Here is an 855,527-nt window from a genome sequence, read left to right on the forward strand (position 1 = left end):
GGAGTCTTCTTGAGATTCTCTCTCTCCCTCTGACCCCCCCCAACACATGCACATGCGCACGCGCCCATTCTCGAGCGCCCGCGCTCTCTCTCTCTCATAAATAAATAAATAGATAAATAAATAAATAAATAAATAAATAAATAAATAAATCTTTAAAAAAAGACTACATTCCCCAGCCTCCTCTGCAGTTAGGTATGCCCATGTGACTAAGTTCTACCAATGGGGTATAAATAGAAGAGTCACTTTAGCAGCTTCCGGGAACCTTCCTTAACAGAGAGCTGATACATATTGTTAGCCCCCTTATCTTTGTCTCTCTCTCCTTTCTTCCTACTGAAACAATGATGCTGCTATCTGGAGGCTGAGGACCACAGTCTTAGGATACTAGAGCAGTAAGCTGGAAGGAGTTACCAGCCCTAAAGACTTTTATACCAGGACTCACTACTCGAGCCCTGGACTGTTCACTGCCTGACTTACATGAGAAACAATACACTTCCATCTTGATGAAACCACTATTATTTGGAGGTTTTCTGTTATTTCTGAACCTAAGCCTCACTGGTACAAAGAAGGTTTGTACTCAGGTAAATAAAAAACAGCCCCCAACTTTAAGAAGTTGCATAAACTTGAGAAGGGTATGAGTGGTATACACATAACTATAAATCTGTACAAAGCATAAAATTATGAGTGTTATAAGATCAAAATATTATCATTGAGGCTAGGAACAATAAAAGGGAGATAAATCACTTCTGTTAGAAGAAAATGAGGGAAGGAATCATGGCTCAGGTGACATTTCAGTTGTGCCCTGAAAGAATTGATATTTAAGAAATGAAAATGGGAAGAAAGACAAAACAGGTAGAAGAAACAGCATTACAAAGCATGGAAGTAGAAAAGCATGGACTGTGTTCAGGGAAGGTTAGGTGATTCAGTTTAACCAGAGCACAGGTCATAGATCGTGATCCTTACTGATCATCCAATTGATCTATTTCCTTTCCCAGCTGCATTTTTTTTTCACGACCTTTGTTATTATCTGACGCTCTATTATACTAACTCTATGTTATCTGCTTATTTTTAGAATAACTAGAATTTCAAATCTCAAATATTTTGGTCTCAGGACCACTTTACATTCTTAAAAATTACTAAGGGCTGGGGTGCCTGGGTGGCTCAGTCAGTTAAGCATCTGACTCTTGATTTTGGCTCAGGTCATAATCTCATGGGTCATGAGATTGAGCCCTGCATAGGGCTTCACGCTCAACAGGGAGTCTGCTTGAGATTCTCTTTCTCCTCCCCTGCCCCTCCCCCAGCTCTCTCTCTCTTTCTCTCTCAAATAAATAAATAAATCTTTTAAAAAAATTACTAAGGTCCCCAAAGAGCTTTAGTTTATATAGGATACATCTATAAATACCTGCTGTATTAAAACTGGTAGAAAGTTTTAGTTATACAAGATGAATAATTTCTAGAGATCTGCTGTAACAACATAATGCCTGTAGTTAAGAACACTATATTGCTGCACTTAAAAGTTTTGTAAAGAGAATAGATTTCATGTTAATTGTTCTTACCACAAAAACAGGGGAAGGAGGACATGAGGAAACTTTTGGAGGTGATGAATATGTTTATTACCTTGACTATGGCAATGGTTTCATGGATATGTGCATATATCCAAATTCATCAAAATATATACACTAAACATATGCAGTATTTTATATAACAGTTATATTTCAATAAAGCTGTTTTTGAAAAAAACAAAAGAATTTAAATTGATAAATTTTAAAATATTTATTAATGCATTTTAAAATAACAAAAATAAACCCATTACATGTTAATGTAAATAATATTTTTATGGAAAAAGTGTTTTCAAACAAAATCATTAAAAGAGTAGCATTGCTTTATATTTTTGCAATCCTCCTTAATTTCTGACCTATAAAAGACAGCTAGATTACCACGTCTGCTTCCACATTCAATCCACATTCAATCCACATTCAATCTGCTGTAATAGCACATATCAGGTAGCCCTGGAAAACTTCCCTGTATACACATAAAAAAATGAGAGTCAAAATGACAAATAATGTCTTAGTATCATTATGAAAGTAATTTTCACTTTGCAGATACCCTGAGTGAGTGTCAGAGCTCCTCCAGATCCCCTGCTATACTTTGAGAACCACTGAACTAGAATATAAACTCTGTGAGGGCAGAGATTATGTTTAGTTCACTGTTATATTCCCAGAACCTAGACATGGCTTATAGTAGGCACTCAATACCACTTGTCAAATAAATGTATGAACATGAGGCCATATTGTGAAAGACATTGAGTGCCAGGCTAATGAGTTTGGAAATGACTTAACAGAAAATGGAGAACTAGTAGAGGTATCTGAGCAGGAGAATGTAACAATCTGATTAATCTGACCATACCAATTTTGGAGGATGGGTTGGAGAGAAGCGCAACTTGAAGACAGATGTGCCAAGTAAGATGTTCTTGATCTAGTCTTGGTGAGAAGCAGTGAGGTTCTGAAGTAGGATGGAGATGATACAAATGGAAGGAGGACAGTAGTGAGAAATCACTGGACATAGTATAGTAGCCCTTAACTGGAAATCCATGAATACAATCAGACTTAACTGTGTGTGTGATCTTCTCCAAGTTGATCAACTTCTTGTTCAATTACACTTTCCTCATTAGTAAAATAAAATATTGTATTAAATATGGATTATCACTTTCTTTTCAACTATTCAATTTGCAGAGAATAGAGCTGTATCACCAAAATATCATTTTTAAGTGTCACAAAAATCTTAATTTCTTATTGCTAACTATTGCTGCATTTACTGATGCTAAAACTAGTCATTAGCAAGGCTCTTTAAAAGTAAGATTAGAGAATGAACATTAAACTCCAATGTTAGTTGAAGTGTTTGCTTGGGGGAAAAAAAATATCATTTACTAAGGAGGTCTTTTAATTTAATTAAATCTCAAGAAATTCCTATGATGTGGTTGGGTTTTTTTCACATTTTTCCAATCAGGAAATATTAAGAAATATACTCAAAGTCACACATCTTGGAGTAAGTAACAAAGTCAGGAGTCAAAGAGATATGTCTGATTCTAAAACCTATGGTCTTCCCAATACATAACACTACTTCAAAGAAATTGAGATGCTGCTCAAATTTGGATATGTTGTTATCAATTTGGACATCTGGATTAACAAGAAGAAAAATATGACACATCTGGAATCAAACTAATTATCACCTTAGGTTTTGTTTTGTTTTGTTTTAATTATCACCTTAGTTAATCTAGAAATAGAAAATCAGATTCTATAAGGTTAACATGGCAGGAAAAATGACTATATCCAGATAATTAAAATGTATTTTAAAACTGTAGGCAAAGATGGAGGAAAGAATAAAGAGCTTGGAAAATGTTGAGAGGAACACAGATAGAAAAAATAGATCATCATCTCATCTGATTTTCAAACCTGAACATATCACTGCGAAAGAAACAGGCTCTGTTCTTCATCATTTCTTTGTTCATTTTGGCTGAAGCAAATTAAGGTCATCCATTGGGGAAATAAATGGGATGTGCTCTGAGGTATTTACCAAATCAGCAGTGGCACAAGAAGTTCCGCTAATGAAAATTATTCCCACTGTCTGACTCAGATATCGGCTTCGATTTCAACTCCTTGAGGCCATTTGGTTGAAAGGATTTCATAATGATTTTCAAGAGAGCATTTAGAGTTTGTATTTCATCTCAAGGAAAGAGATGATGTGTTTGTTCTCTGCTTCAAATCAGAAATGTGCTTGACTCTGTAAAGTCTGCATCGCAAGAACACTCACCTATAGTCTCTTAAAAATTATCCCTCATTGCATTCTTCTTGCCCCATTTCCCAGTAACTGTTTGAAGACCAACTTGGCAACCTTTTGTTACCTACTTCTATGGTAGTATATTCTCAAATTCTATTCAGAGCTTATTATTCTTTTGCAGTATGCTGAGATACATCAGTAAGCCCCTGGTTGTAATTCATTTACTCAGTAAACGTCGCTTAAGAACCTACTATGTGCCAGGCAGTGTGTTTGGTACTATCTAATTGGGACATAGATAAGTAGATAAATATTTCATTCATGTGCTCATATTATCAACAAGATGAGCAGCTACTATGTTCCTGTTGTTCATGTTAGACATTGGGGATACGAAGATAAAAATCTGCTCTTCGGGTGCCTGGGTGGCTCAGTTGGTTAAGCGACTGCCTTCAGCTCAGGTCATGATCCTGGAGTCCCAGGATCGGGTCCCGCATCGGGCTCCCTGCTCAGCAGGGAGTCTGCTTCTCCCTCTGACCCTCCCCCCTCTCATGCTCTCTCTCTCATTCTCTCTCTCAAATAAATAAATGAAATTAAAAAAAAAAAAATCTGCTCTTCGCCAAAATGGTTATACTATCCAGGTAAAGCAAAGATAAATTCAAAAGAAAAAAAGAAAAGTAAAAATCAAGAGGAAATGAGCCCTCAGAAATCATCTGTGTGGAAATGAGATGACTTTGCCCAAGATAAACCTATTCCTTTGGAAATGAGATGAAAGAACATGAAGAAAGCAATCAGGAAGACTGAAAATGGGCAGGTGAGAGGAGCAGTGCCCCCCAAAGCTCTGCCTGGTGAATTAGCAGCCAGACGATGTCACCATCTGGTTAAGGAAACAGGCCAACCAAGGTCACTACATTCTCCTTTGAGATTTTTCCATGAGTTGCATTAATGCCACAAGATTAGCAGATTGTTTACATGACAATCGAGCCTGGGTATTGAGGGTTGGGTAGGGAGGGAAATGGTGGTTAGAAGCTGAGTATAAAATTATCCTAACATAACTATTCTGGTGAGAAATACCAACGGCTTTTTGGACACATCATTTTACCCATTTATTTTTATTCCAACTCAGCACCATTCTTTATGTTTACTAAGCTTTGGGTTTGCATTGACTTCCAATTATTTCACTTGAGTAACACTCTTAATTAGTATAAGCATGAGTCCTTTATTCTCCCTGAAACACTGCCAAGCTCAGCTTTTCCCTCAGCAAGGGGAAACTTAATTAACATTTTGTTAATTTCTAGAACTGTTTGAATTTGCCCTTCTCTGGGGTTTCCACCTGCTCAGAGAAGGGGGAAAATGTTCATAGATAAAGAATATAGTAGATGAGGCATAAAAATTGACATGGAACTAATCCAATTCTTAGGATGACTTAGAAAACTGAGACTGTTTTAGAAATTAATGTGGCAGGTTATATATGAAGCATTAACCCATAAATAGGGGAAGGGGAGCCATGAGATAGCCTTGTAATCCTTTTGTTTACCCTGTAGTTCCCACCCCTGTTTAAACTAATCCTGGCCTCTGCTGCCCAAAAGCTAGACCATAGATGATATGCAAATAGGAACAAAAGAAGTTAATTTTTAGCTTTAAAGCTTATGGAGCTGAGGTCTTGCCATTAGGAAAAGATCTGGAAGAGTATTTAACCAGTCTTCTCTTCTATCCCTCCCCCATCTGCCAATGAGGAGAGCAAATAAAACTTTTGTGGATTGGAGGGGGTGGCAAGAATTTGGAAAAAAAGAAAAGAATTAGAAATGATATGAGAGTCCTATTCTTTGCCTACCTCAGCCAGGACTTGTAGGAAAAAAAGGGAAGTGGCTCTCCTTCTAAGCCTAAGGATCTGAAACAGAGCTCAGTGAGAAGCCCTCTGCCTTGCAGGCCTGTGGCCACAGAGGGGAATGGCAGACTGCATGACAAGGCTGGAAAGAGCCCTGAGGTTCCTCTCAGTCCCTGGGTGACACAACAGAACATCTAAAATTCCACGCCCCAGACTCCAAGAGAGACACAGAAGTCAGCAGAGAGAACTAGAGCCCTGAGGGTCCCACAGCATAGTCTTAGAGTCTCAAAATTCTGAGACTTCTGAGAGTCTCAAGATTCCCACCCCCTGTGTCTGCCCCGTATGCTCCCTCTCCTTGAGTATGAGTACTGTGTGTGAATATGATGAGATTTTACAACTATGATTAGGTGATCTTATATGGCAAGGGTGAAGGGAGTTTGAGGATGTAATTAAGGTGCCTAATCAGCTGACTTGGAGTTAATCAAGTGGGAGATTATGCTGGGTGGGCTGACCTAACTAGGTGAGCCCTTTAAAGGCCCTTCCTTATGGGGAGAGATTGGAAATGAAAGAGAGTCTTCTCTTGGCCTTGAGCAAGCAAACAGCCATGTAGTGAGGAGGGCCTTTTGGCAAGCACCTGAGGGACCACTCTCTAGAAGCTGAGAGTGGCCCCTGGCTGACATCTAGCAAGAAAATGAGGACCTCAGTCATATAACCACAAGGAAATGAATTCTGCCAACAGCCAGTGTGAGCTGAGAAGTAGATGCTTCCCCAGAACCTCCAGGTGAGAACACAACCTGGCCAACCCCTTGATTGCAGCTATGTAAGACACTGAGCAGTGGGCCCAGCTAAATGGTGCCCAGACTTCTGATCTATAGAAATTTTGAGAGAACATGTGACTGTTGTCTTATACCATTAGGTCTATGGTCATTTGTTGCACAGCAATAGAAAACTAATTCACACAGCCAGGAATGAGAGGATGCGGGATTGGACCTGAGGTGAAGGACTGGATGGGTAATGGGTAACAAGTCTGTGGATGCCAGAATAGATGGGGACACTGAAGGCTCAGCAAGACACGCACTTTCTCAAGAGACAGCAACAAAGACCTGAACATATTTGGCTGAGGCACAGAAATCTCCCACTTATTTGCAAAGGCATTCGCACCTCTCCTCAAGCCAAGCTTAGCAGCAAAGTTAGAGGCAAAAAAAAAAAAAAGCTGTGGAGGGAGGTGTTGCAAATCCTATATTTGACTGCGTTAAAACCTGAAAGGTATAAGAAAAATGTCAAAAGTGCCTGAGTTTATTTCTAAATGGTTGGATTAAGATTTCTGGCTAAGGGGGCGCCTGGGTGGCTCAGTCAGTTAAGCATCTGCCTTTGGCTCAGATCATGATCCCAGGGTCCTGGGATCAAGTAGCAAGTCAGGCTCTCTGCTCAGCAGGGAGTCTGCTTCTCCCTCTCTGTCTGCTGCTCTAGCTGCTTATTCTCTCCCTCCCCGCCCCCTACCCCGTTAAATAAATAAATAAAATCTTAATGAAAAAAAGATTTCTGGCTCAGGCTAAAAATTTTCGATTATGGGGAGAGGGAGAGGTTTTATTTTACACAGTCTGTGGCATGTGACACCCACTTCCACTGCCACCATCTTCTAGTGGAGTTTTGCATCAATAAGCAAGGCCATCCTAGAGAAACACAGTCAAGGGTAAAAATATCTCTTCTCTCCAATACCATTACCCTAAGGAAACCAGTTTAAAATGAACATCAAGGGCAGCCTTAAAAAGTTGTGTCAGAGACTTCCATGGTAAAATGGTAGAAAAAAGCAAGAACACAGACCCCTGCCCACTTCAAACCTAACAAAATGAACACCAGATACATGTTAAAAACCAGCAGCACTCAAAGGAGGGAATATAGCTTCAAGACAGCATTTGACATAGGAACTAGACAAAGAGAAATAGAAGATTCCAGGAATCAAGGTATGTCTCCTCCCCCTGCATGTTCTCTCACCAACCCCATACCCCACCCCCACTCCTCAGGCAATCTTTAGGACAAAAGGTGAGGTCACCAAGTCCTGGGTAAAGTTCACCAATTTCTTCAATGAGGCAAGAACTAAATGGAGAGGGAAAATAGCCTCCAGGGAAATACCCAGGAGACCCCTTAACAAGAGAATCTTCACTATAAGCTTACCATTTTATTCTTTCTAGCCAAAGGAAAGCAAGCAAATGAGGATTCAAGCCAAAATACATAAATAACATCAAAAAAAGCTGTGAGAAAGATAAACCAATAGAAAAATGGGTGAAATTCACAGATGTCTCAAGAGAGAAAACAAAAATTATAAATATGTAAAAAGATGCTCAAACTCATTAGCAATCAGCAAAATGCATTAACACCACAATGGGATCTTATTTTACAGCCAATAAATTGGTAAACATTAAAAGGCATGGCAAGAGGCGTATGGGTGGCTTGGTTGGCTAAGCAGCTGACTCTTGGTTTCCGCTCAGGTCATGATCTTGGGGTCCTGAGATCAAGCCCCGAGTGGGGCTCCGTGCTCAGCAAGGAGTCTGCTTCTCCCTCTGCCCCTCCCCCTGCTCATGCTCTCTCTCTCTCTCTCTCTCAAATAAATAAATAAAATCTTTTAAAATAAATTAATTAATTAAATCATGGTAACAACAAGCATGGATAAAGATGTGAAGGAATGAAGGGGTGCCTGGGTAGCTCAGTCAGTTAGGTGTCAGATCTCAGGGTTCTGGAAATGAGCCCTGTCATGCTCTCCACTCAACAGGGAGTCTGCTTCTCCCTCTCTCTCCCTCCCTCTCTGCCCCTCACCCAGCTCATGCTGGAGTGCACACGTTGTGTGCAAAATGGGTAAAGGGACTCAAAAGTTACAAACTTCCAGTTATAAAATAAATAAGTCCTGGGAATATAACATATAGCACGGTGAGTATAGTTAGATTAAAAAGAGGCGGGGGGGGAAGGACCTTGCAGGAGGTCCTAGCTTTGATGCATTCCACACTTCCCTTCATTGCTCATTACCAACAGATCCAGGGGAACCTCAAGTGTCTATGGTAAACAAAGACATGTTATGGAGTCTCTGGCAAACCCTAATAAAAGAATCACAGCAAAGACCCCTAGGGTCCTCCACTGCTGATAACTACTCACCTTTTAAGAAACCACTCCTAGCTTGCTACTGGGCCCAATTGAGACTAAATGCTTCTGCAAAATCCCAGTTGCCCTTCATGAACCCAGGTGCTATTTGATCCACTGTTTCAGTTATCTACTGCTGCGTAACAAATCACCCTGAAACACAGTGTCTTCAAGCAACAAGCCAGATAACAGAGCTCTCTATGCAACTATCAGAACGGAAAAAATATACTCAAATGCCGACTTTAAAATACCCTCATGATTTTTAAATTACATTCATAGATTTTAATAATTTAACCAATGAGTACTTTCTGCCTCACTGTGCAAATAATTTTCCAGATTTTTATGGACTTAGTTATGGGGAACTGTAGGCACTATAGGAATAAACTGCAATAAGAACTAAAGTCTTTCTATATAAATCCTTACTTTCCCAGAATTATGATACCCGAGAAAATTTTGGAACATGGTTATACTGTAATCGTAGTATAAACGCAAGGCAATGTTACTGCTTATTCTCAAGTGAATCCTTACTAGGAAATCAACCTGACAAACCTTGGCTGCAGAGAAAGATGGTGAATACATCGAGTCTCTCCAGCATTACTCTCTCAGCTGCATGTTCCCCCAGATAATCACAGAGCTGGATCTCCTGAGAGTGCATTTTAAAGAAAAGGAGATAAATGGAATGACAATAACCAGAACCGAACAAATGACAGAGCTCCTGGCTCCCACAGATGAGCTATATACTGTCCTATATATATCTCAGCATCTGGAGGCAAGTTCATGCTGCATTTGTACAGCTAGACATTGCCAGACAACAGAATAAGCCAATTTATACAGCCTCTGAGCCCCCAGCCACCACCACCAAAAAAAAAAAAAAAAAAGAAAGAAAGCCTTGGGGAGATTTTCATTTAAGATTTAGAATACTTAGCCAATTTTCAAAAATGTCCCCAAATTCAAAAATGTCCCCAAACACAGCAGTCCACTAGAATTTCCAGGTTAAAAAGTAAATAGTTCACTGACATTTCTCTCATCCCGTAAAATCAAGCAGAAATTTTTATTAGTCTGTAGGTAAATCTTATCCTGCTCTAGACTACATCCAACAGAAGTTACATACCCGTTTAAACCATTTCTCCTTCAAGCTGATGAAAACAAGGTCAAGGCTTCATTCCCCTGGTGGATCAGGCAGGGTCTCTCTGTTCTCTGAGCAGTACGGGACCCTCCCGGGAGCATCCCACAAGTACTATCAAAACCAATCTCATTGCCTTGCTTGCTTGGCTCCTCGCGTGGCTCCTTTAAGGTACAGAAACACAGCAATTCAGAGCCTATTCTTCACTACTTGACCCACAATTTACCCTCCTATCCTTGTTATTAATTGTTAAACTACTGATTTAATTCTTAGCTCAGGTGTGGGTTTCTGAAACTCTTTGTCTCCCAGCTTTCTCCCAGAAATATGGAACGGTTCTCTCTCCTTCAAAATCTCAGATCCTGCACCCTTTCCCTCCTTAGCACCACAATAACAGCACTTTCCACACTGTAATGTATCTGTGGGGCTCCCTTCTACATCATAAGACCCTGGGGCACCAGGCTCTGTTCACTTTGGTGAACTCAGTGCTAGCATAGGGCCTGACATATGACAGTTTCTCAGTCAAGGTTTTTTTGAATGGATGACCTGACTTCTTGACTATAGCCCTGGATTGCACTTTTGAATTTAGCTTCCAACCACACTTTCTTTCTCAAGGTTAGGACCTTTTACTTAAATGCTGGCCTAGACTTCACTTAGTTGCCAACCCCAGCTGCAGAGCCTTTGGATCAAGACAGTGTAACATTCTGCTGCTCCCTCCAGCCATGGCCAGCCTTGTGCTCCCCAGAAACACTTCCTTCTATCCCAAGAGAGAAATAAATGTGTCCTTGCACACAAAGGGACTGGGGAGAAGAACACAAATGAACCAGTGCAAATCTACCTGAGCTATTTGAAATGAAGTTCTAAGTGGGGCCATCTGATCTGCCAAAGACCACATACACAGTTGAGAACCTACCAAGTGACAGGCACTATGCGATGCTTTACACACATCCCATTTAACCCTGTTTTATGGGTTCTGTGAAGAAGAATTATCTCCATTCTACAAATGAGAAAAGTAAGATTTGAAATTTTATGTAACTAACCAAAGATGACAGAGCTCAGGAAATAGCGGGGTTGGGATTCACACCCATGTCTGTTTCCACTATACCACTAAGCCATAATACAGTAGTCATAAAAACTGGGCTCTACCATGTATACCTAATACTCTTGAAACAATGAAAAATATATCTTCAAAATAGAAGACACTAAGAGTAAGACTTGGTATAAATCCTTTGGTCAAAGGAATTTGATGACAGTTAAGATAGGCATAGCAATGCAAAACATTGTAACTCTGTATGAATTAGATTAATGATGGTACAACATGTTAATGAATCATAGTAAGATTTAAAATAATTAGGAAAATCAGACTGGCCTTCATAAACAAGAACCCCTGATTCTTTTTAAAACCTAATACTATATGAACAAAAGAATACTACGTAAGATCTAAGTTAATTATAAAATTGTAATTGTGTTTCCCATTCTGCTTTTTCAAGCACACAAACTGTCTCATTAGTCGGGAATATTAAATAACCCAGGCCAGAAGTGACTAGAACGCAAATAACTGTGCAACACAAAATGTTCTCCTACAATCAGATGACTGAGCAAGATTAATCAGAGAAAGCATTTTCACTTTCAGATAATCTTCGAATACTTACCTAGAGAAAGTACTTAACTATTTCCTTGATCAAGGGACAGATAGCAGTACAAAGTTTACATGAGGGAAAAAAATGATGTTTTAGAAAGACCCAGAGTTTTAAAATATAAATCTGGGCTCCCTAATGTAGTGTCAAGTCACCTCTGATTGCCTCAATACCCCTTCCCCACTATCTGACTGCCTTGATTTATTGCCAGCATTTAAAAATATATATATCCACAAATCCACTTACTCAAGCATTCCCGTCACACTGACCTTCCTTTAGTCCCTCAAATGTGCCAGCTCCTCTACTCCATCTGCTTCAGTTTCCCCAACAGATTCCTCACTTGGCCGCCTCCTCACTCTCCGGGTCGCAGCCTAAGAGCGTTCCCTTCTTCGCAAGGCCTTTCCTGACCCCTGAATGTGAAGCCATCTCCTACACCGTTCTGTCTTGCCCTACCCATCTCTCTTCCACCAAAGCACTGGCCACTCTTTAGAAAGACACATTCCTGTGTGAGATTACTTGCTTAACACTCTTCTACACTAAACCCATGAGGATAGGAACCTTGCTATTTTGTTCACCACTGTTTATTCACAATCTGCACAGTATCCAGCAGCAGCTTCTAGGAGGAACTAGAAAATATTTGCTAAGAAGCGGATATACAAGTGTCAAATTAAGGGGAATCATTTGGGCTAGAGATTTCAATGTAGGAGTCACTAGCTTACTGATGGTATCTGGAGCCATGAGGTTTACATTACAGAATGTTCCTGAAATGTGTGTAAAACATTTGTGTTCATAAATTGCCTATTTTAAGGGCAGCTGGAGAACTTGGTATTTTCAAGGCCGTTGTGAATCATTTTGTAAAGAAAATTACACTACATTTTATCTTTTGAGCAAATCTCTTGGTCCATGTTGGAATTACTTCACGCCAAGTGCCGTTATATCAGGTGAATAAAGTCATACTTAAACCCCCCAAAAATATTTGCTAACTGAATCAAAATACATAATATCCCTATGTCTCTTATCAAGTGAGTCCTCTATCAAAAAAACACTATCCCCAAACACACCTTTTCCATTACATTGTAACTGGCTCTAAAAAAGCTATCCCTTCCATGGTAGCACCTGGGTGGCTCAGTCGTTAAGCATCTGCCTTCGGCTCAGGTCATGATCCCAGGGTCCTGGGATCGAGCCCCGCATCGGGCTCCCTGCTCAGCGGAAAGCCTGCTTCTCCCTCTCCCACTCCCCCTGCTTGTGTTCCCTCTCTCGTTGTGTCTCTGTCAAATAAATAAAACTTAATAAATAAATAAAAATAAAAAAGTTATCCCTTCCAGTCCTACACCAATTAAGGTGGTTTTTATTTAAATCAAATATTTTCAGAAGTCTCACTTCTATTCATTTTTCCCACCCACATAAATTATCATTTGATAAAAACCTTAATAATTCTGATAATAATAACTGACTTGAATCATATGTGACTTTATAAAGTGGTACTTTACATATTCTGAAGCTATGGCTTGATGTGTTTTTAAAATTATTTTTGCAATTATATCAGAAAATTTAATGTCTATACATGTTCAATTCATTCTTTTCCAAAGCCACCTTCTTCAAAGGAAACTATTTATTGTTTAGGTGGTACAACCATGTCTGCCATTTTAGAACCATCTGATTCTATCACAAGAGGATTTCATTAAACTGTTACCCTTCCTCCCCTCTAATCAATCCACCACCAACTCCTGAGGTTTTACTTCCTAAATATCTCTTGAATCCATTCACCCTTCTCCAGCTCTACCATTTCCACCATGGCCCCTCCTCTTCTGGCTGGGGAGTACTGCAGGAGCTCCTTGCTGGCCTACCTGCTTCCACACTGGCCCCTCAATCCACTCCCCATAGCCAGGAGGTTCTTGCCAGGCTCTGCTCTTTCTGGCCCTACCGTGCCATGCCAGTCTGCTTCTCACACCCGCTCTCCCTACTGTCCAAGCACACTGGCCTCAGAGCCACCCGGATGCTGCCTGCTCCCACCCACACAGGCCCTTCACCTATGCTGTTCCCTGGAACAGGACATTCTTCTGCACCTCTTTGTCTAACTCCTCCTGTCCTCCAGATTTCAGTTCAAATTTCACTACCTCAGGGAAGTTTCCCTGGTCAAGGAACTCAGTCAAATCCCTGTGATGCATACCTGCAGAGGACCATGAACCTCATTCCAGAGCCCTCTTTATAGTTGTACAAGTAAGTTACTGTGGCTCCCTTTAACAAGGCTGCAAGCTCATGAGACAGGGCTTGCATTTGTTTACTTTCCAATCCCCAGCAATTAGCCTCTCCTGAAAATATTTTTGTGGGATCTCTTATTACTCCCATTTTACAAAAAAGAGGCTCAAAGAGGTTATAGTGCCACACTGCTCCTAACTGATAAACCTAAAATTTCAAACCCAGGTTCACACAAAAGGCAAAATGGCATGAACAATATGATTACATCTTGTTAGGAATACAGACACAAGTGGTCCAGAAGTAGAAGATAATATGCAAATATAAGAAAATTTATGTTAAGGTGGTAAGACTGTAAGGTGCTTTTTGTTGTTGGGTGTTGTTGTTGTTGTTGTTACTTTTTTTGGAATAAAAAATTATCATTCTAAGAGGTTGTTTTTTTTTTTAAGATTTTATTTATTTATTTGACAGAGAAAGAGAGATAGTGAGAGCAGGAACACAAGCAGGGCGAGTGGGAAAGGGAGAAGCAGGCTTCCCGCGGAGCAGGGGGCCCGATGTGGGGCTCAATCCCAGGACCCTGGGATCATGATCCGAGCCAAAGGCAAACGCCCAATGACTGAGCCACCCAGGTGCCCCTATCATTCTAAGAGTTTAATGGTCCTTCAGAGCCACTTTCCTCCACCTGAAAGGCAAGCCATCCACTTAGCAACCACTCCTGCTACACAAGTGCTCCCCCGCTCTGCTCTAAGCCTAGCACGGACCACTGCTGAATTGCATCCTAGATAGGATGCTACTGCTTTCAGTGGGTCTCAGGACAGAGATGACTGACTGTGGGGCAGGCTGCACATCCTCTTACTGTCCTATCCCTGGATTCTCCACTGTACCGATAGATCAGACTTTAGTAACAGGTTACATATAGCCAAAGGAAATTATAACGTGGAGGGTAAATGTTTTTAACCACATGGTAAATAAGACTGCCATTAAAACCTAAAGGGAAAGCATAAAAGTTAAAACTCTTCACAGTGCTGTCCCATTGGTCACATCCTAGTTTCTAATCTTGCTCCCTTGTCTTCAACAAACCCCCAGACTGAGACTCCATCTCCTTTTGGATAACCTCATCCTTGACCCAATAAGAATTGGTCTTGTTCTCACCACCTTTTTAAAACCATACTCTAGCAGTTGTGTTTGTATGGGGACCTCCCTGCTCTCTTCCCTCTTATCCTTCCATGAAATGCCCACTGCCAGAATGTCCCATTCCACCAACTCCTGAAAAAGCATGGCTCCTCCCAGGCTCCCCCCAGGACACAGAACAAGGAGTTTCAATAATCACAATGCCCCCACCCAACCCCATTAAAAACAACGAAGTTGTGCAAATAGCTAAACAATAAGAGAAAATGCCAAAAAAATAAAAAAGAATTGGTCTTGTTCTAGGGCACATCCTCCAATTCTCCACCTACCCCAGCTCTGAGCACTCAACAGAATATTTCCCTAAATCTGAGTTATTCAAACTAGAATATCATCACTGGGGACTACTTTACAGCCATTCAAGGTAGGTTTTGGCAGCTCACACCTGGCTTTTGGAGTCTTCCCACCACTGTGAGAGGCAATTGTGCCTTATACTTCCTGATCATCCGTGGTTAATTACTGGCTCAAAAGCATACATATTCACCTCCCAATGACAAATATTAAGCCTCAGAGTAAATATAGCCCAAATCTAGACAAAAGAAGTCTAGTGGTTTTCCACATGTATATAAATAATCTGTTCCTCTGTCTACAATAAAGACAGCAACTTGCGTTATTGTAAGGAATTGCTTCTGTTCATCCTTTTACTTTCATCCTATTCCCTGGGGCTTATAAATGAATAAGATACACATAAGAAACAAAAGCCATTTAAAAGCCATCTATCCCTTGTTGGTACTCCTTAGCTAAACAAATCTCCAGATGAAACCATGAAATTAAAATTTTTTAATTTATGGATCAAGTTTTTGAGACAGGTACTCTCCAACAATCTGTCAGTTTATAGTTTAGCTGAATATATAGAACTTCCACTACCATTTTAAAGATGACATTCCATTTCCTTCTGGCATCTATTAACGCTGATGAGAAGTCACTCTCAGTCTAATTGCCTTTAATAAGTACTCTGTTTCTTCTCTCTGGAAGCCTTTAAGATTTTTCTTTGTCCTTCATCTACAGATGTTCTACAATGCTTTCCAGATAGAAATTTGGCTTTATTTATTTGACCAAGACTGATAATCTCCTTTAACCTGAAAATTCATTCTATTTTTCAATTCTAAAAATTATTAGCCACTTCTCTGCAGATATTGCCTCTTCCTCATTTTCTCTATTCTGTTCTTCTTGACCTTATTAGATATATGTAGGAAGTTTTCAGTTTCTCTCAGATTTTCTCTCTGTATACTATATGGAATGATTTTCTCAAATCTATCTTCCAATTTACTAATGTTATATTCAGCTATGTCTAACCTTCTATTTAACCTATTAAGTTTTCATTCCAATGTCTCATATTTCCAAAAGTTCTACTTAGTTTTTTTTCTAATCTCTTGGTTCATTTTTCATACTCTCTTGTTCTTCTACCAGCTTTGTTCTTTATTTCTTCTCTTTAAAAATGTTAAATATACTAAGTATAAAGTCTATATTAGATAGTTCTATTACCTCCAGTTCCTGTGGTGTTAATTCTCTTATTATTTGTATTTGCTGGCTCCCCTCCTAGGTGATTCCTTTCCTTATGGGATTTGCCATTTCTTTTATCTTCAGCAGGGTTGTTCCTGTGGGAGTCCCATGTATGATCTGTGGTCATCTCTAGAGAATAATTTCCCATTTGTCTCTGCTGAAATTCAGTTTTTAAATCAGTGTATATGTTAATTTTTCAACTTGGCATCCCACAAGAATGATAAATCAGGATGTTGCTCCCAGCTTTCCTGGGCTGGTGAGCCACACTTGTCTAGTCCCCATTCAATGGCTTGGGCACAGTTCTACAAGCCTTCTGGCTCCATGCAGTGGTCTCAGTTCCAGTTCCCTATCTTGTACAGTCCTGAGACCTCATCTCCTGACTTTGAATGAGTGTTAAAATTCCAGACTACAGCCCAAAAGGACTTTATCAGATCTACCACCCCAAGTTCTACTTCAGCTTCACTACCCCCTTGCCACTTTAGCTTTGCATTTCCTCTACATTTCTTGCACCTGAAGATTTCCATTATTTTAAGCCTGGCTCCATTTTTTAATTTAAATTATTTTTATATTATATTTCCATTTTTCAGAGTGAAATGCTTTTTATCTTTGGCATACTGTATTAGCCAAAAATTAATCCATAATCTCTATTCATGTGGAAAGACAGTGTGAGGATTAACCATTCTCAAAAAATAATGTTCCCTACAGTTGGAATTAATTTTGTGGAGAAAGAAAGAGGCAGGACCTATCCCTGAATGAGTATGTCCCAAGACTCAGGTTGAATACTTTATATCCCAAACCTATGTAACCCTGAACATAAATGAAATACCTTGTCCTTCATCACAGTCCAGCATCCAGGGGCTGTCAATCTAGACCCTCCATTGTCAAGGGAGTAAATATCCCAATGACTGCAACATCTCCAGGACTATTCAAAGTATTTTCGGGCACCTGGGTGGCTCAGTCGTTAAGCATCTGCCTTCAGCTCAGGTCATGATCTCCAGGGTCCTGGGATCGAGCCCCACATTGGGCTCCCCGCTCAGTGGGGAGCCTGCTTCTCCTTCTCCCACTCCCTCTGCTTGGGTTCCCTCTCTCACTGTGTCTCTCTCTGTCAAATAAATAAATAAAATCTTTAAAAAAAAAAGTATTTTCAAAATGCAAAAAAAAAGTGGGGGGCGCATGGGTAACTCAGTCAGTTGAGCGTCCAACTCTTGATCTCAGCTCGGGTCTTGATCTCATGGTCATGAGTTTGAGCCCCATGTTGGGCTCCATGCCGTGTATGGAGCCTACCTTAAAAGAGAAAGAAAGAAAGAAGAAAGAAAGAGAAAGAAAAGAAAAGAAAAGAAAAGAAAAAGAAAGAAAGAAAGAAAGAAAGAAAGAAAGAAAGAAAGAAAGAAAGAAAGAAAAGAAAGAAAAGAGAGAAAGAAAAAAGAAAGGAAGGAAGGAAGGAAGGAAGAAAAAAAGAAAGGAAGGAAGGAAGGAAGGAAGGAAGGAAGGAAGGAAGGAAGGAAGGAAGGAAGAAAGAAAGAAAGAAAGAAAGAAAGAAAGAAAGAAAGAAAGAAAGAAAGAAAGAAAGAAAGAAAGAAAAAAGAAAAGAAAAGAAGGAAGGAAGGAAGGAAGGGAAAGAAAGGAAAAAAATGCTGGGGATTTTTACTATTCTTTGTCATTCAGAATTTAGTCATAAAAACAGAAGCCACACTAGATTTTTGAGTAAGAAAAAATTTAATATAGGGAGATAGAGGTTTTCACTACTGTTGGGAGGCTGGGGATCAAATGTCAGGAATGTCAATTCCAGACATCTCCAAATACAGGGAGTTCAGATACCTGCAGCAACAAAATAGGCAAACTTTAGAAAGTTGCTGTTGCTGCTGGGAGCCATCACCAATAATCCCAGGACAATATTCAACCACCATGAGTAAAACTCACATCTGCCGACTGCTAATGACTGCATGCCTGCTATAAAACAATGGCTTCTTTCCTTCCATCTTCTAAATCTCAGTTGATATGGGCTATAAGCACCTAAGGAAGCTACATCAACCAATTGACCATGTTGAGACAAACAAACAAGAGAGGAATGGTTTGGGATGGAGATGGTACAAAGGGTGTAAGAGACAGGGCTACAATACTAACTATAGCAATAGTGACACTAGCCTTCACACTAGAAAACATAATACTGGAACTGGATGCATGAAACAAAAAGCACAAGTCAACTGTTTTTTCACAGATCTTTTCATTTGCATATAATGTGGTATCAAAGAACCATGATAAAGACAAACCTAGAAAAGATAGATGAAAAAGGAAAATACTTTGACAACAACAATGACAATAGCTAACATGTACTGGACACTCATTCTGTGCCAGACTGTGTGCTAAGTGCTTTACAAATAATAGGCATTAATTTGGGTCAAGAGTATGAATATTAAGAAAACATTTAAATGGATAACATTACTCAATGTGCACAGTTATTTTTCATGTAACAAAAATTAACCATAATTTACTGACCGTGACTAATACCTAGGCTATATTCAAATTTCTCTGAAAATCTAAACCTGTATTTTTTGTTATTAAAAATCAAGATTCAAAGAGATTCTATTCATTTCATTAGGCAGTTATGTCCCTTAAGTCTTTTCAGTCTTTCTTTCTGTTTCTCCCCATGCCATTGACTTTTTGAGGAAATGAGATCAGTTTTATAAAATATCCCACTATCTGGATTTGAATAATGGACTCCTCAGAGTCATTTTTTTCCTGTTTCTTTCTTTTTTTAATTTATTCAAATTAGTTAACCTACAGTATAGAATGGGCTTCAGGAGTAGAATTTAGTGATTCATCACTTACATATAACACCCAGTGCTCATCCCAACAAGTGCCTTCCTTAATGACCATCACCCATTAACCCCATTCCCCCACCCCCCTCCCATCCAGCACCCCTCAGTCTGTTCTCTATAGTTAAGAATCTCTTATGATTTGCCTCCCTCTCTGCTTTTTTTAAAGATTTTTTATTTATTTATTTATTTATTTATTTATTTATTTATTTAGAGAGAAAGAGCACATGTTCATGCACCTGCACGTATGTTCATGCAGGGAGAAAAGCAGAGGTGGAGGGAGAGGAAGGGGGAAAGAATCCCAAGCAGATTCCATGCTGATCTCCAACCCTGAGATCATGATCTGAGCTTAAACCAAGAGTCGGAGGCTTAACCGACTGAGCCACCCAGGCGCCTCTGCCTCCCTCTCTGTTTTTATCTTATTTTTCCTTCCCTTCCACTATGTTCATCTGTTTTGTTTCTTAAATTCCACGTGAGTGAAATCATATGATATTTGTCTGTCTCTGACTGACTTATTTTGCTTGGCATAATACACTCTAGTTCCATCCACGTTGTCACAAATGGCAAGATTTAATTCTTTTTGATGGCTGAGTAACATCCCATTTTATATATAAAGCACATCTTTATCCATTGATTGGTTGATGGACATTTGGGCTCTTTCCATAATTTGGCTATTATTGATAGTGCTGCTATAAACATTGGGGTGCAGGTGCCCCTTTGAATCAGCATTTTTGTGTCCTTTGGATAAATACTTACTAGTGCAATTGCTGGGTCATAAGGTAGCTCTATTTTTAACTTTTTGAGGAACCTCCATACTGTTTTCCAGAGTGACTGTACCAGTTTGTGTTCCCACCAAGAGTTCAAGAGGGTTCCCCTTTTTCTGCATTCTTGACAACATCTGTTGTTTCCTGAGTTGTTAATTTTAGCCATTCTGACAGTTATGAGGTGGTATCTCACTGTGGTTTTGATTTGTATTTCCCTGATGCCAAGTGATGGGGAGCATTTTTTCATGTGTCTATTAGCCATTTGTGTGTCTTCTTTGAAGAAATGCCTGTTCATGTCTTCTGCCCATTTCTTGACTGGATTATTTATTTTTTGGGTGTTGATTTTGATGAATTCTTTATAGATTCTAGATACTAACCCTTTATCCAATATGTCATTTGCAAATGTCTTCTCCCATTCTGTCAGTTGCCTTTTAGTTTTGTTGATTGTTTCCTTCGTTATGAAGATTTTTATTTTGATGAGGTCCCAATAGTTCATTTTTGCTTTTGATTCCCTTGCCTCCAGAGATGTGTCTAGTTAGAAGTTGCTGCAGCCAAGGTCAAAGAGGTTGCTGCCTTTGTTCTCCTCTCGGATTTTGATGGTTTCCTGTTTTACATTTAGGTCTTTCATCCATTTTGAATTTATTTTTGTGTATGGTGTAAGAAAGTGGTCCAATTTCATTCTTCTGCATGTCGCTGTCCCATTTTCCCAACACCATTTGTTGAAGAGAATGTCTTTGTTCCATTGGCTATTTTTTCCTGCTTTGTCAAAGATTAGTTGACCATAGAGTTGTGGGTCCATTTCTGGGCTCTCTATTCTGTTCCACTGATCTATGTGTCTGTTTCTGTGCCAGTACCATCCTGTCTTGATGATCACAGCTTTGTAGTATAGCTTGAAGTCTGGGATTATGATGCCTCCTGCTTTGCTTTTCTTTTTCAACATTACTTAGCTATTTGGGATCCTTTCTGGATCCATACAAATTTTAGGATTGTTTGTTCTAGTTCTGTGAAAAATGCTGGTGTTATTTTGAATGTAATGCCCACAGGTCTTACTTGTCAAAGCATTATTTTAATTCTCTTTTAGGCTGTGCCTGAGGGGTTTAGAATCAGAGGCTATTCATGTCTACTAAGAACAAATTTAGGCTAGGGTTTATCCCACACATTGTTGTCATGATTTGTTAGGTAGAGATTGAAACCCACAAGCCTAACAATGTCACTTAGAAACTATAAATCAGCAGAGAATAGCACTCTACAAGGACAGTAGGATCACAACAATTTGACAGTTCTGCAAAGACATAGTCCAACACACTTTGGATAAGTGCTTCAGAGCTAAGGTCTTCTCAAGAATCTCTCTCTAAATGCCCTAACCCTTAGTTTCTTTTAGATGGTGGAGCAGTCCCAAAATAACCATCTCCCAAGATGAAATTTACAGTATAAACAGTCATGAAAAACAAGAATGGCATATAATTATAAGAATAGCTGAGGACAACAAGAAGGACTTTTTTGAGCTTTGTTCACGGCAGGAAAAACAGTGATAGAACCTCTTGGGGGCAGAGGGTATACATTCATTCATTCCATAGATATGAGAATAGATATTAAGTACCAGTCGTTATGCAGATGATGAAAATGCAGTGATAATGAGACACCGTCTCTGCTCTCAAGGAGGTTACACTCTAGTATGGTAGGAAGGCATAAGATGTGACAAAGGAAAATTGAATTATTTGTCTACTATTTTCTTTCTATAAAATAAAAACATGCTTTTTTCTGCATAGGGCTTGTCATGTCTAATAGCTCTTCTAAGATAAACTGTCCAGCATCTCATTGCAGATGGGGCAATCACAGTTAGTTTTGTTTTGCATCACAGAACCTGTTCAACAATGTCCAGGTAGTTCAGTCAGGGCATTTAACACAAAAGCATTTCATCTGTAAACTATCTGCAAAAACTGAAGCTAAAAAGATGCATACAGAAAGATAAGAGGAAGGATTAATAAATCACAGCTTCAAGGAAACTGAAACAGATAAGCAAAAGCAATGAGTAAATATACATCTAGCATAGAAAGAAAGGAAGTCAGATCAGTGAAAGAAGAATATGCAAGAAGATACAACTAAGAACTTTAACTTCTGGTCAAGATGAAGTAACAGGACCAGATATACCCTCCCATCTGAAACAACCAAAAACCCAGACAAATATATTAAACAATGGTTTTCAAGATGCTGGACATCAGGCAATGAGGGACACTGATCTCTGAAAGATGGGGAAAAAAAAAGGTGAGCCTAACAACTGCCCCAGCTTCATGCCTCATGAGCATTTCCAGACACTCAGGGATGGGGAACCCAAGTGAAGCCTGGCAGACTCCGTGAGGTGATGAGACAGAGCTGGGAGCAGAAGCAGGCCAAGTCAGCAAGACCTCACAAAAGACAGTACCAGAGAAAGAGAGCTAAACAGATTGATAATTCTGGACATCTAAAGAGGGTTCCCCTCAAATATTCAGCTGCATACTGATCAGAGCATGTGTGTGAGGAAACTACCTAAACCTGAAAAAAGACACACTAGAAATTAGAGGTAACTGCTAGGGTACTCCAGAGAAACAGAACCGGACATGAATATATAACAGGACATGAATATATAAAGTGAGAGATTTATTTTAAGGAATTGACTCAAGCAGCTGTAGAAGCTTGGTAAATCTAAAATCTTCAGGGTAGGCCAGCAAGCTGGAGAACCAGTGAAGGTTGCAGTTTGAGTCCCAAGGAAATCTTCTGGCAGGATCCTTGTTCCAGAAGTCAGTCCTTGTTTTATCAAGTCCTTCAACTGACTAAGTGAGGCTCATGGTTCATCCACATTATGGAGGGCAATTTGCTTTACCCAAAGTCTACTAATTTAAATGTTAATCTCATCCAAAATCCAACTTCATAGAAACATTCAGAATAATCTTTGACCAAACATCTGAGCACCATGGCCCAGCCAGGTTGACACATAAAATTAACCATCACAGTAACAATACCTGGTGCTCACACCTGTCCAGGAATAGTGCCTCTTTCCACCAGCCACATTTAAAAACAAACAAAAACAAAAAACAAAAAACCTCATAATTCATACAGCATCAGGTAGAGTACTCAGAAGGGTCTTGCCTCAGTAGTGGGGAAAATGTAGCCCTAGAATGACTCTATTCTGTTCCTATCTAACAAGGATTAAAAGCAAGACCCACAAGGATCAAAGTGTTTCCAAGAAACACAACCACAGAACAAACAGAAAAACAGAACGAAGTTCAAGAATATTTATAGGAATACAAAAATATCTCACACCCAAGAAGTTAAAACTCATAATGTCTGGCATCCAATCAATAATTACCTGGCATGAAAAATAAAGTAAGAAAATATAGCCTATAAAAAGGAGAAAAAATAATCAAAACTGATACATGTATTCAAGTCATAAGTATGTTCTCTGATCACAAAGGAAATAAATTATAAGTTAATAACAGATAACTGGAAAAACCCCAAATATTTGAAAAGTAACACTCTTCCAAGTAACCCACAGATCAAAAAGAAAACTGAGATAAAATATTTGTAAATCACATGTCTGATAAAGATCTTTTAAATAGGATATATAAAGAATTCTTGAAACTTAATAATAAGGAAATAAATAGTCTAAGAAAATATGGACAAAAGATTTTAATAAGCACTTCATCAAAGAAGAAATATTAATGGCAAATAAGCACATGACATGTTCACATTAAAGAAATGCAAATTTAATGACAATGAAATGCCACTATACTAGAACAACAAAAAATTAAAAGAGTGACCACAGCAAGAGATGGAGAGAATGTAAAGTAACTGGAACTCTTACATACTGCTGGCGAGAATGTGAAATTATACAACCACTCTGGCAACAGTTTGGCAATTTCCTAAAAAGTTAAGTGTACACCTACCACATGATCCAGCCATTCCATTCCTACCTATTTTCCCAAAAGAAATAAAAGCCTGTGTTCATATATACAAAGACTTGTACATGAGTGTTCATAAAACCTTTATTAGTAATGGCCAAAATCTGAAACCCACATGTACATCAACAGGTGAATAAACAAAATGTAAAACAACCATGCAATGGAATGCCACTCAGCAATAAAAGGAATGAACTACTGATACACAAAATAATATGGATGAATCTCAAAAAAATTATCCTGAGAGATAGTAGTCAGTCAAAAAAAAAAAGGACATACTATGATTCTATTTATATAAAAGTCTAGGAAACACAAACAAATATACAGTGACAGAGAACACATGGGGACAAGGGTAGGGGGAGGCAGAGAAGAAGTTATTCTTCAATAAAGTGTTAAAAACAAACAAACAAAAAGACTCACCAAGAAAAACAGAGCAAGTCAGAGAGTCACAGTCTCAATTTACAGAGTCAAAAACTGATGTTATGGTACATAGAAGACCCTCGAAATGCCACTGCTTAGGACCTACCCACAGACACAAGCCTCCATGAAATCCACTTCTCTGTTCTTATGATCTCCTTTTCTTCCTCTGCTACATGTAAGCTTCTCCATAATCTGGAGTTAACCTGATTGACTCTGTTTCTTCAAACCAAGGCTCCAAACTAGGAAGCTCTTTATGTAGAACTAGAAAGACAAGGCAGGTGGGCAGATTATAAGAAGTACGATTTAACTGGTTGATTTAAAGGAATTCAAGTTTTTAAGCTAAATGAATTCTTGTCTCAGAAGCCAAGAACTTGTAAATATGAATGAAGAAAGTACCACTGTGTGGTAGTCAATAGATGTTGAAATACTGTAACTCTGAAAAATCAGTGTGAACTAGAAAAGGATCAAAAAATAAAAGATAGGGAACTGATATCTTAATTTCCAAAATTTGAAAAGAATAGTTCTACAACATTCAAATCATGAGTTTGACATCAATTCCAGGAAAAATTCTGGAAGACACAAAATAAAGCAGCATTGTGAATGCATTCAAAAGAAGTGTCACTAAAAGCCAATTTAGCAAGTCACAGTGTTCTGAAATTGTTTACTTTATGACAAAATTTACATTCTGGAAGATCAGCAATGTGTCTTTCTCTTCCTGTGTTAGTTTTTCTCCAGAATTCTATCCTTACCATGGAGAGGAGTTGCTAATTTGGTAAGATGTAAACATGGAGCTTCTAAGAAGAAATAATGTGGAGACCCCTCCTAGGAGTGAAGAAAATACAAAGAAAAACAGAGCTAAGTAATGAAGACAGAGTTCAAATGATAGATGAACTCCTGGATCTCCAGCTCTACCTAGAGGTAGACCTACCTCTGACCTTTTAGTTGTTAGTCAGTATCTCCCCTCCCCTTAATTACTTACCTAATGTGTTTGTTTATATATTTATTCATTTTGCTAAGTGATCTCTTTGCACTTCATTTTATCAGACTCCATTAGGAGTACTCAGAAACACTTTGGCCATTGACTTTTGTTTATAAGATCTTATTTATTTATTTGACAGAGAGAGAGAGAGGAAACAAGCATAAGCAGGGGGAGCGTGAGAAGCAGACTCCCTGCTGAGCAGAGAGCCTTATGTGGGGCTCGATCCCAGGACCCTGGGATCATGACTTGAGCCAAAGGCAGATGCTTAACGGACTGAGCCACCCAGGTGCCCCTGGCCACTGACTTTTAAAAACTACACTGTAGGGACACCTGGATGGCTCAGTCCATTAAGCATCTGCCTTTGGCTCAAGTCACGATCCCAGGTTCCTGGGATCCAGCCCTGCATCAGGCTCTGTGCTGCATGTAGAGCCTGCTTAAGATTCTTTCTCTTCCTGGGATGCCTGGGTGGCTCAGTCAGCTAAGTGTCTGTCTTAGGCTCAGGTCATGATCCCAGCAGCCTGGGATCAAGTTCCATATCGAGCTTCTTGCTCAGAGGGGAGCCTGCTTCTCCCTCTGCCTGCCCCTCCCTCTGCTTGTGTTAGTTCTCTCCCTCTCCCTCTCTCTCTCTGTTTCTCTCTCTGACAAATAAATGAATAAAAATCTTAAAAAAAAATTCTCGTCCTTTCTCTCTGCCCCTCCCCCTCTCTCTTGCTCTCTCAAAAAATAATAATAAAAAGATGGTGGAGGAGTAGGAGACCTGGATTTCATCTGGTCTCAGGAATTCAGCTGGATAGGGATCAAACCATTCTGAACACCTACAAACTCAACAGGAGATCAAAGAAAAGAAGAGCAACAACTCTCTGAACAGAAAAGCGACCACTTTCTGGAAGGTAGGACGTGCGGAGAAGTGAATCCGAGGTGATATTCGGGAGGATAGATGGCGGGGGAGGGGCCTCCCGCGGCCGCTTCTGGCAAGTGATAGAGCTGCGGAGCACAAAATCGGAACTTTTAGAAGTCTGCTCCGCTGAGGGACGTTGCTCCAGTGGCTAAGCGGGGGGTGGAACCCTCATGGGACAGTGTGGTCTCAGGACCCTCGGGTTCACAGAAAGACCGGGGGTGCCTGAGTGTGGCAGAGCTCCCAGGTATCGGAGCGGGGAAGCCGGCTGCAGAGACGGAGCCAGGGTGCAGGATCTCAGCTCCGGGTTGCCATAAACTGTGATCTGCGGCACACAGTCGGGTCACTGCTCCTCCAGCAGGGACCCAACAAGTGGCAGATCCGGGGAGACTCCCCTTCCTCTCCCAGGAGGAGCAGTGCGGGAGCACACTGCAGGGATCTGCTGGGTTTGGAGATTCCACACAGGGTTGGGTGCCAGAGATAGAAACGCTAGGTCACAGGCTGGGTGAGCACGGAGTGCAGCCGGCGACCGGGGAGACGGGAGTGACTGACGGCTTTTCTCTGGGGGCTCACTGAGGAGCGGGGCCCCGAGCTCTCGGCTCCTCCGGGACGGAGATTGGGAGGCCGCCATTTTCACTCTCGGCCTCCAAAGCTGGAGGGAAAGCTTGCAGGGAACAAAAGCTCCTGAGAGCAAACCCGGGCAGATTACTTAGCCCGGACCGGGCAAGGGCGGGGCAATTCCGCCTCCGGCAAAGACATTTGGGAACCACGGCAACAGGCCCCTTCCCCAGAAGATCAGCGAGAACAGCCAGCCAAGACCAAGTTGCCGATCAATGAGAACGGCAGAACTCCAGCGCTGGGGGAATAATGCACATAGAATCCACGGCTTTTTTACCATAATTCCTTAGTCTTTCAAAGTTAATTTTTTTTTTAACTGTCTTTTTTTTTCTTTTTTGAATTTTTCTTTTTCCCTTTTTCAACCAACATCTTATCAATCCCTTTTTTAAAAAACATTTTTCTTTTTCATTTTTAGAGTCATATTCTATCCCTTCATAGTAGTTACCCTTATTTTTGGCATATATATATAAGTTGTTCTCTCTTTAAAATTTTGAAATAGTTTCTTCTAACAGATCAAAATATACCCTAAATCTCTAGTGTATGGTTTTGTTCTACTCTCCTGCCTGATCACATTCTCTCCCCCTTTTTTTTTTCTTTTTTTTAAATCCTCTTCTTTCTTTTTTCAAACAACTTATCAATTCCTTCTATAAAATTTTTTATAATTTTCATCTTTACAGTCATATTCCATCCCTTCATCATATCAACCCTTATTTTTGTACATATATATGTTTTTCTTTCTTTAAAATTTTGGGAGGCACTTTCTTCTAACAGACCAAAATACACCCAAAATCTAGTGTGTGGCACTGATCTATGCACCAGCCTGATCATATTTGATCATATTCTGGTTTTTTTTTGTTTTGTTCTGTTTTTGTTTGTTTTTATCTTTTTCTTTTTCTTTTTTTTTTTTTTTTCTTTTTTCTTTCTTTCCCTTTCTTTTCCCCCAGCTTCAGGTCTTTTCTGATTTGTTTAGAGTATATTTTCTGGGGACATTGTTACCCTGTTAGCATTTTGTTCTCTCATTAATCTGTTCTCCTCTGGACAAAATGAAAAGACGGAAAAAATCACCTCAACAAAAAGAACAAGCGGTAGTACCGATTGCCAGGGACCTACTCAATACGGACATTAGTACGATGTCAGATCTAGAGTTCAGAATAATCACTTTAAAGATAATGGCTGGGCTTGAAAAAAGCATGGAAGTTATTAGAGAAACGCTTTCTGGAGAAAGAAAAGAACTAAAATCTAACCAAGTCAAAATCAAAAAGGCTATTAATGAGGTACAATCAAAAATGGGGGTGCTAACTGCTAGGATAAATGAGGCAGAAGAAAGAATCAGTGATATAGAAGACCAAATGATGGAAAATAAAGAAGCTGAGAAAAAGAGAGATAAACAACTACTGGATCACGAGGGCAGAATTTGAGAGAGAAGCGATACCATAAGACGAAACAACATTAAAATGATTGGGATCCCAGAAGAAGAAGAAAGAGAGAGAGGGGCAGAAGGTATATTGGAGCAAATTATAGCACAGAACTTCCCTATCTTGGGGAAGGAACAGGCATCAAAATCCAGGAGGCACAGAGAACCCCTCTCAAAATCAATAAAAATAAGTCAACACCCCAACATCTAATAGTAAAACTTACGAGTCTCAGAAACAAAGAGAAAATCCTGAAAACAGCTCAGGAGAAGCGATATGTAAGCTACAATGGTAGAAACATTAGATTGGCAACAGACCTATCCACAGAGACCTGGCAGGCCAGAAAGGACTGGCATGATAGATTCAGAGCACTAAATGAGAAAAATATGCAGCCAAGAATACTATATCCAGCTAGGCTGTCATTGAAAATAGAAGGAGAGATAAAAAGCTTCCAGGACAAACAAAAACTAAAGGAATTTGCAAACACGAAACCAGCCCTACAAGAAATATTGAAAGGGGTCCTCTAAGCAAAGAGAGAGCCTAAAAACAACACAGACCAGAAAGGAATAGAGACAATATACAGTAACAGTCACCTTACAGGCAATACAATGTCACTAAATTCATATCTTTCAATAGTTACCCTGAATGTAAATGGGCTAAATGCCCCAATCAAAAGACACAGGCTATCAGGTTGGATTAAAAAACAAGACCCATCGATATGCTGTCTGCAAGAGACTCATTTTAGAACCAAAGACACCCCCAGATTGAAAGTGAGGGGGTGGAAAACCATTTACCATGCTAATGGACACCAAAAGAAAGCTGGGGTGGCAATCCTTATATCAGACAAATTAGATTTTAAGCCAAAGACTGTAATAAGAGATGAGGAAGGACACTATATCCTACTTAAAGGGTCTATCCAACAAGAAGATCTAACAATTGTAAATATCTATGCCCCTATCATGAGAGCAGCCAATTATATAAGGCAATTAATAACAAAAGCAAAGAAACACATTGACAACAATACAATAATAGTGGGGGACTTTAACACCCCCCCTCACTGAAATGGACAGATCATCTAAGCAAAAGATCACGAAGGAAATAAAGACTTTAAATGACACACTGGACCACATGGACTTCACAGATATATTCAGAACATTCCATCCCAAAGCAGCAGGATACACATTCTTCTCTAGTACCCATGGAACATTCTCCAGAATTGATCACATCCTAGGTCATAAATCAGGTCTCAACCAGTACCAAAAGACTGGGATCATTCCCTGCCTATTTTCAGACCACAATGCTTTGAAACTAGAACTCAACCACAAGAGGAAAGTCAGAAAGAACTCAAATACACGGAGGCTAAAGAGCATCCTACTAAAGAATGAATGGGTCAACCAGGAAATTAAAGAAGAATTTAAAAAATTCATGGAAACCAATGAAAATGAAAACACAACTGTTCAAAATCTTTGGGATGCAGCAAAGGCAGTCCTAAGAGGCAAGTATATAGCAATACAATCCTTTCTCAAGAAACAAGAAAGGTCTCAAGTACACAACCTAACCCTACAACTAAAGGAGCTGGAGAAAGAACAGCAAATAAAGCCTAAACCCAGCAGGAGAAGAGAAATAATAAAGATCAGAGCAGAAATCAATGAACTAGAAACCAAAAGAACAGTAGAACAGATCAACGAAACTAGGAGCTGGTTCTTTGAAAGAATTAACAAGATTGATAAACCCCTGGCCAGACGTATCAAAAAGAAAAGAGAAATGACCCAAATCAACAAAATCATGAATGAAAGAGGAGAGATCACAACCAACACCAAAGAAATACAAACAATTATAAGAACATATTATGAGCAACCCTATGCCAGCAAATTAGATAACCTGGAAGAAATGGATGCATTCCTACAGATGTATCAACTACCAAAACTGAACCAGGAAGAAATAGAAAACCTGAACAGACCTATAACCACTAAGGAAATTGAAGCAGTCATCAAAAATCTCCCAAAACACAAAAGCCCAGGGCCAGATGGCTTCCCAGGGGAATTCTACCAAACATTTCAAGAAGAATTAATACTTATTCTTCTGAAACTGTTCCAAAAAATAGAAATGGAAGGAAAACTTCCAAACTCATTTTATGAGGCCACCATTACCTTGATCCCAAAACCAGACAAAGACCCCATCAAAAAGGAGAATTACAGACCAATATCCTTGATGAACATGGATGCAAAAATTCTCATCAAAATACTAGCCAATAGGATCCAACAGTACATTAAAAGGATTATTCACCACGACCAAGTGGGAGTTATCCCTGGGCTGCAAGTTTGGTTCAACATCCGCAAATCAATCAACGTGATACAATACATTAACAAAAGAAAGAACAAGAATCATATGATCCTCTCAATAGATGCAGAAAAAGCATTTGACAAGTACAGCATCCTTTCTTGATCAAAACTCTTCAGAGTATAGGGATAGAGGGTACATACCTCAATATCATAAAAGCCATCTATGAAAAACCTACAGCGAATATCATTCTCAATGGGGAAAAACTGAGAACTTTCCCCCTAAGGTCAGGAACGTGGCAGGGATGTCCACTATCACCACGGCTATTCAACATAGTATTAGAAGTCCTAGCCACAGCAATCAGACAACAAAAAGAAATAAAAGGCATCCGAAGCGGCAAAGAAGTCAAACTCTCACTCTTTACAGATGATATGATACTTTATGTGGAAAACCCCAAAGACTCCACCCCAAAACTGCTAGAACTCATACAGGAATTCATTAGAGTGGCAGGATATAAAATCAATGCACAGAAATCAGTGGCATTCCTATACACCAACAACAAGACAGAAAAAAGAGAAATTAAGGAGTCGATCCCATTTACAACTGCACCCAAAACCATAAGATACCTGGGAATAAATCTAACCAAAGAGGCAAAGGATCTGTACTCAGAAAACTATAAAATACTCATGAAAGAAATTGAGGAAGACACAAAGAAATGGAAAAACGTTCCATGCTCATGGATTGGAAGAACAAATATTGTGAAGATGTCAATGCTACCTAGAGCAATCTACACATTCAGTGCAATCCCCATCAAAATACCATCCACTTTTTTCAAAGAAATGGAACAAATAATCCTAAAATTTGTACGGAACCAGAAAAGACCCTGAATAGCCAGAGGAATGTTGAAAAAGAAAAGCAAAGCTGGCGGCATCACAATTCCGGACTTCAAGCTCTATTATAAAGCTGTCATCATCAAGACAGTATGGTACTGGCACAAAAACAGACACATAGATCAATGGAACAGAATACAGAGCCCAGAAATGGGCCCTCAGCTCTATGGTCAACTCATCTTTGACAAAGTAGGAAAGAATGTCCAATGGAAAAAAGACAGTCTCTTCAACAAATGGTGTTGGGAAAATTGGACAGCCACATGCAGAAGAATGAAACTGGACCATTTCCTTCCACCACACACAAAAATAGACTCCAAATGGTTGAAAGACCTAAATGTGAGACAGGAGTCCATCAAAATCCTAAAGGAGAACACAGGCAGCAACCTCTTCGACCTTAGCTGCAGCAACTTCTTCCTAGAAACATCGCCAAAGGCAAGGGAAGCAAGGGCAAAAATGAACTATTGGGACTTCATCGAGATAAAAAGCTTTTGCATAGCAAAAGAAACAGTCAACGAAACCAAAAGACAACCGACAGAATGGGAGAAGATATTTGCAAATGACATATCAGATAAAGGGCTAGTATCCAAAATCTATAAAGAACTTATCAAACTCAACACCAAAAGAACAAAGAATCCAATCAAGAAATGGGCAGAAGACATGAACAGACATTTGTCCAAAGAAGACATCCAAATGGCCAACAGACATATGAAAAAGTGCTCAACATCACTCAGCATCAGGGAAATCCAAATCAAAACCTCAATGAGATACCACCTCACACCAGTCAGAATGGCTAAAATTAACAAGTCAGGAAACGACAGATGTTGGCGGGGATGCGGAGAAAGGGGAACCCTCCCACGCTGTTGGTGGGAATGCAAGGTGGTGCAACCACTCTGGAAAACAGTATGGAGGTTCCTCAAAAAGTTGAAAATAGAGCTACCATACGATCCAGCAATTGCACTACTGGGTATTTACCCCAAAGACACAAATGTAGGGATCCAAAGGGGTACATGCACCTCGATGTTTATAGCAGCAATGTCCATAGTAGCCAAACTGTGGAAAGAGCCAAGATGTCCATCAACAGATGAATGGATAAAGAAGATGTGGTATATATATACAATGGAATATTATGCAGCCATCAAAAGGAATGAGATCTTGCCATTTGCAATGACATGGATGGAACTGGAGGGTGTTATGCTGAGCGAAATAAGTCAATCAGAGCAAGACATGTATCATATGACCTCATTGATATGAGGAATTCTTAATCTCAGGAAACAAACTGAGGGTTGCTGGAGTGGGGGGTGGGGTGGGAGGGATGGGGTGGCTGGGTGATGGACATTGGGGAGGGTATGTGCTATGCTGAGTGCTGTGAATTGTGCAAGACTGTTGAATCACAGACCTGTACCTCTGAAACAAATAATGTAATATATGTTAAGAAAAAAAAAAAAAGAAGAAGAAGAAGATAGCAGGAAGGGAAGAATGAAGGGGGGGATATTGGAGAAGGAGACGAACCATGAGAGACGATGGACTCTGAAAAACAAACTGAGGGTTCTAGAGGGGAGGGGGGTGGGAGGATGGGTTAGCCTGGTGATGGGTATTAAAGAGGGCATGTTCTGCATGGAGCACTGGGTGTTATGCATAAACAATGAATCATGGAACACTACATCAAAAACTAACGATGTAATGTTAGTGATTAACATAATAAAAAAATTAAAAAATAAAAAATAATAATAAATAAAATAAAACTACATTGTAAAGTTGTATTTCATCAGAAACAGGGTGGCCAGGATGGTGAAGATTCTCAAAAGTAAGCTAGATAAGAAACTGAAGATGTTTACCCTATGGAAAAGAAAACACAACTGCTGTCTTCAAGTAGTTGAGAGGATCTCTTGGGCGCCTGGGTGGCTCAGTTGGTTAAGCGACTGCCTTTGGCTCAGGTCATGATCCTGGAGTCCCTGGATCGAGTCCTGCATCGGGCTCCCTGCTCGGCAGGGAGTCTGCTTCTCCCTCTGACCCTCCCCCCTCTCATGTGCTTGCTCTCTCTCATTCTCTCTCTCTCAAATAAATAAATAAAAAATCTTTAAAAAAAAAAAATAGTTGAGAGGATCTCAGGTATAAAAGTGAATAGATTTGTTCTGGAATGCTAAAGAGTAAATTTAAAAGAAGGCAGATTTTAGCTCACTTGTGCTGATTTTTGTGCTTGATTCATTTTTCACTCATTGTGAAGAGCCCTGAAGAGGATATACATCACTCCAATCCTTTCCAACAGTGAGATTCTCTGATATGAATGCATTTTTATTATATATTCCTCTGATTACTTTTAAAGGTAAGAATAGCCCTAGGCAAAATTGAGATCTTTCCTGAGTGCTTCCTTTGTGCCAGGAACCATGTGTCTTTATACATTATTTCCTACATCACTCCATCCCTAGTAATATGGCATCTCTGCAAGACTAAAACCATTTCAATGCTACCACTCTTTCATACAGTCCATGAAAATACACTACCTTCTTGTTAAAAATAAAACAAGGGCGCCTGGGTGGCTCAGTTGGTTAAGCAACTGCCTTCGGCTCAGGTCATGATCCTGGAGTCCCTGGATCGAGTCCCACATCGGGCTCCCTGCTCGGCAGGGAGCCTGCTTCTCCCTCTGACCCTCCCCCCTCTCATGTGCTCTCTCTCTCTCTCTCTCATTCTCTCTGTCTCAAATAAATAAATAAAATCTAAAAAATAAAAAAATAAAAAAAATAAAACAAGTTCCGGGGGCGCCTGGGTGGCTCAGTCGTTAAGCGTCTGCCTTCGGTTCAGGTCATGATCCCAGGGTCCTGGGATCGAGCCCCGCATCAGGCTCCCTGCTCCGCGGGAAGCCTGCTTCTCCCTCTCCCACTCCCCGTGCTTGTGTTCCCTCTCTCACTGTGTCTCTGTCAAATAAATAAATAAAATTTAAAAAAAAATAAAAATAAAAAAAAATAAAACAAGTTCGGGAAATAAAATGTAGCTCCCATTTAATTTGCATACCAGATTTGGGAAAAGACTTAAATACTCCTCGATTAGTCCATAATCCAATTTTCCCCAATGTGCAGCCAGACATTTTAGAATCCACATCAGATATTGTTAACTGCCCATTCAATAGCTCTTCTCCCTTCTTTCTTGCTAGGAAAACCCTGATGTGATTAGATCAGCAATGTCCTCAGCCTCAATGGGTGAATCATACATTCATTCCATAAATATTTTTTAAGTACATACCTCCTATATGCCAAGAACTCAAGACTCTAGGATGTGAGTGGAAAAGCAATATCCTGTCCTTTTTAAGTTGCTATTCTAGTAGAGAAAGACAGATCAGAAACAATAAATATAATACCTAAGTAAATTATATGGTTTATTAGAAGATCAATGGCATTATGACGAAAAAGTAGAGCTCAGTAAAGGGAATGGAAGTGCCTGGGTAGAGGTTGAGAGGCAGGTTTCAATATTAAATAGGGTGATCAGGACAAGCCTTCTTGAGAAGGTGAGATTTGAGTAAAGACTTGAAATAGGTGGAGTGAGCCATGCTGATGTCAAAGGGAAAAGCATTCTAGACACAGGGCTCAGCTAGAGCAAAAGCCCTAAGGTAGGGGTACCCCTGGCATGTCAGAGGTAGAGCAAGAAGGCCTGTCTGGCTGGCTGGAGTGCAGAGTAAGCAGTTGATGACAAAGTCAGAGAGGTCACAAGGGTCCAGATGAGGCAAGACCCTGTAGGCATTATGAAGTCTTTGGTTTTTACTCTCAATGAAATGGGGACACTTCAATGGCTTTTGAACAGAAGAGTGACACTCCTGAATCCAAAGCCCAAGTTGATGACTCCTTCCATTTTGCATTTATCCAGCTGTTCCCCTAGACGCACCATCCACAAGATCAAAGAAGTCATTTAGGTTCAACCAATCTGCAATAAAACACCAACCAAGAACATTCTTCCGTTTAAATGTGTTAAGTGTGGTAGAGAGGTTTTTCTTCCTCCCTGCTTCCCATTCATACATATTAATACATTTAATCATCACAACAACCCTCAGATTAAGTATTATTATAATTCCTGTTTTATAGATGAGAACACTGAGACAGAGAATTTAAGTCAGACAACTATTAACCATAGAGCCAGAACTGAAATCCTGGCTGACTGGTTCCAGAGACTGGGCTCTGAATCATTACACCAAGCAGCTTACACTCAGGTAGATACCTGCCAAGAAGATCCAGAGGCACTTTCCTGACCCAGTTCAAATAACCATCACCCAGACCAGAGACTGTGCAGACAGACGTAAGTCCCTGGACAAGCACTGTCCCATGCAGGAAGGCAGTGTGAGAAGGGGCAGGATTCCAGAAGGGAGAGGGTCCAAAAGAAGGAGAGGAAAATTCTTCCCTAATTACCATAATAGATGTCACTACATGGCATGACCCTGAATGTCTAGAACAAAGAACTTACTCCCTCTGACTCAAAGTATAGTTTTTTACCTTTTCATTAACAATTTTATATGATTAACTGGCATATAATATTGTTAATAATAGGTGGTAAGACATCCCTCCTACAAAAAGGGCAGAGTCCTGGAGTTACATAAGCAATGGTCATGCAAGAAACTCAGTAGATTGGGACATTTTGCCCGAAGCCCCCTGATGCCAGCCTTCTCATAACAATTAGTAACAGGGAGCCTTTTGAGTTGCAATATGAATGTCTCACAGATATTTTACTTTCAAAGAGTTATTTTTCCCAAGAGGAAAAAAATAAACCTGAGTCAAAAGAGTTTTTTCTCTTTTCTTCCTGCCAAGGTCATTCCCTCAAATGAAAAGGACAACTTTGTCCAGCCAAGAGGACAAAAATTAACTTAAAAAAAAAAAGGAGGTCACCTGAAAAACCCTACTCCTTGGGTAAATTAGGTCAGATATCTTGATTCTGTGCCTAACACACAGAATATAGTCTCTTAAAAGATTTAATAACTCTTTCACACCAGGCTCAGGGCTATTGCCCTCACAGCCAATAAGCCCTTCAGGGAAAGTCAAAAACTCTAAGGTTTTCTTGCAAAAATAACTCTGCTCTTTACTAATTCCAAATACTCATGTCTCCCACCGCAGTGGTTCTCAAACTGTTAGACTCACCCCTTTCTATAGCAAATATTTTTCATTGCCCTTATACAGTCCTAAAATGAAATCCATACAAAATTGTAACCTACCTACACATACAACTTTTAAACAAAACCAAAAAATGCCCTGACTATAACACAAAGGAGAAGCAGTCAATGCATCTACATGTGAAATCTATGGGAAGTTGACATCTACTAACAAATTAAGGTGTGTTGTATTGATGATCCAAATGCCAAAAGCAGCATGGCCATTGGGCAATGTGGTTTTCCAAAATGCGGAACAACTCTTGATAAAGTTTGAAACAAATCAAGTATACTCTTCCTTCCATTTATAGTTGTTTTAGTTATAGAAAATTCAGCCTATTTTTAAACCATGCAAAAGATAAGGTAATGTAAAATGTTATTAGGTTCTAGACTCATAATTATAAACAGGTTTTCACCTACCCAAGTGACAGGTGAGGCAATCAAAAGTTATGCAGAGGAATGAAACCCACAGTGAATATCAACCTCAATGGGGAAAAGCTGAGAGCCTTTCCCTTAAGATCAGGAACACAACAAGGATGCCCACTCTTGCCACTATTGTTCAACATAGTACTAGAAGTCCTAGCAACAGCAATCAGACAACAGAAAGAAATAAAAGGTATTCAAATTGGCAAAGAAGTCAAACTCTCTCTCTTCGCAGATGACATGATACTTTATGTGGAAAATCCAAAAGACTCCACCCCCAAATTACTAGAACTCATACAGCAGTTCAGTAATGTGGCAGGATACAAAATCAATGCACAGAAATCAGTTGCTTTCTTATACACTAACAATGCAACTGTAGAAAGAGAAATTAGAGAAACGATTCTATTTATAATAGCACCAAAAACCATAAGATACCTCGGAATAAACCTAACCAAAGAGGTAAAATATCTATACTCTAGGAACTACAGAACACTCATGAAAGAAATTGAAGAAGACACAAAAAGATGGAAAAACATTCCATGCTCATGGATCAGAAGAATAAACATTGTTAAAATGTCTATGCTACCCAGAGCAATCTATACCTTCAATGACATCCCGATCAAAATTCCAATGACTTTTTTCAAAGTGTTAGAACAAACAATCCTAAAATTTGTATGGAATCAGAAAAGACCCCGAATAGCCAAGGAAATGTTGAAAAAGAAAAACAAAGCTGGGGGCATCATATCACCTGATTTCAAGCTATATTACAAAGCAGTCATCACCAAGACAGCATGGTACTGCCACAAAAACAGACAGATAGACCAATGGAACAGAATAGAGAGTCCAGATATGGACCCTCAACTCTATGGTCAAATAATCTTCGACAAAGCAGGAAAAAATATGCAATGGAAAAAAGACAGTCTCTTCAATAATGGTGCTGGGAAAATTGGACAGCTATATACAGAAGAATGAAACTCGACCATTCTCTAACACCATACACAAAGATAAACTCAAAATGGATGAAAGACCTCAATGTGAGACAGGAATCCATCAAAATCCTAGAGGAGAACATAGGCAGTAACCTCTTTGACATCGCCCACAGCAACTTCTTTCAAGATATATCTCCAAAGGCTAGTGAAACAAAAGCAAAAATGAACTTTTGGGACTTCATCAAGATAAAAAGCTTCTGCACAGCAAAGGAAACAGTCAACTAAACAAAGAGGCAACCCACAGAATGGGAGAAGATATTCGCAAATGGCATTACAGGTAAAGGGCTGATATCCAAGATCTATAAAGAACTTCTCAAACTCAACACCCAAAAAATAAATAACCCAGTCAAAAAATGGACAGAAGACATGAATAGACACTTCTCCAAAGAAGACACACAAATGGCTTACAGACACATGAAAAAATGTTCATCATCATTAGCCATCAGGGAAATTCAAATCAAAACCACATTGAGATACCACCTTACACCAGATAGAATGGCAAAAAATTGACAAGGCAAGAAACAACAAATGTTGGAGAGATTGTGGCGAAAGGGGAACACTCTTACACTGTTGGTGGGAATGCAAGTTGGTACAGCCACTTTGGAAAACAGTGTGGAAGTGCCTCAAAAAATTAAAAATAGAGCTACCCTATGACCCAGCAATTGCACTACTGGATATTTACCCCAAAGACACAGACGTAGTGAAAAGAAGGGCCATATGCACTCCAATGTTGATAGCAGCAATGTCCGCAATAGCCAAACTGTGGAAAGAGCCGAGATGCCCTTCAACAGATGAATGGATAAAGAAGATGTGGTCCATATATACAATGGAACATTACTCAGCCATCAGAAAGGATGAATACCCAACTTTTACATCAACATGGATGGGACTGGAGGAGATTATGGTAAGTGAAACAAGTCAGAAGAGAAAGTCAATTATCATATGGTTTCACTTATTTGTGGAACATAAGGAATAGCATGGAGGACATTAGGAGAAGGAAGGGAAAAATGAAGGGGAGGAAATCAGGGAATGGAGGGATGGGTTAGCCCGGTGATGGGTATTAAGGAGGGCAAGTACTGCATGGAGCACTGGGTGTTATACGAAAACAATGAATCATGTATCACTACATCAAAAACTAATGATGTATTGTATGGTGACTAACATAATGTAATAAAATTAAATTTTTTAAAAAGTTATGCAGAACATCAAACAATTCTTCCTTGTGTAGGACTGTCCTACAAATTTCAACTTTCTAATATCCCTAGGCTTTGCCCACCAGCATCCTCTCAGACAACCAAAATACCCCTCAGTTTTCGAAAATGCTCTCTAGGGGACAGTATCATTCCTATTGGTGATAAGGTATACTCTTCATGCACTTCAAAAAATAAGTACATTTCAATAGAAATCTCACTTTAAAGTTCAATTTCTCAGATTTAGCTTTGACATCAGAAGAGTGGAAACATGTCTGAATTTTGGGGTCATACCTGGGTTTAAATCTTATTTCACCACTAACTACCTGGGTGACCTTGAGCAATCCCTTAACCTCTCTAAACAGAAACTTTTCTCCTATAAAAAGGAGAAAATGATGTCTTTACAGAAGAGCCACAAATATAACTCAACCCAACTCAGTAATGTCTTGATTGTCCATAAACTAATCTGGCATTTCTCCCAGGTTCCCATTTGCTGGTTAATGGGGAAAGAATTAACTATATGTCCAATGCAGTTTAAATTTAATCCAATCTGATAATTTCAACAATCTCTTTGGGCAGTGTTGAGAATCTCTAGGGGAAAAATATGTTGAGGCTCTCAACAGGGCCAGTTTCATAGGTCTGAGACCTGTGCAGTTGCACGGTCCTACTCTTAGAAGGACCCCACACCTGGTTTGATGCTCTGCTGTTGCAGCCTTAAAATTCTTAATTTTTGAACAAGGGGCTTGTATTTTTATTTTGCACTGGGCCCCAAAAATTATGTAGTCAATGCTGGCCCTCGTCAGCTGCCTCCTTCCCCTGTTTCTCTCCCTGAGATGACATCTGGATATCTGAGGAGAAGGAATATCATGATGGGTCTTTACAACCCTGAGAGAAGAGCCTCCTAGCCTCATGGGGGTCATTGGCATGCATTAGGAAGTTATTATTGATCTCAAGACAACAACCATTATTCACTGGGGGCCTCTTGCTTGGTCAGGACCAAGTAACACTTCTAACACCTCTGCATAGCTCAGCTTCACCCCTACTATGTTGGCTACAGACTGTGGAGTGACTACTCTGACCCTCACCCAGTCTACTGGCCTGTCTGTACACCTGCCTTGACAGGGCAGGGTGGGCAGATGGTGCCTTGGAAGGGCCTACCGGCTCTAGTCACATCATCTACGAAACATGGAATTGGAAGCAGCATAGGAAAACAAAGCCAGAGGATCTCCTTCTGTCTGTGGTGCATAGCTAAGTTGTTATGGTCATACCCCCAAGCTGGTACAAGTGAACAGGACAAAAGTGAGCTTTCTACGGCCCCCAACTTGGAAATGGGCAATATCTTCCCTCTTTGTCCTTATTATTATTCTCATTTCCCCCAAGCTATGGGGGAAAATTACAAGACACAAATCACTATCTTCTCTTTCTATTCCTTTTCTACAGTCTCCTTGGCCAAAAAATGTACATGTATGAGGGAGGGAGGTCTTTACTTTCCTAACATCATATCCTCCTACTTCTTGATGCTAATCTTGTGAAGCCTTAAGTGTGTATAAGGGTGTCCTCTGTATTCAGTGAATGGCCCTCTAAGATCTGGATCTTCTGGGCTCAGCTAGTGATGTGCTAAATGGGAAATAAAGTAATTAAGCAAACCCCCTATCTGCACAACACCTGGCTAAGAGGTCAAGAGTTCACCTTCTCTTTCTCTACTATAGTAAACCTCATGGCTCTTCCATAGGACCTTTGCAATAAAACATGATGTAAGAAGGAAATTCAAATGCATCCATTTAACATTTGCAAAAACATTAAACCAAGAACATTTGTTTTGCAGGTCGGTTTCAAGTTTTGGTTTTTAGGTTCCTTCCCTTTCAACAACCCTACCTTTTTCTTTTGCAATTCTTGAGTTTATACAATATCCAAAGCAATCAGAAAGAGAGTCTGCACATGACTATTCAGGGATGGAATTAGCTCTGCTTTAAACCTCCTGCCTGGATCCCAGCTCTAACCTTTCCCTGAATGGCCCACTAGGCCCTTAGACTCAGAAACTCCACAACTGAATCCATTTACCTTTTCCCAAAACTAACTTTCCTTCCTGACTTTTTTCTTTTTTCAGCAGTAGCAAATAAGGTTAAAACAGCAGCTCCCGACCTTTCCCGGTTCACAGCATCCTTAGTGTCTTGTTAATTTTTTCACAGTGTCCCTAGACCAAAAGAAATACTTAATAGTTTCATTTCCTAGGGAGTCAGGTCCAAACAACTTTTTAAGTATGTGTGCCCTAGCAATTTGAATAATAATACACATATACTTTTACAAAAATATTTTATTTCATCCTTAAATAACTACATTTACTTAATAATGAGATCTCTGCACCTTCTGGGCACTGTACCACTTCTGCAATCTTGGAATCAAATTGGGCACCACCACCCTCACTCCCTGTTCTGCAGTAATTTTCATGTTGTACTTGTTTTTTATCACAGCAACCACCAAAAACCCAGCCTTGCAAAGATACAACAGCACCAAAAGGAATGTATCATTATGATGTCAACACTGTGGCCTACGTCTAGCTCATCATTTGCATGATGTCCAACAGTCATGGAGTATAATTATGTTTCCCTGGAAATTTTTAAATGTCCCACAACACCCCCTGAGGTGTTCCAGAACACCTCAGCCAGTTTGGGAACTGCAGGGTTAGAATGATAGTTTGGAGCATGCTATGATAGACCACTGCAGTAATGACCCCGCAACTCTTTGTACTCATGCACTAGAGCGAGTGTGACTTAGTCTGGCCAATGGGACATCAGTAAATGTAACAGAGGCAGAGTTTGAAAATTACCTGTGCTTTGGAATTTGCCCTCTCTTGCTGCTGGAAGCCCTTCTGCCACTGTATGACCTACCTGGGCTAGCCCCCCTTGGAGATAAAAGATCTCATGGAGAGAGGCCCCAGTCATCTCAGCCACCCCAGATACTTGAGGAAAACCTAGACCACCCGGCTCTAGCCAAGCTGACTCAGACGAAAAGAGCTGCCCACTGAGCTACAGAATCATAAAACATAATGAAACTTTCTTTTTAAACCACTATGTTTGGGGTGTTTTTTAGGTAGCCAAACTAACTGACAGAATGTTAAAGAAATTGCACTTCATACTTTAGGTGATGGAAAACCAATAAAATAATCACTTTCTTAAGTTGAAGAGAGGGGCGCCTGAGTGGCTCAGTCAGTTGAGCATCCAAGTCTTGGTTTCAGCTCAAGTCATGATCTCAAGCCCCACCTCAGGCTCTGCACTCAGCAGGGAGTCTGAGATTCTTTCTCTCTCATTCTCCCACTCCCTCCTTCAGCTCGTGTGTGCTCCAGTACGCACATGCACTCTCTCTCTCTCTCTCAAGTAAATAAATAAACCTTTCAAAAAATTAAGTTGAATAGAGTTAAAATGAATGAATATGATCATTCAATTGTCTCCTCAGAATTCTCTTACAAATAGCTTGTGATTTCCAGTCTTACAGCCTCAGGAGTAGAACCTGAAATTCATAAACATTTCAATTTTATTATAAACAAGATTAGAATACTGACTTCATTTGTTTGAACCACAGTTTCTACAATTATAATGTAAGTGATCATTAATCTATAAGGAAGCCTGTTTGTAAAGGAAAATGTGAATTTTAATTGGATTGTCAAAAAGGTGAATGGATATCTTGTAAAATACAAGAATGGCCCATTCAACCAAAGTTCTGATTACTGACCACTTTAACCACAGTGGCTGACACCCAACAGCAAACCCAGAACCAAATGAAAATGGCCTCACAGCGGCAGAAATGTGTCTGTCACAAGATGCTAAATCTTAATGCTAATCAGAGACCTTACGAACCAAATGCTAATTCAGCATAGCAGGGTCTCAACCAGAGCACACAGACGATCAATGGAACAGTTTTCAGCAGGGGAAGTAGGCCAACCATCTAAAAAACACAGGCGTGACCTTAAAAGTACAACCAGGAGCTGCTCTTCAGGACTACGTGGTTTAATGTAGTCAGAGAACATCACCATTCTACAGCACAATAAAATGTTTTTTTATAAGGATGAGACTGAGTCATCAAGAAAATGTTGAATGTTTATGAAAATAAATTGAAAGCCCTTCAGTAAGATTTCCATTAAAGGGGCACCTGGGTGGCTCAGTTGTTAAGCGTCTGCCTTCGGCTCAGGTCATGATCCCAGCGTCCTGGGATCGAGCCCCGCATCAGGCTCCCTGCTCCGCGGGAAGCCTGCTTCTCTCTCTCCCGCTCCCCTGCTTGTGTTTCCTCTCTTGCTGTGTCTCTCCCTGTCAAATAAATAAATAAAATCTTAAAAAAAAAAAAAAAGATTTCCATTAAAAATGATTTAAAAAAATAGTAGGGGTGCCTGGGTGGTTCAGTCATTAAGCGTCTACCTTCGGCTCGGGTCATGATCCCAGGGTCCTGGGATCAAGCCCCACATCGGGCTCCCTGCTTGGCGGGAAGCCTGCTTCTCCATCTCCCACTCCCCCTGCTTGTGTTCCCTCTCTTCGCTGTGTCTCTCTGTGTCAAATAAATAAATAAATCTTGAAAAAGAAAAATAATATAGGCTCTTAAAGGAGTAAATGTTAGCTATCTAGAAACTTCACTTATTTGGAAAATTCCAATTCCCAGGAGCCATTACAAATGATGATTTTGGTATCTCCATAAATTAGAGGTAATTCTGTGCATCATCTCACCCTGGAATTGGTATTATCCACAGTTTTATTCTCTTGAGTAGGAGAATTCTCCCAACCCCCAACAGCACGAGGATGACTGAGGTACTGGTTCTCCTCAGACAACAGCTTCAGCTTCCTGAGCAGGAGACAGAATAGGCAGTAGAGGAACAAGATGACACTATTGCCTCATTTGGGCCCACAGGTGAGCCCCTTTTTGACCAGGTGAGGCTCTGCCGAGAAGGTAGGAGGGTGAAGCCAGTAGCCACAGATAACCAGTGGCCAGGCATCCTGTGAGGGGTGTCTATGTAACAAAGGTGTCCAGCTGGGAAAAGCTGACCCAATTCCAGATTTCCTGCTCACCCCATCAGGGAAACTCCCCGTGAAACAAAAGAAGAAGGGAAAGCACACACCAGCCACCATAAACACGGAAAACACAGCCATAAGTACAGCCTATACGCAGGCAAAAATGCAATTAATCTATTTGTACGTAGTTACAGAAGCTTTAGAAAATATAGGGGAGGAAAGAGAGAGAGGAAAAGAGCTGTCTACATACGTATATAATAAATGTGTTCATATGCAAAATGCTATATTAGAATCTTCTTCATTTATCGGTATATACATCAACAGAATCATTTTTAATTGCTGCATCATTTCCAACTTTACAGCCATATCCTTTTAATCAACCCCAAGTTTTGGATATCCAAATTCTATTTTGTTTCTTCTTATTTCTTGGGGGTGTCAGGAAGCCCTGGTTCAATACTAACTGATCACTAGAGAGGAGTCAGACAGATAGAAATCAAAATATCAGCCTTATTTTTTATATATTTATAAAAGTTGGATGGAGGACATGCATCAGTGGTGCAGCCCAATGAGATTCCTAACACAGTATCTGGAGTTGAGGAGTTTCCTAGACAGGCACAGGTAGAGCTGGAAAACTTCCCCGGTGTGGGGAGGCCTTCCCCATAAAAGCTGCATTTGGCAGAGAGCCAATGAGGACAGGTTTTCTGCAGGCAGAGTGATCCGAAGTGCCAGAACAGAGGCAGCAGAACCCTGAGCACAACCAAGCAAGTTGCTCCTCTTCCCCTGGGGAGGAGCATGCAGTGGATTCCAGAAGGATTCCAGAAATGTCTGTCCCTCCACACAGAAACCAGGCAAAAGCAGGTTACCCACCCAATGCCATTTCAAAAACAAAGCTGTAACAAATATGCTTAAAGGTATACCATTCTGCATTTGTCCTATTATTTTCCTAGAACAAATTCCCACAAGTGGGATTCCCAAGTCAAAGCTAAAAGCATTTTTAAAGCCTTTCACACACACTATCAAATTGCAGAGAAGACTACAAATCTACACTCCCAACAGCAATGAATGAAAATACCCACTTCTTCACATCTTTTGCTACTGAAATAGATTAAAATGGTATCTCATTATTGTGTTGGTTTGCATTTTGTTACTAGTAAGGCTAAAATTTTTCCATATATTTATTGGCCATTTTAATTTTTTTCTTTTCTGACTCCTTTGATACGCCCTTTGCCCATTTCTTTAGTGAGATTTTCATATTTTTATTCATTTGTAAGATGCAAAAATATTTAAGCAAGTCACTCTTTTTAATCTTACAATTGTGATGCATTGGATAGCAGTTAGAGTCATAAGTTTAACAAAGCATGATACTGATGTTGAGAGTGATCATTTCCATATTTATTCAAACTTTTCCTCCTACCAAATCAAGAACCTATTTGAAGAAAGGACAGGTTTTTGGAAAAGGTCAACACCTAGAGCCCACAGAAGTGCTTAGATTTAATATCCTCTGATATTTAGTCCATGCACTGACATTTGTATTTCAAACTTTAAGAAACCTAGTAATTATTGATACAGAAATTTAAAAATTAAAAAAAAAATTAACAGATGTACTTTATTTCAAGCATATTCAGTACATGGAAATTTGAAATTTTAAAGAAAAAAAACCCTCAGAGTGTTACTTATTCTCTTTATTAAAAGATTGCCATCAGAAACATCAGGTATAAACTACTGGCTAAGGCAAGGTCCACTGTTAAAATGGTTGAACTTGGGGCAGCTGGGTGGCTCAGTCAGTTAAGCATCTGACTTCGGCTCAGGTCATGATCTCAGGGACCTGGAATCAAGCCCCTGCCTCCGGCTCTGTGCTCAGCAGGGAATCTGCTTGTCCCTCTCCCTCTGCCCCTCCCTCTGCTTGTGCTCTCGTGCTAATAAATAAAATCTTTAAAAAAAAAAAATGATTGAGGGGCACCTGAGTGGCCCAGTAGTTTAAGTCTCTGCCTTTAGCTCCAGTCATGATCCCAGGGTCCTGGGATCAAGTTCCACATCGGGCCCCCTGCCCAGCAGGGAATCTGCTTCTCCCTCAACCCCTCCCCCCTGCTCATGATCTCACTCTCTCTCTCTCTCATGCTCTCTCTCTCTCTCAAATAAATAAATAAAATCTTAAAAAAAAAAAAAAAGATTGAACTCATACAGACATTTTAGAATTAACAGGTAGTTCCCAGGATTTTGGTCCATAATTTCCCAAGGATAGCTACTTTATGTTTTTTGATAATACAATTAACCACTGGCAAACAGAATACTCTTTAAAGAACTTTTAATGCATTATTCAATAATATTTTTGTTATTTAAATTCCAGTTAGGGGGCACCTGGGAGGCTTAGTCGGTTAAGGTTAAACGTCGGACTCTTGATTGCACTCAGGTCATGATCAAAGGTCATGGGATCAAGTCCCACCTAGGGCTCTGCACTCAGCCACTCAGCATGGAGTCTGCTTATCCCTCTCCCTCTGCTCCTCCCTCTGTTCCTCACCCCCCCCCCACCCGTTCATCCTCACCCATATGCTCTCTCTAAAATAAATTTTTTTAATTCCATTTAACATACATTGTATATTAATTTCAGGTGTGCAATATAGTGATTTGGCACATCCATACTTCACCCAGTGTTCATCACAAGTGCACTCCTTAATCCCCATCACCTATTTCACCCATCCCTCACCCACCTCCCCTCTGAAAACCATCAGTTTGTTCTCTATAGTTAAGAGTCTGTTTTTTGGTTTGCCTCGCTCTTTTTTCCCCCTTTGCTCAATTGTTTTGTTTCTTAAACTCCACATATAAGTGAAATCATGTGGTATTTGTCTTTCTCTGGCTGACTTATTTCACTTTACATAATGCTCTCTAGCTCCATCCATGTTGTTGCAAGTGGCAAGATTTCATTCTTTTTATGGCTGAGTAATATTCCATTGTATATATACACTACTTCTTCTTTATTCATTCATCAATCAGTGGACACTTGGGCTGTCGCCATAATTTGGCTATTGTAGATAATGCTACTAAAAACATCAGGGTGAATGTATCTCTTTGAAATAGTATTTTTGTATTCTTTGAGTAAATAACCAGTAGTGTGATTGCTGGATCATAGGGTAGTTCTATTTTTAACTTTTTGAGGAAACTTAATACTGTTTTCCACAAGTGACTGCACCAGTTTGCATTCCCATCAACAGTGCAAGAGAGTTCCCCTTTCTCCACATCCTTGCCAATACCTGTTGTTTCTTGTGTTGTTGATTTTAGCCATTCTGACAGGTATGAGGTGATATCCCATTGTAGTTTTGATTTGTATTTCCCAGATGATCAGTGATGTTGAGCATATTTTCATGTGTCTGTTGGCCATCTAGATGCCCGCTTTGGAGAAATGTCTGCTCTTGTCTTCTGCCCATTTTTTAATTGGATTTTCATTTTTGGGTGTTGAGTTTTATAAGTTCTTTACAGATTCTGGATACTAACCCTTGATCTGATATCATTTGCAAGTATCTTCTCCCATTCCATAGGTTGCCTTTTAGTTTTGTTGATTGTTTCCTTCACTGTGCAAAAGCTTTTTATTTTGATGAAGTCCCAATAGTTTATTTTTGCTTTTTTTCCCCTTGCCTCAGGAGACATATCTAGAAAGAAGTTGCTACAGCTGATGTCAAAGTGGTTACTGCCTGTGTTCTCTAGGATTTTTATGGTTTCAGGTCTCACGTTTAGGTCTTTAATCCATTTTGAATTTTTGTGTATAAGAAAGTGGTCCAGTTTCATTCTTTTGCATGTTGCTGTCCAGTTTTCCCAACACCATTTGTTGAGGAGGCTATCTTTTTCCCATTGGATACTCTTTTCTGCTCTGTTGAAGATTAATTGACCATATAGTTGTGGGTTTCAATATCTGTAAGAGGTCTTAAAGTAATGGATGTTGAGCAAATAGTAGTAAACAATGCCTTAACCAAAAAATGTCCTTATTCATTCTTTCCATTAAGAAAATTTCCATTCTTAAAAATGAAACAAGACATAGCAGAGAGGGAGACAAACCATAAGAGACTCTTAATCATAGGAAACAAACTGAGGGTTGCTGGATGGGAGGGGGGTGGAGGGATGCAGTAACTGAGTGATAGACATTGGGGAGGGTATGTGTTATAATGAGCACTGGGTATTATGTAAGACTGATGAATCACAGACCTGTACCCCTGAAGCAAATAATACATTACATGTTAATTAATTGAATTAAAATTTAAAAAAGAAAATTTCCATTTTTTTAATTTCTATTCTTAACAGCAACATACATACTTTGAAATCTACCTAATCACTAACCTTCAGAATTCTAAACTTCTTGCTATTATGCACTGTCCCTAAATATTCCATCATCTTTATATCTCTCCATAAAGTATAACAATACCTGTTAGAGCCCTCATCATTCAACATTGATTAATTCAATAAACATTTTTGAGAACTTGCTGACAAACATTCTTAAAAACTTAGTCAGTGCTACATTAGGAACTAAGGATACAAGGACAGGTAAAACAGTTCCTACCCTCAAGCAAAACATGGTCTAGAGTTTATAGTCTAGCAGGGAAGAGTGTCTATAGTGTATAGCAGGGGAGACAGAAAAAGAGAATCCACTGTGGTATAATCAAGCACTGACGCTGACACAGCCCAAGGGAACCGTCACTAACTGAGGCTGAGGCAATCCGAGGCAGCTGCCAGGAGGGAGTGATGAGTCACTGAGTCCTGTAGAATTGAGGAGGTTCTAGCCAGGGGGAAGAGAAAAAGGGTGATTCAGGTATGTGTAAAGGTACAGAGGCAGGATGGGGCACAACGAGGAGAACTAGTATGGGAGTTCAGTGCAGATCAAACATAGAGTTGGGGTGGGCACTGGCAATGGTGAGAGACTGCACTATAGAAGGAATATATCTTTACATCTCAATGAATGCTGACAAAAGTTGATGAGGAAAGGACTAGTCTCACCCTCCTCCCCCGTTTTACAATTAAAGAAACAGAAGCCCAGTTAAGATTAAGTGACTTGCCCAAGGTCATATATTGTAGAAGTGGATAAGATAAAATTCCAACTTAGAAATTCTGATTCCAGAGCCTATGCTCATCTGCTAATCATGAATGGATTGTATGCTATGCTAAGGAATTTGAATTTTACCCTGAAGGTCATGGGAGGCCAACAATTTTAGGCAGGAGAATGATAGGGTCCATTTTGCCTTTTAAAAGGATGACCCAGAGGCACCTGGGTGGCTCAGTCGTTAAGGTTTGCCTTTGGCTCAGGTCATAGTCCCAGGGTCCTGGGATCAAGCCCCACATCGGGCTCCCTGCTCAGCGGGAAGCCTGCTCCTCCCTCTCCCACTCCCCCTGCTCGTGTTCCCTCTCCCACTGTCTCTCTCTCTGTCAAATAAATAAATAAAATCTTTAAAAAAAATAAAAATAAAAAAAATAAATGAAAGGATGACCCAAGTTACTGAAGGAAGCAGGGCTAGACCTGAGATGGAACTATGTACAATTCTGCATGTTGTTCCCTGAACAACTCTAGGGAGGGCCATTAAGCCTGGTCTATGAATGGCACCTGTGAAGTTGTGCAGTGCACAACCTACATGACCGTATTTGATGTAATCACAAGTTAGGAGGCTACTACAGTAATCCAGACATAAAATGTATGAGCGATTAAACTAAAAAGAGCAATGGCAGAAAAGGGAATGGTTTATAATGCAGAAATAATGATGTAGAATCAAGAGGAGTTAGTGGCTGATTGGATGAAGATGGTGACACAGAGAGAAAAAGAAAATGGTTTTATTCTGTCTCAGTCTAAGTTGGAACTACATTTTTTCACCTTCTTCCCTGTTTGGTTCTGGGTTAGAAACTTGCACATGATTTGGAAAGTGAAATGAAGCAGCAGACTTTATGCTCTAAAGGTCATCATGGTTAGAGGTGAGGAGAAAGAGATGCAGAGAAGCAAGCAGGTGCCAATCTGTATTTGTTCTTCCCACTCTGCACCCTCCTCTGCCTCCAGATCCAGCTGTTCTTCCCATCTGCCTGCCCTGCTGACCAACAGCAACCCATGACCAGATACCCAACTGCAAACTCACAGAGGCAACCACAAGGACCAGATCACAGCCCTGCACAGACCTCCATGGTCCTCTTTATGGACCTTTCAGCAGATACCCCTCAAGCTCTGTCCACCAGGCCAGGGCTTCAGGAGGACTGCCTAGTGACCTCCCTGCTCCACCAACTCTCCTCTCCTCTCCTCCCTCCCCACCTACTTCTCCAGCTTCAGTTCCTGATCCCAGCAGGCTTTTTCATAGCAATTGAATAGATCAGTCTGAAATTCATATAGAGCTGCAAAGAACATGTAAGAGTCAAAAGAGCTTTGGAAAATAAAAAAGTCGGAGGATGTCAAGACTTATTATAAAGGAATCTATCACAGAGCTGTAAAGATGGACACCCTAATTACACAGTGACAAAACCTGTGGTAAACTTGCCTGGGATAACTTGGAAAGCAGACCACATGCCCACTGAGACTGTAATTTTGGGGGATGTGCTTGGCAGGAGAATAACTGTGGGCTCACTTTTCTTTGTATGTCAAGCAAAGTATTATAAGAAATGAGCTCAGGAAATAATTGGCCAGTTTGCAAGCAGCAATTGAGTGTCCAGAAATCAGGGATCTGACTAGGAAGGCTATATGAAAACTATTAGAGCCCAAATTTTCAGACAATTTTGAAAAAAAATTTGAACACAAAAGCCCACTGAAACCTAGCTTTGCTGCTTTCACTGGGGCTAACAAAGTTAGTTGTGGTGGGGTTTGGGTGTGAGGGCCCTGACTGAAGACATAGGACTGTCTCCCACTGTCCCTAACACCACTGCGAGACTTCCATCCATTCATCATTAGAGGAAACACAGTCCTGATGCAAAGGAACGTGGATCAGAGTACAAGTATTCAAGGGCCATGCCACCCTCTAGGAAGTGTGGACAATGCAGCAGTAGCAGCAACCTTCCAAAGTGCTCCTGCAACAAGACGGAGAAGGGCCTTGCCTTCATCTCTGAGAGGTTCCCATCCAGATGAACTCCATGCCTAAAGGATGTGCAGAAAATCCAAGCTTCAGGAATATATGTAATTTCTCTTGGAACTGGGCTTCTAACAACTTTAATGTATGCCAACAAAAGCACTGTAAATAGGGCTTTTTCTAAGAAAAAGTGCCCAAAGATTCACTACACTTGGTTACTAGTATTCTTGGCTGGATCTTCTTCTGCTCTCTTTCATTTTCAGTCACTTTATTACAATTTAATCTTTGTAAAATCCTATTTTGGGTCATTCAAGCTTCTGGGAAGTACTTTGGATTATTGGAAATACAGTCTTCCTTCTTAAAGTCTTTTTCATAGCCTTGAAATGCCTTATTTTATTGGTACCTTCTTTCATTATGCCTTCTAAATCCAAGGATTACTGGTATGCGTTCTTAGAAGAATTGTGTCAGTATAAATTAATTTTGTTCCCATATCTGTTTGGTTCCATTACCTTATTAACAACAGGGAGTTTGGTAATATAACTAGAATCTTGGGATGTTACTAGGTTTATTCTACTTCGTTTTAAAGTTTTTGTTTTTGTTTTTTTGGAAATATGAGGACTTTCAGACAGGTTTTGTGAATATTTTTTACATGACCAAGCCACAAAGTTACTCGTTCAGATGATATCTGACCAATATGTCAAGCACAATTTCCTAAGATTATTTTTCCCATCTGTCAGCATATATTTCCCAAAGAATGCATTACCTCATGGTTTCATTAAGAGAATGTCCAATAGTCAGAACTATGATTTCAAACCACATAACCAAATGGAAATATGGGGCTACTTCATCACACCTTCAAACATACTTAAGTCCTATGAACTATTAAGATCACAAAATAGTAATTGCATTTGGTTACAATGACTATTACTAAAGTCACTGGGATAGATTTCTTTGCTAAAAATTAGAAAAATATTTCCAGCGGTGCCTGGGGTGGCTCAGTCAGTTAAGCGTCTGATTTTTTTTTTTTTAATCTATTTGACAGAGAGATGGCGAGAGCAGGAACACAAACAGGGGGAGTGGGAGAGGGAAAGGCAGGCTTCCCAGTGAGCAGGGAGCCCAATGCGGGGCTCGATCCCAGGACCCTGGGACCATGACCTGAGCCAAAGGCAGACGCTTAACGACTGAGCCACCCAGGCACCCCTAAGTGTCTGATTCTTGATTTTGACTCCGGTCATGATCTCAGGGTCATGAGATGGAGCCCTGTGTCTGGCTCTGCATTCAGTGGGCAGTCTGCTTGAGATTCTCTCTTCCTCTCCCTCTGCCCCTCCCCATCACACTCTCTAAAATAAATAAATCTTTAAAAAAAAAAAATGTTTCCAAACATTTTTGGAGCATAAGAGTAAGATTTAAGTATTTCATTTTTTTAAAAGATTTTGTCAGAGAGAGAGAGTACAAGCAGGGGGAGTGGCAGGCAGAGGGAGAAGCAGGCTCCCCGCTGAGCGAAGGCAGATGCTTAACCGACTGAGCCATACAGGCATCCCAAGTATTTCATTTTTTAATTCAAATGAGTGAAAGAACACTGTTTTTAAAAATATGTAAACAATATTCAACCTAATATCTATGTCAACATTTATTCTATTCTAATTACTTGACATGATTGTAGTATAAAACTGTAAGTGTATTTTCTTACTAATGTTATTGAAAACAGCAACTGGATAACTAAATAGAATTAGTGGTTTCAGAGGAATTTGGGTATTCTTTTCTGACAATGTTCAAACTAAGGAATATTTTTTATAACATATCTTTATCCAAAAATCTCAAAAATTCTTAAAATTTTCATAAAATTTGTATTTTTAAGTGAAAGTTCTATATGTTGTATTTTACCTATAAAAAGATTTTCTAAGTGAATATTAATTTACTGAGGATGATATATTTTAATATTACTCTGAAATATGATCAGCAATCAATAAGAATAATATGAATTGTTTGAAATTTTCAGTGTTATTACAAAGATTACATTAATGGTATGGCCTCACCCAAACCTATTGGCTTCAAGGTAGCCACCATTAAATTGAGAAGGAAGGGCTTGGGAACAAGAAAGCAAATAAATAAGACTTGAGAATGACATCTAGGCAAAACTTTGGGTATATTTACTGGCACGTGGAACCGACTAGATGCTACCAGATCGAAAGCCTTCTAAGTTTCTGAGTGAATTGTACTGCCCAATAAACATAATCCCAACCTGAAAAAGCCTTGGACTACTTGAGCATTAAAACAATCCTCAGGACCTCACACTTGCACAAGCAGGACGCAGGCTGTGAAAGTTGTATAGCCTTCAAGAAAAATACACTCCCAAATGTCCTCTTCAGGTGTGGCCATGGAAAACAGGACATGGAAGACCCTTCCAGAGGATGGACCAAGGGCCATGGCCAAGGGAGTTCCACCAGGAGAGCAAAATCAGAATCTAATCAAGGAACTTTCCACCCCACCTTATGAAAGCAGGATACCTTCACAATGCCTGTTCAGGATTTTATATATACTAGCAAAACTAGAAATTGCCAAGTGTCTTGCATTCTTCTGTTTTCCAAAAGAGGGGTGGGGGAGGGGGGTGGAGTACTCTTGTGCTCCAAAAATGTTTGCTTTTGTTTTTTAGCGTTATCCTGTCCCTGATTCACCACTGTACACTGAGAGAAAGGATGAACAACCTTTTTATTGACAGATCACCACAAGAGGCCCCATCCAGACGCTATCATCTGAAGATCTGAACTTTGTGCCACCTCACTGACTTCATGGGTCTTTGGGTTGCCTATGAGAAATGGGTATGTTCTATGAAAGAAAGGAAGAATGGAATAATTTGCAACCAGAAGGAAATACTGTGGAGGATACTGGTTAGCAAGTCATCAAAAACCATTTCCTTTTTCTCCTGGGGCACTGCTAGATTATGCTTACCAGTCTCCCTCGTGGTTAGACATGGCCATGTGTCAGTTCTGACCAATAAAATGTGAGAAGTAACATCAGTTGCTTCCTGGCCTGTTTGGCCCCCTGACTCATGACCCTCATGCCTTTTGCCTTCCAGCTGGCTAGACTGGAGATGATGAGGACAACATTTGGAGTCATGTGTGAACATGGGGGAGCCACAGGATAGAAGAAACCTGGATCCCTGAAAACACGTGGAGAAAGGACATCCTCTAGGAGTGATTGTATTCCACACTTATCTGAGCAAAAATAAGTATGCTTTAATCATATTAAGCCCCTGAGGTTGGGAAGTTTATTTGCTACAATCACTAACGTATATACAGCAGAGGGAGCACCACAAAGACAGGAGGATTGAAAGAGAGGACAGAGGGGCGCCTGGGTGGCTCAGTCGTTAAGCATCTGCCTCTGGCTCAGGTCAGGTCCTGGGACCGAGCCCCGCATCGGGCTCCCTGCTCAGCGGGAAGAGCCTGCTTCTCCCTGTCCCACTCTCCCTGCTTGTGTTCCCTCTGTCGCTGTGTCTTTCTCTGTCAAATAAATAAAATCTTTAAGAAAAATAAAAGATTAAAAAAAAGAGATGACAGAGCCTGAGGAGGGTGAGGGGTTCTCTTTAGCTAAAATGAAGACACAAGAGAGAGAACAGCAAGAAACAAGAGGCTCCGTTGGGCATATTGCTATGGGTCTTAAATGCCATGCAAAATTTTGGACTTTATTCTACAGAAATGGGGACCATCAGAAGTTATATATATATATCTTCTATTTAAAACTGCGAGTGAATGCTGCCAGTAATCTGCCTTTTCTGAGGCAATTGAGAATCCAAATCTTTCACACACTGTTGCCCCCCAAAATTGAGAATATAAAATATAATCACCAAGCTGACAACAGCTTTTGCAGTCTTTAAAGCTGCAACTCATATCAAAATAGATCCTGTCAAATTCAGTAAGAAAATTGGGAATTAATAACCTTCAGAAGAAAAAGTCAACTTTCAAAATCTGCTTCTTTTTGAAAGTGTGTGTGTGTGTGTGTGTGTGTGTGTGTGTGAGTGATGCGGGGGCCGGGGGGGCGAGGACAGGTGGGAGGGAGATGTCTTTTCAGGTAATGAATGCTATTCCAGCAACAAAACAAAACCTAAGGTGGGCTTCAATCAATTTCACACGTACTAAGCACCTTCCATGTGGCAGGTGTCCTGCTAGGTGTCTACAATAAAAAGATAAATAAATGACTTACCAGGACTTCAAATTACTCACAAAGTAATAGAATTAGTAGGCATATAAACAGATTAACCAGTATACATTAGTATACCTGCTATTATAAAATAGGACCCAACAGAACTACAGGGCTTGGGGAAGAATCAGAGATCACAGAACTTTCTTAGCCTCATACTGAAGATCCTCCCTCATCAGACTCAACCGACCATTGCGGACTGAAATTTCAGTACTTTTCTTCACACAATCGCTTGCTCTCATACCTATCCTCCACCTTCCCACCTCCACGCCTTGCCTTCTGTCAAACGCTCTCCCTGACCCACTGCTGGCCACTTTGTAAGGTGCCATTAAGACTCCACCCGTGAAATTTTCCCTGGTTCCAGCAGGGTGAGTTCTCCCCCTTCTCAGGAGTCCCATCTGCGTCTTCTCTCAGGAGGTTACCACTCTGCTCTGCATCAAAGGTGTTTTCTGATTGCTGGTCTTGTCTGATCTTCACCCTAAACTATAAGCCTCCAGAGGACCAGGAATGTTGCCAGTATAGCACCTTGTATGTACATAGTGGATGTTTAATAAGTATTTTCTGAATGTTAGATTTTAAACCCAAAACCTACTCCCTGCAGCTGCTGACTCTGCACACACCAGTCATCACTGCATTCTTTGGTCCAGAGCTAAACTGTTGGGTGTATGGTGTTTTCTCATGGGAGGAGAAAAATCCTTAAGAGGGTTCAGTAATGACAAACAGAGGAAATAAAAATAGTGCTTACACCCCTGGTTCTAACTAGTGCCTACTTATATCACAAAAATTAAGATTGTCCAATGGGCCAAAACTTTTTGCTTACCGATTAGAAGAGATTGAAATCTCCAAGTTTTCTTTACTGCAAAACAATCTTTCATAGAAGAATCTCTATTAATGTTATGTCAGCATTTTCTCCTAAACAACCCAGAGAGGAGAAAATGGGCAGTTGCCTCCCTAATACCAATACCATTAGCAAATGGTATTGACATGAGGGCAACTGGAAATATTGACTGTCTATAACGTTCCCACACTGGTACCATAAGAGCTGGAAGCTAAAACATGGGGACAAATCAGCATTATTCAGGACAGAATGGCCAAAGCCAAAAGTAGAAAAGATCAATGTCTATAAAATATTGAAGTGTACTGAATGTGTTCCCTAAAGCCTGGAATGTAATAAAGGAAATACATGCTTAAAGTTTAAGTGGGGACAAATGTAGGATAAATGGAAATATGTACTTTTTTTTTTTAAGTGGGATGAACTTTAGGTTTTTATTAAGAAGAGCAGATAAGGGCGCCTGGGTGGCTCAGTCGGTTGAGCGTCTGCCTTCGGCTCAGGTCATGATCCCGGGGTCCTGGGATCGAGTCCCACATCGGGCTCCCTGCTCTGTGGGGAGCCTGCTTCTCCCTCTCCTCCCCACTTGTCCGCTCTCTCACTATCTCTGTCTCTCTCTCTCAAATAAATAAAAAAAATTTAAAAAAAAAAAAAAAAGAGCAGATAAGAATGAAAATATAAATAAATTCATGGACAATATCTTCATAAAATATCAATAGTAGAGAGATTTTTGTGAGTGGTCTCCAGTCTGTTGGGTCCTGGGGCCCCTTGACCACTGTAATTAGTACCAGGAGACCTTAAATACATATACGCAGAGAGCCCTGCCTGTGGATTGTATAAACAACATGCCTAACACATATGTACAACCGTTTGACACAAAACCAAAAATGTTTTTACTGATGAGTAACAATGTCAGGCAGATTGGGGAAGCTAGGCAGGCTGATCTAGTAGGGACACACTGTCTTGAGAAGAGCTGTCAGAGGGAGGGAAAACTCTACTCGTCGGGACACATGATCATTGGGAAGGATCCTGGTGAGAGCGCGGGCTTTGAAAGGCCCTGGGCAGAAAAGAGAGGGCAGAGCCAGCAAGATGGCACAGGCTGTGGAGTAAAGGAACCTCTTAGATCTTCAGGAAAATTACCACATTCACCAAACTCTTTATGGTTAATTTTTTTGTGGCAAATGGTCAACAGGCTGAGCTTCTGGACTTGACCCAGGGCTCATCCCAAACAGCAAAAAAGTGGAAGTACAGGCAAGCATGAGGAATTCAAGAGCAGGAAATTCAAGAAACAGGAGTAGCGCTGCGCCTCTTACAGGCCCTGCAAGGGAGCTCAAGCTTCATGTAATCTGGCATGGAGGCCTTGGGCAGTATCTGAGTCTCTTACATAAATTCACTTAAAAGTGTTCCTGAATCCTTAGAAGCTTTTTGTCATTATGGGTTTCCTTGGTTGATGGAATAATGCAAGAAAAAAAAAAGTGTTACATTAAAAAAATGTTTATACTACAGGAGTTCAGAACCACTATTTTCAGAGTATTGGCCTGTTATGACTTAGCTTCACCAGAGAGGGAAGGCTGAACTGGGCCCACTGGAGAACCATGAAACGCCACGTAGGCCATTGTCTTTTCTGAGAGCATCTACAGACCACATCCCAGTCCCTTGTACTGTCGAATAAATAAGAATGCTGGTCACAGGAAGGCTTCTGCTCTCCTTTCCTTGCTCTATCTTATTTAATCCTCACAACCACCTTATATGGAAGTTAACATTACTCTCCTAATATTAAAGATGAAGAAACTGAGCCACAGAATTGACCAAGGTCACATAGCTAATAAGTAGCAGAGCCAGAGTCCAAAACTTTTTGACTGTGAAGCCTGTAAGCATAATAATTAAATCGATTAGTCAACTACTTATTGGGCATCTACACTGTGCTAAGTACTAAAATAAGCATATGATTAGCAAATGTTATCTATATTACTGTATTAGGGTTCTCCAGAGAAACAGAACCAGTAAGATGTGTGTGTATACACACACACACAGATTATAGGAGTTGGTTCACTTGAGTACGGAGGCTCGCAAGTCCAAATCTGCAGTGTAGTTCCAGTCTGAAGCAAGTGCAGGCCCAAGAAAGCCGATGGTACAGATGAAGTCCAAAGGCAGTCTACCAGAGACTTTTTCCTATCACTCAGGGAAGGTCAATCTTGTTATTCCATTTAGGCCTTCAACTGTTTGGATGATGCCCATCCACATCGTAGAAGGCACACATAAATTAACCACCACAATTACATTCAAAATGAACTTTCTGTCAACCCTTTCTTACCCTTATTGTACCTTTATGATTTATATACTTTACTAGCCTGGAATTTAATAGAAGTACTTTTTAGTCTCAAATACTTAAGAACCCACAATTCCCTTTATAGCAATTACCGATATAATTTACATTTGTATCTCTTATTTTTAAACCTTAGATTTTAAATGTAGACTTTCAATTGCTATGTCCTCAGAGAACTCCTAAACTTAGTAAGACATAAATTTGAAATTAATGCTTTCAGAATTAAGCTTTCTGATAAAAACCTTACTTAAGTAAATTTTATTATTTTGCACATTTACTATAAAGATAAGGGGCGAAAAAGTCTCAGGGAAATGAGTTCTGAGGAGGCAGAAAGGGCAATTTAAATCAGGAAGTGACAAAATTACAAACAGCAATTAATAGAATGCTTGGTTAAAAGAAAAAAAATAAAAAGAACTTCAGAGTTATGAGAATGATATCTAGAACCAACCGTGAATCCTACACCTTGCTGTCCAGAGCTAAGGGTTAGTGCTAGAGTTAGGGCTCGGTCTCACTGTTAAGGTTCCCTAGGACAAGAATCACACCTTTATGTCTCCCCCTCCACCCAACATGAGATATAACATAGGCCTTGCATAATAGGTACTCAATAATCTCTTGAAGTTAAAAAAGAATAGATATTTAGAGAAAAGTAATTTAGCAGAAGGGAATAAAAGAAAAAAGAAAGGCATGTGCTCTCCAGGCATGTGATATGGCTTGGTTATAGACTTATTAAGGTAAAAAGGCTGAGATCCCAAGACTTCTTTGGATTATCAAAGTAGGACTGACATGAAGGCACATTCCCAAGATTTGATATGCTTACTTAGTTCAAGAAATACTTACATTCTTCCCTATGGCAATAAAACATACCAAAAATTAGTCATTTAAAAATCCCCACCACATCCCCCACCTACCTGGTTTATTTTTATTTGTTTGTTTGTTTTTTTCCTTAAAAAGCTAGCAACTTCTCTAGGTTACTTAGAAAAAAAGAATCTTCATTTCTGATTCTCCTTTTCTAATCTTTCTACTCCTTCAAATACTTGGGCTTTGCTTTTCAGCTTAAAAAAAATCTTTTTTGAAACATACACACTAGGATATATGTCAATCTCAGTTCTGATTAGAAATGCAGAGTCAGCTTCACTTTATGCACAGCATTATGGGAATTCCAATGCAATAAGAGGTCAGACATTCCTTTAAAGCCACAATAATTTTCACATAGACATCTATATATATATATAGCAATCTAAAAACCTTTTCACTTTGTATAGTACATTTCCTGGGAAGAAACCCAAAAGTTTCATAAACCAGAGAAGTTGGTAAAGCAGCCATTAAACAAAGCTGTTGTCTCAAAGCTTTCAGAGCAAGGGCAGAACTTCCAGCCTAAAACACAGGGTCCAGATCTTCACATCTGAGAAGAGTGCCTTGAGATCCTCCAAAGTCCAATATTCCATCTGAGAGAACAGGCACAGCCAACCGTGTGGACACAGAGTCAGCAAACAGAGGGGCACCTGACTGGCTCAGACGGTAGAGCATGCAAGTCTTGGGGGTTGTGAGTTCAAGCCCCACATTGGGTATGGAGATTACTTAAAAATAAGTTCTTAAAAAAAAAAAAAGCAAATACAGGAGGAGAGATTTCATCGAAAGGAGGCATGGTCAGAGGGGAATGAAAATCATTAGCCCAAGTGTTAGAAGTCACACAGTAATTTTTCTAATCACTCTTATAAATGAAATCGTAGAATCTCTAGGACTGGAGAAGGGGTTAATACATAATCTAGATTCTAGACAAAACACTGCATCAGACATAGGACTACCCATATTTTGCTAATTCAATCCTTATGCTTAGTGAAATGTATTTGGAAACAAGAAAAAAAAGAAACTGAATTTAGCATTTAAGTTATTGGCAATTTTACTTGCAGCTTGAATTTAAAAAGAATGACTTGCCAAAAACCAATGAAGTATGAAACATTTAGGAAGATAGTTATTTAAATTTTTTTAAGTGTTCCAACTATTTTTTGACTGATTTCAGACAACAGAGAGAGGCAAGATTATAAATTGTAAGGAAGAAGGCTGAAAAAGCTATGTGCACTACTTCTGTATTAAATGTGAAACGTGGTCATGACGTGCGTCCCTGCTGCTTCTAGTACCCACGGTGAGATCTCGCCCCCACTGACAAAGGTCAGCGGCTTGATCCTTCCGGGTCTGCTAAGGCCAACAGATGCAGTATTTTATTATAACATTTCTCCATTTCCTTACAACAGCTATATTTCAAACGATGATTTGCTTTTCTCCTGCAGTCCAACTAAGGCTTTGTTTAAATGAGGTCATAGATGCTTAACACTTCTTAAGCTTATTTCCACTAGTCAGTCACTTCGTTAAATTATCTAAGCCTTTTTGTTTAACACTGGACGGAAATGGCCCTGATGAGATCTTCTGGAGAATAATGTGCTGTCTGCCTGGCAGAACTAGCTTTAAAAATTATGTCCTCCTTTAGCTCTGAAAATGTATCATTTACGTCTCTGAAATAAAGCACAGCATGAAACAAAACACAAATGTTATCCATGTAACCTTGATTTTCTGGGATAGTCCAAATTTCATTATTAAAATATAGTAGTAAGTGGCAAATAATAGATGTTTCATTAAATAAATTGTAATATATCATACAATGGGCAACTATACAGCCATTTAAAAGATGTGTGGAAGAATACGAAATGGAAAATGTAATATGTGTTTAGGTTAGAAGCCAGATTATAAAACATTAGTGAAGTATTGTCCTGATTTTATAGAGACAGAGAGAGGACCAAAAACTGTACACCAAAATAATAATTGTAGTTCTATTTGGGTGATAAAATTATGTGTGACTTTTACTTTTTCTTTGAACTTTTCCATATTTGCTAACTTTTCTATAGAAATGCTGCCTGATTAACTAGCTTAAAAATAATTGTAAAAAGAAAACACAGTCACTATTATCCATTCAGCTAAAGATACCTGAAAGAGTAAAAGTTGCAGTGTTTCCTATGATCTTTATATCTGCATCTTTTCTATGATCTTTGAATTTATTCTTGCCCCTTCTTTCTAATTAAATCTGTATTACTTTCTAATGCTATATAACAACTTACCCCCAAGCTAAGCAGCTTATAACAATGCACATTTATTATCTCAGAGTTTCAGTGGGTCGTGAGACTGGGCACAGCACATCTGGATCCTGTGCTTCATGGTCTCTCAGTCATGCGGTTGGCCCAGGATCTACAGTCTCATCTGAAGGTTCAACTGGGAAAGAATCGACTTTCCAAACTTTCAGTGCTTGTGGGCAGCCTTCAGTTCCCCCCAGGCTGTTGGGCTACAGACCTCAATTCCTTGCTAGCTGTTGGCCAGAGGTTTCTCTCATTTCCTTGTCACACATGCCTCTCCCACACAGCAGCTTACTTCATCAAAGTATGCAGGCCAAGAGGACAACAAAAACGATCTTCTAGCAAGATAGAAGTCACCATATTTTGTAACTGAATCACAGAAGTGACAGCCATCATCGTTGCCATAGCTATTGCTTATAACCAAGTCATTAAGTCCAACCCACACTCAAGGGGAGAAGATTATACAAGGACATGAATACCAATAGGTGGGAATCATTGGGAACCATCTTAGAAGTCTGCCTACCACATTATTCTTTCTAATTAACCTTTTTATAATTTCTCTAAGATACCTTAGAATCCATTCTCTCAAGTATCCTCCTTCACAGACTATAAATTTATAAAAATAGATATAACAAAAATCAAGTTTTCTGTTTTACACCTTAGGTTTTTAGAGAAAATAATTTAAAAATATTTTTCTAATGATAAATTGATGGATTTTTTTTTTTTAATGTGTGTTTCAGGGATTTTGTATTCCCTTAATGGAAAAAGAAAAACTCTATCACCATGTTATTTAATAATACTGACAAGCTATTTTAAAAACCTCAATCTTCAATGTATATAAATTATGATATAGTCATCAGAGGGAATAAGACTTAATGATTAAAACTGTGTTGTGACATTAGAAATAGAATATAAAAACATTTATGACATTAGAAACACCTACTATATTATTAAATGCAAAAAAATCAAGATCTAAAGCAATATATAGAGCATGATCACAATTTGTTAAAATATGTAAGCAAACAAATAGGAATACTACTGGAAGTATGCATAATAAAATCTTAACAATGTTTGAGTATTAAAATCTCAAGTAATTTTTCCCTCACAGTATCTTCAGAATCTGAATATTTTATTAAATTATTATATTAATTATTTAAAAGTCAGTGTTTTCTTCTTTCCTCTCAAAGTAAAACCTACAATTAATATATTTATTGCTAGCATTTAATACATGTGACCAATATTATCCACAAATTCCTAACAGAATCTTTGAATAATCCTTATAATACCAATCCTTATAATACCAAATTTTGAAATTCAAGTAATACAGATTTTTTTTTTTTTTTTGAGAGAGAAAGAGCAGGGTGGGGAGGGGCAAAGGGAGAGAATCTTTTTTTTAAAGATTTTATTTATTATTTATTTTAGAGAGAGCATGCATGTGAGTGGGGGGAGCGGCAGAGAAAAAGAGAGAGAATCTCAAGCAGACTCTGCATTGAACATGAAGCCCAACATAGGGCTCAATATCATGACCCTGAGACCATGACCTGAGTCAGATGCTTAACCGACAGAGCCACCCAGGTGCCCCTCAAGTACAATGATTTTAAAAGTTGTAGAATATTGGGGCACCTGGGTGGTTCAGTCGGTTAAGCATCTGCCTTCAGCTCAGGTCATGATCCCAGGGTCCTGGGATCGAGCCCCCCATCGGGCTCCCTGCTCAGCGGGATGCCTGCTTCTCCCTCTCTGGCTGCCACTCTCCCTGCTTGTGCACGTACGCTTTCTCTTACTCTCTCAAATTTTTTAAAAGTTGTAGAATACTGAGAAAGCTACAATGATCTTACACAGTAAAGAGGATATTATCTGTTAATACTAAGAACAAAAAGGACAACAAATACTCTAGAATTCTTCAGATTATATCTCTTTGGAGGAAGAGGTGAGTGGAGTATAAATTAACATAGCTTTCAAACAAATTTTTTTCATGTACTATTTGAGTGTCTATTGTGTGCAAATAGATATCTCTATAGCTCTAAATTCAATTTGTTAACTCGGAAACATAAAATCCAAGTTACATATTGAATTTTCCTATTTGCTATATTAAATCCTTTTTAGCTGGGGTGTCTGGGTGGCTCAGTTCGTTAAATCCTTTTTAAATGTCTAACATTTCCTAATTATTGACTTTGTGTTCCTACCTTAAACTTTTGATAGAAGTTACTTGCTTTTGAATTTTCAATAAATCAGCCTTCTTCCATTTTTGTCATGTTATGGGAAGCAGACCAAAAAATTAAAACAGAAAGCCCACTCATCACCTAGAGAACACTGTTAAATTCCAAATTCAGTTCCTCCACAACTTCTAACAGATACAATTCATTTGCTTAAAAAATCTTTAATTTTTTAAGGGGCTAAATAGAAAATGAAGAAAAAAAATTAAAGGAGAGACTTCCCAAAGCTCTCTGACGACAAAGTTAACCATTCGAAATTGTCCAACCAATCTTTTTTCATAAATATTATCAGTTTCATTATATCTTTCATGACTACATTTTGATATAGCCACTGTCTTCTTTTTGAATAACATTCTTTTTCTGACTCTAGAAATAATATATAATCATTGTTGAGATTTGGAAAACAGACAAAAGTACAAGAACAATTGTACTGCCCAGATTTTACTATTGTTAGTATTTATAATACTACCCTTTTTTCATATTTTTTTTTACTCTGTAGCAACTTTTTTCTAGATATGTCTTTTGAGGCAAGGGAAACAAAAGCAAAAATAAACTATTGGGACTATGTCAAAATAAAAAGCTTTTGCACAGCAAAGGAAATAATCAACAAAATTAAAAGACAACCTATGGAATGGGAGAGATATTTGCAAATTACATACCCAATAAAGGATTAGTATCTAAAATGTATAAAGAACTTATAAAACTCAACACCCAAAAAACAATCCAATTAAAAAATGAGAAGACATAAACAGACATTTCTCCAAAGACATCCAGATGGCTAACAGACACAGAAAAAGATGCTCAACATCACTCATCATCAGGGAAATACAAATCAAAACTATAATGAGATATCATCTCACACCTGTCAGAATGGCTAAAATTAATGACACAAGAAACAACAGGTGTTGGTGAGGATGTGGAGAAAAAGGAATCCTCTTGCACTATTGGTGGGAATGCAAACTGCTGTAGCCACTATAGAAAAGAGTATGGAGGCTCCTCAAAAAGTTAAAAATAGATTTACCCTATGATCCATCAATTGCACTACTGGTATTTACCCAAAAAAAACAAAATCACTAATTCGAAGGGATACATGTACCCCAAAGTTTATAGCAGCATTATTTATAATAGCCAAGTTATGGAAGCAGCCCAGGTGTCCATCAATTGATGAATGGATAAAGAAGATGTGGTATATTTATACAATGGAGTATTATTCAGCCATAAAAAAAAGAAAGAAATCTTGATATTTGCATCGACATGGATGGAGCTAGAGTGTATTATGCTAAGCACTCATATGTGGAATTTAAGAAACAAATGAGCAAAGGGGGAAAAGAGAGAGACAGACAGACAAACCAAGAAATAGACTTTTAACTATAGAGAACAAACTGATGGTTACTGTAGGGGAAGGGTGCAAGGGGCTGGGAGAAATAAGTGATGGGGATTAAGGAGGGCACTTGTGGTGAACACAAGGTGTTATATGAAATTGTTGATTCACTATATTGTACACCTGAAACTAATATAACACTGTGTTTTAACTAACTGGAATTAAAACAAAAACTTAAACCAAAATGTTTTTTAACAAAATGGATCCTACTGAATATAAAGTTATGTTCCCTCCCTTTTAAATAAACAGTATACATTTTCTCATGACATTGACTTTTGAATACAGCGTTTTATTTTTTTTTTCAATTTTTTTAAAGATATTATCTATTTATTTGAGAGACAGAGATAGAGCAGGAGCAGGGAGGAGAGGGAGAAACAGACTCTCCTGCGGAGCAGGGAGCCCGACACGGGGCTCGATCCCATGACCCCGGGATCATGACCTGAGCAGAAGGCAGACACTTAACCCACTGAGCCACCCAGATGCCCCTGCATACAGTATTTTAATGATATTCCATCATGATAATCATCTTTGTATCTAAATCTCTGTTCAAGTATTCAAATCTTACCAAATTTTATAGCAGTATTATGTTACACTTGTAAAGTAATCGATAAAATTTTAGCATGGTGTGTCTATGCTGTGTAACAGTTATAAAATGGAAACTGTCTTTTTCTAAAATAAAAAACTCATCTTTTCTGTCTGCACAGAATCATTTAGTAGGTTAAGGGAATTCCTCCATGGTTACTGGACTATTCAGGTTTTCTACTCACATTGAATCCATTTGGGTAATTTTTTTTCCAGAAAGTTATATATTGTACCTATGGTGGAAATTCCTTCTCAAGTAGGGAAGATTGTTGCTAAGTAAGTTTTCCACATTCTTCAAGATTATTTAAATGGGAAGGTAGGGGGCACCTGGGTGGCTCAGTCATTAAGCGTCTGCCTTCCGCTCAGGTTATGATCCCAGGGTCCTGGGATCGAGCCCCGCATCGGGCTCCCTGCCCCGCATCGGGCTCCCTGCCCCGTGGGAAGCCTGCTTCTCCCTCTCCCACTCCCCTTGCTTGTGTTCCTGCTCTTGCTATCTCTCTGTCAAATAAATAAAATCTTTAAAAAATAAATAAATAAATGGGAAGGTAGGAGAAGGCAAATCAGGCACTTCTAGCTAGCTCCTATCATATTCAGAAACCTCTCCACCAGTTTGTGAAAATTCTGCCTGGATGTATATCAACAACAATAAATAAATAAATTCAATATTTACTATGTTCCAGATAATATGCCAAGCATTTTAGGTGTATTATCTAATGTGATCCTTACAATGACCTCAATAACAAGTAGTATTATTCCCATTTTAAGACATGAAGAAAAGGAATGTTGGGGGAGTAATTTATCCAACCTGTAAGTGGTGGAGCTAGTCTAGCATCCAAGTCTATAGGACTTCAACCCGTTTCCTTATGCAATATTTCATTATGCAATATTGTCTCCTGTTATGAGCCATTTTTCTCTACTATTCTTTAATATATTAATTTGATATGTTTACATGCATTAATTATTTTTCTCTGTTGTAGATGATGAAAGAGTCTGAATTGGAAAAGAAGGAAAAAGAATCTGATGCTACTAGATACAAAAGATTTTACCACCATGTTGCAAGAAGGATAGGCTGATTAAAAACTGAAAATGTTATACATTCTACAACATTTTCTAGCCAAAATAAAATTCTAAGTGCAGGGCTTGTTTGTAGCATGTTAAATGATATAACAATGATATTTTCATGAACCTTTATATCTTAGAGCCAAGACATTTTCAGTAGCATGAATTTCTCAGTGTACAGAACATTTAAAACACTAAACTTTTTTCTAAAGATTTATTCATTCATTCCAGAGAGAGAGCAGGGGGAAGGGACAGAAGGAGAGGGAGAGAGAATTTCAAGCAGACTCTGCACTGAGCATGGAGCCAGACACAGGGCTTGATCTCAGGACGCTGAGACCATGACCCAAGCCGAAATCAAGAGTCAGGTGCTCAACCGACTGAGCCACCTAGGTGCCCCAATTATCTACAATTTTTTAAACAAAAGTAAAAATCATATTATGAGAATGGTAAACTAATACCTCAACAACCAAACAATCAGGGATGGAATTATACTAATTAAGAGTCAGTGACAAATAATTAAAGGAGAATACGTATTCACTTAGATCAGTACTTAGAACAAATAAAGGAAAAATCACTACCGTTTAGCATTGCTTATAAAATCCAATTTGGAAAGAAATATGTAATTCATTGAAAAGATGCTTTAAAAATAAACAAGAGGGAGGCAAAAAAGCCATTGTTCATTTAGATCAATTAACAGTCTATTAGTTCCTTAATATGATTCGTCTATATCCTTTGCACCAAGACACTCTATAACAATGAAGTAGGCCTAATAAAATTATTTCAAGCGAACCACCATTTGTGTAGGAACAAAGGATTTTTTTTAAAGGAAAAGAAAACTGGAACATTCCAGTCACCCAGTAGAGAAAGTAAAATACAAAGGAAACAAAAATACAGTGGATGGTTGCCCACTGAGTCCCCAACTCATAAGCAGCCATGAAATGTGCCATAACACACCAAAGAGAAATGCAGAGAAAGGAGTGCACCACCAGGCTCCCTCACGCCAAGCAACTCAACAATTAATCTACAAAGCTCACCTTTACTTCATGTCTTCAAGAACAAAATCCTCTAACATAGATTATTTTGTCTTAAGGCAATAGGATCTGCTAGGTGGTACTGTTTTATCCTATGTCCAATATTTCACCAACTTTCACATAAGCCTCAACAAAAGATATTAGCTATCTTTTTTTTAATTTTATTATGTTATGTTAGTCACCATACAATACATCATTAGTTTTTGTTTTTTGTTTTTTGTTTTTAAAGATTTTATTTATTTATTTGAGAGAGAGAGAATGAGAGAGAGCACATGAGAGGGGGGAGGGTCAGAGGGAGAAGCAGACTCCCCGCCGAGCAGGGAGCCTGATGCGGGACTCGATCCAGGGACTCCAGGATCATGACCTGAGCCGAAGGCAGTTGCTTAACCAACTGAGCCACCCAGGCGCCCCATCATTAGTTTTTGATGTGGTGATCCACGATCCATTGTTTTCGTATAACACCCAGTGCTCCATGCAGTACATGCCCTCCTTAATACCCATCACCAGGCTAACCAATCCCCCCTCCCCCTCCCCTCTAAAACCCTGTTTCTCAGAGTCCATAGTCTCTCATGGTTCATCTCTCTCTCCAATTCCCCCCCTTCATTTTTCCCTTCCTTCTCCTAATGTCCTCCATGCTATTTCTTATTCATTAAATTACTGATTCTATTTTTAGAAGACAGCATAGATTTTCAAAAACTAGTTTACCAATCTATATAAATATGTTCTGGCTATCTGCTTACTATGCATCATGCCAAAAAGCCTGGCTGGTTTGTTTTTTTGTTTGTTTGTTTTACCAATTAGAGAAGTTGGGTTGCTTAAATAGAAGTCTGACTTAAATACAGACTATTGGTAGTAGCAAATATCGTGGGTTGGCTTGCTCAACATCTATTCCAATCTCACTGTGTTATCCTTCTGATTCTACAATGGACAAAAAACTTTTTCCCCCAGAGTCCCTTGCAGCTACAGATTCTGGATAGGACTTAAGTTCTGCCAATCACAAGCACTCAAGATTTGAATTCAGAAGCAGGTTACTGTGAGAGAAGCAGGGCACATGGCATTGTTTGTGCTGTGGCAGATACAGCGGATGTGGTATGGCCCCAGAGCTGTTACAGATTTAACATAAACAGCTTCCTAACCATGGCAGCAGCTCCACCAGCAACCCAGCCAGGGAGGAAGGCTTTGGGACTTCATCCTTGTGTCTGCCTCCTCAGCTTAGAGACTTCTCTTGAGTCCTAACAATTCTGGGGCCTGATACCCCATATTACATCACTTTCTGTGTAAAACAGTACAGCGGGTTGTGTTCTCTCTAACTGAATCTTAATAGGATGATTTACATAAAATTCAACCTAGAGAGACCCAAGGACAACGAGAGGTCCCAGGTCATCAATCAGGAGAGGCACACTCTCTCCAAGGCAATTGTGACGGAGGCTCGAATTGGAGAGCTTGAAGAGATGAACCATAATCCTCCAGATCTGCAGAAAATGAAGCACATAATAGACTCCTACGAGTGTCAATCAGAGACATGGTCTTTCACAGGCTAGTGAAATCCAAGTGCAACATTTGGTTTGGATATTTGGTTTCAACCATTTGGAACATGCCATATTAATAAAACACTGTGGACAGAGGAAATAAACAGAAGTGCAAAAAATGAGCCACAAATCAGCTACATTAAGGAATCTAACAATAGATTAATGGCTGACATTCACCCCCTAATTGTCTATGCTTTTCCTGGAATCAATTACTAAGCTCCAGAGATTATGAAATCCTTACTATCAAAGCAACATGAAGAATTTGGACATTTAAAATAAGACTAATGCTTACAACAGGGCTTTTCAGGAGGTCTAATAAAGGGAAATTCTCTAGAAGCCACTGATTCCTTCCAACTTCCTCTTTGCTTTGACATCTCTGCTATTCCCTGTGAGCCTCTATTATACTATGACCAGTTATAAAGCCCAGATAAAATATTTTTAATTGAGTGTGTTGATGTGTGATTCAGCTGTTTCTTTCATGGGCAACTCTACTTCATACAGCAGCAGGAAATCACTCATAGAGACCCTGGACCTGAATTGACAAGCATGGTCTATAAGGAAGCAGTTCTAGATTATCATGATTATAGGAAAATTTATAATTCCAACTTTAAAAACTCTGTTTCTAGCAAATGTCATTTAACTGTAGTTAATGAGTGTCCTGAATAACATCAGTTAATAATAGATAGGATAATAACATCAGTTGATAATAGATAGGATATACAATAAGGGGAAAATATCCTATGATAAATACAAAATACTGTACCTCACAAGTATTGGCAAATTACTTAAATGTAAAAAACATTAGAGAGAAGAAAAGTTAGTTCAACTGGCAACTGTTGAGTGTATATGAATCAATCTCTGGCCAGAATTCTATCTCACTGGAAAGAAGGTCTTTTCATGATATGAATCATCCACACAATATTAATTACTAAATGCAAAGAAGCTCAGCTTGATTTATTCAGGCAAAGAACAAATTCACAATTAACTGTTTGCTTGAACCTTGTCTAAAAGTTTTGAAGTCATGAGTAAAGTTTTAAAGTTTTTAATGTACCTATTTAATTTTATGCTTGGTATGAAGCTGTCTATAACTTTCACAGGATATTAACCATAATCACCTCCTACAGTACTTCAGTGCTCAGTCATTTCTTTGCCTCTCAGATCTAGAAGAGCCTTGGTTGGTTTTGTAGAATTAGTCATTCACTCTGAACACTCTCCCAGACCATATGATATAAACTCCAAGATTCTGAGAAGCTATCTAGGTTTCAAAGACACTTCCATTGTCAAAAAATTATTCTTAATGAAATCACAAATGAGCTCGAAAATCAAGTTGGACAAGTCGGAACAGATACAAGAATATAAAATACCTGACTTGGTACTGAGGGTTACATAAGAAGCAGATAGAAAAGAGGCAGCCATGAGGGCAAGCAATGCCACCTACTGGTCAGAGGAGGTAAATTTTTTAAACTGCCTAGTGAATTCCCTTCTGCCATGAAGTGTCAAGGTGGTAGAGAGCTGGGTAGTCTCTTTCTAAGCATCAGATCACCTGGAGGAATCCTTCCGGAAGCTAATTAATTTATCTTAAAAGATTACACCAATGTGATTAACAATGTTTATCAAAAAAGTCAAAAAGAAGAGTCGCAGACATACTCCATAGAATTTTAGAATGATCAGTCCTGAAAATGCCACCTATCTCTATTTCAGTCAGTATATCTTCTTCAGAATTTCCTTGGACTTCATTTTTTTTTTTTTAAGATTTTTATTTATTTGACAGAGAGAGACAGCGAGAGTGGGAACACAAGCATGGGGAGTGGGAGCGGGAGAAGCAGGCTTCCTGCTGAGCAGAGAGCCAGATGCGGGGCTTGATCCCAGGACCCTGGGATCATGACCTGAAGCGAAGGCAGACGCTTAATGACTGAGCCACCCAGGCGCCCCGGACTTCATTTTCTTTTTAAAGAAGGCTCAACACGGGGCTTGAACTCACAACCCTGAGATCAAGACGTGAGCTGGTATCAAGAGTCGGACACTTAACCGACAGTCACACAGGCACATCTTGGAACTCATTTATTTTTTTTAAAGATTATTTATTTGACAGAGAGCGAGAAAGTGCACAAGCAAGGGGAGGGACAGAGGGAGTGGGAGAAGGTTTCTCATTGAGCAGGGAGCCCAACACAGGACTCGATCCCAGGACCTTGGGATCATGACCTGAGCCGAAGGCAGACTTAATGACTAAGCCACCCAGGCACTCCCTTGGACCTCATTTAAATAGGAATTCAATAAACCTGTCCCAATTACAAGTGAATATTTGATCCTCTGGAAAGGTACATGATTGATTTCATTTTTTAAATTACCAGTTACACAGATTTCATTTTTTAAATTACCACAGGAAGCCTCACAAATATTCCCTATTCACCATCTCATAAGTTAATATGTTGAAAGTGACCACTCTTCTGTATAGAAAAGAATTGAATAGGGAACATACTCAGGGTATTTATAATCATCTCTGTAAACTCACCCCTTTGGCTATAAATTAGAATTTTTGTCCAGAAATGGACTTTCTGAGCAATATAACTTTCCAATTCATTTCTCAGAACTCAAGTATCTTAGAGTCTTAAAAATGGTTAATGATGAGATTCCATGCTCCATGAAACCTCAAATGCTAATTACATTCTCAAACAGTAAATGGCCCACAGAGCATTCGATAACAAGCAGCTTTTTTCAAATTTGTTTCACAATATTAAAAAAGAACTAAAGAACACAGTAATCACCCTTTAGTTTTCTGAAACATAAACAATAATGACTCCAGAAGCAAAATACCCACAACCCAAGTCAAAACAATTGAACCACGAAGTCATTTAACCGATTTGAAGGATTTCTAAGACCGATGCTCATTCTCTAAGAAATGGTCAAGAATTTTCTTAATCTTTTTTTTTCTTTAGTTACACCAGAAAGAACTTACTATGCCAGTGACTACAATGTTTTTTAAAAATCCAGACTTAACTGCTGCCAGTTAAATTTTTTTAATCTAAAAAACCACTAAAATCTTTTAGCACATGGTTTCTAACCTAAAATCCATCACTTAACCATTTAAGTCTGATTCTTGGTCTAACCTCGGAGTAGCTATTCCCTTACTCAGGCTGACAACAGCAGCTAACTGAATCTATAACCTTGTTCTCGCAGCTTTAATCCCCTCCACAGCTTTCTTCAGTTGAGTGACTCAGAACATTGCTCTGGTAAAGTATTAACAGGATCAATTTGGGAGAGAGCTCAGGACTTAAAACTGGGTTCAAGTCCTGTCTTTGCCACTAACCAAACACGTGCCTTAGAGCAAGTTATTTAGTTTCTCTGGACCTGCTTCTTCATCTTTAAAATGAAGATAAGCATTACCTTCCCCAGGGGGTTGCTGAAGATTAGGTGAGTTGATCTACTTACAGCAAATGAGCACACAGTAGGCACTCAACAGATATTTGTCGAAGTTCCTCATTAATGATTATTTTGTTAGTGTTTAATATGTACCAGGCTCCATGCTAAGTGCCCAGGATATAACAGGGAGAGATATAAACAACCCTAGCCCCAAGAAATTGATATTCAAGTGGGAAATATAGAATAAAAACTAATAATTTAAAATGATGAGTTAGGATGGAAAAAAACAAGGGCTGAAATCAAGAATATGGAGAGGAAGAAGGTCAAAAACATCTTTGCCAAAGAAGTGGCATTTACACTAATAAATGAAGGATGACAAGGACCTGGCCATGCAAATAGGAGGAAGGGTTCAAGGCAGAGAAAACAGCAAGTGAAAAAGCTCTAAGAAAGGAAGAACTTGGAAGTGAAAAGTAAGTTCAATGTAACCAAAGCACAGAGCTAGATGAGCATGGTAATGACATGGGTAGGGCTTTGAAGGTCACTATAAAAAGCTGGAAGGGAAGTGGTGTGATCCCATTAGCATCTAGAAAAATGCCCATGTTCATGTCAAAGCTCTTGTGCTGGTTCAGTTTAGCCTCCTTAGTACAAAAGCAAAGGTTTTCCCCAACACTCCAAAAGGGAAAAAAAAAAAAAGGGATCCAAGAACAGGGCATCCACAGGAATAAGCCAGAGGTTTGGGCTGGTGTGGTGACTGTCCTCGCTGGACAATAATAGGCAAAACTATGGACAAACACTGATAGAAACAAATAGGGGATGGGAAGTGCTGATTCTCTGAAGGCTGATGGGCTCTGCTCAATGACTCAAGCTTCCACAAGGGCACTGGGTACTCAAACACCACCGCTCACTGTGCGTTTTACTGCCTCTGTAATGATGAGACACCAGGAATCTTTGGAAGGCTCATGTTCTGGCTGGTCTAAGCACTCCACCCAGCAATAACAAGTATGCAGGAAAACAAGGCACAATCTTCCTGTTTGGACCTTTAAAGATCTCTCTCTCCCTTACACACACACACACACACACACACACACACACACACACACACACCTCCCCCCCCCCCCATAGCCTTTAGTCTCTGTGAGCCCTTTAGCAGAAGCTAAATCTTCCAAAAACTAGTGCCGCTTCCCTCAAAGACAAAAATGAGCATAAGGTTAAGTCCCTCCAGAGAAGAAAACAATGAGACCCTGACGTTTTCATTTTCAAGAAAGCTGAGCACTCACGTCCTGCAATCAGCGTTTTCAGAGCACTCGCATCACCAGGTGGAGGAAGGCAGGAGTGGAAGATGGGACAGCAGTGCAGAGCCTGAAGCAGCCTCCCAGATGGAAAGGAGGCATGGATTAAACAGGTAACACTGAAACTAGAAAGAAGTAGATATTTGGGAGACATTTTTAGAAAGACAACAAAAAGAACTTGCTGCTGAATTAGACATAGTAGGTGAAGAAAGAAGCAGTGAATTATGATGCCACTTTCTGTCAGAGAAAATTGAAGAAGACAAAAAAAATGGGGGGGGGTCACCTGGGTGGAGTCAGTTAAGTGTCCCACTCAATTTCAGCTCAGGTCATGATCTCAGGGTCATGAGATCGAGCCCCCCCGTCGGGCTCCACACTGGGCATGGAGCCTGTTTAAGATTCACCCTCTCCTCCTCCCTCTGTCCCTCTCCCTTTCCTAAAAAAAAATTTAAGTTTCATCCTGGACATGTTAAAGTTCTGACACACAAGTGGAGATGTCAAGGAAGCAGTTGAATATCTGAGTATAGAGCTCAGAAGAGAGATCCAAACCGGAGATATATGTTTGGGAGTTGTAACTAAAGATGCTTAAAGCCATGGGAAGAGATGAGTGCTCTAAGAAGAGGGTGGAGTCCGGGACAGAACCCATGTCTGAGGCCTGGGGAACCCCATGGATGAAGGATAGGTAGAGAAGAGCCAGGAGAAGAGGGAAGGACATTGCAGGAAGATGGATACAATGTTCCCATTTTCCCTTTCCCAAAGCTAAGGTATCCTATGGTTCTTCCACCATTCTTAAACTTTGCAGGATTTTATTTCCTCATTTTTCTCCAGTGCCATTGCAGAAGAGAAAAGTTTTCCTTTTGCTTTATGGGGAAGAAAGAGTTTGGTGTATTTCATTTTTTATATCTCTATTTACTTTTCATGGAAAGCCATAAAAATAAAATTATATCAAATTATTTTTATAATAACATCTGAATGAGGGCGGCAGAAATTCTAACTTAGAGAAACCACCTTTTCAAAACTAAATTAATTCATTGGATCTACAATTGTTTTAACAGTAAATATTATTTCCAACATATTTTTAGATGACACATAAGATAATAAAGCATGAATCGTATCCACTCTACCCCCTACATGAAGCAACCTAAGAGAAAAATCACACAAGGAGACTTCAAGCAGCATTTTTACAAGCTTAGATTCTCCATAATCAAAACCACAGCATCCCCTGAGGTTACTCCCATTGAGAGAGATCAATCTTATCATGCATGTCAATTCCACTCTAAAAACCATTGTCTAGAACCATGAGAGACTATGGACTCTGAAAAACAAACTGAGGGTTCTAGAGGGAAGGGGCAGGGGGGAATGGGTTAGCCTGGTGATGGGTATTAAAGAGGGCACGTTCTGCATGGAGCACTGGGTGTTACACGCAAACAATGAATCATGGAACACTACATCAAAAACTAATGATGTAGGGCGCCTGGGTGGCTCAGTTGGTTAAGCGACTGCCTTCAGCTCAGGTCATGATCCTGGAGTCCCGGGATCGAGTCCCACATCGGGCTCCCCGCTCAGCGGGGAGTCTGCTTCTCCCTCTGACCCTCCCCCCTCTCATGCTCTAGCTCATTCTCTCTCTTAAATAAATAAATAAAATCTTTAAAAAAAAAAAAAAAACTAATGATGTAATGTATGGTGATTAACATAAAAAATAAAAATAAAAATTTAAAAAACTGGAAATGTTCTATAGGAAGTGGACAACACCTAAATAAATAAATGAATAAATACATACATACATACATACATACATACCATTGTCTAGGGACGCCTGGGTGGCTCAGTTGGTTAAGTGACTGCCTTCGCTCAGGTCATGATCCCGGAGTCCTGGGATTGAGTCCCACATCAGGCTCCCCGCTCAGTGGGGAGTCTGCTTCTCCCTCAGACCCTCTCCTCTCATGCTCTCAAATAAAATCTTTTTTTAAAAATTAAAAATAAAAACCATTGTCTAAGAGGATCCTCATCTACAAAACTAGAAGAGAATACCTAATAAGGGCAAGATAAATAGCCAATATTTATTTGTATCAATGTTAAGCATCAAATATTGCATGTAAACAAAGGCAAAACTATCACATGGATTAATCCATAGTGCACCAATTGGGAAGTCTACTTCTCCAAGAACAAATTCTTCTAGCATACCAATTTACATTTAGAAAATCACCCACTTGGTAAAATTAAAAGGAATCTTACTGTCATACATAGCTTCTTCCCATATGGTTTTACATCCATTTTAGCACTTACCTAATTTTCTTGGAGAACTCTTTTAAGTCTCTATCTTGACAGATGGTGAGTTCTTGAAGTCATGTCTATTGTTCCTACCCAGTGCTGCTCCTGACTGTCGGGGACCTCAAAGTAAAGGTTTAGGATTCACTTCCATTGGAATCATCTGGAGGATGGGTCAAAATGCAGATTCCTGGACCCCACCCCCAAACATATGGAATTAGCATATTTTTAAGGATTTCTAATAGCTCTGATAGGGCCTTCAAAATGCATCAAGGAGATAATGAATCCAAAAGGCATAACCACCTAAGAGCACAGGCTGATATTTCTTCTACACAGTATTGTTTGGAAACTACTGCCATAAAATTGGCTGAATGAAGAAGAAAAATGTCACCCCGGGTAAACCTCTATTTTATAAACAGAAATAGCTTATGACTATTTTACCTTAGAGTACTCTGGCAGTGCATATCTCATATATTTTTACTGAATCAAAACATATAATTTTGTGATTTTAAAACTAAGAGACCTTAGAGGTTATACTTCATATGAAATACACAGAGAAAAAACTATATATCAAAAATGTATTAAAAACATAAAGGTCAGGGCACCTGGATGGCTCAGCTGGTTAAGCGTCTGCCTTCGGCTCAGGTCATGATCTCAGTGTCCTGGGATTGAGCCCCATGTCTAGCTCCCTGCTTAGCAGGAAGTCTGCTTCTCCCTCTCCTTCTGCCCATCCCCCACCCCGTGCTCTCTAATAAAAAAAATCTTTAAAAATAAAAAAAAATAGAGGCCTAAACAATTACATGTTATCCCCTGAATCATTTATTTAAATAAAATTAAAAAGCCAAACATTTAAAACCCCAAATTTTTTCATAAAAACATTCATTTTTTTCATGAAAAGGTTATTTTAAGGAGTTATATTTTAAATATTATAAATTATACCTTTACAATAATTCACTTTGATCAATACATAAACATTTATACAATCTACAAGTAGAAATAGTGTTTTAAATAAAATATGTTATAATTTCACAAATTAATAAATTTCCAAAATTCAATCTCAAAAAACATTTTAAAGTATATGCTATGATTTTTACAAAAGACAAAAGTGTTTTTCCCCCCAAAAAACAGATTATTTTACCTACATATAGTCAATATCATTGCATGGCATGAACAGTTCAAAATATAAAATGTTTATTTAAAACTATCAGAAAGTTTCTTTTATTTTCTTTGTTACTGCTTTAAAAATATCTATGGCTATACGTAAGTTTTATAGAGGCTTAATGTCTCAAATTGAGATAAAGATGTCACATTCAATTTTCACCCTCCCAGCAGATAATAACCATGAGTCATTTCTTAGAAGTAGGATTTCAGGTAAGAGGTAGGGACAGACTGTGCCATTTGTACACTTCACAATCTTAGAAACATTTTATAACCATGATATGTGTAAGGGACTTGTAATTACTCTGATGTCCCTTTCAATCTGTGTCAAGAAGTTAATAAATGTGCATTTTACACAGAGCCCTCGTTCTTGGGACAGTGAGCTGAACAGCATCTCCTATCTTTTTATTCACTCATAGCTTGGGTAAAACACCGACTGTCCTTCTAACCCATTACTTCCAGCAGAATAATAACAATGCTATCAGTATCCATATATTTTTAGATGTATCAGAGGGTGAAAGGGTCATTATATGATCGATCTTTTACATCTTTGGCAGATAACTGTGCCCTATTTAGAAGAACCATTATTTTGAAAACTCTATTTGCAGATGAAATTCATTTTGCTTCTATGCTAGATAGGCAATGATAACTAAAGGATGCCAGGAAGGCTCCCTCTAGACTTGATGAAGGTCTAGCAATAACATGGACCTAAAGAAAGTGTGCTTCACTTGGTAAATCTCTATTTGTTAAAGTTATAGGGGGAAATACAGCAAATTAGTCATTTGGCAAAATTATTTCTAATTACCTGTTTACATTACAATATTGGATACAGCCGTCCCAAGTAGAGGTTAACTGATTACTGCTCTTATAATTGAATTCTTAAAGTTTCACATCATGTAATTATATATTTTTGAAACATCACAGAAACCCAAAATGTACCTATTTATAATCATCAGAATATGTACACTTGATCAGGGGCAAGCAATATTCAAAGCCCCATCGAGCCCAACATTCAGTCCCCACCTGCATACTCTGCCACAGAGAAAATACACAGTGTGTGCTTAGTGGCCCCTGAAAGATGCAATTTTGCATGGAGGGAAATCAAGAATAAAATAATCCTCCTCCACTGGGGGGAAAAAACTCCTGTAGAACAAAAGAAAATGAGAGAGGCCTTCTGGAAATGTTTGGTGGTATCAATGAAATAGCATGTTTAATGGAAAAAAAAAAAAAAAAAGACTGTTCTCATTGTAGTAGCAGAAGGGTAGCCCACATTGTAGACGGTGACAACTAAAATGAGACCCTGCTCTTTCTGTGCACCAAGAGTTACCGAAAGGCACAAAGTTCACAAACGGATACATTTTCAGGGAGGGAACAAAATGACAAAGAAACTGACCTTGTTATCAGCTTAGCAATAGAGGTGAGAGACAAAGACATTTCAAGGAAAAACCTATTAGGATTAAAGTACCTGTGCCCAGGTGAAGCCCTGAATGATGATAACTACTATTTAACCCTAACAGGCAAGTAGAGTTACACATGGACACTGTACCTTACACATCAAAATCCCAGAAAAATCATGGTGAGCACAACTCAGTTTGTGAATATGAAATTCCATAAATCACAGAGAATCAGTGTCAATCTTCCTGCATGCCCAAAAAGGAAGGAGAAAAAGATATCAACAATAAATAAGGACTCATCATTTCAAATGTAACATCTAGTGCCAGGAAACTTTTTTTGTTAAGCTAAAGTGCTTTTATGGGCCTCAACTTTCTCACCTTTCAAAGTATCAACTTTTTCTTTGTGTGTCCTTCTAAGAGAGGTGGTATTAAGAATCGGTAGATACCTTAAAATAAAAATTAAAAATTAAAAACTTTTTAAAAAAAGAATTAATAGATATTTAGGGAGCTCCAAAAGAAATCCATGAAACAAGTAACAACAAATTACAGCCTGAGCTGGGTCCCATTTGCAAATGATGGGCAAGCGCATTAAGACAATCCATGTTCTATAAACTCCTTTAGTTACACATTAATGACTAAAACAGGGCTTCTGTACAGGTCTCAGATTAATGAGACAGAGTATCTGCTTCAAAGCATTATACTTATGTGAAAGAGGAGTGGATGTCAGTAAAAGTAAAGTTGCACCAGAAAACAACAGTTATCTAAGCATTAACTCACCATGAAAAGGGAACTGCTCCTGATTTCCTGGAATACAGCCCTCGCGGGTCATTATTTCTGATTACCATGGCAGCACACAGCATTTTCCATCTAACACTTTAGAAGAATGCTTGGTCACAACCATGCACTGCCTTATTAAGTGATCTATGTTGAAACCATTCATTTCTATTCTCTGACATCCATAAAATGTCAAGAGTGATAAGACAGTCATTTGCCCTCAATTTTCTCAATAATGTAAGGTTTTAGAGAAAGTATGTTAGAACTCTAAAATAATAGACTAATATATTTTCTCAATTCCTCCCGTCCTCCTTCATTTCCACTGGGGGAAACTGATTTCTGATAGTATCTCCTCTAAAGTTTAGGGGGCTTAAAAGCATTGCTCTTTCACCCAAAAAAAAAAAAAAAAAAATGTTCTCAAACATAGTTATTTTCTGAGTAAATATCTTTCAAAAGAAAAGTTCTACAAAGACTATAAAAACCTTCCCTGGAGTGCTTATAAAGGGTAACATAAAAGTGGGTATGAGTGGAAAAAGAATGGTTTAAGAACTGCTTTAAAAAAATCAAATTTAAGTGGTTTCTACCCTATCTGCCTTTTCCACCCTTCTTCCACACAGGCAAATACATACACAGTATAATAGATTTTAACAAGTTTTTTAAAAGGAGGAATTACAAAGAAGCAAAAAAATAAAAGTCAATCAACCCTTGTTTTATAAAGAAAGTAGGCCATAGACATCAAGAGGCTTTAGGAATCGTCCTCCCCTTACTCAGTGGATTAAAGAAACAATGCTTTCTAGACCCACAGTGGTCATAATTCACACTTCACTTCCTGAACATACCCAGATCAGGCTGGTATAACAAAATGAAGATGCTCAGAGGCAAATCATACTCTAATTCCAGTTTCACTGCATTAAGATATTAAAAATGAGCTACAGAGCTACTGCAATCAGCTACTTACATGTGGAAAAGAAAACACGGATGTTAATAGGGAGCAAAATTCTCTCTCTAGAGCTACTCCCTAAAACTTACTTTAAAAAGATTCTTGAATGAATATTAAAATTGATCATATTTTAGGTGATTTAAGCATACCACATCTGCAACCGCATTAAAAGGTACCCACAAACCAAAATAAGACCCACATAAGACCAAACCAGAGTCTGTAACAGTGTCTAAAAACAGATCTTATGGATTTTTTAAAAAAGAATGGTTCATTTCTCCAGAGATGGATCATCCATGTCATCATCATTCTCGTTTCACATCACCAATGACTCCCCAAACATCAAAGACAAATTCATCTGGGAACGCAAAGTCTCCGAGAGTTTCGTCGAGTGCCACAGCAAATTCATCTGGATTACCTTTGTCCTTTCCAGCTTCAAATATTGTGGTAGCTATCAAAAACAATTTTTAAATATTAATGATACATGAGACAGCATCAGAGAACTGAGAAAAATGGCAGCAGGAAAATTACTTTCTAAATGTAACATGCATAGATCTATTTGTAGTACAAGCTATAACAGTAACATACTATCATCTATCAGGGTAGCAAATACATTTTTAAACAGTCTGTCCACTGCACCCAGATTTGCTGCCCCTGGCCTCTCCTCTACCTTGGAACCCATCAGTCAAGAACTATTGGTACTCCTCTGGCTCCAGAAAGGAAACCCTGTGGGTAACCCTGCCAGGAATCTCAGAGTACATCATCCCTCTTCCACCTGCCCACAGTCACTAGCTCTCTCTGCCCCTTCTACCAGCACCCCACACCAAACTATGATGGAACCTAGTACTCCCCGATCCTCCAAAGAACAAAGACAAAGGATACAAGTTGGCAATGGGAAAATCAAGGTAGGGAGAAGAAGATGATATCGGTCTACTCATGGAATCAAGGTAACTTTTCCTGAGCCCCTTTCTAGTTTGAGATAGAAAGTGAAAGTGGTGCTCTTGTTCTGTTTTTCTAGTAAATTGCCAAGCCCCAGTTCTTATGTCTGGAGAACCAGCATCTTCAGGAGTACACATTCCCATGGGACCTGCCCCAACTGGCTGGGAGCCCATGAGGCTCAGCTGTTTTGTTCTCAGTCCCTTATAAGCACCAGCAACTGGAAAGAGACAGTGTGGGTGTGATTTAGGACTTGGGTAAAGAACCTTCAGGTAAAAAAGAAACACCAAAGCTCAACATCTCCTTTCCTCCCAGGTTAAGGCTGAACAAATCAACAGTTGTAGGATTTCTCTGAATGAACCAAGAAGTCTGGTCTTTCAGCTAAAATCCACTAGGGCTCTTAAGAGCATTAAGGACTGTGCCTTGTCTCAAACAGTTCTGTACTAACACAGGTTAAAGGGAAAGGAGGAGATGTGGCCCAAAGTAATGACTGACTGACAAATGGACAGAAGGAAGGTAGGATCATGAGGAACAGGATATTTACATAGTTTCAAAATCTCTCTCCACCAAATACTTACTACAGAAAGAATAACTTTATAGTGGAGACAATTCGCAAATACCACTGTAAGTCATCAACATGAACAATATCAGAAATAGAAAAATTCCTATGCCTCCTGATAAGATGTAATTGAAAAGAATATAGCATCACATTTGATATTTTTGCCAGAGGTATAACCTAAACGTAATTCTGGAAAAAAAAAAAATCAGACAAATCGGAATTGAGGAATATTCTATAAAATAACAGCTGTACCCTCCAAAAGCATTAAGGTCATTAAAATCAAGAGTGAGAAACTGTTCTAAATTGATATAAATAAAAGTAACATAAGATTTTGAACATGCTCTTCTGCTATAATGGATATTAAGGTATTCAGTGAAACATAACATATGAATAAGAGATGATAGTAATGTATCAATGTTAATTTCATGATTCCTGGTAATTGATATTGTGGTAAGCTAGGAGAATATATTTGTTCATAGGAAATATGCACTAAATTATTTGGGGGCAATAAATATTGTTAATTTATTCCCATGCTCAAGGGGAAAAAGTCTTTGTACTGTATTTATAACCTTTCTCAATGTTTAAGATTGCTTCAAAAATACTTTTAAAAAGCAGTTATGAGGGGCGCCTGGGTGGCTCAGTCATTAAGCATCTGCCTTCGGCTCAGGTCATGATCTCAGGGTCCTGGGATCGAGCCCCGCTTCGGGCTCCCTGCTCAGCGGGAAGCCTGCTTCTCACTCTCCCACTCCCCCTGCTTGTGTTCCCTCTCTTGCTGTGTCTCTGTCAAATAAATAAAAATCTTTAAAAAAAAAAAATAATAATAATAAAAAGCAGTTATGAGTGAGGAGGAATGGATTCCTTCTCATCATTATTCCTCTCTCTCTTATCTTGCCTCAGGCCTCAGCCCTGACCCAAAAGCTTCTACATTTACTGTCAATCCAAACAAACACTTCAAAGAGGAAGAAGGCCTTCAGCTTCAGCTCCAAAGGGTTTGGCCAAGTTTATTACAACTTTTATATATATTTTAAATGGCATACCAATGCTAGCCAGGATATAGTGAAGCAAATATTCAGATACACACAGGCTTGACTTCTTAAACTTAGCTTTTGAAAAATAATTTGACAATCAGTACTATCAAAATCCTTAAAAATGTTCACATCCTAGGGGCGCCTGGGAGGCTCAGTCGGTTCAGCATCTGACTCTTGATTTCGGCTCAGGTCATGATCTCAGGGTCATGGGATCAAGTCCCTGTGACAGGCTCCCTGCTCAGCAGGAAATCTGCTTCTCTCTCTCCCTCTGTCCCCGCTTATGCTCTCTTAAATAAATAAAATCTTAAAAAAAAAAAAAGAATAAACTCCCAACAGATCTTGAATAAACTCCCAACAGATCTTGAATAGCCTACTCAGTCTTTTATGCCCATAGGAACCAGTTCAGTGTCTTATACACTGTACATGCTGGTAGATGCACAGGACAGGAGGCGGCTTTGTAATTATACTTAAATAATTTTTATACTGATACAGTTAACAGGCATTGGAGAAAGCAAAACCTAGAGGTCTGGTCCTATAGCCAGGCTATGGAAAAAAGAGTAACCAAAACTTAAAGATTGCAAAAGTAGGACTCGAGTTCAGAATTTTGCTAAGCCTACCATTTTAAATATTTCTCATAGGCTCCACAGATAGCATTTGTTGAGACAGTTACCTAAAGATTATACTAACAGGTGGGTGATATACAATCTAGCAGAGGAAGAAAGAAGATGCACACAGAAGATATAAGAAAATCTACATTCAGAAGCAAAAACTAACAGTGCAGATGAATGACGCTCTTAAATGCTGGGGGGACACAAAGACCAGAATCAGATGTTCACTGATGGACAATGAGTCAGCCAATCACTCACTCACACACATACACACACCTGCCTGACTATAAGAAATAACTTGGTACATGGCTGTATGAGACCTCGGGAAGCTCAGCAGCATTGTGTAGTGCACTGAGCCCAGGAACAATATATTCTGGACCTTGCCTACTCTGACTTGCAAACTCTGGCTTGCGTTCCTTAGTTACAAAATGAGAAAAATGATGGTCTCAGATGCCCATACCACAACCTCACAATCCAAAAAACTGTATAATCTCACTCAGGCACTCATGCTGGTACAGCAGAAAAGTTAAACTTCCACACTAAATACAGTCCCAGAGTTGGTCAGACCTCCAGTATACAGTCCTACCTCTACTACCACTACCATTATTACTAGTAATAATTATTAGTGATCATCACTAAAAATAATAGCTGTACCTATTATTTATGATGTGACAGGAATTTTATACATATTATTTCATTTAATGTGTTGGCAACCCTTTGAGGTTTTTATTATACCCCTTTTACAAAGATGTGGAATTTAAGGTTCAAACTTTAATAATTTGTCCAAGGGCTAAAGTTTCAAACTTATGAAGTTAGGACTCATACTCTGTGTATTCACTATTTTTGTGCCTCTCAACACACAGTCAACAAACATTTACCAAATATTTACTCTAGGAGAAGTACTGTCGTAGGAGCTGAGATTAAAAGCAGTACAGTATCTGCCCTCAAGGAACTCCTGATCTGCTAAAAGTAACAAAAATACCAACTAGGCAGCTTTGTTAAGGTGTTAGAAATACTATATGTAACACCGTGTTCCATAAATCTTTTAAAAAACAGTAAGGAATCTGCTATATGAATTTTCAAAGAAATTAAGAATGGAGCACGCACTAAAACATGCACAAATTTTTGCTAATGAATAAAGTATAAACACATATTTTGAACACTCTTAAAGGAGAAGTAAATTGGTATAATTTTATCCTTTTTGATTAAAGACTGTATCTTTAAGAGAAAAGCAAAATGAAGCTTTTAGCAAAAAGAAGCACTTTTTATTAAGTTATATCACATTAATATGACAGCTACTAAAATGCTTTTTACCTATAATGGATCTGCAATACACTGCAGTAATATTTAACACCCAAATGCAATCTGGCCGGAAAAAAAAAAAAAAAATCCACTGAAATAGACGTGTTATACCACATCTAGCAGCTAAGTGCTGACCTCTACTGGCCATTTTGAAAATATCTTTTTATCATTTCCGCAACTGAACAATTTTTACATCATTTATCAACAACAAACTTATTTTGGTGATATAGGTCAATCTATATTTCCCACTAAGTTTTTAAATACTTAAACAGAACTTTTAAACATAAGATACTACTGCAGATGAAAAATCTTGGTATAAAAAAAATCCCAGATCTGAATCTGAGCTCTTAATTTGTAAGCTGACTTTGGGCAAGTAACCAAACGTCTCTGAATCTGTTTTCAAATCTATAAAATGACACACAGCCGGATTAAATAAAGATTAGTCCTAAACATTGTTAACCACTGTTAACCGTCTGTCGTTGTATCTCCTTCTAAGAGAGATCTTTAGCACTTATTTCCCATAGACTTTTCACAAATAATCCATTTCAAAGAACTCAGGAGTCAAACATCAAAAACACGACCAATGTTGAATATGGTTTTTTTGTTAATGAAAATCTATTTCCAAAATCACTGGCTTTATCTGAGAAGGTGACTTTCTACAGTATTCACTGTTTTGAATTCATGGAAGAAAGAAAATCATCCTAAGAAGAAATGTAATTATTTAAATGCCATTATTGTATTTTTTTTTAAGGAGCTAAAAAAAAGTTTTATAAGAAAAAATTACTTAGATCTATCATTCAAATTTCTTTTCCACACATTTCTGGATCTCTTAATAAATTAGAAATCCTAAAATTCTGACATGGCTAGGATGATCTCCAAACTCCTAAATTGGTATCATCAGGACATATTATAGTTCTATATATAATTAACACAGTTGCCTTAAATATTCATGAGGAAACTTATATGATACAACTTTTTCATTAAGTTAGGTCAATCTCCTACAATATGTTACAGGACTCAATCTTCCAGAATCCATTTTTCCACCATGGATAACATTCCAAGGCAACACATGTTGAAAAGTTGAAAAGTCAGTTCACAGCTTAACTTTACAACCAAAAAAAGCACTGTCACCTGCAAGGTTAATTCCTAAACTCATTTCAATTATTTTCCATTTTCAAATGGTAAATACAACCCCAAAGCTTTGTGAAGATAGTGTTTTGGTTTTAGTCATTTTATTGCCATATTACCTTTTTCACTTTTTAATGTAAATTTATATTAACAACTCCAGAATAACATGATGTCACTGCAATCTGCCTTAAGACTTAACATTTCTGAAAGCTAAGAACACTGAGACATAAAAACAAGCAAATATATTCATTTGTCTGTTGAATCAGTGTCACATTTGTGGTTTCTATTTCATGCTAATCAGATCTGAGTAATGACAGAAATTCCTAATTTAACAATGGTTGACATTCTTCAATTATTTTCCTTAAACTTTACGTCCCTAGATGACTGATCACATTGCTAATCATGTATAATGATAATGACTTTCCGAGTCATTGGAGGAATTTGCTACAGATGATTAATTAACTTTACTATGGGATTACAAGTTAATTTACAAGAATTTGTGAGGAATGTTTAGTGCCCTGAATTTGTCAGAGTGAAAGAAATGGGTTCTTAAAGAACCGCTCCTTAATTCACTTAGAATTACTCCACTATCTATTGTTCTTCCATGTATACTTGTATATATTTAATAACAAAAGAACAAAACTAATTTAACTGTTCCAAACTTACACTTAATTAACTATAAGGCCTATACCCAAAATTAAATTCTAAAGACTATTTTAAACTCTCCCCTTTGAAAAGTGTGGTTCTCCTAAATTTGAGTTCATCAAGATCTAGCATTGATAGGCTAAGTTTCTGAATCTTATAATAGTCAGTTACACTGTTTGAAAACTTCTCAACTAAATAGAGATATATATCATTTTTCCAAACTGTCTAATCTGCATTTAAGAGCACTGCCATTCATAAATCCCCTTTGCTTTTTTTTTTAAGATTTTATTTATTTATTTATTAGAGAGCGAGCGAGCGAGAAACAGCATTAGAGGGGGGAGGGTCAGAGGGAGAAGCAGGCTCCTCGCTGAGCAGGGAGCCTGATGCGGGACTCGATCGCAGGACTCCGGGATCATGACCTGAGCCAAAGGCAGACGCTTAACCAACTGAGCCACCCAGGCGCCCATCCCTTTGCTTTCATTTGCATAATTTTCATAGGCCCACCTCACTTACGCAAATCTGTCTTTCCAAATGCAAAAGGTTGAGGAAAAGTTTTTGTAGAAAAGTTTTAAGATGCTGGCTTTCTATAGGATAATCTCAGCTTGAACTTCTTGTCTATATGGAGCAAGTATCTATTATATGCAAATTTTATATTTTGAATCAAGGAACTAGAAAAAAAGAGTATTAATATTTCTTCAATTGCAGACAGCATCCGTATATCCAACATAGAAATTTTATTTTAAAAGTTCAGAAAGGCAAGAAAAACATAAGAACAGACTCTATAAGAAAAAAGAATGAGTTGAAGTAGAAAAGGAATAATGAGTTTCAAACGCTCTACCTGAGCCAGAGTAAAATACTTTACACCTGGTAGGAGGGAAACAAAACAGTACAAGTCTTTGGCTTAAAAAAAAAAATGTATTAAGTACCTGATCCACACACACACACTCTGAGCGCACACCCGGGTGCATGCAGACACAAGCCCAACCACCGCAGCGCACACTCTTTCACCACCCAGCATCCCTCTGCCCTTCTCAAGGGCACTTTCTTCTGGCTTCTACATGGGAGGGGCCAGGATTTTTCACCAGCTCAGCCCTAGTATTTCAGTCACTCTCAGCTCCAGAGGTAGAGCATTTGACCCAGACCCAACCAACCCCCAGCCTCAGTGAGCCCATCAGCCCAGTCAGAGTCAATCCTCAGCATTTTGTTTGAATGACTCGGAAAAGGCCCTCCCCTGTTTCCCATCATGCTTGACACTACGGTGTAGAGGATGGAGCCACGGCCATCATTTTGACTCCACGAGGGAGGGTCTGAAGTTGCCAGGGGACACCAGGGGGGCCTAAAATGCAGCCTAAGTGGAAAGAAGAGAAACCACATCCTGATGATAGCATGAGAACTCCGGATCTAGCCATTTTTGAAGCCAGGATCTACCTCTGAAGTTTTCAGTTATAAAAAGCAAAACAATTCCCCTCTTTTATCCTTTAAGTCAGTTGGAATTCAGTTTGTTGTTATTGTTTTGTTATTTGCAATTGATAAATCAAGACCCTGACATCCTAGTGACGACATAATACCCAGCAATTCAACTGCTCAACTGCCCTGATCAGTCACACACCAGGTGTGTCCTTTTTCTTCCTGTTTGATTCACTGCTCACAGGATCTCAGTAATCCTATTAAGTGCATACAGTACATGATATATAATTTAATCAATGTAGATCTGATGTATCAAATACATTCCATATGTGCCATTTATAAAATTTGTTCATATATAATTTTTAAATCTGTAAAACAAGCTTATGAAGGAAGGCTATTATTATTATAGTTTATAGATTAAAAACTGAAGGTTAGAAAAGTTGACTCGCAGCTAGTAAATGGTAAGGGCCAGGTCTTTTCATTATTCTTTTATGTTTTATATCCCTATTTTCATTATGTTTTTCTCATCACTTTACAGTTTTTACCTTGAAAAGTATCATTGAGTATAAATGCAAGCAAGACATAAAGCAGCACTAAATTCAATTAAGAAATGTAAGACTTAAAAAATAGTATCTTACCTAAATCAGTATCTTGAATTCCCATGTACAACTCAAGAAGATCATCAATCTTTTCAATTGCTTTTTTTTTGGTTTCAGAGGGCTTTATCAAAGAAAAGAGAAATAAGATATTATTTTTACATGAAATCTGATGTGAAGCCAGTTCATGGTTGTGTACATCAGCTCATTTGGATGGAAACCGATCTACAATGTGCTCTGTAACTCAATACAAATCAAGACAGTAAATACTTATTTTTGGTGTTAGTATTAAGTGTATGGATTCAAAGAAGAAAAGCCAGAACAGAGTCTCCAAGTAGCTGGCAATAGTCTAGAAGGGGAGACAAAACTGTGAAAATAAGTAGCTATGTAATAATGAGGAAAAATTTTTAAAGGATGTAAGAGGCATCACAGGCAAAGTAAATTTAAATCTCTTAAGATTCACAGAAGACTTGAGAAAGAAGGTGACTTAAAAACTGTTTTCAAAGATACACTGGTGGAAGATAAGCAGGAGAGAGCACTGCAAATAGAAGTATGCAACAGGGGCGCCTCGCTGGCTCAGTCGGTGGAGCATAGGACTCTTAATCTCAGGGTTGTGAGTTCAAGCCCCACATTGGGTGTAGAGATTATTTAAAAATAAAATCTTTAAAAAGAAAAAAAAAAGCATTGCAGTTGACACGCAACGTCTATGTGAGGTCACAGAGTCTGATAAAGAGTATAGCCAGACAGGACTAGATCTTAAGGGGTCCTGTGTGCCATGAAAAGGGCTTTAGCCTTCATCTTGCAGATGAAGGGTCTCCAAACCTTTTACTGGCTCACACCAAAGTGAGCCAAACATTTCTGAACACATACTCATTATTTTTTATTTAATTTTATCGTATTGTTGAAATAACTTTATAGGCCCAAGAAGGAGCTGTGCTGTCCAAGGCGTCATGTTATCTAACTTTCTTGGCCCTATAAATAATCTGCTTAATCAGAAACACAGTATAGGGGCGCCTGGGTGGCTCAGTTGGTTAAGCGACTGCCTTCGGCTCAGATCATGATCCTGGAGTCCCGGGATCGAGTCCCGCATCCAGCTCCCTGTTGGGCGGGGAGCCTGCTTCTCCCTCTGACCCTCCCCCTTCTCATGCTCTGTCCTTCCCTCTCTCAAATAAATAAAATCTTTAAAAAAAAAAAAAAAAAAAAAAAAAACGAAACACAGTATAATCCAGTCAGCCCATCTCCAAACACAAGCCAACTCTGGGACTTCTCACCCCAAACAAGACTATGTGGCCCCAGCCTGTCAAATATTTTCTATTTTTCTCTTACTTGTTCTTTAATCTTTATCCTATCAAAGCTTCTTGCCTTCTACCCCATTTTGCAATTTTCTGAAAGGAGACTGTCCACATCATGAATAAAGTTTGCTTGTATCATGTAAATTACCTTTAATGATTCTTTTTAATTTTAGTAACATTTTATTGTATTTTGTTTATTTTTTAAAGTAAGCTCTATGCCTGTGGAGCTCGAACTCACAACCCCGAGATGAAGTATTGCATGCTCTACCAAATGAGCCAGCCAGTCACGTTCTCTTTAATCATTTTTTAACAGTATGTGTCTTTCATAAATTACACACATTACTATATTAATATATTGTATACATTATAAAAATACACAAAAAATAAAAATGTAAGGATGAAATGATGAAACGATCATTTTGTTATTGTTAAGATTTTATTTATTTGAAAGAGAGACAGAGTGCAAGCAGAGGGGCTGAGGGGGAGCTAAAGGGACAAGCAGACTCCTCGCTGAGCATGGAGCTCAACAAAGGGCTCGATCTCACAACCCTGAGATCATGACCAGAGCTGAAATCAAGAGTCAGATGCTCAACCGACAGAGCCATCCAGGTGCCTCCAACAACTATTTTTAAGTAATTTTTGTGTATTAATGGTACCAAAATATTTTATTCTTCCTAAAACTATTAAAGGTTTATGTGAAAAGCATGGTTGGATGCATTTTATTATTCTTTGAAAATCTTGGTTTAATGTTGACAAAGTCTGGTTCTACATTCAGTTTATTTTAATACTTGGTTTTAAATAGCTTCCTAGCTGAAAAAGAAATTACCCAAAGATGTGAAATAATCAACTATCGGCGCAAATGTAGAATTCAAGATTAGATTGTAAGAAATTCATAGTACTTTTAATACTGTTAGAAATATATGTTGCTTTGTGTTCTCCAAACTTATTAGAAATATGCATTTTATTACAAATGTCGATTTTTATTTCCTTGAGGATATTACAAGTTTCTCATATTTTTATTTATATGAACTAAGCCTTAAAAACAGTAACGATATACCACTCTTGCCTTCCTTACAGTATATTTTGGATGTGCTGTGTAAAGCAACAGGCTATGCTAAGAAACTTGGATGTCCACCTTTGTATCAACCAGCCATATTGTAAGTTTTCATAACAAATATCGGTACTTCCCATACACAATCAGACGTCAATATATTACCATTTTACCTCCTAAATAGCTCTTGATCTCATCACCTCTTCTCCACTCACATTCTGATTGCCTGGGCTCAGCTCTCATTTTTTTGGTATTTGCAGAAGTTTTCTAATTTTTCTCCCTGCCTGCAAACTTCACCCCCTCAAATTTACCCTGCTCAACAATCCATCCACTAGAACCAAGGGATTTTCTAAAATGCAAAACTGACCATGTTGCTCTCCTCACAATTCTTTTTTTTTTTTTTTTTCTTTTAAAGATTTTATTTATTTATTTTTTTGACCGAGAGAGACATAGCAAGAGCAGGAACACAAGCAGGGGGAGTGGAAGAGGGAGAAGCAGGCTTCCCCCCGAGCAGGGAGCCCGATGTGGGACTCGATCCCAGGACCCTGGGATCATGACCTGAGCCGAAGGCAGACGCCTAACGACTGAGCCACCCAGGCGCCCATCTCCTCACAATTCTTAAATGGCTCCATTTCCACAGACCTTTCACATTCTGACCCAGGCCTCCTCACGCCCCCACCAGGTCCCTCCAGCACTCCACACCCCAACCCCATGGACACTCACAAGGTCCCCCAAGCCCATCATTGTTTCAGGGCTAGAACATTCTTCTCCCCATCTTTAACCAACTCAATCATTTCTTCAGGATGGAAATCCCGCCCTACCCCACCCCCTGCCACCTTTCTCTCTCTTCCCATCCCTGACAGCAGCTGATCAGCCCTCTGTGACATTAAACCTATTCCCCAGTTTTCAATAGCTTCTTTCAACACCTCCCTCCCCTTAAAGGAGAAACAAGGTCTTTATTCATCTTTGTATCACCAGCACCTGGACTGTAAAGCCCGTCTCAAGAAACACACACTGAATAATTTATAAGGTATGCAGGTGGAATTTTCCCACAGTTTTCAGAACTTGTGCTAGGTTAGAAGGCGGTGACTTGTTTCAGATCTATAAATTCTTTAGATAAGACATTTGCACCAAATTAATATGAGTACCAAACTAAAATTTTTCCTTTTATTACAGGCTACTTTCAATTACCCTATTTAATGAAACACGCTATGCAAATAGGAATGGAGTTTTAGATGTTTATCTTCAAATGAATCTTTCCTACCTCCCCAGATAGATCTTCAGCTGCTCTTTTTCATCCCAGTACCTTATACATAGCAGGTGCTCAACACATATCAATTATGTTAACTATTCAATGACCCTCCTCCTGAAGTGACATGGAGTTTTCCCACCACCTCTGCCTCCTTTGTAAGCGGTTTTAAGATCTGTCCTTTGTTCCTCCCGGCCTGGAATGGAAAGCGGTGGGCATTCTCCTGGCTCCCCCTGCAAGCTCCTCCTCACTGTTCTTCCATTCTCTTCCAGATTCCTTTCTTCTACTCAGGTTTGCTCACTCATGCAATAAACACTTACTGGCCCACAGCAATATGCCTAAGAGTGTGCAGGACACTGGGAAAGTAGAGACTCAGAATGGCCAGATGTCACTGCCCTGAGTTTTTCACATACCTCATATCTCATTTGCAGAATGCTTCTGGCCCTCCCAGGTCTCTTCCTTGCATTTGCCTCCACGTCAATCCTTTCATTCACTACCCAGTACCCAGGCACCCAACTCAGAGTCTTCCTCTGGATTCCCCCCAACTGACAACATTCTGGGTGACTCAAACATTCAAAAGCACAACCTTGGCCTCACGATTCCTTGAGTGTCTGCTCCAACAAACCACCCCCATGACTAACCCTGGAAGTCGTCACCCAACAAGTTCTGGGATCCCACTCTGTGAAAATGGCCTCCTCCCTGTTCACCGGTTTTACTCTTCTGCTCTTCAAAAACATGGGGAATCCTAGGACAATATGAACACACAACTAGCCGGGTCTGGCACTTGTACCCTCTGCATGCAGGAACTCCCCAGCCTCAGACGCACGCCTGACCCTGCCCGCCCCCCCCAGCTGCCTATAGGACAACTTCATCACCGCTGTCTTCACTGGGTGAGCAGACCACCACTTGCCACCTGGAGTCCTTAACTGTCTCCCTTAACCCCTACTGTTCTCTCCTTCCACCTTTCGTCCCTCCATTTCTCTCTCCCCCTTTTGGTGTTTTTCACTCAAAAACTGACCGAGTCAATCAGCAAAATCCTACCCTTCTCAAGTTTAAATGCATCATTTATTAATTAATTCAGCAAAGATGTGAACTCTTTTGATGTGCCGGGTCCTGTTCTAGGCGCTGGGGTGACATGTGAACAAGACATGTGAGCAAAGGAACTAAACAGATAGACAAGAAACAAAGATACAATGTGTCCTATTGTGCTTAATGCTTTAAAGAAAATTAAGGGCAAGCGAGATTGGGCAGGGGGAGGGGTGGCAGGAATTGCTTGTTATGCAAGATACTCAAAGGCCTTTTAGATAAGATGATATATGGACAAAAACATGAAGAAGTCAGTAGAGCCATGCCCCTAAATGGGCAAGGCATTCAGGCAGAGGGAACAGCAGTACAGAGATCCTGAGTTGTGATGCATCTGGAGTATTTGGGGACAGCAAGGAGGCCCATGTGGCTGAAGCAGTGAGAGCCAAGAGGAGAGTGGTGGGAAATGAGATCAGAGAAGAAATGCAGAGTCAGATCATGTTGGTCACTCTGAGGACTTTAGCTTTTATCCTGAGTGGCATGAGAAACCACTGGAGTGTTTGGAACAGAAAAGCAACCACTTGTGTTTTTAATTCTGGCTGTTGTGCTGAGCACAGTGGGAAAGAGAGAGGGCAAGGGTGAACACAGGAAGACTGAATACAGGTGACTGCAATATTCAGGACAAGATGTAGGTGCCTTGGGCCAGAGTGATGAGGGCAGACGTAGTGAGAAGTTGCTGGATTCTGGTCTATTCTGGAGGTAGACCCACAAGGGTTTGCTAATGGAAGGGACATGGAACATGAAAGAGAAGAGTCAAAGAAGACTACAAAAGGTTTTACCCGAGGAGACTGGAGTTCATGAATATAATCTTTCATTATCAAAACCTTAAGTATGCCTGCTACCACAGGTGGTACTGAGACTTTCTCTTGGCTCTCAGGGAACTTTGGTTAAGTTTCTGAGCCAGTCCAGATATCTACAGATTCTAGCAAATGTTGTCTGCAGATAGCTGAAGATGGCTATAGATCACAATTTCTTCTCTTGTACTTATTTTCTACATTTCCTTCTTAAATGCTTTCAATAATTTCCATATTGTTTAAGTGGGCAATGAATTAAAGTCCATGCTTTAGAGTATATGGTATTTTGTTTAACTTTGGAAACTTTTATTTCCAGCTCTAACAAACATGAACATCCACACATTTCCAAGCAGAACGGGAATTAAATAAACATAACCTACCATGTCTTCCATGGTGGCAGGACCCTTTGATCTCAGGCGAAGTGTCTCTCTTCCAGTTCTAATTTTTTCTGATGACTTTCCAGCTTTTGACCTTGGCTCTACTTCTATAAACATACAATGGAGGGAGAAAGGTGTGTACACTCAGAATTTCAACAGACTGCTATAAAAGCAAATGTAATTTCTATCATAAAACTATATACACAATTAGAGATCTGATAGAAGATATGCCTTCTTATAGAATTTCCTAAACAAAATAAATTCACCTGCCATCATTATTCTTATACTCTACATACAGTCTGGCTACAAAAAAGAAAAGGGAACTATTTGAAGTGTGCAGTTGGGAAAGACTGGAAGTTATAAGGAATAAAAAATAAAAGTTAGCTTTATTATGAGATTAATGGGGTATGAGTAACAGGAGAGCAGGGGCAGAAGTTCAGCCAGATTTCATTAAGGTCACAAAGAAGGAAAAGTCAAGTCTTGATAGAAGACAGGGATGGAAGTGCTACTGTTTGAGTACCTACCTTCGGCATGATGCTCTATATACAAAATCCCATTTAATACTCGTATCAACCCATGAGACAAGTTACAGCCCTCCTTTTACAGAAAAGGAAATGGAACTCAGTAAGGAGCAGAGCTGGGATTCGAATCCAGGTCTTGTGACCCCGAAGTCTGTATGCTTTCCCCAATGACACTCCAACACCGCCCCTCTTGCAACCACAGGGGATATACTGAGAGGTGCCATACTGAGAGAAGCAGGATTCTATAGAGGCTAGGAACAAGTTAGGAAGGAATTCCCCTCAGAAGGCAGGCAAAAGAACAAGAAGCAAAAACTCCATGGAAAACTACTGCTTTCCTTAGGCCTGTTGTGTTTTTTGTTTTTCCTATGCACCAAGAGTCACCCCCTTCCCCAAGACCAAGTAGTAACATAAATGAGTGAAAGGGCAGGGTGGGGCCTGAGGATAACTCCAAGGTCCATGCCCTCTCTAGGCCACTCCAGTAACTTACTGACCTGTGGAGATATAGGCCCCGTGTAACTGGAGCGACTTGTATGCAAAGAAACTGGATACTCAGAATTCTCTGTGAATCTTCTCGATTTTAAGTTTTGTCAAGTAAGTCGAACTTTTAAAAACAACATATTGGCAAAAGTAAAAGATCTGTGGATCCGATTCTAGTCACAGGCTACCAATTTATAACTTTGAAAATATCCCCCAAGTACTTCCGCCTGAGGACTCTATGTGGCAGCAGTTTGGGACAAGGAACAGAAACGGGGGCAGGGAGAGGCCATACCAAGAACTGGAAATAACAGAGCTCCAATGAGGAACCACGGGACAGGCTGGTAATATGCAAGCAGGTAGTGAGGTCTTACATAGCTCTCAAGACAGACATCAAGTGCATGGCAGAAATGCATTCTGACTGACTTAGAACCTAGAACAATTCCTGCCTTCAGCAAGTACTGTTTTGCTACTGGGAATCTACTCCAAAGTGATGAAGGATTTTACATATTAATTTTAACCTGCATTTGGGGACACAATCACCAAAACATAAAACAAGTCGTCTTCTGAGAATGAAATTATTAAAAATTATCATGCAATAAAGAGACCAGTTCTCCCAAGCAAAAACCTATAAATGGTGGCTGATTATGCTAATGCTAATCATGGTGACCAGATTCTCCAGAGACTAGAGCATTATTGGCAAGTCTAGAGCATTTGCCCTGCCAGTCATACTAAGCCCTGAGGGAAGAATGAGTTAATGGAAGCAAGATGTTCAGCACAGAGTTTCCAAAAGAATGCCCAAAGAAAAAGATGAGGTCAGTCTGTCATCAGCACTGCCCAGCAACACATTCCCAGCTCTGAGTCACATATAGACCTAAAGTGCTCAGGACAGTCTCAGCTTGGGGCACCTGGGTGGCTCAATCGGTTAAGTGTCTGCCTTTGGCTCAAGATCCCAGGGTCCTGGGATCGAGCCCCACATCAGGCTCCCTGCTCAGTGGAGAGCCTGCTTCTTCCTCCTCCTGCTCTTGCATGTGCGCACACTCACACTTTCTCTCAAATAAAATCTTAAAAAAAAAAAAAAAAAGAAAAAAAAGGCAGTCTCAGCTTGATGATACTAACCTTCAAGATAAACCACCTAACACCCCCCACCACTCCCTATACCACACACCCCCCACCACTGTGACTTCACCAAGCAACCTATTCAGTATAATCTGTCTTCCCATATAAATTTCCTACATGGCAGAAAATGAACTGCCCAGCTAACACCTGTGTTTTGGTCTCCCACTACATAAACATTTCTAATTGTAAAGTACTACACTAGCATTCTGACTTAACAAGTCTCTTAGAAGTTTAGTGAGCATGATATAACCCTGGAAATTTGAACAACTCTGGGAATAGTGAAAAAATAAAAGGTTTCTGAGATTTACAAAACTAAGGACCCAGCCTCTGGAATGTGGGAACTTTATCAAGGGACTGTCATCAATGCTGGAGAAGTCAGCCAACCTCCCTAGATGATGTCTCTATCTTACCTTGCTCTTACTTGAAACACCAGTAGCTAGAAGGGAAATGTAGAATGGAAGATTTTTTAAAAAGCAATTGTAGGTTCACAGCAAAACTGAAAGACAGATTTCCCATATACCTTCTGCCCCCACATATGTAGAGCCTCCCCCATCAACACCATTCGCCACCACAGTGGTACGTTTGTTACAATCAACAGACCTACACTGACACATCATTACCTAAAGTCCGCCGTTTACATTAGGCTTCACTCTTGGTGTTGTACATTCTATGGGTTTGGAAAATTTCATGACATAGATCCACCATGACAGCAGCATTCAGAGTAGTTTCATTGTCCTAAAATCCTATCTGCTCTGCCTATTCACCCCAGATATTTTTTTCAGTCATTATTTGTCAAACCGTCCTTCTCCTTGAGAGTGGTTATCTCAAAACCAACCACTCGGTGGCACCAAAAGTTAAAATTTAAGTTCTGGCTTGGCCCAGTCTCCAGAAAGGCCAACTTCACAGCTGAGGAAACAGAAGCCATGTTTGTCTATGATCCTATGATTCAGGGACATAAATCAACCAGTTTACACATGAAAACAGGCAGGATGGTCCTGTTCACCCAGAGCGGGGGGGGGGAGGGGACAAGTTCTGTACTTCCATGCTGAATGTTTTGAAGGTTGTGAATGTTTCTTGTCTGGCCTACTTTTGGGGTGCTGGCCTCAGCATGTCTAACCAAACAAGCCAAGTCCTAAATCAGTCCCTTCACTTCCCATGAACAAGTTTACCTGAGGCCGTTCTTGGGGCTGAGTGAGGAGAGGGATGCGGTTCATACGGCAGACACTAGTAAGCAGCCTGCCGCTGGCTGGATTCACTAGATTCAGGGCTCCTCACTCGGGTGAAGCATACAGACTACCCGCCTGCTGGTCACATGGGGCACAGAACACTCACGGCTTGTGGGCACATGGCTGCTCCCAAAGTTGAGGTGGATGGCACCAAGAAGCAGTCACATTCGTTCCCAAGTCCCTTTCGTGGTGATTGTATCTGTTATTCTAATTATGTAATTTAATTTAAAAGTACATGCCCTGATGAAGTAAGTGTGAACCAAGGAGTTGTTATTGCTAGGAAAAGTAGGTTAACTGCTTTAGAAAGATTCCATGAGGCTAAGATAAAAAAAAAAAAAAAAAAGTTAGGTGTGGGCAAGACAACACTAGATTAGGAAAAATATCTTTAAACGTTCAGCATTTCACATATCTAGTTTTTAAAAAATGAAACAGAACCCGTAGGCATGCATTAAGGTTATAATTATATAAGACTTCACAGAACTCCAATTTGTGTCCTCCACGCAAAGAATGGGGTTTTTACATTAAAAAAAAAAAATACAAGAATATATATATATTTTTAAGATTTTACTTATTTATCTGACAGAGAGACACAGTGAGAAAGGGAACACAAGCAGGGGGAGTGGGAGAGGGAGAAGCAGGCTCCCCACAGAGCAGGGAGCCCGATGCAGGGCTCGATCCCAGGACGCTGGGATCATGACCTGAGCCAAAGGCAGACGCTTAACGACTGAGTCACCCAGGCGCCCCAAGAATATATAGGTTTTAAAATAAGATGTTCATACACACCTGTATCATTCTAATACTCCATTTTAAGTGGCATTTTCAAGGTCAAGTGGAGAAAATGAGAAGCAGAGAAAAGGTCTGTCGCCAGTCCCACCCTGACCTCTAGAGAAATAAGAGGGGCTGACAAACTAAAGTCCCATTTTCAGAAGGCACACATACAACATGGTGTAGATCCCCCAACTGACACAGGGTGACACGGTGGGGAAAACTTCTGCCCAGAACGAGGTCTGTTCTGGTCCCATGAGGGCCCTAGTTGGGTATGGGTAGAGTATGGATCATCACTTTCATAAGCAGGGGCAGAGCCAGGATTTTAACAGGAGGTGAGTACAGATGGACACAGCTACATCCAACACTTGCTCAGGGAACAAGATGGACTTCAGAATAAGAAAACCTGAGTTTAAAACCCAGCTCTTCTGTTTATAAACTGTGAGAACGTGAATAAGCCCTTATCCGGAAAATGAGATAAACACCTAAATATGGTGTTGTTTTAAACATTTGCATGGCTAATGTATAAAATGTGCTCAGCCCAGTGGCCTGGCTCGTATTATAGAATGCTTCTTCTGGTACATTTCAACCTAGAGAGGGAAATCTGCTCTTCCCGAACTCCCTCCCCATCAGAAATATTTGCATTGGTTTTCTAAGATGGTTCAGAAAATTGTCACTTCAAATACAGAGGTCTCTTTTTTATTCTATTTAATTCTTTTCCATAAAACCATGATTCCCCCCCCCACAATTTACAGGTGGGTGGATACTAGTTCCATAAAACTATGATTTCCCCCCCTCTTCAATTTACAGGAGGGTGGAAACAACACATGACCCTCCCATTCTCCAAAGTGGCTGAGTTTAAACTCATTTAAACTCATTCTCCAAAGTGGCTGAGTTTAAACCCAACCCCTCACGGGGGCACTCAGTAATGGAGGTCCTCCAGCGTCCATCCCATTGGTTGTCTTCTCAGTATCCATCAGTTACCTGAGGATCACTGTGGTTCATTGGAAGCTGACTGCTCCCAGCTTCAGGGATGGAAAACCTAATGGATTCCCTTCATCACAAGTGACTATTTCAGAGGTGGGCATGTGACCAAAGTCAGTTAAGTCAGAATGAACCCGAGAATTTTTGCTAGAAATTCTGAGACAAGGATACTCTCCTTCTCTGTTCTACATGAATAAGGAATCACAGAGTCCCAACAGTTGCTGACCACCATCCTAGGACAGTGTCAAGCTAACCTTAAGATGATATACGAATAATGACACTGATACCTTAGGCAGCAGCACAGAAAGAGCAAGAAACTGGGTCCTGATCACATTATCCAGGCCCTACACAGAGTTTGGCTAATGCCAGCATCACTCATGGAGTTGATTTATAAGATTCTCTTTTTTGCCGCAAGCCAGTCTGGTAAGGTTTTCCACGGTCTCCAACTAAAAGACATCTCACAATACAGAATTCTAAGCAGTGAGGCAATTTCTAAACAGGCCTTGCAATGCTTGGACATACACAAATGGAACTGTCTAGAAACAGCTCAAGTGCTCCCTACCCTACTTCCAAACCCCAACACACATGCACAAACACACACTTCTCAGCACAGCTGACCTAAAATCTAGCTTGTGTCCCAGAATCTAAAATTTTTTTTTTTTTTTTTTTTTAAAGATTTTATTTATTTATTTGAGAGAGAGAATGAGAGACAGAGAGCATGAGAGGGAGGAGGGTCAGAGGGAGAAGCAGACTCCCTGCCGAGCAGGGAGCCCGATGCGGGACTCGATCCCGGGACTCCAGGATCATGACCTGAGCCGAAGGCAGTCGCTTAACCAACTGAGCCACCCAGGCGCCCAGAATCTAAAATTTTAACTGTACATTCCTCTTTTCCATGTGTCCTTCCTCTCATCAACATTTCTCAGACTCCTTTAGAATAGCCTATGAGGTTTTGTTTCTTAATTCAGCTGGTAGGATGCTGGGGCAGATAAAAAGAACGAAATGGATGCTACATGCACAAGGCATCAGTTGTCCACTGGATCAAAAGGGCTGGCAACATGTGAACCAACCCCATAAAACACACACACACACACACACACACACACACACACACTTGCTCTTAACTGTTCCTCTGATGAGACTGAACAGTGCATGACATTTATGGGAAATGGAATAACCGTGACCCAAATCTTGTTCTTTAGTTAGGAGGTCATTTAAGAAAAACTCAGCCCTGTTTTTAACACTCCTTGAAATTACAGGCAAAAGTTAATGTGTACCTCTGGGAAGAGGGTTTTTAGCTTTAATCCAGAGGGGACTGTGTTACAAAAAAGATTATAAACCTCTGCACTCCAATATGATGGCAAAAAACTTAAGGGCTGGCTAAAATGCATTTACCCTTTTAAACTTATTCTATTCTACAGTATGATTTTATCATAAGAATTCAAAAAATCAGGAGTTATTGTTCACTTTTATTATTGGTTTACTACATATTTTTCCACCAGCCTTCAATAAAAAGTATGAAAAGTAGTTACAAAAACAATCTTAACAATTTAAAGAACTGATACAATGGAATATTCTACCACATTTCTAACACAGAACCATTTATAATATTAAAGAAAACTGTTTAAATTGAGAATAATCAGGGGCACCTGGGTGGCTCAGTTGGTTAAGCACCTGCCTTCAGTTCAGGTTATGATCCCAGGGTCCTGGGATTGAGCCCCATATCCGGCTCTCTGCTCAGCAGGGATTCTGCTTCTCCCTCTCTCCCTGCTCCTGCTCTTTCTCTCAAATAAAATTCTTTAAAAAAATAAGAATCATATAGTTAAAAATTATAAAGCCACTAAAAATAGAATGATTCAGTCTCCCTACTTCCTAGCCTAGAAATGCTAGCCTCTTTTTCTAAATAATTATTTTCTGGTTCTTATGAAAGTTAGTATGTTTGTTTTAGATTTTAAAATGAAAAAACTACAAGAATCCTAAAGAAAGAAGTCACTCAAACTCACCACCTAAACAACCATTAAATTTCAATATACATACACTGTAAGTCATTTTTCTTCTACATTTAAAGATCGTTTTTACAAAAATGAGATATTACCACCCAATATTTTATAATCTGCCTTTTCATTTATCATTTTCCATACACAAAAGGGATAATCTCCTTAACTTCTTCTGAAAACATACTCTTACCACAATTTTGAGCACAATTTGTTAGATCCATTTTCCTGTAATTTATATGACAACTCCCATTGTACAAATACTCTGGCAGAATATGTATTATTGACATAATTGCTGTTTTTCTAATAAATTACATTATATTCACACTATTCAGCATTATTAAGGAAGCCACTCCTATTTTGCATCATTTTTGCTCCCTTCCTCCTACACTGCTATTACTAAGCTTAAGAACAGTTGAAAACGATCATCTGTCTTCTATTCACGGTTGTTATTAACTCCAAATGCTCCTGAAACGTTATAGTGCTAAGAAGCCAATCACTGTTTAAGGTAAGTGTCTTGGGAAACCTCGATTACAAAGTTCTTAGTATTATGGATTATAATTTCACTTTTCTGTTAATTAAAAATGTCAGCATTTAATGAATTTTCTTTTAATGACAGTTTACAATTAGAATAGGAAGAGTGCATTTTTTTTTTTTAAGATTTTATTTATTTATTTGAGAGAGAGAGAGAATGAGAGACAGAGAGCATGAGAGGGAGGAGGGTCAGAGGGAGAAGCAGACTCCCTGCCAAGCAGGGAGCCCGATGTGGGACTCGATCCCGGGACTCCAGGATCATGACCTGAGCCGAAGGCAGTCGCTTAACTGACTGAGCCACCCAGGCGCCCAGGAAGAGTGCATATTTAGCCTGAGTCTTTATTCAGCTGGGTCTTTACACTGAAAACACATTTATCAGTTACTCTCAGTATTCATCTAACCCATCGGCCACACCCCCACAAAAGAAACTGTAGCTCTTCATTTATCTTCTCCCATAGTAACTTTGTGGTAAATGCCAAACCAACATCTAGTTGGATAGAAGGGCAGAACAAACTACGACATAAGAAGATGATTAGGTGGCATGTTCTATCCCCCAAATTTATCACTGTGAAGACTTTAAACCTTTGCCAAAAAATACATGAGAGTTGCATGCACTGTCAGATAAAATGCAAACTATCTAAAATTGAATCTCTCTCCCCGACTTTCCCCCAATTTCCACATCCAAACTGCCTCATTTCTAATCATTCTCGTTACACAGGCTCCAAGGATAGACATCTTGGGAGTGACATTTGCTTCCGAACTTCCTCTTCTCTTCTCTCTTCTCCTTTAAGCAGCATCGGTCCAGCCCCTAACCACCATTCTGCCTTGGCAATATTACTCAGGATTTTTTCTCTCCTTCAAATGCCTGCTGCTGCCCCCAATCCCAGCCCTTATCCCTCACTCAGGCACTGCTACACAGTTTCTCCTCTATAAAATATGGCCACATTGTTTTTCCAGGCTTAATTCCCCAAAATCTTATTTCATCATGTCATTCTTCAGTTCTAATACCTAAATGACTCCCTATTAACCTCAAAAACAAGCTCAGATTCCCCACCTGGTTTTTGGAGCTCTTCTTAGAAGAGCCCAACCACCCCATCCCTCACCCACCTCCCCTCCAGCAACCCTCAGTCTTTTGCCTGTAGTTAAGAGTCTCCCATGATTTGTCTCCCTGTTTTCATCAGAAGGGCACTTAAAGTGATGAACACTGGGTGTTGTATGCAACTGGTGAATCGCTGGATTCTACCTCTGAAACTAGTAATACAGCATATGTTAATTAAATTGAATTTAAGTTTAAAAATTAAAAAAAAAAGAAAAAGAAAGAACCCAGAAACTGCTTTTGCAACCTGATTTGCTGAAGTTCCTACAAGCCTGGGCTCTTCACTGTCCTGAACACTTCCCACAGAAAACCCTCCTTGTCTATACTTTTCTTTCCATCTGCCAAGGCCAAGTTCAAATGCAATCTTCTCTAGGAGTCTTTCTCACGTAGTCCAGCCTACTCATATCTTTCCCTTCTCTGAACACCAATTTAAATTTCTGAAATGGATTTAAAATTTTACTCCATAATTCTGGGTATAAGAAATGTCAGACTGAACCAAACTTTGAGCCCCCACTCCAGAGGCTTGGTGAGAAACTGACTCTTGGTTTTATTATGTAAATCTATCTTCCTCTCCGAGGAACAAGAGAGCTAATGTGCTCAGTCCAACACAAACCCTACCCTGAAACTCTATGTCCAAGTCAGTGGGTCCACTTGCAGCCCAAGCCCAGGACACAGGGTGTCCTTCACCTCAGATTGCAAGGCTGTGCAGTTTTTTTTTTAGGATTTTTTTGTATTTATTTATTTGACACAGACAGACAGTGAGCATGTACAAGCAGGGAGAGTAGCAGGCAGGGGAGAAGCAGGCGCCCCGCTGAGCAGGGAGCCCGATGGGGGACTCCATCCCAGGGTCCTGGGATCATGACCCGAGCTGAAGGCAGACGCTTAACCATCTGAGCCACCCAGGCGCCCCATGCACAGTTCTCAAGACTCTAATACTGTATGCAATTCTATCAGGGGCCCTGTCACCTCTCATGGAAATAGGACACTGGTCCCTGATACTGTTGGGACCTACCAAAAACCATGGCTTTCTCTTTGGGGAAGTTCCTTCCCAATCTTACCATTTCTCCCAGGCCCCAGAACTCTAAGCTTTAGAACCCTTCCCAGTCATGGAGAAGTCAGCTCTCAGCTGAAGTGCACTTTGTTGAAATCTGTATGACAGCACGTGTCCTAGTTCACATTGTATTCTAGAGAGGCAGTACCATACACGGTTAAGAACACAAGCCTCAGGAGCAAACAGGAATTAAGCACTGTACTTGCACTTCCTGTCCACCACTGGGTGACTTCAGCAAGGTATTTAACTGCCCAAAGTCTCAGTTTACTTATCTGAAAAACCCTCTCAAGAATGGCATGAGGATTAAAACAGGCCATAACAGTAGTCCTATTAGGAATGACTTACATTTATATAGCACTATGTGTCAAGCACTATTTTAAGTACTTTACATATATTAACTCATTTAATCCTCACAACACTTTATGGATAAGTAAACAGGAACAAAGGGAGTAACTGGTCCAAAAATCACATAGGTAATAAGCAGCAAGACAGGAATTACACCCAAACAATTTGTCTCAGAGCCTATGTTCTTTATAGCTTCTTATAAGCATTCAATAAATGGTAGCTATTACTGCTACTAATAGAATTACTCGATTCTTAATGTATCTACCTCCTTATATAAATTGTAAGTTCCTTGAGGACAGCAAACACATGGACTTATCCATAACAGTTGTTAGAAAGCTGGCTCTGAAAGTTCACTGCATGGGTTAGAAGCTTGCCTCCATCACACACTAGCTGGCTCTAAAACCTTGAACAAATGGCTCAATCTTTTAGCATGGTTGAAAGGATTAAGTGATTTCCTACTTAGAAAGTACTTAGAAAACTGAATGGCATGTACCTGCTATAAGGACATATGGATAGATCTCATTATTTGATATGAGATATGATGTCATCATCTGTCTTTCCATGATCTGGAACTGTGACAGAGTTCCCAACAAATACTTGCTAACCAACTCACCTGCACTGCTGTTCATGAACAACTTATAGAAAGGCTACACCTGGGCTGCCTGGGTGGCTCAGTCGGTTAAGCGTCTGCTTTGGCTCAGGTCATGATCCCAGGGTCCTGGGATCGAGCCCCCCATCGAGCTCCCTGCTGAGCGGGGAGCCTGCTTCCCCCTCTCCCTCTGCCTGACGCTCCCCCTGCTTGTGCTCTGTGTCAAATAAATAAAATCTTAAAAAAAGAAAAAAAAGGCTACACCTTCATAATAATAGTAATACTTTTATTGAACACGTACTATGTGTCAGGGACTATTCTATGATTTTTTTTATGTGTTTAATCATTTAATCCTCAATGTGATAAATACTATTACCATCTTCACTTTTTATATGAAGAAACCAAGCCACAGAAAGTTTAATTCATCTAATGCCACATTATCACACAGCCCATATATGACAGAGTCTATATACTTAACTACTTATGCTTTCTTCCTCTTTAGTTAACTTTTATCATATTCCCCAGTATATTTTGAATTCAGTATACATGAAAAGGCACCAAGACCATTTGTTAGTTGAAACTTTTTCACTAGAAATAGCATGAAAAATAGACTTTTCAAATACTTAAAAAATACTTTCTATCTAAAAAGTCATCTAAAACTTAAAAGCCAAAATTTCTCTCTTAATATCAAATAGACTTCGTCTTTGAAAATGAGTACATCAGTGAAGCTGAATCACAAAGATGAGGTCTGAGTTTTCCAGCTGTGAATGACTCAAAGGACTCAGACGTACTTCACATACTGAACATCCTATTCTGATAGACACATAGCACAGAAATGAACTCTCTAAAAGAAGACATAGCCCAGAGATCTATTACAAAATCTAACCCCAAAATAAAGACTATCACTGCTTTAGGAGGTGAACTTTTTCTTTCAACTCCCTTTGATTTTGGAAACAATTTACAAAAACATTTCAGGCCTCCTACAAACATCTTTCCATAAAGGGCAACAATTACCAACTAAAGAACTTCTCCAGGATAAATACAGACTCATCCAAGTAAAACAATCTAAGTTTCATAGATTTAACACTTATTTTTCTGCAATTAAAAGACCTCATAGGAAACAAACCAGTTGAACTAGTCTGGTCTTAGAGCCAGTTAAGAGTGGGTTTTCATAGCCTTGGGAAAGTCAAGGTTTACAGGGCAAACCCTGCAGGGTTGAGCTCATTGTGGAGACATGTTCCTTTTCATTGGCAAAAAGGGAAAGGAAGTGAGCCATGCCCAAAAAAAAATACCACCAGAGACATTCCACCCGATACTTGATAAGAACTGGGAAGGCTGCCATCAACTCATGGCTAGAAGGAGAATTTGGATCAGAAAGCAGCTGACCAGGAGAAACCATGTTAGGTATGGGAAAGATTCCTCAAACTACAAATTTTTAACAAGGGAATCATTTAAACCAGTGGCTTCCAAATTTTATTTTTTGCTATGACCCACAGTGAGAAATACACACATTATATAACACAACTATACAGATGCACACACATCTATATCTGAAACACAAATATACAAAAACACATTAACTGACATGTACAATGTAACCTACCCTTACTAGGCACAAAGAACTATGAAGTTTTCAATTCTATTCTACTCCCTATTTTTTTTTAATTTTTTTATTGTTATGTTAATCCCCATACATTACATCATTAGTTTTAGATATAGTGTTCCATGATTCATTGTTTGTGCTTAACACCCAGTGCTCCATGCAGAACGTGCCCTCCTCAATACCCATCACCAGGCTAACCCATCCTCCCAACCCCCTCCCCTCTAGAACCCTCAGTTTGTTTTTCAGAGTCCATTGTCTCTCATGGTTCTTCTCCCCCTCCGATTTCCCCCCCTTCATTCTTCCCCTCCTGCTACATTCTTCTTCTTCCTTTTTTCTTTCTTAACATACATTGCATTATTTGTTTCAGAGGTACAGATCTGAGATTCAACAGTCTTGTACAATTCACAGCGCTTACCAGAACACATACCCTCCCCAGTGTCCATCACCCAGTCACCCCATCCCTCCCACCCCACTGTACTCCCTATTCTAAACACAGTGGTTGAAATCCACTAGATGAAAAATAGTGACTTAAACTCTGATCAACACAGGAGAATCCGAGGGTGTGTTTTAAAGTACCCTTTATTTCTCCCTCAGAGCCCCACCACCAACTTAGAAAAGCTGAGTGGAGCACCTGCTCTTGGGTCAAGTAATGGGTTCTTGAGTGCTTGGGAAAAGGCCATCCAGAGGCTGTCTCTTCCATGTCTGGCCATTCCTCACTGTGCTGGCTCCTCCCTCCTCTTTCTACTCCCTAAATGCTGGCCTTCCCCCACAACTCTAGGTTTGGTCTTTTTCTTACTACTCTGAATGATCAGATTTCCACAGCTTCAAATTACTCATAAATCCCATTCCCTAGGCTCCAGTTCTCAACCCTTGTCTACCTCTTACACATTTCCAACTAAATTCTCCCACAGGTTTCAAACTCATCAAGCCTAAAATTATATTGTAAGTACAGTCTCTCTTCTCTAAGTCCTCACCCAAATCACTTTCTCTTCTAGTTTTCCTCATCTTAAAGAAAAGCACTCCATTCCACCCCTTACCCAAGCCACAAATCTGTGGGTTATCATTTGCAATCTCTTTTCTTTTACCTCTACATTCAATAAGTTTCCAACTCTACCTTCTTAATATTCAGTGGCATGCAGGTAAGTGTTTAACCATCAGCTCTCCAGGCTAAAAAAAAAAAAAAAAAAAAGTCCAAACTTGCAGTACTTTCTGAGTCTGTGATGTAAATACCCCACACCATAGCCAGTTTCAAGCCACCAATGTGAGCTCACTGAACATGGAGTTTGGAAGAGATGTGCACAAATGGCTCCAGCACACCAGTCTATTCTTCAGAACTATTTCTCACCTCCATACCTACTGCTACTGCCTTCATTCAGGATTTCATCTCCTCTCTCCTCAACCTACACAATAGAATCTTCATGGATTTCCTTGGCCACACGAGCTTATGAACCACCCCCACCCATCTGACACAGTCTCCAAACTCTCTCTCTAAAAGCCAAGGCTCATCACCTGCTTAAACCCCTTCCTTGCCCACTCTTTTATCTTCACATATAAGGCTCTTGATTTGGTTTCTACTGACCCTTGAGCTTCAGCTCTTGCCACACAACCACCTAGAACCTCTATTCCAATCATACAGACATACATGATATTCCCAAACATAGGATACTGCTATATACCTCTACACCTTTGCTTATTCTATTCCTACTCCCTGGGACAACCTTCCCTAATTTGTTCACTAAGCACACCTCTTAAGATTCAGCTCAAATCTTTTCTCCAGGAAGCTTTTCCTCAACTCCTTAGGTAGACTTGAAGTCGCCCACTTTTATGCCTCTAGTACATGTTAGCACTGCTAACTCTCTTTCTTGAATTTCTTTTCACATTCATTTCCTCCCACTAGATAGGAGCTTCTTGAAGGCAAGAACTAGATCTTATTCATGTGATATACCAGGCAAGTAGTATGGTGATGGAATACAGTGGATGCTCAAGAAACTATTATCATCCCAGCCACTAACACTCTAATACCAGCATATACTAACTGCTCAAATATCTATTCAATGAAAACATCAGTATGTTCCTGCCACCTACCCAAGGCCAAAGGACAGCTAAGATACTCCACCTATACCTTCTAGATTATTAGGGAGCTCATACTGCCACAGTCAAAGAATTTGCACTGTAATTTTCCTTTAAGCCTACTGGCCTCTGTGTTAGTTTCCTAGGGCTGCCACAAAAGACCACCTGGCTTAAACAAAAGAAATCTATTTCCTCTGTTCCCAAGAAGTTGGATATCAAGTCACCCCCAGGGCTGCTTTCTTCTAAGACCTCTCTTCTTGGTCTGTACAGGTCTTCATGGTCACATGGCATTCTCCTGCGATGTGTATGTGTGTCCAAATTTTCTCCTCTTAGATCAGTCACATTGGATCAGGGCCCACCCCAATGATCTCATTTTAACTTAATTGCCTCCTTAAAGACCTTATCTCCAAATACAGTCACATTCTGAGGTGGTGAAGATTAGGGCTTCAACACAAGAATTTTAGGGGGGCACAATTCAATCAGTAACAGCCTTCTGCTAAACTGTGAGCTCTTCAAAAGGCAGGAGCTATGGCTTAGTCTTTCTTAGTATCCACTGTGCCTAATGGACTACCTGGAACACAGCAAATTCTCAATAAATTATTTGTGGCAGACAGAAATGAAGGACCTTCCCAGAAGTATAGTCCAAATCTGGTAACCAGCACCAAGAAGAATGTGGCTTTTACTCTTTCCCTTAAAGAAAGCTTGATGCAGCCTGGCTGGTTCAGTCAGTAGAACATGTGACTCTTGATCTCACAGTTGTAAGTTCAAGTCCCACGTTGGGTGTAGAAATTACTTAAAGTCTTAAAAAGCTTGATGCCATCACGATCTCTAGAGAGTCCATTGCCAAACTGCCATTTACATAGCACCCAACACCAAACAGAAAAAAAAAAAAAAAAATCCGTAAGACCAGACACCCAAAGCCAACTGACAATACCCTGCCTCCCTCCAGATCCATTCTGATATACCCAGAGTGACAGTATCATGCATGGGTAGAGTCAGATTCAAAGTCAAGAGAAAACAGGGGCGCCTGGGTGGCTCAGATGTTTAAGCGTCTGCCTTCGGCTTAGGTCATGGTCCCAGGGTCCTGGGATCGAGCCCCGCATCGGGCTCCCTGTTCAGTGGGAAGCCTGCTTCTCCCTCTCCCACTCCCCCTGCTTGTGTTCCCTCTCTCGCTGTGTATCTCTCTGTCAAATAAATAAATAAAATCTTTAACCAAAAAAAAAACAAAAAACAAAGTTAAGAGAAAACCAACACACTCCACTAAACAAGGCATAAAAGCTTAGGAGAAATGGCAAAATGGACATCTGCTACTTTTTTCCTACCCAAAAGGAAATTTCTCCCTCACTGTTCTGCATGATTTTGGTGAGCCTATTAACCATGCCTGCCTCCCCACTATCAAGATGGGACATGACCTAATCAGTTTCCCCTGCTCTCCCAGGAATTTGAATCCTGAGTGAAGTAACATGAAGATAGGAAATAACTGGAGGGAGTTAATCGGACCAGGGCCATGAAAGGTGCCTGGTTCATACATTCCTGAAATGGCCTTCGTTCCTGACCTTCCCAAGGCATCATTGACAGTCTTTGTTTCTGAGACCTACTTGATAACTCTATCAAAAAATGCCTTTTCATTAAACTAGAAAGTATTTATTCTATAGCTCTCAAAAAGAATCTTGGCATATATAATGGCCCCTGGAAATGGGATGTGACTGGTGGTGGACCTAAAATATGAAAATAGGAGCAGGCTGTAAATGATTCCCCTATCCATGGCTGAGAGTTGTGTTCATCATCCTTGTTATACCACTGCAAAGCAACCAACTACACTCCTTTGTGCATTTTAGGACACAGTCCACCTAACTCCCCAGGCTAAATCTTTAGGGAAGTTGGTAAGGAAATGTCAAAATACTAGAGTGTATGGCTATTTCAACAGCTTTTGGTAAAAATCCTAGAAATGACTTCACTTCAGCCTAGGTGGCCTAGCTGATCGCAGAGACCAGAACATTCTGCCTCACCTACATTGGCCCTTTTCTCCTGTAGGAATCCAACACAACAGAGTCAGATAATCATGAAGGACTAGGAATTTGAATCAATTCATTAATGATAATGCTAGAAGACACAGGAAGGAAGGAAGCAGGAAAAAAATAAGATTAGAACCAAGAGAACTGGGGGAAGTTAGATTCCTCAAGTACCTCCTAATGGATACTCCCCTTCCAAGAAAAGCGCCAAGCACTGGGATGAAGTCAAAGGATGGGAAACAAACTAGCATTGCCTTTATCTCAAGGCAGAAAGCAGCAAAATTGAGGGCTGAAGGATGGGCAGAGAGCAGCAAGGCCTACTTCTAAGAGAGAATCTCCAAGCCATGACCCAAAGTCAAGTACCAACCCGGAGTGGAAAACGCACATAGTCCAGCAGATTTAAGTGGGGCTGAGTTAAGCTGTCATAGGAATTTCGGAAGATAAAAACCTATCATTGCTCCAAAATCGATTTCCACATATCCTAACCCACAGCACCACCAGAATTTGGGATGCAATACACCCCCACTAGGAAAATCCTACCCACTGTCCTCAAATATGTACATGGAATTCCTATGAGGCAACAGAGAGCAGGTTCAATAGGAGCCAGGGGGGTGATGTACACTGGGGAGGGTATGTACTATGGTGAGCGCTGTGAATTGTATAAGACTGATGAATCACAGACCTGTACCCCTGAAACAAATAATACATTATATGTTAATAAAAAAATTAAAAAAAAAAATAGTAGCCAGGCACATAAGGCAGTGCAGCACACCAACCATCTACACGTGTCTCAGGCACTGAAGGAGAAAACCTAATCATGGAGCAACAATAGCTACATACAATGATCTCTGTAACATCCAAAACTAACACCAACCTAGCATCCAAGTTAAAGTGTATCAGTAACTTTCTATAAAGATACAGGGACCACAAGATTTAGATGCAGACAGTAGGTAAAAATAGAAGAAGATTAACTCTGAAAAATAAACTACGTGGTAGAAATAAAGGTGAAAAAAATTTATACTCCTTGAGTTGTACCAAGAGAATGACTGATTTACAAAGAGTCTAAGTCAAATAAGAATATCTCAAACTGTTTATATCCTATCGGTTTATATGTTATAACACCCAAGGAGTTGGTCAGCAAACAAAGCCACTTCAAAACGAGCGCTAGATAGAAACCTGAGTGCTGCCCACCTTCTTCTGTGACAAGCAAGCTCAGAAGCTGGGTTGTACTCCATGCAGAATCACAGTATCTACAGTATTGTTTCCTAGAATGAATGGTCCCTCCAGGAGCAGCACTGGCATAAGGCATTCTTCCTCACCCCTCCCCCTGACACCCAGTGTTTTCTTTTGGGTTTTTTAAGATTTGACAGAGAGAGACACAGCGAGAGAGGGAACACAAGCAGGGGGAGTAGGAGAGGGAGAAGCATGCTTCCTGCTGAACAGGGAACCCAATGTGGGGCTCGATCCCAATACCCTGGGATCATGACCTGAGCCAAAGGCAGATGCTTAATGACTGAGCCACCCAGGCACCCCGGGGTTTTTTATTTTAATTCCAGTAGAGTCAACATACAGTGTTACATTAGCTTCAGGTGTGCAATATAGTGATTCAACATTTTTATACATAGCTCAGTGCAAGGCATTCTTTTCTTAAACCTTCTATGGAACTCTTTCTCCCCCATGTCATATAATCTACACTGTATTTCTATTAAATGGCACAGAATCACTTGGAAGTAGAGAAGAATTTCCATTTCCATATGGCTAGTACCTGTCGCTTACTTGCTAAGGGAGGGAAAATGTAATTCCCAAGATCCATTGCATTCTCCCATCATTTTTATTAACTGCCCTGAGAAAACACCCATTTAAAGACAAACTATAAGGAATATTTATGTACTGTGAGCAAAAGAATGAACATAATTTGGGTGGGGTCATGGATGAGTAAGGGCAGTCTAGAATGATTCTGCTGAAGATATTTCAACACTGATGAACACTAGGCGGTCATTTGGCTTATTAAAATAGTGCTGGGTAGAGAGAAGCTGGCACATTTTCCTGTAGGGGAGATGGCCCTGGGGGTTTGAACAGTTGGGACACAGCTGCCATGGCTAAAACCAAGCAAGTACAGATGTCACACCAAAGTAGAAGTAATTTCATACCATACCATGCTGCCAAATTCAAAATGCCAATGGAGGAAAAGTATTGAAGTCTTTAAAATAGACTAGATAACTATTTTAAATACCAATTCTGTGTGTAACTGAAGTTTTTGCTGTTGAGGTCCATGAACAACAGTTATTATGGCTTAGAGAGCTCAATCAAGAATTTTATTGCTGAGCAAGATAAATGTAATACAATGTGCTCTCCTTGGAGTTTGGAACTGCCACAAAGTCACTGGACATTAGACTTTGTGACTCCAAAGGTCTTTCAGAAATTGTCCTTTTAAACAACTTTTTTTTCCTCAAATAGTTGTTTTCCCTTATCAGTGCTGTCATTCTCTATAGTCTTAATGGATATATTGTATCACATGGCATCACAGCTCAGTATGCACTATCCTTATAAAGACAAGCCAGGGAAGGGAACACTTCATACACATACACACCCACACCCACTTACCAAATGCCTTCTTAGGTTCTATTAACTTCAAGGTAAAGGATTCATCTTTTTTTAATTCCTTTAATTTTTTTGCAACATCATAGTGACGCCACCCAACGATATTTTCTCCATTTACAGATTCAATATGATCCCCCACACAGACGGTTTTAACTGAGTCAATTAGGCTACCATCTTTAATTCTCTGAAAGAAAGAAAATTAAGGATAACACATAATACAAAATGGAACTGCATAACATTACTTTTCATGCTCCTGAGACATTATATATAATACATCAACATACTAACAATGCAACTTAAGGCTCAGTTAAAGAGGAAAGACCAAGCAACAAAGGACAACCATCTTACCTCATTTAGAATTATGCTCCATCAGTCATCACACCTTCTCTGAGAAACTTCTGACATCCCCTGGGGTACTCCCCCAAGAATGGTCAGGGTGTCACTCTCATGCTTCTCTAGTAGGTTTTGCTACATATTCTGAGCTCTAAGCTGAGCACTTTACATTTGCCATCTCATTTAATTTTAACAACCTTTATGAGAGTCTCACGTCATAGATGAGAAAAATTGAAGCTTGGGAAAATCCAGTAATTTGCCAGTTCAGCATACTGTCGAGCAATTGTTCATTTACTTCTCAATTTCCATTATTGAACCGTAATATCCTTGGAGACAGAGATGGTGTTATTCACCACTACATGCTCTGTGTCTAGCACAAAGTCCCTCCGAAAATGGTTGTTGAATCATTTCAAAATGAAACCCATTACATGAGAATAGAGCTTAAGTGTTTTTGTTTTTTTTACTGGCTACATTTTTTTAAACCTTAGTTACAAATGTAATGATTCAAGAATTAGTACAACCTCAGCTAAGAACATTGATTAACTAATAAGACACAGGTGTGGTTACCATTTAGCTAGCCAGTAGGAGTGATACTATACTATCATTTTTCACTTAACACCTTTTAGGTCAGGAGAACTTAGGACTCAGGAAAACTTCAAATTGGTCTTTCTTAAATCTATTTTACTTCTATACAATAAATCTATAGTGCAGAGTCTCAAAAGGAGACCTAAGACTCCCTAAGATAGTACTAAGATTTTAGGGAAGGATTTTAGGGATCAGAGGCCCAGGAAAAAACTGCACAGGTAACAGCCCTGCAAAGTTAATTCTTCCACAGTAGTGAGGAACAGGGCAAAAGAAAATCCACAGTCTGCCTCAGGAGTCACAAATCCTTCATGGGGGTGGGTAGGATAGAAATATTAGAGGCTACTAGATATATAATAAAAGCATGTGGGGGCGCCTGGGTGGCTCAGTCGTTAAGCGTCTGCCTTCGGCTCAGGTCATGATCCTGGGGTGCTGGAATCGGCTCAGGTCATGATCCCGGGGTCCTGGGATCCAGCCCCACATCGGGCTCCCTGCTCCGTGGGAAACCTCCTTCTCCCTCTCCCACTCACCCTGCTTGTGTTCCTTCTCTCACTGTGTCTCTGTCAAATAAATAAAATCTTAAAAAAAAAAAAAAAACATGTGCATTCCCCACTCTTACCAGGTGGAAGAACAACACCTTCTGAATCAGCAGGGTAACCACTTCATCTAAGAGTTAAGAGGAAAACTGATCTCATGTACCCCAGCATCTCCATAATATCAACAGAAAAAAGAGAATCGTACAAGACTATTCTGGGAAGGTTGGACTTTTTTAAGTTTTAAGTTTTATTACTATATACCAAAACTCACAATAGGTTTCTTTTTTACCCACTTTTAAGAACATTCCTATTTTCATTATAATAGTAACTATTAATATGCTTCATGCAAGAGAAATAATGCCAATTCAGAGCTATCATTACAAAAAGTAAAATATTAAAAAAATGAGAAATTTCATCATCCGACTGGTATTGTTTTATTATTAGGAGTCAATATTAGCATTATAAGTTAACAGAATTAAGAGTTACTACAACACACCACTAAGTGCAACTGGAGTTTCTAAAGGGTCACAGAAAAATAAGCAAGATTTAAAAGAAAACTAGAGAGGCGCCTGAGTGGCTCAGTCAGTTAAGTGTCTGCCTTCAGCTCAGGTCATGATCCCAGGGTCCTGGGATCGAGCCCCATGTCGAGCTCCCTGCTCATCGGGGAGCCTGCTTCCTCTGCCCCTCCCCCCCGTTTCTGCTATCAAATAAATCTTTAAAAAAAATAAAAAGAAAAAAGAAAACTAGAGTATAAAGAAAAAAAACTATTAAATATCCTGTCATCTACCCATTCTTAAGCCATTCGAGAATGTGAAAATCTATGTAACTTTCACTTCCTTTTTATTCTAATTTATCTCTTAATACCTTCTGAACCTATTTTTTCCTTTGATCAATGACACCATATAAATTTCAGTGTCCCACCACATATTTTTAAGACTTGTCACAATTGATTAAAAATAAGCAGTATATAAAATTAATCAAATGAAAAATTTACAGGGCACATGGCTGGCTCAGTCAGAAGAGTATGCAACTCTTGATCTCAGAGTCATGAGTTTGAGCTCCTATGTGGAGTGTAGAGATTAAATAAATAAAACTTTTCTGAAAAATGGAAAACTTTACAGACACATATAAATCTTACCAGTAAATTAAAGGTCAGAGTAACAAAAATCTAGGTTGTCCTGGACCTGTGAGTAGCCACAGACATCACTAGAAGAGCGTCCAGACCGAAGGAAGAAAGGCAGTTACCAGAAGTCAGAGCAAGTAGCAAGGCAAGAATCCAGGTGGGCAAGAAAAAAGTCAAAGCATGGGTAATCATCAGAGTTAGCAGATAAGGATCTGGGATGAAGAGATGGGAAAATCAGTGTAAGAAACCTGAAGAACACCATAAGGGGAATCAAATTCAGAAGCAAAGGGCATGCCTGGGTGGCTCAGTTGGTTAAATGTCTGACTCTTAGTTTTGGCTCAGGTCATGATCTCAGGGTTGTGGGATCGAGCCCCACACATTGGGCTCTGCGCTCAGAGCAGAGTCTGCCTCAGATCCTCTCTCCCTCTCTCTCCCACGCATGCAGTCTCTCTTACATAAATAAGTAAAATCTTAAGAAAAAAAAAAAAAAAGATATAGAAGCAAAATAGAAGACACTGATTATATATGTTATGGATTACATAAGCTGTAGCCTCTTAAGTCATAAAGAATGAGGTAGCAATTGAGACAGGTTTCTGGAATCTATTCTTTGATAATCATAACATGATAGAGATTAATAATATTGCTAAAAGTGCTACTCAAACACAAGGAACTGGAAAATAAAAAAGTATTAGTTCTATGCTTATATTTACTGAGTCAGTATCATTCTCTGTGACACTTAGAACTTTGTTCCATCTGGCTTTAGAGCTTGATACTGCAAAATGCAGAGAAGACAAATATTTTTTAAAAGATGGGATTCACATTATTAAACTCAGAGGTTCCCAATCATTTCAGACCATTATTATAGTATTTTCCATTATTTCATTGCATATACTTACAGAACTCTGTCTGCTCATCACAGATATCAGCAGAACTCAAGGGCAGCATTGCACCCTCCTCACAGCTTAGGCATCAGATTCAAGGTTGTTTGAGCTGCGTGCCCTACTGCCATGGTCAGCAACTCTGAGATCTGTGCTGATCCTCCCAACGCTGTCCTCAAAACTCATTCATAATAAAGTAACATTCATTAACAACTGTAAATAGTTAATTCACTCAGCCTTCAAAGCAAGCCTCATTCCATTAACAGAGGAGAATATCAAGGTACAGTGATTATATGGCTTGATCAAAAGAACACGACAACAGAATGGGGACTCAAACAGAGGTGGCCCAAGAGACTACATGACTCTGAATTACAACAAGGCCTAAAATATTTACCATCTGTCCCTTTATGTAAATGTTTGACAACTCATCTTGAAACGCTCTAGGAATTTCTGGTTTTGTTAAAAGTATACACTCTGAATTTTCTGATTAGGTTATTTATATACTCTGGTTCTGGGAAATTGAGACTTGTAAAATCTAAAATCACAAATGTTTTAGTCTGGTGTCTTTTCACCTGAAAAGCTTTATCTGTAAGAACCATGCAGTACTGTCTTTTAATTCAATTTTTTTTAATCACATATATATATATTTTAGATTCTACATAGAAAATAGATTATATAGTATAGGTGTTTCTCTGACATTTCACTTAGCATAATACCCTTGAGGTCCATCCATATTGCCACAAATGGGAAGATTTCATTCTGTTATACAGCTAATATTCCAGTGTGTGTGTGTGTGTGTGTGTGCGTGTGTACACGTCTTTATCCATGCATCAGTGGATAGGCACCTAGGTTGCTTCCACATCTTGACCTTTGTAAATAATGCTGCAATGAACACCATACACAAATGCATGGTGCATTTGTCTTTATGATTTTAGAGAGAGCGTGCACAGAGGGAGGAGCAGAGGGGGAGGGACAAGCAGACTCTGCACGAAGCACAGAGACAGATGTGGGGCTCTGTCCCACCCCCAAGATCATGACCTGAGCTGGACACTTAACCAATTGAGCCACCCAGGCATCCCTGGTTCATTTAGCTTTCTGAATTAGCATTTTCATTTTCCTCATATAAATACCCCGAAGGGGAATTGCTGAATTGTATGGTAGTTCTTTTAATTTTTTGAGGAAAAGCCATATTGTTTTCCATAGTGGTTGCACCAATTTACATTCCTACCAACAGTGCACGAGCGTTCCCTTTTCTCCACATCCTCACCAACATTTGTTACTTCTAGTCCTTTTGAGAATAGCCATTCTAACAGGTGCAAGGTGGTATCTCACTGTGGTTCTGATTTGCATTTCCCTGATAATTAATGACATAAAGCATCTTTTCATGTAGCTGTTAGCCATCTGTAGGTCTTCTTTGGAGAAATGTCTATTCAGATCTTCCGCCCACTTTTTTTTTTTTAATCTATTTTAGTTAAATAGCCCACTTTTTATTTTTCCTTCTGTTGCTTCTGTTTTCAGGTTCAAAAATCACCAAAACCTATGTCTAAGAGCTTACTGCCTAGCTTTTCTTCTAGCTTTGTGGTTTCAGGTTTTAATTCAAGTCTTTAATCCATTCTGGGTTAATTTTTGTGTATGGTGTGAGATAATAATCCAGTTTCACTCTTTTGCATGTGACTATCCAATTTTCCCATTACTGGCTATCCCATATTTCCCACACCATTAAACAGAATATCTCAAAATAAATAAAAATAAAAAATAGAGTGTCCCCTCCTCCATTGTATATTCTTGGTTCCTTTGTTATAAATTGGCCATATATGCAGGAGTTTATTTCTGGGCTCTCTATTCTGCCCCATTGATCAAGGTTTGTTTTTATGCCAATACCACAGTTTTAATTACCATAGCTTTGTAATATACTTTGAAATCAGGGAGTATGCTGCCTCCAGCTTTGTTCTTCTTTCTCAACCTTGCTTGGCTATTCACGGTCTTCTATGGTTGGTTCCACATAAATTTTAGGACTATTTGTTCTATTTGTATGAAAAGTGTCATTGGAATTTTGATAGGGATTGCACTGACTGTAATATTACTTTGGGTACTATGGACATTTTAACAGTGTTAATTCTTCCAATCCATGAGCATGGAATAGCTTTCCATTTGTCTTCAATTTCTTACATTAACATCTTGTAGTTTTGAATAGGCTATTCTCCTTGGTTAAATTTATTCCTCGGTACTTTATTCTTTTTGATGCAACTGTAAATGGAACTGTTTTCTCAATTTTTGATAGTTCATTATTAGCATATAGAAATAAGATTTTAGCATGTCAATTTTATATCCTGCAACTTTACTGAATTTATTAGTTCTAACAGTTTTCTGGATAAAGTCTTGAGTTTTCTGTATATATCATCTTCAAACAGTGACCATTTTACTTCTTCCTCTCCAACTTGAATACCTTTTATTTCTTTTTCTTGCCTAATTGTTCTGGCTAGAACTTCCAATACTGTGTTAAATAGAAGTGGCAAGAATAGTCATCCTTGCCTTGTTCCTGATCTTAGTGGTGAAAAGCTGAAAGCTTTCCCTCTAAGTATGTTAGCCGTGGGCTTGTCCTATAGGACCCTTATTACATTGAAGCATGTTCCCTCTATACCCACTTTGTTGAGAGTTTTTACCATAAACAGATGTTGAATTCTACTAAATGTTTTTTCTGCATCTACAGAAATAATCATAATTTTTATCCTTCATTTTGTTAATGTGGTTTATCACACTGATTTGTGGATGTTGAACCATCCTTGGAATAAACCCCACTTGGTCATGAGGTATGATCCTTTAATGTATTGCTGAATATGACTGCTGATGTTTTGTTGAGGACTTTTGCATTTATGTTATTATGAATACCGGCTCTTCTCATGGCATTCTTGTCTGGTTTTGGTATCAGGGTAATGCTGACTTCATAAAATGAGTTTGGAAGAGTTCACTTCCAATTTTTGAAAGAATTTGAGAAGGATTGGTATTAATTCTTCTCTTTGAATGTTTGCTAGAATTTGCCAGTGAAGCCATCTGGTCCTAAACTTTTGTTGTTGGGAAGTTTTTCATTACTATCAAGGAGATTAAATCCATCTGCTCAAATTTTATTTCATCATCAGTCTTGGTGGGTTGTAGGTTTCTGGGAATTTACCCATTTCTTATATGTCGTCCAAGATGTTAGAAAACTACTGTGAACAGTTATACCTATGATCCTCTGCATTTCTGTGATATCCAGTGTAACATCTCTTTCACTTCTGGTTTTACTGGAGTCCTTTTTGGTGAATCTAGCTAAAGGTCAATTATTTTTCAAAGAACCAACTCTTAGTTTCATTGATCTTCTCTATTGTCTTTTTAGTCTCTTTCTTTTAGAGTGGGGTGGGGGTGCAGAGGGAGAGGGAGAGAGAGAATCCCAAGCAGCAACCCCCTCACATGGGGTTCGATCTCACAACCCTGTGATCACAACCTAAACCAACATCAAGAGTCAGATGCTTAACCGACTGAGCCACCCAGGTGCCCCGGATATTCCTAGTCTTATTTTTGCTCTAATCTTTGTTCTTTACTTCCTTCTACTAACTTTGGGCTTCATTTGTTCTTTTTCTAGCTCCTTGAGGTATAAAGTTAGGTTGAGATTTGTTTCTTGAGGTAGGCATTTATCTCTATGAACTTCCCTATTAAAACTGCTTTTTGGGGGCACCTGGGTGGCTCAGTCAGTTGAGCATTGGACTCTTGATTCTGACAAAAGCCTTATCTCAGGGTCATGAGCTCAAGCCCTGGGTTGGGCTCCAAGCTGTTCATGGAGTCTCCTTAAAAAAAAAAAAGAGACAGACAGACAGACAGACACAGACACACACACACACAAAATCATGGAACCTGGGACACCTGGGTGGCTCAGTGGGTTAAGCATCTGCCTTTAGCTCAGGTCATGATCCTGGGGTCCTGGGATCAAGCCCTGCATCAGGCTCCCTGCTCAGCAGGGAGTCTGCTTCTCCCTCTCCCTCTGCCCCTCCCCCCTGCTTGTGCTCTTGCTTGCTCATGCTTTTTGTCCTCAAATGAATTTAAAAAAAAAAAAAAGCATGGAGCCCAACACAGGGCTCAATCCCAGGACCCTGAGATCACAACCTGAGTCAAAAATCAAGAATCAGATGCCCAACTGACTGAGCCACCCAGGTGCCCCAGGCCTCTGTATAAAGCCCATGCTCCCATGCATCACCCTGCACCGCCTCCCTAATATGGAATCCTTCCTCTTTACCTTTGTCTGAATCTATACCACACTGTCCTACTCTAATATACTGACTTCTAACCACTACTGAAAGGATATCAAGTACTCACTTCAGCAGCACATACACTAAAATTGGAACCATACAAAAAACATTAACACAGTCCCTGAACAAGAATGACATACAAGCTCTTGGAATGTTTCTTCTTTTTTTTTCTGCCTATGGTGAGCCAAAAATTAATGAAAATGATTACTTATAAGGAGTGGGAGAAATGAGTAATGGGTTAGAGGGCTAGGGGAAAGAGTGACAGATCTCTGAAGGTCTTTTAATACAGTTTTAACTTTCAAATCATCTTAGTATTTTATGTATTCAGAAAAAATGAAAACAAGGATGAGGGGGAAACTCAATTCAAAGAGAAGCAAATAGATTCAACAGTATTTCAAATAAATAATAATCACGTAATGGGGAAAGCGGCAGGAAAGAACCTATTCCAAGTAACCTCTGAATAGAATACTTTGTTTATATATGTACATTTAGATTAAAGAGGATATTTGGCAACTGATAAAATAATTTTAAACTAATGTCCATCCTGCAGGTTGTTTTTGTGTTTGTTTAAAGATTTACTTGACAGAGAGAGACAGCAAGAGAGGGAACACAAGCAGAGGGAGTGGGAGAGGGAGAAAGCAGGCTTCCCGCCGAGCAGGGAGCCCGATGTGGGGCTCGATCCCAGGACTCTGGAGATCATGACCTGAGCCGAAGGCAGACGCTTAATGACTGAGCCACCCAGGCACCCAACACTGCAGTTTTATCAATACTAGATTTTCTGAATTTCACAATTGTACTATAGTTATATAGAGAAAAACCCTGTGCTTAGTAACTCCATTCTGAAATAGTAAGGGCTAAATGGGCATAATACATACAACCCACTTTTTCAAATAGTTCAGAAAAATTATATGTATTTGTATTTATGTGTATATATACACACATATACACATGCGTATGAGAGCAAACAAAACAGCAAATGTGGCAAATGATAAAAATTGGAGAAATAGATAAAGGGTATTATGGAAGTCCTCTGTATTATTACAATCTTTCAATAAGTTTTAAATTACCCCCCTCAATTTTTAAAAAGTCATATTAACCATGTACACAGGCTATTCATTTCTCTAAGTTGAATTATACGTCAGCAATTGGCTTATGCTCCACTTTCTCTTTGCCATCATGTTGTCTCCACAGGACTAGTAATGAGTATGGAGGCAGGCACATGTTCAAGGAGGCATTAAAAAAATAAAGAATACAAGCTCTGAACATCAGAGGTTAAGATCTAAAAAATCCACACGTGCTTGCAAAACTTCTAAGCCCTTCCCTGCTGACATTAGAAAGGCATTGCTGCATGTGCCTCATGTCCTGAGCTTCCCCCAGATAATCCCACATGACTTTCCCAACTCACGATTTTCCATTTGATCACCCACTCGACCTTCAGCACAGTCATATCTTTTGCAGAGCTAAAAATAGCCATTCTATCAAATGGGAAGTTAAATAAAGTACTATTTACAGTTAAGATAGCTTCCCTAAGACTTTAATGATGACAATGCATCAGCAAAGACTTAGACAAAATAAAAACATGAAACATGTTCTGTTTATGAAATTTATAACTAATTCTTAGTGAAGTGGATAGGAATGTCAGCTCTGGAGCCAGATCTCTCGAATTCAAATCCTGAATTTTTTAGCTACGTAACTTTGCAGCAAGCTACTTAACCTCCCTGATCCTGTTTCTACATCTTTAAAATAGAGGTTAATAATACTGCCACAGGTGAATCTCCTAGACATATTGAACAAAAGAAGCCAGAAACAATAGAGTACATGATTCTACTTAATGAAGTTCAAGAAGAAGCAAAACTATGGTGATAGAGGTCAGAACAGTGGCTACCTTTGTGGGGGAAGTAGAGTGACTGAGAAGAGTTCCAAGAGAATTCTGGGTGGTAGAAATGAAGTCTCCCTTGAGCCCGGTTCAAGAGAATTCTGGGTGGTAGAAATGAAGTCTCCCTTGAGCCCGGTGGTGGTTACAAAAGGTATGAGTACAGTAAGCCATACATTAAAAATCTGTTATACATCAACAAGAAAAAACATAGTATCAAATTGAATTGTGAGGACTGAGAAACAGTATGTAAAGTGCCTAGTACATAATCATTCAATAGAAGTCAGCTGTTATACAATTGCTTAATAGATTTTTGATTTCTTTTTAAAGATTTTATTTATTTGACAAAGAGAGGGAGCAAGAGCAGGAACACAAGCAGGGGGAGTGGGAGAGGGAGAAGCAGGCTTCCCGGCAAGCAGGGAGCCTGATGCAGGGCTCGGTCCTGGGAACACGACCTGAGCCGAAGGCAGACACTTAACGACTGAGCCACCCAGGCACCCCTGCTTAGTAGATATTTAAGAGATGAGGGGAGCCTGCTTCTCCCTCTGCCCCTCCCCCTGCTTGTTTTCTCTCAAAAATAAAATCTAAAAAACAAAACAAAGAGATGAATCTAATTTCCTTTTTACCACTCCTCAGTTCTTAGTTTTTCATACTATTTCAAACCTCCTTCTCCCATCTTTGCAGCTCTATATTGTTCTCTTTGTATCTAAATAAAGGAATTACATAGTTTAGAAAACATTGAACATTTAAGAAGTTGTCAAAAATGTGTACACTTGGGGTACCTGGCTGGCTCAGTTGGTAAGGCATGCAACTCTTGATCTCAGGGTTGTGAGTTTGAGCCCCACACTGGGCATAGAGATTACTTTTTAAAAAATTATAATACATATATATATATTACACACACACACACACACACACACACTCTTACTTGGAAATAACCCTAGAAAATCAATGGAAATCAACACGGAAGTCATCAGATATCAATGAGCTACAGACCTACAAGAGCTCATATGGATGAGTGGGCACCAGGACCAGGCTTTTCTTTTCAGTAAGTTCTAAATTCTAGAGGAAGTTTAAACTGAAGGAAAGAAATTCAAGGAAAGGGTAAACAAAAAATGAGGTCTTTGAAACATTTTTTAAATGAAACCTTATCAAACCATCCCTGCTAAGCCAGCTTTCACTCTGAAGATTTCTTTGAACTGGTAGATTTTCTTACCTATTACCCTCAGTTAGGTCACATAGTTATTTTTTTAAGACTTACCTTTATAAAAGCATAGCCAGTACCATTATCTGTGATGGTGAGACCAAGTGAATCCTCAGATTTATATACATTCACTTCTTTTTGGATCCCTTTCACATGGGCAAATATGAAATCTTCAAGACCTACATGTGATCCTAAGATTCTTTCCATATCAACTTTAGGTGTGTTTAAAGTACAATATAATATCTGTAAGAAAGAAAGAAATAGGTTAGCCCAGTTTCCATTAGGAAACATTCTGGTCATTAGTTTAATATTTGAGTGAAATAGTCCTCAATTTATGATCTAAGAAGTTACATCATTAACCTCAGGTAATATATATGGAGTACTTCCTATAGGCAAGGCTGTGTTCTAAACAATTTACAGCCATGATCTCATTTAATCCTCATAAGGACTTTATAAATACATTCTCACCTCCAAATTATAGATGAGGAATTTGAGGCTAAGAAAATAATTTGCCTGAGGTCACAAAGCCTGTATTTGTCAAGAGCAAGATTCTGAGCTCAGATCATACCAACTTTGAAGTGATTTAAACACTTACATTACCTGCCATTTACAATGCTAAAACCAAAAGTTGTGTTCCCAAAGGCAAGGCCATGACATGTTTACCATGTTTATAAATGAAATTATAGGCAAGACTATTTTTGAAAACTGGTTTTTTTTAAATGAGGAAAATTATTTATCTTGCATTACAGTGCTTGAGAAAAGTGATTAATGAATGAGGTACCAAAATGAAGAGGTCTAAAACAGACCTTAAAAGACCACTAATCCAATTCCTTAATTTTCAAAATAAAGGAACTGAGGTGTGGAGAGATGAACGCAATTTGGTCAAATTCACATGAAGGTAGAAACAGCAGGAAAAACTGCAATAGTAAAAAGTTGTATAGAGATTTTAAAGAGACTCATGTTCATGTCTTTATTGAACCTCATGTTCCTTCAAAAATAGGATTCATTTTACTAAAATCTGCAGGCCAGCTCTTAAGTTTGTCCACCATGATTTGGGTAATTTCTGGGGCCCAAATACAAAATTTCAGAACAGGAGGAGAAAGTGTTGAAAACACATCATTGGTTCAAAAATTAAGTTCAACAAACATTTCTTGAGTACGTATGTCCCAAAGAAAAACTTTTTTTTTTTTTTTTTAAAGATTTTATTTATTTATTTTGACAGAGAAAGAGCGAGAGCAGGAACACAAGCAGGGGGAGTGGGAGAGGGAAAAGCAGGCTTCCTGCTGAGCAGGGAGCCCGATGTGGGGCTCGATCCCAGGACCCTGGGACCATGACCCTGAGCTGAAGGCAGACACTTAACGACTGAGCCACCCAAGCACCCCCAAAGAAAAACATTTTAATATGGCTGTCTTATACCAAAATGGCTAAATGAAAAAAATTTTTTTACTCTTTTATTGTCAAGTAATTTTGCCACAGATGTTGTCAGCCCTTCCTCCAAACCTGAGCCTTGCTTCAGTCCTCCCTTTCAACCCTCTCCCTATATCCCTGGGTTTCACACCATTCCTGATTCCCACTGGAACTTAAGCCTTAACACATCCATAAGCCTCATAAGGTTCGGAAATGGTGCAACTACTACTTATTAAATGGCTCTTTAAGCCATATCAGAATGTGTCTGAATTGGAAGAGCTCTCTCTGTTACACAGCTAAAAAGTCCAGCGTGGTCAGCAAAACTCTGATCAAATCTCAGAAGTGTATGAAAGGAGCTAGTGATGAGGACAAGAGGCAACCGGGTACCAAAGAATAAAGGCTTACAAAGAAAAACTGCTGTCCTCACCCTTTCCCTTTTTCATCTGTGGTGAGCTGTGCTAACTGGTGGATATCTGATTTAACCCTTTGTGTTCCTGGGCAGGACATAATATATTTGGCTTTATGATTAGTAAGTTTTTGCAAATATGCTAGTGTAAAAATCGTATAATTCACAGGGGGAAAGAAAGTCCTTTAAGAATAGCTCCTATTCCTTATTCTAACTGCGAAATCAATAGTATAATTAGTCCACTTGCAAAAATCATTAATAGTGTGGGTAGAGGGGCAAGGGAATATGCATAGTAAACTGCTTTTCTGATTTCCTTTCTCAAAAAATGATGGGAAGTAGAGGAAACAGTTCTGTGTTGTTTTAAACAGTGAATCTGTTAATGTGTTCACAGTGGATCCCAAACACCATTAATATAAAAGCAACTTACCAGTTAGGAAATAAAACATTAAAACATAATGATGAGGGGCGCCTGGGTGGCTCAGTCAGTTAAACCTCTGCCTTCGGCTCAGGTCATGATCCCAGGGTCCTGGGATAGAGCCCCATGGGCTCCCTGCTCAGCAGGGAGTCTGCTTCTCCCTCTCCCTCTGCCATCCCCCTGTCAAATAAAATCTTAAAAATGATGATGATGATGATGATGATGACGACGACGATGTAACAGGGCAGGAGAAAAGCCCCAAAAAGGAAATCCCATACAAAGTGGACTTCTAGTTACTATGCTGCTTCCTTTCTTTCAATTTTTCACATTTCACTGCAAAGCAAATATTAGATTTCCTGTAGGTATGACCCTTTTTCATTGTGCTTCCTCCCCTGCAGAATAATGTTCCATTCCAGACAGCCAAAAGTTTGCAGGCAAGGTATCATTTTTTTTTTCTGGAAGGAGTGGAGCCAGCTACATCCTTCACAGAATGGAGCTCCACAAGCTGTGTTGAAAACCTGCAGGAATGTAATGGTCACTGAGAGGTAGAGTGCAAGCCCTCTGCAACAGCAAGTAATTAAAACTCCCTGACTTCAGGTCAGATCTCCATGGGAGAATAAAAACATAAGGCTCCTGGGATCTCAACGCACAACCATCAACAAATATATCTGTTAAATATGTGATAAAGGGCTAGAAATTCAAACACATCCTCGCTGAAAAATAAGGAAGTGATACAGTGCTTTCTGAATGCTGCAAAATTCTTGCTCATTCATCCACCCACCAATTATCTATTGAATAGCTGCTTTTTGCCAGGTTCTGGGCTGCCCACTATGTATGCAAAGATGGACAGTCCCTATACAACAAGGAAATCCCAGGCTCATACACTGCACTGAGGTATAGTAAGGCAACATGAGTCAACTGGAAGAGATCAAAAAGCCATGAATATTTTAAACCAAAAGGAACCTCAAATACATATCTTGAGCTTTCCTATCTTCATTCATACATTTCCCTCAATCCAAAATCTAAAATGCCTGCCCAACCCATTCCACCCCTATGCTCTTGTCTATTGAGACTATGCTCAAATGTGACAGCCCAGGTGGAATCAATCTTTCCACTTCGCTCACATCATTTAAATCCAGTACCTCATTCAACTATCTGAGTCACCTTGCCTTGAAGTCCTATTGGTTTAACACATATATTTTGTCATCCTCACCCTGAGAGGAGATCTTGTTCTCTTTCTCCTACAATGGCTAACAAGCACCCCACTCAGTTTGTATCTGAGGGGCAATGACAATATATGTTCACTTACCTCATTTGATACAATATACATGTATACTAGGTTTTATTATCCTCTTTTTGCAGATGAGAAAATTACAACTTTATCCAATTAACACAGCTAATAAGTGTTTACTGTTAGGATAGAAAAAAAGATGATGCACTGTTCAGGTCATATCCATGTTCCTTTAAGAAATACTTGCTTCCACCGTAAGTATACTAGATAAAAGACAGTAAGACACAGTATTTAACATTTTCTATGCCTTCTCATGAACAAACTAAACTAAATTGAAAGAAAGTAAACTCATGGCAAGGTATTATAAGGTGAGTCATCCGTTACATAAAACCTTTCTGGTGTTTTTTACTGTAAAATGAAATCCATAATGTCTTCTGAGGTATCCATATTTAGTGCATTACTACCATTGTCCGTTTTTATTAGATAAATGGAATATTCTGGTTGCAGTTGTGCTCTCCAAGTTCGTCTCCCTGACCAGACAGCAGATGGCCTCCCAGAAGTGGCACCCAACTGCCACCAGCCGCCACCACCCACAAAGGAGTCGAGCCCAGCAGGGGCACTGCGCAGGGTCCCATGGGCAAGAGGCTACAGCAGGAGCTGATGACCTTCATGATGTCTGTGACACAGGAATTTCTGCCTTCCCTGAATCAGACCACCTTTACAAATGGTGCACCTGGCTCGGTATATGAAGACCTGAGGTACACGCTCTCCCTGGAGTTTGCCAGGGGCTACCCTTACAGTGCACCCACACGGTGAAGTTCCTCACACCCTGCTACCACCCCAGCGTGGACACCAAGGGGAACATCTGCCTGGGCATCCTGAAGGGCAAGTGGTCTACCCTGTATGATGGCAGGACCATTCTGCTGTCCATCCAGAGCCTGCTAGGAGAACCCAACATCGATAGCCCTTTGAACACACATGCTGCCGAGCTCTGGAAAAACCCCACAGCCTCTAAGAAGTATCTACAAGAAACCTACTCAAATCAGGTCTCCAGCCAAGATCCTGGACTGTCTAGCCTCTCTCCTTGTGTTGCCTTTTTATTTTTTCTTTAGATGGTCTGTCCTTTTTTTCATTCCTGTCTAGGACTCTGTAGCTTAAGCTGTGGTGTCATTTTTGTTCTGTTTCTGTTTTTTGAATTAAGCCCTTAAGTTTGAGCCCTTGTCATAATTAAATACATTGGGTTTAAAGAAAAGAAAAGATAAATGGAAAACTCATGACTATCCCATTTTCTAAAGCAGCACTGCCCAACAGATATGGAACAAGCCACATAATTTTAAATTTTCTAATAGTTGCATTAACAAAAGTAAAAATAGATGTTTATTCAAATTATATAATCTATATATCTAATACACTGTTTCAAATATAAAATTGAGATATTTTACATTTTAAATTTTTAATATCTTACTCAATTTGAACTAGCCAAAGTGTCCAGTATCTATATATATATTTTTTAAAGATTTTGACAGAGAGATAGCAGGAGCAGGAACACAAGCAGGGGGAGTGGGAGAGGGAGAAGCAGGCTTCCCACCAAGTAGGGAGCCCGACATGAGACTCAATCCCAGGACCCTGGGCTAACGACCTGAGCCGAAGGCAGACGCCTAACAACTGAGCCACCCAGGTGCCCTCCAGTATCTGTATTTTGCTACTAGCTACCATATGGGGCAGCTCAGTTCTAGAATATCCTGTCTTTATCAATTTTATACTTTGCATTTTTCCCATCTCCATATACCTGCACATGGCATTTCCTGGTCCAAAAATGCCATAGCTAAAACCCAACTTCTAAATCCAGTCTATGTCGGGGCGCCTGGGTGGCTCAGTCGTTAAGCGTCTGCCTTCGGCTCAGGTCATGATCCCAAAGTCCTGGGATCGAGCCCCGCATCGGGCTCCCTGCTCCGCGGGAAGCCTGCTTCTCCCTCTCCCATCCCCCCTGCTTGTGTTCCCTCTCTGTGTCTCTGTCAAATAAATAAAATCTTTAAAAAAAAATAAATAAATCCAGTCTATCTCAAAATCTTCCCCATCCAATAAAGTCTACTACATTTTCTATCATCATCATCCTTGGCTAACTTTTTCTTTTTTTTTTTTAAGATTTTGAAGTAATCTCTACACCCAATGTGGGGCTCAAACTCATGACCCCAAGATCAACATCCTAATACACAGTCCTCTCTCAGAATATTTAGTTACACAAGCCAATAATTTCACCAACCCATTCTAGATTAGATTTTGTTTTCAACTGAATTCCTGAATCATTATACTTTGTATAATTCTTCAGTTTAAAAGTTCTTTCTACCTACTATCTCATTTTATCCTTAAACTCAGTAAGGTAGATGGTGAATTGTGTTTAGTACATTGAGGTACTACATGCACCCTATCGTAATTTCACATCCTATTCTCCCTATCAAAAATTTCAGGCACAGAAAAGTGACTCCCCCTTCCAATACAATCAAAAAAAATTAAAAAGGAGGGGAAGATCACACCTGAGTGGCTCAGTTGGTAAAGTGTCTGACTCTATTTTGGCTCAGATCATGGTCTCAGGGTTGTGAAATGGGGCTCCATGCTGGGTGTGGAACCTGCTTAAGATTCTCTCTCCCTCTGCCCTCCCCACCGGAGGGGGGGGGAGCGGCTGGGTGGGTGGGTGAGTGGGTGGGTGGGTGTGTGTGTTGCTTTAAAAAAAAGGGATCAATGGATTAAGAGGTAAGAGACTTGGGGTGCCTGGCTGGCTCAGTCAGAAGAACATGCAACTCTTGATCTCAGGGTCATGAGTCTGAGCCCCACATTGGGTGTAGAGATTTTTTTTTTTTTTTAAATAAACTTTAAAAAAGATGTAAGAGACTTGAATCTAGTCCCAATTCTGTACTCTCAGTGAGTTCAGTCAAGTCATTTGACCTCCATAGTCCTCATGTACATCATGGCATTATTAAAGCTTGGTCTACATCATGCAGTTGTTATTAAAAAAAAAAAACTCAGTAAGAGACTATATGTAAGTACTTTTTAAACTAAAAAGCTCTTTTTAAGGTTATTATTATTCCTGGAATATAAGTGCTTCTTGAACAGTAATATTTACACCTATGCTTGAAAGCTGCTTAAATTGCATGAGTTTTCCTGAAGAGATCAGATTTTGCTCCTTTTTAATGTCATCACCAGGATGGATTTCATTTTCTCCCATAAATTACATCATCCTTCAACTTTGTTGTTGAAGAATAACTCATGGACAGTGTTCCTACCATGCATAATATTTGAATTGTTATCTTCCAGTTCTTATCAGGCAGTTATGATTATTCACCCTTAAAACTCAATATGGCTAGGGTCATAAGTCTGAACTATATAATCATTAATATAAATTAATATTGCCTTTTTTCTCCATTATATACTTTACAATGTGCGTTTTGAATAAGGTTAAATAGATCATCTGTCATTGGTGTTTCAAAAGATATTCTGGCCCATAAACAGGTTACAGCTCTCTCTAAAAACACATTAAATGCCTTTTTTTTTTTTTTTTTTAATTCAGGAAGCCCATTTCCAACTTTCTTTTGTTTAATGCCTTCCTTAAACAGGAACCGAGCTGGCCAAAGATTCCACATGTTCCAAAGACCTCTGGAAGAAATTATGGGCTTGTGTAGCTGGCATTACATTATTTGTGGGTGTGATTTTAAATGTAAGTAACTGGAACTGTAACCTCTTGAAGGTTATCTAAAGTAGCAGTATTAATATTTTAATACAACTACTTTCCTACATCTCAATCTATCCCAAGAATCTCGCTACTTTTTACATGCTTTCTAAAATAAGCATTATTCGGGGCGCCTGGGTGGCTCAGTCATTAAGCATCTGCCTTCAGCTCGGGTCATGATCCCAGGGTCCTGGGTTAGAGCCCCGCATCGGGCTTCCTGCTCGGCCGGAGGCCTGCTTCTCCCTCTCCCTCTGCCTCTGCCCCTGCTTGTGTTCCCTCTCTTGCTGTCTCTCTGTCAAATAAATAAAATCTTAAAAAAAATTAAAAAATAAAAAAACAAAATAAGCATTATAGAAATATCGATGTGGGCGCCTGGGTGGCTCAGTTGGTTAAGCGACTGCCTTCGGCTCGGGTCGTGATCCTGGAATCCCGGGATCGAGTCCCGCATCGGGCTCCCTGCTCGGCGGGGAGTCTGCTTCTCCCTCTGACCCTCCCCCCTCTCATGTGCTCTCTCTCTCTGTCAAATAAATTAAAAAAAAAAAAAAAAAAAAAAATCGATGTTATTACAGAAAATAAAGTACATAATGACAAACCTAATAATAAACTAAACCATACTTTTAAAAAAAAAAGTTTCCTTAAGGAATCTCTACACCCAACACGGGGCTCAAACTCATGACCCTGAGATCAAGGGTCACATGCTCTACGGACTGAGCCAGCCAGGCACCCCCAAATAAACCATACTTTCATCAGGAGTTAATACTTTATCTTTATACATAAGAACACCACTTGGATTGTTTCCTGTATTAATGACCCTGGTTTTATCTGGGCTGTTCTCATTATCTAAGTCTCGAAGACTTTTTCCTCAATAAGAGAAAAACAAAAAGATTATTTTACCTCCATCTAGTTAATTGCCCTTAAAATAGCAGGAATTAAGCTCAGAAACTAAGAACAAAATAATTATGGAGGGGAGGGGAGAGGGTTACCAACTTAGCCTGAATGCTTGAACAGAAGGGAGTAGCTCTAACCAAGCCAGTGACAAAATTGTTACTCATTACTCTTCCAGGGTACCTAGCTAGCTCAGTCAGTACAGCATGCGACTCTTGATCTCAGGGTTGTGAGTTCAAGCCCCAAGTTAGGCATGTGTGGAGTCTACTAAAAATTTAAAAAAACTTTCAAAAAGCTCTGAGTGTCTTAGGCTACATGGTTCCCCAAAAATATGTGGTAAATGTATCAAATAACTTCTAAAATTCAATTCTTCAATTATAGTCATAAACTGGGGCATCTGCTTATCCCTCTTAGCTGTACACAGATTGGATACTGGCTCCCACTTACAGTCAAGTACTGGGAAAGTGAAGGAACTAAGGAGACAGATCTGAAAGAATGGAAAAATAAAATCAAAATTCAAGGTCCAAGAAACATTATGTGAACCAGGTACTTTCACAAATTACTTCCTTTATTCTCTATGGTAATTGTAGGTGAGAGGTATTATATTACCACCACCACCCCCTTTTTTTTTTTTTAAACAGACTAAAAAATAAAGGCTTAGAAATGGCACCATTTGCAACAATATGGATGGACCCTGGGGGCATTATACTAAGTGAAATAAATCTGACCAAGAAAGACAAATACTGTATGACCTCACTTATATGTAGAATCTAAAAAAAAAAAACAAACCTCAAAGATACAGAACAGATTGGTGGTTGCCGGGGCGGGGGGGGATGGGGGGGTCGGTTAACAGGGTAGGCAAAACAGGTAAAGGTGGTCAAAAGTCACAAACTTCCAGTTATAAAATAAATAAGTCCTCAGGATGTAATATACAGTATAGCAACTATAGCTAATGCTGTATTGTATATTTGAAAGTTGCTGAGAGATCTTAAAAGTTCTCATCACAAGAAATAACTATTGTGTTGATGGATATTAACTGGATATTGTGGTGATCATCTTGTCATATATACAAATACTGAATCATTATATTGTATACCTAAAACTAATAATATTATATGCCAATTATATCTCAAAAAAATAAAATAAAGCCTTAGAGGGTCATATCAGTAGTATTTGGTGCAAATGATATTCCAACCCTGGATGTCCAAGTTCTTTTCCCTGCAATGTTACCACTCTTGACATATTATATCCACAGAGAGACACCTAAGTTACTGATCACTTTCCAAGGCATTAGCTCAACTAATCCTTGTGAGTCAGGTCATGAGGGTATCACTACACCCTGTGCAGAGAAGAAAACCAGCTCAGACCCATTAAGTGATTTATCTAAGGTCACATAGCTAATGAAGGACAAAACAAGAATTCAAACTTCTGGGCTTTTTCTAACCCACGATACTATAACTGTGATGTAAACATAAACTCAGCTTTGAATTTAAAACAAGGGCAGAAACTATACATTTTGTGTTCTATATAGAGCCAAATAATACTGTTTAATAAAACACCCACTTCCTAAAAGGAGTTAAAATAGATGTAAAAAGGAACCATTTGTAATTGGACTTAAAAAAAACAGATGATCAGTAAATATCAAAATACTAACACATTGACTTACTATAAGTTTAAAATGATTTCTTCCAGTTAAATAATTTTGAAACTGACTAGTCGCATTTGTTTCTTTGTACTATAAATAGTCATTTAAAATCCCAAGCCTAGGGGCACCTAGGTGGCTCAGATGGTTAAGCATCTGCCTTCGGCTCAGGTCATGATCTCAGGGTCCTAGGATCGAGTCCCACATCGGGCTCCTTGCTTAGCAAGGAGCCTGCTTCTCCCTCTGCCTGCCACTCGCCCTGCTTGTACTCTCCCTCTCTGGCAAATAAATATAATCTTTTTAAAAAAATAAAATTAAATTAAAAAATAAAATCCCAAGCCTATTATTTTCCCAGCATAATACATGTACTAAATTTCTAAGATTTGTTTTTAAAATATACCTGATTTTATATACATAGTGCCCCTACCTTCACCTTGTCAATGGCTATAGTCAACTAGAAACAAGTTTCACTGTTTGCAAAAGATAAAATTGGCAACAAGACAGATATTTAGAAACCTGATACTGTATGCTCTATTTAGACCTTCATGAGGATATTGTACAAAGCCCTGCCTCGAACTGTGTAGAACTTTCTATAAATGATTCACTTCTAAATTAGCTGCCCTGGGTCAGCGGTGGCAAGTCTTAAATAAAAGGTGAATCATCCTTTGTACTCTTCCTTCTTCAGTACAACCACCTTTTTAGTAAGCAAAATAGGACAAAAATAATTTTATCCGGAAAAAGCAGATTTATATTTGTTAATCTACCAAATGACTTCCCACAGTAACCAAAAGAACATTTTCTTTTGCTAATGAAAGCTAACCAAAGCAACTATGTGTCCAAGAGAGTCAAAAATCTCAAAGCAATTCTTGAAACTTAAGTTTAAAGGATAGGGAGAGGTTTTAGTCTTGCCTTTGTGGACATTACAGAAATACTAAACCGAGTAAGATAAATCCAATGTGTATGGCTATATATGTCATCCTTTTCCATAATATTCTTCCAGTCAGAACTTAGTCCTAGTCTAATAATGCTGCAAGGTTACATGCCAATTTTAAAGACATCATAAATCACTGCTATTCCCCTGGTCAGGTGCTGTCTCCAATTTTCCAGCTTTCTAAACTTACTTTTCTTAAACGCCTCCTCTTATTTGACACTTAAAATGGAAAAGAATGTAAAAAGACAAAGAGAGACTATAACAAGGAGACATTTTACATCTAAGAAAAATGTAGTAGGGTGGCTTGTGAAATATTATAGATTATATTAATAAAGAGATTTATGATTAAGCTTTCCAGTTTACCGAATATACAAATATAATTTATAAAAGATGGCCATTATCTCTCAAAAGGGACCCTAATCAAAATTTTAAGATGTGTTTAGCAGAATGCTCATGTAGCAGTGTGTCCATATTAACCCAGGCGGCAGACTTAACAATCCTTACAATGAAAGAGCTACAACATGTGGTATTTACAAACCACCCAAATGGGGATGCCTGGCTGGTTCAGTCGGTAGAGCATGCAACTCAGTCTCGGGGTTGTGAGTTTGAGCCCTATGTTGGGTGCAGCTTACTTAAAAAAAAAAAATACTAACAAACAAACCACCCAAATAAATCATGGAAAATTGGAAAGCAAGCATGGTGAGCCAGGGAGGTGTCAAGTGGGAGGGACAGGGGAAGGTGGTCTATTCCTTACTATTTCCTAGAACAAATTCTGAAAGAGATGAGCACTTTAAGAAAAAAGTGGGCCATTTGAGAAGCTATAAACATCTTGAGAGAAAGACTGAAACTGATTTTTATTCTAAACTAGGACACATGGAAAGACAGGAAAATGTACAAGGTGATAGGGTGAAAGGTGACAGAAGAAAGTATACTACAGGGTTCCCTAGATGAGAGGTGACAAAGGATTGGGGGGAAGGCAAACTCATCAACCACCTTAGACACTTATTCATTAGCAAGTTTAAGAAACACTGAAGAAAAAAAAAAAAAACACTTCTATGGGTAGGGCCGGTGTGACACAAGGGCAGTCCTGAATTTAGAGGGAGTATATGTGTGAGAGTGCATGCGTGCGTGTGCGAGGGTGGCTGGGGGTGCGTGAGGATTCTTCTAGGCGCAGGTTGCTTAATCCTGAACCATCTCCCACCCCGGGGATAGAGATTCCCCAAGAACAGAGACTGGGAAAAGGTGGAAAGGAGCTGCCAAGAACAGAATGATGTCACAGACTCAGACACACAGGCACAACCCTGGCTGGAGTAGTTTATTACTAGCTCCTGCTCCCCTGCTCTAAGCAGCTTCTTCCCGTCTCTGCTTGCCAACATTACTGCCACTCCTGCCTATAAAACTCCTGGGACGGGAGCAGGCAGAGCAGTTAAAGAGGGGAGGAGAACCCAGCAGTGTCAGGAGGCTTCCTGAAGCAGCAGGCAGGCTACCCCGGGGTTCTATCCTCGACTCCCAGGAATGGGTCACCCAGCCAGAGCCAGGACGAGGAGTACCAGCATTTCCTGGCTCCAAGCTTGGTGCTGACACTGCGCCCTCACTCTCTGCTTCTATTTTTATAACCACACTATCCTCTCCCCACCCCCTCCCCAAATGCCTATAATTCAAAAACTTCCTTACTGCCCAGGAAACTGGTTTGTATGTTGTTGGTATTTAATTGGCAAATGTATGAAACTTACCCTTCTCTTCTTTCTCCTTTTCTAGTAGGCAATTTGGTTACAATTAGGCAGATTCCAGGTCCCAATTTACCACTGTTGTCCCAGAGTAATTTTTTTTAAGTAGGCTGCATGCCCAGTGTGGGGCTTGATCTCAAGACTCTATGATCAAGAATCTCATGCTATACCAACTAAGCCAGCCAGGCTCCCCCCACCACCCCATCAGAGTAATTCTTAATATCATCCCCATAACTCTCTGAAGTGTCTGGATTTAGACTATAAATTATATGGCCACCTATTTATAATAGATCGTCTATTAAGCTGATCAAATAAGCATATTCCCATTTCAGAATGGAATGACTAAAGACAGCATGGGATAAAAGGAAAAAGGTAAGCTTGGATGTTGAAGAAAAGCAAGGGTAGAGTTCTTCCTCTATCCTTTAACATCTAAGTAATCTTCCCTAGAAGCTTCTTGGAAGCAAATATCAGTGTCTAGGACTTCAGCACAATTAAGATCCTAGGAGACTTAAGTGTGCGGAGAGTTGAAAATGAGCTCTATGTGTCCAGTGAGAGAAGAGGTAAAAATACAATTATATGCTGAGACAAATTCTGCCGCAGGTATTCTCTATGCCTAGAAATAGGACACAAAGAAATATGGATATTATTAAAGAGTTATTTTTGGCACATGAGAAATAAACATTGACAAGTGCAACACAAAGCAAGTCTAAATAAATTGGTATGTTTATTATCTCTCAAGTTTAACTGAGATCTTCAATTTTGTTGATTTAAATCATTTATTAGGTTTATACTAAACTTTATTGCAGAAGCCCTCATCAGAAAGGTCCAGATTAGTTACTATAACACAGAATTCCACACTGAGATAACTTAGTTTGAGGATCACGTATAGGGATACACTTTTATATGTGTTTTCCTTATTTGGAGGGATTTGGCCAAGGGTAGGAGAATGAAAAATGTATAGATTTAGATGAGAAAAATTAAAAAATTACAAAAAGTATCCAAAAAGTTGTAAAAAAAAAAAAAAATTCACCTTGTTTAAAGAAAAGAAGGAAAGCATATTGGAGCACCTCAGTGGCTCAGTTATTAAGCGTCTGCCTTTGGCTCAGGTCATGATCCCAGGGTCCTGGGATCGAGCCCCACATCGGGCTCCTTGCTCCGTAGGAAGCCTGGTTCTCCCTCTCCCACTCCCCCAGCTTGTGTTCCCTCTTTCGCTGTGTCTCTGTCAAATAAATAAATAAAATCTTAAAAAATATTTATTGAATCATTGTTCTAGATACCTAACATGCTATTTAATCCAATTTTTTTTTTTTTAAAGATTTTATTTATTTATTTGACAGAGAGAGACATAGTGAGAGCAGGAACACAAGCAGGGAGAGTGGGAGAGGGAGAAGCGGGCTTCCCGCGGAGCAGGGAGCCCGATGTGGGACTCGATCCCAGGACCCTGGGATCATGACCTGAGCCGAAGGCAGATGCTTAACAACTGAGCCACCCAGGCGCCCCTATTTAATCCAATTCTTAAAACAAATCCCATAAGGCAGGTATTATTTGTACATTTTGCCAGTGAGAAAATTTAGGCTAGAAGGTGGCATTTCCAGGAGTCAAACCCAGGGCATGCCACTCTACCCTGAAACCCACCCCCATCGTACGGACCTGAAAGCTTTTCTATCATGCCACCTTGACTCCCCATCTGTCATAGGACCCTGTGAACCTGTCAAATAGCCCCAGCAACATGTGTTGCTTTGAGATATTATAAAAGCCTAAAATGTCACAAACTTAACAAACCACTCTCCACTCTGCATAATTACAATCCTATAAAATTAATCCTAAAACTGTACAAAACCAACTCGTCTTTCCACTGGTTTTTCCCTTGCCTTCCCATTTTTTTTCCTCTTACCACCTAACTTCACAGCATAGGTAAAGTACTTAATCTCAAGCAACTGGTTATAAAGCAATGTTGCTGGCGGGCAGGGGTGATATTGGCCCTAATGAAACAATTTGAAATTTTGTGGAGGCTCTTTTGGTTGTTACAATGATTGTGTGACACCACTGATGTAGGGATACTGTATGAACTCTAACACAGAAGCCCAGCTCAGTTAAGAGCTGTTTGGCATTCCATATGATTTTCAAATGTCCTCCCAGACATTCACATTGGGAAGAGGAAAACAAAAAGATTTAAGCCTAAACCCTAGCTCTGCCACAAAGTATTTTTGGTTATCAATTTCCTGGACTGTAATTACCATATAAATCAAGGAAAAGACTTACCTGTTTGTGCAGAACTTTACCAAGAACTATTTATCATTTCAGAAAATCAAGTCATTCATGACAATGCTATTCATGTTATATTTTACGCTGAAAATTCAAGTATCTGCTCCTACTGCTACATTACAGTAATTCTACAAACATCTACAAATATTATTTATCCCTTATTTCTTTATACATTATGTAAAGAAAGTCAACAACATTCAGTTGAATATGGTCTTATTCTTTAAATCCAAACTTATTCACTACAAATAGGTACAAGCACCTAACTGCTTCATTAGATCTTCTAAGATACTTCTCCCCATGTTGAAATCCATATTTGTTTCTAATATTAGAGTTAAGGGGTACCTGGGTGGCTCAGTCGGTTAAGCATCTGACACTTGATTTCGGCTCACTCAGGTCATGAGATCAAGCCCTGCATGGGGCTCCACACTTGGTGGGGCATCTACTGGAGATTCTCGCTCTCTCCTCTGCCCCTCCCCACCCCGTGCATGCACATGTGCATGCTCTCCCTAAAAATGAATATTAGGGTTAAGGAATTTTTTTTTTCAATTACATATATAGGTAGGTAAATTTTTATTTCAGGGTAATAAAACATGGTGTTACTTTGAGCCCAATAAGGTTAGGAACCACTTGTGTAAAAGGAAAAGGTATGGGCTTTGGGCCCAGACAAACCTAAGATCAAAGACATCCCTCTGGGTACCTGGGTAGCTCGGTCCTTAGGGGTCTGCCTTCGGCTCAGGTCATGATCCCAGGGTCCTGGGATTGAGACCCGCATCGGGCTACCTGATCAGCGGGAAACCGGCTTCTCCCTCTCCTGCTCCCCCTGCTTGTGTTCCCTCTCTCGCTGTCTGTCAAATAAATAAAATCTTTAAAAAAAAAAAAAAAAAAAAAAAGACATCCCTTTAGACTGCATGACTTGAATAATTTACTTTTGCTCTGAGCTCCAGTTGCCATTTGTAGTCATTTCTAGGGCTTTGGGTAGGAACTGCCATTTCTAATAGGATGGCATTGGTTAAAGGGTAAGGGCAGATATTCAACAAAAATTCCCTTCTTAGTTCTCAAGATAGGTTTCCCTTTCCCAACTCACCTCCACATAAAGACAGGAAGGGGGAAGTATAAAGAAAACAGGAGAAAGAGTAACAGGAATCATGACCAGCACCTAATACCTAGCCACACCCAGAACAAACCACTAGTATCAAATGTGAGAAGTTGCAAGAAGTTAAATTAAGATTCCGGACCTGGATCACCAAGAACATTGTGTTAATGCCAATAACAGAAACTACTACTATATTAATGTAGTATGTGGATATGTGAATTGGTTCAAGAATGGAAACAGAATTATCATTTCCTCAACCTTGTTACTGTGTATCCCTTTAAGGCCCCATAAAGTTAACACTACAACTTAAGAACTTTGACAGATGGATATGATCTACAGGACCATCCTGGATTTTAGCCATTAAAAAAAAAAAAGTTGAGGGGTGCCTAGCTGGCTCAGTCAGTAGAGCAAGAGACTCGATCTCGGGGGTCATGAGTTCAAGCCCCATGCTGGGGGTAGAGTTTACTTAATAAAATAATAATAATAATAGTTAAAAAAAAATTGAATCTGTTCCTCTACATGTCCTTCTGCTCACTGATGTATCTCAAGATTTGGAGCAGTGACTGGCAAAGTCATAATCAAAGTCTTCTAATGAGATTCAATAGGCCTAATACGTGTATCTTCTATTTTAAAACTATTACACTCTTCTTGCTATAAATTCATAACATGTACAAATGATGAAAATATGCATTTTTTATACGATAAACACCTCTTGTTAAAGGCATCAACCTTTTCCCTAAGTACTTGGTTCTCTATACACATAGCAGGAAGAAATATCTCCCCAGGGGTTTCTTTTGAAGAATTAAAATTCTTGCTAGCATTCCAATGTAGGAAGGAGTCCATCTGGCTCTGCCAAGTGTATGGCTAGCAAGATTTATCTGGGATAAAGGGCCCCCAAATAGTTCTAGCCATATATTCAAAAGTTGTAGAAAGTCATCATTGCTTCACTGCACAGACAACACAGAAGAGGCTTTTCAAAATGGGCTAGATTCTATTCCAGGAGGAATATTGAAGCCATCCTAAAAGGTAAAAATTTACCTATTTTCCCTGTGGATTTCATTAGTTCAACCAGTAAAAATGTTGTTTTTTTTTTTAAAAGAATTTATTTGACAGAGAGACACAGTGAGAGAGGGAACACAGCAGGGGTAGTGGGAGAGGGAGAAGCAGGCTTCCTGCTGAGCAGGGAGCCCGATGCGGGGCTCGATCCCAGGACCTTGGGATCATGACCTCAGCCGAATGCAGACGCTTAACGACTGAGCCACCCCGGCGCCCCAACCAGTAAAAATTTTAACTATACTTTTGATATTGTCTCATGCGGGGGGAGGGGGACTGGAAATCAAACCTCATCTGCTTAAGTCTTAAGATACAACTATCAATTTACAAGAAATACAATGACAGGGGATAAGCTACACTTCAGGGATGCAAGCAGCAAAATACAAACTGAAAAACTACACAAAATAAATTATCTGGCTTCTTCAACAAATACATTGGAAGGGAAAAAAACAGAATGGAAGGAACCCATACATTAAAAAAAGACTCAAAAGACAATTAAAAGCAGCCAAAATTAGATTATAGTGTTTAGGAAAACACATCTAGGCGATAAAATTTTAAGGGATTAATTACCATAAGTCAGGATAGTGGTTACTTGTGGGGGACAGATGGGAGGAGGCGTTTGGAAGGTTCTGAGTTGGCTGGCAAGGACTATCTTCCGACATGAGTGTGGTTACAAGGATGTTCAACTTATCCATTAAGTTGTACATTTGTTTTATGTGCTTTTATCTAGTTGTTCTATATTTAATACTTTTTTAAATGAGGATTAAAAAAATATTGGCAAGTGCTGATAATTGTTGAAGCTGGGCACCTGGGAGGTATCACACTATTTTCTTTTGCATGTATTTAAGTTTTCCATAATAAAAAGTTAAAAATGAAAAAAAATTTACTTCATACTAACTGCTAGTACCTGCCTAGAGCAGCTCTCAATCTTACGGAAAGGACAGTAAGTCAACAGTTATCATTCCGTCTATAAAGAGTTGTAGAAGTTCAGAGGAGAGGCAAGAAACCTTGAGGTGGGGGTGCAGATGGGGGAGGTGAGGGAAGCTCTGGGTAGTGACTCCTGAGTGTAAGTAAAAGTTAATTAAACCAAGAGGCTCTTAGACTGAGGTGGTTCTAATACCTCAGCAGCCCATGTAAGCAAACAAAAATATAAACCTGTAAACGCCTCAGGGTTAAGAATACAAAACCTAGAGATAACCAATCGCAGTGAACAAGGCTTTCCTAAATAATGCAAACAAAAATTTTCTTTGCTTTAGTTTCCACATCTCTTCTATAAAAACCTTACCCCTAGTTTCTATCTGTGGAACACTTCTAATCACTTCTGGTTTGGCACTGTTCAATTCCAATCGATTTTGCTCAAATAAACCCTTAGGATTTTTAACATACCTCAGTTCATCTTTTAACACAGTTAATAGGGAAGGAGAAGGAGAAAGATTCCCAGGTACTGGGGAGAACAATGCATAAATATCAAGGAGGGTAGCGGTGTGGGGGGGGGGGTGCCTGACTGGCTCAGTTGGTAGAGCACGCAACTCTTGATCTTGAGGTTGTGAATTCAAGCCCCATGCTGGGTGTAAAGCTTACTTTAAAAAATGTGCTAAAAAAAAGTCATAGGGAACTGAAAATAGTTTCAGTCTAGACAGGCCATGGAAGATATCCACCATTCCCCTAATTAAAGTAGTCTTCAGAACACCTGTCATGCCCACAATCCTCTCCAACAGGACTCCTTAACTACCACTCACCTGCCTTTGTTCCACATGCCCTACACGCTAGACCAGAGATGAGCCCCTGATCCACAGGCTCACAGGTCCTGTCCCACCTGTTCTGTACCCAGACTTGTCAACAGAGACTCACTCTCAGGGAGTCTGAATTTGAGACACAATGGGGCACAGAAAATAGAGCGGTGACAAAACAAAGACACAGAGATGAGACAATAGAACCTTAAAGGAGCAAAATCAAAAGGATGAGAGGCATTAATCAGTCAAGAAGAGAAGTTCGGGTGGGGGAGGGGGGAGGAGAGAAAGAGAGAGGCTGAAATGGAACGTGAAGGATAAACAGACTTGCTCTTGGTTCTCCAAAGTCTAAAGCTACTGCTTTCACCTGGACAGCATGAATGATTCTACAGTTCTCCATGGAACGTGACTACCCAGCTGCAGCAGCTGTCCTGAGCTTCTTTACCTCCCTATACATCCTGATACAAACACATACATACATACACAAATTGCCTAAGGTAGTATGAGTGTTCCATCTCTCGAAATCTGCAAGAGCCTTTCATGTCCTCTCAGGATGGGAGTGGTGGGAGGGAGTGAGGGAAGGCAAAGAGACCAGCCATCAGCCTCTGACGCAGCAGGCTAGGAGAGTGGTTGGCCTCTGCCCAGGGGTTCAGACTTTACTTTAGGATTGTTCACATGCTAATTTCAGGTGATTTCCAGCAAAAAAAAAAAAAAAAAAAAACAGTTTTATTCATTTCTTATCTTCCTGATAGCAATGAGGTCTACAAGGCAGCTGCTTAGATTCTAGTGCTTCTCAAAATAAGTTATTGGTTTTTGTTTTGAGTTTTTCATCTAAAAATGAAGCTTTAAAAAAAAAAGCTGATGTCCTCGAGGGATAGTAAGCATATATAATGATTGTAATATATTTAGAACTTATCAGATGGTACTGTACAATTCCAGAAAATATCCTATTCAACTTACAAAACACTTATAAGACAAACATAGCAAATGAATGGTAAATTGTATTTTTTTTTTTTTTAAAGATTTATTTGACACAGAGAGAGAGACAGCCAGAGAGGGAACACAAGCAGGGGGAGTGGGAGAGGGAGAAGCAGGCTTCCCGCCAAGCAGGGAGCCCGATGTGGGGCTCGATCCCAGGATCCTGGGATCATGACCTGAGCCGAAGGCAGACACCTAACGACTGAGCCACCCAGGCACCCCTTGGTAAATTGTATTTCTACTTTATAAAACAGAAGTCAGGGAGCATTCCTCTGCTGAAAAACATTTGAGTTCTTTTCATTGCTTACAGAATAAAATCTATACAGCTTCAAAGACATTTATAGTCTCACAATCTACATCTTCAGTTCCTACTGTTGCCACCATTTAGTTTTATTTATCAGACTTTCACGGAGCAGCCAAACCATCTAGCTACTCTAGAGACAAGATTTAAAAAAGAAAAAAAAAAAGTCCAAGCCCTCCCTTCCCCCCAACCGTCCTGGGAGAGAGGAATAACTAAATTCAATTCAGTGTGCTAATGCTAGGTTAAAATCATGCAATAGTGGATATTATACCTAATCTAGACTGATGTATTCACAAGGAAGGCTTCTTGGAGGAGGTGACGGTTGAGACTGGAGAGGTAAATAAGAGTTATCAGAAATGAGAACAGCATGGGGCACCTAGGTAGCTCAGTCAGTTAAACATCCAACTCGATCTCAACTCAAGTCTTGATCTCAGGGTCATGAGTTCAAGCCCTGTGCTGGGCTCCACACTGGGTGTGGAACCTACTTAAAAAATAAAAATTAAAAAAAAATGAGAACCGTAGGAGAAAAGGCACAGAGAAATGAACAGTTAAATATTCCATAATATGGAGGGGATGGTTAGGAGAGGAGATTAGAGCAGCAGGCAAAGGACAGGACTCAAGAGGGAGGAATAAGAGACATTGTTTAGCTGGTGGGGGTTATTTGTAAGTACTTTTGTCTGAATATTTGTGTTCCCCCTCCAAAATTCAAATGTTGAATCCCCACAGGGGATGGCATTAGGTAGGGCCTTTGGAAGTTACTTAAGCCTTGAGGGTAGACCTTGTGAATGGGATTAGTGCCTTATCAGAGGTTCCAGAGAGATTACAGCACCTCCCCACCCTGTGGGGATACAGCAAGAAGGTGCCAACAATGAACGAGGAAGGGGGCCTCACCAGAAGGCGGTCATGCACCAGCTCCTAGAACTGTGAGCAATAAATTTATGTTGTTGAAAAGCTACCCAGACAGGGATACTGTTATAGCAGCCAGCAAGGAATAAGACAGGGAGTAACTGAGAGCCCTGAAGGTTTCTAATAGGCATGATCAGACCATCAAAATATTAAAAAAGAAGACGGCCAAGATCAGAAAAATCATATTCTGGGTGCCTCTTTAGAGTCAGTATAGTAATAATCTAACAGTAACAACTGTCAGTGCCCTCCAGCCAAGGACCAGCAGGATTTCTCACCTCTAGTTTATTGTTCCTTGCATCAAGGGAGACAGCATGCCGTGGGGAACCATGGAGGGGTCTTAGTAGGAGGATGCTAGGAAGGATTTGGGAGCACGTGCAAGGAAACATGGGTTTGCTCTGGATAGGGTGCCATCAGGAAGTGAGGCAATTCTAGGGCTATCTTAGTAAACCTATCTCTAAGGCGGGAAAAATTATCAAAACTAAAGCTATGATTACTGAAGGAACAGCAGTCATTTGTATCAGTCATCTCGTCTGGGGAGCAAGGGGGACACCTGGTCATTTTTGTGGTGTGAAAAACGTTCATGTTTTAGTTTCTGTCCGGACAGGATTACAGAGTGTTGTTTTTTTGTTTTGTTTAAGATTTTCAAGTTTTATTTAAGTAATCTCTACACCCAATGTGAGGCTCGAATTCACAACCCTGAGATCAAGAGTCACATGCTCTTCCGACTGAGCCAGCCAGGCACCCAAGATTTTCTTTTAAAGTAATCTTCACACACAACATGGGGCTTGAACTTACAACCTCAAGGTCAAGAGTCACAGGCTCTTCCAATTGTGCCAGCCACACGCCCCCAGGTAGTCTTACTTTTGACTTGCCCCATCAGTCACAGAATGCTCTTACTGGATTTTGAGGTTCTGTGAAACCATTTATGCCCAAAAGGAGAAGCCAACTCCTACCAGTGAGTGTCAAGCCAGCTCCCAGATGGCAGGGACTGCTCTTCTCACTCCTAAACTCTTTCTATTCAGTTCCATTGGGCTTGCTTCACAGTCCTCATAGCTCAATGCTAAAATTCACACTGGATTCCTAAATTCCTTCATTTGGTGTGTTTTTGTTGTTCCTAGGAGGGACCGTATGCAAGTCGGTGCACCTCATTTTGCTCTAGTCTTCCTGGATTTCCCATTTGTGAAGCAGAAAGACACGGTTCCACTTGCCAGTTATCTGCATTGCTGGGAAATGATAAAGTCTGCAGTGCAGTTCATGTTCTCCAGAAGTGCCACATAAATACGGAATATTGACTTTCACAAGAGCTCAGCGCTGATGCCAGCAATTTGAAAAGGAAGCAGTTTCTGGGAAGCTTTACAAGGCAGCTCCCCATACACTAGTTCAGCTAGGAAACAATTCTGCTTGTAAACAGAGCCCCCAACTTCATAATTCCTGGAATTTTTAGAGATGAAAGAACTGCACACAAATCAGTTTCCATACTTTCCATACCCTTTTCGTGTCCATATTTTACCCTCTTACTCCCCACCCACTTCAAGGTAGGAGCGATGCTCCTCATTCCTACCTCCATCAAAAGCTAAGTCTTTCTTCACACCACAGCAGGAAAAGTTAACGTCTACATAAGATATTGTAACTGGTACTAAAGCTGCGTATTGAAGCTACAGGATTTTAACTACTGTGTGAAGATTCTTTTATTCAATGAATACTTGAGCTCCAATCACATTTTAGGTATGGTTCTAGGCCCTTTGGGGCTATATCAGTAAGCAAAATAGACAAAATCCTTGCCTTTGTGGAGCTTATATTCTACTACATGGGAGAGGAAAAAGACAAATAAGTTAAATATACATAGGATGTGAGTATGCTATGGAGGAAAATTAAGTGAGGAGGGGAATTTTAAATGGGATGATCAGTACCAGCCTCACTGAGAAGGTGATATTTGAACAGATTTAAAGAAGGAACAGCATTCTGCAGGAAAAGGCTCTGGTAAAGACAACAGCCCTAAGGCTCAAGAGTTCAAGGAATAGCTAGGAGGCCAGACTGGCTGGAGCAGAAGGAATAAGGATATTAGAGAGGTAAAAGGGCCTGCCTATAGCCCATTGTAAGATTTTGGCTTTTGCTGTAAGTGGGATGGGGACCTATCAGAGTTTTGATCAGAGAGAGAAGATACAGGATAGGTCTCACTGGAGACAGCAACTTTTGAGTTTTGCTAGAAAAGAGAAATGGGGTAACAACAGGACACAGGGGCAGGTGAAAAGGGAAGATTTGTTGAGAAAAATCACAGCATAATTATTTATAAACTGTTGTATATAAAGCTTGAAATTAAAATCACAATTCTCAAATTAAAATCTCATCTTCCCAAGAATACTGCTTTATTGGACTGCTTTATGTATTGAGAAAGAAGAGCCTACATTTGCTTGACCCATTCAATGAACTACTTAGTATTATATATATATATATGAACGAATACAACCAAGTCAAAGGAAATTTTTTTTTTTTTTTTTTTTAGATTTTATTCGTCAGAGAGCAAGCACGCACAAGCAAGGGGAGCAGCAGAGGGAGAAGCAGGCTCCCCGCTGAGCAGGGAGCCCAATGCAGAACTCGATCCCAGGACCCTGGGATCATGACCAAGGCAGACACTTAACCAACTGAGCCGCCCAGGCATCCCAATAATTAAATCTTTAAAGACACTGAGCTTTCATTTCCTGGACATGTGAGGTATCTAACTACAAAACTGATTTCCTTAAAAGCTTGTTCGAATTACCATTTTCTACGGTCTTTCCACATAAAAGATAACTAAGAAAACATGTCATGGCACAGACTACTGCCAAACAATCACAGTGGTCATATATTCAAAATGCCCCTTCAACAAACGTTACGACTGAAGCTCAAGAGTTTAATGATCAATTCCTCTGTATAACCTGAATATTTTAAAAGATGGTACTAAACTTTTTGTAAAAGTGTCCCTGCATTTACAAAAGTTAACTGCTCTTTTAGGCAAGATTTACTTTCTTTTTACTGAACGGCTCATTTAGTTGTTTAGAAAAAAATATCAGCTCAAAAAAAATATCTGCATAATTGGCCATCTGTTTCAAGGTAATGATCACAGGCTGCAAGTGATTCATAGTTTCCTCCTTCAGGGACCTTGAAATAGGTGAAATTCAAATTAGTTTCACAACAGCATTTTTTTGAGGCAATATTTTTGTGGTGGGGTCTGAGGCTTTAATTGAAAAGACCCTTTGTTTTAAAAAAGAAGTTTTCCTGGGGGCGTCTGGGTGACTCAGGGTCCCAGGATCGAGCCCCACATCAGCTCCCTGCTCGGCAGGAAGCCTGCTTCTCCCTCTCCCACTCCCCGTGCTCTGCTCTCGCTATCTCTGTGTAAATAAATAAAATCTTAAAAAAAGGTTTCCTGGGTTTGTATTTGAAATTTGAATGCAGTTACCTAAAACCTCATAGCCGCTATGTAATGGACTTGGAACCAGGAAACCTGCATTCAAATCCTGGCCCTGCCCCATACCAGCTCAGTGACTCTGGGCAAGCTGCTTAACTTCTTAGAGCCTCACTTAGCTTTATAAAATGAAAAGAACCCCTACCTCAGGGCTATGGGGAGGATGGAACGACCACACTGTAGACTTACTTACATGCCTAGCACAGCCATGGGCACATTATGAACTCCCAGTAAATCTGCCACACCTGAAATCAGGTCAGGCCAAGTCCTTCCCTTCCCCCCTCACCCTTAGTAAAGGAGGTTCAACTCCATACAGAGCTATTTATAACCCTACAGCCACTGCTCTAGAAAAAAGGCAGGAATTCTGAGCTAACAATCTATTGAATCTATTAAGAGGGGGAAATTTGTTTTGTTCCCACTGACAGCTCAAAAGTTTATACCACAATTACCCTTGCTGGGGAAATGAGACGAGAAATGGGATCTCACCAGAGTGGTTTTAATAAATTACTTGTTTCAAAATTAATTGAGATACTTAGGACATACTATACTATGATGACCAATGCTTTATCCTGGATATACTTAACTTTTTGTTTTAAAGATTTTATTTATTCATTTGAGACACAGAGATAGAGAGAGAGAGAGGCAGAGGGAGAGGGAGAAGCAGGCTCCCCACTGAGCCAGGAGCCCAATGTGGGGCTTGATCCCAGGACCCTGGGATCATGACCTGAGCCAAAGGCAGATGCTTAATCATCTGAGCCACCCAGGAGCCCCGTACTTAACTATTCCTAATCCAAATAGAAACTCGCGTTAATGTTGGTTATATGCGTAAGTGTACTAATATATATATATATATTTGGAGTTATAAAAATACATGAACTTTGATATAGAAGGATTAAACTATCTCAGAATTTTATCTATTTCAGTGCATTGGAAACTGAAAACACTGACAATGGTTGCCAAGCTATCACAGACACCCGGGAAAACTTGGGAAGCAATACAGAATAGAAGTTCATGGAATTTGGAGTCAGAAAACAAAAAAACAAACACACCTGGGTATAAACCCAGGCTCTGCTACTTACTATGTATAATTTTGCAAAAGTTTGTGAACCTCAAAGCCTGTTTCCTCTCTGAAGCAGTGATATCAATATTTTTCTTCCAGAATTAAGCGGATTAAATAAAGTCAAGCACCTTGAGCTCAGAATAATGAGGAAGGCTATTAATGCAAAGCAACTGAATCTGGAGTCCCTGGTTATAGAAGAGACATTTAAAGTTATCAGTTAAGTATGCTAACAAGCTCACTTAGCTCAGAAACGAGAAGATCCAAGTTTAAATAACATCCCAGATTTTTTTCTTGCTAATTGTGTGACCTTGGCCAAGGCCTCAGTAACTCACTTAACTGCTAGGTATTGGTAATACGAGTTACAATTTGTTAAGTGTGGACCATGTACCATGCAATCTGATAAGTTTATATATGAACTCCAGTCTTTACAACACTTCAAGGTAGATGTTCTCATCTGGATTGTTTTTTGTTGTTTTTTGTTTTTCAAGATTCGTATTTTTAAATAATCTACACACTCAATGTGGGGCTCGAACTCACCACCCAGAGACCAAGAGTCACAGGCTCTACGACCTGAGCCAGCCAGGCACCCCCTTTCTCATCTGTTTTATACATGGCTGAAAGTGAGGGAAGTTAAACTTGTTCAAGGCCACACAGCCAGTAAGTGGTAGAACCTGGACTCACATCCAGGCTTAGGGGTCTCCAAATCCTGTCCTTAGCTACCCAATGAACTACACGCCACCTGCTTCTCCTAGAAAAAAAATGACATTATTCCCGTGAAAGTGCTTTTTGAATTGAACGCGAAACACTGTTACTACTCCAGGTCAATATAAATAATTCACGAAATGAGTTTGTGATTTGCCCCTCAGTGCCTGGGAACCCTGAAAGCACAAAAGGTTACACTTCAAGCTCTCTTTCATCTCCCCTTGGAATTTTGCCGCGACCTCAATTTTATTTGAGCAGACCTGATAAACAACATTAAAGAACAGAAATCCAAGTGCAGCTCTGTGCCATTCAAAAGCAGCTAGCTCTCTGCACTCCCTGGAGTCCAGGGCAACATCTCATGCTTTTCTTTGAGATGTGGACAAAATATTTCCTTGGGCTAACTTCTCTTGCATCTGCAGTTCGCTCAGGTAAGCATAAATAAAGTAGTCCCATAAACACCCACATAAATTAGTGCTTTCTACGTCACGCCCATAGCAAACTTCAGTTCCAAACACGCATGCAGTCAATCTACCTAATGCGAAGTTCAGCCCCTTTTAAAGGATAGGGTGTAAAAACTGAGAGCCGATTTTCCCTCTGAAAGTTTTGTTAACTAATCCCATGGAGTTAGCTATAATGCTCTTCCGTTATGCACCCTTGGTATGATCAACTTCTTGGGAATACCACCAAAGGGACTCTGGTGTTTGGCGCTAGACAAGACATCTGAGGGGCTAAGTGGACCTCAGTTTGCTATCACCTGGCAGGCCCTTTTCTCACCCTTCCTTAATCTGGGAGATGCTCCGCGTGACCCTCTCCCCCCAGCAGAGGAAGGAGAGTAAAGTCCAGATGAAGTGGAGGGTGTTAACGTGCTCAGTCAGATCTCCACTCTGGGGAGGCGCTTAAACCCGGAACGGCTAACTCCGGGACAACTAAAGCATACTCATTTGCATGAGGAAGAAAGGTCGACCCCGGTTTCCCAGAAGCCAGGAGCCTGGGGAACGCGACTTTCTCGGGTCCCGGACTTACCTTTCCCCGCCTCACTTCGCCCGGGGCGCTGTAGGCTGACTCCGCGCTGCATCCGACCTGGGGCTCGGCGCCGCGGCGCCCTGCCAGCCGGAGCCAATTTAAGCCGGCTCGGCACGTGGGAGAGGCGGGGGGCGCGCGGGAGGAGGGGGGGGCGCGCGGGAGGAGGGGGGGCGCGCGCGCCAGCCTGAGCCTGAGCACCCAGCCCTTACCTCAGACGCTGAGATCTCAAACACTCCCGCGATCTTGGCGTAGAGCTCCCGGATGTTGGTGAAATCCTCCACTCGGCCCGTGGGGCTGCCGTGGGCCAGCTGCGCGTGGAAAACCACCTTGCGTGTGGGAGGCGGGGGGTCCGGGAGAACGCCGCCGCCCGCGCCCACCGGCTCGGCCTTCACCAGCTGGGCGGCCTCCTTGGACTTGGCTTTCACCTTTCTCCGAAACCTCAGGAGCATCTTGCCTGGCCGAGGGCGGCGGGCCACCTGCGCTGCTGACCGCCGCCTGTCCGGCTGAATGTCGCGGACTTTGCGCTCGGGCCCCGGGGCTGCGGTCAGGTAAAAGCCGCCGCTGGGCCAATGGCAGAGGTGCTTCCGCCTGGCGGCGCCGGGTCACAGCCCCCTCCTCCGCCGCGAGAAGAGGCACCTGGACCGCAGCGGCCACCTGCCCTCCCTCCGGGGAGATGTGGGGAGAGGAAGAGTTGGGCCCATTCCTGCATATAATCTCCCCGCCTTTAAAAACAAGAACAAAAACAAAACAAAAAACGGTTCGATTTCCGTCAAAGCCTTGAGATGCTGAAGCTACAGAACAACACGTCTTAGAATACAAACACGGTGGCCTTTCTGGTGCTTTTCACGAAGCTGAGGTAGGCTCTCGCACAGGATTGGGCCACTGGGGTAGGGATTTAAGTAGAAGTCAACCTTCATCGGCCTTCTCGGCGCCTCACACCCTGCTCGGCGGACTTGGAAGGGGAAGTTTTGAGATTGGTGCCATGTTCAACTCCTAGTCAAACGCTCCAGCCGGCCCTCAGCGCCTCTCAGTAACCCTTTTTACTCCCCGCCGCCCCGGGCAGTTTTCTCTCCCAAGTGTCCGGCGCTCTCCCCAAGTCATGCGCCGTTCTTGGTCTCTGCAGGGGACCCTGCCGCTTATTCTACAGAGGAAATTGAAGCCATTCTGTTAAATGTGTGAGCTCCCTCAATTTCCCATCCTACTGTGTAACTTCACCCACTTCCCATCACCAAACTCCGAAGAAATCTCTTCTTTTTATTTGACCCTTGCCCTAATCTCTTCACTCTTCTAGGATCTTTTTTTTTCAATTCCAGTGTAATTAACGTATTACACCGGAATTGTAAATAACGTAATTTCAGGTGTACAACATAGTGATTCAACGATTCTTAGAATCTGTATTTTTAAGCTACCTGTTGGCTCTTGTCCTTCTCCCCATCTGGTGCCACTCACTGGTGGTCTGAAGCCCAGATCTTTTACACTGTTTTCAAGTCCCACCTTTGCAGTGGCCTCCAGCTACATCTTCACAACAAAGCAAAAATAATCTTGAATTATAGGCTGCTTTTCCTCACTTCCCCCTTTGCTCTTAGGCTCACTGTGATCAGACTTTGCCCTCACTCCACTGAAATTGCTTGTACTCTGATCACTTCTTAATCATCAGATACGATTAACTCTTTTCAGTCTTTATCTTAATTGACCTTTTAGAGTATCTGATGGCATTGACCATTTCATTCTTAAAACATGCCTCTGTTTTGACGTACCTCTCTCCTCTTTGCTAACTGCTACTTTCCAGGAACTGTTTTCTCTGAGGCTATTATTTTTCTTGGTGGTCTTTTCTGCATGCTCTCCCTGAATGACCACATCTGTTCTCTTGGTTTCAGTAGATGTTGTTCACCTCCAAACTTATATCTGCAGCTCAGTCTACCACAAAGAAAATGTACTGCAGGAAACCCAAAGTGAGATTTTACAAACTCATCCTTTTCACTCAAAGCATTTTTTTTTTACTCCTGATTTCAGAAAATATGATAATGTACTCTAATCCAAACCAGACATCTTTGAGTCATCATACCAAATTTTTTCCCCATCTCTCACATCAATTCAGTCCTGAAAATCCATGTTTCTCAAATTAAGGTTAGCAGATGTCCTGAGGGAAGAAGGGGATCTGTTAATTCTTTAGAATAATTTTAATATTTTCGTTTTATGTTATGTTCTATGACTTAGAATTAGTATGAACATATTCCAGTTCATATGGGCTTTAAAAATTAAACATATTCTGGTTCATATTTCCTGAAAAGGGAATACTGCCACAGGATCTCAGAGCTTGAATTTGCCTTTGTGTTTATGATTGCTATAAGACCAAATAATATTACTTTGTCTTGTGCTGAGAAAAAGGTAGAGAAAATCTAATGTGTAAATGATGCATTCCCATCAAGTGAAAGCCAAATAACTTTCACAAAATATTGTATGAATAAAAGGCTCACTGAAGTTTGATTAAAGAAAAGTAGGAAGAGAGGTGAGTCACCCTAGGGTATATGGCAGGTATATTCTCAATATCCAAGCAGTGTGAAGGAAAACAAGAGGGTGTGAAATTAAGAAAAACTTCCAAGAATGCTTTTAAGCTGTGTCAAATAAAATATCAAACAGAGCAAAACTATTGGCATAGGGTAGGAAGGTTGGATTCTACAGCCTTTCAATTCCGTTTAATTTCTAAATCCTATCTTTCTTTGCCTTGAGGCCTACATTAACTTCACCTTCATGTACAATCTCACTCAAAGAACCAGCTGTATTAGCCACAGTCCCAGAAGAAAACAGATGGTACACTCAAATTAAGAATATTTGGTGATGGTTTGACAAAGGGACCGGGCAGGTGGTGGTTAAGATATACTCATAACATATAGTATTGTATCCCAGGGCCATTTCTATCCCAAAGTCCAAAGCAGTGAGGAATTTAAAAGTTCTGTAGACAGGGCGCCTGGGTGGTTCAGTCGTGAAGCGTCTGCCTTCGGCTCGGGTCTTGATCCCAGGGTCCTGGGATCTAGTCCCACATCAGGCTCCCTGCCCGGCGGGAAGCCTGTTTCTCCCTCTCCCACTCCCCCTGCTTGTGTTCCTGCTCTCGCTATCTCTGTCTCTGTCAAATAAATAAATAGAATCTTAAAAAAAAAAAAAAAAGTTCTGTAGACAAAAACACCTTGAGAGGACCTGTGACATTTGTTTGAAGGAAGCCTCTAGCCAGAGGCAATCTAGAAGAAAAGCAGCCGAGGAAATGAACAGCCTGACCCAATACTCTTAGACCTGAGCAAAAGGAGCCTCTGCTCCAGCTCTCCTTCAGAGGCACAAAACCCTACAAAGTATGGAGTCCGCAGAGTCAAGGGGCTGTGGCCACCCAGAACTCATGCTGTCCCTTCTAAACCATGCTCTAGATACCCAGGACCCTGGATTTCCCTGCCAAAGTGGCCCCAAATCTCCTTCCAGAAACTGTATAGGCTTTCCTAGGGTACAGCCAGCACTGCTGGTGGGCACAACCCTGTGCCTGAGGGTAGTCAAGGAGCAGCTCTTTGCCAAGGAAAGTCAATGGGAGGAGGTGAAGCTGGGTAAGAATATAATAGGTAGACTGTAGGCAGAGACCCTTTTCTCCCCATGTTCTTACTTTCTAGTGTGGAACTCTGATGAACTGAGGAACTCTAAATTTGTACTTCACTTTCAGATCATTATGAAAATATATTGGTTAAAACAGAAGGATATTGGGGCACCTGGGTGGTGCAGTCAGTTAATCATCCAACTCTCGGTTTCAGCCCAGGTCCTGATCTCCGGGTCACGAGATTGAGCCCCATGTAGGGCTCCACGCTCAGCACAGTCAGCTTGAGATTCTCTCTCCCTCTCCCTGGCCTTTCTGATTGTTCTCTCTCTCTCCCTCTCTCTCTCCCTCTCTCTCAAATAAATGTCTTTTTTAAAAAAATAGAAGAATAGAACATATATTATTTGACAATTTGTTTTTTTAAGCAATTAGTTTTCCATGGTTAAGATATGGTATCTGGACCTCCATTTGTACTCTTGCCCTAGACCCCACAAATGTGCCTGCCCTGACCTCATTCTCCTCCCTCCCTCAGATCACCTATTCAGAGTCAACACTAAACCAGATGCCAGAGGGAAGAAAGTCTCTGTTTATATGGCCCAGGCTGCAGATGCCACTGGGAAAAACTAAAAAAGATTAAAGTTGGTCTAGAGAGACTGGCACACCAGCCCACCTAATCCCTCACTTTCCTGAATTCCTAAAGTACAATCTAATGTTCTAGAAATAGTTCTTTACAAGAGAGTTTTGTATTTGCATATATGCTGACTTTTTTCACATATGGCAAATTGTCTACCTACCACACAGTTCCTTGATGGTAGAAACCATGTTTCATATTCCTCTTTAGTATCCTCTCCAGATTCTCACGTATTTGTTATGTATATAACAGATAATCAGTAAGTATGACTGATAAAATAAATTGACCTTTCTTACTACCTAAAATAAATGAATTAACTTCAATTAATCGAAAGTATAAAGTCTACATTTTACGGGGTGCCTGGGTGGCTCAGGCAGTTAAGCGTCTGCCTTTGGCTCAGGTCATGATCCCAGGGTCCTGGGATTGAACCCCACGTTGGGCTCCCTGCTCAGTGGGGAGCCTGCTTCTCCCTCTCCCTCTGCTGCTCCCCCGGCTTGTGCTTTCTTGCTCTCTGTCAAGTAAATTTTTTAAAAATCTTAAAAATAAATAAAATCTGCACTTTACATCAAGGCTTACAGTCCAACCCATGTTATTGATCTACAATATTTCCACTCAGTAGCACTTGGCGTTTCTAACAGCTTAAAAGTATCAACTCTAAAATCAAATATGAATGAATCATAAAAAAATTCTAAGATTAAATTAATATAACCTTAAATGTCTGCCTAAAGCAATAATATTAACTTGTTTATAAGAAAACATGTAGTCATCAAATGAATCATAAGACAAATTTACTAATTTGTTTTGCTCAGCAAATATAGCCTCTAATTAGAACATGTAAGATAAGGTATGCTGAAGAAACATACACTGTCCACCCCTCCCCCCAACAATTTCCCCTCCCCCTTCTAGTTATATATGTATCCAGTAAGCAAATACTTGAGAGAAAATAAACGCAGCCTTTGTCAAACCATATGCAATTTTCCCTGGAACTGAAGATAGCATGTTTTATAGTTGCATGGCAACAATGAACAACTGAAGATGACAAGTGGGCAAGGAAATAACTCTCATTTAGCTGAAATTCAAGTAAATTTTGTTAGGAATAATTGGAAATAGAGAACTAGAAAGTGGGAAGAGGAAAAAGGTGAAGTGATATAGTGGGAAGAATAAAGTTAGGAATCAATAAGAAATAAGTGTTCACTGAGCACCAACCGTGTGTCTGCCTTAATGCTCAGTATTCTTTTGTGAAGCTAAGTTCGTCATATTTTTTCTAGTGATTATTTGTTGTTTCTCATACATTAACTTGGAACTCACAACCTGGCTAAAGAAGTTAATGTGAATTAAAACCTTAAGTAAACACAATATCCTGAGACCCACAGGATAAGACTTAGAGTTCAGTATACATATATTTCATTTCTCTCAGAGTCACTGCAAAACAGTGAGAAGGAAAGCAGTGCTCTACGTGAATATATGAAAGATAAATGCCTCAGGGATTCAGAGGAGGGAATTAATACCCTCAAAGGGGCTTCAAGGATAACAGTAGAACTAACTACAGTGGGTACTTAGTGTGCATATGAATTATAAGTGAAGGAGGAGAGAGTTACCTAAAATGCAGATGTCCAGGCCCCATCCTAAGATATTCTGGTTCATCTGGGATGGGCTCCAACAATCCACATTTTCTCATGTCCACCCCCAGGTAATTCTCATACAGGTAATCTGCAGAGCATATTATATGAGTAGATGACAGTAGACATTACATCTTGGAGGAGCTGGGCAACAGAAAGGAGTGTAGAGAAGGGTAAGGCCATTCTAGGTGGGTACTGAAATTCTTTCAGTAGGGTAGTATTTCCTATACATAATCAAACATAATTCTTTGGAGGTCTTCGTTTATCGACTTTTACTATTTTTCAGTAAGGTTTCCTTACACAAGTAAAATGATGAACGAGAATGTGCATTCGGGAGCTCAGTATTTTACATACGTTATCTCATCCAGGGATACTTGGAAGAAGCCCTCGGGCATGGAGTCCAAATTACTCTGCATCACTAAGGTTATGGTAAATAAAACAGTGAAAAAGCAAGAACAGATGTGAACGGTAAGCTGATTTAACAAATTCTATAATAACATACATATGGAGGAGCTGCATGGAATTTAGCAGCCACATACAAAAGTCATATATTTTACTCATTTAAGAACTGTATACAAAACTGAAAATAGTAGGAGTAATTAGTTGACATGCAAGCCTTTGAGGACTCTTTCAGAGTTGGGCAAATAATTTCCTTCATACAGAACCCAAAAGAGTAGATGGAGTAAAACATACTTTCAGTAAAAGCAATAACCTAAATAATCTTTTGAAAATAATTATTACAGTAATTTTAAGGTCAAGAGATAGTAAAGACAAAAAGATATAATTTCTCTAAGGAAAAATATCTCACCTAAGAGTTGAAATTCTGGAGTAATTATGTTACATATCAAAAATATGATGGGGCGCCTGGGTGGCTCAGTCGTTAAGCATCTGCCTTCAGCTCAGGTCATGGTCCCAGGGTCCTGGAATCGAGCCCCGCATCGGGCTCCCTGCTCTGGGGAAGCCTGCTTCTCCCTCTCCCACTCCCCCTGCTTGTGTTCCCTCTCTCGCTGTGTCTTTCTCTGTCAAATAAATAAATAAAATCTTTATAAAAAAAAATGAATGCTACAATCCATTCACTGGTGGAAAATGTGAAAGATTGTCAGCACTTGAGAGTCATTAGCTGGTGATGAGATAATTGTCTCCAACTGTTCCATTTTAAACTTATACATGGAAGTGGTAGTTTCTCAAACATGGCCAAGCATTTTTCATTTTGTTCCTTGGTTTTATTTGAAAAAATATACCAGTAAATATTATCCAAATATTTTTGCCACATTTGTTCGTTAAAATTAGAACACTGAATTTACCCAGAAAGTTTTTTAAGAATTTTATCTGTAAACTAATCATTATAACCTCAGTCATTTAAAATAACATAATTCAGGTTTTGCTATAATTTTATAATAGAGACAGGGCTGAAGTTTATATCTGCCAAGCAGAATGCAGAGAATGTTGATTAGCATGGCATAGATATAACCTGAAAATCTGAATGGAATTTTTAAGCGGGCATCCTGCCTTCCACTTTCCTTTCAAAAGTCAAGTAAACAAATAAAAATATATATGTTTTTAAAAAGGACAAAATCAGCCATAAGGGAATGTTCTACAGAGATGGTATAATGTTCTATAGTTTCCACAACTGTTATAAATCAAGAAAGCTGTTCAGGATACCAATTAAGTGCATGAGTTTTACATTAAGAGAACTGATTGAAGTCATCATGCTATTATATGATAGTCGACAATGATTTGGGGCAAATCTTTTCATCTCTCTTGGCTAATTTTTCATGCTTAAAGATATTTATTTCTTACGGTAAATAAGAGGGTTACATGAAATAACATCTGCAGATGAAGTAACATTGTACTCAGCATGTAGTAAATAATTAAGAAACATTAGTTACTAACTAACACAATAGATATTCATAATGAAATGAATGACATACTCTAAGATCCTGTAGTATCTTCTGAATCAAATATGTGTTCTGTGTTTGATAACAGTTTTCATACAACATATTTCACTGTACTCAGACTTTGAAAATAGGCTATCTGAATATGGTATATTTTAATTATTCGATATAATCAGAACATTTTATTCCAAACATTTTGGATTAAGAAAAGTTGCTTTAAATTGTGAATATAAGTTATAAGAGAAATATTAAAAACACTTGCAATTCATTCATTTTAAAGTGTAATAGGAAATTTCACATTTGCTGATCACATTTTTATCTGCTCATTAAATCAAATCCTAAACTACATTTATTTAGCGAATGAGTATTTCAGGTTATAAACTATACGAGAAAGTAATCAAACAATCTATCTTTGTGATACATTGTATTTAATATTTAATTCAAAATGGTCTACTTCTGGAGTGCCTGGCTGGCTCAGTTGGAAGAGCCTGTGACTCTTGATCTCAGGGTTGTGAGTTCAAGCTCCATGTTGGGTGTAGAGCTTACTTAAATATTTTTTTTTTTTTTTAAAGATTTTATTTATTTTTTTGACAGAGAGAGACATAGCGAGAGCAGGAACACAAGCAGGGGGAGTGGGAGAGGGAGAAGCAGGCTTCCCACGGAGCAGGGAGCCCGATGTGGGACTCGATCCCAGGACCCTGGGATCATGACCTGAGCCGAAGGCAGACGCTTAACGACTGAGCCACCCAGGCGCCCCCTTTTTTTTTTTTTTTAAAGATTTTATTTATTTTTGAGCTTACTTAAATATTTTTTAAAAACATAGTCTACTTCTTCCAAATTGCTTCTAGGATAAATAAACATAATTTCTTCTGCTTAAAAACATTTTGCATTATCTACCTTCTTGGACATCTATCTTAAATAAAAATACTATATAAATTTTACAAAATGTCTACTATTTAAATTATTCAGCGTAAATCCAATCCAACACTTATTGAGGAGTTGTTTTGCATTAGGCCTGACTTAAAGGCTGGGGAAGAAAAGTCAATTTCCAAGAAGACCCACTCTAGTGAGGAAGATTTACATAACTGTTAATTATACAAGGTGGAATATAATAAGCTCTGCCAGAAGGAAGCAGAATGAGGAAAAGATTGATTCTGATCAGGAATGTCTCACATCTGAGGTAGAGCTTGATTTTGACAGAAGATGAAATTAGAATGATATAAGGATACAAGGAGAAAAACTCGGGGGCTTTCTTCCTACAGAGGCCAAACATAAGTAGATGTGAATGATTTATCTTACAAACTTGTCCCTAGGGTTAGAGTATGAACATATATAATTGAAAAAGCAGGTTTGTACCAGATTATATATCGTCTTGACTACCAGGAAGAAGTTTGAATTTTATTTTGTGAACAACCGATAATAATCAATAATGTGGTTAATGCAGAACACCAAACCAGCAGTGAGGAAACCTAGTCTAAGCTCTATCACTAATTAGCTTGTGGGAATGTCATTTAACAGCTCTGGACACCAGTTTCCTCACTGGTTGTTTGTTTGTTTGTTACAGATTTTATTTATTTATTTGACAAAGAGAGAATAGAGCAGGAACGCAAGCAGGGGGAGTGGGAGAGGGAGAAGCAGGCTTCCCACAGAGCAGGGAGCCTGATGTGGGACTCAATCCCAGGACCCTGGGATCATGACCTGAGCCGAAGGCAGACGCTTCACGACTGAGCCACCCAGGCGCCCCTGTTTGATTGTTTTAAACAGAACTGAGAGTTGGACGGAACCACCTAAGATTCCTTTAAGTATAAAAGTAATATAATTCTTAAAAAGATAAAATTCTATGATTCAATATAACACTATGGGACTGCTTTAACATTTTAGCAGTCTGTATCATTTAAAAGGTGAAAATGGATTATTCCTACTTAAATAGAAAATTTAAAAATTTACCATTCTTGTGGTTATTAATATAAAAGATGATTCAGTTTTGCTGATGTGCTTCAAGTTTGTAACTGACATTTCTTTTCTGGGAATTAAATATATTCCCCCAAAGAAAGTTTATTCCATCCTTTGTCATTATAGCACTTTCTTCTCTGCCAGGATCTCAAATGCTTTGAAAAGATCCAGAGTTCCATAAAAATCCACGGCAAAATGTTTAGGCATAGTATCTGGCGTTTTAAAAAATGCTAAATATTTTTTGAAATTATTTTCTCCTTCCTTCCCATTTCTATTGTTAACTTTAACTCCAAGCCCTCATAATCTCTTAACACAATCATTTTTGTCTTGTAACTGGTCTCATTTCTCCTATGCTATATCTTCCTTATCCATCTGCTCTATCTCTACCTGTGAATGATCTTAGCAAACTTAAATCTAATTATTATACTTTCCTATTTAAAACCGTTTATTTCTTTTCTGTTGCTATTAGCAGTAGTTCTCAAGGTGTGGTCTCCAGAGCAAGACTATCAGCATCACCCAGGAGTTTTTTATAAATGCAGATTCTCAGGTCCCATCCCCAAACTACCATCCATGTTTTAACAAGCTCTCCAGGTGACTCTGATTCACCCTAAATTTGGGAACCACTGGCTTATAGGATAAAACACAACTACCCTAGGATAGCATACATCTATTGCCAGTTCCCCACGTATTCCCCTGCCTCTCCCAGATCAAAACCTGTATTTTAGCCCTGTTAGAGCACTGGCAGATTCCTAAATACTACTGCCCTTTGTTCATGGTACTCTTAGAAAGCTCTTTCCCAACATGGCAGCCTGATAGCCCCCTTTTCAAAATTCAGCTCAAGGGTATATGGAATATTGTAGCAGATACAGATTGATGGAGCCTCGGATAAATCCCAATATAAGAATCATAGGCAAACCCTTAGGATTTTGGAGTACAGGCATGCCCTCTGCTGCCAACAACCACTTTCTCTTTGAAGAACAGCTCCTGACCTACTGACGGATGCTGGTAGAGACTCATCCCCTGATAGTGGGACACCAAGTGATTACGAAACCTGACCTACGCCTCATGCATTGAGTGTTACTTGGTCAACCAAGTCATAAAGTTGAAACATGTACTCTGTTATTAAGGGAATTAATAGAATGATGCATTCCATTACGTATGAATGACATGGCAAAGCCAAGTAAAGAGTAGTTATAAAGGAGGCAAACACACAGGCCTGGATCTGCACATTATGCTGGCACTAGCCAGAAATGGAAAGCTGCTGCATTACAACCTACTTGGGATGGCCCTGAAAGATGTGGTGAAGGGAAATCCCCCCAATGTGAAGAACTTTGGACAGTTTGCTTGATTGTCCACTTTGAATGGAAAGAAAATTGTCTGGTATCTGTTTGGCCACATTCCCTGAATTACTCCAGCTAATAACGTAAATTGACAAAGGGCCTACAACCAGGACCCTAGTTGAATGAGTTTATGGACTTGGGAGGAGCCTAAAGGCACAGGACCCCAGGCACTGCCTCAATACTATTGATCATTCTGGGGTGCTGCTTATCCTTAGGCAACTCCTTTGTCAGAATTTTACCTTTAAATCCTTAGTAAGAAGCACATTGGGAGAAGTAATTCACCAGCCCAGGGGCTTTGAAGGGAAGGAAAGAGCAATGGCCATCCAAGGACTACCAGTCTGTCTACAGTTGTTTTCATCAACACCTCTAGACACCAAGGCTTTGCCCTGGTAACACTCTGCAGATATCAGCGTCTGCAACCTGGGCTGTTGCCTCCAATTTTGGGTGTAAAGCTGTGGGTAATGTCTATTACAAGGTAGTGCTGGAATAAGACAAGAGCAGGCTTGAGAAGCTTTCCTCCAACAAATCCTCTCATCATTGCCTCGCCAGCCTGCCATCTATTAACCCTGACAAATGAGTTCGTTCAGCACAGCCTAAATATACAGTTCCTTCTGTTTCCAGCTAGCTCTACATTTTCTCTAGGGCTGATTATCAGAGAGCTCTTGCCACTTTCCTCTCCTGGCCAGGAAGTAGAAACCCTCAAATCCTCATGAATTTAATGCCTGGCATATGGTTTGCTCTTAAATGTTTAATACTGAATGAATAAATCCTGGCACTAAGGCCTGAAATGAGGATTCTAAGTCCACTTTCAAATGAAAAGATGCTATGACTAATAATAGCTAATATTTACTATTGAGCTAGATAGGTTATTTCTTTAAATGAGGTAATATATGTAATAAATGAAACAGTTATGATTTCCTTGTGTGTTCTGAGTGGGAAATGCGAAGCATTCTTCTTTACAGTAATAACTTTAAGTGCTCACTACGTGCCATAGTTAATTTTGTGTCAGCAGCTTGACTGGCTTAAGGGATGCCAACATAGCTAGTAAAACATTTTTCCTGGGTGTGTCTGTGAAGGAGTTTCTGGAAGAGATTAGCATTTGATTCAGTCAGCTAAATAAAGAGATCTGCCCTCATTGGATGGGTGGGCACCATCCAATCTGTTGAGGGCAACAAGGGAACAAAAGGCAAAGCTCTTAGGTGAGATGTCCATCTTTTCCTGCCCTGGGACATCAGAACTCTTGGTTCTAGAGCCTTCAGACTCCAGGTTTTAGACCAGCCCCCAGCGTTCTCAGGCCTTTGGACTTGGACTGAATTATATCACTGGCTTTCCTGGTTCTTCTGCTTAATCAATCAATCAATCAATCATCTATCTATCTATCCATCCATCTATCGTATTGGTTCTGTTTCTCTGGAGAACCCTGGCTAAGGCACTATGTATGATTTACCTAACAAGGCTAATATCTTCCAAATACACTTAGTCAACTAATAAGTGCTCTTGATTGTTTTTTTTTCTGGAGAAAAGATGATTTTAGTTTTTCTGAAAAAATATTTTCATGACTTTGGAAATTACACACACACACACACAACCACTTGATGCAAATTATTTATCTAATAATTTCTAATATTTCTAAACATCAGACAATTTCTTGGCTGCTGCTTTAGAGATATATGTATGTGGCCCATTTATTTCTCTCCCGGAAGCACACCATGATTTAAATAGCAATAATAAAGAGGACACTTACCCAAAGGTCTATGACCTCCAACAGCCTACAAGTAAAAACTATGTACAACCTCCTCAAACATCAAGATTACATTTAATGCTCACAAATGAAAACCATTGAATACAACAACTTGGGAAACATTTCCCTGCATTATTTTTGTGGTCACTGATGATTACCATAAAATTAAGAAATGTGAAAATAGAATTCAGTCAGACACTCTAAATGGTATTTTATTTTCTCATATATAGTCCTGAAATGGTTGTGATGCTGGCAAAGAGAGTGGAAGTTTTTAAAAGCCAATTTTAAATTCACTCTTTTTTTTTTCAGTGGGCAGCAAAGCAAAGTTTATTGAGCGATAGTTCAAAGCTCCCAAAGAGGGAGGGGACCTGAGAGGGTTGCCCAATTCACTTTTTTTTAAATTTAATTTTATTATGTTATGTTAATCACCATACATTACATCATTAGTTTTTGATGTAGTGTTCCATGATTCATTGTTTGCATATAACACCCAGTGCTCCATTCAATACATGCCCTCTTTTAAAGTTTAAAGCAAATTGAAAAAAAAATTTAAGTAAAACTGTGCTTCATTTATCTTCCCTTAAATCAGAGTAAAGCAACACATCAGAATTAAGCTCACTCAAATCTATTCTGAATATTCTAAATAAATTGAATGAGAAATTTAAGACATTTCTGTTTCTTACTCAAATACCTATCTCTCTATATGTAAGATTTTTATAATAAGGTCTTTGGTTTATAGATTTAATTTTTTAAAATGTTATCAACTAATAAAATGTATTGCTAAAATAATGTATAAGCAGAATTCGAAGGAAATCTGAATGTTGTCATAGCTGATACGGCCCTTTAATATGGTAAATTTAATAGAAATTTACATTGCTACATATATAATTATCTTAAGTTCTGGGGGAGGGAAGGGAATGAACTCCACCACAAATTAATTGAAATAGTTGTGTTTTACGAGAATTTGTCTCATGACCAAGAAAAACAATATTTACTACTATTTCAACAATCAAATAATGTGTTAAAACTTTCCAGTCAGGGAGCCCCTGGTGGCTCAGTCCATTAAGTGTCTGACTTCAGCTAGGGTTGTGATCCCAGGGTCCTGGGATCGAGCCCCATGTTGGGCTCCCTGCTCAGCGGGGAATCTGCTTATCCTTCTCCCTCTGTCCCTCCTCCAGCTTGTGCTCTCTCTCTCACTCTCTCTCAAATAAATAACTAAAATCTTTAAAGAAAAAAACAAAAAAACAAAAAACCTTCCAGTCAGTAGTTTAAAAGTGGGTTTAATAAAAATAGGGGTGCCTGGCTGTCTCAGTCAGTAGGGCATGTGACTCTTGATCTCAGTGTTATGATTTTTTTTTTTAAAGATTTCATTTATTTATTTGTCAGAGAATGAGAGAGAGAGATGAGAGCACAAACAAGGGAAGCAGCAGGCAGAGGGAGAAGCAGGCTCCCCGCTGAGCAAGGAGCCTGATGGAGGGCTCCATCCCAGGACTCTGGGATCATGACCTGAGCCGAAGGCAGCACTTAACCGACTGAGCCACACAGGAGTCCCTCAGGGTTATGAATTTGAGCCCCACCTTGGGTGGGGAGCCTACTTATAAAAATAAAAATAAAAAAATAAAAGTGAATTTTGTAAAAATAAAATAAAAGGGAACTTAAACTATCTGACAATTAAGTTTAAATTTTGGCAATCACTACATTTATATGCTTATCAGAATACCTATCTATGAGTGTTTTTCAAACTGTAGAGTTAGTTCACAAATGTAAATCATGAAATAAATGTAGTGGGATACAATCAGAAAAAAATTTAATGAACTAGAGTAAAATAGAAAATATCTAGGTCATTCCATCTAGGAAGGATAGATGATGTTTTTTGAAACTTTTTATATGTATATGAAATTCTTTTCATAGGTCAAAACTCAGCTAATTTCATATTGCTATTTTTATAGATCAAAAAAATTGAATATAACTTCATATGGTTCAAACTGATATGTATAAACATTCATGCACAAATGTAAGCAATGTATTCTTGCTGGCAAAGAGTAAAAAACAAAACAATACTATACATTACATAGCTCTAGAAAATAGCCTAATATTTGAGAATTTTTATTTCCTTTGAATTACAGAGTAGTTTTACTTGTTTATGAAATTTTTGTGGTTTATTAACTTTTTAAACTACATTTTAATGTAGGTTGATATTTGAAAATGAATTCTAACAAGTTTATTAATAGATATTTTAAAGTTTCTAAACTTCTATGATTATTATTCCTAGTAACAACTTTGAAGAAAAAAATAGGGTTAAGTGAGGAATAATCGAGAGGTGGGCAAACTAATTTTCTAATTTTGTTCCCTGTATCAATTTTTTAAAACCATATTAATCCTATAAATAGTTTAAATTTCAAAGCATGATGAAACAATAACATTACCTAATTTAAATTCCCTGCATCATATACTGTGACTCGTTACAATCATAAAAGGCATACATAATTCTTTTCCACCCTAACACTATTACTAGTACTAGTACTAAGATTAGTACCAGTACTTTATTCTTTTAGGAAATGTACAGGACCTTCTACAGTTGTCAATGATACAAATAAACTTCTGGCCCATGAGTTCAAACTAGATTCTAGTGAATTAAATTTATGGTACAATCATTTAAGGCAGTTTCATCTACAGGAGGATAGACCTCATCTAGTGTCATTGTCATCTAACAACAGTCATCAGAATTACAATTAATGCAATACTTTAAACAGGGGTAATTGTAAAACAAATTTATGGCTATAAATACAGCATGTTCTCCTTGGAGCAAATGTTTTAAATTTGAAAATGAAGATGAAAGCAATAGTTACCCTGAATCCTACCATCTTGAGATCATCACTTTTAAATGTTTTGGTTTGTTTTCTTCCAGTCTCTTTTCTATAGATACATCCTAATGTAAAAAAAATTAAATAAAAAAATTAATCCTAATTTTGAAAATTTGACTCCCTGTAAAATAAATAAATGAGCAATTTTTTATTAGTTTCAGAGGTAGAATTTAGTGATTCATCGGGTACATAGAACACCCAGTGCTCCTTACATCAAATGCCTTTCATAAATAAGCAATTTTAAAATAAAATTTAAAAGTCATCATTCTTTAATATTCCTTGTTAGGAATACAATATTTTCAAGTTACCTAAGACTTAGAAAGCATCTTATTATTTTACTTATTTATTTTTTTATTTTTAAGCAAGATCCATGCCCAACATGGGGCTTGAACTCATGACCCTAAGATCAAGAGTCACATACTCTACCGACTGAGCCAGCAAGGTGTCCCTCGAGATCATCTTTTTTTTTTTTTTAAGATTTATTTATATATTTATTTGACAGAGAGAGACACAGCAAGAGAGGGAACACAAGCAGGGGGAGAGGGAGAGGGAGAAGCAGGCTTCCCGTGGAGCAGGGAGCCCGATGCGAGGCTCGATCCCAGGACCCTGGGACCATGACCTGAGCTGAAGGCAGACGCTTAACGATTGAGCCACCCAGGCGCCCCTCGAGATCATCTTATTAAACTTTTAACTTTACCAATAAGAAAAAGCTAAGGCAGTGAGGTTAAACAACCTGACCAAGGTCACAAATGTTAGTTATTGGTAAAACCTGATGCCTAGTAGTATTCTTTCCAACCTCACTTTGCCTGCCTTCTTGCATGGGTCATATTTTAAATAGGCCACCCTGTGTTTTTATGTACTTTAATTATTTCAGCTTATACTTCAGAAATAAGCAAAAACATTACTTATAAAAAAGAATGAAGATACATTGATCCTCTTTCTCCAAAGTCATTTGTTAAAACACATTATTAGTAGTTTAGGCATTTTGATAATTACACAAATATGAACAACTAAAAATATTAGAAGCAACATACCTATCACCCTTTCAAGAAACAATTTTTTTTTTTAATCCGTCAAGGTTTAAACTGTGTGAGGCTCAACTCTGAGACAGCATGAGAAGTTATGCAGATCTACTCCCCAGTGAAACTGATGGGAAAAAAATTTAAACACCTATTTAAGATCTCTGGAAATGGTTCTAAAGGCATACAACAAATGAAGAAACATTTATTCAATAAAATCTATTAAAATTTGATAAGAATAGGGAGAATCTGCGGTGTTTGGCCAAGATCCACTCTATCCTTCTCCTTTCTAGCTCAGTGAGATGGAAACTCCACTAGAGACTGCCATAGCCAGGAATATCCCTGTGTCTCCAATCTGAAGAATTATAATCCACTCAAAGGATTATCTTCCTGGGAAGGGCAGGACCTCATCATTTCTCATCCTGCCCCAGCTACCTGTTGCTAGGCTAAATTCCGGTGAATGTGAAAGAGAGTTGGGGGACTCCCTTCTTCCACCACCATGCCCCCCTTCTTGGGACAGAGGATCTACCTTGGGGACAGCTCTGCTGAAAATATTGGAGCTCTCAGTACCCTTAAACTGGCCCAAGGGGCAGGGTTTCCATGCTGGAAGAGACAAGCTAAAGAGACGTGGGGTTACTCCCAAATTACCCCCATCCCAGTATTCAGTTTCTAAAGCAGGTGTGTCACCTTCCCCCCAAAAGCATCATTGTTCTTACTCCTCCCCTACCCCCCAGCACAGGTTTGCCAGAGAGACAAGAGGAAAGAGACAAATGGGAGGAGCCCTCCAGGGGTCAGAACACAACTGAAAGAAAATTTCGAACTATCCCTTCAAAGGAGTCCTACTTTGACTTAATCATTTGCCAGAAATTTATGAACCAAAGGCATTGTTGAAAACAATAGAATATCAGTCAGCAATTAGTGTAATTTAACTGCTGGGTGTGGTCAGGGAAAGAGAGAGAACCTTGCCAAAAACACTGTTATCCCAGGGTGACTGTGAGCATACCCAAGCCTTCATCCTCTTCATGAAGAGCAACATCAGAGGCTTTACTTTACCGGGGAAATAGACTTGACTAAAATAATTCAGCCAGTCACCAAACAAGTAAATAACAAGTCCTAGAGGGGGGTGGGAACTAGTACCCAGAGTTGCTATATTATCTAAAATGCCTAATATCCAACAACAACAACAACAACAAAATCACAAGACATGCAAAGAAATGGAAAATATGACCCATACATCAGGAAAAAAAGGCAAAAGAAACTGCCTCCGAAGAAACCAGATGTTGGATTAAACAGACAAAAACTTAGAAGAAGCCATTGTAAATAGGTTCAAAGAACCAAAAAAAAAAAGGGGGGGGGAACCATGATTAAGTAAAGGAAGATATGATGACAATGTCTCATCAAATGAAGAGTATCAATAAAGAGAAATTATAAAAAAGAACCAAATGTAAATTCTAGAGCTGAAAGGACAATAAGTGAAATGATAAATTTACTAGAGGGGCTCAACAGTAGATTTGAATTGGCAGAAAAAAGAATACCAAACTTGAAGATAGATTGATGAGATTATGCAATCAAAAGAATTGAGAGGAAAAAAAAAGAATGAAGAAAAATGAACAGAGTCTCAGAGAATAGTGGAATACCATTAAGCATACCTATATATGCAAAACTGGAGTACCAGAAGGGGAAGAAAGAAAGGAGCAGAAAAAATATTTGAAGAAATAATGGCTGGAAACTTCCCAAATTTATTGAAAAACATTAATCTAAATATCAACAAACTCAATATAGGATAAGCACAGGTATCCACAGACATGAGAATAAAAATGCTAAAAGACAAAGACAAGGAGATAATCTCGAAAGTAACAAGAGATAAATGACTCATTATTCACAAAGGAACCCCAGTAAGATTGGCTGACCTATAACCAGAAATAATGAGGCCACAGACAGTGGAATAACATATGCAAAGTGCTCAAAGAAAAAAATCTGTCAACCAAGAATCTTGTATCTTGCAAGGCTATCTTTCAAAAATGAAGGCAAAATAAAGATATTCCCAGATAAACACAATCCAAATGAATTTGTTGATAGCAGACCCACCTGACAATAAATCTGTCAAAAATTCCTCAGGCTGAAAGCAAAGAGCCCAGGTCTGTAAATTCAAATCCACATGAAGAAACAAAGAGCATTGGCAAAGGTAATTATCTAATTATAAAAGACATTATAAATGCGTGTTTCTTCTTCTTAACTGATTTAAAAAGCAATTGTATAAAACAAGGTAAATGTGTTCTTGTGACTCTAACATACTATTATTTGCCAACAACAGTGCAAAGGAGGTGAGAAAAAGGATGTATTAGAGAAATTATAAATACTAAACCAGCCTGGCATACCTAGAATAAATCCCACTTGGTCATCATGTATACCCTTTTTAAACTTCTTGAGAATAAACCTATATAACCCAGCAACTAATTTTTAAATAATACTAATGCCCCATTATCGCTCAGGGTTCCAATTTTAACTTCTAAAAATCTCCTCCAAAATTTATGCATCAAATACTCTGGGAAAGGAGCAAAAAATGTTATAACTACTCCTTTTTTTTTTTTTTTTTAAGTAGCCCCAGTGCAGGACTCAAACTTATGACCTTGAGATCAAGACCTGGGCTGAGATCAAGAGTCGGACACTTAACGACTGAGCCACACAGGTGCCCCTAAAACTATTCCTATTGTGTAATTAATCCTCTGAAGTTGGCTGTGCCCATTTTCATGATTGCTTTAATAAGTAAGGGAGTGTAATTTATAAAAACCACAGTACAATATAATTTCCCCGTCTGAGAGGGTTGTTTCTGAAACCATTGTGGAAGAGAAAGGATTAGCTGAGGAAGTTGTGGAAAATAATAGTTTTAGGCACAACCCTGAGAAGTTAGCTTTTAGGTTCACTAAAATTAAGATTGTATTAAATAAGGAGAGGGGCACCTAGGTAGCTCAGTCGGTTGAGCATCTGACTTTGGCTCAAGTCATGATCTCGGGGTCCTGGGGTCAAGCCCCGAATTGGGCTCTATGCTCAGTCGGGAGTCTGCTTCTCCCTCTCCCTTTCTCTCCGCCCCTCTCCCCGATTATGTTTTCTCTCTCTCTCAAAAATCTTTTTAAAAATGAATAAAATAAATAAAAACAGAGACCAACAGCCTATTATTTAATGAGTAATAAATATGTGGTTTATCATTCCTTGCTCACTAGAAACCTTTCAGGATCTCCCACTCCCACTTCAAATTTGTTTTTGCTCTGTTAGGCCTACTAGGCACATTAAGAAGACAATTAAGAAAAAAAGAAGCCTAACCTCATTCTAAATGTTTAATACTTTTCAGATCTTATGATTCTCAGTTAATCCTATCTCTCCAACCCCTCCAACCCAGTCCTAGAGATGCAAAATATATAGTTGATATAAAATATTGTGTAACTTTTAGGGGTGCCTGGGTGGCTCAGTCAGTTAAGTGTCTGCCTTCGGCTCAGGTCATGATCTCGGGGTCCTGTGATCGAGCTTCAAATTGGGCTTTATGCTCAGCGGGGAGGCTGCTTCTCCCTCTCCCTCTGCCCCTCCCCACTGCTCATAGTCTCTCTCTCTCAAATAAATAAATAATCTTAAAAAAAAACTCTTATAAAAAAATAAAATATTGTCTGACTTTTAACTTATTAAAAAATGTAAATGTTTCTCAAGCTCTTCTCTAATACAGAACCTATTATAACTGAATACTACTTTCTGTCCAGATTTTTCATATTCATCTCAGTGCCATCCCTTTAACAGAAACAGGAATGGAGTTCTTTGCCTCTGGTTTTATTTTTCATGTTTAAGGCTGTATCCAAAACTTCTTACTTTCCTCCTCCATTTACTTTACTCTCCTTTTCTTTATCCAACCTCCAGTTTCTTCTTTTTAAAATTATCTCTATAAGACAGGAGCCTGGCTAGCTTAATCAGTAAAGCATGTGACTCTTGATCTTCAGATCATGAGTCGAGTCCCATGTGTGGCATAGAGTTTACTTAAAATAAGAAAAAAAAATTGAAAACAATTTTCTCTGTAAGAATGGCTCAAGAACTGCATTCATACAAGCCAAATTTCTAAAAGCTACAGAGAAGATGTACCTATCAATTTTTAGTTTGGGAGAGATTACTATATTTGCAAATGATTGTAGAGCTTCTATATGTATTATACTCATTACAAATTTTTCTCAATAAAATCTGCAGGGTTTTTTTCTTCCTCCCTTCCTCTTCCTCCTCTCAACACCTCTCACCTCTCTCTCTCTCTCTTTACAATGATATAATATCACATATTTTGGATAGTAAATTTTTACTTGGAAAAATATTAATTTAATTTATATTATTTATCTAAAAGCTCAGATGTGGCCTTGAAGTATTTTGAGAATAACACTGGCATACATTTTTTTGGCATACATTTTTTAAGTTAATGATGGATACATTTCAATTCTGAGCTCTTAATTCCCTTCTTAAAAAAATAGCAGTTTTCATAATTATTCTTTCAAGTTTTCTAGTTAACACCATCAAATTATAGGTTCATATTCTACATGCTCATAAATGACTCAAAATATTTCAAATGTGCTGAATTAAACAGACTACACAAAGAAGTAGGTAAATGTACTTAAACAGAATTTGACATAGTCTTGGAAATTTAACAACAGGGGACATCATAGCATATTGGTAGGAACTGTTACTGAGAATAAGAAACAAGGTATTTCAGAATTCCCTTACAAGCTTGCTTTTTAGCTATGGGCAAGTCACTTAGCATCTCTGGGTTTACTTCCTCATCTAGAAAATGTGATCTCTAAAATTCTCCCAGCTCCAAAACTTTTATGAATTTATGAATTAAAAATATCACAGAAAAAAAGAGAAATGATGAAAAGGTTGAAATATTCAATCTATAGAACTTGTCAAATAAATATTGATTAAGCTATAATTTAAAAGTAACAAATCACATTTCTTTCTATAATTCTCCATAAATTGGGAATATATATATAAGCCAGGTATGTAGGCAGTACACTATGTTACACATTGTTGGATAAACATTGTGTTATTAAATTATGGGTAATGTTTAACCTTAACTCTGTGAGGTTCATAGTCCTTAATACGAGGATAGAGTAATTACTTCTAAGCCATTTACCAAGTCCAATCACATATATTAATATCATTTTATCCATCATAACTAGTCAAATTATAGGGTTTTTTTCTTAAAAAATAAACAAACAAAAGTATTTTCAATTCCTTGCCCCCAAGAAAGGCTAATAATAGGCACGAGTGATGAGCTAAAAGATAAAGGGTCACAAACTCAGATGCTTTCAGAGGCTGCGAAGTAAATGAACTGAATGTGTGAAGTGGCTTTATATAACACAATTGAGATTGGTAGGTCAGTGACAACACAACAGTGCATGCCTTGCTTAAAAACATCCTAATTATAAAGCATAAGCAATCTGGTTTTTCTTGTAGGAAAGATAAACATCTCTATTAATTAGATTCCTGGCATCTTCGGTACTGCAAAACTATTTCAGGTATCCAAGTATGTGACTGAATTTAAAGAGAACATTTTAAAATCAAAAGCACTAAATAAATAAGAAAATAAAATCAAAAGTACTTTCACAATTTACATAGATAAGAAAACTTTAAACTCTTTTACATTAATTCAACACTTAAATAAAAATTGGGCACCAACTACATGCTAAGGCATTATCAGTATCCTTTAAGGCATACTGTTTCTATATAGCAATGAAAATTAATTTTTTTACTACCAGAAGAATAATTCTGTACTTTAAAAAAATACTTTTTAATCCAAAGATTATCCATCTACCAAATCTATAAATCCTTTATTTAATTTGGGAGAAAATGCTTAATCAAAAAAATTGCAATAAATGACAGTGGGTTTTTGGTTTTTTTTAAAGATTTTATTTATTTATTTGAGAGAGAGAGAATGAGAGAGAGAGAGCACATGAGAGGGGGGAGGGTCAGAGGGAGAAGCAGACTCCCTGCTGAGCAGGGAGCCCGATGTGGGACTCGATCCTGGGACTCCAGGATCATGACCTGAGCCGAAGGCTGTCGCTTAACCAACTGAGCCACCGAGGAACCCAACAGTGGGTTTAATAAAGAAATCATATCCACCACTCTTGACTGATGCTTTTCAGCTCCTCTTTAGACCTGTGAGAAAATTTTTGTGATGTTTATACTTCCCTAAGGAGTTTTAACTGTCATTGAGAGAACCAAAATTATAAAGGGACTATTTATGAATTAGGTGGAATAGTAAGTATGATTAGCTGAATTCTCTGGCATTTTCAACCATTTTCTTTTCTTTTTTTTTTTTTAAGATTTTATTTATAAGTAATCTCTATACCCAGCATGGGGCTCAAACTCATAACTCCAAGATCAAGTGCTGCATGCTCTACCAACTGAGCCAGCCAGGTTCCATTTGGAACTAAAGCATGTGATTATTCCCAGCAATTCTATTCTTAGATATATACCCAAAAAAATCGAAAAGTTATGTACACAAAAACTTGTACAAAAATGTTCATAGCAGCATTATTCACAATAGCCAAAAAAAGGGAGATAACCTAAATGCCCATCAGCTAATAAATGAATAAACAAAATGTGGTATCTCCATAGAATGGAACATTATTTGGCCATAAAAAAGGACAAGGTACTGATACATGACGCAACATGGAGGTACCTTGAAAACATCATGTTAAGTGAAAGAAGCTAAGTGAAAAAAAGTCACATATTCTTTGATCCCATTTGTGCTAGATGCCCAGAATAGACAAGTCTGTAGAGACAGAAAGTAGATTTGTATTTACCAGGCACTGAAGAATAGGACGTGAGTGGTGATGGATATAGAGTTTCTTTTTCAGGTGATGAAAATGTTCTAGGGCGCCTGGGTGGCTCAGTTGGTTAAGCAACTGCCTTCGGCTCAGGTCATGATCCTGAGGTCATGATCCTGGAGTCCCAGGATCGAGTCCCGCATCGGGCTCCCTGCTCGGCAGGGAGTCTGCTTCTCCCTCTGACCCTCCCCCCTCTCATGCTCTCTCTCTCTCATTCTCTCTCTCAAATAAATAAATAAAATCTTTAAAAAAAAAAAGAAAATGTTCTAGACTTGGTGGTTACATAACTCTGTGAATATACTAACCACTGAACTATATACTTTTAAAAAGGTAGTTTTATGGCATGTCAATTACAATGCAGTAAGGCTATAAAGTATGTGGTGATTACAACTTATTTGCTGAGTCACTAAAAGAACCCTCGTACTCTGCTACAAAGGGTGATAGGATCCAGTTCACCTTGTACATGTATCAATCATCCTGAAAGCTACTTTTGAACCAAAAATTTTGTTTCAAGACATCACTCTTACTATGGTTAAAAAAAAAGAAAACAAAATATTTTTTAAACGTAAATATATTTAAAAAATTAAAACACCTAAGAAATGCAGTCTATACATATGAAAAAGTAAAATATTTATATGCATAACAAGTAGTAGCAACATCATTCATAAGCAGCAGTTAGTGTTTATTTTCCCCATATTTTGGTTTAACACCATAGTGGTAGTTTATTCTTCTTAGGGAAATTGCATAAGATACATATAGCATATGATGAGTAAGTTATAGAAGACTGTGTAACTGGAAAATTAATTCTAAGTAACAATATTCCCTCTAAAAACACATTTATTATTAAACAAATTATTTTAAACTAGTGGACAATAAAATGTGCCTATAATTTATTAAGTCCAAGATATATAGTCAACTTGCATAAAATTACATATGGCATTTTAAAAACAGCCTATTTCTAAAATATCAGTAATTCAGGCAACTGGGATTTCCACAGGAGATAAATTACCATTAATTTCCTTTCTAGGATGAAAAGGTCTGCCTTAAGAACATTACAATCATGTTAGTAGGAAATGCTATAGCATACTTTACAAATCAAAACATATGCATTAGGATATTCTTTTATGGGTCCCAGCCCTATAGCAGCATTTCAGACGGAGATTTAAATCTAGTTAACCACATTTCCAAATGACTTGGGTTTTTATTTTCTAGAAATACAAATCACCTGTGTAGGTTAGTTAAGAACTTAAATTTCCATTATAAATGAGAAACTATCATACTGATAATGTAAAGATAAAAGAAATAAAGTACTTGGATAGTCTAGTACTTTATTAGAAATATATCTACTAACTCCACAAAAACAAATTTTACATGTAAGCAAAATACTAAAAATTTCTGATTTGGGAGAAATAAAATAAAATACAGTGAATGGTTGTTTCTTCATCTCTAACTGTAAAAATCCCTTTTGCCTATTTATTTGACCCGTCTCTATTCATGCAATTTAATGAATCCTCAAAATAATTTACACATCTTTATACAGAATTCACATCTACATCAGTAAACTGCCAGTCCTTTTATATTTTCAGTGCCTTATCAAAATATGGGTAACAAAGTTTTTCATTCTATGAGGCAGGAAGATGTTTCCTAAGTACTTCTTTGGATGATGAGGATATAGTATCTGGGAAGGACACGTCAAATTCTATTAGAAGGTCGCCACGCTGGTCAGGATTTTTTGGAAACGGCAGCCCATATCCAATAATTCTTCTCCTCATTCCAGGCTTCACAATATCATTTATTGACATAGGTATGGTTCTTCCATCCATTGTTGGCACATTAACTGAGCAGCCACACAATGCCTGAAATAGACCAAATAAAATTAACAAACTTCAGAACTTCAAAAACTCAACAACAACAACAACAAAAACTGGGTGTGAAGGATGAAACCACTAAGGTAAAATTTTAACCTCCAAAAGAATATCAATAATTATAAGACTTTTTCCCTATTAAAAGATCCCTTTAGGACATGCATGATCAGACATACTACAAAAGAAGGAAAGGAGAAGGGGAAGGGAAGGAAAAGGAAAGAGAAGTAAAGGATGTCTTCCACATTGCCTTGAAATGAAATGGAATGTTCGAGGTTGCCATTACAACGTTAAAGATGCAGGGATGGGACTGGACAAGAAAAGAGGGAGAAATTTAGGAGTGAGAGGAATAGGATAAGAGCAACTACCTACTTCTTTGGAAGGAAAAATGTTAGGATAAGATATACATTTATTGATTTAGTCAACAAATGTTCACTGAGTGTCTACTGTATGCCACACATTCCTGCTAGATGCTGAGCTTAGGGACCATGAACACAGACCCCACCTCAGGGAATGCACAAGGAACTCAGAAGCAAACAGGTAATAATAATACAGTATAACGTGAGCACAGAGGTGCAGAAGTCTTTTGTGAGACAAAGGGCACCCAGCTTACCCTCCCCACTTTTAGCTTCTGAGAGTACAGAATGCTTGAGCTAAACATTGGACCAGTAGCAGGTTTTGAGGCAGAGTGAGGAACAACAGTGTTCCATAGATTAGAATTTAGACGATGACATAAATGTATGTAAGATAATAATAGAGCAAACTTAGGAAATGCATAAACATTTATGGGTAGAAATCAGATTTAAAATGACCTTCATTTTAAGCTAAAAAGTCTGGACTTTATGGTAGATACTATGTGGGATCATTTAAGAATTTTAAGCAGGGAACTGACATGGCCATGTTTGCAGGATTATAATGCAATTTGAAAAAATAGTGTCTAAAAATAGAACAAATAAGGACTCATATTAAAGCAGTATGCTTATAAATTATTTTAAATTAATCTTTTTGTTATATAATTATTACTCCAAATTAACAATTTTAGAAAAAATCTTATACATGGACTTCAATTACAATGCATATCTCATAAACCATACCTATAAAAACCGTTAAGCCAATATTAGGCTTCATAGTTATAATCTGGTTAGCACTTAAAGTTGGCATTTAAATTGCTAATACAGGTAACTAAACTTAGAAAATATAATCTTATCCATAAAAGAGATATAATAGTAGTACTACCTCTGGAGGGTTCTTATGAGAATTTAAAAAAATAACATATACTAAACATTTAATAAATATTAGCTATTATTTACATAAATTCCCTAAGATCGGATGCATAATTCTGTTTGGTTTCAGAATCCCAGGTCCTACTAACTTACCTCTCGTAAACTAATTTTAGCAGTGTAAATTATATTTGATCCATCCCTTTTAAATTTTGGGTGATCTTTATCTTTAATGATAAAAACAATGTCTGCTGGGATACTAGTTGGTGTTTCATCTCCTTCCCTTGGAAAAGTAATTTTGGTGCCTTCTTTCCACCCTTTTTTAATCTCGATGGTGAGAATTTTGTCCTCAGATCTATAACTCCTTCCATCAGGATTTAACCTTTTTCGAGAAATCTTCATCCGTTTGGTACAACCAGTATATATTTCTTCAAGTGATACTCTAAGTTCGTGAATAACTGGAGGATCTTGTTTGATGCGGGATGGCCCCACAGAATTTCTGTCTCTTGGATATCCATTCATGCTGAATCCAAAGGCACTAAAAGGATCTCCATCTACTTCCATTTCATCGGAATCTCTACCACCAGCCATCCGTCTTCCAAAGAAAATTTCAAAGGGGTTGGAGCCTCCAAAAAATGCTGCAAATGTGGCATGAGGATCGCCATGAAAAGTGTACCGGAAGGTACCTCCTTGTCCATCAGTACCTCCTGCTCCTCCTTTCAACCCTAAATGAACAGATAGACGTGATTAGAAAAAAGCTTGCAACTCTTGAAAGTTAAACTTGCAAAAATTGTATTACTAATAAACTTTGGCCAACTTAGGTTACAATCTATTAATATTGGCCAGAAATGCCATTATCACTAAATGCAGAACAGCTACCTAACTTTTGACCATTCCATCCTAAGTTAAATTTTTAGCTTTCAAATTCTTCCTCCAAATCCCCATCTTTAGTGACAATTTATTCCTGAATCTCTGTTCCACTGGTAAATAAGAAAATAAAACCGGGAACCTGTTATCTCATAAACTACTGGTTGAACAATCTGAAGTATATAAGTTTTCAAAAGATGTCAATTGAAATAGGTCTTTGGTAATCAATGCAAAATGCATAACCTAAGTCTTTAAGTGCCATTATAATCAGTGAGCATAATCAATAATATAAAATGCCATATTCATACTAACTAGCTTTATTTCAGGTCTTTTATTGTTTAAGAATTAATTAAAATAGAACTCTTTCTGTGGCAGAAAGGGAAAAAATTCTGATAATAGGACACCCTATGAAAAATGTTTTTTTAGACTCCAAATTATTATCCCTATTCTATCTAACAAAATTGTTTATCTAGGCATACCATCTGATAGCATTTATTTCAACAGCATGTAGAAAAAAGACTAAAATCAAGTGCTGTAAACCCTCTTGACATGTAAGTCCTTTGGACTGGTTATTTCTGTCTACTGTGGACAACTCGCTTCAGACACCAAGATAGTGACCTTTTTACTCTGTTCTTTATTTTATTTTAAAGATTTTATTTATTTATTTGACAGAGAGAGACAGTGAGAGAGGGAACACAAGCAGGGGGAGTGGGAGAGGGAGAAGCAGGCTTCCCCCGGAGCAGGGAGCCCGATGTGGGGCTCGATCCCAGGACCCTGGGATCATGACCTGAGCCAAAGGCAGACGCTTAACGACTGAGCCACCCAGGCGCCCCGACCCTGTTCTTTAAGGTTCAACTAAGTAATATGTAGCTCACAAGTGATCACATATTTGAAGTAGCATTTTCCATTATATACCAAAGAAAGTTTCTATTAAAACCCACAAAACATTAGTATAGTGATCTTTTAAGGGATCAATACTGACAAGGATTTATATCATTACAGTAGTAGCAAAGTTTCTGAATGAGCCTTATGGGCATTCCTGATGAAGGAAACAAGCAGGAAGAAAATTTAAAAAATTTTAAAATTGTGATAAATCCAAAGGATTAAACTAAGAGATTCTAGTATGTTCAAACAGTAACTTGAGGGCAGGAAATATCTTTTATTCATTTTTGCATTGCTCATGTATACAGGGTGAAAATGATAGGGGCTCATATTTATTGAATAGAGAATGAACTAGTTCTTAAAGTCTATTTAAACTTTAAAAGGTGTCTTGAGTATCAGGATAGAGAAGAGGCAAAAGCAAAAGCAATATAAAGTATAATCACACATACACATATGAGACTTAATAATAAAAAAATTATACTCAGCATGCTTTCAAAGAGACTTAGTTCTGCATGTTTTATTCTATTTTGCTTCTTCCATTAAAAGGTATACATATATTCTTATTTCATCCAACAGTGTCAGCTGATGTTTACATTTTTACCTTCATCCATGAATAGAAATCTGGAGAGACCAAGAAAAGTCTAATAATCTGAAAACTGTCAAAATATGAATTGAATGATATATCCAAAGAGCAGTTAGGATATCCCTTACAGAAACAGAATGGCAAGTATAAGCAGAACAAGGATATTAACATGCAGCTCAGACATACTTCTTTTTATAAATTTTAGTGGTACAGTTATAACTCCAAATGTTAAAAAAAAAGCTAGAGACAGATTTTTATATATGATGGATTACGTATATAACTCAAGGTCATGACCAGTGTGACTAAACCAATGCTTAAATTACTTTAATCGTTTCATCTTTCATCCCACAAATATAACAGAGCATAATAGTTTAACAGAGTTAATAACATAAATTGAGTAAATTAGCTTGCCCAATCTAACTCTCTACAAGACAATATCTAAATGTTTGGACTTATAATAAATTCATGAAAAGAAGGAATAACATTTTAAGTTATTATATTATGGGTTTGGCTTTTCCCTAAAATCTCTTCCCTCCTCTGCCAAAAATGGTAACTCAATCAGGATTACAGAGTCCCTGAGAAGATTCACACAGTCTGAAGTGGCATTTATCAAAGCTGACAAAAAGGCTCCAATGAAGCTTTGAGGTTTTCCTTGACACTAAACAGTCAAGTACATAGCTTAGCTAAAGGACAAGGCTACTATATAAATGACTGCAAAAATCTTACCAAAATTCTCAACAGTATAACATGAATTATTATGCAAGTACTGCTTTGCCTAGCACTCGAATTGTAACAGGCATGTTATCAACTATATGGTCAACTCTTTATTACATACATTTTGACTGCTTATGGAAAATTTTAATATTCAATTGGATTCCCTCTGCTCTCCAAAATATTTTCTAGACACCATCATCACTTTGCGTGATCAAGGAATATGCTCTAGAATCAACATCTGCCTATGCTGTAGCAAGACTGCTATTATCTAAAACCAACCAACCAACCAATTTGCAATCCAAAAACAAATATGTGTTCGGTATACTATCTATAACCATGATTTCCACTAGTTAGTTGAAAGTGTGTCAAAAGAAGCAGCACTGGAGAAGAATTAGGATTTAAAAGAAAAAAATTATAGGACTTTAATAACTCATACTTTAAGGAGATCTGATATGTAAAAATCTAGATTTATAACAAGACTTACAGAGTTACTAGCATAATGAGAACCTTTAAGCAGCTTTGACTCACAAAAATCCAACTTATTTTTAAAAACACATAGTAAATAAAAAGAGATCCAGTTGATTAAATATGGAAACTAAAGAACTGAAGAAGCAAGCTGGTATAGATTAATATACTAAACACAAGTTTGATCATATAAATACTACCTTTCAGTATTTAAAGAAAGTTACTGAGTAAACTATAAACCAAAAAAAGGCATAAGGAAAAAGAACTGTTAGAGAACTAGGATACTGTAAGGATGTGTTACTAAAAGATTTTTTTTTTCAGTCTTTTAATACAAACTTCTGTTGACATCCACTGAACAATTCAGAACTAAACCTAAAACCTTCTGGGAGAGACAGGTTCAAAATCCAATTTTCAATTTACATAGTTGTATTTTTTTGTTTTCAAATGATTCAACTATGGAGAACATTTCTCTCTTTTTAAAAATAGCTTTGCTTATTACACACTATAAAATTAACCCATTGCAAATATGTAATTCAGTGATTTTAATAAAGTTGTAGAGTTGTGCAGCCACCATCACAATCCAGTTATCGATCATTTCCATCAACCCAATGAGTTCTCTTTGTTTCTATCTGTAGCTAAGCCCTGCTCCCACTTCTAGTACTAGGCAACCCACTGATCTGCTTTCTTTCTCTACGAATGTGCCTTTTCCATGCATTTTATATAAATGGAATCATAGAATATGTAGCCTTTGACATCTGACTTCTTTTATTTAGCATAGTTTTTGAGGTTCATCCATGTTGTAGCATGTTTTATTATATCAATCCTTTTAATTGCTAAGTAGTATTCCAGCATGTATGTGTGTGTGTGTGTGTGTGTGTGTGTGTGTGTGTGTGTACATATATGCCACATTTTGTTTATCCATTCACTTAATGATAGTACTTTTAAATTGTTCCCAATTTGGGGCCATTACAAATAATGCTGCTATGAATATTCACATACATGTCTTTTTGTGAACCTATGTTTTCATTTCTCTTTTATAGATTTCTATGAGTGGAACTGCTGGGTAATATGGTGAATTTAAAACATCTCTATTTTTATCCAAATTTTTTTAAACCAAGCCTTTAAAATTGTGGATATTAGAGATTTTCAAAACATGAATAAACTGGATCACTGGTTCTCTTACTTTCTAACTATATAAATTTAGCTTGTTCAACTCATACACTTTTCAGTTCATAGTTCTTGTTCCCATTGTCCCAGGCCTTGAAAGAGAGTGTAATAACTGGAGGGGGGTAAGGAGTATATTACATAAATTACTAATAGCCCCACAGTCCTAAAATTCAGTATTTTGTTACTACTGGAGAAACACATTGGGTGATGGAACCAGGCCTGCAGGCATAAACTCACCAATGAATGGCAAAGAGAAAAAATGTTTTCCCATTTAAACAGTATACCTAAAAGGGATTTTTCCAAAGTATAAATGAGCTATTCTGAATAAAGAGCAAATAAACATAATGCTTTTCTGTAAAGGAAGAGTAATTTCTAAAAAATAGCCGAATAATTTTCATTTAACTATATTCTCAAGTAACTCATAACTAGAGAGTATTTCTGAATATATTTCAATGCTTTAAAACACTTATTCTTCCCTATTACCTCTATTGCTTATATCAATTCTCTGAATCAAGAACAAAAAAAAAAAGATTCAGGGTACACAGATGATACTGCTTTCATTTTTAAAAAATTCATTCACTGATAATGATCAGTAAAAGTCAACCTAGAGAAACATCACTCAAGAAAAACACTATTAAGAGGTAATGCTAAGCCAAGAAAAATGTATCATGTGATGACTTGAAAGTTCTGAAGATAAATATCCTTAGAAAACACTGAATCCTATGGCTTAGTTATAAACAAACTTGAGCTAGCAGTGAGATGTGGTTTAAGCAGGGCTATCTGCTTTTACAGGGGAATGTCTGTGGATTTCTTTACAAAATTACAAATAATTTCTTTAGAAAGAGTATATTGTTTGTAGTATCTCAGAATCCTGCTTAGCTTTCGAGATGAACCTAATCATAGTATTTTGATTAGTAAGGCCATAAGGAACAGGCAGAATTGAACTGGCCATTGCGTGCCTTTTTCAATACTGACTTTGTAAGAACCTGACACAGCAGGTCCTCATCACACCAAAACCGAGAGCAGAAATAGCAATTTTTGGCAACTCAAGTCAAAAAGAAAAACAAAACAAAGAAAGGAAAAAAAAAAACCTTTACACAATCACCCTGCTTATATAAATTTAGTTTTTTAACTCAAAATGAGCAGTTACTGCTTCGCTGTATTTTAGCATATATCTGATTAGGAAAACTTTATGTTAAATGCGATAAAGGAGGCAAAGAAATAAAAAAGGTTTTCGTAACTACAATGATTTAAAAGAGAATATTTTGGGAGAAAAAAATTAATAATGAAGTAACTTAGTCCTGATTCAAAATGTTGAAAATCCCAGAATCTGTAGGAATTAAAGTGTTTTTGTTGTTGCTGTTAATTAGCAATTTAAAATAGCCTTACTTTATAGCCACATTTATATGGAAATGAGGGACAAACTTAATTTAAAATACAGAACGATAAAGGGATAATCTTAATAACCCCCATTTACTGTACTCAACTAGTTTCTGATCTCACGATGAAAGAAACAAAAGTATGGCAGGGAGAGCAAAGGGAAGTTGTCATGCTTTCCTCTATACCTAGGTAGTAAAATTTCTGAAGACATAATGTGACCTGTAAGTAAATCAATAACTGTTCTAATGAGGTGGCCATTTTAGGTCAAAAACTGTATTTCTGAGATCTCATTTTCTTGGCACACAATTACTGTTTACAATTAAGCTAAAAACTTGTTCTGGTATTTTATGACATCAGGAAAATTCTTTCCTCTCCAGGCAAAACGCCAAAAACAACCAGAGCTAAATGCCTGGGCCTTCTGCTTCTCAGAGAGAAGATTCTATCTTGTTCAATCTAAATTAAATTGCTATCAGAGAGGCAAAAAACTTGTTTTGTTTTCGTGAATAAAATATAAACTACCCAGAATTTGAACTGCCAATCTTAACATTTTAAATGAGTGAAGGACCTTTAGTGGTTCCGGCAGAAAATTCATTAGAAAACAAAACAGGTTGCATAAGACTTTTGACACAATTCATTAATGGGTATGGGAATGTGATGTTTCTTTTCAAATATACAATGTTAACGTTATAAATCTAATGGCAGAAGATATATATATTACAAAATGCCAAAATCAAGAAAAAGGCAAACAAGTACATTTCATTCACAGCTATGTAATAATATTCATTCAGATGATCTAAGATAAAAATCTTACTTTTATCCATTATTTGTCTTTCTACTTTGATGTCTGAGAATTTAATTTAAAGATAACCAGAAGGCTGAAAGAGCAGGGGGAAAAAGAGAGAGAGAGAGTGAGACAGAGCTGGAGAGACCAAAAGATATACACGGAATACTTACCTTCCTCCCCAAACTGATCATATATTTCTCTCTTTTTAGGATCACTCAATACTTCATAAGCTTCTGCGACCTCTTTAAATTTTTCCTCTGCTTGAGGAGATTTGTTCTTGTCCGGATGAAATTTGAGGGCTTGTTTTCGGTAAGCCTTTTTAATATCTTCATCTGAAGCTCCTTTTTCAATTCCCAAAATGCAATAATAGTCTTTCCCCATTTCGAATGCCTTGAAATGAACTTAGATTTCCCTTTGTGAAAGAAAACAGCGTCCCCAGTCTTAGCAGTACGATTCTAAGAAAAATAAACCAAGCTGGGTATTTTAAAAGTTAAAGCAAATCAGCAATTCAGCTTCGCTGTCTTAAGGCAGCAAGCAAACCACGTCTCTGTATTTAATTCCTTCCTCAAAGGCTCACTTACAGATAAATATACACTACACAGGAGACAGCCTCCTTCTAGATCCTCCCATTTTCACTACGTGTCTCTGTACTTTCTAGAACAGCAAATGCTACAGGACGTCACTTCCCCAGCTGCCTCTAGTCAAAGTACTGAGCTAGGTTTTCTCCTCCTCCACGATTAACTATTCATTTTCCTTCTGGCTCTCCCATTTTTATTTCCTTTTTAAGAAGCTGAGTGGATTCAAAAACCAATATTTCAGCATAGCAGGTCATAACTACATATTTATTTACTCTATTGTAGGTGAAAAAACAAAAATAATTACAGCCATTAGGCATCCTATGTTAAAATAAATTAAAAGTATTATACAAATAAAGGTACCCTTGAACTTATTTTAGGTATTTTAATTTTAATTTCAAGTTATCCAAATGTAAGATATACAATACTAAAATCTGGTTTGTTTAAATTAAAATTTTCAGATAATTTGTGTCATTTTTAGAATTCCTGGGATCTAGCAATCAGAAATGCCAAGAAGTCAATATGCCAATTTCACATTGTAAAAGGCTACATATCATTAACATCAAAAGCAATAAGGGACTTAAATATTATTTTAGCTAGTGGTTTTAACTAGTTTTTTGTAGTATATAAGAGTTAATAGTTCTGGCAAACTAAATATTTGTGAAAGCTTCATATCTGATTTTAGTTACTTCAGCAAAAACAGAATGAGATCCCACTTTTCCCCCACTCCCCGCCTCCGCCCAATTCCTAGGGTCACTATTTAAAGAATTTTTGTGCTGCAGGAAAGATAGAAGACAAGTATCAGGTTACAGACAGTAAATACTCATGTTTCTTATAAGACCTTGACTGGATCATTTTAAAATCTGGATATGCTATTTATGGGGCAGTGATATGAGAAGTATTTTTTTCTTTTAAAAACACATTTCCCTAATTATAAATAGCAATACTCATTGCTGAAGATTTTGGAAAACACAGAAGGAAAAAAGAAGAAAAAAGTATAAAATGAAAACCTCCCTATCATACCACTTTAGGTAATCCCTGCTAAATGTTAGTGTATTTCCTTCTAGTCCTTTTTTTTCTGATAGATATTTATGTTTATTCGTTGTAGTTTTGTATTTTTTTTTGTTAACAAAGTTTATGCCCTATCATTTATATACCCTTTCAATGTCTGCTTTTATATATATATATGTATATATATACGATACTTATGAGAAAAATTTTCAATGTATATTACTCATCTTTTATCTCCTATATTGTTATGTCATCTTTTCAAAAATGTTCCCATTTCTAATATGGAAAGATGGATTAATAAGAAAATGTGAAAAGAATTGCACAGAGCCCTATAAATACCTTAAATCTGTAAGCTTAAAAGAAAAACAGAACATGTAAAGGAAAAGTAAATGTACATATATGTTTAGAATATGATGAAAAGTTAATGATCACGTGTTAACCTTTAAAGATATGGAAACACCTACTCTATATGCCAAGCAGCTTTACATTCATGATTCAGCAATTCTTTCGGAACGTTCATCTTTGTACATTTGACAGCTAGGATTTCCTATTTTTCAAAACTCTCTCCTTTAAAAATACTTTGGTTTTAGAAATGTATAGCATCTGTCTAGCCTATTTACAGGTTACAGAGGTTTGTCAGCTAGCTATTCAAGCAAATTTTTTAGTCCCACTAAGGAATACTCAATGTCAAAAGGTTAACCATTCAAATCCAAAACAACTTGGGGAAAAATGCTAATATCCAAAGTCACCTTAAAACTCCTGCTTTAAAAAAAAAAATGCAAGTTGAAGTCCAGTGCAATGATCAGCATCTAGAGTAGGGTAAAAATATAATAAAAATCACCTTTTCTAGAATTAATTCCTCTTTTATTTTTTTTATTATTTTTTTAAGATTTTTTTTTTAATTTATTCATTTGGGACACAGAGATACAGAGAGAGAGAGAGAGCATGTGCAGGGAGAGAGGCAGAGGGAGAGGGAGAAGCAGGCTCCCCACTGAGCCGGGAGCCCGATGCGGGGCTCGATCCCAGGACCCCGGGATCATGACCTGAGCCGAAGGCAGACGCTTAACCATCTGAGCCACCCAGGCGCCCCTAGAATTAATTCCTCTTTTAAATATTCACTACCAAAAGAACACTGACACTACTATATATGAAAAGTCTGAATTGTTCTGGTGGGTAATGCTGGGAGGAAAGAAAAAACAGATTCTTATCTGATTCAGTCATTTTCAGGTAGCTAGAAATATTATCAGGACTTGACACATTAAAGGATTTTAGAACCCAAAGACTAGATCTTTCACATTTCCGAGAAGTGCATTACATATTAACAAATGGAAACAAATCTGACTTTCCACATATAGAGAGAAGGGTGATAAAGGATTTTCATACTTCTTCAAATATCATACACACAAAAAAAAGAATCATAGTGCTAAATTTGAAAAGCAAGAATTCATCTCAACTTTGAAATTTCAAGTTAATAAGGAAGCAATTATAATTTTAAATAATATAAAACAATCTAGCTAGGTTTTGATAAAATGAGTTGTGTAAATGATTCTTTCAAACATTTGGGAACAATGCCAACACAAGATAAAATGTTCAACATCACTGATCATCAGGGAAATGCAAATCAAAACCACAATGAGATACTACCTCACACCAGTCAGAATGGCTAATATCAAAAAGACAAGAAATAACAAATGTTGGTGAGGATGTGGAGAAAAGAGAACCCTTGTGCACTGTGGTAGGAATGCATATTGGTTAGCCACTGTCAAAAATAGTACGGAGCTTCCTCAAATATTTAAAAATAGAAATGCCACACAATCCAGTGATTCCACCACTGGGTATTTATTCAAAGGAAACAAGAACAGTAATTCAAAAAGATAGATGCACCCACATATTCATTACAGCATTATTTACAATAGCCGAGATATGGAAGCAACCTAAGTGTCCATTCATAGACGAATGGATAAAGAAGATATTATATGCATGGAATGAATAAGTCACAGGGATGAAAGGTACCACGTAGGGAATACAGTCAGTGGTATTATAACAGTGTTGTATAGTAACAGATGGTAGCTACACTTGTGGTGAGCATAACATAACATTTAGAGTTGCTGAATCACTATATTGTACACCTGAAACTAATGCAATATTGTGTATCAACTATACTTCAGTAAAGAAAATAAATATGGCAGCATCAGGAGGAAAGGTCGCGGGGATCAAGGCCAGCTCATACCCAGAGCCAGGTGAGCCTGACTACCCTTCCACTGTTTCAATGTCAAGTGAGCAGAAAAAAAGCAACATGGATCCCAGGAAACAAGGTAGGCCCAAGGAAAAAGGAAACAGTACATTCAGGCTACGGAGGAAAAACATCCTTTTTTTTAAGAGCTAAAATTCACTGGGCACCTGGGTGGCTCAGTGGGTTAAGCATCCAATTCTTGATCTCAGCTCAGGTCTTGATCTCAGGATCGGGAGTTCAGGCCCTACGTTGGGCTCCATGCTGGGTATGGAGCCTACTTAAAAATAAAAAAAAATAATAATAAAAATAAAATAAAATCCACTACATTTTTATTTTAAAAGAATGAGAAACACTCAAATAAGCAGAAAAGTTATTCCTAAAATGTGTAGATCTATACTACTCTCCTAGGATTATCTCTCAGAGCCTTTGAAAGGAGTGTGGCCCTACCCACACCTTGGTTTAGCTGCCAGAAGTGTGAGAATAAATTTCTGTTGTTTTAAGATGTCTCCTTTGTGACAATTTGTTTTAGCAGCCCTAGAGAACTAGTACAATGAGATATACAAAAAAGTATATGTGATGTAAATTGGCAGTTCAAAATGGGTAACAATAAAATAAACACCCATTTATCCATTAAAAATAAATAAATAATAAAAATAATTTAAAAAACCATTTGGGAACAACTCACAACCCTGTGATCAAAACCTGAGCTGAGATCAAGAGTCAGACACTTAACTGACTGAGCCCTCCAGGGGACCCTGGGAACAATTATTAAAAATGATTTTAAAATCTCTGTAAATACCATACCTGGAAATTTGTCCCTAGAAATAATCCAAAGACAAAAAACTATTAAGTATACCAATAAACTCATTGCAATTAGATGCAATAGAGTAGTGGATTGATATAATTATTAAACTACATAGTACTTCAGAGAAATTTTGCTCTTATATTTACTTTTTCAGACTGAGCTGTCTCCTCTACCACTTACGGGTTAAAAATCCATTACACAGTCACTTTACATTAAATTTTTTTCATCTAAGTTTTTTTCATCTATGAGATAAGTGTAGGGTTTTTTTTTTTTTTAAATGGGGGTGTGTAACCAACTGTCATTCCTATAAATAATTATCACGAGGGACGCCTGGGTGGTTCAGTCGGTTAATCGTCTGCCTTCGGCTCAGGTCATGATCCTGGGGTCCTGGGATGGAGTCCCACATCGGGCTCCTTGCTCGGCAAAAGGCCTGCTTCTCTCTCTGCCTGCCGTTCTCCCTGCTTGTGCTCTTTTCTCTCTCTGGCAAATAAATAAATAAAATCTTTAAAAAAAATTTAAAAAATAATTATCATGACAAAAATAGTATGTAAAGGGAAAAGTAGTGGCAGTTTTTAGGGAAAATGGAGCTGAGATGTGAACAAGGCTCATTTAATATTTTTAAAAGTACAAAAAGGGTCACCTGGGTGGCTCAGTCGGTTAAGCATCTGCCTTTGGCTCAGGTCATGATCCCAGAGTCCAGGATTGAGCCCCACAATGGGCTCCCTGCTCAGCGGGGAGTCCACTTCTCCCTCTCCCCCCCTACTCGTGCTCTTTCTCTCAGATAGATGGAATCTTTAAAATAAAAATAAAAAAATAAAGTAAAAATAAAAGCAAAGCCAAAAAACTACATAATAGTCTATTTGAAATATTGTTTAAAAATCACATAAATCCCAGGGCGCCTGGGTGGCTCAGTCGTTAAGTGTCTGCCTTCAGCTCAGGTCATGATCCCAGGGTCCTGGGATCGAGCCCCGCATCGGGCTCCCCGCTCCTCGGGAAGCCTGCTTTCCCTCTCCCACTCCCCCTGCTTGTGTTCCCTCTTTCGCTGCGTCTCTCTCTGTCAAATAAATAAAATCTTTAAAAAAAAAAAAAATCACATAAATCCTGCTTATATGATTTTATAGGTATATATATGTGTGGCTGGCTCAGTTGGCATGACATGTGACTCTTGATCTTGGGGTCCTGAGTTTAAGCCCCATATTGGGTGTAGAGCTTACTTAAAAATAAGTAAGTAAATAAATAAATGAAAATTACAAAGAGATTTTCTCCTTAATGTTTACAGTTTACAAGCTTAAATTCTCATGCTGGGGTAGGGGTGATTCATCTCTAACTGAAGGTAAGCTACAATATATTTTAAGAGATTTTAATTTTTTCAACCAAATCAGAAAACTTAAGTGTGTTTATTATTTTGTTTATCAAAGTTTTTTTTTTAAACACAGTTTAACAGTTTTTGTGCCCAATAATATATGTGGAGGAAGTGTGTCACTCTATCTTAGGGAGACATGGGCCAGAATTAAGTAAACATTCTAATGACTTTTTTTTTTCCAAAAACTTCAACAAAGCTTCCTTATTTGTGATATTATGCTTTCATAGTAATTACAGATAAATATTTTTACAGAAGAATGAGTCCTTTTTGATTGTATAATCACAGTTTAAAATATTATATATGTTTAGATCATGAGAGCTAAAAATAGCACTTTACCACACACAATCTTTAAAGTACATAACTAGTCATTCAACTGATGCCTTCTTCACCTTCTACTTTGGCTTTATTAATAGACAATAAAAAAGTTTTTTTTTCCTGCAATTCACAAATCATTTCTCAGTTTATAATACATTAGTACGAAGAAAGACAGCATGCCTTCCAGAGTGTCAGAAGAAATCACTATTGAAATTCAGATCATCACTTAAATACTTAAAGACAGATGACTTCTAATATTTTACCAATGCTCCTGTTGGAAACTTTTTCTGTCAATATTTAATTCTTAAATGGGTACATTTAGTCCAGAAATTTCTCATCAAGTAATTAATTTTAGTAAGTTGTGACTTCCATTCCCCAGTACTTCTTATCCCAGAATAAACAAACCGAGGCTCTTTTACACCTTGTTCCCACAGTGCTTTAGATAGCTGAATCGTGGTTATAAAATTTGCTAGGGTGGCACCAGGGAATACTGACAGTGTAGTGGTTAAAAACACAGATTTTGGAGCCAGACTGCCTAGGTTAGAGTTCTGACAACACCACTTACTAGCTGTGTGGTCTTTGACTTAACTTTTCTGTGCCTCAGTTTCCTCATCTGTCAAGTGGGATTAGCATTAATATTACTTCATAGGGCTGACGTGAGGATTAAATGAGATAAATGTGTGATACACTTAAATGTGACTGGCACATAATGAGGACTATGAAAATGTTAGCTACTATTGTGATGACAATGATCTCATCATATGAACTAGAAGAACTTTTTTCTAGAAAAAAATTACCATACCATACGAATAATAAAATGTCCTTATTTACATTTACTTTTTTATATACATCCACACACAACAGCTGTCAAACTAAGAATAAATGGCTCTTTCCAAATAGCCGAGTTAATATTTGCTACTTACTCATCTTGACTCTGTTAAAATTTAAAATCATTATACTTTCACATAGGTAGCATTCATTGTATTTCAAATGCAAATCTCAAATACATTGACTATTTCAAACACAGTAATCAAGCAGTGTGGTATTGGTGAAAGAACAGGCAAATAGACCAATAGAACAGAATAGAGAACCCAGAAATAGACACGTATAAATATGGTCAACTAATCTTTGACAAAAGAACAAAGGCAATACAATGGAGAAAAAATAGTCTTTTCAACAAATAGTGCTGAACAACTGGACATCCACTTGCAAAGAAATGAATCTAGACACAGACCTTAAACCTTTCACAAGAGTTAACTCAAAATGCCCTGAGGACCCAGTTGCAGCTGAGGACCCCGGCGGCAGGGCCAGGTTCGGAACCGTGAGCTGGATTCCTTTCAAGACCGGGTAGCCCAAGAAACAGATTGTCCCCAAAACAATGGAGAGAGATTTTGAGAGGGAGTATGGAAAACTCCAGCAGCTGGAGGAGCAGACCAGGAGGCTGCAGAAGGACATGAAGAAGAGCACCGTTGCTGACCTGGCCATGTCCAAATCTGCCGGGAAGATATCCTTGGATTTGCTCTCCAATCCCCTCTGCGAGCAAGACCAGGACTTCCTGAACATGGTGACAGCTCTGGACACAGCCATGAAGGGGAAGGACATCTTCAACCAGGAAAAGGTGAACCAGATTCAAAAGACCGTGACTGAACCCTTAAAAAAGTTCGGCAGTGTCTTCCCAAGCCTAAACATGGCGGTGAAACAGCAGGAGCAGGCCTGGCAGGACTACTGGAGATTGCAGGCCAAGGTGGAGAAGTACGAGGAGAAGGAGAAGACGGGGCCCGTGCTGGCCAAACTCCACCAGGGCCGAGAAGAGCTGCGGCCTGTGCAGGATGACTTTGAGGCCAAGAACAAGCAGCTCCTGGATGACGTGCCGAGGTTCTACCACAGCCGGCTCGACTACTTCCATCCAGCCCAGCTTTGAGGCCCTGATCCGAGCCTAGGTTTGGTACTACTCTGAAATGCAGAAGATCTTTGGAGACCTGACCCAGCAGCTTGACCAGCCTGGCCACCCTGATGAGCAATGGGAGAGGGAGAACGAGGCCAGACTGAGTGAGCTCAGAGCCCTCTCTGTTGTGGCTGATGACTGAGTCCTCACCACCCTTTCAAAGACTCCTGGGACACCTCTCTGGTCTTTGCCCTTGTCAAGCTTAGGCTCAGGCGTCAGCCAGCAAAAGGCCCTCCCCTGAGAGAAGTACGGGGACAGCAGTGGCCCCTGCTCTACCTCACCAGCCCTCTGCAATGAGCCTGGCACCAAGAGCCCCAAGCAGGCTGCTAGCTCCCCACCCATAGCAAGAGCCCAGATGGGTAAGCAGGGCAGAAAAACTCCAGGGGCCTTCTCATTTCCAAAAGAACCATCCAAAGGGCATCCTGGCCTAGGGCCTGAGCAAACTTCCAGCCTTCAAAGGCACAGGCTTTGTCTGCTCACCTGAGGTCTTAGACTTGCTTGTATGGTCATGATCACATCTACCTCCAGAGACCCATCCTGGGGAGTCCACCCGCCCTTGTTGTCTTTCCACTTCAGACTCCTCTTTTCTGAAGAGGCCCGAGACACTGCCATGGGGAACAGAAGAGCTGTGGTTCCCCCAGCCCAGACGGACCCCTCACTCCAGCCTCCCAGCATGACAAAAACTGGCTTAGCCCACTTTTGTCCCTTAGGCCAAGGGCAGAGAAAAGCCCCAAGCCTTGCAGGTTCCCTAGGAAACCCGACTCACCTCGAGTCAATAGGCTACAGACCACACAAAATGTCACAGCCTGATTCACAGACCTCAAAGCAAGAACAGGGGTTTGTCTCACCAGAATATTTGGAATTTTATTTTTTCAAGTAAAGTTTTCAATAAAATTAAAAAAAAAAAGAATTAACTCAAAATGGATCACAGACCTAAGTATAAAATGCAAAACTATAAAACTCCTAGGACATATGAAAAAATCTAGATGACCTTTGGTTTGGCAATGATTTTTAAATACAATACCAAAGGAACAGTTCATGAAAGAGAGAATTGATAAGCTGGACTGCAATTAAAATTATAATTTTCTGCTGAAAAAGATATTGTCAAGAGAATGAGTAAATAAGCCACAGATTGGGAGAAAATATTTCAAAAGACATCTGAATCTGCAACAATGTGGATGGAACTAGTATTATGCTAAGCGAAATAAGTCAATCAGAGAAAGACAAATACCATATGATTTCACTCATATGGGAATTCTTAAGAAACAAAACAGATGAACGTAGAGGAAGTGAATGAAAAATGAAATAAGATAAAAACAGAGAGGAGGGACGCCTGGGTGGCTGTAGTTAAGTGTCTGCCTTCGGCTCAGGTCATGGTCCTAGGGTCCTGGGATCGAGCCCCACATCGGGCTCCCTGCTCCGCGGGAAGCCTGCTTCTCCCTCTCCCACTCCCCCTGCTTGTGTTCCCTCTCTCGCTGTGCCTCTGTCAAATAAATAAATAAAATCGTAAAAAGAAAAAAAAAAAACAAACAGAGAGGAAGGCAAACCATAAGAGACTCTTTTTTTTTAAATTTTATTTTTATTATGTTAGTCACCATACAATACATCATTAGTTTTTGATGTGGTGATCCATGATTCATTGGTTTCATAGAACACCCAGTGCTCCATGCAATATGTGCCCTCCTTAATACCCAATACCAGGCTAACCCATCCCTCCACCCCCCTCTAAAACCCTCAGTTTGTTTCTCGGAGTCCATAGTCTCTCATGGTTCATCTCTCCCTCCAATTGCCCCCCCTTCATTTTTCCCTTCCTTCTCCTAATGTCCTCCATGCTATTCCTTATGTTCCACAAATAAGTGAAACCATATGATAATTGACTTTCTCTGATTGACTTATTTCACTTAGCATAATCTCCTCCAGTCCCATCCATGTTGATGTAAAAGTTGGGTATTCATCCTTTCTGATGGCTGAGTAATATTCCATCGTATATATGGACCACATCTTTATCCATTTATCTGCTGAAGGGCACCTCGGCTCTTTCCATAGTCTGGCTATTGCGGACATTGCTGCTATGAACATTGGGGTGCATATGGCCCTTTTGAGACTCTTAACTATAGAGAACAAACTGAGGGTTGCTGGAGGGGAGATGGGTGGAGGGTTGGGCTAAATGGGTGATGGGCATTAAGGAGACCACTTGGGATGAGCACTGGGTTTTATATGTAAGTGATGAATCACTAAGGTCTACTCCTGAAACCAATACTACACTATATGTTAACTAACCTGAATTTAAGTAAAATCTTGGGAGAAAAAAAAAAGGACATATCTGATAAAAGACTATTATCCTAAATATATAAAGAACTTTGTTTCCCTTCTGACAAAATGGGAGATATTTGCAAATGTCTTATTGGATAAAGAGCTAGTATCCAAAATCTATAAAGAACTTATTAAACTCAACACCCAAAGAACAAATAATCCAAACAAGAAATGGAAGAAGACATGAACAGACATTTCTCCAAAGAAGACATACAAATGGCCAACAGACACATGAAAAAATGTTCAACATGACTCGGCATCAGGGAAATACAAATCAAAACCACAATGAGATACCACCTCACACCAGTCAGAATGGCTAAAATTAACAAGTCAGGAAACGACAGATGTTAGCAAGAATGTGGAGAAAGGGGAACCCTCCTACACTGTTGGTGGGAATGTAAGCTGGTGCAGCCGCTCTGGAAAACAGTATGGAGGTTCCTCAAAAAGTTGAAAATAGAGCTACCCTACAACCCAGCAATTGCACTACTGGATATTCACCCCAAAGATATAAATATAGTGATCCGAAGAGGCACCTACTCCCCAACGTTTATAGCAGCAGTGTCTACAATAACCAAACTATGGAAAGAGCCCAGATGTCCATCAACAGATGAATGGATAAAGATGTGATATATATACACAATGGAATACTACTCAGCCATTAAAAAATGAAATCTTACCCTTTGCAATGATGTGGATGGAACTAGAGGGTATTATGCTAAGCGAAATAAGTCAGAGAAAGACAATTATCATATGATCTCACTCATATGTGGAATTTAAGAAACAAAACAGAGGATCATAGGGGAAGAGAGGAAAAAATAAAAGAAGACGAAACCAGAGAGGGAGACAAACCATAAGAGACTCTTAATCATAGGAAAAAAACTGAGGGTTGCTGGAGGGGAGAGGGGTAGAGGGATGGGGTAACCAGGTGAGGGACATTAAGGAGGGCATGTGATGTAATGAGCACTGGGTATTATATAAGACTGATGAATCACTGACCTCTACCTCTGAAACTAATAATACATTATATGTTTATTAATTCACTTAAATTTTAAAATGGAAAAACAAAACAAAAATATATATGTAAAGAATTCTTAAAACTCAACAATAAGAAAACAAACCAATTAAAAAATGGGCCAAAGACCTTAACAGAAACCTCACCAAAGAAGATATACAGATGGCAAATAAGCATATGAAAAGATACTCCATATCAAATGTCATCAGTGAAATGCAAATAAAAACAAATATACCACAACAAAGCTATTAGAATGGCCAAAATCCAGAACACTGGCAATACCAAATGCTGGCAAAGATGTAGAGCAATAGGAATTCTCATTCATTGTTGGTGGGAGTGCAAAATAGTACACTTTGGAAGATAATTTGATGGTTTCTTAGAAAACTAAACATACACTTATCATACGATCCCACAATCATGTTCCTTGGTATTTACTCAAAGGAACTGAAAAACTAGGTCTACACAAAAACCTGCACATGGATATTTATAGCAGCCTCATTCGTAACTGCCCAAATTTGGAAGCTTGGAAGCAACCAAGATGTCCTCTAGTAGGTGAATGTGATAAACTATGGTCATTCAGACAATGGAATATTATTCAGTACTAAAAAGAAATGAGCTAGCAAACCATGAAAAGACATGGAACTGTAAATGTATATTACTAAGTGAAAGAAACCAGTCTGAAAAGACTATATACTATATGACATTCTGGAAAAGGTAAAACTATGGTGACAGTAAAAAAAAAAAAAAAAAAATCAGTGGTAGTCAGGGGTTAGTAGGAAGGGAAGGATAAATAGGTAGAGTACAGAGGATTTTTAGGGCAGTGAAACTGCTCTGTATAATACTGAAATGGTGGGCACGTGTCCTTATACATTTGTCCAAATTCATAGAATGTACAACACCAGAAGTGAACCCTAATGTAAATTATAGACTCTGGGTGATAATGATGCATCAATTTAAATTCATTAGTTGTAAATAAATGTCCTATTTAGTGGGAGACATTGATAATGGGGTGGGGGGATTGTGCATGTGTGGAGGTTTATGGGAAACCTTCCACTCAATTTTGTGTGAACCTAAAACTGCTCTAAAAAAAAATAAAGTCTACTTAAAAATTTAAAAATAAATGTGAAAAAGGTACAATGTTTGTATTCTTAAAATATGTTTTTTGTTTTGTTTTGTTTTTAAGTAATCTCTATACCCAACGAGGAGCTTGAACTCATGACCTGGAGATCAAGAGTCGCAAGCTCTACTGACTGAGCCAGGCAGGTGCCCCTTAAAATATGTATCTTTGATTTTAGAGTCAGATCTTTCCAGCCCTAGTTCCTGTTGCTGCAGTTTCTGTTGTAAGTTTGGAACTCAGATGCTAAATTTTAGAAAAACCTTAGACTTTGAGCATGAGTTACAATACCTAAAAATTTTGTCATCATTACAAATGCAAATTTATCTTTAGGGAAAAAAATAGAAAAATATTAAAGAGATTCATTTCTTACTCCATCTAGGTTATAAGACAGAATAAGTAAACTTAAGGCAAGTGTCTATAAGACATTAAACCCTATTTAAATGTTCTAGAAATCCTATTTTTTTCTTAACTATAAAATGTCCTTTTTTAGGTTATTACAGTAATTTGGACTCATATTTGGAATTAAACAGTCAACAGAATTTGAGCGCATATTGTATAGTATTTGATGAGTACTATAAAACTTGTTTTAAAAGATGGATATTATCATAGTGAACATTTTCCATGAATAAAGTATCTCATTCAGCAAATATTTACTAAGTGCTTACTATGTGCTATAAAAGAGATACACAACATCCTCACTTTCATTCAACTCATATTCTAGTGGGAGAAGACAACCAAGAAACGAGTTAATAAAGAAATGATAGAATTTTAGATAGTTTGAAGTGCTTTGAAGAAAAATTTTAAATGTTTCTAAGGCAGGAATTGATGGAGAGGGGCTACCTTACCCAGGATGGTCAGGGAAGACCTCGCTGTTTAGCTCTGCTTTAAGAATTATACTAAAAATTTGGCACTAAGATAGGTAGAGGAAAAGGAGCAAGGCTAGGTATCACAGTTTTAAAAAAGTATAATGCTTTCAGAAGAGCAAGTGGACTGGTGAAGAGCTCTTAATGACCTCTTTGATTCTATTATCAAGAAGTGTATTCAGGGGCGCCTGGGTGGCTCAGTCGGTTGAGCGTCTGCCTTTGGCTCAGGTCATGACCCCAGGGCCCCGGGATCGAGCCCTGCACTGGGCTCCTTGCTCAGCTGGGCATCTGCTTCTCACTCTGCCCCCAACTCTGCTCTCATGCTCTCTCTCTTACTCTCTCTCAAATATTAAATAAAATCCTTAAAAAAAAAAAAAAAAAAGAAATGTATTCAGCTCTCTTCACCTTTTCCATTTATTCCCCCCGTCCCCATGAACAATCTGTACATATCCCTCCAAGCCTACGGCTAACAATCAAGTTAAACAGTTTGATACACATAGGGTAACAATTAATGGCTTTAAGTAAGTGTGTTATGTAACTGTCACAGGATTTAAGGGACCATAGAGAGTAGACAATGAAACTTGGAATGAGAGGAATTGGTTCTAATATTCCTAGCTTCACTATTTAGTATCTATATGAAGTTCTGGAAAAATGACTGTATCTCTGAGACTCAGTTTCCTTATTCTATGAAATAGATAACATCATTTATCTCATTAGACTGACATAAAGAATGAGAAAATATGTGAAAGGGCTTTACAAAAATAAAATACATACAAATGTTAATTATATGCTCATCTTGGGCTGGTATGGGGAAGTTTTATAAAAGAAAAATATGAGCAGGGTCTTGAAAGATTGATAGGATTTAGAAAGAAAGAGGGGCATGGGGAAGGTTTTCTATTTGGACCGAGAACACAAAGCCCCATGGAAAAGGGCATAAAATGTATGTGATACAGCAAAAAGACTGGTCAGATTACAGCATAGGATTTAGGAAGGCTCACATTAAGAAGCTGACAAAAGAAGTTATGGTTAGATTGTTGAGAGTTTTGAATGTCATTTTTTTAACTTAATGACTGCTCCTTCATGTTCTTCAAAAAGGGTTAATTCATTAGGTCTTTGAAAAAACTTTTTTTTTCTACAAAACCTCTATGCCCAATGTGGGGCTCAAACTCACAACCCCAAGATCAAGAGTGGCATGCTCCACCGACTAAGCCAGCCAGGAGCCCCAAAAACAAACTTTCTTTTAAAAGGTATTTGACATTCCTTTCTTTTTTTCTTTCTTTTTCTTTCTTTCTTTCTTTCTAGATTTTATTTATTTATTTGTCAAAGAGAGAGAGAGAGCACAAGCAAGGGGAGCGGCAGGCAGAGGAAGAAGCAGACTCCCCGCTGAGCAGGGAGCCCAATGCAGAACTCAATTCCAGGACCCTGGGATCATGACCTGAGCTGAAAGCAGACACTTAACCAACTGAGCCACCCAGGGGTCCCAGGTATCTGACATTTCTTTTTTATTATTATTTTTTTATTAAAAAAAAACTTTATTAACATACAATGTATTATTTGTTTTAGGGGTACAGGTCTGTTATTCATCAGTCTTACACAATTCACAGCACTCACCATAGCACATACCCTCCCCAATGTCCATACCCAGACACCCCATCCCTGACATTTCTTAAGTGTCAGTTTACTTTGAAGCTAGTGAAATTACTTTCTTGGTTCTAAGGTATATTCTTGACAAAGTTTCATTAACATTTGTAAGCTTCGAGAGTAACAGTAAAAGATGTCAAACTAACCTAAAAAGAGAACAGAGCTGGGCGCCTGGGTGGCTCAGTCGTTAAGCGTCTGCCTTCAGCTCAGGTCATGATCCCAGGGTCCTGGGATCGAGTCCCACATCAGGCTCCCTGCTCGGCAGGAAGCCTGCTTCTCCCTCTCCCACTCCCCCTGCTTGTGTTCCTGCTCTTGCTGTCTCTCTCTGTGTCAAATAAATAAAATCTTTAAAAAAAAAAAAAGAGAACAGAGCTTTTATCAGTCATAATTCTCCTTGGACTACTGTCTGTACCATTGGAATTTCCCAGCACTTTATCACTATAGTTATATTGGTAACTCCCAAAGTTTTCAAGTTTTAATACTGTGTCATTGCTTGATTTTAATACTTTTCCTGCAGAAAGCACTATAATTGAATATACACATTTAATTTTATTGAATTAATGGCCTTTACAAAAGAAAAGATTTACAACAAAATTTAAAAGTACAGGGGTACCTGGTTGGCTCAGTCTTGGAGCATGCAACTCTTGATCCTGGGGTTGTGAGTTTGAGCCCCACGTTGGGTGTAGAAATTACTTAAAAATAAAATTTTAAAATAAATAAACAGGGGCATCTGGGTGGCTTAGTCAGTTGAGCGTCCAACTCTTGATTTGGGCTCAGGTCATGATCTCAGGGTCATGAGATCCAGCCCCACATTGGGCTCCCCACTGGGTGTGGAGCCTGCTTAAGATTCTTTCTCTCCCTCTACCCCTCCCCTCTCCTCTCTCTCTAAAAATAAATAAATAAATATTAAAAAATAAAAATAAATAAAATTTAAAAGTACACGCCTTCAAAAAAATAAGATAACATGAAATTGCTTTAAGAAGTTTATAAAAATTAGGAAGCCACGCTCCCGATGCCCCACTCTGCTCTGCTTGCTAGGCCCGCCGGCCCGCACACACCATGGCCACCATTCAGCAGCTGGTAGGAAGATGGCGCTGAGTGGAAAGCAAAGGCTTTGACGAATACATGAAGGAAGTAGGAGTGGGAATGGCTCTGCGAAAAGTGGGTGCAATGGCCAAACCAGATTGTATCATCTCTTCTGACGGCAAAAACCTCACCATAAAAACTGAGAGCACTTTGAAAACAACACAGTTTTCATGTAACCTGGGAGAGAAGTTTGAAGAAACTACAGCTGATGGCAGAAAAACTGAGACCGTCTGCAACTTCACAGACGGCGCGTTGGTTCAACATCAGGAATGGGATGGGAAGGAAAGCACAATCATAAGAAAATTGGAAAATGGGAAATTAGTGGTGGAATGCGTCATGAATAATGTCACCTGTACTCGGGTCTATGAAAAAGTAGAGTAAAAATTCCATCATCATTGTGGACAGGAATTAGCTGTGAGGATGAACAAGCTCAGTTCAATGAGCAAATCTCCATACTGTTTTTTTTTTCATTACTGTGTTCAATTATCTTTATCACAAACATTTCACATGCATCTCTTTCAAAGTGTTGATTTAATTAGGATCATCCCTTTGGTTAGTAAATAAATTTGTGCTAAAAAAAAAGTTTATATTGGGGCGCCTGGGTGGCTCAGTCATTAAGCATCTGCCTTCGGCTCAGGTCATGATCCCAGGGTCCTGGGATCGAGCCCCGCGTCGGGCTCCCTGCTTGGCGGGAGGCCTGCTTCTCCCTCTCCCACTCCCCCTGCTTGTGTTCCCTCTCTCGCTGTGTCTCTCTCTGTCAAATAAATAAAATCTTAAAAAAAAAAAAAAAAAAGTTCCTAAAAAAAAAAAGTTTATAAAAATTTAGGGGCGCCTGGGTGGCTCAGTCGTTAAGCGTCTGCCTTCGGCTCAGGTCATGATCCCAGGATCCTGGGGTCGAGCCCCACATCGGGCTCCCTGCTTAGCAGGAAGCCTGCTTCTCCCTCTCCCACTCCCTCTGCTTGTGTGCCCTCTCTCGCTTTGTCTCTATCTGTCAAATAAATAAATAAAATCTTTAAAAAAAAAATAGCCCAGGAACAACTTGCCCTTCTTTGTACCCTTTTTTACAAGAAGTCATTGAAAAACTTACTAGAGGACTAGTGAATATACAGTGAGCTAATCTCATACTTTCCTAGCATTTTGGAATTAGTTAAAATAAAGTATTCTCTATATTACTTTTTAATACTGAATCAGAGAGCTAAAAAAAAAAACTATAGAATTCTAGGTCATTTTAAATGGGTCTTGTAAATTGGTATTTGATTATAACACTTTGACTATGTTGAAAGATCATATAATCTAGAGCAATGCTGTCCAACAGAAATATAAAGTGAGCCACATATATCATATAAGCATTTCTAGAATCCACATTTTAATAAAAGTAAAGAGAAAAGTAAAATTAATCTTAATAATGTATTTTATTTAACCCAATAAATCTAAGATATTATCATTACAACATGTAATCATTATAACGATAATAATGTTGTTATTGAGTTAAAAAAATGACATTCAAGGGGCGCCTGGGTGGCTCAGTTGGTTGAGCGACTGCCTTCAGCTCAGGTCATGATCCTGGAGTCCCGGGATCGAGTCCCGCATCGGGCTCCCTGCTCGGCAGGGAGTCTGCTTCTCCCTCTGACCCTCCCCCTCTCATGCTCTCTCTCTCTCTCTCTCATTCTCTCTCTCAAATAAATAAATAAAATCTTTAAAAAAAAAATGACATTCAAAACTCTCAACAATCTGACCATAACTTTTTCTGCCAGCTTCCTAATATGAGCCTTCCTAAATCCTCTGCTATATAATCTGACCAGTTTTTTTGCTGTATCACACACATTTTATGCTCTTTTCCATTGGGCTTTGTGTTCTTGGTCCAAACTGAAAACCCTCCCCGTCCCCCTCTTTCTTTCTAAATCCTATCGATAATAATAATCTTTTACACTCTTTTTTGGCACTAAGTCTCAGAATCCAGTACGAATTTTACACTTATACAACATCTCAATTCAGATAGCCACATTTCAGGTCCTTAGCTTTCATGTGGCTAGTGGCCACTGTATCAGCCAGTGTAGACATAGAGGTTTCTACGAATCACCAGTGCTATAGTCCAATTTTTCAGAAATCTCAACCTATGAACTTAAGTATCACACATACACATCTCTCACATGTGCATTTATGGAAATAAAATCTTAACAGATGCACTCTAAAGAAAAGTCCATTTTTACTTATATAAAATAGTATCCCCGTGCTCACTTCAGCAACACATACACTATCATTGGAATAACAATGAAAGATTAGCAAGGCCCCTGTGCAAGGATCACATGCAGATTTGTGAAATGTTTACTATCTTAGGTAAATATGTGAGGTGATGGATGTGAATTAACTAGAGGGGAGGAATCCTTTTACAATGTAAACATACATCAAATTATCTCAAGTATCTTACAGTTTTGTCAATTTTACCTCAGTAACATTGAAAAATAGCATTCCATTTGTTTTAAAGATTTTTTTTTTTTTTAAAGATTTTATTTATTTATTTGAGACAGAATGAGGGAGAGAGAGAGCACATGAGAGGGGGGAGGGTCAGAGGGAGAAGCAGGCTCCCTGCCGAGCAGGGAGCCCGATGCGGGACTCGATCCAGGGACTCCAGGATCATGACCTGAGCCGAAGGCAGTCGCTTAACCAACTGAGCCACCCAGGCGCCCCTTAAAGATTTTTTAAAAAATTTATTTATCTGACAGAGAGAGACACAGCGAGAGAAAGGGAACACAAGCAGGGGGAGTGGGAGAGAGAGAAGCAGGCTTTCCGCGGAGCAGGGAGCCCGATGCAGGGCTCGATCCTAGGACCCTGGTATCATGACCCGAGCCGAAGGCAGACGCTTAACGACTGAGCCACCCAGGTGCCCCTAGTATTCCATTTTTTATCTTTAAGAAAAAATACTTGAGGGACGCCTGGGTAGCTCAGTCGATTAAGCGTCTGCCTTCGGCTCAGGTCATGACCTTGGGATTGAGCCCCTCATCGGGCTCCCTGCTCAGAGGGCAACCTGCTTCTTCTTCTGCCCCTCCCCCTGCTCCTGCTCTCTCTCTCTCTCTCTCTCTCACATGCTTTCTCTCTCTCTCAAATAAATAAATAAAATCTTTAAAAAAGGTACTTGTATTTTTTGAAATGATACTTTAAAGTAGTGGGAATGGCTCCATTTACACATGTTCACTTAGTACATTACTTTCACAGTGTTGAAAGTAAAAGCATCACTAGGAAATGAGGAACTTATGTGATTTTCACTTCATTCTTTTCTAAAGTTTCTCCTCTCATAAGGAGTCAGAGAAGGCATCAGAATCCGCTGGAAAACAAAAGGGAGCAGTCTGTGGCCACAGTGAAGCCAACGGTTCCTTGGAATAAGACAAGTAATACAAGGAAAAAAGTCTGTAGCACAGAGGAGAGGCAGGAAAGAACACAGGCTGCTATTTCACTGAACTGTTAGAACATTAGCCAAGGGGCGCCTGGGCGGCTCAGTTGGTTAAGCGTCTGCCTTCGGCTCGGGTCATGATCCCAGGGTCCTGGGATCGAGCCCCCCATCGGGCTCCTTGCTCAGTGAGGAGCCTGCTTCTCCCTCTGCCCCTCCCCCTGCTTGTGCTCTCTCTCTCTGACAAATAAATAAATAAAATCTTTAAAAAAAAAAAAATCTTAGCCAAAACTGCAATAAACTGATTATCTAGCAAGTCTGTTTAGCTCTCCAACTGTTTATAACTCTAAATTGATTTCTTTTTATTTAAATCAGTACCTAACCCAAACTACCAAATATCTTTATAACACATTGCATCCATAAAGTCATAATAATTAAACCACTGCTACTGTGATTTAATTATGATTCAAAGACTTTATTGCAACCTACCAAATGTTAAGTATTAGGAAATGTATAAAATAAGCCAACATGTTCTATAGTATTCACCAACTACTATAAAATTAGGCCATTGACTGCCTAATTCCAAATACAAGTCCAAACTGCTATAATTGCTTAAAGAAGGACATTTAAAGATGAGGAAAAAAAATACGATTCAAGAATAATTTAATGTTATTATTTTTTTAAAGATTTATTTATTTGAGAGAGAGAGAGAATGCAAGTGGGGGGAAGGGTAGAGGGAGAGAAACCCTAGCAGACTCACCTCTGAGCGGGGAGCCCCACACTGGGCTTGGGGCTCGATTCCAGGACCCTGAGATCATGACCTGAGCCGAAATCAAGAGCTGGTGGCTTAACTCACTGAGCCACCCAGGTGCCCCAAGAATAATTTAATTTTAAATGGATGGTTTTTAACGTATGACTTTTAAATATCTTAAAATATAGCCTTTTTATTATAGAAGCTAAATCAGGAAGTCAAGGCAACTGTTATTGAGGTGCTACTGTGTTATAAGCCATGAAGGATGAAACAGTATCAGGAGTTTACAATACAAATATATATAATAGTACCTAGTATCTGTTGCCACTTTCGCAAGACAGGGGCAGCGTTGAGGGGTTGCGGCAGAGACCACAGCCCACAAAACCTAAAAATTTACTGTCTGGCCTTTAACAAAAAAATGTTTGCCAACCTTTGCTTTATACAATTTATTCTTGACTAGAGGAAGAGGGAAGTATAAGCATACACCATAATGAAATTTTATTGTATCTAGTAAACTTTTAAAAAACTAAAAAAAAAAAAAATAGTTTTCACTATTAAACACAGCTTTCACTATAAAACATCAGCCTGGCTGATGGTAAAATAAAACCTGTAAGCTTATTCCCAACCTGGGCATGTCTGCTAAGGAGAATATATTAGAATATTTAGGGTGGTGAGTAAGCTATTTGTTTATCACAAGGGCAGAATGTTTTAAAAGGTTGATAGAGACTTTAATAATCAGACCTCCATATTGTCCAGCTTAACCATCCTCATCTAACCCATTCCTCCTGGCCATAAATGACGTTGGCTATTACCCAAAATCAAATTTACCCACAAAATAGTCGATTCTCATTATTTGCCATAGTTATGTTCTTTAAAGTTGTCATGGATGCTGAATTAGCGAATACTAAACCATTGCCCCTAAGGGAAATGGCAGGGTTAAGTCAACTCATCAACACATAACCTTGTTTGATGTGTGTTTCTGTTTCAAGACACCTCATTCAATTTAACATTGAACTCATGGCCAATAGCACTGTAACTCATGCCTGAATGAAGCTTATCCAACACATCGATTCTCTCCATAAGGCACATCGAAGCGTTCTTTTGCCTAGGAACACTAGACAGCAATTCAGCCCTATGTTGAAACATTTCTTTAAAGAGTGAAATCACCAACAAAACGCATACTAGTGCAAAAAATACAAAAATGCACGAATAGATCACAAAGGCTTGTTATGAGCGTTAAAATAAGAAGTCTAAGCACTGCCTTGTTGGACCTCAGCTGGGAACATAGGATTCATATTTTTTTGCTGCTCTGCCTCTGCATATGTCTGCAAATGACCGGGAAAACATCCCAAATACTGACTTCAGGGATATAAATAAATTTTAGTGAGGGCAAATAAGAAAGTACAGAATTGGGGCACCTGGGTGGCTCAGTCGTTAAGCGTCTGCCTTCGGCTCAGGTCATGATCCCAGGGTCTTGGGATCGAGCCCCACATCGGGCTCCCTGCTCAGCGGGAAGCCTGCTTCTCCCTCTCCCACTCCCCATGCTTGTGTTCCCTCTCTCGCTGTGTCTCTCTCTGTCAAATAAATAAATAAAATCTTTTTTAAAAAAAGTACAGAAGTGGTGAATAATGAAGGATCAACTGTATGATATACTACTACTGTTAATCTTCTACATTTATGATGATCAGTTAAAAAACTGTTTTTGAGCAACATCAGTATTAAATACAGTCACCCAAAGTAATGTCTCTGAAGTGATATTTCTTTGGTATGTGTAAAGGAAATGGTGTGGGTGTATTCCACTCTTCCCTCTGGGCACGGAGCTTACTACCACTTTGAGACTCAGCCTCTAGTTGGGCAAATCTGAGTGCCAGCTTGGATTAGGTTCCCTTGACCTTGATTTCCCGTATTTTCCCCAGTATCTCCACTCTATCACTTATCACAACTACATAACCATCTGTGTGCTTATGCCTCACCCACAGGGTCGTAACATCCCTGAGAGTTCCAGTTTGGGGGTTTTTTCTACAACTTTTTTTTCCCCTAGTACAAAGCCTTATAATACATTGCTATTCAATTAACTTTTACTAAGTAAATAATTCAATGAAGTGAGAAATTACAGGGACCCAAAGTATGACTAGGATATAAAAAGACAAATGGGTAAATTTAAGTAATAAAAAGATAGAATGTGTACAACTTGCCAACCAACTGTATCTGGGGATTTGGAAAGATTTTAGATTGCCCTGGTTTCTAGATTAAACAAAGGTGTGCTCATTTGGGCTACTACTGACAGTACAGAATGTAAAATATAGGAAGAGTACATTTGAAGGGAAAAAGGAGATCCACCAGAACATGCCTACCACCCTACTGATCACCCATTTATCTACGTTACTTCTATACTTGGTAAATTTTATCGCTTGCTAAGACTGCATTCCTAATTACCATCTATGTTATAACAACTCATTTCTCTGGCTAACTCCCCAACTATAAGATCATATAGGGCAAAGATTTATTTGACTCCCAAAAACCTAGTAAAACAATATGTAATTGAATTGAATGTGGATGAAGATGTCCAGGAGAGAGTTGGATATTCTTAATTGGGGCTTAGGAAAAAAGTCTTGGCTGAAATAAAGCTTTAGAAAATATTGTAACACAGGTGGTATTTTAAAGCGGAAAAGAGGAATAATTTTTGAAAGTATCAAAGACAGAACTTTAGGATACCCAGCATTTAAAGGGCACACCAATCAAGAGGAGACAATGAAAAACACTGAGAAGGAGCAATCAGAGACCAAGTGAGAATGCAATGGCAGATACTACTGATTATGAACCAAATAGCTATTCCTAACTTCTTTCTTGCTTAACAGATACCAATTTCTTCCAAAATAATGAACTCAAGGAAGGGGGAGTTTCCCCAGTCCCGGGGGAGTGACTCCTGGTTAGTTTAAATCAATCATAGTAATCACATTTCCTTTTGCCAGTGATTGGTGTAGGGGTGGCCAATGAGATGTAAGGGAAATGCCTGGGGAACTTTAGGCAGACTGTCTTCCCTATAAAGAAATACCTACCCAGGAGAAACCCCAGCACTGCCTTTCTACTTTTGGAAAATGAAAACACAATGCTTGTTATCTTACAACTCTGAAGATAAACATCTGTGACACAATGAGAATGGTAGAGGGTAAAGAGAGAAAGAGCCTGGGTTCTCAATAGGGTTGTTGCATCTCTGAATCAATCCTGGAACCACCCATCATTGGACTTACTGTTAGAGAAATTCTGTTACTTGAAGGTGAAAGCATCCTGATACCACTAATGTCCCAAAATCAAAAGGAGGAGCATTTCATGAAGGATACAGGAAAGTCAAGAAAGGTAATAGAAGAGTACCCACAAGAGTGATTTTGGTTTCAAGAGTTATAGGTAATCATGGTAAGCACTCAAAAAAACATTAACTATGTGCAAGCACTATTCTAACAACAATATAACCTCATCTAATCTGTCACAACAATCCTCTGAAGTAGATGTAATTATAGGCAACGAAAAGCAAAACCCAGAATCCAGGGAATTGAACAAGAGGGGCATGAAAATAGAATAGTAAATTTAAACATTTCAAGAAAGTCATCTGAAGGAAAGAAGAGAATTGTATATAAAGGAGGGAATAAAGGAGGTTTTAAGATGGTCAAGAGAAGAAGAAAACAATGTAGACGAAAATGAGATATATAAAAATACTTAAGAAATGATTGTTTAGGTAAGGTTCAGAGAAGATAGGAGGGTTTGGTACCAAGAGTATAAGCAGATAAAATTTGAACAAAATGAGAAGTGGGCTCTGAGATTAACAGAAAATAGGTAAGGACCAATTTATAAATTTGAAGACAAGAGGATGGACTAGGAAGAACAAGAAATTCATAGATGCTAGCCATGTTCTTTAAAAAATTTTTTAAAAAGGAAATCCACTACTACAGAGCTAAGAATGAAAGTAGAGCATTTGACAAGAATGGTGATGGTCTGGCATAGCAGTTATGAGAAATAGGAAGGAAATTGATCGGAAACAAGTAAGATTAGTAAATTGGACCCAGCTGAAACCAAGAAATCATGATGAATAAACATTCATTTCTTTACAAACATTTTAAGGACCTTCCATATGCCAAAGCACCTTTCTAGGTACGGGGGATACAGTATGAACAAAAATTCCTGCCTCATGTACTTTATGTTCTAATGGGGAAGATAGAAGATATTTTTTTAAGAATTTTTTTTTTTTTTTTTTTAAGATTTTCTTTATTTATTTGTCAGAGAGAGAGAAAGAGAGAGTGTGTACAAGCAGGGGGAATGGCAGTGGCAGGCAGAGGGAGAAGCAGCCTCCCCACTGAGCAAGGAGCTCAACGCAGGACTCGACCCCAGAACCCTGGGCTCACGACTGGAGCTGAAGGCCCACGCTTAACTCTGAGCCAACCAGGCATCCCTATAAAGATTTTTTTTTTAAGATCTTTTGAGAGAGAGAGAGAGAGAGAGAGAGAAAGCAAGCATGTGAGAGTAGGGGGAGGGGTAAAAGGGGAGCGAGAGGGAGAGGAAGAGGAAGAGAATCTCTAGCAGACTCTGTGCAGAGCATGGAGCTCCACTCCAGGCTCAATCCCAGGACCCTGAGATTGTGAGGAAACCAAGAGTCAGCCGTTTAACTGACTGAGCCACCCAGGCACTCCTATAAAGATTTCTTAATAATTAAAAATATATATTTTTAAAGATTTTATTTATTTATTTATTTGAGAGAGAGAGCATGAGAGGGGGGAGGGTCAGAAGGAGAAGCAGACTCCCTGCTGAGCAGGGAGCCCGATGCGGGGCTGGATCCTGGGACTCCAGGATCATGACCTGAGCCAAAGGCAGTCGCTTAACCAACTGAGCCACCCAGGCGCCCCAATAATTAAAAATATTTTTAAAAACACTACTATATGCAATGTTAGATGATGGTAGGAGCTAAGGAAAATAAAAGAATTAAAATTTTAGATGGGGTGGGCAGAAATGGCTTCACAGAGAAAATGATATTTGTACTATGACCTAAAAGAGGAAAGGGAGAAAGCTACGTATAGATGTGGGGGTTGATACCAGGTAGAGGGAAAAATCAAAGTACAGAAGTCTGGAGGTGAGGGAATGCCAGGCATCTTCGAGGTGCGGCTGTGTCAAAATGATGGGGTGGGGACATTCAGAGAAATAATAAGGGGCCAGATGGTGTAAAGTCTTGTAGGCTCCTAAAGACTTTGGTTTGTATTGAGGGAAGATGAGAAGCCATTGGAGAGTTTTATGCAGAATGACGGGATTGCCTTGGTTTCTATTTTAAGAAAAGAGTGGGAAAGTATGGTGGGCAATGATGGAAGACCAATAAGAATGTATTGCAATAATTCAGGTGGTTTGGACAATGATTTAACAGTGGAGGTATTATTTATTTTAAAGGTAGAGTCAGTAGGACTTCCTGGTGAATCAAATGTGGCATGTGAGAGAAATCAATAATAACTACAAGATTTTTCAGTTTCAGCAAACGGAAAGAACAAAATTGCTATTGACTAATATAGGAAGATAGAAGAGCTGAGGGGTGGGGAATTGGGGAGTTCAATATTGGACATATTAAGTTTAAGATGCTTATTAAACTTACGAATGGTAGTATCTAATAAGCAGTTGGATATATGAGTCTAGTATTCATAGAAGCAGTCCAGACGGAAGATAAAAAATTGGGAGTAGAGGTGAAATTAAAACCTTGAGGCTAGAGATTATACTAGAGTGAATGTAGATGGGGAAAAAAAGTTCCAAGGACAGAGTCCTAAGATTCACAAATGCAGTAGTAATAATAACTATTACTAGGAAGGTGGGACCCTCTCCCTTATCCCCAGGAGATGAATCTTAATTATTCAGAACCAAGTACATTACTTGTTAGAGTAAGCCTGTGATTCAGCTTTGGTCAGCACAAGGTTAGTCCGATTGGTGTCCAGGGGAAGCAGGTAGTAGAAAGGTTTCCTTGCTTTTAAAGACAAGAAACTTTCTTCTTCCACTTTACAGTTACGACTGCATAACACTGGGAACCATGGCAACCCTTATGCAATCATTAGGAGCATTAAGCCACTAGCTGAGGATGGCAGAGGGCAAAGATGAAAAAAACATGGGTATCTCATGTATTGCTGAGCTGTAAATCAACCAGCCGTAGGGCCACTCTATGCCTGGATTTTTTGGTTATTATTTAATACGGGTTTTCATTACTTATGGGAAATAGCATCTGGTTACAATAATCTCATTTTTAATTTTCATAGCAATGCTTAGGGTATCAAAAAACAAACTGAAACTCAGGGGGTGCCTGGCTGGCTCAGTCAATAAAGCATATGACTTTTGATCTTGGGATCTGAGTTTGAGCCCCACGTTGGGCGTAGAGTTTAATTTAAAAATAAAAACAGATTTAAACACAAATGAACAAACTGAAACAAAAAAGGTTAAAGTTGGCAAGGTTAAATAACCTAGCACTTAAGTAACAAATGGTGAACTGAAGCTCATCTAACTCCAGTGTCTATTTTAAGTGATTAGGAGTTGTGGCTTTAGAGTGGACACTACTGAAAGACAAGGGGAATGGGAGTTGGGAATTCTTTTTTTTTTTTAAGATTTTATTTATTTATTTGAGAGAGAGAGAAAGCACATGGGGGGGGGGGGAAGGTCAGGGAGAAGCAGACTCCCTGCCGAGCAGGGAGCCCGAAACGGGACTCGATCTAGGGACTCCAGGATCATGACCTGAGCCGAAGGCAGTCGCTTAACCAACTGAGCCACCCAGGCGCCCTGGAGTTGGGAATTCTTGAAGGGACTGGCAAACTAAGGCCAAGAAGTAATAGAGATTGAAAGAAAAGGGAAGTGTCAGAAGAACAGATAGATTAGTAAACAAGATAGAGAGTTCTTCTTAAGAGAAGAATATTAGAGTTGAAGATTTTTATTTTTTGAGTAGTGTGAAGACTAGATGTAGGTTATGCCAATGAGAGGGAATATAATTGTATTTTGAGTGCTCAGGGACTGATTGGTTACTATTTACGAACACACACTGTGGCATGCTATTTTATGTACTTGGGATTCAGTGCTAACTAAAATACACAAGATGTTCTGTGGAGCTCACACTTTGGTGTGAAGGACAGACAATAAACAAGCAAACAACTAGAACTTTGGTGAATATGGAGTTGCTGGTCAGAATAGTCAGAGGCACTCAGTAGCATCCGATTTGAGATGAAATTCCCTGGTTGTGGCTTGGCTAGCAACTGAGGCCTTTACACAGGGTTGCACACAGAACACAAGTGAATGAGAATCAGGATGACAGTAACTGGCAATTATGTGAGTATTTCAAATAATTTTACATATGCACACTCAAGAAGTAAATGTTTAATGAATGAATGATCTGATCATTAAGTTTCTTCCATTCCAAGTCTTCAACCCATTACTAAATAAACTACAGGTTACTTTTTTAAAGATTTTAAGTAATCTCTACACCCAATGTGGGGCTCAAACTCACAACTCCAGAATATTCTTTGTTAGACTGATGCAAAGAACTATCTGAAAACAAAGATGGAGTCTTTGCAGTGATTCATGGTTTCATTCAATATTCACTCCCTAGAATAAGCTCCATGAGGGTAGGCATATTTGTCTGTTTTGTTCACTACTGTATCTCCAGCACTTAGAACAATGCCCAGCATTTTTACTGAATCGAATAAATAAGCACCTACTGGATGACAGGTATTATGTTAATCACAAAGGTAAATAAAACAGTTCCCACCCTTAAGGAGTTTACCATTTTAAAGGCTCTAAGTAAAAATCTCTTGGTCTTCACTTGTATCAAAGTACATCCTTAAAGAGCAAGGTTGTTAAGAATCTAAAAGCATTATCTGTCCTGGATAAAAGAAATTTACTGTAGGCTTCATATGATCTTAAATTTAAAAAATAAACTACCATTCTATCTTGAAAAATTAGTATTTGTATCACTAGGTACTACAATTAGATGACCTGTTACAAACAATGATTATGGTAAATCAAAGAAAAATAACAATTTCAGATGCTCCTTTTAAAAATTTTAATTCCTTCTTTTCATTTTCCAATCCTTTCAAATATATCTTAACAAAAATGAAGTGAGAATATCAGTTAATATGAAGCAACATAAAAGAACAAACAGAATCAGAAGGCAAATTCCAAAGAGATCACTGCTATAAATAGAGACATGGAAATGTCAGGACAGAGAAGCAAAGTTCCACTAAAAAACAACAACAAAACTATATGCCAAGTGGGCTTTACATCTCATACCCACCCATCTTCAGTTAAGGATTTCATTGGCAAAGATCCTCTTTCAATAATCTATTTCAAAACATAAATGTTGTGAGTAAAGGTAGATGTCCTGATTACAAAAATCAAGATGTTTTTGGTTCTGCAAAGATTCTTCTTTCCTTTTTTTTTTTTTAAAGATTTTATTTATTTATTTATTGGAGAGCGAGCGAGAGAGAAACAGCATGAGAGAGGAGAGGGTCAGAGGGAGAAGCAGGCTCCCCGCTGAGCCGGGAGCCCGATGTGGGACTCGATCCCAGGACCCTGGGATCATGACCTGAGCCGAAGGCAGTCGCTTAACCAACTGAGCCACCCAGGTGCCCAAAGATTCTTCTTTCCTAAGAAGAATCTAAGAAGCAGAAAACCTCCAACTGAAATTTAACCCAATCACTGCTGCTTCAGAGTTCTTTGATGAAATTAAGAGCACTGGATTAGGAATCTAGTGTTGACTCTGCAATTAATCTTGTCACTTTGTGCATGGCTCTCAAGCAATCCAGGTCACAATTTCCTCCACCATAATATGACAGAAACAGATTAGATGATCTTCAAGGTCTTTCCAAGTCTGCTATCCTAAGAAAAATTGAGTGAAGCTTCTTTTCCATGCTATATAGCCTCAAAAGCCCACAATATTCATAACCACATATTCAACAATTTGAACTATAGCTTTGCAGGGAAGTGGTAACTATGATAACAAACAATTCAATTTGATATTAAGATTTTACCAACATAAAAGCCCCAAGCCATACTGGGCAAACCAAAGAGTAAGATCCAGTCCTCAACCAGCCCTCTTTTATACAGAGAGAAAAGGGGAGAGAACAAGATCTCTGTGTTCAGAACATGTACTAGTCTAGCTGGGGAAACAAAATTTAATTAAGCTAAATTCTGTATTTATTAAACTTTTTGCATAAGAGGGCAGTTTTCAAACGGATAAGCGTAAGAATCAACTATGATGCTTTTTTTTTTTTTAAATAAGAAATGTGGATTTCCTAAAACAAGTTTCATTAGGCCCAAATATCCACATTTTTAAAAAACACCCAGATAATGCAGGGTTTTTCTCAAACACACTCTTGTTTAAGAAACACTGCCCTAGCTTAGATCAACAAAAAACTGATAGGGTTCAAAAACAGAAAATGCTTCTAGGGTGCCTACGTGGCTCAGTTGGTTAAGCGACTGCCTTCGGCTCAGGTCATGATCCTGGAGTCCCTGGATCGAGGCCGGCATCGGGCTCCCTGCTCGGCAGGGAGTCTGCTTCTCCCTCTGACCCTCCCCCCTCTCACGTGCTCTCTCTCTCAAATAAATAAAAATCTTTTAAAAAAAGAAGAAAATGCTTCTAGACCTTGAGTTCTCTAGACTATATGCCCATAACAACTAGAGAACAAACTATAAGGCATTAAAAATTAGCAAAAGTCTGATGGAGCAGTTATACTTCAGTGGCTCTCAAGTGTGGGCTGCACTTTAAGGATCAACTTAGGAAGTTGTTACACATACAGATATAGACCAGTGAAATCAGTCTCTGGGAGTGGGGGTAGGGCTCAGCTTTAACATTTTCAATTAGCAATAATCGTGTCTCGTATATAGCAGCTCCCTGTAACCAATGCACTGAATTAAGTAAAAGATCAATGGAATTGGTTAGTCAGGTTAAGGTTCATGAAAAAAGATGATTTTAGGGCGCCTGGGTGGCTCAGCTGGTTAAGCAACTGCCTTCGGATCAAATCATGATCCTGGAGTCCCAGGATTGAGTCCCGCATCGGGCTCCCTGCTCGGCAGCATTATATACCAGCTTTATTCTAAGTTATTAGGATGTATGCTATAGATTTAAAATTACTCAGGAACTGGGTGGTAAAGCCAGTTTTTTGAGACAGATGCTGTCAGGAGTACCAAATTTTCAACCCAGCATTATCCCTACAGTAAGGGAGCATTATGGTATATCAGTAAGGGCAGGCAGCTCTGAATTTTTTTCACTAAATATTGATATTCAATTTCCTATATATTTTATGATGCTGTGCTGTATCTCCCCTGATCCTGGTCAAAGGACAGATCCTGCTTACACACAGGCTGCCAAAAGATGTGTGCAACTAGCCAAACACTATTTATATATTCAAAGAGGCCCTGTGTATGATACAGTAAGGATGGTCCTTCTCTCATTAAATTTGAAGAACCCTGTAAAGTTGGGAAACAGTACCTTAGCAAGTCCCTTTCTCTTCCCCCATATATACCCTCTGCCTTCGCTGAAGGGCAAAGAAAATTTTTCTTATTTTCATAAAGAACCTTTGTCTCAAGCATTAATTGTTCTAAAAGATTAAACTATAAAGAATTTTAATTTTCCTAGTAGTCTGATTTTAAAACTCTTGGTATGCTTTTTTTGGGAGGTGGGCTATTTTGTAGAGGAATCCAATACGCCAACAGTACAAACACTATCATAGATGCTGTGTGGTAATACAGAGGAAAAATTAAAATTAAGCAATCCTATTCTTTTCTTGAAGAGCTTACAATCTAGTGATGTGGATTACAAACACATAAACCCCCTAAATAATGTATTTAAAAAATAACACTAATCATACCAAATACGTATGTATACACATACGCTCTCACACATTCACACAGCAGAGCACTATGTATATTTTAGTAAAGCATATTACTAATCCAACCAATGCAATTAACACAGAAAAACAAGCTTCTATCCTATTATACAACATATGGGTTCTTTAATTTTGTATGTAATATTTTTATTACATTAAGACCTGCTTTCTCATGAAGAACTTTGGCATATATCTTGATAAAAACAAATGCAAGTATTTTTAAAATCTAAGTAAGAAATACTAAGTTGTGAACCACACCACAGAAATTACAGAGATCCATTTCATTACTTGACTTTTTATAGATTCTTCCATTCTTTCAACACAGGTTGCCTGGGTTCAGATCACTAACACTAACATGTGACCTTGGGCAAGTTAGTTAACTTACCTGTACCCCAGCAAAATGGAGATTTTAATAAGCACCCCATAGAGCTATTGTAAGAATAAATGAATTAAATACAGATAAAGCACTTAGAATAAGGCCCAGTATATAGCACTAGCCACTATAAGCTATTGCTGAGTGTGCTATGCAGTAAAGACACAGAAAAAGACATGGCCTTTATTGTCACCGACCTTACAATTTAGTGGGAATTCCAAATAAATAAGTGATACTATGCTATTATTGCCATGATGTAGTACATGACAACAAATAAGAATCCCTAAATTTTAGAGTTCTCTACAGGCTTTTTGGAAAAATGGAAATTACCAGGCAACAGTAAAATGGAAGAGGTGGGAAGTGTACCCGACAAAAAGGGAGCTCTGCAGTTATGGATAAGTGAGAATGATGAGGATAATAAAAGTCTGGATTTAGGGCAAATCAATGATCATAAGCAATATCCTAGTATTCTTCAGTCTTCTTACAGCCCTTCAATCAGGACACACTCAAATTTGGCAACCAAATTAGATAAGAAATTTCTAATAACTGAGGGTGAGAGGATAGTATTTTAATTTCTGAAAGGGATAACAGACAGAAGTCACAGTGTAAAAACATAAGACTTTTTATTATTCTTTACTGTTGGCTACTTTTCAGAAACAGATTAAATTGCCCTCTCTTTTTGGTATGCCGGTAAAAGGAAGTTGTGTGACTTACCAAAGGGCACATGGGTCGTACTTGAACACAGATCCTCTTGGGCCTAGTCCAGAGTCCTTTCCACTATCTGGGGCTGCCTCCAGTTTCAGACACTGGTCAAACTGTTGTTCTCCAGTTAATTTGTGTTAACAACTTTGTTCTCTAAAATATACGGGTGCCTGGGTGGCTCAGTCGTCTGCCTTTGGCTCAGGTCATGATCTCAGAGTCCTGGGATTGAGTTGCACATCAGGCTCCCTGCTCAGTGGGGAGTTGGCTTCTCCCTCTGCACCCCCCCCCCAACTCATGCACTTGCATGCTCTCTCTCTTAAAATAAATAGATTTATTTTTCTCACAAAAATAAAATCTTTAAAAAAAAATAAAATGCTAATATATACTGCTCTCATTCACACCTTAGTCTGAAATAGAATTCTAAAAACTCAGTCAAAAGGGATATAAAAGTCATTAAACCAATAACCAACCTAATGATCAAACACCCTAATGACATCCTGGACTATTTAATTTGAAGTGGCCACTTTTCTTCTCACATCTAACCTGAATCTGTTGTGACTGTGTACTGAGGAAATACTGGCCTGGTTTAAATGACACGCAGTATATAGCATGAAGTTATCAGATCCTTCTGGCCAAGAGTTGTTAGGAGGTAGGTGATCGGTAGAAAGTTGAGGCAGGAAGCCTGTCCTATTTTGTCACTCTAAAATGCCTGTTAAGGGGAGCCTGGGTGGCACAGTCAGTTATGCATCCTACTCTTGGTTTCAGCTCAGGTCATGACCTCAGGGTCATAAGATGGAGGCCCTTGTCAGGCTCTGAGCTCAGCACAGAGTCTGCTTGGGACTCTCTCTCCCTCTCTAAAATAAATCTTAAAAAAAAGGGGGTTGGGGGGCACCTGGGTGGCTCAGTTGTTAAGTGTCTGCCTTCGGCTCAGGTCATGATCCCAGGGTCCTGGGATGGAGCCTGGCATCGGGCTCCCTGCTCTGCAGGGAGCCTGCTTCTCCCTCTCCCACTGCTTGTGTTCCCTCTCTCGCTGTGTCTCTCGCTCTCAAATAAATAAATAAATAATCTTAAAAAAAAAAAAAAAGCCTGTTAAAAGAGCCATAATGGATTAGGGGGAGGGGGGTAAAATCCATAATGGACTATTTTTCTCCAATAGCTAAAAATAAGAATCTGTTACTATTTCACAGATTTAATAAATCCAAAGTGAAAATTGTGCTAAGAAAAAAATCAGTCACTTGATAACCAGTAAGTCAGAAGGTAAAAGAAGAAACTTGCCAGTGCATTTAATAGTCCAACTTTTATTACATTTGCTAATCTTTTCACTCTGTTATTTGGTAAATCTAAATGCTCCCTACTATACTTCTGGAAGTTCAAAAACACCAACTTTTGCTTCATCCTAAGGATAAAATATGAAATACCAATTTCTGTGGTAAGAGTCTGACTATAAAATATAATCCAGGGGCGCCTGGGTGGCTCAGTCGTTAAGCGTCTGCCTTCGGCTCAGGTCATGATCCCAGGGTCCTGGGATCGAGCCCCACATCGGGCTCCCTGCTCAGAGGGAAGCCTGCTTCTCCCTCTCCCACTCCCCTTGCTTGCGTTCCCTCTCTCGCTGTGTCTCTCTCTGTCAAATAAAAAAAAAAAATCTTTAAAATATAATCCAGGCAAATATTTAGCCAACTCTCAAAGCATAATAAGCCAATTTTAGATTATTAGCTATGATACACCCACTTTTAAGAAATTTACATTGCAAAAGGGAATAAATTTAGTCAAGAAAAGCCTGATGTTGGGTGCCTGGGTGGCTCAGTCCTTTGAGCGTCTGCCTTTGGCTCGGGTCATGATCCTAGGCTCCTGGGATAGAGTACCGAGTCGGCCTCTCTGCTCAGCGGAAGCCTGTTTCTCCCTCTGCCTGCCGCTCCCCCTGCTTGTGCTCTCCCTCTCTGTCAAATAAAAAAATAAAAATCTTTAAAAAAAAAAGCCTGATCTCATCAATTACAACAGTAACAGAAAAGTACTAATGGCTTTGAGAAGATTGAGTGGACTGAGAACTCACATAGCCTAATCAAAAGTCACTGATTAGTTTTCCCACAATTCAGTTGTTCTAGCAGGATCCTGGGGTTTACCAAAACTAAGATTTGAACATAACTGCAATCCAAAAAATGTACATGGATTATCCTTTCTTGATTATAAAATGCCAGAAGCTGAATTACATGTTTATTACTAGTTTCCATTTGCACAGCACTTTCTGGTTTCTGAAGAGCTCACAAATATCTCATTTGAGGACAGTAAAGGAAGTTATGATCATCAATGTAGATGAGAAATCTGAGACACAGAGACTAAGTTACTTGCCCAAGGTCACAAAACCAACTAAAATGTAGAGGCAGATTTTTTTCAATATGCATTCTTTGAACAAATATCTAAGACGCTGACTAGGCATTAGGGACTGGTCAATGGTAGATAGACAGTCCTTATTCTCCAGTTTAAATTCTAAAGGAAAAGAAACAATAAACAAGTAAACACATAGAACATAACTTCAGATAAATGCTATAAAATGATAATGGGATAGTGATTGCAGAATGGCACAACTAGAGGTCAGAGATGGCCTAAGGAGGTGACATCTGAACTGAGCCTCAAATGATGAGGACATATCATCCATGTGAAAGTCTATAAAAGCATCCAGGCCAGGCAGAAGAAAAAACAAATATAAAATCCCAAAGGCAGCAAGTATCTTGGACAGCAAGGTGAGTGAAGAAGAATGAAAGGGAGGAGTGTTTAGAGACAGTAGCCTGATCATATGGAGCCCTCACACCACTCCAGGAGAGAGGATTTAAAGTGCAATACTTGGGGCGCCTGGGTGGCTCAGTCAGTTAAGTGTCCAACTTTGTTTCAGCTCAGGTCATGATCTCAGGGTTGTGAAATGGAGCCCAGTGTCGGGTTCCCCACTCAGTGGGGAGTCTTCTTCTCTCCTTCTTCCTCTCCTTCTGCCCTTCTGCCCACCCCCACCACACATGCTCTCTGAAATAAATCTTAAAAAAAGTATAATAGGAAGACAAAGATTAGATGATCTGATTTGTTTTAAAGGAATCATTCAAGCTGCTATATGAAGAAACAACTGTAATATAATCAGGTAGAGGCTTGAACTTCAAAAGTACTGGTAATGGATCCTTGTTACTTTTGAGAACTTACATGTATATTACATATTTTTATAATTTCATAATTTTAAAAAGCAAATTGTGGAGATTTAAAGGTGGAAGCAGAAAAACCAAGTAGAATACTATTACAGTCCAGGACTGAGGTGATGGTAACTTGGGAGTAGAAGTGAAAATTAATAGAATTTGGAATATACCACGAAAGTATGGTAGAGAGGTCTTCCCAATGGAGAGGAAGGGGCAGGAATGAAGGCTGACCAGTAGTTCTCAATGTGGGATTTTGCCTACCAGGGGACATCGGCAATGTCTGGAGATATTTTTGGCTGTCACAATTGAGTGTGTGTGTGTGTGTGGGGGGGGGATGTTATGTTACTAGCATCTATGTATGGGTAGAGGCTAAGGATGCTGCTAAACATATTATAGTACACAGTGGTATTTCAAACAGTGTCAACAGTGCTGGAGTTAAGAAATCCTGATCTAAACTGATTCCAACTGGTTCCCACCCTGGTCCCAGAACAGTCTACAAATAAACTACAGATCAAGGGCCTTACTTTGAATATTTAGACACAACGAAAATAGAAATAAAGTTTGTTTGAAGGTATATTATATCACTCTGTGGTTAACATTACGTTGATCAGAAGGACTGGTATATGTCCAATTAATAAAATACGAAAAAATCAATTGATTAATAAATGTCATGTTAGACAAACTTTCTCAGAACGTAACTGAAAAAATTTTGTTTAGCAATACCCCCAACAATGCTTTTAGTCTTTTTTTTCCAGTTATACTTAAATCTGTAGTCCAGGGCGCCTGGGTGGCTCAGTTGGTTGAGCGACTGCCTTCGGCTCAGGTCATGATCCTGGAGTCCCTGGATCGAGTCCCACATCGGGCTCCCTGCTCGGCAGGGAGTCTGCTTCTCCCTCTGACCCTCCCCCCTCTCATGTGCTGTCTCTCTCATTCTCTCTCTCTCTCAAATAAATAAATAAAATCTTTAAAAAAAAAAAAAATCTGTAGTCCAATACATTTGCCGCTTTTCCAAATACAAATCCTCACCCCTCCAAATCTAAAGGGATAGGTATGAACATTGAAGAAGATAATCAGAGCTATTAATGGTTAAGACGGTAGGAAAAGCTTCGTTGGAGGAAAATGACCGCCCACTTGTAGCTATATGCACGTATCTGTCTAGTTATCTGACTTACTTAGGGCCCTGAACAAGCGGACACATTAATTACCAGGAAGACCGCAACACACATTTCTTCCAATTACTCTTAAAACTAGCAATGGGAAAAGTACTTTTTTAGCCCTAATTCACAAAACATAAAATGCCAAAACTGGTAAAGTTCACTTAAGATAACAGAAAATACACACACTTAAAAAGTTATCCAGTCCCGGGATGACAATTCAGAACATTACATTTGGGTTCTCATAGGCAGGGGCTGGGGTAAACTACTTTTAGGAAGCCACAAAGTCAATTTTGGTCAAGAGATGGATGTTGTTGTTAATTATAAGATGACCTCAATAAAACTGGCCCTGGACAAATACAGTATTAGGTTATTAAGTGTAGTTACAACGGAATTTTACGAACAATCACGTTTTTAAGAGGCAAAGGGCAGTCGTGATTTCACAGCCTCATCGACATTACACAAAAATACCGAAATCAGCTCGAGAACTAAGAGGCCTCTAACCTGAATTCATCCCCACTTGTGATAAAACAGACCTGCCAATCTATAAGTAAAATACAGGGACACTTTACTACCCTGAAAATCAGGACGAGATCCCGCCAGGCCGGGCGGACGTTTTCGGAAACATCTCCGCTTGGTGTCCCGTGCGCGCTTCTACCAGGGACACTCCTGGTTGCGGCGCTCTCGAGATACTGTAGCGTCGCCCTTTCGCCTGTCGACGTGACTCCCTTTCCCATGGATACACAGAATGACCCTTGGCGCAAAATTCACCCACAGTCCCTCCCCGAGTCTGCAACCAATAAAAAACAACTACTCTTTCTTCAGGTCTTAAAAAACGCAAGCCAACCGGGGTCACCGCGCCAGTCTCACCCACCACCCCGGAAGTACAAGCAACACAGCTTCAACAAGAGAATGCGCGTAGAGGAGGCGCCAAAATAAATCCCACTCTCGCGATATCTTAAACATAAGTCTCGCGACATCCTTCTGCTTCTCCTTGTTTTTCAGCCCCACCCCCACACCAGATCGTTGCTTCAAAACATCGCGAGATTTTCTCCTTTCAATCTCCGCCCCTTTACGGCACGATGGTCGCACAAGAATGTGATACAGGCTCGACGGCCGCCATTTTCTTTCTTTCTTAGCAGTTGGCTGAGGGAAGGTCTCTGCGAAGAAGCGGCAGCGGCCACTATAGCGTAGACATGGCAGACTACTCAACGGTGCCTCCACCTTCTTCTGGCTCAGCTGGTGGTGGAGGCGGCGGCGGTGGTGGTGGAGGAGTTAACGATGCTTTCAAAGATGCGCTGCAGAGAGCACGGCAGGTAAGTCTGGACCGCGCGGCGGGATCCGAACGCTCATGGTAATTGGCCGCTGGCTGTGTAGGCCGCTACTTTTTCGCGCATGAGGAAGAGGAAAGAAGTGCCCTTCCGGGCTCTGAAATGTGAGGAGACTTACGGTTCCCCACGTTGGTAATACAGTTTGGAGGCTGGAGCTCGGTTTTGTATATCTTGGTGTCTAAGCCACTTAGAACCCCAACGCGTGTTACGCATAGATGGCTTTAGGTCTTTAGCTTCTGCGGCAGTCGCGCTTCTTTGAGGAGTTAGCTTGGCATTTTCTTTTTTTCAGAGTGAACATTCTCCTCCATGGGATAAAGCGCGCTTAGTTTTTACACAATAGTGCGGAAGGTTCTGGTGATGAGTTTGGGAGAGGACTAGGGTCTGTCCTCAAGAGCCATAGTAAGGGAGGGAGATATGTCAGTAAAGCAGTCTTTACAGCTTCCAGCTCATTCGAGCTCTGTCGAAATTAATCTTTCGGTATCATTCTCTTTCATATCTACGAGGAAGAGACTTAAGAGAGCACTAGTATCCCGTGTTGGACTCCTTCCTCAGAGCAGGATTTACGTGTCAGTGTGTTCTACCAGTCCTTTCCCCTTATTTCTCAAAATGGCTTCAGGCCCATTATACCCGAAGTTTCAGTTTGAATCTGCCTCTCTGTTCAGAGTCGTAAACTGACCAGACCTCTTTGTATTACGTAGGTGCGTACATTTGCCCTGAAGGCAGTTCTTTCCCAAACGAAAGCTGTTTAAAAAAAAAAAAAATTACTCCAGGAAATTTGAAGGCTTCTTAATTTGAACTTTATTAGATAGTCCCTTAACATAACTATAACTTAAAAGGTATGGTGTTGATATGGAGTTGTATGTAAGCAAAATAATTTTATTCTCGTTATGACATTTTTCATATTAGGTGCTAGACATTTTTAGATTACAGCGTTAAGCGAACGGGAATCAGAAACTAATTTTGTGGTATGTTTTGTTTGCGTTAGGAGTTAACGTTGTTAACCTTTTTCACCCTCCAGTTCCATTAAAGCATCATTTGAGTCAAACTGCGTAAACTCTATAATAATGTAACAAATCGCTCTTATTTTTATAATGTGAACACATTATAATTAAACTTACCTATACTTGTGTATGATCAGAAAGTCAACAAAAAAGTCACCATTAATACTAATTGTGCAACTTTTTCACCTGAATTTTCTTACTTCTGAACATTTTTGGAATAGCGACTGAAACATATATAATGACATAAACTTAGTGGGTTATTATTAGATTGGTTGAAAGACTCACCTGAATTATTTTATGCGACCAGTGTATTGAAATTAATTTGTGCTGCACATTGTACTTAGATATTAGAGATTTTTTTTTTTTACTGTGTGAATTGTATTTCTGCCTTCTAGGAAGTGATGATACAATCAAGGAACCAAATGCAAATGAATAGTAGTATCTGATTAATACTTGCAGAGAGGAGTAGACAAAAATGGGCACCGTTAATTTATCCACTTGTTCTGTAAACATTTATAGAGTTCCTGCTGTGAGTCAGGCACTGTACACAACACCAAAGAGTGGGGTGCCTAACTGCCAAAGGACTGATATTTTAAGCAAGGCATTAAAGAATGAGTGAAAGTTTGATCAGTGGAGAAAAGAAGCAGCATGTGCAAAGGTATGAGGGTTTTTGGAATGACAGGAACCCAGGAATGAAGTCACTGGAGGATAATGGTGGTTGGGGGAAAGAGGGTGGAAATTGAGGTGAGTACAGATGGATACAACTTCTGAAAGACTTCGTGTTGCCATGCTTTAATTAAAAATTGGACTTCATTATTTGGCTAAGCTGGAATTTCCTGATTATGTTAGATGGCTTAATTTTTAAATACAGAAATTGTCCTCAAACTGGATTTCTTGTACTCACTTTTTATGCCAATAGGTCAGCTGCCTCAATGCTCTTGTTGTAATGATATGATTTTTATAGATGTCTTGCTGTAATAATTTGATTGTTTCTTTACAGAATTGATCTTAAGCCTGAGATTCCTAAATTTAGCTTTTGAGTTGAATTTCCCTTTCTGATTACATTTGAAGATGCCTCCATATGTCAGTTGTAGCTGCTTGTCTGGTATATATAAATGGAATACAGGGAGGAGTACTTGGACTGAAGAAACAAGTTAGGTTAATGTCTGAACTACTTTTTCCTTATCTATAGTAAAAGCATGCTGGATTATATTTCCAAAATCCCCATCTAACCTTAAGTTTCTTTTCTTTGTCCAGCGTATTATGCTGTGTTCTTAGAAGGAGGAGGTATAAGAACAGCCTCTTGCCCTCAGAGAGCTGTGTACTAACGGGGATGCTATTGGCTTTTTTAACTGGACGGTTCTTTGTTAATGCAGGACAAATGATTACTACCTAGCTCATTATGCCATCTGGTAATTTAGACCAAGTTGCTCATTTTTCCAGAGAATTCCAATGGCTTATTTTTTAATGTGAAATTTCCAGATTTTTTAAATACCCTCTGAGCTAAATTCAGCACAGGGGCACCAGATTGCTTCTCTAGTTTAGGAACCACTTGAGAGATTTATATTTGTGTATTTCAAGCTGTAACTCCAAAGGGTGGGGTTGGGATTCTTTGGTTAGGACTTTGGTGATCACACTAAACCAGTTTTGTCTCTGAAATACTGGAAAAGCAAAATGTATCTCTCTTTTTTCTCCTTGACGTTATGAAGATAGAAGTGAATCAGGCTGCGACTCCATGATTGGTAGAACACAAATGAAGCAAGAGTATCAGCCCTGATTCTTTAGCTTCTAAACAGCTATTAGTCTTTACTCAGTTATTCTTGAAATCTCTTCCTGGATTATAAAAGTGATTCAGGCTGCATTATGTTTGAATGCAATGAAAATTTTATAAAATAGAATTGTTGACTTTTCAGTTACCAATAATTTCTGCTGAAAACGAACACTTGAGTAGGGTTTTTGGGTGTTGTTTTTTTGTTTTTGTTTTTGCTTTTGTTTGTTTCTACATTTTGTGACAGGATAGCAAAGCTTGATTATGATAAAAAATTCCTCTGTTGTAGGAGGGCACAGTGTTAAAAAAATGGTTGTTAGTATTTTTACTAAGAGCTCTTCTCTAATGTCTTTGTACTCTTTCTGAATTTTTAAAATGGTGTTACTGATTCTTTTGAATGAACAAAGTATCAAGCTTTCATTTTCATTTGGATAGTTTTAGAACTATTCAATGAATAATGGATAATAGGTATAAACAAGTATCCTTTCTATATGCAGAGTTTCCTTGGAGTTCAGGGAGTGGTGTTGTGCAAACTCATGCATTTATAAAAGCTAACTGCAGAAGGTATTCACAGGTTAAGATCATCAGTAGTTACTATCCTGTCTGGCCTGAAATGCTTTCTTCTCTAAAATCAATGCCGGGCAGTGTATTTAAGTTCTGAGGAACAGTTCAGATGTTAAGCCTTTAAAACTTAAGGGGTGGAAAAGCGGTTGTTTTCAGGTATGATGAAGAAACCTTTCAGAAAAGAAATAAGATTTTAATTAGCTGCTCAAAGACATGGAACAGGCTTTTGAGAAAGTGAAAGGATGATTAAGGAAGGTTAGATTGAGCCTTTTTTTTCTTTCTTTTTTTTTTAAGTAATCTCTACACCCGATGTGGACCCTGAGGTCAAGAGTTGCATGCTCTTCTGACTGAGACAGCCAGGTGCCCCCCAAAGCCTTTTTTAAATCAAGCATTTTAACATTTAATCCTGATACGCTTTGTGAGGAAAAGGGAAATCTGGAAACCCCAGGAGGTACAGTTGGGAACTGATACATATATTTAATTTTAAGTGATATATATGGATTTTAAGACTCAAGTCGTTGAATATACTTATCCTTTCCAGTTTTCTAATTATAATGAAGCATGAAGCAGTTGGTTTAGTTCCACATCAGGATCCCTTTGGGGGAATTCTAGGCAACAGAAGTTCGAATTCTCTGTGTAATTTTTTAACATGGAAAATTTCAAACATACTCAAAATTAACAGAATAATCTAACGAACCTCCAATGAGCGTATCACTCACCTTTGGTGATTACCCCCTTAGAGTAATTAGCATGGAGCTATGTAGAAATTGGGACATCTCCACCATTGACTTACCATGTAACCTGGTTAAGTTCCCTCTTGAGATTTTTTCTGCTGTAAAATGGATCACTATCTCACTAAGTATTCTCACCTCTTAGGATTGTTTGATGATTGAGTGACAAAATGAGTATAAAACATATAGTATGGAGTTTGGCCTATTGCTGGCACTCAGCAATATTAGTTCCGTATCTTTTTCCATATAAAGTTGGAGTAAATACCCACTGGTTGTGTCCTGCCTTGTGACTTGAGGCTGCTGTTTTTTTATATGATGTTTAGTTAAGTGCAAGCAATTATTTGCCCCACTCTAAAAAAGTCTTTAAGAATCTGTAGCTGAGACTTTTCTTAGAGGTACAGCCTCCCAGGCTTCCCCCACCCCCATGTTTCCATAGAACAGGATTGTCTGATAGAAATATGATGCAAGTCATATATTTTATTTAATGCAGCATACCCAAAACATTACCATTTTGACATGTGTGCAATATAAAAAAAAAAACTGAGATGCTTTCCACTCTTTGTTTCATTCAAGTTTTCAGTATCCATTTGTGTATTTAACACTTAATTCGGACTAGCCAGATAACCATGTGTGGCTAGCATCTATCTTATTAGACAACACAGTCTTAGAATCCCATAAGGTGTTCACATTCTCTGTGCCTACAACACATTTTTTGAAGAGTCATGGGAAAGAGCCATGGAGAAGATAGAATTAGGACCACATTTTCCCCAAAGCTATTTATTTGTTGGTCAGTCAATTCTGAAGATTCCTGATTACTTCTTTGTTCTTACAGAGATTTATCAGAAGCTTAATTCCAGATGATGATTATGTTTTTAACTTTGAAGTTATTATTGGTAGTAATACATTGATCTGTAATTTTTGTTATTCTTTGAAATTAATTTTTTTGTATTAGATACTTAGCATATGTATGTATGAGGGAATATAGCACTGAATAGTGTATAGTAGATATGTTATCCTTAATGATGGTGTGCTTTTGTTTTTTAAGATTGCAGCAAAAATTGGAGGTGATGCTGGTACATCACTGAATTCAAATGACTATGGTTATGGGGGACAAAAAAGACCTTTGGAAGATGGAGGTAAGTTATAGTCATAAGTATTTTAATTGTTTTACATACAGGTTAGTTGAAGGTGATTTTCAATATTTTTCAAATGTTCTTTTATTGGAACATTACTTTTATAATAAGGTTCTTAAAATTGTAAGGTTTATATTGGCCTCAGGAGGAAAGGGGGGGAAAAAGACCTTAGACAAGGTAGGTAAAATTTTGAGTCAATCAGCCAGTTTTGTCTTCGTAGAAAACAACATTTTCTCTCTTTGAGGAATGTGCCAGATTGACAGTTTGCACAGACATCTTGTTAATATACTGAAAAGAACAAAAATATAAAATGTTTAGAAGACATTTCACTGGTTTTTCTCATCATACGTGAATTAATCTTTATATGCTATGTTTTCATTGTTTTGCTATTTCAGATTTCACTTTAAAGGTTGATGTTGCTATAGCTTGCTACTGTAGTGTGTTGCAGGTTATACCTTTTTTTATGTTACTTTTTTTGTTTTAGTACCTTGTTTTGTGTTTCAGGTTTAACTCAAAATGTGGCTTAAAACAGATTTACAGTGCTTTGTATTTTTTTAAAAAACGTAATTGTTGAAGCTTCTGAACTTAGAAGTCTGCAAGTTTTTTTTTTTGTTTTAGATGTATGAATTTTGATACATTTTCTTTTTGCCCTTTTATTTACTTTTTTTTTTTTTTTTTAAGGAGGATTCTGAATGAGCCTATAGAATGTATTTGTAGCTTTTGACCAGGTGTACTTGGTTTCCTTTTATTTAAGTGTCTTTCACATTTATAGTGAGGTTTTAATATACAAAAAAATGAGCTAATGATGCTTCAGATGTTGTATGTAATGTATTCTTTTTATTTTATGTGTAGATGGCTCTTGGACAAGTCCGAGCAGTACAACACACTGGGAGGGAATGCCCTCTCCTTTTAAAGGCAGGAATTTTTATTTATTACCTGTGTTTAGTATGTAAACGTGAAATAAACCAGTGGATTCTTAAATGGACACAAATAATTCTTGGATTATGTGTCTGAATTTTTGCTGCACAACATTCTGATGTTTAATCATTTAAGTTTGAAGGGGGGAGGAAAATGTAGTACTTTCAGATGTAGGTTGTCTATTCTAAGGTATGCATTGTATTCATCTGTGTAAAGGATGTAGATGAAGGTAGTCATGTAGTTGCTTTGAGTTTTTCTGCTGAAGCGTATGCTGTGAAATGTTTGGTTAGGAACAATAGAATAGTTTAGATTGAGATTGCCTTGTAATGTGATTTTTTTATTTATTTATTTTGCATAGCCTTGTGGTCACTGTCAGATACACTCAACTTTGATATGTCAAATTTTCACATTTTGATAGGTTCTGTTTTTCTTCCAGTCTTCAGTTCCTACAGTGGGAAGCATCATTAGCCTTTAGCATGTGATATTTTGCTAGTAATGGACCTAAAAACTTTGTCTTGTATCATTCTAAAGTGCTTAACATACATTAAGGTCAGTGATTTGATACAATCAAAAAGAATTTTTTTTAAATGTCTGTGCATCTTTTAAACATGAAAAGAATGAAAGAAATGTAATGTTTCTTTTGATTACTAAGAGTTTGGGATAAGTTTTGGCACTTTTGGTTCAAATGATCAACAATTACCCTCAGCTATTTCAATAAGTGTTTACATTGATATTTATTCTTGCTTGGGCACTGGTTAGCTAAGTCTTATATTTGTATTTATTGGCAAAAAGTTAAAAGGCTCTTAATTTTGCAGATCAACCAGATGCTAAGAAAGTTGCTCCTCAGAATGACTGTAAGTATTTTAAATTGGGTTAAAAGCTAAAGTAACTGGATTTTAATATCAGGGTTTTGTGCCTGGATTTTGTTGGGTGTCTTTGGAGTTAGTTGATGGCCATGAATATTTTAGAATGAATGTCTTTGTAAATATTACTTCCTGTCTTCATAATCTCCCACTTCAATTATGGCCAGGTATATGGTAATAAGATTTGATTGCTAAATTATTTTCATATTCAGTATATTTTATAACTCCATTTTTTAACCTAAGCTTGTGCCCCTTGAGAAGGAACAGTTTCTGTGTCATTGTTAAAGATATCTGCTATTTCACTGACTTTTCTTGCCCACTGTCAATGTTTATTTAAAGTATTTTACATAAAATTTTACTCTTAAAGGTGGTGTTTTCTATGTGTATGGGAAAAATTTTAGTATTGCTTGATATGATTATATTGTTAAATATGTGTGAACTTAAATTTAAAGTTTTCATTTTATTTGATTTTTTGGTAGCTTTTGGAACACAGTTACCACCGATGCATCAGCAGCAAAGGTATAGTGAAATGCCTTTCAAAGAGTACTTTGCAAGTTTGAGTTGAACGGTCTGTAAAAACACAACCAACTTAGTGTATAGTGAATATGTGTCTGTATATTTTTTTTGTATATTCATCTCTCCACTTAAGTTGATAAAGAATGATCATTTTTCCTTTTGAGTGAGATGCATTTGTAATTTGGAAGGATGGGAAGAATTAGCCACATATTAGAAGTAAAGTGAATGAAAATAATTGTTAAAAAAACATTCCCTGAACTCCACCCCAGCTCCTTTGCAGTTCATGCCTTCAGACTGTTCATCTACCATACCCTCCTCACTTGATGTGTGTCACCTTAAGATTCTGACTTGAATTACTCAAGCTGTATTTTGACTATGAATATGTGCCTGAAAACCTAGTTTAAGCCATTAGATGTCCATTTTTATTAGATTACCTTTTTTGTAAACAAATTCTCTTTCTTTGAAGGAAAACGTTAGTTTTTGTCTTTTGTTAGCAGGTCTGTAATGACAGAAGAATACAAAGTTCCAGATGGAATGGTTGGATTTAGTAAGTAGCCTAATTTTTAAAGCTTTGAAAACAATCAAAACATACTTTACAGTCTTTACCAAATAATTTTTTTCTTTTTTCTTTACTAGTAATTGGCAGAGGTGGTGAACAGATCTCACGCATACAACAAGAATCTGGATGCAAAATACAGATAGCTCCTGGTAACGTTATTCTCTTGCTATTTTCAGAATGACTGGAGAACTAGGATATTTTTTTAAGTAACTACTAAAAAGGATGTTGTAATCTTTTCTTGGCCTAAAATATTTTTGGTGTTTTTTAATTGTAGACAGTGGTGGCCTTCCAGAAAGGTCTTGTATGCTAACTGGAACACCTGAATCTGTCCAGTAAGTATGAAATCATATGCCTGACGCCAGCCCCTCTTTCCTGCTGAAAAAGGACATTTCCCCTAAATAGAACTGATTTTCTCCTGCACTCTTAATTTTCCCATTTTCTAGGTAATTTCTAATAAGATATAAAGATGCTTGAAAATCCCTCCATCTTAACAAAACCTGTCCTTGAACCTTACATTTCTATTTCTCTGCCTCCTTACACAATAGAACTCCTTAAAAGGGGTAGTTCACTTTGTCATATCATTTGCATCTGTTTTCATTTTGTCTTGAACTTGTATGAACCAGACTTTTATTCCCATGGTTCCATTAAAATTGCTCTTTTCAAGATCACAAATGGCCTCTGCATCATTCCACCTATCAACATTGTTTGACACAGTGAACTACTTTCCTAGAGATATCCCCTCCCTAGCTGCTCTTTCTCAGGCATTCTTGGTTGCCCAGCTTTATCTTCCAGGCCTTTCAGTATGAAAGTGCCACAAAATTCAGTCTTCTTACAGTCTGTCTACATGTACTCTTTAGATGACTTTATTTACTCTTTTATAAACTTTTTTTTTTTTTTTAAGATTTTATTTATTTGACAGAGCAACAGCGAGAGAGGGAACACAGGCAGGGGGAATGGGAGAGGGAGAAGCAGGCTTCCTGTTGAGCAGGGAGCCCGATGTAGGGCTCAATCCCCAGACCCTGGGATCATGACCTGAGCCAAAGGCAGATGTTTAACGACTGAGCCACCCAGGCGCCCCTATAAACTTTAATATATAGCTTTACGTGTCATAAATTTTATGTACTCCTAAATTTTTATTTTCAGCCTTGCTCTCTTTTTCTAAATTCTAGACTCCTATCAAGCTGCTCACTTAGTATTTCCACTTATGTCTACTAGACATTTGAAACTTTAGATTGTTAATAATTGTTTTCCACCCCGTTCCCAGCATGCTTTGTCTTCTCATCTCAGTGTATGGCAACACTGTTTTAATACTTTTATCTTTTGAGGGGGGCACCTGATTGCACCATTGTTTAAGCACCCGACTCTTGGTTTCAGCTCAGGTCTTGATCTCAGGGTTGTGAGGTCGGGCTCTGCGCTTAGCACAGAGTCTGCTTGAGACTCTCCGTCTTCCTCTGCCACTTCCCCCACCCCCATCCCTGTACATGGGCACTCAATCTAAAATAAATAAATAAATCTGTTTTTAAAAGTACTTTTATCTTTTCTTGTCCTTCATTTATCCATAAGCAACTCTTTGGTCATTTTTCTTCATAATTTATTTGGAATCCAGCCTCTTGCCACCTTCTATACTATCACCTTGTCTGTGACCATTTTTTTATATTTCAACATGTTTCCATTCTTTTTAGCCTTGTTCAGCAATAATCTATTCTTAACAATAGTATAGCCATATGATCTTTTTAAAATGTGAATCAGTTCATATCATTACTTTGCTCAAATCCTCCAATGCTTCACCACTTAGAGTAAAAGTCAGTGTCTTTATCATGGCCTGATTTATCTGCCACCTTTCTCACTTCGTTTTTTACCACTCTTCTTCCAACTGTGTTCAAGCCCCATTTAGCTTCTATTCTTTCAGCACACCAAGTATGCTGCTCATCTGAGTCCTTTGCAGTTTCTCTTAACTCTTTGGAATATTTTCCCTCTGATATTTTCATAGTTACTCCCCCTTTTCCTTTATATTTTAGTTCGAATGTCTCCTTATCAGTAAAGTCTTTTATGTCTGCTTTGCATAAAATAGCATACCTTTATGCACACACATTCTGTCCCCCTTATCCTGTTTTGATTTTGTTTATAGCACTTAACCAAACATGTTGTTTTTAGTTACTTAATAAAGGTGAGCTATACCAGCAGGAACCCTGTGTGTTTCATTCAGTGTTGTAACTCTATTACCTAGAATAGTACCTGCTATATAGTTAACATTTCTTAAGTATTTTTGAATGGATAAATAAATTTTAATGTGTGAGTGACCAAAATGACGTCTTAAAATTGGAAATACATCATTTAGTTAATTGGCAAAATAGCTTAATTCTGAGATAACTTTACAAGTAGAGTGGGGGAAAAAAGTAGAATGCTACTTCTTGGAAATTTAGGATTATCCTCAAAAATACTGCAAATTACGTACCTAGAAAATTTATTGCATAGTTTCATTCTTTGTTTCTGATGGCATTTTCTCTTAATTAAAATTCTTAAATTAGCTTTAAGCCACCTAAACCTGAATTGGGATGGGAGAAGTACCTGCTTAAATTATTTTGTATTTCTCTATTTGGATAAGCTTTTGAGTATGCTATAACTTATTGTTTGACTCCTAATTTGTTAACAGATCAGCAAAACGGTTATTGGACCAGATTGTTGAAAAAGGAAGACCAGCCCCCGGCTTCCACCATGGTGATGGACCAGGAAATGCAGTTCAAGAAATCATGATTCCAGCTAGCAAGGCAGGATTAGTTATTGGAAAGGGGGGAGAAACTATTAAACAACTTCAGGTATTACTTCCTAAAATTACTTTTCATCTGTTTTGAAGCCAGTTTCCTTCCACTCCCCTTTTGTTAATACATATGATTTCTTTGATTAATAGGAGCGGGCTGGAGTTAAAATGGTTATGATTCAAGATGGACCTCAGAACACTGGTGCTGACAAACCTCTTAGGATTACAGGAGACCCATACAAAGTTCAGGTAAACTTAAGTTTATATCTTACATAGAAGGATTTGGGGGCGGAATGAGCAGAACACATATGAATAATTAGTGTTTTGAGACATGCTTTGTAAGTTGGGTGTTGTTTTGTTTTTTGTTTGTACTTCAGCAAGCCAAGGAAATGGTGTTAGAGTTAATTCGTGATCAAGGTGGTTTCAGAGAAGTTCGAAATGAGTATGGGTCAAGAATAGGAGGAAATGAAGGGATAGATGTAAGTAAAAATACCCATTCAGAAATGGTTGTATACTAATTCATAAATACATGTGGATTCCCTCCCCCCTGCCAACCGTCCCCCGTCCCCCCCATAACTTATGCCTTAGAGTACAGAATGTATATCTTGTTACCCTATTTGATGCAACCATAATGCTGTATTTACTTTTATGATTTGAGGTGGATTAATTTTCAGGAAATTACTTTCCTTAATACCTAGTCTTCTTTGTATAAGGTCCCCATTCCAAGATTTGCTGTTGGCATTGTAATAGGAAGAAATGGAGAGATGATAAAAAAAATACAAAATGATGCTGGTGTTCGAATTCAGTTTAAGCCAGGTGAGTACATATATTTCATTATCTATGTGTTAGTAGCACTTACTTTTTTGACACACATTTGTTGCTAACTCAATCCAATTTGTTTCTTGAAGATGATGGAACAACACCTGATAGAATAGCACAAATAACAGGACCTCCAGACCGATGTCAACATGCTGCAGAAATTATTACAGACCTTCTTCGAAGTGTTCAGGTTTGACAGATGTTAATATTTTCATTGTTTTGTTTTCATTTAAAAAATGTTTTCCTTCAAGTCTGAAAGGGTCCCCCCTCCCCCTTTAGTTCTATATTAGAATCTGATGATACTTTGTTAATAACTGGAAAGTTTAAGTTGCTTTGAGGTAGACATCTTGGGAGTGGGAAGGTAGCTACGTGAATTGTCTTATTCATCCCAGTATAAAAAGAATAAATGGTGGGTATTACTTGTTGACTATTTGGGCCACATCATCTCCCAGCCTCTTGAATTTCTGGTATAGGAAAATGAAGATTGAGGAAGGTAGACATGTAATGACTTTATCATGGAAAGAAGAGTATGCTTCTCTGCTGACTTTCTTTCCTTCTTGTTTTTCTCTTTTTTAGGCTGGTAATCCTGGTGGACCTGGACCTGGTGGTCGAGGAAGAGGTAGAGGTCAAGGCAACTGGAACATGGGACCACCTGGTGGACTACAGGAATTTAATTTCATTGTACCAACTGGGAAAACTGGATTAATAATAGGAAAAGGCAATGTATTTTAAACTCTTTAATGTTTTGATGTGTGGGTAAAAATTCAGCACATGGCCTGATTTTTCTGTATGCTATTTCTGTTGTAAACCAATAGCAGTGATTTTTCCTTTGCTGTATCTTACGTTGATTTGTAACAAAAACATAAATGAAGGGCCTTATATATAAAATAAAAATGGGATTTGAATCATGTTGGCTTCTAGAGAGGGGACCAACAGTTTTAATTAATGTTGTAAGAAATTTTTCCTGACTCATATCTTCTTAAAATTTAGAATTCTTTTGTAAGTGTGTTAGTTTATGTTACTTGTAAAAGCAATTTATTTGAGCCAAATATTTTGATAAGTTAGCATTTTTTTGTTATAATTCATTTTAAGGTTGGGTGTAGGCATACTAATTTATGTCTTAAAACTTAAATGTGTTTTAGGAGAAGCATGAATGCTTTATATAACTTGATTTAAAGTGTAGAATAAATGGGAAATCCCAAAAGAATATTGGCAGATGGGATACTGCTCAAAACTTTTTTTTAATGGCCCTTTTAGTTGTGACCATTTTCTTTTGGATAGTTCCTTTTGTATCCTTTGAATCTTTAGAGAAATTAATGTGTTTTGATTTTAGGAGGTGAAACCATAAAAAGCATAAGCCAGCAGTCTGGTGCAAGAATAGAACTTCAGAGAAATCCTCCACCTAATGCAGATCCTAATATGAAATTATTTACAATTCGTGGCACTCCACAGCAAATAGACTATGCGCGGCAACTTATAGAAGAAAAGATTGGTGTGAGTATGCTTTAAACTTCAATTTCTAGGGGTGCATGGCTGGCGCAGTCAGTAGAGCATGTGAATCTTGATCTCCAGGCAGTGAGTTCAAGCCCCACATTGGGCATAGAGCTTACTTAAAAAATAGATAGGGGCCGCTGGGTGGTTCAGTTGGTTGGGCATCTGCCTTTGGCTCAGGTTGTGATCCTGGGGTCCTGGGATTGAACCCCACGTGGGGCTTCCTGCTCAGCAGGGAGCCTGCTTCTCCCTATCCCTGACCCCGCTTGTGCTCTCTCTCATGAATAAATAAAATCTTTAAAACACACACACAACAGTTTTAAAAAACCAAATACATAAATAGATAACCAGCCTCAATTTATACAAAGGCCCTGTTAGTTAAATAAGACATTAATTCACATGTTCCTGTAATGGCTATACAGAAAAATGCCAATTTCTAGTCTAAGATTATAGGTTTCATCATATAATGGGTACATATAACATAGAAAAGATTCTCCAGCAGTGAAAAATAACCCAATTAAATACACATTTATAAGTGTTCAGAACCTTATATTTGGCTGTGGATAAATAAGAAACGGGTAGTGTTACTTGCAGATACGATGTTAGGGTTGGTGGAGGGTTATAGAATATACTTGAAGGACATAGTTAATGGGAATTTAGTATTTAATAAGGGCTTACTTTACTCAACCCTGGTGAGGTAAATATGAATTGTATGCATCCCCCACTTTAGAGTAGAAATTTACAAATCCACCTCTTAGACTGACAATCACTTAGGGAGTTTTAAATGTGTACTACTTGAATGCTTTCCACCTCTACACATACCACACAGCTCTGATTCAGAATGTCTGGAACAGGGCCCAGCATCTAATTTTAGAAGGATGTTCCAGGTGATTCTGATACATGGCCAAATTTGGAAATTTTTCCTTTAGAAAAGTTTCCTGGTGGTAGTACAAAAAATGTATAGTGAGTCTTGATTGTGCTTTCTTATAAATGAGGAACTAGTGCTTTACTACATTCTTTTACTATAGGGCGTAAGGGAGCATCTTAAGTTACTAATAACCATTAGAATTTCTTAGGAAAATTCTCCTTAATGTTTGCCATGCTGTGGATGGGATACAAAAGAAGTTTGACACTGTTTCTGTTATGGAGAAAGACGAATATAGATGTACAAAAGATGCTGAAAGAATGTCTCAGAGGGGTTCCTGGCTGATTCAGTCAGTAGAGCATGCAACTATTGATCTCAGGTTGTAAGTTCAAGCACTACATTGGGTGTAGAGATCACTTAAAAACAAAAAGAATGTATTATAAAAATACATACAAACACTGTAAGTTCTATGGGATGGACAGTAAGTGTTCAAAAACATGAAGAAAATAATTTTCGACTCGGTAATGGTGGAGATTGACGCTAGAAAAATGAACACATCTTGGTTTTGAGTTTTACAATGCTTAGTATGCATGGATCAAGGTTTCTTCTGGATTGATGGGCAAAAAGATAGGTTATAGAGAAGCAGTTTAGTATGGCGGTTATGAGCATGGACTCTTGGAGTCGTGTTAGGGTTCAGAATACTCTGAGTCATTTACTGACTTCGTGACCTTGGAGTAAGCTATTTATACTCGTTTGCCTCCCGTTTCTTCTGTAAATGAGGATAATAGTAGCTCCTTTACGGGGTTGTAGGGATTAAATAAAGTGTGTGTCACTTAAAAGAGTGTCTGGCACATAGCCCTATAAAAATATTAATACTTTTTCGATAATCCTTTTTTACTTTTTGGAAAGGATTGTTTTTGGATAGTAGAAGTGAGTGATAATGACAAGTTAGAGATTTAAAGGGATAAAGTAATAAAAAGGATTTTAGAAGTCATGAAGTTTGAGCTTCATTATTTTGTAGTGCGAAAATAGACAACCAAATGTGGTTTAAGCAGTTCGCTCCAAAACATCATGATCTGTATTAACTGCACGAAAGCTGTGTTTAGGACAGTTAAATCTAGTCTTAGTGGTCTTTACAAGTGATTATGAAAAGGAAAATCAACTAAGCTTTATTAATTATGTGGTGTGATATGAATATGAAGATATGGCATTTGGAAAATGATACAGAGCAAGAGGAAATGAATTTAAATTGTTCATGTAAGTGCAGTTCAGTGACACAAAGGTTGTGCAGAGGATAGTGTTTTGAGTGAGAATTGTTACTTTATTGGTAAAGTACCCAGTAGACAATTCACAATATAAGCCCTAAGCAATTTGGGGAATATATTGTCAAGGTGGTTGTCTGATTGTTAGGAAAATAAATGTAGAATGGATGCAGAAAAAGAAAAGCTAGAGACAACATATTTCATAGGCATCCATGATTAAAATGATAAAGGAGTAGTAAAAGTAAGAATTAAAAAAGGAAAGAGAAATAACAGAAAAGGGAGTAGTCTGAAAGAAATAGAATGGAAGGTAAAGAATATGTTTCAATTTGCTGATGCTGTTGATTTTAATGAATTTACATGTCTCAGTATGGTAAAGAATTTAAGCAACGTGAATGAGAAAATGAAGGAAAATCTAAAATATGTTGCTTGTGGCTATATAAAAGAGTAGGAATGGAAGGTTAATTTGGCCTTTGAATTGTTCAGCCATTACCATTTTTCTGATTTTTTGCATCTTTCTGCTTTTTTATAGGGCCCAGTAAATCCTTTAGGGCCGCCTGTACCCCATGGGCCCCATGGTGTCCCAGGTCCCCATGGGCCTCCTGGGCCTCCAGGGCCTGGAACTCCAATGGGACCATACAACCCTGCACCTTATAATCCAGGACCACCCGGCCCTGCTCCTCAGTAAGTATTGAGTTTGGTTCTGGGGTTTCCCCCCAAAGATTCTAGCTTTTGGTAAATTGTATTTTTATATTGATTTCTATCTTTTCAGTGGTCCTCCAGCTCCTTATGCTCCCCAGGGGTGGGGAAATGCATATCCACACTGGCAGCAACAGGCCCCTCCTGATCCAGGTAAAAGACATTTATCATTCATGTGTAATTTGTATTGTTTGTCATTCCTGTTACCTTCTTAAATTTTCTAGTGTCAATTCTACACTGTGTGCATTTTTCTGCACTTAACACTCTTTCAGCAGGAGTCTTAGTTTCTCGTTTTACCACGGTGTATAAGATTGGTGTGAACATGGTCTGTTTTCAGTGAACTTTTTTCTACTTGCATTTGGCTTTCTGTCCTTTCAAAGTGATAAGGGCAGAGTGCTAAAGGCCAAAAACTACAGGAAGAAGTACAATGTCTTAGTTTTAAATACCAGTGCCATCAAATGTATAATGTGTTAATTGTGACATTATCCATGAAAGAATAGTGTACGTTTATTTATAGAATTATGTGAGTGTCTAATGGAGCATTTAATACTTGAGTATTAAACTTTTGAAGTTTTCAAATAAGATATATAAGCTGTTTTCATATTCCTGATATGGTAACTTCACATATTAGTAAAAGTCAGGGTTGTGTTTAATGTCTGCATGTTAGAACTCAAAAATACATTTAGTTAAATGTATTCTCTGTTCAGATCTGTATTTTATATATACGTTCTATTCTGTTACTGCATCTGCCATCCTCTAGTTTTCTTTCCATGATGGTCAAAGGGGCATTCATCAAAACCAATTAACATTTATTTATGATCCTTCTTTCTCACCTACTACCTATCTTTTAGGCCTCTTTCACTGGATTAGTTTCAAGGAAGGTACTGAATTATGGATTCCTTTCCACACTAGTGTATTTATTTCTTAAAAGAATTAAATAATTGATTTAAATGAAATTGTTTTAGTGAATTTGATTAAACATTCTGTTATTTAAATGTGGCCCTATATTATAACATACTTTAATTTCATAGGAAGTGTGCTCTTTGGAATATGATGGCACAGCATGACAGTGAGCAAATAACCACAACTTACACTCACTCAAGAACCAACTTGAGTGTGCAAGGATGTGGGTATGCAAAGATTAGTTTACGTTGTATAGCAGAAAAGTGTGTTCTAAGTGTTAGCAGTGCTGTGATGACTGAGAGTCAAATATAATTTAATGTATAATAGTTTAAACATCTCTTAAGAATGAAAAGACTTTTCCTTCCCTCTTGTAAGCTAACTGGGATGGTGTGATTAGGCAGAAAAATGACATAATTTAAGAGATTCAAGAGTTTGAGCAAGTTAAGGGGTGAATATATTGGGAAACTTGGATCTGCAGGATTGCACCTTATGAGCACTGTTTGGGTCAGTAACATGATTGAGAACAATGTTGGGAATCAGAAGTAGTCTCTATCACAGTCAAGTTTTCCCACTGGGAGTAGTAGTGAAGTCACCACTGTAAGAATTGGTTGATGAATATGGCTTACAGCATTGCCTCTGGAAAAAGAAGTAACCCATTTAGCTAAAAGATAGCAGCTGGGGTTAGATATTGCTTGTATTAGACTTAGCAATATGTAAAAACCAAAATTATTTAGATGAAACTGTTCTAGTGAATTTGATTAACATTCTGGTGTTTAAATGTGGCCCCATAATGACAAAGTCCATATTCTCTGAACTAAAATATTTTTCTTTGAAAAATAAATGGGCTGTTGAGGATTTATGTAGTAGTCAAGAACTTAGATTTCAGAGTAAATCAGACCTAGATAAGCCCTAGTGCTACAACTTTAGTAATTGGGATAGTAAGCAAGTTTTTTAATCCCTCTGTATCTTTTTTCTTACTTATAATATGATAAGTGAAAGATAATCATGTTGAATAATTAGTAAATTCTCTGTATGTATTATATGTAACTGTGAGACTGGTTCTGTTATACCCTCTACACATTCAGGAGTACAAGTACCATTTTCTAAAGTCTGTTTTATCTCAGTTTCTCTAGACAGAGATGGTGTCAAGTGAAATATTTGTATTAATATACAGGTAATGACACAATTAAGACAAACATGCAACTTAGAAAAGCACTACATTTATTACTTGAGGAAGGTGTGGAGGGTGTGGATCATGCCTTAAAATTGTATCACCTTAGACATTGTATCATTCTAGAAATCCTTGCTCCTTTTTTCTCAAACTTTATTAAACACCTGAGACTTGCTGCCCATTTGGGATAAAGGCTAAACAGATTTCATATAGTTACAGACTCTGGCAAAGGAAATTACATTTTTCTTGATAATATAAACTTAAAAAGACATATCTATAGTGTCAAATGATATTCTTGATATAAAGGACAGAATCAAGAAGAGGATTTCTGTTTCTGACTGAGAGATCTCAAACTATTACTGCATGAGTTTGATTTTTATGAAGGATGAAATGAGGGTGCAAGTACAGAGAAAGCATAACATGGTCTCTAAGGCCAGATAATGAACGTGGCAACTTCTGAAAAGTACAAGCAGTTTACTGTGATCAGAACTTGAGTGTTGGAAAAATATTGACAAATGGGGGAAGATATGGCTAGAATGGGAAGGATAAGCCAGGGGGTCAGATCATTAAAGATGTTGAGTGATAATGTTGCACTTAAAAAAAGCTTCGATAGCCCTGAAGACTGTAATGGGATAAATGAAGAATTTCAAGTAGGGCAGTAACATCAAGTGTATGTTTTAGGATAATTACTGTGAAATATGAGGAGATGAAATATGGCTAAATCTTGTTTATTTTTTAAGATTTTTACATTGTCTCTACATTGAAAGCAAGACAGGACAGAATTCATAGTTGTAAAGTAATTGTTTCTTGTACAGGTTAGTTCCTAGAAATCATTTTCCTGTAGTCCTCTGTCATGTAGAATTGCTGTGCTTGAGGCAAAACCAGTTTAGGAAGAAACCAAGGCCACAGGATGGTTTGAGGCAAAGCATTGGATTTGGAGACAAAAAATCTTTGTTCCTGTCCTGATTCTGCCACTCAGCTAGTTCTCTAAGAACGTCACTTAATCTCTGCACCTCACTTTTCTGTAATTAACGCTAATGATGACAAAGTAATAGAATTGAAAACTTCCCATTTACTATTTTTGATAACCAGTTAATTTGGGGGTCTATTTATTTACTAGAGAGAGAGAGTGTGAGAGAGAGAGATTATGGACTTCAGATGCAAACCTTGAACTTGTGTTTATTCTAGCTAAGGCAGGAACGGATCCAAATTCAGCAGCTTGGGCTGCCTATTATGCTCACTATTATCAACAGCAAGCACAGCCACCACCTGCAGCTCCTGCTGGTGCACCAACTACAACCCAGACCAATGGACAAGGTAACTATGGTAATTAAAGAATTTATTTTGTATGTAGAAGTAGAAACTTGTGTTTGGAAATTTCCAATATAACTATAGCTTCATTGAGCAGACTTTGCTTTTTAAAAATAAGTTTGAAATAATTGCAAACTTTCATAAAAGCTTTAGTTGTAAGATACATTACAGACCACCCAGGTACCTAGCTGTTAATATTTTATCTCTCACCTCCCATTTGTCCCTTTACCCTGTCATACATGCCCATATCCATTACCAGTAGTTTTTGAGAACCATGTAAGACCAGGCTGTACACAGGAAGTCCCAGTAACCTTAAGTACTCTTTCTGTATTACTCCAAAAATACATTACCATCATACAGCCCGCTAAAACAGTCAGTCAGCCTTGGTACGTCATTACTGTCCCAATGCAAAACCCTTACTCAGATTTCACTGGTTGTCCCATCAGTTTCTCTGTTCTGATCCAGGGTCCCATCTGGCAAAAAAAGTATAGACCTTTTGTTTTGCAAGATGACGATCAAATCAACATAGGTTCCTTCAACTTTTTCTCACAAAGATGAGGTCAAGATCATGAGGTCCTACTTGCTGGTTGGCAGTACCTCTGAAATAATGCTGTGCTCTTGGTGCATTATATCATGGGGTCATATAATGTTGACCTGCTTCATCCCTGGAGATGGTAACCATAGTCCCTTGGTCACGTTGGTGTCTTGCCAGGTTTCTATACTATAAAATTGCATTTTTCTCTTTGAAATTAATTAATGTTTTTTGGAGAATTATACTGAGATTATATGAGTATTGTTTTCCTCGTATCAACTTCTCTGATAACACATTCCTGATTCAGCTACAGCTATGATGATAATTTTTATTTACATCATTCATTTTATATGTATTAGTTGGTATTGTACTATAAGGAAGAAGTTTTTTTCCTATTTCTATCAGTATGGACTCCTGTTTTATTCAACATGTTGTGTTTTTAAACTATCTTTACTATATGATTATCAGATTGCCCTAGCTTTGGCTAATCAGGAGTACCTTCAAGATGGCTCCTGTATCCTTTTGACATGTTTGTCATTCTTTTAAGCACATCCTTACTTTCTGCACAATAAGATGCTTATTTTGTGCTTTCTGGGCTCAAGCCCTAGAATCAGCCATTTTTCCAAGGAGCCCTGATTCCTTTTAGTAAATACCATCATCTAAGAAACCAAACTCAGTGTGTTCATTGCTACCAAGCTGTCATTGCTTCTAAATCCTTTCAGCATACAGAGCTAAGAAATTTACCTGTATGTATATCTACATACACATATATGAAACAACATAAATAATTTATGTATGTATATATTTATAAGATTATTGTATCTCCTGCAATTCCATTATAACACTTCAGGATTCTTTCTAGCTTTTTCCCTTTCCATGCTTATAAATGGTGAAAGACCTTGTATCTTCATTGTGTTTCCTTATTTAACCAGTGAATTTATTTAAATGCTCAATGTGACTACTCTTCCTTCCATTGTATATAGACAGATTTTCTTTGACTGCCTCTATACCTCCTGCTTCCTATGTCTTTGGCACGAGCAAGAATCCCACTACCACACAGTACCCTCACTCGCTATGGCAGGCCGCTCCCAATTTCTCCACTCAAGGAACAGAAGGAAAGGGCCAAGAATGTCTTTTGAAACCCTTAATCTTACCATTTGTTGTTTTTTGTTTTTCTTAAACAAGGAGATCAGCAGAATCCAGCTCCAGCTGGACAGGTTGATTATACCAAGGCTTGGGAAGAGTATTACAAGAAAATGGGTATGTTCTACATTTCTTTTTTATACATTTAATTAAACTGCAGTCGAAGCATTTAGTAAATATCACAGTAGAAGGATGAAGACTGTGAGAAAACCATGTTTGTATCATGTTTTTGTTACTGGGACTTTCTATTTTTAACTTTTAAAATCTTGGAGAATAATTGAACGCATTCTAAAATCACTGAACTTTTGGGTGTATCAAGGTTGTTACAGATAATTCTTAAATTTGTGGTCACATAACAAGGAAATCTTATTTCTAAATGTATGTGTCAACCACTTAATAATTGAAACTAAAAATTGCCCCATTGACAACATATAACATTGGATATTATTTGCACTTTTGTCAAAGCTAGTTACATATATTAGTAGCCTAACTGGCATAGGTTAAATTCTGGAGTGCCAAGCAAAAATTGGTTGTGTGTGGTATTTTCTGCTGCAAAATAAAACTGACAGTGACATAGTACATTAATTACTTAAATAACATTTGTGTATATGAAAAAGAAAAGGTCACCTAGAAAGGCCATTTCCATTCAGTAACTGTAGAGCACATACCACATGCCAAACATAATGATAGAGCTGAGAATGTGATTATGGGCATAATAGCAGGAGCCCCTGCCCTTCTGGTTTTATTTTCATGGAGGATACAATTGTTAATCAAGTACTTTGCCAACTATATTACTACAAACTGTTACTAATGAAAAGGACTGTATTTCCACTAACATGTCACATGTACAGCTACTAAGTGGTAGAAGCAGAATTTGAACTCCCTAGAGGGCGTAAATCCCAAGTCTATCTCCCAAATTGGCCTTTTCCTGGGACCACTTGGAACCTGGTATTATGCTCTTAACCCCTTAATAACAACATAAGTTTGAATTTAGCGGGACTACTTACAAGTAGATTTTCTTTTACAGTACTATAAATGAATTTTCTTTATATTTTTCTTAGTATTTTTTTTTCTAGCCTGCTTTATTGTAGAATACAGTATGTAATACGTAAACATACAAAATAGGTGCTAATCAACTGTTTATGTTATCTGTAAAGACTTCTGCTCAACAGAAGACTATTAGCAGTTTTGGGGAAGTCAAAGTTACATGTGGGTTTTCAACTGTACACGGGTCAGTGCCTATAACCCTGAGTTGTTCAAGGGTCAACTGTATTTCTGAACAGATAATTTTTGCTTTTAGAAGCTTGTGGTGTTAGTCATTTAAAATTAACACATGTATACCACAGCCACTTACCACAAATGAAAGCTAAACAGATAAACTTATCCATCCTTCACTGGAATAGAATGAATCTATAGATGCTAGAATTTTTCTCAGAAGATACAGTCTGTTTGAGATTCTCAGCCTAAATTTCTCAGCCCATGGATGTTTTGTCATCCTCCACAGAAAGAAAAATTTCCAGAAGGGTAGTTATATTAATCTTTTTTGTGTGGGATACATTTACCTGGTGATAAGAATGTTTTACCCAGCTTGATTTCTGTTTAAAGAAAAATTATTTTTCCTCAAAACAGTATATTCTATTTAGGGTGATCACATAATTTATTGTCCAGATTTGGATAGTTTTGAGAATAACTGAGGATGGTATTCTGTCAGGACTTACGGTCACTCTAATAACTTGTGTTAAATAGTGTCACCATTTTAAAGATTAGAGGATTTGCAATTAAATTGTTGCAGTTAAAAATCATTGGGTCCAGCTTATATTTTCACAGTGGTTAATAAGCCAGAGATGTTCCCTACGTTAATATTAAAAATGAGTAAAAATAGGCCTGTTTGTGGACCTAGAAAATTATTGGGGAATTAGTGCAACTTGTGTTTTAGTGTATTTTACCATTCATTTGCAGCATGGCCATTAATTACTGTTTAGTATTTTTATATTTTACTTGCCCAAAGTGAGGGATGCGTGTTGAATGTAATCTGTGAGGTCTTATTACCATTCAGATTTTTAAGGATAGACTTTTCACCTTGCCATTCTTTTTTCATTTTCTACCTTTACTGACTGTAAAATTTTAATTTTATAGATAGTACGCTGGACCCTGTTGACTCCTTTGTGGAGAAAAATGTTACAGAAATAGTTAAATAACACTATGTTTGGCTTCAGAGCCTCCTTAACCCCCACCTTTTTTTTTTTTCCCAGTTCTGTGTTTTTCTATAGCACGACATTGATCAGCTGTTAATTTATTGAGCAAAGGATTAGTTTAATGATTCTCTCACATGTGAATCTTAAAGGAAATAATGTTAAATTGCCAGGTCTTTAATGTTAGCTACAAAGTCCATTTATTTTTTCCTTTAAAAGTTCTTTTGTTAAATGATTGGTTGCTTAACTACCTTAATTTCTCCTAGGTGCATTACTGGTCCTTAGGATCCTTTTAGAACAACTGCGCATAAGCGACCTTAAAGCATAAAACTAACAGTTCAGTTTTCAAGATTGATTTTTATGTATGTATGTACATGCATATGTATTTAAAGTAGCCTGTATATCAACGTGGAGCTTGAACTCACAACCCCGAGATCAAGTCACATGCTTTACTGACTAAGACAGTTTTCAAAAATTTTTTATTTTTTTTTTTTAAGATTTATTTATTTTAGAGAGTGCTTGAGCAGGGGGAGGGGCAGAGGGAGAGAAGCAGACTCTGTGCTGAGCGTGGAGCCCGATGTGGGGCTTGATCCCACGACCCTGAGATCATGACCTGAGCCGAAATCAAGAGTCGGATGCTTAACTGACTGAGCCATCCAGATGCCCTCAAGATTTTTAAATGAAAGGGAAGAAAGTAATAAAATATTAGGGAGATAAAAATCTTGTATCTCCAAATCTAAGTCCCCTATTGGGAGAGGCCATGTTGAACTCTTCCAGTGGCAGAGCTGTGATTTTCTAGGACTCTGGACATCCCAGTGCCCTCTTTACCAAACTAGGTAGGCTGTCCCAGCTTTTGAAGGCAAATTCCAGCTTTTTCTGTTAACAGAAAATACCCACTAACACTATGAATTTGTCATTGTTCACTTACAAGTAATTAAACCTCTTGAAACGGGTTAAGTTTTTAAATTCGTTTCATTTTCTGAAACAATTCTAAATTTCCTCGGATTAACACCAACAGAATTTAGGAGAGAAATTCACAAAGATGAGTTTATTAGAGGGTTAATGAAGGAAATTTTAAGTCTTAATAAGGAATGGCAGCCAACATAGAAGAGTAGGTATTTTTGAAGCTAGAGTGAAGGGAACTTTTGTAATAAGTAAACACCCTAAAGAGAGATGAAAAAGGATTTCAAAGTAGAGACTGGCAGTTGCCCTTTGGAAGACGGCTAGTGAAGGCATTTTTGGAAAAGTTGGGAGTTGAGGAAGGCCCTTCTAATGTTAAGCACTGATATGGTGGACACTGCACCTTTGGTGTAAAGACCAGGGGATGGGTGATGGAGGTCGTGTGGTGGGGAAAGTGGTTGTGGGAAAGATGCAGGTGTTTAGAGAGAGAATTTAGAGTGAAATCTATTCAATCAGGTTTGGCTCAGGAATGTTACATGTGAACTCGGGCAAGTCTCATCTCTTGAATGAAATGAAAGTAAAACCTTATATATTGTAAACCTATATGTAAATATTAAGTAATGTTCTAAAGTATAAACTAAACTATCTGGCCTCAAACAGTTTTTGAACTAAGGATAAAGGGAGCAAGCTAAGGACATTCCTAAAAGGGGCAGAGAGGCACAAGAGGTTAGGGGATAGCCAAGTCCCAAGTAGATAGGAAGAGTTCTTTCTTTACTTTTCAGCAGGGCAAAATGAATCACATTTGTCCCCCAGATTGGAGGAATGAGTTAAGTTTTTCTTTGGACACCTTCAAGAAAGGAGTGTGAGGTGTTTACTACTTACCAAGTGTTTGTTTTTCTTAGAGTCTAATATGTTTACCTTTCACTTCCCACAGAAATATTTGAGTTGGGGGGAGGGGAAGGAACATTTGAGTTTGATGAATTTTCTTAATGTGTCTCCCTGTTTCTACCATGTTAGTTATTTTGCCTATAAAATGAGTATCTAACAATGATCAGTTCCTTTTTGTAAACCCAAGGTAGAAATTGCTGTCTTAACCAAGTTTGGCCTTAAGTCAGCAGGTTTTCAAGTGTACAGTTTGTAAGACACATTGTGTAGTTTTATTACTGTTGATACCCTGGGGTATTTGGCAGTTGTCTTAAATATTGAAACCTGTTTCAGATTTGCTTGAATTGTGTCTCATAGGATAAAATGTTAAACTCACTTCCTCTTTGAAGATGATTAGGGAACGCAAAAATAAGAGAATTTTGTTTATATTACATGGGATTTCTTTGCTGTTGCCTATATTTATAGAAGGGGGGGTTTTCCTGGATTTTTAAAGTTACTCATAAATGTTAAAATTTTATTCACTGAATTGCTTCTGTTCTTCAGCCAGTTTTGTGATGCTGATAGACACTAATTTCTGCAACTATATAAAGTTACCTTGTTGACAACATCCAACAAACATAAAAACAGCTTTCTCTGTGTCTATGCTTCAGTATTTTTTGTCTAGCCGTACTTCATCAGGTCAAGTAATTATAAGCTAAATAAAATTCACAAAGGAGCTAAATGAGAAAATACGCATTCTTTCTCCCCACCTTTTTTTTTTTTTTCAAAAATTATATACCTTCGGAAAATTAGAAAATAGTACAGCAAACACCCATATTTATATTTTCTACTCAAATTCAACACTTTTTAAAAGCTTACCATATGTACTTTGTGTCTGTGCGTGTGTACGTATATATTGTGCCTTGAGCCTTTACAAAGTAAGTTGCAGACTTTTAAATTATTTCAGTAATATCAACATACAGACCATATTTAAATTTCCTTCGTTGTCAGAAAAGTGCTTTTGTAGCTGTTGTGTGAGTTTTGTTAAGTTGGTTTTAATCCAGAGCCAATTTTAGTTTTGTGCATTGTATTTAGATTGTTAGGTCTCTTTAGTCATTCAGGAGTTACACTGCCTAGAAAAATAGCTGCTTATGAAAGCTGTTGAGTTTTGTGTTTCATTGGTTTTGTTGCTTTGAACCTCTCAGTAATTGTTCTTTATGTCCTTTGTTCAGCTTACTTTTAATATAATTTTGTTGTGATTTGAATACATCGTATTGAAACTTTTAACATCTTATTAAAAAATATCTTGAAGATTAGATTAGTCTTTGTACACACAGTTTGTAGGTTACTAATCAGGAAACAAAAATCTTGACCAGATCTTAATAAAGTCTTTAAAAGCTTTCAGGTGTTTTTTGTTTGTTTCTCAAAAATGTTCTTTTTCTCCATCAAGGATTTACATTTTATTTAAAATCTATAGTGTAACATCCAAATGAATAAGACAAAAAATAATGGTCTCCCCCATCCCTGTGCCCAGCATCAGTATCAGGGTACCATAGATTGCTTACTTGAAGTACTTTCCAAACTCATTTTAGAACATATTTATAAATTTTGTATTGAATCAAGATACCTAAATTTTCTCCTTTCCTAGTTAAAACTGTCACGGTTTCGATTTTGCTTTTTCTTAATAGTGATACTCTAGAACTAAAAGTTACTAATATTAATAAGGCAAAAAGAAACAGCATTCTGATTTTTTTTAATTACAAGAGTAGTTTTCTAATGAATATTTAAAATAGGACACTAATGAATATATAAAATAAAACAGGAGCAATTCTGACCCTCTGTGCTTGTCTTTATAACCTGTACTTACAGTGGATATAATTTTGTATTAAAATTTAGGGGGTTTTTTTTAGGTCAACAAGGGCAGACACAAGATTATTCAAAAGCTTGGGAGGAATATTACAAGAAGCAAGGTATTGTTTTTATTAGAAATGAGATTCTTTTGGGCTTTTAATTGTGGTTACAGCAACAAAGTTGTTCTGTTTTCTCAAAGGTCAAGCAGTTCCTGCTCCTACTGGTGCTCCACCAGGTGGTCAGCCAGATTATAGTGCAGCCTGGGCTGAGTACTATAGACAACAAGCAGCCTACTATGCCCAGACAAGTCCCCAGGGAATGCCACAGCATCCTCCAGCACCTCAGGTATACGAAACTTGCTAATGTGTTGATTTCTATTCCAATCATGTTTTCTGCATGTTTACTGTTTTGTCTGGGATTATGTTTGCCTTTTTAATTTTTATCTGGCATAGCATAACTAAATGAAGTACTGTGGTGTATTGTTTGGGTTTTTTTGTTTGTTTTTTATAAATGCTTCTGGCATCTGAGTGCTGAATATTTCTACAATGCCTTTGATTTTAAAAATAAATTTTTTTCCCCCAGGGATTTGCAAATCATGCAAGAAGCCACCACCATTTATATTAACCAGTTTTTCTTTCTTAAAGGATTCACTCCTGAGTTAGCTCCATTTAAAGGATTTTCTTTAACTTTTTGTGTATTTCTTATGTATCTCTTCTGCACAGGGCCAATAATAAGAAGTGGACAATACAGTATTTGCTTCATTGTGTGGGGGAAAAAAACCTTTGTTAAATATATGGATGCAGACGACTTGATGAAGATCTTAATTTGTTTTTGGTTTAAAATAGTGTTTTTTTTTTTTTTTTTGGAAATGTACAAAATATCTATCACTACTGATAGGAGGTTAATATTTCTGTGTAGAAATGAAAATTGGTTTGTTTTTAGTATTTAGTGTAGATGTACACATTCCAGCAAATGTATTTGCAACTATTATGTGGTCAATGCTTTGTGATATAAATGTACTTTTTCAATGTATACTTTCACTTTTAAAATGCCTGTTTTGTGCTTTACAATAAATGATATGAAACCTCCTGTGTCGGTAAGTTGGATATGTGGGTATTTAAAGGATTCATAATTTCTTAGCAATGATAAATTAAGATACATATACACAAATATATAAGCTTTCCCCATGAAATATTAATTGAGTTTTTAAACACTGGCATGTTTTTTCCCCCTTGCAGTATAGTAGTAGATTGGAGGATCTTTTCCATTTATTGTATTTGGCTGTTTCAGCACAAGTAATCCTGATATCTTCATTTTTTTTTCCTTCTGTTTGATTAAAACCTGCATGTGTGTACAGTGATCTTTTGGCATACTTCCATTGCATTAACAGTGAAATTTCCTTTTATACATGACCACTGTTTCAGATCTGTACTGCTGCTATAACAGTTAACCTTTCTGTTCTTAATTTAATAATTACTTGATTTCCAAGACTGTTTCAGCATAACTAATTTTTAAACAGTTTTCGGATAGTGAATATGAGTAGTTGATTAAGAAGTTTTTTCATGTAAAGAAACTTTCAATGTATACAATATTAGTGTGTTTCTTTTTAAATTTAGGGTAGAAAAGTGAATAGTATGCAAAAAGTATAGCTACAGTGCATCTGCCATTGAAACATTATTGGGGTATGGAAATGTTCAAGCTTTTTTCTTTTTTTTTTTTTTCTTTTTGCAGTATAGATAAGCTTTGTTCTGTAAATGCACAAGTCCAATCATTGAATCAACTTAATTTTTTATGTACTTGAAATCACTTTTATTACTCTATAACACTCATGCTGAAGTTCTGATATTTTGTTGAAATCCATTGTTTACTCTTTGCATATTTGTTGGCTCTTTGCATATTAATATATTAGACTACATGCAAATACAGTCTGTCTTGCCATTGTCTGTTGAAGTGCAGGTTTGATCCAGCCAGTATAGAACTAGCTCTGTAGGGGTGAGGAGGACTGTGCTGTGTATCATCCTTGATTGTGTTCCTTCAAGGAGCATTGCACTGTAAGTACATCAGAATGACAAATTGATGAACTGCAACAGTATCTTTTTGTCAATGTTCCACATAATGTAAATGCCATACTTTGTGTGAATATTATGTTGGAATACAGTGCTGATATCTTGGAAAACCATAACTGCTTCTTAATTTAACATAGAATAATACATAGGTCTGTATTTTTTTTTTAAGTGAGCTTAATGGGTAAGTATTTTTGATATGCTTTAGCTATAGCTAAAGAAAACTGATCATTAAAATTGAATAGTATTACTCATTGGTGCTCCTAAAATATATTGTTTTTCAGTGTACAATATGCATATCTTCTATATTAATATGAAAGACTTGAAATGTATCAGACAGAAGTGGTTTTCAGTTTGCGAATATTAAGCAATGTAGCAGTTTAACACCATTTCATAAATATATATTAGTTCTTTCATTGGTGGGGAGCACCAGTTGTTCTGAATATACTATTAAGGGAGATGTACAAGAACATAAATGTTGAGATTACTTACAGGGTAGAAAATAGCAGTTCAGTTCATTATAGATATTTTGAAATGTTTTTGATTGTTTTATAGAACGTGGAGTGACTTCCCTTGCCCTTATTTAGATATGGATATATAGTTCTAGTTTCAAGTTTAATAAGGAGTTAGTTATGTGTTATCTTTAAGAGTAGGGTTATTGACATGAACAATTTCAGTATTTTGCATGATACTGTTTTATAGATGACCTTTTAGGAAAGTGGTGCATTTATTAATTAAACTGAAGAAATAGTTCAGTTGGATTCAGTATCATAACTCACAAATTGGAGGCTGTTGATTTTGATTCATTTAAGGTTTAAAATCTTTATTAATTGCAAACAGTGCAATTATTTATACTTCACAGTGCCTTCCCAGACCTTCCACCTTAGGTTCTGCTGCAAAAAGCAACAGGTAAGCACAACCTAAGGACATATATAAATAAATATTTCAGTACATTAATGTTGTCCCTGTGAGGTTTTTGTGGTTGTGTAATTCAAAAGCAATCTGCTACTGCTTCCCCAAAATGTATTTTGTTATTTATGCTACCATTTCAGTGGAAAGTCTGTAAGTTGTTCAAACAACTGTTTACATTTCTGGGTAATGGTTTTTGGTTTTTTGTTTTTTGGGGTTTTTTTTTTTGTTTTTTTTATGAAAACGAAAAAAATGAGTAGATTGCTGCTGTAATTGAACTACATCCAAACTTTTTGTGATCTTTTCCCAACTATAGAGGGATTGTTAAAATTAAGAAAGGGCAATTACAGTTTTCTAGATTTAGGAAATCACTTGGTTAGAAACTTCAACAGCCTTCACAATCTTTTTATGATTGACAGGACATTTTCTTTGCCCTCCAAAGCTTGGAGTCTTTATTTTTTTCTTATTCTTGAAGTATAATAATTCAGTAAGGACATTATGGGTCAGAGTTTTATTATGACTTTTTTTTTTTTAGACAATTCAGTTTTCATAATCTTTATATACACTGAAAAAGGAAAAAATTATAAGGAATACTGGCAGTATGTTTTTGATAAGGCATGTGCATCAGTGAAATGTTAACTGTATAGCAAATAACCTTTCATAATCTGTATAGCAACCAGTATTTTTCTGATTTATAATACTTTAATAACTGACGCTGCATTTATTTTTTGCCAGTTTAAAATGTTTGTGTTCTTTATAGATGATTTTAACTGGTACATATTTTGAGTTAAGATGAATGTATTAAAGCAGCATCATATCAGTTTTGTTTATTCAGTTTCTAAAATGTGCTGATCCTTTTAAAAACTCCTGCTTATCTCTACAACAAAGAAAAATATTCAAAAATACTGCCTTCATTTTCACACACAGTGCTGAAGATGCTGCAAGCACCAAATCATAGCTCATAAAATCAGGTCCTGAGATAGTTACCCATAAAGAGGAATCCTTTGAGTGTATGCCATTGGTGAGCCGATGAGCATGGACCATAGAAGGGCTCAATGTAGAAGGTAAAATTGGCAAATCATAATTGAGAAATATGAAATGTATTCCCATACATAATATGGTATAGGGTGTAATGTACCTGCTTTTGATCACTTTTCATTTTAAAGTGCTATTCGCTTGATCTTGAATGTTCCATGAACTGTTAAATTTTGTAAGTTATATAGTTACTGCACCACATTTATGTGTGTGTATGTTTTATTTTAATAGTCAATGATAGGTATGTTAAGACTGATAATACAAAGGAGCTCTTTGAACCTTAAGAGCCTGTCAAGTTTTGGTTAGTTGTAGTTTGCATTTTTATAAAATATAGATGAATGCTAATAGATATTGGGGCATTGTTTCTATCTCGAGTTTTTTTTATTCATTACCATAAGCCTTCACTGATACTGCATTTTTTTAAATGGCGCTAATCTTAACCTTGAAATAAATGGAAAGCAGAAAAGGTGAGCCAGTTGACTTGAATGCAATGGATGTTAGGAGTGGTAGAAACAATGTTTAGATTGAAATTGAACTGATTTATTTTATTTAGCACTTAAAAACTTGACAATGTGTTTCATTTTTTAATGATATTTTAGTGTGGTGTTATGTAGAATTCTTATGGTTTGATGTTTCTTTTAGAAATGAAAAGTATACTTTTATTTTTAACTAATGAAAATGGTTTTAATACTAAAACTAATGATTTGATACTAGTTGTTTATAAACATTATAAAATATTTCCTTAGACAAATACCTTGGTAGTTAATTCATAAGGGTGGGTTTGGGTAGGAGTAGCAGAGTACCTTAAGAGGGAAATAGGAATATATGCAGAAGTGATAACATTTGTTTGAATACTCTGCCAGGAGAACCAGCTCTATCTGCAAACATCTGTTGTCTAGAATAAGGATGTAGAAATGATCAATGAGGATGTCTTTTTATTTTCTGAAAATTCTGCCTCATTTTAAAATTATTTTAACAATACTAAAGGTAATTTTGACTCTGAAAATAACCTTATTTTTTGTTTAGTCACTTGAGTTTTCTTGCCACAGTATAAATTTCTGAGGGATTTTTTAAATTGGTGCTTTTAAGAAGCAAATCCCGAGGTTTTATTTTCTTCAATGATAGCCCTATAGAAACTCTTAAATGTATTTGCGCATATATATATATATTTTTTCTTATGCATGCTCGATGCATTTTCGTCCTGAGAAAAGTGTTCTCTACAGAAACTACCCGTGTGTAAAAAGAAGATTGGCTTAAAATGGCTACTGTGATGGGAACAGTGTCTTAGGGAGATGCAGCTTGGACTTGAGGTAAATTGAATACTTTACAAACTGTGGTTTAGAGTTTGCTTTAATGACATTGTATGTAAAAGGGCACATGATTGCTGTAATTTTGTACTGATTATGGTTTCCTCAATAAAAAAAATAAATGTACATTGATCAATATTATAAAGGAGTGTTTTTCTTTTCTAAAATATTGACTTTATTTTTTAATACAGAAGTTACTTTACTGAGTTTACATTGTAAAATACAGTTGTTTTCCAGAAAACTAAAATACAAAACAACTTGGTACTAGAACATGGTAGTTATTTACAGACTTGAAGACCAGATTTTAAAATTGAAGATTGTGCCATTTTTTTTTCTTAGATCTTGAAATCGTTCATTATGTTAAAAGTGTTTTCTCCTGCATAAACTAGTGATACAAAGTTTTCTCACTATAAACAATTTGTTTAGGCTAGGTCACAACATAAATTGGCTTTATAAGCTTGAATATATATTACACACATTTGAAAAGTACATGTTAATATTTATTCTCAACATTCAGAACTCTATAGGCAATGGTTTCCATTAAATTTTCTCTGGCAATTGTTTCTTTAAAGTCCTTTTGTTCTCCATGCTTCCCCTTTCCCTTGAAAGGAATGGCACCCCTTCCCCCTCTCTGCTTCAGAAAGACTTTGAAACTACAAGGAAAATGATGTATTAAGGAAAACTCAAATTGATAGGTTCCAAATTCATTAAGTCTCTACTATCTTGGACTAATTTTCGGTGAAAATAGCTCATAAATGACATTCTTTCATGCAAAATAATGTATTTTAACAATTGAGTAAATTCTCCATTTTACCCCATTAGATACACCTTAACTTCTGCATAATATGGTGATGAATCTGGTGATCATTTGGAAAGGAAGAAGTTATTCCTTAGATGAGCTTGTGTTTTGAAGACTATTATGAAAAGGAATAAAAAGTCAACATAGTGGCACTTCCGGTTTCCATTTTGGCCCCGCCACAGAAAACATGGGTGTAGTAAGAAAGTCGGGGGGGGGGGGGGGGAGAGAAAGTTCCAGGGAGAGGGAAGGGGAGCTAGTAGTCGTCAGCTAAAAAAGAGAAGAAGAAAAGTGATTTTTTTTTTAAAGGAAAAAAATTTAAATAGAATAAAAGTTCTAGATTAAGTGATTAATTCTTACTTTCAATTGTAAGAATACAGGTACTAGCTGCAGAGCCTTTGTTGTTGACTGCTTTACACATATACTCTCCTTCATCTTCTGGGAAAGTTTCTGGTAAATACAGGCAGTAAGTTTCTCCTCTTTCAATATATTGGTAGTCTTCTCCATCCTGCAGTATTTCTCCTTCAAACCACCATGTAATTTCCGGTTTGGGTTCTCCTGTTACTTTAACAGTAAATCTAACTGGCTCACTGTCTACAACCGATGTGTTTTTTAGAGGCTTCTTGAACCACGGAGCTCCTGATCTCGTTTGCTCGTCATCTTCAATAGTGGAGCCATTCATGATGCTACCACCCTCTTCCTCCTCCTCCTCTTCTCTTTTCTATATTAAATATAAGCACATTCAAGTTGGTGTTTAAAGTAGCATTTTCAGGACAACGGTTTAGCAAAAGAATTTCCTGAGTGAATGGGTATTTGCTTCCCAAAGAACATGTAAATATGCCTACTACAATGTGTCCTTTATAAAACATTACACTGACCTGAAAGCTATTAAAAAATTTTTAATCCCTCAATGTTTTAAGAGCATATTTGAAAAATAGAGTATGTAAGCCTGCTACCTTTTGTAGTGCCGCATCAATTTCCTTTTGTTCAAACTGCATCCGTAGTAACTTCTGCTCTTCAATTCTTCTTTGTTCTTCTTCTTCTCTTGCCTTAGCCATTTGTTCAAATCTAGCTTTCATGTTCACTTTATGAGTAAATGGGGCCTCACTTTTTTTTGCAGGCTTGACATCAACATCTTCTTCCTTTATGAAAATGGGCCAAGAATAAGAATTACTTGTTTTCTAGAAACCAACAAGAACTAAAGCTTTAATAGTTACGAAGTTGTCATTTATAGGCACAAAATAATGACTCATGTTTGGTTTACATATTTGTGCTATACTCAGATGTGGAGATTTTCACTATCCCTTAATTTGTGAAAAATGAAAGTTTTATTTGAATAACAGTCTCCTGACAATTAGAACCCTTTTCTCCCAGTGTAAAGGTTATACAATATCACTGGAGTCCCAGTGTATTTTATTTGCTTAACCAACTCTGTGCTGGCTGATAGTACTAACAGAAAAGGGTAGGGATGTTACATTTTAACAACTTAAAATACTCCCTTGTCACAAGATTGTCCATCACTCTTCACCCTCCTATGTAATATAGAAAAAATGCAATTTCTGTTACTTCCCACTTCATGATTTCCTTCCTCACCCTTCTTCGCTAATAACTGTCTTTGAGATGAATTTCACCCAACAAAATATATTGATGGTCAAATGGCATACGAGTGTTTGCAGGTAGAGTAAGTGGAAAGACAACTGCAAGAGGCATTGGCTGGAAGGAAGTTGGGGAAATCACTGAGTTGAAGTAGGTGGTTAGTCATCTATTTAGGGTAAGAGTTGGAAACCATGGAAATAAGCGATAATCTAAGTGCAGAGTTTTAAACTATTAAAACAACGAGTCTGTAAAACAATTTGGTGATAATGAGGTCACTGGTGGCTTTTGAGGGAGGTTTTAGTAGAGTGGGGTTATAGGTACAGTTAATTCAGGGTTTCTAAAGTACCTTAGGTATAGTTTCTAAACTACTTAGACTTTTAATGGATCTGTCTGGAAGTCTCACCATTTATATTTCACAGTACTAAGAAATTGCTTCAGGATACCACATCCAACTGAAGGAAATTCTGAAACAAGCTCTAAAATAATTGCCTATATAAGAAAAATAGGTGCATGCATGTTTTGCATCAGTTTCTTCATTCTGTCTTCTAACAGTCTCTGAAGGCCTGCCCAATTTCCCACACCTGCTTTATTAGTTGATTATTTGATGAAAATTCATTGCCAGAAGAACATAAGTTAAATGCTGTTAAGTATTATAAAATGGCAATTCTGGCAGAAAAAATTCTCCAGATCATATTTAAAGCAATATTCATAATCATGGAACTAGACCTTAGGTTGGAAGGAACATTATGGGTCATCTAGTAATTGCCTTTTTAATATTTGGAGGTACTTCAAATTCATGTCCTCTGAATTCTAATTTAGGCTCTGTCACTGAATTATTGGCATGACTTTGAGCAGATCATTAAGCTTTACTGGCGTCATCCTTAAGTATGAATAATCTCTGGAGTTTACTTTAACCCATATGTACATTGGTTCTAATGATTCAAACTAAAATTTGTGCCATAAATATATTTTTTAAAGATTTTATTTATTGTCAACACAAGCAGGGGGAGCAGCAGGGAGAGAGAAGCAGGCTCCCCACTTGAGCAGGAAGCCTGATGTGGGACTCAATCCCAGGACCCTGGGATCATGACCTGAGCTTAAGGCAGATGCTTAACCAACTGAGCCACCCAGGCATCCTGTGCCATAAATATTTTTAAATTATTTTTTCCAGAGTGATGTTCACGATAGGCTATTTAATTCTAATAAAAGCCATTTTTGAAACAATGCTAGACTGAGGCAACCTTTTGAAGTCTCTTAAGATCTTAATGTGCTTTTGCTATTTAGTTCCCGGGTTATTATATATACCTATGGTTAATTGTTAAGTACCATATTTCAAAGTCAATGTTATATTTCTAAGTTCATCGTAATTACTATACTGTAACTCTTAAACACAGTATACCTCATGAAAGTTTTCTGCTTCTCGCTCTTTAATTTCGAGGTCAATTGCTCTCCTCCTTGCTCGTTCTTCTTCTATTTTTTTCTGTATTTCTTTTTCAGACAATTGTCCAATCTTTTCAAACTTGCTTTTTAGATTTTTGGCTTGAATAGAGCCACTTCTTTTCAATTTGATTAATTCTTCATATTCCCTACTCAATTCGAAGGTTTCATGTTCTTCCTCTTCCTTCAAAAAAAAAATTTTTTTATATATTAAATACTAGAAAATTAGTTTGTACAATAAACCATCCAAAAGGTGTTCATTTCTTACTTGAAGCCAAAAATAAAGCTTAAATAACCTGTTCCCTAAATACAATTACTAAATTTACTGATTAAAAGTAATGCTACAAATTTAAGACTTTAGATAACATCTTATTTAAAATATTTCATTATGGGATATGGCTCAAGACTTCATTTAATATTTCATTATAACCTCCTAAAACTAAAATATGCATATCAAGATTATGGGGCGCCTGGGTGGCTCAGTCGTTAAGCGTCTGCCTTCGGCTCAGGTCATGATCCCAGGGTCCTGGGCCTGAGCCCCGCATCAGGCTCCCTGCTCAGCAGAAGGCTGCTTCTCCTTTTCCCGCTCCCCCTGCTTGTGTTCCCTCTCGCTGTGTGTCTCTCTGTCAAATAAAATCTTTATACAAACTAGGAACCATAGGAAAATCCATGTTTAGGGGAAGATGAACTATAATTGTAAGAACAGTGGGCTGGGAGTCAGATACAAGTTCTAGTTCTGATTTTGATACCGTGTGGCCTTTTGCCTTGTCACTTAGCCCCCTGGACATGATTTTTTTATCTCTATATAGAGCCAGAGTATCCTAAAGTTCCTCCTGTCTTTGTTTTGATGATAGTCTAATAAATATCACTTTTTTTTTTCAAGATTTTATTTATTTGACAGAGACACAGCAAGAGAGGGAATACAAGCAGGGGGAGTGGGAGAGGGAGAAGCAGGCTTCCCGCTGAGCAGCGAGCCCTATGTGGGGCTCCATCCCAGGATCCCGGGATCATGACCTGAGCTGAAGGCAGATGCCCAACGACTGAGCCACCCAGGCGCTCCTGATTATCACTCTTAATATTCAAGTTAACTGAATGAACTCTTTCTACAATACAGCCTGGCAAAATCCCTACATTTGATACATATCACTTCTAGTCTCAATTTTATATCCTGCCAAGAAAGAGTCCACCAAAATTGGGCTCCAATTCTTTAAACCATTTTATCTTAAATACTTTTTATTCTGGTTTCCCTTGGCTTTTCACAGTTTATTACTAGTTCTTTGTATACTTCTTACACTAAACCCTAATCTCACTATATGAAATGTTAAGAAAAAAATGCAGTTATTCCTGGTATACTTTTCCTGGAGAAGACCTAGAATTCTAGGTGTGGGGAGGGGTTAGTAGGGAAGGGGAATGAAGGTGCAGAGGGGTGGGGTCACAGTGGACGATACAACATGAGGGTTAATTTCTTGGTTCAACCAAAGGGGAAAAAAGAGAACTTATTTATACTACCTTCACTTTTTAGTCTATGTGGGTGAAAACAGACAACTCCTAAAATAACAGAAACCTAACAAATTTGTTATGTACCTCCTATCATTGGTTCCCAAATCATTCTGGTCAAAATTAATGATTGAACTAATATAATTTACAAGTTTTTCTAGGCAATTCATTTTCGTCATCCTTTATAAAATAAATGGTATTACATTTTTAAAATAAGGCTAGACCTTGGAATATTTTCCTACAGTATATTCATGATATTACTACCTATATATTTATATAGTATTTATAGTCTCTCGATTGTCTGGGGCAAGGAAGTAAATATCCCCACAGGTCCATTGCCCCAGCCCATGACAAAAGAGGCAACTTCTACGAGATTGCAACCTCTGTATAGGATCCCATTCGGTTCCTAGATCAGGAGTTGGCAAAGGGTCCCCACCAAGTTGCCTGCCAAACATGCCACATCACTGCCAGTTAGAGTCTGGGACAACAACTAGTCGTTTCACCCCAAGTCACCGGGCTGTGTGCTGATCCCTGACCCTGTTCATGTTGCTGCCAAGAGCTACTACCCCCCATCAGAGGCCGAGGGTGACAGTGGAATGCTGGCCCCCTTTTTCTATCTCCCCTCTTCTGCTTACACAACTGGCCATCCAGATGGAGGGTGGCAGCTGTGGGAAAGAACCCTTTAGAAAGGGCCTTGGGGCATCAGGAGATAGGAAAAGAGCTGAGAATGCACCATAGAGAGGCAGGGGACAGGAGATTTGAGCCACAGCTCAAAGTCTAGCACATGCTCCATTGTCCAAGCAGCCTTCACTTAAAACACACAAATTCAAAGATAAGATTACGGTGTTAATTAAATTTTAAGTTTTAAATTTTACTTTAATTAAATTTTTAAATTAAAAATCAAGATGGCAACCTTAGAACATTAAACCTTATGCACAACCTATCTGAGCACAGGGTCCTCTGAGGGCCCTGGTTGCATGCCCATGAAGCTGACCCTGTACAGTCTATATTTATGTAGATATATATATTTATGTATTTATTTAATTCACTTCAATACTAGAGAAATCATACTGAAAATTTATCATGAGAGTTCTATCTTCTAATTTAGTAAAATAAAATGATTCAAAGACTTGCCAAACTGATGTTGTTCTATTGGTATCCATGGTACTCTTGTAATTTTATTTTGACTAATCAGTTTATTTCAAGGAAAATAAATATAAAAAATGGGCATAGTAAGCACTTTAGGAAACAATTCTCCATCATAATATAACCACATAATTGTGAGGTATATAGGAAGAAATATTTACTTAAGGTACTACAGTAGTATGTTAGTCACTTGCAATCATATATGTTTTAACCTAGTAAGAAAGAAGCAGAGTTATAGCAGGCTAGAAAGTGCTCATAACTATGCCAAAACTTGTACCAAGTGCCTCATGGTATGCTGGGTGTCCTTTATGTGAATAATAATACTTAAAAAGTTATCGGAAGATACTACATGTAAAATACTTATATTAATAAATATTTAGAGAATATAAATGGTATTTCTTAAAATCTCACCTCTCCCATTTCTTGTCTCAGTTGTTCAAATTCCTGTTTTTCCATCTCTAGCTTATGCTTCCTTTCCTCCTCTGTTCGTCGTTTTTCTTCTTCCATTTTTTGTTTTAGTAATTCTTCAAAATTAATTTCCAGTTTTCCCGGGGTAAGAGATTCTTGAGAAATTGTTTTATACATCTCTGGGAAGTCATCATCTACTACCTATTCAAAATAATTCTTTCATTACTTTTGCCAAAATTACACAAACTTTTAAAAAAGGAAATTTTTTTTGTAGAAACTGTGATCACTTGAATAGAAAGGTTTCACACTGAACTAAAAATTTGGAGACCTAAATCTCTTCAAAAGTATAAAACAATAAACAAGGGAGAAATTACTAGAAAATATAAGACTAAGGTATTTTGTGGTTACAGAGGAAATGGTGACCATCTGTTTTCTGCTCCAGTGAACACAAAGAAATCCTTTGAATTTGTATTATGAGTAATTTGAATTAGATATTAAGATTTTCTGATACTGAGAACACTTTTAATTGAATTAAAATGAATTTCCATTCTGCTAATTAAAATAGAGTATTTCCATTAAATCATGGTTTTGTCGGAATGAATTAGATAACCCATGATTCTTTCATAATCAGATAAAAATCATTCTTAATGCTGTAATTTTTTTGTACTAATTTATTTACTGTCTGGTTAATTAAATAATAATAATACTTTTATGAGCTGCCATGTAAATTCTAAGCACTTTACATTGATTTATTTAATCCTGTAATCCTATGAAGTAGATATTATTAATATCCTCCATTATAGATGAGAAACTCAGGCACTAACTTTTCCAGAGTGAACACAAATATTAAGTGGCAAAGGTGGGATTCAAACCTTCAAAAACCTTATAAAAATTATAAATAATGATTTAGACTATCTTTTTGCAATTTCATGAATTACATGTCTAACTGCCATTAAGTTGTGACCTTGGGCAAGTTACCCAGCCTCTGTGAGTTTCCCTATCTGTAACAACTTTTCATATAGTTGTCATGACAAAGTTTGGAAACACTTATAGTGTGTCTGATACCCAATAGTAAGCTCCCAATGGCAGGTTTTTTTTTTTTAAGATTTTATTTATTTATTTGTCAGAGAGCGAGCGAGCATGAGCAGGGAGGAGGGGCAGAGGGAGAAACAGGCTCCCCGCTGAACAGGGAGCCCCATGTGGGACTTGATCCCAGTACCCTGAGATCATGACCCGAGCTGAGCCGAAGGCAGTAGCTTAACCAACCAACTGAGCCACCCAGGAGTCCCCCAATGGCAGTTTTATTATTATATTATCATTCCCTGTAATAAAGGCAATCCCTAAATTGCAAATAGAAACTTTGCTTTTAAATCACTGACTTGGAATACATTTTACCATGAAAAGCAATTACCTAATTCTGTTTTTCTATCCCCTGAAAGTAGAAAATAAATCTCTGGCCTGAATTATGACGCTGTGGCTAAAGAAGACATAGGGTAATAAGAAGGCAAAGGGTAATTATTTGTTTTATATATGACAGGCTTTACCAAAGAATAAACTCAACTCAGAAACAATGTTTACATGGTCTTACAATCCAAAGATTACCAAAAATTTTTATTAATATATGAGCTAACTGAGCTATAATACAAAATTAAAATATGGCCCTGGATTAAAAAAAAAAAAAAACAACATAAATTTTCTCTTTCCTGATACAGAAATACCTCTAGGAAACTAGAGTTTTGGTTTAATGCAGTTTTCCTTCCCTACACTTTTTCTACTAGTGAATCATGGCAGTTTCAGCCTAAAAATCTGCCCCTGGGATTAGATCTGATCTTCACAGCTACTACTTGTCTATCACTTCTGAACCTGCTTATTCTCCAAAAATTAAGTGCCTTCACAATGTTTATGGGGTTTCTGTGTAGAAATCATTTGTGAATCAAGGATTATCTAGTTTTACACACAAGATAGTTTTAAGGAGCACCTGGCTGGCTCAGTCAGTAGAGATGCAACTCTTGATCGTGGGGTTGTCAGTTCAAGCCCCATGTTGGGTAGCATTTACTGAGCAAGTAAATAAGTTAATTATTTTTTAAAAAGATAGTTTTAATATACTCCACAAACATTTATAGGAAATTTGTTATGCTAGAATGCTTTGTGCCATGTGCCTGATGAACAGTCTAAGCCTCATGAGTGAGAACGATAGCTGTAAGCAACAACAATACAACATTAGTGCTACGCCAGGGGAGTACAAAATCCACAAGAATGCACAGAAAGAACATGTCTTTGGAACTTGTGTTCTCAGGAAAGGCTTCCCAGAGGAAATGGAAAATATGAACAGGAGACAGCAGAGCATGGGGAAAGGAAAGAGGGGCAGGTTTCATTCAGCATTTATGAAGGCCCAGAGATGGATGAGAGCACAGTATTTTGAAGAAATTGGGAGAAATTTAGTATGTCCAGAACAAAGATGGCAGATTAAGGAAGAATGAAGAAATGAAACTGGAAAAATATACTAGGACAATATTATAAAGAAATAGTTTAAAAAATTTTTTAGATTTAAAAAATTTTTAGATTTTTGCTTAAGGGAAGTGGACAATTCTTAAGCAAAATAGTAACACAAATTTACCTGAAAGAAAGAAAGAGAAGGAGAAGAGAGCAAGAAAGATCACTCTTGTCTTTACAAAGAAGAATGGATTATAGACAAGAAAGCAAATTAAATAGGAGTTGGTTTGAGGCTAGAGATAACTGTGACCTGGGAGGAGATAGGTGACCCAAGGAAGGGATAACAATGGCAGTGGAAATGAGGGAAAAACTGATCGATTTTTAGAGTGATTTAGAAGGTAGAATGAATGAAACTTAGTGAATGACTGGATGTGAGGCATGAATGAGAAGGTGGAAGTCTTTAAGACTCCCAACTTTCTGATTTGAGCATCTGGATGGGTAATGAAGCCAAATAAACACGTGGATATATGTGCCTGAAGCTCCCCCAGACATAGGAAGAAAACCAGGTCATGATATCACTGAAGCCAATTAAAATGTTTCAAGAAGAGGGGGAGCACCTGGATGCCTCGATCAGTAGAGCCTGCAACTCTTGATCTTCGGGCTGTGAGTTCAAGCCTCATGTTGGGCATGGAGCCTACTTTTTATGTTTCAAGAAGGAGATGCAGCATTTATAGGTCAGCTTGCTTGAAAATAGTTTGTGAGATAACTGTATATTTTACAAACATTAAAAAGTGGTATAGGGGGTGTAACTCTGTGATGGAATTAAGTTTGGTAGCAATATCCAAAAGTGATGGGTGAGCATTTTGGAGAATTAAATAATTGTGATTAAATGGCTTTGGTCATTTAATATGTACTGGATGGGATGGAAGGTGAAATGAAAGAAGGAAAGAAAGGAGGGAGGGAAGAAGTGAAGGAGGAAATGTGGGAAGGGAAAGAAGAATGGAGAGAATGGAAGGAAAGGTAGAGTAGGAAACTCTCTGCTTAGATACTTCTGGAAAACATACCTTCCCAGAGAAGGAAGATAATATTCAATCCTTTAAGCCAGGCATAGCAACTTAATCAGAACCTTCTCAACATTACACTGAAGCAAACACCTTTAACTGATAGGTGTTAATGCCATAGGAGACTTTAAAGCTTATTTGCTATCCCTACTTTTGAAAGATTCCAGAAATAATATCTAAAGTTTAATTATTTTTCTTAACATACTCTATTTTATTTTTTTTTAAATTAAAAAAAAGTTTAAGGTCTATTTGAGAGACAGTGAGTGTGTACCTGAGTACAGGGGGAAGGAGCAGAGGGAGAGAGTCTCAAGCACTCTGTGCTGAGCGTGGAGGCTGACACAGGCTCGATTTCAAGACCCCGAGATCACAACCTGAGCCAAAACCAAGAGTTGAATGCTTAATTGACTGCACCACCCAGGCACCCCAAATTTAAAAAATTTTTAAAGTAATCGCTACACCCAACATGGGGCTCAAACTCACAACCCCAAGACTTGCATCCAATACTGACTGAGCCAGTCAGGCACCCCCTCTTAACATACTCTTAAAAAAGCTGAATCCTAATGGCATTCTCCAGTTACATTCTATCTTACCATGCTTCTCCTTGCTTCAGCAAATGCCTTCTTTTCTTCCTCTATTCTCCTCCTGGCTTCTTCTTCTGCTTTCCTTTTTTCACCTTCTCTCCTTTGTCTTTCTATTTCTTCAAAACTGAGTTTGAGTTTACCAGGGCGGTACCCTTTTAAAATTTTTTCTGTGTCTTGGTTTTCCTCCTCTTCATTTACCTAATCAAGAAACAACTCATTACTAAGAACCGAGATTCATCAAGGGCAGGAATGAATTATCAATCAAAAGGCACAGAACTGGCCACCTCACACACAAATATTTTCTTGCCCTTAATATATTTGACCAAATTTCCCTTCCTTTATAATTTCTTATCTGATAAAGTATTCAAATTTGGAGAAATTCCAAATAAAGATGTACTCAAGTTAAATAACAGTTCCCATGAAAGTCAAATTTTTAAATAGATAAATTGAGTGTTTGAAAGAATTTAAGGGGTCATTTAAGAGTTCTAATAAATATTAACTCTCCCAGAACAAAACATAAAATGCGTGTGTGTGTACTTACTATGCTTCAAGTATATCTATAGAGAGTCTCTTTTGTAGTAAAATAAAGTTCTCATTTTGTAATTTTCATGGATATTTTACTATGAACTATGGTACTTTTCCTTATACTAATCAGATAAAAGATTACCTGGAACTATTTTTTATAAAATTCAAATTTTAGGATTTTATAATTAAAATTATAATTACATATTTATTGAAATTTATGATTTGATTATTTCTATTTTCACGAAATTGATCACCACTGGTAGCTAAAGTGTGTACATATTATGCAATTATAATTACCCAGAAGTAATAACATTTTCAAATGTCTAGAGAATTTAACTTTTGTAGATACAGTCCTTAGAACATCATTAATGAAAGGTGATCAAGAAATTCTGAAACTTTTAAAAAATTATAGATATTCCATTAAAATTCAAAAAATTTTTACAATGAGATTTGGAATCAGTATTTTCTTATTTCAATTTTATTTTTTATTGATATAGTTATTAATAATAGTTAACATTTTACAGCACTTATTATATGCCAGACATTAACTGCTTTCTGTATTAACTCACATACAATTTAAGAAGTAGACACAATTATTTTCACCATTTTACAAATAAGAAAACTAAGACATAGAGGGGTTAAATAACTTGTCCCTGGTTACACACTAAATAAACAATAGATATGTGAATCCAGGCAGTGTGGTTCCAGAAACTATGCTCTTAACCACTACACTCCATACCTCTACACACACACACACACACACACACACACACACACACACACATCTACATACCTTATATAACAAACTGCATATTCCATAGTAAACTTATTTTGATAAGTTCAAATATTTGAAAAACTGGACTAAAACTAAGTGTACACTTATGATTACACTTGAAAGTGTGCGTGTGCTGTACCCTGTCATTAAATACACTGCAGGCTGAACTAACAAAGAGAAACCAGGTTCATTGACTATTATTTTACATATTTATAATTTATAACATAAAAATGAAAATTAAAGCATATTAGGTAAAATGTCCCATCATAAAGGGAAACTAGAAAATAATACAGATGCGTTTTATATAGGAAATATGTATAGTTTCAAAATCAGACCCTTTTATATAGACAATCTCCTTGAATTTATAGGAATGAGTTTTATTTAAGGCCAGCTTCCTTCCCTAATATTAAGTTTTTTATATATAACATTCATAGGACATATATAAAATATAATTTGTAGGTTATATATCATTATATATTATATATAATATCATTATATATAAATACATATATTATAGGGGCATCTGCTGGCTCACTTGGTAGAGTGTACAACTCCTGGTTCGAGCCCCATGTTGAGTGTAGAGATTACTTAAAAATAAAATCTTTAAATATATATATATGTTTTAAAATATGTTTTATATATATATTTGTTTTACCATTTGCCGCCTTGCTTCTTCAAAAGCACGCTTCTCTTCTTCTAAACGTTGTCTTGCTTCCTCTTCAGCTTGCCTCCTTCGGTTTTCTTGTCTTTGTCTTTCCAATTCTTCAAAAGTTAGTTTCAGTTTTCCAGGAGAAAGGGATTCTTTTTTTGCCTCGCTTTCTAGTTCATCATCCTAAGAAACATTGTGCAAACACATCTGTTAATCATAAAAGGAAATACTGGTAACTTAACTGCTTCGATTTGTACCTAAAAAAAATAAAAATAAAAATTACCACGACCAATGAAAGACACTTTGCTTCCTTGAGAGATCGCCGTTGTTCTTCATATCTTATTCTTTTATCTTCTTCATATTTGACCCTTTCTTTTTCTTCTCGTTCTTTCTCTAGATCCTCAAAATTCTTCATCTTTCCAGAAGTTTTTTGTGATTTGACAGGTACCACTGTTACAAGCAGTGATTCGTCTCCTTCCTAATTTATAAAATAGAAAATTAGCATATTTCTTGCTAACCAAAATTTAGGTTTCATGGGATTTTGCCTCCATTAATGGTGAGTTTCATTACATTGCCATCAATGTTACGAAGAACAAAAATTTATATATATTTTTTACAGATTTCTATTCAATAGTTGTTTCTCTGAATTCATTGTACATTGAGTTAATTTAACTGAAATCCATTGTTGACAAGGTTCAAGGAGCATCTTCTTTCCTAGAAGGTGGTGTTAATACAGCTGTTTGGATAAAACCGCATGACATCATCTGAATTTAGCTGTCCGTGCACTACTAGTTCCACAGAAGGCGGTGGGCGTGTGAGTGTACTCTAAATCAATTTGATGGTGGGTAGATTCCGTTTAAACACACACAAAAAGTCTCTCCACAGGACTTTTTGCTCCATGCAAGTTTTTAACTACTTAACAAAACTATTATTTAGTGAGGAAAAACAAACAGTATTTCCAAGTTATTTATAAAACACTTATAGAACAATACTCATTGGCATTTGGTCCTAGTAAAATATTCTTAAATTTGTTGTTTTTCAAATTCATTTTAATTAATTCTATTAATCTATTGTTACCTCTGAACTTTTTTCAAAAATAAAGTAAGTTATAATATGTAACGCATGTCCCTAAAATAAAACTGCTTCCAATTTATGTGGCTGTAGTTTTAGGCACACCATCAAATTGACGCTTAACCTTCTCTGTTAGGTAAAAAGGAATTAGCTAAAGTTTTTGTGGTTGTTGAACATTCCTTCATGGTACTAGATACTGTACTTTCTACTAGTATGTGATAATCAAAACAAACTATCAAGAACTCTGAGGAAAGAGGAAGACAAATGATGGGAAAAACCCTGCTTTTAAAAAATGTTAGCTTTCAACAATCTCGACCATTAGTAACAGTTCAAGAAATACACAGTCTTGGCAGAGTATCTCAATCTGAGACTTGTGTCTCTAACCATGAAAGCAAAAACATACTTTTTTTTCATACTTTTAAGACACTAAGCTAGTGTTTGAAAGTGCAAAAGTATGATCTTGCTTTGCAAAATACTTTTGTCCTTTTTGTTGTTGTTGCTATAATTATAATAAAAATAAAAATGCTTTTCATTTTTTAATTAAAAGATTATTTGTGAACCAGATAATTTTAGGTGATGTTTCATTAAAGGAAATGTCCATTTACCTCTGATGCTGATTCAGTTCCCGTATTGTTTATGTCCTCAATCTATTGAATGAGAATTTCATATCATTACATTACATTGAATTTCTGCTTTCTGCTTTTAAATATACAACTGAAAAGTAATTTAGCTGTGACTTATGGTAAATTTTCAAATTTATAATTTTTGAAATATTTTTATGTTTCTCCAAATTGGCCTATTATGTCCATTTAAGTGGAGATTAAACCTTATATTAGTTTTTGTATTTTAACATCAAAATCAATATCTAGGGAATATATTAAGAAAAAATTAAAATAAAGCCTACCTTTGTAATTTTGGAATTTGAATAATGGACCAAATTCTTATGACCTGCTGTAAGCTTACAAGTAGCAATTATTAATTAAATTAGCAATTTAAACTGAGATACAGAAACATTTCTCCATTCTCGGTCTCTGCCCCAGCCAAAGTAAAACCTATCAGTAGTAATCAAATAATCATGACTATATTTTGCAATACAAATATATGGCAAAAATATAACTGACACAGTAATACAGTGCAGTGCACTAGCTTTCACATGGCTGGTTTAGAAGGGACAGGAATTCTGGTCGATATAATTGTTTACTCTCTATTTTGACCACATCTAGGAAAGAAAGGCCCTCATTCAATGGAAGGGGTCTCAACTTGGACATTATTCATAAGAAACACCATTAGGGTAGCTCGAGAGACAGGCTAATGTATGTAAGAGAAACGGGAAAGAAGCTAGGCAATTTAAATAATGCAATGTTTGAGATCTCAGGAAAAGGAAACATAAGCAGTGGGAAAATGGGAGAAGTTAGAAAGTAAACATTCATATTGTTTATTGTTTTAACATGATTTTTAACATCAGTGAAAGGGTCTGGAAGTAGTTTGTTCCTTATGCAGTCTAAGGGAATTCTGTTGTACCTTGGCTCATAGGAGGAACTGGACTGGCTAAGTCCCTGTTCTTCATCATTTCACTTTCCTTTTCTATATTCTCTGTCACAGGAGAATTAATACATTTTATTAATATACCAAATTTCTTGAAAAATAAATTCTGAATAATTTATTAGAAATAAATCTATTTTACATTTTAATAATTTTATTGTTTTGTTTAGAATTTCTTTTGCACAATTATATATTACACTGATTTGCTATGTAAGTGGTGAAGGTTTTACTAAATGATGTATTGTACTAAGAAAAATTTTAAGCCATAATAAAATAATTACAAAATTATTTCTTTTCAGGGGTACCTGCTGGTTCTGTTGGAAGAGCATGCAACACCTGATCTCAGGGTCATGAGTTCAAGCCCCACACTGGGTGTAGAGATTACTTTAAATAAATAAATAAAACTTAAAAAAAAAGTATTTCCCTTCCAAAGAATGCTAACAATTCCTTGACAAATCAATAAAAAGTTCTAGGAGATATAGTGAGAAGCCAGACACTGAGAGTATAAGAAAGATAAATTCTAAATTTCTTAACTCTAAATTTCTTTTACTTGCTACTAAAACCTCAGATTTTTATTAGCTTATGATAAGATAATAAATTATATTATGGAGTGGCTTTTGTTTTGTTTTTGTATGCTTTCTTCTTTGTTCATTTTAAGCCATTGTCAAAAGTTTAACAGAAGACATAATTTTATTTTCATTGGGTTTCCATAAACAAAGGAAAAAGTGAATTTGTCTGAGTGGCCATGGTGTAAGTATATTCACAGAGAACTGAGACATCCAGTTCTGTTATAGTGTTGGCTCTCAGAAGCTACCACTGAAAAGCTGCTTCCCAACTATTTCTTTTGATTATGAAAAGGAAATTCCTTTTACTCCTTCCCAGAGGAACTTCGTTTTGTCCCCTTTATTTTCAACATCCCAGTCTCCTACCAATAAATTCTTATTTTCTAAGTTGATAGATGTTAACCTTGCCCGTCAGAGTATCCTCAAAGATAACCAGATTCTCCCCCAAGTTTTATTGGTCTTTGATTCTAACATCCAGTATACGAAGTATATCCATTTTTAATTCATCGTAAGATGATCTAGAATCTGGTAGTTATCCTCCTGAGTCAGGAATCCCTTCTCAAGTATTCTTGAATATGGACTTGTACAAGTGGGTTTTTCAAATTAACGTTAAGACTTTATTTTTCTTAGTAAACTCCACCCCCAATGTGGGGCTCAAACCGACGACCCCAAAATCAAGTCACATGCTCCACCAGTTGAGCCACCAGGCGCCCCAACATTAAGACTTTTCTTGATTACCTATGTCATACTTCTTAAATTCAAACAGATTCAATTTTATTAGACTTGAGCAGAAAATGTACTTAAATTTTAAAATTGGACTTTCCATATTTGTAAGATAAAATTACTATTAATAGTTTATTTTGCTCTACCTACATATTCTCAAATAATGTAATAAGCCGAAAGTTTCATTAACCAGGACTCTAAGGCACCCTGCCATGTAGTTTCTGGAGTTACTAAAGAAGTGTTTTTTGTTTTTTTTTTTCTTGATACCTTGTCTCCCTCTCTTAGTATCCCATGTCTTCATCATATTTAAACTCACCTCTTCAACACACACATAGTTTTTCTTTGAGAAATCACTGCCTATATATTCAGTTCTTGGTGTTGTAGTGGGTCTTAAAGTCTCATGAGTCTAGTTAGTGCTTTTTGAAAAAGTATATAAGACTCAAAATAAGTAGACTAACCCCATGCACATACCCACTATTTGTTGTCAAATCCTTATATTTTAATTATATATTTTAGTCTGATTTTATTACCCTATTTTATAATTTATATTAAAAATGTAATTACGTATGCTAATATATTTTATATTTACAACATAAAATCTGTAATATTTATTATATTTGTACTCCTGGGTGAAATTTCATTGCAAAATGAATTCTCGGGCACCTAGGTGGCTCAGTCGTTAAAAGTCGGCCTTCGGCTCAGGTCATGATCCCAGGATCCTGGGATTGAGCCCCGCATCGGGCTCCCTGCTCAGCCAGGAGCCTGCTTCTCCCTCTCCCACTCGCCCTGTTTGTGTTCCCTCTCTAGCTCTCTAGTGTCTCTCTCTCTGTGTCAAATAAATAAATAAAATCTTTAAAAAAAAAATGAATTATCATCTTGGATGACTGGAGAAGGCAGAGATAAAGTACCTGTCATCCTTTCTTTAGATAAAGAGGTACAAAGTGATAAAATATAAGAAATTCCAATTCTTTTCTATAATTCATCTGGCATATGTCATAAGTGGCTATTTGTGCCACAGAAAGTAGTTATTTGCAAAATCTGGGTAAATTTCTTTGACATTTAAGTATGGCATATGCTTTGCCTTCTTTGTTATTTTTCTTTTCAGAAAGGTAGGAAACTGGAAGGAGCGTAGCAAGTAGATTTATGGCACTTAAAGAGTAGGCAAAAAAGAGCCAAGTACAATTTCACAATAAAAATGGTTTTATACTATGAAGACTATGTTAATTTGTTAATGATGAGAGATGGAGGAGAAGCTAAAATGGTTTCATGACATTTTATCTATAGGTACTAAATAAAATCTTTAAAAAATAAATAAATAAAATATTTTACTTATTTGAGAGAGAGAGAGAGAGAGCACAAGCAGGGGGAGTGGCAGGCAGAGGGAGAAGCAGGCTCCCCACAGAGCAGGAAGCCAGATGGGGGGGCTTAATCCCAGGACCCCGGGATCATGACCCAAGCTGAAGGCAGACATTTAACTGACTAAGCCACCCGAACACCCCCAGATTCTTGGGTATTTTAAAAATGCTTACCAACCTCTTACTTCTTATCCTTTAAGCTAAAATATATAAAAATTCTAAATCCATTAAAGAGACTATATAAAATCATAGTAACAATTTTTTTCTCCCTTCTAATTTGTCCCCTGTAGCTATGGGCATCAGTAATGGCTATCTGAAGCAAACAGCTGTCACATATTTCTCCCCTCTCCTACCACCAACTTAAAAAACAAAAAAAGCTGGGATGCCTGGGTGGCTCAGTCGTTAAGCGTCTGCCTTCTGCTTAGGTCATGATCCCAGGGTCCTGGGATTGAGCCCCACATCAGGCTCCTTGCTCCGCGGAGAGCCTGCTTCTCCCTCTGCCCTGCAGCTCCCCCAGCTTATGCGCTCTCTCTCTCTGACAGATAAATAAAATCTTAAAACAAAAAACAAAAAAGTTAATAAGCTAGCTGATAATAACATTATTAAATGTGATTTTTTCAAATTCTTGAGTGGGAAGGTATCCTAATTATGCCTTAATGTGTAATAATAACCAATAAGTACTTATTGATTACTATTGAAAGACCAGCACATTGTGGATAGTTTATGTGAAACTGCCCTTATGTCTTTGTAAAAACCTCTAACATGTCAGGAAAAACAAGAAATGTGGTCCATGTAAGGAATATGGACTGAATGACAAGATGGTACATAACAAAAGTTATCTCAGCATTCAACCTTAAAATAAGGACATTCTGCCCTTATCCTTCTGGCATTTGATAATAAATATTTGTACTTAAGATCTTGTTTTCAGGGGCGCCTGGGTGGCTCAGTTGGTTAAGCGACTGCCTTCGGCTCAGGTCATGATCCTGGAGTCCCGGGATCGAGCCCCACGTCGGGCTCCCTGCTCAGCAGGGAGTCTGCTTCTCCCTCTGACCTCCCCTCTCTCATGTGCTCTCTCTCTCTCTCATTCTCTTTCAAATAAATAAATAAATAAATCTTTAAAAAAAAAAGTTCTTGTTTTCAAGTTAGCTGCTATTTAATAAGCTAATGTTATATTAAAATATTTTAATTAGGCAATGTACTAATTAGTTTTACTCTGTACAGTTTCTGAGGCAAATACCAATTTAATATTTAGTGTATACCTGCTCAGCCCTTTTTGCTAATTCACGTTCTATCTTCCTCTTCTCTAACATATCCTGCTCAATTCTGCGTCTTCGTTCCTCCTCCGTCCTCTTTCTTTGTTCCTCTTGTCTTTGTTTCTCCATTTCAGCAAATCTACCTTTAACAGTTCCTAAGAACATATGAAACATGTTTGATATTTTGCTACATTTTCCTTTTTGCAATTTCATTTACGATTTCCCTCTCAAGTTTCTTACCTGTTAGCTTTGGGACATAAGCCTTTTCTACTTTCGAAGATACCTCTTCCTCATCATCAGAAGTAAGCATTTCTTTAATCTAAATGGTTAAATAAATTAATATGAACATGTCCAAAATTTAGACTAAATTATATACAGAGCTTGAAATTAACTTATAAATACAGAAAATTATTTTAATTATAGTTAATATAAAATATGATTAATGTGAATAATATGTAAATTAAAAGATGAAAATATGAATTTTGCACAAGAATAAAATAAAATAAAATAACCTCCTGCTTTCTCCTGTTCCATTCTCTCTCTCTAATATATTGTTCTTTTCTTCTTTGTTTTTCATCTCTAGATCTCCTTTGATTTCTTTCTTCCCTGGCTCTCTGCATGGCTTCAAACTTATCCTTTACATCACCCTTGCCAAGTTTTGGCACATAGGTTTTTGGGACAGGTTTAGATGAAGAAAGCAGAATCTTCGTTAGAAGAAAATAAAGAGAAGAAAGTTAAAAAAAATAAGATAGAAGAAATCAAGTAAAGATAGATCAGAATAAGCAATATAAGAAATACTTATTGAAACAGAAAATAGAAACGAGTTTGAAACATTTGTACAATCATAATCTGATTATTTTCTAAAGTCTAAGTATGAAAAATGAAATTTAGAAAATATGAATAAAAACTTATTAATATAAAGAAGTTCCATTTTGTAGGTGTGTTCCCCTGAAACTGAAGGCTAGTAAAATATAAAAATTGAATACTGGATTCTAATTTAAAACAATATATTTTCCTACACCATTATTAAAAATTCAGATTTGACATTTCTTACTTAAAAGATACCAGGACTAATTACAATAAATTAGGTGAAAGTGAAAACAAGGCAAAAGTTTAGGCTTTCAAGTTTAAAGCCTACTTCATATATCCATGCTCTTGCTTGTTTCCCTATCAAATATGAATAAAACTGAAGGGCAGTCCTTTATTCCCATGTATGGCCGAGATGCGCCGGGGTCTTCACATACAAGCGGTGATTTAGAGGTTGACTGCTACCCAACCCATCCAGAACTTCTGTACACCAACATTAAAAATGTGTAAAAAGGCTGTATCATTCCAAGTAAGCTGGCCTCTAAGACAGCAAAAGAGCTTCCCAGGAAAGGAGGAATCTAGTAAAAGACTGGAGAAAAGATTTCCCTCCACTCTAAAACCAGGAGAGCCAACTATTTTCATCATTTCGAAAATTAAGCTGATCGCTAAAAAATTTCAGTAAATAAAACGTCGGTGCCTCAGAACATCAAACCCTTTTCTCCTAGTGATAATGGCAAATTACTTATTAATCTGTGGCATAGCCAGCCTCTCTTTTATTATCATCTTATGGTGTCATTGGCCATTTAAGGTTTTTTAAACTTCATAATTTTGGGATGTCAGCAACTGAACTCTTCTTACTACAACTCCCAGTATCTACAGCCAAGAGCCAGAAAAAGGCGAAGAGAAGTTTTGCTGCAGCTGCTGGAAGAAGTAGCTGAGAAGGAGCCTCACCTGAGAGTGAATTATTGCTTTCTCCTAAAGATATACATCAAATCTGGTTTTTTAAATACTAAAAAAAATAACTTCTAAGACTTATCAAGGTATTAAAATTCTATTCAAGGTGCTAGCCATCACATCCACTTCACCATCATTCACAAATTTAGTAATTATGCTGCCAAGATTAGAATCCAAATGAAAATACTGGGCCCAAGAACAGCCTGTGAATTCTAGCTTTTACATTTTCTATCCTGACACTAGGTCATTATCAACTATGACCTTTCCACCAAGCAGCTCTGCCATTTCCGCAGCTCTATAGGGGGAATCCTACATTTCCCCCATTTTTTTTTTTTTTAACGTTGGAGACTTACCTCAGCCTTTTGGGAAATATCATTCATGTTTGCTGTATGTGTTATCAGGGTGATTTTGGAGTTTTGTATATTTTTGCACCTGAAAAAATAGATTAGTATTGAGTAACAATTTTTAATGACTTAATTCTTAATATGCTATGTATTTTTGTAAACAGAAACAGCATGTTAATTACTCCTCAAAAAATACTGACACAATCCAGGCAAGTAATAAACTGGGATAACCTTCAGCTCCTTTTCCCAAGATTCAGGGTACAGAAGGGACAAGGCACACGGTATTAAGAGATCCTTATAGGGGCATCTGGGTGGCTCAGTTGGTTGAGTGTCCAACTCTTGATTTCAGCTCAGGATCGTGAGATCAAGTCTTGCAACAGCATAGAGTCTGCTTGAGTTTCCCTCTCTCTGCCCTTCCCCTTGCTCATGTGCACACTCACTCTCTCTCTCAAATAAATAAATAAATCTTAAAAAAAAAAAAATCCTTATAAATTTGTGGTCCAGAATAGCGTGGTCAATGTATCAAGAGCCCTTGCAAAGAATTTTTATTCTGGGGCACCTGGGTGGCTCAGTCGTTAAGCGTCTGCCTTCGGCTCAGGTCATGATCTCCAGGGTCCTGGGATCGAGGCCGCATCAGGCTCCCTGCTCCGCGGGAAGCCTGCTCCTCCCTCTCCCACTCCCCCTGCCTGTATTCCCTCTCTGGCTTTGTCTCTCTGTCAAATAAATAAATAAAATCTTTTTTAAAAAAAAAAGAATTTTTATTCTGCAGTTACTGGGTATATTATCCTATAAGTATCAACTAGCTCAAGGTAGTTGATGGTGTTATTTAGATCTTCTGTGTCTTTACTAATTTGTGTGTGTGTGTGTGGCCTAGCTCTTCTAACAGTCTTCAACTGTGGAATTGGCTATTTTTTCCTTTAATTCTGTTATTTTTTTCATGTAATTTCAAGCTCTTTTAAGCACATGTGCATTATGATATCTTCTTTTTGAATTGACTCCTTCATCAGTATGAAATTTCCTTTTGATCTCATTGTCTTGAACTTATCTGATATTAAAATAGCCACACCAACTTTCTTAAGTTTAGTCTGCATGATGTATATAATTTTCTAGCCATTTACTTTATATTGGTCCATATAACTGGACCTTGCTTTTTTGAAAAATCAATTCTGATATCTTTTAATTGCAGCATTTAGTCCATTAACATTTAATGTAATTATTTATATGAATGGACTTAAGTCTACCATTTTACTATTCTTGTTTGCCTCTTTTTTTCTTCCTCTATTACCCTTTCCCTACCTACTTCTGAATTGAGTAATTTTCAGAATTTTATCCATTGGCTTAAAAAATTTTAATAGCTTTACTAATTGACATACAATAAACTACACTTTTAAGAAGTGCACAATTTGGGGCCCTGGGTGGCTCAGATGGTTAAGCGTCTGCCTTCAGCTCGGGTCACGATCCCCGGGTCCTGGGATCGAGCCCCATGTCTGGCTCCTGGTTTGGCGGGGAGCCTGCTTCTCCCTAGCCCTCTGCCTCTCCCCTGCTCATGCTCTCACTCTCTGTATCTCTCTGTCTCAAATGAATAAAATCTTTAAAAATAGGTTGACATATGTATGTCCCTGTGACACCATCACCACAATCAAGAGAATATATGCATTACCCACAAAAGTTTTCTCAGACCCCTTAACTCCCTCCATTTCTTGCTTTTCCCACCCCTATCCCCAGGCAGGTACACTTTTGGTCACTGCAGATTAAATTTTCTATAAATGGAATCAGATTGTATGTACTCTTTTGTCAGGCTTCTTTACCCAGCGTAATTGTTTTTGAGATTCATCCATGTTGTTGCATGTATCAATAGTTCATTCCTTTTTAGTACTGAATATTATTCCATTGTATGAATATACTACAATTTGTTAACCATTCATCTGTTGATGGATATTTGGGTTGTTTACAGTTACTATTACACATAAAGTTACTATGAATATTCATGTACAAGTTTTTGTGTGAACATATGCTTTTTTATTTCTCAAGTAAGTAAAGTATAATGGCTAGGCCTTATGGTAGATGTATGTTTAACTTCTTTCTTTTTTTTAAGATTTTATTTATTTATTTGACAAAAAGAGAGACAGCGAGAGAGGGAACACAAGCAGGGGGAGAGGGAGAGGGAGAAGCAGGCTTCCCGCTGAGCAGGGAGCCCGATGCGGGGCTTGATCCAAGGACCCTGAGATCATGACCTGAGCCAAAATCAAGAGTGGGATGTTTAACCAAGTCAGCTACCCAGGTGCCCAATTAGTGAACTTTATGAGCCTTGAAAAAGTTAGTGTAACTCTGACTTTGTTCTTTTTTAAACTTGTTTTGACTATTCTGAGTCGTTTGAATTCACATATAAATTTTAGAATCAGGTCATCAATTTCTGTAAAAATGCCTGCCGAGATTTTGACTGGGACTGCATTGAATCTGTAATGACATCTTGAGTCTCTTTTTTTTTTAAAGATTTTATTTACTTATTTGACGGAGAGATAGCAAGAGGAGGAACACAAGCAGGGGGAGTGGGAGAGGGAGAGGTATCCTTTTAACATACTGATAAATTCAATTTGATAAAACTTTGTGAAGTTTTGCATCCATGTTTATGGGAGATATTGGTCTGTAGTTTTATTTTTTTTGTAACATCTGCTTTTGTTAACAGAGTAATACTGCTCTCATAGAATGAGTTGGGAAGTATTTCTTCTTTAATTTTCTGTAAGACTTCCCTCATGTACAACTGATATCATTTTTTCCTTAAATGTTTGCAAGAACTTTCCAGTGAAGCCATTTGGGGCTAAAGTTTTCTCTCTGGAAGAAGACAATATGATGGAGGTGGATGGGACATGATTCCATGTAATTATTAAGAAAATCCTAACTTTTGTTGTTCAGTGAGCTGGTGGATGATTATTACATTATTAACAATACTTTCCTAATAAAAGCAGGCCATGCGTGACTGTGTGTCATTACTAAGGTTTATGAGTAATCTAATTCTGTGTGCCTGAGATAAAAATAACAAATAGCTCTAGTCCTGAGCTATTACCTGAGTCACTCAATCATATCTAGAGTTACCTATTAGAGATTTCTTCTTGTATAACCAATAAAATTTACCCTTCATTCTCATAGCTTCTCAAACCTTAGAATTATTTCTGGTTCATTCTTCTTTTAGATCTCCTAAATTACGATAGATTGTCAAGATTTGTGAATGTTTCTTTCAAATTTGTTCATATATATTACTTCACTATTTTCATTGCCTCCATAATAACATAGGTGAGGCTTTATCACCTCACACTTTGATTACAATTTGATAATCACACCTAAATTCAAATTTCAATTCTGTGCTTCCTAGTTAGGATTAGATAACATGTGAAAAATTCTAGAATAATACCTAACATTAGTAGGTACCCATAATTTTGATTAATTTCATTATTCATGGTCTCCCTCACTACCTTTTTTACCCTCTTCAGTAAAAAACTACATTTCCCTGCCAGTGAGCACACATTAATATATTATTTGTGTAATCTAAAAGAGTAATACCAAAGGGTAAGAGGAAATTTTGAGCAATCTCACATAGGATTATAGGGGTTGATAAACTTAGCTAAATTAACTGGCCAGAGGGAACTTCAGGGAATTTTTTTTTTTTTTGTGGTGAAATGAAAGAAAATTTTGTGGTTTGGTGATGGTGAAAAATTAGCCTGTCAAGAACAGTCCTGGAGAATAAATGAATCAGCTACCTTCATTTAATTTTTTAAAAATCTTCAAATTATATCTTGACTTATTTATAGATTCAGAATAAAGTAAGTTTAATTTTTAAATTCAGTATGAGTAAAACCAGTTAAAATAGTCTTTTAAATATCATTTCAGTATTCTGAGCTCTGAAAGTCTGTGAAAATTTGAATAGTACTAATTTTAACTTTTTTAAATAAAATATGAGCAAGTGATCCTTTGCTGAGTTTGCTCTGTTCTGCATTTTGATGATAAAAAAGTTGTAGCAAAATAAGTTTACTGGCTTTTTGTCTTACAGACTTGTCTTTTAAGGTGTAGATTACAAACCAGTAGGAATTCCTATCTCTTAAATAGTTTTATGTAGAGAAAAAAAATTTCAAGATCAAGCAGGCAAATATCTATATGTTTCCTTTATATTTTTTATTATTTTTAAAGATTTTATTTAGAGGGAGAGGGACAAGAAGACTCCACACTGAGCGCAGATCCCGATGCAGGGCTCCATCCCACAACCCTGAGATCATGACTGGAGCCAAAATCAAGAGTCAGAGGCTCAACCAACTGAGCCACCCAGGCTCCCCAGGATTCCTTTATAATTTTTAAAAGGTGTGACTCTGCCTGGTAGAAACAGCATTATATTCCAGTCGCTAACCCAGTTGTCTTTCTGTGCTAAAGTTAAAGGTATGAATTTGACTACGTTTGGATCATTAACTTCACAAGAAAGAATTCTATTCCACAGTCCTTATCAAAACTATCTCACTAATACATCCTTTGATCACATATGAATAAAATGATAATAATCCAAGCTAACATTTATGGAGCCTTTACTGTGTGCCAGGTAATGTGCCAAGTGTTTAACAAGCATTATTTCATCCACTCCCCTCAATAACCCTTCCAGGTAAAAATTATTATCCACCCTCTCTCAAAATTTCCAAGCCCAGTAATTTTAAAATTCTTAAGTGGTTGGGCGCCTGGGTGGCTCAGTCGGTTAAGCGACTGCCTTCAGCTCAGGTCATGCTCCCAGGGTCCTGGGATCGAGCCCCACATCGGGCTCCCCCTGCTCAGTGGGGAGTCTGCTTCTTCCTCTCCCTCTGCCTGCCACTCCCCCTGCTTGTGCTCTCTCTCTCTCTGTCAAATAAATAAATAAAATCTTTAAAAAAAAAAAAAATTCTTAAGTGGTTCCAGGGCACCTGGGTGGCTCAGTCGGTTAAGCTCAGGTCATGATCCTAGGGTCCTGGGATCAAGTTCTACATCAGGCTCCCTGCTCAGTAGGGAGCCTGCTTCTCCCTCTGCCTCTCTCTCAGCTTGTGTTCCCTCTCTCGCTCACTCTCTCACAAAATAAATAAAATCTTTAAAAAATAAATAAAATAAAATTCTTAAAATATTAAGATGAGAATAATATATTTGAGTTTATCTAATAGGTTTGAACAATCTGTAAATTGTCACAGATGGGACAGCTGAGACTTAGAAAGTTAAGTAACTCGCCCAGGACCACACAACTAATGAGTGGTGGACACAGGATAAAAACAGGCAGTCTGACTACAGGGTCTGCAGTCTTACCCACTGCATTATGCTGATGCCAAAAAAATAGTACAACTAGTGTGTCTGGTGGAGGGAGGGGAATACCAACCAGCTTAGAAGGCTTAACCTACTAGTATAGTCAAATTATTTGAAAACCATAATTCTGAGCAGCAGAAATATACTGGAAGCTCAAAAGACATGACTGATAGTATTCTCTATATTTAATGAATTTGTAGTCTTGAGCTGGCAACTGGCAGTAGAACATGGTGCTGGTATTTTGCCCCATGTGAGCACAGTTTTTATTTAAGTAAGTTTATTTACTCTTAAATTGATATGTGCTAGCAGTTATTCTCTTAGAATTACTTGGAGTTAAGGAGACCCCAGAGTTAAGTTATTAAATGATTCTCAAGTACTGAATGAAAAGCAGTTAACTCGGCTTTTTTACAATTTACAACAAAGGAGGCAGGATTATACAAGAGGGAAAAGACAGTCTTTTCAATAAATGGTGTTGAGAAAACTGGACAGCTACATGCAAAAGAATGAAACTTGTCTTTCTTACACCATACACAAAAATAAACTCAAACTGGATTAAAGACCTAAATGTGAGACCTGAAACCATGAAATTCCTGGAAGAAAACACAAGCAGTAATCTCTTGGAAATCACCCCTAGCAACATATTTATGGATCGGTCTCCTCAAGCAAGGGAAACCAAAGCAAAAATAAACTATTGGGACTACACCAAAACAACAAAGGAAACACAGCAAAGGAAACATCAACCAACAAAAAGGGAACCTGCTCTATGGGAGAAGATATTTGCAAATGATATATCCAATAAGGGGTTAATATCCAAAATATATATAGAAGTTATACAATTCAACATAAAAAAAAAATCCGATTGAAAGGTAGGCAGAGGACCCAAATAGACATTTTTTCAAAGATGTTCAGAGGGTCAACAGACTATGAAAAGATGCTCAACATCACTAATCATCAGGAAAATGCAAATCAAAACCACAGTGATATAACCTCACACCTGTCAGAATGACTAAGTATCAAAAAGATAAGAAATAAGTGTTGGCGAGGATATGGAGAAAATGGAACCCTAAGGCACTGTTAGTGGGAATGCAAACCGGTGCCACTGTGAAAAATGGTATGGAGATTCCAGTGCTTGTCACTCTAATTGTCATATCTCATTCAAAAAGATAAATGCACCCCTATTTTTACTGCAGCATTATTTACAATAGCCAAGATATGAAAGCAACCCAATGTCCATCAATGGGTGGATGGATAAAGAAAATGTGAAGTCACACTCACACACACACACACACACACACACACGAATATTACTCAGACTTAAAAAAGAATGAGATCTTGCCATTTGCGACAACACAGATGGGTTTACAGGGCATCATGCTAAGTCAAATAAATCAGAGAAAGACAAATACCCTATGATTTCACTTATATGTGGAATCTAAAAAACAAAGAAACAAACCCAGTAAACTCTTAAAAACAGAGAACAAACCAGTAATTACCAGAGGGGAGGCAGGTAGAGGGATAGGCCAAATACACAAAGGGAATTAAGAAATACAAACTCCAGTTATAAAATAAGTCATGGGAATGAAAAGCACTGTATAGGGAACATGGTGACATGGTGACATGTGGTGACAAATGGTGACTACACTTATCGTGGTGAACACTGAATAATGAATACAATTGTTGAATCAATATGTTGTACACCTGAAACTAATATAACACTGTTAATTACACTTCAATTTTTAAAAACTGCATATTCAGGTTCAATCTTGTCCTAATTTTCATAAACCTTCTCTCATACAAAAATTTCCAAACCCCTGAATTTTTAAATTTGGCAAAAGGTTAATACAAATATATTTTGAAGTCTTCTAAAATATTCTACTAGAGCTTTTATTGCTTAAAGACCTTTGTAGCAAAACAATGAATCATGGAACACTATATCTAAAACTAATGATGTAATGTATGGGGATTAACATAACAATAAAAAAAAAATTAAAAAAAAAAAAAAAGACCTTTGTAGCAAAATGCTCGGAATTATATCCTGATGACATGTTCTCAGTTAACTGCTGATTTTCTAAACACATTAAGCAGACGGTGATGGTGGAGGAAACACTGGAGTTAGAACCAGAAAACTCGTATTAGTGTTTCTGTTTGGACTGTTTATTAGATGCATGGTCTTGGATAAGCCACTTTACTTCTGTGAACTTCAGTTTCATATATAAAATAGGAACAATAATGCCTTTCTCATTATATTGCCCCATAATATGGACAGTTCCCCCCTTCAGAATGTCAAGACTGCATCTGACATTCTCGGCCACTCCTTCACTCTGAAATCCTCCTCCCTCGGCTCCATGACGCTGCTCTCCCTGTTCTTCCGTGTCTCTGACCATTCCTTCTGTCTCCTCTGAGAGCTTCTCCGACTCTCACCGCTTCTTCGATGCTCTCTGCCCACATGTTTCAGTCTTTGCCCTTTCCTTCTCTCTCTACACTTTTTATTCAGTGATGTCATACGCTTTGGTAGTTTGCACTGCCTCGTGAGCCGCATCTCTGTCCACAACTGCCTCTCTATCACCCACATGGAAAAACTGGCACACCTCAAGCCTTTGCACAGCTAGCTCCCTCAGCTTCAAGTTCTGCCCATTCCCTTATCTGTTAGCTAACTCCTACTCATCTTTTAGGTCATAGATACTCATTTTTCTCCAGCAAGTCTTCCTTGACTCCACAAGACTGGATTATGTGCTTCTCCCGTGTGTATTTCCATTGCACCCGCACTTACCCTGACTCTAGCATTTACCATAAGGTATGGTAATGAACCACTTTCTTGACTCCCTCTCTACCAGAGTGTGAGCTCTTTGAGAGTACAGACTGCAGTTTATGCATTACCGTGTCCACAGCCTGTGGCATGTGCCTGGCATACAGAAGACATCCGTAATAACTGTTTGCTGCATAAGTAAATCCTGCCAAGCACTTTAGAAGCAGTTAAAGATTGTTTGGATATAATGTATTACTATCATTATGATTTTCATCATGCAGGAATACAATATAAATAGAACACACCATTTATTACACAAATATTTATTAAGCATCTGCTATGTGCCAGGCACTCTGCTGAGCATTGAGAAATACAGTTCAATGAATAACAGACGCTCTCCCTAGTCCCATGCTGTTAACAGTCTCTTGGCCAGAACTCCAAAAGAATCGGATGCTTAATGGACTGAGCCACCCAGGCTCCCCAACACGGGCAGAGTTCTAACATCAACCATCTCTGATACAGAGTTGAAAGGCAGCATGCACCATACCCCCATCTTCCAGTTAGATGCCCAAGAAAATGACCTCCATCCTCAGACTACTTTTTGTACTTCTCTTACGTCCACCTGGACATCTGGTAGACTTTATGCTCCTTTCCCAGATTACAGCAGATTGGTTCCTTTCCAGTGCCTGCCTCAATGTCATTAAATAATAAATTACAATTTAAAATAAACCCCCAAAAGCTATCACAGAAAGATTTTTAATATTCATGTAGTAATCATCAAAACTGAGAAGTCTAAAAGATCCCATTCCTTTGACCCAATTTTTATTTCCTTAATGAACTGTCTGTACTTTTGTTAAAATCTGCTACTGGATACTTATAGAAGATTTTCAAATTAATTTTTTGGGAACATATTCTCAAAATCCAAATATCCATTCAATCTTAGACTAATTTTATCATTGCCTCCCACTTTCATGCTCTTTAATATGCTATTAGTCAACATTTCACCTACCAGCCTATAAACTCATGTGGAATTTGCCGATTTAGAACAGAGACCCCAAGCCCTCCTTCAATTTCATATAATTATAGTTACCAGATATACTCATATATTTAGTATTCACATGTATTACTGTCATTTTTATTAATAAACTTACAAGATGAGAAGCTATAAAATTCAAAGTATCCACTTTAACAGTTTTCTTTTCTTCAGAATCCTGATAAACATTTTCAAATTATCAAGTCTTTTCCATAGGTCCCAGAACCCAAGTGTGGTGAGTACATAAAGTTGCCTCAGTTTCTATAGGGAAGCTGTTTTAATGCAATTTTTTCAAAGTTCTTAACTGATTACATATTATCAGAATAATGATTTTAAGTATACATGATTAGTAAAATGAGGTTTAAGAAAGTTCCCATAGAAACTTCTAGTCATGATTCCTTTGATTTCTAATAGGGTAACAAGTCACCATTCCTTATGTCTTCATCAGGCTCACCTACTCAACTATCCCATCCCCTACCCCTCTGTGCTGTTATCACTCCAGCTCTGAGGCTATTAACTGCATAGGGCGGCATGGATCACAATTAAAATTCTCATCTGGGCTTGTTAGGACTTCTTCAGGCCTTCTCAGACCTGGTTTTCCTTCCCATTCCTTCAACCTCTCACCTAACATACACATTCAATAGTTCATTTCCACCTCCAAGAGGATTCTTTTTTTTTTTTTAAGTTTTTATTTAAGTAATCTTTACACCCATTGTGGGGCTCAAACTCCCGACCTCGAGATCAAGAGTCACACTCCTCCACCTAAGCCAGCCAGGTGCCCCCTTCCAAGACAATTCTTTTTTTTTTTTTTTTAAAGATTTTATGTATTTATATATTTGACAGAGAGAGAGAGAGAGAGACAGCGAGAGAGGGAACACAAGCAGGTGGAGTGGGAGAGGGAGAAGCAGGCTTCCTGCGGAACAGGGAGCCCGATGCGGAAGTATTTTCCCAAACTAATTATAATAGAAATCATGATTTTCTCCACTAAACTCTAAGCAGGAATGTTTTCTCTCCTTCAGTCTCTGACACCTCTAAATGTGCTTAGGCTTCTAGGTATACTTGGTATAAACTTTTAAATTTTTTATATGGTTAAACATCCCAGACATATCAGTTCTTTACCTTTATATTAAGGAAATTTCCGACATACACAAAATTAGAGAGACAAATATAATGAACCCTCATATACCCATCAAGAAGCTTCAACGATTACTCACTTTTTCCATCATCTTCAACAATACAAAGTCTGTTTCATTTATTTTGTACATCTCTTGCAGCATAACACATAAATACTTCCTAGGTGTTTTAAATCCTACTGCAGCTGCAACCACCACATCCTAGGTACCCCGCAGACCATCTCCTATTCCCTCAGAATCAAACCCCTTAATTCTTGCCTTTTATTCTGTCTTGGGAAGACTTCAAAGTAACTACTCAAAGAAAATCGCTAAGTTCTCATTTGATGAAATCATTAATAAAATTAAGATATATATGAAAATAAAACATAAAGATATTTTTAAAGCTACAGTACATCGCAAGAAAGACCTGGAGTCTCTATACTGATAAAGGAGAAGTGTGGAAACTAACAACTGAATCCCTATAATGGACCACACAGTAGGTGATTTGCATGTTATTTCGTAGATTTAGAGGTTAAGAGTGTGGTAGAATTAAGAATAAATTGGAAGTCACACTGATGAATCACAGATCTGTACCCCTGAAACAAATAATACATTATATGTTAATTAAAAATAAACAAACAAAAAGAATAAATTGGAATACAAATCAAAACCACAATGATACCACCTTACACTAGTCAGAATTGATAAAATTAACAAGTCAGGAAACAACAGATGTTAGCTAGGATGCGGAGAAAGGGGAACCCTCTTACACTGTTGGTGGGAATGCAAGCTGATGCAGCCCCTCTGGAAAACAGTATGGAGGTTCCTCAAAAAGTTAAAAATAGAGCTACTGTACGACCCAGCAATGGCACTACCGGGTATTTACCCCAAAGATACAAATGTAGTGAAAAGAAGGGGCACATGTACCCCAATGTTCATAGCAGCAATGTCCGCAATAGCCAAATGGTGGAAGGAGCCGAGCTGTCCTTCAACGGATGAATGGATAAAGCTGTGGTTCATATGTACAATGGAATATTACTCAGCCATCAGAGAGGATGAATACCCACCATTTGCATGGACATAGATGGAACTGGAGGGGATTATGCTAAGTGAAATAAGTCAAGCAGAGAAACACAATTATCATATGGTTTCACTCATACATGGAACGTAAAGAATAGTGCAGAGGACAATAGGGGAAGGGAGGGAAAACTGGGAAGAAATCAGAGAGGGAGACAAACTATGAGACTCTTGACTACGGGAAACAAACTGAGGGTTGCGGAAGGGGTGGTTGGGGGGGAAGGGGTAACTGGATGATGGGCATTAAAGACGGTATGTGGTATGATGAGCACTGGGTGTTATACTCAACTAATGAATCACTGAACATTATATCAAAAACTATGATGTACTATGTGTTGGCTAATTGAATTTAAATAAGAAAATAAATTAAAAAAAGAATGGGAAAAGATGAAACTAGTTAAAATGAGTATTCATTCAAGAAACTTATCTTTCTACAATGTGCTAGACATAGTATAAGGCACTACAAAGATGAATAGAATAAAGTATCTCTCCTTTTTTTTTTTTTAGAGAGGGAGAGAGGGAGTAGGAGGGGGAGAGAGGGAGAGAGAATCTTAAGTAGGCTTCACTCCCAGCGCAGAGTCCAGCAAGGGGCTCAGTCTCACAACCCTGAGATCATGACTTAAGCCAAAATCAAGATTCGGACGCTTAACCAACTGAGCCACCCAGGCGCCCCTAAAATATCTCTTTTTATGGAGCTCATAGTCTAGATGGGATAAAAGATAATTACCAATATAACAAGGCTAACATTTTTAGTTAGAAAATGATTCATTTAAATAACATCTGAAAGTGTGAACACATATAAAAATAAGTTCTCTGATGTTGAAGAAAAATGCCTCCAGGGACGCCTGGGTGCCTCAGTCGTTAAGCGTCTGCCTTCAGCTCAGGTCGTGATCCCAGGGTCCTGGGATCGAGCCCCACATCGGGCTCCCTGCTCAGCAGGAAGCCTGCTTCTCCCTCTCCCACTCCCCCTGCTTGTGTTCCCTCTCTCGCTGTCTCTGTCAAATTAAAAAAAAAAAAAAAAAAAATCTTAAAAAAAAAAAGCCTCCAATAGAAGAAAGGCTATGAATTAGAGGAGTGGTTCCCAAACTTTTTGAGTTCAGGGCTTAACGTCTGGGCCATATTGAAAAGCCTTAGAGAACTTTTGTATGGGTTAAATCTACAGATATTTAATATATACATATATGTATTTAAGATTTTTCATTTATTTATTTGACAGAAAAAGAGAGCACAAGCAGGGGGAGCGGCAGAGAGAGAGGCAGGCTCCCTACGGAGCAGGATGCAGGACTCGATCCCAGGACCCTGGGACCATAATCTGAGCCAAAGGCAGACACTTAACCAACTCAGCCACCCTTGCATCCTGGATATTTAATATATTGTAAATTAAAACACTCTTTCCACTCTTCTTCATTCAGTATAGAGACTCCAGGTCTCTCCTGCAATGTACTGCAGCTTTAAAAAAATCCTTACATTAAAAAACAAATCCTTACATTTTATTTATATATGTAACTTAATCTTATTAATGACTTCATCAAATAAGAGCTTACATATTTTTTTTTAAGTGGTTAAAGTCTTCCCAAGAGAGTCATTTAAAATAATAACAAACCCATTATATATCAACACAAACATTTTATGAAAAATAACTTTTTCAAAATAAAAATAGTGGGACGCCTGGGTGGCTCATTCATTAAGCGTCTGCCTTCGGCTCAGGTCATGATCCCAGGGTCCTGGGATCGAGCCCTGCATCGGGCTTCCTGCTCCACAGGAGGCCTGCTTCTCCCTCTCCCACTCCCCCTGCTTGTGTTCCTGCTCTCGCTATCTCTCTCTCTGTCAAATAAATAAAAAAAAATCTTAAAAAATAAAAAAAAAAATAGTAAGAGTAGCATTGTTTTATATTTTTGCACACCTCTTTAATTCTGGCTTAATAAGAGACAGATACAGGGGTGCCTGGGTAGCTCAGTCGTTAAGCGTCTGCATTCGGCTCAGGTCATGGTCCCAGGGTCCTGGGATGGAGCCCCACATCGGGCTCCCTGCTCAGCGGGAAGCCTGCTTCTCCCTCTCTCACTCCCCCTGCTTGTGTTCCCTCTCTTGCTGTGTCTCTCTCTGTCAAATAAAATCTTTAGGGGCGCCTGGGTGGCTCAGTCGTTAAGCGTCTGCCTTGGGCTCCAGGTCATGATCCCAGGGTCCTGGGATGGAGCCCCGCATCGGGCTCATTGTTCAGCGGGAAGCCTGCTTCTCCCGCTCTCACTCCCCCTGCTTGTGTTCCCTCTCTCACTGTGTCTCTGTCAAATATATAAAAAAATCTTTAAAAAAAAAATGAGACAGATACATTCTCATACCTGCTTCTGCATTCAAAATTGTGATATGTTATTCTGACTGAAGTATTTAAAGATATGGCCTCATACAGACATATAATTGGAAAAGGAAGGGCTTCATGGGCTCCGAAAGGGTCTTGGGGACTCCCGGGGATTTTGAAACCACATTCTGAGATTGGCTGAATTACAGGAAAGAATGTTCTATCAAATCATGTCAGGGGCGCCTGGGTGGCTCAGTTGGTTAAGCGACTGCCTTCGGCTCAGGTCATGATCCTCGAGTCCCGGGATCGAGTCCCACATCGGACTCCCTGCTCAGCGGGGGGTCTGCTTCTCCCTCTGACCCTCTTCCCTCTCGTGCTCTCTGTCTCTCATTCTCTCTCTCAAATAAATAAATAAAATCTTTAATAAAAAAAAAAATCATGTCAGTTCTCATTCCTCGATGGGAGTAGTTGGACCGAGTACGCCCTCATGGTTTTAGAATGCTAAATGAAGTTACTTTAATAACTTAATTCCTATAGTCAGTAACCTGAATGCCAAAGGATTTTATATGGGGAATCTCAGAGCCTTTTCCTAATCTAGTATGAAGTGGCTTTTCTCCCGCCTGCACAGACAGATGCGATGTCCTTGGCCACCTTCAGGGGGCAGCAGCAACACAACAATTCAGCCCCTCTGCAGGGTTCCAAGTGTTTAAGATCGCAGGCAAGCCAGATGAATTGTTATGAAGAATGCGTAGAGAGAAAACACCAAAGGATAAGGTAAAACATGTAGCTCATCAGTAAGAGCTTGGTCATAATATGGAAGGCTTGGATGATGAAGGGATTTAATGATTCCGTTCTAACATATTAATCATTCATGTCAAATGAAGACAACTAAGTACCCATCATAGGTTTCAGAGAGTGTATTGCAGTATTACTATAGCCTATAGCATATTACTATACTATTTATCAAAAAGGCTGCATTTTTTTTCAAATTTAACATATTTGGTCTGTATTTATAATACCGTATTTTTGTGAAAAGGAGAATGTACTCTGGCAATGGGATACAAAATGTATGAAAAAGCTTTTGAAATCAAGTAGCTTTGTTGGGAGAAATAGATGGGACCACAAATAATTATAATACAAAGTATTAAGTGCTATAATAGCAGTATATATACAGGGCTACAGAAACATGGAAAAGTTGTGGAAAAGACGATGGTGGGGTGAAGGAGGGGGTTGGGGTTAAGTTACACAAAGTTGGTGACATTTGATTTAGACCTTGAAAGATAAATAGGATTTAAAATAGGATTCCACACATTCAGACAAAAGAAGCAACGTGAACAAAAACACCAATGCCTGATGACCCATTGCAAATTTGGGGAGCTGTAGGTTAGTTATCCAGCAAATCCATGGTGAATCCATGGTGAAACTAGAAAGGCTGGGCACGGACTGAGAAGATTCCTGAATGTCCTATTAAGAAAGTTTAGACTTGATCTACTTAGTACAGGGGTGCCTGGGTGGCTCAGTTGGTTAAGCGTCCAACTCTTGGTTTTGGCTCAGGTCGTGATCTCATGGGTCTTGGGATTGAGCTGGGTGTCCAGCTCTGTGCTCAGCAGGGAGTCTGCTTGAAGATTCTCTCCCTCTGCCCCTCCCCCCACTCACACACATGGGCCCACTCACGTGCTCACTCTCAAATAAATCTTAAAAAAAAAAGATCACTCAGTCCAACCCCATATAAAAAAATAGGCACAAAGAGATTCAGTGACTTGTCCAGGTTGTAAGTTGTTCAGCCACAGAACAAGGAACTAGACTCCAGGTTTTTTGACTGTTACTCAACTACTCATTTCACCTTATCATTCTCCATTTTTACCTAATTTAAGTACATGAAACATATATATAATATACCCAATGGTAATATTAATACTGGTATCAACAGGCATAGCAATTAGTGAGATAAACTTCAAGAAGCTTTTGAAAATGACTTAATAGCCTACTAAAATGTGTTCTAGAGTATAATTTTGGGCTGTTATAATTTCCAGGTTGAATATTAAGGTATGAAGCTCAAGCTGTGAGACAATATGTAAGTCTCATAGAATGTAATATTAAGTACAATGGATCAAAAAATATGCATGCTAATATTTGTTCTAGAATTTCATTGGATCTATGTTTGACCTCTGTATTTTCTATTAATTAATTTTCTTTGACTTTTTAGACATGCAATTAAAATATTCCGAGATAGCAAATAATGCAGGAATCAAGAAAAGAATTTTAAATCATAGCTATCATTTATAATAACGGTTTCATTGTGTTAATGTGTTATCTCCTTTCTCAAGGAACAGAATTGTCAAGACGGACAGCTTTAAATCTGCATTTCATTAAACTCAAGTAAATTCTTTGTCTTTGATTTTATTTTTTAAGATTTTATTTATTTATTTGAGAGAGAGAGAGTGTACAAGAGAGCATGAACAGGAGTAGGGGGAGAGGGAGAAGCAGGCTCCCCACTGAGAAAGGAGCCCAATGTGGGACTCGATCCCAGGACTTCGGGATCATGACCTGAGGTGAAGGCAGATGCTTAACTGACTGAGCCACCTGGGCACCCCTTTAAGATTTTAGAACACTTAACTATATACCACAAGTAAATGTTAAAACCTATTTCTTCACAGTCTTTGGAACAAATGTTTTGAGCTTTATAAAATGTGAGCCTAAATTTTTATCATTTTTCACTTTAGCAGAAATATACACTTAAATACAATGTAGCTTTATCACATTTAGTTAATGAAGATTATAACCTTATACTTTAAAAATATCATAAGGGGCGCCTGGGTGGCTCAGTCGGTTAAGCATCTGCCTTCGCCTCAGGTCATGGTCCCAGGGTCCTGGGATGGAGCCCCGCATTGAGCTCCCTGCTCCGCGGGAAGCCTGCTTCTCCCTCTTCCTCTGCCCTCTCCTGCTGCTTGTGCTCTCTCTGTCAAGTAAATAAAATTTTAAAAGATAAATAAAAATTTTTTTAATTTTAAAAGATAAATAAAAATATAAAACCAGTCATAAACCTTATCACAATTCAAAAATATTTTTTCTATTTGAAATAGTGAGATTTTTTTCCTCCTACCAACAATTCCTCACTGATAACCAAGAATCTTATTTTCAACCTGCTTTGATATTCTTCTGTATTAACAATGTATAACACTTTGCACTCATAAGATTGTATGTGATAGTTTCCAAAGAGCATTCACCACACTATAAGCCCCTTAAAAGAACGCTGCTCTACTCTGTTCTTTATCCTTGGTGTCTCACACAACAACTAGGACATGGTACAAACTCAATTCATATTTGAGTGAGTAGATGAATGACAAAGAGGTAACAGGTAAACGGTCTGATCCAAAGTCAGCCCAAGTAAAACTTATGATTAACAGCTCCAAAAAGAGGGCTGATGATGAGGATGCATAAATGAATGAATAGAAAATAAAATCGAGTGGGTTTACATTAAGCTAGGTATCATGAAAAACCAGAAGTTGGTTTCACAAGCACATGGACGTGGTACTCTCTGGAGGAGACTGGGCCTCCTCACCCTCTCTGGGAATGGGCAGACCCAGGCCTCTGGCTCCAAACAAAGGGAAGGTGGGGAGGCAGAAAAGGAAGAGTAGTTAGCTCCTCTTTATGGCCAATCTCTAGGGGTTAAAAAAAAAAACAACTCTCCTAAACACTTCTAGGGTGGAGAGAGATGAGGAGTATTTTAAGAGTTCCTAGGAAAGATTTCTTTCCCAGAAATACTTACCCTATGCTTTCTGAAACCCCACCAGTTAAAATGTTTTAGTTAGTATACATGGTCCCTTCCAGCTCCAATTGACACGAGCAATTAGTGTCAATGAATGTTAACCTCTTCTCATTCCCATGATCACATTATTTAAGAGAAGGATTGCTAACCCAAATATATCTACAACATTTCAAGTGCAGGTCCCTGATGCCGGGTCCAGACTCTCCATCCTATCACGGCTTCAGACTTGCCTCGTACGGACATCAGGGGACTGCCGCATACTCCAGGGTCTAGGGTTCGGCAAAGCAAATGGAAGTTCAGGTAAGGTAGTGTCACTGAGCGGTGACTGAGCGAGTGACGACTGGTTGTAAGGTAACAGGGAATGATGGCGACAGTGTCAAAAGGGGTACGTGTGCCCTGAGGGGGAAGCAAGTGCTCAGTCCCAGGGCACTGCTGCTATGCAGAAATGACCCAGTTTTTCAGGAGACGCTAGAAATCCTTATCATAAAATGTACCAGTTTGTAAGCATGGCCGTGGCTGCAGGTGGCTTTCTGGCTGCTGATCTGTGGCCCCTGATCTAAAGGAACAGGCGGCACTGAGAAAATGGAGAGACAAAGGGAGGCCTAGTTTGGCTCAAAGAAGGAGACACAGTCAAGGGGGAGGAAAGGACAAGAAAGAGGCACAGAAAAGAAGGCAGAAGGCAAATTTCACCAACCTCAGAATGTGGCCCAGGGAGCCCCAATCTGCCTTCTAATCTCACAGTAAAAGGGAGGAGAGGACAAGAAGGAAAAAAAAAAAAGGAGGTGTGGGGAGAAAAAGAAGGGGTACCGAACACTTACTGGATGGCAGATACTGCACCCGGGGCTTGCGCACACGGCTTCCCAGAGATCCGGCAACACAAGAAAAGAATCCTGTGCACGGGGAAAGGAGGAAACATATCAAAACACTAACGGTACATGTGTCCCATTCTGAAAGTCCCTCTTTCCATTCTTGATCATTTTTAACCATAAATATAATATGGTTATGTTAACTTTAGAACAAAAAACAAATTTTACTAGAAGTAAGTTGGATTTCAGGGTAAAAATCCACTCATCCTAGAGTGTAGAAAGTATAGTACCCTAAGTCCAGCCAAACTATGCACTGAATATTTAAACAGAAAGAGAAAATATAACAATTCCAAGTGTATGTAAAGAATATGTAATTTTGCAATTACAAAACCAGAGGAGAACATGAAAGAAACTACACAGGTGATATAAACCCACAAACTAATTAAAGAACAGAAATAGGTGAAATTATTAAGAATGTTGTAAGTCATTTTCCCTCTAAAGTAGACTACCAAGATATTTTTTATGTGTATATGGCCTACATACTATAAAATGTACTGACTCGTCTCTTCCATAAAAACTTTTAGACATCTGCCCGTCTATTACATCCTTTTCTACATTTACTGCATTGTTTTCTTTCTTGTAGGCATGTGTTATTTAAACAGTACCTTTATTTGCCTTTAGGGTGTTTCAAAAATAACAGGTTTTTGTTTTTGTTTTCCTAAATGAAGTATGTCATTTTAGGTCACTCGGGTTCTAAGCAATCTAAATCCCCAATTAATCTCTTCCAAATATACATACGCAGTTTTCATTCTGTTCACAAATGAAACCCTAACCTAAATACTTCAAGTGTAATTTCAGGGGAAAAATACTGTTCAAAAGCCTAGATAACGCATTCCTTTGTTGATGCTAAATATAGCCATCTCAAGATGACATACATTTTGACAATGATCAGTCTTACATATCAAATTTTCAAAAATAGCACAGATTCCATTGAAAGTGCGCAAGAGAAACTGCTATTCACTACAGTTCAGCCTAAAATGGATGTAGAAATGTGAATCTTCTATTAAAACTGAATTACACCAATCCTGTATTGAGGGAAACTGGATTTAAAAGAATTTTGTTGTGGTTTTTGCTCAGGGCTCCTTAAGGAAATTGTTGCAGATAAAATACACAATTTCCCACATTTTTATTTAAATTATGCCAGTCAAAAATAGAAAAGATCTTCAAAAATAGGGGGCTAATACCTGTGAGGATGAATCTTAACTAATTATATTAAATAATCAAATTTCATTTATATTAAACACATCTCCCCAGAAAACTGTCGCTCAATTATGCATTTTTCCACACCTCATTTTTCGCACACCTCAAACTCAAAAGAATTTCAGAGACTTACGTGTATTTTGAGTTTTCTTATGGCAGTTCTTTAAGCTGTACAAGGACTGGGTGGAGGGGGGGCGGATAATGAGGTTCGCTTAATGACGTGTGACTAAGATGGTATAAATACTCAGGTTTACTTAATGGTACTACCAAATACATAGTTATGTTGTGACTCGCCAGGCCAAAGGGCCCGTTACATGAATTCATTAAGAAAATTTATCTGATGAATGATGCTCCCATTGGTTTGCAAATGGAACTATTTCTTTCTTAAGGCTCACTTACATTTTTCTACCTGCCTCTTTCCCTAGGACAGACATTTTGATAGGACATCTCCTTATGCTATTTTTACCTTGTTCTCGCTCTCTCTCCACCGCACCCTCCCCCCAACTCTCTTTGTTCGCGTTATGGACCTTAAATAAATACAAAATGAAGACCTCGGAGCCATTGGGATAATCAACTAACCTCTCAACTCGATTATTTTCTTTCAAATGCCAACACATTTTTAGCATTGTGGAGCGTTTCACAGTTACAAACAGTTGGAATGGCTTCGCATTTTCAAAAAGCATAGGGACAAGGGAGAGGTCTCAAGAGGTGACCACGTTATGCACTCCAACTTCCAACTGTAGGTGCGCCACCCCAACATCCCACCTCGGACAAAATCGCCTCCAAAACATACTTTGCAGGGAGGGGGATAGATGATAGGCTGTTAAATCCCATTTTACTCCCCAGCCGCCGCAGGGACAGACCGGGACTGGTTTTCTCTTAAAAAACAGCAGGCATCGCGTGCGGAGACGGAGCGCCGGGGGCACGTGGTGGGTGGGGGACGACACCGAACTTTATACCTGCTTGGACCCCAAGGGTAGAGCGAAGGGACTGCACCCACTCCGCTCGCTCGCGGAGGGCTCTTCCCTGTAGGAGTGGAGAGAGCAGCCGAACGCAACTCGGCCGACCGGGCACGAGCCGGGGCTGAAAGCAGGAGCGCAGGGCGACGCGCAGACCCGGGCCGCCACCCCGCCGAGCCCGCAGGACGCCGCTCGCTCGGGCCGGGCCGCCCGCGCCGCCACAGCTGGCAGCAGCCCCGCGCGCTCGGGTGCTGCAGTCGCAGCCCGGCCAGGAGCCGGGAGCGGGGCACGTCTCCCTGCGGCCCCCGCCCCCGCAGGGGGGTGGGGGGGACCCGACACCTCCGGGCCCCCGCCGCCCCCGCCCCACGTTCCCCGACTCTCTCACCCGCCAGGAGCCGGCGACGAGCGAGTGTCCTCGTTGCGCGCGGAGAGGCTGTGCGCGTCCTGCGCCTGGGTATGGGCGGGGGTCTGGGCGCTCCGGCCGCTGCCGCTCCGGCCGCTGGGAGCCCTTTGGCCGCCGCCGCCGCCGCCGCCGCCGCCGCCGCCGCCGCCGCCGTCTCCACCAGCAAGTTTCCATAAAAGTCCTGGTGCGCAGCCTGTCCCCGCATTCCAGGCGGGCCCAGCGCCGGCTGCAGCTGTTCCAGAACACTAGGCCAGTTCCCCCCACCCCCACCCCCGCCGTAGCGCCCGGGGCGGGGGGTGGTGTCGGGGAGGGAGCCGGGAGAGAGGGCGGTGGCTGCCAACTTTCCGCCAGAACCTGCGTGTCGCCCGACTCTGGATCGCTGAGCCTTTCACAGGGGGTCAGCCTCCACCTCCCGGCAGGGGCCGGGGACGGAAGGCCGCCTCCCCAGTGGGAAGGGAGTGCTGTTGGAATGGGATTCGTAGTCAGGCTGGAGCTGGCTCCCCACCACCCACAGCCGGTTTGCCCTGGGGCCCGCTTCTCTCGGCGACAGAGGGCAGCAGTCCGGGGACCACTTCGTCTGTCTGTGGCTGTCCTTTTCTTGGCTCTCCTCTTTAACTCCAAGGAGGGTGGTGATAGAGAAAAGTAGAAGGGGAAGGGAGGGGAGGAGGTTAAAAAAAAAACAACAAAAAACCTAAAAGCAAATACTTACATAATCTTGCACCTTTCCTTAGTTGAGGGCAAGTCATCTCTGGTCCTTCTAAACCTACATAAAGGCACCTTTGAATATTAGCACCCATGGGCCTTTTCAACCTGGACCACAAGCCTGTCAATTAAACCCATGAAACAACCCATATTAAAACCTGAAATGCTCATCCAGAGGGGGAATTTTTCTCGTGGGGGAGATCTTCAGTTCTTTGCGGCATGCAGAAAATAAATAATAAAAAATAGATGAAAGAAAAGAAAAATTTTTAAATTGAGCTAGCATCCACAGAGATACACCAGGGACAACCACTTCCAACTTGGAGCTCTGGGCAGAATGTGGTGCTCAGGCTATATTTTCAGGGGTATTGAGAAGGCTTTCTACTCTCAGCTGTAACTTTTCTTCTACACTCCATCCCCATACACTATTTACTTAGGATAGAAATTCTTTTAAACGGTGTAAGCTATTCATTCTTCAATTAGAGAAAAGTTCCAGATTGGTAATTAAAACAGCTGTTTAAACTTAATCTAATACGGACAGGTGGCCTGGATGACCTGGCTCACCCTGCTCCCTTGCTCCCTTCAATATCATCATCTTGACCTTCTTTAGTTCATGGAACTTTCCAGCTTCAGGGCCTTTGCACAAGCTGTTCTCTGCATGAAATCCTCTTTCCCCCACTCCCCACCTACCTAACTTCGGTGTAAGTTTTTGTTGTCTACTTAAATGATGCTTTCTCAGAGAAGCCTTTCTTTCACTCCCAATCTGTCAATGTCCCCTATTATAAACTCTCGTTCCACCCCTTTCCTCCCTACACTTTTCAACTTCTAAGGATACATTTATTTTCATGACTTAAAGTAATGAGTAGAAGCTCTCTTAACAGATATCCACTCAGTGGATTCACCAGATTAAACAGTGCTCCATTTTTCCTACAAAACTCTGATAGCTACCCACAGCATGCAAGGCCTGTTTCTTCTTTCGCCAATTCATTATTCATTCATTCATTCATTCATTCATTCAACAAATACACAGTTCTAGATACTGATACAGCAGTAACAAAGTAAATAAAAAGCCCTGCCATCATGGAAGAGACATTTTGTGGAAGGGGGCAGACAATGAGCAAATAAACTATGTACTTAGTGATATCCACGACGGATAAATCCAGAGCAGGAAAGTAGGGAAAGCCGTGAATGGGGCGGGTGGATACTGAGGGGACAGCCTCATTATAAATCAGTCCTAAGGAAAGGGAGACAGTGAGCTAGGTAAATCTCTGCAGATGCAGAACATGAGTCATGTAAATATCTGGAAACACATGAGGGAAAGGAGTCCAGGGAAAGATTATAAAAAGCCCGAGGAGGATCCTGACATGTTCTAGGAAGAGCAAGGAGGCTTGTGCGGGTGAAGCTAGGCAGGCAAAGGGGGAAAGAGGAAGCGGAGTGGGGCAGGACATGGCTGGTGAACCCTTTTGCCCAACGTTGGAAGGACTTTGGCCTTTAACGTGGGTGGCCATGGTGATTTTGAACGAAGTAGTGACATGATCGGACATATTTTTAACACGTTCACTCTGGCTGATGTGCTGCAAATACACTAAATGAAGCAGGGAGACCAGCTGGGAGGCTTCCAAAATAGCCGGGCTGGCAGGTGATGGGAGTTTGGACCACAGTGATGCCTGTGAAGATAGTGAGACATGCTCGGCATTTTTTTTTTCTTGGTACATTTTAAGAAGTAGAACTGGTAGATTTTGGCAACAGATTCAACATGCGGTGTGAGGACCAAGTTTTTGGCCTAGAAGAATGGAGTTGTCATTTGCTGGGATGAGAAAGACTGGCAGGAGGAGGTTAGGCAGGTATAGTCAGGAGCTCAGTTTGGACAAGCTAAGTTTAAGACTATTGGAAATCAAAGATTTGCCAATTTGTATGAACATTCCTCATATACCTCATATACCTGAGTCACTTGGGCTTGTTCTCCCACTTGATTGTATCAGATGCATGCTATCGAAATGACATCAACATTACAAAAGGAAGAAATATAAAGGCAAAATGAGTTATGGTTTTATAAAAGCTAGGATGAAAGCTTTGAAGACTTGATAAATAGATGATAAAAATTACCATCAAGCTAGATGTGGGAAAGACAAATATATAAAATTGGGTACAAAATTCAGTATACATTGCTTTTCATGTAAATTTTTTCTCCTTCAAAAGTAAGGGAAACTGGAAATCCCAGATGATGATTTAGCGGTGCAGTTTATACAACAAAGATACCTCAGAACCCGAATGGATCCATATTCCAAGTAAAGGCCTTGACCCTACATCAAGACTGCCTGAAGAAAAAGGTCTACCTTAACTAGATGTAGTGTATTATCATTCCTTATGGTGGTGTCCAGCCACTAAGATGACCCCAAATGATCCCACCTTTTAATATTCACCTCCCACATTGTGTCAAAAAGGTGGTCTGTATGATCAATATAACACGATATGTTAGCATGGTATAATGGTATGTCACTTCCAAGTCTAGGTTATAAAAGATACTGGGTCTTTTGCCTTGATACCTCTTGGATTACTCAATTTGGGAGATGCCAGCAGTAGTTTTAAAGAGACTCAGGGAGCTCTGTTATGAGGCCCTATGGCAAGGACCTAACCCCCCCTGACAACAGCCATGTGAATGAGCAAATCTTGACAGCAGATCTTCCAGTCCTGGTCAGACCTTCAAATGGCTGCAATCTCAGGAGAGACCCTGAGCCACAACCACCAGGAACAGCCATTCCGGGATTCCTAACCCTCAGCAACTGTGTGAAATAATGTTTGTTGTTTCGAGCTGCTAAATTTTGGGATAATTTGTTATGCAGCAGTAGATAACAAACACACTTGCTTTAACCTACTTTTTTAAATTAGCCACCCCCTACCACATTAAGGATCCAGTCCTTTTTAAAGCCTGTGGGCCTATTCTCTCACAGTGTTGTAAAAACAAAACGAAACAAAACACACACGCAGCAAAGTTCTGGAAATCATGTATTTCAAGTGCTTGCAAATGTCAAAGTGCTCCTCTATATTCAAGCATTATGGTATTATTTCAAACATAGCATATTATAAAAGTTCTGTAATCTCCTATATATAAATGTACTTTGTGAAAGGCTTTTGTGACACACATAAGAGACAGTTAAAAGCAAAAGGTTGAGGTGGTATTTGATGTACCAGTTGCTTTGCTGTGGCTTTTAAGTAAAGAATAAAGTGTCGTAGGAGGGTTTGCTTTTCTCTTCTGTACTGGAATTCAGTCCTTCCCTGCATAAACGATGAAGGTTACTTAGAGGTAGGAAAAAAAAAAAAAAAAAACCTTAGCAGACAAGAGAGCTGTTCATGATCAAAGATGTCAGCAGCATGAGGAGAGAGCAAGATCAAAGGAGAAGAGGTGGCAGGGTAAAGTATCACAGAATACAGGGTATGAAAAGAAATACTATATAATAAAAGTCAAAAGTGGCATAAGAACAGTAAGGAAGACAGTGGATGAATCAAATGAGTTAATAAAGATTTCCAGCAAAGCCCTACAAATAATATAACAATAAGACACTGAGATGCTTGTAGAGACGTATTTTAAACATACCTAAAAATTCAGAGATGTTTAAGGTTTTTATTTTTCTTTATTTACTTAAGTAATCTCTACACTCAACGTGGGGCTCAAACTCATGACCCCGAGATCATGAGTCAAATACTCTTCTGACTGAGCCAGCCAGGCGCCCTGAAACCCAGAGATGTTTAAAATATACAAAGCATGACATTCGGGCAGTGGGATGGAAGAGGATGGCATGGGACAGCCCAGAGGATGGTAGGTGACAAAGAAAACAGAAGAGGAGGCTGAGGTGCTGCTCCAGCCTCCCGTCCATGTCCAGCCCTGTCTCCTCGCTGGGAAGAGTGCCCACAGACTGGGGTGCTTTGGACTGTTTTTCTATCCGGGGAAAGCCGCCTTGCCATCTGGTGCCCCCACGGCCGGCCCGGCAGCAGCCCCTCTCCTTGTATGTGGACTCTGACCAGGAAGTGGGGGGAAATGGGAGGTCTGAATAGGGACGGATGCACGAACATCAATTAGATAAATGTATATTGTGTTTGATGGCATTCCCAATCCAAACACCTTATTAATTAAAACACAAGTACTCTGGCTTCACTCATCACAGAAATGTCTTTTCTCCTACTTCATCCACAGAGGCAATCATGTGCTTTGGCACTCGATTCCAACAGTTCTGCGGTCGTCGGTGTTCTCTGTGCCCATGTATGTGGTCTAACGAACACCAAGAGCTCCCATATGACAGGGTCTGATGAGACCAGTGTGATCTCGCAAATATATATATATATATATATATAAGCATTGTATAAAATAGTCAATACATCAGTAAGATGTACCATCACTGTTTTATTTGGCAGTAGTAGAAACACATCCATGTTATAGTGCTTATTTTAGCTAAAGAGCCAGTGCTATTTTTTTTTCTGCTACTGTAGTGTTTCACCTGTAAATTAATAAGTACAGTCCCTACATTTAGGAAATAGACACATTTACTAATATCAGCCAAGTAAGGACAATACATGGTTGTTCCAAACTAAGCAAAACATAACATAATAGAATCATTAGGAACAAAGAAAGAATGCCCTTATTTCCACTAATCACAGATTATACAAATTCTTAAGTCTCACAGAGAAATTTCTAAATGTAATTAATCCAAGCAAAAAACAAAAGATTTGAATTCAGCCTAATTCTTATAATCACTTTGAAATATATATTCCAAATAATTTCCTAATATGTGTTCACATTAAAATAAAAGCAAATTGTCATGAACATAATTTAAAATTTCTGATTATGAAAGGTCACAGAGAAGTATATTAAATGTTACTTTGGCATTTCTATTTCATAGGTTTAAAGGAATAATAAACTAAATTCTTTTGTGATGCAAATAAGCACTCTTTAGGTAATCATTTAAGCAGAAAATGTGACATCTTTTTTTTTCAATTGAAGTACAGTTGACAATGTTACATTAGTTTCAGGTGTGAAAATGTTACATCTTAAGGCAAGAAAAAGTTTGTAAATATTTTTTATAAAGTCATTTAACAATAGAATAAAAATAAATGGATGCAAATAAACAGTACTATTTTATGAGAGAAAGTTTTTTGGAGCTGACTATAACCATATGAAAAACTTGGCTTTTTTTTAAAAAATCTCATTTTGACATTTAATAAACATATTGTAAGCCTTAAATGAAGAATTACTAGCTTTTTAGTTGAACAAAAATGTAGAGAAACCAAAATAGAAAGTTAAACACAAATCACCTGAACACGGATCTTTTGTCTTCCAGAAAACAAGAGGAAAAACCCATTTTCTCAGGATGAATTCAAGGCCCCCTGATGATCAGGTACACAGGAAGATGGTCGGTAGTAGGACTGGCGGTGGCAAAGGCCGTTCTCTGACTGTACCAGCGTGAGTGTCTAACGGGGTTTTTCCTAAAAAACTCTAGACTAGTTTAATCATTTTTTATTATTTATAACATTGCGTTAGTTGCTTAACCCGATTTCAAGGCAAACTGAAATTGGTACTTATGTCTTAAGTACTCTGTTGTGGTCAGAACCATTTTTAAGAGATGTTTCTTTTAAAAAGTTCAAGTTTCTTCCCTTACAATAGAGAGGGTTTTTTTTCTATACTTATTACCCTGAAATTCTATTTGGTCACTCTTGTCTCTTTTGTTTTTTGTTTTTTTTTTAAGATTTTTATTTATTTATTTGACAAAGAGAGACACAACGAGAGAGGGAACACAAGCAGGGGGAGTGGGAGAGGGAGAAGCAGGCTTCCTGCTGAGCAAGGAGCCCTACACGGGGCTCGATCCCAGGACCCTGGGATCATGACCTGAGCCGAAGGCAGACGCTTAACGACTGAGCCACCCAGGCGCCCCACTCTTGTCTCTTTTGTCAAAGGCCACAAAGAAAGCATTTTGCTGAAGTAGTAGCTATGTAACTGACCAGAAACGAATGAAACTCAAACACTGAATTTGACAAACTAGCCTCTTGAATATGGGCAACTTTTTTTTTAAGGTGAAGTGAAAAAAGAAAAAAAAAACACCTTCTGGAAAGCCATTCATCTTATCTGATGAAATAAATTCCCCAGAGTTATCTTATGTAGTAGCAGCATTATTAAATAGTGCAATTCTTCAAAATAGATTTCAAATAATATCTTCCTCAAATAAAAAAGTAATTAAGTTTACTTACAGCTTTGTTTATAAAACCACAGCTTAAAACAGTTAGCCCCCCCACAGGAAAATTAATATAAACAATACCTGTCTTGCCTACACAATGATGGGAATGTATGCGTGCACACACACGTGTGTGTGAATCATTCAAGGTCAATGGTACCTCAACAAGAAGCTAAAAATACAAGATATGAATTAAAAATTAAACAACACAATGGAATTTTTAGCTTTGATACTTCTAATGCTATTCCTCCATCAATAATAAGACTTGTGAATAGCCAATTGTTAAATTAAGAATATATGTAAGAAACGTCCGGAGCTAAATATCAGAGCAATATTTCATATTGTTTAATGCTGTAACCCACACATTATGGGACACAGTACATGCAAAGAGCATAAAGATTCTGAAACTCATAATTTGTAACTAATATTACATAAATGTGGCACAAATGTAAATTTAAAACCTTAAAAGATTATGCTTTTCTCCCTCACTTTTTATTTTCTATTCATTAGTCAGAAACTAGGCACTTTAATCTAAAAATTCATTTTTAAAAAATATATTTTAGATCTTTCTGGGTAACTCCTGCTTGAAATGAATAAAGCCCACCTTAGGAGCAAATTCAACGAATCCAATCTGTTGATGTGCTGAGTGAGCCACTTTAAATAAGTGGTATATGATTTAGACACAAAATTAACACAGCTCTGAATGTATCTAATATACTCTCAAGAACCCTACTCATATGAACAACTCATTTATTCATTTATTTATCATAAAGGACATGAAATATACTTCCATGCCATTAAAAAATATTTTGTTCTATATTCAGGGGAAACAAACCTTTAAAACCTCACGAAGATTCAAAGTATGAATATTTTTAAAATATGGGCATAATATGACAAATTCCCAGTGTGCTATAAGTTCTACAGAAGGAGAAAGGAGAAATTATTTTACTGTATCCAGATTAATACCTTCAGATATTGGGAAATAGTTTCAAAACTACACACAAAAAATCTTAATTACCTCTCATAGTTAATAAATGTTATCTTTTTAATCAATAATCATTCAAGGGAAAATGCTCTAATCTATAAAAAGATAACAGAAATTTCTTCAGTCTCGTTATTCTAACTTATAGGACCAACAATAATATATTTTGGAAACTGAGTAAATCTAATATAAACTTCTAACTTGTAAACTTCTCAGTGTCAATTCATTTAAATGTTTATAATGATACTCAGCCATTACAATTTCTTTGATTCAAACATGAGCAAATGCACAAGCAATAATGTAAGCAGTACATATTAAACACCACTACTGCCTATACTTGATTGAATAATAAATAACTTTACAATGAAAAATACATTTTCAGGCAAAGTTCAATTTGTTGACACTAGGAGTAATATATTCTTACATAAGGGGGCCACAAAGGTCTTGGCTAAAGTGTATATTTTCAAGGTGCAAATATAAAAACAGAGCTTTTTAGAAGGATACTGGACTTTGCAGACAGCTTTGGGACGACAAATCAACTAACTCCCAAGTACTGGTTTCAATTCAAGCAATATTTCTATAAAATATACAGCATTTCATGACTTAAATTATTACCTAAAGACAAGAAAGCGCCACTTTGGATACAGTACACAGGGATTCAACTGACAGAACTTCTGTGTAAACACAGTACGATCACTCATTCTCTACCAGATGTCTTTTCCCTCCCTGAGTCCATATCCCCCAATTCCTTGTAACACGTGGTACAAAATCAATAGTTACCTTAACTATTTCATAGCACACTCCAATGGTATGGTTTTTATGGTACTTATTGTACTTTGGCTTCCAACAGGCCACTGGACATAACATGACCATGACTACTTAGACAGCTACTTGTATGCCTCAGTGCATCAGCTCCAAGATAGGCCGTTAACAGTTCAGTGCGGCGAATAAGTAACTGCATGAGGTCTTCAGCCAAAGTCTCTATACTGGAATAGCGCACCTTCTCGAAGTCAAAAATGTCTTTGAGAAAGAAAAGAACTTGATTCTGGAAAATGAACATAAAACAAATTGGCACTATCAGACCAAAATTACATTAATCTAAATAGTTACCAATATTGTAACAAGCACTGAATTAGGAGTCAGAAGGCCTGACTGCCAGTACTAGTTTCATATCCCATTGGAAAAGGGACCTTGAACAAGTGATTAAACCTTTCCTAGGTCTCATTTTCTTTTTCTGTAAAATACGGGATACTACTACTTGTCCTTTATACTATTCAGGGCTGACATGATGATGAAAAAAAAAAAATCTATGGGAAATGCCTGTAAACCTTAAAGCACTGTCTAAATGTAAGGGGCTATTATTAATTCTTTCTTAATAACTGACATTTTCAATGTTACCTCTGAACACTGGTACTACTTTAAGACAGAAGAGTAAACTATTTCCAATAGTTGGAACTTTTAAGATTTTTTTTGTCTTTTTTTTTTTTAAATTTGAGAGAGAGAGAAAGCACGAGCAGAGAAGGGGCAGATGGAGAGGGAGAGGCAGAGAATCTCAAGGAGATTCTGCGCTGAGCGTGGAGCCCCACTCGGGGCTTGATCCTATGACCCTGAGATCATGACCTGAACCAAAACCAAGAGTGGGACACTTAACTGACTGAGCCACCCAAGCACCCCTGTAACTTTTAAGTTTTTCTTTTTTTAATCTTTAAAAAATGTTTTATTTATTTATTTTTGTGAGAGAGTGAGCACATGCGCACAAGCAGGGGGAGCGGCAGGGAGAGGGAGAAGCAGGCTCCCCGCCGAGCAGGGAGCCCGATGTGGGACTCAATCCCAGGACCCTGGGATCATGACCTGAGCTGAAGGCAGACGCTTAACCAACTGAGCCACCCAGGAGCCCTAACTTTTAAGTGTATATTTTTCTGTATATAAAAAACTTAAGATACATGAAAAATAAAAATTTCAGGTCTCAAACCACTAAAAGATCTGAAGGATATTTCATTTCAGTAAGTTAATACTTATGCTGCAACTCATTTTTTTACTGAAGTACGGATGAAATACAGTGTTTTATTAGTTTCAGGTGTACAACACAGTGATTCAACAAGTCTACACATGACTCAATGCTCCCCATGGAAAGTGTAGTTACCACCCGTCACCATACAAGGTTTTTACAATATTATTGACTATATTCCCTATGTTGTACTTTTCATCCTAGTGACTTATTTATTTTATAACTGGAAGTTTGTATCTCTTAATCCCCTTCACCTATTTTGCCCCTCCTCCCAATCCCCTCTCCTCTGGCAACCACCACTTTGTGCTATTTATGATTCTATGTTTTTTTTGTTCATTTGCTTTGTTTTCTAGTTTCCACATATAAGTGAAATCATGGCATTTGTCTTTCTCTGTCCGACTTATTTCACTTAGCACAATACCCTGTAGGTCCAATCCTGTTATTGAAAATGGCAAAATCTCATTCTTTTTTTCTAAAACTCATTTTAAGCAAGTTGTATACTACTAAGTCACAGGCTGTTATGCCATGATGGGGAAAAAAAAAAGTAATTCCAAACAACAAAAAACAGAAATACTTAATTTCTATCCCACAGAAATCAAGAGTTAAGAAGTACTAGGAAGGCACACTTCATAGATTTGCTTGACTCAGTATCTGGATGAGTTAGCAATCAACCTGTCGAGCCCTGTCATTTTATAGATAAAGAAAAGGAGGACAGAGCATGATTTGCCTAGAGTCAGGCTGTTCATTAATGACAAACTTAATTCCCAGTCCAAATTCTTCCCACTAAACACATACCTTACCTTTTGGGAGTTCAAAAAAACACGAGTCAAAAATTGATCAGTTTTGAATGACAGTAAAATAACTTTTCCTAAACACTTATACAAATGTTACATTAACAGCACATAAACATAATAATTTAACTTTTTAAATGAACAACAGAATGAAAATCCAAACTTTCAAACATCAAAAACTTTCAAATTCATACTTGATTATGTTTACTTTTATTTGCTCCTTGAAACTCAGCCTAAATTCAAGACAAGGAAATAATGAGACTTTTCTTGGCACCGTGCCAGGCAGAAAATTCTGCAAGGAGCTGTAACTTGTGTTTTGGCAAACTGCTAACAACAGGATATGACCTTAAACTCCCATGTTAGCTCTCACAACTGGGTTTTATCATTCATGTTACCTTAAACCAGAACTTCTAAATTGCCCACATGTGCAATAAAGACACATTATTATTTGATTTATACATTTCAGAAGAGTCCGAGGTGAAGAACAACTATCTGCAGCAACTTGATTGTAACAGGGTAACACCCACACAAAACCACGTCTCACACCACACAAAAGCACAAAGCCATTATAGAAGGATTTGATAAGGTGAATGGACTTGCTGAATCTACTCTGGGATAAAGCACCAAATCTATATAATAATGTTCCACTGGCGTTGAAACACTGAATTTAGGTGACTTTTATAACTACCTTTCATTAACATTCTTTTTCCTACAAAAGCAAAAACAAAACAGAATAAAGCCTCATCCACTTTTCGATTTAGAAAAAAAAGAGATGATTCAATGACTGAACATACCTTAAAGAAGCAACATAAATCATAGAGAGAATTTCGAGGACCCAAAAAGCCCCAGGCGAGGACAGGGCTGATTTGCTCACAAATGGCATAAAAATGGGCAAAAAATCCATCTGGGATCTGTTGGGAAGTAAAGGAGAATCGAGTTATTTTTACCTTCTTGAATTAGCTATCTCTAGCAGAGAAACTTAAATTGCTATCCATCATATGATCAGCTTTTTGAGGACAGACCAAGGGTTAATGATGAGCCAGCCTACTAAGGAACTTTTAGAGTCACAGAATGTTTTATATAATTTTCATATCCTAGCCAACAGTTTCAAATGTGCTGAGGAACATTATTTCTTGAAGGCATTTTCACCTCATAAAAATACTTCATAAAAAAGTAATCATATCAGTGTTACAACCAAGCAATAACAAGAATGCTATAGTGTTCCTTAGCAGTATAATTTTTAGGATGAATGAGATTACTATGGTTTCAGCTGTTAAACAGTTCCATTCAATCACTTAATTAAATTACCTGAAAAAGACCAAAATGATTTTTAAATGACTAAGCACAAAAATATGCTTGTTAGAATCCTAACTTTTAGTTGAGGAACCAGGTATTATTGAAGCATTTAACTGTGTAATTACTACCTCTTTTTGTGCAATAATAATACATATAGTTGTCATTTAGGAACCTCTCTAACTTTATTAACTTTCTGAATTTACCTTGTTAAATAACATCCTGTGGGATTTGTCATATAGCATCAACTGGGGATAACTATGCCTTAAGATTCTGTCTCCTGGAGGGGTTATTTTCTATTTTATAGGCCCCAAAACATCTTCTAAACCTCCATTTAAAAAATATATATACTCTAGCAGCAATTACATTTAATGAGTACCCATTATATTCCAGATAATGTGCTAGGTTCTATTTAATCTAATAAAACGTTCCTGAAAAAGTAGGTTGTGTTAACATCATAGAAAGTGATACATCAGAGGAGTTAAGTAACCTGTCCTAAGTCACACAGAGCTAACCAGTGAAGGCCAAAAAGTTACGAAGGATGCACTGAAGTTATTATTTAGTCTGAGAGGTTCTGCATATATTAAAATTCTAAATCCCATAGACTCTAACTGTAGTAGGAGTTCAGACAGGTAGAACATGAGCATGAGCTGACTGAAGAGACAGGCTTCCCCAAGTAATAACATGAGCTGAACTCAACAAGAGGTAAGATATATTTAAATACAGAGGAAAGAGTACGGCATTCCAGGTCTAGAAAATAGTTCCCCAAGAGGTGAGATATATAGGTAATCTGTGGATATGGACAGAAGACTAGTCTAAGGTATAAGATTTATGCTAAGAAGACATAAAGTTATATATGTTATTATCATGATTATGGAAACTACTACTTATTAAGCTCATTTTTATATTTACTTTTCATTATGTTTAAATGAAGCTGGTTGATATTATCTTATTTCATTCTCACACCAAGCCTGTGAGGCAGGCACCAATTTCATCTGCAAATAGGAGAACTGGAGGTCAGCTGATAGTCAGCAACGTGCCCGAGGTCATAATAGCTAGTGTAAGAATCAAGCCCAAGTCTACAAGTCTGCTCCCTAGCCCCAAACCAGTGGTTCCCAAATGTTAAGAGTTTAGAATACTCATTTGGAAAGCTTGTTTAAAACACAGGGTCTCTGGAATCTTTTTTTTTTTTTTTTTAAGTTTATTGAATGATAGAGTACAAAGCTCCCAAAGAGGGAGGGCACCTGAGAGGGTTGCCCTCTGGAATCATTTTAAACAAGAATTATTCACGTACATGGTCCCCAGAATTATCTTAAAAATTCTATCCGAGCCATTTCTAACCCTAAACCCTCTCTCACATAGTAGAAATCCCATGCATGCCTCAGTTTTCTCTACTGAAAACTATACAGAATGTTAAGGAAGAGGAAGAAGGAATTCAAAACAGGGGAAGCCAATCCAGCATCAGTAAGTCACTCTCAGCTCGAGGGACAGTCCCTATGAGCTGCCATCCCCACTGGAGAACTGACTCAGCAGTTTCTTTGACAGGAGCCTCATATTACCCAAAAAAGAAGAAGTCGAAGGCATAGTGAAGTTTACCTTCATCTGCTGCCTCTTCTGTTTCAGCACTGACCAACAACTTGAAGCCACAGCCTAAATATATACAGAGGAGAAAAAGACTTACATTTATGACTGTATAAACTTTGCATTAGGAGTGATTTTTATTAGAAATTCATAGGTTTATGGGTTTAAAATGTTCAAAACATTTTAGCCAGTCCTGGTTCCTTCTATTGTTTGTGAATAAATAATGAAAAGGTATTTTGTTTTTATAAATTTTAAATTAAATACAAAGCCACTGAAGGAAAAAGGCTGAGCTCTGGCACCAAGAAACCTGGTTACCTATAATTGAACTCTCAGTTCTCCAGTTCTGTTCCTATGGGAAAAGAGTGAAACTATGTGTACACAGATACACATATACAACAGCTGTTTTATGCATAATAATAAAGACAACACAGTATTTTTTTTTCTTCAAGAACAGTACTGCTGGAAATAGTTGTGGGTAGAGCTAACAGTTATTCTAATAAAGAACTAAGAAATACAACCTTAATGATAGGGACTAAAATACCCAAGTGGATCTTAAGGAAATCTGGCATGGCCCAACTTTGATCAAGGTCACTTGACCAAATCAGTTAAGAAATGGGAGAACATGTAACTTTTATGGTTAAAACATATTTTGAGTGAAAAGTGGATTTATTAAAAATTCTTTAAAATTTAGTATCAGAAATTTCCAAAATAATTGTGAAATAGGCAGCTGGAACATTTTTTTAGAGGCATTCTAATTGCAGCATGAATATCTATTTTACCTACTTCCTTCCAAGTACATACTTAAAGCACAACAAAAAAATGTCAACTAGAGATTGAGTACAAAAAAACCAGAGAAACTGAAAACATTCAAAGTATAGAATAGTTTAAACCTGTTTTATTTTTGCATATGCCTATTTCTTTTACTCCCTTTTTTTTAATTTTTAAAAAATTTATCTTTAAGTCTAATCTAGACTTAAAAAATTTAAAAATCTATCTACACTCAACGTGAGGCTTGAACTCACAACCTTGAGATCAACAGTTGCACTCTCTACCGACTGAGCCAGTGAGGCGCCCCTTCCTCCCCTAATTTTTGATAGTATTTGAGAATATAAATCTCCATATTTTCCTCTAAAAAAATACATACTGTCTTTTTACAACTGCTGTATTTTAGGTTAGTCACAGAGACAGTTCAGTTACATTTTTGGTTAGGCCTGAACTGGTCTGAAGCCTGAGTTTGAGATCTGAAGAAACACTAGTCCTCCAGGTCAGCACAGGGACAGACAGAAGAGCCAAAGGGAATTTCATCCGAAGATGTTGTGTATCATACACATCTGATCCCAGTATCAAAGATTGAGCCGTTTCCACACTAGTCATTCTATAGGCAGATGTATAAGTAAATCTTATTGATCTTCCCAGTTCTGACCATTTCTCATCAAATTTAAATGGTTGAGAAAAAGGTAAACCACCACTTACAGTTTCTTTGAAGGAGGAGTTTAGCCAGCGATTATTTACTACATTCTGTATGGATGTGGGTGGGTTTTCTAAATCTTCAAAGGAATCCATTAATATAAAATCCAGAACAACATCATAAAAATTTAGATTTTTCACCTGCATTAAATTATGAGTTAAAACACAAATTATTGTTATATAGAGCTGAAATAAAGTCTGAACCAGGGCTTCATGCTTTATAACAGCAGGGTGTTTATAGTTGACTCAGATTATATCCCTGACGAAAAAAGGGGAAGAGGAGAGACAAATATGAAAACAACTCAACACCAGAAACTGTAATTCACGTAACAGCTATTCCTTCCTAGATGCCTTAATCTCTCCTTCACTGCATTCTAGGAGTCCTTTGTCTATGCTTTGCTTATGGTATCCACCATGCTCCATCTGCTTTGTTCTATAGCTCCTGGGATATCTGCCTATCTTCCCCACCACATCATGAGCCTCTTGCTCCTTCATTCAGTCATGCATATCATGTTGTATTACATGCTGTACCAGGTGCTCAGACCTCCATGGCAACCAAATGAGATGCTTAGAATTTAGTGGGAAAACAGACAGCAACAAATAATCCCACAAATACACAATTATAAACTGTGATAAACCCAGTAAAGGAAAAAGGACATGGGACTATGAGAGCTTATGATGGAGATTCTAATCTAGACTAGATGTCAGAGAGGGCTTTCTTTAGAGAGTGAGGCATCCCAGGTACGGGAAATACCTGTCAAAGTGTTTCAGGTAAGAAGGAACACAGCGGTGTTGAGTTGAAGAAAACCATCGAAAGTGTGCTGTAGCCTCTATAGCAAAGGGCACAGGGGCAAGGGGCTGGAGACAAGGAGGAAGGGCTAGGTCCATGTCTATAATTTTGGATTTTATCCAATATTTTGGAGCGGCAGTGGTAGAGGGAAGATGGATGATCAGATTTGCATTTTTTAAGGACCGTTTGGCAGCAGTGTAGAGATTGGAAATGGAGAGGAGAGAGGGTGACTGGGTAGAGGGATGAGTAGCCAGGGAATCTGGCAATGGAAAGACTCTGAGGCAGTCCAGGGAGAGAGAGTAGTTACTCAGGCTCAGCTATGCTGGCAGGATTAGAGAGAAGATGAAGAAACTAAAAACACTGACAAAACTCAGACATAAATATGATACAGTAGGCAAGGACCAGCGAGGTGTAAAGGATGAGTCCCAGGTTTCTGGCCTGCACAACTGAATGGATACCAATCCCTCCACCAAGTGAGGGAACACCAAAAAAAGAAAGATTATGTCTCTCTGTCTTTGTACCTACTATTTTCTCTGCCTAGAAAGCCTTTCAGCCCCTTGCAAATTCATTCTTTAAGCTTCGTTACAACAGAATGTTCCAGCCTCATTATGTACTTCCCCTATCCCAGTGCTGAAATCAGCCATTTTTCCAAGGAGTCCTAGGTTCCTTTTAGTGAACAGTGGTACTTAGAAGCGAACCTCCGTGTGCTAGGAGTAATTTTTTTTGAGGTGTTGCTGCTCCCAGACTCTCAGTGAACAGAACTAGGAAGTATTCATATGCTTCTAAATATGCAAACCTTTATATTTATTTCTACATCTTTATACACACACATATACACACACACACAGTAAACTACAAATTCACACGGACAGCTCCTACTCCAATCTTAGGCTTTTTATACCTTCCTTCCCTGAGAGTGCAAAACCTGGCTCCCATTATTCTCAATATATTTGATTATTTGTTTAATCCCGTGTAGCCAATCCCCCCCTCCTCCCTCTAAGCTGTCTGCTGTCCCATTCAAAACCATCCCTGCCCAGGCCACCATTCACCCTGCTAGGGCCTTCTTACTGATGAAAGAAGAAGGAAGGAGGGAGGGAGGGAGGGAGGGAGGGAGGAAGGAAGGAAGGAAGGACGGGCTTAAACAATTGTTTTCAACTATTGCCCAAAAGTATAAAGACTGTGGTTGTTATTGTTTATGACTGTGATAACCACTACCGCATAATTGGTTTTACTGTCATTTAACAAGGACAAGGAAACAGTGGCCTCAGATTATCTAAATATTATATGTACATAATTAAGGGGAATGAATATACAAAAAATTGAAACTTACTCCTCTAGCAGCAAGTTCCATTTCAGTACTATCCCAGTGATCAGTTTGCTCTAAAAAATAGATCATTTCATCAAAAACATCTTCAAACTTCTTTGGATTCTGCAGAAGAAAACACACTTTAATCCTAAACTCAACTTTATAACAAGGCCCAAGCCTACAAAGTAAATGAGTTACTCTTCAAGTATGTTTGTTAGATCTTTATTCTATTAAGTAACTGAATTAAAATACATTTTCAAGGTTATGTCATATTCACTTGGTTTAATATTTTGTTGTTCCAACATTAGTAAAGTGTTGTAAGCAAACTGCTTACTAATCAAATATGTATGCCTATCTAGGTCAGTCCTTCAGATGAAAACTTGGTTACAGCAGATACTGTGTGATGCTTTTGATGCAGTTCTGTTCCTCTTGGAGGAACTCTAGGTGAAATCACTGGGTTTAATCTGTCATGGAAAGGTCAAGAAAGCAACGTAAGATTTACACCGGGAATTACAAGTAGTGAATATCACCTTACATTTATTTTGCACTTTAAAAAAATTTTGCTTTCCCACTTACCATTTAATTAATGATCATAAGAACCCTCTGACATAGTGTACCATAAATATAATTCTATTATACAAATGAGGTAATTGAGGTTCGAAAGGATTGGGTCAGAAAACCATGTGTTCAAATGGCTCAAGGAAGGCCTGTTTTACTTGATTTTTTTTCTCAACATCTGGACACACCTTACATAAAGGGAAGTGGTTCCTTACAGTCTTAATGAAGTTCTTATGATTGCTCTGCTTCATTCAGTCCCATGAATAAGAGTAAGAGGCAGCTCAATTTGTATTTCCAGATTTCTGAGATCTACACTATTTCCTGGAACCTCACTGAACAGGATTTGAGGGAGGTAAGTGAAGAGGTATTAGGAAATAATAGTGGTGGCTATAGTATCAGATCTAATGATAATCCCCATACGACATTCACAGACTTTACAGCAAGCTGGGAATAACGTATGAGCAACAACTTGATCAAAATAGTGTAGACTTCATACATAGAAACTAAATCAACCCAAGTAGAAGTCAATGCTCTTTAGGTAATTTATTTTTAATATGTGAACCTTTGAAATGATCTACAAAAACTTTTTCTTCTATTAAAAATTCAATGTATTTTAATGTAATGTATGGTAATCTCCAGCAATCAACAGTAAAAAACTTGCCAACAAGTCAAGTTTACCTTTCGTGCTTTCACAATTAATGCTGATAAAATTTTCCTTCCACTCTCAGCAAGGAATATCCTGTTGGCTGTTTCTGAAAGTATTACCTGAAAAAATATCCAACCCCAAAGAGAAAAGAAACCTATAATTAATCTGAACGGACGTCTGACTCTATAGCACATCTACACATGAACGACCCTAATACAGTCGATGCATCGCATGGGCACTACGTCCGCAGGTAGGCCACAGAGAAAAGCTGTCATTTACTAAGGTTTTAAAAAGAGCTCTTGAAACCTATCATCGTAAAAGATTAAAGGGAAATAAATATGAATTAAATTCTGTTCAATTTAATATTAGAAAATCCAAAATAAATGTTATATAGTCCCCAAAATGTAGAAAAATAAAGATAATTTTTTTGTTAAGTGATCTTATGTCCTTTTAGGAAATCAATGATTTTACAAGTGATTCAAATACAAAACAATCTAGAAAGCATACTAATTGATAATAAGCGGATTTTTATTTTAGGCAGCCATCTCCAGCGTCAGAACACCCTGTTTGACAAAGTGTGGTGGACCTGGGAAGCCATGACAGAGGACAAAGACAAATGAAGGAACTAGCAGGCAGGAAAAATAAACTTAGTAGATTTTATAGTTGCCATTAAAAATAAGGATAATAAAGAGCAAAGAGCTGTCTTGTTTATATTCAGCTGGACTCTATAGCATGAGGGTGGGGATGAGTGGCTGGGTGAAGTCACTTAATGTTAAAAAAAATACCTGAAAAGCCTGTCGAATACAGTGAAGTTTGGCAAGAAAATCACTGTCTCCTAGGCACTCCAGCATTTCAGTTCTATGTAACAAACAGGGAAGACAACTGTTAAACTGCATTCAAGATCAAGCCCACTACAAATTTGGACTCAAATAAGGCTTAACCTCAGGACCTTAATATAAAACACATGTTTTTTCAATAATGACAAAAATGTAAAAAAATTTTTGAGCCTAAAAGACATTTCCCCCCATTCTCATAAACATCTTTAATAAATATTATACCAACATAGCAACAGCACCTTAATATTTTTCATAAACAAAAGCACAACTGAAATGGTACCTAAGCACTCTTGAGTAAATTTTCCCTTCTTCAACTAAATGCATGGCTTCTTCATAAAAAGGGCAGTGGCAGAGAGACTCTAGACTGTAAGCATGTCGTCCTTCTCTGTGTTCTGAAAGCTAAGAATACAGTGGGTTACAACAGATTACACTGATATAAGAAGAAAAACTTAGAAAATAGGATCTTGCTAACATCAAAACATACTCAATTTGAACAAACCATGAGAGACTATGGACTCTGAAAAACAAACTGAGGGTTCTGGGGGAGGGGATGGGTTAGCCTGGTGATGGGTATTAAAGAGGGCACGGACTGCATGGAGCACTGGGTGTTATACGCAAACAATGAATCATGGAACACTACATCAAAAACTAATGATGTGGGGCGCCTGGGTGGCTCAGTTGTTAAGCGTCTGCCTTCGGCTCAGGTCATGATCCCGGGGTTCTGGGATCGAGCCCCGCATCGGGCTCCCTGCTCCGCGGGAAGCCTGCTTCTCCCTCTCCCACTCCCCCTGCTTGTGTTCCCTCTCTCTCTGTGTCTCTCTCTGTCAAATAAATAAATAAAATTTAAAAAAAAAAAAAAAAAACTAATGATGTAATGTATGGTGATTAACATAACATAATAATAATAATAAAAAAATACTCAATTTGATTAAACCATTAAAATCATTCCGTAAGATTTTACAGCTACTGAGCTCTAACTTCACTTTATTTCAAAATTCAGTTGTAAACATGAGTAAAACTTTGTAACAAGCTTTTGAATTCCACAGCTTAAATCCATAGGATACACAGAAAAGCAGTATCTTATAGTTCAATAAGAATAACTGAAGATGAAGCATTGAGGGAAAAAAAGGGAAGGATTTTATCATCCAAAGAATGCTTAAAAGTATTAGAACTCACAATTGCAAATGGAGTAAAACTTCCTACAAAAATACTGCAATCTCAGTTTGGCCAATTCTAAGGAATTTTTTCTCATAGCCAGCTCTGACTAACCTTTGTATAACTGAAAAATAGTCATGCACCTCTGGCTAGCATAACAACGCTACACATGAAATTCCAGTCTTCTGACAATTCATTAAAAAATAACAACTGCAAACACCATAGAGTAGCCAGCTAAGCAAGAAAGCTTTGGAGTGATTTTTATTTTTCAATACCAGATGATCCATTTAAATAGCACGCTGTAGGGGTTTTTGGTTTTTTTGTTAAGATTTTTTTAAATTTTTAAGTAATCCTTGCACTCAGTGTGGGGCTTGAACTTACAATCCCGAAATCAAGAGTTGCATGCTCTACCGACTGAGCCAGCCAGGTGCCCCTGCATTTTTTTTTTTTTAAGATTTTATTTATTTATTTGAGAGAGAGAGAGAGAACATCTGTGTGCATGTGCACACATGCACACTAGCATGCTGGCCTGCAAGCTGGAAGCAGGATGGGGAGGGAGCTGGGGCAGAGGGGGAGCGAGAGGGACAAGAACACTCAGCACTGAGTGTGAGTCCGATGCAGGGCTCAGTCTCAGGACCTGGAGATCATGACCTGAGCCGAAATCAAGAGTTGGATGCTGAACCAACTGAGCCACCCAGGTGCCCCTGTTTTTTCTGTGGGGTTTTTTGGTTTATTTTTAATAAACATTTTTTAAAATTTAAATTCAATTAATTAATATATAACGTATTACTGGTTTCAGAGGTATAGGCCTGTCATTCATCAGTCTTATATAATACCCAGTGCTCATTACATCACATAACCCTCCCCAATGTCCATCACCCAGTTATCCCATCCCTCCGCCCCCTTCCCCTCCAGCAACCCTAAGTTTGTTTCCTGTGATTAAGAGTCTCTTACGGTTTGTCTCCCTCTCTGGTTTCATCTTGTTTCATTTTTTTCCTCTCTTCCCCTATGATCCTCTGCCTTGCTCCTTAAATTCCACATATCAGTGAGATCATATAATTGTCTTTCTCTGACTGACTTATTTTGCTTAGCGTAATACCCTCTTAGTTCCATCCACGCCGTTGCAAATGGCAAGATTTCATTTTTTTGATGGCTGAGTAATATCTTTTTTTTAAAAATAGCTTTATTGAGATATAATTCACATACTATAAAATTCATCCTTTTAAGCATACAATTCAGGGGTTTTTTTTTTTAGCATATTCACAGGGTTTTGCAATTAGCACCAACTTTTAGTTCCAGAATATTTTTACCACTCCAACAGGAACCCCCTTACCCATCATCAGTCATCCCCATTTCCCCTTCTCTCTAGCCCCTGGAAACTAATCTACTCTCAGTCTCTGGAGTTTCCTACTTTGGAAACTTCATGTTTACAAACAGTATGTGGCCTTTTGTGTCTGGTTTCTTTCACTTAGCATAGTGTTTTCAAGGTTCATCTATGATGTAGCTGGTATCAGTACTTCATTCTTTTTTATGGCCAAATTGTATAGATATGCCACTTTCTTTTTTTATCTATTCCTCAATTGATAGACATTTAGGTTGTTTCCACTTTTGTTATCATGAATAAGGCTACTTTGAACATTTGTGTAAAAGTTTTTAATATTTTCAATTCTCTTGAGTATATACCTAAAAGAGGAAGGGTCAGATGATTACTCTATGTTTAACATTTTTTTCTTAATTTTTAAATTTTTGTTTTGAGAGGGGGAGAGAGAGAGAGAATCTTAAGCAGGGTGTGGAGCCCGACGTGGGGCTCGATCTCCCAACCCTGAGATCATGACCTGAGCCAAAATCAAGAGTTGATAAGTCACCCAAGCGCCCCACTGCCAAACTGTTTGGCAAAGGGCTACACCATGCTCCACTCCCACTAGCGATGTACAATGATTAAGATTTTTTCACACCCTCACCAATAATTATATATTTTTTAAAGACTTTTTATTTATTTGAGAGAGAGAGCACACAAGCATACAAGCACACAAGCAGGGGGCGGGGGCAGAGGGAGAAGCAGACTCCCTGCTGAGCAAGGAGCAGAAGGGGCTCAATCCCAGGACCCTGAGATCATCACCTGAGCTAAAGGCAGACACTTAATGGACTGAGCCGCCCAGGTGCCCCTATTATTATCCATTCTTTACATTAGAGCCACTCTATAATTAAAAACATTTTTCATCTCCTTACTGGCCTCTATATATCTTCTTTGGAGAAATGCTTATTCAAATCCTTTGCCCATTTTTTTTTTTTAAGATTTTATTTATTTATTTGACAGAGAGAGACACAGTGAGACAGGGAACACAAGCAGGGGGAGTGGGAGAGGGAGAAGCAGGCTTCCCGCAGAGCAGGGAGCCCATTGCGGGGCTTGATCCCAGGACCTGGGATCATGACCCGAGCCGAAGGCAGACGCTTAACGACTGAGCCACCCAGCCTTTGCCCATTTTTAAATTGGGTTATTTGTCCATTTATTGTTGAGTTATAACCATTCATTATATATTCTGGATATGTGTCTTTATAAGACACATGATTTACAAATATTTCTCCCAATCTGCTGTTTTTTCACTTTCTTGTTGTCCTTTGAACCACAAGTTTTTACTTCTGATAAATTCCAATTAATCATTTTTTCCCCCACTTTTCTGCCTTAACTTTCACTCCCTGCTCATGCAGAACATCAAGGTCAGCCAGAGGTGAGGGGTCAGGGACTTCTTTGGTCTTTCCTGGACATATGCACAATCCTGCACATGCCTGTGGCCTTCTAGATTCCCAGGAATATGTTGGAACTTTTCAAAGCTCCCTGTCAAAATCTCATTGCCCAATTTTTCCTTTTAAGTTTTTTGGTCAGCCTCTTATTAGCCCTCACTGGTATCACCACCTCAGGTAGCTATAATGTTAAACAACTGCCACTGATTGTTTTCAACAAAGGCCACAGGAATAGGACTTTCCTTTGGAGCAAGCTCTAAATCAGATCAAATAAAGATTAAGTCCTGAGAATGGAACTTTACAGGGAGCTGCCATATAGGTCAAAATAGAATTTTGTGAAACTTCAAAATCATTAAGTTTCTTTTAGTGGTTGCCAGGCCTGGTTTTTGCAGTTATCACAGTTGTGAGATTTTTGGTTTTCAAGACTATGGAAGAGAGGCGGATGGGAAGAGATCAAGTTAAAAATCCACAAAGTTCACTGTTCTTAGGGAGATTCAGCCATTTTTCTTGAAATAAAAAGCCCCTTGAATTTCTGAAATGTCTTTCATTAACATTCAGAGTTCTTAAAATTTTGATTTTGACAATTCTTGCCAGTGTTTTCATTGCTTTTATGGAGGAGATTTTTGGAAATTGTTACTCTATCATTCTAGAAGTATTTCTCCATGCCGTAGTTTTGGCACTTCATATGCACCCAGTGCTGTGCTAAATGCATTAACTTGATAATTTGATTTTATCTTTACAACAATTCATAAAGTAGGTACTGTTATTATCCATATTTTACAGGTAAAGAAACAGAGATTCATATTAGCTGGAACTTGCCCCAAGTCCCACAACCAAATGTTGTGACCACAACCAATTTAAACCCAGGCATTTATTCCAGAGCTTATACTCTTAAATATCAAATTACACTCTCCTATCAGCCTTCTCCAAAAACCCAAGGGGAAAGAAGTTTAAGCATCAGCAATATTTAAGATAGTATAAATATGGCTACTGGTCAGAGGCAAAAAAGAGAAGTAAACAGAAATGACAATATCTGATATTATATATTCTCTGCTTTAATATTTCCCCCCATATTTTAAGAGAAACATATTATGCTAAAGGCAATGTGCTTCTGAGGTTAAAAAAACCTAATATGTTTTAATATAACTTAGAAATTCTTTAGCTATTAAATAGTTTAAAGTTTTGTACCACTATCAACACAAATAGGATTTATGTTCACCTGCTAGTAGGGAAAAATCTTAAGGAGGAAAGTGGGACTCCAACTAAACTTTCTACATAAAATAATTTATATTAATAAGAAATGAATAAATCCAACAATGAGAGATTCCAGAGTCAAGCCTCTTATTTATTGGACTACCTTGCTTATTGCTGGTTTCACTGAAGTGATCATTTAAATAAGTCTCTCTTTTTTAAAGAATTATTTATTTGAAAGAGAGAGAGAGAGCATACACATGCATGTGTGCCTGTGTGTGTGTGTGGGGAGGGGGGAATAGAGAGAAAGAATCTTGAAGCAGATTCCCCGCTGAGTGCAGAGCAGAGCCCGATGGCGGGAGGTGGGGGGCTCGATCCCACAACCCATGAGATCATCACCTGAGCCAAAACCAAGAGCTGGATACTCAACTGACTGAGCCACCCAGGTGCCCCCAAATAAGTCTTTTAAAATAAGCTTACAGGGCACCTGGGTGGCTCAGTCGTTAAGCGTCTGCCTTCGGCTCAGGTCATGATCCCAGGGTCTTGGGATCGAGCCCCGCATCGGGCTCCCTGCTCAGCGGGAAGCCTGCTTCTCCCTCTCCCACTCCCCCTGCTTGTGTTCCCTCTCTCACTGTCTCTCTCTATGTCAAATAAATAAATAAAACCTTTAAAAAAACAATAAGCTTACAGCTGTGAAAATACATCATATTGAAGACTTGATACTAGCATTATCATCAACCCTTTTTAAAAGACAACGATAGGGGCACCTGGGTGGCTCAGTTGGTTAAGCGACTGCCTTCGGCTCAGGTCATGATCCTGGAGTCCCAGGATCGAGTCCCACATCGGGCTCCCTGTTCGGCAGGGAGTCTGCTTCTCCTTCTGACCCTCCTCCCTCTCATGCTGTCTCTCATTCTCTCTCTCTCAAATAAATAAATAAAAAATCTTAAAAAAAATAAAAGACAATGATAACTCAGAGACATTTATTTAAATTATTAATTTCTTAGAGCAAAAAGCAAACTACTAACATGATGTCTTAAATCCTCATTTTAGACTATATTGTATAGGAAGAATTTTTTGACAAAATTGCCAAAAACTTTTTTAAAAGTTTTAGAAAAAGACTAACATTTTACCAAAGCTGAGATGTTATTTCTGAAGCAGAGGTCAGTAACACAGTTTAATGCCAGCATATGGAAACATGCAATTTACCATGAAAAAGGGTTTTGGGTGGGTTTGTGTTTTTTTTTGGTTTTTTGTTTGTTTGTTTTTTGCTAGCTGAAACTTGCAATGTCCTTTATTTCTAAATTATTCTTCCCCCAAAGGGCACATTTCAAAAACTCATTTTAATATTTTCAAAAAGAAAAGTAGTATTATATTGGTTTATACAAGGCATCATTTTACTTCACTAGTTATCTCTCATGGCTCACAAATACCATAAAAACGACCGTGTAAAAAATCAAGTAAGTCAATAACAACAGCAGCAACAATAAAAACAGACAAAATAGACAAAACCCATAAATGAAGCAACGTGAAAACAATGTTTTATTAGCTGCAGATTTCCAACATCTTAAATTACTTGTCTCTTATTCTCCATGAGATGCAAGAGTGACTTGGTTGGGCCTTATCTTCCTTGGCAAGCAATGACTTTGCTGAATGTGGAGTTATTTTTTTTTTTAAAGATTTTATTTATGTATTTGACAGACAGAGACACAACAAGAGAGGGAACACAAGCAGGGGGAGTGAGAGAGGGAGAAGCAGGCCTCCCACCGAGCAGGGATCCCAATGTGGGGCCCGATCCCAGGACCCTGGGATCATGACTTGAGCCGAAGGCAGACGCCCAGCGACTGAGCCACCCAGGCGCCCCTGTGGAGTAATATTTTTAAAAGCCTTAATATTTTTCAAGGCTCTGAACAACCATGAAAGAAATGTCCAAAGTGCCGAAACTATAAGTTGGGTCATGAAATAGGCTAAGTTCCATTTTAATATGGACTATTTTTTACATGTTTACATTTTCCTTTCAAACCAACCACCTAAAATTATAGGACTTACAGTTAAAGAAAGCAGGTGACCATATCCCCTTATCTCACTAAAAGAAAAGAAATTAAAAAGGAAATAAACCCACAATAACCACCCTCCAAAATGGCCCTCAATGATTCTCTCTTTCTGGTACTCATGCCTCATCCCACACCTGTGTAATCAACAGCATATTACAGAAATAATGAGTGTGAATTCTGAGGCCATGGGAAGCTAGGTCCCATGTTGTGATGACACTTCAGCAGTCCTACAGAGAAGTCCATGTGGTAAGCAATTTAGGTCTTCTGACAACAGGTAGCATCAACATGCTGTAAATGAGCTATACTGGGAAGAGTTTCTCCAGCTCCAGTCAAACCTTCATGACTATAATAGCCCCAGTCAATATACTTGGATCATAACTTCACAAAAAAACTCAAGCCAGACCACCCAGATAAGCCACTTCCAAATTCCTGACCTTCAAAAATGATATAATAAATGTTTATTGTTGTTTTTGAATGGGAAAATAACTTTGGGGGAGTGGGCAGGTGTCCAGTCTCACAACTTCTCGAACTGCTTCCTGGTGCCAGCGGCTTAGCCGGCCTTGAGCACAGTAAAGCACATGGTTTGCTCAAGGGCCAACAGTTGTCCGTTGTGACTACGTCACTGATCTCAATGTCTCCAAAGCAGGAGGACAGGTGTACAGACATATTCTTATGGCACTTCTCAAAGCAGCTGTACTTCTGGATGTAGTGAAGGTAGTCTTGGCAGATGACAACAGTCCCCGGCATCTTCATCTCAGGCACCACACCAAACAGGATCTGCCCCATTTACCACTAAAGGCACATTTCTTGTCAATATAGATGCCTTCAATGGCCTGCCTAGCCATCTTGCACCCCAGACCAACGTTCTTAAAGTATTGCAGGAGCTTCTCCTTGCTGATTCCTCCAAGCAGGACTCTCTTATTTTGAAAGATGGCCAGCTGCTTTTGTACGCTTGCTTAGTCCAAAAGACACTCCTTATCTAATATATGCAGGTTCAGAATTAAATTCTCAATCTAATTCCCTGAATTAGCCTTTAGGACTCAATTCTCACTTCCAAAAAACCATCCCATAAAACTTGAATTTTAAGAAAACAACTTCCAAAACACTCGAGCCTTCATTAGACCCCAGTGTAATGCAAAGAGATATGCCCTCTGCCCAATTTAATCCCCAGGAAATCAAGGACACCCAGAATTAACCCCCCAATTGGGGCACAGAGTCCTGCTATCCAGGACATGCCGCTGAGGCCTGGGGGATCCTCACAGCTTCAGCCCTAGCTCCAAGTCCACACCTGAGTTTTACTGTTGTCTTAAGACAATATGTTGTGGGTAATTATTACAGAGCAACAGATAACTAATATAATAGTGGGAACAATAAAACAGCAAAAGAAAGACACACAAATTTCCAAAAACTAGAAAACAAATGGAAGTGTGTGGACAGATGAAAATGATGAGAAACCCATAGTCCAGAATATATTTAACAGGGGATACAGTCAAGGGAGAGACATTGCTAAGCAGAGCCTCAAAGAGCACCAGGCTTGGAGTAGGCAGGTATGTGACAGGAGTGAAGAGGAGGGATTAAAAATGGGACATTAAGGGGCGCCTGGGTGGCTCACTTCGTTAAGCGTCTGCCTTTGGCTCAGGACGTGATCCCAGTGTCCTAGGATCAAGCCCCGCATCAGGCTCCCTGCTCAGGGAGCCTGCTTCTCTCTCTCCCTCTGCCTGCCTGGCTGCCTACTTGTGATCTCTCTCTCTCTGTCAAATAAATAAATAAAATCTAAAAAAAGGGAGGTTAAATGAAAGTCTGTGTCCAAACAACTATAGTAGTCCCACATATCATTCTAATTCCTGCTCTTTCATCCCTGAATAGGAGAATAGCTTGTAGAAAAACAAATTTTCAACCAGATAACATTTCCCTTTAAAAATTATCTGGGGAGGGGCGCCTGGGTGGCTCAGTCATTAAGCGTCTGCCTTCAGCTCAGGTCATGATCCCAGGGTCCTGGGATCGAGCCCCGCATCGGGCTCTCTGCTCCGCAGGAAGCCTGCTTCTCCCTCTCCCACTCCCCCTGCTTGTGTTCCCTCTCTCACTGTGTCTCTCTGTCAAATAAATAAATAAAATCTTCTAAAATAAATAAATAAATAAATATTATCTGGGGAAGCAATGGACTCTTGAGTTCAGCTCAGGTCATGATCGTGAGTGGGGGGATTAAGCCCCACGTTGGACTTTGCACTGGGTGTGGAGCCTGCTTGGGATTCTCTCTCCCTCTGCCCTCCACCCCACCCTACTCTCTCTCTCAAAAAAGAAAAGTTACCTGGTTTGTCTGGGGAGAGTAAGTCGGCTAGGGTGAGGAATGGGCTTCCCAGAATAAGGCCTTTTTCATTCTCTATGGAGGTACATCCTGCCTACTAGGCTATTTCCAGACCATTATCCTAAAGAAAAGCCTACCAATCAACAGACCTCAAAGAAGTAAACGGAATCCAGTTAGTCTTCCTGTTCATGGGAAAGACAAACATTATAAAACACTGCAAATGCACACAATCTATCTAAGAATATCAATCCAGTCACCAATTAAGCTTTCAGATTTGAGAAGAAAAACATCAGTACAAGAATGAAAGCCCAAGATAGACAAAATTGACCCCAGAGGAAGGAAGACAATTCAGGAAATAGAAATATGAAATGGCAGATACAGCTCTCCCTTTCCAGATTATCATTATTCTAAATATTTTTCCTTGTCATTTTGCATATTATAATTAGTGTATTATTTTGGATTGCTATCAACAAGTGCTATCAAGTCAGAGAAGTGGGTATTAAAAAGCTTTTCAAGGGGCACCTGGGTGGCTCAAACGGTTGAGTGCCAGATGCCTGCTTTCCGCTACGGTCATGATCTCGGGTCATGGGATCAAGCCCCACATCTGGCTCCAAGCTCAGTGGGGAGTCTGCTTGAGATTCTCTCTCTTCCTCTGCCCCTCCCCCACCCCGTGCTCTCACACTTGCTCTCTCTCTCAAATAAATATTGTAAAAAAATAAAAAAATTAATTTTTTTTTTAAAAATTAAAAAAAAAAAAAGATCTTCAAGCTTCCATTTAGTGTATAAGTAGAAGTATCTGGATTATAAGAAATAAAATTTTCTCTCATTTTTTTTTTTTTTTTTAGAGGGGGAGAGACTCTCAAGCAGACTCCATACCCAGTGCAGAGGCCAATGGGGGCCCATGATCATGATCATGACCTGAGCCTAAATCAAGAGTCCAACACTTAGGCGTGGGTGGTTGGGTGGTTCAGTTGGTTAAGTGTCTGCTTTCAGCTCAGATCATGATATCGGGGTCCTGGGATTGAACCCACACCAGGCTCTCTGCTCTGCTTCTTCTTTTCCCTCTGCCCCTCCCCCTTGCTCGCGCATGCGCTCTCTCTCTCTCTCTCTCTCTCTCTCTCAAGTAAGACACTTAACCAACTGAGCCACCCAGGTGCCCCTAAAATTTTCTCTTTAAAGAGCACTCTAGGGGCGCCTATGTGGCTCAGTTGGTTAAGTGACTGCCTTCGGCTCAGGTCATGATCCTGCAGTCCCGGGATCGAGTCCCGCGTTGGGCTCCCTGCTCAGCGGGGAGTCTGCTTTTCCCTCTGACCCTCCCCTCCTCATGTGCTCTCTCTCACTCAAATAAATAAAATAAAATCTTTAAAAAAAAAAATAAAGAGCACTCTATAATTTATATATTAAACACATATACATGCTGCAGTGTTAATTCTAAGAAAAACTGAATCCACAGCTAAAAATTACTCTTTGCAGTATTAGTTTCTACCTATTAAATGACAATCTCTTTAACAGATGGGAGACCTAGAGGCACTCCGTGCAGCAGTATCCTAACATTAAAAAGATCTTTCAGAACTTGAAAACATTATGCTAAGTGAAAGAACATCAAACCAAAAGGTCACATATTGTATGATTCTATTTATATGAAATGTCCAGAATAGGCAAATCCATAGAGACAGAGGTAGATCAGTACTTGCCAAGGGCGGGGGGTAGGAGAGAACAGGGTGTGATTTCTAAAAGGTGGGGGTTTCTTTTTGGGGTGATAAAAAAATGTTCTGGAAGTATAAAGTGTTACTGGTAGCACAACACTGTGAGTACACTAAAATCCACTGAAGTGTACACTTTTTTTTTAAGATTTTTATTTATTTATTTGACAGAGCGAGACACAGTGAGAGGGGGGAGTGGGAGAGGGAGAAGCAGGCTTCCCGCGGAACAGGGAGCCCGATGCGGAGCTCGATCCCAGGACCCTGGGATCATGACCCGAGCCGAAGGCAGACGCTTAATGACTGAACCACCCAGGCACCCCTGAAGTGTACACTTTTAAAACATGAATTTTATAGCATGTGAGCTATTTCTCAGTAAAGCTATTATTTAAAAAAAGACTTTTCAGAGAAAAAAGGCTGTAGTTCCAAACCAATGTTTGGCAAAGCTTATATAGGAAAATCTTGTTAATCACTTTCACAAATCACTGACCTAGCTTAGAAAAAAAGCCTATGCCAGGATTTCCTTAATCTAAATAGGCAAGAAATCTTTCTGGTAATTCTGAGTAAATCTTTCAAATCTTCACAAACTGTTTAACTTCCCAAGGAGTTCAGATCTTATTTTCTTAATAACTTTCTTCGTTAAAATGGTTTTCCCTAATTTAAGTATCTGGCATATAATAAATGTAATTAAAAATAATTTAACAAACATTTCTTAGAAAAGAACTTATTTTGGAACATTCACATTCCAAGATCATACATTTATACCCTAGAAGCATTCCTAAGATGTTTCTCAAATATTGACCCCTTCTTGTGCTTTTCATGTATTTTGTTTTCCATAAGGATTCTTTTTATCAAACCTCTGTAACTTAAACAACAAAGTAAGTATAATGAACACTTGGCAAAATATTTTTTAAAGTTGCATATTATAAGGAAACTGGACAAATTAGGTATATCATTCCTCACAGCAGAAAAATGCAAAGTGAGTAGAAATTCTCCTTATAAATCATCTAGGACATAAGTATCTACAGAACAGAAAGATAAAAAGTATTTGACAAAATAGAACATCCTTTTATGTTAAAAACTCTCAATAAATTTGGTACAGAAAAAATGTACCTCAATAAAGGCCAGAGTTAGTATCATACTCAACAGTGAAAGACTGAAAGCTTTTCCCCTAAGACCAAGATAAGAGTGCCCACTCTTACCACTCCTATTCAACATAGCACTTAAGTTCTAGCCAGAGCAATTAGGCAAGGCAAAGAAAAAAAGGCATCCAAATTGGAAAGAAAAAAGTAAAATTGTCTCTGTCTGCACATGATATAATCCTATATAGAGAGAATCTTAAAAGACCACCAAAAAACTGTTAGAACATAATGTGGTAAAGTTGCAGGATACAAAAGCAATGTAAAAAAATTAGTTGCATTTCTATACACTCACAACAATCAATCAGAAAGAGAAATTAAGAGGAACATGGCAGAGTAAGAAGATCCTAAGCTCATTTCATCCCAGGGATACAACTAAATAATACTCACATCAGTGTAAATAACCCAAAAACTGACTGAAGACTGGCTGAACAAACTCTCCAAAGCTAAATGTAGAGAATGAGCCACATCAAAGTGGGTAGGAAGAGCAGAGGTGCAGTCAGGAGCTAAATGGACCCATAGGGCTCTTCATGAGAGGTAGGGACACCACAGTGCAGAGAGGGAAGAGAAAAAGACCCTTATGCCAAGCACTCAAGCCACCTGAACCTTCAGAGTAAGACAACCAGAGGCTTTGATCCAAATTTTCAAGTTCTTAACAATTGGCGGGGCTTAACACCTGGAACTTCAAAAATCAGCAGGCTTGGTTCTGTATGAGCCAGAGGAAGACAGGAAACTGAGTCCCCACTCTTAGAGAGGCACCACAACAAATAGCCCCACTGAGATACAGCATAGAAGCAGCAATTTGAAAAATGCCTGGGGTATATGGGAGGGAGATTTGTTTACTAATCTCAGAGCATGTGCTGGAGAGGTGGAGATCTTTGGGAGAATTCTCCAGGAACAAAGGAGCTGGCAAACACTATTTCCCTTCCCCACCACCCAGACTAGATACACAGATACCTGCAGTAACCAGTGAAGCACTAATATCTGACAAATAACTTGCTAACAGTGCACCCTGCCCTGGTGTTCTCCTGTAGGCACACCCTCTCCTGCTAGGCTTTCCTCCAAGTCTCCTCCCATAGCAGACCTGCACAAACCTTGCTAACACACCACCTCTGCCCCTGATTTCTCCTGGAGTCCTCTCCCCTTCAATACACACTTGAATGGAGCCTGTCCAAAGTGATGTTCTAAGCCTGGCAGTCTGCAAGCAGCCCTGACAGGGGCCAGCACCACTCCAAAGTGACTCCAGCCTTGGGGAGAAGGAACAATAACTACACATAACGTCCAAATGTGGCTCCAGCACAGTGGACTGGGGACAGACACCATGTCTGACTGCAGGACCTGCCCAAAAGTGAAAGCTTCTTGGGGAAAACACAGGGCAAGTATCCTGCAGTTCGGGGCTACTGCATCTCCAACATACACCTGGTCTGACTCAACTCAAGCCCAAGGTGGCCCCAAACTGGCCCATCAGAAACACAGGGACCATGAGAAACAAACTGAGGGTTCTAGAGGGGAGGGGGGTGGGGAGATGGGTTAGCCTGGTGATGGGTATTAAAGAGGGCACGTACTGAATGGAGCACTGGGTGTTACACGTAAACAATGAATCATGGAACACTACATCAAAAACTAATGATGTAATGTATGGTGATTAACATAACATAATAAAATAAAATTAAAAAAAAAGAAAAACACAGGGACATGCCCTGCCCACATCAGGCAAAGAGAGCCACTTCAGACAACTGGACTGAAGGCAAAAGCGGCTCAGCCACAATAGCTGGGCACATACAACACACAGAGACAACCCTGAAGCACCAGGGGACACTGCACTGTAGGACACTAGACCCCTTTTTTATAAGCCCACTATTTTCAAGGGCAGGAGATACAGCTGATAACTTAGACATAGAAATATATGCAGAGAGTTAGACAAAATGAGGACACAGAGGAATATGTCCCAAATGAAAGAACAAGACAAAATCAAAGCAAGTGAGCTAAGTGAAATGGAGATAAGTAATATGCCTGAAAGAGAATTTAAAGTAATGGCCATAAAGATACTCACTGGACTTGAGAAAGAATGGAGAATCTCACTGAGACCCTCAACAAAGAGATAGAAAACAAAACAAAACAAACACTCAGAGATGAAGAACTCAATAACTGAAACTAAAAATACAGTAGATGGAATAAATACTAGACTAGAGGAAGCAGAAGAACAAATCAGTGACCTGGAAGATAGAATAATGGAAAGCCATCAAGCTGAAGAGGAGAGAGAAAAAAAAATAATAATAAATGAAAATAGACAAAGGGAACTCGGCAACACCATCAAGCATAATAACATTTACATTATAAGGTTCCCAGAAGGAGAAAGAAAAAAGGAGGTAGAAAATGTATCTGAAGAAATAATAGCTGAAAAGTTCCTGAATCTGGAGAAGGAAACAGACATCCAGATCCAGGAGACACAGAGAGCCCCCAATAAGATCTTCCCAAGGAGGCCCACACCAAGATATATAGTAATTAAAATGGCAAAAAGTAGAGATAAAGAGAGAATTTTTAAAGCAGGGAAAGAAAATAAAACAGTTATATACAAGGGAAACCCCATAAGGCTACCAGCTGATTTTTCACCAGAAACTTTGCAGGCCAGAGGGAGTGCCATGATATACTCAAAGTGTTGAAAGAAAAAACAAAAAACAAAAACAAACCTGGAACAAAGAATACTCTATCCAGTAAGGGTATCATTCAGAATAGAAGGAGATAAAGAGTTCCCAGACAAACAAAAGTTAAAAGAATTTGTAACCACTAATTCAACCATACAAGAAATGTTAAAAGGGATTCTTTGAGTGGAAAGACCATATGCAGGAATAAGAAAAGTAGGGAGCACAAAAACAGTAAAAATAAGTATGTTTATAAAATTCAATCAAGTGACTCACAAAATAAAAGGATATAACCTATGACACCCTATGCTTAAAATGTTGGGGGGAGACAAGTAAAGAATGGGTTCAAACTTTAGTGACCATCAACTTAATATAGACTACTGCATGCATAAGATGTGATTACAAAATCAACAGTAACCACAAATCAAAAACCGGTAATACACATGCAAAAAATAAAAAGAATGGAATCCAAATATATCACTACATAAAACCAGCAATCCATGAGAGAAAAGAGGAAGAGAAGAAAGGAACAGAGAAGAACTACAAAAACAACCATAAAGTAAGTAACAAAATGGCAATAAGTACATACCTATCAATAATTACTTTGAATGTAAATGGACTAAACCCTCCAATCAAAAGATGCAGGGTGATAGAATGGATACAAAAGCAAGACCCATCTGTATGCTGCCTACGAGAGACTCATTTCAGACCAAAAAACACATTCAGATTGAAAGTGAATAGATGGAGGAGCTATTTATCATGCAAAGGGAAGTGGGGAAAAAAAGCCAGGCAAGCAATACTTCCATTGGACAAACTGACTTTATTTTTTTTAAAGTAAGTTCTATGCCCAAAGTGGGGCTTGAACTCATGACCCTGAAATCAAGAGTCATATGCTCTACTGAATGAGCCAGCCAGGTGCCCCAGACAAAATAGATTTTAAAAGAAATATTTATTTATTTTAGAGAGAGAGAGCATGAGCAGAAGGGGCAGAGGGAGAGGGAGAGAGAATCTCAAGCAGACTCTGTGCTGAGCATGGAGTCCGACAAGACAGTTCAATCTCATGACCCTCAGATGAAGACCTGAGGTGAAACCAAGAGTCAGATGCTTAACCGATTGTGCCACCCAGGCACCCCAACAAAACAAACTTAAAAAAAAAGACTGTTAGAACAAGAAGGACACTATGTAATCATAAAGAGAACAATTCAATAACAAGATAAAACAATAGTAAATTTTTATGCACCCCCAACATGGGAGCACCCAGATACAAAAGCAGCTAATAACAAACATAAATGAAATGATCGATAGTAATACAATAATAGTAGGGGACTTTAACATCCCACTTTTCATCCAGAAAAGAAAAACAAGGAAACAGTGGCTTTCAATGACACATTGGAAAAGATGAATCTAACAGATATATTCAGAACATTCCATCCTAAAACAGAATATATATTCTTTTCAAGTACAAATGAACATTCTCCAGAATAGATCACATATTAGGTCACAAAACAAGGTCAACAAATTAAAAAAAATCAAAGTCGTAACATATATCTTTTCCAACCACAGTGTTTTGAAACTAGAAATCAAGAATAAGAAAAAATCCAGGAAAAAAAAAAAAAGAAAGAAAAAATCTAGAAATAACACACATACAGAGGTTAAGTAACATGATACTAAACAATGAATGGGTCAACTAAGAAATCAAAGATGAAATAAAAAATATATGGAGACAAATGAAAATAAAAACAAAATGGTCCAAAATCTTTGGGATGAAGCAAAATCTGTTGTAAGAGGGAAATTTATAGCAATATAGGCATAACTCAAGAAGCAAGAAAAATCTCAAATAAACAACCTGACCTTACACCTAACGGAGCTAGGAAAAGAAGAACAAACAAAGCGCAACACCAGTAGAAGGAAGGAAATAATAAAGATTAGAACAAAAATAAATGAAATAGAAACTAAAAAAACAACAGAACAGATTAATGAAACCAGGAGCTGGCTCTTTTAAAAGATAAACAAAATGGATAAACCTTTAGCCAGACCCATTAAAAAAAAAAAGACTCAAATAAAAGAAATGAAAGAGGAGAAATGACAACCACCACAGAAATACAAAGGATTACAAGAGAATATTATGAAAAATTATATGTCAACAAATTGGACAACCTAAAAGATATGGATAAATTCCTAAAAATATATAACCTTCCAAAATTGAATCAAGAAGAAACAGAAAATTTGAACAGACCAATTACCAGCAATGACACTGAATCACTAATCAAAAAACTCCCAATAACAAAAGGTTAAGACCAGATGGCTTCAGGTGAATTCTATCAAACATTTAAAAAAAGAGGTAATACTTATTCTTCTCAAAATATCCCAAAAAACAGAAGAGAAAGGAAAACTTCCAAATTCATTTTATGAGGCTCACATTACCCTGATACCAAAACCAGATAGTCAATACAAAAAAGAGAACTACAGGTCAATATCTGTGATGAACATAGATGCAAAAATCCCCAACAATGTTTTTATTAGCAAACTGAATCCAACAATACCTTTAAAAAATCATTCACCATGATCAAGTGGGGTGTATTCCCAGGCTGCAAGGGTGGCCCAATATTCACAAGTAAATCAACATGATACATTACATCAAAAAGAGAAAGGATAAAAAACATATGATCATTTCAATGGATACAGAAAAAGCTTTTGACAAAGTAGAATATGGATTCATGATAAAAACCCTCAACAAAGTAAGTTTAGAGGGAAAATACCTCAACATAATAAAGACCATATATAATAGGTAACATCATACTCAATGCTGAAAAACTGAGAGCTTTTTCCCTAAGATCAAGAACAAGACAAGGAGGGGCAGCTGGGTGGCTCAGTTGGTTAAATGACTGCCTTCAGCTCAGGTCATGATCCCAGGGTCCTGGGATCGAGCCCCGCCTCGGGCTCCCTGCTCTGCAGGGAGTCTGCTTCTCCCTCGCCCTCTGCCTGTCACTCCCCCTGCTTGTGCTCTGTCAAATACATAAAATCTTAAAAAAAAAAAAAAAAAAGAACAAGACAAGGATGCCCACTTTCACCACTTTTATTCAAAATACTACTGCAAGTCCTAGCCATAGTAATCAGACAAGAAAAATAAAAGGCATCCAAGTTGGTAAGGAAGAAGCAAAACTGTCACTATTTGCAAATGACACGATGCCATGTATATATATGCCATATATAAAAATGCCAAATATATATATATATATATATATATATATATATATATATATATATATATATATCTCCACCAAAAAACTAGAACAGATAAATGAATTCAGTAGAGTCACAGGATACAAAATCAATACACAGAAACCTGTGTAATTTCTATACACTAATTATGAAGTAGCAGAAAGAGAAATGAACAAAACAGTCCCATTTACAATTGCACGAAAAGGAATAAAATACCTAGGGATAAACTTAACCAAGGAGGTGAAAGACCTGTGCTTTAAAAACTATAAAACACTGATGAAAAAACTGAATATGACATAAATAGAAAGATTTTCCATGCTCATTGATTGGAAGAACAAATATTGTTAAAATGTCCATATTGCCTAAAGCGGTCTACAAATTTAATGCAATCCCTATCAAAACACTAACAGCATTTTTCACAAAACTAGAACAATCCTAAAATTTGTATGGAACCATGAAAGACCTTGAATAGCCAAAGTAATCTTGAAAAAGAAAAACAAAATGGAAGTATCACAATCTTAGATTTCAAAATTAACTACAAAGCTATAGTAATCAAAACAGTATGGTACTGGCACAAAAACAGACACACAGATCAATGGAACAAAGTAAGAGCCCAGAAATAAACCCATGATTATATGGTCAATTAATCTATGACAAAGGAGGCAAGAATATGCAATGGGAAAAAGAGAGTCTCTTCAACAAACTGTTGGGAAAACTGGACAGCTACATGCAAAAGAATGAAACTGGACCACTTTCTTATACCATACACAAAAATAAACTCAAGGGGTGCCTGGGTGGCTTAGTTGGTTAAGTGTCCGACTTTTGACTTCAGCTCAGGTCATGATCTCAGGGTTGTGAGATCGAGCCCCGCTTTGGGCTCCATGTGAATTAGAATTTTCTGTCTCCCTCTGCCCCTCCCACCCTGCTCATGTGTGCTCTCTCAAGAAAAGAAAAGAAAAGAAAAGAAAAGAAAAGAAAAGAAAAGAAAAGAAAAGAAAAAAAAACAACTTTAAGATAGATTAAGGACCTAAATAGGAGACCTGAAACCATAAAAATCCTAGAAGAGAGTACAGGAAGTTAATTTCTCTGACATAAGTCACAGCAACATTTCTCTAGATAATGTCTACTGAGGTAAGGGAAACAAGAGCAAAAATAAATTATTGGGACTACATCAAAATAAAAAGCTTCTTCACTGTGAAGGAAACAACCAACAAAATTAAAAAATAACCTACTGAATGGGAGAAGATATTTGCAAATGACATATCCAATAAAGGGTTAGTATCCAAAATATAAAAGGAATTTATGCAATTCAAAACCAAAAATCCAAATGATCCAATAAAAAATGAGCAGAAGACGTGAACAGACATTTCTCCAAAGAAGACATCTGAATGGCCAACAGACACATGAAAAGATGCTCAACATCACTCATCATCAGGGAAATGCAAATCAAAACCACAATGAGATATCACCTCACACCTGTCAGAATGGCTGAAATCAAAAACACAAGAAACAAGTATTGGCAAGGATGTGAGAAAAAGGAACTCTCGTGCTCTGCTGGTGAGAATGTAAACTGGTGCGGCTACTGTGGAAAACAATGTGGAGGTTCCTCAAAAAATTAAAAATAGAACTACCTTATGATCCAGTAAGTCAACTATTGGGTATTTACCCAAAGAATATGAAAACACTAATTTGAAAAGATATATGCACCCTTATACTTAATGTATCATTATTTATAATAGCCAAATTATGGAAGTGGCCCAAGTGTCCATCAATGGATGAATGGATAAAGAAGATGTAGTGTGTATATATACATACAATAGAATATTATTCAGCCATAAAAAAGAATGAAATCTTGCCATTTGCAACAACATGGATAGATCTATAGGATATAATGCTAAGTGAAATATATCAGAGAAGATAAATACCACATGATTTCACTCATATGAAAATTTAGGAAACAAAACAAACAAAAAAAACCAAAACGAATAAACAAACTCTTAACTATAGAGAACAAACTGATGGTTATGAGAGGGGAGGTGGATGGGGGGATGGGTGAAGTAAGTGAAGGGGATTAACAGTACACTTATCAGGGCGCCTGGGTGGCTCAGTCAGTTAAGCATCTGCCTTCTGCTCAGGTCATGATCTCAGGGTCCTGGGATTGATTGAGCCCTACATCAGGCTCCCTGCTTAGCAGGGAGTCTGCTTCTTCCTCTCCCTCTACCCCTCCCTCCCCACTCATGTTTTCACTCAGTCTGCTCTCTCTCTCATTCAAATAAATAAAAATTAAAAATCTTAAAAAAAAAAAAGAGTACACTTATCGTGATGAGCACTAAGTAACGTGTAGAATTGTTGAATCACTATATTGTACACCTGAAACTAATATAACACTGTATGTAAACTATACTGGAATTAAAATTTTAGAGAGAGAGAGAAATTAAGAAAACAACCTTATTATAATAGTAATAAAAAGAATAAAATACTTAGGAATAAATTTAACAAAGAAGGGGTGCCTCGGTGACTTAGTCAGCATCTGCCTTCAGCTCAGGTCAAGATCCCAGGATTCTGGGATCGAGCCCCTCATTAGGCTCTCTCTCTCTCTGTCAAATAAATAAATAAAATCTTTAAAAAAAAAATTTAACCAAGGAGGTGAAAATCCGTACACTGAAAACTTTAAGACTTTGTTGAAGAAACTGAAGTGAATAAAGTGAAAAGATACTTCATGTTCATGGGTCAAAAGATTTAATATTGTTAAAATCCATAAAGTCATTTTAGATTCATTGTAATCCCTATCAAAATTCCAGTGGCATTCTTCACAGAAATAAAAAAACAATCCCAAAATTTGTGTGGAACCACATAAGGTCCCAAAGAGCCAAAGTGATCCTGAGAAAGAACAATACTGGAGGCATCACACTTCCCGGTTTCAAACTATACTACAAAGCTATAGTAATTACACAGTATGGTACTGGTATAAAAACAGGCACATAGACCAACATAACAGAATCAAGAGCCTAGAAATAAACCCTTGCATATAAGGTCAACCAATATTTGACAAGAGAGCCAAGAATACTCAATGAGGAAACAATAGTCTCTGGGAAAATTAGATAATCACATATAGAAGAATGAACTGAACACCTATCTTACACCACTCAGAAAATTAGCTCAAAATGCAGTAAAGACTTAAACGTAAGGGGTGCCTGGGTGGCTCAACTGGTTAAGCCTCCAACTCTTGATCTCAGCTCAGGTCTTGATCTCAGGGTTGTGAGTTCAAGCCCCACATTAGGCTCCACACTGGGCATGGAGCCTACTTAAAAAAAAAAAAAAAAAAAAGGACTTAAACATAAGACCTGAAACCATGTAACTGCTAAAAGATAACATAGAGAAAAAGCTCTTTGACATTGGTCTTGACAATGATATTTTGGATATAACACCAAAATCACAAGCAATGAAGGCAAAAATAAGTGGGACTACATCAAACTGAAAACCTTCTGTCGGGCAAAAGAAACAATCAACAAAATGAAAAGGTAACTTACTGAATGGGAGAAAGTATCTGTAAACTATCTACTTGATAAGGAGTTAATATCCAAAATATATAAGGAACCCAAAGAACTCAATAGCAGAAAAAATCCAATTAAAAAACGGACAGAGGACCTGAATAGACATTTTTCCAAACAAGACACAAATAGCCAACAGGCACATGAAAAGGTGCTCAACATCACTAATCAGGGAAATACAAATCAAAACCACAATGAGAGGGGTGCCTGGATGGCTCAGTCGTTAAGCGTCTGCCTTCGGGTCAGGTCATGATCCCAGGGTCCTGGGATCCAGCCCGTGTCAGGCTCCCTGCTCCACGGGAAGCCTGCTTCTCCCTCTCCCACTCCCCCTGCTTGTGTTCCCTCTCTCACTGTGTCTCTCTCTGTCAAATAAATAAATAAAATCTTTAAAAAAACAAAAAACAAAAAAACAAAACCACAATGAGATATCACCTCACATCCATTAGAATGGGCTATTATCAAAGTCAAGAGATAACAAATCCTGGCAAGGACAAGGATAATAGGGAACCCTGGTGCACTGTTGGTGGGAATGTAAATTGCTACAGCTACTATGGAAAACAATACAGAAGTTCCTCAAAAATTAAAATAGAACTACCATATCATCCAAGCAATCCCATTTGTGGGTATATATCCAAAGGAAATGAAATCACTATTTTGAGATATCTGCACTGCCATGTTCACTGCAGCATTATTCACAATAGCCAATATATGGAAATAACCTAAATGTCCAATAACAGATAAACAGATAAAGATGTAGAGTGTGTAGGGGAATGTGTGTGTATGAGTGTATGAGTGTGTGTGTGTGTGTGTGTGTAAAGTATATTATTCACCGATGATAAAGAAGGAAATCCTGGCATTTGTGACAAGATGGATGGACCTCGAAGGCATTATGCTAAGTGAAATAAGTCAAAGAAAGACAAACACTGTATTCTATCACTCACATGTGAAATCTTTTTGAAAAAGCTAAATCCATAGAAACAGAGAGTAGAGGGGCACCTGGGTGGCTCAGTTGTTAAGCGTCTGCCTTCGGCTCAGGTCATGATCCCAAGGTCCTGGGATCGAGCCGCGCATCGGGCTCCCTGCTCTGCGGGAAGCCTGCTTCTCCCTCTCCCACTCCCCCTGCTTCTGTTCCCTCTCTCGCTGTGTCTCCCTCTGTCAAATAAATAAATAAAATCTTTAAAAAAAAAAAGAAAAAAGAAAAAAAGAAACAGAGAGTAGAATGGTGATTGCCAGAGGCTGAGTGAGGGAAATGGGGAGATGTTGGTCAAAGGGTACAAATTTCCAGTGAGAAGATGAAGTAATCCTGGAAATCTACTGCACAGCACGGCAACTACAGTTAACAATACTGTATTATATACTTGAAAGTTGCTAAGAGAGTAAACATTAAACATTCTCACCCCCCCCCCATATACACATAATCCTGTGAGGTGAAGGACGTATTAACTAATCTTACTATGGTAATTATTTCACAATATATATGTATCAAATCATCACACTGTACACCTTAAATTTATACATTATATATCAATTATATCTCAATAAAGCTGGAAACATTTTTTTAAAAAAGAACAGAAAGATAAAGCTGTCTACATCAAATAGTAAAAGGGAAGAGAAATATCTTTTCTACAAAAGAAGTAGATATGTTTTATCTAATGCAAACTTACAAATATAAAAATATAAGGAAAAATGTAAACAATTCAGGAGATGCTACTGTAAGCAATAACTAAAATAAACGTATACATATAAAGGAAATTCTTGAGAAGATTAAAGATTATGATCAGTACAGCTTTAAAAAAGGCAGAGGGGTGCCTGGGTGGCTCAGTTGGTTGAGCATCGGACTCTTGATTTTGGCTTGGGTCATGATCTCAGGGTCGTGGGATTGAGCCCCACATCGGGCTCTGCACTCAACACGGAGTCTGCTTGGGATTTTCTCTCTCCCTCTGCCCCTGCCCCCCACTCGCTCGCTCTCTCGCACTCTCTCTAATAAATAATTTTTTTAAAAAAATCTTTAAAAAATAATAAAATTAAAATTAAAAAGGCAGAATCAAGGCTTAGGGTACAAGATATTGGAATATTAAAGCTTTCTACACTACAGCATGAATTACAGGATGTGTGATACTATCTGTATGAAAAAAGACAGCATTAATATCCAAAATCTACCATAAAAATAAAGTTATTCTAAGATAAAATTGAGCATATGTGATTTTTTTTTTTCCCTAAAACTGCAATTTTTTATTTTTTCTTTTAAGATCCCTTCATTAACAGGAGAAATGCTAATACTTTTTTTTTAATGTGATTTTTTTATTGTTATGTTAATCCCCATACATTACATCATTAGTTTTAGATATAGTGTTCCATGATTGAGCATATGTGATTTTTAAAGTTGTTTTAAGTAGAAAAAATTATAAAAAGATGAGCACTCTGCAAGCATTCTCTTTTGATACAAAATTTAAATCTCAGTAGAAAACAAATCACCTATAAATTTATAATTCATTGATCACCATTGTTTACACATTGGTGTATCTATATCTAGACTTGTTTTCTCTGCCTAAATACTTATACAATATACTACATACATGTTTTTCTGTTTTATTACAAAATTATAATCATACTCTCTATATAAAGCTTTACGTACTACTCTTTTCATTTAACAAATGTTCCCATGTCATTAAAAATAAATGGAAACATGTTTTTGGCACTACAATATTTCAAATTATGTATACACCATAATTTGGCATTAGACTATTTCCAGTTTTTCATTATTACTAAAATGCCATAGTGATTATTTTTATATATAAATCTTTGAATCTGATCACCTTCTAGAAAGAAGTACCTAGGGGCGCCTTGGTGGCACAGTCAGTTGAGTGACTGACTCTTGGTTTCGGCTCAGATCCTGATCTGAGGGTCATGAAATAGAGCCCCAAGTGGGGCTCTGCACTCAGCATGGAGTCTGCTTGAGTTTCTGTCTCCCTCTCTCTCTGCCCCTCTCTACTGAGTGTTCTTTCTAATAAATAAATAATCTTTAAAAAAATATCTAGAAGTATGATTTCTAAGCTAAGAAATCTAAACTTTTTTTTTTTTTTAAAGATTTTATTTATTTATTTGACAGAGAGAGACATAGTGAGAGCAGGAACACAAGCAGGGGGAGTAGGACAGGGAGAAGCAGGCTTCCCGCGGAGCAGGGAGCCCGATAGGAATCTAAACATTTTTAAGAGTCCTGATATAAGATATTACTTTCCATTAAGATACTTATATGCCTCACCCATAATCCACAGTATATGACAGTGTACCTCTAACGTATGTGTTTACATGTTTACCTCTCTAAAAAGACTATAAACTCCTGTGCAAACTCATGTTCATGTTATAGTCATCTTTGTAACCTGGTATCTACCACATAGTAAATACTACTTAAATGGCAACTGAATTACAGCACAGTGGCAAAACTACTCTCTGGGTGAAAAAGAATGAGAAATTCTCACTGGGAACATACTGTCCTACCTCTGTTGCTGAAGCAAAGGAATCAGTTGATGCAACACTCAAGGAGTCTCGAAGGCCAAATTCATCCATATTCCCCTTCATGGTGGTATCTGTATCTTTATCTTAAAAGTAAAAGAAGAAAAGTTAAGAAATTGATATTCCTTGTCACTGACATTCTATAGTAGGTCTGGTCTGGTCTTTTCTCTTTCTTTCTTTCTTTCTTTCTTTCCTTTTCTTTTCTTTCTTTTTTCTGTCCTTCTTTCTTTCTGTCATTATTTAGACTGGAACCTAAAAGAAAAACAGTAAATACAAACCAATGGGATATAATCTGATAAGATTCTCAAAGTGTATTCATTGTTTAACTGATTCTGAAACACTGCCAAGCAGAGGAGAAAGTACTATAAAGCAGATATTTTTTCTTTAAAAAGGGATTAAACTTAATATCAGATTTAACAAGCTTTTGGATATGTAATAATTTAAACTGGTATATAACTAGAGTTGGATTATCTGCCATACATTGTAAAATCAGCATATACCAGAGCAGTCTGAAACAGAGCAAATTAGTTGCAAGTGACCTTGCCCAAACTGTGAGAACGAGTAGGTGCATTCAAATTCAATAAATTATTAACATAAAATGTTGTCTGGCCAGTCACTTGTGATAAACTGATCAATTAAAACTATTCAAGAAGGTATCTCTAGGGATGCCTGGGTGGTTCATTGGTTAAGCAGCTAACTCCTGGTTTTGGCTCAGGTCATGATCCCAGGTCCTAGGATCAAGACCCAAGTTGGGTTCCATGCTCAGCAGGGAGTCTGCTATGGATTCTCTCTCCCTCTCCCTCTGCTCATTCTCTCTCTGAGTCTCAGATATATATATATATATATATTTGTTCTTCAGTCCTTAAGGCTTACTTTAAAACACTGAAAGGCCAAAAACAATCAGAGCTAGGTCCCCGATGTTTACTCTGGCTACCCGAGGGTCAAATATAACCATCCCAATGATTATAAGGGCTGAAAAAATTTAAATACTTTGGCAAATGGTTTATCTGGCCATGCCAAGACAGTCTACCTATTAACATATGCAGCACTCTGATTGTGGGTATCAATGTCTTCACATACTATCATCAGGAATCTGTTAACATTGAGTTTTCAAATAAATACTGAACTTGCTTACAGATGTGTCTACATTGTAGCAAACAACTGATATCCTTTAAAATTTATCACAAGTATGAAAAAGCAAAGAACAAAATATATACTAATTTTTCTTACTGACCCTCAATCTGCTAAATTTGTCAGATACTTTATCTTCTTTAAAAAGGAACCAGAGGGGTGGCCTGGGGCTCAGTCGTTAAGCATCTGCTTTTGGCTCAGGTCATGATCCCAGGGTCCTGGGATCGAGCCCTGCATCGGACTCCCTGCTCGGCAGGAAGCCTGCTTCTCCCTCTCCCACTCCCCCTGCTTGTGTTCCCTCTCTCACTGTGTCTTTGTCAAATAAATAAATAAATAAAATCCTTAAAAAAAAAATAAATTAAAAAAAAATAAAAAGGAACCAGAAATCTCTTTGGCTTTCATTAATCCAAATTTCTATTCCATCATCATTTTCCCCAAAATAAAGTTCATTACCTTTACCAGAAATTTTCCAAGTCCTATTTAAAACACTCAAGTACCCAGAAAACACGGACATTTGTGACTCTATACAGGAAATGTAGAGTTGTGTTTTTTTTTAATGCAAACCATTAGTTTAGTTTAAACTCAAGTTTTGCAACCAATTTATATTCCACACTGTAAGCCAAGCAGAAAAGCAAGTAAGCCATAACTGGTACAAAGTTCATTCCTATTAGGTATTGAAAATAAATATACACGTATTTTTTTCCCCTACTTTATATTTAGGAGGCCTACATTTGACAATTTAACCATTTATCTTCCAAGTTTAAATTATAATTGTTTCCAGGGTTCCAGGGGCGCCTGGGTGGCTCAGTCGTTAAGCGTCTGCCTTCGGCTCAGGTCATGATCCCAGGGTCCTGGGACTGAGCCCCGCATCGGGCTCCTGCCCTGCGGGAAGCCTGCTTCTCCTTCTCCCACTCCCCCTGCTTGTGTTCCCTCTCTCGCTGTATCTCTCTCTGTCAAATAAATAAATTTTAAAAAACCTTTTAAAAAAAATTATAATTGTTTCCAGATGAAGGTTACATCAATCCTTTTAAAGTACCTAACTTCACAGCTTAAAATCCTTGTACCACTAAGTGAGTATTAATGGAACAAAATCAGAAGTTAAATTATTCTATTTTCAAAAATACATGTTCTTTTAGAAATTAAATTTTTCATTGAACTTGAGAACTAAACAACATAATTGGTTTTATGCTTATAAACAGCTATAAGATTGGTATTTTTGGACATTCAATTATCCAGAAAAATTCCCATTATTTTCTTTTCAGTGCACATATGATTTTTAAAAATGCGCACACAAACTTTGAGAGATAAATCATTTAAAAAATTGAACTGGCATTTACAACTTTCAAACCTTTATCTTCTTATTTTTCCATTGTTAGTATTAATTGTGCAAAATGAAGTCACAGTACAATTTTCATTATGCCAAACCACTTTTAAAGCAGGATTAAATTACAAGTCAATTAAGTTAAATCTTGGTTCCATATGACTTTTGCTATTTTCAGAGTGGAACACAGACATTTATCTTATGTCACTTTACCTTTCAGACATTACCCATGAGTTGTTAAAAGTCTGTTTTACTTCACTCGACAGTAACCAGCTAGTACTTTACTCAAAAAAACAAAACAAAACAAAACACAAAACACAACACCCTAACAAAGAAAAATGGCTCAGAGGAACTGGAAAGATTTATTCATTAAATATACTTTTGTAAACCACAGACCATACCTTTCATTTCAGTAATTGTTATGAGTCCTGGAATGGCAGCTTAAATTATGAAGGGAAATAATGTATCTATTTTTTTAGATAAGCCAATAAAAAGTATAAAGAAAGAATACTGAGTAATATCCCAAACTACCTGCTTTCATGAATCAAATTAAATTTTAAAATACTCTTTCTAAAAAGTATAAATTCTTGATTGTGGTACTAAAAGAAAGGGACAGCATGGAAAACTGAAAACTAATGGCTTCATGTTAGTTAATATTTTCAGAAACATCTTACCAAATTTTTCTTAGCAGAAAAACACAAAAACCACATTATCATTACACACCTGACAGAATAATATAAATTGGAAAAAATGGCAATTTTTTTTTGTTAAGAATGTACAGCAATGGAAACTCACATACCCCTGGTAGAAATGTCAATGGGTAGAACCACTTTGGAGAGTTTGGCAGTATCTCTGAAAGTTCAAGACTGCATTTTCTGTGATTAGCAATTCTATCCTTAGGTGTTTTTTACAGAAATACATGGTTATATATGCAAAAGAATGTTGGTAACAACACTACTTATAACAACTCCAAACTAGACAAAAAGAAAAAAACCCACAATTGTCCATCTACCATAGAATACACAAACTGGGGTATATTCAAACAATGAAATACTATAAAACAATAAAAGTGAATGAATTACTGCTATATGCAAGAATAAGGATGAATTTCACATGTTGAGTGAAGAATTATATGTATAATTTCATTCATATAACATCCAAAACAAGCAAAATTAAACTACAGTGATCAGGACTACATTTAGTTGATCAAACTGTAAGAAAAGCCAGGAGGTAATTAGCATGAGCATCAGGACAGTGGTTAGTTTTAGGTGTGTGGGGGAGGGGTGTTGACTGGGACCAGGTATAAGGGGACCTTCTAGAGAGTTGTCAATGTTTTACTTTTTTATTTTTATTTTTTTAAAAGATTTTATTTTGGGGTGCCTGGGTGGTTTAGTCGGTAAAGCATCTGCCTTCGGCTCAAGTCATGATCCCAGGACACACTGGGATCCTGCATCAGGCTCCCTGCTCAGCGGGGAGTCTGCTTCTCTCCCCTCTCTGTCTACCCCTCCCCCCTGCTCATGCTCACTCTCTCTCTCAAATAAATAAAATCTTTAAAATTAAATAGAAGATTTTATTTTATTTTATTTTTAAAGATTTTATTTATTTATTTGACAGAGCACAAGCAGGAAGAGCAGCGGAGGGAGAGGGAGAAGCAGACTCTCCGCTGAGCAGGGAGCCCGATGCAAGACTCGATCCCAGGGCCCTGGGATCATGACCTCAGTGGAAAAAGACGTTTAACCAACTGAACCACCCAGGTGACCCAAAGATTTTATTTTTTAATTAGTCTCTATACCCAGTGTGGGTGGGGCTCAAACTCACAAATCTGAGATCAAGAGTCGCACGCTCCACCAACTGAGCCAGCCAGGTGCTCTGGCAGTTTTATTTTTTAAAGTATTTTTTTAAAGATTTTATTTATTTATATGAAAGAAAAAGAGAGAGCATGAACAGGGGGAGGGGCAAAGGGAGAGGGAGAAGCAGACTCTCCACTGAGCGGGGAGCCCTGGAGCCCAATGCAGGGCTGGATCCCAGGACCTCGAGGTCAGACACTTAACCCACTGAGCCACCCAGGCTCCGCAGCAGTGCTTTATTTTTTGATCTACATGATAGTTACACAAGAGAGTGGGATAAATCACTATGCTTTTTTGTTTTGTGCACTTCCCTCTAAGGGTTTACACAGAAGCAAAGAAAACAATGTATCTTTATATCTTGCCCCCAAATGGCTGAAAGCAGAAAAGACAATGAAGTATTTCAGTGTTGGCAGTAAAGCTATAAATTATTAGACATAAATTTTATTCCCGGATACAGGAAGCACCTATAATGATGCCAAGTTCAAAAAGTCAAAAGATCTGATGAGTCTGTTAAGTATAATAGCAAATTGAAAATAATTTATCTGTACCCCATAGTGGAATACAAATAGTTGTGGGAGACTCAAATGCCACGCAGATACCACTCACAACCTTTTTCCTCCTGGCTTATCAATATTTCTTTGCTATTTAATGATTAGTTTAGAATTTTAAGTGGGAATGTTCTGGTGGGAATAATCAACTATTTGCAGGAAGAAGACATGGAAACTAAGCAATGCTTGCTATTTAATGACAACAATAAGAGTGTGATGAAACCAATATACATTTATTTTGCACTTACTACTTGCCAGAAACCAAGTTACAGGCTTTACATACATCATCTCATAATTCTCACAATAATCCTTTATTTATTATTCTTTCTTTCATTTTATATATCAAGAAGTTAACGTACAGAAATGTTAAGTGATGGTCCATACTCACACAGTTAAGAAATGGAATGGCAGGATTCAAAACAGGTCAGATGACACCAGATTCCATGCTATGAAACTATGGAGCTGTGGTGTCCCACACAGTAGTGCTAGCCACACATATCTACTGAGCACATGAAATGTGACTAGTCAGAACTGAGATGTGCTGTGAGTGTAAAACACACAATGGACTTTGAAAGCTTTGTACCAGAAATATAAAATCTTATTAATATAAATTGGGTTCAAAAAATATATTATTAAAATTAATTTCACCTCTTTCATTTAACTTTTTCATGTGCCTACTGGAAAATTTAAAGTTATATTTGTCGCTCACATTATATTTCTATTGGACAGTACTGTTAGAGCATTCCTTTCTCATATCTTATCTCAGTGCAAAGAGTTTACAAGTCCTTTACAGGATTCAGATTCAACTCACATTTTTTGAGTGTCTAATAGTAGTGCTAAATGCTTTCACAGGCTATTACACTTAATATGTGTAACTGTAAGGCAGGAATAGTCTAATTATTCACAGGAATAGTTTTATTGGAACTAAAACAAAAAAAGCCATTTTCCAATCACAATCTTCAATAGCTCCTCATCTGGTTTTCAAAGCTTTCCATAATTTCTGAAGAGAAATTATGTCTAATTAGACAGTATGCCTACTGTCTAATCTTGTTTTCTATTAATTAATAAAAGACCCCTGAGCTGTGACTGTACTATACTATATACTACCCTCTTATTATATACTACCATACTATATATTTTATAATGTGTGCTATATGCCATATAGTATACTCGGTACTATACTATATTATATACTATATATATTATACTATACTAATACTATTATACTTACACTATATTATATACTATACTATTCACTGTACTCTCACTTGCCTTAGTAATAATGCAATGGGTAAAAGCTTGGGCTTTCGAGTCAGCCAGGTAGCACTTGGATCCCAATTCTGATCCCAGCTTTGCTACTTGTTATCAAGGTACACTAGGGATAACGATACTGATTTCATAGAGTTGTCATAAGGATTAAATGAGATTCATGGAGGCATAGTACTTAGTACATAGTAAGTGCTAAATAATTTTTCACTGCTATTACTATTGCCATATGCATTCTTTTCAAGCCTTTGGTTCCTTCTGTATCTTCTCCAACACATAAATTTTTCCTTCTGCTCCCTTGCTCCATGCTACCCAGAAACACATGCTGTTTTATAATATGCAACTCAAGTACTATCACCCATTAAGTATCCTCCAAAAATTATCTAATTTTTTGCTTCTATATAAGGCAGTGCAGCAAAAGTGTTAAAAGTATGGGTTCTGGAGCCAGATTGCTTGGATTCAAATTCGGATTCTGCTTCTTAGCTGTATAACAACCTTGAGTAAGTTTATATTCTCCATTTCTCAGTATCCTCACTTGGAAAATGGGAATAAAATCTACCTCATAGAGTTGTGTAAGGATTAAGTGAGTTAATACATGTAAAGTAAGTGTTTTCAATAAATATTAGCTATTCACATTATTACATAAAAGGTAAGTATCATTTAATACACTACCTGAATTTTTTTTTTAGAGAGAGGGAGAGTGTGGGAGCATATGAGGGGTTTTGGGGGGGGCAGAGGGAGAGAGAAAATCTTAAGCAGGCTCCACGGCCAGCGCAGAACCTGATGTGAGGCTTGATCTCGTGACCCTGAGATCACAACCTGAGCCAAAATCAAGAGTCGGACACTTAACCAACTGAACCACCCAGGCACCCCTACACTATCTGAATTTTTACTTAACAATTGCCTGAATATATATATATATATAGCCTGTCTGTCCAGCTGGACTGAAACAACTATTCATGGACTTCCTCATCTTTTTTCTTTTTCCTTCATTTTTTTTTCTGATGGTTCCTAAAGTTCTCAAACACTTCAATATTTGTTGAAATAAACTAAATAAAACTTGTTATATAAAGTGGCCATCCCTAAGACATGAAAATCCCTATTTTAAAAAGCCTCTCCTGTATCTCCTCTGAATCATTTTGCTTATTATATTACTTTTACTTGTTTTCAGAGCCATTAAAATTCTTGTTTTTCCAATACTCAGCTGTAAATTAATTAAACTTGCCATTTCTTGTAAACCTAAAATATGCAGCTTATGCCCCATAATGCCTAATCTTTAACCTTAGAAGTACCTAAAATACTTTCCACATAATTGGGGGATTAAATATAAAAAATACTATAAGTTACCACATTGACTCTGAACAGACAGTGGCTCTCTTCTCTCTCTCTCTTTTTTCTTTAGCAAGCTCTATGCCCAGCGTGGGGCTTGAACTCATGACCCTGAGATTAAAAGTAGCATGCTCTACCAACTGAGCCAGCCAGGTGCCCCAAACCTAAAACTTTTTAAAGCATTGCTTTACCTATCTCAATCACCCAGAATTTTTAAAACATTCATGCATAGACATAAACTATGTTCTTCTTTGGAAGGATACTGAAAGTATAATGTTTACTTTTAATTCAACAGTCATATATTTTAGGCCAAAAATCTGACTGGATTCAAGCCCTGCTCCTTCTTTCACAATCTCATAATTCACACATTACTTAAGTCTTTTTCAAAGCAGAATTTGCTTGAAAGTTAAAAAAAAAAAAAAAGAAAGAAAGAAAAAGAAAAAACGAGAAGATATTTCAGCCTTGGAACTTAGAACTTCAGGCCTAGATCTAGTTCTTTAAACCAATCCAAACGGGTTTTCTTCATGTCTCACTTTTGCCATCCCTAGGCACATTCTATTTTCTGTCGCTTAAGAAGCCATCAGGTCTATTTTAATCTCAGCAGATTCTAGTGGAGATTCCAAAGATGCCACTCTTCTTTTAAAATCCAGGCTGTCCACTGTGGATTTTATAACACCAGAAAGAAGGGGAAGGCTGCCAATGTCTCAATGTCATCTGACTTCTATGTCAACAGCTATTCTCCAGATGATTTTTAGCAACTTAAATATGATTTGGAACCTTGTCTTTTCTATGGTTTTATTAAAAGTGGAAAAGTTCCTGCTGCCGACAAGACAAGCTATTTTCCAGTCTGCTATCGTCTGCTAAAATAATTAAGAAATCTAGAAAACTACTGCTGCTCTTTGTCCATCTTATATGACTTTGACTACCTGCCCCAGCTATACTGTGGACAGCTTTTTACTTTTATTTGTTTTAAAATGCTATAGTATAGTTTCAGAGGAAAAAAAAAAGTTGAATACAAAAATTTAAACCAACATAATTTTAGGAAGTAAAAGAACTAAGAGAGCCAGGAGATGATACTTTCTTCATTTTTTCCTCAATGTACCTTAATACTGAAAAGAGTAACAATGAAATCCACTGAAACAAGAGAAAAAACTGATCAGTTCTTGATGTGTTATGACTTACAGTTTTGACTATGTGAAATAATACATGTACAAAACAACCTGATACTATTGATCTACCCAGAAGAGATTTCCATAACAGTTGTCTCTGGTGTTCCCTTTTTTTTTTTTTTTAAGATTTTATTTATTTGACAGAGAGAGAGACAGCGAGAGAAGGAACACAAGCAGGGGGAGTGGGAGAGGGAGAAGCAGGCTTCCCCACCCAGCAGGGAGCCTGATGCTGGGCTCGATCCCAGGATCCTGGGATCACGACCTGAGCTGAAGGCAGACGCTTAACAACTGAGCCACCCAGGCACCCCTGGCATTCCCTATTTATCAGAACTTCTTATATGCCATGACTGCCCAATATAACAACTGTGATTCCTAACTGGGAAATACAGCTGCCAATGCAAAATGAATAATAGAAGGAAAGAAAAAGGAATAACAGCGTTTTCTACCATTTTTTAGCAGAAGAAATGACTGGATAACCCAAAGTGGAACAAAAAGTAATTAAGGTTAGGTCTGCAGTTACAGAGGCTTTAACAGGGTCACTAGCAAGAGTTGGTCACTCTGTACAGTACAGAAAGGCCACTGGCCAATGAGACAAGTCAGGGCAGAAATCCAGCCCATATCCTGGGCCTGCATCTTCTAGGAGGAAGGTGAACCTTTTTCCTATCACAAAAGTGCCCTCTCCAAGGGGCTACATGGGCCCTTTTCTAAATCATACAAAGGTCTCGTTTTAGTGAAGTCCTGGACTTAGAAATCCAAGCTGATAAGATGTAACTTAAATACAAAAGAGGCAAAGGCAAGGAGCAGGAATTTCTTGTTTCTGGCACCCCAACGATTTTCATTACATTGCTTTCAGCTCTGAACCTATTTTGACTAACAGTAGTCTATAGTATTATTAAACACTTTGAAATTAAGAGTATGAGCCTTAAAACATAGGAGGAAATTACTAATCCAAATTTCTTATATGTTCTGCAATTTGTACCCTGTATATTTAGAAGTCTGAGTATACAAATGAAGCCTGTAATTCATGTCACCCCCTAAAAATAAACCCTCGGGGAGTTTATCCTCCAACCACAGTGATTCTGCAGGAAAGGAAAAGGAGAAGGTCTTAGAGGGTCAACTCTGGGTTGTCTGACATTTGACTCAAGATCATAGATTGAGGTATTTCCTCTTGCTGCCAAGCTCTTTCAATATTGCTAAATGTTCTCTCTGGCCGCTTATCAAGAGAAGAATAACGTCTCTCTAGTGGTCAGGAGGTCCCACTTTAGTTTTCCTATTCTCTGCCAGAGAATTTGTGCAGTCAGTACTAGTGTGGAAAAACCTCTAATTTTTCCTTACAGGATGTGTCACTCTCTCAATGAAATCCTCTACATAAGAGAGCAGAAAGAAAGATGAATAAAGGGGCACCTGGGTGGCTCAGTTGGTTAGGCGTATGCCTTTGGCTCGGGTCATGATCACAAGGTCCTGGGATTGAGTCCCGCATCAGGCTCCCTGCACAGGGAGCCTGCTTCTCCCTCTGCCTCTGCTTCTCTCTCTCTCTCTCTCTCTCTCTCTCTGTCTCTCATGAATAAATAAATAAAATCTTTAAAAAAAAAGAAAGAAAGATGAATAAAATATTTAAACTTAACCAGTCAACACTTTCATAGTCTCCCACAAACACATAAATTTGATTATGACTTCTTATAATTCTCAGTGGCTCCCTTTTGCCTAAAGGTACAAAACAAGGACTTTCATGATTTATCTCCTGCCCACTATTCTCGATTCACTTCTCACCACTCTCCTACATATTCTGTATTCCCAAGACCTAACAGGCTTAATTCATGGTGTTTGCTCTGCTTGAAATGCCCCTTTCTCAAATGATCTTTCTTCAAGTGTCACACCTGTGAAGACTTCCTTGAGCCCCCAGATGAATAATCTATGCTTTTCTTTGGTGTTTTCGTAGCACTTTCTAAACACATTATTATAGTATTTACTCCACTGTGCTATATAATTTTCTAATGCCTACATAGACTCTGTGTTGCTTAAAAGCAAGGATGAAGATTTCATCCTTATTTCTCCAGTGCCTTATAATATGTCTGACATATATTAGGCAATCAAATGTTTGCTAAATAAATATTTGAGACCTAAGATCCTAGGAGTTCATTCTGTTCAAAAAACAGATTATAATGAGGCCGAAACACGTATCTGAAACATGCAAAGCAATACTGCAAAACTATAAAAATTCCTGGTTTGTTTTTAAGGGCTAAATTTGTTCCTACACATCAGTATGAAAGAATCTCAAAGTTCTTTGCTCAGCCAAAAAAACAATATTTATCAAACTTATGGCTTCAGATTTGCCTGCTAATACAGCTATTGCAAATACACATTACTCTTTATAGAAAACATAAGCAAACAAACTATGAAGCCCAATTAATTTTAGAAGAATTCTAATTACAGTGTAATTAACAAGCCTGAACTGAATTTCCATAAACTGTTATCACCTAGAGGCACCTGGATGGCTCAGTTGGTTAAGTGTCTAACTTTGGCTCAGGTCATGATCTTGCCTGGGATAGAGCCCCACATCAGGCTCCCTGCTCAGTGGGGAGTCTGCTTCTCCCTCTCCCTCCAACCCTCCCCAACTCGTGCTCTCTCTTTCAAATAAATAAAATCTTTAAAAAAAAAAAAAGCATATCAACTAAATCATGTCCCCAAGAAACTGCTAGCAAGCTTCATTTGTTGTTAATCAGGTTTATTTTTACACCAGTATTAAATTTAGCAATTTGGTCCAGCCCTAATAGCCTAAACAAAGTGAGTAAAGCATAATCTTAATCCTGAATGTGCTGTTACTGAAATAAACTACCAAACCATGTAATAATGCATACCCTGCATGATAATGATGATAACAGAAGTCTCCTAAAGTATAAATCATTCCTTGATGTTAGGTTTTATTCCCATATTCTACCAATCTCTCACTAGTTGTTGTGAACAACTAAAGTCTAATTTTTCCCAAAAGAATTAAGATAATAACACAAATTCCTGTTTAATATGAAAGATAAATATACTTTTATTGTGCAATATTTGATATGTACAAAAATCATATATGTAGCATAGATGTGTATTTTGAATCAAAATAGTACAACAAACATTTTTTTTTTTAAGATTTCTTTATTTTAGAGAGAGAGAGCCAGAGAGCATGTGCATAAATGGGGGTAGGGACAGAGGGAGAGAATCTCCAGCAGACTGCCCTGAATGTGGAGCCAGACAGTGGGCTGATCCCACAACCTGTGAGATCATGACCTCAGCTGAAACCAAGTTTCGGATGCTCAACCGACTAAGCCACCCAGGTGCCCTAATACAACAAACATTTGTAAATCTACCATCCATTTACAGCCACTCTTCAAAGTTTACAAAAATTATTTACTTAAAAGGAAAAATAATGTAGTCATGAAGTACTGTACATATCTTCTTACCTGATACTCATAATATGTATATGCGTTTCCAAATGAATTTAAAACATACTCAGATATTTCACCAAAAACAAACAGTAGCAGATAACCAAAGATAACCACATGTCCCAAACCACATCTGTTTACTTTCAAGTTCTTATCTTAGGCTCTTAAACAGGCCAAGGGCACTTCAGTTGGGAAGTACAAAAAAGAATGGAGGTGGGAAGGAAAAGTTAAAAGAAGGATCTTATGCTTTGTGGAAGGAGTTTAGACTGAGTCTTATGAAATAGCTCAATATTGAGGCATATACTAACCTATATTGCTCTCTAACTGCTTCATAAAAATAAGTCTTAAATGGCCAGTCATACCAGAGGCAACCTGAAGACAGGGACTTTAGTCCTTATTTCATCTGAATACCATCACATATAAGGCAAAGAGTAAAGTTAAATAAATAGTACCGAGTTGATTTTTAAGCAATCATTTGCCTTCACAGTCTTCATGCGTCCCTGCCATCAACACTTCTGTACCTTACTGGGGAGCCACAGCAACAGGGGCACAGTCTTTGATTCTGTGCAGCAGGACAGCTAATTCATAGTCCTTTCTACCCAACTCTCTTCAGAGGCAAAAAGAACTGTAAGAATCTACCCAAAGTAGTAAGATGGGTGGTGTGTGTGTGTGGGGGGTGCATAAAAGAAGAAGAGAAAAAGAAAAAGAAAGCATATGTGTTGAAAAGAAAGAAATAAAAATAAACATGTTATCATCCACAGGTATGTATTCTAGATAAAAATTCCAAAAGAAATTATAACAAGTTATTGGTGGCAGAAATAATAAGAGTTCAGAAGGGTTGTTGATAATATTCAAATACAAATATCAGGAACATTTTAGATAATGACAAGAAAAAAAATCAGTAAATGTAAATTTTAAAAATATAACATGTACAATGATAACTAAACTATAAGGGCTCTAGGAATGAAAATATGTAAGACCTTTATGAAAGAAATTATAAAAAGTTATGAAAAACATAAAAGACTTAAAGAAATGAAGAACCATACCATGTTTCTAGATGGAAACATTAATGTTATGAAGATTAATTCTCCCACAAGCTAACCTATAAATGCAATGTAATAATCAAAATCCCAAGAGAGGTTTTCATGAAACTTGATAAGGTGTCCTAAACTTCACATAGAAAAGCGAAGGGCTAAGAATAGCAAAGCAATTCTTAAAAAAGAACCCAGTGAATGGACTCACCCTGCCAGGTGTCAAGACTCGTAATAAAACTAAATAAAGCTACAGTAAAGAAGACACTGTGAAACCAAGGCAGGGACAGACAGACTAATAGAACAAACAGTCCACAAAAGACACACAACACATAAGACAACTTGACATAGGACAGGGGCATTTCAAATCATTAAGAAAAAGATATATTATGCATTGAATGGTGCTGAGGCAACAATTTATTCAAATGTTAAAAAAACAGTAATAACATAGGTTTAAAAAATCAGCTCCTGGCAGACTAAACACGTAAATATAAAAAACAAAACTTCAGAAAACTTCTGGAGTAGACTGTGGAATAGAAGGATCCTAGGTTTACCTTGTTCCACAAATACCCCTAGATAACACCCACATCAATGTAAATAACCCAGAAAACGACTGAACACTGGCAGAACAGACTCTCCATAGCTAAACATAGAGAAAAGACCACACCAAAGACAAGAGAATTTACAACAAAGCTATAGTAGTCAAAACAGTATGGTGCTGGCACAAAAACAGACACATAGAACAGAAGAGAACAGAATAGAAAATCCACAATTATATGGCCAATTAATTGACAAAGCAGGAAAGACTATCCAACGGAAAAAAGTCTCTTCAACAAATGGTGTTCAGAAAAGTGGACAGCTATATGCAAAAGAATAAAACTGGACCACTTTCTTAGACCATACACAAAAATAAACTCAAATGGGTTAAGGACCTAAATGTGAGACCTGAAACCATAAAAACCCCAGAAGAGAACACAATAAATTGTCTGACATAAGCCATAGCAACATTTTTCTAGATACACCTCCTGAGGCAAGGGAAACAAAAGCAAAAATAAGCTATTGGGACTACATCAAAATAAAAAGTCTCTGCACCACAAAGAGAACAACCAGCAAAACCAAAAACAACCGATTGAGTGGGAGAAGATATTTGCAAATGACATATCCAATAAAGGGGTACTATCCAAATATATAAAGAACTTATACAACTCAACACCAAAAGACAGATGATCCAATTAAAGATGGGGTAGAAGATATGAACAGACATTTCTCCAAAAAAGACATCCAGATGGCCAACACACACATGAAAAGATGCTCAACATCACTCATCATCAAGGAAATGCAAATCAAAACCAAAATAAGATATCACCTCACATCTTCCAAAATGGTTAAAATCAAAAACACAAAAAACAACAAGTGTTGGCAAAAAAGGGAAAAAAGGAACCCTCGTGCTCTGTTGGTGGGAATGCAAACTGGTGCAGCCACCGTGGGAAACAGTATGGAGGTTCCTCAAAAAATTAGAACTGCCCCATGATTCAGTAATTCCACTACTGAGTATTTACCCAAAGAATATGAAAACACTAATTTGAAAAGATATATGCACCCCTATATTTAGTGCAGCATTATTTACAATAGCCAAATTATGGAAGCAGGCCAACTGTCCATTGACAGATGAATGGATAAAGAAGATGTGGTATATATATACACAGTGAAATATACTCAACCATAAAAAAGAGAAATCTTGCCATTTGCAACAACATGGATGAATCTAGAGGGTATAATGCTAAATAAGTCAGTCAGAGAGAGACAAATACATACAATTTCACTCATGTTGGAATTTAAGAAACATATAAACAAAGAAGAGACAAACCAAAAAGCTGATTCTTAACTACAGAGAACTGACAGTTACCAGAGGGTAGGTGGGTGGAGGGATGGGTGAAACAGGGAAAGGGGATAAAGAGTACACTTATCATGATGACCACTGAGTCATGTACAGAACTGCTAAATCACTACATTGTACACCTAAAACCAATATAACACTGTATATTAAAATTAAAAAAAAAAAAACTTTAAAACTTGCCAAAGAAAATACAAAACAATTCTCTTTATATCTTCTAAACAATACACAAAAAGTACAAACCATAAAGGAAAGATTGATAAATGTGGTAAAATTAAAATTAATGATAAGTTTATCATTTATATATCACTTGAAAGACCTCTTAAACAGAAATGCACATGAGAATCATCTACTGAACTATGAAATACCAATGTATTTCATAATCCAAACCCCAAAGTTTCAAATTCAATAGATCTGGAGCAAAGCCTAGGAATCCATGTTGTTGAAAAGCTACAGAGGTAATTCTGATAAACATTTTGTTAAGACCCTCAGACCACTGAGTATCTATACTACAGTGAAGCCACAGTATCAGGCATTGAAAAGAAGAGAATTAACTATTCCATCTGCCCACAAAGAGTTTATGGTCTAATATAAGAGACTGGATATGTACATAAATAACTGTAATTGGGACACCTAGGTGGCTCAGTCAGTTAAGCGTCTGCCTTCGGCTCAGGTCATGATCCCAAGTCCTGGGATCGAGTCCCGCATCAGGCTCCCTGCTCAGCGGGGAGCCTGCTTCTCCCTCTCCCTCTGCCTGCCGCTCCCCCTGCTTGTGTGCTCTCTCTCTCTGACAAATAAATGAATAAAATCTTTTTAAAAAATTGTAATTTACTGTCAAAAGTAACCAATTCCACAGAGAAAACCATTAAACCTCCCACAGTTTCATATTTCATATGCGACTTCCACTCCCATCGTCTTCCAGGAAGAAGCTATACTGGATTAACACGTGCTATTTGCTCCTCCCTATAGGAAGAGTAACTTAGCTAATGTTGAGAACCTGAATGCCATTAAACAGAAGGAAATGGGATAAAGTCATTGTTCACTGCATGGCTCTTGGTGTACACTAGTGTTTGTTCTCTCTCAAGTCTTTTAGAGAAAGGTCTAGGTCTGCAAACTTTGGTGCTGGATCGCACTCTCCTGAGCTGGACAGAGTGTTTGCAGGGATTATAGGGCAGGCAGGGAATCCCTATGCAACTGGCTAAGTGTGCTAGGCATTTTCTCTGCATTCTCAGCTTTTCTCCAGAGAATTTTTTTGAGGGGAAGGCAGGACAGTGTAGGAAGCCTTACCACATTTTCCAATCCAGACATTAGTGAAAAAAGTTCCAAATAAAGTTAAAACTATTGTTTAATCAATATCAGGCTCTTTTTGTGTTTTCAGTTTATTCAGAAATCAGAGAGACAGAGTATCACTAAGTATCACTATAAATGGTATCACTAAGACAACAAATATTATTACGGAACAGAGAAAGGTATGAGAGGTTTCCTCCGGCTGAAAAAGCAGAGAAGGATGCACGAAGGAAGTAGTTTTGAACAGAGTGGTATTCTATAGGCAGAAAAAAATGCTTTGGAGCATGTTGAATTATGCAAAGGAAGAGTATCAGAAAAAGAATGCAAAAAAAAAAACAAGAAAAATTTACTAAATTTACTAAATTTACTAAAAACCTGAAGTTGATTATATGACTAAAATCTTAGAGAAGAATTTCATTTCTGGAAGAGACTCTGTTCAGTTTGGCTGGAGTATATGGGAGAGAGATGGGAGCTCTGCACCAAGAAGATAACTCTAGAAACAAGGTACACATGTACCAATGGGAGAGCGACCAGAAGAAGGAACCTAATTAGGAGATTATTAAATCCGGGCAAAATTTAATGAGGGTGCAGAGAAAAGAGAATGAATGAGAACTATATTATGGAGGCAGAATCAAGAGAATTTGCTAAATAATTATACATGCTAACAAAAAGTATATCCATTACTGTTTTTTGTTTTTCTCCTATGCATATGTCAAGATCATGAATCAAAGAAAGCCAGTAATTTTAGCTATATCTAGAATAAATACTTTTGCAAAGTACTTGTCCTTCAGGATGACATTTTCTTTTCTAACACAAAGAAAAAGTATATTTATAAAGAGTATCTTCTTTCTCAAATAAATTATTTTTTTAAGTTTATTTATTTTTAGTAATCTACACTCAAGGTTGGGCTCGAGCTACAATCCTGAGATCAACAGTCGCATGCTCTTCCAACTGAGCCAGCCAGATGCCCCTCAAACAAATAGCTTTATTTTTTTTAGATTTTATTTACGTATTTGTGAGAGAGAGTGCATGCATGAGCAGGGGGGAGGGGCAGAGGGAGAGGGAGAAGCAGATTCCCCACTGAGCAAGGAGCCCGATGCAGGACTCGATCCCAGGACCCTGGGATCATGACCTGAGCCAGGCAGATGCTTAACCGACTGAGTCACCCAGGTGCCTCAAACAAATTGCTTTAAACATGACTTAAATACCTTGTTTCAGGAAATGCAAATTTAAGTTACCACTTTAACATGAGAAAAATCAAATTAATTCCCAGAAACAATGAATGTTGTCTGGAGAATATGATTGAACAATATCACTGTAAAACAAGTTATGAACATGTGACACCAATCTACCTGTAACCATGCAACTTTAAAATAATCTTAGAACAGGCTCATGGGGCGTCTCGGTGGCTCAGTCAGTTGAGCAGTTGAGCATCTGCCTTTGCTCAGGTCATGATCCCAGAGTCCCAGGATCAAGCCCCACCTTGGGCTGCCCAATCGGCAGGGAGTCTGCTTCTCCCTCTGCCCTTCACCTCGCTCATGCTCTCTCTCACTCCCTATCAAATAAATAAATATAATCTTAAAAAAAATAAAACAGGCCTCATAAAAATGCTAGACTATAATATGAAGAGATAACAAGTGTTTACCATGTGCCTATACTAAAATGATACATGTTAAGAGAGGCAAACCCGAAAACAGACTCTTAACTATAGAGAACAAACTGAGGGTCGATAGAGGGGAGGTGAGCAGGGAATAGGTTAAATGGGTGATGGGTATTAAGGAGGGCGCTTGTGATGAGCACTGGGTATTGTGATGAATCACTAAATTCTACACCTGAAACTAATATTACACTGTATGTTAACTAACTGGAATTTAAATAAAAACTTGAAGGAAAAGAATCAAATAAAAATAAATAAAATGATATAGTTATCTCACTTAATCTTCACAATTCTATGAAGTTGATCCTAATATAGTCCTCCATCTTACTTATGAAGAAGCTGAGTCTAAGAAAGGTCAAGGCTTGCTTAGGTTTCTTAGTTACTAAGAGTAACTGAACCCATGTTTTGTTTACCTCCAGAGCCTATGTTTTTTTTTTTTTTTAAGATTTTATTTATTTATTTATTTGAGAGAGAGAGAGAGAGAGAGAAACAGCACGAGAGGGGATAGGGTCAGAGGGAGAAGCAGGCTCCCCGCTGAGCCAGGAGCCCGATGTGGGACTCGATCCCAGGACTCCAGGATCATGACCTGAGCCGAAGGCAGTCACCTCCAGAGCCTATGTTCTTAATCATTAAGCTATACTGTCTATAATTGAAATCATGTTGGATTTTTTTGGTTTGAACCTTCAAAAATTACCATAACTAAATTATAATTTAACAATTGTAATTTAACAATTCTCTGAAAAACTACATATAAACATAACGCTTACAGATGCTGTTAGCTGGAAGAACTTAAACACTAGTGGAAACTTACACTAATGTTATTTCAAGTCTGTGCATCATATCCATGCTCTCACTCTCAGTTACAGTAGCAGGTGTATACAAAACATGCCAGAAAAAAAAAATGTAGTGACCTAAATTTAACTTCCAGTGCTAGGAGTAGCACAGAATGGCATTTGTGAGTCATAGGCTTTTAATATGTAGATATAATGTGCTGCCCTCTAGTGATTTCAATACCTTGCATTTAACACTGAACAGTCTCAATAAGTTAAACATTTTTTTTTATTATTAGAGAATTCAAATCTTCATTTCATTTTATAGTAGGAGTAATAGAACAAATAATTATCATTTAAGCCCCAAGCAAAATTTTGATGTGTAAGAGCAAATATAGAAATACAGCTGACCCTTAAACAATATGAATGTTAGGGGCGCCAACCCCCATGCAGTTGAAAATCTGAATATAACTTTTGACTCCCCCAAAACTTAACAAATAGGCTATTGTTGACCAGAAGCCTTACTGATAATATAAACTGCTGATTAATAAATATTTTGTATATGTATTTTATACTGTATTTTTATAATAAAATAACCTAGAGAAAAGAAAATGTTAAAATCATAGGAGAAAATACAATTAAGTACTACACCATATTTATCAAAAAAGATCTATGTATAAGTGGACCTGAGCAGTTCAAACCTGTGTTGTTCAAGGGTCAACTGTACATCCAATAATGATTTACTAATTTCAGAATGGTTAAGGAAATACCAGTACGGAACATTGCAAAAGATGAATTAGAGAATAAAGAGTGGTTACATTTTATGCAAGGAATTCATGCCTTAAAACCCTGCCTAATTCAAAGTTATTTTCCTATAGGAAGAAATATAAAGAGGAGTTGAAGTAGATCACAACTACTGTGCTGTATTTCTTTTTTCAAGCATAGTTTTAAAGCACAGTAAATGACTATAATAAAAACATTTTTTAAGAATGCTTTTAAAACATTTGTAGTATTTGTAGGAAGTTTTTTGTAATGCTATCCCTTTCCAAATATCAAAAGTATTTCCTATTTTAACACAGATGATAGCTTGGCTTAGGAGTACATTAGTGGTTGTAACTTTTTTTTTTTTAAGATTTTATTTATTTATTTAAAGAGAGAAGGAGCATGGGGAGGGACAAAGGGAGAGGGAGAGAGAATTTCAAGCAGATTCCAGGCTGAGCACAAAGCCCGATGCAGGGCTCAACCCCAGGACCCCGAGATCACAACCTGAGCTGAAACCAAGAGTCAGCTGCTTAACCGACTGAGCCACCCAGGTGCCTCAATGGTTGTGATTTTAGCCAGGTTGCCAGAAGTTTTTAACTTTTAAAATAAAAGTGCTCTTGCTTTAATTCTGCTAGTGCCAATATTTCTAGCATGCTCAGTACTAAATTAACAGCAAGAATATCAGCAGTTATTTGACCTTTTCAGTGCTTTTAAAATTTAATGACCACTTGGACGACAATATTACAAAATATAAAACAGGCTCTAAATTTAACAACAGAAGTAAAAATAATAGCAGAATCACTAAAACCACTTGCAGAAGTTTCTGTGCCGATAAACATTAGTATGGTTCATAGGACATTTATAAAGGATACTTAGTATTTCTAGTTACCAGCTGAAGTGACACCACCTACAGCAAACAGTTTATAATTCACCAGGCCCAAAGCTTTGAAACTAAGTGATTCCTGAATTTTTAAAAAGTTTTTGGGATTTGCATTATTTAAAATTTTTAGTATAAAGTGATGTTTTGAACTAATTCAAATTCATGAAAACTTACTTAAAATTAGCTTAAAAAGGGGGCGCCTGGGTGGCTCAGTCAGTTAAGCATCTGCCTCCGGCTCCAGTCATAGATCCCAGGGTCCTGGGATTGAGTCCCACATCGGGCTCGCCGCTTGGAGAAAAGCCTGCTTCTACCTCTCCCTCTGCCACTCCCCCTGTTTGTGCACATCCTGTCTGTCAAATAAATAAAATCTTTAAAAAAAAAATTAGCTTAAAACAACCATACTGTATTTTTTTTTTTTTAAAGATTTTATTTATTTATTTGACAGAGAGAGACACAGCGAGAGAGGGAACACAAGCAGGGGGAGTGGAAGAGGGAGAAGCAGGCTTCCTGCTGAGCACGGAGCCCGATGTGGGGCTCGATCCCAGGACCCTGGGACCATGACCTGAGCCGAAGGCAGACGCTTAACAACTGAGCCACCCAGGCGCCCCTGTATTTTTTTTTTAAAGATTTTATTTATTTATTTGACAGAGAGAGACAGCGAGAGGGGGAGCACAAGCGGGGCCAGGGGTAGCTGGAGAGGGAGAAGCAGGCTCTCTTCGGAGCAGGGAGCCTGATGTGGGGCTCAATCCCAGGACGCTGGGATCATGACCTGAGCCGAAGGCAGACGCTTAACCGACTGAGCCACCCAGGCACCCCAACCATACCATATTTTTAATAGCTTTACTGATGTATAATTTACATACCATAAATCTCCCCCTTTCTAAATGTAAAATTCAGGGGTTCCTGGCTGGATCAGTCAATGAAGCATCTGACTTTGGCTCAGATCATAATCTCAGGGTCCTGGGATCAGGCTCCACACTCAGTGGAGAGTCTGCTTGTCCCTCTGCCCCTCCCCCTGCTTGTGCTCTCTCTCTCTCAAATAAAATCTTTAAATAGATAAATAAATGTACAATTCAATGAGTTTTAGTAAATGTATAGAGTTGTGCAACCATTATCATAATCCAATGCTAGAATCATACTATGTATTTTTTCAATCGTTATTAACTTCACCTATCTAAAGTAACCAAATAATTTATAATACCAACAACTCAAAAGTTTTTGGATCTGCTATCTTTAAAAAAGAGAATAGATTTAATTCACTTTTAATTAACACTGTTATCTAAAAAGAGAAACGCTAAACATACTGAAAGAATCGTGCTGAGGAGGATTTAAACTGTCCTCCTCATAATCTGGTCTACAGTGTTAACTTGGCAGACTACTATAGATAGTGCAGATGTAAAATTAAATAGAGTCCCTGTTGGGGCGCCTGGGTGGCTCAGTCATTAAGTGTCTGCCTTCGGCTCAGGTCATGATCCCAGGGTCCTGGGATTGAGCCCTGCATCGGGCTCCCTGCTCTGCAGGAGGCCTGCTTCTCCCTCTCCCACTCCCCCTGCTTGTGTTCCCTCTCTCGCTGTCTATCTGTCAGATAAATAAATAAAATCTTTAAAAAAAAAAAAAATAGAGTCCCTGTTTATATTTTGAACTCCAAATTAGTGAAATAAGTTTTGCTGAGGTTCTATGTAGTCAATAAAACCTGACACATGTGACTTCTAAAACTAAGATGATTTACAAGCGAGTATAAAACCAGCTATAAAGACTTAATGGCTTCTCTCTCTCATTCTCTCTCTCAAATAAATAAATAAAATCATAAAAAAAAAAAATAGAAGGGGCACCGGGGTGGCTCAGTTGGTTAGGCGACTGCCTTTGGCTCAGGTCATGATCCTAGAGTCCTGGGACTGAGTCCCACATTGGGCTCCCTGCTCAGCAGGGAGTCTGCTTCTCCTTCTGACCCTCTCCCCCTCTCATGCTCTCTCTCTCTCATTCTCTCTCTCAAATAAATAAATAAAAATCTTATAAAAAAAAGACTTAATGGCAAATACTCGCCTACAAAATAGCTCAGTATCAGCAATATTTCCCAAAAAATGTGCATTGATATTAGCCTTTTTTTTTTAGGGGGGGGAGTTGGAGGAGGGGCACAGGGAGAGGGAGAGAGAGAATCTTAAGCAGGCTCAATTCACAACCCTGAGATCATGACCTAAGCCAAAATCGGATGCTTAACCGACTGAGCCACCCAGGCGTCCCCATATTAGTCTCTTTAAAAAAAAAAAAATTTACATTTTCCTAAATTAATGGTTAAGTATATAAATACACACTCATTTTGGCATGATATATAAATAAGTATTCCATGATCTTTTTGTGATCAAGATGAAAAAATGTGAAAGTAGAATCAGTTGAATTTATTGCTGGTTGAACAACAAAGTGTCTTGATAATTCTTAGTGACATAAGGCAACTTGAAAGTATCATACCTCAGATCCCTGACTCTGGCTTTGCCCACTTTAAGATGTGATATTGTGACATGATAACATATATTCAATCCCAATTCCTGACAAAGAGCTCCTAAAACTCTTAGGATCTCCTAAGTGATGGGGGTGAGGGGAGCATCTTTGTTATTCATAATAATCTCCTATCACAACCATACCAGAATTTATGCTAATGAGTGACTTCTGGAGGTGGGGGATGGTTGCTAAGGGACCAACCATACGACTAGAAGGCTGGAATTTTCAGCTCCAAACCCAATCCCTGAGGGGAAAAGAGCTGAGGATCACATTAATCAGCAATGGCCAATGATTTAATCAATCATGCCTCCATAATGGGAGTCTCCATAAAAACCCTAAACCAGGGTTCAGAGAGCTGCCAGGTTAGAGAACACATCAAAGTATTGAGAGGCTTGGGGCACCTGGGTGGCTCAGGTCGTGATCCCAGGGTCCTGGGATCGAGCCCCACATTGGGCTCCCTGCTCCGCGGGAAGCCTGCTTCTCCCTCTCCCACTCCCCCTGCTTGTGTTCCCTCTCTTGCTGTGTCTCTCTCTGTCAAATAAATAAATAAAATCTTTAAAAAAAAAAAAAGTATTGGGAGGCTTGTGCACCTGGAGAGGGCATAAAAGCCCTAGGCCTATTCCCCATACCTTGTCCTATGCATCTCTTCCATTTGTTCCTGAGTTAGTACCTTTTATAATAAACTGGTGATAGTAAGTAAAGTGTTTCCCTAAGTTCTGTGAGCTGTTCTAGCAAACTGTCAAACTTAAGGAGGGAACTGCAGAACTCCTGATTTACTGATGGTTCGTCAGAAGTCTGGGGAACCTGGACTTGTAATTGGCATGTGAGTAGAGGGCAGTCTTGTGAGGCAGAGCCCTTCATCTGTGGGGTCTGTGTAAACTCTGGAAAGTTAGTGTCATAACTGAATTAAACTGTAGGACATCCAGTTGATGTCTAAAGAGAACTGGAGAATTGCTTCATATGGGAAACATACACTTGGCATCAGAAGTGTCATGAGTAGAAGGTAACAAGCTTTCCTTTAAATACTTTGTGTTAATGGTTTCGATGAGAGCACTGATGACCAACTAGACCAAACTGACCAAACTAGAGACTGATAGATGAAAGGGATATCAAATCAAAATCTAAATGATCTTAACAATTCGGAATGATGACTCAGAAGTAACAATTTAGTAAGAATAATAAATATAACATCTAAAACTTGGGTCCAAAACAACTGCACAAGAATAAATGAGGGAATATATAGCTTAACAACAAATCTAACAATAACAAAGAACTTACAAGTTTTAGTAACTATAAGCTCAACATTAGCAATGTTTGAAAGCTAATGTAGTCCTTGGGCTCTGATTATAATGTCCAGAATTTCTACTTCAAGATAGTAGAGCATAGGCATTTACTTCTCCTTCTTCCCAAAGGCCCATTGAAAATGACAGAAAAGGAGCACCGGGGTGGCTCAGTCAGTTAAACAGCTGCCTTCGGCTCAGGTCATGATCCTAGGGTCCTGGGATCAAGCCCCACGTCGGGCTCCCTGCTCGGTGGACAGCCTGCTTCTCCCTCTCCCTCTGCCTGCCACTCTGCCTACTTGTGTTCTCTCTCTCTCTCTGTCAAATAAATAAATAAAATCTTTAAAAAAATGACAGAAGGGGCGCCTGGGTGGCTCAGTCGTTAAGCGTCTGCCTTCAGCTCAGGTCATGATCCCAGGGTCCTGGGATCGAGCCCCGCATCGGGCTCCCTGCTCGGCGGGAAGCCTGCTTCTCCCTCTCCCTCTCCCACTCCCCCTGCTTGTGCTCTCTCTCTCGCTGTGTCTCTCTCTGTCAAATAAATAAATAAAATCTTTAAAAAAAAAAAAAAAAATGACAGAAAAAAAAATTAATGGAAAAAATTATAGCATCACTGGACAGCAGGAAGATGTTATCAGTGGACAAGAAATTATATTTTTTTATTTTTTTAAAGATTTTATTTTTAAGTAATCTCCACACCCAACATGGCACCTGAACTCACAACCTTGAGATCAAGAGTCACACATCCTACCAACTGAACCTGCCAGGCACCCAAGAAATTTTAAAGAATACCTCGAAATTAGCAAATATAGGAATAAGGTAAAATAAGAACATCAAAAAACCCACAGCCTTCCTGAGTGTCCCAGAGAAGTTCCAAATTCCAACCCAATAAACACTGTTACCTGTACCTAGCACTTTATATGTATTATTTCATTTAATCCTCATAATTATTTTGAAAATAGGTATTATATGCCCATTTCTCAGATAAGAAGGCTGAAGTTTAGACAAGTTATATAATCACACAGCTCATAAATGCTGAAGCCAGGATTTGAACCCAGTTAGTGTGAATCTGGACTCTCTGCTTTCGGTTATTATGGAGATACAGGCCAAAGGGTAATCCATTAGAGTAATCATTAAAATACTACACTAAATTCAGCTGCTACTGGGGCCCCTGGTTAGCTCAGTTGGAAGAGCATGCAACTCTTGATCTCAGGGTCATGAAATTGAGATCCACATTGGATGTAGAGATTACTAAATAAATAAATAGAAACTTTAAATTCAGCTGGCACTATTTCCCTCAGGTAAGAATAGTAGCTCTCTTCTTTTGTCCTTGGATTAAACCTTGATAACTTCCTTCTACAGAATGAGTGAGTATGTCTAGAGTGCCTAGGGGGCCTGAGAGAGGAAGAAAGATACAAGAGTTAATCTCAGATCCTCACACACATATGGAAGAAGGAAAAATTTTTAAGGAAAGGAAGATCCACATTAAATAAATACCACCACAGGGACGCCCAAATGGCTCAGTTAAGTGTCCAACTCTTGGTTTCAGCTCAGGCCATGATCTCAGGGTCATGAGATCAAGCCCCCTGTTGGACTCTTCGCTCAGCATGGAGTCTGCTTGGGATTCTTTTCTCTTCCTCTCCCTTGCCCTCTGCCCTTCCCCCATCCCATTCATGCATCTGCACGCCCTCTCTCTCTCTCTCTCTCTCAAATAAATAAATAAATAAAATCTTTTTAATAAATAAATACTGGGGCGCCTGGGTGGCTCAGTCGGTTAAGCGTCTGCCTTCGGCTCGGGTCATGATCTCAGAGTCCTGGGATCGAGCCCCCTAGTCAGGCTCCCTGCTTAGCAGGGAGTCTGCTTCTCCCTTTCCCTCTGCTCCTCCCCCTGCTCATGCTCATTCTCTCTCTCAAATAAATAAATAAAATCTTAAAAAAATAAAAATAAAAAAATAAAAAAATAAATAAATAAATAAATTACTTACTACCACAAGAAATGTTTCCTTTCTTTAGCAGCTGTGGGGTTTCCAGGCTGCCTGCTCCACGATTACATCTCCTAAAGGGAACTTTGCCAGTAGGCATACTCTACTCACAGAGTTCACAGTCAATCATCCCATTCAAGGAAGGTATCTGTCTTATAAAGTAGTGAGGGAATCTAGTGTGGTGGTTCGGAATATGAACTCTGAAGTTAGCCTGCCTGGGTCCAAATATGGGTTCTGTCATTTAATAGCCATGCAACTCTAGGGAAGTTACTATCTCCTTTCCTCTTTCCCCATCTGAAAAATGAGGATGATAACTATATTTATATTAAGTTGCTGTGAAGATTAAGTGAGATAATTTTCACTCAGTGTAGTACCTCAGGGAAAGAAGAAACTACAATGTATGTAAGTGCTCAGCAAAGGGCCCCGCACATGGTAACATGCAAGCAAAGGCAGGTGTTAGTTATTAAGTACAGGACAGAGGGGAAAGGAGATAAATTAGATGACTGCTGAGAAATCTTCTAACCTTGAAAACCTATCAAATTCTTAAGAGAAAAAAATATATAATTTCATCAAATAAGACAAAATAAATTCCGAAACAGTGAATTATTCACTGAAATAAGATCAATACTTGGTTTAAATTCACTCCTGAACCTCTGAAGTTATTTATTAACATCTTTACTTATGACTATTAGCCATAAGTTGCCTCCCAGTAATATAAATTAAATGTGTAAAATGAATTTGGATTTAGAGAATGAGGAGAGCTAATTTACTTCTAAGCAATTTTGATCAGTATCAACCAACAGATATAACAGAGGTACTCTCCTACCAGAATCCTGACCATAGATTGAGTTGTTTCAGTCCAGAAGTTCAAAAATGGAAACTTTCAAAAAGAGAACAATTTCCAAAGAACTCCCAAGAAGGAACAAAATATAACAGCTTCATGTCAACTGGAATCCTCAGGGCAATAACAGGCCAAGGCACTGCAGGAAAAAGCCAGTCAGCTTAGAAGCCAGTGACAGCCCAGGTTAAGACATGGGTTGGGTTGGGAATTTATTCCAAACCTAAGCTAACCAAATTTATGGATTGATTATGGGTTCCACTGTAGGAATCCTATCCATTTAGAGTTCCAAATTAACAATTTACTCAGAAACAACTTGAAGGCTCTAGAAATTAAGCCATCTGCCTAGGGGACTTCTTGTCCAGAACAATGTGAACCCAAAGCAGACCTTTTGGGGCAGCACCTAAGAAATCTTTATAACCTGATAACCTAAAAAAAATCAGAGATGGACTTTGCCAACCTCCATGGTCAGTGGAAAAAAGAAACTCTGGGCATGCTAAACAGAGTCAAATCTGAGATGCACATTACAAGAGTAACAAATACAAGAACTACACACCTACATGATCCTTACCATGAGGCTGGAAAGAAATTGTAGGTAGACAATTAGAACAGTGAGGGCAAAGCCTCCATTCCTAGAATTAGACATTAAGCCTTGGGGCCCTTTTCCTCTCCCCTCCTTATAATTTTTTCCTACTCCTTTTTCTCTGTGGTTTTCCTTGCCACTTAACTACTTTCCTATCTTTTTCCAGTTGTTCCATTCCATTGTTACACTTGAATTCTTTTAAAATTCCTTCTCTCTGTCCTTTCTAAATGTCATTATAGTAAGTTACAAAAGAAACTGTGTAGAAAAAACTATAAATATAAAATGAAGGCTTTGAAAAATTCTATTTGTTGACATGAATACTGTCTACTTCTTTTCTGCCCTGTAACCTCCACATGTCAAAACATTATGCCATCTATGATAAGAACAGAGAAACTATTAAAAAATACTCAAGCCTAATGAATAATTTTGTTGACGATACAGTATGAAAAAGGAAAGAGCAAAATAATACAAAGAGGCTTCATATAACACTATGACATATAGACAATAATTCTTTTAAGTTTTTTTTAGTAATCTCTATACCCGATGGGGGGCTCGAACTCATGACCCTAAAGAGTCACACGCTCCTCCAACTGAGCCAGCCAGGCACCCCTACACAGTAATTCTTAATTCTAATACGAATGAAATCTTTTACCTAAGTAACAATTCCCCTCAAACCTAAAAAATATGTATTTTTACCAAAAAGAGATGCAATGTAATTTTGTCTTAATTCTTTGGAACATTTACAGAATTCAAGGAAGCAATTTTAATCATTCACCCCTTTGAAGACGTCACTTAAGAAGTCTTTTCCTAAGTTCTTTTCTCTTGAAAGTATAAAATAAAATGGTATATAATAATGCATGTCCTGAGGGCTGATATGAAAATCTAGCCTGCAGTTAAAATGGGGTCAAGAAATAGAATTACTTAAAATATTTTAAATGTATGCCATGAGCTACATGCATATTTTTGAGATGTGTCTCTGTCCCATTTTTATATTATTGTTTATTTTCTTCCTCTCTCCAACACTTGGACTGGGATTCCTTCCCTTAGAATATAATTTTAAAACAAAGTCCCAATCCTACCTATGGTAAGCATTTGACATTAAATCTTAAGGGCATTAAGTTCACTCTAGAAAAATAAAACTGAAAGAAAAAAACCAGTAAATATGATAGAATCTTTTTCTCTTACTATTTTCTAAAAAATATGTAATCATATTAATACCCTTAAGCAAATGATGCCAAGAATATAAAAGAAAATTTTCACACATTTCATAAAAACCATATAAAATACCATCTTACCGATATCATTAACAAGGGAATTAGAATCAGATGCCCCCAGGGTAGCTTCAAACTCCTCTTGGAGACGATATGCTCTTTGCAGCAGAGCTTCAAGTTTATGGATAAATTCAGTACTAATAATATCCTACAAGGAGAGAAAAAGTACACACAGCTAATATTAGATTTGAAAACTAAAATCCTCAATACCTTTCACTCTTAAATGAAAGGCAGAGAAAGTGTGGGATGATGCGCAACGACTGTTGGGTGGTGACAGCACTGGGTTCGAGCTGGGCCTTTGGCCAGGTCACCTCAGTTCTTAGGGATTCAGCTTCTCTATCTGTAAATTTAAGGGTGGGACTCGATCAGGTGTTCTCAAAGTAAGATCCCTGACCAGCAGCATCAGTATCATCCGGGAAGTTGCTAGAAACACAAATTCTCAGGGCCTACCCCAGCCACTGAATTAGAAACCCAAGTCTGTTTTAACAAGCCTTTCAGATGATTCTGATGCATGCTCAAATTTGAGAATCACTAGCCAAGATGATCAGTAAGTACCAGTCCAGTTCAAACTCTAGGTGGCTTTTATGAATATAATGGCACTTAATTAAACATAAAGTATAAAACAGACTTTTAAAAATCCCTTTAGAAATCATATTAGCTTGGGGCGCCTGGGTGGCTCAGTCGTTAAGCGTCTGTCTTCGGCTCAGGTCATGATCCCAGGGTCCTGGGATCGAGTCCCGCATCGGGCTCCCTGCTCAGCGGGAAGACTGCTTCTCCTGCTCACACTCCCCCTGCTTGTGTTCCCTCTCTCGCTATCTCTCTCTCTGTCAAATAAATAAATAAAATCTTAAAAAAAAAAATCATATTAGCTTAATTCTACATATTCTTGGAAAATCAGGGAACTTGATTATGAATTGCAAATATGGGATTTAATAATTCACGGAACAGAAAAAGCCCAATAAGACATACACCCACATAATCCCAAGGGAGACAAAAAAAAAAAAGAAAAGAAACAGTTGTATTAAATGCCACAAAAGCAAGTACACTGAATCAACATTAAACATTGTTCAACTCTTCCAATATTATAAAGGCCATTCTCAGATAAATCTTACATCTACACTTTCTTCGGCAATGGCATCTCCTGCACCCAATTTAATGGAACTACAGGCTTCATCCTCAGCCTGTCTATTTCGAAAGGTGAGAGCTTGCTCCCATCGACGCAACGCCTCTTCAAACAATTCCATACCTATGAATTAAGAACAGAACAGTTGTAAATAAGAAAAACCAATGCCAAAAGAAAATTATTATGGGCTGGAGTCTTTCTCATATAGTTACCAACAATGGCACAGTCTGACTATAATTTTGGCACTAAAGAATAATTTTATGTTCACCTCATTTCATAACAGAATTATAATTTCCCAATATATTCTAGGTCTATAGTTCCAGTCAACCAAAAATCAGAGAGAAATAACCAATATGGTTTTTTGGTTTTTTTTTTAAGATTTTACTTATTTATTTGACAGAGAGATAGCAAGAGCAGGAACACAAGCTGGGGGGGTGCGTGGCGGTGAAAAGCAGGCTTCCCGCTGAGCAGGTAGCCCGATGTGGAGCTCGATTCCAGGATGCTGGGATCATGACCTAAGCCAAAAGCAGATGCTTAACCGACTGAGCCACCCAGGCGCCCCATAGAATAAAGTTTTTCCATCTTTTTTTACCAACAAAAGGTTTCTTAAACTACATGATACCAACTTGTTGATTTGGATGGATAAACTGTTCAGTCAGTTAAAAATCTACAAGACTGTTGGAAAACCCATCAAGAGTTACAGTCCAAGTAGAAATTCCAAATCCCCTCAGCTAGACAGCTTTTATGGGGGGAAAAAAAGGTGAATATGTGCTTCTTTTTCTCCAAGTAAAAAAAAAAGTCTTACCAAAATAATTATGTATTTCAAACAAAACGAAAATATTTCAAAACTTCAATTTTTCTAGACATATAAAAGAAAAAGATTTTTAAAAGCTACTGGATTTGGGGGTGACTGGTTGGCTCAGTTGGTAAAGCAGGCAACTCTTGATCTCAGGGTCATGAGTTCAAACCCCAGGTTGGGCATGGAACCTACTTAAAATAAAAATAAATAGAGGTGCCTGGGTGGCTCAGTCAGTTAGGCATCTGACTTTTGGTTTCGGCTCAGGTCATGACCTCAGGGTCATGAGATCAAGTCCTGCATCAGGCTCTGCACTTAGTGCAGAGTCTGTTTGAGGTTCTTTCTCCCTCTCCCTCTACCCCTCCCACTGCTTTCTCTCTCTCTAAAATAAATAAGTAAATCTTTAAAAAGAAAAAAAAAAAGAATCAATAAATCAGGTTAGATGAGTGTAGCAGATTGAATAATGGCCACCCAAAGATGTCAGGTCCTAGTCTCTGGAACCTGTAAATATTACCTTACAAAGAAAAGGGGTCTTTGCAGATGTGATTAAATTAAGGAATTTAACATGGGGAGATTATTCTAGATTATTTGGTGGACCCAAAATCCAATCACAACTGTCCCAGTAAGAAGCAGAGGGAGATCTGGTACACAGAGAGGAGGTGATGATGCAAGGTAGAGATTGGAGTCACATGGCCACAAGCCAGAAGCCATCAGAAGCTCAGAAGGGTAAGTAACAGATACTCCCCTAAGCCTCCAGAGGAAGCATAGCTCTAATGATACCTTGCTTCCAGCCCAGTGATGATTTTGGTCTTCTGGCCTCCACAACTCTGAGAGAATACATTTCTGCTGTTTAAATGACCATGTTTGTGGTAATTTGTTAGAGCATCCTCCAGAAACTAATATAATAGGTTTTGTTATGTACACTAGATTCAACAGATATAAGAACATTTTAAAATTATGTTGCTTTCCTTAAAATAATTCATCATTCTTTAGTTTCCCATTAAATGTGAGTATAGTATCTTAAAACTTTTTTATGTTATTCCTACCCATCAAGTATAAGTTCTCAGGAGTGGTCACAGGAATATTAACAAGTTTAATATCATCTTCATCTGCTTTGTCCCAGGAGTTAGAATTGCCGCAAGCACAGCTATGACAAGAATTTACACTCTGGACCTAAAATTAAGATCGACAAAAGTTACTTCAAAATCTGTTTTGTGACAGCATTTTGCCATCTTTTATATTTTTAAGTTATTTATATAAATCCTATTCCTGGTAAAACAACCCATGTAATTCCTACCTGAAGAAATAAATCTAATTATATTCAGTTAGGAGTCATAAGACCCTAAGTATTTTAAGCCTTTGTTTGCTCAAAAATACACAAAGAGTATTTCAAACAAAAATCAGTTATTTCCAAAAAAATCAAGCAGTTATTTTTATAGTTTACTGTTTTATTAAGTATTTACTCATAAATTTTATCCACACTTACTTTGGTTTGAGGTAACTAGCTTATTTCCTTTTTAGAATTTATTAACAATGCTGATTCCCAGAGCTAGGGGAAAGATGGCGGAGGAGTAGGGGACCCTATTTCAACCAGTCCCCGGAATTGAGCTGGATATCTACCAGACCACTCTGAGCACCCACGAAACCAGCCTGAGATGTAAGAAGATCTGGATCTCCACAAAAGGAATATCGCCGGAGGTTGGTTTTGAGGTACAAAGCGGGAAGCGGTGATTCCGCGGGCAGATATCGGAGGATAAACGAAGCGGGAGGGTGCCTGCCCGTGGGGATCCTACACCGCCAGTGAGCAACAGCCTCGCGTGCTGCGGACAGGCACAGACTCACAGACCGGTAGCGGCAGGAAAAGGACTCTAGGGCAGCCCCCGGGGCGGAAACCTGGAGCTGCAGGGTGGCGCGCGGGCGAACTGGGAGTGGCTGGCAGTTTTAGAAGCACAAAGGGCAGAGACGTGCCCCGACCTGGAGGCAGGACTGGGAGCGCTGTGGAGGGGCGCACAACCCAGGCCGCTGCAGTTTATAGCAGCACGGACAGAAACGGAGACAGTGTGGCCTGGAGTGCTCACTGAAGAACAGACAGGTCTCTGCTCTGAGGCAGAAGGTTGGAAACGGTCTCTTCTGCTCTGACTCGCGGAAGAGACGCGGAAAGCCGCCAGGGAAAGCCGTCAGAGAACAAAAGCCCCAAAAACTGATTCCCGCTGAGCCCATCCCCCGCCACAGGGGCGCAGGGCAACTCCGCCCAAACAGCGTTGCCTGACTAACAGCGCGGCAGGCCCCAGAAGACAGGCCGGGAAAACAAGAGGCCAGCAACCCTAAGGTCCCAAGAAAACAGGTGCATCTTGCTTGGGTTCTGGTCAATAACTTGCACTCTATACATTCCCTCAAACACCCATCAACAGAATGACTAGGAGGAGGAGCCCCCAAAATAGAAAAGACTCAGAGATTATGACTTATGCTGCAGATTTACAAATGGATGCATATATAACCAAGATGTCGGAGATGGAATTCAGGCTAGCAATTGTGAAGACAATGGCTAGAATGGAGAAATCAATTAATGGCAACATAGAGTCTCTAAGGGCAGAAATAAAAGGTGAATTGGCAGAACTTAAAAATGCTATCAATGAGATCTAATCCAATCTAGATAATCTAACAGCTAGGGTAACTGAGGCAGAAGAGCGAGTAAGTGACCTGGAAGACAATATAATAGATAAAAAGGGAAAAGAGGAGGCCAGGGAAAAACAACTCAGAATCCATGAAAATAGAATCAGAGAAATAAGTGACACCATGAGGCGTTCCAATGTCAGAATAATTGGAATCCCGGAGGGATTGGAGAGGAGAGAAGACTAGAAGATGTATTTGAGCAAATCGTAGCTGAGAACTTCCCTAATCTGGGGAATGAAACAAACATTCGAGTCCTAGAGGCAGAGAGGACCCCTCCTAAGATCAAGGAAAACAGGCCAACACCCCGGCATGTAATAGTAAAACTTGCAAATCTTAGAACCAAGGAAACCATCTTAAGGGCAGTTGGGGGAAGAGATTCCTTACGAACAGAGGGAGGAACATCAGAATAACGTCAGACCTATCCACAGAGACCTGGCAAGCCAGAAAGGACTGGCAAGACTAAATGAGAAGAACAGGCAGCCAAGAATACTTTATCCGGCAAGGCTTTCATTTAGAATGGATGGAAAGATGCAGAGATGGGCGCCTGGGTGGCTCAGTTGGTTAAGCCACTGCCTTCGGCTCAGGTCATGATCCTGGAGTTCCGGGATCGAGTCCCGCATCGGACTCCCTGCTCGGCAGGGAGTCTGCTTCTCCCTCTGACCCTCCCCCTTCTCATGCTCTCTCTCTATCTCATTCTCTCTCTCAAATAAATAAATAAAATCTTAAAAAAAAAAAAAAAAAAGAAAGATGCAGAGCTTCCACGACCGGCAGAAACTGAAAGAATATGTGACCACTAAGCCGGCCCTGCAAGAAATATTAAGGGGGGTTCTATAAAAGGAGAAAGACCCCAAGAGTGATATACAACAGAAATTTACAGGGACAACATATAAAAACAACGTCTTCACAGGCAACATGATAACAATTAATTCATATCTTTCAATAATCACTCTCAACATGAATGGCCTAAATGCTCCCATAAAACAGCACAGGGTTGCAGATTGGATAAAAAGACAGGACCCATCCATATGCTGTCTACAAGAGACTCATTTTGAACCTAAAGATACATCCAGACTGAAAGTGAAGAGATGGAGATCCATCTTCCATGCCAGCGGACCTCAAAAGAAAGCTGGGGTAGCAATTCTTATATCAGACAAATTAGATTTTAAACTAAAGTCTGTAATAAGAGACACACAAGGACACTATATCATTCTTAAAGGGTCTATCCAACAAGAAGATCTAACAATTGTAAATATCTATGCCCCCAACATGGGAGCAGCCATCTACACAAGCCAACTGTTAACCAAAATAAAGAGTCATACTGATAACAATACGTTAATTGTAGAAGACCTCAATACTCCACTCTCAGCAATGGACAGATCATCTAAGCAGAAAATCAACAAGGAAACAAGAGCTTTGAATGATACATTGGACCAGATGGACTTCATAGATATTTACAGAACATTCCACCCTAAAACAACAGAATACTCATTCTTCTCGAGCGCACATGGAACTTTCTCCAGAATAGACCATATACTGGGTCACAAATCAGGTCTCAATCGATACCAAAAGATTGAGATTATTCCCTGCATATTCTCAGACCACAATGCTTTAAAACTGGAACTCAATCACAAGAAAAAATTTAGCAGAAATTCAAACACTCGGAAGCTAAAGACCACTCTGCTCAAGAATGTTTGGGTCAAACACGAAATCAAAGAAGAACTTAAACAATTCATGGAAATCAACAAGAACGAAAACACATCGGTCCAAAACCTATGGGATACTGCAAAGGCAGTCCTAAGGGGGAAATACATAGCCATCCAAGCCTCACTTAAAAAAATAGAAAAATCCCAAATTCACCAACTAACTCTAAACCTTAAAGAACTAGAGAAAAAGCAACAAACGATGCCTAAGCCATGCATTAGAAGAGAAATAATTAAAATCAAAGCAGAAATCAATGAATTAGAAACCAGAAACACAGTAGATCAGATCAACGAAACTAGAAGTTGGTTCTTTGAAAGAATTAATAAGATCGATAAACCACTGGCCAGACTTATCCAAAAGAAAAGAGAAAGGACCCAAATTAATAAAATTATGAATGAAAGGGGAGAGATCACGACTAAGACCAAGGAAATAGAAACAATTATTAGAAATTATTATCAATAACTATATGCCAATAAACTGAGCAATCTGGATGAAATGGAGGCCTTCCTGGAAACCTATAAGCTGCCAAGACTGAAACAGGAAGAAATTGACAACCTGAATAGGACAATAACCAGTAATGAGATTGAAACAGTGATCAAAAACCTCCCAAAAAAGAAGAATGAAGGGGGGGAAATCGGAGGGGTAGACGAACCATGAGAGACGATGGACTCTGAAAAACAAACTGAGGGTTCTAGAGGGGAGGGGGATGGGAGGATGGGTTAGCCTGGTGATGGGTATTGAGGAGGGCACGTTCTGCATGGAGCACTGGGTGTTATGCACAAACAATGAATCATGGAACACTATATCTAAAACTAATGATGTACTGTATGGGGATTAACATAACAATAAAAAAAAAAAAACCTCCCAAAAAACAAGAGTCCAAGGCCTGATGGATTCCCTGGGGAATTCTACCAAACATTCAAAGAAGAAATAATACCTATTCTACTGAAGCTGTTCCAAAAAATAGAAACAGAAGGAAAACTTCCAAACTCATTCTATGAGGCCAGCATTACCTTAATCCCCAAACCAGGCAAAGACCCCATCAAAAAGGAGAATTTCAGACCAATATCCCTGATGAATATGGATTCCAAAATCCTCAACAAAATCCTAGCTAATAGGATCCAACAATATATTAAAAGGATCATCCACCACGACCAAGTGGGATTTATCCCCGGGATGCAAGGGTGGTTCAACATTCGCAAATCAACCAATGTGATAGAACACATTAATAAGAGGAGGGAGAAAAACCATATGGTCCTCTCAATTGATGCAGAAAAAGCATTTGACAAAATACAACATCCTTTCCTGATTAAAACTCTCCAGAGTATAGGGATAGAGGGAACATTCCTCAAGTTCATAAAATCCATCTATGAAAAACCCACAGCAAATATCATCCTCAATGGGGAAAAGCTGAGAGCCTTTCCCTTAAGATCAGGAACACGTCAAGGATGCCCACTCTTGCCACTATTGTTCAACATAGTACTAGAAGTCCTAGCAACAGCAATCAGACAACAAAAAGAAATAAAAGGTATTCAAATTGGCAAAGAAGAAGTCAAACTCTCTCTTTTCGCAGATGACATGATACTTTATGTGGAAAACCCAAAAGACTCTACCCCCAAATTACTAGAACTCATCCAGCAATTCAGTAATGTGGCAGGATACAAAATCAATGCACAGAAATCAGTTGCTTTCTTATACACTAACAACGCAACTGTAGTAAGAGAAATTAGAGAAACGATTCCATTTACAATAGCACCAAAAACCATAAGATACCTCGGAATAAACCTAACCAAAGAGGTAAAGGATCTATACTCCAGGAACTACAAAACACTCATGAAAGAAATTGAAGAAGACACAAAAAGATGGAAAAATATTCCATGCTCATGGATCGGAAGAATAAACATTGTTAAAATGTCTATGCTACCCAGAGCAATCTATACCTTCAATGCCATCCCGATCAAAATTCCAATGACATTTTTCAAAGTGCTGGAACAAACAATCCTAAAATTTGTTTGGAATCAGAAAAGACCCCGAATCGCCAAGGAAATGTTGAAAAAGAAAAACAAAGCTGGGGGCATCACATTGCCCGATTTCAAGCTATATTACAAAGCTGTGATCACCAAGACAGCATGGTACTGGCACAAAAACAGACATACAGACCAATGGAACAGAATAGAGAACCCAGATATGGACCCTCAACTCTATGGTCAAATAATCTTTGACAAAGCAGGAAAAAACATGCAACGGAAAAAAGACAGTCTCTTCAATAAATGGTGCTGGGAAAATTGGACAGCCACATGCAGAAGAATGAAACTCGACCATTCTCTAACACCATTCACAAAGATAAACTCAAAGTGGATGAAAGACCTCAATGTGAGACAGGAATCCATCAAAATCCTACAGGAGAACATAGGCAGTAACCTCTTTGACATCGCCCACAGCAACTTCTTTCAAGATACATCTCCAAAAGCTAGTGAAACAAAAGCAAAAATGAACTTTTGGGACTTCACCAACATAAAAAGCTTCTGCACAGCAAAGGAAACAGTCAACAAAACAAAGAGGCAACCCACAGAATGGGAGAAGATATTTGCAAATGACACTACAGATAAAGGGCTGGTACCCAAGATCTATAAAGAACTTCTCAAACTCAACACCCAAAAAACAAATAATCAAGTCAGAAAGTGGGCAGAAGATAGGAAAAGACACTTCTCTGAAGAAGACATACAAATGGCTAACAGACACATGAAAAAATGTTCATCATCATTAGCCATCAGGGAAAGCCAAATCAAAACCACATTGAGATACCACCTTACACCAGTTAGAATGGCAAAAATGGACAGAGAAAGAAACAACAAATGTTGGAGAGGTTGTGGAGAAAGGGAAACCCTCTTACACTGCTGGTGGGAATGTAAGTTGGTACAGCCACTTTGAAAAACAGTGTGGAGGTTCCTCAAAAATTTAAAAATAGAGCTACCCTATGACCCAGCAACTGCACTACTGGGTATTTACGCCAAAGACATAGATGTAGTGAAAAGAAGGGCCATATGCATCCCAATGTTCATAGCAGCAATGTGTGCAATAGCCAAACTGTGGAAAGAGCCGAGATGCCCTTCAACAGATGAATGGATAAAGAAGATGCGGTCCATATATACAATGGAATATTACTCAGCCATCAGAAAGGATGAATACCCAACTTTTACATCAACATGGATGGGACTGGAGGAGATTATGCTAAGTGAAATAAGTCAAGCAGAGAAAGTCAATTATCATATGGTTTCACTTATTTGTGGAACATAAGGAATAACATGGAGGACATTAGGAGAAGGAAGGGAAAAATGGGGAGGGGGAATTGGAGGGAGAGATGAACCATGAGAGACTATGGACCTGAGAAACAAACAGGGCTCTAGAGGGGAGAGGGGAGGGGGGATTGGTTAGCCCAGTGATGGGTATTAAGGAGGGCACGTACTGAATGGAGCACTGGGTGTTATACGAAAACAATGGATGGATCACCACATGAAAAACCAATGATGTATTGTATGGTGACTAACAACATAATAAAATTAAAAAAAAAATGCTGATTCTCTGCTAAACAATAACTAAAATTGAAAAGCCTCTATCATCTTCCCTTCCCTACCAAGGTGCACTGAGCCAATCATTTAGGTCACCTCTATGCAAATGACTACGTAGTCTCTACTTCCAGTTTTGTGTCCTTTTTAAATAAATCTAGGGGGGCCTGGGTGGCTCAGTCAGTTTAATGTCTGACTCGTGATTTCAGCTCAGGTCATGATCTCATGGGTCATGAGATCAAGCCCTGTGTTGGGCTCCACGCTCAGCGGGAAGTCTGCTTGGGATTCTGTCTCTGCCCCTCTCCCCACTCATGGGCGCTCTCTCTTTCTCAAAACAAATAAATAAATCTTTTAAAAAATAAAAATAAAGAAATCTAGCCCTTTTTTCCATCTGGTGGAAATATTTGGTGATTCTACTCAGCTCTTCTGCTGGCATCTTAAGCTGCCTATATCAAAAAGGAGCTCTGGGGGTGCCTGGGTGGCTCAGATGGTTAAGCAGGATCATGGGATCGAGTCCCACACTGGGCTCCTCTGCTTCTTCCTCTGCCTGCCGCTCCCCCGCTTGTGCTCTCTCTCTCTCGATCTCTCTCTCTGACAAATAAATAAATAAAATCTAAAAAAAAAAAAAAAGTAGCTCTGTATCTTCCCAAAACAAAAACTTTTCCTCCTCTCAGGTTCACTAATAATACTTCCATCCCCATAATTTCCCAAACTAGAAAACAGAAAGTCATCTTTAACTTCTCTTCCCACACTTCTCATATCCAATTACCAAGTTTTATGGACCCTGTCCCCTCCTTTCCACATCTGTTGCCTTGTTTGGGCACTCAGTAAAAGGCAGAAATCTGGGTTCATAGCCCTGGCACTGGAATGATGAGGTCGCTTAGGCAAGTACAATAAAGTGATTCTAAAGACTTTCTACTCAAATTTATCATGAAACTCCCTTTCTCTACTTAGTTAAGAAAAACAGCTTCAACTTTCAGTTGAAAAGTTTCAAAACAGAGGCACTTCTCTGACACAGAGTAAATCCAGATTATAGAATGGGCATATATTTCATTATCCTGCTCAGTTTTAAAGAGGAACTAAAAGCCTGCAGGCCTTTGATCTAGATGTTCCTACCACAGAATAGCCTTTAAAAATTTAGTATATTTTTAGGCACTTAAGAATGGGGCAGCTATATATTCCAACAAAACATAGAAGCAAGGTACAGAATATGGTGTTCAATAACTATTTAAAATAATGAATATATATGATGGTAGAGGCATACCCTCCCAGAAGTATATATGTAAGAAATTACCAGTGTTGTTTGTCTCTAAGGAGGAGAACCAAGAGGATCAGGAACACATTTATCACTATACTTTTTTTTTTTTTTTGCCTCTTCTTTATTTAGTAGTAAATGTATATCTTACTTATTTAACAAATTTTTTAACTATATTAAACTTCAACAATACTAACTTTATTCCTCACTTGTCAATCAATACTATATTAATGCTCCAAAGAACAAGGTGAGGAACTCCACATTTGGCTTCAGCAAGCCACACACTTTTACCTACTCAGGCTCATTATTTTGTGACCTAGTACAAAGTCTGGCTGTTATCTTCCAGCTTTTTTGCAGAACACCTAGTTTTAAAGCAATACTTCCACATCAACACTATTCTACAGGATCCTGTGTGTCCACATCACTTACTCAAGAAAGCTGGAACCAAACTGGCTGGTTATTCAGCAAAAGGAAAATTTTACTTGCTTAAAGAAAACAGACAAAACCAGATGATTTAAGATTCTTTCCATACTAAGAGCTATCTATAATTATATGACATTTAAACAAATAGATAACAATAGACACAAAAGTAGATCTATAAAATAATAAATTATTTTCGTTACTTACGGAGGCTAAACTCTGTGCAGAACCTGAGTATTTACTGAAAAGTCCTCCATTAGCATAGTTACAAGACTGAGATCCTTTGTCTTTGGCAGAACTTAAAGATAATGTCAAATTCTGTCTACTACTGGAACAACTTGAACCTACCAAACAAATATATCAATAATATTAGAAGTATTAGTAACTCCAATGATAAATTTCAGATAAAATCTCAGTAAAATCTCAAAGTTTACATTATATTCATTCAGAAAGCTTCTAATTTTAAAATTCATCCCACTCAATTGTGTAAATTATTAAATGTACACCATTATTAAAATCTACATCTCTTCACAACTGCTTTTAACACTGCTAAACTCTGCTTCTTAAATTAAGAATAAAATATTCATCTAATTAATTAGAGCAATATTTGATTGATCTATTGTAATCAGTATAAGAATACTGGCAACTAGGGGTGCCTGCCTGGCTCAGTCAGTGGAGTGTGTAACTCTTGATCTTGGGTTTATGAGTTCAAGTTCCATGTTGGGTGCAGAGATTAATTAAAAATAAAATCTTTAAAAAAAAAATACTGGCAACTATGAACCTTCAAGTTACAAATTAACAAAACAGGGGTGCCTGGGTGGCTCAGTCGTTAGGCATCTGCCTTCGGCTCAGGTCATGATCCTGGGGTCCTGGCATCGAGCCCCGCATCAGGCTCCCTGCTCAGCGGGAGGCCTGCTTCTCCCTCTCCCTCTCCCACTCCCCCTGCTTGTGTTCCCTCTCTTGCTGTGTCTCTCTCTGTCAAATAAATAAATAAAATATTTTAAAAATTTAAAAATAAATAAATAGGGCGCCTGGGTGGCTCAGTTGGTTAAGCGACTGCCTTCGGCTCAGGTCATGATCCTGGAGTCCCGGGATCGAGTCCCACATCGGGCTCCCTGCTCAGCAGGGAGTCTGCTTCTCCCTCTGACCCTCCTCCCTCTCATGCTCTCTGTCTCTCATTCTCTCTCTCTCAAAATAAATAAATAAAATCTTAAAAATAAATAAATAAATAAATTTAACAAAATATAAGCACTTCCTTTCCTGAGGATTAAATTACACATTACATTGTAATTAGTTTTTTATAGTTCTGTCTCCCCTAACCATCTATCTATTCATCTGTGGCAGACGCTGTGTCTTAGTTCATCTTAATGCAACAGTTAAGACACTCCTCATCTCCTGGACTTATATGACCCTGAGCAGGTCACTTAAGTTTTCCTTATCTCAATTTTCTTTATGTTTAAACACTAACACAGGATGTAGTCCTAATTCATAGGATTGCTATAAAGGTTAAATAATGAAGTGAATACACAGCATTTAGTACTACACCTGAGATCTAGTAAAATCTCATTAAGTGAGAACCATCATTACTGTAATGTTCACTGTACTTGGCACAAAATAGTCATTCATTGATTATTTACTGGACAAATTAATCACAAAAGCATATGATCATTGGGGGCACCTGGGTGGCTCAGTCGTTAAGTGTCTGCCTTCGGCTCAGGTCATGATCCCAGGGGCCTGGGATCGAGCCCCACATGGGGCTCCCTGCTCAGCCGGGAGTCTGCTTCTCCCTCTCCCGCTCCCCCGCTTGTGTTCCCTCTCTCGCTATGTCTCTCTCTGTCAAATAAATAAAATCTTAAAAAAAAATTTTTTAAAAAAAGCATATGATCCTCTAATAAATTAAAAATAATTAAAAATTTAAAAAAATAAGAAATTCAGCATGCTCAAGAAATTATTGTTATTAATACACTTTGGCAGTATGTACTGTATCTCTAACAAAAACTACAGATCTTTTAAAGACCAGCAATTCTACTTCTACTTATATACTAAGAAAATAATCAGACAAGTATATGCGAAGCAAAAAAAAAACATTCTAAAGGGAACAAGAGGGAACTGCTTAAATAAACTGGTGTATATATTTACAAATTTAACACTAGGTACATATTAAAAATGATAGCATAGAAATACATTTGTTGACCTAGAAAAACATTCTTACATATTATTAAATATCTTACAAGCAGGCTACAAAGGTATAATTATAATTTTACTATACACCATTTATTTGTACATAATATAGAATTTTATGTCTCAATATATTTAAATGCAAATAGAAATGGATATATACCATAGTATTATCAGTCATTACTTCTGGGTAGCAGAATATCAGGTGATTTTAATTTTTTGTTTGCTTATTTGTATGTTCTAATCTTTCTAAAATGAATCTGTATAATCTGTGAGTTAAATATTAAGGAAAGGAATTTTGAAGACTAAAACACTGAAATCACTCCAGTTATGATTTATATATAAAATTTCCTTTGTAGACTTAATTCAGCTATCTCCACATACCTTTGTCTGATGCTGCTCTTTTAGTGTATTCAAGTACAAGGTGCTCTGGTTCCCATGGTAGTATTTTTCCTTTCTTCTTTCCACGTCTTCTTTTAAAGTGATGGGCCAGAAAAATTACAGATACAGCACTCACTGCAGTTACCACAAACAACTTTTTTGCTACTGGTGAAAATTTTATCTGGAAAAGATGCAGGTAGACTGAAAAAAGCTTCTTATATTTGTTCACTTAAAATAAAGACGTAAGAACAAAACTTATTCTTAAGTTAAGAATGAATACTATATTAGTACTAGTTCTAAGTACTACCGAGAGAATATTATTTCACACTCTTTAAATGACAACTAGCCCAACCTGAATTTTAAAAACAAGCAAAATGTATTATTTATTACTTTCTGAAGTTCTTAGGTAAACAATATTACCACAAAAGTCAAAAGGAACACAAAATAATTCAACTCCATTAAAACCTATTGAACTAATGATTTTCATGCAACTAAATGTCTGAATCATTGCAAGATTTTAAATTACAGGAATGACTAATTCAGAGTTTTGCTTTGTTTTGTTTTTGTTTTTTGAGTAGGCTCCATGCCCAGCATGGAGCCCAATGTGGGGCTTGAACTCACAACCCTGAAATCAAGAACTGAGCTGAGATCAAGAGTCAGACGCTTAACCAACTGAGCCACCCAGGCACCCCTAATTCAGAGTTTTAAAACAAACCAATTTTTTTTTTAAACTATCTGGAAATCTGGACAAACATGAATTAACTCAATTTCTTTTTTTTAAGATTTATTTTATTTATTTATTTATTTATTTATTTGAGAGAGACTGTGCCACCCAGGAGCCCCAAATTAACTCAATTTCTAAATGCTATCTGAATAAACCCTTTATGCATGAATTATTCAACAAATATTTACTCAGCATTTTACAATGTACCACACTGTGCTATGAAAATTAAAATTAAAATCTTACTGTAATTTTCTTCAACAAGCAAATATCAATGCCTTTCAATGATCAGGAAGTACTAGGTATAGAGGACACAGATCTTGCCTCCTTCAAGCAGTGTGCTAATAGTAGAGACAAATATATTCACAGATAATTACAGTACAGTGTGATAAATACAGTAATATAAGTATACACTAAGTATCAACATCAGAGCAAGAGGTAATTAACTTTGTCTTAGGGGACAGACACTATCAATAGTAAAAAATACAGGAGAGCAATAAAATAAAGCCATAGTCTTGAGGTGTAGAGCGCTGGAAGGAGTGTCACTTCCAAACTCACAATAACAAAAAAGCCAGACAAATGGCAAATTTTCATTTTTTCTTGAACCCATCACAATGCTGAGGTCAAAGGGCAATCAACTGGCCCTAAAGAGACACAGGTATCTCTGCATGAAGAGACAGGACATAAGCTCTGGCATGCAGAGATAAAACACAGCAGGACATCAGTAAGATGAGTTCAGTTAGTTTGCCTGGTAAATTGGTAAAGACAGTGTGCACTGGTGAGAGAGGATAAAGTACCCCTGGGGAGCAGGGGGGATGCTGCAAAGATGGGGTAATCCATACTTTTTGCAGGTTTTATCTTCGTGAATCCCACCAGGCTCTACTCACAGAAAAGACTGCTAGAGCCCTAAGTCTCCCTAATGGTATAGGACTGGAAGGAAACAGGAGTTTTGTGGAGGGGCATGAACTGCATCAATACCCTTCTCTATCCCTTCCAAAGAACAAAACACCTAATCTGTGGGATGCAGCTTTAACTTCCAAAGGAAATTTATACCATTAAATGCTTATATTAAAGAAGAAAGGTATCAAATCCATAATCTGAGTTTTTGCCTTAAGAAACTAGAGAAAAGAACAAATTCAATCCAAAGCAAGCAGAAGACAGGAAGTAATAAAGACTAAACAGAAATCAATGAAATAGAAAGACAAATCAATAAAAACAAAAGTGTTTAAAAAAATCAATAGGTTCACTCCCAATAGGTTTCAGGGGGAAAAAATAAAACTGACAAAGCTCTAACCGGTCTGACCAAAAACAAACAAAAAGAGAGAGAGAGAGAGGGAGAGAGAAAAGACACATATTACCAAAATCAGAAATAAAAGAGGTGTCATCACTAAAGACTTTACAGATATGAAAAGGATTACTATAAACAACTCTATGCCCATAAACTCAACAATTTTAGATGAAATGGACCAATTTCTTGAAAAATAGAAACTATCAAAATTCACTCAGGAAGAAATAGATAGCAAAGAAATTGAATATGTAGTTAAATAAAACCTTTTAACAAATGATATGGCAAATTCTACTAAGTATTTAAGAAAGAAATATCAATTCCATTCAATGAGGGAATTCTTCCCAATCATTTTTTGAAGCCAGCATTATTATTAATATCAAAACCAAAGACATTACAAAAAAATTATAGGGTAGTATCTATAATGTTGATTTTTTAAAAAATCCTTCACAAAATATTAACATATTGAATCCAGCAATATATAAAATGAATACTATAGATGATCTAGTAGTGTATATCCTAGGAATGCAAATCTGGTTCAACATTCAAATATCAATCAATGTAACTTACCATAATAACAAACCAAGAAGAAACGCCATAATATAATCTCAATAAATTCAAAAAGAACATTTGAAAATATTCAACATCCACTCATGATTTTTAAAAAACTCAGCAAATTAGGACTAGAAGGTGTGTGGCTTAAATAGTGTCCCCCCAAAATTCACATTAACCTTGAATATCAGATTATGATCTTATTTAAAAATAAAGTCTTTGTCCATGTAATTAAGGTAAGAATCAAGATGACATCACATTGTTTTAGGGTGGACCCTAAATCAAATAAGTGCCCTTATAAGGGATTAAAGGACACATAGAGACACAAAAGAGAAAGCCATGTGAAGAGGGAGGCAGAGATTACAGTTATGCTGCCATAGCCAAGGAATGCCTGAAGCTACCAGAACCAACATCATATTAAAAGTGCCAGCCAATATAAAAAGTCAAGAAGAATAAAAGGAATACACATTGGAAAGGAAGAAGTAAAACTCTGTATTTGCAGACAATTTTGATTGTCTACATGGAAAATCCAAAAAAATCTACCTAAAAATCTCCTAGAACTGATAGGTAAATAGGCTACAAAGTCAATAACAGCAATAAGCAACTGGAAATGAAATTTAAAAAGCAATACCATTTATAATAGCACCAAGTAAAAGAAAAAGAAAAAAATACTTAGCAATAAATCTAAAAAAAAATCAGTGCTAGTAAACAAAACACTGATGAAAGAAATCAAAAAAGATAAAAGGAGAGATACATCATGTTTATGGATTATAAAATGTTGTTTCTCTTCAAACTGATGTATAAAAACCAATATAACCCTAATCAAAATTCCAGCAAAAATTTTTTTTAAAGATTTTATTTATTTATTTGGGGGGGGGAGCACGAGCAGGGGGGAGGGGCTGAGTGAGAGGGAGAAACAGACTCCCTGCTGAACAGGGAGCCTGAAGCAGGGCTCGATCCCAGGACCCTGAGATCATGACCTGAGCCAAAGGCAGATGCTTAACCAACCCAGACACGCCCCAGCAAAAATTTTTGTAGGTATTAGTAGCTTATTATTAAAAAAAAAATTAAGGAAAGGCAAAGGAACTAAAATAACCAAAATAACTCTGAAAAAGAGAAAGTTGGAGAACTTACTCTAGCCAATTTCAAAACTTAACTATAAAGCTACAATAATTAAAACAGTGTGGTATTGGCGAAACAATAGGCATATAGATCAACGCAACAGAACAGAATTCAGAAATAAACCTGTACAAATACAGTCAACCTATTTTTGTCAAAAGTAAATTCAAGGAAGAAATTTCTTTTTTTAAAGATTTTATTTATTTGTCAGAGAGAGAGCACAAGCAGGGGGAGCGGAAGGCAGAGCAGCCAGAGGGAAAAGCAGGCTCCCCACTGAGCAAGGAGCCCCAATGCGGGGCTCGATCCCAGGACCCTGGAATCATGACCCGAGCTGAAGGCAAATGCTTAACCAACTCAGCCACCCAGGTGTCCCTCAAGGAAGAAATTTCTTGAAGAAAACACAGAAAATCTATGTAGTCTAGAAATCCACCAAGACCTACAAACGTCCCTCCACAGATAAATGAATAAACTGGTACATCCATACAATGGAATGAATACTCAGCAATAAAAAAGGTCATAATAGTCAGACACACAACAATGTGAATGAATCTCAAATGCATTATGTTAAGTGAAAAAAGCCAATTCCAAAAGATTATATACTGTATAATTTCACACTACATACATTAATTCACTCATGGATCATAAACCTAAAACTATAAGAACATAAAATCTAAGACTATAAAAGTTCTAGAAAAAAGCATACGAAAAAATCTTTGTGACCTTTGGTTAGGCAAATATTTCTTAGAGATGACACCAAGAACCTGATCCGTTAAAAAAAAAGAAAAAAAGTTGACAAATGGACTTCAGAATTAAAACCTTCTGCTTTTTAAGAGGCATTGCTTAGGGGTGCCTGGGTGGCTCAGTCAGTTAGGCCTCTGGCTCCTGATTTCGGCTCAGGTCATGATTTCATGGGTCATGGGATCAAGACTGCATTGGGCTCTGCGCTCAGTGGGGAGTCTGTTTGAGATTCTTTCTCTCCCCTCCTTCTGCCCTGTCTCCTGCTCACACAAGCTCTCTCTCTAAAATAAATGTTTAAAAACATATATACATACATAAATAGCACTTTCCAGAAGTTGAAAAGACAATCTACGGACTAGAATAGTTACAAATGATAGATCTGATAAAGGAATTGTACCCAAGGTATATAAGGAATTCTCAAAACAACCCAATTAAAAAATGGGCAAAAGCTTTGAATAGACACATCAACAAAGATTTACGGATGGCAAACAAGCATACGAAAGCACGTTCAGGGGCGCCTGGGTGGCTCAGTCGTTAAGCATCTGCCTTCGGCTCGGGTCATGATCCCAGGGTCCTGGGATCGAGCCCCGCATCGGGCTCCCTGCTCGGCGGGAAGCCCGTTTCTCCCTCTCCCACTCCCCCTGCTTGTGTTCCCTCTCTCGCTGTGTCTCTCTCTGTCAAATAAATAAATAAAATCTTTAAAAAAAAAAAAAAATTAAATATATCTCATGGTGCCTGAGTGGCTCAGTCGGTTAAGCGTTCACCTCTTGGTTTTGGCTCAGATCATGATCTCACTGCTCAGTGAGGAGTCTGCTCCAGATTCTCCCTCCTTCTCCCTCCCTCTCTGCCCCTCTCTGCTTGCTCTCTTTCTCAAATAAAAATTTTTTTAAATGTTTAAAAAAATTTTTAATTAAATATATCCCTATCTTATGATTCAATCGTTCCACTCCCAAGAGAAATGAAAGCATATGTCCATACAAAGACTTGTATGGGAATGTTCTTAGCAGCTTTACTTACAATTAAAAAATAAAAACAGGAAACAACCCAATGTCTACCAACAGCTGAACAAACTGTGGTATATCCATACAATGGAATACTATGCAGTAATGAAACAGAATTAACTATTGATATATACAACATGCATATATTTCAAAGTCAGACTAAGTGAAAGAAAAAAAGACAAAAGAAAGTACATATTGTATGATTCCATTTTATATAAAACAGAAAATGCAAACAAATCTATACTGATCAAAAGCAGATCAGTGGTTGCCTGGGGGAAAGTGAGGGAGGGGACTTGGACAGGGAGATGCAAAGGGAGAGGTTACAAAGGAGAATGAGAAACTTTTGGAGATCGTGGATATGTTCATTATCCTGACTGGCAAGAATTTCACAGATATAGAGACGCCTGGGTGGCTCAATCTTGATAAGCGTCTGCCTTCGGCTCAGGTCATGATCCCAGGGTCCTGGGATCAAGTCCCACACCAGGCTCCTTGCTCAGCAGGGAGCCTGCTTCTCCCTCTGCCTGCCTGCGCTTGCTCTGACAAATAAATACATAAAATCTTTAAAAAAAAAAAAAGAATTCAGTTATAATATACACATGTATGTCAAAACTTAAATCGTATTTTAAATATGGACAGTGCAATGTGTGTCAATTAGACCTCAATAAAGCTATTTTTAAAATAACATCTGGGTTCTACACATAAAAATTGCTCATTTTCAGGGTGCCTGGGTGGCTCAGTCAGTTAAGCGTCTGCCTTCAGCTCAGGTCATGATCCCAGGGTCCTGGGATCGAGGCCCACGTCGGGCTCCCTGATGAACAGGGAGCCTGCTTCTCCCTCTCCCTCTGCCTACCGCTCCCCCTGTTTGTATTCTCTCTCTGTCAAATAAATAAATGAAATCTTAAAAAAAAAAAAATTGCTCATTTTCTGGAATACCAGAAATGATTTACTTCCATTTGCCATTAGCATGTGGCCTCAGTGACTATGATCTAACAAAAAATTTAAAACTATTCTTACTCTACTTTTCCTCCAAGTCCATTTAAATTCCTTCAAAACTATCAAGAAGGGCGCCTGGGTGGCTCAGATGGTTAAGCATCTGCCCAAAATTCGGCTCAGGTCACGATCCCGGGGTCCTAGGATTGAGTCCCACATCAGGCTCCCTGCTCAGTGCAGAGCCTGCTTCTCCCTCTCCCTCTGCCATTCCCTCTACTTGTGCTCTTCTGTCTATCTCTCTGTCAAATAAATAAATAAAATCTTTAAAAAAAAAACTATCAAGAAAATATAGAACATTCCAATACCACCTCAAATTTTTTTCCCTTCACAAACTTGAAGAATTATTCTCTTAAGCAACGTCTCTATTACAGGCATTAGCAAATTTTTTTAAGATTTATTTGAGAGAGGGAAAGAACTGGGGGGAGGGGCAGAGGGAGAAAGAGAGAGAGTCCCAAGCAGACTTCACACCAAGTGTGGAGCCCGACCCAGGGCCAGATCTGAAAACCCTGAGATTATAACCCAAGCCAAAACCAAGAGTTAGACGCCTAACCAACTGCACCACCCAGGAGCCCCATAAATTTTTATTTCTTTAGATTTGTTTTTCCCTCTGGAACCATACCTTCAGTGTTAAGAGCAACTAAATGAGATTTGGGGAAAAAAACAACAGTTCCTTGAATCTGGGTGCTAAAGACCCAATAATAAAATAAATTCTAAAAATAGCATTATTATTGGGGCACCTGGCTGGCTCAGTCTGTGAAGCATGGAACTCTTGATCTCAGGGTTGTGAATTCAAGCCCCACATCGGGTATAGAGATTACTTAAAAATAAAATCTTAGGGGCGCCTGGGTGGCTCAGTTGGTTAGGCGACTGCCTTCGGCTCAGGTCATGATCCTGGAGTCCCAGGATCGAGTCCCGCATCGGGCTCCCTGCTCAGCGGGGAGCCTGCTTCTCCCTCTGACCCTCCCCCTTCTCATGTACTCTCTCAGATCTCTCTCATTCTTGCTCCCTCACATAAATAAATAAATAAATCTTTAAAAAAAATTAAAAAATAAAAAAATAAAAAAAATAAAAAAAAAATAAAATCTTAAAAAAAATTTTTAATTAAAAATAAAAATAGCACTATTAAGAACATAATTTTCAATATATTTTATAAACTGCCATGACCTCATTATCAAAAAAATATTAATCTTAGATCAAATGTAAAAATTAGTACTTACTGCAGAAGTAAATGTAAGATAAGAAAATTAAGACCTCCATTAAAGTAAATAATCTATTAATAAAGGCCCAGTCACAGCTAAGTGATTGTGTCTGCTTAAATTGCCAGTTCTAGGGGCACCTGGGTGGCTCAGTCGTTAAGCGGCTGCCTTCAGCTCAGGTCATGATCCCAGGGTCCTGGGATCGAGCCCCACATCGGGCTCCTTGCTCAGAGGGAAGCCTGCTTCTCTCTCTCCCATTCCCCCTGCTTGTGTTCCCTCTCTCGCTGTGTCTCTCTCTGTCAAATAAATAAATAAAATCTTAAAAAAAAAAAAAATTGTCAGTTCTACTATATCCAAGGGCACTGAAGTTAAAAAACCACTGAGATATAAACATGAAATTAAAACTACTCCATCAGACATATAATGTTCTTTACTAATATAAATTCAAATACCATAAAAATAAATTCACTTTTATTAAGATCCAAGTTCTGTTTATATGTTAGGTATTATTTTTACATAAAAGACGTATTGAAGTTTACAGTAATAATCTCATGAAAAAGAAACTTTTTCCATGACAAAAAAAGCAACAAATTTCCCAGAGAAAATGTTTATCCTAAGTAATCTAGAAAACACAACATTTGAAAGTCTCTTATATTACTCTTGCCTATCACTTCTTGTTTTGTTACTTTTTTCCCTCCCTGAGGGAAGTCAATTGCTTCCTATATCATTGCCTGGAACATTGGAAATAGCATCTCAGAATCCCAAAGCTCAGAGGGGCTTTCTGTGGTGATACAGTCCATTTCCTCACCTCCAGACAAATGAAAACTAGACACATGTCCTATTCATTCAACATGAATTGAGCATCTATTTATGGCCCAGACACTGAGAATACAAAGGAAAAGAACACTACTCCTTATGCTCAGATTTCACACTTCATAACCTGATGCTATTGTTTAATGCTCTTGTCAAGTCCCCTACCATCTAATGTTCTCTGGAGACAGAGAATAGTCATGCACAAGTTTCCTGCTCCAATAACTTTATTTCCCTTTACTCAGCATAAAGAATTCAGTTGATCTATTCCTCAAACACAGTACTTACACCTTTATTTGGGGGAGAAGGGGCAGTTTCTACAAACTTTATTGAGGTTCTAAGCTCAGTAAGGGCTAGAACTATGCCTAGATCTTGCTCACCACTTTATATCTTGACTGAAACACAATAGAGACTTAATAGGTATACTTTGAATGAATCTCTCTGATAACTAGAAAACACTACATGCAAACTGTAAACTCTTGAATAAACAGGAATAACATCTTCCTCATAGGGTTGTTTTGGATAGATAACATACATAAAGTAATATCTGACACATAGCAGGCATTCAAAAATGTGAGCTATTATTTAATGTTAATTTATTTTAATTAAAAAATGTTTAACAGTTTGAAACTATATTTTTATTTTTTTTGAAGACTTTATTTATTTGAGAGAGAGAGAGCACAAGCAGGGGAGGGCAGAGGGAGAGGGAAAAGCAGACTCCCCGCTGAGCAGGGAGCCCAACATGGCGCTCAATCCCAGGACCCCAAGATCATGACCTAAGCCGAAAGCAGACACTTAACGGACTGAGCCACCCAGGCGCCCTGAAATAATTTTAGATTTACAGAAAAACTGCAAAGATAGTATCTTTGCATCACTTAGGATTTTCCTGATGTTAACATCTTATAAAACTAAAAAATTAACATTAAAATAAAACTAAAAAACTAACATTAGTACAATATTATTAACTAAACTATAGACTTTATTCTGATTTCACCAGTTTTTCCACTGATGTTCTTTTTCTATTCCAAGACCAATTCAGGATGCCACACTGCATTTAGACAGATTTTTATTTTTTAAGTGCTTAGTTAATTCTTTGTCTTTCTCACTTAACACTCTGAATTTGGAGAATCAACTAAACTACTTATCTCTTTATGTTGTGTTGTCCAGCTGAAAAACAGAATCTGCTTGTATTAACACAATAAAGTAATACCATCTCAATGACCTTAAGGATACCAAAGTAATCCTTAAGAAAACTACAGAAGCAAAAGAGACTTAAGTATTTTGTTTAGAGTATGTATTCACTAAATGAAAGAACAAATACTTGGAAAATGTATTATTCCTTAAATAAACGACAGGGAAATATAATAGGAGTTAACATTTATTGGGGTGCTCACTCATCTTTATTGCATGTCAAACACGATAAATTGGCTTCAAAGAGGTTAAGTAACCTGCCAAAGATCACACAATTCCACAGTGGCGAAACATGAATCAAGATGCATCATCGAAGGTGTTTAAATCCATGCATGTCTTGCATCATCTTTTTTTTTTTTTTTAAGATTTTTTATTTATTTATTTGACAGAGAGAGACACAGCGAGAGAGGGAACACAAGCAGAGGGAGTGGGAGACGGAGAAGCAGGCTTCCCGCCAAGCAGGGAGCCTGATGCGGGGCTCGATCCCAGGACCCCGGGATCATGACCTGAGCCGAAGGCAGACGCTTAACGACTGAGCCACCCAGGTGCCCCTTAAATCCATGCATGTCTTGCATCATCTATTAAAATTACTTCAGTCACACAGATGACATCTCACTATGCAATTAAATATATAACTGAATTGCATCCAACATGGCTTCTCAATTTTTGGAGGCTGAACTAATGAACGAAAAAATCTTACATGTCTTTTTTATTTTAAAAAAATCAATCCAATTCTAAAATTACAGAACAAGAGCTCTGAGCTTTTCTTTGGTCCTTTCTTGGGTCATTTGTGCTATTCAAACTATAACCTGCTCTCTCAGTGCAGGAGTCAACAAACTTTTTCGGCATAGGCCAAGTAGTAAATATTTTAGGCTTGTAGAACATATCATCTCTACTGCAACCACTTAGCTCTGTTGTTATAGTGCAAAAGCAGTCACAGATAATACATTAACAAATGAGTATGGCTGTGTCCCAATAAAACTTTACTTGCAAAAAACAGGTGGTGGCCTTGATTTCACTTAGAGGCTGTTTAATTTGCTGACCTATCTTAGGACACTGATAGCATGGAATGAGTTTTGAATACTAAGTGCCATGGCTGAGAGTAAAGAATGTATCCTTAAGTTTACTTGCAATGACTCTTTACATTATTTTTAAAAATATCTCATGGAACAAGTTGGCCGATACACCTGGCCTTAGAAAATTACTCTTAGCATTGAAAAGTAGGTGGTATAGTAGAATCATATACGCAAAGGATACAAAAGTAATTTCTAAAGAAGAAATACCAAATGCTAATAAACATTTAAAAAAACACTCTGATTTCTAGACTGTGAAAAAAGACATCATCAAATGATTAAGATTGATAAAGACTGTGCATTGGTATAGCCAATCTGCAGAGCAACTTAGGAATGACAAACAAAAGCCTTGAAAATGTTCATAATTAATACAAATTGCTCTTAAATCTATGAAAAGATTCTCAGCTTAACATATAAGAGAGATATAAAATTAAAATCATGATGAAATACCATTCTCACCTACCAGAATGGCAAAACTCCCCAAATTTGGGGAGTACAAAATAATACTATTCCTACAGAAGGCAATTTAACAGTATCTATCAAAATTCAAATACATTTACTCTTTGGCCCAGAAATTCAAAGTCTAAAAATTTATCCTGTTGCCTATACCTGTAACCCACGCCTATGCCTGTATGAATTGAGGTATATCAAACTTACTCACTATATCACTGTTTGTAACAGTACAAGATCAGAAATAACACAAATGTGTATGTATACAAATACTACGTAGCTGTATGAATAAAAAAAAGAAAAAGATCTATATATATTAATACGGAAAGATCTCCAGGAAATTAAGTATAAAAAAGCAGGAACATAGGTAATGCAGGTAAACTTAAGGATACATTCTCTACTCTCAGCCATGGTACTTAATATTCACATTTATTTATTTATTTATTTTAAGATTTTATTTATTTATTTGAGAGAGAGAGAACACAAGTTGGGGGAGGGTCAAAAGGAGAAGCAGACTCCCTGCTGAGCGGGGAGCCTGATGTGGGACTCGGATCTTGGGACTCCAGGATCATGACCTGAGCCAAAGGCAGTCGCTTAACCAATTGAGCCACCCAGGAGCCCCATGGTACTTAGTACTCAAAACTCATTCCATGCTTTCCTTTTTTATAAGAAAGAGGAAAAAATAAGTATGTAATTGCTTTTGCAGATATGTGATTAAGGAAACCCTAAAAGATATTCAAGTAATCCAAATGGCTACCTGTAGGAAGTGGATGGGGACCAAGACAGTAAAACATTTCCATGTATGTATATGTACGTGTGTGTGGTTTTGATATATGAACCATATAAATGTATTAGCATTTTAAAGAATAATATACGTTTATAAATAATACATTTTAAAGAATAATATTACTTTAGGATCATTGTAAGGATTAAATAAATTTGTAAATGTACCTAATATAAAATGTCTAGCACAGTGCTTTACATACAGTGGAGCTACTAGTCTTTTAAATGTCATCCAAACAGTATGATAACATATACAATAAAAGAATACCAAATATTTAGACTCAATATTTTCATCTCTAGAAATACACTATAATAAAAAATCTAAAAATTGGACAAAGACTTATATATAAATAATAAACTGTTGAAACAAACCAGAAACACAAAAACAGAGAAATATTCAATAGACTATAGTACATCTATATTCATAAAGCATTTCTAATAACAGAAAATGCTCAAAATATAGAACTTTATAATCTCAAATGGGGGAGCGGTCTGGGGAGTGGAGGGCAGAGAGATATTTACAAAAATAAAAGACTTAGAGAAGGTATAGCAAATAAGCTTTTATAAAGGAACTGTTGATAATTTTTATTTTCTCTTTTAATTCTTTTCCGTATTTGTCAAATTTTCTTTTAAGCATGTAGTCCTGAAAAAGGAGAGAAAGGAAAAGAGAGAAAATGGATTTGGGGATCACGGAGGTACGAGTTAAAAACTCACATTATTATTTCCACTTTTAAAATAGGATCCACACCCAGCTTGAACTCACGACCCTGAGAGGAAGACCTGATCAAGAGTCGGATGCTTGGGGCGCCTGGGTGGCTCAGTCATTAAGCAACTGACTCTTGATTTCGGCTTAGGTCCTGATCTCAGAGTCCTGAGATCAAGCTCCGCGTGGGGCTCAGCGTGGAGTCTGCTTGTCCCCTCCCTCCCTCTGCTTGCACACTGTCTCTCTCAAATAAATAAAATAAAATAAAATAAGAGTCAGATGCTTAACCAACTGAGCCACCCAGGTACCCCTATTATTTGCCCTTTTAGACAAGTTAATGAAGCTCTTGAAGCCTCCAGATCTGTAAGATGGAGATGATTTCCAAATTCCAGGGTTACTTTGTGGATTACAGACATTTTATGTATAAAGGACATAAATAATGTCTTAAATATAGTGAACACTAGGTAGTAATTACTATTCTCATACCTCTTAACTGTGCAACATCCTTTCCTATACACATGTAAAATTACACTATATTTCACCCATCTGAGATACTATTCATTTTAATATGTAAGTAAGTTTTACAAATATTGAAATGTCAAAAATGATCATCTTGGATTTGATGAAATTTGGTATAACTTTAGTGAACTAAATACCACTTTCCATATGTACCTTTTTCTTTAGTACAATGAAGCACAAATTGCATTAGAAGCAAATATTAAAAATAAAGGGACTGCTCCCATGGAAGATATACAAATGGATAATAAGTGCATGAAGAGATGCTCAACATCACTAATCACTAGGGAAATGCAAATCAAAACCACAATGAGATACCAACTCATACCCATTAGGGTGGTTACTATCAAAAAGCCAGAAAATAACAGGTGTTGGTTGAGAATGTGGAGAAACTGGAACCCTTGTCCACTGCTGGTAGAAACAAAAAGTGATGGTGGAGCCATTATGGAAAACAATATGCCAGTTCCTCAACAAATTAAACATAGAATCACCATATGATCCAGCAATTTCACTTCTAGGTATATATCCAAAAGAACTGAAAGCAAGGACTTGAATAGATATTCATACAATTATGTTTATAGCACCATTATTCACAAGAGCCAAAAGATGGAAGTAACCCAAATGACCAGCAGTGGATGAATGGATAAACCAAATGTGGTTTACGTCCATAAAATCAAATGTTACTCGGGCGCCTGGATGGCTCAGTTGGTTAAGCGACTGCCTTCGGCTCAGGTCATGATCCTGGAGTCCCGGGATCAAGTCCCACATCGGGCTCCCTGCTCAGCGGGGAGTCTGCTTCTCCCTCTGACCCTCCCCCCTCATGCTCTCTCTCTCTCATTCTCTCTCTCTCAAATAAATAAATAAAATTAAAAAAAAAAAATCAAATGTTACTCAACCTGGGAAAAGGAGTAAATTTTGACATGCTACAAAATGGATGAAACTTGAGGACATTATGCTAAGTAAAATAAGCCAGTCCCCCAAAGACAAATATTACATAATTCCATTTATGAGGTACCGGGCTCCCTGCTCAGTGGGGAGTCTGTTTCTCCCTCTCCCTCTAACCCTCCCCCCGGCTCATGCTCTCGTTTGCTCTCTCTCTCAAATGAATAAATAAAAAATCTCTTAAAAAAAAAAGTAGGACTATTTTTTCTAATTTAATTTTATTTAAGTAAGCTCTACACTCAACATGGTGCTCGAACTCATGACCCCAAGATCAAGAGTCACTTGCTCTTCCAACTGAGCCAACCAGGCACCCCAGGACTATTTTTTTAAAGTAATACAATCTCCTTTAAAAAGTTCTTAATATGATAACAACAAAAAACCATGAAATAAAAACCAAGTTAAGTATTAAACTACCTTAATAAACATTTTGACTGAACCATTTAAAACCTCAATTGAAATTTAAATACTATAAACAATATACTATGCTCTGAGCAATAAACTTATTATTCAACTTCATGTTTCTTTCTTTCTTTTTTTTTTTTTTTTTTACCTGGGAGAGAGAATAGTACCAAGACAGAGGAAGATCAAACACTCTTAGTACTGCTGTCTTCAAGGAAAACTGTGATTCGCTTACTGTTTCTTCTGACATGACTCCTCTTCTAATCTTCATTAAATGAAACATAAAAACATATGAGCCACTAAATGAAAGATACAAATTGAATATTTAACTCTATCAGTTTTTTTCTTTTTGCAGTTAATTATATTCATGATATACTTCCCTGAAGAAAATTATGAGCCAAATTTATCTGAGCTAAAAGTTTATTTATTAATCACCAAAGCACCCAAAAGAAAATGAGTTAGATTTCAACTAAGAGTTCAGGTAACACATTTTCCTTAGAAAATTTCAGGTTCTAGATTCTCTCTTTTCTGGTTAAACATTTTGGCTTTTAAATAGTAATTTAAAACTGATTTCTTCTCACCTATTTCCTACAAGGGAATCTGATTAGAACCAGGACCCCTGGGGCTAGAAAGTAAACTCAGTTCACTGAACTTCGGAACTCAGGGACTTATTCTCCTACTAGCCCATTTTAAAGATCTTCAAAGAAATGCCACATTTATGCTATGAAATTTTAATATTGTTTCAATGCCTATTTCTATTGAAACCGAAGAAAGAGAAGTCAGATGTCTACAGAGAAAGCAGCTATCTCTCAGAAAGGCCCTTAAGGGTAGCAGAACCTTCATAGAAACATGATGGTTCAGGCTCTGGGTCCATGCTTTTCAAAGCCAGAAACTCAATTTTATCTTTGTACCTAGCTGGACATACACTAAACAAATTCACATAGAATTAACGTATAAATTAGCTTACAAATTTATTCATTTATAATAAGGAAATATACTATCCAGTAAAAGAATACTTACACATGTCATTAAAACATACCCTCTCTAAAATAAAAAACTGTAAGGAGGTAAATTTAAAAAAAACTTAAAAAGGCTGCCTGGTGAGCACAAAATTAATGGATCCTGAGGAATATTTTATCTAGGCCAGTTAAAAGCCTGAGACAGGTCTCTGGTACACAAGAGAGTAGGTTTCTCCAGTAACCAGAATGTTTATGTCTGCCAAATCTAGTATTTCTTTTCCTTGAATAGGACCACATAAACATAACTAAAGAGAAAATAAAAATCATTAGCAATCTCTCTATAAAAAGCTTATTGGGCTAGCTATACTTTAAGTCCTTTATTTCTACATATATCTCTCCTCTTTTTGTAGACTCCAACAGACTACTCTTTTCTGTTAATATCTTTTCTTCACACAAGTATCAAAACCACTGATTAAGCAGTTGTTCCCTTTCAAACCAAGCACAGTAATACTCCCTAAGGTGGGTTACTGCTACTGACACTAACCTTATTCCCTACTAGTGACACTCACAGAGTATAAACTTAATCCCCCCCACGCATATTCTAATTACAATGTTCAGGCTCAGTATAATTCTAATTGATGTACATTTATTCCAACCCACAAACTTTGACATAAACATATTACTGAGAAATACAAAGGAATCCATGAAGAAACAATTAAACAAGAAAAAAATGGTCCTCTGGGGAATGAGACTAGGGGAGTAAGGGAGGTTGGGCAAGGAATCACTCCTTTCCATAGGTCTTCTCAAATATTTGATTTTTTAAGCACCTACATTTATCACTTTCTTTTAAATGTTACACTAAAAAAAAAAAAAAAAAAAAAGCACACTTATCCCCTCCGCCCCCAAAATTGACAACTGCTTGAGAAACATTTTTAGTAGTTACATAGATTCTGGATCATTAAGCCATCTATGCTACATTAAAAAAAATAAAATACTGAGTAATTCACCCAAAGTGACTTTCTCCATAATAGAGGGTTCGAATTTTTTAAGCGGAGAAGAAAGAAAATAAAGCAAACATTTCAATTTAAGCTGCCGGGGTTTTCTTAAAAGAGTTCTGACAAATCTCCTTTTTTGCATTCTAACTACCTCATTCCCTTTAACTTAAAATCACTGAGGGAATGACTCCAAACTTAACAATTGAATAATGTAAAAAAGAAAAACCAAACTAATCATTTCAGTTGCTTTCATAAGTATTAAGATGAACACTAAGGCAGTTTAATTATTATTCAAATTTGTAGAGAGACTAAAACATCACCAAAAATACTGTATTATGTAATATTACTCGCTTCTCTCCAGCTAACTACTGCGGAGCTAAAAATGTATGAGAGTTTGTTTCTTAAACAACCTAAAATTCTATTCTACAGCTTGGACTTTATAATTTAAGCAAAAATGAAAGTCTGAAATCCCTAAAAAAATTTGACGTGAAACCTAAACCCATACAACCGAACTCTGAGAAAAACACAGCAAAAATGCTTTGTTGCAATAATGAAAGAACAATAATAATGAAAGTCTGTGCAAGAGCAAGATCTTCTGGAGTCCTCCCTCCAGAATATAAATGTTGAGCAACTTTATTTACAGAAGGGTCCCAACGCCACAATCCTCTCAATGCTGCATTATTCTCTGAAAGCACCAGCAAAGAAAGCGTAATCTTCCCCCATTCAAAAACCACTCCCTGCTCAAACCACTGGCATTCAAGCAGAAACATGGACCAACCAGCGGCACCTACCTCCAACAAGACCCCCACCCCCGACCCCCACAGGAGTCTCCTCAGCGGTCTCCCTTCTTTACCAAGAGACCAGAAAAGGGGTCTCCCGCAGGCTCGCCCGCCCAGGCCCTCAGTCAGGCTATGAGCGGTCGGGAGCCCACCCTGATTCAGCGCTGCCCTTGCGGGCCTCCCTCCGGCGTTGGGACTTCCCTGGCTTTCTGTTCCTTCACCTGCACTGGGAATCTTGAGGGCCAAGGCCGGGGCCGCAACCCGCGCCCCACCACGCCCACCACGCCCAGTCCCGCTGCCTCGGCCCCGCGGGCGTAGCGACCCCACCCGCCCCAACGCCCGCCCCCTCCACTCCTGTACCTGGTGCTCCAGGCCAGGTGCGGCTGGCCCACGCCTGCTTCCCCGCCGCAGCCCCGCGCTGAGCAGCCGCCTGGCCGCGAGGGCGGAGTCCTTCCGGGGTCAGCAGTGGGAAGGTGGAAAGAATGTTGGCGGGGGCCTTCTAGCCTTTCTGCGTGAGGGGCTACGTGTGAAGCCGCTCCCGCCATTTTTGTTTAGGGCAGGAGATTTCTGCCTTGCCCAATGGATCTAAGGACCACTTAAGAAAAACTGCATTTTTACAATGCTGTTAACTGGTATCGTATTTCGTAGCCTTTTGAGGGATCTAGGACTATTCGGCGAATCTGGTGAAAACTAGGGGACTTTATCGCAGAAAAATGCTCATAGACACGCTCATACATTGTTAAAAGAAAAAAATATATACAGTATATACAAGTTCAGACGCCCCAACACCAATCCATGGATCCCAGATTAAGAACTTCTACTATATATCCGCAGCACTTGAATGAATGTTAAGAGGCATTCTAACCCTGTATTGATGAAGTTATTGATTTCAATTACTCTTTTTTCTCCATGTTTCCCACTGAATTAGAATATGTAAATATAGGCAGAGTATATATACCCTGTTCTAAGGTTCTAACACACAAGTAAACAAATGGGCGGTGGCGGGGGGCGGGGCGGAATGGAGAACGACAACAAAAAAAGATGCTCTTTCCATGTGCAGTCTTCAGCCAAAACATTCCACCAAAACTGCGGATTTAAAACTTCAATTGCATATTTGTGGTGAAATGTCAAAATAATTTTGTAAGGATAACTAAAACGTGACAGCAGTTTTTACTATTCCTACCTAAGGAACAGGAATGAATAATCATTTCTGTTAGTTTTCAAAATTCCTATTTAGTCAAATGGGAAATAGGGAGGGAGAATGACAATGCTATGTGTGACATTGCTAGATGAATAATAACTGAAAGTGCACAGAATTCTGTGTGAAAATATTTTGCACTTATAAAGTAAATGGTACTGTTGACATCTGAAGAACCTGGAATTTGTAAGTCTGTTTTTTGTTTATTCTCCCAATCTCCTTTCTGCTGCCTCCTCCCTACTTCCCACAACTTCCAAACACTCAACATAACGGGAAGAGCGGTAGTAATTATAACTACCACTTAAAGCAACTTTACTGAGAACATTACCTCTTTTAATTCCACAATAAATGTTATGAAAGAGATATTAGTACATACCCATTATGGATTTTGCTCTTTAACAAGGGAACAAGAAATACCATATTTTCATTACTTTTCTAAATCAATGTAACTTGCTCCAAGTCTCCCTTCTCCTGGGTTGGCAGAGTATTTAATTGCTAAAATTAATGAAGGGAAACCTCACTAAAGTGGACTCAAGATGATATAAGGAGAAGCTGGAAGGGAAAGCTTTACCACTCAATGTCAGTTAGGGAAAGAGTCATCAGTCACAGACCCCAACAGGAAAGATACACATTGCATCTTCCACAAGAAATCGACTACGGCAACCCAGCCAGGGACAAACCATCATCATCCCAAACCTTTGCTTTTCTCCAAGGGACTTTTGTTCAAAACAACCCCTCCCATCTTTCTCCTCCATAAGATAATGTTCTTCTGTGTTTGTTTGACTTGCCTATGGCTTTGCCATACCTTGCTTGTCTCGAATTGCAATTCTCTGTTATTCCCAAATAAACCTATTTTTGCTGATAAAATAATTGACTTATTTTTAAGGTTAATACACAATCTTAGGGGCACCTGGGTGGCTCAGTCGTTAAGCGTCTGCCTTCGGCTCAGGTCGTGATCCCAGGGTCCTGGGATCAAGCCCCGCATCGGGCTCCTCGCTCTGCGGGAAGCCTGCTTCTCCCTCTCCCACTCCCCCTGCTTGTGTGCCCTCTCTCGCTGTATCTATCTCTGTCAAATGAATAAATAAAATCTTAAAAAAAAAATACACAATCTTAGTCGTTAGTAGGTACATCAGTTAGGATGCTGTTAGCTACCAGAAAAAAGAAAACCAAATAGTGGCTTAAACCATAGGACAGGGTATTCCATATGGATGCAGCATCAGGGAGGCACAGTCTCTTATTTGGATATGATGTCTTTTTTTTTTTAAGATTTTATTTTTTTTAAATAATCTCTACACCCAACCAAAATGGAGCTCGAACTCACAACCTGGAGATCAAGAGTTCTGCGCTCTACTGGCTGATGCAGCCAGGTACCCCTGGATATGATGTCTTATGTTATCCTGGCCCAGGGGAAAAATGGGGCTTGGTTAACTCTAAAGGTCTGTCCCTCACCCAAAGTGAGGGGAATCATTAGTCAACCATCAATGAATTTGTAAGATCCAATATGTATAGTACCAAAATAATGCTGTAGTTTTAGACTGCCCATGTTCAAATCCTTTCTCCACCTCTTACTAGGTGTGTGGTCTTAGGCCAAGTACTTAACATCTTTATGCCTCAGTTTCCTCATTGGGGTGTTAGGAAGATAAATGTAATAGTTCTTGTAAAGCACTAAGATTCTTATGAAAATTTTTAACTTGAGAAGTAACTCCATGGGATCTGAGGATAAAACTTTATTGCCATATAATTGGTTTCCTTTGTAATCCTATACATTTTGTTTTATGCATGTAGAAATGTTATGTGAGAAAGGGGTCCCTAATTTACCATTTACCAGAATGTCAAAGGGATGCAAGATACCAAAAAATGGTTAAGAACTTAGAACAATCCTGGTACAAATTTCTAAGATGTCGGTCATATTCAGTGGGACTTTTCCATCTCCTTTGGCAGAAGCTCCAAAGCTAAAAGAAATACCTGCTGGGGGGCGCCTGGGTGGCTCAGTTGGTTGAGTGTCTGCCCTTGGCTTGGGTCATGATCCCAGAATCCTGGGATCAAGTCCTGCGTCGGGCTCCCTGCTCCTCGGGGGGCCAGCTTCTCCCTCTGCCTCTCTCTCTCTCTCTGTCTCTCATGAATAAATAAGTAAAATATTAAAAAAAAAAAAAAAAGAAAGAAAGAAAGAAAGAAATAGATGCTGGGCGCTTCAGTGGCTCAGTCGTTTAAGCATCTGCCCTTGGCTCAGGTCATGATCTCAGGGTCCTGTGATCCGGCCTGCATCTGGCTCCCTGCTCGGTGGGGAATCTGCTTCTCCCTCTCCCTTTGCCTCTCCCCCCCACTCATGCTCTCTCTCGCTCTCACCTTCTCTCTCTCTTAAATAAATAAATAAATAAATAAATAAATAAATAAATAAATAAAATAAAATCTTAAAAAAAGAGAGAGAGAGAGAGAAATAGATGCCAAGTGTCCTATGTATTCTTAAAAAGGATGCTAGACCAACCACACAGGGTATGCTAGGAATAACGTGAAGCTTTAGCAATCTTCAGTCCTCACATACCTCCAGGGAATGATACAGCAGAATTGATCAAAGAAGACTGAAAAATGAAAATGCCTAAGAGACAGTTTTCTGAGTGCTGTGTGTTTTCCTCCCCCTTCCCCAAGAGTGAGGAGAGGAGAGTGCATATCCCATCTTACCCCCACCTCAAGCCAAGTGAAAGAACTTATAGAAACTCAGACAATTTTTTTTAAAGGTTTTATTTATTTATTTGACAGAGAGAGCTCAAGTAGGCAAAGCTGCAGGCAGAGGGAGAGGGAGAAGCAGGCCCCTTGCTGAGCAGAGAGCCCAATGCGGGGCTCGATCCCAGGACCCTGGGATCATGACCTGAGCCAAAGGGAGGCGTTTAACTGACTGAGCCACCCACGGGCCGCAAACTCAGACCATTTGACTCTGTGCTCTGTAAGTTTATGTCACCTGAAAAGTATAAAGATAATAGACTATTCAAAGAGGTCTTTGATGGCAGAGCAGAGAGAGGGCTGCAGTGGAAGTGGCCTGTATTACAATTTTGCAAGAAAAATTATCCTGGGGGCCATGTGAATGCCACAGAAGATAGCCAGATTTGAATGACCTTAAGAGGTTATATCTTTGAACCAGGAGCTAAGTGGACTATCCAAATGGTTAACCACAGATTTTTGTCCCCAGTGGTAGGAAATAATACAGTGAGAGGTCCCAGCAGGAGGGGCACTCATTGAGGAACCCACAAAAGGGCCCTATAAGAAAAAAGCCAGCATTAAGGAATGAGTCACATGCAGAAGGCACCCAAGTCAGATTTAATGCACTGATTGTGTATATCTGACATTTCATTTAGGGTATTTCAGATCACTGCTCACATTAATATATGGCCAATGAACTTCATGAACTATTGGTGGAAACAGCACATATAAGTGGAAACATTAAGCCTGACCAAAGTCTAGCACTTTAGTTAAAAACAATTGAATAGATTAATTATTTTAGGTAATTCTTATATACAATTACTTTTTCCATTAACGGCTAAAACCTGGCAGAGTCCCCAGAAATAACTTGGGGCCTCCTTTTAAATCTATACAATGCCAAAGGGTGTATACTGGCCATTCTATCTTTGTTCTCATTACCAACCAATAAGTGTTTGGCAGACTCCTCCACAAGTCAGAACTAAGCTGACCAAGGCATTTATAACTCAGACTATTGTTCCAGATGCTAATTTAGAATGTGACTGTATACATCCAAATATTACAGATTCAGTTCCTCAAAATATTAAACATAGTGATACCATGTGACCCAGCAATTCCATTCCTAGATAATACACAAAAGAAAGTACAAGATACATCCACATAAAAACTTGTACATGAATGTGCATAGCAACATTATTCATAATACCTAAAAAGTGAAAACAACCCAAATGTCTAACAACTAATGAATGGATAAATAACAAGTAGTATGTCCATATAATGGAATATTATTTGATCATAAAAAAGGAATGGTGTACATGCTACAATGTGAAAACATGCTAAGAAGCCCATCATGAAAGATATATATATGTACATATAATATGGTTCTCTTTATATGAAATGTCCAATATAGGGAAATCTATAGAGGCAGAAAGTAGGTTAGTGGTTGCCTAGAGCTGGAAGGGTTGTGGGAAAATGGAGATTGCTGTTAAAGGGTATGGGACTGCTTTTTTGTTTTGTTTTGTTTTTTTAAAGATTTTATTTATTTATTTATTTGAGAGGGGGGAGTTGGGAGGAGCAGAGACAGAGGGACAAGCAGACTCTACACAGAGCACAGAGCCCAACTCAAGGCTCAATCTCATGACCCCGAGCTGAAATCTAGAGTCCAGCACTTAACCGACTGAGCAACCCAGGTGCCCCTGGCAGTGAAGTATTCCAAACTTAGATTGTGCTGGTTGTACAAATCTGTGAATATACTAAAAACTATTGAATTGTATACTTTAAGTGTGTGAATTACATCTCAACAAAGCTGTTACCCTCAAAAAATTATTATCGTCATTTCTTAGATCAAAAACATCGAGACTTAAAGAGTTTAGGAAAATGGTAAAAGTTAAAGATCTGATGCCAAAGGGTGACTTAGAACATGATCTCCCTAGGGTGCCTGGGTGGCTCAGTCGGTTAAGTGGCTGCCTTCGGCTTGGGTCATGATTCCAGGGTCCTGGGATCGAGCCCCATGTCGGGCTCCCTGCTCAGCGGGGAGTCTGCTTCTCCCTCTGCCTCTGCCTCTCCCCCTGCTTGTGTTCTCTCTCTGTCAAATAAAGAAATAAAATCTTTAAAAAATAAAATAAAGAACATGGTCTCCCTGGACTGCCTCAGTAGTTGTCAAAATGCCATGCTGCTCTAATAAGAAGCATGTATTCTATTAGATATTTACATCAAAATGTAAAATAATCAGTAGACAACACAAATGTTTCTCTAGTAAGAGCTTAGGTAAATAAGTTTATTTCAAAGTTACTTTAAGACAAAGAACAGTAAAATTAAAATTAAACCACATGGAAACACGAGTTCCTATTTTGCACATTTAGAAACCTTATATTTCAAAAGTCTAGAAAACCATATTCTATTTTTAAAATTAATAAAATTAAAAGAGTTGCATCTGTTATCTATATATTTAAATGATGAACATTTTGAAAAATATAAGAAAATTACTCTCTCCCCAGGTTAGAAAATATATTTCATATTTCTTTCATATTTTCATAGTCACTCATCTTCAATAGCATGTTTATTGATTTGTTCATTTTCTACATTATACCATGTACTGTGTTGAATGCCAGATATACTAGGATAAGTAAGAAAAAATCCCTGCCCACAGTTTGGTTCAGGAGATGGAAAAGTGAACAAATCATTGCAATGTATAATAATGACATTATAAGGTATAATTTATAATTAGTAGTATAATATCACTAAGGAATATTCCCAAACAGCCTGGAGAAGGTGGCTTCTCCTAGGAGGTGAACCTTGAAGGATAAGTGTTCACTTTTATTTTTTATTTAAGAGATTTATTTATTTATTTATTTATTTATTTATTTATTTGAGAGAGAGAGTGCGAGCATGGGGAAGGGAGCAGAGAGAGAGGGAGAGAGAATCTTAAGCAGGCTCCACGCCCAGCACAAAGCCCACTGTGGGGCTCAATTCCATGACCCTGTGATCATGACTTGAGCCGAAATCAAGAGTCAAATGCTCAACTGACTGAGCCACCCAGGGGCCCCAGTGGAATCCAATTTTTTTTTTTTAAGATGTTATTTATTTATTTGACAGAGAGAGAGAGAGCACAGAAGCAGGGGGAGCGGCAGGCAGAGGGAGAAGCAGGCTCCCTGCTGAGCAGGAAGCTGGATGTGGGACCCGATCCTAGGACCCTGGGATCATGACCTGGCTGAAGGCATATGCTTAACTGACTGAGCCACCCAGATGTCCTAGGTGTCCAACTCTTGATCTCAGCTCAGCTCTTGATCTCAGGGTCCTGAGTTCAAGCCCCGCCATGGGCATGGAGCCTACTTAAAAAAACAAAAAACAAACAAAAAAAACTATCCCAGACGAGCTTGAAGACTGCATGTTTGATTAGGTGTAACAAAAGATGAGATAAGAGGAGTAAATTTGGATGGAACTGACTCCACGAAGGGACTAGGATAAGGCAAGCAAGGTGGCTAAAGTACACAGATGTTCTGTTTCAGGCAAGTGCAAGGTCCTTAGATATTGCACCCGATGCACCTTGCTTATCTCATCCTAGGCCCTTGATGAGAAAAAAAAGTCTGGGGCAACAAGGAATCATTGAAGTGTTATGCAATTGGATTTATGTTTTAGACAGAGTTGTGTTCAGAATAATGGCATTAGATTAGAGGAGAGACTAGAGTCAGACATGGAACTATCAAAATAATCTATGCAAGAATGAAAAGGATCTGTACAGAAAAATCTTCCTAGGTTCCATTCCCCATGGAGTCAGTTGTACATCTATTGATTTTATCTCCTAAGTAGCTCTCATGGCCATCTCCACTGCTAGGTCCTTAGACTCCCTTGTCTGTATACTACAATAGTCTGCCTCCATTTTTGCCGTTCACAGCTCTCCAAGTAATCCAATATATAAATCTCATCATGTTGCTTCCTTTCTTAAAGTTCTTCATGGATCTCTAGAGGAAAAAGTTTACTTAGCAGACAAAATCACTCATGATCTGCCTTCTCTGTCTAGCCTATTCCCTGACTCCTTGCCCTCAAACTCTGCTCTAGTAAAACTGATCCCTTATAGGTTCCCATATCTAGCATACTATCTCTTGCTGATATCCCTTTGCCTATGTTCTTCCCTCTGTCTAAAAAAATCCTTCCTCCTCTGGCCCATCAGAAATCTTTTTACTTAGCCTTTAAGCCAGTATCAGGGTTTTTTGGGTTTGGTTTTTTTTTTTTTTTTTAATAATATTGGGTTGACCTGGCCCCTTATTTTCTCTCTTGGAAACTTTCATTCCATCCATCCACATAATTGTCATTGGAGCTGCTTTGTTCTTCCATGACCATAATCCTCTGGCTGAATGCTTCTGAGCAGCACTTAACCAAGGTGAAGACAATAAACCCATTATTTGGGATTTTTTTAAACTAGGAATTCTGTTCTTGGAGAAAACTGCAAGATGGCAAATTCAAGAAATGACTGATGAAGACATCATGGGGAATCCTAGTAATGTTCGAGTGCCCAGTTCTAGTTAGCCTTCCTTGGATTTAAAGAGCCAATAACCAAGATGAGATAAGAGGAGTAAATCTGGCCTTAGAGCCTTTTTTTTGCCAAAGAGCATCTCAAGTGATGTACCCCAGCCCACTGATGTGCTTCAAGTAGCTTACGGTATACCCAGATGGTGATCCCTGCTGGAAACCTCTAATTGTAAGCATTCTTGTCTATTGACCTAATTTTCTGAATGATCTAATCTGATAATCAGAAAAAAGTTTGAGAAGCACCAACCCAAACTAAAGCAGTAATTCTCAAGTGGGGGTGATTTTGTCACCAGTGGGAGGAGGTGCTATTGGCATCTAGTGGATAATACATATGCTGCTAGACCTCCTACAATGCACCAGAACCATACCTCACAACAAAGAATTAATCAATCGAAGATGTCGGTAGTGTTATCTTTGAGAATCCCCAAGCTAGAATAAACTGAACCCTTACCCTATTTGTGAATAGATAAAAATGGATTTTCTTGGCAGAGGCCTCAAAAGCCAATGTCAAACACTTTCCCATCCAAATCAAGGTACTATAATGAGGGTAGAGAGGTAGATGCTTCCCCCTCATCTCAAGCCAAGTCTGAAGGGCTTTAAGAGGACCATTTTGAAAAGATGACATGTGTCCTTTGGCATATTAGACAGACAAGACTTGGTAACTGATTCTCATTTGAAAAGTCTTAAGTCAATTGGCTAAGATTGCTTCCAAGCAAAAGATGCACACAGGCTGATTGGGAACAGCACATACTTCTGTGAAAGATACACATGTGCTTTTTGTGGACCAAATGAGGACCCCATGTAAGAGAGCTGGATTGGATCATCTTGAGAGAGGCTGTCCAATAGGACTGTCTTCATGGGTGAGATGATCCTAACCTTTGGATGGATCCCTGGAAACCAGAGGACTGAGGCATATGAGTCATAAGGTACACCAGAAGATATACTGCTTGTAGGTGATTGTAGATTGTAGATTGTAGGTGAGTGATGATTCCAGGAGAGAAAGATCAGCCTCAGACCTCACTATACCCAGAGGGCAATGACATCAGGCCAAAACTGTTCTAGTCAGGAAAGATCCTTTCTGTCCCTGTCTTCTTCAACCCAGGAGGGGCCCAAAATGAAAAGCCAGTCAGGGGGAAGGGTAGGGAGGGAATGGCAGATAATTTTTCACCTGTAGGGTTCTGGGATTTTTGACGTTGCCACTGGACAGGATTTTTTAATACCAGGGAGAAAAGACCATTTGTTTATTATTAGAACATGACTCTAGGACTTTTTAATTACTTGGGAAAAGCTAAAGTCTTTGCCTAAGTTTTTATCCTAGGAACGGAGAGGGATCTTCAGAGATTTTCAGAGACAATAATGAGAAACAATAAAATTGGTTTCTGTCTGCCCCCTGCCAAATCCATCTTGTTTAGCACGTTAGGAACAACAGTTTGAGTTTCTGTCACTAATATCCAAAAACATATTATAAAGCCTCAGTTTAAATCAGGGTTTCTCAATAGTGGCACTAATGATGTTTTGGACTCTCCCGTCATGTTAATGCAAAGGAATGTAGCTGGTTTCTCTTCCTCCAGTCCTCCTCAGGAATTTTACCACATATCCACCATGGGGGGAGCACCCACCACCCCCAGTTGAGAATCAACAGATATTTGAGTCTTTCAATGCTGGACTTTGAGAATACTGTGAACAAGACAGAAATACTCACTGCTCTCACTGAGCTTTACAGTTCCGAGGATATAGGCAAAAAATTAAGTACACACAAAAACCTTAACATAATTAAAATTTACAATAAATTGTCTGAAGGAAACAAACAGGATGCTGAAATGAGGAATAATGGGGTGAATAGTGTTGCTTTAAACAAGGAATATCCATCCAGGGGCGCCTCGGTGGCTCAGTTGGTTAAGCGACTAAGTCTTGATTTCAGCTTAGGTTGTGATCTTGGGGTTGTGAGATCCCTTGGGGTTGTGAGATCCGGCCCCATGTTGGGTTCTGTGCTAAGGGAGGAGTTAGCTTGAGATTCTCTCTTTCCCTCTCCCTCTGCCCCTCCCCCCGCTCATGCTCTCTATCGCTCTCTCTGAAAATGAAAAACAAAATTAATAAAATCTTTAAAAAAGGAATATCAGGGCTGGAGTTAGGCAGGTGAATGAGGGATCGAAGTTTGGAGTATCTGGTAATAGTATGTCTGACTAGGGGAATAGCTTTTGCCAAGGCTTATTCCGTCTCAGGCATATGAACATCAAATATATGTTTTGTGCCATTTTCACTTGCCATTACTCAATTGCAAAAATGAGAAGGTATTTGTCTTTTTTTAAATTTAATTTATTTTATTTTTAAAAAAGATTTTATTTATTTATTTGACAGAGAGAGACACGGTGAGAGAGGGAACACAAGCAGGGGGAGTGGGAGAGGGAGAAGCAGGCTTCCCGCTGAGCAGGGAACCTGATGCGGGGCTTGATCCCAGGACCCTGGGATCATGACCTGAGCCCAAGACAGATGCTTAATGACTGAGCCACCCAGGTGCCCCTGGAGAAGGTATTTGTCTTGATATAACCACTTAATTGTCTTCCTTTCTCCCTCTTCCTACCCATATTTCTTTTCTTCTTCCTTTCCTTCGTTTCTTTTCCCCCACCATTTTTACTTTGATTAAATATTAAATGTACACATTAAAAAAATTTTGCAACTAGCATATTGATGAGAGCCTCTTGCTATCACAGCAAATGTTAGAAAATCTAGAACACTGTCTTTTTCTTTTTTTTTTAAAGATTTTTTAAAAATTTATTTATTTGATAGAGAGAGAGTGAGAGAGCACAAGCAGGGGGAGCAGCAGAGGAAGAGGGTGAAGCGGGTTCCCCGCTGAGCAAGGAGCCCAGGGCCCTGGGATCATGACTTGAGCGAAGGCAGATGCCTCACCGACTGAGACACCAGGTGCCCCAACACTGTCTTTTTTCAAATAAATCCACACAATTCTCCTTTAAGTCTGATACCAGATACCAAGACATCAGAGAACAAATGTTTTTCATGATCACTCTTATCTCTTAACAAAGGAGTAATATTTAAAACATTTAGATATTCGATTTTTAAAATAAAAATTAACCACATTGCTTACATCCTGTAGTATGTAAACATAATATTTTGAAATATGCTGAAAAAAAAAAGAGAGGAGTGGTAGTGTCATAGGCATCCTCCAAATTGTGAAACCTCCATCCTCTCTCAGTGAACCCAGGTAGGTGACCATTTGTGGTGCAAACCGAGGTATTGGTGTCAATTCCTATATAGCTAGCAAAGGTTCATTTTTTTCCACTTTTATCATAAAAATAGAAGTAGAAGCTCCCATATTTTCTACTTGATTCTGATGGAGATTGATCATTTTGCATAGTACTTGGCTACATGCTCCCATTTTGGAAACTATAAAGTTAGAGATAATCAGATAGATTGAAACTGGCAATTTTAACAATAATTTTCATTAACTGTTTTTATTGTTTGCGTAGTAATCAATTGAACAAATTTTAAGTTAGAAGACCTTAGAAGGTCTTGGGGCTGCATGAATAGGTCCGATCACCTTGGACCTATTAGAAGGTATGTCTCTTTCAGCGCTCTAGGCACTAAGCAGATGCTAAGGTTTCAATAAATATTTCATTTGATCTTGATTTTGGCCTAGGGGAAAACAGGAGAGATGAATTTCTGCTTTGCAGATGTGGAAAAGGAAAATAAATTATTTTCAGAGAATCTAAGCCCTAAGAAGTTGGGAGAAGAAAGAGGAGAGAAAACAGCGTTGAGTTATGTTGTCTAATATTTCTTTGCATAAGGTCGGAAACCTGAGGCCCTTCAGTGGCCAGCCTTAATGCAAATTCTCTAATGCATTGAAACAAGACCTGCCAAAGGTCGTATAGTGTGAATGTAGAAGAGGGGGAGAACATGTGTAAAAATGACAAGAGCCCGAAGCCTAAAACTGCTCTGCAAGTACTCCGTCCCAGCAGCAGAGCCACTCTGCAAGTCCCAGGGGTTAGGACACACCACGGTCTCTGCACCTGGGCCCATCCACCGCGGCCACGCCCCAGGGGTGGGGCGGGTTGTCTCGGCAGCTCCGCCCCTTCCCCCCCTCCCGCGACGCCCCAGACGCCTGCGGCGTCCGCGGAGACACCGGAAGGAGCTGCGGTTGCTGCGGGAAGTGGCTGGTGCGGGCGGCGGGTATCCCGCGGGCAGCGCTGCGGAGCCATTTCGCGGCCCTCCTGACGCGACGCCACCCCTCTCCGAATCCCGGGGAGTGAAAGAGGATTTTGCGGAGGTGCGGCCGCAGGCCACCGTTGGCCGCGCTGGCGGGGTCCGCGGGGAAGGCCGTGGAGGTGAGCGCGGCGCTCCTGGGAGGGGCGCGGGGCCGAAGGGCGCTTCGCCTGCCGCCAGGAGCCGGTCTCGGTTCTCGCTCCCGCGCTCTGGGGCGGCAGCCGCTGCAGTGGCCTCTTTTTCTTAGTCTGTGGTGGTGGTGGGCGCGCGGGGGAGATGAAGGCCTAGGTCTCTGTGCTCTGCGTTACAGTAATGATCTGGTGGCCGCCACGGCGGGGATCGGCGAAGGACGCAAGTCAGTTGCAGATTTGAGGAAGGGTCCCCCAGGGGGCGCTCCCCTGGGAAGCGGGAGGCTGGAGGGGTGAAGCGAATCCCTGAGAGGGGCCCCGCTCCTTTCCACGGTGTCCCATCCGATTTGCCAGCCCCCCATGGTGGGCGCAGACGATTGAAAGCCCCGCAGCGCGCTGGATCCTAGGTCTTGGTTTCGCTTTGTAGCGCAATTTGAGGTGATCGGACCTATTCATGCAGCCCCAAAGCCCCGTTATTCATTGTTATTAACGGGAAAATCCTAGGTGTCATCGTCCCTGGAATTTTTCTCCGACCAATATTTGATCCATGTTGTTTCAGAGGTTATTCCGTACAGTCTGTCCATCTGCAGCTTTTGTTTGTGTCGAATTTTCATAGTGTGTAGTTTTCCAGACCTTTAGTCATATATATTTACCAAGTACAAAATGTTCTTCATTTGAATGTTTACAGGGTGCAAGTTGAACTATTGTTTGAGAATCTTCTAGGTGTTTTGCACTCAACTTAAATATTTTAGGGTTTACATTCTCTTATAATTAGTGTTAGGCCTGGAAAATTGGGCCAGAGGGTAAAATCCTAGCAGGAGCATGCATAGGCTCTAAACTGAGGATGAATTTTACCACAGGGATCTCTAGACGTCTTGCTTAATAGATATTTAGAATTATATAATTTTTCTTTTTTTTTTTTTAAGATTTTATTTATTCATTTGAGACACACAGATACAGACAGACAGAGAGAGCATGAGCAGGGGGAGAGGCAGACAGAGAGGGAGAAGCAGGCTCCCCGCTGAGCCAGGAGCCTGATGTGGGGCTTGATCCCAGGACTCTGGGGTCATGACCTAAGCTGAAGGCAGACGCTTAACCATCTGAGCCACCCAGGCGCCCCTAGAATTATATAATTTTTAAAGTTTAATTAGATTGTTTTTTCTTTAAGAAAAATCTGTTTAAAAAATAACGAGGCTGTCTTCGATCCATTTCTAGTTGAGGGGATTTTATCATTTGGGAAGGTCTGATCAAATCAGATAATAAGCTATTTGACTTGAACCTAATACAAATATTGTTAATGAATTAATATTAATATAAATACGGGAAAAAGTAGGAATCTTATTGATAGATGATGCTAGTTTTATAAAAGGGAGTAGTAATAGTTATATTATGTTGGTAGGTTTGTGTTATTTCATTTACTTTGGTAGGATTGGAAGAAAAGGATTATACGAAAAATATTCCAGGAATAAAATATTTGACCTGCTGTATGCAAGAGGGATAGTCTACTTAAGATTACATCTTATTTTTGATCTCGTTTATTGCCAACTTTCACTTTTTGTCTTTCATAAACTACCAATAACCAAATAACAGTGCAGTTTAATGGCATTAGATTGTAGTAGTTTATTTTAAATATTTGAAATTCTGAGTTAAGGAGATAATTTTTAATTTTTATGTATTGCTGTTAGAATTTTCAATGACCTTTCACATGTGCAATCTTAGTTGAACCTCATGCCAAGTCTCTAAATTAGGAATGCCAAGAAGTAAAGTCTTTTCCCATGACAGAAGCATTTCAAAATTGTGTAAGGGTCAGAATTTCCTTAAAGCCTGAAATAATCTTGCTGAAGTAACCTTTGATAAAAATTGGAATTCAGATAGATATTAAAGCACTGTGAATTATAAAATAAGACTGTGGACTCTGCAAGAGCATAAAGTACAGAAATGATGAAAGATTTATGGTGAGAAATTTGAAATATGGTATCTTTTTAAAAGTAATAAGTAACAGCTTTTTTTTTAAAGTTTTAATTATTTAAGTAATCTCTACACCGAACAGGGGGCTTGAATTCACAACCCACAGATGAAGAGTGATACGCTTCTCCAACTGAGCCGGACAGTGCCCCAGTAACAGTTCCTTCTTTAGTATAGTTTTTAAACTTTTTTTTTCAAGTCTGCATGTGATGGCAAGAGCATTTTGATAAATAGGATAGCTCCAAAGATTCCAAGATAAGTACAGTGGTATAATCATCTATAAAAAGGAGCATGAATTTTGTATAGTATATATATGTATAGTATATATATTAAGAGAACTTTTATTTTTATTATGTTTTTAAAGTGAGCTCTATGCCCATCGTGGGGCTTGAATTCATGACTCTGAGATAGAGTCCCATGTTCTACTGACTGAACCAGCCAGGTGCTCTGAGAACTAATATTTTAAAAATTGTGCGTGTATCAAAATAAAGTTATCTTAGAAGGCTAAGTAAGTAAATATCTGTGAGTTTACCAGGGAAAGCCCTTTGGAAAATAAAAATAATGAAACGTTGTTTCTGCCTTCAAAGAAGTATAGTCAAACTTCTGGTCAAGTAGGGTAGTTTTTTTTTTTTTTCCCACTACTACTGTAAGTGTCTTATGAGTATTATAACCAGGAATTTAGGTGAGGGAGACATTACTTGTTATTGAGTCTTGGTAGAGATGGTATTTGAGATGAGTGAGCTTTGAAAGGTTTTCAACAGGGGAATATTGTAGGACATTTCTAAAATAAAAAGATAATTGGGTTCCTGAAAAGATACGAGTTATATTTAAGAAAGGATTGGTAGAACAATTTGTGTATGTGCTGCCGAAGCGAGCACAGGATTGGTAGAACAATTGGCTGATAGTAAGTTATGGGTTATGTAAGTTAGTAATAGGAGATGAAAAATACAAATTATGAAAGACTTCATTCATTAAAGGTGTTTGATCAGAAGAGGTATGTATTCCACATGAATGCAGAATGAACTGTAATTGGGAGAAGATTGAGACCAGGAGATTCCTTTGGGCAGCTTTAGGTTGAGCTAGATGTCCGTAGCATTACTTTTGTGGTCCTTGTAGTTTCTCTGAAGTGCTATCTTGAAAGCAGGCCTTTAGATAAAAACATTGGTGCAGGGGCACCTGCTGCCTCAGTTGGTAGAACATGTGAATCTTGATCTTGGGGTCATGAGTTCAAGCCCCATGTTAAGTAGAGCTTACTTAAAAACAAAACAAAACGAAAAGACATGGGTGCAGGTGAGATGCTGGAAGCAGCAGTGAGGGAGTGGGTAAAGATTTAAGGAAGGGAAAAAAGGCCAATGAATGGGATCTGGTGTGTGTGTGGGGGGGTTAATCCTGTGGAGATTTTTGTGGAACTGCCTCAGAATTATCCTATCAAACGAAGGGGAGTTGAGGGAGTTTTTCCACCCACTTCCGGATCTCTTAATAGCTCTAATCATTGAAAATCTTCACCATTGATTGGGTTTACTAGTGCTAACTTTCTCCAGTTACATAAAAAAAGTATTCCTCATACTTAAAGAATCATTATGTCCAAATAATTGGAACACATATATCAAGTCTGCCAACCTTTGTCTTCTGTCTAAAAGCCCATACTTGAATTATTTCACATGGTAGTTAATATTTTATTGTTTACTGTCTCACTCTGTTTAAAGCACTTTATATGTATTTTTTAATTTAATTTTATTTTTTTTTTAAAGATTTATTTATTTGAGAGAGTGTGTGCACAACCATGCTCAAGTCGGGAGGGGAAGACGGAGAGAATCTTCAAGCAGACTCCCTGCTGAGTGCAGAGCTGGAGGCGGCTAGATCTCATGACCCATGAGATGATGACCTGAGCCGAAACCAAGAGTCAGATGCTTAACAGACTGTGCCAGCCAGGTGCCCCAGCACTTTGTATGTGCTTTATACATACTCCAGAACTCCATGAGGTAGATATTTATGGTTATCTCAGTTTTATAGATGAGGGAATTGAGGCACAGAGAAATAACCCTGGTCACAAACCTAGCACATAGGGAAATTGGGTTTGAACCTAAGTAGCCTTGCTCCAGAAACTACTCTTAGCCACAGTGTTGTCTTACAAGATAGTTTCCAAATTATTTATTTTAAAGGATTTCTATGGAAGGTATTCTTATTCTGTAGCTTTTAGTATTCTTTTTTTTTTTTAAAGGATTTTATTTATTCATTCAAGACACAGAAATGGAGAGAGAGAGTACGAGCAGGGGGAGAGGCAGAGGGAGAAGCAGGCTCCCTGCTGAGCCAGGAGCCGGACGTGGGGCTCGATCCCAGGACCCAGGGATCATGACCTGAGCCGAAGGCAGATGCTTAACCATCTGAGCCACCCAGGCGCCCCTGTAGCTTTTAGTATTCTTCATAAATAAAATATTCCAGATATAATCTAGTTTATGAATAAGATAAGACCGATTACTCTTTTTATCCTGAAACCTATTGATAAATTGAGTAAGAATTGCACTCCTGTTCCATGCATCTCCTAGAGTCTGGATTCTAAATACTTGAAACCCTTTTCTTTTTAGTGTCACTTTAGACAATAGATTCTTTGAACCCTAATATAGGATATGGTATGACCATCTTTGTTAATTTTAGCTCATTTTTCCAAGCGCCTGGGTGGCTCAGTCGTTAAGCATCTGCCTTCGGCTCAGGTCATGATCCCAGGGTCCTGGGATCGAGCCCCGCATCGGGGCTCCCTGCTCGGTGGGAAGCCTGCTTCTCCCTCTCCCACTCCCCCTACTTGTGTTCCTGCTCTTGCTCTCTGTCAAATAAATAAATAAAATCTCTTTTTTTTTTTTAAAGGTTTTTTATTTATTTATCTGAGGGAGAGAATGGGAGACAGCATGAGAGGGGGAGGATCAGAGGGAGAAGCAGACTCCCCGCTGAGCAGGGAGTCCAATGCGGAACTCGATCCCGGGACTCCAGGATCATGACCTGAGCCGAAGGCAATTGCTTAACCAACTGAGCCACCCAGGCGCCCCAATAAATAAAATCTTAAAAAAAAAGAAAAACAACCTATTACTGTCAGGGGCACCTGGGTGGCTCAGATGGTTAAGCGTCTGCCTTCGGCTCAGGTCATGATCTCCATGTCCCAGGATGCAGCCCCACTTCAGGCTCTTTGCTCAGCCGGGAGCCTGCTTTTCCCTCTCTCTCTCTGCCTCTCCCTTTGCCTCTCCCTCTGCCTCTCCCCACTACTTGTGCTCTCTATCAAATGAATAAATGAAATCTTAAAAAAAAAGAACTATTATTTTCAGTTTAATTTATTTTTTGTTATTTTTAATTTTAATTTCAGTATATATAGTTAACATATAATGGAATATTAGCTTCAGGCGTACAATGTAGCGATTCAAAATTCTGTACATCACAAGTGTACTCTTTACTCTCCATTACCTATAAAAAAACATTTATAAGTTACATAAAAAAATTATTTATTTTTTAGGTTTTAGTTTTTGTGTTTTTTTTTTTTAAGGAAACTCTGCCAACGTGGGGCTCAAACTTACGACCCTGAGATCAAGAGTCGCATACTTGGGGTGCCTGGGTGGCTCAGATGGTTAAGCGTCTGCCTTCAGCTTGGGTCATGATCCCAGGGTCCTGGGATTGAGACCCACATTGGGCTCCTGGCTTAGTGGGGAGCCTGCTTCTCACTCTCCCTCTGCCTTTCCCCCTTCTCGTTCTCTCTCTCTCTCTGTATCTCTGTCTCAAATCTTTAAATAAAATCTTTAAAAAAAAAAAAAAGTGGCATACTCTTCTGAGCCAGCCAGGCACCCCTAAAAAACTTAATTTTTAAAATTTTATAACTAGATTTTGCAAGCCTGCCTTCTGTGCCTTTATCCAGAGTTTTGTTAAAAATACGAACAGTTCTGCCACCTGCTAGTAAAGACTTTCTGGATTCATATCAATCTTCTCTATGACTATTAAATTATTTACCAGTTTTCCTGACATAAATTGTTTCTCATGGTTGCTTGAATCTGACTCTATAAATAGCTTTACCTTTTAGAATAGATTAGGCAATGGAATGCAGACGGTTTCTCAATATTAAAAGGTTCTTATTAGGTCACCAACTATGTCCTGATGTGTAACAAATATTAATGACACAGGTCCCTTTGCTTTTCCTAAAACTTGAATATGTGCTCTTCTGTTTTTTTGGATGGCAAGGGTAGAATTTTGGGCATGAAAATTGATTGTACTGCCAAGGTATTCCCTCCTTCCCCCTGCTTAAAAGTAATAACTTCAGAAGCAGTTTTGAATCTGCAGATGGGCAATTGAGCTGTACATCATAGAACATGAATTCGTCCAGGAACATTTTTTAGTTGGGGTTATTGCCATCATTATAAGGCTGAGAAAATTTCAAATAAGTCTAGTTAGGGTAGTTAGAGGAAAAGGTTGCGGAAAAGGTTGCCAGATAAAAGATTGTAAAGGTAAGGACAAATTGGGGTCAATTATGAAAAGCCTTAATTTCCATGCAGAGCTTGAATTTTCTTGTGCTCCCTGGTGATTCCCATCCTGTGACCCATAAGCTTCTAAAGGAATCTCAGAGTTTTGTGGGATCTACATCTATATACTTAAAAAAAGGCATTTTCATTTACATTTATTTTCACTGCCTTTGTGTTGTCTGTCTTTTCTAATGCCTAGTACCTGTCTTCCCTGGGCAAACTGTCAGACCAGAGTGAAAGCATGAATGCCTTCTTTCTTTTGGTATACACTGGAGAAGAAATTGAAGCAGCTTAGAACCTCTGTTGCCTTGTCCTCTTGTGTCTAAATATCCTACTCTCAGTAAATCTTTATCAAAAGAAGGAATAAAAGAATGATTTTATAACCATAGTGAATTAATTGAGTAAAACTAGGTAACTAGAATTTTTTTTTTTTTATAGAATTTTTTTTTTTAATTTATTCATTTGAGACAGAGAGATACAGAGAGAGAGAGAGAGAGAGTAGGAGCAGTGGGGAGAGGCAGAGGGAGAGGGAGAAGCAGACTCCCCGCTGAGCAGGGAGCCTGATGCGGGGCTCGATCCCAGGACCTGGAGATCATGACCTGAGCTGAAGGCAGACGCTTAACGAATGAGCCACCCAGGCGCCCCAGGTAACTAGAATATTAAGGGCCTTCTATTTTGATAGTGTTATGTTTAATTGTAAGGAATACTAAATTGCCTTGGTACAAATTATTAGCTTTTGTTTACATGGACTAGTTCTCATTAAATTGTTTAGATACCAAAAGATTAATACCAGACACCAGAACAGAGAGTACTTAATCTTTCCCCAGTCCCCATTTCTTTGTTCTGAGGCAACAGAGTACATAACCTTCAATGACTATATTTTTATAGGATGTCTACATCCAGATACAGTGTGCTGTAATGCAGGTTTTAAATTTTTACTTTAGTGGTTTCATACAGTACGTATCATTCTGTATCTTCCTTTTTTTCCAATCCAACATTATGTACTTTAGATCTATCTCTGTTGATAAATTATCCATCCATTTAAAGTGGTCAAATTGTTGTGTAGTATTCATTTGTGAATGTGATAAATCATCCACTTCAAGTGGTCAGACTGTTGTGTAGTATTCATTTGTGAATGTACCTTTTATGTATCTGTTCTAATGGTGGACTTAAAACATTCTAAAATCAAAAGCAAGATTAAGATTATCTAGAAAGCAATGAGAAAATTTCCGTTTAATTGGCCAACATTGGTATTTAAAGGAAAATGCATACTAATTAAATACTTTTATTAAGTGAGGAAAAAAAAGAGAATTTAGTACTCATATTTAGGGATTAAGAAAATAAAACCAAAACCAAGTACGACATGGAAATTAAAGATAAAGCTGTAATTAATGGAATTGGAAACAACAGAACAAAAATAGTGGAAAGGATAAATCACAAAGCTGGTTCTCTGCAAAGACAAATGAACTAGATAAACCTTTGTAGAAGAAAATAAAATCAAGTAAAAATGCACAAGATTAGGAACGAGAAAGGAAACATCAAAGACACATGGATATAGGGGAGATTAATGGAATGTTATGCAATTTTCTTGAGAATATTACATGCATGCTATGATGTAAAGTTGAAAATTGAGAGGGCATGCATGATTTAATAGCAAAATATAAATTAGTAAATTTGATCCAAGAAGTGAAAAACTTGAATTGACCCATTCCCACTAAAGGGTCAGAAGATGATTGAAGATATGTCCTGCAAAGAGGCACCATAGCAGATAATTTCACAGCTGAGTTTCATTTAATTTATAAAGAACATACAATAATAATAATAAATAATAAAACCTTTTCTATGGTATAGAAGATGCAAAGCTACTGAATGTATTCTGTGAAGCACATGTACTTTTATCCCTGATAAAAATGTTACCCAAAAAGGTCAATTTCACTTGCAAAATTTCTAAATACGATATTAACCAATAGAATCTAGATATGAAGCAACAGACTAATAGTACATTTTGACCCATAGGCATACCAATGCAAGGATCATTTGTATCAAATCTGTTAATAGATTATATCAGTGGATGAAATAAGGAATATAGTAAATCATCAGTAGCTGCTGAGAAGACATTTAATAAAGTTCATTAAGGCCAATTCTGGGGTGCCTGGGTGGCGCATTCAGTTGAGCATCTGCCTTCGGCTCAAGTCATGATCCCGGAGTCCCAGGATCGAGCCCCACATCAGGCTCCCTGCTCAGTGGGGAGTCTGCTTCTCCCTCTGCCCCTCCCCCTGCTCCTTGTCTCTCCTCACTCTCTCAAATAAATAAATAAAAATCTTGGCCATTTCTAATTAGGGGCGTCTTGCTGGCTCGGTCAGTAGAACGTATGACTCTTGATCTTGGGGTCGTGAGTTCAAGCCCCATATTGGGCTTAGAACTTACTTTAAAAAAAGAATTCTAATGTAAAAAATCAAAGTAAATTAAGAATAGGAGGAAATTACAGCAAATATCCTAAGTGGCTAGACCATTAAAACAAGGACCCAGAAATGGATGCCCAAAATCACTTTTTCTTTAACATTTTTATATTTAACATTGCCTTAGAGATTCTAGTAAATGCATTAAAACAATAAAGTTAAATAATTAATACTGGAAAACAAGAGGTAAAACTATCGTGTTTTCTAGTATATTCAGAGAATAGCCAAGGAAACTGAAAAGGAATAGTGAATGAGAAATGTCTTACAGTTATTGAAATACTCTACATTCCATGTATTCAGATTAAATATGGTATTGGCATAAGTAGATTAGTGGAACAAAATGAAGGATCCAGAAATATGTGCAAGTGTAGTAAAGGTAAAGATAGTATTACAGTTCAGTAGGTAATGGGTAGATTGTGTAGTAAGTGGTGCTGGTACAACTGTCTGCCCATCTGGAAGAAAATAAAATTGGGTTCCTGTCTTAAGATAAACCCCAGATGGATTAAAGCCTTGTTTAACAACTAGTTAAGGTTATTCTACAGCTTTAGCTATATGGACTAGGAAATTTTAAGATTAGAAACTCAAGCTATTATAAGAGACATGTTTGATTTTATAAAAATTAAAGCCTTTAATGATAAAGGATACTGTAAGAAAGTTAGCAGTATTGGTACTAAGATAGACATAAGCTAGTGGAATAGCATAGAGTCCATAAATAACCTTCATATATATGATCAGGTGTTTTTTGACAAGAGTGCCAAGACTGTTCAAAGAGGGGAAAGGTCTTTTCAACAAAGGGAATTGGGCAAATTATATACCCACATGCAAACATATGAAGTTGGATGCTTACCTTACACTGCATAGAAAAATTGACTCTAATGGATCAAAGGCCTAAGCATAAGAACTAAAACTCTTAGAAGAAAACATTTGTGACATTGGATTTGGCAGTGATTCCTTGGATATGACAGCAAAAGCACAGGCAACAAAGGTAAATAGATAAATTTGACTATATCACATTAAAAGCGGTGCATCAGAGGGCACAGTCGAGAGTAAAAAGGCAACCTATGGAATGGGTGAAAATATATTGCAAATCATATATCTGATAAGGAGTTAAATACCCAGAATATGTAAAGGACTCCTACAACTCAACAACAAAAAGAAACGAACAACCCAATTAAAAAACGAGTTGAATAGACATTTCTCTAGAGAAGGTATATAAATAAATGGCTAATGAATACATGAAAAGATACTCAACATTACTAATCATTAGGGAAATGCAAATCAAAACCACAGCAAGATCACCTCACACCTATTAGGATAGCTACTATCAAAAAACCAGGGAAAAAAAAAAACAACCTAGAAAAGTAAGGGTTGGTGAGGATGTGGAGAAATTGGAACCCTTGTGCATTGGACTGGGAATGTAAAATGGTGCAGCCACTATGGCTGCTGGTATATATGTATATGTATAGTATGGTGATTCCTCAAAAATTGAAAAATAGAGTTACCATATGATCCAGCAATTTATTTTTCAAAGTTTATTTATTTATTAAATAGTCTCCACATCCAACATGGAACTCAAACTCAGAACCCCAAGATCAAGACTTGCGTGCTCTACCAACTGAATCAGCCAGGCACCCCTGATCCAGCAATTTCACTTCTGGATATCTACCCAAAAGAAGTAAAAGCAAGGATTTGAAGAGATAGTTGTACGGTTGTGTTCATGGCAGCATTATTCACAATAGCCAAAAGGTGAAAGCAACCCAAGTGTCCAGTGATCGATGAATGAATTAACAAAATGTGGTATATATACAAACACAACTGAATGTTATTCAGCCTGGAAAAGGAAGGAAATTCTGACATGCTTACGAAATGGGTGAATCTTTAGGACATTAGGCTAAGTGAAATAATGTCATCACAAAGACATACTGTATAATTCCTCTGAAAAACCTCTTTGGATCCCCAGACTAGTCAAATTCATAGAGATAAAGTAGAATGGTGGTTGCCAGGGGCTGGTGGGAGGTGGAATGGAGAGCTCCTATTTAATGGCTGTGGAGTTTCAGTTTTGCAAGATGAAAAGAGTTCTGGAGATTGGTCGTACAACAATGTGAATGTTGGACAATGTTGGTTGAACAACAGTGTGAATGTTGTATAATGTTGCTGAACTGTACACTTAGAAATGGCTAAGATGATAAATTTGTGTATTTCATCAAAATTAAAAACTTAATAAACAAATAGTTTGAAAAAATATTTGCAGTGCAGAAATTCTTTTTTTTTTTTTTAAGATTTTGTTTATTTACCTGACAGAGACAGCAAGAGAGGGAACACAAGCAGGGGGAGTGGGAGAGGGAGAAGCAGGCTTCCCGCGGGGCAGGGAGCCCAATGCAGGGCTCGATCTCAGCACCTGGAATCATGACCTGAGCCGAAGGCAGACGCTTAACAACTGCGCCACCCAGGCACCCCTGCAGTGTAGAAATTCTATTTGAATCCAGAAGACCAAAAAAAAAAAAAACCTTCAAAGTAGTAGTTAATAAAAGAGCAAATCTATGAGGCCATAGAACTTATGAAAAGACACTCAAACTCACTGGTTGTCAAGTAATGCAAATTAAAGTACTGGTGAAATCTAACAATGTGCCTATTAAATGGCAAAAGTAAAAAAACAGTGATGTTTATTGCTAGTAGAGAAAATGGTGTTGCTGTGCAGAAAATGGCTTTACTAGTGGAAATGTAAGTTGTATAATTTTTGAAATGTAATCTTGCAAAATCTGATTTTACAAACTGGCCTGTATTAAGATTATATAGATTTTTTTTAAGATTTTGTTTTTTTTAAGTAATCTTTACACCTAACTTGGGGCTCAAACTCAGAATCCCGAGATCAAGAGTCACACATTCTGCCGACTGAACCAGCCAAGCATCCCAAGATCATATGGGTATTTTTAATGGCAGAATATGGAAACAGATAGTATTAATCTATAGAAGAATTAATTGAATAATTTATGCAGGGCATGCATCATGACATATGTGTATCCAAGAAAAAGTTGAGAGAGAGGGATGTCTGTATTATTGGCCAAAAAAGGCCATATAGGTCTCTCTTTCTGTATTTGATTATATGAGCATGAAAAAAAATATTGAAGCATATATGTAGGTTTTACAGTGCAGGTAAGCTGGTAATAAGTTGTTCCAGCATTTTTATTTTATTTATTTTAAAGATTTTTTATTTATTAGAGAGCGAGAGAGCATGCAGGACAGGACATGAGTCGGGGTAGAGGGGTGGAGGGAGAGGGAGAAGCAGACTCCCTACTGAGCAGGGAGCCTAAAGCAGGCACCATCCCAGGACCCTGGGATCATGACCTGAGCCCAAGGCAGATGCTTAACTGACTAAGCCATCCAGGCGCCCCTCTTTCAGCATTTTTGTAAGAGGTCTTTATTTTGCCTTTTTTTGAAAGCTGTCTTCCTAGGTATGGAATTCTAGGTTGACAGTGATCTTTCAATACTGTACAGATGTTGCTCCACTGTCTTCTGGCTTGCATTGTTTCCAGCGTACATTATTGGCCTTTCTTGGGTACTTTGAAGATGTTCTTTTTATTACTGGTTTTAAGCAACTTGGTTGGTTGGTTGGTTTTTAGCCACACCTAGCCTGCAAGGCAGCCCCATGGAGGGTGCTGTGGGGAAGCCAGTGGCCTGCACTGCCCCCCTTAAGCAACTTGTTTTTAATGTGCCATGGTGTAATTTGTTCCTGTGTCTTGTGCTTTGAGTTCGTTGTGTTGCTTTAATTTGTAGGATTTTATTTTTCATCAAATTTGGACTTTTGCACCCAGCTGAGTGATACTCTTATTTAATTTTCTCAGTCTTTTTTTTGTATTTCAATTTGCAGTATAGTTTTTCTTTAAAATGTGTATCCTTGGGGCACCTGGGTGGCTCAGTCAGTAGAGTGTCCAACTCTTGATTTCAGCTCAGGTATTGATCTTAGGGTTGTGAGTTCAAGCCCTGTGTTGGGCTCCAGCTGGGACTGGAGCCTACTTTAAAAATAAATAAAAAATAAAATGTGTATCCTTTATCCTGTCATCTGTATTATCTCTGGATCTCTTTTTTTCCTTGCTGTGGATCTGATTTTTCTTCTTTGTATATCTTGTAATTTTTTTGAATTATAAAAGATTTTATAACTGAATGATGACAAAATATGATACAGTATAGAGCAACATAAATATGGTTACTGCCCCATGGACATCTTCATAGCACAGGGGTATTTCAAGAGAGTGGGCTTAAGACAGCAGATGGGTGCCCTGAAAACTAGGGCAGGTGGACAGGAGAGGTACATTTGTGCTGGATAAGATTATTTCTCAATACTTTTTATTTTTTTTAAAGTTAAATTCAATTAATATGTAATGTGTTATTGGTTTCAGAGGTAGAGTTCAGTGATTCACCAGTCTTATATAATACCTAGTGCTCATTACATCACATGCTCTCCTTAATGTCCATTATCCAGTTACTCCAACCCCCCACCCCCTCCCCTCCAGCTACCCTCAGTTTGTTTCCTACAATTAAGAGTCTCTTATGGTTTGTCTCCCTCTCTGATTTCGTCTTGTTTTATTTTTTCCTCTCTTCCCCTATGATCCTCTGCCTTGTTTCTTAAATTCCCATATCAGTGAGATCATATAATTGTCTTTCTCTGATTGACTTATTTCGCTTAGCATAATACCCTCTAGTTCCATCCACATCATTGCAAATGGCAAGATTTCATTTTTTTGATGACTGAGGCGTAGTCCATTGTGTGTGTATATATATACCACATCTTTATCCATTCATCTGGATAAAGTTTGGCTATTGTGGACATCGCTGCTATAAACATTGGGGTGCAGGTGCCCCTTTGGATCACTATATTTGTATCTTTGGGGTGAATAGTAGTGCAATTGCTAGGTCGTAGGGTAGCTCTATTTTCAACTTTTTGAGGAACCTCCATACTGTTTTCCAGAGTGGCTGTACCAGCTTGCATTCCTGTCTTGTAATTTTTGATTGGATGCCAGGCATTGCCATTTTAAAAATCTTGTCTGGTGCTGTTTTTTTTTTTTCATTATTATTGCTTTAAATATCCTTAGCTTTGTTCTGGGACACAGTTAAGTGCCTTGGTAATAGTTTAGTCCTGTAATATTGTTTTGAGCTTTTTAAAGGCAGAACAAAAGTAGTTTTTAGTCTAGGGATACTTTATTTCCTATTACTGGGGCAATACCCTCTGAGTACTTTGTTCCTTCTGTATTATGAAGGCTTTAAACTTACTGATGGGGGCACAAACAGATCTGTATTGGCTGTGAGGATTGTTCTACCTACTCCTTTACAGTAGTTCTTTCCCTTGTTTAGGGTAGTTTAATCACATGCACATGCATGCTTATCAGTTCTCAGCTAAAAACCTGATGGTAGCCCTCTACAAATCTCATGAGTTTATTTGCTCTGTGTTTAGTTCCTTCCTCTCTGTTACTCTGCCTTGTGAATTCTAGCCACCTTGGCCTCTCTGCATTTTCAGTACTGCCCCTTCAACTCAAGGAGATTGCTAGACTGTTTGGGTTTTCTCTTATGTGTACTATGGCCTAGAAGTTCTTTCTAGGCAGTCAGGTGGGGCAGTTGCCTCGTTGCCTATTGTTCAATGTCTGATAACCATTGTTTTATATATTTTGTCTGGCTTTTTAGTTAATTACGTTGAGAGCGTGAATCTGTTTCCTGTTACTCCATAATGGCTGGCAGTAGAGGTAGTTGGATGAGAGGGAAGAAATATCTAAGCACAAAAGGAAGTGAGATGTGGGAAAGATTGCCAGACTCTTCCTAAAATGTAAATAGAAATGGAAAATATTAACAGTTATTTTAAGTTTAACTTCATGCATCTGAAAGTCTGGAGCATGGGGAGGGGCAGAGGGAAAGAATCTCAAGCAGACTTGTGTGGAGCCTGTTGCAGGGCTCAATCTCATGATCCTGAGATCATGACCTGAGCTGAAATCAAGAGTCAGATGCTTAACCGACTGAGCCACCCAGGCATCCCTAATGTTATGTAATAATGTAATATTTAGAAATAACTATTTATTCACTATTAACCCCCAGGGTGATTTCCCGTTGCATTTTGTAGGTTGCAAGATAATATTGGACTCATTTGATTTCATTGAAACTTTTTGTTTAATGTGTTTACTAATGTGTTAATATTTTAGCATTTATAAGTGTTTATTCTTTCCTAGTAAGTTTCTTATTTTGTTCCCAAATAGTGTTCTCAAACCCCAAAGATAAACTAAGGGCATGAAAAGCCTTGTTATTAAGAATGTACATCAAAAGAAGATCTAGAAGTACTGAATTTTAAACTTGAGACTTTTTCTTGGAAATCACTCAGTTTACTTGAACCAGTCATAAGATTTCTACGCATTGAATGCTGTATAGCAGTTAGCTCTATGATTTATAAGATTTGCAGTGGAGATACATAAAATTTAGTGACATAATATTCCTATCATTCTTTTTCTCATAAGTTATATTTGTAATATTGTGATATCTTGGAGGAAGTTAAGTGTATTGGGATTGCAAAACATTTTGCCTTCTGTTTATTTTAATGGAATTGAGGAAACTCCTGAAGAATATTAGGAAAACTGTAATCGATGTGGGAAACTAAGTCTTAAACTTGTCATATGGGGAAGGGAGGTATGAGACCTTACTGGTCATATTAAAAAAGTATATAATGGGATGCTGCAGAGTGCCTAATAAAATTTTATGTGCTTGTGTATGCGTAGTACTCTGTGTATTTACACACTTGACATGTGTACTACCTCATTTAATCCTTAAAATAGCCCCATAAGTTAGTTATGCCATCCTGCTCTTATTGGTATCCTCAATTCTGTTTGACTTCACAGTCTTGCTCTTACCCATAAGATACATAGGTGGATTGAAATCCTCATTCTGCCAAATGCTAACAATGGGAAGTCAGTCAGATTTGCTTCTCTTAGCCTTATATGAAATGAAGGTAATAGTGGTACTCCACCTCAGGGTTGTTGAAAGGATCTTGTGGTAATTTGGTTTTTACCTTGGGACGATTTTGTCCCTTTGAGGACATAATTTTATACTATAGTTGTTAAAGCTCAGAATAGGGAGGGTGTTTGGCATCTAATAGGTAGAAGCAAAATGTTGCTAATTACCTTAAAATGCATAGTACAAACTCCCACAAGAAAGATCTGGCCCAAAGTGTTAGTGGTGCCAATGTTGAGAAGTTCTGATTTGTGACCATCTTGGTATACTGCTAACATACCAGACAGTTTCATTTATATCATCACTACGGGCTGCTGCTAGTGTGAAAAGAAATGTTTCCATTTGACTATTCTTTCCCTTTAATTCCTATTACAGCCTAAGGGTTAATCTTAAAAAAAAAAAAAAAAGAGTACTTAAATGGAATAAATGAAATTTTTTCTCTTATTTATATTCTAAAATGTGAAATGGGAAAGAAAGGGGAAAAAGTAGCAAAAGTATTGTAGAAACAAATTTATATTGATACATAGGTGTCAATCTTTTTTTTTTTTTTTTTTTAAATTTTTATTTGAGAGAGAGAATGAGACAGAGAGAGAGCACGAGACGGGGGAGGATCAGAGGGAGAAGCAGACTCCCTGCTGAGCAGGGAGTCCGATGTGGGACTCGATCCCAGGACTCCAGGATCATGACCTGAGCCGAAGGCAGTCGCTTAACCAACTGAGCCACCCAGGCGCCCAATCTTTTTTATTTTTTAAGATTTTATTTATATATTAGACACAGCAAGAGAGAGAGAGAGAGAGACAGCGAGATAGATAGAGAGAGAGCACAAACAGTGGGAGTGGGAGAGGGAGAAGCTTAGCGGGGAGCCCAGTATGGGGCTCGATCCCAGAACCCTGGGACCATGACCTGAGCGGAAGGCAGACGCTTAACCGCTGAGCCACCCAGGGGCCCTCATAGTTGTCAGTCTTTATAAAATGTTAACTTTGTAGAGAAATTGTCAATGTGCATTTTAAATTATGAAGGTAATCTAGGTATATTTTGAAAAATATATTCTAGGGTAGACTTGTAAACACATATGCTTATTATTTTAGCCTTTATTTTATTTTATTTTTTTGACGATTTTATTAGAGAGCGCATGCGCCTATGCATGCACATGAGCGGGGGTGGGGTGGGGGGCGGTGGGGGGCGGTGGGGAGGGGCAGAGGGAGAGGGAAAGGCAGACTCCCCATTGAGGGAGCCTGATGCTGGGCTTGATCCCAGGACCCCAAGATCATGACGTGAGCTGAAGGCAGACCTTAACCTACTGAGCCACTCAGGCACCCTGTCCTTTATTTTAATTATTTTTACTATATTAGCATTTTTTAATTAACATTTTTTGGTTATTTGTCCTGTAGGTATTACCTCATTTGGAAATACTTGGGAGACAGGAAAAAATTTCTAACAAAATGGCAGCTTTTCGAAATCATTGTCCACATTTGGATTCAGTTGGTGAAATAACAAAAGAAGACTTAATACAAAAATCTCATGTAAGATATAGAGTTTTTTCCTTCCTTAAAAAATTATTCATTTTTCTCCCAAATATGTATTTTTTAAATAAATTACTATAATACTGTGTGTTCATGAGTTCTAATTTTTTATATGATATTACTAGTCAATTGTATGTGTTTGGCTGTGTCAGTATAATGATAATGTTGTCTATGTGATTTTTGTTTCATAGGGTACTTGTCAGGATTGTAAAGTCAGAGGACCAAATCTTTGGGCATGCCTGGAGGTATGTGTATGTTCCTTTTCAAAAGTTTGGTATTATAAAAATTTATATCTGAATAAGGGTAACTCTAAGATTTTTTGACATTCAAAGGATTTTATAAATGAATATACTTTAAAAAGATCATTACTGATAACAAAAACTGTAAACTTTGGGTTTTAACTTGCATTGCTTTTGCAGAGTTTTAGTAAATCATTAAAATATTTTATGCTTGCCTTTTATTAGAGGTGGCATTAGCTTTTACCTTAGAAATATTCTCACTTTATTCTTCTGTTCCTAATACCTTTTGATTAAAATAACTTACTATGTAAAGTCACTTAGTCATTGATTTAAAACGTGTGATCAAAATTTAATTGAAATTGCAGTGTTATTGTTCATTTACACGTTATAAAATGCCTTATTTTTCTTTTCTTTTGTATAATTATTTATAGAATAGATGTTCATATGTTGGTTGTGGTGAATCACAAGTAGATCACAGCACCATACACTCTCAGGTATGATATAGAAATTTTTTTTCTATCTATCTATATATTTATTTGCTTGCTTGCTTTTTAAGCTTTTATTTTTAATTCCAGTTAGTTAACATACAGTGTTATATTAGTTTCAGGTGTACAATACAGTGATTCAACAATTCCATATATTACCCAGTGTACAGAAAATTTTCATGCAAGATATTTTTTAAAGAGAGCCTGAAGGAAACGGAAAGCAAATACAACATTATTTCAAGTTTCAGTTCAAAATTTTGCCCTTTTTCATATAAGAGGAGTTAAATCTTAGCTTATACTTTTTAAAAGGTGGGGAGGGGAATTGCTAAGATCAATATTAGATTGAGGTTGTAATTAAGAGAGTAATGATTTAAGAAGTATGCCTCCTGATTTATGAAGATGATAGTTGGAATTTTAGGAGATGTGAAGATTGAAGTTAAGAGTGGATGCCTCCACTTGTGATAGGACCTGGCTAACTTCAGGTCTCAACTCTTATTACCTTCTGCACATTCTCTTAACTGGAGTTCCCTTTTTACTTCACCCTGGTGGTTTGGTGCTTGTGTGTAATTCTGGCATGCCTCTTTTATAGTCTCCCCTTCTAAACTGTAAGTTTCTTGAGAAGGAACTGTCTTTTTCACATTGATATTTCTATAGCATGAATTGTCCTCAGTCAGGGTTCCTCAAGAGAATTAATTAAGCCTGAATATCCCAAGGCCCTCAGGCATCATTATACATACGTTACTTGTCTTTTATGCATCTAGAATGGTAGTGCTATGTACCATTTTTAGGAGAATTGAAAAAATAGTTACTAAAATAATTTTCTGTAGGGCACAAATTTTCTTGCAGAACTCCAGTTGAGAAAGGCCGAAGCTTTATATATCCAAGATCATACATTCACTATTGCTTGAGCGGTTTTTTGCTTTGACACATGTCATTGGGCTCATTGTTTTGCCACTCTGATCTTCTAGAATTGTTACTGTGCTTTTGTCAATTATTTTCTTGTATTACACTTATTTGCTAACTGCAAAACAGAATCTTACTCTTGTTTGTCTTCATGCTGAACAGTGGTAAAAAATGACAATAGAATAATTTCTAAAGTAGGGTTAGATATTGTTACTATTCACTGTACTTTAGCAGTTTACCTGAAGAATGTGTTTTTGGTGTTGCAGTTTAACTCTTCTCTTTTGAGTATATTGTTACTCATCAAAGGCCAGCAGTTTATCTTATATGATTTTTTTTACTTTAAAGATTTTATTTATTTATTTGACAGAGAGAGAGCACAAGCAGGGGAAGCAGCAGGCAGAGGGAGAGGGAGAAGCAGGCTCCCCGCCGAGCAAGGAGCCTGATGTGGGGCTCGATCTCAGGACCCTGGGATCATGACCTGAGCCGAAGGCAGACGCTTAACAACTGAGCCACCCAGGCGCCCCTCTTACATGATTTTTTAAAAAGATTTATTTGAGAGAGAGAGATCAGGAGCAAATGAGGGGAGGGGCAGAGGGAGAGGGAGAGAAGCAGACTCCACTGAATGCAGAGCTGTAAGTGGGGCTCAATCTCACGACCCTGAGATCATGACCTGAGCCAAAATCAAGAGTTGGATGCTTAACTGACTGAGCCACCCAGGCACCCCACTTATATGATTTTTTTAAGTTTATTTTTTTTAGTAATCTCTACACCCAGTGTGGGGGTTGAAGTCATGAGCAAGAGTCCAGTGCTCTTCCAACTGAGCCAGTTAGGTGCCCCCTTATATGATCTTTTGAAATGTTTTCACCTATATCTAATTTTGGTTCCTCTTCTCCCCTCCTGTGAAATTATATAGGAGACAAAGCATTATCTAACTGTGAACCTTACCACTCTTCGAGTATGGTGTTATGCTTGCAGCAAAGAAGTATTTTTGGATAGGAAATTAGGAACTCAGCCTTCTTTGCCTCATGTAAGACCACTTCAGCAAACACAAGAAAACAGTGTCCAGGTAATAATCTAACTTTATTTAATTAAAATATACATTTTCACGTAGTGATTTCAGAATTTGTCATGTAGTTGTAATTTAAAAGCACTCCACCTAATATGTACTTTAAAAATTTTTGTAATGTGCCTTTTTTTCTCGATTGAAACACTGAGGCTGGCCTTTATTCTTTTGTAGAATGATAGGTTATGGTAAGATTGAAGCCCACCTGTCTGAAGATAGAAAAGCACCTGTTGTGTTTTTAAAACTTAAAAAAAAAAAAAAAAAAACTAGTTTAAAAAGTGTATCTTTTTCTAGCAATCTGGTTCTAGGAGAGGCGGCAGGCCTTCTTTGATAGGGAATTACAAATACTAATTCAGCTCCCTGTTCATTTCTCTCCCCTCTCTACCCCCATTTATATTACTAAGAACATTTTACTAATTTATCAAAAACCAGATAGGATATCTCAAAGCTTAGCATTGACCTTTGGTTCCAAAATATGTGTGGGCTTGCAAAGATTGATCACTTAATTTTGAGAATTTTCCAGTCATGTAAAAATAGGAAAAAGGAAATGAAAAAATTAGAATAGTGGCTTCTACCTTACTCTGCTCATTTGCTCTGTATGGTTTAATTAACACATTAGTGAGCTTTTTCCTCATGAAAAATCACATTGTATTTCTGTACTTTCCTCCTTGGTACCAACTCTTCTGTTTTTCTTTTATATCTTTGTATCACATTTTGATAGTAGACATTTATGCTAATAAATTCGCTTGCCATACACATTCTATAACTAAAATGAATAGGTTTTAGACAAGGTACAACTTGTTGCATTTCTAGTTCCACGGTTGAATGGCTCTAGTGGGTAAATCACCACATTACCATTACTGTTTCTCCCACTGATATTTATCATTCAGAAATGTGTTTTGTCTTTCTTGAATGCCTTTATAGTTTGAAAGTAAATTTTCGTAAACACTCTTGCATTATTAACAAAAATGTGGTAACAAAAAGTTTAATCACATAAGGAACTAATAACAATTTATAAGGGTAATACTCAAAGGTGGTTGAAAAAATAAGTGCAGATGGTTCACAAAAGAGAAATATAAATAAAAACATTGACAAAATAATCATCCCTGACTAAAGAAAAGTAAGTTAAAACAGCTGTCTGTTGCCATTTTTGCATACTTTTTTTTTTTTTAAAGATTTATTTATTTATCTCAAAGAGAGAGAGAGAGAGAACACAAGTGGGAGAGCCAGAGGCGGAGGGAGAGAGAAACCCAAGCAGATTCGTGCTGAGTATGGAGCCCGACGTGTGGCTCGATCTCATGACCTGAGCCGAAACCAAAAGTCTGTAGCTCAACCTCCTGTGCCACCCAGGCACCCTGAGATTTCATACTCTTAATGAATGTTGAATCTGGTTGAATAAATATACTGATACTTTTCTGATGGCTTGTAAATAATTCTCTAGTGAGTTATATTTATAACACATAAAAGGCATGAATTTAATTTCATGCAACTTCCTGATCCCATTGTTGAAGAAATTACTCAGAATAAAAAATGTTATTTGTACAAATTTTAGTATAAAGTTTTTTTTTAAAGATTTTATTTATTTATTTGACAGAGAGCAAGAGAGCACAAGCAGGGGGAGTGGCAGACAGAGGCAGAGGGAGAAGCAGGCTTCCCGCTGAGCAGGAAGCCTGATGCAGGGCTCGATCAGAACCCTGGGATCATGACCCAAGCCGAAGGCAGACGCTTAACCGACTGAGCCACCCAGGCGCCCCTACTATAAAAGTTATATGCTGTTTGAACCCAATTCATTGGAACATTAATTAAAAATAGTAGTATTCGAAACCATTCAAAGGTCATTAAGATTTTTAAATAGAAATTTTTTCTGGGAGGTAAAATTTTAAGTGATTTTTTTTAAGTCTCTATACTTAAATATAAGTGAGACTATGGGGCCAACTCAAATGTTCAATATCTACAGATACCAGGAAAGTAATGTATAAAGTGGGTGGGTATAAAAGTACATGTGCATGCATTGTAGAGGTGGAATAAGCTGTAATAAGTTGGAGAAGCAGAGCACATGCTAAGTGCATGCTGCTCTTCAGTTTCCTCCTTTAACTGAGTGTTGCTAAATGGGTTCACTGTAGTTCGATCTTCTATTAGAAGAGATCTTGCATGATCTGAGTTTTATGTGAGCTCTCCCAATTTTTAAAATATTAGATCAAAGTTTTTCTTTTGTTAGGCTTTGTCCCTTTTTTTTTGTTTTTTAAGTGTGGGCTAGCATTTGACCAACAGATCACCAGTTGTAACCTTTGAATTAAGCCAATACTTGGAAATTAATTCTGGAATATTTTATTACTGTTTAAAACAAGGGAACTCTTTCATATGCGCAAAAGGATGCAAAATAAGTATGGTAGCAAGTATCAGGAGAGATTGTAGAAGTTTACAGTAAGTTGGTGTGTTATGATAGAAAAACTTAAGTATTTTTTTTTCCTGTAAAAAGTTAGAAAAATCTGAAAAGACAGTGTAGGGTATTGCACTTAGATTTTTTTTAGCCGTAATGTGATCTCACTGAATTGGATTGGAATTCACTGAATTAATTGTGTTTAAATTCAGAAAAGTCACAAGTGGCTTTGTTATTCAAGTACATATTTTAATATAGATGTAGTGACATGCTCTTACCTAGTGTAGATCCTTATTGATTTCAGGATATAAATGTAAATTTTATTCTGATTGGTAATACCAGAGTTTGTTCTTAATAGTTTTAAAATAACATCTCTTAACTTTTAGACTGTAGATGTGTATATGAGATAAAATTTTTTAAAATTTTAACATAAAGGATTTTTTCAAGTTAGCTGTCTTTTCTGTTATCAAGGATTTTAAAATACCCAGTAATACAACATTAAAAACTCCTCTGGTTGCTGTATTTGATGATTTGGACATAGAAGTGGAAGAAGAAGATGAACTTAAGGCAAGAGGTAAAATAATTCTCCTGTCACTCCTTTGTATGGCACTGCCCATTTCTTTAGGAAACTATGTAATGTGAAAATTTCAAACTCCAGAAGTGAAAGGGACTCTAAAGATGTGAATGACCAAAAAAAAAAAAAAATTTGGTCTTGTAAAATTTCATTTGCAAGGAAAACAGACTGGCAGCTTTGAGTGATGCTTGGTTTCTCTGACATCACTTTACCAAAGCCCAGAATTCTTAGTATAAACTATCTGTATATAATATAGCACAGATTTTGTGTTTTGTAATTGATACAAGGGAATTTTAATTTTTTAAATGTGTATTTAAATAATTATCTAAAAATTAACACTAGTTTAAGCCTGAGGTCTGAGTTGTTCAAGTTGTTATTTTGTATTTCCATAATATATATTTTTTTCATTATTTATTTTTTTTAAGATTTCATTTATTTATTTGACAGAGAGAGACACAGCAAGAGAGGGAACACAAGCAGGGGCCATGGGAGAGGGAGAAGCAGGCTTCCTGCTGAGCAGGGAGCCTGATGTGGGGCTCGATCCCAGGACCCTGGGACCATGACCTGAGCCAAAGGCAGACACTTAACGACTTGAGCCACCCAGGTGCCCCATAATGTGTTTTTTTTTTTTTTTTAATTTTCAATTTTTTGCGTAATCTCTACTTCCTTGGGGTTCAAAGTCACAACCGCAAGATCAAGAGTCGCACACTCTACCCATTGAGCCGGCCAGGCACTCCTGTTTTGTATTTTCTTAACATAGTTTAGGAACCATAATAAGTACCATATATATTTACATATTCAGTAAACATTTATAAAATTAAGTCATTGCATTATTGAATGATGACATAATTTATGATTTTTCTTAATAGGTCTTACAGGTTTGAAAAATATTGGAAATACTTGTTATATGAATGCAGCTTTGCAGGCTCTTTCTAACTGGTAAGTAGTGAAATAAGCTTTGTTTGTACAACTTTTTAAAGTCACTCTTTGAGGAAAAAAAAAATGAAGTCACTCTTTGAGCAGATGACCATGCTGCTAGTATATGGGCATACCACCCTGAACGTGCCTGATCTTATCTAATCTTGGAAGCTAAGCAGGTTGGGCCTGGTTAGTACTTGGATGGGAGGAAACCATGCTGCTGTAGTATGCTTAAAAAAAAAAAGATGAGTAGTCAGAGGAGAAAAGAAAGAAATACACATTAATAGTAATACAAGAAAGAATTAATTCTATTCAGTTTCCCTAACCAACAGGATCCCATAAATCCTTGGCTGTACTTACCTCACCATCCTCAACGCATTCCTCTCCTTCCCTCTCACTTGCTGAAATGGTCCTGTTTAGAAAATTATGTGGATCAACTAAAACTATGTACATGTCCTGAAAAAGTTATTTTTTCTTTCTTGTTAAGTAATCCTCCAGGTAGAGTAGGCAAGAATCCGGGTTGGGACATAATCCATTGTTGTCCCAGTGGGGTTACTCTGTTCATGCCTGTGGTTTCCTGAGACTGCTCTTTCTGGCTTAGACCCTAGGTAGTTGTGTGTCTTTGAGCAAGTTATTTGTTTTTACATTTAGACATGAGCTTGAACTAATTTGTCATCATTTTTAGAGATGCTATGAAAATATTTTATACTTTTCTATAGGTGGAAAAGTCAAAGTGTTCAGATTTTCTTTTTTTCAGTGAGTGAGGGAGCAAGCAGGGGTGGGGGTGGCGTGGGGGAGTGGCAGAGGGAGAAAGAGAGAATCTCAAGCAGGCTCCATGCCCCAGCACAGAGCCTGAGACGGGGCTTGATCTCAGGGCCCTGAGATCATGACCTGAGCCGAAATCAAGAGTAGGCCGGCTTAACCAACTGAGCCACCCAGGCACCCCAGATTTTCTTTTTTCTTAATCATAGTTTTACAAAGTAGGTAGGGGCAGCGTGGAATGCTCTGTAGACATCTGTTAAGTCCATCGGGTCTAACATGTAGTTTAAGTCCAGTGTTTCTTGATTTTCTGTCTGGAAGATCTATCCATGATTGAAGATGGGTATTGAAGTCCCCTACTGTTACTGTATTGCTCTTTATTTCTCCTTTCAGATCCGTTAATACTTGCTTTGTATATTTAGCTGCCCCTCTGTTGGGTGCATAAATATTTACAAATATTCTCATCTTGATGAATTGATCCTTTTAACATTTTATAATGCCCTTCTTTATATCTTGTTACAGCTTTGAGTTAAAGTCTGCTTTGTGTAATATAAGTATATAGGTATCCATTCTCTTCATTTCCACTTGCATGGAATATCTTTTTAGGGTAGCCAGTTTGTTGCAGGTCAGGGTTTGGTCCTTTATCCAGTCCGTTTCCTGTAACTATTTGAAGAGATTCACAGAGGTTTCCTCCAGCTAATCAGGCTCATAAAAGACAATATTGCCTTTTAAATTGCTAACTTGAGCCACCAGATAGGTAGTAGTACCACTTACTGAGATGTAGAAGCTTGGAGGAAGAATAGATTCACTTGAAAGTTAAATTTTGATTATGTTAAATTTGGGTATTTGCTATAAATCTGGAGTTTAGATGAGACATTTGCCTTTCTTAAATTTGACTGTCTTTGGCATGAGCATGAAAATTTAAGGTCACCCCAGGAAAAGAGTGTATAGGGAAGACAGGAAAAGCTATAGGATTAAATGCTAAGGAACCTTGATATTTATATATCTGGTAGGAGCAGAAAGAACAATAAAGAGGGAAAAGAGTTGCCAGAGGTAAAGAAGAAAAGCAGAAAAATTCATTGTTAGAGAATGGTTGTTGAGGAATGAGGGGTAGTCCCCTGTAAATAAATGCTATTAAGAGGGAAGTGAGAGGTGTTGACTGGACCTGGCAGCATTGAGGAGGCTGATAATGGTGCGATCAAATTTGATTTGAATGGGTTGAACATGAATATGAAGAAGTGCATGTGAGGCTGTAAAAGGAAGCAAAGTAATACTAGATATGTGGCTCTATATGCTGCCAGTTCATTGAATGCCTGGAAGTCAGTCAGTATGAAGCTTTGATTCCACTTCAACATTTTTCTTTTTTTTAATTAGCCCACCTTTGACACAGTTTTTTCTTGATTGTGGAGGACTAGCTCGAACAGATAAGAAACCAGCCATTTGTAAAAGTTATCTCAAACTGATGACAGAACTGTGGCATAAAAGCAGGTATGTACTTAATATATTTATTCTCTTTATTATGTTTTTAAATGAGTATCAAATATTAAAAGGATGCAGGTGCACATATATAGAGCTGAAAAAAGTAGATTTGAGACAAGTTCATTTTAGGGCATGTTATATTTCAAACTGAACATCCATTTGAAGTATCTGGACTGGACATCTAGTGTTGAACTGCGAAAGCTGCGATTACTGACGGTTGAGTTGTAATGCAGGAGTAGGCATTCTGACAATGCTAAAATCAGACCATAGATACTTAACATGAATGTTCATTTTTCTCTTTACACTTATTTGCTCTAAAATGTAGCATTAGAAGAATAATTGGTGTAATATTTTACTAATTTTGTTTTAGAACTATTTGGAAAATTGCTTTTACCATTAGTCCTTTTTAAAATTTTTATTTATTTTTTAAAAATATTTATTTATTTGAGAGAGAGAGAGAACACAAGCAGGGGAATTAGCAGGCAGAGGGAGAGGGAGATGCGGGGCTGGATCCCAGGACCCTGGGATCATGACCTGAGCCGAAGGCAGACACAAGCAACTGAGCCACCCAGGCGCCCTAGTCCTTTTTTTTTTTTTTTTAAAGATTTTATTTATTTATTTGACAGAGAGAGAGACAGCAAGAGAGGGAACACAAGCAGGGGGGAGTGGGAGAGGGAGAAGCAGGCCTCCCACAGAGCAGGGAGCCCGATGCGGGGCTCGATCCCAGGACTCTGGGATCATGACCCGAGCCGAAGGCAGACACTTAACGACTGAGCCACCCAGGCACCCCATTTTTTTTTTAAGATTTTATTTATTTGAGAGTGAGAAAGAGTGAGAGAGTGGACGTCGGGGCAGAGGGACAAGCAGACTCCCTGCTGAGTAAGGAGTCTGAAGTAGGGCTTGATCCCAGGACCCCAAGATCATTATCTGAGCCAAAATCAGATGCTTAATCAACTGAGCCACCCAGGCGCCCCTTACCATTAGTCCTTTTTAAAGGTTCCTGAGAACTGCTCAACCTTTCCTGTAAGAAAACAGTCACCAAAGCTATCTTTTAAAAAAAAAAAAACATCTTGTAAGGAGTGCCTGGGTGGCTCAGTTGGTTAAGTGTCTGCCTTCAGCTCATGTCATGATTCTGGGGTCAGTGGGGAGTCTGCTTCTCCCTCTCCCTCTGCCTGCCGCTCCCCGTGCTTGTGCTCTCTCTCTCCCTCTCTGTCAAATAAATAAATAAAAATCTTTAAGAAAAATAAATGATAGAAAACCTTGTAAGACTTTGAAATCGTTAATGATTTCTAATGTAAAAATTTCATTAGTACAGTTTTAACATTCTTATATTCCTGAGTGCCTCAGTTTTCTTCGACATATATGACCCCCTACTAAGAACATTTCTTAAATGAGACAAAAATTTGTTACTACTTTGATTTTAGTGTCCCAGGAAAAGAGAACGGCTTTTCTTTCTTTTTTTTTAATTGAAGTATAATTAACATACAATTTAGTTTCAAGTATATACCATATTGACTAGAGAATTCTGTATATTACTTAATGCTCATCATGGTAAGTGTGATCACCGTCTGTCACCATAAAATGTCATTACAATATTACTGACATATTCTCTATGCTTTACTTTTTGATCTGTGACTTACATATTTTATAACTTTGAAGTTTGTACCTCTTAATCCTCTTTATCTATTTCACCTATCCCCCTCACCCAGCTTCCCTCTGGCAACCACCAGTTTGTTCTGTGTTTTTAAGAGCCTTTTTTTTTTGCTTGTTTTATTCGTTTTGTTTCTTAGATTTCGCATATAAGTGAAATCATTTGGTATTTGTCTTTCTCTGACTTATTTCACTTAGCATAATACGCTCTAGGACCTTTCATATTGTCGCAGATGAAAAGATCTTACTCTTTCTGTGACTGTATAAATATTCCATTGTATATATACCACATCTTTATCCATTCATCTATGGATGGACACTTAGGTTGCTTCCATATCTTGGCTATTATAAATAATGCTGTAGTAAACATAGGGGTGCATATATCTTTTTGGATTTGTGTTTTTATTTTCTTTGGGTAAATACCAGTAGTGGAATTACTGGACCATATAGTATTTCTATTTTTAATTTTTTGAGGAATCTTTGTACTGTTTTTCAGAGTGGCTGCACCAGTTTACACTCCCGCCTGCAGTGCATGAGGTTCCCTTTTTTTTACATCTTTGCCAACACTTGTAATTTCTTTGTTTTCTTTCTTTCTTTTTCTTTCTTTCTTTCTTTTCTTTTTTCTTTTCTCTTCCTTCCTTCCTTCCTTCCTTTCTTTCTTTCTTTCTTTCTTTTTTGATACTAGCTATTCTGATCAGTGTGAGGTGATATCTCCTTGTGAGTTTGATTTGCATTTCCCTGATGATTAGTGATGTTGAGCATCTTTTCATGTGTCTGTTGGCCCTCTGTATGTCTTTGGAAAAATGTCTGTTCAGGTCCTCTACCCATCTTTTAGTCAGATTGTTTGGTTTTATTTTTGGTGTTGAATTGTATAACTTCTTTATATATTTTGGATATTAACCCCTTATTTGATATATCATTTGCAAATATCTTCTCCCACTTGCTAGGTTGCTTTTTTGTTTTGTTGGTGGTTTCCCTTGCTGGGTGCAAACTTTTTATTTTAGTGTAGTCCCAATAGTTTATTTTTGCTTTGGTTTTCCTTGCCGAAGGAGACATATCCCTAAATATGTTGCTAAGGGCAATGTCTAAGAGATTATTGCCTATGTTTTCTTTTAGGCGTTTCATGGATTCAGGTCTTACATTTAGGCCTTTAATCCATTTTGAATTTATTTTTTTGTAAAAAAATTGAGGATGATTTTAATGAGTTCTTTTGGGATATGAAGTAGATGTCATTTATATCTCTAATATTAATATTAAAGAGCCAGAATGCTCCATTGTCATTTATTCCCACTGTGTTATCCGGTGCTCCTACAGGCTCTAATGTTTCTAAATTCCTTTCTGTGTAGCTAGAACTACCCCTTAACTGCTGTGTTTTAAGCTTCTTTGTCCTGATTCTGTACTTTAAACTTAATATTCCTGAAAGCTTACCAAACTTCAGAAGTGTCAGTACGGAATTCTAAAAGTGGTTAAATCTCACATTTGGTTGACTTCTCATTTTTGTTCTCATGGTTACTCGATGCTGGTTTTAAAATCTTATGTCAGCTGTACTCAAATAAAAACATGGAATTCAGAATAGTCTTGTTTAGATAATGTACTGGGTACATTTATCTTAATTATTATCCCAGGAATTTTAAGTAATTAAAATTTTGTTTTTAAGTAATTATAAGTATTTTTGAAAAATTGTAGTAGAGCATGATCATTTCATTAGGGTGAAGAGCAATAAAACATATCTTGAGTGTCATTAGTAAGCTGTTCTGGTGAGCCTATGAAACATAATACTGGGCAATTTTTAGTGGTTTTTTTTGAAACACTTTAACAGCTTGGATTCTTGATTGCTAAATTTCTAAAATGAAAAGTGAAAGTCACAAATTTCTCATTAAAATTTTTTCTTACTCAGGCCAGGCTCTGTTGTGCCTACTACTCTGTTTCAAGGAATTAAAACAGTAAATCCAACATTTCGGGGCTATTCTCAGCAGGTAAGTCTTCATTCTTTTTCATTCATAACATTAATCTTTAATTAAAGTTTGCACAATGCCATTATGCCTTATGCTTTTATGTAGTCATTTGTATTTCTTCCTTTATAATTTATTTGTCCAATGTTTTAGGTCATCACTTCTTGTGTGTTTATTTACCAAGAATAATAACCTGTTGTCATATTTTTAGTTTATATTTTTCCACCTTTCTTGTAATTTTTTATTTTTCTAGAAATTGTTAAATTTTGAGTTGATAAATATGTCTCTTTTCTAGTGCTCTTGCAAGCTTCAAAAAGTTACACATCTAGAGATAAAGTTCCACCTATATTTTATGCTTTCTTTTCTTTCTTTCTTTTTTTTTTTTAAAGATTTTATTTATTTGACACAGAGAGAGCGACAGCGAGAGAGGGAACACAAGCAGGGGGAGTGGGAGAGGGAGAAGCAGGCTCCTCGCCGAGCAGGGAGCCTGATGCGGGGCTCGATCCCAGGACCCTGGGATCATGACCTGAGCCGAAGGCAGACGCTTAACCATCTGAGCCACCCAGGCGCCCCTCTTTCTTTTTTTTAAAGATTTTATTTGACAGAGAGAGACAGCAAGAGCAGGAACACAAGCAGGGGGAGTGGGAGAGGGAGAAGCAGGCTTCCCGCTGAGCAGGGAGCCTGATGTGGGGCTCGATCCCAGGACCCTGGGATCAGGACCTGAGCCGAAGGCAGACGCTTAACGACTGAGCCACCTAGGCGCCCCTGCTTTATTTTCAAAATATTTAATTCTCTGCATCTGTCATTTATTTTGTGTTACAATCCAAATTTTATTTTTCACAGTTACTACTAATTGTACCAAACTACAAATTTAAGAATTTTCTTATCTGATTTTTTAAATTTCTTCTTTATTAATTTTTATGCTTATGTTAATATTTTATAGGGTCTGTTTCTGGACTTTCTAATTCATTTCATTGACTTGTATTTTTTTTGAAGTAGTAGTGATGGCAGTTTCAATTATTGTAGATTTATATGTTTTCCTTTAATGTTAACACCTGGCCCTCACATATTTTTCTTTTTCAAAACAATACCTGTTCCCTTTTAATTTTTTCCGGTGCACATTCCTGGATCACCAGACACTGATTTAGTAGATGTGAGTTGGGTCTACACATTTGTATTTTCTTTTTTCTTTTTTTTTTTTTAATTGAAGTATAGTTGACACACAGTGTTGCATTTGTTTCAGGTGTACAGCATAGTGATTCGACAATATAACACGTCATGCTCTGCTCATCACAAGTGTAGCTGCCATTTATCATCATACAACACTATTATGATACCATTGACGGTATTCCCTATGCTGTACCCTTTATCCCTGTGACTAATTCATTACATAACTGGAAGCCTCTACCTTCCACTTCCCCTCACCCATTTTGCATACCCCTCTACCCACAGATTTGTATTTTTAAAAAGCATTCCAAGTTGATCAGGGATTTTTCTTTGAGGTATAGTACAAGATTGAATGAAACTTTAATTTTAAGCCAAACTTATAAAATATTTGAATTTAGGACAACTCTGAATTCTAATTATCATATGAGGCAAGTCCATGTTTTCTTTATGCCTTCTCCATTTTTAAAAAATAGCAGCAGTACTAAAAGCCTACCTCTAGATCATCTTCAGTTTTTAAATTACTTCTGTTTTATTTACATAAATTTTTAGAACATAGTGCTTCCCATCCCTTCAGTGCCTGATGTTTCCTCAGTATAATGCCTGCACATTTAGAAATCAGTTGATAAGCACAGTTTATGTATTTTTTTCTTAATTTTCTATGTGCACATATTTTTAATGAAATGGTAATATCTCTGTTGCTTATATATTAGGATGCTCAAGAATTCCTTCGATGTTTAATGGATCTGCTTCATGAAGAATTAAAAGAACAGGTCATGGAAGTTGAGGAAGATCCTCAAACTATAACGACTGAGGAGACCATGGAAGAAGACAAGAGCCAATCAGATGTAGATTTTCAATCCTGTGAATCTTGTAGCAACAGTGATAAAGCAGAAAATGAAAATGGCTCTAGAGGCTTTTCTGAAGATAATAACGAAACAACAATGTTGATTCAGGACGATGAGAACAATTCTGAAATGTCAAAAGATTGGCAAAAAGAGAAGATGTGCAATAAGATTAATAAAGTAAATTCTGAAGGAGAATTAGATAAAGATAGAGACTCTGTATCTGAAACAGCCGACTTGAACAACCAGGAAACTGTCAAAGTGCAAATACACAGCAGAGCTTCAGGTGACAATTTAATACTTTGAAAATGGTAGTGTTTCATTCGTAGACAATGTGTGCAAGTTAGCATATTTGTATTTAAGATTATAACTCACCATTTTCTGATGTTTGGGGGGAAAATCAGCATGGCATCTGAGTAAAATTAGAACACATTTCTGATTTACGTGTTAATGTTCACAGTCTATTTAACATAAAAGCAGAATAGGCTGTTTAGTAGCTTTATTTTTTTTTTTTTTTTTTAAAGATTTTATTTATTTATTTGACAGAGAGAGACATAGCGAGAGAGGGAACACAAGCAGGGGGAGTGGGAGAGGGAGAAGCAGGCTTCCCGCGGAGCAGGGAGCCCGATGCGGGGCTTGATCCCAGGACCCTGGGATCATGACCCGAGCCGAAGGCAGTCGCTTAACCAACTGAGCCACCCAGGCGCCCCTGTTTAGTAGCTTTAGCTTAATACTTTGTGTGCAGTATATCACATTATATAATTCAGTTTGAAGAAAAGAATTAAATAGTGGTTACTTTTGGGCTTTCAGCTAGTAGAGTTAGCAATATTTGCATGTGAGTGTTAAATTAATGTCATTTTATGCATATTCTGTTAAGATCCTGGGGAAAAAGCAAAATAACCTAAATTGCAATTTTGTAATCTTACACACTTTTCGATTTAGATTGCTGTCATTGGAGTCATATCAGCTACGAAATATTTGGCATATGTTTTGATGTAGGAGTTTATAATGAACCCTGTTATGATAGATTATATCATAATACTAGTCAGTGTTCTTTTGAAGAGAGCAAATGGCCAGATGAAAGATAATTGAGTTGGGTTGCTTTGCATTTTACTTTCATTTCTTCAAGAGTTAATTTATCTGGCTTAATGTGGTCTTTAGTTTTTTGGTTTTATTTTATTCACTTAGAGAAAGAGCACAAGCAGGGGGAGAGGCAGAGGAGAGGGAGAAGCAGACTCCCTGCTGAGCTGGGAGCCTGGCTCGGGGCTCGATCCCAAGACCTGGAGATCGTGACCTGAGCCGAAGAGACGCTCAATCGTCTGAGCCACCCAGGCGCCCCTGGTCTTTAGTTTTTTAAAGCACATAAAAAAACCATAAGAAGTTTAAATTCTCTGATCTTAAAAATAAGTGAGAGACAAGTAATATAAAAAGGTTTATCTTCTGTAATTTCTAATGAATGAAACTACTAAACAATTTATTGGTATTGAATGAACCCAAAATTCCTTCTTGAGGAAAAGGATATTTCCTTGAGTACGGGAATACTAGTGGTTCACCTCTGTACAGCGCATAAATGCATTCTAGTCAGGAAAACATGTTAGGCTCCTTAATTATAGTGGCCTTATGTTTAGAAGTTTAGATATGTTTAGAAGCTGTTTAGTCAATAAATACATGAAATGTCAGTATTGAAAGACTTAGCCTAGGCTGCTGTAGACTGCTGTTCAGGCCTTCCTTGTCAAAAGTCTGATTAAGGGACATAGTGGTTCTTTATTGTTCCGTAGCAGACTTGTTCTTATACGTAGTGACTAATTGATGACCTAGATTAAGGATCTGAGCTTTTACATTTTACAAAGACCTGATTTAAAAATGTGACAAAGACCATATATGGCATGCAAAACCTAAAATATTTATTATCAGGTCCTTTACAGGAAACATTTGCCAATCCCTGTCCTTGATAATACTAACTTTATTCTCTTCAGGAAGTCCTAGAGTAAGTCTCCTACCCTTTCTTCCTCCAGTGTTTTTTTTTTTTTTAAGATTTTATTTATTTGACAGAGAGAGACATAGCGAGAGAGGGAATGCAAGCGGGGGAACAGGAGAGGGAGAAGCAGGCTTCCCACCGAGCAGGGAGCCCGATGCGGGGCTCGATCCCAGGACCCTGGGATCATGACCTGAGCTGAAGGCAGATGCTTAAACGACTGAGCCACGCAGGCTCCCCTCTTCCTCTAGTATTAAGTAGTCTTTTTTTTTTTTCAGTCATGGTTGAAATCATGAGAAATGCCCTATGTGAAAGTAATAAAAGTCACTTATTTTGCATTATCTGGAAAAATCCCTGAAGTCATTCTGTTTTAGGATCTTTTATGAGCAGTTCTCTTTTCCTCACTCAAATACTGATTGAGCACAATCCCTTGCCGGGGAATCTGTGTTATATACTAGGATTCAAAGAGCAAACTCTCAAGATAGCTGTCAAGAAACTTTTATTTTCTTGATTCATAATTTCCTTCTAAAAAAGGCCCTTTCCTGATAAAGGAATGTATTTCCTTTTATCACAGTAGGAATAAAATAATTTGTTCTTTATGCCTAAATTTCTTCTTAGATTTTGATTATAATGTTAATTTGAGAGAATGACCTTTTTTTCTCCTACATGGTTTTAAAGTTTTTTAAAAACTATCACAAATATTTGGGGCACCTGGGTGGCTCAGTCGTTAAGCGTCTGCCTTCAGCTCAGGTCATGATCCCAGGGTCTTGGGATCGAGCCCAGCATCGGGCTCCCTGCTACGCAGGAAGCCTGCTTCTCCCTCTCCCACTACCCCCTGCTTGTGTTCCCTCTCTCGCTGTCGCTCTCTCTGTGTCAAATAAATAAAATCTTAAAAAAAAAAAAAAAACTATCACAAATATTAAAAAATACTAAATGAGAACAAATACAATCTTCTTTGGCTTTATTTGGATTCCTAGGTGGAAAATCACTGTTACTTTGCTTAGCGAGGACCTTGTCTATCAAATATTTCACTTGTCATTTATTAATGTGAATTGTGTTCAAAATCTCAAATGAAGAAACCTTTAAATTAGTTAATATTATTTGATAAGTGGGATAATTTTACTATTTGAGATAATAATACAAATTTTAAATATTACAGAATATATTACTGATGTCCATTTGAATGACCTGTCTACATCACAGATCCTCCCATCAAATGAAGGTGTTAATCCACGTTTATCAGCAAGCCCTCCTAAATCAGGCAATTTGTGGCCAGGATTGGCACCCACACACAAAAAAGGTAGAAGTTTCAGTTAACTCAGATTCCTTTGCTTTGATAATTTAAAGTGTTAATTATGAAATATCATTCAATACTTTAAAATTGACAGCATAATTTCATACAACCATGATTTGAAATTTTTGTGTGTGTGTGGCACAAATTTACATAGAGAAGAAGTCACTCTTCTGGTGTAGCGTTCTGAATTTTAACACATTGCATAGATTCTTGTTACCACCACCACAAACAGAATATGGAAGAGTTTTAACACCCCCAAAGAATTCCCTTATATTACCTTTTTGTAATCAGATCATCCTCCTACCCATCCCCAAACTGTAGCCCTTTTGATCTGTTCTCTGTTACTATTGTTTTGCCTTTTCCAGAATGTCATATAAATGGAATCATATAGTACATAGTCTTTTGAAACAGGCTTATTTCACTTAGTGTAATGCATCTGAGATATAGTCATGTTGCATGTCTGAATAGTTCCTTTTTATTACGGAGTAGTATTTCATTGTATGACTATACTACTGTTTATTCATTCACTCTGAAGAACATTTGAATTGTTTCCAGTTTTTGGCGGTTATGAATAATGCTGCTATAAACATCTGTGTACAGGTTTCTGTGTGAATGTAAGTTTGTCTAGAGTAAATACGCAGAAATGGGGTTATTGGGTTTTACATTAGTTTTATGCTTAATGTTATATGAAATTGTTTTCCAGAATAGCTGTATAATTTTGCATTCCTACTTGGCTATGTATGAGAATTCCAGTATTATAAAATGTAAAACTTCGAAAACTCTAGGAAAAAACATAAGAAGGAGGAAGTCTTCATGACCTCATGTTAGACAAAAAGTTTTTTAAAGATGTCAAAAGCAATATCCATAAAAGAAAAAATTAAAAATTTTCTTGGCAAAAGACCCTTTTAAGAGATTGAAAAAATAAGATTGGGAGGAAATACTTGTAAATCACATAGCTGACAAAGGGCTTGTGCCCAAAATATATTTAAAAACTCTCAAAACTTAATTATAGAATCCTTTTTTCAAATAAGGCCTTACTTGGATGCAAAAACAAATAAGTAGAAGCAAAATTACTCTGATTGAAGTTGAGCTGAGGAGACCAAACACCTCCTATTTCATCTTGGTTTCTCTTAGGGATTTTTTTTTTTTTAAAGTAATTCTCTTGAATGGTATTTGGACAAAATTTCATTAGCATAGTAAATTTTTATTGTTAAGGATTCCAGAGAAAAATGCTAAAGGAACTTCCTTGATTTTTTAAAAAAATGTTCTACGCTTGTTTTTCAATCCTAGCTCAATCTGCATCATCTCCAAAAAGAAAAAAACAGCATAAGAAATACCGAAGTGTTATTTCAGACATATTTGATGGAACAATTATTAGTTCAGTGCAGTGTCTGACTTGTGACAGGGTGAGTACGAGGAAATTATAATACAGGGAATTTCTGTCAAATGCTCTTTAAAACAAAACAAAAACCTGACAAATGGAATGAAATGTTTAATTTTTTCTCCTTGCTGCTGAGGGTTATACATGCATTTCTTGTGTTTACATCAGTATAAATTGATTCTAGGAGTAGAATTTGTTTTTTGGAAGTAATAGCAACATTTTGAAAGGATGGGTCTTGACTTGTCATTGGACAGGAATGCATCAGCAGCAAGAATTAATTCAGTTTTTCATTTCTGGTCACATATAAAGGTGATGTGTTGCTCAGCAACAGTAAATGATAACACATGCATATTCTCCCAAGGCTGGCAAAATTAATATGCTGGGAAACTGTTGCTATTCACAGGCACAAGGCTGTGAATGTATCTTCTACATTTGGTGGTGTGGCTTATAAATATTTTCTTATGTTAAGATTAGGGCTCAGATAATAAAGGTGGTGTCAGATTGATACACACGAGCATAAATTAAAATCATGAGTTTTTTAATCATATCTCTAAATCTCAGAATTAAGGAATATAAAATGACTTCTCTCAAAAAAACCTCAAAAATAAGTTTTTAATTATTGTATTAGTTTCATAAGTCAAATCTAAGGGCTTTCAAGAGGATCATTTTAATGTAGGCTATTTGGGTACCAGATATTTAAATGGAATCATCCTGAAATGTTTTCAGCTATTTAAAAATTACATGGCAGGTTTTACTTCTTTTTTAAAAAACATTAAAAACTGTCATGAGAGGTCATTTCCAAAAATAAATACCATAGTAGTGCTTAAGAGTTTGGTACTGAGTCTAGAGTGTCTGGATGTACTTTTCTATGCCACAGTGTCCTTGACTGATGGGCATGTTGGTAGTTACCGCATAAAGTTTATGTGAAGATTAAATTTAGAACAGCACCTGGTTCAGAGCAAGTATTTTTGCTATTGCCATTACTGTTACTGATTTTTTTTCATTTTTTGTTTATAAATTGCTTTGTGCAGTCTGAGATTTGTTCTTATAATTATGTTTGTGTTGGATTATTTTCATTCCATTTTAAACACGAAACAATTTTAGGTGTCTGTAACCCTCGAGACCTTTCAAGATCTGTCCTTGCCAATTCCCGGCAAGGAAGACCTTGCTAAGCTGCATTCATCTAGTCACCCAACTTCTATAGTCAAAGCAGGATCATGTGGCGAAGCATATGCTCCACAAGGGTGGATAGCTTTTTTCATGGAATATGTGAAGAGGTATGTGTGTATTTTCTTTGTATTAATTGAGTGTTAAAACTGCTGTTTCTGCTGTACTGGCAGAACACTTGCTTTTTTTTTTTTCTGTCAATAATGTTTCAGGTTTGTTGTCTCATGTGTTCCTAGCTGGTTTTGGGGTCCAATAGTAACCTTGCAAGATTGTCTTGCTGCCTTCTTCGCCAGAGATGAACTAAAAGGTAAATATGAAACAGTTTTTCAACTGTGGTTAATTCGTGAGTGATCTAAAATACTAGTGGGACTAAATATAAAATGTATGTGTAAAAGCTAAGTTTTAAGGTGGCTTAAATAGTACCTGCCCATATCAGCATAGTTGCCAGTATCTGCCATGGTAACATACGTAACATAAATCATATCCTGAAATAATTTATACAGATTTCTGTAGTATAAGACAATGTGGTAGGTGAGGTGTCTTAAAAAATAAAAAGGAGCTGGGATTCAATGAAGGGAAGATTCAACCCATATAAAAGAGTTGTATATATGGAGTACTCTGAGATCCTCCATAATATTTAAGATATTCCACTGTTTTTGTGTGTTCAGCACCTTGCTGGCATATATAACAGGCAGTCAGTAAAGTTCGTTGAGTGAATAAATGGAGAGGATGTTCTTTGAGATAGGCCTTCAAGGTTGAAAAAAGAGGTGAGGGTATTTTAGGCAAGGTAAATATCATGAGCTGACTCTTGAGCAGAGACTAAAAAATGTGAGCCTTGTGTTACTGTGCTGCAAAATCAGCATGTGGCAAACTCCCAAGAATTGCAGAACCAAAAGAAAATAAATTACTTTTATTTTGAGAGGAATGACCAGATATGTTCTATTTCCAGGTGACAATATGTACAGTTGTGAAAAATGCAAAAAGTAAGTGTCATTGACAGTGCTTTGAATCGCATGTTTTGTATTATAAATGGTATTTTTCTTGTTCATTTGAATTGGGTACGTGAAGCTAATTTTGCACCTTACTTAGAAAAATAAAGGGTAGTAAACTTTGTCCTAGAAAAATAAAGAGACAGTTGTTCTGTAAAACAAATTTGAGGTAAAAGTTTGATAAATTTAATAGGCTTATCTAAGATGTGGAAGTTTATATATATTTTGAGATAAAATAAGTATGTAATTTTCCATAAAACATTTTCTAAATATGGTATAAAGGATATATTAGGATGTGTAACATACAGTTTCATTATATAAGTTTTGCCATCATAAATAAGGCACTGTTCTCTTCTGACTTACCATGTTAACAGACTAGATTCAGGAAGTCAGAGTGACTATAAAGGTACTTAGTTTCAAATCTGTAGAAAATTCAGAAATGTTATACCAACTTTGATGTTACCTGTTGTATGATGGCAGAATAGAAAGTTAAGAAAAGTACGATATTTCTTTACATCTGCTAGTTGCCTTTTAAATGTCTTGTAATAAATGTAAACTTTTAAGGCTTCTTGGTGGTAAGTTAGAAAAGAAAAGTAACTGGAGAATTGAAGACAGATCTATTTGTGTGAACTGGAGAGTTTTTCTGAATCTCTATAATAGAAGAATAATGGTGTCCTAATAAGAACTAGTACCTTCATAATAACAAACATCTGGCTGTTTAGCAATAAATGTAGGGAAATGTTGATCTGTAACTGTTGGTTCTCCTGACAAAAAGGAATGGCGTATTGTTTGGTCAATAAGGATGAAAAGCTGCTTTGTACTTTCTACAAGAAAAATCTAATGAATTGGCAAGTATTTATTAGTTTGTCTTGGAAGCTGTAGCTAATAGCTGAAGAGGGAGTGGCCTGGAGGGGGAACTTTCCTTGAAAACATTAACTAGGAAAAAGATAATAGTGAAGATGGAAAAGAACCTTGCATCTGCCCCAAATCCAAAGTAGGTATCTGTCAAGTGTACATTAATACGGATCATTAATAATAACCACCCTTAAACTCAAGTTACGTGTTTCCACATTTAAGAATAAAGATTATATTGCCAAAGTGGGAGTGAGGAATGGGCAAAATGGGTGAAGAGGGTCAAAAGGTACAAATTTCCAGTTATAATTTAAATCATGGAGATGTAATGTGCACCATAGCGACTGTAGTTAATAATATTGTATTTCATATTTGAAAGTTTCTAAGAGGGTAGATCTTAAAAGTTTTCGTTCATTACAAGAAAAGAAAAAAAAATTTTGTGACTATATATGACGGTTGTTACCTAAAATTATTGTAGTGGTCATTTTGCAATGTATACAAATATTGAATCATTATATTGTACACTTGAAACTAATACAGTGTTACATGTCAATTATGCCTCAATTTAAAAAATAATAAAATTAAAATGATAAAGGTTATATATATATATTTTTTTTAAAAAAAGTAGAAGTTACAGGGGTGCCCAGCTGGCTCGGTTGGTAGAGCTTGTGACTCTTAATCTCGGGGTTGTGAGTTCGAGCCCCATATTGGGTGTAGAGATTACTTAAAAACAGCAACAAAGGTGCACCTGGGTGGCTTAATCAGTTAATCATCTGCCTTCAGCTCAGGTCATGATCCTCAGGGTCCTGGGATCGAGGCCCACATTGGGCTCCCTGCATGGTGGGGAGCCTGCTTCTCCCTCTCCCTGCCGCTCCCCCTGCTTGTGCTCTCTCTTTCTGTCAAATAAATAAATAAAATCTTTAAAAATAAAAAAATAAAAAACAACAACAATAACAACAAAAAACTAAAAAAAAAAGTTAAAATATATTGACCTGACCAACCAATTCTATAAAATTGGTTTTTTATTTTACCCAGTTTTACTTGGTATCTGGATGTTATAAAGGCATAGCCAGGCTATAACACTAGCATATTTGTTTAAAAAGATAATTTTCATCAGAGAATTAACAACTCCCTAAATTTTTATTACTGATATCGTAAATATTTTTTTTTTAAATAAGGGACTCCAGTGTTTCATTAGTATGTATTTTTAAATTGGTAACATATAATTCGGTAGTGAGCATTTTTTGTCCTTGTGTTTTCTAAAAGGTTTTGCTATATATTTAAAAATACTAGGGGTGCCTGGATGGCTCAGTCAGTTGAATGTCTGGCTCTTGATCTCAGCTCAGGTCTTGATCTCAGGGTCGTGAGTTCAAAGTCCTGAGTTGGGCTTCACACTGGGCGTGCAGTGTACTTAAAAAAAAAAAAACCAAAAAACTAAACTAAAGCTTTTGTAGATTCATATGGGAAACAGGTTTACTTAAATTTGTTTTCTTTTCTTCCTCCCCAGGTTAAGGAATGGAGTAAAGTTTTGTAAAGTACAAAAATTTCCTGAGGTATGGGCTTTATTATAATTAAGTTTATGTTGTAGGAACATAAAACCGTAACATAATACCATGTAGCATAGTTGAAGAATGGAGTGGTTCTGTTGACCAGTTGCTGTGTTTATATACCCTATTAGGATTATCCATTTTTAAGATACTGAGTTACATAGCAAATAAGTGCCCTTATCTGTAAAACTGTGTTGACCATAGTTTAATCAGACCTTTTAGGATCTTGAAGGTTATAAAATATAAAATTAGAAAAATTAGTAGCTGTGAACTTATTAGGAAGTACCAGGTTTCACCATTTCTGTATTTTAATGTCTCTGGAATCAGATTATCATAATTGCAGGGTAATGTTTAACCTTGACAATTCAATATCTATATATAATAGATTCCTTTATCTAGCATACAAAACAATAGAATTTTGAATAATCTTTATCTTTTAGATTTTATGCATCCATCTTAAAAGATTCAGACATGAACTGATGTTTTCCACCAAAATCAGTACCCATGTTTCATTTCCGCTGGAAGGTCTGGATCTTCAGCCATTTCTTGCTAAAGATAGTCCAGTTCAGATTGTCACCTATGATCTTCTGTCAGTCATTTGTCATCATGGAACTGCAAGTAGTAAGTATATAGGTTTGACATATGTCTAGATAAAAAAAAAAAGTAACCATCTAAATTGATCTCTTAAGACTTGATTAAATAAAAGAAAAATGTAAAAATAGATATATTTTTATTTTATTTTGGTTGTCAAAAACATGGCAGAAAATTTTAGGAAATTGAATAATTTTGCTATGAATTTGAAATACTGGAAATTATATTTTGTATAAAATTTAATAAGGACTTTAACATGATCATTTTTATACTGTTTTTTTTAAAGATTATATTTTTGTCCTTATTTTCATTTCAAGTGGTGGTGGTGAGGATATATACTGGAAAAAAATATGAGCATAGTTCTTGCTATATCTCAGTCTCTGCTAGGAACTAAGGATTCAAAAAGTACTTTAATTCTTGGTGCACCTGGGTGGCTCAGTTGGTTAGGCTTCTGACTTCAGCTGAGGTCATGATCTCAGGGTCCTGGAATTGAGCCCCTGAGTTGGGCTCCCCACTCAGCGGGGAGTCTGCTTGTCTTTCTCCCTCTTCCCCTCACCCTGCTTGTGCTCTCTCTCTTTCTCTCTCTCTGTTTCTCTCAGATAAATAAAATCTTTTTAAAAAAAGTACTTTGATTCTTATGTTAATTTTGTATTACTGAAATTATTTAAATTTTTTCTATTCAAATTCAGGTGGACATTATATTGCCTACTGCCGAAACAATTTAAATAATCTCTGGTATGAATTTGATGATCAGAGTGTCACTGAAGTTTCAGAATCTACTGTACAAAATGCAGAAGCTTATGTTCTTTTCTACAGGTAAGGAAGTAATTCTCATGGATAAGCTATTTTGACAAATATGGAAGAACATCTCACTTTGGGGTTATAACTTCTAAGGCTTTCAAAATGTATTACTGAGTAAAGATTAAAAATTGTCTTATTTTTATTTCATTTTGTGAGTAAAATGAAAGGTTACGTGCAGAAAGATCTTTTCTTAGGAAAATATTAAATCATTTAGTTGAAGGGCAGAGGAATAGATTTTGTTTTAGAAAGATTGGTTTTGATAAATTAGGCACTGATGGTAGGAATTAAGTACCAGATTTTCTCCTAAAATAGCTGATAAAGGAGGTATTACTATAAAAATGGATCTTTGGTATTTTTCAGTATCTTGTAAAAGGTTAAATACTAGCTACCGAAAGAAGAAAGCATTATTTAGATTGATCTTATTAACAAACATTTGAATGCCTACTGTGTGCCAGTAGTTAGGTGGATTATCAGTAGTTATGATATAGTGTTGCCCTTTAGGGGTATTATAATGTAGTTGTGGGGGGGGTGATACAGAGTATACTGCTCTTGAGTAAGTCCCAAGCCTAGTCAGAGTCATAGTATTACTGTGTGTGCTAAGTCTAATAAGGAAGAGGAAAAATCCATTTACGAGTCTGATGGAGTAAAATGCATATTAAGGTTAATGAATCGTTGTTGTTAACAGGAAAAGCAGTGAAGAGGCACAAAAAGAGAGACGAAGGATTTCAAATTTATTGAACATAATGGAGCCAAGTCTCCTTCAATTTTATATTTCTCGACAGTGGCTAAATAAATTTAAGACCTTTGCTGAGCCTGGCCCTATTTCAAATAATGATTTTCTCTGTATTCATGGAGGTAAGAAATTTTGTAATGAATAGTAGTGGTAGGGGTTTGCTGTTAAATAATTTACAAATTAGGAAGAGCCAAGAGTTTTCCTCTTCCATTTATTTCTCATTTCTTCATCTTCAGTCTAACTTAAATGTGTTTAATTTTCTAGTTCCAGAAATTGGCTTCTTCTTCGATTTATAGGCCATCTGTAGCCTCTTCATTGAAGAGATACTTATTGAGTACCTGTGCTAGACCCTGAGAATACCAAAGATACTATTTCTGTTCTCTAAACTCTAATTTCATAGTAGAGGCAGAGATATACACAGCCAGTTATGGTACAGTGAGCACTTCTGTTACACATTGTTTTTCTCGGCCGAGAGGCATTCAGCTGCCAGCTGTATCCATGATTCTTATCCCTTCTGTCTAAATTAATAGGTGGCTCTATTCCTAAGTATGAAAATGTATTTGAAATTTAACAAAAAAGCTTTGTATACTTATTTGCTATATATAACTTAAGCCTTTGTGATCGGCTATGTTCGTGTTTGTACCCATGAAAAATAACACCTTAGCGTGACACCTTGATTAAATTTCATGGTTGAAGACTCAATATTCTTTTTTTTTTTTTTTTTTAAAGATTTTATTTATTTATTTGACAGAGACAGAGATAGCGAGAGCAGGAACACAAGCAGGGGGAGTGGGAGAGGGAGAAGCAGGCTTCCCCCCAAGGAGGGAGCCTGATGTGAGACTAGATCCCAGGACCCTGGGATCATGACCTGAGCCGAAGGCAGACGCTTAATGACTGAGCCACCCAGGCGCCCAAGACTCCATATTCTTGTTAATTGACTATTTTTGTAGTGAAACCACAAGAGATAATAGGAATATCCTGTAGTGGATATAGAAACCTAAACCTTGAAAGGTTTCTGTATGCGAATTTATCTCTTATTATTTCCCCACTTGAACTGCTAACATAATACTCTTCCAATTCTGAATCTCCCCATAAACTTTTAATGGTATTTATTTGTGACTGCCTTTTATTATAGTTAGGTATATAAGTGCCTCATTTCTTTTGCTAGCTCAAGCTCTGTGAAGGAAAGATTGTCTCTTATTTTTCTTTGATTTCTCCCAGTACATAGTCAAGGTTTAGTAAAGATTTACATAAGTTACTTGAAGATCTTGGTTAGCTGATTTTTCTGTACTTCAAGAAATATGTTCATTTTTAGGAACATAATCACCAGAAATGCTTATACTTAATTTTTAAGAAAAATGATTTAAAAATGCCAGTGATTAATCAGTTTAAAAATGAGTTTAACCTTTGAAAGTTGTATAAAGGAATTTAAGAATGAGACATACCCATCTGAACTTTTTTAGGTGTTCCTCCACGAAAAGCTGGTTATATTGAAGACCTGGTTTTGATGCTGCCTCAGAACATTTGGGATAACCTATATAGCAGGTTTGTTTTTTAAAATCAGACAGTATGGTATTGTGAAAATCAGTTGGTGAAACTTGTTAAAAGGGAATTGTATTATTTCACATATGCTCCTTGTGCTTTATGTTGCTTATGTAGAAAATCCTCTGTTTTCCATCATTATTCATTCTGAAGTTGGAATAGGAAGACTTTGTAGCTAATGTGGCCATAATCTAGATAATATAATCCTAATTTTTATGTTCTAATTATCTGTATCTGTAAAAGCATATGGTGATATTTAACTCTGAAATTTTAAAGTTTTAAATTTTATTTTAAAACATTTTATATATAATTTCCTTACTATGTTTTCTTAGTTAAATGCTGAAAAAATTCTTGAGAGGCCAGCAAAAGCTTCCTTCTGATGAAAACTTGATTAAGGCTGTGGCTGCACTGAACTATGATTTATGTTGTATTGTAATTTTTGAAAGCCACTTCTTTTACTTTGTGTTGTTATCACTAACATATTTGGTAGCAGAAATAGCTGTAAGGGAAAGTTGAAGTATAAAGCAGGTTAGTCAATAAATTTGAGTCATTGACCCTGATAAACATAAAATCAAGTTGTTATAATCATATGATTTTTACATTAGTTTAATTATGACTGAGAATTTTTCTGTGGGGATTTATTCTTTATTAGAGATTTAGCCATTGACTCAAAGTTGGAGACAAAATTCCTAGAACATCCACTTTCTTCAACATTATCATAATGATTAAATTCTTCATGCTTTAGGTATGGAGGAGGACCAGCTGTCAACCATCTGTACATTTGTCACACTTGCCAAATTGAGGCGGAGAAAATTGAAAAAAGAAGAAAAACTGAATTGGAAATTTTTATTCGGGTAAAGTGATGCTTTTTGAATTGTAAATGTGATCTAGGATAAAGAACAGACAATTAGTAGAACTATTATTATGTTAACTATATTAATGAAATGATTAGATGAAAGAGTTGTAGTAGATTTTAAGTGTTCTGGGTGTATAACAGTGAGAAACAGGTCACTAAAATTCTAGTGAGTTAAGTTCTTTTGTGGGGTATTATTTTCATGGTTGGTAATAAATTTTGTTTTACAGATTGGCATTTGCAAGTAATCTATTGAAATGGCAAATTACAGGTTTCCTTTAGTTAGTGTTCTTCTGAAAGCATATACCCAGACTGCATTCTCTACTTCCATCTTTTTGTGAAATACAGTATCGTTTTGTGAGACTGTCTATACTTACAAATATACCCCTCAAAATGAGTATATTATGAAGCATTCCCTGATTGCAAGCAACAATCTGAAAGTGGTCATATAATCAATAGGAAGAGCTAAACAACTAGGTTTTTCTTATTTGTTTGCTTGTTTTTGGGTATTTTGTTTTTGTTTTTTTTAGAAATAATCTATTTGATCTTTTTAAGGAAGTGTAAACTATATCTGTGCAGTTTTCACAGTTACCAATACAGTGGAATTAGTCTTTGGCAGTTTTAAGATACATCAGATTATCTACTTTTTGAAAAGGATCAACATGCAAGTAAATTAAAAACCATCTAAATGTGGGGGAGTAGGAGATACAGGCTCTGGTTATGGAATGAGTAAGTCACAGGAATAAAAGGCACAGTATAAGGAATATAGTCAGTGATACTGTAGTAGGGCTAGATTAAGACAGATGGCAGCTAGACTTGTGGTGAACACAGTATAATGTATAAATTTACGGAATCACTGTCCTCCACCTGAAGCTAAAATGTAACATTGTGTGCCAACTCTACTCAGAATCATTTAAATGTGTATATGTTGACTGGATGACCCATCCATATGCAAATTCAGGTTTTTTCTGTGGGCTCAGAACTATTTGAGGGTCTTAGGCTCTGAAGTTTTAAAACATCACAGTGGTTGAGAAAAAAGAAACATTTAACATGCACTAATTCGGAGAGGCAAAATGAAGTCATTCATAGGTAATAAAATAAGTAAGAGGAGAAACAGTCATAGTATTACTGGTTAATTATAGTGTATCACCAGTCTAGGTTATCATTATTATCATTATTATTTTTCAAAGATTTTATTTATTTGTCAGAGAGAGAGAGAGCACAAGCAGGGGAAGCAGCAGGCAGAGGGATACCCTGGGATCATGACCTGAGCCGAAGGCAGACGCTTAACCAACTGAGCCACCCAGGCATCCCTAGGTTATTATTTTATGTACACTGCTGAACAACCAGGTTTTATGGACAAGGACTAGTACAGTTCCAGTTATGTAGGTAGCAAGAAGTAAGTCTTTTCAAAGTGCTATTGTCAGTAGCATAGCTCCAACTGTATCTTTATGACCCAAATTCCCAGTACGGAATCTAGAATTTGGGTCACCTTAGAGGCATATGCATTGATAATCCTACTAAGACTGGGGGCGCCTGGGTGGCTCAGCTGTTAAGCGTCTGCCTTCCGCTCAAGTCATGATCCCAGGGTCCTGGGATTGAGCCCTGCATCGGGCTCCCTGCTCAGCGGGAAGCCTGCTTCTCCCTCTTCCACTCCCTTTGCTGTGTTCCCGGAATTTCTTGCTGTGTCTCTCTCTGGCGAATGGATAAATAAAATCTTTAAAAAAAAAAAAAAATCCTACTAAGACTGTATTGGTGGAGGGATGGTAATTTTGTAAGAGAAAATTGAGATTCAGTAAAAGAGGGGAAGAAGTTGTTAAATAGACAGATGAACAGTATGTTTCGTGTTACGGCTGCCCAGCACATGTTCACACATACACATATACACCTGCTTCTTTTTCATGGATTTAGGATTTTTGTGTGTGTGTGCTGTTGCCTAAAGTAAAGAAATTTTCACACACACAGGAAGATAGTATAGGTATCGATTTGTTTATTGTGCTTGGGCCTCATTTGTTTCCTAAACCTAAGGAGGCAAATTTTTGTTGAATATTTAAAATAGTTCATTCCATGAATGCTTAAATAAATGGCTAATAACTATATCCATTAGGGCTTGGGGAACAGAAGCCATTCTAAGTATTTTGAGTATAATAAGAATATAGGCAAAGAAAGACTTAAACAACTACTGAAAGGACTGGGCATTGAAAGTCAAGAAGACCACTGCTGACTCAGGAAATCTGGGAGTAGGGTAGGCTGCCATGCTGGAGGTAGGAATGGGAGTATTGAAGGGCTTCAGAGCCTATACAGGTTAAGGAAAGCTTCTTACGTGGTGTGCGCCCAGTCAAGGGTGTTGAAGCCCAGGCAAGATGAGAACGGATACCCATGTTGGCTGGGGATTGCGGGATGGTGGGTGATAGACTTAGGGATTGGTTCCATATATAGAATTCATCAAATAATGAGTACAATGAGAGCCAGATTTCTCATTGTCAAATAAGAGAGTTACAAATGTGGAAAGGGAGAAAACTAAACTGGATTGTGCTATTAGCATTAGATTGGACTTGTAGGTACCTTTGTGAACTCATGGTCATGCATAATACATAGGTACAAATGTGTGTGCGTATACATATATAGAAACAAATGATGTACATATGTTAATTCCCTAACTTTGTTATTAAAAGGGCCTGGGAGCAATGATAATTTCAGTAGGATTAAACATACCTAGCTCTCATCAGGTTTTGGCTTCTTGACATCTTTCTCCACTAAAAGGTACCAGCCTTCCTTGGAGAAATGGCTGGTTCATATCAATGTTTATTTCCAGATTTTTGTCATTTGTGTTAGTTGTGTAGGAAAATGTCCTTGTACGTATGAAATATGCACCATGTTTGGAGGAAAGGAACATGTTTAGCAACTTACTGTCAGTGGTCTGAGGAAAGAAAATTTCTTTGTGTTACATTGGAGTTTTCCTTTAAGTTTGAGATTGTTTCAAAGTTAAAAAATTAAAAATTGCACAAAACCTGTGGGAATTATCTCTACTGCTTGCCACTGGTAAATCTCAGGAGAATGCTCAGAAATCTAATAAGCCTAATAAGCTGCTAATCTCAGGATCCTGGTGGGTTATTCTGAGGGTGCTCATAAGATGCAAGATGCTGGGGCACCCGGGTGGCTCAGATGGTTAAGCATCTGCCTTCGGCTCTGGTCATGATCCCAGGATCCTGGGATAGAGCCCCACGTCCGGCTCCTGGCTTAGCGGGGAGCCTGCTTCTGCCTCTGCCTCTCCCCCTGCTTGTGCTCTCTCTCTCTCTCTATCTCTGTGTCCCGAATGAATAAATAAAATATTAAAAAAAAAAAAAAAAAAAGATGCAAGATGCTGCTGTTAAAGATGTTAGCCTATGATACCAAGTGAAGGATTCTTGGGAAGATGCTTGGAAGTGGTGGCAAAATCCTATTTATGCCATCTGTGGATGCCTCAGTCAGAGCTCCCACCAGAGGGGAGAAGAAATTTCTTTTTTCCGACTTCCATATATTGCATATACCATTGATAGTGCCTAACCTGGAATACTACTGGCATGGGATCCTGGAAAATGTAGGCTTCTCCTCTTCACAGAAGAGAGTGTAAGAATGAATGGAAATGATGCATTATGGGCCGTACAGTAAAGTCTGCCTCTTGTCAGCTCAGCATTCATACACATTCATACATGTAAGCAACAGCAGTAGCAACAGTATCATGTTTCTATTTAACACCTTGCAACTAGCTCATGTACTAATACATGCTGCACTTACCTTTTCCTAAACTTGGGAGACCCGAAGTTCTATGAGTCACTATATCCACTTTCAGATGTTAGTCATTCATCTTTAGTTCAGTCAATTCAGTCACAATCTCTCTTTTATACTGTAATCTAAAGAATATTGGGGAACCTGGGTGGCTCAGTCAGTTAAGCATCTGCCTTTGGCTCAGGTCATGATCTCTCAGGGTCCTGGGATCCAGCCCCGCCTCCTCAGGCTCCCTGCTCAGTGGGGAGCCTGCTTCTTCCTTGCCCTCCCCCCCATGGTCGCTCATGCGCGCGCGTGCTTTCTCTCTCAGATAAATAAAATCTTTAAAAAAACTTAATAAACAGTAGAGGAATGAATGAAAGGAAAAGTAAATTGATAATTTTTTACAGATTTGGTAAATGTTTACAGATACACATATGCGGTAAGGAAGAAATGTATGTCTACAGCTGATCACTTACCCATTCCATATTCCCTGTTTTCTTAATCAGCACTTCAGTTGGTTGTGGTTGTGTTTACCTGGTAAAGTAACCCAGACCATCATTTCAGAGGAATCTGAGGTCTTTGTAATCTTGCCTGGTTTAGATTTCTCTAGTTGTTTATTAGCTTTTAACCTCTGGGTATGGAAATACTGAATGGTGCTTGCAGTGGGTTGAATGGTGGTCCCCAAAAAAGATATCTCCATGTCCTAATCTCTGTGAATTGACCTAAACTGTGAATGTGACCTTACTTGAAAAAGGGTCTTTGCATATGTAAATAATTTAACGATCTTGAGATGAGGTCATCCTGGATTATCTGCATGGACCCTAAATTCAGTGATAAATGTCCTTATAAAGAGACATACAGAAGAGATACACAGAAAAGGTAAAAGCCGTATGAAGACAGGAGGCAGAGATTAGAATATACAGCCAGCCACAAAGTAGAAGCTTGAAGAGGCAAGGAACAGAATTTCCCCAATTATCTCCCCTGAAGTATGTTCCTGCCAGTACCTTGATTTTGGGCTTCTGTTCTCCAGAACTTTGGGAGATGAAATAGCTGTTTCAGGCACCAGGTTTGTGGTAATTTGTTACAGCAGCCCTCTGAAACGAATACAGTGGGTTTAATCTGGTTTTCAGCTATAATCCTCCTTGCTCCTGTTGTGTAGTGGTCATTTTATTTCACCTTTTATATAGCCAGTACTGTAACCCACTCTGCCTTTTTGTTCAGTGACATGAGGAACCATATATAACCAGAGAAGTATTTCGACTTTCAGTCCAGTAAAACTATTGTTGTTTCCCTTTGGAATTGAATACCTCCAAACTAGTTGAGGCCAAAGTTGTGGAGATGAGAAGCGAAGCTTTTGTGAATATGTCATTAGTGCTAATGGATACATCCTCCTGCTTTATTTATCTAGTACCTAGCCTCATGTATTCTGGTTATGGGAGAAACAACACTATATATTGGTTTCTGGTTTAGAGCATATACCACAGCGTAGAGGATAGTACCAACCCCATAAAGTTTTGTCACCCGTGTACAAAAACTGAGTCTTCAATAGACCAGCAGCTTTTAGGTGATGCCACATGATAAGGTCAGTGACTCCCATGGGATGTGAGCCTATTTCTTCATTTATTTTGTGTAAAATAAGTTCCATAGTCAGAAGTAATGTGGAATATTATCTCAGTGAATTAGACAATCAGTAGGGCCAAGAATAGTGAAAGGAAAAAAGACTGAGAATGGTGGTACTGGGAAAGACATTGTAGGTTAGGAAGCTAGAACCAAATCCAGTGTAAGTTCTAGGTATTTGTAAATCACATGTCATCAAAAGACTATATCCAAACTATATAAAGGATTCATACAACTCAAGAAAATTTTTCAGTTTAAAAACAAGGAAAATAGGGGCGCCTGGGTGGCTCAGTTGGTTAAGCATCTGACTCTTGATTTTGGCTTAGGTCATGATCTCAGGGTTGTGAGATCGAGCCCCTTGTCGGGCTCTGTGCTGAGTATGGAGTGGAGCCTGCTTCAAATTCTCTCTCCCTCTCCCTCTTGCGTTCTCTCTCTTTAAAAAAAAAGAAAAGAAAAAATATTTTAATAGACATTATTTCTAAGAAGGTATGACTAGTAAACACATGAAAAGGTACACTATGAGAAGCCATTAGGAAAATGCAACTTAAAAATCATGAAATACCATCACACGATTTTTAGAATGGCTAAAATAAGTGGATAATATCAAGGGCTAGCAAGAATGTGGAGCAACTGGAATTGTCATATGCTGATGGGAATGCAAAATGTTACATGCCAAATGACAGTTTGGCAGTTTCTTGTAGGTTAAATAAACACTGAGCACATGACTCAGCAATGTCACCCTGACTGTTTACTCCAGAGAAATGAAAACTTAGTTCACAAAAACCTGTACACAGGGGGCGCCTGTCTGGCTCAGTTGGTAGAACATGAGACTCTTTTTTTTTTTTTTTTAAGATTTTATTTATTTATCTGACAGAGACACAGCGAGAGAGGGAACACAAGCAGGGGGAGTGGGAGACCGAGAAGCAGGCCCCCTGCCGAGCAGGGAGCCCGATGTGGGGCTCAATCCTAGGACCCTGGGGTCATGACCTGAGCCGAAGGCAGACGCTTAATGACTAAGCCACCCAGGTGCCCCAGAACATGCGACTCTTGATCATGGAGTCATGAGTTCAAGGCCCATGTTAGGCATAAAGCTTACAAAAAAAAAAAAAAAAGTAAAGGAAAAAAAAAACTTATACCAGATGTTCATAGCAGTATTGCTTATAATTGACTTAAACTGGAAACAGTTGAAATGTTAGCTGGCAAATAGATAAACAAAATATGGTAGCTCTACAATAGAATACTACTGGCAATAAAGATTGGACTATTGATGCATGCAACAACATCGTTGAACCTCAGAAACATTATGCCAAGTGAAAGAAGATAGACATGAAAAGGCTATGTGATGTCAAATTCCATTTATATGAAACATCTGAAAAATGGGAAATAATAAAGACAATGTAAATCAGTGGTTTCCTGGGGCTGAGAACAAGAGATGGACTGTAGAAACTGTAGAATGGTGCAGGGGAACTCTTTGGGGTGTTAGAAGTGTTCTAAACTGGTTTGTGGTGGTGGTTGCAAAACTATAAATTTACTGAACCTCCCCCCTCTTTTAAACAAAACTATGTGTTAGTATAAAACTTAACACTGAAGTACAGATACAGGTGCCCTTGGTAGACTGGAAAAGTAGAGTTTCTGAAAAATTTAAAAAGTAGGTAGGATCAGACTGAAGAAGCAAACCAAAGGCCATAGGAAATGACTGCATAGGCTTCAAGGTTGAAAGTGACATACCAATAATAACCTCAGCATTCTGCCCTTTATATTGTACAAGGCAGCAAGCATAAAGGTTTCTGCTTGGATAGAGTAGTAAATACAGAAACTCAGTTGAAGAAGGAATTATCTTAGATAGCTTCTAATACATAGAATTCTTAAATCATGCTTTAAAATAAATACAGTTGATCCTCAGGGAGATACGTAAGGATATTATATCATAAAAACAAAACAGAACTCAGTAGATGAGTTGACTAAATAGCCGCATAAATAATGCTGAAGAGCAAATTAGTGTTCTGAAAGATCTTGCAAAGCATTTCTCCTAAAATGAAGCACAAAGATAAACAGATGGAAATCAAAAGTTTTGAATATTGGATAGACATAGAATCCAGTGTTATTTAATAGGTATTTTAGAAGAGAATAGAAGGGGGGAAACAACTTAGGGCAACAGTTTAGAGAAATTTCCCAGAACTAGATAAAAAACATATATCTTTAAATTAGTGAGGTAATTATAGTTACCTAATATTTAGAAAGTCCCACCTGGACACATAAGAAATATTCTAATGTGAAGGGTGAAGTCCTAAAAATATCCAAACCCAGTAATGCTATGAATTAAATGGATTCATCTGGTAGAATCAGTCTGATACTACATTTCAGGAATCTCAGTTCTGTAGGGATAAGTTGTGCATCATGGAAAGTCCTAACTTTAATTCTATACCTTGAGACAGACATGCTTTGATTTATGTGTTAACCATCAGACAGCCACATTTTTCATTGCCTTTCATTGTTCTGTGGAAGCAACTACCTTGTATCCCAGAAAGATCCTCGCCTTCAAATAACTTACATTTAATAAAAAAAATACATGATATATTAAAAGGTAATGAATTCTTTGGAAAAGAAAAAAAAAAACAGAACAAGAGGGATGAAGAGTGGTGTCAGGTGCATTTTTAAATAGGGTGATCAAGATAGGCCGTAGAAGGTGACATTTAAGTAAAGACTCGAAGAAGGTGAGGGAAGTATTTAAATGTGTGTGAAAAGAAGGGGGTAGTCATGCAAAAGCTTTAAGAGGCAGGAAAGTAACTGCTTGGTTCTGAGAATAACAAAGAGGTCTTTGTGACCATGAGTGAATAAATGAGGAAGAAAGTTATTAGAAGATGAAGTCTAATCATGGAGCCAGATCATGGAGATACTTCTGTGCTATTATAAGGATCTTTGGGGACAATGACAAGGTTTTAATAGATTTGATTATAGGAGCGATATTATCTGGACTTGGCTGTCTTTGTCCTCGGATAGTACCATAGGCATTTAGTTACCCATAATGAAGTATTTTTAGAAGTCTCACTGTCTTTTCATACTAGTACAGTTGGGTAAATTTCAGATAACCCTTCATTCTCCTTAGGCTCTTTTTCCTCTATCTTTCTTTCTATATCAATTATTCTTTCAATTGGGTTTCTTTAATTGAAGGCAGTAGAAGACACATTGGCTAACTTAAGCAAAAAAGAAATTTATCAAAAGGAAAAATTGAATTCTCCAGAATTTCAGGAACGGTATGTGGCTGACAAAACTGACATAGGAGTGACTTCATTCTCACCATTAGATCACTCCTGAAGATTTCCATTTCTAGTAGAGTTTTGCCTAGTTGAGTCACATACCCATTTCCTTCGGCCTTAGAAGAGGAAGTGGAACATCTTTAGGGACCTTAGTTCCACCACATTTGAGCATTGTCCTAAACATGTATGTATATTGTTTGTGAAACGACATGTACAAGATTATTCATTGCAGCATTGTGTTTGTAATAACATGTCCACCAGTATCTTAAGTGAACAGAAGTAAAGGGTAGACAGTGGATATAGCATATTTAAATAAGATTTACACATTTGATTTTTAATAAATACGTGGAGTACTTATTGTTTTGAAGACTTGCCTTGACCATTTTGACTTACCCAGTGTCTTATTCTTCTTTTGTGTGTACTTGTAAATTTTGAGACATAACCTAGACTGACTTGCTTACTAAAAGGTATTACAGTGGTACTAAGATAACTTAGCATCAATGTGCATCACATTCTTTATGAGGTATTGGCCTTACCAAATGCTAAAGTAGAATGGTTGTATTGTTCTGCTATAAACAAGTTCTAGATATTAGGTGACTGATTTTTTTCTCCCTGTAGCTCAACAGAGCATTCCAAGAGGAGGATTCTCCAGCTACTTTTTATTGCATCAGTATGCAGTGGTTTAGAGAATGGGAAAGTTTTGTGAAGGGTAAAGATGGAGGTAAGTAGTTAACTGAAAAATGAAATTCTTTGCTGATTTTTTGTTTGACGAATATTTTTTGGATATCTATATGCACTTGGGATTACACCAGTGAATAAGAGAGAAAAAGATCCCTGCCCTCAGGGATCTAACATTCTAGCTTGTATTCTGGTTAGTTGTTTTATTAACTATTTCATGACTTACAGCATATTCATAGCAGGAATAAAGGAACTGAACAAAATTAGTCTGCAATCTTAATATTGAAAAGTTAAAAATAATCCACCCAACAATAAGATTGGTTACATGATGGTTTAACCATTACAATGACATACTATGTAGACTTTAAAAATAATTTTTGTGGCAATATGTGATAATTAAAAAGATGTTCTTGATAAATGGAAAAGGTTACAATACTGTATTCATAGTTTGAACCTTTTATATTTTAAAAAAATGGCAAACATATGCAAAGGCAAAAAGACCACAAAGATATTTAACCTGCTTATCTTTCTGTAATGGAATTACAATATTTTTTCTTCCTTGTGCCTTTTTGTTTTGTTTTACAGCTTTTTTTTTTTAAAAGATTTTATTTATTTATTTGACAGAGAGAGAGACACAGCAAGAGAGGGAACACAAGCAGGGGGAGTGGGAGAGGGAGAAGCAGGTTTCCCGCCGAGCAGGGAGCCCGATGCGGGGCTCGATCCCAGGACCCTGGGATCATGACCTGAGCCGAAGGCAGACGCGCAACGACTGAGCCACCCAGGCGCCCCTTGTTTTACAGCTTTTGATAATAAACATGCACTGTACTTTTGTATTCAGGGGGAAAACAGGTTTTTTTTCCCCTTAAATTAAAAAAGGATATATTTTAACATTTCTGTTTATAACGCTTTTATTGTTTTTAGTTTAAGTAATGACAGTCTGAAATAACTCAAGAATCACATAATTTCTTTTTAAATTACAAAAGAATTGTTCTTTTATAACATTAAAAGTGCATTTTAACCTGTGGTCATCAAATGGATAGTTAAAGTGAGATTTTAGATGGTAGTGAGAGAGCCTCTTTCCCTTTCTTTCTTGGTTCTATTTGGGGTGGGGGAGGGAACTAAGACCCAAAAAGGAAGAGGCTCAGAAGATGCTTAAAAATTAACTGTAATAATATGACTACAAAATAATCAATTTTTTTTTTTTAAAGATTTTATTTATTTACTTGACAGAGACACAGCGAGAGAGGGAACACAAGTAGGGGGAGTGGGAGAGGGAGAAGCAGGCCTCCCGTGGAGCAGGGAGCCCGATGTGGGGCTCGATCCCAGGACCCTGGGGTCGTGACCTGAGCCAAAGGCAGACGCCCAATGACTGAGCCACCCAGGCACCCCAAAATAATCAATTTGATTACATAGTTACATCGCTCAATTATTTCAGGCACAGAAATACATAATTCTTTGGTACATTTCTTTGAAAAGTATGCATTTTGATCCTTTGTTTTTCCTTTTGATTTAGATCCTCCAGGTCCTATTGATAACACTAAAATTGCAGTCACTAAATGTGGCAATGTGATGCTCAGGCAAGGTAAGTTGACTAATACTTAAGCCATTTGTCACTGTTAAGAATATAACATTACTAGCCATCTGTGCCACTTTTTTACCCAGCCTAATGATATAATTCATATATGAAGGAGAACAAATAGTAGAAAAGCTGCCAGTGTTTGTTATCTGAGGAAAGGTTTAAGGCTGTTGATAGGAGCTAGGAAAAAATACTAAGACAGACCATAATGGGCTGGTAGTCTGGAAATTCGTGTTCCCTTAGTTCTCAGTTATCCCTGGAGGATTCATGCTGGGGGGTACATTATGAAGGTTTTGCAATGTGAATATGTAGGTTTGTAAATATTATTCTTTCTATTTGCACTTAATTCTAGGAGCAGATTCTGGTCAGATTTCTGAAGAAACGTGGAATTTTCTACAGTCTATATATGGTGGAGGGCCTGAAGTTATTCTACGACCTCCAGTTGTTCACGTTGACCCTGATACACTACAAGCAGAAGAAAAAATTGAAGTAGAAACTCGGTCTTTGTAATTTTGAGGGTATAGAGTTCTAATGAGAAATCACTTTCATTTCCTCTCACATACACATGTAAAAACATTCCTAAAAGCATGTTTATTTTCTTGATTTTTAATATTTTATTCCTTCTTACTGGGCATTATGGAAGAATGTGTTAAAATGTGTGGTATACTACAGGTTGGTATATTTAATGCTAGATAACTTACCATAAAGTCTTTCAGTGTAATATTTTTGAAAGAGAAGGGATAATTGTGATCATTTGGTAATCAGTAGGTTATCTTTGATCTTTATACTACATGCAAATCCATACTATCCTTTATAGTTTTGTAAATACTTTTGCTTTGGAAACTTTTTCATTACCTTAACACACCATAACACTGACCAATCTTTTCAGTTCTCCAAAACCCTAATTTAATTGTATAGTTTTGACATGGCTTCATATAATAAAGAGCCTATTTTAAATTGAGAATTGTAGTCAGAAAAATGTTAATTTCCTAAAGCTCAGGAAACGTTAGGGTGTCACTTCTTTTGCACTGCAGCATATAAACTAGCATATTAATATTTACAGTATGTCTTTTTGAATGTATCAAGGATGTATTTAGTTTGAGTGGAATTTGTGTCAGCATATATCCGTAACTTATTGCCTCTTATACTGTAAAATGTTAAACTTTAATTCCTATAACCCTGGATAGTATTCATTAAAATCAGTAAAAAACTTAGAGTTAGTTTTAGGGTACTTTTAATTTTGAGAGCATGAAGTATGGAATGTGTTGATGAGATTGTTGATAAAGCTAAAGCCACTTGCAAAATGATTTTTTTTTAATGAAATGCATAAAGTCTTTTTGGATCATATAGTATGCAGTATGCACCGCTATTTGCTTGATTATGTGATGTCAAAAGTTTAGCTATATTCCAAGTATAAAAACAAACTGGATTACTTTGAGGATGTTGAATAGCATTCACAATGGGTTTGTTTTGGTGTGGGGCAACTGCCACCAGCTAAAACAGTATTGTTATAATTAGTTCAATAAAAATGATTTTAAAATTTATAACTTGGATGTTGAATTTATTTAATGGATATTAAGAGTGAGTGAAAAGTATAAAGTTTGTTAATATTATAATATCTTCCTGTTATTTCTTAATCAGAGGTATGCAAAATAAGTCATTTTGGTATAGTATTTAAAGTTTTGATGTTTAATGAAATGATGAGCTTAATCATTAAGATGTATTTCAATGTTTAAAAGATGTATCTAGTTTTAAGTTTTCTCCTGCCTCATAATTACAGTATGATCCTCTTCATGGATTCAACGTTATTGATCTATCTCTGAATTACCAGCGTTTATTGTAATTTTGGCGTTAGGAGATAATCAAAAAGTTTGTTTTTAATACTGCTTGCCATTTATTGGATATTTATGATGTTTTAGTCAACCTACTAAAGTGCTTTACTTATATTTAATCCTCATTACAACCTTATGACTTAGGTCAAGTGGCTTGTCCCAAATCACACAGCAAAGAGAAGGCAGATAGGGGACTCCAACTAGAGTCAATGTAACTTCGTAACAGTGCTGTTATTCACCATTATATAATATCTCCGTGCATTCTTTTGAAACAGATTATAGGATTAGTTACATTCGTTAGTAGCATTACTATTTTCGTAACAAACTTTGGAATATTATGTGTGGTTAATTGTATCAGAAAGAGGCAATTTCCCTGTATTTTGAAGCTACTCCCCTAACTCTCCAAGGCCAGAAGTTTGAATAAACTTGTTACCATTTTGAAGGATTGCAGGTCAGGGGATTAGGTAAGAACTATTTCTTCAGGGAGAAAAAAAAACAGGCTATTGGAGACTGTTTTAATAATAACACAACTACTACTAATCACTACTAATGCTGAATTCTTAGCAAATGTTAGGCACTAGGTTAAACATGTTTACAGATTAATATGCCCAGGCACACACAATTCAAATCCAGCAAACAAACAAACAAACAAAAGCATGTTTCAGAATTCAAACCCAGATGTGTCTGATTCCAAAACCTATTCTTCTCTCAGAAGTCACAAGTAAATTTCTTTCTTTTTTTTTTTTTTAAGATTTTATTTATTTATTTGAGAGAGAGAGGAGAGACAGTGAGAGAGTACAAGCAGGGAGGAGAGGGAGAAGCGGGCTCCCCAGAGAGCAAGGAGCCCGATGGTGGGGCTCGATCCCAGGACCCTGGGATCATGACCCGAGCTGAAAGCAGACGCTTAACGGACTGAGCCACCCAGGCGCCCCTGTATTGGTTACTTTTGCTGCAATAATGCTATGTAACAGCCACAAAAACTCAGTGGTATACAGAAACATTTAGTTATTTTACAGGTCTGCGGAGTTCAGCTAATCAGGCCTTGGCTGATCTCAGCTGGGCTCACTCATGTATTTACAGTCAGTGGGAATTGGCGAGGCAGGTCTTATGACCTTGGCTGAGCTCACTCATTTGTGTTGGGCTCTGTTTCTTGTGTTCTTCACCAGGCTAGTTCTCTTGGTCACGGCAGAGGCGCAAGTTGTTTTCAAGCCTCTGTATGTGTCCTATCTACTAATATCTCATTGGCCAAACCAAGTTACGTGGTGAAACCCAGAAATGAGGTGAGAATAAAATCTACTTTTAATGAGAGGAACTGAAAAGTCACATGGCAAAAGTGTAGATATAGAGAAATACGAACAATTAAAGCTATTAATGCAATCGATGTCCTGTAGTTAAGTTGCTCATATTTGAACATGGACTCTGCCACTTACTAGCTGTATGTATAACCTTGACAAGTTCCCTGACCTTGGTTTCCTCATGTGCAAAATGAGTCTCTGCCTTCTTGGGTTGTTGTGAAAGGAAATGCTTTAGAAGATATAAAGTACATAGTAAATGTATCTCTCTCCTCAATTTGGGGGGCAGGTAATATGCCCGGACAGATAACACAGTCCTACAGTGCTTTTTACATGTCACCAATGGCAGAAAAGGCCAGGATCCCAGTCCATGCCCCAACATGGCTTTAATTGCTAAGTAGATAATGACTTCAGTAACTCATGCCTCGCAAAATTATGAAGGCATAATTATGATAGCCACTATTCAGGTATAGATTTATCAGATAAGCCCTTTGGGTTTAAGGCCAATTTTCTTTCTCAGCCATGTGAACTGCCCAAGGACCTGTGGACACTGAAGGTTGAGACTGTTCATGAATATAGCAGCAGGTGTAGTTCGCTAACCAGTCCTGATGCTACTCAGGTTGAAGGCTGTGTTTTTGTGGCATAACAGAGTCCTCAAAACTTTTTTAAAACGAGGATTTATTGTTTTTCATGATTCTGTGGGTTGTCTGGAGTCACTCATGAGGCTGCACTGAGTTGGCAGATACACTATGTTGGAAGGTTCAAAAAGGCTCCTAACGTAACTGGGGCCTTGGTGCTGTTGGCTGAGCCACAACATTCATCTCCATCAAGGCCTCTATCTCTCTAGGATCTTACCATCCAGGACCTCTGCATGTGGCTTCTCTCTAGGACAGCCTGATCTATCTTACTGGATGGGAGTGGATTCCAAAAGGGCGAAAGAAAATGCTGCAGGCTTCTAAAAGTTTAGGACTGGGGGCGCCTAGGTGGCTCAGTCGTTAAGCATCTGCCTTCGGCTCAGGTCATGATCCCAGGGTCCTGGGATCGAGCCCTGCATCGGGCTCCCTGTTAAGTGGGGAGCCTTCTTCTCCCTCTGTCCCTTCCCCTGCTTGTGTTCCCTCTCTCACTGTGTCTCTGTCAAATAAATAAAATCTTAAAAAAAAATAAAAGTTTAGGACTGGAACTGACATAGTGTCATTTCTGCTATCTTCTGTTGGGAGGGAACCATGTGAGGGCCTGAATACCAAAAGGCAGTTCATTGGGAGACACCAATATAACCATCTAACAAATTTATCAGCCTGGTAAAGCATGGGGAAGGAAGTAGGAGGGAGTCACACAATACTTGGTTGTTCCACTTTTAATGATACAAGGATTGATCTGGGTTCAGATGGTGAGAACCCACTTCTTCCATTGTAAAGTTACTGATCAACTTTTCCACTAACAGTTTTATCTACTGATGAGTACTGCCTGAATCAGTGCTTTCATTACAGGTTGCAAAATGATGATTTTCTCATTCTAGATTCCTTTTGAGGGACTTTTTCAAAATCTTCACCCTGTAAATGAATTGTAGAAAATGAAAGGATAGTGGTTCAGGATCTGTGATGTAATAAATGTTGAAACTTTCAAATCTTTCCTTGTGCTAAATTAGACTGTAAGAGTTTCTTACCTGGGCTATGCTATTTACCTCTTCCAAGCTTAAAAAAATTGCCTTCAGCCTAGGTGAAGAGATGTTTCAATAAAGAGCCCCACAAAATTAGTTGTAGGATTTACTATAAAGATGCTGTTGAAGATACGGTTCACTATATAATATAGTCTTGTTTTGAGAAATTGTAGGACAAATTTATCTCTGGTCTTAGTACTCCTCCTCTGAGCAACTGGTTTGTTATTATCTTATGGATACTGAGACTATCATAACTGATCTTGTTTTTCCTTATTACAACATCTGCCAGAATTAAAGTAAGTGTTCAGGGGGTTCCTGGGTGGCTTAGTCCTTAAGCGTCTGCCTTCGGCTCAGGTCATGATCCCAGAGTCCTGGAATCGAGCCCCACGTCGGATTCCCTGCTCAGTGGAGAGCCTGCTTCTCCCTCTCCCTCTGCCTGCCTCTCTGCCTACTTGTGCTCTCCCTCTCTCTGTCAAATAAATAAATAAAATCTTCAAAAAAAAAAAAAGTAATTCAGGACCCTAGAATATGTATTTCTGTGCATTATTCTTCTGTTTTCTTGTCTGAATTTTCCCATTTTATTTTAAATTTGATTTTGCCTATTAATTTTTTGTAAGCCACGTGTTTTTAGAAATAAGGTATAATTTTTTTAAAAATCTGCCAAATATCTTGGTCTTTTAGGTGGTGTACAACATCTTCCCTACTAGACAATAAGCACCAAAAGGATTTGTCTTGTTCACTCCTAGTGCTTACCACAGTGTGTGGCACAAAATAGATGGCTGGCAAATTTCTCTAATAACTTAATGTTGATGACTCTCTTTCAAATTACCTCCTCCCTGGTTTTGGGGGTACCATTCTATCCAGTTTTTCTTTTACTGTTCTGGCCCCTTGTTTCACCTCTATAGTCGTCTTTTTCCTTGCCTCCAAATGTTTGAGTTTCTCTAGGTTTTGTTCTATATTTTCAGTTCTCACTCTTTGTGCTCTCCCTAGATAACCTGATCCAAACCCAGGCTCCTGTTACTGCTTATATGTTGAAGACTCACAAATCTGTACTTCCACTTCTGACCTATGGCTTGCATCCCAGACACATATATTCTACTGACTCCTGGGCAGCTTCATTTGGATGTATGAGCTACTTCAAATTCAGCATAATCTAACGGCACACATCATTTCCACCCCTAAGCCTGCTCCTACTTTAGTATTTCCTGTGGTCCTCAATGACACCTCCATCTCCCCAGTCACACAACCCAGGAATCCTAGACTCTCTTTTAACATACCAACACATTCAATCAGCTACCCAAATCTTGAAGATTTAGCCCCTCAAACATCTAGATACATATTTGAATATAAGGGCATTCATCAAACCAGTCATTTATAATAGCATGAAAGTAGAGTAGCCTGAATACCCCCCAAAAGAAAAATGGCTAAATAAATTACATAACCACTTGGGGTTTCTGAATAATATGACATGGAAAACATGATCTAACAATAGCAATTAGGATACATTATTTCATATCATATTTTATATATGTAGAAAAAGTAGCTCATCTCTGGTCATAGTAGTAGTATTGGTAGTAAGCAAATAAGTAGTTGTTAAGTTCCATCCTCATAGGGGCCTTTGCATCAACTCTTCTCTCTCTATATAATGTTTTCCACACCCTTTGACTAAGTCCTAAATGCACATTCATATGTTAGGTCTCATTCAGCCTAAATGTTACCTCCTCAGGAAGTCCTCCCTTTTTCTTCTTTCTAAAGACCTTAGACCATATACTTTGAGGTATTATGGACATACTCTCATAGTGACCTGTACTTTTTATTCATGGTGCTTATCAGTTTGAACTTATGTACAGTATTTGTGTAATTATTTCTTGAATGTCAACCTCCCTCCCTAGACTATAGGATCTGTAAGAGTAGGGTCTATGCTTGCTTTGTTTAGTACTGTATCTCCAGCACCTTGTATAGCTCCCAGCATGTCTATTAAAAGAAAAAGGAAAAGTAAAAGAACGAATGAATGAACTATACCAATTCCCAGGTCATTTTATTTGGATTATGTGCTGGATTCTGGCATAAGATTGTGTTTATAAAAGGAACGCCAGTGCTTCAGTAAATATTGTACAAACCCCTGAATTAGATGATCTTGAAGTCTCTTCCATCTTCAGTATTCTGTGATCCTAGATGAAAATAACAAAGGGCAAACGGGATATATCATAATTAGGGAGTGACCTTCACCAGTGAGCTTGGCTGTGGTTCCTCCTGAGAGCAAGGAAGCTCCTTTTCCCTCTTAGATAATTGGAAGATTTGAGGGACTCTTAGCCCTTTCTACTTGGCCAGGATCAACACCCAAGCCTACAGTTTTCTCTCCTTTGCTATCTTTTTTACCATCAATGAACTGGTCTTTTCCCCCTTACCTCTTTAGTGCTTGTTCCAAAGACCCTAGAACCCAGCCACTTGGGGCTACTTGTAGTTCCCCTCTCACATTCCTGTACACTCTCATTCATGCAGTTCCCTCAGTTGACGAGTCTTTTTTCTCTGCTTTGCCAACTCATGCTGTAACTCGAATGCCAACCCTTGTAAAAAGTCTTTCCCAAACCTCCTCTGTTCCCACAATATTTATATCTCTACATAGAACCTCTGCAGTTCAAATTTGGGCAAATTACATAACCGCTCTAAGCCCACTTTCTCATCAGAAAAATGTGAAGAGTCACAGGTCGGGTTCTCCAGGAACCAGATACTTACATGACTGGTGTGCAGATTAATTAGGAAATGCTCTTAGGATCATCATTTGTGAGGTTAGGGAAGAACTGGGCAGAGGAAGAAGTCAAGCCGTGATGTAATCTTAATGGGATGCATCAGCTGATGCAAGTTGTTCTACAGATAGGATGATCCATTAAACTGTCCCATGTTGAGGTGAGAGGGCTAGTCCTTCCAACAAGGAAGATTTTATTAAAGATTTTATTTATTTATTTGATGGACACACACACACACATAGCAGGAGAAGTGGGAGGGAGAGGGAGAAGCAGGCTCCCCACTGAGCAGAGAGCCAGATGTGGGGCTCCATCCCAGAATTCTGGGATCATGACCTGAGCCAAAGGCAGACGCCCAACCAACTAAGCCACCCAGACGCCCCCCTTCCAACAATCCTGATAGATACTACTAGTGGCTCTACACTGATCAATCATTTTGGATGTGGCCTCCTTGGGGAAAGGTGTGACACTGAACAACACCAGAAGGGGCTGACAGCTCATGACTGTCTATGGAACACTCCTGACTGCTGGTAATAAGTCCTTCATTTCTGAAGGGTATCTGAGAAGTAACTTTTGGTGCCTGACATTAATAGTATCTATCTCAGGATTGTTGGAAGATTAAAATAGGATAAGTGATAAAAAGTACATAGCATATTGCCTGTCGCATAGGATTCTAGAAGAGATGGTTGTTATGGTTATTATACATAGAACTTGGTTCTGTAAGTATATAGAGCAAGGTAGGGAAATCTTGTTTATTTTTGTGACTCTAGTCCTAGAATAGGGCCTGGAAGTAATTAGGTTCAGTAAAGGCTTGTTGATGTGTTAATATAAAAATATACCTGTCACCTTTTGTCTGGAAGCAGATGCTATTTTGAGTTGAACTCTCAACTAAAACAAATACAAAAAGTCAATTCAACCATTTAATAACTTACAAGAAAAAAAAAAAGGAGGCACCTTATCCACTTGCGTGAAAAAAAAAGTTCCAAAAACAAGGAAAACAAAAGCAATGAAGTAGTAGTACTTGACAAATGCAGGAGCGCTCCAGTTAAAATGGCTTCTGGATTTTATATTTTTGGAATATTTTTTAACTTTAGACAGGGAAGGAGATCTAGCTCAGCTTTTCCACAGCTCATAAATGGTGAGAGTGTCAATGGAACTATGAACCCAAAGGAAGTACTTACCTCCATCAATGTTTATTGGGCTTTAATTTTCCTGCATGCCCAATATAGTTTGTTAACATGTTTTATTATTTATTTTTTTAAAGTTTATTTATTTATGTAAGTAATCTCTATACCTAAGGTGGGGCTCAAACTCACAACCCCAAGATCAGGAGTCGCCTGCTCTTCCGACTGAGCCAGCCACAAGCCCCTGTTGTCATGTTTTAATATAGTATTTATTAAAGACTTCTTTGTGCCTGACACAGGTCTGGGGACACAGCAATGAGCAAAAGTTACAAAATCCCTGCCTTTATGGATCTCACCTTCTTGGTGGCAGGAGACCGACAGTCTCTAAGTGATAACGATTAGGAAGAAATATACGCAGGTGAAGAAAGAGCGGTGGTGCGAGCGTGCTCCTTTGGATAAAGTGGTCTGGAAGCCTCAGATGTTGACCTTCGAGAAGGGAATTGAAGTATGCATTGAACATCAAAGAGTTAAGAGATCTGAAGAGTTCTAGTCAGAGGCAAAAGCAAGCTTAAAGTCTTGAACTGGACAGAGCCTGCGCATTGTAGAACAGCCACAAAGCCAAAGGGGTGAGCTGGGAGTCGTGTGGTTGGAGATGAAGTAGGCAGGAGCATATATAATATCCATATATAGTTGAGACCACACCGCTAAGGGAGCTAGCGTGTCCAAATTTTTCAAGAGGCCACAAAGGGCAGGATGAAGCGGACTTCCAACAGCGGGGCTGCAGCGACGCCTTTCCCCAACAAAAGCAAAGGGCCGAGTTAAGACTATTGCAGGGGATGAACTGGGTCCTGCCCTCAGAAGACCAACCCTCGTGCAGGGAGGAGGGCTGACCGCGGGGGCTGACCTCGGCAGCTCCCAGGCCTCCGGCGCTGCACGGGCCGCGGTTACCAGCAGGCGGTGTAGTGAGCGCGCCTGCAGCCGCCGCCGCCCGCCCGTCCGTCCGTCCCAGCGAGGAGAGAGGAGGGGACCGGAAGGAGCCGCTGGTGCTGCGGGAAGTGGCAGGAGCGGGAGGCGGGGACCCACCTGGAAGCGCCGCGGCGCCGCTGTCGAGCTTCCTGCGGCGGCCACCCGAGCAAGTGCCGTGGCGGGGGCAGAGAGCGGCCACGGCGGCGGCGCCTCCCCGAGTGGCCCCCGGCGCCCTGCCCCGCGCGAAAGGTGAGCAGTCGCTCGGGGCATGTGGTGGGGGCCAGACATGGGGTAGGGAGAATGGAGGAGGAGGGAACCCGGGGCACCATCGACTTTGGGACCCGGATTTAGAGCTGAGTGCTGGGAGGGGGTGGGTTGGAGGCGGCGGCGGCGGCGGCGGCCGCGACGGCGAAGCCCCCACGTGGGGTGGGGGTGCGCGCGCACGTGTGCGCGGGCGATAGGGGGCGGGGAGGGCTCTTGGGAGGACAAGCGCGCGCTCGCTTAGTAGCGAGCGGCCCACGTGACGGGCACGCCGAGAATCTGCCTCCACGTGACAGGCTGGGAGGCTGGTTGAGGCAGAGGGATGTTGTCTGTGTGGTGTAACAGTAGTCATTGGAGGCTTTAGGGTTTTCTACCGCTTTTCTTCTCTACTAGGGGGGATAGATGAGAAATAAAAGGCGGAAAAGACTTTCTGCTATTTCCCTGTTCTACACATTCTCCAGTCCGTTAATGAAGCACTGTCCAAGTTCCGAAATGCCGATTTCCCTGTACCGCCATGTTGGTTCTAGAGGAAACTCGCGAGATGCTAGTGGGTTTGTATCGCGAGATCTCTCGATTCTCGCGGGACCGTGTTGGCAGAGCAGTTATCCTGGATGGCGAAGCCTTGGGTTCCGGGGGCCTGGGACCCGCAACTCTTTCTACAAGGCAAGTTGTTAGGGAGGGGCCGGGAGCGAGTGCCTCTTGGTGCCGGGAGACGTGCTAGGTTAGCTTCGTTTAGTCCTGAAGGGACTACATTGACCCCATTGAGGCGACACGGCCCTCCTCCCCACCCCCCTGCGGGCGCTCCGCCACCTGCAGAAGCGTCTGCACCCCTCAGCCCCGGCTCCTTTTCCCCCGCGCAGTGATAGTTCCACCCCCGTCCCACTCCCTTGGAAGTTCAGAGCCATTCTCGCGCAGTCGTGACGATTCCATTGGATACCGTTGCTCGCTCTTTCAAACGTTCATGTCAGTTTTTCCCCGTGTTGCCATTTTCTAAAGAATTCCAGACCTGTTAACCAATTCTATCGCTTGTTTCTGCTGCAGTACCTTTCTCCTCTGGCCATTCTCAGACGCTTAAAACTAAGCGCCTTCTATTTTTTCCCTCTGGGCATCATTTACTCCCACTTACTTGGTCATTGATAACTTCCACATGACTCTGACTGACTTTGTATTTACAGTAATTTTTGGCAGTATTTGGAAGGAGCGCTTATATCTCTGACAATACCTGATGTCAGAATAAAATCGTTTTTAATCTTTTTGTGCGTGCCTGTTAACTCAATTATCGATATGATTTTGATTACTATATTATGAGGTTGCCATCTTTGATGTTCAAGGATGGTTTTGGGTCACATGTTTAAAGTAATAGTGGAATGTTTTAAGTCAAAATTTTAGTTAAAACCGAACGTCTTCATAAACTTTGGTATCAAGGTTTCGTTTTTCTTTAAATGAGTTTGACAAAATTAATTTTTCTCCAACTTTCGATGTCTTACCAGAAATGAATTTACAGTATTTTTTTTTCATATTCTTGAACAGTCTTTGAATTTATTTAGTATTCGTAGTGGGAAGTTAATTACAAAGCTAATCAGATAACGAGGTAATCCACTCATAATTTTTTGTTAAGCTACGAAAGTGTTATTTGCCTTTACACTTAATACAGAGAAGTATATAGAGTAAAACGCTCCCTGTTACACTCTGCCAAGTTGCCTTACTCAGTCTTAAATCTCTGTAACCGTTCTTAGCAGTAGCTGTGTACTATTCTATGTATTTTTTTTTTTAACGAAGAGGAGGAAGTGGAGTGGTGTTTTAAGATACACTATCACAACATTAGCAATCAGTAACAATTTTTCTACTCAGCTAAATTTTTATTTAGTTATATATGCCTATTGTCTTGACAGATATATGCATATTTGCTTTTTAAAAAGAAAATTCTTTGTACAGATTTTTTGGTGATAACGGTTTTGTGAAAGTATCTTGAGGGGTAGCATTATTTTTGTCCTAGAGATTTAGTATGCTAGTTAGCTTTGCACCAAAATAAAATCCATGTAAAATAGGATTTAAAGAAATAAGGAGTTGAGCTTTATATTTTTATGTTTAGTATTTGTGTTATATATTTATCCTTATATTCATGCTTATATTTTGTGATACTTATATTTTCTAAATTATAACCCAAGTATGTGTATGGTAGTTTTCCAGAAGTTTTAAAAGTTATCAGCTTAGTTAAATAGTTCTGACTATGCAATTTAGTGAGCTCAGCAGGAGAGTGGTAGGTATATCACTAGTTAATACAAACAAATGTACAACTCAGAAGTTGCTAAGCAGCATTTTGTGATTTTTTTTTTTTATTATTTTTTTATTTTCCCCCCAAACCTACTAGCAGTATTACTATCAGTCACATGAAAGTGACTTCACTCTTCTTGGGCAGTGTGGTTTTCTGTTGTAATAGTTCAAGTAGGAACGTTGGGGAATGAAAGAGTGTTGAGAGGTTTGATGTGGGAAAGAGGAAAAGGAGACGGGACTGTGTAGTTGGATACTGAGATGAAATTGAAGAAGTTGCACAGAAAGGAGAGGATGGTAGAAGGTTGACAGAGCCATGATCTAAGAGGAGGTAGCAGGTTCATTACGGTTGGAGGGCAATTTGAGTTGACTAGAATTTGGAATCTGTAATTCCAGGCAATTTTTTCCTCTTAAAACTTTTTTTAAATGGTTTTCAGTTACCTCAAATATTGCTTGATGTCACTTGTCATAAAAAGCAACTGAATTTGATACTTAATTGAAATTTTGTGAGTTCTTTAGTTAGGTAAAGCTCTTGTTAAGTAACATTTGCTGAGTATATTTTATTTTTAGAAGTAGAAAATTGTGAAAATGACAGTGGACTCTAAGGTCACAATTCTGTAATGGCCTTTGCAAAGGTATCTACAAAGTTTTGCTTGGTAATTGGGCCGTAGGTAGTTCCTGTGTGTATCTCATTCTTGAGATAATACATGTTTCTTACAACTTTGCTTTATAAACTCTTTTTGGTAGTGGATTTTGAGAGTTACCAGTCCTTTTTTTTTTTAAAGATTTTATTTATTTGAGAGAGAGGGAGAGTGAGAGGGAGAAGCAGACTCCCTGCTGAGCAGAGAGCCCGATGTGGGACTCGATCGCAGGACTCTGGGATCATGACCTGAGCCGAAGGCAGATGCTTAACCACCTGAGCCACCCAGGCGCCCAAGAGAGAGTTACCAGTCTTTTAGAGACTAGTACTTATCTGAGGTACTGGGTAGAAATATACTGAGAAAATCTAAGGAGGAAGAGGCCTTGTATCTCACATGATCTGAATTTGCTTGAGTAAAACTTAAATAACCAAGAAATTTATTTTCCCTTTTCTCAAATTGTCATAAAAGTGATCTGTGAGAGCTGATGAACTTCAGTGATCAGAGGAAATTAATAGTGATAATACAGTACTGATCTGTCCTCACAGATTTTTTTCTTGGGGTTTGAAACAATGCTAATTTACATAGACCTATAATTTTGTAAACTATATGGTGTTGATACTTATGTTACATATTAGTTACATCAAGAATATAAATTTTATTTCTCACCTCTTGAATCAGTGTCCAAGAGATCGATAGGAAATTACTTGACCAGAAATGTCAGTGAAAATATGTTGCAGGTGCTTTTTAAAAAAACCTGTCTAATTTCATATGAAAATTCAGTCTGGATTTAACTGCAAGGAATATTTGCTGGAAGACTTTTTGATTTTTCAAGTAGTATTTAATATAGATGTGATATACATTGTGGTACAAATTTCTGTGGTTAAATACTCTGATAACCACTGTAATTATACTTTAAAAGTACTGATCAGTGAATATTTCCCAAAGTCTTAAGTGTTGACTTCTAACACCATGGAAGTGTAGACTTTGCTATTTTATTTGAACTTGTCCTTCTCACCTCTTTTTTTTTTTTCTTTTCAGCTGTTCTTTCTCATTTAGGTAGGTAATTTTTGTCTTGTCAGAGACAAGTGAGTTCAGTAACTTTTCCTGAGGAGACTATCAAACTATTCAGTTATTATTATTATTAGGAACTCCATTGTAAGTTATATTCAGTAATTCAACCAACATTTTTTGAGTGTTAGTGATCTCAGCCATTTGAAACAGCAGGAATCCGGAGCCTTCAGAATAACTGTAATCAAGTACCAAAAGCCTGTGGTCTTTCTTCAGAAACTCCTAAGTTGAGTAAAGAAGTTTTGCAGCACCAACAGGGTTAGTTATCTGATTTTATAGCCCGCAGATGATAAGCCACAGGATTGGCCATTGGAGTTAGGCACACTGACAGCTGAAATGTTATTTTATTTCAAGGTAAAAGGAAGAAAAGCTATTAAAAAATAGATGGAACTATAGAAGAAGTGTTTTAAGGCCATTGCATAGAGACATACAGTCCTGTTACCATTAACTTCTGAGGGAATCACAATATTGCAGAGAAGTGTAGTAGTACATGGTGTGTCACACGATGACCTTAATCATAAACTTTTATTCTGTGTATTGTGTTTAAGGAAGTAAGGAATTGGTGTCTTTTTAAAAGATTGTTATGAGTAAATGTTTTCAAAGCTTTGTTAATTAATGCTTTCAGTTTTCTGGAAAATTGACTTACAGAACTCATCTGATGATACCAAATAAAAATGATGCTGTTGTGTATGGCATTTCCTTTGTTTTATTTTATTGCTTTTATCTATTTCTTAATTTCCTTATTTATTATTTCAAGGGATTACCTCCCAGATAAGGCTCCGTTACATTTAATATTTGATATCAGTGATAAACAGTTGTCTAAAGACTAGCACCTTTATTAATAAAGGAATTTTTGAAGCAAATAATTAGAATTTGTCAATGACCCGTTCATATAATTCAGTTCTATAGTTTTGAACACTGATACTGAGTCTCCATCCTTAGCACTGGTGAGTGTCCTGAGGTGAGAAATGTTTCATTTTGTAGTGGATTTTCTTTGTTGCTTTGCTTGCCTTTTCAGTCTCTTTTAATATGTTAATTTAAACTGTTTTTCTCTCTTCATTGTTAGAGTAATGATAGATAGTATTTAAGTATAAACTGTGTTGTGTGTGTGTTTTAATGACTTTAATGCCTGACTTGGGAATTTTAAATCTGAGGAATTAATATAACCATATTAACATTTTGATATACTTCTTACATTATTTAAAAAATACATCTTTTATATACTTGCAAATAAAACATTTAATACCATGTTCTGCTTTCTAATCTAATGTTAGGTAACATTTTTCCATTCTCACAATGAGTCTTCATAACCATAATTATAAGTGGTTGTATGATGTCCTATGTGTAGATGTAACATTGCCGTATTCTAATTTTTTGCATATATAAATAACAGTGTGAAGAACATATATATATAAGATAATTTCCTGTGATATAGTATTATCTTTCGTATATTGCCAACACCAGAAGTGATTTTTAGGTGTATTTTTAAAGGCTTTTAAAGCATATCTGTCACACTATTTACCAAAAGGATCAATTTATATTCATGTTGAAGTGGCTATTGCTCTATATCTCTATATTAAGTATTATTTATAAAAACTTCACGGGGTGTAAGTCATACCATTTTTTTCTTAGCTTACTACCGAGGTGAAACATTATTAATGTATTTCTTTTGTGAATTTAGATAAACAGAATTTGGAAATTAATGTTAATCAAATCTTTCGACCTAATTTTGTTCTACTTTTGAACTTCTGAAATTCCTCCTCTGGAAGTGTAATAAATAAACAATACTGATTTAATACTGTCTCTTTTAGTTTTTATAAATTAGATTTAAATAAATTTAACTGTTTATCTCATCTGGTATTGGTGTGAAGTGAGAATATAAATGTTTTCCTCCAAATTGGTAATTGTCTCAACTCTGTTAAATAATCCTTTATTTTCTCATTGTTTTGTGTTTCATTTTTACATTTTAAATCTTTTTTATTTTTATCCCAAACTTTAAAAAATATTAGTACTGTTTTTTAGAAGATTCTTAAGGCACATCTACTGTCTTTTGACCTGGTATCTTTTTATTGTGATATTTGTTTTCATATTGATTTTTAAGAGCACTTTACAAATTGAGGATAATAAAGCTCATTCTGTACAAAACAGTGTTTTATAATTCCTTTTCTTGTCAGCCAAAATTCTAAGTTCTTTTCCCATACCACAGAATTAAGTAAGGTTAAGTGGAGTAATTTCTCCTTTCTTTTTTTTTTTTTTAAGATTTTATTTTTAAGCAATCTCCACACCCAATGTGGGGCTCGAACTCACAACCCCGAAATCAAGAGTCGCATGCTCTATAGACTGAGCCAGCCAGGTGCCCCTCTCCTTTCTTGAATGGACGAAATATGAAACTACTTAAGAGTACAGTATTAGAGGCTATAAAGAGAAAAACGATTTTGGTAGATTTTTGTGGAATTAGAAATAAACTGCTAAGATCAACAGTTTAGGATGTGTGATTAAGGTGTCCTTTATTAAATAGTAATGTGTAGTTTGACATGCCTCTATTTAATGAAAAAGTGCTAATTGGCAGTTCTAGGACTCTAGTTACAGAATCTCAATACCTTTCTTCTTCAACTGTTAAGAACAGCAGTGTGGCACATAAACTGACATTTAATAATCAATAAGAAATTCCAGGTGAGCATTAGTGAGACCATCCATGCCAAGGAGAGCATTTTCAATATCTAAAGTTATTGCTTATGAAGGGTTTTTTTTTCTTTATGAAATAATTACTCAAGATCTTAAAATAATTTTTGAAAAAAGGGAGCTATTTTTACTTACTTACATTTTAAAGCTGTGAAGTCTCCAAAGCTATTACTTTATTAAATAATGACTAACATTTTGTGTTGTTTACAGATCATTACGATTACATTAATGCTAGGAAGAAAAACGAGATTAACTTTGTGACTGTGAAATCATAATAAATATTTGAAAATAAATATTTGAAAAAATGTGTGTCCTGTGCTTGGGGATCACATAAAGAGCATTGCAGGTGAAGAACTTGATGGGGTGGAATTTCTTTCTTCCTTGGATTGGGATGAGATTTAAAGGGATTGGAACATAATTTACACCTTTTATTACTGCCGGAATTCTGCTTACTTTGTAAGGGATAAGTTGATTTTGCAAAATGGCACTGAAGTGGTCCAGGAAATAACAATCGCTAGTTGTATTCTGGCAGTTACTTATGCCTTTCTTACTAGATATTTTTCTTTTTTTAAAAATTGGTCAGAAGCTTAAGGAATACATCCTGTAGTTCTTATACACTTCCCCATTAGAAAGCAGGTTTGTTGTGTTTCATAAATAAGGTGAAATAATACTTTATTTAGCTTGACAGTATTATAGAGGGAGGTGCCAAGAATTTTTTCTCATGAGAAAGGTGTGTGTGTTTGTGAGATTTATCTACTGTTAGCGCTTGAGGAACTTTATAATACTTTTGTATCTTTACTCACACCAAACCTGTAATTCTTAATCTGAACTGTCTCCACTAAATAGAAATTTTTAATGTTTGTTTTTGCAGTAACGTTTCATTTTCTGAGGGAGAAATGTCCTTTATTTGCTTCCTGCTTTAAAGAAAATGTAAATATGATTACAGTGTAATACAGAAAGTTCTCATAAGTTTACAGTTCAGTGAATTTTCACAATGTAAACATACCTGTGTAATCACTACTAAGAAGCAGAACATTATCAAAATCTCAAACTGTCTGTGTCCTATTGTGGTCATTAACACTACCCCCTATCCCATGGGAGACCACTATTTTAATGTCTAGTACCATAGAATAATTTTGTCTGTTTTTGAACTTGAATTTTGTTTATCAACATTATTGCATTTTTATCCTGCTTTAGAAGTCCTAGAACTCAATGTAGTTTATACCTGGAGATCTCAACACTTTGACTTAGACATTTTTCCCGTTGCATTCATGATTTCAAGAACTCTTAGAAGGGGACATCAAAGAAAAGCCTTACTTTCAGATTGTGTGATAGACCCTTTCTGTGTTTTAGTGTTCTTTGGGCAAACAGGATTCTTTTAATTTCTGTCATTGATTGGCCTACAACAGTACTTCAGCCTTCCCCCCCCCCCCCCCACTTAATAATTTTGTTTTGTACACTTTGGTACAGCATTCCTGACCAGCTAATGGCTTTTTGGACTTTTATCCTATGACTTGGCAGCTTTCTTTTCATTCTTTGAATTCCTTTCAAGCAGTGATTCCTATTCTAATTTTTATGACAGACACCCTGTGGTATTCTCTGTTATTTTAAAGAATATGGTGAGTGTCCATCCCCCCAAGAAAAAAGTCGCCGTTTGTTTAAGCCATTTTACTTTTAAGGTATTTATTTTATATTTATGAACAGTGTAACATTGTGGTGTACACATTATAAAATCAAGTTATAGGCTATGAAAATTTGAGAATCAGCTAAAAGCTTTACCTAGTTTATATCCCCTTTCAGGCTGGCTTCAAATATAAGTGCAACTTTCTCACAGAAATTCTCCCTATTTTCTTTTCTACCCCTCCCATTTCACTTAAAATTTTTTTTTAAAAGATTTTATTTATTTGACAGAGCCCGTGTGCACAAGCAGGGGGAGTAGCAGACAGGGGGGGAGGGAGAAGCAGGCTCCCTGCTGAGCAGGGAGCCCGATGTGGGGCTTGATTCCAGGCCCCTGGGATCATGACCTGAGCCGAAGGCAGACACTTAACCGACTGAACCACCCAGGCGCCCCTCACTTTTTTAAAGAAAGGCATAATGAAAGATTACTGTGTTCCTTCACATAATTTTTCTTTCACATAAGTCCCATGGTTAGCCTGGAAGATACACGTAATTTTCTTTATAAACTAACTTTGTTTACCATCAGTCAGTAATAGCTAGGGCTGGAATATTACAAATGGCCTGTGACTGTTGAAATTAGGTATTTTGTTCAAGAATAATTTAAGAATAACATGCACCTCCATTTTGGAGTGATCTTTTATTTGCTGGGCATTTTTTCCCCCAAAGATTTTATTTATTTATTTGATAGAGAGAACACAAGCGGGGGGGGGGGCGGGGGCGGCAGGGGGAAGAGGCTGACTCCCTGCTGAGCAGGGAGCCGTATGGAGGGCTTCATCCCAGGACCCTGGGATAATGACTTGAGCTGAAGGCATATGCTTAACCGACTGAGCCATCCAGGCGCCCTGTTTGTTGAACTTTTGTAGAAATTAAATGTTACACAAAGTTTTTGCCTAATTTCTAAAGTTTTCTTTTTGCTCTGAGATTTTAAATGTCCGACTTCAGGGCAACATCATGATACAGGAGAACATTATCTCACGAAGAATGAAGGAGAGAGTAACTGACTTTTGTAACTGTTACAGAGTTACCACTAAATTTGAATAAATGCTGTCTTGGGGAATGAGTCAGGACATTTTCCAGTTGACCTAAGCCACCTATATAGGTAGATACTTTTCTTTCGGTAGTTAGCAAAATGTCACCAAGGAATTCTGATTTGTTTGTAACTATAACACAGTGGTTCTTAGTGGTTCTGAGACTTCAGCAAGCAAACCTGTGAGGTTGGTTGGTTGTTTTTTTTAAATAATGGATGGCTGGGCCCTACCCCTAGAGTTTCCGATTTAGCAGGTTAGGAGACCACACTTTAGGAATCAGTACTATGGGGGCACCTGGGTGGCTCAGTCATTAAGTGTCTGCCTTTGGCTCAGGTCATGATCCCAGGGCCTGGGATGGAGCCCTGCATCGGGCTCCCTGCTCGGTAGGAAGCCTGCTTCTCCCTCTCCCACTTCCCCTGCTTGTGTTCCGTCTCTCGCTCTCTCTCTGTGTCAAATAAATAAAATACTAAAAAAAAAAAAGAATCAGTACTATGTTATATCAGGACACCTACCTCTAAGCAACACACACGCACCCCACAAGTGTTTCTAATGTACATCCTAGCTGAGAACCTTTGAGCAGTAGTTCTCAAAATGGGAATAGCAGGATAGTATCACTTGGGAACTTGTTACAAATGCATTTTCTCCCAAACTCTGGGGTAGAACCCAGAAATCTGTTTTAAACTAGCCCTTTTGGTGATTCTGATGTGTTAAGTTTTAGGAACCTTTCTTGTGTCCTTCCTGGGCACTTGAACTTGTTAGAAATGCAAATTTCAGGCCCCACCCAGATATTCCAAATAACAGAGCCTCGTTTTAATGAGATTCCCAGGCATTTACAAGGTATGTTGAAGATTGTGTAGGGTTGCCCTAGATGATTACTATAAAAGTAAGGGTGTCTGGCTGGCTTGGTTGGTGGAGCATGAGACTCTTGATCTTGGGGTCATGGGTTCGAGCCCCACGTTGGGTTAGAGTTTACTTAAGCTTAAAAAAAAAATGTTATAAAAAATACATAGGGGTGCTTGGGTGGCTCAGTTGCTTTAGTGTCCGACTCTTGATCTCAGCTCAGGTCTTGATCTCAGGGTCCTGGGTTGTGAATTCAAGCCCCATGTTGGGCTCTACGTGGAGCCCACTTAAAAAAAAATACATATTGGGGGCACCTGGCTGGCTCAGTTGTGTATCTCAGGGTCATGAGTTAAAGGCGCACTTTGGGCATAGGGCTTACTTAAAAAAAAAGTAATATTAAGTTAAGAGTTACTGAACATTTTCTGTGTGCTAGATACATGTAAATACTGTATTCACTATTATTTAGTCTTCTCAACAACCTGGTAAGGATGGTTACTGTTACCTGTAATCCACAGTGAGCAGTTTGAAGCAAAGAGGTTATATATCTTATTGTCAGAGGGGGCTGAATGCAGGGATATGAACCTAAGGATTCAAATTCTGCTTTTGGAGTGAGGTTTACAGGACCATTTATGTAGATTTGTATTTTCCTTCCTTGTTCCAGCACCACAGTATATGTTGTGTTCTAATGAATTTTTTGTATCACATTTTACAGTGATATAGATATTTGAATTTTCTTCTAGGTTTTGTATTCAGGGACTGTTTTTGCTAAAATATTGTGTTTTAGACACAAAAACAACTGGAAGTAGATGTGATTTGAATACTCTAAAATACAAATCTCATAAGTTTATTCATCAATGGGGTATTTATCCAAATGTTATATGTTTTGTTCTTACATGTAATTTCAATAAGGCAGCTCTTACTGGTTAGTGTTTCAGATGAAATTGCACAGTGATAAGTGTCCTGCAAGGACTGTATTTATTAAAGCAAACCACAATGTAGTTCAGTATCTACAGGCCCTATTGTGTTAAAATTAAACTTTTGGGTTCAGTTTCAAGTAAGACATCAAGATTTGCAGAATAGATCTAAATGCTGGTGTTAATTTCAAGGTAGTATAAGAATGGAACATTCTGGTCACTTTATCAATTACAGGGTTTTTTTGGAGGGAGAATTTCTGAGTCATATTCTTTTAAGTGTATAATTCAGTGATTTTTAGTAAATTTACAGTGGTTTGCAGTGAACTCTGTAGTCCAGTTTTAGAACATTTTTATTAGTCCAAAAGATCTCTTTTGCCTATTTTAAGTCATTCTCACCTTCAGGCTGTTATAGATTAAAAAAAAAAAATCAGCTGGTATATTGTAGCAGCCCTTCATTATAGTACCAAACTACAGCATAGTAGTAAAAACCTACTTATAAACCTTAATGCATAAACCTTTTTTTACTTAGTTTTAAGAACCCCCCCAAAAATACTGTATTAAGTCAGTAATTTTTTTTTTTTTAATTTTTATTTATTTGACAGAGAGAGAGACAGCGAGAGAGGGAATACAAACGGGGAGAGGGAGAGGGAGAAGCAAGCTTCCTGCGGAGCAGGGAGCCCAATGCGGGGCTTGATCCCAGGACCCTGGGATCATGACCTGAGCCGAAGGCAGATGCTTAACGACTGAGCCACCCAGGTGCCCCTTAAGTCAGTAATTCTAACTGAATAGATTAACTCTCCCTTAAGATACCTTTCCCAGATAAAATGGCTTGTGTACTTGTTTTCTTTTCCTGTAATACTTTTCTCATATATTTGCATGGCTTGCTCTCTTCTCAGATTCAAATGTCACCTTGTGTAGAGAGCTTTTTTTCTAAAGAGGGAGTTTCCAAGAGGTATCATTTACATAGACTTGTGTGGATGGTGCTCACTGATGTACCTTTATTATGTCATCTACAATAGCACCGCCTTCCTACACTTACCCTGGTTTTATTTTTCTTCATAGTAATTATCATAACTGATACTGTCTCATTAAAATATAAGATCCATGAAGATTGAAATTATTTTCACTGATTTAGTTCTCAGAGGCTGGAATGATGTCTTGTTCATGTCTGAGTCTGGAATTATGCCTTGTTCATGGTGGATATTCAGTGACTGTTGAATGAATGAATTTATAGTATAAAATACTTGGAACAATGTTGGGCACTAGGGAAATGCTCTTTTGAAAAAAATGCTCTTTGAATTTTATCTGTTAATACTACTGCTTAATTATATTTACACATTTAATTTACTTGATTTTATGTTTTAGCACTTCATATGCCTTATGGAGTAATATAAAATTTCAACAAGCAGGACTTTCTCAAATACTTAAAACTCTTTTTAAAGTTAATAAATGAAACTTGTAAATATAGTGAGTCACAAGTTCTCTTTAAACATTCCAGTATTGCTTTTTTTTTTTAAATATATATATATATATATATATATTTTTTTTTTAATTTATTTATTTGACAGAGAGAGAGAGCGAGAGAGGGAACACAAGCCGGGGGAGTAGGAGAGGGAGAAGCAGGCTTCCCGCCGAGCAGGGAGCCCGATGCGGGCCTCGATCCCAGGACCCGGGGATCATGACCTGAGCCGAAGGCAGACGCTTAACGACTGAGCCACCCAGGCGCCCCTCCAGTATTGCTTATTAACCAAACCAAATACACCTTTAAATTTGAAGTATTGCTTATTAACCAAATCAAATACACTCACACCTTTAAATTTTATTTATGTAAATTTTTAAAGATTTATTTATTTTAGAGAGAGGGAGCACGAGAGTGTGCGAGTTGGGGGAGGGGCAGAGGAAGAGGGAGAGAGAATCTCAAGCCAACCCCACGTTGAGTGTGAGCCTGATGGCGGGGCTCAGTCTCACCACGCCGAGATCATGACCTGAGCCAAAAATCAAGTCAGAGGCTTAATTGACTGAGTCACCCAGGCGCCCTAGTCAGTCAGTATTTCAAATTTAGAATCATAAGGCTGTCAGAGTCTATAGGGTTAAAATTCTCTTAAACATTATAAGAATGTAAAAAAAAATATACATAGGATAGCTTTTAAACCTAACATAGACGTATTAATATCATGGGTTTAACATACTTAATTTCAGTATTTAGTTCTAGTTCATTTTGGAGGTTCGATAGTCACTTAAGGAAACAGTTCTGTTCCCTTGAGTAAGTTGAAATTACTGTGACACAGTTTATGACTACAGATCAGTTACCATTTTTTTTTTTAAGATTTTATTTATTTTATTTGAGAGAGAGAATGAGATAGAGAGAGAGAGCATGAGAGGGGGGAGGGTGAGAGGGAGAAGCAGGTTCCCCGCTGAGCAGGGAGCCCGATGCGGGACTCGATTCGGGGAGTCCAGGATCATGACCTGAGCCGAAGGCAGTGGTTTAACCAACTGGGCCACCCAGGCTCCCCTAGTTACGATTTCTTGACAGGCTGATTATCAGCCCTGCATTGGCCTATGGAGCTGCCTTTGTCCAGGTGTTTTTTCTTAAGCCACAGAGGGGCACATTGAACCTTTAACACTTGTCCCTGTGATAACAATGGAACTTCAAGACAGTGCCCTTTTGTAAATTTTTTTTTTTTTAAAGACTTTATTTGACAGAGAGAGAGAGCGAGAGCAGGAACACAAGCAGGGGGAGTGGGAGAGGGAGAAGCAGGCTTCCAGTGGAGTAGGGAGCCCGATGCGGGACTCGATCCCAGGACCCTGAGCTGAAGGCAGACGCTTAATGACTGAGCCACCCAGATGCCCCCTTTTGTAAATTTTTTGTGACTGCTTTTTAACTCCATTGCTTGAACAAGTTCTGTAAACCCCACCCAAGTTGCCTCAGCACTTGATTAGATTCCAAGAACCTTTTCTACCTATCTGGCTAATGCTGCATAGATTTTAGATCATTTAAGTGACACAAAGAACTGAGAAGTGTTGATAGCTTTTGTTAATTTGTGGTGACTCTATGCCACAAGACTAGAAACTGACATAAAATCTTATTTTTAAAAAAGAAAATTAGTAGTGGAATGCCTGGGTGGCACAGTCCGTTGAACGTCCAACTCCTGATTTTGGCTCAGGCCCTGATCTCAGGGAGGTGAGATGGAGCCCTGAGTTGGGCTCTGTGCTTAGCTGGGCTCTCAGCTCAGCAGAGTCTCCTTGAGAGTCTCTTCCTCTACCCCACCCCGCTATGCACGTGTGCTCACTCTCTGTCTCTCAAAATAAATAAATAAATCTTGAAAAAGAAAACAGTAGTTTTGGAAATCACTTTCCATCCTTGAAGGTGAGGTAGAAAGATAAAGACTAGCTTATCAGCATTAAGAACATTACATTAAGAGGTATAAAATAGCCTTCTCAAAAAGTGTTGAAAAGCGGAGTGCCTGGCTGGCTCTGTGATCTTGGGGTTGTAAATTCAAGCCCCATGTTGGGTGTGGAGATTACTTAAAAAAAACTGAAAACCCCCAAACCTTTAAAAAAGTGTTAAAAGGGGATCTGTGTTAAACTTAGAGATATATCTAAAAAGACTTTTTGTTCTTATTTTTGATATTTTTATGCTTTGGATAAATATTTGTGTTTATAAGATTTCAGAACAACTCATTGGCAAGGATAGGTATAACTAAAGCAGCTTTGAAAATTTTGCTTGAAACCACAGGCAGGAACTTATAGTGTGAGTTGCTTAAAAGTAAAGAATTAAAAAAAAAAAAAGTATGGAATTCAGATAAAAAAGTTGTATAAGCAGAATTCTCTGTTAAATTCACCAACTTTAAGGCATTGTACTAAGAGAATAAAAAATGAATTGCACTGCTCCTTTAAGGAGCCTATAATCAAATAGGGAATATAGACATGCCAAATAACACATTTTAAATTCTGTACTAGAAGAATTAAGCCTTGTGGGAGCAAAAGAGAAGGCAGTTAATTCTGATGAATCATCGAATTGGGCTTTAAGGAAGAACAGTTTTCCATTGAAGATGGGGGAAAATCATTTTTTTTTTTTTAATTGGACTGAAAAAATCAGAATCAGGGCTGGATTTATTGTAACATATTTTGTGAGCAGGTAAAGAATAGATTGTAATTGCAGACTAATTAGACTATTATAGTTGTTCAAATAGGGTGATGATGGCCTCAACTGGAGCAATAACAATAGGGCAGAAAGAGACGTAGACAGTTCTTTTCAAGACACTGTAGAAGAATAATGAGTTTGGGGACGCCTGGGTGTCTCAGTTGGTTGGGCGTCTGCCTTCAGCCCAGGTCATGATGCCAGGGTCCTGGGATCGAGTCCCACGTTGGGCTCCTTGCTCAGCAGGGAGCCTGCTTGTCCCTCTGCCTGCCGCTCCCCTGTTTGTGGGCTCTCTCTCTCTGACAAATAAGTAAATAAAATCTTTAAAAAATAATAGTTTGTATATTGGTGGGAAAAGGAGTTAAGCTGTGTGAAATTTTTTTTTTTTTTTTGAAAGAGTTTATTTATTGAGAGAAAGAATGAGTGGGGAGAGGGACAGAGGGAGAGGGAGAAGCAGGCACCCCTCTAAGCAGGGAGCCAGTGTGGGGCTCAATCCCAGGACCCCGGGATCATGATCTGAGTTGAAGGCAGACACTAAATCAGCTGAGCCACCCAGGCACCCTGAAAGCTTTTTAGCTTGGATTGTTAGATATTTTTCACTGAGATTGTTGAAATAGGAAGAAGATAATATTTTTGGGGTAGGAAGAAAATGACTGGAGATTTGTACTTGTTGAATAAAAGATACTTTTGGAACCTCTAGATTGAGAGCACAGAATATGGTAGATTGAAGTTTGGGATGGAGGTTGGGGCTACAGATATAAAACTTTATAGGTTAAAATAATCTGAGTTACAATGATTTTACCTGTGGAGAGAGGATAAGAAATGAACATGTACATTTTGGGGGGTGCAGAGAGGAGTCACAATGCCTGAGAAAATGGAGGGGAGGAGACTTGGAATTTATCTCAGAGGTAGGAAAACTAGAAGGAAATGAAGGTCAGAGATGGAAGTTTCAAAGTAAGGAGGAAGTGATGACTTGGTTAAGAGCTTCCAAGGGATTTTAATGGTGTAGTGACTAAGAAGAGAAACCTTTGCATTTGGGGGAAGAACCAGCTAGATTTGATAGGGACTTTTTTTTTTTTTAAAGATTTTATTTATTCAACAGAGAGGGAGACATTGAGAGAGGAAACACAAGCAGAGGGAGTGGGAGAGGGAGAAGCAGGCTTCCTGCTGAGCAGGGAGCCCGATGCGGGGCTCGATCCCAGGACCCTGGGATCATGACCTGATCTGAAGGCAGACGCTTAACCGACTGAGCAACCCAGGTGCCCCTTGATAGGGACTTTTAGAGGAGTTTGATTTTGTAAAATCTCAGGATCTAATAGTTTGTTGCTTAGAAAAGAAAAAAATAAAAGTACCAGGCTGCATTGGTCTCTATTGGTATATCTCTGCTATAAATTTAGTTTTCTGGCTTCTTGCTTATTTTGTTGGTAATTAACTTTTAAAAACTTTTTTATTGAAGTATAGCACATGCATATGTACATATATAAAACATTATCAATATTAAGTGTATAGCCCAGTGAATTTTGAGAAACTGAACACTCCCCAAGTAACCAGCAACTAGAGCAAGAAAGAGCATATTAGCAGTACCTTCTTCCAGTTACTTTCTACTTTCCCATCCCAAGGGTAACCTTTATCCTGACTTTTTTTTTTTTAAGATTTTATTTATTTATTTGACAGAGAGACAGCAAGAGAGGGAACACAAGCAGGGGGAGTGGGAGAGGGAGAAACAGGCTTCCCGCTGAGCAGGGACCCCGATGTGGGTCCCGACCCTGGGATCATGACCTGAGCCGAAAGCAGACGCTTAACAACTGAGCCACCCAGGCGCTCTATCCTGACTTTTGACAGCATAGTTTTCTTTGATTTCAAACTTTATGTAAATGACATCATGTATTATTAATTTTTGAGAGATTTTAAACCTAAATATTTTTACTACTTTTGTTATGAAATACAGAACCATGAAATTTTTATCATAAAATTTAGATCATCTTGTGTGGTTAGTTTAATATGTGAGACTGTACTGACTTTTTCATCAATTTGTAGAAATTACCATAGCTCTGTAAGAAGAAATTGATGCTTGAATTACATTAATTTAGTGCTTGCTTTGGTAGCACATATACTTAAAAAAATTGAATGAAATTACATTAATTTATTCTGGATAAGGATAAAACATTTTAGTGAAAAATTAAAAAATCATCAAGTGGCTTAGATAGAAAGCAGGATTTGCAATATCCAACTTAGGTATCTTCTATAAGATTTTGATGCTTTTATCTTTTGATGAACATACTGATTGGGAAAAGGGGTCTTGTGGGAAGATACAGGACTTCAGTGGTGTTTGATATTAAAACCAGAAAATAGCTCTTGAAAGGCAGGAGAACATAGAACTCTTATAGTAGGGAAGCTTGATGACACTTGGCATCTTTTTATGTCCTGTGTTCCTTGGTAAATAATGTTTTACACTGTGAGTTTTCTTACTGTGGGAGGTTGGGCCTTGCACTTAAAACAGTGGAATGAAGTTGCATTTTTGGCAGTGGTTCCTGAGGGATATGTTTAATCTGAAGTTCTGATAATCAGGTTTTTGGCATCTGTGTGTTTCTCTGATAAATGTTGCTACCTCAAATGTCAAATTCAAATACAAAAATTTTCCTTAGGGGGAAAATTTTTTTTCCTTAGGTAAATTGAAATATCTCAGAATCAGCATTTATAACCCTTCTATAGCCTTGTTAGAGTTTCTAGAAAATGTCCCTTTTGACCTTTATTGATTTCAGCTATATTATGATTTATGACATGCCATCTTCAGGTTTGATTTTTTTTTAAAGGTCTAGGTTATTTTTATTTTTATTTTTTTATTTTATTTTTATTTTATTTTTTAAGATTTTATTTATTTATTTGACAGAGAGAGACACAGCGAGAGAGAGAGGGAACACAAGCAGGGGGAGTGGGAGAGGGAGAAGCAGGCTCCCCGCGGAGCAAGGAGCCTGATGTGGGACTCGATCCCAGGACCCTGGGATCATGACCTGAGCTGAAGGCAGTCGCTTAACCGACTGAGCCACCCAGGCGCCCCCATAAAGGTCTAGGTTATTTTTAAAGATTTTATTGATTGATTGTAGAGAGAGGGAAAGGGAGAAAGCAGAGGGAGAGGGACAAGTAGGGTCCTTGCTGAGCACAGAACCCCACATGGGGCTTGATCTCACAACCCTGAGATCATGACCTGAGCCGAAAACAAGAGTCAGATGCTTAATCGACTGAACCCCCCCTTTTTTCTTTTTAAAGATGCACAGAAATTTAAAAAGAAATCTGAGACCCCTCCCCATCCCCACACCTCCAGTCATACTTTTTTGGAAAGAAGTTTTTTCTTTTTTAAAATAGAAATACAGACTAGACTTAAAAAATATTAAACAGTTCATTAAGTTTGTTAGATAAAATGAAATGAAATAATACATTAGTTAGCCTAAATCTAAAATTCTTTTTCATTAGTAACATTAAAACATTTAAAGCCACATTGAGTGATAGCAAATTAGTAAAGCATTATAAGCCTTTTTTATGTAAAGTATGCTTCCTAAGCATATTTTATTTATTTTTATTTTTTTTTAATTTATTTATTTGTCAGAGAGAGAGAAAGAGAAAGCATAGCCGGGGAAGCAGCAGGCAGAGGGAGAAGCAGGCTCCCTACTGAGCAAGGAGCTCGGTGTGGGACTCAATCCCAGGACCCTGGGATCATGACCTGAGCCGAAGGCAGATGCTTAACCGGATGAGCCACCCAGGCGTCCCCCTAAGCATATTTTAATGTATTTTTTTGCAAAGTCACTTTAAAATAAATTTAGAAGTTTTGTTAAATATAGCTTTTTAAAAATATAATGAAAGGTTTTTAAAAATAATTGCTAGATAGAGAGAGGGAGGGGCAAAGGAAGAGGGAGAGAGCGAATCTTAAGCAGGCTCCACACCCCGTATGGAATATGACTGCAAGGTTTGATCTCACAACCCTGAGATCATGACCTGAGTTGAAATCAAGAGTCGGATGCTTAATGGACTGAGCCATCCAGGTGCCTTAAATACAGCTTTATCTTAAAAGCAACCTGATGGTCTCCCATAGGGGCCTAAAAAAATTCGTATCCTGTGACCCAGTAAGTCTGTCTTGAAGAAGTAATTAGAGCTACAGACATACAATGTACAAGGACATTCATCAGAGGTTTATTTATAATAAATAGTACAGTATCAGAAGCAGCCTAAGTGTCCTAAGAGACTGGATATAGTTAAATTAGGGACTACTTATAGCTGTGTAGCTATTAACAGTTTTAAGACTTTAATCATGTGGCATGTTAAGTGGAATGGGGAGGGGCAGGGAAGCAGGATATAAAAAGTAGATATGTGTTTGTGAATTTTGATTTAAAAATCCACATGTAAATAAGAATGGAAGGGAATGCACCAGAATGTGAAGTGGAATGTGTAAGCTGTATTTGTACTTTATATTAAGGCTGTTTCTAATGATTGTATAATAATTATTCCATAAATATGTGTTGGGCATCAAGTATGAGAGTAGGCTCTGGATTATAAAAGTGAATAAAATAGATAAGTCCTTCTAGTAGAACTTATATTCAAGTTGTGGGAGACAGCACAACCAAATATTTGGTTGAACCTTATTAAATTGCTATTATTTGGCCATTTTTGATTTGGAAGATTGGCACTTTCTTAAGGTTCAACTTAATATATACGTCAGTTGGTGATAAGTGCTGTGGAAAAAGCTGAAAGTAGAGTAACAGGGATAGAGATGTGGTTGTGTGGAGGCAGGGATTATCATATATAGGTAGTTAGGGAAGCCCCCGATTTGGTGATATTTGAGAGAAAACTGAAAGAAGTGAGGGAACTTGCCAGAAAAGTATTCTAGGGGTGCAGCCAGTCAGTAGAGCATCCAACTCTTCATCTCTGGGTCATGGATTCAACCCTGGGTGTAGAGATCATTTAAATAAATAAAACTTTAAAAAACAGAAAGGTATCCTACACAGATGGAACAGTAAATTGTGTTGTATGCTTGTGAGAATGCATTAATATGTTTTGCAATATCATGCGTTTTAAAGATTTACTCAGAGTGCGTGTGCATGAATGGAGGGGGGCAGAGGGAGAGCGAGAATCGCAAGTTGACTCCCCACTGAGTGGAGGCGGCTAGATCTTAGGAGCCTGAGATTATGACCTGAGCAGAAATCAAGAGTTGGATGCTTAACCGACTGAGCCACCCAGGCACCTCATTCTCTATAGATTCTTAAAGGTGGTGGAACATCCACTTAGAGGTGGATAAATATGCTGATGAAAATTTTTTGTCCTCTCTGAGAGAGAATGACAATAAAAATGCAAGAACTTGGAAGAATTGCTATAGATCTAAGTTGCAAGTTATTTGCATTTTGATATTCAGTCTTTAACATTGATACCAAAAGGTATTTCTAGAAGGACTCAGTCCTGATAGAGGAATGGTAAAATGTTCTAACTCATTATTAATCTTCACCTTGGCTTGTCTCATCTTAATTATTTTATTTTTTCTTGACACTTTCCCTAGTCTAGTCTTTCTTGATTGTTTTGTTGACCAAGACCATTGAGAATTCTTAGGACAGATGGAGCATGGCTTTTAGAAAGGGTTATGTAATCATTTATTACCTGTGACTGGGTTTTAAAGAAACTGACATTAAATTTAACTAACATTAAATTAAACATCCTTAAAGATAAAAATCACTGAATAAAATGAATGGGAATTTAGTTTTTTTCCTAAATTTAACTAATTGACAAATTTATAACCATTTTAAATACAGCATTGTAGAATTTGAATTTAAAATTATTATAAATGTGAGACTTGTCTTTAATATTTTAAAGCAAGCACTTAAGAATCATAATTATTTATAAGCATTTTCAAAATGTACATAGTTAATTAGCTATGAAAGGTATCTTTAGTGAGGAAAACTGAAAGTTGATAAAAGGAAACATTTATAAAAGTTGAAGATAATAGTGGCAGCTGGGTGGCTCAGTTGGTTAAGTGTCTGCCTTTGGCTTGGGTCATGATCCCAGGGTCCTGGGACTGAGCCCTGCATTGAACTCCCTGCCCAGTGGGGAATCTCCTCTCTCTTTTTCCCTCTCTCTCTCCCTCTCTCTCTCTGTCTCAAATAAAATCTTTGAAGATAATAGAGGGATCTTTACATCAGACATTTCACATAGGCTTGGCTGAATTATTAATATATACTTAGATTGCAAATGTCCATTAAAGATGAATGGTTGTGCAGAGCTGAGATCGTGTCTTAATCATGGTAAGTGCATAGTACATAACATGTGCTCAATTAATGCATCTTGGAATGAATCAGTCTTTCTGGTCTAAGAATCATTTCCAAGCTCTTCTGTTCTAAGAATAACCAGGCCACTTGGGACCTCAGATTGATATATAGATACTTTCTCGTCTCATTTCTTCTACATCATCAGTCAACTAAGGGAATTTTTTTTATCTCATGAAATTAAAAAGTTCAGGTGGTTATCTGGCTTCAGGCAGAACTAAATCAGAGTAGTTGAGCGATGTCCTTTTAGGGCGCTGTTACCTTCTGTTGCTTGGCCACTGAGAGTTTCAACCTTAATTTTTGCTAACCTTGAGAGAGTCTTGTCTGTTTGGCTGTCTGCTTATTAGCCATAGACCAGATCTCATGGAGGAACTAATATTGGTGCTGCTTATGTCATATATACTGTGTGTGTGTGTGTATGCGTGTATGCACTCGTGTACATGTAGGTGAGCTCAGTCATGCTTAAATTAACTGCGTCATCACATATTTATTTCATCATTCTCAAAGGTAAACATATGGTATGCATTTGTGTCTCTGGGAAAACAGTATGCTTGTAAGCTTTATACTGCTATATGTACTTTTAGCTTGTTTCATTGCTGTGTAATACAAATTATTTATTGTCGAGCATTTGGGTAGTCACAAATAGTGCTACTATGAACATCCTTGTACATGTCTTTACGTATACCTATGCATGCATTTTTTTTTCCATATGTATGTATTTCTATTGGGTATATACTTAGGATTGAAATGAGTGGGTCAGACAGTGTGTTTTTATTAAATTGATATTGCCAAACAGTTTTCCAATAGCATATCAGAGTTGACTGTTTCACATTCTTGTCAATACTTGGTTTTGTCTTTTTTAAAAATCTTAGTCATCTTGATTTTGATTTCTGTTTCCTTGATGACTAATAAAGTAGAGCATCATTTCATGTTGATTGGCTAATTTAATCTCTTTTTTGTGTGTGAAATGTCTGGTCGAGTCATTACCCATTTAAAAAATATTAGGTTGTCTAGTTCTTACTGGTGTATAGGAATTTTTATTTTATTTATTTATTTTGTAAAGATTTATTTATTTAAAGACAGCAGAGTGAACGAGAGCATGTGTGGAGGGAGAAGAGGGGGAGGGAGAAGCAGGCTCCCTGCCGAGCAGGGAGCTGGATGTGGGGCTCCATCCCAGGACCCCAGGATCACAACCTGAGCCAAAGGCAGATGCTAACCCGACTGAGCCAGGTGCTCCATTACTGGTATATAGGAATTTTTAGAATATATTTTGGTCATGAGTCCTTTCTTTGATCAAAATATTCATTGCAAATATTTTTTATCACCCTGGGGTTGCCTTCACATTCTCTTAATGATGTCTTTTGCAGAACAGAGGTTCTAAATTATAATATCCAATTGATCCGTTTTTTTCAAATACTATTTGTGAATGGTTTAAGAAAATCTTTGCCTATTCCAAGATCATGAAGATGTTCTCTTATTTTTTTCTAAAAAGTAAAATTCTTTGCACTTCACATTTAGATCCTTTGCCTATGTGAATTGATTTTTATGTGTGGCATGAGGTAGTAGTCAAAACATACTATTCCATATGGATATCCAGTTGACCCAGTATAATCTATTGAAAAAAACCTTTCTTTCCTCACTGTATTATATTTCACCTTTGTCATAAATCAGATGACCATATTTGCTCAGACTTCTAATTATTAAAGAAAGAAATGGACTTGTCCTTTTAAACATTTAAAAATACTGTGATGACTAAAACTCAAACGTAATTCTAGATTTTAATTTTGACCTTAAAAATCCTTTGCTAATGTATCAGTATTATTTATTTAATAAAAACTATTTAATTGGCTTGCTTACGTTTTCTAGGAGATAAGAAATAAGTACAATGATGGGTACTTTCAGTATCAAACTTCATGCACTGCGTTGGGTTTAGGCCTCACACCTCTCCATAGGTGGATATCCTTTCCCTCTTTATGAACACAGAGAGGGAATGACTTTGTAGGAGATTGATTTGCAAAGAAGTATTAAACTCTCTTCTGTAGTTCTGTGTTAAATGATATCATTTGTTAAACAAGAAACCTACTACAGAAAACAATAACAGACCTGGGGTGCCTGGGTGGCTCAGTCGTTGGGTGTCTGCCTTTGGCTCGGGTCATGATCCCGGGGTCCTGGGACCGAGCCCCGCGTTGGGCTCCCTGCTTGGCCAGAGGCCTGCTTCTCCCTCTCCCACTCCCCCTGCTTGTGTTCCCTCTCTCGCTGTGTCTCTCTCTGTCAAATAAATAAATAAAATCTTAAAAAAAAAAAAGAAAGAAAACAATAATAGACCTGTCAAAATATCTTCTGTTTTTGATCAGCACTGGGCTATTCTCACAGATTTTGTTTAAGTATTATAAAGTTGTTATGGATATTCTCATGTAAATCTTTATCTTAACTTCTGGAAACCATGAATGTTGACTGCCATTTGGAGGAAGTATTAGCTTAAGATCATGTATCATCTGTTTTTCAGACATAACCTATCTTATTTTCTCCTGGAAAAAGTTCTTCATTCACAGTTTTATAGAATTATTATCATAATGCAGAGAGCTACAGAGTCTCATGGATTGAACCCTGGTTTAGGCAGTAAAACCTTGGTTCAAGTTCTGACTCCATTAATTGTGTGATATAGGTATTCCTTGAGTTTGTTGCCATATATAGGAAATGAGGATGATGCCTGCCTGTCTACTTTTGAGGTTATTGTGGAGGTATAATGAGAAAGTTCTTTTGTTACCGTAAAACACATTATCAGTAGAGTGGTTAAGACTCTATGTTCTACCACTTAATTAGCTGTGTAATGTTGGGTAAAGTATTTAACTTTTTTAAGCCTCAGTTTTCTTGTCTGTAAAATGGGAATAATAATGGTACCTACCTCCATAGGATTTTGGGAGTTTTAAGGATTTATTTATTTATTTTCAGGGGGTATGGAGGGAGAGGGAGGGAGAACCTCTGAAGCAGATTCCCCGCTGAGTGCGGAGCCTGACGTGGGGCTCAATGCAGGCCCGATCCCAGGACCCTGAGATCATGACCTGAGCCGAAACCAAGAGTCTGGCACTTAACCGACTGAGCCACCCCGGCACCCCAGGATTTTGAGAGTTTTAAATGAGATAATGCAAATAAAGTGTAGTGCCTGGCAAAGTGGACATAATGTTAACAGCCATAATTATATGCATCTATTGATTATGCCCTATATATTGGGGGTACTTTATATAAATTCTTTTATTTAATTCTCTGGACCATTCTGTGTGTCAGAATGCTTTCTTTCCATTTCACAGATGAGGACTGAGTATCAGATTAATCACTTAAGGTCATGTAACTAGTAAGTTGTTTAGATTAGATGGGAATCTAACACTTGTTTTTTCCCCAGTCTACTCAGATGTCTCAAATATATGCTGTAGGTGCAGCAACACCATATAGATAAATCACCTTTGATTCATGTTTGCAGAATTTTCCCAAAGACTGAGTTTTATGGATAGCCACTGTTTTCAAATACCTTCTATCCCAGTCTTCCTTGGTTTCTTTAATTTGCTCAATAGGCCAGAACTTCTACTACAGAAATAAACATGCTTTGTTGATATATAATTAAGAAGAGTTAATGGTTTGTTTACAAACCACTAGACTCCTTGAGTCTGGCTCAGTTAGCTATTACAGAGTGACTTTAAATTTCACCTCTCGAAAGGGAAAAATACTCTGAATTTATTCTTTATTTGTAAGAAGCTTACTCCAGGGTGAAGTGCAAAACTGTAATAACTTTATAGCCAAGGGAAAAAGATCAGAAGACCCAGAAATGAAAAAGTACCTAGCCTTAAGTATTTCTGGGTGAAGTTTTTTGATGCCAAGTCTGGGCAAATAAATAAAAACAGTCTTTTTTTTTTTTTTTTTTTTAAAGATTTTTTTATTTATTTGACAGAGAGAGACACAGCGAGAGAGGGAACACAAGCAGGGGGAGTGGGAGAGGGAGAAGCAGGCTTCCCATGGAGCAGGGAGCCCGGTGCGGGGCTCGATCCCAGGACCCTGGGATCATGACCTGAGCCGAAGGCAGACGCTTAACGACTGAGCCACCCAGGTGCCCCTAAATAAAAACAGTCTTTATATTCAAAGGAAATTTGGAGAACTATACTGAGGTTTTCTTTTCTTCCTTTTTTTATTCTTTAAATGCGGTCCATTTTTTGAACTTGGAAAACTTTAAATAGAGACCTTTAAAATGTTTTTAGTCAAAGTACCCCCTATATGATTTTTGACAGTTCATTGTAAAATGGGCACCATTGAAATGAACTCTTTCTCTTACTGCTATGTTTATTTAATATCCATTTTTAAAAGACAGTTTTCATGGAAAGGTTTGTGTATTTGGGGCCAAAAGATTTTCTTTTGAAGTTGAATTTGTAAATCAATGGGAAAATGAGATAGCATTTATGAATTTTATCAACACTTTGGAATTTATCTTCTATGTGGAGTTAGATGTTTATGAAAAATAACTTGTGTGTTTGGAGTGTACAATAATAACACTGTTTTTCAAACTTTAATTCTTCTATTTTTTTGTTATATCTGGATATAATCCTTATAATTTTTTACTTTAGACTTTTTAAAAAAGATTTTACTTATTTATTTATTTGACAGAGGAGAACCAGGGGGGGAGGGCAGGCAGAGGGAGAGGGAGAAGCAGGGTCCCCGCTGAGCAGGGAGCCTGATGCGGGGCTCAGTCCCAGGACCCTGGGATCATTACCTGAGCTGAAGACGGTCGCTTAACCAACTGAGCCACCCAGGCGCCCCTAGACTTTTCTTTGACATAACTTTTTTGTGTCACCTCAATTTAAAAAAATGTTTTATAAAATGATTGGTGTCATGCCCTTTTTCCTAATACTCCTTAAAAGGAACAGTACCTAAATAAAATAAAAGTTCATTTTTTTACAGCCTGAAATTACTAGCATAGGAATAAATAACATATTTTGAGAAGTATGGAATAAACAATTATCACAAAAAACAGCATATAACTCTGAGATTCATAGGAAGAAAATGGGAAATAGTCTCTAATGGTTAATGAGTCTGTAGTTTATAGGAAAATTGCTTTTGAATGGGTTTTTAATTATTTTATTTATTTTCTAAGTGGGTTTTTAGAATTCCCATTTTTCTCGTTGGATTCTCTTGTTTTTATGTTTTTACTTTGTTTAGTACTCTTTTAATCTACTAATATGAAATAGGATTGTTGAATAATATTTAGAAGTGACAGTTGAATAATTCTTTTTATATTTATTTATTTAAGATTTTATTTATTTACTTGACAGGTAGAGACATAGCGAGAGAGGGAACACAACACAAGTGGGGGAGTGGGAGAGGGAGAAGCAGGCTTCCCACCAAGCAGGGAGCCTGATGTGGGGCTGGATCCCAGGACCCTGGGATCATGACCTGAGCCGAAGGCAGATGCTTAACGACTGAGCCACTTAGGCGCCCCAATTCTGTGTTTTTAATACTTATTGTTTTGTATGATATCATATTCAGTGTAATTACAACCTCAGTGATTCTAAGTTATTGTATTTAATTAACAAGGAGTTAAAAAAATTTATAGACCAGTACAGTATAATTTTCAAAAAAATTTTTGGGATCAATGTGGGGTGGCCCCTTTTAATTTTGTTAAAAAATGACATTAGATAATTTACAGAAAAGTCCTTTCATACCAAAAAAGTGGAGTGGCATAAATTCAGAATAAAGTAATTCTTTAAATTGAGTAAATCTGGGTTTAAAAGAAAATGAGGTATGTTTTGTACTTTACTCATTTCATCAAAGACCAGTTTTTGGGACCCAGTAGCACAAACACAGAGTTTGATTTTTTATGTTACTCTTTTCGGGTTTCTGTCCTCTCTAATGGTTCTTTGTCAGTTTCTTAAATTATCTCTTCTTTTATACCCAGACACATGGACACTGTTGCCTTCTGAGTGTCTGTCTGAAAAATTCTCCTATTCTTACTTGCCTTTGTTGACTTACATTGCTTTCACAACTTCAGCTGTGATTCATAAATTATTCTTCTGTGGACTATTCACGTTCTGAGAATTAGCTTGAGGTTTTCTACTTCTACAAAGAATACAGTCTTTGGCTGAAGATTTTTACTCCCCTAGATTATTTTTGAACAAATATTAGAGCATTTACTAATCTGTTATTCAATTCTGTCTATACCACAAGTCAGAGAAAGCAAATTAAATTCCTTACCCTTGCACTGTGACATCATTAAAATGCTCATCCTGTACCAGCCCCCCCCCCCCCATACGATAAATGATTGGGTATGCATATGGAAGGTGTGGATTGGATGATAGAGGAAAAGGGAATTAAAAGGGTCACTCCTGGGGTTTTGGTTTGGTCAGTAGGAGATTTGGTAGTGTCATTCATTAAATAAGTAAATCTAATGGAGGAACCAGGTATTGGTATTGGGGCTGAAAGAAAGATGGTGAATTCAGTTTGAACAAGTAGAATTTGAGGTTTTTGTAGAGTCAGCAGGCAGTTGGATATATGGAACTGAACTTCTGAAGGGAAATGTAGAAGTTGACATACAGATTTAAGAGTTCTCAGCATTAGTACAGTTCCTGTGGAAGGATGAAAGAAGGCAGTAACAAAGAGGGACTAGACAGCATTTTTAGGAGTACTCCCTGAGCAGAAGAATAATGTTTAAGATTCATTCTTTGACTTTTTCTTGAAGCTCCACATCCAATGAGAGAATTCTGTTGGACCTGCCTTCAAAAGCTATGTTGAAGTAGATAATTTAACACTTCGACTGATACTGCACCATTATTTCTCTAATAGCAGTAAAACCATCCTCTGTGTTTCTACTCTTTCTGTCTACAGTTTGTTCTGCACACAGCTCTTCAAATGATCCTTTTAAATAAAAGTCAGATCATGTTCCTCCCTTGATCAAAATTCTCCAGTGGCTTTCATCTCACTCAGAATAAAATTCAAAGTTTGTAACTGTGGCCTACCAGGCCCTACTACCTACATGATCGCTATTAAAATGTTAGGTCATTAGACAGTTTCTCTCTAACCACTCCATCATTTTTCATTGTCTTACCTTGCTCTATTTTTTGTAGCTTTATCACCTTACACAATTTATCTATTGACCTGTTAATATAAAATGTAAGTTTTGTGGGGTGCCTGGGTGGCTTAGTCAGTTAAGCATCTGCCTTTGACCCAGGGTCCCGGGATCCAGCCCTGAGTCGGGCTCTCTGCTCAGCGGGGAGCCTGCTTCTCCCTCTCCCGCTCCCCTTTGCTTGTGTTCTCGCTCTCTGTCAAATAAATAAATAAAATCTTTAAAAATATATATATAAGCTTTGTGAAAGCAGGAACTTTCCTTTACATTCCCAATGCCCAGAACAGTGCCAGGACTATGGTTGTTCTCAATGTTTGTTGAATGAATGAAAATGAGTGACAGCATTGGATGTTATCACTTTTCTTTTCTTTTTTTTTTTTTTTAAAGATTTTATTTATTTATTTGACAGAGAGACACAGCGAGAGAGGGAACACAAGCAGGAGGAGCGGGAGAGGGAGAAGCAGGCTTCCCGCAGAGCAGGGAGCCCGACGCGGGGCTCGATCCCAGGACCCTGGGATCATGACCTGAGCTGAAGGCAGACGCTTAACGACTGAGCCACCCAGGCGCCCCTGGATGTTATCACTTTTCTACTTAAACTTTTATTTATTCTTTTATTCCCCCCCCCCTTTTTTTTTTTTTTTTTTTTTAAGATTTTATTTTTATTTATTTGACAGAGACACAGCGAGAGAGGGAACACAAGCAGGGGGAGTGGGAGAGGGAGAAGCAGGCTTCCCGCGGAGCAGGGAGCCCGATGCGGGGCTCGATCCCAGGACCCCGGGATCATGACCTGAGCTGAAGGCAGACGCTTAACCGACTGAGCCACCCAGGCGCCCCCCCCCCCTTTTTTTAAGATTTTATTTATTTGACACAGTGAGAGAGCGGGCATAAGCAGGGGGAGTGGGAGAGGGAGAAGCAGGCTCCCCTCTGAGCAAGGAGCCCAATGCGAGGCTTGAGCCCAGGACCCTGGGATCATGACCTGAGCGAAAAGCAGCCGCTCAACCTTCTGAGCCACCCAGGTACCACCCCTCTTTTATTCCTTTTTAATCACATTTATTGTTACACTCTTGGTCCCTTCCCATTTTGCTCTTCAGTTCACATTCACACAGCAGCCAGGATGGTCTTTTTTTTTTTTAATTAAAATTTTATTTATTTATTTATTTGAGAGAGAGAGAGAAACAGCATGAGAGGGGAGAGGGTCAGAGGGAGAAGCAGGCTCCCTGCTGAGCTGGGAGCCCGATGTGGGACTCGATTCCAGGACTCCGGGATCATGACCTGAGCCGAAGGCAGTCGCTTAACCAACTGAGCCACCCAGGCGCCCCCAGGATGATCTTTTAAAAATGTGTATCAGATTGTGTCATTAAAAATCTTCAATAGGAAAAATAATCAAATTAAAAATAAAATTTAAAAAGTAAATAAAGAACAGAAAGGATCAGATTTTTACCATAGCCTGTGAAGCCCTTCATTGTCTAACAGCTGTCTGCTTTAAAGCTTATTTCATGACGCTTACTAGCTAACTAGGCTTCAGCCTTCCTGGCCTCATTCCAGTTCCTCTGATGGCCTAGTCTTTTTCTATTTCAGTGCCACCGTAGGTACTGTTCCCCTTTTCTCAAACATTTTTCTCCCCTTATTGACTTATCCTCCATATTTATTCTGTTTGGATAATGTCCCAATAATAATGTTAAATGAATGTTTTCTGGGCATCAGAGAAATGAAGAATAAGAAAGGCCTTGCTATAAAGTAGTTTTGATAAATGAAACAAACAAGAAATAGATGATTATAGTAAGTTGTAATTTTTAATCTCCTAGTGGGATGGTTTAAAGAAGGGTGGGCAAGCTCTTTATCCTGCAGTCAATATACTTGCTTTTAACTAGAATAATTTCACTCTGTTCTTTTTCTCTAGCATATAACTTAAGAGTTTTTGCCTTAAAAAACAGTTTGAAAAATACCCTATATGCTCAGTGGTATGAGCTATACACAGGGTTCCCTGAGAACACATAGCTTCTTGGGAGGGAGGAGATGGTGGTTACATTTGATCTGTGACTTGAAGGGCCAGATAAATGTTAGCTGAGCAAAGAGAAAGGAAGATAAAAGATGCTTGAGGCAGAGGTAGTAGTTTTAATCCTTGGCTGTTCATCAAAATCATCCTTGGAACTCTTAAAAAAATATATGCCTCTTGGGGTGCCCAGCTGGCTCAGGCAGAAGAGCATGTGACTCTTGTCTTGGGGTCTTGAGTTCTAGCCCCATGTTGGGTGTAGAGATTACTTAAAAATAAACTTTTTATCTATATACTTATGCTTTGTAGTAATTCTTCAGGCTGTACATTTATAATTTGTGCACTTCCTCTGTGTGTATGTTGTACTTCAATAGAAAAGTTAAAAGTAGTAAAAATAAACTTTTAAAAATTACCAAAAAAATTATAACTGGACTGAATTTCAGACCTACAGAATCAAATTCCTACTTTTTTAAGTGCCACAGATGATTTTGATACTTAACCCTTAACCATGGTTGAAAACCTTTGTGATCAGAGATTGGAACTTAGATCAGGTTGGCTGCTCGGAAGGATTTAGAGTGGAATTAGGTAGGGCTGGAACAACCCAGATACAATTTGCATCTCCATTAAGAAACTAAGATTTTAAGCTGTATTCCTGGAAAGGTGTTTTATTTTGGGGGTTTATTTTGGAATAGCTTTATTGAAGAGTAATTTATTGGACAATAATTTAAAACATGTAATTTGATGTGTTTTCATACATGTATACACTGTGCAGTCATCACTACAGTCAAGGTAATGAACATAGCCGTCACCCCTCAAAGTTTCTTCATACCCTTTTGTAATCTCTTCCTATTGTTTCTTCCTCCCCCCCCCCCCTTACTGTACCCTGGCAACCACGATCCATCTCCTTTCTGTCACTATAGACAGGGATATAGATTGTTGTCAAATGCCTTTTCAGTATTTGCATAGGAGATCTTATAAAGTGAATTATATTGAACCAACCTTAAATACATGTAAACCACTTTTACATTTTGGGGATAAACATCATTTGGTCGTGACGTATTATCCTTTTATACAGGCATACCTTGGAGATATAGCTGGCTTGGTTCTAGAACACTGCAATAAAGCAAATATCTCAATAAAGCAAGTCAAATGAATTTGTTTCCCAGTGCATATAGAAGTTGTATTTACATTATACTGTAGTATATTAAGTGTGCAATAGCATTATGTCTGCTATGTACCTTAATTTAAAAATGCTTTATTGCTAAAAAATGCTACCCGTCACCTGAGCTTTCACCAAGTTGTAATCACTTACAACAGATCACCATAACAAATAGAATAATAATGAAAAAAGTTTGAAATACTGGGAGAATTACCAAAATATGACACAGAGACAAAGTGAGCAAATGCTGTTGGAAAAATGGCACCAATAGACTTGCTTGAGGCAGGGTTGCTACAAACTTTCAATTTGTGAAGCAAAGTGTAATAATAAGAGGTATGTCTATATATTGTTGGAATCGGTTAAAAATTTGTTTAGAATTTTGCATCTATGTTCATGAGGAATATTGGTTTGTAGTATTTTCTTGTAATGTCTGTGTCTAGTTTTGGTATCAGAATAATGCTGGCTTCATACAATGAGTTGAGAAAGTATTCCTCTTCAGTTTTTTTTTTTTTTTTTTAAGATTTTCTTTCTTTATTTGACAGAGAGAGAGAGAGAGACAGTGAGAGAGGGAACACAAGCAGGGGGAGTGGGAGAGGGAGAAGCAGGCTTCCCATGGAGCAGGAAACCTGATGTGGGGCTCGATCCCAGGACCCTGGGATCATGACCTGAGCCGAAGGCAGACACCTAACGACTGAGCCACCCAGGTGCCCCCCTCTTCAGTTTTCTTGAAGAGTTTGAGTAGATTGGTATTTCTTCTTTAAATGCATAATACTCAGTATAGTCAGAATTCACCAGTGAAGCCCTCAAGGCCTGGACTTTTACTTGTTAGTAAGTTTTTAACTACAATTTCTTTAGATATGTTTAATGTATCCATTTCTCCTTGGGTGAGCTTTGGAAGTTTCTGATCTTCCAAGGAGTTTGTCCATTTCATCTAACTTATTTACTTTATTGACAAGTGATTTATAATCTCTTTTAAAAATTGAGATATGGCGTAAGACTTGAGACATAATAAAATCCACCCTTTTAAAGTGTATAATTTAGTGATTTTTAATATATTCACAAAGTTGTGTGACTGTCACCAGTACGTAACTGCAGAATACTTTCATCACTCTAAAAAGAAACCTCATACCCATTGTCACTTTCAGCTATCTCCCCCCACTTCAGTCTCTTCAACCACGAATTTCCTTTTTGTTCCTATGAATTTGTCTGTTCTAGACATTTTATATCAGTGGGATCATATAACATGTGACCTTTTGTGACTGGCTTTTTTTACTTAGCATAATGTTTTAAGGTTCATCCATGTTGTAGCATGTCTCAGCATCTCCTTTTTATGGCTAAAGAATATTCCATTGTGTATATTCTACATTTTGTTTTATCATTCAATAGTTTATGGACATTTGGGTTACTTCCACTTTTTTGCCTATTATGAATAATGTTGCTATGAACATTTGTGAACAAGTTTTTTTGTGAGCCTGTTTCCTTTTTCTTGCATATGTATCTAAAAGTGGAATTCCTGGGTCATAGGGTAATTTTGTTTGACTTACTGAGGATCTGCCAAACTTTTCCAAAGCAGCTGCACCATTTTTTGTTCCTACCAGCAATGTATGAGGGTAGCAATTTCACCATATCCTTGCCAACACTTACTATTGTCCATCTTTTCATTATGTTTATCCTAGTGGGTATGAAGTGGTATCTATTTGTGGTTCTTACTTGTATTTCACTGATGGCTACTGATGTTGAGCATCTTTGCATGTGCTTATTGGCTATTTGTATATCTTAACCGACTGAGCCACCAAGGCACCCCTGTTGTTATTTTAGCTTCTACATGTAGGTCTTTGATTCTTTTTGAGTTAATTTTTTTATATCATGTTAAGTAGGGGTCTAACTTTTTTTTTTTAAGATTTATTTATTGTACAGAGAGCATGCAAGTGGGGCGGGGGCAGAAGGAGAGACTCTCAAGCAAACTCCCTATTTAGTGTGAAATCCATGTAGGACTTGATCTCATGACCTGAGCTGAAATCAGGAGTTGGAGGCTCAACCAACTGAGCCACCCAGGCAGGCCGGGTCTTTCTTTTGCATGTGGATATCCAGTTATTTCAGCAGCATTTGTTGAAAAGATTTTTCTTTCCCCATTGGTTTGTCTTGGTACCCTTGTTAAAATAATTATCTTTTAATATAGAATCTATATAATTAATAATTTCTTTCCTAATAATTGATAATTTATATTTTTTTCCTAGTCAGTCTGGCTAGAGATTTATCAGTTTTGTTGATTTTTTTCTTAAAGAACCAGCTTTGGGGGGGTTCCTAGCTGGCTCAGTTGGTAGAGCATGTGACTCTTTCATGTAGTTCTCCAATTTTCTAATTTCCCCTCTTTTGACTCATGGGTTGTAATTTATTTTTGAGATATTTGGGGATTTTTGAGATATATTTTTATTATTGATTTCTAATTTAATTCTATTGTAGTCAAATTATGTGATTTGAATTTGTTAAAATTTATTATTCTTTACAAATACCTTTTTTTTTTTAAGATTATATTTATTTATTTATTTGACAGAGAGAGACACAGCGAGAGAGGGAACACAAGCAGGGGAAGTGGGAGAGGGAGAAGCAGGCTTCCTGCGGAGCAGGGAGCCCAATGTGGGGCTCGGTCCCAGGACCCTGGGATCATGACCTGAGCCGAAGGCAGACGCTTAACGACTGAGCCACCCAGGCGCCCCCCAGATAACTTTTTTCAAATAATTTAAACTACTTTTAAACTGTTTTAGACCACTTACATTTGAAAGGCTACACTAAAGTAATTGTTGATATAGGTAAGTTTAAACCTCCTACCTTCCAGTTTTTAAAAATTTCTCCTATATGTTCTTTATCCCTTTTCCCTTTTATTCTGCCTTATTTGGATTTTTTTTAAATGATTTTGTTTTATTTCCTTTGTTGGCTTATTAACTATCCATGTGTTTCATTTTGTTTTTCTTTTTTTTTTTAAGGGTTGCTTTAGGTTTCATAGTATACATCTTTAATTTACCACATGTATGAAGTGACACTATACCACTTCATGTGTACTATTAGAATCTCTTGGCTGTTTTGCTATTACAGTTTACTTCCATCTATGTTATAAATTTCACAATATATTGGTATCTTTTTTTGTTAAAATAATCAATTCTCTTGTAAAGAGATTTAAAAACTAAGGGGGAAAATATTTTATATTTATTCTCATTTACCATTTCCTGTGCTTTTCATTCCTTTGGGTAGATCCAGACTGTCGTCTAGTATCCTCTGTCCGAAAAACTTCCTTTAACATTTCTTATAGTACATGTCTGTTGGTGATGGTATCTTTTAACATTTACAATTTAAAATCATCTTTATTTCATCTTAGTTTTTGAAAGATATTTTCTCTGGCAACTGAATTCTTAATAGGTTCTTTCAATACCTTAAAGATAAATTTTACTATCTTTAGCTTCTTTAATCTTTGGGTTTATTATTTCCATGAAATTTGAAAAGTTTTGGGCCATTATTTTTTCTGACATTTTCCCCCTACTTCTGTGGTTTTTTTGTTTTTTTTTTTAGATTTATTTAGTTTTGAGAGAGAGCATGCATGTGCACATACAGGTGAGTGCACACATGGGAGTGGCAGAGAGAGAGGGACAGAGAGAATTCTCAAGCAGACTCCCCGCTGAGTCCAGAGCCCCACGTGGGGCTCAATTCCAGGACCCTGATATGTCCTGAGCCAAAACCAATAGTCAGATCCTTTAACCGACTGAACCACCCAGGTGCCCCTTTCCTACTTCTTTTGGATACTCTGATTACCCATGTACTGGCATGCTTGATGTTGTCCCACAGTTTATTTATGCTTTTTTTCCCTTCAGTCTTGTTTTCCTCTGTTTTGTTTTGTATAGTGTCTGTTGCTTTGTCTTCATGTTCATTGACATATTTTCTTCGCAGTGTCTAATCTCTTGTTAATCCCAGCCAGCATTTTTTTTATTACTAAAACAATCAAATTTCTAAAAAGTCTTTCATACCTCTACCTAACATGCTTAATCTTTCCATCGTCTACCTTTTTGAACCTAGGAACTACATTTAATCTTTTTTTTTTTTAAGATTTTATTTATTTATTTGACAGAGAGACAGCCAGAGAGGGAACACAAGCAGGGGGAGTGGGAGAGGGAGAAGCAGGCTTCCCGCTGAGCAGGGAGCCCGATGCGGGGCTCGATCCCAGGACCCTGGGATCATGACCTGAGCCGAAGGCAGACGCTCAACTGACTGAGCCACCCAGGCGCCCCAGGAACTGCATTTATAATAACTGATTTAATGTTCTTGTCTAGTAGATCTATTATGTATGGATCAATTTCTGTTGATTATTTTTCTCATTATGACTGGTATCTTCCTCCTTTGCATGTCTGCTGATTTTTGATTGGATGCAGGCATTGTCAATTTTACCTTGTTTGGTGCTGAAATTTTTTGTATTACTATGAATATTCTTGAGCTTTGTTTTGGGACAGAGTTAAGTTCCTTGGAAATGGCTTTATTATTATTACTTTTTAGACTTGCTTTTATTCTGTTAGGTGGGACCAGAGTAGTCTTTAGAGCTCATTTTGCCCCACTACTGAGGCATTGCCCCTCTGAGCACTGTACTTGATATCCTGTGAATTAGAAGGTTTTCCACTCTGGCTGGAAGGTATACAGACTGTTGCTGTCCCTGGTGGGCCGTGGGCAGTGTGAGCCATGGACGTGGTATGCTGGAGCTTGTGAGAGCTGTTTGTTAAAATGTTAGGAAGTTTCAGAGCTGGTTTAATTCTTTTTTCTTTTTTCTTTTTTTTTTTTAAGATTTTATTTTTAAGTAAACTCTACACCCGCCTTGGGGCTCGAACCCAGAACCCTGAAATCAAGAGTTGCATGTTCCACTGACTGAGCCAGCCAGAAGCCCCTGAGCTGGTTTAATTCTTAATAGAATTGAATTGTATACACTTATAATTAAATCTGTTACATTAAGAACAAAGGATGATGCCTCAAAACTCATTACCTCTTTATTCTATTATTATATATTATTTTTGTGCACAGGTGGTAATTTATATCTGTTCTATCTCTATGGTAGAAATACTATATAATGTTTGATGTGCTACAATGTATCTTTTTCTAATTTAGCACTCAGTGATAGTTAATAGCTTGAAATTGGCTGCAGGTGGGAATATTCATACCACAGACGTTGGTAACCCTGTAAACCAGGAACTACAAACCACTAACTGCTCCAGGTTGTTAAAAATTTTCCAGCATACCCCTGGCTGTGATTATCATTCTCTGTGTTCCTTATAGATGGTTTTCCAGGCCTTTTCCAGGCCTTGGACATGCACACTGATCAGTACTCAGCTCAAGGCTGAGGGGGATCTCTGTAGATCTTCTCATGTTCTGGGGACCGTAGTTACTTTGGCCTTCCCAGACTACTCAGTTCATCTTTTTAACTCATTAATTACCCTCCACACTCTGTAGTCTGGAAACTCTCCCATCAGTAAGCTGGAGCAGTTATAAGCTTTGCCTCATTTGTTTCTCCTCTTTCATTGATCACTGTCCTATGTTACATTGTCTGGTTTCCAGTGTCTGAAAGAAAAATATGTTTTCATATTGTCCAGATTTTTAGTTGTTTTTGGTGGCAGCATAAATCTCATTCCTGTTACTTTGTCTTGGCCAAGAGTGGAAGTCCCTTGGAAGCATTTTAGTCAGGAGAGGGACGTAAGTGTGCATTTTAGATCACTCTGTAGAACATGCATTTATAAGGGATGAGACTTAAAGTAGAAGGACCAATTAAAAGGCAGGTAAGTTAGTTTATGTGAATGATGAAAGCCTAAGGTTGGTCTTGGATGTTGATACTACAGAGGTGGGATACAATATGGGAAATATGTAAGGGAAGATCTACTGCAGGGTTTCTAAAAGGATGGATCATGAGCTATTTGCATCTGAATCACCTGTGGTATTTGATAAAATGAAGATTCTGTGTCCTGCCCCAAGTTTATTGAATCTGAATTTCTAAGGATGAGGTTTAGAAGTTTGTAGTTTATTTAAAGATTTTATTTTATTTTTTAAAAAAGATTTATTTGTTTTAGAGAGGGCACACTCAAGCGTGGTGGAGAGGGGCAGAGGAGAGGGAGAGAAAATATCAAGCAGACTCCCTGCTGAGTGCAGAGCTTGTCATAGGGCTCAACCCCACAACTCTGAGATCATGACCTGAGCTGAAATCAAGAGTCTGATGGTTAACTGACTGAGTCACCCAAGTGCCCCTAAAGATTTTATTTTTACATAGTCTCTACCCCTAACGTGGGGCTTGAACCCACAACCAAGATCAAGAGTCACTTGCTCCACTGACTGAACTAGCCAGGCACCCCTAGAAATTTGCATTTTAAACAGGTACCTAGGGTAATGCTTATGAACACTAAAGCTTCAGAAGAAACTGATGTAGCTTTTTTCAAAGTATGATCCATATCCTTGGGGAGCTCCTACTTTGGAATGACCTGAAGTGCTTAATTAAAGATGTAGATTTATGCATGCATATCCAGAACTACTGAATCTGAATTTCTGGGGTGGTTGGGTTCAGGAATCCCTTTTTTTTTTTTTTAATTTTATTTATTTATTTGACAGAGTGGGGAGAGAGAGAGAGAACACAAGCAGGGGGAGCGGCAGGCAGAGGGAGAAGGAGATGCATGCAGAGGGAGAGGGAGATGTAGGCTTCCCACTGAGCAGGGAGCCCGATGAAGGGCTGGATCCCAGGACCCTAAGATCATGACCTGAGCCGAAGGCAGATGCTTAACCATCTGAGCCAGTCATGCGCCCCAGGGTTCAGGAATTCCTTAGGCACACTAGTGTTTGAAAACCAGTAAGCTAAAGTACTTCACAGACATAATCTCTTCTGAACTTCAGAGTAACCCTGAGAAGTACTCCTGTTTATTAGATGAGGAAATGAAGCATAGAAGAGCAAAGTGTCTTACTCATGGTCAGATAGTTGTTAGTTATTTTTGATGGTAGGGAATCATATTTCTGTCTCCTTCTATCAAACCCATGCTTCTGCTACCTTTCTGTTGACTGTGAAATATAGGTTTATCTCTAAAATCTTTTGAAGGCATCCAAGACGCAGAAACTGTGGTTCCAAACAACTTAGGGACCCAGGAAAGTGTGCTCTTCTTTGGTTATACTTTGCACCAAATATTCAATTTAGTTCTCTATAGCAAGTGAGTGTGATAAGTTTAATTGTCTAGCAAAGGTGTTTCTGTCCCTGAGCATTATTCTAATGCTTTTTACAGCCACCTTTGAATGTCCTCATCTGTTTCTTTAAAAATCATTTAAAGATAGGGTATAGTGCACAATTCAGTATTTTCACTTATAACCACTGAAGAATTGGGTACTAATATGAATCTCTATATAACTTTTGTCCTGAAAATTTTCTAAGGTTCTATAAAACTAAAAAAAGTTTCAGTGCCTTATAATTTAGGTTGCATTTAGTTTAGACATCACAGTTTTATAGTAAGTTGTGTAGCTTATAACTTTGTTATATCAGTAGAACTGGTAATATTTTCTAGTGGGATTTTCTGTAGTCTTTTGAAGTGATTTCATATGTGCCATGAATCTTAGATCCTGTAATCTATTTAGCACAGTAGCACCAGTGTTAGACTGCAAATAGTAGGAAAAGTAATTCTTTTCAGTCAAGATTGGTTTTGGATTTGCCTTTGGAATTCTTGAATAGTCTGTTGATTTTATTAGTATGTGAAAACAAGCAAAGTTCTGTAGCAAGGAATAAATACGAAGGCCTTAGGAATAGGATTTAAATGGTTTTCCATTTTGTATGCTTTTAAAAGACAAAATAGCTAAGTTTTTTAAATTTCTGGAAGTTACTATAGTTAAATAATTCAAATAAAAAATTACTGTAGCTATCACAAACCAAAATACTTTATCTGCTCCATTTGAAATGTATAGTGAAGGAAACAAAGAATGCAGTGTAAGGAGTATAAGAATTTTGGCTAGTTTAATTTGTTTGTTACAAGAGAATATATAGCAACTTTTAAATTTAGGAATAAAGCTGTTAGTGTTTACACTAATAGTGTTAATTTTTTATGGTATTGTTTAACATTTGTAAACAAATGAATAGACTTGTAAGTGCTTGATGGTAGATATCAGTGTTTCTTAAACACTATTCCATTGTCTTGTTCTCTTGTTTTTTTTTTTAATTGAAACATAACCGGCATAACATTATATTAAGTTTCTACTCTAGTATAATGAAACTTTTCACTGGTGAGATCTGGCAGGTTGACAACTCCACTGTCAAATTTTATTCACAAACAGGTGTAAGGCTATCTTTACCTACCTACCTACCTACCTACCTACCTTCCTTCCTTCCTTCCTTCCTTCCTCCCTCCCTCCCTCCCTCCCTCCCTCCCTTCCTTCCTTCCTTCCTTCCATTCATTTTTGAGAGAGAGAGCGAATGCTCATATGCACATGCCCACACAAGTAGGGGAGGGGCAGAAGGAGAGGGAGAAAGAGAATCCAAAACAGGCTCCATGCCCATCATGAAGCCCAACTTTGGGACTTGATCTCACAACCCTGAGATCATGATCTGAGCCAAAATCAAGAGTTGGACACCTAACCAACTGAGCCACCCAGGCACTCTAGCTATCTGCATTTCTGTGTAGATTTTTGCTTTTTCTTTTTATTATATAGGAATTTGGAATGGCATACAATGGTAAATCATTTTAGAATGCCATTCATAATATGAATGAGGTTTTTTGTAGCTCATGTTTTTCTACTAATAAACTGGTTGAAATGACTTAAAGTTTTATATAATGCTTTTTTTCATGATTATAAGCTCATTGATGTGTTTCTCAGAGTTGTAATCTATAATCTAAAAATCTTAGATTTTTAAGAAGCTTACTTTTAGGGAATGTTTGGATAGCTACTGTTCACAAATTATTCGTAGAGGGGTAAGACAAAATCATTACTCTAAAAGACACGGAATGTTTTAAAGTCACGTTTAAGAGAAAGTCATGATCTTTTTTACTGCATTTTTAACCATTATAGATTTATTGTAAAACACACATACACACACAATACTTGTTTTTTTTTTTTTTTTTTAAAGATTTTATTTATTTCTCTGACAGAGACACTGAGAGAGAGGGAACACAAGCAGGGGGAGTGGGAGAGGGAGAAGCAGGCTTCCCGCCGAGCAGGGAGCCTGAGGCGGGACTCGATCCCAGGACCCTAGGATCATGACCTGAGCCGAAGGCAGACACTTAACGACTGAGCCACCCAGGCGCCCCAAAATACTTTTCTATTAATGCCTGAGCAATTACAGGCTTCTGGAAAATGAGCTATGTCTACATTGGTAGTTAGAAAAGGAATCTGTAGAGCTCTCAAATTTGTAAAAATTTTAATTTAGAATTAAATTTTGAAACATTTTATGTGGGTACTCTGAGAAGCATTGGTAAGAGTGTTAGCAAATCATCTTAGTCTATTGAAGATAGCACCTATTTTGTAGCCTAATATAAGGAATTATTTGTGCAGCTTAGTAGAGAATGCAGTGTGTTATCTAAGTGTTTAGAAATATCACTTTTATCCACATATCTGTAAATAGTAACACATCCATAGTGACTATATTGTGGTTTCCCTTCACAGATACCAAGTTGTGCTAGTACATCCATATAAATAATTAATACCTGAAGTCTCAATGTAACATGGACATTAACTGTGATGACAGATAAATACAGACGCTTGGGAATCAAATACTAGGCGAAAAACACTTTTAAAAAGGTAAGAAAAAAATGTAATCTTAATTAAGGCCAAGGGGGCTTTAGTTAGTAGAAGTAATTGACTAAAGTTTCTTTTTCAGTGTATCAGGCTTTTAAGAAACATATCTGGGTGATCCTGTCTATCATAATACTGTTAGAACTCAGCTGTAAGTATCGGTTCTTCTGTGAAAATGACAGTTGCAGATATCCTTGCCTGGTAAAAATACCATAATGAGTGAGGTTCCTATAGTAAACCCAATCCACAATGGGTAGAAGGTGGCCAACTGGAACTGGAATAAAGTGCTAGAATGGGCATGTCCATGTGTACTCAGAGATACATCTTAAATTGTGGATCCTCTGCCCCTGATGTTTGCCACCCCCACCACACACTATAGAATGTAACGTTTTGCCATGTTTGTGAAAGGCTTTCAAGGTTGGGTATTAAGGAGTTGGCAGTTGGAATCTTTGTTGTAAGATGAGTGAATTTTCAAGTCAAGGGTTACTTTTTGTAGGATCATGTTTTCACTGTGCTCCCTCCTTATGTTAACTTAGAATATTTCTTAATGTAGTATTAAATAATTTTATTTAGACAATTTTCCTGCGTTGTGTTTTTCACGAATTTACAGGCGATATCTGGGAGAGGTTGCATCTGTAGATATTAGATTTAGTACTGATCTCCTAGCTTACTAAAACTGTAATCTGTTTATTTTTACCAGGCAGTAACTCTAGTTCACAAGGTTTGTTAACTGCATCAGTTTTAAAATTGTAATCCTTCACTGTGAAAATCTTTTAGAATATCTACTTTTAGAATACTTTCATGTTTATAATAAAGTGACGGGCTGCATCATAAACATCACTAGTCTTTTCCCTGGTGTTCCTCCTTGTTTCCAGATGGGCACTTATGATAACCATTTAGCCAGATTCTCTGAAAAGGATATCATATATACATTATTATAAAGTAAAACTCTTAATTAAAGAGACTGTCCAAGAAATGGAGTATACTTAGATTAATTAAAATATCTGGCCAACTGGGTACTAAAAGCAGAAAATCCATATTGTTTTTGTCCTAGTTGAAAATCCATATGCCAAAAATAATAGAAATTTTTCATGATAAGAGAGTCTTAAGGCACTTTAGTAATCATCAGGGTTATCATACAGATGTTTGAAGACTTAGTTGATTCTTTGGTATGCATAACTTAAATTATTTTTGTTGTTCAGTCCCAGTTTTGAATACTTGAAGGCCAAAGTTTGGGAGGGCCTCTAGAATAAGAGTAAGAGATTTTAAATTCTGTATGAGAAATTTTATCAAAGGCAGTCTTTGGGTCACCTCAACAAAATATTGCCCGTAGACTCTAGAGAAGAGTGGAGTCACATTTTGATGCAAACTAGTAATAAGTTGTTATGAGGATTCAGTATATTTCAAGGTCTTTTTGGTTTGTTTTTGTTGGTTTTTAAAAATCTTTTCCAGTTTCTTGGTATCTCCGAGGCTACAGAGTTACTAAGATGTTACTATGAATAGATATTCTGTTATCTGCTGTTTCCTCTTATAGAAGGGGTAAATCTATTAGCATAAGTTAATTTGTTTCTTTAATTTTTTTTTTATTATTTTATTTTAAAGAAAGGAATTTAGGAGGTTCTAGTATTCTCCATGGCTGAAGCTGAGAGTCTGAAACCCTGATGCTTAAGCTCTATTCTAGATCATAGCTCCAACTCCTTCAGGATATAAGGAAAAGAGATAATATTTCCACAATGATAGATCTTTGGTTGTACAGGTAAGTTATTTAGTTTTGCAGTAGTGAAGACAACTATAGTTTGATATTTTTTGTGGGAGGGTTGACTTGTTACATTTCTATACTTTCTTCTGCATGGCATTTTGTGCAGTCTGGCTGGCAGTTCATAGGAATGTGGAGCTATAGGGAATGGGTTAGGGATGAAATATTTTCCCACTCTTCGTAACAGGGGTATAAATGAAGTGACTAAGTACACTGGAATCTCGAGAGCATTATACCTGTCTTTGACACCCTAGGTATTTTTGATTCAAGGGGCATTATGAAATTCCTTGACTTCTACTTCTCCCCAATTTTTTTTTAAAGCATGTATTCATTCAGCTTTCTGTCAATGTATCTATGTTATCTATATCTATCTGTCTCTCTTAATGGGGAAGAAAGAAGAGATCCCTTTATGTAAGGCAATACATAATAGAATTCACAGCTTCAAAACACAAATATTAAGAACTTTAAGTTGAATTGCATAGGTGGGTTCCCATGTTTCACTCTCCTACTTTTAACCTGATAGTGGTAATTGCTCAGCTGAAGAAATTTGTCTTAAAAAAATTGTGTGACAAGGATGGTCTGAACCGTTACTAAGCAACTCATGTTTCTGTTCTAGGTAGAAATCATACTGGTAACACTTTCCAGTTGCTCTTGCTCTTTTTGCCTTTCACTTTGGTTTGGTATGGTATCATGACCAGTTTCCTAAAAATTGTTCAATTAATAAAACTAAATATTGTGATAATAAATACCGGCTAGAACGTTGATGTTAATGGACGATTGCCAGTCCCTCAATTCCCAAAATAAACCATACTACTTTAGTAATTATAGTGGAGCAGAAGGTTATAGGCATTATCTTTGAAAAATCTTTTTGAGATTTCTTTCTCATAAGTAAAGGTGATAGCTAGAGTAGTGTTTCATTAGGTGGACCGTTTTAGTTTAATGTTTATTCCTTTTAGTTCATATTGATGCACTTCTGCAGATGGGATCACAGGGCTGGACATTTATGATCTGAAATACAGCTGATACTGTTTCAGAATCCTACAGTTAGATTTGAGGTGTAAGTAGATTCAAATTTGGGGGGAGGATAGTTCAACAGCACAGGTGAGATATTAGAATTATAGGTAGGATTTGGGGCTTAATATGAATAGACAGGTTGAAATTTGGTTGACTGTCCTTGATGTGCTCTCCAATAGGATGAAAGCTTATAAGGGTGGAGAAGAAAGGATGGGAGTCTATTTAATTCTAGTGATGGGTTGGTCATATTCTCTTCTGTTCTAGGAAGTGCCATATTCATTAGTTGGTAGATAACATATAGGAAAAACTTCATTCTAGTTGCTAGATTGCGTTTTGCCATATGAATATGTTAACTAACAGTTTCTCTTAATTCTGAAATTAGAGTGATTGAATTTCTAGTTCTAGTTGGGAGCTGGCTAAGGTTTTCACCATGTGCCTCCTATTTAGTTAACTAGCAAGGGTATTTTCTGAGATACTTAATTTGTAAATAAGTTCCTTTCTGTTCCCTTAGTAATTTAATTTTTAGCAGGAATATAATTTTGTGCTCCAAACCTCTTCACTGAATTTCTTCAGTAACTGTATTATGCAGCTAAAATGAGGAAGACAACTGCTTTAGTCTATAATACTTAGCTAAGCATGGCAAAACAACTTTGAGACTTGGTTGAGATAATTAGGACAGATTTAGTCCCTTTTTGGTAATCGAAATTTGCGCTCAGTTTATTAGATAACTACAGAAAGTATGTGCCTTTATATATGCCTATTCAAAATAGAAAAGATGAAGAAAAAGGTTAGAACAGAAGAAAACAAAATCGGAGGGAAGAGTGTTTAAATTTCATTTAGTCTTCAGAATTTTTACCATTTACCTTAAGTGCATGCAGTAGTCAGGCAAGAGATTGAGTCCTCTCTTTGGTACTAGTTCAGCCAAAGTAATCATGGCTTTATTTATAAATTTTTATTACTAGACTCAAATAAGGAATTAAAGGATATATTATACATAGATCTAATTTAGTTTGAACCTGATGACTGTATTATTTTAAAAGAATACTGTCTGGATGTAGTGGTCTAAGTCGGTGCTTCTCAAATCCTGAACGGCATGTAAATCACCTGGGAATCTGATTAATTGGTCGGTCTGGGGCAGGGCCTGATATTCTGCATTTCCAGCAAGCTTCCAAGAGTTGCCATGATGCTGGTTCTCAGGCCACACTTGGAGTTTGCAAGAGTTTGAGGTACCAAAAGCGTCCTTGTATAAAACAGGTTCGCTTTAAATATGGCTCAATAGCACAGGATTTGAGAACTGTTACTAAAACGGACTTTATTGTGGTTGATGAATGGAATAAAAATGCTTTTTAGGGATGAGAAGAAGCAAAAAGAGGTTTCATCTTTCATATTAATCAGTGTTTTGATCACTGGAATAGTGAAGAAATAGGCCCTCATTAAGGTGGTGTTTTATAATTATACATATTATGTATACATGTATAATACTATGTAATAATAATGTTATATATGTTCTTTACAAGTAACTGAGTAGTAATAATAATAAGTTTATTTTATTAATAATGACAAGGCAGAGATTTTGCTTTCATTTAGATTGGTATGGAAAGAAAAGAAGGGCTAGGGGTGCCTGTTACTGGAATCCTTTGAAGTTTATATGCCCTATTTGGCATTACATTTTAAAAAGTAAAGATTAAGAGATTCTTTTTGTGTGTTTATAAAATATTACTATTGACAATATTATTTTTGAATCATAAATTATGAATATAATCAATTTTTGAATAATGAATATAATTAAATTAGTGTTAAATATATTTGCATTAGATTTTGTAAGTAAAGTTTAAATATGTTTCTTTGTGTATTTATATAGGTAATTAATATTTAAAAATCAATAACCTTCAAATTTGAGAGTTCCATATTTGGGTATATGAAACAAATAAACTGATTTTAACATTTTTTAGTTTGTGCTTTTTTGAAATATCATTTGAAATTTAACTTGAATTTTTTGTAATTAAAAGTGGGTATTTATGGGACATTCAATATTTATTACCTGTGATTTAAAATAGACTGTAATCTTCATGACAAGATTTAAGCAAAAGAGAATTACATGTCACATCCCTCTAATGAATCCCAAAATAGTAAAAGTTGACTATGTGAAATGTATTTCTAAGTTCTGATTGGAGTCCTGTATTTGTTGTTCATGAGATGGCTGTGGAATTCTCTGGAGCAAATTATCATACTCTAATCCCAGGGCTGGTTTTGTGAGTCTTGTAAGATTTTCAAAAATTGTTAATTAAAAATTGAAAAATATGCCTTACTCTGAAACAAAATTAAACTCAGTCAACTTACATATTTTTTAGGAAACTTAAATTCATTTGTCAGCAGGGAGAAGCAGGAAGACAGTTCCCTTTAATGTTTCTTTTTTTTGTATGTGGCAGCATGTTGCTATGGCTTCTGTAGTTCTTCATAACCTTTCTACTGTTAAACACTTCTAGTTGAGGCAAAGGAGAGGTTATATTTGGTTTGCAGGGGAAGGGGTAGAATGGCATTTGGAGGGTTTATATGAGAAGGAGACTATGGAAAGCATGGCAAAGGGAGGCGGGAGGGTACTATGAAACTACCTACTACAGCCATTATTGACCTCTTTCTCTATCCATCCTACACCCCATTTGGAAGTTAAGCAGTGAGGTGGCAAATTATCTTGTGAAAGCTAAACAGAAGAGGAAGAGAAGAATGGATACTTGAAATGTTAATAGCTCCTTTACTCTGCTTTATGGGAGAACCTTTGGAAAATAATAACCACTCAAGAGTTTATCCAGATGGATCAGTCAGGGCATTTTTCAATTTCCTTTGCATTTCTATCTTAGAAACACCAAACATCCACACCAGAAAACCAGCTTATCTCCCAACATGCATCAAAACTGTGGCATATACGTATATACAGGAATTCAAAGGAGAAAGTGGGGTTATATATATGTAGTCCTGATTTCTTAGATGTAATATTTGCTTTGGGGCTCCTTTTCTTTTTCTTCCATCCTCTTCAGAATATTTCCTTTCACTTGCTGATTCATGGCTGTACTTCTACAGACTAGGGAGATTTGGTTTTGCTCTGTTTTCTTTTAGCTGTTGCAAGCTAGGATTGTGATACTATTCATCTGCTTGATTACAAAAATTCTACCGCAACCAAAATTTTTTGGATGTCACATAGTTTGTCGTCGAAGGATTTGACCAAAAACTCACTTTTGGTCTGCTCTGCTCTACCAGTTTACCTCCCAGGAATGTTTTGAGAAAACATAAGAAATGATTGGAATAGTTTTTGTGATAATTGCTATCTAAATTCAAGGGTATTATTTTAATAACCAAGATGAAATCCTGTCTTTCAGGGAAATCTTTTCTGGGCCCTTTGTGCCTGTGTATCTGAGAGGCAGATACACAGGAGGCAGGTTCAGGGCATGGTCTCTAGAGCCCTGCCCTGCCACTTAAGCATGTGGCTTTGGACAGATCACTTAAACGGTACAGATACCTCACCCTCCTCATTTGTAAAGTAGGGATGATAATAGCACCTATCTTAATTGGTGTGAGACTTAAGTGAGTTAATGTATGTAAAGCATATAGAACAATTCCTGGAACATATTAAGTGTCATGTAATTGTTAGCTATTATTAATATCGTTTTTGGAAATATTAATAAAAGAAATTATATCACGTAATTTATTAATATTGGCTATACTTGGATTTAAAAGTTAATAGCTTTATGCTTTTGTTTTAGGTATATTAACTATTACCTTTTTCTCATTATTTTGTTTACATTTTTGAAGGTTTCCCAATGAGTGGATCATGATGACCGTATTGTAGGGACTTGCCATAGTATGGCTGCTTCCCGATCTACTCGTGTTACAAGATCAACAGTGGGGTTAAACGGCTTGGATGAATCTTTTTGTGGTAGAACTTTAAGGAATCGTAGCATTGCTCACCCTGAAGAAATCTCTTCTCATTCTCAAGTACGATCAAGATCACCAAAGAAGAGACCAGAGCCTGTGCAGATTCAGAAAGGAAATAATAATGGAAGAACTACTGATTTAAAACAGCAAAGTACTCGAGAATCATGGGTAAGCCCTAGGAAAAGAGGACTTTCTTCTTCAGAAAAAGATACCATAGAAAGGCAGGCTGTAGAAAATTGTGAGAGAAGGCAAACAGAACCTGTTTCACCAGTTTTAAAAAGAATTAAACGTTGTCTTAGATCTGAAGCACCAAACAGTTCAGAAGAAGATTCGCCTATAAAATCAGACAAGGAGTCAGTAGAACAGAGGAATACAGTAGTGGACAATGATGCAGATTTTCAAGGGACTAAACGAGCTTGTCGATGTCTTATACTGGATGATTGTGAGAAAAGGGAAATTAAAAAGGTGAATGTCAGTGAGGAAGGGCCACTTAATTCTGCAGTAGTTGAAGAAATCACAGGCTATTTGGCTGTCAATGGTGTTGATGACAGTGATTCAGCTGTTATAAACTGTGATGACTGTCAGCCTGATGGGAACACTAAACAAAATAGCACTGGTTCATATGTGTTGCAGGAAAAGTCAGTAGCTGAAAATGGGGATTCGGATACCCACACTTCAATGTTCCTTGATAGTAGGAAGGAGGACAGTTATATAGACCATAACGTGCCTTGCACAAATTCAGAAGTGCAGGTCAAGTTGGAGGACCACAAAATAGTAACTGCCTGCCTGCCTGTGGAACATGTTAATCAGCTGACTACTGAGCCAGCTACAGGCCCCTTTTCTGAAATTCAGTCATCCTTAAGGGATTCTGAGGAGGAAGTAGATGTGGTGGGAGATAGCAGTGCCTCAAAAGAGCAGTGTAATGAAAACACCAATAACGCCCTGGACACAAGTCTTGAGAGTATGCCAGTCTCTGGAGAACCAGAATCTTCTGTTCTAGACTGTGTTTCAGCTCAAATGATGTCTTTATCAGAACCTCAAGAACATCGATATACTCTGAGAACTTCACCACGAAGGGCGGCCCCTACCAGAGGTAGTCCCACTAAAAACAGTTCTCCTTGCAGAGAAAATGGACAATTTGAGGAGAATAATCTTAGTCCCAATGAAACAAACGCAACTGTTAGTGATAACATAAGTGAATCTCCCACAAATCCTGATGAAATTTCTCAGAATGAAAAAGGAATATTTTGTGACTCTGAAAATTATGGGAGTGAAGGACTAAGTAAGCCACCCTCAGAGGCAAGACTTAATATTGGACATTTGCCATCTGCCAAAGAGAGTGCCAATCCGCACAATACAGAAGAAGAAGATGATGATCCTGATGTTTATTACTTTGAATCAGATCATGTGGCACTGAAACACAACAAAGAGTATGTGTAAATATGGTAACCATGAATTCTGCTTTGTTTATTATTCCCCCACGTTTTCAGTATCTGTTCATAAATGTCTATTCATAGCATTTTTATTATAGCTAAGATTAATGCTTTAGCTGAAATTTTAGGTTTAACATAATGATTATCTCAACTCTTAAAAAAACTCCAAAAAAAAGAAAGACTTTAAAACTCAACTTTATTACTCTTCTCAATGGCTATATGGTTTTTCTAGTTTTGATATTTCACACATCTCAAATAGAAAAGACGTGGAAACGTGGTTGATGGCGTTTTTGTTTATTAATAAGTTTTGTACCATTTCAATTAATTTGTAAAATGGAAACATCTTTAGTTTTCACAATACACTTTGGATTTATAGTTGTAGAGCTTTATGAAGTGTCTGTGCCTTCCAGACAGCGTAGAACAATTAATGAGTGCTTAGACATCATATAGATGAGGGAAATCTGGCAGGCTATCTAATTTCCAATTAAAACTTTTCATTTAAAATGTACTTTATGCATTACCTTTGACTTTCGTGATTTGCAGAAATAGATATTACTGCTAAAACTATGATAGGTAATTGTATATTGTAATTAGCACATTAGCAAGAGTTATAGTTGGCTCTATAGTTTACATAAAGTATTTGAGACAACTTTCTCCTGATTCTAAATTAGAAGGGGAGGCTATCTTAAAATGCTGTCATTTAGCCTTTGTAATGAAGGTACTTTTAAAAATAGAATGTCCAAATTTATCACAGTTTTGCTTAGATTTGCTTTAAAGTATTCTGGGTAGTAACACAAATGAATTGGAGCTAACTCTAAATAATCCTGAAAGGAACATTAATGAACGGTGAACAGTGCTTATCATGAATATCGTGATCAAAAACAGTAAAAGACATATATGAGTTAATCACATTTACTCCTACAAAGTAAGCTTTTGAATTACTAGCACAGATTTTATAGGCTGTGGGAAAACACTGATTTGAGAAAACTTTGTAATGCTCTTATTGTGACAATTCCCAGATTCTGGTATGTATCAGATCAAAATACCAAATCCTAGTTGTGGACCATGACATAATATGGTGGCCTTTTAGCATGTTTCTTCTCTGAAAATTTTCCTTTTTTTTTTTTTTTAATAAAAGATATTTTACTAGTTTAGTAGAGAGGTCATTTTATCCGAGCATTTTATTCATTCATTTTGTAAAACGGTTAACATTTTTATGTATTTGAAATATTTGAAGTCCAATTTGAGGTAGAAAACTCAATAAATGAATAAGTGAAGTTTTTTCCAATTTCAGATAGAGTTCTTACCATTAGTATTATGCATCAGTTTTTAAAAACAGAGTTGTTAATCTGCAGGCAAAAGCAGCAGAGCATATGTTAGAGAAAAACCAAGAACTCAAGAAGTGTACATTTTAATAAAATGGTACTCATTTCTGTTCTTTTTATTGTTTCTTTGGCAAAGAGATGCTCTCTTAAGGCTTAGCTGGTATACTGATGGAAAATATTTTCCCATTAATTCATTATGTTACATTTTTTGTTGGAGCTCTCCTGATGATCATTCTCAGGGATGATAAACCTATAAAACAATTGTCTAAGGATAGTGGCCATAACATTTAAAGAGTAATGTTCCATATTCTTAAGCATTTGAGAATGAGAATAATATAGTTTCATGGGTTTCTCACGGTGTGCAAAGTCCTTTGGAATTTGGATGGTAGTTGCTTTTTGGGGGACAGTATTTTCAATTTAATGCCTCATTCGGTGACGTTGGGCAAAAGAAATAACTCCTCCTTGCTTTTTTGCCTTCCTCCAGTCCTTTGAAGGTAGCACCTTTAGACACTTCACTTTTAACTTTTTTTCCTCCGACGGAAGCATATTGGGAAGAGTGAGATGGAGTGAGAGCGTCTTGATTAGCATCTTGGTTAGAGATAATTTAAAGAAAATTGAGAGAGGATGTTTGATCATGTTAGATGTAATCTCTTTTCAGTAACGTCCTTTTTCCTTTGCTTTTTGTTTAGAGCCGAGAGTTGGTTGGATATAATGTTGGCTTTTTTTTTTTTTTACCCAAATTGTCATTGTAAAAAATAGCATCATGATACCCATCTTGTGCTTTGAGGTTTCAAGTTAATTTCTGTCGGTTTGAAAATGCATTTGGGGTAAAGAAAAAAAGATAAATGGGTAGATGGAATAATACTCTCCTGCACATGCAGGTGCACACATACACCCCCATCAAATATTTTTTTTTTCTTTCTTATTCTCTTCATGCTAGTAAATTTCCCCAGATAAGTGCCTTTGAAACTGGGAATTGGGCATTGCCCAGATTATACATGAATATCTTTACCAGTAGAGAATGAATACTTCCTGGTGGCCAGATTCAAAAATATGTTATTGATAGAAAACACTGAGCAGGCATATTTCTTTATCCAGAGCCGAGAGAACATGGCTCTTCTCATTCCATTTGCAACTCTTCTCTAAATTAACATTGATTATTTAATCAGCAACCTTCAATCCTACCATTTAGCCTATAATTTATCTGTCTTATTTGTAAGGGTATTACATATAGGGTCATCTAATGACTTGTAAATTTTTGAAAAGATATTGTGTGTAGAATCCTAGCCTTAGACCTGATTCATGGTAATTAGACCATAGGCCAAAGAAATGAATTTGTGGGCCTTCTGGATACTTAACCCTGTTTCCTCTCTAGATGCCATCCCTCTTATTCACATACACCCATAGTGTGCTTTTATATATTTATTTTTCCAAATGGAGAACTCTACTAGGAACAAGGGAAGGGGGACTGAAGATTATCTTTTTTTCCTGGCAAGATTCCAGGTGTGGATTATTTCATGAGATGTGAGTGGGTGGAGAATCAGAAGAAAGACACTTTGTCTAAAAACTCTGGTCTTCAAGGTTGAAAGATTCTGTTAAAGTGGTAGATAATACCCAGTGACTCCCTTTTGGGCCTAAATAGCCAGACTGACTGAGATCATGTATTTAACTGTGATTTGCCTTTTCTCTTTGGGAATTGACCTTTTGTGGATTTTGAATCAGAAGTATTGAATCAGGTCTCTCAGATTTGAAGTTCTGGCTCTAGGGAGAGCAGGTATGGAAGATTTTAGGTCCTGGGTTTTAATGTTCAGAGCTTTTTTTCCCAATTCACAAGGCCAGTCACTGGGAAATAAATATTCAAAAGAAAATGTGTTTTGGTCCATTTTCTCTGAATTCTCATTGTACAGGAATACTTAAGTAAATTATTTGAAGGGCCTTGGATAGCTTCATTTAAAGATCCTATAACTTTTCATAAACAGGCAGAGGATGAAAAGTCAGATTAAGAGTTTTTGGATTCTTGAGGTCTTCTGAAGGGTTAACTCATTGATAAGATTATTAATGTTTATACCAATTTTCAAGTTTCTAGATAAAGTATAAGAATAAGCTAGTTACTGCTTATCAAAAGAGTATTGCTCATATAGTCTGTAGGGAAGAAATTTTCAAGCCATATTAAAGAATATTTATAGGAATTGTATTTTTAAACTTGGTTCTCTGAAAACATTAATGTACTTTAAATAATTATGATATGTCCTTTTATACTACACTTATGTGAATCATTTGATATCTTCATCAGTTTCAGAAGCTGCATAGAGAAAATCCTCATCAGGTCTTATTGTAGATTCACTTTCTTTGAGACTACTTTTACTGTTTGTCTAAGTTTCTCTCGAGGGGCCAGAAGGCTCCAGGACTAGGGATGGATTTTGCTTAGAAAGCAATAGAGGAGTCATCCTGCCGTAGATAAAATAATGTTACATTTGTACTTTGCTTCATAAGGTACAAAGTGATTTCCTCTAGTTTCTCATTTGGCACCCACTACAACTCAGAAGTAGATAGCATAGGTGGCATTATACAGTCCCCATTTCCTATTATAATTAAGGTTTTATTTTTTTCCTTTTTTTTTATTATGTTGTATCAATCACCGTACATTACATCATTAGTTTTTGATGTAGTGTTCCATGATTCATTGTTTGCGTATAACACCCAGTGCTCCATGCAGTACGTGCCCTCTTTAATACCCATCACCAGGCTAACCCATCCCCCCACCCCCCTCCCCTATAGAACCCTCAGTTTGTTTCTCAGAGTCCATCGTCTCTCATGGTTCGTCTCCCCCTCTGATTTCTCCCCCTTCATTTTTCCCTTCCTGCTTTTTTTTTTTTTCTTTTAACATATAATGTATTATTTGTTTCAGAGGTACAGGTCTGTGATTCAACAGTCTTACACAATTCACAGCGCTTGGAGGGTATGTGCTATAATTAAGGTTTTGAAGTTACTTATTGAAATTCTGATGAACTACTGGTAGATATAGGACTAGAACTTCCATATTCTAATTCATAGTCAGAATTACTCCTGGTTATCTGAGGGAGCAGATACTGGGTACTCAGTTTTCAAAATTCTTTAGTCTGAGTTTAAGCTCTGTAATTGTAATGATTATCTGGTTTTATCTGTCCGAGAATCAGCATTATAGGTAAGTAACCTGTTCTGTTTATTGGATGAAATGTTTTCATGTTCATTGTTTTAAAGAATATTCTGTTAGTGTGTCTGTGAAAAATAATTGCCCTGTACGAATTGGGTATATAAAACTACTTGCTACAGCTTGACTTTAAATAGATAATTTGGATAATTTGCAAAAAATACTTTGGGGGATGTTTAGAATGCAGTTGAGTATATAAAAGTCAGAGGTTACTAGGGAAAACTCATGCATAGTGTACCTTCTCAACTAATTGGAAAAAGCTGTGGAATATAACAGCCAGAGTGGCCCTAGTAGTTTGGCACAAAATTTAATGAGGGGAGGGAAATAACTGTCCTTAATATAAAATTTTTGGTTGTAAGAGATACAGTATGCCATTGACTACTCAAAATCATCAGTGCAGTGAACTCTTGGTTTTTTCCTTTGAATGTCAACATCTTTTATTTCAAGTGATGTAAATGGTTTATAAAAGTGATTCTCTGTTGTAATCCAAGTGTATTTGTACCTGAGTATAATTTAACTTTTTCTTCATTTAGGGTCATTTTTGCTGACAGAGGTTATGAGTGATACTTTCTGCCATCACTGCCAGAATATCTCTGTTTTTGCTTTTGTTAAATGATTTGGACTCCTCTGCTTTTTATGTTCTTATAACTTAGATTCTTTTCTATGTTCTGGAAGTTCTGTGACTTTTTATAATTTTCTTCTTTTCTTCATTTTTGTTGACTTTCATTTTGTTGTCACTAGTGCTATCATGCTACCTTCCTCTAGTAACTCAACCTTCCCTTCTAATTGAGTGCTTTTATTTCTCTTTAAACTTGGAAATCAGAATAACCAAGCTTGTTAGAATTATGTCTCATGATTCTTGAGTGATGCACTGAGGAATTTCTCTTTGAATGCCTAGATAAGCATTAGTGCAAGGAGATGTTTGTTTTAATTGTGTGTTTTCTTGTTTGCTTTCTGGTTTAGAGGCTGTGTCTTACATAAGTAAACAGGTTTCTAAATTCTGGATAGAGAAACAACAGTTATTTCTTTATATATGGCAATAAATTCTCATTAGCAATAAAACCCATTTAAAACAATTACCATTTATTTGAGACTAATTGAAGCTTAGCCTTTAGTTGCAGGAACTTTATTTTAGTAGTTTTTTTGTAGGCTCAAAAATGTTTTTACATATTGGTAAGCAGGCTATACCATTTATATGTTTCTGTGATGACTCATGTCATCAGATTTTATATTTAGTAATACATAAGAAGATCTGTTTTGTGACTTTTCTGCTTCTGTCTTCAGTGAGGTCTGTATCTTCAGTGAGGTCTGTGTACCGCTATTTCTTTTACATTATCATGGAAAGCTGCTGCTGCTTTTCTCTTGAATCTGATTTTAACGTAGAGAAATTTGTAAAGTGGTGAGAAGAGACTGAGCAGTTTGTTCAGGACACTCTTAGTAGGCAGAATTCTCTGTAGTGTGTTACGATTTAATTTTCACGTATCTAGTAATATTTGTATGGTAGACATTTGAAATATGTTGAGGATCTGGATTTTGTTCTCTTTCTTTAAAAAAGTATTGAAATTTGTTCTGACAGGCAGTTAGTTAATTTACTTGATAATAAGGTTGATTCTGTTAAGGTTTATCTTTTAGCTCTGATAGGGGAAGCCCAGAGTAGCCTATATGGTAGGTTTAGTTTAGCCTTAGTTCTTGGCATGGCCTTTCTCGTGTCTCATTTAAAAAGCTCTTTACTCTGGCTGGTTGAAATCTGAAGGACTCTAGCCTCATGAAAACACTTAAAATTGTTCTCTCTACAACTCCTTGATAGTTGTTCTTTGCTTGGTCCTGTTTTACACATGCAACTTTGTATGTGGAAGATGCAAGGGGACCTCTGTACAGATACTTGGTGTTTGCTGTCTTTTTCTGTTTTGCTTCTTCCTCTTTGGTGCTGTGTCCCACAAATTCCAGCTGCCTTACTTCCCCAAACTCCTTTTTTCTCTCCCTCTGCTCAGCGAGACCGCTTCCTGTTCCATAGTACTTACTGATGGTTCTTCCGTGTAGAAAATGTGGTACCTTATCTCATTTGTTTGCTCTCTCTCGCAGATCAGAGTCCTGCACTGCATACTGTCTAACAATAATTGTTTCCGTATTTTTTCCAGTAGTCTAGTTGTGTATGGTAGAAGGATATTCAGTGTTATTCTGTCATGACTGAAAGTGGAACTTCCTGATTTAATTTCAGTAGGCACTAGGTATGTTTTCTTCTTATGACAGTCCCAGCCTGAGGTTTGACCATTTGGAAATTATTTTTTGTTGACACTCTTGTGACAGTAAGGGCTAGTTTTTACTTATACCTTAAAAATGAGTTTAAGCAGTTTCTTTTTCTAAGAAGCTGAAGTCAGAGAAATTGGAATAATACCAATTTGAATTGAAGAAGGAGGATAAAAGAGACTTGACATTGTTTTAGTTGTGTTGATGGAGTGTTGCTATGGTTTGAGCAGAAGTAAAAATTGGGTTACTGGTTCAGATACAGTTCATGAGGATGTAAAAGATAAAGCAACACACAAGAAGATATGGAACAATGTTTACTAGGTTTAAAGTGGTAACCATAAGAGATGAAAGAGTAATGTAGCTAGGTTTTACTTATTTTTCTTAGACCCTTCAGGTTTTTTAGGTAGGCCAGATTTGATGTACTATACTTCAGAAAGCTAGGGTGAATATGCTCTTTTTATGTCTGTCAGTTGTCGAGTGTTTTGCAGAAATTTATTTTCCCTGATACTATTTTTATTGTTTATGCTAAGTTGGAGAACTCATTCAACTTTTGCTGTTGTTTGCTTCTTTTCATGTGTCTTAAATTATCTTCCCACTTAATTTTAAATGTAATTTTTCATGTTTTAACTAACAGTTCTCAGAATATAAAAGCATGAAATTACTTTGTTATGTTTAAACTTTTAGTTGGAGAAAAAGTGTCATGCTAATAGTTTATTGGCAATGAGGGGAGAAAGTGCCATTGAACACTAGTCAACACCTAAAGTATCTTCTTAATAAACATTTCAAAATATATATATAGGGATATGAAGAGTGAAGTTAAATGAACCAAGTGTAATATTTTATAAGTACTTTTTTTTTTTTAAGACACCAATCATGGTGGGGTGCCTGGGTGGCTCAGTCTGTTAACTGTCTGCCTTGGGCTCAGGTCATGATCCCAGGATCCTGGGATCGAGTCACATATCAGGCTCCCTACTTAACAGGGAGTCTGCTTCTCCCTCTCCCTCAGCCCCTCCCTTCTGCTTGTGCTCTCTCTCATGAGCTCACTCTCTCAAAATAAATAAAATCTTAAAAAAAAAAAAAAGACACCAGTCATGACTGGATAATGTTTTTATTTTTAAAATGCCATCTCATTTAATTCTAGAATCTTAATAGTTTTAAAAGTTTTATTTGTAAATTATTTACAAAAGTTGGACTAGATTTGAGGAGCACTCTAATCCCCTTCCATTACAATTTTTAGCTGGCAGTATGATGCTGGGTAAATGTCTTTAATGTCTGTGGTTGTCAGTTTTCTTATCTATTAAAAAAAATGGCATGATTTGATTTCTGTAATTCAAATTAATATATATAAATGTATCTTTCTTTGCCCTTCCTCTTTTGGTACTGCTCATGCTTTAGTTATTGACTTTCTTCTTATTTTGTATGCTGTCTATTGATATTTTCACACACTGTTGTGGCTTAAATTACCATCTCTATTGATGGATTTCCAAATGTATATATCCAATCAGATTATTCTTGAGCTTCAGACTGCTTACAATAGATATATCCATTTGCCTTCCCCACAATACACTCAGTGGAACATGTCTAAAATTGAACTTAACCATTGCTTGCTTCACGTACATCCAATATTTAACACTATCTTTTTCCTTAATTGGTAGTTTCTTTCACTTGCCCAGTCTAGAAAAACGGGAGTAATCATCAGTTACTTCTTCACTACAGCCCCTCGTCCACCAGTGTTACTGATTCAGCTTTATTTATTCTCATTGCCACTTTTTTTTTTTTCTAAAGTAGGCTCCCCACCCAGTGTGGAGCTCAATGCAGGGCCTGAACCTACTACCCTGAGATCAAGACCTGAACTGAAATCAATAGTCAGATGCTTAACCGACTGAGCCACCCAGGCGCCCCTTGTTGACACACTGTCTTCTTGATTACTGGAAATGCTTCCTTAATTGCTTTCTGTGGTGCTAGTATACTATTTCCTCAATGGACTCCTATACTGTAGCTGGAGTAAATGTTTTTAGAATAAAATCTATTCTTTAAAATGAACTATTGCATGATTTTTAAACATTCTCTTTATTCTCTATATTCTAGCTCTCTATATTCTAAACAGATTAAACCGTCAGTTCCTTGATTATTATGTTCTTTTACTTGAGGCTTTCTCATATGCCTGACCACCTGCTCTAGTCCACCCTTACCCCTGTCTCCCTGGTTATCTTCCTTTCTCTGTCTGCAAAGGGAGAAGGATGTTTAAATTTAGACATCATATACTCTGAGAAATCTTTCCAATCTTCCCAAGATTGACTGATTGCTCCTTGTGTGCTCTATCATAGCAACATGTACAGTAGACCTCAAGCTCTTTGAAGGAACCATATCTTTCTAGTTGGTTGATGTATCATTGGAGAAATGTCTAGCCTTATGCTGCTTTGAAAATGTCAGAGAAAAATTTAGTATGCTTTTGATAGAGATTTTTTTTATGCCATTAGTTTCACTTTTAATACTCTGAATTTATAATTTATAAAATTTAGTACTGGTAATGATTTCCTTTTTTTACTTAAAAACTAGATTTTAAGTTTTCAAAAGAAATGTTGAATAAACTACACAATCATTCACAGAGTTAACTCAGGAATTACAGAGAGATATTGGGATGGTGGGGGACATGGGAAAGAAGGGTGTATCTCTTGATTAGTTTGGTTGTCTGACCACATTTTCAGGTGGTGAGATAAATGTTTTTATATGGCTGTATGAAAAATGTAAGCTCACTTGTTAATACCAGACCCCAAAGAGAGGAAGTCATTGTATTATAAAATAAATTTACAAGTTTGGTATGATCAGAATGTTTTGTACAGTTTCAAATATATTTTTACAATCCAGAGTTTTGCTGGTAGGCTTTAGAAAGCTATACAGAATGATAAGAATTTGGTTGGGGTTATCTTTATTGAAGGACTTGAAAGAAAATGTGTGTCCCTATCTATTTATGTGTCTGTCCTACTTAAAGATTTTCAATAGAGGATATTACTCTGCTTTTTCTGTATAACCTCATAATTTTGAGTAGAAGCTAGAAATAATGAAAAATACAAGGCATATCCTGTATCTTTGAAGTTATTGTAAAATGATTATATACTGATAGCTTGAGAGATACATAGTTTGGCTATATTTGAGGTATGTTGCCTGGCAGAGTATTAGTTTATAACTAGAGATTACTGGCTTGTCTCTCTTATGTGAAATTGTTATGTATTTGCAATTTTAGAGTAGAAGGGGAACTTTTTACATGTTACAGTGTATTGTTTCTTAGAATAGGTAATCTAAAACTCTAGAGTAGGGAAAATATGTAAATCTTGATCTGACTGGTAGTCAGGATTTTTTCTAGATTATTGTGCAACTTTTATGATACTGACTACAATACAGTTAGCTGCATTCATCTTCCTGAATTCTTGAGGGAACTCAGGAATTTTATTGAATAGATTTAGAAAAACAGGTACTAGGAACCAGTTGAAAAGATATCTTTTAGGGTTTCTTACCACAAGAAATCTAGAGTCTTTAGGGAAGAAAAAAACACAATTTTTTGAAGGTTATAAATATGTGGATTAAAAAAATACTGACATACTCTTTAAACAATTCTCTGTGAAAACCTTTGTGTGGTACTTCAAATGGTATTCAATTTGAATACAAGGTTATTAAAACCCAGTAACAGTAAGGAACTGTAGGTTATTTAAAACTAGCAAGGGGAGGGGCGCCTGTGTGGCTAAGTCGTTGGGCGTCTGCCTTCGGCTCGGGTCATGATCCCAGAGTCCTGGGATTGAGCCCCTCATTGGGCTCCCTGCTTGGCGGGAAGCCTGCTTCTCCCTCTCCCACTCCTCCTGCTTGTGTTCCCTCTCTCGCTGTGTCTTTCTCTGTCAAATAAATAAAAAAAAACAAAAACAAAAAACTTATAAAACTAGCAAGGGGGATAAACAAAGTCAAGGTAGTTAGAGCTTGTTTAGTAAGAGTTTGTTGGTTGCAGGAATCTGAAAACCCATTCAAAGTATATCAAATATAAAAAAGGCTTATTTTAAATAAATAGTAGGCAATCTTATGAATATTCAAGGTCAGGAAATAAAGCCTGGCCAGGCCTTGTGAAATTATAACCTTTTGGTATTTAAGATGATACTCTCTTACCTGTGCTTCAATTTATGCAGTACAGACTGGTTCTCTTTTTACTGACGTTTTCTGCTCACTTTCCCCGCATATTTTCAGTTTGCAAACAGCAGTGACTTTCCACTGTTCTTGCTCTGGCCCCAACTTTCTACTTTACCTTTCTTCTCAGATCCTCTTCACATTCTGTAACAAAAGCCTGGTTAATGACTGTACACTAGATCGACTCCCCTGAGTCAGGTTTTCATCCCTTGCAAAATTATCATTGGTCATGGGTAGAGTTAACAGTTGGAGGTGGGGGAAGCAAAGTCTGTTTTGGCCAATGCTTTTTGGAAGGATGTCTTCCAGAAAAGAGGTTATTGGGCAGTGTAGGCTGTCAGAAGATGCCCATCATAGACCATTTGTTGTTTTGGGTCCAACTGTATTCTTGACCAGTTGTATGTAAAATGAGTAGAAGTAGCAGAGGTATTATACTAATTGTCCATGTCATTTTATTTCTGCATAATATTCCATTTTATGGATATGTCATAGTTTGTTTACCTATTGGAGGACATGTTGATTGTTTCCAGATTTTGGTGATTATAAATAAGACTACTATAAACATTTGCATTTGCAGGTTTTGTGTAGACGTAGGTTTTCAAATCAGTTGAGAGTATACCTAAATTTGTACTTTCTAGATCTTATGGTAAGAGTATGTTTAGTTTTGTAAGAAACTGCCATGCTGTCTTCCAAAGTAGCTGTACCATTTTGTATTCCCATCAGTAATGAATGAGAGTTCTGTTGCTCTGTATCTATCCTCAGCAGAATTTGGTATTGTCAGGTTTTTAAATTTTAACCAATCTAATTGGTATGTGGTGGCCCTTCTGTATTTTTAATGCATACATAAGCAGAGACCTTTTGGGCCATATAAAAATATTTGCCATGCTTGATATTTTATTTCATGTAGTAGATGTTTTTATAAACTTTTTTTGTGGGGCGCCTGGGTGGCTCAGTCAGTTAAGTGTCTGCCTTCGGCTCAGGTCATGATCCCGGGTCCTGGGATCGAGTCCCGTGTTGGGCTCCCTGCTTGACAGGGAGCCTGCTTCTCCCTCTCCCTCTGCCTGCCGCTCTGCCTACTTGTGCTCGCTCTCTATCTCTCTGTCAAATAAATAAATAAAATCTTTTTAAAAAACCCTTTTTTTGGTAAATGAAATAATCTTAAAGGTTTTATTTGGCTTTTAAAGGTTTCTAAAGGATAATGTTGGTAATTTTTATTTAAAAAAAATTTTTTTTTTTAAGATTTTATTTATTCATTTGAGACACAGAGATAGAGAGAGAGAGAAAGCATGAGCAGGGGGAGAGGCAGAGGGAGAGGAAGAAGAAGCAGGCTCCTTGCTGAGCCAGGAGCCCGATGTGGGGCTCGATTCCAGGACCCTGGGATCATGACCTGAGCCGAAGGCAGACGCTTAACCATCTGAGCCACCCAGGCGCCCCAATGTTGGTAATTTTTAAAGCAAAGAATTTTTTTGCATAATTAATTCCCTTGTTATAAATCTTTTCAAAGCTCTTTCAGAAATGAAGCTTTCTTTAGAATAGTGAAGTGTTTTATCATGGAATAAGAAATTTCTCAGTAATATATTCACCTGCCTTTTGAGTTATAGTATATAATACCTTATTAAAATTTATTTTACCCCAGGGGGTGCCTGGATGGCTCAGTCATTAGGCGTCTGCCTTCACCTCAGGTCATGATCTCAGGGTCCTGGGATCGAGCCCCGCATCGGGCTCCCTGCTTGGCGGGAAGCCTGCTTCTGCCTCTCCCACTCCCCCTGCTTGTGTTCCCTCTCTTGCTGTGTCTCTCTCTGTCAAATAAATAAATAAAATCCTTAAAAAAAATTAAAATAAAATTTATTTGACCCAAAAGATTAAAAAAAGTGATAACTATTTTTTGATGTTGGAATTATGGGGACCTTATTTCTTTTCATGATTTACATTTTTTGGTCTTTGTTATGTAACTAGAAAATATTAAAAAAATCAAACATATAAAATTTAATTCTCATAAAGATATATTAAGGGATTTAAAAAAGAACCTCGCCATCCCCAGATCTTCATTTTCCGTGGTGTTAAGGAGGGAAGAGCACTAGTTGTCGAATCAGGAGGCATTGGCATGGTTCTCAGCCCTTACTTAGCTGGCCAATCATGGAGTCCCTGAGGCATTGGCATGGTCCTCAGCCCTTACTTAGCTGGCCAGTCATGAAGTCCCTTAGTCTCCTTGAACTTCATTTCTTCAGTTGTGAGATGAGGAGGTTGTACCTGTCTTTGAGGTGGCACCTTCCAGCTCTAATATTCTATAATTCTGTGGTGCCTGTACTTGTTATACACTCTAGCTCCTTTTACACCATTGGATGTGTCTTGAAGCTTTTGTCAGAAACATTCAGTGGCTTAATAATTGAAGAGTTATGTTTAAATCTTACTAGGTAGCAATCTACACGCTTGAAAAACACATTTAAAAATATTTTGTATTTATTAGTGCCATTGTCTTTAGTCAGTATGTATATTCCTGGAAGATCTTAGTTGAGATACACATTTTAAAAAAATTCTGTTTATTGTTTGTAGCTGTTTTTTGTAGGGCTTACTGTATTTTATTTTTTATTTTTTGAAAAAAATCCAGTGTATTTGTTTAATATATTCATCACAAGGGCTCAACCAGAGACTTAATTTAAAAAACAGAAACAGAACAAAAATGACACCACAGCTTAAGCTACAGAGTCCTAGACAGGAATGAAAAAAAGGACAGACCATCTAAAGAAAAAATAAAAAGGCAACACAAGGAGAGAGGCTAGACAGTCCAGGATCTTGGCTGGAGACCTGATTTGAGTAGGTTTCTTGCAGATACTTCTTAGAGGCTGTGGGGTTTTTCCAGAGCTCGGCAGCATGTGTGTTCAAAGGGCTATCGATGTTGGGTTCTCCTAGCAGGCTCTGGATGGACAGCAGGATGGTCCTGCCATCATACAGGGTAGACCACTTGCCCTTCAGGATGCCCAGGCAGATGTTCCCCTGGGTGTCCATGCTGGGGTGGTAGCAGGGTGTGAGGAACTTCACCGTGTGGGTGCACTGTAAGGGTAGCCCCTGGCAAACTCCAGGGAGAGCGTGTACCTCAGGTCTTCATATACCGAGCCAGGTGCACCATTTGAAAAGGTGGTCTGATTCAGGGAAGGCAGAAATTCCTGTGTCACAGACATCATGAAGGTCATCAGCTCCTGCTGTAGCCTCTTGCCCACGGGGCCCTGCGCAGCGCCCCTGCTGGGCTCGACTCCTTTGTGGGTGGCGGCTGGGACACTGTTCTGGGAGGCCACCCGGGTCATGCAGGGATGGAGCAGGGCTTCCTGTATTTTAAAAAAGGTGTCATGGAGTCTATGCATTAGAGTCACCCCTACAGCGATTTAACTGCTTCTTTCATATTTGTTGAGTTATTGTGGTGTTCAGTCTAAGGACCCTTTGAAATTTTTGATATGTTAAAAATGGATTGTAAAATGTACTGAAGGAGGTCCTGGTTTCTAATTTTTTAGAAATTTAATGTGTATTCAGTATTGAAATAAGCAGTCAGTCTGTAGGCTGTACCCTCTTTGGTATATCAGATAGGAGTAAGACTCTTGGTATGTGTTCCTATGCGGTTAGGAAGTGCAGCAAGGAATAGAGGAAAACAGGATGAAAGAGAAAGGTCCTTTCCTGGATGTTTTTATTTTATTCTAATAAAACATTTCATTTCATTTCCTCTTTCAAAAAGTCTACCTGTTCTCTCTTCCTCATGCTGAACATCAACACTAGAGATGAACCACTGTGGTTCCTCAATCTCCACCCACTCATATACATACTAAGAAAAACTAATTCTACACAGCTGGGAAGCAGGATTTAAAGATAGGTGTCTTTTTTTTCTTTTTAAAGGAGTGGAATAGTAGTAGAGAATAAGTTTTATTTCTCTTGATTCTAATAAAATTCAAGTATTATGTTAAGATCTGGTCATCACAAGTTCATTCGATGGTTAGGATTTGAAAGTATTAACTTCTCTAAATGCAAGTGAAAATGAACTTCTAGTTTAAGAGAAATGTCAGTTATACTAACATTTCTCTGGAAATGGAAGAGTTATCTCTACATGCTATTATGTTAGGGATTTTGTGGTTAGTGCTAAAGACCAGTAAGTTAACAGCAGCTAGATGATATTTTAACGATTTATTGAAGGTGAATGTGCCAACTATAACCAAAGAAGTGGTAAAAGTAAAGATCATTGAACATTTTAAATAGTTTATATAAGGACACACTCTGTAAATACTGATTTTCGTGGCACAGGTAATTTTTTCTCTTAGTTATGAAAAATAAATGATGTTTCTATTTTTAACATGCAGGCTTATTTTTCCTAACCAGATTGTACTTTGCCTTTAGAAGTTTTTCAGTCAAATCAGTATAAGTAAAAATTTTTCTCTTATAGTTTGTAGTTAATTAAAATTGTGTGTGTATAATTTAAACAGAGGCAAACATTACTATTATTATTATTATTTTTTTACCAGAAACAAAATAGGAGGCATAGGAAGATGTTTAAGTATAAAGAGAGTGAGGGCTCATACTATCAAATACTTACTGAAATTTTTTGAGATGTTCAAAAACCTTAATTCATTTACATTCAAAAGCAAAAAGCAAGGTTAGTGATCCAGGGAATGGGTGCGGAACATAAGAGGATGTTGAGTTGCCTGTTCTCACATATCTTACTAGAAATATTACTTCTGATACATGGTGCAGACTGTTTGCTTTCTTGATTTATGAAGATTTAAAACATTTAGCTCACGGATAATTTTTAAAAATTATATTGCAGTTATACATTATCTTTGCCTGTCAGTTGTTAACAGTTAATTTCATTCACTTAGCTCAATTGTGAGTAGCAATGTCTTTTCTAATATTGGTAATTCCTAATGACTCTTTATTTCCTTATAGGATTGACATAGCATAGTGATTCTCAATTGTGGCTGCACATTAGAATCACTTAGAATGTTTTAAAAATATATGAATGCCTAGCTTTGCCCTAGAGATTCTGATTTAAATAGCCTGTGCAGCCTCATTTATCTCTCTGTCTCTATTTTAAACCTCTCTAAGTGATTCTAATATTCAGTCAGGTTTGGAAACCTTATAGAATAGTTTTAGAACCCATCCAAAGCATTTAATGCCGAGACTAAATTTCTTTCTTTTTTTTTTTTTTAAATGATTCAACTTAAGGGAAATTTCAGATTGGTTTTTCTATTAAAACATTTTTGTTATAAATTTATTTATTATTAGGGGAAAAACTTCTAAATTTTGCATATGTATTTTCCTTTTTTCTCATTTTGCCCCTTTAAAGTGAGCACTAATCTTTAATTTGGAATCTAATAAGATGTGTTCTGGCATTTATTAAGCATAACTCTATTCTAAATCTACAACAATAATAAGAAATGCTTATATTGTTTATAGGCCATTAGATGGCCCAGAATTTCAAAGGTCCAGTCCAAATAGCAGATGTGAGAAGTGGTTTTACAGAAATATGTTGTACTTTGATCATATTTTTATTAATTTGGTCATATATTTTGAAGAGTAACTAATAAGGCTTTGTAAATTATCATATACAGTTTTCTTCACTCTTCATAATATATAAATATTCAGTGAGAGCCAACAAATATATTTTGTAGGAGCAATTTAAATTTTTTGGTTAATTATTTTTAATTATTAAATGTTATAGAATAATTTGTTCTTAAAGTAGTTTAGAATCAGTTAAAACATTTTTTTTTGAAAAACTTTCTAAGAATTTTAAATGATCTAATCCATCTGTGAGATAGATTTGTGTCAGTTGATATTTACTAATTCAGCAAGTGTCTGTTGAGTGCCTTCTTCATGCTAGTGGAGTGCTAGTTGCTGGAGATAAATGAACAGATAGGTCACCTACTTTAATAAAATGGGTATTATATGTAATTATTGCAAGGTCGTCAATATTTTTATGTGTCCAGTACTCTCAGATTTATTTATTTTTCTGGAAGTTTTCATTTTGTCAAAAGAAAGAAATATGAAATGTTAGGCATCATCAGCACTTGAAGGTCAGTGTGAAATGATGATAAATGCTTATGAAACATTAATTAAGCTGGTAAGAAAAAGTGTTTGCCAAGATCATCAAGGTTCTAGGTCATCGTTTGTCCCTGTCCCCCACCTTCCCCATTCAGAGTCTGATATTGGAAAAATGAAAGTCTCAAACTTCATAAAAACTAACATTTTGGTTAAATTTGCTGTAGAGTTTGAGAAAAAAATTTACAATGTCATACTTTATTGGTGAGTAAATTTTCATTAGTTTTGAATATGATTCTTTAAAGCTTTTTCTGTTCTGAAATTTATTATAGGCCTAATATTCTGACTTCATAGTATAAGCCATAACAAGGGGCTAAAAATGTAAATGACTGGTTCTTTTTGAAAATCTTGTGTAGTTTACATTTTGTTCAAGTATTTTTTTTTAAAAAAAGATTTTATTTATTCACTTGAGACACAGAGATACAGAGAGGGAGAGAGAGAGCATGAGCGGGGGAGAGAGGCAGAGGGAGAGGGAGAAGCAGGCTCCCCGCTGAGAAAGGAGCCCAATGTGGGGCTTGATCCCAGGACCCCGGGATCATGACCTGAGCCGAAGGCAGAAGCTTAACCATCTGAGCCACCCAGGCACCCCTTGTTCAAGTATTTTATAAGTGTTTTGCAACTTTAAGGAAACTATCAGTACTTATATATTTGCATGAATATTTCATACTTTGGGTAATTTAGAGGATTTGGGTGCTTGATATTTTGATTTTTTTTGTTTCTAGGTTGTTAGAAATAAGATCTTAGATTTGAAATATTTTCCTTTTTTTTCCCTTTTTTTTTTAGAAGAAACTCTTTGAAACTTAAAACCATGTAAAACTTACCTTGTCTTCTTTAAAATGTTTAAAAGATTCCTGGGCCTACATTTAGAGATTGTTTTAGTAGATTTGGGATAGACAAGGCACCTAGATTTTTTTTTTTTTTTAAAGACTTTATTTATGTATTTATATTAGAGAGTGCGTGTGTTTGTGTGCGGGGGGGCGGGGGTTGAGGAGAGGAGAAGGGCAGAGGGAGAGAGAGAAAATCCCAAGCAGACTCCCTCCTGAGTGTGGAGCCCCATGACGGGCTCCATCCCACCATCCTGAGATCCTGATGCTAGCTAAAACCAAGAGTCGGACACGCAACTGACTGAGCCAGCCAGGTGCCCCCAGGCACCTATGTTTTTAACATGCATCTAGGGAATATGGATGTAGGTGGTCCTTAGACCGCTTTGAGAAAATATGTCTGTACAGACTTTCTCTTCCACCTTTAAGAGACTCCCATGACCCTACATTTTGTGGGATGAAAGAGAAATTTGTCTGGAGGAAGGTGATATTGAGGGAAAGATAGGACATAGTAGAGATAGGTCCTTGAGAACATCTTCCATCATTTCTTTGATTTTTTTTTTTTAAGATTTATTTGAGAGAGAGTGTGTGTGGGGAGAGGAAGAGGGACAGGGAGAAAAGCAGATTCTGCTAAGTGCAGAGCCTGATGCGGGGCTCCATCTTACAACCTGAGATCATGATCTCATGACTGAAATTGCATGACCTGAGCCAAAATCAAGAGTCGGCCGCCCAACTGACTGAGCCACCAGGTGCCCCTATCATTTCTTTGATTATGAGAAATGATTGAAATCTTTCAGCTTTCTGGAGGAATTCAGTTAATATGCAGTACCATTTGAAGACTACAACAAAATGCAAACTCACATTATATGACTTTTGTGATGATTAATTTGAAAATAGGCATTATTCTTACAAAATGATTTTCTAATGTCTTAATAGGCTAGCAGAAACTTAAATTGGCAGGCTCTTGAAGAAATCGGTGGTTCTGGTTTTGAGAAATTATTTTTTCATTTCTAGACATAGTAATTTATATGTCTGTTCAGAGTCCCAGGTTTAACTAATTAATTTAAAACTACCTTAGAGTGAAAAAATTACAGTAGCTTGTTAATCATGCTTGTAATCATATAAAAAATAATGGTTTAAGACCTGCATCTATTTTGACTTATTAAGTGTTCTTAAGAGTAGGTGAAATTCTAGTTGGTCACTAGAACAGTAAATTAGGACTTCCTAATAAGTATTTCAGTGCTAGGGTAGTTACCTTTGCTTAAAGCTGTTGCTTCAGTAATAACGATCCTTTGAAATAATTTTTATCAGTCAGCAGACTTGTAATCTGGGCTCCTGTTTCTTGCTCTGGCTTAATTCAATTCAGCAAACATCTGTTGAGTACTTACTATAGGCTTCGCCTAGTCTTAGACACACATATTATAAAGATAAGTTAGATTTGGTTTGGTCCCTTTCCCCAGGAGAAACACATTTTAAACTACTACCCCATTTCCATCCCTATTCGTATTTTAGGTACACGAGTCTTGCTTTTGTTTCTTTCAACTATTTTGCTCCCTTTCACCATCGGACATTTTTCTTCTATCTCTAGTGTCTCAGTTAATTATTTAGTATCTTGAGAATGTTTATGAAGCTGTTACTTTTCCATAACACTCGAGATGTGATTGCAGTGTATTTGTTTATTATGCCTTTCCTTTTGTTTTCGTAATTGGTGCAGAATAGGTGGGCAACTGATAATTGGAAAATAAATACATGAAAGAATGCTCAAAGTTTTTTATTCCTTTAACAACTCTAATTTTCGTATATTTGCCTTTATCTGTCCTTGTCTCCTTTTTTTTTTTTTTTAAGACTTATTTATTTGAGAGAGAGAGAGAGAGCAAGAGAGAGAGAGCATGCACACGAGCAGGGGAGGGGTAGAGGAGAGGGAGAGAGAGTCCCAAGCAGATTCCACACTGAGAACGGAGCCTGATGCTGGGCTCAATTTCACGACCCTGAGATCACAACCTGAGCCGAAATGAAGAGTTGACCACCCAACCAACTGTGCCACCCAGGCGCCCCCTTGTCTCCTTTTCTTACCTGGCTTAGATTGCCTGATCTTTAAGAACATAGCTCACTTGCCAACATTTTTTCCTCCCCTCTCCCATTGCTTTTCCTTTGTTCCTACTGAAGAGAAACATACTTCTGCATACTGGTACCAGTATAAATTCATGATTTCCAGTTAGAGAGTGGAGCCTCTCGGGTGGCCTGCACCTGCCATATTTCCCTAATCAGTTTTTCTTTGTGACTATTTAAGATCTTTTTAACTCTTACTAAGCCACCAGGCCCTCACTCCGCAGGTGATCTTGCTTTCTGCTGCATGAGAAAATAAAAGGCAGCAGAGGAGAACTACCTCAGTCAACGTCTTGCCACATACTTATCTGCATCTGTACCCATAGTTTGTGAGTGAGAGTGTAGCCTACTGATTATGCTTTTGGGAGGCAGAGAGGCTTAGTTGGGTTCAGATCTACCACTTGAAACCTTGCAAGTTACTTAACCTCAGAGTTTCTTCCCTCATTTATAAAAAGAGAGTAATAATATATATAGGGCTGCTAGCAGTTGTAAAGAGCATAATACCTTATAAGTAGTAAATTTTCAATTCAAAATGATGGTGATGATGATGATAAATAATCTTAAAGTAAATGGAGGGATCTCTTTTTCCTACCTGAGGCTAAGCCTTCCAGCAGTGAGTTGAGCTCCATTCCCTCTTAACTTTCTTTTAGGAACCTTGCTCTGTTTGTTATTACTCTTATTTTTCAGAATCAACCTTTCCAGTGGGCCCTTTCCCATCAGCATTTACACATGTTTCAGTCTTTCCTGATTTAAAAATCATCATACTCCATATACTTTTTCAACTATTTTTCTATTTACTTTCTCCCCTTCACAACTAAATTTCTTGAGGAAGTTGAATAAGTTGCCAGTTTCCAGGTACCAGGATAGACTCTGAAAAGAGAAAAGTGATAATTTTTGTTATAGAGGCCTGACCGTATTTTCAGGATTGTTGGTGAAACCTTTATGCAAAAGAAAATACCCTTTGAAATACATTAGAAATTACGTTTTGGGGCTTCTGTGTGGCTCAGTTGGTTAAGCGTCTGCCTTTGTCTCAGGTCATGATCCTGGGGTCCCGGGATCGAGCCCTGCATCAGGCTCCCTGTCCCTCTGCCCCTTCTGCTGTTTGTGCTCTTTTTCTCAGTATCAAATAAATAAATAAAATCTAAAAAAAAAAAAAAGAAATTACACTTCTTTCAGGGGGTTAAATATATATTGAGAAAATACACAATGAAGACTTCTTGGAAAGGGGCAAGTGTTTTTGTATAATTGTTTGAGGCTATCAGAATTCTTCTTTAATTATGAATGACAAATGTTTTAGTTAAAATACTGCTTACCCTGTTTATGGTCCATTCAAGAAAAAAATGGTATTCTTCTGTTACATTCTGTTATTGAATTAGTATTTTTACTAGTAGGTGAATAGGAAGAATTGTTAAATAGGCTAATTTTATTACTATTCTGCTATTTAAAAATAAGGCAGGAAATTAAGGCTTCATTTAGGTTTTCAATCATTTCTGAATTTTAGATATAGGCTGATTTTCCTAGTGTATACAGTCTAAGCTCAGTATTTCACGTAAGTTAGGATATGTAAATAATCATATTATGGAAAAAACCCTGGCAAGAATCTACAAGTATTTAACCTTTCCACGTTTTGGTTATGCCATCTATAAAGTGGTACTAATACCTGTTTCAGAGGGTTTTTGATCAAAAATATAATCATATATGTGAATAATTTATATAATATTATATATAATATTATAATTAAATATAATTAATATAATATATAAATAAATATATATTATATATAAATAATATTATATATAATATATATATTATACTCTAAATATTCATAAAAAGAGTACAACTAAGGTAAACAATAGCTGTACAAAGAGTAAAGTTAATAGTAGTACAAGTATAATGAGATTATAAGGTAGTAGTGTCAATATAAGAGGTAAAAAATATTTTTATTCCACCTTGTGATTTTAAAATTTTATATAAATCCAGCTGTTACCAGATGGTTATACACCTTAAAAAAAAAAAACAAAAAAACAAAAACTTTTACCACTTATTTAAGTACACTGTGCTGTGAATATGTTGGTCTAATAAATACTGTGATATAACTGTTATAATAATTGTTTTATATATATATATATATATACACACACACACATATATATATATATGAGTGATTGATATATCATACCAAACTGAAGAAACTATTGTCCTTAACTGTTTCCTCCCCTTCCCCCCGCCCCAGCCTCCTCATCAGAATGTACTTTTTAGGAGTATATTGCCATGCCAGGCATAATGGTATTTTAATGTCACTACTGTGCTGAAGCACTAAAGTTAAAAGACTAGAATTGTGCTTACTTAGGGACTTAAGATGCGTAACCATAGGAGGTCTGGAGATTACATTTATTTGACAAAGATTTTACATTTGAAATGCTCTAGCAGTTACCACTTTTTATTTTAAGATTTTATTTATTTAACAGGAAGAGTGAGAGAGGACGAGCAAAGGGAGCGGCAGAGGGAGAGGGAGAAGCAGGCTCCCCACTGAACAGGTTCCCCAGTGCGGGGCTCCATCCCAGGACCCTGAGATCATGACCTGAGCGCAGACACTTAACCGACTGAGCCGCCCAGGCACCCCTAGCAGTTACCACTTTTAAGCAGAATAGAGATAATATCTAAAAAGGTATTTTGAACAGATTTTCATATTGAACAGAGATAGCAGAGTAAATGACAGTAAATTTGCTAACATAAAATTTTTTTTAACATAATTAGATGGGCTGTCTTAAATTCTTATATTGCAACTTAAATACATACCTCAACTACATACTTTCCCTTTTGCTATTCTAAATAGCAAAGCAATAGTGGCTACAGGGAAGATTATAAGATTGATTGATTGATTAAAAATGCGTTAATTTAGGGGTGCCTGGGTGGCTCAGTCAGTTAAGCGTCTGCCTTCAGCTTGGGTCATGATCCAGAGTCCCAGGAGACAGCCCCCCAATCAGGCTCTCTGCTCAGCAGGGAGTCTTCTTCTCTCTCTGCCCCTCACCCTGTTTGTGCTCTCTCTCTCTCTCTCTCTCTCTCACTCTCTCCTGGTCTCAAATAAATGAATAAAATCTCTTTTAAAAGTATTTACTTATTTTAGAGGGGGAGGGGAGAGTGAGAGCTGGGGCAGGGGGTGGGGTGGGGTGGGTAGGAGCGGAGGGAGAGGGAGAGAGTCTCAAGAAGATTGTGTGCTGAGCCTAGAGCCCAATGCAGGGCTCGATCTCAGGACCCTGAGATCACCACCCAAGCCAAAACCAAGAGTCGGACACTTAACCCACTGTGCCACCCGGCACCCCTGCAAGATTTATTTTAATTTTTATTTTAAAAAATTAAATTTTTTATTTAAATTTTTTTTTTAAAAGATTTCATTTATTTATTTGGCACAGAGAGAGAGGGAGAGAGAGCAAGCACAAGCAGGGGGAACGGCAGGCGGGGGAGAAGCAGGGTCCCTGCTGAGCAAGGAGCCTGACGGGGGGGCTTGATCCCAGGATCCGAGGATCATGACCTGAGCTGAAGGCAGCTGCTTAACCGACTGAGCCACCCAGGTGCCCCTAAACAGTTTTTTTTTTTTTAAAGGGGCACCTGGGTGGCTCAGTCAGCTAAGCGTCTGAGTCTTGATTTCGGTTCAGGTCATGATGTGTCAGGGTCATGAGATGTAGCCTGTGGAGCCTGCTTAAGATTCTCTCCCTCTGCCCCTCTGCGCTCTCCAACCCCACCTGCTCATGCACAGGTGAGAGCTCTTGCTCTCTCTTAAAAAAAATAATAGTATTTTAAAGAACAATTTTAGATTTACAGAAAAATCAAGACTATATTACAGAATTCCCTTATACACCCTACCCCATTTCCCCTATTTTTAGTATCTTATCTTAGTATGATATATTAATTATAATTAATGAATCAATATTACTACATTATTATCTAAAATCTATACTTTATTAGTTTTTACGCAGTATCTTTTTTCTGCTCTGAAATCCCATCTAGGATACCAATTAGATTTAATTTTCATGTCTCCTTAGGCTTCTCTTGACTGTGGCAGTTTCTCAGACTTTCCTTGTTGATGACCTAAGCAGTTTTGAGGGGTACTGGTCAGGTATTAATATTCTTTATTGGAATTTGTCTGATATTTTCCTCATGATTAGGCTGGGGTTGAAGGTTTGGGGAGGAAGAACACAGAGGTTAAGTGCCATTTTTATCACATCATACCAAGGGTATATACTATTACTATGATTTAGTGCTGTTGATGTTGATTTGATCACTTGGCTGAGGTAGTATTTTTCAGGTTTCTCCACTGTATTCTTTTTTCCTCACCCTTTCTATACTGTATTTTTTGGAAGGAAGTTACTCTGCACAGCACATACTTAAGGAGTGGGGAGTTAGGTTCTCTCTCCTTGAGGGCAGAGTGTCTACATAAATTATTTGGAATTCTGCTTGGGAGATTTTTCTTTCGTCATTCAATTCTTTATATCAGTGTGGACTTAAATATTTATTTTTATACCTTGGGTTATAATTTAGTACTACTTTGTTTGGCCATTGGGAACTTCTTTGTTAGCTCTCTATGTCCCATCAAGGTGGTGTATTTTTGGTATGTCTCTGTGTCTGTGTGTGTATACTAACCTGTGTATATACACATAACCATAAATGTATTTTTAAAATTTCATTTTATTTGATAGAGAGTGAGAGAGCACAAGTAGAGGGAGAGGAAGAAGCACGCTCCCCGCTGAGCAGGGAGCCAGACAAGGGGCTCCATCCCAGGACCCTGGGATCATGACCTGAGCCAAAGGCAGACGCCTAACCGACTGAGCCACCCAGGCTCCCCTCCATAAATATTTCTATGTATAATCATCTGCATCTCTACTAAGCTAAACATGAGTTCATATTTTGACTCTACCTCTAATCCCTTATATTACCACTGGATCATTCTAGCTCCTCCCCTTGCTTATCTGTAAATTCCCAATCCGGCACTGGCAGACTTGGCCATCTATCACCCATTTATTTAATTGTTTAATTCCAATATAAATATATAGCAGTATTAGAATTGTTAACTCTTACACCTGTGGGAAATAACTACATCAGTTAGAATATGTGCTTATGTGCAATTCCTTTTGCCTTTAGTCTTAGAGATGCCACTCATCTCCAAAGTTACCTAGGTCAGGACCTTTTCCTTCTTACCCTCTCAGTGAGATTTATAATACAGTTAGATCTTGCATCAGTTTATATTCCTTCTTAGGATCCCCTGACTTCTAAATGATTTTTTTAAATTTGCATACCTTAAGGTTCATTTTTTGTCCTTTAAAGTTTTATGGGTTTGACAAATGCATAATGTATGCATCCAAGATTACAGTATCATATAGAATAATTTCATTAATATAAAAAAATCACTTTTGTGTCATGTTCAGCCCTCCTGCCTTCCCCCAAACTTCTGATCTTTTTACTGCCTTTATAGTTTTATCTTTTATAAAATGTCATATAATTGGAATCATAATATATAACCTTTCAGACTGAAGAAATTTAATTTTTAAATGCTCTTTTCTAGTATCCTTAGAAACTTTGTTTTGGAATGACCTTGATAGAAGTTTTGTCCAGATTTCCACCTAATATAATACCTCTGCAGTATCCTTTGATGGTGATTATTCAGTATCTATTTGAACTTAACAGTGACAGAGAACTGACTACTTTGTGATTTTTTTTTTTTTTTAAGATTTTATTTATTTGACAGAGACACAGCGAGAGAGGGAACACAAGCAGGGGGAGTGGGAGAGGGAGAAGCAGGCTTCCCACCGAGCAGGGAGCCCAGGGCGGGGCTTGATCCCAGGACCCTGGGATCATGACCTGAGCCGAAGGCGGACGCTTAACGACTGAGCCACCCAGGCGCCCCGAGAACTCACCACTTTATGAAATCTTTGCTTTTATTGAGCCTCAGATTCTTCCCTAGAACTTCTGCTCAGTGATGGGAGTTTGACTTTGAGGTGACTTGAAATAGGTCTCTTCCTTTTTCTGTATAGCAGACTTTCATATGTTCTCTTGGATCATCTACATTTCTTTAACTTTTCTGCTTTTCAGAACCCTAGCTGGTTAACAACTTCTGAGTATACTTCAGTGTTAAACATGGTGTTCAGGATGTAATCTTATACATTGGCTACATTGCTTTCTCTGTGGTTTCTTTTGCCATTTTCTCAAGTTTATCTTAACACATTGCAGCCATATTAGCCTTCCAAATGCAAAGATTTTCTTATATCATCATGGTTCAAAAGTTGCAGCTGCTCCCTGTTGCATTAGAATGGTATTTCTTTATGAAGGACATGTTTCAGAATTATCTGTGGAGTTTTGTTTTTGTTTTTGTTTTTGTTTTTTTAAAGATTTTATTTATTTATTTGAGAGAGAGAATGAGATAGAGAGAGTGAGCATGAGAGGGGGGAGGGCCAGAGGGAGAAGCAGACTCCCTGCTGAGCAGGGAGCCCGATGCGGGACTCGATCCCGGGACTCCAGGATCATGACCTGAGCCGAAGGCAGTCGCTTAACCAACTGAGCCACCCAGGCGCCCCTTGTTTTTGTTTTTAAATATAGGTGCTCAAGCAGTATCTCCGGGAATTCTGGAAATGGAAAGTGATTTTAGAGACTCTTATTTTGTAGAAGAGGAGACTGAAAGCCTGATAGGCTCATCTATTTGATCTTCTCAGAATGGGACTAGAACTCATATTTCTTGTCCTGTTGAATCTATAGTTCTTCCATTTTATTTATTTTTAAAGATTTTATTTATTTAACAGAGAGAGACACAGTGGGAGAGGGAACACAAGCAGGGGTAGTGGGAGAGGGAGAAGCAGGCTTCCTGATGAGCAGGGAACTCGATGTGGGGCTTGGTCCCAGGACCCTGGGATCATGACCTGAACCGAAGGCAGACACTTAACGACTGAGCCACCCAGGCGCACCTATAGTTCTTTCATTTAAAGATTTTTATTTTGTGTTCTCGACTTCCCCTCATGTATTTTCTCTAGACTATCACTATTATTTCAGTGTGTGTCGCACTTAACCTGCCATTGTGCTTTTCCTTGTACTATTTATTCTACCTGGAATATCTTAACCTTCTTTTCTATTGAAATATACAAATTTTCAGTGTTTACTTGGTTTTTACTTCTTCTATGAAATAGTGCTTGTGGCTCCCAGGAATGATGACTTGTTTATAACATGGTTGGTCAAATTCTATGTATGTTTTTCTCTTGCAGTATATTAATCATTATAATTTTTGTCGATTTTGGGAATTGACTAGGAATTTTATAAGCTTCCTTGTTTTTTAGTATTTAAATAAGCAATTACCAATATACACATGCACACTGTCTTAATTGTAATGATTAAGATGTAGGATTGCATGTTAATTATACTTGTATCCTTCAGAATGGCTGACTTAGTGCTATATACACAGTGAGCATACTTGGTAAGTGTTTGAATGGGTTCATACAAGTTTAAGCTAATATTACATGTTTTTGAGGAGCTACTTCACACTTTAACATCATAATTGAACTTAGGATCAGTTGGGAGGCTCACAATTTTCTGTGCTTGTTAAGGCAAGTTCATGCCATCCTGTATTTGTTTGCCTGTTTTGTAGTTCAATACCATATTTTTGTTTATGTGGTTAAATTTCATCTTGTCTAGTATTCTAGCTTGCTTGTTATTTTTTAATCCTGATTTTTTTCATCTACAGTATTTGCTATCCTTCTCAGCTTCATGTCATCCATAAACTTGGTAAGTATGCTTTTTATCTGTCCCTCTAAGTCTTACATGTGGAAAAGGACCAAGGCTATATGTATCTTTAGCATACCTAAAAAACTTACAAGAGCATACATACCATTATAATAGTGTTCTGTATACAGTCATTTAACCACTGAAAAGTCACCCAAATAACTATTCAGTTATTTATATTTTGTTTTGCGGTTTTTGTTTTCATCTTTGGCTTTCATCTTTATGAGCACTTTCTATGTCTCTTTTGAATCTTAATGTGCTATGGAACAGTACAAGAAATAGAAAAATGGACTTCCTTTCAGGGATCGCACAATATAATAAATGAGATAAGACATACTTAAAAACTAGTGGCATAGGTGCACCTTAAAATGCTTGCCTTCAGGAAATACACTATTCAGTGACCCACAGCCGGAACAGCCAATTTCTTCATAAACCATAGCCATTATATTTCACATAATTTCATTTTGGAAGTAACCTTTGTGAGAGTAAAGCCATTAATGTATCATGAGTAGACATTGTGAAGTAGGGGAAACTTATCCCTTAGATCAGTTACTTGGCATACTTCTTGCTATGGGCAGAGCTGATAAACCCAGGTCTCAAATAGGATTCTGTATGAAGAAAAGATTGACTTAATGCTGTGTTTATGTATACAGTATTAAGTGAGCCCATTTTTAACTCAGAAAAAATGTGAAATAATGATGACCAGAATTTTAAAAAAAATTTTTTTTTTATTTTTATTTTATTTTAATTCCGGTGTAGTTAACATTCAGTGTTATATTAATTTCAGGTGTACAATATAGTGATTCAACAATTCTGTACATTACTCAGTGCTCATCACAACAAGTGTACTCCTTAATCCCCATCACCTATTTCATGCATCCACCCTCCACTCACATCCTCTCTGGTAACCATCAGTTTATTCTCTATTAGAGTTATGAGTCTGTTTCTTGGATTGTCTCTCTGTCTCTCTTTTTTACTCCTTTGCTTGTTTATTTCTTAAATTCCACTATGAATGGAAGCATATGGTATTTGTCTTTCTCTGACTGACTTATTTCACTTAGCATTATATAGTGAATGACCAGAATTGAACAAATGGCTTATAATCATAGAATATTTTACTTTGCAGAAAGCTTTTAGAATTACTTATCTGGTCCATTCTTCTCATTTTGTAGCTGAGGAAGCCAAGGCCCAAGGTTTAATGACTTGAATAACATCCCATGGTTAGTTGCTGATAGAGCTGGGACTTGAACCAGGACTCCTCTGTGAATCTTAAAGTTCTAGAAGTAGAAGTGTTCTCTCTGTAACATTTTCTTCCTAGAAAACTTTCCCTTTAAAAAAGTGCAATATCTCGGGGCGCCTGGGTGGCTCAGTTGGTTAAGCAGCTGCCTTCGGCTCAGGTCATGATTCCAGGGTCCTGGGATCGAGCCCCGCATCGGGCTCCCTGCTCAGTGGGAAGCCTGCTTCTCCCTCTCCCTCTGTCTGCCACTCTGCCTACTTATGCTCTCTCTCTATCTCTGTTAAATAAATAAATAAAAAATCTTAAAAAAAAAAAAAAAGTGCAATATCTCATGCATGTAATACTAATGAAATATTGACATGCAGATACGGAATAACTATGAAATCAAACAGCCTGTAATTGTTTAACCACAATCCAGGTTAAGATACACAATATGGATAGTACTCCAGAAGTCCTCCTCTGTGAATAGTTCCTTAGTTACATTCCCTTACTTTTCTTGGAGATAACCATTATCTCACTTTTGTGAAAATCCTTCTTTGCTGTTTTAAAAGGTCTTACTACTTATGTGTGTATCCCTAAATAATAAAGTTTAGTTTTTGAACCACACTGCATATACTCTTTTGTGGTTTATTATGTTTGTGATAGTCATCTGTGTTGGTACACATAGATGTACTTTCATTTTCATTGCTGTATAGTATTCCACTGTATATCTATACCACAGTTTATCTCTTCGTTGTTTTTTTTTTAGGTGGACATTTGGGTTGTTTTTGGTTTTGGATTATCATGAATAAGTCTGCAGTAAATACATGCCATTATGTCTATTCAAGAGTTTCTTGAGGTTATATACTACATATGGGATGTCTGGGTCTTGGTGTGTCTGCATTTTCAGTCTTACTAGTTAATTACAAACTGAGATATCCTAGTCCACTCTGAGAGGGCTGTTTACTTCCTTTTCACCCTTACTCCGAGGGTGTAGTCCTCCAGGATCCAAGACCAAAGCTTAGGTTTGTTTTCCAGAGCCTCTACCTTTGGTAGGCCCTACACTCCCAATTTTAATCTTCTATCATTTTAAGCTATCAGAAACACTGCTCAGCTTCCTCTTCAATCCAGTCAATAAATTGCTCCAGGGCAAAAGTGCCCCCAAACATGTTTTAACTTTCTGGTTTTCATCTTATCATGGATCTTAATTTGGTACCGTCTCATGAGTCTGTTAGCTCTTTGCGACTTTTAAGAGCTTTTATATTTTTTCCAGCTTGTCTTCAATGAAGGGTTCTTCTAAATTTACATCATCTGTATTTTCTGAAAGAGGAAATTTGTCCCCATTGAGCTTTTAGTTTTAATTATCATATCTTAAAAATTTGAATTTGCGGGGTGCCTGGGTGGCTCAGCCATTAAGTGTCTGCCTTCGGCTCAGGTCATGATCCCAGGGTCCTGGGATCGAGCCCCGCATCGGGCTCCCTGTTCAGCGGGAAGCCTGCTTCTCCCTCTCACTCTCTCTCTGCTTGTGTTCCCTCTCTTGCTATCTCTGTCTGTCAAATAAATAAATAAAATCCTTAAAAAATGTTTTTGAATTTGCTTCCTTTTCAAAGCATCTTAGTTTTTGTAGTTTCCTATTCCCTGTAGCTGTTTTCAAGCTTGTCTTTTATTACTCTCTTGCTTTTTTGTATGCTTGGTAATTTTTAAATAGGTGCTCTTTACTTTCTTTAGAAAATTCTTTATGGGTTATCTTTGAGGCCTAGGATGAATATGTATTCTTCCAGAGAAAATTGCATTTGCCTCTGTGGGTATCTTGGTGGGGGATGGGTGTGTGTGCATCAGTTCAGAAGCACTGCTTTAAACTGTAGTCGTGGCTTTGGTTGTTTAAGGCCACCCAGGTAATATTATTTGGACTGTCTTATGGTGACAGCTTTTTGTGGTTGACATTTTTATCTGCTCCTTTTCTCCGTCCCAAAGCAACTCTTCTTCTTCTTTTTTTTTTTTTAAAGATTTTATTTATTTGACAGAGAGATAGCGAGAGCAGGAACACAAGCAGGGGGAGTGGGAGAGGGAGAAGCAGGCTTCCTGCCGAGCAGGGAGCCCGATGTGGGACTTGATTCCGGGACCCTGGGATCATGACCTGAGCTGAAGGCAGACGCTTAACGACTGAGCCACCCGGGCGCCTACAAAGCAACTCTTCTATGGGATGGGAGTGAGAGGTTCTGAAGGAAGAGCATCTCTTATTAGACTACCTACCTCAGTGGCTTTGTCTTCTGTTTCCTGGGCAAGTGAAGTACAGAAAATTGAGCCCAGACTTACATGGTCCAGTTTATGCCTTCACTTAGATTTTGGCCTATTAATACAAGAAGTCTTAGTATCTTATCAGTTTTTCCATGATTTTAAAATAAACAGGTACATGGTTTTTTTCTTAACTTGTCTTTAATTCAGCATTTTTAGTTATTTTTCAATACAGAATTGATCATTATACCTGGAAAGGCATATTATCAGAAGCTAAGGTATTCATTTCTGTCTTAACACAGAGTATCATAAAAGGCTTTTTGATCATCTTAATGACTTTTGGATTTTCATAGTAAATGAGAAATCATTTATGAATTATTGAATTTTTGCTGTTCTTCAGTTTCAGTGTTTGAAACCCTTCATGAAGAAAGAAAAAGTATCATACAGCTTTTCTTTTACTAAATTGATGATTTTAAAATATGTATGTTCTCATATCAAAATAATTTCTCTTCAATCATGTATATATTGAGCTCAGTATTTTGCTGGAAGTAGAAGTACCATACATGATTTGAAATGATGGTGTAGAGTAAATTGAAGCATTTCCCCCAAAACTGTTTTACACTGGTAAATTGTTAGGATGGAATTTATTGCTGTTTAAAATTGCCTGATTGTTATTCCTGAGAACTGATTCACTTTATATGGTTTTATCCTGTTGAAAATGATATCCAGCATATGTCTTGCTCTTTTTTTCTCTTACTTCCTCCTGTTCACCAGTGCATACATGTGTGCATTTGTACACGTGCATACATGTGAAAACATATTGGTTAGCTTTTAAGTTTTTTCTATACTCCTTTCCCTTTTCTTTGTACAGTATAGTTAAATGAATACATTTTTAAACATTTTAAAATATTTGTTTATTTGAGAGAGAGTGTGGGGTGGGGGGGGAGGCAGAGGGAAAGGGAGAGAGAATCTCAAGCAGACTCTGTGCTGAGCGTGGAACCTGACATGTGGCTTCATCTCATGACTCTTGAGATCATGACCTGAGCCAAAAATCAAGAGTGGGACACTTAACCCACTGAGCCACCAGGCGTCCCTGAATACATTTATTTTTATGTTGCCTTACTTCCTCTAGTTTTTTTTTTCAGTGTTATTTAATTAAGTTCAGTGTTCATAGGATAATCAAGCTGTTCTTTTTCAGTAGCAAAGTGTAATGAATTGCTTCTTCATTACTCAGTTTTTATTTAGGAAATCATAAAAGTTTAAAAAGCTGGAAGAATAGTATGGTAAGCATCTGTATCGCCTTCAGCTAAATTCATCAGTTGTTAACATTTTGTAATATTCTCTCCTTCTCTCCCTTTCCCCTCATCTTCCTTCCCATCCCATATACTTTTTTATTTTTTTAAGATTTTATTTATTTATTTGATAGAGACACAGCGAGAGATTGAACACAAGCAGGGGGGAGTGGGAGAGGGAGAAGCAGGCTTCCCTCTGAGCAGGGAGCCCGATGTGGGGCTCGATCCCAGGACCCTGGGATCATGACCTGAGCCGAAGGCAGACGCTTAATGACTGAGCCACCCAGGCGCTCCCCCCTTTTTTAATTTTTTAAGCTGAGACATTTAAAAGTATATTGTAGACTCATCACCCTTTACTTTAGTATGTATCTCCTAAAAAGAAGAATATTCTTTGGGGCGCCTGGGTGGCTCAGCTGGTTAAGTGTCTGCCTTCGGCTCAGGTTATGATCCCAGCGTCCTGGAATCGAGCCCCGCGTCGGGCTCCCTGCTCAGTGGGGAGCCTGCTTCTCTCTCTCCCCCCACCCCCCACTCGTGCGCTCTCTCGCTCTGTACTCTCTCTCTCTCTCAAATAAAATCTGGGAAAAAAAAAGAATATTCTCTTGCATAACCTTAAATACCTTATTATACCTCAGTAGTCTGGCATTGATAGAATGAAATATATAATCCACAATCTGTATTTACATTTTTCTGTCTATACCCAGAAATATCCCCGAAATGTTTATTTCCCCTTCTCTGGGACCTAATTCATGATTATACATTATACTTGGTTGTCATGTCTCTGTATCTTTAATCTAGAGCAGGGCCTAGCAGACTTTTTCTTAAATGGTCAGATAATAAATAATTTTGGCTTTGGGAATCAACTGCGCTTTGCAACTACTCCACTCTGTCATTGTATTTAGAAAGCAGCCCATAGACATTATCTAAACAGATGAGTGTGGCTATGTTCTAATAAAACTTTATTTATAGAGGGGGCCTGGGTGGCTCAGTTGGTTAAGCATCTGACTCTTGATTTTGGCTCAGTGTTGTGAGATCAAGCCCCATTTTGGGCTCTGCACTGGGTGTGGAGCCCACTTCAGATTCTCTCTCTCCCTCTCCCCCATTTCTTTCTCTCTCCCAAAATAAACATACACACACACACTTTACTTATAGAAACAGGCTAAAGGTTGTAGACCTCTGATCTAGAATAGTTTTTTTTTTTTTTTAAGATTTTATTTATTTCTCAGATGGAGAGAGAGAGAACACAAGCAAGCAGAGGGAGAAGCAGACTTCGCACCGAGCAGGGAGCCTGATGGTGGGACTCGATCCCAGGACCCTGGGATCACGACCTGAGCCGAAGGCAGCCACTTAACCGACTGAGCCACACAGGCGTCCCTAGAATAGTGTTTTTTTTAATTTTTATTTTTTAAGTAGGCCCAGCGTAGAGCCTTATGTGTGGGGCCTGAACCCACACAACCCCCAACATCAAGACCTGAGCTGAAATGGAGTCTGATGCTTAACTGACCGAGCCACCCAGGTGCCCCTAGAATTGTTGTTGTTGTTGTTGTTGTTTTTTAAGATTCATTTATTTATTTTAGAGAAAGAGAGCAAGAGGGGCAGAGGGAGAGTCTTAAGCAGACTCCGCAAAGCATGGGGCTTGATCTCATGACCCTGAGATCATGCCCTGTGCCAAAATCAAGGGTCAGCACTTAACTGACAGGGCCACCCAGATGCCCCTATGTAAATGTTTTATATTCACAGATGTGAATAAAGAATTCAGGAGGACTTGGATAATGAAGGGTAGTGAAAATAACTTAGATTTAGAACTGGAGAGTATTAATATTTTAATAAAATAAAATTCCACAGTATAAAAGCTAAACTTACTTTACATTGAAGACGTGAGACAATAAAATTAACAATTCTTTGCCACAGGTAAGCCTACTATTTGTAGCAGTGGATTTAGTTTAGAAATAGATAACAACTTTTGATAGGTTTAATACAAAGTTGTCCTTGTGGGAATGCTGTAACTATACTTTCATTCACACCAAAGTATATACATTTAAAAAATCATTCTACAGATTACTTGGTTGAGTGAGTAGTAGCAAATGTGTGAAAGTAGCCTGTTTTGCTGGAATTAAAGAGTTGCAGTATTTTTAGTGCTTGAATTTCCTTTAAATATCTGTGCGAACATCTGTGGTGATTGGGTGCTATACTGCCATCTTTTATTGGTTTTGACTGAGACAGTGTTTTTCTTCATATTGTGCCTTTATCACAATTTGATTCTGGTTTGACTCTTTATAACCTGTAAAAGTCTATTTCCTTTTCTACATAGCTGTGTGTTAAATAAAGATTGAAACAATATTCTGTTGGAGGTTTTAATTTCTTGGGTAAATATTCTCAGAATCTTAACCATTCCTCACATCACATCTCCACAATAAATGGCTGGTATGATCTTGACAAATTACTTAGTCTGTGCCTTGGTTTCCTTATTTGTGAAATAGTGATAATGGTACCTGTCTTGTAAGTTTATAGTGAGGACTGTGTTATTATACTTAAAATACAATAGTATACATTCAGTAAATGTTAAGACACTTGTTATTTCTTATTACATACTTTCTCATCCACCTTGTCTCTTCATGAACCTGGTTGTCTCTCTTAAAGCAAAGCTGAATACAGTAGCAGGTGTGATCTGACCAGCCTAGGAAGAGTACAGTGGTTAATTCCTCCATTAATTTGGATTGAAGTTCAAGTTTTCTTTTATAATTCATTGTGGAGAATTTCAAACATACAAAAAAGTAGACAGGCTAGGATGATGGACCTCACATACCCATCCTCTGTCCCCAACAACATGGTCAGTCCTATCCATTCACTTCCATACAGTTTTTTCCTTCTCTGTTATACCTAAGTCCATGGCTGATTTGCTTTGATAATTACTAAAGCTTTTAGGATAGTGCCTTAATTCTCTTAGTAAACAATTATCAAATTAGTGAACAAATGAGTCTTGCCTTGATTGATGTCTGGATCAGTTTCTAGTAGTTTGCATTTGGAGGTGAAGTGGTTGGGTAGGTGGGAGGGATTGAAAATAGATTTGACTGTATCATATTGGTTTTTTTAGATGTCACCCTAGTTTTTTATGATTGCTTCCATTTCTACATAGGAATATATATGGTAATCTTACTGGTAAAATCTCTGAGGACTCTAGGGGCGCCTGGGTGGCTCAGTCGTTAAGCGTCTGCCTTCGGCTCAGGTCATGATCCCAGGGTCCTGGGATCGAGCCCCGCATCGGACTTCCTTGCTCCATGGGGGGCCTGCTTCTCCCTCTCCCACTCCCCCTGCTGTGTTCCCTCTCTCACTGTCTCTGTCTCTGTCAAATAAATAAATAAAATCTTAAAAAAAAAAATCTCTGAGGACTCTAAAGAGTACTCAAATGATTCAAATTAGCTGGTCTAGAAGACTTGAGTTTACCACTTTCTTACAGTCTTTTCACTTATTCCAGACTTTAAGTCTTTTACCAGTGTTTATTGTGGGACTTTCAATTTGTTAATCATTTTATCTTGGTTAAAGAGAAGCAAATAGAGTTTGAAGAGTTCTGTTTTGTCATCTCTTTTGAAAAAATAATTTAAATACAGTAAAAATTGTTACAGTTTATTGGTTTCAAAGAGAGGCCTTTCTTCCCAGCATCAACAACTGACTACAGCACTTTTTTTCAAGCCTGTGCTTATTTTTTCCATAACTATGTTCTTACTTGTTCCTTATTAATTGTTATTGTGCTTTCAGCAGTTTGCTACAAGTTTAATAGACTCATATTCATTTTTATATTAATGATACAGAAATATATAAGTCTTGCTTAAAACAGAGATCAGTTATAAGGACACCATGACAAATCTTTGGTTATTCAGCTAGTGGGGAAGGAGTTCTGGAGGTGAAGTATGCCAGTCAAGAGTATTGTAGAGAGGATAGGTTCTAGTACTTAGCTCACTACCATCATCCTAACATTGTGCCTCGGTGAGCCTGCCTCATGGAAATAGCCAGCACAAGCAGGGTTTGTGCACTCCATATACCTCACAGCAAATGGGGGCTTCGTGGAAGTGGGTTTAGACTTAACCTCTGTAACTTATCCAGGAGGGACTTGTTATGGTTCCTGCTTTCCAATTATGTTCTAACTTTTAAATAAAGTATCTCCCGCTTGAGAGGAGTCTTACCCTTCAGTGTTATTAGTTTTTACCTTAATTATTAACATTTCAAGAGCAAGAATAGGTATGTTGTAGGCAGGGGCTGGAGAAGTGTCCTGATAGAGAATGCCATGTTGCAATTATGCTGTGGCTGTGAACCTCAAAATTGCGTTGTTTTACCTTTGAAATTTCTGCTAGTTTGCTGACTTCTGAACTTAAAAGATTCAGTATACTTTTTGGTTGCACAAGACATGTCTATTCATTTGTTCATTCAAAAATATTTATCGATCATCTCTGTCCTGGGAAGTGTGCTGCACACTGGATAAACAAAACAGTGAACTCAGATGTGTTTGCCATTATGGAGTTTACAGTCTAGTTGGGAAATGCAGTGAAATTTATTTGAAGCCATAAAGAAAAATTGTGTTTTACCTATACATTTAAGGACTTAACCACTTATTTTGAAGCAAACTTGGAATGACTTGTTTTTTTTTTTTTTTTCTCATTCTTTTTGCAAAGTGTATTTGAACATTCAGGACTTTTGGGCTAACATATTCCCATGTGTGCATTGATATTTGAAAATAGACATTAGAGAGGCAGGACAATCTGAATCAAAGAGAGAGAGACGAAGAGAATTAACTAGTACCATAGTGGATTTCAGGATAATGGCAGATAGTAGGTTTGTGTGGGTAAAATTATATGTTGTGCTAAACAGACCTTTGTAGGTAGGGAGTAATTATCTTTAAGGCCTTTCTTCTTTAAAAATGTTCAATACTTAAGAATTGCTTGGAAAGTAAACTTCCTGTAGAGTGAAAGTATAATAGAAAGAGCAAATGAGAACCATGACGCCTAAAATCATGTCTTAATTATTGTACAGTTGGCTTAACTCTGGGCAAGAAAATGTACCTCAGATTCCTTATTCCAACAGAATACAACAGAGGGGCTGAATTTGCTGATCCCTCCTAGTGCTAAAACCTTATGATTTTATTGTTTTTTATTTAGCAGTTTCTTAATGACTTTGTTGGAAAGTCAAGATGCCTTCTAATTTTCTGTACTTACTCAGGTTCAAGAGTTAAAAACTTAGGATGGGGAAATAAGGCTTTGCTTTCTCTAACTGATATTTTCTGACTAGGTACTTCGTAACTCAGGAAGACCTCATTTATTCCCAGTAATATGTTTTACTAAACTCTTTCAGGTAACTTTAAAAAGACTGTGTGGCTTAATAGTAGATCATGGCTTGAACTCAGTTTTTATTTATTGTTGTTACTAGAAAATTTTAGTGAGGTATTTTTCTTTGTCTCTGTAGTTATCAGAGACTGTTACAGACGATTGCTGTACTCGAAGCTCAACGTTCTCAAGCAGTCCAAGACCTTGAAAGTTTAGGCAAACACCAGAAAGAAGCACTAAAAAATCCCATTGGATTTGTGGAGAAACTCCAGAAGAAGGTATATATTGAGCACTTTTTAAGATTTATTGAAATATATTCGGTAATAACTTGATTTATTCTTTTAATATGGGTATGTACTTTTTTAAATGTTTAATTTTTTTCCCTTCTAAACTAACCATACTACTGAAGGCAGGATACTGCCTTCCTAAGCATCCCTGCCCCCCGCCGCCCCCGAACAGAATATACTCCAATGAAAATAGCCGAGAGGTTTAATTGGATATTTATATTAGGAACTTGATGTCCCATTCCCTAGCCATTTTTAGGATCTTTTCCTGTTACCTTTCCCATCTTAGGTAAAAAGGAAAAGAGGGTTTTCCTTCTTCTTTCACAACTTAAGGATTAATAAAGCGAAAAGAAAAAATACTTCAGGATTTATTAACTGCTTTAGTTTTGAGGTACTTTTGTAACTCTCCATGAAGTGCGATAGAAAACATTGGTGATAAAAACAAAAAACTATTTCAAATGTCTTTAAGGTTATGGTTGCCAAGTCCATGAAGAGGAAGTATAAATTTTAATGCCCTTGTAACGTCCTTTACTTTAGTGTAAAAATTCCTTTTAATTTTCTCTTTTCCTTAAAACAGAACTTTCGTATTTAACAGTTAAATCATTTGAAAGTGATTCATGTTTTTATAACTCTCTTGTATGTAAGTATGGATAATCTAGATGTGTATTTATACTGTAGTATGTATCTTGAATTAGGGACTCAAATTTAATAAATTTGAGAGGCATAATATTAATCAGCATTGTGTGAAAACATTAAAACTGAGAAACTATGATAAAGAAACTTCTCCACCTTAAAAAACAAAACAATAACTTAGTATAGTTATTAGTTACCAGTTTTTAATGAGTCACAGAAGTGGTCTACCAGGTGTTGAGGGAACAGCCCTGGGGACTTTGTTTCATTTAGTTGTATTAATTTATTATTTGGATTTTTCTAGCTATATTATTTACTTGGCAATCATTACTTTCTCATATCATAATGAATATGGAATTTATATATTGATTTGCTAAGACTTCTAAACTTTTTAGGACCCTATTTACCCTCTCTGTACTCTTGAGTCCAGTTAGGTGTTTATTGATTCTGCATTGCCATTATTAAACATTTCTAGTGCAAAAAGATATAGTACTTATAGTGGTTACTTACAATTGATTCAACTAAAACAGGTGGTGATAGAAGAGTTAATATTAGCAAAAAAATTATTAACCTTGATCTTTATTCATGTTCTCTGGTGGGCAAAAAAGATGCAATTAGGCTTTTTTACTAGATTTATATGCAGTCGGTTATTTGCTAGTTCTCCATTTCCAGGTTTAGTTTAGAACTTAATTTCTTTTCGGGACGCCTGGGTGGCTCAGTCGTTGGGCGTCTGCCTTCGGTTCGGGCTCCCTGCTCTGCGGGAAGCCTGCTTCTCCCTCTCCCACTCCCCCTGCTTGTGTTCCCTCTCTCGCTGTCTCTCTCTCTGTCAAATGAATAAATAAAATCTTTAAAAAAAAAAAAAAGAACTTAATTTCTTTTCACTTTATCTCAGAAACAGAGATGTGATATTGGCCATCTTAACAATTTTTAATCAAAATGTATGGAATTACATTAAATCTAGATACTTAGTAATTGTGAAAGACATGTTCCTTGGAAAGAAATTTTTCTACTGGATTTAATTTAGAAGTTGATTTTTCCATTTTGTGTATGTGTGTGTTTACTTATATATACAGATATTTCAGCTTATGATGGGTTATGTCCCAATAAACCTGTCCAGTTGTAAGTCGAAATGCATTTAATACACCTAACCTACTGAACATCACATAGCTTAGCCTAGCTCACCATAAAGGTTCTCAGAACACGTAACATTAACCTACAGTTGGGCAAAATCATCTCACACAAAGCCTATTTTATAATAAAAGTATAGAATATTTCATGTAATTCATTGAATACTACACTGAAAGTCAAAAAGAGGGTGGTTGTACGGGTACAGAATAGCTGTCAGTGTATAGATTTTCTATCCTTGTGATCCCGTGGCTGACCGGGTGCTGTGGCTCGCTGCTACTGCTCAGCAGCACCAGAGAGTATTGTACTGCATATCCCTACCCTGGGGAGAGATCACAGTGCAAAATCCGAAGCATGGTTTCTACTGCATGCGTCACTTTTGCACCATTGTAAAGTCAAAAAATCATAAGTTGAACCATCATAAGTTGGGTACCATCTGTATTTAATTTACTTATTTTTTAGGTTTACTGAATTAGTTAAGTTGTTGACATGTGATCTGTTTGTTTTAGTGGACATTAAGGAAACTTGTGGTATATACTGGCATATAGAATGCAAGGAACATTTTTTTTTTTTAAGATTTTATTTATTTGGCACAGAGAGAGAGAGAGAGATAGCAAGAGCAGGAATATAAGCAGTGGGAGTGGGAGAGGGAGAAGCAGGCTTCCCGCAGAGCAGGGAGCCCGATGCGGGGCTCGATCCCAGGACCCTGGGATCATGACCTGAGCCGAAGGCAGCCGCTCAACGACTGAGCCACCCAGGCGCCCCAATAAATAAAATCTTTATAAAAAAAAAAAACAAAAAACTGTGTCAAACAGGATTTTGCTTGCCAGTTTCATAGTTTATCACCTGATGTTTTTCTCAACATTTTACTATGGAAAATGTTAAGTACACAGAAGAATTGGAAGTATTGTATAGTTAACACGCACATATTCACCGCTAGATTCTACAATTAACATTTTACTATATTTGCTTTATCATGTATGACTCAATCCTTCATTCCATCTTATTTCAAGAATGAATTTCAAAGTGGCAGACATGAACACTTTACACCAAAACACTTCAGGATGCATATTATTACCTTTTAATCTTTTTTAAAACTTTTTTAAGGTGAGATTTCCACACAGTGAAATTCAGAAATTCTAATTGTACCGTTCTATGAGTTCTGACAAAAAACATACACCTATGTAAACCAAATCCCTGTCAAAAGATATTTTGATTATAATGATCTGGTTTTAGTAATTATGACAACTAATGACTTCTCTAAAGGTAGTTGGTTAAGTAACTGAATTCCAAATAGATTAAATGTGTAGTTTTGATTCTCAAGATGTCATAATTTTTGTGTATGTGATAAGAATTATATATAGTGAAAATAATTCATTGTTTTATGAATAAGTCATGAACTTGGGGGTGTATTTAAAATGAATTCTGAGGGCGCCTGAGTGGCTCAGTCGTTAAGTGTCTGCCTTCGGTTCGGGTCATGATCCCAGGGTCCTGGGATCGAGCCCCGCATCGGACTTCCTGCTCAGCGGGAAGCCTGCTTCTCCCTCTCCCACTCCCCCTGCTTGTGTTCCCTCTCTTGCTGTATCTATCTCTGTCAAATAAATAAATAAAATCTTTTAAAAATAAATAAATAAATAAATAAATAAAATGAATTCTGTGTATCAGATCTCATCTTTTTCAATCAAACACATTTCATATGCTGTTCTTAAAGATAAAACCTTTCTTAGTTTTGTTATTTATGTTTAAAGTGTATTAGTGATAAAGTATAATATGTCTATATAGTTCAGCTTTAGAGCTATATCTAAAAATAGTGCTTTGTCTTATTAACTCATTCTTCCTCTACTTGCTATCATTTTACTATTTAACGTTTAGACTATATTAACTTTATTGGCTCTTGGATTTAAACAGTGAACAGAAATGCCTGGTTGATGGTAATTTGGATTTGGAGTCCTCTGAAAATTTGGCTATGGTAGATAATTTTTTGAATTAAATTTAGACTGTCACTTTATTTTTTTTTCTCCCAGGCTGATATAGGGCTTCCATATCCACAGAGAGTTGTTCAATTGCCTGAGATTGTATGGGACCAATATACCAATAGCCTTGGGAACTTTGAAAGAGAATTTAAAAATCGTAAAAGACATACTAGGAGAGTTAAGCTTGTTTTCGATAAAGGTAAGAAATTACATGATAAGAATTTAAATAGAGAAATATCTGGCAGTCTTGCTTTAATAATCCTATACATGGTCTTCTTTTTAGTAGGTTTACCTGCTAGACCAAAAAGTCCTTTAGATCCTAAGAAGGATGGAGAGTCCCTTTCATATTCTATGTTGCCTTTGAGTGATGGTCCTGAAGGCTCAAACAGTCGTCCTCAGGTAAACAGTATAAAGCTTTGGAGCAGGAAAATTTGAACTATAGACAAAATATTTTAACATTTCCTGGTTTGTATTCTTAAAATTTAAGCAGTCTTTCACTGAAGATAGTGGGGACATGGACTTTGATGTTAAGAGAAATCTGAGTTGGAATCCCAGCTCTACCACTTAACTAGCTGTGGAATGTCAGATGTCATTTATATTAAAGCCTCGAAGCTGCAGTTCCCTTTTATATGAAATGTGATTAATATTACCTGTGTTGTAGAGTTGTGTGAAGATACGAGTAGTACATGTAACATGCCCCTTACAGTGTGTGATACGTACTCTTTATTCTAAAAATAAGATGTCTGTGCAGTGTAATTTAACCAGGATTTGAGTCCTGGCCTTGCCACTAGTAGTTAGATGAACCTTAATAGACATGTGGGTTCAGAATGGAAAAGTAACATTTCTTTAAGATGAAGTTGCTGTCATCCATATTACAGGATTGCTAGGAGTATAAAAACTAAATAAAGGAATGTGAAAACATTTTGTAAATAATAAAAAAATTACACATTAAATAATTTACTAAAATATTTTGAAATTAATAAAAAATTCCACAATATGGGGGCACCTGGGTGGCTTAGTTGATTTAGCATCTGCCTTCAACTCAGATCATGATCCCACGGTCCTGGGATTGAGCCCCATGTCGGGCCCCCTGCTCAGTAGGGAGCCTGCTTCTCCCTCTCCCTGTGCTGCTCCCCCTGCTTGTGCTCTCTCTCTCTCTTTCAAATAAATAAACAAAATCTTAAAAAAAAAAAAAAATCCCACAATATGTGTTTTATTTCGCTACGTCAAATGGTAGCCTTTATTATTTTTGACAGAGGCCCTATTTTATATGCAGATGATAAGAGGACGCCTTTGTGATGATACCAAACCTGAAACATTTAACCAACTGTGGACTGTTGAAGAACAGGTAATGTTTCTAAATTGTGTATGTTAAAGAAAAAAGATTCAGATTAGAGTCAGTATTATGACTAAGTGTATATTGTTGTAGATGATCCCTCTTAACTAAGAACTGAAAATATTAAACTTATTTCTATATAGTTTTTATCACACTTCAAGAATTTTGGATTTTGAGAATATACGAATTCCAGTTTGGGGATGGGTTTTAAAGAAGGAATCTGGGTTATAGGAAGGGGATTGAAAAAGATAGTGAAATGGGTGGAATAAAGTGTTTGTAATACAGCTTTGGAAGAGTAAAACCTGGGGCCAAATAAAGCAGTGCCTCAGAATAAGTTCTTGTTTTTGTTATGGAGGGGAGCTGACAAAGCCACGTCAGAGTATTCTGTTATGGTTTGGCATATGGCTAGGATTATTCATGGGTAAGGTTTGAGACACATCTCTGTTTCATATGAGGATTAACCCCAGAGCTATAATGAGTTCAGTGTTTATGAAAAGGTTTAGGAAATTCATTTCAAGCATCCAGATTATTCTGCATCTTTAGAACTGTGGAACAATTTAGGGGATAGGTAAGAATTTAAAAATCAAGTATTTGAATGGAAGACCACACAAAGGAAGGAAAAGTCTCTTAAATATTCTGTCTAAATCCGAATGAATTTAGATGTTTTTGTCAAATCTATAGGAGCAAGCTCATACATAGTCTAGCAAGAAAAGATGGTCAATGGAAATTACTAAGATGTGTAAAGTATTATTAATTAAAATTTTTTGGGGGGTGCTGTGTTTTTGCTTAAGCGAATAGAAAATCTTACAAGGTTTTCCATAGGTTTATTCTCTAATCTCATTTTTCCTGTGAAGTCTTACATTCCTTACTAGAAATTTTTCCTACTATGAGGATTTCTAGTGACCTAACCCCCAAAGTTGGGGAGGGAGATAGTTTAAAAAGAAGTGTGAATGTATTTATTCATTTATGTAAATGTATTTATTTATGAAACTCAGTATTAAACTTTCTTAAATTTGGTCTTCGGTTTGTCTTAGAAAAAGCTTGAACAGCTACTCCTGAAATACCCTCCTGAAGAAGTAGAATCTCGACGCTGGCAGAAGATAGCAGATGAACTGGGCAATAGGACAGCCAAACAGGTAATAGAGGAGATGGCCCCATATTGTTGGCATGTTTTTGATAGTTTTTTAATGAAGGATAATGCCACTAACATCAGCAAATCTACTACATCATTTTTAGCTACATAATGCTATAATATGTGGTTTTTTGTTTTGTTCTGTTTTTAACATTGTATATTTTGTGTTGATTTCTTTTTTTTTTTTTTTTTTTTTTTTTTTAAAGATTTTATTTATTTGACAGAGAGAGACACAGAGAGAGAGGGAACACAAGCAGGGGGAGTGGGAGAGGGGAGAAGCAGGCTTCCCGCGGAGCAGGGAGCCCGATGCGGGGCTCGATCCCAGGACCCTGGGACCATGACCTGAGCCGAAGGCAGACGCTTAACGACTGAGCCACCCAGGCGCCCCTTTGTGTTGATTTCTGAAACAACTTGAGATAATACTGCTTCAATCATTACTGAAAAATAAGAATGTAATGTACTTAGTGTCTGTTGAATGTTTAGTGAGTGCACCAGGTTGTGTACTTTTTGGTTAGACTGTGCTGATAGATTTGTGACATACTTAGGAAGTATTCTGTGGTTGTCTTTAAAAAAAAATAAAAAAATCTAGCAGTTTTCTTCTTCACGTTACCATTGAGATTAATAGGTGTGTTTTTAATAGTATAAGCATGAGCATTCATTAGTTGAAAATATGTATTTAGCTTTGGAGTCAAACACATTTCCTGTATTTTAATGATTTTTTGTCTAGATTTTAAAATATAAGTGTGTTTGTTGGCACTTTAAAATTATTTCTAGATTTATGATAAATTTTAAATTATTAGCGTTCATTAAGATACACAGGTATATTTTAATTTAAAAAAAAAAAAAAAAAAAAACTATTCCGGTATTGCATGTCTTGTAATTATGTTAAATGACTTGTCATATCTCCTTAGGTTGCCAGCCGAGTGCAGAAATATTTCATAAAACTAACTAAAGCTGGCATTCCAGTCCCAGGCAGAACACCAAACTTATATATATACTCCAAAAAGGTAAAAAGAAAATAGAAAAGTAAACTTTAGATCTTAGATTAAACTTATCAAAGTCAGAATTGCTATGTAAAAGTGTATACATTTATCAAAACAAAGTTGTTGTATTTTTAAAATCTGACTTACTCTAATCATTTTGTTATACTGGGCATGGACACAGGATAGAATTCCATTGTTGCTACTCCATGAAATTGAATGATCTTTATGTTCTTTATTTTCTTAGGAATAGGTTAGTTTGTATGAATGGGTGCTACTTGATAGATGTAGATTGAATGTATATCAGAAAGGCCTTTGTGATGTTAAAAATTTTAGGGTGTTTGACTCTTCAACAAACATAATCAGTTTCTGTTTTTCGATATGCTACATAAATCCAAAAATAGGAATATTTATTAAAATACATTATTTAATCCTCACTACAATTCTAGAAGTGTAGGTAGTGTTATCCCTTTCACTTTACTAATAATAGTATTAATAGCTAGCTTTTATTATTATTATTGAATGCTTTATGTCAGGTACTGCTCTAGATCCTTTTTTTTTTTTTTTTTTTTAAGAAGGGGGAGAAGGGAAGAAGGGAGGTTGGCATAGAGGGGGAGGGGGTGAGGGAGGATCCCAAGCAGGTTCCATGCCCAGCATGGAGCCCAATGCGGGGGTCGATCCCCATGATCCTGAGATTGTGACCTGAGCTGAAAGCAAGAGTCGGACACTTAACCGTTAACTAAGCCACCCAGGCACCCCTACAGCATTTTTATAGATGAGAAAACTAGGCCTTGGGGGACCTGGCTGGCTCAGTAGATAGAGTATGTGACTTGATTGCAGGGTTGTGAGTTCGAGCCCTTTGTTAGGTGTAGAGATTACTTAAAAATACAGCCTTAAAAAAAAAAAAAACAGCAAAGTGGCCTTAAGGTAAATGGAGTCAGTTGTTCAGTCATAAAGCTAAGTCTGAGAACCACTGACCTCTGATTCTGATCCCAGGCCTTTTCCACTATTCTCTGCTGCTTTTTACAGTGAAAAAGCTATTATCGTTTTCCTACATAGACCACTGCATCAAATTGTAGCCAATTTTTTGCTTTAATTGCAAAAACTAAAGCACACAATTGGCCTCTTTCATGTCCTTAGTAAATCATCCTGATATTTCCTCTCCACCACCACTGCCACCCTTCACGAAAGAAAATAAGAGCATATCTAATGCTGTTACCCATCCTTATTGAAGCTTCCTTACTAAGTGATTTTACATTAGGAATATTGTTTCTACAGCTCCATGTTTTACAAGTTTTGTTTTTCATCTTTTTACCAAGCTTTGTAAGCTTGTTTTAATTTGTCAGTTGATTTAAATATCTTGGATTCACCCCCCCCCCAAATATAGCATCACTTATATCAAATATGTAGAGTTCATCCTATAACTTTGGAATGTTGGAACCTTAATATTTAATTTAACAGCTCTAATTTTCATGGTTAATTTCCAAGTTAACTTTAGGTGTGTTGGGCACCTTATATTTTCACAGCTAAGACTAGTCATGATAACAAAGGAATACTAAAGAAACTTAAATGTGTTCCCTCCTTTGGGTGCACTGAATTTTAGGTTAGTATTTCGACTATAGTGATCTAGCCCACCCACTGACATAGTGATTCTTTGTCACGGTTAGAGTTTGAATCTTGAAACAGATGAAATGATGATTCTGCCTGTAGCTGAGGTTACTCTTTGTGGCTACACTGTCTATGAAGAGAGGCAGTCTGTACAGTTTTTTGAGAGTAAGGGCTTTGGTCCCACACAGGCTTAGTTTGTAATCTTGGTTCTACCACTATCTAACTGCAGCACGCTGAACAAGAAACTTAACCTCCATCTTTAAATATATCTGGCTTAGGCTACTTCATCTTCCCTGATCTTCTATAAGATGACTGTAAGAGGAGTGCTCAGCATTTGAATATCAAGAGTGTGATCAATGCTGGGGATCCAATTACAAGCTAGATAGCATGTGATCCATTGTACTGTTGTTGGGATATTCCCCCTACATTTTTTTTTTTAATCTAGTTGTGCTTTAAAATTCCAGGTAATATAGGAAAAACAACCACATAAGACTATGCTGAAGGGTAGAGCTGAAATCCTTTCAATAGATAGATTTGGAGGGAAGTAATAGTTATATTTGAGTATCTTTGATTCTTTGAATGATTATCCAGTGTCTCAATTAAAAATTTGTTTTCTCACTTAGTCTTCAACAAGCAGACGACAGCACCCCCTTAATAAGCATCTCTTTAAACCTTCCACTTTCATGACTTCCCATGAACCACCAGTATATATGGATGAAGATGATGACCGATCCTGTTTTCATAGCCACATGAACACTGCTATTGAAGAAGCATCAGTAAGTTACCTATTTATATAAAATCATATTTATCTTATGTGTTATATAGATCAGGGGTACAGAATGAGAGCATCAGAATTTTTAAATTATTCCTACCCTTCAGAGAATGTTGGTTTCTTTTAATTACCAGGCAAATTTATGGGCTTTTTAAAAAACAATATATTGTTAAAAACAAAAACAGTACATTGCTAAATTGTTATATATTAATAATATATATTATTATATACTTATATATAACATGTAAATGAGAGGAAGCTTAAAAACATGCAAAAAATAGAATAATAAAATGAATTATATGTATAATAAAATAAATTTTTTAAACAAATGCAAATATAGAGTAGTACAATGAACCCACATGCACCTATCATCCAACTTCAATAGTTGTCAGCTTGTTGCAATCTTATTTTCATCTATACTTCTTACCCACCTCATATCCATCCTGGGTTATTTTGGAGCAAGTCTCAGACATAACAGAGTTATTATCATGTTTATAAAAAGGTAATTGTTTATACGATCAAACATAAGCTCAGTTCACGTTTCCCCAGTCATAAATTGCAATAGATTTCCTCCTTTCCTCCTTCCCTTCCCATCCCCCTTTTCTCCTCTTAAAACTTTTTTGTTGAAAAATTGGGTCATTAGAATTTACCACTGTGTGTATTTTGTTTGCTTCTCCTTGGTGTCAGTTATTCTGTCTTCTGTTGCCTGAATTTTCTGTAAATTGATAGTAGGTCTAGATAATTGGTGTCACTTAGAAGTTCCGTTTTTCTGCTCCCTGAATTTTCTGTAAATTGAAAGTAGGTCTAGATGACTGACCAGATTCAGATTTGTTTTTTGCTTTTTTTTTTAAGATTTATTTGAGAGAGCGAGCAAGCATACACAGGGAGTAGGAGCAGAGTGGGACACAGAGATTTTTAAGCAGACTCCATGCTGACTGTGGAGCCTGATGCAGGGCTCGATCTCATGACCCTGAGATCACGACCTGAGCCGAAACCAAGAGTCAGACTCTTTTTTTTTTTTTTTAAGATTTTATTTATTTATTTGAGAGAGAGAGAGAGTACAAGCCAGGGGAAGGGCAGAGGAAGAGGGGGAAGCGGACTCCGCTCTGAACAGGGAGCCAGTCACAGGGTTCTATCCCAGGACCCCGAGGTCATGACCTGAGCCAAAGGCAGACACTTAACTGACTGAGCCACCCAGGTGCCCCAAGAGTCAGACTCTTAACAGATCATACCACCCAGATTTGTTTGTTAGGGTGAACAGGACTACTTCATGTGTACTTTCATCAATCTGCTTGTCTTTTTTTTTTTTTTTTGACATAGTAGCTGTTGATCATTGCCTGGGTTCATTAATTCATTCGATGTTACAAAATAGTGATATTCCTTCATTTCTTCATTATTTTTTTGATAAAATATTCTGTGAAGTAACCCCCTCTTTATCAACTGTTTGATTACCTGAAGGTACATATGGAAAAGGCAGTATAAGTGCTTGATTGTTCCCCTTATTTTCTTATTTTTAAAATGATTGAGGGGCACCTGGGTGGTGCAGTTGGTTAAGCATCCAACTCTTGATCTTAAGCTCAGGTCTTAATCCCAGGGTTGTGAGTTCAAGTCCCATGTTGGGCTCCATGCTGGGTGCAGAGCCTACTTTAAAAAAAAAGAAGTACTTTATTTAGATTTGGAGTTTAAGTGAAAGAACTCTAAAGAAGTGCTAGTCAAGTTGGCATTAAAGGATGAACAAAATTTAGCCAGGTGAAGGGTAGATTAATACATGTAGTAGACTGAATTTGATTTAACTTTTGTTTGGTTGATTTAATTTATTTTTCAATGAGCACCAGTTTGAATCATTCTGATTATTCAAATGTATATTCATGAAGCCACTAGTGGTAAAATTTACAGATTTCAGTTTCTCTTCAGAAAAGCAATATCTAGGGGCACCTGGGTGGCTCAGTCGGTTAAGCGGCTGCCTTCGGCTCAGGTCATGATCCCAGGGTCCTGGGACTGAGCCCCGCATTGGGCTCCCTGCTCGGCAGAGAGCCTGCTTCTCCCTCTCCCTCTGTCTGCCACTCTGCCTACTTGTGCTCTCTCTCTCTCTATCTCTGTTAAATAAATAAATAAAAATCTTTATTAAAAAAAAAGAAAAGCAATATCTAGAGAGAGAATATGATTACATGTATATACTTCCATACAGTTTTAAAATCTGTATACCATTTTAGCCTCATTTGAAATTAGTCGTAGTATTTCCTCTTTAAGTAAACTTGAAAACTGATTATAACAAGGAACTCTGTTTATGGGTATTTAAAAAAAATTTTGTGATAAATACATATAACCTTAAATTTACCATCTTAACTAGTTTTTAAGTGTATAGATCAGTAGTGTTAAGTACATTCACATTTTTTTTTTTTAAAGATTTTATTTATTTATTTGACAGAGAGAGAGAGAGCACAAGTAGGCAGAGTGGCAGGCAGAGGGAGAGGGAGAAGCAAGCTCTCCGCTGAGCAGGGAGCCGGACATGGGGCTCGATCCCAGGACCCCAGGATCATGACCTGAGCTGAAGGCAGCCGCTTAACCTACTGAGCCACCCAGGCGCCTCTACATTCACATTTTTGTGCAGCCAATCCCCAGAACTCTTTAATTCCTGGAAAACTGAAACTCTGAACCATTTAACAGCATCTCCCCATTGCCTCCTGCTTCCAGCCCCTGGCAGCTACCATTCTACTTTGTTTCTATGAATTTGGCTACTCTGGGTACCTCATATAAGTGGAATCATGCAGGTTTTGCCCTTTCTTGACTGGCTTATATCTCTTAACATAATGTATTCAAGATTCATCCATCTTATAACATGTATAACTATTTCGTTCCTTTTTAAAGCTGAATAATATTTCGTGGTATGTATATACCACATTTTGTTTATTGGTTCATCTGTCAGTGGACATGGTTTGCTTTCACCTTTTGGCTATTGTGAATAATCCTACCATGAACATAGGTGTACAAATACCTGTTCGAGTCCCTGCATTCAGTTCTTTTGGGTATATACCCAGAAGTGAAATTGCTGGATCCACATGTTAATTCTACGTTCAATTTTTGAGGACCCGCCATACTGTTCTCTGCAGTGGTCGCAACAATTTACTTACTCACCAGCAGTGCACAAGGGTTTCAGTTTCTCTACATCCTTGCCAACACTTGTTATTTTCTGTTTTGTTTTGTTTTTTTTTCTTTTGATAGTAGCCATCCTGCTGGTTGTGAGGTGATTTAACTTTTCTTAGTCTTGTTGACCAAATTTAATAGTATCCTTAGACCTAAAATGCAAATTAAAAAATTTGGCAGCATTTTTACTCTGTAATAGCTTAAAATATATCTGAATTTAATAAATTTCATTATAAAATTTCTTACCCCATTATTTAGTTAGGCCACATTATATTTATTAGTGTTACATATTTATTACATTACTTATTTTGTCATTCTCTGTGCTGACACAGGAAGGCAGTAGCTATAATTTAACATCTTTAATTGACAAGAATTTGAAATGGGTGAAAGATAGTGTGAGATGAAGTAGGTGAAGTGTGAGGTTGTAAAGAATCTTTTGTTAGCTGAGGACTTTGGACTTGTCTCTGTAGACAGGAAGCCATTGGGAGATTTTAAGCCATTGTGGGGCTTGAGGAAGGAGAGGATACTCTAGAGGAGCAATTTGAAAGATTTTATTACTATTTTTTAAAGATTTTATTTATTTATTTGACAGAGAGAGAAGAAGCAGGGAGAGCAGCAGGCAGAGGGAGAGGGAGAAGCAGGCCCCCCATGGAGCAGGGAACCCAGTGTGGGGCTCCATCCCAGGACCCTGGGATCATGACCTGAGCCGAAGGCAGATGCTTAACGACTGAGCCACCCAGGCGTCCCTGTGTCAGTATTTCTTATACTTAGTTCATTTTAATTATCAAACATTTTTGTTTTCTCTTTTATTCTTTATTAGGATGAAGAAAGTATTCCTATCATGTATAGGAATTTACCTGAATATAAGGAACTATTACAGTTTAAAAAGTTAAAGAAGCAGAAACTCCAGCAGATGCAAGCTGAAAGTGGATTTGTACAACATGTGGGCTTCAAGGTAAATTTTACTGTTTATTCAATTTTTGAAAGGGTGATAAGAGATATTTAAGGTAATTTCTGGAGCTTTAAATTCCAGACTTCGCAGCACACAGATAAAAGTAAGTTTAGTTCTAGTCCTGTTCATTTAACTTATAGTGTGCTACAGGTACTGACGTTAATAGGTTTATGATTCAATGGAACGAAGACAAACATACAGACATCTGTATTTTGAGATAAAATATGAGATGTTTTTGTCTAGCTGTTTCTCTTTCTTACTCCCGCCTTTACTGAGATATAACTGACAAAAATTGTGTATATTTAAGGTATACACAATTTTAAAGTACAAAAACATCACCTCACATAGATACCCTTTTTGTATGTGTGTGGTGACAGCACTTGTGATGGACTCTCTTAGCAAATTCCAAGTCTACAGTACTGTATTATTTAATCCCATGCTGTACGTTACATCTCCAGAACTTACTTATAATTGAAAATTTTTATCATTTGACTTACATCTCTCCATTTCTCCCACCTCCCAGCCCCTGGCAACCACCATTCTACTCTCTGCTTCTATGAGTTTTGGGGTTTTTGTTTTCATATATATGTGAGATCGTATAGCACTTGTTCCTTTCTCTGTGGTTTCTTTTACTTAGCATAATGTCCTCTACTCTCTCATCCATGTTGTCACAAATGGCAGGATTTCTTTCTGTTTTATGGCTGAATAATATTCCATTGTGTATGTGTGATATTTTCTTTATCCTTTCATCCATCAGAGCTATTTCTCTTTTTGTTGTTGTTCATAGATGAGAAATTTCTTTTCCCCTTCCAGGCTAGTAGAAGTACATCCATTCATTCCAGCAAATTTTGAAATACTCATTATGTTCCAGGCACTTTGCTTAAGTGCTAGGGATTCAGTAGTAAACAAGATGGACTCAGTTTCTGTCCTTATTCTGTTTTCATCTCATAAGGAATTTAGTTAAGTTAGTAAAATAGTTGACTATGACTAGAGAACATACTGGAGAGTAGTGAGGCTATTGAGGTGCCTTGGAAATTTGCTGAGGAGTTTAAACTTCCCTTAAAGCTTGGGGAATCATTGAAGGAGTTTAAGCAGAGAGTAATATGAAATTTGCACTATAGAAAAATCATTCCTATTATTTATACTATTAGTATTGATAATCTTTGGGAAGGCAGGGGGGTTAGAGTGGATAATTTCTGAATACTATATTGTTAAATTCTATAAACAGTAATGTATTCATGTATGTTATTTATGTAATTGAAAAAAAAATTAAGTGATGGAGAAGAAGATCATTCTGGACTTAGTATGGAGAATGGATAAGAAGACAAGGCTGGAGGCAGGGAGACTGGTTAGAGACTCTTTTGGTAATTTAGACAAAAGATGAGAATGTCCCAGGCTTGATTGGTGGCTGTGGAAATCGAGAGAGATTGACAAGTTTGAGAACACTTTGGGCTTTAGAATTGATTGTATTTGGTGAGATTGGAGGAAGCATTTCTAAAATGAGACCAGGAACTATATAGAGTTGCTGGTAGTGGTTACATAAACATACTGATATGTGCTGTGACTGATACACAGAAACTTAAAATTATTATACCTCTGAACCTCTAGTATGGCCATTAGCCAGACTATATTAAATGATTTTTCCTCCTGGTCTTTCCATAACCCTGCTTCTCCATTAGAAATTTTCCCAGTTGTTATCTCTGGCCTTTCCAGAGGAAACGCTCCACTTCTCAAAATTTTGCTGTAAGACCCAGCTGTGGCTTGTTTACTAATCTGTCGGCCACTCTAGTTGGCCTGATGATCAAAGAAACTAGAAATGAGATTTATTTCCAAAATCACCCAGGAGAGACTGAGGGCTACCAGGATGCCACCACACTGGGAAGAAGCTAGATCTGCCTTTTCTTTATGATGGGCATTGGTTATTCAGATCCTTCAGGCTTTGGAGAGTAATTCGGTAAGATAAAAGTGTAGAGAGGATTTGTGTTTACCTGGGTTCACTTAGTGATAGCTTGTTCAATAGTTCTGTAATTTATTTGTATAGTTTTAACTGTGGTATTGAGTCAGTGGTTTTCAATCACAGTCGTCATACACTGGTCTGAGGTCCATTTAAGGTAAACAGTTATTAATAATCAGGTGTCCAAATTTGCAGGTGATTACTTAAAATTTTAAAAAGTGAATTAAAGAGTACACTTCTCATGATGAGCACTGAATAATGTACAGAATTGTTGCATCACTATATTGTATACCTGAAACTAATAAAACACTGTATGTAACTATACTGGAATTAAAATAAAAAATTCCAAAAAGTACATTAAAGCATATTCAAGGTTATCCCTAGTTTATTATAATGTACCTCTCACCCACCTGTACTTGCATCTTGAACGGATGGAATTTCGGCTAGTTTGCTAGAAATTGTATCTGACTTACAACGATTTTCGTGTTACACTGCTGTCTAGTGCATGGGGAGAGGAGAGGATGTTTTTGTGCACATTGTGTGTTTCCCATCAGGAAAAAAAGGTTTTGGAACAGTGTGTGTAGCTTTTTAAAATTTTTTATTTATTTTATTTATTTATTTTTTAAAGATTTTATTTATTTATTTGACAGAGAGAGACACAGCAAGAGAGGGAACACAAGCAGGGGGAGTGGGAGAGGGAGAAGCAGGCTTCCCGCAGAGCAGGGAGCCCGATGCGGGGCTCGATCCCAGGATCCTGGGATCATGACCTGAGCCGAAGGCAGACGCTTAACGACTGAGCCACCCAGGCGCCCCTAATTATATTACTTTAAATGGAATTATATGACTTCAAATGTAACTTTTAAATTTTCCCTTAATTTTATATTTAAATTTATTTTCCGAATATCCAGAAAGGTTGAAAGAATAATACAATATGAACACTTGTATATTCATTCTCTTGATTCAACAATTGTTCCTATTTTGCCATATTTGCTTCATATAACTATTTGTGAGTATGTGTATTTTTTCTGAATGCCTTGAAAATTAGTTGCAGACATTGTGATATTCACCATAAATGTTGATATAGTCACAATATTATCAACACATTTAAGAGAATTAAATATATATATATATAATGAAAATAATAACCAAGTTATTTTCAAATTTTTCTAATTGTCCACAAATGATTTTTATTGTTTATTTTTTTAAAGATTTTATTTATTTGAGAGAGAACGAGAGAGAGCATGAACGGGGTGGGGAGGGGAAGGGCAGAGGGAGAAGGAGAAGCAGGCTTCCCGCAGAGCAGGGAGCCCAACGCGGGGCTCGATCCCAGGACCCTGGGATCATGACCTGAGCCGAAGGCAGACGCTTAACAACTGAGCCACCCAGGCGTCCCCAATGTGTGTAGCTTAATATTTTTTCTCTCTGAAACTTTTACAGTGTGATAACTGTGGCATAGAACCTATCCAGGGTGTTCGGTGGCACTGCCAGGATTGTCCTCCAGAAATGTCGTTGGATTTCTGTGATTCTTGTTCAGACTGGTAAGTGTTTTCTTCATTGTAGGTCTCACATTTTGACAAGTAAAGAGCTTCACAGCCACTAGTGAATTTGATTTCCAAACTACTTAGAGAATGACCACACTTAGTGAATTAAACTTTGTTGTTCTAGGCAATTAAGAAATTTTAATTATACCACATCTCAAGTAACTTTCCATTAGAGATTTTGATAGATTAATGGATTTGAATAGGTAGAGCTGTGAGGAAGTTTTGTAATGTCTAGACAAAAATGCATCCAATGCCATGTAATGATATGTGTGTGTGTGTGTTTTTTTTTTCTTTGCAGCCTACATGAAACAGATATTCACAAGGAAGATCACCAGTTAGAACCTGTTTATAGGTCAGAGACATTCTTAGACAGAGACTACTGTGTGTCACAGGGCACCAGTTATAATTACCTTGACCCAAACTACTTTCCAGCAAACAGATGACATGGAAGAGAACATCATATACTAGTCCTCTTCAACACATAGCAATGGTATCATTGTGAATTATGTGCACAGTTTGGAAAGATTCTCTGCTTTCCCTGAAATGACACTCACAGCATGACAGCTTCCTGAGTGTTCTCGTCAAGTCCAGCTCTGCACCGTTGTGGCTCTAGATCAGTGTTCAGCAGCTGAACATTCCTGGTGAGCAAAGGGTTTCCCTGGTGAATTTCTCACCACCACCCTAAAGCCTTTTAGGTGGTGATCTTAAATGGGTGAGATGGAAACGAGAGCACACATTAAAGAGAGTAAATTCCAAAGGTTTCAAAGAACTCGGTCATAAATAGGATAATGAGAAGACAAAGTATTTATCTTAAAACAGTTTAGTAGCTTTCAGTTTTGTGAAAATAGTTTTCGGCACAGAAGCTGACTTCTTAGACAAAGTTTTAACCAATGATGGTATTTGCTTCTAGGATATACACTTAAAAAGAACTCACTGTCCCAGTGGTGGCCACTGATGGCCTTTAGTAAATCGGAGCTGCTTAACCATATTGATGTCTAATTTCTTTTAACCACAATGAACTGTCCTTCTTACCAACAGCGAAGCACTACAGGAGGCCGCTGTGGCATTGCTTCCTTGACCAGCTCATGGTGTGTGAATGTTATACAATTGTCACTCAGATATATTTTTTAAATGTAATGTTATATAAGATGATCATGTGATGTGTACAAACTATGGTGAAAAGTGCCAGTGCTAGTAACTGTGTAAAGTCTCTAATTCACAACATTAATTCCTTCAAAATACACAGCCTTCTGCCTCTGTATTTGGAGTTGTCAGTGCAACTCATCAAAGAAAACTGCCTAATATAAAAATCATATATATGGTAATAATTTCCCTCTTTTGTAGTCTGCACAAGATCCATAAAAGATTGTATTTTTATTACTATTTAAACAAGTGATTAAATTTAGTCTGCGCAGTGAGCAAGAGTTCACATGCATTCTTTTATACTGCTGGATTTTGTTGTGCATCATTTAAAACATTTTGTATGTTTCTTCTTATCTGTGTATACAGTATGTTCTTGAATAATGTTCATTTGTCAGGAGAACTGTGAGAAATAAACTATGTGGATACTGTCTGTTTATATTATAGAATGCTTGTTGTGAGTTCCTTTTGGTTAGATTTTGGAGTTTTTTTTTTACTAGTGTTAAAACAAAAAAAAAATTCTTTTTAAGGGGTTGCTTTACCTTTTTGTCCTTTAAAAAAAGAGTAAGGACTATAGTATTATGGAAATGGGTTGAATGTGAGAAGCTCTGGAAAGGTGGTTATGTTTTCACTCAGTGTGTGCTGAGACACTAAATTAAACTGGGTTACAAAAAGAACACACACCATGGTTAAAGAAGAATGCTATTATTAATGTCCAGATGTGAAAACTATACTTAGGCTGAAAAATTTTATTCTTTTGGATGAAAGTAAGCCCCCCCTCATGTGTTTAAACAGATGGTTTTTGAAGATCACTGTATGCACTGACAATTATTATTGACTATTGGAAGAGATGAATAAATATTCTAAGATTAAATATTAATACTCACTTTATTTTTAGAGTTTTTTCCAATTTTAAATCAAGGGGACATTATTTACTAGTCCTTCAATATGTTGTGAGGTACTAAAATCATACCTTGAATTTTTTTAATTGAAAAAAGTAATATAATATTTTAAATATAGAAATATGAGGGTTTTAAAATAATATATTGATTAAAGATTACTGATGATGCTGATAAAATATATTGCATCAGAACAGGAAATGGACTTAACCTCTCACTCTGGAATTACTAGTTGGGAGAAGAGGGAATTGTTAACATTGGGGCATTCTGACATTAAATGTTAAGTGAATATGCCAGGAGTTCTACCTTCAACTTGTAGCAAGACAGCAGCACTTGATGGAAACTTGTGTTTTATAGAAATAATACCAATTGGTTTTGGAGAGCCATTCGGGTCCATTCAAAAAGTCCCATAAAGTATAAAGTATGCTTTGGAAGAGGGCTGTGTGTGATACAGTTCTGATCTAAACAATACACTAAAAATACTTAAATGTATTTTTCAAGGGCAGAGATTTTGAGAATTTTGAGTGGCAAAGAGCATTACTTTCTGCTTGAGTAAAGATCTGTTTATTTTGCATTTTCAGCTCCAAGCATATAGTCCTCCTGGCTTTTAAATGCTCTAAAGGGCATAGTAGTAGTAATGTGTATGTGGTGTTGTCATTTTAATTGGCGGACTGGAAGAATGGGCAAGGCTGTCTTTTGCAAGTAGTCCTTCCATCTCCTATAAGGAAGTATTGCCTTTAAGAGACAACATAGACTGACTTGTTAAAAGCATTGTATATTAAGTGGTATTTAGTAGGTCAGATGTATTTCCTGAGATATGTTCAAGTTATTTGCTAAGAACTGAAGGAACTTTGCATGACACCTAAAACCACTGCTCTGAGGTTGAGGCAGAAGAGGTTTTGATTGGTGTGGTGTGCACTAGTAATAATAGCAAATACTAATGACGTGCCTACTATGTGCCAAGCAAGCACATGATAGCAGATTTAATTCTCACCACCTTAGGAGAAAGGTGTGTTGATTATCCTGTTCTCATATGAGGAGATCTAGCCAGAGAGGTTAAATAACTTGCTCGGGGTCATATAGTTAGTAAAGTTTAACCTAAACAGATTGCTCCAGAGTCACTACCCAATTTCTGGAGCAGGAATATTCCCTTTGTGTCAGGCGTCTCTAAGGTGTTGCAGGTGGAAGTGAGCAGGGGTTGCTTTTCAGTCTTTTTTTCTGGTGTGGTGTGGCTCCTAGAGTTACAAACCTTAGCACAGAATAGAGAAGCAGATCTGTGGATGGGGGAAAAGCACTGAAATCGTCGGCCATGGTGAGTTAGAAAACCACACGTACATAGAATTTACATATTCTGATTTGACAGCAAACATGTGATCGTGAGGCTTTAGGCAAAGTCTCCTGTCTGAGACAATTTGTTTCCATGCATGTTTGGTGCCTCTCACTTAACCTAATAGTATGCCTTATCCAGTTCCCCTTTTGTTTAAATTACATTACAGAACAATTATATACTGAGATATGAAGAACTCTTTTTTTTTTTTTTTTTAAGAAAATAGTATATCACAGGTAGTAAGGATAAATACTGTTTTGTGAAATTCCTTTTTTAGTTGTAACTGTGGCATGCTGTGTAAACTGTTTTTTTAATGTGGGTAACAGAGTTTGAAAGCCGTTGCTCTAGGTGTACTGGAAGTCTCCAAATAACAGGTAGTTTTTTTCCCCACAAAGATTATGGAGGCATTGTCATTTTTAGGTTATTAAGTGTCTTTATTTCTTAACCTTATGAAATATGCTTCTGTTGATATGATCCCCCCCATGACTTCTTTTTTTTTTTAAACTTCTCATGTAGCCGATTAAATGGGTTTTTGAGAGTGGTATCACATTTAGCTCCATGAGGACAGAGACCATCCATCCATGTCTGTCTGTATCCCTATGGCCTGCCTAGCTCTTAGTAGATTTTCAGTAAATATTTATTGGTAGTATGATCAGTGTTTCCATGAGTTACATTTTTTTTCCAGGAAGGTAGGAGAGAGAGACCACTTATGTCTGAGTGTGTCTGTGAGTGCCCATGTGGGGCCCTTAGAGGGCCTGCCTCAGAGGATCTTTCCAGGGCTCTGAGAGGACTGAAGAATTGCATCCTGTCTCTTCTGGAGGATGTGGTTCCACCTTGGGCGACTGAGATTATACTTCTCTCTGGATCCCCAGCTAGGCCATATATCTTGATTCTCTGCCATGTTTTTAGAGTGAAAGGACACTAGAGTGGAAATTCTGGGTCCCAGTCCCAATTGTGAGGCGCACTCAATAAATGTTGACTAAAAACCACCTTTTATTGAACAGTAGGAACTAGTAAATGATATAGAGGTATAATTAACTTGTTTAATCCTCACAACTCCTCTATGAGGGTGCTTATTATTATGATCTCTACAGGGAAGTAACGAAGGTTCAGAGGATTTAAATGTTAGCTCTCAAAAATTGCTATGTGTGGGACTGAGGATATAAAGCTTTGCCTTTATAGAGCTTATAGTCTAATGCAGCAGAATAGCAGTAAACAAGTACATATGAAATACTACGTAAAGTTAAGCAGAGATAAATGCTGTGAAGAAAAATAACGCTTAAAGAAAAATGATGGAAGAATGGAGACCCGTCTGTCATTTTTAGATGGAATAATCAAAGAATGTCTTGATGACGAGTGTAAATTTGAACAGAGACCTGGACGGAGTGAAGGAATTAGCTTGTAGATAACCTGGTGGAAGAGGCAGAAGGATAGCAACAAGGGTCCTGATGGAGCACAGAGCTTGGCTTGTTCAGGCAACATTAAGAGGGCCAGGTAGCTTGAGCCAAATGAGCAAGAGGAGAGTATAGTTGATGGGGTGATACAAAGTTACAGGGCCAGAGCAGGTGAGGCCTTGAATGTGGACCACTGTAAAGGAGTTTGGATCGTGTTCTGATGTCTTATTTCCATACACACAAGGTCTTTTGCTAGGCAAACACCTCTGAGATCCTTTCCTGCTTTAAAATCCTGTGACTTTAAAGTAGTGATGTTATTTCAAGCCATCCACATCAGTAACATGTTTTAGCAATCTAAGCCATTTACCCCTGCTGGTTGGTTGGTTGGTTTTTTTTTTTCAAGTGGGCAGCCAGCTACAGCCATAAAAGCCATGGCTGGCCCTGTCTGCTGCCCTGCCATCTCATTTCCCTTCCTGAAGCTGTCAGAGCTGTGGTAGGCATGGACTGTGTTTGCCAGTATGTGGTATGTGTTTAAAGAATGTTAATCCCTACAAAGAGTCATTTTGTGTTTTTGGCGTAAGTGATAATTTTCATCCTCTAACTCTCTCTCATTTGCTGAAATGCTCCTTGTGCCCCCTTATAGAGAGTGTGACAGCTGGGGTAGTAATGAAGCATTTGACAACTGTGTGAGTTGTAGGAACATGCCCCTTTTTGTAATAGAGGCATAATTGTAACCAAAGAAGCTTAATTTTTTCTTTAGCAAACACTGACATTTCTGTTTAAGAATGACTGCTAGAGCAAAAGGAAATACAAAAATTACCATGTATCATGAGTACACTGAGAATTCTCTCTGTAATAGCTCAAAACTGATCTATGGCCAAAATTAAAACCATATGAGCATATCCTAAATTTCAACTATTACTGTGTTTGCTTCTAATTCTGTTTGGAATAAGGCTTCAAGTGCTTTCCAGAATGATGTGAGTTACAAATAAATAGAAAAAGAGTTTTGTTGTGTTCCATTTATTTTATTTGTACATATCCATTTCAAAAGAAAAAAAATGACTTTAAAAATACAGTTCTGTCCCAGAATTGGATCCTTACCAGCACAACCATTGAAGGGGAAAAAAGTCATGCAAACTGAAACTATGGTCTTTTGTAATGACTGAATGGAAGATGCAATTATTCCAGTAGAATATATAAGAAGCTCTGATTTGGCAACTGATAGCACAAAAGAGAACCCAAACTTCACTGGTTTGAAGCAAGGAAAACACAGTTTTACATATGGATATGATAAGGTTTGCACAGCCCTGTTGAAGGCCTGTATGAAACGAATGTAGCTCTGGGATCTGTTAAACATCATGTACTGACATGCCTCTCCTACCCACATCAGTTTGGTTACTGTTACTTTATTTCTTACTTGCTTGGCAGTAACAATAAGTAAATAGGTGATCATGTGAAATCAAAACTGTAAGCTGACATTAGTCCAGTGAATGCAGTAACAAATCACCTCATGCTTTAAAGTTATGATTGATCATTGGTATTAATTTATCATTGCTGAAATGCACCACCAGGTATAAAAGCGATCAGGTTAGACAATTTATCCAGTTTGTTTTCTTAGCCATTATGACAGCAGTCCAAGTAGCCAGTTTCCAAAAAATGAACGGACACATTTGTTATTGGTGACTAGTCTGGGTTTTACTGTCTCGGGAAAGCTATACAATTTCACACTGTATTATCTCTTATCAAATTTAATCACATTTCTTATCAACAATTGGAGTTGTCAGCCCAGTCTCTGGCTCTGAGCTACTGCTAGTGGATGAGACTTGAGGAGATGCCTAGGCCTGCCCCTCAGATGAAGGGCCTTCATCAGGCAACGGCATGTCAGTGTCGGGATGAGGAAGGGAAATGTGCTGCGGGGTTAGGGGCGCCAATCCCCTACTTGACAGAGGGAAACCAGACAGACTGCTGCGAGTCCTGGGGGCACCACCGGCGCACGCCAGCACTCACTGCTGCTTCCACACCAGCAGCTCGGGGGCGCGGCCGGGACCGCAGAGCAGTGTGCGTGCCAGGGGGCGGACAGCTGTGGGGTGAGGGAGAAGAGGTGGAGCATACGAAATACATCATGCATGATTTCCAGACACCTCTCAGGAAGGTCGAGTTGGGCAGCAAACAGCAATGTTAGGATTGGGGCAGCGGTGGGGAGCACTAAAGGTTTAACTTGAAACATACTGTGTTAAGGGATGAACCTTTTAATATTTTTTTCTGTCTCCACTCTCCTTAATGCACATGCTTTTTTGCCTTCAGAAAATAGAGTCAATAGCTGTGCAGAGTTGAAGAAAAACTTCCTCTGGCGTCCCCTCTGCATTTACCTACATTTAAAAGGGAAAAAAAGAAAGTTAGTCTTTTTTTTTTTTTTTAAGATCTTATTTAGAGAGAGCACAAGAGCATAGGGAGAGGCAAGGGAGAGGGAGAGAGAATCTGAAACCGACTCTGCACCCACGACCCTGAGATCATGACCTGAGCCAAGATCAAGAGTTGGATGCTTAACTGACTGAGCCACCCAGGCGCCCCCAGAAAGTTAGTCTTAAGAAATATTTGTAGATAAGACTGTTCCTAACAATAAAAAATGAATTACCTGCTCATAACTTACTGTGCAAAATTTTAAAATAAGAGACCCCAAAACCACAGAGGAAAAGTGAGTAGTTGTTTAAAAACTAGGTTTGTCTAAATTAAAACATCAATGAGATACTACTACACACCTATTTGGCCAAAATCCAAAAAAACCCACCGGATGCTGGTGAAAGTGTGGCGCAATGGGAATGCTCATTCTTTGCTGATGGGATTGCAAAATGGTACAGCCACTTTGGAAGACACTTTGGCAATTTCTTACAAAATTAAACATTCTTAACCGTATCATCCAGGAATTGTGCATCTTGCTATTTACCCAAAGGAGCTGAAAATTTATGTCCACATTAAAAACTTGCACATGGATGTTTATAGGAGCTTTATTCATACTTGCCAAAACTTGGAAGCAACTAAGATTTCATTAGGTGAGTGGATAAACTGTGGTATCCAGACAGTGGAATATTATTTAGCACTCAAACGAGTTACCAAGCCATGAAAAGACTTGGGGGGAACTTAAATTCATATTACTAAGTGAAAGAAGTCAATCTGAGAAGGCTAAATAACCATATGACATTATGAAAAAGGCAAAACTAGGGAGACAGAGTATAAAAAGACTGAGTTGTGGGGAGAGAGGAAAGAATGGGTGGAATAAAGAGGATTTTTATGATAGTGAAACTTAATGGTGTATACAGGTCATCACATATTTGTCAAAATCCATTGAGTGCGAACACCAAGAGTGAACCCTAATGTACATTAACCTGGACTTTCGGTGAGAATGATGTGTTGATGTAGGTTCATCGATTGTGACATACTACGCTTGTGTGGGATGTTGATCGTGGGGGAGGTTGTTTTGTGTTTGCGGACAAGGGTATATGAGAATTCTGTACTTTGTTCAGTTTTGCTGTGATTTAAAACTCAAAATCTATTTAAAACAACAAAAACTAGGTGCCTTGTTGAGGTAAAGTATCGTTGAGGCTCATGGAAAGACGAGTTAAGACTTCTGAGTGCTGCAGAGCATTTGGAGGACAGGAATAGGGCATGGGGTGGGACTGCAGAGAAGAAAGCGGAAAGCTGGGACCGCAGCTGGTCCCCTTGGAAGTTGTTGGTACACCACCGCAAGGGGCTGTCCCAGAGGAAGCAGGGAGGGAGCTGATTCCTGGGCATGAAGGCACTACTACGTACCCTTCCTCTCTCAAAATTTCCTAACATTGTCCCAGCCACTGAGGAGTGTCCCACCACACCTGGGACAGCAGGAAGAGGAGGCCTGGTGACCCACCTAAGACTCGTGAGAGGGGTGGGCAGCGAGCCTGCTAAGATGCAACTTTTTCAGGCTTTATCTCCACACGTTTTCATTTGCTAGGGTTGGGCTGGGCCATCTAATCCACATATTTAACACATTCTCCAGATGATTTTGCTGTGGGTCATCTTGGACCACACTCTGAAAAACACTGATTTCTTCCGCTCTTGTCTACCTTCTTTGTGCAAAGTAGTTTCGATTTCACAACACTAGGGACTTCACAGATCCTGAAGGTAAAATAAATTCTCAAACCCACCGCCCCCCCCACCGCTAAAAAAAAACCCCACCACATTTAAATATCCCAGAAAATAGATACAACAATGTTTATAGAAGTGATGTTTGTAATAGCCCCAAACTGGAAAAACTGCAAAAGTCCATCAGCAATAGATGGATAAATAAATGGTGGCATAGTCACATGATGGAACAGTATAGTGATGGAAAAAACCCTACAGCTACAATCAGCAACAGGGGCTAATCTCCAACGTTGCAGTGAGAGAAGGAAGCAAGTCTTGGAAGAATATGCATACAGTATGATTCAAGTTATGTAAAATTCAAGAACAAGCAATGCTAAATTGTGTCGGTTAGGGATCCATACATGAGTGGTAAATCATAAAGAGAAGCAAGAAGATGATTATCATAAACATCAGGAAAGTGGCCACTTCTTGGAGAGAGGAAGGAAGAGGTGACCTGGGGAGACCCAGGGAGCTGCCGTTCCCTCCGACTTCTGGGCCCGTGTCGTGATTACACGGTGTTCGTTTTATAATTCTTCAAACCATACACACTGCTTTTGCAGTACCGTGTGTATGATGTATTTCACAATAAGGAAAACATTAAAATTTTAAAAAATGTAAGCACCCCTCCCCCAGTAGATGTGTCCTACCCGATTCTTACAGGAGAGTCAGAGGCTTTCCACCTGGGGGCAGAGACTTCGGCTTTGCCATGTTTGTGTCCCTTACAGCACCTTGCCTCTTGCTTTTCCTCTCCTTCCTTTTCCTGTCAACCAACCAACATTTCCTGGGTGCTAACAATGTATTATGTGCTGGAGATACCAAGCGGAACAAGACAAAAGGATCCTGCTCTCAAGGAGCTCCCAGCTCCAGGGCAGAGACCAAGAATTAACAGGAATTGACACGGTTTGAGGTGAGTACAGGAGTGGCTGATACAGAGCACCTTCCAGGATGTTGGGAGGGCAGGGACACTTCCTGAGGAAAGTCGTCGTCATCATCTAAAACGGTAAACTTCACCATTAATGAAGCATAAGTGCTTTTATTTATTTTTAATTACTTTTTTTTCCACTTCTGCCCATGCTTGCTAGCTCCCTTCTTCTCTCTCTCTCATCCTCTCTCAAGCCCTCCATCATCCTCTCCCTGACTCTCTCCCTCCCTCCCTCCAGTCCTTCCCCTCCTCACTTGCTCCCTCATTCCACTCCCTGCTCCCCAGCCTCCATGCTTTTAAACAATCAGGTAATTCTGACAAGGATCTTGAAAGACAGATATGGTCATCCCCATTTCACACATGACAAAACTGAGGCTCTGAAAGATGAATTAAATTTCCCAAGGTCGTATAGCTAAGTATGTGGCAAGGACTCCAAAGTCCTTGCACTTGTGACTACGTGACATTACATCCACCAGTTCAGAATGGCCGCATGGTTGAATTTGGTTGGGGCAGCAAGGAGTGAAGCTGGAACGGTAAGCCTTTGCTGACCATAAAGAAGCCTATAGATTCTGTTTCATGATAATAATGGGGAGTTACATGTCAGGGTTTTTAAAGTATGAATTGATACAATCAATCACAGGTACATAAAAGTCGTTGATAAATATTTGCCTAGTCAAAAAATTGCAAGAGGGCTGGAGTGTGAAGCAAAGAGCACTGTATCAGGAGCGATGATAACCCGGTACTATCTCCGGTGGGCTTCAGGACTCAGACCAGCCGTTCATCCCCTTGGGCCCTCAGTTTCCTCCTCTGTTCTGTAAAGGGACTGATGTCAGACATGGTAACCTCCAGGTTTGGTTCCAGCTCTGATACTCTATGCTATTCCAAATCTCGGTTGACATCTTCATGGTGGTGAGGTGCCCATCAGTGGGCGTCAGGACTGTTCGTTGGGTGTTGACAGTCAAGCTGGGCCTACAGGACTAGATCTGCATTTGAAGATAATAAAGAAGAAGGAGAGCCTTCTCTGTGGGGAGACCAGCGTGTGCAAAGGGATAGGGATCTGAAAGCACGTGGAGTTTTCAGGGAACAGTGGGTCATTTGTTGAGGATCCAGCAAATGCTGCTTGAGTTGGGGGAAGGAGAAGAGGAGGCTGGAAAAATAGCTCAGGATGAGATTTGCCTGTTGCCAGACATTTTCTATAAAAGCAATCACACAGTAAATGTATTTTTTGGTGACTTTTTTTTTCCCCCACTAAGCACCATGTTTTCAAGTTTCGCCCATAGTTTAGTGGGTATCAGTACTTCATTCCTTTTCCTTTTTACTGCCCCATAATGCCTTATTATCTTTAACCTGAATGTGCAAGCCTTGGAATGAATGTCTGCCCTCCTAACATCCCTTTTTGGCAAACCTGCCACTGCCCTCTGCCCTGCGGAACCCGCCCTTGCCTTATCAAACCCTGGAAGGAGGGAAAGGGTGTTCACTCACTTCCCTGGCCCCCTCTCAGGTTCCCTCCCATGTAGTGGGGGTGGGTGAGAAGGTTTAGATCCGTAAAGTGCCTTATTGTTTACACTGTCCATGACCATATTAGTGGCAGATAGGTCAGGTCTCTGGTCCCCCTGCTCAGCGAATTCCCACATGGAGAATATTCTAAGAGAACGGTTAAGTGACTTTGATATTTTCATATATTACTCTAGCTCAAAGGAAATGGGAAAGAGCCAACTTACTGAGTGCATTTTAAGTTACAGGAACTATTCTCAGTGCTTACAACTTTAACACATTGAAACCAGCTAACAAGGTGCTGGTGTTGAACATCCTTAGCGAACAGATAAGAATCCTGGATCTTGATTGTTTTGTGTGGAGGGGACTTCCTCAGCAATCGTGCAGACTTGAAAATAAGACATCCTCCGAGGTTTTGCTCCATCATCAGTGCTTATGCTATATTAGTTTATAGCAACTTTCTTTTCCCAGGAAGAGTTAAAGTAAGCTTCACGACGTCCTTTTCCCAAAAGACCTCCAAGTCTGACTTGGCAGAGTCAGAATGTATGAGGTTTTAATGTATTTAATTTAATTGAAACCTAGGTAAGTGGATTTACTTTTGACTTTAAGAACCTATCTTTTTGGGTCTGAGACTTGATATAAAATCCTGCAGTAAGTGATCAGTATAGAAAATACTTTTTTTTTTTTTTTTTATAAAAACAGCTAAGAGCAAGTGAACAGGAAACACGATCGAATCTCTGAGTTTTCACCTGACTTCTCAAAGGAGAGCACTCAGTGATAATATTTCCCAGTAGTCAGCAGAACATGTCCTAAATTAGGAGAGTAGTTACACTGCCTTAGGAAATGCACATTTTGTCTATTCTCTCTAGTTCTGTGAATTTGCAAGCCATAAAACTGGGCTGGTTCAAACACTGCCCGGGTCTAGTTGCGTTTCTCCTGAATTTTCCCACGCTGTTACAAACATTGCTTGAGTTTTAGTTTTGTTTTTCATGTCCTGGCGCCATGGGGCTTCTGGGACAAACCCAAGCTGCCACGGAGTGGTTTATGATTGTTGTGTGCGCCACCTTCTTCCTCTTTTAGTCTCATCCTCCGTGGAGCCAGACGGAGCCCCCCCACCGCGGGGACCCCCCTCACTGCCAGACGAGGCTCGGCAAAGCCCTTAATATGCAGCACCTGCGCGTTGTCTGGGGCCCAGCGTCCGCTGCAGTCTTCAAAAGTTAGGGTGATGTAAACGACGCTTCTGGGGAGCCCTCCATTTTGCATATCCGGTCAGGCCACATAGTGCTCCTCATTCTCAAGGCCGTAGGAAGGAGGGCTACAGAGGCCTTTGCTCTAGAGAGCCTTAAAGACAAGCATTAGCAACAATTTAAGAACTATTTATAATCTGCATATGAATGGCTTCTCTGCACGCAGGACTTCCCAAAGTCTGAGCGCGGTTTGTCCATTTAGAAAGTTACGTTTAAAATCTTTCCTTCTTTTTTCCTCTTCCTCCGAATTTTGTCTGGAGTTTAACTTTGAATGACAGCTCTTTTTCGTAGACATCAAAAAAATTCTAAGACCTCCCTGATCATTTTCCTGTTTAAAATACCAGCAGTTTTTAGGTTGAACTTTCTAGGATGGTCTAGAACTGTGTTATGCAAAGTGGGAGCCACAGGGGCCACTTGAAAGGTGGCTAGCACCGAGGAACTGAATCTTTAATACTACTTAATTAAAATCAATCTAGGGGCGCCTGGCTGGCTCAGTCGTTAGCGTCTGCCTTCGGCTCAGGTCATGGTCCCAGGGTCCTGGGATCGAGCCCCGCATCAGGCTCCCTGATCAGCGAGGAGCCTGCTTCTCCCTCTCCCTCTGCCTGCCCTCCCCCTGCTTGTGCTGTCTCTCTCTGTCAAATAAATAAAAACTTAAAAAAAAAAGTTTCTAAGTCAGAGACAGATGGAAGATTTATGCCTCATTTGTCAAGTGAGAGGGACAGAACCTTAGGGCTCCTTGAAGTCATCTGCCCCCTCGTGCACATTTCTTTTCACTGGGCGGCAGGCGGGAGGGCTGTCTCCAAAGCCGGGTGGCTAGTGGCACTCAACCTGGGCAGGTCCAGCCTGAATCCGGGGAGGCCTCGCACTCGGAACTGAGGTGCAAACTCCGCTGAACGAGGGGCATTGATAGGAGTGGCCCAGCCGTTGGGAACTGGGAAATCCCAGAGCTTTTCTGGGTTCAAAAAACTTCTCCGGCGCCAGGGAGAGAAAGGCAAGTGGACGCAAATGGGTTAAAAAAAGCCTCTGCTGAAAACAGCTCAACAATCTCTCCTAGGAGACACAAAAGCCTAAATAAGGGTGTTCCCATCGACTGCCCAGTTGTTCGTAGTGGACAAAACAAACTAGAAACAAAATGCCTGAAGAAACTATAGAATATCCATATTAGAGAGGATTTCATAGCTATTAAAAAGAAAACATCATTGTGATGTGTACTGACTGCCAGGTGTTTCAGAGAAATGTGTACAGGATAGTAGGATTTTCATGAAATCGGAACCTTCTACCATGGGGGGGGAGGGGGGTGTTTATACAGAGTAGATTGGTCAGGGGTCAGAGAGGGAGCAAGAGCAAGAGAATGTGAGATACAAGAGACAGAGAAAGAAGGAGGAAGAAGAGGGTGAGGAGGAGAGGTGGAAAGATACACTGTAAACTGTTCACACTGGTTATTTGAGGGAAGTAAGGCTGGAGGGAGCATTGCTAGTTGTTTTATTATATATATACATATATATAATGTGTACATACGTAGATACTTTTACTCTTTGCTTATTATAGTAAGCACTTATTACTTTGGTAATTTAAAAAAATCCTTTGAAATAAATCTAAACCTAGCCACCAACACGAACACTTGGCAATTTTAACACAGCTGGGACCACGGAATCACCCGCTAATGCTTTTTTCCCCTAGCCTGTTTGATCTTCAGAGAATCTGAAGAGACGCTCGCCCCCCGCCCTGCTCCCCACCTCCTGGGGCGTGGGATCTGGCAAGCATCCGTTGACACAGCCTCTCCCAGTTTCCCACTAAAATGCCCATGGAGACCCAGAAAAAGGTGAATGGTCGCAGGAATTCTGAAAACTTGGATTGCTACCTCTTGCCAGTGGAATTACATTCCATAATCTGCTCCTGACTGCAGAAATGACCAGAAAAGCAGGCATCTATCCTTCTGCTATGTGGCCATGACTTTCAAAGGCAAGAGCTGTTCTCTCGAGGCCCCAGGACGTCCTTTTCTAAATCTAATTTAAGACCGTATTACCAAAAGAACGACTAAGGAGAGAGGGGGGAACACATCCCAAACCAGAAGGACTGATCTGGTGCAGGAGGGGAAGCAGAAAGAGGCACAGGTCAAGTGCATCTCAGGCTGATGGTGGTCCCCGCTCAGCACGTCTCAGCCCCGAAATCCCATGTTAGGTGTGAGCTTTCCGGATGCACCCCAGCCTGCCTTCCAGCATGAGATCCAAAAGGACCAGTCCTGAGTGCCACTGGTCCTCAAGCACACATCAAGTGACATTTATGATCACCTGCATGTCTTGTGGGTCAGGAGATTCCCTTCCAATCCACCCCCAAATTGAAGGACGTAGCAGATTACAGTTTCCAAAGAGAGTTCAAACAGTATCTCCCACCCCACATACTTTTCTGAATATCACCCTGCTACTCACTCATCAAGAGATGAAATGGAACCCCCTTCCCCTTGAACCTGGGCTGGCCTTAGGGACATTCTTATAACCAGTAGAATGAGGTAGAAGGGATGCTGTGTGATTTCTCAGGCTTGGCCAGAAGAGGCCTCGCAGCTCCCGCCTTGGTGTTTCGGAACACTCACTCACTGGAGGCTCTCCCTGGGGCCGCACCTTTGGAACCAGGAACGGTGCTGTGACAAGTGCAAGCCATTCCAGAGAGGCCACGTGTAGGTGCTCTGGTGGACAGTTCAGCGAAGCCAGCCCCGTTCAGGCTCCGGACATATGAATGAGGACCCGTGTCCGTAGTGGATACAGCAGCCCCCACCGTGCTAGCCCCCCGTTGCTGGAGTCATCCCCGCCGAGGCCCCAAACCCCACGGAGCAGAGAGGCACCATCGCCACTGTGCTTCCTCCAAACCCCTGGAGCAGGTAACAGCTGCTGATTCATGCCACTACGTCTTGGGAGTGGTTTGTCACACAGCAATAGGTCACCAGAATAGGGGATGAGTAAACTTAAGACAAACTGAGGCTTCTGGGGAAAACTACTCTAGAAACAGGCGAAGGGCACACATTCTCAGAGACTCAGAAGGAAAGAAGACCTCTGATAATCATAACCTAGAGGAACTAGAAAAGTTTTAAATATAATTTTTTGAGTACTCAACAATAAATATTTATCGAGCACTTTTTTTTTTCTTGTGCCAGGCATCGTGCCCGGGGGAAAAGCTGCGAACAAGACAGACATCCTGCTTCCCACTACAGAATTTACTTTCTCTTGGTAGCTGCAGACTTGTAGAGAAGTCAGTATAATAAAGCATGACAAATACGAAGCTGGGGAAAGAAACAGGGCTCTACAAACACAGAGGAGGGGCAACGAATGTATGCTGTTGCCGGTTTAGACCGTAGGTAGGAAGCCGTGGATGCTGTGCCGTGAGAGCAGACAGTCACGGCATGAGAACAGGTGTGGTGAGAAGGCAGCGGCGTGAGAAGAAAAAAGACTGAGTTGGGGCCAACGGAAAACGCACCTGAGCATTAAGCTCAATGTCGGTAGCTCGGGAGCAGGACTGATAGTGTGAAAAACTGAGTTGGGATTTTTCCTAGGAAGTCCAGGGCACAGAAGTGACGTCACGGAGTGGGCTGTAGATGGAGAGCCCCACTCCCCAATGCAGACGTCCCTACTGCATGTTGGTCTTGAGCCTCTGAGCGTGGCCACTCTGAGATGGCCGTCCGTGTCAAATACGCGCCGGGTTGCCAAGCCTTGATCAGATCGGGGTCACCTGTTTTCTTTTGGCTTTTTTAAAGGTGGTTGCTAGAGAAACTTAAAATTACACATTGGGTCACATTTGTATTTCTTTTGGACAGAGCTGGTATAGAAGGAACAGAGATCTAAGAATTTCATGGTTTTTGAGGAGTTTTGAGGAGAGACAAGGAACAGAAGGACAGCAAAAGTAATCGGAGGATAATTACAGAAAACTCTCAAGTTAAACAAGAAAGGTGCCAGTGCCAGGGCATGAAGACAGACTGAAATCTGGACACAAGTGCTGAATGACACGGGGAAAATAAAAAGACCCAAACCCCAATATATTTAAAGATACCAGCTGAAAAAAGTTGACTTCCAAATCTGTCTCTCTGCCTTTTCCTCCACAACACTAAATGCTTGAGAACAGTGGAGCGATGTTTTCTGAATGCTGATTGAAAAATATTACGACCGGGGACCTGGGTGGCTCAGTCGTTAAGCATGTGCCTCTGCTCAGGTCATGATCTCAGGGTCCTGGGATCGAGCCCCGCATCGGGCTCCCTGCTCAGCGGTGCTTCTCCCTCTGCCTCTGCCCCTCCCCCTGCTCCTGCTCTCTCTCACCCTTGCTCTCTCTCAAATAAATAAATAAAATCTTAAAAAGAAAGAAAGAAAAATATTATGACCTAAATGTTATATCCAGTGAAGCTGTCATTTGTGTGTAAAGCCCCTGTAGCAACATTGTCCGAGAGTCACAGAAAAACTGAACTGAAGAGTTATTTTAGCCAACTGAAAGAAGAATCAAAATTAAGACCTCAAGTACGGAGAATCCAAGGTATAAAGGTAATCCGGGCTTTTCCTTTACTTGTGTTAGACTCCGGACTTCGGAATCCAGTCAGCTAAGGGTCGTCAAGGGTGAAGTTTGACCTTCCCCTGCCTTCTGCGTCCCCTCCCTTCCAGCCGGTGCCAGGGACTGCCTTTCTCATTCTTTCTCCCTCAGTTCACAGGAAGTCTCCTGCCAGGTTGGATGACTCCCCAGAACAACAATGGATGTTGCTCTATTTCAGGACTTACTAAAAATGGCTAAACTATTTATGAAGCTGGGACACTGCAGCAGAAGAATGGGGGAACAAAAACCCTAACTTTCTCCTCTGCAAAGGCAGAGAGAGTTGCCAAGGAACTTGATTTCCTGCATCTGAGAAACGCGTGTTTCCGGAGTCATTGGCCTCTCTTTTTGTTTTTTTGGTGTTTTTGTTTTTTTTTTTAATTGATTAAGGCTAATAAATAACCCAGGGACAGTTATCATCTGTTACCAAGCCCCTTTCATCTATGGTGTTTTGGGGCTGATTATCACCCTGAGCAAAAAGTACGGAACAGGTGGAGAAAAACAAATGTAAGAAAATACACCAAACTGTTCATTAGTGGTTTGGGTGGAAGATTCTTATCTCTATACTCTTACATTTTCTAGTTTGTGTCTTTTTTTTAAAAAAAAGTTGTTACGTTTATACTTGGCAAAAAGAAGCTTGAAATATTAATTTATACAATTCTGCTTATGCCACTTGAGGTAGCTATTTCTGGGGGATAACCCCTCCCCCCCCAACAAGCCCTTCTCCCCTGGGAATTCCTTATCGCCCACCCAATTCCCAGGGAAGAGTCCCAGGCAGCCATGTGTATATGGGCCAGGTTTTAATTCAAATGCTACCCCTTCAGACACTTTCCAAACACCCACCTAAAATACGCCCTCCCTTCCCCCACCAACAACTCATTCTGTTTTGTTTTATTCATAGAGATTATCCTATCAGCAATTATTTTACTTTCTTGTCTAACATTTTTCAGTCTATTGTGTTTATTTCTGTGTCCCCAGGACCAAGAATAGTATCTGATGTATAGTCCTCACTCAACAAAATATCCACGGAACAAATGAAAAAGTCCCATGTGACCCCCATCTGCCTGGCCAGAGTTGACAGGACCACGGAGAAGACCCTGAGCAAAGCAAGGCCAGTCAGAACATTTCTGTCTGGAATTTGGAACTGTTGTGGTAACACGTGGATGTGGAATTTGCAGGGTGGCCATATTCTGGCTTCTGGGCCAAAGAAGGAAAAATCTGGATGAGTGAGAGAAGAAGGCATGTGTGCAAATCAAGAGGGACCTGGTCCCACAGCCTGCCTGGGCCTGCTGGGTTTCAGCTGTGGGTTGCATCACCTTAATAATTAAGTTTTGTGTTTTGGGTTAGGCCAGCTGGAGTTGGTGCCTCTTACCTACAACCGAGGAGCCCTAATCAGTCAATATGCCTATGGTTACAGTCATGTTTTTAAAATTCACAGCAACAAGATTTGGAGGAAATACTCCAGAATGTGTGCCTCTGAGTGATGATAAGACTTCATAAGAGGGGGCGCCTGGGTGGCTCAGTCGTTAAGCGTCTGCCTTTGGCTCAGGTCATGATCCCAGGGTCCTGGGATCGAGCCCCACATCGGGCTCCCTGCTCTGCGGGAAGCCTGCTTCTTCCTCTCCCACTCCTCCTGCTTGTGTTCCCTCTCTCACTATGTCTCTCTCTGTCAAATCAATTAAAAAAAAAAAAAAGACTTCATAAGAGCCTAGTTTGCTATATTGTCTAAAATAAGTCTGTGTTACTTTTATGATTAGAAAATTATATATATATATATATATATATATATATATTTATTTATTTTCCCAATTCCCAAGAATCATAGTGATAGACCTGGAGGATTCCAGGAGGTCCTACTCTGTCCAACCATCTTAGTTGAGGGTGAAGAAGGGCGAGGTTAGGCAGTGAAATCCCTCACCCAGATTCACAGCGCTCCATCACACCACCGTGCCTCAGGTTTCCTGCTGCCCAGGACGGTATTTTCTCCGCCAGGGGTCTTTGGCCAGGTACTATGCTTTTTACCCTGAAATGCTACATTTCAGTTTTTTTTTTTTTTAAATAATGACTTCTCTCACTCAGAAGGAAAAAAGCTTCCTTTTAGGGGTCGGTCCGAGCGAGGTGGGTGTGGCTGTCATGCTGCGTTTGGGCAAATCTCGGAGGCAGCTGTCCAGACCGGGTGAGACGGCAGCGCGCAGCTGAAGAAGGATGTCTGCCCCGAGCACAGCACAGGGGGAGAGGAGTGGAGTAAAGTTCTGTTCTAGCGCTTCCCCAGGTGCCCAGCAAAGCTGCCTTAATGAGAGGAGGGAAAGGGCTGGGAAGTGGGGGGATCATTTGTCTCACATTCGGCTCTAGCCTGCGGTTTACGTTATCAGAAGTTCTGTTTTGTATAATGTTGGCATCATAAGGGCATAAAGAGTGGCTGTCAATTCCACTTTGCTTTTTTGTTACCTTTGTTTGAAATTTCAGTGCACTTTTTTTTTTTTTTTTGGCTAGCTGGGGGCCCAAAGGGCTGCCTGTCCCTAGGCAGGGGTGTTAGCTGACGGATTCATCCTCAGCGTACCTGGGCAACCCTGAGGCCTGAAGGAAGCGCCGGTGCAGGGCGGTCTACTTCTGGGCTGGACCACGATGTAGCTCGAATCCCTGAGGAAATCTCACCGAGCTGCTGATTTGCTTGCATCTTGGAGCGCCTGCACCACTCCTACCTAGTTTCAAGAAAACTCCTGAAATGATCCAGGGGCCCACTTGCATGGTACACAGCCCTGCCCGAGGGTCCATAAACCAACCAGGCGGGGAAGAGTTGCTAACCATCCAAGGAGCATCACAGGGACGAGCCACAAACTGTCACGGAGAATCCGGGGAGGGGGGAGATGAAGCTGTTGCAAGAAGATGGAGCCCAGGAGCGCAGAGGCGTTCCCCATCCCCCATGGAAAACAAACCTGTTACTTGCCCCTGCTTCTCCTCCAGTTCCCCACTTCTGTGGCCCAGCTGCTGGCAACCCCCACGGGGGCACCTGCAACGAGTCTCACCTCCCTGCGCCCAGCACTCCAAGGGCCCCTGCTGTCCTTGGGCGAGGTTGGGGAGTGGGCGCATTCATCCGGTTTTGGGCAGAGGCACTTCCTCTGAGAGGCCCTCTGGGGGTTCCGCGGGCTGGAGGCGCACCGCTCTGGAGTGAGGGCTGGAGCGATCTTAAATATTTGCTAAGCGGATCATGAACGTGACCTCACCACGGACCCAGCTGCCAGCATCTCAAAATGCAGGGAAAGCTGACAAGATGAGTCAAATGGAACTGGAAACTTTGTTTTCCACTAACTTAGATATTTCTAAGGAGGATTCCAGGACTCAGATTTTTCTGAGAACTCGGTCCTGTATCCGTGTGCCAATCACCTGTGAAGTGTGTAGAACTTAGGTTGGAATGAGACCAGAGGGAGAAAAAAGGGATTTTCTGACTCTGCAAGTGGTTAAACTCTGAATGATTTAGCGATTTTTTTTTTCACCTCTACAAATCGAAAATGGAAGAAATTCTCTTCTATCTGGACAATTTTGTTAGGTGTTCCAGGCTGCACAAAGGGTAGAAATCACTAATCTTGTAAAGGCTTTTGCAACCCTGAATTCTTAAGACCCTGCTCTTATATAATGTACTTTCTTTTTTTGCTTGTGTTGAATGTAAGCATTTGTTTTACGTGGCAGCCAAACGCTACACAGAGCACAGCATGTAGGTTTCCTCTTGCAGATCAGGTCCCATGAATTGCTAGGAGCCGCCGGGAGTGCTGTGTTGACAAGCACTCCGAGGGCCCCGGAACGAGTGGTCAGCAATGTCTGCCACGGAAGGGAAGTGGGGGATGGGGGCTCTCATGCCCCATATTTGACATCCCTGCATTAAATCAAAGGACACCTTTCAGACCTCTACACCCAGGGCTAAGTTCTTAGGATTCTGGAAAATGGACTATAAACAGGTGTAGAAGATGAGAATTCATTATCAGTGGTTTCTGCCAAGGAACGGATGATGTAGCTGCCTCAGAGACAAGTTGGTTATTTACTAATTGATGCCTCCTCTGAACTTCCTGTGACCAGCAGAAAGTAGGGGTTCGCGCTCTCTACTGTGCTTTGGCACCCAGCCTCCCTGGGAGTGGTCTCCTAGCCTTGCCTTCTCGGATCCATCCTCCGCAAGGCGGATGGACTGAGCGTTCTGTCTTAACTCCTGACTGTGTCTGCCCCCCTCCCATCCACCACAGGACAGTTACTTGGTTCTGCATAAGGTTCATCTTGATCTGGTCCATGCTTCCCTCTCCATCCGCATCTCTTGTCCCTCTTTTCCTTGGCACCTTATGTCCTAGCCAAGCCGAGTTCCCTGTTCCGCCTGACCTTTTTCACTTGGGGCTTCTTCTGTGTGGGGTGCCCTGCTCCCCTCCCATCACTCCCTCTTTGAGGCTTAGCTTAGTTGTCCTCCGGTGACCTTCCTCGATGCTTTTCCTTTCCCCTCAGACTGGTTAAAGGGCCGCTGGAACTCGCTCTGTGCTCACGTTGTCCCCATACTGTGATCAGAGGCTTGTCTATCGCCCCTACTAAACCTTGAAGCTCTAGGAGGCAAGAACTGTATCTACGATCCATATCTAAACCACTAGGGCAATGGATAGCCCACAGGAGGGGCTTCATACATGCTTATTAGATGAGTGGATGGAGGGGGACTGGGTAGTTTTCCCAAATTCATGAAATAAATGGTGATTCACCAGGGATTATCACTTGTGATTGTTAGGTTGACGCGACCCATTTCCCCACAGTCTCTTCACTGTGGCACCAAACTACCTGCTCTTCCGGCCCTGTCTGCTGCTTTTCTCAGTAACAGTTACCGTAAGAAATCCAAGTGCCAATTATGACCTGTGTAAAAGTCTAGAAATTCAAAGTCACTGAATCTTAGACCTAGAAGAGACCTTTTGGGTCATCCTGTTCAGCTGAGGTCTAGAAGGCAGAACCTATGTCTCGTCCATGTCTCCCCCCGCTCCTGCCCCCCGCCCTTCCTCCCTCTATTTTGGAAAAAAGAGTTGTTTTTAGCAACTATAAGGGCATCTGTGAAAACTCTGTGACCAACTTTTTGTGGTCTGCATGATGACAGATATTTAATTTTGATTTATACAAAGGTGAAACTGTGCAGCTGTATGTAGCTCTAATTCCCAGAACCCTTGACCAAAATTTCCCAGTTTTTTTCTCAAAAAAAAAAAAAAAAAAAAAGAAAAAGAAAAGGTAACTAGCTCATTTTGGAGGAGGGGAGCGAGATGTTTCACCTTACGTAGCTGTGTTTTTGTCTCATAGTAGGCAATCGCAGGGATGGACGCTCGGTAGTAGGTTTCAAGGCGCTTGGCGATGGCGGCGGCGTCTTCCGCGCAAGGGCTGTTCTGGCTCCGCTGGAGAAGGCGATTAGTCATGGTGTCTGCTGAGCAGTCCATACAGATCACCAAGTTTGGGTCTCCAACCTGGGGGTGGGGGAGCACAACATGGTCAGAAATTCCACTCTGTGATATTCTGGAAAGACCTCTAGTTCTTTCCTTTCCTGGCCTTCTGGTTCCTCTCCAGGTCCCCCAACCACACTGTGGCCGAGTTGAGACTGGACTTCATGGCTCCTGTTTTCCATGTGCAGCCTCAGAGCTGTCTCTTGCCCTCAGCTTTTGTCACCTCACAAAATGTAGGGATCATATAGTATGCTACCTACTGCAGTCACAATCTGTCCTCCATACTGAGGGGACATCTGTGTGTGTGTGCGTATGGGTGTTTCCTCTGGGAAGCCTTCCCTGACCTACTGAGGCAGAGCTAACTTCCTTCTTTGTATCCGGTTCTATCCCATGCGACCACTAGGAGCACGGGGTGCCTGTGTCTGTTTGATGCGGGGTCAGCGGAGCGTAAGGGTTGAAGGCACAAAGGTTGGAGTCAGGCTGCTGAAGGTGTGGTGACGTTCTCTAAGGTGGTCTTCATCAGTTCCTTGCCTTGGTGTACTTGAAGCTCTTCCTCCACTGAGACACAGAGCCCAGAACTCTACCTCCTCGAAACTGAGCTGATCCGTAACCACTTGGACCAAGGGAATATAATGGAAATGAGGCCGTATGCTTTTAGATCATGAGAAATTTTGCAGTTTGGGCCTGATCAACTATCATCTAAGATGTCCAACTATTCTGACCGCTAAGCTGTGAGGAAGCCCAGGCTCGCCACTCAGAGAGGCCGTGCAAACAGAGATGCCTGGCTAGCTCTTGGCTGTTTTAGACATCCCAGCCCTGGCGCCAGACATGTACCCTCGCCTTAGCCACTATCTGACTGTACAAAGTCAACTGTACAAAGGACCTCACGTGAGAACCAGCCAGCCAAGCCCATCGAACCCCAGAGCCCCATTAGAGAAAATAACAAATTGTAATTTTAAGCTATCTGACTCCATCATTAACTGAAAGTATCACTCAACTTCTCCGCACCCCAATTTCCTTTCCTTTCTTTTTTTTTTTTTTAAAGTAGGCTTCACGCCCAATGTGGGGCTTGAACTCACGACCCTGAAACTGAGTCACATGCTCTACCGACTGAGCCAGTCGGTGCCCCTCATTTTCTCATTTGTACAATGAGGATGATTACAGATTGCTGTAAGGAGTAAGTAAAATTAAATAATGTAAGTATGATGTTTGGCATATGATACTTAATAAGTGTTAGCTATTAGGCTTATTTCTCCTATTAGGCTACAATCTCTTTGTGCAGGGTTATGAATGCTTGACTCCTGGTCCCAAGTCTTGCAGACGGTAGGTAGGTGATTAAGAAATGTTTCAGTGAATAAATGATGATACGATCAGCAGCAGGAATCTCCCAATCTTTCTCTGAAACGTTCTTTGGCTCCTAATGTCTCTGTGTCTGTGTCGCCTCCCCTCCCACAACCACCAAGAAACTTGCTCCCTCTCGTCATCTTGCAGTGGTCAGGCTGTGAGTAAATGAAGGCTTGCCGCCCCACTCTGGAAAGTGCCTGGGAGGGATGGGAACAAAATTGGGGGGGAGGAGGACTTTTAGGCACCACGGAACAGTAAGTTGCTAGTAAGGGTTGATCAAACATTTATCTACCCCCTCTACAGGATGTACTTGAAGGAACAGGGTGAGAAAACGCTCCAAAATCTAGAAGAGTGAAACCTCTGGACTATGTCATGCACCTTTTCTGCCTGTATTAACTGGAAAACAAAAATGAGCGTTTGAGCAGCATGAAAGGCTGGGTGTAGAGGGAAATGACTCGTGTCTACCAGCAGAGGGCGAGCTTGGGAGGCAGCCTGGGGTTCGGTTAGAGTTAGGCTCCCTGGAGCAGCTTCCGGTGGGGTCTGCATGAGAAGACAACGTGATTTTTCTAATTGTGGGAGTTTTGGGGCCACTCCTGAAGACAGGAAAGGTAATTCCGGGACTCATTCAGGGGCAAACAGAGAAAATGGGTAGCTGAGCTGGAGCTGGCGTCAAAATGAGCGCAGAACTGAGGGGTAGTTTTGGCTTCCGCACGGATTCCCCAAGCGTGGCCCACAGACCAGTGGCACAGGCATCACTTGGCAGCGAGTGAGAAAGGCGGTCCCAGGCACCATCCCTGACCCCGCTGAATCAGTCTCTCACTTTAAGAAAATCTCCAGGCCAATTCTTCACAAAATAATAGTTTGAAAAGCTGCTCTACCAAGCCATTTCCAAGACAGTGGGGTTTGACCGGACCCTCCTCCCACGCTCCCTTCCTACATAAAACGCTGTGGAGCCGTCATTCCATTTGGAAGCGGCCTGTACCACTAATGGTTTTAGTACCTAAAAGTTTCTGAAATGTTTGAATGAAATACTATTTAATCATTTTCCAAAGCACTATGATCTATATCTATCTTCAGAAAGTCCTCCGAAGTAGTTCCCTGTGTCCCAGCTCTGCCTCTTTTTCATGAGACTGTGGTTTACCATTAACACCACGTGACTGGAAGAGCACTCTGCCCTTGTCGGAATGACTCACAGAGACTTGGGGACACATCCCTGCCCCCAGCATCACCCTGCTGGTATCCCTGGAATTCTGCCACAGCAGAGTTGGGTTCTTCATAGGCTTTGGGTATTAGAGCTGTTGGGTATTAGAGCAGGAGGGTCCTGCAGGGGCGGTTGGCATCCTGCAAGCAAACGTTTCAGTAGCTAAGGCTTTACCTACAGCCATCCCTTTAGCCCGTTTAGCCCTTTTCCTGCTGGGAAGTATCATCTCTCTTCTGAGTAAGAGGAAATGGAGGCTCAGGGAGGTTAACTTGCCCAAAGCCACTGAGGACTGTTAATGACAGTCCTGAGTCAGCTGTGTGTGGCTCCAAAGCCTGGTGACTTCACCCTCGTGGACTTCTCCTTCAGGACGGGGCTCAGGCCAGATGCCTGGTGGGCCAAACAGGGCCAGGAGAGGAGGGCAAGACAGTGGGAAAGGAAGTGGGTGGTGTGAGAGACCATTATATTTTTTGGAAGCCGGCTCTCGCTGCATCTTGGGATCGAGTTGGGATGAGCGCTCATCCCAGCTGAGAGCAGCCACCAGGATGAGAATGTCAGCTTCAGCTGCCTTGGGATAATGACTTTGCCTGATCCCAGCAGGTGGGACGGGACGGGGAGTTTACCCTGCTCTCCTCTGACCCACACTTTAGTTTTGTTCTGATTAAGTCAGGACACTGGTTGGGCCATATTTACCAGTGGGCAGGGGCATGCCACCCAGAAACTCTCTTTTGTTGGGAGAAATAGCTGTCTTGTTCTCTCTGAGTGCCTCATTTTCCTCATTTTAAAATGAGGATAATAATAGTTTCTACCTCAATAGGACAATTGCCAGGATGAATGAGTTAATAGATGTCAAGTGCCTGGCCCATTTTAAGCACTACATAAATGTGAGCCTGGCAATATATTCATCCCTTTGAATTGTAAAATCCCCCATTGGTCAGATTTGGGTTTAGAAAGAGTCAGAGGCCCCACCCATGCTTTTCACCTAAGTTACATGCTCCAGCATATTTCCTGGTTTCACCGCGCTGGGAGGTAAGGGCCCTTGGTTAACAAGAAAGTGGCATGCCTATTTCCCATTTGCTCTCACCTCAGAGGTACCTCCCCTTAAGGAACCTCCCTAGAGGAGGGGTATCTGGGTCATTCCAGCATTCTTGAACACACAACCCTAGTAATAATAATACCATCCCGCTGCTACCATACTATCATTACACAGCTCAAAGTTCTATAACGAACTGGAAGTCAGATGAGGAGGGCAGAAAATTGCAAGTGGGGAATCCCAAGGTTGTCCCCAAGGCTCCTCACAATTCCAAGCAACTAGAACACACCAACTAGAAAGACCTTTGGCCAGATTCATAACCCCCCCCCCCCCGCTTTTATTTTTTTTGGGGAAGAACTCATTCTGAAAATGAGAATCACTTATCCTGTAGATGGAAGTGTTATGAGGTAGTTAAGAGGGATAGTAATGTCATCCTGCACACACCCAGGAAAATGATCTGCATATTCAGGCGAAGGGCACAATTTCAGCTAAGAGGCTCCTGGGAGGGAAAAGCCAAGAGCAAGCACATGCATTTTATTTCTGTTAATATCTGTTTAGTTTGGCTGTTGTTGAGCACAAGGTTGGGTTAATGTAGGAAAGCACTTCAATTTCACACTGGAGAGCCAGGCTAAGCACATAGCCCTCTTGGAGACGATAATAACTCTACAGAGTGGAAACAACAGTATCTGCTGAATAGGATTATAAAGATTAATAAAATGACATATGTAAAGCATCTAGTTCAATTCCTGGCATATTTCGAGTGCTCAGAAAATAACAGCTATTACTCTATTAGTTATGTATTCCATATGATATTATCTGTATACAAATGGGTAGAACTCAGACTGGAAGAACAGACATGACAAGGTTAATAGGAGTTACCTCTGGGTGATTAGTCTTTGTTTTATACTTTTCTGTATTGTCTCAGAGCTATACAGTTTTTATTTCTGCAGTCAGAAAAATACGTCATTCTGGAAAAGACTAACAATTTATTGAACACCATATGTAGGCTTATGAATGTGTCAGGTACTCTTCAAGGACCCCATCCAATCTTCCCAAGAGGCATGGCTGTAGCCATTTTCAATTTATGTTTTACAGAAGAGGAAATTGAGATAAAGTTAAGTGACTTGCCAGTGAGTTGTGCAGCAGAGCTCCGAATACAGGCCTGTTAGGACATGGACACTGTGCCCAGCAGTTCTCAACTGGAGTAGAAGATGGAGTTGATGGTCAGAAACCTCAACTCCTTCTTCATATTCCTCTGCCCCTGTCACGCACACGTCGACACACCTGTGCGGGCGCGTGCACACACACACACACACACACTCACACACACTGACACCCCCCCCCCCATATACCATGTTGGATACTGAAGGCACAGATCATGAATTCAGTGGGGCCAAAACCAGCTTTGGGAATAGAAGATAGGACAGTAGTAGAGAAATCGCACACAGACACACCCTTAAGCAGTGGACACTAGTTTGGGTTTGGTTTTCGGTGAGGTCATGTACAGCAGTCAAGCAAATCCTTACAGACGCTGCGTCTCAGAGGACTCAACTATAGGTACGTAAGAACGTCAGCCTAACGAACTGAACTGGGGTTTTTCAGCAACAGATGGTCCCATGCAGCAGGCACATCAGTCTCTGCGACACAGAAAGGCTGGTTAAAACCATTCCCAGGCCTGAATGGGCTTCAAACAGTTGTGGGCCTGATTGGTGCATGAGAAACGCTCACTCTGCTCCCAACCTGGCTGATTGCTCTAAAGCTCTGGAGAAAATCAGATGTCTGTGTTTGTCTTTGCCAAATTTCAAATTAATTCCTTGCCTGTAATTTGGAGGGGGCTCTACAAACAATGGGGTCCCTGCAGGGGCATAAATGAATCAAGAGTGGCTCATTCTGTGTATTTTTAGCATCTTTGTTCTTCTGGTCAAGTTTAAAGCAAGTAGTTGCTTTGGAAGGTTGGATGTGTTCCCTTGCATACAGCCTAAGTAAGGCTGTATTAGAATCTTCCAAGGTCACTGTACCCAGGGACAAATCAATACCATGCTTGACCTTTGCAAACTCCTCCCAGCAGTGTGTAAAAGACTGTTTCTGTAGACCTCTCACTGTAGGTCATCAGTTCATTAATGAAACTGGGCACTTGCGTATTTTTTGAAATGGCATCATGAGTTTTAACATTGGTTGAAACTGCCTGGTCACCACGCTAATGACTCTTTCTCACTCCTGAGTTCCAGTAAGCTTTCTTCTCTGCCACATTCCTTTTTTTTTTTTTAAGATTTTATTTATTTATTTGAGAGAGAGATCGAGAGACAGATAGAGAGCACAAGCAGGGGAGGGGCACAGGGATAGGGAGAAGCAGGCTCCGCACTGAACTGGGAGCTGGGGCTTGATCCCAGGACCCTGAGATCATGACCCGAGCCCAAGGCAGACTTAACCGACTGAGCTACCTAGGCGCCCCTCTGCCACATTCTAATGCCTGTCTGAATGGGGCCCCCAGTGGGAGGGAGAGTTCTGCTTTACTTTGGGGGAAATCATATGGGTTCTTGAATTCATATATGCCAAAGGCCAGGGACAGACCACTAGCCATGTAAAACCTTTACTTCATGCTACCTGGGTTATAAGCAAAGGAGAAAGGTTTGACCAAATCGGGATTTACAGATTTGTGTGAGCTGTGATTTAAAAAAATGAGTGACTCTGGGGCACCTGGGTGGCTCAGTTGGTTAAGTGTCCGACTCTTGATTTCGGCTCAGGTCATGATCTCAGGGTTGTGGGATCAAGCCCCGTGTCATGCTCTGTGCTGAGCGTGGAGTCTACTTACGATTCTCTCTTTTCCTTTCCCTTTGCCCCTCCCCCTGCATGTGACCGCTCTCTCTCTCAAAAAAAAAAAACAAAAAAACAAAAACTGACCCTAAATGAGATAATATTTTATAGCCTTTTATAGTTTAGAAAACACAGTTATGTATGTTATGTCATTCAATGTTCACAAAATCCTCGAATTAGGGTTTGGCAGATGTGTTATTACCTCCATTGTCCAGAGGAGGAGGCTGAAGTTGAGTGACTTGCCCAGAGTCGCACTAATATAGGACAGAGGCAAGATGCAGCTTTTTGAACTCCGGACCACTTGACTGACATGCTTTAAAGAAGCTCTACGTGAATGCCACTGCTCAAAACAGTTTGGAACCCCACAGGCCTAAAATCAGAGATTTGCCTCCAGTTATAAAAATCCCCAAGGGAGAATATGGATTATAACTTTTATAATTGTTGTTTGCACTTAGTAGTTGACAAAAAAAAAAAAAAAAAAAAGACATGCTCATCTTTACCACACATCTTCCTTACCACACTGGACCATTTGGGGGCTTCAAAAGAACAATTTAGAAAAGTAGACTTTTCAAAGACATTTTCCCCCAGCACTTCCAAGCTAGTATTGCATGACCTGTCCTGACTCTCTTAGAGACCCTCCCAGGGCTCTTCAGACCTTAAGTTCACAGGCGAAGTAAGTTTCAGTGAAATCACCTAGAAGTGTGCTGTCACCGTGAAGCCTGAAGCTTAGGAAACGCCGTGGGCCCTGTGGCCGTTACAGGGTATCCCCCACTGTATTTGAATGGTGTGCCTCCAGCCGCCAATCCCTGCTAGCAGGCAGCCCTTGTCAAGGGCCTGACCCCACAACAACTCCTCTCTATCCTCTCTCCATCCTCTAGACTTGCCAAGGCCCTGTTTCTGAAGTCGTGTAGAAAACACTTCCCGGTTACTCAGTTATTCATGGTGTATCCCCAGGAACCTTATCCACAGCTTGGCTAAAAGACTAGAAGAAGCTAAAATGTAAAACAGTCTACGGAAGACTCAATATGGTTAAGATGTGAGTACCACCCACAGCGATCTAGATTTAAAGCAACCCCTATCAAAGTCCCAATGGCATTGGCTTTTTTTTTTTTTTTGCAGAAATAGAAATACCCATCCTAAAATTCACATGGAATTTCAAGGTTTCCTCAATAGGCAAAGCAATCTTGAAAAAGAGCCAAGTTAGAGGTCTCACACTTCCTGATTGAAAAACTTATTACAAAGTCACAGTGATAGAAACAGTGTGGTACTGGCATAAGGACAGACAGACAGACCATGGAACAGAAGACAGGGCCCAGAAATAAACTCTTACACAGATGGTCCAACGATTTTTGACAAGGGTGTCAAGACCATTCAACTGGGAAAAAACAGTCTTTCCAACAAATGGTATTGGGAGAACCACATACCCACATGCAAAAGGATGAAACTGGACCCTTACTTTGCACCACAAACAAAAATTGGTCAAAATGAATTAAAGACTTAAATGAAAGAACTAAAACTATAAAATTCTTAAAGAAAATAAGAGAAAAGCTTCATGACATTGGATTTGGCAGTGGTTTCTTGGACATGACATTAAAACACAGGGAACATGGGGCGCCTGGGTGGCTCAGTCGTTAAGCGTCTGCCTTCGGCACAGGTCATGATCCCAGGGTCCTGGGATGGAGCCCTGCATCGGGCTCTCTGCTCAGCAGGGGAGCCTGCTTCTCTCTCCCACTCCCCCTGTTTGTGTTCCCTCTCTAGCTGTCTCTCTCTGTCAAATAAATAAATAAAACCTTCAAAAAAAACTCCACAGGGAACAAAAGCAAAAACAGATAAATTAGACTATATCAAAATAAAAAGTTTCTGTGCATCGGGGTGCCTGTCTGGCTCAGTCAGTGGAGCATGCAACTCTTGATCTTGGGGTTGTGAGTTCGAGCTCCATGGTGGGTGTGGAGATTACTACAAAAATAAAATCTTAAAAAAAACTGTGCATCAAAGGACACAATCAACAGAACGAAAGGCAACATACAGAATGGGAGAAAATATTAGCAAATTATATATCTGATATATAAATAACTCCTACAACTCAATAACAAGAAACCAAACAACCTGATTCAAAAATGGGCAAGGGATGTGAATAGGCATTTCTCCAAAGAAGATATATAAATGGTCAACAAGAACATGAACAGATGCTCAACATCTTTCATTCATCTTTGGGAAAATGCAAACCAAAACCACAATAAGAGATCACCTCATGCCCATTAGGGTGGCTACTCCCAAAACCCCCAGAAAATAACAGGTGTTGGTGAAGATGCAGAGAAGCTGGAATGCTCGTGCACTGCTAGTGGGAATGTAAAATGGCGCAGCGGCAACAGTAGGTGGTGTGTGATAGAATTACCAGACGCTCCAGTGATTACATTTCTGTATATATACCCAAAGGAGTTGAAAGCAAAGTCCTGAAGAGAGATTTGTACATCCATGTTCGTAGCATTAGTTACAATAGCCGAAGAGTGGAAGCAACCCAAGTAACTGTTCATGGATGAATGGATAAACAAAATATTCTTCAGCCTTAAAAAGGAAGGAAATTGTAACACATGTTACAACATGAATAACCTTGAGGACATGATGCTAAGTGAAATAGGCCAACCACAAAAGGACAAATCAGGCTGATTCCACTTAGAAGAGGTCCCTAGAGTCATCAAATTCATAGAGCTAAAAGTAAAATGGTGGTTGCAGGGGCTGGAGCGGGGGTGAGAGAGACACGGAGTTGTTGTTTAATGGGTGTAGAATTTCAGTTTTCCAAGAAAAGACTTCTTGAGACTGGTTGCACAACACCGCAAATACACATAACACTACTGAACTCTACACTTAAAAGTGGTTCAGATGTTAACTTTTATGTTATGGGTATTTTATCATGATATTTAAAAAAGGTATAGCAATCTTCCCAATTCCATTTTTTTTGAAAAAAGTAGTTGATGTATATCGAAGTTTGAGCTCTTAAAGTGGTTTGTTGTGCGGGAGAAAGCTCAGTAGAATACTGGCTGTGAGCGCCCCCCATTGGGAACTTCCTGGAACCACCAGAGTCATAGGTTCTGCTACTCCCACCTTGCTGCTAGAGGCTCCAGAGCGGAGGGACAGCCCTGGTGGGCTCATCCCACTCTTGCCAACCAGGCCAGCACATTTTTTCTTTGACTTTGGTTCCTGGCAGGAAATGTAGGGGAAGGTGAGCAAATGGCCTTTAAATATTCAGATACTACCTAAGGAAGTTCAATCAAACAGGCTCAGAAGGTCAGACTAACCTCCAGGAGACATACAAGTCCGATTCACTGTAATCCACATTGCAGTGTTAGAGACGGATGGAGACGGGCTCTGGAATCTTCATCCTACCAGCAGTTGTCACTTACCAGACATGTGACTGTGAGCAAGTCATGTAATCTCTTTGGGCTAAATTCATCACTTTTAACATGAAGAAAATACCTCCTCTATCTATCTAAAAAGGTTATTAAAAATATATGAAATGAAATATGAAAATGTCTTAAAACTAAAGAGCTATCTAGATAAATATGAATTCTTGTGAGCTCTGGAATCTTTGTTTAATAACTGGGGACAATTGCTTCCCCCTTGCTTGGACTTTAGAGGTAAATGGATATACAGTGTGTAACACCAGAGCGAGCCCAGAGTAGGTTCAATGAAGGATAGTTATGATGGTTTTTACTTACTACTGTTCCCCGGTGAGTGGCCCTGCCCCACCTGCTTCACTAGGAGATGGAGGGACTTGGGGAGGTTGGATGCTGGGAGGTGGGAGCGGTGCATACATTTGACTCTACCTGTCCAGCATCAATTCCCTTTCTGGCTTCTAAGGGCATCCCTATTCTTTCTTAGATAATTTCCCTTTCCTTTCTCAGTCTGAGCGCTTCAGGTACGGTGCTCCCTCCTCCCTTCCCATCCCCGGCCTGGTCTTCCAGCATGAATCAGTGTATTCCTAGATATTCCATTATATGCCCTCCCGTCTTCCCCTTGGCCACAGTGATTGGTTCAGCGATGGGCTCATGACCTAATCCAGGATAATGAAACACTACCCTGGGTCATCTGCTGCCCCCATTGGAAAAGGAAAACACTCTCTCTGAGATCATTTAGATGGTGAAATATAAGCCCGGAATCCAAGAGATGGAGAAAGGCACACAATGGATGAACAAATTTGGATACATGGGTCCAACCAAGTGTGAACCACTCCTGGACATTTTAGTTACTTGAGTCAATAAATCCAGCACCATCACCCACCCACCCCACTCCCCTCTTTTTTGGTCAGTTTGTGTTGAGTTTTTGCCATTTGCAACTGAAAGTTTGATTAATGTAATTAGGAGAGGGATAGACTTTTGAATTTATCCCCCAACCTCAATGACGTCCCTTATTTTCCTTCTGGGAAGATCTCCATAAAAACAGCTCACCCTACGTCCGAACTCTTCCCCTTGCTTCACTTCCTGGGGATAGCCGTCAATCAGGAAGCCCTTGGTGTCGCTGAGGCTGGCCAACATGGCCTCCTTCAGGAGCTCCAGAATGATGCCCTGGAGCAGAGAGACAGTGGTCAGGATCTGAGCTCTTGTACAGAACAACACTAGCATTACCACCCATCTCCACTAGTCATCCCATTTTGGAAGGGAGAAAGGTTCAGATAAGATTAACAGCCGACAGAAATGTATCATATTTCATCCACTCTTAGGCTCACTTTCCCCCCACATTTTATTGTCTATAAAATTGGTAGATATCTTACAATCAGTCACAGTTTAATAGTGTTTTTTTGTGCTCGTATATAGTTATATATGGAATAGTTTATCAGTTATATTTTACTGGGGTGTCTTAAAATAGCATCTTAGAATAGATGAAATATAGTGGCTGTATTTCATATGGTAACACTGCATAAATTAAGCATAATGGCAGTTTAAAACTAGGCAAAACATGGTATAGAATGTGCTTCTCTGTTGATTTTTTCCAGTAAATATTTTATAACAGTTGATATTCACTGACTTGAGAGAATTGCTAGGGACGGTAGCTGGTTGAAGAGGAAGCATAAAGCTCTGTTAGCTAATACAGCCTGCGCTGTACCAGCCCTAATTACAGAGCCTCGCGTGGGCCCTCGTAGGGCAGGAATGAATATTTTTTGATACCTATGGCATCCAGCAGCTCAGAGATGGATGGTGACTTGAAAGGAAAAAAGATGCATGAAAGGGATATTCTTTACTTAAACTATCTAAGGAAGATACCAGATTGCAAGATAATGCTATCATACTTTCCAGAACTAGACTAAAACATTATTTTCTATTTTCCAGAGGGTTCTAATTATAGGTTCTGCTGCAGCATGCTCACCTCTGCTTTGAAGGTTTTAACACTAACGTGGGGACCAGTTTCCTGGGAGAATATGAGATAGGCTAACACTTGAGGGGCTGGCAGAGCAACAGAGTGGAAGGAACCTGGGCCGGTACATAGTCTGGCAGATGGGTCTCTGCTAAGCACCCTCCACCTGCCTCTTGACTTTCACATCAGAGAGAAATAAAATGTAGCTATTGTCTTTTGGGGCTTCTTTTCTCCAGCAGCTTAGACTAACTGCAACACTCCCAAATATCCGCCCCCCCCCCACCACCAGGGAAAGCAGCTGTTGCTTACTGAGGGCACCAGGTCGCCACGTTCCATGATATCTCTGATCAATTTGCTTCTTTCAGATTCTGATGCCAGCTCATTACGCAGGAGCTCACTAGTCGAGAGATGTGTAAACCCATATTTTTCCACCAGCTTTTCACACTGTGTGCCTTTGCCAGAGCCTGGGCCACCTAGAAAAGGAGTCATGTATCAGACACTCGTCCCAAGTCGCCATGGTGTACAAGTCTATGCACTTCATTCACCAAGCACGTATGGGGTACTTATGCTTTATAGGGAGCTGTGTTGGGAGTTATGGATACAGCGGAGAATGGGGTACATTCCTTGCCCTCAAAGAGTGGGCTGTCCAGGGCAGGGGGGTGGGCAGGCGTTATACACACCAAGCAGTTAGTAGGTAACTACTGTAGTGTTCTAGTGGGGAGAGTTCATGCTGCTCCAGGGGCACTGGGGAGGGGCGCAGGACTCTTTTGGTAGAGATGAAAGAGAGTTTCCTGGGGAACTGAATATGCTCATGTGCAAAGCACTGACCACGGTGCCAGGTACACAGTGGGCGCTCAACAAATCTTAGCTATTAAGTTTTAAAATACATTGTTTTCATTTTCAAACAATCCCAACTGTAGAGAAGAGTTATCAGTAGAGAATAAAGAACTTCCTGAAATATTTGAGAGTAAGTAGCTCCTGATGCCTCATCACTACAGAACACTTTGGTTTCACTGCCTCCAGACAAGGAGCTAAACACATCTTGCTACATAACTACATCTTCAGAACCCATTCAGATTTCAGTGGATTTGTTCCAGTAATGTCCTTTGAAGCCAATGGGTCAAATTCAGAATCAAGCATTGCCTTTAGTTGTCAGGTCCTTCAGGTCTCCTTCCATATAGAAGGAGTGGAAGCTTCATGTTTCCTCGGCACTTTTTAAGATTATTTTGTAGAATAGAATTCAATATGATTTTTTTCTGCTGTTTTCTGAATATTATTATTAGTTCTGAGTATGAGCCATATTCCTTGGATGAGCATTATACCCTTGACTCTTTCTCTTGCCTTCCCTCACCCCAATTTCAACCAATTGCTAAGTTGGAAGACCTTCTTTTCAGATGTAAAATCATAGCTAACCTTTATCAGGAGCTTACTGTACCACCCACTGTTCTAAGCATTTTATGTATTAATTTAAAATAATCTTAAGAGGCAGGCACTCTTGCCCTCATTTTATAGATGGGGAAGCAGAGGCACAGAGAATTAACTCAACTGCCATAGCTGCACGGCTAGTATGTAGCAAGTCAAGGATGTGAAGCCTGGACTCTGGCTCTTAGAGGCATTTCCTCCTCTCTTCCCTGCTAGCCAGGCTTGTCTATAGGATGAGCAGGTCCTCAAGAGTAATTCTGCCTCTGCACCGGGGAGTGGGTGAGGCTCTAGAGTCCAGCAGACCTGCTAGCAGGATGATTTGCCTGAAAAGCATTGACACTTCACAGCTCCAGAGCATTCAATGGCTTCCCAGTCCCCACAGGATAAGATCCAAACTCCTTAGAGTGGCATTTCAACCTTCCAGAATCTAGTTTAACCTCTGCAACCTTTTTTTTTTTTTTTTTCATTTCTTATCCTCGTCTAACACTGTCATGTCCAGCTACATACTGTCTCTGCAACAAGACATATTTTTCCAGGCCACCATGCTTTTGTTCTCCCAGATCCTCAGCCTTGTAGGCCCTTCCTTCCTCCTCTAACTATTGGGATCCTCTTCATCTCTTAGGCCTCCGTCAGTTGCTTGCCCCTTCTGCCAGGAATCAGTTCTGCCCGCCCTCCCCTCTGCGGGAGGGCGTGGTTTTGACAGCACGTGGGTGCCCTCGGCCTGTCTGCCACTTGGCCTCCAGGTGCCTCACTAGTATCGCACCTTGTACACAGTAGGTGCTTCATAAGTGCCTGAGGAACTGAACTTTTTCCTGTTAGAGGGAATACTGAACACTAAAATGCAAAACGTGGTGGAGATGTTAACATGGTGGTGAGGATTTATGACTTATTCCGCCATTTCCCTGGTTCGCCTCTCTTCATATTCAAAACCCCTTTCTCAGGACAGTTAGCAACTTCCCTCTTGAGGGAAGCTTAGTTGTTGTTCCTTGTTAGAAGAAGGGCCTCGTCTTTTCTCTCCTTTGCCTTGGCAGATAATAAAGGAAAGGTCCACGTCTTCTCCCTTCCGCTGCCCGCTAATCGGGAAGGGTTCCGACACCTCACGGGACTGTCGTGGGTGGGCTAGACGCAACAGGAAAACAGCGGTTCCAGAGGCTCACAAAAAGAAGGCAGACCACTCAGGAGGGGCAGCTGGTCCCCAGCTAGTGCCACACTCGCTCTGAGCACCAGGACTCGTCTCCTACGATAACAGAAACGGAGGGGGAGTATGGGAACAAGAGAAGGTCACTCAGGCACGAAGTGCTTCCAGATAAAAGAGTAAGGATGACGAGGGGCTGAGCCCCTGCAGACGCCTCCGGGGCTTCTGCGGCCGGATTCACCTAGAAACCCTTCTCTTGGGATGGCTGGAAGCCAGTCATGTGGAAAAGGTATTTTCAGACTCGGCTTACAAGGCAAAAATGCTGCGCTCCAATGACTTTCTTCCTTCAGCATTCCACAAATCCGACTATTACAGTTTTTGTTCCTCTAAAATGTTATTTAATAAATTTTGACGCAAAGGCAATTAAAAATCTTCAGCTCAAATGAACAACAGCTGTGTGTTCAACGGCAGCCCTGCCCCACTTAGGAGCCTTTTGTGGACCAACAGCGGCAAATTCTCAGCATTCTTTGGCCAAATGGTGCAGGCACAGTGGAATTTTAAGTAATCCACACAATGCCTCGATTCTTCCCATGGCTCCCAACCGGAGAACAAAGAGATTTTTATCACTGCGGCACAAAAACTGCGAGTAGAAATATGAATTTTCATATCATGTCACTTGCACATCTTTGAGGCCTTACGACTTTTAAATAAAAAACAATGGGGCCTTGATATCCCTCCAGGATAATTTGTTATAATGGAAAAAAATCTTTTGAGGTGCCACATATCAGAACGAGTGGGCTGTGTTCTCAGGTGACAAGATGACTGATAGCAGATGAGGAGTTGTCACATTTCCTGTCATCTCACTGACTTCTGGTGGATCATTACTCAAGGCTCACAGCCCCGAGCGACCCTATACGCAAGACCTCGCGGTGTCATTCACACAGCGTCTGCGATATGAGATCCTGTTTTTGAAGGGGTCGCAACACATCAAAAGAAAAAAAAGTTGAGAAATCCTTCTTCTAGACCTCCAATATAATTTAAAATTTTTCCATGGAAAGCCCAAGGCACTATATTGTGCAAGCGGAAATACTGGGAACTCTCACGTCACAGCTCAGTAGGTCCCCCCCCACCCCCCCGACTGAGGTTCCAACAGAGCTATTACAGAAGGAGGCCCTGCAGAAGAGCTGCCAACCCGGGGTCCTTGTTGTTCTTTGAGGTGCAGCTGAAAGCTGCATCACCTCACAGGCCCGCGTGGCCCCCTTCTCCAGTGAGCTCTCTATTTCCCGGAGCCGAGGCAGCTCCTGGATCCATCAGCCAATCCCCTCTTAGGAGCCAACTCCTGGCTTCGTTGGCTGGGCCCTGCAAGAGAAGACCTGACTCCAAAGCAACTATGGCAGGGTGCTTGGCGTCAGGATGGGATGGCAAAGCTGGTGTGTGGTAGCACATTCTAGGCTCAGGAAGAAAAGACCAAACAAATGATGATGTCAGGTGGAGAATTAGTTGAACCCCCCATCCAAACAAATGCGAGTATGTAAGTTTCTATTACACTTTTATCTTTAAATATTTCAAATAGTAATGGCATAAAGCAGGTTATAATGTCCTTTGTTGGCATTTTATGGTATCTTGTTAACTGTAGGGCGCCACCTGGAATGAAGCCTATTAATACAGCTCTTCATTTGACTAACATCTGCTGGGCAGCACGGGCGAAGCACTGAGAGTAAAAAGACTCCGAGGCCCTGTCCTTTCCATCAGAGAATTCAGTCCAATGGCAGGCTGGCAGGTGAACCCAACATCACAGCAGTGAGACAGGCCAATGAGCCGGGTCTGTAAACACCATCGCACAAACACTGGGAGGGACTCCTCGCCCCGGCAGGAATCAATGAGTATGCACAATTCACTGACACAGGAAAAGAAGAGCATGAAGGGTGAGCCGGTACTTTTAGTACAGTGGTTTGGAGTGTGAGGAGGTCCTGCGGAGAATGGCAGGAAGGGGAGGAGAGTAATGTACTGGGAAGGGCACCGGGCAGGTAGATGGGTCAATAAGACCCCGGCTCTGCCCCTTACAAGTCGTGTGGCCACAGGGGAGTTTGACTTTCCCTGAGCCTTAGTTTCTTCATCTGTAAAATGAGGGGAAATGAGAACCAACTCTCTGCCTCATTCCACCTTAGACGCTCCTTCCTCCTTCTCTCCCATTCCTGACCAGTTGTTAGACAACTTTGAAAAGCTGAGTCTACATTTGAAAAGTCTCTGAAATCTGTCCCTCTCTCCCAAATCTCATGAAAAACTCTCCTTGTCCCCATCTCTCTGCCCAAAGATTGGTGCTTGGTAAATGTTACATATAAAAAGGGAAGGTTCCTCATCCTGCTAGTTCTCCAGAACTACATCTGCATCTGCAGGGTGTCATCCAGCATATCGGGGTTTGAATTACACATAATCTAACATTTGGGGATTAGCCATTACTTAGGGATGTCCAGACCATTTGTAGGTAATTAAGATACATATCAGCATCTGTGTTTACACACACACACACACGTATCTGATTTAGAAAACTCAACAAAGTTTATTTTCTGTAAGACACTGCATTCTCTGGGTTCTAACTGTCATCAACAAAGTTTTCCAGGCCTTCATTCCCACCCGAGCCTCAGCATTCTTTAAACCTCTTCAGCACCAATGACCTGCATCACTGACCCAATTTTAGCTCCCTATTGATCTGGCAGAAACTGAGAGTTCCTTATGCTGTGGGTCTGTCGTTCCACTCTGCTCATGTCTTTCTCTCCCCTTTTTCTTTTCCCTTGACCTCACTTCTCAGCTTGTTCTCTGCCCTCTTTGTGACCTCATTGAGTTGGTCCATTCCCTTTGGACCACTTACCTCCTTAGCCAGCTGGACATCAGGCCCTTTCAATTTTTTTTTAAGATTTTATTTATTTGAGAGAGAGAGAGAGAGTGTGCACAAGCAGGGGGAGCTGCAGGCAGAGGGAGAGGGAGAAGCAGGCTCCCCGCCCGATGTGGGGCTCGATCCCAGGACCGGTGCTTGATCCCAGGACTTGGGATCATGACCTGAGCCGAAGGCAGACGCTTAATGACTGAGCCACCCAGGCAGCCCCACCAGGCCCTTTCTAATAGCTGTGAATCCTTTGACCCCATTGAATTCTGTTGTGGCTGCCATGAGAACCACCAACTACTCTGTGCCCAACCCACTTACTTTACTTTATGCGCATCTACTCCGGGTTGCTAAGGATTCCTTGAGAAAGCCAGAGAACCAAGCCAACCTGGGTCATGCTTTCTAACTTCAAAATAGCTTCTACTGCTTCTGTGTAAATATATTCCTCTTTTGCTGATACCAAATTGGATGTCCATGGATAGATTCTAGTATTTCCCCATTGTCCTCAAATCTTCCAACATATTCTTCCAACATACTCAAACATTCTTATTCTTACAAGTATTATTTATTTTAAAGATTTTATTTATTTATTTGACAGAGAGAGACACAGCGAGAGAGGGAACACAAGCAGGGGGAGTGGGGGAGGGAGAAGCAGACTCCCTGCTGAGCAGGGAGCCCAATGTGGGGCTCGATCCCAGGACCCTGGGATCATGACCTGAGCCGAAGGCAGACGCTTAGCGACTGAGCCACCCAGGCGCCCCTCAGGTGCCCCATTCTTACAAGTATTTTTAATCCTCCTATTCACTAGGAAGGTGAAGATTATCTTCTTTCCTCAACATTTTCAAATCATATGTGTCTTCATCTTTTGTCTTCCATCCCTCCTTTCTTTTGTTTGGAAGACTATTTTACACAACTGTTCAGCTGAAGGTTGACTTCTCTGCTTTGACTCTTGTAGCACCATATGGCATTTTCCTTGACAGCACTTCTCATAGTATAATGACTCTCATCTCTCTGTCTACCATCTACTTAAGGTCTGTCTTCCATATTGGACTCGATGTGTCACAAGCATGGGCTACGGGTATGCTTTGCTCACTCTGGTGCCCAAACATAGTGCGAAACACAACTGACGCTTCATAATCGTGGCTCAAAGAATAAATTATTTTTATTTTTTTTATTATTTTAATTCCAGTAGAGTTAACGTACAGTGTTATGTTAGTTTCAGGTGTACAATATAGTGACTCAACACTTCCACACATCACCCAGTGCTCATCACAAGTGCACTCCTTAGTCCTCATCACCTATTTCATCCATCTCCCCCAAGAATAAATTATTTGATGATGAAAGGATCCTCACCTCCTTCCTGCTCCAAAAACTTGCTCCTCCTTCTTGTCCACATTAAATGTACTCCTCTCAGTTGGCACCATCTTATCTCTCTTTTGTGTAACAATAGGCTGGTTTCTTTCCAATCCAAATGAAAATATTTCTACCATTGTCTGCATCCTCTAGTTATTTTTATATTCTTTCCTATTCTTTTCGGCATCCTAAAACTGTTTCCATTTCCCTCTCTTTTACTGACTCCCTGTCCTCTTGCAAGCCACATCCTGCTGTCATCACTCTCTGAAGTTGATATTTTAGAGTTTAGGAGTGATTGTGTAATTGCCATATAATTTAATGACCTTCTTCTAGTCTTTACTGTTTTTGTCCCTTTAGTAGCATTTAATACCATTGATAAACATCTTGGAATTCTCTCTTCCACCGGCTTCCAGGACACATGTTTTGCCCACATTCTCTTCCTTCCTTTGCTAGGCTGAAGCTCACAGAAAGTAGAGACTGCTTTATTTTTGTTGGTATCCCCACAGAACCTTGCATGGTGTCACAGGCAACTGTTCAGTAGGGCCGATGTCTAGGAGTCTTGTGGGTCCACAAAAGTGGCAACTCGATTTCTTTTCATGTCAAAGAAACATTGGACCAAAGGACTCAAGTTCCGAGTTTATATCTCATACCTGTATCTAGTTAGAGGACACTGATCAAGTCACTTATCCTCTTTGAACTTCAACCTCTTTAATTACAAATTAGGGAACAGCACTTTTATATTGTGATACTATTTTAACATCTTTAAAGATGGATAGTCTTCACAGTTACATGAAGGTATCAAATGTCTTTTGCATATCAAACTATCCTATTTTTATATGGCCATGAGAGTTTAAAAATCTATTCGATTCCTACCTCTTGAAATACTTCTTTCTCCCTAAATGAAAATGTGCTCCAAGCTTGGGTTTAGGTTTTTGTGACTGAATGATTCCTTTCCGAGAAAAGCTACTATTCCTTCGGATCATGAACTGACCGTGCCCTAGGAGTGATCCCCAGCCACTGTAAGGCTATGAGTCACTCTCAGCTTTCTGTATCTGGGGTGAGCTGTATCACCATGCTGAGTTTCAGCAGGCTGTTGCTGAGAACTGACTCTGTCTGGCTGGAAACAACTAAGAAAAATAGATCTTTATCCTCAAAGACAACATCTCTGTTAGGTTCTGAAATGCACTGCTGCTTCAGGTTATTTGGTGAATAGGATAAAATATGCCAGTGACAGGGTCAGTTGCAGGTTATATGGAAAAACTTCACACGTGACCATGAACTTCTTGATGGCGGGTGCTATGCCCTCTGTATCAGGGCCTGGTGTATAGTGGGCACTCAGCAGTTGTTAGATCAGTGAATGAATGAATGGTAAACAAGCTGAGAGCTTCAGGGAATGGGAGGTAGCCCTGTATACGACACTGGGAGTTAGCTGACTTTGGTTCTAGGCCCTTCCTGCATTGAACTAGCTGAGTGATCCTGGGAGACCTTGGGAGATTTTGCTCTTTGGACGCTGGCTTCCTTGTCTGTGAATTGAAGAGTCTGGATTAAATTTTTTTTTAAAGATTTTATTTATTTATTTGACAGAGAGAGAGAGAGCGAGAGAGGAAACACAAGCACGGGGAGTGGGAGAGGGAGAAGCAGGCTTCCCTCTGAGCAGGGAGCCTGACGTGGGGCTCAATCCCAGGAGCTGGGATCATGACCTGAGCCGAAGACAGATGCTAACGACTGAGCCACCCAGGCGCCCCAAGTCTGGATTAAATTAGTGGTTGTCTCTCTCTGTTTATGTGTGTGTGTTTTATTACTCTTCCTAAATATTCAAACTTCCCTTCCATACTGCTCCTCTCTGAGGAAGGATTATTTGCCCCTACTTTTTTTAACTTAAGAGTTCCCAAGTGCTTTGGTCAATGAAATATGAGCAGAAGTGGATGTGAGTCAAATCTAGACAGAGGTTTTTATAGCCAGGACATGGTTTCCATGTCTCTCGTCCCTTCACCATGAAACTAGCAATGTTTCAGATAGTAAGGGTTCCATCAGCATGGTTACCAGAGTGAATCCTAGTCACCTGTTGATGAACATGTAGTATTAGTCCAGAACAAGAAGAAGAAGAAGAAGAGGAGAAAGAAGAAGAAAAAACATCTTTGTTGTTCTACACTACAGAGATTTTTAGGTGGGTTTATTTGTTTCTACAGCATAAGCTAGCTTCTTCTGACAGATACTTTCCCAAACTTGACTGTGCAGAAAAATCACCTAGGGTATTGAAAACGTTCCCAAATCACTAGATCTGTGAACCACTGGGGTTGAAGCCTGGGAAATTATAGTTTTAGAAAGCTCTCCAGGGAAAGTATACAGATATCTGCATTTCACTTTGAGATGTGTAAGGAAAAAAAGATGTATTGATGGATGGATAGAGGGATGGATAGAAGGACAGATATGTGATAAAACAAGTTTTAGTAGAATGTTAATGGCAGAATCTAGGTGGTGGCTGTACCAGTGTTCACTGTAAAATTCTTTCAGTTTTGCTGAATGTTTAAAATATTTTCATAATAAATAAAGATGATCAGATGATCTTTAAAAAATTCCCCAGATGATTCTGATGATTAACCCAATTTGGAACTTCTAGATTAGATGACCTTTAAAGAAGGTAATGTGCTGTGAGCTCCCCAGTGTTCACTGCATGAGTCTTTGTTGATCTTTCCTTTAATATTTACAATGTAATAATGCTGAGATAATGGTTCTATTGTGAATGAATACTTGTTACAATCGTTAATAAAAATCCTCATCGCCTTATCAATAGCAGGGCCATCCTCTCTTTTGCAGATGAGGGGAACTTTTTGTTTTCTCGGCATCAAGCCTGAGAGAATAGAAGGGGGGACTGTGGCCTATTTTGTACCAGTGAAGTGGCTCAGAGACAGACATGTTTGGGAAGTCACTGCAGACTGTTCAGATAAAGATGTCTGGTTCACAGTGCTTTGGCTTGATATTTGATCTAATAAGTATCTATTCTATCAGTGTGTGTGTGTGTGTGTGTGTGTGTGTGTGTGTGTTTTAATGTTTAGGAGTCACAGCCTTGGTGCCTGTCTTTTCCTCTCATCCAAGACCTGAACCTTCCTTGCCTTATCTGTATGTAAGAGCTAGAGTCATTTAATCCTTACAACAACTATTTGAAGTAAGTGCTATTTGCAACCCTATTGTACAGGTTAAAAATCTGTATCTGAGGGCACACCTGTGCCTTGGTAACTGCTAAGCTCTACAGCCTCTCACATGTAAGGCCATTCTGGAAATCAGGTAGACCTGCTATTCAGAAATGCACTGCACAGCCTTCAGTCAACCAGGAGCCAGGCTTTCATGATGGCCCCATAGGGTTGCCAGCTGACATCCAGTTAATTATTACATCAGACAGGCTTACACTACACCCCATCACTGTTTATCTAAAATTTGAATTTAACTAGCTGTCTTGTATTTGTATTTGTTAAAACTAGCAACCCTATCAGCCCCACCACTTACTAACCTGGAGACGTTAGGGACATGATTTCATCTCTGTTTTGACAACTCGAACAGTCCTGCCATTCACAGAATCTATCATAGGTGCAGAAAGACGTGTGAAATGTCTAATTAAGACAAGACTCTGGAATTGGATTCCATGACTTTAGCTCTTAGATAGAGACAAGACAAGGAAGGTTCAGGTCTTGGGTGAGAGGAAATGGCATGCACCAAGGCAGTGATTCCTAAACATTTCCACCACATGATGCTGTGAACTCCTATAGCTCTTAGTACAAACCATTCTCCATCCTAAATCCTTTTCCATTCTAATCCCATCTCCATCCCAACCACATCCCCATCTAAACCCATCTCCTTCCCCTATCTATCTCCATCTTATATCCATCTCCAGACCAAACCCAAATCCATCCCAACCCCATCCCTATCCTCACCCCATCTCCATTCCATCCCACCTTCATTCTACCACCCACCTCCATCCCACCCCATCTCCATCTCACCCCATCCCCATCTCGGCCCCATCTCCATCCTAACTCTATCTCCAAACAGAGACAGAGACAGAGACAGAGACAGGATTTCCAAATTGTAGTATAAATACTACTAAAAAACCTGTCCTTTTCTTCTTCAACCAGAGGTCTCCAGGGCCTGTTCCAGACCTGACTCACCAAGCTTATAGACTAGAGCCTTCCAAAAGTTGCTTCAGTCAGGCTCCTTTTTTTTTTTTTTGAGAGGGAGCGGGTAGGAGCGGAGGTAGAGGGAGAGAATCTTAAGCAGGCTCGTCTGCCTGATCTCACAACCCTGAGATCATGACCTGAGCCCAAATCAAGAGTTAAACGTTTAACTGACTGAGCCATCCAGGCACCTCCAGTCAGGCTCTTCTTTTTTTTTTTTTAAAGATTTTTTATTTATGTACTTGACAGACAGAGACACAGCGAGAGAGGGAACACAAGCAGGGGGAGTGGGAGAGGGAGAAGCAGGCTTCCTGAGGAGCAGGGAGCCCGATGCGGGGCTCGATCCCAAGACCCTGGGATCATGACCTGACCTGAAGGCAGACGCTTAACGACTGAGCCACCCAGGCGCCCCAGTCAGGCTCTTCTTATTTAGGTCTCTAAATTCTGAGAATTCACTGTTGTAGAGTATTCTGCCTCTTCCAAATTCATCTTAAACTTATGAAGCCACCTTTTTTCCTATTTTGTAGCCCACTTTACACTATGATCTTAGGCATGCATTAAATGAATGTAGTAGGCAATTTACAAACTTAGCCTATCCTTTCTATGTTTTCCTTCTTTTAAAGAAAATAGTTTTTCTCTACTGTCAAAGAAATATATGCTTCTTATTGAAGATTTAAATAATTCAGAAAAGTAAAAAGAAAAATCTCCCATAATCTTACTTCCCAAAGGTAACTGCCAGAAATATTTTGTTTTCTTTTCTTTTTTTAAAAAAGATTTCATTTATTCGTTTGAGAGAGAGAGAGTGACAGAGAGAGCACAAGCAAGGGGAGAAGCAGAGGAAGAGGGAGAAGCAAGCTCTCCGCTGAGCTGGGAGCCTGACATGGGGCTTGATCCCAGGCCTCTGGGATCATGACCCGAGCCAAAGGCAGACGCTTAACCATCTGAGCCACCCAGGCGCCCCTGTTTTATTTCTTTGCAGCTTTTCTACACATGGTCTTCTGGTTTGTTTTTCACTGGGAATCTGTCTGCGCTGACATTTTTCCTCTTTGGGCTTCTGTATTCTCGTCTGAAAATAAGCTTGTTGGACTAGATAAATTCCAAGGTCATTTCCAGCACTGCCAGTCTATATTTCTGTCTTTGTCAGAGAACATAGAGGATATTTGTACTTGCAGTCTATTTATGTGCTGTAAAAGGAAGTGAGGATATTTAAGACCGGTAGAGACATTTGTAGTGATGTTAGTTGGATTACATCTGGGGTTTTGTGTTCAATTTTGGGCCACACCACGGAAATTGGAAGTCTTATATGCTATGATGGGAATATAAAATTGGTACAATCTTTTAGAAGGGCAATCTGGTATATAAGTCAAAAGTCTTAAATTTTTTTAATCAGTGGATTTATCGTAAGAAAAAAATCACTGTTTAGTACATATTCATTAGAGAATTTTTAATGAAAGCAAAAAATTGGTGAAAAATGCATGACAATAGGAATAAATTGAATAAATTATAGCTATTCAAAGAAATAGTGTGTAGTCATTAAAATGATGTATTGAAAGAGGACAGATACAAACAAATACATATACTATGATTCCATTTATATAAAGTTCAAAAATATCTATGGTATTCCTTGCAGGGGACAGTGAATAGGAGGGGGTACAAGGAAACTTCTGGTGCTTTTCTGTTTTTCTGTTTCAGTTCAATTGCAAGAAAACCTCAAGACATGACATAGTATATTCAGGATCTTGGAAAGGCCCCTAAGATATTTTGTTAGGTATAAAAAGTAGGATTTAAAGTTGCATGATCTCATTTTGATGAAGAATATATATTTAAAAAATATATATACATAGAAACAAGAGGGCTATAAATCAACTTCTTAATAGTATTAATCTTTAAGCTTTGGGATTTTGGGTGATTTGTTGTGATCGATACATGTTTTCTAGGATGAAGATGTATTTTTAAAAAATATTTTATTTATTTATTTTGAGAGAGAATGAGCAAGAGAGAGAGATCGAGAGAGAGAGAGAGCACAAGAGAGGCAGGGGAAGGGCAGAGGGAGAGGGAGAAGCAGACACCGTGCTGAGCAGGGGGCCCGACACGGGCTTGATTCCACGATCCTAACGTGAGCTGAAAGCAGACGCTTAACCGATGGAGCCACCCAGGTGCCTCAAAGATGTATTATTTTTATAAAGAGAAGAGTTCTTAAAGTAAAAAAAAAAATCTGGTAATCTGTTTTAGGAGAGATTTTGGCTGCATGAGTCCCAAGAGAAACGAGGGAGTGGGAAATAATAAAAGTAGAACAAATTCCTCAAGGGTAGTTTTTCCCTTCTGGTCCTCCCTTGCCTGTTCACCAGCCATGGACTCATCCTTGGTCAATATCACATTATCTCTCTGCATCCAGGGCTTCTATGATTTGGTCCATCTTCTTCCTCTTCCTGGGCCATGAAGGGCATATTCCTACTACTGTGATTTGTTCCCTACTTAAAATCTCCCTTCTTGGTAGCCCTCTCTCCTCAGCCCTCTCTCAAGCTTAGGGGATCCCATCCATTCTCTGAGGCTCCCCTTGGTTCTCAGCCTCCCTGGGAAGGGGCTTCCAACCATTGAGCCATTGTGCTTTCTTTGTCCTCCCATTCCTGCTAACACTCACTAAATAGTTCCTTTGTCAGTTAACTCTACACTGTCCAGTATTAAGTCTAAAGTTTTCATAAACATCAGTTCTTGCTTCATCAAATAGATTATAAGCTCCTTGAGGGATGGGAACATTTAAAAAATAAAAAAAAAAAAATTCTCCTCCTTTTCTTGTTCTCCTATCTTCAAGGACAGTTTAACATTAAATCAACTTTAGTCTACATTCCCTTCTTTGAATGATGCTAACACTCGGAATCAGTACCATCAAGGTCAATGATTTGCTAACTATTCGTTTTGTATTTTGCTTCCTGGCATCTATGCCAGTTACATAGTGGTGGACTGGAATTTCATTCTGATAGAGAAGCCACATGCTACTTTACTCAGCAAAATTTACCAAAGGCATGAATTTTTTTATTTTGTTTCTATGGGAAAGGGCCAGGAAGAGTTTATAAAGACTCCATATCAATCTTTCAGGACCCATCCAGAGGAAGAGTCTTTCAGTTATGGTTGGTTCTTAAAAATGGCCAAGCCCCATGGGGTACCTGGGTGGCTCACTTGGTTAAGTGTCTGCCTTTGGCTCAGGCCATGATCCCAGGTTCCTGGGCTCCTTGTTCAGCGGGGAGCCTGCTTCTCCCTCTCCCTCTGCCTGCTGCTCCCCCTGCTTGTGCTCTCTCTCTCTTTCATTCTGTCAGATAAATAAATAAATAAAATCTTAAAAAATAAAAAAATGGCCAAGCCCTGTAGTTTTACTTGAAACCTCTGCTCTTGTCATTACGACTCGGAGAAGGTTATTGGTAGAAGACAAGTTAATATATTTACTTCTGACAATGAAGCCTTTATATCTTCCATTCCATTTTAATCCATTCATTCATTCTTTCTAAAGATCTGAACTGAATGCTTACTAAGTGCCAGGTGTCCTGAAAGGTGCTGGAGAAAGAAGGGAAAAAAAGAAAAAGACAGGGCATGGCCTTTGTCTTCTAGGAGATTTAGTAAAAACCATTCTCCAGCCAATGCCCATCATTGCCTTCAAGCAAGCGGTCAGTGGAAGAAGGAGTCTCCAGTAGATTCTAAGAGACTGCTGATTAGGCTCAGCCAGGTTTCTCACTGCTTAATATTCTCTTCCTTTCTCAACAAACGTTGGAATGAGGGACCGTCTCAGAACCTGCCTCAACAGCTCCACCCAGACCCAGTTGAGGATTTCCAAGAAAAATAAGACTGTGTTCTGCTTGATGCTCCGTCCAAGCCTGCTTTCCACGCATTTACTGTAAGAGTTAGTCCGTGCAGGAAAATATGTAATTGGACCAAATAAGTTCCTTCCACTTTAAATTGAGGTCATTTGGCTAGAGTGGATGGGCAGGTGGGTGGCACTGACACAGTGACCCACTTTCTGGGGGAAAGCATTCCTCAAAGCACAGCAGAGCCACAAGGAACACTGCCTTCAGAATCAGTGCCCTAGACAATATGAAAAAATAAATCTACTGGGTCACAGGACTATGTCCTGTTAACACAAAATAGCTGCACTCAGTTACAAGAGGAGAGAGTCTTTCATTGCCTTGACCACCTGATGGTTGGTTGAAATATGTTTCATTTACAACTAAAAAAATGCTCTGAGACTCTTAGTTCTGGAGTCTAGAGCAAAATGAGAGGGGAATACTTTGGGAATGTTACATTTGGGAAGGCCAAAACAGTTACTGTCCCCTTAATCACTGGCTTGTTATTCTGCTTTATTCCTCAAGGCTACATCTGGCCTCCTACAGTAAAATCTGTGTTGGGTTGTAAACAACTGCTGTAATGTGTCCACAAGAGGAAGCGGCAGCCAAAAGGCAGGTGTAAGCCCAGGGCCTAACAGATACTCTCCAGCTTCAACTTCCCTGATCCCAGCCGACCCCAGGTGCTCCAGGTAGAATACCACTTAACAGGTCAGTCCCTTAGGGAGTGCTTACTTTTAACAAATGACACTAGAAACAGATAGATGAGCTTACCCAACCTCTTAACCTGTCAGGGCTCCCCCATCCTCTACCTCTTTCCAATTCACTTCCGATCCCATCCTGGCCTCCCCTTTCTCGGGGTCCTCTCTTTCTCATTGGCTGTCTCCCCTCACTCACCATAGGATAGTTGTAATAATAGCTAGCGCGTGTTGAATATTTACTAGGAGCACTGTGACATGTGTTTAACTCATTTCATCCTCACATCAACACTATGACCCAGATAACATCATTACCTCCACATCACAGGTGAGAAGACTGAGGAAGAGAGGGTGTAAGGATGTTGCCCAAGGTCAGGACAGAGGGGAGATGGCACGTGAACTCAAGTAGGTTGTGCTCTTAACTAGACTCTATACTATTTTTTAAAAAAGATTTATTTATTTGAGAGAAAGAGAGAGAATGCCGGGGGAGGGACAGAGGCAGAGGGGGTGGGAGAGAGAGAATCTTAAGCAGGCTCCGTGCCCAGCAAGGAGCATGACGTGGAGCTGGATTCCACAACCCTGAGATCATGACCTGAGCCGAAATCAAGAATCAGACGATTAACTGAGCCACCCAGAAACCCCAGTGCTACCTCTCTCTTTCTATAAATATGCTTCACTCTCTCATATCCACTTTTGACCTTCTCTCCCTGTCTTTGCTTTCTCTGAGAGCCAAGTTTCTTGCAAGTTAGTCTATACGCATCCTCATTTCCTTACCACCCAAGTGCCCCTCAACCAGCTGGCTTCACTCCTTTCTGTTCCACCGGAACTGCTCTCACCAAAGGCACCAGTAACTCTGCTGTTGCCAAACTCAGCAGACAATTCTCATTACATTTTATTTAACCTTGCCCACATGGAAACTGTCCCCTCCCTTGCCTGCTAGGACACCATTTGCTCTTGATATTCTGCTTTCCTCTCTGTTTTCTCCTCCCTGGGCTCTGGCATGGGTGTTTCCTAGACTCCAGGTCTCAGCCTCCTTCCAGCCTCCGTGTCCCTAAGCTCGCCGGGCTGATGCCTCGCACATGTGTGGTTTCACTGCCATTGTATCCTGGTGAATTCCACACCTGTGTCTACAGCCAGGACTCGTTATTTTGGATACTAGTTTTCAAAAACCTCTTGTCTAATGGACGTTACCTGATGGATGTCCCATAAGCATCTCAATCTTAAAATGTTTAAAACTAAACTCTTCATCACTCTCTTAAAACCCATTTCTTCTCCACGTGCTTTATCTCCTTGAAGGACACCTCTGTTCACCTGGTCATCTAAACTAGCCACTTCCGAGTCATGCTCATTCCTCTCATTCACCCAAACACAATGGGTCTTTATGTCCTATTGATTCTACTTCCTGAAATCTTTTGGATGGGCTTCCTCTCTTCCACTGCCACAGTCTCCTTGTTCCTCACCTGCAGTACCACCCAGCTGACCTCCCGGCTGGCCTCCCTGCTGCAAGCGAGGCGCCCTCTCTCTGCTTCCAGAGTGTGCTGTCTGAAATCCAGATCTGGGACCTGTGACGGAGTAAAAGCCCTGACAGCTCCCCGTGGCTACGGGCTGAAGTTTACATTTGTTAGCCGGGTGTTCTCAGCCTTTCCTGCCCTGGACCCTCCGTCTGTCTGCAGCTCTGCCTTTCACCGCTTCCCACCCCCGCATCTGGGAGGCTCTCGCGCACGCGCACACGTTCCCTCTCCTTGCCCTGGACCCACGCCAACTTTTTTCCCACTCAGCACTTGGCCAATTCCTTTTCTTTCTCCGGACTCAGCTGACTGTCCGCTCCACGCCCACATACCCGCTTCAGTCTTTCTCCCCATTACCCGAGCCGCGGCCGTGACACGTGCCAGGCTGTGCGGGTTGCTTGCTCCCTTCCTATAACATGAGCTCCTTGAGATCTTTCATCTTTGTATGATTAAGCCTATCACTTTGCTGATATATGGTAGAAACTCAATAAATGTATCAAAGGAATTAATGAAAGTCACCCAAAGGAATATACAGTTAATGGGAGAATTTAATAGAGCAGTGAGAAAATATTTTTATCATTAGGGAGTTACAGCCCCCCTGAAGTCTGTATATCCCTTGGCCTAGGCTATTTTTTCCCCCTCCACCTCCAAACTAAGCCATTGTTTGAAATCAGTATGCGGTCAAGGTGCTCTATCCAACCCACAAAGAAAATCTCAGAAGCACCAGGTTCCTGCAGATGTACCTAGAATCACATTCTCAAACACTTGCTCATTGTTGCCCTTGGCTCTCTGAAATACTTTCAGTAATGCTCACAAAAAAGATACCCACTATATGCCTCTTAGTAAAAAGATGCAGTGTATTCCAAAATCAATGTGCTTTGGGGGGGAGCGGTGTTCAGAACGGTTCAGATACTTTTATGGCTTCAAATTGTTTCCTGTTTTGAAGTTATTAAGGAATTGCAAATAATTGGCAGAACCTGGCTGAGGCACTCAGAGGTCTGTTTCATTGATATTCATTTGATGTCTTATTATTTTGTCTTTGCTTTCAGACATCAATAGCTAGCTATATAGGAACAAAGTCAAATAGAAAATTGGAGCATTCATTATGGCAAACTCTTCCCCCACCCACTCTACTCCCATAACCTCTCCTTACTACATATCTATAACAGTTTTAGAGCATGGGCTTTGAAGTCTGGGAAAGTGGGGTATGAATCCCAACTCTGTCACTTATTAACTGTGTAACCTTGGGAAAGTTCCTTAACCTTCTGAGCCTCTACTTCTTCATCTGTAAAATGGGAAAGAACATGAGTACTGATGAGTGGTGTGAGAAATAAATAAGATAATATGTAAGAAGGCAGGCAGCACAGTATCTAGAATGTAGTAAGTCACCAGTATATATTAGTTTTAATACTCTTATTAGGTAATTAAAACAAATATTTGGGAGGTAGAAGATGAGAACCTGGACTTATTCAATTGCCTTCACACTTTACTTCCTTGGGGCTATGTCTCTGTTGCACATGCTTTCAAGTAAGGGAACAGTTAGCAATGTGTTAATTCATTGGCGGCTCATATTTGGGGTGGACAGAAAACAAATTATTATTTTGCCATTTTAAAAGAAATTCAGAGAGGCTAAGGGATTGGCCCAAGGGCACACAGAGGTTAGATATAACATAAGATTTTGGGTGTTCTGTCATTTCCAGTGCTGGGTCCTTCTAGAGTCTGTGGCATTGATCATTCGTAGTGGGTCTCAGAACAAGCAAAAAAAAGCTTTCAGTGAGTCAGGCCTGGAGATGTGGCCTTGGATGAGTGAACAGGTTGAGTAACTAAATCTTCACCAGGTGACTCTGTTGGTAAGTTAATGGTGCTTCCAAAAAGATTTGAAGAAATGGGTAGGGGGACAATGAGTATGATGGCATGAGGTCCCCAAACCCTTTACTTGGTAGAAGTCATTCACTTGTGTGCTTTTCTTTTTAGGAGTAATTTGCTCTTCTGGATGACTCAATTGACTCAGCAACATTCCTTTCTTGAGGCAATAATTTAAAAAACATGGAAAAACCCTGTACTTCTGCCATGTGATGCAGTATTCCAAGGACTGTTTAATGTCTTTTTGAACCTCATCGTTCTCTTAGTAAGCCCTGGATAAAGGTTTATTAATTTGGTCTGATTAAATGAAGAAAGTGTTTTGTTCTATTCAACATTACTTAGAGCCTTTTGCAGTGAAAAGCTTTATGTAATTAAGTAGGTTCATTGTCAGTACACAATGCATGCATTTATCCAACATTAGAAAGACATCCCGTTGGGGGCACCTGGGTGGCTCAGTCATTAAGCGTCTGCCTTCGGCTCAGGTCATGCTCCCAGGGTCCTGGGATCGAGCCCCGCATTGGGCTCCCTGCTCAGCGGGAAGCCTGCTTCTCCCTCTCCCACTCCCCCTGCTTGTGTTCCCTCTCTTGCTATGTTTCTGTCAAATAAATAAATAAAATCTTAAAAAAAAAAAAAGAAAGAAAGACATCCTGTTGGTTTGTAAACGCGTTTGAGACTCTCTTGGAAAGTGGCCCAATGTTTCTCTTCTTTTACTCTCCCATCCTGAATGGCCTGGACTTTGAAAATACAGATGTCAGACCGGAAGAGTGCCAAAAGGGCCCTTAATAACTGTATGCCTTCATGGAGAAAGGGCTGTGGAAATCATGTGTCTATGTCCAGAGCAGAGATGATGTTTCAGTTAGGGCAGACCACAGGTTTGACAGTCAGATGGAAACATATTTCTTTCTGTGAACCCAGTCTAGCTGATGAGCTACCTGTTTTCATTTTATAGTAGAAACTCAATTAAGTCTAGTCTGAATTTTCTTAGTCTAATCCAGTAATTTCTGATAACCATGATAGTCCATTTTCTGCTATAGACTGAATGTTGGTGTCCCCTTCAAATCCATATGTTAAATCCTAAAGCCTGATGTGATGGTATCAGGAAGTGGGGCTTTGGAAGGTGATCAGGTCATGAGGGTGGAGTCCATATGAATAGGATTAGTGCCTTTTTAAAAGAGGCCTCAGAAATCTCCCTCACCCCCTCCACCATGTGAGATTACAGGGAAAAGATAGCTGTCTACGAATCAGGATATAAGCCTTCATCAGACATCAAATCTGCCAGTGTCTTGATCTTGGACTTCCCAGCCTCCAGAACTGTGAGAAATGAGTTTCTGTTGTTTATAAGCCACCCAGGCTATGGTATTTTGTTATAGCAGCCTGATGGTACTAATTCAAGCTCAAAGTTCAGTCTTCATGTCAGGGCTATTCTCCCACCTGAAGGGTTTTCTATACCCTTCCCCCAGTCCTGGTTCTTCCAGTGCCAATGATCCCTGAGATCTGTCCCCTCCACCTCCATGTAGCCCCTGCTTTGGAGTCTCCTGCTGGTCCTCCTGATGCATTCCTCTTTGCCCACCTCTGACTAGTACCCAGGCTTTCCTTTCAGGCATCCTTCATACCACTGGCTACACAGAAACATTCAGAACTGTGTGTGGTCACAGATGCTGGGGGTAGGGTGGGGTCCTCTATTTTTTTCTTTCTTTTTTAAAAAAAAATTAATTCCAGTATAATTAATGTACAGTGTTATATTAGTTTCAGGTGTACAAAATAGTAATTCAACACTTCCATACATCGCCTAGTGCTCATCATGACAAGTGCCCTCCTTAATCCCCATCACCTATTTCACCCATCCCTGACTGATCTCCCCTTTGGTAACTCAGTTCTCTACATTTAAGAGTCTCTTTCTTGGCTTGTGTCTTTCTTGCTCTATCTCTATTTTGCCCCCCCTTGCTCGTTTGTTTCTTAAATTCCACGTATTAGTGAAATCATATGGTATTTGTTTCTTATTTTGCTTAGCATAATACTCTCTAGCTCCATCCATGTCATGGCAAATGGCTGAATAATACTCTATGGTATGTGTGTATATATGTACCACATCTTTATCCATTCATCTATTGATGGACACTTGGGCTGCTTCCATAATTTGGCTATTGTACATAATGCTGCAATAAACATAGGGGTGCATGTATCCCTTTGAATTAGTGTTTTTGTATTTTTTAAAAAAGATTTATTTATTTATTTGAGAGGGAGAGAGAGAGCGGGGGGAGGGGCAATGGCAGAGGGAGAGAGAGAATCTCAAGCAGGCTCTGTGCTGAGCATAGAGCCCAATGCAGGGCTCGAGCTCATGAGCCCAAGATCATGACCTGAGCTGAAACCAAGAGTGGGATGCTCAACCCACTGTGCCACCCAGGTGCCCCGTGTTTTTGTATTTTTGGGGCAGTCTCCTATTTTCATTAGAACACTTAGAGGCTATTGCCTTTCACTAATAGTACAGAAGCAATTGTTATAAAACCACAGTGTGAATCAAGACAGCTGCATCCAAAGTAAGCCCGTACTTCAAGGACAATAAACTGGCAGCATTTGTCGCCAATGATAAAATCCAAGCTTTCAAGCCCCAGATCCATCACTTTTTAGCAAATTATTTAACTCTCTAACATCTTACCTGAAAAGTCAGGATGGGGATAGTACTTACCCCATAGGGTGGATACAAGCATTAAATAAGATAACATTATTTATACAGTGTCTAGTGTGTGTTAGTGCTCAATGAATGTTGGCTTCTAATACAGCTACCTCAAGTTAGAACAATCAGTTTTGTTTTTCATTTTTTTTTTTTTTTTAAAGATTTTATTTATTTATTGGACAGAGAGAGACACAGCGAGAGAGAGAACACAAGCAGAGGGAGTGGGAGAGGGAGAAGCAGGCTTCTTGCCGAGCAGGGAGCCCGATGCGGGGCTCGATCCCAGGACCCTGGGATCATGACCTGAGCCGAAGGCAGACGCTTAACGACTGAGCCACCCAGGCGCCCCTGTTTTTCATTTTTTATTTAACCACATATGTGCATCAATGTCATGAAGAATGTTTAATCTGGGCCCCAAGTAATATTCTCTAAAGATTAAATTAATTCATAGTTCTTTGATAACAGGGCAACAATGAAATGACATCAGGGCTATAGTGAAATAATGGAAGGCATTAAAATACTGAGTTTTAGGGGTGCCTGGGTGGCTCAGTCAGTTAAGTGTCTGCCTTGGCCTCAGGTCATGATCCCAAGGTCCTGGGATCGAGCCCTTCATCAGGCTCCTTGCTCATCGGGGAACCTACTTCTCCCGCTCCCTCTGCCTGCTGCTCCCCCTGCTTGTGCTCTCTCTTTCTCTCTCAAATAAATAAAATCTTTAAAAAAATATTGAGCTTTAAGCAAAAATTCTCATTTCTACAGTTTTCCCTAAGGAAATAAATAGGAACAGTTTGCACTGGGTTAAAAATACACAGAATAACACAAAATATTGTAAAAGTGCTTCCCAAAGCTTACTACTTAAAAGCAGTTTATCAGTACTAATGCTAAGGTACACAAAGCCATCTGTGTCCCTGACATCCTGAAAGTTATATTTACAGAATGATGTCTTGACCATAATGCCATTAGCATGACACCTCATCTGTAAAGTCAGATGATTTTCCAAATTGAAGCACTTCTACCAAAACTTTGGATAGGAATTAATGGGAATTTAGGTTATGTCACACTTTGGGCACAGGCAGGCTATGAAAAGCACAGAAGGGAAAAAGAAGCCAAAATAGATTGGATAATAGCAAGATAACGATCAAGAGATTAAAAAAAAAAGAGAGAGAGAGAGAAAGGAAAGAAATGTACCAGAAAAGGTTGTGAAAACTGTAGGAGCCTGTTAGTGGGACATAATGAGGCTCTTTAAAGGACATTTTTACACTATCCAAATAGTTTTCCATTTTCAGCCATGACTGAGCCCCGGTCTTGTACATCAGCCCAGTTCTTATGTCTTGTGTGTGAACTACCCAAGTCCAGAGAATCTTTCCCAGTCCTTTTGATCACTGGCCTGATCCTGTGAGATCCCTTATCTGTCCTGTGGAAAGTATTTCTCTAGAAACAGCGACTGAACTGCCTTCTTCATGAACAAAGAGGTAACATTCACACCACATTCAAAGGGCTAACTAGATCGACCCTTGCCGCTTTTCCTTTCGGGCCAGACAGTGCACTTTCCCCGAACATGTCTTCCACTCAGACGGTGGTCAGTGCTATTAACCGTGACTTCAAACTGTTTTGCAAATGAGCAAGAAATTGCCCTGGCTTTGGGGAGTGGGGTAAGCTGGCGTTGCTGTTCTCGGGGAGAGGAGAGCAGCTACAATGGAGTCAGGAGCATCTGATTAGGCTCATAATTAACCTGAGAACTATCCTGCCGGGAACAGCTACACGCAGCAGCAACCTGCCTGTCAGTTCCAGTCCAGGAACTCCAACTGCTATTTTGGTTGTTATGGAAACTGACCACACTGCCTCCTAAAGAATTCATCATCCCAACAAATATTTGTTTTTCTAAGTCATTATGGGGTATCTAAATGAGCGATGCAGACACAAGCAATGGAGGAGCACACAGGAAGAAGGCTGGCCGTTAGAGAAGACGTCACAGGGAGCTAGAACTTAAACCTGACCTTGGCGCATCATTAGCTAGGGGAGAAGACATTTCAAGTGACAGGACTGGCAAAAGCGAGGGAAGTTGAAGAGATAATGATAATGCAGGGGGGGGTTGGAAACACAGACTCACGGGGGGGTTGGAGTGGGAAATGGGAAGGCATGTGGAGGCCAGTGGGGAGAATGCTTTGAAGGTCAGTCTAAGGAGTTTGCACCTTTCTGCAGACAAAAGGGAACGAGGATACTTTAAAGCAGGGGGACGGTGCTTTAGGAATATTGATTTTTATTTTCAAGCTAACAGCGAGGATGGCAACCTAGTTTCTGGCTAATGCCACAACCCCACGTGTCTTGGTAGATGTCAAGACCATAATTCGAAAAGTTAAAAGTTCAACCATCTTCTCGTATAGGCAACACCACACTCGTTTCACTGAAATCGATGGATTCTTGTTTATTAGGGCTCCTCAAAACTGCCATGGGTGTGTCTATGACATCCTGAGTATTTTTACGAGCTTCAAACTGACCTGCAATAATACAGCTCCAAAATACCACTCTGCCAATCTGTCAAGGAAGTATTTACAACTAAGGCGTTAATTTTCAAGCAGAGTCCAGTAAATACCCTAAAAGAAGAACAATCATTTTTCCTCTTATCACAGTGGTTTTGTACCTTCTACTGCCCAAACAGTAGGCGGAACAATCATTTTTCCTCATATCACAGTGGTTTTGTACCTTCTACTGCCCAAACAGTATTTACTAGAATAGTAACTGGCCAGGGGCACCTGGGTGGCTCAGTTGTTAAGCGTCTGCCTTCGGCTCAGGTCAGGATCCCAGGGTCCTGGGATCGAGCCCCACGTCGGGCTCCCTGCTCGGCGGGAAGCCTGCTTCTCCCTCTCCCACTCCCCCTGCTTGTGTTCCCTCTCTCACTATATCTCTCTCTGTCAAATAAATAAATAAAAATCTTTAAAAAAAAAAAAAAAGAATAGTAACTGGCCAATAAATTAAAATACAGGAGAGTTTGGTTAACATAAGAAAAACCTTTATTCAGAGCAACAGTTCTTGGAATGTAGTCTGTGGACCCTTGGGGGTCTCAAGCTTTGTCTGATGCCAAAGACTTTATATTGTGCTATTTGACTTTGTGAAGGGCACAGGTCTTGGTAACAGCTGAGCCAAGATCTTTAGTTATACGTAGACAGATAGAAGTGATACTTGAAAATACATTTCAAAATTTAATTGTGAGTGCTAAACCGGGTAAATCTGAAATAAAATTATTGCTAGGGAAAATAATAACCACAAAACATGCTGTAGTATTTTTAGAAGCTTTTTTTTGGACCACATTATTAAAACCACAGATTTCCATGTGATAATAAAGGCTCATTCTTTGTTTACTGAACATCAGGTTTAAAGAGCCTCTCCTTTTCCTAATTTGGCCCCTAAGATAAAAGCTGAACAGAACGTATAATTCATTGTGCATGGCCTTGATGCCGAGAAGAGTGATTAAAGTTTATGTGGAAAGGGGAATTTTCTTTGCTATTTCAATGATGAGTTTCTCTTCAGTTAAGGAGTAGAAATAATGTACTTTTACTTTCTGAAAAGAATGTAAAAAGTGTGGCAAGAGTTCATCCAGTTCCCATGGCTAAGGTCAATGAGGGGCAAGCAGGTCAGAGATAGAATTCAGGTTGGGCTCCAGAATTCTCACTATTCAAAACAGGCTGTTCTCTTTGGCTGGAATTCTTCCTCCTCTCACCTCTGTTAATCCTCCGGTTGCTCCACCTCCTCCTTTAGTTCCCTGCCTAAACGTCACCTCTGTCGAGAACCCTTGCCTGATTACTCTGATCACCCACGTCTACCCCAGACACTCAACCCAGGTTGTTTTGTTTCAGCTCTTTGTTTCCTTCCTAAGTGTGTGATAGTAATTCGATGAGTTCTTCTTTCCGTCTAGGACGGAAGCTCGTGATCCCTGCTCACTGCCCACATGGGTCCAATACTCAGTAAGTATTGGGTGGGTGACTGAATGTGGGAGACAGTCCAGGGACACAACCCACACAACTGAGTGGTGCAGTGGGGAGAGGCCTGGGGTGGGGAGCTGCAGCCCTGGTGTCCCTTCTGCCACCAGCTGGTTGAAGGACCTTGATCAAACCTCTTAAATTCTCTGGGACTCATTTTCCTCATCTGACAAGGAGGGAGATTTAGTGAGAGATTTCCAAGGCAACATCCCGACTTTAAGGTACAAGATTCTAAGTTTACCCGATTATATTTCTTGGGTGCTGGTAACCATTCTTTTTCCCACTCATTGAGGAGGTGTGGACCTTTTCATTATTTCTGAATATGCATAGACATTTTTTTGAAAAATGCAAAGGTAGGTGTATTACCTTTTCTACAGACTTGAATCATTAGAGGGAAAAGTACCAAGTTTGGGAGGTGCTCTGACAACATTTTGTGCTTTTCTGTGCAATTATAACTGTTGCTCAAATAGGCCCATTGATTTCCATGGGGAAAACTGGACATCCGGCTCTCACACTCGTTAGCTATGTAACCTCAGGCCAGTTCCTTTACCTTCCTGAGTCTCAGTTTCCTTATCTGTGATATGTCATAAAGATAGACCACCAACCTACAGGATTGTGGAAGGATTAAATGAGATGACCTGGAACACAGTAGGTGCTTAGAAAATGCTGGTGAACCCCAAGTGAATTTTATCCCACACTTAATTTACCAGCAACTTTCATAGTATGAGGCATGAAATAAGTGAAATCGTTTTTACCATTAGCTAAAAGGAATGCAGGGTATGGTTATGGAAGTATATTGGAATATGTGGTTGCTGATGTATTTAGCAGTGAGGTTTAGGGAGCAGTGTGGCTCATTGTTCAAACAGAAAATGTGTGTGTTAGATTTTGATGTATGACATCTTCATACCCATGGGATTATAATGTATTTTATTATTGTAGAGCTAAACTCAGGAGTCTGACATTCCTTAGAGTCCTACTTTGTCTATGCTGTAAAGATACAAAGCTAAAAACAATATGAAACTGCATAAACGAAAGCAACAATCCAGAAGCCTCGGGGGTATTATCCTAACCAAAAAAGGGGCAAGACTTCAAAGCAGAGTGAGAAATGAACAGTCTTTTTTCTCTACCAAGTTGTTTATTATTAGCAGTTGCATTAGAAAACTTGAGGGTGGTTACTCACCAATCATGAAAATAATTTTATGCTGTCTCAAATCTTCCATGAAACCTTTAAAGTAAGAATAATTTAAGTTACTGGCAAGAAAAACTGTTTTGAAACCCTGGTATTACTCATGTTGTGTAAAAACCAAAATCTTGTAGTTTTATTTGGTAAGAAGCCCAAGCTGAGTAAATGTGTTAATAGGTCATAATTAATAGGCACCGATGACCATTTCAGCCTTATTCCCAGGCCCAGGTAACCTATTTCATTTTAACACAAACTATCAATTTTAGGTGGCAAAACTGATAAGCCATTAAATAGCATGAATTACAGAGAAAGATTATTTTAAAAATTATTTAAAAATGTTTCTAAGTATCTCAGTTTTGTGTTATTTTACATTTTTTCCTTAACATTTGCTGATCTCTTTTAATAAAGAGGAGTTAAAGCACAAATAGGGAGTCTGGAAGACAATATTTTAAATACAGTTCCTATTTATAGAAAATAATACTGTTTTCCATTTAAGGTAGTGATATAAAAGTTCCTTCTAAAATAAATGTATTTAAATAATAAGTGAGCCAACTTAGAGAAAAATGTTAGGTAAATAATATCTAGTATAGATCATATACGTATAGAGATGAAGCAAAAATCACAAAGATGGTGAGAGCGAGGACTGAATTTTGGGAACCACTACTTTATATACTTATTTTTTCAAGTTTTTATTTAAATTCCAGTTAGATAACATATGGTGTAATATTAGTTTTGGGTGTAGAAATTAGTGATTCATCACTTTCATACAACACCCAGTGCTCATTACAACAAGTGCACTCCTTAATCCCCACCCCCCACTTCACCCATCCCCCACCCACCTCCCCTCCAGTATCCATCAGTTTGGTTCTCTTATAGTTAAGAGTCTGTTTCTTGGTTTGCCTCTCTTTTTTATCCCCCTTACGTTTGTTTTGTTTTTTAAATTCCACATATGAGTGAAATAATATTTCACTTAGCATTATACTCTCTAGCTCCATCCATGTCGTTGCAAATGGCAAGATTTCATTCTTTTTTATGGCTGAGTAATATTCCATTATATCTATCTATCTATCTATCTATCTATCTATCTATCTATCTATCATCTATCTATCTATCTTCTCTATTCATTCATCAGTTGCTGGACATTTGGATTCTTTCCATAATTTGGCTATTGTTGATAATGCTGCTATAAACATCAGGGTGCATGTACCCCTTTGAATACGTATTTTTGTATCCTTTGGGTAAATACCTAGCAGTGCAATTGCTGGATCATAGTATATAGCTCTATTTTTCACTTTTTGAGGAACCTCCAGACTGTTCCAGAGTGGCTGCTCCAGTTTGCATTCCCAGCAACAGTTGTAAGAGCGGGACTATTACTTCAAAGCAGGGAATGATTAGAAATTTTTGGCAAAGTGCAAAACCCTCCGGAGTTTGTGGAGCCCTAAAAGATTTCCAGTTGTCATGTGGTGTAGTAGATGGCCATGAAGGATGGGTAGACAATAGCTATACTTTTTCTCCTGTGCTCAACTGACTAGACCAAGGCTAATGACTTCCTCTCCTTGTACTTCGGTTTCTCCATCTGTAAAGTAAAGGTGTTGTAAGTAAAGTAGTGATCTTTAATGTCTCTCTCAGTTCAAATACCTATGATTCTGTGGTTCCTGTAAATGAATGGACCACAGGAGAAAATGGTCCCATTTGTCTCTTGGCTAAAATTATGATGCAATTATTTTTGCATGTTTAAGATATTTTTTTTTTTTTTAGAGAAGGAGGAGGGGCAGAGGGAGAGAGAGAATCTTAAGCAGGCTCCACCCCCATTGCAGAGCCCAACACCGGGCTCCATCTCACGACCCTGAACTGAGATCATGACCTGGGCCAAATCAAGAGTCAGACATTTAACTGACTGAGTCACCCAGGAGCCCTGCATGTTTAAGATATCTAAAGTAAACCAAAATTCTAAGAGACCTTGGGTAAGAGTGAGGTTACTTGAAGAGATGACCACAGCCCCAGACTTGAATTGGGAATGGCTTTGTGAAAAAGCCAGTGGTTACCATTTGAGCCTGGAAGCAGGGGATCCTCAAACTAAAAAAAAAAAAAAAAAAATGTTTAGAGTGAGGACCTGAGAGGACAGAAGAAACAGCTGTCCTACCCAAGAATGTTTCAGAGAAGAGCAGAAACAAAAACTCGCCCTGGCTTTAAGGCCATGGGGCTTTCGTTATGGAGACTGGACTGCCTACTCAGCTGTCCCAGGACAGGGTCACAGAGTTTGGGGGCAGACCAACAGCACAGAAGAAGGAGGTTAGTTCAGGATGCTCTGAAGTTCATAGGGGGAATCTGCACAAACCACTAAGGGGGTTACTGCTCCAACGGAGAGGCCATCCTGAACAAATGATGGTGAAAAGCTGAAGAAGCGGGCTCTAGGAGGCTCAGAAGATGTCACCATGTTAGGTCAATCCTGGGACTGGCTCCTGTCTGAGCAGCTTAGTTTAACACCCGCAGGGGTGGGGGTGGGGGCAGCAGGCTGATTCCACAAAGAACTTGAGAAGAGTTTCTTGGATGCGCTTAGGCAAAGGCCAGGAAAAGATTCTAAACCAGTGAGGTGGGTGGGCATGGAGTGTTGTGAACTATAGCTAACAAGCTCTAACATCTAAAGTCAAATTTTTAGAGCACCATGCTGGACAAACAAAATAGATGTGAGACTAGATGCTTCCCTCAGTTGGACATATGTGACTGCAGATGGAGTAACTGAAGATAATTTTGAAGACTTTATGATTCTTGTTAACCCTTATGCTAAGGGAGGTGCTTTTCAAACTACAATATACGCTGAATAGACAGTAATATATTAGGATGTAGGATATCGTGATTTTTCACTTCATGGAAAATATGCATGAAGTTTTAAAGTAAAGATTCTGAAGTTCAAACATATTTGGTGCTTTTGTTGGAACCCCGGTCCCCTGAGCTGTGCATTTCAGACCCTGGGCTATGGAAGTTCCTGGAGCAGACCCTCAGTGGGGAGACCCAGGAGGGAGGGGCCTGCCTGGGTGGAGCCAGCCCTGAGTTCTCAGTCTGGGTGGAGCTCTGGACTCTTCTCCTGGCTCTGGAAGCTGCTGCTTTTGCTCATCCTATGGGTGTGAGTTGACTAAAATGACAGAGGGAAAGCAATTATCCGGAGAGAATACAAGGTTTTTATTTCCCATCTTGGTGACAAAACTGCAGTCTTTACACTTAAAATGAACTGATAGGACTCTGACTTCCACTTCACATTTTATGTAGATGATAAGTACTTTTGAAAGCTAGATTGCTCCTCTGACAGTTATCAAATTTGCTTTTCAGTAGAATTGGGATGCTTCATTTATATACACAATGCCACCTTTTTGCTGGAATCCACTATTAGCTGAAGGAAAGACCCAATTCCGGAGAGAGAATGGGACAAGAAGAATTGGGTTGGGAACAAGAGGGAAGGGGACAGGGAAGCTAAAATCAGAGGAAAGATGTGAATTTGGGGTTTTTGGAAACATTTGGTTTTCAGACTGAGGGATGAAATTTTTTTATTCTTTCTAATCAAAGAGATGCTGCAGTCTCTTTACAGAATAACCTACAGTGACTGGAAAAATCCTATGTTATCTGGAGCTTTCTATTAAAGGCACATACATTGGTGCTTTTAACTCGTGGACCAGATGGTCATCTCATGTTCTCTAGACTTCCAGCTTCCTTTTTTGAAGCTGAGCAATGATTTAAAAAAAAAAAAATCCCATATAGTTAACGTACAGGGTTATATCAGTTTCAGGTGTACAATATAGTGATTCAGCAATTCTATATGAAGCGGAGCAACTTTTAATTTATTTGCAATCTAGGAAAGTGTCTGTGGTTATTATTAGGTATAGTTGTACCTATGATGAAACATTTATACAGTGTAGTCATCACAAGTTAATATTATAGAGTTTGTAATGATATGAGAATATGCTTATGTTATGATATACACAAAAAGAATAACATTTGTATATACACATGTATTCTCCACTATGTAAAGTATATAGCAAAAACACTGGAATAAAAGATACTAGAATGTTAACCATGATTATTTAGAGGTCATAAGATTTTAGATGGCTCTTATTTTCTACCTTAAAAAAATTTCCACAATGAATGCATGTAATCTTATAACCAGGAAAAAGGGAAACTTTATTAAACAATCAATCAGTCCCTACCCAGTTGGGACTAGGTTGATTATTTGCACTTGGCTCATGTGTATGCACCTTTCCTCATGAATCACCATGATGTCGTTTGGTAACTGAGATTTTCAATACTGCTATAGCCATTATCATCAAATGGCACTTTATCTACCACCTCATGCTCATGGATCAGTGTAGAATTAGAGCTGGGGTTATTTGGAAAGCCAGATCACTTACTTGTACGTGCTCACAGTCAATACAAACATATTTTCATGAACCAAAATTACAGCAACATTTATTACCGAGTGGAAATGTTAGAAGGTACTTTACCTAAGGGCAATCAGGAACCTTATCTCTTTTGGACAATCTCAAATTCACATAGTTTTATCTACTTTCAGTTCCATTTGTAGCCAGTTAACCCTGGATTTTTTAGTTGTTGCAAGACTTTTGACATGACAACAGTTATAAAGCAGGATAATTTGGGTGTTTCTTAGGTTGCATCCCAACAGCACACTGCAGATTAGTAACTACTATGCAGGAAAAAGACTTTTGAATTCCAATAGATCTGAAGAATGTTAAATTAAAGTTAGCCAGCTGTCTTTATTGCAACACTTGTGGGAGTCTTGCTATGCTGTTATGTGTACCTCTTCCAAAGGGGATTGAATGTTCAGTATTTCCCAGACATATTTTTACCAGAACATTCTATTTTCACTGAGCATGTCGAGGGTCATGTTCTCTGCGTAGTCAGGAAATGCATCTCTAAGTAAGGTGTCCCTTTGGTTTTTTGCATGGACCAAGGGGGGAAAGATCCCAAGAGTTCCATTCTGAATCGTGGAGCCTGGCTAAGGGAAAAGTGCATGCTGTTCGTGGTTTATTGTCTCTCGGTTGGTGTTTAATAAAGAAGACATGCTCAAAGCTACTAAAACACAAGTTTGGTCTGATCAGTAAAGGAAACTCACCTCCCATGGTGTCCTCTCCAAATACATTTAACTGGTCATCACCCTGAACATAAAAAAAAAAGATCAAAATATTAGATGACAGTACCAACAGGTATTGTGCTAAGTTTCTTGCCAACATGCGTTAACATACCTAACCTTCCAAACAACTCTATGAAGGAGGCACTATTACTATCTGCCTTTTACAGAGGAAGAAACTGAGAGTTTGAGAAGTTGCCCATGATCACGTAGAAGTGAGGGACATAGCCCAGATCGAAACCTGAGTTCATGCTGTTCTTGTTGTACCGCTTGGTACAGTATCGCACCTCATTTTCCTGGTGCATGATCTATCTGTGATTAGAAAAGCTGATTTGAAGAAGACAACACTCTTCAGTACCCAAAGCTCACTGATGGGTATAGTCACGGTGGTTTAACAAACAACTCTGTGTTTAACATTGGACGTGGCATTCTTTCTGTAGAGTGCCAGATAGGAAGTATTTTCAGCATTGTGAGTCATATGGTTAACCACTGGCCAATCCTGAAAACTAAAGCATGAAATAAGGGAAATTGGAAGGACCAGCTTTGATTGATGCCCGCTTTTAAATTTATTTTATTTTATTTTATTTTTTAATCAAGCAGCAGCTGCATTTTCCCTACAGAAGAACCAGTGGTAGTTGGGGAAAAAATGTAGGATGAAAATTTATAAAAACATTTGGTAAGAATTCTAATTTCTACTTATGTCTCCATCCATCCCATTTTCCCACTCCCTCATTCCATATAGGTAACCACTCTTAGAAGTTTTTTATTTGCATCTGTTTCCAGATACATAAAAAAACAACCTCCAGATACCTAAGGATACATTTGAATATAAATATATAATCTTGTTACCTCCATTCTGCATACAGAAAGGAGCACACTTATATTACACGTGCATATATGTTCGTAATATGCATACTGATCTAGAATGATATTGTTCTTCCCCTTGCTTTTTCACTTATCGATGTACCCGGGAGAACTTTCCATGTCCATCCAGAATGTTCTTGGTTGTACAGTATTCTATTGTATGGAAGCTACCACAGTTGTTCTTTTTAACTAGTCCTTTATTTTATTATTTTATTTTTTAAAAGATTTGATTTATTTATTTGACAGAGAGACACAACAAGAGAGGGAGCACAAGCAGGGGGAGTGGGAGAGGGAGAAGCAGGCTTCCCGCTGAGCAGGGAGCCCGATGTGGGGCTCAATCCCAGAACCCTGGGACCATGACCTGAGCCAAAGGCAGACGCTTAATGACTGAGCCACCCAGGCACCCCAAACTAGTCCTTTATTGATGGACCACTGAGTTGTTTCTGATCTTGGATTATTTTGGAAAAAGTAGTACAGCGAATAAGCTCATGTAAAGTTCATTTTATACACATGTGCCTGCAGGATAAATTCACGGAGAAGGGGCTGTGTGGTCAAAGAGTAAATGTATTTAGAACTGACAGATTTTGCCCAACTGCTCTTCATAGAGGTGGTGCCATTTTGCAGGGATAGCCTGTGGCTCACGCTTCACTCCAGTCTCTTGCTTCTAATTTGCTTTGATGTAGGAGTCAGTTAAATGAGGTTGCCTGGTTGCATTAATGCTCCCTTGAGGTTAACTGCTCTGAGAGTACTTGTTTGAAAACAGAGCCTTGCCATCCCTTTTTAGAACATATGCCTTCAGGGCAACTTTACTGCTTGTCTTCTTAGATTGGCCTGTGTATCCAGAGCTATTCCAGGTGAGAGAAGAGTTTTTAATGGAGTGGTCATTCAGGGACACATTTACATTAATTAACTTCCTTCCATGAATAGGAAAAATGTCAATTATTCCTCAGTGAGGCTACCCCTACTTCTCTTGTTCAAATAATTGCATTTCGGAGCTGGGAATTATAGAGATCATCTAATCCAACCCTGCCATCCCTTCTCCCATTTTACAGATGAGGAAATTGATGGTTACAGAGGTCATTTGAGGGGCCCATGGCCATAGCATCATGTCTTTAGTGAAGTCAGGGTTAGGATGAGAACCACATCTCCTACCACATAGCATGGCTCCTAGAGATTTAGTCCCATCAGCTTAATGACCACCACGGATCTGTTAGTGTCCTGCTACTACCTGCCTGGTGCACTCATCCCTCAGCTGTGGCTAAGGGCTCACAGAAGTCTGGCCCCACCCTCAACCTGGGATGACTCTGCTATAAGTTTCCCTTGAGATCAGGCTGAAGCTAATATCCAGCCGGGATCCCATCCTTGCTTAGCTCCTACTCCCGCCCTATCCTGCATCTCTCTCCCTCTCCTAAGAGCACTGCCTAATAACTTACTTTTAAAGAATCCTCATTTCAGGTTTTGCTCCTAGGGAAGCCCACCTGAGACAGAGACCCGTTCGAAGCAGTTATATGTTTGCCTAAGATGCATCTACATAGAAAGCGGCTCAGTAGCCTCTGCCGGAAAAGAATTGTTCGATCAGACTCTGCTGATTGCTTGTCAAACAGCTATCGAACATATCCAGGTAGTGTTAGGGAGGCCTCTCCCTCGATTTTTAATATTATTGTTGACGTATCAGACTTACACCCCTCTTACAGGCTAAACTGCTTCAGATCTTTCTTCTACCTGGCTGTCAGGCTTTAGGAGACTGATCAAGGTTCATGTGAATTCATAAAACAATGCACCTGTCTCACTTCTATTTGGATTCTTGAGTCTGACTTGTTGTTATCCATTGCTCTTATTCATAGCCTTCTAGTCTGTTTGCCCAAATGCTTCAAATGAGCCCCAGCTTGATTTCCATGAAAACATTGATAGTGAACAGGTTTTTGGAGCATAGTGGAGCCAGGAATGGGGCACACTGCATTCACTGACGTGAAAGCCCAGGTAAATGGGATGTTGGATGGGAGGGTGTTATTTTCCAGTGATGCTCAATAAACGTCATGATTCCTATGTGAATCTTTTGTAAACACACTTAATCTGGCATCTTAAACATGCACACGCACGGGCACACACACAAAGACAACAACAACTAATGAAAGGCCAACTCTTCTGGTTCTGTTTTGGCAAAAAAATTGCCATACAGAGCCTGGGGGCCCTAAGTCTCCTCTTTTTCTTTTCAAATGTGAGGTGTGTTCTGCATGAAAGGCATTAATTCAGAACATCAGTTCTGTAAGAAGCAAAATGCTCTACAAGCTTATTTGAGAAATACCTGCTAAGGTGTTTCTATGCGGGTACACTGGAACTGCCTCTTCAGGGAGGCTGCCCTCGAGAAAGCGCAGCCCATGAACTCCCGAGCTCCCCCCTGAGTGCCCGTGGGTGCTTCCTTGTGTTACATACAGCCTTTCACTGTGTAGTCCTCCATCTAGTCAGCCTTCTGTCGCCTGTAAGTCTGAATTGTGAGGTTGGGCTTTGTGGGTACAAGGAGACAGAGGTGACTCTCTACAGTATTAAACTAAGTTTTGGGGGCATAACGTGGAATACCAAATCGGAACAAATGGACAGAAATAGTACTAATATTGGCCCAGATTTTATGTAAGTGTCAATTATGAGTCACACATATGGAGCCAAGACAGCCTTGCAATGAGGTGATTAATGCTGGGGAAGATAGGAAAAGCTGCAGCCAAACCACTAACACACAAAACCAAGTTCAGGGAACCACATCTTCTTGGGCTATATTTATGAGAGTACGTTGGTAACTGAGGAGGAGAAATCAAGAATCCTGTTGAAGTGACATGGCTAGAACCTAAAGACAGGATTTGTGGTTTTATGGGAAACTGGGTTTGGACTATGGATTTGTTGTGGTCTAGATCTCTCGTCCTCCAGTCAAGCCAGAGCCATAAGGAGAGCAAAAGCAACTGGCTTTCAACTTTGTTTCCCTGTGTGGATGTGCAGGCAAGGAACTGCCTTTGCAAGGCTAGATTCTGGTATGACCAGTATGAAGAGCAGCTAGCTGGGGTGTGTATATGTTTTCCTTTCGGGTCAGAGCTCCTATCATCACCACCTTGTGCTATGGATGTCTGTCACTCCCAATTCCTTGAATTATTGAAATGCGGGGGGGGGGGGGTGGGGAGAGATCAAAATAGAGCAACATCGCCTCCCAGATGGGTTCACCAATCCTAAGAAAGGACACCCTGCAGCCTGTTCTGACTGCAGCATGATGTGTGCTCCTGATTGCAGGACCAGTTCTGTGTGGCATTGTCACAAGCAGATCAGGTCATAATGCCAAGTGCCTTCCAGCTCTGGAAGCATTTCTGCCGATAGAATCTCACTGGACCCTCGCTGCGACCCCGTGCGTGAGGAATGACGTAACTGGAGTTCTGTGTGCCGCTGGATGGGGTGTGCCTGGGCCTCCACTGCTGCCCTCAGGGCCCTGATACCAACCTGTGTTTCCTTCTCAGTATCCTCTCACTGGTCTCGGAGGTGAGGTCATGTCATCAGATATTCCTACCGCCCCTCCTTAGGTAGATAGTGTTGATGTTTAAAAATCCTTCTGGGGGTGGGGGACACCTGGGTGGCTCAGTCAGTTATGCATCTGACTTCAGCTTGGGTCATGGTCTTTGGGTCCTGGGATGGAGCCCTGCGTTGGGATCCCTGCTCAGTGGGGAGTCTGCTTTTCTCTCCACCCCCACCCCCATTCATGCACGGGAGCTCTCTCTCAAATAAAAAATCTTAAAAAAAAAATCCTTTTGGGGACCACAGAATGAAAGCTCCCCTGGGAAGGAAGGAGAAGTACTAGGTCATTTTGGGGGTGTCCTCCTAGTTCTTGTTTGTATTCAACAGCGTGTGTGTGTGTTTCATGGTGTAAAAATGTATAGAGCTTCAAATGGGATTATGAGAAAGAGGCTTTATTTAACAACAGAATGTCATAGCTAAGATGAATTTCTTGCCCTAAAATTCACAAATGCTGCAAAGAAAAGACTGTTTTCTTTTCTTTTTCTTTAAAGATTTTATTTATTTATTTGACAGAGAGAGGCAGCGAGCGAAGGAACACAAGCAGGGGGAGTGGGACAGGGAGAAGCAGGCTTCCCGCTGAGCAGGGAGCCCGATGCGGGGCTTGATCCCAGGACCCTGGGATCATGACCTGAGCCGAAGGCAGACACTTAACGACTGAGCCACCCAGGCGCGCCGAAAGACTGTTTTCTTTCTCTGACACTGAGCACAGATACGAACATCAAGTTTCAACAAAATGGATTTCAAAGAGGTTCTCTAGTTTCTGAAACGAATGTGAGGAGCAGTCTTTTCTAAATTTTTCTTACCTCAACTAGTACTAAGCAGATGACCCAAATTCTGGAAGAATCGTGGACCATGAAACGCTAGCATATGAGGATTTTCTTAGGTTTCTTTTTAAACTGCTCTAGCGCCTCCATCACTGGTTCTAAGACGCAAGAGCAGGAAGGTGGGGATGGGTTTGAGGCACAAAATGTTCTGCAGTTCTCAGAAGGGGTCATCTTCATTGAGAAGCAGAATCTTAACAGGAAGAAATAATCATTCAAAAAGGAACAACCCAAACAATACCAGGCTATTTCCCCATCTTATAACCTGAAAATGAAAATTTTGGAATCTTTCTTGTTAAAAACCAAAAACAGGGGTGCTTGGGTGGCTCAGTTGTTAAGTGTCTGCCTTCGGCTCAGGTCATGATCCCAGGGTCCTGGGATCGAGCCCCGTGTCGGGCTCCCTGCTCTGCGGGAAGCCTGCTTCTCCTTCTCCCACTCCCCCTGCTTGTGTTCCGTCTCTCACTGTGTCTCTCTCTCTCTCAAATAAATAAATAAATAAATAAATCTTTAAATCAAACAAAACAAAACAAAACAAAACAAAAACAAAAACAGTGAACACCTCGTGTGAACGATTTTAAAAAGTTATTGGACTTGCTACTTGCCAGTATTTAGAGTGTTTTTAATGTGCATGATCTCATCCGATCCTCGGAAAAACACGAGGAGGTGCGCAACTTTGATATTTCCCTTGTTCCGATGAGGAAATTGAGGCTCAGCAAGCTTCTGTTACTGTGAAGGATGCCCCAGCAAGGGGGGTTTCCTGGTTCCCAAGCCTGTGTTCTGATGCGTCTCCTGCTGCCCAGATGGACCGCCAGGACCCGTCCGCGTACCCAGCGCAGGAGCACAGAGTCTAACGAGGGGCTACATGACACGATGCGCGGGTGTAGTGAATGCTCCTGCTGTCACATGAGTAGGAAGGACAAGGGATTCACTTGTGAAAAGAGGAATTGAAGCTGGGTCGTGCTTACCAAGGGATTTGAAAGTGAAATTGTCAAGTTCCCTGGGAAGCTATGAATGAAGTTTTGAAATTCCTTGGATCTTCGGCAGGGGAACATTGGCAAAGAGAAACATAACGGCATTTTATCAACAGGAAGAAGGGAGACTGGTCCTTTAGAAATGTTTGGAGTGTTTATAGTTCTTTTCAAAAGTATGTTTTCATTTAAAGTAATGGGCAATTTGGAAAAAGAAAAAAATGTATGGGAAGTGGTGTGTAATTTAGTTACACCCAAGAATTTATTTTACGGCAAGTGTCATTTCTCTTTCACTGAGATATACACAATTAGAGGTCTGCTTGCTGTGGAAGTACTTGTATAATTGAGTAAACAGGGATAAAAAAACATAGGGGATGCTAGGCTAAACTTTTTCCAGTCTTACTAAATTGCAGGTTCTCTACATGAGCTACTTTAAATAATGGTTTACAGATCTAGTTCTCTAGGAGGAATGGTGTTTTTCTTCTTTTACGTATAAATTGAAATGTTGGTGTCTCTAATAAAAATTTTAAAGAAAAAGGCTTTCCTACAACTTCCTGTTTTCACCTTACTGCTAGAAGACCATGCAAGACAACTTGGATCTTGTCTTTGTAGGCCAAATGCAGCACCGCTGTTAAGCAGGGCTTGGTCAGGCTGCTGGTGTAAAAGGTAGGAGCAAAGTTCCCATTCTGATTTCCTCTCATTTTTTTTTTTTAAGATTTTATTTATTTATTTGACAGAGAGAGAGAGACAGCGAGAGCAGGAACACAAGCAGGAGGAGTGGGACAGGGAGAAGCAGACTTCCCACTGAGCAGGGTGCCCGATGTGGGGCTCGATCCCAGGACCCTGGGATCATGACCGGAGCTGAAGGCAGATGCTTAACGACTGGGCCACCCCGGCGCTCCTGACTTCCTCTCATTTAAAGTTAATGTTCGACATCTTCACAGTCGCATCTGACTAGAGTCTTACTGGGGAGAGTTATTTGGCCTTTACCTCTTTGTTTTCTGATTCCTTATAAAATGGAGATAAAATGGCAAAGCTTAGTTTCGACCATTGGAAACTACAGAGCACACTGGCTTGTCTCTAGCACTTTGTTAGGTGCTATCATAATATACTCTCCTTATGAGTTACTCTCAGCAAAATGGAAAATCAGGTTAATTATTAGAACAACACATGCTATATATATGTGTTCATGTGTTTTCCAGGGCAAAAAATATTGCCCAAGGGAGTCATCCTTTGTCCCTCCCACCACCATCTTTCTTTAAAAAGGAACTAAGACTGAGGGGAGGCAGGTGGGGTGAAGTGAGCAAGTGGAGGGCTCAAAGGACTCTTTGACAACCCCTCTCTGATCCCTCTAACCTCTGAGTTCTTTGCTCATCATGGGAGCACCCCCATGCCTTCTCTACATTCTGAAGCCCTTCTTGATTATCACCATGACAGTTGCAACAAACGGCTTCCCAAAGACCACCCCTAAATCCAGAGTCCAGCTCCAACCTTGTTCTAGGTCTCTCACTTTCATGATTCTCCAACTTGAATGTCCATGTCCATCTCCCTGAGGTTCTAGAGGGTGAGGTGGGGAGTGGAACAGGGTTAGATGGTGGCTGTGGGACATACAGCAAGGAGGAACTAATGAGGACATCCAGGTGGGAGCTGTGAATCAAAGAGGCAGGTCAAAAAAGTGTTCTTCCCACTAGAAACAATGTGTAGACATGGGTCGATGGGGAATGAGATCTTGCTGGGCCACTGATTTTAGCTGAGTGAAATCCACTTTGGATTTCTGACCTCTAGAACTGTTAAGATAATCAACGTGTGTGTTTTTTAGCCACCAAGTTTGTGGTAATCTGTTAGAGCAGCAATAGGAAATTAACACAAACTCTTCCTATATGCTAAGAATGGTTCAAAATGCTTGGAAAGTAACAGTGAGCAAACAGTTTCAACTCACCAAGTCTATTAGGTATTTGAGCATGTGCTAAAACAAAGGGTTGTAAATGATTTTTATCCATGGGAGCTTTTATTCAAACAGAATTTCATATGGAAGCCTAATATCTAAAGCAGAGAAGAATGGAGCTCCTATTGGTGGAGGTAGAATAGGTGGTTCCAGAACCCTTCCAGGGCCACCCCCCTGCCCTCCCCACTAACTCCCTTTGGCAGATACTCTTAGATGCCTACTCAACAACCCACTTTCTTGCAAGCAGAGCCACCTCCCTCCTTGGACACTGAAGACGCCAGATCCTTGCTTTTCCATCCTCCGCATTATGGGCATAGGATTGTGACCCAAACTGGGCCAACAGGATGTGAAAGGCAAGTTTCTGGGCTTCAGAGGACAGATTTCCTCCCTATTAAAAAAAGAGAGGGAAAAACATGAGGATCAGGCTCATTTATCCACTCTATTTTTGCAAATGGTCATGTGAAGACGAGATGTTTGGAGCTGCCCTTGCCACCTGGAGACCTTGAAGGGAGGCAATGCTCACACACGGAGGAGGGCAGATGAGAAAGGGGGACCAGTCTGGCCTATGTGACTACTGCTGGTCCAACTCTGGAACCATCTACCTCTAGATTGTGGTTAAGGGAGGAAACAACATTTTACATTGTTTAAACCAATTTTAGTTAGGTTGCTAGCAGGTGCAAGCAACCTCATTGAATCCTGTTGAACTTATCCAGAATTGCAAAATCTTTTCTTGGGTAAAAAAATGGCTCTTAAGTGTACAGAATTTCATTTTTTGCCCATACTTGAAGGCACTTACCAGTATTCCAATAAATGAGTTGTTAAAGGTTAGGAGTATTTGGAATCCAAACCTAAAATCAGTGTGTTTTTAGAGCTCCTGGAGGACTCCAATTCAGTATCCTAAGAATCTGGCTACTGTACAAGGCCCGGAAATGTTCGGGGCTCCCACAGAGTGTGGCATGTACTAAAACTGGCCATCTTAACAGTTTTCAGGAAGGATGCTTTTTCGTTGCTGTTCTTGTTTTTCTTTATAAATTATGATCACTTTATCTTCATTATTACTGATTTAATTTGTTGTGGTTGTTTACTTAATGGTCGCCTGTGTGGTGATACTTATTTGCGCTGACAGTCTCTGGGGATAGACTGTAAGATGTGCAAGTTTGACAGTTCACAGATGAGCCTCCAGACTCGTCCAGTTACAGAAGGGAAGTCTCTCCCCGCCCCAACACGCTGGTGCAATAAGGCTCAGCGCTGTCATAGTTGTTTTTTTCAGGGAAAAGTGTGAATAGGTGAAGTAAGCAGGCAGTTGAGACAATTAAAAAAAAAAAAAAAGGCATTTCAGTACTTTCTAAACCCTGAAATAATATTTCTATCATTTTATTATATTGGTTATAATACTAACAGCTGCATTTATTGGGTATTATCTCATTTAATTTGTTCACCAACAGCCTACTGAAGGAGATGCTATCATCCCCGTTACACATATTTGAAGCTCTGTTTTAGGGATTATGGAAATCTGCCTGAGTATTGGGGCTAAAAAATGTGTGAGCTGGGATTCAAATTCAGGTCTGTCTGATTCCAAAACCTGAGCATCAACTTAAATGTGCCATTAAATAAGAAAGTTAAAAATCATGAAAAGTTACAGGGATTGGATTGTGTTTGTGTCTGTAAGGTGTTTTTTTCCCCCCTGCAAATTCAGAAACTGTTTTTGAATTACCACATAGAGACTAAGATATTTGTCAAGTAATTATTTTATGTTGAAAATAATTTTTGCCTATGTATACGGACCCTACAAAAATAGTTAAATTAAATTTCCAGTCCTGTGCTTCAAATATGTGCTACCTTCTTTTTTCTTGTATGCAGTAGGTGCTCAAGGGTTGCTGGCAAAGGGAAGTATCATTTGCTGAGCTCCTTCCAGGTACTACAACTGGTGCTTTCACAGATACCTCACTGTTCTCATGCAAATCCCATGAGGTAGGTTGTACAACCCCCCACTTGTAAGTAAGAAGATTAAGGGCTCTGAATATTTTATAGTTTTACCTGCCTTAAGGAGTGGGAAAAGGCACACTGGTGGTTAGAAAGAAGGTTTGATGTTTGTCCTTTTCTGCACCATTGTATCAAATAGTCTGTGATAGATGGCCTCAGATTTTCACTCTTCTTTGCATTCATGCCTCTTGCAAGGTCACTTGGTAGATGCCCTCATCAAGAGGTGAGTCTTTTCTCCCACCTTTGAAGCTGGGCCAGTTTTATGACTTGCTTCAGCCCTCAGAATGAGGAAGAAGAGATGGTGTACCAGTTCTCAGGCTACACATCAAGAACCTTGCATGCCGGGGCACCTGGGTGGCTCAGTCGTTAGGTGTCTGCCTTCGGCTCAGGTCATGATCCCAGGGTCCTGGGATCGAGCCCCGCATCAGGCTCCCTGCTCCGTGGGAAGCCTGCTTCTCCCTCTGCCACTCCCCCTGCTTGTGTTCCTGCTCTCGCTATCTCTCTGTCTGTCAAATAAATAAATAAAATATTAAAAAAAAAAAAGAACCTTGCATGCTGCCATGTCCTCTCTTGGTCCCGTGCCACTGCCATGAGGACAAACCCAGGCCAGCCTGCTTAAGGATGAGAGACCATGTGGAGCAGAGTTCTACTCTGCTGCTAGACCATCCTAGACTGACCAGGCTCTGGCCAACCCAGCAGCTGGGTCAGACCCAGTCAGAGTTCTGTCAAAGAAACAGAACCAGAAAGATGTAACTCTATCTCTATATCTCTATCTCTGGAAGACATTTATTGCAAGGAATTGGCTTACAAGAGTGTGGCGACTGCTTAGGCAAGTCTGAAATCCATAAGGCAGATTGGCAGGTTGGAAGCTCTAGGGCAGGAGGTAACACTGCAGACCCCAGGCAGGATTTCTTCTTCCTCAGGGAAACCTCAGTTTTGCTCTTAAGGCCTTTCAACACCCATATTATGAAGGATTATTTCACTGTTGGTGGAATGTAAATTGGTGCAGCCATTATAGAAAACAGTACAGAGGTTCTCAAAAAAACTAAAAATAGAACTCCTATATGATCCAGCAATTCCACTTAAGCGGTATTCATGCAAAGCAAAAGAAATCACTGTCTTGCAAAGATATCCACACTCCCACATTTACTGCAGTATATTTACAATAGCCAAGGTGTGGAGAAACCTAAGTGCCTATGACAGATGAATGGATAAAGAAAATATCACACAGGGCGCCTGGGTGGCTCAGTTGGTTAAGCGACTGCCTTCGGCTCAGGTCATGATCCTGGAGTCCCAGGATCGAGTCCCGCATCGGGCTCCCTGCTCGGCAGGGAGTCTGCTTCTTCCTCTGACCCTCCTCCCTCTCATGCTCTCTGTCTCTCATTCTCTCTCTCTCAAATAAATAAATAAAATCTTTTAAAAAAAAAAAAAGAAAATATCACACACACACACACACACACAGACACACACACACACACGAATATTATTTAACCATAAAAAGAAGGAAATCCTGCTATTTGCAACAACACGGATAGACCTTGAGGGCTTTATGCTAAGTGAAATAAGTCAGATGGAGAAAGACAAATACTGTATGATATCACTTATATGTGAAATCTAAAATTAAAAAAAACCCAAACTCATAGCTACAGAGAAAAGATTGGTGGTTGACAGAGGCAGGAGGTGGAGGTTGGGCCAAATGGGTGAAAGCAGTTAAAGGTACAAACTTCCAGGTCTAAGATAAGTAAGTCCTAGGTGATGTCCAGCATGGTGACCATAGTCAACAATACTGACCTGTATCTTTGACAGATGCTAAAAGAGAAGACCTTAAGAGTTTTCACATACACACAAAATTCGTAACGGTGTGTGGTGATGGATGTTAACTAGACTTATTGTGGTCATCATTTGCAATATATACATATAGCAAATCATTATCTTGTACACCTAAAATGAATACAGTGTTACATGTCAATTATATTTCAATTAAAAAAAGATAATCTCCTTTACATAAGGGCAACGGGTTGTAGGTGTTAACCCTACCTACAATCTACCTTCACAGCAACACCTAGATTGGTTTGATTAAGTAACTGGGACCCACAGCCTAGCCAAGGTGACACATAAAAGGGATGTTACACTGTGGATGTGTGAGTGAGCCCAGCTTCCATCAGTGGACCTGCTTAGCCAGCTCCAGTGTCTCAAGAGAAATAATAAATAGATGTGGTTTTAAGCCACTAAGTTCACAGCCGTTTCGCAGCAATGGTCACTGATACACAGCACCTCTTATTTTGAAACAATATTTGAAAATCCTTTCCCCCAGTGACTTTGCCCTTTCTTTCTTGGCTGTCTGCTATAATTTTGCCAAGACAATGCAGAAGACAGCTAACGGGTTGTTTTCTTTTCTTTTCTTTTTTTTTTTTAAGATTTTATTTATTTATTTGAGAGAGAGAATGAGATGGAGAGAGAGAGCATGAGAGGGGGGAGGGTCAGAGGGAGAAGCAGACTCCCCGCTGAGCAGGGAGCCCGATGCGGGACCCGATCCCGGGACTCCAGGATCATGACCTGAGCCGAAGGCAGTCGCTTAACCAACTGAGCCACCCAGGCGCCCTAACGGGTTGTTTTCTAGAGTGACCTAGCTGTATGCTTCCTGCAATATGTTCTACTCGAAGGCCAGCCTTTTAACCTCCTCTTTGTTTTAAAATCTTGGTACAAAATTCCACAGGAGGTAAAAGAGAAATACTCTACTACCTTTTGAAGAGCCTTTGGCAAAGAGTACTTGGGGAATATTTAAAAGGCACGATGACATCATATTGGAAAACACACTTTCAACCCACTACCAGAAAACACACAGATGCAGAAACCAAGGAAACCAGCCTGCTCTTTTCTACTTCTCAAAGTCTCTCATACAGAAAAAAGGAATGACTGCCAAAAGCAGAAATAAAAGAAGCTCAGGAAAGACGAACCCAGACAAGAAGTTAACTCTTCAAAGCTGGGACATTCAAAATGGAGGGCTGGACCTCTGCTGCTGAGAGAAGGCAGTCCTCTCCCTGTTGCTGGGATCTGGATGCGGCCTGCCTCTGAGGCATGGCTTCCATGTACAGTTCTGCCGTTGTGCACTGTACAAACGGTCTTGGCTGGGGAGCGGAGTAGGAACTGAATCTACTCTAGACTCTTGTATTTTATATACATCCATATTTAATATACATTTACTTATATGATTATCTGTGTGTTTCCCTAAGGATGTGCGTGTCTAGAGGAGGCTCTTTTTCTAATTTGCACAAAGGTCCTCCATGGGCTCCTAGTGGCCTGCCTTGAAGTGAAGCTTGGTCATTTTTTTCTCCATTAAATATTCGGAATAGAAAAAAAAAGAGTGAGAGTTATGGGCGGGGGGAGAGAACAAATGAGAGTTTTATGGTTCTTGCAAATGCTGCTTCCACGGTATCAGTCAGATTTCCCTCACCCCTGCCCAAGCTCCTCCTCCAAGTACACATGCACTCTGCTTCTAAGCCTGGCACGTTTATGCCAGCTTGGCCTTGGCCCGGTCCTCTAGCACCACTTTGACACAACCCCAGCACTTAAGCCCCTCCTCTCTGCTCCTTCCCTGATTCATAATACAGCACCCACTACTCCCTTCCTACTTCACGATGCTACTGTTTTGAGGAATGGATGAGGTCTGAAGAGAAAGGGCAGAGTATGAATACAGGCTGTGCTTTCTGTTTATGAAACCACTTGACCTGGGGAGAGGGGCAGGACCGGTCTCCTTAGATACATCTTAGGAGCTCAGAGTGGTCTCCTTCCCCTGAAGTTGCAAGATATAAAACTTTAAAGGACAATGGTAATGTTCTAAAGGCTGGAATAAATCTTTCTCTTCAATGGCTCTTCATGTCTTTCCTGCATATGTACTAAAATTAAAGAATTAGACATGGTCCCTGGGCTCAGGAGATTTGTGTCTATTTGGAGAGACTGATATTAATTAGATGATCATATAAGTAAATGTATATTAAATATAGATGTATATAAAATACAAGAGTCTAGGAAAATTAAATTGGAGCTCTGACGTGGATCATGGTTGGCCAACTGGGGAGAGATAACGCTGTCTCAGGAAGAGCCCTCAGCTGATGCAAAGACCCAGGGGAGGAGCCTGCACCCCAGCCAGCTAAAGGCAGACCAGTGAGGCTGGGTGAAGACAGCCAGGGGGATGGTGCCCTCGCGAAGCCCTGGGGAAGCCCCAGTGAGAGTTCAGGTTTTATCCCAAGAGCAATGGAAGGAAAGACACTGAGGGCTGTAAGCTGGAAAGCGACAAGATCAGCTCAGTGTTTTTATAAAGATCACTCTGTCCAAAGTGGGAAGAACGATGGCCACCCCAGAGAGTGGTGGCCAAGAGAAAATCAGACCATTGAAAGTATTTCGTGAAGTGTACAAGCGTAAGGAGTTATACTTATTATACCCTTTGTTTCTTAGTATGTCAAGGCAAGGGTAATTTTTCACATCTTCAGAAAAGTCACATCTCTTATTTAAAGTTATAAGATAAGGTTGGGGTCAGATCTGGTGCTAGAACCCACCCACTATCCCACCTATTCTCCCAATATAGGCTCTCCTCTATAAAACAGGAATCTATCTGAGTGGCCTTTGGTGGAAGCTGGATGTAAGCAAATGTTAACCACAGAACATTCCGAGGTGAAATCTGAGGCTCTTGTGTTGCAAACCACGGATGACAGCAAACCTAGCATTTAGCTTGGCATGGAGGGGTGAACAGGGCGCGCTGGTGGAAAGGCAAAGCAGAAAATGCAGTCTTAGGGAAGCCTTGGGGAAAATAACTCACCAAACATATTACTTTCTTTCTTTTCCTTTTTTTTTTTAAAGAATGTTAAGCTCAAGAGCAACTACAGTACATTTGTTTTTTCGTTTTTTTTCACTTAATTGAGCAGTTGCCACGGCAACTCAAGAACAGACTACTCATTGCCTTCAATGAATTGCAGATACACATTTTTCATCTACTGAAGGTTGCAGTGAGCTTTTAAAAAAGGTAATCTAGAGCTGTTGTTGTTTTTTTTTTTTCCTGGCCTGCTATCAGTATTCTCTCTCCACAGGACCCTGGAGTGGCAGCACGTGGCTTTCATGAATGAGAAAAATATGTCGCAGGGAGGGACGATTTAGAAATTGCATCAGCATTCAGACTTGCTAGCCAGTCAGCATTCAAACATCAGTCACAGGGTGTAGGGCAGGCGAGTGTGCACAGTGAGGGGCAGGGCAGCAAATGGAAGAGGCAGCTCCCCTTTTCCAGGAGCACACTGCAAAAGGAGCACCCCCACTTCTTGGGGAAGAGCTCCCAGACTCAGTCTTCAGAATTGAGTCCTGGATTTGGGTGAAAGGTCCTGCAGACCCACCCTCCCTTGACCTAACTCTCATTCCCTTTGCTTTTGCTCTGACACCAGCCCATCATATCTCTTTGCCTGGATTATTAAAATATCCTCCTAATAGCCTCGCTGCAAACAGTCTCTCCACTTAGTCCATATTTCCACTTAGTGCCTAGAATATTTCTAAAACGCAGATCTGATGTCTTCCTGCTCCAAGGATGACGTGGAATTTCCACCACAGCGGCGCTGAAAAAGCCCTTCCTGACCAAGGCCAGTCTGCCCCTCCAGTGTTACTGTCTGTTCCTATAAGTCCCCCAGGCTGTCCCTCCGTATGCACTGCCTTTCCCAACCTCTATATTGAGCCTATAACCTTTCCTTAGAGCGACCTGCTTAGCTACCTAAACTCCTCTTATTAAAAGATCCATTTTAAGGTTGGACTCAAGAGTCCTTCTCTTTCCTTCCCCTGGAATGGATCTCCCTCCACTATGTGCTCATAGAGCATACTGGATCTCTGTGATAGCCACCATATCATACTCTGTCCTGTGTTAGAGGTAGTTGTGTAGTTCATTCATCTTTTCATCTTCCACAGTGCTTTCCACACACAAGACAGAACAGGTGACTCCCTCCTCATTAACCCATAACACTTCTATCATTTCTCAATGCAGTAAGCATCTATTAGATTCACTACCCAGCACCCATCCTGCCCCTAAACTGTAACCGTGGCCAAAGGTGATTGGATCAGGGGTACACCTACACCAAGCTTAGACAATTAACATCTTTTCCTGGGAATTTACATTGAGAAATATTGGCCTCTCTGTTGGATGGACCATTTGGTGAACACTTTACCACCATGTAAATGAGACCAGTAGAAGATATGTAGAGGGGTAGAGACATAAAATGAAGGGAAATTCTTAATGGTCTTTCAGCACCTAGTTCTGCATTGTTCCTAATGGCCAGGTACATTCTTCCTTGGATTTGTGAGAGGTCCCCAAAGTTTAATAATAAATTTCCCTTTTTGTGGAAGCTAGCTTAAACAGGTCTCTGTGACTTGCAACCACAAGAATCTTAACTAAGGCACTCACACAGTGAGGGTATGTTTTTTGTAACATGCTTGTCTTTGCCAAGAGACTGCGATCTTTGAAGGCAAGCACGAAGTGAATCCTAATTAAGTTTTGTCACCACCAGAGTCTCGCATCATGCCTGACATTTAGTACACAGATGTTCAATATGTAGTTGCTGAAATGACATATTGACTTCTTTTTTTTGCCTCAGATGAGATGATGGATAAAACTTCAAAAGCACTAAACCAATGTGAGCTTCATTTATTATTATCAGACTCACTGTGTTGAGCTCTGTTCCCTTGCTCTCCAGAGGAGAAAGGGGACTGTTTGGGGACATCTCAATTATTTAGAAGTCAGGCAGAAAGGAGGGGTGCTAGTTATTGGGCTGCCCTCAAACATCAGCAGTGAAGAAGTTCCTCCCTCTAATATTCTCCTATAGCTTATTTGAAATACTTCACTAATTCACACCCAACGAATCCATATTTATCATAATCCCATTAGGATCTGAATTCTTTGCATGCCATAAAAAAAAAGTTTTGGTGCTAAATTGCAAATAAGACAGCAGGGACACAATTAAACTAGTCAAAATAACAAATTTTAAGATAACTTTAAGCATTGCAGAGCTTCTAGTTTGCTCAGAATTGATACAAATTACTTTTCTCCATTAAAACAGAATTCAAGTTATCAATAATAATCTTCCTAGCCTATCTGAAGAATATTTTCAACAAACCCAGTTTTATTATTTTAAGGCATAGAGAAAAATGCCACTGTATTTATTGAATATGATTCTGAAATTACAAACTTACAAAATTACCAAATTATTGTGCTTTTTTTCTGCTTTTGTGCAGCTATTTAAAAGTGGTGAGGAAGCATATTTATTTATTTATTTATATTTTAAAATATTTTATTAATTTATTTGAGAGAGAGAGAGAGAGGGAGAGCACAGAGGGAGAGTGAGAAGGAGAAGCAGACTCCCCGCTGAGCAGAGAGCCCTACGTGGGGCTCGATCCCAGGACCCTGAGATCATGACCTGAGCTGAATGCAAACACTTAACCGACTGAGCCACCCAGGCGCCCCGAAGGAAGCATATTTATTAATATTGAAAGAAATTTACAACATATTATTATGTTAATAGGTAACTAAATAGTAGGCATACTATGATCCCTGTTTTTATAAAAAGTATATATGTATACACAAAAATTGATAATAAAAATTAAAGTAATAACATGTTAAACCGCTTAAATTTGGATGCGTGGTTACAGGTCCTTTCCTTTTTAAATATCTATATTTTATAAGTTCTATAAAATAAACATGTATTGCTCAAGTAGAAATTTTTTTAAACAGAAAATTCAGGACTCATATATAACTCATCCATTCATTTGTACGTCTGTCCATCCACCCATCCGGTTATTCAACAAGTATTTGCTAAGCACTTACAATGGGCCAGACCAAGGCAGTGAAAAGGTTCCTTGGCTTGTTCATCTTCTTGTGCAAAAGCTATAATGGTAAAGTTTATGATGTGGGTAATACAGACCATCTGCTCTCTTGTCCTTATGAATAGCCTAAGAACTTGTGGGCCTTGGAAAGACAGAAAATGTTCTTAGAAAGTAGAGTCAGAAATGCTTTTCCAAAGACTACTGTTTGTCCCCCTATAAAGAAACTTTCTATTCTTCAAATAATGTTCCTAGAACATTTTGATGGCCTCTCTGGATCACGTTAAACCAAGCTGAAATGCAGAGCAATTTTAAGATGGGTAATTTAATTTCCAAACAACCATGGATATTAGGTTTCTTTCCTTTTTACTGGGCCAATGCATGTGGGCAAACAAATTCTAATCTTACTCTGAGTTTGGCAACAAATCCCTGTTGAAAGTGCAAGTGGGTCTATATATGTAAATATCCATTCTTCCTTTGACTTGTTTTGTCTATTTCTTGTGACTCTTACTATTATTTTGAATGCTCCTCACTGGATTCCTCTTTTGCAATGTAGCTAACAATGATATAATCTCTCCTCTACACCTTTGCGTGTACAGTGACCCATTCTATAAGATCTTTTTTTTTCTTCATTCTATAAGGCGTTAATCAGTTTATTAGCATGCACTGGACACAGTCACTATATTTGAAAATGTTCTTCATTTTTGTCTTAATGACTCTTTCACTAATGAAATTTGTGTTCTTGGGCAAGGTCTAGAACTCTGTCATATTTCTGAGATATGAGATGTACTTTAAGCCTAAAGCGATCACTCTGCTTATTGTAAGAACATAAGATTTAGAGCCTTCACAGATTTCTCTGAATGTCAGTGTTTCCTCTTGGTACCTGCACTGTACCAGATGAAAGATTGTAAATTCTATTTCTTTAAAAGAGTATAAAATGTATTTTAACGGTTCAGAAGTCACAGTTATTTAATTAATTATTCCTGAGTTCAAGAAACTCAAGATAAATTTCCTTTTCCAACTGCTTACATCAGTAATGATAATGATAGCTACCACTTATTAAAGCCCTGCCATATGCCAAGTACTCTGCTAGCTTGTGGGGATGTAGAGGTGAACAAGACAATGCCCCACAGGTAAGGTAGTCTTTAAATCTGTAGTTCTCGAAGCGTGGTCCCTGGACCAGAAGCATCAGCCTCACCTGGACACTTGTAAGAAATGCCGGTTTTCAGACTTCATCTCAGACCTACTAAATCGGAAACTGTAGGAGCGGGGCACAGGAACTGTGTTTTACCTGGTGCTCCAGATGATTCTCATTCTCCTTAAAGTTTGAGAGCCATTGGGTCAAACGAATGAGTGGAGACAGTTTTGGTGTCTGCCGCTGGGGCTCCTCCAGGCTACTGGGGTGGGGGTGGGGGTGGGGGTGGGGGTGGGGCACTCAGAGACGTCAACAGGCAATGGCCAACTCCCAAACTTGCCATGACAGGGGAAGTACAGGACACTTGGAGAACTCTTACAGGCTAGAGAAGCAAGCAGAAGCCTAACCATTTATGAACTTGTAATTCATGAAAGGAGCTTGAAATTAATCTTGAGAACAGTGAGAAGCATTAAGAGGTTTTTAAGGAGAGTGATACAATTAGAGCCATTTTAATAAGATTACTTTTCTTTAGAGAAAGGAGGTAAGATATGTGTTCCAGACAAAGGACCTGGGTGCTGGGACCCAGAAAGGAGGCCAGAGGCTGAATATGAGATGGGGCATCTGGACTGCTAAGTCCACTCTCAGTAAGTAAACTAAGAGCCAGGATCCTGTTCCCTGGCAAGACACCATAAGTTACTTGTTTGGAAAACGATAGCAAAATTTCTATATTCTGGCATTGGAGGTCCACAGGGAAATGCCCAGTCCCTGCCTATAGTAGGCTGAAAAATGCTCCAACCCCCTGCCCCAAATAAATCCACATCCTAATCCTCAGAACCTGTGAGCATGTTACCTATGGCAAAAGGAAGTTTGCAGAGCTAATATAGAGGTCTTGTAGGCAGATGTTCCTGATGATCAGGGTGGGGGTGGGGCAATGTCATTACAAAAATTCTTAAAGAGAGAGGTAGGAGGTCAGAGTCAGAATGGGAGGCATAAGAAAGAAGCAGTCATCAGAGAGAGGGAGGACACAGGGGAATGGATTGGCTGGCAGAGGCTAGCTGCCGTCCTTGAAGACGGATGAAGGGTCCACAAGCTGAGGAATGTGGGCAGCTTCTAGAAGCTAGGTAAGGCAAGGAAACAGATTCTCCCCTAGAGCCTCTAGAAGGAAGGCAGCCCTGCTGCCATCTTGACTTTAGCACTTCTAACCTTTGGAACTGTAAGATGATAAGTTTGTGTTGCGTTAAGTCACCAAGTTTGTAGTAATTTTGTACAGCAGCTACAAGAAACTAAAACTAATACACGGCCTAATCTTGCTGGCCTGCCTCATTCCTTTTTTTTTTAGATTTATTTATTTCGGAGAGAGAGAGTGTGCACGCTGGGGCCGGGGGCAGGGTGGGAGGGAAGGGGCAGAGGGAGAACGAGAATCTCGAGCAGACTCCCTGCTGAGTGCAGAGCCCCACACTGGGCTCAATGTCACGACCCGGAGATCATGACCTGAGCCAAAATCAAAAGTCAGATGCTCAACTGACCGAGCCACCCAGGCGCCCTGGCCTGCCTCATTCTTAATAGAATCAGACGGCCATGGATCTCAGAACTTAGGAGGAAACCTTTAAAGATGAAAGAAAGAGGTACAAACAAACAAATACATCCAAAGGAAATAAAAATAATGTAGGAAACAAAGAAAATTTAGAAACCAATCTAAATATTATAGAATGGTATGAGATGATAAAACAACCATAAAAGTAAAAAAAAAAAAAATTATGGTGTGCGAAAGGAACAGAGAAAAAGAAAAGGCTCTTGAAAATTAGAAATATGATAGCTGAAATCAATCAGTAGAACAGTTGGAAGGTGAAGTTAAGGAATTTCCCAGGAAGCAGAACATAGTAGAAAAGCTAAGAGGCAGAAAATGGGAGAAAAGAAGGAGAAGATCAATTTAGGAAGTCTAACAGCTGAATCTAAAAAGCAGGAATAGAAATAGCAAAGGGTAGAAAATAAGCAAAGAAAAAAAGAAACAAAACACTAGGAAATGTCCCAGGGTTGAAGGGCCTGAGTCTCCATATTGGAAGGTCACACCAAATGCCCAGCCCAGGGAAAGAAACCAAGATACCCACCAAGGCACATCACAGTGAAACTTCAGAAAATGAGGCATATGTAGAGGATCTTTAAAAATTTCCAGGGAGGTGATGGTTGGGGAGAGGACACATGTCACAATAATAGAGGATGGAAAATCAGAATAACAGCAAACTGCAGTATGGCAAGGTAGAAGACAATATGCTCTAGAGCAGTGCCTTCCACATTTTGAGGAAAATTGATTGCCTCTCTCAGGTAAATACTTGGGTAACCTATCAGAAAATGATGCGGAAAGAATAACACCATTCAGTAATGGGAGACTTAAAAAAATTTACCTTCTGCCAGGGGGAGACGAACCATGAGAGACGATGGACTCTGAAAAACAAACTGAGGGTTCTAGAGGGGAGGGGGGTGGGAGGATGGGTTAGCCTGGTGATGGGTATTAAAGAGGGCACGTTCTGCATGGAGCACTGGGTGTTATGCACAAACAATGAATCATGGAACACTACATCAAAAACTAATGATGTAATGTATGGTGATTAACATAACAATAAAAAATTAAAAAAAAAATTTACCTTCCGCCGATTATTTTTTAGGAAGCTACTCCAGGATGTGCTCCAGAAAAAGAAAGGAATACATAGAGAGGAAGACATCGGACTCAGACACTGGAAAGAGGCTCAAACAGACCTGAACAAAGGGAGTTTACTGGCCTTCAGAAAATGCTGCTCAGGGCAGGCGGAAAACTAGGCTTTCAGCTTCACTGATGCCCTCTATGCCACTCCCTCCCCATTCCTCATGGTTCTTTGGGACTAGGGTGGCCAACCATCCAACCCTGTTTGCCCAGAACCCAGGGGCTTCCCAGCATGTGGGTCTTTGGGCTTTAAAATCAGAACAGTTGCAGGCAAGCCCAGGACAGTTGGTCATCTTACTTGGAACTGTGGGGGCCCCCCTGTGCTTTCATGTCTGTGTTCTCCCTTTCTGACACACACGCCCCCTGCTGGCCAACTCCTCCTCACTCTCTTAAGCCCCAGCTCAAGTTTGGAGATGGAGAAATGCAGTCAGGTCGAGGTGGCTCTCCTCTCTGGCACCGGAACAGTCTTTTAACCTCTTGAGGAGTCTCTATTCGAGCAGATACGGAATGAGACCTCTCCCTGCTCAGAAGGGATTGCTGGAAGTGGGGTGGGGTTGACTCCCCGTTTCCTGCAAGATCAGAGGCTAGAGTCTTCTCTTTACTGTTCTCTAAAAACTGTGAAATCTCACACTTCCTTTCTCACTCACTGACAAATTACTTGCTGCGTTAGGGTCCTCCCCTGGCGCGTTTCTCCACCAGACAGATCCTGCCACTGTGGGCCAAGTCTGAGCTGAATAACTGTCTGGAACTGGCAAAATCCCAGGCACCTCCGGTACACTTTCTCCGACTTCAGGTCACCTTCATGAACTGGCACATCTTCTTCACTTTTAAACGAACTTGAAAGGGTCCTATTTTCTAACATCTTGGAAACCACTGCTGCTGGTGCCTTTGATCCACTCTCCTAGTTTTGGGCACTTGATGCCTTTCAGACTTCATAGCTGGCGGCAGTGGTTCTCAGGCTGCACATCAGAACCACGCGGAGAGTTTTTAAAGCATACTTTTGCGCAGGTTTCTCTCCCAGACCAAAAAAATCAGAATCTTTGGGGGGTGGGGCAGGTTTACCGACGCACCAGGTGATTCTAATGGCCAGCCAGGGCAATGGCTACCAGATTTTAGAGCCCTGGTTTTAGATCAAAGGGACTTGGTTCAAGTCCTACTTCAGCAACACACTAGGTGCTTTATCTTGGCGAAGTCATGTAACACTCAGTCTCAGTTTCCATATCTATGAAATGGGCTTAATAATGCTAACCAGATAGGGCTTTGCTATGGATACGGTATGTGAAACACTTAATGTCTGACTCATACTGAGCACTCAGCAAGAGGGAGCTGGTCATCCTTGCTTGGGCAGTGGGAAAAGCTTTCTACCCTACAGCCAAAGAAAGGAGATGATTAACCAACTTGTTTAAGATTTTCGTTCAGAGAGAAGATGAAACTTGAGACCTTAACTCTTGGTAAAGATTGTGGTCTGTAAATTAAATTCTACAAAAGAGAAAAAAAAAAAAGCTTGAGAAAGAACGTCTCCATTTAAATGGCAGCCTAGACCTACTCAAGCACATGTGTAAAATTACTGTTGTCCAATTACTTGTGCGCCAGACTGAATCAGTTAAAACTTGCCCCAGTGAAGAGCTGCAGGTACAGCTGCTATCCATTCAACTTGACTTTGCCTGACAATGATTTCTGTTTCTTGGTGATAAATATTAATTTCTGGTTTTAGCAAATCTATTAAGTCCCTTTGGAAAACATAAAGTCAACAAGATAGCTACTCTCTGGTCTTCAGAATTTAAATACATTATTTGAATGCAATCATCTTCGGAGTAAATAAAAGCTGATAAAAATAAAAATGATTAAAATCTCTAGAAATAAAGCTAGCTGGATATGTGATGAAAAAGTAACCACATCTTATTTTTTGCTGTTGGTCCATTTTACCCACATACACACACACACACACAGACACACACACAGATATACACATACACACACAGAGTGACAGAAAGAGAGAGAGAGAATACGGACGCCTAGCCTCTTAGGACAGATGGAGTAATGCCGGCAGCCCAAGAGACGATGTGATTAGGGTGAGATCCGAAGAGAGGAGAGTAGACCAATACTGCCTTCCCCAGCCAGGAAATGAGACTACCTCAGCACAAAGAGGGGGTTGGTAGTGTGTGGATGGAAGAGACCTGAGCCCCACTCTCATGCCAATAGTCCTAGGAAATACCAAGGCCTGTGGAAGAGTTTGGTAGGCGGATGGCTGGGTCTCAACTGCCCCTGTGGTCCAGCTGGTCCCAGCAGCATGGATGCTGTGAGTGGAGAAGCCCACTTTTGAGTGGGTCACAAAGGCTCAAACAATAGGAACCTCATGGTGACCATAAATAACTGAACACCAGAAACCTCTTCCTCAAACTTTTTGGACCGGGTAAGTCTTCCCAGACTCTAGTAAGACTCCAGAAGAGAGGAAGAAGGGGCTCCCCAGACCATAACTGAGAATGGAATTTTCATTGCCTACAAGGATAAAGCTGTGGAAGCAAACTGATTTAGAAAAATACAGAAGTGTTACATGGAGGCGGTCTATAGTCCTTACCTAACTACTCTACCGTTGTTGCTAAAAGTGTTCTAAATGTTTCTCATTTAGAGTTGACACATATTTCAAATATAGCATGACTGTACTTATACATGTTTTTACTGATAGAATTGCATAAAGTTATAAAATTGCATGAAGTGACAGAACTGCATAAATCCAATTACCTTTGGTATATAATTATTACATTTAAATATTTAGGATCGGTTCAGTGAGAGCAATTTGGAAATGTGTAATTAAGTTGAAGATGCCCAAACCCATTGAAAGACTGGCTCGCCGGCTGGCCTCATTTCATTTGTGAAGAAGCTGATGGCCAGAGCGCTGAACTGATTTCTCGACTTCCCATTCACCTTAGTAGAGATTTAGAAGAGGAAGAGATTTAGCAGAGCCAAGGGCCAGACCCTGTCCACTTTGTCCCCTACTATTTGTTATAGAGAAGCCCTACATAACGGAAAAGGAGGTAGTTCCCTGATGTTCAGTGTACCAAATTTACAATATTAAAAATTGGAAACAACCTAAATGTTGTTATTAGAAGAACAGATTACAAAATTGTGTTAGTCTTCCATCGGACTGCTATATGGCAGTAAAAATGAATGAAGCAGGGTTGCATTATCAGCATGGACTAAGAAGGATATGTACAATATGGGACAATTTATTAGGGGTTAAAAACATGAAAAACTCCTACATTGCTTAAGAATCCATTATCTATATTACATACAATAAATACTATTGACTACCTACCATGTGCCAGATGCTGTTCTAGGTGATAGTGATAGAGCAGTTGACAAAGCACCTGCTTTCCCAGAACCTACACTCTGGAACACAGCTGCACATGGAGTAGAAATATAAAGAAAGATGTTGGATTGATAAACACTGAATGCAGAATAGTGGACACCTGTGGGGAGGGCCAGGGGAATGGGATTGGAGAAGTGGTGCACAGAGGGCTTCAATTATTTGCAATGTTTTATTTCTAAAGCTGGGAAGTGGATAAATGGTGTTTTGTTTGTTGTATCGTTCTCTATGGCTTCTAGTCTGTCTGATATAGCTTATAAGAATCGATTTCCTTTTCCTTTTTTCTTTTTTTAAAGATTTTATTTATTTATTTGACAGAGAGAGACACAGCGAGAGAGGGAACACAAGCAGGGGGAGTGGGGGAGGGAGAAGCAGGCTTCCCGCTGAGCAGGGAGCCTGATGCGGGGCTCGATCCCAGGACCCTGGGACCATGACCTGAGCCGAAGGCAGACGCTTAACGACGGAGCCACCCAGGCGCCCCGATTTACTTTTCTTTTTTTGTTTTGCTTCTATAAATTTCTTTTCTTCCTGTAAAAACACGTTTTCCTCTACAGATAACAGGGAGGTCAAATGAAACATAAGGAAATTAATGGAGATGTTCTGGGAACTAGCTGTAAGTATTTAAGGGAGCCTGTGCATTTGGAAGTAGCAAGGACTCTTGGATGTTTTGAATGATACTGTTTCTAGAGAAAGGAAGAAGGCATGGAAGCACCAGCACACAGCTGGGCCCAAGGAAAGTCAGTAACTGCTTGCTGAAATAAAGGACTGACTGTAGATTTAGTTTGTTTCCAAGGAAAAGAACCACAAGGGATTCTGCCACACGTCCCAGAGCCTTAACCTAGCCTGGCCCCCCGGGTGACTGGCATAACGGACTACTACCTTATTGATCAATGGACTGCAGATATTTTTAGCATCTAATGTATGTTCTGTATCCGGAGTCATGTAGGACTAAATTGGACCCAATTTGACAGCTCTTATTTCAAATGATTTGGATGAACAGCCGTATCTAAAAATCTTTCTTTTTAGAATCCTTTTGTCCCGTCAAGAATCCTTGCTTTATCACTGAAGTATATCTGATTAGAAAGAAGTAGAAATATTGCAATATTACCTTTTATACCCTGTGGGCTAATAATCTCATTATTAAGAATCTTTCCTAGGTAATAATCAGAGATACGGGCAAGGTTTATGTGCAATGACATGCCAGGGCAGCATTATTTATAACAGTGAAAAGATGAAAAATAAATGCCCTGGAGTAAGGGAATGATGAAAATAAATATAGTATACCTATGAAATTATACTTTATACTGTCATTAAGGAAGTGTTTACAAAAATTATTTGGTGACATGGGAAATTCTATATTATTAAATGAAAAAAATTGATTATGACTTTATTATATATCTGCATATCTATTAATCAATAAAATACCCCAAAATGTTAATGTTAACTTTCTTCTTTATACTTATTATAACTTTCCAAAATTTCCAGAGCATTTAGTTTTGCTTTTATAAATAAGAAGTTATTAAATTTAAGTAAATGACAAGGAAATGAAAGATTATTATGCATCAAAAGAGAAACAATCACAGACTTGACATTTCTTTTTTTTTTTCAGTGTTCCAATCCACTGGAATTATTATTATTATTATTATTTTTTAATTTTATTATGTTATGTTAGTCACCATACAATACATCATTGGTTTTTGATGTGGTGATCCACGATCCATTGTTTTCGTATAACACCCAGTGCTCCATGCAGTACATGCCCTCCTTAATACCCATCACCGGGCTAACCTATCCCCCTTCCCCCCTCCCCTCTAACACCCTATTTATTTCTCAGAGTCCATAGTCTCTCATGGTTCATCTCTCCCTCCAATTCCCCCTCCCCATTTTTCCCTTCCTTCTCCTAATGTCCTCCATGTTATTCCTTATGTTCCACAAATAAGTGAAACCATATGATAATTGACTTTCTCTGCTTGACTTATTTCACTTAGCATAATCTCCTCCAGTCCCCTCCATGTTGATGTAAAAGTTGGGTATTCATCTTTTCTGATGGCTGAGTAATATTCCATTGTATATATGGACCACATCTTCTTTATCCATTCATCTGTTGAAGGGCATCTCGGCTCTTTCCACAGTTTGGCTATTGCAGACATTGCTGCTATGAACATTGGGGTGCATATGGCCCTTCTTTTCACTACATCTGTGTCTTTGGGGTAAATACCCAGTAGTGCAATTGCTGGGTCATAGGGTAGCTCTATTTTTAAATTTTTAAGGCACCTCCACACTGTTTTCCAAAGTGGCTGTACCAACTTGCATTCCCACCAACAGTGTGAGAGGGTTCCCCTTTCTCCACAACCTCTCCAACATTTGTGGTTTCTTTCCCTGTCCATTTTTGCCATTCTAACTGGTGTAAGGTAGTATCTCAATGTGGTTTTGATTTGGATTTCCCTGATGGCTAATGATGATGATTTTTTCATGTGTCTTGTTAGCCATTTGTATGTCTTCTTCAGAGAAGTGTCTTTTCCTATCTTCTGCCCACTTTTTGACTTGATTATTTGTTTTTTGGGTGTTGAGTTTGAGAAGTTCTTTATAGATCTTGGATACCAGCCCTTTATCTGTAGTGTCATTTGCAAATATCTTCTCCCATTCTGTGGGTTGCCTCTTTGTTTTGTTGACTGTTTCCTTTGCTGTGCAGAAGCTTTTTATCTTGATGAAGTCCCAAAAGTTCATTTTTGCTTTTGTTTCACTAGCTTTTGGAGATGTATCTTGAAAGAAGTTGCTGTGGGCGATGTCAAAGAGGTTACTGCCTATGTTCTCCTCTAGGATTTTGATGGATTCCTGTCTCACATTGAGGTCTTTCATCCACTTTGAGTTTATCTTTGTGAATGGTGTTAGAGAATGGTCGAGTTTCATTCTTCTGCATGTGGCTGTCCAATTTTCCTAGCACCATTTATTGAAGAGACTGTCTTTTTTCCATTGCATGTTTTTTCCTGTTTTGTCAAAGATTATTTGACCATAGAGTTGAGGGTCCATACTTGGGTTCTCTATTCTGTTCCATTGGTCTATATGTCTGTTTTTGTGCCAGTACCATGCTGTCGTGGTGATCACAGCTTTGTAATATAGCTTGAAATCGGATGTGATGCCCCCAGCTTTTTCTTTTTCAACATTTCCTTGGCAATTCGGGGTCTTTTCTGATTCCATACAAATTTTAGGATTGTTTGTTCCAGCACTTTGAAAAATGTCATTGGAATTTTGATCGGGATGGCATTACTACAGTTGCGTTGTTAGTGTATAAGAAAGCAACTGATTTCTGTGCGTTGATTTTGTATCCTGCCACATTACTGAATTGCTAGATGAGTTCTAGTAATTTGGGGGTGGAGTCTTTTGGGTTTTCCACATAAAGTATCATGTCATCTGCGAAAAGAGAGAGTTTGACTTCTTCTTTGCCAATTTGAATACCTTTTATTTCTTTTTGTTGTCTGATTGCTGTCGCTAGGACTTCTAGTACTATGTTGAACAATAGTGGCAAGAGTGGGCATCCTTGACGTGTTCCTGATCTTAAGGGAAAGGCTCTCAGCTTTTCCCCATTGAGGATGATATTTGCTGTGGGTTTTTCATAGATGGATTTTATGAACTTGAGGAATGTTCCCTCTATCCCTATACTCTGGAGAGTTTTAATCAGGAAAGGATGTTGTATTTTGTCAAATGCTTTTTCTGCATCAATTGAGAGGACCATATAGTTCTTCTCCCTCCTCTTATTAATGTGTTCTATCACATTGATTGATTTGCGAATGTTGAACCATCCTTGCATCCCGGGGATAAATCCCACTTGGTCGTGGTGGATGATCCTTTTAATGTATGGTTGGATCCTATTAGCTAGGATTTTGTTGAGGATTTTGGAATCCATATTCATCAGGGATATCGGTCTGAAATTCTCCTTTTTGATGGGGTCTTTGCCTGGTTTGGGGATTAAGGTAATGCTGGCCTCATAGAATGAGTTTGGAAGTTTTCCTTCTGTTTCTATTTTTTGGAACAGCTTCAGTAGAATAGGTATTATTTCTTCTTTGAATGTTTGGTAGAATTCCCCAGGGAATCCATCAGGCCCTGGACTCTTGTTTTTTGGGAGGTTTTGATCACTGCTTCAATCTCATTACTGGTTATTGGCCTATTCAGGTTGTCAATTTCTTCCTGTTTCAGTCTTGGCAGCTTATAGGTTTCCAGGAAGGCCTCCATTTCATCCAGATTGCTCAGTTTATAGGCATATAGTTGTTGATAATAATTTCTAATAATTGTTTCTATTTCCTTGGTGTTAGTCATGATCTCTCCCCTTTCATTCATAATTTTATTAATTTGGGTCCTTTCTCTTTTCTTTTGGATAAGTCTGGCCAGTGGTTTATCGATCTTATTAATTCTTTCAAAGAACCAACTTCTAGTTTCGTTGATCTAATCTACTGTGTTTCTGGTTTCTAATTCATTGATTTCTGCTCTAATTTTAATTATTTCTCTTCTAGTGTATGGCATAGGTATCGTTTTTTGCCTTTTCTCTAATTCTTTAAGGTGTAGAGTTAGTTGGTGAATTCGGGATTTTTCTATTTTTTTGAGTGAGGCGTGGATGGCTATGTATTTCCCCCTTAGGACCGCCTTTGCAGTATCCCATAGGTTTTGGACCGATGTGTTTTCATTCTCATTGATTTCCATGAATTGTTTAAGTTCTTCTTTGATTTCCTGGTTGACCCAAACATTCTTGAGCAGAGTGGTCTCTAGCTTCCAAGTGTTTGAATTTCTGCCAAATTTTTTCTTGTGATTGAGTTCCAGTTTTAGAGCATTGTGGTCTGAGAATATGCAGGGAATAATCTCAGTGTTTTGGTATCGGTTGAGACCTGATTTGTGACCCAGTATGTGGTCTATTCTGGAGAAAGTTCCATGTGTGCTTGAGAAGAATGAGTATTCTGTTGTTTTAGGGTGGAATGTTCTGTAAATACCTATGAGGTCCATCTGGTCCAATGTATCATTCAAAGCTCTTGTTTCCTTGTTGATTTTCTGCTTAGATGATCTGTCCATTGCTGAGAGTGGAGTATTGAGGTCTCCCACAATTAATGTATTGTTATCAGTAGGACTCTCTGTTTTGGTTAACAGTTGGTTTATGTAGATGGCTGCTCCCATGTTGGGGGCATAGATATTTACAATTGTTAGATCTTCTTGTTGGATAGACCCTTTAAGAATGATATAGTGTCCTTGTGTGTCTCTTATTACAGACTTTAGTTTAAAATCTAATTTGTCTGATATAAGAATTGCTACCCCAGCTTTCTTTTGAGGTCCGCTGGCATGGAAGATGGATCTCCATCCCTTCACTTTGAGTCTGGATGTATCTTTAGGTTCAAAATGAGTCTCTTGTATGAGTCTCTTGCAGACAGCATATGGATGGGTCCTGTCTTTTTATCCACTCTGCAACCTTGTGCCGTTTTATGGGAGCGTTTAGGCCATTCACGTTGAGAGTGATTATTGAAAGATATGAATTAATTGTCATCATGTTGCCTATGAAGATGTTGTTTTTATAGATTGTCCCTGTAAATTTCTGTTGTATATCACTCTTGGGGTCTTTCTCCTTTTATAGAACCCCCCTTAATATCTCTCGCAGGGCCGGCTTAGTGGTCACATATTCTTTCAGCTTCTGCCGGTCGTAGAAGCTCTGCATCTCTCCATCCATTCTAAATGAAAGCCTTGCCAGATAAAGTATTCTTGGCTGCATGTTCTTCTCATTTAGTACCCTGAATATGTCTTGCCAGGCCTTTCTGGCTTGCCAGGTCTCTGTGGATAGGTCTGACGTTATTCTGATGTTCCTCCCTCTGTACGTAAGGAATCTCTTCCCCCCAACTGCCCTTAAGATGGTTTCCTTGGTTCTAAGATTTGCAAGTTTTACTATTACATGCCGGGGTGTTGGCCTGTTTTCCTTGATCTTGGGAGGGGTCCTCTCTGCCTCTAGGACTCAAATGTTTGTTTCATTCCCCAGATTAGGGAAGTTCTCAGCTACGATTTGCTCAAATACATCTTCTAGTCCTCTCTCTCTCTCCACTCCCTCCGGGATTCCAATTATTCTGACATTGGAATGCTTCATGGTGTCACTTATTTCTCTGATTCTATTTTCATGGATTCTGAGTTGTTTTTCCCTGGCCTCCTCTTTTCCCTTTTTATCTATTATATTGTCTTCCAGGTCGTTTATTCTCTCTTCTGCCTCAGTTACCCTAGCTGTTAGATTATCTAGATTGGATTGGATCTCATTGATAGCATTTTTAAGTTCTGCCAATTCACCTTTTATTTCTGCCCTTAGAGACTCTATGTTGCCATTAATTGATTTCTCCATTCTAGCCATTGTCTTCACAATTGCTAGCCTGAATTCCATCTCCGACATCTTGGTTATATCTGCATCCATTTGTAAATCTGCAGCATAAGTCATAATCTCTGAGTCTTTTCTATTTTGGGGGCTCCTCCTCCTAGTCATTCTGTTGATGGGTGTTTGAGGGAATGTATAGAGTCCGAATTATTGACCAGAACCCAAGCAAGATGCACCTGTTTTCTTGGGACCTTAGGGTTGCTGGCCTCTTGTTTTCCCAGCCTGTCTTCTGGGGCCTGCGCTCTGTTAGTCAGGCAACCCTGTTTGGGTGGAGTTGCCCTGCACCCCTGTGGCGGGGGATGGGCTCAGTGGGAATCAGTCTTTGGGGCTTTTGTTCTCTGGCGGCTTTCCCTGGCGGCTTTCCGCGTCTCTTCCGCGAGTCAGAGCAGAAGAGACCGTTTCCAACCCTCTGCCTCAGAGCAGAGAGATCGCAGTCTGTTCTTCAGTGAGCCCTCCAGGCCACACCATCTCCGTTTCTGTCCGTGCTGCTATAAACTGCAGCGTCCTGGGCTGTGCGCCCCTCCACAGCCCTCCCAGTCCTGCCTCCAGGTCGGGGCACGTCTCTGCCCTTTGTGCTTCTAAAACCGCCAGCCGCTCCCAGTTCATGCGTGCGTGACCCTGCCGCTCCGGGTTTCCGTCCTGGGGGCTGCCCTAGAGTCCTTTCCCCGCCGCTAGTGGTCTGCGAGTCTGTGCCCGTCCGCAGCGCGCGAGGCTGTCGCTCACCGGTGGTGTAGGATCCCCATGGCTAGGCACCCTCCCGCTGCCGTTTATCCTCCGATATCTGCCCGCGGAATCAGGGCTCCCCGCTTCACACCTCAAAACCAACCACCTGCGATATTCTGTTTGTAGAGATCCAGATCTTCTTACATCTCAGGCTGGTTTCGTGGGTGCTCAGAGTGGTCTGGTGGATATCCAGCTCAATTCCGGGGACCAGTTAAAATAGGGTCCCCTACTCCTCTGCCATCTTTCCCCCCTCCTTCCAGACTTGACATTTCTTACAAACTCAGACATCTGCTTATATGGCTTCCTCATTTTATAAGCCTGTGAAGAGACTGACTCCTATAACTGCAAATACTGGGATGAAATACAAGCTAGTTTTTTTGTTTGTCTGTTTGTTTTGGGGGTTTTTGTTTTGTTTTGTTTTGTTTTGCAGGGAGATGGTTGCTGGGGTATTATTATAGAGTCTGGGGCAGCAGCATGGCTTACTGGGAAGAGATGAACTTGGAGTGAAGACATTATTAGTTTTGTGACCTTGGGGATAATGATACTTTCCTCCCAGGGTTGAGGGGAGGATTAAACCGATCATGAGAGCCCTTGGCACAGGGCATGCACTTAATAAAAGCTGTTGACTCTGAATTTTCTTCAAGGTGATGAATATACAGTAAAAAAAACTGGAAGTTTTAGGTTGGGTTCTCTGCTGGTGTCCCCCAAACAAAATTAATTAAAAAGCAAAGTGATTTTAAAAGGGGTGTTTTTGCATTTACTATTTAGAACCAAGTGTGTTCTTCCTGAGTCATCAAGCTTCTAAATTAAAGACAAGACAAGCAAACAAAAAGCCCCATACCTCCTAGCACATGGTGTGTGCCTCAAAAGTCCATCCCATCTGTTCGTCTCTGGGCCCATTTCCACTCCTAACGCTGGGGGAAGTTCTAGCAAAATCATCAAAAAGGTAAATGGTCCCAACTGTCTTTGTCTCTTTCACCTCAACACCCTGTCTTCCTTTGGATCTTGGAACGGATATGGTTTCCTGGTTTCCCAAAGTCCCCTGCTCCACCGAGGGCTATCCTAAAGTAGAACCATAGTGTGGTGGTGAAGAGTCTCAGTGATGTCAGACTGCCTGGTTGAATTTTTGACATGTTACTTAACCTCTTTGGGCCTCAGTTCTGTATCTGTAAAATGGGAATAATAACAAAACTTTGTAGGGTTGTGGTGAGGCTTAATGCATGTGAAGTGCTTTGAATGGTGCCTGAAACATAGAAAGCACTCCAGAAATTTTAGCTAATATTATTATTATTGTTATTATTACTACTACTACTACTACTCTTCCTCCAGGTTCTTACCCTGAAAATCCCACACAGATGCAAGGCTAGAAAGCAACATTTTCAGCAAGGAGGCTGAGGAGGTCAGGAGCACAGGTTTTGGGACTGGACAGAGTGGAGCTGTGTTACAGCTCGGCCACTCTCTAGCTGGGTGACCTGGGGCAAGTCACTTAATACCTCTGTCTCAACTGAAACTTGGGGCTGGAGGTTAGGGTTGTTAAAATACTTGAACGATGCTTAGCATTATGTCTGATTCGGAATCGGTACTGACTATGTTTTAGGTATTATTATTGTTCTGAGTGCACTGTTACATTATCTCATTTAGCCCTCATAAAACCGCTATTTTGCAAGTGAGGAAGCTTTTAGCACAAAGAAGCCCAAGGCCACACGATTAGTTAACTGGCAGAAACAGAACTCCAACCCAGGCAGTCTGACCCCTCAGCCTATGGCTTTAACCACTGTGCACCATGGCTGTAACACTGGACAACACCACCTCTGGTTAACGATGAGGCATTCCTTCATGCTTCAGGGTCCATGACTGACAGTGACTTAATACGTTTCTACTCCTAACAGGGTTACGTTTTTAAATAACACTCTTATGGTGTGTTTTTTTTTTTTTTAAAGATTTTATTTATTTATTTGACAGAGAGATAGAGAGAACAAGTAGGCAGAGAGGCAGGCAGAGGGAGGGGGAGAAACAGGCTCCCCGCCGAGCAGTGAGCCTGATGCGGGGCTCGATCCCAGGACCCTGGGACCATGACCTGAGCCAAAGGCAGCCCCTTAACCGACTGAGCCGCCCAGGCACCCCCACTCCTATGGTTTTTGGTATTTGATAATAGCACGACTTTTACTGGTCTGAATTTAAAACTGAAAAGGACTGCAAAATTAACAATGTCCTAAAATGATGACAATTTTTTTCAGCTGCAGTTGGTTATATTTGATTAAATAAGTTCATGATGGAAAATTGAGTGAGACCTTCTAGTGACACCGTATCAAGCCTCCCCTCCCCTTCAATTCCTTGGTGATGGGACCTCAAGCCCTGGAGCAGGCTAGTGGGGACAATATTTAGATATTTCTGGGATGGTAGTGGGAGTTGATGTTTTACATACACACATACACACACACCTTGGCTTGTTTGTATACAAATAGACTCAGAGATGGGAAGGACCTTAGGAGGCAGGTAATCCACCCCCCCCCCCGCCCCCAATGCAAGTACAGATCAGTTTTGAAAAACATCCCTGAGGAATGGTTATCCATAATTTGAATATTCTCAATGAGATATTCAACTGGACCCTAAAACTAGTTAGAAAACTCCTTATACATTCATCTGAATCCCACCACTTTGTCATTGCTATTTCTAGGGCTCAATCCTTGCTCGCATGGTAAAGTCTAACTCTCTTTTCTAAAATGACATAGTCCCTTATGGATAATGGAATTTCTTCACTGAACAGTTCATTACTGAGCATCACTCAGGTGCTGTGCAAGGCGTCAGGAACAGAGATATGAACAAGACCACAAACCCCGCCCACCATGGAGTGAACAGGCCAGCAGGAGCTTGCTCATTCATCGTGCTTTTAGGATTTTAAGTGCTTCTCCACTTAGGTATTTCCAGATCCTTCAACCACTTCTTGCATGATCGCTTTTGGACCTCTCAATATCCTAGCTACCCTCTTTCAAAAACATAGATTAAAACAATGTTTTCATCTTCACCATGTACACTTGTTTTATTCCCTGGTCTCTGGTCACCATGTAAGAATGTCAGATTTCCTCCTTGTACTTCCCTTTGAAATTCTTCACTCTGTTTATGGAAAAAATATGTCTGAATTGCCCTCCTACATTGTATCAAGCATTATGCAAAGAATTAAGGAATTATAGTAAAGTAGACATTGTCTGTGCCCCTGGGTATAATCTACTAGAGGAGAAAGACACGTATACAAAAAGCCATAATCCATGTGACAAAGGCTATGCTAAAAATAGGAACAAGTGCTTTCAAAGTTAGGAAGGTCTGCCCGAAACCTTTGGGATGGTACTGGAGTCCCAAATAAATTCTTTGTTTTTACTATTTTATTATTGTCTTGGGGTCCTTTAAAAATCTAAGTGGTAAAACTATTGTTCCCTAACATGTTTTCTATCCACATTCAAAAGAGGACATGAGAAACGTATAGTAAATAATCATGTTTGTAGAACTGCATACATAGTGTTTTACATTTGATAGAATGCCTCGGTAGAAATCAGCTCTTTAATCTTCACAGTATTTTCTTCATTTTATAGCTTTGGAAACTGAGGCTCAGAGCAGTTAAGTAGATGTGTGAACATCACCAAGCCACGAAGTGGCAGAACCAGAACTCAGACCCACTCAGGACTTTAAGCTTGGGGTCTTCACTTGCTGTAATTATAGTGGCCATCCCTAATAAGAACAGGGATTCCTTAGGAAAATTGATATATGGATATACACTGTGACCCGACGGCCTACAGAAAGAGGAAGATCATCAGTAGGTGGGTGATGATAACACTGCTCTTTGGTAACCAACTCCAAAGAGCAAAGGGCACCCTCATCACATCGCTCTCCTGCCACTTGCATTGAAGTCTGTGTAAGCCTCTGTTTGCTTTCAGATTGGGTTCTCAATGTTTTGCACTCTCTCCCCACGTCCTTACTTCTGTAAATACACCATAATCCTAGAAGTTTATTTGGTTTCCCATTAATGACAGTTTCCTGTTTTGGAGGCTCCAAAGCACATCAGGTGACAGGTCACACGTAGTTCTATCTCCTTCCCTTTATTAGGCAATGATACTATTGTGTTGTCACAAATATTTTCATTTTGCCTTCAAAATGACAAGGAATTCAAGATTACTCCAGTTAATAGGACGTCACAGGAGCTCGTGAGATTAATTACTAAACCTGTCTGACAAGAAGAATAACAGGGTTTTTGAAAAGAGGAAAGCAAACGGTCTCTACTGATCAGTCTTTCACACATTTTTACCTCTGGAGTATATCCTCCTGCTTTGAAATGAGGAATTCTATCAGTTCTCATTACCTTCTGCAGAGATTTGTCCTATAGTCCTGTGATGGGGCACGCTAGACGTGCATAGTGATGAGGCATTTACTTTACATCTTCCGAGTGTGGAAATATATTGAACTCTGGCCCAAACTGGCAACCTAAGTGATATAACATTGCTATTGAATATGTAATATCTACACTGAAAACAGGAAGGACATCCCTGACTCTGTAGTCAAGAAGAGTGGAAATATATTCTGATTAACTTATGATATTTACAAATGGGACTAGTCTTGCTTCTTACAGAATCAATTAGCTCCAACCCCCCTTGGCCAATGAAGACAGCCAGGGAGAGTTGGCGGCCTCAACCCACAGCAGGTGTTTCTGCGTTGGTGTTTGGGAAAAGTTGTAAATCACAACTTTCTGACCTTGGTCCCTCTCCAGTGTCCCTGCTTTTATAATTTCAATGGGCCATCAACAGTTTTCACTACCAAGAACAAGTGCTTACTGCAGAGCTGAGAGGTAAACCTGGCCATTCCATTTTTCTGGCTTCAGCAGGGCCTTGTGGGACTTGCCACAAAAACCTGATTTGCCCATTAGAACAGGACTCAGCATGTCGGCTACAAGTTAGTAAGTGCCCAAATTATGATAAGTGCCGTGTTGCTCAAATAGATTGGTTTGGGAATGGCAGTGTTTGAATCAGTCTTACAAATACAACCCAACACATGCTTTGGCTAAATGTAGTTTTTCTTGATTTAGAAGGTAAATATCACTATGGAACTTCAGTTAACACACACACACACAGACACATAAACTCTGTTATCTGTTCTGGCCGGGGATTGGGGCATTATGATTTTATTCATTAAGTCTATTTTGATTCTGATGGTGTCCCTGTCACAGTGTAGTAGACACAGAAGAAGTACATCATAGGGTCCTCCTTTCTGAGAAGGAAAGAAAGAAGATGATAGCCTACCATGCCAGGTATCTTTACATAGATTCTCATTTAATCTATCTATCTATTTATTTATTTATTTTTAAAAGATTTTATTTATCCATTTGACAGAAAGAGACAGCGAGAGAGGGAAAACAAGCAGGGGGAGTGGGAGAGGGAGAAGCAGGCTCTCCGCTGAGCAGAGAGCCCTACGTGGGGCTCGATCCCAGGACCCTGGGATCATGACCCGAGCTGAAGGTAATCGCTTAACGACTGAGACACCCAGGCGCCTCCTAATCTCTTTTTTTAAGATTATTTATTTATTTTAAAGAGAAAGAGAGAGAGTGCGAGTGGGGAGAGGAGCAGAGGGGGAGGGGGAGGGATAGGGAAAGGGAAAGAATCCCAAACAGAGAGTGAAGCCCAACACAGGGCTTGATCCCATGACTCAGAGATCATGACGTGAGCAGAAATCAAGGTTGGACCCTTAATCAACTAAGCCAACCAGGCGCCCCTTGTTTAATCTAAATAGCCTGCCAGGAATTACATCCATTTTTATAGGTAAAGAAACTCAGGCTTGAAGAGGTTAAGTAACTTGGAACTCATACGTGTGACATTGGCTCTAAACCAGGTCTGTCTGGCTCCACAGTCTATGTTCCTTTTCATAATGGATGCATGTAAGAGACAAGGACTGAGAGGAGACAGTATATAATGAAGTACAATATTAAATATAATCAGGTGCTAAGACTGAGGGGTATCAACCTCAAGTGCTCCGGGTGTTCAGTGGGGCAGGCAAGAAACGAATGTTTACTTTAATTATTAGAGAAGATCTCAAGGAAGAAGGAGGATTTGAAATCCTTGCAGGATTGCCAGGATTGCAGGATAAAATATTCTTTTTAATAAAGAGTTAGTTCGGGGCGCCTGGGTGGCTCAGTCGTTAAGCGACTGCCTTCGGCTCAGGTCATGATCCCGGGGTCCTGGGATCGAGCCCTGCGTCGGGCTCCCTGCTCCGCGGGAAGCCTGCTTCTCCCTCTCCCACTCCCCCTGCTTGTGTTCCCTCTCTCGCTGTGTCTCTCTCTGTCAAATAAATAAAATCTTTAAAAAAAAAAAAAAGAGCTCGTATTTGTGACATAGAGTTATATTTTTAAAGAAGTAAAAAGTACTGCTAGTTCTTCTGGACTTTGCCCCCTAACTGTCCTCCCCACTTTCCTTCCTGTCCTGGGCCCACCATCTCTTACTCTCTGCTGATGTTCTGTCTGTTTGCAGCACATATTTGGTACAACTCCAAAGCTGAGTGAAGGGAACTATCCACCTTCTCTGTGCCCCATGGAAGTCCCACAGCGCTCTGTATCATTAGTGTCTAGAAGAGTGTCTGGCACCTATGTGGTACCCAATACATATTTGCTAAATGAATGGGGAAAAAAAGGAAAAGGATAAATTGGTCAAAATAAATTTTTAGGTACTAATGTCAAATGGATTCCCTGACTGCTTGCCAATCCTGCTGTGTTTCCTTAGTTCTCTCTCCACTGGATTCTACAAATCAATCTTCTACTTGCTTCAAATCTCAGACTCTCAACAGATGGCTCTGCCTCTGCAAGTCATCTGACAAGAACATATTAACTTCCCACATTACACACCTGACCTTAGAACCCAGTCCTCCTGCGTTCAGAGGAACCTTCCTCTGTCTTGTATATTCTCCTTCTCCCTAATGAGTGGATCCTTCCTGTGAGTTTTTAAACATGCTCAATTGACTTCCTTTACAAACTAACAAAAAACGACTTCCCCAATAGCCCTTTGTAAGGTCAACAATTTCCTTCACGTTTCTATATACAATGGCCATTTTCCATTCTCCCTCTTCATCCTCTTGTCAACATTTGACCCTCTCTGCTTCTTGAAATACTATTTTGTTTGGTTTTTGGAACACCACATTCTGCTGATTTTCCTCCTATCTCTCTAACAGCTCCTTCTACATCTTTTTCCTGCCCCATCTTCCTCTACCTGGTCTTTAAATTTCCTCATTGCTCAGTGGTAGACCCTCTTCTCTTCTCAAGTCTGTTCTCTTTAAGTATCCTCTCCATATGCAGCTTCACGTTCTACCTATATTCAGAAGCTCACAAATATCTATTTCCAGCCCAAATCTTTCCTCTGAGCACCAGATTTGTATATTCAATTGTTCACTCAAATTCTCTACTTGGATGCATTAAGGCATTTTGAACTCACATGTCTAAAATTACACTCATGCTCTTCCCTTTCAGAACTGGTGTTTTCTTAGTGTTCTTTCTCAGTGAATGCCACTACCATCTACCCAGCTGTACAAGTTAAAAACCCAAGAATTTGTTCCAAAGTTCACTCTCTGTTGGCTCTCATATTCATTTTAACATGAAGTCCTATTGATTTTGCCTCACAAGTACCTCTTAAATAAATTCCTTTCTGTCCATCTCCTCCACTACTCCGGTGCAAGGTACCATCCATTATCTCTTTTCAGGACCACTGAAGCCTCCCTCGACCCATTCTTGCCTTCCTCCAATGTGTTCTTCACATCGCAGCAAGAGCAATCTTTTTTTAAAACATAAATGTAGTTATGTTATGTCCTGCCCCCTCCTCTCTGCCCCATATACCCCTGCCATAAACAAAACAAAACAAAACAAAACAACTCTTCAAGGCTTCCCATTGCTCTTAGAATAAAGTCAAAACACATAACCTGCTCTACAAAACCCACTCTCCCGGCCATAATGGGGGGCGGGGAGGAGACAAAGAAATGAGGCAACAGAGGTGGCATAAGCCAAGGGATCCAAAAGTTTTAAGAAAGCAGAAAGTGTCATTGGGGCGCCTGGGTGGCTGAGTCGTTAGGCGTCTGCCTTCGGCTCAGGTCAAGGTCCCAGGGTCCTGGGATCGAGCCCCACATCGGGCTCCCAGCTCGGCAGGAAGCCTGCTTCTCCCCTCTCACTCCCTCTGCTCGTGTTCCCTCTCTCGCTATGTCTCTATCTGTCGAATAAATAAATAAAATCTTTAAAAAAAAAGTGCCATCAGTGTGTTGGACTCCATACATTGTAAATGTCTTCCTGACTTGGCAGTAATGAGATGATTTTTAATAGTCTCTTAGAGAAACAGGGTAGGCAGAAACTGGTTTGCGGGGTAGATTGGGAGGTGAAGTCATGGAGCAGAGGAGCTGACTTGCTTTTACCAAGTCTGGTATTGAAGGAAAGGGGAGAAGATAGTATCCCACTTGGTCTTCCTATGACACTTGGTGCTGTTGACCACTCCTTTCTTCAAAGTAGGGATGTTGGGTTGTTAGATAGAGGAAAAAAACGATACTTTGAGGATGAGAGCCTTGAGAAAGATGAAGCGATACCCATTAATAGAACAAGGTCCTAGGGAGATGGAGGGGGTGGGATCAAGGACTTGGGTGGACAGTGAGCCAGGACCCACTCTGTTGTTTGGTGCATATCCATTAAGGATTGTTATGTCTTCTTGGAATAGTGACTCCTTTATTGTTATGTAATGCCTTTCTTTATCCCTGATAAATTTCCTTGCTCTTATGTTTGCTCTGTCTGAAATTAATATAGCTACTCTTGTTTTGCTTTGGTTAGCAGTAGCATGGCATATCTTTCTCCAGCTGTTTACATTAATTTACAAGTGTCTTTATATTTAAAGTAGGTTTCTTGTAGACAACATATATTTCAGTCTTATTTTTTGATCCACTCTGAAAATCCCTGTCTTTTACTTGGTATATTTAGATTGCTGACATTTTTGTTTGTTCATTTATTTTTTTTAGTAATCTACACCCAACATAGGGCTTGAGCTCATGACCCCAAGATCAAGAGTTGCATGCTCTTCCGACTGAGCCAGCCAGGCACCCCTAGATCACTGACATTTAAAGTGTTTGTTGATATAGTTGGATTAATATCTCCATATTTGTTATTGTTTTCTATTTATTACTCATTTTCTTTGTTCCTATTTTTGCCTTCCAAACTTTTCTGCCTTCATGGTTTTAACTGAGCTTTAAATCATTTAATTGAGGTTTTAAATGATTCTATTTTCTCTCCTTCTTAGCATATCAATTATACTTCTTTTTAAACTTTTTTTAGTGGCTGCCCTAGAGTTTGCAATATACATTTAAAAGAATCCAAGTCCACTTTCAAATAAGTGGACAGTGAGAACGGCTTATAGTAACAAAATATTCCTAATTCTTCCTCCCATGCCTTGTATCATTGCTGTCATTCATTTCACTTATACATAAGCGTGCATAATTGAATACATCATTGCTATTATTATTTTGAACAAACTATTATCAGTTAGATCAATTAAGAATAAGAAAAATAAAAGTTTTCATGTTACTTTCATTTAATTCATTCTCTCATAGTTTTCCTTTCCTTATTATGTAGATACCAATTCTTAATCTATATCCCTTCCCTTCTCTTTAGAGAACTTCTTTTAACATTTCTTGCAAGGCAGGCTTACTGGCAACAAACTTCCTAAATTTTTGTTTGAGAAAATCTTTTGCTCCTTCACTTTGAAGCATAATTTACAGGATAGGATACAGAATTCCAGGTTTAAAAAATGTTTTCCCCTTACACACTAAGTATTTCATTTTACTCTCTTCTTGCTTGCATGTTTTTTGAGAAGTTGAATGTCTTTTTTATCTTTGCTTCTCTATAAGTAAGGTGTATTTTTTCTCATGCTTTTTTCAAGATTTTTTCTTTATCTTTGATTTTTTTTGCAGTTTGAATATATTTGTATATTTCATCTTTTGTAATTGTCTCATAGTTCTTGAATGTTCTGCTTTTTGTTTTTGTTTTGTTTTCTGTCTTCTATCTCTCTGCCTTTCAGTTTTGGAAGTTTTTGTTGTCATATCCTCAAGTTCAGATATTTTTTCTTCAGCCATGTCCAGTTTACTAATGAGCCTATCAAAGGCATTCTTCATTTCTTTTATAGTGTTTTTGATCTCTGGCATTTCTTTTGTTTCTTTCTTAGGATTTCCATCTCTCTGCTTACATTACCCTGAATGTTATCTGTTCTTGCATGTTGTCTACTTTTTCCACTTAAGCCCTCAACATATTCATCATATTTTTTAGTAAAAATCCTGTTCTGATAAGTCCAGTAATCCTGCCATTTATTACTCTTGTTCCAATGCTTTTCAAATGTGTTTTTGCCTTTTAGTATGCCTTGTAATTTTTTGTTGAAAGGTGGACATGATGTACTAGGTAAAAGAAACTGCAATAAATAAACTTTTAGTAATGTAGTGGTAAGGTGAAGGGGCAAAGGAAACATTCTATGAAACACATATAGTTCTATGATTAGGTCTCAGTCTTTTGGTGAGCCCCTGGACTATGAACTTCACCAGTGTATCTTAGGTTTTCCCCCCTTTTAGGTGGGACAGGATAGCTGGGGGGTTGGGGGGTGGAGGCTGGAGTTATGTATTTCCATTCTCCCAGGTAGGGTAGGCTCTGATAAAATCCCAGCAAGTTAGGTTCTGATAAAATAGCTTCCCCTGGGAGCAGGTCTTGTTAAGAACAGAGGGCTCTGGTGTATTTCAAAATGGTTCCTTTCCCCTTCCCCCTTGCCAGAAGCACTAAATGATTTTTCTCTGATACTCACTGTGAGGACCTGGTAGAGCTCCTGGAGGTAAAACTCACGAAAGTGTGGAGACCCCTATGACTTGCTCCCCCTGGAGTTTTTAACTCTCACACTTGCCCATACCGAGCCTCCTGCAATTTGCCAATTACAGTTTAGGTTTTCCTACCCCGGCACTGGTTTCTGGTGCGGTTCTTGCTTGCGGGTTTCTACACTTGTGATTTTTTGACTCTGCCTGTCTCTCCAATTTTTGGTACAGTGGTTTGCTTTGTGACCTCACGATTCTCTGAGAGATCTAAGAACTGTTGAATTTTCAGTCTGTTCAGCTTTTTATGTGTTAGGAAACACGGGTTATGATTATGCTCCTACATGCCAGACTGAAAAGCAGAAGTGCTCAATTAGCATTCCCTTAGCTGAGGATGTGGGGGCCTTTGTCAGACACAGAAAGGCCGTGATGTCTGAAAAGTTCAGTCTAAGCTGGAAAAGAAGGGTTTATATTTATGGAGCATTTGTTCTGTACAAGGTTCCTTGCCCTGTGTATCTCTCCCAATAGTACTTCCAAGTGAGGTTCCCATCAACATTTTCTAGAAGAGGAAACCCAGGCTCAAAAGAGTTAGCAAGAGTTAACAAGTTATCAAAAATTACATATTCAGAAGAAGAACTGAAGTCATTTTATGGGCTTTTAAAAATGGACCTTTACTGGGCATATGCTGCATGCCAGACTGTGTGGCAGGCGTTGAGGACAACTAGAACAGAACACAATCCCTGCAGTGCCAGAGAATATTACAACATAGGATCTCATGGCCACCGCCCCCCCCCCCCCCGCCCCCCGAGAAGGTGAACTGAACATGTAACAAGATGAGGGCTTCCTTGAGAAGAAGCTTGGTCCTGATGGCGCATGAGTGGGATTATCTGGGGTAGGCATGATAGCTTCCATATAGAGGAAAGCGACTGTGTAAATCACAAGCCACTTGGGGGAACTGAAGATGGCTTGGTGTAGCTGGAGCATTGAGTGTGTTTTGGTGATTGGCAAGGGATGATTTTGGGAGGGATGTAGGGGGTCAGATTTTGATTTGAAGGTTCTCTCAGTTTCATTCTGACATCAATGAGGAGCCAAAAAGTTTTTTTTTTTTTTAAGATTTTATTTATTTATTTATTTGACAGAGAGAGAGCACAAGCAGGGGGAGCGGCAGGCAGAGGGAGAGGGAGAAGCAGGCTTCTCGCTGAGCAAGGAGCCCGATGTGGGGCTCGATCGCAGGACCCGGGATCCTGAGCCGAAGGCAGACACTTAACCAACTGAGCCACCCAGGCACCCCCAAAAAGGGTTTTAAGAAGCAGAATGCCATGACTGGCTTTGTTTTTCAACAAGACAATTACAATGGGTGAGGAGGCTGGGGCAGGGAGATTGGTTAGGAGACTGTCTCTGTGATCCCAGGGAGGAAGGCTGAGGGTGCCAACAAGGGCAGTGGTGCTGGCACCAGAGTGGGGAGGAGCGATTTCTGCACAGGAGAACCGACTGGCTTCTTGATCAAACTGATGTAGGACGGGAGAGAAAGGAAGCAGGCTATGAAGACATCCAGTCTCTGGCTTGGGCAGCTGGTAGGCTGGAGGTATCCTTAACAGAAATAGGGAAAACAGAAGGACGAGCAGATTTTGTGGGGGAAGATGGTGATTTTGGTTTTGGATGTGTTGAGTTTGAGATGCACATGGGAAATCCAACCAGCGCTGTTTAGCAGGCAGACATATGCACCAGGAGCTCACCTGGGAGCTCTGAGCGAAGTGGATCGTGGCTGTGGTTGAGCTTTTTTTAAAGGGGAACATGTTCAGTGAGGATTGAAGGGGCCACAGATGTTGGGGAACACTGACATTTAAAGAAGGGACTGGCAGAGAGCAGCTCAGCAAGGACACCAAGAACCAGTGGACCAACAAGTAGGAGAAGCGCCGAGAGAGTGAACACAGAGCAGGGCAAGAGATACGTGGCTGAGGCCGACTCAGTGTTCACCAAACTCAACCCTCCATTCCTGGATGCATAAGCAAGCTCCATTTCCCAGCCTCCCTGCACGTGCGGAGGGCCACTGACTGCGGCTGCCCACCGAATGTTGGAAGAGGTCATGTGCAATTAAGAGCAGGTCCGTCTTCCTCAGGCTCTTTGCCTTCCCTTCCATGATCCCTTTGGAGGCTGCATGTAAAAGAACCTCTGGAAGGAAAGCGCTCAGATTTTGAGTTTTTTTTTTTTTAATCTGTTTTTTAAAAATTTTATTTTATTATGTTACGTTAATCACCATACATTACATCATTAGTCTTTTATGTAGTTTTCCATGATTCGTTGTTTGCATATAACACCCAGTGCTCCATTCAATACGATTTTGAGTTTTATTTGTTACTACAGCAGAGCGTAGCCTATCTTTGTTGATCCTGGCTCTGAAATCAGATGGCTGTGTTTGAATTCTGTCTTTACCTCTTGCCAGCTGTGTAACTTTGAATAAACTGCTTAATTTCTCTGTACCTCAGTTTCCTTATTGGAATAATACTATGATAATAATAATAATAGAATAAGTAATAAAATATATTTTAAATAAAATATGTTTTAATAAAATATAACAATAATATTATAATAATATCTATCTCCTATAATTGAGGGTAAAATAAGGTAACGAATGTGAAGTATTTAGAGCAGAATAAATAATTTAGAAATGTTAGAGTCTAAGGGGGAGGAGAATGTCAAGACTGGGAGGATGGTTTACAGCTGCGGTCAGCAAACCAGCTTGCAGGTCAAATCCACTGCTCTGCCTGCTTGGGTACAACCTTCCGGTTTAAAAGGGGTTTTACATTTCTAAATAGTTGAGATAAATCACATGAGAATTATATGGAATTCAAGTTTCAGTATCAATACATAAAGCTTTACTGGGACCCCGCCGTACTCCTCTGTTACCGTGTTGTTATGGTTTCCTTTGCTCAACAATCCCAACAGAAGCCATTCGGCTCATAGAGCCTGAGGTATTTACCACATGACTCTTCAGAGTAAAAGTTTGATGAATAAAATGCAGCAGAGGTCAAGAAAGATAACTAAAAAGTGTTAACTGGAATTGGCACTAGATCACCAGTGACCCAGATACCGGCTTTACTGGGAACGGTAAAAGTAAAAACTAGATTTTAGTGCCAGGCAGATCAAAGTCTGTCTCCTGACTCACAGCTCGCCTAGCTGGGTGATCTCGGGAAGTGTCTTAACTTCCATGAGCTTCAGTGTCTTCTGCGGTAAATTGGGGATAAACGGAGCTACCTTCTTGAGTTTTTGTAAGGGTTAGCAGTAATGCACATAAACCATAAAACACAGAGTCTGGCTTATAACAGGTTCTCAATAAATGCAAGCTCTTGTTATTTAATCTACTGTCACCAAAATTGCTGTTCCTTTATAGGTAATGCCTTTTGACTTTGAATATTTTATTTTTGTCTTCGGTGTTCTGATGTTTTACATTCTATGCCCAAGTCTCTGCCAGATTGCTCCTCTTTAATGAAGCCATCTTATTTAATACTATAACTTGTTCCCAACCCCAGCATTCCTAACCCTCTTACCTTATTCTACTTTTCCTTTTCCCATAGGACTTACCACTTCTGACATCTAGAGGATTTACTAATTTATCATGTTGATTGTTTAGTATCTGTCTTCTCTACTAGAATGTAAGCTTCTTGCCTCTTTTGTACAATTACGTATTTCAACTACCCACACAGTACCTGGCATACAGTAGGGGCTCAATTAGTATTTGTTAAATGACTAAATGAAAAAAAGAATAAGGGAAGAGTTTTGTTTCTGTTGTTTTTATCCTGCTCAGAACTGGATGTGCTCCTTTAATCTGGGGACTTGTGTTGTTTCTCATCTCTGCAAAATTCTCAACTATTATCTGTTAAAATAATAAAATAAATCAAAGAATAAATAAAAGGGAGCCTCTGCCCCATCCCTCTATTTTCTCCTGGAACTGTTTTTTGAATATGTCAGCCCAATCAATCTATCCTCAGGGACTCCTGAGTTGTTTCTTACATTTGGCAATTGTTTAGCTTTCTGGTTTATTCTAAGGCAATTTCCTCAGTTCTGTCATTTAGCCTCTTCAGCTGTGTCTAGTCTACTATTCAAAACTGTTAATGGAATTTTTATTTCAATGACAATATTTTTTGTGCCTAGAATTTCTATTTCTTCCCTTTTCCTTTTTTCCTCTTCCCTCCCACTTTTTTCTGTACTTGTTTCATGGTTTATCTTCCTTTTATCTTCTTGAATATTTTAAGTATTTCTATATTGAAATTTCTTTCAGACTTTCCTGTTCTCTCTAGTTCTTGGGGTGTGAAACCTTCCATTTTTTAATCAGCTGGATATCTGGTAATGGTTCATGTCTTTACGCAGTCTGTAATTTTGGATCATGAACTCCCCTTCAATAGTGGTGTTTGGAATTTGCCCCTGCTAGGGTCTTGGGAGTTGGCAACTGAAAGGGCTCCTAAAATCTGTCAATGAATGGCCTGTCATTGGAGGCTGAGTTAGAAGGCAGTAAGGTACATATGTGAGGAAATGTGCCCTAAGTTCCCTCCCCCACTGTGAAACATTTTTGTTTAACTGTGGGAAAATTACTCTTTGAATCTTTATTTTCTTATCTATAAAATAAAGATAATAATTCCTACTTCCTAGAGATGTTGTAAGGAATTAGTGAGAAAAGAATCTAAGGAACTTGGCACAATGTTCGGTATGTATTAAATGTTTATAAATGCTAAAAATATTATAAATACACAGTACCTATTATATCACTTGTCAATATTTTCTCCATGCTTTTTAATATAAAAGAAAGAACTTAATGTTCATGAAAATAGCTTCTGTTTTTCTTAAGATTTTATTTATTTATTTGAGAGACAGCGAGAGCGCGTGCACGTGAGAGAGCACCAGCGGGGTGGAGGGACAGAGGCAGAGGGAGAAGCAGACTCCTCTCACTGAGCGCAGAGCCCTATGTGGGACTTGATCCCAGGACCCTGGGATCATGACATGAGCCGAAGACAGATGCTTAACCGACTGAGCCACCCAGGCGCCCTTTGAAAATAGTTTCTGGATAGGAATATGAAATGCATAGCCAACCATTACATCTGGACACTGGTTTGCTCTATCTGCTTTATCTGTGACATACATTAGCTGAAGATGTGAGGAAAAAACCCTCACGTTCTCTCAGCTTTCAGCCATTGAAGAGGAGCACTGATGAGCAGTAGAAGGAAGTTTCAGACATTACCCTCTTTTTAAACAAAAAGCTTAATTAGAGAGTTGGATCATTTGCCAACTATTTTGGATTATTAAAATACAGCAGGAGGGAGAGTTCTTCTGCTGAGAGGAAAATGACCCAGATAAATTTCTCTGGTTTTATTAAAATAGAAAATAGACTTGACTTCTTGGCTGTGTTGTCATTGGTCATTAGTCCTTCTCAAAGGTTAGAAATAGAAAAGCAGAACCCTGAGCCTGTAGCTAGTACTCAGTAAATACTGTTAGTTCATTGTCAGAAAGGGATCCAGAGACACAGGCAAATTCTTGCCCAAGAGAACCTCACATAACCTCATTTCCTTCTCGTGTAACTTAAACCACAGACCTTTTCTTAATTAGTTGCTGTTTGGGAACTGTGGGGAAGGGGAGGGGCGAAGGGCCAAAGTGAGTGAATAAAAGCTGTAGGCTAGCATGATTTATCATGGAATATGCTATTATCTGTAAACACCTCAAAAATGATTTATAATTCTAATTTTCATAAAACATTTACAAAGGCTAAAATTGAAATATTTAAATAGAGAGGTAATTTTAGATTTTAATTACCTGATCTTCATAATCAGAGCCTGTATCAATGGTCTCTCCAGTGTCCAACATCATTGAAGGATCAAGGTCACTCGAACCTAAGATTAGAAAAGAAAAGATTACCTGATAAAGGCTGTCTGTGTATGTTTGTAAAGCAAACTATCTCCCACTAGGTTTCCATATTGTTCTTGTGGTTACATTAAATCCACAAACATTTTTAGACTCTTCTCCTTTGCTGGGCACCATGTTTGGGCTCCCAGATAGAAAACACAGATACTCTAGATACTGTTTCCAGCCTTAAGAAGAAGACAGTCCTTTGGAGGACTCTGATTTGTCAACAGCAAGGTTCAGAAACCAAATAAAGGGCTACTAATTCTGACTAGAAGTGGAGGTGATGATGGAGGTAAGAACTAAGTACAAGGAATGAATCTATGAGCCCAAACTTTGAGAGTGAGTAAGGATGGTCCAGGAGGGGAAGCGGTTTAGGGGTGTGTAGCAGTAAATGAGATAGAGGGAACACTATGAGCAAAGTGCAGAGTGGGAGAAGAGCAAGGACGTTCCAGAAATCAGTGGGGCAGAGTTTGCTAACTCCGTGAAAACCTGACAATTTTTTCCTCCAGCCTTTGGGTCACTTTAGTCCCTGATGATGAGAAACATTGGGTTAACTTAACGTATTAATAGAGAGCTTCCCCCTGTAGGTACTACAGGTTACATTAATTTGCTTACCCATTAATCCTCAAGGCTCAAACAAACTGGTAATTTTCATAATGGGGCTCCTGGAGCACAACTGATTTATCATTCTTGTTTAATGACTCTTTCCTCCCAGGAAATACGTATCACCTAACCAGCCAGAAAGACAGAATTCGGTGCTGCCCATAAAATGCTGTATGTCCTTGTGAAGAAACAAACCACTCCGCATTTCACTGTAGACTTGTCTTTGCCAAATAATTCTTGGTCAGAACACAATGACTAATGTTTAATGAACGATAAAAACGTCAAGCATCTCACATGCTTTTCAGATATAAACCTCTGCCAGAGAGGCTGCTTTCATCCTTTCTTCCAAAGAGAGTTTCAAGGTATGTCCTCACACAGTCTTTTCTCAACTCTTCTCTTGTTTTTTTTTTTTCTACTCACGATTACCCCTACTTTTCAACAAATCAACTAAGGACTGGTCCATTGTCATACTAAGTACTAAGCAGTTACAACCTTGTTTTTGTGTATCTTTACACTTCTTTTAAAAGGACGATAAAATTTTTCAGAGTGGAGATATTCGACCCATCAAAGGATTTTGGAAAAGTAACGAAATGTGGAGCTGCCATACGTGTGTAGAGCACAACTGTGGGTAATGCCATCATATCGTGAGAGCAGACCTTGCCAAGTCCATTGTTAATAAGGTGGTTGCCAGAAAAGAGTGGGGAAGACAATGCACCACACGCTATTTAACAAAGTGAGACCAGAGGGGTCATTTGGAAACTTAAATTTTATGTATAATTTTACCAAGTAATGCCATTATATGCAATTTTTCTATCGTTGTGCTTTTGCTATTTTTCAAATACAAAATTTTATAAGGTGTATCTGAGGGCCAAAATATTTGATTGTCTTGAAGCCCATTTTGGGATCAGTTTGCACTTACGTGCTGTGGGGAAGTCAAGATGTCAGAAGTAAACGTGTATTTTTCCATTATAAGATCATGGAAGTTTTAGAACCAGTATTTCATAGAATATCACCCCCTCATTTTAGAAAAGAAGAAAATGAGCTTTGCAGAAGTCAAATAACTTGGGCTAGGTCCTACAGAAAGTAAGTGAGATCAGAGACAGAAGTCATAGCTCCCAACATATCCCGCCTACTCTGAAGTCGAAGCAGGAGCGATCCAAACAGCTTTATGAGTATGATCCTTCATTACAGTACCCTATGGGATGGGACTTGGAGGAGTCTGCCGTCTCTTCCACATTCTGAGAAAATGAGTAACAGTGCATGGCAGGTGATGAGACGTGTCACAAGGTGGCTGTGGAAATGGGAGAACCAGAAGCGGAATCAAGAAGTGCCACTCCAGTCTGGGACAATTGATGCTCCTTTCTGGGTGGTTGCTATTGACAGCATCATTAAAGGTAATGTCAATTTTCTTTAGCTTTCATTGTTTCCATAATATGGATATTACCCACCACTGACTTGTAGAAGTGGTGATAGGTACTTGGATTCAAACGATACCCTCATCTCAGCTATATTTGGAGTGATTCATGTGGAATGAGCAATGTGATCTGAACACAAAGGCTTATTAAACATATAGCCCCTTTTAGTTCCTGTGTCCTACTTATTTTATTTAATTAGAAACTGTTCTTTCAGTTGTTTTAAAAAAGTACAAATTTTCAAGAGCTCTTAAACAACCTGGTTAATAGATATTACAGTTAATATTTAAACTGGAACAAGATTGTTAGAAAACGATCTCCAGCGATGGTAGATCTTTGTTGAAGGGGGAATAAAAAACCTCTTTAAAAAAAACTTATGCTTACAAAGAAGAGTTGGCTTTCCTAATAAAATGCTTTTAACAGAAATTTTATTGTATCATTAAGGGATGGAATTTCTTGACACGTTGTTGCTCTTGGCAACAGGACTAATAAATCATAGGAAGCAATAGACAATAGATATCATTATCGGCTCAGATAGTGACTGAATAGCTTTCGTGTTCTTTTAGCATTGGTTGCTTGGTTTGCTGAAAATGGGACCTTTAATAATAGTCTAAGTTTGACATATAGAAGAAGGAGGTAGATATAGATATATGTACACATTTTTGCCTTCTTTCATTGAACAATTTAATGCATAAAACACCTGCAATGATCTCATTACTCAAAAGGGACAGCAAAATTAGGGCATTTTGTAAAAGTGATAGTATGGCTTTCACTTCTCCCTATTTTGAATTTCTCAATTTCTTTCTGATTTAAAAATATTCTTTCTATAGATACAGCGCTGAAATAGAATCCCCCAGGGAACACTCAGCGTCACCCGTTTCAGATGTAGAATGGTCTTCAGAAAGATTCTTTTCAGGTTGTCTCCCTAAATTTAAGAGGGAAGATGATACAAATTGGCTTAAGAGGTACTGGAAGGCTAACCATATTGCTTTCTGGGACAATGTTACAGACTTTTCTCCTCCTTGTAGATCTTTAATCTGAAGTTTTAGGAAGGTCCTCCTCTCACTTGGAGTCCCAAACAGAGGGGCACTCCAGCAAGGCAGGGCTTCTTGGGCAGTGAAGGGCATCGGCAGATAAAGCTCCTCTAACACATCATCTGCATCCTCGGAGGAAGGCAGGCTTTCCCTTGTGCTGTCTCTTCTGCTCAACCGTAAACAGCTTTAGGTGGCGTTGTATTTCATCTCTAAATTTAAGAACAATACTTAGAAATTCTACGCATTTGATACATACATGCTGAATGACTGAAAAACGAATAAAAGGACATTTACATTTTGCTTTTGCAAATCTTGATCTTTTCCATTCACTTTGCAAACATGAAATTCCTCCTAAGTGCCTCAGTCGTCAGGCACGGAGAGCCCAGCTCTTATTCCAACAGGCATGGAAAGTGCTAGTAACAGTTTGCATTAGAATTCCTTTGAAGAGCATTGCATTTCTTTGGAAAAATACCTGGACGGTATTTGGGACTAGAAGATGAGCTTCTCAAGGGATCTGGTGTTGGAACTGTTCGGGTGAGCCGGGCAGGAGTGATTTTCCAGTTACTCCATGACAGGGGAGGGAGTAGTAGGAGTAGTCTGGGATGGAGGCTGAGAACGCCTCCTGAGGAAAATCACATTTAAACTGAGATACAAAATAGGATCCGGCTGGGTGAAGCAGGACCTAGGGGGTGAGAGAGTAGAGAGGATGCACACGGGAGGGGCGTGGGCAGAGATACCAAGTAACTTGTGCAAATGGCCAGAGGCAGGAAGGTGCTTGAGACATCCAAGGAGCCGGAGGAAGCCGGTGGGGTGTCGGGGGTGGAGGGAGGAGATGCTGGGGCAGGAGGAGGACCGCTGCAGCAAAGCTAAGGGTATTTCTGCCATGCTAAGGCCACTGGTGCTCAGCCTGCAGGGAAGTCATTGAAGGTTTTGCTTTGTTTTGTTTTATTGAGGAGGAAGGGTAGTCAGAGCTGCATTGGATGAGGAGCCCTATGGCAGCAACAGGATTCAGAACAGATGGGAGAGGCTAGGGATGAGGTAAGAGACCAGGGATGAGGTTAAAAGGCCCGGAAAGAACGACAAAGCCCTGACGAGTGCAGTGAGGATAAAGAACAGGGACTGCACTCCCAAGGTGTCCTTGAGGAATGGCGACTGGCGTGGGCTGTGAGGATAGGGACATTTTTGCCTGGCTCCCTTAATAGAGAAAAACTGCCTGATCTCACTGAGAGGGTGGAATCTATAAACAAATACATGAAGCAGAGAGCCGAGCAATGGTTACCATGGCACAGGAAGGTGGGGGATATGGGAGATGTTGGCCAAAGGGTACAAAGTTGCAGTTACGTAGGATGAGTAAATCTAGGGATGTAATGTACAGCTTGATGACTGTAGTTAATAACACTGTATTAAGTGCTAGAAATTTGCTAAGAGAATATATTTCGGGTGCTCTCCTTACACAGAGAAAAATGGTGACTAGGTGATGAGAAGATATATTAATTAGCTTAATTGTAGTAGTCCTTTCACTGTGTATATGCCTGCCAGATCATCATGATGCACATCTTAAATATATACAATTTTTATTTAAAAAATTTTTTTTTTTTTAAAGATTTTATTTATTTATTTGAGAGAGAATGAGAGAGAGCACATGAGAGGGGGGAGGGTCAGAGGGAGAAGCAGACTCCCTGCCGAGCAGGGAGCCCGATGTGGGACTCGATCCAGGGACCCCAGGATCATGACCTGAGCTGAAGGCAGTCGCTTAACCAACTGATCCACCCAGGCGCCCGCTATATTTAAAAAAATTTAAAAGAAGAATGGAAAGCCATTCGCATGGAGGTGATATGGGAGGTGCGGGGTGGGTGAGATTCTGCAAAGAGAGGGTCCAGAGAGAAGGGAAGAGTAGAGGGACAAAACCTGGGGGCTGACAATTCACGGAGCAGTGGCCACGGACATGGCTCGTTTAACTGGGTGAGTCAGCAACCTTTACAAGCCTGGAGGTTTCACCTACAGATGCAGGCTTCTGTTTTCTCTTGAAAGAGAGAAAGATCCAGCAACGACTGGCCCATTCCTTAATGGCAGCAATAGCATGGGGCTTCGAAGTGGCTGCCTCCTGTAGGGGAGGCATGGTGTGTGTCTGGTTTACCCCAGTCCCTCCCTTGCTCACTCCATCAACTGAGGGCTGTTATAGATAGAACAGGCTTATTTTAAGGCTGGAACAGGACTCAGCTTTCAGGGTTCTGAGGCGTGGAGGGGAGCTTGTGGGAGCTGAGGCTGTGAGCAGACTCCTCTGTTCAGAAGTCTGGAGGTATAGAGAGGAAAGAGGAGGCCCGCGGAAGCCTCTGCTACGGGGAGGGGCTACACACGCTGAGCACACAGCACCTGCCCTCAGGCAGTTACCGACTAGCACAGAAGCTAACACAGCCACGCCACCGCAGGATGGGACCACCTTGGAGAAGGGCCATGGGAGAGCCACAAAGTACAGTGTCAAGTGTTCTAAAGAAGGCAGCTTAGAAGACGTGGAGAAAAAGGAGCCCTCGTGCACTGTTGGTGGGAATGCAAACTGCTACAGCCACTGTGGAAAACAGCATGGAGGGTCCTCAAAAAATTAAAAATAGAGCTACCATATCATCCACTACTGGGTATTTACTCCAAGAATACAGAACCACTAATTTGAAAAGATATACGCACCCCTATATTTATTGCTGCATTATGTATAAGAGCCAAATTGGGGAAGCAGCCCAGGTGTCCATTGACAGATGAATGGATAAAGATGTGGTATATATGTACAATGCAGTATTACTCAGCGATAAAAAAAGAATGAAATCTTGCCCTTTGCAGCAACATGGATGGATCTAGAGAGTATAATGCTAAGTGAAATAAGTCAGTTAGAGAAAGACAAATGCCACACGATTTCACTCACATGTGGAATTTAAGAAACAAAACAAATGAACAAAGGAGAAAAAGAGAGACAAACCAAGAAACAGACTCCTAAGCATAGAGAACAAACTGACGGTTACCAGAGGGGAGGTGGGTGGGGGGATGGGTGAAAGAGGTGAAGGGGATTAAGAGCACACTTATCATGATGAGTTCCAAGTAATGTACAGAATTACTGAATCCCTCTATTGTACACTGATACTAATATCACACTGTATGTTAACTATACTGGAATTAAAATTTAAAAAATAAATTAAAAAAAAACAAGGGGCAGCTTAAATCAGCTCCTCCACTCCACTGTCTTAGCAAACTGAGGACACCTAGCAGTTAGACATTTGTTATTAGAGGTCTAAGTAAATGTTCTAAATGAAAGATTGACAGGTGTCACAGCATTTGTCCAGAGCAGCGGCACCCAGGTTTATATGATCGTACATGCTTCTCAGTATTCCATCTTTCCCCGCAGTAGGCCCTCTTACTCTAACCATCACTGGAAAGCCAGGCAGGTGAGTTTACACTATTATCTGTGTTCGGTGGGGCTGCCCAGAAGACTACATCCTTGCCTTTCTTTTTATTCTGCCTCTCTTAGGGTGCATTCTTTCTTAGGGTCATTCAAATCAAATATGGTTAAACATTTTAAGTGTTTAGCCTTTTTCTTTACAGCTCAGAACTTTTTTGATCTTTACCCACTGAGGCCATTACTGAGAAGGAAGGTCAGGACTGGGACGAAGATTTGAGAGTCACCCACATGGAACTGATAGTTGAGACCATGAGGGACAATGAGTTGACCAGAGTCAGAGTGTCAAAGAGAGTAAGGAAAGGGTCAAGGACAGAACTGTGAGTACTGCCTACAGAAGGGTGTGGGATAGCCCCGCACTATCACAATGTCAAACTTCTAGGGGTGAGTGCTTAGGAAGGGAAGGCGCAGAGCCAAAATGGGAGCTGTGGGTTGGGATAAGAGTAGCTATCTGACAGAAGGGGAGGCTTTTCCCAAGGGGGCGAGGCAGAGACAAGTATGAGTTAAGGAGTCCTGGAGGAACTGTAACTTTTAATTGTTGCACAACGAATGGGCTAGATTCGTTTTTTTCAATTATAGTCACATAGGTCCTATGTTACATTGGGACTGCCTGCTAATTTACAAGGACAATGACTGGAGGAAAAGCATTACCTATAAGGGCCAGACGGAGAGTCCCAGGAAGTGTAAAGCTCTGAGTACAGCATCATCCTTAAAACCTTACAGCAGATTGTTGTGCTCTGACATTACTATAAGACTCCAGACACTTGGCAGGTGGTCAGGCGGGACTGGGGCCCGAAGGACACAGACACTTACCTGCTGCAGCTTCTTTGTTTGGAAATAACTTGCTGTCAACTGCCACGCTGATGTCATAGAACACCTCATCCTCGTCTCGGTCAGCGTCAAACTGGGCAAAGTCAGGACAGACGAGTTGGGAACAAGAGAAGACATAAATTAGTTCACTCCCAGATATAATGAGCATGCATCACACAACTGTATCTCTAATGAAGCAGGTCAACAGGAATTAAAGCCCTTGAGTCTTAAGCAGACCGTCAGAGAGTTTTTCGGCCTAGACCATGTATCAAACAGAGAAGGATATTGGGGAGTAAGTGTACAGTCACTCACTTATGGTTAAGAAAAATGTGTAGAATTTTCTTAATTTGTAAAGTACGCTTTGGAAAAAATGAGAACTGAAATTTACCTTGTGCCTTCTGGCTCTTAGGGTTTTTGTTTTTAATTAAAAAGAACCATGAAAATACGTAGTTCTGAACAATAGGGGGGGAAATTTTCCAATGTACTGTTATAAAAAGAAAGAGCTCCCAAACCAAATTTTAGTTACTGTACTAGATACTATAGATACTATACAACAGAGGTAGTTGGTAGACGCTATAGACTTAGATGTAAAAAAATTACAGATTTAAACATTTTACCATTCTTTAAAATTTACAAAAATTTAAATATTAAAAAATGTGGTTATATTTATAAATCCTCTATGTCCCAAGTTGTGCAGTGTTTTTTTTTTAAATACATGCCTATCTCTTTAGTTTTTAAAAACTAAAGCTTTGTTGAATTATAATCAACATATAATAAACTGTATATATTTAAAGTGTACAAATGGTAAGTTTTGACATCTCTGTCTGTATACCTGTGAAACCATCATGAAAATCAAAATAGTGAACATAACTATCACCCTCAAAAGTGTCCTTGTGCCCCTTGGGGATGAATTCTGTCCTCCTGCCCCCCTACCTGGTACTCATTGATCCTACATTTCTCTAACTATAGATTATTTTGCATACTCTAGAATTTCATATAAAAAATGCTGATTTATACAGCATGCAATCTTTTTTGTCTGGATTCTTTCACTCAGCTCAGTTATTCTGAGATTCATCAATGTTGTAGCCATCATTCATCCATTTTCATTGCTGAGTAGTATTCTACTGTTTGGATACACTGTTAATCTCAGCCTGGATATCTTTCAGTTCAGGCATTATAGTTTTCATCTCTAGACATTTGATTTGAATCTTTAAAAAAATCTATGTCTCTATTTAAGGTTTTGAATATCTGAAATACAATTATAACTTTTAACATCCTTTGCAAATTCTAACATCTGGTGTTTCTTTGCACGTTTGGTAGTTTTTACTGGATGCCAGGCATCATCATTTTGACTGTGTTGGGTGTTAGTTATTTTTGTATTCCTATAAATATTCTTGAGCTTTGTTCTGGAATGCAATTTAGTTACTTGGGAACAACTTGATCCTTTCAGATTTTGATTTTATTTTATTATTTATTTATTATTTCAGATTTTGATTTTAAACCTTGTTGGGCTGACCAAAAAATTACTAGAACTGATAAACAAATTCAGTAAAGTTGCAGGATACAAAATCAACATACAGAAATCTGTTGCATTTCTATACACCAATAATGAAGCAGCAGAAAGAGAAATCAAGGAATCGATCCCATTTATAATTGCATCAAAAGCCATAAGATACCTAGGAATAAACCTAACCAAAGAGGTAAAAGATCTCTACTCTGAAAATTATAATGCACTGATGAAAGAAATTAAAGATGACACAAGGAAATGGAAAAACATTCCATGCTCATGGATTGGAAGAACAAATATTGTTAAAATGTCTATATTACCCAAAGCAATCTACACATTTAATGCAATCCCTATCAAAATATCAGCATTTTTCATAGCTAGAACAAGCCTAAAATTTGTATGGAAGGACAAAAGATCCCAAATAGCCAAAGCAATCCTGAAAAAGCAAAGCAAACCTGGAGGCATTGCAATTCTGGACTTCAAGTTATATTACAAAGCTGTAGTGATCAAGACAGTATGGTACTGGCAGAAAAACAGACACATAGATCAATGGAACAGAATAGGAAATCCAGAAATGAACCCACAACTATATGGGCAATTAATCTTCAACAAAGTAAGAAAGAATATCTAATGGAACAAAGACAGTCTCTTCAACAAATGGTGTTGGGAAACTGGACAGCGACATGCAGAAGAATGAAACTGGACCACTTTCTTATACCACACACAAAAATAAATTCAAAATGAATGAAAGACCTTAATGTGAGACAGGAAACCATTAAAATCCTAGAGGAACACAGGCTGTAACCACTTGGACATCAACTGTAGTAACTTCTTTCTAGATATGTCTCCTGAGGCAAGGAAAACAAAAGCAAAAATGAACTATCAGGACTTCATCAAAATAAAAAGCTTCTGCACAGTAAGGGAAGCAATCAACAAAACTAAAAGGCAACCTACAGAATGGAAGAAGAAATTTGCAAATGACATATCTGATAAAGGATTAGTATCCAAAATATATAAAAAACTTATCAAACTCAATACCCAAAAAATAATCCAGAAGCAGAAGACATGAATAGACATTTTTCCAAAGACTACCCAAAGCCATCCGGATGGCTAATAGACACACTAAAAGATGCTCATCATCACTCATCCTCAGGGAAATAGAAATCAAAACTACAATGAGATATTACCTCGAACCAGTCAGAATGGCTAAAATTAACAACACAGGAAAATTTTAACAGGTATTGGTGAGGATGTAGAGAAAGGGGAACCCTCCTACACTGTTGGTGGGAATGCAAACTGGTACAGCCACTCTGGAGAACAGTATGGAGGTTCCTCAAAAAGTTAAAAATAGAGCTATACCCTGTGATCCAGCAACTGCACTACTAGGTATTCACCCAAAGGATACAAGAATACTGATTTGAAGAGGTACATGCACTCCAATGTTTATAGCAGCATTATCAACAATAGCTAAATTATAAAAAGATCCCAAATGTCTATTGACTAAGGAATTGATAAAGAAGATGTGGTATTGGGGTGCCTGGGTGGCTCAGTCAGTTAAGAGTCTGCCTTCGGTTCAGGTCATGGTCCCAGGGTCTTGGGATTGAGCCCCACGTCAGGCTCCCTGCTTAGCGGGGAGTCTGCTTCTCTCTCCCTTTGCTCCTCCCCCTGCTTGTGCTCTCTCTCTCAAATATATAAATAAAATCTTTAAAAAAGATGTGAGATATATATACATCTCTCTCTCTCACACACACACACACACACACATAGATAATGGAGTATTACTCAGCCATAAAAAAGAATGAAGTCTTGCCATTTGCAACAATGTGTCTGGAGCTAGAGTGTATTTTGCTAAGTGAAAAAAGTCAGTCAGAGAAAGACATATACCATATGATTTCACTCATCTGTGGAATTTAAGAAACAAAATAAATGAACCTAGGGGGAAAAAAAGAAAGGCAAACCAAGAAACAGACTCTTAATTATAGAGAACAAACTGATGGTTACCGGAGGGGAGGGGGTGGGGGGATGCATGAGAGCACTTGTGTTAAGGAGGGAACTTGTTGGGAAGAGCACCAGGTGATGTATGTGAGTGAGGAATCACTAAATTCTACACCTAACACTGGTGTTGCACTGTATGTTAACTAACTGGAATTTAAATAAAAACTTGAAAAAAAAAAAAAAAAAGATCTGTTGGGTTGGCCCAGATCAGTGTTTAGTGTATGACCAATTATTCCCCACTGTGGAGGTAAGACTCTTCTAAGTTCTCTACCAAGTACCTTGTGAATTAAGAGCTTTTCCAGTCTGGTTGGTAGAAAAAGGCACTATTCCAAGCCTGGTGTAGCACCAGTTAATCCTTCTGGGTGGTTTTCTCTCAGCTTCAGGTAGTTTGCTCAGATGCATGCACTGCTTAGCACCTAGCTGGATGAGGAGAACCCTCGGCAGATCTCCGGAGTGCTCTCTCCGTGTTGCTCACATCTCTGGTACTCTGTCCTCTGACCTCTGGTCACTTTGGTCTCCTAGACTCACAGCTCTGTCTGCCCAACCCATGGGGTCCCGCAGTCGCCACAAGGCTTCCTTCTTCCTGCCCGGGCTCTGGGAAATCTCCAGCAGTAAAAACAATCCTCGGACTCACCACGTGTGTTTCCTGTCTCTCAAGGAATCACCTCATTGCTTGATGTAAGGTATCTTGAAAACTGTTTTTTTTTTTTAATATACATTTTTTTTCTTTTCCTTTTGTCTGTTTGTTTCATGTGGGAGGGAAATTCCAGTCTCTTTTATTCCATCTTGGTGAGGTCTCAATTCTTTAGCTTTTAACCTTAATTATTATCTTGAAGATACTGAAGAAGATTTAAGGGATTTACCCCTCTATATTCTCCTACTGAAGCGTTTCATCAGTCTTAGTGAGGGAAATTTTGGAAGCCTAAATTAGAAAGTTATTTCCTTCCCTCCTCTTAAGGTTAAAGCACATCAGAATGGTGCTTCAAAGTGCTTTCACCATGTGGCATCAGCCCATGGGAAAGGTGAGGCAGAGAGTTTTCTTTCTATTTTACAGGTGAGGAAATATCTACCTAGAGATATTATGACTTTCTTAGGTCAAACAGCTATAAGCAGAGCTAGGACTTGAATTCAGGATGACTGACACTTTCCATCCTACAGATACCATCACAGTAAGACAGATATAGTCCTTCTGCTCAAACGAGTGTTAACACAGCCCCTTTTATCTAAAAGCAAGATAAGAAAAGCAGCTGGTGGTTAGGGCAGATACAAGGAGACCATGAAGGCACATTTAGTGCCATCTTGATGCACTGTTTCTTATATCCATACATATTATGGCTGGCTTGTTCTTTCAAAATATTTATTAGCTATCCTCAGTAAGGAGTAATGTACTAAAGAGGGATTTTGTTTTTATTTTTTCTTGGACTTTTCAGATATGGGTGGCAACATTGTCATTTTATAAATAAAAGAGCATAAGTTCATGTTTTAGCTTGGGATCCCTAGAAGGGATCCCTAAGGCAAACATAGGCTAACACTTTATTGGAGGGTGTGTGTGTGTGTGTGTAAACCCAGGGCAGTAAGTGTGAGGTAAAAAGAAAAGGCAAAGAAAAAAGGAAAACAGATGTAAGAAAGTACATTCCTGGACTGGCCGCAGCTTCACAAGAAAATAGAGCTGGTAGCTTGGTCTCTAGAAAGGCTAAATGGACCCTTTACATCTCAGAAGAGTCTGACAGGAGGGGGGTACAGGAGAGGTATTTATATGCTGGTTCCTTTCAGTTTCCTGTCTTTCTTTCTTCCTTTCTTTCTTTCTTTCTTTCTCTCTCTCTCTTTCTTTCTTTCTTTCTTTTCTTTCTTTCTTTCTTTTCTTTCTTTTCTTTCTTTCTTTCTTTTTCTTTCTTTCTCTTTCTTTCTTTTTCTTTCCTTCTTTCTTTCTTTCTTTTTATTTATTTGAGAGAGAGAGCATGTGAGCACGGTGTGGGGGCGGGGAGAAGGAAGGGGAGGGGGAAGGGCAGAGGGCAGAGGGCAGAGTGAGGGAAAGGAGTGGAGTGAGAAGCTGACTCCCTGCTGAGCAGGACCCTGGGATCACAACCTGAGCTGAAGGCAGTTGCTTAACCTACTGAGGCACCCAGGCACTCCTCGTTTCCTTCTTCCACTGGTCCAAGTTTTACCTCTGAGGAGTTAAGTACCCTCTAATTCTTGGTTGTGCTGTTTAGCCCCTGGGGCGGCCACTAAGAGGCAGTACCCCCCTGCCATGGGAAGCAGTACAGCATCTGAATCTAGAAGTGCTAACAGGAGCCAGGTCTGTAGGTCTGGTCTGGTTGGGCCTGGGTGCCATCTCTAGAGACTCCCACCATGGTGGGGATGATGAAGCCCAACCTTCAATGCTGAAGAGGCTGCTTGGTTGTCAGCAATGTGGGACATACAGGGCAGTGGTGGGCAGGGCTCTCTGTTCAATAAGCACTCAAGGCCTGGCACACAAGTGAGTCAGGGGAGGCTTCAGACTGGGCTCAGACAGCTTGAAACTCCACTGGGGCTTGGTTTGAATTTCTGCTTCCCCCTGTAGCAACTTACTTCTCCCTGTTCTTAGCACCTACGCAACGGGATTGCTGCAAGGCCTAAGGAGATGGTATATATTTAACACACAGCACAGAGCCTGGCATAAAGTGCAGTCCTCCTTTTTCTCTCTCTCTGCGACTACATAGGTCTGAGGGAGTATATCTTATAGATCTTTGATTGCTTCTGTACTTTGGACACACACACACACACAGACACTTCTTCGTTTTTTAACTTGGGGATTGTGGAATAAGGAATACAAGAGACTTTGAGACTTTCCAGGAGATATTCTATCCTCTGACTGATTTGAACAAAGCTATTATTTGTTCTAGCACAGACTAAATTACGTGATTGTCCAAGGCAAAAGCCAACTGCAACAGGTGAAACACCATTCATAAAAACATTCAACAAGTATTTGCTGAGTAACTACCACATGCTGGGTAGATTCCAACTGCTAAGTGTTTGGGTGATGAACATGGACCATGAGGAAGGAAGACGATAGCCACATACCCAACTCAGCTCTGGACTGCGTGGATCTGCTGAAGCCCGTTTACTTCTGCATCAGGATCACAACAGTGAACCCAGACTGCTTTATTTTCTGTAACATCCCACTTGTACAACTCCAGGACTAGCATGGGATTCGTCTCTCCATTCTCCTAGCAGATAATGTGGCACACAGACCTTGGAGAGCATTGTGATTAGGTGCTATCACAACAATCGCCGCTTAGTTGGCTAAGAGTTTTGCAAAATGGTAATATTCAGTGTTGGAGAGGTTGTGTGTATGGTAAGAGAACTGACTTTTAAGTCATCAAACATTTTACTTATTTTATTTTTACACAAACCATATACATTAATGGTTCTCAACCAGAAGAAATTCTGTCTCTCCCACCTTCCCCCAACCCAACATTAGGCAACGTTGGGAGACATTTTCGGTTGTCACAACAGGCAGGGGAGACACTACTGGACAAGGAGGCTGCAAAATATCCTACAGTGCACAGGACAGCCCCCTCACAACAGAGAACTATCCAGTCTGAATGTCAGTAGTGCCAAAGCTGAGAAACCTTAGCTTCACCGAGGCATTCTCAGCTTTTGGGTTTCCAAACCGTGTTTTGAAACTCAAGTAGCAATAATTTTTCTTTTTCTTTTTTTTTTCCTTTTTAAGGAAAAAGGTTTTGAACTGCAAGAACCTGGGCTGGTAACTTCAAAATGCAACACATAGCAGAAGTGGCGATGCTGCCGGGGTACCATCAGTGGAGGGTGACGGAAGCTCTAGGAATGAAAGTTCATTTACAGCTCACAGGTCAGAAGCAAGCTTCATGGGGCAGACGGAATCGTGCTGTCTGAGGTTGCTCCCAGCCCTGAAATTCAGTGATTAGATAGGCAACTTCATCTTTTCAGTGACTGTTATCTGTCTGGCAATCTTTTTTTTTTTTTTTAAGATTTTATTTACTTATTTGAGAGACAGCGAGAGAGAGAGAGAGAGAGAGAGAGAGAGAGAGCGAGGGAGCACATGAGCAGGGGGGAGGGGCTGAGGGAGAGGGGGAACATCCCTTGCTGAGCAGGGATCCCCTTCACAGGGCTCGATCCCAGGACCCCGGGATCATGACCTGAGCTGAAGGCAGCCGCTTAACCAACTGAGCCACCCAGGCGCCCCTCTGTCTGGCAATCTTAACAAAACTCTTTTCTTATTCTGAGGGAAAGGACTCACTGAGGATGTGGTCTGCATAATCTGTTTCAGGTCATTTAATGTCAGAGGGCTGGGGAGGTCAACTGGTAACTACCAAATGAAATGCTTATCACATCGCCCAGTTCACTCACAACGCATGTTTTAATTTGAATAACCAATGTTGGAACAGCTTTCAGAATCGTACAAAATATACCTGTGTTAGGAAAGGAAATTATAGTCGGGGGAGGGGAGGCAGTGCCATGTGAGGAGAAAGTGCATTTTTAATGGCAGACACGAGGTTTTGGTTTTGTGTCCTTTGGGCTCTGCTTTTCAGGCTGCAACAGGCTGTCCAAATCTTCTCCATGGAGACAGGGCTTTCTGCATTCCTCGCTCTGCTAGGTAGGAATGTTAGGTTTACAAAATGTCTCTAAATGGACTCGAAGGGAGAACACCATTTCAATATCTCTTTCCAGATTGCACCTTTCATTAAGTGTAGGTCTATCTCCCACTTTTTCTCTGCTTAAGTTTGAGGAGGAAATAAGTGCGTTCTGTTATTCGTATTGTCTCAGTTTTATATATCCCATAAGTGTCATTCTCAGAGCATCAAGCTGGCTTCCTGAATTATTTACCCCTCCTTGGTTTCATGCAAGGGATTTCAATTAAGCACGTTCTCCACCAATGGCTTTTGTCATCTGCGGCTGGAGAACCCCCAACATGCAGATAACTGGCCCTGCAAATTTTCTCTTTTATATGTTTAGAGACTTCCCTCTACCTGATTGATTGGTTGTCATCCTCTTCACAGTAACTTTGTTTTTCTCCAACAAAAATTGGATATTGCATTAAAATAGTAATAATTTAGGGCTCCTGGGTGGCTCAGTCGTTAAGCATCTGCCTTCGGCTCAGGTCATGATCCCAGGGTCCTGGGATTGAGCCCCACGTCGGGATCCCTGCTTGGTGGGAAGCCTGCTTCTCCCTCTCCCACTCCCCCTGCTTGTGTTCCCTCTCTCACTGTGTCTCTCTCTGTCAAATAATAAAATATTTAAAAAAAATAGTAATAATTTAAAGACCTTTGGTAACTGGAGTGAAATCTGTAGTCATCAGTGATGGAGTAATGACAGTTTATATTAGCCTGCAGAATTGTATTGCTAAAGCTTCATAATTAATCACAAAATCTGAAAGAAAAGCACCTACATGGATTTGGTGTGTGTGTGGGGGAGTGTGTAGGGACAATATTCTGTCTGAGAAAGGCAAATCAATCCCATTTTGATAAGCAGAATTCCTGTGGTATGGCCCTGTTCAACTGGGATGTGTAGAACATATTTCTTAACAGAATGAAATAAGGGGAAAACGTGAGAAGACAGATCTAAAAACAGACATGATTGGTATGCAAAGTGATGAGTACAGAACACTGGAAAGCTGTGGATATCTGAGTAGAAGACTGTTCTCAGCTTTTTGTATAGAATCCTTATTTCACTGGGTATTCAGATCATAGACAGCAGCTGGAAAGTTTTGTTGGGAGTAAGTCAACACAATAAAGAGGTTCCAGAGGAAACCGTTTCAAGAAAAAGTTTCTTCCTGAACGTGAAACCTCAATGTAATAATGACTGACTTATCCTGCTATAGAGACTTAGAAAAGGAGGCTAAGAATTTTGATTACTCTTATTACACTGACTGAGAGATCATTTTTCAGAATCTGCATCAGCACTCAACAACCCATTGACAAAGTGCCAGGTACAGTTACCATTTTTTGAGCACCTACTATATGCCATTCACCATTAGAACTTTTTTTTATTTTAAAGATTTTATTTATTTATTTGACATAGAGAGAGAGACCAAGTAGGCAGAGAGGCAGGCAGAGGGAGAGGGAGAAGCAGGCTCCCCGCTGAGCAGGGAGCCCGATGAGGGGTTCGATCCCAGGACCCTGGGATCATGACCTGAGCCGAAGGCAGCCGCTTAACCGGCTGAGCCACCCAGGCACCCCTAGAACTTTTTTATCATTCAGTCCCTACAATATCATTATATAAGGGATATTCTTTTTAAATTTAAATTCAATTAATTAACATAGAGTGTATAATTAGTTTCAGAAGTAGAGGTCAGTGATTCATCAGTCTTATATACCACCCAGTGCTCATTACCTCATGTGCCTTCCTTAATGTCTATCATCCAGTTACCTAGAAGGGGTATCATTATCCCCAGATTCAAAAACTGGGTCTCAGAAAGATTAAATAACTTGTCCAAGGTCATGCAGGTGGTAGAGCCAGGATCTGAATCCACATCTGTCTACATCAGACTGACCAATGTCTACCACCCACCAAGGCTGTGAGGATCAGCTCTCAGCTCCATGGGCAGACTTAATCTTAGCTGGGCACTTGCAGAACAAATCAAGGCTTTTAGAAGGACTCTTAGGACATACCTCTAAGAATCTGCAGAAGCCAAGCCAAGCCAGGTCTAGAGGCAATATACTCAAACATTCTTGATCCCATTCCCTATTTTTAGACCATACTTGGTGGTTTTATTTGTCTGAATGATGCGTGTAGCCTACCAGGTGGCTGTGGCTGTTGGCAGAAGGACCTCCCTCTCTGCAGGCTGGCCAGGGAGCATTGGAAGGAGCCAGGACAGGCAAAGTTGACCACAAGAGGCAGATGACTGTCCAGCTCCTAAAAGAGCTCTCCTGGGGGGCCTTTAGCTTCAAGCTACCAATTTCACAGGGAAATTGGCTATCACTCCACAGTCTTCTTTGTCTACTCTTGATTCCAGCTGTGTCCTCCTTAGCAGCCTTCAAAAATGTCTTTCTGCAAACAGCCCTGCCTTAAGTCACCTAACACGGATTCTGTGTCTGTTTTCATCCCAATTCAGTCCTCCCTCAGCAACCAAAGAAAGAGTATGCCTACCCTCCTTCTAAGAGCCTCTTTGGGGCTGGAGAGCAGATTTCTGATATGGGTCCATGTCTGTCTGCTGTGTCAGGTGAAGCTGCTCTGCTTCTGCTCCAGGGCTCCATCGACCAGTACGTAGGGCCTGGCCTGGCTCAGCCACTCTTCTCCATGGCCCAGCTAGGGCTTCAGCTCTGCCTCTGACCGACAGGCAGCGTTCCAGACGACTTTCCTAAAGCTCCTTGCTTATCTTATCAGGGGATGGTGGACAAGTCTATATTACCCATAATAAGAGGGGAGAGGCCTGGCCTTCAGGCACACAGGAGGTTGCTGATGAGAGAGGAGGCCCGAGCATCAAGAATCCAAGTCAGTGGTGGAAACTGGGTCTGGAACAATTTTTGAGCTGAAGGGCGTGTGGCTGTAGTAGCTAGTTATTAAATTTTGCAGGCTCAGAGAGTACCCAGAGCAGACTGACCAATGTCCAAATCATGAATGGATAACAAATGGCCAAGATCCTACTCATTGATCTGTGGGCACTATGATGGGACACTTCTAAAATTAGGTTGCTGCATGTGGCATCTAAAAAAAAAGCCGGACTCATAGAAACAGAGAGGAGAATGGTGGTTGCCAAGGACTGAGGGGCAGGAGAAATGGGGAGATGTCCGTCAAAGTGTACAAACTTCCAGTTAGTAGATGAATACCTTCTGGGGATCTAATATTCAGCACAGCGACCACAGTTAACAATACTGTATTATAAACGTGAAAGTTGCTAAGAAAGTAGATCTTAAACGTACTCACTACACACACATACACACGTTGTCATTATGTGAAGTGATGGATGTGTTAACTAACCTTATTGTGGGAATCATGTCACAACACATACGTGTATCAAATCATCACATTATACACCTGAAACTTATGCAATGTTATAAATGTCAAGGATAGCTCAAGCTAGAAAAAAAGTAAAATTATGTTGCTGCAGAAAGCTCATAAAAGGTATAAACAGTGAATGGAACTAGCTGAAATAAACCCCTATTTAGTACATGCCAGAAGAATTTAATATTTATTAAGATGATACTACTAAACATTGTCTCTTCTCCCTCAAAACTTAAGAAACAGATCTGTAGCCCAGCAAATAGGTTGATAGAATGGATTCTGTCAAAGAAGCAAAGTTTTAGAACATGTCTTGGAATGGAAACAGATCCTGTGCAATCTTTTATCCTGCATACATGATGTAATTCAATTCATTCAAGCTTTATTGAGTAGCTACTTCATGCCAGGTATGTGCTGGGCACTGAAGATGCATGGAGGGAAGAAAAGATCATGTTAGCCTTTCTGTAATTATTAAGGCACCAATAAGGGCTAAAATACCTTGAGAAAAACTTGATAAAAAAAGATGAAAAGAATACAACAGAAAATAGACAAGACACACTCACTCATTATAGACAAGACTCACAAGGCAGCTGCTAGTTTTTCTCTGCTGCACCTCACGAGGCTCTGAGCCCGGCAGTTAGACAGCAAATACTTGTCAAACTGAATTACCCAGAAAATTCAATGAATTAAAATACCCTTTCCCCTTCCTATTTGCTCTTCTTTATCTCTCCTCCCCGCATTCCAGCAATCCGAGGTTTTAGCAAACTACAAGGAGGTGGGATAGAGATTTAAACCTCTGCCAAGAAAGCTTCCAAACTAAAGAAGCTGGTTAGGAGTTTCAGAAGTCAAATTTCAGCCTCATGTGACACTTGGTACCTTTTCTAATTACAGGCTCCATTCTCTGCAGTGCTCAAGTGTCTCCTGCTGCCGAACCCTAAATGGTACCTTGGGAACCCGAAAAAAAACCCGCTGTGCTGCCTGAGCACCAGATGTGTGACTAGGGGCTAATTTAGCCCAGGGAAGTTCAGACTATTCTGGTCCCTTACATTTACTTATTTTCTTTCTTTCCTTTCTTCTTAGTTGAGATGCTTCATTCTTTTGTTTTTTTCAAATTTTCTCTCCAGCAGTGTTGACTTTAACTACCATGGCCAAATATGATCAGTTCATAATTGTGCATGACTCAGGAGGAGGCCAAGTGGAATGGAAGAGGTCAGCTTAGACAATGAAAAGTGGAGGGAAATGTATCTTGTGATATGAGCACGGGACATTACGATGAAACACATCGTGTACAAGTAGGAAAGAAGTTAAAATTTTAAATCAAATTCCTTTGTAGTTCGTACACATGTTCTATGTTACCAGTACTGAGAGGCTGTCTTTCTCTTTACAAATTTCTTTGGGACTACACTTAACATTTACGGACACGTATTTTATGGGAATAGCCAATAATCACTGAGGATCATAAAATAGCTCTTAGAAGGATCATGCTAATGTTTCCCCTTGTTGGAGATGTGAACATGAAGTCGGTGTGATTTTGGGGAAATAATTAGAATCAGTCAAATATGGCAGAGTCTCTCCCCTCATGGAGATCAAGGTCTACATTGAGAACATGATAAGGAAATAATTAATGACAGGTCCGTGTGGGAAGGGCTGTGATGGAGGCACACATGGGGTGCCCTGGGAAATGGAGCTGGGTGAGAGTGTGGGGGTTGAGGAGCCTGACCCAGGAGTCAAGTTCTGAACAAGTGAGACCAGGCAAAATGAAGAAAGGAAGGGAAGGGCATTCCAAGGAGAGAGAACAGCTGTGGAAAGGGATGAAAGGCATCATTTCTCTGAAGAAAATGAGGGTGACATCTGCCTTAAGATCTTGGGATGCACCTTCTGAGAAGGGATTGGGTGATGTACCTTCTTGTTTCCTGAAGTTATCTGGAGGCCCTCTTGGGGTTTTTGGATCTGATAGCTGCTTCCACTACCAGAAATTCTTGGACACGTGCATGTAGTAAGTGTGTGCTGGGCTGTGTGCATAGGAACGTGACAGCTGAGCTCATGTGCCTGACAGTACTTATCATTTATTGAGCACTTGCTCTACGCTATGCAACAGGAAAGCACTTTGCAAACATCTCAATTAACCTCCAGGACAACCTTAGGGATCATTCTCCCAAGGAACTAGTTGGCTGGCAAAGGTAAGTACTTACTTAAGGTCCTACAACTGGTGAAGATCAGGGCTTAGGTGTAATATCAGGTCTGTCTTACTATAAAGCCTGTGCTCTTAAGAACTAAGCCTGGTGATGGGTATTAAAGAGGGCACGTATTGAATGGAGCACTGGGTGTTATACACAAACAATGAATCATGGAACACCACATGAAAGAAAGAAAGAAAGAAAGAAGAAAGAAAAAAAAGAACTAAGCTATTTTGGCTTTGGGAAGAACAAATCCTATATTCTTATTTATCTCATACACATTTCTTTTTTCTATTTTTAGCTTTAAGGTCATTTCCAAATTCAGAGCCATTTAAACAATCATTCTCATTTTTCCCTTTACTCACTAACCCCAAGTCTAGTACTTTGTGATACTATTGTGTGTACCAAGTTCCCAAAAAAACCAAACTAGTCTTTGTTTCAGAATAATTAACTTATTAGCAAGATGGCTGCAACAGTCTTGATAGTAAAAAGTAAAGAGTAGAAACAAATGGAGGATTGTTTAACAACTTAATAGCTGTTGGGCTCTTTGGATAATTCAGCAGTTTTGCTCCAAGTTTTAGGAAAAAAAAATAAATGAGGCAAGACAGAAAAAGAATGAGAATGGAAATCAGATTTGTAATAATGGGATTTATATTTAGGTCCATGGACAGAGGAGGGAAATTAATATGCCAATGGATAAAACATCCCTATAAATGCTTCTGATGCTAAGACCTTATGTGCATTTAGCTGACTCAACTAAAAAGGGTTACTCTTCTTATTTCTCTGCGAAAATGATTAACCTCTGACAAGAAGCAATCTTAGAAAAAGAGATTGCGTGTCATCCATAAGCAATATCTAGATTTTATTTGTTGAATTTTGAAGTGGATTCATCTAGAAAAAGAGCTCTATTGGCCACACAACTCAACCAACTGTGTACTCAGCAAATTCGATTCCTGGGTAGCGCTGGGTTGATTCTGTTAAGTAAGTGTGGTATTGATAGATCCTTCAGACAGTAGTTGATGCAGAAGCTGGGGGGAGGAAGATGAGGGAGTCAGGGGTACAGCTGTAGAATATGGCTCTATCTCATCCCATCCCAGCTCTACCTTCTCCACACTGTTTTTGTGTGTGTGTGTGTGTGTGTGTGTGTTTCTTTTGGTCTGTTAGAGGTTATTTTTGTTTAATTATTCCTCTATCATTTTATTTTCAAACATGCTTGAGATCCCTAGAAGAAATCCTTCTTAGCCTCCCAAGGATACCAGCAATGAGAGATTCTGTTCTACAAAGATTGTCTTCATTCAAAGACAAAGTGAGTACAACATTTGAAAAGCCTATCAGCTTCCATCCTGCCTCAAACTGAGTCTGCTTCTCTTTTTATTTTTATTTCTACCGTCATAGACACGGTAAGTTTCCTCCTAAAGGGGATTGGGATTGGTAACCTTACATAAGGTATAAAGGGTGTGTAGTATTTGCAAGGTAACAGGCTCTTCCAAAATTTTACAGACAACTTTCCATTTGGTACACGTGGGACATGTCAATGGAGGCCAAAGCCAATGAGAATCTGTTAGGAGTCTCAAGACACAAAGCTGAGCCTAAGAAAAACAAAATTAATATCAATTTCAAACGTAACCTCCAGGCTCATAGAATGAGGCAGCTTTGATTACACAAAAGCAAAAACAGTTAAGTCAGGTTTTACAAATGACAAAGTGACTTTGTAGGACATCTAGAAAATTTATCACATCCCACAGGGCCCCTTGCAAGCTCATTGGAAAGTTCTTATGGTTGGTTTTCATTTACTCAACAAATATTTGTTAAGTACCTAACGTTTGCTGTGGGTATAGAATGCAAAGGTGTTTGTCTCCTTATATCATGTAGTAGAATAGAGAGGATTCTGTTTTCAGCTCCTATGAATGTCTTCTCTTTTGAAGGTAAGTGAAAAAGTGACGCTGTTGAATTTGTGGAAACTTTTATTAACTCATTCATTAAAAAAATACTGTGTACCTACTATGTGCCATGCACTGGAGGTTCAGTGCTCACTAAATAGGGCTCTTAAAGAGTTCACAGTCCAGTGAGGGGGCATTCACTTGAACCCTAACATTCATAGAGAGTAATGGCTGTCACAGACCTACACAGAAATGTGCAGTGGGAGATCAGAGGAGAAAGGAGAATTAATTGGTCTCAGAGAGGCAAGGGGGATTGAGAAGGATGTGTAGCATGGGTGAAATTGAGGATTAAAGAAAGTGTCATAAGAGAGAAGGCATCTGAGCCCCAAACATTCAGGACCCGTAAGTGTCCTTATCTGGGTTTATGGCTGCCCCATCAGATCTAATAAAGATACTCTTCTTTATCTGACAACAATTTATGAATCAGAAAACACACAGCCAGATCTACACTATTTTTTTTTTTTTTGGGTCTGGTTAGAGGATTAAGTTTCTCAATAATGTTAATAATAATTCATTGTTTTGCTTTGACCACAGATAACAAGGGAAGTGATAAGGTGTAGAGGGAGACTTTTGAGTTAGACAGTCGGGATCCACATTCTAGCACTACCATTATTCATTGTGTAACGCTGGAGGAGTTACTGATCCGCCAAGCCTCTTTCCTCATCCGTAAAAAGGTGATAACCATCATGCCTCTCTCCGCCTTGTGGTTGTGGATCACCGAAAGGTTAAGTAAGACAACCCATTACTGCTGTAGAGCTTGGCACATAGATCTTAAAAAGTGTCCGCTATGACTGTGTTGGGGGAGTGGCAAATGGTTGTCTGGCAGAATCATATTTTCTGGAAGCTTTTAAAGTGGGATACATTCTTTTAAGTCCAAAATGATTTACATACCTTCCTGACAACTTTATAGGTCTTATCATTGCTTCAGCTTTTTAACCACCCCCCCGGTTTAAATTATTTTATAAATACCACCATAAATTGATAGAGGAGAAATAAAAGGCACAAGAGTAACAAATCACCCCAATTTGCCTCACTCTGACTTTCTTGCAATCTCTTTTGTACCAAGTGCAGTCACTAACCTAGAGGAGGTGCTCTGCAAGTGACTAAATGGATAAATACATGAATTATCCGAATTATCTCAATGGTTCTGCCTCAAAAAGAGGTATAAGGTATTGCAAAAAATCATGCCCTAAGAAGTAGGCTAGATTTCTGTGTTTACCCTGAAAGCTGGTAACAACTATAGTACCATAAAATGTCTTCCTGAATTTTAAAAAAATATTTAAAAAGAAATCTCACCACTGTTTCCTGGCTGAAGGGCAGGTTGGGAGATGGTGGGCAGAGTGATGAACTTGGCACGAGAACCGACAGTGATGACGCTAATCCTAGATCACCATAACAGGTTTCCACGGAGTATTAAAAAACAGTCCTTTGGCCACCAAAAGGCCATTTCCTTTTGGCATAAAATCATGACCTACTTAGCTGTCTTGTCAGGGGAGGCAGAACCTCTATTATGAATGTGCTGATTCTGGTTCTGCATATGCTCGGTCACAATGAACACAGCTGGGAGACAGCCGAGGAGGTTAAGCCTAATCCCGTGAGCGCGCGTGGAGGAGAAATCAATATAGGCCTCTTTTTAAAATTCAGATGCGTGATTTTTAAAGATTTGTAAGTAGCCAGAGACTTGTCTCATTTTAAGATTATATTCATATTCATTTAAAATGTGTTATTGTACATTTTTTCCTCCAATATATCAAGCGAATTACAGAGGGATGTGTCTTAAACTTTAAGTCCCCTATCTCATCTACAGCACAGAGAAAACCAGTAATCACTATGAGGAGCAAAGCAACTCATTAGAAAGACCCCAAATGCATTAAAGGCTTTTCTCCAAAAATTCATGAGATTTTTAGTTTGAAAACTTGCACTTTGGAGGAATGCTGAAAAATAAGTACCATCCATTTTAATCTCATGCCTTCCAATAATATTCACAGCATATTTTCAACTGCAGTCAGGCCTACATATAAACAACCAATTTAAAATGCATAACTATATATGTGCACATTCAATGGTTCATCTATCATATAGCAGAGACAAGAAGACTGTGGATCTTGTGGATATTTCAACCACTCTGCATGATCCAAGGATTCTAGAATTTCTGATTTTTATTCAAGGATTATCTTGGAGTCGGCATTCCTGGCCTTTTAGAAGGAGGGAGATGAAGCTATTAATTCCATTTTTTAAAAGGGGAAAAAAACCACTCTAGGAAGCTGCAGATGACCCAGGCTCAGTGGTTTTCAGTATTTATTTTATCTCACTTTCCTCATATCTGAGCATTTGGTAGAATGAGGTTAAGAGCGTGGGCTCTCTTATCACACCAGCTGTGTGGCCCTGGAAAACATATCCATTTCAGTTTCTGCAGGTGTAAAACAGGGTAATAAAAATTCCTACCTGACAAAAATAATCCATGCATAGTGTCTGCCTATGGCAAATGTTTCATAAATGCTAGTGATTATTATTATTATTATTGCTTTCTTACGATCTAGTTCTTCAGTATCTTTTCTGTAGCATCTATCTATTTGTTTATTCAACCACCAGCTATTACCTGAACACCTGCTATGCACAGACACTCCAAGTCAATAGCCTAAGGATGTTTTTACCTGAAGAAGGGACTGAGGGAGGAAATACATATGTGCTGGGTTGGTACACCCATCCCCAGTTGTTGTGAGTGTTGGGGGCTAACAGGACACTCCCAGACTATTCTGGTAAGAGCTGCTCCCCTGGGCCGTCTCCATGCAATTCACCCCCCAGGGCTGCTGGTGAGGTCAAGCTGGGGCTGGACTGCTCTTGGAACCATTTATTTGTTTCTGCTTTCTTTCCCTGCTCCCTTCTGTTCCCCTCACTCAATGACAGGTGTCTTCTGAGAGCACTCCCTCAAGGACCCCTCAGAGGCTCTGCTGCTACAGAATCCAACCCAAGACAAAGGTGCCCATGCATCATTCTGGTAAAAACTGTAATAACGTAGCTTTCAAGTAAATACATCAATAATGACTAACCACAAATTTCTAGAGCTTCTCTAACATACATAAGTAAAAATAGTATATTATTTTCCTAAAGTGACTGAATGCATACTTCTAAAGTATGCTTTTTTTTTTTTTTTTTTAAAGATTGTATTTATTTGACAGAGAGAGAAAGACAGCAAGAGTGGGAACACAAGCAGAGGGGGAGGGAGAGTAAGAAGCAGGCTCCCCGCTGAGCAGAGAGCCCGATGTGGGGCTCGATCCCAGATCCCAGGACTCCGGGGTCATGACCTGAGCTGAAGGCAGACACTTAACAACTGAGCCATCCAGGTGCCCCTAAAGTATTCTTATTAAGACTTCACTCTGCAGTTTATTATCTTATAGAACTTCTTCATGTTTAAAGCTAAAAAATCATGCTATATAATGGGTGTAAAGTAAACAGAACAAAAATCTTATTTAAGAACTTTAAAAAGCCCTTTTGGATTTATTTTTATTTCCTCTGTTCTTTCAGATCTGAAATAAAAGCCTTCTCTTCTGGATGGATTGGTGATTTTGATCATCTCCTTGGCTCTGTGCTTCTTCCCATTGATTTTTTTTCCTTTACATATTACAAGTGGTCTGGGTTTGTCATTCTGCGTAGGAGTAGGTTGTTGGCTTCACACACTGAGCTGAAATGGATTTCTACACTCTTGTCTGAGTGTCCCATATTACAGTTTCATCAACTGTTTTCTGATACTGGTAATGAGCCCATCCAAGACAGCAGTCTGGCAAAATACAATTTTCACATAATGAAATATCTGCTCTGGGCAAAACTTCACATATTTGTTTTATAAACCATAACAAATAATGCAATTATGAATAATTACAGATGAGCGGTTGGTATAAGCATTTCACACTATTAGAGATCATGCTACATCAACATAGCTTTTTAAATGAAACTAACCATAACTGACTGTAACTGAGTATGATGGTCAGACAAAAACAGAATGAACTTCTTAATATTCTGCATGTCCCATCAAATGGCTAATTATCCTTTGTTGCTGGTGATCCTTCCCCAAACCACAGAATCCCAGGGTTAAATCGGACCTCACGCATCCAGCTGAGGCCTTCTTCTCACTCCTGAATTCACAAAGACCCGTTTTTGAGGTCCACCTGCCTTGTGGACCACACTCCTTTAAAAAAGAATTTTAGAATGTGGTTGTGAAGTACTAACAATTTGTTAAAATAGTAATAATTTGCAATTATTTTACCTCCCCAATTCCACAAATTCCTTAGTAATCACACTCAGTTGCTTTAAAGAGCTAAAATGGTACTCATTTTGTCTTTTTTTCTGCAGTCTTCTCCCTTTTCAGGACCTGGTCCTGACACTCTCTTATACTTCCGTAAGTCAGCATTTCTGCTGTGCCAGGCACCCTCTGTGCCTTGGATAATGCCACTTTTCTCCTTTCTTCCTTCCTATCAACGAGGCCCAGAAACTCTTCCTGTGGTAGCCATAGATTCATCCACTTTCTCTCTTAGTATTTGGAGCAAGAATTGGCTAAGTTCTTTTCTACGTGTTTTAAAACTGAATACTAATATTCCTTCCCCGTCTCCACACTTTCTTCTCTCGGGCAGATGCGGTCTTGACTTTCACCAATAGGGTTTCACATTAAAGAAATTCCATACTCTCCTTCTGGAAACATCAGAAAATTAGCCTCGGGCTACCTAGTTTGAATTCATCTCAGGGCCGCCAAATACAGCCCTTTGTGATTCAGGCTTTGGGTCAAAGAAGTCAGTTACTATAATCCATGGGATAAACTTTATAGATCCTTATTTAAGCTATTTGGTTATCACCAAGCCTCCTATTTTCTAGACAGGGTAGTTCTCATTCCGTGAGCAAGTGCATCTTCCATCCAGCCTTCCTGCTTGTCTTTTCTGCTTTTCCCCACAGTCCCTTATATTCTGTCTTTGCTTCCTTAATCTGTGGTCTGTGACTCAGTCCACCTACTGGAATAGCGGCCAAAAAGGCCTCCCCCCATTTTACATTCTCCTTGTGGCCAAGTGCAGAAAAGTTCAAGGTTGTCATCAATCTTCTTTTTTGAAAAAATAGATCTCATCCTTCCCACACTTTGTTTTCAGTAGTGCATAATAGTTCTCTTAAGTGTCAGGTTTTATGCAGCTGACAAGATTTTAAAAGTATTTCTCCCACATTTCATTCTAAATTATCCTCGTTTCCTATACATGAGGAATGCTTAAAGTGAAAAAGGGAAGATAAGATCTAGAATAGTTTACACGGATTTTGGGTTACTGAGATGTTAAAGATTTGGCAGCAAAGACTCTACCTGAAGGCTGAGAAGCGCTTCCTGACAGAGAGAGAGTGTGCGTGACTGGAGTGGTAATTCAGAAGAGAATACGAAGATTAATTTGCTTCCTAAATGTAGCATTAACAGGGGCAGAACTGTGACTGATCTTTCACTCTTCTTTCCCTTTAATGACAACCATCTGCTAATCTAGCAGCTTGACTTATACCATAAAATATGGATGTCACTACGGAGACTTTTGAGGTTGGTCTGAATAAGCAATTAGCATGCCCAACACTTGTGATATTCTGTTTGCAGAGTTATGGAAGAAAAAAAATGTCATGGAGCAGAATAAGTAGCATTCAAACCTCGGATTAAGGCCCCATTTATTTGTGTATATGACAATGGAACTTTTAAACAATGTGACTGTTAATGTGCCATTATGTCAGAATATATCAAGAAACAGAAAGCTTGCTGTTGTTTAAAATGGCAGGATAATAAGCCATTATGTACCTGAAAAATCAATGTTAGAAAAAGTATCCAGGTGGTGTTTTTACCAGCTAATTTTAACCCAGAAATAATGGCTTATCTTGCTTTCAGCAAGCCTTTAATAATGGAAAATCCAGTCTTAAGCAAAAGATAAATGAAGGGATCATTATTTGCTTTTTAAGTGACTTAGTTTTTCCCAGAAGTGCTACTAGTCAGACAGCAGGTCCTATTAATTCTCAGCAAAACATAACTAATTTTGAACAAGATGCAGGAAGCTCGTTCTCGCTCTTTTCTGCTAATAACTTTGAGTGTGATTTGGGATGTGTCTAAGTTTCTTCACCTATAAATGGAGACTTTCTGGGTCCAGTTAGTGGTTTCCAACTTGGGAGTCTCCCTGGGCTTTCAGAAAGCAGTGATAAGCGTCCATAAGTCTCTTCTAAGTGTTGTGTATTTCAGAATGCCTAATGGCAATTGTACTTTTATTCACAAGAATGCTCTGAAAACCAACTAGAAACCTGAGTGCTTGCCCTTGTCACCTCAATAAAGTAACAGTGATGAGCTCGTGCTAATCAAAGGTTCTGATTGGCTGTAATGACATCCTAGAAATTTCCAACGACAATTAGGATAAAATAATTTTTTAAGTTCCTTGGTGGTGAAAAGATTGTGAATCCGAAGTTTTCCCATTGGTAATGTTCTAATATCTTTCCTCTGCATCACCGCTGCCATTGTTAGAGTTGGAAATATTCTCTCCTGGATGGAATACTGCAGTAACCGCTTGACTCTTCGCCACCCTCTGGCCTGGACTCCCGATCACAACCTCCCACATACTACCTTCCACCAGGCTGACCTTGTCTATGGCTTGGTCAAAAATATCCAGGGACTTATTATTTCCTATGAACTAAAATCCACACGGGCATGGCCTCTCCAGATTGCCCTTTGGCAAAGATTCCGACTCCACCCCACTTTTTTCAACATAAATCCTATGTTGTTGCCAGGCTGGTTTACTCCCTGATATGTATGGGCTGAAAGGTGTCCCCCCAATTCATTTGTTCAAGCCCTAACCCCCAATACCTTAGAATGTGACTGTATGGGGAGATAGGGCCTTTGAAGAGGGTTGTTAAGTAAAAATGGGGTCATTAGGGTGGGCTCTCATCCAAACTAACTGACGTCCTTATAAGAAAGTAGGTTAAAACACAAACAAGACAGAGGGAAGACCATGAGAAAGCAAAGGAAAAAGGTGGCCAGCTGCAAGCCAAGAGAGAGAAACCAAACCTGCTGACATCTTGATGTTGGACTTCTGTTCTCCAGAATTGTGAGAAAATCCATTTCTGTTTAAGCTATCCAGTCTCTGGTATTTTGTTATGGCAGCCCTAGCAAATTAATACACTGTCCATCTTGTAATCACATCTGAGCTGCTTACCTTTTGCTCCCTTGTGCTTCCTGCTATCTCTGTGGGAAAGTCTCCTCCATCCCTCCACTTAACCATGTGCTTCTTCTCAATATGCAATTCTATCTCTCTTCTCTGTGAACTGAAGCCCACATCACATCATCTCTCTGAAGTCCTAAGACAGCCCAGGCTGTTACTCTTATTAGTATTTGGAATACCCTGCCTTATAACACTGTCTTCCCAAATAAACTATAGACTCATGGAAGGAATGGACTGTCTTGCAATTCTTTATATTCCTCCACAGAGCTTAGAATAATTATTGGGCTTACTAAAAGGGCTCAGAGATAATTAATATTGGTTGATTTATAAAAATTAATCTAAGCATATTGCCAGGAGCACAGCTATTACATTAGGCAAGGTTATGACTATTCCAAGTCTTTTTTTTTTAAAAGATTTTATTTATTTATTTGACAGAGAGAGACAGCGAGAGAGGGAACACAAGCAGGGGGAGTGGGAGAGGGAGAAGCAGGCTTCCTGCTGAGTAGAGAGCCTGATGTGGGGCTCGATCCCAGGACCCTGGGATCATGACCTGAGCCGAAGGCAGACACTTAATGACTGAGCCACCCAGGAGCCCCTCCAAATCTTTTTCTAAATTTGAAAATAATTAAATCAAAGCAATACATCCCCAGAGTTGGAAAGAAAAAGAGTATGTTATTGAAAGTTTAATGAAAAATAACAGTCTAAAAAAAAAAAGAAAAAAATAACAGTCTCCTTTCTCTTGCAGGCAAAACACATTTTTATGTTAGCTGTTTCTTCTGGATGTTATTGTGATTATAAATGATATATACTGCTATTTCTTGAGTTCTCAATTTTGGAATTTATCACTTACACCACCTTCCACCTCCTAGTGTTAGGATCTGCCAATAATATTACACCACAATTTTCTGTTAAATAATTATTGCTCTTTTGTGCATCTTGCCCCTGTTCTGTGCTGATACTATTTTCTCTTACCTCTCAGAAGATGTAACTAGAATGGCATTAACTTTTTCTCTCATGTCCACTTATTTCAGGTTCATTGTTTTCTGTTGTTTGTATTGTACCCTCTTCCATGCTGAAATCTTCCCTTAAAAGTCTTTTTGGTCTACCAGGCATATTTATGAATGAGGCCATTTTGCCAAGAGACCTCTCAAATGTCAAAATGTACTTCATTGGGGCCCATCAGTTTCGCCAGAGAGACATATTTAGTAACTGCTTATGTGTATATCTGTCTCAGTCTCCTGTACGTGATGTCTTTGAAAGCAGAGTTCGTGGTTTGCTCTTTGCAGCCTTTGGTGCGGAGCATGGCTTCTTATCCAAAGTTGGCCAGAGTTAAATACTAGTTGAAGAAATGAGTGGACTGGCATCTGAACTAAACTGAATCTTGCTTAAGACACAGAGAACTTCCTTTCCTGGCCATGCCATGCTTTTAGCTCCATGCTCTCTCTCTGGCTAGGGCTTCTTGGTCTCCACGCTTCACCCAGCTAACTCCTGTTTTTCATTCATAACTTGATTCAAGGCCACCTCCTCCTGGAGACGTTACCTGACCATCTTTGATGAGCCTGACTTGAAGCACACCTCTACCTTGACAGCACTTGGTGCTCAGTACTGTTACCTGTCCATCAGTACCACTAGTGGGTGCTTTTCTTGACTTTTTTTTTTTTTTTTAAGATTTTATTTATTTATTTGAGGGAGAGAGAGAGAGCACATGAGTAGGGAGAGGGGCTGAGGGAGAAGCGGACTCTCTGCTGAGCAGGGAGCCCGGTGCAGGCATCCCTTGAGGGTGGTCTTAACCATGTTCGTGTCCCAGTACTTAGCATGGTGCCTGGTACAGGGGAGGTGCTCGGTAAATGCTTGTTTCTCACATCAAGTGAAGAAGTACGCTCACAATTTTCCATTGGGGTTTACCACCATGTGCTGTACATAGTAAAGATGTGAAGAGCTGAAAGAACATCCTCCAGATATAGGCATGTGGGAGGTGGCAGAGTCCAATGGGTTGGAAATGCGGGCTCCAGAGTTAGTCACTGATCTCTAGCCCTGGCTCTACTATGCTTACCTGTTGTGTGACCTTGAGTAGTTAACATACCTTCTCCAAACCTCATTTCTAGTCTGTAAAAACAGGGAGAGCAGTAGTGCCAACAGTGATGTGGTGGCTTGGGAGAGCTGACTAGAAAGTGCTTGGCATGGTATTGGTGCTCTGCAGGTGCTTTTAAAAGTGAGCTATTATTATCATGAATGAAGCACTGAGCGTGCTAGGCTTGGTCCGAGACTCTTACTGCACTCCCCTTCCCACCTCAAGGGCTGTGGTGCATTGTACTGAGCAGTTCCCTTGGCCATCCCAGCCCTGGGTCGGGGGGATGCCAAAGAGGAGCTGTACCCTTGCGGCCGTCATGTTTCAGCGGGCTTGTTCAGTGGGTGTCTTTTCCACAGTCTCAAACACTCTTTACTCTGTGAGCTCAATAGGAAACTTCAGGATGCTGTCATCAATAATTATTAGTTCCTTGGAACCCTGTGAGCTGTTGACATGCTACAGAAACAGAAAGAAAACCCAGTCTTCCCACAGGGAATAGTCAAATATGTTTGAGACTCCATTGGCTTTCAAGGTCTGTGTTAAATGCATACTTTAAGCACTGACCGAGATCAGTTATTTATGTTTTTTTAGGTTCATGACATATACAAGTTACAATCTGAGAAATGCCATGCAGTGGAAACATGGAGATCGAATAGCACTAACAAAGTCGACTATATTTCTTGTTCCTATCTTTTATAATTATTTTGTTTTCAAATTTCAACATGGACACCTTGTCTAGTCACCTTGCACATTCAGACAGATATGCCCTGCTTAAACACAAATACCCTAGTTACAGAATTTAAAAGGGAACTAATGAAATAATAAGTTCATGACACAGAACATACTCTTCCATCCTCAAGTATGTTACATTTGTGGGTTCCCCTACTGCCACCACAAAGATTATTTGGATCACTAGGAACAAAGGACCTCAACGGGATACTCGGGGTGGGGGGGACGTCCTTTGAGTCTATGCAGACTGACAGCCCTTGGGAGTCTCTGATGTTAATATTTAAGGTTCCTAAATACAAAGGACAAATAATTCTGCTGTTACCTACTGTCAGCAGAGGAAGGAAGCAAGAAACCTGGAGCCTTTCCATTTTGGGGCCTGTGATAATAATGACGATTAATGCCCTCTGCAAACCACAATGGGCAAGTGTCCAGAAGGGGTGTTGAAGATGCCAACTGCATTCATTGCAAGGGGGGCCTTATCTGTGAGGGAAACAACCATCTGAAGCTTTCTGCCAGGGCTCCTCCAGAGCTAAGGATCTCTGCAATACACTATTCCTTCCTATTTAATCATTGGTCCTTCTCATATTGGATCATCCTAGACCCGCAAAGTTCAAGGGGCATATGACACGTTCAGATCACAGGACTGGGGGTTAATGCTGCCCTGGTGGCTGGGACTGGGGAGTAAAAGTAAGAAACACGGTTTTTACCAAGTAGGAATGGTATATTCTCTCCTATGCCTGCTGTGGCGCGATTTTGGCCAGACCTCCCAAGATTGGGAAAGCACATCTAGTCTATACAGAACAGCTAGAATAATAATGCACCTCAAACGTTGTTTATTATACCTCTTCTCTGCTCAAATCTATGGCAGTGTGCTGACATAAGGCATCTAAACGCGCCTCAGCCTAGAGATTCTAAGTACTTCTGACACTTCAGTTGTATCAGCCCTCGTCCTTGTTGACCTGACAGCTCCAGTGTCTTCCCTGCAGAGCTTCCTCAGATTTGGAGAATTTTTCACTACTGTCTCTGTTCAAATGAGGACTTCTTTTTCAGTTTCTTCAACAAATGAGGACTAAGTTCAAATGAGGACTTCTTCCCAGTTTCTTCATCAATCTAGCCTTGCTTTAATATACGTCTTTAATTAATCAGGCTCTATCTTCAAACAGTTATACTACTTCACATGTGGGGTAAGGACCTTACAACAGTATGTTCCCAAATCCTACCTTTCATCTTTTGTGCTCATGCACTGTACATTTGTTTTTAATTTTACAGTTTACATTGTCATACGTTTTACCTTTATATATGTTATAAACACAAAATACATGCCTGTTGATTGTGCCTTAAAGAGTTTTCTTTTTAAGCAATTAAAAATAAGAAAAAGTGAGTTTTCCTTTTTTTTTTTTAAAGATTTTATTTATTTTTTGACAGAGAGAGACACAGCGAGAGAAGGAACACAAGCAGGGGGAGTGGGAGAGGGAGAAGCAGGCTTCCAGCCAAGCAGGGAGCCCGATGCGGGGCTCGATCCCAGCGCCCTGGGATCATGACCTGAGCCGAAGGCAGACGCTTAATGACTGAGCCACCCAGGCGCCCCAGTGAGTTTTCCTTTTAACATTTCTTGAATTGTAGGTCTGCTGGCAACGAATTCTCTAGGTTTTTATTTGTCTGAGGAAGTCTTGATTTCTTCATTTTTTTAAAAAAATTTTTATTGTTATGTTAATCACCATACATTACATCATTAGTTTCTGATGCAGTGTTCCATGATTCATTGTCTGTGTACAACACCCAGTGCTCCATGCCGAACGTGCCCTCCCCAATACCCATCACAATTTCTTCATTTTTGAAAGGCATTTTCTCTGGGTACAGGATTCTTTGTTGACTCTTTTTTTATGTCAGCACTTTATTGTCTTCCGGCTTGCATGTCTTCTGACAAAAAGTGTGCTATGATTCTTATCTTTGTTCCTCTGTATATAATGTCTTTTTTCCTCTGACTGTCTTCAAGATTTTCTCTTTGTCTCTCGTTTGCAGAAGCTTTGTTATTATATGCCTAGGTGTTTTGTTTGTTTTTTCACTTACCCTTTGGTATTCTCTGAGCTTCTTGTATCTGAGGTTCGGCATCCAACATTAATTTTTGGAAAATTGTTTCTTAAATTTAAATTAAATTTAAATTCTTCTGCCATTTTCTCTCTCCTCCCATTCCAGGATTCAAATAACATGTATGTTAGATCATTCAGTTTTGTTTTTGTTTTTGTTTTTTCTATTTCACTTTCCCCTCCTCTGTGTTTTAGTTTGGGCAATTTTTTAAAAGTTTGTTTGTTTGTTTGTTTGTTTGTTTATTTATTTATTTATTTATTTATTTATTTATTTATTTATAAGCAATCTCTACACCCAACATAGGGCTCAAATTCACAACCCCAAAATCAAGAGTTACATGCTCTTTTGACTGAGCCAGCCAGGTGCCCCAGTTTGGGTAATTTCTATTGACCTGTCCTGAAATTCTCTGATTCTTTCTTTGGTTGTGTTGAATAAAATTATTTCATGATTTTTAGAAAAAGTACATTATAAAACAGCATGGTAAGTGCTATCAAGGAGGTATTTACAAGTTGCTATAGGAACACAAAGGAGGAAGATTTCATAGAGATTGTGACATTCAAGTTAAATCTTAAAGGCTGAGAAAGAATTCTCCAAGGGTAAAACGTATGCAAAGTAACATCTTTTACAAAGGCACAAAGGTATGAAATCACTCTGTGTATATCCCTCACTTACAACCATTAGAATTTCAGTAGAGTCAGAAAGAAATACGATAGAATAGCCCTACATTTATGCTAAGAAATCCTCAGGTTATTCAAGAGGTAATAGGGAAGCAATGAAGGACTTTAAACATCTGAGTGATGTGATCACACATACCACCCATGAACGATGCAGATATTGTCTGGAAGGAATTGGACTGGAAAAAGGGAACACAGTGAGTTACTGTAGCAATGCCAGCAAGAAGAAATGGTGGGGAGGCTATGCCAAATGAAATTATAGCAGCAGGAGAGGCCAACCTGAGGAGCTCTCTAAAAGTTAGGAAGACAAGACCTTGAGCACTGATTGGACATGGGGGTATGCAAGAGAGGGTGATCAAGAATGACTGAGGTTGGGCGCCTGGGTGGCTCAGTTGGTTAAGCGACTGCCTTCGGCTCAGGTCATGATCCTGGAGTCCTGGGATCGAGTCCCACATCGGGCTCCCTGCTCAGCAGGGAGTCTGCTTCTCTCTCTGACCCTCCCCCCTCTCATGCTCTCTCTCTGTATCTCATTCTCTCTCTCAAATAAATAAATAAAATCTTAAAAAAAGAAAAAAAGATTAAAAAAAAAAAGAATGACTGAGGTTTTTGACACTGAGCTCCTTAGAGGTGGTGTGGACATTTAGTGAGGTAAGGAATCTTTAGTGAGGTTTAGGAAAGGGCAGAAATTGTGAGTTCAGTCTTGGACAGGTTGTGTTCAGTTGTCCATGGGACACTCAAGTAGAAAGGATCCCACTCTCAGAGAATCTGATTTATTGATTTTGAGCTCCCATAGAGAGTATGAGAAGAGAGGTGGATGAAGAGAGAAACCAAGAATGACAACACAAAGTCTGAGGAGATACCGAGCCCACAAAAGATGAGAGGACATCCTTCATACTTTTGGAGCAAATGATTGTCACATTATGCTGAATACTCAAGTAGAGGGATGCCATTGTTTATTTAAGCTTTACTACAGAGCAACACTATTTAATGTGTCACTTAATGAAAGTGAAACTTCGGTGTATTTCTCATTTTATCCATATCCCTTTTACTTCAGTTGGCATTGTACAACCTTTCTAATAACTACAACACCAAAATGCCAATGGTTCTTTTTGAAGATAAAAGAGAAAAAAAAATCCAAAGAGAAAACGCATAGGAAACCACTGATCAAGTGAGTAATAATTAAAAAAAAAAGACAAGATTTTTTTTCTGGCATTGAATGCACTGAAGTTTCCACCTTTTATCTTGGTTTTGCATCAGTTGTAGACATGGTAGGCTCCCGTCCCCAGTGGCTAGTAAATGAGTACCTGCCTCCCAACTACTCATTTGCCCTCCCTCTTGATTTGCGTTGAGTATGAAGAGAGAAGGATGGAGCCTGAACCGTGTGGCTGTAGACTCTAAATCAAATTATTGTCATGTTCTCTAATTATTGTTCAGTAACTGGAGTCTCAAGTGATATAAGCCAGTGGTGCTCTCTTTGAGCTTTCATGCAGCACCAGAAGCCTGAGGCTGCAGCGATTGGATTCAACACTGAAGCATGACCTTTACTGCTGGTTTTTTTTTTTAATAAGAAACTGTGAAACATTTAATAAAGTGGACCGTTAGCTATTACACATGCCTCTAATAAATAAAACACAGAGCCCTTGGAGTTTACAATACATTTGCACCTACACTCTCTCATTTGAGCATCACAGCAAACTAGTGAAACAGGTATTAACATGATTTATCCATTTCCAAAGAGGTGCAGAAGCTAAGTCATTAGGTCACACACGTAGCAAGTGGCAGAGTGAGAGTAAATCCCAGGTTTGCAAATTCCAAACCATGATCCTGTTCTTCCATGACACTGTCCCCCTTATGGAACCAACACTTTGGATCTGTTTAATGACTGCAGCCTCTCTAAATAGCTGCATTCTGTTGTGTGCGCAGAGGGAAAAAGTGGCTAGTGCGGCAGTAAGATGACCCAGTGGGATCCAGTTTCCCAGCCCGACAGATGATCTGGTGCACAGTACCCCAGACAGAAACCCAGGAAGCAGCCCTGAAGAACAGCTGAAAATTCAGTCTATCAAAATACTGGGGACCCACAGAGATTGTAGGGAAAAAAAATTTCTTCTCACATTGAACAAAACATGAGGAGAATGTAGATGGGGCCCAGAGCACCAACACTCTAGGGAAGGACAGCTCTAACACTGTTAGCTCCTATTTCCACTTATTCCATGATTGTTTCTTTTAGGTCTCAGATGGCAGATCCCCAGCATGCAAGCTGTCACCTCTTTTTCCTGCATTTACAAAGACATTAGTAGTCCACCAAAACACTCTTTCTGGGGGCGCCTGGGTGGCTCAGTCGGTTAAGCGTCCAACTCTTGGTTCCGGCTCAGGTCATGATCTCGGGGTCCTGAGATCGAGCCCCACATTGGGCTCCGTGCTCAGCATGGAATCTGCTTGTTCCTCTTCCTCTGCTCCTCTCCTTGCTCGCTCTTTCTCTCCTAAATAAATAAAATCTTAAAAAAAACCCCATTCTTTCTGATAGAGCTCAAACTGCTGTCCTGCCTTGGCACAGCACTTAGGCTGACTACTGATCAAGTTTCACAGGCCAGATGAAATATGTTGGCATTCCTGCTTGAGGTCAATGATCTGACGTGCTGTGTTCCATTGCAGCATGAGCATGCGGTTCTGACCTGGCTTGAAGCACATGGCCCTTGCTCTTTAGCTGCATGGCCTCGGCCAAAGACTTTCAAGTTTCTATAGCCTTGGTTTCCTCATCTATGAAATGAGGCTAATAATACCTCAAAGTACAGTGTTATTGGGAGGACTAAATGACATAATAAATATGAGTCCCTTAGCTCACTGCCTGACTCATAATAAGCACAGAGTAAGTAGTGACCTTGTTATTGATATCATAGAAGGCCCACGTCAAAAGGAAGAGGGACTAATTTTATGAGTTTGAGAAGAATGCATTTACTAATATTATAAAACTGAGGAATCAGATAAATTTACTAACATTAACATAATGTATTAACTACTTTTTCAATGATAACTTTTAGGTCTCTGTTTTATATCATCTCCTTAAAAAAAACCTGCTCTTATGGAAAATGGGTCTCAGGAATAAAGTACATATATGGAAGGGATATTGCTAAAACTGACCTTTTGGCTTCCTTCTCTCGGTTCTTAAACACACACACACACACGTTGCCTTAATGTGACAGAGAACTTTAACCCAAAAGGAAATTCTTATTTGGGAGGATTTCATGGTAACTACTTGGAGAATTGATTGGTCGCTTTATTATCAAGCAAAGTGAAAGAGAAAGAATAAAAGCAAGCCAAAAGCCATTTTGTTTGGCTAGGAAAATAAAGTTGGGAACTGTTCAAGGACAAGCTCCCACAGCTTTCTTGGAGTGGTCTGGGTTTTAAAAGAGATTTGCATACTCACTTTGAATTATTATGAAATAGTACTGAGAATGGTAGACAAACAAGAGGCTAAAATTAAATTCCATATTTTAGGCTCATGCTTTGGTAAAGAAATTGAGATACCAATCTAATTTCAGGTGTTTACAGACTCAAAGTTAGAATTCATTCAGTTGGAAAATGACAGTGTTCTCAGTGGAAATCTCAGGAATAACACATTTACCCAATATATGTATTTTGTGGGCTGAGACACATATTTTTTCTTGGGCAACTTTTAAAAAAGATTCTATTTATTTGAGAGAGAGAGAGCGAGAGCACGATCACAAGCAGGATGGGCAGATGGAGAGGGAGAGAGAATCTGAAGCAGATTCCACGATGAGCATGAAGACCAACTCAGGACTTGATCTCATGACCGTGAGATCATGACCTGAGCCGAAACTAAGAGTTGGACGCTTAACTGACTGCACAATCCAGGCGCCCCTCTTGGGCAATTTTTGATGTTATTTAGAATAATATTTTTAAATAGACTTTTCTGATATCCCCATTACAGTATAATGTTTAAGATTTAGAAGTTACTTTTAAAATAAAGAATATATTTGCTTCACCAAAGCATTTACAATTTACTTCAGAGAGTACACAAATCTTGAATAATGATTTAAGGATGTCTATTCAATCATATGTTTATTCATTTATTCACTCTTTAACCCAACAAATATTACTTGTCATTACATGTTAGGTTGATATCATACTGACTGATAAGACAAAAGTCTTCTCAAAGAAGAACCAGAAATTTTACTTTTTGGAACCAATTCTGAAAGCATCATTAAAGGTGTGGACATGCTGGGGTGCCTGGGTGGCTCAGTCGTTAAGCGTCTGCCTTCGGCTCAGGTCATGATCCCAGGGTCCTGGGATCGAGCCCCACACCGGGCTTCCTGCTCAGGAGGAAGCGTGCTTCTCCCTCTCCCACTCCCCCTGCTTGTGTTCCTGCTCTCGCCATCTCTCTCTCTGTCAAATAAATAAATAAAATCTTAAAAAAAAAAAAGGTGTGGACATGAATAAACAAAAGGGTTTGTTATATCTTTATAATGGTAAAAACTTAGAAACCTAAACACCAAAGAATTAAAAAAATGGCAGGAGATTAGATAGATCCCTACAATGGAATACAAGGCAACCTTAAAATGGTATTCATGTGGCATTTTCAACTGGTAGGTGCTCATGCTAAAATTCTAAGAACAAAAATTGGGCAATCATATACAAGATTCTTTCATCTTGTAGGTACACACACACTATATTTAACTGTTTACATTTTACTTACAAAAAAGAATGTAGGCATGTTTAAAAATTGTGGCTAAAGATTTTTATCTAAGTGGCATTCTGGTGGCAAGAAGCCTTCCCAAAGTTCCTTTTACCCTTCTTGCATGAGTAAATCTGATTCCTTTTATATCCAGAGTGATTTGGTAGATTTTTTTTTTTTTTTTTGATCAAAGAGAGAATGGGGTTCAGAAACTCATTCTAAAACATTGGCCTTTGACATTAGTAAGTTAAATGTATTAAAAATGTCATGTTTCTGTTTTAGAATATTAAATGTAGAGATTTTATCACAAGCCCAGTTTTGTTAAGGATTCTCTTTTGTTTTTATTCCCCAGGGTGCTGAAATTTATTAATAATTTTTTTCCACAAAGAAGATGGGAAAAAAGGTGTGTGAAGTCCTTTGATGCCTAAATTTTGGTGTTCATTTTTCTTTAAGTTTTTATTTTAATTCCAGTTAAATTTTGGTGTTTAAGTGCTCCTAAAAGAAGCATTATCATGATCGATTGGGCTAAGTCCCTGCATTTTCACCACCATTACTATGAAAGAGGAAATGGCATGCATTTCTCTCCGCTTTGTGCCATTTTTGTTCTTAGAATTTTTGAAAGCACTTTTCTAAAATTCATTGCACAATTTCAAAGGAAACATATTTTTTAAAAATCTACTGGTAGAATTCAAGATCTGGTAAGTGTCAGTTGCTAAAAATGTATGAAGAGAGTGGGTTATTATTTGTGATTTAGCAAAGACAAGCAAATGCTAACAGTGCATGCTGCATCAGTAAGGATTAGGAATAGGAACAATAAAAGAAATCGAAAGCAGATGCGAGAGATCCAAAAGTTCAGATGAGGGCATGCTTTCTTGGAGGAGTGTGTGTGCCCCTTCCTTAGGTCCTTTCTGAGAGGGTCAGGCAGCCTGGGGATGACTAATCCAATCACCTAATTTTGTCGCTTCGATCCCTCTTCCCTCTCCCAGGATAGATCTCTTCAAGGAGTCTTAATAAGTATCAGAACTTATAACTAAAAATTTTACTCCCTTTCCCTTCATTACTCTCTAGTTTGTACACTAACTATGGAGCAGTGAAATAATGGGGATTTTAATGTATCAAACATTTATTAAATGCAAAGTTCCTTACACTAGGTATCTTTTAAAATCTTCCTAATAATCCCGTGGAGGAGTTATTATTTCTATTTTATAGAAAAATAAACTGACCCCAATGGAAAGTAAGCTGCTCCAATGTCATGTAGGTGGGACAGAGCTACCATCACAGGACTGCCTGACGTAGAAGCCCATATTCTTTGCAACCAAGCTTTGGAGTAGATTCTTAAATGCTTGAGGGATAGGCAACAGTGAGAATAAAAATAAACTAGATCAGGGGACAGCAGACAGAAAGGGACTTACTAGCAGGCCTAAAAGTGCCATTGAATTTACTCCCAAACTTCTGCTTTTGTAACCTCCTTTGAAATCCCCTTTCCAAAGACCACTCCAGGGCTATAGAATACTCTTTTCATCTGGAGGTCTCTAGGTTCAGGGATTATTATAAGGTTCCTCCCCTGCCCCATCTTGCCTATCTAGACAGACTAGATAGCCAGCTCCTGGTCAAGCCAGGACCGTGCCTTCAAAGTCATTCACATAACCTTGGAAGGTTCTAAACAATGCCAAGAAGGGCTCTGGGTGATGAGAACTATAGTTAGGAATAAAAGCACATTATCATGAATCAGAGCCTAAGCAATATTCTGACAGCAAGAGAGAAGCCACTCACTGTGTGAAAACGTGAACGGAAAGAGTGTGCCCATGTTTATAATCTCTCCATGCCTGCACCCTCTCTTGTTCAGCACGGGATGGAAATTAGCATGCAATGAAAAGTGACATCCAGCCACACATAGATGATTAAAAGAAAAAAAAAATAAAAAGCAGAACCGGTAAAGGAAGGCTTTAGAAAGGAGTTGTAGAACAAAGCATGGCAGTCATTGTTAACTTCAGCATGGTGATGGACAGCCAAAATGATCCCAGAAGTATTTGAATGGTTCGGGAGGCACTGGGCTGCTCTGAAGCAATGCCCAACTGGGAGGTAGGGTCCTGGAACCTGGACCGGCCCCACCATGCTAACCTGCACAGGCCCAGAGCTGGAGTCTGGTATCTCACACCTTGCTCAGGTGAGGTAAAATACTCCTTTCCTTCCACAATCCACGGCATTCGGTACAAGAGACTGTACTAAATGGGAGAATAACCAAGAGAAGGAATGCCATTCAGTATTTCTATCTCATTCCATTGTCCTTTCTGACAATCTCGATCCATCTTTCAAGTTTTTAAATCCTGTTCATTAAGATCTACTAGATTATTTACAGTTTTCAGATGTGAAGTTGGAAAATAAACTGTCCTCCAAATTCTCCCTGGTCTGTTTGCAATTTCTTCTGCTTGGTGTGAAAGTTTACTTTGAGAGAGCCTGCAAGGCTGTGAGGCTGCCTGGGGGTTTCTGAGAGACACGTGGGGGATGATTTGTTAGAGGCAGGAAGGTAGACTTTGCTTCCTTTAAGTTTAAGATCTGGGGCTTCATCACTCTCAGTGACTTATGGGAAAAAGGGTCAGGCAGCCACGCTCTCTGCTGGAATTCTCCACAGGGCTGGAGGTGAAGTGTGGAAACAAAAGTTGTGTACCGGTTACTTGGGACAGATGTGAGCAGGTGAGAACCAGCCGGGTGGGACCAGAGCCCTGAAGAAGGCGTCTGCCGGAATCCAGTCCCAGACTCACTGTGACCTGCTCCCGGCACGTTAGCTTCAGTCTGGAAGGGCAGAAACACGCTGCTGAGAAAAGTTTCCTCCAACAGCATGGGATGCTGTTGTGGGAAGAAAAGTAATATGGGGCAATTATATGGTGTTCTCAGTAGATAGAATTGCTATCTCACAGTGATAGTAAATCCCATACTGGAAATGGCATGAGCTGGGAGTAGCTTTAAAGGCTGTTTTTATTCTTGTTTTTGGAAGAGCATGGCTGTAGTCTAAACTCCAAAACTTGTCTATTTTCCTTTAATAATTTATGATGAATTTACCTTCAATGCTACTTAAATGTTAAGTACTTTTTAAAACTAATGATTACTTCTGAACTAAAATACTATTTTCTCGTAATATGAGTAATTTTAATATGACAGATTATTTTAAACAATTCACATTTATTATTTTCATATGCTGCATATTATACAAAAGGCAGTATAGTCCCATTTTGTCCTCAGATGATATAGATGGAAGAGGACAAAATTAATATAATTCTCATGTTTAATTGATACAGGAAATACGATTATACGTGTGGTAACAGACCAAGATGACAACAGGAGATTGCATTAACTTGAATAATCTGGGAGAACCCATGACATTATAAGAGAGATATATATATTACTTATTTGAAAAAGAAAATGAGAGAAAATAAAAGTAGCATCTGTTTCCATTGAAAAAAAAAAACCAATTTGCTAATAAAATCCTGCCTCCAAAATTTAGATTGCCTTTTAAGAAAGTAGATCTGGCTAAAATGTATATTCTTTTGAATAAATTTGAGGCTGTGTATTAGAGAGCAAACAAGTTTTGGAATTAGATCTTGGTCTGAAATCCATTTTTATCATGTACGATGTGATTTTAGAAAGGTTATTTAACTTCTCTGAGCCTCAGCTTTCTCATCCGTAAAATGAATAACAAAACCACCTTTGAATAAAGATGAAAACGGGCACCACTTCAATGAAGCAAACAAGGGCACCTGGCTGGCCCAGTTGGAGCATGTTACTCTTGACCTTGGGGTTGTAAGTTTAAGCCCCAAGTTGGGCAGAGAGATTACTTTAAAAAAAAAAAAATAAACATTTGTTATCCTGGTATGAACAGGAAATAGTGTAGGTTCATGGAGTGATGGAGGACATTTTTGATTGCTAAATGGAGCTGAACTGTTAAATTAGGGTTACATATATTTATCTTTATGTACAACTACTAAGCTATTATCACAATTCAATCAGAAGAAAAAAGAACCTTCTATACTATACCTCTATTCTCTCTCTTGAGAATAATTTATTTTGGAACCAAAGACCAATAGAAAGTAACCGCAGAGTCTTGGCATTTCTAATGACGCTACTCACAGACAGACAGATCATTGACATTTAACAATAATGGGTAAAGGTTAATATGCATTCATTATAATTAGTCAAAAAAATTTAAAAAACACAAAATGTTCTGCTCAGAGAATATATAAGCCAAAAGCCAATTTTAAATCACTGAGTAATTTACCAGCTTTTTAGTCCAGTGTTAGTTCCTTGTCATTATGACTTGACCTTATTGAAAAGTGGAGAGATTTTAAACTGAAAATTGTCCACAAATTAAAACCACACATTCTTCCCTGATAATTTAACTCTAAGACATGTTGTTTATGTTCACACATTCATTCCAAAGCAGAGTGTCAAAAACAAAGCAGCTGAGTATAGATAACTTGATACCAAAGTTTTCAGTACTCACAGTGAAAATAGAAGTTGGTAATCTTTCTTTCTGGGGTAGATGTAGAATGGTGGGGCAGAAAGAGCATAGGCTTTCCAGTGGGGATTTTGGCTCTGTCACTCACTTGCTATGTGAACTTGAGGAAATTCCTACACTCTATTAATGTAAATTATCTTATCCATATTACAGTTAGAGTTTGTTAAACAGATGAGGATAATAATGACAACCAAAACAAAAATAGCAGTAGTATCTTCAAATTACTGAAGGCTTACACTGTGCTAGGTCCTGGGCCAAATGTTTTATATACATTTAGTCTATAGAGAAGTTCTCTGGAGGTAATGTCAGCCTAGTTCATGGAGGAACAAACGGAGGCTTACAGAGACCAAGTAGGATCTAAACCTGTCTGACTCCAAAGCTTGGTTATGCTGTCTCCTTCCAAATAGACAGAAAAGACTCAGCACCTTACTTACAGCATCTGACACTCTTGATAAATAGTAGTTATGATGATAATGATCATATTTCCATTATATGGTTTTTGAAAAAAAACTTCATAAAAGTAATGCTTATATGCAATATTTGGCAATAAAAGAGAGTGATATAAAAGATAAAAGAAATATTTTGTAATATTATCGCCTAGAAATAACCAGAATTAAGATTTTGCTATATGTTGGGGTGCCTAAGTGGCTCAGTTGGTTAAGCACCTGCCTTCGGCTTAGGTCATGATCCCAGGGTCCTGGGATCAAGCCCCACATCAGGCTCCCTGCTCAGCAGGGAGTCTGCATTTCCCTCTCCCTCTGCCCTGCTTGTGCTCTCTGTGTGTGTGTATCTCAAATAAATAAAATCTTAAAAAAAAAATTTTGCTATGTTTCCTTCAAGTTTAAAAAAATGTTATGATAGTTTTTAATTTTGCACATGTGCATAGTATTAAAACACAACTCAATGTTTATGAACATTTCCCTGTTTAAAAGTACCATGATATAGTTAATAGTTTTCCTATTGTAGGACTTTATTTCCTCCTTTTGCTCTTGTGAGAGTTGATTAATTCATTCAATAAATATTTATTGAACACCTACCATGTACCATGTACTATTCTAGGCTTTGGGATATAGCAATGAATAAAAGAGACAAAAAAAAATCCATCCCTGCCTTCATGGAGCTTACTCTCTAACGGTAGAAACAGACAACAAATAAAATAAATTAAATGGTATAGTAAAAGGTCCTGGAGAAAAGTAATGCAGGCAAAAGGGGTAGGGAGTGTGGTGGGAGGGAGCTGCAATTTTGAACAGCGGGTCAAGTAAGATCTCAACGAGAAGGTAACATCTGAGCAAAGACTTGACGGGGGTAAGAAGCAAAGTATGCGGATATCAGGGAGGCGCATCCCAGGGATGGCCAAAGCAAGGCCCTGTGGTTGGAGTTGTGCCTGGAGGACTCGGAGAACAGCAGGGAGGGCCGTGCTAGAAGTGGAAAAGAGCAAAGGAGCAAAGAGCAAAGGAGGAGGGATGAGGGCGGAGACGTAACAGGACACCACAGCCAACACAGGGCCTTCTGGGGCAAGGTCAGGACTCTGGTTTCTACTCTGAGATGAGATACCATTGAAGGACTTGAATGACATAATCTGATTAACTTTTAAAAAATGTTTCCTTGGGGGCACCTGGGTGGCTCAGTCAGTTAAGTGTCGAACTCTTGATTTCAGCTCAGGTCATGATCTCAGGGTCGTGAGATGGAGCCCTGCGTCCGGCTCCATGCTCAGCAGAAAGTCTGCTTCTCTCTCTCTCCCTTTGCCCCTCCCCTTGCTCTCTCTCCCTTTCCCTAAAATAAATAAATAAATCTTTAAAAAAAAATGTTTCCTTGTATTGCTATCTGCAGGGGACAAGTTTGGAAATAGGGAGGCCAGTTAGGAGGCTATTGTGATAATCCAGGAGAGAGATGGTGTGGCTTGGACTAGGGTGGCAGAGGTTCTGAGAAGCAGTAGGCTTTTGATATATTTTGAAGGAAGAGCCAATAAGATTTGCTGACAGGCTGGAGGTGTGGTACGAGACTCGAGAGAAGTCAAAGAATACAAAGTTTTTGACTTGAACTACTATCGAAGGATAGAGGTGCTATCAGCCAAAATGGAGAAGGCTGGAGTACAGCAAGGTTGAGGATGTGTTAGTGGTGGAGGATCAGGAAGCAGGAGTTCAGGTTACACATGTTAAGTATGAGATGCCTATTAGACACCCAAATGGAGATGTCAAGTGGGCAGTTGGATACTTGAGTCCAGAGTTCAAGGAAGAGGTTGAATTTGGAGATATAAATTTGGGAGTCAGCAGTGTACAAAAATTTATAGACATGAAGGTGGATGAGATCACCAAGGAAGTGAATATATCTTTGATGAATATTCTTATTCATAAACACTTATCCTTATCTATGCTCACTTCATCAGGACAGATTTCTAGGAGTAAAATTATTGGGTCAAAAGGCATGACATTGCCAAGACTCTCAATACATATTGCCAAATTGCTTTTCAAGGTGGCAACAATTTATATACCAGCCAACACTGAATATTGCACTTTAAATAATCTCTTTTAATTTGACACATAAAAATATTATTATTGATTTGATTTTTCTGATGACTAGTGAAGTAAAAAGGTTTTATAATGTGTTTGCTGATCATTTTTTTCTGTGCATTGGCTGTTAATGTCCTGCCTAGAGTAAGTGTTCTGTTTGGCTACTTTTTTTTTTTTTTAAGGTTTTATTTATTTATTTGAGAGAGGGAGAGAGCACAAGCAGGGAGAGGAGCAAAGGGAGGGAGAAGCAGACTCCCCGTTGAGCAAGGAGCCTGACGTGGGGCTTGATCCCAGGACCCTGGGGTCATGACCTGAGCCGAAGGCAGCCGCTTAACTGACTGAGCCACCCAGGCACCCCTGTTTGGGTACTTTTAAGAAAATTTGTAATTTTCATAATTTATAGTTTTATTATTTTAATCATTTATCATCCTTTGGTTTTTTAATGTATAGGATAAGGAAGTACAAGCTAAGGAGAGGAATCAGATTGATGCCATAATGGTCTTTCAGCAACTCATGAGTTGTGATATTCCAGGTCATTTTATATGCAGGGGCAGTTAATGGCATCTGTGATATTGTAATTTATGATAAGAAATACATATGTGGGGGCTCCTAGGTGACTCGGTCAGTTAAGCATCTGACTCTTGATCTCACTCAGGTCTTGATCTCAGGGTTGTGAGTTCAAGCCCCACATAGGGTTCGTGGAGCCTACTTAAAAAAAAAAAAGAAAAAGAAATACACATGTGGTTGTCATCTGTTTCTGGAACAGAGCTCTTAAAACCCTTGGAATTTCCTAAGTGATGAGAAGGATATGCTATGTAAATGAGGTGACTCCTGGACCTCAGGATAGGGGCTGACCACCAGAGGAACCAAACAAGTGACCAGAGGGTTGGAACTTTCAGTCCCACCCTCCAACCTCCAGGGAGGGGAAAGGGGCTGGATATTAAGTTCAATTACTGAAGGCCAAGGATTTAATCAATTATGCCTAGGCAATGAAGCCTTCATCAAACCCCAAAGGAGAGGGTTTGGAAAGCTTCTAGGTTGGTGAATACATGGAGATTTGGGGAGAGTGGTGCACTCAGAGAGGGCGTGGAGGCTCTGCATCATTTGCCCATACCTTGCTCTTGAATTTCTTCCACCTGGCTGTTCCTGAGTTGTATCCTTTTATAATAAGCCAGTAGTCTAAGTGGATAAAATGCTTCTCTGAGTTCTGTGACCCTTTCTAGCAAATTTAATCAGACTAAAGGTGGAGGATGTTGAACCCTCCAATTTGAGCCAGTGGGTCAGAAACACAGGTGGGTTTGGGACTAGCGTCTGAAGTGGAGGGTTCAAAGAACAGTCTTGTGGGGCTGAGCCTTTAACCTGAAGAATCTGATGCTATCTCTGGGTAGACAGTGTCAGAATTGAGTTGAATTACAGGATACTCAGCTGGTGTTGGAGCATTGCTTGTTGGCTGTGGGGAAACTCCTGTCCCACCCCCCACATGTTGGAATTGGATCCAGAGCTTTTAGCAGTTTTAAATTTTTAAAGTATTGAACTACAACTGGGGAAGCATACATAATACCATCCATTTTTAAAAACACGTAATGAAAAAAATCAAAACAAAGCAAAAAAAGTTTTCAAAAATTACAACATTGTGCTTGCTGAAGTAGAATTACCTGAAAACTGGAGATATTGTTGAATTGCTAGAGGGTGAGTGCAAGCATTATAAACTACTTTTTACTCTAATATGTGGCAGCAAATAAAACAATAATAACAGCAAACATTTACACAGTACTTACTACATGCCTGGTGCTGTTTTAACACTACCTGAGAAGTAGGTACCAGTTAGGAACTCCTTTCTCTAGAGGAGGAACCTGCTCCACAGATAAGCTGAGTAACTCTGCCCGGATGCTGCAGCAGAACTCAGAGTCGAACACGGGGTCTGGATCAACAGCCTGAACTCTGTTTCAGTTTCTTTATACATATTATTTCATTTACTTTTTTTTTTAAGATTTTATTTATTTATTTGACACAGAGAGAGAGAGACAGCTAGAGAGGGAACACAAGCAGGAGGAGTGGGAGAGGGAGAAGCAGGCTTCCTGCTGAGCAGAGAGCCCGACGTGGGGCTCGATCCCAGGACCCTGGGATCATGACCTGAGCCGAAGGCAGATGCTTAACGACTGAGCCACCCAGGTGCCCCTATTTCATTTACTTTTGATAGCCACCTTCAGAGGTAGATCTCCCCGTTCTAGAGAGGAACAAACTAGATACAGGACTTGCTCAGGTCCTACAGGAAGTGACAGAAGCTGGATTTGACCCAGGTCACTTTGAAATCAAAGTTGGTTCCTTCCCCTAATACCGTACTGTCTCCCGGGAAAGAGTTAAGAGTGAAAATGTGTGGTACAAGTGTTAAGTTTCAGGAGCAAAGGAATTCAGAAACAGAGGAGACGGATATAGGCTGGGACAGTCTGGGGAAGAGGTAAACTAATGAGGGACAAAGGGGAGGACCTGAAAGGGAGAAGGGAAGAGGTAGGGCAGTGTCAGCAAGAGGAGCAAACCTTGGGAGGGTGAGCTGGAATGGCACATTGGGGGAACGTTAAGGAGACTGGGTTAGAAGAGAGGGTTTGTCTTAGCTTGTGGGCTCGCATTGGTCTTTCTTATTTTTCTGCTAGTTTTCTTCTGGACTTTGTTTTGACAGATATTAATTACATGGCTTCCTGTATCTTGCCCTGAATACCCTTCCTATGAGTGAGTTTCTATTAAACCGTAGCTTCTAAAAGAGAATTTATCTTGTTCATTTTTAATCTCTGGCCTATAAGGGCTTAGCATCTATTTGTAGAAATTGGTTGAACTGCTGGTTTTGATCTATTCTAGACTTTTTGATTAGGCTGTTTACATGCATAGATTCAGAGCCTGTCTTTTTTTTTTTTTTTATAGCAACTTTTTAAAAAAATTTTTGTTATGTTAATCCCCATACATTACATCATTAGTTTTAGATATAGTGTTCCATGATTCATTGTTTGTGCATAACACCCAGTGCTCCATGCAGAACGTGCCCTCCTCAATACCCATCACCAGGCTAACCCATCCTCCCACCCCCCTCCCCTCTAGAACCCTCAGTTTGTTTTTCAGAGTCCATCGTCTCTCATGGTTCGTCTACCCCTCCGATTTCCCCCCCTTCATTCTTCCCCTCCTGCTACATTCTTCTTCTTTTTATTTTTTTCTTTCTTAACATATATTGCATTATTTGTTTCAGAGGTACAGATCTGAGATTCAACAGTCTTGCACAATTCACAGCGCTTACCAGAGCACATACCCTCCCCAGTGTCCATCACCCAGTCACCCCATCCCTCCCACCCCACCCCCCACTCCAGCAACCCTCAGTTTGTTTCCTGAGATTAAGAATTCCTCATATCAGTGAGGTCATATGATACATGTCTTTCTCTGTTTGGCTTATTTCGCTCAGCATAATACCCTCCAGTTCCATCCACGTCGTTGCAAATGGCAAGATCTCATTCCTTTTGATTCAGAGCCTGTCTTCTTTCAACTATGTCCCTTCTACCAACATGGAAGTATGCTCATCTCCCCTCCCTAAAACAGTGATCTACAGGGTGTTCTGTAGATGTTTAATAAGTATGGGCCTTTTGACTACTCAGTATCTGGATGAGAACAAATAATAATTTAATTTGTGTGCTCTAGAAGTAACTTACAAAGGACACTCACATCTTTTCTAATTTGAGCTTCATGTCAATTCTGTGAAGTAGAAACACTAGATCATTACTAGTAGGCCTTGAGAGGGTAAACTGCCCAAAAGATGTCTTGCAAACACGCTTAAGATATAATTTCAAGTTAAAAAAATGTTAAAAGCAGGCTACAATATGATTTCAGCTAGCACACTGTCAAAATATCACAGAAATACACTGCATGGAAAAGACCCAAAATGTTAAAAGTGGTTATTTCTGGGTTGCAGAATAATGGATGACTTTTATTTTCTTCTTATAGTCTTCTGCATCCCTCACCACCAACACTCACCCACGCATAGGCACTGTGCAAACACACACACACAGATCCATACACACAATCTCTCCATAAATATCACTTGTTTGAAAGAAGAAGCATAAGATTTTTACATAAAAAGAATTAAAAACAGAAGTAAACAGACTCCATTTCTCTTCCTCTTGATAGAAACTTAAAAAGCGGCCCATCCTTCAAGCAGCTCTGCTTGCCAATGTTGAGAAGTAAAATGATAGAAAATAACATAGCATGCATCTGCCAAGACAGATTTGTGGTTGACATTTCTTCTGAAAAAATGTCTCCATTAAGATAAGTAGCTGTTGGTGTTGTCTCCTAGTTTAGTCATTTTGAAAAGGAATGAGCAGCTTTCAGAAGTGGATTTTAGCTTTCCCATGGAATCCATCACTTTGAATGGGTATACCTTAGACATGATAGAACACGTGATATAAGATAATTCATCACTGGGCATATATCATCCTCCAAATATTTGCCATGATGTTGTTCAGCACAATGAAGTGCTCAATAAATATAAGTTATGACTCATTATTATTATTTAGCACATCTTTTTGTTAGATTTGTTTCTAAGTGTTTTGGGACATGGACTACAGAGTACATTAATGACTATTTATTTAACCAGCCATGTGATAGGAGGGCTTTATTCATATTATTCTAATCCTTAATTAATCTTACAAGTCTGTTAACTCCAACCCCATTTTATAGATGAAGATACTTTGGCTTAGAGAGGTTAAGAAACATGCCAGGATTCAAACCTGGTCTTTGTGATTTCAAAGCCAGCCTTTGACCCACCACACCACACTATGTTTTGCTTAATGCTGTAGCCATCATTGAGTCCCTTGCACCTTTTCCCTAGGATGGCATATATTTGAATATATTAGAAATTGAATGATACAGGCATGAACAAACGTATGAAAGTGGCAACCCTACCCAGTGCTCCTTGTGTCTACTGAGACTATCCTCAGAGAGGGGAAAGGGGTAGAAATCAATGAAGACAGTGAAAGTGAAATTGGAAGAAGAAAAGAGAAGAAAGAAAAACCAACACCAAGAGCCCATAAAATGGCTTCTGAAGGGCTTTTATAGCTGGTGACAGGTTTGGCAAGGCTTCATTCAGATTGTTAAGCTGTGTTCCACTTTCTGTTCATCATTTCATAGGAATTGCTGTGGCCACATTCTTGAGACTTAAACATGCCACAGGGATACAGGGACTTCTCTCGTCATAAATCCAATATAATAAAAGAATCAGGATGAGAAAGTAGCATGGCACATGGGATTGCATTAAGACTAATAATACTTCTAGTCAGTACAGGAGGTAACACCATCAAAATGATAACAAATAGACCCGTCTGAGTAGTACTTTCTCTGTTCTGGGCATCACGTTGAATGTTTTAGTTACCTTTTCTCATTCAATTTCCACAAACTATCTAGGAGGTAGGTATTAGGAAATTTAGTTTTCAAATGTCATAGCTAGGCCCTGAGAGTTTCGGTAACTTGTGCAAGGTCAAGAGCTAATTAATGGCCTAGAACCTTGATCAGTTTGCCTGTGACCACTTAGTTTTTAAATATTGGCCCTGTTTTTCTCCTTTGATAAATAATGCTGCTTTCAATTGTCTGGCATGTAACTTTTTCTCTTTATGTCTCCAAATCCAGGGTGTGATTAGGGTGTTAGCTTAAGTCTATGTTTCATTCAATAAATATTTATTGAGCACCTACTATGTGCCAGACAGTGTTTTGAGAGTTTGGGATACAGGGGTAAAGACGTCAGTAAAAATACTTTCTCTCGTGGAGCTTTTGCTTCAGTAAGATGCACATTATTTCTGAAATTTGCATTCTTTGAAGAATACTGATTTGCCTTCTGAGAGTGTGGAAAAAGAATAAAAATCTGATGTTCAATGTAAGCTTTAAAATTTAAACACAGAGATCTAACACCTAAAAGGAAAACAAAGCATTTCAACAAATTAAAAAAGATGGAAGTCATCTCGTGCATCTTTTCTGACCACAACGCTATGAAACCAGATTTCAACCATAAGAAAAAATCTGGAATGAACACAAATACATGGAGGTTCAATAACATACTACTAGACAATGAATGGGTCAACCAAGAAAGTAAAGAGGAAATAAAAAAATACATGGAGACAAATGAAAATGAAAACACAACAGTCCAAAACTTTTGGGATGCAGCAAAAGCTATTCTTTTTTTTTTTTTTTTTAAGATTTTATTTATTAATTTGACAGAGAGAGAGAGAGCACAAGCAGGGGGAATAGTAGAGGGAGAGGGAGAAGCAGCCTTCCCTCCAAGCAGGGAGCCCGATGCGGGGCTTGATCCCAGGACCCTGGGATCATGACCTAAGCAGAAGGCAGATGCTTAACCACCTGAGCCACCCAGGCACCCCTAGCAAAAGCTATTCTAAGAGGAAAGTTTATAGCAATACAGGCTTAATTCAAGAATCAAGAAAAATCTCAAATGAACAACCTAACCCTACACTTAAAGGAGCTAGAAAAAGTACAAACAAAACCCAAAACCAATAGAAGGAAGGAAATAATAAAGATTAGAACAGAAGTAAATGAAACAGAAACTACAAAAAAAAAAAAAAAAAACCTAAACAAACAAAAGCCCCATAGAATGGATCACTGAAACCAGGCGCTGGTTCTTTGAGAAGATCAATAAGATTGGTAAACCTTTAGCCAGACTCATAAAAAAAATAAAAAAAAAAGAGGAAGAGGCCTCAAATAAACAAAATCAAAAATGAAAGAGGAGAAATAACAACTGACACCAAGGAAATACAAAGGATTATAAGAAAATATTATGAAAAATTTATGCCAACAAATTGGACAATCTAGACAAAATGGATAAATTCCTTGAAACATATAATCTTCTAACACTAAATGTGGACGGAACAGAAAATTTGAACAGACCAATTACCAGAATAAAAATGCATTAAAAAATTCCCAACAGACAAGAGTCCAGGACCAGATGGCTACACAGGTGAATTCTACCAAACATTTAAAGAAGAGTTAATACCTATTCTTCTCAAACTATTCGAAAAATAGAAGAGGAAGGAAAGCTTCCAAATTCATTCTATGAGGCCAGCATTATCCTGATACCCAAACCAGACAAAGACACTACAAAAAAAGAAAACTACAGGCCAATATCTCTGATGAACATAGATGCAAAAATCCTCAACAAAATATTAGCAAACTGAATCCCATAATACATTAAAAAAATCATTCATCACAACCAAGTGGGATTTATTTCTGGGTTGTGAGGGTGGTTCAATATTCACAAATCAATGTGATACATGAAATTAACAAGATAAAAGGATAAAAACTATATGATCATCTCAATAGATGCAGAAAAGCATTTGACAGAGTACAACATCCATTCATGATGAAAATCCCCAACAAAGTAGGTTTAGAAGGAACATACCTCAACATACATGAAAAACCCACAGCTAACATCATACTCAATGGGGAAAAACTGTGAGCTTTTCCTCTAAGATCAGGAACAAGACAAGGATGTCCATTCTCACCACCTTTACTCAACATAGTACTAGAAATCCTAGCTGCAGCAATCTGACAAGGAAAAGAAATAAAAGGCATCCACATTGGTAAGGAAAAGGAAAACTTTCACTATTCGCAGATGACATGATACTACACATAGCAAATCCTAAAGACTCCACTAAAAATCCACTAGAACTGATAAATAAATTTAGTAGAGTTGCAGGATACAAAATTAACATACAGAAGTCCGTGGCATTTCTATACACTAACAATGAAGTAGCAGAAAGAGAAATTAAGAAAACAATCCCATTTACAGTCACACCAAAAAGAATAAAATACCTAGGGATAAACTTAACCAAGGAGGTAAAAGACCTGTACTCTGAAAACTATAAAACACTGATGAAAGAGATTGAAGACAACACAAACAAATAGAAAGCTATTCCATGCTCATGTACTGGAGGAATCAACATTGTTAAAATGTCCATTCTACCCAAAGCAATCTACAGATTTAATGCAACTCCTATCAAACTACGAACAACAAAACTAGAACAAATAATTCTAAAATCTGTATGGAACCACAAAAGACTCCAAATAGCCAAAGAAATCTTGAAAAAGCGGAATGAAACTAGAAGTATCATAATCCCAGATTTCAAGATATACTACAAAGCTGTAGTAATCCAAACAGTATGGTACTGACACAAAAAGAAACACATAGATCAATGGAACGGGACAGAAAGCTCAGAAATAAACCGATGGTAAGAAGGTCAATTAATCTACGACAAAGAAGGCAAGAATATCCAATGGGAAAAAGACAGTGTCTTCAGCAAATGGTGTTGGGAAAACTGGACAGCTACATGCAAAAGAATGAAACCAGACCACTTTCCTACACCGTACACAAAAATAAACTAAAAATAGATTAAAGACCTAAATACCAGACCTGAAACCATAAAATTTCCTTTTTTTTAAAAGATTTTATTTATTGGGGCGCCTGGGTGGCTCAGTCAGTTAAGTGGCTGCCTTCGGCTCGGGTCATGATCCTGGGGTCTTGGGATCGAGCCCCACGTCTGGCTCCCTGCTTGGCGGAGAGCCTGCTTCTCCCTCTCCCTCTGCCTGCCACTCTGCCTACTTGTGTTCTCTCTCTATCTCTCTGTTAAATAAATAAATAAAATCTTTTGACAGAGAGACATAATGAGAGAGGGAACACAAACAGGGGGAGTGGGAGAGGAGGAAGCAGGCTTCCCGCTGAGCAGGGAGCCCGATGTGGGGCTCGATCCCAGGACCCTGGAACCATGACCTGAGCTGATGGCAGACACTTAACGACTGACCCACCCAGGCGCCCCTGAAACCATAAAATTTCTAGAAGAAAACAAAGGCAGTAATTTTTTGACATCAGCTGTAGCAACATTTTTCTAGACAAGTCTCCTCTGGCAAGAGAAACAAAAGCAAAATTAAACTGTTAGAACTACACCAAAATAAAAAGCTTTTTCATAGTGAAGGAAATCATCAGCAGAACAAAAAGGCAACCTATTGAACAGGAGAAGGTATCTACAAATAATACATCCAATAAGGGTTTAATATCCGAAATATACAAAGAACTTATACAACTCAATGCCAAAAACACAAAATAATCCAATTAAAAAATGGGCAGACAATGTGAAAAGACGTTTTTCCAAAGAATATGTACAGAGGGCCAGCAGACATGTGAAAAGATGCTCAACATCACTAATCATCAGGGAAATGCAAATCAAAACTACAATGAGATATCACCTCACACCTGTCAGAATGGCTAAAATCAAAAACACAGGAAACAACAGATGTTGGTGAGGATGTGGAGAAAGGGGAACCCTCTTGCCCTGTTGGTGGGAACGCAAACTGGTGGAGCCACTCTGGAAAAGAGTATGGAGGTTCCTCAGAAAATTAAAAAATAGAACTACCACATGATCCAGTAATACCACTACTGGGTATTTACCCAAAGAAAATGAAAACACTATATGCACCCCTATGTTTATTACAGTCTATATAGTTCACTCATATATGAAATTTAAAAAAAATGAACAACAACAAAAAAGAGACAAAGAAACAAAAAAACCAGACTCTTAACTCTAGAGAATAAACTGACGGTTACCAGAGGGGAGGTGGGTGGGGGGATGGGTGAAATAAGTGAAGGGGATTAAGAGCACACTTATCATGATGAGCATTGAGTCATGTATAGAAATGTTGAATCACTATATTGTACACTTGAAGCTAATATAACACAGTACGTTAATTATACTTGGGGGAAAAAAAAAAAAAGCTTGGGCAACAGCCCCTAGCTGAAGAGAATGCTGTCTGTGAGCAACACAAGTAATAGAAGATAATGTGCGCCAATTGAAGATTCCAATGTTTCTTCTCTTCTCGTCCAATTTTAAAGTAGAACTATCATTTCACAGAACATGGAGAAGAGCAGTGCCATAATGGAACTGCCTACGCATGCAATTTTAGGAAATTAATGAATTGATATTGTTAATACCAAATTCCAGTGTTTTATGAATTCAGACTGAGTTGATGAAATGAACAGGCACCCACAAGTAAGCCGCAGTCATCCAACATTGCTAACACAGCCAAGACCGTTTCACCTGAGGCTTTAAGATCTTCTGAGACAGACAGGGATTCACTGGAGTTACTGCTGAATTCAGTTGTAAGAACCAAGTCATCTTTTTGGACTTCTGTCAGAATTAGTTTGTCATGAACATATGAACTCTAAAGCCTTGGTAAAAAAGCTAAAAATAAACATATCAAGTATATGTCAAGTGATGGTGGTGTCTATATTCAGATTTTTAAGCAAAAGTTTCAACAGAGAGAAGAAAACATATCTCACATTGCACGACAATCTTGATATTTTCAGATAAAATTTTCAGCGAAGAAACAAGATTCTTTAAAAAAAACAATCTATTGTTTCTCTTTTTCTTTCTTGTTCCCGAATTCGACAGCAATTGTAGAAACTGAAGCGCACTCTGTGGTATTTTCTGAGAAATCTCTCATGGTTGCTGACACCTTCAAATAACCTGTGAATTGGCAATGGTTAGAGGCCATACACAGGGGAAGGCATGGGTTTTTGAAAGGCTGAGTTTAAAGCACTACTGAAAAGTACCTATCCAACCCAAATAAATGAAGTTTTAACCACGTCTTATTCACACTCAACTTATTAGAACTAATTAATTCAGTCCAACTCATTAATCAATGCATTAATTAAACACACACATATCTGTTTTCAAGTAGGCTCCACATCGCCAGGCTTGAACTCACAACCTTGAGATCAAGACCTGGGCTGAGATCAATAGTCAGATGCTTAACCGACTGAGCCACCCAGGCACCCCTAATTAAACAAATATTTTTAAGTATTCTCTATGTATCTGGTACTGTTCTGACTGCACAGGCCATGCTAACCTGGTTACTGAAAACGTCCTAAATCATGCTACAGTTTATACACATCCAGATTTCTTTTCTACAGACATCCTTTTAAATTTAGGGTTGTTTTGTTACTTCCTATTGGAGATCAGAAAGCCAAAAATCAGTGTCTTCATTAAGTACCTCATATTAGCTAGAAATCTCAAAATAATTGCCTAAAAGTAATTGATGAACAAATGTATTCTTAAGTTTATTTTATTCTGTACTCAGTTAAATCCCTAAATTAGGGAGGTGGGACTCAGCAAGAAATTAAGATGGTTACAATAAAATTCCTTTTATTTCCCCACTCCTTCCCTGGTTGTTCCACCTCCTGATTCAGTCTTTTCTGTCCACCTATTCCAATTTCCAATCCTGAAGTTGGAATGATTATGACTTCTCTTTCAGTAATCTCAAACACCTGATTACTTTTTTTGAATGAATGGAGTAACCTCCACTGTGTCCCATACCTATTCAGCCACTCCATTTCTTGTAATCACACACATCCCTAATGGATATAAACTTTAAAAAATATATTTATTGATTTATTTGAGAGATAGAGGGCATGTGAGCAGGGGCAGGGGCAAAGGGAGAGGGAGAGGGAGAGAGAGAATCTCAAGCAGACTCCCCACTGAGTGCAGAGCCCCATGTGGAGCTTGATCTCATGACCCTAAGATCATGATCTGTGCCAAAATCAAGAGTCGGACACTTAACTCACTGAGCCACCCAGGACCCCCTAAACTTTTTTTTAAAAAAGACTTATTTCTTTGAGAGAGAGAGAAAGAGTGCACAAGTGGGAGGGGTAGAGGGAGAGGGAGAAAGAATGTCAAGCAGACTCTGCACTGAGCAAAGGTCCTAACACAGGGCTGGATCTCACGACGCCAAGATCCTGATCCAAGCCCGAAACCAAGAGTCAGATGCTTAACCGACTGTACCACCCAGGCATCCCCACCCCTAAACTTTTTATTTTTGATAATAACCCTTTACTGTGCAGTGCTTTAATGGTACTATGTCCTCATATCTATAAGATCTGTAGGGCTGTCTGCCATGAAAATAAATGGTTCCAAATATATCTATAACTTTTCACTTAATTCATTAACTTACTTGGTGAGTTATGTTGAAACAACTATTTGTGGAAAGATTGGTGATTCAACTGACCCTGCTGTCTCTCTGCTTGGATTTTAAAGTTGCTTCACAAGCTTTAGCTCATCACAGTCCTTGCTATGTAACTTTTCCTTTCCTATCCCAATTCCTTTCAACTCTGCCATGAACGCTATCCAAATAGGAAATCAAAATAGTTACATCAGTACAATTTATGTTACATCTCATATGCCAGTGATTGATGCGTGTTAATTTTCTTCAAGCACCTTTTCAGTTACTCCCATGTTTGCAGTCACCTCCAGATGGTTGTCGATCCTGCCCAGGAGGAGTAAAACCTTGTGTCACATGCTGTCACCATCCCTGCATCCACCCTTGTCAGATCCCTTCCGGACACTTCTCCATTCAGTGTTTTGCACACAACCACCAGCTTATATTTCTCCTTAGGTCCTTCCCTGGCTCAGGGCCTTTGAAGCCTGCCCCACCCACAGAATAGACTTTCCTCCTTAGCCTAGCCCTGCAGTGCCTTCTTCAGTTTGGTCCAGCATGTCTGTCCCCACACCCTTCTAACTCTAACAACTCCATTATATACCCTACATGCCTTGCGTCTGCTGACGTCCTCTTATAATGCCCTTCCTTCCCATTTCTGGGGAACTCTCACCCACCCCTCAAGGGCCCACGTCTCCAGTAAAGCTTTTCCTAATCTTTCCAGGAAGAAGTCACTCCCCTGTCCCTGACTCCTTCTGGCTTATTATACCTCTGTGAGTGGCACTTACACCTTCCTGTGCTGTTCTCAAGTTATTTATGTTTATATCACTGCCTTCACACAAACTCCATGAAGGCAGATTTATCTCCACATCATCTTTGGATTCCCTACCGTGCCTCACGTGGGCCCTTGTTGGGAAAGTGCTAGCGTCTGACATGCAATAGGCCCTGGATAAAAATGTTTGAATGGATGAGTATAAAAGAACGGTCATAATGGATAAGATGAATGATAAGACTCTAAGTAGATAAGGACACGGTTTTGCCTGCAGCAAAACTACGGCCATGGCTTTACCTTTGATTTGTAGAGCTCAGCCAGCAAAGAAGATAATGTGTAGGGGAGATAAACAAAAATACAAGGCTTGGGTGTTCATGGTAAAATTTCCTTCTTGTATATGTGCTCAGATGGATCACTTTTATGAATTATCTTAATGATTTTACATCTGTTACCTAGTAAAATTACTTTTTTTTTTTTTACAACCTCTCCATAGAACGCACCATCAGAGTTAATTTTCTTACTTATTCTTTTCAGAGAAACAGAAATGAAGAGATTACAGCTGAATAGAGGTGCTTATCAAATGAGAAATGCCTGGAGAAAGCAGTAGTGGGCTTTCTCTTCACCATCTCGAATGAAGGGACAACACAGCAATCACAGATGCTTCCTCTGGGGCTGGTGTCCTAGGTCCGGGCTAAAGCTGCACTGCTCTGGTGGAATCCTGGGCCAGCTACGCTTTCATGAGCTTCAGTGTTCTCATTTACAAAATGGACATGGCAATAACAGGCACACCTCAGAGATACTGCAGTTTTGATTCCAGACCACCCACAATAAAGGGAAGGTTGCAATCAAGTCAGTCCAATGGAATTTTTGGTTTCCCAGTGCATATAAAGGTTATGTTTACACTAACAGCAGTCTAATAAGGAGGCAATAGCATTATGTCTAAAAAACAATCTACATACCTTAATTAAAAATACTTCACTGCTAAAAAATGTTAACCATGATATGAGCTTTTAGTGAGTCGTAACATCACAGATCACCGTGACAAATAATAATGAAAATATTTGTAGTATTGCGAGAATCACCAAAATGTGACACAGAGACACAAAGTAAGCAAATGCTGTTGGAAAAATGGCACTGATAAATTTGCTTGATGCACGGTTGCCACAAACCTTCAAGTTGTAGAAAACACAGTATCTGTGAAGCGCAATAAAACGAACTATGCCTGTGTCTGCCTCATGGAGAGTTAGTGAAGATGGATGACCTCAAACATGTGAAGCACTTTGAGTAGTACCAAGCTTATATTTAGCACTCAAAAATTATTAGCCATTGTTTTTAAGACCCCATCTATTCATAATATTTTTTTGTCTTTTCCTGACTGGCAAGTTTCTCATGCCTGTCCTTTTCCTTTTCTTTTGTTGTCCCTTCTTTTCTTCCCCCCCTTATCCTTCTCCTTTTTCCTCTTCGTCCTCTTCAGTCACTTAACTACACTGCCATCTCTCTTTAAAGATATTGATCAATTCCAACTAGTTTAGTCTTAAATAAAAAAAAAATTAGTCTAAGAACTTTACCAAAAATATGATTTTCTTACTCAATGTCCCAATAAGTCTCAGTATAACATATTAAAGTAAATCAAGACCAAATTCTAAAAGTGTGGAATGTTCATTGACACTATTGTCACAAGTATTTTTCTGACCACAGCATCTCCTGGAAACATGACCAGCTGAAAATGTGTATGCAAGTATTGTACATTTTCCTGTCAGGAACTGTAAGGTTGAAACAAGAGTTTACAGGAAGCTGTTAGTATAACATGACATTCAGCTAGCTACTATCTCTGAGTTTCATTTTACTTAACAAAAATTACAAATAAAGACAAACTGTCATGAAAGCAGTCCCATAGAAACAGCACAAGCCTTAACTAAAATATTCTTAGATAGACTTGTCCATCATAGTTCTTGGAATTGGAATTTTCTTCATGTGAATCTTTCAGATGTGTTCACTTGAATATTATCTTGATTTCTCCCACATCACTTAGTTCATGGTTATCATGTCAGGCCCTACTTAAGATGATTTAAAAGTCGTGCACTGGGGCTTTTTGGACTCTATTTCATGGATGTCTGAAATAATACAATCAACAGAAAAATATTTTACATTCTTTTGGAGAAGGAAGCATGTTCATTCTTTAGGTTCATCCTCATTTTTCCTGTAAACACCTACATGAAACATCACAATGAGAATACTGCCTTTACTGGTGTGGGCGCTCTTATCATCAGGTGCCGACAATGGATCTGTCATATGATCGGCATCAATTTCCCACTTTGAAAGGAGGCTTTCACTGAGTAATTTGGTTTGCTCTCTGTCTGCAGAGTGTGAACAGCACTGATACTGAGCAAGCTTTGGGTGTGGAGAAGTTGTGAGTTGATGCTTGCTTATTATGGAGATGGAATGACAGAAGCCGCTGCCGTATCTGCTTGTTTGCCCCCATTGTTCTGAGGCCGATTCCGAAGCAGCCTAATTTGCTCCCAGAACAGCCGATGCTGCTTTGCTACCTGTGGGTTGCATTTTGTGAGCAAATAGCTTTATCTCTCAGTGCTTTTACTTTCCTTTCTATACAAAAGATCAGAGAAGGAAACTGGTATCATAGCATGTATTTTAGTTTTGAGAGCCCACAGTAATGACAGTAATCAGAGGGCATCTGGGTGGCTCAGTTGGTCAGGTGTCGGACTCTTGATTTCGGCTCAGGTCATGATCTCAGGGTTGTGGGATTGAGCCCCATGTCAATGCAGAGTGGGCTTGGGATTCTCCCTCTCCCTTTGCCCCTCCCCCCGGCTTGAGCATGCTTCCCCTGCCTCAAATGCATAAATAAATCTTTTTTTTTTTTTTTTTAAAGATTTTATTTATTTATTTGAGAGAGAGAGAATGAGAGAGAGCACATGAGAGGGGGGAGGGTCAGAGGGAGAAGCAGACTCCCCGCCGAGCAGGGAGCCCGATGCGGGACTCGATCCAGGGACTCCAGGATCATGACCCGAGCCGAAGGCAGTTGCTTAACCAACTGAGCCACCCAGGCGCCCTAAATAAATCTTTAAAAAAAAAATATGGGGCGCCTGGGTGGGGCAGTCGGTCAAGCGTCTGCCTTCCTCTCAGGTCATGATTTCAGGGTCCCAGGATTGAGCCCCGCATTGGGCTCCCTGATCAGCAGGGAGTCTGCTTCTCCCTCTCCCTCTGCAGCTACCCCTGCTTGTGCTCTCTTACTTTCTCTCTGTGTCAAATAAATAAATAAAATCTTTTAAAAAATGAATAAAATTAAAAAAAATAATGAAAGTAATCAGATTCACTTTTTAATTTAGTTCTGGATATTTTAAAGCCAGGATTACTAAGATCTATGTTAATAGGTAAATTAAATGTGTACTACTAGAGGAGTCCAAGATGGCAGAGGAGTAGGAGACCTTAATTTCATCTGGTCCCAGGAATTCAGCTAGATAGCTGTAAAATCATTCTGAACACCTGTAAACTAAACTGGAGATCTAAGAAAAGAATAGCTGCAACTCTACAAATAGAAAAGCGACCACTTTCTGCAAGAATGACAACATGAAAAAACTCACCTCAAAAAAGAGAACAAGAGGCAGTACTGACTGCCAGGGACCTAATCAGTATGCACATAATTAAGATGTCTGAACTAGAGTTCAGAATAATGATTATATAGATACTAGCTGAGCTTGAAAAAAGCATAGAAGACACTAGAGAATCCCTTTCTGGAGAAACAAAAGAACTAAAATTTAACCAAGTTGAAATAAAAAAGGCTATTAATGAGATGCAATAAAAAATGGAGGCTCTAACTGCTAGGATAAATGAGGCAAAAGAGAGAATTAGTGATATAGAAGACCAAATGATGGAGAATAAAGAAGCTGAGAAAAAGAGAGATAAAAAACTACTGAATCATGAGGGGAGAATGTGAGAGATAAGTGATACCATAAAGCGAAACAATATTAGAATAATTGGGATCCCAGAAGAAGAAGAAAGAGAGAGAGGTGCAGAAGGTATATTGGAGCAAATTATAGTGCAGAACTTCCCTAATCTCGGGAACAAAACAGACATCAAAATCCAGGAGGCACAGAGAACCCCCCTCAAAATCACTGACAATAGGTCAACACCCTGACATACCATAGTGAAACTTGCAAATCTCACAGACAAATAGAAAATCCTGAAAGCCACTCGGGACAAGGGATCTGTAACTTACAAGGGTAGAAACATTAGATTGGCAACAGACCTATCCACAGAGACCTAGCAGACCAGAAAGAACTGGCATGATATATTCAGGGTGCTAAATGAGAAAACTATTCAGCCAAGAATACTTTATCCAGCTAAGATGTCATTCAGAATAGAAGGAGAGATAAAAAACTTCCAAGACAAACAAAAACTAAAAGAATTTGTAATCACAAAACTGGCCCTACAAGAAATATTGAAAGGGGTCCTTTAAGCAAAGAGAGAGTAAAATAACATAGACCAGAAAGGAACAGGGACTATATAAAGTAACAGTCACTTTACAGGTAATATAATAGCACTAAATTCATATCTTTCAATAGTTACTCTGAATGTAAATGGCCTAATGCCCCAATCAAAAGACACAGGGTATCAGGTTGGATGAAAAAGCAAGACCCATCGATATGCTGTCTGCAAGAGATTCATTTTAGACCCAAAGACACCCCCAGATTTAAAGTGAGGGGGTGGAAAACCATTTATCATGTTAATGGACATCAAAAGAAAGCAGGGGTGGCAATCCTTATAACAGACAAATTAGATTTTAAACCAAAGACTATAATAAGAGATGAGGAAAGACACTGTAGCATACTTAAAGGGTCTATCCAACAAGAAGATCTAACAATTTTAAATATCTATGCCCCTAACATAGGATCAGCCAATTATATAAGCCAATTAGTAACAAAATCAAAGAAACACATAGACAGTAATACAGCAATACTAGGGGACTTTAACACACCCCCCCCCCCCACTGCAATGGACAGATCATCTAAGTAGAAGATCAACAAGGAAATAAGGGCTTTGAATGAGACACTGGACCAGATGGACTTCACAGATATATTCAGAACATTCCATCCTTGAGCAACAGAATACACATTCTTCTCTAGTGCACATGGAATATTCTCCAGAATAGTTCACATACTGGGTCACAAATCAGGTCTCAACTGGTACCAAAAGACTGGGATCATTCCCTGCATATTTTTGGACCACAATGCTTTGAAACTGGAACTTAAACACAAGAAGAAATTTGGAAAGAACTCAAACACACAGAGGCTAAAGAGCATCCTATTAAAGAATGAATGGGCCAACCAGGAAATTAGAGAAGAATTTAAAATATTCATGGAAACAAATGAAAATGAAAATACAACTGTTCAAAATCTTTGGGTTGCAGCAAAGGTGATCCCAAAAGGGAAATATATAGCAATACCAGCCTTTCTCAAGAAACAAGAAAGGTCTCAAATACACAACCTAAACTTACACCTAAAGGAGCTGGAGAAAGAACAGCAAATAAAGCCTAAACCCAGCAGAAGAAAAGAAATAATAAAGATTAGAGCAGAAATCAATGAAACAGAAACCAAAAGAACAGTAGAACAGATCAATGAAACTAGGAGCTGGTTCTTCGAAAGCATTAATAAGATTGATAAACCCCTGGCCAGACTTACCAAAAAGAAAAGAGAAAGGACCCAAATAAATAAAATCATGAATGAAAGAGGAGAGATCACAACCAACACCGAAGAAATACAAACAATTATAAGGACATATTATGAGCAACTATACACCAACAAATTAGGCAATCTGGAAGAAATGCATGCATTCCTAGAGACGTATAAACTACCAAAACTGAAACAGGAAGAAATAGAAAACCTGAACAGACCCATAACCAGTAAGGAAATTGAAGCAATAATCAAAAATCTCCCAACAAACAAGAACCCAGGGCTGGATGGCTTCCCAGGGGAATTCTACCAAACATTTATTTTTATTATTATTTTTTAAAGATTTTTATTTATTTATTTGACAGAGAGAGACAGCGAGAGAGGGAACACAAGCGGGGGAAGTGGGAGAGGGAGAAGCAGGCTTCCTGAGGAGCAGGGAGCCTGATGTGGGGCTTGATCCCAGGACCCTGGGATCACGACCTGAGCCGAAGGCAGACACTTAATGACTGAGACACCCAGGTGTCCCTTTACCAAATATTTAAAGAAGAATTAATACTTACTCTTCTGAAGCTATTTCAAAAAAATAGAAATGGAAGGAAAACTTCCAAACTCTTTCTATGAGGCCAGCATTACCTTAATCCCCAAACCAGACAAAGACCCCACCAAAAAGGAGAATTACAGACCAATATCCCTGATGAACATGGATGCAAAAATTCTCACCAAAATACTAGACAATAAGATCCAACAGTACATTAAAAGGATTATTTAACATGACCAAGTGGGATTTATTCCTGGGCTGCAAAGGTGGTTCAACATCCGCAAATAAATCAATGTGATACATTACATAAATGAAAGAAAGGACAAGAACCGTATGATCTTCTTGATAGCTGCAGAAAAAGCATTTGATACAGTACAGCATTCTTTCTTGATTAAAACTCTTCACAGTGTAGGGATAAAGGGAACATATCTCCATATCATAAAAGCCATATATATGAAAAGCCTACAGCGAGTATCATTCTCTATGGGGAAAAACTGAGAGCTTTTCCCCTAAGATCAGGAACACAGCAGGGATGTCCACTATCACCACTGCTGTTCAACATAGTACTAGAAGTCCTAGCTTCAGCAATCAGACAACAAAAAGAAATAAAAGGCATCCGAATTGGTAAAGAAGAAGTCAAATGCTCACTCTTTGCAGATGACATGTTACTCTATGAGGAAAACCCAAAAGACTCCACCCAAAATTACTAGAACTTATACAGGAATTCAGCAATGTGGCAGGATATAAAATCAATGCACAGAAATCAGTTGCATTCCTTCACACTAACAATGAGACAGAAGAAAGAGAGATTAAGGAGTCAATCCCATTTACAATTGCACCCAAAAACCATAAGACACCTAGGAATAAACCTAAACAAAGAGGCAAAGGATCTGTACTTAGAAAACTATAGAACACGCATTAAAGAAACTGAGGAAGACACAAAGAAATGGAAAAACATCCCATGCTCATGGATTGGAAGAACAAATATTGTTAAAATGTCTATGCCACCTAGAGCAATCTACATATTCAATGCAATCCCTATCAAAATACCATCAACTTTTTTAATAGAGCTGGAACAAATAATCCTAAAATTTGTATGGAACAAGAAAAGACCCCAAATAGCCAAAGAAATGTTGAAAAAGCAAATCAAAACTGGTGGCATCACAATTCTGGACTTCAAGCTCTATTACAAAGCTGTAATCATCAAGATAGTATAGTACTGGCATTAAAACAGACACATAGATCAATGGAACAGAACAAAGAACCCAGAAATGTACCCTCAACTCTACGGTCAACTAATCTTCAACAAAGAAGGAAAGAATAGGGCGCCTGGGTGGCTCAGTTGGTTAAGCAACTGCCTTCGGCTCAGGTCATGATCCTGGAGTCCCGGGATCGAGTCCCACATCGGGCTCCCTGCTCGGCAGGGAGTCTGCTTCTCCCTCTGACCCTCCTCCCTCTCATGCTTTCTGTCTCTCATTCTCTCTCTCTCAAATAAATAAAAAAAAAAAAAGGAAAGAATATCCAATGGAAAAAGGACAGTCTCCTCAACAAATGGTGTTAGGAAAATTGGACAGCCACATGCAGAAGAATGAAACTGGACCATTTCCTTACACCACACACAAAAGTAGACTCAAAATGGATGAAAGACCTCAATGTGAGATAGGAATCCATCAAAATCCTAGAGGAGAACACAGGCAGCAACCTCTTCGACCTTGGCTGCAGCAACTTCTTGCTAGACACATCACCAAAGGCAAGGAAACATGGGCAAAAATGAACTATTGGGACTTTATCAAGATAAAAAGCTTTTGCGCAGTAAAGGAAATAGTCAACAAAACCAAAAGATAACCAAGAGAATGGGACAAGATATTGGAACGCTTGGGTGGCTCAGTAGGTTAAGTGTCTGCCTCCGGCTCGGGTCATGGTCCCAGGGTCCTGGAATCGAGCCCTGTGTCAGGCTCCTTGCTCAGGAGGAGGCCTGCTGCCCCCCTGCTTGTGCTCACTTGCTCTCTCTCTCTCTGACAAATAAATAAAATCTTAAAAAAAAAAAGAATGGGAGAAGATATTTGCAAATGACATATCAGATAAAGGACTAGTATCCAAAATCTATAAAGAACTTATCAAACTCAACACCCAAAGAACAAATAATCCAATCAAGAAAAGACATGAACAGACATTTCTCCAAAGAAGACATCCAAATGGCCAACAGACACATGAAAAAGTGCTCAACATCACTCGGCATCAGGGAAATACAAATCAAAACCACAATGAGATACCACTTTACACCAGTCAGAATGGCTAAAATTAACAAGTCAGGAAATGACATCTGTTGGCAAGGATGTGGAGAAAGGGGAACCCTCCTACACTGTTGGTGGGAATGCAAGCTGGTGCAGCCACTCTGGAAAACAGTATGGAGGTTCCTCAAAAAGTTGAAAATAGAGCTACCCTATGACCCAGCAATTGCACTACTGGGTATTTACCCCAAAGATACAAATGCAGCGATCTGAAGGGCTCCTGCACCCCAATACTTATAGCAGCAATGTCCACAATAGCCAAACTATGGGAAGAGCCCAGATGTCCATCAACAGATGAAACTATAAAGAAAGATGTGGCATATATATATATATATATACAATGGAATACTACTCAGCCATTAAAAAATGAAATCTTGCCATTTGCAACGATGTGGATGGAACTAGAAGGTATTATGCTAAGCAAAATAAGTCAATCAGAGAAAAGCAATTATCATATGATCTCACTGATATGAGGAATTTGAGAAAAAAGACAGAGGATCATAAGAGAAGGGAGGGAAAAATGAAACAAGACGAAACCAGAGAGAGAGACAAACCATAAGAGACTCTTAATCTCAGGAAACAAACTGAGGGTTGCTGGAGTGGAGGGGGGTGGGAGGGATGGGGTGGTTGGGTGATGGACATTGGGGAGGGTATGTGCTATGGTGAGCGCTGTGAATTGTGAAGACTGATGAACCACAGACCTGTACCCCTGAAACAAATAATACATTATGTGTCAATAAAAAAAAAAAAAATCATGCCATTTGCAACGACGTGGATGGAACTAGAGGGTATTATGCTAAGCGAAATAAGTCAATCAGAGAAAGACAATTATCATATGATCTCACTCATATGTGGAATTTAAGAAACAAAACAGAAGATCATAGGGGAAGAGAGGAAAAAATAAAAGAAGATGAAATCAGAGAGGGAGACAGACCATAAGAAGCTCTTAATCATAGGAAACAAACTTAGGGTTGCTGGAGGGGTGGGGGTGGAGGGATGAAGTAACTGGGTGATGGGCATTAAGGAGGGCATGTGATGAAATGAGCACTGAGTATTATATGAGACTGATGAATCACAGACCTGTACCTCTGAAACCAATAATACATTATATGTTAATTTAAAAAAATCCAAATACCCATTCAAAAAAATCCACAGAGATGCTACTCTCCTAAAAGAAGCAACAGTAGTTTTTCTAGGGCAGCTCTCTCTTGCCGTGTCTGCACACAGTAGGAGTCTATAAATGCTTGTTGCCCACACAGTGTGACTCCTTATAAGCTGCCCTGTATTCAAGTCAAATGAGTATTTCTCATGTTTCCTCTGGGCTCTTCACATTGAAGTTCTAACAGTATCAGGTTTCATGCCAGAAGGCACTGTCTACTCAGTTTTTTTTTTAAATTGAATTTAAAACAATTCAGAGGGCCATATATCCAGCACATATATACACCATTTTCACCCAAGTAAGTATGTGCCAGAATACAACTTTAGCCTTTCTTATTAACCTGTGAACACTACTCCTTGACTATATTCTGTCTTACTAAACCCACCCAAAAGGAATTAACGGGCCTTTTCGTTACATGACAATGAATATTTAAACAGGATAGAATAAGTGACGCTATTTAAAGGAAATACAGCTTCATTATGTTACCTATTTACAAATTCATCAACCTCAAGTATTGAGAAGCAATGACAGAATTTTCCTCTGGGTATAATTTTAGGAGAATGGATTTGTTTGGGTAAATTGTTATGAAGTATCTTCATTGTCTTTCTTATGTTTAGGTGAGTTGCTAAACCTGCTGAGGGTTTGTGCGGTTTAAATTTCTTTTTCACCCACCCCGTGCGGCGATGTTAGTGGAAACTGTGATAATTAACGAATGGCTATGCACTCGCAGTTTAGAGATAAGTGTACTTGTGTTTAAATGTTAGTGTTGATTCCTATGAAACTAAGTTAATCGACAAATAATTATTCAGTTCTGTCTAAATTAACTTTTACTATTCCTATTTATTTTCCCTTCGGCTACGAGTGTCTGGTGGGATGGGAACTACACAGTTTCAGTGGTGAATTTGAAATATATAATATGGGTATTCTCAAATTTGAAGGGAGTGATATAAGGGCATAAGGGGTTATCTGGGGGGCTCAGGGATAGTATCTGTTGAATTAACAATACTGTGGTTTTGACAAGGATGTGTTCTCTCTGCCAGTTCCCTAGCACTGAAGCCAGTCTGTGATGAAGTATTCCCTACTCCACTGCAAAATGAGAAAAACAAGGCAAATATTGGGAGCTTTGCTTAAAGCCAAATAGATTTATTTAGAGACTTTATTTGTAACCATGTCATCCCTAATATTTTGTGTGTGTGCTGAAAATATGCCTTTCAAACAGTGGTAATGATTGTTATCTATATTGAGTAGCATTTATTCAATGCACACAAGTGTGTAACCCTTTCCCTGGTGAGTGGCATGTTTTCCTGGCTGGATCAACAGCACAGTGCATTTTGGAAAATAACAATATAAACATTACATCTTACCCTATTATTTTTCAATCATTTTAGAATACTTTTTCTTAAAACAACGAACAAAACTGTGTGTATTTTTTAAATAGTTCATCAAATTTACTTAAGCTTGACCTGTCTTAACTAATACTATTTCTTCAATAAGTTTCATCCAACTTAGGGAGGATGATTAAAACAGACTAGGGGTTTCTTTAAGCTTTAAAAATAAAGATAAATTATCATTACACACACACACACACACACACACATATATATATATATTACTGAGACTTTTGAAGATCCTATAGAAGGGAAATGATAGTTCAAGAGTTCTATAGTTTCATCAAGTCCCAGTGCTTCAAAATGTCACGAAACAGAGCTTACTCTGTAAGACTAACTAAGCAGCTTTCTTGGTCCCAGTAATACTCAAACAAACCTCAAAACAAAACTCTTGACAAACTTGGGGAACTCACAGCACCTAACTTAACTAGAAGCACAAAACTGTAAAAGATATGATGAGCAATTACATCCGACCCTATTGTAAGTTAAAAAACAACATATAAACTTGTCTGAGAAGATTCTATGAAGTCACTAATATCCTAGCCTTGTGATTTCATAGCATTTAATTCATGCACAGATGGCTGGATATATGGATAAGTATAATAAGGAATAAAAATGAAAAGGTCCATGTCATGGGAACCATGTCAATAAGATACAGTATTCAAATAACAGCATATTTTCCTGGCTATTTTGATTAGGTTTTCTCTTCAGTCACACTGGGTTCGTTCTTGAGTCAAATCTGCCAATATGCAGAGTGAATGATGAAGTAAAAAAGAAAAAAAATGAGTTGATGTTTGCTGCAATCCAATCACAGTATTCAGATGCAGCCATTTTATGGCTTGATTAGATAACCAATACAGAAGTTAAGAAAAAACACTGGGACAATTTAAAAATTGATAACAGACATTTTTAAAGAAAAAATGAATTTGGCATGAAGTTTTTAAAACCTAGATTCTTCATTTTGGATTTCCTCAATAATCTATCTGTGTGACAAAGGCAACAGTGAGCCCTCAGAGAGCACGGAATTGTTAGTGGTAATTGTAGGTTCCAAAAGATGGGTTGGGAGGGGAAAGGAAGAGACAGAAAGAAACACAAGAATTATAAAACAATATCAATCACTTAAATTGGCCTTACAACATTCCAGGCACTGTTATGGTATCCATTTACTCCTTATAATTACACTGAGGTAGGATGGATGATTACACCCATTTCACAGGTCAGGCAGCTGAGTCACAGAGAAGATGAGTAGCCTGCAGGGGGTGATGCAGGCGGTAGGTGGCGCAGTTGGAATCTGAGCCAGGCAGTGGGGCTGCATGGTGCACCCTAAACATGGCCTCTGCATTGCTACTGTCTGCTGTGCAACACACATTCTCTCATTTCACCCATACAACAACATTATGTGGTAGGTAACATCATCTCCAATTTATAGATGGAGACCAAGTCCCAGAGCATCATGAATTTATTAAATGGCATTGGAGCATAAGATTTCAAGTGAGAGTTTCAGACTCCAAAGCCCTAGGGAAGAGAAGCACCAAGATGAAGTTTCTCAATGGACTGAAGAGGGATGTGGTCTCCGTGGTCTTTAAGAACCTCACACCAAGATAAATGATTAATCTTACTTGTGGGTGAGAAGAGTCTATTCTAGTCAATTCCTAACACAGTGCATGACATATGTGAGGATGCCTTGTACATTCTCCTTTGCGACAGTTATCACATTTAATAACTCATTGTTTAGTATCTCTCTCCCCATAGACTGTAAGCTTTATTCATTTACTGGGAGCACACTATGTACCAGGCAGGTACTGTTCTAGGAATTTGTAATATGTAAGGGAATAAAATAAAGATCCTTACCTTTTGCTTATTTAGATTTGCATCCCTAGCACCTAGGAGAATGTCTGACACCCAGGGATTCTCAATAAATATTTACTAAATGAATAAATGAATCAATTAAGAGGGGCAGGGAGAAGCAACAGAAAAAAACTACAGAGGGGTTTGATCTGTTAACTCCCAGTTTTTAAATTAAAATCTTAATATGTTTTGTGATTAATAAGGATGATCGTTTTATTATTTAACTCGTCTTTAAAAGCAGAAATGCTATCAGATATATTTTAATTCCAAAATTGAACTATGATCCACGTTCTGAAGGAGTACATGTGATTCAGGGTGCAGTACTTGCTCCTTTGATGGACAAAATTTTCTAATTCTATTCCCCAGAGCCTAGCCTGTGTTTGTGTTCACCACTTTTCAAAAGGTGACTTTCCAAGGCAAGTCTCCCAGTAAGAAGAGGTGTTTATCCTAAAGCTTATTTGGTTTTAGCAGTGAGGTTACAGGCTGTCATCCACATTGTTATTGACTCCCTCAATTACAGGCAATGGCATTTCACCTCCATGCAAAATATTAGTAAATTAACAATCCCCACTCTGCATTCATTTGGGAAATCTGCTCTGCTTGTGATGACGAACGTGACAGGCAGGGAGTAATCAGAGACATTCTGGCAATACCTTTAAGCCTTGCAAACATCAATTAAAACTCTGGCTCTGCACTTTGCAGTTGGGGGTTTGGTCTGTAGGGTAAATTTCTTTTTTCATGACACAGTGCAGAAGCATTGGTAATTTGCAAGAGAAACAGGGAACAATCCCAACAAAATTAGCCAGAGAAATATCCACCCTGACTTTCTTGAATCTTTCCTATTTTCAATGTCTCTTTTAGACCATAAAATGAACTGTGGCACTGTGAACAATTTTCAGATCAGATTTACAGTTCTCTGACATGACAACTTTGACTCAAAGAGCAAATTCGAATAAATATTTCTTTAGAGTGCTAAAAAGACTGCAGAGAGATTATTATTCAAGTGTCGTAACTGTCTCAGATCTAAGGGCATCTTAGTCTAATGAAGAGATTTTTTTTACCCAGTAATTGCTAGGTCATGGGGGCTCTGCGGATGAGCTTCAGTAGATTTACCTAAAATTTGTAAAAAAAAAAATCTTATGTGCATTTTATTAAGAAAGGCATGAATTATTTTCATCAGATTGTCTACCAGGCATTGTAACCTCACTAGACAAGAATCTCTGGTCTGGTGAGAAAAACCCAAGGGCTGGGGGGAAGGTTCTGCTGAGCTCTGCCACCATCCTGCTATCACGGAGTTGCTCTGATGTTGGTATCTTGCTCCATAAAATGTTTTCATCAGATGGTCAGTGATTCCTTTGTCTCCTCTAATACTTGAATTTTTGATGTTAGGGGATCATAATTTAGCTGAATCTTCACCTCTAACTTCCTGTATTCTAATAACTATATTAAATAATGATTCAGTCTCATCTTTCGTTGGTACAGTGAGTATCATTAACCATAAAACAAATTATGAAAATATTAGCATTGTGTTAATGGAGCAGAAAGATCAATGCCTTCCATTTTCAGACACTATTACTTCTTTAAGCAAGTCAAACCCTTAGGAAACTTTTTTGTGCCATCAGGATCTCATTTCTTTACGTGGTACTTTGTGATAAAACCGGACTTACAATGTAAGTCTAATAGAACACTCTATCAACTATGTGTTTTTAAGCCTATCAATTTTATTAGGTTTCCAAAGACAGAAGAGTTGAGAAACTGGGCAAGTACTACTTAAAATTATCCAACTAATTATTTAAAAATACTTTTTTGGGGGGGGGACTATAGAATTGTAGCCAAGGTTAAAATTTATCATTTTTTATAAAATTAAACTAAACTGAAAGTATTTTTATCATAATGACTTAATCAAGGCAAAGCAGGTAAAAATTATCAATTTTTTTCCCATTGGATCTAAAACCCAAGAAAAGCCACTTTTTTTTTTTTTTAAAGTAAAGAGGGTTTCTAAATGAGAACAGGTGAATTAGAAATCTGAAAGACTGTTCTTATACTGGACATGTAAAAGTATAGCTAACTTACTGTCATGATGAGCCCCTTTTCCTGGAAGTATTTGACCAATGGAGCAGCATTCTGCTTGAAGTTCATTAGTCTCCTTTGGGTAGCTTTCAGATTGTCGTCAGGCCGTCCCTGTTGCTCTGCGCGCTTCAGTAATCTTTCTTTGAGCCTCTGATTGGCACAAGCCAAGAATACCACCAAGTCGGGAGTACAGATCTGCGAAGAACATCAAACAAGCAGACAAGCATTTAACACACCAACCAATGCAAGTGTGGGCAGTGGCATTCGTCTCTTTTAATTCTGTTGAGGATGCCATATCTTTGGCCCTCTATGTCTTTGCCAGGATATTTCTAGGGATACTGCTCTGTACAAGAATAGGGGGAGCCATTACTCTTATCAAGGCATACCTTGAAGTTCTTGAAGGAAATTAAAAGTGCTACTCCAGTGAACACGTAAATGATAAGAAAGTGAAAGTGAAATGGGCTAATTGCGGATACGGAGAAAGTTATTGAGAGATCAAACCAGCTACAACACTCCGTTAAGCCAAAGCCAAAGCCTAAACCAGAGCAAGGCCCTAACTCTCTTCAATTCTATGAAGGCTGAGAGAGGTGAGGAAGCTGCAGAAAGAAAGTCTGAAGCTATCAGAGGTAAGTTCATGGGGCTTAAGGAAAGAAGCCTTCTCGTAACATGGAAGTGCAAAGGTGAAGCAGCAAGTGCTGAGGGAGAAGCTGCAGCAAGTTATCTAGCAAGTTATTTAGGTAAGATAATTAATGCTGTAGCTTACACGAAACAACAGATTTTCAGTACAGACGAAACAGTCTTGTCCTGGAAGAAGATGCCATCTAGGTCTTTCTCAGATACAGAGAAGTCAGTGCATGGCTTCAAAGCCTCAAAGACAGGCTTACTCTGTTTTTAGGAGCTAATGCACCTGGTGACTTTAAGTTGAAGCCAATGCTCATTTACCATCCTGAAAATTCTAGGGCCCTTAAGAACTATGCTAAATCTACTCTGCCTATGCTCTAAAAATGGAACAACAAAGCCTGGATGATGGCACATCTGTTTAAAACATGGTTTATTGAGTATTTTAAGCCTACTGTTGAGACCTGCTGCTCAGAAAAAAGATGCCTTTCAAAATATTATTGCTCATTAACAATGCACCTGATTACCCATGAGCTCTGATGGAAATGGACAGTGACATTAACATTGCTTTCATGGCCTTCTAACACAACATTGATTCTGCAGCCCATGCACCACATAGTAATTTCAACTTTCAAGTCTTACTAGTTAAGAAATACATTTTGTAAGGCAATAGCTGCCATAGGTAGTGATTCCTCTGATGGATCTGGGCAAAGTCAATTGATGCTGTGAAGGGTGTCGAAATGACAACAGAGGACTTAAAATGGTACATAAACGTAGTTGGTAAAGCAGCAGAACGGTTTCAGAGGAATGATTCCAATTCTGAAAGAAGTTCTACTGTGGGTAAAGTGCTATCAAACAACATCTTCACCAGGAGTAGATTCCATCTCAAGAAACCACCTGCTTTGCTCATCCATAGGAATCAACTCCTTAAAGTTTTATCATGAGATACAGCAATTCAGCCATATATTCAGGGCCCACTTTAATTCTAGTTCTCTTGCTATTTCCACCACATCTGCAGCTACTTCCTCCACTGAAGTCTTGAACCCTTCAAGGTCATCCATGAGGGATGCAATCAACTTCCAAACTCCTGTTAATGTTGATATTTTGACCTCTTTCCACAAATCACAAATGTTTTTTTTTAAAGATTAACATTTTTACTAAAGTATGTATATAAGATTAGTGTTAGAATCAGCCCACTATGAAAATAAATTCAAAAAGCTGGGAAGGAAAGAGATTAAGTGGGTGACTTTTTTTTTAAATTTAATTTTATTATGTTATGTTAATCACCATACGTTACATCATTAGTTTTTGATGTAGTGTTCCATGATTCACTGTTTGCGTATAACACCCAGTGTTCCATGATTCATCGTTTGCATATAACACCCAGTGCTCCATGCAGAACGTGCCCTCTTTAATACCCATCACCAGGCTAACCCATCCCCCCACCCCTCTCCCCTCTAGAACCTTCAGTTTGTTTCTCAGAGTCCATAGTCTCTCATGGTTCGTCTCCCCCTCCCATTTCCCCTCCTTTGTTTTTGTCTTCCTATTATCTTTTTTTTTAAACATATAATGTATTATTTGTTTCTTAATAGCATCTAGGATGGTGAATCCTTTCCAAAAGGTTTTCAGTTGATTTTGCCCAGATCCATCAGAGGAACCTGATGCGGGGCTTGATCCCAGGACTCCAGGACTCCGATGCGAGGCTCGATCCCAGGACCCTGGGTCATGACCTGAGCCAAAGGCAGCTGCCTAACCGACTGAGCCACCCAGGCACCCCGCAATAAAATATTTTAAAATTAAGGTATTTTTTTAAGGCATAATGCCATTGCACACTTTTAATAGACTACAGTATAGTGTAAACATTAACTTTTATTTACACTGGGAAACCAAAATTCTCACCTGACTTGCTTTATTGTGATATTTGCTTTATTGCAGTGGTCTGGACCTAAACCCACAATATATCCAAGGTATGCCTGTAGCTCATGTAAATGGCATTCCCCAGCCTGCACAGCTGTATGCAGTGGCCTCCATATTTCTGGAAAATCCTTTTTGTCTATGTTCAAACAAGTACCCAGGTTAAATTAAGGACAGTATAGGCAAAACTTTGCCAAAGGTATATGTGACTGGATTTTAGAGGGGACATGATGATTGAACTATAGATATTCTCTACAGTAAACTGCTCCTATTATTACTTTTTGCTGTTCTTTTAAAGTATCGCTTGTAGGGGCCCCTGGGTGGCTCAGTTGGTTAAGCAATCGACTCTTGATTTCGGCTCAGGTCATGATCTGAGGGTTGTGAGACTGAGCCCTGCATGGGGCTCTGGGCTCAGCGCAGAGTCTGCTCCAGATTCTCTTTCTCCCTCTCCCTCTGCCCTTCCTCATCCCCTTTCACCACGTGTGCGCCCCCACCTCAAATAAATAAATAAAATCTAAAAGTATCCACTGTATGCCAGGCCCAGTGCTAAGTTATTTTCATACGATATTGCTAAACTTAGCAGTACTCTGCCAGGTACATATTATCTCCAGTTTACAGATGAACAAACCTGGCTCTGAGAAATGAGGTATTTGTCTGAGGTCACATGGTCAGAAAGGTCAAAGTGGGTATCTGTCTGGTCTAAAGCCTGTGCTCCTTTTACTATTACAAAGAACCAATTAAATCCAAAAGCTTTCACAAATTTCTGAAAATACCAAGGAATAACTTGAAAAGAAAACAGTTCTTATTTAACTCAATTAGAACTAGTACTGCATTTAAAAGACAGCATGGCCATAGAAAGTGAATGTAGTTTCTTGTTGAAGATGGGACAAGACAAAAAGGTGGTTTTGTATAGCAGTTTAAAGAAATGATTCAAAAAAATAATAATAAAGAAATGATTCCAATATTTTTTGCATCCTTACATTAGTAAATTTACTGAGCATATGCCCCAATAAATATATACTTATTAATTTAGAAAATATGCACATTCACCATACTAATATAGGATGCTTGGTGTAAAACATACACAAAAATGCAATTTAAAGAAGAAGAGATATAATAATTGCAATTTTAACATTTTCTTCCCACACCACAGTGGTTTGCCTTGTACACTCTAGAGACCACTGGTTGGAAAATGGACCCTGGAGGCTGGAAACACACATTCCAGTTTTTGCCCTAGGACTTGCCAGCTGAGTGACAGGCATATTGGCTTAATTTTGCAAAGCCTCTGTGTCTTCATCTATCAATAAAGATCTACAGACCGGGCGCCTGGGTGGCTCAGTTGGTTAAGCGACTGCCTTCGGCTCAGGTCATGATCCTGGAGTCCCTGGATCGAGTCCCGCATCGGGCTCCCTGCTCGGCAGGGACTCTGCTTCTCCCTCTGACCCTCCCCCCTCTCATGTGCTTGCTCTCTCTCATTCTCTCTCTCTCAAATAAATAAATAAAAAATCTTTAAAAAAAAAAAAAAATCTACAGACCTACCTCCTTGAGTTACTATAATGATTAAATAAGATAATGTATGTGAAATACACAACGCAAATTTGATCCATGGTAAGTGCTCAATAAATTTTAGCCATGTTTATTATTTCTTGGCTTTCATGATTCTAGGTTGTTCCCGGTCCTCCTTTTAACTTTTTGTTACTTATTTGTTTATTTCTTTATTTTCTTGGCTCACATTTTTCCCTCCTTAAGCCCACAAGTGGGGGCCTTCCTTGAGGTTTAGATCATGTTACTGTTTTTAGGTCACGTCTCCAGATTCACATGCTCTTCTCATTCTTTTTCACCTGTTCTGGTTTCAAACACTACCCTTAGTTGATGGATCCTGAATCTACATTTTCAGCACTGACTTTCAACAGAATCTAAGTCCTGTATTTTCAAATGCTTTATAGGACAGCTCTACCTGTAAGTCTTTTTTTTTTTTTTTAAAGATTGTATTTATTTATTTGACAGAGACAATGGGAGAAGGAACACAAGCAGCAGGCAGAGGGAGAGGAAGAAGCAGGCTTCCCACTGAGCAGGGACCCCGATGCAGGGCTCGATCTCAGGACCCTGGGATCATGACCTGAGCCAAAGGCAGATGCTTAACGACTGAGCCACCCAGGCGCCCCTACCCATAAGTCTTAATGCTACTTTTGACTTAGCAAGGCCACAATCAATCTCAGCACCTTTTTCCCTAAATGAAATTCCTATCTTGTTTATTTATTTATTTTTCTACTGTTATGGTATTTTATGGTAGCAACACTATTTTCCTAAATTTCTCAGCTAGAAGAGAACCCTTACTCATCAAAACTTTCATTTCTCTGAGCCATCAGCATTGCCTATGGATTGTGTCTTTGAAATGTCACTCAGACTCCCCCTCCCCCAGGTCCCCCTACCACTGTCTAAGCCACACATTGGCATTTGTGATTAAGAGCATGAATTTTAGAATCAGATCATCTTGAATTTAAATCTAGAATCTGCCATCTGTTAATTTTTGGCCTTTGAACAAATAGTTCATTTTTTCTGAGCCTCCGTTTTCTCAACTGTAAAATAAGAGGAAAAGCTCTCCATCTCTGTAGTTTAGTATTTCCTAATAAAAAAAAAAAAAACAAACTTCTAAATAGTTTTTGAGAAGCCCTAATACTTTAGAAAATCACTTTATAATGATATATGATAAAGACATTATTTGAAGTTAAAACCTTTATTTTATCAAATACTATATTGTAAAATTTATGTTTAATAAAATCCTTGGTAATATTTAGCCTTACCCAATATAACAAATGACATCCTTCAAAATTTGTTTTAAATAAATTATATTAGGGGGGGCTCATGGGTGGCTCAGTCATTTAAGCATCCGACTTGATTTCAGCTCAGGTCATGACCTCAGGGTTGTGAGACTGAGCCCTGTGTCAGGCTCCATGCTAAGCGTGGAGACTGCTTGAGATTCTCTTTCTCCATCTGCCCCACCCTGGACACCCCGCCTCCCACCGCCATCCCAACCCCCGCTTGCTCTCTCCCTAAAATAAATAAATACATAGAAAATATTAGGAAGAATACAATTTCTGAAAAATAAAATGTTATAAGACTCTTGGTTTAGTTACAATGTATATCAAAATATGGGGAAAAAACCCTGAATTACTAGTTTAGTATTAAATACAGATAAAAACTTTTTGACTTTTGAAATTCTTTCATTGTGCACTTAAACAAATGAAATGGTTTACTTTAATACATTTTGTGTTTTGCTTCAGGCTACAATGTAAGTGCTTCTCCCTACATAACACAATGAAGCCATGGATAGACATATATGTAATCACTACTGTATTTTGTTTTTTACAGTTGGCTTCTGAAATACTAGAGAAATTTATATAAGACTTTTTCAGACTTCAAATAAAATTGCATTTTGCTTATTTTTTTTAAATTAAAAGCCTTTTTAAAAAGCAGTTTCAGGTTTACAGAAAAGTGGAATATCTAAGAGTTTTGATCAATGAAATGCAACTTCAGGTTTGAGAAACATGACTTTGAAGTGAGTCTGGGAATTATTTAATTTTATCATTGTAATTAACTTGCTATCTTTCTTTGGTATGAATGACACAATATAGAATTAGAATTAGAAAAAACAATTAAGATGTAGAACCGGTGAGGACTGTGGCAGCTGGGGATAACACAGCCACAGCCACTCGTGTGCTCATCTGAGTCCTAGTAACCCCCACACATGCCTGGTCATTAGGGCCTCACCTTCTCCAACAGTACTCTATTTTAAAGGGAAAAATATTTGAGTCGTTCATGTTTTTTTCCCCCAAAATAGAAGCAGATACCACTGCATTCCAAAAGATGTGAAGTCCCTAGAAACTTTTCATGAAATTCACTTGTGACATGTTGAGAAGTATCACCAAACAAAATGGATCCTTGACATACCTTTTCATACCCTAGGTTCTCGAAATATATTTGCTGATTCAATGAATGAATGAGTACATACATAAATGAGAACAAAATTTGAGATACCACTTTTGTCTACAAGGAAGTAAGCTTTTCAAATGCTGATATTATTTCTCTTAATGAATCAACTAAATCAATTTTTTTCTGTCATTATATAGACATGCCAAACCTCCTCTGTCCATTGACTTAAAGTCCCTTACCTGAATGATTATTCTGTTGAAATGAACCCGTGACTGCCTTTGATAAGCAAAGACATATTCACTGTGTCAGATTGCCAAGTGAGCTTGTTTTAATACTCCCTGTTCCTAACTGTCAGTACTTTTGACTGGCCTATTCTTTATGAAGATGTGTCAGAAGGCCTACACTCCATAATTCAGATGACACTGTCAGAAACCAGGAAGCAAAGTACTAAAAAAAGAGAGAGAGAGAGAGAAGATCAAATTGGAACAAAAGCTGAAATCACAGAAACCAAAGGCTGGAAAAAACTTGAGAGGTTATCTGACCCAAATTAATGCCAAACCTGTAATTATCTCCACAGTCTCTTGACAAGCAATTTTTAAAGTTGAACATTTGAACTTGAATGTTCTTATCAGTATTTCTTGGGATGGGTACCTACTACTTACAAGGCAGCCCGTTTTGTTATTGGAAGACTCTAATAACTGGGAAGTTCTTTCTAATATTGGGCTTAAATTTGCTTCCCTATTCTGCCCACAGTGAAAATGTAAGATAAATTATTTCTTTCATCCATTAAACATTTCCTGAACACACATCATTATCACAGAAGCTAGATTAGATCATAAGAGGAAAAAAAGGATAGATAATTAGACTTCACTATCATTTAACATGGAAATAATTTCTGGGCAGAATTTTAAACAGACTACGGGGATGGGGGACAAAAATTAGAATGTGGGTTCTACCCAGGAGAAGGAGCTCTAGAAACTACTATTGCTGCCCCCCTTTTGGTTGGACTCCACAGGGCTACACCATCAGGGTATGTTTGAGCCAGACTCACAGGACTAAATCCCTTTAGAATCACCCCAAATTCCCATTATATTAGGTGATTAAGTGTATTTAACAGCCAATTAGGCATACCTGAGAAGAGAATTAGTGAACTAAAAGAGCAGAATAAAATATACAGAATGAAACGCGGGGGGACAAGGGTAGGAAAAGTACAGAAAATAGGAAAAAAGACAAATGAGAGAATGGTTAGAAAGTTCTAGAAGGGGAGAGAAAATGAAGAAGGAGTATTAGACAATATACTCACAAATGATATCAAGCCTCAGATTCAAAAAGCAATATAAAAGCCAAAAAGAAGAAACAGAAAACCTCAGATCTAAGCATATCATAGTAAAACTGCTAAAAGTTTAGATAGACAAAAACCCAAAGCAAAACAAAACAAAAAAATCTTTAAAGCTGCCAGAAGAAAATCAATGAGAGATTACCTTCAGAAGAGCAAAAATAAACAGCTATATTTTCAAAAGTGACAATGAAAGCCAGAAAACAATGAAATAGTATCTTTTTTCAAAGAAATGCAAATTTTATTTTTATTTTATTTTTTAAAATGGTATCTTTAAAGAGCCAATACAAAATAACTGCCAACCTAGGTTTCTGTATGCAGTAAAAATATCTTTCAAAAATCAAGAGTAAATACAGATATTTTCAAACAAACAAAAACTGAGAGTTATCTGTCCTCAGAAATTCTACACTAATGGAAACATTAAAAAATATTCTTTAGGTAGAAGAAAAATGATCCAAGATAGAAAATTGGCCCAGAGTAATGAATGAACAGCAATGAAACGGTAAATATGTAGGTAAACCTAAAAGAGTATTGACCATATAAAAGAATACTAAAAGTATTTTGTGGTATTTAAAAATAGAGATTAGTCATGAGGCAGGTACATGAAGTTCAACTGTTCTAAGGATTTGTTCAGGAAGTGGCAGAAATACTGAATTCTATGAGACATTAAGTTAACGATGCACGTTGTGATCCCTAGAATAGGATTTAGACAATTTTTTCTGTAAAGAGCCGGATAATGAGTATGTTAGGCTTTTCAGGCCATATGGTCTTGCAGCATGGGAGGATCCATAAACTGGTGGTGCTGGTGGTGGGGACTGGGGAGAATCTAGAGGAGGAGGACAAGCCAATGCAAAGGTGCAGTATCCAATTAGTCACTGCAACTGGGGACTGGGACCTCCATGCTGCTAGGCCTTCTGAGGGGCACATGTGAGGAGCCTCTGTCCCCCAGATCCTGTCCCCTAGTGGTCAAGAGTTGCCCCCAGGCATATTACCTTTCCCATACTTTCACACTGTGGATGTGTGAGTCCCTGGGCAGGAAGCCAAATGTCCCCAGTGAGTGGCTACAGATTACAATGGCATGAAGCTGGTCACAGCAGCAATGACCAAGTAAAAGGTGGGCTATAAGAATATAAGACAGAGCATCAGAGGTGCTTGATATAGCTGTACACTTGAAATAGAAAGATACAGAAAGGGGCGCCTGGGTGGCTCAGTCGTTAAGCGTCTGCCTTCGGCTCAGGTCGTGATCCCAGGACCCTGGGATCGAGCCCCACATCGGGCTCCCTGCTCCGCGGGGAAGTCTGCTTCTCCCTCTCCTACTCCCCCTGCTTGTGTTCCCTCTCTCGCTATGTCTCTCTCTGTCAAATAAATAAATAAAATCTTTAAAAAAAAAAAAAGAAAGATACAGAAAAAAAAAGAAGATAGTAGGAAGGGAAAAATGAAGGGGGGGGAATCGGAGGGGGAGACGAACCATGAGAGACTATGGACTCTGAGAAACAAACTGAGGGTTCTAGAGGGGAGGGGGGTGGGGGGTTGGGTTAGCCTGGTGATGGGTATTAAAGAGGGCACATACTGAATGGAGCACTGGGTGTTATACGCAAACCATGAATCATGGAACACTACATCAAAAACTAATGATGTAATGTATGGTGATTAACATAACATAAAAAAAAAAAAAGAAATGTTAAAAGTAAAAGGATGGAAAAAACATACCATGGAAACATTAACCAATAGAAAGATGGTAAAACTATACAAACATCAAACCTGATTTGACATTTCATGGGCAAAGGAAAAAAAAAACTGAAAGTAGCTAGGAGAGTGGATGTTGAAAGTTCTCATCATGAGAGAAACAATTTTTGTAACTGTGTATGGTAATGGATATTAACTGGACTTACTGTGATCATTTTGCATATACAAATATGGAATAATTGTGCTATACACCTGAAATGAATTAATGATATGTCAATTATACCTCAATTTAAAAAACTGAAGAAAATAAATTCCAAATAACCCATTTCTACCAAAAAAAAACAACCTAAATGTTTGTCAGCAGATGAATGGATAAAGAAAATATGGAATATATGTACAATGGGATATTATTTAGCCTTTAAAAAAGTAGGAAATTCTGCCTTTGTGACAGCATGGATGAATCTGGAGGACATTATGTTAAGTGTAATAAACGAGACAAGGAAAGACAAATACTGCATGATCTCACTTATATGTGAAATCTAGAATAGTCAAAGTCACAAATGCAAAGAGTAGAATGGTGGTTGTCAGGGGCTGGGTAGAAAAGGAAATGAGGAGATGTTGGTGAAAAGGTACAAGTTATCAGTTATGCAAGATGAGTAAGTTCCACAGATCTATAAATAGCAATGTGACTATGGTTAACAGTACTGTATTATATGCTTGAACCTTTGCTAAGAGGGTAGATCTTAAGTATTTCTCACCACAAAAAAGAAAAACAAAGAAAATGGTAACTATGTGAGGTGGTGGATAATTTAGCTAGCTAGATTGCGGTGATCATTTCACATATATAAAAAATCAAGTTGTACAATTTTTGTTTGTCAATTATACTTCAATAAAAGTGAAAAAAACCTGAAATGTCAAAGTATAGACTTTAGGAAGAGAAGTATTACTGGAGCTAAAGGAGTGTCATTTCATTACGATAAAAGATTAACTATCCAGGAAGAAATAATAACCTTAATTTGCATGACCCAGTAATATAGGCTCTCAGTACACAAAGCTGAATTTAAACAGAACTAAAAGAAGAAAGTCACAAATCCACAAACATAGTGGGAGATTTTAATATATCTTTCCAAGTAACTAATAGAACACATGGCAAAAAATCAGTAAGGAAAGGGGAGATCTTAACACAATTAACAATTTTATAGATGATAGATAGATACAACCACCAAGTTGAATATACAGTCTTTTAAAATACACATAGAAAAAAATTTTTTTTTTTTTTTTTAAGATTGTATTTATTTATTTGTTAGCACAAGCAGGGGGAGCAGCATGCAGAGCAGGCAGAGGGAGAAGCAGGCTCCCCGCTAAGCAAGGAGCCCAATGTGGGACTCAATCCCAACCCTGACACCATGACCTGAGCTGAAGGCAGACACTTAACCAACTGAGCCACCCAGGTGCCCCTATAAAGGCTATTTTTATTCAGACATAGGCAATCCTCTCAATTTTGCATATGTCACACCTCAGTGGATATTTCTCTCCTTTAGGTCAAAATGTATTAGTAGGACTTTTTCAGGTACAAATACTAAAAATACAACTCATACAGATTGCACAAAATGAGGAATTTATAGGCTCAGGAAACAAAAATCTGCCTGGAAAGTTCTAAGCTTCTGGTACAGCTGGATCCAGGTGTTCAAAAATGTCTTCAGGATTTTTTCTTTTCCCTTTTCTTGGATCTGCTTTCCTAGAATTTGACTTCAGTCTCTGGCAAGTTTTCTTTCTTTTTTTTTTTTAAATTTTTTTATTGTTATGTTAATCCCCATACATTACATCATTAGTTTTAGATATAGTGTTCCATGATTCATTGTTTGTGCATAACACCCAGTGCTCCATGCAGAACGTGCCCTCCTCAATACCCATCACCAGGCTAACCCATCCTCCCACCCCCCTCCCCTCTAGAACCCTCAGTTAGTTTTTCAGAGTCCATCGTCTCTCATGTTTCTTCTCCCCCTCCGATTTCCCCCCCTTCATTCTTCCCCTTAAAACACACATAGAAAATTTATAAAAGTTGACCATATTCTGAACCATAAAGGAAATTTAAATAAATTTCAAATGATTGAAAATCACATTCAGATTACCTTCAGTGACTACAGTGAAAGTAAGCTCTGCATAAATAATAAAAATTAAAATTAAAAAATCCTTGTGTTTAGAAATTAAACAATATACCTTAACATAATCCTTGGTCAAAGACTAATATAACATAATAAAATAAAAATTAAATTAAATTAAATTAAAAAAAGAAATCACGGTGGAAGTAGAAAATATTTTTAATTAAATGATAATAAATTATGACATTTCAAAACTTATGGGATGTAGCTACACCCATAGTCACGGAACATTTTATTGCTTTCAATGAATATGGTGGGGGGGGGAAGACCTTGGAATTAGGGATCTAAGCATTCATCTCAAAATGGTAAAAAAAAAAATAAGGCCTTTTTTAGGTTGACTAAAAAGTAGAAAGAAGGAAAAGATAAAGATAATAGCGGGGCAAAAATATAAAATAAACATAGTATAACTAAGGGTCCCTGGTGAAACTAATCAAGAAAAAGAGGGAAGGCAAAAATAAATATTGATAATAAGAGGGAATGAATTCCTAAATATCCTACAGAGATTAAGATGACAAAGGATATTAAGAACTTAATGAAAACAAGTTGGAACATTTATATGAAATGAACAGATTTCTAGGAAAAACACAACTTCCCTACACTGATAGAAGAATAAACAGAAAATCAGATTATTAAATCCATATTCAAAACCCTCATACAAAGAAAACTCAAAACTTGGATGGCTTTACCAGTGAATTGTACCAGACACGAAGCTAACAGAAACCCTTCTACTTAATATAAAAGGAATGACTACTTCTCAGTTCATTCTATTAGGCCAGCATAATCTTGAATCCAAAGTCTAATAAGGGCATTAAAAGAAAGAAAAATTATAGGACAATCTCCCACATGAACATAGATGCAAAAATTCTAAGTAAAATATCAGCAAATGAATCCATCAAGATATAAACAGATTATGTCTGTCATGACCAATTTGTGTTTATTCCATGCAGGAAAAATTAGTTTGCCTTTCAAAAATCAAGCACTGTAATTTATCAAATGAACGAAATAGAAGAGAAAAATCAAAAGATCATCTTAACAAAATAAATGTGGGAAAAAATTTGGTAAAACTGAACATTCATTCACGATAAATACTCTTTATCAAACTAGGAATTCAACAGAACATCCATAATTTGGTAAAGAATAAATACATAAAATTTACAACAAGCATCATACTTAATTGAGAGATGTTGACACCTTCCCCCTGCGTTGAAATAAAGATGCCTACCATAAGCATTTCTAGTCAACACTGTAATGGAGATTTTTGACAGTACAATAAAACATGAAAAAGAAATAAAACATAGGATTGGAAAGAAAGAAATACAATAGTCATTTGAGACAATGTGATTGTACATGCAAAAAATCCAAAAGAATTTAAAAGCCGTTAGAATAAATATGCAAATTTAGCATGGTCTCTGCCTACAAAAATCAATTTTACTCCTATATACGAGGAACAAACAATTTAAAAATGAATTTAAAATACTACTTAATTGAGCTTTAGTGTGGTGCTGCTTGAGAAAGACTTGATCAGTCATTGTTGGCTTTCCAAGAAATTCCATACAACCCAAAGGGCATTTGCCAAAGAATGTGGGCAGACTCAGGAAGCTGGAGCAGCAAGGAAATACTTCCTACTCTAAGAACCTCCAGAAAGAAATGCCTGCCTGCTGACGTCTTCACATTAGCCTGAGTGAAGAAGGAGGCCCACAGGAAGGAATTCTGGAAGATATGCCCGACCATCAGGACAATGAAGCGTATGAGATGCCTTCTGAGGAAGGGTGTCAAGACTATGAACCTGAAGCCCAAGAAACACTTTTGCTCCCAGTTTCTTGAGACCTACTGACAGATGTTCCATCCTGTACAAGTACTCAGTTCCAACATGCCCAGTCATGACATTTTCTAAACGTTTTTACCGTATTTTAAACTCTTCCATCAGCACTGATTGAAGTTAATCTGTACCTGCCCCTACTCAGCATTTCAGCGCTTCCCTCTCACTGAAGTGAACATAGGGTCCTTGTGTGCTGGGTGGCTATTGTGGCTTCAAATCTAAAATGTTAAATTAAAATACCTAAGTGACTACCACTTATTTCTAAATCTTCACTATTTTTTGTTGCTGTTCTTGAGAAGTTGTGATTTACTATCATAGATTAGAAGATTTCTAGGTGTCTTTTAATGACTCTAAGAATAATGATGTGTTGTGAAATTTGTTAATATATACAATACTTAAAAACATGTGAGCATGAAACTATGCAACTATAAATATTAAGTATGAAATTTTATTGTTTGGTGATGTGTTTTATTAACCTGTGTTTATATATAAACGGTGAAAATTATGAAATGTTATCTCATTGAAAAAATAAAAATGTTACTTAACCACAAAAAATCATTTAATCACCTAGTGCAAAAATCTAATGAAAAATGACACAAGAATACTACACAGACCTTGGCAGAAATAAAACAAGGTATATGCCATATTCATGAATGGAACACTTAATATCATAAAATATGTCAATGCTTCCCAACTGATCTATAGATTTAATGTAATCTCTAAATGTCAGCAGCTTTGTTAAATTTTTGTATATCCTGGGAATTGAAAAACAGACTGAAATTTATTTGAAAATGCAGAGGGCCAAGAATAGCCAAGAAAATCTTAAAGAAAAAGGATAAACTGATATAACTTATTGTCACAGAATGTGATTCATTGCAAATCCACAGTAATTAAGACAGTGAGGTACTGAATTTTAAGGAAGACCAGTAAACCATTGAAACCAAGACAGAACTCTGAAATAGATCCACTGTCTAAATATATGGGCATACGACTTAGGACAAAGGTGGCTCTACAATGCAGTGGGGAAAGCACAGCCTTTTCAGTGAGTGCTACTTGGACAGTTGGATGTTCATGTAGAAAACGATGATACTTGACTCTCTATATGATATGACATGCAAAACTCATTCCAAATGGATGTTCAGATCTAAACGTGAAAAGTAAAATGGTAAGGATTTTAGGAGATAACATATAACAAAATATCTTCTAGACCTTAAGGTAGACCAGAATGTCTTAAATAGGACCTAAAATTCCCTAACCATAAAGAAGTTTTATAATTGAATGGCTTTAACATAAAAAAACACTTCTTTTTATTAAATACACTATTAAGAGAATGAAAATGTCAGTTGGAGAAGATATTTGCAACACATACTATCAAGAAAGGGCTTGTTTTGAAAATATAAAAAGTATTCTTACAAATGAGGGCGCCTGGGTGGCTAAGTCGGTTAAGCATCTGCCTTCCGCTCAGATCATGATCCCAGGGTCCTGGGATGGAGCCCTGTGGCGGGCTCCCTGCTCAGCGGGGAGTCCGCTTGTCCCTCTGCCCCTCTCCCCTCGACTCGTGCTCGCTTGCTCTCTCTCAAAAATAAATAAAATCTTTAAAAAAAGTATTCTTACAAATCAATAAGAAAAACAGAAAACAATAGAAAAATGGGTAAAAGACTTGAACTGTCATTTTTACAAAAGAGGGTATCCAAATGACAAATGAACTGAAGAGGAGCCTACATCGTTAATAATCCAGGGAATGAAAATTGAAACAACACATCCACCAGAATGGCTAAAGTCAAAAAGACCAACAATACCAAGTATTAACAAGAACATACAGAAACTGGAGCAAGTTTGTGATAACTCATAGAATAGTACACTCATATTCTGTGTATCTACTACATGCTAGATTCTATTCTATTCTAATTCAACTATTAGACTATGAGTTCCTTAAGGTCAGGAAAAATGTCTTACTCCTCTTTCTAATCAAGGCCTAATAGCTACACTGATCACTGGAAATATGAGAGATGAAAATGTTATTTAGGGAACAACAGACTATCCTCAGTCTGTTAGTCCTCCAGCATGATCTCTAAATCAAAAACGTGCAGGGACATCTATGTTCATGTGGGAGATTGTCCTATAATCAGGTATGTTCTTGTCCTGATGGAGCTTGTGACCAATTGGCAGAGACAAACTGTCATCAAAAAAATCTCACGAACAAATGCAGAACTGTAACTGTGGTAAGTACCACGACATAGAAGTGGAGCAGTTGTTACTATGAGAACATATAATAGGGAAATCCAACCTTATCATGGAGGTCTTGGAAGGCTCCTATGAGGAAATTACAATTGAGCCGGGACATGAAGATGGGGAAGGAATAACCAGAGAAAGATGGAGAGGGAAGAGTGGTCTTTCCAAGACAACAAATTCACAGAGAAGGGCAGGCACATGGCTTAAGAGGAATGCAACACCAAAATGTTATGTGAAGTATGCAGCCCACAAGATGAGAATCTTTTAGACCTCATCCTCCTACACAGAAGATAATCTAAACAGGTAGGCATTTTTTCCCCCCAGGAGAATGGAAGCAACCAATGTCTTGATGGGGATTTCTCCAATTAAGTCTGACATTTACAAGTAGAAGATTTTAGACACTGGAAGAGATGAACTGGGATCCTAGCAACAGATGAGCTCTGTCATATGCTTTGTCCACTCTCTTTTCCCAATTAATATGCATGGGTACTTTATGGTTATATGGTTATAAACTCTATGACCTGAGCTTAAGACCCTTGGGTTTATCGAAAAGGACAAAAGATTGGAAAATGTTAATCCCTAAAAAAAAAAGTAAGTTCAAGTCTTCCTTTTCCATTTTCCCCCATCCCCCTCTCTTCACTTTTGAGGAGAAAACGTACGGCCAAAGTTGGTCAGATCAAGACTTTTCACCAAGCCACAGTACTAGGTACTATATAGTACTAGTACTGTAGTATGAGGTAGGGATGTGATTTCTCTCACCTAGGATCCTCTCTTTTATATCCAAGAAGCTGGAGAAGTAATACTGACCTCTCTTTCTGCTGCTCACCTTTCTCTTTGAACTTGCTTCTTTCTATGCAGCTAGAGAGATTTGCTGGACTTAATTATCAGAAGGTCTGCATTGGGCTGCTTTTCTGGCTCTACTTCCTGTTCTCTTCTCCTCCATTGGCATTCTCTGGATTTATGTTTCTGTAACAATGGTGGGACAATCGGAGACGTGGGATTAAGGTCGGAGGAGGTCTCCTACCTGCTTTGGTCCCAGGCACTAGGCTACCAGTAGCCTACATAAAAAGAATTCCCCAAGGAGTTCAGATGGTACTCTTGGGTCCCACTGGGTTTAGAGACAAAATTTCATAATAAAAGATTTCTTTTCTTGCTGTCAATTGCTGTCCCTGCACGTTTTTGATTTAGAGATCATGCTGGAGGACTAACAGACTGAGGATAGTCTGTTGTTCCCTAAATAACATTTTCATCTCTCATATTTCCAGTGATCAGTGTAGCTATTAGGCCTTGATTAGAAAGAGGAGTAAGACATTTTTCCTGACCTTAAGGAACTCATAGTCTAATAGTTGAGCCAAGAGACAATTATAATATGATTAGCACAATGTTTAAGCAAATATGAGAATAAAGAGGAGGGCCACTTCCATGGGCAATTCTTATGATACCTGATGTCAGTTAACATACTCTCCCTGAGTCTTCTTTCTCTAAGTCAAATTCCATCCCCTTTCCCAAGACTGTTACAACCACAAGAAATTACATGAATTGAATGAAATGTGTTTCACTGAGGCAAACTCTGATAACGATGTGAAGGAGACTCTACAGCCCTGGTACTGAAAGAACAACCCTTGCACTGGCTGCCCTTGCATGGGCATCTCCTAGAAGCCTGCTAGAAATACAAATCAGCGAGCTCCCCTCTGTTCTACTGAATCAGGATCTCTGGAGACGGGCCCCCAGAAGCTATGGTTTAACCTCTGCTTTATAAGAAACCCTATATAGAAATGAGTGCTCAGAATGGGAGCTTATTAAAGTTCCAGGATCTTTAAAGTGTCAATAAAAATCTGAAGTGGATAATACAATTAAGTCAAAAAAGAAAGAAACTAACTTAGGGAGACAACTAGTATTTGAAATCTTATTTTTACAGTTTAGACATTTCTTGCTGAAAAGCTATATTCTACCCTTTTCCATGATCCTATGGTCATCTCTTACAAATGCATTCATTTCTATGACTTTAATTAAGTAGTGATCTAGGTTACTCTTTTTTCTTTTCTTTTTTTTTTCCACAACTTGTCACAAACCACATTAATCACATCTGCCGAACGGAGTATATCATGAATGGTTTAAGAAGATATCATTAGGGGCGCCTGGGTGGCTCAGTTGGTTAAGCGACTGCCTTCAGCTCAGGTCATGATCCCGGAGTCCTGGGATCGAGTCCCACGTTGGGCTCCCAGCTCAGCGGGGAGCCTGCTTCTCCCTCTGACCCTACCCCTCTTATGCTTTCTCTCTCACTCTCTCTCTCTCTCACAAATAAATAAATAAAATAAAATCTTTAAAAAAAAAAAATCATTAGTTCATGAAAAGTACCTTTCTGTGGTTTGGTTTTTATGGTACAAATCTTCATTTCAATAAAGCAATTGGGATACATTAGGCTGCCAAGACAGAGGAATTTAATGAAGAGGAAAAGATTAAGGTTTGATTTAATATCTACCAGGTTGACAATATGGAAATGAATGTAAATTTACAGCACTATTTTTTCCAAGATGTCTTTTCCCCACCACTAATTTTATTATGTAGGTATCTACTCTTCATTTGTTTAATTAATTCATCTAATATGTATTAAGATCCTTTCATGAGCCAAAGTTGAAGTTCTGGAAAGGCAGGCTGAAACTAGCTGGGCTGGGATTGTCTTCCCACGTTAAGCAGGTGGGGTTTTATCTTATGAACATGGGAGTATTATATTTTATTTCATGCCCTAGAATGAATGCCAATGGTAGTGCAGGGGCAGACTGGGGGCAAGCAGATCATCTGGAAGAGCTAATGAAGCTGCACTGTCTACGATGAAACACCCCTTACAAATAAAGAGGTCAGATAAACATAATGTAAAACATGACCATTGTTCTTAACATTCTTTTAATAGATGTGCTCAATCTTAATGATCATTTAGAAAATGGGTGGAACTATTAGTGTCAGCATTAGGCAAATAGACTGAAATGAAACAGGATTGGACAGGAGAGAGGGATGTAGGCAAATGGGTAGAGTTCAAAAATACATCAGCTGTTTCTACACCTGGGGGATAAGCCATGCCTGCCTGATTCATCGTAGTCAGTCTATGGACTCTTCATTACGAGTGCACGTGGACCCGTGACTGATTAGACCACAGAAAACAGGGTCTATTAAGAAGCAAATGGTTAGGTGATGTTTCCAGACCCAGCCAAGAAAGTCATAGGGACAGACCTTGAAGAAGTGGAAGATCTCAGCATATTGCTAATGTTTACGATTTAGCCAACTTCTGAACTGTCCCCTCTCTAAACCTTGCTTCTTTACAAACATTTAGCATTTAGATCCTCAATATTGACAATGGGAATAATCACCCATGCAGTCCTGTCATTGATATGCCAGCACAAACCTGACATATTGTATATTATGTTCTAAATTCAAAGAAGATGGGGATGAACTCCTAAATATCATGTGGTCCAAATCCCTATCTGATCTGCCGCATAGCAATCAGTTTTCCAAAAAAAATTACTGAAGCTAAATATAGGATATATTTCTATTTGCATCAAGTAAGATAAAGTATATCTTAAAAAAGCAAGAACAGTGTGGTTTCTTCCTGACCTACCTATTCTAGACAACTGGATTTCATGCTTGAGACACTGCCACCATTCATTCAAAGGAAGTCTTAGAAAAGTGGTTTAGAAATTCCATTACCAAGAAGCACATTTCCAAATCTTTTAAAAGCATTTCCTGCAGGAAAATGAAATTCAAGGGTATATTAAATGCTAACTAGTATATGAGAATATAAAATAGGTAAGAAATTATGTGATATATCCATTAATACTCCATACAAAGACTTACTGAATGGAAAACAGACTGATAATTCACCAAGAAATGCCATTATTAGAGATTTCCATTTGAAGTTTAGATGGAAATACTTTTTTCAAAACTTCAGTCATTCTAAAGAAAAACTGGTATCATTTTCTTAGGTGTAAGTTATTTTGATTTGTATGGCTAAGAGAAGCTAACACTTCAGAAGAAGACACATGCTTAATACAATTCTGTTTCACACTTATCTACATTGATTGCTTAGCATTCATTCAAACACAAAGACTGTCTCCAAGGAAATTCAGAAAAGACTATTATGCTATTAGTGGCTGGAGAAGGAGTGATGGTATCCTGCTCTATTCATTGGATATTACTATATCTCTCTGCCTAGTTTATCTTAGGATAACTCTTCTCATTCACATTGATAATGAAGAAAAATACTTTAAACTCATATTCTCAGACAACATTTGAGAAACGAAGTAAGACCCAAACAAATTCCAGCCAGATTTAGAGACCATATCTGTAGAACACCTTATTCTCAAGATTTTCTTGAACATTCTAAGTATGAGAACCAACTAGGGAAGATCCCTTCATTCTTCTCACAAGTATTTATTAATTATTTTAATATGTACCTACAAGTGGTTAAACTAGACCACTATTATTTCATTCCTTTTCTTTTTTGAAAATCTTCTGATAAATAAGAGTTCTAACAATACTGGGAAATGTATTTACAGGTGTCCACTTCTGTTCAACATACATTAATTAAACATCTACTATGAGCCAACTGCCACACTAGATTAAAGAGATGCAAAATGGACAAGACATGGTCCCTGTCCGAAGGATATCCCAATCTAAAGTGGAAACAAGCACATAAAATGTTATTTCAACACAGTGAAAGTGTATGGAAATTCCATCGTATTGGAATACAGTCCCAAAATGGAAGCCACACAGCAGGGTACAACAGAGGCATAGAAGAGGGCCTGAAGCTCTGGAAACTTGTGGCCCATGTGAATACTCCATGAATACATGGGATGTTTTCTTTCTTATTTTACTGGAAAAAACACTTGGGGAGAGGAAGGAATGAAGAAGTTATATCCAAGTCTATGTTCTGGTAGGCAATAATGGGTCTATGAAAAACCCTGCTGATATAATCAAATTATTCTTCTATCACCCACTCATTCACTTAGTTGAGTGCTACCAAGCACCAGAGGTATAATAGTTGCATCTTGTATTTAAAAAAGTAGCTCATAATCTGGCCTCCAGTTATGAACTGCTCTGATATAAAAATGGGATGAACTCAAGGTTCATTTTAGAAGTTGATGGTCTGATAGCCATCATCACATCCAGAGTAGCAAACTAAGCTCAGAGACTACCTAATGAAGTGGCCAGCAGAATACATGAAATTGGGACTCTCTTTGACAATCAGGAATAGTCTCTGTGGGTACCTCCACCCCATCCCATGCTCCTTTAAATATAACCCCACTTCTACGACCAGGGTATAGGTCTTGTGTTTTTCTCCCATAAAGATGTAACAGGTAGATTCAGGGTTCTAGAACATCTTGAATGGGAAGTCAAAGTGTTAAAAACTTCAGTCTGTATATAGCACAGATATGGCCCATCGTGGAAAGGCTTTCCATTGGGGATATGAAGAGAATCATTATTGCTAAGGATCACAGCACTCTGGACTCAGCTCCAAAATCCTTCTCAGCATAGTAGGCCAGAGAGCCATTATCTTTACACACATTGAAGGCTTTTCACTACTACTGGTTTATACACGTTAGCAAGGTGGCTCCATAAGCCATACGGGAAAATTTAGTTTCAGTCTCATTCTATAGTCATAACACACACACACACACTCAGACTCAACTGGATTTTCAGTGCTAAGTAGTGGTGGACAGAAGAGATTTTTTATTAAAACCAATGAAGTTATTTCCCAAAATTGTTGATGTCCACTTTTCATGTTCTACTCAGTGTTTTCAATGGCAAATGGGTAATTAGTAAATGGGTAATTTTCCAAGGCTCTAGAAGACAATAGCTATTGTAAGATTGGGTCTTTTCAGATTGTGCTGGTGCCATGGAGTTGAAGCCAGACTTTCGAGTCTCTTTTGGCCACAGTAGCAGCCGCCTTCACCTTGGCCTTTCTGCTTGAACAGGGAGCCAGAGCACTGAAATATAATCATTCTAACAGGGTATTTTTAGATTATTAATTTAGTGCTTTGAAATGTATGAATGATTTGGGCAGAAACAAATCTGAGCTGGAAACCCTTTCCAAATATTTCTCTCCTGTGTGTGTGTATGTGTGTATTTCTTTTTTTCTATCTGTTTTTCTATCTCTAACTGTGTATATATTAACATACATATAGATACATACATACACACTGCCTAAAAATAATATTTATTAGAATATTTGGTAGTTCAAGGAAAACATAGTTGAATGAATTTTCAGAAGGCTCATTATTAAATTTTAATAGAAAGTAAAGAACGATGGATATGGAAAGGCCCACCACAGATTTTAAAACGTTATCCATTTAATTATTCATTCATTCGTTTACTCATTCATTCAGTAAATACCAAGTGTTTAATGTGCGCAAAAATAATATTAAAGAATTCCTGGGGCTCCTGGGTGGCTCAGTCAGTTAAGCATCTAACGTCACCTCAGGTCATGATCTTGGGGTCCTGGGATCGAGCCCTGCATCAGGCTCCCTGCTCAGCAGGAGTCTGCTTCTTCTTCTGCTCCCCCCACCAACTCGTGTGTTCTCTCTCTCTCTCTCAAATAAATAAATAAAATCTTAAAAAAAAAAAAAGAATTCCTAAAAATTTCTAGACAAGAAAAGTCAACGGTTGGCTCTAATAATTTGTTCTAATGCTTAACAATTGGTACTTTTGAGATTTTCTTCATATATAATTCAAAATTATTTTCTTTCTCCTTTTTTAAAGATTTTATTTATTTATTTGAGAGAAAGAGAGAGAGGGCAAGTGCACCAGCAGGGGGAGGGGTAGAGGGAGAGGAACAAGCAGACTCTTCGCTGAGCATAAAGCCCAACGCGGGGCTCAATCCCACGACACTGAGATCATGACCTGAGCTGAACCAAAGAGTCAGACGCTCAACTGACTGAGCCACCCAGGCATCCCCAAAATTATTTTCTTAAATACAAATACATTTACTCAGTAGAGAAGAACCAAAGAGTTACTATTTATAAAATTCTTAGACATGCTTGGAGAACAGTTATGAGGAGGTGACTATGAAGACAAACAATGATTTTGAAGTAAATATAACAGAACTTGTAAAACTGGATGTGCTTTCTCTTTAAAATAGACCATTTGGGAAAATAAAAATTCATTTTCATATGCTGTCTACTGTTCAAAATGCCTTTTGGATCTAACTACAGAAAGGTTTGGTTAGATGATCAATCCCAGTCCTTTGGGACTAGACTCATCCTTTTTTAGTGCTCAGGAAGACAATACAATTGGGTGGAAAGAGCACTGGACATAGAAGTGTGGGCTGTTTATTCTAGCTCAGGGGATTGAGTTATTTACTCCTGCTCTCACATTAACTAGATTTGTGAAATGTAGCCATTCACTTAACTTCTCTGGGCTTCAATTTTGTCATTTATAAAAGGAGATCAGTAGCTACCAAACTTCTTTGATTCAAAGATTGCTTTAAAAAACAAATCCTAAGAAATTTTCCATGTAGTAAAAGCTGTACTTTTGCTGTCAGTTGAGTGAGAAAATGCTAATTTTGCCTGGTTTTGTTTGTCTCTGTAATGACTCAGCCACCCCCAAAGGTAGGGACCATCAGTTATGATATTCGGGAGAAAGTACCCTCTAAAATTTGTGCTTCTATGAATCTATGGCCTCATGGAGGACATTATTTCAAGCATGAATGGGAAGCTATTTTCTGGCCGTGACTCATGGGCAAAAAAAAAGAAAGAATTGAGGACTACACCAGATTAAATGCAATAATCAAGGGCTACTTATCACATTAGAACATTAGTCACTATCACTTTTCTGATGCAAACATAAGCATCTTACCCTCTATCCCATCCTCATCTATAGACAAGTACTAATGACTATGTATTCAAATAATGTTATTTAAAAAGATGTTACCCTTCTAAGTCAGTATTTTAATAAGGAATTATCATGGGAAGTGAAATTAAACAATAAGCCAGAGGTAGCTCACCCTATATTTTCATAATACATAGAAATTTGTTGCTAATATATAGAACTAAAATTGATTTGAACATTGACCCTGTATTCTGTGACTTTGCTAGATTTATTAGTTTGGGTAGTCATTTTATAGATTCCTTAGGATTTTTTTTGTAAACAATCATATTATCCACAAGAGCAGTTTTACTTCTTCCTTTCCATATTTATGTCTTTTATTTATTTTTCTTATCTTAATGTATTATTTAGAACATCCAGTATAGTGTTCGATAGAAGTGGTAAGAATGGACACCTCTGCAGTTCCCAATCTTAGGCAGAAAGCACTCAATGTTTCATTATTAAGAATGATATTAGCTATGGGCTTTTCATATCAGATTAAAAGAATTCACTTTATATTCTCAATTTGCTGAGTTTTTAAATGAATTGATGTTGACAGTTGTCAACTGCTTTTTTGGTCATTGTTGCCAAAGAACAAACTCTACAACATTTCAAGCTTTTACAATTTATTAAGATTTGTGTTATGGCCTAATACACGGTTTATCTTAGTGAAAGTCCCATGTGCACTTGAAAACAATGTGTACTGTGCAGTTGTTGGATACTATGTTCTAGATATGCTTATTATTTCTCAGATGTAGGTCCTTAGCAGATATTTTGTCTAGTTATTTCAAAGATTGAGAAAAGATTGTTAAGACTTCCAACTAGGAGTATAGGTTTATCTATTTCTCCCTTTACTTCTGTCAATTGTTTGATTCACGTATTTTGAAAATTTATTAGGTATATACACATTTAAAATTTTTATGTTGTTCTGATGAATTGACGTTTTTATCACTAGGAAATGTTGTTCTCCATCTTTGGCAATACTTGTTGTCCTGAAGTCTACTTTATCTAATAACGATCAAGCAACTCCGGCTTTCTTATGTTCAGTATTTGCATGGTATATCTTTCTCTGTCCTTTATTTTCAACCTGGCCATGTCATTATCTCGCATAAAAATAAAGTATGTTTGTTTCTACCCAAATAATGGAAATCCCAGGTGAATTTTTCTGAAAAGGTCGGAGTCCTTTTCAGTGTAAATAATTACCCTGTTTATTCATTTTAGAAATCCAGCATCTCTGATATTATTTTCAAATAACACAGGGCACCCTTGTGCCCATATTTACTCTTCACAGAATGTAATGTGCTTATAGTCAGTGAGGCTAAATTAGTAGGATCTGAGAATAGTATCTTGGGCTCCCAAAATATATGACAGCTAGCTTAATTTGAATTTATATTTTTGGTAATTACTTAGGAGACTCAAATTATAAGTGTATCTGCATTTTCTCAAGGAACTGGCCTTTTCTATTAAAGACATTAAGGGAATTGGGCCTGGAAATTAAGGAAATACAATAGTTTATGTTTGAGTGAATCACTGTGCAAAAAATGCAAAATGTTAACATTGGGAAAGCCTTTTGTCACTCATCCTTATCAAGCATTCCAGGGAAATGAAACCAACGCATGCTGGCATAAAAGAATGAGGCTAGAGTTACTGAATAACTACTGTACGTAGTACATCGTAGGGCTGTGAGAAAGACAAAAGTAGTTACAAGACTCCCCGCTTGAGCAAATTTGTATTTGTGCTGTATATTTTCCTTAGGCCTCTGAAGCTCCCCCTTCCACTATTCTCTCCCCAACCCTGTGCCCTGGGTGATTGCTCTTCTGGAACAAATCAATGGGGTCCCTTGATCCCAAGTTTCCAGTTGGTTCTGCTCAGTGGTGAACACCAGCAGAAGATCAGACGAAGGGAGGAGAGGAAAGTCTGGATATTTATTCCCTTGGCTCTCATCCTGTGGGGGTCACCAGAGGCTGGCTACCTCTCCTCAAGGAAGGTCAAGGCTCCGATGAGGAAGCATTTATCATATGTCTGATTCTTTTTCTGGATTCAAGCAACTGCTCCCCCTTTTTGAATCTACAGGCCTAGGGAGGGTAACAAATCCCACTTTTACCAGCCTTGCAAAAGTTAGTTTCCCCAGGTCCTACACACACCTTTATCAAGCGCTCTTCCGTGTAGCCTATCTGAGTGTGGCACATCTTTCCTGCTGGAACCTGACCAACACAGCAATCTGATGAACTGACAGTTAAGAATTTAGGTACTATATGATAAGTGCCATATAAATCTTAAAGACAATTACCGATTTTGCTGAACAAGCTGAGAGTAAAGAGAAATCTCCAAGGCCTTGGGATCCTCAGGGAAATTGTCCAGAAGGAGGTAAGATTTGACAAGCAGTAAAAAATGACTATCAAGGAAAGACAAATAGCAAGGGAGTGAGGGCAAAATGTATGGAAGGGATGGTGGGAACCCAAACCCCGTGCGGGTCAGACTGCATAGGGAATCTACACAGAGACACGAGAACCTTATGACATTAATATTGAGAAAACATCTTATGTGAAACTGCTCCCATTCTGAGGAATTTCTCTCCCACTCAAGAAAGTAAGGGTGAAGACTAGTGAAGATGACATTATTGGGGTAACTGTGGATGTGCTTCAATGTCAGTACTTTACTGTTGTTAGCAATGGCCTGCTTGTTCCCTAACTATGGCCGCACGCTACAGCTGAGAACCTCTGCTGTGTGCAATTAAACATCAAGTTGAAGTCTGCGCTTTAATGTGCTTAAGAATCAGCTTTGATTTTTAACTTGTTAAATTGCGCATCCTTGGGTTCGACGTACAAGAAATTTTAATTCAGTAATTCTGTGAAGGGGCCTGAACAATCCACATTTTTTAACAAGGCATGTACCTGACTCTGATACAAACCCTCTAGGGAGTCACGTGCTTGTGGACAATAATTGGCATTAAAAACTTTCAACCAAAAGAATGAATTAATGGCAGTGGTCTTTTAGAAAGATTAACCTGGCCACAGGATACAAGATAGACTGGGTGTGGAGGGAATAAGGACAAGGAAGGTGGAAGAGTGAGGACTCTAAAAGTCCAAGCAGGTGGATGGGAGCACCTGGCATGAAAAGGCTGGGAAGAAAGGAATTGAAGAGAAGAGACAGATATGAACAAAGTGAAGAATGAACGGGTCTTTCTTTACTGAGTGTCATGACGTGGTGGTTTAAAATATGTCAAGTTTTTTTGTTTTGTTTTGTTTTGTTTTTTTGTGACACTCTCCCTATTAAAAAAAAAAAATTGTGTATTCTTATTCCCCTCTCCTGTTTTCTGTGATGTATGGCTTTGGAAAGTGGGTTAGAAAAGGCAATCGGGCTTCCTTCTGGCTCTCCTGGGTTACATGCCTTTGGAGCCCTGAGCTGCTGTGAGGTCCAGCCACCCTGGGACCTCCATGTGGTGAGAAAGGAAGAGATGCTTGAGGAAGTCCAGCTGTTCCAGCCCCAGCTGGTTGAGTCTTCCCAAACCAAGCATCGGACATGTGAGTAAAGAAGCCTAACTCTGACCACTATTTAAATACCATGTCATGAGAGATCTTGGGTCAAAACCAGCCTGCTGAGCAGTTCTTGATTTCCTGATCCATAGAAGCATATGAAATTATAAATATTGTCGTTTTAAACCAATAAATAAATTTTGGATGATGTCTTATGTAGCAACAGTACCTAGTTTACAGGACGAAGTCAAAGAGGACTTTGATTTTATCTTTCTATGAAATTTGGAAATTGTCTTTTCTCTTTATATAAGGAAGTTATAAAAACCTCAGCAGCCTTTTTACCTTGATTGGTCTTATAGTCACAGTTCATCAAAATATAAATAAATAAATAAATAAATAATCATCTAGTAATATATTCTCAATTTCAAAACCAAATTATTAAATAATTAGAAGCAAACTTCTAAGTCAGTAGTTCCATGGGGAAACAACCACATTTCCTCTAATATTTTGCACAAAAGTGCTAATGCTTAGAAAAAATTTGTGTAATTAAAATTAAATCACTCCCCCTTAGGAGCAAATCAAATTTGTCTCCCTTAGGAACAGCAAATCAAATTATGTCTGTCAAATCAATTCACTATGCAAGTAGGATGACAGCCCTTTGAGGTTAGGTTTTCTTTTATCTCTAAGTGTTTGGTTGTTTGCTTATTTATTTATTTATTTTTAAAACCTCTATTTATCTAGTTGAGAATGTCTCATATATCCAATTTCACTCATTCAAACTCAGAGCTTAACTCTATTTTTAGGTTCCTCTTAGATGGCAGAGTTGAGGCTAAATTATAGATCCTAGAGGAAATCATAACTAGAAAAAGAAAAAAATTTCACATAGTTATATACACCTGCTCCAGCCAGTCTCACCTTCTCTGATCCCAAAGCGCATGATAGGTGGAATTCATAAGGGTTGTGTGCACTCATGGGCCCAACCCTCAGAAGCACAATTCCCTTGCTCAAGAAGCCTGAAGGAAAGCGCATGAGTAAGAGTGGCATGATTATAGGACTAATCTTGGGTCCATTGCTTTATTTAAAATAAAGACTCCCAAGTGCTGGTGAAAGCGAAGGTGTCTTGGGTTGGAGGGGCTTTCAAGTGCTCTCTCCATTACCTTCCCTGCTTGACCACTCCACTATAACCCAGGAAAAATGCCTTGTGCCTGCTATTGCTAAGCATCAGTACCTCAACTATGATTGTCGTACCTCAAAACCACAAATAACACACCCCAGAAAACAAACCATGGTAAGCTGCTGATTTAAACAAGTTCTGAATTTGTGTTACACGTGATTATTGAAGTTATCCCCGGTTGGTCTCTGAGTGTTACAAATCAAGACATATTTCATCCCCTTGGCCATGGTTCTTTTCCTAGGCTGTGGGCACTCCAGGAGGATGGCTCAAGATGATGAACTAAAGGGCAGGAAGAAATACTAGATCTTCTGTTTAATTTGTTAAATTTGACAAGTAAGAGAGATGAAGCTTCCTAACATTTAATATTTAGACGGACAGTGTGGCCCCCACTATGTCAGACAGTCACGTCACCTACAGAATAGGGTGTATGTATCTTTGTGAGGTATTTTTTTGTGATAAACCAATAATGAAAATCAGACACAGCGGAGACAAGGGGAGGACAAGGGGCACTGCAGGGTACAGACTCCAGTGCCTTGTAAGGGCCAGGCTGGGGCTGAAACAGTGAGATACCAGCTGGGGCGGGCGTGGGGGATGGCCATGAACAAGACACCCCCTACACTGTCTAATGACAGCCCAGCAGTACTCAGGTGTGGCAGCGTGAACGGGGAGCTGCTACCTCGCTACCGTTGCAAGCCAAGGTAGAAATCTGCTTTTTAATCTGAAATCTCCTAATTTTAGAATTTAGCACACATTTAAAAAATAATAAAATAAAATTAAAAAATGTAAAAAAAAAAAAAGGTCTGATGCCCACATTCAGTCTGAGTTTGTGACCTCAAGATTCCAGAAAGCTGGTGGTCTAAATATCTGTATCCTCTCCTTGGGAATCCTAGCTCTGTCTGCCTGCTGGTGGCCTTAGGCAAGTTACTTAACTTGTCAGAGCTTCGGTTTCCTTATCTGTAAAGTGGAGTAACAACAGCTAAGGTTGGGGAGTAAAGTGATAACACAATAAGAATCCATTATAAAATACGTATATTCAAATGCAAGTTTCTAGAGACAATATACTTTGCTTGCACCAAAAACAAAATAAAAAATATAGAAACAATGGAAAAATCAGGCTAGCTGAACACCAAATGGTATCAATAAATACAATAGAAAGTAAATGTCCGGATCTTTGGGACATTTGGCTCACAGAAGCATACATTATATATATATATATATTTATTATACTCGGAAGAAAATCAACCAGCATTATCATCAAAGAAATTCTGCACAGGTCCCCAACAAAGCCACCAGAGGCACCGAAACACTCCCCACGTGAAAACTGCGTGGATGTGGATGCACAAGCCTAGCTAGGAAAGGAAAGGAGGCATCTCTGTGGGACCACTCCCAAGAAAGGAGAAACTAGCAGGAAAAATGGATGAAATCAAAAGAGGGTACATAGAATGGGGTGGGGGAGGGGGACACTGGCTTGGCTGAAATCTGGAAAGCCAAGATGCGTACTGAGAACACCCCTACTCATCAGTGGGCTTCCAAGTGTTTCTGCCCCACAGTGTGAATGTCCCCAGACTCTAGCTGACAGATCACTGAAGTGGTTCTAGCCATTTTTAGCACAAGAAAAATTTCTTTCAACAGAGTTTTGCCTGGAACCTCAGAACATAAAATAAAAGCAGAGCTGTTCTGGGCTGCCTTAACACCTCAAGGTGGCCTCTGAGGGCTGTATCATCAATCTGAAGGTTCCCCTAGAAGGAACCTGAAGGTCCTTTTACTTTCAAAGCTTCTGACAAACAGGAAGGGAGAGCTATTGAAGGCCCTTCCGTTGTACAAATCTATGGAGTATTTATCCTCAACATGTCTAATCGTAATAACCACTTCCTTTTGTTAAGCAGTCACTATGAGCCACACATTGTGCTAAGGACTATAGGTACATGATTGTATTTAATCTTTACAATAACCCTGTGTGATCTTATTATACTCATTCTTCAAAGGAAAACACTGAGGCCTCGAGAGGGTTGGTAAATCAGCCAAAAGCACATAGAAAAGGAGAGTCAAAACCCACTGTAGTCCATTGACATTATAAGCAACTCCACTGAATTAGATGAGGGTCTGAGAGATGGAACTCAAGATCACTTTTGAAGCAATCACCTGAGTCCTTCCTTTTCTGGATATTCATGACACTAACATCTGTCTTCCACTTCCCATCAACGAACACTGACTAGAACCCAATGTAGTAAAGAAATATATTAAGGTAGCAGGGCAGGTGTGGGGGTCATGAGAGTGGGAGTGGTGGGAAAATAAAAAGAATGGAAGGAATTTTACAGCATGAATGAGACTGCTCTGCCCTAAGGACAGAACAGAAGCCTACCTGGGGGGGGAGAGACAGACAGACACACTAACACAAAAATTCCACAAAGATCAATTGAGAATTGGTTAGGAAAAAAGTAGCTTATTTGTAATAGCAGCAAACCAGGAACAAAACCAACAAAAATTGTACAAGTCTTTCCTACGGAAAACTATAAAACTTTACTTACTGAGGAACGTAAACCAAGACCTGAGTAAATGAAATGATAGGGCAATGTTCATGGATGGGAAGATGTCAGTTCTCTGAAAATTAATCTATATATAATATGATCTATACTGAAATGTAAATAAAATCTCAACAGTTTTTTTTATGTGTCTGACAAATTGATTCTGAAATTCATAAAGAAGAGTAAATATATAGGCACAGCCAACTAAAAAAACAAAGGGAAGAGATTGTCCTTCAAGCATCACGATATAACTTAGAGTTCTTTGATTGAAACCATGATATTGATGCAGAAAAATATAAAGAGACAAAGCACACCCGTGTCTATTTGTTATTTCTTTTCAACAATCAGGTGGAAGGTGAGAAGAAATTTTTCAGATAGTAAGGACCTACCACCAAATGCAAGGAGGAGACCAGGGCTACGCTCTGGCAGTAAGGAGTGTCTCCATCTCCTCTCCGCCCCCTGCAATGGCAGGCCAAGGGCTGGGAGAGCTCAGCTGTTAGGCTGAGAAGTAAGGGTGGGAAAGAAAGCATGCTGCTTGTGGTGGAAACTGCTGGCTGTCTCTCAAAATCTGTTTTCCCATCTTCCATAATAACAGTTCTGTAGGCAGGTCATGCCTGAATACGTGACTCCATTGTCCAGTGGCCCTTGAAGTTAGGATGTAGCCATGTGACTTCAGTTCTCATCAATGTACTGTGAAGACTAATGCGCGCACCTTGGGGTCTGGGACTTAAGAAGGTGAGCACATGCCTTCTGCACTTTTGTCCCCTTCCAACCAGGTGGAAGCTGGCCTTGGGGCATGGCATGGCTGACCTCACTTTCACCATGCAAATGTCAAACATGTCCCAGGGTTCTCCAAGTGAGCTCTTGAGACCCCTGGAGACTGCTGAGACCCTTTCAGGGAGGCCACAGGTCAAAGCTATTTTTTTTTCAAAGCTATTTTTATTTTTTATTTTTTATTTTTTATTTATTTTTTTTTTTTTTAAAGATTTTATTTATTTATTTGAGAGAGAGAGAATGAGAGACAGAGAGCATGAGAGGGAGGAGGGTCAGAAGGAGAAGCAGACTCCCTGCCGAGCAGGGAGCCCGATGCGGGACTCGATCCCGGGACTCCAGGATCATGACCTGAGCCGAAGGCAGTCGCTTAACCAACTGAGCCACCCAGGCGCCCTCAAAGCTATTTTTATACTAACAAATTACATGCCTTTTTCACCTTCATTCTCTCACAAACGCACAATGGAGTTTTCCAGTGTCTACATGAAGTGTGATATCACAGCAGTTGGAATGCAAAAGCAGACCTAAGAATCCAGCTGTCTTTTACTAAGTTAGAAATTAAAGGGATTTGCAAAATGTAATGTTTCTCTTATCACTATTTTGTTGTTGTTTTGGAAAATACGGTTACTTTTCATAAAAATGTGTTATTTATGTTAACCTGCATGGATTTATTGTTATTTTAAAATGACTTAATATTTTTAAATTTCTGTTTTTATTTCTCATATGATATCAATAGATATAGTCCATGTAATGAAAGCTTTTTGAGGTCTTTAATAATTTTTAAAAGTGTAAAAGGGTCTTGTGACCAAAAAAAAATTGAGAACCATTGCCCTAGGAGTTCGAGGAACAATGACCTGCATCTCTGAATGACTGTACGGGCTGAAGGTTCTCTGCCCTCATTCACGGTGCAGCTGTTACATACAAGAGAAATAAGTTTCTGTGTTATGTCACTGTGTCATTGTGCCTTTTTATTACAGCATCCTGGATTTACTCTAAATAATAGAGACAATAGTCATATAAGTGGGGCACTACTATATCAAACTAACGACCGTATGTGGCGTTGATTCGCTTGGACAGTAAGAGAAAGAAATTTTAGGCTGGAAAATTAATAACACTTGATCTGCCACTGCCAAGTATTTGGTACAACTATTACTTGTGGTAACTTGGAAGGTAGACCATGTTCCTATGGAGCCCACAGCTAGAGAAGAAATGACCAGAAAGAGCTAGAATGATCATATGTGTTGACTGTTCTCTATTGCATTTAGCAACATACAACAAGAAATAGATAAACCTGAGAAAGAACTGACCAATTTGTAAACAGATAAAGAGAAAAGAAAGTGTCCAGTAACTTAAGACTTACCAGGTTGAAAAAATCAACTGCTTCTATACCTCCAAAGAGAAGAAGACTCTTGTTAACACTCTCCCCAGCTTTCCAAACGTACTCACTCACCCCCAAGGAAAACACCCAGAGTGCCATCATTAGATCAAAAGTCAAGAATCTCTACTTCATGTAAGTTCTCTCCATTAAGTCCAGATTAGACTCTTCAACCACCTACAAACTGAACATCACATTGTCTTCCCATCCTGCCACCAATAAATAGTGGAGGAACAAGACCAGGAGAAGTGAAATAAAGGCTCCTGTTCATAAAAGGGAATTTTGGCAATATATGTGGTAGTCACTGAACCATAGCAAATAACAAATCCTTTCCCTAGCAGTAGAGTGATTTCAACTCCTTGTTCTCAATTGTCTTCTGAAGCCCTTGGCTTTCTGAAAAGTTCTTCTTGTTCAAAGGACTCTTGTTAACACTCTCCCCAGCTTTCCAAAAAAAGGGACCCAGCCCTGAGGCAAAACCCAGATTAAGAATGCTGCCTGTTTTTTATATGGCCTCAAAGTAACTACCATCAAAATGAGAAAACAAAGAAAGAAAGCAGCTTAATATCTATATCTAGAAAAGAACTTGGGTGTAATTACCAACACATGGAACTAACTGGAAGCAAAAACAGCAGACACTTACCAAATTTTTGAGGAAATGGTTTTACCAAAGCAACCATAAGCCTAGCCAGAAAAACCTTGTTTTTGTTTTTTGTTTTTCAAATTAAGAACAGCTCCCAAAGAAGGCATAGTCTCCCAACACAATACTTTGATGTGACCATGCAGGATAATGGACAAGAAGAACTTTTCAGAAAGCCAGTTCCTTCCATAGTTACAGAACTGTAGGCAGGCACCTGGCCACCCAGCTGGATTATACTTCCCAGCCTGCCTCACAATTACAACATGACTAAATTTTTAAAATTGCTATGTGAGCACTATCCAGATCTGGGACTTCAGACCTTCAGAGGTTTATGTTCTCTTCCCCTTATGTGCCAGCTGGAGCCATATGTGGTAGCAACCCTTCTTTGACCCTACAGATGAGGAGAGCATCCCAGGAGATGGCAGAACAACAACGTGGAAGGAATCATGGTCCCTAAATGACCTCAAGGAGAAAAGCTGTCTAGTCAATCTGCACTTCACAATGATACTATTCCCTAATAGAAAAAAATACACTTCTTTGTCCTATAAGACACTTAAGTGCTAGGTAAGACCATCAGTAGTATATGGCCGATATAAGAAATCCATCTCTTCTTACGCCCTGGACCTGTGAGGAAGTCTTGGGGAAAATTTCTGCATGCATGTATATATGGGTCCACAGGCACACACAAAAGAGCTAATTAAAGAAAAACCTTGTGGAGTTGTGGTATAATGAAAAATATATATTTAGTTTTTGTCCCTGATTCCTGGCACAGAGCTTTTAAAACCTTCAGAATTATCTGAGTGATAGGACTGTCTTCTGTTGTTCATAATGCACACCTTCTGACCATACCTCAGTCTAAGCTAGTGAAGTGACTTAGGTGGGGCCTGAAATAATGTCAAACTCTTGGAGCTTGTTGGCAGAGAGACCAAACATGAGATTAGAAGGTGGGAACTTTCAGCCCCGCTCCCTGGTCTCCAGGAAGAAGGAGAGAGATTGGGTTAGAAAAACTCAGCAGTGATGTTTGGAGAGCTTTTGGGTTGGTAAGCATGCTTAAGTGCTGGGAGGGTGGTGCACCCAGAGAGAACATGGAAGCTCTGCATTCCCAATCCCACACTGTGCCCTACGCATCTCTTCCATTTGGCTATTTCTGAGTTGTACCTTTGTCATAATCCCCTAAATGTAAGTAAAGCATTTTCTTGAGTTCTGTGAGTCATTCTAGCAAATTATCGAAACTGAAGAGGGTGTTGTGGGAACCCCAGAATTTGTAGGTGATTGGACAGAGATACAGGTGGCCCCTGGAACTTGTGACTGACCTCAAGACTGTGGGGGCAGTCTTGTGGGACTGAACCCATAACCGGTAGGGTCCATACTAACTCGGATAGTTAGTGTTAGAATTGAATGCAATGATCAGACATCTTGTTTGTGTTGAGGACTGGAGAATTGGTAGGGAAAACCCTCACCCATTTGGTGTCAGGAATGGTACCAGAAAAACAGACACCACAAGAGCTTAAGCCTACACAGGGTACGGAGTAATCAGGGCTGACCCTAACGCTTTGCTTTACATAAACACTTCAGCTTTGCCTCTGCACCCTCTGAACGCTGGGAGCTCAGCTGTGGTGGCATCAACCTCAGCACAATCGCTCTGCTTGCAGTGGCCAAGAACCTCTAGGCCGTTACAACGCCAGCCTAAGAAAGATGTTAGATTGGACTTTTCCAGCCTCGGACGAACGGCTGAGAACAGCAAATGCAAGTGACTGCATGTCTTACAGAGAGATACCAGACCATTTTATAGAACTTGTTAACAGGTGTCCCCAACCAGTATTATGACCCCTGGCCCATCACCCATGTCCAGGCTTTGTAAGAGAAAATGGAGATTGGTCAGACATCCAGAGAGTTGGCAGAGAGCTACACGTTTCCTACCCCTTCCCCACTACCTGCCCCACTGTAAGTCACGTGAGGAAGAATTTCAGGAGTCCGAGACATCACTTTGGATTCCTGAGGCTGAACCAGGTCCAAGAAGACATGTTAAACTGAATGGAAAACTGAAGTTTTCATTTCATATTGGACTTTTTTTTTTTTTTTAAAGATTTTATTTATTTATTTGAGAGAGAGAATGAGAGACAGAGAGCATGAGAGGGAGGAGGGTCAGAGGGAGAAGCAGACTCCCTGCCAAGCAGGGAGCCCGATGCGGGACTCGATCCCGGGACTCCAGGATCATGACCTGAGCCGAAGGCAGTCGCTTAACCAACTGAGCCACCCAGGCGCCCTATTGGACTTTTTTTTTTAATGAAAAAAATTTTCCCCAGCTTTATTGAGATATAATTGTGGACTGGGCTTTTTATTACCGGAAAGTGAAACTATCTGTTACTATTTGAAAGATTCATTTATTTTTTTATTTAAGAGAGGGGGGAGGGGCAGAGGGGCAGAAGGAGAGGGAGGGGGAAAGAATCTCAAGCAGACTCCCCACTGAGCACAGAGTCCGACCTGGGGCTCCATCCCACGACCCTGAGATCATGACCTGAGCTGAAATCAAGAGTTGGACCCTTAACCGACTGAGCCACCCAGGAGCCCCTGTCTGTTAATATTTTAAAGTGACCAGGAAAGCTAAGAGATCTACCTGAGTTATTATTCAGGGGAGAAGAAAGAGACTCACAGCATGTTCGAAAGGCAAGAGAGAAGAAAAATCAAGAAGCTCCTGCTGCTTGTGCCCACCAAATGCATGTTATTCAATACATAGGGGGGACTGGGTTTGAGTGGGGATGCCTGCCTTGGCTCTCTTGGGCCTCCACTAATAGCCAAGACTCACATGAAACAACTGCCATAGTACCCATTTTCAACAGCAACATCGGGTGAGGCAACAACAACAAATTGATTTTTCTAGTTTTTCTCTCGTCAAGGCCTGAGCAATTAGAACCAAGTCCTTAAACTGAGAAAGCATGGAAGGTTCCGGACTACTGCGGGAGAGAGAAACCTGAGGAGGGGAGAAAGACATTCCAGCACAACAGATGTCCCCAAACAGTTAACCTGAATATTCAGAGAGGCTTTATGAAGCCGACTTCTGGCTTTGAACGGCCTAACCCCAGACTTCTTTTATATGACATACAAATTTACAGCTGATTTGACTTTGTTCTCTCTGATATCATATCTGTAATATGTTAAAAGCTAAGAAAAAGATAAACAAGTCCGTAGAAAAAATAGGCAAAGGAAAGCAGATAATTTACATAAGAAATAGAAATCATCAGTAAAGTATCTGAAAGTGTACTTAACTCTAGTAGTAACTCAAGAAATGTACATTTAAAAGATGAAATACTGTTTCTTACTTATCAGGTTGGCAAAAATCTTAACTATGAATTCTATCTGGTTGGAAAGGATCTGGAGAAATATACTTCATTCAATGTTGATGGGACTATAACTTGGAAAAGTCTTTTTTGGAGGATCGTTTGGAAATAGCTATGAAAAATTAAAAATGCATTTGTATATGAGCATGCACACATGTACATGCATGGCTGTGTGTGTGTTTAATGTACAGAAAATAGCCTAGAAGGATCTATAACCAGCTTAACAGTGTTTCTATTTCTTAGGAGAGGAGGGCAGTGGAATGCAATAAGGGTATTAATGAACTTTCACTTTTTACACTGGACTTAAAATTTTTATGACCACAGTGTTATTTTTGTAATTAAAATTTTACATGAAAAATCAGTCACCCTGCTTCTCAAAGATTCAATAGATATGCAAAATATTTTAATTGATTTATTTCCCTTCAAAATGTACATATTAGGTGTTGAGCATGCATAGTCTACTGAAATTTGAGTAAACTTCAGCTACCTGAACCCTACCTTGTTACAGGTAGGTGGTTTAGTATTTTACACCCCAGTTAAGAGGGCTTCCTAATTTGTTAACAATATAAGTACAGGGTGGTGTTTTATATTGCTGGGCAGTATGGACAGGCTTGTTTTAAGTAATTAAAGATTAAAAACATAATCTTAGGTAAAGTATTTTGAAAAAAATTCAGAGAGATTTGCATTTTTTAGATAAAAATCATGAATTCTATTATTAGTTTTTATTTTTTTTTGGCAGAGATGGCCTCCAATTTTTAGGCGTGCATGCCAAGGAAATGACCTTCTGCTAATCCATACTGATGTACTTTCCTGTTTTCAGACCAGAATTCTTCCAGAACAACAGCAAGTCTTCCAAGAAATCTTTTTTTTAATCTCAAAGTTTTAAGCAAAAATAGGTCATTTAAAATATAGAGACATTCTTACTTGGTCCTCAAAAGATAGAGCCTGGGCAACATCTCTTGGAAAGCCATCGATAACAATGCCTTCTTCATCAGGTATTTGCATCAATTTCTGTTTTATCTCTGTAATTGTCGTTTCCTTTTACAAATTAAAAAAAAAAGATGAAAAAACACAGTTAAGCTTACACTCACCACTGCTATAAAAATCTTTGCAGAATAGAAGCAAATTACACAGCAGTACCTGTGGGGCCAATTCTCCAGTTGTAATTATTTTGGCAATAAGACTCCATTTCCTATTGCTGCTGGTATTGTGGATCTTCTTTCGTAATAATTCTCCCACCGAAATGTACTGGAATCCATAACGTTCTGCAATTTTCAAACTTTGAGTACCCTTTCCACTTCCTGGACCACCTATCAGTTAAAATAGGCAAAATTGTGACCTTCTGATACAAGAAGAAACTCCTTTTTATACAGCTACTACCCCTGCCTTGAGATGCAGAGTCTAGATCACCAACAGCAGAGTGGGCAACTCCACGCTCGTGCTATTCTCGGTGCTAACTCTGAATGCAGAGCAAGTGTAGACTTAGCCAAGGGAAGGACAGAATGACGATCAACTTTATTAGATGAAAGAGACATCTTTTCCTTTACTTATTTTAGTAAGTAACTAATTTAGAAAATTGGACAATGCAGTTGAAAGAAATTGTTTCATGTTCTTCTTTGTAAAACCTAATTGTTTTTTCCTCTATAATCAAAGAAAAATCTATGGGACACAAGAGACAGTGACCAAAATAACAGACATGTGTTCCATGCCAACAAAGAGCTAATGTGCAATTTGGTGAAATGTAACTATTATTTTTAAACCCAAAGGGACATCAATATTGACAGTTTATTTAAATCTTTTTTTTTTTCTTAACTCCGTTCATGGGTCTCCTTGCTTCATCTCCTTTAAATTCCAAAGAAGTTTTATGTAATGAATACAGAGTGAATGGAATAGGTTCTTAAAGCAGAACAGTTTCATAGAGCTCATGATAATTTCAATTTTGTAATATATTAGTATGAAGTAATCAACATTTTGCAACCTTACTCAATACTAATCGTTGGTAATTACCATTTACTTTTTAGAAGCTTAAGTCCTAAAATAATTATAAAATATATGCCTCAGATTTTATTTCCAATCATATTGGATTATTTTAATTTATATTTCTAAACAACCTAGACTAACTAGAATCTAAAATCTGAACAAATTTCTAAATAAAGCACATAGCAATCAGCCCAGTCTGATTTTGATTTGTTACTTTTTTTTTTTCTTTAAAGACTGTACTTATATGGGAGAGAGAGAGCATGAGCAGGGGGAGAAGGAGGGATAGAAGGAGAATAAGAGGGCGAAGCAGACTTCTCTCGGAGCAGGGAGCCCAATGACTCTGGGCTAGATCGCAGGACACTGAGATCATGACCCGAGCTGAAGTCAGAGGCTTAACCAACTGAGCCACCCAGGTGCCCCGATTTGTTACTTCTTAGTAATTACCAAAATGAAATATTTTCAAGTATTTAAGCATAAATTATTGACTATAGACAAAATATTTCTAAAGGTTAATGTCTAATAAGGAATGAAATGTTTTGGTAATACTCACTGAAAATAATTATAATTTATTAAGTAATATTGAAAAAAAATTCAATAGAAAAGTGAGTTGATGTTCTCCCTACTAATTCAATATATCAAGCTTTTGGGGGGAGTAGAAGTCATTTTATATATAATTATTTAGTAATTATTTTTTGCAAATGGTATAGGTAAAAAAGAAAGACAGGTGTTTTGTTTGTTTTTTCTGAGAAGAGTTCTGAATGAGTAGACACAGTTGGCCAGGGCTTATTTCCTCTTTAAAAATTTTAAAGTGCAGGGGCATCTGGGTGGCTCAGTTGGTTAAGTGTCTGACTTTTGATTTTGGCTCAGGTCATGATCTCAGGGTCCTGGGATGGAGCCCCGCCTCAGGCTCCTTGCTTGCTCTTTCTGTCTCTCCCTCTCAAATAAATCTTTAAAAAATTAATAAATAAAAATAAAATTTTTAAAGCACAGAAGTCTAAGATCTATGAGAATCATTTAACCCCAATACCAAGTAATACACCTGATAACATGTGGTTTCCCCTTTTTGCTGCTTTATTAAAATCAGGATAGGAATTTGTTTGCATTTTTAACCATTCTCTTTCTAAGAAACTCTAAATCCTATCCTATCAGATTTAACATTATGAACTACTACTAGATTAAATTCATTACTTTGCAAATAAAAAGTAAGTTTTGGTTCTAAATGGCTGTTTCTGGCCTATTAACCTATGGTGCAGTTCATGGATTGGCTTGAAATAAAAAATTATATGAATAACTCCATCAAATTTGAGCTGATTTGATCCTTGAAGAATGAAAGTTATCTTTCATAAACTGTATTTCCACACTTTATCTCATAAACCATCAAACTAAGAGATTATAAATCCCACTGAATTAAACAAAAAATCAAGCATGCTAGGAAAGTTATGGCACCTTCGGGAAAAAAAATTTTTGTCAACTAATGGAAGCAAATAACAGACAACACAAACATGATTAGCACAGTGGAAGAGAATAACATTAATTTATTAGATGGGTTTGATTAACAAATTAATTTCATGTTCCTCTCTCTGAAACCAGAGTGAGCTTAATCTTACTCTATTTATTTATCTCTAATACTTATAAATATTAGGATCCATCTAACTCTTAGATTTTATAATTAACATAAGAGAGATTCATGTCTGTGCCAAGAAGGCTGGCTTTAATAAAAATTCTGCATCATCAGAAAGGAAATTTTGTTTATTTGAATGTAATACCATGTGGGTATCTGTACCTCCTCCACTCCTTTTTTAGGCTGGTACCAATAAAATTTGTAAGCTTCAGGTACAATTATAATTCCTCAAAAATCATAAAATTGCCCCAATTTTCTCAGATAACCTAAAGTTCGGTTTTTCCTTTCTTCTCGTATCTCAATCCTCTAAAATCTAGAAGTTGTTTACACTCATTGGTTCTGCATCATTCCTGGAATACATAAAACTTTATAGTGTGTAAGCCTAAAACCAGAATCACACTCTTGGGAAGCCAGTTGATTTTACTGAGTAAAAAAGAACTGTGGAGTTCTTTGAAGCGGAGGAGATTTGAAGCATTTACATCTTCTCCAAAGATCTTAGTTTATTGAAATATTTTAGTCATTTTCATATAAAATTCACAGTGCACAAAAAATTCATGTATGTGTTGTTTTACACAAGAGCATTTTGGTATTACACATTTTTCATGGACAAACAAGCCTCCATTTGTTTATCCTATTAATAATCACCAAAATTTTAGTAACAGCAACAAGAAAAATAAAATTGAAAGAATATTTCATCACAAAATAGCAAAATAATTTCCAATTATTCTTCACCTGTAGCTCTATGTTTTAATAAAGCATTTCCTCATCCTCTAGGTAAGGACCTCAAACTTTTAAGCATACACAGACAACATTCCATTTTCAAGAACAGTAAGAGATTTATGGCATAATGGTGGCTACCATACGTCGTAAGAATAATGACTTTTAGAAAGAGAGTTTCTATACTTTCTTCCTACAATATTATTTTAAACAATTCAGGGTTAAATATATTTGCAATTTCATTTTCATTACACTGAGAGATGGACCAATGTCACTCCTTCTACTCTGGTGAACTTAAATTCTTGTTATAGCTTGGTGTGTTTATTTGCATGCTTTTTTCCTAGTTGCCATCATCATTGTATCTCCTGGAAACAGTACTTATTTGCATGGGGGCTGTATTCATTTTGCCCTCTGTTAACATTACTGACAAGAAGAGCTTTGAACATTTCACACTCGATTTTCACTTTTGGTCATCTCTGTGAAAGCTGAGTGAAACTGGAATGTGAGACAATGATGACATATTGCATGTTCACAGGTCTCCTCATGATTTTTACAGATTTTGAGGAAGTTAGAATTTGCAAGAATGGTCAAAAATGCATTTTGCAAAAGACTTCCAACATTTTCCATATCCATTCCTTGTGAAATGATATCAGACTAGTAATTTCATACTCATTCATAGTAAGCAATGTTAAAAAGTAACTTTTATTATTATTTTGATTAATACTTAGATGTTATGTGCTGTGTAAAACACTATTCTATTAGATTTGCCTGTCTGAAACATCAAAACTTAGATTTTATTTTAGGTGCCAGTTTGCCATATGCAAGATTTCATTTATATGAGTTGTTACCAACATATTATTATTATTATTATTATTATTACCCTCTAAAGTTAATAGTGAATAAAAATTCAATTTGCTGAGTTAAAAAGAAAAAAACATATCATGTTTATTAAAAAAAAAAAAAGAAGAAGAAGAAGATAGCAGGAGGGGAAGAACGAAGGGGGGGAAACCAGAGGGGGAGATGAACCATGAGAGACGATGGACTCTGAAAAACAAACTGAGGGTTCTAGAGGGGAGGGGGGTGGGAGGATGGGTTAGCCTGATGATGGGTATTAAAGAGGGCACGTTCTGCATGGAGCACTGCGTGTTATTACGCAAATGATGAATCATGGAACACTACATCAAAAACTAATGATGTAATGTATGGTGATTAACAAAACATAATAAAAAAAACAAAAAAAATACTATGTTTAGAAAACTTCTAATGGATTCAGTTATCTTGTTAAAAGTTAAACAGATAAAACCATAGGACAATAAATCTTGAGGAGATTAATACTTCCAATTCATTATAGAGAATTTCTAGCACATTGTAATGAGATTCTATAAAAGTGCAATAGGCATTAGATTATATAATTATAATAATTCTGTTTTATTGAAAATTATGCTAAAAATACTTCTATCTACTGTCTCTTGAACTTTTGTTTCTATTTGTCATTACCCAACTTAGTATTTGCAAATACATATAATTAACATAATCTCTATAGCAATAGCATAAGAATTTTGCTTTCTGTCCTCATACCTATGACAAGAATGATTTTTGGTCGAGGTCTAGTAGGATCAAAAACCTCATACTCCTCAATTAACTCTGCAGTCTCAGAGAGGTCCGTATCACTTTCTATGGAGAATTGATGGATTGGAGGGAGCCGATCATACCGCCGATATGGAAAGTTTGAATTTTCAGGCATTACTGCAAAAGAGTAAGATAACTTTGAAACGGGAAAAATAAAGCATAATAAAACATTTTTTGTACTTAGCCCATTAGTAGAGGAAATTTTTCAAACTAAATGAGTTTCGTTTTTTTCAACTGGAAGAAGACCCAATCCTGTAAGTGGTATGCAAACTTTTTCTTAAAGGGCCAGACATTCAATATTTTGAACTTCTAACAGTCTCATACTCAACTTGGCCATGGTAGCAGGAAAGCGGTCATAGACAATATAAAAACAAATGGATGAGCTTGTGTTACAATAAAACTTTATTTATAAAAACAGGTAAAGAATCAGACCCAGGTCATGGGTTATAGTTTGCCAACCCCTGTTCAGAGGAACCTTCTTAAGTACTGCCTAATCTTGCTTGCAGTTTGTATATATCCTGATCTCTGCAAATGGTGCTCCCTAGAGTTATGTAGTATACAAGCTCACAACTTTCACAACCTTATGCAGCTGCTAACTCCCGTGTTGTTCAAGGCTCAGCCATGGTTCCTGTAGTTCATGGCTCCTTCCTTCCTCACCCTCTGTGTCACTATTCTGGGGGGCCCAGAGAAGCCCTAATGACCCAAAAGGCACCTGCATAAAAGAAACAGGAGGCCACTTGGCTTTCCATGAGGGATTTAACTATGGGGACTACTGGATTTTAGCATGGCATCATGCTTATATCTCTTTCTGGGGTGTTGATCTGGTAGAATTTCTCATGCTATAAATAAATGAGGATATTGACTACTAACCCGCTGGACTCACTTTAGTTCCACGAAAGGAGTAGAGTAGTCTGCAATGATAGTGGATATTCTTTAGAAAATTCTGGGAAGGGTTTATGATAGGAAAGGCACTGACAACAGTATCCTGTTTTGCCTGAAATTGAATTGCTTCACCCAACACAGGGCAAAACTCTAGGCATTATCCTCAATTACTTTCTTCCCTCACTCTTCACATCTACTGCCATAGATGTTATCTCCAAAACATATCCCAAATGCATATATTTTTCTCCATCTTCACTACTACAACTCTTGCCCAAGCCACCATCATTTACCCAGACTGCTATAATAGACTCTTTACTGGTCTGCCTGCTTCTAAATTGTCCCCACAATCCACTGCCTGAAATGCTTTTCCCAATGCAATCCCATGGCTATCTGCTGCTTGCCATTCATACTTGCCATTCATACTCATTCAGCTCAAATGACACCTCCTATAAGAGAACTTCACTGACTTTTTAATCTCGAGTAGCCACCTAATTTCCAGGGCACTACTCTAACAATGCTCTACATAGCATCTATATTTCACCATCTGAAAAGTCTCCATTTACTGTTTGTCTTCTCCCATTAGAATGTTCAGTTCCATGAAGCAGGGACCTTACTTATCTGGAACTGTATCCCTGGGATCTAGAACTATGCTTGGCACATAGTCAGTGTCCAATAAATATTTGTTGAATTGTTAACAAAAAGAATAGATGACTTCCCATAGAGAAAAGCCAGAAGATGGGTAGGCAGAGTGTGGCCACAGGATAGAGGGCCTTGACCACCACGGTAAAGGGTTTAGCTTTAACCTGGTAGAAAGCCAGCAGACAGGTGTGTTGTTTTTTGGGAGGGGGTGAGTAGAGCAGTGACATAATTAAATATGAAATATGTTTTTTAGGAAGATTAATCTGGTGATGGTTAGAAGGGATTGAGTAGGGAGATGAGGAGCAGAAAGAATAACAGCTAAGAGTCAGGTACAGTAATGCACAGGTGAGAAATGAGGGCTTCACTTAGAGGCACGGGAAATGGACACAAGTGGTAGATATGAAGAACATGGTTACGATTGGGATCTGTGACATGAAAGGAGGTGATATTACAAAAACAATTACCAGGTTTCAAGTCTAAATGAATAAGGAAAACATTGCATTTCATATAGCATCCTTCTGCCTTCTCTCTTCTGCTCCAGAAATAGTGGGCTTCTCTCACTCCTGTCTATATCATACCCTCTTCCTCTATGTCAGGAACTCCTATTCTCTATTCCCTGGTAGCTACTCAAACTCCTCCATCCTTCTCTAGCTAACACCCACTCAGCTTTCTGTCTCCAAGCATTAGCATATCACTTCTTCCAGGAAACCTACCCTGAACCCCAGCCTAGGTTGAATCCATTCCCCCGTTAATATGGTTGATCCTATAGCATATGGTATTTCCTATAGCACCCACTGTGTTTCTAATTATATATTTATTTTTTTCACCATCAATGTTTTTTTTATTCCATATTCAAAATGATCACCAACTTCATTATTTTTATTTCAACAATTATTCCTGATTAACATCTCTTATAAAAATTCTTAAAAAATAACCTCAGCATTATATTCTATATAATTTTTATGTATATACCATACAGGTATATGATTTATACACATATGATGTATATATATAATATATACATAATTTTTATGTATATACCATATATGTATATGATACATATATATCATACCTGTATAGAGTGTTCACTATCTACACTCCTATAGTATTTACAAAACATTTCTTTTTAATGTATTTTAATATTTTATTTTTTAAATTGAAGTATAATTAACACAGTGTTTTATTAGTTTCAGGTGTACAATGTAATGACTCAATAATTCTATACATTTCTCAGTGCTCAAGATAAGTGTACTCTTAATCCCCTGTCTCTATATCACCCATCTCTCCACCCACCTCCCCTCTGACAACCATCAGTTTATTCTCTGTATTTAGGATTCTGTTTTTGTTTGTTTGTTTTGTTTTAAATTCCACACGTGAGTGAAAAAAACAACAAACAAACAAAAATTCCACATGTGAGTGAAATCATGTTGTATTTGTCTTTCTCTAACTGACTTATTTCACTTAGCATAATACCCTCTAGGTCACTCCATCAGGGCAGGTTAGCATGTTTGTTCTTTCTCAGTGGCTACATCTTCAGTCCTAAAAGAATGTCTGACAATAGTAGTGCTCAATAAATGGTTATTTTAATGCTCAACGGACTCTCTGACTTCATCGAAATAAGAAAAGAAGGAAGTGCTGGTTTTGAAGCAAATATGGTATGCTTGCTTCTAAACATGTTGAGTATAAGATGACAATGAGATATTCCAGAACAGAAGCTCTATGGACATTTGGAGCTATGGGATTAGAACTCTTATTCACAACTAATTATTTGTTCAGTTGGGTACATATGGCAGAAAAAAAATGGATGCTTATCTTACATTGATAATACAGTCTCTTCAGTCAATAATTTATCCTCGCTTTTTTATCATATCTTTATGTATGAAAGTAATTTGCCTAAATGATTAAAATGTTTTAATTCATGGAATAATTTTTCATGATAATTATATATTAGCATAGCTATATCAATATTTCAGCAAAATATGCATGAATCACTTTTTATTTCTAGAAATAATGATGCTTTAAGTTACTGGGAAGTTATCAGTTTCCTTTAATTTAATAATATATTCCATAAATTATAGCTAAAACTTACAAAACACAAGTATATAAAGCATTTCAGAAAATAAAATGTTATTATTACAGAAAAGTCCATTTAGAAACCATTCTCTGTCTTTCAGCATGTGTCCTAGATACAGAAACGTAATAAGACATTCTTGTCATCATAGTACATTGAAAGGTTCTATTTGATGATTAACTAAAAGATCTCTGAGAAGGAATTCTGGTAAAGTATTAGTAGGTATGGAGATTCTAAAATTAATAAACAATTGTAATTCTAATGAAAGTTAAACCTACATTTTCCATTCCTGTTTTAGCTTATCCTGCTAACTCAGGAGTTCCAAACTGGTCATTTGTGGGCCTAATACAGCCCCGTAGATGTGTTTTGTTCAGCTCAACATTTTTCCAAAATTTGTACATGACTGCCTTTAGACAATGTCTGTTCTCACTTATTTGACCACAGTCTCCCCTGTTCTCTATTACACACTTGGCCTGCTGACTTCTATGTATAATCAAGCCAAGTAACAGTATGAAATAGAAGCATTTGGATTTTATTTTGTTGCAAAACAGTCACTTTTCATACCCAGTCTGAGAGCAGCTTTTGAACTAAGGGGATATAATATCCTCTTAGATTTAAATTTAAAAATGTAAAAATATTTTAGATTAAATCCAGTAATACCTGAGGTTTGTCAGTGCTTTAAGGTTTGGAAACGATTCCCTATACTTAACCTCACTTAATTAAACAAGGGTGTGGCAGACGTATTTAACACTGAGCCAGATTCTAACAGTATAACAACCCAGGAAAGTAAGTTAGCCGTTTTGGGAAGGTACATGAACCCTTCAAGCCCATGAAAAAGTCATTTTGTTCACCCAAGCAGAAATTTACTAAGTGGTGTGCCTCAGAGGTAACTGTCACTTGAGCATTCAGGCCTCTATCAACTAGAGATGATTCCTGCCTGGGCAGGGAAGGAGTCTGCTCTCTGGAGATGCTTCTGAGAAAATGTTGTTTCTGCTTACCCTTTCTGTTTGTGTTTCTTAAAAATTAACACACTATGACTTTTCCCCCACACTGCATTCAAATAAAATCTAAGCAGGCCATGACTAAGTAAAATAAACAGAAGTTTATTTCCCTCTTGTATTTGTTACAAATACTTGTAAGACTTGTATTATAAATGCTGCAAACATTTCATGGTACAATTTTTGAAAGTGATGTAAATTTTGAAATTATAATGATCTTGGCCACTGGGAAAGAATAAAGTTAGTTTCCCCTGATTGGAAATGATTCCATTTTGCACATACGATTTTACTTCAACCAGAGCCTAAAAGGTGGTTGGCTGATGTTGAACCACTAATTTTGATAAGCATGTAGTTCAGAAAGCTATCAGAATATACCACGAATCTCCTCTAGTGAACTCCAGTTCTTAGTTCCAAACTATTCTTAAAATTGCTAGACAAGTTCATGTCTTCTACTTCTTTTATAGCATCCAAATGCCTAATCTATTATGTTGCATTCAGTAGCTGCTTAATAAATACTTGTTGGATTAACTAGTATGAACTTAATATGCATTTATGCAGACGCACTAATATGAACTCTGAGTTTGGAAACATATTATGCCAAGCTCTTCCCAGCTAATTAAGGAATGTTTAATTATTACATAATAACTATTTTGTCTATCCATTTATTTAGGAAACTCTTATTTGCAATTTTAAGAAAAATTCATAGTTTGCTAATGTAATTCATATTGCAAAATAATAAAGTCAGAAAGACAAAATTTCATTAAGCCTTTAGGGAAGTGCTGGACACTGGCATGTGCTTTTGTCTTATCACACACGTGATTAGAATTTGGAGCAGAGAGATTAATCATGTTCCAGGGTCAAATATCTTTCTAGGCTTTTGGAAACCTAATAAAACAAATAACTACCTATAGTCTATATGGTGTGTTTTAAAAAGAACTGCTGTAACCATAAACCATTATTCTACGTATACATTACCATTTCTTAGAAAGGATCTCCGTGACTGTCCTCCATTGAGCGGAGGTAAGGTCTTCTTTTCCTGGCTGACAAACGTATCCCACTTCACCTTGTCACAGCCACCTAATTCCTTAACTTTCTGTAAACAACTTTCCAAGTACTCTACCGGGTCTTCGGGCTTAGAACACATCAGTCCATTCAAGAGGCTCTGAAATACAACAACAAAATACGCCCATGTAATATAGGTTTTAAAACCACCTTTGTTAAAAGAGTTGTATGTCCCATCTTTAAATTCTGGGTTGCTTTTGGTCTTCGCATTTGTTTTTTTAATGAACAATTAGAACCGGAATTATGACCTGCTGAGTAATTAAGAAAGCCCCTAAATTCTCGACCATTAGTGTTCAGCTCAGCATTCTCTGCCTTTTAAACAATTCAGACAACTACATAGTTTAAAATGGAGGCACCCTATCAAAGTGAGATAAAGTGCAGTGTATAAAAGTTCTCCAGTCATTGTTTGTCATATTCTTACCCATTCTTAAAGGCTCCGAGCCTCAGTTTCTTCATTTGTAAAATATTTTACCTACCTCAGAGAGTTTTTTTTTAAGATTATTTATTTATTTATTTGATAAAGAGAGACACAGCGAGAGAGGGAACACAAGCAGGGGAAGTGGGAGGGGGAGAAGCAGGCTTCCCACTGAGCAGGGAGCCCGATGTGGGGCTCAATCCCAGGACCCGAGGATCATGACCTGAGCCGAAGGCAGATGCTTAAGGATTGAGCCACCCAGGGGCCCCTCTTAGAGAGTTTTTTAAGGATTAAAAATGTAATATTTGTAAAGTGCATATTGAGGGCCTGGCGCATAGTAAATACTCAATAGAATTGGTGGTTCCCATTAATATTATTATGATCAGGAAGCCTCCTCTGAGCTCCCACGTTGGCTTGTGGACCTCTTCCTAGCATTCCGTATTACCCAGAAAAAAAAAAAATCTTACCTGTCATTTATACTGAAACCATCAGTTTATGTGTTGGTCTCATCTTCTACTAAACTGTAAACTCTTCAACAACCCAGAGTGGGTCTTTTTTATTTTTCAGTCTCTAGCCCCTGACACTGTCCCCGGCACGTGGTAGGTGCATATTGGACTGTTTTCTTTTTTTTTTTTAATATTTTATTTATTTATTTGACAGAGAGAGATAGCGAGAGAGCAGGAACACAAGCAAGGGGAGTGGGGGAGGGAGAAGCAGACTTCCTGCTGAGCAGGGAGCCTGAAGCGGGGCTTGATCCCAGGACCCTGGGACCATGACCTGAGCCGAAGGCAGATGCTCAATGACTGAGCCACCCAGGCGCCCCTGGACTGTTTTCTAATTAGGAAAAAAATTTTACTCAAAACATAGTCTGAGACTTAAAAAAAATGCTATTTGATACATAATAAATCACCACAATATCTGTTGAGGTTACAGAGGAAAACCTGGTGTCCAATGTGTCACATGTAGTAGTTTCTAAAAATGCTACAAATTTGGAAATGCTGACTCCTGGGAACTGGACTGATGTGCAAACTGTTTTCCTTTACAGTATTTCATGGAAAAAGCACAGAGAATTATTATCACCAATATACATTGTTAATGTACAACACACACACACCCTTTGAAAGGCTGACATCTTTGCTAAATACAATATTTTATTTTCAAATTATTCTTGTACAATTTGCTCAAAGTGGTAGGCAGTTCTTTCCAGGTACATTTGTTCTCTCAAATCCCAAACAGTGTGGGTTAGAGTGCTGAGAGGAGTTCAATTGCAGAGGGAGAGGAAAAAACTAATCTGGGCATCCACATTCAGTTTGTGTGTCAAGATCTGTGTTATAGATACACAGACACACACGGACACACACACATACGGACACACACATTGTGTTTAACTCCTCACATTCCTATGTTAATGTAGCTAACTGTGACAGTGCTTCCTGTGTCTTAGTATGCCTTAGCTCACCCAATGCACTCTCAGCCCTATGTGGTATTATTATCCCCATTTTATAGATTAGGAAACCATGGCTCAGAGATGTTAATGAGCTGATCAAACTCATTAACTTGTAGGCCCAGGATTCCAACCCAATGTTTCTGATTCCAAAACGCACATATTCCTCTCTCTACATCTTGCAAAAATACGATATGGGATAAAAACAAAATGCCAGACTATCTGTGCCCCCTACATAATCCAACTATACAATATGAATTACTCAAGGGCTCTCTTTTTTAAAAAAAATCCCTATTATTGCCTAAAATGAGTGAACATACTCAATGAAATTTTTTTTTAACTGGAAAATATATATTTCCAACCTCCCTAAAGAAATCTGACTCCCCAAAGGGTATTGACTTTAGAAGGAGTGAGTTCCATTCCATGGATAATTTTAACCCTTCCTTCTAATAGTCAGCCACCATTAGGGATCCAAGATAACCTATTATTCCATCTCTTTGAGTTAATCCTTAGAGAACCTGAATAATCTAATTTGACTTTCACCAGAATTCCAATTAATTGCTATATCTCTGCTCGAAGGTACAGTAATAGAAGATCAACACATACACTCTAAGGTTAGCTAGAGTCAAGAAATCATGACAATATCAGGGGAACGTGGTTTTTATTTTAAACATTTACTCTAAAAATAGAAACACATTTTAAACTTGAACCTACCAGAGATATCCCATTTAGTGCATGTGATGTCTGAAGTCAGGAGAAAATCTGAAAAGGTCAGTTAAATACATCTAGTTGTCTGACAGTATGTAGATTCCAATAATCAATTACTTGGTCTATAGTGGTGTCTAAAATCTAAAGCTGAGGCAATGTTTTTTGTTTGATAGATACCTAATTGATAAACTCTGTATAGTTAGAAACTTCACATACCATTATTATGGTTTGACAGAGAAAATTCTGTTCGGAAACAAAACATTTGGTTATGCTTATTACATGCAGAACTGGCAGGTTTTACTTCTGTCTTCTGCTGGATAAAGCATAGATTCTTACTGGTAGGATGGAGTCTTTGGAGGTCACCAGAAGTCTTTTTCCATCTTCCAAATGTCCAGGATTGCATTTAAGTACATTGTATTACTGCATTTCACCTAAGGGAGTAGACTTCCTTTTCTGGGTGTACACTATTTTAAAATGTCCCATTCATATGCAGAAAAACAAAACAAAACAACATAATACCTGGATGAAAATGCCAGCTATCACCTATCTGCATACACAGTGTAGATTTTCATGAACAAACCATCAAAAATCTCTGTGGTTACCAAGGAGGAAAAATAGTACCCACATTTATAAAGAAAATAGACATACTATTAAGCAGCATTTTGCAATCAGGTGACATTCCTGCAGATGTTTCTAATTATTATTTTACAAGTATAGAAATGAGATTGATCTCAGTAGTAACATTTATGACAAAACCTTCAACTCTTTTGCTCTATATTTACTTTTTTTTTTTTTTTTTAAAGATTTTATTTATTTATTTGACAGTGAGAGACAGCCAGAGAGAGAACACAAGCAGGGTAAGTGGGAGAAAGAGAAGCAGGCTTCCCGCTGAGCAGGGAGCCCGATGCGGGCTTGATGATCATGACCTGAGCCGAAGGCAGACGCTTAACGACTGAGCCACCCAGGCGCCCCTCCGTATTTACTTTTTGAAAATTAAAAAAAAGAAGAAAAAGGAAAACTCTTTAAGAACTCTACCTACCCCCGAGACCTGTCCTTATGCAACACCTCCTGATTCTTTTCAAGCATGAGTAAAACACTTGCTAGATTTGGGTTTCACAAACCAGGCTTATGCTCAGTGTGTGGTTTACCTGGAAATCTTGGCTTCAGACCAACCTGAAACCGGTGGCTTACAGAGGTGAGAAAAAAATGAAGATCTGCAATTATGGTGGCCCAGTTTATTTTTTTTATTTTTATTTTTATTTTTTTAAGATTTTATTTATTTGCGAGAGAGAGAATGAGAGACAGAGAGCATGAGAGGGAAGAGGGTCAGAGGGAGAAGCAGACTCCCCGCTGAGCAGGGAGCCCGATGTGGGACTCGATCCCTGGACTCCAGGATCATGACCTGAGCCGAAGGCAGTCGCTTAACCAACTGAGCCACCCAGGCGCCCCCATGGTGGCCCAGTTTAAAGACAATCTGGGAAAACAGGCATCAAATTCTTTTCCCAAACGGTGTTTTAAAATTCCTTTCAGCAGAACAAACCTCCCAAACAGGAGAAAGAACAACTCATGACCCTTGATTTAATGGGATCAGTCTACAGTCTATCATCTTTCAGAAATGGGGGGGGGGGGGCAGGTTTACAGTGAATGGAATTCATCTGCCGGAGCTCCATCTATGAAGCTTGGCTCGCTTCCATCTTTTGCTTTGTTTTGTTTTTGTTTTTAACCGAAACCACACAGAACTCAGGAATATTTCAAAATTCAAATATAGAGAGAAGGAAAGGAAGCAAAAGGCTCCGAGACGTAGGCTGCGGTTAGAACTAACAAGGTTCCTTTAGTTCATCCCTCAAGCCTCCTCTCCCACATTCCCAAAGTGTTCCTTATCCCCTGGGTCCCTGGTGGAGATGATGCTGTGATGCGGCCCGAAGACAGCAACAGGAGTCACGCCCGCCTCGCCGCTCTCTCTTCGACTTGCTTTCTCTAGGTGGGTTGGAGAAAGCAGGCGAAAGCTACAGCCAGGGCGAGGAAGGAATGATCCCTTCCAAGGCAACGGAAAACGTGCTCAGGAGTTCATTCACCGAAAGCGCATAGCAGCGCTGGGAGCCTGCCACCCGGGAGATAGTGCTGCACTCGACGGGTTTGGATTTGTTTTTTACATTTTCATCTCTCTCCTCCAAGCTGTCCCCGCAGAAGGCTACTTCCGTCCACACTTCCCCTTCCCCGCGGGGTCCTGACCCTCTGCGCGCGGAGGGGCTAGGGCTCTCGATCCCTCCGTTTTGAGTCCCTGCTCGCTCCTGTGCGCCAGCGTACCCACCTGGCCTGGCCCTCGCCCCTAGAAAGCGGGGCCGACCGCCGCCGGCAGCCCACCCTCCACATCCGAGGGGTACACTGGGGGCAACCTGCTTCCAGAGCCCTGCTGGAAGGCTGAAACTTGATCTGCGAGATGCGGGCTTCTAAGCCCAGCCATCGGACAAGGACCCCGGCAACCCGCTGGAAAGGCGACGACCCCGGGCAAGCGGGAAAGCGAGCTTCTGCAAGCCCCTTCACTTCCGCGCCCCGTGTCGGCAAGGTGGGACGGGGCGCGGCTTCCATTCCCTCCCCCCGACCCCCCCACCCCAGGCCCGGAGATGCCTTCCCCGGGTCCTCCCGGCCGTCTGCCAGCCCTAGCCCCCTACCTCGAAAAGCTGAGGGATTTCCCTCCGGGCCAGATACTCCTTGGCATCGTTGGTGTTCATGGCTGTGCCGCGCGTGCCTTGGGGCACGGGCGGGGAGGTTCCCGAGCTGCGGCGAGCTGGGCTGGGGCTGGCGGGGTCCGCGCGGAGCACGGGTGCAGCCCTCGATCTCACGCGCAAACACTCCCACGCTCAGCTCTGCCCGCCCAGGCCAGTGCCCCCTCTCCAGCCCCCGGGGCCTGTGGTCTCCGCGCTCCCGCCGCCCCCGCCTCGCTGCTGGTCCGCGCGCCGGAGCTGCGGGCTTGGAGCAGCGGCTTCCCGGGCTCCCAGGCAGCGCGGCCGCCAGAGAAGGGCGGAGGGAGCGGAGGAGGGAGGACAGCGCGGCGGACGCCAAGCAGCAGTCCGCTCGCCTCTCCCGCTCAGCGCGCCGCGCTCTGCGCCTCCCGGAGCCGGGTCTGCGGCGGCGGCCAGTCACGCTGCGCGGGCGGGCACAGAGTGCGGGGGTGGGGGCGGGCGCGCGCGGGGGGCTCGCAGTCACACCCCTTCGAGTCACACCACCGCCGGGGCGCGGCGCTGACCTGCGCACGCCGCCCGGGGACGCGGCAACCTGGGACCAGGTGGCCAAAGGAAGAATCGGGGGCTCAAAAAAACCTGCCCCCTTCCCACCGCCCCCCAGCCCCCAACCACGGAGTTACTCCTGCATCCCCATGGAGCTCCTGGGAAGAAACCTAATTGTTACAGAATTTGTCATTTATTCCTAAGGTTACCGATCTTTCATCACAGGGAGCTGGAGGTAAGGAGAAAAGGAGGATTCATAGTGTGGAATCCGTCCTTATAAGACAATTTTTAGATCTTGGGTATTTCTATCCTTCAGGAAAGTTTTGCTGGCTGCTTTCTAATTTTTTTCCCTGTCAGGGTCACAAATCCTTACAGATTTCAGTGTAAGGCCTTAGAAGGAGGCTGAAATCTTCATTAATAGAAGGATTAGTAAGTAGTCAACTAGTTAGCTAACCCCCACAGAGAGGAATGGAAAGGTGGAGGAGAGAAGTGGGTGGTGGTGGAGAGCTGGAGACCGCTTAAATTGGAAATGTGCTTGGTAGGTGGCGTGGGCGCCATCATTAATTGGATCCGAAGGGTATGTAGTCAGTGGGCCGTGGGCCGTCAGAGCTCTCAGGGGCTGGATGGTGCGCGGAGGCAGCCATGAGAGTAAAGAATCTTCCTGTTAAACACGCCATTATCAAGGTATACCCATCCTCCGCCTAGCTCTCAAGATGACTCATTTCCCCCATTAAGATGTCTTTTCACTGTCTGTCTGAAAGATGGTCCATGTCACCCTGAGTATATGACCTCTAACTGTGTTCGAGGCCTGACACTGTGGGAGGGTGTGTGAGAGAGAAGGTGGCCTTGATGGCCACTGACATCTGCCAGGGAGAGAAGCAACACTGCAGCTGTTTCCCAAAACCCTTGTCTGAATGTCCATTTCATGTTCATCTTTGCAGATCTTTCCTTGATTCTATTTCTTGTCACACAAGCCACTTGCTACCAAAGCCTTAACTATAGCTACAGTTTTGTTTTACCCAAGGGAGGGAACTCAAGAATTAATTGAGTCTTGTAAATGAAGTTTTCTGAACACTTGTGAAACTGTGTGTCATATGGTAGCCTTAAATGAGGCAGGTGTTCCATTCCAGTTCCATAGAAATTGATTTCTGCCCTCAGAATATGCCATATAACTTACAGTTCCAGCTTCTGACATTCTTTACCTTATTTGAGAGCAGGTTATGGCCATAGTTAAGCATTGTTCCTTCTCTCTGCAAGAATACTTGCAAAGTACCAGGATCCATGGCATGAAGCCTACTTTGTGAGCAAGCACAGCTGAGGTGAAGCATCTAGGATTTAAGAGGCCACTTTCTGCAGGACCTTTCACGGTCACCCTTTATAGACAAGATTCTGACAGAGCACAGCTCACACCTTCTCTCCTGGAGAGGAATGTAACCTGAATGGATGTATAATTCTAAATGCACTTTAGTATAGCCAGGCAAGGATGGCCACTTACTTATACAAAGAAGAGTGGATAAGAAAGACTGCATTGCACAAAATGGTCTAGAGAGTCTGAAAAAAACCTAGTTCGGGCATAACTCAGAGATATTGCAGGTTTGGTTCTAGACCAACACAATAAAGTGGGTATTGCAATAAAGTAAGTCAAATAAATTTTTTGGTTTCCTAGTGCATATAAAAGTTTATGTTTATGCATATTGAAGTGTGCAGCAGCATTGTCTAAAAAATAAACTCCATACCTTAATTAAGAAATATTTTATTGCTAAAAATACTAACCATCATCTGAACTTTCAGTGAGTTGTAATCACTGATCACAGATCAGCATAACAAATATAATAACAAAGTTTGAAATATTGCAAGAATTACCAAAAAATGACACAGAGACATGAAGTGAGCAAATGCTGTTGGAAAATGGCACCAATAGACTTGCAAGACACAGGGTTGCCACAAATATTCAATTTGTAAAAAAGCACAAATATATGCAAAGCACAAGAAAGCAAGGTATGCCTATAAAGCAATAAAATGAGGTATGCCTGTAACTGGAGGTATGGCAAGTTTTCAGGTAGCCTTATGCATAACAATCAGTGCTTTTTGGCGTATTCCAGCTATATGAAAGGCAAGATATTCATAATTACTTTTGCAAAGGAAGGTGTGGCTAGGTAGAGAAAGGCTGAATGAGGGGAGGATAGTGCTTAAAAACTAGGCTGGCGGTTTGGAAGAGGGGAAAGAGGACTAGGAACAACAAATACATGCTTGCCATGGGAAAGCTTTCATATCATTGCCTGATGTGAAATTCTAAGGATGGTATATAAAAGGTTCTTGGCTCTTTGCTCCTTGTTGACTTGCGGATTCAGTCCTGCAAGCTCTAACCAATCAAGATGATTAGTGCATGTCTGGTGTCACCAGATAGAATGTCTTCTGCTCCCACCGTGGGAGAGTGTGCTAGATTTTGAGATACAGCAGGGAATAAGACATACATGATTGCTGCTGTCAAGGAACTTCCATTCAACTGGAGAGTGTCTGTGAGAAGTACAGATGGAAAATAAGCAACTGGGCCATTTGTATATCTTGGGCCATTTGTAAATATTTCGCTTACCCAGAAAAAAAAAACAAAACCCTAAATGTGTAACACTTACCATATGCCTGTATGTTGTCCTAGTAAATGTGCTTCTTGTTTACATGTATTCTTTTTAGGTCTTTCTGAGGCTTTTACTTTTTTGTAAATGTAGAATATACACACTGGTCTGTGAAATCTGGGGTAAATGCAGGCTGAAGTAATGGTGTAACACAATTCTTTCGCCAAAGCAGAATTTCCCTATGCTCTATTTCTTTTCCCCACACTGGTTGAGTAGCTGAGCCAGACATTTGGATTCTGGATCTCAAAGATGGCTAGGAACTCCTAAATTAGAGGGGCTTAGAGGTAAGAGATTAAAAACTCTTCCATAATGTCTGAAAGCATTAGGAAAATTTCCAAGCATATAATATATATAGAGAGAGAATAGCTAAGATTTGGAAAAATCCTATTTACTTATCTATTCATCAAGTAATGCATTCATTCATTAAACAATTACAAAATAACCTTTTATGTTCCAGACTTGTGACTGGAGCTGGGAATACAAAGAGCAAGACTCAAGGGGTTCACTGTCTGGTAGAGAGAGATAGACTTGTGATAATTAAGTATAGATAAATGTAATAATTTGTTTTAGCAACATGATAGAAGTAGATATGTGGAGGGAGATTGTTATTATGGGGACACAAAGGCACATGACTCATAGAAATATATATATGGTAAAAAGCACTCAGAAAGTTTTAAAAATAGACTTTCTTCCAATATTTCTTCACCACCCTTAAAAAATGTTTTTAATCTGTTTTCTCTTCCATTTTTTCCAGATACATAGATTTTCAGAAACATTGTCATAACTGTAATTACATACATTTCTATGCTTTACATAGTGATCTTTTAAAATGGCTTTATAAGAGTTCATTGAGGAGTTTTGAAACAGCAACTTATGTTAATTATGTTAATAATTTCTGTAGTTAAAAGAATGAATTACAAATCATACTACATTAAGAGTAAGAACGTCTATTTCTCAAAGACATCATTAAGAAAACAAAAGGCACTTTATTGAATAAGAAGATATATTTATAATACAATCATCCAATAAAGGACTCAAATATATAAAGAACTTTTACAAATCAATAAGAAAAAGACAATCCAGTAGAAAAATGGACAAAAGACTTGAGCAGACACTTCAAAAAGAGGCTCTCCAAATCCAACTTCAAATGACCAATAATATATGAAAAGTAATACTTTCATTAGTCATCAAAAATATGCAAATTAAACAATGTCATATCACTGTATACCCACAAGAATGGTTAAATTGAAAAAAGACAACAAATACCAATGGTAATGAGGCTGTGGGGTAATAAGAACTCACACTCCTGGGGAGATACAAACTTGTACAGCCACTTTGGAAAATTGTTTGAAATAACTACTAGAGCTGAATATATGTATTTTTACATTCACCAAAAGTTATGTATTAGAATCTTCATAGAAGCATTATTCTTAATAACCCCAAACTGGAAACTACTCCGGTGTTCACCAGCAGTAGAATACAAATTATGTTATATTCACAAAATGGAATACAATGAGCAATGAGAATCAACAGTCTACAGCAACATGTAACAATACAGATGGGTCTCACAAACATAATATTGAGTAAGCACCAGACACAAAAGATACAAACTATTTGGTTTCATTTATATAAAGTAGAAAAACAGACAAAACTAATCTAGGCATTAGAAATCAGGATAGTGGTTCCCCATGTGGTAGTGAAGTGATAGGGAGAGAGCTCAAGGACGGCTTGTGGGATACTGCTCATGTTCAGCTCCTTGATTTGGGTGCAGGTTACATGGATGTGCTCATCTTGTCCTGTACAAATAAGACATGCACTTGTGCGGATGTATATTATCCTTAAATAAAGAGATATATTAAAAAGTACAAGAAGGTGAAGTATGGGATTCAAATCCCAGATCATCTCATTCTTAAGTTCCATGCCTTGCTGAATGTTCTGTGCTATTTTGTCATGTGATAAGCAGATCAAAAGTAAATTTGCAATCCATGGCCCTTTGCTTGTGCTTTTAAGATTGCATTCGAGTCCAGTTGCTGTTATAAACTCTATGTTGTTTGTAAGTGATAATTTGTAGCCTAGTCTCTCTCACTGTGAAGTTCTGGGCTCTTCATAAGAAGGGACCATGTCCTAGAAATCTTTATTTTCACAGTGCGTTGGACAATGCCTGGCCTGAAATAGATACACATGAATGAAGGAATGAACCATCTATATCCATATCTATAGAATGCATAAGACTCAGCCGAGGAAATTTCAGTAGATACCCTAGCAGGAAAAAGTAAACTTTCTAATATATATATATTTTAAAACAAACATGTTGAAGACTTTTAAAGTTACATCATGATGACTTGAAAGAGTCAATGCCATTTATACAGGTTCTTCATTTATCATTTGGGAGTATCTTTAGGTGCAGAGAAAATCTAGCTTAAGCAATGTCTTTGTAATATCTAGAAATATAATGGTTTATAAATATACACTTACGCTGCACACATTACAATGAAAATATTCTTTATGATAATTCATTCAGTCAATTATTTCTTGCTACATGGCAGGCATTGCTGACACTGCTGTGCTTCCGGGCACTTACATGAATAAAACAAATGCATGAAACATACATCTAGGAGGGGGAAACAATAAGCAACATCGGTCATAGATAAAATAGAGGGTGATAAATGCCATGGGAAAAGAAAAAGTAGAGGAGATAAGGAGAGCCAGAGGCTGGTTACAATTTTAAATAGTGACAAAGGTGTCATGGAGAAAGTGACGTTCCAGCAAAGATTTGAGAAAGTGAGGGAATTAACCCTGCCAATTTCTGGGGGAGCAGCCCGTTCAAATGTCCTAGGGAGGGAGGATGCCGGACATGTTTGGCAACAGCAAGAAGGTTGGTGTGGCTGGAGCAGGGTGATGGAGGAGAAGGGCAGAGAGGAGTAAGGCCAAATCACATGGGACCTTGTAAACTGTGTTAAGCTCTTGGAGTTTTACTCTGAATGAAACCGGAAATTTGTGAAAGGTTTTGGAAAAGTGAAATCACACTAATGTGATCTGACTTACATTTTATTTTTTTTTAAGATTTTATTTGTTTATTTTAGAGAGAGATATGTGCAAGCGTGAGTTGGGGGGAGGGATGGACAGAGGGAGAGGGAGAGAGAATCCTCAAGCAGATTCTCCGATGAGCGAGGAGCGTGATGTGGGGCTTGATCTCAGGACGTTGAGATCATGACCTGAGCCAAAATCAAGAGTTAGACACTTAACTGACTGAGTCACCCCAGCGCCCCCTGACTTACATTTTAAAAGGAACGTCTGTCGGCTGTTTAAAGAAGCAGTTAAGAGAGCAAATGTAGGAACAGGGCATACAGTGGGAGGCTATGTGATTCAGATGAGAACTGAAGTCAGTAAAGGCAATGAGGACTGGTTGGATTCTAGATCTATTTTGAAGATAGAACAAGCAGGATTTCTTGACAGATTGGCTGTGGTGCGTGAGAGGAAGAAAATATCAAGGATGACTGCGTGATTTCTGGCCTGAGGATAGTGGGAGACTATTAACTAATTGGCCACAAGTAGTTTACTAATGTACAAAAGCAGATACATGGAAGGGAAGTCAGACTTGCTCTGAAGGGAGTGTGCATTTATCCTGTATGTATCCCTGCTACTTACTGACCACGTGTCTGTTTTCATCCCCTATCTTTGGCCTATGGCAGCCATCTTAGCTCCAAAGTTAACCTATACCTTAGGTTACCCTACATGTTGCACAAAGTTAACCTCTTGTGCAAGTAGAAGAGAGGAATTTCCACTCGTTTCAGGGACGTACTTGGAACTTAGTGTTTTAGAATTTCAATGTTCATTCATCTGCATAAATATTTTACCTACCAATGGGAAATCTGTAATTCCATTAGATCTTGTCTTTATCAGTCAACCTAACTTGGCTACGATAAATATAAATAAGTTCCTTGAACTCCAAGGAACCTCTAATTTTTTTTTTTTTTTTTAGTACAGTTGACACACAATGTTACATTCATTTCAGGTATAGAACTTAGTGAGTTGACAAGTTTACACATTATGTTATTTTCACCACAAGTGCAAATTGGGCATTTTGACTATATTCCTTATGCTATGCCTTTTATTCCCATGATTTATTTATTTCATAACTGAAAGTTTGTATCTCCTACTCCCTTTCACCCATTTTGCCCATCCCTCTTCCCTCTGGCAACCATCAGTTTGTTCTCTATATTTATAATTCTGATTCTGCTTTTTTGTTTGTTTATTCATTTTTTGGGTTTTTTTTTTTTTTAGATTCTACTTATGAATGAAATCATATGATATCTGTCCTTCTCAGTCTGACTTATTTTTCTAAATTTAATTTCTAAATTTAATTTCTAAATTTTCTAAATTTAATTTCTAAATTTAAAAGCTATAGCTAAAATATATAAAGAAGCATTTCCATTTTGATTTAAATAAGTATTCTGACATGTGCTTTGAAGTAAAAACTTTTTTAAGTTTCACATAAGCCCCGGAGAAAAAGAAACAGATGACATCAATTAATTTTTTTTTGTTTTCACAGAATGCAAATAACACATTTGAGTTTTTATTATTCTTTTTTATCATTATTGACAAATGACAATTCTGTGAGCCTAAAGGCTTAAAATTTCTTAATCACACATATGTGTCAGAACCAGTACGCCCTTATGAGTGTCTATATTGCTTATTTTTGTGTTTCTACTATAAGTCTCATGAGCAAACTATTAGTAATACATACATTAATCAGTTTAGGATGAGTAAGATATAATCTTTCCATCCAAGGAATGAAATGTGTTGTTTCTACACAGTCACAAGGCATTCATGTTGGTGAGCTAGAAATTTTTAAAACTTACCAGAATTTACCATCTGCTGGTGTTTTTTTTTTAATCTATTCTGCTTACCCATTTTTCCTCTATTAATTGTTCTTCTGCAATAGAATTAATGAACATTCACAATGTTTTTCTAATTAGGTGAAATCATAAAACTAAAGATTACATGGGCAGTGATGAATTTAAAGAGGTTCCTTCCCCAAATAAATCACCATTTTAGATTGTGCGAAGGAAAACTAACACTACAGCATTTCTCCAATCATGTCGCTCTCTTCCACAAAACTTTTAGTGTCTACCATTGTCTACACTGTCCAGTAGGGTACACTAGTCACATGTGGCTATTTAAATTTGATACATTAATTATTTAATAATAACCTTAATACAATAAAATTAAAACTGCGGTTTCTCAGTTGAACTAGCCACATTTTAAGTACTAAATAGCTATGTGTGCCGATATAGAAAGAATATTGCTATCATTACAGAAAATTCTATGGGAAAGTGCTAGTATAGAGAATAAATTGCTGGTTTTTTAGCATAAATTTCCATGCCCTCGCTAATTTCATTGCAGTTTACCTTACTAGTTATATCTTCCACTTTACTGATCATATGCAATAACCCATGCATCTTATACTTTTTTATTTCTAAGCCCTTACTTATTTGATTCCTTCAGCTTACAATTAGCTTTCTCTGTTTTTCACTTAGTGAAAAATTCCCTTATCTACACGGATTCGCTTAATGCACCTTCTTCACAAAAGCCATCTGTATTCAGCCCTAATGGATTTAAGTAATTTCTTCCTTTGTGCTTTCTAAAATGTTCTTGTATTTCTAACGAACTTTGTACCTTATTTATGTACATTTGTTTCTATCATCTGTTCCAGACTCCAAAATGTATCTTCATAGTACCCCTGGGCAGCTTACCACTTTGCCATGTATATTAATGAATATTCTAAAATGATGATTTGAGTAATTCATAATAAATTTAAAAGTTACTTCTGTTTTGTGAGCATTTGCAGGCCCATTGTTTGATGTGCTTTGAATTTGTAAATTTATTTGCTCTATTATTTTTTAGGATTGTCATTTCCAAAACCCACTGACACTGACTAGCCTAAATGGGGGGAAGGGGACAGGGGACTAATTAAATCAAGTTATAGATCCAAGTTTCTCTTTTCATGGCTGTAATTTGGTGCTTGAGCATTTCAATTGCCTTCGCTATTATCTCCCATGCCTGTAGCTAGAAAACAGGATGCAATTTAAATCAATCAAACAAGAGAGTGTCTTCTAATCCCTGATAATTGGTGCTAGGTGCTAGGTGTCTTTTTATTCAGCTGTCTCTGGTCGTTGGTTTTGCAGAATCACAATCAACAGGACAGAAGGAAGTTGTTATGACCTTTTTCATGCCTTTCTAAAAACCTGTTGGTGATTGCTACACTTCCATTATTTAAAGCAAAACAAAGTGTCACATCAGTTAATCTATTTTCAAATTATAAGCTCCAAATGGATTCCCAGAGGTCATCACTTCTCTCATCTCCAGAAAATACAGCAGAACACCACAGCATATTCCTTTTAAGGAAATTTTGAATTGTGTTTCTCTTGTCTTCCACAACATTCTCATTTGTAAGTTTCAGAAATTGGCAGGTGTTACCAAAATTTTGGAAGCTCCAATGTTGGAACTGCCTTTGTGAAAGGAGAAGAGGAAGTTTTTGTATATCTCTGTTATCCTGACTATCCACTTTCAAAAGAAGATGTTTCATAACATGGCATTGGTGGATTCATAGGGACAGTCATCCTGATATCTTTGGACTTGGTAGCTACCATTCAATAAGAGTGGAAAGAGAAAGTCTTCTTATGCTCATCCTAAAGTCAGTGTATTCATTAAATGCTTTTAAATTTATTATAAATACCTTTCAACTCATCTATCTTATGGCTATACCAATAACTCCTCAGCAGATGACTTTCTACATCTAGATATCTCCAGCCTTGGGCTTTCTCCTACGCTCCACTTCTGCCATTAAAACGGGTTGCTAGATACTCATTCTTTCATTCAGCTAACATTTATTGATCACATACTATATGCCAAGCACTGTGCTAGGTTTTTAGGAAACAAAGACACGGCCAGTGTGGCAAAATGCTCGTGGTCTCCACAGAGGAAAAGGCTACTAAACCAAAGATGACAGTGCAGCAAGGGACAATATAACAGAGGGGAAAGAGTCCTGATTTCTATTCTTGTGTCTTTCTTACTCCGATGTCTGAAATCCACAAGTTATTAACCAGTCTGAGCCTCAGTTTTCTCTCTTTTTTTTTTTATTAAAGATTTTTATTTATTTATTTGACAGAGAGAGACACAGCGAGAGAGGGAACACAAGCAGGGGGAGTGGGAGAGGGAGAAGCAGGCTTCCCGCGGAGCAGGGAGCCCAATCCGGGGCTCGATCCCAGGACCCTGGGATCATGACCTGAGCGGAAGGCAGATGCTTAACGGCTGAGCCACCCAGGCGCCCCCTCAGTTTTCTCTTTTATAAAAGTGGAAATATAAACCTTTACCTCATTGAGTTATTGTGAGGGTTAATTGAGCTGGCAAATGCAGAATTGAAACAACCTAATTCTCTGCCTCCAAATTCTAGTCCGTTGCTTACTGAATTCCTCATTCTATTATTTAAGACCCTGATCCTAATTATCCACTGTTTTCTCTCCCACAACGTAAGTGCAAATTAAACTGATTTGCTTCCTGTTCCTTGGATACATTTAATGCCTGATGCCCCCTTGCCTTTGCTCAGGCTCTTTTTTCTGCTTGGAATATCTCCAATTCTGCATGTCTAAATCCTTCTTGCTTCAAGATGTCTTGATGAAATACAATCTCTTTCATGAAGCTTTCCTAGGTTCCCGCAGCATGAGATAACCGCTTCCCATAAAATCATGTAGCATTTTGTTCAAACTTTTTTTAATGATGTTTTTAGAAGGCAAGTCACATCAAGTACTAGGGTAGGAATGATAATTAATATCTGTGCACTTAAATGTTGTAACTGTGACAACAGTTTGTCATTCCAGCTTGTGGAAGAGCTGGTGGAACAATCTTATCTCTGAAATGAAAAAGCAACTAATAGACTTTAGAACAGGAATGCCCAGGGGCGCCTGGGTGGCTCAGTCAGTTAAGCATGAGATTTCAGCTCAGATCATGATCTCAGGGTCCTGGGATCCAGCCCCGCATCAGGTTCCCCCCTCAGCGGGGAGTCTGCCTGTCCCACCCCCACTTCCTCTCCCCCCACTGCCCCTCCCCCCATGTGTGTGGGCAGCTCTCTCTCTCAAATAAATAAAGTCGAAAAAAAAAAAAAAAAGCAGGGGCGCCTGGGTGGCTCAGTCGGTTGAGCGTCTGCCTTCGGCTCAGGTCATGGTCCCAGGGTCCTGGGATCAAGCCCTGCATTGGGCTCCCTGCTCTGCAGGAAGCCTGCTTCTCCCTCTCCCACTCCCCCTGCTTGTGTTCCCTCTCTCACTGTGTCTCTCTCTGTCAAATAAATACATAAAATCTTTAAAAAAAAGAAAAGAAAAAAGAAAAGCAGGAATGCCCACCTTTCCCCATATCCAACCTTCAGTTAGCCCTTGCCCTTCCCACTTCACCGCTTTCATTTTCTTCTTACTGTCTTCAGGAAACTGTTTCTATGTCTCAAAGTAAATGAGAGATAGTGATAATGAACCTAACATAAAAACCAGCTGATATAAATCTTCATGAACAACTTTGAGTTGTGAGCATTTTTAAGCTTTTAGATGTTCACCGATGCTTCCAGTTGTACCTTCTTTTGCAGGAATGGCCATCATTTCCACTTTCCCATTACTAGGAATATGTATGAATTAAGATGTACAAGGTGAATGTATGTATAAATATGTACAAATGACTTCAATGAGCTCTGTGAGCAACTCTACTTTATTAATCCTAATTCACAGATATACTTTTTCACTCCATGAAATGAAGCCAATGAGCTTGTTCTGTTGGCTTTGTTATAATGTTTCTTCCTTGGTTGTTGCTAGAAAGTTTTTTTTTTTTTTTTAAGATTTTAGTTTTATTTATTTGACAGAGAGAGACACAGCGAGAGAGGGAACACAAGCAGGGGCAGTGGGAGAGGGAGAAGCAGGCTTCCCGCTGAGCAGGGAGCCCGATGCGGGGCTCAATCCCAGGACCCTGGGACCATGACCTGAGCCGAAGGCAGATGCTTAATGACTGAGCCACCCAGGCACCCCTAGAAAGTTTTTAATACTGTTGATTTAGCGTCTCTATATCTTAAATTTCAAAATCTTGATCATTTTATCTGTCTCTTTCAGCTGGGATACAGACTGCATGCTATAAGTTTTTCCTGAGACTGCCAGTGACTTTGTTCTTTACTTTCCAAGTTCTCTAGAATTTTTTTTCTTTCTGTTAATAGCAAATATTTCTGTACGGAATATCTCTGCTACATGTTTCCCACATTCTCTAAGATTTGACTTGCTTTTTTTTTGTTTGTTTGTTTATCTGATCTCTTTATTTAACCAGAATTCTGAATTGTTTATTCTATGTGGAAGGCCTGTATTATTCAACTGACCCATGGATAATGAGTGGTCGGCTGATGGCCACTGTCCACTGCTGAGTGTCTGTATGAGGCATTTCATCTTAAAATAGTTGATCCATGATAGCATCAGTGACTAGTGATATAATTATGTAAGTTTGTTTTCTATTTCAACCATATTTACATCTAGCAGCCAAATCCTTACTTCCATCTCAGCCATACCGTATAGTTTCCAGCCTGGGCACCCTCTCGAAAGAGAGAAGGTAGATCTAACGGCTGGGTACAACTGATACCACTGAGAAGAGTGTTCATCCTTCTTTAGAGGCACTTAAGACTTTGTCACCAGTGGTTAGAAGAACAGACGCTGTGAATAATTTGTTGAGTGGTTTATGTAAACTAAGTGCATTTCCATTTTTATGGCCTCTGACTTCCCATGATTGAAAATTTAAACCCGAGGACAGGGAGAAGGAATCTCATCTTTCTCCCATGACACTTTCCTTGATGGAAAAAAAAAAAGAATTCAACCTGACAATTGCATAACCTCTCTACTATTACAACACTACGTGGCAACCTCAAGGGATCCTAAGGAGCCTGGGAAATCATTTCTACACATGATTGTGAACCACGTATGGAAAAAGATTCCTCCAGTGTCTTCATTGAACTAGTCGGTCTACTGCCCTGAATTATTCTGGAACCAATAAGTTCATAGCTGACTTATAATCATTTCCCTTCATGTGATTTGAACTGTGAGTCACCTGTTCCACTGAAATTATGGACACACTGGTGTATTTTTAACATACTATGAGCCACTCTTCTAGAATAAAACAGAACAAAAATGCAATATGCAATTGTCTGGAGAGTAATGGTGTGTAAATTCTTGAGTACAGATCTATGTCCTGGATCTTATAGGAGCTGATGAAGGGTTCCAGGGCTGAGGCTCTCAGCCCATCTTCCCCAGGGCTGTCTTCCCAATCCAGGAGAAGAAGAAACACTACTTCCTACAGTGAATCATTCTTTGGGGGCTCCCACAGCCCTTGGTTTCTGTCTTCCTCTTTTCTGGATCTTGTCTTATTCATCTTTGTAGTTTCCAAACCAAGCATAGTAGAATCTGTATACATATCTTTTGAATCCATCCATCCATTCATCCCTTTACTTAATAGATATTTGTCAAGTACCTATTATGTGCATTAGCCGGTGCTAAGCATTAGGAATGCAAGAGAATAAACCAGACAGTTACTTCTCTGAAGGAGCTTAATTTTCATATGTTGAGGGTGAGGGAAGTCAGACTATACAAGAAAAATTACACAGATAATTCCAACTTCAATATTTTTAAGTGCTCTGAAGGATTAGCGAGTCCTGACCAAACTCTGCTAATGAGCTAGCAATATGAATATGACACTGGCCAAATTACTTAACCACTCTCAGTTCCAGTTTTCTCATTTGTGAAATAAGAGATTCATATGAGTTAATGTCTAAAATCCTTTTTGGGCCTGAACTTTATGACTCTGTGCTTGCTTAATGAAGAAATATATTATGTACAAAGAGTAGCTGATCAAAATTACCCATTAAATAATAATACCAATAATGAATATCAAGAGTTTGTTTGATAAGTGTTCAAACTCTCTGTAACTATAATGGGAACCTTACCACACGGAGAGAAATAAAGTAGGGAATCTGCTAAACAATAACAACAACAACAAAACACAAAACAAAACACAGTTAGATTAAGAATTAGAGTAAAATAAATGAAATGTCTTGAATCCTAAATACCTGGCATCATTTTGAATGAGTAATAAGGCAGTGTGAAGTTGTAACAGAAATCTTTTCTAGCTCCAGAAGATTACAAATAGTGCATGGGGTTACAAAAGAGATAACATATTTTTGAGAATTAAGTTACTCAGTTGTCTAATGCTGCATTTAAAAAAGGCCTGGTTCTTGGCAGGAGACTTCCGGTTGGTTTTCATGTGAAAGGGAAAAACTTTACCAGTGAGACAGATAAGAGGAGGTGGGACAGTTATCTCCTCCTCTCCCCATAGAGGAAGGAAGGGAGGTGCTCAGATAGTTATTTCCTCAAAGCTGAGGGAAGAAAGCTCAAGGGAATCTCCCCTAAAGTTTGTGGCTTAGCTGGTAGACAGACTGACATCTCAAAGCCTGGTGGTTGCTTGCTGACCTGCCCTGGGGCTATTGGAAGAAGGAGCGTAGGGGAAAGAGGTGATGTGACTACAGTGAGCCAGGTGGCCTAGGAGCAGGAACTTTCCCTGCGAGTTCACCATTCCCAAGAGCTACGGCAGATGCCTGTGAGTAGGTGGGCCTCTCACCTGTGCCACAGAGCATCTGTGGAGGGGGCAGAGCTAGTTGGGGACTGCTGCAGCAGGAGGCAGGGAGGCACTTACCCAGAAAGGCTGTGGCTTGATGCTGAATAGGAATCCTCCAGAGAACAGACCCTGTCTCACAAGGTGCCACCAGTGTCCCAGAGAGTTTTAGGGATCTGAGTCCTTCTTTAGGGGGGTCCACTGGGTCCCCCAGTCACTCCAGACTGAGACAGTAGATCGGAAGTCAGATCAGTGGTGATAACCACAGAAAGGGGACAATGACTCTGCCACACCAAGGTGGAAGTCTTCCTGAAAGGAAATAAGGGTTACATCTGAGAAAAAGGAAAACAATCAAGTAGCCCTGGTCATCAAAGGACACATTTGTGTCATTCTCTTGCCTGAGATGAGGCTTAGGGAGAAGGACTGACCTCTGACCAAGCCAATAGGTTTCAGGTCATGAATTATACCGTCAGCATACTTTGGGTTCTTCTAGCATCTCAAAGTCAAGCAGCAGCTGAACAAAGCTTATCACCTTGGGACCAGAGGAAGCAGAGGACCTGGTGTCTGAAGACTCCAACCCTTCCTTAGCACCTCGCCACTGAGGCCACACCCTAGAGTCATCACATGAAGACCATTTTAGGAGAGAAGCAGGGGAAGACTCTCTGAAACACTATATATGTTCATCTAAGAGATACTGAAGGGGCCCCTAGCTGGCTCAGTCAGTAGAGCATGGGACTCTTGATCTCTGGGCTGTAAGTTCAAGCCCCACATTAGGTGTAGAGATTACTTAAAAATAAAATCTTAAAAAAAAAAAAATACTGAATACTGCCCAAATGGGTTTTTAAAATGTTTGTGTGATATTAAGCTTTAAAATATGTTGGACTTTTGTTCCTACTTACCAGTGGATGAGGGGGCCAAGGGAAACCTAGAATAGCTATAACCAAAATAAAGAATTTATACTAATTTTGTACACTTGACTTTTCAAGTCTGGATTCCTGACTCTCCTATACTCTATTGAGTTAAATAAATAATTGGATCGCCAGAAGTCTAAAAAATTAGGTTCTCTTGTAAAAGTAATGTATTGTAGAAGTAATGTAATACAGAAAAACCAGCTATGACCAAATCTGTTGTTTTTTTTTTTAAACCTATTTTGATATGAACTGGAACAGCTTCATTTCCCAGCTCTGCCACTTATTAGGTGTGTTGTCTTGGGCACATTGCTTAATCTCCTTGCCTCAGTTTCTCCATCTTTAGAAAGTATAAAATAATAGCTATCTTGTGGAATTATTATAAGGTTTAGGAATAACACATGTAGAGTTCAAACATAGTCCTTGTCATACAAGTGATGCTCAACGTTGAGGATTACCATTAGTATGATTACTGTATGTTGTGGCCTTCTTATTTTTTTTTAGAACAGGGAAGTCAGAATCACTGGACTTTGCTTAGGATTTGCTTCAGATGAATAAAGCTTAATAAATCTCTTAACCATAGCCAATTCTCCAAATGCTTATTATATTCAGACTATGTTTACCAAAAACCACACTGAAGTAAAAATCTATTTGTTGTTGACATTACTTTGTAGAGTCTCTTACGTTAAAATATGCTTCCTCAATGAATTGAGAAAAAATTGAGACTTAAATGTGGAAATTAACTTTAGAAGTCAATGAAAACCTTGAGACTTGTTTCTTAGACAATGGAAATGGAGAACTGAGACATTTTTATTTGATCTTCAAAGGTAACCAAGTAGGCTGTTTTTGGCCCCGAGTTCCTCCTCTTCCAAACTAGTAGGAACCATTTTGTCCTGAAACATCAAAAAATTACTTTAATTCCCTTTAAAAAGCTAAATAGTCCCCTGTCATGATGGAAAAGGCATGGAGAAAAACTCTTTATGAGAATAATAATAGATAAGAAGAAAACAGCATGGTTTACTTGTTCTATAAATACTTGAATAGCAAAAGGTACCGAACTTTTCTGTCTCCGGTAGTGTATTTTTCTTATTTATCCATAGCATTTCGGTATGCTGAAAAGAGGTTTAATAATATACATTGAAGACAAATCAGGAACAAAAACATCTCTCAAGCTTCCTAATTCAAAATGACACAAAGTGTAATAACATGACTACAACCATTGAGATGAAAATAGAAAAGAGGTAGTGCATCTAGATATTTTCATGATCTAAGTATCTTCCATTGTTTCAAATGTTTTTGCTTTTTGCTAAATTCCTTCGTTCTTATCTCTGTGATTAATCATAATTAATTCATGATTAATCATAATTGAACTCTACCTGTGTTATTTCTAAGCCTTCTAATAATCCAATAACCACAATTTCAGTATCTCCCCAATGTTTCTACTCCCTGTGATTACAATTCCTCTCTACTCCATTTTAGCATGATGCAACTAGGAGCTGTACTACTCCTGGATGTTCCAAGACACTTGCAAATTCAAATATTCTGTATCATTTGTCCCTCACCCTCACTGATCTATGAGCACAAAATACCTCCTGCCCATGGGTTCTGTCTCACTTCATCTTTGTGCCATCCTTGGGAAGGAGGATTTTATGAACCCTTAAAAGTAGACAGAAAAACAAACAGATGGAGTCCAGAATTAGTTGTTGATTCATATTATCCACATATTAATCATATGGAGGTCTAATATTAAAATTAGCCTGAGCTCAGAGGCGGCAGAACAACACATCCTAGTTTAACTCCTACCTCATTAACCACTCCTTTTTTGTTATTTCTGTTGGTTCCTCTTTATTTTTCCAACTCTTGGTTATAGAGGGTACCATCTACAGGGGACTGCAAAGAGGACTCAGGGCTGGAACCCTTTACAATCTCATCCAGTCTTGTGGCTTTATATGCCATCTGTAAGCTTGGTCTTCTCAGATTGATATCCCCAGCCTAGATCTTTTCTCAAACTACAGAACCTCTTGTATGCAATTGCCTATTTGATGATTCTACTCTAAATTCTAACTGGCACCTCAAACTTAATATTCCAAAACCAACTTTCTGTTCACCTCCACTTCTGCCTGCCCTCTCAAAGTCTTCTCAACCTCAGTTAATGACCATTTAATCCTTCCAGTTGCTCAGGCCAGAAACTTTGGGTCCTCCTTGACTCTTCTCTTTCTTTAATCTCCCACATCCTGTTACCATGGATTTATAGCATATCCAGAATCCAACCACTTCTCTCTACTTTCATCACAACCACCCTGGTTCAAGTACATCATTTCTCACCTTCATTATTGCAGTAGCCTGCTGTTGGTCTCCCTGCTTCCATTCCATGGGGCCCACTTCTGTTCTCAACACAGCAGCTAAAGTGATCCTGTTAAAAACTAAGTCCAATCATGTCATTCTTTGTTCTAGTGGCTTCCCATCACACTCAGAAAAAAACCACAAAATTTTATAGTGCCTGCAACTGTTCTACACAATCTGCCTTCACATACACACACACCCACACACACCACCTCCAACCCTTCCCTCTGACTTCATGACCTTCTCCTACATTACCCCCCCCACCCCCCTGCCTTGTTCATTCTGCCTCCTTAGGATTCCCAGATCCTGCCATGTATGTTCTATTCTCATGTCCTTTGACTTTATGTTTCTTCTGATGGATAGCTCTTCCCTCAAATATCCACGTGGATTATTCCCTCACTTCCTTCATACTTTTGCTCCAACATCATCTTCTTAGTCATGCCTTTCCTGACAATCTTATTTTAAACTCTAAAACCTCCTTCCCTTACTGTTCCCCACACCACATGACTTCTTATTGCTTCTCTCTTCTCTTATTTTCTCTATATACCACTTATCATCATATAGCAAACTATACAATTTACCAGTTACTTTTAAATATTTTCTGTATGATGGTCTTTCTCCAATTAGAAAGTAAGTTCCATGAATGCAACATTGTTTATGCTATTATTTTTTGTTGCACCCACAGTACCCGGTACATAGTAAGCACTTAATTAATAATTATGAAATAAATAGTAGTGGACTTGTACTGAATTTTATGTGTATTAATTAATTTAAATCTCACAAAAATCCTATGAGACAGATCCTATCATTATCCTAATTTTACAGATAAGGAAATTGAAGCACAAAATGCATAAGTATCTGACCCAAGGTCATACAGCTAGGATACAGTGGAGGCAAGTTTCCAATCCACCTATGCTAGCTCTAGAGTCTGAGATCTTAACTACTTTGCTATATCATTTCTCAGAAAATTTTACCTTATGATTGGTTAACTTTAAATAACCAGACACTTGTATAATGGTTTTACTTTGTCCTTTTCCTTTTGGTTTATTATATTCGAAGATCTTAGTGAAACAATCATGTTTCTCAAACCTTGGTATCAGTAATAACTCCAGTTTGTAAGTGGATCAAATAAAGAGTGTATCTCTCTTCTTGGTATACACAATTAGGATTGAGAGTTTTTATATTTTGACCTAGGGCATTAAGATGTTCGTGGCTATTTGCATTATTAAAAGAAAGGACCAGAACTTGTGTCCATCAGACCTTGCACTCTGATTTTCAGTTTGGGGAATATTGTCAAGTAGTCCTGATGAAAACAAAATTGTCTTGTTGGGTTTGACTGTCAACTCTGAAATTTGCAAACATTGTGACACCATGGGAAGAAAATTAGTTTCTTCATCTGCAAAAGAAGTTCATTACACACATCTTGCCTACAACAATGCTATACGGTGTGATTCAATGTAAATCATTATTACCAATGGATAATACATTTGTAAAATTGTTTTCCCACTGCTGAAAAGATTAGAAATGAAATGGAAATAGACACAAAGTATAGGCTGAACCCTCCCTGTCAAGAAGTGATTTGTTTCGTCTAGTTTTTCCATATACTAATGATGACCTATCAGAAAGAGAAATTAAGGGTGCCTGGGTGGCTCAGTCAGTTAAGCATCTGACTCTTGATCTGGCTTAGGTCATGATCTCAGGGTCATGGAATTGAGCCCCATGTCGGGCTCTGTGCTTAGCAGGGAGTCTGCTTAAGATTCTCCCTCTCCCTCTGCCCCCTCCCCCTGCTCTCTCTCTTTAATAAATAAATAAATAAATCTTTGGGGGAAAAAAAGAGAAATTAAGAAAACAATCCTATTTACAAGAGCATCAAAAACAATAAATACTTAATAATAAATTTAACCAAGGAGGTAAAAGATCTATACACTGAAAACTCTAAGACATTGATAAAAGAAATTGAGGAAGACACAAATAAATGAAAAAATATTCTATTTTCATGGATTAGAATAACTAATATTGTTAGAAAGTCCATACTACCCAAAGCCATCTAGAGTTTCAGTTTAATCTTTATCAAAATCCCACTGGTATTTTTTCACAGAAATGGAAAAAAAAGAATTCCAAAATTTGTATGGAGCCACAAAAGACCCTGAATAGCCAAAGCAATCTTGAGAAAGAAGAACAAAGCTGGAGGCATCACACTTCCTGATTTAAAACTATATTACAAAGCTATAATAATCGAAATAGTATGGTACTGGGATAAAATAGATACTCTGTAGATTAATGGAAAAGAATTAAGAGCCCAGAAATAAACCCATACATATAAGGTCAACTAATACTTGACAAGGGAGCCAAGAATACTTAATGGGGAAAAGATGGTCTCTTCAATAAATAGTGTTAGTAAAACAATATTCACATGCAGAAGAATGAAACTGGACCTGTATCTTACAACATACACAAAAATTAACTTGAAATACATTAAAAATTTAAATGTAAGACCCGAAACCGTAAAATTCCTAGAAGAATACTTTAAGAAAAAGCTCCTGGACACTGGACTTAGCAATGATTTTTTTGGATATGAGACCAAAAGAATAGGCAACAAAAGCAAAAATCAACAAGTGAGATAACATCAAACTAAAAGGTTTCTGCACAGCAGAAGAAACAATCAACAAAATTTGAAAAGAAACCTACAGAATGGGAGAAAATATTTGGAAATCACAAATGTAATAAGGGGTTAAACTCCTTCAACATAATAGCAAAAACAATAAATAATCTGATTAAAAAATGGGCAGAGAACCTGAATAGACATTTTTGTAAAGAAGACATAAAAGTGGCCAACAGGTACATAAAAAGATGCTCAACATCACTCATCATCAAGGAAACCCAAATCAAAAGCACAGTAAGATATCACGTCACACCTGTCAGAATAGTTGTTATCAGAAAGATAAGAGGTAACAAGTGTTGGCAAGGATGTGGAGAATGCTAGTGTACTGTTGGCAGGAATGTAAATTGGTACAGCCACTATGGAAAACAGTATGGAGGTTCCCCAAAATATTAAAAATAGAGCTACTAGATGATTCAGCAAGCCCCCTTCTGAGTATATATCCAAAGGAAATGAAATCAGGATCTTGCAGAAATACCTGCATGTTCATTGTGGATTACTTACAGTATTCAATACATGGGAACAACCTAAGTGTCCATCAACAGATGAATGAATAAAGCAAATGTGGTGAATATTATTCAGCCATAAAACAAAGAAGGAAATCCTGCCATGTGTGACAACGTGGATGAAGCTTAAGGGCATTATGCCAAGTGACGTAAATCAGACAGACAGAAACAAATACCATATGATCTCACTTGCACATGGAATCTGAAAAAGCCAAACTTATGGAAACAGAGTAGATTGGTGGTTTCCAGGGGCTGGAAGACAGGAGAAATGGGTAAAAGTGGTCAAAGGGTACAAACTTACAGTTATAAGATGAGTAAGTTCTGGGATCTAATTTACAGTGCAGTGGCTAAAGTTAATAATACTGTATTGTGTACTTGAAAGTTGCTAAGAGAGTAGATCTTAAATGCTCTTACCACACACATAAAAAGTAATAATGTGAGAGGATGGATGCCTAGCCTTATTGTGGTAATCACTTTCAAATACATACGTGTATCAAATCATCACATCCTACGCGTTAAACTTACACATTGTATGTCAATTATACAATTACATCTCAATAAAGCTGAATGAAAAAGAAGTTAAAGCCTCAACTAAAACTGGCAAGTTATTTAATTATAAAATCTGGTTGAATTTTTTTCTTAATATAGTAAACTTAATAATTATTTTTAAAGTAATAATGTTATCTGTTAATATCTTTGCACTTTGATTTAGAAATTTCCTTAGAATAGATGTTTTTCTCTACATTTTGCTATTAACTCAATGTTTTCAGATGTAGCGAATGATGACATATTTTCTTTCATTTAGGTAATGTGTTTTTTTTAGCATTTCCAGCATTAAAAAAGAAGCATTTGAGCCATTTAAATGATCAATTATGTATGTTATATTTATCCTTAACTTAAGATATTTTAAGTCATGGTAGGAAAAAGCGCAAATATTTCTAACCTTGACATCCCATTTTATCACTGAATTCTTTTATCCTTTCTTCCTACCCTTGCCTTTCTGCTTTAACCCCCACCCCCAACCCCATACTCAGCCTCCTAGCACTGGATTGTACTTTATGTCTTAAGATCACTTCCCAATGATATTTCTTTCTTTTTAAGGGGGGAGGGGTAGGGGGAGAGGGAGAGAGAGAATCTTAAACAGGCTCCCCACCCTGCGCCTGAGCCCAGAGTGGGGCTCCATCTCACAACCCTGAGATCATGACCTAAGCCAAAATCAAGAGTGGTTAACCGACTGAGCCACCCAGGTGCCCCTCCCCATGATGTTTATAAATGTTTGGAAAGGCAGTCACAGGCTTTCAGTTCCCTCTCAGCTGCATAAGAATGGCCCTTATCACACTTCCCGATCAAGTGATAAAGAGCACTCACCGCTCATGCTGGATTTATCAGCTTGTGTAGGAATCTCTTTCCCAGTTTCAGACTCAACGCGTACTCCTTTGTTCTGCTTAAGCACGTGTGTCCTATGGCACCTGGCCAGCCCCACTACTGTATCTGTCCCCTGTGGGAAAGAGTCGAGGTCCTTCTGTTGTAGCACAAGAGGGGTACACGCAGGCCAGTTGCCCTGTGTTGGCTGCTGAGAGGGACTCCATGGCCAGGGGGGACCACCACTCACTACTGGAGCTGATCTTGCCTGTCTCTTCCCTGTGTGGGTAAAGCATTGTTCCACCCAGTGCCTGACTATTTTGCGTTTTCCCAGGTGACTCTGGTAGTAAGATGCATTGGGCAGAAGTGTTTGGACTTCTACTCCTGGTGATAGGCAACAGATGCTACTTGCTCAACACCAAATCTTTAGAAAAATTACTGCTCGTTTGTGTTGCTTTATTTTGTTTTTGTGGAAAGTATTGGTAAGCTAGAACTTTGTGCCCCAGTGCAGGGATCTGAGTGGAGACACAGGAAGGATACAGAGAGGGCCTGTACTCACATAAGCCTTGAAATTAAGACAACAGGCCAAGTTTCCATAAATCCCCAAGGGAAAGAGAAAGCCTCAAATGACATGGGGTTACAACAATCTTATTGTAATCTCAAAGGATCAGTGAGAATATCCACTTATGGGGGGACTGCTATAACACCTTCAGAGTATTATAGGTAGTTTTTAAAATCCAAAAAACTGGGTGCTATTGTCCTAGCCAGCAGTCCCCAATCCTATCAGACTATAATTTGTATACACACTTCCCCAAACTAAAAATAACTCCCTAAGTATAATATAAAGCAAAAAAAAAAAAGGAAAGCAATTCATAACAAACTAACATGTGGAATAGAAACTAGCTAGCCAAAATTTTACTTTGAAAAACTTATAATGAACCAGGTAAAAGCCATCTATTCATTTCTTTATTTTTAATTCACAGAAACACATGTTAAATTTTTGCATGAAAAGAGGGAGCCTAGCTTACTGGTTAAGAGTGTGGTTCTGGAGTCTGAATGCCAGGGTTTGCATTCTGATTCTGCTTTTTCCAGCAAATTACTTAAATTCTTTGGCCAGTTACTCAGGTTCTCAGTGTCTTAATTTCCCAGTATAAACAATGGGGATAGAATTAGTACTACCTTAATGAGTTTTTGTGAGTATTCGATGAGTTAATACATGCAAAGCACTTGGATCAGGCTCAGTAAATGCCAGGTGTCATTATTATTAGGAAACGGCTTGAACGATACTATTAGATATGCCAACACAGTAACAAAGTACACTTGTAGAACTTCTACAAAGGTTTATACTGTTTTGCCCTTAATTAAGCTATTTTCAGAGTATATAAAATAATAGACCCTTCTTCCCAAATTGAAGAGCCCTTTAGGCAAGGACTCTGGAAGGAGGAGGAGAGGAGCTCAGATCGCAAGGACATAGGCTGGGAAGCAGAAGTGACCACTAAGCCTGGGTAGGAGGGATGATGTTGAGCTCGTAAATTCATAGAGCCAAAGATTTAAAACTTCAAAAGGTGTAAAAATGAAAAGCAAAATTCTGCTTTTTTGACCTCTATGCCCACATATCATGCCATTGCCAAGGACTACTACTATTTTTTTTTTTAAGATTTTATTTATTTGACAGTGGGAAACACACAGCGAGAGAGGGAACACAGCAGGGGGAGGGCAGGCAGAGGGAGAAGCAGGCTTCCCACCCAGCAGGGAGCCCGATGTGGGGCTCGATCCCAGGACCCTGGGATCTCAGATGCTTAACAACTGAGCCACCCAGGTGCCCCAAGGATTACTACTATTAACAGTGTCTTATTTTTCCTTCCAGAAAGTATCTGTAAATTTCAAAGCATATGTATTTTTATTTGATGTAAATAAAAATGAAGTTTCTGTCTGTCTCTTTGTTACTGTAGTGTGCAATAACATCTGGATGGGATTCCAATACGTTTGAAAGGAATTCATTCAGGATGGCTTGACTTAAAATACAGACTTCATGACAGGGATGAAAGTCACTTTGGAGAGTCTTTGGGTCATTCCAAGAAGCCAGGCAGTATCCTCTAAAGCAACTGGTACTGAAGTACATGAAGCTTGTGTGCTGCCAACTGGGAAAGAAGTGCCATATAGATTAAAAGTTCAAGGACAGAAAAACCAAACTGGGGTTTCAGATATGGATCCTAAATGGAAATTCACAGAAGTAGGCACTCCAAATTGCAGGTGTTGATTTCTGAGAAAGCTCTTTATCATGTGATAGTTTTTTTGTTTTGTTTTGTTTTGTTTTTGCGGTATCCTTTAGGATAAGTAGCAGTAGGGATTTATTTTATTTTATTTATTTTATTTTATTTTATTTTATTTTTTATTTGAGCATATTGTCAGTTAATACATTTCTCAAGCCACCCTGGACAAGTTCACTAATTGTACATGGATACTTTCCTCACATATGGTATTTTGTGGTATACACAACAAATATGAATGTGTACTCTGTACCAGGCATCATATTAAGTGATAAGGTTATAAAAATAACCAACATTTTGTCCTTGACCTCACAGAGTTCAAGTCAAATTAAGAAAAAAATTCCCACCAATGGTCTGCAGAGAATGTCAGATACATTCCACTTAGAGCCCGAAGCTCTTAACTTTGTAGAGAAGAGAGCATAGAGAAGGCATCTTTGGATACCATGGAGACATTTTTAGAATAGTTTTTTATTTATAAATATTCATTTATTCATCCCTGCAACAAATAATTACTTAGTACAAATATTTGGTTGATAGGCCCTGGGAGGTCATTGTGAGGACTTTGGCTTTTACTCTGGTAAGAGACTAGAATTTTATGAGCAGAGAGGTGTGACATCATCTGACTTACTTGGTAGCAGGTTTACTATGGTTACTGTATGGAGAATAGAGTCTGGGGAGCAAGGGCAGAGAAACTAGGTAAGAGGCTATTACAATAATCTAGAGAGAGGTGATGATGGCTTGGACCAGGGTATTGATGGTACAAGAGATACACATCATTTGTATTCAGAATATATTCTGAAGAGGTGGGGTTTGAGCATATTGTCGATGGAGATTTGGATTTAACAGGGGTTAGGCTTTAGGATTAGAGGTGGGGTTTGAGCATATTGTCGATGGAGATTTGGATTTAACAGGGGTTAGGCTTTAGGCAGGCATATATGCTGTATGCTGGAATATGATGACGTGAACATGAACACAGGATAATTGACTGTAACGATTGAATATGGAAGTCAAGTTGGATAAAGGGG

General features: G+C 38.7%; 8 protein-coding genes, 3 long non-coding RNA genes, 2 other non-coding genes and 6 pseudogenes across 58 annotated transcripts; 11 read left to right on the plus strand and 8 right to left on the minus strand.

The window, feature by feature from the left end:
• The first annotated feature begins 50,169 nt into the window (after window positions 1–50,169).
• On the plus strand, window positions 50,170–51,998 carry LOC118549157 (E3 ubiquitin-protein ligase RNFT1 pseudogene; annotated as a pseudogene).
• Window positions 51,999–77,464: 25,466 nt separating this feature from the next.
• On the minus strand, window positions 77,465–151,819 carry GIPC2 (GIPC PDZ domain containing family member 2). Its single transcript, XM_036113409.2, has 6 exons — window positions 151,534–151,819; window positions 124,461–124,646; window positions 113,598–113,778; window positions 94,617–94,720; window positions 88,810–88,891; window positions 77,465–81,009 (listed from the first exon to the last, which is right to left on the minus strand). Exons 1-6 carry the CDS (start codon window positions 151,771–151,773, stop codon window positions 80,864–80,866), a joined length of 939 nt encoding a protein of 312 aa, XP_035969302.2. The 5' UTR covers window positions 151,774–151,819; the 3' UTR covers window positions 77,465–80,863.
• Window positions 121,386–121,492, plus strand: LOC118549160 (U6 spliceosomal RNA). The gene has a single exon (XR_004923946.1). It is a non-coding gene; the product is annotated as a U6 spliceosomal RNA (small nuclear RNA).
• Window positions 128,408–128,974, plus strand: LOC118549148 (ubiquitin-conjugating enzyme E2 C pseudogene; annotated as a pseudogene).
• Window positions 141,084–149,743, plus strand: LOC118549151 (uncharacterized). The gene is made up of 2 exons (XR_004923940.2): window positions 141,084–141,155; window positions 149,463–149,743. It is a non-coding gene; the product is annotated as an uncharacterized LOC118549151 (long non-coding RNA).
• LOC118549152 (uncharacterized) lies at window positions 151,519–155,849 on the plus strand. The gene is made up of 2 exons (XR_004923941.2): window positions 151,519–152,180; window positions 155,428–155,849. It is a non-coding gene; the product is annotated as an uncharacterized LOC118549152 (long non-coding RNA).
• Window positions 155,850–175,424: 19,575 nt separating this feature from the next.
• DNAJB4 (DnaJ heat shock protein family (Hsp40) member B4) lies at window positions 175,425–222,208 on the minus strand. 3 transcript variants are annotated; one of them, XM_078072858.1, is made up of 4 exons: window positions 222,014–222,208; window positions 184,906–185,190; window positions 178,050–178,618; window positions 175,425–176,667 (listed from the first exon to the last, which is right to left on the minus strand). In XM_078072858.1, exons 2-4 carry the CDS (start codon window positions 185,114–185,116, stop codon window positions 176,434–176,436), a joined length of 1,014 nt encoding a protein of 337 aa, XP_077928984.1. In that variant the 5' UTR covers window positions 185,117–185,190; window positions 222,014–222,208; the 3' UTR covers window positions 175,425–176,433. The 3 variants fall into 3 exon arrangements, with proteins under 3 accessions (XP_077928984.1, XP_035969301.1, XP_035969300.1); XM_036113408.2 differs by lacking the exon at window positions 184,906–185,190 and having other exon boundaries at window positions 222,014–222,199; XM_036113407.2 differs by lacking the exon at window positions 222,014–222,208 and having other exon boundaries at window positions 184,906–185,510.
• Window positions 192,310–193,124, plus strand: LOC118549146 (bridging integrator 3 pseudogene; annotated as a pseudogene).
• Window positions 200,932–201,596, plus strand: LOC118549147 (fatty acid-binding protein 5 pseudogene; annotated as a pseudogene).
• On the plus strand, window positions 203,245–203,350 carry LOC118549161 (U6 spliceosomal RNA). The gene has a single exon (XR_004923947.1). It is a non-coding gene; the product is annotated as a U6 spliceosomal RNA (small nuclear RNA).
• A 312-nt stretch (window positions 222,209–222,520) lies between the features above and the next one.
• Window positions 222,521–255,039, plus strand: FUBP1 (far upstream element binding protein 1). Of its 17 annotated transcripts, none has more exons than XR_013448106.1 (24): window positions 222,521–222,754; window positions 227,879–227,969; window positions 228,819–228,881; window positions 229,700–229,738; window positions 230,227–230,266; window positions 230,758–230,810; window positions 230,900–230,971; window positions 231,097–231,154; window positions 233,476–233,638; window positions 233,731–233,829; window positions 233,958–234,059; window positions 234,294–234,396; window positions 234,489–234,589; window positions 234,976–235,117; window positions 235,733–235,893; window positions 238,547–238,698; window positions 238,787–238,866; window positions 241,976–242,113; window positions 243,816–243,890; window positions 249,640–249,699; window positions 249,780–249,925; window positions 251,532–251,631; window positions 252,506–252,552; window positions 253,480–255,039. XR_013448106.1 is itself a non-coding variant. In XM_036113376.2 (23 exons), exons 1-23 carry the CDS (start codon window positions 222,635–222,637, stop codon window positions 253,508–253,510), a joined length of 2,136 nt encoding a protein of 711 aa, XP_035969269.1. In that variant the 5' UTR covers window positions 222,521–222,634; the 3' UTR covers window positions 253,511–255,039. The 17 variants fall into 17 exon arrangements, 14 of the variants coding, with proteins under 14 accessions (XP_035969269.1, XP_035969270.1, XP_035969272.1 ...); XR_004923930.2 differs by lacking the exon at window positions 251,532–251,631 and having other exon boundaries at window positions 253,480–253,616; window positions 254,811–255,039; XM_036113376.2 differs by lacking the exon at window positions 251,532–251,631.
• Window positions 254,920–297,279, minus strand: NEXN (nexilin F-actin binding protein). Of its 15 annotated transcripts, none has more exons than XM_078072864.1 (17): window positions 297,152–297,279; window positions 294,560–294,631; window positions 293,891–294,010; window positions 292,763–292,931; window positions 276,420–276,498; window positions 274,818–275,009; window positions 274,546–274,624; window positions 274,312–274,460; window positions 269,475–269,516; window positions 268,088–268,276; window positions 267,805–267,981; window positions 265,859–266,047; window positions 261,778–261,975; window positions 258,686–258,907; window positions 256,647–256,832; window positions 256,051–256,411; window positions 254,920–255,960 (listed from the first exon to the last, which is right to left on the minus strand). In XM_078072864.1, the coding sequence occupies exons 4-17, from the start codon at window positions 292,774–292,776 to the stop codon at window positions 255,947–255,949; spliced, it is 2,091 nt and encodes a 696-aa protein (XP_077928990.1). In that variant the 5' UTR covers window positions 292,777–292,931; window positions 293,891–294,010; window positions 294,560–294,631; window positions 297,152–297,279; the 3' UTR covers window positions 254,920–255,946. The 15 variants fall into 15 exon arrangements, with proteins under 15 accessions (XP_077928990.1, XP_077928986.1, XP_077928993.1 ...); XM_078072860.1 differs by having other exon boundaries at window positions 268,082–268,276; XM_078072867.1 differs by having other exon boundaries at window positions 268,082–268,276; window positions 292,756–292,931.
• A 4,968-nt stretch (window positions 297,280–302,247) lies between these two features.
• On the minus strand, window positions 302,248–402,150 carry MIGA1 (mitoguardin 1). 2 transcript variants are annotated; one of them, XM_078072875.1, is made up of 16 exons: window positions 401,981–402,150; window positions 399,039–399,152; window positions 384,422–384,599; window positions 382,067–382,203; window positions 373,291–373,417; window positions 371,438–371,571; window positions 370,350–370,473; window positions 341,544–341,644; window positions 316,628–316,746; window positions 316,297–316,369; window positions 315,544–315,630; window positions 314,332–314,430; window positions 312,218–312,352; window positions 310,760–310,813; window positions 308,665–308,781; window positions 302,248–306,116 (listed from the first exon to the last, which is right to left on the minus strand). In XM_078072875.1, the coding sequence occupies exons 2-16, from the start codon at window positions 399,135–399,137 to the stop codon at window positions 305,898–305,900; spliced, it is 1,803 nt and encodes a 600-aa protein (XP_077929001.1). In that variant the 5' UTR covers window positions 399,138–399,152; window positions 401,981–402,150; the 3' UTR covers window positions 302,248–305,897. The 2 variants fall into 2 exon arrangements, with proteins under 2 accessions (XP_077929001.1, XP_077929002.1); XM_078072876.1 differs by lacking the exon at window positions 401,981–402,150 and adding an exon at window positions 401,773–401,855.
• LOC118549130 (small ribosomal subunit protein uS17 pseudogene) lies at window positions 323,896–326,365 on the minus strand (annotated as a pseudogene).
• A 12,001-nt stretch (window positions 402,151–414,151) lies between the features above and the next one.
• USP33 (ubiquitin specific peptidase 33) lies at window positions 414,152–472,370 on the plus strand. Of its 4 annotated transcripts, none has more exons than XM_036113372.2 (25): window positions 414,152–414,379; window positions 418,102–418,332; window positions 431,678–431,809; window positions 432,001–432,054; window positions 432,480–432,542; window positions 434,350–434,502; window positions 437,351–437,453; window positions 438,323–438,392; window positions 440,505–440,618; window positions 444,157–444,235; window positions 446,089–446,506; window positions 449,355–449,495; window positions 450,780–450,895; window positions 451,975–452,147; window positions 452,250–452,344; window positions 452,987–453,020; window positions 455,386–455,431; window positions 455,866–456,046; window positions 456,706–456,832; window positions 457,503–457,672; window positions 459,014–459,095; window positions 459,838–459,946; window positions 469,188–469,290; window positions 470,761–470,829; window positions 471,176–472,370. In XM_036113372.2, exons 2-25 carry the CDS (start codon window positions 418,258–418,260, stop codon window positions 471,331–471,333), a joined length of 2,865 nt encoding a protein of 954 aa, XP_035969265.1. In that variant the 5' UTR covers window positions 414,152–414,379; window positions 418,102–418,257; the 3' UTR covers window positions 471,334–472,370. The 4 variants fall into 4 exon arrangements, with proteins under 4 accessions (XP_035969265.1, XP_077929003.1, XP_077929004.1 ...); XM_078072877.1 differs by having other exon boundaries at window positions 452,274–452,344; XM_078072878.1 differs by lacking the exon at window positions 449,355–449,495.
• Window positions 472,371–475,291: 2,921 nt separating this feature from the next.
• LOC144381914 (uncharacterized) lies at window positions 475,292–480,682 on the minus strand. Its single transcript, XR_013448109.1, has 6 exons — window positions 480,556–480,682; window positions 479,829–479,958; window positions 479,188–479,236; window positions 478,341–478,526; window positions 477,725–477,775; window positions 475,292–475,497 (listed from the first exon to the last, which is right to left on the minus strand). It is a non-coding gene; the product is annotated as an uncharacterized LOC144381914 (long non-coding RNA).
• ZZZ3 (zinc finger ZZ-type containing 3) lies at window positions 480,562–591,369 on the plus strand. Of its 8 annotated transcripts, XM_078072881.1 has the most exons (15): window positions 480,562–480,687; window positions 522,163–522,297; window positions 522,377–522,442; window positions 523,894–524,047; window positions 528,869–530,421; window positions 568,311–568,449; window positions 572,235–572,382; window positions 572,467–572,582; window positions 573,460–573,531; window positions 574,554–574,655; window positions 575,563–575,658; window positions 577,863–578,015; window positions 581,976–582,110; window positions 585,499–585,599; window positions 585,901–591,369. In XM_078072881.1, the coding sequence occupies exons 5-15, from the start codon at window positions 528,920–528,922 to the stop codon at window positions 586,043–586,045; spliced, it is 2,709 nt and encodes a 902-aa protein (XP_077929007.1). In that variant the 5' UTR covers window positions 480,562–480,687; window positions 522,163–522,297; window positions 522,377–522,442; window positions 523,894–524,047; window positions 528,869–528,919; the 3' UTR covers window positions 586,046–591,369. The 8 variants fall into 8 exon arrangements, with proteins under 8 accessions (XP_077929007.1, XP_035969253.1, XP_077929009.1 ...); XM_036113360.2 differs by lacking the exon at window positions 522,377–522,442; XM_078072883.1 differs by lacking the exon at window positions 522,377–522,442 and having other exon boundaries at window positions 572,470–572,582.
• On the minus strand, window positions 543,828–544,559 carry LOC118549134 (ubiquitin-conjugating enzyme E2 C pseudogene; annotated as a pseudogene).
• On the minus strand, window positions 591,367–830,040 carry AK5 (adenylate kinase 5). 3 transcript variants are annotated; one of them, XM_078072887.1, is made up of 14 exons: window positions 829,588–830,040; window positions 824,262–824,448; window positions 818,646–818,741; window positions 813,890–814,059; window positions 813,674–813,787; window positions 775,900–776,091; window positions 708,068–708,158; window positions 700,674–700,750; window positions 651,732–651,774; window positions 646,607–646,651; window positions 620,235–620,398; window positions 619,022–619,138; window positions 608,023–608,211; window positions 591,367–592,731 (listed from the first exon to the last, which is right to left on the minus strand). In XM_078072887.1, the coding sequence occupies exons 1-14, from the start codon at window positions 829,645–829,647 to the stop codon at window positions 592,663–592,665; spliced, it is 1,614 nt and encodes a 537-aa protein (XP_077929013.1). In that variant the 5' UTR covers window positions 829,648–830,040; the 3' UTR covers window positions 591,367–592,662. The 3 variants fall into 3 exon arrangements, with proteins under 3 accessions (XP_077929013.1, XP_077929011.1, XP_077929012.1); XM_078072885.1 differs by having other exon boundaries at window positions 818,646–818,813; window positions 829,588–830,039; XM_078072886.1 differs by lacking the exon at window positions 646,607–646,651 and having other exon boundaries at window positions 818,646–818,813.
• Window positions 830,041–855,527: the final 25,487 nt, after the last annotated feature.

Source organism: Halichoerus grypus, chromosome 5, assembly GCF_964656455.1.
Source record: "Halichoerus grypus chromosome 5, mHalGry1.hap1.1, whole genome shotgun sequence".
NCBI lineage: Eukaryota > Metazoa > Chordata > Mammalia > Carnivora > Phocidae > Halichoerus > Halichoerus grypus.

Bases quoted from the DNA above. Each gene is read 5' to 3' on its own strand.
- GIPC2 (XM_036113409.2), bottom strand. From the start codon at position 151,773: ATGCTCCTGAGGTTTCGGAGAAAGGTGAAAGCCAAGTCCAAGGAGGCC. The intron at 124,647-151,533 runs GTAAGGGCTGGG...TCTTTCTTACAG, and splicing joins TTGAGATCTCAGCGTCTGAG to ATATTATATTGTACTTTAAA. The intron at 94,721-113,597 runs GTAAGTGGGTGT...GTATGTTTATAG, and splicing joins AGAACCTAAGAAGGCATTTG to AAGTAGAGCCAAGGTCAAAA.
- DNAJB4 (XM_078072858.1), bottom strand. From the start codon at position 185,116: ATGGGGAAAGACTATTATTGCATTTTGGGAATTGAAAAAGGAGCTTCA. The intron at 178,619-184,905 runs GTAAGTATTCCG...CTGTTCATTTAG, and splicing joins TGATCAGTTTGGGGAGGAAG to GGTTGAAAGGAGGAGCAGGA. The intron at 176,668-178,049 runs GTAAGTTAGTAG...GGTCTATTTCAG, and splicing joins CTAAAATTAGTTTACGAGAG to GCATTGTGTGGCTGCTCAGT.
- FUBP1 (XM_036113376.2), top strand. From the start codon at position 222,635: ATGGCAGACTACTCAACGGTGCCTCCACCTTCTTCTGGCTCAGCTGGT. The intron at 230,972-231,096 runs GTAACGTTATTC...TTTTAATTGTAG, and splicing joins CAAAATACAGATAGCTCCTG to ACAGTGGTGGCCTTCCAGAA. The intron at 249,700-249,779 runs GTATTGTTTTTA...GTTTTCTCAAAG, and splicing joins GGAATATTACAAGAAGCAAG to GTCAAGCAGTTCCTGCTCCT.
- NEXN (XM_078072861.1), bottom strand. The intron at 274,625-274,817 runs GTTATTTTATTT...TTAACCATTTAG, and splicing joins GGAACAGGAGAAAGCAGGAG to ATTAAAGAAATGCTTACTTC. The intron at 267,982-268,081 runs GTAATTTTTATT...AATGTTTCTTAG, and splicing joins AGTGTCTTTCATTGGTCGTG to GATGATGAACTAGAAAGCGA.
- MIGA1 (XM_078072875.1), bottom strand. From the start codon at position 399,137: ATGTCAGAAGAAACAGTAAGCGAATCACAGTTTTCCTTGAAGACAGCA. The intron at 341,645-370,349 runs GTAAGATGGTAT...TTTACTTTTAAG, and splicing joins TTCCCTTGTTAATGATATCG to ATAAAGATACAGATACCACC. The intron at 312,353-314,331 runs GTAAGTTTCAAT...AATTTAATGCAG, and splicing joins TGGAACTTGCTGCTAGAGGA to GTGAAAAATCTAAATTTTTA.
- USP33 (XM_036113372.2), top strand. From the start codon at position 418,258: ATGCTTAACAGACTGTGCCAGCCAGGTGCCCCAGCACTTTGTATGTGC. The intron at 440,619-444,156 runs GTATGTACTTAA...TTTCTTACTCAG, and splicing joins GAACTGTGGCATAAAAGCAG to GCCAGGCTCTGTTGTGCCTA. The intron at 469,291-470,760 runs GTAAGTAGTTAA...CTTTTGATTTAG, and splicing joins TGTGAAGGGTAAAGATGGAG to ATCCTCCAGGTCCTATTGAT.
- ZZZ3 (XM_078072881.1), top strand. From the start codon at position 528,920: ATGGCTGCTTCCCGATCTACTCGTGTTACAAGATCAACAGTGGGGTTA. The intron at 572,583-573,459 runs GTAAACAGTATA...TTTTATATGCAG, and splicing joins GCTCAAACAGTCGTCCTCAG to ATGATAAGAGGACGCCTTTG. The intron at 582,111-585,498 runs GTAAATTTTACT...AAACTTTTACAG, and splicing joins TACAACATGTGGGCTTCAAG to TGTGATAACTGTGGCATAGA.
- AK5 (XM_078072885.1), bottom strand. From the start codon at position 829,647: ATGAACACCAACGATGCCAAGGAGTATCTGGCCCGGAGGGAAATCCCT. The intron at 824,449-829,587 runs GTAGGGGGCTAG...GTTGTATTTCAG, and splicing joins AAATCCCTCAGCTTTTCGAG to AGCCTCTTGAATGGACTGAT. The intron at 646,652-651,731 runs GTGAGTTTCCTT...CTTACTTTAAAG, and splicing joins TGGAGAGGACACCATGGGAG to GTTTCATGGAAGATTTGAGA.